Source organism: Chiloscyllium plagiosum, unplaced genomic scaffold (genome assembly GCF_037043375.1).
Source record: "Chiloscyllium plagiosum isolate Xiang-an unplaced genomic scaffold, Cpla_swu_hap1 HiC_scaffold_13, whole genome shotgun sequence".
NCBI classification, from domain to species: domain Eukaryota; kingdom Metazoa; phylum Chordata; class Chondrichthyes; order Orectolobiformes; family Hemiscylliidae; genus Chiloscyllium; species Chiloscyllium plagiosum.
In genome coordinates this window covers 7,665,198-8,818,630 of record NW_028270151.1, presented here as the reverse complement: position 1 = coordinate 8,818,630, position 1,153,433 = coordinate 7,665,198, and the positions used below count along the sequence as shown (strand labels likewise).

Below are 1,153,433 nucleotides of genomic sequence, written 5' to 3'. Positions count from 1 at the left end.
CTCCTGGAATATCCATAGTCTCCCTTCTTAGATCAAAGTTAAGGCCAGGGCTACCTGCTGGAAATGTTTTGAGGGGGTCTAGCCTGGTCCACAACACTATTGTCTTGCACAGTTTTAGGAAATCCTCTATATTCTTATATTCCATTCCTTTTGAAATAAAGGTCAACATGCCATTTCCCTTCTCTATCACCTGCTGAACTTGGATGCGAGTATTTCTACGTTTCATGGATAAGAACTGCCAAACCCTTGGCCCTGTGCCTTCCTGCAGTATTTCTCCGTTTCAATAATATTCAGCTCTTTTCACATTTCATATGTTGTTTGGTAACCCACATGGGATCATTTTGAACATTGGACATAGAACAATACAACACGGCACAGGCCCTTCGGTGCACAATGTTGTGCCAACCTTTTATCCTACACACATAAATAAAGCTCTTGGTTTTCTTTCCTCTTAAATACCTGGGAAGTACTTCCTCCATCAAATGTGAAGTCTGAGAATGTCCAATCTAGGATGGACCATGCCTTGGCCTGGTCCATATACCTTCTGTTTTGCATCATCTGTCTGTGTCTTCCCATAAGGGCAAACAGAGAGATCATTGAGATGTTAAATAGCTTTTGATTATAACGTCAGTTTTATCTAACTCAATAATGGGTTCAGCATGAGGCAAGTAGTGGACAGATTAGCTAACAACACATTCATTTATACCTGTCAATGGTTTATTGAGCAAGGAATGTCCTTATGATTGTGTAATATAGATGGATTATCATATTAGCTTTCCTCAATAATGGGTTTGCCAATACATTGATAAACTGAAGAATAAAAAGGAAGTTGACATATATTTGAATGTTTATTAATTATTGTTTCAAAGAGTGATGACTATTGTTCTGTGCAAAAACATGGTGGGCATTTTGTAAGTGGTTAGACTTTGCATTGTCAGTTAGCATGGAGGGTCTGTTTCTGTGACTCCATAACCTTACAGCAATTAGATAAATTGCCAGTTAACCTATTTTAGTCGCGTTGTTTAAGGGTGATACGTTGACCCGAATCTAAATCAAATGGCTCTACCAGTTCCAACAATGCCCCTCCTCCTGGACCCTTCCCTCTGGCCTTTTACCTGCACCCAATAGCTACCATTACTTCTGAGGAAGGGTCACCGGACCCAAAACATTAACCCTGATTTCTCTCCATAGACCTGCAGAGTTTTTCCAGCAATTTCTGCTTTTGTTCCTGATTTCGAGCACCTGCAGTTCTTTCAGTTTCTGAATCAAATGGATCAGCCAATTTGCATGTCAATTCAACCATCGCGATGTACATCCACACATACTTACTGAAACGAGTGTTATTGAAATAACAACTGAAATAGCATTGGAGAAATTTAATTCAGACATATTTTAAAATTCTTGAGAAATTTCTGTCGGTCCTCTAGTGCTTTTAATATTAATTCCACCATCTGCTAAATATAACTGAATCTTAAGTAGTGTGATACAATTAATGTCATCACTGTACTGCATAATTTATTCCTTTAACAATGATTTCTTTCCCTATGTTCCACCTATTTGGAGAAGATTGTGTTTAAGATAAAGGAGCAATAAGAGATTTAACCAATCTTAAAATTCACACTGCATAGCCTTAACATAATTATTTCTTTCAAGTATAATGAAGATGTATCATAGTTGATTTTATCTGATCACTCTCAAGTGTGAATACTCTATTTTTGCTCTTGATTATCATTCTGTCATTCCTCACAGGAGAGCTTTCCAACAGCGAAATTATTAATTAAACAGTATTATTTAAAGGTCAGACAAGACACATAGCATTTCTCTTTTAGAAAGACTAATTAGTGTCACCACTGTGACAATAAAATGACATTTCCTGACATCCAATTAAATGTGCAGAGTGCGAGGGAACAATTTCCGTAACTTCATTACTCACATTGGAACAGCAAAGTGCTGTCATGCTTATTAAAGTTGTCACACTTTCAGGTTCACCTCGCCATTTTGTACCCTATTAAGAAACAACTTTTTGACAGTTCTGTTTTGTTTACTTCATCTGCAAAATCAATATTGCCTTTGTGTCTGACATAAATTTTGGCAGGTGCCTAATTTAATAAGGAGAAAATTTTGAAAGCTGCTTGATAGTATTTCTCCTGTTCAACAAGGGTTGCTTTGAGTCAAAAGCCCTGTCGTTAATAATCAAGTGATGCTCCACTTACCAGATTTACTGGGCAGTTAAAAAAGAATATAGTTCACTTTGACCTTGAGGATATATTACTGATAATTCCAAGTCTTCATGGTACAACTATAAAATCATAGAACATAACATTTGAGCTATTTATTAGAGGAAAGACACAAGATAGAATCATTGAGTCATAGAGATATACAGCATGGAAACAGACCCTTTGGTCCACTCATCCATGCCGATCAGATATGTTTGATAAATCTAGTCCCATTTACCTGCTCATACCCTTCTAAATCCTTCCTATTCACATATCCATCCAGATTCCTTTTAAATGCTGTAATTGTACCAGCCTCCACCATTTCCTTTGGCAGCTCATTCCATACACGCACCACCCTCTGTGTGAAAACGTTGCCCCTTATGTCCCTTTTAAATGTTTCCCCTCTTATCTTAAATCTATGCCCTCTAGTTTTGAACTTCCTTACTCTGGGGAAAAGACCTTGTCTATTTAACCTATCCATGCCCCTCATGATTTTATAAACCTCTATAAGGTCACCCTTCAGCCTCTGACGCTCCAGGGAAAACAGTCCCAGCTTATTCGCCCTCGCCCTGTAGGTCAAATCCTCCAACCCTGACAACATCTTTGTAAATCTTTTCTGTACCTTTTCAACTTTCACAATATCTTCCTTATAGGAGGAAGACTAGAATTGGACACAATATTCCAAAAGTCTCTTAAAATGCTAGGGGACACATGTTTAAGCAAATTACTTGAGTTAGACTTTCACCGTGGAATCAGAAGACACAATCATAAAATAACCAGCTAAAATCAGGATATGAGATTGGAAGGATGCCTGCTCTTTGAAACATACAGGGTTCTCAATGGAGTGGGGACTGCAGATGCTGGAGATTAGAGTTGAGAGTGTGTTGCTGGTAAAGCACAGCAGGTCAGGCAGCATCCGAGGAGCAGGAGAATCGACGTTTCGAGCATAAGGTCTTCATCATTCCTGATGAAGAGCTTATACCTGAAATGTCGACTTTCCTGCTCGCCAGATGCTGCCTGACTGGCTGTGTTTTTCCAGCACCACACTTTTTGACTCTGATTCTCAAGGAGCTTGACAGGGTAAATACTGAGAGAATGCTTCCCCTCATGGAAGGCTTGTCAACCTTGTCTATTTATCCTACCAATGTTTCTCATGACCTTAGGAGTGCACTCTCAGAATAAAAAGGCACCAATTTAAGACTGAGAAGTGGAGGATTTTTTTTTCTGTCAGAGGGTTGTAAGGCTTTGGAACTCTTTGTCCGTCATCTCAGGAGGTCAACCACCTCAGCTCCAACTCACTCTGCAGGAGTTCCTCAGGGTAGTGTCCTAGGCCCAACCATCTTCAGCTGCTTCATCAGTAACTTTTCCTCTATCAGAAGGTCCAAAGTGGAGATGTTTGCTGATGGTTGCACAACATTCAGCTCCATTAAGAACTCTTCAGATACTGAAGCAGTCCATGACTAAACACAACAAGACCTGCAGAATGTCCAGACCTGGGCTGACAAGTGACAAGTAACTTTCACATCACACAAATCGTCATGCTGTCTGTAATCCTACTAGTCACTTCTCCTATCAGCTATCAGTGGCACCACTTAAATGTAATTTTGTTTGAAGTTCGATGATGATGGTTTTGTTAAATTACTCTCTGATTGTTTGCCATCACGCAGTTCTGATAGAAAGATAAGCTGGCTTCAGAATGACACAATTAAGGAATTCCTCTACTCTGGAACAGATAAAAAAAATCACAAAAGAATAATTCCTGAAGCAATTAACTTATCTTGTACACAGAAGCCGCATATAAACTGTAAAACAGCATCCACTTTTTCAACTGAGTGTTTATGTGCTAAAATGGCAGAGGGTTATAAAACAGCCACTAAATCTCCAACTTGGCAAGCTCATCAACTTCAGACCATTCAAATATCTGTGGGATACACCCTACCTACACACCATCCATCCCTCCACTTCCCTACCTCTCTGTCTTGTTTATCAATGCCCCTTAAAACCTACTTCTCTGAACAACCTTTGGGTTGTCTGCCTTAATATTGAACTTCTGTGTGTCTGTCACATCATAAGAAAACGTTGTAGAAAACATAGACAATAGGAGCAGGAGGAGGCCATTCAGCCCTTCAAGCCTGCTCCATCATTCAGTATGATCTTGGCTCATCATCCAACTCAGTCCCCTGTTCCTGCTTTCTCCCCCATACCCTTTGACACCTTTTGCCCTAACTCTTTCTTGAAAACATTCAATGTTTTGGCCCGAACCGTTTTCTGTGGCAGACAATTCACAAGCTCACCACTCTCTGGGTGAAGACATTCTCTCCTGATCTCACTCCTAAATGACCTTACCAAATATCTTCAGACTTTGACTCCTAGCTCTGGTCTTGCCGGTCTTCAGGAACTTTCTGCTTTTATCCTGTTAGAAATTTAGAGACTTCTTTGCAACCCCACTCCCCCCCAACCCCCCCCCCCCCGACATCATTCTTCTGAAATCCAATGAATATAGTCCAAACCGATCCAGGCCGAAAAGGGGGCATGAGATCGTCATAGCTGAGAAGATTAGGGTGAATCCTAAAGCGTTTCTAAAGTAGATTAAAGGAAAAAAAAACTAGTGAGTGAATAGGACCAAAGTGGACATGTATGTGTAGAACCACAGGAGATGGGAGAGGTCCTCAATGAATATTCCTCCCCTGTGTTTACTGTGGAGAAAGACATGAAGATTTGGGAACTCGGTGAAGTGAGTGGTGATGTCTTGGGACAATCCATATCGCGGTAGAGGAGGTGTTGGATGTATTAGAATGTATGAAGGTGGATAAATCTCCTGGTCCTGACCAGATATATCCAAGAACACTGTAAGAAGCTGAAGAAGAAATTGCAGGAGCCCTGGCTGATATTTTTGTATAATCATTAGTCATGGGTGTGGTCCCGGAAGACTGGAGGGTAGAGAATGTTGTGCCCTTATTCAAGAAGGGCTGCAAAGAAAAACCTGGGAACTGTAGCCCAGTGAGCTTAATATCTGTGGTGGGTACGTTACTTGAGAAGGCTCTGAGATAAGATAGAAATGCATTTGGAAAGACAGGGTTTGATTAGGAATAGTCAGCATGGTTTTGTGCATGGAAGATCATGCCTCATAAGTCTGTTAGAGTTCTTTGATGAAGTGACCAGGAAGGTTGACGAGGGCAGGGCAGTAGATGTAGTCTATATGGATTTCAATAAGGCTTTTGATAAGGTTCCACATGGTAGGCTGCTCTGGAAGGTTAGATCACATAGAATCAAGGGAGAGCTGGCAACTTGGATGTAAGATCGGTTTAATTGTAGGAAGCAGAGGGTAATAGTGGAAGGATGCTTGTTGGACTGGAGACCTGTGACTAGTGGAGTGCCTCAGGAGTTGGTGCTGGGCCCATTGCTGTTTGTTATCGACATCAGTAATTTGGATGAGAATGTATGAGGTATGATTAGTAAGTTTACAGATGACATTAAAATAGGAGATATCATGGACAATGAGGAAGGTTATCAGAAATTGCAGTGGAACCTTGATCAGATGGGGAAATGGGCTGGGAAATGGCAAATGGAGTTTAATATAGATAAGTGTGAGGTCTTGCATTTTGAAAAGTCAAATCAAGGTAGGAGTCTCATGGTGAATTAGAGGGCCTTATGGAGTGTTAGCAAGGTTTGAGAAGATTTGTAGCTCAGGTTGAGGTTCTGGATGTAGGTTTGCTCGCTGAGCTGGAAGATTCATTTTCAGACGTTTCGTCACCATACTAGGTAACATCATCAGTGAGCCTCCGGATGAAGCACTGCTGATGATTCCTACTTTCTATTTATAAGTTTGGGTTGGTGATGTCATTTCCCATTCTTTTTCTCAGGGGGCCATAAATGTGTTTGTTAGTAGAGTTCCGGTTGGAATGCCATGCTTCTAGGAATTCTTGTGCGTGTCTTTATTTGGCTTGCCCTAGGATGGATGTGTTGTCCCAGTCAAAGTGGTGTCCCTCCTTATCTGTATGTAAGGATACTAGTGAGAGAGGTTCATGTCCTTTTGTGGCTATGGGAGATATGAGAGAAACATGACCCACTCTCACTAGTATCCTTACATACAGATGAGGAAGGACACCAGTTTGAGTGGGACAACACATCCATCCTAGAACAAGCCAAGCAGAGACACAGACACAAGAATTCCTAGAAGCATGACATTCCAACTGGAACTCTATCAACAAACAGATTGACTTGGACCCCATTTATCCCCCCCACCCGAGAAAACGAATGGGAAATGACATCATCACAGGAGAATGACATTACCAACCCAAAGACACCCAAACATATAAATAGGAAGCAGGAATTATCAGCAGTGCTTTGTCCAGAGGCTCACTGAAGATGTTACCTAGTATGGTGATGAAATGTCTGAAAATGAACCTTCCAGCTCAGCAAATAAACCTACATCCTTAAGGAGTGCAGTGGAACAGAGGGACCTTGGAGTTCAGGTGTACGGTTTTCTGAAAATGGAATCCAAGTAGAAAGGGCAGTGAAGAAGGCTTTTGGCACACTGGCCTTCATCAGTCAGGGCATTGTATATAAAGGCTGGGGAGTTTTGTTGCATTGTACAGGACATTGGTGAGGCCACACTTGGGGCATTGTGTTCAGTTTTGGTCACCTTGCTATAGGAAGGATGTTGTTAAACTGGAAAGAGTGCAGAAGAAATTTACAAGGATGTTGCCAGGACTCAAGTGTGTAGTTATAGGGAGAGGTTGGACAAGCTAGGACTTTTTTCTTTAGCGCGTAGGAAAATGAGGGTGGATCTTATAGAGATGTATAAGATCCTGAGAAGCATGGATAGGGTGAATGCACTCAGTGTTTTTCCCAGGGTTGAGGAATCGAGGATTAGAGGGGAAAGAATAAAATGGAACCTGAGGAGCAACGCTTTTACACAGCGGGTGTTATGTATATGGAATGAGCTGCCAGTGGAAGTGGTTGAGGCGGGTACATTAACAACATTTAAAAGGCATTTGGACAAATACATGGATAGGAGGAAATTAGAAGGATATGAGCCAAGTGCAGGGAAATGGAGTTAGCGTGGGTGGACATTCTGGTCAGCATGGACCAGTTTGGGTCAAAGGGCCTGTCTCCGTGCTGTAGGACTCTATGACACCTTTCATATGTCAGTTCTGTCATCCCAGAAATCAGTCTGGGAAACCTCCATTGAAGTCTTTCCATTGCCAGAACATGCTTCCTCCGATAAGGAGACGACAACTGCACATAGTATTCCAGGGTGTGGTCTCACCAACGCCCTGTATAACCGCAGCAATACATCCCTGCTCCTGTGCTCAAACCATCTGGCTTTGAAGGCCAGCACACTATTTGCCTCCTTCACCACCAGCTCCATCTGTATGCTTACCTTCAGTGATTGGTGTGCAAGGACACCCAGGTCTTGTTACATCTGCCCTTTTTCCAATCGGATTTAATTCAAGAACCACTTTAATAATACTTCACAACCATCTGATGAAGTCCAAATAAACCTGTTGGACTATAACCTGGTGTTGTGTGAGTTTGTAACTTTGTCCAGGAGAAAGTGAGGACTGCAGATGCTGGAGATCAGAGCTGAAAAGGTATTGCTGGAAAAGCGCAGCAGGTCAGGCAACATCAAATGAACAGGAGAATCGATGTTTCGGGCATGAGCCCTTCTTCAGGAATGAGGAAAGTACATCCAGCAGGCTAAGATAAAAGGTAGGGAGGAGGGACTTGGGGGAGGGGCGTTGGAAATCCGATAGATGGAGGGAGGTCAAGGTGAGGGTGATAGGCCGGAGTGGGGTAGGGGCGGAGAGGTCAAGAAGAAGATTGCAGGTTAGGAAGGCGGTGCTGAGTTTGAGGGATTTGACTGAGACAAGGTGGGGGGAGGGGAAATGAGGAAACTGGAGAAATCTTAGTTCATTCCTTGTGGTTGGAGGGTTCCCAGGCAGAAGATGAGGCGCTCTTCCTCCAACCGTCGTGTTGCCATGGTCTGGCGATGGAGGAGTCCAAGGACCTGCATGTCCTTGGTGGAGTGGGAGGGGGAGTTGAAGTGTTGAGTCATGGGGTGGTTGGGTTGGTTGGTCCGGGTGTCCTAGAGGTGTTCTCTGAAACGTTCCGCAAGTAGGCGGCCTGTCTCCCCAATATAGAGGAGGCCACATCGGGTGCAGCGGATGCAATAGATGATGTGTGTGGAGGTGCAGGTGAATTTTTGGCGGATATGGAAGTGTCCCTTGGGGCCTTGGAGGGAAGTAAGGGGGGAGGTGCAACTTTGTCCACCCCAGTCTAACACAGACACCTCCACACCACTTTAATAATATTTGCATGAGCTACATAGTATCAGCGGTACCAGCAGGAATAGACTCAGCTCTGATAAAGGAAAGAAATGATTCTCTATACAGTAGTATACACATTTTAAAAAACATAGACTCTGGGAGCTCTGCCTCCCAGTGAGGGGATCTGAGTGTTGCTGGCAAAGTCACATTTATTCACCTAATTGCCTCTGAGCAGATGGTGAGACTCCATCTTGAACCACTGTTGTCCATGTAGAGTAAATGCACCCACAGTGCTGTTTAACACAGAGTTCCATGATTCTGAGACAGTGACGACATGATCATACAGTTCCCAGGAATAGCTATCAAGAGTGAGTAGGAAGGTGATATTGATAGGTTAAGTGGGCAAATGGAGTATAATGATTAGACTTCCTGCAGTATGGAAACAGGCCTTTCAAGTCCACACTGACTAATGACTAATGCACCTAACACTATGGGCAATTTAGCATTGCCAATGGGAGGAAATGGGAGCAACCCCACACAGATGTGGGGAGAATGTACAAACTCCACGCAGTTACCTGAGACAGGCATCGAACCTGGATTCCTCACACTATGAGGTAGTAGTGCTAACCACCGAGCCAGGGAGAAAGTGAGGGCTGCAGATGCTGGAGATCAGAGCTGAAAATGTGTTGCTGGAAAAGCACAGCAGGTCAGGCAGCCGAGCCACCATGCCACACCATAATGTAGAAAAATATGTAGTTGGTAATTTTGGAAGGGAGAACAAAAGAATAGAATATTATTTAAATGGAGAGAAACCGTAGAAAACTGCATCACTTGGGGGGGACTTGTACATGAAAAACAGGGACAGCAGGTAATCAGGAAGGCTCATGGAATATTAGCCCTTATTCCAAAGGGATTGAAGTCGAAGACTAGGATGGCCTTACTGTAACAGTACAAGGTGCTGGTGAGACCACATCTGGGATACTGTGAACAGCTTTGGTCCAGTTATCAAAACAAAGATATTTAATTGGAGGCAGTTCAGAGAAGGTTCATGAGGTATGGATGGATTGTTCCATGAGCAAAGCCTAAACAGGTTGGGACTCTACCCACTGGGGTTTAGAAGAATGTGAGGCGATCTCATTGAAACATATCAAATTCTTAAAGAGGCTTGACAGGGTCAATGCTGAGAGGATGTTTCCCCTCATGGGAGGTTCTCGGACCAGAGGGCACAGTCTCAGAATATAGATTTAAGATTGAGATGAGGAGGAATTTCATCTCTCAGAGGGTTGTGAGTCTTTGGAACTCCTTGCCACAGAGTGCCGTGGGAGTGGAGTCCTTGTGAATATCTAAGGCTGAGATAGATTCTTGATCAGTCGGGAAATCAAGGGTTCCTGGGATAGGGCAGGAAGGTGAATGTGAGGAATGTCGGATCAGTCATGGTCCTATTGAATAGTGGGTGGACTCCCGGTCTGGAGGGGAGGGGCAGCGTGTGGACTCCCGGTCTCAAGGAGATTGATAGGGAAGACTCCTGGACTCGAGGTGAGGGGTAGCATGGTCTCCCAGTGTCGAAGTGAGGGGCAGCGCTGACTCCTGGCTTTGAGGTGAAGGACAGGGGGACTCCCAGCATTGAGGTGAGGGACAGGGGGACTCCTGGCTTTGAGGTGAGGGACAGGGGGACTCCTGGCCTCGAGGTGAGGGACAGGAGGACTCCTGGCTTTGAGTTGATGGGTATGGTGTACTCCTTGCCTGGAGGTGAGGGGCTGTGCAGATTCCTGGCCTCGAGGTGAGGGACAGGGGTCTCCCGGCCTCGACGTGAAGGGAGCGCGGACTCCTGGCTTTGAGGTGAAGGGTAGCACTACTTTAGAAGAACTATAATGCCAAACATATAACAATATTTCTTTATTTTTCTACTTTCTACTTAAGATTTTGTACCTCGACACCTTCATACCGAAGAAATGTATACATTGTAAACTTTTCACTGTGCACCTGTGTCCCTGTACTCAATTACTTGTGACAATATAACTGAATGCTGATTCATTCTCATGGAACTGAAGGTCTTATTCCTTTGCCTATTTCTCAATGGTCTCATGGTCTTTCAGGCAACAAGTGCTCACATTCCACGAAACAATAAAAATGAAGAGACAGCCAGGGCAGATCGACCTGTGACCCGTGAAGGATAGCGATGCTGAGTCAGAGTTGACTCTTGAATGAGAAACTGAAAACCATGCAAGTTGACATTTGCAAAGGCAGTTCTGTGAATAATTCTGTTTGGAGCCTGTCAATTCTGTTAGGAGCAATCAGGAGACCAGGTGAGTTGATTGCTGACAAAATGAGAGCACTGACTGACCTTATTAAAGCACTGACAGGGTTTGTGACTGAACTGTCACTTCCCCGTTTGGCACGCTGCATTGCAAATTTAGTGCCTAATTGAACGATCATCATTTCTCAGAAGTGGCATAATGCCAGCTGCATTGACAATAACACCAGCCTGTGGATCTACTTGAATGGACCAGATTTGAGTGCTTGGCAATGGTTTCCACAGCCAGGCTGGAAGATAAATGCTGTGTAACAGTTTCAAAGCTACATTGATTCAGCAGCATTCGCAACATGGGGTGGTAATTGGGGGACAGTGTCCAGAGCAGATTTTTTAAATAATTTGCTGGGAGTGTCAGAAGGCCTGGGTAAGTATCACAGCTCCTCTGATACTCCAACAGTTGTAGATCAGCAAACCACTCTCCTGCTGGAGATTAGATTTCTAATAACCCCTTGAAGGATCCTAGCTGAGGAAGGGATGCAGAAATAATTCAGTGGGGCTTAACACTCAAACTAAAGCAAAATACTGCAGGTGCTGGAAAGCTGAAACAGACACAGAGAATGCTGGAGAAACTCAGCAAGTCTGGCAGCATCTGCAGAGAGAGAGAGAGAGAGGGAGAAAATAGAGTTATCATTTTGAGTCTGATATAAATCATCTTCGCTCATATGTATAATCGGCAGTAAGCAAAATCCTCAGATACTGAAACAGTCCATCCCTGCACAGCACAAGAGCTGGACAATATACAGAATCCAGCTGAGAAGCAAATAGGAAGACTCACATCACACAACAGATCTATCCAGTGTAGAAAAGGCCCTTCGGCCCATCAAGTCTGCACTGACAAAGCTTCCACTAAAAGTACACTAATCCCAATTTCCTGCATTTGCCCTGTGTCCTTGAATGTTATGAAAGTTGAAATGCTCATCCACATATTTTTTGAAGGCTTCTGCCCTCCACTACCTTCCTAGACTCTGCATTCCACATCCTCATCACCCACTGAGGGAGGACTTTGTTTTTTCCCAATCCCCTCTGAATCTCTTGCCCCTTACCTTAAAACTATGCTCCCTCGTGAGTGAACCCTCAACCAAGGGGAACAGTTGCTCTCTCTTCATGCTGTCCAAACCCCTCAAAGTCTTATATACCTTAATCATGTCCCGTCTCAATCTCCTCTGCTCTAAACAAAATAATCCAAACCTATCTAGTCTCTCCTTATAACTCAATAGTCAGATATGACCATTGCTATGTTCAGGTGAGGAGATATGAAACTGACATTTTTAAACTGTTCGGTTGGCCATACAAAAGATTTAATAGCCTTTTTATCACGTGGCTATATGCCGGTTCAGTAAGTATGTGCTAGTTCACTAAGAACATCAAAGGAGCCATTTACATGCTATCTGGACTAAAAGGATGAGCCCTTCTATTAGTTTTGAACACTGAGAAAAATAATAAAGGCACAACCTCAAACTCAAGCACAATTACAAAGTTTAAAAGAGGATTAAAAAGTAAAATAAAAGAATTCACAGCTTGAAGTTCTTAGGCTATCTTTAAGTATAAGGCTTTAACCTGAGACCATGATTGGTTAGGGATGTCCAGGCTCAAGGGCAGCTGTGAACACTCAGATATCATAGAGTCCTCAGAGCTATTTCTCTTCAGTTTGCAATATCATTGCCTTGTCGATCGAGAGGTTCTAAGAAAGCAGAAAGAAAGAGAGTGATCCTTCGCCATTTCCAGTTAAAAATCCATACAATGTAGAATGTTACAGAACAGAATGAGGCCATTGACCCACCGTACCTGTATCAGCTCATGAAACAGCAACCCAGCTAGTCCCACTCTCTAGCCCTATTTCCATAGCCCTCTGAATGTTCACTTTGAGATATATATCCAGCTCTCTTCTGAAAGCTTTCATGGAATCCACCTCCACCTCTCTCCCAGGCAGCACATTCCAAATCTGAACAACTCTCTTGAGTAAAGAAATTTCTCCTCATCTCACTCTGAGTTCTCTTGCTGTAAGACTTGAAATTGTGACACTTAGTTACTGACAAACCAACAAATGCAAACAGAATATCCTTCTTTACGATGTCAAAATTGTTCCTAATTTTGAACACCTCAATAAGATCACCTCTTCTCTGCTCTAAGGTGAATAAGTATACCAGCAGGAGGCTGGAAGAACACAGAAAGCCAGGCAGCATCTGGAGATGGAGAAGTCAATGTTTCGGGTACAACCCTACTTGAAGGATACACCCAAAACGTCAACTTCTCCACTTGGCCTGCTGTGTTCTTCCAGTCTCCTGCCTGTCTACTTTGGATTCCAGCATCTGCAGTTTTTTTTGTCTCTAACTAGGATGAGTTAGCCCAATTTCTCTAATCTTTTCTTGTATCTAAAATCTTTAGTTCCTGGCATCATTGTAATAAATCCCTTTTGAACTCTCTCTAGGGCTTTAACATCCTTCCTTAAATAAGGTGTCACACTGAATATGTTGCTGCAATGATTTGTAGAGATGTAGCATCACTTTCTTGCTTTTAAATTTTCTGCCTCCATTTAGATTAGATTAGATTCCCTGCAGTGTGGAAACAGGCCCTTTGGCCCAACCAGTCCACACCGACCCTCTGAGGAGCAACCCACCCAGACCCACTTCCCATAACTCTATTAGGTGAGATTGACGGGTCCTTGATATCATGGAGTGGAAGGTCAATTCACCTGACCTGCACATCTTTGGATTATGGGAGGAAACCGGAGCACCCGGAGGAAACCCACGCAGACACGGGGAGAATGTGCAAACTTCACACAGACAGCTGCCTGAGGCTGGAATCAAACCCGGGTCCCTGGCAGCAGTGCTAATCACTGAGCCACCGTGCCACCCCAGGATCCTATAAACACCAGGATCCTGTAAATCTTCTTAACAGCTGTCACAAATTGCCTGGCAACCTTCAGAGAATTATGCACTTGAACCCTGAGGTCTCTCTACTCCTGTACTCCTCTCAAAGTTGCAGCATTGAGCCTGTATCGTCTCTCCATATTTCATCTAGCAAACTGCATTACCTCACATTTCTCTGCATTGAAATTCACCTACCCATTTGGCCAATTTGTCAATGACCCTCTTAAACTAAGCATCATCCTTGCAATTCAGTATTCTCCCTAGCTTAGTGTCATCTGCAAATTTAGAGATTTTGCCCTTGGACATCCATCTCCAAATCATTTATAAAAATCTGGAAAAGTAAGGAATACATATCTCAAAGGAACACCACTTTCAAATCATCTCCAATCTGAGAAATGCCCATCTATACCTACTGTCTGTTTCCTATCTTTTACCACCTTCCACTCCATGATGTCAAGGACCCGTCAATCTCAAACATTGCTAATTTTCTAACCAACCTGCTTTGTAGAAGCATAACAAATCTAGCTCACAGCTCTGCCAAAACAAAAACTCCCTGAAATATTGCTGCTTTGTGTATTCCAGTGCCTGAGTTCCTCATTTTCAAACTAGTTAATCACAGGTTATGTTTTATCTCCAACCTATGATCTTTCAATAAAGCTGTAAATCAAACAGGAAATGCAAATCTGGTTGAGTGGTTTGAGTCTCTTTGATAACATGTCAATTCCCTTTCAGACTAGAAATAATTATTTAGGATAGAGTTAATAGGTGAGTTGGTTAGGGAGAGTCAGTATGAGTCTCTAAAGGCAAAATTGTATTTAACCATGTTTGGGCTGTAGGAAGATTTACGGTGAACTTCCCTAGAGGTCTGTACTGGAACCCTTGCTTTTTTTGATATACATTAATGACCTAGATCTCAGTGTGCAGGGGACAATTTCAAAACTTGTAGATGACACTAAACTTGGAAGAATTATAATGATGTGGAGGTGCCAGTGTTGGAATGGGGTGAACAAACTCAGAAGTCACACAACACCAGGTTATAGTCCAACTGGTGTTGTGTGACTTCTGACTTTGGACTATAACCTGGTGTCGTGTGACTTCTGACTTTGGAAGAATTGTAATCTGTGAGAAGGACAGTGTGGATCTCCAAAAGGACTTTGACATGTTGATGGAGTGGGCAGAGAAGTGTGAAGTGATGCATTTTGTTTGGAATAACATCGAAAGACAGTGCAAAGTGTGGACTACAATTCTAAAGTGGGTAGAGGAGAAGAGGGTGAATATCTGCAGAGATCATTGGAGTTGACAGAAGAAGTCAAAAAAGCAATTCATAAAGCATACAGTGTCTTTAGCATTAATAATGGGAGCATTGAGTACAAGAGCAGGGAGGTGGTGCTGCACTTGTACAAGACACTTGTTAGACCTCGGCTGGGGTATTATGTATAGCCATGGGTGCCACTTTATAGGAAAGATGAGAAAGTCTTGAAGAGAGAGAGAGAGCAGAAGAGATTACAACAATGGTTCCTGACATGAGCAACTTCAGCGATGAGGATAGATTGAAGATGTTGGAACTGTTCTTCCTGGAGAGAAGAGGGTTGAGAGGAGATTGGAGAGAGGTTTTCAAAATCGTGAGCAGGACCGGATAGAGTAGAGAGGGACAAGCTGTTTCTACTCAGAAAAGAAAACAGATTGAGAGCATATAGACTTAAAGTGATGTGCAAACAAAGCAGGGGTGATATGAGGAAGCATTTCCCTACACAGCGAGTAGTTAGGATATAGAATATACTGCCTGGAAATATGGTGGATACTGGTTCAATCGAGGCATTCAAGAGGAGCATTGGATACATTTTTTGGTGTACGGGGGTATGAGGAAAAGGCAGGAGACTGGTCCTCAGTTATAGAGCTGGGCTGGATAACACAGCCAGTGCAGGCACAATGGGCAGAGTGGTCTCCTGTTACACTGTGACAATTCTGTGATTCTGGTTTGTGCTTGCTAATGGTTTCATAAGGCATGTTTCAAGGTGTGATTATGTGATAACTCCGGTCATATTCCTCTTTGAAATAATTTCAGTCCATAAAAATCTTAGGTTTTACCATCAGATAATGGAACTCAAAAATTGCGAGTCCATCTTTCACCACCATTTCCAACAAGAAAGATTCCAATCTTCTCCACTTGACGCTAAATGGTATTCCCATCATTGCATTTTCTATCGCTGACATCCTTGAATTTATGACTGAGCATTAATTTCACTGGATTAACCATATAAATACTCTGCAAGGGCAGCTCTGAGGGAGGGAATTCTGCAGTGAGTAACTCACTTCTTGACTCCCCAAAGCCCTGACTACCATCTACAAGGTTTGATAGAATGTCTCTATTTACCTGAATACGTACATCGGGAGTGTGGTGCTGGAAAAGCACAGCAGGTCAGGCAGCATCCGAAGAGCAGCAGAATCAACGTTTCAGGCATAAGCCCTTCATCAGGAATGAAGGCTTATGGCTGAAACATCGATTCTCCTGCTCCTCGGATGCTGCCTGACCTGCTGTGCTTTTCCAGCACCACACTCTCGACTCTGATCTCCAGCATCTGCAATCCTCACTTCCTCCTCCTGAATAGGTACATCCCCAATGACAGTCACAAAACTCAACAGCATCCCAGACAAACCAGCCTGCACAATTGACAGACCATCCATTACCCTCCATACCCTGTTCCCCCGCAACCAGAACACAGTGGATGTGGTCCGTATCATAAAAACTGCATCAATTTCCCTTTGGCAAAACCTCCCAAAGCCGTGATCTCTATCATGCAACTTTTTCATGCAGAGGGTGGTACGTGTATGGAATGAGCTGCGAGACAAAGTGGTGGAAGGCTGGTACAATTGCAACATTTAAGAGGCATCTGGATGGGTATATGAATAGTAAGGGTTTGGAGGGATATGGGCCGGGTGCTTGCAGGTGAGACTAGATTGGGATATCTGGTTGGCATGGATGGGTTGGACCGAAGGGTCTGTTTCTGTGTTGTACATCTCTATGACTCTAAGATCAGCCCATGCACGGGAATACCACCAGGTTCCCCTCAAAACCACACCCCATCCTGACTTGGATGTACATCACCATTTCTTCATTGTCGCTACGTCAGAATCCTTCCTAACAGCACTGTGTGTCTATAATACCAGCAATAACTTATGAAAGTGGCTGACCAGCTAGGGATGGGGAATAAATCCTGGCTTGACTAGAGAATGAATAATAAAAGCAAGTTTTGCATTACTCGAGTTGCAGTTTTGTTATTCAGGAACATGAAAAAAATTATATCTTCAAAAGAATTTGCTACTTCAAGTATTTTTTCTTTATGGGTGACCTTACAAAGGTTTACAAAATTATGAGTGGCATGGATAGGATAAATAGACAAAGTCTTTTCCCTGCAGTGGGGGAGTCCAGAACTAGAGGGCATAGATTTAGCGTGAGAGGGGAAAAATAAAAAAGGGACCTAAGGGGCAACTTTTTCATGCAGAGGATGGTACGTGTATGGAACGAGCTGCTAGAGAAAGTGGTGGAGACTGGTACAATTGCAACATTTAAGAGGCATCTGGATGGGTATATGAATAGGAAGGGTTTGGAGGGATATGAGCCAGGTGCTGGCAGGTGGGACTAGATTGGGTTGGGAAACCTGGTCCGCATGGACGGGTTGGACCGAAGGGTCTATTTCTGTGTTGTACATCCCTATGACTCTAAGATAAACCCATGCACGGGAATACCACCAAGTTCCCCTCAAAGCCACACCCCATCCTGACTTGGACGTACATCACCATTTCTTCATTTTCGCTAGGTCCGAATCCTTCCTAATAGCACTGTGTGTCTATAATACCAGCAATAATTCGTGAAAGTGGCTGACCAGCTAGGGATGGGGAATAAATCCTGGCTTGACTAGAGAATGAATAATAAAAGCAAGTTTTGCATTGCTCGAGTTGCAGTTTTGTTATTCAGGAACATGAAAAAAAATTATATCTTCAAAAGAATTTGCTACTTCAACTGCTTTTTCTTTATTCTTTCAGAAGTCATGGACGCCACTGACCAGGTCAGCATTTATTGCCCAGAGGGCAGCTGAGAGTCAACCACATTGCTGTGGGTCTGGAGTCACATGTAGGCCAGGTAAGGATGGCAGATCTCTGTCCCTAAAGGGCATGAGTGACCCAGATTTTTTTTCTGACAATCAATAATAGTTGCATGGTCATCATTAGACTCTTAATTAAATTATTTTATTGAATTTTTAATCCCAGGACATTACTTGGGTATTATGCTTTGATAGTCTTGCTATAATACCATTAGACTATCAACTCCCCACTGATGTGCTGTAGATTTCAGCTCAAGAAAATGTTATATGGTTTTTAAGACAGATCATGTAGGTTAGATATAAAGTCAAGTTCTTCCTTGTCTCCAAATCTTAATCTCAGAAAAGCTTTCTGTTGTTACACAGTTACAACATTTCCACTTCACCCATTATTTAAGCCTTTCTGAGTGAGTTCGCCAATTAGTAAGGAGTTCATAATCCTGGTCGTTGAGGTGGGATTGAAAGTATCCAGGCCTGACAGAGCAAAGGATGCTATTCCAATCACATTTGCCTTCCTGTACCTGAAAACGATTTCTAATTGAACTGTAACGTTACAGCATGTCCGTCAAGCACACCTGAAAAGGTTATCCCTATGTAACAAATCTTGTTTTGACAAAAGTAAAATGTCGCAGTTGCTGGAAAAATCAAAAAATGTTGGAAATACTCAACAGGTCCAACAGTATCTGTCTGGAGAGAATAAACTTTCAAGATCAATGAACTTCCCTCAGGAATAGGAAAAACTTGAGAACTAACCGATTGAAGCTATGGACAGAAAGGCAGGGCAGCATAGAGAGTGTGGAGCAGAAGGAAGATCAAAAGGATTGACTCATTGGTTTTTTGTCACGTGCACCGAAGTACAGTGAAAAACGTTGTTTACAAGCAGTACAGGCAGATCATAGTAAGCAAGGATGTACAAAACAAAGAGACATAGATAGAGGCATACAGGTTCCATTGCACAGGGTGAGCGCTAGGTGAGATCAGCATTTGCATAAGCATGCATTATATGAGGCTAGAGAGTCCATTCATCAGTCTAATAATGAACAGGAAGAAGCTGGTTCTGAACCTGTTGGTACTTGTGTTCAGGTTTCTGTATCTCCTGCCTGATTGAAGAGGTTGTAGGAGAGCATTACTAAGGTGCAATGGGTCTTTGATGATGTTGGCAGCTTTTCTGCAGCAGCGAGATGTGTAAATGGAGTCCATGGTTAGGAGGTTGGCTTACATGATGGTCTGAGCTATGCACCACCTTCTGTGCTCAGAGGTCAGCGATGGGGTGGAGGGTAGGAACAATCAAGTGACAAATGGATGATGGTCAGAGGCAATAAGATGTGGTATTGAGGCAGTAAGAAAACACTAGAGGAGGTGAAAATGACAGAAGTAGAACCATTAACTGCTGTGTGAAAAACTGGGAGCAGGTGCTTATTATCATAAATTACTGAAATCAATGATGAATCCAGAAGGCTGTAAGACTGCTGTTCAGTTTTATCTTCCTGCAGAGAGCCAGGAAATGATCAGCTAAGGCTCAACTTAAAATGGAATGTAATTCTAAGCCTCACCTCCACCTTATCCTGCATGCACCAGCACGGCCATGGCATATTTGTGTTATTTAACATTTTAATGAGTCATTTGATTCGACCCACCCATTATTTGAGAGTGGTTGAAACTGCCTTCATAGGAATAGTGGGACCCGGAAGAGCCACTTCAGCTGTTTGGTCAACTTCACCACTCAAGATGCACTGCAGAAATTCACCAAGGCTCCTTAGATAGCACCTTCAAAACCCACGAACACTTCCACCTAGAAGGACAAGTAGATCCGTGGGAACATCACCCCTTGCAAGATCCCCTCCAAGCCGCTCACCATCCTGACTTGGAAATATATCACCGTTCCTCCAGTGTAGCTGGAATTCCCTCACTAAGGGCAGCACATGGAGTGTGACAGTTCAAGAAGGCAACTCACCATTAACTTCTCAAAGGCATCCAGGGACAGGTAATCACAGCTGGCCCAGCCAGTGACGCCCATATCCCACAGGTGGAAAAGAAATTTAGATCATGTCCAAACTGCATTTTCTTCCATTTTCTTCCCTTGATCTATATCCCATCCAATCTTTACTGAGCAAACAGTACATCCAGGTCAAACCTAAAAACTCCAATTATCACAGCACCTGCAGATTTGTCAGAGAATATTTCTGCCACCATTTGCAAAAATGTGAATCCATTTTTCACCCCTGAGCAACCTAGATTTAGTTTGAAAATTCTGCCCTTTTATTGTCTCAGCAGAGTAAATGTTTTTCTGCCATTTCAAATTTTAAAAAGAACAATCACGTTCTTAAAATGAGTGAATGATGATTTATTGTCACTGCGATGAACTGCACAGTGAAATACAGTGAAAAGCACAATCCAGCACCATTTTGAATAGTTTGAAAATAAAAAGGTAAAGCTGAAAGAGAGAGGTGTGTGACTTTGATGTAAGCTGATATCGAAGCAGAGAAACATCGGAATGATGCTTCTGTATAAACTCTCCAACGGTATGAGATCAGACCACAGAGGTATTTAAAGACTGATTATCAAGTCTGGGCCAGCTTGACAGAGATAGGCTAATCCTGTAAGAATGTACCGCGAGAATTTGGGAATAAGATAACATTGACTAATGATACTATCACCAGCTTAGCATCAATACTGAATTCGTTGTAGTCTGGAATTACATGACCTCTTAACATCGTACGCTGAGGTGAATAAGGCATCTGTAAACCAAGAGACAGCAGATTGTGTCCAACTCATTAATGGAACTGGGTCAAGATTATTCACTGAATTAACTGTGACAGATTCAGAGGCTTGGAAGTTTAATTTCCTAGGTAAATACTGAACAATTAATCTTCAACAGTAGCAGGAGATGTAAGCTCTTTATTACCACAGCAATGTCTCTGTTTCCAATCACTAGTTGAAGCTGTTTGATGAGAATGTCTTCTCATATTTATGTCATTTCTAAACCTGTCAGCTGTCACTCAACCTTGACTTGGATGGATATGGACAGCTTCAGAGCTGTCCTTCACTTTCCATGGGGCTGTGAACTAATCCACTCTGATAGCTCCAATAAGACAACTTTGAGCAGTGCTCGTCAATCTAGTTAGAAATAAAACATAATGACTTCTCCGGAGTTGGGTCTGACAGATAATCTACAAGGTTTGGCAACAATAGAGTCAGCCAATTTAGCCAGAAAAATATGAAGAATACGATGTAGCACTGAAGATAATAAAATGAATGGACGACAGAATTGATCTTTAAAATTGCAGGAATCACTCACAAAACAGTTTGTTCATGAACCATGGTGTCTCTGCTACATCTCAGTTGTCATGCCATCAGCAAATGTACTGCCGGATTTTTGACAATGGTAACAAGACCAAGAGGTGGATGCAGGAGGAATGCTGTGCCACCCAGACACCAGTGTGCCACTCCACAAGTGCCATCCCACCACTAGGAGCTGGTGTTGCAGAAATGTCACTGAATTGGCCATTCAGAGAAACCAAGTGGATATTGTGGAGCTGTAAATCCCACTTTGGCAAATAAAACTAGAATAAAGAGTTAGCCAAAGGGCGACCATCTCACCATGGTCAATTGTCATGAAAACCACAACTGGTCCACTATTAGACTTTCAGGAAGGAAATCTGCTCATCTTATCTGGTCTGGCCTATACGTGACTGCAGATCCATAGCTGTGAGGTTGGCTCTTTAATGCCTTCTGGACAATAAACGACAAGGCCCATATCCTCTGAAAAAATTGATTTTTTAAAAACGTGGGACTTATGATTGGTTGACAGATTGAGGGAAGGGCAGCTAGGGGCAGTCTAGATATATATAACATCCCCCTCCCCTCCCCTCCCCGGTTGTCATAGAGAACAAGAGCTATCACAGCAGCTGTCACCCAGCCTCTACGCAGATAGCCCCTGCCTAATGAAATGCGAGGAGTAAAAAATCCGATTTTTCCAATTTTTCACACTGCTGAAAAGAAAGTCTATTCTTGAGGTACCCTCCCTCTCCCTCACTTACCTCACCATGCCACGCCTTCTTCACTGCTTAAAGACTTGCTATTGGTCACCTCACAACTAGAGGGTCACCCACCATCATTCATTGGCTGATGAGTGCCCTCCTCTGGCCATCTACCGGCTAACCTTACAAAACTCATGTCAAGTCACTGTTTCCAGCACAAGGTCACAACACAGAGATCACCCCAATAATGAGCTGCTTCCCCAGAGCCCTCTGGGTAATGAGTTACAGAGCAGGCTGTAGTAACAGTGGTGGGGTGGGATGGGGTGGGGTGGGGTTCTTGCCACATTGACTGGGCCTGGGAGGTGGGGTGGTATGGTGGAGGCAATTTAAATCTGCCTGGAACGTTGGATGTATATATCCAGTATTCCCTGCCTACCTTCTTACTTCACTCATGGATCACAGACATTGCTGAGCCAGCATTTATTGTCCATCTGTAATAACCCTGGAACTGTCTCATTGAGCATCTGAAGTCCATCAGATGAGGGTACATGCACAGAGTGGACAGGAAGGGAATTCCAGAATTTTGTCCCAGGCACACTGAAGAAACATCCAAATATTTCCAATGGTGTGTAAAGGGAACTTGCAAGTGGTGGTGTACCCATGCAGCTGCTGCCCTTGTCCTTCAAAGTGGTAGGTTTACAGTACACTGTCAGAGGTGGAGACAGTAGGGACTGCAGACTCTGAAAGCCAGACTCAATAGATATGAAACTAGAAAAGCACAGCAGCTCAAGTAGCATCCGAGGATGCTGTGACTTTCCAGCTTCACATCTATTGATGCTGACAGAGGTGATTTCTTGTGTTGATGCAGTGTACCTTATAGAGGGGTCGAATCTGCTGTCAATGTGATAGTGTTGAGTGAAGTAACATTCAAGAGGCTGTCAAGTTTCTTGTGTGTTGTTGGGGAATTGGGCAGCGTCCCTCACCCACATATTTTCAATGGTGGACAGGCTTCCGGGAGACATGACTTCTAGCCTCTGACACACTTTACAGAATCCCTACATCCATTCAGCCTGCACTGACCCTCCAAAGAATATCCCGCCCAGATCCAACACTGCTCCCCATCCCTGTAACCCTGCATGGATTTTTTTTAAACCATGGCTGACCCACCTAACCTGCATATCACAGACAATTTAACATGGTCTGTGGGAGGAAACCAGAGCACCCAGAGGGAACCCGCACAGACACGGGGACAAGGTGGAAACTCCACAGAGACAGTCGCCTGAGCGTGGAATCCTAGAAGCATGGCATTCCAACCGGAACTCTATCAACAAATACATCAAGTGAGACCTCATCTACCATCCCCTGAGAAAAAGAACAGGAAATGACTCAACTACAGGAAATGACATCACCAACCCAAAGAAACCTAAACATGTAAATGGAAAGCAGGAATTATCAGCAGTGCTTCATCTGGAGGCCCAATGAAGATGTTACCTAATAGGGTGACGGAACGTCTGGAAATGAACCTTCCAGCTCAGCGAGCAAACCTATATCCAGATCCCTCATTATGCCAGGTATGACTTCTGCCAGTGGAGAATTTTTCCCTGATTGCTATAGATTGCTGTTTTTCAAGGGGCTCCTTCATGCCAAGGGAGAAAGTGAGGGCTGCAGATGCTGGAGATCAGAGCTGAAAAATGTGTTGCTGGAAAAGCGCAGCAGGTCAGGCAGCATCCAAGGAGCAGGAGAATCGGCGTTTCGGGCATAAGCCCTTCTTCAGGAATGAGGAAGGTGTGCCAAACAGGCTAAGATAAAAGGTAGGGAAGAGGGAGTTGGGGGAGGGGCGTTGAGAGGGGTGAATAAGCTCCTGTGCCTTTTATTTGCTTTCAAGTTGTGAACAGTTCCAGCAAGGCCACACTTATTGCCTGTGGCAAGGCCATAAGACCGTGAGATCCGGGTGCAGAAGTAGTCCATTCACTCCATTGAGATTGTTCCACCATTTGATCATGGCTGATACGTTTCTCAACCTCATTCTCCTGTCTTCTCCCCATAACCATTGCCCCCTACCCCCCACACCTTTCCAATCAAGCACCTCCCTATCTCTGTCTTAAATATACTCAATGACTTGGCCTCCACAGCCCTCTGCAGCAATGAGTTCCAAGGGTAAGAAGGTGACACTGACTTTCTTCTTGAACTGCTGCTAGCCTTTGTGGTGACTTCTGCTCCCATGATGGTGTTAGGTAGCGATTTACAGGATTTTAAGCTTGGCATGACATCAAAACAAATCGATTCCTGCACCACCACTGTGATGTAGGTTAACAAATAGATGAATTTGGCTCCAATCTGAAATGTGAGGTGGAGATTACAAGGTCCAAACAAAGAAATATGAAATCACTTCTTGTGGGCTTTGAATGTCATTCTCAGACAGCTTGCACATTCCTGCTAATACCTACTATCATCTCATTTGTATTCGGAGATAAATGTGTGTACGGTTGGTGTGCTACTGAAAGGCTAAAGTGCTCAAGAGTGTTCGTTTAATTATAATCCATTATTCATGACCAGGATTTTAAGGTTGTTTAATTAATCAGCAGTTAATTACTAAACATGTTTTAATTAGTTTTGCTACAATCTTTCCCCCTTTTCTTTCACTGCTTGGTCTATTGATTGTCATGAAATATGTCAGGTAATGTCAGCAGATTATTTAGTCATGTATGAGGTAACCCTCAATTTGTACCTGCTGGAAACTTTCTCTCGACAAGTTCATATTTTAACCTTGTCAGACTTACAAGAAATCATGATCAAACAATTAGGTTCTTTTGTACTAGATAAAAGCAATGTCACATGTGAAAAAAAAAGCTCCAATGTTGTCATCACCCAGTATACAAGGAAGTACAGTCAACGCTTGTAAAACTGGACACCATCAAATTATGAAAATGCCTTTGCAAACCATATGAGCTTTAGAATCTTGGCTGCACATCTTATTTAAAATCTATTTTAAAATAAACATTTGGCCACGCAATTCACTCATCTCTCTCTTTTTTTGTAAAGCATGTACCAATAGAAAAGAATCTTCCAGACGGATACAAATCGTTGACCTTACCTGAAGCCAATCAAAATCAGAATGGCTCCACTTCCTGTCACTGCACTTTATGTTGTTTCCAAATGCCCCATCAAAATCACAGCATTGTTATGGCATAAAAGGTGACCATACAGTTCTCCGGTGACTGCTCTGTCTCTTTAAGTGAGTCTCATTACCTTGTGCCAATCGCCTGTTTTCTCCTCAGACTTTTGCATGCTATTTCTTTTGCAAATAACTATCCAATTCTGTCTTGAGTTTCTTAATTGAATCTGCCTAACCACATTGGCTTTGACAATAGAATTAAAGTTTTATTAAGCAAAAGAAATAAGGATAAAATAGAATGTACATATTAATGTTTACATTTAATATGCCTTCTGAGATTTTGAAAACACAGCAGAAATATAATCCCATTAATCCTAAAAAACTCCTTCACAGACCCTAAAAGTATCCCTTGTGCAATACTACACCACACTCTTTGTCTAGTACTCAGTTCAAAATACATCTTGATAGGTTTAGCTTAATGATGACTTCAAATCCCAGTCTAGAAAATCTGATAACATTTTCTGGAGGTTTCATATATCTCCAATTAAATGTTCTTACCTTCAAACATGCTTGTCAGGGTTTTATCAAAACACTTCTGGTCTGGAACTAAGCATCCCTAAGTAATCAATTCTGTACTCCTTTCTCCATTTCTCAACAGCACAATTTTGCACATCCATCTTCATCCAGGGACTTCTGCAGAACTGCCCAAAGTGAAAACAAAACAAAAATACTTCCTCCTCCCTCCCACCCCAAAAACTTTGGTTGTTACCTTTCATAGAGTCATAGAGATGTACAGCATGGAAACAGACCCTTCGGTCCAATCCGTCCCTGCCGAATAGATATCCCAACCCAATCTTGTTCCACCTTCCAGCACCTGCTCCATATCCCTCCAAACCCTCCCTATTCATATACCAATCCAAATTCCTCTTAAATGTTGCAATTGTACTGGCCTCCACCACTTCCTCTGGCAACTCATTCCATACACGTACCACCTTCTGTGTGAAAAAGTTGCCCCTTAGGTCTCTTTTATATCTTTCTCCTCTCACCCTAAACCAATGCCTCCCAGTTCTGGACTCCCCGACCCCAGGGGAGACTTTGCTTATTTACCCTATCCACGCCTCTCATAATTTTGTAAACCTCTATAAGGTCACCCCTCAGCCTCTAACGCTCCAGGGAAAATAGCCCCGGACTCTTCCTATAGCTCAAATCCTCCAACCCTGGCAACATCCTCGTAAATCTTTACTGAACCTTTTCAACTTTCTCCAAAAGGAAGGAGACCAGAATTGCACGCAATATTCCAACAGTGGCCTAACCAATATCCTGTACAGCTGCAACATGACCTCCCAACTCCTGTACTCAGTACTCTGACCAACAAAGAAAAGTATACCAAATGCCTTCTTCACTATCCTATCTACCTGCAACTCTACTTTCAAGAAGCTACAAACCTGCACTCCAAGGTCTCTTTGTTCAGCAACACTCCCTGGGACCTTACCATTAAGTGTATAAGTCCTGCTAAGATTTGCTTTCCCAAAATGCAGCACCTCGCTTTTATCTGAATTAAACTCCATCTGCCACTTCTCGGCCCATTGGCCCATCTGGTCTAGATCATGTTGTAATCTGATCTTAAACAAAATTCCATAACTTTCTAATTGAAACCTTTCTCAGTCATAAATCCTACTAATAGAGTCAGAGAGTCAGAGAGATGCTAAGCACGGAAACAGACCCTTCAGTCCAACTTGTCCATGCTGACCAGATATCCTAACTTAATCTAGTCCTATTTGGCAGCATTTGGCCCATATCCCTCTAAACCCTTACTTATATCCAATCCAGGCACCTTTTAAATGTTGCAATTGTACCAGCCTCCACCACGTCCCCTGGCAATTTGTTCCACAAATGCACCACCCTCTGCATGAAAAAATTGCTCCTTCGGTCCCTTTTAAATATTTCCCCCCATACCTTAAACCTATGCCCTCTAGTTCTGGAACCCCACCCCAGGGAAAAGACCTTGTCTATTTATCCTATCCATGCCCCTCATGATTTTATAAACCTCTGTAAGGTCACCCCTCAGTCTCTGACGCTCCAGGGACATCAGCCCCAGCTTATTCAACCTCTCCCTACAGCTCAAATCCTCCAACCCTGGCAACATCCTTGTAAATCTTTTCTGAACCCTTTCAGGTTTCACAACATCCTTCCAATAACTGGGAGACCACAATTGCACACAGTATTCAACAATGTAGGTAAAAGCATATTAATTCTGCAAGTTATCCCCTCAAGCTGTTTAAAAACAAATCACAAACAAAAACAGAAGTTGCTGGAAAAGCTCAACAGATCTGGTAGCATCTGTGAAGAGAAATCAAAGTTAATGTTTCAGGTAACCCTTCCTCAGAATTGATGGTAGCTAGGAAAATGTTGGTTTGTATGCAGAAGATAGGATGGGGGGGAGGAGATAAGGAGTAAATGATAGGATGAGAAAGAGCCCAAAGAAAGAGAAGAACAATTGGACAAACAAATGAGTGGATGATGATCTTGCTGGCAGGGTGAGTAGCTATTAATGGAGACTATTGGTGGCTAACAATAAGTAGTGTGTAAGGGGAGACTATGTGATAACAAGCCCTGGTTTGTGGGATAGGGGGCTAAGACATTGGAGAATTCAATATTGAGTCCAGAGGACTGCAGGGTCCCCAAGTAGAAAATGAAGTGCTCTTCCAGCTTGCACTGAGCTTCACTGGAGCACTGCAGCAAGCCTGAGACAGAGATATTGGCCAGGGAACAGGGTGGGGTGTTGAAATGACAGGCAACTGGAAGCCAGGGTCAGAAATACAGGCAGAACATAGATGTTCTGTGAAGCAGTCACCCAGTCTCCACTTCATTTCCCCAATGTAGAGGAGACTAGGTTGAGAGCAGCAAATGCAGTAGACTAGATTATGTGGAGTCTTGTGTGTGTAAAGAGAAATCACCATGGCTACAGATATATCTACAAGTCGATCACTATGCTGTTCAGATGTAACTAATTCAAAAAAAAACTTAAAATAAATGATATTAAATATACAGCAAACTTTGTTCTAACCAATTCCTGATGAAATGACACTCTCAATAAACTGGCAAAAAGTATATACCTCAAATACTGCAAAATGTATTGTACTATTCTGTTCAGTTATTATAGTTTTAAAAATGTATTTACCTCAATGGAAATAAAGTTGTCCAATCGAATGGTAACACAAAATATCAACAATTGATTCAATTTCTCTCAACTACCATGATCTCCATGATTTCAGAGTAGTCAGTTGCGGGTGCAAGTGAGGAGCTCTCTGCCTGTAAGTTTTATTTAAGGTGTTATTATTTAAGTGAGTTTAATTCCTGCATCAGCTGATGTTACCACAAAGAGCTCTCCTTCTCACACTCACCCCTTGCCTGAGATGTAGTAACCCTCACGTTAAACCACCACCAGTCGTCTCTCTCTAATGAGAGAGCTGCACTATGGTCTGGTAAGACTGTGGTGAATTTACCTTTGATGGTGTATTATTTGCATTTCTCTTTGAATTATTAACAGAACCATAATAGCAGTAACTACTAAAGTGCCCTAAATATTGACACCACAGATAACGGATTTTTAAAAAATGCAACTCCCTTAGTAATAAGCCGAATCATTCGACAATTATTGGATAATCTACAATCTTCAGTAATGTCACTGTCTAATATAAAAACCCAAGGAAAGTTTGAGATCTGTTTTCTCAGCTTTTTAACTGGATGTTACAGAGGACTTTGAGTAACTTCCAGACTAATAGAACAAAATATTTTAATCAATTAAAGAACTGCAGATGCTGAAGATCTGAAACAAATGAAAACAAACATTGCTGGAGAAACTCAGCAAGTCTAGCAGCATCTGTGAAGAGAAAACAAAGTCACAAGTGTAACCTGCTCACAGCTGATTCAGCCTCGTCACAGCAAGCAATACCCTGCAGTATAACATAAAGGGTCAGAGAGAGGAAATCCTTCAGAGACAAAAGGAACAAACTCCTTACTGTACAAAGACCAGAAAAGTGACTGTTATAGAGTCATAGAGTTGTACAGCATGGAAACAGACCCTTTGGTCCAACTTGTCCATGCCAGCCAGATATCATAAACACATCTAGTCCCATGTGCCAGCACTTGGCCCATATCCCTCTTAAACATTCCTGTTCATATACCCATCCAGATGCCTTTTAAATGTTGTAATTGTACCAGCCTCCACCACTTCCTCTGGCAGCTCATTCCATACATGCACCACCATTTGCATGAAACTATTGCCCCTTAGGTCTCTTTTATATCTTTCCCCTCTCACCCTATACCTATGCCCTCTAGTTCTGGACTCCCCCACCCCAGGGAAAAGACTTTGTTTATTTACCCTATCCATGCCTTCATGAATTTATAAACCTGTATAAGGTCACCCCTCAGCCTCTGATGATCCAGGGAAAACAGCCCCAGCCTATTCAACCTCTCCTTCTAGCTCAATACCCTCCAACCCTGGCAACATCCTTGTAAATCTTTCCTGCACCCTTTCAAGTTTCACAACATCAGTCCCATAGGAGGGAGACCAGAATTGCACACAATGTTCCAAAAGTGGCCTCACCAATATCCCGTACAGCTGCAACGCGACTCCCAACTCCAATGCTCAATGCTCTGAACAATTTATTTAACTCAGCATGATATTACAAAAGGGGAGTAGAGCAAGTAACTATTCTCTCGTTATTGCTATCCATCGGCTTGATAAATACAAAACAAAACAATATAATTTTTTTAAATTACAATATATTAGAACAGTATATTTGTTTAAACAAAGCTGACGATTACAGTGAGACCCTAGTCCAGTATAACATGAAATGCAGTTTGGTCAAGTTTAAGGGCTAGCTTGAAGAACAGAAATTTGGTTTATTACTAGCTTTGTCAAATGATTTAAATAAAACTTGAAAGTAGTTTTGAGTTCAGACGAACAATCTCCCCAGTGGGGTTTCCTGTCTCATTTTATCTCATCGTTGGAGACTACGTACTGTGACAGTGCCTTTCCCCAGGGGTTCAATTGCTATTATAGATCGAGTAAGCTCCAGTAATTTTCACTTTCACTTTACCAACCTTAAATATGATAATAAGCACCAAGTGACAATGTTGTTCCTTACACTGAATTGTTTTTAAGGGAATGCAAAGTAATAAAATTATATTTCAGGCTTGTCCATTCTCTTCTCATTTGCATCTATAATTTTGGTTCTTTTATGACATTTTTAAAAATTAGGAAATGTCTTGAACAATGTTGAGTAGAAATCCTGTTCAATTTAGTTCAAACACGCTGACATTGTATTTCTTTCGGTCTATTACTTTACATCAACCCTTTTGAAATAAATGCTTAAATAAATTAAAATTAAGGGGAGACAATGCTCCAATGTGTTAACACCAGACTATTAAATCAGAGATCCAGGGTTCAAATCCCACCAGGGCAGATGGTTGAATTTGGAATCAATGAAAAAATCCAGAATTTAAAATTGAATGATGACTATGAATCTGTTATCAATTGTTGGAAAAACCCATCTGGTTCACTAATGTCCTTTAGGGAAGGAAACGGCCATCCTTATCCAGTCTGGCCAACTCTAGATCTACAGCAATGTAATTTTCTCATTAACTACCCTCTGGGCAATTACAGATGGACAATAAATGCTGACCTGGTCAGTATCAACTTCATCCTATGAATGAATGCAAAATAAAATCTGTGCAAAATAACACGCACAGGAATATTGCAATACTTTGTTAGCCCATTCATGTGCAGACTCTCGCAATCAGAATTTCTACTTTTATGACTTAATATGATATAAATTTTTATCTCACTGAGCATTACAGTTAAATTCAGCATGTCAGCAAATTAAATCCACTTGTGTCAAAATGGAATGACAGATGGGAAATGCAGGGTTACAGGGACAGTGTAGGAGGGGTGAGTCTGGGTGGTCTGCTCTTTGGAGAGTTGGTGTGGACTTACTGGGCTGAATGGGGTTATAAGATCCTCTGGAAAAATCCATGATCAGGGAGTAACTTGGAGATTCCAATTGAGATTCCCTGTCAACCTATGGGACTGTCACCAGACTGACCAGCAGGGAAAATCCCCAAAGTTTTTTTACCTGGACATAGTTCAGTAAAAACAAACGCTTGAGCAACAAATCTGACCATTCTGACATTTCTCTGACACTGGTGCATGTTAGTGAAATTCCCAGCTCCATTCCAGCAGGTCTGTGCTGTGACTCAGTGGGTCATTCTTTTGAAGGTTCCTGTCCCACTCCAGACATTAAAGCACAAAATCTCGGCAAATATTCTCGTGCATTACTGAGTGAGCACTGCACTCTCAGACTTTCGGGTGAGGTGCTAAATTGAGGCTTATAGAACATAGAACATAGAACAATACATCACAGAACAGGCCCTTCGGCCCACGATGTTGTGCCGAACTTCTAACCTAGATTAAGTACCCATCCATGTACCTATCCAAATGCCGCTTAAAGGTCGCCAATGATTCCGACTCTACCACTCCCACGGGCAGCGCATTCCATGCCCCCACCACTCTCTGGGTAAAGAACCCACCCCTGACATCTCCCCTATACCTTCCACCCTTCACCTTAAATTTATGTCCCCTTGTAACACTCTGTTGTACCCGGGGAAAAAGTTTCTGACTGTCTACTCTATCTATTCCTCTGATCATCTTATAAACCTCTATCAAGTCACCCCTCATCCTTCGCCGTTCCAACGAGAAAAGGCCGAGAACTCTCAACCTATCCTCGTATGACTTCCTCTCCATTCCAGGCAATATCCTGGTAAATCTTCTCTGCACCCTCTCCAAAGCTTCCACATCTTTCCTAAAGTGAGGCGACCAGAACTGCACACAGTACTCCAACTGTGGCCTAACCAAAGTCCTGTACAGCTGCAACATCACTTCACGACTTTTGAATTCAATCCCTCTGCTAATGAACGATAATACTCCATAGGCCTTCTTACAAACTCTATCCACCTGAGTGGCAACCTTCAAAGATCTATGTACATAGACCCCAAGATCCCTCTGTTCCTCCACCTGACTAAGAACCCTACCATTAACCCTGTATTCCGCATTCTTATTTGTTCTTCCAAAATGGACAACCTCACACTTGGCAGGGTTGAACTCCATCTGCCACTCCTCAGCCCAGCTCTGCATCATATCTAAGTCCCTCTGCAGCCGACAACAGCCCTCCTCACTGTCCACAACTCCACCTATCTTCGTATCATCTGCAAATTTACTGACCCACCCTTCGACTCCCTCATCTAAGTCATTAATAAAAATTACAAACAGCAGAGGACCCAGAACTGATCCCTGCGGAACTCCACTTGTAACTGGGCTCCAGGCTGAATATTTACCATCTACCACCACTCTCTGCCTTCGACCGGTTAGCCAGTTTTCTATCCAATTGGCCAAATTTCCCTCTATCCCATGCCTCCTGACTTTCCTCATAAGCCTACCATGGGGAACCTTATCAAATGCCTTACTAAAATCCATGTACACTACATCCACTGCTCTACCCTCATCCACATGCTTGGTCACCTCCTCGAAGAATTCAATAAGACTTGTAAGGCAAGACCTACCCTTCACAAATCCGTGCTGGCTGTCCCTAATCAAGCAGTGTCTTTCCAGATACTCATAAATCCTTGTCTTGTCTTCCCTCTTGGGTGTAGAGAGCAAAGAAGGATATCCTTTATGGCCTGGTAAATATTTAGCCAATACTACAAAAACACATTATTATCACTAGTACTTGTGGGGTTTTGTGTGTAAAATTAGGTTGCCTTTAAGACTCACTCCACTTCTAAAGTAGCTTATTGACCATAAAGCACTTTGGGACATCCTGTGGCTTTAAAAGGCATGATATAAATATGACTGATTTTTTTTTCTTTGACAGATGCCTATAAAATCATTTTCAGTGATGTTACGTTTAATGGCCAGAATTTGGACAATGCTATCATTCAGAGATTATTCATGGGATAGATGAAAAGTCAGGTTTATACAGCTTGGATCCAGCTTCTTCTTACTTAGCATCGCAGCCCAGTGACAATAAGACCAAATGAGTAAAACAGAGAGCAGAGCAACTTATCAAATTGAGTTAAACAAACCTGGTGGTTACAGAGATGTACAGCATGGAAACAGACCCTTCGGTCGAAGTCGTCCACGCTGACCAGATATCTTAAATCAATTTGCCAGCACTTGGCACATATCCCTCTAAACTCTTCCTAATCATATACCCATCCAAATGCCCTTTAAATGTTGTAATTGTACCAACCTCTACCACAGTCTATAGATAGGCTGGAGAGTTGGACAGAAAAGTGGCAGATGGCTTTCAATCCAGACAATGTGAGGTGATGCATTTAGGCAAGACTAATGCCAGAGCGAATTATACAATAAATGGAAGAGTCTTGGGAAAAGTTGATGAGCAGAGAGCTCTGGGAGTTGCAGGTCCATTGTACCCTGAAGGTGGCTGCACAGGTGGATAGAGTGGTGGACAGGTGGACAGGTGGATAGAGTGGAAAGCATATAGTATGCTTGCCTTCATCGGACGGGGTATTGAGTATAAGAGCTGGAATCTTTGAGGAGAAAGTGAGGTCTGCAGATGCTGGAGATCAGAGATGGAAATGTGTTGCTGGAAAAGCGCAGCAGGTCAGGCAGCATCTAGGGAACAGGAGAATCGACGTTTCGGGCATTAGCCCTTCATTCTGGTCGCCACATTACCAAAAGGATGTGGACGCTTTGGAGAGGTTGCAGAGAAGGTTTATGAGGATGTTGCCTGGTTATGGAAGGTGCTAGCTATGAAGAGAGGTTGAGTAGGTTAGGTTTGTTTTCACTAGAAAAAAGGAGATTGAGGGGGGACCTGATTGAGGTTTACAAAATCATGAAGGGTATAGACAGGGTGGATAGAGACAAGCTTTTTCCCAGGGTGAAGGATTCAATAATGAGAGGTCATGCTTTCAAGGTGAGAGGTGGAAAGTTTAAGGGGGATACCCGCGGCAAGTACTTCACACAGAGGGTGGTGGGCGTCTGGAACGCGTTACCAGCAGAGGTGGTAGTTGCATTTAAGATGCGTCTGGGCAGATGCATGAGTAGGTGGGGAGCAGAGGGATACAAATGCTTAGGAATTGACCGTCAAGTTTAGACATTTGGATCGGCTCAGGCTTGAAGAGCCGAAGGGCCTGTTCCTGGGCTGGAAATTTTCTTTGTTCTTTGTGTTCTTCTGGCAGCTTATTCCACACACGTACCACCCTCTGCGTGAAAAAGTTGCCCCTTAGGTCCCTTTTAATCTTTGCCCCTCTCAACTAAACCTATGCCCTCTAGTTCTGGACTCCCCAAACCCAGGGAAAAGACCTTGTCTATTTACCCTATCACTGGCGCCCATGATTTTATAAACCTCTGTAAGGTCACCCCTCAGCATCCAACGTTCCAGGGAAAACAGACCCAGTCTATTCAGCCTCTCCCTAGAGTTCAAACCCTCCAACTCTGACAACATCCTTGTGAATCCTTTCTGAACCATTTCAAGTTTGAAGTTGCAAAAAATTAATCACTTTGAAATTAAACTACGAGCTATCATAGAATGCCTACAGTGTGGAAACATTTGGCCCATTGAGCCCAAACCAACCTTCTGAAGAGCATCCCACCCAATTCCTGCATTCCCCATGGCAAATCCACATACTTTAGACAACTTAGTATGGCCAACCTATCCAACCCATACTTCGTTGGACTATGTGAGGAGATCCATATGACTTGAGGAGAACGTTCAAACTCCACACAGACAGTCACCCAAGGATGGAATCAAACCCAGGTCCCTAGTGCTGTGAGGCAGCAGTGTTAGCCATTGAGCCACCATGCCAACCTAACTGTGTTGCTCTCTCCACAGATGGTACCAGACTTGCTGAGCTTCTCCAGCAACGTAGGGTCCAACATGAGGAAATGAGGTTGGAAGTTGTGTGGTTGTGATCAGAATTCAGCTGCTTCATTAACAGCCTTGAAAGTAGGAAGGCCACAACATGTCATGACATCATGCCCATTCAAAATGCTGGTGCACACACAATGGGTTGAAGGGCCTCCTTCTCTGCTGTAATGATTCCATGATCTTGGGAAAGATTGTCAGCAGGCCGTCTCTGTGTAAATCCATCACTAAAAACAGCTCTCCATTATACAAACCATCCAATTGTCCTTCAAATTCATTTCGAGGGAAATGAGAATTGGACATTTCTATGTGGTCAGGACTTCAGGAATTCCAGATTTCATCCTGGGCAGTTGAAAGTTCATCTTTTTATTTCTTGTTTCTTTTTCATCATGAGGCTTTATAGGATTCTTACATTTTAAACTGTCTGTTTAATTTAAGGTAAAGTAGTGACGAGGTCAGAGAGTCATAGAGATGTACAGCATGGAAACAGACCCTTCGGTCCAACCCATCCATGCCAACCAGATATCCCAATCTAGTCCCACCTGCCAGCACCAGGCCCATATCCCTCCAAACCCTTCCTATTCATATACCCATCCAAATGCCTTTTAAATGTTGCAATTGTACCAGCCTTCACCACTTCCTCTGGCAGCTCATTCCATACGCATACCACCCTCTGCGTGAAAATGTTGCCCCTTAGGTCTCTTTTATATCTTTCCCCTCTCACCCTAAACCTATGTCCTCTAGTTCTGGACGTCCCCACCCCAGGGAAAATACTTTGTCTATTTATCCTATCCATGTCCCTCATGATTTTATAAACCTCTATAAGGTCATCTCTCAGCCTCCAAAGCTCCAGGGAAAACAGCCCCAGTCTATTCAGCCTCTCCCTATACCTCAATACCCTCCAACCCTGGCAACATCCTTGTATATCTTTCCTGCACCCTTTCAAGTTTCACATCCTTCCAAGTGGAGGGAGACCAGAATTGCACACAATATTCCAAAAGTGGCCTCACCAGTGTCCTGTACAGCTGCAACATGACCTCCCAACTCCTGTACTCAATACTCTGACCAATAAAGAAAAGCATACCAAACGTCTTCTTCACTATCCTATCTACCTGCAACTCCACTTTCAAGGAGTTATAAAGCTGCACTCCAACAAAGAGTGTTCAACAACACTCTTTAGGATCTTACCATTAAATGTATAAGTCCTGCTAAGATTTGCTTTCCAAAAATACATTTGAGCTGCTCTGAATTTTGATTGACAGCTGACTTGGGTGGCTGGGTTTCTTTCAGGCCAAGGCGGCTCGAGTCAAGGGACTTGCAGAGCAAAATCAGGACAAAGACCTGATACCTGGATTTGAAGGCTGGGGCAATGATGCAGACAGCGAATAGTCTTTCACTCTCCACTGCTTTTGATGGAAAAGACGGAGTAAATAAGAGGAATTGAGTTGATGCTGTCAGAAAAGAGATAAAATTAAGAGCTCTCTACTAGCTATGGAAGCAAGACACGGGAGAGGAGATCGTTTCTGGTCAAAAGGCTGCAATCCAAAGACATCTGGCTTGGACAATGGATGGGAAGAGTTATCAGGATAGGCTTTACTGCTCTTTGTAAACTGAGGTAAGTGTCTTTAGTCAATCAGTTGAAATCACTACTTGGCAAAATGGGGAGATCATAAACTCATTAGAAGTTAGCAGCACCTGTGAACGGGTTCCTTTTTAGATTAGATTACATACAGTGTGGAAACAGGTCCCTCGGCCCAACAAATCCACACCAACCCATTCCCCTACATTTACCCATTCCCCTAACACTACAAGCAATTTAGCATGGCCAATTCACCTAACCCACACATTTTTTGTTTGGACTGTGGGAGGAAACCAGAGCACCTCCACACGGACAGTCGCCTGAGGTGGCAATTGAACCCAGGTCTCTGGCGCTGTGAGGCAGCAGTGCTAACCACTGAGCCACCATGCCACCCCTTGCCACTGTGCCATATTGTAGTAAGGTCAGACTTGCGTTTAAGAAAATGAAGGTTAACAGATTTTATTGAACATAACGAGTTAAAAGGGATAGTAGAAGACAGACTGGCTGTGACCTTACACACCCGGTTCCTGTTTCTACCTGTTTTTTTTTTCAGATTTTAGATTTTATTGTCATGTGTACTCAAGTATAGGAGTACAGTGAAAAGTGCATAATGTTGCCACATGTTGTCCCACATTAGGTGTCAAGGTACCTAGATACAAAAAAATACTTAGGGACAAAACAGCAAGGGAAACAAAGTTAAGAAGTTAAGCATTACTTCATAGGATAGTAGAAAATAGAGTAATAGTTTGTGTTAAAGTCTTTCATAATTTAAACTAGGAAAGTAAAGGAATAAGTTAAAAGTTCAACAATCTTTGATGATCCTCTGCTTATCTTGGTCAGATAATGTTATGACGTCACTCCTTTTGCACATACTCAGTAGATATTTTTAGAGTAGAAGTGCAGTTAACCCTTTGTTCTACACCTGTGTGAACTAGTCAAACAGTGTGGTGCTGGAAAGGCCGCAGCAGGTCAGGCAGCATCTGAGGAGCAGGAGAATAGACAATTCAAGCACATTACCCGAAACATCAATTCTCCAGCTCCTCAGATGCTGTCTGACCTGCTGTGCTTTTCCAGCACCACACATATCGACTCTGATCTCCAGCATCTGCAGTGCTCACTTTCTCCTGTGTGAACTATAATTCCGTGGAGAGTGTTGTGTAATATATAGTCAAGGCACTGTGTTCAAACAGTAACAAGAGTGAACATTTCTTGTTGTTTAGAGTAGCAGTCACCTATGAAATAATGCTTACTCTGTTTTTGGCTTGCTGGTTACAATAAAAGCCTTAAAATTTGAAACCTTGCTTTGCAATTCTGTTACATCAGTCACAGGCAATTCAGACATCATTTTAAAAGTTTGTTGGTCTCTATGGGCTCATTTTATGCTGAGAATAGTCATTTTAAAACCGGTCCCCCTCTTTCTTCAGTAAACAAATAGCAAATTATTTAGCAAGATCCAGTTTGATTTTGTTTTAATTTAGTTTGATCAATCATCAAACAAAGCAATAATTTTGGTTACAAAAACAACATTTTCAATTTGCTTCTTGGCTCAATCAAGTGTCAACATAATGTTCTATTGAAACATTAATCACATCTTCATACTGCAATGTTATGAATTCCATGGAGGCAAGAAACACAAAGGGAAAGATATGGCTCACACTCGAGTGTTCTGAGCTGAAGACACAATTAGTAACCGCGGAGTGAATCTGAGTTTCAACTAGTCCCAAGTTCAATCTTGAGACTATGCTCACGTCACACCACCCATGTCAGCCACAGTGGTAACGATAGTAATGGATTAGCCTCAGTACTACACTGACGGTAACGAGGAGTGATCTCATAGAAATCTATGAAATATTAACTGGACAACCTTCTTGCAGTGTAATTGCAAGAAAGTTGTTCCCGACGACCATGGAGACTAGAAAAAGGTGTCACAATCTAAGGATACCAGGTCAGTCATTTCGGATGGAGATGAGGAGAAACGTTTTCACCCAGAGAGCAGGGAGCCTGTGGAATTCTCTGCCACAGAAAGTCAATGAATGCTTTCAACATTTAGTTGGAAATCGTTGCAAGGACCACAGGGATTAGATTAGATTAGATTAGATTACAGTGTGGAAACAGGCCCTTCGGCCCAACAAGTCCACACCGACCCGCCGAAGCGAAACCCACCCATACCCCTACATTTACCCCTTACCTAACACTATGGGCAATTTAGTATGGCCAATTCACCTGACCCTGCACATCTTTGGACTGTGGGAGGAAACCGGAGCACCCGGAGGAAACCCACGCAGACACGGGGAGAACGTGCAAACTCCACACAGTCAGTCACCTGAGGCGGGAATTGAACCCGGGTCTCTGGCGCTGTGAGGCAGCAGTGCTAACCACTGTGCCACCGTGCCGCCCACCAAGGATATTGGGAAAAAATGGAAACAGGGATCTGAGTTGGATGACCGGCCATGATATTGAACGGTGGAGGAGGCTCGAAGGGCCGAATGGCCTACTCCTGCTCCTTTTCTCTACGTTTCTGTGTTAAAAAAGGGATAGAGAACTTGTTCAGGTTTCTTTACCTCAGTTGGAATATATTCTAGATTGAGACATAGAAAAGCCACTGGCCTAAGTACCAGAAGGTGACCAACAAAGCTCAAATTAAGATGTCAAAGACTCCACACTCATCAGCTTAAAATTCATTGAAGGAGGTGATAGTGACACCTTTTCTCTCTTTTGTCTTGTTGATTCTTCATGAAACTGCCCACGTTGATAATAAAGGCAAGAAAAATATTGAATTCAATTAATTAAAATTAGATTTAAATTTTAAAAATGGTTGTTAGTTTTGTTTTACAGTTCTGAAGGTTCTAGAAGTTTGAGATATATTTGCAATCAATGGAAAGACAATTGGCTGCTCCAGGGATGCCACCCTTAACCTATCAGAGTGTGTGTACTGAGGTCTCTGAGGGAGCATCAAGCATCAGGCCGGTCCCTGCACCAGGCTCTCCAGCTCAGCTCCTGGCACATCCGGGGAGGGAACCAGAGACAGGGAGAGTGTGGCAGCACAGTCTGCTGAGTCTCTCACAGCAACAGCCCCACAGCTGGCTGAGGAAGAAACCGAGATGGCCGCTGGCACTCAGAGGGCAGCCCCAGGCTGCAGTGGACCCCGTGGTGTCAGCAATCAGGGCTTTCACCCAAACCCACAGGGTGGGACAGGAGCAGCAGACTAGGATGTGGGACACAACGGCCTTCATTACCCAGAGGCTGCATCAGTGTGACAGATCATCTAACTGTCTGGCTGCCTCCATGAACACGTTAGAGACAAATAAATTGCCAACGCTGGAATCCAAGGTAGACAAGCAGGAGGCTGGAAGAACACAGCAAGCCAGGCAACATCAGGAGGTGGAGAAGTCGACATTTCAGATGTAGCCCTTCTTCAGGACCTCTCCACCTCCTGATGCTGCCTGGCTTGCTGTGTTCTTCCAGCCTTCTGCTCATCTTCCATGGACAGTTAGCAGTTGCCATGGAGAGCCAGGCCGAGCACCTTCAGGGTCGGTTGGAGAGGTGCCCACACCTACTCTCCACTGGTCACCAAGACTGAGGGCATGGCGACCTGGGCACAGCGATCCTTGACCCCAAAAGGAGACAGGGAGGAGTCAGGAAGCATCCAATCACAAGAGGAACTGCACACACTGGCCCCTTTGCAGGTTCACTCAGGACACTGCCCTTTCACAGTGACCGATCCCATCCCGACCTTTGGAAAGATGGAATTCTGAGGTGAGCTCAATAAGCAATAATGGCCATCAATTGACATCCTGGCACTGCCCAATGAGAACATCTCAACGTCACCCGTGAAAAGTATCAAAGGTGAAGATGAGCCGATGATGTTTGCCTCACCGAATGCTGCCTCTCATCTCACCACAACACATATCACTCAGGCTCCTGAAACCATTTTTGTTATTCATTCACGGGTCGTGGACGACACTGACTGGGCCCAGCGTTTACTTCCTGTCCCTAGTTGTCCCTTGAGAAGGTGGGGGTGAGCTGCCTTCTTGAACCGCTGCAGTCCATGTGCTGTACGTAGACCCACATGCCCTTAGAGAGCGAATTCTAGGATCTCGACCCAACGACAGTGAATGAATAGCTGTACAAGATGCACTTTCAAGTCAGGATGGTGAGTGGCTTGGAGTGGAACTTGTAGGGGGTGGTGTTCCCATGTATATGCTGCCCTTGTCCTTCTAGAAGGAATTGGTTGTGAGTTTGGAAGTTGCTGTCCGAGGATCTTCAATAAATTCCAACCTGTGGCATTTATTTTATTGGAATTAGTGATCCACATCTGGGGTTAGAGGTTCAGAAGGCTTCTGCAGAGTCCTAAAGCCCTTATGCAACAATACGACTCATCCCAAATCTGAGTTATCATCTTTTAGGGTTTGGGATGTGAATTGGTCGTGGCAGAAAGCTCGTGGCTTTTAGCAAAGCCTCCTGCTCTTCTGCCAGACTGTGCAGTTGATAACAATGATTGCTGCTTGCCTAGTTGTATTATTCACAAAGATTTTGTTACAGGCAAACATGATGCAAACATTCATGTTCAACAACCTGTAATTACCCTCCTGCACAATCTGGATTTGAGCATTTAATTAGAAAGAACAATCGTTAACTGACACAATGAGTCCAAGGGTTTTCGACAGAATATTGTTACTTTATCTGGTTAAAATAATCAAGCCATTGCATACAGTTGGCTGAAAGGCCTGTTCACGCGCTTGCTTTGGGTGGTTAGTTTAATTTGGAAAGTCATCTCCGTCATCACTTCAGGATGCTGAAAGTCAGAAACAACTGAAAAACAGAGACACGGTTTGTGATGTAGGATGGATGCATAGCAGCTTCTTTATGCAGGCTCATTTCTATTGTCTCTTCATCCAATCTGCCCTATCCATGTTGGTGGCCAGTTGGATACATCCACAGGAGGCCAGAATAGCCAACACCATTGCAGAGTAACCTTTATTCACCCTCTCACACATACCCCATCAAACACACACTTAACCAAGCTAACACACACACGCACCCCATCACACTCAACACACACACCATCACACTCACACACAAACACACACACCCCATCACACTCACAGACACACACACACACTCCCTCAATCTGTCATCCCTGCATACACACACATATAAGCTTATAGGGTGAATTTGGCTTTGCAGAATTACATTTTATTTTGCTGCATGAATCCATGTAAGACTGTAAAACTATACAGAGAGTTTGTCATCTGACATAGCATTGGCTCACAGAGAGACTTCACACCTATTATTTAAAAAGCTGAGCTATCTTGAGAATGTAACTTAAAAGAAGTTCTGGCATTTACATACCAAAGAATAGAAACCAGCATATTCCATTACAAAAGATGCAAGTTTTAATCTAAGATTGTTTACTGTATCACATCTCCATGACACTGGACTCCTTTGGCTATAAATTCTACGAGTGTCATAGAGTCATAGAGTCATAGAGATGTACAGCATAGAAACAGACCCTTCGGTCCAACCCATCCATGCTGACCAGAAATCCCAACCCAAACTAGTCCCATCTGCTAGCACCCAGCCCATATCCCTCCAAACCCTTCCTATTCATATACCCATTCAAATGCCTCTTAAATGTTGCAATTGTACCAGCCTCCACCACATCCTCTGGCAGCTCATTCCATACACGTACCACCCTCTGCGTGAAAAAGTTGCCCCTTAGGTCTCTTTTATATCTTTCCCCTCTCACCCTAAACCAATGCCCTCTAGTTTTGGACTCCCCGACCCCAGGGAAAAGACTTTGCCTATTTATTCTATCCATGCCCCTCATAATTTTGTAAACCTATATAAGGTCACCCCTCAGCCTCCAACAATCCAGGGAAAACAGCCCCAGCCTGTTCAGCCTCTCTCTGTAGCTCAGATCCTCCAACCCTGGCAACATCCTTGTAAATCTTTTCTGAACCCTTTCAAGTTTCACAACATCTTTCCGATAGGAAGGAGACCAGAAATGCACGCAATATTCCAACAGTGGCCTAACCAATGTCCTGTACAGCCACAACATGACCTTCCAACTCCTGTACTCAATACTCTGATCAATAAAGGAAAGCATACCAAACGCCTTCTTCACTATCCTATCTACCTGCGACTCCACTTTCAAGGAGCTATAAACCTGCACTCCAAGGTCTCTTTGTTCAGCAACACTCCCTAGGACCTTACCATTAAGTGTATAAGTCATGCTAAGATTTGCTTTCCCAAAATGCAGCACCTCACATTTATCTGAATTAAACTCCATCTGCCACTTCTCAGCCCATTGGCCTATCTGGTCAAGATCCTGTTGTAATCTGAGGTAACCCTCTTCGCTGTCCACTACACCTCCAATTTTGGTGTCATCTGCAAACTTACTAACTGTACCTCTTATGCTCGCATCCAATTCATTTATGCAAATGACAAAAGTAGAGGGCCCAGCACCGATCCTTGTGGCACTCCACTGTTCACAGGCCTCCAGTCTGAAAAACAACCCTCCACCACCACCCTCTGTCTTCTACCTTTGAGCCAGTTCTGTATCCAAATGGTGAGTTCTCCCTTTATTCCATGAGATCTAACCTTGCTAATCAGTCTCCCATGGGGAACCTTGTCGAACGCCTTACTGAAGTCCATAAAGATCACATCTACTGCTCTGCCCTCATCAATCTTCTTTGTTACTTCTTCAAAAAACTCAATCAAGTTTGTGAGACATGATTTCCCACGCACAAAACCATGTTGACTATCCCGAATCAGTCCTTGCCTTTCCAAATACATGTACGTCCTGTCCCTCAGGATTCCCTCCAACAACTTGCCCACCACCGAGGTCAGGATACTGGCCTATAGTTCCCTGGCTTGTCCTTAACACCCTTCTTAAACAGTGACACCACGTTTGCCAACCTCCAGTCTTTCGGCACCACACCTGTGACTATCGATGATACAAATATCTCAGCAAGAGGCCCAGCAATCACTTCTCTAGCTTCCCACAGAGTTCTCGGGTACACCTGATCAGGTCCTGGGGATTTATCCACCTTTAACCGTTTCAAGACATCCAGCACTTCCTCCTCTGTAAGCTGAACATTTTGCAAGATGTCACCATCTATTTCCCTACAGTCTATATCTTCCATATCCTTTTCCACAGTAAATACTGATGCAAAATATTCATTTAGTATCTCCCTCATTTTCTGTGGCTCCACACAAAGGCCGCCTTGCTGATCTTTGAGGGGCCCGAGTCTCTCCCTAGTTACCCTTTTGTCCTTAATATATTTGTAAAAACCTTTGGGATTCTCCTTAATTCTCTTTGCCAAAGCTATCTCATGTCCCCGTTTTGCCCTCCTGATTTCCCTCTTAAGTATACTCCTACTCCCTTTATACTCTTCTAAGGATTCACTCAATCTATCCTTTTTGTACCTGACATATGTTTCCTTCTTTTTCTTAACCAAACCCTCAATTTCTTTAGTCATCCAGCATTCCCTATACCTACCAGCCTTCCCTTTCACCCTGACAGGAATATACTTTCTCTGGATTCTTGCTATCTCATTTCTGAAGGCTTCCCATTTCTAGCCGTCCCTTTACCTGCAAACATCTGCCTCCAATCAGCTTTTGAAAGTTCTTGACTAATACCATCAAAATTGGCCTTTCTCCAATTTAGAACTTCAACTTTTAGATCTGGTCTATCCTTTTCCATCACTATTTTAAAATGAATAGAATTATGGTCGCTGGCCCCAAAGTGCTCCCCCACTGACACCTCAATCACCTGCCCTGCCTTATTTCCCAAGAGTAGGTCAAGTTTTGCACCTTCTCTAGTTGGTACATCCACATACTGAATCAGAAAATTGTCTTGTACACACTTAAGAAATTCCTCTCCATCTGAACCCTTAACACTATGGCAGTCCCAGTCGATGTTTGGAAAGTTAAAATCCCCTACCCATAACCACTCTATTATTCTTACAGATAGCTGAGATCTCCTTACAAGTTTGTTTCTCAATTTCCCTCTGACTATTGGGGTGTCTATAATACAATCCCAATAAGGTGATCATCCCTTTCTTATTTCTCAGTTCCACTTCCCTGGATGTTAGCCCAGCTGTAATGCTATCCCTTATCAAAAATGCCACTCCCCCTCCTCTTTTGCCTCCCTTTCTATCCTTCCTGTAGCATTTGTATTCTGGAACATTCAGCTGCCAGTCCTGCCCATCCCTGAGCCATGTTTCCGTAATTGCTATGATACCCCAGTCCCATGTTCCTAACCATGCCCTGAGTTCATCTGCCTTCCCTGTTAGGCCCCTTGTATTGAAACAAATGCAGTTTAATTTATTAGTCCTACCTTGTCCCTGCCTGCCTTGACTGTTCACGTCTGTTCTCAGCTATACCCGTCTCAGATCGATCTCTTTCCTCACTATCTTCCTGGGTCCCACCACCTACCCACCCCCACCCCCACCTCACTAGTTTAAATCCTCCCAAGCAGTTCTAGCAAATTTCCCTGCCAGTATATTAGTCCCCTTCCAATTTAGGTGGAATCCGTCCTCTTTGTACAGGTCACTTCTACCCCAAAAGAGATTCCAATGATCCAAAAATGTGAATCCTTCTCCCATACACCAGCTCCTCAGCCATGCATTCATCTGATCTATCCTCTTATTCCTGCCCTCACTAGCTCGTAGCACTGGGAGTAATCCAGATATTACTACCCTTGAGGACCTCCTTTTTAAATTTCTACCTAACTCTGTAATCTCCCTTCAGAGTCTCAACCTTTTCCCTTCCAATGTCGTTGGTTCCAATGTGGACAATGACCTCCTGCTGGCCACTCTTCCCCATGAGAACATTCTGCACCCTCTCTGAGACATCCTTGATCCTGGCACCAGGGAAACAGCACACCATTCTGCTTTTTCGCTGCTGGCCACAGAAACGTCTGTCTGTACCTCTGACTACAGAATCCCCAAACACAACTGACCTCTTGGAAGCCGACGTACCCCTCGTTGCATTAGAGCCAGTCTCAATACCAGAAACCTGGCTGTTTGTACTACGTTCCCCTGAGAATCCATCACCCCCTACATTTTCCAAAACGGCATACCTGTTTGAAATGGGTATATCCACAAAAGACTCCTGCTCTAGTTGCCTACCTCTCTTACCCTTCCTGGAGTTAACCCATCTATGTGATTGTATCTGAGACTTTCCCCCCTTCCTATAACTGCCATCCATCACATACTGTTGCTGATGCAAATTCCTCATTGCTTCTATTTGTCTCTCCAACCGATCCATTCGATCTGATAAGATTCGCATCCAACAGCATTTATGGCAGATATAATCTGCAGTAACCCTTAAACTCTCTTTAAACTCCCACATCTGACAAGAAGTACATGTCACTGTACTAACGGCCATTTTTGCTCCTTCACAATCTACAGACCCAGAAAATAACACCGTCTTATTCCTCTGCAAACGCTGCCCCAATTTAAATTAATAGCTATGGCTTATATTTTAAGTTTAATCAAGACACTTATCTCCAAAAACATATAATCAACAAAGAATCCACTATACTCACTACTGCAGCCTTTCTCTTGGACAGACTAAAAACAACGATTAACTTATCTGATTCTGTGCTGTGAACTTCGCCCAACAGTTCCTCCAAGATTAGTTGTGAATTTCACTGTTTGTTAATTTTCTCAGATGCACTCTGATGTCCAGCGATACACGAATTCAAACAGCAAAGGCGGTAACTGTGCAGGTTCTCTCTCTCTGTCTCCTGCACTGTCCTCACCATGTGCTTCCTTTGTCTGTTCTTCTTCCTTTTAAACTGCTGTTGTTTTGACTTTTTTTCTCCAAAGTTCCAAAACAATGCAACAGCATATAAAACAGTAATTGCTGCTCCTGGAATTCGAGGAAATCACCTCCAACACCTAAAATACCTCAAAAAAAGGAGCAGCTCTTACAGCCAGAAATTTTTCCCATCCTCTATCTTGGAGATCTTAACTTCCACAACTACTTGATGAAGGAGCAGCGCTCCGAAAGCGAGTGCTTCCAAATAAACCCTATTGGACTATAACGTGGTGTTGTGTAATTTTTAACTTTGTCCACCCCAGTCCCACACTGACATCTCCAAATCATGACTTCCAGAGGGTAAACAGTAGTCATTCATGGGTAGCATAGAAGCAGCAACTTTAGAAGAGGGACAGTCCAGTTATGTAGAGCAGCCTCATGGGTGCAACAGACAGCCCCAACGTTAAACAGAATCCATGAGGACAGAATAATGTAGGCTGAAGCCCATGGGAGCACCACAGTCCATGGAGATAGCAGACTTAGCACCAATCTTCAGGCACTCCCTCAGAATGACAGTGAGAGCACACAGCCTTATCAATGTCAGAAGTCAAGCCCCCAGGATCTGGGTGAGGTGCTGCAGGTAGTTACATGACTCTGTATGAGTGGTTAGTTAGTCAATTCATCAGTAAATTCTATATCGTACTGGCAGGTACACATGCACGCACACACACACTTGTATATATACACACATGCACACGCACACACACACACTCGTATATATATACACATGCACACGCAAAAAGAAACAGACAGACACATACAGGCACATACATATTCACACGGACATGGGCATACACGTGCACACACACGCACGCACATGCACATTCGCACACTCATACACAGGCATACACACACATACAGAAACATGCACACAGACAAGAACATACACTCATGCATACACATATATACATCTCTTTAACCATAACAGCCACATAAAGTCATGCAGCACAGAAACAGACCTTTTGTCTAACCAGTCCATGCTAACTATAATCCCAAACTAAACCAGTCCCACCTGCCTGTGCATTGTCCATATCCCTCCACAATTTGCTTATTCATGAACTTATCCAAATGTCTTTTAAATGTTGCAACTATACTGCATCCACCACTTCCTCTGGAAGTTCATTCCATACACAAACCACTTGCTGTGTAAAAAAGATGGCCCTTATATCTTTTTTAATCTTCCTTCGCTCACTTTAAAAATATGTCCCCTAGGGAAATGTAGGGTTTTGGAGCTGAGTGGCTTGCTCTGCAGAGGGTTGGTGCAGACCTGATAGGCCAAATGGCCTCTTTCTGCACTACAAGGATTCTAGTTGTTTTGGGGACTGAGGGGAAACACCATAGCTCGGAAAGCAACTTTTAAATTTTCTTCTGGACAGTTCTGCAGTGTTTTTTAGCTGAAACCAGGTGTAAAACAGTTGCTCCTGAGATTGGGAGACATTAGTTTAGCTCAGTTAAATGTAGATTACCTCAGTGTAAGGAGTTTACATTTAAAGCTCCAGATCAGAAGTGTTTGGATAAAACTTGGCGAGGTTATTGAAGCTGAGGAAGGTAGAGCACAGTTATATAATGAATCAAGTCCACAGTCCAAACAAAATGTGCGGGTTAGGTGAATTGGCCATGCTAAATTGCCCATAGTGTTAGGTGAAGGGGTAAATATAGGGGAATGGGTCTGGGTGGGGTTCCGCTTCAGCGGGTCGGTGTGGACTTGTTGGACCAAAGTTGAAACAAACTGGGTTTCAGTCTGGATTCTGAATTGTGCAGAAATAATATCGGCTGAAGTTATAACAGAGGACATACTTGGGCAGTGTCGAGAGGTGTGAAGCTGGAAGAACAGAGACGGCACCCAAGGAGCGGGAAAGTCAACATTTTGGGCCAAAACACTTTGTCAGGACTGGGGTGGGGAGGGGAGCCCAGAATTAAATAGAGGGGGAAGGGGTGGGGCTGGGCGGAAGGGTGGGAGGGATGGTGACAGGTAGATGCAGGTAGAAGGTTATTGTGATTGGTCAGTGGGAAGGTGGACAGGTTGGGTCAGGTCAGGGAGGCGAGCAGGAGGGGAGGGGTTGGACGTGGGATAAGGTGGGGGGAGGAGGGACTTTGAAGCTGGTGAAGTCAATACTGAGGCCAATGGGCTGGAAGCAGCCCAGGCCGAATATCAGATGTTGGTCCTCCAGTTTCTGTTTGGCCTCACTCTGGCAGTAGAGGATGGATATGTTGCCAGGGGGTGTGGGAGGGGGGGATTAAATTGGATGGTAACTGGAATGTCGGGTTGGTTGATGCGTGTGGAACAGGAATGCTCCACAAAACGTTTTCTGAGTCCGTGCTGTGTCTCCATGATATAGAGGAGACCACATCGGGAGCCATGGATGCAATAGATGAGTTTGGATGACACGCTGGTGAATCTCTGTTGGATCTGGAAGGATTGTTTGGACGGAGGGGGTGAGAGGGGAGGTGTAGGAGCAGGTGTTGCACCTCTTGTGGTTGCAGGGAAAGGTACCGTGTGTGGTGGAGAGGTAGGTGAGTTGATGAGGGAGTTGTGAAATGAACGGCCTCTGTGGAAAGTGGACAGGGTGGGAAAGGGAATATCCTCTTGGTGGTGGGGTCTCATTGTAGGTCGCGGAAATGTCAGAGGGCGATGCATTGGGTTCGGAGGTTGGTACGATGGCCTTCGGCAGTCTTCCACCTGTTTAGTGGTGGGGGATACACAACTGGAGAAGAGGAACCATTCTTAGATATTAAAGAGGTTTCTAGCATGGTCACAATAATGCAACACATTTGGTCAGGCGTAATTATTATAAACTTACAGAGATTTTGGGAGATAAATTTCTTTAAAACGTGACTTTTATTTCTTAAAAAAATTGGTGCAAATCTAAACAATAATAGACACATGATATAGGATATAGTGGGACTGTAAGGAATAGCAGATAGCCCAGTTAGACAGACAATCACTGGGATAATAGAAGCCAATACAGCAGACCAGAGACTCATAAACACAATTTTATATTTGTAAACACAACAAACCTTGCAGCATCTTGATCATTCTTGACACAATAGTATCTGGGGGAAAGGGTTGAAACAAGCTGGATATTTTGGTAGATAGATATGTTTAATATTGTGTGTTTCTGTTCCTTTGAGCTGCAGTAAAACTGTAGCTATGGGTCAGCGAGCGCAGACAGATAGTGACACAACCCACTTGTATGCCGTTTGTAAATCAAACACTCCCAAGAAAACATATTTTCAGAAGCTAGTGATGCAGGTCATCCAACATCTATTTCAAATGAAAAGTTAAATCATGGCAAGCAATTTTCACTTGGTAACTGGCCTTGGGCATTGGAAAGAAAATTGCCAGCTTTTGAGTAACAGTTGCATGCTTCTTTTCTCACATCTAATCCTTGCTTGTCTATATTTCCAAACAGTACTTGTACATTAGGCCTTGTTTTTAACCCCCACTTGACCAGTGAGTATAGTGTACAGATGGAGTTAAGGATGAGCCAATCTTTATGGGTGGCTCAGTGGTTAGCACTGCTGCCTCACAGCGCCCGGGACCCGGGTCTGTGTGGAGTTTGCACATTCTCCCCTGGGATTCCTCCGGGAGCTCCAGTTTCCTCCCACTGTCCAAAGATGTGCAGGTTAAGTGGATTGGCCATGCTAAATTGCCCATAGTGTCCAGGAATGTGCAGGCTGGGTGAGTTAGCTATGGAAGATGCACAGTTATATGGCTAGAGTGTGGGGTGGGGGTCTGGGTGGGATGTTCCTCAGAGGGTAGGTGTGGACATGATGGGCCAAATGGCCTCCAAGCTGTAGGGGTTCTATGATTCCGTAAGTCTTGATCAGCTTGAGGTTGCCCTGTTCTGTCCTGATGTCTCTTCCATTTTGCTAAGGCTCTGCCAATAGACAGCCACAAGCTTCTTGCACGCTCGATAGTCGCAGGTTGATGACGTACTCATGGGGTGGTCCAAACTGCATTGAAGCTAAACCCTCCAATGGCAGGTATGCACAAGATCCAAAATACACCAAATTTCATAACCTTCCCTTTTGCAAGAAGTCCTTATGGCCCAGGCACGCTACCCAGGCTGCCAGGAACTGTTTCCACAGGGACCTAAGTTTGAATCCCTCTACTGCCGATGGTGGAATCTGAATTCAATTTAAAAAAAAATAAGAGTCTAATGATGACCATGAAACCATTGGCAATTGACGTTTGGGTTTTCAGAGAAAGAAATCTGCCATCCTTACCTGGCAGAGACTGCAAATGCTGGAATCCAAAATAGACAGACAGGAAGCTGGAAGAACACAGCAAGCCAGGCAGCATCAGGAGGTGGAGAAGTCGATGTTTTGGGTGTAACACTTTATTAGGACTGGGGGTGGGGATGGGGGACACTGCAGATAAAGCGGGTGGCAGGGAAGGGTGGCGAAGTGGGGATATGTGAAGCCAGGCAGAGGGTATGACCTGGTTGGTCAATGGGTGGAATGAATCCAGTTGGTGGCAGGGAGCAGTGGCAGGCTAAAGGAGGGGCTGGGAAGAGAGTCAGGGGATGGGAAGGGAGGTTATTTGAAATTGGAGAACTCAATGTTGAGTCCTCCGGGATGTAGGGTGGGCAGGTGGAAGATTAGGTGTTGTTCCTCCAATAGGAGCTGTGGTTCATCTCAGCAATGGAGGAGGCCAAAGGTGGTCATGTTGGAAAGGGAGTGGTTGGGGGGATTGAAATGGGCGGTGACTGGGAGGTCCTGTCGCCCCTTGCGGACCCAGCTGCGATGTTTGGTGAGCCGTTCCCTTAGTTTATGTTCGGTATCCCTGAGGTAGAGAAGACCACATCAGGACCATCTGATGCTGTAAACTAGGTTGAAAGAGAGGCAGGTGAACCTCTGTCTCACCTGGAAGGGCTATTTGGGGCCCTGGACGGAGGGGAGGGGTGGTGTACCGGCAGGTTTTGCATCTTTTCCGGTTGCAGGGGAAGGTAGATGGGGGTTCGGGGTGGGGGGGGGATGCGGTTTATGGGGAGAGTGGAGCAAACCAAGGACTGTTGAAGGGCACGGTACTTGTGGAAGGCAGAGAGGGGTGGGAAGGGGAAGATGTTCTTGACGATGGAGTCTAGTTGGAGTTAGCGAAAGTGTTTAAGGATGATGCGTTGGATATGGAAACTGGTGGGGTGGTAAGTGAGGACAAGGGGGATTCTGCCTTTATTGTGTAGGGAGGGGGGTTTAGAGTCATGGAACGGGGAATGGAGGTGGAGCGGTGGTGGGCTGTCTGGATGATGGGGGAAGGAAAAGCACATTGTTCGATATAGGTGGACATCTGAGATGATCGCGAGTGAAATGTCTCCTCGTCTGAGCAGATGCAGCTGAGGCAGAGGATTTGGGAGAATGAGGTGCAGGATATCTTGCAGGATATTGGGTGGGAGGAGGTGTACTCCAGGTAGTTATGGGAGTCTGTGGGTTTGCAGTAAACGTCCTTACCTGGTCTGGCCTACACGTGACTCCAAACTCACAGCAATGTGGCTGACTCTCTGAAATGGCCCAGCAAGCCACTCAGTTCAAGGGCAGCTAGGGATTGGCAATAAATGCTGGCCAGCCAGAGACACTCACTTAAGTTCTTGCTGCTAAATACCCAATCCTGCACACAAACCCAGGTCAAAGATCTGGCTGTCTGGATCTCAAGGAATCTCTTATTACAATACAGTTATTATGGGTAACAAAGAGTGCTCAGAAACAATAATGATTCTGAGGCAACAAGACAAGATGGTGTTTTCATTGGGTAGCTTTTAGAGGGACATCTTTTGATTGATGATGTTATAAAGCTGGATAACAGGTGCAACACTCCGACAAGTATAGTGAAGCTTTTTCCAAAATTTAAAATCTTTAATTTTCCAGACCTTTCCGATGAAGTCATGGTCAAAGGATTTCAAACTATGAGACTATGTACTTTGGGTTATTGTTAATTACCACATGTATTAGCTCATAGAATCCCTACAATGTGGAAGCAGGCTATTCTACCCACCAAGTCCACACCGCCCCTACAAAGAACATCCCACCCATCCCCATCCCCTACTCTATCCCTGCATTTCCCATGGCTAATACACCTTGCCTTTTCTTCTTTGTACTGTGTGAGGAAAGCAGAGCATCTGGAAGGGGGACATTGCAGATATGGGCAGAATGTGCAAACACCACACAGACAGCCACCTGAGGCTGGAATTGAGCCCGTGTCCCTGGTGCTGTAAGGCAGTAGTGCTAACCGCTGAGCCACCGCTGAGCCACCGTGCCGTGTAAACGATACAACCTTGGATCGCTCACTTACCAAGAGTCTACTGTTTTCTACCATCGTCGCCAGTAAGTCGGTGGCAGGGATCTCCGGACAACCGGAAGCGGCAGGGACAGGCCACTATAAACACCGGAGGAAACATCAAAGAAGCGCTTCGCAGGAGGCTCCCAAGCACTGATGATGTCGCCTAGCCAGGGACGAAACGTTTGCAACAAAAACTTCCAGCTCGGCGAACAGAACCACAACAACGAGCACCCGAGCTACAAATCTTCGCACAAACGTTGGTTGTAAATCTGTCCGTCTCAGCCTGGAATGCACTATTGTTTGAAAAGGAGTATTCAAACCTTTTATCCAGGTATTCTTCCCTTGTGTGATACACAAAAAACAGCAAGCTGACCCTTAAAACAACCAACTCAGAATTTATTTAAACAATCTTTTCTTCATATTAACCCTTTATGTATAATACTCAATATAAAACACATTAACTACAACATTTTTTAATCTCATCTAACTTAACCTCAGCTTTAACTGACATCATTTAACTTCATTTTACTTTACTTAATTTGTACTTAACTATAACATTAACTCTATACATTTGGCTTGAATCAAATATTACTCCAATTAGAGTGAAGTAGCTAACTTTAAGAAATAGGAAACTTAGATCTGCACGCAGAACTCGCAACTTTATTGCCATGTTGGTCCTGTCTCATGGTTTTGGTCTTCTTAAAAACATCAGTCAGGGCACAAACCACTCAGATGTTGGTCTCAAAGGCTGCTCCAGAAAATCCTTTGTTATAGAGTCATAGAGTCATAGGGGATGTACAGCATGGAAACAGACCCTTCGATCCAACCCGTCCATGCCGACCAGATATCCCAACCAAATCTAGTCCCACCTGCCAGCACCCGGCCCATATCCCTTCAAACCCTTCCTATTCATATACCCATCCAAATGCCTTTTAAATGTTGCAATTGTACCAGCTTCCACCGCATCCTCTGGCAGCTCATTCCATACACATATCACCCTCTGCGTGAAAAGGTTGCCCCTTAGGTCTGTTTTATATCTTTCCCCTCTCACCCTAAACCTAGTTATGGACTCCCCAACCACAGGGAAAATACTTTGTCTATTTACCCTATCCATGTCCCTCATAATTTTGTAAACCTATATAAGGTCACCCCTCAGCCTCCGACCCTCCAGGGAAAACAGCCCCAGCCTGTTCAGCCTCTCCCTGTAGCTCAGATCCTCCAACCCTGGCAACATCCTTGTAAATCTTTTCTGAACCCTTTCAAGTTTCACAACATCTTTCCGATAGGAAGGAGACCAGAATTGCACGCAATATTCCAACAGTGGCCTAACCAATGTCCTGTACAGCCGCAACATGACTTCCCAACTCCTGTACTCAATACTCTTCCTGCTAACGTTTTACAGAAACTTGACTGGCATTCAACCAATAAATCAACCAAAACCCTAATCTCATTAAAAGCTTCTGCAAAAAGAGATGTGATAATGACCAGATAAATCTGTTTCGTGATATCAATTTGGGGATAAATATTGGCCAGGACAACATGGATAAAACCTATGCTCTTCAAACTGGTAGCGATTTTTGAGATGATTTGTAGTTCAGGTTGATGATAAGTGTGTAAGTTAACTCGCTGAGCTAGAAGGTTTGTTTTCAGACGTTTCGTCACCGTACTGGGTAGCATCATCAGTGAGCCTCAGGTGAAGCGCTGGTGGTATGTCCCGCCTCTCTATTTATAGGGCTTGGTTTCTTAAGGTGTGTGATGTCATTTCCGGTTCTTTTTTTCAAGGGAAGGTAGATAGGGTCTAAGTCGATGTGTTTATTGATGGAGTTCTGGTTAGAATGCCATGCCTCTAAGAATTCTCGTGTGTGTCTTTGTTTCATCTGTAGATGTGCGTATTGTCCCAGTCAAAGTCAAACTGGTGTTATGGCTTTACATCTAGCTGTGAAACCAGGGATTGCCTCAATTTTATAACTCCTCAAAAAGACAGCATCCCCACAGGGTTACACTATCTCAGTACTGAACTGGATTGTTGTTTTCAAGTGATCTTCCAATTCCAAGAGAATAGTCTTACCTAAAGTGAAGCGCAGGTAGTAATGTTGAAGTGAGCATTTCAGTGTCAGTACAAGACTTGCAATTTGGATGTTCTGGACAGGCAGTTTACATGGGGCTGGTGGTTGAGGATTGGGAGTTGGGAGTTGGGGAGGCAGTTAGGGAGGGAGGTAATGGTAATGGAGGATATCTGCCCATACTGGATCTGCTTCCATCCCTCCAGCAAATTTTGAGAAAAGTTGTACTGTCGACTCTTCTAATGGACACCCCAGAGCTTTCTGAGATAAGATGAGGAGAAATGTCTTCAACCAGAGAGAGGGGAGCCTGAGGGATTCTCTGTCACAGAGAGCTGCTGAGGTCAAAACATTGAGTATATTCAAGAAGGCTAGGCCATAACAGACAGCCAAGGAGTCCAGCCTGCAACTGAAGCAGAAAGGCAGCCCAGTGGTTAACTCTGCAGCCTCATAGCACCAGGGACCTGGGTTCAATTCCACCCTCAGGCAACTGTGTGTACATTTTCCCTATGTCTGTGTGGTCCAAAAATGTGTAGGCTAGGTGGATTAGCAATGGGAAATGTAGGGTTACAGGGAAGGGGTGGGTCTGGATGGGATGGCCTTTGGAGCACTGATGGGCCAAACAGCCTGTTTCCACACTGTTGGGATTCTATTATGCCATTTAACTTTCAGGATCCCTCATCCACACATGGGGCACTGCACCATTTTATTCACTGGGACAACACTGGGACAATTGGTAATTGTAACAAATGGCATTCACTTCAAGCAGCTAGTCACCTGATGACACCAATAAATGAATAACGCATTACCCCAGTCACTTGGCTGCTGTAGTTGACATTGAAGTCACATTCTGAGTGAAGGAAGATGCTAAAATGCTGTGATTATAAGGTTATGATTACTTCTGGTGTGGGGGTCAGGGCAGTCTACCTCTGCTCCTGCTCCTGATCACATCCACCGAAACAGCAACCAGATGTCCGAGGGGCACCGAATTAAAATCACTGGCAATGAAATTAGAGTGGCCTGACTCTCTGACCAGCAACGAAGAAATCACTTCAGGAACAGGCAAACCACTGAAGGCTGCATCTAATTTAGTTAAAAATCACACAACACCAGGTTATAGTCCAACAGGTTTAATTGGAAGCACACTAGCTTTCGGAGCGACTCTCCTTCATCAGGTGATTATCGCTCCGAAAGCTAGTGTGCTTCCAATTAAACCTGTTGGACTATAACCTGGTGTTGTGTGATTTTTAACTTTGTACACCCCAGTCCAACACCGGCATCTCCAAATCATGGCATCTAATTTCTAATGCAAAATTAAGAACTGGGGCAGAATCACACCAGTATAAAGAATGGTTGGATTATTTGCGCCTAATCTACATACAATAGCACACTGACCTAATCAAACAAGCAGCAATATTCTCACTAGTTTTGTGATTGCATTCAGAAAAATCCTTTAGCTCTGTTCATGACCTTTCAACAGGCAGACTTTTATTACATCGACTCAATAGAAAAGTCTACCTGTTGATTACAGGGAGAGAGCAGCAGTGTTACAATAAAACCCAATCTATGCGTTACAGTGCAAAGTGCAACAGTCAACCAGAACCTATTCCATTACCCAGTAAATGATAGTCCTACTACATCATTTGCCTCCATGGAAACTGAAAACTATTTCCATTCTGTCTCATTTATCACGGAAATGTTTTTCTCCAGTGTGTAATAATGTGTTTCATGAATTATGTACCCTGTATTCTTTCTCACTCGAAAATGAATTTGTGATTCTTTGTGCAGCTCTCTGGGGATTTTTTTTAAATTTCTTTTTTTAATAAATTGGTAATTGTAACAAATGGCATTCACTTCAAGCAGCTAGTCACCTGATGACACCAATAAATGAATAACGCATTACCTCAGTCACTTGGCTGCTGTAGTTGACATTGAAGTCACATTCTGAGTGAAGGAAGATGCTAAAATGCTGTGATTATAAGGTTATGATTACTTCTGCTAATGGCTTGGAACTAATTTGGAGCAGCAAAATTTATGCCTGTGATTGACAAACTAAATAATTTCAAAACAAGTTTTTTTTTTAGCTTTCTAACCTAAGTGCTGCTCATTTACTTGGTTGGGGTCCAGCATATGGTGTCTTACTACAAAACAGCTTATTAAAGGAATCATTGCAACATTAAAATCTCTCTCTCTCTCTCTCTCCATAACTTGGCACACTGGGTTGATTTCAAAGGAATACCAGGTGGCATATGGGAAGGAAGTGGGGCCCAGACTGGGATTGAATTGAATTTAATTTATTATCATGTGTACTGAGGCATAGTGAAAAGTTTTGTCTTGCGAGCAATACAGACAAATAGTTAAGTAGCATAGATAAGTGGGGCGGCACAGTGGCACAGTGGTTAGCACTGCTGCCTCACAGTGCCAGAGACCCAGGTTCAATTCCCGCCTCAGGTGACTGTGTGGAGTTTGCACATTCTCCCTGTGTCTGCATGGGTTTCCTCCAGGTGGTCCGGTTTCCTCCCACAGGTTAGGTGAATTGGCCATGCTAAATTGCCCGTAGTGTTAGGTGTAGGGGAATGGGTCTGGGTGGGTTGCGCTTCAGCGGGTCAGTGTGGACTTGTTGGGCCGAAGGGCCTGTTTCCACACTGTAAGTAATCTAAATAATAGGTAAACAGTGGCAAAACAAAAACACAGGTACAGGCGAATGTTAAGAGTTTGAGAGTCCATTCAGTATTCTAATAACAGTAGGGTAGAAACTGTTACAAAACCAGCTGGTGCATGTGTTCAGGCTTCTGTACCTTCTCCCCGATGGTAGAGGTTGTAGAAAAACATTGCCAGGGTGGGATGGATCTTTGAGAATGCTGGCGGCCTTTCCTTGACAGTGGACCTGGTAGATGGATTCTATGGACGGGAGGGTGGCCTTTATGATTGTCTGGGCCGAGTTCACCACTCTCTGTAACCGTCTCAGATCTTGAATGGTACAGTTGCCATACCAGGTAGTGATACATCCAGACAGAATGCTCTCGATGGCGCACCTATAAAAGTTGGCAAGGGTATTCACCATCATGCCAAATTTCCTCAGCTGCCTGAGGAAGAAGAGACGTTGTTGGGCCTTTGTAACCAGTGCATCCACATGAAGAGTCCAAGAAAGCTTGTTGTGGATGCTGGCATTGAGAGCTAGGTTGTTCTCAGTGCACCATTTTTCCAGGTCTTCTACCTCCCGTCTGTAGTCTGTTTTGTCACCATCTGAAATTCGACCGACTATGGTGGTGTCATCAGCGAACCTGTAAATGGCATTAGTCTGGTATTTGGCGACGCAGTCGTGGGTATACAGTGAGTACAGTAGGGGGCTGAGTACACACCCTGGGGGGCTCCAGTGTTGAGCGTTAGTGAGGATGAAATATTGTCCCCAGTCTTCACTGATTGTGGCCTGTGGGACAGGGAACCGAGGATCCAGTTGCAGAGAGTGGGGCTTAGTCCGAGATCACTAAGTTTAGTAATCAGTCTCGAGGAGATAATAGTGTTGAAGGCTGAACTGTAGTCAATAAGTAGGATTCTTACATACCTGTTCTGGGTGTCAAGATGTCCTAGGGAGGAGTGAAGGACAGGTGATATGGCATCTGATGTGGACCTGTTGGTCCGATAGGCAAATTGGAGTGGGTCAAGAGTAATAGGGAGGCTGGAGTTGATTAATGCCATGACCAGCCTTTCAAAGCACTTCATGACCACCGAAGTCAGGGCCACTGAGCGGTAGTCATTGAGACATGCTGCATGAGCCTTCTTAGGCACAGGGATGATGATGGCAGTTTCAGAGTGGGATGGAGTGGTGAGTTTCAGATTGGGGATTGAATGGTCAGTTTCAGAGTGAGGATAGAATGGTCAGTTTCAGAGTGAGGGTGAAATGGTCAGTTTTAGAGTGAGGGTGAAATGGTCAGTTTTAGAGTGGGATACAGTGGTCAGTTTGAGAGCAGGTTCGAGTGGTCAGTTTCAGAGTGGGATGGGATGGTCAGTTTCAGAGTGAGGATGGACTGGTCCATTTCAGAGTGGGATGGGATGGCCCATTTCGGAATGAGGATGGAGTGGTCAGTTTGAGAGCAGGGTGGGATGGTCAGTTTCAGAGAGAGGGTGGGTGATTACTATGAGAGTGGGATGGAGTGGTCAGTTTCAGAGTGGGATGTAGTGGTCAGTTTCAGAGTGAGGATGGTGTGGTCAGTTTCAAAGTGGGATGTAGTGGTCAGTTTCAGAGTGAGGATGGTGTGCTCAGTTTCAGAGTGGGCTGTAGTGGTCAGTTTCAGAGTGAGGATGGTGTGTTCAGTTTCAGAGTGGGCTGTAGTGGTCAGTTTCAGATTGGGATGGTGCTGTCAGTTTCAGAGTGAGGATGGTGTGGTCAGTTTCAGAGTGGGATGTAGTGGTCAGTTTCAGAGTGAGGATGGTGTGTTCAGTTTCAGAGTGGGCTGTAGTGGTCAGTTTCAGATTGGAATGGTGCTGTCAGTTTCAGAGTGAGGATGGTGTGGTCAGTTTCAGAGTGGGATGCAATGGTCAGTCTAAAAGTGAGGATGGGATGGTCAGTTTCAGAGTGAGAATGAGATGGTCAGTATCAGAATGGGATGGAGTGATCAGTTTCAGAGTGAGGATGGAATGGTCAGTTTCAGAGTGGGATGATGTGGTCAGTTTCTGGGTTAGGATGATGTGGTCAGTTTCAGATTGGGATATGATGGTGAGTTTCAGAGTAAGGATGGGGTGGGAGAATTAGTGAGAGAATGATAGTGTAACGGCAAAGGTAATAACACAGAAAAAGCTGGAGAAGCTCAGCAGGTTTGGCAGCATCTGCAGAGAGAGAAACCGAGTTCCCTCTTTGAGTCGGATCGGATATGACACTTTTGTCAATATAGTGTTGGATCCGGGTCAGGTCCAGAAGGGCAATGGGAAGACTCGGGTAGGCTCTGGTGGAACAACGCTGGGAACTTATTCTGTCAGGTTTTTGTTGTGAAGAGAGGTTGTAAGGCAGAGACACTGAGTAGCCTTCCAGCACCACCAGAGTGAACAACTAGGGAACTCTTGTGTTTTCGAACAGCCTGAATGGACGTGGCCAGCTCTCACAGATCAAGATTTCTAGCTTTTAGGTTTAGCTTTGGACGGAAGCCTTTGGGATCTCAACAGAGTTGGAAGCTTCAGTGAAAGTCTCCTGGCTACTAACCTTCCTAAATTTTCTATTGATGTTTTTCCCTTTTAAACTGGAGAACTACATGCGAAAATCTGTGTCAGAATTCACTTTTTTTGCCAAGGGGTGTGTTTATGGGGTATTACTACATTGGAACAGTTCATTAGTAATAGTTATTATGATTATATTAAGTTTTCCAATGGAGCTAACTTATTCTAAATTCCTCTTTCTTTGGTTGTGTTTTAACCACACAGTGTTTAAATAAATTGTGTTTTGCTTAACGTCGAGTGGTTTGATCAATAGTATCAGGAACACATTACTTCCCATCTACCTTTAAAATAATAAAAAGCTAGGGTCTGGCTACCTTCTTAAAGTATTTTGAGGGGGTCTGATCTGATCCATTACACCGGCCAGAGGAGTAGTGAGTGGTATAGATTCAGATCAGAACATGGACTGGGAAGGGTGTAAGGAGTGGTGATGAATGTGTGTTGGATGCTCATGGGAGGTGGAGTGGTCAGGTATCCTTAGGGAGACACAGTGTTAGTTATTGGGGTTGAGAGTTTTATAATATGCCAGGAATCAAAGCAAGTTTTAATTCCTCTCATTTTTCTTGGTTAACTATGTCAGCCAGACCAAAGTCCAAGCATTTTTTCAGTTGGAACTAGATACCAGGAAATTACCCTGCTGAAGTATCATAAAGTTCTTGGGAAATTATCATGCAGTTGGGGTATATCTAGACTTCCAAATGTTCCCAACGCTCATCTTTCAAAGTACCATCTGCAGACTGGAATGTCTTAAAAATACACAGACTTTGCACAGGGTTGAGGTGACAAGAAAAACAAATTGCCTTGGGGGGGGGGAGGGAGGAGTTGAGGACAGAGCCTTCCTGCAATCCATCAAAGCTCTCGCATCTCAGGAAAACAAATAAACACAAAGTACTTGACGCAAGGTATTTGACACAATAGCTGGTACACACAGTACCAACTGAACAATGTCTTGGAAATACCAACCGGGAACAATATGTCAAAGGGAGAATCTGGGAACTTTCAGCAGATAGTTAAAGGGAAGCTTTCTGTTTTCTCTGTCTAAAGTTGTCTCCCAACTCCAACAGAAAGAGTTAATGAGAAAGACCATGCTGACTGGATGTGGACACCTCTCCGACAATGAGAGGTGTATTGCCATGGAGATCATTATGAAGTTGACCATCGACATCGTAAAGCAATGCTTCCACTGCCAGGATCACTCAGGAGATTCTCTCCACTCCTCACTAGAGTGTGTCCCAATCTATGGTTGCCTGTTACCTCCTCCGCAACCTGGTAAACAGGAGGGCACAGCAGCCTCGCCAGTGGATCTTCAACACGTGGCGAGACATCGAACAATTAGAACATAGAACATAGAACATAGAAGAATACAGCACAGTACAGGCCCTTTGGCCCTCGATGTTGCGCCGATCCAAGCCCACCTAACCTATACTAACCCACTATCCTCCATATACCTATCCAATGCCCGCTTAAATGCCCATAAAGAGGGAGAGTCCACCACTGCTACTGGCAGGGCATTCCATGAACTTACGACTCGCTGAGTGAAGAACCTACCCCTAACTTCAGTCCTATATCTACCCCCCCTTAATTTAAAGCTATGCCCCCTTGTAATACCCGACTCCATACGCGGGAAAAGGTTCACACTGTCAACCCTATCTAACCCCCTAATCATCTTGTACACCTCAATCAAGTCACCCCTAAACCTTCTTTTCTCTAATGAAAACAGCCCCAAGTGTCTCAGTCTTTCCTCATACGATCTTCCTTCCATACCAGGCAACATCCTGGTAAACCTCCTCTGCACCCGTTCCAGTGCCTCCACATCCTTCCCATAGTATGGCGACCAAAACTGCACACAATATTCCAGATGCGGCCGCACCAGAGTCTTATACAACTGCATCATGACCTCAGGACTCCGGAACTCAATTCCTCTACCAATAAAAGCCAGTACGCCATATGCCTTCCTCACCGCACTATTTACCTGGGTGGCAACTTTCAGAGATCTGTGTACATGGACACCAAGATCCCTCTGCTCATCCACACTACCAAGTATCCGACCATTAGCCCAGTACCCCATCTTTTTGTTACTCTTACCAAAGTGAATCACCTCACACTTAGCTACATTGAATTCCATTTGCCACCTTTCTGCCCAGCTCTGCAACTTCTCTATATCCTGCTGTAACCTGCCACATCCTTCCTCACTGTCAACAACTCCTCCGACTTTCGTATCATCCACAAACTTGCTCACCCAACCTTCTAACCCCTCTTCCAGGTCATTCTTCCGCCGCCTTCGCCTCCGCGCCTACTTCTTCTACCAGGACTCCAGCCCACTCTCTGACAACCCCTTCTCCCGCCTCCAACACTCCCCATCCACCTGGACACCCCGTGCTGGTCTCTTACCCGCCCTCGATCTCTTCATATCCAACTGCCGCCGTGACATTGACTGCCTCAACCTGTCCACCCCTCTCACCCACTCCAACCTCTCACCCTCGGATCGCGCAGCCCTCCACTCCCTCCGCTCCAACCCCAACCTCACTATCAAACCGGCAGACAAGGGAGGCGCGGTAGTAGTTTGGCGCACTGACCTTTACACCGCTGAGGCTAAACGCCAGCTCGCGGATTCCTCCTCCTACTGTCCCCTTGACCATGACCCCACCCCCCACCACCAAACCATCATCTCCCAGACCGTCCAGAACCTCATCACCTCAGGGGATCTCCCATCCACTGCCTCCAACCTCATAGTCCCACAACCCCACACCGCCAGTTTCTACCTCCTGCCCAAAATCCACAAACCTGACTGCCCCGGCCGACCCATTGTCTCAGCCTGCTCCTGCCCCACCGAACTCATCTCTGCATACCTCGACACTGTCCTGTCCCCCTTAGTCCAAGAACTCCCCACCTATGTTCGGGACACCACCCACGCCCTCCACCTCCTCCATAATCTTCGCTTCCCCGGCCCCCAATGCCTTATCTTCACCATGGACATCCAGTCCCTATACACCTCTATCCCCCATCACGAAGCACTCAAAGCCCTCCGCTTCTTCCTTTCCCGCCGAACCAACCAGTACCCTTCCACTGACACCCTCCTTCGACTGACTGAACCGGTCCTCACCCTGAACAACTTCTCTTTCCAATCCTCCCACTTCCTCCAAACCAAAGAAGTAGCCATGGGCACCCGCATGGGCCCCAGCTATGCCTGCCTCTTCGTAGGATATGTGGAACAGTCCATCTTCCGCAGCTACACTGGCACCAACCCCCACCTTCTCCTCCGCTACATCGATGATTGTATCGGCGCGACCTCGTGCTCCCACGAGGAGGTTGAACAGTTCATCCACTTTACTAACACCTTCCACCCCGACCTCACATTCACCTGGACCGTCTCAGATTCCTCCCTCCCTAGACCTCTCCATTTCTATCTCAGGCGACCGAATCAACACGGACATTTACTACAAACCGACCAACTCCCACAGCTACATAGATTACACCTCCTCCCACCCTGCCCCCTGTAAAAACGCCATCCCATATTCCTAATTCCTTCGTCTCCGCCGCACCTGCTCCCAGGAGGACCAATTCCAATACCGAACATCCCAGATGGCCTCCTTCTTCAAAGACCGCAATTTCCCCTCAAACGTGATTGACAGTGCTCTCCACCGCATCTCCTCCACTTCCCACTCCTCCGCCCTGGAACCCCGCCCCTCCAATCGCCACCAGGACAGAACCCCACTGGTCCTCACCTACCACCCCACCAACCTCCAGATACATCGTATCATCCTTCGTCATTTCCGCCACCTCCAAACAGACCCCACCACCAAGGATATATTTACCCCCCCCTCCCCTATCATTGTCTATGTTCCGGAAAGACCACTCCCTCCGTGACTCCCTCGTCAGGTCCACACCCCTCACCAACCCAACCTCCACTCCCAGCACCTTCCCCTGCAACCGCAAGAAATGCAAAACTTGTGCCCACACCTCCCCCCTCACTTCCCTCCAAGGCCCCAGGGGATCCTTCCATATCCATCACAAATTCACCTGCACCCCCACACACATCATTTACTGCATCCGCTGCACCCGATGTGGTCTCCTCTACATTGGGGAGACAGGCCGCCTATTTGCGGAACATTTCAGAGAACACCTCTGGGACACCCGCACCAACCAACCCAACCGCCCCGTGGCTGAACACTTTAACTCCCCCTCCCACTCTGCCAAGGACATGCAGGTCTTGACCTCCTCCATCGCCAGACCATGGCAACACGACGCCTGGAGGAAGAGCGCCTCATCTTCCGCCTAGGAATCCTCCAACCACAAGGGATGAATGCAGATGTCTCCAGCTTTCTCATTTCCCCTCCCCCCACCTTATCTCAGTCTCAACCCTCAGACTCAGCACCGCCTTCATGACCTGCAATCTTCTTCCCGACATCTCCGCCCCCACCCCCTCTCCGGCCTATCACCCTCAACTTAACCTCCTTCCACCTATCGCATTCCCAATGCCCCTCCCCCAAGTCCATCCTCCCTACCTTTTATCTTAGCCTGCTTGGCACACCCTCCTCATTCCTGAAGAAGGGCTTATGCCCGAAACGTTGATTCTCCTGTTCCTTTGATGCTGCCTGACCTGCTGCGCTTTTCCAGCAGCACATTTTCCAGCTCTGATCACCAGCATCTGCAGCCCTCACTTTCTCCTAGTGGATCTTCAACAAACATCTTAGAAGAGGAGAAGATATCCAAGGCATCAATGATCCAGGAAGGTAGATTGTCTATGAACCTATCACCAGATTCCAGATTCCTTGCCAAAAGAAATCCTCGCAGGATCACCTGTAATCACACTTTCCCCTATTTTCCAACCTTTTCTTATGGATGAACCTAATATAAAACAAGGAATTCACATCAACGATAAACATAAGACTATAAACAATACTCATTGATTCGCACAGTGTATTCATGTCATACCCATTCTCAATGAGCCTTCACCAGACTGTCCTCTCCCTCATACCCGCATAGGGGGTTAGGGGGAGGCACTAGCCCTCACCAAGGGCTCCTACAATAGGCCTAGCAGGACATGACCAAGGAGCACCAGGCCCTGGGTGTCAGCTGTCTGGATTACAGCCAGGTAACATCATGCACACTGTGGAGTGAACATGCTGGACAATGATCCCAGGAAGCTCTATGCATGAATGGTATTAGCAGGAATATTGCAAGACCAGTAATCCAGAGCCTTGAGGCTTATTCCTGGGGGGTGTGGGCTTGAATCCCATTATGGATATGGTGAAGTTTGTATTTGTATAAACCTGGCACAAACAGCTAGCCCAATTGTCACCCCATCTCGTTGACTAATATCCTTTAAGGAAGGAAATCTGACATTGTACAGGATCTGGCCAACAAGCCCAGAGCCCACAACATTGGAATGCAGCCTGGTCAATGACACCTACATCCTGCGAATGAATTTGTAAAGATTCTAGAGAGTAATGCATGGGCCATTGACAAAATGTCCCCCTTTGAGATCTCCCTCGTGTGTGACCATGTAAAAAATACAAAGATGGTATCTGATGGAAATGAAATGCTATGTTTAATGGGCAAAGGTTAGGGAGGGCCTTGGTAATAGGAGTAGGAATATTGCTCTCCTTAGAGGGGACTGCATTATGAGCTGCTGCTGCTGCACCCCCAGGGTCTGAGTATTCTGTGGTAAGAGGAAGATTGCTAGATTTCTGGGATCCTCTACAAAGCCTTTGACAGTGATGTACACAGTCATGAAGGTAGCAGTTTGTGTCTCTATGGCACTGATCTGGGCTTGCATGACAACCGGGTAAGATATCATGACCTCAGTCTGAGTTACCACAGCAACACTCACTCACTAGGTGGGGTCTACTTGTACAGCATGGAAACTGAGTGGGGGTCAACTGTCAGACACAGTGTCATGGTTGGATATGTAAAGTCGATTCTTTTGGAGTTAGCTACCATAGAGTCATAGAAACGTACAGTACAGAAACAGACCCTTAGGTCCAACTCATCCATGCTGACCAGCTATCCGAGATAAACCTAGTCCCATTTGCCAGCATTTGGCCCATATCTCTCTAAACTCTTCCTTTTCATATACCCATCCAGATACCTTTTAAATGTTGTAATTGTACCAGCCTCCACCACTTCCTCTGGAAGCTCATTCCATACACACACCACCCTCTGCGTGAAAACATTGCCCCTTAGGTACCTTTTAAATCCTTCCCCTCTCACCTTTAACCTATGCCCTCTAGCATTGGATTCTCCGAGCCTGGGAAAAAGACTTTGTCTATTTACCCTATCCAAGCCCCTCATGATTTTATAAACCTCTATAAGGTCACCCCTCAGCATCCGACACTCCAGGGAGAACAGCCCCAGCCTATTCAGTCTCTCCCTGTAGTTCAAACCCTCCGACCCTGGCAACATCCTTGTAAATATTTCCTGATTCCTTCCAAGTTTTGCAACATCCTTCCTAGAGGAAGGAGACCAGAATTGCATGCAGCATTACAAAAGTGGCCTAACCAATGTCCTGTACAGCTGCAACATCACCTCCCAACTACTGTACTCAATACTTTGACCAATAAAGGAAAGCATGCAAACGCTTTCTTCACTATCCTATCCACCTATGACTCCACTTTCAAGGAGCTATGAACCTGCACTCTAAGGTCTCTTTTTTTCAGCAACACTCCCCAGGATCTAACCGTTAAGTACCATCACTTTTGCACAGAAATGGATAGACTCCAAGTTCTGCTCCAAACTCTGTGCTGGGTCCCGCTCTGTCATTGACATAACAAGAGTCTCTCCAACAGGTCTGCCAGTGCATCAAGTATTTCTCAACACATGGAACTCTTGCCTCAGAGTTAACAAGTTGTGGGTTCAATTCTCACAGCCAGGACAGAATTTAATGAACACACAAAGTCTGTATCTCCGCCTTGAATATACATAAACTACCTAGTCTTAACAATCCACTGCAGTAAATAATTCCACAGATTCACTCCCCTTTGAGAAATACAATTCCTCCTCATCTCTGCCTTAAATGGTGACCCCCTATTCTGAGATGATGCCTTCTGGCCCTAGACTGTCCCACACGGGGAGACAACCTTTCCGTATCTGCTATGTCAAGTTCTCTAGGAATCGTGTTCATTTCAAGAAGATCGCCTCTCATTATTCTATACAGAGGAATTATCCGAATATCAATTATCCGAATTTCGGTTTATCTGAAGAAGATTTCAAGGTCCCGCAACAACGTTACATCAAAGAGGTAAGTGTATTAGATTTACCTGTACTGAAGAACATGTGAAATCGCTGGCAAAATCAAAGACACACAAGCAGCTCAAGCATCAACGACTGGATTTTTTTTTTAGGTAAGAGTTGATTACACAGCCCTTTGCAAAAATAAGTGTTTTAGAGCATTCCTGTCACTTTACCGAGCCGTTCATGAAAAAAATGGCCAAGAACATAAATGCGTGCGTGAGGTAGTGTTTCTGTCTTTCTATCGTGAATCTGAGTTCCTCGAAACTAACAAATGCTCTTCTGATTGTAGAAGCTGTTTGGGACCTTGTTTAATGGCTTCACTTGTTTAAGGTTAAATCGATTATCCGAATAATCAATTATCCGAACGAAATAGTACCGGGCCACCTTGTTCGGACAATCGAGGTTCCTCTGTATTACAATGAGTCCAGGCCCAACCTATTCAACTTCTCCTTAAAGACAGTCATACATGCCTAATGTCAGCCTAGTGAACTTTCTCCAATGCCAGGCTATCTTTCCTTAGAAAAGGGGTCCAAAATTGCTCACGGCATTCGCGCTGTGGTCTGACTTAGCGTGCCAATGTGTTTAAAATAGAGATAGCTCCCACGATCTGAAAGTACAGCGTTCCCAGGAAACCTTTCACAAGCCAAAAATGGCGTGAAGCAAAGGTGCATTATTTATATTGGGAAAAAATATCGCCGTTTCTCGTAAAAGTGAAAATCCTCTTCAGATTCGCGAAAACAGATACTAATGTAGCTCTTTCGCAAAAGCGAAATTGCATAACAGGAATGTTTGAAAAGCAGGGAATACCTGTATTTCCTGATTTAACTCTTCATCTGCATCCCATTCCATGCCGTCATACTGTTACAAATGTACAAAGTAGGAGTTTTCAATCATCAAGCCTCTTGAGTAGATCCAATTATGGTCTCAACTCTATTTTCCCATCCATCCTTCATGAACTTTGACTCACTTGTCAATCATGTCCTTACCTAATGCAGCCTCCCATGAGGTTGAAATCTTCCAATGATTGAAGTAAAGGCTCCTGTGTTAGGACTGATGGGATTCACGGGGAATTGGAGAATAGAATAGAAAATAGGAACAGGGGTAGGCCATTCAGCCCTTCAATACATGTAACGCTTGCCTCAGAGTTGACAAGTTGTGGGTTCAATTCTTGCTACCAGGACAGAATTTAATGAACTGTCATTCAATATGATCATGATCAGTTCGCACATACTCAATTCAAAACATCTAATAATGACCTTGAAACTGTTGTGCTGAAGAAAGGTCCCTGGATCCAAAACATTAACTCTGATTTCTCTAACAGATGCCGCCAGACCTGCTGAGTTTTTCCAACATTTTTTGTTTTTGTTTCTGATTTCCAGCACTTGCAATTCGTTTGGGGTTTTATTGATGAAACTGTTGTTGATTATTGAAAAATCCCATCTGGTTCACTCATGTCCTTTAGGGAAGGTAACTGCCACCCTTATCTGGTCTGACCTACATGTGACTCCAGACCCACTGTGATGTGATCGACTCTTATCTACCCTCTGGGCAACTAAGGATTAGCAATAAAAGCTGCCTATCTGCAAAAGGTGCAGAGGAGATTTACCAGGATGTTGCCTGGTCTGGAGGGAAGGTCTTATGAGGAAAGGCTGAGAGACTTGGGTCTGTTCTCATTGGAAAGAAGAAGGCTAAGAGGGGATTTGATAGAGACATACAAGATGATCAGAGGATTAGATAGGGTAGACAGTGAAAGTCTTTTTCCTAGGATGATGACGTCAGCTTGTACGAGGGGGCATAACTACAAATTGAGGGGTGATAGATTTAAGACAGATGTCAGAGGCAGGTTCTTTACGCAGAGAGTGGTAAGGGCGTGGAATGCCCTACCTGCCAATGTAGTTAACTCAGCCACATTAGGGAGATTTAAACAGTCCTTGGATAAGCATATGGATGATGGTGGGATAGTGTAGGGGGTTGGGCTTAGATCAGTTCACAGGTCGGCTCAACATCAAGGGCCAAAGGGCCCGTTTATGCTGTATTGTTCTTGGTTCTAACTTCTACCCAGCAATGCCCTCATCCCATGAATGAATAAAGGAAACAAAGCAAATGGCCAGATGTGAATGTTAAAAGAGAGCAGCCCCTAGTGGGGTTACAGCAATGTGTGGGACCCACAGCAATGCGGTTAACTCTTAACTGCACTCTGGGCAATTACTGACGGACAAGAAATGGTGGACTTACCAGTGACGCCCACATCCCGTGAATGAATTAAGAAAAGACTGACCATCTAATTTAGTAATGTGTTCCTGCTTTTCCCTCAGACCCTTAACCTATTTCCAAATAACCTCAGGAGACCCATCAACAGATAGTTCATTCTGCGCTCCCTGCGCCCCCCCCAAAAAAAACTTGCTTTTTGTTATTATTTTGAAAAACGCGATAGGGCAAGTTTTATCTTCTTCAGCTTTCTGCACACTATGCATTTATATTACAGCTTGACATTTTGTAATCAGTTGTTCAGTTTGATAAAGTACCTCGTCATTCAGTGGGACTAGCTGCTGCTAATATGTGTTTCGTTTTGACTGTATATTCATGTGGAGGGTGCTCTGTCAGCTTCCAGTTGTGGCAATTGTTTCCTCCTTGTAAATGTCATACAGTTATTCATTCCGAGTGATGTACCACTTTAATCTGGTGTTCAGTAAGTTCAATTCACATCAGCAAGAATAGGGAATACTGAGAACACTCAGCAGGGACTCTATGAATAGAATGGATGAGTTAGCATTCCAGTTGTAGACCATTCAACCGAACCGAGAGGATCCATATCAGAATACAAAAAGACTAAGTAAATAAAATGATAAGTGAAAAGGAGGGTGTGCTTTTTTGGGATAAAGCATCTGTTGATGTGTTTTGCATGGTTACTTTGGATGGGTTTGAGTGCCCATAATTCTGTCCACAGACACTTCCTGACCTGCTGAATGTTTCAACCATTTTCTGTGTTCGCTTCCAATTTTTAACATCTGCAATTTCTTGCATTTTATCCATGTCACATTGAGACCGATTCCTCTTACTGCGGTGAACACAGCTTGCCTCCTGTTTTAACCTAACCCATTCAGCAGGAAGCCAGCATGTTTAGACCAGACACCTATTTCACACTCCAAAAGATATATCAGAGATTGAACCAAAAACAGGAGACTTACCAGAAACCTCTGGGCAAGACCAATTCAGATCAGGGCTCAGATTGCAAGCTTTACAATACCTAATTGTAACGTTCACATTTAGTTTTGGTGGTTGCTGGGCTGGATTGAGTTTTAAATTGCTTCTTAACACTTAGAAGACAGGTTTAAAAGAGCAATGCAGAACTGCAAAATATCATTGTGTTTGAAAATGTGACCATGATGAGGAGGCGCCAGTGTTGGAGTGGGGTGGACAAAGTTAAACACCACACAACACCAGATTATAGTCCAACTAACCAGTTAGACTGTAAACTGGTGCTGGGTGATTTTTAATTTTGAAAAGGTGGGCACACAACAAACTGCTAAAGCTAGGAAATGCCAAGACAGTGATGCATGAAAACATTAAATGTCAGCTGGAATGGCGCTGGGAGTTAGTGTGTTAAATCTGTTAAACTTTCAAAATAAGGGGGTGCCTAGTATTTGTATTTATTACCAATCACTGGCTCCCTGGAGAAACTGATGTTGAGTCACTTTCTGAACTGCTTCAGTCCATGTGATGAATATATCTGCACAATGCTGGGTGGCAGTTCCAATTATTTGTGCACAACAGTGATAGTGAAGGAATAGCAATATATTTCCAGCCAAACGAATGTGTTATTTGGAGGGAAACGGAGTTTCCTTGAGCATTTGCATTTCGAGTTGATGGTAGTCATCATTTGAGGGAGAAGGTCTAAGAAGGCTTGTTGGATTGTTGCAGTGCATCCTATTGTTATTACACAGTGCAACTAAAGAGAGAAAAGGTGAATGATTATGGATGCCATGTAATATGGTACTGAGTTGCAACTAACCGAACAAAATTTCAGTTTCAATTTTTGCTTTAGCCCAACAGTTGATCTCAGCAAGCACACAAATGGGATGCACCTCAAGGTTTCGGAGTAGAGAGAGGAAAAGTCTACAATTACATTGGCCCATAATCATTACCTTCCAACCATCATTGCAAAGCAAGCCTGATGAGAAGTGGATCAGTTTCAGCTTGAACGTTGAAGAGCCTGCCCATTGTTTAGACTGACTCTAAAGGCCCCATTCCACCCATAAGGGAAAGCAATATCCTGTGGCATTCATAATGCCCCTTTTTTAATTTTTTTCTAACTGACAAATGCCCCTTGTGCTGTATATGGATCCGCTGCAATGATCCTACATCCCCAGAGCAACTTAGAGTCTTAGAGGAGAGAGGTCGAACCTCTGGTCATCGTCAAAGTCTCTGGAACAATGATGATCATGTCAATGTAAGGTGCAGCAGACAGACTCTAACTTCACACCTTTAATGCACTGTCTGAGCTAAGATGTCACCTACTTTTATAATGTCTTAAGTCGTCTTGAGAACGTGACATAAAAGAAGTTCTGGGATTTACATATTAAAGAACCGAAACAGCAAACCCACTCTAAAAGATGAAAGATTTAACAATCTATGTTTGTTCAATGTATCATTGTATCACTGTAATTTTTGCTATAAATTCTGTGTCTTATGGTCCTGTTTCACCTGATGAAGGAGCAATGCTTTGAAAGCTAGTGCTTCCAATTAAACCTGTTGGACTATAACCTGGTGGTGGGTGATTTTTAGCTTTGTCCACCCCAGTCCAACACCGGCATCTCCAAATCCCTAGTAGCTAAAGTCCAATCAACTAGACTTAGCTAACTACAAGAAACTCTTCAAATTAGACCAGGAGGTGGTTTTGGTCCACCCACTAATCGAGCAGGTGTTGTAGTTTCCAACAGTTGAAAAGGTTGGTGGTTACAGCCTTCAGCAACGCACACAGTGCAGTGAGCTGGCCACTTGTGTCAGCTGTGTTGCACATTTATTTCGACAGCACATGCTTGCATTTGATACCACGTGGTGATCTGTAGTGTCAGCTCTTCATTTTGCCTCCTTGTACAGCAACAGTTAGCAGCAGGGAGATGCACAACACAGAAAAAGATCCTTTGGCCCATCACATCTATGCCAGTCAAAAGCAACCGCCTCACTCTCCCAACCTCTTTTTCTAGCACTAAGTCCCACTTTTCAACATGAAAGAAGGAAAGAGCTGAAGATTTAGGGATCCTGCAGGAGAAATGCTAATGGCAATACTCAACAAGGAAGAATATGCCAATGAGTAGCACAGGCATTTCAGTAAGAAACTCGCTACAACGGGAAATTAGCAACTCCAAATAAGGTATAGGCTAAACTATGAATTGGTGGGAGCAGTCCCTGAGTGAAAGTGAGGACTGCAGATGCCGGAGAGCCAATATTGAAAATTGTGGTGCTGGAAAAACACAGCAGGTCAGGCAGCATCCGAGGAGCAGGATTTGTGGGCTTTAGCCCTTCATCAGGAATGTGGGGGAGATGGGAATGGGGCTGAGAGATAAATAAGAAGGTAGGAATGGGGGGGCGGGGAAGGTAGCTGGAAAGGGGATAGGTAGATGCAGGTGGCGAGTAATTGTGATAGGTCGGAGGGGAGGGTGGAGCGGGTAGGTGGGAAGGGAAATGGACAAGTGGGACAGGTCAAGAGGGCAATGTTGATTTGGAGAATTGGATCTGAGATGAGGGGGGGAGGGGAAATTTGGAAACTAATGGTTGACATTGATGCCGTGTGGTTGGAGGGTCCCAAGGCCGAAGATGAGGCGTTCTTCCTCCAGACATTGGGTGGCTTGGATTTGATGGTGGAGGAGGCCCAGGCCTTGCATGTCCTTGTCGGAGTGGGAGGGGGAGTTCAAGTGTTCAGCCACAAGGCGGTGGGTTTGGTTGGTGTATGTGTTCCAGAGATGTTCCCTGTAACATTCCACGAGTTGAGGTCCTGTCTCACTGACGTTGAGGAGACCACATCGAGAGCAATGGACTAGCAGCTGAGGTGTTTGAAGGTGCAGGGAAATCTCTGCCGGGTGTGTACAGATCCTCTGGGGCCATTGAGAGAGGTGAGGGGGCAGGTGGGGGAGCAGTGGCAAAGGAAGGTGCCGGGTGTGGAGGGAGGGTTGGTCGGAGGGGTGTGGACCTACCAAGGGAGTCACGGCGGAAGTGGTATCTGTGGAATGCCGATAGGGGTAGGGAGGGAAATAAATCCCTGATGGTGGGATCTGTGTCCAGGTACACAGATCCTTGAAAGTTGCCACCCAGGTTGACAGGGTTGTACAGTGTTTTAGCTTTTATTAATAGAGGAATCGGGTTCCGGAACCATGAGGTTATGCTGCAGCTGTACAAAGGTCTGGTGCGGCCGCACTTTGAGTATTGTGTACAGTTCTGGTCGCCGCATTATAAGAAGGAAGCTTTGGAAAGGATGCAGAGGAGATTTACTAGGCAGTCGCCTGGTATGGAGGGAAGGTCTTACGAGGAAAGGCTGAGGGACTTGAGGCTGTTCTCGTTAGAGAGAAGAAGGTTGAGAGGTGATGTAATAGAGACATATAAGATAATCAGAGGGTTAGATAGGGTGGACAGGAAGAGCCTTTTTCCGAGTATGGTGACGGCAAGCACGAGGGGGCAAAGCTTTAAATTGAGGGGTGATAGATATAGGACAGATGTCAGAGGTAATTTCTCTACTCAGAGAGTAGTAAGGGTATGGAATGCTTTGCCTGCAACGGTAGTAGATTTGCAAACTTTAAGTACATTTAAGTCGTCATTAGACAAACATATGAACATATATGGGATAAGTTAGATGGGCTTCAGATTGGTATGACAGGTTGGCGCAACATCAAGGGCCAAAGGGCCTGTACTGCGCTGTAATGTTCTATGTTCGATGTTCTATGCTCACTACTTTCAAGTCTAACAGCTGGCTGGGCTTATTACCCAGTACAAAATCTAATGTGGCTTCGCCCCTTGTTGGCCTATCTACATACTGTGTCAGGAAGCCCTCCTGCACACACTGGACAAAAACTGACCCATCTATAGTACTCGAACTATTGTGTTCCCAGTCAATATTTGGAAAGTTGAAGTCCCCCATGACAACTATCCTGTCTCTCTCACTCCTATTGAGAATCATCTTTGCTATCCTTTCCCCAACATCTCTGGAACTATTTGGAGGCCTATAGAAAATTCCCAATAGGGTGACCTCTCCTTTCCTGTTTCTAACCTCAGCCCCCATACTACCTCAGTTGACAAATCCCCAAACATCCCTTCTGCAACTGTACTACTGTCCTTGACCAACAATACCACACCTCCCCCTCTTTTACCATCTTCTCTGTTCTTACTGAAACATCTAAATCCCCCCTGGAACCTGCAATAACCATTCCTGTCCCCGCTGTGATTATGAAGTAACAGCCTTATAAATAATCAAAATATAGGGCTACCTTTGTAAATATAGTACCAAATATGACATTGTCTGCAAGATGTAATTTCAGTGACAGGTTAAATAGAACACAAATTGGACATCTTATAGAAAACAATTTCTGTGATACAAAATAGCTTCCAAGTTGGATACTAAATAAGCAGCTAAACAAGTAATTACACTTCTAAACACAGTTAGGAGTGCAGCTGATGATGTTATAGTTTACCAAGAGGTAAAAGATATTTTGAATAGATACTCCATTTCCCTGCATTTGGCCCTTATCCTTCTAAACTTTTCCCATCCATGTATTTATCCAAATGCCTTTTAAATGTTGTTAATGTACCCCACCTCAACCACTTCCACAGGCAGCTCATTCCATATGCATACCACCCTCTGTGTGAAAAAGTTACCCCTCAGGTTCCCTTTTATTCTTTCCCCTCTAACCTTAAACTGATGCCCTCTAGTCCTCGATTCTCCAACCCTGGTAAAAAAGACTGAGTACATTCACCCTATCCATGTTTCTCACGATCTTTTGCACTTCTGTAAGATCCCCCCTCAGTCTTCTATGCTCCCGTAGAAAGTTTGACTTATTTGATTTGGTTTAGTGTCAGTGCAGTGAAAAGCTTTTTTTAGGAGCAGTACAAGCAGGTCATAGTAAGCAAGGACATCGAGATCATCGGGTGAAAAAATACTTAGGGCATGCAGGTTACATTGTACTGGGCATCTGTTTGTGTAGTACTGATTCAGAACTCCAGGACCATTGCAAAAGTACAGAAAGTGTTGCCATCAGAAAGCTTTTCCATCACAGAAGAACGCCAGTTTCGACACTAAACAGACCTCTTGTGACTATTTTTTCCTGTTATTTGTCAAATGTTTAAAATAAAGAATGTTTATTTTTTCTTATGGTTTCTTAATTATTGCCTGTCAGCGGTTTGGTGAGATAATTCTGAAGAGATAGTTCTTTTTTAAACTACATCTGGCATGATAACGCCAATTCACAGTCACGTTTTCTTCACTCACCCATTCTCAAAGCTGCCTGTCATTATCATAAATCCATCTGCATTGTTCTCTGTCCCTACATATCTAATGCAGAATCAATTGAAAGGAAATGAAAGGTGGTACACTTGCCATAACTGCATATTAATGTACTGTAACATTATTTGGCTCATATCGAGTTCAGTCTACTGTCAAATTAGAGACACTGTGATTTAATTGTAACCAGAAGAACAAAGAGGTCACCACTGCAATAAAAGATCACAACGGCTTTAAGTGTGACAGAGAATAAACCCACCAGGAAGCAATCTGGAGCATTAATCACCTCCTTCTGCACAAGGAAGGAGCTATTAAGGGATCTTGATGTTGATCATTAGCAGTTTAACACTGACCAGCATGTTAATGGTTTCTCCACGTGATCTTCACCTTAATTGGAGAAACCAGTGTGCTCCCATTAATCCTATTCCATTTTAACCACCGAGCCCAACAATATTTCATCCTCTTTCAGTCCTTTATTCAATTGCAATGTAAGTAGGACATTGGGGTTATTCTGGTGTACCGGTAGTGTCCTACCTCTTACCTAGGAGGGCTGGATTTCCAATCACACCCACTCAAGAGCTGGGTATGCGTGAATATATCAACATAACACATTCGAATTTCAATTGGAGGGAGTTCTCTTGTGGTGCTGTGGTAGTGTCCCTACTCTGGACCGGAAGACTTGGGTTCAAGTCCCACCTACCCCAGAAGTGTGTAATGACATCTCTGAATAGGTTGGTGAGAGTGACGGTTAACATTCACCCTTAAGTCTATTTCAGTCGGGAAGTTCACACATATTGGATAAGCACGTGGATGATGGTGGGATAGTGTAGGGGGATGGCCTCAGAATAGTTCACAGGTTGATACAACATCAAGGGCCGAAGGGCCTGTTCTGCACTGTATTGTTCTATGTTCTATTGCAAACCACAACAGGAAAACTCCTGGCTTATTATCTGCAGCTAGAGACTGGACTGATGCTTCAATTGTGAACCCTTTAACTTGCAGTATTTCCAATGGATGTTATTAAACTTTTAGGGTGTCTCTTTGCCCATGTATTAAAGGTAGCAGTCAATTAATTTTGTACTTTGAGGGGAGATGAGGGTAGTTTGAGAAGGTGGAGCTGTGATTAACAATAACCATGATTTTTTTTTAAACAATGGAGCAGCTCAAAGGGTCAAAGGGTCCTCTCCATCTCCTGTTTCATTAGTTCTTATGACTCAGAGATCATGCTCACTGGACAGGATACCCAAATGTGGAGAGACAAACTACAAAATGTTCATGAGGCTGGAATCAGGATATGGGGGACTGTCTTATGAGGAGGGGTTGGGCAGGTTGGGCTCATTGGAATTGAGAAGAATGCAGGATGACCTTATTGAAACATGCAAGACTATTAAGGGGCGTGACAGGGTATGATTGTTTCTCCTTCTGAGAGAGTCTAGGGCCACAAGACTTCATCTCAGAGTAAGGAGCTACACATTAAATACAGAGATGAGGAAGACTTTCTTCCCTCAGAGGGGAATAAATCTGTGGAAAATTTCCCACAGAGGGCTGTCGAGGCTGGGTCATTACATATATTCAAGACTGAGATAGGCAGCGTTTCAATCAGGATGGGAATCAAGGGTCATGGGGAAAAGGTATAAAAGTAGAGTTGATTATTATCAGGCTAGCCATGATCTCAACTCTTCTATAGATCTTCACTTAATGTCAGAGGCACACAGGAAAGTGAATAAAGTGTAACATCTTATGATGTTTTTCCTTGTTAGAAACTCAGGATTTCCTATTGTCACCTTCAAAAAATTACTTCTGGCTACCTTGATCTTTATGCTGACTTTGTCATCTCATTTGTCATTTCCTGTTAGCCTGTGGCCCCAATTCCAAAAACCAATCTGAATGGGTCAGCAGACTCGAGAGGTCAAATGTCCTCTTCTGCTTCTGTGTCTTATGGTCGTATTCTGGAATGGAATGGATAGAAATTGTGAGGGGCCTCTCCTCCAATCACAGGCTGATTCTCCCCCATGCTGATAGGGTCACACGGGAGAGAAACGCCCTGCAACAAGAAGTTGGGTTAGTCATAATGACTGAGTTGGTCTTGAGGGGAAAAGGGAGCCAGCATCTGAGGTCCAGGGGCTGAAGGTCGGCAGGACAGGGAGGAGCGTGAGATCTGGGACCATGGGTGCGATTGTACTGTCACAAGACATTTAAACAGTGGAGATGGAGGCTGCAAGATGTATGGCCGGTGGGGGTGGAGAAAGAGGTTCTAGGGATAGAAAAAGTGATTGCAGGATGAGTGAGGGGTGGAGAAAGGGGCTACTAGAGAGCTTTGAGGAAGACAGAAGTTGTAAAGGAAAGAGGTCACTTGTAAACCTACCATCTAAAAAAAAACTAACTGGAATCCAAGAAAACTTCAAAACACTGGGGGAATAAATTCCTTGCAAATGAAAGTGAAATATCGAGTTTAGGGCTGCGTTAGTCTGGGAATAACTATACAGAGGAAGCTCGATTATCTGAAGGACACAGGCAAGGAATACTCCATTCGGTTAATCAAATTCCGGCCAAGCAATGGGACCTTTTGACCTTGCCGAGATAACCCAATATTCAGACAATTGAATGCCAGATAATCGAGGTTCCTCTGTACTTGGGGAAAATGGAGAGGATCCGACTTTTATAAACAGTGCCAACTTTTTGACAACTCTGAGATTGAGGGCAAAGATGCAGTTAATAATTTTAGAACATTCCATCTTTGTGCAAGTCAGATTGAAATGCATTAGCTGAGACTACAGCAGTGGGGTGAAGATGTGTTTAGGGCGACAGGTTTTCCTGTGAAAAGGACGTGTCAGTCATTTTGAAAAAACCATTTCTTTTAACTTCTGCCTTTTCTTTATGCCAGTTTAAATACTGCGTGCCTGGGAAATTAATGATTTTCTTGTGTAAGTTTATTGGAGCATTGATAATTATTTACAATGGCAATGGACTCCAAATACTCCAAATGTCAACACCAGTGAATGTGGTACTGTAATTACGTGACAGTAACACGACATTAAAATGAAAAAGGAGACCCCACAACCAAAAGTCAGTCAGTGAAAATCAGAGAATAGCTCCTGAGAAAATCTCAAAGGCATCCCCCACAAATAAAATTAATTTGACTTCCATTCATGCTCATCTGTCTTGCACCATCCTTTCAGATCCTCTATTTTGCTACGAACTATAATAGAAGAAACTGTACCCATGGATCTTTGTACTTAAGATGGCACCAAAAGTGCTGAATTGTACACTTTTCCCAGGACTTATTTGAGTACATGGTCAAAAAGGGTGGCACTGGAAAAGCACAGCAGGTCAGGCAGCATCCGAGGAGCAGGAGAGTTAATGTTTCGGGCAGAAGCCCTTTATCAGCCCTTGGCCCACAAGCCTCATTCCTGATGAAGGGCTTATGCCCAAAACTTTGATTCACCTGCTCCTCGGATGCTGCCTGACCAGCTGTGCTTTTCCAGAACCACACTCTTGACTGTGATCTCCAATATCTGCAGTCCTCACTTTCTCCTAGCATCTGAGCAGCAGGAGAGTCAACGTTTTAAGCATAAACTCTTCATCACATTGTTGATGAAGAGCTTATGCTCGAAACATCGACTCTCCTACTCCTCAGATGATGCTTGAACAGCTGTGTTTTTCCAGCACCACAAATTTTGACTCTGATCTCTAGCATCTGCAGTCCTCACTTTCTCCCTTATTTGAGTGCATGTGACAGTAAAACTAATTCGATTCAATTTAAAAACAGACAAAAAATGGTGGATGAAGAAAACTCTGCAAGCTTAGGATATAACATCTTCTGTTTTCTGTTTTAATGGTGGATGGTGTTAATTGCCCTGCCACAGCAAATTACAGGCCAGTTTGTTTCAATAGATAACCTGTGGTGATCCTTTTAGTCTTTTACAAGTGGCTCAGATCATATCAGCACTTGTTTGGACTTATGATGAAACTCCTCCATACTCTTTCACGATGCTCGTTATTGAGGTGATGAGAAGTGTGACCTAATTACATTATACAAATGTCATCCAGAGACTAATAAAGAAAATCCCAGACCCTCAGAAACGATAACTGCAGAGGCAACTGATCCATCCTGTATCAGGTCCAAGAAGGCCTCTCCTTCTAAATAAGGATGTAATTACCAGCAGTTTCACATTAATGAGGCTCATTAGTTCAAGCTGAAGATCTCATTGTAACGGTTTTGTTTTTGCTACTTGCTTGTTCCCATGCACTCATATTGTGCATCAGTTAGTCTCAAAAGGCATGTATCTACTAAGAGTCCATGATGTCCTTATCTTGTTATACATTCGAAATGAGCTACAGGTCAAAGGAGAGCTTCAGGGTGCTATTGCAACTATCCATCATCTTTGAGCAGCTGCAACAATCACGCCGCAAAATCTGTGTTCTTGTTTTTCATGCTCATGTTGTGGTCTTACAAGTGGACAGATGTGTCTGAGGACCCCGGGGATGCTGTCCCTTTTCCATTTAATTTGGTGCTGTCCTGACTAATGCATGCAGATCCATGCGGAATGTAAATGGGCAACATCTGTAGCACCTGATGGAATTAATTTACTGCACATTATGTGAAAATATGAAAACACGATCTATAATAATGAAATGACTTGCCCATATTGCATGGTTGTGAGCATCTTTACACCCCGGCAGATGAAACGCAACTCATTACTCTGATCAGAGAGTTCAGATCACATCATATAATCGACAAGATCCCAAGGTATCTTTTAGTCAAATAAATGACATCTGACGAGAGTGTCACAATTTGAGACCAGTCACCCTTTGTCAGAGCAATTCTGAAGAAGGGATCTCTGGATGCAAAACGTTAACTCTGTTTTTCTCCACAGATGCTGTCAGACTTGCTGAGTTTCTCCAGCATTCTCTGTTCTTGGTTGTTTCAGATTTTCAGCGTCCATCGTTCTTAGTTTTATTGACAGATAACCAGATGTTGCTGCCAGTGAGTCCATACACCACTTGAAATTGCAAGAGACGATGGGGAAGGGTTACAAAAGTGGAGAGACCATGGTAGGGGAGAGGGGAATGTGTCACCATCCCTGGGCCCAGGGAGCAGTACCTCCTCTGACAGCTAAAGCTGCCAATCTTCCTAAATGTCATTATGCTGCTCCCCCAGCCACAGGTAAAATAACATCAAGGTTGTGACAAGGCATTCAATTGACCACTTCATGGCCTCATTCGGGTCAATGGGTCAACTGAGACCTCCTCTGCCCATGTAAAGTTGTAGGCAGCTAGGCAATGGCACTGCACTTTACAAACCTCTCCACTCCACCCCCGAGCTCCAAGGCTCTGGGAGCTGAAGGGAGTGTAAAATCCATACTCTGTGCTTACATTAATCTTTAACATCTTCACTGATAGAGTTCCACCTACTATTTCAATAGACAGATGAACACATTTAAAATGTACATGCAATTGTATGAGTCAAATTAATAGACAGAGCAATATTACTGTAGTTCATTAATAATTTCTTGACAATAGCAACCATTCCTACATTAGAAATGTTCATTACAAATATGAACATCAATATGAATGCATTTTCAGCAGAAACTTGTTTCAGGAGGGATCTCACAGTCTTTTTGTGTAGTTGGCAGGTTAGTCAATCATTCATGTATATTGCAATTGACTGCATCTTAACCACACATCATTTGCACTTTTTGATAGCATCTGGGAGTAACTGGATAGAAATTAGGAACAGGGAGTATTTTTTTACTTTCACCATGCCTTAATAGAAGGGCACTGAGATCACAGAGAGCACTGTTCAGAGCTGGGATCAGTCAATTTTCCAACTGGACTCAATTCCAAACTGGATCTACTTATGGTCAACTCAACATTGTCAGAAGTCACATGACACCAGGCTATAGTCCAACAGGTTGATTCGAAATCACAAGGTTTCGGAGAGCTGCTCCTTCATCAGGTAGAACAAAGAGAAGCGCACAGGCGCAGAATTTATAGACAGAGAGACCAAAAGATCATACAGTTGGTATGAGTGGAGTGTCGACAGTCTAAATAAGAAGTCTCTGCAGGTGATCAAAAGTGTCAGATGACGTGAGTAAAGTGTCAGCAACTGAATAGCATGTGAAGGGATGACCTATAATCTGATTAATTAAGGCAGAAAAATAATTACAAAAAAAATAAAAGTAAGGAGGTGCTGGAGAGAAACCAAATGGCTGGAATAACATGACAGTTAATTCACACCACCTTTATTTATCATCCTGAGAATCCCTGCCTGCAAATATTTTGCTAATAAGTTAACCATATGGACAATGTGGTTGTATTCATTTCCAAAATAATATTAATGTACCCAAATGCATTTTGCAATGATTTGGCATTTCTTTAGGTCAATTTTCGATGTTAGGCAAGATTTCAATTGTTGCCATTTCACTGATTTGAATTCATAAACCATGGGTTGTTAGTCCAGGACCATAATCATTACATTGCAGTACAGAGTGCATTTAATAACTTAGATAGCTGAACGATGTGCATTATTTTAGGTTTTCAGTGCAGTCAGTTATGATTTTCAATTATACACTGTAATACATGGCTCTTGTAGAGCTGTGCATTTGACTATTTGTTTGAAAAGGATTTTTCAGTAAAGTCGAGCTGGTCTGATGAACTGTAACTTATAGATCCTAATTCATAATTAGAAATCTAAGGACTGTTTGACTGCAAAATCACAACACGGCCAGAAAGCATTACTTCTCCATGCAGTAATGATCCAAGTAGGCATGTCCAATAATTCTGAAACAGGCTCAACATCAGAAAATTAAAAGCACAAATGGAAGGGGACTGTAAGCACCACATCAATTCTAATGAAGGAGCGCACTTTACCTGTTCATCTATCTTCCCTGTCAGATATCGATCGACCTTCTCTACTGCTGCTGCGCTTCTGCTTTCCAAACATTAGTCTGAGCTTAACGTTCAGAACAAGAAGGATAACGGTATAAAACTGCAGATGCTGTAAAATCAGAAACAAAAACAGAAAAGCTCAGCAGGTCTGGCAGCATCTGCAAAGAGAAATCAGGGTTAACATTTCAGGTCTGGTCACTCTTCTTCAGTTCTGAAGGAAGGGTCACCGGTCCCGAAACATTAACCCCGATTTCTCTTCGCGAATGCTGCCAGACTTGCTGAGCTTTTCCAAGAAGTGCAACAGCCCAGATATTGAAATAAATCAGTTAACATCACAATATATAATGTGCTGGAGAACATCCATTCTTGCAGTCGTGGGTGCAATGAATGAACTCACAATTCTTCACCTCTAATTTCAAATACAGCTGCAGGTTGTGGTAAATAAGTCTCTTAATTCTCTTAAGGGGAGTTTGAGCTTGAGATAAGGCAAATGGAAAAATAAAGGCAAAATACTGCAGCTGCTGGAAATCTGAAACAAATACAAAGAGAAACTCAACAGGTATGGCAGCGTTGGCGGGGACGAGGGTGAATCTTAATATTTCGAGTCCCGAGTGATTCTACTTCAGAAATGGTCGTATTTCCAAACTTCTTCTTCTTCTTCTGAAGGATCATTGAGAGGAAACGTTTAGAAGAATATAGACCAAATACCGGCAAATGGAACCAGATTAATATGGATATCTGGTCAGCATGGACGAGATGGACCGAAGGGTCTGTTTTGTGCTGTACAGCTCTGTGACTATGACACTAATGTTAACTCAGTTTCTCTCTCAAAGATGCTACCAGACTTGCTGAGTTTCTCCAGCAGTCTTTGCATTTGCTTCTGGTGTATTAATGTCCTGCAGCAACCAGTAATGAATTCCCCTCTGATGTGAGGGTAATATCCTTGGGTGTTAATGTAAAGGCCCAGCTGATGTTCTGGGGTGTCCAGTTCAAATTCAAATTGGCTGGTGAAATTTACAACAAATTAATAACATCTCAAATTGATAACTAGCCAAGGCAATGATTATCGTAGAGACACTCCCTTGGTTTAGTAATGCCTTGCTTCAGGGATGGAAATCTCACTTGCTCTGACCTAAGGCTGCAGGTCCACATGACTGTCTTGAGAAAAGGCCTGGTGAAACGTTCCATTCAAGTGCAACTTGAGATGGTTAGCAAATGCTGGACTTGACCCACATCCCATGAAGGAATTCAGATAGCCATCAGTGAGAAACTCGGGGAGCTTCGTGCTGCCTAGTCTTCAGCAATGAGGTGAGACCTTCGGAAATGCTATGTGTGGAGATGTACATCATCAGTAATCTAGCATCAGTGTTCTGTACCTGTCACCAATGGGCAATTCTGGAACCAGTGTGAGTCAAAGGAGGGTTCAGACACAAATCATCTGTGATACACCTCTGTGTATCTTTCACAAATGGCAATGGATGCTAGATCTGCTGTTAATTTTAAATCTGAGACTGGTACACTTTTATTCAGCAAAACAATGAAGAGATATGTGCCAACAGTAGGGATATGGAGTTAGGACACAGATCAGCCATGATCTCATTGATTGGTGGAACAGGCTACAGGGCTGAATGGCCTCCTCCTGTTGCTATGATCCTATCGCTTTGTTTTGGAGAACCCACATGATGTGAAAGAATTTTAAGTAAATTTATCACACCCAGGAAGAAGACAAAGGCGTGTGTATTTCAATAATGAGTACATACCAAAGATATAGGAAGGAAAAAGGTTGAGACTCTGAAGGGAGATTACAGAGAGTTAGGCAGAAATTTAAAAACAAGGTCCTCAAGGGTAGTAATATCTGGATTACTCCCAGTGCTACGAGCTAGTGAGGGCAGGAATAGGAGGATAGAGCAGATGAATGCATGGCTGAGGAGCTGGTGTTTGGGAGAAGGATTCACTTTTTTGGATCATTGGAATCTCTTTTGGGATGGAAGTGACCTATACAAGAAGGATGGATTGCACCTAAATTGGAAGGGGACTAATATACTGGCAGGGAAATTTGCTAGAACTGCTTGGGAGGATTTAAATTAGTAAGGTGGGGGGTGGGACCCAGGGAGATAGTGAGGAAAGAGATCAATCTGAGACTGGTACAGCTGAGAACAGAAGTGAGTCAAACAGTCAGGGCAGGCAGGAACAAGGTAAGATTAATAAATTAAACTGCATTTATTTCAATGCAAGGGGCCTAACAGGGAAGGCAGATGAACTCAGGGCATGGTTAGGAACATGGGACTGGGATATCATAGCAATTACAGAAACATGGCTCAGAGATGGGCAGGACTGGCAGCTTAATGTTCCAGGATACAAATACTACTGGAAGGATAGAAAGGGAGGCAAGAGAGGAGGGGGAGTGGCATTTTTAATTAGGGATGGCATTACAGCAGTGCTGAGGAAGGATATTCCCGGAAATACATCGAGGCAAGTTATTTGGGTGGAACTGAGAAGTAAGAAAGGGATGATCACCTTATTGGGATTGTATTATAGACCCCCAAATAGCCAGAGGGAAATTGAGAAACAAACTTGTAAGGAGATCTCAGCTATCTGAATTGATGTGATGCTTACAGTCCCCTTCCATTTGTGCTTTTAATTTTCTGATGTTGAGCCTGTTTCAGAATTATTGGACATGCCTACTTGGATCATTACTGCATGGAGAAGTAATGCTTTCTGGCCGTGTTGTGATTAGATTGATGGTTGCAGAGAGGAGTTATATAATGTAATATGGTGTGATGTTTTTCTTTAGTTTCTCTTTCTTTTGTACCTAGACTTGTGCCTCGGTATCACACACCTAAGATGGCACCGTGTGTTGGTGACATTGTACACTTTTCACTGTACTCCTGGACTTTTGTAATTTGAGTGCATATGACATTAAACCTAACTCTAATTCTAATTCACAGTCAACCACAGAACAGAAGCAACCTATTCAGCTTGTCATTGTACAATCCAGCTCTTTGTTAGACCAACATGACTGGCATCACGTCTTGCAAACAGCTGGGAGATCAATGAACTCCAATATTTCCAGATCAATTAGCATGAAGAGGAGTAGGAGGATAAAGACTAACCATAGGCTGGTTTGAACTTTTGTACAAATGTCTTCAATAAAGCTAACAAAAAGGAAAAAGAAAACTCACTGTTCACCCTTCTCCATAGCCTTGCAATTTGTTTTCTCTGTAGACAATTCTCCAAGTCCGTGTGGGCGGCACGGTGGCTCAGTGGTTAGCACTGCTGCCTCACAGTGCCAGAGACCCGGGTTCAATTCCCGAATCAGGCGACTGACTGTGTGGAGTTTGCACGTTCTCCCCGTGTCTGCATAGGTTTCGTCCGGGTGCTCCGGTTTCCTCCCACAGTCCAAAGATGTGCAGGTCAGGTGAATTGGCCATGCTAAATTGCCCATAGTGTTAGGTTAGGGGTATGGGCGTGTCGGTGTGGACTTGTTTGGCCGAAGGGCCTGTTTCCGCACTGTAATGTAATCTAATCTAATCCTTATGAAGTGTAACAGTTGAAGCAGCAGACTAGGCAAAAGTGAGGACTGCAGATGTTGGAAACCAGAGTTTAGATCAGAGTGGTGCTGGAAAAGCACAGCAGGTCAGACAGCATCTGAGGAGCAGGAAAATCGACATTTCAGGCAAGCGCCATTCATCAGCAATACAGCTCTATTGCTGATGAAGGGCTTTTGCCCGAAACGTCGATTTTCCTGCTCCTCGGATGCTGCCTGACCTGCTGTACTTTTCCAGCACCACTCTGATCTAAACCCCAGCAGCAGACTGTCTGGTACAGAGCCTGTGTCTTCAGAGGGGTTGGAGCAGATTGCAGAGACAGAGCAATAGCGAAGGCGCTAGAAGAAGGGGGAAAAGTGCACTGGGATCAAAGAACCAACGAAGTGCAATGGTCACACAGAACATGGATAATCATAGAGTCATACAGCATGGAAACAGGGCCTTTAACCCAACTCATCCATGTTGACCACGTTTCATAAATTGAACTCATCCTATTTGCCTGTGTTTTGAAAAAATGTATTCATTTGTGGTTTGCAGGTGTCACTGGCCGGGCCAATACTTATTGCCCGTCCCTAGTTGCCCTTGAGAAGGTGGAGTGAGCTGCCTTCTAGAACCGCTGCAATCCACCTGCCGTGGGTTGACTCACAATGCCCTTAGGGAGTGCCCATGTCCTTCTAAGTCATTGGACAGACTACATACTCTAAACGGAGCTTACCATAGACTGAGGTAACTCGCATGATCCCGTCAACTCATTCTTATGTTCGACCTTCTTGTGTCCAGAGGATAATTTCAGGTAATGCCAACTCAGAGAGTAGAGCAGACAAAAGGACAAAAAGGCAAAATATTAGCTGATTCCATCTTGAACACTGATGGGGTGTTTCAATTGATCTCACTCTCTGGTTTCCCTGCAAAGTCTGTTCAAGTGAGCATCAGGAGAGGGCAAGACTAGGCTTATCTGTGATGCTTTTCCTTGTCGAATAGCCTCTCACTATATATAAGCTCTCATGTACAGAACTGGTGCTGAAGTGTGGATCTGAAATTCTTCAAAAAGCCAACCTTTAAGAACGAAAACCCCTCTTCAAAATTAGTCACTAACCTTCAAATTCAAAGCAAAAATGACACACAAAAAGGATGGTTATTCCAATGTGTAGTGAGAAAGACCACAGTTCATAATGATTCACAGTGGAATATCAAATTTAAAATGACAACACTCGCACAAATTTCTACTGCAAGTAGAAGTGATCTTTGCAAGAACTCAATACTGTGACAGATCTTTTGAACTGCCGAAAGGTATATTATTGTACCACTCAATCTCCACAACACTGAGGATTTTGATTAACTGGTTAGCAAACGGCCAAATGAATTTTGAATGCTTTATTAATGCTGTTTCTGAATTGTTTGATCTCACTAAAAATTAGCCTGGACCAATTAATTTTATCTCACGGTAACACATTCCAGACTTGAGACCTTTCCCCTTACAAAGGTGTGAGTGCAGTGGTAGAGCAAAACATTGAGCTGGGTTGTAATGCAATCTCACAACAAACTACAGATTAGTTAGTCGCCATCTCAGTGTCGTTTCATGGGATCTTGCTGTGCACAAATTGACTGCCACATTTTCTGCGATGCAACTGAGACTGCCATCAAAACTGTCTCCTCTCCCTCTCCTTCTTCAGAGACGCAATGAGGGAAAGCCAGAAGAGAAAAGCAGCGAGATCAAGAAGGAAATGAGTGAGCTAACAATGAAGGGAGTGTAGCAGCTATTGACCTATGGAGAACCACAGCATATAAATTACACAGAAATAAATGTGCTGCATTCTCAATGCAAGTTACACAAGAATAAATTGTAGTTTGAAACATATTAAAGATTCATAAATTTGGTTACACCTTTATTTGTCTCTCTCACTGAGCCCCAGAGCACAGGTTCAGTTCCATTTATTCCCCCCATAGACTTAATTATAGATTTACTCTGTTCCTGGTCTACGACAACGACAATAACACACATCAACAACAAAAGTCCAATGTGCAAGCTGACGACAGAACAGGATGCATCCCTCTGTATAATTTACACACAAGGTATAAAAAGGCCAGCTTTTGAAGTCTTCGTGGATTGTCACAAAAGAATAAACCCATATTAAATGCAGTGAATTTGGAATTTAGCAGAATGCATTTAATAGTGAGCGACATTATTCAGTGGGTGACCTTAAAAGAGCTTTATTTAATAAGGGGAACTATAACATGTGTGGAAGTCATTAATGGTATAAATCTGATAAATCTATCACTTTTACTTGATTGAGAACCTTTTAATGAGGATAATATTTTAATGATGGATGGTGAAATCAGACATCTTCACTCAGTTCCCTCCCTCTTTTATCTGGGGGTAAATTAAATTTGACAGCAATGTGCTTCATAACCTTTACTGTAGATGGGAAGTTTCAGTTTCCATTGTACTCAGAGCTTTAGAGGTGGAAAATAATGAGGTGAAATGAGTGATAGTTTCCCTTCTGCCCTCCAACCTGAGCTAGCAGATGGCTGACAGCAGGGACGGCTATAATTGGCTAATATGAGTGAACGGAGATCCTTCCTCGCTGATTTTCTGAGAGATAGAGATGGCGAATATGTGTTTGTAACCCCACAACATTAAGACAAGGTGTTCATTTAGAAAGACGTGGTCTTTTGAAATTAGTTTGCAAGTGACCTGTTTTCATTGATGTGCAATGTCAAAGATGATGCTGAATGTATTATTTGTTCAAGAAAATGCAAATAAAGAAATTCACTGCAAATAGGGATAATGAGGGCCACTGTGATTCAAATCTCTTCCCATCTTAAATCTCAAAACGTAGTAATTTCAGAGAAGGGAATATAATCTTTCAGCTTTTACAGACAAGGGTTGATGAGGAATATGTCAGTGTGGTCAAATGGACTCTGGAAGTCTTTGTGTATTCTCTTCAGAAGATAAACTGGCTCAAAGGTAGAAGACAGAGGGTGGTGGTGGAGGGTTGCTTTTCAGACTAGAGGCCTGTGACCAGTGGAGTGCCACAAGGATCGGTGCTGGGTCCTCTACCTTTTGTCATTTACATAAATGATTTGGATGTGAGCATAAGAGGTACAGTTAGTAAGTTTGCAGATGACACCAAAATTGGAGATGTAGTGGACAGCAAAGAAGGTTACCTCAAATTACAACAGGATCTTGACCAGATGGGCCAATGGGCTGAGAAGTGGCAGATGGAGTTTAATTCAGATAAATGCGAGGTGTTGCATTTTGGGAAAGCAAATCTTAGCAGGATTTATACACTTAATGGTAAGGTCCTAGGGAGTGTTGCTGAACAAAGAGACCTTGGAGTGCAGGTTCAGGATAGTGAAGAAGGCGTTTGCCCACATCAAGAGCAATGGACACAGCAGATGTAGTGAGTGGATGTGCAGGGAAATCTCTACCAGATGTGAAAGGACATATGGGCCTTGGACGGAGGTGAGCGGGGAGGTTTGATACTTCCTGTGGCAGCATTCATGTGGGATGTTTATATAACCCAGTACAGTGACACATCCACCTCTTTGCGTATTCCAATCTCTGTGTTGCCTGTCTCTCCTTCTGAGCTGAATAGCAACGGAAGCCACAAAGACCAGTCGCCTCTTACTGAGCACTGAAACTCCCATGTGAAATAACTCTACAGTGCCTGAGAGTCCAATACCCTTTATTTACAGATGAATTGTCCTCAACTGTAGCACTGCCTCATACACAGTCAGGCACCAGAGTGTCTGTCAACCTTTTTATGTCAGCCAGGTCTCCCTGATTAGACCAGATTAAACCCCCCCCCCCCCCCCCCCCCCCCCCTAGTTGGAGAACTCTTGTTCTGAGATCCAGCTTGCTGACCTCATTACAATCACTACACTAAAAAGCAAGGAATCGGAGCTGGAAGATGCCAAGTAAGTGTCAAATGAATGCAAACTCAGAAAACAAGCTAAGAGCCATAAGATGCATCCTGTGCAGTTACACAAGCCGTATGTTAGTCCCTATACACAAAGTGACCTGGCAAATGTGTGCAAGATGGCCATGTCCTCAGGCTCCAAATTCAAGTGTAGGGGGGCTGAAGTGGCAGGGGCTGGCATGAAGATGTGTTGAGGCTGGTGGGCTGAATGTGCCAACTTACAGATGAAAGGGAGTGGAGGATGGTGTATTCAGAACAGGCAGAGGCATTGTGCCAAAGACACAGTTGGATGATGGATAGGTCAAACAGCCACTAGGTACACTCTCGGATTTACATTTTGGAATTTTGCACCATCTAGTTTCTGGGGGAAGAAGAGCAGATTTGGAAATAGTGTATCAATAGGTGTGCTGGGTTATTAATGACACATAAATGCATGGAAACAAGGTAGTCTACCCTCAACGTTTAAGAAGGATTTAGATATATTTCTTACAGGTAAAAGGAATAAAGGGTATAGGGAGAAAGCATGAACAAGGGATTGAGTTGAATGATCAACAGTAATCATATTGGACTGAAGGGTTCGAGCTATAGGGAGAGGCTGAATAGGTGGGGGCTGTTTTTCCTGAAGCATTGGAGGCTGAAGGGTGACCTTATAGATGTTTATAAAATCATGAGGGGCATGGATAGGGTAAACAGACAAGATATTGCTTCATTTTCCAAGTTTAAACTACAAAAGACTTTAATGTAAACTATAACCTATTTCTTTATTTTTCTACTATTGTTTGAAGAATGCTTAACTTTTTAACTCTTGTTTCTCTGACTACTTTGTACCTAAGTTTTTATGTCCTCGGTATTGTAACTAAGTTGGTGCCATGTGTGGCGACATTGTACACTATCCACTGTACTCCTGTACTTCAGTACTTGAATACATGGGGTGGCACGGTAACTCAGTGGTTAGCACTGCTGCCTCACAGCACCAGGGACCTGGGTTTGATTCCAGCCTCGGGCAACTGTCTGTGTGGAGTTTGCACATTCTCCCCATGTCTGCGTGAGTTTCCTCCTGGTACTCCGGTTTCCTCCAACAATCCAAAGATGTGCAGGTCAGGTGAATTGGCCATACTAAATTGCCCGTAGTGTTAGGTGCATTAGTTAGGGCTAAATATATGGTAGGGGAATGGGTCTGGGTGGGTTACTCTTCAGAGGGTTAGTGTCGACTTGTTGGGCCGAAGGGCCTGTTTCCATGCTGTAGGTAATCTAAGTAAATCTAAATATAAGTCTTTTTTCTCCGATAGGAAATCCAAAACTAGAGGGTATAGTGTTAAGTTGAGGGGGAAAGATTTAAGAAGAACGTAAGGGGCAGCATTTTCACGCAGAGGGTGGTGCGGGTATGAAACGAGCTGCCAGAGGAAGTGGTAGAGGCTGGCACAATTACAACATTTAAAAGGCAGCTGGATGGGTGTATGAATAAGAGGGGCTTAGAGGGAATCAAAACTGAAAGAACTGTGCATGCTGTAAATCAGGGACAAAAATAGAAATGGCTGGAAAAGCTCAGAGGTCTGGCAGCACCTGTGGAGAGAAATCCGAGTTCAATGACCCTTCCTCAAAACAGGTCATTCGAGCCGAAACGTTAACCCTGATTTCTCTCCACAGGTGCTGCCAGACCTGCTGAGTTTTCCCAGCCCCAGCCATTTCTGTTTCTGTCTCAGGGTTTAGAGGGATATGGGCCAGATGCTAGCAAATGGGATTAGGTCAGTTTAGGATATCTGGTCAGTACGGACAAGTCGGACCGAAGGGTCTGTATTTCCGTGCTATGTGGCTCTATGAATAGGGAGCTGCCGAAATGACTGAATGGCCTACTCCTGTTTTCTATATTCCCAGTAGCAAGGCTCGGGAGTCACATTTAAAGCTTTAGGGGAAAATAATAAAAGTGTTTAGCAATGTCAAGATTTTGATTCTGATTCTCACCATTGCCTACGGATGGAGAAGGAGAGAAGTCCACTCTTTTTTTCTCTCCTACAGCTGCTGCTTTGTCTTGCTAAATATTTCTGTAATTTCTGAGAATCTGAACATTGGTGTCTAGACTCCTGGAAGACATTTGTTCTCAAAGGCCTGTCAATACCTGTTGAATCGCACTCCAAACAGGCTCATATTTTCATGAGAGGGCAGAAACAGTTGGAAAATCTGATGGATACATGATCTGTACAATAATAAGCAAGTTGAGTAACAAATACCAGCTGCTGTCAATTTGTGATCTTAAGGTTTATGACACCACTTTTTAGCCTGGATTTCCTCATCATTTTCAGAGTAACTACAGTGTAAATCCATAGAATCTCCATATTGTGGAAATAGGCCGTTCAGCCCAACAAATCCACACTGGACCTTTGAACAGCATCCCATCCAGACCCATCTCCCCACCTTGCATTTCCCATGACTAATGCACCTAACCTACACATCCTCGGACACAATGGGTAATTTAGCATGCCCGAACCATCCTAACCTGCACACCTTTGGACGGTGGGAAGAAACCGAAGGAAATCCATGCAGACACAGGGAGACATGAGTGGAGTTGCCCAAGGGTGGAATCAAAATTGGGTCCCTGGCGCATGAGGCAGCAGTGCTAACCACTGAGCTACTGTGCCACCTCCAAATGTGGTGGGATGTTGAATTTGCCTGGGGGCAGAATGACTAGGAGAAAGTGAGGACTGTGAATGCCGGAGATCAAAGTGAAAAAGTGTGGTGCTGGAAAAGCACAGCAAATCAGGCAGCATCCGAGGAGCAGGAGAGTCAATGTTTAGAAGCATAAGTTGAATCACTCGACACCCAGGTCCACTTACAACATCAAACAGTTTCTTGTTTTACACTGGGTGAAGACAGAGAGAGCCTCTGCACTATCCAGGGACTTCTCTCCTGAACAAAGGGAAATGTACACCATTTTATACAGTTAGTTTAGCCCAACTTGGCTATTGCAAACCAATCATATTATTAACTGATTACAAACACAGCTAATCAGATTAATCATGTGACTATGTGAACAGTTAATAGAGTTAATGACCTCTGGCCATCTAGGATGTTACCAGGAGTGGAGGGTTTGAGTTAAGGGGAAATGCTGGATAGGCTGGGACATTTTTCAATGGAGCGTCGGAGGTTGAGGCTTTACCTTATAGAAATGTATAAAATCATGAGGAGCTTGGATAAAGGTAAACGGGAGGTGTCTTTTTCCTAAGATGGGGGATTTCAAATCTCATGGGCATATTTTTAAGGTGAGGGAGAATTATTTAAAAAGCATATGAGGGGCAATATTTTTACATGTGTGTGGAATGAACTGCCAGTGGTGGATGCAGGTACAGTTACAACATTTAATAGACATTTGGATAAGTTCATGAATAAGAAATGTTTGGAGGGATATGGGCCAAGCACAGGCAGGTGGGACTAGTTTAGTTTGGGATTATGATTGGACCAAAGGGTCTGTTTCTGTGCTATGTGAGTTTATGACTCTATAATTGATGATCTCATGATGTTTATCCAAACTCCGATTCAGTTATCCTTGGGTCTTCACAATTCTCAGCCATACTTTAGATTTGCGAATAGCAACGGTCTCTTTAAACAACCTTAGACTGCATCCTCACATTTAAATCTCATATGCCTGCATTTCAAAACTCCATTTCAAAGTTGATAGTTGGCTACACTTTGTGATATTACTTTGCTATAGAATATATGACTATGTATTTATTACATTCCACAAAATGTTCCTATTGATGGCTTCACCATGGTTCTCTACAAGCAGTTTTCTTGATGTGGAGGTGCCGGTGTTGGACTGGGGTGGACAAGGTCAGAAGTCACACAACACCGGGTTATAGCCCAACAGCTTTATTTGAAATCACAAGCTTTCAGAGCGCTGCTCCTTCATCAGGTCAAGCAGTTTCCTGTGTAATAGAGCCCATTGTATACATTTCACAGGACCCTTTGTGTGTAGCTTTTATCCAATTACCTTAGAGTTACTGCCCCTGTGAAGTCTTTTCATTACATTTGCTGCAGTTTGACTTGACAAAGCAAACCATGCAAGCTGCTATTTCAATTAAAAATCTTCCTCAGCCATTTTATGGAAACTGAGAGCCATTTTCAGTCTAGATGGCTCAGATGAAGAATATTAGCTTGCTGTCTCTCCATGGATGCTGCCTAACCCTCTGTGATCTCCAGCATTTCTTGTTCTCATTTAAAAGAATTAACTTGCATTTGCATGATACACTACACAATCTCAAAATGTCCCAAAGCATCTTGCAACAATGATTGAAATCTATTCACTGCTACAAGGTGGGAAATCATAGAACATAGGAAAGTACAGCACAGAAGAGGCCCTTCAGCCAAAGATATTGTGCCAAGGATTATTCCTAATCTAAAGTAAAATAACCTAACCTACGCACCCCTCAATTAACTGCTGTCCATGTGCATATCCAGCAGTCGCTTAAATGTCCCTAATGACTCTGCTTCCACCACCACAGCTGGCAACACATTCCATGCATTCACAATTCTCTGCATAAAGAACCTACCTCTGACGTCTCCTTCTCCTAACTCCTTAAAACTATGACCCTTCCAATGAGTCAATCCTGCCAAAGGGAAAAGTCTCTGGCTATTGACTCAATCCATGCCTCTCATCATCTTGTACACCTCCATCAGGTCACTCTCTTCCTCCTTCTCTCCAGAGAGAAAAGTCCGAGCTTAGTCAACCTCTTTTCATAAGACAAGCCCTCCAGTCCAGGCAGCATCCTGGTAAACCTTCTTTGCAACCTTTCCAAAGCCTCCGTAATTTTCATATTATAGGGTGGCGAGAACTGGACACAATATTCCAAGTGTGGTCTCACTAGGGGCTTGAAAAGCTGCAGCAAAACCTTGCAGCTCTTAAACTTGATCCCCATGTTAATGAAAGCCAAAACACTATATGCTTTCTTAACAACCTATCCACTTGGGTGGCAACTTTGAGGGATCTATGTACTTGAACACCAAGATCCCTCTGTTCTTCCACACTGCCAAGAATCCTGTCTTTAATCCTATACTCAGCATCAAGTTCGACCTTCTAAAATGCATCATTACGCATTTATCCAGGTTGAACTCCATCTGCCATTTCTCAGCCCAGCTCTGCATCCTGTCAATGTCACACTGCAGCCTGCAGTAGCCCTCGATACTATCAACGGCACGTCCAACCTTTGTGTCATCAGCAAATTTACTAACCCACCCCCCAACCTCCTCATCCAAATCATTTATAAAAACTACAAAGAGCAGAGGCCCAAGAGCAGAGCCCTACGGGACACCACTCAACACTGACCTCCAGGCAGAATACTTTTCATCTACAACAATTCTCTGCCTTTTGTCAGCCAACCAGTTCTGATACCAGATAGCCAAATCTCCCTATACCACATATCTCCTGACTTTATGAATAAGCCTACCATGGGGAACCTTATCAAATGCCTTGCTGAAGTCCATATACACCACATCCACTGCTTGACCTTAGTCGACCGGTCTCATCACCTCCTCAAAGAACTCAATAAGATTTATGACGCATGACCTGCCCCAAACAAAGCCATGCTGACTGTCTTTAATTACGCTATGTTTTTCCAAATAGTCATAAATCCTATCCCTCAGAATTCTTTCCAAAACCTTGCTGACCACAGGCGTAAGACTGACTGGTCTGTAATCACCAGGGATTTCCTTATTCCCCTTCTTGAAAAGAGGAACAACATTCTCCTCCCTCCAATCGTCCAGTACGGCTCCCAAGGAAAGTGAGGAAGCAAATATCCTCGTCAGCAGCTTAGCAACCTCCTTTCTTGCTTCCCAGAACAGCCTAGGATAAATCTGGTCTGGGCCTGGGGACTTATCTATCTGAATGTTTGCCAAAATTTCCAGCACATCAACTTCATCAATCTCGATTTGTTCAAGCCTGTATCCCAGCTCCTCAAAGTTCTCATTCACAACAAGGTCCCTTTCCCTAGTGAAAACCAAAGCAAAAAGCTCATTTAGGGCCTCCTTGATCTGTTCAGACTCCATGCACAAGTTCTCTCCACTATCCCTGATCGGCCCTACCTTCTCCCTGATCATTCTCTTATTCCTCATGTATGAGTAAAATGCCTAATCCTTCTTGCCAAGCCTTTTTCATGCCCCCTCCTGGCTCTTCTTAGTCCATTTCTGAGCTCCTTTCTAGCAAGCCTGTAATCCTCTAAAGCTGTGCTAGATCCTTGCTTCCTCCACCTTACGTAAGCTGCCTTCTTTCTTTTGATAAGAAGCTCCTCTGTTCTCGTCATCCAAGACTCCTTAATCTTACCCCTTCTTGCCTGTCTCAGAGGAACAAATTTGTGCATCACTTGCAACAACTGCTCCTTAAATAGTCTCCACATGTCTACTGTGCCCTTTCTGTGGAACAATTCCTCCCACTCTGGACTTCCCAACTCCTGTCTCATAGCATCATAATTTCCTTTTCCCCAATTAAATATCTTCCTTCGGTAACTGCTCCTTTCCCTCTCCAAGGCTATGGTAAATGTGAGACATTTGTGGCCACTGTCACCAAAGTGTTCTCCCACCATGAGATCTGACACCTGTCCTGACTCATTGCCAAGCACCAAATCCAAAATGGTCTCTCCCCTCGTTGGTCTGTCTACATACTGAGCAAGGAAACCCTCCTGAACACACCTGACAAAAATGGCTCCATCCAAACCATCTGCACTAAGGAGGTTCCAGTCAATATTGGGAAAGTTGAAGTCACCCATAACAACAACCCTGACCAAACAGAGACACGCATGAGAATTCCTAGAAGCATGGCATTCCAACCGGGACTCTATCAACAAGCACATCGACTTGGACCCGATTTACCACCCTCTGAGAAAAAGAACAGGACTTGACATCACCATAGGAAATGACATCACCACAGGAAATGACATACCAACCCAAAGGAACCCAAACATATAAATAGAAAGCATGAATCATCAGCAGTGCTTTGTCCGAAGGCTCACTGAAGCTGTTACCTAGTATGGTGACGAATCGTCTGAAAATGAATCTTCCAGCTCAGTGAGCAAACCTACACTCAGAACAACAACCCTACTGCACCTGCATTTTTCCAAAGTCTGCCTACCTATGAGTTCTTCAATCTCCCTACTGCTATTGGTGGGTCTTAGAAAACCCCCAATGAGGTGGCTGCTCCCTTGCTGTTCCTAACTGTTCTACACTGACTCAGTAGACAAACCTTCCTCAACAACCTTTGTTTCTGTAGCTGTGATACACTCTCTGATTAGCAATGCTACACCCCCTCCTCTTTTGTAACTCTCCCTGGTCTTTATAAATGTTCTAAACCCTAAATGTTCCAGCATCCATTCCTGCCCCTGTGAAACCCATGTCTCTGTTATGGCCACAACATCATAGTCCCAAGTGCTGATCCATGCTCTAAGTTCATCACTCTTATTTCTGACACTCCTTGCATTAAAGTAGACACACATTAACCGATTCCTTTGTTCCATCACATGAATAAGCTTCCTGATAAGATCACTACATCCTGTCACTGCCTCATATCCAACTACCCCCCTCTCAGATATGTAGCTCTGGTTCCCACCCCCCTGCCAAACTAATTTAAACCCTTCCAAACCACATGAGAGAGGCTGGTGAGGTTTTGCACAGCAACATTGCATGAATAGAAATCAGTATTTGTTTATCTCTAATATTAGTTCAAGTGTAAACATTGTAATAAAGATTCAGAACACGTTATTATCATTTGAAAGTTTTGTATTTTAAAGTAAAGGTAAATTAGGTTTCTGGTGAAGTAAACTGTGTTTTTCGATGAGGTCAGAAAGTGATTTGGAACTTTGTACTAAATACTTTATTTCCAAGATAGCATTGACTAAACCTATAGAGCTAATTGACAAAGTATTCACAGTTACACAGAAAAACTAATGGTCAGGGGCCAGTAGTAGTTTGAGTTGAGCTCAGAGGAGTCAGTTATCAGCGGCACAGTGGTTAGCACTACTGCCTCACAGCACCAGGGACCTGGTTTATGATTCCACCCTCAGGTGACCGTCTGTGTGGAGTTTGCATAGTCTCCATGTATCTGCATGGGTTTCTCTGCGATGCTCTGGTTTCCTCCTACAGTCCAAAGGTGTGCAGGCTGGGTAGATTAGTCATTAGAAATGCAGGGTTACACTGATAGTGTGGGTGGGATGCTCCTTGGAAGTTTGGTATAGACTTGTTAGGTTGAAGGGCCTACTTCCACACTGTCAGGCTTCTCAGATTATTTGCATCCTAGTAGAGGGTGAAGCTGCTACTTATGTAGAAATCTCCAGACTGTAGGAGTTTGTAAATGCCTCCTTGCTGTCAGAACTGAAATGGAATCCAGGCCCTCAGAACTGGAATGCATTAGTTAAGTTGAGGCTGTACAGGGCATTGGTTAGGTTACCTTTAGATTACTGCAATCAATTCTGGTCCCCCTCCTATAAGAAGGATGTTGTGAAACTTGAAAGGGTTCAGAAAAAATTTACAAGGATATTGCCAGGGTTGGAGGGTTTCAGCTATAGGGAAAAAAATCCCTACAGTGTGGAAACAGGCCATTCAGTCTAGCTAGTCCATACCAACCCTCCAAAGAGTACCCATCCAGACCCATTCTCCAACCCTATTACTCTACATTTACCCCTGACTAATGCACCTAACCTACACATCCCTGAACACTACAGGCAATTTTAGTATGACCAGTTCATCTAATCTGCACGTCTTTAGATTGTGGGAGGAAACCAGAGCACCCGGAGAGAGCCCATGCAGGTATTGGGAGAATGTGCAAACTCCTAGGCTGGGGCTATTTTCCCTGGAGCGTAGGAGGCTGAGGGGTGACCTTATAGAGGTTTATAAAATCATGAGGGGCATGGGTAAGGTAAATAGACAATGTCTTTCCCCCAGGATAGAAGAGTCCAACATAGAGGGCACAGGTTAAAGTTGAAAGGGACCTAAGGTGCAACCTTTTCATGCCAAGGGTGATGCATGTATGGAATGAGCTACCAGAGGAAGTGGTGAAGGATGGTACAACTACAACATTTAAAAGACATGTGTGTGGGTATATGAATAGGAAGGGTTTAGAGAGATATGTGCCAAATGCTGGCAAATGGATGAGATTAGGTTGGGATAGCTGATCATGCAGATGAGTTGCACTGAAGGGTCTGTTTGTGATGAATAACTCTAATAACTCTATGACTCTATAAACGTGAATTTTAAGGTTTAAGAAAGAAATTATACTTTTTTTTGGGAGTTAGTATCTGTAATGGATGTTGCTGTGAAAGGTTTGAATCTTTTTACTGATTATGTTAAAAGCTTTCTAAACTATCTTGGGTAGTTTAGTAAAAACATAAAGTGCTGGAGAAATTCAGCAAGTGTGGCAGCATCTGTTGAGAGAGAAAACCTGAACTAAATTTCAAGACTTTGTGGACCCTTTTTCAGAGCTGAAAGCATCTGAGCAAGGGTGGTTTTTATGCTGATGACAGGGTGGAGAGGGAGAGTAAATAGAGTATATGTAGACAGCACCCAGAGAGAGATTTTTTTAAAAAGGAATAGACAATAAAAGAAATTGATGATGATTAACTGAGAGAGAGATTAAATGTTGGGTAGTATGCTAATGAGAAGTGTAAGTGGTTGAAAATATGTTGTTTATTCTGGGAGGAACCCATACAGAACAAGGGGGTGTCGAGGAGGATAATGAACACAGTGTTCATGTTTGGAAATCATTAACATTAATGTTGAGTCCTGAGGCTGTAGGGTGCCTGGGGATAAGGTGCGGTATAGTTCATCCAGTATTCCCTGATCATCATCGGAACACTGCAGCAAGCCTGAGACAGAAATATTCGCCAAGGTACAGAATGGGTGTATTAAAATGGCAGGCAACTGGAAGCTGAGCATCAGTTTTCTGGACAGAATTTTTGTCAATGAAGTCAGCCAGTCTGTGTTGCATTTCCCCAGTGTACAGGAAGCCATGGTGTGAGCACTGTGCAGGTGAAGCATCATTTTATTTGCACTTTGTTCAGTCCAGTTTCCTGTATTCACTATCCTCAGTGTGGTCTCCTTCTCATTTCCCACAGATTGGGCAACCATTTCTTCACTTGAAATGGACTTTAATTCAACGTTTAAGCCAAAGTTATCTGGCATTATTTCACAACTATACTGGGGCATGGATTATGTCCTCAAGATGTGGGAATTGAAGGCAGAGATCAGAATGAAGAGGGGCTGTGACAGGGTGGGGGGTGTAGTTAATTAAATGCCTGATCCCTGGCTCTGCATTTGATAAAACAAAAATCCATCTGTACCACCTTTCAGTTTTAAAGAAAGCTGAAACACGTACACTGTTTCTCTCTCTAATATTTCTGCCTGATTTGAGTGATTCCTGGTGTTATTCATTTTTGTTTCAGATTTCCACAATGCTTCACTTCCTCTTTAATGGATTAGCTGCCAGTCATTGATTTAAACTGATTGAAAATCAAACTCAGCATTCCCTGAACAGCAAGGTGCAGCTCAGCATGTAGATCTAGACGGTGTTATGCCACCTGATACTGCCTTTGCACCTCGTGAACTTGTGTCCTCCACCACAAGGAGGCAGATACCTAAGAGTCTCTCCCATCTCCAAGTCAGTGACAGCACCGACTTGAAAAGATTCCACCGATCATCACTGTCACTGAGTCAAAATCCTGAAAAGCTGAAGGAATTAAAATCTGTTCCAATTTGTGGAATTGACCACACGTTCCCCAACTAATCATCCAATGGTCATAATACCCAAAACCCTATTCTCTCATCCATGTAACACCCAAACACATTCCTTACAGATATCACATGGACTGTAGTGGTTCAAGAACGCAGCTCAGCAATTTAATGTAATGGGTCAAAGTTGACTTAAGTGTGATATGCTAATGAGGCACTGAATACGCCATCACAGGAGTGTTGTAATGTCACATGATCTTGCTCGTCCTTACTGCCTCACGTCAAGGGAGATTCAAGGAAGATGTTTCTTAAGTCCAGTTTCCCTCCCCCTGAGCAGCCTCATTCCTCAGCAGCACAACATCCAATCGGAAGACAGACTTTGCAGCAGGGTATGCAGGAGTTACGTGTCAGAATCATTTGAGATTTAGCAAAAAGACCCAACTCAATCAACCCCTCAGGAATTGCCTGGAAATTGAAACTTTAATTGTTAATTTGCCAGCATCTGGGACCCTAAAACATCCCAATCCTGACTTAGATGTTTCTGACTGACTCACTAGCCAGGAAAAGCTAGAGGTATTAAATACCTGCTCTAACCCTTGGTAAATTATCGAACTCACCACACACCCACTGACTAACCAGCTAACTCTCCATGACATCCGAGACCCTATTCCCCCACCCAGGATAGAGAGCATGGTTTTGTGTGGGGGAGATCATGCCTCACTAACTTGATGGAGTTTTTTGAGGAGGTGATGAAGATGATTGACGAGGGAAAAGCGGACTTCAGTAAAGCCTTTGACAAGGTCCCTCATGGCAGACTGGTACAAGAGGTGAAGTCACATGGTATCAGGAGTGACCTGGCAAGATGGGTACAGAACTGGCTTAGTCATAGCAGACAGAGGGTAGTGGTGGAAGGATGCTTTTCAGAATGGAGGGCTGTGACTAGTGGGTGTTCCGCAGGGATCAGTGCTGGGACCTCTGCTGTTTGTGATCTTCATAAATGATTTGGAGGAAAATGTGGCCGGTCTAATTAATAAGTTTGCAGATGATACAAGGATTGTTGGAGTGGTAGATAGTGAGGAGGATTGTCAGAGAATACAGCAGGATATAGATCAGTTGTAGGCATGGGCAGAAAAATGGCAGATGGAGTTTAGTCTGGACAAATGTGGGGTGATGCATTTTGGAAAGTCAAGTAAAGGTAGAAATTATACAGTGAGTGGCAGTAACCTTCATAGTATTGATATGCAGAGGGATCTGGGTGTGCAGTCCCACAGATCACTGAAGGTGGCAGCACAGGTAGATAAGGTAGTAAAAAAGGCCAATGGCATGCTTACCATCATTGGAAAGGGCATTGAGTCTGAGGATAGACAAGTTATGCTGCAGCTTTATAGAACTTTAGTTCAACCACACTTGGAGTATTGCATACAGTTCTGGTCACCACTCTACCAGAAGGATGTGGATGATTTGGAGTGGGTACAGAAAAGGTTTACCAGGATGTTGCCTGGTATGGGGGATTTTGGCTATGAAAAAAGGTTGGACAGACTGGGTTTGTTTTCACTGGAATGCAGGAGGTTGAGGGGTGGCCTGATAGAGGTTTATAAGATTGTGAATGGCATGGATAGAATGGAAAGTATGAGGCTTTTTTTTCCCAGGGTGGAGGGGTCAACTATTAGGGGACAGGGGTTCAAGTGGGGAGCAGGTTGGGGGGGGGGGGGTGTGGGGTCATGTTTAAAAGAGATGTGGAAGGTAAGTTTTTCACACAAAGGGCCTGGAATGTGCTACCAGGGGAGGTGGTGGAAGCAGACACAATAGCAGTATTCAAGAAACACCAGGACAAACATGTGAAGAAGATGGGGATTGAGGGATACAGATCCTGTAAGGAAGACAGTTTTAGCATAGAAGGGCAAAATATGTTGGCACAGGTTTGGAGGGCCGAAGGGTCAAAGGGTCAAAGGAGGGCCAAAGTTGAAAGGGTCGAGGGGCTGAAGGGTCTATTCCTGTGCTTTAATGTTCTTTTTCCTTTTTTCATGTGTCACACAATGCCAGACCCCTGGGTGGCACAGTGGCTCAGTGGTTAGCACTGCTGCCTCAGAGCATCAGGGACCCAGTTCAATTCCAGCCTTGGACGACTGTGTGAGCTTTGTGTGTTCTCCTATGTCTGCGTGGTTCTTCCGGGTGCTCCGGATTATTCCCACAGTCCAAAGATGTGCAGGTTAGATGGATTGGCAAAGGGAAATGTAGGGATGGGCTGCATCTGGGTGGGATGTTCTTCAGAGAGTTGGTGTGGACTTGATGGGCTGAACAGTCTGCTTCCACACTGGGATTCCATGACCTGAAACCCTCACCTACTGTACACACTCATCCTTCCTCACTACCTGTCAGGGCTGCTCTAGGCCACAGAATGCAGCACCCATCGCTGTGAAGCAATCCGAATGGTTTCAGTCCTACTGCCCACAGCCTGCAGCTACAAGGATTCCTCATCCAAACTGCGCCGGAAAGATCCTGGCCTAAGTGATCATCCAGAAGCCTCTTCCCAACATTGGCACTGAGTAGTCCATTCTGGGTCAGAAGTGAGGTTACAATCCAGATTGGAATATTATAACCGTTACCTCTCAGAGGTTATTAGGAGCAAGCAGTAACAGCTGGGTTTATAAAACCAAAAGAAATAGGAACAGCAGTAGGCCATTCGGCCCTGCTCCACCATTCTAATGGATCGCGGCTGGTCCAACACTCCTCACATCCACTTTTCTGCCTTTTCCCTGTAATCCTTGATTCCCCGACTGATCAAGAATCAAGCTATCTTAGCCACGCCGGGCCATGAATGGGTTAATCGCTGGTGTGTTGGTAGCAAGAGTGCATCATCAGTGATCTCAGATGTGGTCAGGTTACATGGATCTGAGGAAGAAGATACTTTCATTCATTCACAGAATGAGAGTATCCCTGTTCAGGCCAGCCTTTATTGCCCATCCCTAGTTGCCCAGAGGGCTGGTAAGAGTCAAGCACATTGCTGTGGGTCTGGAGTGACATGTAGCCCAGGTAAGGATGGCAGTTTCCTTCCCGAAAGGACATTAGTGAATCAGATGGGTCTTTCCTGACAATCAATAATGGATTCATGGTCATCAGTAGAATCCTATTACCAGATGTTAATTGAATTCAAATTCTACCATCAGCTGTGGCGAGATTCGAACCCAGTCCCCAGAATATTACCTGGGTTCTGGATTAACAGTGCAGTGACAATACCATCACCTCCTCGATTACTGGAGTCCTACTGAGCCATATCCCAGTAAATAATTAATAAATAACCAGTATGCTTTCTTGTCCTCGTCTGTCAAAGGCATCTGGAACTCAGTTAAGATATTTATGTAGCCTCCAATGAATGCATTAAGAAAAAAGGCTATTTGTAAATGTTATGAATGATAGAGCTGGCACATTCAGTAATCTTCACCACAGGGTAACAAGCTTGGATCAGAAAGACTAAAGCAGCAATTAAGGGAAGTGAGACACAAAGTGCAGATAAGAATGGGCAGGTTGTTCTGTGTTTGAGGTGATTGTGGTTCATTACCTAGCTGTGGTTCCTATAACTCACCATTTGCAGAAAGTTGTAGAAAGACAACACCAACTTTCGGGAGGTTAACCTATTGTAACTCCAATAGCCTCTGACTTACACCATCCTTTTTAAATTTCACCCTTCAGCCCATTTTCTGCCCCGTCCCCCATAGATCACCCTCCCCCAGCTCCCCCCAAACAACTCCCCCCACCCCCCCAACCCCTGCACCCCACACGTCCCTGTATTCCTCCAACTGTATTCCTTCGACTTGTTGGGCCGAAGGGCCTGTTTCCACACTGTAAGTAATCTAAACTCCCAGCAAATAAACCATTGGCTCTCAAGCGTCAACATGCCATGTGTACTTGTTTAAAAAGGTGTCGATGGCTACTCAGCCTGAGAGCCAGGCCCCCCTGTCTGGTCTTGTGCACATGATTGCCTACCTCCGTGTCATACCAGACAGCAAGCTGCCTGACCTTTCCAAACCCAGTAACCGCAAGGTGAAGCCCTCAACAGCAAATTGCTGTGGAGCTGTTGAATTGAATTGCAGAACCCACCAGGGGCCTGTAACATTAGGGGCACAGTATGTTCGTGCTTGCTTGTAGTTTTTGGTGGCACAAATGCAAATTCATCTTGAAAGAACTTTGCATCCTTTTTAGAATTCTCATCTCAATGGAAAGAAACAAGATAGAGTGTGAACAAAGAGCCATAAATAAAACAACAGTGACACAAACTGCTGCTGCCAGAATCTATCTGAAGTCTCATTATGTAAATGCAACTGGATGGCTCCTTCAAAATCCTTCTCAATGCACAAAATAAATAAAAAACATCATTAGCAACAAAGGAGCAATAAATAATATAAAAGTGGCAAAATCGGTTTATGTTTCTCTGAACTGATGCCTTTGCACGCAAAACCGTTATGCCATCTTTAAAGGAATGTTAACTTCCCTCCAGGAACAATTCATACAGCTCCGATTGAAAAGATGAAAGCAGACTGCGGATGCTGGAAATGTGAAATGTAAAGTTCGGGGATGCCCGACAGGTCTGTTCCCACCCGAGAGAAGGCAGGCAGGTCGGTCTTGAAAATCAAGGGTATGGATTAAAGTCTTGCTCAGATCCTGAAAGATGACCAGAGAGTATTCCAGTTGGCAATTAAACACTGCAGGCCACAAATGAGTTGTCACATTGACCTCACGATGCCACAGTTCATTATGTTTTACTGTATGAAGCTTGGGATCAAATGCTCTGCAAAGACCAAGTGAAATTTCTCAAAGAGATAACTAATTGATTCCACTTTGTCCAGTGGTACACCTTACATTATACACACATCTTATACAATACCACCTGAAATACTGCATTGATTTGCCCCTTTTGGGACTGGTATTCAACAACATAGGGTGGCACGCTGGCTCAGTGGTTAGCCCTGCTGCCTCACAGCTGCCAGGGATCCAGGTTCAATACCAGCCTCTGCTGACTCTCTGTGTGGAATCCGCACATTCTCCCCGTGTCTGCCTGGGTTTCCTCCGGGTGCTCTGGTTTCCTCCCACAGTCCAAAGATGTTCAGGTCAGGTGGATTGGCCAGGCTAAATTGCCCATAGTGTCTGGGGATGTGCACGTGAATTGGCCATGGGAAATGCAGGGAACCGGTTGGGGGTGTAGGATCTGGATGCGATGCTCTTTGGACCAGAAACAAGATCATATTCTGCAGTCCGGTGTGAGAGGTCAAAACTGATCATGTTTGTCAATACAGTCTTCTGTAGACAAGCAGGAGGCTGGAAGAACACAGCAAGCCAGACAGCATCAGGAGGTGGAGAAGTCAACATTTCGGGTGTAACCCTTCCTCAGGACTCTAATGTCTCTAATACAGTCTTCCAGCTGAAAACAGCAGAGGCAATGCAACTGGATTTTGTTTGTGACTCTGAGTAATTGTAGACTACGGTTAGAGATATTCCATACCAGATCAATGCTGGGTAGTTAGAGTTACTGTTTATAACAATTTCAAATCCTCTTTCATCTACCCTCAAAGGTATGCATTGGCTGTCAGATTTGCTATCATGTCATAAGTTTGGCAAAATACCTAATACCAATGTTTCTCCTAAAGGTTTGTTTTCTCTGAAATTTGCTTCAGCCACAACCCGTCCTCATGAAAATGCACCAAAACTAATTTGTAATTGTCACAGAAATAGCACATTTATAGGGCAGCCTACGTGTGGGTATTACAAATTACAAGTTAACACAGACATTAGTTTGAATACCAGCCACTTTATCTTAGCATTAAAGCAATGGTTTTCTCCACAACTGAAGGTTTTCACAATAAATGGCCTCAAAAGCAATTTAGATAGTTTCATATCTACTGTTAAAGTTTATAATCCATGACCCCTGAATATGGTAGAGGCATTAAAATGATGTTGAAAATGTTTGATCTTTGAGAAAATAGAGCTACCTAAACTTTTACTAATAAATGGCTACAGTTGTGCTTCGTAGAGATTGCATGTGTTTTTGATACCTCCTTTTTTCTGTCCCTTGTTTTAAATTATTTTGTGCCCTCTGGGCTCATATCATTCCAACTAAAACTTCTCCCAGCTGAAACATTAAACACATCATCTTCCATGTCAAAGAAAGGAATTACATCGTACCTTTTCATCCCAAGACATCTTGCACCCACTTTTTTAGAACTGAGTCCAGAGAGTTGAATAAATTATTTTCCTTTCACTCTCAAATTTCAGTAAGGTTTTATTTTTTTAAAATTATGATTTCACAATTCACCATGTATTTGATCATGTGTAAAACTTAATGAAAACAAGAGCCAGATAGACGTTTGCAGATGACAACACAAAGGAATTAGTTTCATTATGAAGTCAATCAAGTATAAAACTTCTTTAGAAAGTACAATTTATTCTGGAATTCCATCACACATATGTACACACACACACACACACACACACGTGCATGCCTACACATGCACACACACACTCACATGCACACACACACACTCACATATACACACACACACACGCGCATGCCTGCACATGCACACACACGCATGCCTACACATGCACACACATGCACACAACACACACATGCATACCTACACATGCACACACACACTTACATGCACACACACATACACGCATGCCTACACATGCACACACACTCATATGCACACACACACATGCCTACACATGCACACACACACATACACACACACATTCACACAAACACTCACATGCACACACACATGCACACGCACACACACATGCACACACACACTCACATGCACACACACACACAAACACTAATGTGAATAGTAGTGGTCCCAACACTGACCCCTGCAGAAATCTGCTAGCCACCAGCTACCACTCTCTGCCTTCTGCCAGTCAGCCAATACCAGTACCTTGCACCTAACACCTTGGGGTCTTACCTTATTTAGCAGCTTCCTGTGTGGCACCTTGCCAAAGACCATCTGGAAGTCCAAATAGATTACATCTCTCCTTTGTCTAGCTTGTCCATTACCTCCTCAAAGAATTCAAGCAGATTTGTCAGGCATAACACTCCCTTGATGAAGCTGCGCTAACTCAGTCCTATTTTACCTTGCACTTCCAAGTACTCTGCAATCTCATCCTTAATAATGGACTCTAAAAACTTACCAACAACCGAGGTCAGGCTAACTGGCCTATAGTTTCCTGTCTTCCACCTCCCTCCCTTCTGAGACAGCAATGTTGCAATAGTCATCTTCTAGTCCTCTGGGACCCTCCCTGACTCCAGTGATTCAAGAAAGATCCCCACCAAGGGCCAGAGTCCTTGTGTATACTTAAGCTGACATAGATAGATTCTTGATCAGTCGGCAAACCGGGGTTATGGGGCGAAAGCAGGAAGGTGGGTGTGAGAAATGTCGGATCAGACATGATCCTATGGAATGGCCTACCCCTGTTTCTGATGGTCTTATCCTATCCACATGCACAAAGACAAATAATCACAAACCAGGACAAGTAATAGGGTGAGTGAGAGCAAGCTGAACGAAAGCTAAGTTCTATAAGTAACAAAGTCTCGCACTCCAATGTTCCTTTGCTGAAGGCCGTTGATGCTGTGTTGTTTGATATTCTGGAGACAATCTCTTCAAATCTGCGTCTCATCGTTTTCCAGATTGGATTCAATTGTTCCTGAAGTCCTATGTGTTTTTACGTTCGCTGTCTTGAAGTATGTTCCAATTTTCAGGTTTTCCTGAATCTGTGCAAGGCTGCCATTTCAGAATTCCTCTCTGTGCAGTCACTGCATTTACATCTGCTGATGTATTTTGGCTACTTCTATATGTTTTTAAAAACACATATTGCAATTGAAAGTTCAGTATGTCCCTTGCTGGTCCAGGATTACAATCAATGATGATACTTGTAATATAATGTAATGACTGTCAAGAAATCATGTGAGTTCTCCAGTGACTCCCTTTAGCCATTATAGTTTCTTCGGTACATTTTAGCCAGAAAATTATTTTTTTTTATGAGAGAACAATATCTAAGCTAACCTACACAGAACAGGCAGCTCACTCCGTTCCATCTTCTTGAATATCTGATCTCTCTTCAACTGGTGCTCTGTGGCAACACTGTGCACCATCTTGCCAAGACTCCTTGAACAGCACCTTCTAAAGCCACAACCTCCGACATGGAAGATCAACAGCAAATTCTCCTTGACGTCATAGCCTATCCTCGCTTGGAATTACATCATCTTCATTGTGGCTGGGTCAAAATCCCGCAATTCCATCGTTGGGTGCACCAACAGAGCATGGAAACTGGGCTACAGGAATTTGCCTCAGGGGCAAACTTCTCAAGGTCGGGTAGGGATGGACAATAAACGCTGGCCTCATCAACAATGCTCACATCTTATTAACGAGTGAGATAAGGATCAAACGAGGAATCCAAAGGAAAACAGTGGTGAGAGTGTGGAACTCATCATCATAGAGAACAGTTGAAGGGAATAGTACAGATGCACTGATGGGAGGTTAGTTAAATGTATGATAGAATCAGACCAGAGGAGGCAAGGAGGGTTTAACTGAAGAATGATGGATTGGTTTAACGGAATGTCCTACTCCCCTGCTGTTTATCCTCTGTATTCGAATGTTATAGTGATGCCAGTTGAGTAATAAACATTGCATAGAATTTATAACATGGTAAAAAGTTATTTGGTCCATCTGTTTATGACCGAAGCACCTTTGTCAGGATAATACAAGGAGCTTCAGAACCCTTCTTCCATGAGGCACCTTTTATGTCCGTCAGAGAGACAGCAGTTGAAACCATATATTAATGTTATCTGCAAAAGGTAATGCCTCAGATGGATACAGCCCTTCCTCAATATGGCATCAGATATATATCTGGAATATGTTCCGATGTTTCTGGAGTGGGACCTCAGTCCGCAGCCTTCTAGAACCCTGCCATTGACTCATGGCCAACAACTGCTCCAACTGCATTCATAGCTGTGATTACAGAGCCTTCGGGCATTCCAAGGCAAACACTGTAGCTCCATGTTTGAAGAATTGTTTTCCACAAAGTTACTAGTCCATTATAAAGCTAATGATTATACTTTACAAAGTTCTACCTGCTGCAGACAATTGCTCCACTATTTAATTATTCTCCTGTGCCTCATTATAAGCTGGTGGTTTGCATATTCCAAATTAAAATATACCACAATTTTATAGGGTGCAGAAGCAGGAAGATCTGTGGCTCCTGGCTCTAAAACTGTTAAAAAAAAGACTTTCTAGTTCCAATTTATATAATTAAAGATGGTTAATTTGCATTTTATGCACTGTGCTCCAGGGACTGGGAACAATAAAATTCTGAGTTGAAAGACCAGCAATCTCTGCCATGCTCAGTTGAAGTTTGGAACTGCAGGCACAGATTCACAGATTATGAAAGAAGCCTTCAGCCTTTTTAAAAGCTGCCCAATATTTCTCAATCCAAACTACCATTGTTTTTTTTTTCTGTCAGCTCCAAAAGGTTTAAGATGAGCCTTTGGTAAAACCCGTACAACAGCAAAACTTTGTGACTTCTCATTTTAACAAGGGGATGTGTGAATCCTTGTACCTTTGTAACCCTCGGCAGTATTTGGCCTGATTCTGGATCAGTGGTGCTGGAAGAGCACAGCAATTCAGGCAGCATCCGAGGACAGGCAAAATCGACGTTTCGGGCAAAAGCCCTGCGCGTCTGTGGAGTGCGATGATCGTTTAGTGGTTAGTACTCTGCGTTGTGTCCGCAGCAACCTCGGTTCAAATCCGAGTCATGGCACTAATTGCTCTATCTGCCCTAGTATTTGGCCTGAGCCCATCACTTGTCCTACGTAGACCTCTTGGGCCTGAGCAAACTCACTCTGTGTGATTGACCACTACTTTTTTTGGAAGAGAGTTTCCAGTTGCTCTAACTGTGTTTCCCAGGTGTCGCTGGACCCAGGGAGCTTGTCTACAAACTTTACACAATTACATAACCCTCCCACTCTTTGTCTTTGAAAGGTGGATGAGGCATTCTGAAGTCTGAATGAGGTGACTCAACAAGTAGAGGATTAGGGACGTCTTTCTGCATTCTACAGGGCCTAGGTAAGACTGCTCCTGGAGCACTGTGGACAGTTTTTGATTTCCTTACCGAGGGAAGAGTGTTCCTGCTAAAGAGGGACTGCAAGAAAAGTTTGCCAAATTAATTACTGGGATGAAGACTGATTAATTATCTTGGTTGGGATTATAGTCACTGGAGTTTTTGAAGAATGGAGGAGTGGGGAATCTTATAGAAACCTACAAAATTCTAACAGATTAATAGGTTACATGCAGGAAGGATGTCCCTGATGGTGAGGGAGTCCACGTACAAGGGTCATAGTTTAAGGATAAGGGGGAAACATTTTAGGATTGGATGAGGAGAAATGTCTTGACTCAGAGCATGGTGAGCCTGTGGAACTTATTACCACAGAAAGCAGTTGAGGCCAAAACATTTTGTGTTTTCGAGAAGGAAGTGAATATAGTTCTTGGGATGAAGGGATACAGGGGAGGGCGGGATTAGAGTTCTGAGTTGGATGATCATCCATCATCATACTGAATCAGGAAGCAGGCTCAAGGGTTCAAATGGCCTCCTCCTGCTCCTATCTTTTATAATTTCTCTGTTTATATGGAGTTACAAAGGTAGAGATTTCCTTCACTGGGCACTTAGGGAAACCAGGTAAAAACAATGACTGCAGATGCTGGAAACCAGATTCTGGATTAGTGGTGCTGGAAGAGCACAGCAGTTCAGGCAGCATCCAAGGAGCAGCGAAATCGACGTTTCGGGCAAAAGCCCTTCATCAGGAATAAAGCCAGTCAATGCCCCTTCAGTAAATCTATCTTGGTAACACAAGCTGCTTTATATCACCCAACAATGCAATCATCCAGTTGGGACACTGAGTAGGAGTCATCTCTGGTCACAGTAGTTCAGTGTGGGCTTCCCTCACATCTCCCTCCAATTGTTGACAAGTCGACAGACTATCACCTGCTTGTCCCCTTCTCAGTGTGGTATCACTTTGAGATGTGGACATGACACAGCCTTTGTATTTTTCCCCCGAATCTAGGATCATTTACTTCCCCAGTTACTCTACATGTGCCACTGAACTCAGCTTCAAAGGGCATACCTGCTATTGGCTGACACACTAACACGGGGTCTCCTGCCTGAAAGATTCAGATCCTGGATTGTTTGTTTCTTCATCACAGTTCATCACTGAAGATGAGTCACTCCAGACTCAAACTGCTAAATCTGTTTCTCTCTCCATGGATGCTGTCAGACCTGCTGAGTTTGTCCAGCATTCTCTGTGTGTTGGTTTTTGATAAAAATTGCAAGTAGTCAATTAACCGAGCAATGCACCATGAAGCTCCGAGATGTCACAAACTTAACAAAAACTAGCTGTGCCGCTGTGGGCGGCACGGTGGCACAGTGGTTAGCACTGCTGCCTCACAGTGCCAGAGACCTGGGTTCAATTCCCGCCTCAGGCGACTGACTGTGTGGAGTTTGCACGTTCTCCCCGTGTCTGCGTGGGTTTCCTTCGGGTGCTCCGGTTTCCTCCCACCATCCAAAGATGTGCAGGGTCAGGTGAATTGGCCATACTAAATTGCCTGTAGTGTTAGGTAAGGGGTAAATGTAGGGGTATGGGTGGGTTTCGCTTCGGCGGGTCGGTGTGGACTTGTTGGGCCGAAGGGCCTGTTTCCACACTGTAATCTAATCTAATCTAATCTAGCCTTTCCTGTTTATACGTAAAGCCCAAGGTGTGATCACTGTCGAAGAGTGTGGTGCTGGAAATGCACAGCAGGTCAGGCAGCATCTGAGGAGCAGGAGAATTGACGTTTCCACCATAAACTCTTCATCAGAACTGGTCATCAGGTATTCCTGATGAAGAGCTTTTGCCCGAAATGTTGATTTTCCTGTTCCTAGGATGTTGCCTGACCTGCTTTTCCAGCACCACACTCTTTGACAGTGATCTCCAGCATCTGCAGTACTCACTTTCTCTAAGGCGTGATCACTGACTGATCGAGACTATCACTCTAAACTAAACACAATAAAAAAAGAGGAAGTTAGTTCTGGAATCACGATGCACCCGAAAATTTATATGAACTAATAAAGAGGAGGAGCAACTTCCAATCGACACTCTGTGAATGCACACTGGGCCTTTTACATTTTATAGGTGCTGTTAGGATAATCTCACCCTGCCTTCAGCAATCTCCAGTGAGATGGAGGAGCCGGCTCCAATGGCACTCTGTGACATACTGCAGTGCCGTGATTCACAGACTCTCGATTGTACAGCTGAGGATCAGTCAATGGAAAGTGCATACAAAGATTTTCGAAATAAGTTCTCCAAAGCTTCAACAGCAAGCCCTGCTTTGAGCTCCTTATTATCAACATCAATATCTTCACTGCAGACAACATTAGCTTGGCAGTGAAGGCAGACTGCAACTAATCTCTGTATGCAATCATTCTGCCTCCAACCAAGCCACTCCAGCCTCAAGGAACACCAGTTAGGAATCATAAAGGCTCGAACCATTATTAACACCACTGAGCAGGACTCAGATTCTGATTAAAAGGAAGTCCCTTATTTGATTTATTTATTGGAAGAGAGAGCACATGAAGTGCAGCAGGTCACTGATGATACTGAAAAATGCAGGCTTGCGATCGGACTTTCTGACGGTTAGAGCTAGGATTAGGATTGGGGTACACGTTAGGCTGGGGGTTTTCTTGGTATTCATTCAGAGGATGAGGGCCCTGCCAGCTAGGCCACCATTTATTGCCCAGAGGGCGGTTCAAGTCAGCCACGTTGTTGTGGGTCTGGAATCACATATAGGCCAGACCAGATAGGGACAGCAGATTCTATCCCTAATGGGCATCAGTGAACCAGATGGGCTTTTCCAAAAAATCAGCATTAGACTGTTAATTCCAGATTTTTTTAAACTGAATTCAAATAATCTCCAGCTATCAAGGTAAGGTTTGAACCTGACTCCCCAAAACATAACCAATGTCTCTGGGATGAACAGGCCATCAGTACCACCACTTGGACGAGGGTTAGGGTTACATTAGTGTTAGGGTTAGAGTTAGGGATAGGATTAGGTTTAGGGTTAGGGTCAGGATTACGTTACGGTTAGGGTTAGAGTTAGGGATAGGGTTAGGTTTAGGGTTAGGGTCAGGGTTATCTTAGGGTTAGTGTTAGAGTTAGGGTTAGGGATAGGGTTAAGTTTAGGGTTAGGGTTAGGGTTAGGGTTAGGGTCAGGATTACGTTACGGTTAGGGTTAGAGTTAGGGATAGGGTTAGGTTTAGGGTTAGGGTTAGGGTTAGGGTTAGGGTTAGGGTTAAGGTCAGGATTACGTTACGGTTAGGGTTAGGGTTAAGTTAAGGGTTTAGAAATAGGGATAATGTCCAGGGTAGGGTTGAGGTTAGGGTTAGGGTTTGGGTTAGGGTTAGGGTTAGGGTTAGGGTTAGGGTTAGTGTTAGGGTTAGGGTTACGGGTAGGGTTTATTTTAGGGTTAGTGTTAGGGTTACAGTTACCATTAGGGTTAGGGTGAGAAGTTATGGTTAAGGTCACGGTTAGGGTTAGCCTGATTGTTAGGGTTAGGAATAATGTCAGGATTAGGGTTAAGGTTAAGGTTTGACTTAGGTTTAAGGTTCGGGTTAAGATTAGTGTTAGGGTTAGAGTAACGGTTAGGGTTTAGTTTATGGTTCGGGACATGTCAGGGTTACGGTTACCATTAGGGTTTGGGTGAGAAATTATGGCTAAGGTTATGGTTAGATTTAGGGTTACTGTTAGGATTAAGGCTAACGTCAGGATTCGGATTAAGGTTAAGTCTTGGTTTAGGATTAAGTTTAGGATTACGGTTAGACTGAAATGTTAGGGTTAAGGTTACGGTTAGGGTTAGGATTACTGTTAGGGTTAGGGTTATGTCATGGTTCGAGTTAAGGTTAAGGTTTGGCTTAGGGTTAAGGTTCAGGTTAAGATTAGGGTTAGGATAACAGGTAGAGTTAGAGTGAGAGGTTAGGGTCACAGTTTGAGTTACGGTTTGGGTTATAGTTAGGGTTGGGGTAAAAGGTTCTATGGGGGTATTACTTGATGGAGAGTCAGCAAGAGCCATGTGCTACCTCAACATTCTCCATGGGGCCAGGCATGCTGTACACTGGGAGCTGCCAGTCAAACAATGGCCAACATTCCTAACTCAGCAGCCTCACTGGGGAAGTGCTCCCAATCCTGCACCCAGCCAAAGCCCAGGATCACAGTTAGACCCTAGCACGGGCTGAAGGGAGGGTCTTGGAACAAGATCAGTAGTCAATGGGAGGAAGAGATTGGAAGTTGACAGCTAGGGCAGTTAGGAGTCTCTCATTAAGGGGTCCCACATTCTCCCGCTGGTTTCCTCAGTCAGGGTCTATATGCCTTCCAGTGAGGGGCTCCCTCCCTGGAGGATCACAGACTACCCAATGAGTTATATTTGTGTGTCTTGTTGCTGTGAGTGTCCTTCCTGTCGTGTAATGGATACCAGAGGGTGGTAGAATGAGGTCTGTTAATAGGGTTTCTTGTCCCATTTCAGGACATTGGTTATGAACAGGAGCTGTAGGCCACTCGGCCCTTCATGCCTGTCCCACCATTCGATAAGACCTTGGCCTGATTTTAACCTCAACTCTCATTCCTGCATATCCTGATAATGTTTCATCGCGAGGTCGCCAAGAATCTATGTATCTCTGCCTTAAATATTTTAAGATTTGAAGACAGGAGTTCCAAAGACTCCTAAAGCTCTGAGAGAAAACTGCCATCTCAACTCTGTCTTCAATGGGTACCCCCTTATTTTGAAATAATGATTCCTGATTCTAAAGTCTCCCATGAGAGGAATTATTCTTTTCACCTCAAGATCTCAGATGTTTCAATTCAGTCACTTATGACTTTTCTGAACACCAAAGGATAGAGCCCTTGACACTCCTAGACTCTCCTCATAAGGCAATCTTCTTATTCCATGTATTATCATAGTACATAGGGTGGCACGGTGGCTCAGTGGTTCGCACTGCTGCCTCAAAGCACCAAGGTCCCACATTCGATTCCAGCCTCAGGCAACTGTCTGTATGGAGTTTGCACGTTCTCCCTGTGTCAGCGTGGGTTTCCTCCCACAGTCCAAAGATGTGCAAGCCAGATGAATTAACCATGCTAAATTACCCATAACGTTAGGTGCATTAGACAGAGGGAAATGGGTCTGGGTGGGTTACTTTTCGGAGGGTTGGTGTGGACTGGTTGGGCCGAAGGGCCTATTTCCACACTGTAGGGAATATAATCTAATCATAATCATACATGTTCCCTGAACTGCTTCCAATATATTAACATCCTTCCATTATTACAGTGACCCATATTATACACAATACTCCAAATACAGAGTGAAAAGGTGTGGTGCTGGAAAAACACAGCTGGTCAGGCAGCATCTGAGGAGCAGGAGAGTCGATGTTTCAAGCATAAACTCTTCATCAGGAATGTCCATAGGAATAAAGTTTTTGGGAGAAAAAATGGTATGAGCTATTTTGCCAAACTTTAACAAGATAACAAATGTTTAATGATAAATACATATGATGGCAGATGAAAGAGGATTTGAAATTGTTATAAACAGTAACTCTAACTACCCAGCATTGATCTGGTATGGAATATCTCTAACCGTAGTCTACAATTACTCAGAGTCACAAACAAAATCCAGTTGCATTGCCTCTGCTGTTTTCAGCTGGAAGACTGTATTAGAGACATTAGAGTCCTGAGGAAGGGTTACACCCGAAATGTTGACTTCTCCACCTCCTGATGCTGTCTGGCTTGCTGTGTTCTTCCAGCCTCCTGCTTGTCTACAGAAGACTGTATTGACAAACATGATCAGTTTTGACCTCTCACACCGGACTGCAGAGTATGACTTGGTTTCTGGTCCAAAGAGCATCCCATCCAGATCCTACACCCCCGACATGATCCCTGCATTTCCCATGGCCAATTCACGTGCACATCCCCAGACACTATGGGCAATTTAGCCTGGCCAATCCACCTAACCTGAACATCTTTGGACTGTGGGAGGAAACCATAGCACCCAGAGGAAACCCAGGCAGACACGAGGAGAATGTGCGGATTCCACACAGAGAGTCAGCAGAGGCTGGTATTGAACCTGGATCCCTGGCAGCTGTGAGGCAGCAGGGCTAACCACTGAGCCAGCGTGCCACCCCATGTTGTTGAATACCAGTCCCAAAAGGGGCAAATCAATGCAGTATTTCAGGTGGTATTGTTAGATTTTAGGAATTGCATGTGTGTATAATGTAAGGCATACCACTGGGCAAAGTGGAATTAGTTAGTCATCTCTTTAACTGATTTCACTTGGTTTTTGTCGAACATTTGATCCCAATCTTTATACAGTATAACATAATGAACTGTGGCATCATGACGTCAATGTGACAATTGATTTGTGGCCTGCAGACGTTAATTGCCAACTGGAATACTCTCTGGTCATCTTTCAGGATCTGAGCAAGACTTTGATCCATACCCTTGATTTTCAAGACCGACCTGCCTGCCTTCTCTCGGGTGGGAACAGACCTGTCGGGCATCCCCGAACTTTACATTTCACATTTCCAGCATCCACAGTCTGCTTTCATCTTTTCAAACGGAACTGTTTGAATTGTTCCTGGAGGGAAGTTAACATTCCTTTAAAGATAGCATAACAGCCAAAAGATATCAGCAGATGTAAATATAGTGGCGTATGGACAAGAATTCTGAAATGGCAGACTTGTACAGGTTCAGGGAGACCTGAAAATTGGAACATACTGCAATACAGTGAATGTAAAAACAAATGGACTTCAAGAGCAATTGAATCCAATCTGGAAAATGATGAGATGCAGTTTTGTTCCCAGAATAACAACCAAAACAACATCAACGGCCTTCAGGAAAGGATCATTAAAATGTGTAACTTCGTTTCTTCTGGACCTTAGCTTTCGTTCATCTACAAGTCTTTCTTCCATGGAATTAATCAGAGTACAAAAAAGGCAATGGAATGCCTACCTACCCTATGGCCAGCTGATTAAGTCCCTTCCTTCCAGCGACGTGCCCGAAGGGATGGCATTAATTTCTGCCCAAGGACATTTTGAACCTTACTTCAAAAGAGCAGTTACATCTCAATAGAAAATGGGACTAACCCCAGAGGAGGCAATGGTGGGGGTAGGTGCTATCAAATCTCTACCAGAACAACAGGGAGAATGTGGGTGAATTCATAGAAAAATGCCAGACATACAATGTTAAAGTGAGTGGAAAATGGTTTCACACTGTGCTAATGATAATCTGAGTTTGGGATTTGGAACTACCAGAGTAGAGTGTATGGAATCCTTACCATTTGGAAGCAGGCCACTCAGCCTATTGGGTTCACACTGACCCTCTGAAGAGCATCCCACCTCTGTACCCTATCCCTCTAACCCTGCATTTCCCATGGTTAATCCACCTGGCCTGCACATCCTTGGGCACTAAAGGACAATTTAGCATGGTCAACCCATCTAACCTACACATCTTTGGACTATAGGAGGAAACTTGGGTGAAATCTATGCAGACACAGAGAGAGCATGCAAACTCTACACAGAGAGTCCGTGGGGTGGTGGAATTGATCCTGGGTCCCTGATGCTGTGAGGTAGCAGTGCTAACCACTGAGCCACCATGTCACCCCCACTTCATCGTCCTTCATTCCATTCCATAGAGAGGGGCTTCAGAGGGCAAAAGTCTTGGCTCTAATTGTAAGAGTTATGGCCAAATCAGTTGCACCCAAGGATGGGGGAAATAGTTACCCATCCTTTTGAGGTGCAGAGTGAGAGCAAGAGGGAGCTGAGAAGATATTGCAGGGGTCTAGTTGTTCAGAAAGGGGTGAGGAGATGTGGGAAAGCTGCTCTCAGCCAAAGGGTCTTATCCACCTTCACTTCTCCAGGAATCATTCTCTTATCAAGTCCTCAGAGCTACATTCACGGATTTATGACAAATACACATTTTACTTTAAAAAAACAAAATGTGGAATGAACACACTGCTTTGACACATGATGGAGTTGACAGTAGGTGATTTAGAGTCATAGAGATGTACAGCATGGAAACAGACCCTTCGGTCCAACCCATCCATGCCGACCAGATATCCCAACCCAATCTAGTCCCACCCTCCAGCACCCGGCCCATATCCCTCCAAACCCTTCCTACTCATATGCCATATATCATCCATAAATGTTACAATTGTACCAGCCTCCACCACATCCTCTGGCAGCTCATTCCATACACGCACCACCCTCTGTGTGAAAAATTTGTTCCTTAGGTCTCTTTTATATCTTTCCCCTCTCACCCTAAACCTATGGCCTCTAGTTCTGGACTCCCCGACCCAGTGAAAAGACCTTGTCCATTTATCCTATCCATGCCCTTCATGATTTTATAAACTTGCATGAGGTCATCTGTCAGCCCCCGATGCTCCAGGGAAAACAGCCCCAGCCTATTCAGCCTCTCCCTATAGTATACGTGACATCACATAGGGCATACTGCTGCCCTTTGGATCGGACTTTAAAATGCAAATGACCCTTTGGGCCATTCTATTCACAGAAAGATAGGAAATAGGAGCAGGAGGAGAGCATTCGGCCCTTCAGAACTTGTTCTGCCTTTAAATACAATCATGTCTGATCATCCAACAGTGCACCTTGTTCCTGTTTTCTCCTTTTTGATCCCTTTAACACAGAGAACTTTCTCTAACTCCTTCCTGAAAACATTCAATGTTTTGTCCTCAACCACTTTCTGTGGCAGAGAGCTCTATAGGCTGCCTCATCTCAGTTGTAAATGGCTACCCTGTATCCTTAGACTGTGAGCCATGGGTTTGGAATCCCCCAACTATCAGGAACATCCTTCCTGCAATTACCCTCCCTCGGCCTGATAGAATTTTATGGGTTGCATAGAATTGTACAATACAGACAAGGCCTTATGGCCCACCAGGTTGGTATTGCCAAAGGTTTCTATGAAATTACCCCCTCATTCTTCAAACCAATATGTCAATTGGAACCAATATGTCAATTGGCGATTCTGATTTTGGTGGGTCTGGCAGAGAGGTGATGACACATGTGTCATTGGTGAGCTGATTCAGGACCCATGGTGGAGGTGGTGGAATGAAGGTGGACTCTGGTTCAGCTATATCTTTTCATTATTTTTTATTCTCAAACTATTGAAAATGGCGCCGGATTGGGACAACAGTTAAAGCTTTTCACTACATTCACTGTGTTGTTCATTGTACAGCACAAGCAACAATAAATCATCATTTATTCATTCAATTTCCAACACCTAAGGTTCCAAACCACAGCTTTGAAATAATCTAAGACCTGACAGGCCTGTACCCAGACTGCTCAGATGCTATTGCTAATGCAGCAATATGTCTGTAAGATGATGCCCAAACGTACGCCAACCTTCCTCATGTTCTGTGCGTGTTCAGCAAAAGCTCAAGCTGGAATTGAATTCCATGGAATAGAGCCACCTCCCTCGCAAAGTCAAGCAGCTCTGTTTAATGTAGCTTATGTTTTGACGAATTATGGCACTCAATGTGTGTGTTTAGATTCAAGGCGACTGAACATTCCACTAACACAAGATTCCCGACCCTGGAAGAACTGAGTACCAGGTTTATAGGCACGAAGCATTTTCCAAGCTTGATGCCAAGAAAGAATATTGGCCCAGGCACTTTCTACACAGAGTTACAGCAACTGACAACTTTTAGAAAAGTTAAAAATCAACAACACCAGGCTATCGACCTGATTTGGAGATGGCGTGTTGGACTGGGGTGGACAAAGTTAAAAATCAGAGATGGAAATGTGTTGCTGGAAAAGCGCAGCAGGTCAGGCAGCATCTAGGGAACAGGAGAATCGACGTTTCGGGCATTAGCCCTTCTTCAAGTTAAAAATCACACAACACCAGATTATAGTCCAACAGGTTTAATTGGAAACACTAGCTTTCAGAGCGCTGTTCCTTCATCCTGATGAAACCATGGTGCTCTGAAAGCTAGTGCTTCCAGTTAAACCTGTTGGACTATAACCTGGTGTTGTGTGATTTTTAAGGTTATAGTCCACCAGCTTTATGTGGAAAAAAGCTTTCGGAGCTCTGCTCCTTTGCCAGGTAGCTAGTGGGGCAGGATCATAGGACACATAATTTATAGTGAAAGATCAAAGTGTCATATAACTGATGCATGCCCCGTGTAGTGGGGTCACCTGTAGTGTGTCATGAACCCAAAATCTGTCCACATGCGTACCGAACTTGGCTATTGCTCTGCTCGGCAATTCTGAATTGTTGTGTATCCTGAAGTCCACCTCAGAGGTGTCACCAAAAGATCTGAGGGGTCACCGAAAATCCTTGACAGGGCATTGCATCAGTTGTATGACACTTTGATCTTTTACTATAAATTCTGTGTCCTATGACCCTGCCCCACTAGCTAGCTAATGAAGGAGCAGCGCTCCAAAAGCTTGTACTTCCAATTAAACCTGTTGATCTATAACCTGGTGTTGCGTGATTTTTAACTTTGAGAAAGTGAGGACTGCTTGAGGACCCAATAAAGGGCTCTGGCCTGAAAATTCGATTCTCCTGCTCCTCGGATGCTGCCTGACCTGCTGTGCTTTTCCAGCAACACACTCTCGACTCTGATTTTTAACTCTGTCCACCCCAGGCTAACACCTGCATCTCCTGATCACAACTTTTAGAAACAGCTTTCACTGCTGCTTGCTCAGACAGCCATTTGGTTTATCCATAATTCCAGCAACCTGTGGACCATATCATTGAGCTACTATCAGGTTGTCTCTGTATTGCCAGTGACACTGCAGTTCTCACAGGAGACTGAATATTAGCATGACACAAACCTTCTGCACCTCAAAGAAGCAGTAAGAAATCATGGTCTTGCTTTTGGCAGCAAAATAATGTCAAATCCACATGAGCCAAGATCAACTTCTTTGGATCAATATACACTTCAAACAGCACTAGAGTCATTGAGTCATAGCGACATACAGCACAGAAACAGACCCTTTGGTCAAACTTGTCCATGTCAACCAGATATTTTAATTTAATCTAGTCCCATTCACCAGCCCTGGGCCTATATCCCTCTGAATCTTACCTATTCATATACCCATCCAGATGCCTTATAAAAGTTGTAATTGTACCAGCCTCCACCACTTCCTCTGGCAGCTCATTCCATACATGCACCATCCTCTGTGTGAAAACGTTGCCTCTTAAGTGCCTTTTATATTTTTCCCCTCTCACCTTAGACCTATGCCCTCCAACCTTGCTGTTCACTCTATCCATGCCCCTCAGGATTTTTGAAACTTCTTTAAGATTGGCCCTCAGCCTCTGATGCTCCAGGGAAAATAGTTCCTGCCTATTTAGCCTCTCCCTACATCTCCAACTCTGGCAACATCCTTGTAAATCCTTTTTGAACTCTTTCAAGTTTAATAACATTTTTCCTATTACAGTCTGAAGAGGTAGGAGAAGCCGTAAAGGAGTTTTTTGCTTCAGTATTCATGAGAGCGAGAGAAGGATTTTGTTGATAGTGAGAAGACCATGGACTGGGTTAATAGGTTTGAACAGATTGATATTAAGGCAATGGATGTGCTGGAAATTCTGGGAAGCATCAAGATAGATAAGTCCCCAGGGCCAGACTAGATATATCCCAGGTTACTGCAGAAAGTGAGGAATGAGCTTTCTATCCTCACTCTCCGCAGGAGTAGTACCAGCTGATTGGAGGGAGGCGAATGTTCTTCCTCTGTTCAAGAAAGAGAATGGGGAAATCCCTGAGAATTACAGACCAGTCAATCTAATGTCTATGGTAAGCAAGGTACTGGAAAGGATTCTGAGAGGTAGAATTTATGACTATTTAGAAAAACATAGTTTGAGTAAAGATAGTCAGCATGGCTTTGTGAGGGGCAGGTCATACCTCATAAGCTTTACTGAGTTCTTTGAGGATGTGACAAGACAAGTTGATGAAGGTCGAGCAGTGAATGTGATATATATGGATTTCAGTAAGGCATTTGATAAGGTTCCTCACGGTAGGCTCATTCAGAAAGTTAGGAGGTATAGGATACAGGGAAAGTTTGGCTTTCTGGATACAGAATTGGCTGGCCGAAAGAAGACAGCGAGTGGTAGTGGGTGGAAAATATTCGATCAGCAGGTCGGTGACCAATGGTGGTCTGCTGGGATCTATTCTTGGGCCTCTACTCTTTGTAGTTTTTATAAATGACCTGGATGAGGAAGTGGAAGGGTGGGTAAGTAAGTTTGCCGATGACACAGTGGTGTTGTAGATAGTGTCAAGGATTGTTGCAGACTATAACAAGACATTGACAAGATGCAGAGCTGAGCTGAGAAGTGGCAGATGGAGTTCAACCTGGATAAATGTGAAAAGATTCATTTTGGAAGGTCGAATTTCAATGCTGAATACAGGGTTAAAGACAGGATTCTTGGCAATGTGTAGGAACAGAGGGATCTTGGTGTCCATGTACATAGATCCCTCAAAGTTGCCACCCAGGTTGATAGGGTTGTTAAAAAGGCATATGGTATTTTCGCTTTCTTAACAGGGGGATTGAGTTTAAGAGCTGGGAGGTTTTGCTGCAGCTCTATAAAACCCTGGTTAGACCACACTTGGAATATTGTACCTAGTACTGATCACCTCATTATTGGAAGGATGTAAATGCTTTAGAGAGGAGATTTACCAAGATGCTGCCTTGTCTTACGAAGAAAGGTAATGAGAGGCATAGATAGAGTAGATAGTCAGATACCTTTCCCCGGGGCAGAAACGGCTGTCACAGCAGGTCATAATTTTAAGGTGATTGGTGGAAGGTTTAGGTGAGATGTCAGAGGTAGGTTCTTTATGCAGAGAGTAGTGGGTGTGTAGAATGCACTGCCAGCTGTGGTAGTAGAGTCAGATACATTAGGGACATTTAAGCAACTGTTGGACAAGCTCACATGGATGGCAGTAAGTTGAGGGGTGTGTAGGTTAGGTTGATCTTAGATTAAGTTAAATGCTCGGTACAACATCGTGGGCTGAAGGGCCTGTACTGTGCTGTGTCTATGTTCTATCAGGGAGACCAGAATTGCATGCAGTCTTCCAATAGTAGCCTCACCAATGTCCTGTACAGCCACAACATGACCTCCCAGCTCCTATACTCTTTGCACTAACCAATAAAGACAATGGTACCAAACATCTTCTTCACCACCTGGTTATCTGTGACTCCATTTTCAAAAAACTATGAACCTGCACCTAAAGGATTAAATCTGACCCCACCAAAATAGATGACATATAAAAGCGATCTATTTTAGGTTGAGAGTGCTAGGCCTTTTCTCATTGGAACGGCGAAGGATGAGGGGTGACTTGATAGAGGTTTATAAGATGATCAGAGGAATAGATAGAGTAGACAGTCAGATAATTTTTCCCCGGGTACAACAGAGTGTTACAAGGGGACATAAATTTAAGGTGAAGGGTGGAAGGTATAGGGGAGATGTCAGGGGTGGGTTCTTTACCCAGAGAGTGGTGGGGGCATGGAATGCGCTGCCTTTGGGAGTGGTAGAGTCAGAATCTTTGGTGACCTTTAAGCGGCAATTGGATAGGTACATGGATGGGTGCTTAAGCTCGGACAAATGATCGGCACAACATCGTGGGTGTTATTGTCCCCATATATTCCAAATTTTGCAACCAAAGTGTTTCCTTTTTGAAAGATAAATAGCTGGAGAAACTCAACTGATCTGGCAGCATCTTTCAGGCTTATTGTACAAAAACACACAAATTGTGTGGCAGGACTGATCGATATTTCATTAAATCTCTCCGAAACACTTCATTATCCACGGAATGTGCCCTTTGATTTTACAATTCCTCCAAGCTGATCCCATTGGACTGGATGGATAATGAACAGAATAATTGAGATCAATTCAGAGGCCAACTTCAACCTCAGACTCCACAGTATCCACTTGTACATCTACAGGAAAACCTTTATCCCAAGAAGTCTCGCAACCTGAGAATATGCTAAGTACAAAAAGATTAGTATTTCTAGAGCCAGCTCCCAACATTTTTCAATGCTACATACTGTGCAAATTCAGACATTAAGGTTTGAACAAATCAAAATCTTTTCATATCCTGATTTTTTTGTTACCATAAATGTAGGTAGCTCAGATTACAGAGGGGCTTTTCATGAATATGAGTGGGTTCCCTGCAATTCGACTTATTGTAATGATTACTGGGCTTCTGGATGGATGTGCCAAGCTGTACTCAATACCCTCTCTCTCTCTCTCTGACCTATGACAGGATGTCAGTGCAATTGCATTTGGCTCTGAAGTCCTTACGACAACTCTGGCAAAGTACTCCAAAACAGAAATGGAAACCCTCAGTCTAGTTTTCAGATTACAAAGTTCCACAAACACACACACAGGACTCTCATTGTTCATTCTGACCACATACTTTTGAAAAGGACCTGTTAAAAAGCTCTCACAAGTTCAACTCCAACGTCAACCTGTGAAGTCCCAAGGACACCATTTCAAAATCCAATCTAAATCAAATGATAATTTCCCAATGCCCCTGGTAATCTTCCAACTTCTGCTATGAATAAAGGTATTTCTCTAGACCTACAAGTGGATATTGTTGAGTCTGAACTTGTAGCCAGTGTCCACATTGATCTCATTCATTCTGCTCGCAGTCAAACAGAGCAAATTCAGCATGGTATATCTGATGGTGGCTGACTGAAGCACTCTATATGGCAACACCTCCACCAATCAGAGTCCACTTGCCAACCATTCAGATCTCTCCTCTCCTTATATAAAAGGATTGCTTTCCCCTTCCTTTAGCATTTCTTGCAAGTCGTCCTGATGAGTGCTAGACATGAACTTTTGACAAAATGTATCTCTTTTTCAGTAATATCTAAGCACTGCAGTTACAAACAAGACCAGGGTTATAGGGCTAGGGGAGGGTGAGGATCATGGTGAGATGCTGTTTGGGTGGTTGGTGTAGACTCGATGGGTTGAATAGTCTGCTTCTGCATTGCAAGGATTCTGTGAATCGATAAGATATAGGAGCAAAATTAGGCCATTTGCTCCATCATTCAATCATGGCTGATACCTTTCTCAACCCCATTCTCCTGCATTCTCCCTGTAGCCTTACTAATCAGGAACCTTAGCGAGTTTTGGGAAGATTTGTAGCTCAGATTGAGGTTTTGGATGTAGGTTTGCTCGCTGAGCTGAAAGGTTCATTTCCAGACGTTTCATTACCTTACTAGGTAACATCTTCAGTGGGCCTCCTGCGAAGCAATGCTGAAAATTCCTGCTTTGTATTTATATGTTTGGGTTTCTTTGGGTTGGTCATGTCATTTCCTGTGGTGATGTTATTTCCTGTGGTGAAGTCACTTCCTTTTCCTTTTCTCAGGGGGTGGTAAATGGGGTCTAACTCGATGTCTAACTCACCAACCCAAAGAAACCCAAACATATAAATAGAAAACAGGATTTTTCAGCAATGCTTCGCATGAGGTCCACTGAAGATGTTATCTAGTAAGGTAACGAAACGTCTGGAAATGAACCTTTCAGCTCAGTGAGCAAACCTACATCGAAAATCAGGAACCTATCTATCTCTGTCTTAAAACACTCAGTGATTTGGCCTCCACGGCCTTCTGAGGTAATGAGTTCCACAGATTCACACCGTCTGGCCAAAGGCAACTTTCACATTCTGATCACTGGTGCTCAGAGACAGAAACAACATCAGTTGAAAGTGGAAATGTTCACAATTTACACACACTGGCCATCCACTAATATTAGCAAGCAGGGGAAAATACAACCCATACATCTTGTGCTATGCTGCTTGAGTAAACATTACCATTTGAATTTGCTGCTATGCATTTTTCTATCACTTGTACATTTCCCTGACCACCAATAACTTGCCAGTATTACTGCCAACACATTAAATGAGGAACAGAAACCTTAAGGAATCTCACTGGAAACATAAACAGTGTGTTTTTTTTCACAGGACAAAAAAAAGATTGATTCACTAAAAACATTATTGTTTCTTTTATTGCATTAGGAATATACCTGTTGCAGCCTACAATTATACTGAGCTCAAATCTATTCTGCACAACACTGTAAGATACTTTCCTCTGAACAACATCATGTGTAAAGAAAAGCAGTTTTGATTTTGTTTGTTGTGATTTAAGATCCACAGTATCTGGTTTCCTCTGCTGCTCAGTTTATTACAAGTGAGAACAAAACGAAACTATCGATCAAGAGGGACTATTTACCTTCCACTATTAATCTACCCTTTATCTTTCAGATGCTGACCCTGGTTGTGCATTTCCAGCATTTCAGTTTTCTTTAATGCTTTGTCTCAGTCTCAGTGTTCTCACAACAATAACAAAGGCAGATTGTATTTATGTAGCTCCAAAGGAATGCATCCCACGGCATTTCACTGAACATTAAAAAGACATTGCTGCCAAATCAAAGTTAGAGATAGGATTTTCAACTAAACATTTGGTCAAAGATGTTGCTAGAGTTGGAGGGTTTGAGCTATAGGGAGAGGCTGAACAGGCTGGAGCTGTTTTCCCTGGAGGGTCAGAGGCTGAGGGGTGATCTTATAGAGGTTTATAAAATCATGGGTAGGGTACATAGACAAGGTCCTTTCCCCAGGGTGGGGGAGTCCAGAACTAGAGGGCATAGGTTTAGGGTGAGAGGGGAAAGGTTTAAAAAGGACCTAAGGGGCATCTTTTCCACCCAGAGGGTGGTACGTGTATGGAATGAGCCACCAGAGGAAATGGTGGAGGCTGGTACAATTGCAGCATTTAAAAGGCATCTGGATGGGTACATGAATAGGAAGGATTCGGAGGGATATGGGCCAACCTTGGAGGGATGTGGGAGGACACCTTGAAGGGCTCACCAAGCAAGGCCTTATGGGTAGAGCTCAGGGATAGGAAGGTACAATAACTTTGGAGGGATTGTACTATAGGCCTCCCAACAACCAATGGGAAATCTTCGAGGAGAAACTGAGGACTGCAGATGCTGGAGATCAGAGCTGAAGATGTGTTGCTGGAAAAGCGCAGTAGGTCAGGCAGCATCTAAGGAGCAGGAGAATCGACGTTTCGGGCATGAGCCCTTCTTCAGGAATGAGGAAAGAGGGGCTCATGCCCAAAACGTCGATTCTCCTGCACCTTGGATGCTGCCTGACCTGCTGCGCTTTTCCAGCAACACATTTTCAACCAATGGGAAATGGAAGGTTGTTGTGGGTGATTTTAACTTCCTCTAAATTGACTGGGGTTCCCTTTCTCCCTGGAGAAAGAATAGATCTACTCAAGGACAAAGGGACTTGAATGGGGGTGCATTTGTTAGGTGCGCCCAGGACAGTTTCTTGAAGCAATATGAAAATAGTCCATCTAGGGGAGGGGCCACACTAGACCTGATACCTAGCCAGATGATCAATGTTTCAGTGGGGAGCATTTTGGGAATAGTGACCATAATTGTGTAAGTTTTAAATTATGTTTTAAATTAAGTTTTATATTTTATAAAATATAAATTTAAAATATAAATTACATTTTAAATTAAGTTTTAAATTACTCCTGGATAACAATAGTCCTCAGGTGAAATTATTAAACTGGGGAAAGGCTAGTTACAATATTAGGCAGTAGCTAGAGAATATAGACTTGCGACAGTTGTTTGAGGTAAGTCTACTTCGGCCAATCTTTCAAAGGCCAGTTGGTTAGAGTTCCAGGCCAGCGTGTTCCTGTGAAATTGAACGATAAGAATGGCAAGCTTCAGAAACTTTGATGATAAGAGAAATTGTGAACTCATTCAAAAAGAAAAAGGAGGCAAACTTAAGGGTTAGAAAACTGGTGACAGACAGAGCTCTCAAAGCATACAGAGATAACAAGAAAGAACTCATGCAAGCAATTAGGAGGGTCAACAGGAACCATTAATGTTCTTGGCAAACAGGATTAAGTAATTTGTACATATATAAGGAGTAAGACCGTAGCTGGAGAAAGGGTAGATTTACTCAGGGACAAAAGTGGGTGATTGTTAAATCTACAGATGGATGTAGATAGATTGGAGACCTGGGCAGACAAATAACAGATGGAGTCAAGATTAGAGTAGTGCTCCAGGGAAAACAGCCCCAGCCTGTTCAGCCTCTCCCTATAGCTCAAACCCTCCAACCCTGGCAACATCCTTGTAAATCTTTACTGAACCCTTTCAAGTTTCACAACATCCTTTGCATAGCAAAGAGACCAGAGCTGAACACAGTGTTCCAAAAGTGGCCTAACCAATGTCCTGGCGAAAGTGAGGACTGTAGATGCTGGAGATTAGAGTCAAGATTAGAGTGGTGCTGGAAAAGCACAGCAGGTCAGGCAGCATCCAAGGAGTAGGAGAATTGACGTTTCAGGCATGAGCCCTTCTTCAGCCCCTCTTTCCTCATTCCTGAAGAAGGGCTTATGCCCAAAACGTCGATTCTCCTGCTCCTTGGATGCTGTCTGACCTGCTGCGCTTTTCCAGCAACACATCTTTCAGGCAAATGCCCTTCATCAGGAATGAACAGGACTGATGAAGGGCTCCTGCCTGGTAAATGTTTACAAAATTCTGAGAGGCATGGATAGAACAGATAGTCAGAGTCTTTTTCCCAGGTTGGAAATGTCAGTTACTGGGCCCCTAGGTTCAAGGTAAAAGGGGGAACGTTTTAAGGAGATGTGAGAAGCAAGTCTTTTACACAGAAGATGGTAAGTGCCTGGAATGTGCTGCCAGAGGAGATGGTGGAGACAGATACAATAGCAACGTTGACGAGGCATCTTGACAGATACTTGAATAGGCAGGGAGTAGAGGGATATGGAATGTGTAGAGGCAAAAGGCTGTTAGTTTAAAATGGCGTCATGTGTTGGCACAGGCTTGGTGGGCCGAAGGGCCTGTTCTTTGTGCTGTACTGTCCTTTGTTCTTTGTTTATTACCTTTGTTTCCTGTAAGCTGCCCAACACTAATCAGAACTAGTAAAGACATAGATACGATTAACATGTGTAACTACATGAGTGAATGACATTAAACTGAATGTTTAATGATTGTTTATCCTGATGGTATATTCCTTCATGTTGTCTCAGCAAAGGTCTTTTCCCTAGGGTGGGGGAGTTCAGAACAAGAGGATGTAATTTGAAGGTGAGAGGAGGAAGATTGAAAAGGGATCTGAGGGACAATTGTTTCAAACAGAGGGTGATTCATGTGTGGAATGAACTGCAAGAGGAACTGGTAATTTTTGTTGCAAACATTTCGTCCCCTGTCTAGGTGACATCCTCAGTGCTTGGGAGCCTCCTGTGAAGCGCTTCTGTGGTGTTTCCTCCACCATTTATAGTGGCCTGTCCCTGCCGCTTCCGGTTGTCAGTTTCAGCTGTCCGCTGTAGTGGCCTGGACCTGGTATATTGGGTCCAGGTCGATGTGTTTGTTGATGGAGTTTGTGGATGAGTGCCATGCTTCTAGGAATTCCCTGGCTGTTCTTTGTTTCGCTTGCCCTATAATGGTAGTGTTGTCCCAGTCAAATTCATGTTGCTTGTCATCTCCATGTGTGGCTACTAAGGATAGCTGGTCGTGTCGTTTCGTGGCTAGTTAGTGTTCATGGATGCGGACCGTTAGCTGTCTTCCTGTTTGTCCTATATAGTGTTTTGTGCAGTTCTTGCACAGGAGCCTCCCAAGCACTGAGGATGTCACCCAGACAGGGGACGAAACGTCTGCAACACAAATTCCCAGCTCGGCGAACAGAACCACAACAACGTGCACCCGAGCTACAAATCTTCTCCCAAACTTTGAACTGGTAGGTTCAGTTTTAACATTAAAAGATAATTGAATAGGTATGTGAATAGATAAGGTTTAGTTTGGGAAATCTGGTTGGCCTGAATGGGTTGTTTCCATGCTGTATGGCTCTATGACTCTACGACACTCTTTTGTTGAGCATGTCACACAGGTTTCAGTAAGCAATGGAAGCACAAGAGCAAACAGGAAGGGGCGTGGCTTAAAATGGTCCCAGGTAACGGGGTGACGAACATTTACATTCTACCTTCATTGACAATCATGGGCCAAGGAGCGGCAGATGGAGTTTAATTTAGATAAATGTGAGGTGCTGCATTTTGGAAAGGCAAATCAGGGCAGCACTTAATGGTAAGATCCCAGGGAGCGTTGCTGAACAAAGAGACTTTGGAGTGCAGGTTCATGGTTCCTTGAAAGTGGAGTCTCAGGTTGACTGGGTGGTGAAGAAGGCATTTGGTTTGCTTGCCTTTATTGGTCAGAGCATTGAGTACAGGAGTTGGGATGTTGTTGTGGCTGTACAGGACATTATTTAGTCTACTTTTGAAATACTGCATTCAGTTCTGGTCCCCCTGCTATAGGAAGGATGTTGTGAAACTTGAAAGGGTTCAGAAAAGATTTGCAAGGATGTTGCCAGGGTTGAAGGTTTGAGCTATAGGTAGAGGCTGAATAGGCTGGGGGTGTTTTCCCTAAAACATCAGATGCTGAGGGGGAACCTTACAGAGGTTTATAAAATGATGAGGGGCATGCATAGGGTAAATAGACAAGATCTTTTTCCTGGGGTAGGGGAGTCCAGAACTAGAGGGCAGAGGTTTAAGGTGAGAGGGGAAAGATATAAAAGGGACTAAAGGTAACATTTTCACACAGAGGGTGGTACATGTATGGAATGAGCTGCCAGAGGAAGTATTGGAAGCTGGTACAATTGCAACATTTAAGAGGCATCAGGATGGGTATATGAATAGGAAGGGTTTAGAGGGATATTGGGCAAGTGCTGGCAGGTAGGACTAGCTTAATGTAGAATATCTAGACAGTGTGGACAAGTTGCATGGAAGGGTTTGTTTCTGTACAACTCGATGACTCTCTGACAACAAGATGTGCCAAATTTCTTTATAGTCAATGAAATATCTTCATATGAAAGTATTGTTGTTGCATTGTAACAATTTCCCATCAACAACAATGATTAATAATCAGATTTTTAGATTAGATTAGATTACTTACAGTGTGGAAACAGGCCCTTCGGCCCAACAAGTCCACACCGACCGGCCGAAGCGTAACCCACCCATACCCCTACATTTACCCCTTACCTAACACTACGGGCAATTTAGCATGGCCAATTCACCTGACCTGCACATCTTTGGACTGTGGGAGGAAACCGGAGCACCCGGAGGAAACCCACGCAGACACGGGGAGGACGTGCAAACTCCACACAGTTAGTCGCCTGAGGCGGGAATTGAACCGGGTCTCTGGTGCTGTGAGGCAGCAGTGTTAACCACTGTGCCACCGTGCCGCCCACCTCAACACTCATTTCCAAATTGTTCATTTAAATCAGAAAAAGCAAGGTTCCCAACACCGATCCCTGCGGAACACCACTTTCAACGCATCTCCAGTTTGAGAAATACCCATCTGTACCCACCCTTTGTTTCCTATCCTTTAGCCAACTTCTAATCGATGGTGCCAAGGACCCATCAATCCCAAACTAGCCGACCATGTGGCACCATTTCAAATGCTTTCTGAAAGTTTAAATATACAACATCCACAGCACTACCCTCATCCACTGCCTGTGACACCTTGTCAAAGATCTCAGTTAAATTTGTCAGACATGACCGGCCCTTGATAAAGCCATGTTGATACCTGGCTTTCTCTGAGCGTCTATTTGCTTTAACCTGTATTATGACTATCAGTTTTCTCAATATTGACGTCAAACTGGCTGCTCTGTACTTTCCTTGATTTTCCTTTGCTCATTTAAGATTTAAAGATTCCCTACAGTGTGGAAACATGCCCTTTAGCCCAACAGGTCCACACCGACCCTCCAAAGAGTAACCCGCCCAGACCCATTCCCCATATTTATAGCTGACTAATGCAACAAACACTATGGGCAATTTAGCATTCCCAATTCAACTAACTTGCACATCTTTGGACTGTGGGAGGAAACCCACGCAGATACGGGGAGAATGTGCAAACTTCACTCAGTCACTCAAGGCTGGGATTGAACCTGGGTCCCTGGTGCTGTGAAGCAGCAGTGCTAACCACTGAGCCACCCCATTATTTGTTATTTTTTATTCTTTTCCTAATCTTCTCAACAGTTGAATGTCGCTCTTGTTGCTTCCAAGCCTGTGGCATCTACAGCAATGTCAATCATAGCATCCGGAACTATACATCTCAAAAACAACAAGAAAAGAAAGTCCAAAATAGCAACTAAAGCATTTAAACTATTAAACAACAGGCATCACATTTGCGATGCTCCAGTCCCCCGGGAATAATCCTGTGTCTCTTCTTTCTTTCTGTATTTTTCATTCTTGGGATGTGGACATTACAAGCAAGGCTGGCATTTATTATTCCCTCTGTTAAGACTCAGCAGAATAGCTGCTCAATCATTTCGGAGGCAAACACAGGCACGCCTTCCTTCCCTAAAGGATGTTACTGAAAGCATCTGAGAGATTAAAACAGTTTCACGATCTCCATCACTGAGTTGTTTAATTAACTGAATTCAAATACGCAAAGGGCCACCGTGGGATTTGAATTTATGTCCTGAGATTAAAGTCCCTGCCCATGAGTTACTAATCTAATAATATAAGCATGGTGTTACCATATCCTGCAAAGAACCATTCCATTGAATGTGCTTGCATATTATTTAATTTGTTACTTTTAATTTGCAATTGTGGCAGATTTCTAAAAATAAAAGCTCCTTATAACTCAATGGAACGCAGTTAGGAGAATTGTCTGTTTGAGTTGGTCTTGCTTCACATCGAGCATTTATTTTACAATAAAGGACAATGCAAACCAACCTCATCACTGCAAATTAAGACCATTTCCTCTTTAGGTTTATTAAACAATAAATCATAAATCCCTCTGCAGTTCTTAGCCTCAACAGCAAAACAATTACATCGCAACTTTTTACTTCTGGTGTTGAAAAGACAAATATCTTCACTTATATCTGAACAGCAGTTCACAGAACAGCAATAATATCTTGTCAATCATTGAGCAGCTTTCTGCCATTCTTTACACAAACACCATGCTGGTGAAAATAAAACCTATCATGTTCACTTGTTTCTCTTCGCCATTTCACTCATCATTCATTCTCTTAAATGCTCTCCACGTGTCATAAGTACAGAACGCCCTCATATCTCAGCCGTGTAGCTGAGCACCATATCTGAACCAATAAATTGAGTGTGTTAGGATGAAAGTGACCGTCAGGACGAAGGAGCAGTGCTCCGAAAGCTTGTGGTTTCAAATAAACCTGTGGGACTATAACCTGGTGTTGTGTGACTTCTGACAATGTTCACAATAGAGTAACTCACAATAGAGATCTGTGCCATCTAAACATTGACCAAACCAGCTGAGCTACCAAGCTAGGACATTTCATTAGCTTTCTTGTTCTTAGCTTTTCACTCTTAAGCACTTCAGCATTAAATGTCAATATATTAAGTTATCAGTTACACAATATATTGATTTATGAAAAGAAATCACATCACCTCTGAAATCTACCACTTTCAATTATGGTCTAGCTATATTAAATGCTTAAATATCATTTATTTAAGCCTTCTAATGAATTTCCAATTTACAAATCTCCACACTAAGACTCTAGATTGGCAAAATCAGTATATTAAAGATTAGATTTGTCTTGCTGTTTTAATGTTTAAATTAACACTAAATCCCAATGTGAGTGATCAGGATTTGCCATGAATATTCAGACTTATTAAATTCCAAGTCTCACAAATAGATTTATTCCCATTATCACCTTGGTGTGTGCTTTTTTGGAGATGTTGGCTTTATAGCAGCGTGCTAATTAATTTACCTTGTGCTTTCACTGCAGGGCATAAACTGAAGGAAAAGAGGACTAATTTGCAACCCAGAGATGCATCAGACCTTTGTTACATCAGAGACAATTTGCCATAGGAATTTCAGGCACGGGGTCCTTAGGGTTTTCAGAGATTAAGGCAGAGACAGGTTGTCGACTGTCCAGGATTAGTTGGATTAATCTTTAGGACACTGCTGTGGGCAATCCCCAGAAAAGTCGTTGGAATATTAAAAGAAATCAAGATTTGGAGGTGCCGGTGTTGGACTGGGGTGGACAAAGTTAAAAATCACACAACACCAAGTTATAGTCCAACAGGTTTAATTGGGAGCACTAGCTTCCAATCAGGTGGTTGTGATGAAGGAGGCTGATGATGGAGCAGCGCTCCAAAAGCTAGTGCTTCTAATTAAACCTGTTGGACTATAATCTGGTGTTCTGGATCAGTGGTGCTGGAAGAGCACAGCAATTCAGGCAGCATCCGAGGACAGGCAAAATCGACGTTTCGGGCAAAAGCCCTTCATCAGGAATAAAGGCAGAGAGACTGAAGCGTGGAGAGATAAGCTAGAGGAGGGTGGGGGTGGGGAGAGAGTAGCATAGAGTACAATAGGTCAGTGGGGGAGGAGATGAAGGTGATAGGCCAGGGAGGAGAGGGTGGAGTGGATAGGTGGAAAAGGAGCTAGGCAGGTCGGACAAGTCCGGACACGTCAGGGGATCGTGTTGCTGGAGGTTAGAAACTAGGATGAGGTGGGGGAAGGGGAAATGAGGAAACTGTTGAAATCCACATTGATGCCCTGGGGTTGAAGTGTTCCGAGGCGGAAGATGAGGCGTTCTTCCTCCATGCATCTGGTGGTGAGGGAGCGGCGGTGGAGGAGGCCCAGCACCTCCATGTCCTCCGCAGAGTGGGAGAGGGAGTTGAAATGTTGAGCCACGGGGTGGTCTGGTTGATTGGTGCGGGTGTCCCGGAGATGTTCCCTAAAGCGCTCTGCTAGGAGGCGCCCAGTCTCCCCAATGTAGAGGAGACCGCATCGGGAGCAACGGATACAATAAATGATATTAGTGGATGTGCAGGTAAAACTTTGATGGATGTGGAAGGCTCCTTTAGGGCCTTGGATGGAGGTGAGGGAGGAGGTGTGGGCACAGGTTTTACAGTTCCTGCGGTGGCAGGGGAAAGTGCCAGGATGGGAGGGTGGGTCGTAGGGGGGCGTGGACCTGACCAGGTAGTCACGGAGGGAACGGTCTTTGCGGAAGGCAGAGAGGGGTGGGGAAGGAAATATATCCCTGGTGGTGGGGTCTGTTTGGAGGTGGCGGAAATGTCGGCGGATGATTTGGTTTATGCGAAGGTTGGTAGGGTGGAAGGTGAGCATCAGGGGCGTTCTGTCCTTGTTGCGGTTGGAGGGGTTGGGTCTGAGGGCGGAGGTGCGGGATGTGGACGAGATGCGTTGGAGGGCATCTTTAACCACGTGGGAAGGGAAATTGCGGTCTCTAAAGAAGGAGGCCATCTGGTGTGTTCTATGGTGGAACTGCTCCACCATAGGGTGGGAAGAGGTGCCTCAACCTGTCGACCCCCCTCCCCCACTCCAACCTCTCATCCTCACAACGCGCAGCCCTCCAATCCCTCTGCTCCAATCCTGACCTCACCATCAAGCCAGCGGACAAAGGGGGCGCAGTGGTAGTCTGGCACACTGACCTCTACATCGCTGAAGCCAATCGCCAACTCGAGGACACCTCTTCCTACCGCCCCCTTGACCATGACCCTTGCAAAAATGCCATCCCGTATTCCCAATTCCTCCGCCTCCGCCGTATCTGCTCCCAGGAGGATGCTGGTTTCCAGCATCTGCAGTCATTGTTTTTACCTCGTATAATCTGGTGTTGTGTGATTTAACTTAAAATGAATCGTTATACTCATTTCTTTTGTCAACACTTCTGTTTATTACTTACAGCAGTTTTCGTTATGAGATAAATGGTTATTTGATTAACAAATAGCTGTGCAGAGTGGTCCACATGAAATTGAATGTCCTGGGTGACCAATATGGGAATGTAGGACCGGGGGAGGCAGGTTGACATGTAAGAAATCCTGTGGGAATGCATAGACAACAGGTGGTAGTGTTATGCTTATTCCACACACAATACAACCAGTATTACATAAAGGTAAAGTCACCATAGTCTTACCAAACCACAGGCCTGTTCTCTCAATAGAGAGACCGATGACTGATGGCGGTTTAACCTGTGGGTCACCACGCCCCGGGTGAGGGGAGAGGTTGAGAAGGAGAGTCCTTCGTGGTAACCTCAGCTGGTGGAGGAACCAAAACTGTTGAAGTTACTCTATATCACAACCCAGCCATCCAGCCAACTGAGCTTATACAGAGTGGGTTTGAAACACTCAGAATCAGTACACCAAAAGTCTGCAATGTCTTTTTCAGAAAAATGCAGAAATGACCAGCTTCTAAGTGTGCTCCTGAAGAGTCATAGAAATGTACAAATGTCCCTGGGTTCGGGGAGTCCAGAACTAGAGGGCATAGGTTTAGGTTGAGAGTGAAAAGATATAAAGAAACCTAAGGGGCAACGTTTTCACACAGAGGGTGGTACGTGTGTGGACTGAGCTGCCAGAGGAAGTGGTGGAGGCTGGTACAATTACAACATTTAAAAGGCATCTGGATGGGTATATGAATAGGAAGGGTTTGGACAGATCTGGGCCGGGTGCTGGCAAGTGGGACTAGATTAAGTTGGGATATCTGGTCGACATGGACAAGTTGCACCGACGGGTCTGTTTCCGCACTGTACATCTCTATGACTCTATAACAGCAAAGAGGCTAAAATTTATTGAAATGAGGCCTGAGCCCCTTAGTGAGGCTGGGGAAAGTCAGACAGCACTTGCTTTTGATTTTGATTTGGAGATGCTGGTGTTAGACTGGGGTGTACAAAGTTAAAAGTCACACAACACCAGGTTATAGTCCAACAGGTTTAATTGGAAGCACTAGCTTTTGGAGCGCTGCCCCTTCATCAGGTCATCACAACCACCTGATGAAGGAGCAGCGCTCTGAATTCTAGTGCTATAACCTAGTGTTGTGTGATTTTTAGTTTTTTATTTTGCTTTTTCTTATTGTCACTTTTACAATATTGGATACAAAACAGCCATTGTGCACATACCAAACACCGACAAGCAATTGATAATACCAGATAAAAGCCATGATCCTTTTGAAGGGTAAAACAGCCTTTGGGGCCAAACAGCCTATTCCAGTTCCTATTTCATGCGGACTTATAAATGTAAGGTTGTTCTTTTATAGTTCTACAGGACACATCCACAGTGCTGTGTTACTGTCTGATATCTTTATCTCGGAAAGAAGGTTCAGGCCGAATGATTCCTGGGATGAGAAAGTTATCTTTCTGAGGAAGAATTTGACAGACCGCAACATGAGAAGTGATCCGATTAAAGCGAATAGGACCTCAACGGGGATTGACAGGCAGATGCCAAAAGGAGAGAATAGAAAAAGGGGACACAGTTCACAAATAAGTGGCTTCGCATTGAAGACGGAAACAACAAGAATCTTATTCTCTCAGTAGATTGAAACTCTGTTCCCAATGAGTGCAAGGGGAGTCAGAGTCATGATGATCATTCAGAGAGATATAAGTGGAATTGTAGTGAACAAAGGGAGTACAAGGGCACTGTGGGAGGACAGGAAGGTGGATTGAGCGCACAATCAGATCAGCCCTGATCTCGTCAAATAGCGGAGTTGACTAAAGAGGTCACATGGCCTTCATCTGCTCCTAATTGTTATAGAGTCATAGAGATGTACAGCACGGAAAGAGACCAACACATCCATGCTGACCAGATATCCTAAATTAATCTCCTCCCATTTGCCAGCATTTGACCCATATTCCACTAAACCCTTTCTATTCATCTACCCATCCAAATGCCTTTCAAATGTTGTAATTGTACCAGCCCCCGCTACTTCCTCTAGTATCTCATTCCATACACGCACCACCCTCTGTGTGGAAAGGTTGTGCCTTAGGTCCTTTCAAATCTTTCCCCCTAAACCTATGCTCTTCTAGTTTTGAACTCCCCTGCCCTGGGGAAAAGACTTTGTCTATTTACCTGATCCATGCCCCTCATGATTTTATAAATCTCTATAAGGTCACCCCTCAGCCTCCGAACTCCATGGAAAACACCCCCAGCCTATTCAACCTCTCCCTATATCTCAAGCCCTCCAACACTGGCAACATCCTTGTATATCTTTTCTGAACCATGTCAAGTTTCACAACATCCTTCCCATAGCAGGGAGAATAAAATTGCACTCTGTTTTCCAATAGTGGCCTAACCAATATCCTGAACAGCCGCAACTTGCCCTCCTAACTCATATACTCAATGCTCTGTCCAATAAAGGAAAGCATACCAAACACCTTCTTCACTATTCTATCTAAATGCAACTCCATTTCAAGGACCTATGAACCAGCACTCCAAGGTCTATTTATTAAACAACACTCCCTAGCACCTTACCATTAAGTGTATAAGTCTTGCCCTGATTTGTTTTTCCAAAATCCTGCACCTCACATTTATCTAAATTAAACTCCATCTGCCACTCTTTGGCCCATCTGATCAAGATCCCATTGTACTCTGGAGTAACCTTCTTCGCTATCTACTAAACCTCCAATTTTGGTGTCATCTGCAAACTTTCTAAGTATTCCTCCTATGTTCACATTCAAATCATTTATACAAATTACAAAAAGCAGTGGACCCAGCGTTGTGTTTCTTTTCTTCTGATGATGATCAGATAATCTGTGTTACTGATATTAGTTGGGAGATCATCACTAACCAGGACACACAGTAAATCTTTCCTGCTCTCTTTACACAGGCTCTTCCATGCCCATTGAAGAAGACACCCAGATATTGTTGAGGTGTGCCACCTTGGGCGAATGGCAGTGGATCCACGGGGAAGGAGTCTGCTGACCTCTCAGTATTGTCCTCTGCACTGCCACTCTCTCCAGTGACGGTGTTTTTGCATGTGAGCCTGCCAAGCCAGACAGGTGCTAAATTGGAGTTCTAAATTGGAGAAAGGCCAATTTTGACGGTACTACACAAGAAGTTTCGAAAGCTGATTGGAGGCAGATGTTCGCAGGTAAAGGGACAGCTAGAAAATGGGAAGTCTTCAGAAATGAGATAACAAGAATCCAGAGAAAGTATATTCCTGTCAGGGTGAAAGGGAAGGCTGGTAGGTATAGGGAATGCTGGATGACTAAAGAAATTGAGGGCTTGGTTAAGAAAAAGAAGGAAGCATATGTCAGGTATAGATCGAGTGAATCCTTAGAAGAGTATAAAGTAGGAGTATACTTAAGAGGGAAATCAGGAGGGCAAAAAGGGGACATGAGATAACTTTGGCAAATAGAGTTAAGGAGAATCCAAAGGGTTTTTACAAATATATTAAGGACAAAATGGTAACTAGGGAGAGAATAGGGCCCCTCAAAGATCAGCAAGGCGGTCTTTGTGTGGAGCCACAGAAAATGGGAGAGATACTAAATGAGTATTTTGCATCAGTATTTACTGTGGAAAAGGATATGGAAGATATAGACTGTAGGGAAATAGATGGTGACATCTTGCAAAATGCCCAGATTACAGAGGAGGAAGTGCTGGATGTCTTGAAACAGTTAAAGGTGGATAAATCCCCAGGACCTGATCAGGTGTACCCGAGAACTCTGTGAGAAGCTAGAGAAGTGATTGCTGGGCCTCTTGCTGAGATATTTGTATCATCGATAGTCACAGGTGAGGTGCCGGAAGACTGGAGGTTGGCAAACGTGGTGCCACTGTTTAAGAAGGGCGGTAAAGACAAGCCAGGGAACTATAGACCAGTGAGCCTGACCTCGGTGGTGGGCAAGTTGTTGGAGGGAATTCTGAGGGACAGGATGTACATGTATTTGGAAAGGTAAGGACTGATTCGGGATAGTCAACATGGCCTTCTGCATGGGAAGTCATGTCACACAAACTTGATTGAGTTTTTTGAAGAAGTAACAAAGAAGATTGATGAGTGCAGAGCAGTAGATGTGATCTATATGGACTTCAGTAAGGCGTTCGACAAGGTTCCCCATGGGAGACTGATTAGCAAGGTTAGATCTCATGGAATACAGGGAGAACTAGCCATTTAGATACAGAACTGGCTCAAAGATAGAAGACAGAGGGTGGTGATGGAGGGTTGTTTTTCAGACTGGAGGCCTGTGACCAGTGGAGTGCCACAAGGATTCGTGCTGGGCCCTCTACTTTTTGTCATTAACATAAATGATTTGGATGCGAGCATAAGAGGTACAGTTAGTAAGTTTGCAGATGACACCAAAATTGCAGGTGTAGTGGACAGCGAAGAGGGTTACCTCAGATTACAATGGGATCTTGACCAGATGGGCCAGTGGGCTGGGAAGTGGCAGTTGGAGTTTAATTCAGATAAATGCGAGGTGTTGCATTTTGGGAAAGCAAATCTGAGCAGGACTTATACACTTAATGGTAAGGTCCTAGGGAGTGTTGCTGAACAAAGAGACCTTGGAGTGCAGGTTCATAGCTCCTTGAAAGTGGAGTCACAGATGGATAGGATAGTGAAGAAGGCGTTTGGTATGCTTTCCTTTATTGATCAGAGTATTGAGTACAGGAGTTGGCAGGTCATGTTACGGCTGTACAGGACATTGGTTAGGCCACTTTTGGAATATTGCGTGTAATTCTGGTCTCCTTCCTATTGGAAAGATGTTGTGAAACTTGAAAGGGTTCAGAAAAGATTTACAAGGATGTTGCCAGGGTTGGAAGATTTGAGCTATAGGGAGACGTTGAACAGGATGAGGTTGTTTTCTCTGGACCATCAGAGGTTGAGGAATGACCTTATAGAGGTTTACAAAATTATGAGGGGCATGGATAGGATAAATAGAAAAGTCTTTTCCCTGGAATCGGGGAGTCCAGAACTAGAGGACATAGGTTTAGGGTGAGAGGGGAAGATATAAAAGAGACCTAAGGGGCAACTTTTTCACGCAGAGGGTGGTACGTGTATAGAATGAGCTGCCAGAGGAAGTGGTGGAGGCTGGTACAATTACAACATTTAAGAGGCATTTGGATGGGTATATGAATGGGAAGGGTTTGGAGGGATATGGGCCGGGTGTTGGCAGGTGGGACTAGATTGGGTTGGGATATCTGGTCAGCGTGGACAGGTTGGACCGAAAGGTCTGTTTCCGTGCTGTACATCTCTATGGCTCTATGGTGCAGTCGAAGATGAGGCGAGGCGAGGTAGGCCGAAGCTGAAGGCTCAAGATTCAGTGTTGCCTCAAGTCTGTCCCTCTGTCCTCTTCCATTGGAAGCCAGCACTATTCCACCAGCCATACTATCAGCCCTGTAGGAGGAACACTAGGATGAGGGCAGTGCATCAGGGATTATTGAATACTCTCTGAAATTGTGGAAGAGTTATTGGATGAAGCTGGTCTGGTCGGTGATGTCTTTTATTTCATAATTATGACAAAGCAGGTACTGCGATGGTTGATCACAGCAGCTCCTGATGGAACCACTCTGAAGTTATGGTACACCACACTCATTCCCCATCTCTCACATCCCAGTGCACTTCATTCACAACCACTCAAGGAGATTTAAGGTGAAAGGGGAAAGATTAGGCTTTGAATTACAGATTCTCTTTTCATTCAAGTTCTATCATCATCTAGAATGGGATTCACACCGGGGTCCCCAGAACATTACCAGAATCCCTGAAGACTGAAGGGAGGCTTGATCGAAGTCTATAAAATTATGAGATGCATAGATAGGGTTGATGGTCTGAATATTTTTTGGAGATTTGAAATGTCTATGCTAGAGGGCATGCATTTAAGGTGAGAGGGAAAAAGTTCAAAGGAAATGTGAGGGGCAAGTTTGTTCCACAGAAAGTGGTAGGAGTGTGGAACACGCTGCCAGGGTGGTGGTGGGAGCAGATTAGATAGGGGTGTTTAAGTGACCTTTAAATAAGCACATGAATATGCAAGGAATGGGGGGATATGGACCAAGGGCTGGCTGAAAGGATTAATTTAATTTGGCGTCATATTCAGCACAACATTGTGGGCCGAAGGGTCTGTTCTATATTCTATGTTTGATCTGAAAGGCCATAAACCAGAATGTTAGCAAAGGCCTGTTTTTCTCCACATAAGACCATAAGAAGTATGAGCAGTAGTTGGCCATTCAGCCCATCAAGTCTTCGATGAGACCATAGCTGAGCTCATTATCCTGAACTCCACTTTCATGCCTTTTCCCTGTAACTCTCGATTCTCTTACTGATTAAAAATCTGGAAAGTGTTTTATGACCCAGCCTCAGCAGCCCTCTGTGGTAAAGAATTCCACAGATTCATTCCCTGTGAGAGAAATTCCTCCTCGGCTCTGTCTCAAATGTGTAGCCCCTTATTCTGAGATAATATCCCTTGGTCCTAGACTCTCCCACAAGGGGAAATAACCTCTCAATATCGATGCTGTCAAGCCCTACAAATCTTGCAGGTTTCAGTAAGGTCACCTCACATTTTTCTAAACTCCAATGAGTATAGGCCTAAACGACTCAACCTATCCTCGAAGACCATCCCGCCATGCCTGTTAACAGCTGAGTGAACATTCTCTAGAGTGTCTCCAAGCCAAGATATCTTTCCTTAATACGGAGCCCAAACTCTTCATGGTATTCTAGTGATCTGACTAGTGCCTTACATAGTGTGTGAAGCTTCCCTACATTTATCCTCCATTCCCTTTGAAATAAAGGCCCACATTCCATTTGCCCTCCCTATGACTGACTGATCTTGGAAGCTAGCTTTCTGTGATTCATGCATTATGACCCCCAAATCGCACTGAACTGCAGCTTTCTGATGTCTTTCTCCATTTAAATAATATTCAGCTCTTCCATTCTTCCTGCCACTTCACATTTTCCCACATTATATTCCATGTGCCAGGTTCTTACCCACTCACCATTGCCCTCTGCAGACTCTTTGTTGGCCTCATCACTTGCCTACCCACCTATTCTTATGAGCGATGGTGTGGGCGTGCCGGTGTGGGACTGGGATGGACAAAGTCAGAAGTCACACAGCATCAGGTTATAATCCACTTCACCTGATGAAGTATCAGTGCTCTGAAAGCTTGTGATTTCAAGTAAACCTGTTGGGCTATAACCTGGTGCCATGTGACTTCTGGCCTATTTTTGTGTCATCCATAACATGGCAATAGTACTTCCCTCATCCAAGCTGCTAATGTATATTGTGAATAATTGTGGCCCCAGCCCTGATCCCTGTGACCCTCCACTAATTATAGGTTGCCATCCTATAAGCGCACACCTTATCTTAACTCTCTGTTTTCTAATACTTAGCCAATCCCCTAACTGTGATAATATACTGTCCTCAGCACCATGAGCTTTACATATCTTCACTTTGTTACTAAAACAGAAAAAAAGATAATAAAATGCAACACGTATGCATATGGATTAGAAATGCAAACTGAGTAAATAGAATTAAGAGACTGATTGGTAGAAGGTGGTGCCATGGCTTAGTTGGTTAAAGTGCCTGGCTAGTAAAACAGGAGATCCTATGTTCAAACCTCAGTGGTGCTTTTATAGGGGTGACACAGTGGCTAGCACTGCTGCCTCACAGCACCAGTATCCCAGGTTCAATTCTGACCTTGGGTGACTGTCTGTGTGGGTTTCCTCCCACAGTCCAAAGATGTGCAGGTCAGGTGAATTGGCTGTGCTAAATTGCCTATAGTGTTAGGTGCATTAGTCAGAGGGAACTGGGTCTGGGAGGGTCGGTGTGGACTGGTTGGGCCTGTTTCCACACTGTAAGGAATCTAATCTTAAAATAACAGTGAAAGAGGTATACAAATCATTTTGTGATGAGCAGATGGTGGATGGTAACAGTAACTCTGTTGTTGGCAGTGAAGCAGCTGGGTTCGAGATTCTTGGCTCAGCAAGGTAGTTGATAAGATTTTGTCCTGGTTCTTTCTCAACATTGACGTCACTGATGGCTCCCAGTGCTCAGAATAGAGAGACAGTCTCTTTTCCGTTTGGTGAGAGGAAAGCTGAGAGGACACCTGACAGAATTTTCACAAATATGAGTGGGCTGGATAAAGTAAATCAAGAAAAAACTGTTCCTGCTCATCAAAGAATCAAGAATGTGATGGCACAGATTGAAAGTGATTTGCGGCGATTAGTTCGGGTCTGGAATGCATGTCTGAAATGTGGTGGAGGCAGGCTCAACTGAGGCACTCAAGAGGGGCATTGGCCGATCATTAAATAGAAACAATGTGCCAGTGTTTAGGGAAAGAGCAGGAAAATGGGCACCAAGTCATTTAGAAAGCTGGTACAGACAATATAGCCTCTTTCTGCACTAATAACCATTTTGTGAGTCCGTGACCTGTAGTGCAAGGGTGTCTAATAGCTGTCTGGAAACTGATCTCCTCTCAGCACAGTAATCCACACTGACTCCTGTGTCTGAGTGGCTAAAATACAGACAAGGCTTTTAGCTCACATCCACAGTCTGGAGTATAACCCATAGGAGATGGCTGAGAATGGTTATCAAGTTAAGCCTTGCATCACTTTCTTTTAAGATTCTTTCAGGGAGTCTGCAATTCCATTTCATTTGCTGGCAATGTGGGTAAGTTTTAGGTGATACAGTTGAGGTAACAAACTCCAATGGAAAAACCTGAAGTTCTGGCTCATAAATCTGCCCACAAAAGTTAACAGGTTGCAGTCAGTGGTCGCGGCTGTGGCTAAAGTTTTTTGAGAGCTAGTAATAAACTGAGGGTTTAAGTCTATACTGTGAGCAATCCTACTGGTCTCTCTCTAACCCTGCATTCATCCTCCTGGAGATGGACAGCTCCCACACTGTTGTCAGTCACATCGATGTCTATCTGAAAGACTTGGTTAACGTTTAAAGCTGCAAACACCAGCTCACCAGCCTTCCCTTTCTTTAAAGCTGACTGTCACTTTGCAGCACATACTGCCTTTTGCTTTCTTCCTGTTGTAGATCTTCTCCACAGAAGTTTGGGATGAGCTTATGGGAAAACCCACACATGCCCAAGCTTCTCATTATTTCCAGTTTCATTGTGGGAATGGGGAACTGTACTAACCCACCAGCACCTCAGTGCTTCTTACTCTTGATCCACCATTTGTTCCAGGTAGGTCACACAGACTTTAACAAACTTGCTCATAGTGAGATTGACCACCATGTCAGTTGACTGTACTTTCTGGATGATAGCTTCTGGCTGTGTCTCCCAAGTTTTGTTTCACAGAGAAACCTGGAAAATAGGTGCAGGAATAGGCCATTTGGCCCTTCAAGCCTGCACCACTATTCAATATGATCATGGCTGATCACCCAATCTCAGTATCCCAATCCCACCCTCTCCCCATACCCCTTGTCCCTTTAGCCACAAGGGCCACACCCAGATCTCTCTGGAATATATCTAATGAACTGCCCCAACAGCTTCCTGTGGGAGAGAATTCCACAGAATAACTACTCTCTGAATGAAGGAATTCTTTCTCATCTCAGCCTTGAATGGCTTATGCCTTATTCTTAGACTGTGACCCCTAATTCTGCACTACCCTAGCTCGGGAACATTCTTCCTGCATCTTGTCTATCCAATCCCATCAGGATTTTATATGCTTTTATGGGTTCCCCTCTCATTATACTAAATTCCAATCAGTACAAGCCCAGTCGATCCAGTCATTCCTCATATGTCATTCCTGCCATCCCGGGAATCAGCCTGGTGAACCTTCGCTGGACTCCCTCAGTAGTGAGAATGTCCTTCCTCCTCAGACTAGGAGACCAAAACTGCACACAATACTCAAGGTGCTGCCTCATGAAGGCCCAGTATAACTGCTGCAAGGCATCCTTACTCCAATACTCAATTCCTCTCGCTACGAAGGCCAGCATGCCATTAGCTTTCCTCACTGCCTGCATGCCAACCCTCAGCGACTGCCCCACCATGAAGATTATACTATGAAGTCATCTAGACGCACAACTGGATAAGGTCACCACTACCTGGTTCATCAGTCTTTGAAAGGTAGCTGGGCTCCATTTTTCCATGTACTCAACTGTACCAGGGGAACCAGCTCTCCCTTGCAGCGGGTAGGATATGGTGAATGCACTCAGTCTTTTTCCCAGGGTTGGGGAATCGAGGACTGGATGGTGTCTGTTTAGAAAGAAGCATAGGGAACCTGAGGTGTAACTTTTTTTACACTGAGGGTGACACGCATGTGGATCGAGCTGCCAGCGGAAGTGGTTGAGGCGGGTACATTAACAACATTTAAAAGGCATTTGGACAAATACATGGATAGGAAAGGATTAGAAGGATATGGGCCAAGTGCAGGGAAATGGGGTTAGAGTGAATATACATTTTGGCCAGCATGGACCAGTTTGGGCCAAAGGGCCTGTCTTCGTGCTGTAGGACTCTATGATTCTATGACTCCATTTGAGAAGTTTCTGTGCGGTCACGTTCAATTTTGCTGAGTAATAAGAGAGAGGCATATCGTAAGATTTTCAATATGCCACTCAGGACAGTTCAGGAATCACTGAAGAACTGTTCCAGAATTACTGGTAATCGAAAAAAAGATGGAGACAGGGGCAGACTTCATGTCAGGAGTGCTGATTTACTGCTGTGTTGTTCATTAGTTAACTGTAAGTGTTATGGACCAGGCCAGACTCCCTCAAAGCACTTTATGAGGATAGCCCAGACTCTAACTTTTTCTTATTTTATAAGCAGATAGGAAGTGGGTGTGTCAGGTGTGATGCAGCTGGTCAATCCACTCAGTTTTAAGCAAAATAGAATTTATTTATACACTATGGTTGAAAAACGAACAAATGCAAACAGAATTTGGAACAACTTAACTATTTTGAAATGTAACCCAAAATCACAACTTCACTGAGGAGCTGTTCCAATCCCCGCAACAGTTAGTGGGTTAGCACTGCTGCCTCACAGCGCCAGAGACCTGGGTTCAATTCCCACCTCAGGTGACTGACTGTGTGGAGTTTGCACATTCTCCCCGTGTCTGCATGGGTTTCCTCCAGGTGCTCCGGTTTCCAAAAATGTGCGGGTTAGGTGAATTGGCCATGCTAAGTTGCCCGTAGTGTTAGGTGAAGGGATAATTGTAGGGGAATGGGTCTGGGTGGGGTGCGCTTCGGCGGGTTGGTGTGGACTTGTTGGGCCGAAGGCCCTGTTTCCACACTGTAAATAATCTAATCTAATCTAATCCCATAAACACCCCCATTGGCAAATGGTAAATTCAAACTGGCCTCTTACAGGCAGGAGAGATTGCAGAGTGAATAGTCAGGCAAGAAACATCTGTTGAAGCATGGAACCTTGTTTCGCCATAACAACTTCTCTGCCTTTTGCTAAAACAAACCAAACTGGGAACTAGCCACTCCCTTGCCATTGTTTAAAGTAGCCATTTCCAGACATATCAACACCTCTGCCTTTACAACCCCTCTTGAAAAAACCCAAGGACAAGATAACTTTGTTAAAGGGGGCGCATCATTACATAAAGGACTAGAGGGTCAAGTCCCAAGGACAGGGGATATTAGTGGGTAAGTGGATACCTTACTGTGGGAAAGAATGTCAGTGAATTTAGTGAGAGAATCAGAGAGACTCTGTGTAGAGAGTGCTGACTTGTAACTGTATTGCAGGGAAGGCAACTAAACTATAAATGGTGTGTGTAGGAGATTCAGTGAAAAGATGCCAAGAGCAGATGTATAGCCAGTGCTGTTATAACTCAGACCAAGTTCTCTAAGTTACTAGGCAGCTAGGCGATGTAGTCAGGGCTTAGTAAAAGAGTCAAAAGTGTGGCGCTGGAAAAGCACAGCAGTTCAAGCAGCATCCGAGGAACAGGAGCATCGACGTTTTGAGCATAAGCCGGACCTGCTGTGCTTTTCCAGTGCCACACATTTTATTCTGAGTTTCAGCCAACATGTGCAGTCCTCACTTTCTCCTAAGGCTTAATAAATATTCAAGGACTGGTGCTGATTCACAAGACACTATGTGCCATTAATAGCTGAGTACAGCTGAGAGTGGGGTTTGAAATGCCACGGTCTATGTCTGATTGACATACCTAAACAAGATGGGAGCTCAGGGAAAACAAATTGATTGGAACGATCTAACTTGTAGAAACCATCTGTTGGTAATAAGCTATTGCTAAGCCTGTGGGTAAGTATTGAAGTGGAGGGTTACAGATAGTTGGAGAAAATAATAGAGACAAGGAAAGATTCCACATTAGGAGTCTTGATTTTTAGCTGTACAATTGATAGGGCCTCTGAACCATATGGGGTGGGAGTGGCTTTCAGGTTTTTGAAGTCCTGGGGAGAGCGATGTCAGGACAGGAGGATAATTGACTAGAACAGGAGCAGTCATTGATAGAGTCAGCCTTGAGAGGGAGTTACAAGACCAGATCAGTAAAAATGAAGAATTGTTATCCCTTCTGAACTTGAATCAGATTTAACGACCGATAGAGTTATTTCTAACTAGGGATGGGGGGATTACTGAGGAATCCTGGGATTGGCCCTTCCCACATTTTTACTGTAAACCGTGATGTGATTCAGCACAGCATGTTACTGATGTTTACCACATGTTAATTCCAGGTGCCAGAAATAAGTTGAATGAACATTGTATGTTGTATTTCTGTTCTAACTTGTACTCTGTTTTTGCTTGTTCAACACTGTAGTATCATGTAGTTTAATTTTTCTAACTGGTCCCCTAGGTCTGTCCTTTTGTCTGCTTTAAATATAAAAAGGTTACTGATCCCTAAGAGACCTCATATAAAGTTGGTACTCTGCTCTGGCAACATAATGAACAAGAGTAATCAGGGAACACTTTCCAGGGAAGCAGAGTCTGATGATATGTTCGTTGCCCAGATAAATTCTCCCATCCTCCTGCTCTCCTTCCAATATTCCGACCCCTGCAGATGCTGTATGCAAGATGGCAAGACATCAATCCATATCCAATATCCACCTCATAATACTCAATATGTCTCCCAGAATGAACAGCGTGCACCCTAAAATCCATACCTTAATCCCAGTAATGGTGCAACATTAAAGATATGTTACACAAAAAAGGCAAAGAACTGTGGATGGTGGAAATCTGAAACAGACGTAGAAATTGCTGGAGAAACACAGCAGGTCTGGTAGCATCTCTGTGGAGAAAGAAACACAGTTGACATTTCGAGTCCAGTATGACCCTTCTCCATTTCTGTTAAAGAACTTTCTCAGTTCCTTGGACTGGCAGACACACCTGAAGAATGAGGGCAGGGCTAGACTAAGGTCACTAGTTCTTAACATCTTAACTCAGCATCCGACCAGACTGAAGCTAGTGACACTGCTAATGCCATCCATTGCCAGGAAGTGGAGGTCACTCAACGCCTCAACACAAGGGGAGGGCATTTGATTACTTTGTCTCTCAGCTGAGAGAAGCAAGTGGAGTGGGGGAGCAGGGGTCAGATAGCAGGGAAAAGTGACACCACGCTATTGTGTTGAATCATGATCATAATGAATGGTGGAGCAGGTTTGAAAGGCCAAATGGCCTAATCCTATTCCGACCTTCTATGAGTGGATTCCCCAGGAGTGTATAGAACCCTTACAGAAGGCTGGGAGCTGTGCCGAAATCGCCATGTGTTCCACCCAGCAGATGTCCAGTTGCTATGCATCACATGCAGCTTCTCATGTGAGCGAGCGTGCTGGGGTCACCATGCTGCTAATCCGTACCAGTCAGCTGCTCCAACAAGCAGTAAACCGGTATTATTGACAATGGAATGGATGTTCAACAAGGGCTGATAACCATGCAAGCCCTAAATGACTCTCTTCCACCAATGTTCTTTAGCAGATCAAAGGTTCCTGCATGGAACCTCCTTTGTAAGTATGAGCATTTGTAAGTCTTCGATTTGATCTGCTTTTGTCGCATGTACTGAAATACAGTGAAAAGTATTGTTTGGTGTGTTAACCAGACAAATCATACCTTACATAAGTACATCAGGGTAATACAATAGAATCTGGTGTTACAGCTGCAGAAAAGTTGCGCAGGAAGGTCAACTTTAATATATGACAGGTCTGCTCATAAGTCTGATAACAGCAGGGAAGAAGCTGTGCTTAAATCTGTCAGTAAGTGTTTTCAAATGTTTGTATCTTCTGCCCAATGGAAGACGGTGGAACAGAGTATAACTGGGGTGGGAAGGGTCTTCACTGCTTTCCTGAGGCAGTTTTAAGTATAGAAAGAGTCAATGGAAGGAAAGCTGATTGCTCTAAGCCTTTTACCAGAAATTCCAGTGACTTTTCTTCTCAAAGATTTTAGCTGTTCTTGAACTTTTTCCTGGCAATCAGAGATATCACATGATCAGGAGAAAGAATAGGTTAGATGGGTGGAGTGGCCTTTTCTGCTTCCATCCTTCCCATGAATAGGAAGGGTTCAGAAGCAAGTGTTGGCAAATGGAATGAGATCAGTTTAGGATATCTGGTCGGCATGGACGAGTTGGCCTGTTTCCGCGCTGAACATCTCTATGACTCTATGACTCCCATACTTTCAAAGTTCATTTCAGTGTCAAACATACACATCTTGTGCAGAATACATTTCACCCAGATATTGAGCTTGTGCTTTCTGACAATGGGTCGTTGAGGGAAAGCTACACATTCTATAATTAATGCAATACCAGAGGGTAACTGAAGATGGATGAGGGCAAGGCAAGCTGTTTGTGAAAAGAAATCTCAATTACCAAGCTATTGGACAACCAGGGAAAAAGTGTCAGAAGTCAGTGGTTCCGTTTCAAAGCAATCTCTGTGATCATTCTCCATTTAATCATAGCTGAGCCTATGAGGCCAAATGTTCAGCCTGGGCTGCAGTTTCAATCCACTGAGATATACATCACACATACACTCTACCTGTTCTGTCAGCCCTCCCTCTATGTCTAGCGATTACCAGTGAGAATTACTGTGGCGCCTAATTGACAATCTCACTTATTTTTGGGAAAAACAAACAGGAGAGATTACAGAATGTTATACCGATGTTGCAGGGTCTTAACATCTGAGATTGGACTGAAGTCTATCGTGGGGCAAGATATACTCTGCACTGAAAACACTGGAAAACATCGATGTGATTAGTGAGTGCCTAAAATAGAAATTCTCACACTCCCGGCAATATTTGGCTTGATGAGCAAAGAAAAGAGTTGACAAACAAAATGATCACTTTAACACAAAGCTCGGGTTTCATGATAATAGAATTCTGTTGCTCAGCAACCCACAAAGCCCGCAGAAACACTGTATTTTCTAATTAATTCACAGATGGAATGAAAACATGCAAATATAGAAACATAGAAAATATGTCTGGGTCTGCTCCACTCCAAAACATGATAATGGCGGGTTCATCCATCTGGTCATACTAACATTTTATTGGTTGCTAAAGTCCTAACTGATCCAATCTCTCTTTGTACATCATCCCAGGAATCCATCTGGTAAACCTTCACTGCACGCCCTCCATCACCAGATAAGGAGACTAATACTGCACACAATATCTGGATATGTGGTCTCGCCAAAGCCCTGTATACCAGCAGCAAGACACACTGCTCCTGTACTCGAATCTCTATGAAGGTCAGCATACTTCCTCAACTACTGCAGCAACATGTTTACCTTCAGCGACTGGGGTACAAGGATATTGTACCTCCCCTTTTCCCGATTTGTCACCATTCAGATAAAAATCTGCCTTCCTACCTTTGCTACCAAAGTGGATAATCATTAGACCATAAGGAGCAGAATCAGGCCATTCAGCCCATCGAGTCTACACTACCATTCAATCATGGCTGATATATTTCTCAACCCCATTCTCCTGTCTTCTCCCTGTAACCCTAATCTCCTTACCAAACACGAACATGTCTATCTCTGTCTTAAATACACTCAATGACTTGGCCGCCACAGCCCTCTGCAGCAATGAGTTCCACATATTCCTTACTCTCTGGCGAAAGAAATTCCTCTTCATCTCAGTTCTAAAGGATTGTCCCTTCATTCTAAGCATGTGACCTCGGGTTCTAGTCTGTCCTACTGGTTGAAACATCTTCCCCTTGTCCACTCTAGCAACCTGTGTCCATATTATATCTATTATATATGCATAACATGCATTTATATAGCATACTTCACATCCTTAAATACTTCCCAATCAATGGAATTACTTTGGAAGTTACCAAAATTGTTGCTGTATTGTAGGCAGCTGCCTTACACACAAAGTCCTGCAAAATGAATGAGCTAATCTGTTTGGATGGTATTGATTGCAAGGTAAATATTGGCTGGCTTGAGAACAAATACCCTGGGCTTATTTGCACAAAGGTGCTCTAAAATATTGAGAATTGCCAACATCGATACCTGATCTATAAGCCAACATCTCCAATGTTGATCCAGAACTGGGTTGATCCAATGAATCAACCGCCATACCAGGTACTTGTTGGAAAGTATTACCAATGTTTTTAATTTTTAGCAACAATAAGATGAGAAAATGATTCTCTAGAAAGGGAATCAACTATCCTCCTGAGAACCTAAAGGGAAAGAAGTCCAGGTGTGATGGAAAATCCACTGCTGATTCAACATGAGCTTATTTCATTTTGGTGGAAGAAACCAATTTTACCCTCTCAAACGTTTAATAAACTGAATGTGGTGGAAAACTGATGTCCAAGAATGGAAAAGGCATGATTAGTAAGCTTGCAGATGACACTAAAACAGGAGGCATCTTGGACAGTGAGGAAGGTTATTAGAAATTGCAGCAGAACCTTGATCAGCTGAGGACGTAGGCTGAGAAATGGCAAATGGTGTTTAATATAGATAAGTGTGAGGTCATAGAGTCATAGAGATGTACAACCCGGAAACAGACCCTTTGGTCCAACTCGTCCATGCCGGCCAGATATCCCTACCCAATCTAGTCCCATTTACTAGCACTTGGCCAATATCTCTCTAATCACTAAAGTCGGTGGAGTAGTGGACAGTGTGGAAGAATGTTACAGGTAGCACGGGAACTTGGATAAACTGCAGAATTGGGCTGAGAGGTGGCAAATGGAGTTCAATGCAGAAAAATGGGAGGTGATTCACTTTGAGAAGAATAACAGGAAGACAGAATACTGGGAAAATGGAAAGATTCTTGGTAGTGTGGATGTGCAGAGGGATCTTGGTGTCCATGTACATAGATCCCTGAAAGTTGCCTCCCAGTTTGATAGCGCTGTTAAGAAGGCATGCAGAATATTATGCTTTATTGGTAGAGGGATTGAGTTCTGGAGCCATGATGTCGTGCTACAACTATGCAAAACGTTAGTGCGGTACAGTTCTGGTTGCCCCATTACAGGAAGGATGTGGAAGCATTAGAAAAGGTACAGAGGAGATTTACCAGGCTGTTGCCTGGTCTGGAGCAAAGGTCTTATGAAGAAAGGCTGAGAGACTTGGGTCTGTTCTCATTGGAAAGAAGAAGGCTAAGAGGGGATTTGATAGACACATACAAGATGATCAGAGGATTAGATAGGGTAGACAGTGAAAGTCTTTTTCCTCGGATGATGACGTCAGCTTGTACGAGGGGGCATAACTACAAATTGAGGGGTGATAAAGTTAAGACAGATGTCAGAGGCAGGTTCTTTACTCAGAGAGTGGTAAGGGTATGGAATGCCCTACCTGCCAATGTAGTTAACTCAGCCACATTAGGTGCATTTGAACAATTCTTGGATAAGCATATGGATGATGGGATAGTGTAGAGGGATGGGTTAGATTAGTTCACAAGTCGGCTCAACATCGAGGGCTAAAAGGGCCTCTTCTGCACTGTATTGTTCTATGTTCTATGTAAACGCTTTCTATTCATATACCCATCCAGATGCCTTGTAAATGTTGCAATTGGACCATTGTACCAGCCTCCACCACTTCCTCTGGCAGCTCATTCCATACACATACCACCCTCTGTGTGAATAAGTTGCCCCTTAGCTCCTTTTTATATCTTTCCCCTCTCACCCTAAACCTATTATTACAACATGGGGTAAACCCCTTTTCTTATTTAAGATCCACCCCATCCTGTAATCAGTTAAAATTGAGAGGCAAAGAACCATCCCAGAGGTCACTATTTAAAATAAAAATTAATTACTTTATTCTTTAAGCCCAACAGAGAATATTAAAACCAACAACTATTTACAATTCCTTTCTCTTAAACCTACCTTTTACCTCCCACTCTATAATACTAGTCCGATAAAAAAAATCCTGATTAAGATTAAAAAAAAATAAAATCCCGTTTCAAAACCAGTCAGCTTTGCCGATGCTCCTTTGCAGGTCAGCGTCGATGTTCTGCTGCACAAACCCCCAACAGACAGTTACCTTTCAGACAGCTCTTCAGTTAGCAGTCTACATTAATTGGTCTTTGGCAGTCCTTATCAAAATGTCTGGTTTTATACCACAAAGCATCAGATCGTTTCATTGGTTTCAATATTATCAAAATACTAAATTCAAATCTGATTGGATTTTGGTATCTTGGGGCATGAATTAAACTGATTGGCCAAATTTGAATTTGTTTTTGGTTTCATGGCAACCCATATGCTGCTTTTTGTTTCAACCAAGTGTTACATTGTTACCATGTTCAGGACTCTCTGTGCTTTCTCAGTCCTTGCTAGCTTTTCAACTCTCTTAAAGGTATAGAACATCTCTACACCTTCATGACACTATGCCCTCTAGTTCTGGACTTCCCCACCTCAGGGAAAAGACTTTGTTATTTATCCTATTCATGTTCCTCATGATTTTATAAACCCCTATAAGGTCACCCCTCAGCCCCTGATGCTCCAGGGAAAACAGCCTCATCATGTTCAGCCTCTCCCTATAGTTCAAATTCTCCAAATCTTTTCTGAACTCTTGCAAGTTTCACAACATCCTTCCAATAGGAAGGAGACCAGAATTGCATGCAATATTCCAAAAGTGGCCAACCAATGTTCTGTACAGCCACAACATGACCTTCCAACTCATATACTCAATGCTCTAACCAATAAAGGAAAGCATACCAAATGCCTTCTTCACTACTCTATCTATCCGAGACTCTACTTTCAAGGAGCTACGAACCTGCACTCCAAGGTCTCTTTGTTCAGCAACACTCCCTAGGACCTTACCATTAAGTGTCTAAGTCCTGCTAAGATTTGCTTTTCCAAAATGCAGCACCTCATTTATCTAAATTAAACTCTAACTGCCACTCCTCAGCAGATTGAACCATTTGATCAAGATCCCATTGTGTACTAAGGTAACCTTCTTCATATCTTCACTACACCTCCAATTTTGGTGTGATCTGCAAATTTACTAACCATACCTTCCTTTGTTCATCGCATTTTGGGAAGTCAAATCAAGGCAGGAGTTTCATGGTGAATGGCAGGGTCTTAATGAGTGTAGTGGAACAGAGGGACCTTGGAGTTCAGGTGCACGGTTCTCTGAAACTGGAGTCCCAGGTAGACAGGGCAGTGAAGACAGCTTTTGGTACACTGGGCTTCATCAGTCAGGGCATGAGTATAGAAGCTGGGAAGTTATGTTGCAGTTATACAGGATGTTGGTGAGGCTGCACTTGGGCGTATTGTGTTCAGTTTTGGTCACCTTGCTATAGGAAGGATGTTATTAAACTGGAAAGAGTGCGGAAGAAATTTACAAGATGTTGCGAGGTCTCGAGGGTCTGGGTTATAGAGAGAGGTTGGACAAGCTAGGGCTTTTTTCTTTAGAGCATAGGAGACTGAAGGGGATCTTATAGAAGTGTATCAGATCATGTGAAATATGGATAGGGTGAATGCACTCCGTCTTTTTCCCAGTGTTGGAGAATCGAGGACTAGAGGGCAACAGTTTAAGGTTAGAGGGGAAAGCATAAAAGGGAAGCTGAGGGGCAACTTGTTTACACAGAGGGTGGTACACATATGGAATGAGCTGCCAGTGGAAGTGGTTGAGGTGGGTACATTGACAACATTTGAAAGGCATTTGGACAAATACATGGATGGGAGAAGATTAGAAGGGTATGAGCCAAGTGCAGGGAAATGGGGTTAACGTGGACAGACATTCTGGTCAGCATGGACCAGTTTGGGTCAAAGGGCCTGTCTCCGTGCTTTAGGACTCCATGAGTCTATGACTCTACAAGTTCTAAATAAGGCACCTCCTGGTTGTTGTTTTTTCAGGCACTGACCAACTGCTTTCAAAACCTGGAGCCGACATAACAACCACATAATCACTAACCCTGAATGGGTTAGTAGCTTTACATGGATTCTCTTGTGGCACGGAGGTAGCGTGAGCTCTGAGCCAGCAGAACGAAGTTCAAATGTCATCTGTTCCAGAGGGATGTAATAACACCTCTGAACACGTTGATTCGCAAATAGTTAAAGAGGGAAAATGTCACATCTATAATTCCTTGAACTGCTTCATAATAAATATGTTACAGAAGTCTGAATGTTTTACACATCCCTAAGTCGGATTTGGAGCTGTTCAATCTTTATTGGTGAAGATTTATTCATTTCACGCACATTTCACTTTCTCATTCCCACATCTAACATATTCCCTAAAGGATTTTTCTGGTCTGTAACATTCTGTTTTTTACTCACACCATTTAGCTACATTGTTGGATCACTCTTGCTTCAATAAGCTAGTGGTAGGGAAATTGAATATTTTACATGCAAGACTCCATATTGCTCAAATGAGCTGTTTTTTCCTGGATTGTCTCAAGTTTCTCGAGTGTTGTTGGAGCTGCACCCACCCAGATAAGTGAGGAGCATTCCATCACACTCCTAACTTGTGCCTTGTCGATGGTGATCAGGTTTTGGGGAGTCAGGAGTTGAGTTATTCACCACAGATTTCCTACCCTCTGACCTGCTGTTGTAGCTATTGCATTTATTTGACCAATTCAGTTTCTGATCAATTGCATCAACTCAGGATGTTGATAGTTTGGGAATTCAGTGATGGAATCATCAGGAGAGTTATAGAGTTATAGCAGGGAAGAAAAAAGAGGAGGGGATATCAAATGGATTTGCAATAAGAGGAAATCTGTTCATTGAAGCCAGGAGAGGCTGAAACTGGTAACTCTACCAGGTATATAAGATAATCAGAGGGTTAGATAGGGTGGACAGGGAGAGCTTTTTTCCAAGTATGGGGACGGCGAGCATGAGGGGGCACAGCTTTAAATTGAGGGGTGATGGATATAGGACAGATGTCAGAAGTAGTTTCTTTACTCAGAGAGTAGTAAAGGTATGGAATGCTTTGCCTACAATGGTAATAGATTCGCCAACTTTAAGTACATGTAAGTTGTCATTGGACAGGCATATGGACGTACATGGAATAGTGTAGGTTAGATGGGCTTCAGATTGGTATGACAGGTCGGTGCAACATCGAGGGCCAAAGGGCCTGTACTGCGCTGTAATGTTCTATATGTTCTATGTACAGTTCTCACATGGATCAAGGTCAACAAATATGGAAAACAACCAGTTAGGGAAATAATCTTTGAGAGAAAGTGAGGGCTGCAGATGCTGGAGATCAGAGCTGAAAATGTGAAGGGCTTATGCCCGAAACGTCGATTTTCCTGTTCCTTGGATGCTGCCTGACCTGCTGCGCTTTTCCAGCAACACATTTTCAGTTAGGGAAATAAGAAGAATTAACTTAATCTTTCCTTTCCAGACTCGGATTGACTTGTCATCGAGTCATACAGCACAGAAATAGACCATGCCAAATATAATCCCAAACTAAACCAGTCCTGGCACTTTTCTCTCCAAACCTCTCCTATTGATGTACCTACCCAAATGTCTTTTAAATGGTTTAATTGTACCCGCTTTCAGCACTTCCTCAGGAAGTTCATTCCACATGCGAACCACACTCTCTGTAAAAACTTTGCCCCTCGTATCTTTTTTAAATCTCTCTCCTCACTTTAAAAATATGCCCCCAGCCTTGAAATCCCCCATTGCAGGGAAAAGACAGCAATCATTAACTCTATCAATACCCCTCATTATTTTATAAACTTCTATAAGGTCATCTCTCAACCTTCTAACCTCCAGTGAAAATAGTCCCAGCCTATCCAGCCTTTCTTTATAACTCAAACATTCCACACCCGGCAACATCCTGGTACATCTCTTCTGAACCCTCTCCAGCTTCATAATTGCCTTCCCATGTTTTCCTCGTTTTCAGTACTAATTTTTTTAAAATATCATTCCTTCAAATATTAACATCAACCCTTGGTATGATGACAATGTTTTTAGATTAGATTAGATTAGATTACAGTGTGTAAACAGGCCCTTCGGCCCAACAAGTCCACACCGACCCGCCAAAGCGAAACCCACCCATACCCCTACATTTACCCCTTACCTAGCACTACGGGCAATTTAGTATGGCCAATTCACCTGACCCTGCACATCTTTGGATGGTGGGAGGAAACCGGAGCACCCGGAGGAAACCCACGCAGACACGGGGAGAACGTGCAAACTCCACACAGTCAGTCGCCTGAGGCGGGAATTGAACCCGGGTCTCTGGTGCTGTGAAGCAGCAGTGCTAACCACTGTGCCACCGTGCCGCCCACAAACGACATTATACGACATTAAAGTTAAAAAGCACATGACACCAGGTTATAGTCCAACAGGCTTCTTTGGAAGTGCAAGCTTTCGGAGCGCTGCTCCTTCATCAGGCAACTGGTGACCTAGTTACCTGACGAAGGAGCTGCACTCTGAAAGCTAGTGATTGCAAACAAACCTGTTGGACTATAACCTGGTGTCATGTGATTTCTAACTTTGTCCACCCCAGTCCAACACCAGCACCTCTACATCATTTGTACAATATGATAGTGATGGATACAGACCATTAAATTTTAATGTCTGATTGTTAGACTAAGAAGTATTTTTAAACACGGATTCAAAACATTTGCAGTGGTCACCTGACCACAGATTGAGGCATGCTTTCATAAAATCCATGTGGATTAAACAAAATTCGCCTCAAGAATTAACAGTCAACTGAGTCAATGTAAACAAATTTGCACCTCCTACCTAACACGCACTTATATGGTCAGTTCTGCTATGACACGTGTCTCCTCTGCGTGAATTGGCTTCAACCCGATTGAAGAATTTAGCCCATTATTTGTAGAATGTGAACTTTCTTTACCTGTATTGGCTATAATGCTTTTCCGGTCCATTAGGTTAAATGGTGGTGCTATTGTGTAATTTTCTTATGATGCGAGATCACATGAGAATGAAACTATCATGTTACATCAGAACTGACTGTGTAATAAGTTGCACATGTCGTCATCACGTTCTGACAACTGTTTGAAATGGAAAAACAATGTAGCCAGACTCAGGAATACACACTGAACCATATTTCAGTAGCTGCATTTGACCAGAAAGAAAGAAATATGAATTAGTAACATCAAGGACTAGAACTTCCCCTTGTTCTTCCTTATCGAGGATTCTCTCAAGGTAGACTTAGAGATTGAGTCAGTAGTTGGGAAGGCAAATGCAACTATGACATTTATTTTGAGAGGACTTCAATATATAAGCAGGGATGTAGCTCTGAGGCCCTATAAGGCTCTGGTCAGATCATATTTGGAGCTTTTTGCACAGTTTTAGGCCCAGTATTTCAGGAGGGTTGTGCTAGCCCTGGAGCTTGTTCAGAGGAAGTTGACAAGAATGTGCCCAGGAGTGAAAAGCTTAACATATGAGGAAGGTTTGACGACTCTGGGACTATATTCAATGAAGTTTAGAAGGATGAGGGGGCATCTAATTGAAACATTCAGAATACTGAATGGCTTGAACAGAGTGGAGGTTAGGAAGATGTTTCCATTTGTAGGAGAGACTAGGACCTGAGGGCACAGTCTTAGAGTAAAGAGAAGACTCTTTTAGAAATGAGATAAGGAGAAACTTCTTCAGCCAGAGAGCAGAGAATCAATGGAATTCACTGCCACAGAAAGCTGTGGAGGCCAGGGCATGGAATATAGTTAAGACTGAGATAGATAGGTTCTTGATTGTCAAGGGGATCAAGGCTTATGGGGAGAAAGCAGGAAAATAGGGTTGAGAAACGTATCGGCCATGATTGAATGGTGGAGCAGACTTAATGGATTGAATGGCCTTACTTCTGCTCCTATGTTTTATGGTCTTATGGTCTTATAGAAGACATCACTTGCTGAATATGCAATGTTATGGACCAGACCAGACCAGACCCCCTGAAATGTATTTTAATAAATTAGCCAAGACTCTAACTTTTAATCATTTTAAGGGTAAATGTAAAGTGTCTCAGATGCGATACGATTGGTCAAACTACTTGATGTTAAGCAAAATACAATTTATTTAAACACGGTGGTTAAAATACAACAAAAGAAAGAGGAATTCAGAATAACTAACTCTATTTGAAAACTTAACAGAATAATAGATGCAATAACTATTACCAATTAACTGTTCCAATATAGTAACATCCCATCAGCCAGGGAGAATTCAGAAAGAGTAGCAGCCAGGAAATGTTCACTAAAGCTTCCAACTCTTTTCAGACCCCAATAGCTTCCACTTAAAGCTGAACCTAAAAACAAAAAAAAAACTCGAAAGACTGGTGTAGGAGAGCAGGCCATGCCCAGGCTACTCCCATTGTTTCAACTTCAAATAAAAACCCCAATGCCTCACAATTTGTTTATTTTCTTGGAGGCAGCTTGGTACCCCTACATTATAACCACACTTCAAAAAAACACCAGCACAAAGTAACCTCAATTACTAGGGGTCGCACTTCAAGATAAGAGGTGAAAAGTTTAAGGGAGATATAGAACATAGAACATAGAACAATACAGTGCAGAACAGGCCCTTTGGCACTCGATATTGCGCCAACCTGTGAACTGATCTAAGTCAATCCCCCATACACTATCCCATCATCATCCATGTGCTTATCCAAGGATTGTTTAAATGTGCCTAATGTGGTTAAGTTAACACATTGGCAGGCAGGGCATTCCACACCCTTGCCACTTTTTGAGTCATGAACCTTCTCTGACATCTGTCTTAAGTCTATCACCCTTTAATTTGTAGCTATGCCCCACTCATACAAGCCAACATCATCATCCTAGGAAAAAGATTTTCACTGTCCACCCTATCTAATCCTCTGATCATCTTGTATTTCTCTGTTAAATCCCCCCTTAGCTTTCTTCTCTCCAATGAGAACCGACCCAAGTCTCTCATCCTTTCCCCATAAGACCTTCTCTCCAAACCAGGCAACATTCTGATAAATCTCCTCTGCACCTTTTCCAATGCTTCCACATCCTTCCTGTAATGGGGCGACCAGAACTGAATACAATATTCCAAATGAGGTCGCAATAGCATTTTGTATAGTTGCAGCATGGCATTATTAGGGTCCCAGATTCAACTCCAGCCTTGGGTGACTGTCTGTTCTTGTGGGCGGCACAGTGGTTAGCACTGCTGCCTCACAGCGCCAGAGACCTGGGTTCAATTCCCACCTCAAACGACTGTCTGTGTGGAGTTTGCACATTCTCCCCGTGTCTGCATGGGTTTCCTCCAGGTGCTCCGGTTTCCTCTCAAAGTCCAAAAATGTGCAGGTTAGGTGAATTGGCCGTGCTAGTATTAGATGTAGGGGAATGGGTCTGGGTGGATTGCTCTTTGGAGGGTCGGTGTGAACTTGTTGGGCCGAAGGGCCTGTTTCCACACTGTAAGTAATCTAATCTAATTATGGCTCTGGAACTCAATCCCTCTACCAATAAAACCTAATACACCTTACGCCTTCCTAACAGCACTATCAACCTGGGTGGCAACTTTCAGGGATCTATGTACATGGACTCCAAGATCTCTCTGCACATCCACCCCACCAAGAATCTTTCCTTTGACCCAGTATTCTGCCTTCCTGTTATTCTTCCCAAAGTGAATCACCTCACATTTATCTGCATTGGACTCCATTTGCCATCTTTCATCCCAATTCTGCATTTTATCCAAGTCCCCCCCACAACCTGCAACATTCTTCCACACTGTCCACTACTCCACCGACTTTAGCTTCATCTGCAAACTTACTAACCCGTCCACCTATGCCTGTGTCTAAATCATTTATAAAAATGACAAGCAGCAGGGGTCCCAAAACACCTTATTCTGGATACTTATGGCATTGAAGTAGACACACTTCAAACCAGCTTGCTGTCTGCCAGCACATTCCTGTGACCGTGAAATCCTGTCCATGCCCTCCCTACTCTCATCCTCCTGTGCACCGGAACTATCCCCCTGCTGAGCTAGTTTAAATCCACCCGAATAGCTCCATCAAATTTCCCACCCAGGATATTAGTACCCCTCTGGTTCAAGTGAAGACCATCCGTAGTGAATACTATGCATGGAAAGTTCTTTACACAAGTTGCCATCGGAGGTGGTAGAGGCGGGCACAATAGCATAATTTACGATACATGATACATGAATGGGCAGGGAGCAAAGGGGTACAGACCCTTAGAAAATAGGTGACAGGTTTAGATAGAAGATCTGGATCAGCACAGGCTTGGAGGGCCGAAGAGCCTGTTCCTGTAATGTAGGTTTCTGTGTTCTTTGTTCTTTGTTCTTAAACTGACTGCATCACCATAGCAACTTGAGAAAACAACCATTCATTGCGGTTTCAAAGATATCTACAGATTCTGCTACTGCTGAGGGTAGCAATCAACAATTGTACAACTGTCATCTCAGGTTAAACATCAAGAATCATCAAGAGAGAATTCTTTCTATACTTCCTATAATTTAATATCAGAAAAAGACAAGAGGTGGTGCGGTGGCTCAGTGGTTAGCACTGCTGCCTCACAGCACCAGGGGCCCAGGTTCGATTCCAGCCTCCGGTGACTGTCTGTGTGGAGTTTGCACATTCTCCCCGTGTCTATGTGGGTTTCCTCTGGGTGCTCCAGTTTCCTCCCACAATCCAATGATGTGCAGTTTAGGAAGATTGGTCATGCTAAATTGCCCACAGTGTTCAGGGATCTGTAGGTTAGGTGCATTAGTCAGGGGGAAATGGGTCTGGGTGGGTTACTCTTTGAAGGGTCTGCATGGACTTATTAGGCCAAGCAGCCTGTTTCCACCCTGTAGGAGATCTATGATTCTATCTAATCCATCAGGAAATCTGATGATGTTTAAATGGTACAGCCTTTATTCTTCCTATCTGAACTATTCTCTCATTTTTGAAACTGATTACCTGTGTTTGTGTCATGTTTACTGTCACTTCTTATTATGTTTTTGCTTGGGTTAGTAAGTGGTACAATTCTTATTTCTTTCACTTGTAACTAGCTCCTTATTTTTGATCAGAATTACAGTTTAGTTGAAGTGTGATGAGTGATGTTTAAAGAAAACTAACATATTTATTGTGTCTGATTTGAGGAGGCTTAAATGAGGGGAGAGAAATCATCCTTCCTCACTGATCACAGCAACCGTAAATCAAACAACATCATCTCAAGACAGCATTACACCTTGCAGTGTCTGATTTCACAGCAAAGGACCTAAAGTAGGTCAGATCCTGTCATCTCACTTAGCTAATGGTATGTGCCTCAGGAATATCTAAATGGAGTAATAATGGCAAGACTCTACTGTGAGTAAATGCCTTATAATTTCCTACTCTATTGCAATTTGAAATTTTTAACACTATTTCTAGGTTCACCTGTTCCTGAAAATTGTGTTTGTCAACGTCCAAATATCATCAGGTGGAAACTTTACAAACAAGTCATGTTTGTAGGGCTCAAACAAGAGACGTTTGAAAGAGGGAGCTGGGTTTTAACTGGGTTCAAAGCATTACAAAATCAGAATTGTGTTTCATAAAATTCCAGCCACATTAAAATGCATGAAGGAACTCTTCCCTGACTGACTATAATTAGTTTTGGAGGCTGGGATTATTTTCTGCAGTCTCGTCAGTTCTCACATCATATTGTATTCATTATCACACCTGCTTTGGGAGCACCTATACTAATGTATAATAGATGTGGAGCAGCACAGCATGTAGTCCAACTTGTAACCACTAGAAAGCAGTTTGACTACATAGAGGGGGCTGCAGTGCAGTATCTTGTAAAATTAGCATAATATCTTGTCATCGATATCCCTGTCTTCGGTCAACATCAACAGAGGTTATCATGACATCGTTTGTATATTCTGATCTCAACAGCATCCATAACCATAGTTTTTCGTAAATCAAAGGAACAGGACATTGGTGAGGCCCCTTCTGGAATACTGTGTCCAACTCTGGTCGCCCTGTTATAGGAAGGAGATTATTAAGCTGGAGAGGGTTCAGAAGAGATTTACCACAATGTTGTCTGGGATGGAAGGTTTAAGTTATAAAGAAAGGCTGGATAGGTTGGGAGGATTTTTTTTCACTGGAGCGTAACAGGTTGAGAAGTAATCTGATGGAAGTGTATGAAATATGGAGGGCTATTAGATAAGGTCAATGGTCTTTGCCCTAGGATAAGCGATTTCAAGACTAGGGCGCACAGTTTTAAGGTAAGAGGAGAAAGATTTTAAAAAGACATGCGGGGCAAATCTTTCACACAGAGAATGGTTCACAGAGGATGGAATAAATTTCCTGAGGAAGTGGTGGATGTGGGTACAATGTTTAAAAGACTTTTGGATGGAGACATGAATGGGAAAGGTTTGGAGAGATGTGGGCCAGGAGCAAGCAGCTGGGACTAGTTTAGTTTGGGATTATGTTCAGCATGGACTGGTTGGACCGAAAGGTCTGCTTCCGTGCTGTATGGCTCCATTTAGCTCCTGCAGCCTGTTCCACCGTGAGATCATGATTGATCTGTTCACTCTGCTTTCTCTCTCCACAGATGAGACCTGCTGAGTTTCTCCAACAATTTCTGTTTTTGTTCCAAGTACCTGCTTTCAGCCCATACCCATATATTGTTTAACAAAAATATATCTATATCCCAGTTTAAAAATGAACAACCAATCCAGCATCCACTGTCATTTGTGCGACACAGTGCTTTCTAACATTCCTGAAGAAGGGCCTGTGCCCGAAACGTCGAATCTCCTATTCCCTGGATGCTGCCTGACCTGCTGTGCTGTTCCAGCAATAAAGTTTCAACTTTGATCTCCAGCATCTGCAGACCTCACTTTCTCCTCGAAGATTTCTAACATCTCTCCTGAACAGTCTGGCCCTAATTCTCAGATTATGCTCCTTTGCTTTAGAATCCCTAACCTAGGGAAATAACTTATCTACTCTTTTCCTACGAATATCTTGAAGACTGCGCTCAGATCATCCCTTCACCTTCTTAATTCTAGAGAAAACGGGCCTAAATTTTATAATCTCTCCTCATAACTTAACGGCTAAAATATATTACATAATACTGATCTGTCAATCTTCAGTATAAATATGCGTGCTTATTACAACCATATAGAGTATGTTATGTTGTATAATTCACTCAATTCTCTCTGGTATTCTGGAATAAACATGCTGATTAATCTTCACCTTCACCAGTAGAGTGCACCTTAACAGGACCATTATTGAAAGCATTGGGTGTTCATTTCTTTTTTAATCAGTCTAATGAGTTTGCAATCATCTCCTCCCCATTAGCACCCATTCCCAACATTGTCCATGTAGCACTCTAACCTTGATATTACATGTACTGCTCCAAATATAATCATAGAATCATAGAATCCCTACAGTGTGGAAACAGCCCATTCGGCCCAACAAGTCCACACTGACCCCCCGAACAGTTACCCACCCAGTAACCTACCCTATTACTCTGCATTTACCCCGACTAATGCACCTGAACTACACATCCCTGAACACTATGGATAATTTAGCATGGCCAAGTAACCCAACCTGCACATCTTTGGATTGTGGGAGGAAACCGGAGTCCCGGAGTAATGTGTATTTTTTTCTTGAAGATTGGTCCAAGTAGTATTTACATATTATGCAGAGTAACAAATCAAAGGAGTTTATTCAGACCTGATCAGCGGGTCTCAAGGGAAATACAGTCCATGAGATCATAAAAAAATAGGAACGTGAGTATGCCATTCAGCCCCTCAAACATGCTATACCTTTCCACACGATCATGGCTGATCCCACATCCATTTTCCTGCCCTTTCCTTTGATTTCCCAACGGATGAAAAATCTCTCTATCTCAACCTTAAATACAGATAAGAACTGAGGCAAGGAGTTCCAAAGACTCACAATCCTCAGAGAGAAGAAATTCCTCCTCATCTCCGTCTTAAACTGATGCCCCTTTATTCTAAGACCATGTTTTATTGGTCCTAGACTCTCCCATGAAGGGAGACATCCTCTCAGCATTAACCCTGTCAAGCCCCTTCAGAATCCAATATGTTCCAATGAGATCACCTCTCATTCTTCACAAATCCATTGAGTAGAGTCCCAACCTGTTTGGTCTTTGCCCATAAGCCAATCCCTCCATCCCAGGGATTATGCTGGTGAACCTTCTGTGAAATGCCTCCAACAAAATAATATTTTTCTGTAAATAATGGGACAAAATCTGCTCAGAGTATTCCAGATGTATTTCAGTTTCTTGCATAGTTGCAGTAAGACTTCCCTACTCTTATATGCCAATGCCCTTGAAATAAGGGGCAACATGTGAGGAATAAAAAGTTGATTAGGGTAGGAATAGGGCCAATCAAAGACAGATTGGCATCAGCATAAATGTCACCATTTTGCAGCAAGTTTCAGTTCTGACAGAGGGTCAGTGGATTTGAAACGTTAAGCCTGCTTCTTTCTCCACAGGTGCTACCAAAAATACAGAGTTTCTCCAACAATTTCTGTTTCCTGCCACACAAATTCATTTTGTCTCACATTTCTTCTCTAGTAATCGACAGAGTCAGGGTTATATCCAAGCTGGTTACAAAGGAAAACAAGGATCTTGCTGTCCAGGAAAATACTAACTCAATTTCTAGGTGCCCACTTGGTTGTAGTCCACGCCAATCCAAAGCTTCCAGCGCCTGCTTGCTTTGCTTAGTCTTGAAGCACTGTCAGTATTCTCTTGATGGGCTGAATGGCCTGCTTCCACACTGCAGGGATTTTATGATTCTCTGATTCATTCTGATGATTCACTGAGCCACACATATAGGAACTGGATTAGGCCATTCAGCCCCTCGAGCCTGTTTCCCCATTGACTGAGACCATGGCTGATCTATGGCCCAACTCCTTGCACCTGCCTTTGGCCCATATCCCATAATACCTTTGCTTAACAAAAAATTATCTATCCCAGGTTTAAAGTAACAACTGATCCAGCATCCACTGCCATTTATGGAAGAGAATACCAAATCTCTCCCACTCTTTGTGTGGTAAAGTGCTTCCTAACATCTCTCCTGAACACCTTCTCCTGCCACTGCAGGAATTGCAAAATCTGCGCCCACACCTCCTCCCTCACCTCCATCCAAGGCCCAAAGGAGCCTTCCACATCCGTCAAAGTTTCACCTGCACTTCCACACATGTCATTGGCTGTATCCTGTTTCTCCCGATGCGGTCTCCGCTACATTGGGGAGACAGGACGCCTACTCGCAGAGCTCATCAGACAACATTTCTGAGACACCCGCATGAAGCAACCCCACCACCCTGTAGCCAAATACTTTAACTCCCCCTCCCACTCTACCAAGGACATGCAGATCATGGGCCTCCTCCATCGTCACTCCCTTACCACCTGACGCCTGGAGAAAAAATGCCTCATCTTCTGCCTCGGGACCCTCCAACCCCATGGCGTCAATATGAACTTCACTAGTTTCCTAATTTCCACTCTTTACCCCAGGTCCAAACTTCCAGCTCAGCACTGCCCTCATGACCTGTCCTACCTGCCAATCTCCCTTCCCACCTATCCCCTCCATCCTCCTCTTCGACCTATCACCTTCACCCGCCACCTCCATCCAACTATTGCACTCTCAGCTACCTTCTCCCAAGCCCCATGCCCCTCCCATTTATCTTTCTACCCCCGAGGCTCCCAGCCTCATTCCTGATGAAGGGCTTTTGCCCGAAATGTTCATTTTCCTGCTCCTCGAATGCTGCCTGATCTGCTGTGCTTTTTCAGCACCACACTCTTGACTCATCTGTCCTGAACAGTCTGGCCCTAATTCGCAGTTCAAAGGAGGCATTAAAGGTCATGATCATACAAGCAGGTGAGTGTCCAGTTCACTGCCAGTAGGGATAGTATGATGAGCAAGTTGAGCTAGAGGGATATGAGAGCAGGCACGTTCTTATTGTCATTCCCAAATCCAAATTCATATCCAGGAAATTCAAAGGTTATGAGGAGAAAGCAGGATTAGGCTGTTGAGTTGGATGGTCAGCCATGGTCGTGATGAATGGTGGAGCAGCCTCGAAGAGCTGAATGACCTCCTCCAGCTCCTAGTTTCGCTGTTTCTATGCGCTTATATAAATTCTCTCACCTGGCAGTCTCTGTCAGGCCTGGTTGTGAGCGCTGACCAAGTTGAGTAGCAAAGCTACATCCATTGTACATGACACACCAACAGGTAACTGGTCTCTCGTGAATGATGGCTCAGAGAGAAAATTAGAAAAATAAATTTTAAAGCAGCAGCGTTGGATATCAGAAGAGTTGAGGTTAAAATCAGATCAGCCATGATCTTACTGACTAATAGAGTCATCGAGTCATCGAGTCATCGAGTCATCGAGTCATAGAGTCATCGAGTCATAGAGATGTACAGCATGGAAACAGACCCTTCGGTCCAACCTGTCCATGCTGACCAGATGTCCCAACCCAATCTACCAGCCAGCACCCGGCCCATATCCCTCCAAACCCTTCCTATCCATATACCCATCCAAATGCCTCTTAAATGTTGCAATTGTTCCAGCCTCCACCACATCCTCTGGCAGCTCATTCCAAACATGTACCGCCCTCTGTGTGAAAAAGTTGCCCCTTAGGTCTCTTTTATATCTTTCCCCTCTCACCCTAAACCTATGCCCTCCAATTCTGGAATCCCCGACCCCAGGGAAAAGACTTTGTCTATTTATCCTATCTATGCCCCTCATAATTTTGTAAACTTCTATAAGGTCACCCCTCAGCCTCCGACGCTCCAGGGAAAACAGCCCCAGCCTGTTCAGCCTCTCCCTGTAGCTCAGATCCTCCAACCCTGGCAACATCCTTGTAAATCTTTTCTGAACCCTTTCAAGTTTCACAACATCTTTCCAATAGGAAGGAGACCAGAATTGCACGCAATATTCCAACAGTGGCCTAACCAATGTCCTGTACAGCCGCAACATGACCTCCCAACTCCTGTACTCAATACTCTGACCAATAAAGGAAAGCATACCAAACGCTGCCTACACTATCCTATCTACCTGCGACTCCACTTTCAAGGAGCTTTGAACCTTCACTCCAAGCTCTCTCCAAGGACTAATGGAACAGGCTCGAAGGGGCGAGTGGTCTATTTTGTTCTTTATTTGAATGTCGGTAAGGTACAGACAAATAGAAAATTTAATGGCAATAGATATTAAAGTAAACTTTTCTAACCTTGCTTCTCATGGTTTTGGACATTACTCTGATGCAGTCAAGATTAGAGTGGTGCTGGAAAAGCACAGCAGGTCAGGCAGCATCCGAGGAACAGAAAAATCGACGTTTCAGGCAGGAGCCCTTCATCAGGAGGGCTCCTGCCCAGAACATCGATTTTCCTGCTCCTCGGTTGCTGCCTGACCTGCTGTGCCTTTCCAGCACCACTCTAATCTTGACTCTAATCTCCACCATCTGCAGCCCTGACTTTCACCTATTACGCTGATGCTGATAAGCTGCTTACAATGTGTTCTCCTCTACACTGGGAAAATGAAGCGTACACTGGGTGACCACCTACATTCTGCCCACAAAAATGACCCTGAGCCTGCTATTTCAACACACCACTCTTTTCTCCATCTCAGGCTTGCTGCGGTGCTCCAGCCAAGCTCAGCACAAACTGGAAGAACAGCACCTCATTTTCCACTTGGGGGTCCTGCAGCCTTCCGGACTCAATATCGAGTTCAATAACCTTAGGGCTTGAGCTCTCCGATATCCTTACCCCAACTCCACACACCAGGCCTTGTTATTACATGGTCTGGTATTACACACAACCCATTGATGGCACTAACAGCCCCCATTAACAGCCAGATCATTATCCACGCCTTTGTCTGTCCAACTGTTCTTCTCGCTCTTTGAGCTCTACCCCCACCACATCATTTACTCCTTTTTCCTCTTCCACCCTATCTTCTGCACATAAACCCACATTCCCCTAGCTACCATCAGTTCTGAGGAAGGGTCACCAGACCCGAAATGTTAACTTTGATTTCTCTTCATACAGATGCTGTCAGACTTGCTGAGTTTTTCCAGCAATTTCTGTTCTTGTTTCTGATGCATGTTAGTCATTGTTCGTACGGTAGATCTGAGCTGAGATGTTGCGAGTTCAAGTCCCACCCCAGGAATTCAAGTGGACAGTTTAATCTAACATTTCACGAGAGTACTGAATGAGCGGTGCACTGTTAAATGAGATGATAAAACAATGTTGCAGACTGACCTTGGAACAGACCTAAAAGACACCACAGAACCATTTTGAGGAAGCATCAGGAGCATCATTCCTGATGAAGGGCTTTTGCCCGAAACATCGATTTTCCTGCTCCTCGGATGCTGCCTTACCTGCTGTGCTTTTCCAGCACCACTCTTATCTAAAAACAGTTGACAGCTGTTCTCTGGTCCAGTGTTTAGGGTCATGCCTTGACCAATCAGAGCCAATCTGGTTTAAATTTAAACAAGTATGGCAGTTTATTGTCTATCATCATCTAAGGTGAACATTGGAGGTATGGTTATGGTACATTTGCAGGTGACACTAAATTTGGAGATGTAGTGGACAGGGAAGAAAGTTAACTTAGAGTACAACAGGATCTTGATCAGATTGGCCAATGGGCAAAGGAGTGGCAGATGGAGTTTAGTTTAGATAAAGGTGACATGCTGCATTTTGGAAAGACAAATCGGGCCAGGACTTATACACTTCATGGTAAAGTCCTGGGGACTGTTTCTGAACAATGAGACCTTAGAGTTCAGGTTCATAGCTCCTTGAAAGTGGAATTGCAGGTAGATAGGATAATGAATAAAGCATTTGGTATGCTTGCCTTTATTGGTCAGTGCATTGAGTACAGGAGTTGGGAGGTCATGTTGTGGCTGTACAGGACATTGGTTAGGCCACCTTTGGATGACTGTGTTCAGTTCTGGTCTCCATTCTATAGGAAGGAAACTTGAAACGTTGTGAAACTTGAAAGGGTTCAGGAAAGATTTACAAGGATGTTGCCAGAGTTAGACGATTTGAGCTGTAGGGAGAGGCTGAACAGGCTGGGACTATTTTCCCTGGAGCATTGGAGGCTGAGGGGTAACCGTATAGAGGTTTATGGAATCTTTATAAAATCATTATAAAGGTCATAAAATCATGAGGGCCAATCTAGCTTTCAATGCCAGCAAAACCAAGGAACTAATTATTGACTTTCGGCGGGATGTTACTCATGCCCCCCCCCCCCCCCTACACATTAACAGCACAGAGGTGGAACAAGTGCAGAGTGGTCACCTACAACAAGCTTTCTTGGACTCTTCATGTGAATGCGCTGGTTACAAAGGGCCAACAACATCTCTTCTTCCTCAGGCAGCTGAGGAAATTTTGGCATGACAGCGAATACCCTTGCCAACTTTTATAGATGCGTCATCGTGAGCATTCAGTCTGGATGTATCACTACCTGGTATGGCAACAGTACCATTCAAGATCGGAGATGGTTACAGAGAGTGGTGAACTCGGCCCGGACATTCACAGAGGCCACACTCCCATCTATAGAATCCATCTACCAGGCCCGCTGTCAAGGAAAGGCCACCAGCATTCTCAAAGATCCATCCCACCCTGACAATGCTTTTCTACAACCTCTACCATCGGGGAGTAGGTACAGAAACCTGAACACACACACCAGCTGGTTTTGTAACAGTTTCTACCCTCCTGTCGTTGGAATCCTGAATGGACTCTCAAACTCTTAACATTCGCCTGTCCCTGTGTTTTTGTTTTTGCTGCTGTTTACCTATTATTTACTATCTATGCTACTGAACTCTGTGATCTGCCTGTATTGCTCACAAGACAAAGCTTTTCACTGTGCCTCGGTACACGTGACAATAAATTCAGATCAATTCAATTCAAATAGACATGGTCTTTTCCTTCAGGTGGGGGAGTCCAGAACTTGAGAGCATAAGGTTAGGGTGAGAGGGGAAAGATATAAAAGGGACCTAAGGGGCAACATTTTCACACAGAGGGTGGTGCATGTATTGAATGGGCTGCCAGAGGAAGTGGTGGATGCTGGTACAATTGCAACATTTAAAAGGCATCTGGATGGGTATATGAACAGGAAGGGTTTAAAGGGATATGGGCCAAATACTGGCAAATGGTACTAGATTAATTTTGGCTACCTGGTTGGCATGGACAAGTTGGACCAAAGAGTCTGTTTCCATGCTGCCCATCTGTATGACTCTATGACTTTAACTGGTGCATTCTCTATGGCAACACATCAATCCCATCAGAGTCTACTTGCCAATCAAATCAGTACTGTCTTTTCGTACAGAATTGTATTACTGGCTACTGTGTGTGCAGTGCTTCGAGCGAGGAGACCTGAGTTCTACTACAGAGGTCTATAATAATATCACTAAACAGGTTGATAAGAAGATATCTGAAGGGGAGCTTTTTCATAGCACAGTCATAGTGTCCCTACCTCTGAGCCAGATGATGTAGGTTCAAGTCCCACCCATTCCAGAGGTGTACAGTAAAATCTCTGAACAAGTGGACGAGGTCATGTTTATAATCTGCTTTACTGAGTGAATGTATTTTTATGACGTGCCCTTTTTGGGCTTAGCTCAAAAAATTAACTCACATTGCCAGCTAACAAAAGATTTAATGTATTTGGAAGAGTAAAAATATTTATCAAAAATTCAGGTAGGAAGAAGCTCCTATAAAATCCACAAAGCAATAGAGCTAACAGAGATCAGGGTACAGCTCCAGTTCAATAAGAATATATAAGAATATATATATAAAGTGTAGTAGGAATTGAAGAGAATTAAGACATGATAATTATAGAACATTTCAATATCCCATTGGAAAACTGTCACTATGAACAATCAGAGGAATAACTGTACAGGCAACTCTATCCATGTCACCAGGGTCCACTTACAAGACAGAATTTGAAGAGGAATGCTGCATTAGATTTAAAGAGACAAAAAAAAGCCTGCAGATGCTGGAATCCAAGGTAGACAAGCAGGAGGTTCGAAGAACACGTTTGGAAGGAGGTTGGAAGTATGGCCTGGTTGGTTGATGGGAGGAATGAATCCCATTGACCAACCAGGTTGTATCCTCTACCTGTGTTCACCCATCCCTACCTCACCACCCCGCCCCCTTCCCAAAACCCTTCCCCAACTCACCACCCCACCCCACCCCCAATCCTTTATCTGCAGTTCCCCTCATACCATCCTCCAGTGCTGAAGAAGGGTTAAACCCAAAATGTTGACTTCTCCACCTCCTGATGCTGCCTGGCTTGCTGTGTTCTTCCAGCCTCCTGCCAGTCCACCTTAGATTAAAAGCTGCATGGTTCTCCCAGAGGTAAAAGGCTATGGGAGGAGTTACGAAGAATGTTTTAGACCCAGGGAGCGATGGGAATCTGGAGCACACAGCTTGAAACTGTGGTTGAGTCAGAAACACTCTAAACACTTCTGCAGCATTTAGATATTCACCTGCATTGCAGTAGGCTCCAGGGCATGAAGGGAGGCGATGACCTGGCAGTATTATTGCTGGACTGTTAATCCAGAGACCCAAGTAATGTTCTGGGGACCTGGGTTCAAATCCTGCCACAGCAGATAGAAGAATTTGCATTCAACGCAAATCTGGAATTAAGAGTCTAATGATGATCATGAATCCATTGTCAGGGAAAAAAAAACGTCTGGGTCACTAGTATTCATTAGGGAGGGAAACTGTCATCCTCACCTGATCTGGCATCCATGTGACCCCAACACACAGCAATGTGCTTGTCTCTGAACTGACCTCAGATCAATGAGGGATAGGTAGTAAATGCTGACCTGGCCAGCAACACATTTATAAATGTGAATGAATGTTTAAAAAGCCAAGACATGGGAACTGGGATTAGCGTGGTCAGATCTTTGTTCACCAGTTTGGACATGGTGGGCTGAATAGCCTTCTTCTGTGCTGGAAATACTTATAAATCGGTGAGCATTCCTATCGGATCATTCATAGGATTCTTAAGGTACTTGACAGGGTCAATGCTGAAAGGGTGTTTCCCCTCATGGGAGAGTCTGGGACCAGAGGGGATAGTCTCAGAATAAAGGGGCACCAAATTAAGACTGAGATGAGGAAGAACTTCTTCTCTGAGCGTTGTGAGTCTTTGGAACTCCTTGCCAGAGAGAGCTGTGGGGGCAGATTCCTTGAGTATATTTAAGGTTGAGATAGATTCTGAATCACTCGGGGAATGTACATGTATTTGGAAAGGCAAAGACTGATTAGGGATAGTCAACATGGCTTTGTGCATGGGAAATCTTGTCTCACAAACTTGATTGAATTTTTTGAAGAAGTAACAAAGAAGGTTGATGAGGGCAGAGCAGTAGATGTGATCTATATGGACTTCAGTAAGGCGATCGACAAGGTTCCCCATGGGAGACTGATTAGCAAGGTTAGATCTCATGAAACAGGGAGAACTAGCCATTTGGGTACAGAACTGGTTCGAAGGAAGAAGACCTTTGGTGGTAGTGGAGGGTTGTTTTTCAGATTGGAGGCCTGTGACCAGTGGAGTGGCACAAGGATCGATGGTGGACCCTCTACTTTTTGTCATTTACATAAATGATTTGGATGCGAGCATAAGAGGTACAGTTAGTAAGTTTGCAGATGACACCAAAATTGCAGGTGCACTGGACAGCGAAGAAGGTTACCTCAGATTACAACGGGATCTTGATCAGATGGGCCAATGGGCTGAGAAGTAGCAGATGGAGTTTAATTCAGATAAATGCGAGGTGCTACATTTTGGGAAAGCAAATCTTAGCAGGACTTATACACTTAATGGTAAGGTCCTAGGGAGTGTTGCTGAACAAAGAGACCTTGGAGTGCAGGCTCATAGCTCCTTGAAACTGGAGTCACAGGGAGATAGGATAGTGAAGAAGGCGTTTGGTATGCTTCCTTTCATTGGTCAGAGTATTGAGTACAGGAGTTGAGAGGATATGTTGCAGCTGTACAGGACATTGGTTAGGCCACTGTTGGAATATTGCATGCAGTTCTGGTCTCCTTCCTATCGGAAAGATGTTGTGAAACTTGAAATGGTTCAGAAAAGATTTACAAGGATGTTGCCAGGGTTGGAGGATCTGAGCTACAGGGAGAGGCTGAACAGGCTGGGGCTGTTTTTCCTGGAGCGTCGGAGGCTGAGGGGTGACCTTATAGAGGTTTACAAAATTATGAGGGGAATGGTTAGGATAAATAGGCAAAGTCTTTTCCCTGGGGTGGGGACGTCCAGAACTAAAGGGCATAGGTTTAGGGTGAGAGGGGAAAGATATAAAAGAGACCTAAGGGGCAACTTTTTCAAGCAGAGGGTGGTACGTGTATGGAATGAGCTGCCAGAGGATGTGGTGGAGGCTGGTACAATTGCAACATTTAAGACGCATTTGGATGGGTATATGAATAGGAAGGGCTTGGAGGGATATGGGCTGGATGCTGGCAGGTGGGACTAGATTGGGTTGGGATATCTGGTCGGCATGGACGGGTTGGACAAAGGGTCTGTTTCCATGCTGTACATCTCTATGACTCTATGACTCTATGAATCAAGAGTTACATGGAAAGGGCAGGAAAATGGACGTGAGGAATATTGGATGATCCTACTGAATGGGAGAGCAGGCTCATGGGGTGAATGGCCCACTCCAGTTCCTATTTCTCATGGTCTTATGGTTCTACCATTCCAGTTCACCATCCAGGGAAGGTTTTTAGGAGGTCTCTGATTCTGACCTACCCAACTACTTGTCATCGAAGTAGCAGTAAAATAATCCAGATGCTGATGAACTGAAAATAAAACCAGAAAGTGATGGAGAAACTCAGCAGGTCTGGCAGCACCGGTGAACAAAGAGATAGAGTTAAAGTTTCAGACCCAACATGATCAGAAACTCACAAGACAGTGGATGCAACTACTGGACAGTCAGCGTTCAAGACATTGGCACACCACCACCTTTTCAAGGACAGTCAGAGAGGGACGATAAATGCTAACATTAGCAGTGACAAATGAAGAAAGTATTTGGCTCCTTCAGAAGTAATTAGCACTGGTTCGAAACCTGTAAATGGATATATTCACAGAGAAACATAGAAGATAAGGACATAACTAGGCTATTCAACACCAGCTATGCCATTGCATATGATCAATATCCTAAACCCGTCCTCTCCCCACACCCCTATACTCCCTTGATGTCTTTATCCATAAGAGCCGTATGTACCTCCTTCTTGAGGACACAATGTTTTGGCCTCAACTGTTCTCTGTGGTAATGAATTCCACAAGCTCCCCACTCTCTGGGTGAAGACATTTCTCCATTTCAGTATGTGTGGATTCAGGAGTCAGTGCAATATTAGATTTGATCCAGGAACAGAATTCATGTCAGCATAGCAGCAAATGTAGAGAAACAACATCTGAGGAATTATTTTATTGGTACACTAGCCCTCAATCTAGTTTTATATAGATCTCCCTTAACATTTAATTCCAAGATTCTGTCACATGTAATCTCAGGATTTGTGATATTAAATGTTATTTTCTGTACTTGACCCTACAAGTCTGTTAGGCAAAAGTGATGCTGGAGATCAGAGTCAAGATCATCACCACTCCCCCACCACCCTGGAGGACCTTCTCCCCAGCCCCATCCCCCCTCCCATTTACCTCTCCACCCTGGAGACTTCCTGCCTCATACCTGATGAAGGGCTTTTGCCCAAAACATTGATTCTCCTGCTCCTCGGATGCTGTCTGATCTGCTGTGCTTTTCCAGCACCACTCTAATCTTGTCCCTACAAGTGTGCTGTCATTCTGTGGCGAATACTTTATCAGTGTTAACTTCAGGAACTGATCACACAACACTTGCTCTTGGAACCTGAATTGAGAAAAGATCAATATGAAAGGTTTGCCTGATCAGTAATAGGGTCATGAAATTGCAGGATGGATAGAGGGAGTCAATGAATGGGAGGCTAGTTTGTGTGTTCACACTGGGCTGTGTTCATAACTCTCTGTGGTTTCTTGCAGTCTTGGGAAGTTGCCAATTCAGATAAAATGATTTTGGGGTTTGGCTGGTGTTTTGTGGCGTAGTGGTATTGCCGTTACTTCTGAGTCAGGGGCCCAAGTTTCAAGTCCCACCAGCTGTAGGGATGTGGCAGAACATCTCTGAACATAGTGATGAGGAAAATGTCTATAATGTTGTGTCTGTTTCACTTAGTTAATCTAGTGAATATACTAATGATTGCAAGACAAAAAAATCTTGATGAAAAATGTCAACTAATTAGTTAAGTTAAATCAAATGGGATTCAGAATGAGCTTGCCAATTGGATACAAAATTGGTTTAACAGCAAGAGACAGAGAGAAATGGTGGAGGGTTATTTTTTGGATTGGAGGCCTGTGACCAGTGGTGTTCCACACAAAAGTCAGTTTTTGTTTGTTTTTATATAATTGATTTGGATAAGAGTTTAGGAGGCGTGGTTAGTACGTTTGCAGATGACATTAAAATTGGTGGCATAGTAGACAGGGAAAAAGGGTATTTAAGATTACAAACACATCTTGATCAATTGGGTCAGCTTGATGAAAAGTGGTAGATGGAGTTTAATTTGGATAAATATGAGGTCAAAGAGTCATAGAGATGTACAGCATGGAAACAGACCCTTCGGTCCAACCCGTCCATGCCAACCAGATATCACAACCCAATCTAGTCCCACCCTGCCAGCACCCGGCCTATATCCTTCCAACCCCTTCCTATTCATATACCCATCCAAATGCCTCTTAAATGTTGCAATTGTACCAGCCTCCATCACTTCCTCTGGCAGCTCATTCTATACACGTACCACCCTCTGCTTGAAAAGGTTGAACCTTTGGTTTCTTTTATATCTTTCCCCTCTCACCCTAAATCTATGCCCTCTAGGTCTGGACTCTCTCACCCCAGGGAAAAGACTTTGTCTTTTTATCCTATCCATGTCCCTCATGATTTTATAAACTTCTATAAGGTCACCCCTCAGCCTCTGGTGATCCAGGGAACCAGCCCCAGCCTGTTCAGCCTCTCCCTATAGCTCAAATCCTCCAATCCTAGCAACATCCTTGTAAATCTTTTCTGAACCCTTTCAAGTTTCACAACATCTTTCCGATAGGAAGGAGACCAGAATTGCATGCAATATTCCAACAGTGGTCTAACTAATGTCCTGTACAGCCGCAACATGACCTCCCAACTCCGGTACTCAATACTCTGACCAATAAAGGAAAGCATACCAAACGCCTTCTTCACTATCCTATCTGCCTGTGACTCCACTTTCAAGGAGCTATGAGCCTGCACTCCAAAGTTTCTTTGTTCAGCAACACTCCCTAGGACCTTACCATTAAGTGTATAAGTCCTGCTCAGATTTGCTTTCCCAAAATGCAGCACCTTGCATTTATCTAAATTAAACTACATCTGCCACTTCTCAGCCCATTGGCCCATCTGATCAAGATCCCATTGTAATCTGAGGTAACCTTCTTCGCTGTCCACTACACCTCCAATTTGGTGTCAGCTGCAAACTTACTAACTGTACCTCTTATACTCACATCCAAATCATTTATATAACTGATGAAAAATAGTGAACCCAGCACCGATCCTTGTGGCACTCCACTGGTCACAAGCCTCTAGTCTGAAAAACAACCCTCCACCACCACCCTCCGTCTTCTACCTTTGAGCCAATTCTGTATCCAAATCTCAATCAAGTTTGTGAGAAATGATTTCCCACGCACAAAGCCATGTTGACTATCCCTAATCAGTCCTTGACTTTACAAATACATGTACATCCTGTCCCTCAAGATTCCCTCCAACATCTTGCCCACCACCGACGTCAGGTTCACTGGTCTATAGTTCCCAGGCTTGTTCTTACCACCTTTCCTAAACAATGGTACATTAGCCAACCTCCAGTCTTCCGTCTCCTCACCTGTGACTATCAATGATGCAAATATCTCAGCAAGAGGCCCAGCAATCACTTGTCTAGCTTCCCACAGAGTTCTCGGGTACACCTGATCAGGTCCTGGGGATTTATCCACTTTCATGTGTTTCAAGACATCCAGCACTTGCTCCTCTGTAATATGGACATTTTTCAAGATATCACCATCTATTTCCCTACATTCTATATCTTCCATGTCCTTTTCCACAGTAAATACTGATGCAAAATACTCGTCTAGTATCTTCCCCCATCTCCTGCAGCTCCACACAAAGGCCGCCTTGCTGAACTTTGAGGGGAAAGTGAGGACTGCAGATGCTGGTGATCAGAGCTGAAAATGTGTTGCTGGAAAAGCGCAGCAGGTCAGGCAGCATCCAAGGAGCAGGAGAATCGATGTTTCGAGCATAAGCCCTTCTTCAGGAATAAGGGCTCATGCCCGAAACGTCGATTCTCCTGCTCCTTGGATGCCGCCTGACCTGCTGCGCTTTTCCAGCAACACATTTTCAGCTCTGAACTTTGAAGGGGACTATTCTCTCCCTTGGTACCCTTTTGTCCTTACTGTATTTGTAAAAGCCTTTTGGATTCTCCTTAACCCTATTTGCTAAAGCTATCTCATGTCCCTTTTTTGCCCTCCTGATTTCCCTCTTAAGTATACTCCCACTTTCTTTATACTCTTCAAAGGATTCACTTGATCTATCCTGCCCATACCTGACATATGCTTCCTTCTTTTTCTTTACCAAACCCTCAATGTCTTTAGAAATCCAGCAACCCCCATACCTACCAGCCTTCCCTTTCACCCTGACAGGAATATACTTTCTCTGGATTCTTGTTATCTCATTTCTGAAGGCTTCCCATTTTCCAGCCATCCCTTCACCTGCGAACATCTGCCCCCAATCAGCTTTTGAAAGTTCTTGCCTAATACCGTCAAAATTGGCCTTTCTCCAATTTAGAACTTCAACAGTTATATCTGATCTATCCTTTCCCATCACTATTTTAAATCTAATAGAATTATGGTCGCTGGCCCCAAAGTGCTCCCCCACAGACACCTCAGTCACCTTCCCTGCCTTATTTCCCAAGAGTAGGTCATGTTTTGCACCTTTTCTAATAGATACATCCACACAATGAATCAGAAAACCTTCTTAGAGCATAGAACATAGAACAATACAGCACAGAACAGGCCCTTCGGCCCACGATGTTGTGCCGAACATTCGTCCTAGCTTAAGCACCCATCCATGTACCTATCCAATTGCCGCTTAAAGGTCACCAAAGATTCTGATTCTACCACTCCCACAGGCAGCGGATTCCATGCCCCCACCACTCTCTGGGTAAAGAACCCACCCCTGACATCTCCCCTCTACCTTCCACCCTTCACCTTAAAGTTATGTCCCCTTGTAACACTCTGTTGTACCCGGGGAAAAGGTTTCTGACTGTCTACTCTATCTATTCCTCTGATCATCTTATAAACCTCTATCAAGTCACCCCTCATCCTTCACCGTTCCAACGAGAAAAGGCCTAGCACTCTCAACCTATCCTCGTACGACCTATTCTCCATTCCAGGCAACATCCAGGTAAATCTTCTCTGCACCCTCTCCAAAGCTTCCACATCTTTCCTAAAGTGAGGCGACCAGAACTGCACACAGTACACCAAATGTGGCCTAACCAAAGTCCTGTACAGCTGCAACATCACTTCACGACTCTTGTACACACTTAACAAATTCCTCTCCATCCAAACTCTTTACTCTATGGCAGTCCCAGTCTATGTTTGGAAAGTTAAAATCCCCTACCCATAACCATCCTATTATTCTTACAGATAGCTGAGATCTCCTTACAAGTTTGTTTTTGAATTTCCCTCTGACTATTATGGGGTCTATAATACAATCCCAATAAGGTGATCATCCCTTTCTTACTTCTCATGTTCCAACCAAATAACTTCCCTGGATATATTTCCAGGAATATCCTCCCTCAGCACAGCTGTAATGCTATCCCTTATCAAAAATGCCACTCCCCCTCCTCTCTTACCTCCCTTTCTATCCTTCCTGTAGCATTTGTATCCTGGAATATTAAGCTGCCAGTCCTGCCCATCCCTGAGCCACGTTTCCGTAATTGCTATGATATCCCAGTCCCATGTTCCTAACCATGCCCTGAGTTCATCTGCTTTCCCTGTTAGGCCCCTTGCATTGAAATAAATGCAGTTTAATTTATTAGTCCTACCTTGTCCCTGCTTGCCCTGACTGTTTGACTCGCTTCTGTTCTCAACTGTACCAGTCTCAGATTGACCTCTTTCCTCACTATCTCCCTGGGTCCCACCCTTCCACCTTACTAGTTTAAATCCTTCTGAGCAGCTCGAGCAAATCTCCCTGTCAGTATATTAGTCCCCTTCCAATTTAGGTGCAATCTGTCCTTGTACAGGTCACTTCTATCCCAAAAAACTTCCATTGATCCAGAAATGTGAATCCTTTTCCCATACACCAGCTCCTCAGCCGTGCATTCATGTGCTCTATCCTTCTATTCCTGCCCTCACTAGCTTGTAACACCGGGAGTAATCCAGATATTACTACCCTCGAGGACCACCTTTTCAAATTCCCGCCTATATCTCTGTAATCTCCCTTCAGAATCTCATCCTTTCCCCTTGCTATGTCGTTGGTTCCAATGTGTGAAATTATCTCCTGCTGGTACCTCTCCCCTTTTAGATCATTCTGCACTCTCTCTGAGACATCCTTGATCCTGGCACCAGGGAAGCAACATACCATTCTGATTTTTCATTGCTAGCCACAGAAACGCCTATGCCTCGGACTAGAGAGTCCCCTAACACAATCGATCTCTTGGAAACCCGTCGTACCCCTCAATGCATTAGAGCCAGCCTCAATACCAGAAACTCGGCTGTTCGTGCTATGTTCCCCCTAAGAATCCATCACCTCCTACATTTTCAAAAACAGCATACTTGTTTGAAATGGGAATAGCCACAGAAGACTCTTATACTAACTGCCTACCTCTCTTACCATTCTGGAGTTTACCCATCTATGTGACTGTATCTGCAACTTTTCCCCCTTCCTGTAACTGCCATCCATCACATCCCCTTGATCTTGTAAATTCCTCATTGCCTCTAACAGTCTCTCCAACTAATCCATTCGATCTGATAGGATTCTTAACCAATGGCATTTATTGCAGTATAATCCTCAGTAACCCGTTAACTCTCCCTAAACTCCCACATCTGACAAGAAGTGCATATCATTCTACTAAGGACCATTTTTGCTTCTTTCAATCTACAGACCCAGAAAATGCAGTGGCTTATTCCTCTACAAAATAGTGCGCCAGGTTAAATGAATACTTATGGCTTATATTTTAGGTTTAATCAAGAGACATAGCTCAATAAAACATATCAAGAAAGTACCCACTCTACTCACCACTGCAGACTTACTCCAAGGCCACACTTAAAATAGTCACTTATCTGTTTCTGTGATGTGACTTCTCCCAAACAGGTTCCTCCAAGATTAGTTGTCAATTTCACTGTTTGCCCAGACGCAATCTGATGTCCAGTGATACATGAATTCAAACAGCAAAGGCAGTAACTGTGCAGGTTCACTGCTGTGTCAGTTGGCAATGTGGGTTTCTCTCTCTCTCTCCTGCACTGACCTCCCCATGTGCTTCCTTTGTCTGTTCTTCTCCCTTTTAAAACTGCTGTTGTTTCGACATTTTTTATCTCCAAATTTCCAAAACTATGCAACAGCATATAAAACAGTAGTTGCTGCTCTGGAATTCGAGGAAATCACCTCCAGCACTTAAAATACCTCAAAAAGGAGCAGCTGTTACAGCCAGAAATCTTTTCCGTCCTCCATCTTGGATTATCCAAAATTGGTAAAACAAACAAGGATGTCATGCTGGAGTTGTGCAGGATGTTGGAGTACTCTGTACAGTTCTGATGCCCTGTTATAGGAAGAAAATTATTAAACTGGAGAGAGTTCAGAAAAGATTTTCCAGGATGTTGCCAGGAATGGAGGGTTTGAGATAGAAGGGTAAGCTGGATTGGCTGGGACGTTTTTTGCTGGAACATCAGAGATTGAGAGGTGACCTTATAGAGGCTTATAAACTCATGAGGGACATAGGTAAGGTGAATGACAAGGGTCTCTTCCTACAATGGGGGGAGTTCAAAAGGAGGGGGCGTACTGTTAAGGTGAGAGGAGAAAAATCTAAAAAAGCCATGAGAGGCGATTGTTTTACACAGAACATGGTTTGTGTGTGGAATGAACTGCAAGAGGGAGTGGTGGATGTGGATAAAGTTACAGCATTTAAAAGATATTTGGATAAGTACATGAAGAGGAAAGGTTTGGAGGGATATGGGTCAAGCACAAGCAGGTGGGACTAGTTTAGTTTGGGATTATGTTCAGCATAATCTCAAGGGTCTGCTTCTATGCTATATAACTCTATGATTCCACCATGAATTACAGAGAAAAGAGAAGCAAGGTGATGTAGGGTTGAAATAAAAAACAGAAATTGCTGGAGAAATTCAGCAGGTCTGGCAGAGCTGTGGAGAGAAATCAGGGTTAACATTTCGAGTCCGGTGACTGAGGAAGGGTCACTGGACCAGAAACGTTAACGCTGATTTCTTTTCACAAATGCTGCCAGACCTGCTGAGCTTTTCCAGCAACTTCTATTTTTGTTTCCACTATGACTCTTGTTTGGAGCTGCACAGGGAAGGATTTGGAAAGAGGGATAAGAATTCTAAAGTTATGAGAGTGGCAGCTAGTGCATCTCATCGAGCTGAGGGGTGAATAGTTAGGATATGGGCTTTAGATGAACTAAATTTACTGAGGATGCAATCGGTCAGCCAAGAAAGCACTGAAATACTTGACATTTCAAGGCCAAGTAGATGAGATTCCCTACAGTGTGGAAACAGGCCCTTCGGCCTAACAAGTCCACACCAACCCTCTGAAGAATAACACATCCATTTCCCCCGAATGATGCACCTAACACTATGGGCAATTTTGCTGTGGCCACACCACCTAACCTGCACATCCTTTGGACTGTGGGAGGAAACCCAGGCAGACACGGGGAGAATGTGCAAATGCACCGTAGCCAGTTACTCAAGGCCAGAATCAAACCCAGGTCCCTGGCACTGTGAGGCAGCAGTGCTAACCACTGAGCCACCATGCCACCCTTAATAGAGTTGCATGATCAAAGAGACTTAGATAATGAGAAAATAAGTTTAAAACCCTTCACTCAGCTGGAGTCTGTGTTTAATAATATTTGAGCATGACAGTGAATGTATTTCAGAGGGATAAATTGCTTTGGAGAGGGTATCAGTGGCTGTTGACCAGAAGATGGAGAGGATTTAAAATGTTTAAAGTGTGGCATTATATGGAATATATTTAAGCATATATTTTGAATATACTTAAGCATGATGGAGAGGGCAGTTATATCAGTCTGGACGTTTTAAGGTGCATACTTAAAACTGAGAGAGTAGCTGTGAGCCTGAGAAAAATGAATTCCCTGCAGTAGCTTAAAACTGACTGTATATTGCAACATTATTAGTTTACTTTTGAGACAAAATTGTCAGCGCTTTCAAAAAAGATTTCACAGAATATGAACCATTAAACTCGGGGTTTTATTGAATCCCTTAAACACGAGGTCAAAGTCAGGTCATCTATCCTCTTTCCTATCACACAGATTTAATACATGACATAATTTATTACTGCTCTCACTGCCTGGGATATTGCATTTTGCAACCCAGACACTCAGGGTGACTGATGGCCCACTTTATCGCTTCACTGTCTAGTATAACAGAGTAGATTAGAGTTTGCAAAAGGAAGAAAGGAAATTAAATATTCATAAACATTGATGAATAAACTTTCATGATTAAAAGCAGTGAGTTTGATAATGTGAGCTGGAGATAAAGACCTTCCAAACGATGTTGAGGATCAACATTTCCCTGTGCCAAATGATCATGCGAGTTTTTGGCATTAAGGACTAACATTAAAGAAATAAATGGTTTTATCAACATTCACCATAACCTAAGGTGAGCAAGTGTCTGCAGTGGCTCAAGGAAGTAGTTCACCACCAGATTCTCAAGGGCACCTCAGTCTGGGTAATAAACGCTGTCCCAGTCAGACTCAGCCACATCCCATAGATGAATAAAAGGAAAGACCCATTTTACAGAAGTCCGCCCATGCTCTCATTCTGTTACCCCACATGACAGGTAACCTTAGAGGCATCACATCACATCAGAAATTCCTGTTTGTGGTTTAAGATATCCAAACTGCAGAACATTCCATTCCATTCAGGATGTGGAGCATAAGGTGACTGAGGATGATGGCTGCACAACTGTAATCAACTCATCTCTGAGACTGGAGCACCATGGTCTAATTTGAGACAGAAACAAGCATGAGATCCCTAATGGGCCTTTCCTATTCCCAGAGCTGAAATGTAGCACTTCAACAAGTGCTTCCCACTTTACTACTTAAGGATAAATATACTACCAGTTTTGCTGATGCTGCCCCTTTAACAAGGTTATTCTGTCTTTGGCTTTTTCTCAAGAGGGGTTGTAAAGGCAGAGGTGCATATATGTCTGGAAGCGGCTAACAAATACTTGCTAAATCAACAACTTAAGGAGGCTTTTAGGTGTTTTTTTAAAAAACAATTGCACAACAAAAGGGCAGTGGCCAGTTCTCCCAGTTCAGGTTTTTTTTAGTTTGGTTTTAGTTTTAGCTGGGGACCTAGAGAAGCAGTTATAGTGAAAAGAGGTTCCATGCTTCAACAGATGATCCCTGGCTGACTTTTCTCTGAAATCTCTCCTGCCTGTAAGAACCTGAGTTTGAATTTGCCTTTTGCTAAGGGGTGCGTTTGTGGGGTGTTGCAAGAAATTGGAAGAGCTTCTTTGTTAAGGGACAGGGTTCCATATCAGTTGGGTTTTCAAATAGTTGTCATTTCAATTTCTGTTTTCTTTTGTACGCGTTTCTATCGTAGTGTGTGAATAAGTTGTTTTGCTTTAAGCCGAGTGGTTAACCAGCTGCATCTTTCCTGGAATATCCACTTCACATCTGCCTAGAACAGCTAGCAAAGTTAGGGTCTGGGCTACCTTCTTAAACTGTTTTGAGGGGGGTCTGGCTTGGTTCATAACACTACATATATTCAGCATCTAGTCTGTATTATCAATCTTTTGCAGATATCTACATTTCTATTCGATTCTCAGTCCACCACAGATATCTACATTTAGTCAGCATTGTGGTCAGGTGGCCAGCCTTGAAAATGGCTATCAGACTGGTTAAGAGCTACAATCAAGCATGCTGGGAATTTTGGCCAAGCTAGTTTAAACTCTGACCTCGGTTAAAACTGTGGTGAACTGTAGTATCCTGTGTTGACCAAATAAAGTAAGTGTCATGGTGATCTGTGGACATACTGGCACCATACGACCTTATATGGGAGATGGAATGTCTCTGTTTACTAGTAAATTCCATTGGCTGGGATCAAACAATGTGATCAGACTTTGATCAATTCACTGGCTCAGTGTCAGAGATCTTTCTGGAACGGAACACATTTTCAGACAAGTTAACAGAATAAAGAGGTTTTTCTGAGAGGAGAAAAAGTCTCCAGACCACTTTGGAAAGGCATGTGCCCTGAAGTAAATCTTCAGAGGGAAGACAAAGATCCATGAGGTGGGACCTATACAGAGACCAAAGTTGGCCACTTGATGCAAATCGGGGTAGCACTTGGTTCAAGGCAAACTTATTGAGTTAAAGTAAAACTTAGGGTTAAAGGTAAACTAACTAACGTAAGGTAAAGTGAACTTAAATGAAGTGAGTTAAAGGAGGTTAAGTGAGATAAGAAGTTAATTTTGCAATTAATTATTGGTACTTTAGGAGTTAAAATAAAGAAGGGTTTGTTTAATTACGTTCGGAGTCAGTTCCCTGCCTTTGTCTGTCACACAAGGGAATACCTGGGTAAAAGGTTTGAGTACTTCTTTTCTGGTAACAGTATTATCAATCTATCATAGATATCGATGTTTCTGGTTGGAATTATTGATCCACCGCACATATCCACATTTCTAGTCTATTATCGGACCTCGATAGTTTTCTACATTTCTAGCCTGTATTATTAGACCAGTGCACATATCTGCCATTCCAATTTGTATTACCACATGAACATGTCTACATCTGAGTGCTCCTCACATACACATCTTCAGTGTGTATTGCACAGCCCATTACCCCCATCAAAACTTGGTACGGCACAAGACCACAAGAAACTGCAGAGAGTTTGTGAACACAGCCCAATCCATCGCACAACCCAAACTTCTATCCACGGACTCCTGTCTACACTTCCCACTGCCTCGGGAAAGCAGCCAACATCAAAGACTGTTCTTACCCCAGTTTCACTCTCTTCTACCCTCTTCCATTGGGCAGAAAATATGAAAGTTTGAATAGGCATACTAACAGATTCAAGAACAGCTTCTTGAATTGACCCATCAAATATTAATATTGAATCTCTCTCTCTGCACCTTGTCTGTATTATAACACTGTATTCTGTTCTACTACCCTGTGGCACTTGGATTGGTAAGATCTGCCTGTGGAGCATGCAAAACAATCCTTTTCACTGTATCTCAGTACATACAATAACAATAAATCAAATCAAATCAGATATTTGTGCTTCTGCTGTTTATTATCCCCTTGGCATAGACCTCACACTTTAACTTAGCACTGCACTATTACACTGTCAACCATCTGTGATAATATCCACAGCTTGAGATTGGGAACATTTCAGACTCAGCGCTTGTTAAAGCTGAGGTCTACAAGCAGATAAAATCAGTGAAATGATATCGGCTAAGTGATCTATCGCGAGGCTAATGATAATTTTATAGAAAAATGTGGATAACATGCTTATCTGACACACTAGCAGATATGTGCAAGGGAGCTGACTACAAGTTAATTTAACTGAGATTCCTGTAGGCTACAAAATCCTCCATTAAATTAAATTTACTTTGCCTTTGAATAGCTTACCAGTGTGAAGACCAATCTGCCAATCATTATTTCCACCTCAGGGGATGTTTTGCCAGTTCTACAGCTGATTAATGCTGGAAAGAAGTTTGTACGTTCTCAGTCTGCGGCAGGAGAGAGAGGGAATGAGCTGTAGTTCTGTTCTGTTTGCGAGCAGTATTGTGACCCCAAGTGCTTGGAGGGAAATAGATATTGAAGAGGGTGTTGTATTAATAGTGCCTTCAAAGACTTATAGAATTCTTTAAGCAAATGCTACCCACATGACCTGGTATATTGTGTGCAGTTTTGGTCTCGTTATCTGAGAAAGGATGTTATGGAGATGGAGGGAGGGCGATGATAGTTTACCAGACTGATTCCTGGGACTCCTGGGATGGCAGGACTGACATATGAAAGGGACCGGATCAGTTGGAACCATATTCACAAGATCTTGTAAGAATGGGGGGGTGGGGGTGGATTTCATAGAAATCTATAAAATTCTAACAGGACTGGACAGGGTAAACACAGGAAGGATATTCCCAATGACCAGGGATTCCAGATCCACGGTCAGAGTCTACAGATATGGGATAGGCCAGTTAGGACTGAGATGAGGAAAAATGTCTTCACCCAGAGAATGGGGAGCCTGTGGAATTCATTACCACAGAGAATGGTTAAGGCCAAAGCATTAAATGTTTTCAAGTGGGAGCTAATCATGGCTTTCAGGCCTAAAGCTGGAATTGGGTACAAAGTAGACGTGAAGCACATTCTCCTATAAGGGATTAATGAACCAGATTGTTTTTTTTATTTGAAAGGTAACAGTGGCTACATGTCACTATTAGGGCAGCTCTTTATTCCAGATTTTTATTGGGATTTACTTTTCACCACTAAATTAGGGTGGGATTTAAACCCACGCCCCCGGAACAGCAGTGCTCAAGGGTTACTAGGCTAATGACATCACCATTACATTGTCACTTCCCCTCAGGAGCTGAAGGGGGAATCACACAAACTGTACTGATGTCATCCACGGCTAGGCCTAAGCATGACACTCATTGCTAATTGTTGTAAAACACAGCTGGGGTCCCTGCTACAGATGTTCTATCCATGGAGTAAAGGGATTTTCATTTCTGTAAATCCCTGGCTGGTCTTAATTCTGTAGTTTGTTAAGATTAGATTTGATTCCCGACAGTGTGGAAACAGGCCCTTCGGCCCAACCAGTCCACACCGACCCTCTGAAGTGTAACCCACCCAGACCCATTTCCCTCTGGCTAATGCACCTAACACTATGGGCAATTTCAGCCTGGCCAATTCACCTGACCTGTTGAACTGTGGGAGGAAACCAGAGCACCTGGAGGAAACCCACGCAGACACGGTGAGAACGTGCAAACTCCACACAGTCAGTCGCCCGAGGCTGGGATCGAACGTGAGACCCTGGCACTGTGAGGCAGCAGTGCTAACCACTGAGCCACTGTGTCACCCCATGCTGCCCCATGCCACCCGTTAAATGTTGTTCCAAGTTTCCCAACAGTTTGTTGCATGATTTTCAATGCCATTCAAGGTCTGTTGCCTTTTATCTTGCGCTACTTTCCTTGTCGGATGTAAAGACAAATTGATTTTATTTTCTACCTTCTTCTCCTCAAGAGCTAGATGCCAGTTCCGAGTTCTGTACTGTTGTTATATATCTCTCTCGTCTTTCTTGTTCATTCTTTAGTGATGATGTGAATGAAGCTCTGGAACTTGTGGTTTAGCCTTTCGATAGACATAGAACATAGAACATTACAGCGCAGTACAGGCCCTTCGGCCCTCAATGTTGCGCCGACCTGTCATACCAGTCTGAAGCCCATCTAACCTACACTATTCCATGTACATCCATATGCTTGTCCAATGACGACTTAAATGTACTTAAAGTTGGCGAATCTACTACCGTTGCAGGCAAAGCATTCCATACCCTTACTACTCTCTGAGTAAAGAAACCACCTCTGACATCTGTCCTATATCTATCACCCCTCAATTTAAAGCTATGCCCCCTCGTGTTTGCCGTCACCGTACTTGGAAAAAGGCTCTCCCTGTCCACTCTATCTAACCCTCTGATTATCTTATATGTCTCTATTAAGTCACCTCTCAACCTTCTTCTCTCTAACGAAAACAACCTCAAGTCCCTCAGCCTTTCCTCGTAAGACCTTTCCTCCATACCAGGCAACATCCTAGTAAATCTCCTCTGCACCCTTCCCAAAGCTTCCACATTATTTTTATAATGCAGTGACCAGAACTGTACACAATACTCCAAGTGTGGCCGCACCAGAGCTTTGTACAGCTGCAACATAACCTCATGGTTCTGGAACTTAATCCCTCTATTAATAAAAGCTAAAACACTATATGCCTTCTTAACAACCCTGTCAACCTGGGTGGCAACTTTCAAGGATCTATATACATGGACACCGAGATCTCTCTGCTCATCTACACTTCCAAGAATCTTACCATTAGCCCAGTACTTTGCATTCCAGTTACTCCGACCAAAGTGAATCACCTCACACTTGTCAGCATTAAACTCCATTTGCCACCTGTCAGCCCAGCTCTGCCACTTATCTATGTCTCTCTGTAACCTACAACATCCTTCGTCACTATCCACAACTCCACCGACCTTAGTGTCGTCTACCAGAGAATGGATGTTGCTCTTTGCTTATTGTCCATCAGAGGGGCTGGTGAGTACCCAGGGGACTCATGTTTTGACAGGTTGGTTGTCTAGGCTGGGCAGGAAATTCAACATCAGGCAGCTTCAAACCCACTGTATCTGCAGTGAGATACAGGAGAGAGGCAAGAGATCAGCTCCTACTTCCATTTTGTTGCCACCTTGGGAGGTACAGTGGCTAAGTGGTTAGCACGCTGCCTCACAGTGCCAGGGATTTGGGTTCAATTCCAGCCTCGGGTGACTGTCTGTGTGGAGTTTGCACATCCTCCCTGTGTCTGGATGGGTTTCCTACCACAATCCAAAGATGTGCCAGTCAGGTGAATTGGCCATGCTAAATTGTCCATAGTATTAGGTGCATTAGTCAGGGGTAAATGTAGGGGAATGGGTCTGAGTGGGTTACTATCCTGTTTCCATACCGTTGGGAATCTAATATCTAAAAAGAAAATTTCCCAAACCTTGGAAAACCCAGGTAGACACGATAGTGAAGAGGTGTTTGGTACACTTGCCTTTAGTGGTTTGTGTATTGTGTATATGAGTTGGAGGTCATGTTGGGGCTGTACATTGGTTAGGCCACTTTTGGGATACTGTGTTCAATTTGGGTCACCCCCTCCACAGGAAAAATGTTGTGAAACATGAAAGGGTTCCAAAAAGATTTACAAAGATGTTACCAGAGTTGGAGGGCTTGAGCAATAGGGAGAGGCTGATTAGGCTGGGACTATTGTCCTTGGAGCGTCGGAGGCTGAGGGGGTGACTTTGTAGAGGTTTATAGAATCATGAGGGGCATGGATAGGGTAAATAGGCAAGGTATTTTTTCCCTGGGGTGAGTGAGTTCACACAAAATGTGTATGGAATGAGCTGACAAAAAGAGTGGTGGAACCTGATACAATTACAACATTTAAAAGACATCTGGATGGGTATGTGAATAGGAGGGATATAAGCCAAATGCTGGCAAATGGGACTAGATTAATTTAAGGTATCTGGTCAGCATGGACAAGTTGGATCAAAATGTCTGTTTCCCTGCTGTGCAGTTCTATGATTCTATGACAATCTCACACACACACGCACTCACACAGACACTTGGACAGATACATACATGCGCACACACGCACATATCCACACACTCTCTCTCACACAAACACACACACTCTCTCACACACAGACACACACACTCTGTCTCTCTCTCTCACTAACACACACACACAAACACTCACACACACACACACACACATACACTCGCTCTGTCTCTGTCTCTGTCTCTCTCTCACACATACACACACACACTTCGGGTTGTGCACACTCCTGATGTCATGAGAAGTGCATGTCCAGGTTAAGAAGATGAAAGCTTTACTGCAATCCCGCACAGTGAGTTCAGGCTCCCTGCAGCCATGCTGTGAAATATAGACAATAATATCAGCTTACTTTTACTGTCAACATCAAAAAGAAACACAAGGTTACGAAAGGATTTGAGAACAAAAACAAAAAGATTTCTTGTACAAAAGCAAAGTACTTCAGATGTTGGTGATCTGAAACAAAGCCATAAAGTGCACCTGTGGAGAGAGAAACAGAGTTAACATTACGGGTCCATAACACCAAGCGATACAGGAACAGAAGGAGGCAATTCAGCCCATCGAGTCTGTTCCACCAGATAATCCTCAATCCAGTTTCCTGCCTTTCCCCCATAATCTATGTTATGATGGTAAGGGGTAAAGTGCCTTTAAGAGAGTGGAAAAGCCAGCAAGGACTTTGAGAGGCACAGAGAGTCCGGAACAAGGTAACAATGTAATGCTTGGTCAGAACAACTGGCTGGGTTACTATGAGACAAAAATTAATGCAAATTTGGCCAATCAGTTTAAATTATGCCCCAAAATACCAAACTTCAATCAAGTTTGAATTTAGTATTTAACAATATCAAAACCAATGAAATGATCCGATGCTTTACGGGTATAAGACTGGGGAAAACTGAACAGTTGAGAGGAGAACTGCCAAGCCACCAGCATCTGCGGGCTGTCCAGAAAATAGCTCTCTTAAAGGTACCTTTATCAATCAGTAACCTGTAAAACAGAAATCCATAAGAAGAATTAAAGAAGACTGAGGTAGATACAAAGAGAAGATTCGACAGCTGGCTGGTTTTGAAATTTGAAATATTTCGTAAATCTTAATCGGGGATTTTATCAGACCAGTATTGTAGAGGGGAAGGTAAAAGATAGGTTTAGATAAACACATTGTAAATAATTGTTAATTAATTATTCTCTGTTGAGTCCTGAAGGCTGCAAAGTGGAAAATGCTGTGACATTCCTTGAATTTGTGTTGTGGCCTGGTGGAGGCATTACCTCAAGCACAAAAATCTTAATATGAGGGCAAGATGGTTTATTAAAATGGCAAGCCACTAGAAGGTTGGGGCTCATCCTTATAGACAGATTAGAGGTGTTCAGGAAAGCACATACCCAGCCTGCATTAGGTCTCATCAATGCCGAGGAGCCTGCATTGTGAGAAGGGAGTGCAGTAGATCTGATTGGATGAAGTCTTAGTGAAATGTTACTTTACCTGGATGGAGTATTTGGGGCCTTGGATAATGAGGAAGGATGAGGTGAATGGGCAAATGTTACAATTTCAGGGATTGTATGTGAAGATGAGCAAGTGATGGAATAACAGAAGTGTGGAACCTTCAAGGGGGGTGGGGGAACGCTGACGAAAAGGGGAGAGCAAGATGCACTTGATAGGAGCAGAAATGGCAGAGGATGATCCTTTGAATCCTTGTGATAGATTTAAGACAGATGTCAGAGGCAGGTTCTTTACGCAGAGAGTGGTAAGGGCGTGGACTGCCCTCCCTGCTAATATAGTCAACTCAGCCACATTAGGGAGATTTAAACAATCCTTAAATAAGCACATGGATGATTTTGGGATAGTGTAGGGGGACGAACTGAGAATAGTTCACAGGTCGGCGCAACATCGATGGCCGAAGGGCCTGTCCTGCGCTGTATTGTTCTATGTTCTATGAATGTTGAGTCTTGTGGGGTTAAAAATGAGAACCAGGGGAATCCTGTCATCATTCTGGGGAGGATGAGAATAGGCGAGGACAGAATTGCAGGGAATGGATCAGGCATGACATAGGGTCCTGTAAACCACAATGGAGAGGATTCTTCATTCGAGGTAAAATGAGGTTATGTTGAATTCCCTACAATTCTGTCCTCGCCTATTCTCATCCTCCCCAGAATGATGACAGGATTCCCCCGGTCCTCATTTTTAACCCCACGAGACTCAACATTCATAGAACATTGAACAATACAGCGCAGGACAGGCCCTTCATTTTGTGGAAGATGGCATCATCAGAACAGATGCAACAGAGATGGAGAATCTGGGAGAATGGAACAGAATTCTTTCAGGAAGCAGGGTGTGAGGAGGAGTAGGAGAAAGTGAGGACTGCAGACGCTGGAGATCAGTCAAGAGTGTGGTACAAGAAAAGCACAGCAGGTCAGACAGCATCCGAGGAGCAGGAGAATCAACGTTTCGGACATAAGCCCTTCATCAGGAATCAGAAATGTGAGGAGGTATGGTCAAGGTAGCTGTGGGAGTTGGCGGGGGGGGATTGTAATGAATATTGGTGCACAGCCTATCCCCAGATATGGAAACAGTGAAGCCAAGGAAGGGAAGTGTCAGGGATGGACCAGGTGAAGGATGGAAATTGGAAGCAAAAATAATGATGTTTTTCCAGTTCTGCACAAGAGCAGGAAGCAGCACCAAAGGATTTCATCAATGTACAGGAGAAAGAGTTATGGAAGTAGGATTGGAACGAAAAATGTTCCACAAAAGCGAAAGCCATAAATGGCACCTCCATAGCCAGAGCTTTGACTTGGAGAAAGGAGATCAGTTAAAGGCCAAGTTGGTCAAAGTGAGAAAGAGCTCAACCAGGCAGAGGAGAATGGTGGTGGACGGAGACTGTGCAGGTCTCTTTTCAATGACAAAGCAGAGATCTTTAGAATATCCTGACAGGGGAACTGACGTGGAGAGGGATTGGACATTCGTGATGAGGAGGAAGTGGCTCGGACCAGAAAACCTAAAGTGGCAGAAATGGCAGCTGTGACATTGGTTGGGCCCAGTGTAGGTGGCAACAAGACAATGGAGGAGGGATGAGAGCATAGGTGTCGTTCGTGATGAGCTGGCTCAGGACTGATAAACTCTCTTCAAGCTCCATCTTTCTCTTTTCTTTCTTATTCTTACATTATTCAAGATAGTACCACTTCACGGTGACAAATGAAATCTCTTCACTGTATTTTATTGTATTCTTACTTTAAAATACGTGCGATAATAAAATCAAAATCAAAGAAGAATCACAAATGCAAGTGGGAATAGAGAACAAGGGGGAATGGATTAAAGACTAGGGCGGGATAAAAAGGTTCCATGGGGCAGGAACAGACTGAAACAATGGGTCTACCATTGATCCAAAGATTTGTAGGTTAGGTGGATTGGCCATGCTAAATTGCCCATAGTGTCCAGGGTTGCCCTGGCTAGGTGGAATAGCCATGAGAAATGTGGGTTTACAGGGACAGGGTAGAGGGATGAATCTGGGTGGGGTGGTCTTCAGAGGGTCAGTGTGGTCTTGATGGGCCGAATGGCCTGCTTCCACACTGAAGGGATTCTATGATCCTACCAGAGTTGTCCTGGTGGTGGAGTTTGGGAAGATACTGGCTGTGGATTGTATGGGGTTGAGAGGCTATGAAGGTAGGAAGGCTGTGGGCTATTGAATATCCCAAAGTACAGTTTGCTGTTATAATGAAGAGTGAATTGATAAGGGTGATGTGTTTTGATGATTTGGATGACATTTTCTGAATCCATTTCTTTCTTCTTTTGTTCTGGGCATGCACTGCTCTGGGCTAGTAAGAAAAGAGACACGTTTTCATTACATTACACAAATAAATGTTCATCATCTCATAAAGACAAACCCACATACAAATACTCAAATAAAAGCAAAATACTGTGGGTGCTGGAAATCTGAAACAAACACAGAAAATGCTGGAGAAACTCAGCAGCATCTGTTGAGAGTTAACGTTTCAAGTGCTGTATAACTCTTCTTCAGAACTGAAGAAGCTCCTGTCCTACTCAGGACCAACCCACAACTCTTTCTCCAATTTATCATTAATGGCTTTGGTGCTGTTTCTTGCTCTCATTCGGATTTGGAAAAATTCATCAGCTTCGTATCCAATTTCCATCTTTTCTCCCACCATCACCTGGCCCATCTCTGACTGTTCCCTTCCTTGGCTTCACTGTTTCCATTCCCAAGGGTGGACTGTCCACCACAATCCATTACAAGCCCATTGACCCCCACAGTTACTTTGACAAACAGTTCTGAAGAAGTCAGAGTGGACTTGAAATGTTAACTCTGTTTTTGTCTCCAGCGATGCTGCCAGACCCGATGAAGTTCTCTAGCACTCTCTGTGCTTATTCCACACAAAACAGAACTACATAAAGACATAGATATGCTCTCTGCTCTCTGCACTTGTTTCACATAAAACAATACACAAAGGTATACATATATACATTGCACACTGCACTCGAGGACAGTTCACTATATTAGGTGAAATATATATTGAAAAGAGTTCAAAGACGCATCCTGATGGGTTAGTCAAAAAGCAATCTTCCTGGTGCAATGCAAGGAGATATTTAATATCATGCACTGTTGCAAAATTACAAAGGACAGTGTGTTCAGGGCTGGGGATGAGGCAGAGCATTGCAATTACATGTGTGTGGAATCAATCAGTCAGCTTGTACTGTCTGAATCCCCACTGCACCATCATGTCACAGGGAGGGAACAGCTGCAGAGCAGAGGAAAGCAATGATTAGGAAGGATCAGTGGCCAGGCTGAGGCAGAATTCAATCTGTGAAATAGGAAATTACACTTGGAGGCCAAATGAAAACCAAATTGACCCTGCAGCATCAAAGTAATCACCACTGGATGAGATGCAGAACTCAGTGGTTATAGAGAACGGAGACTGTATAATCCAAACAGCTGTTGGAAACAGATACCTCCCCCATCCACCACATCATTGAAGCTTCAGAAAGCCTGTTGGTGTTATTACTCTGGATGCCTTGTCCCAGCGATCACTCTGAATTTGTGAGCACTGTGAAGTTCGTCGATCCTCGGAACGCTGCTATCTCATGGATATTGACAAGAATCACTGGATAATGGTTAAGATTAGAATGTTGGCTGCTTTTTTTGTAAACCCTTCCTAGTTCAGGAGGACAGCAAAAAACTGGGTACAAATCTTGACTCTTTCGAAAAGGTAAATGCTAAGTCCCAGAGGACCACTCTCCTATTAGAGAGAGAGAGAGAAAGAAAGAGAGAGTGTGAGAGAGAGAGAGAGTTAGAGTTGGAGTAGAGAGAGACACAGAGAGAGCGGGGGTCAGAGAGAGACTATAAGACCATAAGACATAGGAGCGGAAGTAAGGCCATTCGGCCCATCGAGTCCACTCCGCCATTCAATCATGGCTGATGGGCATTTCAACTCCACTTACCCGCATTCTCCCCATAGCCCTTAATTCCTTGTGACATCAAGAATTTATCAATCTCTGCCCTGAAGACATTTAGCGTCCCGGCCTCCACTGCACTCTGCGGCAATGAATTCCACAGGCCCACCACTCTCTGGCTGAAGAAATGTCTCCGCATTTCTGTTCTGAATTTACCCCCTCTAATTCTAAGGCTGTGTCCACGGGTCCTAGTCTCCTCGCCTAACGGAAACAATTTCCTAGCGTCCACCCTTTCCAAGTCATGTATTATCTTGTAAGTTTCTATTAGATCTCCCTTAATCTTCTAAACTCTAATGAATACAATCCCAGGATCCTCAGCCGTTCCTGAGAGGGTCAGGGAGAGAGAGAGAGAGAGAGAGAGAGAAAAAAAAAGAGAGAGAGAGAGAGAAAATGACAACAGCTGGTGATCTAATGTACGGGTCACCATGCCTCAGGTGAGGGGAGAGATTGAGACGATGGGACCTTTATAGTGACCACAGCCAGCGCGGAAATTGAACCCACGCTGTTGGCATCAGTTTGCATCACCAACTGAGCTAAATGACTGAAGGAAGTGGGACAAAGCACAACTCTTTTGAAGAACCAGCACAGATATGATGGGAGGTATGGCCTCCTCCTGTTTTAGAAAATGAATTGAATTGAATTTATTGTCACGTGTACCGAGGCACAGTGAAAAGCTTTGTCTTGCGAGCAATACAGGCAGATCACAGAGTTAAGTCGCATAGATAGTAAATAATAGGTAAACAGCGGCAAAAACAAAAATACAGGCACAGGCAAATGTTAATAATTTGTGAGTCCATTCAGTATTCTAACAACAGTGGAATAAAAACTGTTGCAAAACCGCCTGGTGCGTGTGTTCAGGCTTCTGTACCTTCTCCCCGATGGTAGAGGTTGTAGAAAAACATTGCCAGGGTGGGACGGATCTTTGAGAATGCTGGCGGCCTTTCCTTGACAGCGGACCTGGTTGATGGATTCTATAGATGGGAGATTGGCCTTTGTGATTGTCCGGGCTGAGTTCACCACTCTCTGTAACTGTCTCCAATCTTGAACGGTACAGTTGCCGTACCAGGTAGTGATACATCCAGATAGAATGCTCTCGATGGCCCACCTTTAAATGTCATGCCAAATTTCCTCAGCTTCCTGAGGAAGAAGAGACGTTGTTGGGCCTTTGTAACCAGTGCGTCCACATGAAGAGTCCAAGAAAGCTTGTTGTTGATGACCACTCCCAGGAGCTTGACATTTTCCACTCGTTCCACCTCTGTGCTGTTAATGTGTAGGCGGGGGGCATGAGTAACATCCCGCTGAAAATCAATAATGTGTTCCTTGGTTTTGCCGGCATTGAGAGTTAGGTTGTTCTCAGTGCATCATTTTTCCAGGTCTTCTACCTCCCATCTGTTCGACCCACTATGGTGGTGTCATCAGCGAACTTGCAAGTGGCAACTTGTCTGGTATTTGGCAATGCAGTCGTGGGTATACAGTGAGTTCAGCAGCGGGCTGAGTACACACCCCTGGGGGGGCTCCAGCGTTGAGTGTTAGTGAGGATAAAATATTGCCCCCAATCTTCACTGATTGTGGCCTGGGGGTCAGAAACCTGAGGACCCAGTTGCAGAGAGTGGGGCTGAGTCTGAGATCACTAAGTTTAGTAATCAGTCTGGAGGGGATAATAGGGTTGAAGGCTGAACTGCCATAATGCTTATAACGTTCTTCTCTTGAAGACAAATGTTCCAATCAACATAGATTGTAAATGTGATATGGGTTCTTCATTTGAAGACAAGACTTGTTATGGGTCCTACCAGACCCCCTCAAAACATTTCAAGAAAGTAGCCCAGACCCTAACTTTGCTTGTTGTTTTAAGCAGGTGTCCAGTGGATATTTCAGGAGAGTCAAACCACTTAGTTTTAAACAAAACAGAATTTATTTTCACAATTACCGAATGAAACACCAACAAAAGATAACAGAGTATAGAATAACTGAACCCCCAACAGAATATCCCAACTTAATGATGCTGTTCCAAATTCCTGCAACAATTCCCATAAACACCCTTTGGCAAACAAAAAAGGTAAAATCAAACATAGGGTCTTATAGGAGAGAGAGAGAGAGAGAGATGTCAGAGGGATTCAGCATTGAACACACTCGAGAGTGTGGTGCTGGGAAAGCACAGCAAGTCAGGCAGCATCCGAGGAGCAGGAGAATCGACATTTCTGATGAAGGGCTTATGCCTGAAATGTCGATTCTCCTGCTCCTCGGATGCTGCCTGACCTGCTGCGCTTTTCCAGCATCACACTCTCGACGCTGATCTCCAGCATCCGCAGCCCTCACTTTCTCCTCAGAAAACAGACCGCTTGCTAAAACCAAACCATACTAGAGAAAAGTTGAGCTGGTAGATCTGGCCGCTCCCCTTTCATTTTACAAGTGTTTGTTTAAAAACTTAAAAGCTTCTTCAAGTGGACAAACCCAGACATTTCAGAATCTATGTGTTTACGATTACTCTGAAAGAAAATCGAAGGACAACCCAACCTTGTTAAAGGAGCAGCATTGTCACACAGTATACAAATGGAGTTACCTGGGGACATTGTGTATAGCATAGCTGACTCCTAGTCAGATTGCTTAGAGACTGATTAGGAAGTCATGGGACTAATACATTGGCTGCTGTTGAGGTAGGCAATGATTGAGAATAGCACATGATACACCCCGCTTCATTCTTTTTCTTAATTCATTCACCGATGTGTGTGTCACTGGCCAGGCCACTCTGCCGGGGGCATGCAGGTCCTGGGCCTCCTCCACCGCCACTCTCTCACCACTTGACGCCTGGAGGAAGAACGCCTCGTCTTCCGCCTCGGAACACTTCAACCCCAGGGCATCAATGTGGACATTCACCAGTTTCCTCATTTCCCCTCACCCCACGTCACCCCAGCTCCAGCCTTTCAGCTCAGCACTGTCCCCATGACCTGTCCTACCTGCCTATCTTCCTTTCCACCTGTCCACTCCACCCTCCTCTCTGACCTCTCACCTTCATCCCCACCCCCATTCACCCATTGTACTCTTTGCTACCTTTCCCCACCCTCCTCTCTGACCTATCACCTCCATCCCCACCCCCATTCACCTATTGTACTCTATCCTATTTTCTCCCCACCCCCACCCCCTCTCATTTATCTCTCTATTCTGCAGGCATCCTGCCTCTATTCCTGATGAAGGGCTTTTGCCCGAAATGTCGATTTTCCTGCTCCTCGGATGCTGCCTGACCTGCTGTGCTTTTCCAGCACCACTCTAATCTAGACTCTGGTTTCCAGCATCTGCAGTCCTTGTTTCTACCTACAGCATTTATTGCCCATCCCTAATTGCCCAGAGGGCAGTTAAGAGTCAACCACATTGCAGTGGGTCTGGAGTTACATGTGGACCAGACCAGGTAAATATGGCAGATTTCCTTCCCTAAAGGACATTAGTGACCCAGATGGGCTGTTAACCCTGTTAACCAGTTGAGCAGCACAACCTAAGGATCAAATCTGAGATTGTCCTACTCTCTGGAGGTTAGATATTCTCAAATCAAGTTGCTCAGAGATGTTATCATACACCTCTGAAGTAGGAGAGACTTGAAACTGATCTCCTGGTTCATAACTTTACATGGAGCAATATATTGAGCAATAGAAAATACAGCAATCTATAGGTAAATCATGAGTGTACATCACAAACAATCTTTCTACATTGTTCAGAAAGTTGTTAATAGTCACTGAAGTGCAGCTCCTTACTAATTTGTAAATACAAGCTCATAATAACTCAATAGCACTGAATTAAGCTCCAGCAGCAATGTTTGAGATGAAAGTTTCTGTGATCTGAGTTTCAGAGTCGGAAGCATCAAACTTTACTAAATCCATGAACCCATTATCACCAGAATCTCGGGAGTTCTATTCATCTACTGATCTCAGGAAGAGTGTAACACAGCAAATGTAGCGTCTATAACCTCAAGGGTGGAAGAACCATAATGTTGACAGGTTTTGAATGGAGGAACGCAGGAAAGTAGTCTCACCAATGAGACCCTCCCAGATCCTGCAACAGCAATTCTGAGATGTATCCTAAAGTGGCTATAGTGTGATCAGCAGGAGACACCATTTCAGTCTGACAGAAGGTAAAAGTGCCACACGATACACTCGCAGTACTGGATGTATATTTATTTATATGTAGAATTTTTTTAAAAAGGATAATTTGTTAACAATCATGCTTATAGCTAGTTAATCATATTGCACTGAATTAAACATTATCTATTAGCATTCTAAACCAATTTTTATAATTTTTCAATTCACAGTGTGATACTGAAATAAACATGAATATTGCGATAACATAACCAGTCCAATGTCAGGGATAATCGAGTGTTTCATACCATTGCAAAGTCATCTATCTAATTGAATAATGATCAAATACTTGAGGAATGGACTGTTTGTGTAAATTTGTCAGATCTGATCATTTTTACTGGCTTTTGCTTTTTCTTATTTCCATTTTTAATATGACACTGAGATTATTTCTCCATTCAAGCATGTTACTAGTAAAATATTATCAATACGGAGTAATGTTAATTTCTGTCTTTTTGATGTCATGACTATGTCAATATAGTATTGTGTATTTTATGAAGAAGGTTAAACTGTCTTCAGAAGGATCATGGAATCCTACAAAATAGCTCCTGGACTGAGCTAGAATTGGGATTGTACTGCACTCGTATCAGAAAGAAATGACAATTTTGGAAGTCAGTGAAAATTTCAAAGGACGAACAAGACAATGAAAACCATCCAGATGTGAATAGCTCATTCTAGCTCACTGCAACCTTATAACACAAGACATCCAAACTGATAGATTAGATTCCCCACAGTGTGGAAACAGGCCCTTCGGCCCAACAAGTCCACATCGACCCACCAAAGCGTAACCCACCCAGATCCATTTCCCTCTGACTAACGCGACAGGCAATTTAGCATAGCCAATTCACCCGACCTGCACATCTTTGGAGTGTGGGAGGAAACCCACGCAGACACGGGGAGAATGTGCAAACTCCACACAGACAGTTGCCCAAGGCTGGAATTGAACCTGGGACCCTGGTGCTGTGAGGTAGCAGTGCTAACCACAGAGCCACTGTGCCACCCCACTGATAGAATGCTGAAAAACGACAGGGAGCCACTGAATATCGAAGCATGGTTTGGAACAGCAGCCATGTTATGTTTTAATCTGGATAAGAGGAAGAGAGACCATTGTGAAGACAGGGTCTATTTAGTTCTGTAGGGTTTTTTTTAAATTGCAGGCTGGAATGAGAAGATAACTGCTTTAAAACTAGAGATTGAAGGATTGCTGCACGGTCTGAAAATAAGTAACTTAATACTCATTGTCATTATTGTTTACATAGCTGTATGTCACTGCAGCGGCTGCAGACGAACTGGAGCCGATGGGTTGTCTAAAAATGGAGGATTAGTTGGCAACAAGTAGCAGATTGGTTTGTGGACTAATAACCAGTTGCCAATGACAAAAGTCTTCTGCTTATCAGTGGGAGTGGGAGGGGGAGTTAAAGTTATGTGATTAGTTCTCTGATAGCGGAACACATTGGGGCTGTGAACAAGATACAGTGAAGCCTTCACACCATTGCCACAGGTTTAGCAGCTCTCTGCTCTCTGCAGTAAAACCCACTTTAAGCCTGAAGAAAGCTAGTTGATGTTTTGTTCAGAATAGCCCTTAGCTGTGACTTTTAATCAAAAACCTTTCATCAGTGAACCAGCCACCCTAAGCCTTTTGCAAACAGTGGAACATATGGAAACAAGGAAGACACAGAAGCAGCATTCTGATCAACTCAAAAACCAGATCAGCAGATCCTGCGAATGACCAATGAACAGTTTTTCTAGCTTTCCCCTCTCCAATTTTTCACATTACATTTGTCCACATAATAAGTAGTAATTTTTTATTAGGTACTGAACCCTGGTCAATGGTTTCCATCAATTTAAATCTAAAAAAAAGAGGATAAATTGAAGCATTCTATGTACTTCTAAAAAATCTTTAACTTCTGTGACAACTTCAGGAAACAACATAGAACACAGTGAATTTGCAGCGGTCACAGGCCGTTCAGTCCTGTTGAACTGTGCTGGTCGCCATGGGCCACATCAGAGGCACAGGGCAAGTGGAGGGCTGTCATTCTGGGGTGCCGCAGCCAAGGGAGGGTGGCACTGTCGGACGGCCAGTGTCGAGGGAGGGCGGTCAGAGAGTCAGCGCCAAGGTAGGCCGGCACTGTCAGAGGGTCAGCACCAAGGGAGGACGGCACTGTCGGAGGGTCAGCGTGAAGGGAGGGCGGCACTGTCGCAGGGTCAGCGCCGAAGGAGGGGAGCACTGTCGGAGGGTCAGCACTGAAGGAGGGCGGCACTGTCGGAGGGTCAGCACTGAAGGAGGGCGGCACTGTCGGAAGGTCAGCACCGAGGGAGGGCAGCACTGTCGGAGGGTCAGCACCGAGGGAGGACAGCACTGTCGGAGGGTCAGCACCGAGGGAGGGCAGCACTGTCGGAAGGTCAGCACCGAGGGAGGGCAGCACTGTCGGAGGGTCAGCACCGAGGGAGGACAGCACTGTCGGAAGGTCAGCACCGAGGGAGGGCAGCACTGTCGGAGGGTCAGCACCGAGGGAGGACAGCACTGTCGGAAGGTCAGCACCGAGGGAGGGCAGCACTGTCGGAGGGTCAGCACCGAGGGAGGACAGCACTGTCGGAGGGTCAGCGCCGAAGGAGGGCAGCACTGTCGGAGGGTCAGCACCGAGGGAGGGCGACACTGTCGGAGGGTCAGCACCGAGGGAGGACAGCACTGTCGGAAGGTCAGCACCGAGGGAGGGCAGCACTGTCGGAGGGTCAGCACCGAGGGAGGGCAGCACTGTCGGAGGGTCAGCACCGAGGGAGGACAGCACTGTCGGAAGGTCAGCACCGAGGGAGGGCAGCACTGTCGGAGGGTCAGCACCGAGGGAGGACAGCACTGTCGGAGGGTCAGCACCGAGGGAGGGCAGCACTGTCGGAGGGTCAGCACCGAGGGAGGACAGCACTGTCGGAGGGTCAGCACCGAGGCAGGGCGGCACTGTCGCAGGGTCAGCGCCGAAGGAGGGGAGCACTGTTGGAGGGTCAGCGCCGAAGGAGGGCGGCACTGTCGGAGGGTCAGCGCCGAAGGCGGGCGGCACTATCGCAGGGTCAGCACTGAGAGAGGGCAGCACTGTCGGAGGGTCAGCACCGAGGGAGGGCAGCACTGTCGGAGGGTCAGCATCGAGGGAGGGCAGCACTGTTGGACAGTCAGCGCCGAGGGAGGGCGGCACTGTCGGAGGGTCAGCACCGAGGGCGGGCAGCACTGTCGGAGGGTCAGCATCGAGGGAGGGCGGCACTGTTGGACTGTCAGCGCCGAGGGAGGGCGGCACTGTCGGAGGGTCAGCACTGAGGGAGGGCGGCACTATCGGAGGGTCAGCGCTGAGAGAGGGCGGCATTGTCGGAGGGTCAGCGCCGAGGGAGGGCGGCACTATCGGGTGCAGAGGAGGTTTACCAGGGTGTTGCCTGGTATGGTAGGAAGATCGTATGAGGAAAGGCTGAGGCACTTGCGGCTGTTTTCATTGGAGAAAAGAAGGTTTAGGGGTGACTTGATAGAGGTGTACAAGATGATTAAGGGTTTAGATAGGGTTGACCATGAGAACCTTTTTCCACGTATGGAGTCAGCTATTACGAGGGGGCGTAGCTTTAAATTAAGGGGTGGTAGGTATAGGACAGATGTTAGGGGTAGATTCTTTACTCAGCGAGTCGTGAGTTCATGGAATGCCCTGCCAGTAGCAGTGGTGGACTCTCCCTCTTTATGGGCATTTAAACGGGCATTGGATAGGCGTATAGAGGATAGTGGGCTAGTGTAGGTTAGGTGGGCTTGGGTCGGCGCAACATCGAAGGCCAAAGGGCCTGTACTGCATTGTATTTTACTATGTTTCTATGTTCTATGTTCTATCGGAGGGTCAGCGCCGAGGTAGGGTGGCACTGTCGGAGGGTCAGCACCAAGGGAGGCCGGCACTGTCGGAGGGTCAGCGCCGAGGGAGGGCGGCACTGTTATGTTAAACTGAGGTCCCATCTTCCCTATTGGGTCAACGTTTGTAAATAGACATAGAACAGCACAGCAGAGTACAGGGCCTTCACCCCTTGATATTGCGCTTTTATCCTACTCTAAGGTCAGACTAGCCTACATACCCTTCATTTTACTACCATCCATGTGCCTATCCAAGAGTAGCTTAAATGTCCCGAATGTATCAGACTTTGCTGTTAGTGCAATCCACCACTCTCTCTGTAAAGAACCTACCTCTCCCGTAAAACTTCCTCCAATCGCCTTAAAATTATGCCCCTTCATGATAGCCATTTCCGCCCTGGGAAAAAAAGTCTCTGGCTATCCACTCTCTCTCTGCCTTTTATCATCTTGTACACCTCTATCAAGTCACCTCTTCTCCTTCTTCGCTCCAATGAGAAAATCCCTCGCTCCCTCAACCTTTCTTCATTAGACAGGGCATGATTTGCAGCATACTCCCCCAATAAGACACGGCACAATTAATCTGCTGCTAACAGCCTTCTGAATGGTAGTGGTCATGGGTTTGGAAGATGCTGGTGAACTGCTGCAATGTACCTTGGAGATACTACACTCTGCCACCTTGCTTTTTTTTAGATTAGATTACTTACAGATTAGATTAGATTACATTACAGCGTGGAAACAGGCCCTTCGGCCCAACAAGTCCACACCGACCCGCCGAAGCGCAACCCACCCATTTCCCTACATTTACCCCTTTTACCTAACACTATGGGCAATTTAGCATGGCCAATTCACCTGACCTGCACATCTTTGGACTGTGGGAGGAAACCGGAGCACCCGGAGGAAACCCACGCAGACACGGGGAGAATGTACAAACTCCACACAGTCAGTCGCCTGAGTCGGGAATTGAACCCGGGTCTCTGGCGCTGTGAGGCAGCAGTGCTAACCACTGTGCCACCGTGCCGCCCTTGTGTAATGGTAGCGGAGAGAGCGAATGCTTAAGGTGCAATCAAGCAGGCTACTGTGTCCTGGATGGTGTCAATTACCATGAGTGTGGTTGGAGCAGACCTTAAATTTACCTGGACCATCTCTGACACCTCCCTCCCCTTCCTGGACCTCTCCATCTCCATTAGTGACGACCGACTTGACACTGACATTTTTTACAAACCCACCGACTCCCACAGCTACCTGGATTACACCTCTTCCCACCGTACCTCCTGAAAAAATGCCATCCCGTATTCCGAATTCCTCCGCTCCGCCGTATCTGCTCCCAGGAGGACCAGTTCCACCATAGAACACACCAGATGGCCTCCTTCTTTAGAGACCGCAATTTCCCTTCCCACGTGGTTAAAGATGCCCTCCAACGCATCTCGTCCACATCCCGCACCTCTGCCCTTAGACCCCACCCCTCCAACCGTAACAAGGACAGAACGCCCCTGGTGGTCATCTTCCACACCCTACCAACCTTCACATAAACCAAATCATCCGCCGACATTTCCGCCACCTCCAAAAAGACCCCACCACCAGGGATATATTTCCCTCCCCACCCCTTTCCACCTTCCGCAAAGACCGTTCCCTCCGTGACTACCTGGTCAGGTCCACGCCCCCCTACAACCCACCCTCCCATCCTGGCACTTTCGCCTGCCACCACAGGAACTGTAAAACCTGTGCCCACACCTCCTCCCTCACCTCTATCCAAGGCCCTAAAGGAGCCTTCCACATCCATCAAAGTTTTACTTGCACATCCACTAATATCATTTATTGTATCCGTTGCTCCCGATGTGGTCTCCTCTCCATTGGGGAGACTGGGCGCCTCCTAGCAGAGCGCTTAAGGGAACATCTCCGAGACACCCGCACCAATCAACCACACCGCCCCGTGGCCCAACATTTCAACTCCCCCTCCCACTCTGCCAAGGACATGGAGGTCCTGGGCCTCCTTCACCGCCGCTCCCTCACCACCAGACGCCTGGAGGAAGAACGCCTCATCTTCCGCCTCGGAACACTTCAACCCCAGGGCATCAATGTGGACTTCAACAGCTTCCTCATCCTAGTTTCAAACTTCCAGCTCAGCACTGTCCCCATGACTTGTCCGGACTTGTCCAACCTGCCTAGCTCCTTTTCCACCTATCCACTCCACTCTCTCCTCCCTGACCTATCACCTTCATCTCCTCCCCCACTCACCCATTGTACTCTATGCTACTCTCTTCCCACCCCACCCTCCTCTAGCTTATCTCTCCACGCTTCAGGCTCACTGCCTTTATTCCTGATGAAGGGCTTTTGCCCGAAACGTCGATTTCGCTGCTTGTTGGATGCTGCCTGAACTGCTGTGCTCTTCCAGCATCACTGATCCAGAATCTGGTTTCCAGCATCTGCAGTCATTGTTTTTACCTCGCAGCATCCAGCCTGACAAGTGGGGAGTATTCCATCATACGCCTGACTTGTGCCTTGTCAAGTGGGGAGTCAGGGAATGAGTTGATCGCCACAGGATTCTAGCCTCTGACCTGTTCTGGGAGAAAGGGAGACAAGGGAGCTGCCCTCCAATCCCTTTTGATTTCAAATAAACCTGTTGGACTATAACCTGGTGCTGTATGAATTCTGACGTTCTCCACCCCAACCCAAAACCAGCACCTCCACACCAGGCTCCTGTCAGTTTCAGTCAGTGGTAGCTCCCAAGATGTTAATACACCATAAGATATAGGAGCAGAATTAGGCTTTTTGGCCCATCAAGTCTAGTCCACCTTCCAATCATGGCTGACATGTATCTCAACCCCATTCTCTCTGTAACCCTTGATCCCCCTTACTAATCAAGACTCTATCTTTGTCTTAAAGATACTCAATGACTTGGCCTCCAATGACCTCTGTAGCAACGAGTTCCACAGATTCACCACCCTCTGGCAGAAGAAATTCCACCTTACCTCAGTTCTAAACAGTCACCCTTTCACTCTGAGGCTGTGCCCTTGAGCTCTATATGCTGTAAATTTCAACCAGACTGTCAATTTCAATAATGGATTTACCAATGGACTCTTAATTCCAGATTTTTGTTTTTATATTGAATGCAAATTCCACCATCTGCCATGGTATGACTTGAGCCCAATTCCCCAGAGCATTATCAGAGTCTCTGGATTAACAGTCTAGCAATAATGCCACTAGTTTGCTGTGGTAGCAGAGAAAGGGTAGGTAATTTGTTGTTAAAACATTCGCAAACACAGAATGAACTTGATGTCAAGTCACGGGAGTCAGAAACAAGGAACATCGCTCACTCCCAGGATCCAGTCACATTCCGGTCAAGCAACAAATGGCAAATAATCAATCTCCCACAGCAAGCCAGAGGAATATCAGTTCAAAAAGGGGAAAGATCAGCATTGGGACATAAGCAAGACAATTGAAGTCTTAATAATAATGAATAAAAATAAAATATATCAGAACGTCTCAGCAAGTCTGTCCCTGACCTGCCCAGGTAGATGTGATGGTCAAGAAGGCACAGCGCTGCCTCTTCTTCCTCGGGTGGCTCAGGAAATACAGCATGTCCATACAGACCCTCACCAACTTCTGCAGATGCACCATTGAAAGCACACTGTCCAGGTGCGTAATGGCTGGTACAGCAACTGCTCTGCTCAGGACCATAAAAAAACAACAAAACGTTGCGTGCACAACCCAGACCATCATGGATGCCAACCTCCCGTCCATGAACTCCATTTACACAGCTCGTTACAGCAGAAAGGCTGCCAACATCATCAAAGATGTCTCCTACCCCAGGAATGCTCTCTTACAACCTCTTCCATCAGGCAGCAGATACAGAAGCTTGAACATACTCACCAGATTCAAGATCGGCTTCTTCCCTCCCCGGTATTAGACTGATAAATGGAGCTGCCTACTTTCAAATAATGTTGATCTGGCTTTGCACACCTCCTGTGAAGTGTAGCCCTGTATGCCCCGCTCTGTCTCAGCGCCCTATGATCTGTATGTCTTTGTTTGCTATGATCTGCCTGTACTGCTCACAGAACATAACTTTTCACAGTGCTGCGGTACATGTGACAACAATAAATCAAGTGAAAGTCTGGCAGTATCTGAGAAGGAATAGAGTTTAGAATAGGTGATGGCCCCATGATATTATACTGTTTATCCAGAAACTCAGCTCAAGTACTGGGGGTCCAGGTTCAAATCCTGCCAGGGCAGATGGTGGAATTTGAATTCAATAAAAATCTGGGATTATGAGTTTAATGACAACCATGAATCCATCGTCGATTGTCAGGAAAAACCCATCTGGTTCACTAATGTCCTTTAGGGAAGGAAACTGCCATCCTTACCTGGTCTGGCCTACATGTGACTCCAGACCCACAGCAATGTGATTGGCTCTTCACTGCCCTCTGGACAATTAGAGATGGGCAATAAATGTTGGCCTAGCCAGTGACATCCTCATCTCATGAATGCATTTAAAAGTAATGAAAATAACTTTAAAAAGTTAGCAATTTAGTTCTATGAGCTTAGAACTTAGAAAAATTAAGACCATAATAGCTCTTGGGTCAGCAAAACATGGTCGGAGTGGTAGAAGAATAAAATGATAAGATGAAGGGCAAGAGAGATTAAATTGTAAAAGTTTTCATGATGCAAGATCAAAGGGATTGGTAATGGGACAAGAACAGATGGTATGCTGGTCTGAAGAAGAGTCGTACTGGATTCAAAATGTTATCGCTGTTTCTCTCTGCACAGATGCTCCCAGACCTGCTGAGTTTCTCCAACATTCTCTGTGTTAGAAATAAAAGATGTGTCTAGATGAGGTATCAATGCAGCAGCTGTTCAAACGCTAAATAAAGGGTTAAAGGAAGAAACAAGAGAATGATGCCAGACCTGCAAGAAAATTCAAAACAAAATCGAAGCAGAGATGGATAAGGCCTTTTCCCTGGGGTGGGGGAGTCTACAGCTCAAGGGCATAGGTTTAGGGTGAGAGGGGAAAAGATTTAAAAGGGATCTGAGGGACCCCATGTCGATACAATGATCAAGCAAGCATAACAATGCCTCTAGTTACTCAGGAGGCTAAGGAAATTCAACACGTCCATAAGGACTCTTACCAGTTTTTAATAGGTGCACTATGCACTATTCTATCTGGATACGTCACAGCTTGGTTTGGCAACCACTCTTTCCAAGTCCACAAGAAACTACAGAGAGTTATGAACACAGCCCAGTCCATCATGCAAACCTGCCTCCTGCCCACTGACTCTGCCCACACTTCCCACTGCTAACATAATCAAAGACCCCTCCCACCCCATTATACTCTCTTGCATCCTCCACTATCGGGCAGCAGATATAAAAGTTTAAATACTTGTATGAATAGATCCAAGAACAGCTTCTTCCCCGCTGTTATGAGAGTTTAGAAACAGACCTCTTAAATGTTAATGTTGATCTCTCTCACTCCTCACCTTCTCTGCAGCTGTAACGCCGTATTCTGCACTCTGTTCTGCTAACCTGATGCACTTTGTATGGTACAAGCTGCCTGTGGAGCACGCAAAACAACACTTTTCACTGTATCTCAGTACATACAACAACAATAAATCAATCTATCAGGGCAACCTTTTCTCGTAGAGGGTGGTGTGTGTATGGAATGAGCTGCCAGAGGAAATGGTGGATGCAGGTACAATTACAGCATTTAAAAGGCATCTGGATGGGTATATGAATAGGAAGGGTTTAGAGGGATATGGGCCAAATGCTGGCAAATGGGACTAGATCGGTTTAGGATATCTAGTCAGCATGAATGAATGGGACCGAAGGGCCTGTTTCTGTGCTGTATGACTCTACGACACTTGAAGATTTGAGTTTAACTATTTAAACCTAACTGGTACACACTGCATGGTTAGCTATTCAGATGCAATGGAGTTAGTTGGATCACAATGACTTTATTCATTCTATGTTTTAGGTCAAGCTGAAATCTTGTTTCACACACTGGTTCCCCTGATCTCTGAATGGTTACACGTGAGAATTCACCCTGTCTTGTCCATGGCCAATCAAGCAGATATAAGATTAGAAAAAAATACATTGATTGTTCAGCTGAAATTGACTTGTTTCAAAATTGTGAGTGAAAGAGAGGAAGGGAAGCTTAACAAGAGATTGAAGCAGGAGAATAGAACAGGGCAGGATAAGGTGGAACATAACATCTCATTAAAAGTATCAACTGATGGGACAAGGAAAGTAACAAGGAGAAAGGTTAGATTTTAATGGCCTCTTGTGTAAATGTGGTGCTGGTCGATAAGACACACTGTCTGGCAGTTGACATTGGAAATTTATCAATTGCCATCTTGGGAAAGGTCCAAAGATAAGGAACTATTTTTATGAACATACACATTATGAGCAGTGTAGGCCATTCAACCTTCAAGTCTTGTTCCACCATTTAATTACTTGTAATATCACTATTGTCCTTTAGGGAAGGAAACTGCAACCCTTACCTTGTCTAGCCTACATGAGACTTCAGACCCATAGCAACACGGTTAACTCTTAACTGCCCTCTGGGCAATTAGGTATAGGCAATAAATGCTGGGCTGGCCAGTGATGCCCATATCCCAAGAACAAATAAAAGAAGGCTAATTTGATTGTGACCTTAACTCTAAATTCCCTCCAATCCCCGATAACCATTGACTCCCTCACTAGTCAAGAATCTATCTACACTCTCTTGGAACTATACAGTGACCTTGCTGCACCACTGTCTGGGGAAGAGATTTCCCAAGACTCAAGACCATTGATCAAAGACTTGAGACAGCCTTGATGGGCTGATGGATTTCATCTGTGCTGCATGACTCTACGACTCTGAGAGTCCCCTACATTTAGTGCCCCTCACAAGAGGAAACATCCTCTCCACACACTCACAGACAAGGCACTGCGGGATCTTATATACTTCAATAAGGTCACCTTCCAGTCTTCTACACTCCAATGGACAGAGGCCCAGCCTGTTCAATATTTCCTCTTAAGGTATCCCCCCCCCGATCCCAGGTATCAATCTTTGAGTGCGACTGAGTGCCTGCTTGTTTTAAATCATTCCCTGCTCAGCCAGAGTGTTGATAATTTAATTCTACACCTCATTCTAGAAACACAGGACTTAGGGAAAAAAAAGGAGGGCAATTTACTTCTTTGAGTGTGTTCCATCATTCAATAAGTTCATCGCTGATATGGTTATTGGGTCAGCTCCACTTCCTCTCTTTCCTTGAAATATGGCTCAGAGGATGGCACAGTGGCTCAGTGGTCAGCATGGCTGCCTCTCAGCACCAGGGGCCCAGGTTCAATTCCAGCCTCGGGTGACTATCTACGTGGAGTTTGTACATTCTCCCTGTTTCTGTGTGGGTTTGCTCCACGCAGTCCAAAGGTGTGCAGGCTGGTTGGATTGGCCATGTTAAATTGTCCATAGTATTAGGGAATGTGCAGGCTATCTGCATTAGCCATGGGAAGTGCAGCATTACAGGGATAGGGTAGTGCGATCAATCTCATTGGGACGCTCTTCGGAGGATCGGTGTGGACTTGTTGGGCCAAATGGACTGTCTCCATACTGTGGGGATTCTATGATTCTTCTGTACTGACTCTACAGCGTTATAACCGTCCACATCAGTTATTAACAGTGTGCCTTAACATGTTCCTACAGGCTCAGACACATTATTACTCCCTATAACAGGAGCATTCCACCACATCTCATGCAGTCTCAGTCCAGGGTCAATGTGAGATTCAAATGAGGTGTGAAATTCTGCTCAACTCAAACCCATCAGGGATTAGGCTGAGTCTCAAAATTCAGTTATCTGCAAATTTACAGCAAATCACACATTTCCCTGGTGTGTTTCATGTAGAGTCATAGTGAATTAAACATCTATTGCTGCTTGCCAATGAGCCAGTGAATTCTGAACATATTTGGTGAATAAATGGCTACGGAACACTGCCTTTCATTTTTTTTTACTATCTATCTGCTAAATATTATTCCAACTATTACCAACACTCTCCAGAGAGCACGTGAGCAAAAATACATATCAAGAGGAATGTGAGGGTAAATAAAACAACCTCTCCGCAAGCAACAGAAGGAAAAGAATTCTATATACTTTACAGTTACAACGAAAAGTTCCAGTAATCCAACAACAGCCCGTATTTAGAGTCATAGAAATGTACAGCATGAAAACAGACCCTTCGGTCCAACCCATCCATGCCGACCAGACATCCCAACGCAATCTCGTCCCGCCTGCCAGCACCCGGCCCATATCCCTCCAACCCCTTCCTATTCATATACCCATCCAAATGCCTCTTAAATGCTGCAATTGTACCAGCCTCCAACACATCCTCTGGCAGCTCATTCCATACACGCACCACTCTCTGCGTGAAAAGGTTGCCCCTTAGGAAACTTCGCCCAACAGTTCCTCCAAGATTAGTTGTGAATTTCACTGTTTGTTAATTTTCCCAGACGCACTCCGATGTCCAGCGATACACGAATTCAAACAGCAAAGGCAGTAACTGTGCAGGTTCTCTCTCTCTCTCCTGCACAGTCCTCACCACGTGCTTCCTTTGTCTGTTCTTCTCCCTTTGAAAACTGTTGTTTTGACTTTTTTTCTCCAAAGTTCCAAAACAATGCAACAGCATATAAAACAGTAATTGCTGCTCCTGGAATTCGAGGAAATCACCTCCAGTACCTAAAATACCTCAAAAAAAGGAGCAGCTCTTACAGCCAGAAATTTTTCCTGTCCTCCATCTTGGATTACCCAGAATCCAACATCTTTAACTTAGTAAAGTATCTCCAGGTGCCTCAAAGAAAAATTATATAAAAGTGAGAGTGATCCACGTAAGGATGAATTAGAGTCAATAAGCTTGGCCAGGAAAGTGGATTTGAGGTGTTCCTTAAAGGAAGTTAGAGAGTTTTAGGGTGGGGGTTTCAGAGCTTAGGGCCCTGGCAACTGAAGACATGGCTCTATTCAAGGAGCGACTCAGATTGATGATTCTCAGAAGGCGAGAATTGGAGGAGCGGTATTCACAGCTGGGTTCATATAGAATCCCTAGAGTGTTTTGGATGTAGGTTTGCTCGCTGAGCTGAAAGGTTCATTTCCAGACATTTCGTCACCCTACTAGGTAACATCTTCAGCGGGCCTCAGGCGAAGCACTGCTGATAATTCCTGCTTTCTATTTATATGGTTGGGTTTCTTTGGGTTGATGATGTCATTTCCTGTGGTGAAGTCACTTCCTGTTCCTTTTCTCAGGGGGTGGTAGATGGAGTCTAACTCAAGCAAACCTACTTCCAAAACCTCAACCTGAGCTACAAATCTTCTCAAAACTCGCTAATCCCTACAGTGTGAAAGCAGGCCAATTGGCCCATGAATCCACATTGACACCCCCTCACCCCCACCCTCAGAGAGCATCAACCCAGACCCACCTCTCCCCACCCCATCCCTGTAACCCTGCATTTCCCATGGCTAACCCACCTAACCTGCCAAGCTTTGGATTCTGGGAGGAAACCGGAGCACCCGGAGGAAACCCACGCAGGCAGAGGGGGAATGTGCAAACTCCACCCAGACAGTTGCCTGAGAGTGGAATCGAACCCAGGTCCCCGGCGCTGTGAGGCAGCAGTGTTAACCACTTTTCGATGGGTTGTCGAGCTGGAGGGGAGTTCAAACAAAGGGAACAGGAGTATAACAGACACGGGTTAGCATTTAAAAATAAAGTCGTTAACTTGAAAGTCAAAATGTCTGCATATCAAAGATCCCATATTCAGGTCGGTCAGTGAGCACTGGGGTGAAAGGTGAACTGCTTTCTATGTATGTGGTTGGGTTTCTTTGGGTTGATGATGTCATTTCCTATGGTGAAGTCACTTCCTGTTCCTTTTCTCAGGGGGTGGTAGATGGGGTCTAACTCGAGGGGTGATAGCACAGGTTAGGACTCAGACACAGATGTCAGAGAAAGCGGTAGAGGAGGGTACTGTTACAACATTTAAAGGTCATCTGGATGGGTACATGAACAGGAAAGGTTGAGAGGGATATGGACCAAACGCAGGCAAATGGGACTAGTTCAGTTTAAAAAATCTAGTCAGCACAGATAAGTTAGGCTGAATGGCCTGTTTCCATGCTGTACGAATCTATGCCTCTATGGCTAGAGGGTAGTGGTCTTAGTGAAGGTGCAGATATGTGGTCACATGCAACACCAAGATTGCTAATAGTCGCAGACTATTATCAGAGGGGAAGGGTGGAGTCGATAGCTGGAAAATGGAGTTTGTGACAGAGAAATATTTGGGGAAATAGGAGGGATCCAAGGATAGTGTTGGAGTCTGGAGGTATCGATGTGGGATTAGGAAGAGAAAGAGTTGCTGGTGATCCTCTGGGTATATAAGAATGGATCTACCCAGCTGGATGACAGTAACCGAGGGAACACCTGATACTCTGTTTGGTGCAGGGATTGAACCTACAGTGTTGGTGTCGCTCTGCACCACAAACCAACCATCCAAGTTAACAGACCCCTATCCGCTGGCATCTAGGTCTGAACAGGATTCTTATTGCTTTTAAAATGTTTGCTCTGATACTTATAGCTTCAGTTTATCTTCCATTTCTCTGTAACCATACCCAAGCTTGAATGTCTAAAGAGAAGAAGTTAGAGAGATTTAGGGTGGGAGTTCCAGAGCTTAGGGCCCAGGCAACTGAAGACATGGTTCTAGTCAAGGACTGACTCAGATTGATGATTTTCAGAAGGCGAGAATTGGAGGAGCGGTATTCTCAGCTGGGTTCATATAGAATCCCTAGAGTGTTTTGGATGTAGGTTTGCTCGCTGAGCTGGAAGGTTCATTTCCAAACATTTTGTCACCCTATTAGGTAACATCTTCAGCGGGCCTCAGGCGAAACACTGCTGATAATTCCTGCTTTCTATTTATATGTTTGGGTTTCTTTGGATTGATGATGTCATTTCCTGTGGTGAAGTCGCTTCCTGTTCCTTTTCTCAGGGGGTGGTAGATGGGGTCTAACTCAAGCAAACCTACTTCCAAAACCTCAACCTGAGCTATAAATCTTCTCAAAACTCGCCAATCCCTACATTGTGAAAGCAGGCCAATTGGCCCATTGAATCCACATTGACACCCCCCCACCCCCACCCACGGACAGCATTCCATGCAGACCTACCTACCCCCCTCCCACCACCCCATCCCTGTAACCTTGCATTTCCCATGGCTAACTCATCTAACCGGCTGAGCTTTGGATTCTGGGAGGAAACTGGAGCACCCGGAGGAAACCCACACAGGCTGACGGGGAACGTGCAAACTCCACCCAGACAGTTGCCCGAGAGTGGAATCGAACCCAGGTCCCCGGCGCTGTGAGGCAGCAGTGTCAATAGACACACACACAAAATCGTCAAACACTTGGATATTTCTCCTTTGCAATGTGTTGCACCCAACTTAGGATAAGCTAAAGTATAGCTTTTGTCCAATTTATTTCCAGAGTATAATCAAGGCTTTTGCAGTTCACTGAGTTTAATTTCAGCAGCTGCTATCTGTCCACTCACTTTTGCCAATCTCATTTCTTCTTTTTATAGTTGAACAGAGCAGATAATTATTTATATGAATTTGTCTTTGACAAATTACCTCTTTGAACACTGAGGACACTTAACAACTGTGCACAGCATAGCGTGAAGACTTAACATTAATTTATAATTATTCATGCACATTAAAGTGCAATATACATATCTTAAATTGCTGTGAACTTTAATTCCCTTTCTTTACGGATCTGCTTTTCTCTTCTCTCTCATTGTCTTTCAGCTTTGGTCACATTCCCATGACCCAGTGAAAAGCATACACTTCACATCTCATGAGTCAACAAAAATACATGAAAGTAAATTTAAATAAAGAGCCAATTTCTGTTCATCAAATACTTCTCACGATGCCAGGTTATAAAGTCAGAGGAGTCTACAGGACTTTGGCCCACTGAGTCTCTGTCACTCAAAATCAACCACCTAACTATTTGAATCCCATTACTCAGCACTTGGCCCATAGTCTTCAATACCAAAGTATTGTGCACATCTAAATATTTCTCCAATGTTATGCGGGTTCCTGTCTCTACTACCCTGACAGAGAGTCAGTCCCAAATTCCCACTCACCCTCCCTGCAGGTGAAAACAAGTTTCCTCACGTCTCATCCCCTGACCTTAAATCTCTGCCCTCTTGGTCCTGATCCTCCCATCAAGTGGAAAAGTTCCTTCCTGTTGACCTTACCGATAGTTCTCAAAATTTTATATGTCTCCTTCGTTTCCCCATTCCCAGTCTTCCCTGCTCAACCAAAAGGGCCTCACAACCAATTGAATATTTTCATAGAATGGGGCTCAGTGAGGTCTGCAGATGCTGGAGATCAGAGTTGAGAATGCGATGCTGGGAAAGCACAGCAGGTCAGGCAACATCCGAGGAGCAGCATCTCTCAGTTCCCTTTAGAAGGTGAGTCTAGCTTTTTGGGGTGGCACGTTGGCTCAGTGGTTAGCATTGCTGCCTGACAGCATCAGGGACCTGGGTTCAATTCCAGCCTTGGGTATCTGTCTGGAGTTTGCATAGTCTCCCAGTGTCTGCGTGGGTTTCCTCCCACAATCTAAAGCTGTGCAGGTTAGGTGAATTGGCTGTGCTAAATTGCCCATACTGTACAAGGAAGTTCAGGTTAGGTGCATTAGTCAGGGGTAAATGTAGAGTGAAGGGGAATGGGTCTGGATGGGTTACTCTCTGGAGGGTCTGTGTGCACTTGTTGGGCTGAAGGGACTGTTTTCACACTGTAGGGAATCTATGATATACTTACGTTGAGGAGCAGGAGAGTCGATGTTTCGGGCATCAGGCCTTACCAGCTGTGCTTTTCCAGTGCCACACTTTTCGATTCTGATCTCCAGCATCTGCAGTCCGCACTTTCTCCTAGCTTTCATTCATCCAGCTTGTTTGCAATGGCTTGGATGTTTGCCAGGGGCACGCTGGGGAAGGGGCAACTTGAAACTGTGCTGTTTCAGCCTGCAGGTTAGCAGGTCTCCCAATGTTTCCTGGTAGGGGACTGCTCCTGGGGGGGGGGGGGTCAGTGAAGGACATCAGCCATTCCGGGAGGTAAGTGGGTGCGTCCGGTGGGAGCCTGAGCTCCACTCGCAGCCTTGGTCTTTTTCTCAGTCTGGTCGGGCCTCAGTGTTGGGTCTCCATATGCTTGGGTCCATTCTGTGGAATCAGGCCTTTGAGAAGCCAGTAAGTAGCCGCAACACTACATTCGGCATTCTCATCTATTCCCCTAATATACTTAGGTAAGGTATGATTTGTCTGGTTCGCACGCAAAACAATACTTTTCACTGTCTCTTGGCACACTTGAAAATAATAAATCAAATCAAATCATGGTCTGCGATCTACATGAGATTATTACCTCATCCAAAGGTAGCACTTAAACTAGCGTTTGAACCCATAACTTGCCAACTCTAACAAATGTGCCCTCAAGTGGGCCAAGATAGATGCCAATTATAAGATTGTGTTTCTAGTACAAACTGCTGAAGAATGTAACTTGTGTATATACTGTACATGAACTGTACCAAACCAGTGGCTCTTCATAAACACTTAGTTTGAGGGCAATTCAATATTGAAAGTGAAATACATTGAAACTACAAAGCCAACCCTGAAAATCCAATCCTTCAGGCTAAGTGCATCACTCTTCATCAACACCTCATTCCAACTGCACTGACAAAGCTCATACAGAGAGCATGAACAGCTCATTCTGCCACAATGCACATTTCATCAGCACGAATTGGCTGTACCGCGATTGATGAATTGTGGGCGTTGTTTGGATAACACATGCTTTCTACTGAATGGGTTTAGCAATTCTCTATCAGTGATCTACAATGCGATTTTCTATGGCAGTTTTCCATAGCGTGATTTTCTGTAGCGCCAGGTAACAGAGAAACACAAATGCCGCATTACAGCAGAACGACCTGTAAAATAAAATAGAAGTATTAGTGCAGAAATTCGGTCACCAATTGGATCTAGAGTGTGGCAGTGATCAGTGGTTGAAAGCCGTTGGTAGATCAAAGTTAAAATCACACAACACCAGGTTATAGTCCAACAGTTTTATTTGGAAATACAAGCTTTTGGAGCGTCGTTCTGTAAATAAATATAAGACAAATGGCTTTCATGTTTCCCTCCACCAATTGACTTGCAAGTGCATAACAATGAGAAAGTGTCAAGCAATTCCAGTTATCCTTCAATTTCACCTCCTGTCCCTTCCCTAATTTCAGGAAAACTGAAGGTAAATTTGAAAATCTCCATGGTGAACTGGGTGACCTCCATCAGAAAACTGGGTTTTAGTGAACTGGGGCTGACCTCAATGCCCCGCCATTAAAATGTGGAAAAAGCACCTGCTTCTCAATGTCCTATGGCCATTTGTAGAAAGCATTACATAGAAACAAAGAGTTACAGACATGTACGGACCCATCAATCCGACTCATCCATGCCAACCCGATATCCTAACCTAACCTAGCCCCATTTGCCAGCACTTGACCCATATCCCTCCAAACCCTTCCTATTCATATACCCATCCAGATGCCTTTTAAATGTTGCCATTGTACTAGTCTCCATCACTTCCTCTGGCAGCTCATTCCATACACGCAACACCCTCTGTGTGAAAAAGTTGCCCCTTAGGTCCCTTTTTTGTCTTTCCCCTCTCACCTTAAACGTATGCCCTCTCGTTCTGGACTCCCCCACCCCAGGAAAAAGACCTTATCCTATCCATGCCCCTCATGATTTTATAAATCTCAATAAGATCACCCCTCAGCCTCCGATGCTCCAGGGAAAACAGCCCCAGCCTATTCAACCTCTCCCTATAGCTCAAACCCTCCAACTCCAACAACATCCTTGTAAATCCTTTCTGAACCATATACCTGAACCAGGTTTGTGCTGAAGTATGGTGCTTCATCCATGGTGATATTCACTGTGCCAGGACAAAGTAGAGAGTGTGGTGCTGGAATAGCAGAGCAGGTCTGGCAGCATCCAAGGAGCAGGAGAATCGACGTTTTGGGCATAAACCCTTCATCAGGATACTTTCCTGATGAAGGGCTTATGCTCAAAACGTCGACTCTCCTGCTCCTCGGATGCTGCCTGACCTGCTGTGCTTTTCCAGCGCCACACTCTCGACTCTGATCTCCAGCAATTGCAGTGCTCACTTTCTCCTGTACCAGTCCAAGGGAAGGAATGATCATTCGGCAAATATGCCAGAGACCTAGTTAGTCCTGAGAGAACAAACCCACACATCCAAAACAGGCAAAACAGGGGGAGAGGGTGGTTGGGGGACTCCATGGCGAGTGTGATAAATATAATGAAAGCAAATTGTATCGTACAGGAGCGATGTGAGAGAACTGGAGAAGGTGCAGAGGGAGATTTACCAGGATGTTGCCTGGGCTGGAGAGTTTCAGTTACAAAGAGAGACTGGAGTTATACTCCTTAGAGCTGAAAATGTGTTGCTGGAAAAGCGCAGCAGGTCAGGCAGCATCCAAGGAGCAGGAGAATCAACGTTTCGGGCATGAGCCCTTCTTCAGGAATGAGGAAAGTGTGTCCAGCAGGCTAAGATAAAAGGTAGGGAGGAGGGACTTGGGGGAGGGGCGTTGGAAATGCGATAGGTGGAAGGAGGTCAAGGTGAGGGTGATAGGCCGGAGTGGGGGTAGGGGCGGAGAGGTCAGGAAGAAGATTGCAGGTTAGGAAGGCGGTGCTGAGTTCAAGGAATTTGACTGAGAGAAGGTGGGGGGAGGGGAAATGAGGAAACTGGAGAAATCTTAGTTCATCCCTTGTGGTTGAAGGGTTCCCAGGCAGAACATGAGGCGTTCTTCCTCCAGCCGTCGTGTTGCTATGTCTGGCGATGGAGGAGTCCAAGGACCTGCATGTCCTTGGTGGAGTGGGAGGGGGAGTTGAAGTGTTGAGCCACGGGGTGGTTGGGTTGGTTGGTCTGGATGTCCCAGAGGTGTTCTCTGAAACGTTCCGTAAGTAGGCGGCCTGTCTCCCCAATATAGAGGAGGCCACATCGGGTGCAGCGGATGCAATAAATGATGTGTGTAGAGGTGCAGGTGAATTTGTGGTGGATATGGAAAGATCCCTTGGGGCCTTGGAGGGAAGTGAGGGGGGAGGTATGGGCGCAAGGTTTGCATTTCTTGCGGTTGCAGGGGAAGGTGCTGGGAGTGGAGGTTGGGTTGGTGGGAGGTGTGGACCTGACGAGGGAGTCACAGAGTGAGTGGTCTTTTCGGAACGCTGATAGGGGAGGGGAGGGAAATATATCCCTGGTGGTGGGGTCCATTTGGAGGTGGCGGAAATGACAGCGGATGATACATGTATATGGAGGTTGGTGGGGTGGTAGGTGAGGACCAGTGGGGTTCTGTCCTGGTGGCGGTTGGAGGGCGGGGCTCAAGAGCAGAGGAGCGGGAAGTGGAGGAGATGCGGTGGAGGGCATCGTCGATCACATCTGGGGGGAAATTGCAGTCTTTGAAGAAGGAGGCCATCTGGGTTGTACGGTATTGGAACTGGTCCTTCTGGGAGCAGATGTGGCGGAGACGAAGGAATTGGGAATATGGGATGGCGTTTTTACAGTGGGCAGGGTGGGACGAGGGGTAGTCTAGGTAGCTGTGGGAGTCGGTCGGTTTATAGTAAATGTCTGTGTTGATTCGGTCGCCCGAGATAGAAATGGAAAGGTCTAGGAAGGGGAGGGAGGAGTCTGAGACCGTCCAGGTGAATTTGAGGTTGGGGTGGAAGGTGTTGGTAAAGTGGATGAACTGTTCAACTTCCTCGTGGGAGCACGAGGCAGTGCCGATACAGTCATCGATGTAGCGGAGGAAAAGATGGGGGGTGGTGCCAGTGTAGCTGCGGAAGATGGACTGTTCCACATATCCAAGAAGAGGCAGGCATAGCTGGGGCCCATGCGGGTGCCCATGGCTACTCCTTTGGTTTGGAGGAAGTGGGAGGATTGGAAAGAGAAATTGTTCAGGGTGAGGACCAGTTCAGTCAGTCGAAGGAGGGTGTCAGGGGAAGGGTACTGGTTGGTTCGGCGGGAAAGAAAGAAGCGGAGGGCTTTGAGTCCTTCGTGATGGGGGATGGAGGTGTACAGGGACTGGATGTCCATGGTGAAGATAAGGCGTTGGGGACCGGGGAAGCGAAAATCATGGAGGAGGTGGAGGGCGTGGGTGGTGTCCCGAACGTAGGTGGGGAGTTCTTGGACTAAGGGGGACAGGACAGTGTCGAGGTGTGCAGAGATGAGTTCGGTGGGGCAGGAGCAGGCTGAGACGTGATCGACGATGCCCTCCACAGCATCTCCTCCACTTCCCGCTCCTCCGCCCTTGAGCCCAGCCCCTCCAACCGCCACCAGGACAGAACCCCACTGGTCCTCACCTACCACCCCACCAACCTCCATGTACAGCGCATCATCCTTCGTCATTTCCGCCATCTCTAAATGGACCCCACCACCAGGGATATATTTCCCTCCCCTCCCCTATCAGCGTTCCGAAAAGACCACTCCCTCCGTGACTCCCTCGTCAGGTCCACACCACCCACCAACTCAACCTCCACTCCCGGCACCTTCCCCTGCAACCGCAAGAAATGCAAAACTTGCACCCACACCTCCCCCCTTACTTCCCTCCAAGGCCCCAAGGGATCCTTCCATATCCACCACGAATTCACCTGCACCTCCACACTCATCATTTATTGCATCCGCTGCACCCGATGTGGCCTCCTCTATATTGGGGAGACAGGCCGCCTACTTGCGGAATGTTTCAGAGAACACTTCTGGGACACCCGGACCAACCAACCCAACCACCCCGTGGCTCAACACTTCAACTCCCCCTCCCACTCCACCAAGGACATGCAGGTCCTTGGACTCCTCCATCACCAGACCATGGCAACACGACGGCTGGAGGAAGAACGACTCATCTTCCGCCTAGGAACCCTCCAACCACAAGGGATGAACTCAGATTTCTCCAGTTTCCTCATTTCCCCTCCCCCCACCTTGTCTCAGTCAAATCCCTTGAACTCAGCACCGCCTTCCTAACCTGCAATCTTCTTCCTGACCTCTCCGCCCCCACCCCCTCTCCGGCCTATCACCCTCACCTTGACCTCCTTCCACCTCTCGCATTTCCAATGCCCCTCCCCCAAGTCCCTCCACCCTACCTTTTATCTTAGCCTGCTGGACACACTTTCCTCATTCCTGAAGAAGGGCTCATGCCCGAAACGTCGATTCTCCTGCTCCTTGGATCCTGCCTTACCTGCTGCGCTTTTCCAGCAACACATTTTCAGCTCTGATCTCCAGCATCTGCAGTCCTCACTTTCTCCTCAAAGATTATACTCCTTAGAGCAGAGGAGGCCGAGAGAGGACATTTTTTGAGATGTACAACATTATGATGGGCATCGATAAGGTAGACAGAAGAAAGCTTTTCCCTTGATGGAGGGATCAATGACTGGGGGACATTGATTGAAGGTCAGGGGGAGGTTTAGAGGAGATATGAGGAAAAACCAACTCTCCCAGAGGGCGGTGGAGATCTGAAGCTCCCCACCTGTAATGGTGGTAGAAGTATTCAGACGTGCACTTATGATGTGAAGGCCATGGGACACGTGCTGGGAAATGACATGACAATAGTCAGCAAGTCACTGGTGCAGACATAGAGTCATAGAGATGTACAGCACAGAAACAGACCCTTCGGTCCAACCCCTCCATGCCGACAAGATGTCCCAACCCCATCTAGTCCCACCTGTCAGCACCCGGCCCATATCCCTCCAAATCCTTCCTATTCATATACCCATTCAAATGCCTCTTAAATATTGCAATTGTACCAGCCGCCACCACTTCCTCTGGCAGCTCATTCCATGTACGAACCACCCTCTGTGTGAAAAAGTTGACCCTTAGGTCTCTTTTATATCTTTCCCCTCTCACCCTAAACCTATGCCCTCTAGGTCTGGACACCCCGACCCCTGGGAAAAGACCTTGTCTATTTATCCTATCCATGCCCCTCATAATTTTGTAAACCTCTATAAGGTCACCCCTCTGCCTCCGATGCTCCAGGGAAAACAGCCCCAGCCTGTTCAGCCTTTCCCTATAACTCAAATTCTCCAACCCTGGCAACATCCTTATAAATCTTTTCTGAACCCTTTCAAGTTTCACAACATCTTTCCGATAGGAAGGATACCAGGATTGCATGTAATATTCCAACAGTTGCCTAACCAATGTCCTGTACAGCCGCAACATGACCTCATAACTCCTGTACTCAATACTCTGACCAATAAAGGAAAGCATACCAAATGCTGCCTTCACTATCCTATCAACCTGTGACTCCACTTTCAAGGAGCTATGAACCTGCACTCCAAGGTCTCTTTGTTCAGCAACACTCCCTAGGACCTTACCATTAAGTGAATAAGTCCTGCTAAGATTTGCTTTCCCAAAATGCAGACCTCGCATTTATCTGAATTAAACTCCATCTGCCACTTCTCAGCCCATTAGCCCATCTGTTCAAGATCCTGTTGTAATCTGAGGCAATTCTCTTCGCTGTCCACTACACCTCCAATTTTGGTGTCATCTGCAAACCTACAACTGTACCTCTTATGCTCGCATCCAAATCATTTTTGTAAATGACAAAAAGTAGTGGACCCAGCACCGATCCTTGTGGCACTCCACTGGTCACAGACCTCCAGTCTGAAAAACAACCCTCCACCACCACCCTCTGTTTTCTACCTTTGAGCCAGTTCTGTATCCAAATGGCTAGTTCTCCCTTTATTCGATGAGATCTAACCTTGCTAACCAGTCTCCCATGGGTAACCTTGACGACCACCTTATAGATCACATCTACCATTCTGCCCTCATCAATCCTCTTTGTTACTTCCTAAGAAAACTCAATCAAGTTTGTGAGACATGATTTCTCACACACAAAACCATGTTGACTATCCCTGCTCAATCCTTGCCTTTCCAAATACATGTACATCATGTCCCTCAGGATTCCCTCCAACAACTCACCCATCACTGACGTCACACTCACTGGTCTATAGTTCCCTGACTTGCCCTTACCACCCTTCTTAAACAGTGGCACCACATTAGCCAACCTCCAGTCTTCCAGCACCTCACCTGTGACTATCGATGATACAAATATCTCAGCAAAAGGCCCAGCAATCACTTCTTTAGCTTCCCACAGAGTTTTCAGGTACACCTGATCAGGTCCTGGGGATTTATCCACCTTTACCCGTTTCAAGACATTCAGCACTTCCTCCTCTGTGATCTGGACATTTTTCAAGATGTCACCATCTAATTCCCTACAGTCTATATCTTCCATATCCTTTTCCACAGTAAATACATATGCAAAATACTCATTTAGTATCTCCCCCATTTTCTGTGGCTCCACACAAAGGCCGCCTTGCTGATCTTTGAGGGCCCTATTCTCTCCCTAGTTACTCTGTTGTCATGAATGTATTTGTAAAAACCCTTTGGATTCTCCATAATTCTCTTTGCCAAAGCTATTTCATGTCCCCGTTTTGCCCTCCTGATTTCCCTCTTAAGTATACTCCTATTTCCTTTATACTCTTCTAAGGATTCACTCAATTTATCCAGTCCATACCTTACATATGCTTCCTTCTTTTTCTTAACCAAACCCTCAATATCTTTAATCATCCAGCATTCCCTATACCTACCAGCCTTCCCTTTCACCCTGACAGGAATATACTTTCTCTGGATTCTTGTTATCTCATTTCTGAAGGCTTCCCATTTTCCAGCCGTCCCTTTACCTGCGAACATCTGCCTCCAATCAGCTTTCGAAAGTTCTTTCCTAATACCGTCAAAATTGGCCTTTCTCCAATTTAGAACTTCAACTTTTAGATCTGGTTTATCCTTTTCCATCATTATTTTAAATCTAATAGAATTATGGTTGCTGGCCTCAAAGTGCTCCCCCACTGACACCTCAGTCACCTGCCCTGCCTTATTTCCCAAGAGTAGGTCAAGTTTCGTACCTTCTCTAGTAAGTACATCCACATACTGAATCAGAAAATTGTCTTGTACACACTTAACAAATTCCTCTCCATCTGAACCTTTAACACTATGGCAGACCCAGTCTATGTTTGGAAAGTTAAAATCCCCTACCCATAACCACCCTATTATTCTTACAGATAGCTGAGATCTCCTTACAAATTTGTTTCTCAATTTCCCTCTGACTATTGGGGGGTCTATAAGACAATCCCAATAAGGTTATCATCCCTTCCTTTTTTCTCAGTTCCACCCAAATAACTTCCCTGGATGTATTTCCAGGAATATCCTCCCTCAGCACAGCTGTAATGATATCCCTCATCAAAAATGCCACTTCCCCTCCTCTCTCGCCTCCCTTTCTATCCTTCCTGTAGCATTTGTATCCTGTAATATTAAAGTGCCAGTCCTGCCCATCCCTGAGCCATGTTTCTGTAGTTGCTATGATATCCCAGTCCCATGTTCCTAACCATGCCCTGAGTTCATCTGCATGTTCCCTGTTAGGCCCCTTGCATTGAAATAAATCCAGTTTAATTTATTAGTCCTACCTTGTCCCTGCCTGCCTATGATGGGCCGAAGGGCCTTTTTCAGTGCTATAGGCCTCTGTGACTAAATATAGCTGTAAACTACCAAATCAATTGAAACATGCTTTCACTGCACTAACAGCATTTCACAAGAACCATGTTTTGTTTCATGTGGGACAAATCCATGCATTTTTCTTTCTCTATAAATCAAAAGAACTGCAAAGATATGAGATTTCCTGTCTGTTATCGGGAGAGAAACCTGCTGAATTCCAGTTGTAACTAATTGCCGATCTCGGAGTATTCATTCCATACCTGCCCTCAGCTGATAAAAAGGCAGTGTTCCTGAACCAATCCCGAGCTCTGCTGGAAAGATGTGAGGATAGAATGTGGAAGCATGGGAGGGTAAGAGAAAACCAGGATATAAATGACACACAACGCCCACAGCCTCCCACATGCTTCACGAACGTGGCGTTTGATCAGGAGGCTGTGTTTCTTGGCTCAGTTTCTGTCATTTGTGTTGGAAATGAATCAAAGACTATGATCAGTTCAGATAGTAAGGTTAGATTAAGATTGGCTGCTTCAACTTGTTCCTCTGGCCCAGGAGGGATCTTCTGAGGCTGTGCAGCAAAACCGAGAGGGTATTAAATTTCAGTCTGAAGCCCACACAAACTAATGATGTGATTGAAATTGAGTCCAGTCCTTGGAGCTCTTGGTATCTTTAGGAAGTGTGATATGTTTTGGTAACTGATTCATAGGATAAATAGACAAAGTCTTTTCCCGAGGGTGGGGGAGTCCAGAACTAGAGGGCATAGGTTTAAGGTGAGAGGGGAAAGATATAGAAGAGACCTAAAGGGCAACTTTTTCATACAGAAGGTGGTGTGTGTATGGAATGAGCTGCCAGAGGATGTGGTGGAGGCTGGTACAATTGCAACATTTAAAAGGCATCTGGATGGGTATATGAATAGGAAGGGTTTGGAGGGATATGGGCCGGGTGCTGGCAGGTGGGACTAAGTTGGGTTGGGATATCTGGTCGGCATGGATATCCCATGGACCGAAGGGTCTGTTTCCATGCTGTACATCTCTGTGGCTCTATGACGCTATGAGGACTTGTGCTCTTGGTATTCGTATATTGATATGAATAGTGAACGCATGCGGATATATCAACTCACCCAGAACACTGCCTCACATCAACTGATGCATGGGCTTTGGGATGCCCCCATGCTGGGACTAAATGGCGTTTGAAGTCCACACTAACTGGCATTAGTGTGGCCTGGTTTCTCAGCCAAGGTTGTGTGGATCTAGTATTTGGTCAGTGCTCCACAGTCCTGTTGCTAATTTCCATTCTGTTCTTTACAAACCTGCATCTCCCTTGCTTTCCCTTGCCTTTCTTCCCCTTTTGCTGACCCCCTGGCTGTTATATTTGCCTCTTTCGAGGATAGACTGGTCCTGCCTGCAGCAGCATTATTTTTTGTATGGATTTACTGTTCATCCAGTGATAGCTTTGACTGGTTTGTTGTTGTCAGTCTCTGTTGGCCACACCAGCAGACTGCCAGGTTTCTCCTTTCCAAATCCAACACTGAATACATTTAATGTTAATCCATTAGATTACTGTCTCCATACAGCTGGATTATGAATGAAATCTGTCTCATTACTCATTACTAAATTTATTGTGGCCTGTCCTCTTGTTAGCTTCAAAAACTACTTTTGAACGAAATTCAATCCAAAGAATTATTTTCTTCTTAACTTTAGCATGCTGTACTTCCAATCAGAATAAAAATTAAAGTCTCCTCTTAAACAAGCATGTGCTTCATTATAAGCATAGTCTGTCAGTTCACTGGAACCACTGCTGTTTGTGATATACATAAATGATTTGGAGGAAGGTGTAGGTTGCCTCATTAGCAAGTTTGCAATGACATTAAGATTGATAATGCAACTTTACTAAAAGGGTTTTGTGATTTACACATGAAAGAAGTGAAACTATCGCTGTATTCTAACAAATGAAAGGCTTAACAGACAATCAATTCTTCAATGTATAATTTGCTATAAATTCTGTGTTACGATCGAGCCCTTCACAATCACCTGATGAAGGAGCGTCGTTCCGAAAGCTAGTGTGCTTCCAATTAAACCTGTTGGACTATAACCTGGTGTTGTGTGATTTTTGACATTAAGATTGGTGGAGTAGCAGGTAATGAAGGAGACTGTCAGAGAATACAGCAGAATGTAGATAGATTTAAGAGTTGAGCAGAGAAATGGCAGATGGAATTCAAACCGAACAAATGCGAGGTGATGCATTTTAGAAGATCCAATTCAAGAGCGAATATACAGTAAATGGAAAAGTCCTGGGGAAAATTGATGTACAGAAAGATCTGGGTGTCCAGGTCCATTGTTCCCTGAAGGTGGCAATGCAGGTCAGTAGAGTGGTCAAGAAGGCATACGGCATGCTTTCCTTCATCGGTTGGGGTATTGAGTACAAGATTTGGCAGGTCAGGTTACAGTTGTATAGGACTTTGGTTCAGCTGCATGTGAAACACTGCGTACAGTTCTGGTCACCACATTACGAAAATGATGTGGATGCTTTGGAGAGGATGCAGAGGAGGTTCACCAGGATGTTGCCTGGTATGGAGGGTGCTAGCTATGAAGAGAGGTTGAGTAGATTAGGATTATTTTTCTTGGAAAGACAGAGGTTGAGGGGGGATCTGATTGAGGCCTACAAAATCATGAGAGGTATCGGCAGGATGGATAGCAAGAAACTTTTTCCCAAAGTGGGGGACTCAATTACTCGGGGTCACAAGTTCAAAGTGAGAGGGGATAAGTTTAGGGGAGATAGACGGGAAATTTCTTTACACAGGGGGTGGTGGTGCCTGGAAACCGTTGCCAGTGGAGATGGTAGGGGCAGGATCAATAGTATCATTTAAGATGCATCTAGACACATACATGAATGGGCAGGGAGTAAAGGGATACAGATCCTTAGAAAATAGCTGACAGGTTTAGACAGAGGATCTGGATTGGCACAGGCTTGGAGGGCCGAAGGGCCTGTTCCTGTGCTGTAATTTTCTTTGTCTCTTGGTCTTTGTCACTGCGGCTATCAGAACGTCTGTAGAGATCTCCAATTTATTTTTTATTTCTTTGCTAGTCCTGAACTCTACCCTTGTCTTTTTGCTGATTATTTTCCCTTAACTGTTTCCCCTTAGATTGATATTGTAACCCTATCTTTAATCAATAAGGCACCTAACCACTGCATCCTGCTCCCTGAACTAGCCCATCAGCAGCAATCCCTAACTCTCTCGCAGTCATGTGTCAGTAACAGCTGAGTACAGAGCTGTTTTTTGAAAATTGTTAGACCGTAAGGCATACGAGAAGCAGGCCAGTGAACCCATTGTATCCCCTCCACTATTCAATTCCATCGTGGCTACTCTAACAATCCTTAATTCCACTTTCCTGTCTTTTCCCATTGATTCCCTTCCTGATTAAAAATCTCTCTCTCTCAATCTTGAATATACTTAATGACCCACCCTTGGTAGTTCTCTGTGATAAAGAATTCCACTGATTTACCATCCTATGAGAGAGAAATTCCTCCTTATCTCTGTCTTAAATACCCCACTCATTCTGGGATCATGCCCTCTGGCCCTCGCCACTTTCACTAGTCTTTACCGTAGATACCCTGCCAAGTTCCCTAAGGTTCTTGTATGCTTCAATAAGGTCATCTCTCATTCTTCCAAATCCCAATGAGCATAGACCCAACCTACTCAATCTCTCCTTATGAGACATACCTGTTAACAGCATGGTAAATCTCCTCAGGACTGTTCCCAGTGCTAGTCTATCTTTCCTTAGATAAGGGGCACAAAACTGTTCACAGAATTCCAACTTTGGGCTGACTATTGGGGTGTATAGTTTCAATAAGATCTCCCTACTTTTAGATTCCATCCCTTTGAAATAAAGGGCCAACATTCCATTTGCCTTCCCAATTATCCACTGAACTTGGATGTTAGCTTTTTAAAATTTATGGATAAGAACTTCCAAATCATTCTGTTCTATAGCTTCCCACAGTTTTTCTCCACACAAATAATTTTCAGTTCCTCTATTCTTCCTGCCAAAGTGCATAACCTCTCAATTTCCCACATTATTTTCTTTCTACCATGTTTTTGCTATATTTACTGAACCTGTCTATATCCCTCTGCAGTATTTGTGTCATCCTTAACACGTGGTTCCCAGCTTTTGTGTGTGTGTGTGTGTGTGTGTATTTGATTCACAAATTTGGTAACAGCACATTCACTTCCCCCATCCAAGTCATTAATATATATTGCAAATAATTGAGGCCCCAGTACTGATCCCTGTGGTATTCCATCAGTTGCAGGCTGCCATCATGAAAATATTATCTAATTAAGTAACCTAACATATTGTCCTTATCAAACACCTTCTGGTAATCCAAATATACTACGTCCACTGCTTTCCCTTCATCTAGCCTACTTGTTACGTTCTCAAAGAGGAGCCCCAACACACGCTATCAATTCTATGTTTCTATTTATTTGGTTCAATTCTGTCTCAGTTATTTAAGTCCAGAAGCAATGAGACTTTGTGCAATCTGGATCATATTTAGTCAATGAAATTAATTTGATTTCAAATTAATATTTTATTTATTAGCCCTCTTTGGGAAGATATTCACTTTTGAATTATGACAACTGAAGACATTTTAACCAGCAAGGCAAAGATTACATTTATAGATGAGACCAGAGCCAGTGGCTCTGCATCATAGGACAGTGGCTCAGTGGTGAACGCTGCTGCCTCACAGTGCCAGGGACCTCGGTTCAATTCCACCCTCATGGAACGTATGGAGGTTGCACATTCTCCCCGTGTCTGCGTGGGTTTCCTCTGGGTGTTCCAGTTTCCTCCCACAATCCAAAGATGTGCAGTTTAGGTGCATTCGTCATACTACATTTCCCCAGAGTGCCCAGGGATATGCAGGGGAGGTGGATTAACCATGGGAAATGCAGGATGATAGGGTAGGGAGCTAAATCTGGATGGGATACTCTTCCGAGGTTCGGTATAGACTTGATGGGCTGAATTACCTGCTTCCACAGTATGAGGATTCTAAGTAGGTTAAAGCACAAAAAGACGCTATTTGAACCATTGTCCTTATGCTGACTCTCTACAATAGCAGTTCAATCCCATTCTACCACCTTCATCCTATATCCTGGCATTTCTTAAGTAATTAGCCAGCTCCTATGTGAAAGCCCTATTTGAGTGTGCCTCACAACACTCAACAGGCTGTGCATTCTAGACCCGAATCACTCATAGTACAAAAATACTTTTCCTCATGTCTCCGTTTATTCCTTTGCTATTCAAATCAGTGTTCTCCAATTCTCGACCCTTTTGTCAATGGGAGTCATTTCTGGATGTAGGTTTGCTCGCTGAGCTGGAAGGTTCATTTTCAGATGAATCATCACCATTCTAGGTAACATCTTCAGTGAGCCTTCGGTGAATCACTGGTGGTATGGCCCACATTTTATTTATGTGTTTAGGTTTCCTTGGATTGGTGATGTCGTTTCCTGTGGTGACAACATTACATGTGGTGATGTCATTTCCTGCTCTTTTTCTCAGGGGGTTGTAAATGGGGTCCAAGCTAACGTGTTTGTTGGTAGAGTTCCGGTTGGAATGCTATGCTTCTAGGAATTCTCGTGCGTATCTCTGTTTGCAGTAATTGTAGTAAGTAAGGGAATAATTTATCTCTGTCTAATAAGGGCATACGACATAGGAACAGAAATAGGCCATTCAGCCCATTGAGTCTGGTCTGCCAGACTATGAGATCGTGGCTAAACTGATAATCTTCAGCTTCACCTTTCTGCCTTTTTTCCGTAACCTTTGATACCCTTACTGATTAAAAATTTATCTCAGACTTGAACGACTCAATTTCAACAGACTCACAACCCTCTGGGGGAAGAAATTCCTCCCCATTTCTGCCTTAATCTCCACGCTGTATTGACCCCTAACAATTTTGAGCAGCTCTGTCAAATCTTCAAATCTTCACTCAACCTTCTGCCTGCAAGAGGAACAGGCACAGCTTGTCTAGCCGATCACAAAACCAGAGACTCTCATCTATGGAACCTTTTTTTTGGAAATCTTCCTCCACCCTTTCTAACCCCTTTACCTTAAAATATCCTGCTTACATTGTAACACACACTCAAACTGAAGACAGAGCAGTCATCACTAATAATCGCAACCAAGATTTCAGGATAAACGTCTGCACTCAGAGAGTGATTCAAACACAGACACTGCTACCATTGGGAATAGTTGAGACAAATAGCTGAGCTGTACTTAAGAAAAAGTTAAATAAGGACATGATGCAGAGATGAAAAGGTTATGCTGATAGGATTAAATAGAGTAAAAAAGAGGTTTGTGCGGAGGATTACGAACTTATAGATCATTTTTTATGTTGTAAGTTCTATGCAAATACAACAGAGTAAGCATTTAAACAAAACTCTCTAAATTCAGGGACTAAGTAAATCATTTCATGATCATAATTAAATCCTGAACAAATGGGAGCTGCTCCAATGCTATTACTTAAGGAATAATGGGCAAGCTAATGGAGTTGCACACCAGAATACAACTGTGAATGGTTTAACAATTTCATTAAAATATTAAACATGGAAACTTAATCCAAATGCATTAACTTAATTCTTACAGAGTATGCAGGATAATATTTTGCCATCTGGATGACTAACTTGCCAAGTTCAGCAACAGACTCATTGGAAGTTTCTCTGAGTTCCTCGCACTCTGTTCTCAGGAGTTAGTTAATCTTAATTATTACTCTGACATATTTTGCCTATGTTTAATCTTGCTGCACATGATGTGATTATTATCTGGCTTTGTTCTAATCAGGAAGACCTGAATATGACAAAGTACTATCCATAATGTTCAGACAGGCAGCCAAAACATGTCAAATGTGAATGTGACAGACCGTAAGAAATAGGAACACGTGTAGACCATCATAGAATTGCTAAAATGTGAAAACAAGCCATTCGGCCCATCAAGTCCACTCCGATACTCCAAAGAGTAACCCACCCTACCCTATTACTCTATATTTACCCCTGACTAATGCACCTAATCTACACATCCCTGAACACTATGGGCAATTTAGCATAGTCAATTCACCTAACCTGCACGTCTTTGGAGTGTGGGAGGAAACCAGAGCACCCGGAGGAAACCCACACAAACACGGGAGAACATGCAAACCATACACAGACAGTCGCCCGAGAGTGGAATTGAATCTGGACACCTGTGATGAAGGGAGTATGCCCCAACTAATCAAAAATCTCTCTATCTTAGCCTTAAATATACACAAGGATCCTGCCCCACTGCTTTCTGTGGCAGGGAGTTCTAAAGACTCACTGACAGAAGAAATTCCTCCTCATCTCAGTCTTAAACTAATGCCCCTTTATTCTGAGACTGTGCTCTCTGGTCCTAGACCCTCCCATGAGGGGAACCATCCTCTCAGCATTGACCCTGTCAAGCCCCTTCAGAATCGATATGTTTCAATGAGATCACCTCTCATTCTCCTAAACTCCATTGGGTAGAGACCAATCCATATAGCCTTTGCTCGTAAGGCAATCCCATCATACCAGGGATTATCCTGGTTAAACTTCTATGAACTGCCTCAATGAAATGATATCATTCCTTAAATAAGGTCTCCCCAGCACATTGTCCAATTGCGGTAAGGCTTCCCTATTCTTACACTCCCTTTGAAATGAGGGCCAATATTTCATTAGCTTTCCTGATCCCCTGCTGCACTGTGTTTCATGCACAAGTATCCCCAGTCCCTTGGTTTGTGGCTTCCTGTAGTTTTCCTCCATTTAAATAATAAGCTGTTCTTTTGTTCCAACAATTCTTCATTTGTGAGCATCTTCACAATTTCCCACATGAGACCATTTGCCAAATTTTCATTCTCTTACTTAACCTATTGTACGGATGACACCCAAATTGGTCAGATGGTTGACAGTGAGGCAGACTGTCTCAGGTTATAGGATGATATAATTGGATTGGTCAGATAGGCAGATCAATAGCAGATATAATTAATCTGATAAGTGTGAGTTATATATTTTGGAAGAAGTATTAAGACAAGGGAGTACTCAATGAATGGTAGGACGCTCGGAAGCTCAGAAGAACAGAGGGATCGTGGTTTGCTTGTTCACAAATCCCTGATGGTGGCAGGGCAGGTCAGTAGAATAGTTAGGAATGCATACAGAGCTCTTATCTTTATTGTTGGAGAAATAAATTGGAGCTGCAGAGGACTTTAGCTGGAGTGCAGTTCTGGTCAATGCACTATAGGAAAGATGTGATTACACTGGAGGAGGTGCAGAGGAGATTCAGCAGGATGTTGCCTGGGATGGAGCATTTCGGAAATATAGAGAGGCTGGATACATTCAGGTTGCTTTCTTTGGAGCAGAGAGGATTGAAGGGGGACCTGTTAGAGCTTCTAGGATTATGAAGCTGTGGACAGGGTGAATAGAGAGCAGCTTTTCCTGTCATTTGAAGGGCCGATACCAAAAGGACATCATTTTAAATTGAAAGGCAGGTAGTTTAGAGAGGATTTGAGAAAACACCTTTCTCACCCAGAAAGTGGTGGGGGTCTAGAGTGCATTGTCTAGGAGGGTAGCTGAGGTGGGAGACCTCACAACCTTTAAAAGGTTCTTGGATGAACACTAGAAGTGGCAGTGGTTAGCGCTGCTGCCTCAAAGCGCCAGGAACCCGGGTTCAATTCCAGCCTCAGGCAACTGTGTAGAGTTTGCACATTCTCCCCGTGTCCGCGTGGGTTTCCTCCGGGTGCTCCGGTTTCCTCCCACAGTTCAAAGAAGTGCAGTATAGGGTGGATTGACCATGCAAAATTGTCCATATTGTTCAGGGATGTGTCGGTTGGGTGCTTTAGTCAGGGGTTAAATGTAGGGCAATGGGTCTGGATGGGTTACTCTTCGGAGGGTCGGTGTGGACTTGTTGGGCCAAATGGAAGGACCTGTTTGCTCACTGTAGGGATACTATGATTCTATAACATTCAAGGCTACGGGCCTAGTGTGGGAAAGTGGGACTAGAGTCAATTTAGAGGAGCTCAGACAGTACAGACCCAATAGGTCAAAGGGCATTTTCTACACTGTATGATTCTGTGATCAATATCTCTCTGTAAACTGTTTGTCAGGTGAACAATCCTATTGTAATAAAGAAGTAGAGTCTTTGTTATCTCCTTCTATAGCAGACTCCAATTCTTTCAGCAATACACTCTCGCAGACCCATCAGGAAAGGTTCTCTCCCCCCTGACTCCTGACTCCACTGAAACCCCTTTGCCAGTGAATGGTAATGAAGTGAGAGGCAGGTATGTTGAGCAGGAGATGAGGTGCATGGCTGTTCTTTATTATTCAGTTCTCACTGGATTTGTAGAAATCTCTGCTGGATTAAAGTCTCTGCAAGAAATGTTCTTCAGTATTACCTGTGAGTGACAGCTTATTAACAAGGGATTCAAAGTCAGCGGTCAATCTGTGATCTCTCCAGAGAAAAGGATATTGTGAAAGTCATTCAAATTCATTCCCATTGGTGATATACTACGCAAAGATATTTAAATGACGAGCAGTAGTTTGCAAATGACTGCATCCATTAATAATCATGAATTACGTGCCTTTTGTTCATATGAGCACACCACATTGCTGTGTGTGCCAGAGATGCATCACCTTGAAATGTTTTGTTGCCTGGGTTAACTCAGGACAAGCGATTTTAAACCTGAATGAAAGTTGTCCCGGTGCCAACTCAGTGCAGAGTCTGACAGAGGCTGCCAAGACACAGTGAGAATCAAGGAACAATGTCCGGGTGCACTGGTCCCACTCTCCTTTCCTGGAAGTGGCAAGCCAAACTAGATCTCCCAATAAAAAGAATGTGATACCAACACTCAACCTAAAAGTATCCACATGGTCATGACAGGTCAGGTCAGAGAGGTCACTGTTCCCGATCCTAAGGAAGGAAAAGACAGATGGCAATAGGTGAAACACAAAAACATTCAACCTTTTGAGCTTGCTCCACCATTCAATATGACCCTGACTGATCATCCAACTCTGTCTCCTGTCCTACTTTCTCCCCCATGCCCTTTATCACTAAGACCTAATGAGGAGGGTGATCACATCCTGAGAATTTCAGTCAGCGTTTTCTCATACATTCACCCCATCATTGCCATGAAATACTCGCCATTTGACTCATTACTGCTTTTGTGATCTTGCTATGCACAGATTGACTGCCAGTTATGTTCTGTGTCCAATATTCATGGATTGGTTAAGCTGAGTGCTGGTTCATCCTGAGATTTACAAACGTTTGTACTGAAATCACAGTGCCATACAGGGGTGTAATTTTAAAGACCCAACATTTCTGGTACTTACAAACAGTGGTTTTACAATGTCCTGTGACAGTGGTTCTGACTTGTGCACAGGTCGCCTTGCAAACATACTCCAGAATGGAACCTGAGGACTGCCTGTACAACCCAGACTAGATCCCAGTCAAGACGGTGATCCACAGGGATCCCTGATGACCTGCTGCCTGCTGAGATTGGTCCAGGCTGAATCTACCTTCCTTCAACACATAAACAGATCCAACTTTCACAGGAGATTCACCTTGAGTGAGCTTTTCCCTCCTTCTCCCTGGATGCCATGGTGCACACTAAGATCATCTAATGGCCCAAAACAGGGATTCTTCCCAACACACACCTTCCTTCAGTCCTTCTCCTGACCACTCCTTATGGAAATCTTATATTACATTCCCAATTCTAACAAGTCACAGCCATGAACTATTAATTCTATTCACAGATGCTACCTAATCTGCTCAGTATTTTGAGCATTTTCTGTTCTGATTGCAGAAGTCCCTGATCTTGTTTTTTTTTGGACTGTTTGCACATTTTGTACTGATTTGGATCCTTCAGGTTTGCAAAAGCAGTACCTCATAGAACATTACAGTGCAATACAGGCCCTTCGGCCCTTGATGCTGCGCACACCTGTCATACCAACCTGAAGCCCATCTAACCTACACTATTCCATGTACGTCCATATGTTTGTCGAATGACGACTTAAATGTACTTAAAGTTGGCGAATCTACTACCGTTGCAGGCAAAACATTCCATACCCTTACTACTCTCTGAGTAAAGAAACTACCTCTGACATCTGTCCTATATCTATCACCCCTCAATTTAAAGCTATGCCCCCTCGTGCTCGCCGTCACCATACTTGGGAAAAGGCTCTCCCAGTCCACCCCATCTAACCTTCTTATCTAACCTAACTATGGTGCTGTCTGTATGTTCACAGAATTATCATGAAAGCTCATATCATCTAAATCTTTGAACAATCACACCTCTCCCAGAAAGAGAGGATTATCCAAAACCATTCTATTATGTTGACTTCTTGCTTTCAGAGTTCAATAGCTATTTAATGTAATGAGAGCAGCATATGGACCGAGCACGGCACAGAGTAGATCATATAAAAGTAATCACAGTGCAAATAAAATTTGAGATGGATATAAAACAGACTGTTGAGTCACAACCACTTAGTTTACATTAAGTCACGGAGGAGGGGTTTACCTCAAAAAGCCCTTTAAATAAGAGGCTGCCATATAAATTAAATAAAGAGATTGCCATATAAATAAATGATGGGGTTGTTCAGAAATACAATTTTAATATGTTGATTGCACATGTGGAAAAGATACAGCATTACAATGAATTGCACACACATAAATACATCTCCTATGTATCATTATCTTGGCACAGCTTCCCTGTGCTGTGGAAGGGATAAGTCCAGTTTAGGTTTGGTTTCTATCTGACTGTGTCCACCAGAAACCCAATGAAAGGCTGTTAATGGTGCCTCAACTCTCAGAGCTTGTTCCAGTCAAAGTGCTTTTTCTCAGAGTGCTGTCACTTTACTTCCAAACTATTGGACAACAATGTGCTCCTTGGTTGCAAAGAACTTGGCACTGCCTCTCTTCCAACGTGAGTTGCTCTCACACATCTGCAAACAACAAACCCAGTTCAGGCAACAAACCTCTCCAGCACAGCCCACTTTAACAATCTGTTACAATCAGAGAGAAAGAACATCTTGGTCCGAAATAAATCGGACAGATACAATTTTCCACATTTTTAATAATCATTCATTATTATCCTTCAAGCCTGTTAGTGGTCAAAAATTGAAAAGTGTCAACATTCTCTCCTCATGTCTTTACAAAAGGTGTAGTCCTGCTGTCTCCATCATTGCTTTCTCCTATATAAAGAATTTCCAGTCATCTCATGCATCCCCCAGCACCCCCTGTCCTCAGAGCCCAGTTAGTAATCATGACCCACCACTTTAAGGTTACTAACTCAATGCATGATTTGGAGGTGCCTGTGTTGGACCGGGGTGTTCAAAGTTAAAAATCACACAACACCAGGTTATAGTCCAACAGAGTCTAGATTAGAGTGGTGCTGGAAAAGCACAGCAAGTTAGGCAGCATCCGAGGAGCAGGAGAGTCAACATTTCGGGCAGAATTCCTGATGAAGGGCTTTTGCCCGAAACATCAATTTTCCTGCTCCCCAGATGCTGCCTGACCTGCTGTACTTTTCCAGCACCACTCTAATCTAGAGTCTAATCTCCAGCATCTGCAGCCCTCACTTTCATCTATAATCCAACAGGTTTATTGGGAAGCACTAGCTTTTGGATCACTGCCCCTTCGTCAGGTGGATAACCACCTGATGAAGGAACCGCACCCTGGAAGCTTGCCCTTCCCAATAAACCTGTTGGACTATAACCTGGTGTTGTGTGATTTTTAACTCCGAAGTCAATGCAGTGAGTCTGTTTTATTCATTGGATCCACTGAAAGTATCAATCTCAGTGCACTCAGGCCTGTGGGTTACCATTATTACAGACCATCAGACCCAGTTTCGGTGAGAGACATTTAGGACACTTTGGAAATGTGCATTACGCACCAAGAATAATTTTTCCTTTTGCACAGTTCTGATTTGTCAAAGCCTGATTTTGGGGTTTAAGTTTAATACCAGTTCAAGGATTGGTACCAGTTCAAGGATTTCCAGTAAGTCATTCCACTCCAGTTCCAAGGTCCAGAGGAATGGTTGTGTTTTGACCCAAAAGCTTCCTTCAGTAGTTTTCCGATTGGAATCATAGAATCCCAACTGTGTGGAAGCAGGCCATTCACCCCATCAAGTTCACACCAACCCTCCAAGGAACATCCCACCCAGATCCACCCCCTACTCTATCCCTGTAACCCTGCATTTCCCATGGCTCATCCACCTAGCCTGCACATCCCTGGACACTATGGGTAATTCAGCATGGCCAATCTACCTGACCTGAATGTCTTTAGACTTGAGAGGAAACCAGAGCACCTGGAGGAAACCCATGCAGACACGGGGAGAACATTCAAACTCCACACAGTCGCCCAAGAGTGGAATCAGTCCAGGGTCCCTGATGATGTGAGGCAGCAGTGCTAACCCCTGAGCCATTGAGTTTAACACTCTGCACTGCCAATGTGTTCGCTACTATTTAAAAGGAAAATGTCATTGTCAAAGCTGATGGATGACATTTGGTTTTCTCAGCTAATGCTATCACACTGGACACTGTTACCGTTCATGGCTATTACCATCCTATTGAATGGCAGAGCAGGCTCAAGGGGTTGAATGGACTGTACCCGGTTCCTATATCTCATAGTCATTCAGCTGGAATGTTAAGTCCTTTGAGGTATTCCAGGTGTGGGGATCACTTCCACACAGATCAGACTTGTTGACAGTTGGAATTTTCTGCAAAGTGGAAAATTGTGTAGCTGCCCACATTCCTGATGAAGGGCTTATGCCCAAAACAAAGATCAAAGAAAATTTACAGCCCAGGAACAGGCCCTTCGGCCCTCCAAGCCTGAGCCAAATCTACTGTCTAAACCTAATCACCCAATTCCAGGATTGTGACCCAGCAACAGTGAAGGAACGGTGATATATTTCCAAGTCAGGATAATGAATGGCTTGGAGGGGAACCTGAAAGTGATGGTGTTCCCATGTATCTGCTGTCCTTGTCCTTCTAGATGGAGGCTGTCATGGGTTTGGAAGGTGCTGCCTCAGGATCTTTGGTGAATTTCTGCAGTGCATCTTGTAGATAGTACAGACTGTTGTGACTGAGCATTGATGGTGGAGGGAGTGGATGCTTGTGGATACAGTGCCAGTCCAGCAGGCTGGTTTATCTTGGATGCTGTCAACCTTCTTGAGTGTTGTTGGGGCTGCACCCATCCAGGCAAGTTTTCCACCATATTCCTGACCTATGCCTTGCTGATGGTGGGCAATCTCTGGGGAGGCAGGAGGTGAGTTATTCACGGAGTATTCCTAGCCCCATACCTGCACTTGTTGTCAGTTCTTTATGTGGCAAGTCCAATAGAGTTTCAGGCCTTTGGAAACCCCCAAGATGTTGATAGTGAGGGGATTCAGTGATGGGAATACCTTTGAATGTCAAGGTTAGATCGTCTCTTATTGGTGACGGTTATTGCCTGGCATTTATGCATCGTGACTTTTACTTGCCATTTGTCAGCCCAAGCTTGAGTATTGTCCAGGTCTTGCTGCATTTGTAGGTTAATACAGTGGGCAGGTTATAGTTTACCCATGGTAACATCGGCAAAATTCCACAGGCTTCTTTGGGACCCATAAAAACAGCTTTACGTGAAAGCTTTCTTGAGTTGCTAGGAGATACAAGCGTGGTCTGGTATTTGCTGTAAGCAAGTGGCAAAGACCTGGAGGGATTGTACCTGAAGCTTTTGCAAAGTTAAAATAGGAGATAATGAGGATTACGCCAGCATATTGACAGTGTAAGTGGCTTTACAGCTCTGAAGGACTTAACATTTTAAAATAGATGAGAAATGTAGCTCTTATTTAATTTGAGCACAATCCTCTGTTGTGAATCACATTCTAGTGATATGTGGAGAAATTAATTTTCCTTCTTTTTTTTTAAAGATTATTTTTCTGAAACTCTTCATCTAGAAAATAGTAAAGCAACACAAGTCAACCATTGAGCCCCTCGAATTGTTCCTTAGTTTTTTGGAAACTTTTCTTTAATATCTTATCCATAAACGTTAAGGGTTGAGGTTCTAGACTGCACTCCATTCTCTGTGTCTCTGCATTTCTTCATTTCCCCGAAGAGGTCATGTCTAATCTGTTGTCTCAAGGGAGATGCGTGACTAATATAGTAGGCACAGGAAGGCATTGGAATATCAAGATACCATGCCAGGATGGTGCCGGAGTAATGATGAGGTGTCAGAAGAAGTGCACTAACCTCTAAACAACTCAACCATTGAGGTATTACTGCCCCATATGTGACAGGATCTGCAGATCGAGCATTCGAGTTACCATGCATTTCAGAATCACAGAGTCTCTACGGAGTAGGAGGAGCTCATCCTGCCTGCCCAAGCCCCATTGTCCAGCCCAGCCCTACTACCTCGTGCCAATCTCCTGCCCTTTCCCCACATGCCTGAAAACAAGTTCCATCCAAATAATCACTTAATACCCTCTTGAATGCCTCCATTAAATTTGCCCCTACCACATTTCTAGCTGCCTTATGAAGGAGTGGCGCTCTGAAAGCTTCCAAATAAGCTTGTTGGACTATAATCTGGTGTTGTATGACTTTTAACTTTGTTCACCCCAGTCCAACACTGGCTCCTCCACATCATCACATTTCTAGGCAGCACTTTCCACTCTCCCCCTACTCGCTGGGGGTGGGCTCAATGAACTTGTGTAGCAGCGAGCCATACTCAGTGCCAAGGGGCTGGGGAGGTGCTGCAGGAGTTCACTCCTGTAAAGCCCAACTCTAATTCTATTCATTTGATTCTAACAAATCCCTCATCACGTTGGCTGGTTCACACATCAAACATCGAAGCTCAATTGGTGACAAATTGTCTTCTCTCCCGAAAGAGAATCAAAAATCGTTTTGGTCTCTGCTGAGTGAGATTCTAGCTTCGTTGATCTTATTCAGTGCCAAGGTGGGCCTCAAAGACTAAATAAAAAGGAAACAAAATCTCAATTCCCATCTGTAATTGCTACACCATTACCTTTGCTGGGAAATAGCTGTTGTATGGACCTGGTGAAGGTAGGAACAGGTAGACAGTCAGGAGGCTGGAAGAACACAGCAAGCCAGGTAGCATCAGGAGGTGCAGAAGTCGATGTTTCAGGTGTAACCCTTTCTCAGGAAGGGGGTGGGTGTAGGGGGAGTTGCAGATAAAGGGGGTGGCGAGGGCAGGGTGGTGAAGTGGCGATAGGTAAAGGCAGGTAGAGGGTATGACGTGGTTGGTCAATGGGAGGAATTAATCCGGTTGGTGGCAGGGAGGAGTAGAAGGGATGGGGAGGGGCTGGAAAGGGAGCCGGGGGGAAAAGGAAGGAGGTTATTTGAAATTGAAACTCAGTGTTGAGTCCTCTGGGCTGTAGGCTGCCCAGACAGAGATGTTGTTCCTCCAACAGGAGTTTATCTTCCACCTTATCTTCAGCCCGGAGGACTCAACACTCAGTTCTCCGATTGCAAATAACCTCCCTCCCCATTCCCTGACTCCCTTCCCAGTCCTAAAGAAGGGTTACACCCGAAACGTTGACTTCTCCACCTCCACTTGCTTGCTGTGTTTTTCCAGCCTCCTGCCCGTCTATCCTTCCCTGGTCTGGCATACATGTGACTCCAGACCCACAGCAATGTGATTGACTCTTAACTTCCCTCTGGGCAATTAGGGATGGGCAATAAATGCTGGCCTAGCCAGAGATGCCCTCACTCTAGCACTGAATTAAAGTAAACAAAATGATCAGAGACCAAACTCTTTCTCAATTTAGTTGGAGAAACTGGGAACAAAATAGCTGATGCTATGTAAATAACTTTTTGGCACAGGGTAGATTGGAACGTTTTGTATTATTCACAGACCTTGGTCACAAGAAACTGTTTTTCCAGCTTCCATTAAAAAGAGACATATTCAGATCTCAGCTGCAGTTGGGGTGATAATTTTATCCTGACCTAGAAAAAAGCTCTGTTCTATTTTGAATAAATTTGTGAGCTGGAAAAGCTTTTTGCATTTTCTAACACTTTATGAAAATCATAAGCCACTTACCACAGAAATTCCATTTTAAATATATATGCAGTTAACTCAATCAATGCCTGTTGAATCATAAGAAAATTCCTGATCTGTACTTACTTCTGGTAAATAAGAACTTCAGTAAAGCATGACTGCAGTTCTTCAATAGGCTTGGAATCATAGAATCCCTACAGTGTGGAAGGAGGCCGTTCAGCCCATACCAATCCTCTGAAAAGCAATCCACCCCCTACCCTATAATCCTGAACTTCCCACACAATTTATCACAGCCGCTCCTTCTAACCCACACAGACAATGGGTGAATGCGCAAACTCCACATGGTTGCCCAAGGCTGGAATCGAACCAGGATCCCTAGCACTATGAGGCAGCAGTGCTGACCACAGAGCTACTGTAGACTTAGGCTCCCTTTGGCCCTATGAATCTTGTCACAAATATTTGGAGCCTTGTCTCATATTGTGACATATTCTGGGGTAGAAGGGAATCATTAGTCTGTTCCTGTTCCTGTCTTCATGAGAGACAAAATAAAACTGCAGATGCTGGAATCCAAGGTAGACAGGCAGGAGGTTGGCCAGGCAGCAACACGAGGTGGAGAAGTCAACGCTTCAGGTGTAACCCTTCTTCAGGACTGGGGATGGGTGTGGAGAGAGGTGGGGGCAGGGTGGTGACGTGGGGACAGGTGAAGACAGGTTAGAGGGTACGACTGGGTTGGTCAATGGGAGGAATGAATCCAGTTGGTGGCAGGGAGCAGTGGAAGGGAGAGGGAGGGGGAAGGGCTGGGTAGGAAGTTGGGGGATGGGGAAGGAGGTTATTTGAAATTGGAGAACTCAATGTTGAGTCCTTCAGGCTGTAAGCTGCATAGCAGAAGATAGGGCAGAAGATAAACTTCTGTTGGAGGATCAACACCTTATTCTCCGTCTGGGCAGCCTACAGTCCACAGGACTCAACATTGAGTTCTCCAACTTCAAATAACCTCCCTCCCTATCCTCCCTTCCCAGCCCTTTCCCATCCCTTCCACACCTCCTTGCCACCAACCAGATCCACTCCTACCATTGACCAACCAGGTCATACCCTCTATCTGTCTTCACCTGTCCCTTGTTTTTACCTAGTTGATTTTAACCCTACTGTGAATCCTCTTGCAAGGATACCTGCCTTGAAGAAGTTTTCCTCCTCTCTCTACAAGAATCTCAGGGAGTCCCTCTCCCACTGCAACTCCCAGGTCATTTCCTCAGCCCTGAAGCTCTTCAACCATGTCCTGAAACAAACTCGCTACCACAGCCACATTTGCTTCCTCAGTACCTGCCTCCGTAACCAACTCATCCCACACGGACTCTGGACCACCTTTAAACCGGCAGCGTTCGGACCCGAACAGGACAAACAGTACAGACTACAGATTCAAAAACACCAGCAACAGTTCTCCTTCAAGATCCCCCGCTCCACGCTTGCAGTAATGCGCCGGCACCTAACCTCTCTACAGTCAGCCCTGTCTCAGCTGAGGGCCACACTCTCTGAATTGCAAAGGACCCACTCTGTACTACATCCTCAGGAGAATCCATACTCTCAACAAACAGTATTTCAATTCCATCTCAAACATCAAAAACTGTAAGTACAACAAACTTTTGTATACCCACCTCCATAACCAGCGCTCCTCAAACATTCCAGAACATTCCCCCGACCTCTGGAACTGCTCGGACACCATTAGCCATGCGGCTGCTGCAGCCACAATCCCCACGGTGATGGATTACGTCACTTCCGCTCCCCCCCCCCCATCAGGGCCACTTCCGCCCCTCACAATTCCTCATGCACCACACATGACATCATGTCCGCCCCTCACATCATTGCTGATGTCACACACTCAGTGACTTCCGCCCCACCCCCACTGCGATGTTCGCCCCCACCAATACCACTCACCTGCATTCTGCTGACATGCCTCCCACTGTCACCATCCCCGACCCCAGAACCCTGAGGGGAACACCACCCCTGCTCATGACTCCACCCCCATTCCCCCCACCATCACACCCACTCCAGTTACAGGCTCCGAACCCACTCCCAGCTCCAAACCTCCACCAGATCCCAGCTCCCAGCCCTGCCGAGTTTTCACCATTCCCCCTGACCTCCCCCTCACTGAGGACAAACAATCAGTCCTCAGCAAAGGACTCACCTTCATCCCCCTCCGCCCATACATCAATGAATTGAATACACTCCGTGACCTGCCCTCGACCTCTTCATTTCCAACTGCCACCGGGACATTAACCGCCTCAACCTGTCTACCTCCCTCCCCCACTCCAGCCTCTCACCCTCACAACACACAGCCCTCCACTCCCTCGGCTCCAATCCCATCCTCACCATCAAACCAACAGATAAAGGGGGCGCAGTGGTAGTCTGGTGCACCAACCTCTACATCGCTGAAGCCAAACGCCAACTCGAGGACACCTCCTCCTACCGCCCCCTCAACCATGACCCCACCCCCCATCACCAAACCGTCATCTTCCAGACCATACAGAACCTCATCACCCCAGGAGATCTCCCACCCACAGCTTCCAAACTCAGTCCGGGAACCCCGCACTGTCTGGTTCTACCTCCTTCCCAAGATCCACAAGCCTGACCACCCTGGCCGACCCATTGTCTCAGCATGTTCCTGCCCCACTGAACTCATCTCTACCTACCTCGACACTGTCCTATCCCCCCTAGTCCAGGAACTCCCCACATACGTTCGAGACACCACCCACGCCCTCCACCTCCTCCAAGACTTCCGTTTCCCCAGCCCCCAACGCCTCATCTTCACCATGGATATCCAATCCCTCTACACCTCCATCCGCCATGACCAGAGCCTCCAAGCCCTCCGTTTCTTCCTCTCCCGACGTCCCCAACAGTACCCTTCCACTGACACTCTCATTCGTCTGGTCCTCACCCTTAACAATTTCTCCTTCGAATCCTCCCACTTCCTCCAGACCAAAGGGGTAGCCATGGGAACCCGTATGGGCCCCAGCTATGCCTGTCTCTTTGTTGGCTATGTAGAACAGTCCATCTTCCGTAATTACACTGGCACCACTCTCCACCTCTGCCCTGCTACATTGATGACTGCATTGGCGCCACCTCGTGCTACCATGAGGAGGTTGAGCAATTCATCAACTTCACCAACACATTCCACCCTGACCTTAAATTTACCTGGACCATCTCTGACACCTCCCTCCCCTTCCTGGACCTCTCCATCTTCATTAATGACGATCGACTTGACACTGACATTTTTTACAAACCCACCGACTCCCACAGCTACCTGGATTACACCTCTTCCCACCCTACCTCCTGCAAAAATGCCATCCCGTATTCCCAATTCCTCCTCTTCCGCCGTATCTGCTCCCAGGAGGACCAGTTCCACCACAGAACACACCAGATGGCCTCCTTCTTTAGAGACCGCAATTTCCCTTCCCACGTGGTTAAAGATGCCCTCCAACGCAACTCATCCACATCCCGCACCTCCGCCCTCAGACCCCACCCCTCCAACCGTAACAAGGACAGAACCCCCCTGGTGCTTACCTTCCACTCTACCAACCTCTGCATAAACCACATCATCCAATGACATTTCCGCCACCTCCAAATGGACCCCATCACCAGGGATATATTTCCCTCCCCAACCATTTCCATTTTCCGCAAAGTCCGTTCCCTCCGTGACTACCTGGTCAGATCCACACACCCCAATAACCCACCCTCTCATCCTGGCACCCTCCCCTGCCACCGCAGGAATTGCATAACCTGCGCCCACACCTCCTCCCTCACCTCCATCCAAGGCCCCAAAGGAACCTTCCACATCCATCAAAGTTTCACCTGCACATCCACCAATATCATTTAAGACCATAAGACCATAAGACATAGGAGCAGAAGTAAGGCCATTCGGCCCATCGAGTCCACTCCACCATTCAATCATGGCTGATGGGCATTTCAACTCCACTTACCCGCATTCTCCCCGTAGCCCTTAATTCCTTGTGACATCAAGAATTTATCAATTTCTGCCTTGAAGACATTTAGCGTCCCAGCCTCCACTGCACTCTGTGGCAATGAATTCCACAGGCCCACCACTCTCTGGCTGAAGAAATGTCTCCGCATTTCTGTTCTGAATTTACCCCCTCTAATTCTAAGGCTGTGTCCACGGGTCCTAGTCTCCTCGCCTAACGGAAACAATTTCCTAGCATCCACCCTTTCCAAGCCATGTATTATCTTGTAAGTTTCTATTAGATCTCCCCTTAATCTTCTAAACTCCAATGAATACAATCCCAGGATCCTCAGCTGTTCCTCATATGTTAGACCTACCATTCCAGGGATCATCCGTGTGAATCTCTGCTGGACAAGCTCCAATGCCAGTATGTCCTTCCTGAGGTGTGGGGACCAAAACTGGACACAGTACTCCAAATGGGGCCCAACCAGAGCTTTATAAAGTCTCAGTAGCACAACAGTGCTTTTATATTCCAATGCTCTTGAGATAATTGACAACATTGCATTCACTTTCTTAATCACGGACTCAACCTGTATGTTTACCTTTAGAGAATCCTCAACTAGCACTCCCAGATCCCTCTGTACTTTGGCTTTACGAATTTTCTCACCATTTAGAAAGTAATCCATGCTTCTATTCTTTTTTCCAAAGTGCAAGACCTCGCATTTGCTCACATTGAATTCCATCAGCCATTTCCTGGACCACTCTCCCAAACTGTCCAGATCCTTCTGCAGCATCCCCACTTCCTCAGTACTACCTGCCTGTCCACCTAACTTTGCATCATCGGCAAACTTCGCTGGAATGGCCCCAGTCCCTTCATCCAGATCATTAATATATAATGTGAACAGCTGCGGCCCCAACACTGAACCCTGTGGGACACCGCTTGTCACCGGCTGCCATTCCGAAAAAGAACCTTTTATCCCAACTCTCTGCCTTCTGTCAGACAGCCAATCCTCAATCCATACTAGTAGCTCACCTCGAACACCATGGGCCCTCACCTTCCTCAGCAGCCTCCCGTGTGGCACCTTATCAAAGGCCTTTTGGAAGTCTAGGTAGACCACATCCACTGGTTTTCCCTGGTCTAACCTACTTGTCACCTCTTCAAAGAACTCCAACAGGTTTGTCAGGCATGACCTCCCCTTACTAAATCCATGTTGACTTGTTCTAATCCGACCCTACTCTTCCAAGAATTTAGAAACCTCATCCTTAATGATGGATTCTAGAATTTTACCAACAACCGAGGTTAGGCTAAGTGGCCTATAATTTTCCATCTTTTGCCTTGATCCTTTCTTGAACAAGGGGGTTACAACAGCGATCTTCCAATCATCCGGGACTTTCCCTGACTCCAGTGACTTTTGAAAGATCTCAACCAACGCCTCCGCTATTTCCTTAGCCACCTCCCTCAGAACTCTAGGATGTAACCCATCAGGGCCAGGAGATTTATCAATTTTAAGACCTTTTTTTAGCTCTCCTAGCACTTTCTCTTTTGTAATGGAATCCATACTCAACTCAGCCCCGGACTCCCTTTAATTGTCGGGATATTACTCATGTCTTCCACTGTGAAGACTGACGCAAAGTACTTATTAAATTCTCCTGCTATTTCCTTATCTTCCAGCATCAGTTTGAAGTGGCCCAATGTCTACTCTTGCCTGTCATTTGTTTCTTATGTATTGAAAGAAACTTTTACTATCATTTCTAATATTACTGGCTAGCCTACCTTCATATTTGATCCTCTCCTTCCTTATTTCTCTCTTTGTTATCATCTGTTTGTTTTTGTAGCCTTCCCAATCTTCTGATTTCCCAGTGCTCTTGGCCACTTTATAGGCTCTCTCTTTTTCTTTGATAGATTTCCTGACTTCCTTTGTCAACCATGGCTGTCTAATCCCTCCCCGGATAATCTTTCTCTTCTTGGGGATGAACCTCTGTACAGTGTCCTCAATTATACCCACAAACTCCTGCCATGTTTGCTCTACTGTCTTCCCTGCTAGGCTCTGCTTCCAGTCTATTTTCGTCAGTTCCTCTCTCATGCCCTCATAATTACCTTTACTTAACTGTAACACCATTACATCCGATTTTGCCTTCTCTCTTTCAAACTGCAGACTGAACTCTACCATATTATGATCACTGCTTCCTAAGTGTTCCCTTACTTTAAGATCTTTTATAAAGTCTGGCTCATTACATAGCACTAGGTCCAGAATAGCCTGCTCCCTTGTGGGCTCCATGACAAGCTGTTCCAAAAAGCCATCCTGTAAGCATTCCATGAATTCCCTTTCTTTGGATCCACTGGCAACATTATTTACCCAGTCCACCTGCATATTGAAGTCTCCCATGATCACTGTGACCTTGCCTTTCTGACATGCCTTCTCTATTTCCCGGTACATGTTGCGCCCTGGTCCTGACCACTGTTAGGAGGTCTGTACATAACTCCCATTATGGTTTTTTTGCCTTTGTGGTTCCTCAATTCCACCCACACAGACTCCACATCATCCGACGCTATGTCATTCAGCACCATAGATTTAATTTTGTTCTTAACTAACAAGGTATCCGTTGCTCCTGATGTGGTCTCCTCTACATTGGGGAGACTGGATGCCTTCTCGCAGAGCACTTCAGGGAACATCTCCGGGACACCCGCACCAATCAACCACACCGCCCTGTGGCCCAACATTTCAACTCCCCCCCCCACTCTGCCGAGGACATGCAGGTCTTGGGCCTCCTTCACCGCCGCTCCCTCACCACCCGACGCCTGGAGGAAGCACCCCTCATCTTCCGTCTCGGAACACTTCAACCCCAGGGCATCAATGTGGATTTCACCAGTTTCCTCATATCCCCTTCCCCCACCTTACCCAGTTCCAAACTTCCAGCTCAGCACTGTCCCCATGACTTGTCCTACCTGCCTATCTCCCTTCCCACCTATCCACTCCACCCTCCCCTCTGACCTATCACCTTCATCCCTACCCCCCCATTCACCCATTGTACTCTATGCTACTTTCTCCCCACCCCCACCCCCCTCTCATGTATCTCTCCACTCTGCAGGCACCCTGCCTCTATTCCTGATGCAGGGCCTTTGCCCGAAACGTCAATTTTCCTGCTCCTCGGATGCTGTCTGAGCTGCTGTGCTTTTCCAGCACCACTCTAATCTAGACTCTGGTTTCCAGCATCTGCAGTCCTTGGTTTTTACCTCGGTCATACTCTCTGCCTGTCTTCACCTATCCCCATTTCACCACCCTGCCCCTGCCACCCCTTTTATCTGCAGCTACCCCCACACCCACCCCCAGCCCTGAAGAAGGGTTACACCTGAAACGTTGACTTCTCCCCCTCCTGATGCTGCCTGGCCTGCTGTGTTCTTCCAGCGTCCTGCCTGTCTCCCTTAGATTCCAGCACCTGCTGTTTTTCTTGACTCTAACCAGGTAAGGATGGCAGCTTCCTTCCTTAAAGGACATTAGTGAACCAGATGGGTTTTCCCCAATAATTGACAGTGGATTCACGGTCACCATTTGACTCTTAATTCCCGATTTTTTTTTATTGAATTCAAATTCCACCATGGCAGGATTCAAACCTGGGCCTCTCCACCGATAATATCATGAGGCCATCAAATGTCCATCAGTTACGTGGTAACTGGTCACAGGCAGGAGGATGCGATTTTACCAGGACAGTCGCTTCAATCTGTTGGAGGATATCGAGCACAAAGCCACAATGTTTCACGCCCCAGTAGAATCTTGGCTAAGTCTTGTAAAGGGAATCACATGTGCAAACTACATCAGAGTATTCCTGTTACTAAGGGCTCTTGTGGTGCAGTGATAGTGTCTCTCCCCCTCAGCCGAGGGGTCTGGGTTCAAGTCCCACCAGTATCCTGTTCCTGCCTTATCTCCATAACCCTTGATCCAACTATCCTTGAGAAATCTATCCAACTCTTTCTTAAATGAATCCAGAGACTGGGCCTCCACTGCCCTCTGGGGCAGAGCATTCCACACAGCCACCACTCTCTGGGTGAAGAAGTTTCTCCTCATCTCTGTCCTAAATGGTCTACCCCGTATTTTTAAGCTGTGTCCTCTCATATCCCTCCAAAGCTGTGTCCTCCAGAGTGTCCAATCCTTTAATAATCTTATATGTCTCAATCAGTTCCCCTCTCAGTCTTCTAAACTCAAGGGTATACAAGCCCAGTCGCTCCAGTCTTTCAGCGTAAGGTAGTTCCGCCATTCCAGGAATTGACCTCGTGAACCTACGCTGCACTCCCTCAATAGCCAGAATGTCTTTCCTCAAATTTGGAGACCAGAACTGCACATAGTACTCCAGGTGTGGTCTCACCAGGGCCCTGTACAACTGCAGAAGAACCTATTTGCTTCTATACTCAATCCCTCTTGTTATGAAGGCCAGCATGCTATTAGCCTTCTTCACTACCTGCTGTACCTGCATGCTTACCTTCATTGACTGGTGTACAAGAACACCCAGATCTCTCTGTACTGCCCCTTTTCCTAAATTGATTCCATTTAGGTAGTAATCTGCCTTCCTGTTCTTGCCACCAAAGTGGATAACCATACATTTATCCACATTAAACTGCATCTGCCATGCATCTGACCACTCACCTAATCTTATCTCTCCATGCTTCAGGCTCACTGCCTTTATTCCTGATGAAGGGCTTTTGCCCGAAATGTCGATTTCGAAGCTCCTTGGATGCTGCCTGAACTGCTGTGCTCTTCCAGCACCACTAATCCAGAATCTGGTTTCCAGCATCTGCAGTCAATATTTTTACACTCACCTAACCTGTCCAGGTCACCCTGTAATCTCCTAACATCCTCCTCACATTTCACCCTGCCACCCAGCTTAGTATCATCAGCAAATTTGCTAATGTTATTACTAATACCATCTTCTATATCATTAATATATATTGTAAAAAGGTGCGATCCCAGCACTGATCCCTGCGGTACCCCACTAGTCACTGCCTGCTGTTCCGAAATGGAGCCGTTTATCACTACTCTTTGTTTCCTGTCAGCCAACCAACTTTCAATCCAAGTTAGTACTTTGCCCCCAATACCATGCGCCCTAATTTTGCTCACTAACCTCCTATGTAGGACTTTATCAAAAGCTTTCTGAAAGTCCAGGTACACTACATCTACTGGATCTCCCTCATCCATCTTCAGAGTTACATCCTCAAACAATTCCAGAAGATTAGTCAAGCATGATTTCCCCTTCATAAATCCATGCTGACTCTGACCTATCCCATTACTACTATCCAGATGTGTCGTAATTTCATCCTTTATAATAGACTCCAGCATCTTTCCCACCACTGAGGTCAGACTAACTGGTCTATAGTTTCCTGCTTTCTCTCTCCCACCTTTCTTAAAAAGTGGTACAACATTAACCACCCTCCAATCTGCAGGAACTGATCCCGAATCTATCGAACTCTGGAAAATAATCACCAACGCATCCACGATTTCTCGAGCCACCTCCTTCAGTACCCTGGGATGTAGACCATCAGGCCCTGGGGACTTATCAACCTTCAGACCTAACAGTCTCTCCAACACCAATTCCTGGCAAATATAAATTCCCTTCAGTTCAGGTCCTTCAGCCACTGTTACCTCAGGGAGATTTCTTGTGTCTTCCCCAGTGAACACAGATCTGAAGTACCAATTCAATTCTTCTGCCATTTCTTTGTTCCCCATAATATATTGCTGGAAATGTGTTGCTGGAAAAGCGCAGCAGGTCAGGCAGCATCGAAGGAGCAGGAGAATCGACGTTTCGGGCATGAGCCCTTCTTCCCGGAATGAGGCTCATGCCCGAAACGTCGATTCTCCTGCTCCTTCGATGCTGCCTGACCTGCTGCGCTTTTCCAGCAACACATTTTCAGCTCTGATCTCTAGCATCTGCAGTCCTCACTTTCTCCCCATAATATATTCCCCTGTTTCTGTCTTTAAGCGTCCAATTTTAGTCTTAACCATTTTTTTGCCTTTCACATACCTAAAAAAGCTTTTACTATCCTCCTTTCTATTTTTGGCCAGTTTACCTTCGTACCTCCTTTTTTCTCTATGTATTTCTTTCTCAGTAATCCTCTGTTGTTCTTTAAAAGTTTCCCAGTCCTCCGTTTTCCCACTTATCTTTGCTATGTTATGCTTTTTCTCTTTTAACTTTATATGTTTCTTAACTTCCCTCGTCAGCCACGGCCACCCATGCCTCCTCCTGGGATCTTTCTTCCTTTTTGGAATGAACTGATCCTGCAACTTCTGCATTATACCCAGAAATACCTGCCATTGTTCCTCCACTGTCATCCCTGCTAAGGTATTGCACCATTGAACTTTGGCCAGCTCCTCCCTCATAGCTCCATAGTTCCTTTTATTCAACTGAAATATTGTCACTTCTGATTGTACCCTCTCCCTCTCAAATTGCAGATTGAAGCTTATTGTATTATGGTCACTACTTCCCAATGGCTCCTTCAATTCTGGTTCGTTGCACAATCCCAGATCCAGAATTGCCTTCTCCCTGGTCGGCTCCAGCACCAGCTGCTCTAAGAATCCATCTCTGAGGCACTCCACAAAGTCTCTTTCTTGTGGCCCAATACCATCCTGATCCTCCCAGTCTACCTGCATGTTAAAATCCCCCATAACAACTGTAGTGACATCTTTGCGACAGGCCAATTTCAGCTCCTGACTTAACTTACATCCGACATCCAGACTACTGTTTGGGGGCCTGTAGATAACTCCCAAAAGGGTCTTTTTACCCTTAGAATTTCTCAGCTCTATCCATACTAGCTCTACATCCCCTGATTCTAGGTCCCCCCGTGCAAGGGACTGAATATCGTCCCTTACCAACATGGCCACCCCACCCCCTCTGCCCGTCAGTCTGTCCTTACGATAGCACGTGTAGCCTTGAATATTCATTTCCCAGGCCCTGTCCACTTGAAGCCACGTCTCAGTTATCCCCACAATATCGTATCTGCCAATTTCCAAAAGAGCCTGAAGCTCATCCATCTTATGTCTAATGCTTCGTGCATTCATGTATAGTATTTTTAATTTGTTACTGCCCTCACCCTTCCCACCAACTCCTATTTCACTCAACCTTACAGCATGATCCCTTTTTGAGTTTTCTGCTTCATTGATACAGTTGTCTTTCTTGACTTCCCTGGTTCTAACTTTCCCCCCAATTTCCTTCTTAAACATCCAGTTTGTCCCCTCCCCCCCGCTACTTAGTTTAAACGTAGCTGTGTTGCAGTAGCAAATCTGCCTGCCAGAATTCTGGTCCCCAAACTATTAAGGTGCAAACCGTCTCTCTTGTATAATTTATGCTTACCACAAAACATACCCCAGTGATCCAAGAATTTAAATCCTTGCTTCCTGCACCAGTTCCCCAGCCACACATTCAAGTCCATTATCTCCCTGTTTCTGGCCACACCAGCCCAAGGAACTGGAAGCAAACTGGAGATAACCACCTTGGATGTCCTGCTTTCCAGCCTTCTTCCTAGTTCTCCGAAGTCCCGCTGTTCCTCCTCTTCTTCCCGACATCATTTGTGCCGACATGTACCACCACCTCTGGATCTTCACCCTTGTCCTTGAGGATTTCCTGCACTCTGTCTGTGATGTCTTTAACCCTGGCACCAGGAAGGCAACACACCATCCTTAAGTCCCGCCTGCTGCCACAAAAACTCCGGTCAGTTCCTCTCACTATGGAGTCCCTTATTACCACGGCTCTGTGCGATGTCCGACTCTTGCGCTCTGGCAGACAGACCTGGCCGCCTCGCGGACTGGCAGTGTCATCTGTCACTACTGTTTCCAAAAGATTCAACTTGTTCCTGACAGGTACTTTCCCCGGGGTCTCTTGCACCCGTCTCCTCGCTGCCTTCCTCATCGTCTGCTCTCTTCTGCTCTCTTCTGCTCTCTTCTGGTATGGTTGGTGTAATAACCTTGCCGATGGTCTTGCCCAGAAAGATCTCGTTCTCTCGGATGAGTCTAAGATCCTCGAGTTCTTTCATCAGTGCTGCAATATGCCCTGTCAGTAGCTGAACGTGCACACACTTCCCACACTTATACGAACCAGACACACCAGAGTTGTTGACCTCCCACATCAAGCACGTAGCACACTGAACCAGCTGGGCAGTCATGTCTTCACCCTCTTCAACTGTGGCGTAATCACTTCACTCAACCTCCTTGTCAAAGACTCCTGAGCTAAAGCCTCACTCTTCACTCCACAGGAACTTCCTTGGACCCTCTTTTTGGGGCAAGTCTGTGGACTTTTAATTTAGGTTAGAGGAGGAGGGTGGGAGGGAGGCCCTACATTGTAGGACATGGGGTCTAGAACACACCCACTCAAATAACAATCACTTACCTTCCCGATCGGCTTTGCGCTCTGCCTTCACTTCCGCCCAGCTCCCGCCATTCTCTGCTGCAAAAAAAAAATAAACCTCTATAAGGTCACCCCTCAGCCTCCGACGCTCCAGGGAAAATAGCCCCAGCCTGTTCACCCTCTCCCTATCGCTCAAACTCTCCAACCCAATGGTGTTTGAACTTAGTGCAGTTAACTTTGAAGGACAGAGCCTCAATCAAAATGAATAAAAGCAGCAACAAACTCGGGGCATTTTTAACTGTCTATGTACCGTGAGCGAATGTAGGTGTTTTTACGGATATGATGATTCACATCTCTATTTGTCGGTGCTGGTTTCCATCAGATGGAGCCGCGATCCTTCAGAATTAATCAATCTTGTTACTTCCTAGTTTCGCTGTATCTGCGATTTTTGGGGAAGCAACGTGAGATCATTAGTGAAGCGCTGCTGAAATGTGCAATTAATCTACAAAATGAAATATAAATCTGTCAGCATCAATTAAAAAGCCCCTGCTGCTGGAATGAGAGGAATTTTCCAGAGCTCCATTTCTGGCTGATGCTCATTCAACGCTTTTTCTCAGTAATTGCTCATTTTCACAATTTTAAGAGCAACAAATTACATCCAGATTGAATCAAATTGGTTAGAAAATGGTTCTCAGTTTAGACAGACATGTGGACAGGCAGGGAGTAGGGGGATACAGACCATGCGCAGGCAGAAGGAATTAATCTGGAGTCGCATCATGGTTGGCATTGAAATAGTGGGCCGAAGGGTCTGTTCCTGTGCTGTTCTGATCCATAAAGTGCTGGCAGAGTGAAATAAACTAAGACTGGATTATGTTAACTTCCGTATGGAATGTTGTCTGTAATTCTCTGTCTAACAACATTGTGGGTCTAACTACAGCACGTGGACAGTTCAAGAAAGCAGCTCACCACCATCTTCTGACATGTTGCCCAATTAGCGATGTCCATGTTCCGTTGAATAAAAACATGAAAATTGTTGGGGATATGTGCTCACAAGATGTAGTTTATAACTTTCCTAAAGAGACCGCGGAGTGCAGGTTCATAGCTCCTTGAAAGTGGAGTCGCAGGTAAATAGGGTAGTGAAGAAGGCATTTGGTTTGCTTTTCTTTATTGGTCAGAGCATTGAGTACATGGGTTGGGAGGTCATGTTACAGCTGTATAGGACATTGGTTAGGCCACTTTTGGAATACTGCGTGCAATTCTGACCTCTTTCCTATAGGAAGGATGTTGTGAAACTTGCAAGGTTCAGAAAAGATTTTTAGGTTAGATTAGATTTGATTACTTACAGTGTGGAAACAGGCCCTTCGGCCCAACAAGTCCACACCGACCCTCCGAAGAGCAACCCACCCAGACCTATTCCCCTACACTTATTTACAAGGATGTTGCCAGGGTTGGAGGGTTTGAGCTATAGGGAGAGGCTGAACAGGCTGGGGCTGTTTTCCCTGGAGCGTCGGAGGCTGAGGGGTGAGCTTATAGAAATTTATAAAATCATGAAGGACTTGGATAGGATAAATAGACAAGGTCTTTTGCCTGGGATGGGAGAGTCCAGAACTAGAGGGCATAGTTTTAAGGTGAGAGGGGAAAGATATAAAAGGGAACTAAGGGGCAACTATTTCACACAGAGGGTGGTGTGTGTACGGAAAGGGCTGCCAGAGGAAGTGGTGGAGGCTGGTACAATTACAACTTTTAAAAGGCATCTGGATGGGTATATGAATACGAAGGATTAAGAGGGATATGGGCTAAGTGCTGGCAAATGGGACTAAATTAGGTTACAATATCTGGTCAGAATGGATGAGTTGGACCGAAGGGTCTGTTTCTATGCTGTACATCTGTATGACTCTATGACTCCATGGTTGGATGTGTTAAAACATATTGAGACCCTCAATCCATCGCTGAAAATGTGTTGCTGGAAAAGCGCACAGGTCAGGCAGCAGCCAAGGAACAGGAGAATCGACATTTCGGGCATAAACCCTTCTTCAGGAATGAGGAAAGTGTGTCCAGCAGGCTAAGATAAAAGGTAGGGAGGAGGGACTTGGGGGAGGGTGGAGGGAGGTCAAGGGGAGGGTGATAGGCCGGAGTGGGGTGGGGGCGGAGAGGTCAGGAAGAAGATTGCAGGTTAGGAAGGCGGTGCTGAGTTCGAGGGATTTGACTGAGACAAGGTGGGGGGAGGGGAAATGAGGAAACTGAAGAAATTTGAGTTCATCCCTTGTGGTTGGAGGGTTCCCAGGCAGAAGATGAGGTGCTCTTCCTCCAACCGTCGTGTTGCCATGGTCTGGCGATGGAGGAGTCCAAGGACCTGCATGTCCTTGGTGGGGTGGGAGGGGGAGTTAAAGTGTTGGGCTACAGGGTGGTTGGGTTGGTTGGTCCGGGTGTCCCAGAGGTGTTCTCTGAAACGTTCCGCAAGTAGGCGGCCTGTCTCCCCAATATAGAGGAGGCCACATCGGGTGCAGCGGATGCAATAGATGATGTGTGTGGAGGTGCAGGTGAATTTGTGGCAGATATGGAAGTGTCCCTTGGGGCCTTGGAGGGAAGTAAGGGGGGAGGTATGGGCGCAAGTTTTGCATTTCTTGCGGTTGCAGGGGAAGGTGCCGGGAGTGGAGGTTGGGTTGGTGGGGGGTGTGGACCTGACGAGGGAGTCACGGAGGGAGTGGTCTTTTTGGAACGCTGATAGGGGAGGGGAGGGAAATATATCCTTGGTGGTGGGGTCCGTTTGGAGGTGGCGGAAATGACGGCGGATGATACACTGTACATGGAGGTTGGTGGGGTGGTAGGTGAGGACCAGTGGGGTTCTGTCCTGGTGGCGGTTGGAGGGGCGGGGCTCAAGGGCGGAGGAGCGGGAAGTGGAGGAGATGCGGTGGAGAGCATCGTCGACTACGTCTGGCTGGAAATTGCGGTCCTTGAAGAAGGAGGCCATCTGGGTTGTACGGTATTGGAACTGGTCCTCCTGGGAGCAGATGCGGCGGAGACGAAGGAATTGGGAATATGGGATGGTGTTTTTACAGGGGGCAGGGTGGGAGGATGTGTAGTCTTGGTAGCTGTGGGAGTCGGTCGTTTTATAGTAAATGTCTGTGTCGATTCGGTCGCCCAAGATAGAAATGGAAAGGTCTAGGAAGGGTAGGGAGGAGTCTGAGACGGTCCAGGTGAATTTGATGTTGGGGTGGAAGGTGTTGGTAAAGTGGATGAACTGTTCAACTTCCTCGTGGGAGCATGACGCAGCGCCGATACAGTCATCGATGTAGTGGAGGAAAAGGTGGGGGGTGGTGCCAGTGTAGCTGCGGAAGATGGACTGTTCCACATATCCTACGAAGAGGCAGGCATAGCTGGGGCCCATACGGGTGCCCATGGCTACTCCTTTGGTTTGGAGGAAGTGGGAGGATTGGAAAGAGAAGTTGTTCAGGGTGAGGAACAGTTCAGTGAGTCGACGGAGGGTGTCAGTAGAAGGGTACTGGTTGGTACTGCGGGAAAGGAAGAAGCGGAGGGCTTTAAGTCCTTCGTGATGGAGGATGGAGGTGTACAGGGACTGGATATCCATGGTGAAGATAAGGGGTTGGGGACCGGGGAAGCAAAAATCATGGAGGAGGTGGAGGGCGTAGGTGGTGTCCCGAACGTAGGTGGGGAGTTCTTGGACTAAGGGGGACAGGACCGTGTCGAGGTATGCAGAGATGAGTTCGGTTGGGCAGGAGCAGGCTGAGACAATGGGTTGGCCGGGGCAGTCAGGTTTGTGGATTTTGGGCAGGAGGTAGAAGCGGGCGGTGCAGGGTTGTGGGACTATGAGGTTGGAGGCGGTGGATGGGAGGTCCCCTGAGGTGATGAGGTTATGGACGGTCTGGGAGATGATGGTTTGGTGGTTGGAGGTGGGGTCATGGTCAAGGGGACGGTAGGAGGAGGTATCTGCGAGCTGGCGTTTGGCCTCAGCGGTGTAAAGGTCAGTGCGCCAAACTACTACTGCGCCTCCCTTGTCTGCTGGTTTGATAGTGAGGTTGGGGTTGGAACGGAGGGAGTGGAGGGCTGCACGTTCCGAGGGTGAGAGGTTGGAGTGGGTGGGAGGGGTGGGGGAGTTGAGGCGGTTAATGTCGCAGCGGCAGTTGGCTATGAAGAGATCAAGGGCAGATTAGAGGCCAGCACGGGGTGTCCAGGTGGATGGAGTGTGTTGGAGGCGGGAGAGTGGGTCGTCAGAGGGTGGGCGGGAATCTTGGTTGAAGAAGTAGGTGCGGAGGCGAAGGCGGCGGAAGAATTGTTTGATGTCGCGCCGCGTGTTGAACTCGTTAATCCGGGAGCGTAGGGGGATCAAGGTGAGGCCTCTGCTGAGGACAGATCTTTCATCCTCAGAGAGAGGGAGGTCTGGAGGGATGGTGGAAACACGGCAGGGCTGGGAGCTGGGACCTGGTGTGAGGCTGGAGCTGTGAGTGGGGGTGGGGCTGGGCGTGGGGCGGGGACGGAGATCGGTGTGGGGGCGGAGTTGGGCGTGTTGACGGAGATTGGCATGGGGGCAGGGTTAGACGTGACGGAGATTGGCGTGGGGGCGGAGACAAATGCGGCGTTGTGGACGTGCAGGTTAGTGATGTCACTGGGGGCGGAAGTGGCTGTGGCGACGACCGAGACAGTGTTCTTCCCGATAGCCGCAGGGGCCGCGAATCTGTCGGCGATGGTCTTCCTGGCGATCGTGGAGGCGGTTGTCTGATATTCCCATATTCCCAATTCCTTCGTCTCCGCCGCATCTGCTCCCAGGAGGACCAGTTCCAAAACCGTACAACCCAGATGGCCTCCTTCTTCAAGGACCGCAATTTCCCACCAGACGTGGTCGACGATGCCCTCCACCGCATCTCTTCCACTTCCCGCTCCTCCGCCCTTGAACCCCGCCCCTCCAACCGCCACCAGGACAGAACCCCACTGGTCCTCACCTACCACCCCACCAACCTCCATGTACAGTGTATCATCCTCCGTCATTTCCGCCACCTCCAAATGGACCCCACCACCAGGGATATATTTCCCTCCCCTCCCCTATCAGCATTCCGAAAAGACTACTCCATCCGTGACTCCCTCGTCAGGTCCACACCCCCCACCAACCCAACCTCCTCTCCCGGCACCTTCCCCTGCAACCGCAAGAAATGCAAAACTTGCGCCCATACCTCCCCCCTTACTTCCCTCCAAGGCCCCAAGGGACACTTCCATATCCGCCACAAATTCACCTGCACCTCCACACACATCATCTATTGCATCCGCTGCACCCGATGTGGCCTCCTCTATATTGGGGAGACAGGCCGCCTACTTACGGAACGTTTCAGAGAACACCTCTGGGACAACCGGACCAACCAACCCAACCACCCCGTAGCCCAACACTATAACTCCCCCTCCCACTCCACCAAGGATATGCAGGTCCTTGGACTCCTCCATCGCCAGACCATAGCGACGGTTGGAGGAAGAGCGCCTCATCTTCTGCCTGGGAACCCTCCAACCACAAGGGATGAACTCTCCAGTTTCCTCATTTCCCCTCCCCCACGTTGTCTCAGTCAAATCCCGCGAACTCAGCACCGTCTTCCTAACCTGCAATCTTCTTCCTGACCTCTCCGCCCCCACCCCCACTCCAGCCTACCACTCTCACCTTGACCTCCCTCCGCCTATCGCATTTCCAATGCCCCTCCCCCAAGTCCCTCCTCCCTACCTTTTATCTTAGCCTGCTTGGCACACTTTCCTCATTCCTGAAGAAGGGCTTATGCCCGAAACGTCGATTCTCCTGCTCCTTGGATGCTGCCTGACCTGCTGCGCTTTTCCAGCAACACATTTTCATCTCTGATCTCCAGCATCTGCAGTCCTCACTTTTACCCTCGATCCATGATTGTGTTTTGTATTGTGACTGCCAGGCAGGTGCAAACAGCACAATTTTGGTAACTAAAGGAGATGAAAACACAGACCCCTGGGGGAGCATGAAAGGCTTCATCTCCCACCAATTCACAACACCTTTCAAATATACAAATAACTTCACAAATATTTCTCGAATGAGACAGCCAGGTGCAATTACATAATAAACGAGATATAATAAACTGTGTACGCTGGAAAACAGAAATTGCTGGATAAACTCAGCAGGTCTGACATCATCAGTGGAGAGAGAAACACAGAGTTAATGTTTCGCATCTAGTCACCCCTCTTCAGAATGGACTGTAGTTAGGCGCAGGTTGGTGGATATGATGAAAATCTAGGGGTAGGCTAGAGGGGTTTGGAAAGGAGAAAACAAAAACTGAAGATGGAGCCCAGAGAAACAGTCAGGCAATCAACCGAATTGATAATGGTGAGCTTGGGAGAAAGAGAAACTGCTAATGGCGACCATCATGGGGTGACAATAGGTGGGATGTGGTGAAAGGAGCCCATGTAATAACAGGTCGTGGATTGTGAGGGTGGGGGGAAGGTCATGGAAGAAGGTAAATCCAATATTGAAGAAGAGTCACTGGACCTGAAATGTTAACTCTGCTTTCTCTCTTTCTGCACAGATGCTGCCAGACCTGCTGAGTTTCTCCAGCAATTTCTGTTTTTGAGCCAGGTTCAATTAGCTGCTGCAGACATGACAAATAAATTTTTCCTGAATGTACAAATGAGCAAAGAATTTCATGGGTTTTAACCAATCATGAGGAAGACCTCTCCTGCTCCTCAGAGGCTGTCTGACCTGCTGTGCTTTTCCAGCACCACACTCTCGACTCTGTACCAAAGACGAGCTGAGAAACCTCTTGGTCTCTGGTTCTCTCCCTTTTGGAACGCTGTACCTATTTCCACAAAATCATCCAGGAGAGGAAACCAGCTGCTGAAATTGTTTAAAATGTGGAAAGTTGTCTCTCCCCAGGGGAACAGCTGAGTTTGATGGTCAGGACATTGAACTGACTATACCCAGGCCAGTCAAGAAACAAGAAACTGGGAACAACTGTTCTTGCTTCAAAACACTCCTCAACTACAACAAAATTTTTGAAAGTCTTTTCTCTTCCCCTGCCAATTGCTTTGTGTGTATGTGTGTGTGTGAGAGAGAGCACATGTGTGTGTGTGAGCACGTGTGTGTGAATATGTGTATGTGTGTGAGTGCATGTGTGTGTGTGAGCACGTGTGTGTGAATATGTGTAGTGTGAGAGTATATGTGTGTGTGAGCGCATGTGTGTGTATGTGAGCACGTGTGTGAATATGTGTATGTGTTTGAGTGCATGTGTGTGTGTGTGTGAGCACGTGTGTCTGAATATGTGTATGTGTGAGAGTGCATGTGTTTGTGTGAGCACGTGTGTGTGAATATGTGTATGTGTGTGAGTGCATGTGTGTGTGTGAGCACGTGTGTGTGAATATGTGTATGTGTGTGAGTGCATGTTACTAGCGGTGTTCCGCAAGGATCTGTTTTGGGACCATTGTTGTTTGTCATTTTTATAAATGACCTGGAGGAGGGGCTAGAAGGTTGGGTGAGCAAGTTTGCGGATGATGCGGTGGAGTTGTTAACAGTGAGGAAGGATGTGTCAGGTTACAGCGGGATATAGATAAGTTGCAGAGCTGGGCAGAAAGGTGGCAAATGGAGTTCAATGTAGGTAAGTGTGAGGTGATTCACTTTGGTAAGAGTAACAAAAAGATGGGGTACTGGGCTAATGGTCGGATAATTGGTAGTGTGGATGTGCAGAGGGATCTTGGTGTCCATGTACACAGATCTCTGAAAGTTGCCATCCAGGTAAATAGTGCAGTAATGAAGGCATATGGCGTACTGGCTTTTATAGGTAGAGGAATTGAGTTCCGGAGCCCTGAGGTCATGTTGCAGTTGTATAAGACTCTGGTGCGGCCGCATCTGGAGTATTGTGTGCAGTTTTGGTCGCCATACTATAGGAAGGATGTGGAGGCACTGGAACGGGTGCAGAGGAGGTTTACCAGGATGTTGCCTGGTATGGTAGGAAGATCGTATGAGGAAAGGCTGAGGCACTTGGAGCTGTTTTCATTGGAGAAAAGAAGGTTTAGGGGTGACTTGATAGAGCTGTACAAGATGATTAGGGGTTTAGATAGGGTTGACCATGAGAACCTTTTTCCACGTATGGAGTCAGCTATTACGAGGGGGCATAGCTTTAAATTAAGGGGTGGTAGGTATAGGACAGATGTTAGGGGTAGATTCTTTACTCAGCGAGTCGTGAGTTCATGGAATGCCCTGCCAGTAGCAGTGGTGGACCCTCCCTTTTTATGGGCATTTAAACGGGCATTGGATAGGCATATGGAGGATAGTGGGCTAGTGTAGGTTATGTGGGCTTGGATCGGCGCAACATCGAGGGCCAAACGGCCTATACTACGCTGTATTTTTCTATGTTCTATGTTCTATGTGTGTGTGTGAGCACATGTGTATGTGTGAGCACATGTGTGTGAATATGTGTATGTGTGTGAGTGCATGAGTGTGTGTGAGCACGTGTGTGTGAATATGTGTATGTGTGTGAGTGCACGTGTGTGTGTGTGAGCGCATGTGCGTGTGTGTGAGCACGTGTGTGTGAATATGTGTATGTGTGTGGGTGCATGTGTGTGTGAGCACTTGTGTGTGTGAGCACGTGTGTGTGAATATGTGTATGTGTGTGAGTGCATATGTGTGTGTGAACACGTGTGTGTGAGCACATGTGTGTGAATATGTGTATGTCTGTGAGTGCATGCATGTGTGTGTGTGGGCACGTGTGTGTGTGTGAGCACGTGTGTGTGAATATGTGTATGTGTGCGAGTGCATGTGTGTGTGTGTGTGTGTGAGCACTTGTGTGTGTGTGAGCGAGACTGAATGAATGTTATCGCGCAACCTAGACTTTCTTATCTCAGGGAAAATAATTGCAGTAAACTTATCTTGTTCTTTTCTCAGCCTAAGGACCTAACTGATTAAATTTGCCTTATTCTTAAAACACAAATAGTGGAACATATATAGAATTAACAAAAAACATTATTTTCAACTTATTTTAAACAAACCTGTTACATTCTGACAAGGATCAGGGAAGTTCTTCCATTGATCTCCCCTTCACCATAACAGAAATCTGGAGGTTTAGGCCCAGGATATTGTTGTTGTTGTGCTATCATAGTCTTACCAGACCATAGGGGCTGCTCTCTCATTAAAGAGAAGTGATTGGTGGTCATTTAATCTGAGGGCCACCAGACGTCAAACGAGTGAAGGGGTTGAAAAGGAGAGTCTTTCATGGTAACCTCAAATTGGTGATGGGCATTGAACCCACTCAAACCGACAATCCAGCCAACTGAGCTAAACTGATTCCCCAGATCCAAGATAGATCCTGCAGATACATGAGAGAGTTGTCGAAGGGGGGTAAGCAAATTGTTCCCTTGAACAAAATTAATGTCAACTACATGGTTTTTCTTGGGTTAGCAAGATTAAAGTGCTACGGTGCCCATATTCAAAGTCAGTACTTTCTGAGAGCAGACTAATGTCCTTACCTGGTCTGGCCTACATGTGACTCCAGACCTACAGTAACATGCTTGACTCTTAACTACCCTCTGGGATCAGCAATAACTGTTGACCTAGCCAATGTTGGCCTCATCCCATGAATGAATACAAAAAACGGAGGTAATGTTGAACAGATGAAGGATGCCTATTCTTTGAAGCCAGCTGTTATCCATGTAGAACTAGAATTTCATCCAAAACCCAGTGTTATGATCCTGGCTGATTGTACTGCTGGACACATCAGATCCCAGAATGAAACCTCACTAAATAGGTAATTTGATTTTTTTTTAGTTAATATGGTGGTTAGTCATAAAATGACTACTGAAATATTCTGAAATGAGGCTGCAGATGTTCTTTAACAAAAGACCATAAGTTTGTTACATACATACAAACAAAGAAGCTACACATGTAGTAATTCAAAGGAACAAACATCATAGAGTCATATAGCATGGAAACAGATCCTTCAGTCCAATTCACCCATGCTGTTCCATTTGCCTGCATTTGGCCCATATCCTTCTTAACATTTTCTATTCACGTACCTGTCCAAATATCAGAGTCATACAGCAATGAAACAGACCCAAACCAAAATTTCAACCTATTCCCCAACACAAACCATTACAGAAATTCAAATCCTTTATCTCAACTCTTTGGGGTGGCACAGTAGCTCAGTGGTTAGCACTGCTGCCTCACAGCACCAGGGACCTGGGTTTGATTCCAGCCTCAGACAACTGTCTGTGTGAAGTTTGCACATTCTCCCAGTGCCTGCATGGGTTTCCTCCCACAGTCCAAAGATGTGCAGGTCAGGTGAATTGGCCATGCTAAATTGCCTATAGCGTAAGGTGCATTAGTCAGAGGGAAATGGTCTGGATGGGTTATTTTTCGGAGGGTCAGTGTGGACTTGTTGGGCTGAAGGGCCTGTTTCCACACTGTAGGGAATCTAATCTTGAGGCTCCTACAGATTCATTCCAGGTTCTTTCTGATGGATTGTGGAGTTAATTATTTGATTCCTTTCTGCGCCTGCTGACATGAACTCTTCACACAGCTCAGAGGCTAAATCTAGCAAGACTTAGTTTGAAAAGAGAAAATGAAATACATTAGAGGCAAAGTTTTTAAACAGAGGGTGGTTTGTGTGTGGAATGGACTTCCTGAGGAAGTGGTGGATGTGGGTACAATCACAATGTTTAAACGACATTTGAATAAGTTCATGGATAGGGAAGGTTTGGAGGGATATGGGCCAGGAGCAGGCAGGTGGGACGAGTCTGGTTTGGGATTATCAAAGAATCCCTACAGCATAGAAACAGGCCATTTGGCCCAAAAAGTCCACACTGACCCTCTGAAGAGTAACACACCCAGACCCATTCCCCTACATTTACCCTTGGCCAGTGCACCTAACCTACACATCCCTGAACAATACAGGCAATTTAGCATGGCCAATTCACCCTAACCTGCACATCTTTGGATCATGGGACGAAACTAGAGCACCCAGAGGAAATCCACACAGATATGTGGAGAACATGCAAACTCCACACAGAAGTTCCCCCTAACCTGGAATTGAACCTGGGTCCCTGGCACTGTGAGGCAGCAGTGCTAACCACTGAGCCACCATATACAGCATGGACTGGGTAGACCAAAGGCTGTGCTGTATGCTGTATGGCTCTATGACTCTATAACCCGTAACTGTGTAAAAAAGCCAAGGAAGGAAAACTAGGCAAAAGTGAGGACTGCAGATGCTGGAAACCAGAGTTTAGATCAGAGTGGTGTTAGAAAAGCACAGCAGATCAGGCAGCATCCGAGGAGCAGGAAAATCGACATTTCGGGCAAAAGCTCTTCATCAGGAATAGAGGCAGGAAGCCTCCAGGGTGGAGAGATAATGGGGGGTGGAGGGAGGGCTGGGGAGAAGGTAGCATAGAGTACAATAGGTGAATGGGGTGGGGATGGAGATGATAGGTCAGAGGGGATAGGTGGGGGGATAGGTGGGAAGGGAGATTGGGAGGTAGGGCAGGTCATGAGGACAGTGTTGAGCTCTTCCCCCACCCTCCCCTCTGACCTCTCACCTCCATCCTCACCCCCATTCACCCATTGTACTCTTTGCTACCTTCTCCCCAGCCCCACCCTACCCACCAGTCCCCATTTATCTCTCCGCCCTGGAGGCTTCCTGCCTCTTTTCCTGATGAAGGGCTTTCATCTGAAACGTTGATTTTCCTGCTCCTCGGATGCTGCCTGACTTGCTGTGCTTTTCCAGCACCACTCTAATCTAAACAAAAGGTGGGCGGCACGGTGGCACAGTGGTTAGCACTGCTGCCTCACAGCGCTGGAGACCCGGGTTCAATTCCCGCCTCAGGCGACTGACTGTGTGGAGTTTGCACGTTCTCCCCGTGTCTGCGTGGGTTTCCTCCGGGCGCTCCGGTTTCCTCCCACTCTCCAAAGATGTGCAGGTCAGGTGACTTGGCCATGCTAAATTGCCCGTAGTGTTAGGTAAGGGGTAAATGTAGGGGTATGGGTGGGTTGCGCTTCAGCGGGTCGGTGTGGACTTGTTGGGCCGAAGGGCCTGTTTCCACACTGTAATGTAATCTAATCTAATCTAATAATCTAATCGAATACTGTAGATTTGCCCAATAAGAGCAGGGTATATCTAGTGATACTCATCAAGCAACCCCTGTGAGTGTGCATAGGTGTTTATCTAGTTAGAAATAGCCAGCCCATGACCAGACCAGGAACAACAGCCCTGATCCAAAGCCAGCCCATACAAGGCATAGACATTTAGCTGGTGAATGAGCTGAGGAGACATGGTGATAATGACCCCCAGCACTTCACAGACAATCCAGAGAGGCTGAGAAGTCGGGGGAAAAGCATTTGAGATCTGCAGTGTTGTCAAAAGCCAAGAATGAGAAGGGGAACTTGTAAGGACCCCTTGTTGTTTCAGGTCGCTCAGCAGGTGCCATCTGAGCTAAGCATAAGGCCAAATCTAGGCCAGGCAAGTTCCATAGGGCCTGGATAGACCCCAGGGAGGTGGGAAAAGGTGGGAAGTCAAGATGAAGGATTTACTATGGCATCTCAAAGAGTGGAAATAACTCAAAAATCAGGTTAGCAGACACCTTCTTATCCGAGTTTAAACAGCGAACTGAAGAATTCCCCAGCAGGCAAGGAGAAAGCATGGGAGATGCCTCACTCGGTCGAATAGCCACAAGGAGGAGCAGCAGGAGTTGAACAATCATCTGAGAGCACTAGTGTTCCAGAGGTTAGGGAGGAAGGACATGTCCAGAACCAATGGGAAAGAGAAGGGAACACACCCTGAAACAAGCGCCCCCTTGTGGAATATATGAATGAAACCCCAGGTGGAGTTATCCACTGATAGATCAAATGAGCAAGATCACATCTTAAACCCCAACAAGCCAAGGAGTTGTGCATTGTTCCTTGTTAAAACTAAGGAGCTTTGTTGAATAAGTTCTCAAAATGTAAGTAGATAAACATTTATAGAATTGGCTAATGCTAAATTCCAAGAGAAGACCCTGTCAGACCAAGTCAGGAGTCACACGCCACCAGGTTATAGTCCAACAGGTTCATTTGAAATCACAAGCTTTCGGAACGCTGACTCTATGACCCCTAACTGTGTAAAGGAACCAGGGAAAGTAGTCTATAGAACTGCCCACGAAGAGCTGACCTCTGTCTTTGTCCAGGTAAAAACAATGACTGCAGATGCTGGAAACCAGATTCTGGATCAATGGTGCTGGAAGAGCACAGCAGTTCAGGCAGCATCGAGGAGCTTCAGCATCGACGTTTCGGGCAAAAGCCCTTCATCAGGAATGATGAAGGGCTTTTGCCCGAAACGTTGATTTTGCTGAAGCTCCTCGATGCTGCCTGAATTGCTGTGCTCTGTCTTTGTCCACCACAGTTCAATGGCAAGGTCAGACAAGGAGTGGATGAACAGAGGGAGTTTACCACTCTCTCCAGCCCCTCCCCAAACCTGGTGGTAACAATATACTTCAGCACCACTGACCCTGGAGAAATCACAGAGCTGTTACAGCACAGAAAGAGCCATTCAGCCCACTGTGCATCAAATGAGCATCATTGCCCAGTGCCAGTCTCCTGCTTTCTCCCCATGTGCTTGAACTGTATTTCTATGCCCTCTTGAATGTCTCAATTGAACTGTTGTGCCTTTGGAAGTGATCAGTTAAAACGCTGTAGTGTGAGAAAGCATTTCTGTTGTGAATGCATGTAAGAACCCAGAACCTCATTGGGATGTGAAAGAATGAGTACCACTGGCTCAGTTACTGATAGTTTGTACAAAGCGGTTTATCAGAGTTCCATTGCAGCACTGAAGCAGCTAGCTCAGGTTTCCAAGCCTAGGGTCCGGCCAGTGAAAGGAAAGGGAGAAAACTGTAATACCAGAACTGAAATGTACCTTTCTTTTCCTGCTTTTGAATAGGATAAACAGATTAGCTCTTTACAACCTGAGATACGGGGAATAAACATCAAATCTGTCCTTTTGAGAACCGCAATAATGATCAGGCAGGAGAGAAATAACATTTTATTTACAATTATGATGAAAATAAATCAACGTGTGAAGATCCCAGATACAGTATTTGAATAAACATGACTTGAATCATTTGTGAATCTCTCTGGTGCTCTGTAGCCCGTAGAAAATGCTCATGAGGGAAATTATAAGGAAACAGAGTTATAATGCATCATTGGAGAGGCAATATTTATTAGAACAGTTGTTCAGTATTTCACAACTCACATCTTAATGTCAGCACTGAGTTATCATCATTGGCTAAATACATAAATATTAGATGCATAAAAATTTATATTATATAAACTCTGATTAAGATTCTAAATCTCTGCACGAGCAACAAAAAATAAAAATAATTATCTTGTGCCATATGATTGCACTTCAACTATCTCTGGAGGTGCCTTAGTTTTACAATTAACGGTTTTCATTAGGAGCAGCAGACCCACATTGTTCGATGTAAATTAAACACGAGCGGGAGCCAGTTACAAAGCAATAACATGGTCTTGGAGGTTCTTCAGTTCATCAGGAGCCCTAAGGCTTGGTACATCTCACAGCTCAGCCTTGTTCACTGCTAATTTGTATCGCCTGGTCTCTGCTTGCGATTTGATGCAGTGTTATTTCAATATGTACAAGATATTGTTCCAGCTGGGTTTTCGGTCTGTGTATACTGTGATGAAGGCGCTTTATGTCTTGCTCCAGAGGCTGGGGCAGTCAGTCTTATTCCAAGGTACGTTCTCCCTTGTGCAGCACATTGTGAAAGGGATGACAGTGGGTAAGAATTGCCTTGCTCATGTTCAGATTTGTTGGGGAGGAGCTGGTGTTGGACTGAGATGGACAAAGTTAAAAATCAGATTATAGTCCAACAGGTTAAGCTAGTGCTTCCAAATAAGCCTGTTGGACAAAACCTAGTGCTGTGTGATTTCTAGATTGGCTGTGATAGGAGTCTCTTTGAATAAATTAGGGACATGTGCTGCTTTTTTTTGTGAAGCAATTGAACTTATTTTGACAGTAATTAAAGTGCTTGTGTTTTTAAAAAATATTATTAACATTGAAAGGCAAAGGTAAAGTGATTATAGTCTTATCAGACTGGACTGCTCTCTTATTATCCGCAGACAGTCAGAAGTCACATGACACCAGGTTATAGTCCAACAGGTTTATTTGAAATCACAAGCTTTTGGAGCGCTGCTCCTTCGTCAGATGAAGACTGACAAAGGGGCCGTGCTCCGAAAGTTTGTGATTTTAAATAAACCAGTTGGACTATAACCTGGTGTCATGTGACTTCTGACTTTGTCCATCCCAGTCCCACACTGGCTCCTCCACATCACCATCTGCAGAAGATACCGAAGCTTGGACACACGTACCAACAGGTTCAGGAACAGCTTCTTCCCAGCTGTTATTAGGCTGATGGCTGGCCCTGTCTACCTTTAACTGATATTGATCTTGCTTTGTGCATCCCCTGTGCAGTGTAACGGTGTATGCCTCACTCTGTTTAATCATCCTATGATCTGTATGTCCTCGTTTGCTGTGATCTGCCTGTACTGCTCACAAAACAATGCTTTTCACTGTACTTAGGTACGTGTAACAACAATAAATCAAATCATTAGAGAGAGATGACTGGTGGCAGTTTAGCCTGAGGGTCAGCATGCCTCAGGTGAGATTGAGAAGGAGAGTCCTACATGGTAAATGAAGCCAGCGCAGGAATTGAACCCATCACCACTGCACTCTCCTTTCAACCTTGTCGCCTGGCCTTCCAATAGAACCCACCTCTTCCCTTGTTCATAATTCCTGATCCAAGAATGACCTAGGAAATATCCTTTTCTGCAGAAGAAATTTATCCAATTTTTCTGGTCTCAATTTTCAACATCGCCTCCACTGTGAATTCGATTTGATTCAAGTTGATTTATTATTCTCACAAGTATCTAAATACAGTGAAAAGTTTTGTCTTGCATGTAGTACAGGAAGATCATACCATACAAAGATCATAGGGTGATAGAACAGAGTGAGGAATACAATGTTACAGTTGCAAAGAAGGTGCACAAGATCAATATTAGATTTGAAATTTGAGAGGTCCATTCAGAAGTCTACTAACATTGGACAAGAATCATCATAGAACCCCAACAGTGTGGAAACAGGCTCTGTGGCCCAACAAGTCTACACCAACCTTCTGTAGAGCAACCAACCCAAACCCATTCACCCACCCTATTACTCGACATTTACCCCTGATTAATGCACCGAAGCTACATATCCCTGAGCACTATGGGCAATTTAGCATGGCCAATCCACCCTAACCTATGCATCTTTGGAGTGTGGGAGGAAACCGGAGTACCCGGAGGAAACCCACACAGACACGGGGAGAATGTGCAAACTCCATACAGACAGTCACCTGAGACTGGAATCAAACCTGGATCCCTGGTGCTGTGTGGCAGCAGTGCTAACCACTGAGCCACCATGCCAAGCAAGAAGCTGTTCTTGAATCTGTTAGTACGCGTATTGAAGCTTTTGTATCTTCTGTCTGACAGAAGAGGTGGGAAGAGATTATAACCAGGGTGGGACGGGTTTTTGATGATGTTGGCTGCTTTCCCGAGGCAGTGAGAGGTGGAGATGCAGTCATTATAAGGTGAGGGCTACAGGTCACCTCAGAGTCTGATATGCCAGTAGAAGAGGATCCCACATCCTCTTGGTCCATATACTATATACCATCCAACCTACGTATTTGTTGTGTGACTGAGGTAACTGCTTGATTCACAACTCTCATAATTTGCTGGAATCCCTTTGCAAATACTCATTGTATGCACACTATTCGATAACAAAGCACACGTTTTTCAGATTTAATTATTTCCTTTTGAAGATGAAAAACATCTAGGTATTACAATGAACATTCCAAAATAATTCATCGGCGAGCCAGGCACCTCAAAGGTTTCCTGGTTTCCATGCTTTCTTACCATAAAGTATTGTTACTTTATCATGATTCAAGGAGAGATGATAAGAGCAGAGAGGTTGTGTTGGAGTTGTACAGCACTCTGGTTCAGTCCCAGCTGGAGTACTGTTCTGGTCATCGCACCATAGGAAGGAGGGGGTGCAGGGGAGATTCACCAGCATGTTGCCTGGGAGAGTCATGGAGATGTACAGCATGGAAACAGACCCTTCGGTCCAACCCGTCCATGCCGACCAGGTATCCCAACCCAATCTAGTCCCACCTGCCAGCTCTCGGCCCATATCCCTCCAAACCCTTCCTATTCATATACCCATCCAAATGCCTCTTAAATGTTGTAATTGTACCAGCCTCCACCACTTCCTCTGGCAGCTCATTCCATACACGTACTACCCTCTGCGTGAAAACATTGCCCCTTAGGTCTCTTTTATATCTTTCCCCTCTCAACCTAAACTATGCCCTCTAGTTCTAGACTCTCCGACCCCAGGGAAAAAACTTTGTCTATTTATCCTATCCATGCCCCGCATGATTTTGTAAACATCTATAAGGTCACCCCTCAGCCTCCGACACTCCAGGGAAAACAGCCCCAGCCTGTTCAGCCTCTCCATATAGATCAAATCCTCCAACCCTATTTCAGTGATGAAGAGAAGCTGGATAAGCTTGAATTGTCTTCTTTGGTGCAGAGAAGGATGAGGGGGGACATGATAGAGGTGGATAAGATTATGATGGAATGGACAGATTAGGAAGCAGCTGTTCCCTTTAGTCAAAAGGTCAATAACAAGGGGGACATAATCTTAAAGTGAAAGGCAGGAGGTTTCGAGGGGATTTGAGGAAAACCTTTCTCATTCAGAGGGTGGTGAGGGTTTGGAATGTACTGCCTGGGAGAGTAGTTGAGGCGGGAAACCTGACATTTATTAAATTGGATGAGCACCCAAAGTGCCGTAACATTCAAGGCTACGGACCTAGCGAGAGAAAGGGGGACTAGTGCAGGGTAGTATATTTTTGGCCATGCAGACTGGACAGACTGAAGGGTCCTTTCTGTACTGTGTGATTCGATGATTGGAAATTAAGGATGTTGTTAACCATGGATGTGATACGTTTCAGTGGTTTATTTCTGTTTGCAGATTGAGTTTTTTCCCCGTTCTCAATGGGTGTCAGATTGCAACAATTGAGCCAGCTGATGTGTGCTGTTCTGATGACAGCGCGAAGTTCACTGTATGTCACCATGTAATCACGTAGCCTGCGTATAACATTGGTGTGTTGCAGCACTCTCTTGGCTGACCCAATTGCGTCCTAAGTAAATTTAGTTCATCAAAAGCCTAATATCCTAAATGTTCATTCCTCAGCTCAATGACACGCACAATTTTACAGTTCTTATCCTTGTTTCCAAATCCTTCCATGTTCCCAACACAAGTCACACCAGACTCAAAACATTAACTTGGTTTCTCTGTCCACAGATGCTGCCAGACCTGCTGAGTTTCTCTGCAATTTCTGTTTTTATTTAAGCCCTGCATGACCTCACTTCTCTTTTCTCTGTAATTCGCAGTAGTGTCAGAGAGTTGCAGAGTTATACAGCACGGAAACAGGCACTTCGGTCCATCTAGTCCACGCCAACCATGTTCCGAAACTTAACTAGACCCATTTGCTTGTGCTTTGCCCATATCTCTCCAAACCTTTCCTATTCATGTCTTTTAAATGTAACTGTACCCACATCCATCACTTTCTCAGAAGATTCATTCCACACATGAACCACACTCTGTGTCTGCCCCTCATTTCTTTTTTAGATCTTTCCCCTCTCACCTTAAAAATATGCCCTCTAGTTTTCAAAGCCCCCACCCTAGGGAAAAGATACCTGCTATTCATCTTATCCATGCCCCTCACGATTTTATAAACCGCTTTAAGGTCACCCCTCAACCTCCTTCGCTCCAAGTGAAAGAAGTCCAATCTAGCCTCTCCCCATAACTCAATCCCTCTATTCCTGACAACATCCTGGTAAATCTCTTGTGCAACCTCTCCAGCTTAGTAAGATTCTTCCTGTAACAGGGTGAAACGAACTGGCCACTATATTCCAGAAGAGGCCTCACCAACATCCTCTACAACCTCAACATAATGTCTCAACTCCTACACTCAAAGGTATAGTAGAATATTGTGCCTTTATTAAAGAAAAGCCTGGGAGCTATAGACCAGTGAGTCTGACATCAGTGCTGGGTAAGTTGTTGGAGAGGATTCTGAGAGATAGGATTCACATGCGTTTAGAGAAACAAGGACTGATTAGCCTTTGTGTGTGGAAAATCGTGTCTCACAAACCTGATTGAGTCTTTTGAGGTCATAACCTAAAAGATCGATGAGGGTAGAGCAGTTGACATTGTCTACATGGATTTTAGTAAAGCCTTTGACAAGGTTCTGCATGGTAGACTTTTGTTTTTCCTTTATTCGTTCACAGGATGAGGCATCACTGGCCAGCCCAGCATTTATTGCCCATCCCTAATTGCCCAGCGGGCAGTTAAGATTCACCCCCATTGCTGTGGATCTGGAGTCACATGTAGGCCAGATCAGGTAAGGATGGCAATTTCCTTCCCTAAAGAACATTAGTGAACCAGATGGGGTTTCCAACAATCAACAATGGATTCACAGTCACCAGTAGATTCTTAATTTCAGATATCTATTGGATTCATATTCCATCATCTGCCATGGCAGGATGTGAATGCAGGTGCCCAGAACATTATCTGGGTCTCTGGTTTCACAGCGCAGCAATAATACCACTAGGGCATCACTTCTCCTGATTAGTAAAGTTAGATCACATGGCATTCAGGGAGCACTTGTCAATTGGATACAAAATTGGATTGATGGTGGGAGACAGAGGGTGGCGGTGGAGGGTTGCTTTTCAGACTGGAGGCCTATGACCAGCGGTGTTCCGCAGAGATTTGTCCACTGTTGTTTGTCATTTCTATAAACAATTTGGATGAGAATTGGTTAGTAAGTTTGAAGATTGCATTAAAATTGGTGGGACTGTTGTTATCTAAGATTACAAAGGAGTCTTGATCAGTTGGGTTAATGGGTTGAGGAGGGACAGACGGAGTTTAACAAAGAACAAAGAAAATTTACAGCTTAGGAACAGGCCCTTCGGCCCTCCAAGCCTGAGCTGATCCAAATGTACTGTATAAACAGTCAGTCAATTCCTAAGCATTTGTATCCCTCTGCTCCCCACCTACTCTTTTAAATGAATCTACCGTGCCTGCCTCTATCACGTCTGCTGGCAACGCATTCCAAACCCCACCACCCTCTGTATGAAGTACTTGCCACGTGTATCCCCCTTAAACTTTCCACCTCTCACCTTGAAAGCATGACCTCTCGTTATTGAATCCTTCACCCTGGGAAAAAGCTTGTCTCTATCCACCCTGTCTATACCCTTCATGATTTTGTAAACCTCAATCAGGTCCCCCCTCAATCACCTTTTTTCTAATGAAAATAAACCTAACCTACTCAACCTCTCTTCATAGCTAACTCCTTCCATACCAGGCAACATCCTCGTAAACCTTCTCTGCACCCTCTCCAAAGTGTCCACATCCTTTTGGTAATGTGGGGACCAGAACTGTACACAGTATTCTAAATGCGGCCGAACCAATTTTAACATGACTTGCCAGCTCTTATACACAATACCCCGTCCAATGAAGGCAAGCATACTATATGCCTTCTTGACCACTCTATCCACCTGTGCAGCAACCTTCAGGGTACAATGGACCTGCAACTCCCAGATCTCTCTGCCCATCAACTTTTCCCAAGGCTCTTCCATTCATTCTATAATTCGCTCTAGAATTAGTCTTGTCTAAATGCATCACCTCACATTTGTCTGGATTGAAAACCTTCTGCCACTTTTCCGCCCAACTCTCCAGTCTATCTATATCCTCCTGTATTCTCTGACAGTCCCTTATGCTTTCTGCTACTCCACCAATCTTTGTGTCATCTGCAAACTTGCTGATCATACCAACAGTGCCCTCTTCCAGATCATTTATGTATATTACAAACAGTCGGCCCAACACTGACCCCTGTGGAATACCACTGGTCACCTTTCTCCATTTCGAGAAACTCCCTTCAACTACCACTCTCTGTCTCCTGTTGCTCAACCAGTTCTTTATCCACCTAGCTAGAACACCCTGCACACCATGTGACTTCACCTTCTCCATTAGTCTACCATGGGGAACCCTATCAAACGCCTTAATTTGGACAAATGTGAGGTATTGCATTTTGGTAAAGCAGGCAAGGGCAGGACTTATCCTGTTAATGGTAGGGCCTGCGTAGTGTTGTTGAACAGAGAGACCTAGGGGTTCAGGTACATATTTCTTTGAAAGTTACATCATAGGTAGACAGGGGTTAAGAAGGCATTTAGTACGCTTGCCTCCATTACTCAGACCATTGAGTATAGGGGTTAGGACATCATAAAGAGGTTGTACAGGACTTTGCTGAGACCTCTTTGGAGATCTGTGTCCAATTCTGGTTGCCTGGCTTTGGAAGGATATTGGAGAAGGTTCAGAAAAGATTTGCCAAAATATTGCCAGGACTGGAGGGTTTGAGATATAAGGAATGGTTGGATAGGCTGGAGAGTAGGAGGTTGGAGGGTAAACATATACAGGTAAAGGTTTATAAAACCATGAGGGGCATAAATAAGGTGAATAGCAAAGGTCTTTTCCCTAGGGTGAGAGAGTTCAAAGCTAGGAGGCATATTTTTAATGTAAGAAGGAGAAAATGTAAAAGGCACCTGAGGGGCAATGTTTTCACACAGAGGATGGTACAGAGAGAGTCATAGAGTCCTACAGCACAGAGACAGGCCCTTTGGCTCAAACTGGTCCATACCGACCAAAATGTCCACCCACGCAACCCCATTACCCTGCACTTGGCCCATATCCTTCTAATCCTTTCCTATCCATGTATTTGTCCAAATGCCTTTTAAATGTTGTTAATGTACCCGCCTCAACCACTTCCACTGGCAGCTCATTCCATATGCATACCACCCTCTGTGTAAACAAGTTGCTTCTCAGCTTCCCTTCTATCCTTTCCTCGCTAACCTTAAACTGATGCCCTCTAGTCCCCTATTCCCTAACTGTGAGGAAAAAGACTGAGTGCATTCACCCTATCCATGCCTCTCAGGATCTTGTGCACTTCTATCAGATCCTCCCTCAGTCTCCTACGCTCTAAGGAAACAAGTCCTAGCTTGACCAACCTCTTGCTATAACTCAGACCCTGGAGTCCTGGCAACGTCCATTATTGTCCATGGCAGAGTTAAGAGTTGACCACATTGCTGTGGGTCTGGAATCACTTGTAGGCCAAACCCTGTGCTGGTCTGTTACCCACCCTTGATCTCTTTATCTCCAACTGCTGCCGGGACACTGACCGCCTCAACCTGTCCACCCTCTCTCACCCACTCCAACCTCTCAGCCTCGCAAGTCACAGCCCTCCATTCCCTCTGCTCCAATCCCAACCTCACCATCAAACCAGCAGGTGGGGTTCGGTGTGGGGGGGTGGGGCATGCACAGTGGTAATTTGGCGCACTGACATCTACACCACTGAAGCCAGGCGCCAATTCACAGACTCCTACTGACCTCTTGACCACGATCTCACCTCCCATCACCAAACCATCATCTCCCAGCCCATACGCAACCTCATCACCTCAGGGGATCTCCCAGCCACAGCCTCCAACCTCATGGTCCGGGAACCCCATCCCACCCGGTTCTACCTCCCACCCAAAATTGACAAAACTGACAGCTCGGGTTGACCTATCATCTCTGCCTGCTCCCGCCCACCGAGTTTATTTCTGCATACCTTGACAACATCCTATGTTGAAACTTTATTGCTGGAACAGCACAGCAGGTCAGGCAGCATCCAGGGAACAGGAGATTCGACGTTTCGGGCACAGGCCCTTCTTCAGGAATCACCACTATCCCCCTTTATTCCAACCCTGGGAAAAAGACAGAGTGCATTCACCCTAACCATCTCTGTCATGATCTTATACATCTCTATAAGATCCCCCCCCAAGTCTCCTATGATCTAAAGAAAAAAGCCCTAGCTTGTCCAACCTTTCCATATAACCCAGAACCTTTGAGTGCTGGCAACATCCTTCCTATAGGAAGGTGACCAAAACTGAACACAATACGCCCAAGTGCAGCCTCACCAACATCCTGTATAACTGCAACATAACTTCCCAACTTCTATACTCAGTATCCTGACTGATCAAGGCCAGTGTACCAAAAGCTGCCTTCACTGTCCTATCTATCTGTGACTCCACTTTCAGAGAACCATGCACCTGAACTCCAAGGTCCCTCTATCCTACTTCACTCCGACCATTCACCATGTGAAATGAACCACCAAGGATCATTTGTGGGCGGCACGGTGGCACAGTGGTTAGCACTGCTGCCTCACAGCGCCTGAGACCCGGGTTCAATTCCCGCCTCAGGCGACTGACTGTGTGGAGTTTGCACGTTCTCCCCGTGTCTGCGTGGGTTTCCTCCGGGTGCTCCGGTTTCCTCCCACAGTCCAAAGATGTGCAGGTCAGGTGAATTGGCCATGCTAAATTGCCCATAGTGTTAGGTAAGGGGTAAATGTAGGGGTATGGGTGGGTTGCGCTTCGGCGGGTCGGTGTGGACTTGTTGGGCCGAAGGGCCTGTTTCCACACTAAGTAATCTAATCTAAACAAAGGATGTGGTTGATGGCACTACAATTACAACATTTAAAAGATGTTTGGACAGGTACATGGATAGGAGAGGTTTAGAGGGATATGGGCCAATTGCAGGCAAATGGGACTAGATTAGTTTGGGAAATGTAGTCAACATAGACAAGTTAGATCTAAGGATCTGTTTCCTTTTGACTCTATAACTTGGGGGCATAGTCTGAGAATTAGGGCCAGACCATGCAGGAGAGATGTTAGGAAGCACTTACAAGGTTGTAGAGTTATACAACATAGGAATAGGCCCTTTGGCCCACCATGTCTATGCTGACCAACAAACACTAAACCACACTGATCCCATTTACTTGCACTTGATCCAGAGCCTGCCAGGTCTTGGCATTTTAAGTGCTCATTCAGATGCTGCTTCGATGTTACTTGAGTATCTGCCTTCACCACCCCCTCAGGCAGCACGTTCCATATTTCTACCACCCGCTGCATGAATTTTCTTTTCTCAACCATTTACACTCACCTTAAACTGTGCCTTCTGGTCTCAGCCACATCTGTCACGGGGAAATGATTCTCATGCTCTGCTCTGTCTACACCTCTCAGTGTTCGATACCTTGCTCCAATACCCTCTGCTCCATGGAAAGCAAACCCAGCCTATCCAGTCTCTCCTCATAACTCAGACTTTCAATCCCAGGCAACATCCTGGTGAATCTCCTCTGTGGCCTAACAAACATTTTATAAAGTTCTAATAAGACTTCCTTGCTCCGATATTCCAGCACGAGGTCATGAAGGCAAACATTCCATATGCCTCCTTCCCCAGCCTGTCTCCCTGTGCTGACACAGTCTGGATCTATAGACATGTACACCAAGGTCCCTTTGTTCCTCAATGCTCCCTAGGGACCTACCATTCATTGTGTGAATCCTTCCCTTATTAAACCTCCCAAAATGCATCACCTCCCACTTGTCAGGATCAAATCCTACCTGCCATTTTTTTTTAAGATTAGATTCCTTACAGTGTGGAATCAGGCCCTTCAGCCCAACAAGTCCACACCGACCCACCAAAGCGCACCCACCCAGACCCATTCCCCTACATTTACCCCTTCACCTAACACTATGGGCAATTTAGCATGGCCAATTCACCTAACCTGCACATCTTTGGACTGTGGGAGGAAACCCACGCAGACACTGGGAGAACGTGCAAACTCCACACAGTCAGTCGCCTGAGGCGGGAATTGAAGCCGGGTCTCAGGCACTGTGAGGCAACAGTGCTAACCACTGTGCCATTGTGCCACCCACACCATGCCTAATTTATCAGCTATCAATATCAGATTGGAGGACCATCCTCCACACTGTCGACAACCTCACCAATTTTTGTGTCATCTGCAAACTTATGAAGTATACCTTCTCCATAGAATCATAGAATCCCGACAGTGTGGAATTAAGGCATTTCACCCACCGAGTTCTCAATGACCTTTCAAAGAGCATCCCACCCTAGACCCTTCTATATTCACATCCGATTCAATAACATTTACCTATTATTTACTACGTATGCAACTTTTAACTCTGTGATCTGCCTGTATTGCTCGCAAGAAAACCTTTTCATTGTGTCTCGGTACACGTGACAGTAAATTCAATTCAACTCAAAGGGCGATGGAGATTTGTAACTCTTTCCACAAATGGCAGTAGATGCTGGATCAGTTGTCAATTTTAAATCTGAGATAGCTACATTCTTGTTAAACTAAGGTATTAAGGGGTATGGGCCAAAGGCAGGTACAGTGTACGGAGCTTGGCTACAGATCAGCCATGATCTCATTGATGATGGGACAGGCTTGAGGGGCTGAACAGCCTCCTCCTGTTCCGATGTTGCTAACTAACTGATAATCTGTGATGGTTTAAAAGGAAGTGGTATAGAGATGATCTGCAAGTCTAAGGGAAAGCTGCATGAGAAGAAGCTAACGCAGGGGAGTTTTCTTCCAACTGTGTATACATTATAATCAAGGGAGAGTGTTTTATGGTAAGCAGCCTTCAAGAGCTATTGAAGCTATTCCAACCCAACAACACAAGAATTTATCTTTAATCACATCTTACAGAGAACACTTTGATGAATTATAGTTCTGTTCATTCATCACATCCAAAGCATGAACACTCATTGAGAAAACCCAGCATTAAAGCAGTACTTTGTGGGAACAATTGTTTCTGCTAACTTTCTGAACGATAAGACCACCTACAGTGTACAATCTTATTTTCAAACCAAAGCAAAAGATGATGGTTTAATTGGGGAAATAATAATTTAGGATTTATTAGGATGCATTAAGAGTCAAATACCCATCTGATTCCCTAATGTCCTTTAGAGAAGGAAACAGCCAGCCTTAGTGGTCCGGGAGAAAGTGGGGACCGCAGATGCTGGAGATCAGAGTCTAAAGGTGCGGTGCTGGAAAAGCACAGCGGGGTCGGACAGCATCCGAGGAACAAGAGAAACGATGTCTCAGGCATAAGCCCTTCATCAGGAATGTGGGGGAGGGGATAAATGGGGGAGTTGGGGATGGAGGGGGGAAGGTAGCTGGGAAGGCGATAGGTAGATGAAGGTGGGGGGTGATGATGAGAGGTTGGAGTGGAGGGTGGAGCAGATAGGTGGGAAGGAAGGACAGGTAGGACAGTTCATGAGGGCAGTGCCGAGTTGGCAGGTTGGAACTGAGATGAGGTGGGGGGTAGGGGAAATGAGGAAACTGATGAAGTCGACGTGATGTTGTGTGGTCGGAGAGGGTCCCAAGGCGGAAGATGAGGTGTTGTGCCTCCAGGTGTCGAGTGGCTGCAGTTTGGTGGTGGAGGAGGCCCAGGATCTGCATGTTCTTCGGGGGGGGGGGAGTTAAAAGTGTTCAGCCATGGGGCGGTGGGATTGTTTAGTGAGTGACTCCCAGAGGTGTTCCCTGAAACACTTCACAAGTTGGCGTCCTGTCTCCCCAACAAAGAGGAGACCACATGGAGAACAACGGACACAGTAGATAACATGTGTAGAGGTGAAGGAAAGTCTCTGTTAGATGTGGAAGAATCCTTTAGGGTCTTGGGTGGAGCTGAGGGGGGGAGGTGTGGATGCAAGTTTTACACATCTTGCAGTGGCAGGGGAAGGTGCCAGGAGGGGACGGTGGGTTGGTGGGGGAGGTGGCATGGACCCTACGAGGGATTCGCGGAGGGAATGGTCTCTGCGGAATGCTGATGGGGTGGGGAGGGTGGGAAAGTGAGGGCTGCAGATGCTGGAGATCAGAGCTAAAAATGTGTTGCTGGAAAAGCGCAGCAGATCAGGCAGCATCCAAGGACCAGGAGAATCGACGTTTCGGGCATAAGCCCTTCTTCAGGAATGACCTGAAGAAGGGCTTATGCCCGAAACGTCGATTCTCCTGTTCCTTGGATGCTGCCTGACCTGCTGCGCTTTTCCAGCAACACATTTTCAGCTGGGGAGGGTGGGGTCTATTTGTAGGTGGTGGAAAAGCGGAGGATAATGCGATGTGTACGGAGGTTGGTGGGATGAGAGGAGAGAACTGGGGGGGGGGTTCTATCCTTGTTGCGGTTGGAGGGGTGGGGTTCAAGAATGGAGGTGCGGGAAGTGGAGGAGATGTGCTGGAGGGCATCGTTGTTCATGAGGGAGGGGAAATTGTGGTCCTTGAATTCAGAGGCCATCTGGGATGATCTGTAGTGGAATTGCTTCTCTTGGGAGCAGATACGGCAGAGGCAGAGGAATTGGGAATAAGGGATAACGTTTTACGGGTGGGGCGGGGTCTGGGGGGAGGTGTAGTCCAGGTAGCTGTTTGAAGCAGATGTCTGTGCTGAGTTCGTCGCCAGAAATTGAGATGGAGAGGTCCAGAAAGAGGAGGGAGGTGTCTGAGATGGTCCAAGTGAAGTTAAGGTCAGGTTGGAAGGTGTTCGTGAAGTTGATGAACTGTTCAACCTCCTCATGGGAACACGAGGTAGCGTCGATGCAGTCATCAATGTAGCGGAGGAAAAGGTGGGGAATGGTGCTGGTGTAACAATGGAAGATGGACTGTTCCATGTACCCGATGAAGAGGCAGGCACAGCTGGGGCCCATGCGAGTGCCCATGGTTACCCCTTTGGTCTGAAGGAAGTGGGAAGATTTGAAGGAGAAATTGCTGAGGGCAAGGACCAATTCAGCCAAACAAATGTGTGTTGGTGGAGGGGTACTAGTTGGGTCGGTGGGAGAGAAAAAAAACAGAGGACTTGGGCCTTTGTCTTTGAGGATGGATGTGTATAGGGACTGGATGTCCATGGTGAAGATGAGGCACTGGGGCTGGGGAAACCAAATGTCCTGGAGGAGATAGAGAGCGTGGGTGTGTATGTGTATGTGCTGAGATCCTGAATAAAGGGGGATAGGATGTTGTCAAGGTATGCAGAAATAAACTCGGTGGGCGGGAGCAGGCCGAGATGATAGGTCAACCCGAGCTGTCAGTTTTGTGAATTTTGGGTGGGAGATAGAACTGGGTGGGATGGGGTTCCCAGACCATGAGGTGGAGGCTGTGGCTGGGAGATCCCCTGAGGTGATGAGGTTGTGTATGGGCTGGGAGATGATGGTTTGGTGATGGGAGGTGAGATCGTGGTCAAGAGGTCAGTAGGAGTCTGTGAATTGGCGCCTGGCTTCAGTGGTGTAGATGTCAGTGTGCCAAATTACCACTGTGCGCCCCCACCCCCAACCCCACCTGCTGGTTTGATGGTGAGGTTGGGATTGGAGCAGAGGGAATGGAGGGCTGTGACTTGCGAGGCTGAGAGGTTGGAGTGGGTGAGAGAGGGTGGACAGGTTGAGGCGGTCAGTGTCCCGGCAGCAGTTGGAGATAAAGAGATCAAGGGTGGGTAACAGACCAGCACAAGGTCTGGCCTACAAGTGATTCCAGACCCACAGCAATGTGGTCAACTCTTAATTCTGCAATGGACAATAATGGACGTTGCCAGGACTCCAGGGTCTGAGTTATAGCAAGAGGTTGGTCAAGCTAGGACTTGTTTCCTTAGAGCGTAGGAGACTGAGGGAGGATCTGATAGAAGTGCACAAGATCCTGAGAGGCATGGATAGGGTGAATACACTCAGACTTTTTCCTCACAGTTAGGGAATAGGGGACTAGAGGGCATCAGTTTAAGGTTAGCGAGGAAAGGATAGAAGGGAAGCTGAGAAGCAACTTGTTTACACAGAGGGTGGTATGCATATGGAATGAGCTGCCAGTGGAAGTGGTTGAGGTGGGTACATTAACAACATTTAAAAGGCATTTGGACAAATACATGGATAGGAAAGGATTAGAAGGATATGGGCCAAGTGCAGGGTAATGGGGTTGCGTGGGTGGACATTTTGGTCGGTATGGACCAGTTTGAGCCTAAGGGCCTGCCACCGTGCTGTAGGACTCGCAAGCGACACCCTCATCCTGTGAATTAATATAAGAAATGACTTTGTAAATCATAGATTCAGAATTTTACGCAATGATCCTGTGAGGAGGATTGAAAAACACGTTATAAACATTACAGGATTGCAAACATTAAACTGAGAAAAGGAAAATACTGCCACAGTTCACCTGACCAAGCAAGGGCTGATTCTCTGGCATGCAAACATGTCGACCTTCAAAATGCCATATTTTCTCGATACATAACATTCAGATGTGGAGGGCATTTTCAAGAGCACAAATGATCAGTCCCCATTAAAATACGGCAGACAGACAATCATAGCAGAGGAGAGTAACCACAGCCAGCTCCTCTTCCAAAATCAGCAGCTGCAGGATCAAACAGACATTAGGCTCAAGATAGATGTTATTCATTAAGTTTAAAGCGTGTTTTGCGATCTACTGGAGCGTAAAATGAACTTTGCAATTCTGCTCACCAACCAGACTTCAAGCAAAAGTTATTATTTTTGGGTTTCCACCTTTAGGAGCAGAAGCTTCTGTCTTTTCTTTTTGGAGAAAAGAATTAAAGTATTGTTTATACCGAATCCAAGAGTGTAATCCTTGACAGTTGGGACCATTGCTAATGAGAAGTGGAGATTACATGCAATCGTACAGCATTCTGCTGCCACCTGCCCTCGTTTCTAATTGCCAAGAGTTTAATCTCCTTCTCCAGTCAAATGCCAACATCACTTATCTCCTTCCGAGATTGTATTTACTGTAAAGTCTGCTTAGAGCACCACTGATTGTTCCCTCTTATGAATTTTGTTTAAGTGCTGCTGGCCTTTGTGTCAATTATGTTGCGAAAATGAAATCCGTACCGTCACCCTTGAATGGAATTTATTTTTAAAGAGGTCGTTACTAACTGTCTGAGGTGGACAATCTTTATTTGCACAGAGAATGAGGCAGCAGATTGACGTCAAGGTCATGGGCTCCATGCTCAAACACCATCTGCTTTGGCGATAGCTTCTCTCTAGTCAGCATGGGATGGTTTTATGTTGTTAAATTATAAGATGAAAAGGCAGCAGAGTATATAAAGCTCAGTATCTTCACACTGTTCCATTCACAGCTGTACGTCCCATTAGTGACAACTGGCTGACACTTGTACAGACCATGCAATGTGCTTTTTGTCATGAAGAGATTTTCTGCACTCAGGAATAAGAATGAATTAGGAACATGGGAACAGGAGAAGGCCATTCAGCCCCTTGAGTCCGTCCTACCGTTAAATGGCTGATCTGTGGCCTAACTCCACATACCTGTCTTTGGCTCATATCCCTTAATATCTTTGCTTAACAAAAGTTATCTATCGCAGATTGAAAATTAACAACTGATCCTGCATCCACTGCTATTTGTGGCAGAGTTCCAAACCTCTCCCACCCTGTGTGTCAAAGTGCTTCCTAACATCTCTCCTGAAAGGTCTGGCCCTAATTCTCAGACTGTGCCCCTACTTCTCGAATCCCCAACCCATGGAAAAAGTCTCCTGTGAATATTTTGAAGTTTTTGATCAGACCACCCCTTAACCTTCTAAATACTAGAGACATTTTGAGATTTGTATAGTCTTTCCTCATAACTCAACCAGTCACTCATTATTAGAAGTCCAGGTATCATTCTTATAAACCTTCCTCCAAGGCCAATCTATCCTTCCTAAGGTATGGTGCCCAGACCTACTTACTCCAAGCAGGGTTTTATATAACTTCTGGGTCCTTATACACTAGTCCTTTAAATATAAAGATCAGTATTCCATTAGCTTTCTTATTATTTTCTGCACCTTTGTGACATTTTACAGATCTGTGTACCTGAACCCCCGACTCTCTTTGGACATCCACTGGTTTAACTTCAGAATGAGTGACTGCTTTAAGCAAGATCTCCTGCTGGCTAATCCATCCAGGTTACCTCAACGGGCAGCACGTTTCATTGACAGAATACGCTTTTTGAGCTGCAGAAGGAACCTTGTGCCAGGATAGTCTCAAATATTGAAGTGCTGCATGGTGTATGAGGTCTGAGTCTGATGCTGAATACTGTACGCTCTCGCATCAGAATGCCAGCTCATGATGGCTTTGGACTGTGACTGTGGAAATATTGAGGCTGTGATAGAAAACAGCTCACCTCAAGAAAGTATGAGTCAAGATCAGTGAAGGAAATAGCAAAGGTTTAATACCTTTTATCTACGAATAATTCAGCATATTCAGTAATAATTCAGCAGCCATGAGCAAACTGGAAATAAATAATCATTCACATTGTGAATAATGTCGTATAATAAACTTCACTGTACAACATGCAATTGAATTCTTAAGCAGCGTTGTGACATGTGGAGTACGGGCCCACATTGGTTTTATGATGGCCTCAATCTAAAGACTAAAGCATGTTCTATCATGCACTGTGAATTTCCATGCTAATAGGAGATGCCACAAACCTCCTTCTCTTGTTGTCTCACAATCAAGATCCTTGTTTTCCACGACAAAGTGACAGAATATAAATCCCAAACGTTACTGACAGACTCTTTAAGCTCACAGCAAGCGCACAGAGCAAATGTAAAATATAGACATTTGCATCAAAATTATCAGCATCCATCTCAGACTGGAGGAGATACAAATCACCTCATTTACAATCAAACTAGACCCTTGACCAGCTATTGCCTCAGTTTCAGCTTCACAAACCAGGGGAGGGTCACCAGCAAGACATCTAGGAGATCACAGTGGGTCAGGCGGCATCTATGGAGAGAGAGCAAGCTAATTTTTCGAGTCTGGGTGACTCTTCATCAGAGCTGATGTGAAGTGTGGAGGGGACAGCATTTATGTTAGTTTGGGGTTGGGGGTTGGAGGTTGGTGGTGGGGTTAGTAGGTGCAGAGTGCTGGTGGAGAAACGATGTTATTAGTTTACATTAAGTGATCAGAATGTGAGAATGGCAGAACAGTGGTGTGTCTCCTGCCAGACTGGAAAAAACACTAGTTGGGATTGGGGAGGGGAGACATAGAGTCAAAGAGATGTACAGCATGAAAACAGACCATTTGGTCCAACTCATCCATGCCGACCAGATATCCTAAATTAAATCTAGTCCCATTTGCAAACATTTGACCCATATCCCTCTGAAACATTCCTATTCAAAACCCATCCAGGTACCTTTTTAAATGATATGATTGTACCAGCCTCTTCCACTTCCTCTCATTCCACACATGCACCACTCTCTCTAGGAAAAAGTTGTCCCTTAGATCCCTTTTAAACTTTCCCCCCTCACCCTAAACCTATGTCCCCTAGTTCCTTACTCTCCCACTCCAGGGAAAAGACTTTGTCTATTTATCCTATCCATGCCCCTCATGATTTTAGATTAGATTACTTACAGTGTGGAAACAGGCCCTTCGGCCCAACAAGTCCACACCCACCCTCCGAAGAACAACCCACCCACTCATTCCCCTACAGTTACCCTTTCACCTAACACTACGGACAATTTAGCAATTCACCTGACCTGCACATTTTTGGACTGTGGGAGGAAACCGGAGCACCTGGAGGAAACCCACGCAGACACGGGGAGAACGTGCAAACTCCACACAGACAGTCGCCTGAGGCGGGGAATTGAACCCGGGTCTCTGGCGCTGTGAGGCAGCAGTGCTAACCACTGTGCCACCCAAAATGAGTCACATAGATTAGATTACTTACAGTGTGGAAACAGGCCCTTCGGCCCAACAAGTCCACACTGACCTTCCGAAGAGCAACCCACCTAGACCCATTCCCCTACATTTAACACTACAGGCAATTTAGCATGGCCAATTCACCAAACCTGCTCATTTTTGGACTGTGGGAGGAAACCAGAGCACTCAGAGGGTGCCCACGCTGACACAGGGTGAATATCTGTGTGGAGTTTGCACAGTCGCCTGAGGCAGGAATTGAACCCAGGTCACTGGTGGTGTGAGGCAGCAGTGCTAACACTCTGCCACCATGCCACCCACTTTATAAACCTCTATAAGGTTACCCTTCAGCCTCCGACACTCCAGGGAAAACAGCCCTAGCCTCTTCAACCTCACCCTACAGCTCAAATCCTCCAATACTGGCAATATTCTTGCAAATCTTTTCTGAACCCTTTCAAGTTTCACAACATCATTCCGATAGGAAAGAGACCGGAATTGCACGCAATGTTCCAACAGTGGCCTAACCAATGCCCTGTACAGCCGCAACATGACCTCCCAACTCTTGTACTCAATACTCCAACCCAATAATGGAAAGTATACCAAATGCCACCCTCACTATCTTATCTACCTGCGACTCCACTTTCAAGGAGCTATGAACCTGCACTCCAAAGTCTCTTTGTTCAGCAACACTCCCCAGGACCTTACCATTAAGTGTATAAGTCTTCCTCTGACTTGCCTTTCCAAAATGCAGCACCTCACATTTATCTAAATTAAACTCCATCTGCCATTCCTCAGCCCATTGGCCCACCTGATCAAGATTCCATTGTACTCTGAGGTAACCTTCTTCTCGGGGTCATTTGCAAACTTACTAACTCTTCCTCCTACGTTCACAGACAAATCATTTATATAAATGACAAAAAGCAGTGGATTGAGCACTGATCCTTGTGGCACACCACTGGTCACAGGCCTCCAGTCTGAAAAACAATCATCCATCATCACCCTCTGTCTTCTACCTTCGAGCCAGTTCTAAGGATTCACTCGATCTCTCTTGTCTATACCTGATAAATGCTTCTTTCTTTTTCTTAACCAAATTCACAATTTCTCTCATCATCCAGCATTCCGTACATCTACCAGCCTTGCCTTTCACCCTAACAGGGATATACTGCCATCCCTTTACCTGCGAACATCTGCCCCTAATCAGCTTTTGAAAGTTCTTGCCTAATACCGTCAAAATTAGCCTTCCTCCAATTTAGAACTTCAACCTTTAGATCCGGTCTCTCCTCTTCCATCACTATTTTAAAAGAAAGGGAGGAAATAGGTCACAGTTTAAAGGTGTTGAGCTCAATATTAAGTGCAGAAGGCTGGCATCATCACACAAACTGCAGGAACAACATCTTACCTACAGACGAGGCACTTTACAGTCTTCTGGACTTAATATTCTGAACTCGTCACCTTTAAACAGTAAGCCATTTCTTCCCTTTCTTTTAGCTTGTTATCATGTCCTCCTGTCCCCACATCCCACTCACTGTCCTTTCCAGTCTGGCTGGAGACACACCACTGTTCTGCCATTCTCACATTCTGATCACTTAATATAAACTAATAACATCTTTTCTCCACTAGCACCCTACACTCACTAACCCCCACCACCATCCCCCCCAAACAACTGCATAAATGCTGCCCCCTTCATGCATCACATCAGCTCTGATAAAGAATCTAGACTCGAAACATTAGCTTGCTCTCCCTCCGTGGATGCTGTCTGACCCGCTATGATCTCCAGCATTTGTTGTTGGCAGTTCAGATTCCAGCCTCTGCAGTAATTTGTTCCAACAAGAAATCCAGGGTTTTGTTCGTACTGATGCCACTCCCTCCTCCCTGTCTGGGTAAACCCAATCCCTGAACTTTTCCCCAAACTTTCTATTCCTCAAACTGTCCAGCCTGTGAATTCCGACCTTCAGCTGCAACAAAAAAAACCCTGGAACAAACTGGGAGAGTGCCCACTCTCCCATTCCCCAAAATAGATGAGGAATGAACCTTCAACAGATGACTACCAGCTGCTTAAAGCTAACAGTGGAAGTGAGAGGCAGCTTCATAGAGGGTCCTCTTGTGCTAGTGTGCCCAAGCTTGGACCAGGAGGCCCGAGTCCAAACCCTACCTGCTCCAGAGGTGGGTAACAACATCGCTGAATGGGTTGATTGGAGAAATAGGTTAATTTTAAAAAATGCAGCCTTGGGCCCTCTTGTGGCACAGAGTTAGTGTCCCTACCCCAGGATCATGAGGTGAGGATCCATCTCCCACCTGCTCAACGTGAACAGATTGATTCGAAAAACTGGCTTCAAAAATGATAAATTGCATCAAGGAAGGTCACCTCTCTTGGCACAGTGGTAGTTTCTGTACCCCTGGACTGGGGGGAATGGGGGGGGGGGGGGGGGGGGGCGTTGGTCCAGGTTCAGGTCATACCTGCTCCAGAGGTGTGCAATTATGTCTCTGAATAGAATAAGTGGTTAAAAAAGTGAGCTTCCTAATGCCATCCAAATCATGGGGGGCATTGATATCTCTGGGCCCTGCACTTGGCCATTAAGTTAAAAAATCACACAACACCAGTTATAGTTGAACAGGTTTATTTGGTGTTGTGTGATTTTTAACTTTGTCCATCCCAGTCCAACATTGGTACCTCCACATCTTGGCCATTAAAACATCCCAAAATGGACTTGGAAGTCTCTATCCTCAAAGCTGATGAAAAGGACACTCCCAAGAACGGGAAAGATTGCAACAGGAGCAGAAAATGGCTTGAAAAGTTATTGATGACATCTGGGAATCTCGCAGTCTCCATCTTTGGTGCTTCTCTGAGGAACAGAGAACAGCATTCGTGAAGAGACCTTCAACCATATTCTGAATGGCATGGAAGGGTGAATCCGAGCATAGCTACAAAACACACACTGTTAATATTGACATTTCCAACCTCTCATACAGCCACCATGACAATAATGACATTCCAAAATTCCTATGTCATCCCACAGTCCTGGTAAGGCCAGGGTTGGAGGATTTGAACTGTACGGAGGGGCTGAACAAGCTGGGGCTGGTTTTCCTGGAGCGCCGGAGGCTGAGGGGTGACCTTATAGAGGTTTATAAAATCATGAGGGGCATGGACAGGGTAAATAGACAAGGTCTTTTCCCTGGGGTGGGTAAGTCCAGAACTAGAGGGCATAGGTTTAGGGAGGGCATAGAGAGGGGAAAGATATAAAGAGACCTAAGGGGCAACTTTTTCACACAGAGAGTGGTGCGTGTATGGAGTGAGCTGCCAGAGGAAGTGGTGGGGGGTGGTACAATTACACCATTTAAAAGGCATCTGGATGGGTAAATGAATAGGAAGGGTTTAGAGGGACATGGGCTGGGTATTGGCAAATGAGACCAGATTAAATTAGGATATCTGGTCTTGTTAGGTTGGGGACGAATTGGACCGAAGGGTCTGTTTCCGTGCTGTACATCTCTATGACTCTATGACTGTACTCTTGTTCTAAGCTTGGAAAGATATGAACAAAGTTAACATTCTTATGAAGTTAACAAAAACAGAAACTGTTTCAAAGGGAAGAGACAGTGATTTTTCAAACTTGTCGCTTTCCTTAATCTAGTGCCTACTTAAAATGCAAACACGGAGTCCTCCATGATAGCTGTGGTTAAATGGTATATATTACACAGCCAAGTTACTATAGATCCATCTCTGATCTCATTGATCTCAGTAGAATTGGCCAGGATACATTTCATTGTCTTTGAGTAAACAAAGGAGAATCAGGAGCGGGGGGGGGGGGGGTGTAAGAAATGATTTTTCTTTCTCCTGATAGCTCTGAGACTTAATCTGCAAAATTTTCAACAAAAGGCTGCCACAGTGGCTCAGTGGTTAGCACAGCTGCCTCATAGCACCCCAGTGACCTGGGTTCGATTCCACCCTCAGTCCAAACATGTGTCGGTTAGGTGGGTTAGCCATGGGAAATGCAGGGTTTGTGAGGATTTGGGTCTGGGTGGGATGCTCTTTGGAAGGTTTTTGTAGAGTTTGGGGGCATTTAAGAGTCAACCACATTGCTGAGGTTTTGGAGTCACACGTAGGCTAGACCAGGTGAGGATGGCAGATTCCTTGTCCGAAAGGTATCAAATGGGTCAAGGAATCTGGAATGCACTGCCTGGTTGGATAGTTGTAGTGGGAAACTTTAAGAAGTACTTGGATGAGCCCTTGAAGAGTCATAATGTTCAAAGGTCATGGACGTAGAGCTGAAAACAGACCACGGCTCTGTGATTCCATCAAATGCAGTCCGAGCCAGCAACGTCTCCTGTTAGTGAATTAACAAAAAATACAGCTCAAAAAGGACAAGTTGGAAATTTCAGTTGCCAGTCCTTCCCCTTGCTGGAAGTATACATGGAGACTCAGGCTGTGACTTTCTTCCCCAAGCAATGAACCTGCCAACAATGTCAAGGCTCGGACCATGAAACTGACGCATGGGAATGAGGTTTCAGTGAGCTGTATCCCCTGTGGTATGGCAAAACCAGTGAGAACAGAACAGAGTATACTCCAGAAAATGATTGGTAAATGTCTGCTGGAGGATGGCTTGTTACTGCCCGTCAGGCAGCATCACACAACATAGCCTGACGGAACGCAGAAATAGCTGCTGAGGGCATGAAGAAAATGAAGAACTGATGTTGTATTTCAACAGAAAGCAGATCTTTCACTTAGCTGAGCAGAATAGGATTAAATTCTGTCTGCTTGTTATTCTGCTCACATCAATTCTACAAATTTTGAAGAAAGTTAAGGGTTGCCCATAGATTCCTGGGATTACGTAACAACCACTTCCTAATAATGCTCCAGACGCAGCTGAATTCACTAATGCAGTGGTGCACATCTATCTGATTGGAGTTTCTTCTCAACGCAAATTCAATCCAAAGTTTCCTGTAAGGTTTCAGTCTACCTGCACCTTGCACAAATAGAGTTACGTAACTCTCTCCTGCAGATTTTAAGCAAAAGGTCATTTTTTTTGTTTGGTGTTACTTCTGAGACATGCACATTGAAACCTGCCTTACATAAAAGGAAGCTCAGGGAAATTTCCCAAGTTTATGCCCCAGAAGTGTAAGAACATCATGGGCTGATCTCGTCTGATATTGGTATGGCATTTTTTTTAGAATTTGACAGTGATTTACTTCTTATTTCTGTCCCACAGCTAACAAAAGGGTGGTCAGTCTTTCTGCACAAAAGATGTTGCATTCAGGAACTGAGACAAAAAAACTGCAGATGCTGGAATCCAAAGTAATCAAACAGGAGGCTGGAAGAGCCAGGCTGCGTCAGGAGGTGGAGAAGTCAATGTTTTGATTGTAACTCTTCTTCAGGAATGAATAACTACTGACCCTTAAAGAGTCACACAGCACAGAAACAGACCCTTCGGCCCAACCAGTCCATGCCGAACATAATCCTAAACTAAACTAGCCCCACCTGCCTGCTCCTGGCCCATATCCCTCCAAACCTTTCCTATTTGGCACCTAACCTCTCTACAGTCAGCCCTGCCTCAGCTGAGGGCCACACTCTCTCAGAATTGCAAAAGACCCACTCTGTACTACATCCTCAGAGGAATCCATACTCTCAACAAACAGTATTTCAACTCCATCTCAAACATCAAAAACTGTAAGTACAACAAACTATTATCTACCCACCTCCATAACCAGCGCTCCTCAAACATTCCAGAAGAGTCCCCCGGCCTCTGGAACTACTTGCACTCCATTAACCATGCGGCTGGTGCAGCAGCCGCCCCCATCATGGCCGCTCCCACAACCACTTCCGCCCCTCACAATTCCTCATACATCACACATGACATCACTTCCGCCCCTCACATCAGCGCTGATGTCACACGCTCAGTGATTTCCGCCACCCCTACCGCCGTGTCTGCCACCACTTCCACCCCCACCAATGCCACTCACCTGCATTCGGCTGACACGCTCCCCATAGATCCCACTGTCACCATTTCCGGCCCCCAGAACCCTGAGGGGAACACCACACCTGCTCAAGACTCCACCCCCATTCCCCCCACCATCACACCCACTCCAGTTACAGGCACCGCCCCCACTCCCAGCTCCACACCCACACCAGGTCCCAGCTCCCAGCCCTGCCGAGGTTTCACCATCCCTCCAGACCTCCCCCTCACTGAGGACGAACGATCAGTCCTCAGCAAAGGACTCACATTCATCCCCCTCCGTCCACGCATCAATGAATTTAATACACGCCGTGATGTCGAACACTTCTTCCGCTGCCTCCACCTCCAAGCTTACTTTCACAATCAGGATTCCCGCCCACCTTCCGAGGACTCCTTCGCCCACCTCCAACACACTGCATCCACCTGGACACCCTGCGCTGGCCTATTACCCGCCCTCAACCTCTTCATTTCCAACTGCCGCCAGGACATTAACCACCTCAACCTGTCTACCCCCCTACCCCACTCCAACCTCTCACCCTCACAACGCGCAGCCCTCCAATCCCTCTGCTATAATCCCAACCTCACCATCAAGCCAGTGGATAAAGGGGGCGCAGTGGTAGTCTGGCGCATTGACCTCGACACCGCTGAAGCCAAACGCCAACTCGAGGACACCTCTTCCTACTGCCCCCTCGACCATGACCCCACCCCCCATCACCAAACCATCATCTCCCAGACCATACAGAACCTCATCACCTCAGAAGATCTCCCACCCACAGCTTCCAACCTCATAGTCCGGGAACCCCGCACTGCCCGGCTCTACCTCCTTCCCAAGATCCACAAGCCTGACCACGCTGGTCAACTCTTTCTCAGCATGCTACTGCCCCACTGAACTCATCTCTACCTACCTTGACACTGTCCTATCCCCCTAGTCCAGGAACTCCCCACATTCATTCGAGACACCACTCACGCTTCCATCTCCTCCAAGACTTCCATTTCCCCGGCCCCCAACGCCTCATCTTCACCATGGATATCCAATCCCTCTACACCTCCATCCGCCATGACCAGGGCCTCTAAGCCCTCCGTTTTTTCCTCTCCCGATGTCCCCAACAGTACCTTTCCACCGATACACTCATTCGTTTGGCCGAACTTGTCCTCACCCTTAACAATTTCTCCTTCGAATCCTCCCACTTCCTCCAGACCAAAGGGGTAGCCATGGGCACACGTATGGGCCCCAGCTATGCCTGTCTCTTTGTTGGCTACGTAGAACAAATGATCTTCTGTAATTACACCGGCACCACTCCCCACCTCTTCCTCCGCTACATTGATGACTGCATTGGCGCCACCTCGTGCTCCCGTGAGGAGGTTGAGCAATTCATCAACTTCACCAACACATTCCACCTTGACCTTAAATTTACCTGGATCATCTCTGACACCTCCCTCCCCTTCCTGCACCTCTCCATCTCCATTAATGACGACCGACTTGACACTGACATTTTTTACAAACCCACCGACTCCCACAGTTACCTGGATTACACCTCTTCCCACCCTATCTCTTGCAAAAATGCCATCCCGTATTCCCAATTCCTCCGCCTCCGCCGTATCCACAGTGGTGGACTCTCCCTCATTAAATGCATTTAAACGGGCATTGGATAGGCATATGGAGGATAATGGGCTAGTGTAGATTAGGTGGGCTTGGATCGGCGCAACATCGAGGGCCGAAGGGCCTGTACTGCGCTGTATTCTTCTATGTATTCTTCTATGTTCTATATCTGCTCCCAGGAGGACCAGTTCCACCACAGAACACACCAGATGGCCTCCTTCTTTAGAGACCGCAATTTCCCTTCCCATGTGGTTAAAGATGCCCTCCAACGCATCTTGTCCATATCCTGCACCTCTGCCCTCAGACCACACCCCTCCAACCGTAACAAGGACAGAATGCCCCTGGTGCTCACCTTCCACCCTACCAACCTTCGCATAAACCACATCATCAGCCGACATTTCCGCCACCTCCAAACAGACCCCACCACCAGGGATATATTTCCCTCCCCACCCCTTTCCGCCTTCCACAAAGACCGTTCCCTCCGTGACTACCTGGTCAGGTCCACGCCCCCTTACAACCCACCCTCCCATCCTGGCACCTTCCCCTGCCACCGCAAGAACTGCAAAACCTGCGCCCACACCTCCTCCCTCACCTCCATTCAAGGCCCTAAAGGAGTCTTCCACATCCATCAAAGTTTTACCTGCACATCCACTAATATCATTTATTGTATCCGTTGCTCTTGATGCGGTCTCCTTTACATTGGGGAGACTGGACGCTTCCTAGCAGAGCGCTTTAGGGAACATCTCTGGGACACGCGCACCAATCAACCACACTGCCCTGTGGCCCAACATTTCAACTCCCCCTCCCACTCTGCTGAGGACATGGAGGTGCTGGGCCTCCTTCACCGCCGCTCCCTCACCACCAGACGCCTGGAGGAAGAACGCCTCATCTTCCGCCTCGGAACACTTCAACCCCAGGGCATCAATGTGGACTTCAACAGTTTCCTCATTTTCCCTTCCCCCACCTCAGCCTAGTTCCAACCTTGCAGCTCAGCACTGTCCCCATGACTTGTCCTACCTGCCTATCTTCTTTTCCACCTATCCAATCCACCCTCCTCCCTGACCTATCGCCTTCATCCCCTCCCCCACTCACCTATTGTACTCTAGGCTACTCTCTCCCCACCCCCACCCTCCCCTAGCTTATCTCTCCATGCTTCAGGCTCTCTGCCTTTATTCCTGATGAAGGGCTTTTGCCCGAAACACTGATTTTGCTGCTCCTCTGATGCTGCCTGAACTGCTGTGCTCATTCAGCAGCACTAATCCAAAATCTGGTTTCCAGCATCTGCAGTCATTGTTTTTACCTATTCATGTACTTACCTCATGTCTTTTAAAGTTCTGGGTGAGGCATTTATTGGATAGCTCGTCTGTGATGCAGTCACACTGACAGTGTGCCGCACAGCTGACGTTACTGTGGGGCGGCACAGTGGCTAAGTGGTCAGTACTGCTGCATCTCAGCGGCAGGATACCAGGTTCGATTCCAGCCTTGTGCGACTGTCTATGTGGAGTTTACATATTCTCCCCATATTAGATTAGATTACATTACAATGTGGAAACAGGCCCTTCGGCCCAACAAGATCTGCGCAGGTTTCCTCCAGGTGCTCTGGTTTTGTCCCACAATCCAAAGATATGTAGGTTAAGTGAATTGGCCATGCTAAATTGCCCATTGTGTTCCGGGATGTATAGGTTAGGTACATTAGGTAGGGGTAAATATAGGGGGAATGGGTCAGGGTGGGTTACTCAGAGTCAGTGTGGACTTGTTGGGCCAAAGGGTCTGTTTCCACACTGTAGGGATTCTACATTCTTGACTCTCCTTCTCAAACCTCCCCGTGTCTGAAATGTGGTGACCCTTAAGTTTAACAACCATCAGTTGTCACTCTCTCATGAGAAAGCAGCCCTATGGTCCAGTATGACAATGAAAACTTTACTTTTTGCTGAACCCTAATCTCACTAAAGCACCCTCAACTACATCAAAATGACTCAATTTTCATTAGCCACATTATTACAGCATCCATTCTACAGTGTGTTACGTGCAATCAAAGATTTAACATTAGATTAGATTTCCTACAGTATGGAAACAGGCCCTTCAGCCCAACAAGTCCACACTGACCCTCTGAAGAGCAACCCACGCAGATCTATTCCTCTACATTTACCCCAGACTAATTTACCTAACACTACGGGCAATTTAGCATGGCCAATTCACCTAACCTGCGCATCTTTGGATTGTGGGAAGAAACTGCAACACCCTGAGGAAACCCACAGAGACATGGGAAGAATGTGCAAACCTCACACAGACAGTCGCCCGAGGTGGAAATTGAACCCGGGTCCCTGGCGCTGTGAGGCAGCAGTGCTAACCACTGAGCCACCATGCTGCCACCATTAGTTAAACATTAACATTACACCAGACATTCCTTGCCAAATAGAAACAAAATCAAGATTATATAACCTTTCTCTGCCAGCATGATTGAATTTGAAACCTTGGGTTGAGTTTTATTCGCTCATGTGAACAGACTTGAATCCAGTAGGGGTAGGGTACCACGGACCACCTGAATCACCTTCGACCTGCCACAGCCTACCCCTAAACCGCTTTCCATTGATGGGTCTGTAGAGGCATTGCACATCCCACCTACCCTTGGACTTGTTGCGGTGTTTAATGAGAAATAATGATCTCTAACACAGCTCAGCCTGTCTCTGGTATGTGTGTGCCTCCAGCAAGGTGTTTTCCTTGATGCTTATTTTATCTGGTTTGATCACATCTTTTAGAAAACATTGCTGATATCTAAATATTTGCATTTCTAACACCCACTTTCCACCTACTACACACCTTTAATAGTTCTCCTCTGTCTGCTAAGGTTTACAAGGATGTCGCCAGGGTTGGAGGACTTGAGCTACTGGGAGAGGCTGAATAGGCTGGGGCTGTTTTCCCTGGAGCGTCAGAGGCCTTTCCAGCTCCATGTTTTATAGACTCTATTTCAAGGTGTTTTGCAGTATAAGAGTCTTAGGGCAACTCTACAAAGCACTAGTGAGCCCACACCTGCAGTAATGTGAACAGTTTTGGTCCAGTTATTTTAGGAAACAGGGTGACCTTATAGAGGTTTATATGGATGGGCATGGATAGGCTAAATAGACAAGATCTTTTCCCTGGGGTGGGGAAGTCCAGAACTAGAGGGCATAGGTTTAGGGTGAGGGGAAGGTTTAAAAGGGACCTAAGCAGCAACTTTTTCACACAGATAATAGTGTGTGCATGGAATGAGCGTCCAGAGGAAGTGGTGGAGGTTGGTACAATTACAACATTTAAAAGGCATGTGGATAGCTATATGAATAGGAAGGGTTTAGAGGAATATGGGCCAAATGCTGACAAATGGGACTAGATTAATTTAGGATATCTGGTCGGCCTGGATGAGTTGGAGTGAAGGGTCTGTTTCTGTACATCAGAGCTCTGTAGATGTGGATATTCAAGAGGATGCAGGAATGGTGTTGGGGTGAGTAATACCCTCCTTTTCTGAAAAATCCTGCCACATAGAATCCCTAGTGTGGAAACAGGCCATTAGACCCAACAAGTCGACACCGACCCTCTAAAGAGTAATCCACCCAGACCTATTCCCCTACCCTATTACTCTACATTTACCTCTGACTAATGCACCTTACCGACTATGGGCAATTTAGCACGGCCAATTCGCCTAACCTGCACATCTTTCGATTGTGGGAGGAAACCGGTGCACAAGGAGGAAACCCACGCAGACACGGGGAGAATGGGCAAACTCCACACACACAGTCACCCAAGGCTGAATTGAACCCAGGTCCCTGGTGTTGTGAGCCAGCAGTGTTAACCACTGAGTCACTGTGCCACCCAAAACATGACATATAAAGGCAAAATCTGCATTCCTCACTGTTTTACGGCAATGAATGGTATTTCCAATTAGCTTGCACATAAAATTAAATGATGCTAGCGGAATTATACATTCTGATTTTAAAATCACATACAAAATCAGCAGCTTCTATCAGGAAAAGTCAGACAGGCTTAATCACGCAAAGGCATCACACAGTGCTGTTTGTTGCCAGACCAATACCACTAGATGGCATATTTCAAAATGAAAACCATCCTTGAAATTTACCAACATTTCAAGAAGGGCCTTGCTGTCTTCAATCAGATGCCAATTTTCAAATAAAGTTCGATTAGATGCTTCCATTAAATTTAATCAAAATGAATTGCATATTTAGAAACTATTTTCTTAAGTTGTGAATCAGCTAGAGATAGGTTGAATGCTGAAGGATCACTCGACTCAATGTTAACTCTGCTTTTCTCTCCACAGATGCTGCCAAACTTGCTGAGTTTCACCAGCAATTTCTGCCTTTGTACCTCTGACCCTCTCTCGAAGCCACTGTTTTAATGTGGTGAGTCCAGTTGTGTTTCTGCTCAATGGTAACCCCAGGATGTTGATACTTGACGATGCAGTGACGGCAATGCCACTGATTGTCAAGAGGCAGTGTGTAGATTGTCTCCTATTGGAGGTAGTCATTATCTGACATTTGTGTCGTGCGAACACTACTTGCAACTTGTCAGCCTGAATCTGGATATTGCCCAGATCTCGTTGGACTTGAACATGGACTACTTTAGTATCTGAGGATTAACAAATGGTGCTGAACAATATGCAATCACGAGTGAACATCTGATGGTGAGGTGCTAAAATACTTCATTATTAAACCAATCTAGTCTCCATTCAGACCCTAATGGATAAAAATAGCACAAATTCAAAAAAACCAGAAAATACTTAAGAACTGATCTGATATTTAAAAAATGGAATTTGATTTTAAAATGTCTTTGCCTCATCAATAGCAGATCACTTTCAACGCAGAATGAAAACTGCTAAAACAGTATAAAAATATTACTTATAAAGTATGAGGATAGACTATGATTATGGCTAAGGTGGAACCACAGTGTAGAAATCGGAATCCTCAATTTTTAGACATTGGACATTCCCCAAGTCATTCTTTCGAAGCAAGTGTGATCCCAGCTTACTGCGCTGCAGTGATGTATTTTATCTGAAAGACTACATGTCTTATCATACCCATGTTAACCATTAAATGCAAGTGAAATGCATTTTAGATTTAAGAATAAACTCCAGCAACCACATCGATCTGATGAACAAATCATGAGACTGTGGGGAGAAGAGGAGTCAATGGTACAGGACAATAACCTTTCAGAGTTTGGATGAAAAGTCATCAAACTGAAATGTATTTACTCTCAGTTTTTTCTCCAGTGATGCTGTTCAAACTGCTGACTAATTCCAGCATTTTTCTTTTATGACAGTTTTCCAGCATCTGTAGTATTGTATTTCTTTTCAGTTCTGGAAAGTGAGATTTGTTGGCAAGGTATTTATTACCCATCGCTAACTGTTATCAAGAAAATTAGATTTCCCTACAGTATGGAAACAAGCTCTTCGGCCCAACAAGTCCATACCGACCCTCCGAAGAGTAACCCACCAAGACCCATTCCCTTTGCCTATATTTACTCCTTATTAATGTACCTATCAATATGGGCAATTTAGCACGGCCAATTCACCTGACCTGCACATCTTTGGATTGGGGGAGGAAACCATAGCACCTGGAGGAAACCCACGCAGACGCGGAGAATGTGCAAACTCCACACAGACACAGTCACCCAAGACAGGAATCGAACCTGCGTCCCTGGCACTGTGAGGCCCACTGAGCCACCATGCCGCCCCTAGTGGTGGTCTGACCGCAACCTGCTGCGGACTATAGAATCACATGATACAGAAAAGGCCCTTTGGCCAGTGAGTGTGCACCAATAAAAAAACTACTCTATATCTACACTAGTCCTACTTTTCCCACTAGGGCCATACCATTGAATGTTATGACCCTTGAAGTGCTCATTCAAGCAGCTTTAAAGGTTGTGAACCTACCTGCCTCAACAACCCCCCCCCCCCCCCCCCCCCCCACCACAATGCATTCCAGACCCTCACCACACTCTGGATGACAAAAACCTTTTCCTCAAATCCCCTCTAAACCTCCTTCTTTTCACCTTAAACATTAGACCTCCCTGTTATTCACCCTTCAACTGAAGGGAACAGTTGTTTCTATTCACCCTGCCCATGTCCCTCAATCTTATACTTCTTCATTAGGTCTCCTCTGCTCCAAAGAAAACAATCCAAGCTTATCCAGCTTCTCTTCACAGCAAAACTGCTCCATCCTAGGCAACAACCTGGTGAATCTCCTCTACTGCTCCTCCAATGTAATCACATCCTTCCTACAGTGCAGTGACCAGAACTGCACACAGTATTCCACTTGTGGTCTGACCAAAGTCCTGTATGACTCCAACATAACCTCACAGCTCTTATAAACAATGCCATGACTGATAAAGAGAAGCATTCCATAAACGTTAACCACCTGATTAACCTGTCCCACTGCCTTCAGGGATCCGTCAACAAATACCACAAGATCTATCCGAGTTTCCTGGTGTGTTGTTATTCTGAGTATTCCCTTGTTTTTTTACTTCTTCTCAGAGCAACACAGTGCCGCAGTGGTTAGCACTGCTGGCTCACAACGCCAGGGACCCGGGGCCAATTCCAGCGTCAGGCGACTGTGTGCAGTTTGCACATTCTCCCTGTGTCGGCATGGGTTTTCTCTGGGTGATCCGGTTTCCTCCCACAGTCCAAAGATGAGCAGATTAGGTGAATTGGCCATGCTAAATTTCCCATAGTGCTCAAGGATGTGTGGAGTAGGTGCATTAGTCAGGAGTAAATATATGGTAGGAGAATGGGACTGGTGGGATACTCTTTGGAGGGTTGGGCTGAGGAGCCTGTTTCCACACTAGGGATTCTATGCGAAAGGGCACCAACTCTCACTTTCTGGGTTAAGTTCTATCTGCCACTGATTTGCCCATTTGACCAAACTGTCTATACTCTCCTGTAAGCAATCAACCAATCATCATCCCCCTCCCCAACAATATCTTCTATTGCATTTATATTTCTACCACTTTAGATACTGTCAAGATGTTGATCCAGCAACAATGAAGAAATGGCAAAATACTTGCAAGTCAGGATGGCATGGACCTCAGAGGGGAGTTTGCAGGTGCTGGTGTTTCTTTATACTGTTGGTCACATTGTCCATCTTCTGCTGTCTCTAGCATTCTTCTGCCCATCTCGTATTGTCAACTCAATCGTATTTGTGCGAAACCTCAATAATTATCGCACGTTTAGCTTTGAGACAAACATCAATTATTTAAAAATAAACAAATGAAGGGAAGAATATTTACTGAACAAAAAGCTGCTTCGGAAATAAGGGTCTCAGAATGGGTGACAAGTCAGGAAGTCACCTTGATATATTAAAAAGCAGAGCAAAATTGAGAGGACTCGAGCCAGATGTAGCTGAGATTGGAGAGACTTGAGATAGTTGTGGACATGGAGATAGTACAGGCTGTACATGTACAAGAAATAAAGGATCAAAAGGGAATATATCGGCTCCTGTAAATCAAAGAGCAAAAAGAAGTACGTGGCAAATGGAGATTTTTAAAAATGCGACGTTGCAGAATCTCAAAGCTTCCATGACATAAATGGAAGTTCCATAAATATTAGCAAAAAAAAAAGCAAACTGTCAATGAAGAGTAGCATTCCCCAAAAATAGCCTGGTTCTGACCATACAATTAAAAGTTAAAACAAAATAGTGTTTCAGTCTGCAGATATAAGCAATTTGGTCAGGTTGAATTCCTGACCTCTGCTGAGTTAGCTGATCTCAGCCTCTATGGAAATCAGGATGCTATAATTGGCTTTAGGAAAGTGGGGAATTATTTAGCTCTTGTTAGATGTCCAGGAACATCTTTTGAAAAGTGTTCTTTGTGTAACATGCCCGAGATCAATCCAGGTCAAATGTGATGATGTACATGGTCAAATAGCCTACTAAAGCGGACGTTCACTAATGCTCACAAGCAGAATGGTAACTTTGCTCAGATAGTGGGGACGTTCATGAAATTGTTAATTCAGAGAGAGCTGCATGGGGGAGTAAAACTCAAAAATACAACTGCTGGTTATGAACTATAGCATGGAGACTCACTATGCTTCAAATTTGCACAAATAAATAACACGTTTTTAAAAATGTAATTGAACAAGTTTTTACAAGTTCTGTTGTAATTCTTTATGAAGCATGAACTGCTTTGCAATACTTCGATTCACGAAGAAAGCAAGGTGTCCTTCAAAAGCAATATCTGCACAGCAGAGCAACTCAATAGTTTGACAGCCGTGGTGTGATTTGACAGGACATTGTTAGTTTCTCACTATCGATAGGTTGGAGATTAATGCATAGGGGAGAAGGAAGTGGTGACAGTTCATGTTGTATTCTAAACTACAGATATCAGCATCTGCTACTGGCACCTGTTGAAAGCAGTAACATTGGCAGAGATCATGTAAGCTCAGCAAAGATTCATGATGGGGAAAACTGAGGCAGGAGTCATGAAGGGTGCATTTCTTCCGAATCATCACATCTTGGGATAAAAATCTTGCCTCTCAGCCTGGCTTGAAGAGAAATGGCATGACATGGGAGAGGCAATGGCCTTGTGGTATTATCTCTGTTAATCCAGATAGTATTCTGGGGATCCGGATTCAAACCCTGCCATGGCAGATGGTGGAATATAAATTTAATTTTTAAAACCTCCAGAATTAAGAGTCTAATGATGACCATGAATCCACCGTCAATTGTCAGGAAGCAACTGATCTGGTTCACTAATGTCATTTAGAGGTGGAAACTACCATCCTTACCTGGTCTAGCCTACATGTTACTCCAGACCCGCAGCAATGTGATTGACTCGACCATCCTCTGGGCAATAAATGCTGGCCTAGCCAGTGATGCCCTCATCCAGTGAATGAATAAAAAAGAAATCCAAGTTTGACACCACATGCAATTTCAGAGCAATGTCAAAATAGGTTTAAACAGTGGTTGAGATTCTATGGTCTGTAGGAATTTTAAAAAAACTGTTGGTGTTAAATTATAATGTTTAGAACCTGAACATTAGCACCTGCACTTCCTAAACCCATAAATTGTAACTGCAGAGAAGTCTTGCATAAGAGCAGAACATTTGTACTAGTCAAGCAGTGTAAAGAAAGCACTGCCTCAAGGGAACAACGATTACAAATACAATTCTTCATGTAAAGTGGAAGGTAATGCTGGTAAGATTATGAATTTGTGTTTAGTTTTCCAAGAGAAATAAATACAAAAAACATTAATAAGTAAAGTTTTATTATATGAATCCACTTTAAGTTATAAAGACAACTTCTGAATGAAAGGCACAGTGAATCAAACCATTATGATAAAACATAGAAACTAAATGAGAACATACAAAATAAAGTGAAGACAGCATTTTCCAGCATTTACAAATCTCCAAAACCCAAACCTGGAGTCAGCTGCATCCTCACTAACAAGTACAGTACACAATAAAAGCTACATTTGTACTGTTAAACGGGTCATAATCTGATTACTTCAGTGTCTGACGAGGTTTAGGAAATACCAGAGAAACAAACACTATTGCTTCCTACTTTATTTCGTAGTGATACTGCAGCATTCAGTTCCCTGCAATGAAGCCAACTCAAGCTAGTTTTAGAATGAAAAGCATCAGCATGTTTTAAAATGGAGATTAAAGTCACAAAATTACTTTACGGGGAATAGTTTAACATTTATCCAGATTGAACCACAGGCATGGAAGTAGCTGGTAATGGTGTTACAGCTGCACTTCAGCTAATCAGTAGCAAAAACAGATTTTCCACCCCATTTCCACACAAACTACGAGGCTTTTTAACGTGCCAAACACACACAACTGCTTAAATTGGAAAAAAATTAATATAGGTTAGTTGGAACAAATGGAAAATCATCACCTTAACCAAATTTTAAATTACAATACTGTACCAATGTGAGATCTGGAGCAGAAAGCAATTGCCATCTGTGTCAGCCCAGTAAATCAATAAAGAATAATACCAGTCAAGCACGTGGTAAATACAAACTTGCAACCAAAAACCTTATTCCTGTTTTAGGTAATGCATTTTTAATATATAAATAGCCACCAAAATCCTTGGCACTGCATTTTCACTGCTTTTACCCAATAAATAGGTTTCTCCTCCAAGGGAAGGGTAATTTTGGAACAATTCTTATTCTTTGGCATGTGCTCAAATACTTTTGTGTCTGTCTCCTCTACTCCTTGTGGAAAGAAAGCTCCCCTAATTTTATTTACAGAAATCAAATTGATTTTTTAAAGTAACCTATAAAGATGCTCAAAATGTTCTTTTTTAATGTTGCTGCTTCAAAAGAAATTAACCTCAAGTCACTATTTCATGCTCACAGATTTCTTGTGTAATACAAACAGTGAGGATTTCCTCTTCCCATTCTTTGCAGAACATCAAATTATTGCTTAAATGGTGATGAGGGAATGCTTTAAGGTTCTGGACAGTATACCCCAATGCCATATTTTCTCAGTGCTTCAGTTTACAGATAAGTTAGAAATATGTTCACATATTTGAAAAGGAGTATGAGCAAACTTGTATCAAAATTTTGCACGTACATTTTGATGGCAGTATATGTAAGTTTTTCTTTAATACAAATATTTTTATGCTTTCCTTATTCAAAATATAGACAGGATCAAGACAACATCAGTAGGATAAAGCCTTTAAACAGGCTTTCAAGTTAAGGAAGGCTTCCTCAGTAAAGGCATCAGCCTCACAAATTGTGACAGTAATGCTGTGTTATGTCAATTGCCCTTTGACACATGTGCAATCATTAAACCTGTCAGGGTCTATTATCACCAGTGACCTGCTGGTCTTCATCTGAATTACTCTGCAGGCAATCAGAGAACAAGTCAATAATAGCTCAATGCTCTAATCAGATAATCAGTCCTACACACTGGTTTGCAGATGTCCGTTGTTGTTCCAAGCACGAATTACAACACTATATAGTGCCATTTCTGCAAGGTATCCTTCAATACAGGTTTACATTCTACACAGGAACCACACTCATGTTCAATTCAAATCTCAAATCTAGAACAGTGTGAAAAACAATAGACCCACGTTTAGCTACCTTACATTATTGCTCAGCTTTGCAAGATAGTCTCGCAATTCTCTTGCTGCTTGGAATCGGCCGTATTGTTTCTTTGGGTGTGCACATTCTTCGAGCAAGGCCTCCAGTCTGCCAGCTCTGACAACTTCTACAGGAGGGCTGTGCAGGAGCCCGCCAGTTGTGCCACGCCACGTGGCATATTTAGAGAGCAGGTTTTGACAAATGGCATAGTAGTTATGGTCAACTGTAACACGCGAACACAAAACCTCCTTTGAGAAAGACAGGCAGGCTTCTTTCCCACAATCGTCAAACGTGCTCTCGTACCAGACGTCCCAGTTTGGAGGCTTATCTGCAAGTAACAAAATTGAATAAATTGGATTACAAATTGGTGAAAATTTAGCATTTTTTCTAATTTTATTATTTCCATTAAGAACATAGTTGCGCCAACCTGTGAAACCAATCTGAAGCCCATCTAACCTACACTATTCCATTCTCATTCATATGCTAATCCAATTACCATTTAAATGCCTGTAAAGTTGGTGAGTCACTACTGCAGGCAGGGTATTCATTGTCCTATAACTACCACCCCTCAATTTAAAGTTGCATCCCCTCGTGCTAGCCATCTCCATCCGAGGAAAAAGGCCCTCACTGTCCACCCTATCTAATCCTCTCATCATCTTGTATGTCTCTATTAAGACTTATATCTTTAGTTAAAGCTATGGAGCTAACAGTGACAAGTAAAAATTAGAACATAATTTATTTTGTATAAATGAAGAAAACAAAGTATGCATAACACCTAAAGTGGTAGCTTGGTCATCTGCAATAGTGGAGGAGATTTGCTAGCAGTTAATAGAAGTTGGTGTTGAGGATTTCATCAATATTTAGTTTGATATAGTAACATTTTAATTTCTCCATGGCATTTCAGATTATCTAACTGATTCACTAAGATGTACAGATTAATTAAAGAATCTTAACTCTAAAATGGGACACAATTAAAATAGTACACATTGCAATCTGATTGCTCAGAGTTTTCTCACCATTGAAGGCATCATGGGGTTTGGAGAGAAACAGAAATATGGCATGGAGTTAGAGGATCATCCATGATTGTAGTGAATAGTGGAACAGGCTTGACTCCTGCTACTAGCTTCGATCTGAAGCCTTCACTCCACTCCATTCGCTTCTTGACCCAGAGCCACATTTCAGGACTGTGTGGATCGTAAATTCTTGCATCAACATCACATAATAACTGCTTACTTTGTTGGATCATGAACTTGGAGCCAGTGAAAAATCAATTAAGAACACTCAGTGGCCTTTTAGCTAGTTTATGCAAAAAAAGACCCAATCCCATATATATTACTGTGGACATTAACCAGTCTGTGTAATGGTGCATTGACAATCGAAGTTCCATTGGAATACATTTAAGCATCAAGGTTGTCAGGTTAAGTGAGACAATAAATCACAAGTTGTGATGCATCAGGAATCTCAGTTATGGGAACCAGAATAAACACTGAATTAATTCAACCTCCAATGTCCTTATTTTCCATAAAGAAAAGTAAAAACACGAAATTGCATTGATGAACATACAGCTGCTGAGACTATATTTTGGAAACAAAACCAGAAATTTCTGGTAAAATTCAGCAGGTCATGCAGCATCTGTGGAGAGAATGCAGAATTAACATTTTGGGTCCAGTGACCCTTCTTCAGAATTGAGTTTTCCCAGCAATTTCTGTTTTCATTTCTGATATCCAGCACCTGCAGTTCTTTGGTATTTTCCATATTTTAGAAATGTCATTTCAAACAACATTAGTTCCAGTCTCAATTCAGTGTTACCACTGCAATTTAGAAGCAGTGACCGAAATGTGACAACTTGGTTGAAGGGACAGAGTTTTATAGCCAAGTTTGCTGATGAGACAAACATAGACAGGGAAAGCACATTATGATGAGGATACAAAGAGCTTGCAAAGGATACATAGGCTAAATTAGTGAGCAAAAATTGGTAGATGCAAGTACAGCGTGAAAATAAATGAAGTTGTCCACTTTGGGGGAACCACAAAAATGCAGGTGGTTATTTAAATGGAGAGGGGTGACAGAATAGAATTAATTAGGACAGCAAATGCAATGTTGGATTTTTGGAAGAAAAATAATACAGATGCTGAAAATCAAGTAACAAAAATGTTGGAAAATATCTGCTTTGGAGAGAGCATTTGTGGAGAGAGAGAAAAACAGAATTAATCATAGGATCCCTCCGATTAGGGCCATTAGGCCCAACAAGTTCACACTGACCCTCTGAACAGTATCCCACCCAGACCCATTCTCGACCCTACTACTTAACATTTCTCCTGACCAATGCACCTAACCTGCACACTAGGGGCAATTTAGCACAGCCAGTTCACCTAACATGCACATCTTTGAACTGTGGAAAAGAAATCCCAGAGTACCTGGAGAACATGCTAACTCCCCACAGACAGTTACCCGAGGCTGGAATCAAACCCGAGTCCCTGGCGCTGCAAGGCAGCAATGCTAACCACTGAGTCACCGTCCCGCAGTGTTTTGAATTGATATAATTTGATGAAACAAAAACTGGCTTTTACTGCAAGGGGTTGGGTGAGTTTAAGGAGGGAAGAACTTGTTAGAACTGTGGTAAAAACAATGACTGCAGATGCTGGAAACCAGATTCTGGATCAGTGGTGCTGGAAGAGCACAGCAATTCAGGCAGCATCCGAGGACAGGCAAAATCGACGTTTCGGGCAAAAGCCCTTCATCAGAACTGTGCAAGGCATTGGTGAGACCACATTAAGAACTTTGAGCTCCTTACTTAAGGATAGACTTGTATTGGAAGCCTGATTCCTGTTATGCAAGGATTTTCTGATGAGGAACGATTTAGCAGATTGGCCTATGTTTTTTCTCAGTCTTAGTATGTCAGTATATCTGGCAATACACCAGCATGGAAATTAATATATCACATATATCATTTGTGCGATAGGCAGAACAACGTTTTGGCTTCATCGCCACCTATTGTTTACTCCTACACTCTCCCCATCTTCAGTATATATATCAATCTTTTCCTAGCTACCATCAGTTCTGGACCCAAAATGTTAACTCTGCTTTCTCTCCATAGATGCTGTTGAGTTTGCCCAGCAATTTCAAACAGCAGAATTGATACAACAACAGAAATGAGCAAGATATTGATTTTTCCAATGAACCCTTTGGTTTGCAAAACTCACAACACAATGTCCAACATTAGATGTGATTCGACAGTTAGACAACATTTGCTGGTTAATTCAGTGTGCGTGAAGAATTATGCTGAAAACCAATGTAGGATTGTCATTTGGGTTCTCAGTGTGGTGCTGTTGAGTGCACTGGAAGCTACGTAGATTAATACACGGGGCCCTGTACTTGACAGGCAGACATTTATACACACTGTGCCTGTTTCAACACAAAAGAATAGGTGACAGTGATTTGATCACTACCCAGGGCAATGCCCTGACCAATTAGAATGAACCTGCCTGGATTAAAACTTAAACCTGTTTTTTGTCAATCAATGATCATGGCAATGCATCTGCCACCAGCCACTTTCCACAAATCAGCATTTTCACCTCATGTAGTACAAATGTTAGTTCGCTCCTTGAATTGACATTCTTATGAATTGTCCTGATAAGTGTAAGATAAAAGACTTGGACAAAGTGTGTTTCTTTTCAGCAATATACAGTGAGTTGCAATTAATGCTTTGATTTGCTTTATTATTGTCACATGTACCAAGATACATGGAAAGGTATTGTTTTGTGTGCAATCCAGGCAAAGCATACCTTACATATGTGCACCAGGGTATAACAGCAGAATGCAGCATATAGTGTTACAGCTACAGAGAAGGTGGAGAGAACGATCAACTTTAATGTATAAGATGTCCATTCCCCAGCGGGAAGAAGCTACTGCATTCTTTAATACTGCAATATTCACAAAGTTTACTACCATCCTTTCCACAATTACCTCGTCAAAATCATTCAGAATCTTATAAAACCTCAATCAAGTCACCCACCATTCTTTTAAACTCAAGTTAAAACAAGTCCAACCTGTCCAATATTTCTTTGAAAGACAACTAGCTCATTCCCAGATCAATCCAATAAACCTCCTCTGAACCTCCACCATTTACATCCGTCCTTAAATAAGGAGACTAAAACTGCACATAATATTCATGATGTCATCTCATCAAATACTCTGACTAACTGTAATATAAAATCCTTTTATGTTCAAATCCCCTTGTAATAAAGGATGACATCCATTAGCCTTTCGAATCATTTGCCATACCTGCATACTCATGTTTTGTGACATGCACACAAATAAGCAGAATTGCACCTCGGAAATCTGCAAATATTAACTATTCAAATCATACTCAACTATCACTAGTATCCTCACATGTAGATGAGGAAGGACACCACTTTGACTGGGACAACACATCCATCTGAGCACAAGCCAAACATAGACATGCACAAGAATTCCTAGAAGCTTGGCATTCCAACCAGAACTCTATCAACAAACACATCAATCTCGATCCTATTTACCACCCTCTGAGGAAAAGAGCAGGAAACGACATCACCAACCCAAGTACCCGAAACACATAAATAGAAAGCGGGACATAACACCAGCACTTCACCGGAAGCTCACTGATGATGTTACCCAGTATGGTGACGAAATGACTGAAAATGAACCTTCCAGCTCAGCGAGCAAACTTACATCCAGAACCTCAACCTGAGCTACAAGTCTTCGCAAAACTGGCTAAATCATACTCTGACAGGAAGAATAAAAAAGCAAAGTGAACAAAGTCACATTTTCCCTCTTCTTTATTCAATCATCAGATTTGTGCCCACGAATGGAACCAATCTAAGTCAATCTACAGCCTTGTTATGTAATCTTCATAATATACTTTCCTACTTACTTGCAAATTTAGCCACCATGCCTTCAATCCCTCACCCATGTCAAAAGAAACAAATGTTTGTGAAGTTGAGGGTCCAAAACAGACCCTAATGGGGCCCTGCCCAACCTATCCTGTCAATCTGAGAAAAGGCTCACCCATGCCATTTTCTGGTAGCCAGCAATGTTCTGTCCTTGCTATTATGCTTCCCTTATGGCATAAAATCTTAATTTGTGCAAAACCCTGTACATCTTGTTGGCGGGTATACTCTGGAGCTTAGAAGAATGAAAGGTGATCTTGCTGAAATAGAAAATTCTGAGAGAATTTCACAGAGTAGATGGGGAGAGGATGTTTCCTCCCATTGGGGCATCTAGAAGTATGAGCACAGCTTCAAATTAGGGAATCTCCACTTGAGATGAAGATGAGGAGGACTGTTTTCTCCTACTGAGTTAATAAGCTTTGATATTCTCTTCCCAAAGAACAGTGGAGACTAGGTCATTGGGTATATTCATGGATTGAGTTAAACAGATTTTTGATCAACAAAGGAATCAAGGATTACGGAGACAAGCAACAAAGTAAAGACCACAATGAGATCAGTGCTATCCTTCTGAATGGTAGAGCAGACTTGGAGGACTGACTGGTCTACTCCTACTGCTTATCATCTCTTGATTGTATGAGAATATAGTTCAGAGACATTAGACCCCAATATATTTCAGAGACATTAGACCCCTAGAAATGTATGTGTTTTAAATCTATTTCCAGAATCTTTTGGTAAGGCACTACATCTAAAGTTATTACAGACAATTAATCTCCTGGTATAGGGGGTAATATATTGTCACAGATAGAAAGGTGAACTAACCGAAAAGACACTTGGCATAAATAGGTCATTTTCTGGTTAGCAAAATATACTGTAATCAATTATTAAGGAAGTAACATTTGGAAAATCATAATCTAATCAAGTAGAGCCAGCCTGGCTCTATGAAAAGGAAACTTGTGAAAGATTTTCAAGGAAGTCTCAACCACAGTGGATAGAGGGTAATTGTGTTGTATTTGGATTTCCAGAAGGGGTACAACAAGGAATCTCACAAAGGTTAAGCTATAAGAGCTCATGGTGTTGGTGGTAACATATTGGCATAGAGAGAGAATTGGGGGATAAGGGGCTCTTTTTATGGTTGGCATCTCATAATCAGTGGGGTTTTATAGAGATCAGTGCTGGCATTGCAACTGTTTACTTGGAGAAAGGACGTGAATACACTATTCCCAAACTTGCAGGCAACAAAAATAGGAGGGTAGATTGGTAGAGGGATATAAACTGTTTAAAGAGATATTGCTGGTGCACTAAAGGTTGGCATATGGAGTATAATGTGGGAAAATGTGAAGTTGTTCAGTTTGGAAGAACAGAATACTATTTAAGTGGACAAAAATGCAGAAAGATGCAACACATAGAACATAGAATAGTACAGCACAGAACAGGCCCTTCAGCCCACGATGTTGTGCCGACCACTGATCCTCATGTGTGCACCCTCAAATCTCTGTGACCATATGCATGTCCAGGAGTCTCTTAAATGTCCCCAATGACCCTGCCTCCACAACTGCTGCTGGCAACGCATTCCATGCTCTCACAACTCTTTGTGTAAAGAATCCGCCTCTGACATCCCCTCTATACTTTCCTCCAACCAGCTTAAAACTATGACCCCTTGTGTTAGTCATTTCTGCCCTGGGAAATAGTCTCTGGCTATCGACTCTATCTATGCCTCTCACTATCTTGTATACCTCAATTAGGTCCCCTCTTCTCCTCCTTTTCTCCAATGAAAAAAGTCAGAGCTCAGTCAACCTCTCCTCATAAGATAAGCCCTCCAGTCCAGGCAGCATCCTGGTAAACCTCCTCTGAACCCGCTCCAAAGCATCCACTTCTTTCTTATAATAGGGCGACCAGAACTGGACGCAGTATTCCAAGTGCGGTCTAACCAAAGTTTTATAGAGCTGCAACAAGATCTCACGACTCTTAAGACTCTTAAACTCAATCCCCTTGTTAATGAAAGCCAAAACACCATATGCTTTCTTAACAACCCTGTCCACTTGGGTGGCCATTTTAAGGGATCTATGTACCTGCACACCAAGATCCCTCTGTTCCTTCACACTGCCAAGAATCCTACCCTTAATCCTGTACTCAGCTTTCAAATTCGACCTTCCAAAATGCATCACCTCGCAGTTATCCAGGTTGAACTCCATCTGCCACCTCTCAGCCCATCTCTGCATCCTGTCAATGTCCCGCTGCAGCCTACAACAGCCCTCTATACTGTCAACGACACCTCCAACCTTTGTGTCATCTGCAAACTTGCTGACCCATCCTCCAATCCCCTCATCCAAGTCATTAATAAAAATTACAAACAATAGAGGCCCAAGGACAGAGCCCTGTGGAACACCACTCACCACAGACTTCCAGGCAGAATATTTTCCTTCTACTACCACTCGCTGTCTTCTGTTGGCCAGCCAATTCTGTATCCAGACAGCTATGTTCCCCTGAATCCCATTCCTCCTGACCTTCTGAATGAGCCTACCATGGGAACCTTATCAAATGCCTTGCTGAAGTCCATATACACCACATCCACACCTCGACCCTCATCAACTTTTCTAGTCACATCCTCAAAGAACTCGATAAGGTTTGTGAGGCATGACCTGCCCCTCACAAAGCCGGGTTGACTGCATTTAATCAAGCCATGCTCTTCCAGATGGTCATAAATTCTATCCCTCAGAATCCTTTCTAACACCTTGCAGACGACAGACGTGAGACTTACTGGTCTGTAATTGCTGGGGATTTCCCTATTTCCTTTCTTGAAGAGAGGAAATACATTTGCCTCTCTCCAGTCCTCAGGTACGACTCCAGTGGAGAGCGTGGATGAAAAGGTCTTCGCAAATGGCGAAGCAATTGCATTTCTCGTTTCCCAAAGCAGCCGAGGACAAATCTGGTCCAGGCCTGGCGACTTGTCAATCCTAATGTTTGTCAAAATTTTCTGCACATCATCTTCCTCTATTTCTATCCATTTCAGCATGCACACCTGCTCTTCAAAGGTTTCATTCACTACAAAGTTTGTTTCTTTTGTAAAGACAGAAGCAAAAAACTCATTTAGAGCTTCCCCTGCCTCCTCAGACTCCACACACAAATTCCCTATGCTATCCCTGATCGGCCCTACTCTTTCTTCGACCATTCTCTTATTCCTCACATAAGTGTAAAATGCCTTTGTGTTCTCCCTAATCCGTTCTGCCAGGCCTTTCTCGTGCCCCCTCCTGGCTCTCCTCAGACCATTTTTAAGCTCCTTCCTCACCTGCCTGTAATCCTGTAGAGCTGAGCTTGACCCTAGCTTCCTCCACCTTATGTAAGCTACCTTTTTCCTTTTGACGAGAAGCTCCACCGCTCTCGTCATCCAAGGTTCCTTTATCTTACCCCTTCTTGCCTGTCTCAGAGGGACATATTTATTCATCACTTGCAACAACTGTTCCTTAAACAGTCTCCACATGTCTATAGTGCCTTTACCATGGAACAATTGCTCCCAATCCATGCTTCCTAACTCATGTCTAATCGCATCATAATTTCCTCTTCCCCAATTAAATATCCTCCCATTTTGCCTAATCCTCTCCTTCTCCACAAAGGAACTTGGGGACATCTGTGCACAAAACTCAAAGCTAGCACACAGGTGCAGCAGGTAATCAGGAAGGTAATGGAATGTGGTCCTTATTTCAAGGGGGTTGGAGTATAAGAACAGGCAAGTCTTACTGCAATTGTACAAGCCACTGGTGAGACCTCGTCTGAAGGAGTGCGAGCAGTTTTGGTCTCTTTATTTAAGGAAACACATTGTTTAATTGGAGGTATTTCAGAGAAGGTTCATGAGGATGATCCCTCGTGTGGAGGAATTGTCTGATCAGCAAAGGTTAAACACATTGAAACTCTATTCCACCCTGCAATTAAGAAGTGAGAGGTTCTAAGAGGCTTGACAGGGTCAATGCTGATAGGATGTTTCCCTTCATGGGAGAGTCTAGGACCAAAGAGCATAATCTCAGAATAAAGGGGCACCAATATAAGACTGAGATAAGGAGGACTTTCTTCTCTCAGAGGGTTGAGTGTCTTTGGAACTCCTTGCCACAAAGAGCTGCGGGGGCAAGTCCTTGGATATATTTAAGGATGACTAGTTAGATTCTTGATCAGTTAGGGAATCAAGGGTTGTTTTCCCTGGAGCGTTGGACACTGAGGGCTGACCTTATAGAGGTTTATAAAATCATGAGGGACATAGATATGGTAAATAGACAACGTCTAATGATGTGATTGAAATTGAGTCCAGTCCTTGGAGCTCTTGTTATCTTTAGGAAGTGTGATATGTTTTGGTAACTGATTCATAGGATAAATAGACAAAGTCTTTTCCCTAGGATGGGGGAATCCAGAACTAGAGGGCATAGGTTTAAGGTGAGAGGAGAAAGATATAAAAGAGACCTAAGGGGCAACGTTTTCGCACAGAGGGTGGTGCATGTGTGGAATGGGCTGCCTGAGAAAGTGGTGGAGGCTGCTACAATTGCAACATTTAAAAAGCATTTGGATGAATATACGACTAGTAAGGGTTTGGAGTGATATGGGCCAGGTGCTGGAAGGTGGGACGAGATTGGCATGGGATATCTGATCAGCATGGATGGGTTGAACCGAAGGGTCTGTTTCTGTGTTGTACATCTCTATGACTCTAAGTGAATGTGAGGAATGCCAGATCAGCCATGATCCTATTGAATGGCGGAGCAGGCTTGAGGAGCTGAATGATCTACTCCTGTTCCTATATTTTGTCGTCTTAAAATGTGATGTGCTACAGGGATTAGTATTGGTTCCTCAACGTTTTATCATTTACGCAAATAACCTGAATGAAAGAGCCAAAGGAATGGCTATTAAATTTGCTAATAAGACAAGGATAGGTAGGAAATTAAGTTGTGAAAAAGGGCATAAGGAGGCAGAAAAGGAACGTGTATGAAATTATCCATTTTGGTAGGAAGGTTAAAAAGCATATTATCTAAAGGGAGAGATTTCAGAGCTCTGAGATGCAGAGGGGTCTGGGTGTCCTCGTCCATGAAGTGCAAACATTAGGGCAGGTATAATCAGTAATGAGGTAAGCGAATACAATGCTATTGTTTATTGTGGGAGGAACTTAAATACAAAAGGTCAATCTTCAGTTCAACAAGGCGCTGATGAAACCACTTCTGCAGTACTATGCATAATGTTGGCCTTCTTATTTAAAGAATGGAAATGCATTGGAAACAGTTCACACAGTTACTAGACATTTCTGGAATGGGCATGATTTGGAGATGCCGGTGTTGAACTAGGGTGTACAAAGTTAAAAATCACACAACACCAGGTTCACCTGATGAAGGAGCGTCACTCCGAAAGCTAGTGTGCTTCCAATTAAACCTGTTGGACTATAACCTGGTGTTGTGTGATTTTTAACCTGGAATGCGCACGTTGTCTTATGAAAAACCATTGGAGTGGTTAGGCTTCTATCTGCTGACATTTAGAAGAGTAAGAGGCAGCTTGACTGAAAAATACAAGTTGAGGGTTCCTGGCAGAGTGGGAGAGATATTAAGTCTTGTGGGAGAATCTACAACCAAGTATTGCAGTTTAAAAGCTAAAGGGTTCTTTCACTTAAGGCAGAAAGAACGAGTTTCCTTTTAACAAAGTAACCAGTCTTTGGAACTTGCTTCCCCTCTGAATGCTTCTGAAATAATTACTGGAAATTATTAAAATTACTGGAATGTATTGGGGCTTTAATTTGATGCATTCAAACACAATTTAATTGGAAGGAACACGTGGTGAATGCACCCTAATGTGTCATCACAAACTGGCAGTATTGTCAACTGAGCTCCATTTTCATTCATTTACTTACAACTGATGAAGAGTTTAATATGGGCATTAGCAAGGAACCTATCTAACTTGCAGAATTTAAGAAGTAATATTATTGCTCATACAATTTCTACCCTTTTAACACACAGAGCCCTGTTTGAAGCCCAGTTCCACTGACTGCCCTTCAGTATTCAGTGAGCCGACACAGAACAAGTTATTTAATCAGCTAACATGCACATGTTTGCAATGATTAAAGATGAACATCAATAAGTGGACTGAACTGTCACTAACCTTCAAAATGATTAAATAATTCAATAGACTGCATCTGTTGTTTTATAGTACAGCTTTACATTTCAACAGCCTTCTGAATTTTATCAAGGCTGAGTTTTGACAACGATGTGCCTTTTAATTTTTTTTAAATATTCACTCAGCAGAAACAGAAAAATACCCAAAAACATTTCCTATAAGAGGAAGCAAAGGAATGCCAATATTTTTCCAAGTCAGGATGGTGAGTGCTTGGTAGGGGACTTGGTGGTGGTGTTCCCATATATCTGCTGTCCCTTTCCTTCTAGATGGCAGCGATCGTGAGTTCAGAAGGTGCTATCTGAGGATCTTTGGTGAATTTCTGGAGGACATCTTGCAGATAGTACACACTGCTGTTACTGAATCTCGTTGGTGGAGGGAGTGGATGCTGTGGATACAGTGCCAAGTGGGCTGTTTAGGCTTGGATGGTGTCAAGCTTCTTGAGTGTCATTGCAGCAGTACCCATCCAGGCAAGTGGGGAGTATTCCATCACACTCCTGAGGTGAGTTACTCGCCTCAGTATTCCAAGCCTCTGACCTGCTATTGTTGCCTCTGTGTTTATGTGGTGAGTCCAATTGAGTTTCTGGTCAATGATAACCCTCATAATAGTGGGGGAACTCAGTGACAGTAATACCATTGACTATCAAGGGCGGTTATCAGATTGTCTCATATTGGTAATGGTCAATGCCTGGCACTTGTGTGGCGTGAATACCACTTGCCACTTGTCAGCCCAAGCCTTGATATTGTCCAGATTGTGGTGCATTTAAACATGGACTACTTCAGTATCTAAGGAGTTGTGAATGATGCTGAACATCCCCACTTCTGACCTTATGATGGAGGGAAGGTCATTGATGAAGTAGCTGAAGATGGTTGGGCCTCAGACACACGCCTAAGGAACTCCTGCAGAGATGTCCAGGAGCTAAGATCACTGACCTCCAACAACCACGACCATCTTCCAATGTGCCAGGTATGACTCCAACCACCACAGAGTTTGTTGCCTAATACCCACTGACTCCAGTTTTACTAGGGTTACTTGATGCCACACTCTGTCAAATGCAGCCTAAATGTCAAAGGCTATCACTCTCACCTCACCTCTGGAATTCAGCTCTTTTCTCCATGTTTATACCAATGCTGTAATGAGGTCAAGAGCAGAGTGGCTGTGGTGGAACTCAAACCAGGTGTCACTGAGCAGGTTATTGCTGAGCAGTTGTTGCTTGATAGCATTTTTGATGACACCTTCCATCACTTTACTGATGATCAACAGGAGACTGACGGGGCGCGAGTTGGCCAGGTTGGATTTGTCCTGCTTTTTACGTACACAACATGGGCAATTTCCCACATTGTCGGGTAGATGCCAATGTTGTAATTGTACTGGAACAGCTTGGCTAGGGGAGTGCCAGGTTCTGCAACACAAGTCTTTAGTATTATTGCCAGAATGTTGGTAGGACCCATAGCTTTTGCAGTATCCAGTGTCTCTGACTGCTTCTTGATACCACGTGGAGTGAATCGAATTGATTGAAGACTGGTATCTGTAATGCTGGGACCATGGAGGAGGTAGAGGTGGCTCCACATTAACAATTAAACAACTCACTGGAGAAGTGCTATCACCATTCATGACTGATGTGGCAGGACTGTAGAGCTTACATCTGATTCATTATTATGGGATCACTTAGGTCTGTCTATCACTTGCTAATTATGCTGTTTGACATGCAAGTAGTCCTGCTTGATGGCTTCACCGGGTTGACCCCTCATCTTCAGGTATGCCTCGTGCTGCTCCTGGCATGTCCTCCTGCACTCTTCATTGAATCAGGGTAGATCTCCTGGCTTGATGGCAATGACTAAGTGGGGGATATTCCAGCTATGAAATTTAAGATTGTGCTGGAGTACGATTATGTTGTTATTGATGACCCACAGCATCTCATGGATGCCCAGTCTCGAATTGCTTGATCTGTTTGAAGCCTGTCCCATTTAGCACAGTGATAATGGCACACAACACAGAAGGACTGTGCGGTGGTTGCTCTTACTGATAACGTCATGATCTGTCGAGTGTTCAATCAGTCTATTACCCACATGAACCACACTTTAATTCTGGGTGTTAGAGTGTAATTTACATTGTGCATTTTAGATTGTATTACTGTTCTAACATTGCACAGTGAAGTTCATTGCTCTTTTTTCAAAAATCTGGAATCTTGCAGGTTTATTATTTATTACACCTGAAGTTCACGTTTTACAGTCTGAATCTGGGATCGTAAAAAGGGTTTTTGGGTGAATATTCCAAAGATAACTGAAGCCTTTAAACTAGTTGCAGGATCATTGGATGCACAAAAGCTTATCTAAGGAATTGAAATGATTAAAGTTCATGGAAAAAGCATAAACTGAAGACAACTGTAGAGTTAGGAAATGATGAGGTCGCGTGCAAAGACTTATCTGTGAGGATGAGGATTTCAAATTAATTAAGCTTTGGAATGTTGTATGGGTCAAGATCAGAACTTTGGGCAATTGGAGGTTATAGAGAATTGAGGTCAAAGGACAGCAAACAGCACACTATACAAAATAAATCTTGAAATTGCTGAACACATCATTAGGACTTTAGATTATGGTGGTCAACTCATTTAGTTATCTGATTTGGATACCAGATCTTGGACAACATCACTAGGAACCGGAGTCTCGAGTGCTTTTCTCAGAGCTCCAGTTTGAGTCTGTGAACCTGAACTCCTAAAATGTCCCTTTCTTCCCCGCACCAACCAACTACTGGCATCATCTATCACCATATTGAGCAGTTTCCCACTGGAATATCCCTCGTACCTGGCTATTGAGTCCTGACCTCATCATTTGTCAGACAGAGTTTGTCACACTTGAATATTGAAGGACAAGACCAAAGGAAACCAACTGTACCTTCAGTAGTAAGCATTACATGTTTAATTGCTACAAGTCAGTAGTTGCAGGACAGGAAGTAGCTGAAAGAGTAACCAAGTGTCAAGGTAGGTGTGAGCCCAGGCTATTAAATTATCCTGGAGTTTCTATTTCAGCTCAATCGTATTCAGGTCAGGCATTTAAAATTATAGCTCTCCAGAGAAGTCAGTGGCATCCTCAGCAAAATACAGATATCACGCCATTAAGTAAATGCCATAACATTTACAGAATGCTGAGAGTATCATGTAACAGAACCCTTTGGTACTGTGTTGTAAACATCCGATTAAACCAAAGTAGAAGCAAAGATGAAAGTGGTGGTTTGTGAAGTAATTTTATTGATGCATAAAATACTTGATCTGAAAGTCAGTCCTAGGTCGAACAGGTATTGTGGTTTCTACCAAAACAAAACTGCAGATTTTGGAAATCTGGAATTAACAAACAGATATGCTGAAAATGTTCAGCAGTTCTGGCAGTATCTGTGGAGAGAGAAACTGAGTTTATGTTTGATTTGAATATGATTCTTACTCTAAACTGAAGGTTCAGATTCAGCTCAAGATATTAACTCCATTTCTCTCTCCATTGAAACTGTCGAACTCTGTACTTGCAGCATCTTCTGTTTCTGTAGGAAGTATGTACTGCCTGGTTCAGTGAGTGAGCAGCCAAGGTAGATGGAGTTGGTGACAAGGGTGTGACATTTTGGTGAACCTCAAAAACAGTGGCTTGATTTTCTATTTTATGTTCAGTATAAGAAAGATGTGGTCATGAGTTAAGGAATGCATTCCAGAACTGGATATCATCAGCATAGATATGGATGTTAATTTGATGTTTAAAATAATGTTACAGAGGCACTGGGCACAGCTGAAGAGAAGTGTTAGAACACGGGGTAAACACCTATGCTAATTTAAACCAGCCATACAGAAAAAGTTAATCTCACACCATAATCTTTTAAAATTTGAGGGACAAAGAACTATCCTAGAGGTCACTATTTAAAGTTAAAATTAACAATTTTATTCTTTAAGTCCAAGAGAGAATATCAAATCAACAGCTATTATCAACTCCTTTCTATTAAACTTATCTTTTACCTCCCACTCTACAATATGATAAAAAATCCCAATTAATTTCTTTTTGTGTAAGTCTTAAGTTTCAAAAACCAGTCAGCTGTGACTATTCTCCTTTGTAGATTTTTCTCTGAAGATTTTCTCCAGGTCTACCTTGATGTTCTGCTGTTCAAACTTCTTATGGACAGGTAACTTGCAGAGAGCTGTTCTGCTGACAGTCTGTACTTGTTGGTATCCTTGGCGGTTCTCCTTCTAACTGTTCAAAATGTCCAGTTTTATATCCCAAAACACTGGATCGTTTCATTAGTTTTAATATCATCAAAATACTAAATTCAAACTTGATTGGGGTTTGGTATCTTGGGCATAATTAAAACTGATTGGCCGAATTTGCATTTGTTTTTGTTTCATGGCAACCCATCTGCAGCTATTTGTTTAAACCAAGTGTTACATTCTTACTGTGTTCAGGACTCTGTGCTTTGTCAGTCCTTGCTGATTTTTCAATTCTCTTAAAAGGTACAGTACACCTCGACATCTTCACAACAGAAGTCAGCTAAAAATGAATTCTTGAGGAACTCCAGATGACATCAGAGGATAAGGGATAAGTCACTGCTTCAGGTACAATGACTGCATTGAGACAGATCCAAACAGAAGCATGCAGAGACAGGTCAGGCATGGGTCAAAGAGATATAGCAGAATAAGGTGGAATAGTATCCTCGGATCATAATCAAAGAGGGCAGCACAGGATGCTTTGACCAAGGTGGTTGCAGGGCTTTGGAAAGTGGGTAGAACTTCCCGAAGAAACATAACAGCAAGTTCAGGGATAGATCAACAGAGATGCCATTTTCCAGTACCAACATGTCAAGGGTGAACTTTTTGAGGCATAGGATGACTACGGTTGTTTTGAAAAGCAGAAAAGACAAAGATTAGCAAATGGAGAAATACTGGAATTAGGAAAAATAGCCAAATGCTTAAAGAGATAGCAGGATGTGAAGCAGATGTCAAAGAAACTGCAATGTGGCAGAGGGATTGTGAAGCTGAATGTTATGGTTAAAGAACCTTATTCAGTTCATAATGCCAGCTTATATACAGGACATCAATAGTGTTGCAAATATTTTGTGCAGTATAATTTTAAAACAACAGTGAAATTAATTAACCTAAACTCCTCATGCAAAGAAAAAAAAAGTGTGATGAGCTTCAGATAGTCACAATATCAGAAGCTACAGTGGGTAAAAAGCCTAAATAATTATGTGTGCCATAAACTGATCAGGAACCGAGAGTACAGAAATACAGATCCACTAACTGAAGTGAAGAATTGCCCACGTTTTGATTCTGCAATAGAATATATGGTAGATCAAGATGCCACTGTTCTCGCAGTTGGATATTATTAAGGAACCTAATTACGGTAAATTTAATTTGGTGAATAATAAACAGCAATCAAATTATCTTTATGAAACATGCACTCCGTTTCTGATGCACTGTTGAATTAAGAAAATTTGACATCTATATTCATTGATCATAGGAGAAAAGGCACAAAATCCAGTTTATTGCAGTGATTAGCAGGACTGAAGAACGAACTTAGGAAACTAGACCAGCTGGTTGCTTAGCTTGGCAGATGGACAGTGAAAGACATCAAGGTGATTAAGAGAATTATCCTTCATCTGGATGTTGAACAAAATCTCAAGCTTTTAGTACAACGTATGGAGCCTGTAAAGGGAGATTTCCTACAGGCATATTATGGACAATATGGTTCTCAAATCCATGGACTTGTTGATTATGTTGGAAATTGTCCGAACAATCGTGTAGCTGTTTCTATGGCCCACAACTCACTTCCTTGGCTGATCTACTCCAGAGTTAAGCCTGCACTGCAGGAAGGAAAGTTCCTTCCCACTTTAACGGATCCGTAAATTTAATAAACTAGCCCCTGGGGAATCTATGACACAAAGTGCCAGTAACAGAGCTGAACTTGTATTCAGTGCTCTGTGGTTGGATTTAAGCAAGTGTATTTTTTTAAAGTATTGGTAAAAACAACAATCTTGAAATTGATACTGCATTTGGTTCTAGTCATTAATTACATATAACCTATCACCCTAATATCTAACATCAAGCTGAGTATCATAATTCTCCAAACATCTGGCATCTTTTCTCCACGCATTTATGTGGAAGCTCGAGTGCAGATTATACATGGGGAGAGACTTAAAGAAAACATTTTGCAGCCACTATACAGTGTTAAGTTTTGAAATAAATGGTTTAGAAATATACTAAACTTTATTACTTTTAATATTTACATGCCAAAAAGCCTTGAAATGCTGTTTCTCAATTGCTGTGCTCAAACAGTTTATGCAGCTTCTCTATTGTCACATTGTCTCTCACATCTGTAATGTCAATGGACCACCACAATCTTTGTCATCCACCTCAGACATGCCATCATCCCAGAGGACGGAACCTCTGAACTATCCATGGCGATTGTGAGCAACATCTTGAAGCCATGCTAGAATAATCTTTGATCCATTGGGCAATGTGATTGCTCAATAATGTAAAAGCATTCACTCCAGTGTAAAGTCATCCTTTCGATTGTTGGTGTGTATGCTGTTTAAATACTCAGTTGCAGCTGATGTTATTATTTGACAACTGGCTTGTCATTTTGTCAGGAATAATGACAAGATCTATCAGATTTCTTTTTTAAGGATATCCTTGATTATGATGTTTGATGACACCTAAGTCATCTACAGAGATATAGAAACATAGAACACAAGTACAGGAGCAGGCCATTCGATCCTTCAAGCCTGCACCACAATCAATATGATCATGGCTGATCATCTAATTTCAGTATCCCATTACTACTTTCTCTCCGTACCCCTTGATCCCTTTCAATGCAAGGGCCAAGTCCAGCTCCCTTTTGAATGTATTTAAGGAACTGGCCCCAACAGCTTTCTGTGAGAAAGAATTCCACAAGTTCATAACTCTGAGTGAAAGGAATTCTTCCTCATCTCAGTCCTGAATGGCTTACCCCTTATTCTCAGAATGTGACTCCTAATTCTGGACTTGCCCAACATCAGGAACATTCTTCCTGGAACTGGCCTGTCCAGTCCCCTCAGGATTTTGTACGTTTCTATGAGATTCCCTCATTCTTCTAAACTCCAGCAAGTACAAGCCCAGTCGGTCCAGTCTTCCTTCATACGTCAGTCCTGTCATCCCGGGAATAGTCTGGTGAACCATCGCTGAACTGCCTCAATAACATGTCCTTCCTCCTCAGACTAGGAGACCAAAACTGCACACAATACTCAAGGTATGGCCTCACCAAGGCCCTGGGTAATTGCAGCAAGGCATCCTTACTTCGATACGCAAATCCTCTTGCTATGAAGGACAACATGCGATTAGCTTTCCTCTCTGCCTGCTGCACCTGCATGCCGACCTTTGGCAACTGTTCCACCATGACACCCAGGTCTGGTTGCATCTCACTTTTTCCTAAGCTGCCACTATGGTCAAAAAATCATCAATCCAACCTTTTTATATTTGCAGACAATCGCACCTTCATGCCAGGGTGATAGATTTAGTTAGCTTCTTTTGGTTGGAGATAATAAATAGCTACTCTTTTGTTCCATCTGCATATGGCTTGAGCCTGACAGTGATTAGTATTGTTGTCAATTGAGTGGAGCAGCATTCTCCTTTGAGAGCCAGGTCTGACTAAAACATGAAGGACACCTGATCTGTTGAAAATATCGGAGGTGCTACAATACTGTTGTTTTTAAAGCCGTAACACTACTATTCACAAAGGTGGTTTCAAAATTGTTTGGCATACTTGGCACAATCGAAGTGTGTGATTCCTGATGAAGGGATCATGCCAATTCTTCTGTTCCTCGGATGCTGCCTGACCTGTTGTGCTTTTTCAGCACTACACTGTCAACTCTGAGGTCCAGTATCTGCAGTCCTCACTTTCGCCCACAATAGAAGTAGTACCATTTCAGAGAAGCTCTTTGCTCGAGGTTCAAATCTTTGTGATATAAAAGGTTTTCAAAACAATCTCTACAGTATTCACTGCATGTGAAACGTGCTCAATGTTTGTGAATATATTCCACAAGTTTCTGCTCGAGCTGTGGTGTGAAGCCTTTCTTCCACATCCAAGAATCTCAGCTCACTTGCCCTGGGACAAAACTCTTATAATGTTTGCTTTGTTAATATTAAATACCTGTGCTGCTGTTTTGTTATCATGATTTTTAGAACCTTCTACCAGTAAAGATTGAATGTTGCTGTGTAATTCACTCACTTTGCCATATTAATAACTAGTACAAAGAATCCTACCTTGTAAGTATCATATGTTTGTTTGATGGTTAAATAAATGGAAAGCAACCACTCTAACTAGTATGGGTATGAATCCCTTTGAAAACGGTTCTAATTCTACACATTCATATTTTAATTTAGCATTAATCACTTTGTCTTAAGAAAGAATGAGATTGTGGAATAAACAAAACAAAGCTTTTGGACAGATACAATTGGATTAGACATAGTACACTGCACGATACATTTCATTTTTTGAAAAAGGAGGGACAAAATAACTAGTAAGAGAAAGTGAAAGACAAAAGAGAAGACAGTTTGACTCAAGTGAATTATGGAAAGTAAATCACAGCATTTAACATTTTTGTAAGCCTCCTTAAATAGAAGCCATAGCTTTCTGTACTAAATTGGGATCAAATTGTTTAGCTTAGTCAGGTTTGCTATTACTGTCAATGAGAAGTCACTGATCATAATAATTCAAAAGCTTTGGCGTGTGATAAGGTAACTTTGACTGTTGTTGACGGACGTGAGGGACACAGCACTTCCCATTTCAGACTACATGTGGAGTCAGGAATGCTAGATATCAACTAACTTGTCATCCTCAGCACTGAGAAAGCTTGCCAGCTTGCACACTAAGCTGGCTGACATGCTCCTCATGCAGTAGGGGGCTTCAGGGACAGGGCAGCCTGAAGCAAGAGTGGGGCTGATTTTAAAAAGGCTCCCAGCCATGCCTTTAAATGCTCAAATACTGCGGCAAATGGAAGCTATCCCCATGCTCCATTCCAACCCAGCAGGAATATCGCCCTGATGACTCAGCCAAGAAACCAACCACTCTTTATGAATGCCAGGAAGGCAGGGAATTGAAGAGTTACTTAAATGGTTGCTAACTGACCATTTAAGCATATTAATTACATGCAAGTCAAGATTGACACCAATGGGCTTTCAAACCCAGTCCAATTACTATTTTCCCTTCTTGCCACCTGCAGAGAGGGAAACATCGTGGCTGAGGTGTGCATAACATTTGAAAAATGACAGCAATTAAGTGAATTTCTTGACAAGTTATCTCAAATAAACATTTAAATAAGATGGAAATATCAAAGTGATTCCACCTACATTTTAGAATAAAATTACAAAGATTTAGAGAAAAAATATATTTTAGGTTTGCAATTGAGAAAAACAAACAGCAGGCACCTGAATTATGAACCTTAGACATGAACTAAAATAATAAAGACTGCCTACCATAAACTGGTTTACATATTGTTTCTGCTGGGATGCCTCAAATACTTCCCTTCAGATTTTGGCTTTGCATTCTGATTTACTATTGCTCCCCAAATAAAGTCAGGTCTTTCTGTTACTTAAGTGAGCTTCTGTGCTTCAGTGAAGAATTGTTTCCAAAATATCCTTTGTAATCAGTAATTCTTTCAATAATTAATTGAGTCCATCGTTCAGAAAATAGATCCAGTTTCTACCATGGCAGGTGAAATGCTTTTTACATTGACATCATTTAACTCCTTAAAATATCAAGGTCATATCAAAACTTGATTTCTTCTCTGGACTTGGTCATCATACAATTCCAGAAAATGCCTTCTTCAAATGCACAGGGCACTTACTTGAAATTACAAGGTACATATTTCATTGAGAGTGCGCCAAGAGGTCTTTTCACAAAATGTCTATTTCATTCATTTATAATAATACAACAGCAAATTATCTAACAGCCATGTCAAACTTCACATAATTAGCTCAAATTTCACATTCACAAAGCTTCAACACATTGCAACAAAGCACATATGGCCTATAATAATCAGAAGCAGGCAAGGCAGGCACATAAAAACCTCCAAGACTGAAACCTCACTACATTAAATAAATAAGACAAAAATCACACAACACCAGGTTATTGTCCACAAGGTTTATTTGAAAGTGCAAGCTTTCAGCGCCATGCTCCTTTTCCAGGTGGCTAGTGGGAAAGAATACATAGGACACAGAACTTATAAGACCTTAAAAATGTGTTGCTGGAAAAGCGCAGCAGGTCAGGCAGCATCAAAGGAACAGGAGCTAGGAATACGATAGGTGGAAGGAGGTTAAGGTGAGGGTGATAGGCAGGAGAGGGGGTGGGGGCGAAGAGGTTGGGAAGAAGATTTTTGACCTGCAATCTTCTTCCCGACCTCTCCGCCCCCACCCCTACTCTGGCCTATCACCCTCACCCTCACCCTCACCTCCTCCCACCTATCGTATTCCCAGCGCCCCTCCCCCAAGTCCCTCCTCCCTACCTTTTATCTTAGCCTGCTTGGCACACCCTCCTCATTCCTGAAGAAGGGCTTATGCCCAAAATGTCGATTCTCCTGTTCCTTTGATGATGCCTGACCTGCTGCGCTTTTCCAGCAACACATTTGTAAGCTTTGATCTCCAGCATCTGCAGTCCTCACTTTCTCACAGAACTTATAAGTAAAAGATCAAAGGGTCATACAACTGATGCGCATGTATTGAACACACCTAGATGGCTGTTAAGTCATTAAATAAACTGTGTGCTTAACTGATTGATCACTGAAGGTAAAGCTGCTCACGTTATGTTCCATGTATAAAAGATAATAATTTACTTCTGATTTACTGTGACTTGATAATTTGTCTTGCAATTTACAAATAGCGAAAATTAGACCAAGCTCAGTGGCTCTAGTTAACTTTCAATCCACCACCGTGTCCCTATTTACAATGTTACATCCAGTGAGGGTACTGCATATTCACAATGATTAAAATACTAATTTCACTTGATGTGGACTTTGAAATTTAAATGGCCAGTGCACTGCAAAGATAACCTCCAAAGATGCCTAGTGTCTCACAAAGACAAAGAAACAGAAAACTATCTTGGGACTCAAACGAGACATTCCTGACCTGTGGCATGCCTTTGTTAAACAAAAAAAGATCAACATCTTAACAGCCCTCAGAATGAATAGCTTTAAATAATAAACCTTGTCTTTGTTTCTTTGTAATTTTAAATATTAACTGCAGGAAGTAAGTCATGGCACCAGTGGAAAAGGCAGCATCATCTACACCTTAAAAGAACCAGAAGCTGCAAGACTGCAACCTCTCCCAGTCCTTTCCATTTCAGCTCCAGTAATACGGCAAATTACCACCAGTACTGAGACCACCAGTAACAAACTTTGTGACCTGCAGAGTTAATCTTTGAGATAATCCTGAAATGATTGTTGAATTTAACTCAACTAACCTTTAGGAGTGAAAATGTCTTCTTAATCAGATCTGCAATGACTAAAACAAGCATGTGCCATTATGAACAATCCTTGTTGCTTATAACCTGTAAAAGTGCATAATTCTCTTCAAGTATACTTTGCTCGAGTGTGAATGAATTTTTCCAAGAGTGGATGTCAGTGTCACGTCTTGGGGTGGGTGAGTGCTTAAATTAAACAAAAGAGTCGTCCTCAATTGAAACCCACAAAACACTTGCTGCTGGCTATTCAAATTGCCCCCACAGAAAAGGGATAAAAACACATACTTCAAGAACTTACTGATTATGGAAGGGAACAGGAATTCAGAAATTCTCTCTCACTACCTGGAACAACAGTGATTAATCTTTAACAAAATCAGAAAATGCTGGAAAAGCTGAGCAGGTCTGGCCGCTTCTCTGGAGAGAAATCAGAGTTAACGTTTCAGGTCAAGTGACCCTTCCTCAGAACTGATGGTAGCTAGGAAACTGTCAGTTCATATGCAGAAGACATGGTGGAGGTGGGGCCAGGAGTATCCAATAAGTGGGGATAGAGCCCAAAGAGAGAGAAGAACAGTTGGACAGATAAAGGAGTGGATAACTATCTGGCTAGGAAGGTGAATAGCTATTAATGGAGACTGTTAATGGCTAACAATGGGTTGTGCATAATAGCAGTGGGTTCTGAGGAAGGGTCACTCGACTGAAACATTAACTCTAATTTCTCCTTGCAGATGCTGCTCGGTTTGCTGAGCTTTTCCATCAATTTCTACGTTTGTGCATGCATTAACAAGGCCTGGTGCATGGGGGTTGGGGTAAGAACTCAAGCCCTAAAATTACTGAACTTGATATTGAGTCATGAAGGCTGCAGGGTCTCCAAGTGGAAAAATGAGGTGCTGTTCTTCTAGCCAGCACTGAGCTTCACTGGAACAATGCAGCAAGCAGAGACAGAGATGTTGGCCAGGAACAGGGTGGAGTGTTGAAGTGGCAGGCAACTGGAAGTGTAGGGTCTGTTTTGCAGACAGAACGTAGGTGTTATCATCATATAGTCTGCTATTACACACAACCTACGGTCCCTACCTATTGTTTATTCGTTACCCCCTTCCCCCCCCACCCCCCACCTTATCCTCTGCATAGAAACTGAGTTTCCTAGCTACTATCAGGTCTGCGGAAGGGTCACAAGACCTGAAACGTTAACTCTGATTTCTCTCTGCAGATGCTGCTAGAGCTGATGAGCCTTTCCGGCAATTTCTGCTTTTGTGTCTGATTTACAGCATCTGCAGTTCTTTCAGTTTTTATTTGGTGATTAAATCTTATCACTGCGAGGAAGCTGCATCTTAACAGCAGAACACATTTGGGTATAACGCTCTGCCTAACCACAAGAAACAGCACAGGAGATTCACAAGCAGGTTTGTCTGACAATGTACAGAATACATTGATTTGGAAAGAAAAAAAAGGAAACAAACTTTTTGAATCAATCTTGCTTCTTAGATTACCACTCTAATGTCTTCTTGCTGCAGTTCTGTTGATCTCAAAAAAGTGATACAGACCACAATATCACTGTTTACAGAATATTTACCCATATCTTTATTCATCTCATGCAGCTTTCCTTCTCTTATGTATTCTTTAATCTAAAAGGTTTTTGCAAGTTGACGACCATTTCCCATAATAAAAAAACTCTCTCTGCCCTAGCTGCCTGGCCTATCATCTAAATCGGAGGACTTGTAAGATACAGAAATGCTGCCAGAAATGACATTGAAATAACACTACTCACACTCTGCTGTGATGATCTGACTGCACAAAATTGTGATTCTTCATGGTGCTGTCATACATTCTTTTCAGCCAAGTACATTCATTTCAAATTTCCATTTGTTCAACCATTTCTCAAAATATTTCCTCAGCAGTGACTGCTCCAAATCGTGATGTGTGTAAAAAGAAAGTGTTAGCCAACCTTTGGAGCTCTGGTCCTCTAATTTAAGATTTGAGAGATTCAACAAAGGACGTGATCTATTTAAAATGTTCAAAATGTCACAACTACAAAATGGTTTCACAAATCTCACTCACTGGGGGCAAGATACAGTAATTCTAATTTGAAAATGTTACCTACTTTGAAATATCTTTAATATTAGAAATAAATATTTTAAAACAAAACATTGGAATGAAATATGCACATTTCAAGTAGAAACAGCAAAAAATCTAGATATACTCAGCATTTCAGACAACAAACAAAAAAATTAACATTTCAGGTTGATGGCCTTTTGCAAAGTCAGACATGGACTGGGTTTTAAATAACCTGTGGCAGCAAAAAGCATGGCAGAGCAGAGGCATGGAAAATAATAAAAAGAGAAGGTCTATGATAGGGTGGAAGTCAGTAGAAATTAAAATGACAAAGGAGAGGATGGTAAGAGGCAAATAAAAGACTGAAAGATGAATCTAGAGGTTAAATGAAAATAGTAGAATACTTATCAGTTACGGTCTGAAATACTTATACAAAATTTATCTGTGGATAAGATAATTGCCATGAAAGGGTTAAATATTAGGTCTCAGGAGGTCCCAGCCATTTTATATATATGTATAACTGCCTCTGGGTGGAGCTAAAGCAGACAGACAGAAGCCTGGAATAACACAACAAACCAGGCAGCATCATTTCAGGTGTAACCCTTCTTCAGGAATGGGGGTGAGTGTGGGAGGAGCTGCAGATAAAAGGGGGTGGCGGGAGTAGGGTGGTGAAGTGGGGATAGGTGGTGACAGGTAGAGGATACAACCTCAATGGAGGAATGAATCCAGTTGGTGGCAGGGAGGAGCTAGTCAGTTGTCTCCAGTCTGCAATGAGATTCTGCAGTCATTGTAGCTCAGATATAATTTTCATCATGTAGGAGATAACCATGTCTCTTACCTAGTGTTCATGTAGCTATCACGTCTTGGTATACAGTATGCTGCTATTTTAATTCTATATAGCAAACCTTTCTTGCTACTCAAGAAGGTCACTTTTGCCAAGACTTCTACATCATTCATCACCACTTACTATTCACAAACTTTGGACGACTACTAGAAGAGGGACTGGTAACACTTTTATATCCAAGATCTTCAAACATCTTTAAAGTGAACATCCAGTTAAGTTCCCCCTTTCAAAATGGTACCAACGGCAGCATCCTTCACAATAGATATCATGATCTGACATCGTTCAGCTTCATGTGAAGTCCGGAAATTCCAAAATGATACAAAGTTCAGCATCAAAAACTGGAATGCTCTTCCTCAAGCTTCCGTGGAACAATGCAGGAGACGGAATCAGAGTCGGAATGGAATGGGTGATTGAAATGACAGATAACCAGAAATGCAGGATCAGACCCACAGACTGAACTAAGGTGCACGACTGAAGTAATCACCCAAATTGTGTTTACTACCTTCAGTGTAGAGAATGCTACACTGTCAACAGCAATCAAATATTAAAATGAAAGAACTGACCATTACCATCTTCTTCACCTTCCACTATCAAACTCCTACTGTCATTTAAGATTTCCTGCCTTCCACTCTATCAAAGACCCCAAACATCCACTTTTGCTCTCTCCTGCAGTCTCCCTCCTCATGCCCCTGCATGCTTAAAATCTGATACACAACCAGTTTATCCGATCATGTAACTCCTTGCTGGATATAGGATTTTACAGTGATTCCCATGTTTTCTATGTTATAACAATGATGACACTTCAAAGTGTTTCTCTGCTGGAAAAGAGCCATGGGATGTCCTTATATTATGAAAGGTGCTATTTAAATACAAGTTCTTTCTCTTCTGAAATGCAGACAAAATTCCCATCTCTGCTTGAAAATCATTAGCAATGGGTGGATAAGGTTTTAATGGTAATGTAAGGAAACAGAAAAAGTGAGTCAGCAAGCCTCAAATTATAAAACTTTTAAATGCTGTGTCTTCATTTTAACAACAATGCAAATAAATGTAAATATCCATGTTTTACTGGCTAACCCAATTCTTGATGTCATCTCATTGTTGCCTTTGCTATAGTTAAATACAGGAAACCAAGAAACATAAACACTTCAAATACAAAAATTCTGCAGTATTCAACAAAGCTGCCTTGTCATAAATATAACAGCCAGATTTCTCTCCAGGCTAAGGAGTGGTAAAGGAAATTAAACATTGCTTCTCCACCAATGGCTGGAAAATATTCATAAATGTTTGGATGAGGGCTGGAGGAGACTAAGCTACAATACTCCCACAGTGAAAAATCTGTCACCTATCATCATTGATCCTTACATACTTAGTCTACTTTGGAAAGTGAGTACTGAGGTTTTCAATTTAAAAAAAAGAGCTTAAATGTCCAATCCTTAATGTTACAACTAAAGGCACATGTACAATTTACAATCACCAAATATTGCCATCGGTTTTTATAGTCAACACATTGCATCTTCAGGACCCTGACCATTTTAAATTGTATTTACTGCCAAACCCAACTGGAAGTCATGCTGTTGGTTTTGCGACAATTATTGAAAGGAGAACTAGTGCAGTGATCAAAGCTTTCGTGCTTGAATTTAACAAGGTCAGGTTTTGAAAAATAGAAGTGGAAGACTAGCTTGTACGTTTCAAATACTTGAGAAGAAAAAAAAAGTTGTTTGAGCAATATTTAATTAGAGCTTGCAAACCAGATGACTGTAAGGGAATTTGTCGGCTATGATTAAACAGAACAATGAATGCAGTGGCTTTTGCCAGAATCCTAAACTCAATTTATTAGCTGACACAGACTGAATTTATCTCAGCCGCTGTGCCCTTGCTCAGAAAGCAGAACTATTTTGTTTATCATATAACTTAAGCTTCCCCTGTAGGCAAATCATGAATAATCCATTGATTAAATCCTTTGGCATACAGGGGTGCCACAATATCTATTTTACATTCACTTTTCTTTATGGGAAGGCGATGGCCTAGTGGTATTATTGCTGGACTATTAATCCAGAGACCCAGATAATGTTCTGGGTACATAGGTTAGAACCCTGTCACAGCAGATGGTGGAATCTGAATTCAATTTTAAAAAAAAATCTGGAATTAAGAATCTACTGACGACCATGAAATCATTGTCAATCGTCGGAAAAACTCCTCTGGTTCACTTTTGTCCTTCAGGAAGGAAACCTGCCATTCTCACCTGGTCTGTCCCACATGTGACTCCAGACCCACAGCAATGTGGCTGACTCTTAATTGCCCTCTGAAATGGCCTAGCAAGCCATTCAGTTGTACCAATCACTACAAAGTCTCAAAGAAATGAAACTGGGACCAGATGGATCACCTGGCATCGACCTAGGCACCAGATAAGACAACGGCAGAAACAGCCCTGTCAACCCTGCAAAGTCCTCCTTACTAACATCTGGGGGCTAGTATCAACAATGGGAGAGCTGGCTCACAGACAACAGCCTGACATTGTCTATAAGTATGATTCTGTGAGTATGACTATGTTCCAGACACTACCATCATCATCCCTGGATATGTCCCATCTCACTGGCAGGACAGATGCACCAGAGGTGGTGGCACAGTGGTATACAGTGAGGGAGGAGTTGATCTGGGAGCGCTCAACATGGACTGCAGATCCCATGAAGTCTCATGGCTTCAGGCTAAACACAGGCAAGGAAACCTCCTGCTGATTACCACATACCGTCCTCCCTCAGCTGATGAATCGGTACTCCTCCATGTTAAACAACACTTCGAGGAAGCACTGAGGATGACAAGGGCACAAAATGTACCCTGGGTGGAGATTTCAATATCCATCACCAGGAGTGGCTCAGCAGCAATATGATTGATCGAGCTGGTCGGGTCATGAAGGACATAGCTGCTAGATTGGGTCTGTGGCAGGTGGCGAGGGAAAAACATACTTGACCTCATCCTCACCAATATGCCAGCTGCAGATGCATCTATCCATGATAGTATCGGTAAGAGTGACCACTGCACAGTCCTTGTGGAGATGAAGTCCCGCCTTCACATTATGAATAACCCCCATCGTGTCATGCAGCACTATCACTGTGCTAAATGGGACAGGCTTCAAACAGATCGAATAACTCAAGATTCGGTATCCATGAGGCACATTACAGATACCAGGCTTCAGCCAATCCAATTCACTCCACGTGATATCAAGAAATGGTTGGAGACACCAGGTACCATTCCGACAATCGTTCTGAAGACTTGTGCTCCAGAATTCTCCGCTTCCCTCGTTAAGCTGTTCCATGACAATTACAACACGGGCAGCTACCCGACAATGTAGAAACTTGCCCAAGGATGCCCTGTACATAAAAAAAAAAGAGGACAAATCCAACCTAGGCAATTACCGCCCCATCATTTACTGTCAATCATCAGTAATGCGATGGAAGGTGTCATCCACAGTGCTATCATGCAGCAGCACCTGTTCAGTGACACCCAATTAGTGCTTCACCAGGGCCATTCAGCTCTTGACCTCAATACAGCCTTGGTTCAAACATGGACAAAGGAGCTGAATTCCAGAGATGAGGTGAGAGTGACAGCCCTTGACATCAAGACTGCATTTGACAGAGGGTAGCATCAAGGAGGCCTTGCAAAACTGGAATCAATGGGTATCGGAGGCAAACTCTCCAGTGGTTAAAGTCATACCTGACAGAAAGGAAGGAGGTAGTAGTTATTGGAGGCCAGTTATCTCAGCTCCTAGACACCTAGGAGTTCCTCGGGGTAGTGTCCTCGGCCCAACCATTTTCAGTCAATGACCTTCCCTCCATCATAAGGTCCGAAGTGAGGATGATCACCGATGATTGCACAGTGTTCAACACCATTCGTGACTCCTCAGACACTGATGCAGTCTGAGTCCAAATGCAACAAGATCTGGACAACAGCCAGATTTGGGCTGACAAGTAGCAAGTAACATTCGCACCACACAAATGCCAGGCTATAATCATCACCAATACGAGACAAACTAACCACCGCCCCTTGAAATTCAATGGTGTTACCATCACTGAGTTCCCCACTATCAACATCCTGGGAGTTATCACTGATGAGAAACTTAACTGGACTCACCACATAAATGCAGTGGCTCCAAGTGCTGGTCAGAGGCTAAGAATACTGTGGCGAGTACCTCATCTCCTGACTCGAGAAAGCATGTCCACCACCTACAAGGAACAAGTCAGGAGTGTGATGGCACACTCTCCACTTGCCTGGATGAGTGCAGCTCCAACATGACAAAGCAGCCCATTTGATTGACTCTGTATCCACAAGCATCCATTCCACTTACCGTTGACACTCAGTAGCAGCAGTGTGTTAGGAAGTTGTGGGTGTACTGTACTTTTAACGGAGCTGAAAGTCCTGGCTAGCACAAAGTGCTGAACATTTAAAAATGTAACATTTGGGTTGAAACACATACCTGGCTCTGTGTTGCCAGGATACAAAAACAAATTCAGAATTCGGCCAGTTTAAATGATGCCCCAGATACAAAGGTCAAATTAACACCCTTGAGTTGTTCAGGGAGACGTGGGCCCCGCAGGGAGTGGAGTGTATTATTTCCCCATCTGAGTCTATTTTGATTTAAACCCTGCCCTCCCCTTCACTGTTTGATCACGCAGCATTGCCCTTTGATGGGAAGGGCACTGCTTGTCACTGGCCACTTGGGTGTTTCTCTTCTTCCTGGTGGCGGAAATTGAATAAAGATTTGTACACCTTATGTCTTTGACTGTGTCTCACAACATGGGTGCTGGGGAAAAATAAGCACTACCGCAGTTAGGCAGTAGCGTGAGGGTAATAAAAAAAAAGGTGTGTCAAATATCTTGTTCACTCAGAGCTGGCTCTGAGGGAGCTGGATCAGTATAAAAGACTCTCTATGGAAAAAAAAGGTCAAATTGAATTTGAATCTTACTATTTTGGATGACATCAAACCAATGAAATGACCCGATGCTTTGGGATATAAATACCAGACATTATGAACAGTTAGCCAGAGTGACAAAGTGCAGCTAGCACCAACAAGACTGCTTGCTGAAAGATCTGCTCTCTGAAAGGTACCTTTATCTATCAAAAACCTGTGAAGCCGAATCCCCAAGAAGAAAAGACGACAGGCATACAGAGAAGAACCGAAAGCTGCCTGGTTTTGATGTACAGCACAGAAACAGACCCTTCGGTACAACTCGTCCATGCTGTCCAGATATTCCAACCCAATTTAGTTCCACCTGCCAGCACCCGGCACACATCCCTCCAAACCCTTCCTATTCCTATACCCATCCAGATGCCTTTTAAATATTGCAATTGTACCAGCCTCCACCACTTCCTCTGGCAGCCCATTCCACACGCTCCACCCAATGTGAAAAAGTTGCCCCTTAGGTCTTTTTTAAATTATTCCCCTCTCACCCTAAACCTATGCCCTTGAGTTCTGAACTCCTCCATCCAAGGGAAAAGACCTTGTCCAACTGCCCTACCTAAGGCCCGTCATGATTTTATTAACCTCTATAAGGTCACCCCTCAGCCTCCGACGCTCCAGGGAAAACAGCCCCAGCCTATTCAACCTCTCCCTTTAGCTCAAATCCTCCAATCCTGGCAACATCTTTGTAAATTTTTTCTGAACCCTTTCATGTTTCACAACATCCTACTGATAGGAAGGAGACTAGAATTGCACGCAATGTTCCAACAGTGGCCTATCCAACGTCCTGTAGAGCCGCAACATGACCTCCCAACTCCTGTACTCAATACTCTGACCAACGAAGGAAAGCATATCAAACCCCATCTTCACTATCCTATCTACCTGTGACTCTACTTTCAAGGAGCTGTGAACTTGTACTCCAAGGTACCTTTGTTCAGCAACACTCCCTAGGACCTTACCATTAAGTGTACAAGTCCTGCTCTGATTTGCTTTCCAAAAATGCAGCACTTCACATTTATCTAAATTAAACTCCATCTGCCACTCCTCAGGTCCATCAGATCAAGATCCTGTTGTAATCTGAGGTAACCTTCTTTGCTGTCCACTACACCTCCAATGTTGATGTCATCTGCAGACTTACTAACTATACCTCTTATGCTCATATCCAAATCATTTATATAAATGACAAAACGTAGTGGACCCAGCACCGGTCCTTGTGGCACTCCACTGATCACAGGCCTCCAATCTGAAAAACAACCCTCCACCACCACATAAGTTTTTTTTTTCTAAGTCTTAATCAGGATTTTTTAAAATTGGACTAGTATTGTAGATGGGGAGCTACAAGATAGGTTTCAGAGAAAGGAGTTGTAAATAGTTGTTCGTTAATATGGTCTGTTAGACTTAAAGAATAAAGTTAATTTTTACCTTAAATAGTGACTTTTGGGATAGTTTTTGCCTCTCGAATTTTAACGTTACAGCACGGGGTGAATCTTTTCTGTGTTGCTGGTTTAAATTAGCAGAAGGCTTTACCTCGTGTCATAGCAAGTGTACTACCTACAAGATGTACTGCAGAAATTCACCAAAGATCCTCAGACAGCACCTTCTAAACCCATGACCACTTCCATCGAGAAGGACAAGGGCAGCAGATACATGGGAACACCACCACCTTCAAGTTCTCCTCCAAGCCACTCACTGTCCTGACTTGGAAATATATCACTCTTCCTTCACTGTAGCTGGGTCAAAATCCTGGAATTCCCTGTCTAAAAGCACTTTTGGTCAACCCAAAGCAGGTGGACTGAAGCAGTTCAAGAAGGCAGCTCAACGCCACCTTCTCAAGGGCAACTAGGGACGGGCAATAAATGCTTGCCCAGTCAGTGATGCTCACAATCCACAGAAATAAATAAATCCAAAAATTATTAATCAGTTGAAAATTCATATCGTAATTTGATTCTGATTTTTGTTCTGTGTTTGTCTTTATTTGGGACCTGGGTGCCACTAGAAAAGATCCATTTTTACCCACCTCCAGTCCCTTTCAGGGGTATAACAATAAACAACTGTGTGGAATTTGAATCATTAGACAGTTCAGACTGAGCAGGTCACCACCAGATAGTCACACTGATTTTCTTGGTGCAAAACCACAAACTAGCAGTTTTCTTGAAATAAATTTTACACAGTGGAAACTGAACATTCAATTCCTGCGTTACTAATCTCGTACTGTAACCACTAGACTGATTATCTTATCAATGAAACACCTGTTATGGCCATCGAAGAAATTGTTGTGAAGGTGTGAAGCTATTATATTATTACAAGAAATTCTTGTAATTCCACAAAATTTTTCATTAATAAACAGATTTTTACTTTTAAGAGATCCATGCTGTCAACGAAAAATTTAAATGCGAACTTTAAAACCTTTGAAGTCAGAAATGAAATGGTGTCATGTATTAAACATGACTGCAAAGCACATCTGTAAAGGTAATGCTGCTGACAGTGGGCTCTTGCATGTGTTTTTTTGTGCCAGTATTTTTATAATTGATTCAAGCATTTCTATTAGTGTCAAGTGCATATTGTTTCATCATAGTTTAAATACTTCCTTTTCATGATGTAGCTCCTTTCAAGATGAGTATTCTTTCTATTTTTATTTCGCTCCATGATTCTTTAGGCCATACAAAAGAGTAGGTTGGTGCATAACCCAAGAGTGGGCCCATGCAGATGATTCTCCGATCCAATAACAGAAGCTACAGAAGAAAATGACCTTCACCTTTCTTTCATTCAAGTCAAAAAGTGTAGTGCTGGAAAAGCACAGCTGGTCAGACAGCATCCGAGGAGGAGTGTAGCTTAGTGGGATGAAAGTGTGGCCTTTACTGAGGACTGATTGTTCATCCTCAGTGAGGGGGAAAGTCTAGGGGGGGAACTGGTAAAAACATGGCAGGGTTGGGAGCTAGGACCCGGTGTGGGGCTGGAGTTGGGGGGTGGGGGCTGAGACGGTCTCTGCAGTGGGTATGGTCACGGTATCGTGGGTGACGTCATCAACGGAAGTGATGCACACCATGTGAGTCAGGGAGACTGAAGTGCCTTCGGTGGCATCCCTGGGGGCAAAAGTGACGTTCCATGTGACATTCGAGATGTTTGTCGGGGGCGTTCTGGTGAGTGATGTCACCCAAAAGTAGCTGATGCGGCAGCAATTACGGGGACAGAAGTCACATGCCAGATAGTCTTTGTGGTGGTTTCAGTGGCGGTGGTTCTGGTGGCGGTCACAGAGGCAGCACAGTCGGCGGTGGCTGCGGAAGTGGCGTCATTGTTTGCTGTGGTGGTGGTAGTGGCGGCGGCGGCGGCGGTGGCTGTAGCGGCCACGTGGCTAATGACATCCGAGTGGCTCCTGAGGCCAGGAGAAGGTTCTGGAATGTTCAAGTCACCACATGGAACGTCACTATACCCCAGTTTATGTCAAGATTAACAATGTTCCACATAAAGAATCAGTTACGCATCTCTTGTCTCTTACCTATCTGGACTATTTGCACGAAGATCAATTCATAAAGAAAACCATCATTTACATGAGAGAAGAATGTTGATTGGTTAGCAGGTTCTAAAGTTCTGTACTATCAAATGACCATTGTTAAGCGTGGACTCGCTGTGGAGCTTAGTCCATTTTATTTTCTGTACAGCCCAATGAGTTCATTCTGGAATGGGTAGCAGCAGTGAAAAAGGGAAAATCAGTCACAGTCTTGACACAGTTTACCCACTGTTGGACATCATTTGTCCCGTGCAGGGCTTCAAGCAGTCATGTGCCAGCAACAGCTCTAGATGGGTACATGAATAGGGAGGGTTTAGATGGAAATGAGCCAAATGCTGAACACTTGGTCAGTTTAGAATAATTGGTCAGCATGGACAAGTTGGATTGAAGGGTCTGTTTCCACGCTGTATAACTTAAATGATTCTATAACAGCAGTGATATTCCAACAAATCAAGAGGATAGATGGGCAAAACCATGGAATTGTAGCAAACTTGTCTCCCCATTGACTTGCCAATAGGATTTGTCTGTTCTTGCATGTGATATTGTACTCAGCAGCGTGGGTGGAAGAATTTAACACAAATCCAAAGCCACAACTGCAGGTAAGTAAAGCACTGCGAAGCACTCAATAGTCTGGTCAGATAGTCAATTCAATAAGGTTGTTTCCAGAATCACTTCTAACCAAGTCCTGTTATCACCGTGAAATATACCTCATTACTATCCTTTTCTAACCATTATTTACAAAAGGAAGTGACCAGACAGCAAGATCTTCTGAATATATAAAACGGAAAAGAAGTGCCAAAGTTAACATGAAGCTGTGGAAATAACGGGGAATCAGTAAATGCCAAAGGAGTTGAATAAATACTCTGCAGCTGTTTTCACAATAAAAACTCTGACAGCATTCCAAAATTGCTGAATAATCAAAGGGTAAAAAGAGGAAAGGAAATAAATACGATAAATAACATGAGAAAAAAAAAGGTACTAAGAAAACTAATGAAATTCAAGACTGATACGCTCCCTGGACTTGAGGGTGCCTCCTAGGATATTAAAAGAATTATCTACAGAGATAGTGGATGCATTGGTGGTAACCTTCCAAGATCCTTAGATCCTTAAGCCAATTAGTTCAATGTTGATTTTTGAGAAAATATCAGTCTATTAGAAAGGATGTAACAGCGGATATTTTGAAATACAAAATAATATGCAAAAAAAAACTGTGGATACTGGAGGTGTAAAACAAAAACACAAATTGGTAGGTCTGGAAGCATCTGTGGGCAGAAAGCGGAGTTCACACATCGATCTCGGTGGAGACACCTGATGAAGAGTCAATGGACTCCAAGTGTTAACTCGTATCTCCGCACAAATGCTGCCAGATCTGTTAAGCTTACCAAGCAATTTCTGTTTTTGTGTTAAAAATACTTAATATGATCAAGCAGAGTCAATATGGCTTCATAAAAGGAAACCATGCCTGACTAATTTATTAGAGTTTTTTGAGATGGTAACAAGCAAGATGGATAAAGCAGAAGCAGTGGATGTCATATATGTGGAAAATGGTTGATAAGGTACCACATGGCTATTTAATAAATCTATGATGTTGGCGGTAGCATGTCAGTAATTGGATTAGCTAATTAATAGAAAACAGAATTAAGATAATTGGAACATTTTCAGGATGGCAACCTGTAACTTGCGGAACGCCACAGGGATCAGCACTGGGGCCACAATTATTTATTAGGTATGTAAAGTACTTGGTTGAAGGAAGTGAATTTATAATATCCAAGTTTGTACATGACACAAAAATAGGTGGGAAGGCAAGTGGTGAGGATGACATAATGTCTACAGAGGGATACAGACTGGCTAAGTGAGTCAGCAAATTCTTGGCAGATGGAATACATTGTGGAAAAATAAGAGGTTATGTATTTTGCAGGAAGAGGAGAAGAAGGACAGCTCGATGATCTTATAGATGCCTCTCAGTATAAGGAGTATGTCAGGATATGTACACTCTACCACCTAATAATATCTGGAACCCACTACCTGTAAGCACCAGGATTAGTTTAAGAGAAAATAAAAGTGATTCAATATGTTAAGTCAGCTATGACAATCAATGGCTTGAAGCAACCAACAAGTTTACCCACTGGTATCACACACTGCAGAGCAGTTCACTTAGGTAACTATGTCAATGCCATGATATTGAGGTGCTGGTGTTGATCTGGGGTGGACACAAGAGAGAGGGTGGTGGTGCAGGGTTGTTTTTTTGACTGGAGGCCTATGACCAGTGGAGTGCCACAAGGATCAGTGCTGGGTCCACTACTTTCTATCATTTATATAAATGATTTGGATGGAAGCATAAGAGGTGCAGTTAGTAAGTTGCTAATGACACCAAAGTTGGAGGTGTAGTGGACAGCGAAGAAGGCTACCTCAGATTACGACTGGATCTTGACCAGATGGGCCAATGGGCTGAGAAGTGGCAGATGGAGTTTAATTTAGGTAAATGCGAGATGCTGCATTTTGGGAAAGCAAACCAGAGCAGGACTTATACACTTAATGGTAAGGTCCTAGGGAGTGTTGCTGAATAAAGAGACCTTGGAGTGCAGGTTCATAGCTCCTTGAAAGTGGAGTCGCAGGTAGATAGGAGAGTGAAGGCGGCATTTGGTATGCTTTCCTTTATTGGTTAGAGTATTGAGTACAGAGTTGGGAGGTCATGTTGCGGTTGTATAGGACACTGGTTAGGCTACTATTGGAATATTGTGTGCAATTCTGGTCTCCTTCCTATTGGAAAGATTAGATTAGATTAGTTTACTTAGTGTGGAAACAGGCCCTTTTGGCCCAACAAGTCCACACCGACCCGCCGAAGCGCACCCACCCAGACCCATTCCCCTACATATACCCCTGCACCTAACACTCCGGACAATTTAGCATGGCCAATTTTCCTAACCTCCACATTTTTGGATTGTGGGAGGAAACCGGAGCACCTGGAGGAAACCCACGCAGACACGGGGAGAATGTGCAAACTCCACAGTCAGTCGCCTGAGGCGGGAATTGAACCCGGGTCTCTGGCGCTGTGAGGCAGCAGTGCTAACCACTGTGCCACCGTGCCGCCCAATAAGATGTTGTGAAACTTGAAAGGGTTCAGAAGAGATTTACAAGGATGTTGCCAGGGTTGAAGGATTTGAGCTATAGGGAGAGGTTGAATAGGCCAGGGCTGTTTTCCCTTGAGTGTCAGAGGCTGAGGGGTGACCTAATAGAGGTTTATAAAATCATGAAGGGTATGGATAGGATAAATAGACAAAGACTTTACTTTCGGGTGGGGAAGTCCAGAACTAGAGGGCAAAGGTTTAGGGTGAGATTGGAAAGATAATAAAAGAGACCTAAGTGGCAACTTTTTCACTCAGAGGGGGTCCGTGTATGCAATGAGTTGCCAGAGGAAGTGGTGGAAACTGGTACAATTGCAACATTTAATAGGCATCTGGATGGGTATATGAACAGGAAGGGTTCAGAGGGATATGGGCCAGGTGCTGACAGGTGAGACTAGATTAGGTTGGGATATCTGGTCGGCATGGACGAGTTGGATCTGTTTCTGTGCTGTACATCTCTGTGACTCCATGACTCTATGTTAACAGGTTATAGGTCAACAGGTTTAATTGAAATCACAAGCTTTCAAAGCATCATCAGGTAAAGTCCATGTCAATGACAGAAGAGCTAAGATCAGTGCCGCTTTTGGCAAAATATCAAAAACAGTCTAGAAACAAATTAAAATTAGCTATTCAAGAAAAAAAAAGCATAGAGAATTGTTGAGATGAACTCAGGTAAGCTGGACAGGACGTGTGGCTACAATGCCTAATGAGCATTGCCAGTAAATCCACGTGAAAATTGGCTTAGGAACAAGAAAATTAGGGAAGTAAACACGTGACTAAGGGACTGGTGTGGGAAAGAGGGGTTCCATTTCATGGGGCATCGACATAAATTTTGGAACCAGGGGGATTCTGCACCAATGGGACGGTCTCCACCTGAACCGATCTGGAAACAGTGTTCTAGCAAAAAGGATAAACAGGGTGGTCACTAGGACTTTAAATTTGAGAGTCGGGTGGGGGGGGGGGGGAAACAACATGATGTCTGATGATAAATGAAAAGGTAAGCAGCAGGTTAACATGTATGCAGGAAGGTTTAAGTTCAAGACAGATTATGAAAGAAGCAAAAATGAAGGATAACTCAGGATTTTCTGAACCATGACGGTAAGAAAACTAGCATAAAGGCACTTTACTCGAATGCTCGTAGCATTCATAACAAGGTTGATGAACTAATACCACAAATCATTGTGAACGAATATGATTTGGTAGCCATCACGGAGACATGATTGCAGAATAGTCATGACTGGGAATTAAATATCTGGGGTACCAGACTATTTGGAATGACAGACAGGATTGCAAGGGAGGTGGTGGAGCTCTAATATTCAAGGAAGACATCAAGGTGGTGCTGAGAGATGATATAGATTCTATGGAACAGGAGGTTGAATCCATTTGGGTGGAAATTAGGAATTCCAAGAAGAAAAAGTCACTGATAGGCATAGTCTATAAACCACCAAATAACAATATCATATTGGGGATGGCAATAAATAAGGAAATAACTAATGCCTGCAAAAACGGTACAGCTATTATCATGGGGGACTTGAATCTGCATGTAGATTAGTCAAACTAGCTTGGTCAGGGTAGCCTTGAGGAGGGGTTCATTGAGTGTACCAGTGATCGTTTTCTTGAATAGCACGCAATGGAACTGACGGGGGAGCAAGCTATCCTAGATCTGGTCCTGTGTTATGAGACAGGAATAATTAATGACCTCATAGTTAGGGATCCTCTTGGAAAGAGTGATCACAATGTGGTTGAATTTAAAATACAGCTGGATAGTGTGAAGATAAAATCCAATACCAGGGTCCTGTGCTTGAATACGGGGGACCATGATAGAATGGGGAAGGACTGGCTAAAGTAGACTGGAAACAGAGACTTTATGGTGCAACAGTTGATGAGCAGTGAAGGATCTTTAAAGAAATTTTTCAAAGTGCTCAGCAAAAGTATATTCCGATGAGAAGAAAGGACTGTAAGAGGAGGGGTAATCTACCAAGGGTGTCTAAGGAAATAAGGCTCGCTATCAGTGAGAGAGAAGGCTTACAAAGTGGCCAAAAACAGCAAGAATCTAGAAGATTGGGAAAACTTTGAAGGTCAACAGAAAGCCATAAAAAGAGCTATAAAGAAAAGTAAGGTAGAGTATGAGAAAAAATTAGCACAGAATATAAAGACAGATAGAAAAGGTTTGTATAAATGTATAAAAAGAGTGGCTAAAGCAAATGTTGGTCCGTTAGAGGATGAGAAGGGGCAGTTAATATGGGATATGATAAAATGGTTGAGGCATTGAACAGGTATTTTGCATCCGTCCACACAATAGAGGATACTAATAACATGCCAGTAAGTGACAAAGAGACGAAGGTAAGTAAGGAAAAAATTATTATTACTATGGAAGAGTTTAGTGTTGGGAAAGCTAATGGAGATAAGAGTAGGTAAGTCTCCTAGCCCTGATGGAATGCTTCCCAGGGTACTAAAAGAGATGGCAGGACAAATAGCAGGTGGACTGGCAGTAATTTTCCAAAATCCGTTGGACTCTGGGGAAGTTTCAGTAGATTGGAAAATAACAAATGTGATGCTACTGTCCAAAAAGGGAACTAAACAAAAGATGGGGAATTATAGACCAGTGAGCATAACCTCTGTAGTGGGGAAGATGCTGGAGTCTATTATCATGGAAGAAATAGCAGGGCATCTCAAAAGAAATTGTCCCATTGGGCAGACGCAACATGGGTTCATGAAGGGCAGGTCATGCTTCACAAATCTCTTGGAATTCTATGAAGACATTACAAGCAAGGTGGACAATGGGGATCCATTGTCGATGTGGTGCACCTAGATTTCCAAAATGTCTTTGACAAGGTGCCACACATGAGGCTGCTGCATGAGATAAGGATGCATGGTGTTAGGAGTGGGGTATTAGCGTGGATAGAGCATTGCTTGACTGATAGGAAGCAAAAGATTGGGGATAAATGAGTAGTATTCTGGTTAGCAATCAGTGACTATTGGTGTGCCTCAGGAATTGGTGTTGGGACCACAGTTATTTACAATTTGTATCTAAGCTTTGAAGTTGGGGACCACGGGTCAAAATTTGCTGATGACACGAAGATAAGTGGCAGAGCAAAGTGTGCAGAGGACTGTGAAACTTTGCAGAGGGACACAGATACACTGAGTGAGTGGGCAAAGGTCTGGCAGATGGAATATAATGGTAGTAAATGTGAAGTCATCCATTTTGGTAGGAGTAACAGCAAAATTAGATTATTACTTGAATGGTAAATAGTTGCAGCATGCTGATTTGCAGAGGGGTGTGGACATCCTTGTACATGAATTGCAGAAGGTTGGTCTGCAGGTACAACAAGTAATTGAGAAGGCAAGTGGAGTTTTGCTCTTCACTGCTAAAGGGGTTGAGTTCAAAAGCAGAGAGGTAATGTTACAGCTGTACAAGATGCTGGTGAGGCCACACCCGGAGACTGTCTCTCCTTATTTTAAAAAGGATGTACTGGCACTGGACAGGGTGCAGAGGAAGTTCACTAGGTTGATTCTGGAGTTGAGGGGGTCAGCTTACGAGGAGAGGCTGAGTAGATTGGGATTATATTCATTGGAATTCAGAAGAATAAAAGGGGATCTTATATAAATATATAAAATTATGAAGGGAACCAATAAAATAGAAATAGATAAGATGTTTTGGATGTAGGTTTGCTCACTGAGTTGGAAGGTTCATTACCAGACGTTTTGTCATTCTACTAGGTAACATCTTCAGTGGGCCTCCGTGCGAAGCACTGCTGATAATTCCTGCTTTCTATTTGTGTGTTAGGAGTTTCTTTGGTTTGGTGATGTCATTTCCTGTGGTGATGTCATTTCCTGTTCTTTTTCTCAGGGGGTGGTAGATGGGGTCTAACTCGATGTGTTTGTTGATCGAGTTCCAGTTGGAATGCCATGCTTCTAGGAATTCTCGTGCATGTCTCAGTTTGGCTTGTCCTAGGATGAATGTGTTGTCCCAGTCGAAGTGGTGTCCTTCCTTATCTGTATGTAAGGAACCTCAACCTGAGCCACAAATCTTCTCAAAACTCACTAAGATAGGAAGTTTCCACTGATAAGTGAGACTAGGACAAGAGGGCATGGCCTCAAGATTAAAGGAAGCAGGTTTAGAACTGAACTGAGAAGGAACTTCTTCACCCAGACAGTTATTAATCTATGGAAATCCTTGCCCAGGGAAGTAGTTGACACTACTTCAGTAATCGCTTTTAAACCTAAGGTAGGATACCTTTTTGAAAAATAAAGGAATTAAGGGACATGGTGCAATCGTGGGTAAGTGGAGCTGAGTCCACATGAAGATCACCCATGATCTAATTGAATGGTGGGGCATGCTCTAGGGGCCAGATGGTCTACTCCTGTCCCTACTTCCTTTGTTCGATAGTATTTGCCACACCATACTAATTGAAGGGAAACATTCACAAGGCCACTAGAAAAGTGCTTCAAGAATAAAGTGAAAAGTTTGAACATTGCCCAAAACATGGCTGAACAGGACTGCTCTATATGGCATAGTCTCATCAACAAAAATATCACCTCTTAGGAACAGACTCAGATGGTCAGAAGTTTTGCTAGTTCAGAGATGTAGGTACCTTTTCCATACCAGCAATACGTGCATGTCCAACATGTAACAGACCTTTTCATGATTAAGCTGGATTGATTAATTACCTTCAAAGTCAACACATCCGAAACTGAACTCAATCATCATCTTCAATTTGGTAGCATGAATGAGTGAGTAATGCATGCTCAGACGTGTTGCATCAAATACCAAATGCTCCATATTGAATAAGCAGCTCTAATCTCGGTCAGACAGCTGTAGTAACATTTTATCTTTGGCATGAGGCCAATGTTGCTGCAGTTTATTGTATTGTAAGATGATACATATAAATATTAATATAGGATAGCAGTCAACATTGTTACTGCACATTAAGTGTAACATCAACCAGACATATTAAAGTCAAACTGCATTTCAAAACTTGTAAAGTCATTCTTGACAGACAATTAATAGTATGTATTTCTACTATTGGTTCAAACACTTCGAAAGTATGTCAATTTGCTCAGCTTGTGACATGCTTTTGACATATGGTACACTATTTGACAAAGCCAAAGAATAGTTTTAAATAAATCTGCTCCTGAATGGTTCAATACCGCAACAATGCCACCAGCTTCTCCCAATGGTTCAGTGGATATAACCCAGACTAAAAAAAGATACCAAAGTCAGCTGCTCACAGCTGGGGTGCTGGGCCAGCATTTACTGCCTATCCCTAAATTGCCCTCTGGGCAATAACAGTAACCAAACAGCTTACAGGGTTAAGTTTCTACATGAATAACAGCAATGTGAGCAAGTTTACACCATAGCTCGAGAAACTTAAGCATATTCCTGTTTTTATGTTCCTCCCAGTTTGTAAGCAAAGACCCACAATAGTGAACATTGTTAATAGTGCCATTCTCCAAATGAAGTATTGAACAGAAATAACATCTGTTCAACTGCACAGGTGAACACTAAATATACTTCAAATCATTCAAAAGGGTTGTAAAGGAATTTTTCGAATCTAGTGAATAACCATCCCCTCTCATCATCCAAAATCACTCAACTGACACCACTCAACATGGATTAATCAATTTCATTGTTGATTCGGACATTTGCAACGTACAATTTGGTTGCAATGGTCACCAATGAAAGACATTAATGCATCATCTTGAAAACATTGGTGGATTTCACAGACCTGCAGTTAGGTGCAATAAAATACAAACTAAAGTATTCCTATTCCTTAACCCCACATCAGTGCTTTCAGAAAACAAGTGGTAACAGACACTATAAATGCTAAAATGAGACTTCACAATTATTAAATAAGTCTCGAACAATAAAAACTTCATGTTACAGCAAGCATATGTCAAACAATTTGAAGGTAATTTGAATTAGAAAGGAACTAATCCAGGATTCTGGCTAATAATATCAATAGCTTCACGAATAATGCTGGTTGTCTTTTCCCGTGTTCTAATGTACTTTGTTACTGTTTCACTGTTTCTCATCATTACAGTTGGGACCAAAATCAACATTTGCTGCTTTGATTTATTACTGCAGTATAATGAATACATATATGAAAACTTGTTTCAGTTCTGACACCAGCAAATACCTATTAGGAAACTATTTCTAATAATGCTAATATGTCAGTTCATTCAGGCCAGTTCGAAGTCACCCTTTCCACTGTGCTTCCATTTGACGAGAAAATGGAAACATTATTGAAAGGGTTTGCTTTTGATCAATGCTGTATATGAATTGAATCAATATGCATTTACGATCCCAGGAGCCAAATCTGAGATCTGTCAGCGAAAACAGCTCAATACAATATAGATTGCAACAAAAGCACATAGGAATGAACTGGAAAATCAATATCTTGATAATGGTTAGACCAATTGATATTCCTAGAATATAGAATTCAATTAAATTGTAATGTAGGGCTGTAAAATGGTGGTAAATAGTCAGTAAAAAGACAAATTTAAATATGATAGTCACATAAATCAAGCAGACATACACATAGCTTACACCATCCGAAGAAGTCCAGACTATGTTCCAATTATCAGTTGCTAATCCATATGATTTTATATTATCTGTGGAACTGAATAATTTTTTTTCCAATGATGAACTTTTCTATTCAAATGAGTGTCTTGCAAAACCACTAGCTGACAGAATAGAAAACATGGATCAGAAATTGGGGATACATCATGTGATGGAAATGTTAATGGGAATACAGCCCAAGGCATTGGGAACAATACAATTTATGAATTGTGAGCAACCGTAGGCCATTTGACTTCCCTCGTCAAAGACAAACAGGGACAGATTATAAAGGATTTTTATTTGTTACAAGGTTGATTATTCCTAGTCTCACAGGATACAATAATTCCTATGGACAAGTTAATGGCGAGTGCTCTTAATCTGACGTTTTCCTGCCCCTTCTGTTTTCATTTCCAACATCCCGAAAATGGTGCTTTTCAATTGAGAATGCCCTGTCCTTGAAAATATTTCTACTATCTCAACTTATCTATTCAAATTTCTAATTAGATTTTTTCATTAATTCATGGGATGAGATTGCTGGCTGAACCAACATCCCTGGTTGTCCCTTAAGGTGGTGATGAGCGGTGTTCTTGAACTGCTGCAACTATGTGCTGTAGGTTGACCAAAATGTTTCTCGGGACGGAGTTCCAGGATTTTGAATCAGAGACACTGAAAGAATGACGATAATCTTCCAAGTCAGGATGTTGAGTGGCTCGGAGGGCAACTTGCAGGTGATAGTGTTGCTAAGTATTTGCTGTTCTTGTCCTTCTAAATGTTATAGGTCGTGGGCTTGGTGGGTACAGGCTAAGGAGCCTTACTATGTTTCTACAGTCCGTCTTGTAGATGGCACACACTGCTGTTATTAATGGAGGGAATGAATGTTGGTGAATGTGGTGCCAATCAAGCAGGCTGCTTTGTCCAGAACAGTGTCAAATTTTGAGTCTGGTTGAAACTGCACTCATCCAAGGACCTTATATCTGTGAAATCTCTTCAATTTAGAAAAGCACCCAAGGTACTTCATAGAAACTGGGAGTGGGATTGGGCAGGCAAGAAGAGAAAAAAAGCCCTGCATTTCCAGAATTCCTTTCATGACCACCCACCATTTCAAAGTGCTTTACAACCAATTAAGTATTTTTAAGTGGAGATAGCATTGTAATGTAGCACAAACAGCAATGCAATCATGACCAGCGAATTCTGATGTTGATTGAGGGACAAATATTGGCCTCAGCACAGGAGATATAATGCCCCTGCTTTACTTCGCAATAATGCCATAAAATGAGCTCTTGGCTTAATGCCTCATCCTTCACAGTATCTGTGAAGTACTGCGCTGGAGTGTTGGTCTTAGTGTTTGGTTTCAAATCCAGAAATGAGACTCAAAGCAGAACTGAGACTCGGGTGATAATGTCACCAACTGAGCAACAACTGATATAAAAAAATGTCTTCACAATATGCATGAATATCCAGTATTCAAGAAGCCCTCTTAACAATATATTAACCAGCACTCCACACTTTGGGGAATAATGTACTGCAAAGGACCATTTGTCTTGCATTTATCTTGGATTTTTTTCTAGCATGAGACTTAAACCAGAAATCACAGGAATTTATCAAAACTGAATTATTTAACATTTTAAAAATACCACTCATTATCATACATCTTAAATTTAACCAAATTCCATGAAAACCTGATTTTCTCATAACAGGGTTACTTGCTAAATTCTTTTCTAATATTAAATAACATTGACAATTAAAGATGATCAATGAGATAATCTAATTTGTGTGCTAAGAATTACATTTTTTTTCTGCAACTGTTCTATTGAATTCAATAGAACAGTTGCAGAGAAAATTATTTCCCAGAATCAGAGTACAGAACAGACCCTTCAGTCCATCAGGTCTGTATCACCAAAAATACATTACAACCTACTCTGGTCCCACTTTCCCACACTAGGTCCACAGCCTTAAATGTTATGACATTTCCACTTCTGGAAAAACCCAAACAACTATAAGTAATATTAAAAGAGCTAGGCTATTTTGGAGTATAATAAAATAAATAATATCACTCATAAGGTCCAGAAACAATGCTGAGGACTCCTTGGGCAACTTTCTCCAGACTGTGGAAAGGAAACCTCATGCTGATTACCACGTACCACCTCCCCTTCATTGACAAAATCAGTACTCCTCCATGTCGAATACCACAGGGAGGAAGCATGAAGCTGGCCAGGGCACAGAATGCACTCTGGGTGGGGGACTTCAGTGTCCCTCACCAGGAGAAGCTCAGCTGCAGCCTGACTGATTGAGCTGGTCAGGTCTTAAAGGATGTGGCTGCTAGACTGGGCCTGCGGCAGAAGGGAACCAAAACAGAACAACGTACTTTACCTCATCCTCACCAATCTGCACTGCAGCTGCATCAGTCAATGAGTGACGGCATAGTCCCTATTGAGACAAGGTCCCATCCTCACATTGAGAATCCTCTCTATCGTGTTGTGTGGTACTATGCTAAATGCGATAGACCTGCAGAGAGAGGTGAGAGTGATTGCCCTTGACATGAAAGCTGCATTTGACCAACTGTGACATGGAGTAGCCCTAGCAAAATTCTAGACAATGGGAATCAAGAGAAAACTGGTTAGTGTGGTATCAGGCATGTAGGAAGGAGGTTATAGTAGTTGGGAGTCAACCATCTCAGTTGCACCACACAAATGCCAGTCAATGACCATTTCCGAAGAGAGAATCTAACCATCACCTCTTTCTCGGTCGATCGAATCAACACGGACATTTACTATAAACCGACCGACTCCCACAGCTACCTAGACTACACCTCCTCCCACCCTGCCCCCTGTAAAAACGCCATCCCATTCTCCCAATTCCTTCGTCTCCGCCGCATCTGCACCCAGGAGGACCAGTTCCAAATCCGTACAACCCAGATGGCCTCCTTCTTCAAGGACCGCAATTTCCCCCCAGACGTGGTCGACGATGCCCTCCACCGCATCTCTTCCACTTCCCGCTCCTCCACCCTTGAGCCCCGCCCCTCCAACCGCCACCAGGACAGAACCCCACTGGATCTCACCTACCACCCCACCAACCTCCATGTACAGCGTATCATCCGCCGTCATTTCCGCCACCACCAAACGGACCCCACCACCAGGGATGTATTTCCCTCCCCTCCCCTATCAGCGTTCCGAAAAGACCACTCCCTCTGTGACTCCCTCGTCAGGTCCACACCCCCCACCAACCCAACCTCTACTCCTGGCACCTTCCCCTGCAACCGCAAGAAATGCAAAACTTGCGCCCACACCTACCCCCTTACTTCCCTCCAAGGCCCCAAGGGATACTTCCATATCCGCCACAAATTCACCTGCACCTCCACATACATCAACTATTGCATCCGCCGCACCTGATGTGGCCTCCTCTATATTGGGGAGACAGGCTGCCTACTTGCGGAACGTTTCAGAGAACACCTCTGGGACACCTGGACCAACCACCCCGTTGCTCAACACTTCAACTCCCCCTCCCACTCCACCAAGGACATGCAGGTCCTTGGACTCCTCAATCGCCAGACCATAGCAACACGACGGTTGGAGGAAGAGTGCCTCATCTTCCGCCTAGGAACCCTCCAACCACAAGGGATGAACTCAGATTTCTCCAGTTTCCTCATTTCCCTTCCCCCCACCTTGTCTCAGTCAAATCCCTCGAACTCAGCATCGCCTTCCTAACCTGCAATCTTCTTCCTGACCTCTCTGGCCTATCACCCTCACCTTGACCTCCTTCCACCTATCGCATTTCCAACACCCCTCCCCCAAGTCCCTCCTCCCTACCTTTTATCTTAGCCTGCTGGGCACACTTTCCTCATTCCTGAAGAAGGGCTTATGCCCGAAACGTCGATTCTCCTGCTCCTTGGATGCTGCCTGACCTGCTGCGCTTTTCCAGCAACACATTTTCAGCTCTGATCTCCAGCATCTGCAGTCCTCACTATCACCTCTTGACAGTCAATGATCTTACCATCACTGAATTCTCTATGATCAATATCCTCAGGTTACCATTGACCAAAACCTAAAGTGAACTCGCCATATAAAAACATTCATACAAATGACACCAGTGGACATAGGGATGGTGGGCATATTGGTAGAGAGGAAGATAGTCAGCCATGATATATGTTTGAATGGCACTGCAGGCACAAAGCCTCCTCCTGCCTCCATTCCAAACTTTCCACCTCCCTCTAAGGCACTCCCTAAAAATCCTCTTCAAACCATGCCTCTTCGATCAAGCATTTGGTCACTGCTCCCAATCTATCCCTCAGCATCCAAACTTCCTTTATGCTATAATCAAGTGCAATGGGACATTTTCCAACATAAAAGGCGCTAAACTGACAAGTTAGCATTCCAGTTATCCAATGAGGAAAGAAATACTTTGTATTTCTATATATTGAGGGCACAAAAAAGCAAGAGAGAGCCTTATTTAATATTGAAGCAAATCCTCTTCATGCACTGGGTCAATAGAATATTTTAGCATTATAATTTATGGATTTACATTATATTGCCATTAAATCTTGCAAACTGGAGTGACCGAAATTTCCAGCACTTAGAATGAGATGACAGAAAGAAGAGAAAGAAAGAAAGAAAAGACTGAAATGAAGTATGCCTTCAGGTGCAGTTGCAACTGTTACTTAGGCCAGCAATGTGTACAGTACAAAATGTAATAGAATTATCCCATTATTGTTGTTTAAGATTCACTATGCTCTGTTTTGAGGATGTTACATTTTCTTTGATGCACATACGGAACGATTTTGGTGCTTTCCACATGAATAATGCCTTTTCAATGTAACACTGATTATATAAATAGGAATTAAAACAACAGTGTTATCATCATATTTATAACAGAATTCTAAAACAACTTGCTACCAACATAAAACCTTTCTGAGCAATGCAAAATATTTATTCAGGCATTACTGATCGTCCTCATTTCTGCAGAAAGGGTGACTCTCTGAATACAGCTTCAGGTTATCGAGAAAAGCAACTGAAACTTCACAAGGTGTTGGTGATGCTCAGCAATCTTCAGTAAATGCTGAAAACAAAGAGTGGTTGGTGATCACAGCGGGTCAGGCAGCATCCATGGAGAGAAAGCAAGCTAATGTTTTGAGTCTAGTTGACTCTTCATCAGAGTGCTGGGAGAGAAAGGATGTCGATAGTTCACATTAAGTTCGGAATGTGAGAATAGCAGGCCGATGGTGTATCTAACTGCCAGAAAGAAGGCAGTCCCACTGGGGGGGCTGAAGAGACAGAATATGTTGATGGAGAATGAAACAAGGAACAGGAGTGGGTGAACAATTTGAAGGTGTTGAACTAAATATTAAGTCCAGAAGATTCCAAGGTACCTCGTCTGAAGATGAGTTAATTGTTCCTACAGTTGGCTCTGTGATTCACCGCAGCATGGGGAGAATAGACAAGTGGGCATGCGAGCAGGACGCTTGTGTTAAAGTGACCAGCTACAGGGAGGGTCGGGCTCACGTTTGTAGGTTTTCTACAAAGAGCCTTCAGGAAGTGTCAGCCCCTAAATTCTAAGAAAGTATAAAGTATATTTCTTTTCTAAAGAGAGTCTGTGTGTGGGGAGGGGGAATGAGACAGCAATGATTTCTTATCGGAATTGGTCAACAGCAGAACTTCTTTGGGGTTTATGCCTCAATGAGAAGTTGCAGTGAAATATTTTGTTTAGTTTCAGTCATCTTGCCCTGTATTTTGCTTTGGTAGTTTCTGAAATTTGGAAGAACGTGAAAACTATGGAATGTGTGGATATAACTAAATTATCAGTGTGAAAATTATTAAACGTAAATGCCTAAAATCTGAAATAACAAGGGTAAGTGCCACAAATAGATAGCAACCTCCCCAACATGGATTTTGGGAAATGTTAGACCAACATTAGAGGTGGAGTCGAGTGTGGGTGCTGGAAAAGCACAGCAGGTTAGGCAGCATCTGAGGAGCAGGAGAATTGACGATTCGGGCCTAAGCCAAAATGGCGTTTGACAAAAGGTTGGCCTCAACAATTTAATTCATTTTCTTCTGTCTCATTAATCTCACACACACTATGCATCTCACACATGCAAGATATAAACAATCAGACGAGGCAACTTCAAAGTTCAAAGGAGAAATCGGTAATAATCCTCCTAAATCAGTATAGCAACCAAAGGAGGTAACTGTGGGATTAGGAGGGAGTGGAATTAAAATTGATGGGGAATGAAAAGGGCAGAATCATACCTGTAGACGGGACGGCGATGCTGAGCAAACAACATCCAATTTGCGATTGATCTTATTAATCTAGAAAAGTAAATGCCACTAGATAGAAATAAAACAACTTACTGCTTCCTATAGAATGCATACTTAGGTTCATGCACCATCGAGCAGAGCGATGTGAATCATTATGTGGCGTTTTTGTAACAGTTATGAAACAAATAGCCCTCAGTAGCAGTTAAGGACAAGAGAACTGTCAACTGAACAACAAAAATCCCTGAGGGAACAGCCCCTCGAGAAAAGACGGGGAATAGGGCAAGATGTACATAGAATTCTGATCATGGCATTCAAGGAAGAAACAATGGAATCTGTGCTGGCTGATCAAACGTGGATGAAGACTATTTGCTGCAGGGAATCTGGTCGCATGGTGGTAATATAATTTGACTAGTAATCCAGACTCCCAGGTTCATGTTCTGGGAACACAAATTCTCATCATGTGATATGGTTGTAATTTGAACTTAATTACGGATTTGAATTCAATAAAAATCTAGAATAAAAACGGTGCCTAGAGCGACCATGTAACCAATATTGATTGTTACAGAAACTCATCTGGTTCACTCATGTCCTTTAGGGAAGGAAATCTACTGAACTTCTGGTCTGGCCTACATATGACTCCAGACCCAGAGTAACACAGTTGAGTGAACTGCCTATGGCAAGGCCCGACAATAAATTCCGGCCTAGTCAATGATGCCCACATCTCATGAATAAATTTTTAAAAAGCTTTGCATTAAGCTGAAGGAAACACTTCAGTACCCAAGGTGCTATAAATTAAGGCTTCAGAGCAAATCTGATGGAAGGGTTATAGATTTTGTGAAAGTTGGGTAGGAATAGGCATGGCCCTGATACTGTAGCATGGGTCCACTTTGAATTCTGGTGACTGATTGGAAGGGTAATTAGCAGGCTACATGCTCCAGTGACGAACAGGATCCCATATCGAAGCTTTGGCCTCCTTTTGTTGTTGGCAGGAGAGGTATAAACTTACAGAATAAGCTCTTTTTAAAATCAGAGGCAGAGTTTTAAGGTTGGTCATTCTGACCCCAACAGTCGGAGACCACAGTTATTCCAGCAGCTGACTTTTTGCACCGAGTGGCTTTTTTCCCCCCACATGTGTGTTTTCTGGTACTTCTGCAAAGTCACAAACCAACTTCATTTGGATGGAAAATCTACAGTCATAAACCTCAATGCATTTAACCTTGAAAGTCATTTTGCTTCAAATTCTGAAAAGCTCCAATGACTATGACAGCTCTATGTTTGAATTAATGAAGGGAAGTATGTAGTATTTATGGACATTGTGTTTATTTCATTGCAGGAGGAAGATTTTATTTTATGACAAGTGTGGGGGTATGTGGGTGGAGGAGCATTAAAATTTAGAATTAGACCTAAAAGATACAAAGGCATATCCTAAGAAGCTCTACTTAACTACACAACCATAGAACTATTGAATCCCTACAGTATGAAAGCAGGCCTTTCAGCCAACGGGTTCATGCCAACCCTGAAGAGCATCCACCTGGACACTATGGAGCAATTGAGCATGGTCGCCTGCACCTCTTTGAACTGTGGGAGGAAACTCACACAGACATACAGTCACCCTGTATGTCACAGGCTGGAATCAGGAGGAAGTGAGGACTGCAGTTGCTGGAGATCAGAGCTGAAAATGTGTTGCTGGAAAAGCGCAGCAGGTCAGGTTGCAGATGCTGGAGATCAGAGCTGAAAATGTGTTGCTGGAAAAGCATAGCAGGTCAGTTTGCAGGTGCTAGATTTCCTGAAGAAGAGCTCATGCCCGAAACGTCGATTCTCCTGCTCCTTGGATGCTGCCTGACCTGCTGCGCTTTTCCATCAACACAATCTTCAGCAAGGCTGGAATCAAACCTGCGTCCCTGCCGCTATGAGGCAGCAGAGTTAACCAGTGAGTCACCATGCTGTCCTCCATCAGCAAGGAATTTCAAATAGAACTTTCAAAAATGCCCTGATTGGAAGGTTTGATTTTGTCATCCTTATATTTTTAGTACTCACCCATCCTACTTCTATAAGGAAAGGTTCAACCCTGGCCAGACTATCAGCAAGAAATGCTTCAGACTAGATAACGAAAAGGCAAGAGCATGTCTACAAAATTTCATGGTCAGCTCAAGCTGGTTTCTTGCCTTCATTTTAAACTGGAAAATTAGAAGCAAAACTGCGAAGAAATAAATTAAAACATTTCAACTTTCAAGGCATTCACATCAAAATAATTTGTGAAATGACTGATAATACCATTCTTTCACCATTGGTACCTGCTTTCAAATCCAGCCTCGAGTGTTGAGATGAAAATCTCATTAATGGAAAGGTTCTTAAGATTGGTCACTCAAAAGCTCTCGGTGGATAAGCCTGTAGCGCCAAACTAATTGCCAAGTAATTCAGCACTAATTGGCATTAAATTAGACCATCACAATCATTTTAGCCTTAAGGATGTAGGTTGTACATGGAAATACTGTACAAATGATGTAACTGTGGTTGACACATATTTGGAAGACCAAAAATGGTATTTGAAATTGCATCCAACCCACAATATATTTCAACAGCTGTTGGCTTATCATTACTCTCAAGCATTCAAAGTACTTCAAATATAATGAGTAAACCAAAAGGATAATTGCATTGGCTTGTGCTCCAGAACTGGCCATGCCCATAGCCAAGCTGCTCTAATAGAGCTACAACACTGGCATCTATCAGCAATGTGGAAAAATGTCCACACACTTCCAGACCACGGAAGGTAAGTGAAATCTAATCGGTCCAATTAACAGTCTATCCATCTCCCCATAAACATTAGCATTATGATGGAAGAGGAATCGACAGTGCTACCAGGATACACTCAATCAACAAAAACTGGTGTACGAATACTGATTTTTAGTTCCTGATCTCGTTACAGCCTTGATCCAAACATTAAAAAAAACTGAAGAAATGACGTCAAATCCTGGAACTCCCTAACAGTGCTGTTGGTGTGCCCATATCGATTGAATTGTAGGTGATTCAAGGCAGCAGCACAACACCACCTTCTCGAAGCCAATTTGGATGGACAATAAATGCTAGCCCCTGAAAGAATACAAAATAACAAAACACCAGTTTCTGAGTGGACAGAAGACAGTTGGCCAGATTTGCTGGTGATAAAAATAGAGGGAGCAGTTAATTATACAAAGGATGGTTATAACAAAATACAAGATGATATTAATAAACATACAGTTACCTGACCCTAACCCTATCACAGGCTTCTAATTGGGAAAGAAATTCCAACAAGCATAAGATAGTGCACTCCATTAGAAAAAATAAAGAATTCAGAGTGGGTAGCAACTTGAAATGAGGTGCAGTAAAAGTAGGCCACCACATTGGTTCCTGGGATATGCCCAATGTCCTTTAACGGGACATTGAGTTAACTGAGCCTATGTTCAAGGATAGGAAGTGATCCTACAAAAGATTTAGAATGGGCTTGACACAGAGGTCTTTTCTCTGCTGGCTGATGAAGTCCAGAACATATGGGGCACATGGTCTCAGGATAAGGAGGAACTTAATCATTCAAAGGATTGTGTGACCCAAAGCACTGTGGATCCTCCATCAACGAAAACCTGGAGTATGCTTAGTCTCTCAGGTGACCTGTTTTCCCTCAATTTTGCTAGTTATATCCTCAAATTTTAGTAGAGATTACAGTAGGTAAGAGAGCCAGTTCAGGCATGATGAGCCGAATGGCCTCCGTCTGCACTGTATTAAGTGTGATTCTTTGGTATTAGCTAGTATTCCCAGAGGTGAGAAAGCAGCAGAGCTTCGGGTGTCCCACTGGCTGCCTGGCTCCAACTACATCACAATATAGAAAATCCCTGTGTGTGTGACCACCATCCATCCTGCAACCAAGCTCAAGCTGGCTCCACTTGGTAGGGACCAACATACTTGGGAACTTGGCCTTTGACCAGGCTGCTGAATTCACGATTGCGTCCTTACATAATGTGGAGAAAGTGAGGACTGCAGATGCTGAGGATCAGAGCTTAAAAATGTGTTGCTGGAAAAGCGCAGCAGGTCAGGCAGCATCAAAGGAGAAGGAGAATTGACGTTTCGGGCAGAAGCCCTTCTTCAGGAATTCCTGAAGAAGGGCTTCTGCCCGAAACGTCGATTCTCCTTCTCCTTTGATGCTGCCTGACCTGCTGCGCTTTTCCAGCAACACATTTTTAAGCTCCTTACATAATATGTCAAGAATGTGCTGCAGTGAAGACAAAGGTGGTTCAGTTTCCTTTCATGATTGCTGCAAGTCATCCATACTCCCAAGATAAACAAACTGGTCTGAGGACACACATCAGTAATCAGCATCATTGTCCAAAGGATCAGCATGTTGTTCCACATTCGCTTTGTGTCTCCAGGTGTGTTCCCTATCCCTGCATGAAGTTCTGCATCAAGAGACAAATTATCTGTCACTGTGGACCCAAAAACTGATCTTGTTCACCATTTCTAATTTTTATTGTGGTTCCAGATGGGATACTTCAAAATGGCAGCCAAGTAGGGCTCATCCACTCTGATTGCTTTCCTTTTCTGTCTTCCTTTTTAAACTCAAAGCTGTACAGCATGGAAACAGACCATTCGATCCAACTCGTCCATGCCGACAAGATATCCCAACCCAATCTCGTCCCACCTGCCAGCACCTGGTCCATATCCCTCCAAACCCTTCCTATTCATATAGCCATCCAAATGTCTCTTAAATGTTGCAATTGTACCAGCCTCCACCACATCCTCTGGCAGCTCATTCCATACACGTACCACCCTCTGTATGAAAAAGTTGCCCCTTAGGTCTCTTTTATATCTTTCCCCTCTCACCCTAAACCTATGCCCTCTAGTTCTGACCACCACCCCAGGGAAAAGACTTTGTCTATTTATCAGATTCATGCCCCTCTATAAGGTCACCCCTCAGCCTCCGATGCTCCAGGAAAAACAGCCCCAGCCTGTTCAGCCTCTCCCTGTAGCTCAAATCCTCCATCCCTGGCAACATCCTTGTAAATCTTTTCTGAACTCTTTCAAGTTTCATAACATCTTTCCAATAGGAAGGAGACCGGAATTGCACGCAATGTTCCAACAGTGGCCGAACCAATGTCCTGTACAGCTGCAACATGACCTCCCAACTCCTGTACTCAATACTCTGACCAAAAAAAGGAAAGCATACCAAACGCCTTCTTCACCATCCTATCTACCTGCGACTCTACTTTCAAGGAACTATGAACCTGCATTCCAAGGTCTCTTTGTTCAGCAACACTCCCTAGGACCTTACCATTAAATGTTTCAGTCCTACTAAGATTTGCTTTCCCAAAATGCAGCACCTCGCATTTATCTAAATTAAACTCCATGTGCTACTTCTCAGCCCATTGGCCCATCTGATCAAGATCCCCGTTGTAATCGGAGATAACCTTCTTTGCTGTCCACTACGCCTCCAATTTTGGTGTCATCTGCAAACTTACCAACTATACCTCTTATGTTCGCATCCAAATCATTTATGTAAATGACAAAAAGTAGAGGACCCAGCACCGATCCTTGCGATACTCCACTGGTCACAGGCCTCCAGTCTGAAAAACAACCCTCCACCACCACCCTCTGTCTTCTACCTTTGAATCAGTTCTGTATCCAAATGGCTAGTTCTCCCTGTATTCCATGAGATCTAACTTTACTCATCAGTCTCTCATTAAGTTTGCTTTTATCACCTTACCTTCTGGGGGGAACTCAGTTATAGAAGCAGAAGCAACGAAAACAGCTGAAGGCCCGGCGTGGGGTAGGCCCACCGTCTGTGGTGGAACACAGCTGGTGTGATGTTACCTTGGCTTCTTCGAGGTGCGACACATGGAAGCAGCTTGGGGGCCTGGTGTCATACTAGATTGGGATTCTGGCAATCTGTGGCAAGGTGGCAGATGAGCCAGGCTGGACTCGAGCAATTGGTGGCGAGACTGCCTTGCGGAAGTGTGCGCGTCCAGCGCTGGGGAGATCAAGCCCAGTGTGGAAATGCACATGCCCCCTGCAGAAAACTAGCATGGGGGGCTTGCAGGTCCATGGCTAAAGAAGGATTAGAATTGCTTATTTTTCCTAATTTATGCTAAGGAGATATGTAAGGTTGAACTTGCTTCTTTATTTTTCTACTTTGTACCTAGGTACCTTGTACCTAAGATGGCACTGGGAATAGCAACTTTGTGCACTTTTCACTGTATTCCTGAATCCCTGTACCTGAGTACATGAGACAATAGACTTCATTCTAATTCTAATGGAGTTTTAGTTACTAATCATGGCTGAGGTGTGATACTCTCTCCTATAACTACTCTTTTCTTGATAGCTATACAGGGGAGAACAAGCTGCAGTTGGGGAAACGCAGGAGTCTTTATAGCTAAATTTCCATGGAAGTCAGTAGCCCAACATCAGCACTGAGAAGTTCTCTCTTTGTCTTCACTAGATTATACGGCTTGCTGTCAGACCAAGCAAGCACATAAATTTTAATCCTCAACTGCAGGGAAGGCTAAGGTTAGAAGCGTAGAGAAGGTACCAAACGAAAGTGGTGGCTAGGACACAGTACTGTTTCACTCCAATATTCAAGGTGAAACTGCCAGAAAAGGTACAATCACATTGTACAGTATTATCTGCATGTTGTCATGAGGAGCAGATAAGATCAAGGAGCTTTGATGGAGAGACAATTTCCCTCAACCACTTGTACAGTTCTGCCCTGCTGATAGATATTACTAAAGCATTTAACACTGTAGAAATTAAGCAAACCGGTGCTCCGGTTTCCTCCCACAGTCCAAAGATGTGCAGGTCAGGTGAATTGGCCATACTAAATTGCCCGTAGTGTTAGGTAAGGGGTAAATGTAGGGGTATGGGTGGGTTGCGCTTCGGCGGGTCGGTGTGGACTTGTTGGGCCGAAGGGCCTGTTTCCACACTAAGTAACCTAATCTAATCTAATCAAACAGGTATTTCCTGTTCCCTATCTCTATAATATTAATAAAGCCATTTAAAGAAGCAAACAAATACTGGTAACAATTTACATACAGAGAAATTTTAACAAGGAAGAAAATCACGTGAAACTTGTATAGAACTTTGGTTAGGTCATATGGAGTACTGTTCATAATTATAAAAAGTACATTAAAGCTGCAAGAATATTTATAAAGATGAGACCAGAACTGAGAGGTTAAAACAATCAGAAAATAATTAAGAATGTAGCTCTCAAAAACCAGGCTGAGAGGTGATCTGATAGGGGCTTTTAAAGTGTAATGGTTTGGTTGGTTTCATTAGTAGGGAATTCAAAATCTAGAGAATATAAAGTAAAATTATGAATAAATTCAATCAGGAATTCAGAGAAATGTTTTCATCTAAAGAATGGTAGGAATGTGGAATACGATACCATAAGGAGTGGTTGAGGTGACTACTGTAGAAGTATTTAAAACAAAGTTAGGTAAGTAAAAGGACCAGAAAAAAACATAAAAGAATAGAGCTTTGTAGAGATAGAGGGCTGACAGGAAACTCTTGCAGAGCAGAAAATTAACATAGACCAGTAAGGCTGAACGGTTTGTGCGTGCGCTGTGGTCTCAAAAAACTTGTTGCAAAGCATTGGATGAGAATTTTCACTTTCGTTCTTAGCAGTTTAGTCAAAATCAGAAGTATTGAAATAACCTTCAGTGACACATTGTTGCTTCAGTTTGGATTGCATGCTTATAACTTGAAACAGATGAATTCCCAATCTTCTGTTTCAGGTCCCAAACTACTGACATACTGACGATGTTGCACTGAGAGTGCTCATTGTCGACAAAAAGTGTCATTTCTCACTATTATTACTTGAATGAACATAAATCCCACTTGAACGTACAAGTAAAATAAACAATTCCAACAGTGAAGAGTTATTCTAACATTTTAGTTTGTTAATATGAAATGCGGATTCCTAGTTATATTCAATGAGGAACGCTGACTGAGGCAATGAGCAGAACAAAAATTAGCTTTAGCTGATCCATCTGTGCCTGCAGCAGTCAGCACGTGCTGGAACAGCCAAATGTCATGGCTAGACAGGAGGCTGAACAGCTGTCACTCCCTTAATTGCTGCTGAACAGACATTACTACTGCCTTGCACAGACTTTTCCTAACCTTGGCTAAAGGAAAAAGAACAAAAGTGCTTCAGCTAATTTTCAAAGGACAACTTCCCATAGGAGATAAGAACAAGTACTGGGTAGAAACAGTTCGCTTAGATAAAAGGAAGGGTGGCAATACCAAATACTAGGGGACATAGGTTTAAGGACAGACGGGGAAAGTTTTGAGGAGATGTGTGAGGCAGGTTTGTTTTATACAGATGGTGGTAGGTGCTTGGAACACACGGTTAGGAGAGATGGTAGAAGCAGATACCATAGCAACATTTAAGAGGCATGAGACAGATATATGAACACAGAGAACGGAGGGATATGGACCATGTGCAGGCAGATGCGATTAGTTTAGAATGGCATTATGGTCAGTGCAGACTGGATGGACCAAATGGTGCTGTTCTATGTTAAGTGAACAGATAGTGACCCAAATTGAAACAAAAAGATACAGAAGAAAAAAAAACTTTGAACTTTGAGTTTTTTTTGGGGAGGGGGGAACAAACAGGCTGCCATCCATCAAATTTCAAATGTGATACCCATATATAAATATTACATTTTAGAACTGAAAAATATTGTGATCGCCATGATTTTGGGTTTGTGCACTGGTTAGTTCTTTGGCTCAGTATCATTGGTCATTCCAATTAGCAGACTAGATCAAGTGTACCTTTTTCTGACCAGTAACAAAGTAAGCAGCAATGAAAACAAGACAGTATATCAGAGAACCCTTAACATATGGGTATCACGTGCTGCTTTATAGAGTCGAGAGTGTGGTGCTAGAAAAGCTTTTCTAGTACCACACTCTCGTCTCTGATCTCCAGCATCTGCAGTCCTCACTTTCTCCTAGCTGCTATATATGGTCCAAAATTAAAAAAGGAGACTGAAGATCCATTCTTACCAGAGTGAGATTCAGACTTACAACCAACTTACACAAGGGCAGAAATGCAAGTGAAATACATAATTCTTAGATTATAAAATAACGACTCCACTCATCTTCATGCTGAAGAATGAGTAAGATGGTCACAGACTTCAGCAGGACATAGACTGGTGGACTGAACAGAAATATGAAGATCGTATGAGGAAAGACTGAGACACTTGGGGCTGTTTTCATTAGAGAAAAGAAGGTTTAGGGGTGACTTGATTGAGGTGTACAAGATGATTAGGGGGTTAGATAGGGTTGACAGTGTGAACCTTTTCCCGCGTATGGAGTCGGGTATTACAAGGGGGCATAGCTTTAAATTAAGGGGGGGTAGATATAGGACTGAAGTTAGGGGTAGGTTCTTCACTCAGCGAGTCGTAAGTTCATGGAATGCCCTGCCAGTAGCAGTGGTGGACTCTCCCTCTTTATGGGCATTTAAGCGGGCATTGGATAGGTATATGGAGGATAGTGGGTTAGTATAGGTTAGGTGGGCTTGGATCGGCGCAACATCGAGGGCCAAAGGGTCTGTACTGCGCTGTATTCTTCTATGTTCTATGTTCTATGGCAGGTAAAACGTCAACTAAAATGTGAGGTGACAGATTTTGGAAGGACAAAAGAGGCAATGGAACTACATGGGACAATTTACATTGGAGTGTTGTGAAACAGATCTTGGATGTGAGCATACAAATCATTGACGATGGCAAGACAAGAAAAAGGTGAGAAGGTCCACAGTGAACTTTGACAGAATAAGCAAGGAGAAAATGATTCTAGTGGCAAATGGGTGAGTACGTAGATTTAAAGTGGTGGGCAGACAGGTGGGAAATGAAATTTAAGACAGAATAGTTGGAATGTTGGATCCAAAATTGGCTTAGCGGCAGAAGGCAGAGTGTAGTGGTAGAAGGCTGCTTGTGGGACTGGAAGCTAGTGTCAGTTGAAGCACAGATTAGAAGAGCAGGGAGGTTAGGTTGGAGCTACACAGGACTTTGATTAGGTTACAGTACTGCCTGCAGTTCTGGTCACTATACTACAGGGAGGATATGATTGCATTGGAGGGGGCGGCAGAAGAGACTCACCAGGATGTTGCCTGCAATAAGGATTGGCTGGATAAGTTCAGGTTGTTTTCTTTGGAGCTGATAAGATTGAGGAGGACCAGATTAAAGTATATAATGTCTGTGGGGGATGTACAGGGAGAATAGAAAGCAGCTGTTCCCTTTAGTTGAAGGATCAGCAGCAAGAGGGCATAATTTTAAAATCAATTGCAGAAGATTTAGAAGGGATTTTAGGGAACATTTTTTCACATGGGGGTTGAGGGGAGTCTGGATTGCATTGCCTGGGAGAGTAGTTGAGGCATAGAACCTCACAATCCTTAAAAAGTATCCTGATGAGCACTTGAAGAGTCATAACATTCAAGGTTAATTGGCCTATTGTGGGAAAGTGAGTCGAGGTAGTAGTGTAATTTTGATAACACAGGCTTGATGGGCTAAAAAGTCTGTTCTGTACTATATGAGTCTGTGTGTGAAGGTGTACATTTTGGTTGAAAGAATTTGGAGAGGCAACTTAAACTAAAAGGGTACAATTCCAAAGGGGCAGCAGGCTCAGTGATTCGTGACTGTACATGTGCATTATGTTCAATAGGAATAATGTTTTGCTCATGTACTATTATACCAAGACAAAAGCCTATGACGGAACAGATGACACATCAAGAATAAAGAATTTATTGTTAAACAGCATCTTTGACACAAGGCATTTCAATGTACTTTACAAACAACTAGCTATTTTAAGATGGAGTTGCTCTTGTTTTGAGGACACATTTGGCAAACGATTGTGGCATGTCAAGATCCCATAAAGAAATGCAATGAACAGAACCCAACTTCCATGTTCAACTTGCCACATGAACAGAGCAAATTTGTGGAAATTGCACAGAATTGATGATGCTGAAAGAATGATCAAGGGAAAAATGTAGTAGGAAGTTTATTTGCTAGAGCAGAGGAGAAAGATGAATTGTGATGCATCAATGTTTAATTTCAAAAAGAACAACTTACATTCTTGTCTAATATGTATCTGATTTGGAAGCCATGCAGCAACAAAGCACAAGAACGGCTCGGTAATATAGTTTGTAAATGCACAGGCTTGCTTGGCGCAGATTCATACAAACTAGGAAAGCCCAAGTTAATCTCTGGAGTTGAACTTGCATTTGGTATGGCAGCACAGGATGGATACAAAAGCCATCCATAATCCTCAGTGGTTATCACTGCTGCCTCACAACGCCAGGGACCCGGGTTTGATTCCACCCTCGGCTGACTGTGTGCAGTTTGCACATTTTCCCCATGTCTGTAGGGGTTTCCTCTCACAGTCCAAAGTTGTGCAGGTTACGTAAATTGGCTATGCTAAATTGCCCACAGTGTCCATGGATGTGTAGTTAGGTGCATTAGCTGTGGGAAATAAGGTAGGGGATTGGGGCTGGGTGGGCTGCTATTCAGAGGGTCAGTGTGCACTCGATGGGCCAAATGACGTGTTTCCACACTGTAGAGATTTGTGAATGTTTGTTGGAAACTGTGCTCATCAATAGTGGTTGAGTTACCTCTGCAGTTTGACTATTCCATCACAAATTACCATCTCTGGTCAGTGAAGAATAAAACATATTCTGTAACAAGGATTTACTAGAATTGCATCCAAGTCAACAACTGTAAGTACACTCGAGGGTGTGCACACGCATATGCAGACGTGTGAGGGTACACGATCAGGGGAGCGTGTATGTACATGGGGGTAGTTGAGTAAAAGGTGCAGGGGTCGGGGGGGGGGAGAGAAGGAGGGACTAAAAGTGAAAAACAAGACAAATCAAAGAATATACAACTGAATTACTGAGTTATCTTCACAGATAAAATCAAGTACTCTCAGAACTTTTAGATTGTATTTACGTCAAGCTTTAGTAAGGAATTCAGAGAATGGGATGCTTGTTTACAAACAGCCCTACACTCTAAACCTCTTGATTAGATTTGCAATTCATTTGCAACTAACTTAATGTGCTTGAGATCTCAACAATCACATATCAGGATTGCACTTTTATTTAGTTAGAGCTAGGATTAGTGACTGGAAGGAGACAGTCTCATTGATTCTGGCACAATTTAGTCATGTCGAAATAAACCATGCTGTGCAGAATGTTGGTGAAACTGTGCAAAGGTACTTTCTATTGCTTACATCAGAGTCTTAGCTTCAATAAAGTTTGACACAGTCACTGAAAAGATCCAGATCAATGCATCTTCATTCGCTAAGGCTCTCTGACAATGTCATGGAGTTGTTTTATCAAATTCCAGTGATCACCACTGATGTCACCCATTAAATGTCCTGTAAATTTCACCTGATCTAACTGACACATATTCCTTAAGAAGGATGTTAACAGATTATTAAGACATAAAGAGACCCGGGAATTCCCCACCTCCTAGTGAATTGCTGTTGGGATATTTGAACAGTAAGGTGGTAAAAACAATGACTGCAGATGCTGGACACCAGATTCTGGATTAGTGGTGCTGGAAGAGCACAGCAGTTCAAGCAGCATCCAAAGAATAGTGGCAGGAGAAATGATTGCTTACACCATTCAGAACACAAGGATAAGAAACAGGATTATAGACTTGTGAACTGGAACATCAACATGTACAAATTTGAAATATACTCTGTTTTTCTGTTCTTTCCATCAAAGTGAATACTTACACTTGTCAACATTATCCTCCAATGCTTGTTGTCTGGTCACTTAACCTGTCTACATTTCTTCACATAGATGGAAGATAGGTAACTGCACCTCCTCCACAATAACACTCAACATTGGAGCCTCCAAGGATGTGTCTTCAGCCCCTGACGGTACTCCCTGTATACCCCTGTAGTCAGGGGAAATGGAGAGGAATAGGGTAGGATAATGCGTCTGGGCGAATTACTCTTCAGAGGGTCGGTGTTGAGCCAAATGGCCTGTTTCCATACTAAGGATTCTATATTTCTAATTTATTCTTTATAATACTGTACAGGAGTAAAATGAAGGAGACATCATAAAACCAACTGAATGACAAGAAAACATTCAACAGATTCTAAAAAGATAGATGTTTCTGATCATTCTTTCAAGTAACCAAAACATTTGCAGATTAGTAAATTAATTCTGTTTCTAAGTAATGATAACTTAATTCTTGTTATTAAATACACAATTTATTTAAATATCGCCATTCAAGCTTGATTCAAGCTGAGTAAATATATTTGCCAAAACTTTCCATCTTGTACTTATCAGGAAAATTCATAAGCAATACCAACATAAAGGGAAAACTACATTTACACTGTACGAGGGAGGTGTACTGATTGGTTGGCAAGTGAACTGTGCTTCATATAGGAGCTGTCACGAATGAATCTTTAGAGCTGAGATGAGAAGGAGTTTCTTTGGAGAGTGATTAACCTGAGAAACTCATTACTGCACAAGACAGACAAATAGGTTCTTGATTAGTGAGGAGATCAAGGGTTACAAGGAAAAGTCAGGGGAATCAAGTTGAGAAACGTATCAGCCATGATTGTATAGTGGGGCAGACTCAATAAGCAGAAAGGATTCTGGATCAGTGGTGCTGGAAGAGCACAGCAATTCAGGCAGCATCGAGGAGCTTCAGCAAAATCGACGTTTCGGGCAAAAGCCCTTCATCAGGAATAAAGGCAGTGAGCCTGAAGCGTGGAGAGATAAGCTAGGGGAGGGTGGGGGTGGGGAGAGAGTAGCATAGAGTACAATGGGTGAGTGGGGGAGGAGATGAAGGTGATAGGTCAGGGAGGAGAGGGTGGAGTGGATAGGTGGAAAAGGAGCTAGGCAGGTCGGACAAGTCCGAAGCAGATGTGGCTGTGGTAGCGCGTTTGTTTCACGACATGGTTGAAGAGCTTCAGGGCAGAGGAAATAACCTGGGAGTTGCAGTGGGAGAGGGACTCCCTGAGATTCTTGTAGAGAGAGGAGGAAAACTTCTTCAAGGCAGGCATCCTTGCAAGAGGATTCGCAGTAGGGTTAAAATCAACTAGGTAAAAACAATGACTGCAGATGCTGAAAACCAGATTCTGGATCAGTGGTTTTACCTCAATAAGCAGAAAGGCCTAATTCTGCTTATATATTTTATCATCACTTGGGGCTTTCACTCGCTGCCCTTCATTCCAGATGAAGGGATTTTGCCTAAAAAGTCGATTCTCCTGCTCCTCAGATACTGCCTGACCTGCTGTGTTTTTCCAGCACCACACTCTTCACTCCAATCTCCAGCATCTGCAGTCCTCACTTTCGTCTCATATATTTTATGGTCTTATGGAAATCACCACATTGATGATGACTGACCGTTAACTGGCAAGCTATTTAAATTGTAAAACAGGCAGGTTGAGTCACAGACATAAAAAAAACAGTTACCTAGTTTGCTGAGTTGATGAAAAGCATCAACAAAATGCATTAGTTTTTTAAATAGTCATTTCAAAACTGGAGACATGCTAAACTTTTACCATCTTGCCTCAAGTCCCTGAACCAAACTACTGAGAAATCTATATTAGAGAGAATTCTCCAGCCTGACCTGGATAATACACTCACTACCATTAGTGACGCATACTACACTCAATAATTTGTATTTACATGTTGAAGGTAAAGTCATCACAATCTTAGCGGACCAAAGGGAGGAGGGGGCTGCTCTCTCATGGGAGAGAGATAATTGGCGTGGTTGAACCTGAGGGTAACCAGGCCCTAAGTGAGGAGAGCAGTTGAGAAGGAGAGTCCTTCAGGTGACCTGAGCCAATGTCAATGCCCACACTTTCAGCATTACTGTACATTGCTAAACTGCCACCCAGCCAACTAAGCTAACTGACTCCATATATTGATACATCATATTATGCATAATAAAATGCTCCAAAGCATTTCAAAGAACCATTATGAAACAACATTTGAGTCACAGAGACGCTACAGCAGGTGACAGAGGTTTAATCAAAGAGGTAGTCTTTAAGGAGTGTAATAAAAGGAGATAATGGAATTAGAGGGTTTCAGGGAGGGAATTTCAGAACCTAAGTTATTAGATCTGCCAATGGTGGAACAATTAAAATTGGGAATGTTTAAGAGGTAAAAATTAGAAAAGTTTAATATAGATGTTGAAGGGATGTTACAGAAATTCAACTGGCTAAAATCTACCATTTAGTGATTGTTTGTCATCCATTTTTGGTGCAGATACTCAGTTTTATCAGTTGTTATTCATTTGGAAGAGAAATATGCATTGGTTGGCACTGCCCGAAATTTGCCAATTACAACTCACATCTGCCACCCATGCACAATAGTCTAGAAAATAATAGCTGCAACATGTTTTCAATGGAGCCGTTCAGTTGTCTGGGTGAGAAGAACTCCACAGCTGGTGATATCAGCTGTAAAGAACTTGCTGAATGCATCAAATGCTTGATACCAAAATTAATAACTAAATGCAGGCTACAAGAATCACCATGGGGATCAGATCATCAAGATCCAAAGACATCCAGTCTTTACTGAATAAACAAGTTCTTTGTTCGCTAGTACATTGAAGACAGACACGTAACTGTATTGTTCAGGACAAATAAGGCAATGGTGCAGAAGAGATAATGGAGTCAAAGTCAGACTAGTAAGTAGGAGACTAGTAAGCCAAATAAACAGCTGACCTACATCTTACATAAGACTTCAGATCCTCAGGAGCATGGTTGATGCTGGCCTTCTCAGTGATGACCAGATTCTATTAAAGGTTAAACAGGAAGCTTTTCTAACTCGGTATGTAGATTGTCCGACCAGAGGGGAGGCCATATTGGATTTGGTACTCGGTAACGAACCAGGACAAGTGATGGGCTTGTTAGTGGGTGAGCATTTTGGTGATGGTGACCACAATTCTGTGACTTTCACCTTGGTTATGGAGAGAGATAGGTGTGTGCAACAGGGTAGGTTTTACAATTGGGGGAAGGGTAAATACGATGCTGCAAGACAGGATCTGAGGAGCATAAGTTGGGAGCATAGGCTGTCAGGGAAGGATGTCATTGAAATGTGTAACTTTTTCAAGGAACAGATACGACATGTCCTTGATATGTATGTACCTGTCAGGCAGGAAAGAGATGGTCGTGTGAGGGAACCTTGGTTGACGAGGGAGGTTGAATATCTAGTAAAGAGGAAGAAGGAGGCTTACATAAGGTTGAGAAAACAAGGTTCAGACAGAGCGTTGGAGGGATACAGGATAGCCAGGAGGGAGCTGAAGAAAGGGATTAGGAGAGCTAAGAGAGGGCATGAAAAATCTTTGGCGGGTAGGATCAAGGATAACCCCAAGGCCTTTTATGCGTATGTGAGAAACATGAGAATGACGAGAACGAGGGTAGGTCCGATCAAGGACAGTAGTGGGAGACTGTGTATTGAGTCAGAAAAGATAGGAGAGGCCTTGAATGAGTACTGTTCTTCAGTATTTACGAACGAGAGGGACCGTATTGTTGAAGAGGAGAGAATGAAACGGAATGGTAAGCTAGAGGAGATACTTGTTAGGAAGGAAGATGTGTTGGGCATTTTGAAAAACTTGAGGATAGACAAGTCCCCCGGGCCTGACGGGATATATCCTAGGATTATGTGGGAAGCAAGAGAGAAAATTGCAGTACCGTTGGCAATTATCTTTTCGTCTTCACTGTCAACGGGGATGGTACCAGGGGACTGGAGAGTGGCGAATGTTGTGCCCCTGTTCAAAAAAGGGAATAGGGATAACCCCGGGAATTACAGGCCAGTTAGTCTTATTTCGGTGGTATGCAAAGTAATGAAAGGGTACTGAGGGATAGGATTTGTGAGTATCTGGAAAGACACTGCTTGATTAGGGATAGCCAGCACAGATTTGACAGTCTTGCCTTACAAGTCTTACTGAATTCTTTGAGGAGGTGACCAAGCATGTGGATGAGGGTAGAGCAGTGGATGTAGTGTACATGGATTTTAGTAAGGCATTTGATAAGGTTCCCCATGGTAGGCTTATGCGGAAAGTCAGGAGGCATGGGATAGTGGGACATTTGGCCAGTTGGATTGAGAACTGGCTAAACGGTCGAAGTCAGAGAGTGGTGGTAGATGGTAAATATTCAGCCTGGAGCCCAGTTACAAGTGGAGTTCTGCAGGGATCAGTTCTGGGTCCTCTGCTGTTTGTAATTTTTATTAATGACTTGGAAGAGGGAGTCGAAGGGTGGGTCAGTAAATTTGCAGACGATACGAAAATTGGTGGAGTTGTGGATAGTGAGGAGGGCTGTTGTCAGCTGCAAAGGAACTTGGATATGATGCAGAGCTGGGCTGAGGAGTGGCAGATGGAGTTCAACCCTGTCAAGTGTAAGGTTGTCCATTTTGGAAGGACAAATAAGAATGCGGAATACAGGTTTAACGGTAGGGTTCTTAGTAATGTGGAGGAGCAGATGGATCTTGGGGTCTATGTTCATAGCTCTTTGAAAGTTGCCACTCAGGTGGATAGAGCTTGTAAGAAGGCCTATGGTATTAGCAGAGGGATGGAATTCAAGAGTCGTGAGGTGATGTTGCAGCTGTACAGGACCTTGGTAAGGCCAGATTTGGAGTACTGTGTGCAGTTCTGGTCGCCTCATTTTAGGAAAGATGTGGAAGCTTTGGAGAGGGTGCAGAGGAGATTTACCAGGATGTTGCCTGGAATGGAGAATAGGTCATACGAGGATAGGTTGAGAGTGCTAGGCCTTTTCTCATTGGAACGGCGAAGGATGAGGGGTGACTTGACAGAGGTTTATAAGATGATTAAGGGAATAGATAGAGTAGACAGTCAGAGACTTTTTCCCTGGGTACAACAGAGTGTTACACGAGGACATAAATTTAAGGTGAAGGGTGTAAGGTATAGGGGGGATGTCAGGGGTGGGTTCTTTACCCAGAGAGTGGTGGGGGCATGGAATGCACTGCCTGGGGGAGTGGCAGAGTCAGAATTATTGGTGACCTTTAAGCGGCAATTGGATAGGTACATGGATAGGTGCTTAAGCTAGGACAAATGTTCGGCACAACATCGTGGGCCGAAGGGCCTGTTCTGTGCTGTATTGTTCTATGTTCTAAATAAAGGAACATTACATTTAAATGATCACAACACTTTACAAGCCTTTTCACTTGTGGAATAAATTGATTTGGCATTTTTGTATTTGGTCCTGATGAGTGCAAGACAAAAAGTTTTGCAATTCACCTTTCTGCAGTAATCTTCAAGTTGTGTACTACCAAGCAACTGTTGTTCACTTTCTAATCATTGTGTTTTTCTATTCTGTACAATGTCCACTGATTACTGGAAGAGAAAAACAAAGTAATCTATTTTCCCAATGCTTACAAAGCAAATCTGATAAAACTGCTGATAACGGTAGATACATTTATCAATGTCTACACAATAGAAATTGCTGAAATAAATTAGCCAGACCACAAGTACTGCAGTGTTTTGGGATTTTGTTATTTAGCAGTTAGCGGCCATCCAGGTATACACATTACACTAAGTCTACTGAACATGCATGTGACAGTGTAATAGTATGAATCGAGATTATTTGAGAGAGGTGGTGTAACAACCTCCATCTTCACTGCCTTAGTTTTCCTAGACCAGACGGAGTTGTCAGCCAATTTCAACAGTCCAGTTGCCCACTTTTTCTCAGGATTTTAAAAGTTCTTCTGCTGAATTTCCATCAAACAAGAAAGAAACCTCTGAAAATTCATTTCCAGTGTTTTATTTCCCAGAACTAACAAAAAGCTACAATTATTTCATGATAGTTGCCATCAATGTGCTTTCAGATATCAGTGTTGAAACTTTATTGCTGGAACAGCACAGCAGGTCAGGCAGCATCCAGGGAACAGGAGATTCGACGTTTCGGGCACAGGCCCTTCTTCAGGAATGTGAAGGGCCTGTGCCCGAAACGTCGAATCTCCTGTTCCCTGGATGCTGCCTGACCTGCTGTGCTGTTCCAGCAATAAAGTTTCAACTTTGATCTCCAGCATCTGCAGACCTCACTTTCTCCGCTTTCAGATATCACTCTTCCTTCAAAGGTTTCTAAATGTACCAGTGCAAAACTTTTCTGCATAAGATAATTGATGGAATAATTGATTTGGCTATTTTTCTAATGAAGGGCTTTTGCCCGAAACATCGACTTTCCTGCTCCTCAGATGTTGCCTGACCTGCTGCACATTTCCAGCACCACACTCTCGACTCTAATCTCCAGCATCTGCAGTACTCATTTTCACCTTTTTTTTTAGCATATGTCCATTTTAACTAGCATGAAGTATATAAAGGATGTTTTCCTACTGTTCTAATTAACCTACTTCTGCCATATCTAAAGTACCATGTACAGTTTTAATATTCTTATTTTAGGATACAATGTAGAAAAACAGTTGGGAAGGTCACTTGCCTGATACCTCAGATGGGGAGTTACCTTGTATCATATAGTCATACAGCATGGATACAGACTCGTCGGCCTGAGCGATCCATGTTGAACATAATCCCAAACTAAACTAGTCCCACCTGCCTGCACATGGCCCCGACCACTCCAAACCTTTCCTATTCATGTACTTATCCAAATGTTTTAAACACTAATTGTACCCATATCCACCACTTCCTCACAAAGTTTATTCCACATGCGAATGACAAGCTTAAACAGGCTGGGCCTATCTCTATTGGTAGTCATGATTTGGAGGAGCCAGTGTTGGGCTGGAGTGTACAAAGTTAAAAATCACAACACCAGGTTATAGTCCAACAGGTTTATTTGGAAGCACTAGCTTTTGGAACACCTGATGAAACAGCAGTGCTCCAAAAGCTAGTGCTTCCAAATAAACCTGCTAGACCATAACCTGGTGTTGTGTGATTTTTAACTTTATATTTATTGGAGTTTAGATCTTAATTAAGCATTATATCCTGAGGGGATTTGACAGGATGGATATTGAAAAAGTTTCTCTTTATAAGAGAATCTAGAAGCTTGGAAATAAAATTTTAAAAAAGGGGTTCCTTTTTAAGACAGGATGAGAAAGATTTTTTTTCAGGGTTTATGGAAATCTCTTCCTCAGACAGCAGTGAAAGCAGATTCAATTAATATTTTTGAGGCAAAGGGACATAGATTTTTGACTAACAAGTCAATAGCTACTGAGAACTGGAGGTAACGTTGAGAATTGAGGTCTAATATGGATCAGCCATGATTAATTTGAATGATCGAGCAGACTCAAGACACTTCTACTCCTAATTCATATATTTTTAACTTTTGTATAGTGAGGTTACAAGTTACAGTTTTCAAAGAGAAACAAAGTTATGGCTGAACTTCCAATACATGAATAAAATCCTAAAATCTGAAAGGTGTCAAGAAATAAACTTGCCCAGCTTACCTTGGCAATTGCTTTGGCCACAGATGTTTTAAAGGGACTGCTTCATTTTGTGTGTGTGCGTGTGCGTACACATACATGTGTGCGCACTTGTTCCTTACAACCCCTAGTTATCATCTTCTACAAAATTATTCCAGCTGCTTTGAAGTTACTGTTCAGCTTCTATCAGTTGTGTAGATTGACATGAATCGACTTTAACCAGAAGAGCCTTGATTCATAGCCAGCTATGATGGCTTTCCATCAGGGAACTGACTCACCAAGCCTGAAACCAAGCAGGAAGTATTTTACATGCCAAAGAGCACTTGGCAGAAAGCAAGAGGAAAGAAAGAGAGATTGACTCGCACTGACATAGTGATTTCTTAAGAACAGACATCCCATAGTGCTTCACAATCAATAAAAATTATTTTCAAGTGTCGGTAATATTATAGTATACTCAGCAGCTAACTCGCACAAGGCAAACTTGCACAAAGAGAAATGACATAATAAAAGAGTAATCTGTTCAGTGATGTTAACTGCGGGATAAAAATTGATAGGATATCAGAAATTCTATGCTCTTTTCAAAAAGCCCCACAGCACCATTATGATGTCCACCTGGGAGCAGGCAGGAAGGCTCAACATCTCTTCCAAAACTTGGCACTTCCATCAGTGTAGCACTCTATCAGCCTTGATTTTTGTTGCCCCAGTAATAAAGTGGGATGACTCGTCAATCACCTGTAACATTGCCGAAATACTGTGGACTTGACTGATTCTTGAATTAGATCATATCCACACACACACACGGACAATAGTTGTTTACACATCAATTTATGATAAAATTCAATCCTATTCATCATCATTTGACAATTACTGTGTCCAGGTACACAAATAGTAAATCCCCAAACTTTGTATATTATAATTTTAAATTAGGCTCCAACTGCTTTAAATGTACAGGCAGCCTTGGTTGCGAACGGGTTCCATTCTGAAATCCATTCACACGTTTATTTGTATGCAAGTCAAAACACAATGCAGGACAATGTAAAGTAGCTATTACTGAATACAGGTAATGTTCATATGTCTGGTCTTTAAAATTACATCCCTGAATGGGACTTCCTTTCTGAGTAAGATATTCACAAAATGGGGATCCCCTTTATGGACCTAGATGTTCTGATAAGGGTTGGAAACCCTATATTGACCTCAAATTCCTGGACAGGAAACTCTTTTTCAAAATTCATTCACAGGATGTAGGGGTCACTGACCAGGCAGCATTTATTACCCATTCCCAACTGCCCCGAGGGCAGTTAAGAGTTAACCACATTGTTGTGGGTATGGAGTCACATGTACCCCCAGACCAGGTAAGGACAGCAGATTCCATTATTAAACCAGATGGGTTTTTTCAACAATGGTGTCATGGTCTTCATTAGATTACTAATTCCATAATTTACTGAATTCAAATTCCACCATCTGCCATGGCAGGATTTGAATCCTGGTCCCCAAAACATTACCAAGGTCCATGGATTAATAGTCTAGTGCTAATGCCACTAAGCTATCACCTCCACTGCTGAGTCTGTCCAAGAATCCATGAATGGAAGCCAAATATAGTGGATGCTGAAATCTCAAACAAACACCAAGAATACTGCAGAATCTTAGCAAGTCTGGAAGCATCTGTGGAGAGAGAAACTGAAGTACCATTTCAAGTCTGGTATGACTCTTCGGAATTGAAAGATTTTGGGAAACGGATTTGGTTGAGACGAGTGAGGTGGAAAATAAGGTTATAGAGTAATAGTCATAGAGATGTACAGCATGGAAACAGACTCTTAGGTCCAACCTGTCCATGCCGACCAGATATCCCAACCCTGACACCTCCATCCCCTTCCTAGATTCTGACACCTCCCTCCCCTTCCTAGGCCATCTCTGACACCTCCCTCCCCTTCCTAGACCTCTCCATCTCCATTAATGACGACCGACTTGATACCGACATTTTTTACAAACCCGACTCCTACAGCTACCTGGATTACACCTCTTTCCACCCCACCTCCTGCAAAAATGCCAATCCGTATTCCCAATTCCTCCTCTTCCGCCGTATCTGCTCCCAGGAGGACCAGTTCCACCACAGAACACACCAGATGGCCTCCTTCTTTAGAGACCGCAATTTCCCTTCCCACATGGTTAAAGATGCTCTCCAACACATCTCGTCCTCATCCCACACCTCCGCCCTCAGACTCCAACCGTAACAAGGACAGAACGCCCCTGGTACTCACCTTCTACCCTACCAACCTTTGCATAAACCAAATCATCCGCTGACATTTCCGCCACCTCCAAACAGACCCCACCACCAGGGATATATTTCTCTCCCCACCCATTTCCACCTTCCGCAAAGACCGTTCCCTCTGTGACTACCTGGTCAGGTCCACGCCCCCCTTCAACCCACCCTCCCATCCGGGCACCTTCCCCTGCCACTGCAGGAATTGCAAAACCTGCGCCCACACCTCCTCCCTCACCTCCATCCAAGGCCCTAAAGGAGCCTTCCACATCTAAAGTTTTACCTGCATATCCACCAATATCATTTATTGTATCCGTTCCTACCGATGCGGTCTCCTCTACATTGGGCAGACTGGACGCCTCCTAGCAGAGCGCTTTAGGGAACATCTCTGGGACACCCGCACCAATCAACCCCACCGCCCTGTAGCCCAACATTTCAACTCTCCCTCCCACTCTGCCGAGGACATGGAGGTCCTGGGCCTCCTTCACCGCCGCTCCCTCACCACCAGACACCTGGAGGAAGTACGCCTTATCTTCCACCTCGGAACACTTCAACCCCAGGGCATCAATGTGGACTTCAACAGTTTCCTCATTTCCCCTTCCCCCACCTCACCCTAGTTCCAAACTTCCAGCTCAGCACTGTCCCCATGACTTATCCTACCTGCCTATCTTCTTTTCCACCTATCCACTCCCCCATCCCCCCCCCCGACCTATCGCCTTCATCCCCTCCCCCATTCACCTATTGTACTCTATGCTACTTTCTCCTCACCCCCACCCTCCTCTCACTTATCTCTCCACCCTTCAGGCTCTCTGCCTGTATTCCTGATGAAGGGCTTTTGCCCGAAACGTCGATTTTACTGCTCCTCGGATGGTGCCTGAACTGCTGTGCTCTTCCAGCATCACTAATCCAGATATCCCAGCCCAATCTAGTCCCACCTGCCAGCACCTGGCCCATATCCCTCCAAACCCTTCCTATTCATATACCCATCCAAATGCCTCTTAAATGTTGCAATTATACCAGTCTCCACCACTTCCTCTGGCAGCTCATTCCATACCTGTACCACCCTGTGTGAAAAGGTTGCCCCTTAGGTCTCTTTTATATCTTTCCCCTCTCATCCTAAACCTATGCCCTCTAGTTCTGGACTCTCCAACCCCAGGGAAAAGACTTGGCCTATTCACCCTATCCATGCCCCTCAATTTTGTAAACCTCTATAAGATCACCCCTCAGCCAAAGGGAACACCTCTTGTTCTTTCAAAAGGGGGAAAAGGGATGAGGGAGATGGGTTGCACAAGGCCTCATCAGCCTCAATTCAAAGGACATCCTTTGTCATTTCAGCCAATGCCAGCAGGATGCCACAGTCAAACCCATCCTCCTTTCTCTAACACTGTCAGCATTCCACAGGAACTGTGATGCACTGGCCTAGTTCTCCATCACTCCTCATGCCTCCATGATAGCTTCCCATGCAACTGAAAAAGGTACAGCATTTGACCATTCACCTCCTTCCTTCTCACTGCCCAAGGTCTCAAAACACACCCCCCCCCCAGGTGTAAGCAACATTTTACTTGCATTTCCTTCAATCTAGTGGACTTCTACTCCATTCACAGCTCAGAATGAATCTCTTTTACACTGGCGAGATCAAAGGTAAACTTGGTGACTGCTTTGTGGAACAGCACTGATCCATCTGGCTAAAATTTCTGTTCCGTTCTTGCAGCAATTTTCCAATGATGCACAATGCAAACTCAAGGAACACATTTTTGCACATCTCTTTTTCCCTCTCTTTAATAACCCCTTTAATAACAGGGCCTCTACGTCATCTCTCCACTTGCTCCTCCTCTACATCAGACAAAAATAAAAAAACTTTCCAAAATCTTTTAGTTCTGAAGAATCGTACTACGTTTGAAATATTAACTCAGTTTCCAATTCCACGGATGTAGATAGACGTTGAGTTTTTGAAGCTATTTCTGTTCTTGTTGCTGAAGCCATTCAGACTGCTCAGTACCATTCTTCACTTTAATAGCTGTTTGCCCTGTTCTCTGTTCTTGGATCCTCTGTACAGGACCAATTGCCAAAATGTTTTTTTTTAAATCACAGCAAGCTCCTCTGCAAAAACTGAATAGAATGTCTGTCAAAATAAGCATCACGAACAGCTAGCACTGTTGGCTGCGAGTGCTCCAAGATTCAAGCCGACATTTCTTCACCATCCCAATCGTGAAAATACCAGTTAAAACCAGCATTTAATCTTATCAAATACAAAACAAAATGGGTGCCCATCACTTCCGCTAATTGACACTCTGGTCTCCTGCTTCCTAATACCATTTTCTATAGCTCTCTGCATACATCCTCACACCTTCTCAGTTTGCCTTCGACTTTTCTCACTTCAAAGGCATTTATATTCCTTCCGACCTCTTGTTATACATATCGTCCTTTCCATACCTCATTTGTTCTTTTTCTCTGTTGTTTTTCTCTCTGTACTGCAATGGTTTTTTTTTTAAAAAGTGGCACATTGGCTCAGTGGTTAGCACTACTGCATCACAGTGCCAGGGACCCGGGTTCGATTCCAGCCTTCAGTGCCTGTCCTGTGTGGAGTTTGTACATTCCCCCATGTCTGTGGGTTTTCAGGAGCTCCAGCTTCCCCAGACAGTCCAAAGAGGTACAGGTTAGAGTGGTATGGCCACACTAAATTGCCCCATCATGTCCAGAGATGTGCAGAATAGATGGATCAGCCATTGTAAAGGCAGAGCCACAGGAATAGAGTGGGGAGCTGGGTCTGGGAGAGATGCTTGGTGCAGGATTTGATCAGCCAAATGGCCTCTTTGTGCACTTAGGGAATTAATTGTGTTTCTGTAAGTCTGGAGCACATACCAAGTCTTTAGATATGGGGTTAGCAGACAGTGCACAATATTTTATCCAACTTTAATTTTCCAGTAGGTGTTCTCATCAATACAAAAACCATTTCTCAAAGTCCAAGATTGAACCTTGTAAGCACAATGTGTTTGCTCCGTATAGAGAGAGAGAAAGGAATTTTTCCGACATATCTTTACGTCTCCGATATCTTCATCTGCTTAATTATCAAACACGCTTCAGAACAGTGTGAACACCCCACAAGTCAAAGGTGTGAATGAACAGAACAACTCTGCAGGGTGGAAAGAGCTGAAGATTAAAATATTGGAACCATTTAGTTAGAGTCTGTATCTTAACATTAAACCAGTAGCAGTGATAGGTTATGGTAATTAACATGTACAAAAACATAAAAATACAATTAAAGTATAAAATTTACCTTCATTCACTGCAGTCATTTGTTAATATTTCCAATAGTAGCAGATTGTAAACCATACTGCCTAATTTAGAGGAACATGCTATGAAACACTGTTAGAATAAATAGAATAGTAGTTGAAAGAATATGGAGAGGAGCATTAATGAAATAAAAACACTTGACAGTTATATAACAATGATTTAAAAACAATAAAATAGTTATAAAAATTTAGTGTTTTACTGCATAAAATCTACGTTAGCAGTACTATGGAACGTAATTAAATGCAGTAACCAATTTTATAAGAATATTATACAATAAATATAATTTCATTCTTTGTAGGCAATGTAGTGCATACTGATGTGCACGATATTTAACAAACATGCCTCATAGTTCAGGTTGGTACAGGTCCGGCCCAATATGGCACTCAGCCATACTGACAAAGAAGCTCAATGTTTGAACTTTGGTCTGGTTTGAATTAACTGATGTCAGCTGAACCCCCACCCCCACCCACCAAAAAAAACTATGGCAGGAAAGTGCTGAGAAACCTACCATTCCAGTAAATTTTATCTAATGCTTTATTATGGACATCAGACATGATTACCGTATACAACATTATGTGCTCCCTTCCAACAGACACATTAGTATTCAATGCATAAACAAGAATAATCCACTACCTTTGAAATCCATGCCCAAATTAAATTCCAGCTTCAGAAAAGGAATGATTTGGAGGTGCTGGTATTGGACTGAGGTGTACAAAGTTAGAAATCACAACACCAGGCTATAGTCCGACAGCTGAAAATGTTTAAAATTTCTTAATGCAGCTTTAAAATGGAGGAAACCAATTCAGTTCTTACTCACCAATTAGCCTCTGCTTTTCACTGACATTACTACCTTTGAAATGCTCCCAGAGTCTTGTTGGGGTTTAGCTGCTGCTCTTAATCTGTTTCACTTACTTCCACTGGTTTCATGAAGAAGGGCTCATGCCCGAAACGTCAATTCTCCTGCTCCTTGGATGCTGCCTGACCTGCTGCGCTTTTCCAGCAACACATTTTCAGCTCTGATCTCCAGCATCTGCAATCCTCACTTTCTCCTATAGTCCAACAGGTTTATTTGGAAGACCTGTTGGACTATAACCTGATGTTGTGATTTTTAACTCAGAAAAGGAAGACAGCAAAGTGGAGCAATTCTAATATATAGTGCATCAAAATTTTACATGGCTTTTAAAATGCTGCTACTGTCTAGGACATTCACCTTCGCATCAACAACTCTAATCATCTCATTAACCAGTAAATTACAAATGCTCTGACTAAAAGAGAAAATGCTGGAAAATCTCAGCAGGACTGGCAGCATCTGTAAGGAGAGAAAAGAGTTGACGTTTTGAGTCTAACTGACCCTTTGTCAAAGCTAAAAAAGGGGAGAAATAGGGAGGTATTTATACGAGGCTGAGAGAAGGTGAGTCATGGCTCCAGAAGCAAAGGTAGCAGTAAAGAGGTGATAATGACAGTGCATAGAGAGATTATAGGGAGATTAGGAGCTGTGAATGACCAAGGCTGAAGCCAGTGCTATGTGACAAAATATGTGGGGAATGGGGGGTAAATGGGTGAAGCAGAGGCAAAATGGAAAACAGGGGAGAAGGGTAGCAAAGGGGGAAGAGGAGAGGAAAAAGGTGATGAGAGAGTGGGGAGCGAGAGAAAGAGAGACAATCAAGAAATAAGGGATACAGAAGTGAGGAAAATATGAAAAAATGGATAAATAAAATAAATGAAATAAAATTACGGAGCATAATGAAAACAGAGGGGTCGAGATGGGATAATTATCTGAAGTTGTTGAATTCAATGTTGAGACCGGCAGGCTGTAACGTGCCGAGTCGGAAGATGAGCTGCTGTTCCTCTAGTTTGCGTTGAGCTTCACTGGAACACTGCAGCAGGCCAAGGACAGACATGTGCGCTTGGGAGCAGGATTGTGTGTTGAAGTGGCAAGCCACAGGAAGGTCCGGGAACTGATTGCGTACAGACCGAAGGTGCTCAGCAAAGCGATCACCCAGTCGGCGTTTTGTCTCTCCGATATAGAGACCACATTGGGAGCAACAAATGCAATAGACCAAATTGAAAGAGGTACAAGTGAAACGCTGCTTAATCTGAAATGAGTGTTTGGGGCCTTGGATGGTGAGCATGGAAGAGGTAAAGGTGTTGCACCTTCTGCGATTGCATGAGAAGGTACCGTGTGTGATGGGAGAGGTGTTAGGTGTGATGGAGGAGTGGACTAGATGTGGGCGCAGGTTTTGCAATTTCCAGGAAGAGAGAGTGGGTTGTAGGGGGACATGGACCTGACCAGGTAATCACGGAAAGCAAGACAGACAGAGAGGGGGAGACAGAGAGGGGGTAGCCAGTGACTACCTGGTCAGGTCCACGCCCCCCCAACAACCCACCCTCCCCTGCCACTGCAGAAATTGCAAAACCTGCGCTCACACTTCCTCCCTCACCACCATCCAAGGTCCCAAAGGAGCCTTCCACATCCATCAAAGTTTCACCTGCACATCCACCAATATCATTTATTGTATCCGTTGCTCACGATGCGGTCTCCCCTACATTGGGGAGACTGGACAACTCCTAGCAGAGCACTTTAGGGAACATCTCTGGGACACCCGCACCAATCAACCCCTCCGCCCTGTGGCCCAACATTTCAACTCCCCCTCCCACTCTGCCAAGGACATGCAGGTACTGAGCCTCCTCCACTGCCACTCCTTCACCACCTGACGCCTGGAGGAAGAACGCCTCATCTTCTGCCTCAGAACACTTCAACCCCATGGCATCAATGTGGATTTCACCACCATCCCCACCTCACCCCAGTCTTCCAGCTCAGCATCACTCTCATGAACTGTCCTACCTGCCTATCTTGCTTTCCACCTATCCGCTCCACCCTCCTTTCTGACCTATCACCTCCAACCCCACCCCCATTCACCTATTGTACTCTATGCTACTTTCTCCCCACCCCCACACCCCCCCTCATTGATCTCTCCACTGCAGGCGCCCTGCCTCTATTCCTGATGTAGGGCTTTTGCCCGAAACGTCGATTTTCCTGCTCCTCAGATGCTGCCTGACCTGCGGTGCTTTACCAGAACCACTTCTAATCTAGACTCTGGTTTCCAGCATCTGCAATCGTTTTTACCATCCTATAAGACTGTTAAAACATGTATTTAGGGAACCCGTGTTCAGTAGTATTACGCAAGGTGAGTAGGTAGTTTGTCCTAATGATCTCCGTAAAAAAGGTAATAACTGAAGAAAATAACATCAGTGAATGCACAGAAATTTGCAGAGAAAAAAACCATGGAGATAACAACTATGCCAGATGAACAAGAAGCTTTGCCCTAAAGACAGGATTGATGTTCACGAAGGCTTGTGTCTAAAAGGTTGTTGTTGGGGTAAAAGGGAGAAATCTTTCCCTCTGATATTTGTAATTACATTGTTCCAACAGTTCTTATATAATATAGCTTGTGTTTTCCTGTAATGCAACAATTTTGCAAGTTTAAAATAATGTTTCAATATTATAAGAATTTGCAGTTTCTCCATTTAAGTACTACCTCTGAAGTGAGACCAGAAAGTAACCTATGATCAGGAGCATGATAATCTTTTTGATCTGTGATAGATATTGAGTTTCCAATCCACATAAAGTGGATGAAAGTGTGAGATTTGCATCTGTATTTTAATACAGATGCAATTTCATGTTTGGGTTCTTAGAATTCTGAATTAAACATATTGGTTTTCTTCTGTATTTGGAGTTAACAATTAGCTTTTTAAAACTATAATATCCATAATTGTAAGTGAGGATAAGTTACCCAGAGTCCTTTGGACTAAAGCCAGAGGATTTAGAGCAAAACCTTTCCAAAATCTCACTTTCATTGTTCAGTCTGTGCTGGGAAGTTGTTTGAGAGAAAAGCATGCATCAAACTCCAAAGTGCTGAGAAATCTTTCATTGAAGGAACACATGCTAAGCAGTGTTCCTAATAAAAAGATTTTAAAGTAATGAAACTACTTTAGAATAAGTAGTCATTATTAATCCCAGATGGGGAGGGTTGGGATACAGTCGATGGAAAAGTTATGTTGTTGAAAAACAATACGCTTTGTCAGGGAGAGTATAGCATTAGAAGGAAGCTAAACCAGGAAAATAATAAAAATAATTAAGATAGCTGCCCATAGTTCCAGATAAGTTGAAATTTTAAATTTCTTTAAGCCCAAAGTATTACAGGAAGTATTTTCTGGAAATGAGTTGGACTTGGTATTGCTAGAGACACAACACTAGATGCTCTTAGAATTGCAACCATGTTTGTGAGCTATACCAGGGTGTCCGGATTCTGATACAATGCTGCTGTTTCACTTTAATCTATAAAAGGTGCTCGAGTTATATTGACTGTGTTTAAACATCTTTGAATCTGTGTTCTTAGGGTGTTTTCTTTCTTATTTATCTTCACTTCTGTTAATAAATGTTTATTTTATTTAATTGTTAAAACAAAGTTTGCAAAATTGCACGTTTATGTTTCAGTAAATGATCACTTCAATAATAAAGTTAAAATAAAATTACAATCTGGCAAGCTGGGTTGCTATCAAGAATCTTACTTGCCCAGTTTGTACACTAACAGGGCAATTCCCCCACTGGAGCCACTAGATCATAACAATGTCAAAATTATTAATTGAAAATGAGCTACACAATAATCCAATTAAGGAAAAGCAAACTTGTATTTTGTAATTATGTAACAAGAGGCATGAATACTTTGAAAAGTACTGAAATAAAAGTCCAAGTATCACAGTTTAGGAAGGAAAAACTGTTTCGTCCCTACCGATTGTTTTCAAATCAGCAATATTGCTTTAAAAGTATAATTTATTTGCAAATTCATAAAATCTAAGACAATAGGTACTCAGCCAGCTTTGATCTTTTTTCAAAGGCTGCAAATAAAAAGCTATTTGGCAACTAAATAAACATTTCACAAAATCAAATTGATCTCACTTTCTGAACAGCCAAAAATAAAACAGAAGTTTATAGGCACCTGAAAGCAATCTTACTTTCACAACAGAAAAGTTGCTGGGGCAGAACAAATGCAGGAAAACAGGTTTAAAATTAGAATGCATAGGAGCAGGTTATTTAAGTCAGACAAGATGATTCACTGAAATGGGATGGCATAGCCCTGCTTTGTGAAATTACACAAAGATACTTGCATTGATTAAACTAAACAAAGCTGATAACTATTGATCGGTATGTTCCTTTTACTGTGGAATAAAATAACTTAAACGATTCAAACCAAGGGCTTGCATTATTTGGTGGTAATTTAGTTGAACTTTGTATATATTGAAGAAATTCATGTGCTGTGACACATGGTTCTGGTCCAGATCACAATGATTGACATGTCTTTGGATTAAGTTTTTTTTAAGTACTTTCAGGGTACTGCAAATCAGCTTCTGCAGCAGTATGGTTCTCAGTATGAACCCAAAAAGCTATTTATGCCTTTAATAAAACATTCCAAAGCATTTCACAAGTGCATTACAGAATAAAATGGCACCGACTAACACAAAGATCTCTACCTACCTCGACACTGTCCTATCCCCCCTAGTCCAGGAACTCCCCACATACGTTCGAGACACCACCCACGCCCTCCACCTCCTCCAAGACTTCCGTTTCCCCGGCCCCCAACGCCTCATCTTCACCATGGATATCCAATCCCTCTACACCTCCATCCGCCATGACCAGGGCCTCCAAGCCCTCCGTTTTTTCCTCTCCAGACGTTCCCAACAGTACCCCTCCATCGACACTCTCATTCGTTTGGCCGAACTGATCCTCACCCTTAACAATTTCTCCTTTGAATCCTCCCACTTCCTCCAGACCAAAGGGGTAGCCATGGGCACACGTATGGGCCCCAGCTATGCCTGTCTCTTTGTTGGCTACGTAGAGCAGTTGATCTTCCATAATTACACCGGCACCACTCCCCACCTCTTCCTCCGCTACATTGATGACTGCATTGGCGCCACCTCGTGCTCCCGCAAGGAGGTTGAGCAATTCATCAACTTCACCAACACATTCCACCCTGACCTTAAATTTACCTGGACCATCTCTGACTCCTCCCTCCCCTTCCTGGACCTCTCCATCTCCATCAGTGACGACCGACTTGACACTGACATTTTCTACAAACCCACCGACTCCCACAGCTACCTGGATTACACCTCTTCCCACCCTACCTCTTGCAAACATGTAATCCCGTATTCCCAATTCCTCCGCCTCCGCCGTATCTGCTCCCAGGAGGAGCAGTTCCACCATAGAACACACCAGATGGCCTCCTTCTTTAGAGACCGCAATTTCCCTTCCCACGTGGTTAAAGATGCCCTCCAACGCATCTCGTCCACATCCCGCACCTCTGCCCTCAGACCCAACCCCTCCAACCGCAACAAGGACAGAACGCCCCTGGTGCTCACCTTCCACCCTACCAACCTTCGCATAAACCAAATCATCCGCCGACATTTCCGCCACCTCCAAACAGACCCCACCACCAGGGATATATTTCCCTCCCCACCCCTCTCCGCCTTCCGCAAAGACCGTTCCCTCCGTGACTACCTGGTCAGGTCCACGCCCCCCTACGACCCACCCTCCCATCCTGGCACTTTCCCCTGCCACCGCAGGAACTGTAAAACCTGTGCCCACACCTCCTCCCTCACCTCCATCCAAGGCCCTAAAGGAGCCTTCCACATCCATCAAAGTTTTACCTGCTCATCCACTAATATCATTTATTGTATCCGTTGCTCCCGATGCGGTCTCCTCTACATTGGGGAGACTGGGCGCCTCCTAGCAGAGTGCTTTAGCGAACATCTCCGAGACACCCGCACCAATCAACCAAACCGCCCCGTGGTTCAACATTTCAACTCTCCCTCCCACTCTGCCGAGGATATGGAGGTGCTGGGCCTCCTCCACCGCCGCTCCCTCACCACCAGACGCCTGGAGGAAGAACGCCTCATCTTCCGCCTCGGAACACTTCAACCCCAGGGCATCAATGTGGATTTCAACAGTTTCCTCATTTCCCCTTCCCCCACCTCATCCTAGTTTCTAACCTCCAGCAACACGATCCCCTGACTTGTCCGGACTTGTCCGACCTGCCCAGCTCCTTTTCCACCTATCCACTCCACCCTCTCCTCCCTGACCTATCACCTTCATCTCCTCCCCCACTGACCTATTGTACTCTATGCTACTCTATCCCCACCCCCACCCTCCTCTAGCTTATCTCTCCACGCTTCAGGCTCCCTTCCTTTATTCCTGATGAAGGGCTTTTGCCCGAAACGTCGATTTTGCCTGTCCTCGGATGCTGCCTGAATTGCTGTGCTCTTCCAGCACCACTGATCCAGAAACAAAGATACCTTAAATCAGGCCACCAAATAACTTGGGAAAAATAAACTGGTTTTAAGGAGTGTTTTATGAGGAGAAAAGTGAGATAGAAGAATCGAGGAGAGAATTTGACTTTGCAATTGAGGTAACAAAACATACACACACCAATTAAAATTCTGAGGCCAGAATTAGATGAAAGCAGATATAAAAGAACATTGTGGGGCTGCAGAAGGTATAGAGATTGAGAGAAGTGAGGCCTTGAAGGGATTTGAAAGCAAAATGAAAACTTTAAAATCAATACATTTCTCAACCAGATGTACATCAGTGAGGAGAAAGTGAGGTCTGCAGATGCTGGAGATCAGAGCTGGAAATGTGTTGCTGGAAAAGCGCAGCAGGTCAGGCAGCATCCAGGGAACAGGAGAATCGACGTTTCGGGCATAAGCCCTTCTTCAGGAATAAAGGAAGGGAGCCTGAAGCGTGGAGAGATAAGCTAGAGGAGGGTAGGGGTTTCTGAAGAAGGGCTTATGCCCGAAACGTCGATTCTCCTGTTCCCTGGATGCTGCCTGACCTGCTGCAGTACATCAGTGAGCATAGGGATGAAAAGAAAACAGAGGTTAACACTGAGTCTAGTGACACTTCTTCAGAACTCTCTCGAATGTCTTGAACCTGGTTAAATCACGACTGCCACAGAATGCATTGTTATATACAAGAAATCTGATGTTAGACAACATTCTTTTAATGAAAAAATCAATCAATAGTTTTCAATAGCAAATAGTTCAGGCAAAATATCTGGAATAACTCAGGTAATGAGTCATAATAATAGTGGGGTCTTTAGGAAATTGACTGAAAAATTAGGAAAATGGTCTTTCTAACCTATAACTACAATCAATTCATTTAAGATCTAGGGGCAAATCACAAAGGATACAAGAAAACATTTTGGGGCTCTTTTGTGTCACATTGGTAGTGTCCTTGACTTTGGGCTAGAAGGCCTAAAATCAGACCTCAACTGTTCCAGAGGTGCGTAACACGTCTGAACAGATTACTTAAAAGTACCTACATGAAGGCCTTAGGATTCTTCAGGCAAAGGTAGTGTCATAGAGCCATAGAGATGCTAAGCACGGAAACAGACCCTTCGGTCCAACTTGTCCATGCCGACCAGACATCCCAACCCAATCTAGTCCCAACTGCCAGCATTTGGTCCATTTTCCTCTAAACTCTTCATACTCATGTATCCATCCAGATGCCTTTTAAATGTTGTAATTGTACCAGCTTCCACAACTTCCTCTGGCAGCTCATTCTATACATGCATCACCCTCTGCATGAAAAAGTTGCTCCTTAGGTCTCTTTTATATCTTTCCCCTCTCACCCTAAACCTATGCCCTCTAGTTCTGGATTCCCCCACCCCAGGGGAAGTACCTTGTCTATTTACCCTATCCATGCCCCCTCTTGATTTGAGAACCTTTATGAGGTCACCCCTCAGCCTCCGACACTCCAGGGAAAACAGCCCCAGCCTGTTCAGCCTCTCCTTTCAGCTCAAATCCTCCAACCCTGGCAACACCCTTGTAAATCTTTTCTGAACCCTTTCATGTTCCACAACATCCTTCCGATAGGACGGAGACCGGAATTGCATAAAATATTCCATAAGTGGCCTAACCAATGTCCTATACAGCTGCAACATGACCTCCCAACTCCTGTACTCAATAGTCTGACCAATAAAGGAAAGCATACCAAACGCCACCTTCACTATTCTATTTGTGATTCCACTTTCCTTACCTCTGGGTGAGAAACTCTACATTCAGCCTAGCCCAGACTTACATCATCTATTTGAATAGGTTGATTAAAAATATCGACAAGTACACTTCAGCTATAGAGAGTCTGAAACCCCGCCGCCCCCCCCCCCAAAAAAATGCTACTAACCTCATCGGAGACTGAGACTGTGAACAGCAGGTGCAATGACCTCACAGCTGTTGTGGCACATATGTAGTGTCCCTGACTTTAAACTAGAACTTGGTGGTGCCGGTGTTGGACTGGGGTGTACAAAGTTAAAAATCACACAACACCAGGTTATAGTCCAACAGGTTTAATTGGAAGCACCAGCTTTGGGAGCACCACAGCCACAACCACCTGATGAAGGAGCAGTGCTCTCAAAGCTAGTGCTTCCAAATAAACCTGTTGGACTATAACCTGGTGTTGTGCGATTTTTAACTTTACTTTATGTAGTTAGTGCATAAACTTGTGTCTTTAAATTAACTTTAAAGACACAAGTTTATGCACGACCTGCTCCACAGGTATGTCATACATGTCTCATCTACAAGATAGCATTAAAAAGCAATATTAGAATTTCAGTCCAACAATAGTTACGTAGCATCTTCAGCAGAACAGTCCTGTGTTGTTTCGCAGGAACATTACCAAAATTATATAGAACGATACTAGGGCAGATGAAAGGAGTGTCTCCAAAGTGAAAAATAGAGTAGAAAGTCAGCAAGTTTTCAGGAAGGAATTTCAGAAGTGAGAAGGCAGCAAGATAAAGCTGTAATGGGGCAATTAAAATCAGGTTGATAAATGGTCACAGAGTTAACATATTGCTCTCTACAGATGCTGATAGACCTGCTGAGAATTTTGAGGATTTTGTTTTCATTAGAGCTAGGAATGCACAAAACACCAGAACAGACGCAAGAGAGATTGCAAAAGATGTGACAGACAGGGTAGGTGAAAAGATTGTAAGGATTTGAAAACAAGAATCTGGATTTTTGAATTGAGACAATGCTGGACCACAGTCAAAATAGGTTAGTGAATCCAAGACCAATGGTTGAACAAAACTTTGTACAACTTAGGATATGCAAAGCAGAGCTTTGAATTAGCTCAATTTAACAGCAGGAAAGTACATGCTTTGGGCCATTGTTTTACTGCTCTATTTCTTTCTTGTTAACCTATGCCATCATTAGATGAGAGGAGCGTTTCTTTTAGGGGAAAGTTATTATATAAAGAACTGTTTGATCGTAATGCTAAAGTTTTGGAAAGCAGAAGCAACAGCCGTAATTCACTGTAAACAATGGTAGAAATAGCCCCTGAATACTGTGCCGATAATTTATTTTTAGCTGCTGTGCTTGGTTATCTCTGCAAATCTATTTCATGTCTTCTACTGCATGTAGAAGAGCAAACACACTTTTTATAATGACAGATAGAAATGTTCTGTTTCTCATGACACTTGGCAGCTGCTGTTCAACAATAGAGCAGTAAAGGTAAAGTCTTACCAGACCATTCTGTAGTAAAGTTGTGGACCAATGGACAAAATTAATTGATTAATTACCTATCAGATCCTGTGAACCCTCTCTCCCCTAGACTAGTTTTAACAGCCAGTTACCAAACTTCTGAAAGCTAATATTAAGTCATAATAATAAAAAACTGCTGACCTCTGCAATTCAACATTAATTGAGAGTTCAGTGTGATTTTCAGTCAAAGGAATGAAGAAGGAATCTATATTGATTTACATGTTGGCCTTCTAGAGACCCTTCTGATTCATTTACAAACTAATCTGTAACAAAATCAAAATTCAATACTATCTGTGCAATCTTTAATTTAATATTGACCATTAAGTGATGTGAACCAATTAAGAATTTTTGCTTGGATATGGTTGCTCTGGATAAAAATTACATCTGGTAGGAACAAATTAACCTGTCAGCAAAAATGTAACATTACCAATTGAAAACTTTCTGCTGAAAATTGACTTTTGATGGAGTAACGTATGGGCAATTTTACAAATTCTTAGAAATTATCTTTTAATATACTGGTCCCAATTGGTAGTCTCCTAATAGAGGTTTTCTGTGAGCAATTAGCCCAGAGAACTGAGTTGCTGAACACTGATGGTACAGTTTTCTAAACATTCCATCAAAAGAAATCAGAATTTTATCAGGGTCAAGTCAGCGATAGTTCACCAGTGAAGTTGAGGACAGCATCAAGTGGACAATAAAAAAGTTTGACAAAGATAAGCAATAAGCCAGCCCAAGGGAAAGCTTTAAAAGCCAACAAAGGATAACCAAAAAGCTATGAGAAAATCATCTTTGAGGGAAACTTGCAAGTAATATCAAGACAGACAGTAAGAGCTTCTTTAAATATATAAAACTTGAGAGAAGCCCAAGTGAATAAAGTCTTTCCCTTAAAGAATGAGGCTGGGGAATGTTGAAAATTGAGGTCCTCTTTAAAAGTGAAATTCTTCATTCATATTTAATATTTTCTGTGTAGCATGAGTGTTACAGCAACAACTAACTCCTACAAATATAAACAGATCACTAGTATATGAGCACAGAGGTCACAACTCACTTCAAAAACTTATTAGACCACACTACCTGACTATCAAAGCAGAATTTCGAAAAGCAAATTTTTGTTCTTAGAGGAAATGAAAATGAACCTTCAAAAGGCTATGGGAATGTCGACAATGGTCATCCTGCAATCATGAGCAGTTACGCCTGGTCTGTGTTTGAAGGAGGTGATTTGACAAGCAGAGATGGCCAACACCAAAAGTGAAGCATATGAACAGAGCTAGGGGCGAGACAATGAAGTGAGAGGATCGAGGGGAACAAACTACCATCTTTTTGGGAGAAGACCTGGAGTTCCTTTCCATCTGCTGAATTTGTCTGGATTTTGTTTTTATTTCAGACTCCCAATATTTGCATGACTTTGCTCTAACTATAACTTCCTGAAGGTTTTGCCCTTGAATGGTCATGCAAAATAACTTGAACACAGAACATAACAGCACAGTACAGGCCCTTCGGCCCTGACCTGTGGAACCAATCTGAAGCCCGTCTAAACTACACTATTCCATTCTCGTCCATATCCCTACCCAATGACCACTTAAATACCCTTAAAGGTGGCGAGTCTACTACTGTTACAGGCATGGCGTTCCACGCTCTTACTATTCTGAGTAAAGAAACTACCACTGACATCTGTCCTATATCTACCACCCCTCAATTTAAAGCTATGTCCCCTTGTGTTAGCCATCGCCATCCGAGGAAAAAGGCTCTCACTGTCCAACCTATCTAACCCTCTGATTATCTTATATGTCTCAATTAAGTCACCTCTCAACCTTTTTCTCTCTAACAAAAACAACCTCAAGTTCCTGAATCTTTCCTCATAAGGTCTTCCCTCCATACCAGGCAACATCCTAGTAAATCTCCTCTGAACCCTTTCCAAAGCTTCCACATCCTTCCTATAATGCAGTGACCTGAACTGTACACAATACACTTTGCGAAGGTGACCAAACAGCAATACTCCAAGTTTTATACAGCTGCAGCATGATCTCATGGTTTTGAAACTCCATCCCTCTACTAATAAAAGCGAACACACCATATGCCTTCTTACCAACCCTATCAACTTTGGTGGCAACTTTCAAGGATCTATGTACCTGGACACAGAGATCTCTCGGCATATCCACACTACCAAGAATCTTACCATTAGCCCAGTATTCTGCATTCCTGTTGTTATGGTTAGTATTACGGACAGTATTATGGTTGCAGAAAGGGCATTGGAGGACTCCTCCACTGAGGTAATATGTGCTGAGATTAGAAGCAGGAAAGGAGAGGTTACCCTGTTGGGTGTTTTCTATAGGCCCCCGAATAGTTCCAGAGATGTAAAGGATATGATAGCAAAGATGATCCTCGATAGGAGCGAGAGTGACAGAGTAATTGTTATGGGAGACTTTAACTTTCCAAATATTGACTGGGAATACTATAGTTCAAGTACTTTAGATGGGTCAGTTTTTGTTCAATGTCTTCAGGAGGATTTCCTGACAGTATGGAGGCAGGCTAACAAGGGGTGAGGACACAGTAGATTTGGTACTGGGTAGTGAACCCGGTCAGGTGTTAGATTTGGAGGTAGCTGAGCACTTTGGTGATAGTGACCACAATTCGGTTATGTTTACTTTAGTGATGAAAAGGAATAGGTATATATCGCAGGGCAAGAGTTATAGCTGGGTGAAAGCAATTACGATGCTATTAAGCAAGATTTAGGATACATAGGATGGGGAAGGAAACTGCAGGGGATGAACACAATTGAAATGTAGAGCTTATTCAAGCAACAGTTACTGCAGGTCCTGGTGAGTATGTACCAGCCAGGCAGGGAAGAAGTTGTTGAGCACGGGAATTATGCTTTACTAAGGAGGCTGAATCTCTCTTCAAGAGGAAGCAGGAGGTTTATGTTAGGATGAGATGTGATGGCTCAGTTAGGATGCTTGAGACCTAAAGAGATAGCTAAGAAGAGCCATGAGAAGTTATTGGCAGATAAGATCAAGGAAAACCCAAAGGCTTGCTACAACTATATCAGGAATAAAAGAATGACTAGAATAAGATTAGGGTCAATCAAGTGGGAAGTTGTGCGTGGAGTCAGAGGAGATAGGGGAAGCTAAATGAATACTTGCCGTCAGTATTCAGAGTAGAAAAAGACAATGTGTCAAGGAGAATACTGAGATACAGGCGACTAGACTAGATGGGATTGAGGTTCACAAGGAGGAGGTGTTAGCAATTCTAGAAAGCGTGAAAATAGGTAAGTCCCCTGGGCCGGATGGGATTTATCCTAGGATTCTCTGGGAAGACAGGAAGTAGATTGCCAAGCCTTTGGCTCTCATCTTTACGTCATCATTGTCTATAGAAATAGTGCCAGAAAGATGTTGTGAAACTTGAAAGGGTTCAGAAAAGATTTACAAAGATATTGCCAGGGTTGGAGGATTTGAGCGATAGGGAGAGGTTGAATAAGCTGGGGCTGTTTTCGCTGGAGCGTCAGAGGTTGAGGGGTGACCTTATAGAGGTTTATAAAACCATTAGGGCATGGATAGATAAATAGACAAAGTATTTTCCCTGGGGTGGGCGAGTCTAGAACTAGAGGGCATAAGTTTAGGGTGAGAGGGGAAAGATATAAAAGGGACCTAAGGGGCAACTTTTTCACGCAGAGGGTGGTACGTGTGTGGAATGAGCTGCCAGAGGAAGTAGTGGAGGCTGGTACAATTGCAACCTTTAAAAGGCATCTAAATGGGTACATGAATTGGAAGGGTTTGGAGGGAGATGGGCCAGGTGCTGGCAGATGGGTCGAGATTGGGTTGGGATATCTGGTCGGCATGGACAAGTTGGACTGAAGGGTCTGTTTCCGTGCTGTACATGTCTATGACTCTAAATGTTGTTCCCTTGTTTAAGAAGAGGAGTAAAGACAACCCTGGACACAGTGAGCCTTACTTCAGTTGTGGGTGGAGTGTTGGAAAAGGTTATAAGAGATAGGATTTATAACCATCTAGAGAGGAATAAGTTGATTAGGGCTAATCAACATGGTTTTGTGCCTCACAAACCTTATTAACTTTTTTGAGAAGGTGACCAAACAGGTGGATGATGGTAAAGGGGTTTGATGTGGTGCATATGGATTTCGGTAAGGCGTTTGATAAGGTTTTCCATGGTAGGCCGTTACACAAAATACAGAGGCATGAGATTGAGGGTGATTTAGCAGTTTGGATCAGAAATTAGCTAGCTGAAAGACAACGGGGGTGTTGGTTGATGGAAAATATTCATCTTGGAGTTCAGTTACTAGTGGGATACCACAAGAATCTGTTTTGGGTCCACGATTGTTTGTCATTCATATAAATGACCTGGATGAAGGCAAAGAAGGATGGGTTAGTAAATTTGCTGATGACACTAAAGTCTGTAGAGTTGTGGGTAGTGACGAAAAATGTTACAGAGAGACATAGATAAGCTGCAGAGCTGCGCTGAGAGATGGCAAATGGAGTTTAATGCAGAAAAGTGAGAGGTGGTTCACTTTGGAAGGAGTAACAGGATTGCAGAGTACTGGGCAAAAGGTAACATTCTTGGTAATGTAGATGAGCAGAGAGATCTTGGTGTCCAGGTACACAGATCCTTGGAAATTGCCACCCAAGTTGATAGGGTCATTAAGGCGGCAAATGGTGTGTCCACTTTTTATTGATAGAGGGATTGAGTTTCACAACCATGAGATCATGCTGAAGGATCTACTCTTAGAACAAACCATAGATATGGTTAACAGTAACCACAAGAGAACACGTAATACAAGTAGACAATCCTTTACGCCAAGTTCCAAAATCCGAAAAGCTCTGAAATCCAAAGCTTTTTCATGGAGTGTGGAGCGTCAGTCATATCTGCATAACATAACAAGGTTTGTTTGGTGGGTGAAGGCCACACCCACTCGACCCATGTGGCGGCGTGGTCCAGCACTAGCAGGTGTCAATGTGTATTTTTTTCACTGTATTTAATTGTTTAATTTCACTGTGAAAATGTCAAAAAGAGCTGCAGGTACACCTATGCCTAACAATAGTAAAAAGAAAATGATGCATCTGATGTTATCAATAATACAGAAAGTAGAGTTCTTGCAGAAGCTTGATCATGGTGTGTCTATGCGGCATCTTACTGAAGAATACTGCGTCGGAACTACCACTGTATATGATTTGAAGAAACAAAGACAAGTTACTGAAGTTTTATGGTAACAGTGATGACCATAAACTAATGAAAAATAGGGAAATACTGCATAGGGCAAAAAATGAAGATCTTAACCACGTGTTGATGGAGTGGATTCAACAACAAAGAAGTGAATGTGTGCCACTGACTGGTTTGTTGGTCATGAAACAAACTAGAAAATATCATAAAGAATGGAACATTAAAGGCAAATGCCAATATTCAGAAGATTGGCTGCAGAAATTTAAGAAGCTTAATGGTGTAAAATATCTGCACATCTGTGCTCAAAAGGCTTCTGCTGACCATGAAGCAGCTGAAAATTATATTGATGAATTTGCCAAGATCACATTTGATCAAAGCCTTAGTCCTGAACAAATTTACAATGCTGATGAAACAGCTCTCTGCTGGCGCTATGTCCCAAGAAAAACATGAACAACGGCTGGTGAGAGTGCACCAACAGGTTTTTAAGGATACAAAGGACAGGCTAAGTATTCTTGGGTGTGCCAATGCTGCAGACACACACAAGATGAAATTGGCAGTGATTGGGAAAAGCAAACTTCCAAAATGTCTGAAAGGTGTACACAATTTACCTATGCATTATTATGCAAACAAGAAAGCATGGGTAACCAGAGAAATTTTTTCCAACTGGTTCAGTAACCACTTCGTACCAGTGGCACAAGCTCATTGCAGGCAAGCTGGAAGAAAACTGTAAAATGTTGTTGTTCCTGGTTAACTGCTCTGCACATCCCCCGACGAACCTTTCATGTCCCCCGCAGCAAGGAGGGGACATGAAAGGTCCTTGGTCGGTAGGATTAGGGAAAACCCTCAGGCTTTCTATAGGTATGTTAAGAATAAAAGAATGACTAGGGTAGGAATAGGTCCAGTCAAGGATAGTAGTGGGAAGTTGCGTGTGGAGACGGAAGAGATTGGGGAGACACTGAATGAATACTTTTCTTCAGTATTTACTCAGGAACAGGGCATTGTCGTTGATGCGAATACTGAGTCACAAATAAGTAGAATGGATGGCTTTGAGGTATGTAGAGAAGAGGTGTTGGAAATCCTGGAAAAGGTGAAAATAGATAAGTCCCCTGGGCCTGATGGCATTTATCCTAGGATTCTCTGGGAAGCAAGGGAGGAGATTGCAGAGCCATTGGCCTTGATTTTTATGTCCTCTTTGTCTACAGGAGTAGTGCCAGAAGACTGGAGGATAGCAAATGTGGTTCCCTTGTTCAAAAAGGGGAGTAGAGATAACCCTAGTAACTATAGGCCGGTGAGTCTCACTTCTGTTGTGGGCAAAGTCTTAGAGAGAATTGTAAGGGATAGGATTTATGCACATCTGGATAGGAATAATGTGATCAAGGATAGTCAGCATGGTTTTGTGAAGGGCAGGTCGTGCCTCACAAACCTTATTGAATTCTTTGAAAAGGTGACGAAGGAGGTTGATGAGGGGAAAGCGGTAGATGTGGTATATATGGATTTTAGTAAGGCGTTTGATAAGGTTCCCCATGGTAGGCTACTGCAGAAAATACGGAGATATGGCATTGAGGGTGAGTTGGAGGTTTGGATTAGGAATTGGCTGGATGGAAGAAGACAGAGGGTAGTAGTTGATGGCAAAGTTTCTTCATGGAGTGCCGTCACTAGCGGTGTTCTGCAAGGATCTGTTTTGGGACCATTGCTGTTTGTCATTTTTATAAATGACCTGGAAGAGGGGTTAGAAGGTTGGGTGAGCAAGTTTGCGGATGATACGAAAGTCGGAGGAGTTGTTGACAGTGAGGAAGGATGTGGCAGGTTACAGCAGGATATAGAGAAGCTGCAGAGCTGGGCAGAAAGGTGGCAAATGGAATTCAATGTAGCTAAGTGTGAGGTGATTCACTTTGGGAAGAATAACAAAAAGATGGGGTACTGGGCTAATGGTCGGATACTTGGTAGTGTGGATGAGCAGAGGGATCTTGGTGTCCATGTACACAGATCTCTGAAAGTTGCCACCCAGGTAAATAGTGCGGTGAGGAAGGCATATGGCGTACTGGCTTTTATTGGTAGAGGAATTGAGTTCCGGAGTCCTGAGGTCATGATGCAGTTGTATAAGACTCTGGTGCGGCCGCATCTGGAATATTGTGTGCAGTTTTGGTCGCCATACTATAGGAAGGACGTGGAGGCACTGGAACGGGTGCAGAGGAGGTTTACCAGGATGTTGCCTGGTATGGAAGGAAGATCGTATGAGGAAAGACTGAGACACTTGGGGCTGTTTTCATTAGAGAAAAGAAGGTTTAGGGGTGACTTGATTGAGGTGTACAAGATGATTAGGGGGTTAGATAGTGTTGACAGTGTGAACCTTTTCCCGCGTATGGAGTCGGGTATTACAAGGGGGCATAGCTTTAAATTAAGGGGGGGTAGATATAGGACTGAAGTTAGGGGTAGGTTCTTCACTCAGCGAGTCGTAAATTCATGGAATGCCCTGCCAGTAGCAGTGGTGGACTCTCCCTCTTTATGGGCATTTAAGCGGGCATTGGATAGGTATATGGAGGATAGTGGGTTAGTATAGGTTAGGTGGGCTTGGATCGGCGCAACATCGAGGGCCAAAGGGCCTATACTGCGCTGTATTCTTCTATGTTCTATGTTCTATGAACTTCTTTTGAAAAGTAATGTTTTCGGCATTTACTTGCCCCCCTAATGTGACATCTGTAGTACAGCCTTGTGACCAAGGAATTTTACGCTCCATGAAGAGCAAATATAAAGACTATTTTTTTAAACTGTATGCTTGCTGCAGTCAACAGAGAGGTAGGAATCCAAGACTTCCTGAAAGAGTTTAGTAAGGATGCCATTTACACAGTTGCTAATGCTTGGAATGATGCTGATAAATCAACATTAACAAATGCCTGGCACAGACTCTGGCTTACAATGATGTTTGGTGTAAATGAACCTACAGATGAAGACTTTGAAGGATTTTGTATCACTGAAGAGAAAAAGGTGATAGCAAACTCTGTAAGCTACACACAAAGTTCATCGGACGAAAATGTAAATAAATTACAGGAAGTTGACATCGAAGAAATGCTGAACATGGACAATGATGCACCTGTCACATATTCCTTGAGCGATGGGAAGATTGTTGAAATACAGGTAAATGTGAGGATAGTAGTGATGATGATGATGATGGCGATTTAGTGAACACAGTTGAAAATGTCCCCACTGACAATATGTTGAAAATGTGTGATCAGTTCATTGCTGGCCTTGAAGAACTTTCATTTATCAGTGAGCAAGAGATTATGGCAATTTACTCAATTAATGAGAGATTGCTCAACAGAACCTTACGTTAATGAGACAGATGACACTTGAAGAAGTCTTTAAAAACGCTGCCTGCCATAGTGCTGAAGCTGTGTATTGGAATGTCTTTTCTGGAAATAAAAATGTCATTGAGTATTTATGGTCTATGTATTTCATTTATCTGTATGTTACTCTGTAGACAAACTGTGGTAGTATTTCTAGTCTTTATTTATCCCACTTAGTTTGAGTATTCATACATTTTTGTTGCAGTATTGATGTCTGATTACAGGATGCTGCCCTGAACCCTACAGGAGGCGCTACATTTGTTCCGAAATCCGAAAAATTCCGAATTCCGAAAAACAGCTGGTCCCGATAATTTTGGATAAAGGATCGTAACCTGTACTCATAAAATGCAAATATGGCCCACAAGAAACATCAAATTTCAACACTGCAACCATAATGTAAAATAACAAGGAGGAATTCAATTCTGGGACAGTATCCAAAGATGGATAAAACAAACAAATTTGGCTTTTGTGGTTAATGAGTGGATGAGTATCTGAATACCTCAGTTGTGCTATAGCTGCATCGTGGCTCAGTGGTTAGCACTCTGTCTCACATCACCAGGGTCCCAGGTTCGATTCCAGCCTCGGGCAGACTGTCTGTGTGGAGTTTGCACATTCTCCCAGTGTCTGCGTGGGTTTCCTCCCACAGTCCAAAGATGTGCAGGTCAGGTGAATCGGCCATGCTAAATTGCCCATAGGTTAGGTGCGTTAGTCAGAGAGAAATGGGTCTGGGTGGGTTACTCTTCGGAGGGTGGGTGTGGACTTGTTGGGCCTCTTTCCACACAGTAGGGAATCTAATCTAAAAAAAACTCTCAAATTGTTTAGATTTTGTCAATAGATTGATCATGCACGAATATTTTTAGCTATAGATACAATGCAGTCAGTGATTACAAAATCTCAGGAATGTTTGTCATTTTAATATGGAACTGCGCATCTACATAATCCTTTCAATAAATATTCATATGCTTTCTGACGTTCATATCCATGCTCAAGAACGAACTGCAAACTGCATATGTTAAAATATATAGTTTTTCCATCTTAAAGCGAGTTAGAAAGTTCTTATTGAAAATGTGCTCTTCAAGATGCAGGTAATAAAGCTTCTTTTCATCATTTGATATCCAAATAACCTGGACATTGTTTAATGAAATATATTGAATGTACAAAATGCTGGACTAGAACAAAAATCATGTTATGAATTAAGAAGGTGATTCACCTTAATTCTCAAAGTGATCCCACGCTAAACTCTTGTGATGCTACATTCACTGTTAAATTAGTGTTCCTGTGAAGTTCACTTGCTTAAATACTGAAGTGTTTCTTAAGACAGTCCAGTTTACTCATTATTCAGTCACTCTGAACTTAACTAATAAAGTACAGGTGTTTACAGTAAATAAAAGACATTGAGAGCCACAGTATATTAAGCTGAACAATTAATTCATAAAAATGTACTCAGTGGATTTTAAAATGCCACAAAAGTACTTCACAATCAAATGAAAATCCTTACAAGGGCCATACAAAATCCAACAGACTGTTCAGCCAAAGTGCCAACTTCACTAAAGCCTCCTACAGAGTTTCCTCAAGTCTGTCATCCTTGCCTTCCCGAACATTTTCCTTCATATGCTTGCCTAGTTTGCCCTTAAATGAATCCATAACATGGACATCAACCACTCACTTTGGTAACGAGCTCCAAATTTTCACCACTCTTTAGGTAATTTCTCCAAATTCCCTACTGTACTGCTTCGTGATCATCTTGCATTCTTCTGGATATTCTTTCTCCCTAAAAGTATCAAAACCTTTCCAAAATGTAAAGACTTCTCTTAAGACAGCCCTCAATCCTAACTGATTAGAGAACTCTTCATTAAACTAGATTTATTTTATTCAAAATTTCAAAGAAACCTCTGGTTTTCATATGATAAGTAATTGCTTTGAAAGTAGAACTTAGGAAATGCATTCCACATAATCTAAACAATGAAGCCCAATTTGCTGTAATTTAGTTAATGTAACAATATCAGAATCTAGACATAGGAAATGAGGCTGGGAAGCAAAATCTTGACAGAACTGTTGAAAGGATGCCAGTGAGTCATGACTAAATGTGAAGTACAGTTTGTGTTCGTAAACCAAGAAAACCAATTCTCTCAGGACGAGATAAGCAGCTAAATAACTGATCCACAAAAAATGTGCACAATTTACTGCCGAATCAACTTTTCATGTCGTATCAGAAAAAGGCCAATTACCATTTTTTTTCAAAGGAGCAGAAAATAGATGTACAAGTCCTTACAGCTATTCATAAATAGCTGAAGTAAAGAACCTTAGATAGTGATGCAAAACTATCTGAGAAACAATTCGTGAGGTATTGTAAGGCTATATCAGCAGGGTTGACAGTAAAGTAAGCAATTGGTTCAAAGCTATGATAGAAAGAAGAGAATAGATAGCCTACCATTTTAATATCAACATGATTTTGTTCACATTACAGAAGACTGAAAGAGGGGTGCATTCTTCTCGCAAGACTAGAAAGAATCTAGTCCACTGAAATGGACTATCTGGCCAAAATGGTTTATGCCAGGATTTAGACTCCACATGAACCTGCTCCATGTGGATCAATTGCCTTCTCTCCCATTAGGCATGAAGCCTCCTTTTAAATGCATCAATCATATTTGCTTCGATCACTTCCACGTCGTCACTGTTGCACAAAAAAGTACATTCCAACCAAATTCTTTTTCTGGGCAGCACGGTGGCTTAGTGGTTAGCACTTCTGCCTCACAGCATTAGGCACTCTGGTTCAATTCGAGCCTTGGGCAACTGTCGGTGTGGAGTTTGCACATTCTCCTTGTATCTGCATGGGTTTCCTCCCACAGTCCAAAGATGGTTAGGTGGATTGACTATGGGAAATGCAAGGTTACAGGGGTAGGGTAGGGGTGTGGGTGTGGTGAGACGCTCTTTGGAGGATCAGTATGGACTTGCTGGGCTGAATGGCTTGTTTCCACACTGTAGGGATTCTATGATCTGGTCTGTTACTGGCTATTTTGTATTATGTCTTGTGACTGAACCACAGGAGGTAATAATTTATTCACTCATTCTTTGAAATCTTTTAATTTTAAAAACGGCTAGCAAGTCTTTTCATCTTATCCTTGCCAGAGGAAAAAATCTCCAATCTAATCTATCTTCACTGATATTTGCACCTCAACGTACTTGTAAAAATCTTATTGTGCTTCTCATAAAACAGAGACAAGAACTGAATGAAGTTTAATAGATTCCAAAAAAAACCCTAAACTTGTTTTTGCATTCTATTCCTCCAGAAATTAAGGCAGGACTTATATTAGTAGGCTAAGAATTCAGGATCCCGGATTAAATCCGGTGAACACAAGTTCAAATACCAACATGATAGTTTTAGAATCTGAATTCCGTTAAGAATAAAATCTGCAAACAATTTTCCTCGAATCAATAAAAATGACCACAAAGGGGTATAAATGTCACAGAAGTCCAACTGCTTCACTTGCCTTTTTAGTAAGCCAACCTGTTTGTCATCACCTTTATTTGAATCCAACCTCTTGTCAACATGATTGTCTCAAAACCCTCCTTGGAGTCTAAGCATGATGACCCAGTGGTACCATGACACTTGGAAAACCAATAATAGCCATGCCAGTGACAGCCAGATCCAGAAAGAAATTACATTTTAAAAGAATCTTAAGCATTCTTGTGTATTCCTCATAAACTTCTGTTATAGAGTCATAGAGTCATCCAACGTGTCCAAGCCAACATAATCCCAAACTAAACTAGCCCCACTGGCCTGCACTAGGCCCAAATCCCTTCAAATCTTTCTTATTCATACTTATCCAAATGTCGTTTAAAAGCTGTAACTATACCTGCCTTACCACTTCTTCTGGAAATTCATTCCACACACGAACTACTCTGTACAAAAAAGTTACTTCCCATGTCTTTATTAAATCTCTTTACTCTCACTTAAGAATATGCCTCGTAGACTCGAAATCTCTAGGGAAAAAATGCCTGCTATCTACCTTATCTACACCCCTCATGAGTTTATAAATCTCTAAGGTTACCTCTCAACTTCCTACGCTCCAGTAGAAAACATCCAGGCCCATCCAGTCTCTCCTTGTAACTCAAATCCTCCATTCCTGGCAACATCCTGGTAAATCTCTTCTGAACCCTCTCCAGCTTAATTATATGCTTCCTTTAACAGGGTGACCAGAACTGGATAGAGTACTCCAGAAGAGGCCTCACCAACATCCTGTACAACTTCAGCATAACGTCCCAACTCCAATATTCAAAAAGGTCTGAACAATGAAGGCATGTGTGTTAAATGCCTTCCTAATCACCCTACATGATGCAAACTTCAAAGAGGTATGTTCCGGAATCCCTAGGTCTCTCTGCTCTACATACTACCAAGGCCTTGCGTTTTTAATTGAAGGAGTTCTGCCCTTGTTTGTTTCACTGAAATGTAATGCCTTGCATTTGTCCAAATTAAATTCCATCTGCCACTTCAGCCCATTCTATTGCTATTTTTGGTGAACTATCCATCTATTTTCCATTCCCAAATCCCCTCATTTGCTCTCATTTAGTTTCTCCACTGTGCAGGAATAAGTGGACCAATATAATACATGGCTTACTTACCTCATCTCTGTCAGTAGAGTTTCCCACTTCACTTCACTTTTGCAATGGCCCTCTCGACAGTCAATGGCCAGAAATAATGTACTTCTGTGCTTAACTCCAGCTGTCAGTGTCATGTTTACTATTCTCAGACTGCATTTACTCGTGCCCTTATAGCAAAGTCACAAACAGTAGGTAGTTATGCAGTGTCCAACTCACCATACCATTGGTGCTGGGATATGTAGTTGTGACCATCTAATGATCATGGCCAAGCCATTGCAATTATCACTAACTTAGCAATCAGCAACGGTGTTGCAATTACCACCTTCTAAGACCTCGATTTGACGAGTTTGCCCTGCCATCACGGTGGATTTTAACCTTATGTTTTGTTGATCTCACCACTGTCGAGGAATGTACAGTGAACAAAAGCTTGATACACTTGCAGTTTGACTACAACATCTTTGTCCATAATTTGTCTTCTTGAAGCTAATGGTCAATCAGAACATGTAATAGGCAAGAGAGTCTGTTCATCTGGTACTGAAGGCATTCCTCAGTGTGGAACATTAGTGCAGCGTCGCCAGCATGGAGGATATGACAACGACTCGGCATACTTTTGTCTTGGATCTCAGGTGGGTCAGGTTGATCTCCATCAGTTCCGATGAGTAGGTAGAAACCTCCTGTGAAGAAACTAAATACCAATGGCAAAAGCAAAGAGAAAAACTTGCCACAGTATCAGGGCCAGAATAACTTCACTGCAAATTTTAAAACATTCTGTTGTTAGCTCATCATAGTCAAATACTTTCTCCATAATTTGGAGCAGGAGATCTCACTTGTTGGAATGACTGCAGACATCCTAGTTCTGGTAAAGGGTCAAAACATTGATGCCTCTTTTTCTCCAGCAGAGACAGAGAATGTAATGCAGTTATGACAGCAGTTGATGAGCTCAGGCAGGATTCCTGGAGTGAGTCAATGATTTTGCTGAGCTCTACCATGACAGAGTCCTGATGGTATCCCGATCTTCCTCAGTGAAAGTGTGCTCTTCAAAGCACAACTCAAGGTATTGTTCCATCCATCACTACAACTGTTTACTATAGATGATAGTGCTCTCCACTGCCATTGTTCTAAATTTGATGATTTTCTTTGTCAATGGGCCTGTTGCCTTCCTAGTTCCATGATACAAACCTCTAGTATCACCAATGTTGATACGCATCTGGATAATCCAAGCAGAGCGAGTTTCTTCAATGCCAATTGGTTTCAACAAATTTGAAGAATTTAAACCGTTATTCGTAGAATGCGAACTTTTCTTACCTGTATTGGCTATAATGCGATTCTGACCTCATTAGTTTAGTTGGCAAGGGTATTGCGTGATTTTCTTATAACATAAGATCGTATAAGAATGGAACTATCATGCTATATCAGAACCGACTATATTCTATGGCCACGCTTTCTAGAAATTCTAGAATTTTCTCACTAATGGCAGGCTAACTAACTTCAGATTATCAGCTACAAACAGAAACCAAAATTGCTGAAGAAATTCAGGTCTGGCAGCATTTGTAGAGAGAAACAGTTTTTCAGAAAAACTCTGTTGCTCTCTCCACAGATTCTGCCAGACCTGCTCTCTCTCAATTTCGTTTTTTTTTTGTTTCTGATCTCCAGCATCCAGAGTTCTTGTTTATGCAAGTGCTTGGTTGACTCTCTCCCTCCTTGCTTGAATAACGGATTTTGAGACTTACAGAAAAAATACACGAAAAAATACATTACACAAAACATGAAAAGATAAATTTACAAAATACTGATTAGAGTATGGTGCAATTTTGCTGCCTCAAAAGAGACGTATTAAAGCCAGAGGGCACACAGAGTGGATTCACCAGTATGATAACTCATGCTAAAGGGAAATACTTCAAATACTACAACTAGATATTTCTAAGATTGAGGAGAGATAAGAGAGGCATTTAAAATTGTGGAAGATTTTGATAATTTTCTATTGAACCTATTTCTTCTAATGTGAAAAACGTGATCAATTTAAGATTATCAGTAACGCTGAACAGTAAATTCAGGGAAAAATATATTTTTTCTGGTGAGTACTTGAGCATGGATTGCTCTAGCAAAAGAAGAAAAGAGGGCAGTGAACATTGCATTATTTAACAGAAAAATTGATGAATAATTCAGAGAAATTGTAGATACAAACTCTAGGGAAAGAGCTGTGTGTGGTGGGATTCATTTTGAATTGCTGTACCGAAGATCCAGCACAAAGTCAAGCTGTACAGAGTCCTTCTGCAGTGTCACAGTATAAAACCTATTGCATCAGCTGTGATGTATTTTTGTTCAGCTATGAATATCTTAACTTTTCATGTTAATTCCTCATATAGAGAGGACTTTTAGTATAATAGATGGAGAGTTGAAAGTCAACAGTCAAGCTCATTGAAAATGTTTGCAACTCAACTGGTTTACAAATTGTCCACACCAGAAACTGTTTAAAAGTAACTATACAAAATGCTTCGACATATCATAACAGGGCAACAACTGAAGATGGCTACTGGGTCTTGCCACACATAGATCAATTCAGATTCAATAGTTCACGCACAAATAACTTATAAAGAATCTAGTTTATGTAGTTATTCCAATACACATTAAAACCTACCTTTATTGCTTTGGATGTCTGTTCATGTTGCTCGTCAAATTTTGTAGATTGTACAAATAGATGTGGTTAATGTAGTGCAACCAAAACCCCATTCTTGAGAGGGAAATGTTCTAAGTACGTCCCTACATCTATCAAGATCAAGAACATTTTTCTTCAGTCAATAATTTATTCTGTTTAATGTTGCCACTCAACTGTACTAACGAGATTGATCTAATCGCACCTTTGAAGTAATTGGTTCAAATAGTTGGAAACTCAAATGAGATCTTCATTTTTAACCCAATTTGTTGGTTAGAAAGCAAAAGCAGTACAAACCATAAATCAATGGCTGCAATTAGGAAGCTTTCCAGCAACTGATTTAATTAATACTTTATTGAAGTCATGTCATGAATTTTAGATGCAGGAAAGTAGCATCCCTGTTGGCCATTAAGTATGAAATCATTTCTCATTTCACTTTTTTCTAGAATTATATACAACATTGCAAAGGTAGAATTCCTCCCCCCCACCCCAACCACAAATTATAACAGGCTACAAGCCACGTAAACTAGAGTGGGTACATTGGCAAGTTCCCACCCTTCAGGAATATGAGTGAACCAGTTCTGATTATCAACTATTCGCCATCTTATTTAGTAGCTAGTTGATTTTCTTTTGCTTTTAGGCCCTGCATTTAGTTTTCTACCACTTCCATTCTAGCTAATTGACAATATTGATTGTTCTTCTTGTCTGTTCCAAGGAAGACCCTCGGGATCGCAAAATTCTCCATCTAAACATTTGTATTTACATTTCTTTTACAACTGCTTTGAGATCTGTCTTTTTCCTCAAGCGTTTTGGTTAGTTTTGTATTGGCAATAACTAGATCTCCCAACTGTATGTTCATCAATTGTCCAAATTACAGGCTGGGAATTGAATAGATACTCCTGGTGGTATGGCTACATTAAAGTGCTCAGTATTTCAACGCTTTCATTTTAGCTGGTTTCTTTTACTGAAAATATAAGAACAACTATTAGGCCTACGGTGGCAACTTATTCAACAACTGCCTCACTAGCATAAGCATTTCCATTTGTTGAAGACCACTGGAAGTCTAAATATGCAAGGATGCCCAGAGTGTGTTTGTAAGATCTAACAGGTTTCTTTAGCAGTCTGATCCACACAATTCTCACTTACTAATTCAAGGCAGAAAGCAGGTGCACTTCAAAGTTTGGTCCTGTATCGCAATTAACAATCAGATTCACTGACAAAATAAAACAAAGTCATTTCTCGATTAATGTTACAGCAGTTGCTGCAGTTCATAAAATAATTTATTACATGAAGTGCCTTGAATCATTTCAACATGAAAAAGTGCTCTATTATTTAATTATCATGGGATCAAATGCCACATTTAATGCTATAGAGTTACCATTATAGTTGTCATTGAACTTGAAAACAGCAAACGCAGTTTTGAATATCAATAAAAATAAAATACTGCAGAGGCTGTAAGTATGTACGGAATGAAATGTGCAGGGAGTACTCAGCAGCTCTGGCAGCATCTGTGAGGAAACAAACAGAATGAAAGTTTTGAGTCCAATATGATTTCCTCAGAACTGCAGCAACATTAGCAATGGGTTTTGTGCTGTTGAAAGGGAGTGGCGGGGTGGTGGAAAGATTAATGACAGACATGGCATGGAGCAAAAAGGTAGCAGAGTGCTAATAGTTTTAAACATCTGTCCATGCCATAAATGACAAAATAATGGACAGCTCTATTATGAAAGCAAAAACATGATAAACAAGATTCAAATCAACAAACAGCAAAAATAAAGAATACAATCAAGCCACAGAGCTCAAGTCCTAAGTTGTTGGACTCAAATATTGAGTCCAGAGAGCTGTTAAGTGCCTGATTGTCAGGTGTTCCTTGAGCTTGCATTGACCTTCACTGGAACATGGCAACAGGCAAGAACAGAATCAGAGTTGTATGAATGTCAGAACAGGTTGGTAAGTTAAAATATTAAGAAATCGGAAGTTTAGTGTAATGATTGAGGATTGAGTGGAGAGGTTCCACAAAGCAATCTTCCAACCTGCATTTGGGTTCCCCTCTGCAGAGGGAGCCACATTGTGAGCTGTGTGCTATACTACAATGTACAGTTTACTAATCTAATAGAAGTGGAAAATGGGAAGCCTTCAGAAATGAGATAACAAGAATCCAGAGAAAGTATATTCCTGTCAAGGTGAAAGGGAAGGCTGGTAGGTATAGGGAATGCTAGATGACTAAAGAAATTGAGGGTTTGGTTAAGGAAAAGAAGGAAGCATATGCAAGATATGGACAGGATAGATCGAGTGAATCATTAGAAGAGTATAAAGGCAGTAGGAGTATACTTAAGAGGGAAATCAGGAGGGCAAAAAGGAGACATGAGATAGCTTTGGCAAATAGAATTAAGGAGAATCCAAAGGGTTTTTACAAATATGGGCGGCACGGTGGCACAGTGGTTAGCACTGCTGCCTCACAGCGCCAGAGACCCGGGTTCAATTCCCGCCTTAGGCGACTGACTGTGTGGAGTTTGCACGTTCTCCCAGTGTCTGCGTGGGTTTCCTCCGGGTGCTCCGGTTTCCTCCCACAGTCCAAAAATGTGCAGGTTAGGTGAATTGGCCAAGTTAAATTACCCGTAGTGTTAGGCGAAGGGGTAAATGTAGGGGAATGGGTCTGGGTGGGTTGCGCTTTGGCGGGTCAGTGTGGACCTGTTGGGCCGAAGGGCCTGTTTCCACACTGTAAGTAATCTAAAAATAAAATTAAGGACAAAAGGGTAACTAGGAAGAGAATAGGGCCCCTCAAAGATCAGCAAGGCGGCCTTTGTGTGGAGCCATGGAAAATGGGGGAGATACTAAATGAATATTTTGCATCAGTATTTACTGTGGAAAAGGATATGGAAGATATAGACTGTAGGGAAATAGATGGCGACATCTTGCTAAAATGTCCAGATTACAGAGGAGAAAGTGCTGGATGTCTTGAAATGGTTAAAAGTGGATAAATCCCCAGGACCTGATCAGGTGTACCCGAGAACTCTGTGGGAAGCTAGAGAAGTGATTGTTGGGCCTCTTGCTGAGATATGTGTATCATCGATAGTCACAGGTGAAGTGCCGGAAGACTGGAGGTTGGCAAACGTGGTGCCACTGTTTAAGAAAGGTGGTAAGGACAAGTCAGGGAACTATAGGCCAGTGATCCTGACCTCGGTGGTGGGCAAGTTGTTGGAGGGAATCCTGAGGGACAGGACGTACATGTATTTGGAAAGGCAAGGACTGATTACGGATAGTCAACATGGCTTTATGCGTGGGAAATCATGTCTCACAAATTTGATTGAGTTTTTTGAAGTAACAAAGAAGATTGATGAGGGCAGAGCAGAAGATGTGATCTATATGGACTTCAGTAAGGTGTTCGACAAGACTCCCCAAGGGAGACTGATTAGCAAGGTTAGATCTCATGGAATACAGGGAGAGCTAGCCATTTGGATACAGAACTGGCTCAAAGGTAGAAGACAGAAGGTGGTGGTGGAAGGTTGTTTTTCAGACTGGAGGCCTGTGACCAGTGGAGTGCCACAAGGATCGGTGCTAAGTGCTCTACTTTTTGTCATTTACATAAATGATTTGGATGCGAACATAAGAGGTATAGTTGGAGGTGTAATGGACAGCGAAGAGAATTGCCTCAGATTACAACAGGATCTGGACCAGATGGGCCAATGGGCTGAGAAGTGGCAGATGGAGTTTAACTCAGATAAATGCGAGGTGCTGCATTTTGGGAAAGCAAATCTTAGCAGGACTTATACACTTAATGGTAAGGTCCTAGAGAATGTTGCTGAACAAAGAGACCTTGGAGTTCAGGTTCATAGCTCCTTGAAAGTGGAGTCGCAGGTAGATAGGATAGTGAAGGCAGCGTTTGGAATGCTTTCCTTTATTGATCAGAGTATTGAGTCCAGGAGTTGGCAGGTCATGTTGCGGCTGTACAGGACATTGGTTAGGCCGCTGTTGGAATATTGCTTGCAATTCTGGTCTCCTTCTTATCGGAAAGATGTTGTGAAACTCGAAAGGGTTCAGAAAAGATTTACAAGGATGTTGCCAGGGTTGGAGGATTTGAGCTACAGGGTGAGGCTGACCAGGCTGGGGCTATTTTCCCTGGAGCGTCGGGAATTTTGTAAACCTTATAGAGGTTTACAAAATTATGAGGGGCATGGATAGGATAAATAGACAGTCTTTTCCTGGGGTCAGGGAGCCCAGAACTAGAGGGCATAGGTTTAGGGTGAGAGGGGAACGTTTTCACACAGAGTGGTGTGTGTATGGAATGAGCTGCCCGAGGATGTGGTGGAGGCTGGTACAATTGCACCATTTGGATGGGTATATGAATAGGAAGGGTTTGGAGGGATATGGACCGGGTGCTGGCAGGTGGGACTAGATTGGGTTGGGATATCTGGTCGGCATGGACAGGTTGGACCGAAGGATCTGTTTCCATGCTGTACATCTCTATGACTCTATTGCTTGTGAAAGTGCCTCAAGAAGTGTGCTGGGGTAAGTAAGGACTGGACCATGTTGTTGTGCAGGGCATTGTTGCTTCATGGTGCTAATGGCACAGGAGTGGGGAAGATGTGCGGGTATAGCTTTATGCTGGAAGTGGAAGAAATGACAGAAGATGATCAGTTGACATGTGTAGACAAGACACTTGGAAGGCGAGGAGATGGTCACTCTGAAAGGGAGGGGTTGAGCTAAAAGCAGAACTGAAGAAATTAGATCATGCAGTTGGATCCCATCGACCACAGTGTGGAGGAATCCTCAGTTGAGGGAAAAAGTAGTTATCAGAAACTCTGTGGGTGGTTGCATCATCACAACAGATGTGACTGGGTCACAGAAACTGGGAGAATACAATGGAAATATTACAAGATGCAGACAGCAAGAATGTGTAGTTGACAAAGCTATGAGATTCAATGGGTTTATGGATATTAACAGCCAACCTATGACCAGAAGTTGAGGGAAGGAAGTTTCCCAGTTCTGGGCAAGAGAGGGGAACACCACAAATACAGTCATCAATATACTGGAAAGACAGAAAAAGAAGAGTTGAAGGATTAGCCTGAGCAGGGCTGGAGAAAGTAATGTTCCACATACCACAAAAGAAGATAGACATGGCTAGGAGCCAAACAGGTATCCAGTGGAACATGTTTCATTTGGGAGGAACTGAGACAAGTTAAACAAGAAATTGTTCAATGAGGGACCAAGTTCAGCCAGGTGGAGAAAACAGGTGAGACATTGGAACTGTTCAAGCCTCTGTAACAGGAAAAGCAGAGTGTGCAGATTTTCCTGTGGGGTAGACAATTATTTTAAATAAAAATATAAGTAGGAGCACAAGTAGGCTATTCAACCTCTTGAGCTGTTTGGTATAATCATGGTTGACTCATCTTGACTTGAACTCCACTTTGCTGCCCGCTCTCTATAACCCTTCAATCCATTACTGACTAAAAATGTATCTCTCCCTAATATACTCAATGTCCCAGCATCCAATGCAATCTGGCATAACGAATTCCACTGATTCATGCTCCTTTCATAGAAACAATTTCTCCTAACCTTTGATTTAAATCTGCCATCCCTTATTCTAAAACTATGACCCCTTGATTTAGACTGCCACATGAGGAAACATCCTTTCTATGTCTACTTTGTCAATTCCCTTCAGCACCTTTCAAGAAACCACTTAAACTGTGGAGTCTTCTCACATGTAGAAAATTGCTAGAGATCTTTTGAATTCAGATTTTTAAAAAAATTTTGCTTCTTTATCTTGCTTTCTGTATCCTGATTTAGCTTTAGTTTAACTTGTTCACTTAAACCTATTCAAGATAAAGAATTAGGGGCATGCCACAAAGTACTCCACGCCAACAAATCCACAATCCTATAATAATGCAGGGGGCAGGACTTGGACAGAAACATTCACAGTGAAAGATCATCCATTTTCTTCACTGTTAACAGTACGGTGTGTCTCGCCATGCTTCCACGTGTGTCCAGTGAGTGCAAACTCTGGCTCAATGACATCACAGTTATGCTTGTTCATTCCTTCCCAACCACACAGCAGACCTTTGGGTTTGAGATTTTTCAGGCGATTTATCAACATTGGGAATCCTATCTATTTTACTGTTTTAATTTCTCTCCTCCATGTCTTAGAGCATTGTTCCAACTCAGTTCAACACAGAGAAAATGTCCAAATAACTCCATACCTTGTCATGTACAGCATTTACTACATTGTAATATGTCTAAATATCCATAAAGATATGCTTGCAAATCTTTTACAGAGATGAAGTGTAAATGGTATTGATATATTATTGCCTACAGTTAATTAGCTCTCTGATTTGTTTCTAATTCTCTAGTCATGGTCTAGGTTAATTGCATCACCAATTGAATTTTATTGGTTGGATTTTATTTAAGCTGACTCTTTTTAAATGTTAAAAAAGCCACTCATTACTCTTCATATTATTTAACTTGAGGCTATTGTCATTAAGACACAAAAGTAAATTTATTTGAAATCATGAGGCAAAAACCTCATGTCATGAATTCTTAGTGTCCTGCTTACTATTCTTGTACAGGTCTGAATGTTATTTAATTACATTGATTCCACATGGGACACCTAATCAGGAAAAGAAGCAAAGAAAAAAGCATTTTAATTTATTTAATTCCACTGAATTGCTATTTTATCCCATGGGTATACTGGTTATCAATTGTTTACAATGTTTTCTATACAAACACAACTATGACTTTTGAAATCATAGTCTCATGAAGTAACAAAAAAAAAACCTGAATTTTCAAAAGACTTGAGGTCGTGCTGCTCTTTCTAAACCAAGGACGTCAGGGTTCTTTGGCTGAGCATTAACTCAGACAAGTACTTCAGCACTGTCAGTAGTGACGATCAAAACACAAAAGTAGAAGCCATACAGAATCTGGCCGTCTGTTTCCGCTTCTAATCTTTGAATGAAGGGGATTAATCTATGAAATGTCAGGATAAGGTATCAATCTGATATAAAGTAACTTCCCAATCAAGAGTCTAGAACCACAAGTTGTGTTAGCCGGAGCCTAGTGATAATACCCTTGCCTCTGTGAAATAGTTGTCGGTTCACTTCAGATGCCTGATTATATGATCTAAGCTGTTATGTCAGTACATTGCTAAAGGAGTGATCGCTATCAAAAATGCTATTATTTGAAATGTCTGAATTTTCTCTGCCAAGCAGACATAATAGATTCTATTTGAGTCTGAACGAGAGATATCTTCCCAGCATCCTAGTCAATATTTATACTTCAACGAATATCACTGAAAGCAAACAAGATAATCTGGTTATTTGTAGACTCTTGATGTGGATCAGTAGTTCCATGTCTCCAACAATGCAGAAGTGACTGCACTTCAAAAGTACTTTTGGCTGTAATCTAAAAAAGGCTGATATGCTAAAATTGTGAAAGGCTGACGAGAAATGCAAATTCTTTTGCCTTGGTTTTGAAAGACATGGATTGGGAGTTATGGCTGAAGGAGCGGTTGTTATGACACATTGTCAGTATGCCTTTAAGAGCTCTGCTCACAATGTCACGACTGACTTTGCTGGTTATATTCTGTACTTGTAAATGCTCTGCTATTGCATCCTTTATAACTTCTGTCATCCTGATGACAGATGTTAAGCTCATTCACCCAAAGTTGCCTCTGCATCATCTCCTTAGCTATTTTGAACTGATAAGGATTTTTATGTTTCGGGTCTTTAAAATTTATTTAAAGACAGCTATGAACAAATATGCAGTCGGTTAGCTCAGTTGACTGGATGACTGGTTTACGATGCAGAGTGACACCAGCAGCACAGATTCAGTTCCTGCACAGGCTGAGGTGTCAAGAAGGTCCTGCATTCGTGACCCTCAAGTTAAACCCACCACCAGTCTTCTCTCTCTAATAAGAAAGCTGCCTTGTGGTCCTCTGGGACTATGGCAATTTTACTTTTATGAATAAAATCAGACTTGGACATTAACATTCGACAGATAAATTTAGACAATAACCCGCAAGATTGTACAATTACTGTCGGTAGCAATGACAAACCTGTTAGTTAGGAATATGTTTCACCACTGGAGATTAAGGTGGAGCTGTATAAATATTAAGGGATTCCATGGTGAATGGAATCAGTGACAATACCACCACAGACAATCAGAAAATGACATAAAACATGCACTTACTATAATGTACTTAAAGTTACAAAATTCAGATTTACAGCAGCGATTAATGTAAGCTTTCATTACCATAGTATTAACTTTACACATTATCCATACTAATCAGTTCTGATGGGTACAATATACTATCTTTAAAACTTTTACTACTTTTCCTTGCCTGTTTCAGTAAGACTTGTGTCATACAAGTGAAGTGTCACCTAGACTCGAAACTTTAGCTTGCTTTCCCTCCATGGATGCTGCCTGACTCACTGTGATCTCCAGCATTTTTTATTTACAGTCTTATGATTCCTGTTTTCCTTGAATTCTGTCATAATTTCCTCAATGATTTTGGACACATTTCATAATCATAACACCATGCTGTTCATCATGTAGAATAATGGAATTATGCAAAGGAAAAGGCTTTTTGAACCATAGTGATTGTGTTGACCTTTTTTTGATTATGAAGCATTACAGAAAATGTTGCTGTTACATTTTCAAATTGAGAGCGCAGGTTCTTTAAGAAATACTTGTTAAAGAGTGTACACATTAAGTGCAAAGAATAATCCAGTAAATTGCAACACTGAGAAGTGCATTAAACATAATAATATATTAACAGCTAGTCTTCGACCAATATGAAGAATCTATTACAGAATTTTGTTTCTTATATTTGAGATGAAATGAAAGTCAGCATTAAGAATGAGTGTGTGGGCAGGAGCAACAAGTCCAGTATTTGTACTGAAACTGCATTCTGAGCAAAATGCAGTGTGAGCAACTTTCTACTTGCCTACCAGAAGTCATCAAATCTCATTTGTGACTTCACCTATATCAGTAATGGTTCAGGGTTAGCATTCTCAACTCAGTCAAGTGGTCATGGCTTCAAGTTCCATTCCAGAGACAGCAGCACTTAACCTAAGCTAACACTTCAGTTGTGTTTTAAAGGGCTAGCAATTTTCTTGGAGCATCTTTTCAATAGGCATTGAACTATGGGCCAACTGGCTGGTTCATCTCATGGTGACTTGCTGAAGCATTTCATTTGCTGTAAAGCACTTTGGGATATAATGAAGGCAGGTTGATTTCTTCCTCATTTGTTCCTTTCTTTAATAATAAATCTAAAATATAGCAGTTTCTGTCCAAGGATTTTGACAGCACATCTAAACGTGCTGAACCAGTAACTCTAATGTTTTAAATGCAAAACCTGACTCTTCTCAATATGTATACAAATATCACATACAAATAATATATCACAACATATATAAAGACAAATTTAGGAAAAGCAATTATTCTCACCAAGAAAATCAGCCTTCTACTTTGATTTTGAAGTGTGTGGGCTGTACAACGTTCACAGCCTGGGAAGTGTAAGGTTCCAGGAATCGGAATTCTGGATGGAGTTTTCAAACCACTGTCCTGGGTCTTGAAAATTCTGCAGTCCACATTGGTCTCTACTTGTGGCGTGTGAACGGCAGGCAAGCAAGCCTAAGTGCTCACTCAAAGGGCTAGTTTGTGCACCCGCCATGCAAGGTATGGGTACCATTACTGTTTGACCAAGAGGGATGTCGTCTATTGGAATTCACACAATGCTGGTTCATTATTTGGGATTGACATGGCCATTTCTTCAGTCAGCTGAGAATCTTAAGAATTGTCTGCACTGGAGGGCTATGGATGGTCTAATATTAAGTAGCTTGAAGCCTGAGATTTATTGAATTTAAAGTTAGGGAATCAAGTTTATGGAGAATAAGGGGAAAATAGAGCTCTGTTGAAGGAAAGCAGTCATATGCCTGACTAGAACATAGAACAATACAGCACAGAACAGGCCCTTCGGCCCACGGTGTTGTGCCGAACATTTGTCCTAGCTTAAGCACCTTTCCATGTACCTATCCAATTGCTGCTTAAAGGTCACCAATGATTCTGACTCTGCCACTCCCCTAGGCAGTGCATTCCATGCCCCCACCACTCTCTGGGTAAAGAACCTACCCCTGACATCCCCCCTATACCTTCCCCCCTTCACCTTAAAGTTATGTCCCCTTGTAACACTCTGTTGTACCCAGTGAAAAAGTTTCTGACTGTCTACTCTATCTATTCCTCTGATCATCTTATAAACCTCTATCAAGTCACCCCTCATCCTTCTCCGTTCCAATGAGAAAAGGCCTAGCACTCTCAACCTATCCTCGTACGACCTATTCTCCATTCCAGGCAATATCCTGGTAAATCTCCTCTGCACCCTCTCCAAAGTTTCCACATCTTTGCTAAAATGAGGTGACCAGAACTGCACACAGTACACCAAATGTGGCCTTACCAAGGTCCTATACAGCTGCAACATCACCTCACGACTCTGGAATTCAATCCCTCTGCTAATGAATGCTAATACACCATAGGCCTTCTTACAAGCTCTATCCACCTGAGTGGCAACTTTCAAAGAGCTATGAACATAGACCCCAAGATCCATCTGCTCCTCCACCTTACTAAGAACCCTACCGTTAACTCTGTATTCCGCATTCTTATTTGTCCTTCCAAAATGGACAACCTTACACTTGACAGGGTTGAACTCCATCTGCCACTCCTCAGCCCAGCTCTGCATCATATCCAAGTCCCTTTGCAGCCGACAACAGCCCTCCTCACTATCCACAACTCCACTAATCTTCCTATCATCTGCAAATTTACTGACCCACCCTTCGACTCCCTCTTCCAAGTCATTAATAAAAATTACAAACAGCAAAGGACCCAGAACTGATCCCTGCAAAACTCCACTTGTAACTGGGCTCCAGGCTGAATATTTACCATCTACCACCACTCTCTGACTTCGACTGGTTAGCCAGTTCTCTATCCAACTGGCCAAATGTCCCACTATCCCATGCCTCCTGACTTTCCGCATAAGCCTACCATGGGGAACCTTATCAAATGCCTTACTAAAATCCATGTACACTACATCCACTGCTCTACCCTCATCCACATGCTTGGTCACCTCCTCAAAGAATTCAATAAGACTTGTAAGGCAAGACCAACCCCTCATAAATCTGTGCTGGCTGTCCCTAATCAAGCAGTGTCTTTCCAAATACTCATAAATCCTATCCCTCAGTACCCTTTCCATTACTTTGCCTACCACCGAAGTAAGACTAACTGGCCTGTAATTCCCGGGGTTATTCCTATTCCCTTTTTTGAACAGGGGCACCACATTCACCACTCTCCAGTCCCCTGGCACCACCCCCATTGACAGTGAAGACGAAAAGATCATTGCCAATTTCCTCTCTTGGTTCCCACATAATCCTAGGATATATCCCGTTAGGCCCGGGGGACTTGTCTATCCTCAAGTTTTTCAAAATGCCCAACACATCTTCCTTCCTAACAAGTATCTCCTCTAGCTTACCAGTCCGTTTCATACTCTCCTCTTCAACAATACGGTCCCTCTCATTTGTAAATACTGAAGAAAAGTACTCATTCAAGGCCTCTCCTATCTCTTCAGACTCAATACACAGTCTCCCACTACTGTCCTTGATCGGACCTACCCTCGTTCTCGTCATTCTCATGTTTCTCACATACGCATAAAAGGCCTTGGGGTTATCCTTGATCCTATCCGCCAAAGATTTTTCATGCCCTCTCTTAGCTCTCCTAATCCCTTTCTTCAGCTCCCTCCTGGCTATTCTGTATCCCTCCAACACTCTGTCTGAACCTTGTTTCCTCAACCTTATGTAAGCCTCCTTCTTCCTCTTTACTAGATATTCAACCTCCCTCGTCAACCAAGGTTCCCTCACACGACCATCTCTTTCCTGCCTGACAGGTACATACATATCAAGGACACGTCGTATCTGTTCCTTGAAAAAGTTCCACATTTCAACGACATCCTTTCCTGACAGCTTATGCTCCCAATTTATGCTCCTCAGATCCTGTCTTGCAGCATCGTATTTACCCTTCCCCCAACTGTAAAACCTGCCCTGTTGCACGCACCCATCTCTCTCCACAACCAAGGTGAAAGTCACAGAATTGTGGTCACCATCACCAAAATGCTCACCCACTAACAAGCCCATCACTTGTCCTGGTTCGTTACCAAGTACCAAACCCAATATGGCCTCCCCTCTGGTCGGGCAATCTACATACCGAGTTAGAAAAGCTTCCGGAAAAAATGCACAAACACCGCCCTGTCCAATCTACTTGATCTAAAGAGCTTCCAATCAATATTTGGGAAGTTCAAATCTCCCATGACTACTACCCTTTGGCTTCTGCACCTTTCCAAAATCTGTTTCCCAATCTCTTTCTCCACATCTCTGCTGCTATTGGGGGGCCTATAGTAAACATCCAACAAGGTGACTGCACCTTTCCTATTTCTGACTTCAGCCCATACTACCTCCAAAGGCAGATCCCACTCGAACTGCCTTTCTGCAGCCGTTATACCATTTCTAATTAGCAACGCCACCACCCCCTCCTTTTTTACCACCCCCCCTAATCTTACTGAAACATCTGTAACCAGGAACCTCCAACAACCATTCCTGTCCCTCTATGTTTCCATGATGGCCACAACATCATAGTCCCAAGTACTGATCCATGCCTTAAGTTCACCCACCTTATTTCTGATACTCCTTGCGTTGAAGTATACACACTTGAGCCCAGCTCTGTGTCTGCAAGTATTCCCTGTCAGTACTACCTTCTCCACAGCCTCCCTACATTCTTGGACATCCTGAAAAACAGCTAACCTACTTGCTGCACTACAAGTCTGGATCCCATCCCCCTGCCAAATTAGTTTAAACCCCCCCGAAGAGTGCTAGCAAACCTACCTCCTAGACTATCGGTGCCCTTCTGGTTCAGGTGCAACCCGTCCTGCTTGTACAGATCCCACCTTCCCCAGAATGCGGTCCAATTGTCCAAATACCTGAAGCCCTCCCTCCTACACCATCCTTGCAGCCACGTGTTCAACTGCACTCTCTCCCTATTCCTTGACTCCCCTCCTTTTTAATTTATTCTTACATTCCTTATCTCTTAGGACTAATTATTTTTGAGAGAATTAGACAGTTTGCCCTAATTTTGAAAAAACAAACCACCTGTGAAATGAATCGAGCAACAGCAGTACAAAATTAGAGCCAAGTACCTGATTCAAAATCCAAAATGTGAAAGAACTTTGAAGTCCCAACCAACAAAGAGGTAGTTCTACCTTGCTTTTGTAAGGCAGTTAATTGATCAGAAATTTATATTGAATACGTTGAGTGAAACAAATTTAAAACGCTGTGTTTTTAATCTTAGAACCGCGAAATATTAAGCAAGCTTACAAAGGTAGCATAGCCAAGTTATTGAATTTCAGCTGATTTTAAAATTGAACTAAAAACAAATCAGGAATAAATGGCCAAATGGACACTTAAAAATTAGCAACCAAGGCAATTCCTTGCAAGCACAGCTTCACTACTGACAAAGGTAAGATTTGGCCAAAGGTTATAATTCAAATGGCATAGTAATATAGTCTCTCAGAATTGCTTTCTCAAGTGACTACAGCTCTGCCTGAACAAGATCTTAACCTGAACAAAAAAGGAACATCTCCTTCGTACATAATTAAAACACTGCACACAATAACTCTCATTTAATGACACTTAATTTACTCAGACATCCTTCCACTTAAGCACAGAGTTTAGTTGTACGGTGCATTCTGCTCAAGAGGATAAGAGGGAAATTTCTACAGATTTTGGAGTTTGTACAATCAGTTCTAAAACAACTGTCCACAAAGTGGAAGAAAGAGGATGCTGCTGTTTGAGAAAGGGGTAAAAGCTAACTCCGAAAACTATAGACCTGTCAACTTGACATCGATAGTGGAAAAGCTGATGGAGGCCATTATATAGGATATGATAAATATACACTTAAAAGAAAATAAGTCAATATTAAACAGTTAACATGGTTTAGTCAAGGGCAGGTCATGTTTGACAAATTGAATGGAGTTATTTGACAAAGTGACACAGGCAATGGACGAGGGATGTACTATGAACATTATACATTTCGACTGACAAAAATCATTTGATACAGTGCCACATGACAGAGTGGTCAGAAAATTAGAAATATTTGAAATTGATGGGTCTTTAGCAGTATGAATTAGAGGATGGCTAAAAGACAGCAAACAGAGGGTAGGTATAGTTGGCCATTTCTCAATTTGGAGACAAATTACAAATGGTGTTCCCCAAAGAGCTGCTGGGAGGCTGTTTTTTCTTTTGATTTACGGAAACAATTTGAAGATAGTTGTTGAGAGTGAAATCTCTACATTTGCAGACATTTGCTGGAGAGAATAGTGAATTGAGAGCATGACATTGAGGGTGACTTCAGAGAGACATTAAGAAGTTGGCTAAAAGGACAGACACCTGGCTTTTGAATTTCAAATGTAGAGAAATATGAGATAATGCATTTTGAGAAGACCAATGGAAAGACAATGCAAACTCAATGATACAGCTTTGAGGGGAGTACAGCAGAAGGATCGCCGTATTCAAGTGCATAATTCTCTGCAAGTGGCCAGGCAAGGCTCATCAGATCCTTGTTCTGGATTAGTGGTGCTGGAAGAGCTAGCTCCTTGGATGCTGCCTGAACTGCTGTGCTCTTCCAGCACCACTAATCCAGAATCTGGTTTCCAGCATCTGCAGTCATTGTTTTTACCTCATCAGATCCTTGGGCTTACAAATAGACAGAGAAAATAAAAGGAAGGAAATGATGCTACATCTCCACAAATCATTGGTCAGACCATAAGTAGTGTGTTCAGTTCTGGGCACCTTATTTAAGGAAGGATATTAAAGCTCAGAAGAGCATGCAAAGGAGATTTACCGGAATAATACCAGGAATGAGGGATTTTAGAAACAAAGTGAGATTCGAGAAATTGGGCTTATTCTCCTTGGAATAGAAAAGATTTATTTATTGCGGGGTAAGGAAGAATCTTCTGTTTCTACTAGTTGGTACATCAGTAACTAAGAACTACAAATAAACAAGAGAACTAGGAATCAGAGGAGGAGAAACTTCTTTACTCACAGCTGTTAGGATCTGGAATATGATGCCTAGGAGAGAGGAGGAAACAGGATTCCACAGGAGGTTTCAAAAGGGAGCTGGATATATTTGAAAGTGATGAATCTGAAGGATTATGGAGATAGGACTGGAGAATGGGACCAGCTGAGTAGTTCTTTCAGAAGCCAGTTACAGGCATGATGGGCTGAATGGCTGTAAATATTCTATGATTTCATAAATAATTCAACAATTTCACTTTTGAAATAGTTTGTGTGTGGATAGTTTCCAGGTTCTCAGCCATCTGGGAATTAAATTGTCTAAATAACAAATTATTAAATCTTCATGTAAAGGCTCATAGATATCTAGTACAGGTAACTTGCCTTTTGCTTAATACAATGTCCAAAGGTTTTGCTGCTCAGAAATGTTTCAATTAAGAACTAGATTTTCATAGGCCTTCCATTTCTGTTGACTACAAATTTAACATTGATTTTAACATTTACTTTTAAGGCCATCATTTAAACTCAAATTTGTAGGAATTCAGCAAAGGTTTTGCTACGAATAAAACCAAAACTGGCTGGAAGTTTGGAAAAGGCAAGTTTAAGCCAAATACTGTGGATGCTGGAGATCTGAAATATATATGGAAAGTGCAGGTTCAAATGTAGATATCCAATTGAAACAGGATGCTGTCTGTGGAGCACGTGGAAGGGGCAGAACAATGCAGTTTGAACCAGGTAGGTTTGAGAGACAATTGATAGTTACACAGTGGTCAGAGATATCCAAGAGATCATACCGGAATCACTATGATTCTCTAGGAGAAAGTGAGGACTGCAGATGCTGGAGCACCAGAGTTGAAAAATGTGGTGCTGGAAAACACAGCTGCCTGGCCTGCTGTGTTTTTCCAGCACCTCATTTTTCAACTCTCTCACTATGATTCTCGCCAAGTTAATGAAATGCAGACATATGACATAAGGCAGATAGCATCAGATCCACTGGTCATCCAGTCAGTTGCATGCAGCTGCACTGGATTTGATGTTTTGTATTTTCAAAAAACATTTCAGAAGGTATCAAGACACAATGAAGCCACGCAATTGGCGTTAATATATTAGCATGAATTAAAAACTGGTTAATGGACAGGATACAGTAGGAATAAACATTTTTTTCTTCTAGGTTGAAACGCTGTATGTAAAGACTGAAAAGACTTGGGTTTTTATAATCAATATCCCTAAGTCAAATGAGAAACTAAGCAGTGAGGAGGATGTAAAGAATCTGCAGAGTAATAAATAGACAGTTTGGCTGTGTGGCCAGGAATATAGCAGCAAGAATACAACTGTGACAAAATGCAAAGTCACCTACCTGCAGGAAAAATAAAAATGCAGAATATTTTTGAAATGGAGAGCAACTGGCTAATACTGCAGACTTGCAGTGTCCAGGGAAGTTTAGGCTAGGTGGATTAGCCACAGGAAATACAAGATTACAGGTTGTGGGAGGAGGGGAAGAATCTGCGTGGGCTGCTCTTCAGACAGTCAGTGTGGAATCGATGGACTGAATGGTCTGCTTGCACACTGCAGGAAGTTTATGACCAGTACAACCAGAGAGACCTCATAGATGATTCACATAACTTTAACAGAAGTGTACAGTAAACAATTAGAAAAGCAATTGTTGAGATAATTTTTTAAAGAGCAAGTAAACAAGTTATGAGAGGTCAATGACCTTGTGTAATGGTAGAACATCCTTTAAGTGCCAGTGGCCTCTTCAATTCCGATGTGTTAGTTTTTCAGGCTGATCTGACTGGTTGTATTTTGTCAAGAATAAACAGAGGCAGATATGGCAGATTGTTTCTCTGAGATGGGTGTGATGCAAGTGGTTTTTGATTGCTTGTTTTAGCTACAGTTAGCAACTGCTCAGTTATGGTTTTGAAATACATTATGGGGAGTTTCACAAAATTAGATAACACATCACTATTTTAAAAAAAAAGACACTTAAGATTCAGGAACGAAGAATTCAGGTACCAGAGGCAGTTATGTGGATACATGGTTTGATTATCCATAGTAAATGCTCAGTAGTGAAAGTAACTGCCTTGCAACTTGTGAACTTTCTTTAATCTGTACTCTCACAAAGTCATAAACTGTTCTGGACTGCACACAAATGTTCGTAAAATATTATCACTTCAACCAATAACAGCAGCAGTAGTTTCACTTTTCATAGAAATAACCAAACAGAAACAGCAGCCAGAATCTTTATAAAGTCTTTTTCTTCTTATTGTGGATATAAAAAAAAGTCATGTTTCCTGGAAATGATAAGACAAATGAAAATTTCAGTCATCCGGGGTATCACTTTATACCAAAAAATGGATTTGATACCAAGGAATATGGTCATGAAATGGGAAAATTATGCTATGACTTTGCCTGCCATAATGATACTTTTGTAGAAGTGAATTTATGGCCAATAATCTGCTTAAACTCATATTTCAACATAAAAATTAATTACAAGCTGTGTAATTGAAATAATTGACTACAACCGAACAGACCCTTATGAAGCTTTGGGAATTAATTTGAGGTAAAGTGGCTGGAGACCCATCAGGTAAACCATAGAATCCCCACAATGCGGGAGCAGGCCATTCGACCCATCGAGTTCATACTGACCTCCTGAACAGCAACCCACCCCAGATCTACCTGTATATCCTATCCCTATCACCCTGCATTTCCCATGGCTAATCCAACTAAATACACATCCCTGGTCACTATAGGCAATTTAGCATTGCCTATCTACCTAACCTGCACATCTTTGGACAGTGGGAGGAGACCAGAACACCCAGAGGAAACCTGTGCAGACACAGGGAGTGTCTGTAAACTCCACACAAACAGTCACCCATGGGTGGAATCAAACAAGAATCCCTGGTACTGTGACACACCAGTGCTAACCAGAGCCACCACGCCATAAGTCTCAACTTACTTTCCTTAATTGAGGACTTCTGCTGCAGCAGGGCAGACTTCATTTGAATGATCAAGTAACCAACACTGGTTTATTCTGAACATGTGCAAGATGTTGACTTCTCACTCCACCTCACTGTGCACCAAATGAGCACTATCACCTCTTCCCTTGGACCACGGCCACTTTAGCATGTTGGGACTAAATCGGGTGGTGTCTTTTTAACTCTTATAGAAAGATTTCTAGGAAACATGAATACTTGATTGATATAGGGGGAGGCTGTGGCCCAGTTACATTATTGCTAGATTATTAATCCAGAGAAGAAAGTGAGGTCTGCAGATCAGAGCTGGAAATGTGTTGCTGGAAAAGCGCAGCAGGTCAGGCAGCATCCAGGGAACAGGAGAATCGACGTTTCGGGCATAAGCCCTTCTTCATTCCTGAAGAAGGGCTTATGCCCGAAACGTCGATTCTCCTGTTCCCTGGATGCTGCCTGACCTGCTGCGCTTTTCCAGCAACACATTTCCAGCTATTAATCCAGAGAGCCAGGTAATATCATGGGGAGCTGGGCTCAAATCTCACCACGGCAGATAGTGGAATTTGAATTCAGTTAGAAAAATCTGGAAATAAGAGGCTAACTACTGCTAATTATCAGGAAAAACCTATCTGGTTCAATCATGTCCTTTAGGGGAGGAAACTTACCTGGTCTGACCTACATGTGACTCCAGACCCATCACAAACTGTTCTCTGGGTAATTAGGAGCAGGGAACGAATGCTGGCCTCGCGACACTCTCATCCCGTGAACAAATTAAAAAAGATAAATTTCTACAATCTTTGCATTATTAGGGTTAATTCTGCTCAAACGAAGCTGTTAACTGGTCAAAAATCACGCAGAAACACCAGAATTTCGTGTTTAATTCTGACTAGAAGCAAATGTGTGTACATATTGTGTACATGTGTGTACATGTAGCTTCATATTTGTTTTGCCTTATTTTGGCTACAATGTGCAACATGAAACACTAAATATTAATGAGACAAATTACTTTGTTTAATAACAAAGTCACAGCTGAAGTTATTAAATAAGTTTGAAGTCACTTTTCAAATGGAGGAGAAAGTGAGGTCTGCAGATGCTGGAGATCAGAGATGAAAATGTGTTGCTGGAACAGCGCAGGTCAGGCAGCATCCAGGGAACAGGAGAATCGACGTTTCGGGCATAAGCCCTTCTTCAGGAATGAGGAAAGTGTGTCCAGCAGGCTAAGATAAAAGGTAGGGAGGAGGGACTTGGGGGAGGGGCGTTGGAAATGTGATAGGTGGAAAGAGGTCAAGGAGAGGGTGATAGGTCAAAGTGGGGTGGGGCGGAGGGGTCAGGAAGAAGATTGCAGGTTAGGAAGGCGGTGCTGAGTTCGAGGGATTTGACTGAGACAAGGTGGGGGGAGGGGAAATGAGGAAACTGGTGAAATCCGAGTTCATCCCTTGTGACTGGAGGGTTCCTAGGCGGAAGATGAGGCGTTCTTCCTCCAACCGTCGTGTTGCTATGGTCTGGCGATGGAGGAGTCCAAAGACCTGCATATCCTTGGTGGAGTGGGAGGGGGAGTTAAAGTGTTGAGCCACGGGGTGGTTGGGTTGGTTGGTCCGGGTGTCCCAGAGGTGTTCTCTGAAACGCTCCGCAAGCAGGCGGCCTGTCTCCCCACTATAGAGGAGGCCACATCGGGTGCAGCGGATGCAATAGATGATGTGTGTGGAGGTGCAGGTGAATTTGTGGCGGATATGGAAGTTTCCTTTGGGGCCTTGGAGGGAAGTGAGGGGGGAGGTGTGGGCGCAAGTCATGCACCTCCTGCGGTTGCAGGGGAAGGTGCTGGGAGTGGAGGTGGGGGTTGGTGGGGGGTGTGGATCTGACGAGGGAGTCACGGAGGGAGTGGTCTTTACGGAATGCTGATAGGGGAGGGGAGGGAAATATATCCTTGGTGGTAGGGTCCGTTTGGAGGTGGCGGAAATGACGGCGGATGATACGCTGTACATGGAGATTGGTGGGGTGGTAGGTGAGGACCAGTGGGGTTCTGTCCTGGTGGCGGTTGGAGGGGCGGGGCTCAAGGGCGGAGGAGCGGGAAGTGAGAGAGATGCGGTGGAGGGCATCGTCGACCACGTTGGGGGGGAAATTGCAGTCCTTGAAGAAGGAGGCCAACCAGATTGTGCGTTTTTGGAACTGGTCCTCCTGGGAGCAGATGCGGCGGAGACGAAGGAATTGGGAGAATGGGATGGCGTTTTTACAGGGGGCAGGGTGGGAGGAGGTGTAGTCCAGGTAGCTGTGGGAGTCGGTCGGTTTGTAGTAGATGTCCGTGTTGATTCGGTCGCCCGAGATAGAAATAGAAAGGTCGGGGAAGGGGAGGGAGGAGTCTGAGACCGTCCAGGTGAATTTGAGGTCGGGGTGGAAGGTGTTGGTGAAGTGGATGAACTGTTCAACCTCCTCGTGGGAGCACGAGGCGGCGCCGATACAGTCATCGATGTAGCGGAGGAAAAGGTGGGGGGTGGTGCCAGTGTAGCTGCGGAAGATGGACTGTTCCACATATCCTACGAAGAGGCAGGCATAGCTGGGGCCCATGCGGGTGCCCATGGCTACTCCTTTGGTTTGGAGGAAGTGGGAGGATTGGAAAGAGAAGTTGTTCAGGGTGAGGACCAGTTCAGTCAATCGAAGGAGGGTGTCAGTGGAAGGGTACTGGTTGGTACGGCGGGAAAGGAAGAAGCGGAGGGCTGAGTCCTACGTGATGAGGGATGGAGATGTACAGGAACTGGATGTCCATGGTGAAGATAAGGTGTTGGGGACCGGGGAAGCGAAAATCATAGAGGAGGTGGAGGGCATGGGTGGTGTCCCGAACGTAGGTGGGGAGTTCTTGGACTAAGGTGGACAGGATCGTGTCGAGGTATGCAGAGATGAGTTCGGTTAAAATGCATAGAGTTGTAAATTTATTTATATTTATTTTCTCATGGGTGTGGGTAACATTGATAAGACCAGCAACTATTGCATATCACTACTTCTCTGAGAGAAGCTGGTAGATCTGCCTCCTTGAACCATTGCTAACATTGGGCTATAGGTAAGGAGGGAGTTCCAGAGTACTGACCCAGCAAGGAATGGTAACACATTTCCAAGTCAGGATAATGTACAATTTGGAGAGGAACCCATAGGTGGTCATGGTCCTCTGCACTTAATCCCCAAGTTCTATGATGCTTCAGATCATCATTTTGGGAGGTGGTGTTGCAAATGCCTTGGCAACATGGATGCAATGCTGCGTAAGTGATGGTTAAGTTGGTGAATGTGTTGTAATCAAAGTTGCTTTGTCTCACATTGTTCTGGGTATTAGTTATCCAAGCAAGTAATCAGTATTCCATCACACTACTGACTTGTGTCTTGCAGGTGTGGTGGACAGGCTTTAAGGAGTCAGTAGATTATGTTGCTCACCAGTTGGTCCTTTTTATTTGTTTGTGAAATGTAGGCATTACTGGTTTGCCAGAATTTATTGCCCCTCTCTAGTTTCCCTTCAGAAAGTGGTGCTGAGTCACCTTCTTGAACTGCTGCAGTCCATCTGCTGTGGATTGACCCACAATGATCTTAGGGAGAGAATTCCAAGATTTTGACCCAGCAACAGTAAAGGATCACCGATATATTTCTAAGTCAGGGGAACTTGAAGGTGGTGGCATTCTCGTGTATTTGCTGCCCATGTCCTTCGAAAAGAAAGTGGTGGTGGGTTTGGAAGGTGCTGTGTAAGGCACTTTGGTGGATTTCTGTAGTGCATCTTGTAGATAATACACACTGCTGCTACTATGCATCAGTGGTGGAGGCAGTGGACACTTGTAGATGTGGTGCCAATCAAGTGGGCTGCTTTGTCCTGGATGGTGTCACTTTCTTGAGTGTTGCTGGCAATCCAGGCAAGGGGAGAGTATTCTAACACACTCCTGACCGGTGCCTTGTAGATGGATGGTGGACAGGCTTTGGGAAGTCAGGTGGTGAGTTATTTGCTGCAGTATTCAGAGCTTCTGACCTGCTCTTCTGCTGTGTTAATGTGGTGAGCCCAATTGATTTTTGGTTAACGGTAACCCCAAGGATGTTGATAGTGGGGGGAATTCAGTGATAATAACACAACTGAATGTCAGATTAGATTGTCTCTTATTGGAGATGGTCACTGTTTGGCATTTGTGTGGTGCCTATGTTACTTGCCACTTGTCAGCTCAAGCCTGGGTATTATCCAGGTCTTGTTGCACTGAGGGGTCTCAAATGGTGCTGACCAGGGCTTGATGATTGCACACCCACACTTCTGACCTTATGATGGAGGGAAGGTCATTGATAAAACAGCGAAAGATAGTTGGGCCCGGGAGACTACCTGGACGAATTGCCGCAGAGATGTCCTGGAGCTAAGATGACTGACCCCCAACAACCTGGATGGTGCCTGCCCGAAACATTGATTTTCCTGCTCCTGACCTGCTGTGTTTTTCCAGCACCACTCTAATCTTGACTCTGATCTCCAACATCTGCAGTCCTCACTTTCGCCCCAACAACCATAATCATCTTGTGTTCCAGATATGACTCTAATCAGCAAAGAGTTTACCTCCTAATGTCCACCGATTCCAGTTTTACTAGGATGCCTTGATACCACACTTGGTCAAGAGCTGATGTCAAGTGTTGTCAGTTCTCACCTGCCCTCCGGAATTCAGCTCCTTTGTCCATGTTTGAACCAAGGCTGTAATGAGGTCAGGAGCTGAGGGGCCCTGGCGGAACCCAAACTGGGCATCACCAAGTAAGCTATTTGATAGGACTATTGATAAAACCATTTTAATGATGATCAAAAGGAGACTGACAGGGAAATTGGTTGGATTGGATTTGTCCTGCTTTTTGTGTACCTGAGCAATTTTTCACATTGTCAGATAGATGCCAGTATTGTAATTCTACTGGAAAAGCTTGACTCGGGGAGCAGCAAGATCTGGAGCACAGGTCTTCAGTATTGTTGCCAGAATGTTGTCAGGGCCCATAACCTTTGCAGCATCCAATGTCTCTAACCGTTTCTTGATATATGTAGAGAAAGTCCAATTGGCTGAAGACTGATATCTGTCAGGCCAGGGACAACTGGAGGAGGCCACACTGGATCATCTCTTTGCTCTTATAGTCAGCATTTATATGCTGGTACAGTTCAGTTTCCAGTAAACAATAAACCCCAAGAAGGTAGAAAGTGTGGGATTCAGCAATAGAAATAACATTGAGTGTGAAGGTAAGCTGTCTAGATTCTCTATCGTTGGAGTTTAGTGCATATACAGCATGGAAGATGTTTATAACTTAGTGACCCAGTTCGAATGTTGCTCAAGTCTTGGTGCACTTGGGCTCAGGCTGCTTCAGATACCAGCCACACATGAAATGAACATTACAATCATCAGCAAACATTCTTTTTATGATGGAGGGCAGGTCATTCATAAAGCAGCTCAAGTTGATTAAATTGATATTGCCCCGAGGACACACTACATGAATACTGTAGGACAGAAATAATTGGCATCCAATGAGCCCAACAACTTCCTTCAGGCTAGATGCCAGCCAATGGCACCTTTTCTGAGTCTCCATTTAATTAAATTTTATTTGGGTACCATGAACTCGTCTTATTCTAACAATGCCCACATCAAGGGCATTGACTCCCTGTGACCGCTAGAATTTAGAATTTTGATCTTGCTTGGAGAAGGTTTTATTGAGGTTTAGAAGTGATCCTGGAAGAATCCAAACTGAGCATCACTGAGCTTTTTATTGGTGAATTAGTGCCACTTGATGGCCATGCCAGGGACATTTTCCATCAGTTTCTAGCCAAAGTAGACTGATGGGGCATTACCTAGTCAGATTGGATTATTCCTGAATTTTATGTACAGAATACCCTTGGTCAATTTTCCCCCATTATTAGGTAGATGTCACCAGTTATACCAGAACAGCTTGGTTCGGAGCATGGTTAGTTCCAATATATAGACTGACCTCAGCTGGAAGCTGAGATGAATCATCCACTCAACACTTCTGGCCTCACAGCTGGGTTTTTCCATCATTCAGGATACGGATTGTTTATAGAGTTCCTTATTCTGGTTAACTGTTTCACTGTCTAGTAACCTTCCCAACGTGATATGGCAGAGCTGCAGTGCTGTGATATGACCCATTGGCTGAGATCACTTAATTCTGTTTATATCTGCTGCTTTTGCTGTTCAGCACGCACAATATCCCCATCAGAGGTCTGGCAACTCTTGGGGAGATATGTGTAATGCTGCTCACCTACATGACTCATTCAAACTCAGTTCCCTGTCTTGTTGATAATGGTACAATGAGGGATGTGCCAAGGTTACAGATTTTGGCAGAATGTAATCCTGTCGTCACTGATGATCCAAGGCACCTCCTGCATGCCCAGTTTTGAGCTAGTACATTTTATTTTGGATCTATTCACTTAGAAAGGATGTAGCATGGCATAAAGCAATGGAGCCCTGGGTGTGAAGGCAGAACCTCTACACAAGGCATCTTCGAACAGTGCCATGAATTTATGCAAGAGGTAGACAACAAAATAGGTTTTACATCCTTCTTGTTTCCCTCTCAACCTGCATCAGGTGCAGTCTGGAAGAAATGCCCTCCAGGCAGTAGCAGCTGGATCAGTAGTAGTGCTAACAAGGAGAAAGTGAGGACTGCTGATGCTGAAGATCAGAGCTTAAAAGTGTGTTGCTGGAAAAGCGCAGCAGGTCAGGCAGCATCAAAGGAACAGGAGAATCGACGTTTCGGGCATAAGCCCTTCTTCAGGAACTTATGCCCGAAACGCGATTCTCCTGTCCCTTTGATGCTGCCTGACCTGCTGCGCTTTTCCAGCAACACATTTTTAAGTAGGGCTAACAAGCCAATTTTAGAAGTGGACAATGAAACTCGCCCATTCAGAGCACATTCTGCATTGTGATTACCTTCAGAATTAGTTCTTTAAGAAAAAGAAATCAAATACTGAAAGTGATTGCTGACCAGGGAGAGCTGGACCTGGGATGAGGTGGAAAGTGGGGAGATCTGGAAGCTAGTGAATTGTATGTTGAGGCCAAATGGTTGTAAGCTCCTTAGGCAGAAAATGAGGTATTCTTCCTCCAGTTTGCAAGTGACCTTATTTTGATGGAGGAGGAGGACCAGGATGGACATGTTGTCGGGGAGTGGGAGGGGGAGTTGAAATGGCTGGCAAATGGAAGTTGATAGGAGCATAAGGAGAATAGATGTTGCCTGAACCTGTCACTGAGTTTGCGCTGAGTCCCCGGAAAGCGGATGGGGTGGGGAAGGAGATAGATTTTTGGTGGTAGAGTCAGACTGCAGGAGGTGAAAATGGCAGAGGATGATGCCTTGGATTTGGAGATTAGTGAGGACCAGGGGATTCTGTCCTTGTTGTGGTTTGGTGGTGATGGGAGAGGGGGTGTGCGCATTTGAGGGCAGAGGTATGGGAAATAGAGGAAATGCTGTATGGGGGAGAGGAAATTATGGTCCTTGAAATAGGAGGACATATGGGTTGTCCTGGAGTGGAATTGCTCAACGTGGAAGCAGATACACCAGAGGCAGAGGAATTGGGAGTATGGGATCACATTTGATTTAAGTCAACACTATTGTTCTGTCAACCTGTGTCTTGCATACTGCAACCGGTGATATGAGGCACATGATTTCAGCACAGGATTAAATATTTATTACGCCATGAATAATACAAGAATTTTCAGCTTGATGCAAGCCTTTTCAAGTGTTTGACAAGTGAATCAGGAGTTTCTGACTACTGCAAAGAATCCTAATTGGGTTACTTCTCATTCCCTACATCCCATGTCTTTTTTTCAAAAAAGTATTTGGCCTCCACACTCTCACACCTTTTGTTTCCAAGTTGTTGGGAGTGTTACATTGCAAAACATCAACTTCAATTTTACACTAATTCATTAAATAATATCCATTATCCAGAAAGGAAAAATGAATGAATGATTGAATTGTTTTACAACACGTAGATTTTGACTCAGTTACTTTTATATTCTTGTGATTCAGCTGCACTGAATTTCTTCATAATCCAAATATGATTTAACGTAAAATAAAGCAAACTGAATTTGCTTCTTGCTGTGAAACATCTGAACCCACTTTTTTTTTTATTCATTCACAGGATAAGGGTGTTGCTGTCTCGCATCATTTATTATCCCAAGGGCAGATAAGACTCAACCACGTTGCAGTGGGTTTGGAGTCACATGTAGGCCAGTTTCCTTTCATAGAGATGGGTGTTTATGACAATCAACAATTGATTCATGGTCATCATTAAACTCTTAATTGCAGATTTGTATCAAATTCACATGCCATCATCTGCTATAGCAGGATTTGAACCCAGGTCTCCAGTACATTACCTGGGTTTCTGGATTAACAGTCCAGCGATAATAGCACGAAACGGTTTCCTTTGTAGCTTGTTTATTTCAAACAGAGATCCAGTGATTTTGCTTTACACATCAGTGCACCCCAAAAAACAACAAATTATTTCCGGATACACATGCAATTTCAGAGCATCTGTATCCATTTTCAAATAATCTTTTTGCACTTCAAAATTCCATAATTCAGCCAAATTAAGTAAATAATGCAAGTACAGTCTTAAAAAGGATCAAGTATCAGACTTAAAAAGAATTAAGTATATCACCTCAACGTATAGCATCAGGATGTATTCATTTAAACTGGCATTTGTAAATTGTTCTACTTTACTCCAATCCTGTACTTCATAAGTTAATGCAGCATTTGTCTACGTGCGTGTAACTGCACACCACAATCAATTCTGATATGGCTGAACCAAGTACTGAATCGGTATAAAGTTTCCCAATGTAAAGGCTAACATTAATCATGTATAAAATTATACCTTCAATTTAGTTCTCTTGGGGCTAGCAAGTTGAGTGAGAAGGAATTAAAAGTGAATCTATGTTAGGTACAACTAAGAATGAATGTTAGCTTTTTTTTAAATTCGCTCCTGGGAGTCACTAGCTGAGCTAGCATTTATTGCCCAGCCATAGTTGCTCTTGAGTAGTTGGTGATGAGCTACCATCTTGAACACAGACAATCTAAGTACTGTTCAAAGCTGGAAAGTCTAATATTTTTGTTCAGAGAACCCAGATCTCTAATTTTAGGGGTTAGCTGCTTGACCCTGTGAACTTATCAATTGCCTTCATGTCTCAATAACTACAACAAGTTTTCAAATGTAATCTGACTGACCTACTATGCAATAACTTCAAGAGTTGTGTATGGTATACTGATTGTACATTTCAGCATTCTAATTACTTTATAGGTTAGTGACCCACATTGGTTGATATTGTTGAGTTTGAATCTACTGCAACTTGTAAGCCATTTTAACGCACATTCTAAGCCAATAGCTTTCATGAATTATTTAATGTTGCCTATTATTACAGTTGCCCATGTTATTTCCATTATTCCATCATTTGCCTATTTGCATATTTTGTTTACTAATTTACATTTGTTGATCAACACCCTTGGAAAGAAGTGCTGCTTTCAATTTGTCAATATTTGTCAATGATCCTACCCCATAACACTGGTCTTCTGACCAACTGATCTCTCGGTCCAAACACCCTGTAGGGCTAGGTGAACTGATCTACAGGCTACTGCAAGTAAACTTCAGTATGGGATACCTTCACAGCATAATTAGCAATCAGCAACTCACACAGCAGGACATTTTACAATTTGGCCTTGGCATGCAATCTTGTTGACTTGTGCAGGATGCATCAGCTCACAGGTAGGTATCCTCACTTGAGTCACCAAAAGCGTAAAATTGCTTTTACGACCGAGAGAAGACAGTTTTGGTGAGGTCAATGAAGATAATTTAGAGTGATCTGTGCTGTTTAAAACACTTCTGTTGTAATGTCTAAAATGAGAAAATCCCACCAGTTGGAGACCTGTCAGCTCTAAAGCTCCACTGAGATTTGTGGTAGATATGAAAGAACGGTCTTTGATTTTGTTAAAACAATGCAAGCAAAGATCTCTCCAAGGAAGAGTGATTTGGAGATGCTGCTGTTGGACTGGGGTGTATAAAGTTAAAAATCACACAACACCAGGTTATAGTCCAACAGGTTTAATTGGAAGCACGAGTTTTCAGAGCGCCGCTCCTTCATTCCTTGAAAGTTGGTTGATTAACAATTACCAGTAATGTTCTCTTGATGCCAATATCAATACCAGGATTTCCAAAGCTGTAGTTGTTATGCTAAATGGAAAACAAGCGAAAATCACAGATTGAGCATCCACAGCTGTCATGGGTGGAGAATTCCAAAGATTCCCAGATCGAGTGGCTGCAAAGATTGAATGAACAAATTTCTCATCTCAGTCCAAAATAACTGATGCCTTATTTGGAGACTTGTGACCTCATGTTGCAAATTCTTCAGCCAGGGGAAATATCTGCCTGATATTTTCAGCATCTATCTGATCAAGAAACTTAAGAATTCTGTATATTGCATTGAAACAAGGGAACATATGTTTGGCCTGCTCAAACCTATCTCAATAATGAAACCCCTCATCCCAGGTATTGGTCTAATGAATCCTTGTTGAATTCCCTTCTGAACAAGATGTCTATTCTGAGGTTAGGAAATAAAAATTCACAAAATGTGTGTCAGCTTCAAAGTGACTGAGAATAGTCTATGGGGCTCGCAAAGCTCTAAACATAAATAAATGTGGAACAACTAAATTACAGTAGAACACAAAGACAGCTCAGGACAGAATTCAAGCAGCTAACAGAAATTAGTCAATTTGTTTTTCAAACACATTACATGGTTACTAATTCAACTTTATAGACTAACTGAGATACACTGAATCAGTGATGTAGGAATGTTTTTGTTTGTGAAAAATCCATTGGCTCTGGTACAAAGTGGGATTATTGCACATCGAATACTACAGAATCAATGTAGTCCCAAAACCACTATTTCAGTTTACAGTAATTCCTCCACAGCAGTTACAGTCATCCTGGATTAACGAAAATGTCTGCAGTTCATTGGTATACGGAGGTCAACATACAAAAAAACCTTTCACATAGGCCTTTGTTTTAAATCCAACAATGAACACTTAAATAACTTGTTATTAGATTTTTAAAATTAGATTACTTACAGTGTGGAAACAGGCCCTTCAGCCCAACAAGTCCACACCGACCCGCCGAAGCACAACCCACCCAGACCCATTCCCCTCAATTTACCCCTTCACCTAACACTACAGGCAATTTAGCATGGCCAATTCACCTAACCTGCACATTTTTGGATTGTGGAAGGAAACCGGAGCAAACCCACGCAGACACAGGGAGAATGAGCAAACTCCACACAGAGAGTCGTCTGAGGCGGGAATTGAACCCAGGACTCTGGCGCCGTGAGGCAGCAGTGCTAACCACTGTGCCACCGTGCCGCCCACAAACGCTGTAAGTGATTAGTATTCCATGATTCAACAACGACATATTGAAATGTGAACCATTATGATAAATGTTTTACCAACTTCAACTAACTCTGAAAACAGAGTTTCCTCCCACAATCCAAAGATGTGCAGGTTAGGTGAATTGGCCATGCTAAATTGCCCGTGTTAGGTGAATGGGTAAATGTAGGGGAATGGGTCTGGGTGGGTTTGGCTTCGGCGGCTCGGTGTGGACTTGTTGGGCCGAAGGGCCTGTTTCCACACTAAGTAAGCTAATCTAATCTAATTGTATTAGCCAACTTACAAGGAATTAGAAAAGGCTAGCGATGAATCTTTTTGAATGGAGACATAAACAGAAGACTTACTTTGTTTGATTAATCTTTTGTCTGCTACAATGATGTTTTCAGCATCAATCACTATGACCTTTCCATCCCGCGGTCCAACAGCAAAGTTGTCAAAGCTGACGTCAAGGAGATAGAGCGCAAATTCAAAATCATTGTTTGTAAGTTGTTCAGCGATTTCCAGCAATTGCCAGGCCAAGTCTACTCGTTTTTCCCAGGGTGCATTATAGAAATTCCAAAGTTCATTGCCTACATAATTTACAGCCACCATTCTCCCACAGGCTCCAAGGTACTTTGCAAAAGGCCATCCTTCATCTGATGGAAAGCTCTGTAGAGACAAGGGGAAAAATGTTCAAATATCATCTACACATTGAAGCTTAATAATTTATAATATAGCCTACAGGCTATGCAATTTTGGACTCACTCTCACTACAGGGGTCATAGGTTCAAGCTCCCATGTCGTACATGTGATGTTATATTCTCTCAGCTACACTACATAACAACTGCTTTCAATATGGTATCAGAAACAGAAGTTTCATATATCCCTCTAGGCAAAACTGACTCCCTACATGATGATAGAACAGTATTAGAAAGAAAGCTACTGCCTTTTTCAAGGAGAAACTATAGGAGCAGATGATAGAGAAGTGGAAAACTAAGAGCACACATATTAGAATGGAGGTCAAAGAAAAGCAGTTTTTTAAAAAAAAAGTCAGTTAGCTAATTTATGTGGAACTATCTTTTAAAGATAGTACTGGATTTATAGTTGGTTTTTATAAGCCTTAAACCCGTTACCTTGTCCATTCCTAATACAACTATATGCTTCCTTTTCAGCACTTAGCATTTCCCTTTTAGAGCAGACAGGGCAAGTGGGAGATTTCCCAAAGCATCCTTCAAAGGACAGCTTATATCAGGAACATCCAGCCCTGCCTGGATTCAAATCAGCCAAGCCTTTAGTGAGACTTCTACATCTTTCTTAGAGATATACATTCACCTTTTTTCCCTTCTAGTAAAATATTAATGCCTCTGCACAGTACTTATGTTACAATAACCTATTTTTAAACATAGAACATAACAGTGTAGTGCAGGCCCTTCAGCCTCAATGTTGTGCCGAGCTTTGGAAAAAATCTGAAGCCCATTTTCATCCATATGTGTATCCAATGACCATTTAAAATGCCCTTAAAGTTGCAGGCAGTGCGTTCCATGCCCTTACTACTCTAAGTAAAGAAACCACCTCTGATAGCTGTTCTGCATCTAACATTCTTGCTTTTACAAAAGCAAAATACTGAAGTTGCTGGACGTTTGAAATAAGAACAAATTTTCTGGAAATACTCAGCATGATAGGCAGGATCTGTGTAAACATCTGCCTGATGCCCTTTCATCAGAACCAACCTAAGTACAGTAAGAGTTCCAAACCAGTGAAAGATGGCAGGAGACAAAGCTCTGTGGCTGGTGGAGGGAAGGAGTGATTGTACAATTAAAAATTTCATGCTAAGACAAACAGTGGCAATGAATAGTTGGGAAAAATGAAGGTTCTGTCCAAATGAGGTATGAATGCATATAAAACCACATCTGAATGTAATATGAAGGGTTAATGGAATAAAGCAAACCAGGTCAAAAACAAAGATGGAGAAAAGGTCATTATCAAAAGGTGCTGAAAATCTAAACTAAAACAAAAAGAAAACGAAGAAACTTGGGTATGGCGGCATTTGTGGTGGCAAACGGTCCACCCTTCCCATACATTCACTGACTGATTTCGACCTCTTACCTTCCTCAAATTCTCTGTCTCCGTTCTTGGAGGTGAAGCTATCAACTAATGTCTATTACAAACTTCCAGACCCCCACAGCTACCTCAATGGCTTCCTCACATCCTGCTTCCTCCACAGACCTCATGTCATCCTACCAATTTCTCTGACTCGATCACATCCGTTCTCATGATACCAACTTTTCACACCAGTGCTACCAGCATGTCTCCATTTTCCCTTGAACCTCAGATTCCCACTCAGCATGTCCACCCATTTCTGTTTTCACCTCTTCTCTTCCTTCCCAGAATCATGGTATGGTTTTCCTTTGTTCTCAACTTATATAGCTTATGTAGTTATTGTATTTTAGAAACAACACTTTGTAAAGCACTCAAAAATTCTGACTTCAAAGACAATCTATAAATGAAGAAGTTACTAGCAGCCTCATTATCTTCATGAGCCATTTGTTTAAATTTCAAGTTTAGCAGATACATCAACAACACAGGAAACTCAAAACTAATCTATGACAAGTGTATAAATAATTCTTTGCTTTCAGAGACTAATCAATCTGCTGTGCGTTTCTATTTTATTAAACCACGTGGAAAGTCATGATTTTGGTTATATTTTGCATTGAAATCTATCTTTAATTAATTTAAAACAATCTAACATTTATATAAATGGACACTTGCCCCTTGACCCCAATTGCATTCTAACTCCACATATTGAGCCAATATGATATTGGTGTTGAATATTTCCTGTTTTAACAGCCAGCAAAGAATGCAGCACATTTATGCATGCCTGATCTAGCAGTAGATATAAATGGAATTTGGTTTTCAGTGAAACAACTGTCAAGGCTTCAATCCTAACATGACATTTATATAAAAGAATAGTTATTAAAAGTAGATAGATTGATACAGCACCCACTGCACATTAAGGGAACATCTGTATTAAATAAACCTCTCCTTAATATTTCACTTGACATGAAGTTTAAATGTTATAAAGACAGAGTCTCTTCTCTGCTTGTGCTTTTTTTTTAAATTATGGATTGAAATGAATAAAGCTGTTTGAAAACCAAGGATGGTTGCACGATTTGAAAGCAAGTATCTTGATACTCATTCTGAACAATTTATGAGTTACAGCAGCAGTTGCAGATTAACTGGAGACAAGAGTTCCATGTGATTGGAGTTTTAGTGGGTAGCAAGTATCAGATTGGTATGTGGATTAGTTACCAGTTTCCACTGACAAAGGTTTGATGAAGAGTCATCTAGATTCAAAACATTAGCTTGCTCTCGCTCCATGGGTGCTGCCTAACCCGTTGTGATTTCCTATTTTTTTTTCAAGTCACTTTTTCTAAGTACCAGCAATCATGGTTGATTCTCAGGTAGCTGCACAGTTTGAGGGTGTGAGCAAGATATTCAGAGAAGCATTCAGACCAGCACCAGCTTAGGCTTTCTCTCTATTCTCTGAACTGAAAAATCACTAAGCCTGAAGAAAAACAGTTCACATTTCCTTCAGTAGTTGCTGTAAGCGGTAACTTTTAACCGATAATTCAGAGACCCTTGTATCAGTGTATCGACCACCCTGTGCTTCCTGCAAATCATTCAAAGCACTGGACAAGGATGACTGAGAAGAGTCATTCTCACCAGCACAAGAATCATCATAGTGACCTTTGTAAACAGCAACCACTGAACTGCTTTCCCAGCTTTCCTCCCTCCAAAACATTTTTTTTTCCATCTGGGTCTGCGTATAAAGACAGAGTATCAGCAGAGTTATGTGTTATTGGTTTATAACAGTAATAGCTACTGTTGATTCACTTGTCAGAATTTGTAGTTCTATTAAGTCCAGAGGTCTGGTCCATGTTTTCTGTCAACCTCAATCTAGCAGACCAATAAATTGGAGAATCTTGGTGTAATTTTTAAAACCTTCAAATTTTCTTAAGACTGTGGGAATGGTGGGGTTTGCGAACTACTCCAGTGAGCCACGATAACATTTGAAACAGGTTAAAATGAGGCATAAAACATTTAAAGTCCACAATACAAAAAGCCACACTTGTGCACAGCACAAGTGAAACTTGCTCATAGCTGCATTTTTTCAATGCATTGATACCAGTATCATTAAACTATTATGGATGCAATATCCTTTTAAAGGAAAGTTAATAATTTGCTGTTGTTTTGGCAATGGGCAAAGGATTGAAAATTAGCTGCAAATCTTGGGAGAAACAATGACTTTCCAACCAACTTCAGGATGTACCCAAGTGGAATTAACTTCTAAACTGTCCAATGGATATTTTTAAACAACCTGCTCAGACATGTTATGTCACACCTCTAGAGCAGGTGGGTTTGAACAGTCACTGAACGAAAAGAGCCTTTACAGGTTTCAAAACCATCACCATTACCATTTAACCATAACTACAACCAAAATGTTTCACCATGATGGAATTTGAACACATGCTCTTACAACATCAATCTGATGTCTTGGATTACTAGCCCAGTGACATTATGATTACATCATCACCTCCCCAAGAATTCTACTACACCTTGGATAGTTCATAGAAGAGCAAATCTATAAGAATGTGCTGATTTATAGCAAGTAAACCTTCCGTACTTAAGACAAAACAGTGTTGTTTTATGTACAAGAAAATCCAGAAGTATCTGCACCATTCAAACTATATATTACTTTTCTATTATCCCACATTTCCCCACTTCAAACTCAATTTGAAATCTTTTCCCACTCATTTAATTTTTGCTTATCCATTTGCATATTTCATGTCCAGCTTACAACCGGTTTCTCTAATTCTTTGTACCATTTGAAAATTTCACTGCAAGACATTCAGTCCTTTCTTTCATGTCATTGTAATGGACTGTTTAGAGACCCCATCATACGAGTCTGTGGTGCCCCACTGATTACAGCTCACTTGCAGAAAAAAAACCAACCCATTTGTCCCTTGTTTCCTGTCAGTTAACCAATTCTCTATCCATGCTAATATGTGAACCCTAACATCACAGCTTTATCATGGCACTAATTTTTTAGCAGACACCTGAACAATTGAGGAAATCCAAATCTACCACATCTACTGGTTCTGCTTGCTCCATCAAACACATTCAGCTTCCCGTGCATAAAACCGCGCTGTTTCTCCTTCATCGTGTTACGATTTTCTGAATACCCAGCTTTTTCCTGAACAATAGGTTAAATGTTTTCTCAATCATGTGTATTAAGCTAACTTGAGCTGAAAATGTGTTGCTGAAAAAGCGCAGCAGGTCAGGCAGCATCCAAGGAGCAGGAGAATCGACGTTTCGGGCATGAGTCCTTCTTCAGGAATGAGGAAAGCAGGCTAAGATAAAAGGTAGGGAGGAGGGACTTGGGGGAGGGGCGTTGGAAATGCGATAGGTGGAAGGAGGTTAAGGTGAGGGTGATAGGTCGGAGTGGGGTGGGGGTGGAGAAGTCAGGAAGAAGATTGCAGGTTAGGAAGGTGGTGCTGAGTTCGAGGGTTGGGATTGAGACAAGATGGGGGGAGGGGAAATGAGGAAGCTGGAGAAATCAGAGTTCATCCCTTGTGGTTGGAGGGTTCCTAGGCGGAAGATGAGGCGCTCTTCCTCCAGCCGTCGTGTTGCTATGGTCTGATGATGGAGGAGTCCAAGGACCTGCATGTCCTTGGTGGAGTGGGAGGGGGAGTTGAAGTGTTGAGCCACGGGGCCGTTGGGTTGGTGGGTTGGTTGGTCCGGGTGTTCCAGAGGTGTTCTCTGAAACGTTCTGCAAGTAGGCGGCCTGTCTCCCCAAGACAGAGGAGGCCACATCGGGTGCAGCGAATGCAGTAAATGATGTGTGTGGAGGTGCATGCGAATTTGTGGCGGATATGGAAGGATCCCTTGGGGCCTTGGAGGGAAGTAAGGGGGGAGTTGTGGGCGCAAGTTTTGCATTTCTTGCGGTTGCAGGGGAAGGTGCCGGGAGTGGAGGTTGGGTTGGTGGAAGGGGTGTGGATTGAACGAGGGAGTCACGGAGGGAGTGGTCTTTTCGGAATGCTGATAGGGGAGGGGAGGGAAATATATCCCTGGTGGTGTGGTCCTTCTGGAGGTGGCGGAAATGAAGATGGATGATACGATGTATATGGAGGTTGGTGGGGTGGTAGGTGAGGACCAATGGGGTTCTGTCCTGGTGGCGATTGGAGGGGTGGGGCTCAAGGGCGGAGGAGCAGGAAGTGGAGGAGATGCGGTGGAGAGCATCGTTGATAACATCTGGGGGGAAATTGCGGTCTTTGAAGGAGGCGGCCATCTGGGTTGTATGGTATTGGAACTGGTCCTCCTGGGAGCAGATGCGGCGGAGACGAAGGAATTGGGAGTATGGGATTGCGTTTTTACAGGGGGCAGGGTGGGAGGAGGTGTAGTCTAGGTAGCTGTGGGAGTCGGTCGGTTTATAGTAAATGTCCGTGTTGATTCGGTTGCCCGAGATAGAAATGGAGAGATCTAGGAAGGGGAGGGAGGAGTCTGAGACGGTCCAGGTAAATTTGAGGTCAGGGTGGAAGGTGTTGGTAAAGTGGATGAACTGTTCAACCTCCGCGTGGGAGCACGAGGCAGCGCCGATACAGTCATCGATGTAGCTGAGGAAAAGGTGGGGGGGTGGTGCCAGTGTAGCTGCGGAAAATGGACTTTCCACATATCCTACGAAGAGGCAGGCATAGCTGGGGTCCATGCGGGTGCCCATGGCTACTCCTTTGGTTTGGAGGAAGTGGGAGGATTGGAAAGAAAAGTTGTTCAGGGTGAGGACCAGTTCAGTCAGTCGAAGGAGGGTGTCAGTGGAAGGGTACTGGTTGGTACGGCGGGAAAGGAAGAAGCGGAGGACTTTGAGTCCTTCGTGATGGGGGATGGAGGTGGACAGGGACTGGATATCCATGGTGAAGATAAGGCGTTGGGGACCGGGGAAGTGAAAATCATGGAGGAGGTGGAGGGCGTGGGTGGTGTCCCGAACATAGGTGGGGAGTTCTTGGACTAAGGGGGACAGGACCGTGTCAAGGTATGCAGAGTTGAGTTCGGTGGGGCAGGAGCAGGCTGAGACAATGGGTTGGCCAGGGCGGTCAGCTTTGTGGATTTTGGGCAGGAGGTAGAAATGGGCGGTGCAGGGTTGTGGGACGATGAGGTTGGAGGCAGTGGATGGGAGATCCCCTGAGGTGATGAGGTTATGGATGGTCTGGGAGATGATGGTTTGGTGGTGGGAGGTGGGGTCATGGTCAAGGGGGCAGTAGGAGGTGGTGTCCGTGAGCTGGCGTCCGTGAGCTGGCGTTTAGCCTCAGCGGTGTAAAAGTCGGGGCGCCAAACTACTACCGCGCCTGCCTTGTCTGCCGGTTTGATGGTGAGGTTGGGGTTGGAACAGAGGGAGTGGAGGGCTGCGTGTTGTGAGGGTGAGAGGTTGGAGTAGGTGAGAGGGTGGAGAGGTTGAGGCGGTTAATGTCGCGGCGGCAGTTGGCTAGGAAGAGATCAAGGGCAGATTAGAGGCCAGCACGGGGTGTCCAGGTGGATGGGGTGTGTTGGAGGCAGGAGAGGGGGTCGTCAGAAGGTGGGCGAGAATCCTGGTTGAAGAAGTAGGCGCAGAGGCGAAGGCGGCGGAAGAATTGTTCGATGTCGCGCCGCGTGTTGAACTCGTTAATCCGAGAGCGTAGGGGAATGAAGGTGAGGCCTCTGCTGAGGACTGATCTTTCATCCTCAGAGAGGGGTAGTTCTGGAGGGATGGTAGAAACATGGCAGGGCTGGGAGCTAGGACCTGGTCTGTGGCTGGAGGTGGGAGTGGGGACGGGGTTAGGCGTGGGGGCGGGGACGGAGATCAGCGTGGGGGCGGGGTTAGGCGTGCGAACGGAGATCGGCGTGGGGGCGGAAGCTAACTTGCCTATCATTTTTGCATTCTCAGAACATTAGATTTGCAGTTTCTCAATCCTGGGACCTTAACAGATTCAAGCAACTTTAGAACATTTCAACTGATTTGGTACCCATCACCAAAGATGAGGGTTACCAAGGCTGTGTAACTTGGTAACTTTTACCCTCTTTGCTTGGTTGACCTGTTCTCATAAGTTCCTCCTTCCCTTTTGGCTCTGCTTTTCTACAATTGCAGTGTTTTTAATATCCTCTTTCATGATGACAGGAACCATACAAGATGGTGTATAAGACTATGAGGGTATGGACAGGGCGAATAGCGAGCAGTTATTCCCCTTGGATGATGAGTCAATCACAAGAGGGCATAGTTTTAGGCTAAGAGTCAGAAGATTCAAAGGGGATTTGGGGGAAAAACCCTTGTCACTCAGTGGGTGGTAGGAATCTGGAATGCACTGCCTGGGAAGGTATTGGAGGCTGGAAAATACACAACCTTTAAAGAACATTGGCATGAGATCTTTGAACATAATGATATTTGAAGTAATGAGACAAGTGCAGGAAATTGGGACGAGCACACTTTTAATGGTAGTTTATGTCAGTGCAGACTCAATGGGCTAATGAACCTTTTCTCCACAGTACAAATAAATTTTTTCAGGTCGTTGTGACCTCTTCATTTTCCTGTAATTCACCAGTCTCATTCCTACAAGATTCAGCATTTACTCGTGTGGCATTTTAAAAAAATAATTATTTTTAGATTAGATTAGATTAGATTAGATTAGATTAGATTACTTACAGTGTGGAAACAGGCCCTTCGGCCCAACAAGTCCACACCGACCCGCCGAAGCGCAACTCACCCATTCCCCTACATTTACCCCTTTACCTAACACTACGGGCAATTTAGCATGGCCAAATCACCTGACCTACACATCTTTGGACTGTGGGAGGAAACCGGAGCACCACGCAGACACGGGGAGAATGTGCAAACTCCACACAGTCAGTCGCCTGAGTTGGGAATTGAACCCAGGTCTCTGGCGCTGTGAGGCAGCAGTGCTAACCACTGTGCCACCGTGCCGCCCACTATTTGCTCACTAGATTTATTTATTTCCTTTACTTTTAATCAATCCTCTTTGGTTTCTATAATTTCTCCAGTCTTCCGGCCTGTCAATAAATTCACTATACTGCATGCTTTTTCCTTCCGCTTAATGGGGCAGGGCGAGTTGAGAAAGTGCTGAAAGAGATATGTTGTATTTGTAGACTGTATAAGTAGGGCATAGAGTATTCCTAAAGAAGGGCTTATGCCGGAAATGTCGATTCTCCTGCTCCTCGGATGCTGCCTGGCCTGCTGTGTTTTCCAGCACCACATGTTTCAACATAGAGTATAACCGCGAGTGTATGGTATGGCAAATCTTTATAAACAATTCTTTGACCTCAACTAAAGTGTTGTGCGTAACTCCGGACAGCACATTTTTAGATGTGAAGGCAATACATAGGATTCAGAAAATATTTACAAGAAAAGTTCCAGGAATGGGGGACATCAGTTATGTGAATAGGTAGAAGGAAACAAAAGCTGATCAAATGATCAAGGACTATGAATGAATGGTACAAAACTGGAAACTCTGTTTGAGAGTATGGCACTAAATTCAATAATGACTTTCAAAGGCAAAAAGGATAATCAACTGATCAAACCAAATGCAAGGTCAGGGAAAATGTGAGGAAGTAGGGCTAATTGAATTATTCTTGCAGAATGCTGGCATATACATTTGGGCCAATTCACCTACATTTGTGCTGTGATGACTCTACAGTTCTAAATTTTAATTTGTTATACTTGCAAAACTTTGTATTATTTTTCTAAGCTCACGCCCATTCACTTCAACCAAATTGATTGCTAAATTAAAAGTGAAAAATTTGCTTTTCATTTAAGATCGAAATGAGGTTCTGAGTAATGTCATTCCTGATCACATTTCTTGGGGCCACCAGTAACTGCTACATGATTCCAACAAATGTTTCTCCCAAATTGCTAGGCTGCAGTCAAGTGAGCCATTTTAAATTACTGCGCAATTAAAAGGGATTGTGTACTGAGAGAGAAAAAAATAAACAGACTCTGTAAAACCAATGGTAGAGACAGCTATATAATATTCTGGAATGGAGTCAAACAAAACTATTTAGCTTTGTTGATTGTCAAAACATGGCTTGATAAATCTACATTAAATTTTTTTTAAAAACTATTGAAGGAGTAAAACAAAAAGATCACTACAAATTTGGTAGCAGCACATTTTGTGTTAAAATGTGCAGCACAAATGGGTCAGATCACTAGATCCTCATGTGCTCAGAGGTAATTTGCTGATTTAAAATGTTAATACACCAGCTCGGGTTTTATGTCATTTATTTCTTCATTAAGACTAGATTAGAATCCCTAGTGTGGAAACTGGCCCTTCGGCCCAACAAGTCCATGCCAATCCTCCGAAGAGTAACTCACCCAGACCCATTCCCCTATCCTATTACTCTACATTTACCCTTGACTAATGCACCTAACCCACACATCCCTGAACACTATGGGCCAATCCACCTAGCCTGCACATGTTTGGACTGTGGGATGAAACTGGGAATACCCAGAGGACACCCATGCAGAGACAGGGAGAACATACAAACTCCACACAGACAGTCGCCCAAAGCTGGAATTGAACCTGGGTCCCTGGTGCTATAAGGCAGCAGTGCTAACCACTGAGCCACCGTACCACCCTTGCACCATAATTGATTTGTTAAAATTTTATCTGTATTTAAAGAATGAAAATCCATCTCTAAAATTTTCATCTTCAATTGAGTCATAGGTCAAACACTTTTCTCAATTAGAATTAACAGCAAAGAATTAAAATTAAATATCTGTAAAATGACTGATGCAAGAAACTTAATGAGATGCAAAAACGTCTCCCAGCAGGAGGTTAAAAAGAAAATTAATTATGGTACATTTGAGAACTACATCTGTTACACATGCATGTAATTCACAGAATGGCAAAAGGGTACAAAACATCTCTTTGGTATAGTCATAAAGCAACAGTACAATATGAAATCAATTTTGTACATTCCATCTCAATATATTCCCTAATTACCAAATGAAAAAGATTTAATTGCCCAAATTAGACATCATTATCAATACAATTCATCAAAATACTTCTGGAAATGCTTCAGCCTTTGTCAAGGCTAAAGCTCCTTGCATTAAACTTAGGTACAGCATATGCATGCTCAAAGTTGAAGGAAGTCTCCTCCAATTGATCGGAGATTCACATGCTCTAGACTTGAAACCAACCAGAGCTCCAAACAATAACACCTGCAAATATGTGAGAGAGAGAGTGAGAGCGAGACAGCATGAGTGACAACATGCTAGAGGACAAGACAAATACAGCCAAAAGGTATAATGATAGACATGTTGTGGAGGTGCCAGTGTTGGACTGGGTTGGACGCAGTTGAAAATCACGTCACCAGGTTGTAGTCCAACCTGTTGGGCTACAATCTGATGTTGTGAGTGATTTTCAACAATAATAGTGACCAAGAAGGTTACACGAAGTGAAAGGGAAGTAACCAACTCAAAGGACATGGGAGACAGTGAGGTACTGCAGGGTGAATAGAGTGAGTGTGTTGCTGGTGGGACTGTAAAAGCTTGAGGGATGGAGGGGAAAGAGGAGAAGCAAAGGACTGTCAAGACAATCCACACCATGGGAATGGAATTGGAGTGTTTTGGATCCTCGTCTCAGAAAACAAGCTCCCAAAACACACCCTTTCATCAAATCTGTCACCTGATGGATCCCACAACTCCAAATGCATCACGAGTTGTCTGTCCACCCAGCTCAGAGCTGCAAGGTTCAGCAATAGGCTCTTACCTAAGGTACTCTACTGCAACGCAAGTAAAAAAAAGTCAACAAGTCCCGACACAAACTGCAGAACTTCTCTGCCATGTGATTTTTGAGAAGATTCGTAGCTCAGGTTGAGGTTCAGGTTGTAAGTTTGCTCGCTGAGCTGGTGATTGTAGTCAGACATTTCATCACCATGCTTGGTACATCATCTGTAAGCCTCCATTGAAGCACTGGTGTTCTGTCCCACTTTTTATATGTGCATCTTAGTCTGTTAAGGTGTGTGATGTCATTTCTGGTTCTTTTTCTCAGAGGTTGCTAAATGGGGTCCAAATTGATGTGCTCATTGATGAAGTTCTGGTTTGAATGCCAGGCCTCTTGGAATTCCCATGCATATCTCTGTTTAGCTTTTCCAAGGATGGATTTGTTGTTTCAGTCGAAGTGGTGTCCTTCTTCATCTGTGTGTAGTTAGGAAAATGATAGCTAGTTACCAAAGAGGAAGAGAACAATAACAGATTGCCCACCCCCCCGCTTCCTAGATATCACAGCAGAACGAACAGTTAAAGGGGAACTGCGGCCCAGTGTCCACAGGAAAGCAACACACACAGACTAGATACTCAACTACAGAAGCAAATCATCCCAACACTCAAACATTACTGCTTCTGCCAAGAATCCTGATATTAGTGACCCCATGGCAGTCCCGTTGAATTGTTTGTAGGTCTTGACATTGAAGGTGAAGTGGGTGGTGAGGTTTGGGTCGACTAGTTTGAGGATGCTGTCCTTGCTGATCGAGTTGATGCTGTCTGGTGTTTGCATTCTTAGTTCATCTAGTAGTGAGATCAGTGTTTCTTTGGCCAGGTTAATGGTAATTCACGTGAATAGGGCTATTACATTAAAGAAGACAATGAGTTTGTCCTCTTCTACCTTGAAGTCTTTGACGATGTTCAGGAATTCTTGGGTGGAGTGGATGGAGTGGCATGAGTCTTCTACTAGGTATTTCAGTTTACGGTGAAGTTCCTTTGCCAGTTTCTATGTCGGTGTGCCAGTACAAGACTATGGGTCTGAGGGGGGCCTCTGATCTGTGTATCTTAGGTAATCCGTAGAAGCGGGGTATGTTGGATCCATCAGGTTTCATTCTTTGGAGATCGGTCTTATTTATTTCACCTGATTTGTTGAGTTTCTTCAGTGATATGGTTTTCTAGCTGTGCATCAGGACATTATTTAAATGGGCCACAACACATTGCAGCACCCAGGAACTTGCAGAAGAAAAATACCTATACAACCTATTCAAGAACAATGGGTACACGATAAAAACAGTCTACTGATTCTGAAACAACAAACCCAAACAAGACGACAACATGCCCACAGACTCTTGTCACACTACCATACATCAAAGGCATCTTGGTGATGACTACCAGACTACTCCGACCCCTTGGCATTATGGTAGCCCAAAACTGACGAACACACAAGCAGCTATTCACGAACTTAAAGGTCCCTGTACCAACAACCAGCAAAATGAATGTCATTTACAAAACACCCTGCAAGGACTGCAACAAACACTACACCAGACAGACAGGCAGGAAACTAGCCAACAGGATACACGAACACCAACTAGCCACCAAAAGCCATGACCCACTATCACTATTATCCTTACACACAGACGAAGAAGGACACCACTTCAACTGGGACAACAAACCCACCTTAACAGGCCAAGACACAAGTAGAAAGCAGGACAGGAACATCTGAGAACAAACCCAACAGCTTAGCAAGCAAACTCACAACCTGAACTTCTCCCTCATGCTTGGCTGCAGTCCAACTCCAGACATCGGCCGATAGGACAGATGCCATACGTCAACCCTCACACTCCAGGCCTTGTTATTACAATGTCCTATTACACAAAAATCCATTGTCAGCCACAAACAATCCCCATTAGTAGCGATTCACCCTCCTAGTCAGATGGTTATCCACTCCTTTGTCTGTCCAATTGTTCTTCTCTCTCTTTGGGCTCGGTCTCCACTTATCATTTACTCCTTATCCCCTCCTTACAACTTCTGCATATAAACTGACATTTTCCTAACTACCATCAGTTCTCAGGAAGGGTCACTCAACCCAAAACTTTAACTCTGATTTCTCAGATGCTGCGAGACATGCTGAGCATTTCCAGCAATTTCTATTTTGTTATAGATGCACTTACATTGCAAACACTGAATCTAGAACAAACAGTGTCCCAGGTGGAAATGCTGTTAGAACAGGACTCTGGGGTCAAAGAAAAGCACAATCCTGTAAAATTCCAGATGGTTGGCCATACTCATGGATTCAAACTTATGATTCAGGAAGAGGCCATTCAGTTTCCTCGAACCTGCTCCACAAGTCAGCAAAATCACGGTTGGTCTGATTGTGATGTCAACTCCACATTCTTGTACACCCTCAAAAACCATCAATTCTTGGCGAGTTCTGAAGAGTCATACTGGATTTGAAATTTTAACTCTAACTCTGTCTCCACAAATACTGCCAGACCTGGGTTTCTCCAGCATTTGTGTTTGTTTTACTTTCCTATCTATCCGTGCATCATCCACAGGTTCAGCTGCCATAGTTTCAGTTCCTTCATCTAAATCATCAAGATGAACTCCAAGTGGTTGAGACCCTAGCATTGATCTCTCTCAGACTGCACTTGGCACATGTTGCCAACCTGAAAATGACAAACATGCCTATCAATTAACAATCTTCCAACACTGCTATGTTTCTGCTGACACCACAAACTTTTATGTTGCGCAACAGCCTTTGAGTCTGTAGCTTTCCAAACCTTTCTGGAAATCAAAATATAACAATTTTGAATAAATGAGTCGATGATTTCCCTTTCACAAAACCATGTTAACGCTGTCTGATGTACTCTGTGTGGAAGGCACTGGAAAGGGTGCAGAGGGGATTTATGAGCAAAGTTCTAGGAATTATGAACTTCAGTTATGCTGAAGGTCTCACTCTGTTCCTCGAAGATGACAATTTCATAAACACAGTAGTGACGTGCCTACAGGGAGATTTAATTATAAACCTGGTTAGCAACATGAACTCAATAATTTACATGCCTTCAAATCTGAATGCGTGAAAAGAAGCAGTAAAGACAACAAGACTTACAACTCTATTTATTCAGATTCATCTCAGTAATAGATGACAATGCAGAAAGATGCTCATCATGACTACACTGAATTGCCAAAAGAAAAGTCAACTCCATTCTCCATACTTCTCATACTTGAATTTTTAAACAAACTTCAGTCCAAATTCCTTTTGAACACATCAATTAGTCATATAGCGTGGAATAAGGTCCTTCACCCACCATTTCCACACTGACCAACAAACACCAGATTTCACCAAACCCATTTACCTGCCATTGGTCCATGGCCTGCCACATCCTGGCATTTTAAGTGCTCATCTGGATGTTGTGAGTACCTGCTATCAGCACCTTCACAGGGAGCATGTTCCATACTTCTACCACCCTCTGGGTGAAAAAATGTTTCTTCAGGTCTCATCTAACCCACTTGTTCTTCACTTTAATCTTATGCAGCCTAGTCTTAGACATGTTTGCCATGGGAAAAGATTTGCACAATCTTTTTTGTGCCTCTCAACTGAACTTGCATGGTGGCTCAGTAGTTAGCAGTGTTGCATCAGAGGGGTGTGTGTGTTTTTTTGCACATTCTCCCACGGTCTTAAGTGGGTTTCCTCTGGGTGCTCCACTTTCCTCCCACACTCCAAAGATGTGCAGGTTAGGTGAATTGGCTATGTTACATTGTCCATAGTGTTCAGGGATGTGTAGGTTACGTGCATAATGTAGGGGATGGGTCTGAGCGGGTTATTCTTCGGAGATTCCATGTGGACTTGTTGGGCTGAAAGGCGTTTCCACACCGTACAGATTCTACTTTAATCATTAGCGCAGACCACAACTGGGGTTGTACATTTCTGATACTATTTTCTGCGTGAAATAGTTCTGCCATTTGTTGCTTTCATTTCTTTTGCCATTTAACCTTAAAGCTATGTTCTCACATTTTTGATTCTTTCATGAAAAGGCAGTTTCTCCAAATCTACTTGTCCACACTCCATGACTTTGAATATCTGTATTAACTCTTATCTCAGCCTTCTTTTCTGCAGGAGACTCAGTCCAAACATCTCCATCCTATTTTCATGATGTTCATCAGGATGTTCGTCATCCCTTGAACTATATTAATGAGTATTTTCGATACTCTGTCCAATGCCTTCACATCCTTCCAGAAGTATAGCACTCAGAACTACATTCAATACTCCAGTCGGGGTTAAATTAGTTTCTTGTACAACGTATCCTCCTTGCTCTTCCACTCTTTTCACTGTTAATAACCCTAAGATAATGTATGGTGTTTTGAACTGCACTTGCAACCTGCCCTGCCACCTTTATTGACCTATGCACAGACAAAGGATCCATTGCTCCCATACGCTCAAGAGGTGTACCTTTATTTTCTATTATTTCTCCGTATTCTTCCTACCAAGATAAATTACATTATACTTACAAGCATTAAAATTCATCTGCCACCTGTCGTCCATTCCACCATTGTACTCATGTGTTTTTGAAGCTCTGCAGTACCCTCCTCACTGTTCACAAAACTTCCAAGTTTGCATTGTTTGCAAGTATTGAATTTGTGCCCTTTACACTAATGGAATTAGGTCATTAATATCAGTCAGGAGCAGCAAGGTTCTGGCTGCCTAGTCCAAATCTTTTTCTTTCAATACAAATATCCATTAACCACTATTCTAATTCAAGTCACTCAGCCACTTCTCTATCCATATTGTAACTGGCCCTTTTATCCCATGAGCTGAAACTTTACTCAAGTCTGTCATGAGGATGACAAGTTGTTTATGATTGACTGAACTGACAGCAACTAGTCTGTTACACTGCATATTACATGTTATGTACAGCAAAACACAGACCTTTCAACTTAATTGGTGTGTGATGGTGTCTATGCGCCACCCAAGCTTCTCCTATCTCCTTACACTTATAAAAAAAAACTCGACAGTTATGATATATTTGTTCATGTGATGTGAATAGGCCAGCATTTATTGCCCATCCCTAGTGACCCAGAGGGCAGTTAAGAGTCAATCTCATTTCTAGACGTCTGGAATCACACGCAGGCCGGAACACAGAAGGATGGCAGATTACCTTTCTGAAAGAACATTAGTGAACCAGATGTATCTTTATGAAAATTTGCAATGATTAGGTGGTTGCCATTGGATTAACTTTTTTTTCCAGATCCTAATTTCACTACCTACTACAGTGACCCTTCTCCCTCATCTGTTTGCCTAACTTCCCTTAAATCACCTTGACCACTATCCTTTACCACTTTTTGGGTGAAACATTTTCTTTTGAATTCCATGTTCCAGTTTCTAGTAACTGTCTTGGAGCCTCCAGTTTGCTCTTCTGCATCCGAAGAGCCAATCTTTCCACATCCACTCTATCAAGGCCTTGAGCAAATTTCAAGACTTGTTATGTCATCACTCAGCCTTCTTTTCTTGAAAAAGACATCCAGTCTTTCTTTCATCTCCTGACCTGTGTATCAATGTATTTCTGGTCTAATGCTTGGAAATCTATACCGACGTAGACTTCCCAACCTCTGATGATGCAAATGTTTGTGATCGTCCTGTTCATCCTGTAAGTTAATCAATTGTCCATCAGCATTCAGAATTTTGATCTGATCCATTCATCATAGGACCTTTATTTCCGAGTTTTCAGAAGATTTGTAGCTCAAGTTAAGGTTCTGGATGTAGGTTTGCTCGCTGAGCAAAAGTTCATTTTCAGATGTTTCATCACCAAAACAGGTAACATCTTCACTGAGCCTCCAAAATGAAGCACTGGTGGTGTAGCCCACTTTCTATTTATATGTTTGAGTTTCCTAGGGTTGATGATATCATTTCCTGTGGTGACATCATTACCTGTGGTGATGTCATTTTCCGTTCTCCTTCTCAGTGAGTGGTAAATGGAATCCAAGGGGAAAGTGAGGACTACAGATGCTGGAGATCAGAGTTGAAAATGTGTCGCTGGAAAAGCGCAGCAGGTCAGGCAGCGTCCAAGGAGCAGGAGAATCGACGTTTCAGGCATGAGCCCTTCTTTGCCCGAAACGTCGATTCTCCTGCTCCTTGGATGCTGCCTGACCTGCTGCACTTTTCCAACAACACATTTTCAGCAGTAAATGGGATCCAAGTCAATGTGTCTGTTGATAGAGTCCCGGTTGGAATGCTATGCTTCTAGGAATTCTCATGCGTGTCTCTGTTTGGCTTGTCTGAGAATGGATGTATTTTCCCAGTTGAAGTGGTGACCTTCCTCATCCGTATGTAAGGATACTAGTGAGAGTGGGTCATGTCTCTTTGTTCATGTTGATGTTCATGTATCCTGGTGGCTAGTTTTCTGCCTGTTTGTCCAAAGTAGTGTTTGTTACAGTTCTTGCATGGTATTTTGTAAATGACATTAGTTTTGCTTGTTGTCTAGGGTCTTTCAAGTTCATTAGCTGCTGTTTTAGTGTGTTGGTGGGTTTGTGGGCTAACATGATGCCAAGGGGTCTGAGTAGCCTGGCAGTCATTTCAGAGATGTCTTTGATGCATATTTTGTTTTGGACTGTGGGAGGAAACTGGAGCACCTCGAGGAAACCCACGCAGACACAGAGAATGTACAAACTCCACACAGTCCCCCAAGGCTGGAATCGAGCCCGGGTTCCTGGAGCTGTGAGGCTGCAGTGCTAACCACTGAACCATCGTGCCGCCCTGGTTGAGGGGAAAAAACTTAAGGTTTCTTTGTGTAGTTAGGAAGAACATACCACTTCGGCAAAGAAGTATATAATTATCTCACATTCATCTGGGCCAACTGGTCAGGGAAGTCAAGACCAGTTCCTCTTGCAAACCCTTACTAAAATAGCAATCAAGCTCCCATATTTAACAGAACCAGCTAAGTTCTGGCAAGTGGCTGTTTTATATGCTCAAAATCAAATTCTACCTTGTAGAAAGACAAGAGAATTGGTGGACAAGACTATACAGCCATTCTAATTGCCTATGCATGTGATTTCAGCAGGGGTGGATGAACATGAAAACATGTTCAGTGAACATGCAGATTAAGAGGGTCTGTGCAAACCTATTTTTATATTCTCAATTTAGCAAAACTATCCAAACTATAAAGTATTTTGTACATATCCAAAAGTACAAACTGAGAAATAGTAAAAGCGACAAACAAAAACATGAAATCAAAAACAAACTTTTGCTTTCAAACTGATCAAGTAGTCAATTGGCTCATAGCGCCTGCATTCAATAAAAAAAAGTTATAAAACTCATTTGAAAAGCCTCAATGTTATGACAAAGATTTGATCGCAAATTGAAAATTTCTTTATCTCTCGGAGCATCAGCACTGGACACATTCTTTCACATCCTTTTTTGGAAAAATGACAATTTATAAATTAAATTACTGATTCATCTGAAAAAAACTAATGAAAATATTCACGGACAATACCGCAATTTTATTTTGCAAAGCCAAGAAGGATCAAGAGGGTAGTGTTCACAAGTGCATAGTTTCTTTCAAAGTTTAGAGTTCTTGTATATCACAAATCTGCGCTGTGCAGATGATCTACCAATCCAGTAATGAGGTTATAAGAGCACATCTTTTACAGTTACATTTCAAAGTGAAATATTGTTCAGTGATTTTACAGTTACATTTCCAAATTCACAAATCAGAAGGTTCTACAGGAGTATGCAACCAAGTGATCTTCACAGTATATACAAAATGTTGTGTACTTTGACTCTTTCTCTTTTGACTCTTTAAGCTATACAAATAATAGATCCTGATTCTGAAACTACCATATTGTGATACATGTTCATGATATATTATTTGGAAACTTTGGTTATAAAATGGGTAGAACCATGTATACCTTTAAGTGGGCTTCTTTCTCTGCATTGGCTGTGTTAAGGAGCATGTTTTAATTTTGAGTTCAGAGACTAGTGCTGGAATGCCTGAAGTATATTTACATGCACTTACAGGAGGCTCTTAAGAACCCTTAGAAGTGATAGTTCACTGCTTCAAGAAACAAAAAGTAAAAAAGAGAGAGGGAGGAAAAAGGGCTCTTGCCTAGCAAAGTGTAAAATAACACAGGGAGAGAGACAGAGAGACAGAGAGACAGAGAGACAGAGAGACAGAGAGACAGAGAGACAGAGAGACAGAGAGACAGAGAGACAGAGAGACAGAGAGACAGAGAGACAGAGAGACAGAGAGACAGAGAGACAGAGAGACAGAGAGACAGAGAGACAGAGAGACAGAACCATTTAGACTTTCACTGATTGTAAAGGTTCCTTTCAAAGAGTGTATGCAAGAGAAATGGCAAGAGAAAGATATCCTCAGAAGTTCCAAAAACAGAAAGTTATGGAAGAGAAGTTTAAGGAATCCACATGAAAAAATAAGCACACCACGATAGTAGTTTCATTAAGAGAAATCAAAGAAACTGGCATCCAGTAAATGCTGACAGTGGCCGATAAACATGAAGCAAAATGAAGGAAGATTCTTCACTGAAGTTTGAATATCACTAACGTTGGTGTTGAGGGTGAGAGAGTTCAAACTATGATTCTGGTGCTTGTAATAAATCGTTTCAACTAGTGCTTGTAGAGTGTACAGTAGTTTGTGTTTTGCTTTCATGCTGTTTTTAACAAACTTGGATGTTCTTTTCTTGAAAGGTACATTGAACATATTCACGAGAGATTAACACTGACTGACCACCATGCTAAAAACCAAAAAAAAAAATCAAACTTATATTTTATCACTCTGGGATCTGACTTATCCATTATTACCATCACTGGGACAAGAGCAATGTGGAACATCAAAAAATCATGGTCTAGCAGAACCTATTTGGGGTTCAATTACAACCATGATCACTGGAAATTGTTTTAATATTTCTGGGCCAGGCAGTGTCACCCACACCCCACAAGTGAATAAAAAGCTATATTTAAAAGCAAAATTTTGCAGGGATTCAGTACTGACAGAACATGTTATTCCCATGGTTCTGTTTTGAAAGAACTGTCCAATCATTTCTACTCTCTGATCTGACCAACACATTTTCTCCTTCAGATGTTCATTCAATTCCCATTGCAAGACTGCATCTTTTGTCAATTATTTCAGAAAATATAAAAACATACTGCAGATCCTGGAAATCTGAAATAAAAACTAAATGCTCAACAGCTCAGGTAGCATCTGTAGAGAGGGAAACCAAGTTAGTGCTTCAATCTTGATCCGAAACATTTGTGTTTCTCTTCACAAATGCTCTGTGAACCTGCTGAGTATTTCCATAAATTTCTATTTTTAGCTCTCAGAACATAGTTTCATTGCAAAGGAATATCAGAAGTTCCTGAATTTGGTACTATTGAGTGGAAATCGACTAAGTCACCCTGAACTGTAATAATCGGAGGTCAAATGAATCCTTTGCTCTTTTAGAATTTTGTATTCACTCAGCAGTTACTTGGGGTGGGGGTGGGGTGGGGGGGGATCACTAATGTTCATCTTTGACAGTGTTAATAATAGTCCCAAGCTACACTGAAGCATCACATTCCAACTGGAACTCTATCAACAAACACATTGACTTGAATCCCATTTACCACTGCCTGAGAAAAAGAACAGGAAATGACATCACCACTGAAATGACACCACCAACCCAAGGAAACCTAAACACAAATAAAAAGGGAGCCATACCATCATTGCTTCACTGAAAGCTCACTGATAATGTTACCTGGGATAGCGACAAAACATCTGAAAACCAACCTTCGAGCTCAGCGAGCAAACCTACATCCACTACACTGAAGCAACTGAAAGAGCACTTTATGGGGACAAATACAAAATTCAGTGACTACAGCATGGGTGAAGATGCCTTTCTTTTAAAATATCAGAATTGATTGAACATATTTGACAAATATATGTGCAGTCAATTAACCTGAAAACCAAGTGTTTATCGTGCAGTATTTTTCACGACACTGTAGTGCAATTCCATTCAGTTAAACCACCCATATTTATTACGTCGTCATCTATTATTGGGAACATTTCCAGTGAAGCTAATCACAAAGGCCCTAGTGTTCAGGGATGTGTAGGTTAGGTGCATTAGTCAGGGGCAAATGTAGAGTAATAGGTTAGGGGAATGGGTCTGGATGGGTACTTTTCGAAGGGTCAGTGTGGACTTGTTGGGCTGAATGGTCTGTTTCCACACTGTAGCGATTCTATAAGTAGACACTAACATAAGCATTAACAGGAGTAGATAATTCAGCCTCTTAAACCTGCTCTGCTATTTGATACAATCATGGCTCATCTCATATCAGGTTCAACTCCATGTTTCTGCCTGCTTGCCACAACTCTTTAACTGATCAGATATTACAAATCTGTCTATCTCCTCAAATTTATTCAATGTCCCAGCATCCAAGGCACGCTGGAGCGGAGAATTCCACATATTTACATCCCTTTGAGAGAAATAATCCTTCATCGGTTTTAAATCTGCCACACCTGAGTCCAAAACTTAGGCCTCTCATTCCCACAAGGGGAAACATGCACTCTATCTCTATTTTGTCAATCCCTTTAACATCTCTCACACCCAAATAAACTTCTTATTCACTTAAATTCCACCAAGGGTAGGCTTAAACTGCTCAATCTCCCTAGAACAAAGCTTTCACCTCTAAATCTGATGAACCTTTTCTGAATTATCTCCAATTCAATTACATCCTTCCTCAAGGGAGCTAAAAGTGGACATCATACTCCAGATGCAGTTTAACCAATACCTTAAATAATTGCAAAACATTTCCCTACTTTTACACTACACTTCTCACTGTAAATTTCAAAATACCATTAGCCCTCCTCACCCCTTGGGTGAGAGGGGAAAAATATAAGAGAGACCTAAGGGGCAACTTTTTCACGCAGAGGGTGCTATGTGTATGGAGTGAGCTGCCAGAGGAAGTGGTGGAGGCTGGTATAATTGCAACATTTAAAAAGCATCTGGATAGGTATATGAATAGGAAGGATTTGGAGGGATCTGGGCCAGGTGCTGGCAAATGGGAATAGATTAGGTTGGGATGTCTGGTCAGCAGGAACGAGTTGGACGAAGGGTCTGTTTCCGTGCTGTACATCTCTATGTCTCTATAACCTGCTGCACCTCCATACCAGTCTTCTGCAATTTATGCACAAGGACATGTAGATCCTTTTGTACAGAAGCATCTTCAAGTTTCTCTCCACAGAGTAAATTGCCTTTTTAATCTTCTGATCAAAATGGATAATCTCTCAACTAACCACAATAAAAATCAACTCTTCTAAAACAATGTAAATATTCCAGCTACTCCAGACATTGTTTGCATCAACTTTCTTGGATTCCATCAAGTCAATTAGGATGACTAATCTTTAACAGTAGCATTAGTTTTACAATTGGACAATTAAAGTCATGAGCAGGGAAATTATTGCTGGAGACCTGCATTCGTGCTAACTTGAGTTGTTCTTTAGCAGTCGGCAAACATGAATTTATGATATGGAACTACACAGCCAAATGACTCACTTTTCCCAGGTATTAAAGTCAGAAGATGTTATCAATTGCATTATCAACTTTTGGCATCCCATAGGAAGAGGGATTGCTGCATCAAATATCATTTTGCCTTGTTAAATCCAAATATGAGTGCAATCAAGATCAAACCAAAGCAGTAGATTAAACCAGATAAGATTAAAGTAATTTTATTATAAACAAAAACAAATTGCTGGGAAAACTCAGCAGGTCTGGCAGCATCTGTGCAGAGAAACCAGAGTTAACGTTTTGGATTCAGTGATCCTTCCTCAGAACAGTTCTGATGGACGGCTTAGAGTTCTGAAGAGTCACTGGACCCAAAACGTTAACTGATTCCTCTCCACAGATGCTACCAAACCTGATGGGCTTTCCCAGTAACTTCTGTCTTTGTTTCTTATTTACAGAATCCTCAGATTTTAACTTAGCAATTTTATTATGTTATTCATTGCAGGATCCCAACAGTGAATCTCATGCAGAGACAAATAAGTTTTAAAAGCTTTCTGAAATTCTTCTTCCAACCTTAGGTCACTAAACAGCAATTTAACTGATGTCCCATTCTAACATGAATTTGTTAATTTAATATTTACTGGATTCAGATGGCTCTAAGTTTCAATAGTAACTTCATTCAGGTACAAAATGACAAAGCACTACAGTAGGTGGTGAAAATTCAGTTCTAAAATGATAGGCACAGAAACACAGTATTAGATGTCTTCCTTAATCTGCACTTTCAAATACAACCAGTTCTCATGGAGGAAACATAGGCAAGCAGCTTGTAACTTATGTTAGTAAAAATTAATGGGTAAAATTTGGACTGGAAGAAGAATCTTGCAATTATCCATGATTTTGAGATGTCGGTGTTGGACTAGGGTGTACAAAGTTAAAAGTCACACAACACCAGGTTATAGTCCAACAGGTTTATTTGGAAGCACTAGCTTTTGGAACGCTGCTCCGTCATCAGGTGAAGATTTGTGAACAGTGGATGACAGGAGAAATTGTACAACTAGCCAAGAGGAAAAGGGAAGCGTACATAAGGTCTAGGCAGATAAGAACAGAATGGGCCCTGGAGGAATATCGGAAGAGTAGGACAAGTTTTAAACAAGGAATCAAGCGGGCTAAAAGGGGTCATGAAATAGCTTTAGCAAGCAGAATTAAGGAAAATCCCAAAGCATATTATTCTTATATAAGAAGCAAGCAGTAACTAAAGAAAGGATTAGTCCACTAAAAGACAATGAAGGAAGGCTGTGTGTCGAACCTGAGAGAATGGGTGAGATTCTGAATGATTAGTTTGCATCAGTGCTTGCATCAGAGGAGAGGAACATATGAATCTTGAGATTAGAGATAGAAGTTTGATTAGTCTGATCACGTTGGCATAAGTAGGGAAGATGTGTTGGGTATGCTAAAGGTTATTAAGGCGGACAAATCCCCAGGACTGGATGGGATTTATCCCAGGTTGCTGAGGGAGGCAAGAGGGGAAATAGCTGGGCCCTGACAGATATCTTTGTAGCATCCTTAAATACTGGCGAGGTGCCGGAGGACTGGAAGCTTGCTCATGTTGTCCTTCTGTACAAGAAGGGTAGTAGGGATATTCCAGGTAACTACAGACCAGTGAGCCTGACGTCGGTGGTGGGGAAGTTGTTAGAAAGGGTACTGAGGGATAGGATCTATTTATACTTAGAAAAGAATGAGCTTATCGGTAATGGGCATCATGGTTTTGTGCAGGGGATAGAGTTCTTCGAGGAAGTGACCAAGTTGTTAGATGAAGGAAGGGCTATTGATATCATATACATGGACTTTAGTAAGGGGTTTGATAAAGTTCCCCATTGTAGACTAATAGAGAAAGTAAAGTCACATGGTGTGCAGGGTGTTCTAGCTAGGTGGATAAAGAATTGGTTGAGCAACAGGAGACAGAGAGTAGTAGTTGAAGGGAGTTTCTCGAAATGGAGAAAGGTGACCAATGGCGTTCCACAGGGGTCAGTATTGGGGCCACTGTTGTTTCTAATATACATAAATGATCTATAAGGGAGCACTGTAGGTATGATCAGCAAGTTTGAAGATGACTTGAAGATTGGTGGAGTAGCAGAAAGCATAGGGGACTGTCAGAGAATACAGGAGCATATAGATAGACTGGAGAGTTGGGCGGAAAAGTGGCAGATGGCTTTCAATCCAGACAAATGTGAGGTGATGCATTTAGACAAGACTAATTCTAGAGCGAATTATAGAATGAATGGAAGAGCCTTGGGAAAAGTTGATGGGCAGAGAGATCTGGGAGTGCAGGTCCATTGTATCCTGAAGGTTGCTGCACAGGTGGATAGAGTGGTCAAGAAGGCATATAGTATGCTTGCCTTCATTGGACGGGGTATTGCGTATAAGAGCTGGCAAGTCATGTTAAAATTGTACAAGACATTGGTTCGGCCGCATTTAGAATACTGTGTACAGTTCTGGACGCCACATTACCAAAAGGATGTGGATGGTTTGGAGAGGGTGCAGAGAAGGTTTACGAGGATGTTGCCAGGTATGGAAGGAGTTAGCTATGAAGAGAGGTTGAGTAGGTTAGGTTTATTTTCATTAGAAAAAAGGTGATTGAGGGGGGACCTGATTGAGGTTTACAAAATCATGAAGGGTATAGACAGGGTGGATAGAGACAAGCTTTTTCCCAGGGTGAAGGATTCAATAACGAGATGTCATGCTTTCAAGGTGAGAGGTGGAAAGTTTAAGGGGGATACACGTGGCAAGTACTTCATACAGAGGGTGGTGGGGTTTGGAATGCATTGCCAGCAGACGTGATAGATGCAGGCACGGTAGATTCATTTAAGATGCGTCTGGACAGATGCAAGAGTAGGTGGGAAGCAGAGGGATACAAATGCTTAGGAATTGACCGACTGTTTATACAGTACATTTGGATCAGCTCAGGCTTGGAGGGCCAAAGGGCCTGTTCCTGGGCTGTAAATTTTCTTTGTTCTTTGTTCTATTATGTCAAACTCCTTGTAAAATATAGAAACTATGTGCACCGTATGCTTAGAGATTAAATTGGCTATGCACATTGTCAGAAACAAAGGGAAAATGGAAATAAATGATGGAAAAATCAGAAATAAACATATGCCAGAAACACATCAGGTTAAAAGCATCTGTAAAGAGAAGACAAGTTAAAATGTATTTTGTACATTCCTACTGTAAAGACAATCTTTATTTCATATTTTGGACTGTGGATTGAAATGGGAATAGTCTCCGAAAAAAAAACAAGGTTTGTTGAAGGGATTGCTGCACTTCGTAAAAACAGCCTACCGGAACTTACTGCAAATAATTGTTCAGGCAGTGGAAGCAGACTACTGCAGACAAGTTGGCCACAGGGGTACACACACCATCATTCATGATTGGATATGGCACTACTGCAGAGCTTAGATTTGATCTGTTGGTTGTGGGATCACTTCACTGTCTATCACTTTCTGCTTATGCGGTTTGGTAGGCAAGTAGTCCTGTTTGGTGGCTTCACTGGGTCGATACCTCAATTTAAACATGCCTAATACTGCTCCTGCATGCCCTCCTGCACTCTCCATCGAACCAGGGCTGATCCCCTGGTTTGATGGTAATGGTCGAGTGAGAGAGATGCTGGACCATGAAATATCAGATTGTGCTAGAGTACAATTCTCCTACTGCTGACGGCCCACACCACCTCATGGATGCCCAAGATGGGCTAGATCTGTTCAAAGTCTGCCCCATTGAGCACAATGACCGTGCCATACAACACAATGGAGGGTATTCTCAATGAGCTGGCAGGACTTCATCGGCACAACGACTGTGCAGCGGTAACTCTTATCGACACTATCATGGACAGATGCATCTGCAACTGACAAATTAGGAAGGATGAGGTCAAATATGTTTTTCTCTCGTTTTGGTTTCCTCACCACCTACCCCAGAACCAATCTAGCAGCTATTTCCTCTGGGACCCAACCAGCTTAAATCAGTAGTGCTGCTGCCGAGCCACTCTTGGTGGTGGAAACTGAATGTAGAGTAAATTTTGTGATCCATGCAGAGTAAATTTCGTGCCTTTGCCACCCTCACTGCTTCTTCCAAGTGTTGTTCAATGTGGAGGAGTACCGATTCATCAGCCAAGGGAGGATGGTATGTGATAATCAGCAGCAGGTTTCCTTGCCCAAGTTTAACCTGAAGCCATGAGACATCATGGGGTCTGGAAGTGAATGCTGGGCTCAAATCCTACCTCAGCAGATGGTGTAACTTGAAATCAATAAAAATATGTAGAATTAAGAGTCTAACAATAACCAAACATCCATTGTTGCTCATCATAAAAACCCATCTGGTTCACTAATATCCTTTAGAGAAGGAAACTGCCGTCTTTATTGCCCCCACCCTTACCTAGGCTGGCCTATATGCAACTCCAGACCCACGGCAATGTGGCTGACTCTCCATTCTGGGCATTTATGGATTCCCTCACACCATGAAAGACTAATAAAAAAGTTACATACAAGCCTGACCAGGTGAGAATGGCAGATTTCCTTCACTGAATGAGTAGTAAGCCAGAACACTGTTGCTTTTTTCAAGGATTGGGAGAAGAGATCTAAGACACCACTTGGTGAGCTGGTGTGTTGTTCCGAATGCGCTTCACCCAGTGACAGACTGCTGATTGGTTGATGCAGCTGAGACCAACTGTAGATGCCAGAAGTCAAGACAACTTTTGACCAGCTCATGTGTTTCTGATACAAAGAGAAAAGCCTCCAGAGTGCACATATGACAAGGATTCTCTCTCCAGTAAAATAACCAAAGCCCATAACAGCGCCAATTATTTTCTCCTACCAGTTGCTGCAATCTTGTCTCTAAATAGTCTATGAAAGACAATTAGTGTGTCAACTGGCCTGTGTCTTCCACAAAGAATTGCAAGAATCTGGAAATAAGGAGATCAGAGAACAAAAGGTTCACGTCACTGAATCAAGTGGACTGGTATTTTTTCTTCCATTCATGTCTGTTTGCATCTCTGGCACCACCTATCTGCTCTACCCTCCCCTCCAACCTATCACTTCCACCCACATCTTCACCTACTTATCAACCCCCCAGCCCCATCTCCCTCCCATTTATCTCTCAGCAGTCCTGGCCCACAAGCCTCATTCCTGATGCAGGGCTTATGCCCACAACATCGATTCTCCTGCTCCTCGCATGCTGCCTGACCTGCTGTGCTTTTCCAGCACCACACTCACGACTCTGATCTTCAGCATCTGCAGTTCTCACTTTCTCCCTATGTCGGGTGTGTGCGTGGTTAAAGAGGAGGTTTGCAGTTTCAACTAGTATAATTTCAAGATAATTTTGTTTTCCTGAGCTTTTAACTGATTTATTTGTATTAAGTATTAATTCTTAAGTACACTGTCTCTTGTTAACCTGAATCCATTAGGGTAGGTAAATTAGGAAATTTGAGTATATCCTTAACTTTTACAACAAATCCAGGAGTATTATGCACTTTTCCAAGTGATGACAATCGCAGCACCAAATATTCCCTCCCCACCCCCAGGAAAGACATTGATCCTGGCTCTGCTCAAGTACAGCCTATACAGGTTCCAACTCCCAAGTCAGATGAGCCTTAAATCTTCACTCCTACTCTCTCTAGTAAAATTTATTTACTCTATCCTCACTAGTATATGATATAAAAAGCAATTTGGAGATTGTTAACCTTTAGGGCCTGCTTATTGATTTTATTTGTAGTTTACTAAAATCTGCCTGCAGGTCATCATTTCTCTACTTCTGTCACTGGTACCAATATGTACCAATTTTAATAAACTTAGCGAGTTTTGAGAAGATTTGTAGCTCAGGTTGAGGGTCTGAATGTAGGTTTGCTCGCTGAGCTTAAAGGTTCATTTTCAGACATTGTCACCATACTAGGTAACATGTTCAATGAGCCTCCAGACGCAGCACTGATAGTGTTTCTTGCTTTCTATTTATATGTTTGGGTTGCCTTGGCTTGGTGATGTCATTTCCTGTGGTGACTTCATTTCTTATGGGTAGGGTTCCGGTTGGAAGGCCATGCTTCTAGGAATTCTCATGCGTGTCTGTTTGACTTGTCCTGGGATGGATGTGTTGTCCCAGTCGAAGTGGTGTCCTTCCTTATCTGTATGTATGGACACTCGTGAGAGAGGGTCATGTCGCTTTGTGGCTAGTTAATGTTCATGTATCCTGGTGGCTAGTTTTCTGCCTGTTTGTCCAAAGTAGTGTTTGTTACAATCCTTGCATGGTATTTTGTAAATGACATTACTTTTGCTTGTTGTCTGTATAAGGTCTTTCAAGTTCATTGCTGCTGTTTTAGTGTGTTGGTGGGTTTGTGGGCTACCATGATGCCAAGGGGTCATAATACACTTAGACTGCAGGACGACCACATGTATAAATGTGCAATCCAAATAACTCTCAACTTTGTTCATGTCCCACAGTACTTGGGTGCTGATGAAGCTCAGAAACCTAGAGTTTTATCTGCTGTAACCAATGCAATTGGTCAGGGCATCTGAGTTCCCATTTAAAAAAAAGTGTCCTCCACAGCAGTAAGATGGCCTGACATTAAATCTGCAACATAAACAAAGATTTAGCAGCTACAGATCTGTTGTTCCCCTTACCATGAAGCCACTTCACATTAAGGGAAATACCTACACTTTGCTCCTATTTGTGAATTTCCAAGCTGCATCTCTGGCCAACACTATTCATTAGTTCAGGAACTGAAGATACAGCCACTTAAGACTTATCTCTACAACCACAATAACATATAATTTAGAGGTAATCTACAGCCTCAGGGTAGTCCATTATGTTCCAAGATAGTCATTAACATTAAGACCATTGGAGAGGGCGCAATTAAGGTTCACAAGTATGAGGGATCTGGATAGAGTAGACAAGAATGTATTCCCACTGTGGAAAGTTGAACAACCACAGCACACAGATTTAAGGTAATTGGAGTAAATGAAGTGACAGGAAAACCTTCTTCAGTTATCAAGTGATAAAGATCTAGAATGCCTGAATGTGAAAGTGGTAGGGGCAGGTTCAAATGAGGCGTTTAAATGGGAATTAGATTACACGGGCGGCACGGTGGCACAGTGGTTAGCACTGCTGCCTCACAGCGCCAGAGACCCGGGTTCAATTCCCGCCTCAGGCGACTGACTGTGTGGAGTTTGCACATTCTCCCCGTGTCTGTGTGGGTTTCCTCCCACAGTCCAAAGATGTGCAGGTCAGGTGAATTGGCTATGCTAAATTGCCCGTAGTGTTAGGTAAGGGGTAAATGTAGGGGTATGGGTGGGTTGCGCTTCGGCAGGCTGGTGTGGACTTGTTGGGCCGAAGGGTCTGTTTCCACACTGTAATGTAATGTAATGTAATGTAATCTAATCTAATTACCCGAAAAGGAAGGTGGTGGAGGACAACAAATAGACAAAGTTAAACTGACAATAGATGAATTGCTCCTTCAGAGAAGCAGCACATTGTGCCTCAAGTGACCTTCTTCTGGGCTGCAACCATTCTATAATCCTGTGATTTTAACATACTCAAAATTCAAAACTCTTTTTCATTACTATAGCTCATTAATTTTAACTTTATTCCTAGCTCTGATTCACTGATTGAGCAGTGATTTCAACAAATTGTGAAACAGGCTTGAATTTTTGTTCTGATCCAAATTAATTCATGTTGTATTAATGATGATCGTTCAATGTTCAGCACTATTCATGCCTCCTCAGGCACGAACAGTCAATGCACAAACCCAGCAAGATCTGGACAAAATTAAGGCTTGGACTGAAAAGTGGGAACTACCACAAACTGATTAAGAAAGGTGGTAAGGAAAAGACAGAACTACAGATCGGTGAGCCGGACATCGGTGATGGGCAAGTTGTTGGAGGAAATCCTGAGGACAGATTTACATGCATTTGAAAAGGCAAAAAGATTGACTCGGGATAGTCAACATGACTGGGTGTAGGGAATTGTGTCTCATGAACTGAATTTTTTGAAGAAATAATGAAGAGGGTTGTTGAAGGTAGAGCAGTGGACATGACCTGTATGGATTTCAGTAAGGCGTTCGACAAGGATCCCCATGATAGACCGGTTAGCAAGGTTAGATCTCATGGAATATGGGGAGAACTAGCCATTTGAATACAGAACTGGCTTGAAGGTAGAAGATAGAGGGTGGTGGTGAGGGTTGTTTTTCAGACTGGAGGCCTGTGACCAGTGGAGTGCCACAAGGATCGGTGCTGGGTCTGCTACTTTTCGTCATTTATATAAATGATTTAAATGTTAACACATGAGGAATAGTTAATAAATTTGCAGATGACACAAAAATTGGAGGTACAGTGGACAGCGAAGGAGGTTACCTCAGATTACAATGGGATCTTGATCAGATGGGCCAATGGGCTAAGGAGTCACAGATTTAATGGTAAGGTCCTGGGGAATGTTGCTGAACAAAGAGACCTTGGAGTGCAGGCTCATAGTTCCTTGAAAGTGGAGTTGCAGGTTAGGCAAGATAGTGAAGGAGGCATTTGGTATGCTTTCCTTTACTGGTCAGAGTATTGAGTACAGGAGTTGGAGCTCATGTTGTTTGTGGCTGTACGGGACACTGGTTAGGCCATGTTTGGAATATTGAGTGCAATTCTGGTCTCCCTCCTACCAGAAGGTTGTTGTGAAACTTGAAAAGATTCAGAAAAGATTTACAAGGATGTTTCCAGGATATTGAGGGATTTGAGCTATAGGGAGAGGCTGAATAAGCTGGGGCTGTTTTCCCTGGAGCGTCGGAGGCTGAGGGGTGAGCTTATAGAGGTTTATAAAATCATGAGGGGCATGGATAGGGTAAATAGACATGGTCCTTTCCCTGGGGTGGGTATGTCCAGAACTAGAGGGCATAGGTTTAGGTTGAGTGGGGAAAAATTTAAAAAGGATCTAAGTAACAACTTTTTCACGTGGAGGGTGGTGCGTGTATGGAATGAGCTGCCAGAAGAAAGTGGTGGAGGCTGGTCCAATTACAACATTTAAAAGGTATCTGAATGGGTATATGGATAGGAAGGGTTTAGAGGGATATGGGCCAAGTGCTAGCAAATAGGACTAGCTTAGGTTGGGATATCTGGTCGGCATGGACGAATTGGACTGAAGGGTCTATTTCGGTGCTGTACATCTCTATGACAACTGCCAGAAAATAACCACCCCTCTTTATCAACATCTTGGGCGTTACCATCAACCAGAAATGGAACTGGACCAGCCATATAAACAGAATGACTCGAAGTGCAGGTCAAAGGCAAGTAATTCCGCAGCGGGGAACTCACCACAGTATTCTGCAGTGCCTGTCCACTACACTCAAGGTACACATCAGGAGTGTGATAATATACACTTTCCTTGCCCTGGATTGGTGCTGCTTCGACAATATTCAAAATATGACCACATGATTCAGAATGAAGCAGTCCCCTTAATTGGCAGCATATCCATTTCCTTCAACAGTCATTCCCTCCAGCATTGATGCACAGTTGTAGTGATATACGCCATCTCAAAATGCACTGCAATTATTCACCAAGCTTCCTCATGCAGCACCTTCCAAACCCACAATCACTATCACCTAGAAAGGCAGCATAGACATTTGGGAACACCATTCTAACTTGGATCCATGTCATCATATCACTGTTGCTGGATCAAAAACCTGCAATTCCATGCCTAACAGAACTGTGTACCTCGAAACTGCAGAGGATCAAGGCGGCAGCTCACCATCATCTTCTGCAGAGCAGGCAATGAATGATGGCTTAGCCAACAAAGTCCTTGTGATTGGATATATAAAAAAAAATCAAAGTAACAATAAACCTATTACCTTGGCTATTGCAGACAAGAGTGGAACAAAACTGTGAAATCAAGAAAAGCTTTTGCAAAGTACTTTGGATATCTGGAGCTCACTGTCCCAAAAGGACAGTTGGAACTTTAAAAAACAAATCTAAGGATGTCAATTTTTATCTTAGTAAGGATACTGAAGGACTTGAACAAAGCTGAGAAGAGGCATGGTCTCAATTGAATGATAGAGTGGGATTAAACAGTTGAATACCTTTCTCCCAATCCCTACGTTCTGCTCAATCTTGGGAGACTAGATATTGTGTGTGCCAAACTCAGGCTATCTGATTAGGAGTGAATTTAATTAATCAGTGACAAAAATAAAGTAAAATAAATGTTTAACCCTGCTGATAAAACCAACTATGCAGCTTTCACAATGTTGCATGCTTTAAAACACTACTTTTAAAAAACTTCAGATCCTTTTTCAGTTTCTCACCTTCACTTAGCACTTTGCTCAGAAACATTACATTACAAGACCTCAGTAAATCAGGATGCAGGTCAAAGCTTCATTTCACAACTGTTCAACAGCCCCTTGGTACTGCAACCTGCTGTGTTGCATAGTCGTGTGTGATTCACGTTCTCTACTTGGTAACATGCATTATTGCCCACTGACATTCCATCCACCACTAAAACCCGGAGGGGCTGCATGAGCTGTCATAATGCACAGTGTACCAAGCTTTTTTGCATTTACAGAAAATATTGATTTAGTCTTGTCGTCAAGGCAACCAAGAAAACCAAGGCCAAAGAGAGGTGTAAAGGAGTCTTCAACCATTTGTCAGAGATGAAAGCTTGGTGAAAAGAAGAATTGGCAGCAATTCAACTTTAGTAGCCTTTACACAACCTGCTGTAGTGACAGCACCAGAATAGATATTTTCAACTGTATTTTTATAGTTTATCACAGTTTTACACAAATAAAAGCATGAGAATTGGAGGGTTGTTTTCATAGCTACTATACAGAGCATGTTTAACTCCGTGCAATTTGAAAGTCAACAGCTAATGTCCAATAGAATGTGATACACATTCTGACATTTGCTGCACAGAAACAGATTTAAAATTTTGCAATGTTCACTTCAACATGAAATGACTGTACCAAATTAATTTCATGCAGATCCACGAAACAAGGAAGTCCTGTTAACACTACTTACTAACATTATACATTAAACCTTTCTTTCCACTCTGCTAACTATGGTGAAGATTATTTCTTCAAATGGGAAAATCCTTGCAAAGTTACTGACCATAACAGATTAAATTTACATTACTAAATTCACTTGTTACTTAAACTGAAAACTACAAGTAGTATTAAAGGCAATTAGAAACTGCACAATATGCTTCTCCAATGGCTCAGAAGTTAAAACCTGACAAGCTGTAGATTCTTTAAAAAAATAAGAAGATACCAGCCTCGAATCCTGATCCATGCTCCATCAGTTGAGCTTAACCAAGTGGAGGGTCAATAAGAATCATATTGCTGTTCTTTGGAAAATACAAAACGGAGGGTCACTCAACCTGAAACATTAACTCTGATTTTTCTCCACAGCTGCTGCCAGACGAGCTGAGCTTTTCCAGCAATTTCTGTTTTTGTTCCTGCTCTTTGGAATTGTGGCTTGGGTACTGGGTGAAAGAGAGCAAAACAGATTGCCTCCTCAATTATTACTCAGTGAACCCTATTAGAAAAAGTGTGCATGTGTTCCAGTCAGCAGAAGACAAACATGTTCAACAACAATGGTCCCAATACCAAACAAATTAAGGCAACTGTTTTTCCAGCTTGGGCATTATAAAAGGTATACAGTTCTAAGGAACATACTAAAGAAAGAATGTGAATCGTAGAGACTTATAAAAAAGTTTCCAGAGATGAAAAACTTCAGTTATGAAGATATATTGGAGGGGTTGGGACTCTTCTTCTTGGAGTGGAGGTGGCTGGGTGGAGATCTGATAGCAGTTTCCAAAATCATGAGTAGCTAGTGCTCCCATTTGTAATAAGATTGAGAATTAGAGAACATAGATTTTCACTGACTTACAAATGGAGCAAACGTGATGTGGGAAAAAGACAATCACACGGAGTGTCAGCTGAGGAATGCACGACCTGGAAGTTGGTAAAGGCAGAGTTAATTGAGGCACTCGCGAACATTGGATAATTATTTGAACTGAAGCAATGTTCAATGGAATGAGGAAAAGGCAGAGAATGGCACCAAGTAATAATGCCTATTGGAGAGTCTCAGTCTGTGCCGTAGTAATTGGGTTTCTGTGACACCTTAAATGAACAGTGAAAAGCTGCTTGGAACCTGTCAGAACATACCAAACAATTGACAGAATCAAGGACAGACATTCACTTCTTCAGTTTTTAGACTATGTGAAATCAAAGTTGAAGCTTAAAACTGATGTGTGAAGGTTATTTAGAGTCATAGACATACAGCATGGAAACAGACCCTTCAGCCCAACCAGTTCATGCCGACCAGATATCCCAACCCAATCTAGTCCCACCTGCCAGCACCTGGCCCATATCCCTCCAAACCCTTCCAATTCATATACCCATCCAAATGCCTCTTAAATATTGCAATTGTACCAGCCTCCACCACATCCGCTGGCAGCTCATTCCATACACATACCACCGTCTGCACAAAAATGTTGCCCTGTGGGTCTCTTTTATATCTTTCCCCTCTCACCCGAAACCTATGCCCTCTAGTTCTGGACTCCCTAACCCCAGGAAAAAGGCTTTGTCTATTTATCCTTTCCATGCCCCTCATAATTTTGTAAACTTCTATAAAGGTCACCCCCAGCCTCTGATGCTACAGGAAAAACAGCCCCGGCCTGTTCAGCCACTCCCTGTAGCTCAAATCCTCCAATCCTGGCAACATCCTTGTAAATCTTTTCTGAACCCTTTCAAGTTTCACAACATCTTTCCAATAGGAAGGAGACCAGAATTGCACGCAATATTCCAACAGTGGCCTAACCAATGTCCTGTTCAGCCGCAACATGACCTCCCAACTTCTGTACTCAATACTCTGACCAACAAAGGAAAGCATACCAAACGCCTTCTTCACTACCCTATCTACCTGAAACTCCACTTTCAAGGAGCTATGAACCTGCACTCCAAGGTCTCTTTGTTCAGCAACACTCCCTAGGACCTTACCATTAAGTGAATAAGTCCTGCTAAGATTTGCTTTCCCAAAATGCAGCACCTCGCATTTATCTGAATTAAACTCCACCTGTCACTTCTCAGCCTATTGGCCCACTTGGTCCAGATCCTGTTGTAATCGGAGGTAACCTTCTTCGCTGTTCACTACACCTCCAATTTTGGTGTCATCTGCAAACTTACCTCTTATGCTCGCATCCAAATCATTCATGTAAAAGACAAAAAGGACTCCACACCGATCCTTGTGGCACAGGCCTCCAGTCTGAAAAACAACCCTCCACCACCACCCTCTGTTTTCTATCTTTGAGCCAGTTCTATATCCAAATGGCTAGTCCTCCCTGTATTCCGTGAGAACTAACCTTGTTAACCAGTCTCCCATGGGGAATCTTGTCAAACGCCTTACTGAAGTCCTTATAGATCACATCTATAAGGACTTCAGTGCGAGCAGCAGCGAAGGTAAGACTGTTTGGTTTTAAAAGTACTTACCGGTAGCGGGCAGCGGTGTTTTTTTTTCTCTTTCACTCTCTCTTCACAGAAAGAGCGGGAGCACCAGGGGGAAGTGACGACGACCAGAGGGGCAGCCGGGAAGGAAAGCGGTGAGTATTTATACTCACCCTTCGAAGCCGTCGGTCATTTCCAGTGCGAGCAGCAGCGAAGGTAAGACCGTTTGGTTTTAAAAGTACTTACCGGTAGCGGGCAGCGGTGTTTTTTTTTCTCTTTCACTCTCTCTTCACAGAAAGAGCGGGAGCACCAGGGGGAAGTGACGACGACCAGAGGGGCAGCCGAGACCAGGAAGCAGTTAGTGTAAGCTTACCTGGGTAGGTTTTTTCCCCCTTTAAAAGCGTGAAGGAGAGGAACCCGAGGCACTACACGGGTAGTGCCTCCCACCCGCCCTCCTCCTCTAACCTAATAATAACACCTGTTGTGGTAAGTAGGTAAGTGCTGAATTTTGCTTGTTGTATTCTTTAGACCCAGTTTTTTTTTTTTAAATAAAAGTTAGCTTTAGAGGGATGGCAGTGAAGGCAGTGCAATGTTCCTCCTGCAACATGTATGAGGTGAGGGATGCCATCGACGTCCCTGCCGATTACACTTGCAGGAAGTGCACCCATCTCCAGCTCCTCCAAGACCGTGTTAGGGAACTGGAGCTGGAGTTGGATGAACTTCGGATCATTCGGGAGGCAGAGGGGGTCATAGATCAGAGTTATAGGGAAGTAGTAACACCAAAGATGGCAGATAGATGGGTGACAGTGAGGGGGACTGGGAGGAAGCAGCCAGTGCAGGGACCCCCTGTGGCCGTTCCCCTCAAGAACAAGTATACCGTTTTGGATACTTGTGGCGGCGGATGACTTACCAGGGGTAAGTAACGGGGCTCAGGCCACTGGCATGGAGCCTGTCCCCGTTACTCAGAAGGGAAGGATGAAGAAGAGCAGAGCAGTAGTAATTGGGGACTCGATAGTTCGGGGCACAGATAGGCGGTTTTGTGGGAACGAGAGAGACTCACGTTTGGTATGTTGCCTCCCAGGTGCAAGGGTACGTGATGTCTCTGATCGTGTTTTCCGGGTCCTGGAGGGGGAGGGGGAGCAGCCCGAAGTCGTGGTCCATATTGGCACCAACGACATAGGTAGGAGGAGTGCCGAGGATGTTAGACAGGCTTTCAGGGAGCGAGGTTGGAAGCTCAGAGTTAGAACGAACAGAGTTGTTGTCTCTGGTTTGTTACCCGTGCCACGTGATAGAGATTCGAGGAATAGGGAAAGAGAACACTTAAATGCGTGGCTACAGGGATGGTGCAGGAGGGAGGGGTTCCAGTTTTTGGATAACTGGGGTTCTTTCTGGGGACGGTGGGACCTCTATAAACAGGATGGTCTACACCTGAACCTGAGGGGCACCAGTATCCTTGGGGGGAGGTTTGCTAGTGCTCTTGGGGGGGGTTTAAACTAACTCTGCAGGGGCATGGGAACCCAGATTGTAGCTTCAGGGTGCAGGGCCTGGAGTGGAGGGAGGTTAGGAACATGGCATCAATTTCAAAGGAGGGTGCCTGTAAACAGAAAAGTGGCTTGAAGTGTGTATACTTCAATGCAAGAAGTATACGCAATAAGGTAGGTGAACTTGCAGCGTGGGTTGGTACCTGGGACTTCGATGTTGTGGCTATTACGGAGACATGGCTAGAACAGGGACAGGATTGGCTGTTGCAGGTTCCAGGATTTAAATTTTTTAGTAGGGTCAGAGGTGGGGGTAAAAGAGGGGGAGGTGTGGCATTGCTTGTCAAAGATAGTATTACAGTGGTGGAAAGGACGATGGATGAGGACTTGCCATCTGAGGTAGTTTGGGCTGAGGTTAGGAATAGGAAAGGTGAGGTCACCCTGTTAGGAGTCTTTTACAGGCCTCCTAATAGTCCTAGAATCATTGAAGAAAGGATAGGGAAGGTGATTCAGGAGATGAGTGACAGTAATAGGGTGGTTGTTATGGGGGACTTTAACTTTCCTGATATTGATTGGGAAAGCTATAGCTCAAGTTCGTTAGATGGGTCAGTGTTTGTTCAATGTGTGCAGGAGAGTTTCCTGACACAATATGTAGACAGGCCAACAAGAGGTGAGGCCATACTGGATTTGGTTCTGGGTAACGAACCAGGCCAGGTGTTAGAATTAGAGGTAGGTGAGCACTTTGGGGATAGTGACCATAATTCGGTGATTTTTACTCTCGTGATGGAGAGGGATAAGTGTGTACTACAGGGCAAGAGTTATAGCTGGGGTCAGGGAAATTATGATGCGGTGAGGCATGACTTAGGATGTGTGGCTTGGAAAAGTAGATTCCAAGGCAAGAGTGTAAATGATATGTGGAGCTTGTTCAAGGAGCAACTATTGAGTGTCCTTGATAATTATGTACCTGTCAGGCAGGGAGGAAAGGGTCGTGCGAGGGAGCCGTGGTTTAATAAGGAATTGGAATCCCTTGTTAAATGGAAGAGGGCGGCCTATCTCAAGATGAGACGTGAAGGTTCAATTGGGGTGATTGAGAGTTATAGGGTAGCCAGGAAGGACCTGAAGAGAGAGCTAAGAGCAGCAAGGAGGGGACATGAAAGGTCCTTAGTCGGTAGGATTAGGGAAAACAATAAGGCTTTCTATAGGTATGTTAGGAATAAAAGAATGACTAGGGTAGGAATAGGTCCAGTCAAGGATAGCAGTGGGAAGTTGCGTGTGGAGGCGGAAGAGATTGGGGAGACACTGAATGAATACTTTTCTTCAGTATTTACTCAGGAACAGGGCATTGTCGTCGATGTGAATACTGAGTCACAAATAAGTAGAATGGATGGCTTTGAGGTATGTAGAGAAGAGGTGTTGGAAATCCTGGAAAAGGTGAAAATAGATAAGTCCCCTGGGCCTGATGGCATTTATCCTAGGATTCTCTGGGAAGCAAGGGAGGAGATTGCAGAGCCATTGGCCTTGATTTTTATGTCCTCTTTGTCTACAGGAGTAGTGCCAGAAGACTGGAGGATAGCAAATGTGGTTCCCTTGTTCAAAAAGGGGAGTATGGATAACCCTAGTAACTATAGGCCGGTGAGTCTCACTTCTGTTGTGGGCAAAGTCTTAGAGAGAATTGTAAGGGATAGGATTTATGCACATCTGGATAGGAATAATGTGATCAAGGATAGTCAGCATGGTTTTGTGAAGGGCAGGTCGTGCCTCATAAACCTTACTGAATTCTTTGAAAAGGTGACGAAGGAGGTTGATGAGGGGAAAGCGGTAGATGTGGTATATATGGATTTTAGTAAGGCGTTTGATAAGGTTCCCCATGGTAGGCTACTGCAGAAAATACGGAGATATGGCATTGAGGGTGAGTTGGAGGTTTGGATTAGGAATTGGCTGGATGGAAGAAGACAGAGGGTAGTAGTTGATGGCAAAGTTTCTTCATGGAGTGCCGTCACTAGCGGTGTTCCGCAAGGATCTGTTTTGGGACCATTGCTGTTTGTCATTTTTATAAATGACCTGGAAGAGGGGTTAGAAGGTTGGGTGAGCAAGTTTGCGGATGATACGAAAGTCGGAGGAGTTGTTGACAGTGAGGAAGGATGTGGCAGGTTACAGCAGGATATAGAGAAGCTGCAGAGCTGGGCAGAAAGGTGGTAAATGGAATTCAATGTAGCTAAGTGTGAGGTGATTCACTTTGGGAAGAATAACAAAAAGATGGGGTACTGGGCTAATGGTCGGATACTTGGTAGTGTGGATGAGCAGAGGGATCTTGGTGTCCATGTACACAGATCTCTGAAAGTTGCCACCCAGGTAAATAGTGCGGTGAGGAAGGCATATGGCGTACTAGCTTTTATTGGTAGAGGAATTGAGTTCCGGAGTCCTGAGGTCATGATGCAGTTGTATAAGACTCTGGTGCGGCCGCATCTGGAATATTGTGTGCAGTTTTGGTCGCCATACTATAGGAAGGATGTGGAGGCACTGGAACGGGTGCAGAGGAGGTTTACCAGGATGTTGCCTGGTATGGAAGGAAGATCGTATGAGGAAAGACTGAGACACTTGGGGCTGTTTTCATTAGAGAAAAGAAGGTTTAGGGGTGACTTGATTGAGGTGTACAAGATGATTAGGGGGTTAGATAGGGTTGACAGTGTGAACCTTTTCCCGCGTATGGAGTCGGGTATTACAAGGGGGCATAGCTTTAAATTAAGGGGGGGTAGATATAGGACTGAAGTTAGGGGTAGGTTCTTCACTCAGCGAGTCGTAAGTTCATGGAAAGCCCTGCCAGTAGCAGTGGTGGACGCTCCCTCTTTATGGGCATTTAAGCGGGCATTGGATAGGTATATGGAGGATAGTGGGTTAGTATAGGTTAGGTGGGCTTGGATCGGCGCAACATCAAGGGCCAAAGGGCCTGTACAGCGCTGTATTCTTCTATGTTCTATGTTCTATCTAGCGCTCTGCCCAATCCTATTTGTTACTTCCTCAAAAAAAACTCAATCAAGTTTGTGAGACATGATTTGCCACGCACAAAGCCATGTTGACTATCCCTAATCGGTCCTTGCCTTTCCAAATACATGTACTCTGTCTCTCAGGAGATCCTCCAACAACGTGCCCACCACCAACGTCAGGCTCACTGGTGGATAATTCCCTGGCTTGTCCTTACCACCCTTAACATAAATAAATAACAGTGCCTGCAGCAAAATCTTGAAGTTATTTAATAAACACATGTATGCTGAAAAATCAAGTTATCTGCAATTATGTTAACTGCTTTTTTTCATTAACAGGGTATGGGTTTCCTTGCCTGTGCTAATTGTGAATTGAGAAGCTGGTAGGTAGTTGCGTCCTTGAACCAATGCAATCTATTTGGTATAGGTAGACCCACAATATTCTAAGGGAGATAGTTCTAGGATTTTGACCCAGTGACTGCAAAAGAATGGTGATCCAATTCCAAACCAGGGTCAAGCTTGGAGAGGAAGTTGTTGGAATTCCCATTGTTGGAATGTTGTCAGGGGCTGCAGACTTTGCAATATCCAGTGCTTAAAGCCAAGTGAATTTCACTGATTGAAGACTGGTATCTGTAACATTGGGGTCTTTCAAAGGAGTCCAAGATGGATATAATAGGGTACCCCATGATAGGCTCATTCATAAAGTCATGAAGTATGGGATACAGGGAGATTTGACTATCTGGATTCAGAATTGGCTGGCTGTCAGAAGGCAGGGAGTGGTTGTAGATGGAAAATATTCTGCCTGGAAGACTGAGTGGGATCCCTCAGGGTTCTGTTCTTGGGCCTCTGCTCTTTGTAGTTTTTATAAATGACTTGGATGAGGAGGTTGAGGGGTGGGTTAGTAAATTTGTAGATGACACAAAGGTTGGAGGTGTCGATAGTAAAGAGGGCTACTGCAGGCTGCAGCATGACATAGGCAGGATGCAGGGCTGGGCTGAGAAATGGCAGATGGAGTTGAACCTGGGTAAATACGAAGTAATGCATTTTGGAAGGTCGAACTCGAATGCTGAATATAGGATTAAAGACAGGATTCTTGGCAGAGTGGGTGGAACAGAGGGAACTGGGTGCGCAAGTACATAGATCCCTCAAAGTTGCCACCCAAGTGGACAGAGTTGTTCAGAAAGCATATGGTGTTTTGGGCTTTCATTAACAGGGGTATCGAGTTTAAGAGCTGTGAGGTTTTGCTGCAGCTCTGCAAGTCCCTGGTGAGACCACACTTGGAATATTGTGTCCAGTTCTGGTTGCCCTACTATAGGAAAGATACAGAGGCTTTGGACAGGATGCAAGGAAGGTTTACCAGGATGCTGCCTGGACTGGAGGGATTGCCTCAAGAAGAAAGGTTGAAGCAGCTCAGACTTTTCTCTCTGGAGAGGAGGAAGAGAGGAGACCTGATCGAGGCATACAAAATAATGAGTGGCATGGATAGAGTCAACAGCCAGAGACTTTTCCCCAGGGCAGGATTGACTGGTACGAGAAGTCATAGTTTGAAGATATTAGGAGGAAGGTATAAAGGAGACGTCAAAGGTAGGTTCTTTACGCAGAGAGTTGTGAATGCATGGAATGCGTTACCAGTTGAGGTGATGGAAGCAAAGTCATTGGGAACATTTAAGTGTCTGCTGGACATGCACATGGATAGCAGTGAGTTGAGGGGTGCGTAAGTTACTATATTTTACATTAGGATTAAGTCTCAGCACAATATCGTGGGCTTAAGGGCCTGTTTGTGCTGTATTTTTCTATGTACTATGGATCATCCTTTCAGCACTTCAGACTGAACGTTGCTGCCAATGCTACAGCCTTACCTTCCAAACTGATGTGCTGGGCTTTCCTATCATACAGCATATTTGTGAAGTCTCCTCTTCGATCCAATGCATTAGTTATGGAATCACTTAAACCTGCCTATCAGTTGTTGCTTCTACTGTTTTGGCATACAAGTAGTCCTGGGTTTGGCTGGTGGTGCTTGTGACATCCTAACTGTATGCTTCAGAGAACAAGGGTTGATCGCTTGCCTTGATAGTAACGATGTACTTAGCCAGCTTTTAAGATGAGATCTCACATGCTCAGTATTTATGATCAATATGGTCAGAAAACAAAAGAATGTCAACACACCATAAGAACATATTAGCCATTTCAACAACAGTTACAGTCACTGTCACTGACAGGGTCAGAAAGAATCAGATATGCCCCATGAAATCATTCCCCAAGCCACATTACGACTTTATCTCAAGCAGTTCCTTTTATGTTTGATGCTACTAATAGTAGCGCTGTCTCAAGTGCAACTTTCCACTGTCAAACAATTATCAGCTGACCACGTGAAATACTTTGTCACAAATTCATTTGTGAGAATGCAGGTTTTGCTGGTTTTGCCAACACTGACTTTCTATCCCGAGCTAACTGGAGAAGGTAGCGGTGAGCTGTCTTCTGGAACCACTCCAGTCCATCTGGTTCAGTTATACCCAAAATACCTGTAGGAAGGACTTCCAGGATTTTTACATAGCAATTCTGTGTAAGGATGGTGATATATTTCCAAGTTATGATGATAGGTTTGTTCTCATGCATCTGTTGTCCCAGTCATTCTAGGTGTAGTGGCTTGGAATCCAACTACCGTCTGGAATGCTGTCAGAGCAGGCATGATCAATTTTGTAGGCATCTTGTAGATGGTACACTTTATTGGCACTGAGCAGTGACCATTTGTAAATATGAAGTCAATGAAGCAAGCTGCTTTGCGTTGGATGATGTCAAGCTTCAAGTGTTGCTGGAGCTGCACTCATCGAGGTAAATGGAGACATGATCACATTCCTAGCTTGTACGAGTAGATGGTTAATAGGCTTTGAAGACTCAAGCAGTTTGTTGAGGGAGGATTCCTGACTTCTTACCTGCCCTTTCCAACACAGTATTGAGGTAGCTAATGATTTCTGTTCAATGGTGACCCTCGGAAGTTGTTAGCGTTATTAGATTTTTCTTTCTTCCGTCTTTTCTCTTTTGGCAGGCAGCCAGCTGCCCAGAGTGGGGACGACAGCCAGCAGACCCAGAGCAGAGCAGGGATGGTGGCCAGTGAGGTCAAAGCAAAGATGGCTACTGGTCAAACTACGTGGAAGTCCTTCTGGAAAAGATTGTAATGTCTATATTTTTAGCTTTATTTCTTGTTTTCCTTACTTAGACAATGCATATCTGTAAAGCAATGTTACTTTTTTCTTTATTTTCCATTTGATTGTATCAAAGATTTGTACGTAGGTACTTTGTACCTAAAATGAAGCCATGTGTTGGCAACACTGTAGACTTTTCACTATATGCCTGTCCTTTTACAACTGGAGTACACATGACAAGAAACTGAATTCTGACTCTCGTGGGGAATTCAGTGATGGTAACGCCAGAGTGTTGAAGGGTGATGGATAACTTCTGCCTTTTTGGCAATGGTCACTGCCTGGCATGACTAAGCTTGGATACTGCTGCATTTGTCCCTGACAAGACATAAATGGTGGAAGTATTAGTCATGGATGTCTACACATTGTCATTTCTGAACTTATGATTGATCGTGGGCCATTGATGAAGCAGTTGAAGATGTTTGGATCTCAGACACATGCCTGACAGATTCCTGAAAAGATGTCGTGGAGCTGAGTTAACTAACTTCTAAAGACTACAAGCATCTTTTGAGCCAGGTATGATTCGAGCCAATAGAAATATTTCTCCCCCCCACCTCCAAATTCTCCACCATTACCACGGAGTCTAGTCTTGCTTGGGCTTCTTGGAGTCACATTCTATCAAATACAGCCTTCAGATCAAGGGTAGTCATGCTTGCCTTGCCTCGGGAATTCAGCTAAGTCTTGCTAAGCAAATCCTGCTTGTTGACACTATTGACTATCCTTTGAATCACTTCTGATAATGAGAATAGAATGATGGGATGGTAACCAGCCAGGCTGAAATTGTCCTTGTTTCAAAAAGGAGTACATTTGGACAATTTTTCACACTGTTGGGTAAATGCCAGTGTTCTAGATGCACTGGAACAATCTGGCTTGGCTTGAGGTAAGGTCTGGATCACATCTATGTACCACTGCTGGGATATTGTCTGGAGCTACAGACTTTTAAATATTCTGCGCCTTCACTCATTTCTTGATTGATCTGGAGTGAATCAAGTAAGTTGAAGACTAGCATCTGTTATATTGGGGAGCTTTGGAGGAGGCATTCATGGAACATCCACTTGGTGTTTCTGCCTGATGACTGGGGCAAATACTTCAGTCTTATCTTTTGCCTGATGCCCTGGGCTCCCCCATCATAGAAGATGGGAATTATTTATGAAGCTCCCTCCTGCAATACTTGTTCAATTGCCCACCACCATTCACAACCCGATATTGTAGGCCTGTACATCACAGATGTGATCTCTTGGTTGTGGAGTCGCTTTGCCCCAATCACACTTGCTGCTTATGCTGTTTGGCACACAATAATATACTGTTGTAAAAGGACTACAGAAGGATCCGTTGTTGTCCTGAATTATCCAGCTGTAGCTCAGTTGGCAGCACAGTACTCTACAGAAGGATGTGGTTTCAAATATGACTCCAAGACTGTGCTCAAAAACCAAGACAGACTTCAAAGCAAGCTGCCAGCAAATATCTTGACACCTGGGACATAGATCCTCCAAAGTTAATTTCATTCTGGCATTAGCTATAGGGCATCCCGAGGGTCCAGAAAGTTATGTTCCGAGTAGTCAAAACAACTACAATGAAGAATTCTCAAACAACAAACCAGGAAAAAAAGATTTTAAAACCATACGTTATGACTTAGGTTTAGATTTTTATTGCAGTGTTCTCAAAAGACAGGAATAGAGGAGTGCAGTGTAATCGTCTATTGTGAAGGGTTTAAAAAGCAAGTTTTGGTTTCAGTTCAGGATGAATTGAAAATTGTTTCCTTCAATTTTTGGGTCTTATCATCATGCGTATGTGTGCTCACAAGCGATGCTTGAACGCCTGACCCTGCTCAGAGACTGTTACAGGTAAAAAAGAACTGAGGTTATTATGGAGATAGTATCTCTTATTTGGAAGTTGATACTAATCTTGGTTTCAAAAAGAGTCTGATGAAGGCTGAAACTAGAAGGTTCCAAAAAATATGTCCTGCTATAAGAAGTGAAATAATGCAAGAGAAAGAGGAGATCTGGAATTTCTGTAAGGTCAAGTAGCTCGGTAAACAAAGAAATCCAGCTGGATACTAGATGCTGAGGGCATATCTACACTGGTGTGTCAAGTATGAACTGCATCAATGACGTCTGGACTTAGACCAACAGAATACGTTGGTAACATTAGATCATTGATCTGAGGTATTACCAGTGCAGCCAGAATCAGAGGGAAGGGGGCACAGTGCTTAGCACTGCTGCCTCACAGCATCAGGGACCAGAGTTTGATTCCAGCCTCAGGTGACTGTCTGTGTGGAGTTTGCACATTCTCCCAGTGTTTGCATGAGTTTGCTCTGATTTTCTCCCACAGTCCGAAGATATGCAGGTCAGGTGAACTGGCCATGCTAAATTGCCCATAGTGTTAGGTGCGTTAGTCAGGGGGAAAAATGTAGGGAATGGGTCTGGGTGGGTTATTCTTCGGAGGGTCAGTGTGGACTTGTTAGGCCGAATGACCTCTTTCCATACTGTAGGGAATCATATCTAAAAATGGACTGCTTCCTAGAGTATAACGGTACTTGAATAAACTAGGTGGCAGCAGAGTAGGCTCCTAAGCCAGACCTTATCTACTCTGTTTCGTTTCTTCCTTTTCCTGTTCCAGTCTTTTATCCCCATTCTCTTTTCTTCTTTCCCCTCTCTACTTACTTCAATTCCTTAAGGTAGCTTCTGGTGGAAGACAAGTGAGCCAGTCTGGAATAGAGCACCTCCTGGCCTCAAAAGAGAAGCCTAGAACGGACAGATTTGATGGACTCCCAGCCTCGAGGTGAGATCCAGTGTGGACTCCCTGCTTTCGGAGGACTGTAAATGCTCAACTTTTATGTTTATTTCTCTATTTTTCTAAGCTATATTGAAGATTTTGTACTTGGGCATCTTTAGATCCAAGATGGAACCAGAAGTGGTGACTTTGAACATTATTTGCTGTCCTCATGTATCCTTGTACTTGAGTACATGTGGCAATAAAACCTAATTCTAGTTGTACAAGCCAAGCAGAGTGAAAGCCACGGTAAAAAAGATCAAGCTGGGGTAAATCTATTTACATTTAAAACAGAAGATTATTTTACTTGAAGTCATCTTACTTGCTCAATGTATCAACTCAATCATCATCATTGCTTCTATTTGTTTTACAGGAGAGAATGGATACTTGAAGATGTGATGCCAATAAGCCAGGCTGCTTTGTCTTGAATAGTGTCAGAGCTGCACCCATCCAAGCAAATGGGAAGCATTCCGTCAAACTCCCAACTTAAAGTCTTGCAGAAGCAGACCAGCTCTGGGGAATCAGGAAATGAGTTACTTACTGCAGTATTCCTAACCTCGAACCTGCTCTTATAGCCACTGTGCTTATGTAAAGTCCGTTGAGTTTCAGATCAATGGTAACCCTAACGATGTTGATTGTTAAAAATCACAACAACAGGTTATAGTCCAACCACCTGATGAAGGAACAACGCTCCAAAAGCTAGTGCTTCTAAATAAACCTGTTGGACGATGACCTGGTGCATGTGATTGTTAACTTTGTACACCCCAGTCCAACACCGGCAACCTCTGGTTGACAGTGGAGAGGTTCAGTGACAGTACAATCATGGAATGTAAAGGAGCAGTAAGTAGATTGTGTCTTATTGGAGATCATCATTGCCCAGCAGTTGTGGCATGAATGTTATTTGTCACTTATCAACCCAAGCCTGGGTACTGTCCAAATCTGGTTGCATTTGAACATGGGCGGTTTCTGTACGAGAAATGCAAATGGTGCTGAACTTGCCCCACTTCAGACCTTATGATGGAGGGAAGATCGTTGATGATGCAGCTGAAGATGCTTGGGCCTAGGACACTACCCTGAGGAACTCTAACACAGACGTGAGGTGACTGACCACACCATGTTCCCATGTGACAGGTCTGATTCCAACCAGTGGAAAGTTTGCCCTCTGATATCCACCATTTCCAGTTTTACGGAGACTCCTTGCTGCCACACTCAGTCAAAGGCAGTCTTAATGTCAAAAACTGTCACTCAGCTCATCTCTGAAATTCAACTTTTTTTGTGCATGTTTGAACCAAGGATGTAATGAGTCAGGAGCTGAGCCACCCTGGCTGAAACCAAACCCAAAGAAAGATCAGGACATTCACATGACACAAACAGAAAGAGAATTATGAAATGAATCCTATTGATTGAATAGTTTTACGTTTGATATGACAAATGTAAAATCAACAGCCACAGAGGTTATTTAAAATCAATTAGGATTTAGTACACCACTAAACACCACTTTTCATTCAAAAAGCATAACCTTTTACAGTTCTCCAGAGAAAAACTTAATAGTGGATATTCACGTTAAGTCTGTGAATTCTAATTGCTTTCCATCTTCAAAGATTTCAATAATAGACTGGATGGAAAAATGAAAACTATTATTAACTTGCGGATTTCCATCATCAATTGCATATAGACACACGCCAGACGTTTGTCAATTTCAAAATAATAATGACAATTGCTGGCAAAGTTACCGTGACTATTACCAAAATATCCAGTTATAAACTTCATTATCTCTAGCAGCATTTTAGAGTATAAATTCAAAGCTTTTAATGACCCATGCATGGTATGTTAGTAAAATTAATTAATATCTGAAAAAAAACTATTACCTAAAGTTACTGGAAAATGACAATGCCCTAAATAGGGCAAAATCAAACGTTTAGGTTCAATTTCTTCATGCTGGCATTACCAACAAAACACTCACCTAAAATTAGAGTTTGCCTAGTAATTTATGACTATGAGATTGCATGAATTGGTATTCCTGTCATAGAACACGGAAACAGACCCTTCAGTCTGACCATAATCTCAAACCACATTAGTCTCCCCTGCCTGCTCCTGGCCCAAAGTCATTTTATTCATTTGCACTGCAGCAAAATCATTATCAATCTTTGATACCAACAGTTTCTACACATTATACTTAATTTATATATTTAGAGAAAACTTTGAATAATCACAAGTGTAATTTATTAGTTATGCACCCAACACCAACATTTCTGTTTGGTTTACGATTAAATCCATCCATTACTCTCCTCTGCCTCGTAAAATTTTTATTCGCTTTGAATAACTTTGTCTTCAATTCCATGCAGCTCCCCAAATAAAAAAGTTGGTGCAATGTGCATTTGCATGGGCCCCAATTACAACAATTTTTTAATGGGATAAGTGGAAAAGTTATCTCCATATCTGGAAGTTAATTATCTTATAATGGTCCGTACAAACCACAGACTTTATAGCTACCTTGGACTATTCTTCCTCGCTGTCCTGCTGCCTTTTCACGGACCACACGTGGAAGGATTACATTGGCCTTTGAGGAATTACAGCACTAGTTAACAAGAATGGATACTTGAATGTCAGGGGTTAAGTTATCAGGACAGCTTACACAAATTAGGTCTGTTTTCTCCAGAATTCAGCAAGTCGAGATGAGATTCTTTTAAAAAAAAAGATCTATGCATTTTATTGCCCAGAGGGCAATGAGAGTTAACCACGTTACCGCAAGTCTGGAATCACTTGGAGGCCAGACCAGGTAAGGATGGTTTCCTTCCTAATGGACATGTGTAAACCATATACGTTTTATCTTGACAAATGACAATGGTTTCACAGTCATTATTAGGTTCTTAATTCCAGATTTGTATCTACCATGCTAGGATTTGATTTTAGGCGGTCAAAATATTACAAGTGTCTGGATTAATAGTCTGGCGATAATAGCACAAGGCCATCACCTCCCCTGATCTGATCGCATCACAGTCTTCAAGGTATTAACATGAAAAGGTTACCTATCCTGTCTATTTCCATTGATCGGAGATTCTACAACTAGGGGGCACAGTCTGAGAATTAGGGCCAGAATGTTTCAGGAGACACATTGGGAAGCACAAAAGGGTGGTGGAATTTTGGAACACTCTTCCACAAACGGCAGTGGATGCAGAACCAGTTGTTAGTTTTAAATCTGAGATAAGTAAACTTTGTTAGGTATAAGGGATATGGGCCAAAAGTCAGAAATTTGGATTAGGAATGATCTGATTGATGGCATAACAGGCTTAAAGGGTTCAACAGCATACTTCAGTTCCTATGTTTCTTAAAGGACCCACTTCCTTCATCTGTCATATCTAACCTGATAATGTGACTTCCACACCATTATCTGCAAATACACTAGAAGATACACTAGAAGATCCTATATGGTTGAGCACAGCCAACCCATTTCACCCAATTCTGCCCTCATACTTTTCTCTTCCATCCAGAACCATGATCAAGTTCCCTTCATCCTCACCTTCCATTCCTCCAGACTTCATATTCTAAGGATCAGCCTGCACCATTGTTGTCAAAACCAACATGAAAACATCAAACGTATCTTTGCCTGCTCTCCCTTTTCAGCAGTCTGCAGGAACAGTTCCTTTTGTGACATCCTCATCTGCTCCTAAAACCCTATCCCATCAGAGGCACCCTTCCATGCAAGCTCAGGAGAATGAACATCAGCCCTTTCACGTCTTCCACCCTTTATGACAAACTTTGGTGCTTTCTTTATACTGCCTTCAACTTGGCGTACTGATTTGTTGTTCACAATGTGGTCACTTCTGAACCAAATGCAGACTGAATGTTGACCTTGACGAAAACCTCCCAGCAGTCCACAAGCATAACCCTGAGCTTCTGGCTGCTTGTCATTTTAATTGTCTAGATTGTTCCATGACGATCTTCCATCCTTGCCCTGCTGCAGTTTTTCCATCGGAACCCAACACGAGCTCGAGTAACAACAGCATGGCCTGGCACACTACAAACTACTGGGCTCAGTGTTTGAGTGCAACAACTTCAAGTCTTAACTTCTGCCTCCATCTGTTCTGTGTTTTGCTTCAGTTTTGCTGGGTTGGTCTTCTCCAGTTTATTTCTTAATCACTGTATTGCATTCAAATTTAGCTATTCATGCCTCGTTTAAACACAATGTGACAGTTTCTTTATTAAGCTCAGTGTTACCTTCTTTGGCTGTTGCATCATGCGATTTTATAATATTTAATCACCCTCTCCTCCATTTGATTATCGACCTTCGTCTTTGTTCTTGTTCACTCCTCCCACAGGTTTAAAAATTCAGTTATTTCTTCAGTCCTTCAGTCCTGAAGTTATTTCTTCAGATGTTACTTATACAATCATAGAGTCATACAGCACAGAATCAGACCCTTCAGTCCAAATCATCCTGGGTGGCACAGTGGCTAGCACCAGGGACCTGGGTTCAATTTCAGCCTCAGATGAGTGTGGAGTTTGCACGTTCTCCCTGCATCTGCATGGGTTTCCTCTGGGTGCTCCAGTTTCCTCCCACAATCCAAAGGTGTACAGGTTAGGTTGATTAGCCATGCTTAATTGCCGATAATGTTCAGGGATGTGTAGATTGGGGCATGAGTCAGGGTAAACGTAGAGTAATAGGGTAGGGGAATGAGTCTGGGTGGGTTATTCTTCAGAGGGTTAGTGTGGACTTGTTGGGCCGAAGGACCTGTTTCCACACTATTGAGATGCTATGATTCTCATCCAGAATCCTAATCTGTTCTTATCCCATTTGCCAGCATTTGGCCCATAATCCTTTAAACCATTCCTATTCATGTACTTATCTAGATGCCTTTTAAAGGTTGTAATTGTAGCTGCCTCCATCACTTCCTCTGGTAGCTCATCCCGTACACTTGTCATGCTCTATGTGAAAAAATTAGTCTCTTGGGTCTCTTTTAAATCTTTCTCCTCTCACTTTAAATCTTTACCCTCTCGTTTTGGAGTTACCATCTTCGGAAAAAAACCTTGGATACTCATCCTATCCATGCCCCTCATGATTTTGTAAACCTCTCTCAGGTTATCCCTCTATCTCAGACACTTCAGGGGAAAAAACCTCCAACCTATCCATCACTCAAACTCTCCAATCCCGACCACATCCGTATAAATCTTTTCTGCATCCTCTCAAGTTTAACTGCATCATTCCTATAGTAACGTGACCAGAATTGTACAAAATATACTTATCTCTATGTGCAGACATTTTATGGTATTTTTGCTTTCATTTAAAATGCATTTGACAAAAGTTATAAAATGTCCACAAAAAAAGTGAGAAACTTTTATAGCATTAATTTCCTACCATCTTCATTTCATGAGAATATAAGTCTTCCATTTACCAAAGCAGATTTCATAAACTCAAGTCTTCCTAAAGGCTTTTACAGCCAATGACATATTTCTGAATTACAGTCACTGTTGCATTGCAGGAAGCAAGCACACAGCAAGCTCACACAAACAATACAGTAACAAAGATTAGAAGGTTAGGTATAACTGTTGTCCTAGACATGGGAAGCACACATCTAAAATCTTCCTCAAAACCATTTCTGGGAATTTCATATGTCCATCTGAGGGGGCACATAATCCCTTGACTTTTGGATGACATTTTAAATCAAAATATCTGACAGGGTCTGTCTAGATTTAAAATTCCAATCTGTGTAATGGAACTTAAATGCACAACCTCTGACTTGGAAAAAAAGTGCTATCTATTGAAGTGCAGCTGACACCAAGACAAGAGTAAACATGCAACCTGAAGGACAGATATCGTCTCAATTTTTGTAAAATAACTGGATTATAATTCATGTCCTTAATTTTTCCCATCCTGAGAAATGTTGAGAAACCTTATATTTAAGCTTTGCACTCCCAGACTATAACTAGCATTACGGATCAACTAGTTGTTACAGAAAGTATTGCTGTTCAAAGCAGTGGGAATAAAAATCATAATTTCAAGCTTGGAAATTCGCTCAGCAATGCCAGCTTTACAACACGATGGCAAAATAACCATTTACCCCATGTAAACAACTATTAAGATTTTCTTGAAAATTATATTTAGTGACTACCTCAGAGTTTGATCAACTGATTCTTGGAGTGCTTCGCACAGTCTGAAATCAATCAGAAACTTTCATGAACAAGCAATTTTGATGCAGACAGCTTGGATGCCATAAAGCTCAGTGGGACTAACCTCAAATGACACGAGTCATGGCATCAGAGGGAAATCCTTGCTATGGTAACAAGTGTTCTCTTGTTCACAGTAATTGCCACTCAATATCACCACTAGAAACCAAGCAGCTGGCTTCAAGTTAAGAAAAGATGCTGTGTACCCCTGGGAGTTAAGTCCATAAAATAACTTTTCCCAACAATATTATTTTGAATCCAGTACAAGCAAAAATTCAAAAATCCACTTAATTGTTTTCTCTTTGATTCATTGTTCACAACGTTCTGGTACTCCAAAGCTAACCGAAGCCACATGCAAAATTAGATAGTAAACACCAATCATGGTTAACCAAATTTGAGACACAAGTCCTTATACTTGCCAAGTCAAAGATGAGTAACAGAAGATTATACATGCACAGCTGTTCTCTGAATGCCACAAAACTAAAGCTGCAAACTGTTGTGTGCTATCAGTGGAGATAGAGCTTCAATACTTGACTGAACAATCTCACTAAAAACTATCAAGCTACTTTTGTTAGCATGCTTCAGTTTGCTCCTGTAAATGAGAAGACAGGTGGCTGCTAACAATTGGGACAAACAACAAAACAAAGAATCATACGGTACAACAACTTTCAAAAATGCCTTTTCGCCATACAGTTTCGAACAAATATTTTTTACAGTTTTATCAAGATTACAAAGAAGGATTAAATTAAATTGGGCGGCACGGTGGCACAGTGGTTAGCACTGCTGCCTCACAGCGCCAGAGACCCGGGTTCAATTCCTGCCTCAGGCGACTGACTGTGTGGAGTTTGCACATTCTCCCCGTGTCTGCGTGGGTTTCCTCCAGGTGCTCTGGTTTCCTCCCACAGTCCAAAGATGTGCAGGGTCAGGTGAATTGGCCATGCTAAATTGTCCGTAGTGTTAGGTAAGGGGTAAATGTAGGGGTATGGGTGGGTTTCGCTTCGGCGGGTCGGTGTGGACTTGTTGGGCCGAAGGGCTTGTTTCCACACTGTAATCTAATCTAATCTAATCTAAATTATGCAGCATTCGCACATATCTTCTAATTAGTATTGGGATCACCACTGCTTTGTATGCACCTGAATTACAAGGTCAGAGCAAATATTTTTACTCAGCAAACGAATCCATGCATTTAAAAGGACGTTTCTTCCCTCAGAAAATTATATTTTCTGTGGTTAAAGCAAAAACTGGAAGATAGAAATTATATACACAAGCCTGTAATTTGCCAGAAACTGTTGAGCCATTGCAACTCTAACAACCCAACAGTTTTCCAGTTTAACTGTCATGTGTGATAGTCCCAAATAGGTATTTTGGATTTGATCACTTACATTCAAGAGAATACTAAGTATGGAAACCAGGAGGAAATTTAAAACTAAATCAACAAATTATATCTTTGGTACATTCTCCTAAAAGCAAAGTTGTGTTTGTGTTTTAACTTGTGTAGTCACTACAGTGATATCACTATGTATTGTACCAAGGAGATGGAGGAACAGCATCTGCACTCCTAACTACAGCTGTAAACCAGAAAGATGGAAGGAATGCTCTAGATTAGAAGAGAAATCCAAAACAACGTCAACAAGTAGAAATACAGGCCTTAGAAGGGGTAAGCATTTGATAATTCACACCTGCTTCACAATTCAAAAAGATTATACCATCTGACTGTGGTCTCAGCTCCATTTACTGATCTGCACCCCAAAATCGTGACTGACACGGCTATCAAAAATCTAACTCAGCTTAGAATGCACAAAACCAGCCTCCACCGTATTCTGGGTAACACAATTCTAATGTATTACTTATGCTACCCCATACACATGCCCTAATACTGTATATTAAGCTTGGATGTGACACCAATCCAGATGCATTTTGGAAATCCAAGTGCACTACGTCCATAGGATCTCTTGCTTATTATTTTCTCATAGAACACTGAAGTAAACTAGTTAAATAGGAATTTCCTTCCACAAAGCCACGCTGTCTCTGCCAATCATTGCCATTTTTCAAATAACCTCCTTATTAATAGTTTAAAACATTTTCATGACAACAGATATTATCCTAACTGACCTACTGATTCCTGCTTGTTTCCCTCCAGTAGACCAGTAGTACCAGATTTAGTTACTGCTTTTCCATTCAAACCATTCCACAATCTTATCTTTTTGTTAAAAAAGTACAAGCTCTGCTTTCTGGCTCTATAAGGATACAGTGGCCTTAGAGAGAATACAATGTATGTTTACAAGAATGATACCAAGACGTCAGACATGAGAACAGGTTATACAAGTTGGCCTGTTTTCTCTTGAATTTAGAAGGTGAAGAGGTGACCTGCTCGCAGTCTGCAGGATATTAACAGGAAATAACAAAATACATTATTTCAGCTGGTTGGAGATTCCAGAACTAGGGGTCAAAGCCAAAAAATAAGGACCAAACCATTATGGAGAGAAGTTAGGAAAAACTCATCTGTACAAAAATGGTGGTAGAGACTTGGAATTCTTCTACAAACAGCAGTTGATTCGCGATCAATTGTTAATTTTAAATCTGATATAGATAAAGTTTTGTTAATCAAGGTGCTAAGTGATATGCACCAAAGGCAGGTATATGGAATTTAGATTAGATTCCCTACAGTATGGGGAACAGGACCTTCAGCCTAACAAGTCCACACCAACCCTCCAAAGAGTAACGCACTCAGACCCATTTACCTCTGACTAATGTACCTAACACTACGGGCAATTTAGCATGGCCAATTCACCTGACCTGCACATTTGTATTGTGGGAAGAAACCGGAGCATCCTGAGGAAACAGACACGGGGAGAATGTGCAAACTCCACACAGACAGACAGTCACCCGAGGCTGGAATCGAACCCGGGTCCCTGGTGCTGTGAGGCAGCAGTGCTAACCACTGAGCCGTGCCACCCCAGTTAGTCATAATCTCACTGAACGGCCCACTCCTGTTCCTATGTTCTTGAAGTTAAAAATCATATCAGGTTCTCGGAGGCACTGGCTTTCGAAGTGCTGCTCCTTCATCAAGTGGTTGTGAAGCAGGACCATAAGACACAGAATTTATAGCAAAAGATCACAGCGATACAATGATACATTGAACAAATCGAGATAACAACCTTAGTTTGCTCAATGTATCACTGTGATCTTTTGCTATAAATTCTGTGTCTTATGGTCCTGCTTCACACCACCTGAAGAAACAGCGCTTCAAAAGCTAGTGCCTCCAAATAAACCTGGTGGATGAGAACCTGGTGGTGTGAGATTTTTAACTCTGTCCACCTCAGTCCAACACCAGCTGCTCCAAATCATATGTTATTCAAGTCTGTCCAAGCTTTTGAGCGGTCACTAAATTTCACAGATTTTCAATTTAAAACCAGAAATTATGATTGATTATGAAACCAGCAATATAATAGGTACAGGCATCAAGGTCCATTGGATAATTTTTAATAGTGCCTGAAAATCTAAGACATCAAAGGTAGTCATCTCTAGATTATTCTGAATGTCACGCACTTATAAAAAGAAATATAACGATGGGGAGGCTTAATGCATTTTGAAATACACAGTGTAGGAAGAGGAGTTCAGATTTTTGGTCCATCATCCAAACCATTTTTATTGAGGAGGCAGACTTGCTCCTAAATAGCATTTATATTCTGGGCAAGCCTATGACCCATTTTATGACAGTTAGTTTAACGAATGTGAACCTCATCTCCTGAGCACACAAAATTCAATCAAGCTGCAATGAACATTTTTTTTCACTATGACAAATCTGAAAGCTGGTGTTGCAAGTAAATTGTTCAGTGACCAAGTGTGTAATATTTTTAATTTATTTCTGAAGCGGGCAGGCTCAAAATTAGAATAAAGGCAAGCCCATTTCTGTGATACACAGGAGTGATAAATGAAACTCATTTTCCTTTGTCAGTACAAAATTTGTCTAAATTATGCATTCATCAATATAAATTAAAGCTAAATATAATGGTTAGATCTCACGTTGCAATGGATGTACTTCCAATCATACCTTTTTTCCCCCCAAAGTGGCCATTATTCAATTGCTAAATATATACTTCCAAGGGAAAAAAAAGTGGCACAGTGAATAAATACACGGATTGGTACAAGATTATACAGAAGAAAAAAGTCCAATCCAAGATACGCAATTATATGATTAGGATATAGGCCACTTCATTGAAAGTCCATGTATAATTGTTACACCACAAGCATTCCTTCTATATAATCTGCTGATTCCCCATTTTCAAGGTTCTAATTTCCTTCTCCTGTCTCCCTAGAAAAGTGAAAAAAATTATGTTTATTACTATTGAAATCCTTTCCCCAATAGCAGAATCATTATATACCAAACTTAGTTTTCACCAGCACCTTATCAACCAACATTCTTGATAAACACGCAAAAAGTATATTCCTCTAATACCTCAATCTACCGCAATGTCGGAGTGTTTATGCTATGTAGAAAACTCCTGCATTACATTTCTATTATCTACTGAGTGTATTGATTTTTTTTTTAAAAAGGGATGCTGATGTCTTGAAGCTTCGCTTGATCAGGATTTACTGGAGATGTGTACTGGAGATGATTATCAGAAATATTAGATCAACCGGCACACTCCTGGTCTCATAGGTGCTGGCTAATAAAATGTTTGCTGTATTTAAATCTTAATATGTCATGTCTCCTTCAACAGATGTCAGAATATTGACCAAATGAATGATCCTGGAACTCCTAAATTCATAGCTCAAAAATCGCAAGATTTTGTTGAGATGAAGTTGCAGAACTAAAATTCATCTGCCAAATAACAGCAACACTTGAAACTTTGCCGTTTTGTTTGGATCTTGAAAATAATGAATTGTTACAAAGATTTCTTCTGTTTAATACCAATTGGAAGAATTAACTTCTGAAAGATTGTGGGAAGAGGGATTTATTTCCAGTTTCGGCAACATAACTGGGAGTGGTTCCTTAAACTGAGTAATTGAAAATTCAATGTGGATGTTCACTATTTTGGTCAACAAGGCTTTCAAGAAATCATATGACTTGTGATAACTGCTTGCTTTTAACTATAGACCCGACAGGTGCCATTCTGAATCATGATAAGCTAACAGAGGTTGTTATTTTATCAAGCTCAACTAGAAAAAAGTCTGCTGGGAGGAAGCTGGACGAGAGGGAAGCCAGCTGAGAACAAGCTGTCTAGCTGATTTCTCCCACTGTTGAAATGAAAACCATCCGTATGAATCTTGAGTAAAGCTTCTTCAGCCTTTTGAAGGAGTCTTGGGATGTTAATTCTATTGCTAACTCCTAAGCAAGTGGGGTCCAAAGTACCTTGAGAGAGAATAGTGCACCATTTGTCACTTCTGTTACACTGACGTTCTGACATGTAGTAAACTCCAAAACATCTTCCGATTTATCCTTTTGTCTTCAAGAATAACCTACTGGCACAAGTGCTTGTTTTCTAGAAAGCAAATATTCTTCTATGTTGGTGACTCCATATGTTAACCAATTATTGCAACTTTATTCATGATTTTTTTTCATGACAAACAGAATTGTCTTCATTAAAAGATAATTGATTGGTCTTGTTGTTTCAAACTCTATGCAGATTACAAATTCAACTGGCCACCTGAGTAACTGGGAAAAGCTATTTTAGATTGCAACGCATAGAGTGCTGGGACTAGAGTTATGGTGTACACCTCCAGCTTCAGACTTAACACAGTTCAACCAGAGATCTTCAGGTAAAGCACTATCTAACTTGCCTTTACCTTCTGCGGTGATGAAAGGGCATTGATGAAAATACCATGTCCTTCAAGTAATGCTCGTTTCCATACCAGAAAGAAATCAGTGTCACTTCAAATGCTCCGTCTCTCACAAAAGAGGAATCCTGTCACAAAAGTAAATCGGCAATATAAAGAAAATGGCAATAGATAATGCCAAACCATAAATTATTACATGCACAACTTGCACGATGAAGTGGTAGAATAAGACAGGCCTTGTTCTTTATCCATCATTGCCAAGTGATCCAATGAGACTAACTCAAAGCCAAACAGTGACCAAGCTGAGAGGATATACACCAGTAAATGTCATCACAATCTCTTGAGGTATCAGTTTCCCCAATCTCTATTGGTAGGATGGTTTAATAATCTCAAGAAGTTTCACAAGGGCAGTAGCATGCTCTGTGCCCATGCACGCCCACTCCCGCTCACCTGACCAGTCGCATTTTTTTGTTTCTTCATTTTTCTTTTGTATCAAAATTCACCCTTTCTTCTTTTCTGCAGCGGTGTTGGAATAAGGTGGTTGTGAGGACCTTTTGTGGTGACAGCATGGTAGGTCCATGACAGACCACGGGTGACCACTCCTCATGGCCATAGTGGCCACGGCTTGATCAAAAGCTTCATCGTAGTTCAGCCCTAGCAGCGGTTTCAGGGGTGGCAACATGGTGGTTCTGATTCGCTGCTCGTGACTATGACAACAAGGTGGCAGCTTAGGGTAGCAACTGGAGCAGCAACAGTTTGAGCGATGGCTCTAGCATCGGCGACATGGTGGGTTCATCCAAAGATAATAATGGAATCAGAGGCTTCCACATTTTTATTTTGAACATCACAGTATCAGTTCTCAGATTAAATAGATTAGGATTGCCATCAGCTTGAATCTCTGGTGAAAAATTAATACATTTCAAAGTGTTGCCAGATAATAAGAAGAGACTGTACAGCACACTAGAACATCTTAATTTCTCTTCAAAAGAAAGCTGCAAATCTCAAATATCCATCATAGAATAGCCCTCACTTTCCTTTGGGGAAAAGATATACTTCAATCAAGTGGATGCTCCTTCTCCTATGATATGCTGCCATTAAGTTGGCACTCAGTTGATTGCCCTAAATAGATCAATTAGTAAAACACTTTCTTAAACCTCAGGAAATGTAAAGGTTGAAACAGGTCAATCACTAATCAAGCACAACTACACCCCCAAATCTGACAGACTTCTAGCTTTCACAGGGAAAAGGCAGTAGATTGGCACTCAGTGAAATGGTAGTTCAACAAGGCAGCGAAAACAACATAGAACAACTAACTCATTTGACCTGCATTATAATACTATTTCATTTTTAGTATTTTTGTTAAGGATGAGTTTAAAAGGATTGTAGAGACAGCTGGATTTTACCATTTTTTATAAATGAGGTTTATTGGAAATCATGGGATTTCTGGTCATTGCTGGTCTGGGTTGGTTGAACTCACTAGAAGAAAAACACCTGTTTCCAAGCTGGGTTCATTGGTTGGCTTGTTTGAATCGTGTGCGCAGACTTGGAATTTGTTTTTTTTGAGTTGGTGGAAGGGAAGGCCTGCTCCAGAACAAGGTGACCAGCTTGCACATCCTATTGATAAAGCACCCTTCTGATTAATTCAGTGCGAAATCTGATTATTTTGCTGGAAGACTAAAAGAACTTCACCATGGTATTTTCTGAGTGAGCTCTGCTGATCAAAACCCAAACGACACCCATGTGTGTTTCAAAACTTGACCATATGCCCAAGACCACCAGGTCAACAGACTTCATAATATTCTGTGCCGTATTCTTTTTGACTTGGAGATTAGCCACTCTTGGTCAGGTGCTCTCTTTCATCGTGTTTTGTTTACTGAAATGAGTGCATATGAATGAGTATTTGAATGTGTGCAGGCAAACAAGTTTTGAGTTGGAGGAAAGATAAGCATTTATGCTTTCATGCTATAAATTGTGCCTTAACCCATTTTGCATCTTCACTGGATGGGTTTTGTTCATACTAAGTCAATAGATAATGATTTTATATTAAATCTTGTGCTTACTAAAGATAACCTAGTTAATGGACTTTTCACTCCCAGTCTAACGTAGAAAAGCAGACAACTGATCGCCTCAAGAAATGGGCAAAATATTTTAAAGTTTGTGTTCTGACCCATGGCCTGTGTGCAGGCCACAGTTTGTCAACTGCTATGAAATACGCTGAATTGCAAGCAAAAGGAAAAAACACATTCTTGCTCTGAACACGGTGAACCAGTGCAAACAAGACAACAGACCTAAATGACCTGCAATGCCAAGAATCTGGAAAACAACCATGCACCTACAAACATCAGTGCTAGTAACAATTACCCAACATAATGGCTGCAAATTCCCATCATCTACATTTCAGAGAACCCAAAGTCTGATCTGTATATCTTTAAATTTTCTCCCTTTTGGACTTACTTCTCCCTAATCTGTATGCACATTGCATTATTATTTCTTATATTTGGTAATTATAAAACTCACTTTTTGTTTGCCCAAGGAAAGGGATGTTCTTATAAAAATCAAATGGTCCCTCACAGATGACCACTCAGGTCAAGTCCGTAGGTGGCTGTACAGAACAATACAGCTACCGTAGGCTCTGTTACACTTGGGGCAGGTGGTCGTTATGGGAAGGGGAGGGTGGGTCTTTGGTGTGGCAGTATACTCCTTTCGCTGCTTGCGCCTGACTTCTGCTTTTCCCGCCGAAGGCAAGTCTCAAGGTGCTCTACACCTTACCACACATTCCTCCTCCATTTTGGACAGTCTTAAGCCAGTGATTCCCAAGCATTGGTGGAATACTGTACAGTCCGTGAGACCTTGAGGGTATCACTGAAGCACTTCACTGTCCATCTGGAGCTCGCCTGCTGTTTTGGAGCTGGGGTTAGAGGATCTGTTTGGGGAGTCTCGTGTCGGTGGTGCGGGTGCAGGTCATTGGGGATACTGGCCTGGTCAAGGACGCTGGTGTTGGTACATCTTTCATCGCAGAGGATTCACAGGATCCTGCACAGGCAGTGTTGATGGTATTGCTCCAGAGTCTTGAGGAGTCTGCTGCAGACAGACAGCCCTCATCTCAGAGCAATGATCTTGGTGTCAGATGCAATAACATTGTTCTCAAATGCCCTTTTCCTCAGGTAGCTGAAGGTTGCTCTACGACACTACAGGCAAAGTGGAATCTCTTCATCAATAGCTGCTTTGACCGACAGGACACTTCAGAGGTATAGGAATTGGACAACATTCTCCAAGGCCTCCCCATGAACCCTGCTGATCAGGGTCAGGTTGATGCAGATATCCAGGGTCAGACCCAGGCTTTCATATACCTCCATAAAAAGTGCTGATGGTCTGGAGTACATCCTCTAAGATTGCACATTAAACAAGCATCATCTGCAGCTCAATGACACTGGTCAGGGTGACTTTGGTTTTGGTTTGAAGGCAAAGGTTCAACAATTTCCCATTGGTTCTATAGGTGAGCTTCACTCCAGTGGGGAGCTTCTCGGCCATGAGGTAAAGCATTGCAGCAAGGTCGATCGATAACAGTGTTGGGGTGATGATGCAGGTCCAAACTGGGAATAGGTCAGTGGTGGAGCCATTCGTCTTGCGACTCACCAAGGGGGAGCAGAGGAAAAGTTTCTTCACCCAGAGATTGGTGAGCCTGTGAAAATCTCTGCCACGGAAACCATTGAGACCAAAACATTGAAGACATATCTGCATCAAGATGCAGAAGTAGTTCTTAGGACTAAAGGGATCAAAAGATAAGAGGAGAGAGCAGGAACAGGTACTCAGTTGGATGATGAGCCATGATCATATTGAATGACAGTACAGACTTAAAAAGGGCTGAATGGCTTACTCCTGTTTCTATGTTGTAAGTTTCTAAATGCAGTATTACCATGTTGTGGCAACTAAAGGTAATCAAATACCAAATTATTGTGCCTGACTTGTGACAATTTTATCAGGTATGCTAAGCCTGAACTGACAGAACAAGATTTGTCAAAGAATCATACCACTAGCATAGATGTGACTATCTAAGTCAACCTGAAAAACCCAAAACAAGGGCCAACTTTTATGCCAAGTACAAAGGGTTTTTTTTTAACATCTAACCACAACATTAGCAAACCTGACAGCAAAAAAAGTGGTGTTACTGTCTGGCATATTGTGTTTGCAAGTTAGAGTTAAATAAGTCAACTCTCAGACTCCTATTTCGATCTTCCCCTGGGTCACCACCAAATATCAAGCCATTGCTTCCAAGACGAAATATTCACAACTGCTCTGGAGATTTGCCCCCCATAGCCAGTGTTTTATTTCTTTACTACAACTTTCACACTTCGTCTTTTGCATAAGACCCTCTGACTCTTAGTGCCTCCCACTCTCTAACTTACCCAGAGTCCTTCTCTTTGGTTCAGCCACCCTTGCAAATGCACATTTCCACCTCCCTTCAGTTGCAAAGAACACAGCTGGCTGAAAATGTCAACTGTTTTCCTCTTTTCACAGTACTGCTGGACTCTGATTTTACCCAGCACTTCCATTTTTATAAATATGAACCATAAACCAGGATCTATATTTGTCATTGTTTTAAAATCTCATTAGCATCTGATGCACAGAGTGAACAAGTCTTAAACTCCCAAACCACGTAACATATTCTGTACTGATCCCATGTTCAGTCTCACTATTCAGCTGAAATAGAACTAAAATATGCAGTTGTCGGGTAATAAATTGAGGCTAATGGGAATATAGCATTGTTGTTGAAAAGTGTTTCAATAATAGGCTGTGTATACAGAAAAATGATTTTAAGGCTGGAAATTGCAGCTCTCCTATGCATCATAAATTGTGGTAGCATTTAAATAACTTGCACAGAACATTTCTTGGGAACTTACACACTAAAGTCAGAACGGTGATGCTTTCTTCCAAATGACAGAAACTAACCACCTCCCCAACACTCAACAGCATTAGCATTGCTGAACCTTGCAACATAAATATCCTTGGGGTTACCATAAACAGGCACATAAACAGTAGCTACAAGAGAAGGGTCAGGAGGTGGAAACCTTGTGGTGAGTAACTCATCTCCTGAGTCCTCAAAGATTGCCCACCATTCAAAAGGCTCAAGTCAGGGGTGTGATTGAATTTGCCTGGATGTGTGCAGTTCCAGCTACACTCAACTTGCTCAACACCGTCTGGAATAAAGCATTCTACTTGGATCACCACCCAATTTAACATCTTGAACTTTCACTCCGCCACCTACACAAACAGGACAGCAAAGAACCACCTACTAGATTGGTGGCAACAGCTCAGTAATGGTCCTATGACAGCATCTTCCAAACCTGTGACCTCAACAACCTGGAAGCTAGGGATGGACAATGCACTGAAAATTACCACCTGCAAATTCCCCATATTTTTCTTTTCAGTCACAGACTGAGAAAGTAACTCAATATTGTTCTTGCAAAATTGTTTTCAGTTCACTTGTCTGCACCATCCACTTGCTAATATATGCCACCCTGCTTGTCTATTTTGGATTTCAGCATCTGCAGTTTTTCTGTCTCAAACCAAGTTTGTTCCACCGCAAAGTCTTTTCAAAGGATGCCCACTTTCAAGAACTTCTCTGCCTCCCTCAGACATGCACCCAGTGAACCCCTTTCTCACTGCCTCAACATAGTAACCTCCTCAGCCCTCCAGCTCTTTGACCACATGAAGAAACAAACTCAATAGTACAGCCATGTGACATTCCTCAGGTGCTGTCTTCGCAACCATCTCGTTGCACAAGGCCTCCTCCATTGCCACAAGGAACCACACCTCATCTTCCGCCTGGGGAGCCTACAGCCTGGAGGACTCAGTTCTCCAATTTCAAATAACCTCCCTTCCCATTCGCCGACTCCCTTCCACTGCTCCCTGCCACCAACCGGATTCATTCCTCCCACAGACCAACCAGGTTGTACCATCTACCTGTCTTCACCTATCCCCACTTCACTACCCTTCCCCCAACACCCACTTTATCTGCAGCTCCCCCCACACCCACTCTCAGACTTGAAACGTTACACCCAAAATGTCAACTTCTCCACCTACTGATATTGCCTAGCTTGCTGTGTTCTTCCAGCCTCCTGCCTGTCTACAGTAACAAAGTGGCAGACAGCAATCTATCCAAGTGACTTGGCCACCCCAGGCATGACCACAGAGTGGCTCATTGATTTCGAGAGTGTAGTGCTGGAAAAGCACAGCAGGTCAGGCAGCATCCGAGAAGCTCGAGAATCAAAGTTTCAGATATAAGCCCTTCATCAGTAGGGGATCTCTCTCGTGCAGATTAGTGTACCAATTTTCTTTTAGCTTTTTAACTCTCCTTTTTGAGAATTCGCATCTCCCTGATTCTGTCTTCCAATTCGGTCTCATTCTGATCAAAAATGCAATACAGCTATGCTACTTTGCTAAATCCTTGACTGCAAAGCAAAGCTGATTCGGCTTTTCTCAAATTACTTGAATTTTCATGCCTTTAGAAAGACAGTGTCGTTCAAAGGTTAATTGAACTCCAAATAACTCACTTTGTAGTTTATGCTGTCATAACACACTAGACGAGGTAAAACAATGACTGCAGATGCTGGAAACCAGATTCTGGATCAGTGGTGCTGGAAGAGCACAGCAATTCAGGCAGCATCCGACAAGCAGCAAAATCGACGTTTCGGGCAAAAGCCCTTCATCAGGAATAAAGGCAGAGAGCCTGAAGCATGGAGATAAGCTAGGGGAGGGTGGGGGTGGGGAGAAAGTAGCATAGAGGACAATAGGTGAGTGGGGGAGGAGATGAAGGTGACTAGTCTACCTGCCTTTATTTTGTGCTGTAAGATATCATCAACAGGACATGGGACTCAAGAGCCACTTTGCAGGATTCTATATCCATTTTTACAGACAAATTAACTTTCTTTACAAAAGATACTGTTAATGACACAAATTTTGCTTCTAATTACATATTTCAAAATTCACTAATGTATTTTGAGACAAGAAACATACTTTGTACAGCAACTAAATTACTTCAATATTTGGCATCCATATTCCTATTGTCCAGCAGAGGAAATGCGTTTGTTTAATAATATGCTGAAATGCAGAGAAGATTATTTTAAAAGCCATAATTAATGCCCATTTTATGAGATGGTCGTCTAAAAAAAGCAAACAAATTTAAAACTAAAACCGTAGAAACTGACTGAATGACATGGGGGTGCGAATTGAATTTGAATTGAATTTGAATTTGAATTGAATTTATTGTCACACGTACTGAGGCACAGTGAAAAGCTTTGTCTTGTGATCAATACAGGCAGAACAGAGTTCAGTAGCATAAACTAGTAAATAATAGGTAAACAGCGGCAAAAACAAAAACCACAGGTACAGGCGAATATTAAGAGATTTTGAGTCCATTCAGTATTCTAACAACAGTAGGGTAGAAACTATTTTGAAAGCAGAGTGTGTGTGTGTGTGTTCAGGCTTCTGTACCTTCTCCCAGATGGCAGAGGTTGTAGAAAAACAATTGCAGGATGGGATGGATCTTTGAGAATGCTGGCGGCCTTTCCTTGACAGAGGGCCTGGTAGATGGATTCTATAGATGGTGAGGTTGGCCTTTGGGATTGTCCGGGCTGAGTTCACCACTCTCTGTAACCGTCTCCGATCTTGAATGATACAGTTGCCATACCAGGTAGTGATACATCCAGACAGAATGCTCTCGATGGCCCACCTATAAAAGTTAGCAAAAGTATTCGCTGTCATTCCAAAATTTCCTCAGCTGCCTGAGGAAGCAGAGATGTTGTTCGGCCTTTGTAACCAGTGCGTCCACATGAAGAGTCTAAGAAACCTTGTTGTGGATGACCACTCCCAGGAGCTTGACACTGTCTGCTCGTTCCACCTTTGTGCTGTTAATGTGTAGGGAGACATAAGTAACATACCGCTGAAAGGCAATAATGAGTTACTTGGTTTTGAGAGGTAGGTTTTTCTCAGTCCACCATTTTTCCAGGTCTTCCACCTCCTGTCTGTAGTCTGTTTCATCACCATCTGAGATTCAACCGACATGGTGGCATCATCAGTGAACTTGTAACTGGCATTAGTCTGGTATTTGGCGATGCAGTCATGGGTATGCATTGAGCATGCACCCCTGGGGGGGGGGGTTCTAGTGTTGAGTGTTAGTGAGGATGAAATGTTGTCCCCAATTTTCACTGATTGTAGCCTGTGGGTCAGGAAACTGACAATCCAGTTGCAGAGAGTGGGGTTTTGTCTGAGATCACTAAGTTTAGTAAACAGTCGAGGGATGATAGTGTTGAAGGCTGAACTGTAGTGAATGAGTCGGATTCTTACGTAGCTGTCCTTGGTGTCAAGGTGTTCTAGGGAGGAGTGAAGGGCAAGTGATATGGCATCTGATGAGGATGTTGGCCCGACAGACAAATTGGAGTGGGTCAAGGGTAGTGGGGAGGCTGGAGTTGATTGATTAATGCCTTGACCAGCCTTTCAAAGCAGGGGAGGTGTAGCTGAGGGAGCGAGCGCAGCAGAGAGTGACCGTGAGGAGGAGGAGCAAGTGGTTTGGTGGACTGGACTAGAACTAGTCACTCATTCCTGAAGAAGGGCTTATGCCCGAAACGTCGATTCTCCTGTTCCTTGGATGCTGCCTGACCTGCTGCGCTTTTCCAGCAACACATTTTCAGCTCTGATCTCCAGCATCTGCAGCCCTCACTTTCTCTCAAACTAGTCACTACACTAGAAACCCAGACCACTACATTAATATGCTGGGGATGTAGGCTCAAATGGGATGGCAAGATTTGAATTCAATGAAAACAATTTGGAATTTTTAAAAAACTAGCCTAATGATGACTAAGGCAACTGCTGTCAATTGTCATTAAATCCCACCTGGCTCACTCATGTCCTTTATGGAAAGCAATCTGCCATTCTTACCAGTCTGGCCTATACGTTATAATTGACCCACAGCAACCTGGTCAACTTTCAACTGCTCATTGAGCAATTACAGAAGGCTAATAAATCCTGGACGAACCAACGGCATGCTGGTCTGTAAATGTGCATAAAAAGTTATTTATCACAACATTCAGGCAGACATGCAACAAGAACAGCAAAGAACAAATTAATGAGAGCTAAATACACAACGATAGATGTCACTAAATGGGAATGTGGCCACCACAGTAACAACATTCAAAGAATGACAGAACTGAGACAGGTGCTGCAAATTCATTAATTGCATTGAAACGGTGTGTAAAATCATGGATTCAATGAGGAGTGAAGTTGATAATCATGTGTTCAACAATGCAGTAAACAATAATCAAGATGACTTTAAGACATTGAGGATCCTGCCTAATTATCTGTTTGATGAATCACGTAAGTTAAAGCACAGCAAATAAACCTCATCGCATGAGTAACAGACTCCAGCAAGGCATTTGATAAAACGCCAAGTTAAACACAACATCCACAAATGTTCAGGCCTGAACTGATATTTTTTTCCCTATGGCCAATCTGCAACACTACCACCCAAAAGCACCTTTAATAAAGCAATTTCACTTTTCCAAATGACATATTGCAGCTTTAGGTAACATTCAAGTGCAAATCTTGGAAGTTGCTATGTAAGGACCTTTGCAAAGATCAAAACCCTAATTTATCATACACTTGTTAATTGCTTAGCTATTCAGTTGCCTTCCAAGCTTTTCTCACTTTTGTTTTTACATTAAATAGTTTTACTTCAGTCGTCCTGGCTAAAGCTTGAAACTACTCATTAGCTTGGCCAAGATTCCAAGTGGCTACATGAACTTCACTGAGCATTCTCTCTACACTTGATTAGTATTATGAAAGAAAAACTTGGTCTTTTCTTGACTTCCAAATTCAACAAAATGCCCATGTGAAAACACTACAGAAATACACATAGTCCTGGAGTCAGAATAGGTGCAAAGGAGAAATTGATTATCAAGCTATTTTTACATTCTGCATGCAAGTCGTCCAGAAAAATGTTTCTCCACTTACATTGTAAACATAGAACCTTAAAATTTAAATGACAATACAATAGTTTACAACTTTAGTAGAATTTAAGTATGCGGATAAGAATCATAAAGCAGATCCAAAATTCCAAAACAAAGAATTTCTCCTAAACCGACAATCTGTTACTAGCAAGATGTCTGCAGGCAGCCTGGCTTCTCACTGTACAGGTACAAGACAATTTAACAACAAAGCATGACACTTCATTCCCTAAAAAAATGCTAATATATTCAATACCAACACAAACTGTAAAACTAATTATCCTCAACATGACTGTTGTTCAAGGACAACAAAAGCTAGAAAGTCAAAACAGTTAGAGAGCAACATTAGAAGAAACACAAACACAAAGCTAGTAGTATGTTCTGGTACCCAATATGGCAACACTAATTGCAAAATTATATGCAAACTACACTTTCAAATGTTAAATGACCCATTATTTCAACTGATTTTCCCCAGCAAAAAACACACTGACTCTGTCGTGAGGAAGGCCAGGGAGGCGCATTATCGAATAGCAGAAGCAGCGTTTTTAATGATAGCTTATAATGTTTCAAGTTGCAAAACTAAAATTTAGGTTCCACTGATAGGAATACAGCACATCTGATTTCTCTAATGATAAACATGTTCTTACAGGCTGTAGGTTTTAAAACCAACTTCTCTCCCTACTTTCACTACTTGGGAGCAGATTGTGATTTAATTTTCCACTTTAAAAAAAAAATGAGGTGGACATTTTACCTAACTCACTTAGTTTCAGGTTCTGTGTTAGCAAATATCATAGCAACAATAGTAATATTAAGCTGGAAGTTGGGTTTATTTCACAATATCTTGGTGATGGGTGAAATCACACAAGATAGGCACAGTTACAAATACAGATCAAGAAAATTGGAATAGCTATAGAGATTATTCAATATCTAATGATTTCAATTCATAAAAACATGAGGGACACTAGTTGATCAACATTGAAAACAGAAATTGGTGGAAAATTTCAGCAGATCTGGTAGCATCGGAGGACAGAAATCGGAGTTAACGTTTCAGGTTGAGTGACCTTTCCTCAGAACTGAGAGCTTCCTCCGTTCTATTTGTCTGATTTACAGCATCCACAACTATTCAGTTTTTAAAATTTATTGATGTCCTTGCCTTTTATGAAGTCCAGAACTGGAGAAAGAGTCTGGAGTCCCTTTGTGGAAAAAGGATTACTGACTAGCTAGCAGTTTCAGAGTTGTGGGCAGTTTCGTCTCCTTAAAAAATGTTTTTAAAACTTCTCCAAGTTATACCGAAATGTGATGTTCATTTCACTCTTGACAGAACGGTTTTGACTTGATGGTTGTTCAAATGCAAGTCAATGACTGCTTTTCTTCTAGGTCAAAATCTTTTCCTGGGTAACACAGTCAGGATTGTTGATTATGGTCAGTGGACATCGTATGGATAGGCCTGGGTACTGTAATATTGTCCCAGCAGAGGCTGCGCGGTTCCAGGTTGTGGGTAGACCCAGGTACTGACAGCAGAGGTGGCAGCATTCTGGTTGCGTGTGGGGACTCAGGGCCCCCCTGTGTTTCTGGCAGTGAGGAGTCATGGTGGTGGCAGGGGGAGTGATCTGGACATGTCTTTTCCTTTCGGCTGTTTCTTTTAGTTCTGCTTCTGTTCCTAATCCTGTCTTTTGTATGGCACCAGAGATTGGTGACTTTGTACACTTTTCACTAAACTCCTGTAGTCCTGTACTCAAGTATAGATGAAAAAAGATTTAAACCTAAATCTATTTTAAAATTACTAGTTAAAGCAGTGGTGAGTTTAATGCTGTGGGAGTCATGAAACCAAGCATTGCTAATTACTTCACACTGACTTGCATCTGTTATTTGATGAGCCATTCCACAACTTGTCCGTATCCCTTGGACGTCCAATGTTATCCTTCTCAACTCAGAAAATGAAACAGTCCAAACACTAATTCCAACAACACTTGACGACATACATCCATTAAACCACTACTTCTGGTCGTGAAGCATATTTTCCAGCCTTGGGTCAATCCATGAGCCCTACCTTAGTTCACAAGTCTGTTATGGGGCACTGTATCAAAAGCTTTTACAAGCCCACGTACACCACATCAATTGCCCTCCATTTGGTTGCCTTCAATCATGTCTGTACTCATCAAAAAAAAAACTTCAAGTGAAACACAAAGTGCCTTCAAGGAGGATTAGTTTCCCTTGATTAACTCTCATTTCTCTAGGTGACTATTAACTTTGTCCCAGATTTCATCTGCTTTGAGAACTTTTCGCATGACCAAAGTAAACTGACTGGTCTGCACTTGCTGGGCTTATTATTTGGGCATTTAACATAGGACCATTAAGTTCTCACAGCGCAGAAAGAGACTATTTCGCTTATAAACTATGCACCAATGCTCTGAACAACATCCCACTGGACCCAACGTTCTACCCTATCCCCATAAACCCACCTTTATCATAGCTAATTCACCTAGCCTGCACGTCCCCAGAAACTATTATGGACAATTTAGCACAGCTAATCCACTTAACCTGCACATCTTTGGACATTGGATTGTGGGAGATAACAGTGCACGCAATGGGAACCAAGCAGACATGGGGAGAATACACAAATTCCACACAGACAATAACCCAGTCACATTTATACTTCATGCTGTCTGGGGAAAGCAGCCAAAATAATCGAAAGTCAAAAAAGTCACAAAACCAGGTTCTAGTCTAACAGGTTTATTTGAAATCACAAGCTTTTGAAGTCACTTTGCAGGATTCTAGATCCATTGTTACAGACAGATAAGCCTTCTTTTTAAAACATACTATTTTGTAATTATACCATCATGACACCTCAAGTCACCTGACAAAGGAGCAACACTCCAATGTCATTTAAACCTACTGGACTACAACCTGGGGTTGTCGGACTTCTGACTTTGTCCACCTCAGTCCAATAGTGACACTTCCATAATCCATAACATAACATAATCAAAGACCTCTCCCATCTGTTATATTCTCTTCCATTCTTTTGTAAGGCAGAAGATGCAAGAGTTTGAAAACACACATGAATAGATTCAATAACAATGAGGAAGAAAATGTTATCAGATTTTTGAACAGACTGCTCATATTAAAGCAGATATTTCTCTGCTCCTTCTAGTAGCTGTAAACACTATGTTCTGCAACTCTTGTACAATCAGAATCCCTAGATGTACGTATGTAAGGTATGGATACCACAGTAAAACAAGTTAAAAATCACACAATACTAGGTTATAGTCCAGCAGGTTTAATTGGAAGCACACTAGCTTTCGGAGCACCGCTCCTTCATCAGGTGATTGCCTGATGAATGAACGGCGCTCTGAAAGTTAGTGTGCTTCCAATTAAACCTGTTGGACTATAAGCTGGTGTTGTGAGATTTTTAACTTTGTACACCCCAGTCCAACACCGGCATCTCCAAATCATGACAATAAAATAAAGCATGTTTTTTTTCCTATCTCAGTACATGTAACAATAATAAAACAAAATCAAACCAAGCCTGGAATTGAACCAGAATCTTTGGCACTGAGCCGAATTGCCACCCTCACTCGTGCTCTTACTCATTCATGTTGAGCTATTGGTAATAACGGTTTTCTTGAGCTTTTGAAATAACCTACAAATGCTGTTACATTAAAAATCTAGTACAAATCTAAAAGGAGACATTTGGATTAACAAATTTCCTCAAAGCTGATAGCTTAGAATATTTCAAGGAAAAAGATCTGCTAATAGTACAAGCTAACAAGATTGGCTTTGTAACAAAATTAAGGTTCTCAAAATGCATTTCAGTGAGAAAATTGGGAGCAATTAGTATGTCAAATTTGCTCTAACTTGCCAACAAGCATAAAAGCTCCAGCTTTCCAAACAAGTACAAGAATATTTGATTAGAACACATCTGTATAATAGTTTAGAACAAATAACAGCAAAGCCATTTTTATACAAGAACAGACAGTACATAAAACTTAGAAACAAAAGAATTAGACAATATTCCATCTGTATGTGCAAGGAATCAAAGGAGGATAGATGCTATTCACTACACCATATGAACCTTTGGGTAATCACAACACAAACTACACTCTGCAGATGTAGGTGTGCTAACATACTGAATTCGAATGTTAGTACTAGTTAGAAAAGTGGCATTTAAATTGCAATCTTTCTAATATCTCTGTTTTAATTGAAGTGTAAATTGAACAAGATTTACTATAGGACTAAACAGTGAAACGTGCCCTTAGTAACAATTAGTGGTCTACTATACAACATTACAAATGTTGTTTGTGATAATATCCAACATGCAGTCTTCATTATATTCTGACAGTACCAAATAATTGCTGGAAAGTGAAAGATTCAGACTACCGCTAATCAATAGGGTATTTGCACAAACTGTGTAAGTACACATGTACATTCAAAATCTAGCTGGCAGCCTTCAGAAATTTTACTGAAACGCAACAGATGCCTTCACAGTACAGTAATCATAATTAACAGACATAATGACCTCATGGTCTTCATCTGCTATTTAAATGGTAGAATCCACCACCAACATGTTGTTGCAAGATGAACTGGGAGAAAGTAAGGATTGCAGATGCAAGAGATCAAAGAGCATAGTGCTGGAAAAGCACACAGCCAGTCAGGCAGCATCCAAGGAGCTGGAGAATCGGTGTTTCAAGCATAAGCTCTTCATCAGGAACTGAAGTCCATTCTTGTTACATTTGATATCTATGTAGAAGCTATATGAATAAAGATGGAGGCACACAAGGCTGCAGCTCTTCCAACAATGAAACAGAAGTTTAGTAGACAAAAATGAGAAATAAAAATTTAGACCATAGTCGGAAATCCACAGAAAAACAAAGTCTCATCCATTCCCCAAAATCATCACTTTACAGCAACCCAATCCCAGAGAAATGACCATTCCATGCCAACCCTTCAGGCTTGACTCAAATGCTTCTCCCACTTCCAGCCAGTGAACTCTGAAATCTTCTTACATGAATACTCCAAACCAATGGTGTAGACTTCTTGCATATTTTTAAAAAATGCATATTTCCAACCAAACATTCCTACTTTAGAAGTTTTACAAACTATACATGCATTCCAAAGTAACTGCACATTTTATAAGCTATCCTACATTTCTTTATAGGAGAGAAACAATAGTTGCATCTGATCCCAGCTAGGACTGTTCAAGTTTTCCATCTTAGGGTTTTCTAAATTAAAATCAATCCTCCATTGCTCTATACCTAAAGCAAGCCAATTCCTTCAATGTTGAACACACACCCCACCCCATCAGAGACTCCACAATCTCAACAATCACTCATTATCACTCCATGGGCTTTAAAGTTATCGCTCTAATACATATTAGATTAGGTCACAGTTCCAAAAAAGGACTATCTGCCCTTGTTTTCTTTCCCACCAACATCCATATACATCGCAACATCCTCCACCACTTCCGTCACCTACAAACAGACCCCACCACCAGGGACATATTTCCCTCCCCACCCCTAACAGCATTCTGGAGAGACCATTCCCTCCGCAACCCCCCAGTCAGATCCACACCACCCTGCACACCAGCCCACACTCTACACATAGTACCTTCACCTGCCACCGGAGGAAGTGCACAACTTGTGCCCACACCTCCCCCCTCACTCCATTAAAGGCCCCAAAGGATCCTTCCATATCAGACAGGAATTTAGCTGTACCTCTACCGTAATCATCTATAGTATCCATTGCACCAGATGTGGTCTCCTCTACACTGGGGACACAGGACGCCAACTTATGGTTCATTTCAGACAACATCTTTGGGACACCAACCAAGCCCAACTCCCCCTCCCAACCCACTAAGGACATGCATGTCCTGGGCCGCCCCCATCGCCAAACCCTTACCACCCAACACCTGGAGCAAGAACGCCTCATCTTCTGCCTTGGGACCTTGCAACCACACGATTTCACCAGTTTCTCCTCCCCCAACATTATCCCAGTCCCAAGCCTCCAACTCAGCACCGCCCTCTTGGCCTGTCCATCACCTTTCTCATCTATTTGCTCAAACCCTCCTCTCCAACCTATCACCTTCTCTCCCACCTTCAAATCTATCTATCTATCTATTGCATTCCCAGCTACCTTCCCCTCAAACCCACCTCCCTACCATTTATCTCTCAGCACCCCGGCACACTAGCCTCATTCCTGATGAAGGGCTTATGCCCGAAACGTTGATTCCCCTGCTTCTCGGATGCTGCCTGACCCGTGTTTTTCCAGCACCACACTCTCGACTATGATCTCCATCATCTGCGATCCTCACATTCTCCTTGTTTTTTATTCCCCCACCAAACACTTCACGAACGTAATCGATATGCTACTAGTTTGAGATCCAACCTCAGAAAATGATGTAAAATATACACCTTTCATTAGATAATACCATGAACAGAAGCAAATTTTCAATCTGAGATGTCGGGCTACCAGAAACCAGTGAGTGCAAGAATAATAGTGAATGGGGTTTGATGCAATATAAAGGAAGGCAAAAGACTTTGGGTTGAGCTAATGTCTAACAGGTTAGGACTGGGAGGCTGACCAGGAGAGCATTGTAGGAAAAAGAATTTGCAGGATGAGAGAATTTGCTGTTAAAGGCTTTTGGAGCAGGATGAGAGGAGGTTTATAACCAAAGGGCACTGAAAGCAAAGGGCCTCTTTGCCCTGCAAAGTTTAATAAAGTAATGCCGTAAAGTTGACAATATATCCTGGACTATTATCTGCCATGATAACTTTTATAGTGACACTTAACCACATTTCTACATTATAAATTAATGGTAAAAGATGCCTGCTGACTTTATAATCTTAAATTGGAATAATTCAATGTGTTAGATAAATGTAAAATCAATCACCAGCCATTATTGCTCAAGGTCTGAAATTACATTGTTAGCACATTATATTCTCCAAAATCTGAAAAGTTGTTAAGATTCTATTATTATCACTTTCTATAAAAATAACAGGGAAATTAAAAAGCAATGATGTGTAAATTAGGTTGCCAAATGTAACACTGCAAATTATATTTGAAGTGGAGGGTTAGAACAAAGATTTAGTGTTGGAAGCAGAAGCAGAGCAGGCACTTGGTTGCAGAATACCGCATGGAGCTTGGCGATGACTGTGGGCCCAGAGCAGTAGCAGCTGGAGGTCCAGTGCGGAAAAACAGCCAACAGGGTGACAGTTAGCCTGAAGACTCAGTAAGGGAGGTCACCTGACATCTGCTTCTGGATTAGTGGTGCTGGAAGAGCACAGCAGTTCAGGCAGCAGCCAAGGAGCTTCGAAATTGACGTTTCGGGCAAAAGCTCCTTGGATGCTGCCTGAACTGCTGTGCTCTTCCAGCACCACTAATCCAGAATCTGGTTTCCAGCATCTGCAGTCATTGTTTTTACCCCGCCTGACATCTGCGGCATTCAAAGTGGGAAGCCCAGGGTTTCCCAGAAAGCAGGCCAAAGTAGAGGAGGTCCAACCCTTGCAGGGAGTGCACTTAAGACTGTTGAACTTTTACCTTTATTTTTGCACTTTCTACTAGTGTGAGGCTCCCTTCTTGAGATTCTTACATGCTTGATGCAACAGCAATATGTCAACTTCTGTTAACAGCCGTGATTTATTTCAGCAAGTACTAGCTTTTGGAGGATCACTTACACTTCACAATGCTTGCAGAGCATATCAAGCGAGGCTATCTGAACAAGGGAACCATCCTCTCGTTATACAGGGTTTTACATCACAGTTAGTCATGTATGCAAGACACAATCCCCTGCCACTCCCCAACAGTCACATGCTACCCAAAAACAAAGTGAAGTGATTAGGTTCTTCCTTAAACAGCATTTACAGAGTATGATTAGATTGTCACATCCTGTGTGCAAGACAGGAAAAAAACAGCCCCAGGGACATCCAATTTTTTTACATGTCAGCAGAACAAATTAACCCTTTAACATTCCATTCCCACCTTTTATCATTCCATGGTTACCAACTAAATGGGGCTGAAAAAGGTGCTACCAGCTTATTCATAAGAATCTGACAGCCAGCTTTTAAGCAAGTTGATTAATTCCCTACAGTGTGGAAACAGGTCCTACGGCCCAACAAGTCCACACCGACCCTCCGAAGAGTAACCCACCCAGACCCAGACCCCCATCCGTATTTACCACTGACTAATGCACCTAATCCTATGGGCAATTTAGCGTGGCCAATTCAGCTGACTTGCACATCGTTGGATTGCGGGAGGAAACTGGAGCACCCGGAGGAAACCCACGCAAACACGGGGAGAATGTGCAAACTTCACACAGACAGTTGCCCCAGCCGGGAATCAAACCTGGGTCCCTGGCGCTGTGATGTAGCAGTGCTAACTACTGAGCAACCATGCTGCTCGTACCACCCACAAGTTATTAACACACAACGTACAATAATTACTAGCCTATGTAGTAGATAGGAACCCCAAGATCCTCCCACATGGAAAAAGTGCTCACCAATAAGATTCTTAAATTCACAGTTGTTCGTGACCACTGCACCCCCTCCAAGTTGAGCAGAAATGAACCAGTTATCCAAAATTGAAAATAAAATCCTGACTGGCAGGGGTCAGTTCTGTTATGTACAGTGGATAGGGAGCCCAGGCCTCTGGAGATGCAGGGGACCAGTGCTGTTCCCGCAAAGCCGTAGGGGTCCCATGCAATGACATGTGCTCAGGTGTAACCAGTTTGCTTTTGGCCATCTTCATGTTCGCCTTTGCAAATTCCAACTGAAGAATCTGAGGATTTTCAGGATGAAGTCGAAGGCCTTTAATGCATTCTTTGTTGCTTCTGCTTCCGCTCTGCTGTCAAATGTAACAAAGCCAACTGGCTGTTTTGATGTCAGCTTGATCAGTGAACCTTCATATCCCTCAAATGGTCGAAAGAGAAGATAAAGCTCATGTGGTTTAATACCCATAGGAAGGCCACTGGCAAAAAGCATATGAACCTCCTCTTCACTGCTGTGAGCTTCATCACTTTGTGCTCACGGGAGCCAACTGAATCCGTTGTGTCCCCCTACAGCAGGGGGGTGGTGCTGGTGCTGAGAGAGCAGGCCGGGTCGTCAGAATGGGTGCGATCTGTTCCAGGGCCAATTGTCTATCAGAAGGGCTGAGCAAGGCTCCCAGGAACACGATTTGGCACTGAATGCACAATGGGTTACAATTCCAGGGGGTTGGATAAGTGGAGTAGGACTTGGATCAAGTTATGTAGGGGTGTGCAGTGGTCCGAAGGCATGCTTTACCTGTGACTGGAGAAACTTGAGAGACTATGTTAGTGGCTGTAACTATCTTTGCATTTTCTTGCCCATACTATTTAAGTCTACTTGGGCAGATGGTTCTGAGAGAGCATCCCAAGAAGTCCTGCTGGGTTGGCCATAAAATTATTTCGGTTGCCGATAATCCAGTGGTCGAGTGTGGGGGATCCCCATGCGATACAGGACTAAAGGTAAGATCTTCAACCAGTTGAGGCCTGTTTCAGGCATTAACTTAGTTTGGTTTTAAGAATCCCATTCGCCCTTACCACTATTCCTGCTGCCGGAGGGTCGTAAGCACAATGGAATTTCATATTAGATTAGATTACTTACAGTGTGGAAACAGGCCCTTCGGCCCAACAAGTCCACACCGACCCACCGAAGCGCACCCACCCAGACCCATTACCCGACATATACCCCTGCACCTAACACTACGGGCAATTTAGCATGGCCAATTCACCTAACCTGCACATCTTTGGACTGTGGGGGAAACCGGAGCACCCGGAGGAAACCCACGCAGACACGGGGAGAATGTGCAAACTCCACACAGTCAGTCGCCTGAGGCGGGAATTGAACCCAGGTCTCTGGTGCTGTGAGGCAGCAGTGCTAACCACTGTGCCGCCCTGCTGGGTATGCAGCACCTCAGATAGTTCATTGTTGATTCTCCCTATAAAGTGAGGGCCATTGTTGGAGTGACCTGCCAAGCCACTCCAAACCTCGGTACGGTCTCTGTCAGAAGTAATTTTACCAATGTTGAGGCATCATTAGTGGTTGAAAAGGCTTCAATTAATCAGGTGAATATGTGAATAGTAAGCCAATACTTATAGCAACATACACATGGCAATTCAATGAAATCAAGCTGAATACACTCAAATGGCCACCTGGCAAGGGTGTTCTCCCTATTACACACTGCAACCCTTGACCGACATTTTGTTGACATGTTAGACACGATCTGACATGCTTTTGGGCTGCTTCGGCCAGTCAAGGGTGCCACCAGGTATGCAACATGATATACTCATTCCCTCCTTGCCAAGGTGGCTATCAGTATGAAAACAGTCAATAAGCATTACTAACAAAGCTGAAAATGTGTTGCTGGAAAAGCGCAGCAGGTCAGGCAGCAACCAGGGAACAGGAGAATCGACGTTTCGGGCATAAGCCCTTCTTCAGGAAACTTATGCCCAAAACGTCGATTCTCCTGTTCCCTGGATGCTGCCTGACCTGCTGCGCTTTTCCAGCAACACATTTTCAGCTCTGATCTCCAGCATCTGCAGACCTCACTTTCTCCTCAAAGATTACTAACAAAGCATCAGGTATACATACTTGGCCATCTAAAGTCATCCAGAAGCCTTTTGACGCAGAGTGCGAACACCCATGCGTCTTTCATATTTGTTTTTCTGGGTCAGGAGTTAATGCTGCAAAGTGGCAATGTCTGGTATGACCGTCGTTTTCAAGGCAAGTGATTGGGAACTGGCAGGCACTAAATCAAAGGACACACACAATTGTGGGCTGTTACTGCATCTTTGGCAGCTCAATCAGCTCTGGCAGCACATTTGATTATGGCCAATTGTTTGGAGAGGAGGATGGCTTTGAGGAGATTTTGTACAAGTAGTGAATTCTGAATAAGTGTCCCTGAGGAGATCAGAAATCTGCGTTGTGATCATAGCTGGTCATCAGTGTCATTATTTTGAAACATTATTGGCAAACCAGACATGTCAGGAACGACCTCCATTTTATTCCCATTTGATAGTCTGGCTTGGCGTTTCAATCCTGATTCCCTATCTTGCCTCACCTTTCTCAATTTTTCCTGTTTTTCTCTACTCATACCATAATCCTCCAGCAGCTCCCAAGCCTTAGGGTTGCCCTCATTGTCTCACACACACATCCCTCTGGCATGCATTACTCTCCCAGCTGGCCAGTCTAGATTTATTGGTTATTTCCTCATCAGTCTTTCTCCATGTGGATATTAACATTTTCCACTTAGTCCCCATATTATGTTTGCAAATTGCTTCAGCTTCTTTTAAACATTTATGTATGTCCTAGGTCCCTCCTATCGGCTAAATTTCATTTGCCAATTTTTTATTTAAACATCCTGGCAACCGTTCTTCATTTTGGGAGTCACCCCAGCATAACTGAGGCAAAGGGGGTCTGACACCCGACTTATCCAAAATCTGTCCCATTTTTAAAGTCTCAACTTTCTAATTTATCTCTACATACAAGTCCAGTGTCCCCAGTCTCCACACTCACTTCGGGGTCCTGACCTCAGCATGAGGGATTTCCCCTCTTCACAACCGGTTTAAGGCAGGATGAGTGAGACAGTTACAGTACGGTCGTTATCCTTTATCTTATGTACAATGTTCCAGGGCCTCAAATCCCCACTATTAGAGGACTCGAACCTCCTAATTCCAGAGGGATTATAACCGCCCTGGGACAAACTCGTTAACGTACAAATGCATATGTTATCTCAGAGATTCCGTCACCACAGAGTCCTGGGGATGAGGGGTCAACTGAGTGACAGTTTTAATGAGAGAGATCACAGTAAATCTTACCTAGTGGACCCATCCGTCTCACGTTACTGTCACGCGGGCGATCACTTACTCGATCCACCTCGAAGATCCATATATGTTGGAACCCATTCTCACCACCAAATGTTAGGTTCCCTTCTTGAGATTCTTACCCACTTGATGCAACTGCAATGCACCAACTTCTATGAATAGCCACGATTTATTCCAACAAGTACCAGCTTTTGAAGGGTCACTTATTCTTTGCGATGCTTTCAGAGCAAGTCAAATGAGGCTTTCTGAATAAGGGAACTGGTCCTCCCTTTACGTACGGTTTTACATCACAGCCAGTCACGCACGCGAGGCACAATCCCCTGCCACTCCCCCATAGTCACATGCCACCCAAAAAACAAAGTAAAGGGATTAGGTTATTGCTTAAAACAGTGAGTGTTTCGGGTATTCTTTAACCTGCATTCACAGAATATGATTAGATGGTCACATCCCGCCTGCAAGACAGAAAAACACGTCCCACCCCGGGACATCCAATTTCTTACATTTCAGCAGAACAAATTAACCCTTTAACATCTCACGAGGAAGGACAATGGTGTTAACTTTATACTTTATTGTTCTACTTAGACTAAAATCAGTGGCATTGAACTTTGTTTCTCTATGTTACTACTTTGTACCCAGATACCTTTGTACCTAAGATGGCGCCGTGCGTGGCACCATTGTACATTTTTCACTGTACTCTTGTACTTGAATACATATGACAATAAAGCTTAAAAGGTATAAAGGAAAAGTCACCATAGTCCTATTGGACCATCGAGCTGCTCTCATTCGAGAGAAGTGACCGATGGTCATTTAACCCGAGGTTCACATAGCTCAGGCAATGGATTACAGAGAAGAGGGGCTTATCCTTGATAACGCAGCCAGTGATAGCCTCTTCACCCTAGATAAATGAACTGTGTGAAAAAGGTAAATCTACAGTGTTCTGGTTTGTTCAGCCTCCTTTCGACAGGTAGATCTATGGGTTAAGCGCAGAAGTGGAGTGCATGCTGCACGTAAGAGGGAAGTAAGGGTTGGACAAGAGGTGGATGCAAAATAAGGGGTACCAAACAAAGTTAGCCTGGCAGGGGAAATTAACAGCAGGGTGAAGAAAACAGCATGATACAAAATAGATGGTATGTGAGAAAAGGGTGCAAAAGATCAAAACAACGTGGGATAGGGATACGAGAGAGGGTGGAAAGAGTTTTGCAATGAAAGGGTAGCAAATCAATATCTTTGGAAGAATGATATCATGGAATTGATTAAGTATACCAACTTTCCATCTGACACAGGAGCAGAAATTAGGCCATTCTGCCCATCTAGTCTGCTCCGCCATTCAATCTTGGCTGGTAAGTTTCCCAACCCCATTCTTCCCATAACCCCGATCTCCTTGATACTCCCTTTACTCTAAGGCTGTGCCCTCAAGTCCTAGTCTCACCTACCAATGGAAACATCTTCCCAACATCCACTCTGTCCAGGTCATTCAGTATTATGTATGCTTCAATTAGATTCCACTACCCCACCCCCAACATTGCTCTAAACTCCATTAAGTATAAACCTAGAGATCTCCCAAACATTTTTCAGACATTAAGCTTTTCATTGCTAGGACCATTCACGTGAACCTCCTCTAACATGCTCCAGGGCCAGTACATCCTTCCTCAGACATGGGGCCCAAAACTACACACAACACTCCAAATGTGGTCTGACCAGAGCCTTGTAGAGTCAGAAGTACATACTTGCTTTTATATCCAAGTCCTCTCAAAATAAATGCCATCATTGCATTTTCCGTCAAACTACTGACAACCTGCAAGTTCACCTTAAGAGAATCCTGGACTAAAACTCCCAAGTCTCTTTGCACTTCAAACTTCTGAATTTGCTTCCCATTTAGAAAATAGTCCCCGCTTCTATAATTCCTACCAAAGTGCATGAACTCACAACTTCCCACCTTGTACTCCATCTGCCACTGCTTTACCCTACTCTCCTATCCTGTCCAAATCCTTCTGCAGCCTCCCTGCCTCCGCTACCTATCCCTCTGCCTACCTTTGTATTATTTGCAAACTTAGCCAGAATGCCCTCAGTTCCTTCATTTAGATCATTAATGTATAACGTGAAAAGCTGTGGTCCCTAAACTGAGCCTTGCAGAACTTGTCACCGGCTGCCATCCTGAGAAGGACCCTTTTATTCCCACTCTCTGCTTTCTACCACACTGCCAAGCTTCTATCCATCCTCGCACCTTGTCTCTGGCACCATGGGCCCTCATCTTACTTGGTATCCTCCTATGCAGCATCTTGGCAAAGGCGTTCTTGAGATTCAGGTAGATAACATCCATTGGCACTCCTTGGTCTAACCTGCTCATTACTTCCTCAAAGAATTCTAGGAAATTTGTCAGGCATGACCACCCCTTGATGAAACCGTGCCCTATTTTAACCAAATATTTCCAAGCGCTCAGAAATCTCATCTTCACAATGGATTCCAGTATCTTACCCACGACCGAGGTTAGGCTAATCAATCTGTAATTTTCCTTTTTTTTTGCCCGACTCCCTTTTTAAACAGGGGTGGCACGTTAGCGATTTTCCAGTCCTCTGGGACCCATGCTGATTCTAACAATTTCGAAAGATCACCACAAACACCTCCACACTCTCTTCAACTATCTCCTTCAGAGCTCTGGGGTGTAGTCCATCCTGTCCAGGTGATTTATCCACTTTCAGGCCTTTCAGTTTTTCCAGCATCTTCTCCTAAGTAATGGCCACCTCACTCTGCCCCTTCACTCAATAGACAATAGGTGCAGGAGTAGGCCAATATGCCCTTCGAGCCTGCACCACCATTCAATATGATCATGGCTGATCATCCTTAATCAGTATCCTGTTCCTGCCTGATCTCCATAACCCTTGATTCCACTATTCTTGAGAGCTCTATCCAACTCTTTCTTGAAAGTATCCAGAGACTGGGCCTCCACTGCCCTCTGGGGCAGAGCATTCCACATAGCCACCACTCTCTGGGTGAAGAGGTTTCTCCTCATCTGTCCTAAATGGTCTACCCCGTATTTTTAAGCTGTGTCCTCTGGTTCGGCACTCACCCATCAGCGGAAACATGTTTCCTGCCTCCAGAGTATCCAATTCTTTAATAATCTTATATGTCTCAATCAGATCCCCTCTCAGTCTTCTAAACTCAAGGGTATACAAGCCCAGTTGCTCCAGTCTTTCAGTGTAAGGTAGTCCCGCCATTCCAGGAATTGACCTCGTGAACCTGCGCTGCACTCCCTCAATAGCCAGAATGTCTTTCCTCAAAATTTGGAGACCAGAACTGCACACAATACTCCAGGTGTGGCCTCACCAGGGCCCTGAACAACTGCAGAAGAATCTCTTTGCTTCTATACCCAATCCCTCGTTATGAAAGCCAGCATACTTTTAGCCGCCTTCACTACCTGCTGTACCTGCATGCTTACCTTCATTGACTGGTATACAAGAACACCCAGATCTCTTTGTACTGCCCCTTTACCTAAATTGATTCCATTTAGGTAGTAATCTGCCTTCCTGTTCTTGCCACCAAAGTGGATAACCATACATTTATCCACATTTAACTGCATCTGCCATGCACCTGACCACTCACCTAACCTGTCCAGGTCACCCTGTAATCTCCTAACATCCTCCTCACACCTCACCCTGCCACCCAGCTTAGTATCATCAGCAAATTTGCTAATGTTATTACTAATACTATCTTCTATATCATTAACATATATTGTAAAAAGCTGCAGTCCCAGCACCAATCCCTGCGGTACCCCACTCGTCACTGCTTGCTGTTCCTAAATGGAGCTGTTTATCACTACTCTTTGTTTCCTATCAGCCAACCAACTTTCAATCCAAGTTAGTACTTTGCCCCCAATACCATGCGCCCTAATTTTGCTCACTAACGTCTTATGTGGGACTTTATCAAAAGCTTTCTTAATGTCCAGGTATACTACATCTACTGGATCTTCCTTGTCCATCTTCAGAGTTACATCCTCAAAAAATTCCAGAAGATTAGTCAAGCATGATTTCCCCTTCATAAATTCTTGGGATATTACTTGTGTCTTCCACCGTGAAAAGTAATTATTCAATTCCTCAGCCATTTCCTTGTTCACCACTACAATCTCTCCAGCATCATTTTCCAGTGGCCTATGTCCATTTTTGCCTCTCTTTTGCCCTTTATATACCTAAAGAACATCTTACCGTCTTCCTTTATATTCCTGGCTAGCTTTCCCTTATATTTAATCTTGCCCCTCATTTTTATTTGTTGCCCTCTGCTGATCTTTGTAAGCTTCCCAATCTTCTGGTTTCCCACTGTTCTTCATGATATTATATGCTTTCTCTGCTGCTTTTATGCTATCCCTACTTTCTCTAGTCAGCCATTGTTGCCTCATCCTCCCTGTACCATGCTTCTTTTTCCTCAGGATGAATCTCTGCTGTGTCACCGAAATTACTCCCAGAAACCCCTACCATTGCCATCTTTCCTGCTCGGCTCCTCGCCAAATCAGTTCTGCCCAGTTCCTCCTTCATGCCTTTGTAGTTGTCTTTAATCAGCTGCAATACCACTACCTCAGATTCTATCTTCTCCCTCTCAAATTGCAAAGTAAATTCGACCATATTATTATGATCACTGTCTCTTCAGCATTCCTTCACCTTAAGCTCTTTTACACCGTGTGCCTCATTACACAACACTAAATCCAGTATTGCTGTTCCCTCATGGGCTCCACCACAAGCTGCTCCAAAAAGCGATTTCATAGACATTCCACAAATTCCTTTCCTTGCAATCCATTGCCATCCTGATTTGCCCGGTCCACCTGCATACTGAAATACCCATGATCACTGTCACTTTGCCTTTCCTATCTCTTGGCGTATCTTGCACCCCAGCTTCTGACTACTATTTAGAGGCCTGCACATAACTCCAACTCTGGTGTATTTACCTTGGCTGCTCCTCAATTCTACCCACACAGATTCTTCATCATCTGACCCTACTTCATTTCTTACTATTGATTTAATTTCACTTCTTGTCCACAAACATTTAGCAGTTCCTCTCTTGACTATAATGAAACCCAATTACTTTTCTTTGAGCTTTGCATCCTCACTCTCCATTGGATTAGTACCAGATGATTGGAGGATGGCCAATGTTATTTCTTTATCCAAGAAAGGGAATAGGAATAATTCTAGGAATTACAGGCCAGTGGTCAAATTGTTGGAGAGGATTCCAAGAGAGAGGAGTTATGATTACTGGGAAAACCATAGTTTGATTAGAGATTGTCAGCACGGCTTTGAGAGGAGTAGGTCATGCCTCACACGCCTTACTGAATTCTTTGAGGATGTGACAAAACACATTGAAGGTAGAGTAGTGAATGTGCTATGTTAGGCTCATTCAGAAAGTAAGGAGGCATGGGATACATGGAAATTTGGCTGCCTGGACACAGAATTGTCTAGCCCATCGAAGACAGAGGGTGGTGGTAGATGGAAAGTATTCAACCTGGAGTTCGGTGACCAGTGGTGTTCTGAAGGGATCTTTTCTGGGACTTCTGCTCTATGATTTTTATAAATGACTTGGATGAGGAAGTGGAAGGGTGGGATAGTAAGTTTGCTAATGACAGTGTTCTATGTTCCATGTTCTCTCGTAAGGAGTGTCCACAATGCTCTCCAGGAGTCCCAAATTTTTTACCCAGTGACAGTGTAGGAAAGGCAATAGGTTTCCAAGTCAGGATGGTGTGTGACAAACCTGCAGATGGTGGTGTTCCCACATATCTGCAACCCTTGTCCTTCTAGATGGAAATGAGTGTGGAATGTAAGATGCTGTCTCAGGATCTTTGGTGAATTTCTGCAGTGCATCTTACAATACATACTGCTGCTACTGAGCATCGGCAACCAAAGTTGTGGATGCTTATGACTTTGGTGCAAATCAAATGGCACCATGAGCAATGGTGTCAAGTTGTTTGAGTGTTTTTGGAGCTGCACCCTCCAGACAAGTGTGGAATATTCCATCACATTCCTATATTATGCCTTTGACCTGCTCTTGTCGCCACAGAACTTGTGGGGAATCCAATTGCGTTTCCAGTCAATGCATGTTGATAGTAGGGGACTCTGAGACAGTAACACCATTGAGTGTCAAGGGCAGAGGTTGGACTGCCTCATATTGGAGATGCTGGAAAAGCGCAGCAGGTCAGGCAGCATCCAAGGACAGGATGCTGCCTGACCTGCTGCGCTTTTCCAGCAACACATTTTCAGCTCTGATCTCCAGCATCTGCAGCCCTCACTTTCTCTCATATTGGAGATGGTCATTACCTTGCATCCTTGTGGTGTGAATGTGACTTGCCTCTTGTCAGCCCAAGCCTGGATATTGTCCAAGGACTGCTTCAGTACCTGAGTCATCGCTGAAAATTGTGCAATCATTGGTGAACATTCCCACTTCTGACCTTTTAGGGGAGGGAAGGTCATGAAACCTAATTATGAATGTAACTACATAAACTGTTTCAAAATAATAACCTGCTGCATAAATCTAATACTGTCAGCCTAAGCCATCTCTAAAGAGGAGAAGAGAGCAGGTCAATTCACCTAAAAAACAATTCATTCAAGCACATGCTGGAAGGTTTTCAAACATAATGACCAAGTAGTATCATCACTGGACTGTTAACCCGAAAACCCCAGTAATGTTCTGGGGACCCAGGTTCAAAATCTTGCCATGGCAGATGGTGGAATCTGATTTCAATACAAGTATGTGGAATTAAGGGTCTAATGTTGAACATGAAGCCATTGTTGAAAAAAATCCATCTGGCTCACTGATGGCCTTTAGGGAGGAAAGCTGCAATCCTTATCTAGTCTGGAGTTGCATATAGGCCAGACCATCAGCAATGCAGTTTACTCTTAACTGCCCTCTGGGCAATTAGGGATGGGTAATAAATGCTGTTCCAGCCAGCAAGAACTTCATCCCATGAATGAATAAAAACAAAATTACTTCACTTGCACAAACCAAAATCAATACAAGAGAACAAACATCAGGAACATTACTCATACATTTGCAGGAGTGAATTAACGAGACTGAGCTACAAAATACTGGTGAACAAAGCGTTCATGAAGTTCACCAGTTTGAGAAATTAGAAAGTGAAATAAACACGTTCCACTTTTTTTCTCAATTAATTGAAGTTTGTCCCCAGGTGTTTAAAAATAGTGTGGTCATCGTATACAATTGTCAAATCATTAAGTAAATGTCAAAAATGTTGTCTTGGACATGTTCCTTTGGTTATATTTTACCAGACTGGTTTTCTAATTGGATGATGTGTACAGGCATCTTTAATATGCTTGCTAAATAATAAAATAAAATCACAAAAAGGCAAGACAGAGTTAAATAGCAAGACAACATAGGTGATGTTTGCAACGTACAAGGATTTAAACAAAAACAATAACATACTCAATACCCAAAATGAACTTAATTTTACACACTCACCCCATTTCATGCAAGTTATGAAATAGTCAAGGTTTTATGTTGTATTGTAGAAAACAAATAAGTGGGAATGAGATTGGACTGAAACCAGTCATTTGCCAGAAAACATCTCTTCAAAATATACTTATAACTAACAATTTTGTTCCAAGCTGTTGGAGAGCATATAGTGATCAGGATTACTAAGTAGAGTCCTAAAAAATCAAAAGAAAGGTCAAAATCTATCACACTGATCAATTATATACTCAAAGAAATTTGACAGTACCAAACTGATAAACAAGATTTTATTTATTAAAAAGTGGACTGCTGAAAATGTACACAATTAAAAAGTAGGTATAGTATTCCAAAGACACAATTTTTCTGTTTTTTCTTCCTGGTCTTCGAAAGGTAGGAACTCAGGCTGGTGTATAACTCAGTCAATGACTGTATCCTTTCAATACCTTATACTTGTAGCCATTTGACTGAAAAATTCCAGATGTGAAGTTCAACTAAGGGAAGTGTCAATTCTGCAGTGCCTTCACCCAACATCCATGTTCCAGCTAAAGCCTGAAGAGCAAGCTAGTGAGAACGCTGTTTTATCATCCCTTCACTGATGTAAAAAAAGAGATAATACGCAATATGCCACCATGCTGACATTCACAGTTCAGTAAACATTGCATTTTTCTCACAGACCAAGATGATTTGTACTTAACATGCAATTGTAGTTGCTTTCTCAGCTTTTTGGACTGAATTATCTCTCTTCTTTTCTGAAAGGGCTGTGGCGGAGCAAAGAAGTAGTTTCATAAATATTGATATATCCCAAGTCTTTTAAATAATTCACGATCTTAGCTGAACTGACCACATTGTGTAAAGAAAATCAACTTCGAATTATGAAAAAAAAAGATCTTTCCGTACTTTATCATAAATAACAAATACTGCAGAATTCAAATTGAGCTATGGCTACATACAGCAAAAGAAATCTTCACATTAAACAGCATAAAACAAAATCAACCACGATAGGCAAAGGCTGCCACAGATTATGCAAAAAAAAAACCTTGAAAACACATGCACACATCACAAATCTATAAACAAGCTTCAAGCTATGCTTCCAAATTTGCACAGCACACAGTATTCCCAGTGACTTTTTCTGCTGACAAACATTTTTTGTGGAATGTCTGCTCACATGACAACCCCAGCAGCTGCTGGACTCTATGCCAATTTTTGTTTGAATGCACACTCACTGCTAAATGTGAGAACATTTTAGGAACACCAATGGTGTCAGTGCACAGAAGTCAAACAACATTCACTAACCAAGTGTTTTATACCTATTGCAAGAAATATCAATTCTGTCACCAGATTCAATATGCAGTAAACATACGAAGTTGGCAAAAATGGCATTCAGCAGTTTAGTTTTGTATTATTAGGATCAAAGGCAAACTATTAGCCTAATGCTAAAATTCACAAAGCATTTAGCTTTTCAATTCTATTCTTTCAGTGGTTATACTAAACAAACATCAAATTGACTACAAACATCTGTATTTCAAATATCAATTCAAGGGGTGCAATACCCAAGACAGTGATTTTTTAAATCTCATGGCTCCAGACAATGAAATTCTACATCCTTAGCTACAAGTGTTTCGAAACATGTAGGCCTGCTACTCAAAGAAAAGCCAATACAGAAGCAGGTGTTGGCAGCACATAACTCACAGTAACATCAGGACAGTCTGAAATGATTTATAAGGTGCATCTATATCATCTTACGAAATAACAGAGGAAAACAGATGGACAAAAACGTTTAGTTGAAAACCTGGTGTTGTGGGGTTGAAAATCCAATTCAACCCACAACTAAAAATAACAGCACAAACTACCAGGAAACTGCAGCAGAGAAGAGGCAATCAAGTGAATAGAAAAAAAGGCTTAAACAGAAGGTGGATCAGTTCGCAAATGTCAATCACTGACAATACAAAGATAGTTTCCAAAATTACCCATACACAATCAACACAGCAGTGTCAGCTTGGTTCAGTGGAGGTAAATACCATCACCTTTTAATCAGAAGGTTTCCAGATGAAGTCCCACTCGACAGATTTGAGCTCAAAAATCCAAGTTAACGTTTCAGTGAATACTCCAAGGAGAGTTGCACTCAAAGATGATGCCTTTCAGAAGAGATGTTAAACCAAGGCTCTATTGTATTCATGTACGGACATGAGAGAGTCCTGGCTAATATCACTCAGAACGTCAGAGGAGTTATTCCGAATGCCCGAATCAATATTTCTCCATCAAATCAACATTACAAAAATAAACTGCTGTATGAGAGAGCTTGTTGTGTGCAAAATAGCTGCCCCATTATATATTCCAAGCATTTGATTATCAATACAAAGCAGTATGTCAGAGTGAGGTTTGGGGTGGCGAGGTTGGTAATGAAATTGTTTCTCTGTGTCTGGTTTTCCAATAGTGAGAGGAAGATGTCAATGCAATAATAACACTCTCCATTTATGTATTTTTCACAAAACGTTAAGTGTGAGAAATAGCATTCTGGAACAAAAACAAATTGCTGGAGAAATCCAAGTTCTGATTAAAAGTCACCCGATTTGAAACGTTAACTCTGCTTTCTCTCCACAGATGCTGCCAGACCTGCTGAGTTCTTGTATCAATTTCTGGTTTTGTTTCACATCTCCAGTATCTACAGTCCTTTGTTTTATTCTAACATTAATACTCTATTTATTTTACCAAAAACAAACTGAACAGTACTCTCTCTATGATCTCAAAACTTGGAAACAACCAGGGACAGACAAAAATAAGTAAAAACGAACGCGAGTGGAGCAATGGCCAAGTAGTAACAAGGGCTCCAGCATCTGCAGTGCTCACTTTCTCCTCTCCCCAGGACACCTAACGTTATTTGGGTCTCTAAGTCCTGATGAAAGATTCTGACCTGAATCGCTGACTCGCCTGCTACTTGACCTGCTGTGCTTTTTTCAGCTCCACACTTTTAACATCTCTGGGTTAGTCGTCTGGCCTTGTTACTACTTGCTGAAATGTGTTGCTGGAAAAGCACAGCAAGTCAGGCAGCATCCAAGGAACAGGAGAATCGACGTTTCGGGTATGAGCCCTTCTTCAGGAGGTTTGAAAAATATATCTGGTTCACTAATCTGGTACCCTCTTTACTTGGGTCTGACCAACACATGATTCTCAGACCCACAACAATGTGGATGACTCTCAACTACTCTCTTGGCAATTAGGGATGGGCAATAAATGCTAGCCTAAACAGCGACGCCTTCAACCTGTGAACGAGTTAACAGCAACATCCTCCAGAGCTCAGAGGAAACAAAGAGACTTGACCCCTTTCACATTTATTGCCAGCAATGTCTGTGGAAATGTAGTGCTTCGGATTGTTTCTATTGAAGCATGCATGTGGATAAGGTACAGTCAGTCCCCAGGTTGTAAACGGAGTTGTTCTAGAGACCATTCACAAGTTGGAACACAATGCAGGATGACAGAAAGCTTGCAGGACACACACCCCTAACCTCACCATTCTGCTGCAGGTTTCCAACATACTGTGCTGGAGTTATGGCTGAATAGGCTGGGGCTATTTTCTCTGGAGCAGAGGCAGAGGAGTGACCTCACTGAGGTTTATAAAATCATGAAGAGCATGGATAGGGTAAATAGACAACAAAGTGTTTTTCCTGGAGTGAGAGGGTCCAGAACTAGGCATAGGTTTAAGGTGAGAGGGGAAAAATTTAAAAGGGACCTAAGGGCCAATGTCTTCACGCAAAGGGTGATGAGCGTATGGAATGAGCTGCCAGAGGACGTGGTGGAAGCTGGTACAATTACAACATTTAAAATGCATCTGGATGGGTCCATGAATAGGAAGAATTTAAAGGGCTAGGGGCCGAAAGCAACTAGGTTAGTTTAGGACACCTGGTTGCCAAGGTTGAGTTGGACTGAACAGTCTACTTCTATGCTATACACCTCTATGACTCTAAAAGCACCAGCAGCTGAGACCCATTCATAGGAATACTTTTTCTGGTTTACTTAGAAAACTAAAAGTAATCTCTTATTCTACACAAAAGTCAAAACCATTATTTCAAATGAAATAGCTATATTGAAATTGCTTCGTACTTGTCAAAAAATTGGAAACTTTAAACATTTTGCTCAGAATTAAGATTGATACAGACCTTCTCCTTTGAATTTGTTACATACAAATACTAATTCACTTCCACATGATGATTAAAAAATCTTCCATCCTGTCCCGTCTCCTATATCCTATGAGAATGCTTCCGGTGATGCTGCCGAGGACGGCTTTATGTAAAGTATATGGCTGGCTGGGTTCCTTTATCTCGAATCATAGGCGGCCCCTCATTAAGCTGAAGAAGCTACAGCTTCCACAGGCAAGGGGTGGATTGGACTTCCCAGACTTTAGGAAATATCAGTTAAGTTCCCTATTAAGTTACATAGCTGATTGATTGTGGATCAGACAAGACCCAATCTGGTTGGACATCGAGGCTTCTCAAGTAAAATACCCACTTATTAACCTTTTATTCTCAGACAAGAGGAAAATCATTACAGATCACTGTAAAAAATCCTATAATACTAAATACAATCAAGGCTTGGAATATAATGCGGCAAAATGAGGACAATTCACATAAAACATCCCCCTATGCACCGATAGTGAGAGCATGGGGATTCCAACCGGGGTTAACAGATGCCACTTTTAAACTCTGGAGATCCAGGGGTATCTCATGTCTAGGGGATCTATTTAAAGATGGGGTCCTGATGTCTTTCGAACAGCTGCGTCAGAAATTTGGATTACCCAATGGAGACCTCTTTCGATACTTCCAAATTCGAGATTATATACAGAAGAAGACTACATTATTAGATAGTCTTTATAAATCCGATAGAGAATGTAGTGTCCTACGACCAGTGGGGGTATCTTCCGTCAGTACTATTTATCATTTACTACATAATGAAGTATCGGGAGATATGGATAATCTGCTTAAAACATGGGATCAGGATCTGGGACTAGGAAATCTCCACAGAAACGTGGAATAATATTTGGGAAAATGCTAGAAGAATTACTATTTGTAACAGAACCCAGGCTATCCAGCTGAAGATACTTCATAGGGCCCATATAGCACCGGTTCGATTGGCAAAATTTAAGGCAGGAGCATCTCCAATGTGTCCTAAATGCAAAATAGAGGTGGGCACTCTTGTACATTGCTTATGGACCTGTCATAAGATCCGTAGATATTGGACCAAAGTAGCAAGTACCCTGACAGAAATTTTAGGAACGGAAATTAAAGTGGACCCTGTATCTCTCCTCTTGGGCTTTTCGAACTTTCCCTCCCTGGACATGTACGGGAAGAGACTATTTTCTATTCTTTCTTTCTGTGCAAGGAAAAATATTTTGGTGAACTGGGTGGCTGAGGGTCCCCATGGACTTTCAAATTGGCACAGACTAATTATGGAATGTATTCCCCTTGACTTCCTTACAAATATGGTGCACCGAAAGACCGAATTATTTTATAAAATATGGCAGCCCTTTTTGAATTACATAAATACAGATATTTCGGCTATCCTAACAAGGGCTTTTATTTAATTGAGATTACAAACCTGGCTGGTCCGGGGCCCCTCGGGGGAGGAATCCCGCATGAATACGGGTTTTATTATATCTGATGCTAACACATCCCGAGCATGTAAGAGACTTAAATATACACTCTGGTTAGTTGTAGGTTAGATTAGTAGATAGTTGAGCTTTGTTTATTTTTTTTTTCTTTTTTTCGGTTCTTTTCTGTTGTGTTTTTTTTTGTTAAATTTTGGCTATTGTATATTTGAGCTAATTGTATATCAATGTTTATATCTGAGAGTTTTGTTTATTTTTGTAAACTTGTAAAAGTGTTAAATTTCTAATAAAAATATCTATAAACAAAAATCTTCCAGCTTGTTTTGCAAGCTAGACTGCCAACCATAATGTCTTTCTACGAACAAGCTAAAACATTGGTTTATCAACCAAATTAAGTGGTGTTCGTTAAAAATTAAAAACAAACAAACAAACAAAACAAATAGCTTTAAAAGAAACAAATGAGGAAGGTTTGATCCTGGTATCTTCTACTCAACTACATGTCACTGCAGTCAACTCTTCTATAGAATTCATAAACCCTTCAATAATGCACTATGTCCTTCCATAAAAAAGCATTACTGCTTTACTCAACCTGATGATGTTCTCACAGCTACACTTCATGTGAAAGTTTGAGAAACATGGAAAATGTAGAACTCTAGCAAAGTAATTTGTCCTTTGGAGAAGAAAAATAACCTTGCCTGCTTTCACTTTGCTGGTTGGCTCAGTGGCACGATTCAAATGCTGTACAGGAACAGGAGTGTGAAGACTAGCAGGTTACTCTACATGCAAAGAAAGCAATTGATTTATTTTTAAATTTTTGCCGTCCTAAAACCTTCCTATTTCTCAATTAGTTTTGCAATTAAAACAATTACTTTCAAATTAAGTAGATAATGCTGAAGTCATTCAAGACTTCAGTATTGCAGCAAGAAACTCCTCATTTTCCACCTCTATCAACTGTTATTAGCAGCTCATCATTTAAATTGGTTTGAGTCAGTATACACCCTCAACCCTGCTGCAATCATCAGTCACCTCAAGTGAATCCCTCATCTCCAACTAAAATTCCAAATTTATTACAAAAAGCTTGAAGAACCGGTGAAAAAGACATTGGAGAAAACAATCACTCACACCTCAGTTCCCTCTTGGGTAGCTTTGGCAAGGGATAAATGAATTGGAATGGAATAAAAATGATTTCCATGGTGACATCTGTCCCTACACAAAGTTGTACTTCAGGTTTTGGAAATTCCCAAGACCCAGGGTAAGTACACTGGATACCGAGTACAGTATGGTCCTCACTGTTGACTTCATGCTCCAGTAAGCGAAATAAAGTCTTGGTTTAAAAAATAAAGAGGCCTCCTTGAATAAAGCATTGAGCACCCTGGGGAACACAGCATGTTCTGCTTTCCATATTTAGTGTTGCCACTGGCCATTCTCAAATTAGATACATGACAAGTCAGATCTAAGTCAAAATCCCTCTGAATCATCTAAACAGCAAGTGCAATCGAAATCTCAAGTATCTGTCGGCCTGTATATTTCCTAATTATTTTTTTCCAACCATCTTTGAAGTACAAAATTGAGCATACCCAATTATGGATTCTCTCACTTAAGACTCTGACATTCTGGGAACTAGTTCAAAGAAGTCCAAATGTGTTGGATCATGCTAATAATTTTAAGAACATGAAACTCAGGTAAACTCAGAAATTTTAGGAACCTTCCCCCATCTTAAACAGCATCCTCAAATTCCTCTTCTTCTTATAAGTACAATTTAATTAATGATCACAGTCTATGGATTTGATACAAAAACAAGCAAGACAGAAATAACTATCCCTAAAGACTTGAGTGGAGCAACAGTCCACTCACTATGTCATCTCTAATCTCTACCCAGTAACTACAATCCCAACTTATAATTTCTGTTTACGAACTTCACATTTTTAAAGTTTGACAGCTTCAAGACACAGGTGTTAATCATAATATTGCTTTACAAATAAATTTTTTGAACACTTGAGGTTATACAGTCATAGAGATGTACAGCATGGAAACAGACTCTTTGGTCCAACTCGTCCACGCCTACCAGATATCCTAAACTAATCCAGTCCCATTTGCCAGCACTTGGCCCATATCTCTCAAAACCATTCCTATCCATATTCCCATCCAGATGCCTTTTAAAATGTTGCAATTGTACCAGCTTCCACCACTTCCTCTGGCAGCTCATTTCATACATGCACCACCCTCTGAGTCAAAACGTTGCCCTTAGGTCTCTTTTATATCTTTTCCCACTCACCTTAAACCTATGCCATCTACTTCTGGACTCGTCCAAACCAGGGAAAAGACTTGTCTATTTACCCTACCCATGCCCTTCATGATTTTATAAACCTCCATCAGGTCACCCTTCAGCCTTTGCGCTCCCAGGAAAATAGCCCAGCGTATTCAGTCCCTCCCTATCGCTCAAATCCTCGAACTCTGGTAACATCTATTTAAATCTTTTCTGAACCCTCTCAAGTTACACAACATCCTTCCGATATCAGGGAGACCAGAATTGCACACAATATTCCAAAAGTGGCATAACCAATGTCCCGCAACGACCTCCCAACTCCTATACTCAGTGCTCTGACCAATAAAAGAAATCATACTAAATGCCTTCATTAATTTCCTATCTACCGACGACTTCACTTTCAAGGAACTATGAACCTGTGCTCCAAGGTTTCTTCGTGCAGCAACACCCTTGAGATCATATAATATGAAATAATTATAATAAATTTGGCATACAAATAAACCAAATTGAAATTTTTTTATCCGAGATCCCAAAATCCGAAAAAGCTCCGAAATCCAAAGTTTTTTTTCTCAATAACAAGGTTGCTTTGTGTGCAAAGAGTTAACCCAACTCCACCACGTCACGCTGGCGGTGCGGCCCAGCACAGGCAGGTGTCAATTCTGACTCAGGACCTGTAGTACTCACAGGTGCATCTGATGTTTGATAAGATTTTTAATTTCACCATTAAACTGTCACTTATTCCAAAATCCAAAAAAATCTGAATTCCAAAGTCCAGCTGGTCCAGAGGATAAAGGATTGGTGTACCTGTACTACCTTTAGTGTCAATGGAAAAGCATCATAGTTTTTCCTTCACTGAATGTGGGGAACAGCAGTGAGGCTAGCATATGCTGTCCATCTTCATTTGCCATCGAGATTTAGACAATGGATTGAGATATTAAAATTTGCAAATAGTTTTCAAAAATACCTTTTTGAAAAAAAATCAAACTGTCTAAAGAAGTCATTACACACCTCTGGAGCAGGTGTGATTTAAAAGCACTAACACTGCACCACTGGAGACCATATATCTTGCAAGGTCCTGCATTTCAAAATAGTTCAGAAAAATGATTCCATATTAACAGCAATACTGCTGTGGTGACACACAGAGTTTGCACCCCTGCAACAATCTCTACGTTTCAGAGATAAGCAAATCATTTCATCAATGTACTGAAAATCTGACATCCTGAAATCCCCAACTGAATTATTGTGTACATACCAAAACAAATACAAAATGATTTTTTAAACTTGATTTGCAAAGGCAAAAACAAACAAGTTGCAACTAAAATCAACTTTTGCAGTAAATGAGAAGTTATCATTCACACATACCTGGAAAACTAGAGGCTCTGGATTAAAAGCCAATGTCAGAAGTAGCTGCATCCGCTCAGAGTCTTTCAAATTTTTCATTAAAAAGCTTCCAGAATCCTTTGTTTCAGCATACCTGCGTACTATTCTGTCTAGAAGTCTTTGCGATGGACAATGCACTAAGTCTGACCACCCCTCCACAACATCTGGAGTCAGTAACCGAACTTCACCATTTAAACGGGAAAACTGAGTCTTGTAGATGGCTTGTGTTACATCACAACGAGGGCGCCCAATAGCCCGTTTGCAGACTTTTTGGTCCATATCAGCAAGTTCTTGATTAGAGCCCAAGCGTTTTAGAACAATACGTCTTGCGCCTTCTCTTGGCTCTCCATACTGAGCAAAATAGACATTTTTCACATTCAAGAAGTCCAGTATTCGGAAACGACCCCATGTCTCAAAAGTGATTTGCCCATTCATAAACTTACGACACCAGCTGGTTCCAAAACAGGCTGGGCACTTATTCAGGCTAATAAACCGACGATCTGCAAGTTCGTTCTTCTGAAATGAGGCAATAAATGAGTGCGTATTCAACAATGTGAAAACCAACAGACTCACCACAAATAGGAACTTCAGACAACGGTACAAGCGCCCAAACTTTAATGTGAGCAGTCGCCACATGGTTCTGCTTGCGCTTAGCTCTATTGACACGTTCAGTATTTCTTAGGGTTTTTTATACAAGTCCATATTAACAAGCGACCTGATCTCACATACTCAGTTTGGGTTTAATTTAATCAGACAAGCAGCCAACAATAGCTGACTGCGCACCAGTTCCAAGGATCACGTGTTTCATATCTTCAAGGTTTCAGCAAATCTGTTCAAAGAAGCTTCTGTCCTGGAGATTAGTCTAGAAAAAAATAAGGCAAAACACATTATTGACAATTGTTTTTTTTAAGCCACATGTAGTATTAAATTCTAATCAATTTTCAGTTTCAGTGCCTGCAGTGTTAAAATCAAAAAGCTTACAGCTGTTTCGGAAGCAGAGTTAATTAAAAGTGCGAAAGTCATGCAACCTGAGGAACCAGGAGATACACCAACTATATTTTTCAACTTTTGAAAGAATGATAGCACACAGGGTTCTTCACTCTAACTTGCATGTATTGTCACGTGTACGGCTACTCAATTCCATTCCCAGGTAAATACATTTTTCCTTCACGTTTAACCAATTCTTTTTAAATGGCACTCAGTTTGCTCCCAACACATTTCAGGCAGCATGTCAGAAAAACTGACCAGATTAAAAGCAGAACAAGTAATCAGGAGATACAATGGCTAGTGATAATGTCACTAGACTAACCGAATGGTTGAGGCTCTGTAAATTTTAAAAAAGTTCAAAATCCCACCACAGTAGCTGATGGAATTAACAATTGATAAAGATCTGGAATTTAAAACTGGTCTCAATAACTTACCACAAAATTATCCCTGATTGTGAAAGACCCATCTGGCTCACTTACGTTCATCAAGAAAGAAAATGCATCATTGCTTGGTTTAAGCATATGACCATAAGACATAGGAGCAGAAATTAGGCCATTCAGCCCATCGAGTCTGCTCCGCCATTCAATCACGGCTGATAAGTTCCTCAACCCCATTCTCTCGCTTTCTACTCATAGCCCCTGATCCCCTGTATACTCCAGAACCTATTTAGCTCTTAAATATACTCCATGCCCTTGCCTCCACAGCCTTCTGTGGCAATAAATTCCATAAATTCACCACTCTCCACTTGAAGTAGTTTCTCCTTATCTGTGTTCTAAAAGGTCTTCCCTTTACTAAAAGGTTGTGCCCTCAGGTCCTAGTCTCTCTACCAATGGAAACATCTTCCCAACACCAAATGTTCAGTATTTTGTATGCTTCAATTAGACTCCCCCCGACCCCAACACCACCATATCCTTCTAAAACCCATCGAGTATAAACCAAGAGTTCCTCATATGTTAAGCTTTTCAGCCCTGGGACCATTCTCATGAACTTTCTTTGAACACGCTCCAGGACCAGTACAGCCTTCCTGAGATATAGGGCCCAAACTATGCACAATTTTCCAAATGTGGTCTGACCAGAGCCTCTAAGCTTCACAAGTAAATCCCTGTTTTCATATTCAGGTCCTCTCAAAATAAATGCCATCATTGCATTTTCCTTCAAACTACTGACAACCTGCAAGTTCACCTTGAGAGAATCCTGGACTAGAACTCCCAAGTCTCTTTGCACTTCAAACTTCTGAATTTGCTTCCCATTTAGAAAATAGTCCATGCTTCTATAATTCCTACCAAAGTGCACAACCTCACACTTTCCCACACTGTACTCCATTTGCCACTTCTTTGCCCACTCTCCTATCCTGTCCAAATCCTTCTGCAGCCTCCCTATCTCCTCAATGCTACCTGTCCCTCTACCTGTCTTAGTATTATCTGCAAGCATAGCCAGAATGCCCTCAGTTCCTTCATCTACATCAGTAATGTATATTGTGAAAAGCTGTGGTCCCTAAACTGAGCCTTGTGGAACACCATTTGTCACTAGCTGCCATCCTGAGAAGGACCCTTTTATTCCCACTCTCTGCTTTCTGCCATACAGCCAAGCTTCTAGCCATGCTAGCACCTTGCCTGTAACACCATGGGCCCTTAGCTTACTCAGTAACCTCCTGTGCTGCATCTTTTCAAAGGCCTTCTTCAAATCCGGAGAGATAACATCCATTGGCACTCCTTGGTCTAACCTGCTCATTATTTCCTCAAGAATTCTAGGAAATTTGTCAGGCATGACCTCCCTTTCATGAAACCATGCCCTATTTTAACCAAATACTTCCAAGCGCTCAGAAATCTCATCTTCACAATGGATTCTAGTATCTTGCCCACGATCGAGGTTAGGCTAATCAATCCGTAATTTTCCTTTTTTTGCCTGACTCGCTTTTTAAACAGGGGTGGCACGAAAACAATTTTCCAGTCCTCTGGGACCTTCGCTGATCCTAACAATTTTGAAAGATCACCATGAACACCTCTACTCTCTCTTCAATTATTTCCTTCAGCGCTCTGGGGTGCAGTCCATCTGGTCCAGGTGATTTATCCACCTTCGGGCCCTTCAGTTTTTCTAGCACCTTCTCCTTAGTAATGGCCACCTCATTCTGCCTCTCACTCCATTGAATTTTTGGGATATTACTTGTGTCTGCCACCCTGAAGACCGATGCAGAGTAATTATTCAGTTCCTCAGCCATTTCCTTGTTCTCCACTATTTTCTCTCCAGCATCATTTTCAAGCAGCCAATGTCCATTTTGGCCTCTCTTTTGCCCCTTTATATATCCAAAGAAAGTCCTCCTGTCTTCCTTTATATTACTGGATAGCTTGCTCTCATATTTAATCTCATCCCTCATTTTTTGTTGCTCTGTTGATTTTTGTCAACTTCCCAATCCTCCAGGTTCCCGCTGTTCTTCACCACATTATACGTTTTTTCTTTTGCTTTTATGCTATCCCTACTTTCTCTAGTCAGCCATTGTTGCTTTATCCTCCCTGTACCATGCTTCTTTTTCCTCAGGATGAATCTTTGCTGTGTCACCGAAATTACTCCCAGAAACCCCGACCATTGCTGTTCGACCATCTTTCCTGCGAGGCTCCTCTCCCAATTAGTTCTGCCCAGCGCCTCCTCTCATGCCTCTACAGTTGCCTTTATTTAGCTGTAATGCCACTACCTCTGATTCTATCTTCTTCCCCTCAAATTGCACAATAAATTCAATTATATTACAATCAGTGTCTCCTGAGGGTCCCCTCAGCTTAAGCTCCCTTATCAAGTCTGCCTCATTGCACAACACTAAATCCAGTATTGCCTGTTTCCAAGTGGGCTCCACCACCAGCTGTTCCTGAAAGCCATCTCAAATAATTCAAATTCCTTTTCTTGCAATCCACTACCAACTTGATTTTCCCAGTCCACCTGCATATGGAAATTCCCCATGATCACTGTAATGTTCCTTTTCCTACACACCTTTTCTATCTCATGGTCCATCTTGCACACCAGTTCCTGACTACTGTTTGGAGGTCTGTACATAACTCCATCTACTTTTTTAAACCTTTGCGGTTTCCAGATTCTACCCACACAGATTCTACCCCATCTGACTCTGCTTTGTTTCTTATTATTGATCTAATATCATTTCTTACTAATAAGGCAACCCCACCCCATCTGTCCACTAGCCTATCTTTTTGATAGGATGTATATCCTTAAATATTCAACTCCCTATCCTAATCCCTTTACAGCCACATCTGCATAATGCCCACCACGTCATACCTGCCAATTTTGATCTGTCACAAACTCATTTACCTTATTCCTTAATATGCATGCAGATATAACACCTTCAGTCCTGTATTAACCAAACCTCATCATTATTTGTTTGCCCAGTGTGCTTGATGTTTGTTAACCCTTTCCATACACTGTCTTATTTGTGTGTGTGTGCGCGTGTTAGAGATTTTAATAACCTATCCTGAAATCTGCACTTTTACCTCCTCTTAATTCAAGTTCTCTCTCCTTCCTCACCCTGCACCACGGTGCTGCGGTTAGTCAGCTCATCCTCCCTGCAGTTCCCATTCCCATCCACATAGGGAGCAAAACTCTCGAGCCTGTTGGACAAGGACAGGGGGTGAGGCTCCTACAACTCTACTTTCCGGATCCTTCTACCTGCCTCACACACAGCCACACCCTCCTGTCCCTGACCACTGATTGGATTTGAGTTAGTCAGTCTAAGGGGTTTGACTGCCTCCTGAAACAGTATCCAGGTAACTCCCCCCTTCCCTGATGGGTCGCATTGTTTGAAGCTCAGACTCCAGCTCATCAACTCTGAGCCGGAGTTCTTGTAGCAACCAACATTTACTACAGACTTGGTCACTGGGAGCCACAATTGACCTGTATGCGACTCCAGGTGCATAGCAATGAGGTCAAATGTTAACAGTACTCATTGGTAATTAAGGATAGACAATAAAGGTTGACCTTGCTAGAAACCCAGATGTGCAATGAATAAATAAACCTCAAAAGTTCTCTTCACATTTATATTTACTGCTTATTTGTCTTTTATCTTGTATAGAAATGCAGTATTTTTTCCCAGATTAAGTAAAACATTTAATCATTGCATTGATGGAAGATTAAAACTAATGGCAAGAATAATGCCTCAGAACTCAGACTTTTAAAAACTGCTCCATAGTTACTTTCCAGTAGAACAGTGAAAATAATGTTCCAGTATTTTCACTGAACTGAATTTCTAAACAAGTCAAGTCAGCAATAAAGAAATAATCTAACTGTGCCCTCAAAAACACAGGACTGGTGTTGTGACCTATGGAAAAATCTTAGGTACATCAGAGTAACTCTTACATGTAATTGCTTTATTCCCAAGGCTTGTTTGCCAGCATTTTGATAATAATTTCAGAATTTCAGGGACTAAGTACCACTTCAGGTTAGTGTACTGTCAGCAACTTGCTATCCAAAGCATCTAAAAGGTAAGTGCAGCTTATATTTAGACTCAAATTGCTAAATTATTGTATGAAGAAAAAAAATCTTCAAGATTTAGTAGTTTCAAGTGCAACATTGTCAGGTAATTTTGAAGAGGAGCTTAAATCTACCCCTTTATACTAATTAGTGATCAACTGCTAAAACTTGGAAAAACAAAGTGGAGACTGTGAATGCCTTTTTGGCCTCCAGAGCTACCTTACCTGCAGTGAGGTAACCAAGCTAAGCCAAGTCACAATGACCCACAATGGGGGTGGAAGGGAGTGGAATTAAGCAAGTGTTAAACTGTCACAGGCAGAATCTAAAATAAGGCATTACACAGACAGCCTCTGTTCTTTCTCGATGACCATTAAAACAACACTATTTGAGCAGGATTCTCTCCATGTCCTGAATAGCACTTAGCTGACACCCAACACAAATGATGATCTTCTTACTGTTTCAGAGTTGACTGGGCACAAATTGGTTGCAGCATTGTGCTTATTGTCCACTTTAGGATGTTCTGAAGTTAGGAAACTACGAAATAAAAAGGTAAGTTCTTCCTTGAAAGGTGTAAACCTTTCTCAAAAGTACAATATTGAAATTCTAGTGCTCAGATACCATTTAAAGTGCCAGATGACCAAACAGATGTAATTTTACTCTATTTTTGTGGCCACTATAAATGAAAATTCTTTATGACTTCCCTTCCCAGCTAATATGTTGTGTACTTTCCTTCACATTACTAATGAGAACATTATAGTAATCTCAGAATCTTCATGTTCTCAGTGATTGCTTCAACATTTCACTATTTGTTTTGAAATATACCTTCTAAGTAATCTGAGGAAGTACAATGACTCAGTTTAATGTACTTACCGAAGTTCTGTAACCTTATGAAACAGCAAGCATAATCAGTAATTTTGCCCTACATTTCAGAGGACAATGCGCACACAGAAATTGCTGCCAAAATGGTAGAGGCAGATACAATTACAACATTTAAAAGTAATTTGGACAAGAACATGGATAGGAAACGTTTAAAGGGACAAGGGCCAAACGCAGGCAAATGAGACTGGTTCAGTTTAGAAAACTTGGTTGGCACGTTTGTGTTGTATTAACTTTCTGACCTTGTTTTTTTTAAGAGGAAAAATGCTGTCTCAAGTATAATCTGGGTGAAATCATTGCTGAATTTTGAAATTGATGATCTGGAATCTCTTCAAATAATGTGGAAACATGTTTGAGCATAGACTACCAGAAACTAAATAAACATTATCCCCAGTTGAAATAATTGAACTATGTGGGAACACTGAGCTGGCCATACACTATTGTGATATAGCTTCAGGCAAAAAAATGAATTTTAAATTCAGAGCTTGAGGGCTACAGAATTAAAAGTCTTCTCACTAGTTTATTCCTTGTATTTTCCCTCACCTTTCCTTTTAGTTAAGAGGTGGTATGATGTAAACAAAGACACCGCATCAATGCACGTTAGCTTTCATCCCTTGGAGACTGCATGGAAAATATACCCTTTAGTGATTCTTAACGTATCACCTCCTTTGCACGCAACTTACTTCAATAATCACTACATGAGTTGTTGTTATTTGCTCTCATCCTTCAGTCTCCTTCCAACATGTATTTACAACTGCTTCTGACAGACTATTTACTTCAGAATGTAACATCTTTGAGGAAAGAATAATGAACAAATTGAGAGTGAGGGTTTTGATCATTTTTCCTGTTGATTGTTTTCTGAGGAGATAGCAATTAAAACCAGCCTTTCCTACTTAGGATTAGATGTAATTACCACTATTGCAATTTTCATCTCTCAAGATGCAGATGAAATGACTCCAACAAACTTTTCATTAACCGGTACCCATGGGAGTGTTTGCCCTGTGTGCCAACTGATCAAGAGGGCCACATAATCTACTGAAAACATACACAATAATAGAACCATAATGTTGAGTACACATATCACTGTTATACTTTATTTACAGTATAAACTACGTAAACAATAATGCAACTTTGCCATAAACAAAACTAGCCTTCTCACTCGTACCCTCAACTGACTACTCAGACGTGACAATATGACAGTAAGCTTCCAGTATTTCAGGTATGTAATGCTGGCTGGTTTAATCAAGAGTGCCAATTCATGAAGTGCCAGTTAAAACAAAGCTTGGTGTACAATATTGGTGGTGTTACCATAATATTTTGTTATACTTTGTTTTCTGTCTTTAACTCTTCACTAGAAGTTCTGATATACGTTTAGGCATCCATATTTATTTGCTCTCTCCTAGAGAGATACGCACAGAACTAGATCCTTCAATCCAATCAATCCATGCAGACTATAATCCCAAACTAAACTAATCCCAATAGCCAGAAGAGCACTTGGCCCTTAGCTCTACAAACATTTCTATTTATGTACTTATCTAAATGCCTTTTAAACATTCTAACTGTACCTACATCCACCACTTCTTCTGGAGGTTCATTCCTGTTATGACACAGGGCAAACCCTCCTGCTTAATTTACACCAGCACAGAAAAGATTTATCCCTTGCAGTAATCTGAAAACTTGAGAGGCCAAGAACTAGTTAAAGTAAAAATTAACTTATTTTCTTAAAGTATAACAGAATAATTAACCAATAACTATTTACAACTCCTTCCTCTAACTTATCTTTTACTTTTCCTTCTATAATACTGGTCAAATAAAAATCCTAAGTAAGATTTACAAAACAAATCTTCTCAAAACCAGGCAGCTTTTGGTTCCTCTGTGTATCAGTCTTTTTTTTTCTTCCTCTTGGGAAAGGTACCTTTCCGAGAGGTATTTTTCAGGCAGTCTTTACATGCTGGTGGCTTGGCAGTTCTCCTCACAACTATTCAATTTACCCCAGCCTTACACCCCCAAAGCATCAGATTGTGTCATTGGCTTTTAAGATTGCCAATATACTAAATTCAAATTTGATTGCAATTTGGTACTTTTCAGGGTACATTTAAACTGATTTGAATTAGGCCAATCTGTTTTAGTCTCCAGGCAACGTAGCTAATCGAGATGTTCAACCAAGTGTTACATTGTTACCTTATTGAGAACACTTGGTGCTGTGTCAGATAGTTCTGCTCGCTTCGAACTCTTAAAGGTACAGTACACCCACATTTCCATAACAATTCCACACACAAACCACTCAAAAAAAGCTGCTCCCAAGCCTTTAAATCTTTCTCCTCTCAGCTTAAAAATATGAACCCTAGACTTGAAATCCCCCACCCGAAGGAAAAGACACCTGACTATATCTGTAGGCACCTTATATCACTTTCTAACTATATCACCTTAACATCTCGATTTTATAAAAAGTTACTCAACCGCCTATGCTCCACTGAAAAACTCCCAGCCTCTCCGAACTACTAAAACTTTCTATTCCCGTGATATCCTGCTAAATCTCTTCTGAACCCTGTCCAGTTTAATAATTTCTTTCCTATAGCAGGGCAACCATGATTGGACACTATTCAAGAAGAGGTCTCACCAACATCTTGCACAACCTCAACGTGACATACATACTCCTACACTCAACGTGTCTGAGCAGTGAGAGCAAATAGGCTAAAAGCCTTAACCACTCGGTCTACCTGTGACACAAACTTCAAAGAGTTACGCACCTGAACCCTAGGTCTCTTTTCTGCAACACTACCCACAGCCCTACCATTAATTGTGTGTAAGTCCTGCCCTTGTTTGTTAAACCAAAACGCAATACCTAGCATTTATCCAAATTAAACTCCACCTGTTAATCTTTATCCCATTAACCCAATTGATCATGGTTCCTTTGTATTCTTAGAAAACCTTCTTCATTGTCCACCAAACTACTAAATTTTACTAACCAAGCCTTATAAATTCTCATCCAAATCTTTAAATGACAAACAAAGGTGTAGCCAGGACAGATTCCTGTGGAATACTGCTGGTCACATATCTCAAGTCTGCAAAACAACATTCCACCTCTAACATAAGGCCAATTTGGGATCCAACTGGCAAGCTCACCCTAACTTTACTAATTAGTCTACCTCCTACTCTGCCCTCAATCATCTTCACTATTTTCTCAAAACATTCAATGTTTGTGAGACATGATTTCCCTCACGCAAAACCATGCTGACTATCCTTAACTATTCCTGCCTCTCCAAATGCATACAAATCCTTTCTTTCAGTATGACCTCCAAACATTTATCTACCATCGAAGTCAGACTCTCAGATCTACAGTTCCCATGCTTCTCCTTGCATCCCTTCTTAAAAAAAAGACATTAGCCATTCTCCAGTCATCTGGCACTTCACCCACAGTTGCAGATGGTACAAATATTTCTGCAAGGGGGCCCACAATTTCCTCAACTTCCTGTTCAAAGAATTATCAATGCTTATGATTTATTTCTAATTTTGCTTCAAATAATTTTTAAGGAACACTGAAAAAAGCGAAGTAGGATTAGACTAAGATTAGAAAAGACTAAGTTTTAATTACAGCTTCCATTGAATTCCAATTGCATTGTCATAGTCAGTCACAGTCAGAGATGTACAGCATGGAAACAGACCCTTCAGTCCAACCAGGTATTCAAACCCAATCTAGCCCCACCTGCCAGCATCCAGCCCATAGCCCTCCAAACCCTTCCTATTCATATAACCATCCAAATGCCTCTTAAATATTGTAATTGTATCAGCCTCCACCACTTCCTCTGGCAGCTCATTCCATATGAAAACGTTGCCCCTTCGGTCTCTTATATCTTTCCTCTCTCGTCCTAAACCTATGCCCTCTAGTTCTGGACACCCCGACACCAGGGAAAAGGCTTTGCCTATTTACCCTAACCATGCCCCCTCAATTTTGCAAACCTCGATAAGGTCACCCCTAAGCCTCCGACACTCCAGGGAAAACAGCCCCAGCCTGTTCAGCCTCTCCCTGTAGTTCAGATCCTCCAACCCTGGCAACATCCTTGAAAAGGTTCAGAAAAGATATACAAGTTTCACAACATCTTTCCGATAGGAAGGAGACCAGAACTGCACACAATATTTCAACAGTGGCCAAACCAATGTCCTGTACAGCCGCAACATGACCTCCCAACTCCTGTACTCAATACTCTGACCAATAAAGGAAAGCATACCAAATGCCGCCTTCACTATCCTATCAACCTGTGACTCCACTTTCAAGGAGCTATGAACCTGCATTCCAAGGTCTCTTTGTTCAGCAAACTCCCTAGGACCTTATCATTAAGTGTATAAGTCCTGCTAAGATTTGCTTTCCCAACATGCAGCACCTTGCAGTTATCGGAATTAAACTCCATCTGCCACTTCTCAACCCATTAGCCCATCTGGTTAAGATCCTGTTGTAATCGGAGGTAACCCTCTTCACTGTCCACTACACCTCCACTTTTGGTGTCATCAGCAAACTTAATAACTCTACTTCTTATGCTTGCATCCAAATCATTTATTTAAGTGACAAAAAGTACAGGACCCAGCACCGATCCTTGTGGCACTCCACTGGTCACAACCCTTCAGTCTGAAAAACAACCCTCCACCACCACCCTCTGTCTTCTACCTTTGAGCCAGTTCTGTATCCAAATGGTTAGTTCTCCCTGTATTCCACGGGATCGAACCTTGCTAATCAGTCTCCCATGGGGAAACGTGTCAAATGCCTTACTGAAGTCCATATAGATCACATCTACCGCTCTGCCCTCAATCATCTTTGCTACTTCTTCAAAAAACTCAATCAAGTTTGAGAGACATGATTTCCCACGCACAAAGCCATGTTGACTATCCTGAATCAGTCCTTGCCTTTCCAAATACATGTACGTCCTGTCCCTCAGAATTCCCTCCAACAACTTGCCCACCACAGTCAGGCTCACTGGTCCATAGTTCCCAGACTTGTCCTTACCACCCTTAAAAAGTGGCACCACATTTGCCAACCTCCAGTCTTCCGGCACCTCACCTGTGTCTATCAATGATACAAATCTCTCAACAAGAGGCTCAGCTATTACTTCCCTAGCTTCCCACAAAGTTCTAGGGTACACCTGATCAGGTCCTGGGGATTTATCCACCTTTACCCATTTCAAGACATCCTCTAATCTGGACATTTTGCAAGATGTCACCATCTATTTCCCTACAGTCTGTATCTTCCATCTCCTTTTCCACAGTAAATACTGATGCAAAATACTCATTTAGTATCTCCCCCATTTTCTGTGGATCCACACAAAGGCCGCCTTGCTGATCTTTGAGGGGCTCTATTCTCTCCCTAGTTCCCCTTTTGTCCTTAGTGTATTTGTAAAGACTTTTTTGGATTCTCCTTAATTCTATTTGCCAAAATTATCTCATGTCCCCTTTTTGCCCTCCTGATTTCCCTCTTAGGTATACTCCTATTTCCTTTATACTCTAAGGATTCACTCGATCTATCCTGTCTATACTTTACATACGCTTTCTTCTTTTTCTTCAACAAACCCTCAATTTCTTAGTCATTCAGCATTCCCTATACCTACTAGCCTTTCCTTTCACCCTGACAGGAATATACTTTCTCTGGATTTTCGTTATCTCATTTCTGAAGGGTTCCCATTTTCCAGCCGTCCCTTTACCTGTGAACATCTTCCCCAAATCTGCTTTTGAAAGTTCTTACCTAATCCCATCAAAATTGGCATTTTTCCAATTTAGAACTTCAACTTTTAGATCTCGTCTATCCTTTCCCATCACTATTTTAAATCTAATAGAATTATGTTCGCTGGTCCCAAAGTGCTCTCCCACCGACACTTCAGTCACCTGCCCTACCTTATTTCCCAAGAGGTCAAGTTTTGCATCTTCTCTAGGAGGTACACCCACACAATGAATCAGAAAATTGTCTTGTACACACTTAACACTATGGCAGTCCCAGTCTATGTTTGGAAAGTTAAAATCCCAGACCATAACTAACCTATTATTCTTACAGATAGCAGAGATCTCCTTACAAATTTGTTTCTCAATTTCCCTCTGATTATCTAATCTAAGTAATCTAATCTAAAAATATTGCTGAAAATCAAGGCCTGTTCAAGTTCTGTATTAAGAACTATTTATTAGTGTCCTCAAAGTTTAGGTAGCAATAACTGCAATATTAAGTTAAAACATTGTTCAAGCAGCCTGATTTGACTTAGGAAATAGGAACAAAAGTTGGTCATTTGGTCCCTTTGAGACCATACTGCCACTCAATAAAAACATGGCTGATCTAGTTGTGGTCACTGAACTAACCCCACAGAGGCCAGTATCCCTTCACTATTTCAAACTTAATTTACATATGCAGAGTCCTTGACACTGAGCCAGCTGTCAGAGTGAACAGGATGTCTGACATCCTGTTTATACCTGCCAGCAAGGGCTCCCTGATTGAACCAGATTAACAGCCCAATCAGGAAACTCATTCTATGAAATTCACCTGGCTGACCTCGTGACAAGCACGACAGTCTTGGATCGACATTTCTATTTACACCCGATAACACCTGACTCCCTTGTTTATCTATCTAACCCAACTAATCTAATTAAGTGTAAAGACACAACCTCCACTATCAGAGTAAAGAATTCCACAGACTAATGACCTAGAGAATAAATAAAAAGTATTTCCATCTTGAAAGAGTGATCTCTACTTTAAGAATTTTAATGGACTGAAACTGTCCCCCACTTTTCATCTCCGCAAAAGAGGGCATATCTACTAGTAGCCATCCGATCCAATGTCTCAGGATCTTGTATATGTCAATAAGATAATTTCTCCCTTTCAGATTCCAAAAGGTGCAGATCTAACTGGTTCAATCTTTGCTTACAGGCAGGAAGGCCCACTTCAAAATGGTTGGGAAGCTCGGTGCATTTGATTTTACTCAAAAATCATTTGAGGAAGAAACCAGATCACAATGGAACTCTGTGAGCAGTTTTAGTGCCCTCATATAAGGCAAGATATCAATTCATTGGAAGCAGTTCAAAGATGATTCACTGGGATGATCCCTGTTATGGGGGGCTTGTCTTATGAGCAAAGGCTTATAAAGTCTGAAATTCTAAACACTGAAGTTTAGGACAATGAAACATGTAGGATTCTTAAAGGGTTTTTCAGGATAAATTCTGAAAGGATGTTTTTCCTTCTGGGAGAATCTCTGACCAAAGTATATAATCTCAGAATAAAGGAATGCCAATTTAAGACGGAGACGAGGAGGAATTTCTTCTGAGTGTTGTGAGTCTTTAGAATTGCTTGCCACAGAGTTGCAGAGGCAGAATCCTTGCACATACCGAAGGCCGAGATAGATTCTTGATCAGTCGGGGAATCAAGGGTTAAGGGGAAACTCAGGCAAGTGGATATGAAGAATGACAGGTAGCCATGATCCTATTAAAATGTTGAAGCAGCTTGGAGAGGCTGAACATTCTCCTCCTGTACCTATTTTTTAGGGTCTTCTGGAGAGTTCAGTCAAATCGACTCATTTGCTGATTTACTAACAAAGGATCAATTCATTCATTCAGCAGCTTGTGATTATTATAATTGAGGATTTCTAAAATCAATATATTAAATCTGACCAAGTAGTTGCTAGATTTGGAAATAAAGGCAAATGACATACAGAGGTAATGCTCACAGGCAGGAAGGCCCACTTCAAATGGTTGGGAAGCCCAGTGCATTTGATTTTACACACAAAAAAAAACATTTGAGGAAGACACCACCTACCATCCAGCACCCAAGACCCAAATCACAATTAGAGTCAACAACCATCACATTATTCATGGCACAATCAAGAACCTGCATCACACATAAAAAATGAATGAGGGGAAGGACTACCTGAACCATACTTTTCAATCCACAGCAGTTGCTGGCCATGGAAATTAACATAGAACGGAAAGGATAAAAAAAGGATATGTTTTTCTGTATAGATTTAACTGAACAAAATCTCAGGGCAAATTGGCACTTGTTAATCAAGTGAAACAACAGCATAATCAACGTTATCGTGCACTTCAGCTTGACAGTTCTGATAAATCAAAGATTTCACATCACTATCAATGCTAAGTATAACCTCAAAATTAAAAAAAAACAACCACACCAAAATATTCAACGGGAACAGAAAAACTTTGAGAATGTGGAAATATTTTTAACATTCCGATAACACAGTTTGGCCAATATTTATAAATGATAATAATGAGATCCAATCTCTTTGATTGTCCACCAGGGCTTTTCAACATCACGAATCAGTACTCTCCCATTGTTCACACTTGCTAGTGCAACAGTTTAGTGCTTTATATTCTTTATATATCTTGGATCCTGAGTACGCTCACTACTCTCAGATCTATTACAACCAATGAAACATGGGACTTTAAAAAAACGCTAGAAACTGTGGACAAGGAAAGAGCTATGAAATTACAAAAAGCACATTCAAGATGACAACAATAATGGGTGAAATTTAAGTCACGGCTGCAGAACTCTGGCTGATCACACTTAGTGTATTGCATTCAACTCTGGACAATGCAGTTCAAGCAATATGTATTGACCTTGGTGGGGATACGTTGCATAATCAACTAAATTATCAAAATGGTTAAGTTATGATGATAGGTTGCAACCAGTAGGTCTGTGTTACATTGAAAGTAAAGGATGATTGAAATAAATTACTCATTATTATTTTTTTTGTAGTTTCTCATAAGCTACTTTCTTCTGGACTCAACCGGAGCGGACAAGTGGGCATGACCTTGAAATGAAAGTTGGACCATTCAGTAGTGATATCAGGATTTGTTCATACAAAAGGTACTATCCAATCCCCGAAACAAAAATTGTTTGAGTAGCTCAATTGAAAATTGAGATTTATGTTAGACAGAGACATTGAAGTCTACAGAACTGCATCAAAGTCGATTTAGCTATGGTCAACAGAACAGACCTGACAGTTTAGTTATCTACTCCTGTTCCTATGTTCTTTGGCGATGAAAATTTAGGTCATTCCAAAACACAGGACCACTAATAAATCTCACAAGTCTTTCAAGTTCCAATATCAAATGCATTTACACAGTGTTATTGAGTTGATATAGAAAAGCACAATTCTTACTGATTACACTTAACTGGCAGGCGACCAGGACTGAAATGTTCTTTAAGTTCTTAAACTGTCTAGCCTACAGTGAAATTAATGCAAATTAGTTTTGCAGTACCTTGATTACTTAATTGTCTGACTGAATCTCAATTTCAAATAAAACTATGCACAGAATGATCCATAACGATGCTCAAGCATTTCATCAACATTTGAAGAACATTGCATGTAGGTAAACAAATTGGTGTTAGTACAGCCTTGAAGATCAAATCTGTTTTGAGTTTGAATAAATTATATTTGATAAACTAAAAAGCTTAGAAATGCAGACATGTCCCAGAGTTCTGCTCTTAAGCTTTCCCCTCTCCTCCCAAAGTCAGCTGAGGAATCCCATTACACCCCACCAGTCTTCATTTTTCTTCATTCCTGCTATATTCGGTGTTATGCAACCACCAAATACATTTTCCATCCCCTTTAAGCATTCCACAGAGACCTTTCCTTTTTTATTCTTTGGTCCACCTCTTCAGTCGCATCCAACATCCCATCCCCTTTCCACAGTGCTAACATAAGAGATGTAACACTTACCCTTTTCCCTCCATTTTCCTCATTGATTACAACTTCCGCAATCTGTTCAGATATGTTATTACACACCTCCAGTGCAGGTGAATCTTGAACACAGGTCTCCTGGTTCAGAGGTCGGGATGCTACCACTGTGCCACAAGATACTCTCATTCATCAAGGTCACGGTATCGTCTCCTTCACAGTGGGGAAATGAAACGGAGACTGGGGTGACCGCTTTGCACAACATCATCAATGGTATGCAAAAATTACTGAGTTTCTTGCTGCCTACCACTTCAACAGTGTTCCCCGGCCATTACAGGCATCTCAGGCTTGCTGCCATGCTCCAGTGAAGCTCAGAACAAGCTGAAAGTACAGCATCCATTTTTCTGCTTGGGTACTCAATATTGAGTTCAATACCTTCTCTTATGTCCTTACCCCAATCTCCAAACAATGGCCTTATTGCATAGGTTACTACCACAACTATCCCATTGTCATCTACTAAGTGTCCCAATTAGCAGCTATTGATTCCCTCAGGCTGACCTTTACCCATTCCTTTGCCTGCTCAACTCCTGTTTTTTTCTCTCTCTGGGCTCCATCTCCATCAATCACTTACTCCTCCCACCCACCCCATCTTAACCATATTACTCAACCGTTCCTAGCCATGCCTAATTTCTGAAGGGTCACTGGACACAACTTTTACTCTGCCTTCTCTTCCCAGGAGCTGAAAGAACTGCTGAGTTATCCCTGCAATTTCTGCTTTTGTGTTTGAAGCAACAATTAAGAGTCAGAGTCATACAGCAGGAAAATAGACCTTGTGATCCAACTAGCCCATGCCAACCATGCTCCCTAACTAAAACGTCCCACTTACCTGCATTATGGCCCTGATCCCACTAAATTGTTCCTATTCATGTACTTATCAAAATGTCTTTTAAATGTTCTAACTGTACCTGCATCAACCACTTCCTCTGGCAGTTCATTCAACACACGAACCACTCTGTAAGACTTACCCCTCCTTCTCCGCTCACCTTGAAAATCCCCACCCTTGGGAAAAGGCCCTGGTCATGCACTTTATTTATACTCACGATTTTATAAACTCTGTAAAGGTCAACCCTCAACCTCCTATGCTCCAATTGAAAAAAAGTCACATCTATCCAACCTCCTCTTGTAATACAAACCCTCCATTCCCAGCAACATCCTGGTAAATCTTTTCTGAACCCTCTCCAGTTTAATAGTATCCTCACTAAAGCAGGGTGACCAGAACTTCACAAAGTACTTGAGCGACACTGTGGCACAGTGGTTAGCACTGCTGCCTCACAGTACCAGAGACCCAGGTTCAATTCCCGCCTCAGGCGACTGACTGTGTGAGGTTTGCACATTCTTCCCATGTCTGCGTGGGTTTCCTCCCACAGTCCAAAAAGGTGTGCAGGTTAGGTGAATTGGCCATGATAAATTGCCCATAGTGTTAGGTGAAGGGGTAAATGTAGGGGAATGGGTCTGGGTGGGTTGTGCTTCAGAGGGTCGGTGTGGACTTGTTGGGCCGAAGGACCTGTTTCCACACTAAGTAATCTAATCTAATCTACTCCACAAGTGGCCTTACCAACATCCTGTAAAACCTCAACATGATATCCCCAACTCCTATACTCAAAAAGGTCTGAGCAATGAAGGCGTGCGTGCTAAATGCCTTAAGCATTCTGCCTACCTGGGACACAAATTTCCAAGAATTATGTATCTGAACCGCTAGGTCCCTCTGTTCGAAAATGCCACCCAGGACCCTATCAGTAATTGCACAAGTCCTACCCTTGTTCCTTCTACCAAAATACAATAACTCGAATTTATCCAAATTCAACTGTTTGCAACTCCTCTACTTATATTAGATTAGATTAGACTACTTACAGTGTGGAAGCAGGCCCTTCGGTCCAACAAGTCCACAACGACCCTCCGAAGCACAACCCACCCAGACCCATTCCCCTACATTTACCCCTTCACCTAACAATACGGGCAATTTAGCATGGCCAACTCACCTAACCTGCACACTTTTGAACTTTGGGAGGAAACCGGAGCACCCGGAGGAAACCCATGCAGACATGGGGAGAACGTGCAAACTCCACACAGTCAGTCAGTCGCCTGAGGTGGGAATTGAACCCGGGACTCTGGCACTGTGAGGCAGCGGTGCTAACCACTGTGCCACCGTACCGCCCACAATTGACCCAACTGATCAAGATCTCTTTGTAATCTTACATAACCCTCTTCACCATCCACTAAGAAATAAGTAAGGTGGAGAACTGAAATGGGATCACGTGTAGCTTGCTATTCTTTACATAATTTTGGTGCCATCTGCAAACTTACTAAGCATGCCTTCTATATTCTCATCTAAATTGTTTATATAAATTACAAAAAAGTGGATGCAGTACCGATCCAACACTAGGCAAAGGCCTGCAGTCCGAAAAAACCAACCCTACACTACCACCCTCTGTTTCCTACTTTTAAGCCACTTTTGTAACCAGTTGGCAAGTTCACCCTAAATCTCATGTGATCTTAACTTTACTAATTAGTCTACCATGCAAAACTTAGCCAAAGGCTTTATTAAAGTCTGTGTACACAATGTCTGCCATTCTGCCAACAATCTTTTTGGTTACTTCGCTCAAAACATTCAAATCAAATTTGTAAGACACTATCTTCCTTGCAGAAAACCATGCTGACTATCCCTAATCACTCCTTACCCCTCCAAACGCATGTAAATCCTATCTTTCAGAATCATTTCCAACAACTTACCCAGCAGCAAAGTCAGACTCTCAGGTCTATAACGTCCAAGTTCTCAAATAAAGGCAGAGCAGCTCCATTCAGTCTGCAAGCAGGGCCCCTGTTCTAGGTGTTGTGATGCCAACTACTACCAGCTTGTTATGGTAGCTTGTTGTGACAAAGGGAGTCTGAACAAGATGGTCTCGCCATAAATAAAATACTGTTTATGACATGATAGCAATCAGGCAAATATTACTTTAGCAACACAAACATTTCCTATTTCGTTATAATAGCAATGTGAATAAATAGACTGTGGGAAAAGATCTGCCACCCTGCCAACCCACGATAGGCCCACAAAAGCAAAATTGGCCAAACTGTACCAAACAAGACCCAGAATTCCCAAGCAGGCTCACAAGCCAAAATCAGACAGCCCACGCAGACAAGGGAATACACTTCAAGCTCGCTAACAATGACAGAGCACCACAGGTATCTCAAAGCCCCAAGGGCAGTTTCACAACCCAGCAATACCAAAGCCACACAGAGCAGGTCAGAGGCACCAGCAAGGGCATGCTCCCAGAACAAGACAATTGAAGCACCTCATCACTTCAGAGGAAACATTAACATCTACCTGTGAAATGGAATGAAACTATCGATACTGTCAGGGTGTTGCATTGTGTGAAGGTACAGGAATTCCATCCCACAACTGCTTTCCAATTAGCATTTTTGTAACTAGATTACTCCAACTCCAGATGCATAGTATTTTCCCCATTTCTTAATCAGCCTTATTGTGCATCATTAAAAAACTGGTCTCATTCTCTGCTCTGGGAAGAGAAATTCTGATCTACCTGTACAGACCGTCAGTTCTGTGTCAGCCTAGTCAGTTTCTCTTCCACTGATATTGCTTGCAATAAACTGTGTGTTTTGTAATCTCTAACCTACTGGGCAAATTTCTCCGACAGATTGGTGTTAGTCGGCAGGCCCTTTTTCTCTCTCAACAGGCTAAGTGAGCCTCACATTTTAAATTTAACCCTATTCGTACCCGGCAGCCTCCTGCCGCCCTCCACCAGTATTTAAGGCATCATGAAACTGGGTGAAGCTGAATGTAGTGTTCAATATCAAGACTTTCAGAAACATTTTTTAAAGAACTGCAAGCTACAGGTAACCTCATGTCAACTCTCCAGCTTACTCATTTCTTCAGTCAGCTTCCTTCATTATTCAATGTAGCTTAAAGAGTGAAGGCTGACTGGGATGCTAATATGGCACATCAGAGGGTGTGATGTAAAATCACAAAGTGCATTATTGCAGCTCCATAGCATGATGATACCACAGTAAGACATGAAGTGTTTTCTGGACTCAGCAGATCTATGAATTCCTAAGAAGCAATATTCCCTATACACCATGCAGATCAGGGATCCACACATGTCGATTTGTAAGTCAATACTATTTCCAGCACCGATTTCCAGTTTCCTAAGTTACTGGTGTAGACAGACCTTGGAAGCCCACACAAACAAACAAAATTAGAGGGAGCATCGCTAACAACACAATGAGACTCATTTTTTCAAATTGGCATTACACAGCCGCCTGGACTCATTGAGTTCAACAATTTCAAACTGCAAACGGTCTGCTGCATTCCACCCCCGCAACCCACCTCCCCACTACCACCCTAGTAACAAAGGTAAATTGGTGGAACAACTCAGCAGACCTGGCACCATGTATGGTAATCCTCGTCTTTAAATTGGTTCATATTTTTCACTCTTTCAATTACCAGCACACCTGTTCCATGGTCTCTTTCCCTCAGCCATCACCATTCCCTTCAACCCAGGAGGACAAATATTTGCGTCATTGAATCTCTCCTGACTTTCACCTACAGATCTTCCTCATCTTTGTCCCAACCGCCAGGGCACAAAGCCACAGTTAAAATTAAAATTTGTTCTGGTTTAATACTATAGGTGTGTTTTTGACACTGAAGAGATTGTTTCTTACTGGATGTAAGTTTGCTCACTGAGCTGGAAGGTTCATTTTCAGACGCTTTGTCACCATACTAGGTAACATCATCAGTGAGCCTCCAGTGAAGTACTGGTGGCATGACCCGCTTGCTATTTATGTGGTTAGGTTTCCTTGGGTTGAAGATGGCATTTCCAGTGGTGATGTCATTTCCTGCTTTTTCTCAGATGGTGGTAAATGGGATCCAAGTCAATGTGTTTGTTGATAAAGTCCCAGTTGGAATGCCATGCTTCCAGGAATTCTCGTGCGTGTCTGTTTGGCTTGCCTAGGATGGATGTGTTGTCCAGTCATAAATTGTATTTTACTGTTTTGAAATTTAAAAATTTGCATTGCATATAAATAGTTTAGTTTTCTTGTGAAATAAACTTCTGTTTTATTGCTAAGCCCAAATCTGAAACATGTCAATGTTTCAATGAAAGACCACCTCAAAATCCAAAACAACAATATAATTTATCAAGCAAGTTTTCAGGCTGGGATCCGATTTGTTCAGTAATAACACAAGTTGGGATTATAATAATAGATCAGATGTGGAGATGTTTCACGATTGCACAATACTCAGTTGTTGTGGACCAGGCCAGACGCCTGTCAAAAATATGTTAAGGTGATAGCCTAGACCCTAACTTTTTCTTACTTTAAAGGCAGATGTGAAGTGGATATTCCAGGTGTGATGCAGCTGGTCAAACCACTTGGCTTTAAGCAAAGCAGAATGCATTTCAACACTAGAGTTAAACACAATCAAAACAGAACTTAGAATAATTTAACTAATGGAAAACTTAAACCCAATACGGCCCTTTAACTAAGGAACTCTTCCAATTCAGTAACATTCCATAAATATATCCCTTGGCAAAAAGGCAGATTCATACAGGCAGGATAGAACAACTTCCAAAGAAATTTCAGAAAGAGGGGCAGGCATTCAGGAATCATCTGCTCAAGATTTCAACCTTCCAGCATCTCGTGACTGCTACAGCGAAACCAAAATAGAAAAAAAAACTGAAATGGGAGAACAGGCCACTCCCTTGCCATTGTTAAACTAGACACTTTGGTACTTCTGCCTTTAAACCTCTTGGGGGGGGGGGGGGGGAGAGAACAAAGACGTGACAGCATCTCCTCAGAAATTTAAGCAGTCCAAGTCAAAACGTAGCAGGACCTGGTTGATACTCAGGGATATCAAGTGGAATCTCAACAGCCAAGCAACATTCAAACCACACAACTGACTGGCAATGATCATCTCCCACAAGACAAAAATCTAACCATTTGACATCCCATCTCGGAATGAGTCGAAAAGTGCGGTGCTAAGAAAGCGCAGCAGATCATGTAGCACCTGAGGTGCAGGAGAGTCAATGTTTCAGGCAATAACCCTTCATCAGGAATATGAAGTGGATAAAGGACTAATGCCCAAAATGTCCACTCTCCTGCTCCTCAGATGCCACCTGACCTGTTGTGCTTTGTCCAGCGTCACACTTTTCAACTGACTCGCCAGCATCTGCAGTCTTTACTCTCACCTAGTTGCTGAATCCCATCTTGGGATCCCTGACTATTCAACATTCTGGGATTATCGTTGTCCAGAAACTGAATTGGATTAATTATATAAATACTGTGACTACAGGAGCAGCTTTGAGGCTACAAATTCTGCAGTGAGGAATTGACCTCCTAAATCGCCAAAGACTGTCCGCCATCTACAGGGCACAAGTCAGGAGTGTGATGGAAAACTCCCCACTTGCCATTGCAAGAGCAGCTGTAACAACAGTCAAAAAGCTTGACACCATCCATGTCAAAGCAGTCAGCTGGATTGCCACCAGATCCACAAACATTCACTCCTTTGACCACTAATGCACTGCACTAAGTGTGCATCTATCAGATGTACTGCAGAAATTCACCAAGGCTTGTTGGACAGCACCTTTTAAACCTGAGACTACTGAGAAACAGATACATGGGAACATAATCCCATTCCAATTGCCCTCCAAGTCATTCACTATTTTGATTTGGAAATATACTCCCTTTCTAGAGGAAATGTAGGCCCAGCTGCAATACATGGACTTCAACAGCTCACCACCACTTTCTCCAGGGCAACAAACAATGAAAAATACTGAAACAAAGCAGATAGTCCATGAATAGCAAGAGACGAAAAAGGCCAGCAGAAACATAAAATGCTGTCACAACTGCAATTAAGCTAGGAAACTGGCAAGAGCAAACTGCACACTCAATCTCAACACACTGCCATGCTAGTCTCCGACACCATCCTGTCTCTTGCTTCATTTCATTCAGTACTATTTTTATTTTTGATTGGAAAATAATAATTTTGAGTCAAGGTTACAATATCGATAATTATGTGTGATGGAAGCTGTTGTGTCAAACACATATTCAGTACACTTTTCCACTTTTCTTTCCCCCCTGAACACACACTTTTCGATTCTAAAGTGTAAACTCACATCATCACTCCTATGCAGGACTATTTAAAACCTGGTATAAATGGTAATTAAATACTATCCTCAACTGACATGTTGAGACAGCATACAAAGTCTTGAATGTTCAAATAAGGATATAATATTTAATACTGCATCTTCTATTCAAATGTAATAAGGAAACTGACCAAATTCTACAGGGAGGAGATGAAGAGGATTATATAAAATGGTCTTCAAGTGCACACTTAATCTGTAAAAGAATGTGAAAAAGATTATGCTAACTTAACAGCAATAAATAAAGCTATTTTTGAGGCTTTCTGATCAAATTAAAAATACCCTACCTGCTCAGTCAGGGTCACCTTGGCAACAGATCCCATTTTCTGCATGGCAATTTTGACACAGTGAACAAATGTACTTCTGTACACACAAACCTTCTTAGACTTTCTTGTAATTCCTTTTTAGTTATTATCCCAACCACACAGCATAGTATGCTGCATTTATTGGTCACTTCATCCCAAATGCAATTATCAATGCACTCAACTCAAATGATTTCATTAACAATTTTTTTAAAAATCAGATGTATATCAAAATTACACCGCATTCTGATACAATACGGAGGGTATCTGCAAAAAAGAAAAATATCATTCAACCATTTTATTCACTGCAAAGAAAAACGCTCCATTGCTTATTATTTCAATTCATTGATCAGGATTCACCTTCCCTGCAATCTTTGCAGTTCTGAACAATGAATCAAATTCTAACTGTAGCACCCAACTGAACGTTTATTTTAAAACAAGTTTTGGTATTAATTATTTGAAATAGAGCAAAGAATAGAAAGCTACAACGCTTTAACTTGCAGATCAAAGCTCCATCCATTCTACCTTAAATTATATCCACTTAAACCTCCAAAATGTACTCAAATAAGTCAGCATGCAGTTTTCCCATTTCCCACACCAGCCATCCTAGTAAGATTGCCATCAAGTGCTGAATGAGGACAAGGGCACAAAACTGCCCCTATGTTCAACACTACTGGATCGAAACTACTGAAACTAATTTCCCCCAGGATTCTGAGCAAGAGCGTGGAGAAACTTTATTCACACCAGTGCAACTCATGCACCAAAGGTGAAAGGCCACGACCTGATTAAAACTGAAATGTGAGAACAGGTAAAAACAACTGGAGAGGAGGACCAGGTCTCAGGCAAACAGTACAACTTGGGAAATTCAAAAACTCTGCCAATTCTGAACTTCAATGCTCAACAAGTCAAGGTTCTAACAGATGAGAAACAACACTGCTGAAGAGACCAGGTTATCAGACCATTTCCACCATACGGAAAATTTTAAAAAAAGACTCAACAGGAATAATCAAATCATGCCTCCTTCACTACGCAAGCAGACTCAATTCTTCATTACTGAATGACACTGAAAAAGTGCTAAGCAGAAGCTTGCTTTTGTAGGTGAAAGCTAAGTTCATTTGCAACAGCCACCTCAAAAACAGGTGGATTTTAGAAATGTATAAAAAGGTACACATTTTTGTTGTATTCCCTAGCTATCTCCTTTAAATCATCTGTCAGTGGAGATGTAAATTAAACACAATGTGATCAGAATAGCTACGCTCAAATACAAAAGCCAGATTATAACATGCTTTTTAAATGGTAAACTTCCCTTCAAGCGGTGAGCCTTGGGCCAATGTAATGCATAGTCCCCAATGTTGTGTGCAATTTATAACAGTGCATCAATTAATCCTTCAACCGAGAGATTCCAACTGCAAGCAGAGCAATGGTTGAATCTACAGACCAGATTGCTCTGCCTTGAATGCAGTCCACATTGTCTGTAACATTACTGCACATTTCAAACCGTGTTGCTACAATGCTAAAGACTGTGCAAGCACACACTGAGAAAGCTAAACAATTACATGACAAATTGATTATCAGTAATGCACTTCACGAAAAGCATTCCGTAAATTTACACTCTTTCTTTTAAGTTGAGATCATTCTGGTTTAAAATAAGACAAAATGAGTTCCATGAGTTCCATTTGCAAGTAGCTCAGTAGGGGATTTTTAAAGGAAAAGGCAGAGGTGTGGCAAATTTACAAAATGAGCATTAGAGTAATATCTGTAATAGCCTCTTGAACAAAAAGTTGTTAAAGATTTCAGCATTACTCAAGAAACTTAAACAGCGTTGGGAGATGAAGGAAGACAAATGTCCACTAGGCCACAACAACAAGTACCACAGATTTCTCTTCTCACATTGTCCCTAAACAAATCAGGATCCTGACCTTCAAACATCACTATTGACCTTATTGATGTAACACTTATTTGTAATGAGGGAGAAGATTTTAAGGAGTTATTTAAAAGAAAACTTCAACAGCTAACATTCAGCACTCAAAGTATAGGTGATACCTTTTTTCTAAAAACCCATTTGCAGCTGAAATTGTAGAAAGTTACAGTGTCTCGACAGTAAGAAACATTTCAAAGCACATCACAGGAATTTTATGAAACACTGCTCGACATGAAGTGACCTGAAAAATTGGAGAAAATGATCAAGTGTTTGCTCAAAAAGATATTTCTTTTACAACATTAAAAGAGGGGCTTAAGAGATGTAACTCTAGGGCTTAAGTTCCTTGACAGCTGAAGGCACAGCTACCACTGCAGAAGAAATTAAAATTTTGGATGCACAAGTCACCAGAATATGAGGTTTGCAAATACCCTGCAGGGTTGTATTAATCAAATTGTACTATGTTACAAATCTTAAGCATATCAAGGAATAATTTTAATAGCGCTTTTGAAAAATGACTGACAGTAATAGTTTGTGACACAATTTTACATTTCAATAAACAAATCAATTTTCTTAGAAACCCAAGGAGAAAACATTCTTAGCAAGCACTCAGGTAATTTTGGGGGCAATTTGCCCTCAAAGTTGTAAATTCAAATCTGAATGCATAGATAATTTAGCAATATGGTTAGCTGGCAAGATGAGGATCAGACATTAGAATATGTTAAATTACATCGCAGTAATTCAAAATAAATTGGTAATTAGGAGACTATTGAAAGTGAATATAACTAACCATCCAAGACCGAATGTCATTTGGTGAGATCATTTCAGCTGAATGACTTACATAGCTGACAAGTTAAGTACAGTTTTTGGGTACGTTAGAAGTTATGTACTGCTAGTCGACAATGTTTCCAAATTTGTCCTTGGGCAGCACATCGTTTAGCTGAATGTCTCACCTCACCTGGTGTCTCGGTAACTAAGCATCTGACCACCGACCGTAGACCATCTTGTTTAGCTGTTTCTTTTCTGTTCCCTATACCTGAGTAAATTCACTTTGACCATGCCGAGTTAGCATTGCTCAAAGTTCTTGATTTTTAAAAAAAGCATTACACATGCACTGCATAAGCAGTTTAAATTAGTGCCAGGTCCACCATTTGGAAGTAACCTCACTTTACACAATTAAAACTGATTTAAAAAAAACTATTGAACAATGTTGCTGGTTAGTTTTTGTTGCAGTCAGTTGTACTAATTTTGTTAAATTATATTCAAACACTTGAAAAGTATATTTTAAAATTTTGGTGGATGTTAAGAGCCACTCCAAGTTCCATAGACAAGCATAATTCTCAGATACTTGCAATTTAGAACTTGATTCAGAGAAATGATGGCATAGCATATTGCACAATGTTCTTAAATGAGGCGCAAAGATCACCAAAACTCAATCTGCACTGAATGTAATATGTGTTCTAAATTTCACTGTCTTTTGTACTGGGTTGATTGAATTCACTGCAAAAGAAAAACACAATATCAGCAGCAATGTCAAGGACACAATGTTCAAGTTTAAATCATACCAATGGTGACTGAAGTGAATGAACAATTGTCTGACTACATCTGATAATTCCCAGGGGTTTTTTTGCCTCCCAACTGGAGATTGGTAAGCCACTGCACATGGAATGCAAATTTACCAACCCAAAACCAAGCATCAGTTCCAGTAGGACTCTTCTTCAGAAGTTCTGAAGAAAAGTCTCACGAGACTCAAAATGTCAACTTTGTTCCTCTCTCCACAGATGTTGTCAGACCTGTTGAGTTTTTCCAGCATTTTCTGTTTTGCTTTCAAATTTCCAGCACCTACAGTATTTTGTTTTCATTAAACTCTGCATCATTTGCTTTCAAAGTGGAGATTGCATACTAAACTCTAGAACAAGAAAAGGAGCTGAAAGGGTCAAAGATTCATTTACAGGAAGATTCAGTGCACCGACCTATTGCCGAGACTGTCAATTAAATAATATCCTTCAGGATTCTGAATACTTGATCAATGTTAAAAACAACAGCTACATAATTAGAACTATTCAGTCTTTCATTTCCTCAAGGAAAACACCTGAAGGAGATTTACAATGCTGAATGACATTACAAAATCCATCGAGCATTTTTATCAAAGCACATGCAAATTTTGCGCTGCAACTCCTTAACAAAATCACTACGCATTTGAGGAATCTAGCAGGGAAAAATGCTTCCATAAAATTTGCAGTTACTTAAAAATAGTCTCAGTAATGAGAAAAGTCTATGAACGTATGCTTCTGGCAAATGCAGGTCCCAGACTAGTTTTCACAGAAGGATTCTGACAGACACAGCACTTAATCTGTACTAAACAGCACACACTATTAGCAGGTGAAGCATTAACTGTTTAACTTCTGAGTAATCAAGGAAAATACTTCCTGAACATGAGGAAATTTGATAAATAAGCTAGCAAAGAGCACAAAGTTATTTTAACTATCTATCCTCAACCACAGTTTTACTTGCAGACACTAAAACACAAGAACAAAATAATAGCCGCAGTTTAATAATTTGCTAAACTTCATAATGGGTGGGGTGGTAGACAAATATTTGGATTCAGGCACAAAGCCAAGAGAGTCTTTCAGATATACAATAAAAATGTCTACCAATTTTAAGTAATCATATTAAAATGTAATTTTTTGTAAAGTCATTGCATCCATCAGAATGTCAAATTTTACTATCCTTTCAATGAGCAGCAATCTTCCTATAAACACACACCAAACATTTGTAACATCCGATTCAATGTCACCAATTCTTCACAACCAATCGCCATACAACCTAGAAACCTAGGGGACTATTAATATTAGTACATAAGAGCTCGACAGCTTTTGACAAAGTCACATTTTCATCTCCGCAACTTCTCCACTGTGGGTTTTCGCATCAATCTGAAGTAAGCAAGCTTGATTACTTCTATTTCACTCAGCGAAGCAATTAAAATTCACGTTACATGCAAAAAACAAGATTCACTTATCAACTCAGCATTAGGCAGTAGATTTTAAACAGCAGTTTCAGACCACTAAATCTCTCCCCGAGTGAAGACCTAATGTGAACGTGGACAAAACTGCGTTTACCTAACATTTTTTCCCCCTAAATCATCTTTGCGGGACTTGATCGTAACGCATTTAGGATCGAAGACATCCGATCTGCTGCCCAAAGATGAGGCTGTAAACCCGAGCAAATATTTCTATTCAGCCTGGCTATGGACGTAAATCGCTTTCGAACAGAAAAGACGAGGTAGAAAAATAATTTCCAGGTCCAGTTCATAACACAAATACTTTTCTGATCCCCTCGGCTGCAGCTCTTGAAGCAAACTGAAGGGACTCAACACTTAAATTTCAAATAAGATCAGTTGCAAGGACAAAAGAGGCCCCTTCTGTGAAGGAATCGAGTCGAGTAATGAACGACACTGTGGCTTTGCAACGCCAACGTAACAAAAAGTGCATTTTTTTAAAAAAACTGCAATCTGCATTGACTCACCATCCCCGCAATGTAAAGCCAGCTTTAAAAAATATATACTCACCTCAAAAGTTTAACTGCGAAGGATAAAGTAAAGACAATTCCAGCATGAGGGGAGGAGGATAAAGAAAGAGAGAGCATCCAGTGAGTGCAGCTTCGGTAATGTTTAAAGTTTCTTGGAGTCTTCACAGTCTCAGGGCTCCATCTCTTGCTGGAAGCAGAAACAAGAGTAGGGCTTGGAGAGGATGGACGGCGGAGGGGGAGGATGATAAATGCAATGATCAGTTTGGATTGTGCGCCCTCTTTAGCACTGAAACAAAGCACAGGACCCTCTCTCCTCGCCCCCTTTTCCCTTCAATCTCGAACCAACGTTATTGTTACTGTTGTTGCTGGACGTGTAGTGGAAATCCAGGAACACCTATACCCCCCCAACCCCCCGAAGAAAGTAGCCCTGACCATTTGGCCAAAAACCAAACGACTTGATTAGAACAATTGTCCAAGTGGAGGAAGGGATGGCGGGGGAGATAAAGAAAGAGAAGATGGTGAAAGGGGAGAATGGGGAGGAACTAACCAACGTGAAACTTTAACCCCTGAACTGCATTCAAAGGCAGAATATGAAACAAAATAAAATATCCCTGGCACTTTTCTACAGCCAGTCACTTATTTCAACTGAAAGCTGCACAAAACACAAAATAAAATAGGAAGCGAAACATCTGAAGGGACGCCCTTCCATTGATAGAAGACTAACTGTCCCCTTCTTTTATTTTTGTCTCTATCGATCCCTTCCAAGGCACTGGTTCCCCCCTTCTTTCTCTCTTTCCCCCCTTTTTCCTTCCCTCCCTCCAAAGCTGTTTATTTTATGTAGGCTGCCGCCAAAACTCTAACCGAGGGGGGCGGGTGAGGTGAGAATGGATTTAAATTTTAAAATAAAACACTGGGTTATTATTGTTATTTCCACTCTTCTTCATCTCTCCTCCTTCACACCTCCTTTGCTCCTGTCCTTCCTTCCTTTCTCTCTCTCCCTCTCAGCCACAAGCCTCGTCCGACAGTGGGAGCGCGAAGCCGGAGGCTTACAGAAGGGGGCGGGTCACTCTACCGGATGCCCCGCCCTGTTGCCAGGCACCGCCAGCCCATTCGCTTGTCGAGCCGTCGGTTAAGTGCAAGCGGCGATGTCCGCGTCCCGCTCGGCTTTGTGATTGGGCTCTTGCGAGGTCAATCAGCGCGGGCTTTTGTGTCCAAGATACTGCTTTCCGATTGGTTTGTCCCGCCGTCAATCAGGAGTGTGGGTTGTGGGGGGCGGTGACTGTTTTCCGAATGGTTCCAATCAAGGGTCGGGTGGGTCCGTGGATGAGATCGCTTTTCGAATGGTCAACTCTGCCGTCAATCAGCAATGTGTGTGTGTTGTGTGTGAGGATGACGCAGATACTGATTTTCAATTGACCAAATGCGCCGTCCATCAGGCGTGGGATGGTGTTTGTGTGAGATACGTCTTTCCGATTAGTCAGACGCGTTCACGGCTCCGTGAATCGTCAATCAAGGATCGGGTAGGTCCGCAGGTGAGCCCGCTTTCGATTGGTACATTCGGCCGTCAATCAGGCATGGGAGTGTCGCGAACACTGGTTTTCGATTGGTCAGATGCGCCGTCCATCAGGCATGGGACGGGACCTGTGTCAGATACGTCTTTCCGATTGGCCAGGTGCATCCGCTGCTACGGGGTGGGATCCCACAAGACCTGTTGTTCGATTGGTCTGTCCTGCCGTCAATCAGAGAAGGCGGGGATACCGCGTTCCGATATGATGTCTGGGACGTCAATTAACGTTGGCGTCACGTGCTTTGCATAACATTTCTCGAGTGTTAAAATCGAGAACTGCTGGAAAATATTACCAGGGTCTGGCTCCTTCTGTAGTGAGAGATTAAAGCCTAACTTTTCGGGTCCAGTTCTGAAGAACGGTTACTGGACCCGAAAACCATTAATTCTGATTTCGCTCCACCGCTGCAGCCAGACCTTACTGAAAATTTTCCGGCAATTTCTGTTTTTGTTTCAGATTTCCAGCTTTGTCATTATACGAAAGGTGATAACTTGCCATCAATCAAGGGTGGTCCACCACGGATACCTCTCTCCGATTGGCCTGCCGAGCCGCTACTCAAGGAAAGGAGGGTGGATCCGCACGGAACGTCGTTTTCCGATTAAGCGATCGTCCTGTCCATCACGTGGGTGGGCGGGCCTCTGCAAAATACTGTAAACCAATTGGCCTAAGGTGCTGTCCATCCCCCCGGGGGGGGGGTGCAGATTCAGCTTGTTCTCCGAGCCCTCTTGGCGCGCGATTATAACTTTTTTTCAAACATGCATTCGATAGTAAGCACCTTTTTGCGCGTTTTGCAAAGAAAAACAAATTGGAAATTCACTAGCCCGGAGAGCTGTTCCTACGTGTGTGAGTGTGAGAGGAGAGTGAGTGAACGGGCCTTCCTGATTTGCAAACTTTTCTTTTTGCATTCGATTCTAAGCACCCCTCTGCGCGTTTTGCAAAGAAGGAACAAGGAATCGAAATTTTAGGGAGTGCATTAGGCCGGCGAGATGCTCCTGTGCGTTGTGTGTGAGCCAGTGGGCACGAGCGTGGCGAGCGGGAATGGAATGGTGTCGGTTAACGGTTGAAGGAGGACGACAACCGGCCGGGCGGCCGCCGCCATTTTCCCGTCTGTGTCAGCGGCTGTCAAACTCGGCAATGGAGGGTGGGGCGGGCAAGGCTGGGTTTTCCTCTTCCCTTCCCGTCGCGTCGCCGCAGGCTTTGATTTTTCTTGAGGGAATGGGTTTCCGGCAGGCGCCTCGCAGGCAGGAAGCGGCCAGTAGCAGGTAAATTGCCCACCGACGGCCTTTTCGTTTCTAAAACAAAACAAAACGACAAACATAGTGACCCCCTGCACTACCCTCAGGCCCAGGAGGGGAGTAAATGAGCGATGCTGCTGCCCGAGAGTTCCTAGGAGCCCCTTGGTTAACCCCCTCTGCGGGAGGGGGCCTGGCCTGGTTTCGTGTCTGGGACCAGCGCCGTGCTCTCCCTCGGCGCCTTAATTTTTATTTGATTTATCCTATTTTTTTCTAATCTCAAGGACGTTATTACAAACTTCGGGAGCAGGTGAGACTTGAACGCAGACCTCCCGGCCCAGAGGTAGGGACACTACCTGTACGCCACAAAGTGCCGGTCTTTTTGATTCGGATCCTGAAGCGCTTTTTTAAAATATCTTCCAAGGATTTATCTTCTGCCCTTACACTGACGTGTAACAAAACGAGGGTATGGAGTCACAGAGATGTGCAGCACAGACACAGACCCTTCAGCCGATCAGGTCCATGCTGACCCAGGTATCCTGAATTGATCTAGTCCCATTTGCCAGCATTTGGCCCAATCTCTCTCAATCCTCGTAGGAGCAAATTACTGCAGAGGCTGGAATCTGAACTGAAAAACAACACCTGCTGGAGATCACAGAGGGTCAGGCGGCATCCGTGGAGATTAGGTTAGATTCCCTACAGTGTGGAAACAGGCCCTTCGGCCCGACAAGTCCAGACCGGCCCGCCGAAGAGCAACCCACCCAGACCCATTCCCCCTACATTTACCCCTTCACCTAACACTACGGGCAATTTAGCGTGGCCAATTCAGAGGGAAAGCAAACTAACACTTGCAGTTCAAAGTTTGTGCGAAGATTTGTAGCTCGGGTGCACGTTGTTGTGGTTCTGTTCACCGAGCTGGGAATTTGTGTTGCAGACGTTTCGTCCCCTGCCTGGGTGACATCCTCAGTGCTTGGGAGCCTCCTGTGAAGCGCTTCTGTGATCTTTGTATCTGCCGCTTCCGGTTGTCAGTTCCAGCTGTCCGCTGCAGTGGCCAGTATATTGGGTCCAGATCGATGTGCTTATTGATTGAATCAGTGGATGAGTGCCATGCCTCTAGGAATTCCCTGGCTGTTCTCTGTTTGGCTTGTCATATAATAGTAGTGTTGTCCCAGTCGAACTCGTGTTGCTTGTCATCTGAATGTGTGGCTACTAAGGATAGCTGGTCGTGTCGTTCCGTGGCTAGTTGGTGTTCATGGATGAGGACCTTTAGCTGTCTTTCTGTTTGTCCTATGTAATGTTTTGTGCAGACCTTGCATGGGATTTTGTACACTACGTTGGTTTTGCTCATGCTGGGTATCGGGTCCTTCGTCGTGGTGAGTTGTTGTCTGAGAGTGGCTGTTGGTTTGTGTGCTGTTATGAGTCCTAGTGGTCACAGTAGTCTGGCTGTCAGTTCAGAAATGTTTTTGATGTGTGGTAGTTGTGGCATGTCCTCATTCCATTGTCTTTCCCTTAGGCATCTGTTAATGAAATTGGCGAATACATTGTATAGGTGTTCTTCTTCCTCTTTTCTTGCAGTTCTGGTGTACTGCAGTGTGTTGTGGCCCTTTTTGAAGTGTCTTGATGCAACTTCTTTTGTGTGTGTTGGGGTGGTTGCTTTCGTAGTTTAGAACGAAAGAACCACCTCATCTTCCGCATCGGGACCTTCCAACCCCACGGCATCAATGTGGACTTCACTAATTTTCTCATTTCCCCTCCACCCACCTTATCCCAGTTCCAACCTTGTAGCTCAGCACCGCCGTCATGACCCGTCCCATTTGTCCATCTTTCTCCCACCTGTCTGCTCCACCCTCCCCTCCGACCTATCATCTTTACCCCCACCCATATTCACCTATTGCACTCTCAGCTACCTTCTCCCCAGCCCACCCCCTTCCCATTTATCTCTCCACCCCTGAGGCGCTCAGTCTCATTCCTGATGAAGGGCTTTTGCCCAAAACGTCAATTTTCCTGCTCCTCGGATGCTGCCTGCCCTGCTGTGCTTTTCCAGCACCATACTCTTGGCTTCAGCATTTGCAGTACTCATTTCGCCTAGCTCATTCCATACATACACTACCCTCCGTGTGAAACAGTTGCCCCTTAGATATACAAACAAGGAAATCTTGCTCCAATTTTTCAAAATATTGGTTAGGTCACAGATGGAATACTGTGTGCAGTTTAAGTGGATGGTGGTCCCCTTAAACAAAAATATTAAGCCAGAGACCCTGTCATGGTTTGGGGACTGGGATTCGAATTCTGCCATAGTTGATTGTGGCATTTGAATTCAATAAAAACATGGAATTGAGACTAATGATGATTGTTAGAAAATCCCATCTGGCTCACTAATGTCCTCGAGGGAAGGAAACTGCCACCCTTACCTGGCGTGGCTACATATGACTCCAGACCTGCAGCAATGTGATTGATATCTAATTGCCATGTGGACAATTGGGGATGGGCAATAAATGCTGGTCCAGTTAGTGACATCCACATTCACTGGAATTTTTGTTGAAATGGTTCTGGTCACCATTTGTATCAGAGGGACATGATAGCACTGGAAAGGGTGCAGAGCATATTCACCAGGATGTTACCTGAGATGAGATATCTGATGAGAGACTGAATAGGTTCTCTGAATCACTCTGCGAGTTTGCGTCTGTCTCCCTGATGTAGAGAAAACCACATCAGGAGAAGTGAGTGCAATAAATGAGGTTAGAGGAAATCTCCTCCAAGGCAGTCTTTGAGATACACAACTATGCAGAATTGCTCAACAGAAAATGATAGCCAAATTTAGTACCCATGAAAACGGCCTCAGCTGTGACCTTGGGTTCATGTTGCACTACATGTAACCCCACTAACTGTTCTGTATCTGTAAAATCTTTCTTACTGTCCTGGTTTGATACCATCACCTTGATAACTTATTATGATCTCTCTACCTTAATTAGTTTGTGCCATTTTGGATTACTTGTTACTTTGTTTAGATTCTTGGCATGTGACTCTTATAGCTATTATGTTATCCCAGCCATTTGGTTTGTTTCCAGTAGCTCCTTGTTTTTAATCTTTTGTAATTTTCTCTCTGTCTCAATTAATCGGATTATAGGTCATCCCTTCACTTGCTATTCAGATGTTGATACATTGTTCATACCATCTGACACTTCTGATCACTTGCAGAGACTTGTTCAGCATTCACACCATTTGTATGATCTTTTGATCACTCTGCTGATAAGTTCTGTGCCTGTGTGCTTCTGTTCGCTTCATCTGCTGTATGAACAACACTCCTGATGAGTTAGTAAATTCACGGATGAACTAAGGTAGACAGAGATGTGGATAGTGCCAAAGGATGGTGTGGGTTACAAAGGGACATAGATAAGATGCAGAGCTGGGGTGAGAAGTGGCAAGTGGAGCTTAATGCAGACAAGTGAGAGGTAATTCACTTCAGAAGAAATAACAGGAATGCAGAGTAGTGGGCTCATGGTAAAATGTTTTGTAGTGTAGATGAACAGAGAGATCCCAGGGTCCTGGTGCATAAATCTTGAAAGTTGCCACCCAGGTTGATAGGATTGTTAAGAAGGCATATGGTGTGTTGGCGTTTATTGATAGGGGATTGAGTTTAGGAGCCACGAGGTCATGCTTCTACTGTACAAGACACTGGTAAAAACAATGACTGGAGATCCTGGATCAATGGTGCTGGAAGAGCACAGCAGTTCAGGCAGCATCGAGGAGCTTCAGCAAAATCGACGTTTCGGGCAAAAGCCCTTCATCAGGAATAAAGGCAGAGAGCCTGAAGCGTGGAGAGATAAGCTAGGGGAGGGTGGGGGTGGGGAGAGAGTAGCATAGAGTACAATGGGTGAGTGGGGGAGGAGATGAAGGTGATAGGTCAGGGAGGAGAGGGTGGAGTGGATAGGTGGAAAAGGAGCTAGGCAGGTCAGACAAGTCTGGACAAGTCAAGGGGACTGGAAGTTTGAAACTAGGATGAGGTGGGTGAAGGGGAAATGAGGAAGCTGTTGAAGTCCACATTGATGCCCTGGGGTTGAAGTGTTCCGAGGTGGAAGATGAGGTGTTCTTCCTCCAGGCGTCTGGTGGTGAGGGAGCGGCGGTGAAGGAGGCCCAGGACCTCCATGTCCTCGGCAGAGTGGGAGGGGGAGTTGAAATGTTGGGCCATGGGGCGGTTTGGTTGATAGGTGCGGGTGTCTCGGAGATGTTCCCTAAAGCCCTCTGCTAGGAGGCGCCCAGTCTCCCCAATGTAGAGGAGACTGCATCGGGAGCAACGGATACAATAAATGATATTAGTGGATGTGCAGGTAAAACTTTGATGGATATGGAAGGCTCCTTTAGGGCCTTGGATAGAGGTGAGGGAGGAGGTGTGGGCACAGGTTTTACAGTTCCTGCGGTGGCAGGGGAAAGTGCCAGGATGTGAGGGTGAGCCGTAGAGGGGCGTGGACCTGACCAGGTAGTCACAGAGGGAACGGTCTTTGCAGAAGGCGGAAAGGGGTGGGGAGGGAAATATATCCCTGGTGGTGGGGTCTTTTTGGAGGTGGCGGAAATGTCGGCGGATGATTTGGTTGATGCGGAGGTTTGTAGGGTGGAAGGTGAGCACCAGGGGCGCTCTGTCCTTGTTACGGTTGGAGGGGTGGGGTCTGAGGGCGGAGGTGCGGGATGTGGACGAGATGCGTTGGAGGGCATCTTTAACCACGTGGGAAGGGAAATTGCGGTCTCTAAAGAAGGATGCCATCTGGTGTGTTCTGTGGTGGAACTGGTCCTCCTGGGAGCAGATATGGCGGAGGCGGAGGAATTGGGAATACAGGATGGCATTTTTGTAAGAGATAGGGTGGGAAGAGGTGTAATCCAGGTAGTTGTGGGAGTCGGTGGGTTTGTAAAAAATGTCAGTGTCAAGTCGGTCGTCACTGATGGAGATGGAGAGGTCCAGGAAGGAGAGGGAGGTGTCAGAGATGGTCCAGGTAAATTTAAGGTCAGGGTGGAATGTGTTGGTGAAGTTGATGAATTGCTCAACCTCCTCGCGGGAGCACGAGGTGGCGCCAATGCAGTCATCAATGTAGCGGAGGAAGAGGTGGGGAGTGGTGCCGGTATAATTACAGAAGATCATCTGTTCTACGTAGCCAACAAAGAGACAGGCATAGCTGGGGCCCATTCGTGTGCCCATGGCTACCCCTTTGGTCTGGAGGAAGTGGGAGGATTCAAAGGAGAAATTGTTAAGGGTGAGGACCAGTTCAGCCAAACGAATGAGAGTGTCGGTGGAAGGGTACTGTTGGGGACGTCTGGAGAGGAAAAAACGGAGGACTTGGAGGCTCTGGTCATGGCGGATGGAGGTGTAGAGGGATTGGATATCCATGGTGAAGATGAGGCATTGGGGGCCAGGGAAACGGATGTCTTGGAGGAGGTGGAGGGCGTGGGTGGTGTCTCGAACATATGTGGGGAGTTCCTGGACTGGGGGGGATAGGACAGGGGCGAGGTAGGTAGAGATAAGTTCAGTGGGGCAGGAGCATGCTGAGACAATGGGTCGGCCAGGGTGGTCAGGCTTGTGGATCTTGGGAAGGAGGTAGAACCAGGCAGTGCGGGGTTCCCGGACTATGAGGTTGGAAGCTGTGGGTGGGAGATCTCCTGAGGTGATGAGGTTCTGTATGGTCTGGGAGATGATGGTTTGGTGATGGGTGGGGTCATGGTCGAGTGGGCAGTAGGAAGAGGTGTCCTCGAGTTGGCGTTTGGCTTCGGCGGTGTAGAGGTCAGTGCGCCAGACTACCACTGCGCCCCCTTTATCCGCTGGCTTGATGGTGAGGTTGGGATTAGAGCAGAGGGATTGGAGGGCTGCGCATTGTGAGGGTGAGAGGTTGGAGTGGGGGAGGGGGGTAGACAGGTTGAGGTGGTTAATGTCCCGGCGGCAGTTGGAAATGAAGAGGTTGAGGGCGGGTAATAGGCCAGCGCGGGGTGTCCAGGTGGATGCAGTGTGTTGGAGGTGGGCGAAGGGGTCCCCGGAAGGTGGGCGGGGATCCTGATTGTGAAAGTAAGCTCGGAGGCGGAGGCGACGGAAGAAGTGTTCGATGTCACGGCGTGTATTAAATTCATTGATGCGCGGATGGAGGGGAATGAATGTGAGTCCTTTGCTGAGGACTGATCGTTCGTCCTCAGTGAGTGGGAGGTCCGGGGGATGGTGAAAACCCGGCATGGCTGGGAGCTGGGATCTGGTGTGGGTGTGGAGCTGGGAGTGGGGTCGGAGCCAGTACCTGAAGTGGGTGTGATGGTGGGGTGAATGGGGGGTGGAGGCATGAGCAGGGGTAGTGCTCCCCTCGGGGTTCTGGGGGGTGTGGATAGTGACAGTGGGGTCTGTGGGGGGCGTGTCAGCAGAACGCAGGTGAGTGGCGCTGGTGGGGGCGGAAGTGGTGGCAGACACGGCAGTAGGGGTGGCGGAAGTCACTGAGCATGTGGCATCGGCAATGATGTGAGGGCCGGAAGTGGCTGTGGGAGTGGCCATGATGGGGGCGGAAGTGACATCATCAATCAGCGTGGGGGTGGCAGCTGCATCAGCCACGTGGCTAATGGCGTTTCCGAGGCCAGGGGAATCTTCTGGAATGTTTGAGGAGCGCTGGTTATGGAGGTGGGTGGATAAAAGTTTGTTGTACTTCCTGTTTTTGATGTTTGAGATGGAATTGAAATACTGTTTGTTGAGAGTATGGATTCTCCTAAGGATGTAGTACAGAGTGGGTCCTTTGCAATTCTGAGAGAGTGTGGCCCTCAGCTGAAAGACACTGGTAAGGCTGCACCTGGAGTATTGCCTGCAGTTCTGGTCACCGCATTATAGGGAGGATGTCGAAGCTTTGGAAAGGGTTCAGAGGAGGTTTACTTGGATGTTGCCTGGTATGGAAGGAAGGTCCTATGAGGAAAGCCTGAGGGAACTGAGGGTGTTTTCATTGGAGAAGAAGGTTGAGAGGTGACATAATTGAGACATACAAGACAACCAAAGGGTTAGATAGGGTGATTAGTGAGAGTCTTTGTCCCTGGATGATGAAGGCTAACACAAGGGGACATAGCTTTAAACTAAGCGGTGATAGATTTAGGACAGATACTAGGGGTAGTTTCTTCACTCAGCGTAGTAGTGGCATGGAACAGCCTGCCTCCAACAGTAGTTGACCCGCCAACGTTAAGGGCATTTAAATTGGCAGTGGACATACATTTTGATAATAATGGAATGGTGTAGGTTAGATTGGCATCAGATTATTTTCACAGGGCGGCGCAACATTGAGGGCTGAAGGGCCTGTACTGCACTGTAACGTTCTATGTTCGATGTATGTTCACTCCGTAAGCTTGTGATTTCAAATAAACCTGTTAGACTATAACCTGGTGTCATCTGACTTCTGGCCTTGTTCCCCCCTGTCCAACACCGGCACCCCCATAGAATATTTAAAGAGGAATCATGCTGGGACAGCTTAGAGAGTGAGAGGATTAGGAATGCTAATGTTTTGGCTGCAAATTGGGAGCATAATATATCTGTGAGGCAAGAAATGAAAGGTGGCATGACAACAAGTGTGAATGATCTAGAAGGTATAAGGAGAAAAGAAGTGAAGGGCATGGGAATGGAAATAGAAATCATGGGCTCAGGTCTGCAGCAGCAGGGAAAGAAAAGATCACATGAAGTAAAGGTGAAGTCGCTGTAGTCTTCTTACCAGACCAGCTGCTCTGTTAGGGTGAAATGACTAGTGGTGGTTTAAATTGAGGGTGACCATGCCTCGGATGAGGGGAGAGTTTGAGAAGGAGAGTCCTTCATGCTAACCTTAGCCAGAGTATGAATTCAACCCACACTGTTGATGTCACTGTACCACAAATTGGTCATCCAGTCACTGCGCTCAATACATCCCTCAATACAAGTTAGATTGGCTTGATTACATAATTGTTGTTTAGATCAGAGTGGTGCTGGAAAAGCACAGCACGTCAGGCAGCATCCGAGGAGTAGGAAAATCGACGTTTCGGGCGAAAGCCCTTAATCAGGAATAGAGCTCTATTCCTGATGAAGGGCTTTTGCCCGAAATGTTGATTTTCCTGCTCCTCAGATGCTGCCTGACCTGCTGTGCTTTTCCAGCACCACTCTGATTTAAACCCTGGTTTCCAGCATCTACAGTCCTCACTTTTGCCCTCACTTTTGTTGTCCTGATTGATAATTGGGAATGAATAGGAAGAAGTCCAAGTTTAATATTAAGGGACCCGTGGTGGGATAAAGTTGATGTAGGGAGCAAAGACAGAAAATCAACAAACTGTGCTCAAATTTCAAAAGAATTGTTGAAGACAATTGAAGGTCTGAAATTCTTTGAAGGGTAGAATATGATAAAATGCACTGGTGAAAATATTTTCTTGGGAATGTTGATTCCCTTGATGTGTAGAGTTGCTTGCAGGGCAGAAGCATCATGATCAAGTTGAAAGTCTGTGAAAGCCAGAAGTCCTTAATGAATGTGATCAGCAAAATGAGTCTATGATCAGGAGTTGGCTGATGTCATCTGCAGCTATCCCTCTATTTCAGGATGTCTAGTCAGGGTTGTGTTTTGCCATGATTGTTAATGTCACTAAACAAGTTACTTCTGCACCCATAGATCTTTCAGCATATGGAGCAGGATGACCCACGAACAGTGGGATCTGGAGTGCAGGATTTGTGTTTTTTGCCACCATTTTGCATCATCAAGATGTGACACAACGTGTGATGAAGGTTGTAGAGTCATAGAGATGTACAGAATGGAAACAGACCCTTTGGTCCAACTCGTCCATGCTGACCAGATATCCCAACCTAATCTAGTCCCATTTGCCAGCACCTTGGAAGTGGAGTCATAGGTAGATAGGATAGTTAAGGCAGTGTTTGGTATGCTTTCCTTTTTTGGTCAGAGTATTGAGTATGGGAGTTGGGAGGTCATGTTGCAGCTGTACAGGACATTGATTAGGCCACTGTTGGAATATTGCGTGCAATTCTGGTCCCCTTTCCTATCAGAAGGATGTTGTGAAACTTGAAAGGGTTCAGAAAAGATTTACAAGCATATTGCCAGGATTGGAGGATTTGAGCTGGAGGGAGAGGCTGAATAGGATGGGTTTAGAGGGATATGGGCTAATTTTCTTGTACACACTTAACAAATTCCTCTCCATCTAAACCCTTAACACTATGACAGTCCCAGTCTATGTTTGAAAAGTTAAAATCCCTGCCTATAACCACTCTATTATTCTTACATATAACTGAAATCTCCTTACAAATTTGTTTATAAATTTCCCTTTGACTCTTAGGGGGTCTATAATACAATCCCAATAAGGTGATCATCCCTTTCTTATTTCTCTGTTCCACCCAAATAACTTCCCTGGATGTATTTCCAGGAATATCCTCCCTCAGTATAGCTGTAATGCTATCCTTTATCAAAAACACAATTTTCCTCCTCTCTTGCCTCCCTTTCTGTCCTTCCTGTAGCATTGGTATTCTGGAACATTAAGCTGCCAGTCCTGTCCCTCCCTGAGCCACGTTTCTGTAATTGCTATGACATCCCAGTCCCATGGTCCTAACCATGCCCTGAGTTCATCGCCTTGCCTGTCAGGCCTCTTGAAATAAATGCAGTTTAATTTATCAGTCCTACCTTATTCTCTGCTTTGTCTCTGCTTGCCCTGACTGTTTGACTCACTTCTGTTCTCAACTGTACCAGTCTCAGATTGATCTCTTTCATCACTATCTTCCTGGGTCCCACCCTTCCACCTTAATAGTTTAAATCCTCCTGAGCAGCTCTAGCAAATCTCCCTGTCAGTATATTAGTCACCTTCCAATTCAGGTGCAATTCATCCTTCTTGTACAGGTCACTTCTACCCCAGAAGAGATTCCAATGATCCAAAACTGTAAACCCTTCTCCCCTGCACCAGCCACACATTCATCTGCTCTGTCCTCCTATTCCTACCCTCACTAGCTTATACCACCGGGAGTAATCCAGATATTACTGCTCTTGAGGAACTCCTTTTTTAAATTCCTGCCTAACTTTCTATACTCTCCCTTCAGAATCTCATCCTTTTCCCTTCCTATGTCGTCGGTTCCAATGTGTGCAAAATTACCTTCTGCTGGTACCTCCCCTTTTAGAACATTCTGCACCCTCTCTGAGACATCCTTGATCCTGGCACCAGGGAGACAACTCATCATTCTAATTTTTCACTGCTGGCCACAGAAACATCTGTCTGTGCTTCTGACTAGAGAGTCCCCCAACACAATAGATTGCTTGGAACCTGACGTACCCCTCATTACATTAGATACCAGAAACTTGGCTGTTCGTGCTACATTCCCCCGAGAATCCATCACCCCATACATTTTCCAAAGCAGCATACTTCTTTGAAATGGGGGTAGCTACAGAAGACTCCTGCACTACCTGACTCCCTCTCCTACCTTTCCTGGAGTTAACTGTATGTGACTGTATCTGTAGCTTTTATCCCTTCCTGTAACCACCATCCATCAAACCCCCTTGCTCTTGTAAATTCCTTATTGCCTCTAACTATCGATCCACTCGATATGATAGGATTCGCAAGCAACGGCATTTATATTAGATATAATCCTCAGTAACACGTAAACTCTCTCGAAACGTCAAGATCTGACAAGAAGAGCATATTATTCTACCATTTTTGATCCTTCCAATCTACAGACCTAGAAAATAGCACTTATTGCTCTACAAAACACTGTACAGGCTAACTTAATACTTATGGCTTATATTTTTAAAGTTTAATCAAGAGACATATCTCAATAAACATATAACCAAGAAGGAACACACTCTATTCACTAATGTAGATTTACAGCAAGACTACACTTAAAATTATACACTAATTTGTTTCTGTGCTTGCTGGGCAAGTTTTTGTCAATTTTGACCGTCAGAAGAAGCACTTCCCAATTATGCATATTAATGCTGCCACACATTAAAAGAGAGCATTAGAGTGTCTTTGAAGCATTTTCTTTCTTTCTGTCTGGAAGTTGAAAGCTGCAAAATCGGAACCTGCTGGGGAGATGCTTTCTGACAATCCATACACAATGTCCACTCCATTGTAGCTGCATTTGCAGACCTCAGCTGAAGCTGAAGAATGAATTGAACCAATCGTCCAATCACCAGTTCAGCAGGAATCAGTGAAAGTAGGGGAAGGACTGTAAGTTGATCATAGTTACTTGTAAATATAAGAAACACATTAACGACAGCAGCTGGATCTTACTGTTTCCCAGTTCTGATGGTCAGAGAAACCCTGGTATTTACAAGCCCAATTTGAGAAAAGGAAACTATTTTTGTCAATTTAAATTAAATAGGATAATATTAAAAGCTCATGTGCTGCACAATCAATTTGTTTCCTTTAACTCAGCAGCAACTGTTTTGCAACTCATGGCTTTTATTGCCAGCAGTAATATAAAAGGACATAAATCACCCCTTACATATTAGTAAGTCTGGATAGTTTGATTCAGTTGACCAGTTGCCATTTGAACATTGTAAACATTTTTAGCACAGTAAATTTATCTTCCAACAGAAAAAAAAATGCACTTCCAGCACTCTGAAATAAATGCAAAAGAGATGGGAAATATTGGGCAGATTAGGCAGCACCGTCCAAATCCAGGAATACTGGTTGATATGAACAAGTAATCCACCAGCATTCTGGCGACCCCATGCAACATGGGAAAATCTGAATCTGATGGAAGTAATCCAGGTAGCAACCTAATTATTTTACTTATGTTGCGTGAGATTTCCTGAACAAAAAAAAATATTTCCATGGCTGTCATATTTTCAGAGGCTCATAGAAACCCTACAGTGCAGATTGAGGCCATTCAGTCCATTGAGTCTGCACCAATCCTCCAAAGAGCATTCCACCCAGATACACATACCTGAATTTACCATGGCAATAGCTGGGGCAATTTAGAATGGCCAGTCAACCTAACCTGCTGGCTTGGTGCAAATCCATGCAGATATTGGGAGAACGTGCAAAATCCACACAGTCACCCAAGGCTGGAATTGAGCCTGTAACCACTGTACTGCCCCATATCTGAGTGAGCAGAAATACCTGGCAAGTGCATTTAATGCTGTACAATGAGATGAGGCAGTGCACCATGACACATTGCTTTAACTAAGGTGGAATAATTTTCTTTTATCAAATGTCAGTGCATTTTCAAGTCATGAGTTGATTTGAGTTTGAAAACTGGTGAACCTCTCAAATTAGTTATCATCTTGAAGGTTGTGCGCTGATATGGACTTCTTTTGGTTATTCCAAAAGTGGTTTAAGGTTTCTATAAATCTTTTTTTAATTGAATATTTTGCTAAGTCATTTTTCGCTTGCGTATTTCCAAATAGTTCTATAAACCTCTAAACAAGTTTTGACACAGGATATTGAAACAAAGTTCTAAGTGATTTTATTTCATAGTATGTGCATTGTTGATGACCAACTTTTTGATTTGCCCCAATCATTTGGACATTTACTAATCGTTCACCTACTAACCAATGAAATCCCTTTTGCATATGATTCCACCCTAATTTATCAAATTCTCAGATCACAGATACTTAATACACGGAATCCCAAATGCAAAAGCTAAATGACTAAACAGTGACCTATCCCATACACTTCAATTTCTGTTTCTTTCAATTTTTCAAGGGTGTTTCTTTCTATTTCTTATCAAAAAGCTATCACTTTATTATTTTTAATAACTCCATTCCTTCTTTCGTTCTACTGATCAAGAACTACTTCATTTCTTTTGTGCTCGTTTTCACCTTTCATATCAAGCACTGACTTGATTGCGAACCAGATCTCATGAATTGGTTGGAGCGACACTCGGAGGCAATAAGAAATTAACAGGAGCTAGGGGGTGTGATGGATGGCAGTTATAGAAAGAGAGAATAGCTGCAGATACAGTCAGGTAGATGGGTTAACTCCAGGAAAGGTAGAAGAGGGAGGCAGGTTGTGCAGGACTCTCCCGTAACCATCCCCATCTCAAACAAGTATGCTGTTTTGCAAAATTTAGGGGGTGATGGATTCTCAGAGGAATGTAGCGTGAACAGCCAAGTTTCTAGTACCGACAATGGCTCTAATGAGGGGCACACCAGGTTCCAAGCAATCAATTGTGATCTGGGACTGTCTAGTCAGAGGCACAGTCGACGTTTCTGCAGCCAGCAGTGAGAAATCAGAATTGTGTGTTGCCTCCCTGGTGCTAGGATCAAGGGTATCTCAGAGGGTGCAGAATGTTCTCAAAGGGAAGAGGGACCAGTAGTACACATTGGAACTGATGACATAGGAAGGGAAAAAGATGAAATTCTGAAGGGAGAATATAGAAAGTTAGGCAGGAATTTAAAAAGAAGATCCCCGAAGATAGAAATATCTGGATTACTCCCAGTGCTACGAGCTCGTGAGGGTAGGTACATTCCTGATGAAGGGCTTTTGCCCGAAACGTCGATTTTTCTGCTCCTCGGATGCTGCCTGACCTGCCTGTGCTTTTCCAGCACCACTTTAATCTCGACTCTGATCTCCAGCATCTGCAGTCCTCACTTTTGCCCAGATGAATGTGTGGCTGAGCAGCTGACGCAGGGCAGAAGGGTTCACATTTTTGAATCATTGGAATCTCTTCTGGGGTAGAAGTGACCTGTACAATAAGGATAGATTGCACGTGAATTAGAAGGGGACTAATATACTGGCAGGGAGATTTGCTAGAACTACCAAGGTCGGGCAGGGTTGGGGCCCAGGGAGACAGTGAGGGAAGAGATGAATTTGAGACTGAAACAGTTGAGAAAGGAAGTGAGTCAAACAGTCAGGGCAGGCAGGAACAAAGCAGAGAACAAAGTAGGATTGACAAATTAAACTGCATTTATTTCAATGCAACAGGCATAACAGGGAAGGCAGATTAAATCAGGGCATGGTTAGGAACATGGGGCTAGGATATCATAGCAATTACAGAGACATGGCTCAGGGATGGACAAGCCTGGCAGCTTAATGTTCCAGGATACAAATGCTTCAGGAAGGATAGAAAGGGAGGCAAGAGAGGAGGAGGAGTGGTACTTAGGGAGGATATTCCTGGAAATACATCCAGGGATGGAACAGAGAAATAAGAAAGGGATGATCACCTTATTGGGATTGTATTGTAGAACCCCAAAAGTCTGCAGGAAATTGAGAAATGTGCAAGGAGATCTTAGTTATATGTAAGAATAAAGGATGATTATGGTAGGGGATTTTAACTTTCCAAACATAGACTGGGACTGCCAGTGTTAAGGGTTTAGATGGAGAAGAATTTGTAAAGTATGTAGAAAAACGTTTTCTGATTCAGTGTGTGGACTTACCTACGAAAGAAGGTGCAAAACATGACCTACTCTTGGGAAGTAAGGCAAGCCAGGTGACTTGAGGATTCAATGGGGGAGCACTTTGGGGCCAGTGACCGTAATTCTATTAGTTTTAAAATAGTGATTGGAAAAGAATAGAGCAGATCTAAAAGTTGAACTTCTAAATTGTAGGAAGGCCAATTTTGATGGTAGTAGGCAAGAACTTTCAAAAGTTGATTGGGGTAGATGTTCAAAGCGATGGCTGTAAAATTGGAATTCTTCAGAAATGAGAGTCCAGAGACAGTATATTCCTGTTAGGGTGAAAGGCAAGGCTGATAGATTAGATTCCCTACAGTGTGGAAACAGGCCCTTCACCCCAACAAGTCCACACCGACCCTCCGAAGAGTAATCCATCCAGACGCATTTCCCTCTGGCTAATGCACCTAACACTATGGGCAATTTAATATGGCCAATTCATCTGAGCTGCACATCTTTGGACTGTGGGAGGAAACCGGAGCACCCGGAGGAAACCCACGCAGACACAGGGAGAATGTCCAAACTCCACACAGACAGTCGCTCAAGGCCGGAATTGAACATGGAACCCTGGCACTGTGAGGCAGCAGTGCTAACCACTGAGCCACCATGCCACCCGTGTGGTAGGTGTGGGGAATACTGGATGACTAGAGAAATTAGGGTTTTGATCAAAAAAAAAGAAAGTATATGTCAGGTAGAGACAACAGAGATCGAGTGAATCCTCAGAAGACTATAAAGGCAGCAGGAGTATACATAAGAGGGAAATCAGAAGGGCAAAAAAGGGACATGAGATAGCTTTGGCAAATAGGGTTAAGGAGTCTCCAAAGGGAAACTACAAATACATTAAGGACAAAAGGATAACTAAGGAGAGAATAGGACCCCTCTAAGATCAGCAAGGCAGCCTATGTGTGGAGCCGCAGAAGATGGGGGAGATACTAAATGAGTATTTTGCATCAATGTTTACTGTGGACAAGGACATGGAAGATGTAGAATGTGGGGAAATAGGTGGTGACATCTTGAAAAAGATCTCCATATTACAGAGGAGGAAGTGCTGGATGTCTTAAAACGCACAAAGGTGGATAAATCCCCAGGACCTGGTCAGGTGTACCCTAGAACTCTATGGGAAACTCGGGAAGTGATTGTTGGGCACCTTCCTGAGATATTTGTATCATTGATAATCACAGCTGAGGTGCTGGAAGACTGGAGGTTGGTTAATATGGTGCTATTATTTAAGTAAGGTGGTAAGGAAAAGCCAAATAAGCCTGACATCAGTGGTGGACAAGTCATTGGAGGGAATCCTGAGGGACAGGATTTGCACGTATTTGGAAAGGCAAGGACTAATTAGCAATAGTCAACATGGCTTTCCTGAAGAAGGGCCTGTGCCCGAAACGTCGAATCTCCTGTTCCCTGGATGCTGCCTGACCTGTTGTGCTGTTCCAGCAATAAAGTTTCAACTTTGATCTCCAGCATCTGCAGACCTCACTTTCTCCTCGCATGGGAGGTCATGTCTCACAAACTTTATTGAGTTTTTTGGAGAAGTAACAAATGGGATTTATGAGCACAGAGCAGTGGACGTGACCTCTTTGGACTTCAGTAAGACGTTCGACAAGATTCCTTCTGGTAGACTGGTTATCAAGGTTAGATCTCATGGAATACAGGGAGAACTAGCCATTTGGATACAGAACTGGCTCAAAGGTAGAAGACAGGGTGGTGGTGGTGGAGGGTAGCTTTTCAGACTGGACGCCTCTGACCACTGGTGTGCCACAAGGATTGGTGCTGGGTCCACTGCTTTTCATCATGTATATACATGATTTGGATGTGAACATAGGAAGTATAGTTAGTAAGTTTACAGATGTGACCAAAATTGGAGGTGTAGTGGACAGCAGAGAAGGTTACCTCAGAGTACAACGGGATCTTGATCAGCTGGATTTAATTTAGATAAATGTGAGGTTGCATTTTGGAAAGGCAAATCAGAGCAGGACTTATACACTTAATGGTAAGGTCCTAGGGAGTGTTGCTGAACAAAGGTCATAGTTCCTTGAAAGTGAAGTTGCAGATAGATAGGATAGTAAAGAAGGCATTTGGTATGCTTTCCTTTATTGGTCAGAGTACTGAGTGCACCGGTTGGGAGATCATGTTGCGGCTGTACAGGACATTGGTTCGGCCACTTTTGGAATATTGTGTGCAATTCTGGTCTCCTTCCTATCAGAAGGATGTTGTGAAACTTGAAAGGGTTCAGAAAAGATCTACAAGGATGTTGCCAGGGTTGGAGAACTTGAGCTATAGGGAGAGGCTGACTAGGCTGAGGCTGGAGCGTCGGAGGCTGAGGGATGACCTTATCGAGATTTATCAAATCATGAGGGGCATGGTTAGGGTAAATAGACAAGGTTTGGGGAAGTCCAGAACTAGAGGGCATAGGTTTAGGGTGAGAGGGGAATAATTTGAAGAGGACCTATAGAGCAACTTTTTCACACAGAGGGTGGTGCATGTATGGAATGAGCTGCCAGAGGAAGTGGCGGCGGCTGGTACAATTATTACATTTAAAAGGCAGCTGAATGGGTATATGAATAGTAATGGTTTAGAGGAATATGGCTGGCAAGTGAGACGAGGTTAGGTTAGGATATCTGGATGAGTTAGACCGAAGGATCTTTTTCAGGCTGTACATCTCTCTGATTCTATGACTTAAACTGAACAATTTCTATTTTTTTATGATACTCAAACCTGTTCAAGACAGCTGCTGCAAATTTGGCATATCTTTGACATACTTGAACTAGACAGAAGAATCTTCTTGTCAGCTGATTATCTCTTACCTCTACCCTGTAGCTTCTTTTTGTTTCAATATTTATTATTTGAATTTTAGCAATGCTACTGTGGTCAGTATAATATCCTTGTTCCTTTCATTTGTTGGGTGTTCCATATGGAGGTTGAAAGGAACAAGCTGCAAACTTGCATTGCCATGTACCCACTCAGACATTTACATCAGGAATTCTGTTCTTGGTGTCTATTCATCCCATGGTTCAATGAAAAGATGGATATTAATGAGGCAAGACTATTAATTAGAGTGATAAGGATCAGTCATCCTTTTTCATGGGCATCTTGCCACTACCTAGTGAGAGAAGTAAATGAGATGAGAATGTAGTGCTGGAAAAGCACAGCAGGTCAGACAGCATTTGAGGAGCAGGAGAATCGACATTTTGGGCATAAGCCCCTATCATCAGGATGATGAATAGCTTATGCCTGAAACATAGATTTCCTGCTCCTCAGATGCTGTCTGACCTGCAGTGCTTTTCCAGCACCACACTCTCAACTCTGAGCTCCAGCATCTGCAGTCCTCACTTTCTCCTAGAGAAGTAAATGATACAAGCATAATCAACTGCCAATGCAGTCACAGTACAATTTCTTCTGCTGTAGTTACTGGAGAAAGCAGAATTCTGGCACTTAGAATGTTCCACATACTGTCTTTTCTCCTTCATCCTCCGTGTAGTAAAATTTAACACAAAGTTATCAGCTCAAACTTGTTGTTAACTTTGACTATTTAAATAAAATGTGAGAAATCCTTACTTTGCTCAGAGGTTGTGTCCCTTGTAACCTTAAGCCAGATAAAATACAAGGTTCATATCACCTCAGTATAACTTCCTGAATCACCTTGACTTTCTTTTGTTTCATCATTGCAGAGCTTAAATTTTAAAAAATTGAAAACTTCTAGCTTGTTTTTATTCCAGTACTGAATGAAAGTCCAGTGATCCACTGTAAGTTAGTGAGTTTTGAGAAGATTTGTACCTCAGGCTGAGGTTCTGGATGTAGGATTGCTTGCTGAGCTGGAAGGTTCGTTTTCAGACATCTTGTCACCATATTAGGTAACATCATCAGTGAGCTTCCAGATGAAGCACTGGTGGTATGGCCCACTTTCCATTTATGTGTTTGGGTTTCCTTGGGTGGTTGATGTCATTTCCTGTGGTGACATCATTACCTGTGGTGATGTCATTTCCCATTCTCTTTCTCAACGGGTGGCAAATGGAATCTAAGTCAATGTGTTTGTTAATAGAGTTCCAGTTGGAATGCCATGCTTCTAGGAATTCTCGTGCATGGCTCTGTTTGGCTTGTCCGAGGATGGGTCTGTTGTCCCAGTCAAAGTGGCGTCCTTCCTCATCTGTATGTAAGGGTACTAGGTGAGTGAGGGTCATATCTTTTTGTGGCTCGTTGATGTTCATGAATCCTGGTGGCTAGTTTTCTGCTGTTTGTCCAAAGTAGTGTTTGTTACAGTTCTTGCAAGGTATTTTGTAAATGATATTAGTTTTACTTGTCTGTATAGGGTCTTTCAAGTTCATTAGCTGCTGTTTTAGTGTTGGTGTGTTTGTGGGCTACCATGATGCCAAGAAATCTGAGTAGTCTGGCAGTCATTTCCAAGATGCCTTTAATGTAGGGGAGAGTAGCTCGGGTTGCTAGATGTGTTTTGTCTGCTTGTTTGGGTTTGCTGCTGAGAACTGACATCACCAACCAAAAGAAAGCCAAACATATAAATAAAAAGCAGCCATACCACCAATGTTTCACCCGGAGGCTCGCTGATGATGTTGCCTAGTGTGGTGACAAAAAGTCTGAAAACGGACCTTTCAGCTCAGCGAGCAAACCTACATCCAGATCCACTGTAAGTGTTACTGATTCGAACAAGGAGAAAAGAAAAAGTCATAACATAATTTCATGATTGTATTATTTCCTTCATAGTTTTATATGTTACAGTAAAATGCATTTTATATGGTGATTGCAACTGGGAAAACATTTTAATTGATGTACTCAATTTAGATTATTGCTCCTTCACAGAATCTTACTATAGGTTTGAGTGTTGCTAGCTCAGTTAAGTAATGAAGGGCTTCCTCAGTGTAATTGTTTGTTCTTAAAGTGTAAACAAAAACTCCTTATGGATCTTCTGGATGTATTGCATAACTTTGTGGCAATAATCTTTGTGTCATTCGTCGCGGCAAATGATCAAATTATTCATTTAGAGTCATAGAGATGTACAGCATGGAAACAGACCCTTCAGTCCAACTTGTCCATGCCAACCAGATATCCCAACCCAATCCAGTCCCACCTGCCAGCGCCTGGCCCATGTCCCTCCAAACCCTTCCAATTCATATACCTTTCCAGATGCCTTTCAAATGTTGCAATCATACTAGCCTCCACCACTTCTTCTGTCAGCTCATTCCATACACACACTACCCTCTGCGTGAAAAGGTTGCCGCTTCGGTCTTTTTTATATCTTTCCCCTCTTACCCGAAAACTATACCCTCTAGTTCTGGACTCCCCCACCGCAGGTAAAAGATTTTGTCTATTTATCCTATCCATGCCCCTCATGATTTTATAAGCCTCTATAAAGTCACCCCTCAGCCTCTGACACTCCAGGGAAAACAGCCCTAGCCTATTCAACCTCTCCCTCTAGATCAAATCCTCCAACTCTGGCAACATCCTTGTAAATCTTTTCTGAACCCTTTCAAGTTTCACAACATTTTTCCGATAAGAAGGAGACCAGAATTGCATGCAATATTCCAACAGTGGCCGAACCAATGTCCTGTACAGCCGCAACATGACCTCCCAACTACTGTACTCAATACTCTGACCAATAATGGAAAGCATACCAAACCCCATCTTCACTATCCTATCTACCTGCAACTCCACTTTCAAGGAGCTATGAACCTGCACTCCAAGGCCTCTTTATTCAGTAACACTCCCGAGGACAGGAGGTTTGGTGAATGTATCTTGTTTTTTAATCATTAAGATTATCTAACATTCTGGAGCATTCAAGCTTCACTGTGGCATCAATAACTTGCAGGACTTCGGAAACCATTGGATTTGTACAAACTAGTAGTTCTGCACAGGAAGTTCTGTGAAGAATTATGAACAGAATCCATTTCAAAGGATAACTAAATTACTGTGCCGAGGTTCTTTTCACAGTCTTGATTAACTGTTCCTCAGTTTTATTATCCGAAGCCTCGGGCATTTTCAGAATTTTAATATTTCTCAGACATCAGTGGTAACTTTTGTATTTAACATCATGCATGGTTTTAGATTAGATTCCCTACAGTGTGGAAACAGGCCCTTCGGCCCAACCAGTCCACACCGGCCCTCCAAAGAGTAACCCACCCAGACCCATTTCCCCTCTGACTAATGCACCTAACACTATGGGCAATCTAGCATGACCAATTCACCGGACTTGCTCATCTTTGGACTGTGGGAGGAAACCAGAGCACCCGGAGGAAACCTACGCAGACACGAGGAGAATGTGCAAACTCCACACAGAGTCGCCCGAGGCTGGAATCGGACCTGGGACCCTGGTGCTGTGAGGCAGCAGTGCTAACCACTGAGCCACCGTGCCACCCCAAATAATTCGGTAACAAATAATTCTGTACATCTATGTGCCTGCATGATGATGCTTTTGCAGATCACACTGGAGATTCTATCATACACTGATGTCAGGTGCCTGTAACATACTGAAGAAACTATAAATATGATCTGCACTATCACTGATACCTATTCAGACGTTATTCCTTTTGTACTTTTGAGTGCTGTCAGTGGTGTTAGATGTACGCATCTGCCCTTGAAACAGTTCTCGTTAAATAAAATCTTCTGCAATTATAATTACGACATCTTGTCATTCATTTACATTTATTTGTTTGCAGTTGTCTTTGGCTGCCCTTTATCTTTTCAAATTAAAAACAATACTATAAAATTCAGGAGGTCTGCATCTGTATTTTTTATGTAGGCCAGCCAATCTAAACGATAGAACTGTCTTCTCTGCCACTTCATTTATCCTTTGGATTCAAGTGTTTAATTTCACATTCAAATGCTTAAAATAAGAAACAAGTGAAATAGTGTCGGAGAAGCTTTTGATTTGATAGATAAGGGATTATTTCCTGCTCAGGATTGATTTATTGACCTAGTTGTAATCAAGGATGTCAGTTCTAAGTCATAGCCACCTGGTTCTGCTCTTGATCAAGAGGAAATGACATACAATTTATAATGACAGTACTTGAATTTCAAGATTACAGTTACAGTTGTGAATATCTCAATCATTTCTATTATGACTTTGGCTGTTTGTTTATTATGCAGGCCATTACCTGTGACATTATCAAAAAGAATGTAACACATCTTAATATGTGTTATTTTCTTGAAAATGGAGGATTTCTATTTTTAAACATGTCTTTGGAATTCAAAACAGTTCTGTATTATGATATGATGGTTTGGCAGTTGATTAGCCTTTGAGTGCATTTATCTATACTTGCTTTGAACTGTAACAACATTAGTAATAACATGAGCATACTTATCTGGGTGCCTGTCTATTATACTCTGCCTCCTGCAGCTGAATGGGCAGATGGTCAGGCGAGCAGTGTTTCTCTACATGACTTTGATGTACAATACTGCTTTTTACTTAAGTCAGGACGTAATTTCAAGCTTGTTGCAAGGGGAGTAAGGCCATCTGTGCTGGATTGTCATTCTTTTCTCCTCCTATCATTAGCATATTAGAAACTGGGTAGAAGTCATTCCTGGTGCAGCTGCTATCAATACCAGGTATTCGTAAAAGGAGAGCAGTTAATTACCTGTGTTAGTTGCTATACCTTGGGGTTGCATAATAAATTCACATTTACTATTTTAATTTAAATTTACTGTTCAACAGTTGTATTTTGATAAAAAGGAAAGGCTATGTTTTGATTGTATTTATCAGGCAACTTATAATTCAGTAAAATTATCATTTTTGGATCAAGTCATTAAAGATAATCTATTTGAAATATGCAATGTTTAATTGGTATAGGTCAAACAGCAGATTTTAAATTTGTATACCCTAGTTGTGTTTGGTAACTTCATAACCAGATATAGAACCTATGGAAAATTATGCTAAATGGTTGTCGTCGACATCAGCCCAAAAAGAGAGGATAATGAAATAAGATGAATTGTAAGAACATGCCTGTAGGTCACAATTGGTCTTATTCAATAGAGAGATTATTTACAATCATTGCATTGCGTGCCAGTTCATCACCAACATTTCCTACTCCTATATTGCCCATCACAAACCATTCCTCACTTGTGTTACTCCTAAAAGTCTAAACTCTACATTTTTTACTTCCATTCTCAATTTTTCCAATATTCTTCTCTTTGGCCTTCCAAACTCCTCCCTATATAAACTGTAAATCATCCAGAGCTCTGCCAACTTCATCATCTCCAATATAAGATCTATTTTGCTACTTTTGCTGGTCTTCAATGCTGCTTTTTAAACAGTGCATTAGCTTCAAAATTCTAATCTCTAAGTTCTTAACGAGAAGTGCAGCTTTGACAAATCCCTGCAACCCTGTGTCCTTTTCATTCTTCTAATTAAGAATTGCTTCCTCTGTTCTATGCTCTGTGTTGGTAGCATAGTCTTCATATCATTCCCTTCCACTCTTGAACTCTCCACGCATCACTTCTTCATGTCTTCAATTTCAGCCTCCTCCTAAAAGTACATCTGGCAGCATCTTTGGCAAACTTGGTTAGAAATACATTTTAAATAGAAATTGTTGTGAATAATGTTAGATCTTCAGCTACTTTATTTCTGTGCAATTTCTAAATAACGAATACTCAATAGTAGAGAAGAGATGTTGTGTGTATTTCCTAATGGCATGTGCCAATATTTTCTTTAAAAGTTGCCTTCAGTATTGCTGTCATCAGGCTGACATTTTCACTACTTCTTTAGCAGATTACAGTGCATGGTCATGCACCGAGTCAACAATTTGTGCTGCGGTTTAGTCCATTCATCAGATTCCCTTACAATGAACACAGCTGATATTAAAATTTAGCACAAATGCAGAGAATGCTGTACTGTAAATGTACAACATGATCACAGGTATGGAAGACTACTCCATTCAGCTACTTAAATTAAAGATCCATCCAGAATGCCCCTAAGTAGTCCCCATTCCAGCATCAAATGAGTTTTAAATGATTCCATCATACTCCGCTGCAAACATTTACTGAAGACTTGGGGAAGTAGGCCAAGAAATGGCAAATGGAGTTTAAAAAGATAAGAGTGAAGTCTTGCATTTTGGAAAGTCAAATCAAGGTAGGAGTTTCATGATGAATGATAGGTCCTTAAGGAGTGTAAGTGGAACAGAGGGATCTTGGAGTTCAAGTCCACAGTTCTCTGAAAGTGGAGTCACAGATGGACAGGGCAGTGAAGAAGACTTTTGGCACACTGGCCTTCATCAGTCAGGGTACTGAGTATCGAAATTGGGAAGTTATGTTGCAGTTGTACAGGATGTTGATGAGGCCACTTTTGGGAGTATTGTGTTCAGTTTTGGTTACTTTGCTAGAATCATAGAGTCATAAAGATGTACAGCATGGAAACAGACCCTTGAGACCAACTCGTCCATGCCGACCAGATATCCCTACCCAATGTAGTCCCACCTGCCAGCGCCCGGCCCATATTCCTCCAAACCCTTCCTATTCATATACCCATCCAAATGCCTCTTAAATCTTGCAATTGTACCAGCCTCCACCACATCCTCTGGCAGCTCATTCCATACCTGTATCACCCTCGGCGTGAAAACGTTGCCCCTTGGGTCTCTTTTATATCTTTCCCCTCTCATCCTAAACCAATGCCCTCTAGTTCTGGACTCCCCGACACCAGGGAAAAGGCTTTGCCTATTTACCCTAACCATGCCCCTCATAATTTTGCAAACCTCGATAAGGTCACCCCTAAGCCTCCGACACTCCAGGGAAAACAGCCCCAGCCTGTTCAGCCTCTCCCTGTAGTTCAGATCCTCCAACCCTGGCAACATCCTTGAAAGGGTTCAGAAAAGATGTACAAGTTTCACAACATCTTTCCGATAGGAAGGAGACCAGAATTGCACACAATATTCCAACAGTGGCCAAACCAATGTCCTGTACAGCCGCAACATGACCTCCCAACTCCTGTATGCAATACTCTCACCAATAAAGAAAAGCATACCAAACGCCGCCTTCACTATCCTATCAACCTGTGACTCCACTTTCAAGGAGCTATGAACCTGCATTCCAAGGTCTTTTTGTTCAGCAAACTCCCTAGGACCTTATCATTAAGTGTATAAGTCCTGCTAAGATTTGCTTTCCCAACATGCAGCACCTCGCATTTATCGGAATTAAACTCCATCTGCCGCTTCTCAGCCCATTAGCCCATCTGGTTAAGATCCTGTTGTAATCTGAGGTAACCCTCTTCGCTGTCCACTACACCTCCAATTTTGGTGTCATCAGCAAACTTACTAACTCTACCTCTTGTGCTTACATCCAAATCATTTATTTAAGTGACAAAAAGTACAGGGCCCAGCACCGATCCTTGTGGCACTCCACTGGTTACAGGCCTCCAGTCTGAAAACAACCCTCCACCAACACCCTCTGTCTTCTACCTTTGAGCCAGTTCTCAAATGGCTAGTTCTCCCTGTATTCCATGAGATCGAACCTTGCTAATCAGTCTCCCATGGAGAACCTTGTCGAACGCCTTACTGAAGTCCATATAGATCACATCTACTGCTCTGCCCTCATCAATCTTCTTTGTTGCTTCTTCAAAAAACTCAATCAAGTTTGTGAGACACGATTTCCCACACACAAAGCCATGTTGACTATCCCAAATCAGTCCATGCCTTTCCAAATACATGTACATCCTGTCCCTCAGGATTCCCTCCAACAACTTGCCCAGCACTGAGGTCAGGCTCACTGGTCTATTGTTCCCTGGCTTGTCTTTACCACCCTTCTTAAACAGTGGCACCACGTTTGCCAACCTCCAGTCTTCCGGTACCTCACCTGTGACTATCGATGATACAAATATCTCAGCAAGAGGCCTAACAATCATTCCTCTAGCTTCCCACAGAGTTCTCTGGTACACTTGATCAGATCCTGGCGTTTATCCACCTTTACCCATTTCAAGACATCCACCTCCTCTGTATTATGGACATTTTGTAAGATGTCACCATCTATTTCCATGCAGTCTACATCTTCCATATCCTTTTCCACAGTAAATATTGATGCAAAATACTCATTTAGTATCTCCCCCATTTTCTTTGGCTCCACACAAAGGCCGCCTTGCTGATCTTTGAGGGGCCCTATTCTCTCCATAGTTACCCTTTTGTCATTACTGTATTTGTAAAAACCCTTTGGATTCTCTTTAATTCTATTTGCCAAAGCTATCTCATGACCCCTTTTTGCCCTCCTGATTTCCCTCTTAAGTATACTCCTACTTCCTTTATACTCTTTGAAGGATTCACTCGATCTATCCTGTCTACGCCTTACATATGCTTCCTTCTTTTTCTTAAACAAACGCTCAATTTCTTTTATCATCCAGCATTCACTACACCTACCAGCCTTCCCTTTCACCCTGACAGGAATATACATTTTCTGGATTCTCATTATTTCATTTCTGAAGGCTTCCCATTTTCCAGCCGTTCCTTTACCTGCGAACATTTCCCCCAATTAGGTTTTTAAAGTTCTTGCCTAATACTGTCAAAATTGGCCTTTCTTCAATTTAGAACTTCAACTTTTAGATCTGGTCTATCCTTTTCCATCACTATTTTAAATCTAATAGAATTATGCTCGCTGGCCCCAAAGTGCTCTCCCACACACCTCAGTCACCTGCCCTGCCTTATTTCCCAAGAGTAGGTCAAGTTTTGCACCTTCTCTCGTAGGTACATCCACATACTGAATCAGAAAATTGTCTTTTACGCACTTAAGAAATTCCTCTCCATCTGAACCTTTAACACTATGGCAGTCCCAGTCTATATTTGGAAAGTTAAAATCCCCTACCATAACCACCCTATTATTCTTACCGATAGCTGAGATCTCCTTACAAGTTTGTTTCTCAGTTTCCCTCTGACTATTGGGGGGTCTATAATACAATCCCAATAAGATGATCATCCCTTTCATATTTCTCAGTTACACCCAAATAACTTCACTGGATGTGTTTCCAGGAATTTCTTCCGTACAGCTGTAATGCTATCCCTTATCAAAAATGCCATTCCCCCTCCTCTCTCTCCTCCCTTTCTATCCTTCCTGTAGCATTTGTATCCTGTAATATTAAACTGCCAGTCCTGCCCATCCCTGAGCCATGTTTCCGTAATTGCTATGATATCCCAGTCCCATGTTCATAACCATGCCCTGAGTTCATCTGCCTTCCCAGTTAGGTCCCTTGCATTGAATAAATGAAGTTTAATTTATTAGTCCTACCACATCACTGCTTGCCCTGACTGTTTGACTCGCTTCTGTTCTCAACTGTACTAGTCTCAGATTGATCCCTTTCCTCACTATCTCCCTGGGTCCCACCTTACTAGTTTAAATCCTCCTGAGCAGCTCTAGCAAATTTCCCTGCCAGAATATGAGTCCCCTTCTAATTTAGGTGCAATCCGTCCTTCTTGTACAGGACACCTCTACCCCAAAAGACTCTCCAATGATCCAAAAAGGTGAATCCTTCTCCCATACACCAGCTCCTCAGCCATCTATCTGCTGTATTATCCTATTCCTGCCCTCACTAGCTCGTAGCACTGAGAGTAATCCAGATATTACTATTCTCAAGGACCTCCTCTTTAAATTTCTGCCTAACGCTCTGTAATCTCCCTTCAGAATCTCAACCTTTTCCCTTCCTATGTCGTTGATTCCAATTTGGACAATGACCTCTTGCTGGCCCCTCTTCCCCGTGAGAACATTCTACACCCTCTCTGAGACATCCTTGATACTGACACCAGGGAAGCAGCACACCATTCTGTTTTTCGCTGCTGGCCACAGAAACATTTGTCTGTACCTCGGACTACAGAATCCCCTAACACAATTGATCTCTTGGAAGCTGACATAACCCTCATTGCTTTAGAGCCAGTCTCAATACCAGAAACTTGGCTGTTCGTGCTACGTTCGCCTGAGAATCCATCACCCGCTACGTTTTCCAAAACGGCATACCTGTTTGAAATGGGTATATCCACAAAAGACTCCTGCACTAGGTGCCTACCTCTCTTACCCTTCCTGGAGTTAATCCATCTATGTGACTGTATCTGAGACTTTTCCCCCCTTCCTATAACTGCCATCCATCACATACTGTTGCAGTTACAAGTTCCTCTATGCCTCTGTCTCTCCAACCGATCCATTCGATCTCATAAGATTCGCATCCAACAGCATTTATGGCAGATATAATCCGCAGTAACCCTTAAACTCTCTTTAAACTCCCACATCTGACAAGAAGTACATGTCACTGTACTAAAGGCCATTTTTGCTCCTTCACAATCTACAGACCCAGAAAATAACACTCTCTTATTCCTCTACAAAACACTGCCCCAGCTTAAATTAATAGTTATGGCTTGTATTTTAAGTTTAATCAAGAGACATATCTCCAAAAACACACAATCAAGAAAGAACCTACTCTACTCACTACTGCAGCTTTTCTGTTGGACACACTTAAAACAACGATTAACTTACCTGATTCTGTGCTGTGAACTTCGCCCAAACAGGTTCCTCCAAGATTAGTTGTGAATTGTACTGTTTGTTAATTTTCCCAGACGCACTCCAATGTCCAGCGACACATGAATTCAAAACAGCAAAGGCACTAACTGTGCAGGTTCTCTTTCTCTCCTGCACAGTCCTCACCACGTGCTTCCTTTGTCTGTTCTTCTCCCTTTTAAAGCTGCTGTTGTTTTGACTTTTTTTTCCCAAAGTTCCAAAACAATACAACGGTATATGAAACAGTAATTGCTGCTCCTGGAATTCGAGGAAATCACCTCCAGTACCTAAAAAACCATTAAAAAGCTGTTACAGCCAGACATTTTTCCCGTCCTCCATCTTGGATTACCCAGAATCTGTTATGGGAAGGATGTTATTAAACTAGAAAGATTGCAGAAGAAATTTACAAGGATGTTGCCTGGGCTGAATGGTCTGAGTTATAGGGAGAGCTTGGATAAACTAGAACTTATTTCCTTAGAGCATAGGAGACTGAAGGGGGAACCTTATAGAGGTTTTTGAGATCCTGAGAGGCATGGATAGGGTGAATGCACTCAGTCTTTTTTCCCAGGATTGGGGAATCGAGGACTAGACGGCATCACTTTAAGGTTAGAGGGGAAAGAAGAAATGGGATCCTGAGGGGTAACTTGTTTACACAGAGGGTGGTGCACATATTGAATGAGCTGCCAGTGGAAGTGGTTGAGGCAGGTACGTTAACAAGATGTAAAAGGCATTTGCATAAATATATGGATGAGAAAGGTTTAGAAGGATATGGGTCAAGTGCAGGGAAATGGAATTAGCGTGGATGGACGTTTTGGTCAGCATCGACCAGTATGGGCCTAAGGGCCAGTCTCCTTGCTGTAGGACTCTAAGACTTCAAATGTTGATCAATTTATTTGGTGAAAACTTTCCTGATTTTGATCCTATAATCACACCTTGCAAGTTAGAACATCTTGGATTTTTCTGGCTGTCTCAAATTAATTCAAGTACTTCTCTGGATTTTTAAGTTTTCTACACAATTTATATAGTCTATATTACAGACATCTACTTTCAGAATTTAAGATCCTAATTTTTTCAAAGTTGTTTAAGATTTCGGTTCACAAAGGGACTGAAAGAGAACAAAAGCTTAATAATTCAGGTTTGACTCATCATCATAATAAATTAGCCATTTCTTCCAAATCTGTATAATAGCACCATCAACACAAAGACAGTAAGAGGCTCTCAGTGTGTACTTAACCCTTTTAACATTGGTGGCTTCTGTATTTTGTTAGCATGTTCTGTCTGTCAAATTGGCAGGATTGATGCTTTGGAACCTGGATCACTTAACGATTCGAAAACATTTTGTGTTTAATATTGCACAAAGGGACGTTTTGTTTTAGTGCTGGATTTGTTTAATTGACCTTGCAAGAATTTGGATTGGCTGAAAATGCATCTAAACAAGATGAACCTATAACTTCATATTTGAAAATATGTCACAAGGTTTCTTGTTTGACTGTATAAAGTAAAGGATTTTAATTTTTTGTACGTTTTCTGCAGGTGTTGCAATTGAGTGTATTTCTTCAAACCCCATATCATTGGTCTTCCATCAATAGGACTTTGGCCTCGTTCTCTCAGTTTCGCAGTTTGCGTTCTTCATTTTATTAAGGTAAAAGATGACAACGTTAAATTTGTTGAAATTGACAGGTGTGATGTAATGAGGTTTGTGGGGAAAAAAATGGAAAATGTTGTAATTGAGAATTTAATTGCCTTTAATTTTAAGCCTTGGATAATCAAACCATTAATAATCTCTGAAAATTAATATATGCACCTCAGGATGTGGTTTATTAAACAAAACAACTTCAAAGTGTTGATGGTTAAATAACTCCAATGCAGTTGACTTTTTTGTAACTCATTTTCTACTCATTTATATAGAATAATGTGTATGTGTTATGTTTTTCATTAATATTGTTTGATCTTAGAAATGTATATTTTGTTATAGATTATAGAATGCTCTCTTGTCACGTTAAATATTTGGCATTGCTTGGGTACCACCATTTGATCAATGATCAGTTGAAACAGTTGATAGTAACGCTATGAAAAGTGTTCAACTTAAGTGTATCAAACAATAGCTAAAATTCAGAGGTGCCCCTGAGCTTGAACTTATTTTCTAGTTTAACACAGGAAAATGTCTTAAGGTATTCTACAAAAGAGGGGTGATGTGGTCCCAAATATTAAATTGATGAACACTCTGAACTTCCTGTGTTAAGGATTTTGCTTTCACGCAATTGCTTTGAAAATATGTAATGTAATTTAATTAAATTATAGTGAGCATGTACCTTAGTGAAGTTGTTAAGCATCCACCAAAGCTCAATACAGTGTTGACCACTACATGCAGACCAAAACTTTATATGGCTAAAGAGTGCCACTGCAATAAGTACCCACAATAATGCAGACATGGCTTATACCAGTTTCTTTATTTTTGTCCAGAGGTGAGTTATTACGCATCACTGATACAAAGTTAGATTCAAGATTCCAAAAATTATTTCCCAAAAATCCAGCATTTTGTTTTCTAAATTAAGACTAGAGCTGCTGGAACAACAAGTTCTTGAGAATATTGACAAGTTCTCAGGGAGGTATTTAGCTATTTGTTATCCATTTCAACTTAGGTCAGTGAAAACGGGGAGCTATAAGACAGGGAAAAAAAAAGAAAATGCTGGAAATACTCTGTATTCTGTAAGTAACAGCATCTGTACAGAGTTAGAAACAAAGTTAATGTTTGAGTTAGCATACTCTTCAGATCTGAAGCTAAGAAGAAATGTGATAAGCTTTAAGTCATTTTAAAGGGATGGAGTGAAAGAAGAAACAAAAGGAAGGATCTAGGATACAATTGGGGGCAGGGGAGATTGAACGACAATGATGTAATGAAGTTTAAAAACAGAAAATAAACCGTTTGTTCAGAACAAGTGTGAACGGCAGAATAATGAATGAATCTGGTTGAAAACAAACAAAACCAACTGGAGAACAAAATACAAAGTCTGAAATGTTGATTTCATTATTAAGTAAACAAAGTGTTCATTCACAAGATAAGGTGAACTTCCATTGATCCCAGAACATTGTGGCAGGGCAAGGACTAAAGTATTGGGGTTTTGAGAAAGTCTCAGCCAGACTGGATGGAGGGGAGCTAGTAGATGTGTTGTGTTTGGACTTCCATAACGCATTCAACTAGGTACCTCACAAAAGGATAAGTCATAAGTTAAAACGTGTTGGATGTAATTTATTGGCATGGATAGAGAATTGGCTAATGGGCAGGAAATAGCAAGGGGTTCTTTTTCTGATTGGCGACCCATGATGAATTGGTTTCCACAGAGCTGGGACCAATGGACGGCACGGTGGCACAGTGGTTAGCACTGCTGCCTCACAGCGCCAGAGATCCAGGTTCAATTCCCGACTCAGGCGACTGACTGTGTGGAGTTTGCACATTCTCCCCGTGTCTGCGTGGGTTTCCTCCGGGTGCTCTGGTTTCCTCCCACAGTCCAAAGATGTGCAGGTCAGATGTGAATTGGCCATGCTAAATTGCCCGTAGTGTTAGGTAAAAAGTGGTACATGTAGGGGTATGGGTGGGTTGCGCTTCGGAGGGTCGGTGTGGACTTGTTGGGCCGAAGGGCCTGTTTCCACATTGTAAGTAATCTAATCTAATTCGGCCCAACAAGTCCACACCGACCCTCCGAAGAGCAACCCACCCAGACCCATTTACCTCTTCACTTAACACTACGGGTAATTTAGCACGGCCAATTCACCTAACCTGCACATCTTTGGACTATGGGAGGAAACCGGAGCACCCCCACACAGACACGGGGAGAATGTGCAAACTCCACACAGACAGTTGCCCGAGATGGGATTTGAACCTGGGTCACTGGCGCTGTGAGGCAGCAGTGCTAACCACTGTGCCACCGTGCTGCCCAATATATATTTACAATATATTTAATGACTTGGAGGAAAGAAGTGAATGTACCAAAAACATTTGGTGCAGGTGTCAAAAATAGATGGAAAGGCAAGTGCGTAGATTCATAGAGTCAGAGAAGTACAGCATGGAAACAGACCCTTTGGTCCGACTCATCCATGCCGTCCAGATGTCCCAACCCAATCTAATTCCACCTGCCAGCACCCGGCCCATATCCCTCCAAACCCTCCTATTCATATGCCCATCCAGTGCCTTTTAAATGTTGTAATTGTACCAGCCTCCACCACTTCCTCTGGCAGCTCATTCTGTACAGGTACCACCATCTGTGTGGAAAAAGATGCCCCTTAGGTCTCTTTAGTATCTTTCCCCTCTCACCCTCAACCTATGCCCTCTAATTCTGGACTCCCCAATCCCAGGGAAAAAATCTTTGCCTATTTACCCTATCCATGCCCCTCATGATTTTATAAACTTCTATAAGGTTAGCCCTCAGCCTCTGATGCTCCAGGGGAAACAGCCCAGGCATATTCAACCTCTCCCTTCAGCTTAAATCCTCCAACCCTGGCAACATCCTTGTAAATCTTTGCTGAACTCTTTCAAGTTTCACAACATTCTTCTGATAGGAAGGAAACCAGAATTGCATGCAATATTCCAACAGTGGCCTAACCAATGTCCTGTACAACCACAACATGACTTCCCAACTCCTGTTCTCAATACTCTGAACAATAAAGGAAAGCATACCGAACACTTTCTTCACTATCCTATCTACCTGCGACTCCATTTTCAAGGAGCTATGAACCAACACTCCTGGGACCTTACCATTAAGTGTATAAGTCCTGCTAAGATTTGCTTTCCAAAAATGCCACACCTCACATTTATCTAAATTAAACTCCATCTGCCACTTCTCAGCCCATTAGCCCATCTGATCAAGATCCTGTTGTAATCTGAGGTAACCTTCTTTGCTGTTCACTACACCTCCAAGTTTGGTGTCATCTGCAAACTTACTAACTATACATCTTACGTTCACATCCAAATCATTGTTATCAATGACAAAAACAGGATGTGAGGGAGTAGAGTTGAGGTAGCTATGGCCTTTATTGAACTTGCAATGAATATTGGTCACCTGTCCCCAGTTATTGAGACAGTGTGTCCAAGAAATGAATGATCTGAGAGATTTGGACCATGTGAAGGTGAGAAAGAGATGAAAGTTATGGTTTGTTGGAATAGTCTCTTCTTGTCAGCATGTCAGGCAGTTGCAATCAGGTGCCCTTGTGGGAGGACAGTAGCCAATTGATCAATTGCTGGGAGTGGAGATCCCGGGAGCATCAGTGACAAAGGTTTTGATTTCTTGTCAAGCTGAAAAATGACAAGCAATTTGTAAAAGTCTGAACTTAACCCCAGAGGGTTGAATTTTAACATCTGCTCATAGCAGGAACCTGATAGTTTCAGCAGTGTATTTGTCAGTGGCTTTTAAACCCAGCTGCTGCATTTGCATTTGCCCTCCCAGTTTTCTTATCAGATAGTGAGTGGGCATGATAGGGATCCACAGTATTTTAGGTCAACTACTTAAAAGCAAAACACTACAAGAATCAAACCTGGATCACTGGAGCAGTCTTCAGGGAGAATCAGAACCGATAGCAAAATGATACCTTTCTAGAGTTGCTGCCTGTCTCAGAAAATGAGATGACATGTATGAAAGTTGCTCAGAAAGTCATAAATCAGGATGTACTGCCATGGTACTGGATACGATACCAGAAGAGACTTACTGACCTAATCAGGACATGAAAAATTAGGTGATATGGCACATTTAAGTATATCTGATGTGTATCTAACCCTAACCCTCCTCTGCCTTCCTCAACCTAACCCTGAACATCAGTCCTTACACTAACACATCTTGAAGGTGTACCATTCTTCTCTATCTCAACATCTCTTCACAGCCCCCCTATCAACAAATTCTATTCTCTCTCACAGTCACTTTAGTGCAATGTTATGCCTGCCCTGCACAGTGACCTCCATAAGTATTGTCCAACTCCTTGAAAACATTCCATTTCTAATATGCTGAGTTTTTTTTCTCATTACACGAGAACAGAACAGATCAGAAGAGTAGGCATAAAAGATAAGCTGAGTCACAACATGCTTTGGCATTGGAAATGGAGAGATGAAAATTTCCGAGCTACCTAGTGACAGAATTAAATTTTATATAACACTCCTGTTGTCTTGATGACAATTACCACTGCAAAGTGGTAACAAAGACAGCTTAGTATCCTGTTCCGGACAATTGTAATTCATATTTTATCTCACGGATCCTACAAGCATCAAAGGAAATGATAATATCTCGCAAGTGCCTTTCCCTGTCATATACACCCACTCAGTATTACTTCAGTGGCTGTAGCACAGCTGCTGCTTTTCAATGAAGGAAACTCCAGAATGTCTTGCAGGACATAATCAAGTAAATTTGGGTCAGCTTCCAACTGCACCACCTTGGCATGAGCAGCCATCATAGTCAGGACAGATAGTCAACAGCAAGAATGCTAGCAAAGTGACAGCGAAAGGAATATGAAAGCTGTCATCCCGAGAGAGGACAGCAAGCTTGTCCTCCAAGTTGCACTGCCATTCTACTAGGTGGGAGGCAGGATGCAGTTGTAGGAATAATTTGTTGGAGTGTATTTGCAAACACTGAGAGATTCTGAAAGTCCTTTGGTGGACTGATATCCAGAGCCAGGATGACAGCAATCTGAACCTGCATGAACCAAGCTGAGCTTGCATGGCAACATTTCATGACTTGAGCAGGAATTTCCATTGCAACACTCAACCATTATGTAGCCACCGCCCGTGCTGCAATGGAAGCTGAGACATCTGCCATCAGACATTAGCCGATGGTTGAGTCCTCCACTGTTCTCATGGAACTGACCACCTCCATTCTGGAAAAATGATTTCCAGGATCTGTCTGAAAAGCTATTTCCTAATTGGAGCCAGAATCCTCCATGATTCTTAACAGTGAAAACAGATTGCCTGACAGGCTTGCAAATGTACTAAAGAGCATTTTGTGCACATGCATCAGCCATTTTGTACTTACTTGCCCACCAAAACCTCATCTCAGTCTGCTGCTGTAGAACATAACTGAAACATCAGCATTCTGGGATCTGGCACCTGCGAAGTCCTTTCCTTCTGCTCCAGCTGCCTATGACTACCCAAAAACTCATCATATGCAAATCCAAACTATGTGCTACCCTGTAAAGTGTTGAGCCAGTATCTGAGCTGCTGGTTGCAAGGAGAGTTGAGAGGCAGTCTTTCTTCATTCTTAGTCTTCTCTTCCTTTAGCCCTTCAGTTTTCCACACCACTTGCTGGACACAATCAGCTAGTCCTGAGTATCTGGAAACAAAGACATAGTTGGCGTGAGTATGTGGGAGGGAGGAGAGCATAGTTATAATCATCTGCAACATGTGCATCTTAACAGATTGCTGAATGAAGGTGAAGTGGCTTTGAGAAGCTGCTTTGCACCAGAACATATTGTGATTTTCAGTTTAAGCCATGCAATTGGCCATAGCCTTAGTGACAGCCTCTCAAATTATTCCTGCTACATCACGTTTAGGAAGATGTAACAGTTCAGGCTAGCTTTAAGTCATGCTCTGCTGTTGTGCTGGACTGCGGACCACCGTTATCTTAATGAGCAGCCAGCACAACAAGGAATAATCGCTCCTTGTGATGCTCACCAATCTTGGGCATTGCCTAATTTAGCTACTTTGATTTTGTCACAGTATTTTCTTTTTCACCTCATCCTTGCAGATACATAAACAGATTTTTGTTGAGTTTGTTACAGCTTTTCTAACACCAGCATAAATGCAGTCAAGCAATAGAAGAGATGAAATACATCTTAACACTAATCTTAGTGAACTGAGTTATCAGAATAGAACAAGCAATTTGCTGATTTTTGAATTAAATTGTAAACAAACCGAATTGTCCTCCTTCAGCTATTTATCAACAATAAGTAGTCAAAGGAGAATCTCATTTTTAAAAAATCTATTTTTGTTCTGTAATCCTGCATAATCTCAGATTCTTGGATTTCAACTAGCATGCTCATTTCTGTCTGAAAGAAGTGTCATGAAAATAAGTTCAGCCACCTTGTGCGGATGTTTACATCAAGCACAGTCTTTTGCATAAGTCCAGAGGTTTACACTTGACACCCATCTCCACCAACCTTTCTTCATCTAACTGTATCGGCAAAACCTTGTTTTCCTCTCTCCATCATGTATTCCTCTGAGTTCCCTTTTTGTGCATCCAAGATGGAATGTCTAGTACTGATTATTTGTAAAATTATTCACAGACTGCTGTAGATGCAGATAGATAATTTATGTTGGTGCAAGATAATTGATGAGGTACATAGTGCAGCGAAAGTCAACTAGTTCACAGATGGAGAAAGAAATCTTTTGTAGAAAAATAAGCAGCATAATGGATGCACAAGTAGATGCATCAACACGCTCTACCACTGAGATGCAGGAGGGTCCCACGCAGTGACTTTGTTATAAAGTGCGTCATGGGGACAATGACAGCTACTTCCCACAGGGTAAGGAGGAGGAGAAAAGCAGGTGGTGAATCACCCAGGATACTGTCGTGTACTGGCACCAACATAACTGTCAGTATCCAGGTGGTAGACTTGAGTTGTTAAACCGTTTAACAGACTGCCACTTGACACTGTAAATATGTATACATTGAACAAATGGTTGGAGCTGATGGGGACAAGCCAGAAACATCGAAGACAGCAAGATAAACCGAACAATGTTTCCTCCTTTGTAATACTTGGTGTCCCTGTAGCATCATTTTTCTCATCTTCTCGGCCAGGACGGTGAAAATATGTTTTTAAAATGCAGGTTAAAAACCTTGGGAAAATGGAATAGGTAGAAGTTAAGTATAAACTCCAATCCAGTTAATGGAGAGAGGAAAGATCTACCTTGGTTATTGCTGCATTTTTAATTCTCTGGTATCTACTAATTGGCAAGCAGAGCTGAAAGTAATGCCAAACCCTGTAAAGAGTTATTTGCTGCTGCGATTGGCATCTAAAAATTCACTCTTCAGCTTGAAACCTATAAAATGGGTTTTCAAACCTCAGTAGTAGGATTATTGAGATCAAACTAAGGCAGGTGATTATCAAATACAATTGTAAGCATATTCATGTTAATACTCCAGTGTCAAACAGGAAAATACAAGAACAGTTACAATTAATCAAACTTGTAGTTAAAATAAGGTGCAGTTCCTCAATAATTGGAGAGAGTTCAGCATTGCACATTTGAATAAGAAAAAGTGAACTGAATGCCATTTTAACTATCTTTAGGGTAAGTAACAGTTTTATGCACACAGACAGCTTTTTGCTTCAAACAGTATATTTTACCAAGACTAATAATTAGATAATAGGCACAGATTAATCAAGGTCTCGTAGAGAACATTCAAAGCAAAGACAGGTATATTGTGAGCATAGATTCAAATTTTAGCACATGTGCAACGTTTGATATGCAGCAATGCTTATTTTGTAAAGGGCAAGTTTTTGATTTACATCAAGCTACTGATTTGATGGAAACCCATTCATTGTATTTTCAACTCAAAACATGTTTTAATATTATGAAGATGTGGATGTGCTATACCTTTGACAGTCTAAAAGCTAGCATTGACAGCACCAAGTGTTGTCAATAAGACATAATGCAACACGTGCTCCAGCTACTGGGGTAGCTAGTTGTCTGGAAACAACAAAACAAATTTGAGTTAGGCCAATCAGTTTAAATTAGACCCCGAAAAATACCAAATTCCAAGCAAGTTTGAATTGAGTATATTGACAATCTTAAAAGCCAATGACACAATCCAATGCTTTGGGGGGGGTCTAAGACAGGGGAAAATTGAACAGTTGGGAGGAGAACTTCCAAGCCAACGATATCTGCACACTGCCCAGAAAATAGCTCTCTTAAAAGGTACCTTAATCGATCAGTAACCTGTGAAGCAGACTTCCCAAGAAGTAAAAGACAGGAATTCAGAGAAATCTGAAAATGGCCTGGTTTTGAACTGTGTTGTTTTGTAAATCTTAATTGGGAGCTTTATAGACTCGTATTATAGAAGGTAAGTTAAAAGGTTAGAGGAAGGACTTATAAATAGTTGTTAGTTAATTATTCTGTTATATTTTAAGAAATAAAGTTGTTAATTTTTACTTTAACTAGTTCTTGGTCTATCATATTTTCACAGATTACTGCATGGGATAATTTTTTTCTGTGCTACTGGTTTTAAATTAAGCAGCTTACCCCGTGTCATTTAAAACAAAACAAATTGAAATTCAGCTGTTTAAATTTTTTTTCACTCTTCCGCAAAAAAGGTTAACTGATTTGATCCTCTTTATATAAGCCAAAATGCAAAATCAACAACACACATTTCATTGTAAACTGAATTCCCAGCACATTTTATGAAATGATTTTAATGAAGTCTGAAGAGTTGCATGTGGGATCTCCTGGATACCAGTGTGATCCAGAGCAAACGTGCCTGAGTTAAGTGTGTGAAGTTCAGGCCTCTTCAGCTTTGAGTTTATAAACTGATTACCCGCAGCCAACTCATCTCCAGTCTCATATTCCTGCCTTTGAATACAAATCAAATCCAAATTACCTCAACTGAGGGGTGTGACCACCTCTTGTAGCAAAGTGTCCAGGTAAATTTCCCCTTCCTCTGATTTGGTGAAATGTCAGCAGCATTGACTCCAGCTCTTCAATATTCAAAGTTTCTTGGTCTGTAAACAGCTGCTGTAGGTGTTCACTCTGGGCAATCGTGGTGTCTCACAGCTCCCACATGTTGCAGGAACAATACATCACCTGACCTGTCATCTCTTTCATAACTGATTAATCAATCAGTATAGTATCTCTGCTGTGCCCTTGTCTATAGTGTTTTTTTTAAAACAGTATCGACCTTATTCCTGGCAAGTGTTATGGACCAGGCCGCCTTAAAATATTTTAAGAGGGTAGTCTACATCCTAATCTTTTCTTATTTTAAAGGTAGATAGAATGTGCCGTGTTCCAGATGTGATGTGACTGATCAAATCACTCCACATTAAGCAAAACACAATTTATTTAAACATTATAGTTAAAATACAAACAAAGGAGGCATTTAGAATAACTTGACTACTGGAAAACTTAATCAAATAATAGGTACGGTAACCATTACACATTAACCATTCTAACATAGTAACATCCCATAACACATCCTTGGCAAAAAGGCAAATTCACACACAGATTTTTACATGTAGTTCTATAATCCAGGAAGAAGAAACATCAAGAGAAATTTAAGAGGGGAGCAGCTAGGAATCAGTCACTGAAGCTTTCAACACTTTTGAGACTCCAACAGCTTCTGATGGTTAAAAAAAAACACAAAGCCTTACTTGAGAGAGCTGGCTGCACCCATTCAGGCTGATTTTAAAAAAAAAACCCAAGGCCTCACAAGTTGTTTACTCTGATGGTTCTGGTAGCCTGCTTGGCGCCTATGCTTTACAACCTCTTCAAAAAAATGGACAAAATAAGCTTTAAAGTCGCAGCATCATCACACAAGGTAATTTTTTTAAAAAAGAGAAACATTTCAAAGATTGTACTTGTACTTTAAAGACTAACATTTATCACAAATCAGCTGTTTTGTTTAGACAAAAGCAAACAAACACTTCCCTCCTTTCCCTCATTGATGCCTTGAAAGATTTAGCTCTAACACTGTCATAAGTCACATTTTCAAATGCTAAATTGCACTAAGTTGACTACTTATATGTGCTCTGAATTTTAAAAAAACATGTTTGAGTCACTTAATGAGGATCCAATTTCTGCTGATTCTTAATTAATCAGTTCTTTCACTGCAAGCCTTGGTGGGGAACAAAAAACCCTACTTAAGGCTATCATCCACATAATTTGAGCTGTAGATTTCAGTTTAATGCCTACAGACTAAATGAGGCTAAAAGTAGGGCTTGGGGAAACTTTTCTTAAGACAGCACTCTCAGAATTTCAATTAGAGATTTAATACCAACTGCACATTAAATTATGCTAGATTAGATTTGTACAATTAAAGATTTAGACTTCGTTACCCAATAAATGTGTGCATTCAGACCGAGCTTGAAATGAGATCATCCATGATGAATTCACACTTGGATTGGTGAATATAAAGTAAACCATCCCATACTCTGCTCAAAAATGTGGGTTAGCATTAAACAAAAAGGTAACTTCTTCCTGCACCATTGTCAACTCCTACACTTCCTCATGGAGTGATTACCAATAAGTACTTTACCGTAGCCAGTTTTCTCAGCTCTGTGCCGAGCAGGGTCTTAATTGACACTGCCAAACTCATTCCAGCTGTCACAGTAAACCTTCAACCTATCATTCTGGACTAGATTCAAAGCCAGGTTCTAGAGGAAAAGCAAATTATTGTGAGACACTATTCTAGTCTACTTAATTGTTATCTTTGTAATGGTTGCTGTTTAGATATGAGCTGTCTTTAGAATTGTCAAAGTCAAATACCCACAGATTAATTGCTTCATATATGTTCTGCACACATGTTTGTATTTGCAAACATTAAGCATATCTAATTAGAATAAATTAAACATAATTAAAAGGAATATTTTAAAGGTTGCAAATCTAAATTCATGGTTCACATTATATTTATAACTCTTATAAAACTCAAATCTTTTGTTTGAATTGTGATTACGTAATCATTTCTTGTGATATTATTCCTCCATTGCTCGGCAAGTGAAAATGAATAAAGCATATCCTTTCCAATGAAATTTATTTCAAAGCCATTTTAACATTTGTTGACTTTTGTTATATCTTTAAATGATGGAAACTTTGTTTCAAGTTAATATGCTGCCCTGACTAATGATCTATATTTCACTTCATCAGGTATCCCCAGCAGGTGGCTAAAATTAATTTTTTTGGCCCTGATGCAAATGCCCCTAAATCAAGATAAATTAATTTATAATTCTACATCTGATCATAAATCACTGTGCAAATAAATTCCGAAAACAAATTATACAGGATTTTGAATGTAATGATCATGTACACTGAACAAATTATGAGTATTATTCAATGTAGCTATGAATTCAGCATTTTAATTAAAAGGAAGGAAATCAAATGAAATTCAAACGGCAGCTTCATTGGTGCATCAGATAACAAAGGAGCCGAAAATTGATGTCACTTTGCATCAGCTTTGAAATGTTATTTGAATTTAAAAATAGCTACTATAGAAAATACAATATCAAAAGGAATCTTAATAGACCTTGACTGTTGCTATTGCATCTCTCAATTTACTCAGTTTCTGAATCTCTTTCTTCATGTTTGACAGGTAAGCTGAAAGATCATTGGTGGGGGCGGGGGGGGGGGGGGGTCGTGCAGAGAGAAAATAGTTCATAAATGTCATACAAAGGTGAGACTAACGATCAAGCTGAAAAACAGATTGCAATTTTACACTGAATCCAGAGTTTAAGCATTTAAGGTAGCTTGGCATCTTTTGTGTAAATCCAAGTAAGTTGATATCACAGGTTTGAAATATTTATGTTTGAACTATAAGACTAGTAACCAGAGGCCAGAACCTCAGCTACTTCAGCAACAAAAAAATGCAGATGAGGGAAACTCCTCAGCTTGTTTTTCTGTAGAAATTCAGAGATCTCTTGCTAAACATCTGTCCATTGCTATGAGACAGCTCCTTCCATTTTGAACCCATCACTTTTCCATCTTCAACTAATTCCATAACCAGCACCAAATTTTATGGGTACAGTTGAGTACATTTGTTTTAGCTGAACATCCTCCAGGTCAACTTGGATTGCACTGATGTGCTAGAGGATGCTCTTCGAAGATTGGGGATAAGCCACATTATTATAAAACAGTAAAAGCTTAGTCCTGTGGTGTGGGAGTGCATTCCAGTACTCAAACTGATTCCATTCCTCAGTGTTGACATCCTAATTTTGTTTACTTGAAACATGCCAAGCAGTTAAATTTTAAATTAAAAATCATGTATGCTAGAAAAGTTAATCATTGGGTACAGAAAAGGACTGTTAGCATTTTAATATTTCATACTTCCCTTGCAACTCCTGTAACAGTGAAATTCTTAGCAAGTCAATTTTTTCTCATTGAAAGTTCCTTGCCCGCCCCTTAGTTATTTTACATGACCTGTGCTACACTATGTGAGAAACAAAAGCTCCCTCACTTCAATAATTTCAGTCCGAGACCAAAAATCTGAACTCGTAGTGCCGTTTTATTTGTACACTTGCAGGTGGGTGCAATGTCTAATGCCAGGTAAGACAATGACAAATACACCTCAAATCCAACAAACTCTCGAAATTTATACAGTTTGAATCCCCATATTTTTTTCTTATTTCATTGTTTGCCCCCTCCTCCGCTTACGTCACTCATTTCCTTAAGATTGATCCCACAACTTCTGTTTATCCGGCCTTGTCCATGACAAATGGCTCCCATAAGGTTGTTTGACGTCATCCCATCCTTTGCTTACCATTATCTACTCCCTCCATCTGCGCTGCCCCTCACAGCATCTTATCACTAAGCCCTTTTAATTGGGGTTTGTTCCTGTGACCCCATACAAGTGGGAAAACAGATGTTTATACAGGCCTCTCTTCACAGCATTTTATCTCGTGCCTGTATTTCTACCATTGTTTTGTAATCACGTCTCATGCTGACATATCATTTTTAACGGATTATATATTTCCTCATTCTTGCTAAGTCAGCTCTCGGCCGAAACAATCCCAAACTAATGTGAATTCATTTACTTTGTATCAGAACTTATAATTGCAGAAATAACATTAATTTCCCCTTTTTCTTTTGATTACCATTTGTGATCTTCTGCATTCTTGTTTTTTTTTTAAAACATTGTTCCCAAAATTCGCAAGCATCATTTCAGAGATTTCATCCATCTTGGTTTCACTCATCTCCTCATTATTTAGTCGATAAAGTTCCTTTGTCTGATTCCCTCTTAGGGGTGTCTCTTAAGGCTGAATCAATCAGTCTTTGGGTGAGCTCTCATATACAGGGTATGACACAACAGCCAATGGCCACCAATACCCCGACTACTACTATCAGGGAAGTAAGGATAGAAACCACCACCACCTTCCATTTTCCAAACCAGGATTCAAGCCATCCCGTGAGAGATGTGTCTACTCCTGAATTCTCAGCCAGTTCCTCTGCTAAAGTAGTCAATCCCCATAAGGCCCGAGTAATTGAACCATCAGGCGCAGTATTATTAGGAATAATGGTACAACAGCTTCCTCCTAACATCACACACACACACCGTTTTTCTGCTAAAATCATATCAAGGGCTATTCTGTTCTCCCATGCCATCCTACTTGTCGCATCAAGCTGTTCTGATATCCCTTTAACCGCATCTCTTGTATAATTGATAAATCGCTGTTGATTATAGAAAATGTAATTTATCCAATCTACATTTTTATTAATTGTTACCCACCAAAAGAGAGCTGACTCAAAGCCTGCTGCAATCTGGTTACGAGCCTTGAATTCATCAGGCACTCCCCTAGGGACTCCTACCGAGTCAAGATAAATCCTGTCATCAAAAGAAGTATCTAACAGTCCTCTCTTACCCCTTCCCTTTTTCCCTACGATCTTTTCCTTCTCAAATGCCAAGGTAAATGGAATTGCCAATTGTACAATTACACATATCCCTCTCCAATCCGGAGTAGGGTGGGTCTCAATATTTTGCCTCCACAGTACCACCACAGATCCGCTCGGGGAACCTTTAGTGCTGAGTAGTTCCCTCCCTTCTCCGTTTCGGTAACATTCTTAATCTCTGTACATAATTTCAGCTCCCCCAAATCTCTCGACCGACTTGTACCTCGCCTGTGCACACACGACGTGTGATTTCCAACTGCGGCGGAAAATGTGGGGGGAACTTTTGCATCTTTCTTCTCCAAGGGAGGGAACATTAGAGATAGGGAGGTACAATTCCTATCATTCCATGCAGTCTCATCCTGGTACAGGGCTATCATACATTTCATGCCCTTCCTGTCTCGCTTCCACCCGAGCGGAAAGGGAACCACCTGGGCCACTGGCCTACCGGAGGCACATGCATAGCAATTGCTTTTGTTCAGACTTTTTACAGTATACTTTACCCATTCAACCCAGGCATTTGCATCTCCGTACCCAATTTCTATCTCGGCCTGTTTCAAGTCTTTTACCTCTATAATTTTTACTACTTTAGGATCATTGGGAGGGGTGAAATGTTGTATCTCATTATCCAGTAATTCTACCCTTTTTCCCTGTCCTACGCTAATTCGAAAACAACAGCCCACGAACTCCTTCCCATTTGTTTTCATTTCAATCCCAAATGTTTCATTTAATTGTATCTCATAAGTGCCATGTGGTTTTCCTTATCGTTAAGTATATTGGGTTACACTTTTTATCGAGACAATCGTGAACTGGTCGGAAGGGGGCCCGGTGTACTGTGACAAGACCATTATACCAGGTGCCATCCCCATAGGACTTAAGATGTATCTCAGAGCTGCGGTACTGTCTTTGATTAGCTACATCCCCACAATTTACTAAGCTGCATGCATCAGTGTCTATTACTTGTGGATTATCAGACTCAGGAACCGTTAATAATACATATGAAAATAATATGTGACAAAATCCCAATACTAAGAGGGCTAGCATCATAACTCTAAACATTCCCAGTATTCTAATCATCATGCTGAAGCACAAAAAGGCTTAATATACAATCTTACAGAAATAATCCCGCGCTCGCACCGCCACTGTATAGTCAGTTACTCAAAGTCTCTTTTAGTCTGAGTTTTAGCGGGTCTTGCGTTGACTCGGCTGTCCAGACTTCTTCCTCAACTGGAGGGTCCACAGGCCCTTTGATCTGAGTGTAATGAGTCCAGCCTTTTTCCGCCATCCTTATTGCCTTCCCAGTCCAGCTGAAATTTAGTCTCTGTCCATGATTTTACTAAGATCCAATCTCCTGGCTGGATGGGGTGAACAGTGAATTCAAGGGGCGGAGTCTGTGCCAACAGACCCTGTTTCCTGAGGAAAGACAAAGAGGAGGCACAAGCCCAGTATATACTTCTTTAAAAACAAACCTTTAGTTTCGGGAATTGGTAATTCTCCATTCATTCTCAGATAAGGTAATCCAAATAAGATTTCATAGGGGATAGTCCCAAATCTTTCCTCCGCCAAGGGACAAGCCCAAAAGGCATCCTTTAAATCTATCACACTAAACCATCTGTGGTCATGAGGGATCTTACTTAATAACGTGTAGGGGTTTGGCACCACTGGATGCCTGATCTGTACTATTCGATTCAATATTCTTAAATCCTGCACCAATCGATAAGTTCCATCGGATTTCCGCATTGGTAGAATTGGGGTATTATAAGGAGACATACATGGCTCCAACAGCCCATCTCTAATCAGTCCCTCAATTACTGGCTGCAGTCCTCGTGTACCTTCTATGGAAATGGGATATTGTCGTTCACAGACAACGTCTCCTTCCCATTTTAAATTTATTAAAAGGGGAGGGATCTGTAGTTTTCCACGATTCCCTTCTCTAGCCCATACAATAGGGTCTATCTCTCTCTGCATCCTCTGTTAACATCGCCAGTTGTACAACTAATTTCTTTTCCTGAATTCCAATCTCCAGTCCTAAGAGGATAATTAAGTCTCTCCCCAGTAAGTTACTTCCTATATCAGGGATATACAGTAGTTCCCCTGTAACCCTATCCTTAGGACCTTCTATCATCATAGGTTTAAATACTGGAACAGTAAATCCTTCCCCTTTTACCCCCGAAATAGTAATTGACCATGTCGACATTTCTACCTTCTTTGTTTTAAAATTCAGCGATGACCGTGCCGCCCCCCTATCTACTAGGAAGACTGCCTCCTCCCTACAGGGTCCCACCTTCAGGTTTATCAAGGGTTCCTGGTGGGCCCCCGAGGGCAGGAACCCCTGACACCCCTATTCTTCATCAAAATTCATAAGCGGAATTGCCCTTTCTTCCCTTTGTAGATCAGGACATTCCCGCTTAAAATGCCCTATCTTTCTGCAATAATAGCATCCTGCCTGTGGAGACATCCATCTCTGCCCCTGTCGCCCAAACCCTCTATGAAATGCTCCCCCTTGTCTTATCCCTCTTCCTCTCTGTCCTACATGCTGCCACCCGCTGCTCCGGTTGCTCACTATTGGTTCCATTCTCCTCTTTGAGGAGAAAGTGAGGTCTGCAGATGCTGGAGATCAGAGCTGGAAATGTGTTGCTGGAAAAGCGCAGCAGGTCAGGCAGCATCCATTTTTGTTTTGAACAGTGTTATGACCGTGTCACCATACTATGACAGCATGGTAGTAAGTGTTAACCAATAGAAGGAAGGAAGCAAGGATCATTCATATAGAACACAAAATAGTGAATTATGGGGTGTACAGACAGCTAAGCTGATTCAAAACACAGAGCTTCTTCATGTGCCTGTCTGAACAGGAACTTTTCCATAATACCTGTAACATGCATACTTTCACAGTATGTTTTTATTTTGATATTGATGTTGTGTAATATGAATGGCCAGAATTGCTTTGCACTATTCTTCAAAATAATTGTTTTTTTGGGAGAAATTGATCGTTAAGATTTGCTGTCATAGATAACACAATGACTAATTGTGACAAAATTTAAATATTGTATTGGTCAGAAGAGATGGCAAAAAAATCCTGATGAAAAATGTGTTCTCTTCTGTATTCTCTTGTTTAAATCCTGTTTTTTTTTAATAGTGAATAACCCTGCTGAACACAAAATGACTGAGGTTAATCATCATAATTTCTAAGAATTTCTGAACACCCAGCATTGTGCATACATTGCACAAAAGGGATAGGAGATAAGCCATCTGCCTCCAGCCAATTCTGCACAAAATAAAACATCAAAACCCATTTTGCTAAAATAGGCACTAATGGTTTTCCAGTAACCTTTTCACCTCTCACTAGAAACTCTATTGGGGGAGGCAAAGCTACACTATTAACTTAATGATCTTCCAATTAGACACTAAGATGACCCATCAGAGCCTGAAATGTCTGTTCTTGTAATATGACTGAAATTGCAGCTTGTTAAATGGCTTAAGTATGCAATTTTGCTTTCTAATTTAAGTCAATTGCTGTTGGACTACCAGAGAGCGAGCAGGACTCCAGGCTGAGATGGCAGCCTGTTTTGCACCCTCCACTTCTGTCTCCCAAGTTACTAGCTGGAAAGTAGAGTGCACTGTCTGCAAAAAGGAAAACAATAGGGCGTAGCTCAACAAGGAAACTATTATCGGAAAAAATGAGGATTGCAGATGCTGGAGATCAGCGTTGAAAAGTGTCGCGTTGGAAAGGCACAGCAGGTTAGGTAGCATCCAAGGAGCAGGAGAATTGACGTTTCAGTCCTTGTAATATGACTGAAATTCCTGATGAAGGGCTCATGCCCAAAACATTGATTCTCCTAATCGTCGGATGCTGCCTGACCTGCTGTGCTTTACCAGCACCACACCTTTCAACTATTATTGGACACTGAGCACCAGTAAGTTGTTCTGTGAGTTTTCTCTGAGTGCCTTAGTTTGCTGCAACAGTCCAAAGATGTGTGGTTTAAGTGAATTGGCTGTACTAAATTCTACCATAGTATTCAGGGTTAGGTGGGCTAGCTATGGTAAATGTGCTAGGGTATGGGGCTGGATCTGAGTGAGATGGTATTTGAAGGGTTGGTGCAGACTTGATGGGCTGAATGACCTCTTTCAATACTGTAGGGCTTCTATGATTTTTCTCTCCAGTAGAGCTCACAGTGTTCTCAGTAGTATATCACCCATTCATGTCTGGCAGGAGAATCTGCTTGGAAATTCATTCACATCTATAAATTAACTCGCCTGTGGCGATCTGTTCACACAAACAGGTATTCGGGACATAGTACTGAGTTACAAACTAAATGTTCTTCAACAATGAAGGGTTTGTCCATAATGAAGAACCTGTGAAATATAAAACTACTTCACAACTCCCAATAAAAGTTATTTTTTGGGTGGTCAGGTGAACTTGCAAGTTGCATAGAAACATATTGAGACTGAAAGAAAATTTAAAAATAGAATCACCCACAGAAAACAATTGAAGTGTCAACTTGCCTAGAGGTAATACTTTCACCTCTGAATCCAAAGATTATGGGTTTAATATCCACACCAGGAAGCGGACAAATATTCCAGCAAGATATTGCACTGTTATGGGTACCATGTTTAAACAAACATTTTGCCTATCTGTTCAGGTGAATGTAAAAGTTCCCAAGTTCAATAAACAGGTGAATTTAGTGTGTTCTGGCAAGCATTTATCCCTCAATCAAGCTCACTGTATCAAATTAACTAGTCATTTGTTGCTCATTTACTGTTTGCAGGACCTTGTGTGCAAATTTCAGTTGTGTTCACCTAGAAAATAGCAAAAGGCTACACTTTGGAAGTGTCCATTTGCTGTAAAGAGCTTTGGAGCTTAGATTAGATTTCCTACAGTGTGGAAATAGGCCCTTCAGCCCAACAAGTCCACATCGACGCTCTGAAGAGTAACCCACCCAGACCCATTTCCCTCTGACTAGTGCACCTAACACTTTAGGCAATTTTAGCATGGCCAATTCACCTGACCTGCACATCTTTGGACTGTGGGACGAAACCGGAGCACCCGGAGGAAACCTACGCAGACACAGGGAGAATGTGCAAACTCAGACAGTTGCCCAAGGCTGGATTCAAAACCGTGTCCCAGGTGCTGTGAGGCAGCAGTGCTAACCACTGATCTGCCATGCCGCCCAATTTGATATTGCGTAGAGATTCAGGGAGGTGTGAGCGGTGCAAAGGGTTTACACTCAGACAAGGTAAAGGGGCTTTGCCACCTCCCCAGCAAAAATTGATGAGTTTCTCTAAGCCTTAGAAAGGCTTTACATAAATAACAGTTCGTTGACTTTTCTTTCTCAACAAATGATCACGTGAGGTAGTTTTCAACTTTCTGGGGAAGTGAATCTACAGGTGTAAGGACAACTGAGGCTTTGTGTAAGGAAGAAAAGTGCAGTTTTGACAAGCTGGTCTCTAAATTAAGGGAATGTCTGAAAGACAAAAATACCCTGACAACCTTCATTAAGAAATGAAACATAATGCATAATCCAACGCAAAATTACTTTTAGCAACAATTAACTGCTTGCTGCGCAGATGGATTGTATGAAGAAATTCTATGAAATGCATCTCTAATCATCATCATTGATGTTCCCTCAGAGATGAGGATGAATGTCTTTCACTCTCAGGGTGAGTCCATAGATACTGAATTGCAGAAGGGTTAGTATGCAGGTACAGCAAGTAATCAGGAAAGCTAGTAGAACGTTATGTTTTATTGCAAGCAGCACTGAATAAGGAATATCGAGGTTATGCTTCAGTTATACGGGGCATTGGTGAAACTGCATCTGAGATACTGTGCCATCATCGGCAGCCCCTCACAGACGAGGATGACTCTCTTCCACTCTCAAAGTGAGTCCATAGGTGGCTGTACAGGTCAATGTGGCTACCACAGGCTCTGTTACGCTTGGGGCATAAGATGGACACAAGAAGGGGTGAATGGGGCCATTGGTGTAGAACTGTGTTCTTTATGCTGTTTTTGCCTGGCGTCTGTTTTTTCCCGGCAGCAAGTCTCAAGGTGCTCACACCTTGGATGCTCCTTGGAAGGTCTTGGACCAGTGAGTCCCAGGTGTATGAGAGTGCCAGTGAGACCTTGAGGGGATCAGTGAAGTGCTTGTCTGATAAACCCTGACTGGCTAAAAGTCCAGAAATTCAAGAAAATACTGAGTGTCTATATTTAAATCTCATCACCAGCTTCAAGTTGCCATTTTGTTGGGCCACTGATATAATAGATAAGGTACTAGTTTCTGTTGCTAAGGATTCTGGTTCAATGGTGTGCTTGTTTTTTCTTTATTGGACAAATCTTTGATCCTCAAGAGTTGAAGAATATAGGGTGCAGATGGGAAAGTGGAAGTAAAGCTTTGCTCAAATCAAGCACAATCTTATTGAATGGCAAAGCAGAGCTGAGAGACCAAATGGCCTAATCATGTTCCTATTTCTTATGTTCTTTCTTATGTTTGCTTTTACACTTTGAATACTAGTGAAAGTGATGATTCCTCAGAACCACGTCAGTGGCACCATGAGTGCTGGAGTGGAGGAGGAAGAGTGGTATGGGATTTTTTTAGTTAGAGGAAAAGCCAGATGTTTCTGGTATCAAGGTCAGGTATCAAGATCAAGGATGTGACCGAACAGCTGCATGATATGCTCCTTCTGGGGAACTGGAAGAGCCAGAAATGAACCTGTCCACAGAGACAGCCATATGCACACATGCTAGGACGTCGCAGTACTGACAACCATTAGACTCTTCAATGTTTGATTCAATTTACTGACAGTTTCTAACAAACCTTTCTGCTGTTCCTAAGACTGTCCAAGGATTTCCATAAAGTTATTAATGGCTGACACCACAAGTTCATCTGCTGCCCAGGTGCCTGTCCTCTGTCAGTCCTCCGAGTGCCAGCAGCCTGGAACGTTTCTTCCTGACCAGTTACAGAGACACGATGACGTGCTCACAAGGTTGTATCTGAGCCTAATCTAGACAGAGCACTCATTAAATTCTCCATTATGTCCAGGGCTGTGCAGGCTAGGTGGGAAATACAGGGGTAGGGGAGTGGATCTGGGTGGGATGCGCTTCAGAGGGTTGGTGTGGACTCAATGGGCCAAATGGCCTGCTTCTACACTGTCGGGATTCTATGAAGGTAAACATTTTTCTATCCATTTGCATCTCAGTCAATCCCTCCTGTTTCATTGCAAGAGAAAATGTCTCATTAACGGGCAAAGAGGCCCAACACAGGCAGCAATGTGGCCAGAATTCTTTGTGTTGTGCTGCTCTCCCATTCTCACTACAGTGAACTATTTCTTAAGATGCTCAAGCTTCTTTCCTGATTGGACAAATAAAGGCTGCTCTATTCTTATAGAGGAACCAGCAGTGCCCACATATCTGCCACCCCAAAGGAACCAGCCTGTCAGCTTCTCCACTACCTCTGACGAAGAAGCCAGAGATTCCACAGAGGATGTAGCATCAAGCCTTTGTCCTGCACCCTTCACCAGTTTAGAGACTTTCACCTCGGTGAGTGCTCTGTCTAGATTAGGCTCAGATACAACCTTGTGAGCACGTCATCGTGTCTCTGTAACTGGTCAGGAAGAAACGTTCCAGGCTGCTGGCACTCGGAGGACTGACAGAGGACAGGCACCTGGGCAGCAGATGAACTTGTGGTGTCAGCCATTAATAACTTTATGGAAATCCTTGGACAGTCTTAGGAACAGCAGAAAGGTTTGTTAGAAACTGTCAGTAAATTGAATCAAACATTGAAGAGTCTAATGGTTGTCAGTACTGCGACGTCCTAGCATGTGTGCATATGGCTGTCTCTGTGGACAGGTTCATTTCTGCTGTCTATCAACGTAGTCCCTGTTGCTAAGCATCAGCAGCAGCAAGAGTGGTCAAAGGTCCTAGACCTCACTCTAGATATCCGTTCTTCTCAAGGAGGCTACCCAGACAAAGGAAGAATCACATACAGTTCCTGCCGCCCCCACACCCCAGAAGTTTCATCGCAGGACACTTCAGAGGTGCCAAGTCCCTCCAACTCCAGTCACCTGCAATCCCAGATCCAAAGGAAGTTGCAGCCAAGGAGGATTAGACTGCAGCTGGATAGAGTGCTCTCAGTACGTCTGGGCCCTTTCTCCAAATGCTCCCTGTGTTAAAATTTCCAGGTGAATAAGGGCTATTACAGAACAGGCTTTTTCCACCATAGCTTCAGACACCTGGAAGTAATGGGAAGACAAATAAAATGCACTGATGGCACAGAAGTAACATGGGTGACAAGTCATTTTAAAAACACTTTCACATATGAAAATAAATGTCTGATCGACTGTCATTTTAATTGTAGGACCTGGTTACTTAGCCAGTGTGTCACAGTTAAGCAGCCTCTTCTTTATCCCACGGACGATAGAAGTTATATTTCTCATCATTAAGAAATGTCCTCATAGCAGCAGATTTTATGGATTCTTCAATTCTTACATTTTGAGTGCGTCTAAGGCTCAGTACTTTAATGAGGAGATCACTGAGGGCAAAGGAAACATTACCACGTATTCGAGATTTGACTACACTCATGTTCAATATTTATGGCCACCTTGCGCGTGATTAACACAATCTCATTCAAGGGTGAATGATGACCACTTTTCAACTTCTGTGTCATTAAACCCTAGTGTCATGACACAAGTAGGTACACCCCTTCCTCAGAACAAAATAAAAGTTACTTATTCACCACTGTAAATGAATTGGCAGCCATTTTTCTTCCCTATTGTGCAGTTGGGGTTTGCTCTCTCTCACTCCTCCCTCTCTTTGTACAGTTTTGTGTTGCTGTCCCTACCAACTCTATTATGTGTCAGGCTCCCCACATGCTTATTTAGCCCTTTCATTTGACACGCAATATCCCCATTTTTCCTACTGTCAGGGGTATGGCCACTTAAAGAACCTATTCACCCTGCAATACCCCAATCACTCAAGTTGTGCCAGATCTTGTCCTCATATGTGGAATTGCCTCCACCCCTTTAATGTTATCATCCCTTCAACATTGCAGCATCATACATCCTGTCCAGAAACTTGGGTTTCCCACTTTCCACTGTACTACATGGACTGGCCAATGATAATCCTACTTAATGTTTACCAGTCAAATCCCCAGGATTAACCTTGGCTCACCCCTGCATTGACTTGTGAGGACTGTCCTGACCAAGGACAGTGCAATTCCACAACTGATTGTCTCCACCACTCGCTGACTTACTTACCTGTGATTCCCAGATTGCTTGCACTTAACCTACAGGACTGCTCTTTGTGTAATCCCTGGATTTCAGAGACATACATTCCCAACGCTGGCTGCACTAAGTGCCTGATCAACTGTGGCCAGTCCCCTGGATAGAAATTGAATGATGCAGTTGATTGAGTGTGTGGTGCCCCTGACTGACAGTAGTCCCCTCCACTCCAGTAAGGATTGGTCTCCTTTGATTTTCAGAGTGTCTGAAGCACATGAAATATATTTACTGCTTAAACTGTTGGCATTTGCCAGAGGTATGATATTGACATAGCACTGTGCCATACAATGATGTATCCACCCCCTTACTGTTTAATGCTGGCAAACATGACAGGCTGCCTGCATTTTTGTCTACACTAAAAAGCAAGTCAAGCTAGAGATGTTAGGGACTTGTAAGTTCTCATTGAGGTGCAATGCAATGAAAGCCAGAATATAAGCATCCAAGTAAGCACAAAGTGAGTACAAGAAAGCAAGTTAAGAACCATAAAATGCATTCTGCTAAAGTATATGAGATAGGTGTGTAATCCAGCATGCAGAGCAATCTCTCAGGAGCATTAAATGTAAGGTATCCATGAGTTCTGCAATGCTGTGGTGATGTGTTGAGGTAATTTATGATTTAGTCCAAGATTTTTCATGAATGACATGAGTGTTTTGCTGATACCAATTTCTGTGGACGAAGGTTGAAGGCAGTCACTATCTATGAAGGATGCATTGAGATGTTAGTGAATGGACCTTAAGATGGAGACCAGCAGAAGTAACCAAGGAGCAGCAGCCAGATAACTGCTCCGACTTTCAGTTGGGTATTGACCAAATTAACTACTAATGAGATGCAAATGCACATAGCAGCAGGATTCAGAATTCACCATTTAAACTTGATAGTGAAAATTGCATTTCATTTTTTGAACATGGAGAATCACATTTTTTTCTTCTCACCATATTTTTCTATATTTCTTGCCATTGCCTATGCTGTTGAAGAGCTGGGAACATTCCACCCCTTGAGGGCAGAGATAGATTTCTGCAAAAGTATGTTCAGGAGCCGACTGAGGAATCAGGCAATTTTGGGATTGGTGTTGTGTTATGAGAAAGAGCCAAGCAGTTAACCACCTAATGTGTGGAGTTTGCACAATTTTCCACGCGTCTGCGTGGGTCTCCTCTGGGTGCTTCGGTTTTCTCCCACAGTCCAAAAATGTGCAGGTTAGGTGAATTGGCCATGCTAAATTGACCATCGTATTAGGTGAAGGGATAAATGTAAGGGAATGGGCCTGGGTGGGTTGCGCTTCGGCAGGTTGGTGTGGACTTGTTGGGCCAAAGGGCTGTTTCCACACTAAGTAATCTAATCAAAAAGAAAACTGGGTGGCTGAATCCAGGCCACATCACATTCTGAAACCATTTTTGGAGTAGCAACTGTCAAACTCCAGAGAAAGTCATTTGCTGACCCTCTTAACAGTGGGTAGCAAGGACTGAAAAGGGATCATGGAAATCCACTCTCACATTGACACAATTTTTCTCTTAACCGCTGGACAAAAATACTAAGTTAGAGAATCTTACAGCACAAAGGGACCACTCAGTCTGTAACTGGCAGTTCCTGATGTGGGGCTTTTGCGCAATAGGTCAATTCTCCTACTTCTCGGATGCTGCCTGACCCTGCTATGCTTTTCCAGCATCACACTCTCAACTCTGATCCAGCATCTGCAGTTCTCACTTTCTCCTAGTTTGAACAAACAGCCAATTTAGTCCCAGCATTTTCCCCAAAACTCTTCAGATTAGTTCTCTTAAAGTTCATATCCAGTTGTCTTTTAAAGGTCTCAATGGAATCTGAAACCATCGCCTTGTCAGGTAATATAATTCCAGAATTCAATAAGTGAACGAATTTCTATCATTTTCCTGCCAAACATTTCAAGTGTCTGACTTCTGGTTGCTGACCCATTTGTCAGAAGAAATAGTTGCTATCTACTTATGCAAAACTCTCATAGTTTTGAATATCTTCATTCAATTAGCCTTTGCCTTTCAAAGCACAAATGCAGCTTCTCCAGCCTCTCCATTTCAACTAAATACCCTCCTTCTTGGTATTTTCATCATCCTCTTTTAAATGCTGGCTGTTGTTGACCCTGTTAAAATGTGGTGCCCAGAGGTGCACGCAGTATTCCAGCCGACTTTACCAGAGATTTCTAAAGATTTAGGGAGACTTCCTTGTTCTTTTATTCAATACATTATTAATAAAGCTAAGTATCCTATGTGGTTTCTTGACTGCCTTTTCAACTTTCCCTGCTACCTTCAGAGGTGAGTGAAATTGCATCCCCAAATCCGTCTGCTGCAGCAGCATCCCAAAATAATATCATTTAAATTATAAATCTGCTGGTTGCAAAAATAAAGCAATAAATCAGAGCTCTGCTTTTTGTAGGAGTGTGTAAGTGCAGTGAATAATTTTATTTGATTCTCAAATAGCTCTCATTCAACATTGTGATAAAGACTAAAATTGAAGTGCCTTATAATTCACATTTTATCTTCACAGGGATTTTGCAGTTGTATTTATTACCAGAATATTCAATAGTGTGAACATGGATGTCAGTACTCAAGAAATACTTGATGAAATCAGGACCTCTCAGGAGCAAGGTGATGATGGGAACTTGTTTTACTTGTATGTGGCGACCCCTGGTGGAGGTCCAAAAGACATCCATAAAAAATTGATTAAGCCTTTTCTGCAGGAGCGTGGATGGCAAAAAGTCAGCTATCCAAACACTGGATTCAGGTACATAAATCAATTGAATTAATCTCTTGTGAATTTTAGACAGAGTTAATGATCCTGCACCACTACATCCTGAATCCTGAAGCTCAAACAGACCATTTTCATAAATGATTTCCAATTAAACCCTAGGGTGGCTGGCACAGTGGCTCAGTGGTTAGCACTTCTGCCTCACAGTGCTAGGGACCTGGGTTCAATTCCAGCCTCAGGCGACTGTCTGTGTGTAGTTTGCATGGTTCTCCCTGTGTCTGTGTGGGTTTCCTCTGGTGCTCCGGTTTTCCTTCCACAATCCAAAGATGTGCAAGCTAGATGAATCAGCTATGCTAAATTGCCCATAGTGTTCAGGGATGTGTAGGCTAGGTGTATTAGTCAGGAGTAAATGTAGAGTAATAGGGTAGGGGAATGGGTCTGGGCAGGTTACTCTTCAGAGGATCGATGTGGGCTTGTTAGGCCAAATGGCATGTTTCCACACTGTAGGATCCTATTCTACTCTATTCTAAGTCTAATTGTATCCCTACATCCTCCGTCGCAAACCCTACTTGTTTCCATCCCTCAGTCCTGCCACTGACAGTAGCTCTTACACTAGTGAAACATCTCACAGGCCTGACCATTTCTAGCTTAGGTACAACTCTTATCTAGTAGAAAGATAAAACAAGACTGGCAAACAAGATGTACTGGTCCAACCAGCTGAAATACGTCAAAATAGAGGACTAGTATTTTAATTTCTAAGGATAGTTTTTTTTTTGCTTCTTTTCCTGCACTAGGCCCTTAAACTGGGATTTTGATACTCACCCTCTCCACTGTTCGCCCACAGGCTCTAAATCTTAATTGCTACCACATTTATTTTGCCAGCCATTTTTTGTGCTCTGAACAGCCTTCATATTATACAGAAGCAACACTTAAATCTTACTCAGTGTTAATTAAATGCCTTTCATTTGCAAGCAGCTTCTTAGGATATGTAATTTCCCACCCTACCTTTTTGGCAAGCTAGGCACAGTAAGGGCTGAGAACTTGCCATGGATAAATAATGACAGGGAACCCCAGGATGCCTCAGAGATGAGCTCTGCTAGAAACTAAGCAAGCTCACTGTATGATTACCTTGAATTGAATCTTGCTTGTGGATAGGTACAGTATAGTGGAATTGCACCACTTATCCACCTCATTTTTATCAGCAGTGATAATGTTTTTAAATATAGTGATATCACTAGAACCAAATTCTAAACAACATGCCAGTTTATTTATCCTTAATTCATGTTGAAATGTCTTTGTCCTTTTTTAATTGCATAGCTTGTTTTGCTTGTGAATAAATGTTGCAATGATAAGTTATGGAAGGTAAATTATGTGCCATGGTCCTCCTCACACATTCTCTATTTTTATTTATTATTCAGTTATGCAGATCTATTGCAATCTGACTGTCGGGTTAGAGATGAGATCATAGATATTGCTATTCAGATCAGCCAGCTTCTTTGTAAATTCCAAATGACAAGATTGTTTTGGATGCCAAAAGAAAGATAATTAGTGCAGTACAGATATTTCTGACATTGAGAAAATATATTCAGTAATTTAAAAAAATCAAAGAATATAAGTTCACCATGGGTTTTTACAGACACTATCAAATACAATATCTGTAGTTCAGTACAAATTAAGCTAGTATTGTTAGTCACAATCACTGTTGCCAGACTGGTTGGCACCAACCATTTTCAGTTACTAGTAAGGTCTTTAATTCTTTTGTTTACAGTTTGGCTGATTTCTTTAGGTATAAAAGCAATGAGCAGTAACATCATTGATAGTTACACTGAAACTGTTTTCTCCTACCTCTATTTTTGTATTTATTTTGTGAGTTGCTGTATTCCAAATGTCCTTTCTTGAGGACACTGAGTGGAATAGAACCTGAGGCCGCCTACAGTCCTATCACACATTGCCATTCCGCATCTTTGATCCAACTCACTGAGGCAAACAAGGTTATTTAAACATTAAGTACATTACAGTCGGTCCTCTACTGCTGCCATCTGGTCAGAGTCTTGCATTAAGTTTGAAAGCCATGTGGTTCAATGACAAATTAGGGTCTTAAATCTAAGCAAAGGAACTGCAAAGGTCTGAGGAGTCCTTTGAGCCTCAGTGGATTGGGAAACAAAGCTGGAGATATGACTGTAAACAGGCAATTTTAATACAGGAAATCCCCAGGTTATGAGCAAGTTCCATTTTCATGACTGTTCATAAGTCAAATTTGTATGTAAGTCGGAACAGTTATGTACAGTTCATATCTAGCATCAATTAGTCATCTGATTGTCTTAGTATATATTTTACCTAAAACATCTTAAATATAATAATACAATAATAATAAATGTAACTACAGTACAATACATTATTTATAATTGAGAGAGAGAGAGAGAGAGAGAGAGAGAGAATGTGTTTGTGTAGAACTTCAATTCAATAAATCTGGAAGTAAACATTAGTCACAGTAATAATACCACAAAATCATTGTTATCGTAAAAACTCATCTGGTTTATTATTGTTATTTAGCAAAGTAAATCTGTCTTCCTTGCCTGGTTTGATCTACATGTCAGTACAGGCCCACAGTACTGTTATGGACTTTTAAATGATCAAGCAACTCAGTTGTATCAATCTACTACAACAGCTAAAAGATGTGAAAAGTCCCTTCCTAACAAGACTGCTGTGATTCAAGAAAGCAGCTCATCATACTGGCAATAATGCTGGCCCAGGCAACAACGCCCACATACAGTGGCACAAGTACATTTTTGTAAAAATCTTAACAATAGAAACTCAAGCTGAGTTTTTTTTTCTCTTGCTTGCCACAGGCACAGAAAGCAGTGTAGCATTCTGATGCTGTATTGTGACTACTCTCTCAGATGCCCACCTCTCTCCTTTGCTCCTCCCCACTCCATCTGCAACTTTACAATGTGCCATATTACAGAACTCCAATAGATGAAAATCAAATGCGAAGACTGAACAATTTTATGATGCTTTTGGACTTACATCAACATGAAAAATAGGATCTGGAGTAGGCCACTCAGCCCTTCACACTTGCAGAGCATTCAAATGACCATGGTTGACCTTCCATTTCAGCAGCATATTCCCATACTATCCCCATATCCCTTCATGTTTTTAAGCTGTCGACAACTATCCGTCTCAGTCTAAAATATACTCAATGACTGAGCCTCCACAAGCTTTGAGCAGAGAATTTCAAAGATTCACCATCATCTGATTAAAGAAATTCTACCTTCTCTCAATCCTAAATGACATGCCTTTCATTATTATTATTAAAATTGCCTGTGTACAGTCATATATTCAGCTTTGTTTCCCAATCGACTGAAGCTCAGACCTTTGCAGTTCCATTGCTTAGATTTAAGACCCTAGTTTGTCATTGAACCACATGACTTTGAAACATAATGTAAGATTCTGTCATATTTCTCTGATAAGGCTTCTTTACAGCAAGATTATTAATTAACCCCTCAACATTCCACAATACCAAATATAAAATTGCCCATTTTCTTAATTGGTTCCTCAACATGCTGTTTCAGAAAATCATCTGACATAAGTGCCAAGAATTCAACCTTCACATCAGTATTAATGAGGTATACTGTAGTGATTATAACAAGGTCAGCCAGGTGGATCTCATGGAATATGAGTTCCCTAATTGGGGCTGTTTCCTGGTCCAATCATGGAGTGCTGGCTGACAGATATAAACAGGAATCTAGCAGGGCAGCGATAGACATCCGGTACGTGGCCACCGTCATCCGACGCCTTAAAACGGCGGTGCTCGGACCCGACGTAATGCACCAGTTGGAGGACGCTCAGGTGTGCGGTGGGATCACGTCCGCGCTCACCCCAGCCCGGGCGGAATTTCACATTGGCCCCAAGGTCCCGTACGTCTCGTGGGAGCCTGTGCCCCACAACCTGAGCCGCGTCCGGAATTTTAATTTTGTCCCTTTCAAGGATGTAAAAAGGCGGGCCCTGTATAGACTGCTGCTACACACCATCCACGTCTTCTCCCTCATCCACCGTCCGGACACGCCTTGGCATGCCCATTTGCCACCGGGCGGTGGGGATCCCCAGTGGAGGGCTCTCTACGCGGGAGTCCTCCCCCTTTCTCTCGGGGATCTGGGGTGGAGGGTGCTGCACGCAGCAGTCCCCTGCAACCGCAGATTGCGGTGGTTCACGGACTCCCAGCCCAACTGCTTGTTCTGTGGCGCTGTGGAGTCTGTGGATCACGTGTATATTGGGTGTGGGCATTTGCACTCCCTTTTTGATTTTCTTAAAAACCTCCTCCTCTGCTTTTGGTTGCACTTCAGTCCCACGCTCCTGATCTTCGGGCACCCAATACGGAGGAGGGAGGGCAGGTCTGAAGACCTCCTCGTGGGTCTGTTCCTGGGCCTGGCCAAACTGGCCATCAACAGGTCCAGGCAGCGGGCCATGGAGGGGGTCGTTAGGGCCGACTGCCTGCCCCTCTTCCGCGGTTACGTTAGGGCCCGGGTGTCCTTGGAGAAGGAGCACGCGGTATCCACCGACACCCTGGAGTTGATCAGGGAGAGGTGGGCGCCGCAGGGAGTAGAGTGCATTATTTCCCCCTCCAACTCTATTTTGATTTAGTCCCTACCCTCCCCTTCACTGTTTTGGTCACACAGCATCGCCCTTTGATGTGAAGGGCAGTGCTTGTCACTGGCCACTCGGGTGTTTTCCAATTTTCCTGGTGGTGGAAATTGAATAAAGATTTGTACACCTTATGTCTCTCACTGTGTCTCACACCTACACACACACACACCATGGGTGCTCTGGGGAAAAAATAAGCACTAGCGCAGTTAGGCGGTAGTGTGGGGGTAAAAAAAAAACCAGGAGTTGTGAAAAAAAAATAAACAGGGACTTACCCTTTGATGTGAAGGGCACAAAAAAAAATATACAGGAATCTCAGAGGTTTTGTTCACTCTGAGAGCTGACTCTGACAAAGCCAGACCAGTGTCAGGTGCTATGCACATGTAAGTAAAGGGTGACTTGTGATGGGATACTGACTTCTGTGAAGTTATTTCAGTGGCAATGAGAGAAAATAAAAATTAAGAAATTCGCTCACAAAAGTCATCTTTGAGTTTGCAATGAGCATTTCTGGCATTTGCTGTTACTTGGAAAGCTTGACTCATTCATCCTGCCGTCAAAGACAGTGCCCAGCATATGGAAAAAATGCATATTTTTTTCCAGGCAAATGACCAGCAATGAGTAATTCTCCTGACAATTTGTGGACCTACAGCTTTTTCGGTTATTTGAAGCCTAACATTTCCTGAGGCACCAGATAGTAAACCTTTCAAAAGTTCTCAGATTTAGTTAAGGAATATTACAACCCCAAACCTCCTCTAATTCTGAGACATTATCAGTATTACTCGGCAATTTGAGAACCAGGGGAATCATTGTCAGAATTTTTGATGAGGTTAAGAGAACTAACAGAGGCATGTGACTTTGGTTTAATCCTTAATTTTTTTTTATTATTCATTCACAAGATGAGGCCGTCGCTGACGAGGTTAGCATTTATTATCCATCCCTTATTGCCCAGAGGGAAGTTAATTGTCAACCACATTGGTCTGGAGTCACATGTAGTCTAGACCAGGTAAGAATAGCAGTTTCCATCCGTAAAGGACATTAGTGAGTCAGATGGGTTTTGCTGACAATTGACAATAGTTTTATGGTCATCATTAGACTCCTAATACCTGATTTTTATTGAATTCAAATTCCATGATCTCCTGTGGTGGGACTTGAACCTGGGTTCCGTTACCTGGGTCTCTGGAGTAATAGTCCAGCCATAATTCCATTAGGCTATTGCCTCCCCTTAGTAAGAAGCTGAGAAACCATTTGGTATGTGGGATTAATGATGTAACCATGCATAAGTGCCTACTAGCTGAAGCCCAACTGGCCTTCAAACAGGCACTACAACTAGTTTTGTCATTAGGAAATGAAGCAAGTGGAGCGTATGAGTTACAGGGATGCACATGGAACTGGACCCCCTCACAAGGGCAACTGAGCGTAGGGATACCACTTGAGGCAAGGCAATTGCATAGGCTCACTCAGGACATGCTCTGAACAGAGAGTAACTCTTGGTCAGCCCATAGCAAAACCCCAAATCAAAGCCAAGCCTCGACCAAACAGCTAAAAGTTTCTTCAGTATCTGGGCCAGAAAGCCATTATGAGTGCTGCCATTATAAGTGCTGTCTCGAGTCCACGTGGACTCGAGACAGCAAAAGAATCCCACTAGGCCTGAATTGACGAAGAAAGCTCATAGGCCAATGTCCAGGAGAGTCCACACCCTGGAAAGCCCACCTATATCTGGCTTGGAACAGTTAAGTTGCTTAGCAACAGCCAAATTAGAGCCAGTCATTATAAACATCTCGTAAATGGTCACCCAGTTCTAATGGAAGTTGTTATGGGCATGGATGTATCATTGATTGCAGAACCAGTCTTGAACAAATTTGCTCTAGACTCAAATTCTTAAGTTTGGGTAAGACCTCAGCAAGAGTCATAGAGATGTACAGCACGGAAACAGATCCTTTGGTCTAACTTATCAAAGCTGACCAGATATCCCAACCTAATCTAGTCCCATTTGCCAACACTTGGCCCATATCCCTTTAAACCTTTCCAATTCATTACCAAACCAAATGCTTTTTAAATGCTGCAATTGTACCAGCCTTCACCACTTCCTCTGGCAGCTCATTCCATAAACGCACCACCCTGTGCGTGAAAACGTTGCTTCTTAGGTCTCTTTTATATCTTTCCCCTCTCACCCTAAACCTTTGTCCTCGAGTTCTGGATTCACCCACTTTGTCTATTTATCCTATCCATGCCCATCATTTTATAAACCTCTATGAGGTCACCCCTTAGCCTTCAACGCTCCAGGGAAAACAGCCCCAGCCTATTCAGCCTCTCCCTACGACTCAAATCCTCCAACCCTGGCAACATTCTTGTGAATTAACTGAGAATCTACATTAGAGAACCTTTACAGATTCAGGGTACGATTTTGGTTTTAGCCTCATATGAGAAACAGCTGGTTTAGTCATCACTGATTGTAGTAAAAGGCTCAAGCCTAAGCCTGATGGGGTGAAATTGGTGAAAAAAGAATCCCCTTGATTGCCTCAACATTTTTCGTTTGGAAAATGGCTGCCTGAGTGAAGTCCTAATTAAATATCCAAAAGATTTTCAGGAAGGTCGATGATATCAATGGGACTAAGGCCACCTTGCATATGTTGACCACAATTCTGCAAGGCCTGTCCAGTGCCTTATATGTAAAAGTAGAGGCAGAAATCAGGAGGCTGGAAGTGAAGGAATTATCAAACCAGTCCAGTTTGTGAAATGGGCAGCACCTATTGTACTAATTGTGAAGGCCAATGGGTCAGTTCACCTTTGTGGAAATATAAATAAATGGAAAATTGCTTTTCGCAGCTGAAGAAATAGTCAATCCCTTGCATAGAGGACTTAAACGGAAAGGCAGTAGTCGAGCTGTTCTTCACAAAGCCAGGGCACAATGGAGGCTAGGTTACATATGAACTTTCTATAATAATTCACAAATCCAAGGAAAGATCTAAGCTCCAGTACAGATGTGGGAACCAGGGCATCTTTGACCACCTTCACTTTATCTTCCAATGGGCGTAACCCAATCTTGTCCACTATGCCGTCCAAATGGGCCACTTGGGGTGCCTGGAACACACATATTTTTCTTTTCTAAAACTTATGCCCGACTAGGGAGAAATATCAAAGGACTATGTTCAAGTTCTCTAAGTGTGCCGTGTGGACTTGCAATTGCGTTTAGATGAGGATCCCCAGTCATATGCTACAATTAATACCCATAAGACTTGTACTAATATACAAGACAGCCTGTTGGAGTATCATCAGCCTGTGCCATTTTGCAGTGGACAATGGAAAACATTTTATAAGGTCTTCCTCAGGTTGCCATTTCTCTGGATGAAGAGGGAAGATCAACAAAGAACACTTAAAAAAACTTAAACATAGGTCATATGTAACCTGGCCTCCATCCTGGCACCCTTACATCTGCTATTGAGACTGGTTCAGCCTTGGAAATGGTCTTGTGGCCAAGATGTAGTTTTCAGGGAAGTGAAGCAGTTATCATTGTCTAAGGTGTTAGCACACTATGGTCCCAAGCGACACCTGGTGCTGACATGTAATTCCTCCCCGAATGGTATTGCGGTTGTGTTGGCTCACAGATGGCCCAATGGAGAGGAGCATCCAATAGTATATGCTTCCCAAACTTTGGCTGAAGCAGAGTGCAAATACACCTAGATAGAGAAAGAAGGTTTGCCGGTCATCTTTGGTGTTGTACTAATATCTTTATGAATGTAAATTTGTAACAATAACAGACCACAAACCCCTGCTAGGGCTACTCAAAGAGGACAAGGCCACTCCACCCTCCGTCCCATAGCTTCAGGTTAAATTCAGCAGTGGGCTCTCATTCTAAGTGCTTACAATTACAAGTTGGAACACCATTCAGGAGGCCAAGTGGCTAATGCAGATTCCTTGAGCTGCCTCCCACTGGCAGGTTCACCACCAGTGATTGTTGCCACAGGAAGAGTCCGTTCTGGTTTTAAACTTTCTGGATACCCTTCCAATCACCACTGGAAATTTCCGACTATGGATACAGAAGATCCACTCCTGTAAAGTATATACTTACAAAGTATACATTGCAGCTAGGAGATGTAAACATATACTGACGTGATTGGATAATATAGTCAAGTGTACTAGAATGCAAACAATGCAAACACGATCATATACAGACGGGGATGAATAAATTGTAGGATTTTGAGAATTATTATTTACAGCAATAGTTGATTGGAAGTTTTTTATTTGTAAATATCTTGTTCTTCGTATAAAGATTTGAGCTATGCCATTTTCATGATGTGTCCATCTCCCATGCATGCAAGAATAAGCATTCAATAAAGTAAACTGAGTTTTGTCTGGTTTAAGAGGAACTGAAGGACTAAATTCACCCTTTCACCCTGCTTGCCTGACTTGTCATCACATCTCTCTGTCCCTGATCACTGACCAAATCAGACAACTGTAACCAAACAGCTGTGACTGCCTTCTGGAAAAAAATGTTCAAGTAACTCCGTTTCCACTTGCCTGACGCATCATAATGTCTGCAGTTCCACCTTCACTGACATTGGATTGTCGTAGAAAAATCAAATCAAGAGAGAAACCTAGGCAAGTTTTATTTTAATTGAGTCATAGAGTCCTACAGCACGGAGACAGGCCCTTTCACCCAAACAGGTCCATAATGACCAAAATGTCCACTTATGCTAACACCATTTGTCTGCACTTAGACCATATCCTTCTAAACATTTCTTTTCCATGTATTTGTCCAAATGCCAGTTAAATGTTGTTAATGTACCCGCCTTAACAACTTTGTCATGCAGCTCATTCTATATGCATACCGCCTTCTGTGTAAAAAAAGTTGCCCCTCAGGTTCCCTTTACATTGTTTCCCCATTAACCTTAAATGAGATGCCCTCTAGTCCACGATTCCCCAACTCTGGGAAAAGAGTGAGTGCATTCACCCTATCCATGCCTCTCATGATCTTATACACTTCTGTAAGATACATCCTCAGTCTCTTATGTTGTAAAAAAAAAAGTCCTAGCTTGTCCAACCTTTCCCTATAACCCAGACTGTTAAGTCCTGGCAACATCCTTGTAAATTTCTTCTGCACTCTTTCCAGTTTAATAACATTCCTCCTTTAGCAAAGTGACCAAAACTGGATACAATACTCCCAAGTGCAGCCTCACCAACAGCCTGTACAATTGCAACATAATTTCCCAACTTCAATACTCAATGCCCTGACTGATGAAGGAAAGTGTGCCAAAAGCCTTCTTCACTGCCCTGCCTACCTGTGACTCCACTTTTAGATAGTCGTGGACCTGAACTCCAGGGTCCCTTTGTTCCACTACACTCCCTAAGGCCCTACCATTCACCATGAGACTCCTACCTTGATTTGACTTTCCAAAATACAAGACTCACACTTATCTATATTAAACTCCATTTGCATTTCTCAGCCCACTTCCCCAGCTCATCAAGGTCCTGCTGCAATTTCTGATAACCTTCCTCATTGTCCACGATACTGCCTATTTTAGTGTCATCTGCAAACTGACTAATCAATGCCTCATACGTTCTCATCCAAATCATTGATATAGATAACAAACAGCAATGGGCTCAACACCAACCTTGGGGTCTTCATTGATCACAGGCTTCCAGTCAAACAAGCAACCTTCTATTATTACCCTCTGCTTCCTATGATCAAGCCAATTGTGTATCCAATTTGCTAGCTGCTCCTGGATTCCATGCAGTCTTACCTTTTAGAGCAGCCTACTATGTGGAACCTTATCAAAGGCCTTACTGAAATCCATATAGACTACGTCTGCCACCCTGTGCTCGTCAACCTTCCTGGTCACTTCAGCAAAGAACTCTTAACAAATTAAAATTAAAATATTTTTAATTTAGTTGGGAATTCTATGGTTTCATAGACTGGCTATCTTTTCAGTGCACGTGTTCCCAATTTAAGAGATAGCACCCTAATTGTGTGGAGGAAAAATGAAAATAATGGTTACTAGCAAATAATGATAGTGACGGTGGCAATTCTTGTACCTGTTCCCCAAAAACAAAGCAAGGTGTCTTTTTGAATAGTAGAGCACAAGTTAACAGGAATATTTGATTGAAGCATAATTATTTTTCCAATCTGCAGGGCATTATACTTTTGCCACAAAAAGTCAGACGGATTGGAGAAAGCAGAAGCTGTGAGAGACCGAGCAGAGCTGAAAAACAAACTGGATGAATATAAAGAACTGAATAAGGTTGACTTCAAAGTTCACATGGTGCTATCCATACCAGTAAATTACAATGAAGATTTTGTCGAATTGACCTCACAACCTGGATCTATTGAATGGTGAAAGTAAATTTGATGCAACAATGGGTTCACAGACAATTCAGATTTGTCTGTCTGCAATGGATGTATGTGGCTCAAGTAAATATAGAACTTAGTAGCATGTTCTCACTTTACACAATGATTGTGAATAATCCAGGCATGATTTATTTGGATTAAATTCTGTCAACAAAGTTAAAATTGAAAGCAAACTGTGCACTTTTAAAATTGTTCTTATTCTTTTTGTGTATACCTTGTGCTCTGTCAGCCAAACAAGAGTCTGGATTGTAGACAAGCCCTTAGCCATAATCAGTGCTGCTCCAAATGAATTACAGGTGACATGCTGTGCAGTAATCTAGTCATTTTTGTAATAGCTATTATGTAGTAGGACTATAGATGTGAATGTTATACATTGAGAACATAGAAAACATAAAAGCATCCATAACTTTCAGATGATGACCTGAGGTCGTAAATTGAAGTCAATATTCAACATGAAAAAAAGGCATAAATGCAGTGAAACTAACTTGTTTTTACTTATATAAAATAAAGCAACTATGCAACTAGTTATTCCTGTTAGTTATTCAGTTTCATGCTTTAGGTTTCATAGATATCTCAAATGTAACTTGTATCCAGGTGCAATGCATTTGGCGATATAGTTTTTATTTGGTTGAATAGAGGAAAATGAATGTACCTAAATGATGTAAAGCCTGCCAGCTTTGTGCGTGCTTAGAAGTAGTAAAATTTATATGCCCAGATTATTTTGATATCCATCTCGTTAGTTCTGTGAGTTTGAAAAGATTTAAGTAGTTTTTCACTTTATACCTGACATAAACTTGAGCTTATCCAAAACTCTGGGATCCTAATTCACATCCAATCCAATTTCCCTCATCCCTGTGCTCACTAATCTGTGTTGGCTCCTACACCTCAGCAGGTGTAATTAAAATTATTTAGAAGTCTCAACCTTGTTTCTCATCTCTCCATCTGCTTGACCTCTATTATTGAAATTTTCTCCTATTCTTCGAAATCTGAGTTTCTTAGACTCATGCATTTTTCACATCCCTGATCTTAATCACTTCACTGTGGCAGTTGTACCTAAGCCTTAAACCTCTGGAATTTTTTTCCAAAACATCTTTCCTTTAATATGCTCCTTAAACTACCATTTTAACTATCCCAACATTTTTTTCATGTTGTATTAGAACAAATTTTGTTTCATAATCACCTGTGAAGCACCTTGTGACATTTTACTATGTTAAAGAAACAATATAAATGCAATTTCAATGTATACATAAAATACATGTACATTTAGAATGAAATTCTAATAAAGCCACTTCTAAATAGTTAATATCACTGCAGGTATCTGTGTATTGATTTTTTTACAATGATGTTATGACAACCGTAACAAAAATCTTCATTGCTTTAAACTTAGGCTGGAGAGAGAAAACCTACAGCACACGTAAAACCAAAATTAAAACAGAAATCGCTGGGAAAACTCAATACATCTGGCCACATCTGTGGAGCGAAAGCACAGTTAATGTTTCAGGTCCTGTAACCCTTCTTCAGAACAGACCAAAATTAGTTTGAGTAACAAGGCTTCATAGCTTCACATCACATAGGAGCACAGAAGCCTAGCATTTAAAAAAAATAAAAGAACCGAGGATGCTAGAAATCAGAATCAAAAACAATTGCTGGAAAAGCTCAGCAGGTCTGGCAGCATCTGTAGAGAGAAATCAGAGTTAACGTTTCGGATCCAGTGACCCTTCTTCAGCCTTGTATGAAAGTTTTGAAGATTGTTACAACTATACTACTATTATCCAACACTTGATAACATTATTACTGCTTCTGTTAAAGGGTTTTATTTTGAAAATTCTTTTCAAGTTATTTATAATAATTGAGCTATAATTGACTGTCATTTTCATCTGTAAACACTTGCTTGAGAGAAATTTGTATTTGAGGTTGAGACAGAATGGTGAAGTACAGCTACAGCAGCATTGTTCCTGATTTCATAATTAAGTTTTGAACTAAGCTATTGTACTGTTGGCCCAGAAGTGATTTTCTAAATAGTTTTATGAAGGTTCATAATATTTTGTTATTATTAGAACTTGAATTCTAAAGTGGATTAAAAATTGACCTTAGTTTCCAAGGTCTGTAAAGAGCTAACGTTTTTTTCAAGGTCAGAAAATCATTTGACTTTTGACTTCAAAAAACAGCATTTATAAGAAATCCAGTAAATCACAGCAAAAGCATCAACATCTCATCTTTAGACTCGGAACTTTACAATTTTCTGAGCTTAATATTGAGTTCAACACCTTCACATTGAGAATCCACTCCTTCCCTTTCTTCAACTTTGCTGATTACTATTTCTGTCACCATGTCCTCTCACCCTTCCCCTCACTCCAGTGGGACTGACTGCTCTTTTCAGTCTGGCGGTTAGACACACCAGTGTTCTTCCATTCTCACATTCCAATTATTTAATCTGAACTATCAACATCCTTTCCTCCCCAGCACACCAACTGTCCCCATCCCCCCAATGATTGCATAAATGCTGGCCCCTCCATACTTTATGTCAGCTCTGATGAAGAGTCATCTAGACTCGAAACGTTAGCTTGTTCTCTCTCCATGGATGCTGCCTGACCTGCTGTGATCTTCAGCATTTCTTGTTTTATAACAAGTCATGTGACTTTAGCTAAATGACCAGCAAGATGCCTGCAGAGATAATTGTTTGCTGACTTGAAATTCACAACCAACAGAGATAGAGAGTAGGAATAAGAAGCAGGTTTATGCAGGGATAAGAGACCCATAACAGGCTGAAGGAAAGTTTGGGGGTGAGATCCCCAGAGGTTGGTATATGAACAGACAATTTAATCCTTTGACCCTACTCCACCACGCACTGAGATCATGGCTGATGTGCGGCCAAACTCTATATACCTGCCTTTGGCCACATCCCTTAACAAAACTTTATCTGCCTCAGATTTAAAATTGAAAGCTCATTGAGCCTGAACAGAAAATAAAGGACTGTGAACACTTGAAATATGAAACAAAAACAGAAATTGCTGGAGAAATTCAGCAGATCTGGCAGCACCTATGGAGACAAAACAGTTAACAATTCGGGTCTAATGATCCTTCTTCAGAACACTGTTAGAAGATGAACTATTCCAGTAATAACTATAAAACAGGATGTGGAAAGAAGGAATATGGCGCAATTACAATCACAAGGAAAGTGATACTTAGCAAATTGAAGGATGATAAGTCTCCTATTGCAGATGAGCTTTATCCTAGGGTCTCAAAAGAGGTTGTGAGTGAGGTAGTAGTTGCATTGTTAATTTTCAAGAATGCCCCAGATTTCACGTGACTGGAAAGTAGAAAATATGTCTCCTTCAAGATGAGTAGAGGTATAAAACAGGCCAGTTATTCATCTGAGATGAAGTTGTTAAAATCAATTATTGAAGAAATGCTACTTGTACATTTTGAAAAGTACTGGAAGAGTCAGTATGGTTTCATGAATGGAAATCATGTTTTATCAATTATTGGAGCTCTTTGAAGGAGTAATATGTGCTGAGGACAAAAAGATGCCTATGAACTTGGATATCCAGAAGGTAGTTGATAAGGTGTCATATCAAAATCATTGCGGAAAATAAAAGCTCTTGACATTGAGGGTAATACATTAACAGGAATAGAAGATGGGCTAGCTGGCAGAAAACATATAGTATGCATATATTAGCCTTTGTCTGATTGACAGGATGTGATGAGTGGAGGGTCACAGGGATCAATGTTGCATCCCGACTTCTTACAGTTTACATCAGCGATATAGATGAGAGGAACCAAGGCATGGGAGCTAAATTCACAGGTGTCACCAAGGCAAGTACATTGTGAAGAAGAGATAAGGAGGTTTAAGGCAGACATCGACAGGTTGAGTCAGTGGGCAAAAATCTGCAAATATTGGGGCATAATGTGGGAAAATATGAAATTCTTCACTTTGGTAGGGAAAAAAAGCAGAGTATTACTTAAATAGAGGACAGCTACAGAATTCCCAGGTGCAGAGGTATTGTAAGTCATAGTTTGGGAAAAGTTAATATGCAGGTGCAGTATGTAATCAAGAAGGCTAATAATATTTTTGTTGCAAGAGGAATTGAACATAAAATCAGGGCTGTTATACTTCAGTTATACTGGACATTGCTGTGACCACAACCCAAATATTGCATCCACTTTTGGTCTCCCTGTTTGAGAAAGAATGTAAATATATTGGAGACGGTTCAGATGCAATTTACTAGATTGATGTCTGGAATGAGCAGGCTATCTAATGACAAATAGGACTTATTTCTACTGCAATTTAAAAGTGTGATGGATGACTTGATCCAGGCTTGTGTAAGGTCTAGAATGGTCTTCACAAGGTTTTTTGGGACATGGATATTGCTGACTGGAGTAATTATTGACCATACCTTGCTGTCCCCAAGAACATGGTGGTGAACTGCCTTTTTTAATCATTGCAGTCCATGTGCTAGGTAGGGAGATAATTCCAGGACTTTGACCGAAAGACATTGAAGGAATGGTGATATATTTGCAAATCAGGATGGTGAGTTGCCTGGAGGGCGAACTTGAAAGTGATGGTGTTCCTTGCTGCATTTGTGGTCATATATTTGGAAGATGCTGACTATTTGGCCTTGGTAACTTTCTGCAGTGCATCTTGTAGATGACACACACTGCTGCTACTAAGCATCAGTGGTGGAGAAATGCCAGTCAAGCGAGCTGCTTTGTCCTGGATGGTGTCAAGCTTCTTGAGTGTTGTTGGAGCTCCACCTGTCCAGGCAAGTGGGAAGTATTCCATCACACTCCTGACTTGTTCCTTGCAGATGGTGGACAGTCAGGAGGGAGTTGCTAGCTGTAGTATTCCTAACCTTAGACTTGCTCTTGTAGCCACTGTTTATGTAGCAAGTCCAGTTCTGTTTTTGATCAATGGTAATCTTCAGAATGTGATAGTGGGGGATTAATTGATGGTTACACCATTGAATGTCAAGGAATGGTGTTTAGTTTCTCTCTAGAGATGGTCGTTGCTTGTCATTTGGCTGATGCAAAGTTGTTTTTCACTTGTCAGTCCAAGCCTGGATATTTGAACCAGGACTGCTTCATATGCGAGGAGTCACGAATGATGCTGGACATTGTGCAATCATTGGCAAACAAGGTGAAAATAGAAATTATGTTTCCCTTTCTGAGTCAATCCAGAACAAGGTGCTGGTTAAAATTAGGGGGCACCTTTCATAACAGGATTGGAAGGGCAGACAAAAGGGATTGGAAGGGCAGATAAGCTTTCAAAAACGAGAGGTCACACTTTCAAGGTGTAACATGAAAAGTTTAAGGGGGATACACACGGCATGTAGTTTAGATTGGATTACTTACAGTGTGGAAACAGGCCCTTCAGCCCAACAAGTCCACACCGACCCACAACCCACACCCCTACATTTACCCCTTCACCTAACACTACGGGCAATTTAGCATGGTCAATTCACCTAGCCTGCACATTTTTGGACTGTTCAAGGAAACCAGAGCACCCGGAGAAAACCCACACAGACATGGGGAGAGTGTGCAAACTCCACACAGTCAGTCGCCTGAGGCAGGAATTGAACCCGGGTCTCTGGCGCTGTGAGGCAGCAATGCTGACCACTGTGCCACCATGCCGTACACTATCTTCGTGCCACCCACAAAGGGTGGTAAGCACTTGGAACGCATTGCCAGCAGAGGTAGTAGAGGCAGGCACGGTATATTCATTTAAGATGCATCTGGATAGATGCATGAGTAGGTGTGGAGCAGAGGGATCCAGAAACTTAGGAATTGGGCGATAGGTTTAGACAGTGGATTTGGATCAGCTCAGGCTTGAATGGCCTGTTCCTGGGCTGTAAATTTTCTTTATTCTTTGTTTTTGTTCTCAGAATGAGGAGATTTTGTTTCTCTCCCAGAGATTTATCTCATGCTTCTGAAGGCAGTGGAGGCAGAGTCTTTGCATATTTCTGAGACAGAGGTCGATAAATCTTTTATGCAGGGATATCAAGGGTTATTGGTCAATGGGAATGTAGAATTTTAAACACAAACAGATCAGCCATGATCTTATTGAATGTCACAACTGGCTGTGCTGCTATTTTATATGTTTGTATTACAAGTGGTATTAGCAGTTTTCAAGCAGTTGGGGCTGGGGAGAGGTCCTGAAGTGCCAGAGGTCAATGAGAAGAAAGTCCAGAGGCAGAAGATTGTGAGTACCAAAGATGAAGCCATCTTAAAAGGCTGTTGAAGGCATGAGGTCAGGGAAGCTATGTTATGTAATAGTGAGCTGAGTTAGCATCTTGTTTTCAGGGTCTCATGGAGATATTAAGTGAAGCAAATAGCAGTGAGTGAATATGCAGAAATTTGCCAAAAGGAAGCCAGTTACAGCCACGCCTGCTAGGAAAAAAGCTTTACTGTGAAAATAGGGTGACTGCACATAGGTTTAAGTATCTGTAAAGGTATTGCTGGGCTAAAAGGCAATTTTTTTTCTGAAGCTAGGAATAAGATTGTTCCAATTGTCATTGTCTTGTGTAATATAATTCATGATTTTCTTTTGTATAGTAAACATTTATCTTAATTTGTGAAAATAACAGACATTTGTTGAGATGTTCAGTGTGTGATCTCCATGGTAAACAACAGAGAAAAATTAAACTTATACTCTATCAAGCCAGGTTTCAATCTGGGACCTATTTGTCCATCAAAGTTTACAACACAGAAGGAAGCCATTTGACCCATCATATCTATCAACTCCCTAACTACTCAGCTAGTCCCATTTTCCAGCCCCTTCTCTAGCCTTGTCAATGAATCACTTTCAAATATATATCCAGCACTCTTTTAAAAATTCTTGTGGCATCTGCTTCCACTACTCTCCCAGGCAGCACATTCCAAATCTCAACAACTGAGTAAAGAGGTTTCTCCTTACCTCACTCCTGGCTGCTTTGCTGACAATCCTGAAGTCCAGTACTGCTATCAGCTGGGATCATCACACTATATAATCCAGTTGCATTTTTGTCAAAATATAAACAAAATACTGCAAGAGTTAGAAATCTGAAATAAGAAAAAAATGTTGTTGGACTTGCTGTGCTTTATCTTTTTTTTGTCTTGCAGGTGAACTCTGGAGGAGGGTGCTTTACGCGTGGATTTAAAGAGTCATAAAGATGTACAGCACAGAAACAGATCCTTCAGTCCAACCCATCCATCTGACCAGAATTCTAAATTAATCTGGTCCCATTTACCAGCACTTGGCCTATATCCCTCTAAACACTTTGTATTCATAAACCCATCTAAATTCCTTTTAAATGCTGTATTTGTACCAGCCTCCAACACTTCCTCTGGCAGCTCATTCCATACACGCACCACCTTCTTGCTTGAGAAGATTACCCCTCAGGTCCTTTTTAAATCTTCCCCTCTCACCTTAAACCATAGACCTCTCATTTTGGACATCCCTACCATCTAGTCAGGTGTATGCTAAAATAGTATTGTTTGAAGTCAAGGAGCAGTGCCTTGGCTGATAAAACACATCCTATTTCTAAACAGATATTTTCATTATTGAGGACTAAAGGCTATTGTGAATGAATTGGCCAAGATGACATCATGTTGCTAACATGCCTATCAGGAGAAAGTGAGGACTACAGATGCTGGAGATCAGAGTCGAAGAGTGTGGTGCTGGAAAAGCACAGTAGTTCAGGCACCATCTGAGGAGCAGGAGAGTCGATGTTTTGGGCATAAGCCCTTTATCAGGAATGAGGCTTGTGGGCAAGGGGGCTGAGAGATAAATTGGAGGAGGGTGGGGCTGGGATGGAGGTAGCTGGCAATGAGATAGGTAGATGAAGGTGGGGGTGAAAGCAATAGGTCGGAGAAGAGGGTGGAAGGAAGGAAGATAGTCAGATCGGACAGTTCAAGAGAGCGGTGCTGAGTTGGAGGCTTGGGTCTGGGATAAGGTGGGGGGAGGGGAAATGAGGAAACTGGTGAAATCAACATTGATCCCATGTGGTTGAAGTGTACCAGACGGAAGATGAGGTGTTCTTCCTCCAGGCGTCAGGTGGTTAGGGTTTGGCAATGGAGGATGACCTTCATGACCTGCATGACCTTCGCAGAGTGGGAGGGGGGAGTTAAAGTGTACAGCTACAGGCAGTGGTGCTGGTGTCCCAGAGATGTTCTCTGAAATGATCCACAAGTTGGCGTCCTGTGTCCCTGATGTAGAGGAGACCACATCGGGTGCAATGGATGCAGTAGATGATGTGTGTGGAAGTGCAGATAAATCTCTGATGGATGTGGAAGGATCCATTGGGGCTTTGGACGGAAGTGAGGGAGGAGGTGTGGGAGCAGGCTTTACAATCCCTGCGGTGGCAGGGGAAAGTGCCAGGAGGGGAGGGTGGTTTGGTGAGGGGTGTGGACCTGACAAGGGAGTCGTGGAGGGAATGGTCTCTCCAAAATGCAAATAGGGCTGGGAAGGGAAATATGTCTGTAGTGGTGGGGGTCTAGTTGTAGGTAGCAGAAATGGTGGAGGATGATGCGGTGTATCCAGAGGTTGGTGGAGTGGAGGTGAGGACCGGAGTTTTCTGTCCTTTTTGCGGTTGGAGGGGTGGGGTTCGAGGACGGAAGTGCGGGACGCGGAGGAGATGTGCTGGAGGGCATCATCGACTACATGGGAGGAGAAATTGCAGTGTTTGAAGGAGGAGGTCATCTGGGATATTCTGTGGTAGAATTGGTCCTCCTGGGAGCAGATGCAGCAGAAACTGAGGAATTATGAATAAGGGATAGCGTTTTTACAGGAGGCAGAGTGGGAGGAGTGTAGTCCAGGTAGCTGTGGGAATTATTGGGTTTGTAGTGGATGTCCATGTTGAGTCGGTCACCAGACATGGAGATGGAGAGGTCCAGGAAAAGGGAGGGAGGTGTCTGATATGGTCGGGGTAGAAGGTGTTGGTGAAGTTGATGAACCGTTCAACCTCTCATGGGGTCACGAGGTGGCGCCAATACGATCATCGATGTAGCAGAGGAAAAGGTGAGGAATGGATCGACCGGGAGAGTCAAGTTTGTGAATTTTGGGGAGGAAGTAGAATCGGATGATGAGGGGTTCCTGGACTATGAGGTTGGAGGCTGTGGTTGGGAGATTCCCTGAGGTGCTGAGGTTGTGGATGGTCTGGGAGATGATGGTTTGGTGATGTGAGGTATGGTCATGGTCGAGGGGGCAGGAGGAGGAAGTGTCCACAAGTTGGCGCTTGGCTTCAGCAGTGTAGAGGTCGGTGCACCAAGCTACCAGAGGAATTGTTTGTATTCCAGAAGATCTGTTATTGCTCAATTCACTCAACAGGTAGAAAAGGAAAGATTGTATACTGATTCAAAACAATACCAGAGTCTAGCACATCTCCTGTCGAGAATATTTTCCTAAAAAAAAGCTTTGTAAAACTTATGCATGTCAAACCTGCGATGTTGAGTCCCATTTCCACTCCATTATTAATTTTATTCACAGGGATTCTTGGCAGAGTTGAAACAGAAAGCAGCCTGGGTTGTAACTTCTCAGGACTGCTTCATGATTGATGTGCCTGACTAGAGTTCTGTCAGGTCACTTCCCTTCCTGCCTAAATGGACTGTTTCCAGTTGTCCAGGCAAGAATGAGCAAATTCACTCAATGAAGTTGAGTTTAAACATCACTGCAAATGTAAACTCTTGGATTTAAAGTCTGGCAACATTACGCTGTTATGGCTATTACATTTTTGGATATTTTACAATCGACAGTTTGATATTGCAACAGTAAAAATGATTTGAGGTTTCGGATCAACACAAACCTAATCAAATACTAAATTGTATTTTACATCACCTTTCATCTGATTTTCAAAATACAGTACAGCAATATAACAAGCCCAGAAACTGACACACATTCAAGCAAAAGATTATTTAATCCCTTTCCAGTCAAAGAATAATAGGATTGTGTTGTTAAATGACCCGAAGCAATAGGTCCCAGTCCAATTGTAAATCAATTCGAGGACCTTTATAACAGTTGTTGATTGAATGAATTGTTTAACCTCATAGAAATAGGCAGAAGTGATCTCTGCTATTTATAATTGTAAGATTCTGGGTTAGACATTCTAAGATAGATTGCAAGTGAAAACTTTTTTGAAATTTCATGTCCAAAAATGAATCTGCCAGCAGGTTCTCTGATGCTTTCTCTGTCTGTTATTCAGTTGGATGACATGTATGTTCACTTCTGAGTTCACTTCTTCTTAAATGAATAGTCGATTGTTCTGAGGAAGAGTCACTCAACCCAAAATGTTCACTCTGATTTCTCTCCACAGATGATGTCAGACTTGCTGAGCTTTTCCAGCTATTTCTGTTTTTGAGTCGATTGTTAATATGTGTCTGTAAAAATTGCAATGCACTGTTGTGTGCAGCTTGCTGCAAAATATGAAGGTCTGAGCTCTTAAGGCAGTTCCACACAAAAACACTCACTACAAGGCATGTCGATAGCTGCCTGTGGACTTCTCTGGATTTTGGATACTAGCGTTTGAGCCCCATCAGGAATCCAATGCAGAGCTGCATCCTCTGCAGCAGATCAGGAATCTGGATGAACAGAGGAAGCAAGACTGTGTCTCTTCAACAAACCAGATCCTTACTGAGGCATGCAAAGTCTGCACCAGGATGTCTAAGTTCGAATATTTAACTCAATGCATGATCGTGCAGTGAAAGCTAATTGAAGATGAAAGCAAGAGAAAAAGTAAACACTCATACTATTTTTAAAATCTCCAACAATAATTGCAGGAATGAGATTCCCCAGTTTTAAGCATTCAATGACAGTGATGTTGTTTGACAGTATTTAAGATATAGAATGCTGTTTAAAATTCACTTGATTGCACAAACCTCAACTGTTTCTGAAGTTCTTAATAGTTAGCTAATCGGTGATTACTTATTTTCTACTCTTTGTGCATTTTAATACTGAATCAATCAGTGAGGAACTGGTAGAGTGGAGTTTGTAGAATAGAAGGGCAAATATGACAGCAATTTGCCAATGATTCCTGATGAAGGGCTTTTGCCTGAAATGTTGATTTTCCTGCTCCTCAGATGCTGCCTGACCTGCTGGGCTTTTCCAGCACCACTCTAATCTACATTCTGATCTTCAACATCTGCAGTCCTCACTTTTGCCTAGCAACTTGCCAATGTGCAACTTTAACTTCACATGTTTGGACTCCAGTGGTTACTATCCAATTTATTTCTCATTAAAAATTATTTATTTATTAAACTCAGAGGGAGATGGAGGATAAAAGAGGTTTCTGAGAGGGGAACCGGGTGAATGTATAATCTAACATCATCCTAGGGAGTGAGGTTTAGAATTTTCTTCTTGGTCAATTGTATGAAGGAACCAAAGAGGCTTATTGAATATCTAGAGAGATTAGAAGGAATGGCAATTCTTTCTTTCAGGAGGATCTCCCATTCGTTGAGAGAACTGCAGACATCTGCTCTGGCAGCAGTCAGAGGAAACAGTGAAAGACCAACTTGAACATCTGAAGACAACATTCCATTGATCATTCAGACAGGTCACACACTCCCCAAGAGAAACAGCTGCTGTATGGCTTAAAGCAGACTCATGTCTCCTGAATAAGGGCTGTTACAATAATACTAGAAAAATGAAATAAACTGAAGGAATATTACAACTGCAGAAGGTCCAAAATTATTCTTTAAATCAGGGATTTTTTTTAATGAATAATCTATCTTTCCTGGTTTTTCCCAGCTGTCCTTTTCCTTTTTATCTCATAACAAATTTCTCCAGGTAGCATTTGAGGTTTTACTCCTCCTGCACAAATTGGAAACAAAAACGCCTCCAATAACTGTGAAAATGCAAGATGCTTAAGAGTTTGGAACAGATATAATGCTAACCGTTTCAGGGAAACAGGTCACCAGAACGTGACCAGCTTTTCCTTTCATTCTGCAATGTGGACATAGCCGGCTGGGCCATGGTTGGGCTTGCCCATCCCTAATTGCCTAAAGGTGGTGTTGAGCTGCTTTCCTGAAACACTTCAGCCTACCAGGGGTAGGTGAGTATGCCCTCAATGCTGCGAGGAAGGGAGTTTACATAATCCTTTTGAAAGACATGCGAAGTTTAGGGTGGTACAGTGGCTCAGTGGTTAACATTGCCACCTCACAGCACCAAGGACCTGGGTTTGATTCCAGCATTAGATGGCTGTGTGGAGTTTGCACATTCTCCCTGTGTCTGTATGGGTTTCTGGGAGTGTATTTGTGAAGGGGAGGGAGAGAGGGAAGTGCATGTGATTATTGCAAGTGTGTGTTAGCGATTCAGAGATGAAGAGATGTATTTGAGTGAGAGAGGGAGACTGTGTGCATGACTGGAAGAGTGCATGAATGTATGAGTGAGGGAGGGAAAGAGGGAGAGTCAGGAGAAAAGAATCCATGAGTGTGTGAGGGAGGAAGACTGTGTGCATTTGAGAGATGAGGAGATGTGATGAGAAGTGTATTATTATTTGGATTTCAAAATAGTAACATAACTGGTTACTTTTGTGAAGTTTTTATTTTAAATTCAGAGAGTCCTTCAGAAATACTGGGCTAATCCAATATATACCAGACAGCAGCGACTGTGAAATCCTGGAGTGTTATTGGAACAAGATGTTTGTACTGTGGAGTTTATGAGAGGTAGAGTAAAAATAGAAACCCATTCCTTTGTTTTCAGTTCAGAAAAAAAACATTGATTTTAGGAGAGTTTGGTTAGAAATCTACAAATTATTGAAACTGGGAAAATTCAAATTATCAGATTTGTAGAAGACTTAATGTTGACAGATTGTATTGTTGCAAATAAATTGTCAGGACTCAGTCAGATGGGAGTTGAGAGAGGAGATGTAATTTCTCTGGATTAAAGTCTCTATGATCGGTCATATAAAAGTTGAAACTTTGTTTTGTTGTTTGTTTAAGGATCTTTCTAACTGAGTTCTGTTTTGGAAAGTTTGTTTTTTCTTTTCAGTAACAAACCTCTGCTGTTCCACAATCACCACCAACATAGAACAATGACTCAAAATTGACCACCATGTTTAAACTAAACCTAATAATCAACCTAATAAAGCTTAGCTTGGAGATCAGGCCTGGCATGATAACAGAGTGTGTGTAACTGTGAGATAGGGAGGCGTGGGAGGGAGATGGACTCTCTGAGGGAGGGAGAGTTATGTGAAGGAGGGAGACTTTGTGATGGATTGTGTGAGGGAGGGAGAGTCTGTGAGGGTGGGAGAGTGTGCAGAGAGGCAGGTTTGTGAATGTGAGAGAGGGAGGAAGAGTGTGTTAGGGAGGGAGGGGTGTGAGTGACAGAGGGAGGGTTTGTGAGTGATAGAGAGAGGATGTGTGAGTGATAGAGGGAGGGTTTGTGAGGAGGGAGGGTGTGTGAGTGATAGAGGGAGGGTTTGTGAGTGATAGAGAGAGGGTGTATGAGTGATAGAGGGAAGGCGTGTGAGTGATAGAGGGAGGGTGTGTGAGAGATAGAGGGAGGGTGTGTGAGTGATAGAGGGAGGGTGTGTGAATGATAGAGGGAGGGTTTGTGAGGGATAGAGGGAGTGTTTGTGAGGGATAGAGGGAGGTTGTGTGAGGAGGGAGGGTGTGTGAGTGATAGAGGGAGGGTTTGTGAGGGATAGACGGAGGGTTTGTGAGTGATAGAGGGAGGGTGTGTGAGTGATAGAGGGAGGGTGTGTGAGTGATAGAGTGAGGGTGTGTGAGGGATAGAGGGAGGGTGTGTGAGTGATAGAGGGAGGGTGTGTGAGGGATAGAGGGAGGGTTTGTGAGTGATAGAGGGAGAGTTTGTGAGTGACAGAGGGAGGGTGTGTGAGTGATAGAGGGAGGGTTTGTGAGGGATAGAGGGAGGGTGTGTGAGGGAGGGAAGGAGGGTTTGTGAGGGATAGAGGGAGGGTGTGTGAGGGATAGAGGGAGGGAAGGAGGGTTTGTGAGTGATAGAGGGAGGGTTTGTGAGGGATAGAGGGAGGGTGTGTGAGGGAGGGAAGGAGGGTTTGTGAGTGATGGAGGGTTTGTGAGGGATAGAGGGAGGGTGAGGGAGGGAGGTGTGTGAGTGATAGAGGGAGGGTTTGTGAGTGTTAGAGGGAGGGTGTGTGAGTGATAGAGGGAGGGTTTGTGAGTGATAGAGGGAGGGTTTGTGAGGGATAGAGGGAGGGTGTGTGAGGGAGGGAGGTGTGTGAGTGATAGAGGGAGGGTGTGTGAGTGATAGAGGGAGGGTGTGTGAGTGATAGAGGGAAGGTGTGTGAGGAGGGAGGGTGTGTGAATAATAGAGGGAGGGTGTGTGAAGAGGGAGGGTGTGTGAGTGATAGAGGGAGGGTGTGTGAGGGAGAGAGGGAGGGTGTGTGAGTGATAGAGAGAGGGTTTGTGAGTGATAGAGGGAGGGTTTGTGAGTGATAGATGGAGGGTGTGTGAGTGATAGAGAGAGGGTGTGTGAGTGTTGGAGGGTTTGTGAGTGATAGAGCGAGGGAGTATGAGTGATAGACGGAGGTTGTGAGTGATAGAGGGAGGGTGTGAGTGATAGAGGGAGGGTTTGTGAGTGATAGAGGGAGGGTGTGTGAGGGAGGGAGGGTGTATGAGTGATAGAGGGAGGGTGTGTGAGTGATAGAGGGAGGGTATGTGAGTGAAAGAGGGAGGGTGTGAATGATAGAGGGGGGTGTAAGAGATAGAGGGAGGGTGTGTGAGGTTGGGTGTGTGAGTGATAGAGGGAGGGTGTGTGAGTGATGGAGGGAGGGTGTGAGTGATAGAGGGTGGGTGTGAGTGAGGGAGGGTGTGTGAGTGATACAGGGAGGGTGTGTGAGGGAGGGAGGGAGGGTTTGTGAGTGAGAGGGAATGGAGGAAGGTATGTAGGAGAGGGGGCGCACCATGTGTGAGAGAGGGGGAGAGTGGCACTCGTGGCCGAAATGAGAAAGATAGATTGTGTGCACATGTCTGTATAAGAGAGGGATGTTATGTGGATGAGAGAGAGTAGCACTTGGTGTGGGTGTGAGGGAGGGGGATGGTGTGGGTGTAAGGGAGGGGAATGGTGTGGGTGTAAGGGAGGGGGATGGTGTGGGTGTGAGGAAGGGGGATGGTGTGGATGTGAGGGACGGGGATGGTGTGGGTGTGAGGGAGAGGTTGTTGTGGGTGTAAGGGAGGGGGATGGTGTGGGTGTAAGGGAGGGGGATGGTGTGGGTGTAGGGGAGGGGGATGGTGTGGGTGTGAGGAAGGGGGATGGTGTGGATGTGAGGGACGGGGATGGTGTGGCTGTGAGGCAGGGGGATGATGTGGTTGTGAGGGAGGGGGATGGTGTGGGTGTGAGGGAGGGGGATGGTGTGGATGTGAGGGAGGGGGATGGTGTGGGTATGAGGGAGGGGGATGGTGTGGATGTGAGGGAGGGGAATGTTGTGGCTGTGAGGGAAGGGGATGATGTGGTTGTGAGGGAGGAGGTTGGTGTGGATGTGAGGGAGGGGGATGTTGTGGCTGTGAGGCGGGGGATGATGTGGTTGTGAGGGAGGGGGATGGTGTGGGTGTGAGGGAGGGGGATGGTGTGGATGTGAGGGAGGGGGTTGGTGTGGGTGTGAGGGATGGGGAATGTTGTGGCTGTGAGGGAGGGGGATGATGTGGTTGTGAGGGAAGGGATGGTGTGGATGTGAGGGAGGGGGATGTTGTGGCTGTGAGGCAGGGGGATGATGTGGATGTGAGGGAGGGGGTTGGTGTGGGTGTGAGGGAGGGGGATGTTGTGGCTGTCCGGGAGGGGGATGATGTGGTTGTGAGGGAGAGGGATGGTGTAGATGTGAGGGGGGGATGATGTGGGTGTGAGGGAGGGGAAGGTGTGGGTATGAGGGAGGGGGAAGGTGTGGGTGTGAGGGAGGGGATGGTGTGGGTGTGAGTGAGGGGAATGGTGTGGGTGTGAAGGAGGAGTATGGTGTGGATGTGAGGGTGAGGGTTGGTGTGGGTGTGAGGGAGGGGGATGGTGTGGGTGTGAGGGAGGGGAGGGTCTGAGTGTGAAGGAGGGGGATGATGTGGGTGTGAGGGATGGGGTTGGTGTGAGTGTGAGGGAGGGGATTGGTGTGGGTGTGAGGGAGGGGAGGGTGTGAGTGTGAAGGAGGGGGATGGTGTGGGTGTGAGGGATGGGGTTGGTGTGGGTGTAAGGGAGGGGGTTGTTGTGGGTGTGAGGGAGGGGGATGGTGTGGGTGTGAGGGAGGGGAGGGTCTGAGTGTGAAGGAGGGGGATGGTGTGGGTGTGAGGGAGGGGGTTGATATGGGTGTGAGGGAAGGGGTTGGTGTGGGTGTGAGGGAGGGGAGGGTGTGAGTGTGAAGGAGGGGGATGGTGTGGGTGTGAAGGACGGGGATGGTGTGGGTGTGAGGGATGGGGTTGGTGTGAGTGTGAGGGAGGTGAGGGTGTGGGTGTGAGGGAGGGAAGGGTGTGGGTGTGAGGGAGGGGGTTGTTGTGCGTGTGAGGGAGGGGGATGGTGTGGGTGTGAGGGAGGGGAGGGTGTGGGTGTGAAGGATGGGGATGGTGTGGGTGTGAGGGATGGGGTTGGTTTGAGTGTGAGGGAGGGGAGGGTGTGGGTGTGAGGCAGGGGGTTGGTGTGGGTGTGAGGGAGGGGGTTGGTGTGGGTGTGAGGGAGGAGAGGGTGTGGGTGTGAAGGACGGGGATGGTGTGGGTGTGAGGGATGGGGTTGGTGTGAGTGTGAGGGAGGGGAGGGTGTGGGTGTGAGGGTGGGGGTTGGTGTGGGTGTGAGGGAGGGGGTTGGTGTGGGTGTGTGGGAGGGGAGTGTGTGGGTGTGAAGGACGGGGATGGTGTGGGTGTGAGGGATGGGGTTGGTGTGAGTGTGAGGGATGGGAGGGTGTGGGTGTGAGGGAGGGAAGGGTGTGAGTGTGAAGGTGGGGGATAGTGTGGGTGTGAGGGAGGGGGTTGGTGTGCGTGTGAGGGAGGGGGTTGTTGTGGGTGTGAGGGAGGGGGATGGTGTGGGTGTGAGGGAGGGGAGGGTCTGAGTGTGAAGGAGGGGGGATGGTGTGGGTGTGAGGGAGGGGGTTGTGGGTGTGAGGGAGGGGGTTGGTGTGGGTGTGAGGGAGGGGAGGGTGTGAGTGTGAAGGAGGGGGCTGGTGTGGATGTGAGGGAGGGGGTTGGTGTGAGTGTGAGGGAGGGGGTTGTTGTCGGTGTGAGGGAGGGGGATGGTGTGGGTGTGAGGGAGGGGAGGGCCTGAGTGTGAAGGAGGGGGATGGTGTGGGTGTGAGGGAGGGGGTTGGTGTGGGTGTGAGGGAGGGGAGGGTATGAGTGTGAAGGAGGCGATGGTGTCGATGTGAGGGAGGGGATGGTGTGTGTGTGAGGGAGGGGAGGGTGTGACTGTGAAGGAGGGGGATGGTGTGGGTGTGAGAGAGGGGAATGGTGTGGGTGTGAGGGAGGGGATGGTGTGGGTGTGAGGAAGGGGGATGGTGTGGGTGTGAGGGAGGGGAGGGTGTGACTGTGAAGGAGGGGTATGGTGTGGGTGTGAGGGAGGGGATGGTGTGGCTGTGAGGGAGGGGGATGGTGTGGGTGTGAGAGAGGGGGATGGTGTGGGCGTGTAGGAGGGGAATGGGGTGGGTGTGAGGGACGGTATGATGTGGGTGTGAAGGACGGGGATGGTGTGGGTGTGAGGGATGGGGTTGGTGTGAGTGTGAGGGAGGGGAGGGTGTGGGTGTGAAGGTGGGGGTTGGTGTGGGTGTGAGGGAGGGGGATGGTGTGGGTGTGAGGGAGGGAAGGGTGTGAGTGTGTCAGGGAGGGAGGAGATGGGGAATGGTGTGGATGTGGCTGGTGGGGAAGGAAATACACACACTTCAGTAGGAACAGGTCAGCTTTTGTGAACACTGAGACTGAGAATGAGTTTAACATCCACTAACCTCCCCATCCTCTGTCCCCACAAATTATGTCAGGGGAGGAGAAAAGAGTGAATGGTTACTCCACTTCAGACCCCCTCGATGATTCTTATTAAGTTTAGACTTAACTGAGCCCTTTACCATTGCTTTGTCGCAGACTCTAGACAATGTAATTAGTCTTTAGTTATTTTCAAGGTTGCCAACGTGAATGTATTTCACATGTAAGACCCTAAACCTTCTAAAACTTGCAGATTTCTAACGAAACACTTCCAGTTTGGAAGCTTAACAAACTTCTGCTGAAGGGACTGTTTTTCCTGAACTGCCTCCAATGCTTGCTAGGCAAGAAAATAACATTGCTCCTGACATCAACTCCAGTGTTTATTGAACTGAATTAAAAAGACATTCTCTATCCTAGATTATCCTGAACTGAAAACAAAACTTTAGATATTTACGTGAGCATTTGTTAACCTAATAATATAAACATCCTTCTCACTCCATAGGATCTGCCGTTCCCCATTTTCTGACAAATGTTGGATTTAGGTCTCTGTTCCAGAAGGACTTTCTGACCTTTGTAAAATGAAGAAAACTCTCTCAGAAGAAACCAACACCCACCTGTCTCTATTTTGAAATCCAAACTATAAAATTAATGTTTATATATGTGTATTATATATATATATATGTACATAAATTATACACATTTATCACATCAGTTAAACCTGAATCTTACACCTCAACCCAGACCTTCACTGATGATCAGCACATGGGGTCCCAGTTCATCTCACTCAAGTTTTGCTTCCTGACTGTAAAGCAAAACAGATTTATGAGTCACCTGTGCTGCATGTGGTTTTGCAAATTCAATTTTTATTAGTTTCTGCTTTGATTGGAACCAGGGCCAAGTGAATCTCATTGACGACGAGATCCCTGATTGGGGTAGTTAACCTGGGCCAATCAGTGAGCCCTGGCTGACGGATATAAACAGGAGTAACTGTCTTGTCATATGTGAAACTGGGATTTGGGGTTTGTCCGCATCTCCCTGGTTGAACGGTAAGCTTCGGGGCCTGGCTTTGCTGCTCCTCTCCCTTGTAAAATTGCTGTTGTATACTGCTGTAAATGTTAACCGTTTTTTTTTTGTAAACTGTTTTGTGATTTGCTTAATAAAATAAATAAACAGGAGATTCAGAGTCTCCTCAGTTTAGGGGAAACAAAACAGGAGTATCTGGGTGCTGGAAAAAGAAAGAGAAAAAAAAACAGAAGGGTCAGGGGATCTGTTCACTCTGAGAGCTGGCTCTGAGAAAATCGCACCAGTGTCAAGAAAAAATAAGTAAACAGGAGTATCAGTGAATCTCTTGATTATAGGAACTGGCTCGGAGCTGGCTGATCAGAGCCCATGTACAAACTATCTGTAAATAAAGGGTGGCTTGGAGATGGGATACCAACCTCGGTGCAGTTATTTCAGTTTCTCATTTAAGTTAACGATTTGCTGTTTTTGAAATTTGTTTTCTGAAATTAATGTTTAACAAACCCTATATTTCTAGAATCTGCTCACAACTCCCCACCCTGCCCCCTCCCCCTCACCCCTCCCCTCATAATCTTTGAACAAGAGTGAAATCGAAAAGAAACTTGGACTATCCTGTTCTAAGTTCATCCAGATGTTGAGTCCCCTTCAGAGGGGTTTTGCAAGATCCATACACTAACCGTCCCCTCTCCTCCACTGCCTCACCAAACACGCAGCCTGCCATGAAACCTGCTGGTATCATTAGAGACAAAGTCACAAAGATATTCCTAACACGACAAACATTTCAATAGCAAGCAAGCAATAAACAAAGCAGAATAAATCAGACATCAATCTATACATCTGACAGTCCCATCAGGAGCAGAGAATGAGACATTCTAATATAGTGCAGGCTGTTTGAAGTGAGTGGCATGAGGTTTGGTTACATTACCATGGACATATTTCCAGGCATTTTTCGCTAGGTTGGGAATGTAGCTGATGTTGAATTCTGCTCATGGCTCCATATATGTCAACAAGTGTGTAGATCATTCTTTGCTTTCCCATTCTCCTGCAGTTAAAGTGGATTGATTCACCCTCTTTGAAGTAGGCTTCTCATTTTTAACAAAAAGAGATATTGCTGGAAAAGCTCAGCATCTGTGAAGAAAAATCAGAGTTCACGTATCGGACCTGAAACATTAAATCTGATTTCCCTTCACAGGTGCTGCCAGACCTGCTGAGCTTTTCCTGCAACTTCTGGTTTTGTTTCTGATTCACAGCATCAGCAATTCTTTCAGTTTTTATTTCTCATTTTTAAGTTTCTCTGGAAATGTTGAAATAAAATAGTCCTTTTTAAATGATTAGAATAGTTTTCTCTCATTTCTAAGAATTAAACAAAATTGGAATGGATGCTAACAATTCTGTTTAATATTTTGGGATGAAATAATACTTTATTTGTGACTGCTGTGTTCACAAACTTCCAATAAGAAGTGTCAGTTAATATTTGTTGTGTGAGATCCTGCTCTCATAACATCGAAATTGCAGACCGATTTCATGCTAATGACAGTGCAGTGGCCCAGTTAAACTGATGGATGGAATAGTTCAGTTTCACTATCTAAAAGAAATGGGGGAAATGCTGTTTTCAAAGACATTATTGAACTGGACAAACGCAATGTCCTAGTTTATGTGTTCAGCATTAAATTACCCGGCTTTTGCTTATAGCCACATTGGTTTAGGTTACCAGGAAGGTCTTGAGAGCAGCTCTGTGGTCCTCTGGGACTACAGCGACTTCCCCTTCCCCTTGTAGTATAGAGCACCACTTGCTGAGGCTTGTGTCTTTCAGGTGATATGTTAGTACTTGCTCCCGTGTAGACTTTAACATTGAGTATGTGATCACATGTCTTTGCGACCAAAGTGGAGAACCTCACATTTATTCTAGATAAAAGCAAATTACTGCGGATGCTGGAATCTGAAACCAAAAGAGAATATGCTGGAAAATCTCAGCAGGTCTGGCAGCATCTGTAAGGAGAGAAAAGAGCTGAAGTTTCGAGTCTAACTGACCCTTTGTCAAAGCTTTGACAAAGGGTCAGTTAGACTCGAAACGTCAGCTCTTTTTCTCCTTTCAGATGCTGCCAGACCTGCTGAGATTTTCCAGCATTTTCTCTTTTGGTCTCACATTTATTCTGCTGCCTTCTCCCCATAACCCTTGATCCCTAACTAATCAAGAACCTCTCTATCTCAGTCTTAAAAACACTCAATGACTTGGCCTTCTGTGGCAATGAGTTCCACAGATTCACCATTCTCTGACTAAAGAAATTCCTCTTCATCTCAGTTCTAAAGGATTATCCCTTCACTCTGAGGCTGTGTCCTCGGGTTCTAGTCTCTCCTACTGGTGGAAACATCTTCACAATGCCCACTCTATCTAGGCCTCTCAGTATTCTGTACGTTTCAATCAGATTCCGCCCCCCGCCCCCACCCCACCCCCATCCTTCTAAAGTCCATCAAGCACAGACCCAGAGTCCCCAACTGCACCTCATACGACAAGCCCTTCATCTCTGGGATCATTCTTGTAAATCTCCTCTGGACCCTTCCAAGGGCAGTACATCCTTCCTTAGAGATGGTGCATAAACCTGCTTGTAATATTCCAAATTCCTTATACAGCCTCAGCAGTACACTTCTACTTCTGTATCCATGCCCTGTTGCAATGAATGGTAATCTTCTCAAAGTCTGAGACACTTTCTATGAAGATTGAATGCAACATTTCACGCACAGTGTTCTGCCAATATTTACATACTGCTTTCCACCGAAGCAATTACAATGCCCTTACTGAATTCTAACTTCACCAATTATCTCTATTTCCTAATCATTGAATTTATAAGAGTCATAGAAATCCAGAGAGAGGCCATTCGGCCAAAAGACTCCGTACCAACCCTCCGAAGAGCATCCTAAACAGATGAACCAATTAGTGGAATGCAATAGCTATAGAAAGAATGTGATGAAACTTGAAAAGGTTCAGAAAAGATTTACAAGGATGTTGCCAGGGTTGGAGGATTTGAGCTATAGGGAGAGGTTGAATAGGCTGGAGCTGTTTTCCCTGGAGCGTCGGAGGCTGAGGGTGATCTTATAGAGGTTTATAAAATCATGAGGGGCATGGATAGGATAAATAGACAAAGTCTTTTCCCTGGGGTGGGGGAGTCTAGAATAGCGGGCATAGGTATAGGGTGAGCGGGGAAAGATATAAAAGAGACCTAAGGGGGAACGTTTTCACACAGAGGGTGTTGCGCGTATGGAATGAGCTGCCAGAGGAAGTGGTGAAGGCTGGTACAATTCCAACCTTTAAAAGGCGTCTGGATGGGTATATGAATAGGAAGGGTTTAGGGGGATATGGGCCAAATGCTGGCAAATGGGACTAGATTAGGTTAGGAAATCTGGTTGGCATGGACGAGTTGGACCAAAGAGTCTCTTTCCATGCTGTACAGCTCTATGACTCAAAGGTGAGTGCCCCAGGATGGTTACGATGGGCTTGTCGAAGTTCTGATGGCAGCAAGATATGTATGTTCAGTTACATAAGTTATTACGTTTTCTGATTTAGCTTGGGTGAATTAGTAGTACACTGGGAGCTGGGATTCATCTTACTCACCTCCAGATAACACTGTATTCAAATATATTAATATAAACTGTTGTCCAAATTAAAGGAGTAGAAGAAAGTTTATCCTACGTTCCATATTGAGCATTCTGTACATGTTGAGTTACTTAACCTGCAGCAGTACACTCTGATTAGCAACAACAACTTACAATTTATAATACCTTTAGCGTAGCGACATGTTCCAGGGTTCTACCTCAGAGCAAGCAGTATTCGATACCAGTCAGAATTCGGCAGCAGTCAGATTAAGAGATATCAGGGCAAATGACTAAAAGCTCAGTCTAAGAGTTAGGTTTTCACCTGACAGGGAAATCCCCAGTAATACTTAGAACATATTGGTTACACTCAAGCGCCATTATGAAATATACAAGACATGTTGAACCAATGTACAGTATATCATTAGGAGAAAGTGAGGACTGCAGATGCTGGAGATCAGAGCTGAAAATGTGTTGCTGGAAAAGCGCAGCAGGTCAGGCAGCATCCAAGGAGCAGGAGAATCGACGTTTCGGGCATGAGCCCTTCTTCAGGAATGAGGAAGTATATCATTAGCCTTCTTTAGAATGGAGCGTTTAGAAGAAGGGTCATTGACCCAAACCAATAGTTCTGTTTCTCTCTCTCTCTCTCTCTCTCTCCACATATGTCAGGAGACCCATTAAGTTTTCCCAGCAATTTCTGCTTTTGTTTCCAATTTCTAGCTTCGAGTCCTTTAACTGTTTGTGTCATTGGCCTGTTTTGGCCTTTTTCTTCTGGAAGAGCTGGCAATTAAAGGAGGAGAGAGAGAGTTAGAGAAAGAGAGACAGAGAGGTTTAGGGAGGAAACTGTTAAATTTAAGGCCAAAACCATTCATGCTTTTTGGTTCAAAGAACACTTCTCAATTGATTGATTATTCATCCAATTCCCTCTCCTAGATGAGTTATAATATTATATCATTCCCATAATATGACAATTTTGCATGCAACTTGTGTTTCACATTTAATTACAGAGTTCAGTGACTATGTTGGTATTGGGTATGCCCATTCTTACTGCTGAATCCACCTATACCCTTCTTCAAGAAGCCAGCCAGCTGGACTGCTGAAAAATTCCTCAGTTCATGAATTCATAAGATTTAGGAGCAGAATTACGCCATTCCACCCATCGAGCCTGTTCTTCCATTCAATCATGGCTGATATGCTCCTGATGAAGAGCTTATGTTCGAAATGTCAACTCTCCTGCTCCTCAGATGCTGCCTGACTGGCTGTGCTTTTCCAGCACTCTTCCTGATATTCTCCTCCCCATCATTTTCCTGCCTTTTCCCGATAACTCTTTCATCCATTAATGCTCTGCCTCAGCAACACAAAGTCTGCTTTTTAATTCATTTAGGGCTGTATTCCTTTTCTGAATATGCACTGGCATACGAATGCAGTGACATCTCCAAAGATATTTTGAAGTGACATGTCCCACAGAATAATTAATAACTAAAGAAATCATATTAAGACAGTGGTTACTCTGCACTCAATAGACAATATGTAATAGACAATAGATGCAGGAGTAGGCCATTCAGCCCTTCGAGCTGCACCGCCATTCAATATGATCATGGCTGATCATTCCTAATCAGTATCCTGTTCCTGCCTTATCTCCATAACCCTTGATCCCACTATCCTTGAGGGCTCTATCCAACTTTTTCTTAAATGAATCCAGAGACTGGGCCTCCACTGCCCTCTGGAGCAGAGCATTCCACACAGCCACCACTCTCTGGGTGAAGAGGTTTCTCCTCATCTCTGTCCTAAATGGTCTACCCCATATTTTTAAGCTGTGTCCTCTGGTTCGGCACTCACCCATCAGCAGAAACATGTTTCCTGCCTCCAGAGTGTCCAATCCTTTCATAATCTTATACGTCTCAATCCTTTCAGTCTTCTAAACTCAAGGGTATACAAGCCCAGTTGCTTCAGTCTTTCAGTGTAAGGTAATCCTGCCATTCCAGGAATTGACCTCGTGAACCTACGCTGCACTCCCTCAATAGCCAGAATGTCTTTCCTCAAATTTGGAGACCAGAACTGCACTCAGTACTCCAGGTGTGGTCTCACCAGGGCCCTGTACAGCTGCAGAAGCACCTCTTTGCTTCTATACTCAATTCCTCTTGTTATGAAGGCCAGCATGCTATTAGCCTTCTTCACTACCTGCTGTATCTGCATGCTTGCCTTCATTGACTGGTGTACACGAATATCCAGATCTCTTTGTACTGCCCCTTTACCTAAATTGATTCCATTGAGGTAGTAATCTGCCTTCCTGTTCTTGCCACCAAAGTGGATAACCATACATTTATCCACATTAAACTGCATCTGCCATGCATCTGCCCACTCACCTAACTTGTCCAGGTCACCCTGTAATCTCCTACTCTTGCCTCCCCACTACATTTTTGCGTCCCTGTAGGGAGTCTGTCCAGATTCAAGTTGGAGAACCACTGGCCGAGGCAACTTGAGGCCTGGGTGCCAATGGTGGCATGATTAAACATGCAGAAGAGGCTCAAATTTGAGGAGGTAGGGGCGTAAAGAGACAGAGGAGGGTAAGACCATGGAGAGACTTGAAAACAAGCACCAAGAACCCTGAGGGGTTGGTGCACCAGGTAAGACGTAACTCAAAAGGTACAAGATTCAGGAGGTTGGATGATGGAGGATTGGTCAAAGGAACTTGGAATAGTCAGATTCAGAGAGAACAGAGACCTAGCTCAGGGTTTCAATAGGAGGTGACCTGAACCAATTTGTGGAGTTGGGTGATCTTACACATGCCAAAATAGACATTCTTAGTGATCAAATAAATAACTGGTCACAATCATGTTCCGGGTCAAAAACAGCACCAAGCTTGCAAATGGACTGGTGAAGCTGTGAATGACTGGCAGAGAGAGGGATCAAATCAATGCAGCAGCAGTAGGCCATTCAGCCCTTTGAGTCAAGATTAGAGTGGTGCTGGAAAAGCACAGCAGATCAGGCTGCATCCAAGGAGCAAGAAAATCGACATTTCAGGCAAAAGACAATGATGGACCTTTGCCCAAAACGTCGATTTTCCTGCTCCTCGGATGCTGCCTGACTTGCTGTGCTTGTCCAGCACCACTCTAATCTTGACTCTAATCTCCAGCATCTGCAGTGCTCACTTTCACCATTCAGCCCTTTGAGCCTGCCCTTCATTCTTTCTCATCCTGGTTGATGATCCAACTCAGTTCCATGTTCCCACTTTCTCCCCAAACCCTTTGATTCCTTTGGCCCCAAGAATTGTATCTAACTCCTTCTTTAAAACGTTCAATGTTTTGTCAGAGAATTGCACATGCTCCCCACTTTCTGAGTGAAGAAATTTCTCCTCATCTGAACCCGAAATGTTCTAACCCTGTATCCTTACACCGGGAGCCCCAGTGTTGGATTTCTTAGTCATCAAGAACATCCTTCTTGTGTTTACCCTGCAAAATCCTATTTGAATTTTACAAGTCTCTGGGAGATTCCTCCTCGTTCTGCTAAACTGCAGTGAATATAGTCCTTTGAGTCAATCTCTCATGTGTGCTGCCATCTGAGGAGTCAGGCTGATAAACCTTGGTTGCACTCCCTCCAGAGCCAGACTATCCTTCCTCAGGAAGGACACCAGAACTGTAGACAAAGGCCAGATGCAACCAGTGAAAGGAGCCTTGGAGGAGGATTATAGGACCAGCCATATGAAGGATGAGGAGAAAAATTCATTTTTGTCAGAGTCTCACAGGGTGCCAATTTTTTAACTTAATTTAGGTTGTTTCAGTGCGGTGGCAGGGATAGAATTTGAACACAGAAGTTTGGGAAAGCTAGGCACGAATTTGATACTGTTCAAAGCTCCTCAAAATACAGCAAGGAGAAAGCCTCAACCCCAACATTTAGTTAAAGGCATGTAAGGCATTGTGTTCCAGATGTGTTTGGATTGGTCAAACTAATCAGCTTTAGGCAAAACATACTTGATTCCGACAACACAGTTAAAACGTAAACCAAACAAAATTGACATGATTTTAATGCTATTGAACACTTAAAACAAAATATTATTTAATTACTATTCATCAACTGTTCCAATATAGCAGCATCCCATAAGTGAAACCTTGGCAAAGGTAAATCCAGCAATTCAGCAGATTTTCCTCACTTGCTATCTCCTCCAGTCCAGGAGAAGGAACACTGACAGTAGGAATTTAGCAGCAGCAGCGAGAGAGCTATATCCAGCAGCTTCAGTTCCAAAACACCAGCTTCAACAACTGAAAGCAGAAACTTAAACCCTGGATCTGTGTAAAGCCTGACTCACCCCCACTCGTGATTCTTTTATCTAACTTTTTTTATAAAACAAAACTATTTACTCTGTCTTCCATGGAGATCTCAGCACCAGGTTTACAACACCTTTCTTCAAGAGAACCAGGACTGATCACACAACATCAGGTTATAGTCCAACAGGTTTACTTGGAAGCACTGCTTCTTCATCAGGTGGTGATGAAGAAGCAGCACTCCAAAAGCTAGTGCTTCCAAATAAACCTGTTGGACTATAACCTGGTGTTGTGTGATTTTTAACTTCGTCCACCCCAGTCCAACACCAGCTCCTCCAACTCTTAAAGGCACACACTCTCACAGTATTCATAGCACCTTCGTGGGGTTTGTAAAGGAAAATTGGAAATGAAGTGGTCAGTTGAATTGAGTTACAGGATTGAGTAATTGGAAGAAGGGGGAGATAACTGCCAATTTGAACTGTGGAATAAATGTTAGTTACAGAAACACAGAGACTAATCGGGGAAGTGTGCTGTGTACAGGTTAGTGTTCAAGACTGGATGCAATGAGGTGAAAGAGAAACTGAAGAGGATGGGGTTAGGATAGTGGCTGGTTTTCTTGCCAACCCTTGCTAAGAGGTTTCAGAATAAGGGCTGTGGCATGAGGAGTGAATGTAGATAATTCCCTAAAGTAACTGTTGAGGGATGTTATTCAGGAGCAAGTGGGATTTGAGCCTGGGTCTCTTGATTTAAAGGTGAGGGCACTACCACAGTTTGCCAACCGGGCTGGTCAAACAATTGACAGAAAGAGTGAGGGGGTGGGGTGGAGGAGGGGAGAGATGAAATCAACGGTTAGGAAACTGAGCTTGTGAGATATCGTCAGAGTGAGACTGCATTTCTCAGCGTGTACAACCCACTAACTTTCAGAAAATGCGTGTAAAACTGCCTAATGTGTTTCACTTCGGATGCAATAAGGAAAAAGAAAAGACGTGGGGCGGGAAAGGGTGGTAACTCTAATTGGTTCCTGCTTCAGCTGTGAGCTCAGCTGGAGAGTGATACATTGAGGTGGGGTGCGCGCGGGGCACTGTGGGAGATGTAGTCCAGCTGGCGCGCGGTTGGCTGGGGGAGGCGGAGACTGGAACTACAGGTCCCAGCGGGCAGCGCGTCCCGCGAGGGGACTCCTGACAGCTGCCAGTGTATCTAACGGAGCGGAATCCTCGGGCTCGCTCTGTCCTTCTGCAAACATGTCCAGCCCGAAGAGCAAACCGGGCCGGAACCCTGCAGAGAGTCACCGGCAAGAGTCCGCGCAGTTGCTGATCTTCAACTTCTTGCTGATCCTCACCCTGTTGACAATTTGGCTTTTTAAACACCGGAGAGTGCGCTTTCTGCATGAGACTGGCGGGGCTATGTTTTACGGTGAGACACACAGAGCAAAGTATAACTTCTTCTGTTAAACATTAGCAAAGCGAAAGGCAAGTCCGCGCGTTGGAGTACGGCGAAAGTAGCAGTCAGTGTTTTGAAATGTGAAATTGGATCCCTTCCCCACGCAGCAGCATTAGTTTCCAACAGGAACCCCAGCTGACAACAAAAAAAACGCAAGGCGTTCTTTCTGTCAGTGCTGGGTTTGGAATAAATGTCAGAATCCGTTGCAAGGACTGAGCTCTGTGCTTGCACTGAGCTGCTGGAGTGCTCAGGTGTCTCTCTCTTTCCCAACAAACAGCCTCTGGTGCTGCTTCAGGCTTTGACAATTACTATCCCACTTAACCGTTAGGGAATAACTAAGTTAAACTCCCAAATCCACCTCTCTGCATCAAGGGACGTGGCACCCACAGACCCATTGTAATAGCGTCTCTTAGAGCTTCGGAATAGGGGAAATTTCTCTGGGTGCTGGAAAACTGAGACCAGCGCAGAGAAACTCAGCAGGTATGGCAGCGTCAGTGGAGAGAGAAACAGTTCATGTCTAGAGTCCAATATTACTCTTCCTCAAAACTGAGCTCTGTTTCTCTCTCCACAGGCGCTGTCAGACTTGCTGAGTTTTTCCAGCATTCTGCATTTGTCTCTCAAAGTTTGACAGCGGGCTGAATAAGGGAGAAGTTTTTTTTTCCAAAAAAAACCCGAAGTTTTATATCGGTTGGGATGAAATGAGGAGTGCAGGCAGAACCCAGTAGAGTTGGGGCAGTACAACTGCCTGGTAGTGTTTTCCAGCTGTGCCAATGATACATGGCATTGCTCTTTGACTTTAACTCCCCAAATTATTTGGGGATTTCATCCAGGGCCCTTTGCTGCATAGTCCTATAGCTTTTTTGAGGGGGGGGAGGGGAACCCAGAAAGAACTGCGAATACTGGAAATCGGAAACAAAATCAGAAATTGCTGGAAAAGCTCAGCAGATCTGGCAGCATCTCAGAGCCATAACATGGAAACAGACCCTTCGGTCCAACTCATCCATGCTGACCAGATATTCTAACTAAATCTAGTTCCGTATCCCTGTAAAGCCTTCCAATTAGAATCCCTACAGTGTGGAAACTGTCCCTTAGGCCCAAAATGTCCGCAGCAACCCTCCGAAGAGTAACCCACCCAGACCCTTTCCCCAAACCTATTACTTTAGATTTAATTAATGCAGGAGAAAGTGAAGTCTGCAGATGCTGGAGATCAGAGCTGAAAATGTGTTGCTGGAACAGCGCAGCAGGTCAGGCAGCATCCAGGGAACCGGAGAATCGACGTTTCGGGCATAAGCCTGAAAGAAGGGCTTATGCCCAAAACGTCGATTCTCCTGCTCCCTGGATGCTGCCTGACCTGCTGCGCTGTTCCAGCAACACATTTTCAGATTTAATTAATGCACCTCACCTACATATCCATGAACGCTATTGGCAATTTAGAATGGCCAATTCACCCTAACCTACGCATCTTTGCACTGTGGGAGGAAACCGGAGCACCCGGAGGAAACCCACGCAGACACTGGGAGAATGTGCAAACTCCACCTAGACAGTCGCCTGAGGCTGGAATCAAACCCATGTCCCTGGTGCTGTGGGGCAGCAGTGCTAACCACAGAGCCACTGTCACCCTATTCATATAACCATCCAGAAGCCTTTTAAATGTTGTAATTGTAGAAGCCTCCTCCAATTAGGGCAGCACGGTGGCTCAGTGGTCAGCACTGCTGCCTCACAGCGTCAGGGACTGGGTTCGATTCTAGCCTTGAGTCACTATATGGAGTTTTCACATTGTCCTTGTGTCTGCAAGGGTTTCCTCCCACAGTCCAGAGATGTGCCAGTCAGGTGAATTGGCCATGCTAAATCACTCATAGTGATAGATGCATTAGTCAGTGGGAAATAGGTCTGGGTAAGCTACTCTTCGGAGGGTCGGTGTGGACTTGTTGTGTCAAATGGTCTGTTTCCACACTGTAGGGAATCTAATCTAATCTTCCTCTGGCAGCTCATTCCATACATGCACTACCCTCTGTGTGAAAAAGTTGCCCCTTAGGTCTCTTTTAAATGTTTATGCTCTCACCCTAAACCTATGCCCCTGAGGTCTGGAATCCCCCATCCCAGGGAAAAGACCTTGACTATTTATCTTATCCATGCCCCTCATGATTGTTTGGAGAGAAATCGGAGTTAATGTCTCAGGTTGGGTGACCCTCCTTCAGAACAGATCCTGTGGCTTTGAACCCCAGGTGTGGAGGTGTCGTACTGGGATGGACAAAGTCAGAAGTCACCTGGCACCAGGTTATATTTGAAACCAGAAGCTTTCAGAACATTGCTCCTTCGTTCGATAGTGAAATCACTTGACCGGATGAAGGAGCAGTGTTCTGAAAACTTGTGATTTAAGTAAACCTGTTGGATGATAACCTGGTGTCATGTGAATCCTTGTTCGAACTCCAGCAAGAGTGTTAACTGGGCAAGGGGCTGATATGCTTGACTGTGTGAACCACAATGTTGGCAGGTTCAGGAATGTCACACTGTGGGATCTGCCCAAATGTCACTGCTCTTTCATGACCTGCTCAATGGCACCACTCCCTACCTGCCTCTTGGACTGATGCTGGAAAAGCACAGCAGGTCATGCAACATCCGAGGAGCAGGAAAAACGATGTTTTGAGTGGGGCCCTTCATCAGGAATGAGGCTGGGAGCCACGGGGGCGGAGAGAAAAATGGGAGGGGGTGGGGCTGGGGAGAAGGTAGCTGAGGGTGCATTAGGTGGAAGGTCGGAGCAGACAGGTGGGAATGAAGATTGGCAGGTAGGACTGGTCATGAGGATGTTGCTGAGCTGGAAGGTTGGAACTGGGGTAAGGTGGGGGGGAAGGGAAATGAGGAGACCAGTCCCTGCATGATGCAGGGATTCATCTGAAAAAAAAAACCTCCACTGAGCCAGTCCATTTCACATGGATCTGAAGAAAGTCTTTGATGCAATGCCAAACAACAGACTTTTGAGGCAAGTCAGAGATTTGGGTGTAAAAGGGACAGTAGCAATGTGTATATAAATTGGCCAAGAGATAGGAAACAGAATAATGGACATTGGTTACTTCTCAGGCTGGTTTATCATGAAGATCCTTAGGGGTCAGTGTTGGGACCGTTGCTTTTCCTGATATGGATTAATAATCTGGATCTTGGTGTGCAGGAGACAATCGCAAAGTTTGCAGGAGACACCAGATTTGAAGGAATTGTAAGCAGTGAAGAGAACAGTGTGGAACTCTGAAAGGCTATAGACCAGTTGATGAAGTGGGCAAATAGGTGACAGATGATAAGCATGAAGTGTCAGGGGATACATGTTCATCTGAAGAATGTTGTTAGACAACGTTTTTGAAAAGGGGCACAATTCTAAAGGTGGAGGCCGGAGCAAAGAGACCTGGATGTATGAGTGTACAGGGAGTGATGGGATAGGTCGAGAGGACACTGTGTGCGCAGCTTTATGATTAGGAGCAGAGTTCAAAAGGAAAGAGGTGATGTTGACCTTGAAGAGAGTAGAAAGTGTGGTGCTGGAAAAGCGAAGCAGGTCAGACAGCATCCGAGGAGCAGGAGAATCGACGTTTTGGGCCAAAGCCCTTCATCAGGAATTGTCGATTCTCCTGCTCCTTGGATGCTGTCTGACCTGCACTTTTCCAGCGCCACACTCTCGACTCTAATCTCCAGCCCTCACTTTCTCCTATTTGACCTAGTAGAGACACTCGTTAGACCTCAACTGGAGTATTGCGTACAGCTATGGGCACCACATGATAGGAAAGATGCAAATGCTGTGGAGAGAGTGCAACAGCAATTTAGAAATAAGGAACTTCAGTGAGAAGAGACTGAAGAAGTTGAGGGATTGTTCTCCTGGGAGAGAATTAACTGACAGGAGATTTGATAGACACTGTCAAAACTGAGTGGGCTGGACAGAATCAATGGGAGAAACTGCTGTCCTTGAAATGGAACAGGAAGAGGAGGGCAGATCTTTGAACTGATTTGCCAAAGAAGCTCAGCGTGATGGGGAGAAACATTTTCACCCAGAAAGTGGTTGGGGGCTGGAATGCATTGCCTGGCAAAGTGGTGGAGACAAATTCAGTTGAGGCATTGGATGGTTATTTTGGATAGGAATTTTGCACATAAATGAAGAAAAGGAAGGAGGTTGGCACTTGGAAATAATGTTCAATGATGAGCCAGTGCAGGCATGAGGGCCGAAACAATTCTGTGATTGATGTCCTACCCAAATGCTGACTGTTTGCAGCACAGCTCTTTTCCTTGAACGTTGATCTCTAAGCTGGGAATATCATAGAACCCCTACAATGTGGAAGTAGGCCATTCAGCCTATCGTGTCCACACTGACCTGCCAAAGAGCAGCCCACCCAGACCCACCCCGTCCCTATAACCCTGCATCTCCCATGGCCAATCTACCTAACCTGCACATCTTTGGATTGTGCGAGGAAACCCGCACAGACTCTAGAATGTCTTTGTGGAGTTTGCACAGTCACCCAAGGCTGGAATCGAACCTGGATTCCTGGTGCTGTGAGGCATCAGTACTAACCACTGTGCTGCCCCGTAGATGATTTTGTGTATAAATTGGGGGTCGAGGATTAAGCACTGTTTTGTGAACTGCAGGATGTTTAAAGGCGGAGTGACTGAGTTGGAGGAAGCCTGCCTTTGATGAGCTAATAGATGGAAACTGTTGTTGTACTTCTGAAAACTTGACCACAGATTATTCAAATATCTGCTCGCAAATTATGTGGCTTTCTGTCATTGGGTGCTTCACACAGTTCCCAGTCTTAAACAACTGCCTCATTACATGAGAGTTGCAGAAACAGTCTTCTCCATGTGTTCCAACTTTGAACTCTGCTGAAGGTCAACCTCCTGGGAACTGGACAACAATAAACTTGATCAGTTTGTCCGTGTTGAAACCGGGAGGAGCAGAGGGCATACTTCGGTGTAAGGGGTGGCCAATTCCTGTCAGAAATGAGGAGGGATTTCTTCTAAGAGTATCAAATCTGGGGAATCCTTTACCACAGAGGGCTATAGAGGCTGGATTGTACTTTAAGAAATTCTTAATCAATAAGGGAGCAAGGGTTATAGGGGAAAGACAGGGAAGTGGATCCGAGGATTGTCAGATTAACAATGATCTCTTTGGTGGAGTAGACATGATGGGCTGAATGGCCTTCTGCTCCTACATCATATGGACCTTCATAACTTTCCTTTGCTTTACCAGGCATTTACTTCACCTGTTAAAGCCTCGCCATCATCTAAGAAGCAACAGGCCTACTACAAAAGTAACTGTGATTTTTAAGTGAATATTGCTTTGAGTTCTAATGTTTCTACCCTTTAAGCATGTGAGATATTGTATTTTAAAATATGGGGCTGTAATAATCATTTTTATTTTACTTTGCACCTCACCAAAAGCTCACTGTTGGATTTATTTTGTCAGTGCATTCAGGGTAAGAGAACTCATAACTTCTATATGCCAGCGTACTGTTCACAGGCAGTACAAAGGACAATATTCTGTCTGTGACAGTGAACAAAGACTCTTGTGGAGAGATTTGGCAGAAGTAGCTTACCACGAACATATAGTCAAGTGATGTTTTGGAATGCAGCAGCAGTGACACAGTAACCTAGTCGGCTGCCAATCAAATTGAACTATTCACGTCGAGCAAAGCAAAAAAATTAGAAGTATTTGGTTTGTGTGGTTTTTAAAAATTTTCAGTTTATTAAATAAATGTAGTTAAGTAAATAATTACAAAAAAGACTGAAATGAAGGAAAAACATTTTTAAAAATGTGAATTTATTCTTTTATCACTGAGAAATTTGGTTCACTATTACAGAACTGGTATTCCCAGGATTATTAGGCCTGGTTAGCACTAATTCTGCAGTTAGTACCATTTTTAAAAACAAAATTAGTTAGACCTTATTCAGCAGGTTTAATAATTTCTCAAAATCTTTTACAGCAAACAATTTTTGCTGTAACAAAATGCAAATGAAAGAGAGGCTGCAGGCTGTGAGAAATATCAATGGTGCAATTGATGTAGACTTCAGGTTCCTGAGTAATTCTGCACATAAGTGGGCTCCCCAAGTTGCTGTCCATCTCTTTGGAGAAATGAATGTTAATGCTGTCTTTTAAGCTGTTGTTATTGCAGCAATCTTTAGTTCATTAATAATGGCCCTTCACTAAAGATGTTTAGCTCCTTTCTCTGACTACCCAAATTAAACATTTGGGCTTTCAACTGCACCATGTTTGGGACAATAAGTAGATCATGGTGATAGTAGGTTTACTCATTTATTCTCAAAAAGTTATTCAGTCGTTGCACAACACCAGGTTATCGTCCAAAAGGTTTATTTGAAATCACAAGCTTTCAGAGCACTGCTCCTTCATCAAAACTCGTGATTTGAAATAAGCCTTCTGGACTGTAACCTGGTGTTGTATGGCTTGCAGAGTCATAGAGCACAGAAACAGACCCTTCAGTCCAACAGTCCATGCTGAACACAATCCCAAACTAATCTAGTCCCATCTGCCACACCAGGCCCATATCCCTCCAAACCTTTCCTGTTCATATATCCATCCAAATATCTTTTAAACATTGTAACTGTTCCCACTTCCTCAGGAAGTTCATTCCACCTTCTAACCACCCTCTGGGTTAAAATAAAATTGTGCTTCTCATGTCTTCTTTTTAAATCTCACTCCTCTCGCCTTTAAAAATGTGCCCCCCCCAGTCTCGAAATTCCTCATTTTGGGGAAAAGACAGCTACCATGAACCCTATCGATACCCCTGGTGATTTTTATAAACTTTATATAAGGTCACCTCTCAACTTCCTACGCTCCAGCGGAAAATGTCCCAGCCTATCCAGCTTTTCTTTATAATTTTAAACCTTCCTGGATTTGTCCACCCCAGTCCAACACCAGCACCTCCACGTCATAAAATATTTATGGAAAAGGCCACTTGGGGACAGTGGTATGAGCCTGGCATCAAAGCCTGCCATCCTAAGAAAGGAAGCCTGTACTGCAGTATAAATCCTGTGATGAGCTTTCACACTAACCCTTTTGAAATCAAACAACAAGAATGACTTCCTTCTCCTACAAGTTTCTTTCACGTGCCAGGCTGAGCTGTCTTGAGCAAAAACAGAAATTACTGCAAAAAGCTCAGCCGGTCTGGCATCATCTGTGGTGAGAAAGCGGAGTTAACGTTTTGGGTGCAGTGACCCTACCTCAGAACTGATGGTAGCTCGGAACAAGTTATTTTTTGGTGCAGAGGATAGGGTGTGAGGGAGAAGATAGAACCCAAAGAGGGAGAAGAACAGTTGGACAAGTGTGGGAGTGGATAACTATCAGGTAGGTAAAAACAATGACTGCAGATGCTGGAAACCAGATTCTGGATTAGTGGGGCTGGAAGAGCACAGCAGTTCAGGCAGCACCCGAGGAGCAGTAAAATCGACGTTTCGGGCAAAAGCCCTTCATCAGGAATAAAGGCAGAGAGCCTGAAGCATGGAGAGATAAGCTAGAGGAGGGTGGGGGTGGGGAGAGAGTACAATAGGTGAGTGGGGGAGGGGATGAAGGTGATAGGTCGGGGGCGGGGGGAGGGTGGAGTGGTTAGGTGGAAAAGAAGATTGGCAGGTAGGACAGGTCATGGGGATAGTGCTGAGCTGGAAGTTTGGAACTAGGGTGAGGTGGGAGAAGGGGAAATGAGGAAACTGTTGAAGTCCACATTGATGCCCTGGGGTTGAAGTGTTCCGAGGCGGAAGATGAGGCGTTCTTCCTCCAGGTGTCTGGTGGTGAGGGAACAGCGGTGAAGGAGGCCCAGGACCTCCATGTCCTCGGCAGAATGGGACGGGGAGTTGAAATGTTGGGCCACATTTGATTGGTGCGGGTTGATTGGTGCAGGTGTCCCGGAGATGTTCCCTAAAGCGCTCTGCTAGGAGGCGTCCAGTCTCCCCAATGTAGAGGAGACCGCATCGGGAGCAACGGATACAATAAATGATATTAGTGGATGTGCAGGTAAAACTTTGATGGATGTGGAAGGCTCCTTTATGGCCTTGGATGGAGGTGAGGGAGCAGGTTTTGCAGTTCCTGCGGTGACAGGGGAAGGTGCCAGGATGGGAGGGTGGGTTGTAGGGGGGCGTGGACCTGACCAGTTGGATAGCTATCAGCCTGGGAGAACGAGCGGCTGCTAACAGGGCCTATTAGTGGCTAACAATGGGTTGTGTGTAATAGCAGACCATGTGGCCAGATTCCTGATGAAGAGCTTATGCTCAAAATGTTGACTCTCTTGCTTCTCGGATGCTGCCTGACCGACTGTGCTTTTCCAGTGCCACACTGTGATAACAGAGCTTGGTGTGTGGGGATTGGGCTAAGGACATGGGAGAAGATGCCTCAAGGCCTAAGATAGTTAAGTCTTGAATCACAGAAATATTGCAATGCAGAAGGAGGCCATTCAGCCCATTTTATTTGCGCTGGCTCCAATCTCCTGCCTTTTTCCCCAAACCCATGCACATTGTTTCTATTCAAATAACCATCTTGAATGCTCCGGTTGAACCAACCCAGCACCACATTCCCAGGCCGTGTACTCCAGGCCCGAACTACTCGCTGAGTGAAACAAAACATTTCTCACGTTGCCCTTGCTTTATCTGCATGTCACTTTAAATCGAGGCTCATTTGGGCTTTTTCCTTAGAGATTGAGTGACACGTTGCTCTCTGTTCTATCTGGTACACTCATGAATTTGCAAACCTCTATAAAAACTCCTCTCAAACACCTTCACTCCAAGGAGAGCAGTCCCAACCTCTTTAACCTGTTCTCATCACTGAAGACTCACATCGGACCATTCACTCTAAATCATTTCTGCGCACGCTCCAATGCATTCATATCTTGAACTGAATTGTGTTCGGTTCATTGTCACGTGCTCACGTGAGTACAGTGAAAAGTTCACCAGTTGCCATGAGGTACTAAAGTACCTAGTTGAGGGTGCGGTGCTGGAAAAGCACAGCAGGTCAGGCAGCGTCTGAGGAGCAGGAGAATCGACATTTTCCTGATGAAGGGCTTATGCCCGAAATGTCGATTCTCCTGTTCTTCGGATGCTGCCTGACCTGCTGTGCTTTTCCAGCACCACCCTCTCAACTCTGATCTCCAGCATCTGCAGTCCTCACTTTCTCTCTCAAAGGTACTGAGTTACAGATTGTACAATTTCGACGCTTTCTTAATGCTTGTTGCTTCAGAACCTCAACTGAGCTGTTGTACTGCCTGGTAAGGGCTGGTCATGTCAGAAATATGAGCGACTTGGGTAAACGCATAAAAGTATCATTATTCCTTTGTTCCTTGGCTCCTTCTAAACTTTCTTGATTTTTTAAAAAAGGCATCTTGTTGGCTATCTGAATAGGAAGGGTTTAGAGGGATATAGGCCAAGCATTGGCAAATGGGAGTAGATTAGGTTGGAATATCTGCTCGGCTTGGACAAGTTAAACCGAAGGGTCTGTTTCCGTGCTGTACGTCTCAATGACTTTAAAAGAACTGCATAGAATAGAATTCATTATTATGATTTAAAAAAACATTGAACACACAGGGATAAAAGTTTTCCTCAGCTGGGGAAGTAAAAACAAGTGATACAACAATGCTTTGTCTATTACACACCTCCATTGCTGTCACTGCTGCTGTATTTAGTTCTGATACTTCCTGGTTCATGCCACTAATTTAGGTGAAAACCTGTCCTCCAGTCCTCGCACAGTAGAATAAAGAAAGTGGAGCTCACAGTTCTCCGTTATAATGAAGTACTTGTGATTTTTTTAAAATCCTGTTCTCCGACTCCTTTTGTTTCTCCTCCATCTCCGAGGTGACTCATTTCCACTCTTGTCACTTTGGAATTAATTGTTGGGAAGTATTTAAACTATTACACAGGAAATTCACCCAGCAGGTTGCTTTTCTGCTCCCCTTCCCTCATGTGTAAATAGCTGAGTTATGTGTGTGTGTCAAAATCTCCACTGACCACAAGTGGACTTCCATCACTTCCTTGTTCATGCATTTACACGCCACAAAAGTATCAGTTTAACCTAGCCAGAAGTCACCAACACCAGATTAGAGTTCAAAGGTTAAGATTAGATTAGATTCCCAACAGTATGGAAACAGGCCCTTCGGCCCAACAAGTCCACACTGACCCTCCGAAGAATAATCTAATCAGACCCATTCCCTTACCCTATATTTACCCCTGACTAACACTGTGGGCAATTTAGCCTGGCCAATTTATCTACTCTGCACATCTTTGGACTCAGAGAGGAAACTGGAGCACCCGGAGGAAACCCACGCAGACACTGGGAGAATGTGCAAACTCCACACAGACAGTCGCCAGAGACTGGAATTGAACCTGGGTCTGGTGCTGTGAGGCAGCAGTGCGAACCACTGAGCCACCGTACAGCCCAGAGTGCTGCTCCTTCGTTATGTCAACTCCTTTTTGTGGAGCAGTGCCCTGAAAGCTTGTGATTCCAAATAAACCTGTTGGACTATAACCTGGTGTCATGGGACTTCTGACTTTATCCAACCCAGCCCAACACCAGCATTCTCCACATCATTAATTTAACTAAACTGTCATATTTCAAATATGCTATAGAATTTTATTATCCACAGACATCTAATAAGGCTCTGGTGGTAAAGCATTTCAGAGTAAACGTTGGTGACCCTACATTGTGTTCCTTTTCTTTTTAATTTGTTTGGGTTGTGGGATTCGCTGGCTAGCCCAGTATTTATTGCCCATCCCTAATTGCCCAGAGGGCAGTTAAGAGTCAACTACATTGCTGTGGGTCTGGAGTCTCACATAGGCCAGACCAGGTAAGGATGGCAGTTTCCTTCCCTAAAGGGCATTAGTGAACCAGATGGGCTTTTCTGACAATGAATTTGTGATCGTCATCAGGCACTTAATTCCAGCTTCTCACTGAATTCAAATTCCACCATCTGCCGTGGTGGGATCTGAACCCGGGTCCCCGGATTAACCATCAAAAAGTGTGGCAAGAGTGGAAAAGCACAGCAGGTCAGGCAGCATCCGAGGAGCAGGAGAGTAGACGTTTTGAGCATAAGCCTTTCATCAGGAATGGGAGGGGGGGAGGCCCAAGGGGGCTGAGAGATAAATGGGAGGGGGGGGGTGTGGCTATGGGGAAGGTAGCTGGGAATGCGATAGGGAGATGAAGGTGGGGGGTGATGGTGATTGGGTGGAGTGGATAGGTGGCAAAAGAGGTAAGACCACTATGCCATTGCCTCCCTGAGGCACCATCTGCTGTGGCTGGATTTGAAACACGGTCACCCAAGCATTTGCCTGGGGTTCTGACTGACTCGTCCAGTGATGTTACCAGGTTCCCTGGATTAATGGTCCAGCAATAATGCTGCTAGGCCACATGGACCTGGAGTTCTGGATCACTGATACCCTCCACCTTTATCACCCAGAAGGTGCTAATCCTGAAATATATTTATCGCACATTGTTTCTCGCGGTAATTTGAGAACTCAAGTGAGGACGAATGATTGTGAAAAGCTGGCAACAGGTTCTCTGTTTGATCTGTTTAGGTCTGATAATGGGACTGATCCTACGTTATGCCATTCCGTCCCCTGATCCTGAAAACAGTATCGTGCACCATTGTGAGAATGTGACCACTAGCCCTGGGACTTTGCTGCTAAACGTTACAGACCGCTTGTATGAGTATGAGTTCAAGCGGGAGATTGCCAAACACAACGTGAATAATCGGCAGGGGAATGAGATACTTCGGAAGGTAAGGTCATAATGTAAGACCCACGATGCACTTGGAGAGTACGGTTAAACTGTGAATGACCATACTTGGTGCAGTGTACTCTGTAAACAGAAAGATGGTCATCACAAAGTTCAGATGATGTTAGAAGCTAACAGATGTTTGCCTGGGATGGAGCATTTCAGCGATAGAAAGGCTAGATAGGCGCAAAGAAGGTTGCGGGAGGGTGGGGATTGATCTGATAGAGGTGTGTAAGATGATGAGGGGCGTGGACAGGGTGGATAGAAAGCAACTGTTCCCCTTGGTTGAGGGGTCAGTAAGGAGGGGGCATCATTTTGGAGTGAAAGGCAGAGAGAGGTTGAGGAAAAATATTTTCACGCAGCGAGTGGTGGGAATCTGGAAGGCACTGGGACGGTAATTGAGGTGGAAAACCTCGTAACCTTTTAGAAAGTACTTAGATGAGCACTTGAATGGTCATAACGTTCAAGGCTCTGGGCACTGTGCTGGAAAGTAGGATCTGTGTGGACAGTAGTAAAGTTTTGATGGCAATGACTTAATAGACCAAAGGGCCTCTTCTGTACTGGATGATTCTAGTGTTCAAATGTTATCAGAAACTCCAAAGCTTAACCAGTTTTCCTTGCTGCAGCTGGTCATGCAAAAACCACCTGTGGTCTTGCTGTGTTATCGAACTCACATTGTAGTCATAGGGAGGTTTCTTAGACTGTGCCTCAGTTTTATTCATCTCGTTAGAGATCTTGCACGTGTGCATATTCTGGCCTACGCAGCGTGATTCCGGCCTACGCAACGTGATTCCTTTTGTCATATTTCTGCCAAACATGATAAATGTGCATTCAAATCCACTTTCCAATGTCAGTTTATCACACTGGTTGTACAATAAGGTCACTGGATTGCTTCAACTTTCTCTTTATTGCTTTTGAATGTTATTTTTCTCAATAACAGACTTTTCCCATTTCCAAAATAAACACAAAAGAAAATTGTTAGAAGCTATTATTGAAGCTAAATTTGCTGATGACACAATAACTTTTTGTCATTTACGTAAATGATTTGGACGTGAGCTTGAGGTTTGGTTGGTAAGTTTGCAGATGACACCAAAATTGGAGGTGTAATGAAGAAGGTTACCTCATGACAATAGGATCTTGACCAGATGCGCCAATGGGCTGAGAAGTGGCAGATGGAATTTAATTCAGTTAAATGTGAGGTGCTGCATTTTGTGAAAGTAAATCTTAGCAGGACTTATACACTTAATGGTAAAGTTCTAGGGAGTGTTGCTGAACAAAGAGCCCTTGGACTGCAGGTTCATAGCTCCTTGAAAGTGGAGTCACAGGTAGATAGGATAGTGAAGAAGGCGTTTGGTATGCTTTCCTTTATTGGTCAGAGTACTGATTACAGGAGTTGGGAGGTCATGTTGTGGCTGTACAGGACATTGGTTAGGCCACTGTTGGCATATTGTGTGCTATTCTGGTCTCCTTCCTATTGGAAGGATGTGTGAAATGTGAAAGGGTTCAGAAAAGATTTACAAGGATGTTGGCAGGGTTGGAGGATTTGAGCTATAGGGAAAGGCTGAACAGGCTGGGGCTGTTTTCCCTTGAGCGTTGGAGGCTGAGGGGTGACCTTATAGAAGTTTATAAAATTGAGGGGCGTGGGTAGGATAAATAGACAAAGACTTTACCCTGGGATCGGGGAGTCCAGAACTAGAGGGCATAGGTTTAGGGTGAGAGGGGAAAGATATAAAAGAGATCGAAGGGGCAACTTTTTCACTGAGGGTGGTACGGGCATGGAATGAGCTGCCAGAGGAAGTGGTGGAGGCTGGTACAATTGCAACCTTTAAAAGGCATTTGGATGTGTATATGAATAGGAAGTGTTTGGAGGGATATGGGTTGGGTGCTGGCAGGTGGGACTAGATTGGCTTGGGATATCTGGTCGGCATGGATGGGTTGGACCGAAGGGTCTGTTTCCGTGCTGTACATCTCTATGACTCTAAAGATGGGCAGGAAAGTGAGTTCTGTAGATGAAGAAGGAGCCTGCATGCTGATACACAGGTTAAGTGAGTGGGCAAAAAGCAGGCAAAAGTACAATATGGGAAATTGTGAGATGGTATATTTTAGAAGAAAGAATGAAAACCAGGCATATTGTCTGAAATGGTGAGAGGCTGCAGAGTGGTTTGGATATCCTTGTGCATGAATTGTAGAAGGTTAGTCTGCAGGTACAACACATAATCAGAAAGCTAATAGACTGTTACGATTTATTGTGAGGAAAATTGAATACAAGAGTAGGGAGGTTAGGTTTCAATTATACAGTGCATTGCTAAGACCATATCCAGAGTAATGTGTACAGTATTGGTCACCATACAGAAGAACATTAATGCACTGAAAGCAGTTCAGAGAAGGTTTATCAGATTAGTAGGCAAAAGTGAAGACTGCAGATGCTGGAAACCAGAGTTTAGATCAGAGAGGTGCGAGAAAAGCACAGCAGGTCAGGCAGCATCCGAGGAGCAGGAAAATCGGCGTTTCAGGCAAAAGCCCTTCATCTGGATTCCTGATGAAGGGATTTTGCCCGAAACGTCGATTTTCCTGCTCCTCGGATGCTGCCTGATCTGCTGTACTTTTCTCGCACCACTCTGATCTAAACTTTATCAGATTTGTATCTGGAGTCAGCAGGTTACCTCATGAGGAAAGGTTAGACAGACTTGGCCTGTCCTCTCTGGAGTTGCCAAGAGTCAGAGATGATATAATTGAAACGATACGATCCTGAGGGGACTTGGCCAGGTTGGTTCAGAAAGGATGTCTCCTCTTGAGGGAGAATCGGGACCAAGGTGATTGCTTTAAAAAAAAACAATCAGGGGGACCCATTTAAAGCAAAGATGAGGATTTTATTTTTCTCCTAGGGGTTGAGAGTACAGCAGAAATTGCTGGAGAAGCTCAGCAGGTCTGGCAGCATTTGTGGAGAGAAATCAAGGATACAACTGAGGGGTTCTGAGGGAGGGTCACTTGACCCGAAACGTTAACTCTGATTTCTCTCCACAGATGCTGCCAGACCTGATTTTTCTCCAGCAATTTCTATTTTAGTCTCTGATTTACAGCATCTGCAGTTCTGTCAGTTTTTATGCAGTTTACTTTTTGGGACTAGTGAGTCGTCTTCAGCACTCTGAGTTCTGAAGAAGGGTCACTGGACTCAAAATGTTAACTGAGCTCTCTCTCCGCAGATGCTGCCAGACCTGCTGATTTTCTCCAGCAATTTAATTATTTTATTCTGATTTCCAGCATCTGCAGTTCTTGGGGTCTTTCTGTTTTGAGAGTCTTTGGAATTCCTTTCCTCAAAAGGCAGTGGATGCAGTATCTTTAAATATTTTTAAGACAAAACCAAATAGATTCTTGATGAGCAAGAGGATGCAAGTTATTGGAGGATGTACAGGAATGCAGAATTGAAGTTAAAATCAGATCTTATTGAATGGGGCAGCAGTCTTAAAGGGCTGAATGGCCTACTCTTGTTCCTTGTTGACATTTCAGTACATAAATAAAACAACACTGCTCAAGAATTACACTGCTCATAGTTGTATGATCCTTTACATTGTCTTTTGTGTTCTTTTGTCCTGGTTACACGTTTACCTGAAGTGTTGAGCTCCTTATGGAAGTCTTGACTTAGTATGATTGGCCTGGACAAAAATAATGTGTCCATGTGCTCAATCTGGATGGAATCATCTAAACACATGCACGGTTTCTAACTTTGCAAGATAAACAAAGTGGCTCACTGCTGCTTCACAGCGCCAGGGACCCGGGTTCGATTCCAGCCTCGGGGTGACTGTCTGTCTGTGTGGAGTTTGCACATTCTCCCCCGTGCCTACATGGGTTTCCTCTGGGTGCTGCAGTTTCCTCCCACAGTCCAAAGATGTGCAGGTTAAGGTGGGTTGACCATAGGAAATGCAAGGATAGGGTGGGTCTGGGTAAGAAGCTCTTTGGAGGGTCAGTGTGGAGTCAATGGGCCGAATGGCCTGCTTCCACGCTGTAGGGATTCTGAGATTCAATATGGGAAAAATAGAAAATAGTTCTTTCAACCAAAAATGTTATTAATAAAATTATTGTTGAAGCACCAATCAATCTCAGGGCCTTCATTGTTTTTAGCATCTCTTTTATAATATGTCTGTGAGTGATTAAACCATTGTAGCTTTGTTTTATGTTTTAAATGTTTTAAAAGTGCATTTAAACTAAGTGAGAGATTAGGATCAAAGGGCAGTGAGACAAGAATTCTTTCCTCCCTTGAGTTCAGATTTACATGTATAGAACTTCTTGCTTTTGTTACCTTGTGTTGCACAACTAATTCTTAAATTAGTTCAATAGGAAACTGGGCACATTAACTAATGCAGTCTAATTGTAAACTCTGTCTGTGAGCTGTTTCTGTGAAGTAAGCTTTTTGTTTCTTTTTTCAATGTATATCCACAGTGAAAACTCCTCCCACCATCCTCTTAAATTGGCTTGTTACTTTCCTCAACTAAGCGCTTGGATATGTACGTTAATGTTTAAAACATTTTGCTGCAGGAATACTTGGCATTTTTCCAATCAGCATGATTGGACTACTATTGCGTAGAATACCCAGTGGGTAGCAATGTTTCAGAAGGCAAGAGCTCAACGCACTTTCAGACACTGCTCAAACACATCAGTGATTCTCTCTGACTGTCCAGAGTAGATATGGTTCTCTGGCATTGCTACTGAGCAGAATTGAAAGAGCTGGCTCATAGTAGCATCCTTTCATGTGGAAGCTGACGCTTTAAGGTACCGTTAAGATGTTCCTTCTTGGCGTCTTCTGTAGATTGTTTTGTTTGATTAAAGGCCAATGTTGTTCACTCTCATGACTGCACACCTGACTTGACAGTAGCAATCTAACATTAAATTACCCGTGATGTTGCTTGTGGTTGTTTGATGAGCTAGATTATCCATACAAGATGACACTGGCGTTACCAGACTTGCTGAGCTTTTGAAGCAATTTCATCCAACTCTTACTTCCGATGCTGGCAGTGAGTGTGTAAGTGCTCTATGTGCGAGTGACTTGTTCTACAGAGCAGTGCTGCTGCCTGTTAGGAACAGCCTTGTGACACCGAACCTCATGGTGAGCTTGTCTGACCTGTCTCCATTCCCAGTGGAGCCTGTCAAAACCAAACCACACTGACGAAATATCATCATTTTTACATTATTTTAAAGTTTTCAGCTTTACAGTCTTTCAGCTTTCTGAAAGAGCCAAGTGTGTGGTGCTGGAAAAGCACAGCAGGTCAGGAGGCATCTGAGGAGCAGGAAAATCCTTTCCTAAACAGCCCTGCTGCCCACCGCCACCTTGATATTACAGGATATCGAAGGGTCTTTACACCAGGTATTATTCAAGTGGCTGCTTTTCCAGGAGCTCATATATTGTGGAGAGCCCAAAACGATACAGGTGAGCTGGATTTTTAATGAGGGCTAAACCATTATCAGAAATAAGGACAGTGCAGTGTTTTTGATTTTGGTGTGTGACTACTTTGCCAATATAATCCAGCACAGCATTGTTAATTCTACTCTTTTTTGTTTAATTCATTAAGGGATGTTTTTGTTGCTGGCCACCATTCATTGCCCTAATTGTCCTGGTGAAGTGGTGGGGAGCTGCCTTCTAGAACCACTGCACTACTTGGGTTAGCGATATATCCACAATGCTATTCAAGAGGGAGTTCCGGAATGCTGACCCAGTGACCATGAAGGAACTCTGATGTATTTCCAAGTCAACATAGTGTCTGACCTGGAGGGGAAATTTGAGGAGAGGGTATTCCCAAGTATCTGCTACCCTAGTCCTTCTAGATGCCAGTAGTTGTAGGTTTGGAAGGAGCTGTCTCAGGGTTGTTGGTGAATTTCTGCAGTGCATCTTGTAAATGATACACATTGTTGCTACTGAGTAGGTGGTGGAAAGAGTAGATGTTCAACATGATAGATGGGATGTCAAACAAGTGGGTTGTTTTGATCTAAACGATACTTAGCATCTTGAGTGTTGTTGGAGCTGCACCCGTCCAGGCAACTGGGGAGTATTCCATCACACTCCTTACTTGTGCTTTCTAGCTGGTGGACAGGCTTTGGGGAGTCAGGAGGTGAGTTAATCACTACAGGATTCCCAGCCTCTGACCTGTTCCCATTGGCATGATATTGATATGACTGGTCCAATTTGGTTTCTGGTCATTGGTGACCCCCAGGGTGTTAACACGACTATTATTTCAGTCTCGTGATTAGTGGTGATGAACATTTCAATGAATTATGTACGCAGCAACGACGTCTGCCTTCTGCTTAAAAGCTTTACATTTGTAACTTTGCCCAATTTATACCCATAATAAAAACTGAAAGAACTGCAGATGCTGTAAATCTGAGACAAAAACAGAAATTGCTGGAAAAGCTCAGCAAGTCTGGCAGCTTCTGTGGAGAGAAATCAGAGTTAACGTTTCGGGTTAAGTGACTGTTGCTGTGATTTCTCTCCGCAGATGCTGCCAGACCAGGAGAGCTTTTCCAGCAATTTCTGTTTTTGTCTCCATTGTATACCACCTGGATTTATTTCAGTAACACCTTTTTTTATAGACCAAGATGCATTGCAGAATGGACCAGCATGCAAATTAATTTCAGATTGTAGTTTCCATGGAGATATTAGGATTGTTCTAATCAGCTGCACATCTTCCTTGGAAATATTCAAGCAGGTAAAGGCAAGCTGCCCTGAAATTCTGCCCCATCTGTAACTAAACTAGGCAAATTTCTAATTCTTTGAAAACACTAAGAAGTTCAGGGTATAAAGAAAAATTAAAATACCACTGCAATTCTCAAAAGGGATGAGAAGCAAGTTTGAGGGAATCATAGAATCTCGGAATGGTTCCTCTCATAAGAGGACGTCATTTAGCTTGACATATAATGGGTTTTCGGGTGCATAGGATGGGGAAGGAAAGTGCAGGGGATGGACGCTCTTGAAATATGGAGCTTATTCAAGGGACAGCTACTGCGGGTCCTTGGTAAGTATATACCTGTCAGGCATGGAGGTAGTTGTCGAGAGAGGGAGCCATGGTTTACGAAAGAAGTTGAAGCTCTTGTCAAGAGAAGGTTTATGTGAGGATGAGGCATGAAGGCTCAGTTAGGGGGCTTGAGAGTTTTAAGTTATCCAGAAAAGATCGAAAGAGAGGGCTAAGAAGAGCTATGAGGGTTCATGAGAAGTTGTTGGTGAATAGGATCAAGGAAAACCCTAAGGCCTTCTATAAGTATATCAGGTCTAAAAGAATGACGAGAGTAAGATTAGGGCCAATCAAAGATAGGAGTGGAAAGTTATGTGTGGAATCTGAGGACATGGGGAAGCGCTTAATGAATACTTTTCATCAGTATTCATGTTGGAAAAGGACAATGTTAGTGAGAATATGGAGATACAGGCTGCAAGTTTGGATGGGATTGAGGTTGACAAAGAGGTGGTTTTAGCAATTTTGGAAGATCTGAAAATATGTAAGCCCCCGGGGCCAGACGCGATTTATCCTCGGATTCTCTGGGAAGCCAGGAAGGTGATTGCAGAGCCTTTGGCTTTGATCTTTGTCATCATTGTTAGCAGAAGTCATGCCAGAAGGCTGGAGGATAGCAAATATTATCCCCTTGTTTAAGAAGGGGAGTCGGGACAGCCCTGGTAATTATAGGCCAGTGAGCCTAACTTCGGTTGTGGTAAGGTGTTGGAAAAGGTTATAAGGAATACTGTAAGGAATACTTTGATTAGGGATAGTCAACACCGTTTGTGAAGGGTAGGTCATGCCTCACTAACCTTGTTCAGTTCTTTGAGAAGGCAACAAAACAGGTGGGTGAAGGTGAAGTGGTTAATGTGGCGTATATAGACTTCAGTAAGGCGTTTGATAAGGTTCCACACGATGGGCTGTTACACAAAAATAAGGAGTTTCGGGATTGAAAGTGATCAGTTTTGGGGCCACTGCTGTTTGTCATTTTTATAAATGATCTGAATGTGGGTGTAGGAGGATGGGCTAGTAAATTTGTGGATGGCACTAAGGTAGGCAGAGTTGTGGATAGTGCCGAAGGATGTTGTGGGTTACAAAGACATTGATAAGATGCAGAGCTGGGCTGAGAAGTGGCAATGGAGTTTAATACAGACAAGAATAACAGGAATGCAGAGTACTGGGATAATGGTAAAATTCTTGGTAGTGTAAATGAACAGAGAGATCTGTGTACAGGTGCATAAATCCCTGAACGTTGCCACCAGGTTGATAGGGTTGCTAAGAAGGCATATGGTGTGTTGGCATTTATTGGTAGAGAATTGAGTTTCAGAGCCACGAGATATGTTTAAGCTGTACAAGACAATGGTAAGGCCACACCTCGAGTACTGCGTGCAGTTCTGGTCACTGCATTTAGGAAGGATGTGGAGCTTTGGAAAGGATTCGGAGGAGATTTACTAGGATGTTGCCTGGTTTGGAAGGAAGTTTTTATGAGGAAAGGCTGAGGGAAATGAAGCTGTTTTGGACAGATACCAGCGGTAATTTCTTTACTCAGAGTAGTTGGGGCATGGAATGGCCTGCCTGCAACAGAAGTAGACTCACTGACTTTAAGGGCATTTAAATGGGCGTTGGGTATACATATGGGTAATAATGGAATGATGTAGGTTAGATCGGCATCAGATTAATTTTGCAGGTTGGCGTAACATCGAGGGCTAAAGGGCTGTACTGTGCTGTAATGTTCTATGTTCTAGTTGAGCAAAATCAATTCCCTTAGATCCACTACAGTGCCTTTACCCCGTCACTGTGCAAGTTGTTTCTTTTCAGGGATTGGAATGCATCATCTGAAACAATGAAGGAAGTATACTCAGTTGAGATTTTTGAAAGGAATTTGGATAATTATCTGAAAAGAATAAATGTCTGTGGCCTCAGGATTTAGGAAGGGGTTTGGAGTCAGTTGGGTTGCTCATGCAGGGAAACTGCACAAGACATGATGAGTCCAATGGCCATCCATGGTATCATCATCATCCCATGTATTGATAAAGGTAGGGTTAACATGGTTTTGCCAGACCACAATACCACTCTCTCATTAGAGAAAGACAGACAACAGGTAGTGGTTTAATCTGAGGGTCACCATGCCCCGTGTGAGAGGAGAGGTTGAGAAGGAGAGTCCTCCATGGTCACCTCAGCTAAAGTGGTAATTGGACCCACCCCACGCTGTTGGCATCACTGAATTACCTGGACAGAGTGGATGTTGGGAAGATGTTTCCATTGGTCGGTGAGACTAGGACCCAAGGGTATAGCCTTAGAGGAATGGCAAGACCTTTTTAGAATGGATATTAGGAGGGACTTTGTAGCCAGAGAGTGGTGAATCTATGGAAGTCACTGCCACAGAAGGCTGTGGAGGCCAGGACATTGGGTATATTTAAGACTGTGAGATGGAGAGGTTCATGATTGTCAAGGGGATCAAGGGTTGCGGGGTGAAGGCGGGAGAATGGGAATGCGAAACTTATCAGCAATGATTGAGTCTGCTCTGCCATTCAATGGGCTGAATGGCCTAACTTTTCTCGTTTGTCTTATCACGTTGTATCATAAACAGGTCACCCAGCCAACTGAGCTCTATGACTTGAAAGATGGCACCTCTGATAGTGCCCCGTTTCTCTCCACTTGACTGTACACTCCAGTATTGCATGTGTCAGCCTGTGTGCTTTGTCTGTGCGTCTTTAGATATTTATTCAGTGTAACGACCAAATCTCATTCTCTCTCAACATGCTGGAATTCATAGTGCAGCAAGTTTTAAGCCCTGCTTGTGAGCATTAAGCTACATTTAATAACATCCACAATTACTTGAGAGATTGTAGATCATTTTTCCCCATCCCACCTTGATCTGATTGTAATGTTTCCTCTTTGGCTTCTGACATGACCAAAGGTCCTTCAAGCATTGATAAATTTCCAGGCTCCAGCTCCATTCCCGTCTTCCAGATTTTTGATGAACAGAACCTCAACTATCCAGCATTCGATTATCGACATTTCGGATTATCCGGAGAAGATTGCAAGATCCTGATGCTTGGCTCAACTGTTATCCGGTATTCGATTGTCCGACAAAATATCCTGTAGCTTGATTGTAATGTTAGAGTGAGGAATCCAGACTTTGTCTCCAGGCACTCTGTGATGCTTAATCCTCCTAATGCTATGATGGTCAGATGTACCTGGGATAGGTAGGTGAGGGAAGACAAGGTTGAGTGACTTCCTTTTCCTCTTTGGTTCTTTGACCAGTTGCTGTCAGGATTTGGCCAGCTCAGTCAGAAAAGTTGCATCCAAATTGCTCTTGGTGCTGTTCACTGACATTCTGCAGCCAGAGTCAGTTCTGGATTCTTAGAACATAGAACATTACAGTGTAGTACAGGCCCTTCGGCCCTCGATGTTGCGCCGACCTGTCATACCAACCTGAAGCCCATCTAACCTACACTATTCCATGTACATCCATATGCTTGTCCAATGACGACTTAAATGTACTTAAAGTTGGCAAATCTACTACCGTTGCAGGCAAAGCATTCCATACCCTTACTACTCTCTGAGTAAAGAAACCACCTCTGACATCTGTCCTGTATCTATCACCCTCAATTTAAAGCTATGCCCCCTTGTGCTCGCCGTCCCCGTACTTGGAAAAAGGCTCTTCCTGTCCACCCTATCTAACCCTCCTCTTCCAAGTCGTGTTCAATATCGAGTAAGGAGTCATCATTTGGGAAGCCGATAGGTAGGAATCGGCAGAAGGTTTTCTTGCCTGTGTTTGACTGAATTAACCTTTCTGGGATTGCATGTCCAAGTGGGGACTCCCAGGGCCACCCCACCAGAGGGCCAGGCACAAAGAATATCCCTGGGGGTGGGGATGCTGGAAATTAAGAGTAGGACCACCTGCTTGCGCTCGCCTACCATTGGGAATCTTGAATCCTGCGTTCACAGGCATTCCGAGCCGGTCTCCTCACACGGCTGCATGTGATAAAACTGGCTAACATTCCATCCTGCACCAAGGAATAGCAAGCTGTCCAGGAAAAGGCATCTCCCAAGGAAAAGGAGAACATGACCATCTCTCCTCCAAATCCATGTCACTATCATTCTGAACTTACAACTCTTAGAATTGTATTCAGCAGCCAACCAGAAAATCCCTTAAAAAACCATGTAAGTACAAGTATTCTATGTGAGTAACTTTCTGGAACGTAGAACCACCCGTACGGTGTAGGGCAGGAGTTTGGGGGATACCATCTATTTACCTTAATTGAGTATTGCTGGAAGAGTATTGATTGCTCTGAAAGCAGCATCCCATTTAACTACACTCCATTCTCCATGTTAAACGCGCGCTCCATGCACCAACAACATCCCTGTGGCTACAAGGTAACACTCATCCAAGGAATCTTTGGCAACAGCTCTCAGACCCATGACTTACAAAGAGGGAAAATGGCAGCAGGTACATGGGCACGTCACTCATTCCAAGTCCCTCCTACATCATCCTCACTACTTATTGTTTCATCGTGACTGTGTTGACATCTTAGAACTCTCTGCCTAAACACCACACCAGCAAGTGATTTCGGTAGAAGGCCCATTAATACCTACTTGGAGGTAACTTTGAATAGACCAGTTTTTTTTTATTATTCATAGAATGAGGATGTCACTGCCTAGGCAGCATTTATTGCCCATCTCTAATTGCTAAGAGAGCAGTGAAGAGTCAACCACTTTGCTGTGGGTCTGGAGTCCTGTGTAGGCCAGACCAGGTAAGGATCAGGTAAATAAGAGAAAGTGAGGGCTGCAGATGCTGGAGATCAGAGCTGAAAATGAGTTGCTGGAAAAGCGCAGCAGGTCAGGCAGCATCCAAGGAGCAGGAGAATCGACGTTTCGGACATGAGTCCTTCTTCAGGAATGAGGACTGTGCGCCAAGCCGTCTAAGATAAAAGATAGGGAGGAGGGATTTCTGGGGAGGGATGTTGGAAATGTGATAGGTGGAAGGAGGTTAAGGTGAGGGTGATAGGTCGGGGTGGGGGCGGAGAGGTCAGGAAGAAGATTGCAGGTTAGCAAGGTGGTGCTGAGTTCAAGTTTTGCGACTGAGACAAGGTGGGGGGAGGGGAAATGAGGAAACTGGAGAAATCTGAGTTCATCCCTTGTGGTTGGAGGGTTCCTAGGCGGAAGATGAGGCACTCTTCCTCCAGCCGTCGTGTTGCTATGGTCTGGTGATGGAGGAGTCCAAGGACCTGCATATCCTTGGTGGAGGGGGAGTTGAAGTGTTGAGCCACGGGGTGGTTGGGTTGGTTGGTCCGGGTGTCCCAGAGGTGTTCTCTGAAACGTTCCGCAAGTAGGCGGCCTGTCTCCCCAATATAGAGGAGGCCACATCGGGTGCAGCGGATGCAGTAAATGATGTGTGTGGAGGTGCAGGTGAATTTGTGGCGGATATGGAAGGATCCCTTGGGGCCTTGGAAGGAAGTAAGGGGGGAGGTGTGGGTGCAAGTTTTGCCTTTCTTGCGGTTGCAGGGGAAGGTGCCGGGAGTGGAGGTTGGGTTGGTGGGGGGTGTGGACCTGACAAGGGAGTCACGGAAGGAGTGGTCTTTTCGGAACGCTGATAGGGGAGGGGAGGGAAATAGATCCCTGGTGGTGGGGTCCGTTTAGAGGTGGCGGAAATGACGACGGATGATACGATGTATATGGAGGTTGGTGGGGTGGTAGGTAAGGACCAGTGGGGTTCTGTCCTGGTGGCGATTGGAGGGGCGGGGCTCAAGGGCGGAGGAGCGGGAAGTGGAGGAGATGCAGTGGAGAGCATCGTCGACCATGTCTGGGGGGAAATTGCGGTCTTTGAAGAAGGAGGCCATCTGGGTTGTACGGTTTTGGAACTGGTCCTCCTGGGAGCAGATGTAGCGGAGACGAAGGAATTGGGAATATGGGATGGCGTTTTTACAGTGGGCAGGGTGGGAGGAGGGGTAGTCTAGGTAGCTGTGGGAGTTGGTCGGTTTATAGTAAATGTCCGTGTCGATTTGGTCGCCCGAGATAGAAATGGAGCGGTCGAGGAAGGGGAGGGAGGAGTCTGAGACGGTCCAGGTGAATTTGAGGTCAGGGTGGAAGGTGTTAGTAAAGTGGATGAACTGTTCAACCTCCTTGTGGGAGCACGAGGTAGCGCCGAGGTGGTGCCAGTGTAGCTGCGGAAGATGGACTGTTCCACATATCCTACGAAGAGGCAGGCATAGCTGGGGCCCATGCGGGTGCCCATGGCTACTCCTTTGGTTTAGAGGAAGTGGGAGGATTGGAAAGAGAAGTTGTTCAGGGTGAGGACCAGTTCAGTCAGTCGAAGGAGGGTGTCAGTGGAAGGGTACTGGTTGGTACGGCGGGAAAGGAAGAAGCGGAGGGCTTTGAGTCCTTCGTGATGGGGGATGGAGGTGGACAAGGACTGGATGTCCATGGTGAAGAGAAGGCGTTGGGGACCGGGGAAGCGAAAATCATGGAGGAGGTGGAGGGCGTGGGTGGTGTCCCGCACATAGGTGGGGAGTTCTTGCACTAAGGGGGACAGAACCGTATTATATTAAATAGACAGGTGGGAGGCTGTGAGAACACAGCAAGCCAGGCAGCATCAGGAGGTGGAGAAGTCAACCAGTTCCTTCCCTGAAGAACATTAGTGAACAATGGGTTCATGCTCCTCATTCGACTCTCAATTTTAGACATTTTTAAAAATTCAAATTCCACCATTTGCCGTGGCAGGATTCAAACCTGGGTCCCCAGAATGTTAGCTGGGTCTCTGGGTCAACAGTCCACTGATAACAACACTTGGCCATCGACTTCCCATAAAGGTCTGAAACATCAGGAGGGGTGTATACACCAAGCATGAGTTTTAAAAAGTGTATAAATGGAAGTTTTGTGCTGGAGCTGGGCTGACATTCTCAAGGGTAAGGTAAATGCCTGGGTGTGCAGATACTTCCAGAGATGGATGTTTGATTTGATAGATTTACTTAATTAGCTGCACTTTTTAAAGTAACTTGCTTTTGTTGATTGCAAATTTGATCCCTACACAGGAAATGGTGCTCAGCAACCTTCCATTCAACAGTGTGGGGTTTATCTTCCACCATGGTCTTGTCTTTCAGACAGGAGCCTTTTAGAATTGAGTCTCTGTACAAGTGAAGCAGGCACTTGGAAAGCCTGTTAATACGATTGTTAGCACGAGAGATCCCACTCTAGTACGGATGTCCTGACTTCAAATATTGCAAGTCCCGTGATAGTACACTTCAGTTTTGTGCTTTGAGCTGGGGAGAAAGTTATATATTCGAATGTGACATCAGAGCTAACTGTCCACTCCCAGCTGCTTGTGTGCAGCTTTTGTTTGTTACAGTGTCTGCCGTTGTGTGCTGTGTAAATGAGTAAGCATTTAGCTATTATAGCTGAGAAACTGATACCTGAATGGACAATGTGGGTTTGGTGTGGTTGTGGTGTGTTTTTGATAGGTACAACCAGTGGATTAAATACATGCATTATGTATCAAGAATTGCAAATAGAGTCTCAATTCTCTATGGAGTTCCTGTAAGCACCGAAAGTGCTGTGATAAATCTTTCCAACATTAAATCTTTCCAACAAGTAATGTGCCAGTGGTCCCATGAAGTATAACCATACTTTTAGTGGAATCCTTTTAAGTACTACGTGAAATCTAAACTTTCTTGGAGAAAAACTGCTGCTGTTAACATTTGGGAAAAGATCAACCCAAATTAAATGATGAGTCTAACGGTGATGAATGGTAAAATGTTTTGGGTTGAAATGTCTCCCAACTACCTCTCCTGTTCAGATTTACTCAAAACCATTCTCACAATTCAGTTTGTGCATTTTGTGCAAGTTCTGAATGCCTCTTGGATTGCTTGGTAAATTTTTTCTATGCATGACATCTAAATATAGAAACATAGAAACCTTGAACAGGAAGCATGATTTTGGAGATGCCGGTGTTGGACTGGGGTGTACAAAGTTAAAAATCTCACAACACCAGGTTATAGTCCAACAGGTTTAATTGGAAGCACTAGCTTTCGGAGCGCCGCTCCTTCATCCTCCACTATCACCTAATGAAGGAGCGTCGCTCCGAAAGCTAGTGTGCTTCCAATTAAATCTGTTGGACTATAACCTGGTGTTGTGTGATTTTTAACTTTGAACAGGAGGAGTTCTCTCAGCCCTTCGAGCCTGCTTAGCTATTGGGTATGAACATAGAATAACACAGGCCCTTCAGCCCTCTGTTGTGCTGGCCTTTTATCCCACTCTAAGATCAGACTAACCTACGTACCTTTCATTGTACTATCTTCCATGTGCCTGTCCAAGAGTCACTTAAATGTCCCTAATGTATCTGACTCTACTACCACCGCTGGCAGTCCATTCCACACACCCACCGGTCTCTGTGGAAATAACCTACCTCTGACATCTCCCCTAAACCTTCCTCCAATCACCATAAACTTATGCCCTGTCGTAATCGACATTTCCACTCTGGGAAAACCTCTCTGGCTCTCCACTCTCTATCCATGCTTCTTATCATCCGGTACACCTCTATAAAGTCACCTCCCATCCTTCTTTGCTTCAGTGAAAAAATCTCCAGTTCTTTCAACCTTTTCTTCATAAGACATGCCCTCCATTCCAGGCAGCATCCTGGTAAATCTCCTCTGCACCCTCTTTAAAGCTTCCACATCCTTCCTATGATGAGGTGACTAGAACTGAACACAATATTCCAAGTGTGATCTAACCAGAGCTCTACAGAGCTGCAGCATAACCTCGCGGCTCTTAAACTCAACCCCGTGCTAATGAAAACCAACACACCACCTTAACAACCCTATCAAATTGGGTGCCAACTTTGAGGGATCTAAGGATATGGACCCCAAGATCCCTCTGTTCCTCCACACTGCCAAGAATCCTGCCTTTACCCCTGTAATCTGCATTCAAATTCGACCTGCCAAAATGAATCGCTTCACACTTTTCCAGGTTAAACTCCATCTGCCACTTCTCAGCCCAGCTCTGCATCCTGTCAATGTCCTGTTGCAAACTACAACACTCCAAACTGCCCAACACTCCGCCAACCTTCATGTCATCGGAAAACTTACTAACCCACCCTTCCACTTCCTCATCCAAATCATTTATAAAAATCACCAAGAGCAGAGGTCCCAGAACAGATCCCTGTGGAACACCACTGGTCACCAATCTTCAAGCTGAATACTTTCCACATACCACCAGCCTCTGTCTTTTATGGGCCAGCCAATTCTGTATCCAGCCAGCCAGATTTCCCAGTATCCCAGGCTCCTTAGTTTCTCAATGAGTCTACCATGGGGAACCTTATCAAACACCTTGCTAAAATCCATATACGCTACATCCACTGCTCTACTTTCATCAGCATGTTTTGTCATATCCTCAAAGAATTCAGTAAGCTTGTGAGGCATGACCTGACCATCTCTAATCAAGCTATGGTTTACTAAGTAATCATAAATCCTGTCTCTCAGAATCCTCTCCAATAATCTGCCCACCACAAACATGAGACTGACTGGTCTGTAATTCCCAGCATTATACCTATTCCCTTTCTTGAACAAGGGAATAACATTTGCCACCCTCCAAACATCATGACTAATCTTTGACCCAATGGCATATTTCCCATGTCCTTTAATGGCTTTATGATCTAAAAATGCATCTCTCTTTCTTGAATATATTCAGTGCCTTGGTGATCTCAGCTTTCTGAGGGAGAGAATTGCACAAGCTCACTACCCTCTGAGTGAAGAAATCTTCCCTCATCTCAGTGCTAAATGGTTTACCCATATCCTGAGACTGTGTCCTCTGGTTCTAGGCTCCTCCCATGCAGGGGAAGCATCCTTCCTGAAGCTATCTCTCCAGCCCTATTAGAATTTTATGCGTTTCAATCAGATTCCCATCTCATCTTTTTGAACACTTTGAATGCTGTCCAGTCTCGAAGGGTCAGATGACCTACACCTGCTCCAGCTCTTGTGTTCTTATGAACACAGGCTCAGTGAAACCAATCTCTGTTCATACAAAAGTCCTGCTATCTCTGGTGTTAGCTGAATGATCCTTCACTGCATTCTTCGGTAAGCATTATGGAGGGAGACCAAGCCTGCACTCGGTACTCCAGGGTGGTCTCACCACGGCCCTGTGTAACTGTAGTGAGCTGAAGATCTCCGGCCCAAGCACTAATTCTAGTCACTGCCTGCTGCTCCGATAAAGACCCAGTCTTTCCCCACTCTGCTCCCTCAAACAATTCTCAATCTCTGCTGATTAATTATCCTCAATCTTGTTTGCTGCACTAACCTGTTATGAGGGACTTAGTGCAAATTTCATGAAAATCCCAATACACAACATCGATTGCCTCTCTCTCATCTATTCAACTCTTAACATCCTCAAAACACAAACTCCCCATGGTTTTAGTAAGCATGATTTGCTTTTCATGAACTCACACTGGCTTTGTCAAATGCAGTTAATGTTTTCAAAGACTCTGCTACCACATTGTTTAATTTAGTTTTGATCTCTCCATTTGTGGAAACATATTCTCAATATCCACCAAACCAAAGCCTTCACAAAGCCGCCTTTTTTTCTCCCCTTTACGGAGTGATGAGGTCCAGTCAGCTTGCTCCTGCCTGACAAGAGAGCAGGCTATTCTGGACCTAGTGCTTTGCAATGAACCAGACTCTATAAAAGATCTTAAAGTAAGGGAACCCTTAGGAAGTAGCGACCATAATATGGTAGAGTTCAGTCTGGAGTTTGAAAGGGAGAAGGCAAAATCGGATGTAATGGTGTTACAGTTGAATAAAGGTAATTATGAGGGCATGAGAGAGGAACTGACTAAAATAGACTGGAAGCAGAGGCTAACCGGGAAGACAGTAGAGCAAAAATGGCAGGAGTTTGTAGGTATAATTGAGGACACTGTACAGAGGTTCATTCCCAAGAAAAGAAAGATTAACCGGGGAGGGATTAGACAACCTTGGCTGACAAAGGAAGTCAGGAAATGTATTAAAGAAAAAGAGAGATCCTAGAAAGTGGCTAAGAACAGTGGGAAATCAGAAGATTGGGAAGGATACAAAAGCAAACAGAGGATAACAAAGAGTGTAATAAGAAATGAGAGGATCAAATATGAAGGTAGGCTAGCCAGTAATATTAGAAATAATAGTAAAAGTTTCTTTCAGTATATAAGAAACAAATGACAGGCAAAAGTAGACATTGGGCCACTTCAAACTGATGCAGGAAGCCTAGTGATGGGAGATAAGGAAATAGCAGGAGAACTTAACAAGTACTTTGCATCAGTCTTCACAGTGGAAGACATGAGTAATATCCCAAAAATTAAAGGGTGTCACGGGGCTGAGCTGAGTATGGTTGCCATTACGAAAGAGAGAGTGCTAGAAAAGTTAAAAAGTCTTAAAATTGATAAATCACCTGGCCCCGATGGGATACACCCTAGAGTTCTGAGAGAGGTGGTTGAGGAAATAGCAGAGGCACTGGTTGAGATCTTTCAAGAGTCACTGGAGTCTGGAAAGGTCCCAGATGATTGGAAGATGGCTGTTGTAACCCCCTTGTTCAAGAAAGGATCAAGGCAAAAGATGGAAAATTATAGGCCAATCAGCTTAACCTCGGTTGTTGGTAAAATTCTAGAATCCATCATTAAGGATGAGGTTTCTAAATTCTTGGAAGAGCAGAGTCTGATTAGAACAAGTCAACATGGATTTAGTAAAGGGAGGTCATGCCTGACAAACCTGTTGGAATTTTTTGAAGAGGTAACAAGTAGGTTAGACCAGGGAAACCCAGTGGATGTGGTCTATCTAGACTTTCAAAAGGCCTTTGATAAGGTGCCACACGGGAGGCTGCTGAGGAAGGTGAGGGCCCATGGTGTTCGAGGTGAGCTGCTGGGATGGATTGAGGATTGGCTGTCGGACAGAAGGCAGAGAGTTGGGATAAAAGGTTCTTTTTCAGAATGGCAGCCGGTGACGAGCGGTGTCCCGCAGGGTTCGGTGCTGGGGCCACAGCTGTTCGCATTATATATTAATGATTTGGATGAGGGAACCGGGGGCATTCTAGCGAATTTTGCCGATGATACGAAGTTAGGTGGACAGGCAGGTAATACTGAGGAAGTGGGGAGGCTACAGAAGGATCGAGACAGGTTGGGAGAGTGGTCCAGGAAATGGCTGATGGAATTTAACGTGAGCAAGTGCGAGGTCTTGCACTTTGGCAAAAAGAATAAAAGCATAGACTACTTTCTAAATGGTGAGAAAATTAATAAAGCCAAAGCACAAAGGGATCTGGGAGTGCTAGTCGAGGATTCTCTAAAGGTAAACATGCAGATTGAGTCCGTGATTAAGAAAGCGAATGCAATGTTGTCTCTTATCTCAAGAGGGTTAGAATATAAAGGCAGAGATGTACTACTAAGACTTTATAAAGCTCTGGTTAGGCCCCATTTGGAGTACTGTGTCCAGTTTTGGTCCCCACACCTCAGGAAGGACATACTGGCACTGGAACGTGTCCAGCGGAGATTCACACGGATGATCCCTGGAATGACAGGTCTAACATATGAGGAACGGCTGAGGATACTGGGATTGTATTCGTTGGAGTTTAGAAGATTAAGGGGAGACTTAATAGAGACGTACAAAATAATACATGGCTTGGAAAAGGTGGATGCTAGGAAGTTGTTTCAGTTAAACGAGGAGACTAGGACCCGTGGACACAGCCTTAGAATTAGAGGGGATCATTTCAGAACAGAAATGCGGAGACATTTCTTCAGCCAGAGAGTGGTGGGCCTGTGGAATTCATTGCCACGGAGTGCAGTGGAAGCCGGGACGCTAAATGTCTTCAAGGCCGAGATTGATAGATTCTTGTTGTCTAGAGGAATTAAGGGCTACGGGGAGAACGCTGGTAAGTGGAGCTGAAATGTGCATCAGCCATGATTGAATGGCGGAGTGGACTTGATGGGCCGAATGGCCTTACTTCCACTCCTATGTCTTATGGTCTTATGGTCTTATGACAGTTGTACTGATTTTGATTCTGATGTATGATCTTGTTAAATCTGTCCTTCTCTGATGCTTCAATATTTTTATTGCAAAAAGGAGATCAGAATATCCACAATAGCTTGAGTCTGGTCTAACCAAGATCTACTATCACCTGTCAAATGAATGACCCCCATTCTTGGCTTGCATTTTCTTAAATTATGTTGGTAATGTTAGACTCAAATCTGTACCCAGTCCCACCTACTTCCATTTTCCAAGCAATAGTTAATCTTGTTGTGGTTCTGTTTGCCAAGCTGGGAATTTGTGTTGCAGACGTTTTGTCCCCTGTTTAGGTGACATCCTCAGTGCTTGGGAACCTCCTGTGAAGCGCTTCTGTGATGTTTCCTCTGGCAGCGGACAGCTGGAACTGACAACCGGAAGCGGCAGAAACAAATCACTATAAATGCCAGAGGAAACATCACAGAAGCGCTTCACAGGAGGCTCCCAAGCACTGAGGATGTCACCTAGATAGGGGACGAAACGTCTGCAACACAAATTCCCAGCTCGGTGAACAGAACCACAACAACGAGCACCCGAGCTACAAATCTTCTCACAAACCTTGAATAGTTAATCTTCTTATTCCTCTGAGCAAAATGCCTATGTTAAAATCTGTTTATTTGGATGCTCATTCTGGAAGTCTGTCATTATCTTATGTTTTAGTTAGGATCTCTCTTCATCTTACAAACTCCATAACTGCAAGTGTTTATATTGGAAATTTCCCATTGTGGAATTTAACTCCAGCCCCAGGCTTTGCTGCCATCTTGTTCTGGTCAGGATTCTGGGGACGTGGTGGTTAAAAGGCACTCAAGGGTTTGGTCAGCCACAATCATAACAAATGGCTCAGGAAACTAAATGTACTGAAGGGCCTACTCCTGGTCCTGTGATCTGATGATCCTTAATGAGACTGATCACTTTTGTAAGAGAACATCTGAATTTCACACAGACTGATAGAAAGATTGGGCTGGAGCCATACAACATGGAAACAACCTTCATTCCAAAACTTCCATGTCCTTCTCCACTGTAAACACTGAGGCAAAATAGTCGTTTAGTATCTTCCCCCATCTCCTGCAGCTCCACACATCACTCGCCTTGCTGATCTTTGAGGGGCCCTATTCTCTCCCTAGTTAGCCTTTTGTCCTTAATGTATTTGTAAAAACCCTTTGGATTCTCCTTGACTCTATTTGCCAAAGCTATCTCATGCCCCCTTTTTGCCCTCCTGATTTCCCTCTTAAGTATACTCCTACTTCCTTTATACTCTTAGGGTTCATCCGATCTCTCCTATCTATACCTGACATATGTTTCCTTAGGAAGTGGTGGAGGCTGGTACAATTACAGCATTACAAGGCACCTGGATGGGTATATGAATAGGAAGGATTTAGAGGGATGTGGGCCAAGTGCTGGCAAATAGGACTAGATTAAGTTAGGATATCTGGTCGGCATGGACAAGTTGGACTGAAGTTTTTCGTGCTGTACATCTGTCTCTGACTTCCTCTGGCAGCTCATTCCATACATGCACCACCCTCTGTGAAAAAGTGAACCCTCAGGTCAGTTTTAAACCTTGCCCCTCTCACTTTAAACCTATGCCCTCTAGTTTTGGACTCCTCTTCCCCCCCACCCCCCTCCCCCCAAAAAAACAGAAAAGCAGGGGAAAGACCTTGTTTGTATATATGCCCTTCATGATTTTATAAACCTCTGTAAGGTCACACTTCAGCCTCCAATGCTCCAGTGATAACAGCCTATTTCAGCCTCTCCCTGTAGCTAAAACTCTCCAACCCCAGCAACATCCTTGCAAATTTTTTTCTGCACCCTTTTTCATGTTTAACAATGCCCTTCATATAGAAGGGTGACCAGAATTGTAAACAGTATTTTATAAGTGACCTCACTAATGTCCTGTAAAGTTGAAACGTGACATCCCAACGCCTATACTCAATGCACTGACCCATAGAGACATGTGTGCCAAACACCACCACCACCACCCTATCTGCCTGCAACTCCACTTCATTGACAACATTTTATACATGAAACATTGTCTGTATCAAACAGATTAAAATCGATCTCCGCTAATATCACTTAGGGCAGCTAATGAACTAAGCCATTGAAAACGCACATTCCCAATGAATTGATAATACAGCTACAATCAGGTGAGGGATGTATTAATTCCCCTCGCTTTAACCTCCTTATTCGGCTGCAGCAAAGGTTAAATGACCTTTTTCGTATAGAGGTGTACCAGATGGGCAGGGGTCTGTTTCCATGCAATATGATTGTGACTCATTTCAAAAACTCTGTAATTAACTGCTCCGTCTGAAACAATTAAAGATCCAACATAATGTTTTACTGAGCATAAGCTAAAGCAATTTTCTTAGTAGTTAGCCCCAACAAAAATAATGGAAGTATGACTGCCTATACACAGGCATATTTATTGCCCATCCCTCGTTCACGGGATGAGGGTGTCACGGGCCAGGACAGTATTTATTGCCCATCCCTTATTGCCCCCAGAGGGCAGTTAAGAGTCAACCACTTTGCTGTGGGTCTGGAGTCACATGTAGACCAGACCGGGTGAGGATGGCAGTTTCCTTCCCTAAAGGAACATGTATGAACAAGGTGAATTTTAACAGTGATTGATGATGGTTACATGGTTTCCTTTTAGGCCATCTGTTTAATCCAGATTTTTATTGAATTCAAATTTCACCATCTGAGCCCATGTCCCCAGAACAGTAGGCAGTGTTTGGGAATACTAATCGAGTGCAACATTCCCTCTAAGCTGTACATAGCCTCTCCAATACTCCATACACAAGGATTGGCATTCCAATGTGGTTCACAGCATTGTATTCCCATTCTGGCAGGCTCTGCTGCCCGCGATCCTCGGAGCTATGTGCAGAAGAATCAAAATTGGAGAGAGTGCTGGGCCAGTGACAATGCCTGACTGTAAGTGCCTCTGGGGAAAACTCCCCCCCTCTCTGAACAGAGGGTTTCTGCAGATGCTGGCAAGGGGTAGCTCTGCATCTGATCCCTTTCGGGTTTTAGTCCGTGTTTTACTTTTCTTTCTTGGAAGCTGGTTCAGCCCATGAAATTCCAAGATTTCAAAATCTGAGGATGGAAGTAGTGGTAAAATATAGATTGCCAACATGTCCAGAGACCCCTCCTCCATGTTTCTGCAGAATGCCAAACACTCAGCAGATATCTGGGCTCCAAGATACACACCTGAGCTTCTCCCAGCTACTAAACAGGTTGGCATCTCCTTGCCACAACCAAGTGTATCCATTCACTCAATCCCTTCAAGCGTTGTTGGAGGACTTACAGCAGCTGATCAGAGCTGGGCCTCTAAGTCGTTACAAATCCAACATCTTCTGTCCTCACCAGCATTTTGTCTCAATGGTTAACTCTGAAAACAGCCTCTGTTCTGACAGCACTGATTGTAATGAGGTTGGCCACTGGACCTCCAGAATAGGAGTTCCCTGATTGGACCAGGCATCCAGCCCCCAATCAGGCAGCTCTGGCTGATGGATATAACCAGGAGTTTGTGATTTTTGAGAAGATTTGTCAGGGATTCTGGTTACTCTAGGAGCCTGCTCTGAGCGCGTTGGGGTCAGTGTCATATACAGTACGTGTGTAAATAAAGGGTGACTTGGTGACTGGATACCGGCCTCTCTGGAGTTACTTAGGTCACCTCTGGTTCCTTGACGGAGAATCTCCATCTGACAAGCTGCCTCTGTTTTGTCAGTGAGTGAAACTGCACCTGGGCTTGGAGCAGGTCCCATGACCAGTAAATCACATGGGCACCCAGGGCTGCCAGGAGAATTCAGGAACAAGCGTAAAAACAAAACAAAAAGCATACAATGTGGCGATAGATTAGTGGGAAGCCAGAGGATTGTGAAACCTTTTGATAACCTCCATAGCATAACTAAAAAAGCAATAAAGGGGGAGAAGATGAAATATGAGGGTTGACTACTTAGTAACATAAAAGAAGATTGCAAGAGAGTTTTCAGATGTATGAAAGATGAAGGAGACAGGAGTGGACATTAGGTCCCTGGAAAATGAGGCTGACAAGTAGTAAAGGGGAATGAAGAAATGGCAGGGGAACTGAATAAGTATTTTGCATCAGTCTGCACAATGGAAGACATGAGTAGCATGCCAGAACTCCGAGAGTCAGGGGGCAGAGGCGAGTGCAGTGAGAAGGCACTGGGGAAGGTGAAAGGCCTGAAGGTGAATAAATCACTTGGATCGGATGGACCACCCCCCAGAGTTCTGAAGGAGATAGCGGAGGAGATTGTAGAAGCTTTGGTGGTGATGCTGCAGGAATTGCTGGAGTCAGAAAGGGTCCCAGAGGTTTGGAAAATGGTCTGTGAAACCCCCCTGTTTAGGGAGGGAGGGAGGCAAAAAACGGGAAACTATAGGCTGGTTAGTCTGACCTTGTCCGTTAGTCAGATTTTAGTCTGTTATGAAGGATGACATTGTGGAGTACCGAGACGTGCATGGTGAAATAGGGCTGAGTCAGCACAGCTTCCCCAAAGGGAAGTCGGGCCTGATAAGTTCCTCAATAATTTAATCTGATTTATGAGCAAGGTAGACAGAGTCAGAGGCTGTGATCTATTTGGATTTCAAGAGGTCATTTGACAAGGTGCCACACAGGAAGTTGCTAAATAAGGTAGGAGCCCATGGTGTTAGGGGCAAGGTATTGGCATGGATAGAGGATTATCTGACTGGCAGAAAGCAGAGAGTGGGGATAAAGGACTTTTTCAGAATGGCAGCTGGTGACTAGTGGAATTCCAAAGGGGTCAATGTTGGGACCACAACTCCACATTCTGCATTAACGATCTGGACAAAGGAACTGAGGGTGTTGTTGCTAAGTTTGCAGATGATAGATTATGGAGGGATGGGTTGAGGAAGAAGGGAGGCTGCTGAAGGACTTGGATAGGCTGGGGGATATGTGGCAGATGGAATACAATGTGAGCAAATGTGAGGCTATGCACTTTGGTAGGAAGGATAGACCTGTAGATTAATTTCTAAATAGGGTGAGGTTTTGGAAAACTGAGGCACAAAGAGACTTTGAGTCCCGGTTCAGGACCTCCTTCAGGTTAACGTGCAAGTGCATTGGTAGGAAGGCAAAAGCAATGTTAGTGTTCACTTCAAAAGAGAAGGAATGTGTTGCTGAGACTGTATAAGGCTCTGGTCAGACCACTTCTGGAATGTTGTGAACAGTGTTGGGCTCCATATCGAAGGAAGGATGTGTTGGCATTGGAGGGGGTCCACAGGAGGTTTACACGAATGCTGAATGCCAATTGAATACTTGATGTAATCTATAAGGATGACAGGAGTGATCTGATTGAAACTTAGCGGTCTGGTTAGAGTGGATATAGAGAAGATGTTTCCACCAGTAGGAGACATTAGGACCTGAGGGCACAGCCTCAGAGTGAAGGGACCACCCTGTAGAATGGGGATAAGGAGGAATTTCTTCAGAGGATGGTGAATCTATGGAACTCATTACTGTAGAGGGCTTTGGAGGCCTAGTTATTAAGTCCGTTTCAGAAACTGATAAGTTCTTGATCGGTAAGGGGATAAAGGTAATGGGGAGAAGGCAGGACAATGATGGTTACATGGTCAGCCATGATAGAATCATGAAGCATTCTCAATGGGCCGAATAGCCTAATTCTGCTCCTATGATTGCTGGACTCCCAACTGACCCTGTCCATGTTCACTGAGCCATGTAGGTCTCATTTGTTTTGTTTTTGCTTCTCTCTTGCGAATTGATCTGAAGGAAATTCCTGGTCTTTTGTACTAAACAAAATCTCAATTTGACTTTCTAATTAGCAAATCTTCAGAAAATCGGGCCAAGCGGATGAATCTATTCCCTGGGTAGCAGTTTGAGTTTTATCTTCAGTGAGTGCAGCAGTGTGGATTTCCCTGCAGAATCTACAGAAGATTTGGAGAATGAGTGACAGTTATAATCATATTCTGGTCAATGCCCGAGTGTCCCAGGGGAATTAACATCCCGGAGGGAATGGGAACTAAATTGTAATGCTAGTAATTGTCATTTTGATGGCATATGATTGAAATAAAACTACTTGGTTACAGAAATCTGAAAATACATTGCAATTCACTGGTATCCAATAAGGGAACAGACAGCTCAATGATTTACGTCACGGTCCCTTGTCAGAGCTGAAGTGCATCATTTTCTCCTTTTTCAGATGTCAATGCAGCGATCGGTTTCTAGGCTTTTAAACTTGTTTTTAGATTTTCAACAGTTGCAACATTTTTCTTTCTTTCTACCTGCATAAGTGAATTGACTCTTTGTATTCAAACACAACTATCGGGGAGTAACATCCAATTTTAATTGGGGTTGTTGAAGAATCGTAGAATCCCTACAATGTGGAAACAGGCCATTTGGCCCAACAAGTCCACACCAACCCTCTGAAGAGGACTCCACCCAGACGCATTCCCCTACCCTATTATTTTACATTTCCCCTGACTCATGCACCTAGCCTACACATCTCTGAACACAATGGGCAATTTAGCATGGAGAAAGTAGGGACTGCAGATGCTGGAGATCAGAGTCGAGAGTGTGGTGCTGGAAAAGCACCGTAGGTCAGGCAGCACCCGAGGAGCAGGAGAATTGACATTTTGGGCAAAAGCCCTTCATCAGGAATGAGGCTTGTAGGCTGGGGGAGTTGAGAGATAAATGGGAGGGGGGTGGGGCTGAGGGAAGGTAGCTGAGAATGCAGTCAGTAGATGAAGGGGGTGGGAGAAGGTGATTGGTCAGAGAGGAAGGTAGAGCGGGTAGATGGGAAAGATGATGATGGACAGCTCAAGAGGACAGTGCCAAGTTGGAGGCTTTGGACTGGGATAATGTGGGGGGGGGGGCGGGGGGGGGGGGGCGGGGCGGCGGGGGGGGGGCGGGAAAAGGGGAAGAGAAATGAGGAAACTGGTGAAATCTCCATTAATCCTTTGGGGTTGCAGGTTCCCAAGGTGGAAGATGAGGTGTTATTCCTCCAGGCATCGGGTGGTTAGGGTTTGACGATGGAGGAGGCCCAAGATCTGCATGTCCTTGGTGGAGGGGGAGTTGAAGTGTTCAGACACGGGGCAGTTGGGTTGGTTGGTGTGGGTATCCCAGAGATGTTCTCTGAAATGATCTACGCGTTGGCATTGTGTCTCTCCGATGTACAGCAATTTAGCATGCCAATCCACCGTAAACTGCAAACCTTTGGACTGTGGGGGGAAACCCGCGCAGACACTGAGAATGTGCAAACTCCACACAGACAGTCACCCGAGGCTGGAGTCATACCCACGCCCCTGGCGCTGTGAGACAGCAGTGCTAACCACTGCGCCACCACCCTGGCGCTGTGAGACAGCAGTGCTAACCACTGTGCCACCACCCTGGCGCTGTGAGACAGCAGTGCTAACCACTGTGCCACCACCCTGGCGCTGTGAGACAGCAGCGCTAACCACTGCGCCACCACCCTGGCGCTGTGAGACAGCAGCGCTAACCACTGCGCCACCACCCTGGCGCTGTGAGACAGCAGCGCTAACCACTGCGCCACCACCCTGGCGCTGTGAGACAGCAGCGCTAACCACTGCGCCACCTTGAAGGTTGAAAAGTTGTGGTTGAAATAGAGATGGTGTTTTTTTTGGCTGATAATTTTGATATATCTTGGGCCAGTGTTGTATACATTTTGGTTTCTGCATCAAAAGTATCTCCTTGATATCTCTACTCATTTTGCATTTGATATTTTTCTCTTGGAAACAGTCTGTTTCTTAAGAGGCAACTTTACATAAATTCAATATTCATATTCTGGAGCTGAAAGCAAGTTCAGAAGCTACTTTTCTTGACAGCCTGTTAACTGATGTTTCGTTCTGTTACTTTCCCCCAATTGACAATTCAGTTATGGATTTATTTTCTCTGGGCCAATTATTTGCTCATCAGTGGCAAAAGGGAACTCTGTGAACATGAAAGAGATGTTTTCATCCTTCTGTTTTTAATTTTCTTTGCTCTCCTGAAATCTTTGTCTCACGGTTGGAGTCCTACTTTGAAACACCTACTCATGGTTTGGCAGTGTTATTAACAACCTTCTTACCTCTGAAGTATTAGACTTCAATTTAGTGAAAGAGTGAAGTGGTGGGAGCCAGTCTGCGTGAACGAGAACGATGATTTTCCTGGGCGTAAGTGAGGAGTGCAGATGCTGAAGATCAGAGTCAAGATTAGAGTGGTGTTGGAAAAGTACGGCAGGTCAAGCAGCATCCGATGAGCAGGAAAATCAACGTTTTGGACGGGAACCCTTCATCAGGGAACGTTGATTTTTTTTTAAATTTTCCTGCTCGGATGCTGCCTGGCCTGATGATTTTCCTGGTTTGTCTAGTCTCGAGCCCCTCACTGGACCATTGGGAAGCCAACGTTTTAGGGTGTTTTGTTGGTGGCATCTCTGCCAACTGTTTCTGAGACATTTCCCTCATTAAATGAGTCGAAAGCATTTGCAGGCACTGCATAAATGTGATGTGATTGTGGTGTGACAAGTACCTTACACAGCCTCAGCAAAACATCCTGCTCTTGTATTCCAGTCCACTCAAAGTGATTGCTAACATTGCATTTGTCTTTCTAATCTGCATATTTACCTTAAAAAAAAACCCTCAACTAGGATCCCTAAATCTCATTGTGTTTCAGATTTTTGAAGCTTTTCTCCATTTAGAAAATAGTCTGTACCTCTATTCTTCCTATAGAAGAGCATTCACTTGAATGAATGGTCAAATTCAAAGTAATATCAGTGCCACGTACTTTGCATTGCAAGATTATACACAACATGAAATTAATACATTTTACTGGATGAAATTATGATTTAGTTTTACTTGTATCTTCCTGCATTTCTAGAATAATGGGGACTAATTTGGTTAGCATCAAGGAAATGGTGTTTCTTTGGGAAACAGAATCCCAATGAGTCAATATCATCAAGTGTTTGTGCGTGGTATCTCTCTCACTTCTATCCACGCCTCACCCCACCTTCCAGTCGGTGTCTGTTCTAAAATGTTGAAACAGTAAATCTTGATACTGGGAAGTTGTAATCAGCATCATTGAGACTGACCTGAGGACATTTATGTGCCTCAGACTGTCATTTCTCAATGTTGCCAACCAGTCATGATCTCCTTGTCTCATCCTCTTGATACATAACGCACTTGCCCATGTCCTGCACTGTTTCTTCCCCAGAAACCTCTAAGGCCAACTATATCACAAATTGCAAGACATTGCTGACGATACTCACTTAGAGTGTGGCACGTACTTTCTCTCAAAATTAAAACTTGAGAAATCAGAGATTCAGTGTTTGAAGGCATCGAGTTTCAGCTTGGTCAACCTCGAGCTGACGGTTAGGGGATGGAATGGGACTCAGTCCACATGGTGAATCACCGACTGGATCCAGCCAACAGTTAAGCAACAAGAACCCCGATCTGAGAGATGGGTAATGGACAAGATCTCCTTGTTGAAAGTGGATCTGTTTCAGACTGGAATTTGATCTTTTCACACTGGGTCCTTGGGACTTTCCCTGTTTCACTTCCAGCTCTGATCCAGTGCGCAGGTAGGTTTGGTGGGTCAAGGGGAGTTGTGACGGGGAGTGGGGGGAGGGTTGGTTTCTGAGTGGCAAAGCACGATTGCAGTGAAATCCCTTTTCTGCTCTGACCGCTGATGCCTGACTTCTATTAATTTCATCTGTTTTCAAACAAACCTTGTTGTCTGTCTTCCCACCCTGCTGTCCTGGCCCAAACCCCGCTGCGTCCAACCTAACACCAACATTGTCACCAGCACCCTGATGCCACTCCAACAATGCTCCATCATCGACCACACCACGGGGCCTGGCATTCTGGGTGGCAGTCTGCATGGGTAATTGGGGTGCTGAGTGGGTAATCATTGTTGTGGGTTGGGAGCAATGTTTTAGGTGGGGGCAGATTTGAGGAGGTGGTGTGCAGTGTCTTGGAGTTGGGGGGGTTGTCGTGAGCACTGTCAGGAACGATCTTTGTGTCTGTTCAGAACAGCACAAAGTGAATCCATGATTTTAAAAGCAGGTGCAGCTTTTGGGTGAACAGTCCAAAGTTAGCTACTATGAGCTATTTTGCTCTGAAGAAGAGACCAGAATTAAGTCACCCTTAACATTGTTTTAGATTAAGTCCCAAAATATATAGATCCTCATTCGCAAGCCTAACCACCAATGTCATGAATTCTCTCCATAATTTGACAAAGAAGCCACCCCTTGGATATTTGAAGGAATACTTTGCTGGGTAGGAACAGTAACAATTCTGGAATCCTGGTAATCCCAGGTCTAGAATCGCACCAGCTCCTTGAGGTTTTGATTTGGAGATACCGGTGTTGGATTGGGGTATACAAAGTTAAAAATCACACACCAGGTTATAGTTCAACAGGTTTATTTGGAAGCACTGGCTTTCGGAGCGCCGCTCCTTCATCAGGTGGTTGTGAAGACTAACTGATAAAAGAGCAGCACTCCGATAGATTAGATTACTTAGTGTGGAAACAGGCCCTTCGGCCCAACAAGTCCACACCGCCCCGCTGAAGCGCAATCCACCCATACCCCTAACCTAACACTACGGGCAATTTAGCATGGCCAATTCACCTGACCTGCACATCTTTGGACTGTGGGAGGAAACCGGAGCACCCAGAGGAAACCCACGCAGACACGGGGAGAACGTGCAAACTCCACACAGTCAGTCGCCTGAGGTGGGAATTGAACCCGGGTCTCTAGCGCTGTGAGGCAGCAGTGCTAACCACTGTGCCACCGTGCATCCCACTAAGCTAGTCCTTCCAAATATATCTGTTGGACTATAACCTGTGTTGTGATTTTTATCCTTGAGGTTTGTTACTCCTGCAATTGGAAGCTCCAGGCCATTGTATCATAACTTGGCTCCAAGTTTTGAAAGTGTAACCCAGTAGGGGAAGATTTCTGCCTGTCCTCACTACAACTCAATTAAGTGGAACCCAGTGCGTCATGAAACCAATGCTGTTTTTGAATACAAGATGGCCTTTAATGGCTCACTCAGCCTTTTGTGAACAATGTCATCTTTGATGTGGAGGTGCGGGTGTTTTATTGGGGTGGACAAAGTCAGATGTCACATGATAACCAGGTTATAGTCCAACAGGTTTATTAGAAACCGCAGGCTTTCAGAGCACCTTTTGGACTACAACCTGGTGTCGTGTGACTTATGACAATGTTGTCTTTGTCTTTGCTTTCAGAACTTCTCTCTCTTATGGAATCCAAAGGGTAACACTCCCACAGTAACTCTTGCTTCAAGGCCCACAAAATGACGCTTCTGAAAAAAACACTTATTCCCTGACAACGATCAAACTCTTTTGCAAACCTTGTGGGTCTTTAATGAGACAAAGGTGGAGAATGGACAATATTGAGCACTGTCATTGCAGTCTCAGCACAGAATTTTAAGTTCCCATCCCTTGACATTATTTAAATCTGTCTTCCTCAGTTGTGAAATTGGATTTGGTATTAACCCATGATCAAAAGTGTTTTTATTTTGGCTCAGAGCCGACAAGAATCTGTCAGTGTTCACTCATTCATATCATCTTCACCAAATGATTGCTGGAAAGATTATTGCTGCAGTTCCTGTGAATTCACTTCCACGAATGTCCCACCTCATCAGCTCTCATTTTCTAAGAGCAGACTTGTGATTCTGGATTTCGCCAAATTTCAAAATTAAATGTTACATCTGTTCGTTTGTGAGCCAACACCAGAGAAAAATGTGTTTAAAAACACAAAATAAAAGCAAGAGGTGGCCATTTTGCCCTTTTTGAGGCTCCTCTGCCTCTTGATATGATCATGGCTGATTGTCCAATGCAGTCCCCTGTTCCTGCTTTCTCCCCACGCCCTTTAGCCCTAAAATCTACATCTCCCTCCTCCTTGAGAATGTTCAGCGTTTCCTCAACCATTTTCTGTGGCAAAGAATTCCACAGGGTGAAGACATTTCTCCTCATTTCAGTCCAAAATGGCCAACCCCGTATCCTTAAACTGTGACCCCCTTGGTCCTGGACTCGTTGGTCATTGGGAACATCCATCCTTCCTGTGTTTTACCTGTCCAATCCTGAGAGATTTTTAGAGATTTCTACATCCATTTCTAACATTATAAGGAGGCAGTGTGCTTTGCACATTGCTGTGTCCTACGCTGACTTCTTCCAGGGGTCTACAGGCCATGGCAGTGTGGATTTATGGTTCTGCTGTTGTTAATGGCCAACAGTCCAATGCTTAATGGTGCCACTCGAGCAAAACCCTCTGAAAATGATGTTCCTCAAAAGGAGCAAGCTTGCAGGATCAAAGTGCCGTGAAAATATGGCTTTGTAAATCTAGCCAACACAGGAACAGGAGTAGTCCATTCAGCCCCCTCAAACCTGTTCTGATTACGAAAAGAGAAAAGGGTTTCTCATTTGGAGCAGGTCACCCCTTATCAACGATATAGGCAGAATTGGGCCATTCAGCCCATCGAATCCGCTCTGTCATTCGATCATGGCTGATATGTTTCTCAACCCCGTTCTCCTGCCTTCTCCCAGTAACCTTTGATCCCCTTACTAATCAAGAACCTATTTACCTCTGTCTTAATGCACTAATGACTTGGCCTCAGCCTTCTGTGACAATGAGTTCTTCAGCCCTCAGGCTGAAGAAATTCCTCCTCATCTCCATTCTAAAGGATTGTCCCTTCACTGAGGCTGTGCCCTCGGGTCCTAGTCTCTCTACTGGTGGAAACATCTTCTCCATGTCCACTCTATCCAGGCCTCTCAGCATTCTGCAAGTTTCAATCAGATCCCCCTTATCCTTCTAAACTCCATCAAGTGCAGACCCAGAGTCCTCAACCATTCTTCATGTGACAAGCCCTTCATCCCTGGGAACATTCTTGTCAAAATGTTGTTACCGAGCTTTATGTTACTGAGATGAGATGGCAAAATGCTGTAGTGATTGTCAGGCATTTTACCTGGCTTGTCTAATGATCGAATGTCTCTCTGTCGAAGCCCTTTGAGGGTAGCCTGGGCAACTGTGCAAGTATTGGATGATGGTATTGGTAGGCAGCAGCTATATTGTTAGCTGTTGGGTGTGACTGTGTTAATTAGGCCTGGGAGGAAACTAGAACTGAGATTGTCATCAAGTTATTCAAGAAATGTGGGATCGCCAACGCATTTGATGACAGTCTTTGTGGAGTCAATGCTAATTGAAATCATGTTGATCCCACTGATAATGTCACTCAGGAAGCAGATTGGGATGAATTATTTATTTTGAAAACCAAGGACAAGGATGTTTTTTCAATGCATTTTAATATTGTCTTGTTGTACTGTTAAGCTTATTTTTAGTTAAAATGGTGAAAAGCTTTATTGTTTTTATTTCTGAGTCTGATAAATTTATGATGTGTGGGAGCTGGTGTTGGACTGGACTGGACAAACTCAGAAGTCACGTGACACTGGGTTACAGTCCAAAAGGTTTATTTGAAATCTCAAGTTTTCGGACCGCTGCCCCTTGGTCAGGTGATGTGGAAGGAAGTGAATCTGTTGGACTGTAACCTGGTGTTGTGACCTCTGGCTTTGATAGATTTAACTGGTGCACAGATATTGATATTGATCTCGTTAGTGACTTCTTCATAACGAACAAAGCAATTAGTAAAATTGAGTTAGTTTGGGAGCAGGGTTGGAGAGATCAGTCTCTGACCTGGCAGCTGTGATAATGAGGGAGAGAGTGGATTTCAAGAAAGGCCATAAGCTATGGAAGCACAATTAGGCCATTCGACCCATTCAGTCTGTTCTGCCATTTGATCTTGGCTGACAGGCTACTGAACCCCATTTTCCTGCCTTCTCCCTGTAGCCTTTGACCCCCTTACTAATCAAGAGCCTATCTATCTCTCTCTTAAATACAGCTCATGACTTGGCCTCCACAGCGCTCTGCACCATTTTAAACCCCTGCAAAAAGTTTACTTGTGAAAGTCAGCTCCTTAGTTTTGCAATAAAGGTTTAGTTTTCAGAGTTTTAATCTGTCCTAGGCTTCCACGAGAGTTGATATGGTAATTGTTGCAAAAATTTGAATTGTAACAACCAGTTCAGTTTCGAAGGCTTTGAGGGTGTGCTCGATCCTGATCACATTCCAACTGAAAACTCCTCGACTTACTGTTTATTGTTTTCAGCTATCTAACTTATGACTCAAATTGTTCCAAAATATGTCAGCTTTCTGTAAATCGGGCTTCCAGCATTTAAGATTAATTTTATTTCCTCTCTTAGCAGCATATCTGACAAGTACTTAATGCTGCTGACTAACTTCAACCTTGGCTCCACACCTCTGCCAGCTGCCCCTTTTCCCTGGAAAGCTTGCCTTATCCTCCCAGGATTTCCTTCCTCCCGGATAATAATTTCTCCCTGCTTCTTGGTTTTGCTGAGGTCCACATAATCAAGCCGTGGTGGTTTAGTTTTTAAAAAAAAACCTGAGTACTTTCCAAAATAAACAGCAAGTTTCAAGAACTTGCTGAAATAGCATCATTAAAACGGGCAAGAGGAGATTCATGCTGAGAATGAACTTTTTGCACTGCGGCTGATGCTTCTGGACCTGCTACAGGAACTTGAAAGGCTTTAATCTGTGCTGTTCGCATCAGATGCAGGACCGAGAACAAAATTACTTGCCACACTTCCTGTCGATGTTGTTGTGACTGGTCTGCATTTTAAGGTGGTGAGCTGCTTAGCATCAGAATCTGCCCGTCTGCCTTCCAGTTAGAGTCGTGTTGTGTTTTCTGCATTCCAAAAAGCCTCTCGAGAAATGTGGTGTGTTCAGGTGGCTTTAATGCGTTCAGCAATGCCAAGTTCATAATGGATAGCTTCAAAGCTGCTGCCATTAACTGGAAATACAAAAAGGGTGATGAGAGTTTGTTGGAGCCCTTCCAAACGGTTTAGAATCTAAAAAGAATTTCCTCAGCACTGTGCTCGTTGTAAGAACAATGTTGCACCAAATGTTGCATCCTTGGGAAGAAAGATCAAGGTCAAAGCTTTCCAAGTTAACTGATGAAAATCAACAATAAATAGCTGTATCGGTGGGGCTCTTCCAAACTTAACACTGCTTGCCTGACAGTCTTGGTTACTATGGAAACAGGTCACAAGTGCAGGGTGAGGTGACAGGTTTGGCTAGACCATGTTTGTGAAGATACGCATCAGTGTCTGATCTCTCCGTCAACGCGTGCAGGATAAACCTTTGACCCTGGAAAATGGAGAGTCACGAACACAGCAGGGGCATGTGCACGACCAGCAGCATCAATGTCAAAGAGTGTGGTGCTGGAAAAGCACAGGCCAGGCAGCATCTGAGGAGCAGGAGGATCGACGTTTCGGGCATAGGTTCTTCATCAAGGGTGTGGGGGTGGCGGGGGATGAAGGGGATAGAGCTGAGAGATAAATAGGGTGGGGGTGAGGTAGCTGGGAAGGTGATAGGTAGGTGCAGGTTAAGGGGGTTTTGATGGTGATCGGTCAGAGGGGAGGGTGGAGCAGATAGGTGGGAAGGAGAATGGACATGAGGGACTGTTCAAGAGGGCAGTGCCAAATTGGAAGGTTGAATCTCGGGGGTTGGGGGGGTGGGGGTGGTAGTGGTAGGGGGGAGATGAGGAAACAGGTGAAAATCAACGTTGATGCTGTACGGTTGGAGGGTCCCAAGGCAGACGATGAGGCGTTCTTCCTGCAGTCACTGAATGGTTTGGATTTGGCGGTGGAGGAGGCACTTGGATGCACAGGAAAACCTTTGCAGGATGTGGAAGGATTCTTAGGGGGCCTTGGACAGAGGTGAAGTGGGGGGGAGGTAAGGGTGCAGGTCTTATACTTCTTGCAGTGGCAAGGGAAGGTGCCAGGAATGCAGGGTGGGTTGGTGTGGGGGTGTGCGCGGACAACAATGAGGCAAAGTATCTGACTGCACATCTGTCCCAGTTGCTCTGGGTGAGTGGTGCAGGTTTGGTGCCCTGAAGTGTGTGAGGGGTGGGTGCTGTGGTGGGCAGGAAGCAACGATGGTCGATGGACTGCAACATTGGTCAGCGGTGTGAGGGGAGTGCTGGTGTGGAGGTGCTGCCCATCTGCTTTCACTGCCTTCAGAGGCTAATCTGGGAGGCCGTCCTTGACTGCTCACACAAATATGGCCTCTTCTGTTTGGCTTTGTAACCAAAGGCCCTCGATCTTGATTAATTTTATTGTCACATGTACTGTAGTACAGTGAAAAGCTTTGTTTATGAGCAGTACAGGCAGATGTACAGAACAAAAAGACGTGAATGGGGGGTATATAGTTTACATCACGCAGGGTATATAAAAGAGGTCAACATTAGCAAGATCAGCATTATTTGAGGTGAGGGAGTTCATTCATCAGTCTAATAACAGCTGGGAAGAAGCTATTCCTGAACCTGCTGGTGCGCATTTTCAAGCTTCTGTATCTTCTGCCTGATGAGAGATTGCAGGAGAGCATTACTAGGGCACGATGGGTCTTTGTTGGCATCGAGCTGGGAGGTCGGCTCCTGTGATGGTCTGGGCTGTGCACACAACCTTCTGTAGTTTCTTATGTTCCTGGTTAGAGCAGTTGCTGTAACAGGCTATTATGTACCTGGACAGTATGCTTTCAATGGTGCATATGGATATACTGAATTTCCTGAGCTGCCTGAGGAACAAGAGGCATTGTTGTGCCGCCTTGATTGTTGCATCGTGTGGGAAGTTCAGGACAGGTTGTCGGTTATCGTCACTCCAAGGAACTTGACGCTGTCCACCCTCTCAACCTCCATTCCATTGATGTAGATGGGGGGGGTGTTCTCTTGCTTTGTTTCTGAAGTCAGTGCTCACTTCTTTAGTTTTGCTAGTGTTGAGAGGTTGTCCTTATTGCACCATTTCACTGAGCCCTCTCTCACCCTTCCGTATTTTGATTCGCCGTTGTTAGGTATACCGAATTGGTGTTTGATCTGTGAGCACTCTCTGGTGCCTCAGTTGTGCAGCTCTTGTGGAGAGTTGGAGAACATTAGCACAGGTTGCCGACAGAAGTTGCCTTCCAATGTGTGCAACTTCTCTTGGAGACAGAGACCCGGCTGCATTTGAGAAGAATTGATGAGTTGCGCCATGTATTATCTAAACACTCTGCTTGGCATTTTGCTGAACATTGACCATGCCCTGGCATTCTGAGTGTGAGCAGTCTAGCAGCATTGGGCATTCATTCTGTGTCCCTGACTGGGCACAGGTCCCCAAACCCCACCTTGTTCGCCCCCCACCCCCCCCAAACTGACTTTGCCACATTCTTACCTCATGGTCTCCTTAATTCAGTTGTCAGCTTGATTTTAAATGTTTGTATTTCTTTTCCATTTCAGTACCTGCCACCAAAATTCAATTTCGTTTAAGGTAAAGCTAAAGTCCTATGAAAAGTTAATAATTGAGTTCTCTAATTGAGTTCTCAAATTGCTTCTACGCTCCAAAACACAATTGACTCAGTGATGCATCAGGACAGCCAAGTCTGTTCCATGGTCTATTCGACCATATTGACCGATTTTCTCAACAATTTGCAGAAATGAATTGTCTCTCAATATTATAGAGACAAAATAAGTAAATACGTGTGAAAATTTGTGCCTTTTAACTCTGTGCTACCAGTGATATTGAAAACTGCATCCATCATGGATGATGATCAGTTATCCATTTTGTCCCACCTCTCAAAATGATGTAATGACAACAATATCTCTCTATTCCCCATTACCCTGTCAGTAACATTCCAAATAGTTCCTTTTTCATTTCTTGCTACTCCAAGAAGTTACCTTTTTGATCTACAAGGATTTTCAAATCCTGCTGCATAGTTTCACATGCTTTTAGAAAGAACTTCCAATTCTTCTGACAAAAATGGATAATTTTGCAGTTACCATCAGTTTTATTTTGTCCTACCCTTCACCAGGCTTGTATCCGTTCGCTGTTTCCATACGTTACTCTCACAGCTTGCTTACTCCCTGCAACTAACATCATCAGTAAACAAGGGTATATTACCCTCCCGATCCACATCTGTCCCATCTCCGGGATTGATCAGAGGCTTTTCCTGTGAAGAGACAGAGACAATAGGCCAGAAGGTCAAAACATATCCAAACAGGTCAACTGAAAAATGTTTTTTTTTCTCTTTATGTCCTTGTTAATTGTAAACTGCTGACTCCTAAAGACTAATGCCTGTGGATTCCCACCAATTTTGTTTATTCAAAACTCTCCATTTTCTGCTCTTCTATTTATCTTCCGTGTTTTAATATATTACTCTTCCTTCCATGAGTGGTTATCTTGCGTAAAGCCTTTTGTGTGGCACTTCATTGAATGTTTTCTTGAAATGCAAGGCTACTACATCCACTGGTTTTCCCTTACTGACTCGAGTAAGTTCATCCTTAGCTGATTCTAACAGATTTATCAAAGAATGCTTTCCTTTTTTTAAAAAAAAAATCTGGTGACTGTGCTACATCAGATTGAGCTCATTGTAAATATCCTGTTACCTAGACCTTAACACTTTTTTTTTGTTACACTTTTTAAATGAGTCTCTTTGGGAGGTCAGCATGTTAGGTTGAATGGCCTCGTCCTCCTTCTGTAAAATGATGTAATTTTATTGGATTGGTCCATACTATTCCTGAGCATTAATGTTGGAGCAGCACGGTGGCTCAGTGGTTAGCACTGCTGCCTAATTGCCCGGGACCTGGGTTCAATTCTAGCCTTTGGTGTCTGTCTGTCATTTGCACATTCTCCCCATGTCTGCATCGGTTTCCTCCATGTGCTCCAGTTTCCTTCCACAATCCAAAGATGTGCAGGTTAGGGTGGATTGGCCAGGCTAAATTGACCATCGTGTTCGGGGATGTGTAGGTTAGTTACATTAGTCAGGTGAAATGTAGAGTAATAGGGTTGGGGAATGGGTCTGGGTGGGATACTCTTTGGAGGGTCAGTGTGGACTTGTTGACCCGAATGGGATTCTAATTCTAAGAGTCAGCACCCATTGCACTGGCCCTCTGTGCTGCCATTTGAACCTCAGGATTTATTATTGGAGAGATTTGTCAGTTGCTTGATGGAGGTACAAGAGGGTCAGGTTGTCAGTGGAAATTAGGAGGTTGGGGTGATATGCTGGAGATGAATCTACATTTAGAGATACACAGCACAGAAACTGACCCTTAAGTCCAACTTGTCTGTGGTGACCAGGTTTCTCAACCTAATCTAGTCCCACTTGCCACCACTTGGCCTATGTCTATCTAAACCCTTCCTATTCCTATACCCTTCCAGATACCTTTTAAATGCTGTGATTGTACCTACCTCCACCATTCCCTCTGGCAGCTCGTTCCATACATGCACCACCTTGATTATCAATCTGCATGGCTTACTCCCAAACCATCCAGGCCATAATCTTTTCGTGGTGACAAGGAAGCCTCAATGTATCATTTTCTCCTCTGACATCTTGTCAAGGTGAGGTTTTTATAAAGTAAATTGTACGTTGCGGATGAAAGATGGGGATTTGATGTGCCAAGTGGCCTCTTCTCGATCTATTCTTGATGTCCTTACGTCTGCACTGTTGGAGGAGCACTGGCAGTACTGATCTGGAATGATTCCCCCACGAAATACTCTCAGTCAAGGAACATGCCATTTGTTCAGTACCCATCTCGCTGACAGCAGGGCAAGGTTTTTGTGGGAGGTTGCAAATAGTGTTTTATTTCCTGCTAACTTAATAGAAAGCCACACAATTGCACCCACACGCTTGGCTACACACTGACCTGGAGCATGCTGACTTTCAACCTCCTGTCAATTTCCTGGTTTGTAATTTCAGGTTCATTTTTACTCAATAACAGGGGCTGTTGCTCTTGCTATCATCTGGAGAGTGTTCTAATCATCGAGTTCTCTATCTGGCTCTCTATAAATCAATTTTAAAGTCATTCTCTTGTTAGTACCCTCTCTGCTACTCAGCTGAGTGGATAAAATAGGTGATCTCTTTCTGGTCTGTGTCTTCAGTGAGTAGCTGAGAAACACCAGTGCTGCTCTGTGTTAGCTTCCTGTTTAACTCGTAGAGTTTTGTTTCTTTTAATTTGTCCAGAGGTGCCCTTACACACGACTTGAACTTTTTCTCCTCCCATCACCAAATTAGTGACAATTTTTCTTTTTTCTTAAACCCCTAACTGCCACCAATGTTTCCAGTTGAATAGTTACATGCAAAGTTCTGCGTGATGGGTGACTGACTTAAAAAGAAAATATTCTTTGTTTCTTTTGGCACAATGTTATGAAGGATTGTATTTGGAAACCTTTGGTTTGTTAGCTGTATTTCAGCAAATAGTCAAGGTTCTCTGTTCAAATGTTTCTATCTTAAAGGGGCAGAGTGAAACTTTTCATGACAAGAAATTATAAGCCCCATGCAACAATGGGAATTACTGGAGAAATTCAGCAGGTCTGGCAGTGTCTGTGGAAGGAAAGCAGAGTTCGTGTTCCAAGTCCAGGAACTGATTACCTCCCCTCTCCTCCACCACTTCCTGGAGGCAAAGAATGAGAGGATAGATGAAGACCGAGCCCAGAGGGAGGGAGAGGCCGTTACGCAAACAAAGGGATGGATCACTTTAAGCCAGGGAAAGCAACCCATGGGATAAAGCTTCGGGTGTGGGGGTAAAGGCATGGGAGAAGGTTCTCAGGCCCTAATCTTATTGACCTTGATATTGACACCAGAAGTATATAGGGTCTCCAAGTGGAAAATGAGGTGCTGTTCTTCCAGCTAGCACTGAGCATCGCTGGAGCACTGCAACAAGCTTGAGACAGAGATGTTAGCCAGGGAATAGGATGGGGTGTTCAAGTGGCAGGGAACTGGAAGCTCAGGGTCATTTTCTCAGGCAGAAAGCAGATGTTCTTTGAAGCGGTCACCCAGGCTACGCTTTGTCTCCAGAGTGTAGAGGAAACCACGTTGTGAGCAGCGATTGCAGTAGATGAGATTGAGTGAGTGAAGCGCAGGTAAAGTGCTGCTTCACCTGGAAGGGCCTTGTGTATTAAGGAGGGAGGAAGTAGGTGGGCAGGTGTTACACCTTCTACTGTTGCAGGGGAAGAGGGTGTGGGGAATGAAGCATGGATGGACCAGGGTGTGTCCCAGAGGGAGCGTTGTCCCTGCCGAAGTCTGACAGAGGAAGGGGGGTAGGGGGTATATGTGTCTGGTGATGGCATCTCACTAGAGGTGGTGGAAATGGCAGCTGATGATCATTGGATGTGGATGCTGGTGCGATGGTAGGTTAGGGCAAAGGGACCATGTCGTTGTTGCAAGAGGGAATAGAGGGGTGAGGCCTGAACTGCGGGAGATGGATGCGACACGACTGAGGGCGGTATAGTTGAGGTAATTGGGAGTCTGTGGAATATTGGTGGCCAGCCTGTATGCAGAAATGGAAACGGATACCAAGGAAGGAAAGGAGTCAGGGATGATTTTAAAAACCCAAATGAGTTGCAAGCAAAATCATATTTTAAGCTAAAACATAGACTGACAGATGCTGAAGATCTGAAACAAAATCAGAAATTGCTAGAGAAACTCAGTAAGCCTGGAAAATGTGGAGAGAAAGCAGAGTTAATGTTTTGAGTCAGTGATCTTTTTGGAACCAACGTGCATTGTTAAGAAGAGGAATTATTCTGTACTTGAAACACCAGTTCAGTTTCTCTCTCCACAGATGTCGTGAGATCTGAGTTTATTCTTGAGTTTAGAATCAGGTATGTGACGTGTTGGTTACAAAAGTGGTCAGTTCTTCTGATATCTCATGGGCATGCATGGCAGTGCAGGGGCCATTCGGCCCAGCATGTTCATCATGGTCAACCAAGATGTGCATGCACCAACCCAAGTTTCCAGCTCTGAGCCCATCATCCTGGAGGCTAGGGCATAATGTAAGGGCATATCTAAACACTGCTCAAATGTTTCAGCCGAGTTTTCAGACACTGTTTCAGACAATGTTCCAGATGCACCCTGGCTCATTGTATCACAGAATCCCCACAGAGCAGAAAGAAGTCAAGTGACACATCAGGTCTGTCCCAACCCTCTGAAATGTATCTCACATTGATGTAGCCTCCCACCCTATCCCTGTAATCCTGCATTTCCCATGGCTAATCCACCGAACCCACAAATCTATAAATCATTTGGAGGAAACCGGAGCACCCGGAGGAAACCCACGCAGACACTGGGAGAATGTGCAAATTCCACACTGACAGTCGACTGAGGCTGCAATCAAACCTGGGACCCTGACGCTGCGAGGCAGCAGTCCATCCATACTAAACCAGCAAAGGGGAACAAATTAGCCTGATAGGCTGCTGTTCAGTTGCAGAACTTTCTTGGTATTTAACTAAACAACAGTGCCTGGTTTCCATCCCTGTTTATAGTCTGAAAGGACATCTGTATGATCCCTGACATGCACATAAATGGGAATAAGGCAATTGCTGCTCACGACTGAGGTTCTGAGCTCACTGTTAACCTGAAAGGAAAGTTCAGAATTTTTTATCAATATGTAGAATCTGACTTTTTTTTTGTTGTTTTCAACTTTGATATGTTGATCTAATTTTATCACCGAGCAGAAAGTGAGGACTGCAGATGCTGGAGATCAGAGCTGAAAATGTGTTGCTGAAAAAGCGCAGCAGGAGAATCGAGTTTCGGGCATGAGCCCTTCTTCAGAAAGGTCTTTCCTGAAGACGGGCTCATGCCCAAAACATCGATTCTCCTGCTCCTTGGATGCTGCCTGACCTGCTGCGCTTTTCCAGCAACACATTTTCAGCTCTAATTTTATCACCATCATCCACACTGCTCAAAGGAGTGAAAATTGGTCCTTTTAGAGGACAAGAAGGGGGATTTAGTAATGGGATGTGAGGAAATGGCTGAGGCATTGAATAGATATTTTGTGGAGGACAGTGGAGGACACCAATAACAGGCCAGTAATTCATCAAGAGATGACGATTGGTGAGGACCTGGAAATGATCATTATTACGGAAGAGGTAGTGTTGGGAAAGCTAATGGAGCGAAGGATAGACAAGTCTCCTGACCCTAATGCAATGCTTCCCAGGGTACTAAAAGAGATGGTGGGAGAAATAGCAAATGCACTTGTGGTAATTTTTCAAACTTCACTGAACTCTGGGGCAGTCCCAGCAGTTTGGAAAACCGCAAATATTATGTCACTGTTTAAAAAGGGAGGTGGACAAAAGATAGACCAGTTAGCTTAACCTCTGTAGTGGGGAAGATGCTGGAGTCTATTATCAAGGACGAAATAGCAAGGCATCTTGATAGAAATTGTACTGTTGAGCAGATGCAGCATGAGTTTGTGAAAGGCAGGCCAGGCTTAACTAAACAATTGGAATTTTATGAAGACATTACAAACACGTGGGCAATGGGCACCCAGTAGATGTGTATCTAGATTTCCAAAAGGCATTCGACAAGGTGCAGCACAAAAGGCTACAGCATAAGATGAAGGTGCAAGGCATTATGGGCAATGTATTCGCACGGATAGAGGATTGATTGACTAACAGGAAGCAAAGAGTGGGGATGAATGAGTGCTATTCTGATTGGCAGTGACTAGTGGTGTACCTCTGGGATCAGTGGGACCGCAATTATTCACAATTTACGTTCGTGATTTGGAGTTGGGGACCACGTATAGTGTGTCAAAGATTGCAGGTGTCACTAATGCCTCATATTCCGCCTTGGGACTCTGCAACCACACGGGATCAACGTGGATTTCAACAGTTTCCTGATTTCCTCTCCCTCCCACATCATCCCAGTCCCAAGCCTCCAACTTGGCTCCGCCCTCCTGACCTGTCCATCGCCTTCGCCATCTATCCGCTCCACCCTCCTCTCCGACCTCTCACCTCCATCTACCTATCACCATTCTCAGGTACCTTCCCCCTCCCCTCAGCCCCAGACCCTGTCCCATTTATTTCTCAGCACTCCCCCCGGCCTACACACATCTGTCCTGATTAAGGGTGAAACGTCGATTCTTCTGCTCCTCTGATGCTGCCTGACCTGCTGTGCTTTTTCATCATCACGCTCTTGACTCTGATCTCCAGCATCTGCAGTCCTCACTTTCTCCTAGATGACACAAAGATGAGTGGCAGAGCAAAGTGTGCAGAGGACTGTGAAGCTTTGTGAAGGGACGTAGGTAGTTTAACTGAGTGGGCAAAGGTCAGGCAGATGGAATACAATTTTAATAAGAGTGAAGTCATCCATTTTGGTAGGAGTAATAGTAAAAAGGATTACTATTTGAATGGTAAGAAATTGCAGCATGCTGCTGTGCAGAGGGGCCTGGGTGTCCTTGTACATGAATCACAGAAGGTTGGTCTGTCAGTGCAACAGATAATTACGTTGGCAAATGGAATTTTGTCCTTCATTGCTAAAGGGATTGAGTTTAAAAGCAGGGAGGTAATGTTACAGCTGTACAGGGAACTGCTGGTGAGGCCACACCTGGAGTATTGCGTGCAGTTTCGGTCTCCTTACTTGAGAAAGGATGTACTGGCACTAGAGGGGGTGCAGAGGAGGTTCACTAGATTGATTCTAGAATTAAGGGGGTTGGTTTATGAGGAGAGACTGGGATTATATTCATTGGAATTTAGAAGAATGAAGGGGTTCTAATGGAAACATATAAAATTATGAAGGGGATAGAAGTAGAGAAGATGTTTCCACTGGCAGGTGAAATAGGACAAGAGGGCCTCAAAATTAGGGGGAGCAGATTTAGGACTGAATTGAGATGGAAATTCTTCACCCAGAGGGTTGTGAATCTGTGGAACTCTCTGCCCAGTGAAGTCTTTGACGCTACTTCAGTAAATGTTTTTAAAGCTCAGATTATTTGAACAATAAACAGATTAAGGGTTGTGATCAGAATGGTGCTGAAAAAGCACAGCAGGTCAGGCAGCATCCGAGGAGCAGGAAAATCAATGTTTCGGGCAAAAGCCCTTCATGAGGAACTTTTGCCTGAAACGTTGATTTTGCTGCTCCTCGGATGCTGCCTGACCTGCTGTGCTTTTCCAGCACCACTCTGATCTAAACTCTGGTTTCCAGCATCTGCAGTCCTCACTTTTGCCTCGATTTAAGGGTTATGGTGAGCGGGCAGGTGAGTGGAGCTGAGGCCATGAAAAGATCAACCATGATCTTTATTGAATGGTGGAGCAGGCTCGAGGGGCCAGGCGGCCTCCTCCTGCTCCTCGTTCTTATATAAATCTACCCCACCTAACAGTTGACAAGCTTGTTAGCTATTTTGACAGACATACTGTGGTTTGTGTGGCAAGATATGAAAACGGTTCTTCCACATCTGTACTTCCTTTGTGATAGTGCACCAGGACCATAACAGCATGAGACAGCAGGAAGAAATGAAACAAGACAAATGTCACCCCTTAAAGAAATTGAACTCTGGTGCACGTTAAGTAACAGATTGCTGCATGATTGTTCCAGTGTATTCTGGAGATTAAGAAGCTGCTGACTCATGTCAATAATTTCAAAGCATTATCAGGCCTTATTGTTCAGAGTGGTTATGGAATACGGTGTGAATATACAATTAATTTTTCCAACGGGGGTGAAATTCTGGCTTGGCTTGAACCTTGGTACATGTGAGAAATCAGGCCTTTAAGGGAATGCTAGACCCCCTGATTTTCCTAACGCCAGTCTGAAGATCCCAGTGCAATGTAGTGGGCTGGTGCTTCAGAACAGTAAAGGCAACACCAGGCCTACCAGACCGCAGGCTGCGCTCTCACTAGAGAGGGTGACTGGTGGTGCTTTAACCTGAGGGTCACCACGTCTCGGCTGAGGGGAGAGGTTGAGAAGGAGAGCGCTTCATGGTAATCCAGCCAACGTGGGAATTGAACCCATGCTGCTGGTGTCACACTGTGTCACAAACCAGCCGTCCACCCGACCCAGTTAGTAGATCCTCCTGCAATAACATTATTGAAACAAAGCAGTACGTTCAAGAGAATACTCAGCAGCAAATGTGGAGAGAAACCAGTTTAAAATTGAGTCTAGTCTGACTCCTCCTCAGAATTATCGAGACTATTGTACATGTTAAAAATCTCTCAGTGCCAGGCTTTTGTCCAACAGGTTTATTTGAGAGTACTGGCTTTCAGAGCGTTGTTCCTCCTCTAGCTACCCGATGAAGGAGCAGCTCTCTGAAAGCTAGTGCTTCCAAATAAACCTGTTGGACCAAACCTGGTGTTGTGATTTTTAACTTGTCCACCCCAGTCCCACTCCAACACTGGCCCCTCCACATGGTGTATATTATTGTAAACGTTACATTACTAAGGGCCCCTGTGTTTCTCTCCCTTTTGGCTGCACCATTGACAACAATATGCATTTCTCTTGCACCTGGAAAATTATGAAACATTGAAAGGCACTTGAAAGGAATATAACTGGACAAAAATCGGTAACAGTCTGTTATGAATAAGGGCAGACCCCGCTCAAAATATTTTAAGGTGGTAGCCTAAACTAACTTTTTTCTTATTTTAAAGGCAGATGTGTAGTGGACACTCCAGGTGTGATGCAGCTGGTCAAACCACTCGGCTTTAAGCAAAACAATTTATGTAAACACCAAAGTTAAAACATGAACAGAAGTGGAATTTAGAATCTTAACTTTCGGAAATCTTAACCGACCCAATACAAGCTATAACTAATTAACTGTTCCAATAGGGTGAGAGGGGGAAGATATAAGAGACCTAAGGGGCAACTTTTTCCACAGAGGGTGGTACGGGTATGGGACGAGTTGCCAGAGGAAGTGGTGGAGGCTGGTACAATTGCAACATTTAAGAGGCATTTGGATGGGTATATGAATAGGAAGGGTTTGGAGAGATATGGGCCGTGTGCTGGCAGGTGGGACTAGATTGGGTTGGGATATCTGGGTCGGCATGGATGGGTTGGACCGAAGGGTCTGTTTCCGTGCTGCACATCTCTATGACTCTATAATACAGTAAAATCCCATAACGCACCCCTTGGCAAAAAGGTAAATTTTAACCCAGATTCTTACAGACAAGAGGGAACAACATCCAGAGAGAGATCCCAGAGAAAGACAGAGGAATCCTTTACTGAAGCTCACAACTCCCCCGGACTCTCTCATCTGGTAACTGCTACAGCTGAAACCAACTAGAAAGCCTGACTTGGGAGAACTGGCCACTCCTCTGCCATTGTTAAACTGTGTTTAAAAGACAACCCAAAGGCCTCTTCAGCACCCCTGCCTTTACAACCCTCAGTTTAAAAAAAAAAAGCCAAGGATGAAGTAACCGTTTTGAAGTGACAGCATTGTCACAAATACAAAGGTTTATTGAAATTTATTTTCAATCATTCAAGTAACATTTGGCCAGGCTGGCAAAAGCAATTTAAGGAGCATTTTGATGATGAGAGAAGTGGAGAGATTTAAAGAGGGAATTCATAGCTTAAGGTGAAATGACAAAGGTGCCAACAGTCGGATGAAGGAAGGAGGGAAGGTGCGAGGCTGGAGGAAGTCCACATCCTTCAGTGAGGATTGAGGGGTTAGTGATTGGGAGAGGTAAAGCCTCAGTTTATTCAATGTACACATCAGTGTTGAGTACAAGACCAGCGCTTCAGTAATTTATCACTCAATCTGCAGGATTCTAGCAGCAGCTTGCACTTTATAGTAACTGTGGAATTGTGCGGGCTTACTGTGAGTGTCACGCAGCTGTAACTCTCTAAATCTAATGATGCCTTCCTTGTGTGAAGGGTCATTAGAAAAATGGTAAGGTTGTAGCTACTGCATTTCCAACCCAAATTGAGACAATTCCCATCAGATCAGCTGGAATGATGGGTTATTAATTTGACAAGAGCATCAAGCTATCTTCAGTTGAAGAATCAAGAATAGGTGCAGAAGATTTGGAACAGAACGCATAGATCTGCTGTTAACTCCCACAGTTTAAAAGTGTTGCTTTACATGAATAAATCGGTCGTAGCAGAAATAGTGACGCTGGTTAAGGAATAGTGACACTGGTTACGGAATAGTGACACTAGTTAAGGAATCCCATTCCGCTAAGATGTGGTTTACATGTAACAATGACAGAAAGCAAGAACATTATTTTTTTAAAAGCCTTCTGAATTGACCTGTGAGCCTGAGCAGCTCAGGAGCAGGTACGCTTTCAGTTAAAGTGAATTCTAATAGCGTAAGGATTGAGTGAATAACGTGAGGACTGAAACTGCTAGCGAGTTTGAAAAGGTGTGGTGAAGGGGTTGTGGATTGGAAATCGGTACACACAAACTTGAGGTTCAAGTCATAGAGCTGTACAGCACGGAAACAGACCCTTTGGTCCAACTTGTCCAGGCTGACCAAATATCCTACATTAATCCAGTCCCGTTTGCCAGCACTTGGCCCATATCCCTCTAAACCCTTCCTATTCATAAACCCATCCAGATGCCTTTTAAATGTTGCAATTGTACCAGCCTCCACTACTCCCTTGGCAGCTCATTCCATACACGTAACACCCTCTGTGTGAAAATGTTGCCCCTCAGGTCCCTTTTTAAATCTTTCCCCTCTCACCCTAAACCTATGCCCTCTAGTTTTGGGCTTCCTCACTCCAAGGAAAAAAACCTCTTCTATTCACTCTATGATCCTCATGATGTTATAAACTTCTAACTCACCCCTTAGCCTCCGAAGCTCCAGGGAAAACGCCCCCAGCCTATTTAGCCTCTCCCTATTGCTCAAACCCTCCAATTCCTGTAATATCCGAGCTCTTCCAAAATAAATGGGCTATCGGGATATGAACAAGAGAGGAGATGGGCTAATTCACAGCTCAAAAATTCTTAACAATCAAAAGGAAATGGATGTGTTGTGCAATAAAACTGTAGTACCTACTCCATTCCAAACAAAACATTGCAATTTAGCATTCTTGATTGAAGTCAAAGTACCCTGCCCTACCCAGTTTTCAGCTTTCTCGAAACTACGGTGGTGATTACAACTTTCCAAACGCGGTTTCCAAATGCACAATAAAAATACTTCAAACAAAAAAAAATACTTCTACAGAAAGGTTGGAGGAAATGGGTTATTGTTGGAAAATAGGACATAGGGACATGCGGTTGGGTAGTCTGCTAATGACCAACAGTATCCCCTAGAAACTGATCAATTCACAGATAGACTTGGAGATTGGAGACACTGATACTTTACACAGTGTCTGTTCCTGTAAATGGAAGTTTTTTCTAACTATTTCACCACTGAAGAGGGCAGTGTGTGTCTGAAGCTCATTCAGTGCAGAGAAAAATCCCGCTTCTGTGCTGACGTCTGTCTGTCTCTGTCTGTGTGTGAAGGGACCTTCTCCTAAAGTCAAAGCTTCACACTGCACTGTCATAGCATTGTAATTCATACAGTCGGAAAATGCTTGTCATGCTATAGGGCTCTGAGAGTTTTGGACAGACCGGAATGCAGAGACATAGTGTGTTTCAATGTTTAGGATCTTTGGATTATTCTCAGCTCTCCCTGTATTTTGTGTTAAACCGGGCACACTCTGTGCCCCATGATTTAGGTTTCTGTTTGTTTGTTTTGACAGAACACTGTGTTAACAACCAATGTGTTCTATTTCTGGGGCCATAAGTTCGAAACAAAGCACTTTGTGTTAAGAATACTTTCTCAAAAGATGGCATTTTGTGGGTGCAGGCACAATGCGCAGCACACATGGCAATGCCAATGGGACAGGAGTCTAAAAGCTAGATGTCTTTTCCCTGGGGTGGGGGAGCCCAGAACTAGTGGGCATAGGTTTAGGGTGAGAGGGGAAAAAGATAAAAGGGACCGAAGGGGCAATTTTTTCACACACAGGGTGGTAAATGTATGGATTGAGCTGCCAGAGGAAGTGATGGAGGCTGGTACAATTGCAACATTTAAAAGGCATCTGGATGGGTATATGAATAGGAAGGGTTTGGAGAGATATGGACTGGGTGCTGGAGGGTGGGACTAGATTGGGTTGGGATATCTGGTCGGCATGGACGGGTTGGACCGAAGGGTCATAACACGATCGAGCCCTCCACAATCACCTGATGAAGGAGCGTCGCTCCGAAAGCTAGTGTGCTTCCAATTAAACCTGTTGGACTATAACCTGGTGTTGTGTGATTTTTAACTTTGTACACCCCAGTTCAACACCGGCATCTCTGAATCATGACTCCTTAGAACAAGCAGCCTTAGTTTTCAGACAAAGGGGGTGGCAGGTTTAAAACAGAGATGAGGACCAATTGTTTCTCTCAAAGGATGGTGAACCTGTGGAGTTCACTCCCTCAGAGTGCAGTGGATACTGGGACATTCAAGGAAGAGAGAGACAGATCTTTAATGAGTAATGGGTTGAAGGGTTATGGGCAGCAGGTGGGAAAGTGACTTGAAGCCAAGATGAAATGAGCCATGAATGTATCAAATGGTGAAGCAGCTCTCGCAGCCTGAATGACCTCCTGCTCTGGATTTTTATGATTTTGTTCTGTTCAGTCGGCCCACCTTGAAAGCAGGAACGTTTTATCTATTAACACTGCAGGCTTTTTTTTTTAAAAGCAATGATATATTTAGGTCACTGTTCCAGAATCCTGCTCTGTCCTTTTCCAAAAAACAGCATTCTCAGAACTAACCCTGGTCATCATTAGACTCTTCATTGCAGATATTTATTGAATTCAACTTCCACCATCTGCATTGGCAGGATTCAATCCAGGACAGTTCCTGGGTCTCTGGATTAACAGTCCAATGATGATATGACTAGGCCCATCACCTTCCCCTATTTATTGCCCATCCCTAATTACCCAGAGGGCTGTTACGAATCAACCACGTTGTTGTGGGTCTGGAGTCTCACATAGGCCAGACCAGGTAAGGATGGCAGTTTCCTTCCCTAAAGGACTTTACTGAACCAGATGGGGTTTTTCAACAATCATGGTTGTCATTAGAGACTTTATTCCAGATTCATATTTCCATGGACCAGCTGTATTTTTATCAATCATTCCATTTTAATTGAATAAGTTTTTTTTTATTTTTGATAAGTTCATCATTTTTTTTACTAAGAAACTTGATAGAGTGTTTTGTTTAAAACCTGACGGCTGCCTGGTCGCTGGAACTTGTTCAGTTGGTTGCAGTCAGCTTCAGCTTGGCACTGAGCAGGTGTCAGTTCTCCAACAGCCCTCCCCATGGAATTCCTTGTGGGTATTGTTTCTCCCAGCTGCAGCCTGATGCCATCACGGAGTCTGTCGGCACTGCGGTGGGAGTCCCTGTGCCAGAGGGTAGTGCTGGCCAATATCTCCCTGGTGTGGGAGCCGCCTCCCTCTGTGCTGCAGGTGCTGGTGGAGTGAGGCTGCAGCCTTGCGTACTGCACTGTCTCCCTGAGACATGATGGCCCGCAGAAGAGGAAACCAGAGCACCCAGAGGAAACCCACGCAGACACGGGGAGAATGTGCAACCTCCCATATTCTTTGGTTGTTGCCATGCTCATAGTGTCTGGGGATGTGCAGGTCTAGTGGGTTAGCCATGGGAAATGTAGGGTTACAAGATAGAGGGGGGAAGTTCTTCAGAGGGTTGGTGCTGACTCAATGTGCTGAATGGTTTTTTTTTCCACAACTAGGGAACCTGTGATCCTGTTGGGATTCTATGTTCTGGGGACCTGGTTTTGAATCCTGCCAAGTTGCTGAGTAAAAATGCAGCAGAGGTTGTGTAGATCAATGTGTGCGCATTGACATGAGCAGACCTTCATGTTGTCTTGCTGCCTCAAACACCACGAGACATCGGAGCAAAATGATGATGCTGGTTTATTCATTGCCACGTACATCTTGAGGATACAGACGAAAGTGCCTAGTTGCTACATTCAGTGCCATGATGAGATACAATAAGAAGAAAATGAAATTTAAAAATGGAAAGAACAGCGGATGTTGTAAATCAAACAAAAACAGAAGTTGCTGGAAAAGCCGAGCAGGTTTGGCAGCTTCTGTGTAGAGAAATCAGAGTTAACATTTTGGATTGAGTGACCCTTCCTCAGAACTGATGGTAACTAGGAAACTGTTGGTTTATATGCAGAAGGCATGGTGGGGGAGGAGGTAAGGAGTGTAAATGATAGGTGGGGATAGAGCTAGTGGGATGGTAGGTAAGGACAAGTGAAACCCTGTTACTGTTGTAGGAGGGAAGCGAGGGGTGAGGGCTGAAGTGCAGGAAATGGGTCCGTTCCAGCTGAAGGCTGCAAATTATTTTCTAAACACTCCTTTCAATTCAATTTGTGGAGCTCAAACAAATGTTCTCATTCAAGCAACAATCACTGATATGCCTTGAGGAGTATTCTTGGCCAAGTGGCCACAGCCAATTACTTTGCAGAGCTGATTTGACAAAGCAATTGTTATCTGTCCCCACACATGCACATTCTCTCTGTGCGCTGCGCTCTATCTTTCACCTCAGGCGGAATGTTCTCATCCCAAAAATCAGCCAACCCTGAACTCAAGCCTGCAATGTTTACGCTTTCGTTCAATAGACAATATCCAACAGAAATACAAGATGGTCAATTCTTGTTCTCGGGTCTCTGTATAATGCTGTTGGTGATAGAATTGTGGAATCCCTGCAATGTGGAAGTGGGCCATTCGGCCCGTAAAGTTGTTAACAACCATCCGAAGAGCATCCCGTCTGGACCCACCCTATCACTGTAACCCTGTATGTCTCATGGCTATGTAGTTAACCTACACATTCCAAAACACTATGGGCAATTTAGTATGGCCAGTCCCCCAACCTGCACATCTTTGGATTGTGGGAGGAAACCAGAGCATCCAGAGGAAACCCACGCAGACACGGGGAGAATGTGCAACCTCCCATATTCTTTGGTTGTTGCCATGTTCATAGTGTCTGGGGATGTGCAGGTCTAGTGGGTTAGCCATGGGAAATGTAGGGTTACAAGATAGAGGGGGGAAGTTCTTCAGAGGGTTGGTGCTGACTCAATGTGCTGAATGGTTTTTTTTTCCACAACTAGGGAACCTGTGATCCTGTTGGGATTCTATGTTCTGGGGACCTGGTTTTGAATCCTGCCATCATTGATGGTGGAGTTCGAATTCAATAAAAATCTGGAATTAAGGGTCTAATGATGACCATAAAACCCTCATCCCTTGGATGAATGGGGACAAAAAAAGACCATTAGCCCTTGAAGTCTGCACTGACCATCTGAAGAGCAACCTGTAACCCTGCATTTCCCACAGCTAACCCACCTAGCTTGCACATCACTGGACATTATGAGCAATTTAGCATGGCCAATCCACCCTAACTGCACATCTTTGGATTGTGGGAGGAAACTGGAGTACCTGGAGGATCCCTGCGTAGACATGGCGAGAATGTGCAAACTTCACACAGTTGCCCAAGGTGGGCATCGAATTATTGTGCCACCCTTTTTCAAGAAAGTTTCTTTATTATGTTTAAACTACATGAATTTTAAATCATGAAATATTAACAGTAAATAGCAGGGGTTTTGATTCACAGTTATAAATATACCTGGCAACAAAAAATATTTTAGAATGTAATTTATTACATATCTGATATTAATCTGGCTGGTTTTAGATTTTACACCGATCATAACCTTCCATTGCTGCTAGATTGCTGCTGCAAAACCTGATGGGGTCTGACTCCTGGCAGGTGCCAATGCTGCACAGAACAGCACACTGAAGTATGTAGAAACTACTTGAGGATAAATAACCCAATTGCCATTCAAATTTCGATTTCCTGCGTTATGTGTAACATGAAAATGTCAAGTTTCAGCGCAGCCATTTGGAAAGTCACAGTGACATATTTGATGTCATCTCTTATTTCCAGGTCACGTTTGATTCGGAAATTTTCTTCAATGTCCTCTTACCTCCGATAATATTTTACGCTGGATACAGCCTGAAAAAGGTGAGAACTTTACACTGTAAGGACCCTTCAACATTTTGCTAAAGTGATTTTTACTGTGACTGCCATCTGTGTCCTATGATCCTCTCCCACTAGCTACCTGACTAAGGAGCAGTGCTCAGAAAGCTTGTACTTTTAAATAAACCTGTTGGACCATAACCTGGTGTCGTGTGACTTTTAACTTTGTCCACCCCAGTCCAACACTGGCTCCTCCACATCATGGCAATTAAAAGTTTACGTTTTCAGTCTATGTCCTTTTGCGTCGATGTGTGTTTGTAAACCTTGCTTCAATACTGCTGTTTAGTTCTGCCCATTTCCTCAGTTGGAAATGACTCTCAATGTACACATTGAGGAAAGTTGGAATCTTGATTACAATTGGTGTTGAATTGGCCGGGCCTGAGTCTCTAACTGGACACCTTCCTCCCGGTCCAGGAGAGGAATGTCGGTTGCTGGGGTCCCTGTGCCTGAATAATGCTGTAAACCGTGTGTATCTGGTGAGGACAGGTCTACATTATTAAATGGTTTGTCCAAACTCACATTAGCAGTGTCAAACAGTGCGATACTGGAAAAGCACAGCCGGTCAGGCAGCATCTGAGGAGCAGGAGAGTCAACGTTTCGAGCATAAGCTCTTCATCAGGAATGTTGATCAAGCATTCCTTACTGAAGAGCCTATGCCTGGAACGTCGGCTCTCCTGCTCCTCGGATGCTGCCTGACCGGCTGTGCTTTTCCAGCACCATTCAGAGTTCCAGTTATGAAGAGAAATGGAACGGAGAGTTCCAAGCCTCCACTACTGTGTGTGTATAGAAATGCTTTCTCCTGTCTCTCCTCAATGTTCAGGCCCTAATTTTTAGACTATGCTCCTAATTCTAGAATCTTCAACCAGTGGGAAACATTTAATGACAATTGCCAGGATATCAATGGCATAGATTAGTGTAAAATGCAGGAGTAATAGACGGAATAAGAGCAAGCTTTTTTTCATCACTGAGGGTGGTGGGAATCTGGAACTTAGTATCTTTAAGTATGTTTGAGGCAGAAATCCACATATTGAGTGTCCTTGATAATTATGTACCGGTCAGGCAGGTAGGAAAGGGTCGTGCGAGGGAGCCGTGGTTTAATAAGGAATTGGAATCCCTTGTTAAATGGAAGAGGGCGGCCTATCTCAAGATGAGACGTGAAGGTTCAATTGGGGCGATTGTGAGTTATAGGGTAGCCAGGAAGGACCTGAAGAGAGAGCTAAAAGCAGCAAGGAGGGGACATGAAAGGTCCTTAGTAGATAGGATTAGGGAAAACCCTAAGGCTTTCTATAGGTATGTTAGGAATAAAAGAATGACTAGGGTAGGAATAGGTCCAGTCAAGGATAGTAGGGGGAAGTTGCGTGTGGATGCGGAAGAGATTGGGGAGACACTGAATGAATACTTTTCTTCAGTATTCACTCAGGAACAGGGCATTGTTGTCGATGAGAATACTGAGGCACAAATAAGTAGAATGGATGGCTTTGAGGTATGTAGAGAAGAGGTGTTGGAAATCCTGGAAAAGGTGAAAATAGATAAGTCCCCTGGGCCTGATGGCATTTATCCTAGGATTCTCTGGGAAGCAAGGGAGGAGATTGCAGAGCCATTGGCCTTGATTTTTATGTCCTCTTTGTCTACAGGAGTAGTCCCAGAAGACTGGAGGATAGCAAATGTGGTTCCCTTGTTCAAAAAGGGGAGTAGGGATAGCCCTAGTAACTATAGGCCGGTGAGTCTCACTTCTGTTGTGGGCAAAGTCTTAGAGAGAATTGTAAGGGATAGGATTTATGCACATCTAGATAGGAATAATGTGATCAAGGATAGTCAGCATGGTTTTGTGAAGGGCAAGTCGTGCCTCACAAACCTTATTGAATTCTTTGAAAAGGTGACGAAGGAGGTTGATGAGGGGAAAGCGGTAGATGTGGTATATATGGATTTTAGTAAGGCGTTTGATAAGGTTCCCCATGGTAGGCTACTGCAGAAAATACGGAGATATGGCATTGAGGGTGAGTTGGAGGTTTGGATTAGGAATTGGCTGGATGGAAGAAGACAGAGGGTAGTAGTTGATGGCAAAGTTTCTTCATGGAATGCCGTCACTAGCGGTGTTCCGCAAGGATCTGTTTTGGGACCATTGCTGTTTGTCATTTTTATAAATGACCTGGAAGAGGGGTTAGAAGGTTGGGTGAGCAAGTTTGCGGATGACACGAAAGTCGGAGGAGTTGTTGACAGTGAGGAAGCATGTGGCAGGTTACAGCAGGATATAGAGAAGCTGCAGAGCTGGGCAGAAAGGTGGCAGATGGAATTCAATGTAGCTAAGTGCGAGGTGATTCACTTTGGGAAGAATAACAAAAAGATGGGGTACTGGGCTAATGGTCGGATACTTGGTAGTGTGGATGAGCAGAGGGATCTTGGTGTCCATGTACACAGATCTCTGAAAGTTGCCACCCAGGTAAATAGTGCGGTGAGGAAGGCATATGGCGTACTGGCTTTTATTGGTAGAGGAATTGAGTTCCGGAGTCCTGAGGTCATGATGCAGTTGTATAAGACTCTGGTACGGCCGCATCTGGAATATTGTGTGCAGTTTTGGTCGCCATACTATAGGAAGGATGTGGAGGCATTGGAACGGGTGCAGAGGAGGTTTACCAGGATGTTGCCTGGTATGGAAGGAAAATCGTATGAGGAAAGACTGAGGCACTTGGGGCTGTTTTCACTAGAGAAAAGAAGGTTTAGGGGTGACTTGATTGAGGTGTACAAGATGATTAGGGGGTTAGATAGGGTCGACAGTATGAACCTTTTCCCGCGTATTGAGTCGGGTATTACAAGGGGGCATAGCTTTAAATTAAGGGGGAGTAGATATAGGACTGATGTTAGGGGTAGGTTCTTCACTCAGCGAGTCGTTAGTTCATGGAATGCCCTGCCAGTAACAGTGGTGGACTCTCCCTCTTTATGGGCATTTAAGAGGGCATTGGATAGGTATATGGAGGATAGTGGGTTAGTGTAGTTTAGGTGGGCTTGGATCGGCGCAACATCGAGGGCCCAAGGGCCTGTACTGCGCTGTATTCTTCTATGTTCTATGTTCTATGTTCTATAATATTTCAGAAGTTTTTAAATGCACACTTGCGATGCCAAGACAAGGATATAGGCCACATGCTGGGAAATGGAATTAGAGTATTTCGGTGGTTGTTTTTGACTCGATGGGCCAAAGGGCCTTTTTCTATGACTGTAGTTCATTAGTGAATCTCATGCATTTTTAAAAATTTTAATGATAGTTCATAGTCACCATTACTAAGACTAGCTTTTCACTCCAGATTTTATTAGTTACGTTTAATCTCTGCCAGTGACCTTGGTAGGATTTGAACCCATTTCCATCAGAGGGTTCATCTGGGCTTCTGGGTTACTAGGCCGGTGGCATTGCCACCATACCACTCCCCCACCCACATTAGATTAGATTAGATTAGATTACATTACAGTGTGGAAACAAGCCGTTCGGCCCAACAAGTCCACACCGACCCGCCGAAGCGTAACCCACCCATACCCCTACATTTACCCCTTACCTAACACTATGGGCAATTTAGCATGGCCAGTTCACCTAACCTGCACATCTTTGGACTGTGGGAGGAAACCGGAGCACCCGGAGGAAACCCACGCAGACACAGGGAGAATGTGCAAACTCCACACAGACAGTTGCCTGAGGTGGGAATTGAACCCGGGTCTCTGGCGCTGTGAGGCAGCAGTGCTAACCACTGTGCCACCGTGCCACCCACATTGTTGCTTTCTATCTCTGGCTTGTTTCTGTGGCATTCATTAAGCAGATAGTTGGAATTTGAACAGCATTACGTGACACGGTGGCTCAGTGGTTAGCACTGCTGCCTCTCAGCGCCAGGGTCCCAGGTTCTATTCCAGCCTCAGGCGACTGTCTGTGTGGAGTTTGCACATTCTCCCCGTGTCTGTGTGGGTTTCCTCTGGGTGCTCCGGTTTCCTCCCACATTCCAAAGATGTGCAGGTCAGGTGAATTGGCCATGCTAAATTGTCTATAGTTGTTAGGTGCATTAATCAGAGTGGGGTGAGTTACTCTTTGGAGGGTCGGTGTGGGCTTGTTGGGCCGAAGGGCCTGTTTCCGCACTGTAGGGAGTCTAAATCTGAGTATAGTTCCATCTCTTTGTCCTGAAGCTGATGAAGGATATGATTTAATGAAGGGAATGAGGGAATTTAGTAACTTAGAAAGTGGGAGATGATGGCTTTCTACTGTCTAGCTACATTTGTTTTAGGGGTCCCTGTCCATAGATCCCTCAAAGTTGCCACCCAGATTGATAGGGTTGTTAAGAACATGTATGGGGTGTCGGCTTCATTAACCGGGGGATTGAGTTTAAGGGCCACAAGGTTATACTGCAGCTCTGTAAAACCCCGGTTAGACGACACTTGGAATATTGTGTTCAGTTCTGGTCACCTCAGTATAGGAAAACTGTGGAAGCTTCAGAGAGCTGCAGAGGAGATGTACCAGGATGCTGCCTGGACTAGACGGCATGTCTTCTGAAGAAAGATTGAACGAACTGGGCTTTTCTCATTGGAGCAAAAAAGGGTGAGAGGCAACTTGATAGAGGTGTACGAGATGTTGAGAGGCATAGATAAAGTGGACGGACAGAGACCTTTTCCTAGCGCAGAAATGTCTATCCTGAGGGGGTGTAATTTTAAGGTGATTGGAGGAAGGTTTAGGTGCGATGTCAGAGGTAGGTTCTTTACACAGTGAGTGGTGGGTGAGTGGAATGCACTGCTGCAGTGGTAGTAGAGTCAGATACATAAGGGATATTTAAGCAACTCTTGGATAGGCACATGGATGATAGTACAATGAAGGTCTGCAGGTTAGACTGATCTTAGAGTAGGATAGAGGGTCGGCACAACATCAAGGGTCGGACGGCCTGTACTGTGCTGAAAACATTGGCAAGTAGAGTATTTCAGTTCTGGCTGTCTCCATAGAAACTAGGACCAGGCTTTTCAATCCTGCTCCATCTTAGATCATTGACGTCAATTCCCTGTTCTGACTGTCTCCCATGTCCTTCAATCCATTTACTCTGAAGAACTAGAGAAATTTCCTTTGTCACTGCCTTCATAAGCATCAGTATCCACATTCGATGGATCATCTTCAGCCAGATCTGCTACTTTATGTCACCACTGGACACATCTTTCCCTCCCGATTCCAACTTCCGAAGGGACAAATCCCTCTGAAAGACCCTGGTCATAAAGAGTGGAGCAATTAAAATTGGGGATGTTTATATATCAGGAATTAATGGATTGCAAAATCTTCGCAGGTTGTGAGACTTGAGATTATAGGAGTGCTATGGACCAGTCCAAACCCCCACAAAATATGTTAAGGTGGTAACCTAGACCCTAGCTTTTTTAGATTTTGAATGCTGATGTGAAGTGGACGCTCCAGGTGTGATGCAGCCGGTCAAACCACTCTGCTTTAAGCAAAGCAATTTATTTAAAAACTCTCTAGTTGAAACACGAACAAAAGAAAACAAAATTTAAGAATAAGAAGAAAGTGAGGACTGCAGATGCTGGAGAGTCAGAGTCACAAAGTGTAACACTTGTTATGGACCAGACCAGAGCCCCTCAAAACATTTCAAGAAAGTGGCTGAGACCCTAACTTTGCCAGTTGTTTTAAGCAGGTGTAAGGTGGATCTTCCAGGACCGATGCAGCTGGTCAAGCCACTTAGTTTGAAACAGAACAGAATTTATTTACAAAATTCCCAAATGAAGCACAAACAAAAAGGGAGAAAAATACAGAATAACTTGATCTTTCCAAAAACCCAACCGATTATCCCCATTTAATGATGCTGTTCTGAATACATGCAACAATCCCCATAAACACCCCTTGGCACAAAAGGAAAAATCAAACACACCGTCTTATAGGAGAGGTGTCAAAGAGAGGAAGGGTCAGCATGGATCTACTTCTTTGGGTCCAGCAGTTTTTACAGCTGCCTGACCACTTTCAGTGAATGGCCAGACCAAACCAAACCAGAGAAAAGCTGAGCTTGGAGAACTGGCCACTCCCCTTTCATTGTACAAGTGTTTTTTTTTAACTTGAAAGCCTTCTGTCTGAGGGAGTATCTGTTAGCTTTAATCAAACTGGCCCTGAAACCCTTCACCCCCAGATTTTTCAGAATCTGTGTCTTTTACGACCTCTCTTGGGGAAAAAAACAAGGACAACGTAACCTTGTTAAAGAAACAGCTTTGTAACACGCTGGAAAAGCACAGCAGGTCAGGCAGCATCCGAGGAGCAGGAGAGTTGATGTTTCAGACATAAGCCTGCTCCTTGGGTGCTGCCTGGCCTGCTGTGCTTTTCCAGCATCACACTTCTAAACTCCGGAATTTAGAATAACAACTATTGGGAAACGTAACCGACCCGATACAGCAACTATTACTAATTAACCGTTCCAATCCAGTAACATCCCATGAACACACCCCTTGGCAAAAAGGTAAATTCAAACACAGATTCTTACAGGCTAAGAGGGAACAACATCCATATTTCAGAAGCAAGTCAGTTCTTTTCTGAAGCTTGCAACTCCCCTGGACTCTGACATCCTGAGACTGCTACAGCTCAAACAAATCAGATAAAACCTGAACTGGGAGAACTGGCCACTCCCCTTCTATTGTTAAACTGGACATGTTGTCACCTCTGCCTTTACAACCTCTCGGCGGGGGTGGGGGGGGGGGGGAACAAGAACAAAATAACCTTTTTTAAAGTGACAGCATTGTCACAAGGAGCGGCAGAGAGATTTGAACATGAGGGTTAGAATGCCTGTTTTAGATGAGGGATACAAATAGTTTTCAGTAGCTACTAACTCAGCCTCTGAATGTATCTTTTATCTGGTGTATAATTCTGGAACGTATTTATTATCTGCCAGGATATCCTAATGTCAGTTGAGAATGATGCTATTTGCATGCGTTCTGAAGCAATATGTTATCTGTCATCTTTTGTCTTTTTATTTAACAGAGACAGTTCTTCAGGAATTTGGGGTCAATTCTAACCTATGCTTTTATTGGCACTGCCATTTCCTGTATTGTGATTGGGTGAGTAAACGTTGATGCTAAGTTACAGAATTCGAGTCATTGGCAAAGCTATCTTTGGTTATGTGAACATGGTCTTTAAAGCAGAGAGCCTGGGATTTCTGTTTGGTGGCTTGGGATAGGAAAGTACTGATTTTATGATATTCCGACAACACCAATACCCAAGGAGCTTGTGTTATATGGTTGAAATGGTTTCACAAGGCCTTTCACCACATCCTGCAGTCCCAGTTTTTAAACCTTTCCATCTTACACTGCACAAAAATAGCTTTGTTTGCTAAATTTAGTTTCTTTTGTTATTGACTATAGGAAGCATGGATTGGGAGCAATTGTTCCATGGTAAAGGCACTATAGACATGTGGAGACTGTTTAAGGAACAGTTGTTGTGAGTGATGAATAAATATGTCCCTCTGAGACAGGCAAGAAGGGGTAAGATAAAGGAACCTTGGATGACGAGAGCGGTGGAGCTTCTCGTCAAAAGGAAAAAGGTAGCTTACATAAGGTGGAGGAAGCTAGGGTCAAGCTCAGCTCTACAGGATTACAGACAGGCAAGGAAGGAGCTTAAACATGGTCTGAGGAGAGCCAGGAGGGGGCACGAGGAAAGGCTTGGCAGAACGGATTAGGGAGAACACAAAGGCATTTTATACTTATGTGAGGAATAAGAGAATGGTCAAAGAAAGAATAGGGCCGATCAGGGATAGCATAGGGAATTTGTGTGTGGAGTCTGAGGAGGTAGGGGAAGCCCTAAATGAGTTTTTTGCTTCTGTCTTTACGAAAGAAACAAACTTTGTAGTGAATGAAACCTTTGAAGAGCAGGTGTGCATGCTGGAATGGATAGAGATAGAGGAAGCTGATGTGCTGAAAATTTTGTCAAACATTAAGATTGACAAGTCGCCAGGCCTGGACCAGATTTGTCCTCGGCTGCTTTGGGAAACGAGAAATGCAATTGCTTCGCCACTTGTGAAGATCTTTTCATCCTCGCTCTCCACTGGAGTCGTACCTGAGGACTGGAGAGAGGCAAATGTAATTCCTCTCTTCAAGAAAGGAAATAGGGAAATCCCTGGCAATTACAGACCAGTAAGTCTCACGTCTGTCGTCTGCAAGGTGTTAGAAAGGATTCTGAGGGATAGGATGTATGACCATCTGGAAGAGCATGGCTTGATTAAATGCAGTCAGCACAGCTTTGTGAGGGGCAGGTCATGCCTCACAAACCTTATCGAGTTCTTTGAGGATGTGACTAGAAAAGTTGATGAGGGTCGAGCTGTGGATGTGGTGTATATGGACTTCAGCAAGGCATTTGATAAGGTTCCCCATGGTAGGCTCATTCAGAAGGTCAGGAGGATTAGGATTCAGGGGAACATAGCTGTCTGGATACAGAATTGGCTGGCCAACAGAAGACAGCGAGTGGTAGTAGAAGGAAAATATTCTGCCTGGAAGTCTGTGGTGAGTGGTGTTCCACAGGGCTCTGTCCTTGGGCCTCTATTGTTTGTAATTTTTATTAATGACTTGGATGAGGGGATTGAAGGATGGGTCAGCAAGTTTGCAGATGACAAAGGTTGGAGGTGTCGTTGACAGTATAGAGGGCTGTTGTAGGCTGCAGCGGGACATTGACAGGATGCAGAGATGGGCTGAGAGGTGGCAGATGGAGTTCAACCTGGATAAATGCGAGGTGATGCGTTTTGGAAGGTCGAATTTGAAAGCTGAGTACAGGATTAAGGATAGGATTCTTGGCAGTGTGGAGGAAGAGGGATCTTGGTGTGCAGGTACATAGATCCCTTAAAATGGCCACCCAAGTGGACAGGGTTGTTAAGAAAGCATATGGTGTTTTGGCTTTCATTAACAGGGGAATTGAGTTTTAAGAGTCGTGAGATCTTGTTGCAGCTGTATAAAACTTTGGTTAGACCGCACTTGGAATACTGCATCCAGTTCTGGTCGCCCTATTATAAGAAAGAAGTGGATGCTTTGGAGCGGGTTCAGAGGAGGTTTGCCAGGATGCTGCCTGGACTGGAGGGCTTATCTTATGAAGAGAGGTTGACTGAGCTCGGACTTTTTTCATTGGAGAAAAGGAGGAGGAGAGGGGACCTAATTGAGGTATACAAGATAGTGAGAGGCATAGATAGAGTCGATAGCCAGAGACTATTTCCCAGGGCAGAAATGACTAACACGAGGGCTCATAGTTTTAAGCTGGTTGGAGGAAAGTATAGAGGGGATGTCAGAGGCGGGTTCTTTACACAGAGAGTTGTGACAGCATGGAGTGCGTTGCCAGCAGCAGTTGTGGAGGCAAGGTCATTGGGGACATTTAAGAGACTCCTCAACATACATATGGTCACAGAGATCTGAGGGTGCATACATGAGGATCAGTGGTCGGCACAACATCGTGGGCTGAAGGGCCTGTTCTGTGCTGTACTATTCTATGTTCTATGACTTTGCCTCCACAGCCTTCTGGATTCACCATCTTCAGGCTGAAAAAATTCCCCTCATCTCAATAGCGGAGAGTTGTCCCTTCACTCTGGTGTCTCTCTAACAAGTAGAAACATCATCTCCACATCCACTCTATCCAGTCTTCTCTGTATTCTGTACGTTTTGATCAGATCCCCCCCTCATCCTTCTAAACTCCAAGTATAGACCTCAACTGCTCCCTTTATGACAAGCTCTTCATCCCCGAGATCATTCTTGTGAACCACCTCCAATGCCAGCACATTTATCCTTAGATATGGAGCCCAACACCTCTCTCAATGCAGTCTAAACAGAGCCTTATACAGCCTCAGCGGTACACCTCTGTTCTTCTATTCTAATCCTCTCAAAACAAATGCTAGCATTGCATTTGCATTCCTAACTGCCAACTAAACCTAGGAGACAGTGAGGATTGCAGATTCTGGAGATGAGAATCTCGAGTGTGGCGCTGGAAAAGCACAGCAGGTCAGGCAGCATCCAAGGAGCAGGAGAGTCGACGTTTTGGGCTGAAGCCCTTCATCAGCAATGAACCTGCATGTTAACCTAAGGAGAATCCTAAACCAGGACCCCCAAGTCCCTGTGCACATTAGATTTCTGAAGCCTTTCCCCATTTAAGAAATCAAGAATAGATTAGCTTTTATTTGTCATTTCTATCGTATACAACAGATACAGTAAAAACGAGACTGCGTTCCTCTGGGACCAAGCTGCTACATGGACAGCACAAACTACACAATCGTACACTGCATGAAATGGATAAGAAATGCAAAACACACAAGACAGCACAGTAATGTCTGACACATCAAGACAATAGCCACAATGGTGTACAAATTGCCGTAAAAAAGATTAAAAAATGATAATAAAACATTGTTCTAGCAACAATTAGAATTTAGAATTTTTAGAATTGAATTTATTGTCACGTGTTCCGAGGCACAGTGAAAAGCTTTGTCTTGCGAGCAAGACAGTTAAATAGTAGAGATAAGTAAATAATAGGTAAACAGCGGCAAAAACAAAAACACAGGTACAAACGAATGCTTAGAGTTTGAGAGTCCATTCAGTATTCTAACAACAGTAGGGTAGAAACTTTGAATGTAGGTTTGCTCACTGAGCTGGAAGGTTCATTTCCAGGCATTTCGTCACCCTACTAGGTAACATCTTCAGTGAGCCTCAGGCGCAGCAATGCTGAAAATTCCTGCTTTCTATTTATATGTTTGGGTGTCTTTGGGTTGGTGATATTTCCTGTGGTGAAGTCACTCCCTGTTCCTTTTCTCAGGGGATAGTAGATGGGGTCTAACTCGATGTGTTTGTTGATAGAGTTCCGGTTGGAATGCCATGCTTCTAGGAATTCTCGTGCGTGTCTTTGTTTGGCTTGTCCTAGGATGGATGTGATGTCCCAGTCGAATTGGTGTCCTTCCTCATCTGTATGTGAAGATACTAGTGAGAGAGGGTCATGTCTTTTTGTGGCTAGTTGGTGTTCATGTATCCTGGTGGCTAGTTTTTAGATTACTTACAGTGTGGAAACAGGCCCTTCGGCCCAACAAGTCCACACCGAAACGCCGAAGCGCAATCCACCCATTGCCCTACATTTGCTCCTTTTACCTAACACTACGGGCAATTTAGCATGGCCAATTCACCTGACCTGCACATCTTTGGACTGTGGGAGGAAACCGGAGCACCCGGAGGAAACCCACGCAGACACTGGGAGAATGTGCAAACTCCACACAGTCAGTGGCCTGAGTCGGGAATTGAACCCGGGTCTCTGGCGCTGTGAGGCAGCAGTGCTAACCACTGTGCCACCGTGCCGCCCACTGTTGTCCAATGTAGTGTGTGTTACACACTACATTTTCTGCTGTTTGTCCAATGTAGTGTGTGTTACAGTCCTTGCATGATATTTTGTAAATGACGTTAGTTTTGCTTATTGTCTTTCAAGTTCATTAGCTGCTGTTTTAGTGTGTTGGTGGGTTTGTGGGCTACCATGATGCCAAGGGGTCTGAGTAGTCTGGCAGTCATTTCTGAGATGTCTTGGATGTAGGGGAGAGTGGCTAGGGTTTCTGGACGTGTTTTGTCTGTTTGTTTGGGTTTGTTGCTGAGAAATCGGCGGACTGTGTTCATTGGGTACCCATTCTTTTTGAATACAGGGTATAGGTGATTTTTCTCTGCTCTGTGTAGTTCCTCTGTGCTGCAGTGTGTGTTGGCTCGTTGAAATAATGTTCTGATGCACCTTTGTTTGTGGGTGTTGGGATGGTTGCTTCTGTAGTTCAGTATGTGGTCCGTATGTGTTGTTTTCCTGTAGATGCTGGTTTGAAGTTCCCCATTGGCTGTTCGCTCGACTGTGACATCTAGGAATGGCACTTTGTTGTTGTTTTCCTCCTCTTTAGTGAATTTTATGCCAGTAAAGAATATTATTGATGGTTTGTAAGGTTTCCTCTATCTTGTTTAGTTTAGTGATGACAAAGGTGTCATCCACACAGCGGACCCAGAGTTTGGGTTGGATGGTTGGCAGAGCTGTTTGCTCAAGTCTCTGCATTACTGCCTCTGCTAAGAACCGTGATATCGGAGATCCCATGGGTGTTCCGTTGGTCTGTCTGTAAGTTTCATTGTTGAAGGTGAAGTGGGTGGTAAGGCATAGGTCCACTAGCTTGACGATATTGTCCTTGCTGATGAAGTTAGTGGTTTACGTGTCTTTGGGTCTTCTAATAGTGTAGTTAGTGTTTCCTTCACCAGGTTAATGTTGATTGAACGTCTGAAAATGAACCTTCCAGCTCAGTGAGCATACCTACATCCAAAACCTCAACCTGAGCTACAAATCTTCTCGCTAAGGGTAGAAACTGTTTTGGAACCGGCTGGTGCATGTGTGTTCAGGCTTCTGTACCTTCTCCCTGATGGTAGAGGTTGCAGAAAAGCATTGCCAGGGTGGGATGGATCTTTGAGAATGCTGGCGGCCTTTCCTTGACTGAGGGCCTGGTAGATGGATTCTATAGATGGGAGGGTGGCCTTTGTGTTTGTCCGGGCCGAGTTCATCACACTCTGTAACTGTCTCTGATCTTGAATGGTACAGTTGCCGTACCAGGTAGTGATACATCCAGACAGAATGCTCTCGATGGCCCACCTATAAAAGTTGGCAAGGGTATTCGCCATCATGCCAAATTTCCTCAGCTGCCTGAGGAAGAAGAGATTTTGTTGGGCCTTTGTAACCAGTGCGTCCACATGAAGAGTCCAAGAAAGCTTGTTGTGGATGACCACTCCCAGGAGCATGACACTCTCCACTCATTCCACCTCTGTGTAGGGGGGCATAAGTAATATCCCGCTGAAAATCAATAATGTGTTCCTTGGTTTTGCCGGTATTGAGAGCTAGGTTGTTCTCAGAGCACCATTTTTCCAGGTCTTCCACCTCCCTTCTGTAGTCTGTTTTGTTGCCATCTGATATTCGACCGACTATGGTGGTGTCATCAGTGAACCTGTAAATGGCATTAGTCTGGTATTTGGTGACATAATCATGGGTATACAGTGAGTACAGTGGGGGGCTGAATATGCACCCCTGGGGGGCTCCAGTGTTGAGTGTTAGTGAGGATGAAATATTGTCCCCAATCGTCACTGATTGTGGCCTGTGGGTCAGGAAACAGAGGATCCAGTTGGAGAGTGGGGCTTAATCTGAGATCACTAAGTTTAGTAATCAGTCTCGAGGGGATAATAGTGTTGAAGGCTGAACTGTAATCTATGAGTGGAATTCTTATGTAGCTGTTCTTGGTGTCAAGATGCTCTAGGGAGGAGTGAAGGTCAAGTGATACGGCATCTGACGTGGATCTGTTGGTCCGATAGGCAAATTGGAGTGGGTCAAGAGTAATGGGGAGGCTGGAGTTGATTAATGCCACGAGCCTTTCAAAGCACTTCATGACCACCGAAGTTAGAGCCACTGGGCGGTAGTCATTGAGACATGCTGCATGAGCCGCCTTAGGCCCTGGGATGATGATGGCCATCTTGAAACAGGCAGGGACAGTAGCTGCTGCAGGGAGAGGTTGAAGATGTCTGAGAAGACCTCTGCCAGTTGATCTGCACATGCTCCGAGTGTACGGCCTGGTATTCCATCTGGTCCCATCGCTTTCCTTGGATTCGCACAAAGGAAAACTGATCTGCCCTCTGATGCAGTGACTGTTGGGATAGGTTTGTCAGGACTTGTCAGAATAGGTGTTACCTCTCCATTGAAATTCTGCTCAAAGCGAGCATAGAAGGAGTTGAGACGATCTTGGAGGGATATGTCACCGTCTGCTATCTTGCACTGTCTCTTTTTAGAACCTGTGATGTCATTCAGTCCCTGCCATAGTCGCCGGGTGTCTGTCTGGGTCTCTAGTTTGGATCGGTATTGATCCTTGGCTGTCTTAATGGTTCTGTGAAGGTCATACTTGGATTCCTTATATTTGAGTGGGTCTCCTGATCTGAAGGCCTCATGCCTGGTTTTTAGCAGGTTCTGTATGTCCTGATTCATCCAGGGTATACAGTCCTCCACACACTTGCTGATAAAGTTTGTAAAGTTTGCTAGAAGTCGTGCAAAGAGTTTCAGATGGGAACGAATCCAATCATACGGTGTTAAGGAGCCTGATGACCTGGGGGAAGAAACCGTTGCACGGTCTGGCCGTGAGAGACTGAATGCTCTGGTATCTTCTGCCAGGTGGCAGGAGGGAGAAGAGTTTGAGTGAGGGGTGTGTGGGGTTTTCCACAATGGTCTTCGTCTTTCAGATGCAGCGTGTGGTGTAAATGTCTGTAATGGAGGGAAGAGAGAACCCTGATGATGATCTCAGCTGTCCTCACTATCCGTAGTAGGATCTTATGATCTGAGACGGTGCAATCCCCGAACCAGGCAGTGATACAGCAACTCAGGGTACTCAATGAACCCTCTGTAGAATGTGGTGAGGATGGGGGAGGTGGGCTTTCTTCAGCCTGCGCAGAAAGTAGAGCTGCTGCTGGGCTTCCTTGGCTATGGAGCTGGTGCTGAGGGACCAGGTGAGATTCTCCGCCAGGTGGATGCCAAAAGACTTGGTGCTCTTCACGATCTTTATGGGGGAGCTGTCAATGTCCAGTGGAGAGTGGTCGTTCCGTGCCCTCCTGAAGTCAACAGTCTCTTTCGTCTTGTTCACGTTCAGAGACAGGGTTGTTGACTCTGCATCTCCCCTCCGTATGCTGACTCGCCATTTGTGCTGATAAGACCCACTGCCGTTGTGTCATCAGCGAACTTGAGGATGTGATCTGAGCTGTGCATCGCTGCACAGTTGTGGTTCAGCAGGGTGTACAGCAGTGGACTGAGCACACAGCCCTGGAGGGGAGCACCGTGCTCAGTGTGATGGTGTTGGAGATGCTGCTCCAAATCCAGTCTGACTGAGTCAGACTAACCAGCCTATATTTTCCTGTCTTCTGCCTTCCTCCTTCCCTCCTTAAACAGGGGTGTTACATTAGCTATTTTCCAATCCCCTGGGACTCTCCCTGACTCCGTGATTCCTGAAGAATCACCATTAATATCTCCCCATGTCCTCAGCTATCTCCTTCAGAACTCTGGGGTGTAGCCCATCAAGTCCAGATTATTTATCCACCTTTAAGGACTTTCAGCCCCCCCAGAACCTTCTCCTGAGTAAAGACCACTGCACACACCTCTGACCCCTGACTCTCTTGAAGTTCTGGTATGCTGCTGGTGCCTTGAACTGGTGCGAAGTACTTATTCAGTTCCTCCATCAATTCTTTGTTCCCCATTACAACTTGTGTGGCCTAATTTTCCAGCATTTCAGTGTCTACTCTTGCCTCTCTCTTACCTTTTTATAACTATTAAAAATCTCTTGCAATCTGCTTTTGTATTACTAGCTTACTCTCATATTTCATCACCTTCTCCTTTATTGCTTTTTGAGTTGTCCTGTGCTGGTTTTTTAAGGCTTCCCAATCCTCTGATTTCCCACTAATTGTCACCACATTATATGCTTTTATACTTTCCCTGACTTTCCTTTGTCAGCCATGGAGTCTTTTGATATTAAGTTATTTTAAGTCCAAGTTATTAATGCAAAGTTTGCCATAAGTGAGCTGAGCACCAAACCTTGTGGAGCAATGTTTCCTCCTCTTTTTTTTTCAAACAAAATTGCTTTTCTGTATTTTGTATTCGCTATGCTCACCATTCAGTGATTTAATCTGTTAGCGCACGCATCAGAGTGTAGGAGCCAGGAGTCCCTTAACGCCTGCTTAGCCATTCAATATGATAGTGGCTGATCTCACCTCGGTTTTATCTCCACTTCCTTGCCCACTCTCCGTCACCCTGCTACCTATTACTCAGTCAAAATCTACCTCCTTAAATTTAGTCAGTGTCCTGGCATTAACTGCACACTGGAGGAGTGAATCTCATCAATCCATGTGTCCAATCCCATCCTCGGGCGACTGACTGTGTGGAGTTTGCACGTTCTCCCCGTGTCTGTGTGGGTTTCCTCCGGGTGCTCTGGTTTCCTCCCACAGTCCAAAGACTGAATATAAGTAGGGTTAATGGTAGATGTCGCTTCCCTAGGATGGGGGATTTCAAGGCTAGGGAGCATGTTTTTAAGGTGAGAGGAGAGAGATTTTTAAAAAAAGACATGAGGGGCTGATTTTTTTACACAGAGGGTGGTTTGCCATGTGGAATGAACTTCCAGAGGAAATGGTGGACGTGGATATAATTAGTGTTTAAAAGACATTTCAACAGGTACATGAATGGGAAAGGTTTGGAGTGATATGTGCCAGGAGCAGGCAGGTGGGACTAGTTTAATTTGGAATCATCTGCATGGACTGGTTGGACCGACGGGTCTGTTTCCGTGCCATATTACTCTGTGCAGGTTAGGTGGGTTGGCGATGCTAAATTGCCCCGTAGTGTTCAGGGATATGCAAGCTAGGGGGATTATCCATGGGAAATGCAGGGATAGGGTAGGGCTGTGGGTTTGGGTGGGATGCTCTTTGAAGTGTCAGTATGGACTCAGTGGACCGAATGGCCTGCTTCCGCATAGTGTGGATGCTATGATTCTTTCTATGATTCAGAGTGTGGTGGTTGTGGTACTTTGAGGAAAGTTGGAGAGGAGATGGACATGGAGACAGACACACCCTAAATGTGTCGTCATCCTACTGTGTGGAAAGAAGTCTGTATCGGTGTCAACTGCATGATTCTTCTCTGCTCTTGTCATTACCTCTTCCAAGAATTGGATCTGAAACATGTCTTAGCTTTTTCGCGAGCATGGTCTTTTTTAATTATATTTTCCAAATGCTTGCCTGTCTCTAGGAGTGTAAATTTGAGTATATTTCTTGTTACTGACATTCAGATATAAATTTCACAAGCTCTCTAGATGTAGGAATCAGAATAAACTAAGGATTGAAAAGGAATAATGTCTTTGTGCTACCTGTAGACTGTAGTTAGGTTGTCAGTAATCAAGTTGTGGAGTCAAATCACGTGCTTTGAAATACAGCTAAAGATTAAACTACAGTCAGTTCTATTATAACACAATATTTCCGTTCTTGTGCAATCCCGTGTTATAAGAAAATCGCCTAATAGCAGTACCATTTAAACTAATGGGGCTGGAATCGTGTTGTAACCAATATATGCTTTAAAAGTTCGCGCTTTAGAAACAGTGTCCCCAATTTGTCAATCATGTAAGAGTGAATTTGCATTAATGTTATAGCAGAATGACCTGTACCGAGGTCACGAAACTTTTCTGACTAGAGTACTGACAAAATTTCACTCCTTGCCTTGATCAGCCTACACACTGGAGCAGAACTGGAAACCTTTTGGAACTGGGAGTTCTGATAACACACAGCCAAATGAGTGAGACAAATACATTTGGTTCCTCAAATGTAATGAGAGTCTCCAGACACACGTCCAACAGGACTCGTTTCTTTGTGCTCCTATTCTCCCCTTCAACTCCCCCCTCGTCTGAACTCCTGGAAATGTGGTAGTTTCAGATATTTACATTTCCTAGGCCTCCAGGAGAAATAGAATCTTTTCTCTGGATCTTTGTTTTCTCATTTATTCCCGGGATGTGTGCATCACTGGCCCGACCAGTATTCATTGCCCATCTCTAATTGCTCAGAGGACAACAGGGAGCCAACCACACTGCTGTGGGTCTGGAGTCACCAGTAAACCAGACCAGGTAAGGATGGCAGATTCCTTCCCTAAAAGACATTAGCATATCAGATGGGCTTTTAGAACAGTTGACAAGAGGGGCATAAACTATTTTTGCTTTCCATGTTCGGCACTTCCAGACATGCTGAAATTCAATATGCATGTTAACTTTAAGACGACAACAAGCATTTCATAGAATCATACAGTACAGATGAGGCTCTTTGGCCCATCAATTCTGTGCTCATCCAAGTACTGTTTAAATGTTGAGGTTTCCCAGGCAGAACGTCCCCGACTCCCATACTGGACCAGGCACGTCAACACCATGGATTCTGGAGTGGAAGTCCGGGAATTCATTCACAAGAATTGTCTCAGCCTGACTCACTGACAAATGTCTCCAACTTTGAAGAGGGGGACACCAAGCCTGATGGAGTACCCATGGTTTACCTGGATTGGTGCAGCTTGGAACAGCAGTCAGCCAATCCACAGCCAACCTTGATCTCTGCCTGTCCACCATTGGTGTCCTTTACCCAAGCACTCCCACTGCTCATGGCCAGTAGAACACACAGCAGCAACTCACCCAGGCGGCTTTGACAGCACCTCCCAACTCCTGTTGACTTTTTTGATGTCCATTCACTGACAGGGGCATTACTGGCAGGGCCAGTGTTTGCTGCCTGTCCCCAATTGCCCTGTGTAAAGGTGATGAGCTGCAGTCCATGTGTTGTTGGAACACCCACAGTGCTGTTGGGCCCACAATTGAGAGTTAGCACCTCAAGGGCAGCTCGGGGTGGGAGGGGTGGCAATCAATTGTGTTCTTGCCAGTGGCCTTCCCCTTGCAATTAATCATTTAGACTTTCAAAATACTGAGAACAGTTCATTAATGGTCCTCACCTAGCATTAAGGATGAACTCACCAGCTCTTCACATAAATGGCATTGCAATAATCATTCATTGACAGATACATGGACCATAAGGTCGTAAAACATGTGAGCAGAAATTAGGCCATTCAGCCCATCGAGTCTGCACCACCATTTAATCATGGCTGATAAGTTTCTGAACCCCATTCTCCTGCTTTCTCCCTGTAACCCTTGATCCCCATAAGACCAAATACAAGGAGAGCTAGCCATTTGGATCCAGAATTGGTTGGAAGGTAGGAGACAGAGGGTGGTGGTGGAGGGTTGTTTTTCAGACTGGAGGCCTGTGACCAGTGGAGTGCCACAAGGATCGGGGCTGGGTCCACTACTTTTCATCATTTATATAAATGATTTGGATTTGAACAGAGGAGATATGGTTAGGAAGTTTGCAGATGACGTGAAAATTGGAGGCGCAATGGACAGCGAAGAAGGTTACTTCCGAGTATAACGGGATCTTGATCAGATGAAGTTTAATTTAGATAAATGTGAGGTGATGCATTTTGGAAAGTGTTGCTGAACAAAGAGACCTGAGAGTGCAGGTTCATAGCTCCTTGAAAGTGGAGTCACAGGTAGAGAGGATAGTGAAGAAGGCATTTCGATGCTTGCCTTTATTGCTCAGTGCATGGAGTATAGGAGTTGGGAGGTCATGTTGTACAGGGCATTGGTTAGGCCATTTTTGGAATACTGTGTGCAATTCTGGTCTCCCTGCTATAGAGAGGATGTTGTGAAACTTGAAAGGGTTCAGAAAAGATTTACGAGGATGTTGCCAGAGTTAGAGGATTTGAGCTATAGGGAGAGGTTGAATAGGCTGGGGCTGTTTTCCCTGGAGTGTTGGAAGCTGAGCAGTGATCTTATAGAAGTTTATAAAATCATGAGGGAAATGGATAGGGTGAACAGCCAAAGTCTTTTTCCCTGGAGTGGGCGAGTCCAAAACCAGAGGGCATAGGTTTAAGGTGAGAAGTGGTGGAGGCAACATTTAAAGGCATCTGGATGGGTATACGAAGAGGAAGGGTTTAGAGGGGTATGGGCCAGGTGCTGGCAGGTGCGACTAGATTGGGTTGGGATATCTGGTTGGCGTGGACAGGTTGGACTGAAAGGTCTCTTTCTGTGCTGTACATCTCTGACTCTGAGAAAGATTTAAAAGGGACCACCCTTCCATGCAGAGGGTTGTGCGTGTATGGAATGAGCTGCCAGAGGAAGTGGTGGAGGCTGGTACAATTGCAACTTTTAAAAGGCATCTGGGTGGGTATATGAATAGGAAGGGTTTGGAGGGATATGGGTCAAGTGTTAGCAAATGGGACTGGATTAATTTAGGGTATCTGGTTGACATGGACAAGTTGGACCGAAGGGTCTGTTTCCGTGCTGTACATCTTTATAACTGACTAGGACAGACCTGAGAAAAGTGCAGAAAATCTAAATACAGAACAACCTCTATTATCCAAATGAGATGGACTCGAAGTATTTTGTTGGGATAACTGTTCTCATCACGTTTTTATGGGACCTTGAGATCTTGTTCAGATAATCCACAATTCGGAAAATTGCTATTTGGATAACAGAGGTTGATCTGTTCTGGTGTTCCGTAGAGGGTGTGGTCATTATGAAAGTCCACACTTTTATATAAATATTCTGTTAGCAACAGTGCATAGATTGTGGAAGTAAATCCTTTCCTCCTGGCCTTATCCACGTGTTCTCCCTTTGTGATTGTGTTTATTTATTGGGGTGATAACAAGTCCAAATTAAATTAGAAACTGGAATAGTTTATCCCCCTCTAGTGGTGCTTCAGCATTTAGAATTTATTGCTGAACATTTGATTAAATTAACACTGAACTGTTCTTGTTACTTTTTCACTTTATATATTGGGATGGTGGCCTAATAAAAGTCTGCAATATTGAACACAGGCTGAGGGAGCTGCAGCTCATCGCTCTCGCCCTCCCCCTCTCTCTCATTATCATCAGCTGAAATCAGGACCCAGGGTAGGACAATGGAACGAGAAGTGAACCAGGAAAGAGAGCAGAACAGCAGAGAGAAGGACAGGGGGAACCATCTGGTCTCCATTTTTTTTTGTTAAAAAAGGTTTCTATTTTTTACAAAATTATAAAAGTACAAAATATAGCAATCTTATGGAACAACAATCTTCTCTGCACCCTCTCCAAAGCTTCCACATCTTTCCTAAAGTGAGACGACCAGAACTGCACACAGTACTCCAAATGTGGCCTAACCAAAGTCCTGTACAGCTGTAACATCACTTCACGACTCTTGAATTCAATCCCTCTGCTAATGAACGATAATACTCCATAGGCCTTCTTACAAACTCTATCCACCTGAGTGGCAACCTTCAAAGATCTATGAACATAGACCCCAAGATCCCTCTGTTCCTTCACCTCACTAAGAACCCTACCGTTAACCCTGTAGTCCGCATTCTTATTTGTCTTTCCAAAATGGACAACCTCACACTTGGCAGGGTTGAACTCCATCTGCCACTCCTCAGCCCAGCTCTGGAATGGAGAATAGGTCGTACGAGGATAGGTTGAGAGTGCTAGGCCTTTTCTCGTTGGAACGGCGAAGGATGAGGGGTGACTTGATAGAGATTTATAAGATGATCAGAGGAATAGATAGAGTAGACAGTCAGAAACTTTTTCCCCGGGTACAACAGAGTGTTACAAGGGGACATAAATTTAAGGTGAAGGGTGGAAGGTATAGGGGAGATGTCAGGGGTGGGTTCTTTACCCAGAGAGTGGTGGGGGCATGGAATGCGCTGCCTGTGGGAGTGGTAGAGTCAGAATCTTTGGTGACCTTTAAGCGGCAATTGGATAGGTATATGGATGGGTGCTTAAGCTAGGACAAATGTTCGGCACAACATCGTGGGCCGAAGGGCCTGTTCTGTGCCGTATTGTTCTATGTTCTAACAACACTAATGCTAAACTACCTACTACTCTACAGAACAAACCAAAACAATCACAGATATGCAACAATCTTCCCACGTTACAATTCAGTAAATAATTAAACATGTTAATTTAAATTAACTTAAGTTGCTAGTTTAGTTCAATTTAATTGAAATTAAATTTGACCACTCGACGCTCCCATCAACGGGAGCATCAGTTAATATTTATTCAGGTTTCCTCCCCTCGGGGTCCCCGGCCAGCCAAATCCAGCATTCATGGCTATACGAAGGCCCAAATCAATATGGCTGACAAGTCTACCTCTATCTGGATCAGTGTGCTGGAAGAGCACAGCAATTCAGGCAGCATCCGAAAAGCTTCGAAATCGACAAAAGCCCTTCATCAGGAATAAAGGCAGAGAGCCTGAAGCGTAGAGAGATAAGTTAGAGGAGGGTGGGGGTGGGGATAGAGTAGCATAGAGTACAATGGGTGAGTGGGGGAGGAGATGAAGGTGATAGGTCAGGGAGGAGAGGGTGGAGTGGATAGGTGGAAAAGGAGCTGGGCAGGTTGGACAAGTCCGGACAAGTCAAGGGGATCGTGTTGCTGGAGGTTAGAAACTAGGATGAGGTGGGGGAAGGGGAAATGAGGAAGCTGTTGAAGTCCACATTGATGCCCTGGGGTTGAAGTGTTCCGAGGCGGAAGATGAGGCATTCTTCTTCCATGCATCTGGTGGTGAGGGAGCGGCGGTGGAGGAGGCCCAGCACCTCCATATCCTCGGCAGAGTGGGAGAGGGAGTTGAAATGTTGAGCCACGGGGCGGTTTGGTTGATTGGTGCGGGTGTCTCGGAGATGTTCCCTAAAGCGCTCTGCTAGGAGGCGTCCAGTCTCCCCAATGTAGAGGAGACCGCATCGGGAGCAACGGATACAATAAATGATATGAGTGGATGTGCAGGTAAAACTTTGGATGTGGAAGGCTCCTTTAGGGCCTTGGATGGAGGTGAGGGAGGAGGTGTGGGCATAGGTTTTGCAGTTCCTGCAGTGGCAGGGGAAAGTGCCAGGATGGGAGGGTGGGTCGTAGGGGGGCGTGGACCTGACCAGGTAGTCACGGAGGGAACGGTCTTTGCGGAAGGCGGAGAGAGGTGGGGAGGGAAATATATCCCTGGTGGTGAGGTCTGTTTGGAGGTGGCGGAAATGTCGGCGGATGATTTGGTTTATGCGAAGGTTGGTAGGGTGGAAGGTGAGCACCAAGGGCGTTCTGTCCTTGTTGCGGTTGGAGGGGTTGGGTCTGAGGGCGGAGGTGCGGGATATGGACGAGATGCATTGGAGGGCATCTTTAACCACGTGGGAAGGGAAATTGCAGTCTCTAAAGAAGGAGGCCATCTGGTGTGTTCTATGGTGGAACTGCTCTATGTCATTCAAAAAGGGCCACCACGTCTTATAAAAAAGCTCCATTTTCTGGTGCACCACGTTTGTAAGAAAGTCAAGGGGGATGTGCTCCATCACTAACCTATGCCATCCTGTAAGACCTTGGGGAAGGGGGGGGGGGTTCCCGAAATCCAACTCCTCAGAATGTTCTTCCTTATACAATATGTGAGAATGTTGAACAGTCTCTTCCCATGTTCATCTATCCAAGGCAGATTCGGCAATCCCAGAAAAAGGGATACCAGAACCACCTTAACTTCAGTTCTCAAGATCCCCTCCAACACATTCGCTATGGTGCCCCAGTACCTACCCTACAGATTATATATCACAACCATAAGCAGTATGTGAGATACCGGTATCTGTTTTGCATTTCGGGCACCTGGGAGATGCTCCTTTCTTAAATTTTGCTAATTACTCCGTGGCCACTTGGGCTATGTAGAGAATCTTTAGTTGCATGGCCTGTGCTTTATTGTAAATTGAAATCTTTTTCACATTCTCCCATGCTACCAATGAGATTTCTGCTTCCAGTTCCTGATTCCAGACGCTGTAAAGCCTTTCCAAAACCTTCCAAGGCACCCCCTCTCTGGAGATGATAGAGGGTACTGAACGAAAGCATGCCCACACACTGAAGCACTTTGCTCTCCATATTGGACTTATCGGGCTGAGCCAAGAGCGTGGTCCATTTCTGTATGTAGTCCCTGATCTGAAAGTAATGGAAGAGGTCCCTACCAGACAACCCATATTTATGACTCAACTGGTCAAAAGACATCAAGACCTCTCCTTTAGATAGACCTCCCAGACCTTAAAGTTGGAATCCATTAATCCCGGCCTGAATCCTGGTGTTCCTACTAAGGGGGTGAACGGGGAGGTTTTATGTGGATTACCCTATCTCTGCCGCATCACTCTCCACACTTTGACCGTGTTTATAATGATCGGATTTTTACAGTGCTCAGCAACAGTTTTCATCCTGTCCGTAAATAACAAGTTCAGGAGGGGACATTTTGCCTGGGAGGCCTCAATGTCAAGCCATATTGATCTCTGATCCTTGCATTCCCAATCACTCACGTAAGACAATAAGGAGCTTATTTGGTATTGTTAAAGTCTGGGAGATCTACCCCTCCAATTCCCTGTGGAAGTTGCGACTTAGCAAATTTAACAAGAGGACGCGTGCAGTGCCAAGCAAAAGATTCAAGCCAGCCATTAAGTCTCTGCAGTGTTTGTTTAGGCAGTACCAACCGGAGCATTCACGTGGGGGATAGTAGGCGAGGAAGAACATTCGTGTTAATCAGAGCTATTCGACCTGACCATGAAATTGGTAATCTCTCCCAACGCTGAAGGTCTTGTTTTACCTTCTCAAACAATTGCACAAAATTAGCTCTGTACAATTGGTGAAAAGCAGGGGGAATGTAAATACCCAAATACAGGAAACCTTTCTGTGACCATCTGAAAGGAAATCATGTTCCATCTTCCAGCTCACTTACTTCCACAAGGCTCCCCCACTGGCATAGCCTCCGATTTCATAAAATTAATTTTATACCCTGAAAATGTACCAAATAAATTAATCTTTTGTATTAGCCAGGCCACAGACTTCGGTTTAGCCAAAAAGCGAAGAACGCTGTCTGCATCGAGTGTGATTTTATGCTCTCCTATTCCCACTTCTGGGGCAGCTACTTTAGAGTCCCTCCAAATACAATCTGCCAGCAGTTCAGGCATTAAAGTGAATAGTAGCAGCGAAAGGGGGCACTGCCTTGCCCAATGCTAAAGTTATCTGATTTTATTCCGGTTGTAAGGACCATCACCGTGGAATGACTATACAGCACTGCTACCCCCTGGCGAAGGGCCCACCCCCAAGACCAAAACATTCCAAGACATTAAAGAGATAAGGCCACTCCACCCAGTCAAATGCCTTTGCTGTGTATAAGGAGACCACCAAGCCTGGGATTGGCCCCCCACCTTAATGAAGCCTGTTTGGTCCTCCTTTATGATAAAGGGCAGTTCCTTCTCCAATCTCAATGCTAGCGTTTTAGACAAGATTTCAATGTCTACATTCTGAGAGTCAAGAGCACTTTCTTTTGACCGGTGAGTGACTCCCCTTTATGTTCCAGGTGCCCCACCTAAACTAACAACTAGCCATCTAAGGTGGCCCGTGGCCCCTCCCTGTGAGGAAGAAGCTGACTCATAGTGCAGCGAGTGGAGACAAAACAGGATTCATAAAATCTAGAAGCTATCACTACAGACCTTACCAAAACAATAATTCTAATCTCTACTCTTAAGATAAAGACAAATAGCTGGAGACTCCACCCCTCCTTGCCCATAGGGGGCACTCACCCTACTCACTAATACCACCATGATCCTTCCAGTGAGAGCCGCGCCCTAAACCCAAGCAAAACAAAAATGAAGTAAACATATAACTTATACACATGGAAATTAAAAGCGGGCATCCAACCCATCCCCCCCCCCACCCCACCCCCCCCACCCAATACATCAACCGCACTTGTTATCAATGAAAGAAGCAACCACCCCACACCCCACGCCAAGAAAGAACAAAGGGAATAACAGGGATTCACTAGAAATGGCAAGAAAGGAAAGAAATTCCCAAGCCACATACGCCTAGCTCTGTTCTGATTGTATAAAATAAATAGCTGAGACAGCAAAGGATACACTATTGCCCATAATAGTTCACCCAACCAGTCTATTTTAAAGTATCTAAGAAACCCTTTGCCTTTTCTGCTGAGTCAAAGTTATAAATGGACCCTCCACGGCTGAAGTGCAATATTGCCAGGTATCTCTCAGAATACTGTGTTGAATTTTTATGTCTCTCATCCGCTTCATCATAGGATTTCTCTTTCTGATCACAGTCCCAGAAAACTCTTGAAAAAATATGATTTTTGACCCCTTGTAAATCAGAGCCTGAGAGGCTTTCCCCAGCATTCTGGAGGCTTCCATAGCCATTTTGTTTCCCTTTTATAGCACTGGAGTCACACTAGGATTGGGTGGGGACGCTGATCTGACCCGGGCCTGCGCACTGCAATTTGGTGGGCCTGCATCGACACTCAGTCCCAGGAGCTGCGGGAGCTATTGCTCCCCGAAAGCTGACCAGTTGCTCACTACCTCGTTCTGGCAGCCCGACTATACCTATTTTCTTTCTTTGACCTCGATTTTCAAGATCATTGACCTGATCAAGTGAGGCCTGCACCTGACTTTCCAATGCCTGGATGTGTCCCACTGCGGTGTCCGATGCCACTGTTCTCTGTTTGACCTCTTCCACACGTTGATCAAGACATTCGATCTCCTGCTCATGCTTTTTTAGTATGGCAGAGATCGGTTCTAGATTAGTACAGGACTCCTCCAGGACCGACTCGGAGTTTAGTGAGCTCCGAGATTAAGTTCTGCTACTCCGGTAAGTTCAAAGGCACCTTTTACGGGAGTCAGCGCTGTGTTCGCATCTGTTGCTGTAGGGAGGGGTCCTACATGTGATCCTTGCAATCCCTTTTATTTTATCATCTTCCTTTTCTTCACTAAATGGAAGGTTCTGGGGTCTTTATTCTCCCTGGCTAGTGAGGGGAGGGTGAAAGCACCACGTTGTTTGGATTATGGTACAGAGCCCAGCAAGGCAGCCCTATCAGATCGCCTCCATCTTGAATCCCTGGTCTCCATTTTTAATCAAGCTGGCTAGGCATGTCATGACACACCTCTGGCACAAGTGGGAGATCTGGTACACAATAATCAGGGACTCTGTAACACTGGGCTAGAATCCCAAAGTCCCAGCACATAGAACAGGTCAGGCAGCATCTGAGGAGCAGAAAAGTCAACGATTCGGGCTACTGTGCTTTTCCTGTTTCACATCCACTGACTCTGTCTTCCAGCATCTGTGGTTATCACTGTCTCCAAGTCCCAGTGCATGGATATTGCTTCAGAGACGTTATTACAGACTTCTGGGCTATGGTGGGCCACTATTATCTTACTACCAGACATTCCGATCAGCTCTGAGTTCAGGAGAGGCAGCCCAGCAGGAGTGTCTGTCTTGGGGATATGTCCAAGTCCTCTGCCGGTTGTGCTGTTCATGGAGTGGCTAACTGACCTCTCACCCTGGAGCTGCTACTCTCTGACCCGCTGGTCCGTTGCACATCCTGATAGCCATCATTCTATTTGTAAGTGATTAATAAAGCTCTTTATTGGTCATAGAGACATTCTGTGTATACACTGGAGCGTATCAATGGATTCTTGCTAGACAGCAGTAGTGTGCTTCGCTCTAAGCCAGGAGACCCAGGTTCAAGTCCCACCATTGCCCAGAAGTCTGTAATAACGTCTCTGAAGCAATATCCATGTGCTGGGACTTGGAGACAGTAATGGCTACAGATGCTAAAAGACAGAGTCAGTGGATGTGGAACTGGTAAAGCACAGCAGTCCTGATGAAGGGTTTCAGCCTGAAATGTTGACTTTCCTGCTCCTCAGATGCTGCCTGACCTGTTCTATTCACTGGGACATTGAGATTATAGCCCATCAGTGTTAATGAGTCCCTGATTATCGTGTACAAGGTAGAGGATATCTCATCTGTCTGGTAGATTTTTGTGCACTGCTTCTCCAGACTATCAGCTAGGGATTGGAGTCAGAGTGAAAGTTCACTGAGGTGATTCCTGGTATGGAGGGATTGTCTTATAAACAAAGGTTAAACAGGTTGGGCCTCCACTCTCTGGAGTTTAGGAGAATGTGAGGTGATCTCATTGAAACACACAGGATTCTTAAAGGCTTGGTAGGGTAGGTGCTGAGAGGATCATTCCCCTGATGGGACTGTCTAGGACCACAGGATGCAGTCTCAGAATAAAGGGGCACCAATTTAAGGCTGAGATGAATTTCTTCTCTGAGGGTTGTGGGTCTTTGGAACTCCTTGCCACAGAGAGAGCTGTAGGGGCGGGGTCCTTGTGTATATTTAAGGCTGGGAGAGATTCTGAATGAGTTCTGGAAAAAGAGTCATTGAACTTGAACCTTGACTCTGTTCCTCTGTCTACGGAAGCTGCCAGTAATTCCTGGTTTTATTTCCGATTTCTTGCATCTGCAGGATTTTACATTTGTATAAGTGGGCAGCCGAAGATAAGTTGAAAAGGGATAGTACTGTTGAACTTATTCAGCCTTTCACATAATTGTGTGTGTGTGTGTGTGTGTGATGTTCAGATCATCTCTTCCAGTTCGTTGAACCCCAGATTCAACAACATTGATGAAATGGTCTGTATTTGCAGGTTATTTGAGGCTGCCATAGAGATGTACAGCATGGAAACAGATGCTTCGGTCCATGCAGACCAGATATCCCAACCCAATCTAGTCCCACCTGCCAGCACCAGGCCTATATACCCATCCAAATGCCTCTTATGTTGTAATTGTACCAGCCTCCATCACTTCCTCTGGCAGCTCATTCCATACACGTACTACCCTCTGTGTGAAAAAGTTGCCCTTTCGGTCCCTTTTATATCTTTCCCCTCTCACCCTAAGCTGATGCCCTCTAGTTCTGGACTTCTCCACCCCAGGGAAAAGACCTTGCCTATTTACCCTATCTATGCCCCCCCATGATTTTATAAACCTCAATAAGGTCACCCTTCCGCCTCCGGTGCTCCAGGGAAAACAGACCCAGCCTATTCAACCTCTCCCTACAGCTCAAATCCTCCAACCCTGGCAACATCCTTGTTAATCTTTTCTGAACCCTTTCAAGTTTCATAACATCCTTCCATAGGAAGGAGACTAGAATTGCACACAATATTCCAACAGTGGTCTAGCCAATGTCCTGTACAGCCGTAACATGATCTCCCAACTCCTGTCTGGATTAGACTGGTGCTGGAAAAGCACAGCAGGTCAGGCAGCATCCAAGGAGCTGGAAAATCGATGTTTCGGGCAAAAGCCCTTCATCAGGAACAGAGGAGCCTCCAGGGTGGAGAGATAAATGGGGGGGGGGGGGGGAGAAAGTAGCATAGAGTACAATAGGTGAGTGGGGGAAGGGTTGAAGGTGATTGGTCAGAGACGAGGGTGGAGTGGATAGATGGAAAGGAAGATAGGCAGGTAGCACAGGTCATGGGGACAGTGCTGAGCTGGAAGGTTGGAACTGGGAATAAGGTGGGGGTCAGGACATGGTTGAGGAGCTTCAGGGCAGAGGAGATGACCTGGGGACACCCATTGTACTCTTTGCTACTTTCTCCCCAGCCCCACCCCCTCTCTCATTTATCTCTCCACTCTGCAGGCTCCCTGCTCTATCCCTAATGAAGGGCTTTTGCCTGAAACGTCAATTTTCCTGCTCCTCGGATGCTGCCTGACTTGCTGTGCTTTCTTAGCACCGCTCTAATCCAGACTCTGGTTTGCGGCATCTGCAGTCATTGTTTTTACCTCCCAACTCCTGTACTCAATACTCTGACCAATAAAGGAAAGCATACCAAACGCCGCCTTCACTATCCTATCTACCTGCGACTCCACTTTCAAGGAGCTATGAACCTGCACTCCAAGGTCTCTTTGTTCAGCAACACTCCCTAGAACCTCTGGTCAGAAATTCCAGTTTGTCAGGAGTTGTGGTCTGTATGGGGTGCACTGGGATTCGCTGAAATGTTTGTCTCTTTGAGTAGCAGAGCAAATCCAGAAATTGGCATCAAAGTGGCTTTTCGGTGCAGATAGCATCCATGCAGCATCATTCACAAAGTGTACTTTGTAAATTTGATTCCTGGATTGTGCAGGGTCAGTGATGAGACAGACAGTGGGGATTCTCCAAGAGGGGAATTCTGATTGCTGCAGTGAAATCAGCTGGATGCCTGGAGATGGTCAGGAACAGCATCCATTTGCAGCTCAATGCTTAAAAGATGGGCCCAGCTTCATAGAAAGGCCAGTGTGGTTTGGTCCTTTGACTCTGTAGCTCTGCACATGACAATCATTGTTTTATTCGCATCTGAAAAATTAATTGGTCTGCATTCCAAATGGATTTTTTTTTGAGTGAGAAGGTCTACTTCCTAGCGGAAGGATGTTGTGAAATGTGAAAGATTTACAAGGATGTTGTCAGGGTTGGAGGATCTGAGCTACAGGGAGAGGCTGAATAGGCTGGGGCTGTTTTCCCTGGAGCGTCAGAGGCTGAGGGGTGACCTTTAAAGAGGTTTATAAAATCATGTTAGGGCATGGATAGGGTAAATAGACAAGGTCTGAGGGAGTCCAGAACTAGGGGGCATAGGTTTAGGGTGAGGAGAAGAAAGATATAAAAGAGACCTAAGGGGCAAATGTTTCACACAGAGGATGGTACATGTATGGAATGAGCTGCCAGGGGAAATGGTGGAGGCTGGTACAATTGTAACATTTAAGAGGCATTTGGATGGGTATATGAATAGGAAGGGTTTGGAGGGATATGGACCGGGTGCTGGCAGGTGGGACTAGATTGGGTTGGGATATCTAGTCGGCATGGAAGGGTTGGACCGAAGGGTCTGTTTCCGTGCTGTACATCTCTATGACTCTAAGTGTGCAACAGAATTAGCAGAAGGCTCTGGAATGTAAGGTTCCTGCTTTTTTACAATGTTCAGAATTAACAAGCAACGTCTGACAATAATTGGAAACAGATGTTTGAACAATACTGCTACAAGGATACAAGGTCCCTGCTTGTTGAGTTCAGTCATTCAGACAGAATGAAGGGCTAAGCAGAAGGTTACTCAGGATTTATTCTCATTCAGTGATTTCTTGTGATTTTAATTTGTATTGCTGTTGTTTTTAAAAACAATAGCAATGCTGCAAGATGTGGTTCAAGAATTGGGTTTTCTCTCCTAAACGTTGTGTTGGGATACAGGTCCCTGGCTTGTTCGGCTGTCTGGCAGCTGTGATGGCTCTACTCCTTGCCAGACACTAAACCAGACAGAAAGCAGCACAGAGTTTCACTGTTGTCTTTGAAATCAGATCTTTACAGGATGAAAATGTTGTGTAAACTCTAATACCTCTTCACCCTTAGTCAGATTTTTCCAGGTCTGGTTTCCATCTGAAACAAAGAATTGGAGTTTTACAGTATCTATGATAACCGTAGGAAGCCAAGAAGCATAAATCTCACACCTAACCGAGATTTGTACTGCAGTCACTGCTGTTAAGTAGAAAGAAAATGAGCGGAAAATGTTTCTGTGGTTAGTAAAAAGAGAGAGACGTGTCCTGGATTATGGGGTATAGAAGCTTGCCACCACATGGAGATTTGGGGAGATTTGTAGGCAGGGTTGACGATTTCAAGAATAATGTGCAGTGAAATGCAAATGCCAGCGGAACTGTGGTAATAAGGGGGCAGGTGAGCTGAACTTGATGTGAGATTGATGTGAAGATGCTGGAGTACTGAATGGATTAGGTTAACTAGTCGTGAAACTTGGTGGTGACTAAAGCAGGGCTGGGGAAGTCCGAGGGGAGTAGGGGTGGGGGTTGGGGTGAAGTGAAGATAGCAGCTTTGATCATGATTGCTTTAGGAAGCACCTTAGGTACAGAACAGTTCTTTGGTTGTCAGATGTTGTTGTCTATCTCAACCTTACTACTTTCTTGTTACTCCTTCATTTCTGACACAATGTTCGTTGTACCTGCCTTGAGGTTTGAGTGGCTTGCTCGATGATTTCCGAAGGTATTAATGAATTGGCCACATTGATTTATTATTGTACGTGTACCTCTGTCCAGTGAAAGGTTTTGTTTCGTGTGCAGTCCAGGCAGTTCATACCATACGAAGATCACCGGGTGATGGAACAGAGCGGCTAAACAGAAGTTGGATCAAAAGGCAAGATCGACATTAGATGTGAAATTAGAGGGGTCCATTCAGAAGCCTAACAACAATGGGGAAGAAGCTGTTCCTGAACCTGTTGGTCCCTGTGTGGAAGCTTCTGTATCTTCCCAATGGAAGAATTTGGAAGAGATTATAACTGGCTGGGAGGGGTCTTTGTTGGCTGTCTTGCTCAGGCAGTGGGAAGTGTAGATGGAGTCAATGGATGGAAGATTGGTGAAGAACTGGGCTGTGTTCACACTCTCTCTAGTTTCTTATAGTCCAGGGCAGAGCAGTTGCCGTACCAAACCATGATCCATCCAAATAGAATGCTCACTGTGGTGCATCTGTAAAAATTGCTGAGGGTCTTTGTGGACATGCTGAATGATGTGGTGTGTCTGTGGTTCCAGGTAGACCAGACCAGACCAGACAAGGATGGCACCAGGCAATATCCTTCACTGAAAGACATTGGTGATGGGTATTTTATGACAATCTATGATAGTTTCACTGAGATTAGCTTTCAGTTCCCTTTTTTTATTAATTACATTAGATTAGATTACATTAGATTACATTACAGTGTGGAAACAGGCCCTTCGGCCCAACAAGTCCACAACGACCCGCCGAAGCGCAACCCACCCATACCCCTACGTTTACCCCTTACCTAACACTACGGGCAATTTAGCATGGCCAATTCACCTGACCTGCACTTCTTTGGACTGTGGGAGGAAACCCACGCAGACACGGGGAGAACATGCAAACTCCACACAGTCAGTCGCCTGAGGCGGGAATTGAATTTAAATTCCACCAGAGGCTATGGAATGCTTACCTTGGGTCTCTGAATTAAAGCTGCCTTCATCCCAGAGGACCACATGGCTGCTCTCTCATTCAAGACAGACAACTGGTGTTGGCTTAACCTGAATTTGAGAAGAAGGTGCCTCTGTGGTAACCTTAGTTTGTGTGGGAATACGAGCAGTACTGTTGGGGGTCATGAACCAACAACCCATTCACCTGAGCTAACTGACCCTCAGGTGAAACCACCACCTGATGTCTCTCTATCTAATTCTCTCTGGTCTACTTGAAAGTTGCCACTCAGGTGGAGAGAGCTTGTAAGAAGGCCTATGGTGTATTAGTGTTCATTAGCAGAGGGATTGAATTCAAGAGTCGTGAGGTGATGTTGCAGCTGTACAGGACCTTGGTTAGGCCACATTTGGAGTAGTGTGTGCAGTTCTGGTCGCCTCACTTTAGGAAAGATGTGGAAGCTTTGGAGAGGGTGCAGAGGAGATTTACCAGGATGTTGCCTGGAATGGAGAATAGGTCGTACGAGGATAGGTTGAGAGTGCTAGGCCTTTTCTCATTGGAATGGAGAAGGATGAGGGGTGACTTGATAGAGGTTTATAAGATGATCAGGGGAATAGATAGAGTAGACCATCAGGGACTTTTTCCCCGCGTACAACAGAGTGTTACACGGGGACATAAATTTAAGGTGAAGGGTGGAAGGTATAGGGGGGATGTCAGGGGTAGGTTCTTTACCCAAAGAGTGGTGGGGGCATGGAATGCGCTACCTGTGGGAGTGGCAGAGTCAGAATCATTGGCGACCTTTAAGCGGCAATTGGATAGGTACATGGATGGGTGCTTAAGCTCGGACAAATGTTCGGCACAACATCGTGGGCCGAAGGGCCTGTTTTGTGCTGTATTGTTCTATGTTCTATTAGAAAGTTGACAATTTTGCTCTGGCTTCAGGTTTACCAGTAGTGTGTGTGGTGCTGGTCAGAATGATGTTCCTGATGAAGGGCTTTTGCCCGAAACATTGATTCTCCTGCTGCTTGGATGCTGCCTGACCTGCTGTGCTTTTCCAGCACCACACTCTCTACTCTGATCTCCAGCTTCTGCGGCCCTCACTTTTGCCTTCAGGTTTACCTTCTAGTCACATGATCAGCCTGGCACGATCTCCGTTTGCACAGGATGATTAAAAGTAAGATTCTCTCATTTGCAAAATTAATATTTTGGACATCTTTATGGACAAGTGACTTAAGTAATTTTGCAGCTGAAGAGCCAAGCAGGGATCCAATGATCCAAGACACATTCAGGAACTCTGGAAGATGAGAGATATTGTAAGTTTAAGTTGAAAAGAGAAAGGAATTATATTTAAGATTTAGGAAACTGAAATTAGACAAGACCCTTGAAGAAAATCAAGGTAACAGGAAAGAAATTAAACAAGGAATTAAGAGAGCCAAGAAATATCTGTGGTAAGGAGGATTACTGGGAACCCCCAAGGCATTTTATACATTTATTAGGAGTAACTTTTCCTTGTAACTTAAACCCTCCCAGTCTTGGTAACAACTTTTTTATAAACTTTTTTTTATGCCCTTTCCTGTTTAATAATATCATTCCCATAGCAGGATGATCAGAGTTGTATGCAGTACTCTAAATGTGGCTTTACCTCTCCACAGCCCACCTTTCTCACTCTCCCCATCCCCCACCCTCCTCACCCCATCACCCACCCCCCTGCCCCATGTTGTGCTGTGTCTGGTTTCTTTCTTTATCCCTTCCTGTTGCGTTCTGCTGGTTTTCATGTCACAACTCTCAGCATGTTTTGGACACCAAGTTTATTTCTTCACCATATCCTTTACCACACTCTGTTGGTTGCATCATGAAATCTTTTTGTTATTTCACCTCCCATCCCTTTCTCTCAGCGCTGAGCTTACTCTGGCCACGTCCCACTGGCTGAAAACTCTTGCATTTCCATTTGTGTTCTGTTCCAACAAAGACTGACCAATCAGTGGGAGCTCTGTATCTTCAGGTGCTGCTTGACCTGAGAATTTCCATCTCTCTCTGTCCACCGTATCTGCAGCATTTTACTTTGTAACTGCTACCACACAATGGAACTGTTCACTTAGTTAAGCCAATCCATTTCTTCCTAATGTGTACCAAGTGAGGTTGTGTCCCAATGTTTCCTTCCTGCACGTGATGAGACGATGCTGGTCTGGTGTCGCAAGCAAGTGTTCATTTGGCTTGCTATCACTCACGTTTCGTGATGCAGAGGTGCTGGTGTTGGACTGGGGTGGACAAAGTTAAAAGTCGCACAACATCAGTTGGTCATGGAGCAGGATCATAAGACACATACTTTATAGCAGAAGTTCACAGTGTCATGTAACTGAAATGATATATTGAACAATGCATTATTCAGCTACCTGATGAAGGAGCAGCACTCAAAAAACTAGTGCTTCCAAATAAACCTGTTGGACTATAATGTGTGATTTTTAACTTAGCATTTCATGAAACATTGAAAGGAGGATAGAAGTGTCCATTAGCTCAAGCCCCTGCGTTGGGCAGTGTGCAATGTTGATGCTGTCGAGTTTCCCACACGCTGATCACCACGAGCTGGAGTACGGTCAAATAAGAATATTTTCTTGGAAAAGAGAACCTTCACGAAAATATTCTTTTATTTAAAAAAAAAGAAAGGACTGCAGATGCTGGAAATCAGGAACAAAAGCAGAAATTGCTGGAAAAGCTCAGGTCTGGTAGCAAGGGTCACCAGACCTGAAATGTTAACTGATTTCTCTGCACAGATGCTGCCAGACCTGCTGAGCTTTTCCAGCAATTTCTGCTTTTGTTTCTGATTTCCAACATCTGCAGCTCTTTTGGGTTTTTTTTTAAAAGAATGTTTTTGAAGGTTTCTCTTTAGAAATGTGACAGGACAGAGCACAGCTCCCCAGGCAGTGAGACAATTTAATTGCTTTTGATTGTTGAATGATTAGTGGGGTGGAGGTGCCAGTGGTGGACAAAGTTAAAAATCTCGCAACACCACGTTATAGTCCAACAGGTTTATTTGGAAGCACTAGCTACCAAGATCCTTTAGCACAGGTAATAGATTTAGACTCTGAATCCTCAGTGTATGTAGTCCATTGGTGCAAAGCTGCATTCTCCTAAGGTATTCATGCACTTTATCAAATGGGCCCTAGACTCTTCTGTTTCCCAAATACAACGCTGTTGAACTCTTAGACCAAAGTGGATTGAAATGGAGTTTTTCTCTTGAGAAAGTCTATTGCCTTTTTGTCTATTCATTCATGGGATGTGGGTGTCACTGATGGATTGGCATTTATTGCTGATCCCCAATCAAGAGACAACTACATTGCTCTGCTCTGGGTCTGGAGTCACATCTAGGTCAAACCAGGTAAGGACAGCAGGCACTTTTCCCCAGATGGCATTAGTGAACCAGATGGGTTTTTCCTGACAATTGGCAATTGTTTCATGGTCATCAGTAGACTCTCATTTCCAGGTTTATTTTCTTGAATTCAAGTTCCACCATCTGCCATGGCGGGATTTGAACCTGGGTCTCTGGATTAATAAGGAGAAAATGAGGACTGCAGATGCTGGAGATCAGAACTGAAAAATGTGTTGCTGGAAAAGTGCAACAGGTCAGGCAGCATCCAAGGAGCAGGAGAATCAACGTTTCGGGCATGAGCCCTTAAGGAATCTGAAGAAGGGCTCATGATTCCTGAAGAAGGGCTCATACCCGAAACGTCGATTCTCCTGCTCCTTGGATGCTGCCTGACCTGCTGCGTTTTTCCAGCAACACATTTTCACCTCTGGATTAATAATATCACCAGGTCATTGCCTGCCTTAATCACTGCGTTGCAACCTTGGGGACTTAAAGTCTGAGAGCAGAGGCCTACTGTGATGTAGTATTGTCCCTCCCTCTGACCCAGGAGGCCCAGGCATGAATCCCATCTGCCCCAGAAGCATGTAATAATGTCATGTACAGGTTGATCAGAAAATATCTGGATTGGAGAAGCAGTTTGTACCCAAGGAGTCACTTAGTTAAAAGGGGCATGGAGTGTTCCTCCACAGGATACTGATGCCATGTTCAAAGATAAAGCATCACTGTTGTGAGGAAGTGACAACTCTGTCAGCCTAATATAACTCCAAAGGCTATTGAGCGTATCCTGATCTGGTGAAAGTGAGGACTGCAGATGCCGGAGGTCAGAGTCTAGATTTAGTGGTGCTGGAAAAGCACAGCAGGTCAGGCAGCATCCGAGGAGCAGGAAAATCGACATTTCAAGCAAAAGCCCTTTGTCAGGAATCCTGACCCATATGCTATTCTCAGCCCAGATTCTCTGTTTATAAAATCTTCATTTCCAAAACCCTATGTGGCCTTGACCCTTCCTATCTTAGCCACTACCTCCAACCCAACAAATCTTCAGGGTACTCTTACATCCTAAACGTTATCATCACAAAGCTGGGGATAGTGCCCTCTGCTACTCAGGGTCTACCCTGGGGAATTCTCTCCTGACACCCCTCTGTCCCACGACCCCTCTACTCTCTTTGCAAACATTCCTCAATAACCTACCTCTTTGAAAAGCTTTCCACCATTTGCCTGGCATTGAGTCACACAGCACGGAAAACCAGTCCATGCTGAACATAATCCCAAACTAAACTAGTCTGACCTGCCTACTCCAGGCCCCATATCCCTCCGAACCTCTCCTATTCATGTCCTTATCCAAACATCTTTTAAACATTGTATTTGTACCCACACGTGCCACTTCCTCAGGCGCTTCGTTGCAGACATAATTCCCCTCTATGTTAGAACAAAAATTGTCCTCCATGTATTTTGTAAAATCTCTCTCCTCTCACCTTAAGAATGTGCCCCCTAGTCTTGAAATCCCCCATCCCAGAGAAAAGTCACCGACCATTAACTCTATTACCCGCTGTGAGAAGAAGGCTTATGTTAGGATGAGATGTGAAGGCTCTGTTCAAGCACTTGAGAGTTACAAGTTAGCCAGGAAAGACTTAAAGAGAGAGCTAAGAAGAGCCAGGAGGGGACATGAGGCAGGTAGGATCAAGGAAAGCCCTAATGTTTTCTATAGGTATGTCAGGAATAAAAGAATGTCTGGAGTAAGATTAGGGCCAATCAAGGATATTCATTTAATGAATATTTTTTGACAGTATTCACACTGGAAAAAGACCAAGTTGTCGAAGAGAATACTGCGATATGGGCTACTAGACTCGATAGGGTTGAGGTTCACAAGGAGGAGGTGTTAGCAATTGTGGAAAGTGTGAAAATAGATAAGTCCCCTGGCCAGATGGGATTTATCCTAGGATCCTCTGGGAAGCCAGGGAGGAGATTGCCGAGCCTTTGGCATTGATCTTTAAATCGTCATTGTCTACAGGAATAGTGCCAGAAGACTGGAGTATAGCAAATGTAGTTCCCCTGTTCAAGGAGGGGAGTAGAGACAACCCTGGTAATTATAGACCAGTGAGCCTTACTTCTGTTATGGATAAAGTGTTGGAAAAGGTTATAAGAGGTAGGATTTATAATCATCCTAATAGAAATAAGTTAATTAGCTATAGTCAACATGGTTTTGTAAAGGGTAGATCGTGCCTCAAAAAACCTTATTGAGTTTAAATTAGATTAGATTAGGTTCTCTACAGTGTGGAAACAGGCCCTTCGGTCCAACAAGTCAACACTGACCCTCTGAAGAGCAACCCACCCCCCTCTGACTAATGCACCTAACACTATGGGCAATTTCCCATGGCCAATCCAACTGACCTGCACATCTTTGGACTGTGGGAGGAAACTGGAGCACCTGAGGAAACTCGCGCAGACACAGGGAGAATGTGCAAACTCCACACAGACAGTTGCCCGAGGATGAAATTGAACCTAGGACTCTGGTGCTATAGGCAGCAGTGCTAATCACTGAGCCACCTTTGAGAAGGTGACAAAACAGGTGGGTGAGTGTAAGCGGTTGGTGTGGTATATATAGATTTCAGTGAGGGGTTTGACAAGGTTTGCCACTGTAGGCTATTGCCCAAATTATGGAGGCTTGGGATTGAGTGTGTTTTTGTGGCTGGGATCAGGAATTGGCTAGCTGAAAGAAGACAGAGGGTGGTGGTTGATGGGAAATGTTCATCCTGGAGCTCAGTTCCTAGTGGTGCAGTTTTGGGGTCACTGCTGTTTGTCATTTTCATATATGACCTGGATGAGAGCTTAAAAGGATGGGTTAGTAAATTTGTGGATGACACTAAGGTCAGTGGAGTTGTGAATAGTGCTGAAGGACGTTGCAGGTTACAGAGGGACATAGATACGTTGAAGTGCTGGGCGAGAGGTGACAAATGGAGTTTAATGCTTAAAAGTGTGAGGTTATTCACTTTGGAAGGAGCAACAGGAATAAAGAGTACAGGGCTATTGGTAAGATTCTTGGCACTGTAGATGAGCAGAGAGATCTCCGTGTCCATGTGCATAGATCCCTGAAAGTTGCCACCCAGGTTGATAGGGTTGTTAAGAAAGCATATGTGTGTTAGCTTTTATTGGTGGAGGGATTGAGTTTCGGAGCCATGAGGTCGTGTTGCAGCTGTACAAAACTCTGGTGCGGCTGCACTTAGATTGTGCACAGTTCTGGTTACTGCATTATGGGAAGGATATGGAAGCTTTGGAAAGGGTTCAGAGGAGATTTACTAGAATGTTATCTGGTATGGAGGGACGGTCTTCTGAGGAAAGGCTGAGGGATTGAGGCTGTTTTTGTTAGTGAGAAGAAGGTTGAGAGGTGACTTATTTGAGACATGTAAGATAATCAGAGGGTTAGATAGGGTGGACAGTGAGGGCTTTTTTCCTCAGATACTGATGGCTAGCATGAGGGAACATAGTTTTAAATTGAGGGGCGATTAGGTATAGGACAGACGTCACAGGTAGTTTGTTTACTTGGAGAATAGTAGTTGTGTGGAACGCACTGCCTGCAACAGTAGTAGACTCGCCAACTTTAAGGGCATTTAAATGGTCATTGGATAGACATGTGGATGAAAATGGAATAGTGTAAGTTAGATGGGTTTCAGATTGGTTTCACATGTCGGCACAACATTGAGGGCCGAAGGGCCTGCGCTGTGCTGTATTGTTCTATGTTGTGTTATGAGATATTGTGTTATAGCTTATCCTTATTAACTCACCCACCAACTCGCTATATTCAATAACATTGGAACCCTTTACTAACCCGTTTTTTACAATAACATGATTTCATTCATTCATTCATAAAACCATGGTTCTGTAATATATTTTGCGATCCAAATTTAAAACTACCCTTTGGAAACCCATTACTGCATTTTCACACCTTGTCAGCCCTTGTTACGAACAGTGTTTATCTCTGAATAAGTGTAGCATACAGAACAATACCATCCCCTTCAAGTCTCCACGAAATATTAATCAGCCCTTACCAACCATCTCCTGGACATGAATAGATTCCCCAATTAGTAAACCAAATAAATACCTTTAAGCCGTTATCCCTTTAAGAAACTGACAACACAGCGCTTCCATGGAATTGCATGAATGGTTGAAACTCCTGCTGGCAAATAGTAAACAAATCTCTCAACCCAGTAATTGGTTTAATATCCTTTATTTTATTCAGTACAGGTACAATTTCTAATTTATTTAGAGCATATAAGCCTAGTTTTTTTAACATTTACTAACTTAATAGGCATTAGTCCTTTTGTCTTTTAATTATGCAAGCAGACCGGATAGTCACTTTTAATCCCACCGGAAGCAGCAACCAGCTCTTAGCACATTTTAACCATTTCCTGTCTCCCAGTACAGAAGCCCTTTAAACCTTTCTCCTTTATTTAATCTATAGTACACAATGTAGCACGGAATTTGAATCCGTGTAAGAATTGTGTATAAGGGGGCTCTTGTGAGAACTGTATTTCGGGATTCTGTTGCTGCCTCGAATTTGTGCTGTGATTGCCTGCCCCTTTGTTCAATATGATCATGACTTATTAAACACTCTAATGCCCTTTACTCACATCATCCCATAATCTTGTACTCCACTCGTAATCCGAAATGTATCATTGTCTACCTTCAACAACCTCAAAGACTGAGCTTCCACAGTGCACCATGGTAGAGAATTCCAAAGGTTTACAACTCTCTAGATAAAACAAAATGCTCAAAGACATGGTGGCTCAGTGGTTAGCACTGCTGCCTCACAGCACCCAGATCAATTCTACTGTCAGGTGACTGTCTTTGTGGAGTTTGCAAATTCTTCCTGTCTCTCTGTGGGTTTCCTCCCGCAGTCTCAAGATGTGCAGATGAGGTGGATTGGCCGTGCTAAATTAGCATTGTGTCCAGGGATGTGCAGGCTGGGTGAATTAGCCATGCGGAGTGCAGGGTTACAGGGATGGGGTGGGGTGGGGGGATGGTGGAGCTGGGTTTTGGGTGAGATGCTTTTCCGAGGCTTGGTGTGGACTTAATGCACCGAATGGCCTACTTCCACACTGCAGGGACTCTGAGAGTGAGGTTATTAGATTAGTTACAGTGTGGAAACAGGCCCTTTGGCCCAACAAGTCCACACCGACCCGCCAAAGCACAACCCACCCAGACCCATTCCCCTACATTTACCCCTTCACCTAACACTATGGGCAATTTATCATGGCCAATTCACCTAACCTGCACATTTGTGGGAGGGAACCGGAGGAAACCGACGCAGACACGGGGAGAATGTGCAAACTCCACACAGTCAGTCGCCTGAGGCGGGAATTGAACCCGGGTCTCTGGTGCTGTGAGGCAGCAGTGCTAGCCACCGTGCCACCCACAATTCCTTTTATTTTTAACTTGCGCCCCGGTTCCAGATATCCCCATCCAGGGAAAATATTTCACCTGCATCTACACTGGTTTTCCCTTTAATTAGTAAGTTTTGATGGGGTCATCTCTCATTTGCAGTTCTCGAGAATCCTGGCCCAGTTTGATCAGTGTCTCTTGATGGGACAGCACCACCATCCCAGGTACACATCCGGTGAACCTTTGCACTCTCTCTGTGGCAATCATGTCCTTCCTGAGATAGAGAGCAAAACTGTACCCAGTATTCTCGGTGAGGTCTAACCAAGCTCCTATGTTATTGAAGCAAGGTTTCATTACTCCTATCCACAAATTGTCTTGCAATAAAGGCGAACATTTGATTGGTTTTTATTACAGCTTGCTGCACATGCAGGTTCACTTTCAGTGACTTACTGACACAGGCATCTGGGGCCCTTTGTAAATCCACACTTTCCAACCTCTTCCCGTTTAAGAACTACTCTGCACATCTGTTCCTCCCAATGTCATAGAGATGTACAGCATGGATACAGACCCTTCGGTCCAACCCATCCATGCCGACCAGATATCCCAACCCAATCTAGTCCCACCTGCCAGCGCCCGGCCCATATCCCTCCAAACCCTTCCTATTCATATACCCATCCAAATGCCTCTTAAATGTTGCAGTTGTACCAGCCTCCACCACATCCTCTGGCAGCTCATTCCATATACGTACCACTCTGTGTGAAAAAGTTGCCCAGTAGGTCTCTTTTATATCTTTCCCCTCTCACCCTAAACCTATGTCCTCTAGTTCTGGACTCCCCGATCCCAGGGAAAAGACTTTGCCTATTTACCCTATCCATGTCCCTCATAATTTTGTAAACCTCTATAAGGTCACCCCTCAGCTTCCGACGCTCCAGGGCAAACAGCCCCAGCCTCTTCAGCCTCTCCCTATAACTCAAATCCTCCAACCCTGCCAACATCCTTGTAAATCTTTTCTGAACCCTTTCAAGTTTCACAACATCTTTCCAATAGGAAGGAGACCAGAATTGTACGCAATATTCCAACAGTGGCCCAACCAATGTCCTGTACAGCTGCAACATGACCTCCCAACTCCTGTACTCAATACTCTGACCAATAAAGGAAAGCATACCAAATACCGCCTTCACTATCCTATCTACCTGCGACTCCACTTTCAAGGAGCTATGAACCAGCACTCCAAGGTCTCTTTGTTCAGCAGCCCACCCGAGGACCTTGCCATGAAGTGTATAAATCCTGCTAAGATTTGCTTTCCCAAAATGCAGCACCTCGCATTTATCTGAGTTAAACTCCATCTGCTACTTCTCAGCCCATTGGCCCATCTGGTCAAGATCCTGTTGTAATCTGAGGTAACCCTCTTCGCTGTCCACTACACCTTCAATTTTGGTGTCATCTGCAAACTTACTAATGGTACCTCTTATGCTCACATCCAAATCATTTATATAAATGACAAAAAGTAGTGGACCCAGCACCGATCCTAGTGGCACTTCACTGGTCACAGGCCTCCAGTCTGAAAAACAGCCCTCCACCACCACCCTCTGTATTCTACCTTTGAGCCAGTTCTGTATCTAAATGGCTAGTTCTCCCTGTATTCCATGAGATCAACCTTGCTAATCAGTCTCCCATGGGGAACCTTGTCGAACCCCTTACTGAAATCCTCTGCCCTCATTAATCCTCTTTGTTACTTCAAAATATTCCATCAAGTTTGTGAGACATGATTTCCCACGCACAAAGCCATATTGACTATCCCTAATCAGTCCTTGCCTTTACAAATACATGTACATCCTGCCCCTCAGGATTCCCTCCAACAACTTGCCCACCACTGAGGTCAGGCTCACTGGTCTATAGTTCCCTGGCTTGTCCTTACCACCTTTCCTAAACTGTGGCACCACGTTAGCCAACCTCCAGTCTTCCGGCACTTCACCTGTGACTATTGATACAAATATTTCAGCAAGAGGCCCAGCAATCACTTCCCTAGCTTCCCACAGAGTTCTCTGGTACACCTGATCAGGTCCTGGGGACTTATCTACTTTTAGTCATTTCAAGACATCCGGCACTTCCTCCTCTGTAATATGGACATTTTTCAAGGTGTCACCATCTATTTCCTTACATTCTATATCTTCCATAACCAATGTAGTGAATAACTTCATATTCTTTCATATTACATTTGACCTGCCATGTATAGCCCTTCCAAAACAACACACTCCACTGTATCTCAGTACATAACTCCAACTCATCAGACGTCACACCTTTCCAAATCAGCCTGAAACCGCTTTATACCTTCCTTACAATAAACGTCCTCACTGACCTTTACATCAGTGACAAATTTGGAATTATTTAATTTAATCCCTGCCTCCAAATCATAGATAGATATTTATTTTGTTTTGTTTTCGTGTGTGTGTGGGTGTGTGTATAATGAACAGCTGGGGTCCAAGCACCAATTCTTGTGGTACTCCATTAGACTGATCCATTTATTCCTACCTTCCATTTTCCATCTGCCAGCTAACCATTGGTCCATGACAGGACATTATTGTCAATTATATATGCATGAATGCTTCCAAACAGCATCCTGTCAGGGATTTTATTCAAAAACATTCTGAAAATCGAAGTCAAATATATCCATCAATTTTGTTGGTAATGTGTTGAAAACGCTCCAAGTTTGGTGTGCATGATTTTCTATCTGCAAATCCATGCTGACAACTCCCAATCCAATCCTGACCATTCAAGCATCTATTTTCACATCTTTTATATCCGGCCTCCACCTGTAATGAGCCACACTGTGATGAAGAGTCGTCTAGTCTCCAAACGTTAGCTTGCTCTCTCTCTCACGGATGCTGCCTGACCCGCTGTGATCACCAGCATTTGTTGTTTTCAGTTCAGATTCCAGCCTCTGCAGTAATTTGTTCCTGTAATGGACCCACATTCGTTTTGGCTAAAGTTTCCTCCTTACATCATTGTGGAAGCTTTTACCGTCCGTTTTGGTTTTGCTCAATTGCGTTCATATTCTAGACTTTTGCTTTATCCTTTTGGGTTGTATTCTAAAAATCTCCCACTCTTCAGATATTAGGCTGTCATTTATTTTGGGCTGTTCTTCCTTTTCATCTTCTGCAATCCTAAACAAACTTTATTAGCCATGGCTGACTGAGTAGGTTTGAGGTTTTTCACCTTGAAGGAATGTGTAGTTGTTGAAGGCATGTAATTATTTGTTAGTGACAATCCATTTCCTCTGTTTAGTCTAGGATTTTAAAGTATTTTCTTAATCACCTCAGTCAGTTTCTGCCTCATCCTTTCATAATTTCCCTCATTCAAATTTAATACATTTGGTTGATTCGTAATTGCTCTCTGAAATGGCCGAACGAGCCACTCTGCTCCAGGCAAGCACAGTGGCTCAATGTTTAGCACTGCTGCCTCACAGTGCCAGGGACCTAGGTTCAATTCCAACCTCAGGCAACTGTCTTAATGGAGCTTGCATATTTTCCCATTGTCTGCATGGGTTTGCTCCACAGTTCAAAGATGTGTAGGTTAGATGAATTGGATATGTTAAATTGCCCATAGTGTCTAGGGATGTGTAGGTTTGGTGGATTAGCCATGGGAAATGTGGGGTTACAGGGATAGCATAGGGAAGTGGGCCTGGTAGGCATGCTCTTCAGGAGGTTGATGTGGACTTGATGGGCTGAAGGGCCTGCTCCCACACTATAGGGATCCTTGCCACCAATGGCTGCATTCCATGAGAAAATAAAAACATGTTTTGAAATTTGGACAAAAACATGGATAGGAAAGGTTTAGAAGGATATGGGCCAAGTGCAGGAAAGTGGGGTTGGTGTGGACAGACATTTTGGTTGGCATGGACCAGTATGGGCCAAAGGGCCTGTCTCCGTGCTATAGGACTCAAAAAACCTTTGTCACCCACTTTCCAAACAGAGTCAGAACCATCATTCACTGTTTGTAAATTTATATTGGAAACCAGGAATTTTGCTCCACATTGAACAGTCGTTTCTTGATATTGGATTCTTGGGAAAATTTACTGCTCATTAATACAGTTGTTTTCCGTATTCCTCTTTTTTTCTAAAAAAAATATTTTTTTAATTTCAAAAATATACTTGATTCATAAAATAATTTGATGGTCTGTACAGTTGGTCATGTCATACATATGTAAACATTTGCATACAGAGATCAGAATTTATCATTTATATATACAGGTCTGTACATTTATCAATCATAGATCCATATATTTAGCTGAGGCGTCAGCAGAGCCCAAAAGACTGCGTGGGCCCCCTGTTCTTCTTTAGGCAGGCAGATGTTACACGGTGGTCTTTCCCCACTGCGCCTTGGCTGCAGCTGCCCCAAGCTTCAGCGCGTCCCTCAACACGTAGTCCCGGACCTTGGAATGTGCCAGTCTGCAACACTCAGTCGGGGTCAACTCCTTCAGCTGGAAGATCAACAGGTTTCAGACCGCCCAGAGAGCGTCCTTCACCGAGTTGATGATCCTCCAGGCACAGTTGATGTTCGTCTCGGTGTGCGTCCCAGGGGACAGGCCGTAGAGCACGGAGTCCCGCGTCACGGCGCTGCTCGGGACGAACCTCGAAGCAAGGAAAAGCTTCCAATAAAAGTGCTTCCAATTGTGTTGAGTCACTGAGCTCTGAAGGACTTTGAGGGAACAGAACTGGTTCACCATTGTAAATAAAGATTGAGATGGTAAATGTATGATACTGGGGTCACTGATGTAGATAACCTTTTTGTTCTGGTTTAAGAAAACCATCAAAGGAAATGGGCACTGAGTTTCCAGCTGGTGTTAATCTCCTTGATCTTGTTAATATGGAAAATTCTGGTCAAGTCTAGACCAATCAAAAACAACCAACTATCTCTCTCCTCATCCTTTTTCATTCTGCCTGTCCAGATGATCTCTGAGTGAGGACAGACCAGCAGCTGTCATTTTCCAAGACTGTCTGTATGATTGACTGCCAGCACGTCCGAGAGGATGTTTGGTTTCACTCTGTCCTTGAAGAGCTCGTCCCCCACTCAATGCCCATCCAGAACAGTTGGCAGCATTATGCCAAGCCGGACATCAGAACCTGACCCCTAGTCCACTGGATTCCACCACCAAACGCCAGCCTGCTGCACAGTCTCTGTGCCCCCCTGAGCTGCAATACTGCACTGCTCAAGACTTTGTGGAAACATTAATCACCCTGTGAAATAAAACCAGGATGAAAGGAATTTAGATCAGATCGACTCGCAGTCCAGCCAGTGAGATCTTTGATTAAAAACTGAAAAAGCTGCAAAAAATCAGGAACAAAAACAGAAATTGCTGGAAAAGCTCAGCAAGTCTGGCAGCATCCGTGGAGAGAAATCAGAGTTAACGGTTAACGTTTTGGGTCCGGTGACCCTTCCTCAGAACTGTTCCCCAGTTCTGAGGAAGGGTTCTGGATCTGAAATGATATCTCTGACGTCTCTCCACATGGGAGGTATGTAGTTAGTGTTTGCCTTGCTAGAGGGAGCAAAGTATTATTCACCTCTTAGTTTAACGGATCTCACTCATATGTCAGTAATTAATGGAAAGGACACTTTTCCAAGCTGCTGGCAGTAGCAGGTGTTTCAAATGAAAGCGTCATCATTTCCAGATGCTGGAAATCTGAAATAAGAACAAAGTGCTGGAGAAACTCAGCAGGTCTGGCAACATGGTATGGTTGTTGGAAGTCATGTAATTATTTGTTAACGACAATTCATTGTCTCTCTACATAGAGCCATAGAGATGTACAGCATGGAAACAGACCCTTCGTTCCAACCCGTCCATGCCGACCAGATATCCCAACCCAATCTAGTCCCACCTGCCAGCACCCGGCCCATATCCCTCAAAACCCTTCCTATTCATATACCCATCCAAATGCCTCTTAAATGTTGCAATTGTACCAGCCTCCACCACATCCTCTGGCAGCTCATTCCATACACTTACCGCTCTCTGCGTGAAAAAGTTTGCCCCTTAGGTCTCTTTTATATCTTTCCCCTCTCACCCAAAACCTATGCCCTCTAGTTCTGGGCTCCCCAACCCCTGGGAAAAGACTTTGCCTATTTATCCTATCCATGCCCCTCATAATTTTGTAAACCTCTATAAGGTCACCCCTCAGCCTCCGACGCTTCAGGGAAAACAGCCCCAGCCTGTTCAGCCTCTCCCTATACCTACAGTCTTGGTTTTTAATGTGTTTTCTTAATCCACCTCAGCCAGATTCTGCCTCATCCTTTCATATTTTCCCTCATTCAAATTTAACACCCTTGGTTGATTCTTAATTGCTCTCCGAAATAGTCACAGTTAAAGATGGGCAACAAATCTTGGCCTCGTCACCAATGGCGATAGTCCATGAGAAAATAAAAACATTTTAACAAATTTATGTCAGCTACTTTCTGAACAGCATCAGAACCATTTTTCAGTGTTGTAAACTTAAATTAAAAACCAGGAACCTCACTGCATGCTAATCAGTGGTGTATTGATGTTAGATTTTTGGGAAAATTTAACATCAGCTAATGCTGTTTTCCAAATTTCTCATTAAAGAGATCTAGCAAGGAAAAACTTTGAAGGAAGGTAACAGGAATTGTACAGAGTCACTGATCTCTGAAGGGCTTTTGGGGAACAGAACTGATTCACAATCATAAATAAAGATTGAGATGATAAATGATTGTTGCTGGGGTCACTGATGTAGATAACCTTTTTTGTTCTGACTTAACGCCGTCTAAAGAGAGACACTGAGTTTATGTTCTGAGCCTTCAGCTCCATCTCCACAGATCTCTTGAGATTTTTCTACATGGTTTTTAATCCCAGTTTCATTCCTTTAGATAACAGGATTTCTGAAATCTCTCAGCCTGGTGATGTTCTTTGTCCAGGTTATTGGTAATATGGGGAAACTTAGACCCCAGGGTGAAACCTGATTTGGTAGATCACAATTTTTATTTTGCAGTTTAGTTCCTGTGATTGGTCAGTGGGCATATTCACACAAAGACACTGATGTATTTCTGACAAAAAAACTCTAATAGAAACAGACGGAGGGTGAAAAAAAGCAAGCATTTTTAACACTCAAGATCTAGTTAAGATGGTCTCAGTAATAATATCATAAATAAAGATTCAATGCTTTTACACTCATCAGCAGTCTTACAGATACTCAAATCTCAATGAAGGATCACCTTAGAATAAAGAACAAAGACAATTACAGCACAGGAACAGGCCCTTCGGCCCTCCAAGCCTGCACTGATCCAGATCCTCTATCTAAACCTGTCGCCTATTTTCTAAGGATCTGTATCCCCCTGCTCCCTGCCCTTTCATGTATCTATCCAGATACATCTTAAATGACACTATCATTCCTGCCCCTACCACTTCCACTAGCAATGCGTTCCAGGCACTCACCACACTCTGCATAAAGAACTTTCCACTCATTTCTCCCCTCTCAGCTTGAACTCATGACCCCTAGTAATTGAGTCCTCCACTCTGAGAAAAAAGCTTCTTGCTATCCACTCTGTCTATACCTCATGATTTTGTAGGCCTCAATCAGGTCCACCCTCAACCTCAATGAAAATAATCCTAATTTACTCAACCTCTCCTCATAGCTAGCCCCCTCCATACCAGGCAACATCCTGGTGAACCTCCTCTGCACCCTCCAAAGCATCCACATCCTTTTGGTAATGTGGTGACCAGAACTGTACGCAGTATTCCAAATGTGGCCAAACCAAAGTCTTATACATATGTAACATGACCTGCCAACTCTTGTACTCAATACCCTGTCCGATGAAAGAAAGGATGCCGTATGCTGCCTTGACCACTCTACTGACCTGCGTTGCCACCTTCCGGGAACAATGGATCTGAACACCCAGATCTCTCTGTACGTCAATTTTCCCCAGGACTTTTACTGTATGGTTGGCGATTGAATTGGATCTTCCAAAATGCATCATCTTGCATTTGTCCGGATTAAACTCCAACTGCCATTTTTCTGCCCAACTCTCCAATCTATCTATATTCTGCTGTATTCTCTGACAGTCCCCTTCACTATCTGCTACTCCACCAATCTTAGTGTCATCTGCAAACTTGCTAATGAGGCAACTTGCACCTTCCTCCAAATCATTTATGTATATCACCAACAGCAGCGGTTCCAGCGCGGATCCCTGTGGGACACCACTGGTCACAGGACTCCGCTTTGAGAAGCTCCCTTCCACTACTACTCTCTGTCTCTTGTTGCCCAACCAGTTTGCTATCCATCTAGCTAGAACACCCTGGACCACATGTGACTTTACCTTCTCCAGTAGCCTACCAAGGGGAAACCTTATCAAATGCCTTACAAAAGTCCTTGTATATGACATCTACATCCCTTCCCTCATCAATCAACTTTGTCACCTCTTCAAAGAACTCTATTAGGTTTGTAAGACATGACCTTCCCTGCACAAAACCATGTTGCCTAACACTGATAAGCCCATTTACTTCCAAATGGGTACACTTTCCAATCTGTTGTTCACTTGTGATCGAGAGTGTGGTGCTGGAAAAGCACAGCAGGTCAGGCAGCAGCCGAGGAGCAAGAGACTCAATGTTTCGGGCATAAGCCCTCCATCAGGAATGATTTTTAACTTTGTCCAGCCCAGTCCAATACTGGCACCTCCAAATCATGACTGCTGCCACAGTTCACTTATTTCTTAATGTGGATTCCAGCTGCAGCTCCTCCACAGCTATTGGTTTTCTGAGGCTTTTGACAACTCGTTTTTCCTGCCTTGACTGTTCTGGAGATTGCTAAACTTACAGTGTGGATCTTGCAGGCTTTTGCTCACTGAAAGAAACGTTCACACTCATTGGATCTTTCTGGATGGTTCTGTTTAAAGAGAAAGCTCTTGCTGTCTCTGCCTTCCTCTGCTGAAGGACACCTTGTTGCAAGGCAGAAATCTCAATTCTTTATTCTATTCTTCTTTCGAAAGCACTGAGCAATCCACCTCCAGGGTTTCTTAACAGAAAACCTGTTTAAAACAAGCTTCAGAGATCCTGACACCAGGCCCAGAGGACCATAGGCTGTAGCTCTCGTGAAGGGTTTGTGTTACGAAGAGAGCTGGAGCAGTTTGGCAATATCCTTTCTGGGGTTTAGGAGAATGAGAGGGGATCTCATTGAGGTATCTAAGATGCTGAAGGGGGTTGGCAAAGTAGACGTCATGATAATGCTTCCTTGTGTGACAACCTAGAATGAGAGATCATCGTTTTAGGGTAAGGTGCAGCAGATTTCAAAGAGAGATGAGCAAATACTTCTCTGAAATGGTTGTGAGTCTGTGGATGCTGAGACATTGAGTAAATTTGAGGCGACAGACAGGTTTTTAATTTCCAACAGGTGAATGGCTTATGGAAAGCGAGCACACCGTGGGTGGGTGGCACAGTGGTTAGCACTGCTGCCTCACAGCGCCAGAGACCCGGGTTCAATTCCCGCCTCAGGTGACTGACTGTGTGGTGTTTACATGTTCTCCCTGTGTCTGCGTGGGTTTCCTCAGAGTGCTCCGGTTTCCTCCCACAGTCCAAAGATGTGCAGGTCAGATGAATTGGCCATACTAAATTGCCCGTAGTGTTAGGTAAGGGGTAAATGTAGGGGTATGGGTGGGTTGCGCTTCGGCGGGTCGGTGTGGACTTGTTGGGCCGAAGGGCCTGTTTCCACACTGTAAGTAATCTAATCTAATCACACAAGCCTAGTTGAGGCTGAGATGAGTTCAGGCATGACCAGCTCGAGGGGCTGAATGGCCTCCTGCTGCTTTCTATTCATATTAGAGAAAGAGAGAGACAGCTAGTTTCACCTGAGGGTCACCCTGCCTCAGGTGAGGTTGTAAGAAGAATGGATCTTTTGCAGTATGCTTAGCCAGTACAGGAACTGAACCCATGTTGGCGTGACTTTGTCTCTCAGACCAGTTGTCCAGCCAACTGAGCTAAACCAGCCCCCAATAAATAATCGGCCGTCACAAAGCTACATAACAATGTCATATGTAGTGGATAAGTACCTTGCTCTATGAGCATGTACAATGGTGATGGTTTTCATTACACAGTGGCTTCAACTGCTGGGAATATCAAAGCTGTAAACCTCCTCACGTAATGCAAGGGTGGGTAAGATCCCTCTGCCCCTGTGTAGTGTCCCCACAGTCTACATTGTGTAGCTTTCCCCGCTGCTGCAAAGGAATGGCTAGGTTTCCAACTTCTCTCTTAAGAGCCTTACTTTTGACTTTAGTGTTCCTTCTGCCAGTTTTGTGATAAGCAAGGATGGAGCTCTTTGCTGTGCACTGCAAGCTGATCCCAGCTTGGAGCTGCCATCTCTTGGTTATTGAAGGTACTGCATGAATGTTCCAATGCTTTCATGATTTGGAGATGCCGGTGTTGGACTGGGGTGTACAAAGTTAAAAATCACACAACACCAGGTTATAGTCCAACAGGTTTAATTCGAAGCACACTAGCTTTTGGAGCGACGCTCCTTCACCTGATGAAGGAGCGTCGCTCCGAAAGCTAGTGTGCTTCCAATTAAGGGAACAGGAGAATCGACGTTTCGGGCATAAGCCCTTCTTCAAGATTCTCCTGTTCCCTGGATGCTGCCTGACCTGCGCTTTTCCAGCAACACATTTTCAGCTCTGATCTCCAGCATCTGCAGTCCTCACTTTCTCCTGCTTCCAATTAAACCTGTTAGACTATAACCTGGTGTTGTGATTTTTAACCCAATGCTTTCAGAAAGCCATGGCAGAATCTCAGGATCGTTACAGTACAGAAGAAGGCCATTCGGGTCATCATACATCTACTTGCCCATCCTGTGAGCGTCAGGTGATGTCACTATCAAATAAACATAATTTAGTGTTGTGTGACTTCTGACATTAACTCTATCCAGGCAAAAGTGACGGCTGCAGATGCTGGAGATCAGTGTCGAGAGAGTGGTGCTGGAAAAGCACAACAGGTCAGGGAGCATCTGAGGAGCAGGAGAATCAACATTTCGGGCAAAAGTCCTTTATCAGGAAATGATGAAGTTCCTGATAAAGGGTTTTTTCCCGAAACGTCGATTTTCCTGGTCCTCGGATGCTGTCTGACCTGCTGTGCTTTTCCAGCACCGTACTCTCGACATTATATCTATCCAGTTGACCATCCAAAGCCCTATTAAATATCTCACGTTTCCAGGCAGCAGGAAAAAGTTTCTTCACCCTTCTTGTTTCTTTTGCATGTCACATTAAATACAATGCCGCATTGTTCATGTTTCTTCTCAAAGCAGGAACAGTTTCACTCTATCGACTCCTTCAGGATTTTGAAAACCTCTATCAAGTCTCCTTTTTAGCTGCTGTCTCTCCCAACTTCTTGAATGTATCCTCATCACTAAAGTTGCTCACCCTTGGAACCATTCTTAGAAGCTGCTATACATGCAGCAATAAGAAGTACATTTAATATGGCATCTTACAGGATTACTGGTTCTCCCACAGCTCCTTACGGCCCTCCGAGCAGTTTTAGATTTCTCTGTCAGTAAAGGGCTGAGATTCCTGGTTACTTTCAAAGCTCTGGGGGTTCCATAGGTCATTAATTCACACTCCGTGCATTTTCCCTGAGTGTTTTACTCTGATATTTGCTGTGAATAACAGCCACACCGTGTAGGGAATGACATTATCTTGTTTGGCATCATTGGCAGACTGGGCCTCGGAATCTCGGTCACTGATGTAGATGGGAAGCTGGGGGAGGGGTGGGGGCTGGCTGGGGGTTCAGGCTGCTGAAGCTGTTTTATAATTGCTAAAATTAGAACCAAAATGTGCAGTTTTCACCATTTCTATTCATAAACAAATAAGTAGGAGAAAAACCTACTGACCTCAAATCAGAGAGTTGGCAAGTATTGTACTCTCCTTGACGTGGCACTGGCTCCATGTGCAAATGCTGTTCCTAAAGAGGCATGATGTTCCTGTCTCTATTTGATATATTTGTCATCTCTTTGGTCACCTGTTTGCCAATTTATCTTTTGCCTTCTCGGTTTTGACCCACAACTGGAAGTGATTGTTTTTTGTATTGTTCGTTTGCACCATGTTCCTGAGTCAATTGGATCACGTGGCTGGTGTTGCACTGCACTACCTTTTATTAACCCCTCTCTGCCTGAATTGACCACCATTAACTATGTTCCTGCATCACTAACCAACTGAGTTTATCCTGTAATGATGGGTCGAAGGGGCTGGGCTGTGGTTCTGTCTCATGTCAATGTTGGATAAGCGGGTTGTTGTCTCTCACTTGTTTTCTGTAGCTTTGTTATGCAATTGCCTGTTTGATGTGAGCCAGGCACAGCTTTGTTGGCGACTCGTGCTCTATTCTGGCTCTCTGGTGCCTGCTCTTGTCTACCTTCTCACACATCCCAAGTGCGCATCTAACTCCTACTCTGATGTCATGAGGGCTCCTGTCTTCACGACCGTGAAGAAGAGAACCACAGCACATCACACATGGCCTTTTGTGATCTTTTGAAGAAAGGAAGATTCAGTTTAATAAAATGTTCAGCTCAGTAGCAGCAGTGTGTACGATCCACAGGATGCATAGCAGAAATTTGCCAAGGTTCCTCAGACAGCATCTTCCAAAGCCATGACCACTTCCATCTCGAAGGACAAGGGCAGCACATACATGGCAACACCACCCCCTGCAAGTTCCTCTCCAAGCCACTCACCATCCTGACTTGGAAATATATCACTGTTCCTTCACTGTCACTGGGTCACAATCCTGGAATTCCCTTCCTTAAGGGCATTGTGGGTCAACACACAGCACATGGACTGTAGCGGTTCAAGAAGGCAGCTCACCCCCACCTTCTCAAGGGCAACAAATGTCCACTTGGTAGAATTTCCTGTGTGGAAAGGGGCCATTGGGTCTGCACCGACCATACAAAGAACATTCCACTCTGACCCACTCCACGGGCAACACTATTTCCCAAGGCTAACCCACCTAGCCTGCGCATCCCTGAACACTATGGGCAACTCAGCATGCCCATTCTACCTAACCTGCACATGTTTGGACTGTGGGAGGAAACCGGGGCACCCGGCTAAACCGATGCACATTCTCCCCATATCTGCAAACTCCACACAGACAGTCACCCAAGGATGGAATCGAACCCGGGTCCCTGGCACTGTGAAGAAGCATTGCTAACCAGTGACCCACCATGCCACCAAGTGGTTTTGTTAAAAACATTGCACTAAGGAGCATTTTGACTACTTTCCAGGTAATCCAGCTCAGCCCATTCTTCCTGTGTTTACATGGGTTTCCTCCCACAATCTAAATGTGCAGGTTAAGTGGATTGGTTGTGCTAAATTGCTCAGAGTATCCAGGTTTAGGTGGGCTAACTATGGTGTATGTGGGATTACGGGGATACGGTAGAGGACTGGGTTTGGGTGGGCTGCTCTTCAGAGGATCGATGTGGACATGATGGGCCAAATGGCCTGCTTCCATTCTGCAGGGACTCTGATTTATTGAAGTAAATTGTTCAGTGGATTTGAAAACCAGTAGTAAAATGAGGAAATAGTTGGTGTTGTTGTGTAGGAGCAAGGTGTCTCATGGCAATAGAAGTTATTTTAGAAACACAGAAGGTGAGCAGGTTTTTTAAAGCAAATCACCCAGGGAGAAAAGGCTGCAATGTCCACTTCCAAAAAGTCATGGCAGGAGATCCGAAAGCCTCAGTGCTTTTGAAGTTAGTAAAAGAAAAGCTCCAAAAAACAGATGGCTTTAAGGTGTCTGAGAGAAGGACATCTGCAAGGCTGTTGAATGCATGAGTCAAGGTTACAGTGGTGCTGGAAAATCACAGCAGGTCAGGCAGCATCCGAGGAGCAGGAAAGTCAATGTTTTGGACAAAAGCCCTCCATCAGGAAATGTTGAATACATGAGTTCAAGGAGCACGTGATAAGAAATAAGTGAGCTGTGTTAGCAGCTTGCTTAAATGTGTCTGGTGAAGTGACGTATCTGAAGAAGTTAGATTTGAGTGAATGAATAGGTTTGCCAGAAAGAAACCAAACACAGCCATTCCAACTTAAGACAAAAGTTAACAGTGGACCCAGGTTGACCCTTTCATGAGGTTCGAGCATTTTAAGATGTTGTAGGTAAAAGGCTTGAATCTGTAAGTGTGATAATTTGTACTGAGATCATTTCAGCCAGTTCTTATTTCGTGTTCAATGCTGCTACTTCTCCTCTTGAATGTTCTTAAGATAAAAGTGTGTGGACATCCTCTTGTGGATATATTCAGTGACTGACCAGGTAAAAACCAGGATGGCAGATGCTGGAAACCAGAGTCTAGATTAGAGTGGTGCTGGAAAAGCACAGCAGGTCAGACAGCATCTGAGGAGCAGGAAAAATCAGTGACTGACCAGCCCAGAGAACAAATGGCCAAAATAAAATGTGCAAACTTATCAAACCAGGACTTTATTATTTTGTGGGATGTGGCAGTTGCTGCTTGGGGCAGCAGTTATTCTCCAATTATTTGCAGCATCCACAGTTTGTTCTTTTATTCTGATGTATAATTCCTCAGTTTCCCATTCTTAAATAATTCAGGGCCATGCAAAGTTTTCCAACTGAAAGGAGCTGTCCCAGAATCAGAGCTTTGGAAGAGCTGACAGTTTGTTAAATACCAAGCCGCAATTGGGTTGAGGAAGCCAGGTACTACACAATAATTTAACAAAGGAAGGCCTGTTCACGACAGGCTCTATCCATGCCTGGGTTATGATGCGTTTAGCTCCTGGTAATAACTTGTGTTGTGAGCACTCTGGCCAACAGGTGGTGCTGGTGGCCTGTATAGTTTTCCCTGCAGCAAATGTTCTTTTGTAAAGTTAAAAATCACACACCAGGTTATAGTCCAACAGGTTTAATTGGAACCACTCGCTTTCGGAGTGCTGCTCCTTCATCAGGTGGTTGTGGAGAATAAGATTGTAAGACACAGAATTTATAGCAAAAGTTTACAGTGTGATGTAACTGAAATTATATATTGAAAAATACCTCAATTGTTTAAGTCTCTCATCTGTTAAAACTAACGTGGTCATTCTAACAGATGAGAGACTTAACAAACAATCAAGGTATTTTTCAATATATAATTTCAGTTACATCATACTGTAAACTTTTGCTATAAATTCTGTGTCTTACAATCTTATTCTCCACAACCACCTGATGAAGGAGCAGCACTCCGAAAGCTAGTGCTTCCAATTAAACCTGTTGGACTATAACCTGGTGTTGTGTGATTTTTAACTTTGTACACCCCAGTCCAACACCAGCATCTCCAAACCTTTTTACAGAGGGAAGGGTGTTGGTATGGGATGCGGTTCACTCATTTCATGTTGCGACTCAGTCTTTTCCCGTCCCTCAGTATTTCCCATCTCCTTTGCTTCAGATGGTTATCTGAATCGAGGCAGATGCTTGTTGACCAAAGCCTGGCATTTTATCATTGCTGTTTTGAATCCCCTTAAAGGGCGGGTGGGGCGGGGGCGCCTGTCTCTTGCTTTTACACCCTCTCTATTTATAGAAAAACATGGCTAGCTTCCCCTGCTCCCAAAGGTTTCTATGGAAAGTTGCTGTAACTGTGGAGAAGCTGAGTTTGCACATCTCAATTTGATGTCTTGTGTGCTGCAGCCACAGTTCAGGGCTAGGGCTGTCAGATCGAAGTCAGAAGTTTCAAATCCCACTCCACAGACTTGTGCGTAAATAGACCATTCAGCCCATCATGTCTGCTCCACTATTCCATGAGATCATGGCTGATCTGCTAATCCTCAAATCCACCTTCCTGTCCTCTCCCTGTTACCTTTTAATTCCTTTTCTGATTTAAAAATCTATCTCCATCGTGAATGTATTTAATGACCTGGATAATCATGTCTCACAAGCTGGATTGAGTTTTTGGAAGACGTAACAAAGAGGATTGAAGAGTGCAGAGCAGTGGATGTAATCTATATGGACTTCAGTAAGGCATTCGGCAAGGTTCCCCATGGGAGACTGGTTAGCAAGGTTAGATCTCATGGAATACAGAGAGAACTAGCCATTTGGATACAGAACCGGCTCAAAGGTAGGCAACAGAGGGTTGTGGTGGAGGGTTGTTTTTCAGACTGGAGGCCTGTGACGAGTGGAGTGCCACAAGGATCAGTGCTGGGTCCTCTACTTTTTGTCATTTATATAAATGATTTGGATGTGAGCATAAGAGGTTTAGTTGGTAAGTTTGCAGATGATACCAAAATTGGAGGCATAGTGGACAGCGAAGAAGGTTACCTCAGATTACAAAGGGAACTTGATCTGATGGGCCAATGGGCTGAGAAGTGGCAGATGGAGTTTAATTTAGATAAATGTGAGGTGCTGCATTTTGGGAAAGCAAATCTTAGCAGGACTTAATGGTAAGGTCCTAGGGAGTGTTGCTGAACAAAGAGACCTTGGAGTGCAGGTTCATTGCTCCTTGAAAGTGGAGTCACAGGTAGATAGGATAGTGAAGAAGGCATTTGGTATGCTTTCTTTTATTGGTCAGAGTATTGAGTCCAGGAGTTGGGAGGTCATGTTGTGGCTGTACAGGACATTGGTTAGGCCACTTTTGGAATACTGTCTGCAATTCTGGTCTCCCTGTTGTGAAACTTGAAAGAGTTCAGTAAAGATTTACAAGGATTTAGAAGGGTTTGAACTATAGGGAGAGTTTGAATAGTTTGGAGCTGTTTTCCCTGGAGCATTGGAAATTTATAGAAATTTATAAAATCATGAGGAACATAGAACATAGAACAGTACAGCACAGAACAGGCCCTTCAGCCCACGATGTTGTGCCGACCACTGATCCTCATGTATGCACCCTCAAATTTCTGTGACCATATGCATGTCCAGTAGTCTCTTAAATGTCCCCAATGACCTTGCTTCCACAACTGCTGCTGGCAATGCATTCCATGCTCTCACAACTCTGTGTAAAGAACCCGCCTCTGACATCCCCTCTATACTTTCCTCCAACCAGCTTAAAACTATGAGCCCTTGTGTTAGTCATTTCTGCCCTGGGAAATAGTCTCTGGCTATCGACTCTATCTATGCCTCTCATTATCTTGTATACCTCAATTAGGTCCCCTCTCCTCCTCCTTTTCTCCAATGTAAAAGTCTGAGCTCAGTCAACCTCTTTTCATAAGATAAGCCCTCCAGTCCAGGCAGCATCCTGGTAAACTCCTCTGAACCCGCTCCAAAGCATCCACATCTTTCCTATAATAGGGCGACCAAAACTGGACGCAGTATTCCAAGAATGACAGGTCTGGGTGCATGCCGAAGAACTCTCGGAAGTCTAATTTTTGACACTTTGTCAAATTTTTGACAGACTTATCCAACTCTTTCTGTCTGTTCTCTGAGTCGGTCAGAAGCCTGTGCAGCGGTCTCTTGACACTATTGGAGGGTGGGCAAAAAAAAATATGGATAGGGCAAATAGACAAAGTATTTTTCCCTGGGGTCGGAGTCCAGAACTAGAGGGCATAGGTTTAGGGTGAGAGGGGAAAGATATAAAAGAGACCTAAGGGGCAACGTTTTCACACAGAGGGTGGTATGTGTATGGAATGAGCTGCCAGAGGATGTGGTGGAGGCTGGTACAATTGCAATATTTAAGACGCATTTGGATGGGTATATGAATAGGAATGGTTTGGAGGGATATGGGCCGGGTCCTGGCAGGTGGGACTAGATTGGGTTGGGATATCTCGTCGGCATGGACGGGTTGGACCGAGCGCTCTGTTTCCAAGCTGTACATCTTTATGACTCTATGACTCTAAGTCTGATGTACGAAAGAATTTGGGAGTTCTTGCTCAAGATTCTCATGCATGTTCAGTTAGAAGTCAGGAAAGTAATTGCAACGTTAGTGTTCAATTTGAGAGGGCTAGCATACAAGCGCAGCGATGTACTGCTGAGGTTGTATAAGGCTCTGGTCAGACTGCATTTGAAATATTGTGAGCAGTTTGAGCCCTTCAACTGCTTCTTGATATCACACGGAGTGAATTGAATTGGATTGGATGAAGACTGGTGTCTGTGGTGCTGGGGACCACTTGGAGGAAGCCGAGATGGACCATCCACTCAGCACTTCTGGCTAAAGATGGCCAAGTGGTTGATTCCTACCATTAGATGCTGTGAGGTCACTAGGATTTACAGCGTAGTCAGTCCCACTCTGTCTCACCTGTATTTTGCCGCCACAGTCTCGGGAGCACTGGTTACTCCAGTAATGCAACATTCCTCCCATTTGCCTGGGCAATGTCCTTGCTGACAAGGTATCCCAATGCTGACAAGGTATCCCAATCCAATCGAGTCCCACCTGCCAGATTACCAACTGGGACCACCTCAATGCAACAGCTATTGGTCACCAGACATTGAACTGACCTGATTGAGGACTTTTCAGGAGAGAAACGAGGCTTTGATGGGACTTGTTGGGGTTTGAACTCAGTCGGAGCGGTGATTGGAGTGGTGCACTTGTAGTGTCGCTAGCTCTCAACCGGAAGGCCCAGATTAAAGCCCCACTTGTTTTAAATTTATTCATTCGCACGGATGAGGGCGATGCTGGCTACATCAGTATTTATTGCCCACCCCTAATTGTCTAGAGGACAGTTGGGAGTCAACCACATTGCTGTGGGTCTGGAGTCACATGTAGGCCAGACCAGGTAAGGATGGCAGATTGCTTCCCCAGGCGTGAACTAAATGGGTTTTTCCAACAATCAATAATGGATTCATGGTCATCATTAGACTCTTCATTCTAGAAATTACTGAGTTCAAGTTCCACCATCTGTGGCAGGATTCAAGCCCTGGTCCCCAAAACGTTACCTGGGTCTCTGGGTTAAAGGCCCAGCGATAATACCACCAGGCCATTGCCTCCCCAAATGCATCACTTGCTCCAGTGATGTGTCTGAACAAATTGAATTGCAGTGTCAGAGGTGAGCGACCAGTGTCTAACCACTCTGCTCAGAGTGTGAATGAGAAGTTATAGAGATCTACTGCATGAAAACAGGCCCTTCAGCCCAACCTGCCCATGCCAGTTTTCACAATTAACCCGATCCCATTTGCCTGTATTTGGTCCGTATCCCTCTGTACCTATCCTGTCTATCTACCTGTCTAAATGTTTTTTAAATGACAAAATTGTACTCTCTCCCACCACTTCCTCAGGCAGCCTGTTCCAGACACTCCCCACCCTCTGTGTGGAAAACATTGCCCCTCTGGACCCTTTTGTATTTCACCTTCAACTTATGGTCTCTAGTTTTAGACTCTCGAACCATGAAGAAATGCTGTCAACCTTCTCTCTGCCTCTAATGGGAGAAAGTGAGGACTGCAGATGCTGGAGACCAGAGTTGAAAAATGTGGTGCTGGAAAAACACAGCAGGCCAGGCAGCATCCGAGGGGCAGGAGAATCGACGTTTCAGGCATAAGCCCTTCTTCATGCCTCTAATGGTTTTATAAACCTCTATAAGGTCACTCCTCAGTCTCCTACAGTCCGGGGGAAAAATCCCAGCCTATCAAATCTCTCCTTATAGCTCAAACCTTCCAGTCCCAGGTAGCATCCTGGTAAATCTTTTCTGCGCTCTTTCTAGTTTATTAATATCCCAACTCCGATACTCGATGCCCTGACCGATGATAGCAAGCATGCCGGAAGCCACCTTCACCAACCTGCTCTTCACCACCTGTTTCAAGGAGCGATGATCCTGTATCCCAAGATCTCTCTGTTCTGTAACATTCCCCAGGGCCCTACCATTGACTGTGTAAGTCCTGCCCTGGTTTGCCTTTCCAAAATGCTACACCTCACATTTCTCTAAATTTAGGTCTGAGTGCCATTTCAGTTTGTACCCTTCCAAAATGGCAGCAGAGTAGCAATCTCAAGTTGGAGCTAATCTGCTCTGCCTGCTTCTTCTCTTCTTTCTCTTTCACTTTTTTCTGTTTTATTTCCTTCTTGGCAATATCCTGTCCTCCTGGCGAGAGTGCGGACCAAACATGGCGCTGTCTGGGTGAGGGGGTGTGGCGCTGTCTGGGTGAGGCAGTGTGGGGCTCTCTGGGTGTGGGGCTCTCTGGGTGTGGTGCTCTGTGGGTGAGGGGGTGTGACGCGCTCTGGATGAGGGGGTGTGACGCTCTCTGGGTGAGGGAGTGTGGCGGTCTCTGGGTGTGACGGTCTCTGGGTGAGGCAGTCTCTGGGTGAGGGGGTGTGACGCTCACTGGGTGTGGCACTTTCTGGGTGAGGGGGTGTGGTGCTCTCTGGGTGAGGGGGTGTGGCGCTCTCTGGGTGTGGCGCTTTCTGGGTGAGGGGGTGTGACGATCTCTGGGTGTGGGGGTGTGACGGTCTCTGGGTGAGGGGGTGTGGCGCTCTCTGGGTGTGGCACTTTCTGGGCGAGGGGGTGTGGCGGGCTCTGGGCGAGGGGGTTTGGCGGTCTCTGGGTGAAGGCGTGTGACGGTCTCTGGGTGAAGGCGTGTGACGGTCTCTGGGTGAAGGCGTGTGACGGTCTCTGGGTGAAGGGGTGTGACGGTCTCTGGGTGAGGGGGTGTGGCGTTAGCATGCTCCTGCAGCCTCATGATGATTCCACGCAAGTCTCCTGGCCTTGAGGGGCTCGAGGTGAAGCCCAGGGTGGTCTGCAGATAAGCCCCAGTGCGGAGTAGACGCAAGGTGCTGGTGTGGATGGCATTGAAGGACCGCAATTCTGAAGTTTTGAATTATTTAGTTTTTAACTTTATTCCTACGATCTGTAATGCTGGACTTTTTTATTTTTAACATTTTTTTTCCCCCAAAGAATTTGTACCTGAGAATCTGTATACTTAGGTACCTTTATACTTAAGATGGTGCCGTAAATGGCGACTTGTAAACTTTTCTCTGGAGTCATGTGAGTACATGCAACAATAAAGCTCATTCTAATTCTAATGAGCTCCAGGTTGCTATGTCGCTCCTGTTCACTATGACAAAACATCAGCTCAATTCGAAGTTGATTCTGTGAGGACAAAAATGTAGCATTCTCTGAAATTGTACAACACTGCACATGATAGTGATTTTGAATTTGAGCTCATTAAAAAGCTTTTATTAATTTGTTTGCGTGCAGTAAAGCAAAAGCAGAATTCAAGATTGATACTCTGATGTTGAGTGGGCACCCATTATTAATTTCTGAGAGTGCTATTCAATCATGCAAAGCCTCTTGATTGAAGCAGTTACCGGTGTTGTTTGGTGTGTTTATAATTTATAGCTGTGTTCACCAGTTAAAGATTGCCGCTTGGATTTGTATTTAATCCAGATCAAATTTGTGCGTCTATTTATTTAACCCTTTAATGTAGCAGTATTTAACCTATTTGAGTCAAAGTTTTCTGGTGTGGAATGGGTTACCTTGAAATTTGAGGTGAGCTGAGTATCTGGGAACCTGCAGTGACTGTGTCTGGAAAATGATGTGCCGTTGTCTTGACTCAACCGTTTATAGGCCCAGTCTAGGTCTTTGTGATCTCCCACAATATTTCGATGTCATTGAGTGGGGTCAGAAGGAGACCAGGGAAGAGAAAAGTATGCTTTCTTGTTTCAGGAACTGTGCTTCCCATCACTGTTCACACGCTAACCTGATTCTAATGCATGAAGTCGTCACAAACCCTCATTGAGTTTGCAGGTGATACAAAGATAAGTAGTATTGAGGAGGCGGGGAGGCTGCAGAAAGGTGTAAACAGATGAGGAGAGTGGACAAAGAAGTGGCAGATGAAATACAACATGGGAAATTGTGAGGTCATGCACTTGGATGGGATGAATAGAAGCACGGGCAGTTTTCTAAATCGGGAGAAAATTCAGAAGTCTGAAGTGCAAAGTGACTTGGGAGTTCCAGTCCGGGGTTCTCCCGAGGTGGTAAACTCGCAGGTTGAGGTGATGGTTAAGAAGGCAAACACAATGGTGTCATTCATCTTGAGAGGACTACAATACAAAAACAGGGATGTAGTTCTGAGGCCTTATAAAGCTCTGGTCAGGCCTCATTTGGAGTATTGTGAGCAATTTTGGACCCATACTTCAGGAAGGATGTACCAGCCCTGGAGCGGGTCCAGAGGAGGGTCATGTGAATGATCCTAGGAATGAAAAGCTTTAACGTATGAGGAACATTTGAGGACTCTGAGACTATACTCGATGGAGTTTAGAAGGATGAGGTGGGAGGGGATCTAATTGAAACTGAGAGAATACTGAATGACCCGGACAGAGTGGTAGGAGAGACTAGGACCTGAGGGCACAGCCTTAGAGTAAAGGGAAGGCCTTTTAGAGATCAGGAGAAACCTCTTGGGGCAGAGAGTGGTGAATCTACGGAATTCATTGCCACAGAAGGCTGTGGAGACCACGTCATTGAGTATCTTTAAGACAGAGGTTCTTGAGTATCAAAGGGATCGAGAGTTATGGGGAGAAAGCGGGAGAATGGGATTGTAAACTTATCAGGCAGGATTGAATGGCAGAATTGACTCGATGGGCTGAATGGCCCAATTTCTGCTCCTGTGTCTTATGGTCTTATGGAGAGCGGAGTTGGGGGTGTGAACTAGGGTAGTGGGGGCCTTTAGAGGGATCCTGCAGCTCTTATAACCCAACCAGGGATGGGAAGTAAATGCTAGTCCAGCCGGTGGCAACAGCAAGTGAATATAAATGGCTCTATGACGGCCTTGCTGTGGAGAATGTGACCCCAGGATTTCCCCCCCCGACCACCCACTCTCTGGAAAGTCTGAAGTCGAGAACTTTTCATTGTCATGTGGCCTGAGCTTTGGCTTATGCAGGAAGACCCGTGAGAGAGATCTTGCATTTAAATAACGCCTGATTACTACCAGACGCCTGAAAATTGTTTTTGTTCAAATGATCATGGAACTGCTTTTCATGTGTAGTCCATGTATTGTTGGCAGATAGAACAGCCCATGTGCTGCTACAAGTAGCGAGTGGGTGGATTGTCAGATGATTTGGTGATGAAGCAGCATGTTGACAGGGAGACAGTGAGGAAGCTGCTCTTGGATTTTATCCATTGAATTTCAGCCGGCCAATAGGGATTGGGTTTGATATTTCATTACAAAAGATGGAGGCCAATGCTGGTCTCCCTTATCGATATCGGCAGGTTGGTGCGAGAAGATGTAACAATGGAAAATTGTTGCATTCTCGATCATTAATATTTCTGTCTTGGATGCACCCATTGTTAGTCAGAGGGAGTGGTGATGCATATGGAGTTTATAACGAAGGCCATGGTCAGACATTTTGATTGGCTTTGATTGTACATTGCACATTTGAGCCCATTACAGAGTCATACAGCAAGGAAACAGACCCTTCGGACTAACCGTGCCTACCGTAACCCCAAACTAAATTAGTTTGTGCTTGGTCCTAACTTCACAGTGATGTCTGAGTGACAGTTCGATGGAATAAAAATGACTGAACTGGGTACCACTGATGCTTAGGGTCAGTGACAGGACCATTAAGAATTACTTCTACAGTTGCAGCCGACAATATAATACTGTGTATTTCTTTACTGGGCTTTTTCTTAAATCTCATTTTGCAATGACATGTTTGTTTTCCCTCTTCCCACCTGAAGTCCCTTGTTCCCCTTCAGGATGTTCCGCACAGATTCCTTCAGCGTGTGAGCTATTTTCATGTCCCAGTGTTATCAGGATTAGATTAGATTAGATTAGATTAGATTAGATTAGATTACAGTGTGGAAACAGGCCCTTCGGCCCAACAAGTCCACACCGACCCGCCGAAGCGCAACCCACCCATACCCCTACATTTACCCCTTACCTAACACTACGGGCAATTTAGCATGGCCAATTCACCTGACCTGCACATCTTTGGACTGTGGGAGGAAACTGGAGCACCCGGAGGAAACCCACGCAGACACGGGGAGAACGTGCAAACTCCACACAGTCAGTCGCCTGAGGGGGAATTGAACCCGGGTCTCTGGCGCTGTGAGGCAGCAGTGCTAACCACTGTGCCACCGTGCCACCCACCGTCCTCCTGTTGGGTGGCTGAGTGGTTAGCACTACTGTCTCACAACCCCAGGGACCTGGGTTTGACTCCAGCCTCGGGCAACTGTCTGTGTGGAGTTTGCAATTCTCCCTGTGTCTGCGTGGTTTCCTCCGGGTGCTCCAGTTTTCTCCCACAATCCAAAGGTGTCCAGGTCAGGTGGATTGGCCATGTTTAATTGCTCATAGTGTCCAGGGAAGTGCAGGCTCAGTGGGTTAGCCATGGGAAATGTGGGATAAAGTGAGGACTGCAGAAGTTGGAGATCAGTGTCGAGAGTGGGGTGCTGGAAAAGCATAGTAGGTCAGGCAGAATCCAAGGAGCAGGAGAATGTGGGGATGTAGGTCTAGGGTGGGATGCTCTTCAGAGGGTTGCTCTGGATTTGATGGGCTGAAAGGTCTCCTACCACGATGCCAGGATTCTGAGTTGGGTTGGAGGCACCAAAGCCAATCTCAGTTCTCCCAGTGTCTGGCGCGCACACGATATGATGTACACTGAAAATGGGAAATCAGGATTATCTCTCCTCGCCCTGATCTTGCATGTTGACCAGGTGGTAGTTCCTCTGTCGTATCTCTAACTCCAGTTGGATTCGTGTTTGACATTTCTACGCTGTGTGGCTCAATGCAGTTTGTATTTTTACTGACATAGCAGTGGTCCCTATACTTAAACATTAAATCGTTTCTCAAATCACTTGATGTGCTGCAGCTCTGTTATGTGACCCCATTGGAGGAACACTGCACTGTTCCTTTTTACGGTGTAGCTTTTCTACGACACTGTTTCTGCGCAGTGTCAGCTGCAGTTCATTTGATGCCACTTTGCCTGTGATTCAGAATGCTGGGGGTCCACATCCTGCACTCGGAACACGAGCGTCTTGCTCTAGGACAGCACTGACAGAATGCTACACTGTCAGAGGCTCAATCTTTTGGACAGAGTCATAGAGATGTACAGCACGGAAACAGACCCTTTGGTCTAACCCGTCCATGCCGACCAGAAATTCTAACCCAATCTAGTCCCACCTGCCAGCACCCAACACCCTCCAAACCCTTCCTATTCATATACCCATCCAGATGCCTTTTAAATGTTGCAGTTGTACCAGCCTCCACCACTTCCTCTGGCAGCTCATTCCAAACATGTACCACCCTCTGCGTGAAAAAGTTGCCCCTTAGGTCTCTTTTATATCTTTCCCCTCTCACTCTAAGCCTATGCCCTCTACTTCTGGACTCCCCCACCCCAGGGAAAAGACTTTGTCTATTTATCCTATCCATGCCCCTCACAATTTTATAAATCTTTATAAGGTCACCCCTCAGCCTCTGACGTTTCAGGGAAAACAGCCCTAGCCTATTCAACCTCTCCCTACAGCTCAAAACCTCCAACCCTGGCAACATACTTGTAAATCTTTTCTGAACCCTTTCAAGTTTCACAACATCTTTCCGATAGGAAGGAGACCAGAATTGCCTGCAATATTCCAACAGTGGCCTAGCCAATGTCCTGTACAGCCGCAACATGACCTCCCAACTCCTGTACTCAATACTCTGACCAAAAAAGAAAGGCATACCAAATGCCTCCTTCACCGTCCTACTGCGAATCCACTTTCAGGGAGTTATGAACCTGAGCTCCAAGGGATTTTAATCTAGCTCTATTTATTATCTCAAGTTCGAAAAAAATCTCTCCATGTCACTATTCTGAAGAAGATCAGGGGGTTTATTTCCAATGGCCCAGTTTATATTTATCCCTTAATCAAATGCCCAAAGGCAATTAGCTAGAGTCGTTCGGTTTGGGAAGTCTGGTCAGCATGGAAGAGTTGGGCCGAAGGGCCTGTTTCCATGCTGTGTACCTCTGACTCTATGTTGCAACAGGTTCATTTCAAAGCTATGCCCTCTACTTCTGGACTCCCCCACTTCAGGGAAAAGACTTTGTCTATTTATCCTATCCATTGATGCTAAAACCTTTTAGGATGGACCATTTTGCATTTTACAAATGATCTGTTTTTCTCCCCGTCCTGTGTACAGTTTTGATAGCGGGTAGGGAAAGTAACCTATCGGCATTATCTCTCCCAGAGATGTGAGGGTAGGGGTGGGGGTTTGCATTGCATTGCATTTCTGTAGCCAAATGAATCTGCAACTTATAAAATAAAATTCAAAGAAGCAAGTAGACTAAGACTAAGATAACGTGAATCACATCTTCCACCCTTTGTGTTTTTCAGGGGCATCATGTACGGTTTTGTCACGGCAATGGTCAACCTCCGCCAACTGAACAAACGTGACTTCTACTTCACTGACTGCCTACTGTTCGGAGCTCTGATTTCAGCTACAGACCCAGGTAAATCACCGCAGACGGCTTGTGGGTCAAGGGAAACCATATCTCTGCCAGACAGCTGTCGGTCATCCACACCACTGCCAGCAGCGATTGTTGGAGAAGATTGGCATTCTAATCCTGCCATCTCATCACTCCGTTGTCAGTGGTAATTGACCAGAGGTCAAGTCCCCCCTCCCCCAACCCTCCGACCCATGCTTCGTGCCCTTATTCATCCTGCACGTTGTTCCCAAAGACCAAGCTCTCAAATTGAGGCGAGAGTCAATAGGTGAGAGACTGGAAAAGCACATCAGGTCAGACAGCATCGGAAGAGCAGGAACGTCAACATTTCCGGCCAGATCCTGATGATGGGTTTTGGGTGAGAACATTGACTCTCCTGCTCCTCAGATGCTGTTTGACCTGCTGTGCTTTTCCAGCCTCACACCTGTGGACTCTTGTGTTTGATAACGTTCATGTGAAGCTTCTTAAAGGACATATCAAAAATGCAAGTCATCGTTTTGGTTGATTCTTTGAATGCGTGTTTGTGAAAACCAAGCAGTTTATTACTTGCTGATTCCTAGCCTCTACATTCCAAAGTTGGGGAAATGGGGGTGGGCAGGGAATAGGGGTTCATGGGGTGGCACGGTGCTTCAGTGGTTAGCACTGGGTTCGATTCCAGCCTCGGGCGACTGTCTGTGTGGAGTTTGCACATTCTCCCAGTGTCTGCGTGGGTTTCCTCTGGGTGCTCCAATTTCCTCCCACATTCCAAAGATGTGCAAGTTAGCCAATTTTCCATTAATAATCCTATGTTCTAGTAGTTTCAGGCAGCTAGAGTAAACTTACAAGTCTACAGTTCAGAATAATCAAGTATTAATTGAAGTTTAGAAACTCTGGAGTTGGAATGTTTCTAGAGTAATTTGGGGGAGACTTCACTGGGGTGAAGAGCAAATGTACTTTCTCTCCATGAAACAATTTTGTTTTAGAGCAGGTCAGGGGAAAAACATTACCTCAGTAGAAATGTTTAGTTTGTGAAATTTCCCAACCAGGAATATTTGGCTAGAAATGTGCAGGTTTTTAAAAGCTGAGAAAGTTTAAGCTCTCAGTTTTGAGAATATTCATGCCAGAAGACTCCACAATTCACAAGACAGAAACTTGGGGAAAGTACTTAAGTATGATGTAAACATCTGATAGAGAGGGACAACCTCTACAGATTTGAGTCTCTGTAACAGATTGATAGTATTGAGAAATATGTTGATAAATGTCTCTCTCATTATCTCTCTCCCTCTGTTCCCCACTCATTCTCTCTTTCCTTCCACCATTCGTTCTGTCCCTCCCCCATCCCATACCCCATTCCCCTCCCCCATTCCCGTCCCCTCCCCCATCAAAAAATGTGGTCTTCCACCTAGGGCACAGCCACTATTACTGCATTGATCATGTTTTCTATTGCTCAGGCCATCAGGTTTACCTGTGCGTGGACCCTCGGATTTCTGAGGAGGGGGGGTGTTTGGTCAGTGACAGGTGAAATGCAGCTTCCTCCATTTTCTCCCCTTCAGCCCTCGATCACTATAACCATCAGCTGTTTACATTGCTGACACCAACAACCTCACTAATGTTTCCAGACAGTCGTGTGCATTCACACAAAGAGTAAGAATTACATGAACTTGATCTGACGTTATTTTGTGAGGTCAATCCGTCCATGCAAGGGGCTACACTGTTCTTGAACAGCCACAGTGCCACTGACGGACAGTCTCACCAGCCCCGGGAGCTCTGATAACAGGGAACTGGACAGGCCGTGGGCCGCAGTGACATTGACTGACTGACTGACTGACTGGGATATCAGAGATGAGTGCCCAGGACCCAGAAACTGGGATGTTTCTCTTCAGAGCAGTGATGGTGAAGGGAAGATTGAAGAGTGGAGTTCAAAATTAGAGAGATTTGCTGGAATTAACAAGATGGAACTGTTTCCACTGGCAGGCTGAGGACCAGAAGACTCCGATTTATTCTCTTTGGCAAAAGCACAAGGGGAGAAAGGAAGCAGAACAGCATTCTGCAGTGTGTTAGATATGTTCTGCATGATTGGGGAACCTTGGCTTTGGCACAAAGATTTGGCCTTTGTATTTGGGAATATAAACGTTCCTCTTTTAAGGGAAATAAAACATAGGATTCTAATGTTGGAAGCATAGAGATTGAGGTCCAACTTTTCACCATACAAGGCCAACCTGTGGGCAAAATGTGTCAGCACAGGCTTGGAGGGCTGAAGGGCCTGGTCCTGTGCTGTTTCATTCTTTGAACTTTGTGATTATTTATCACATGATTACCATTATGTACCAAAAGGTTTAGAAGCAGGGAGTCAGGATACAGCGTCTGCCATTTTGGACTGAGGTGAGGAGAAATGTTTTCACCCAAAGAGCGGGGAGCCTGGAGAATTCTCTGCCACAGGGAGTGGTTCAGCCCCAAACATTGAACAAGGAATTAGATATAGTTCATGGGGCTAAAGGGGTCAAATGGTTTGGGGGGAGAACGCGAGAATGGGGGGACTGAGTTGGATGATCAGCTGTGATCGTAATGAGTGATGGAGCAGGCTTGAAGAGCCAAATGACCTACTCCTACACCTATTTTCTATGTTTCTAATTCAGGGATTCTTTGCCCCATTCCCAGTATGTTAATTTGTGCTGGCATGTGATCAGGGTATGAATAGCAATCAAGCACACATGACCCTCGCCAACGTCATTGTGAGGGTGGGAAGTTCAAAGCTCCCCCTCCAGTGTTGGCAGTTCTGGGTCTCTTCTGTAAATAGATTGGGGGGGTGGGGGGAGGGAGAGAGTGGGGGGGGCGCACCATGAACTACAGCAGAACCCTAGTCCAAACCATTAACTAAATGCAAACAGCCATTTAGTATTCCCATTAGCTTCTTATCTTACGTTAGCCTTCATAGTCAAAGAGATCTACAACATGGAGTTGGACTGGGTTGGGCAAAGTCAAAAGTTCCATGACACCAAGTTATAGTGCAACAAGTTTATTAAAATCACAGACATTTGGAGCGCTGCTCCTTCATCAGGTGAAGTGGAGGGAAGCAGATAGCCACAGAATATACCGGTGGACAAATAATGGCAAGGTAATTCCAGGAAATTAAGAGCATCAACAGATAAGTTCAAAGAGTGGGAGTAAAGTGTCAACTGCTGAATACCAAAGAAGGAATGACCTATAAACCAATCAATTAATGCAGAGAAGTAATTCCAAATAATTGAAAATAAGTTGGTCCTAGAGAGAGACCAATTGGCTGGAATAACACGAGTGGGTATCAGTCACATGACGGGGGTCTAACTGATGTGACAAGATTATTACTTGTGATTACCTCTGTGCCTGAATTAGTTTGTGCAGTTTTTGATTACTTATTACTTTTGTAAGTAACTTGATCATGGTCCTCTGGGCCCAAGGGCAGGGACACTGCAACCATGCCACAGGAGGGTCCTCTCATTAGCTACCCAGCTCATGTGGCAGCAGTGACAGGTGTCAGTTGATTGAAGCTTTCGATCTCCTCTGCAGCTATGCTGACATTGCTCAACTGTAATTAGCTATTGTTGGCACTCAGCCAAGCATTCATAATGCAGTGTCCTGGGCAGCCTGCTTTTGTTGATGGATACTGACCTCCTGCTGCTATTTCCCTGCACTGGAAATACAACGGGCAAAGCCTCCTTAACTTAGTTGGGTTTGCAGAGTCGGGGGCTTTTCCACTACCTATCTCATTGACAAAAATCCAGCCCATGTCACTGAGTGAAAACAGATGGGTCTCCATAATTTTTGCACTTCAACCAGCCACATTAGAAACCACTGAAACTCTGTGGGGCAATGTCTATTGAAGATATTCATTGTTTTTTGGATTGCAAGGTTCGATATGAATATTTATGTCTTTTGAACAAAAATGGAAGTTGCTGGCAAAATCAGGGTTAACGCTTTGGGTCCAGTGACCCTTCTGCAGAACTGGCCCTGAAACATTAACTCTGATTTCTCTTCACAGATGCTGCCAGACCTGCTGAGCTTCTCCAGCAAGTTCTGTTTTAATTCCTGATTCACAGCAGTTCTTTCAGTTTTTGTCGAGTGTTTTTTGAATGCTGCTGCTTGGGGGTTGCTTAGTAACAGCAGCGAGGTAGTCTATTGAAGATCTGTCAAGAATGTCATGTAGTGACAACCTCCCATGCCAGGAAGCCTCCGTTGTAACCAGCCGGCTGCAGTTCCCGGGGTGGGGGGGTGGGGGTTTTGTTCAAGCTGGGGGTTTCGAGCGTTGGGTTTTCGGTCAGTGTTATACATCACAGCCTCCCCTCCCTGTGGTGTTTGACTAAAAGAGTGTCTCGTTTTTCTGCACACAGTGACCATGCTCGCCATCTTTCACGAGCTCGACGTAGACGTCCAGCTGTACACGCTGCTGTTTGGGGAGAGCGTTCTGAACGACGCGGTCGCCATTGTCCTGACATAGTAAGCACATGGCTGGAGCTGGGGGTGAGGGGGCTGCCACATTAACGCATTTTAGTCAATTCGCAGACAGCGGCAAAGTGTACTGCAACATTAAGGGCTGAGCTCTTATCTGGAATTAAGAGTCTAATAATGACCGTGAATCCATTATCAATTGTCAGGACACATCTATCTGGGTCACTAATGTCCTTTAGGGAAGGGAACTGCCATCCTTACCTGGTCTGGCCTACATGTGACTCCAGACCCACAGAGTGGTTGACTCTTCCCTGCCCTCTGGGCAATTAGGGATGGGCAATAAAAGCTGGGCTAGCCAGAGATGCCCGCATCCTCTCAATGAATAAAGAGAAAAGGACAGAAAAACCTTCAGAGAGACAGGATCTAGGCTCTGATGTGAGACCCTTTCTCCCCACCCACCAACACGTCAGCTGGGTTTGAATCAAGAGCTTTGACATTAGAGATTTCTTCTGCCGCTTACTGCATGCCAAATAACCTTCCACACTGCCCACTCCCTTTGATTCCCTACAGTGTGGAAGCAGGTCATTTGATCTGCCAAGTCCACCTCAACCCTCCATAGAGCATCTCACCCAGACCCACCCACCACCCCAGCCCCTATCCTATCCCGATACCATTATATTTGCCATGGTTAATCCACCCTAACCTGCACATCTTTGGACTGTGGGAGGAAACCGGAGCACCCAGAGGAAATCCACGCAGACATGGGGAGAATGTGCAAACTTCACACAGACAGTCGCCTGAGGCGGGATTCGAACCCAGGGCCCTGGTGCTGTGAGACAGCAGTGTTGCCCCAGTATTGGGGGTGTAATATACTCCCTCCTCTCCCCCCAGCCAAATTTCACAAATCATCATACAAAGCAAGTTTTCAAAATCTAGTTTGCAGTTTGCAATCTATATTCTAGCCCCCAATTAGCTTTCTCTTTGGGCTGAATTCTTTTTGATCCCAAGCACCGAGGGATTTGGATCCAGCAATCATGCTGCTGGTACAAAGGGGTGAAAATATCACATGGTCTTTTGTCTTTATTTTAGCAGAGTTATCACCTGTTTCCTATTGTAGGTCATCACCTGCATTGAAGGCGGGATCACATGCCCAGAAAATGTTTTCACCATTGATGTGCTAATACTGCTGTCAGTCAATTGAAAGCTTTTGTCACAAGTAGCAGCCAATATTTCAAATAATTGGAGAGAAATAAGAATTAATGTTTTGAGTCCATTGTCCCTTCTTCAGTCCTGAAAGGACTCGAAACGTTAACTTTGATTTCTCTCCACAGATGCAGCCAGACCTGCTGAGCCTTTGCAGCAATTTTGTTTTTTTTTTCTGATTTCCACAGTACGCAGTTCTTTGTTTTTTTTTCAAATAAGTGGGACAAGAGTGGATTAGAGCTTTTTTGAAGTAGGGGGCCATTCAGCCCAGCTCAATGTATCCTCTCGACAGAGATCCTAACCTCCTCTACGGGGCATCTGAGAGAATTTGGAATAATTCATTCATCTGGAAATGATAGACCTTCTGAAAGAGAGAGGAAACACAGCCAGGTGGGGACATGAGAAACCATTGGCAGATAGCATCAAGGAAAACCCTAAAGCTTTCTATTGGTATATCAGGATTAAAAGAAAGACTAGAGAAAGATTAGAGGTAAAAACAATGACTGCAGATGCTGGAAACCAGATTCTGGATTAGTGATGCTGGAAGAGCACAGCAGTTCAGGCAGCATCCGAGGAGCAGCGAAATCAAAGATTAGGGCTAATCAAGCATAATAGTGGGAAGTTGTGTGTGGAATCCAAGGAGATAGGGGAATAACTAAATGAATATTTTTCATCAGTATTCAGACTAGAAAAAAACAATGTTGCCAGGGAGAATACTGAGATTCAGGCTATTAGACTAGACAGGATTGAGGTTCACAAAGAGGGGGTGTTAGCAATTGTGGAAAGTGTGAAAATAGATAAGTCCCCTGGGATGGATGGGATTTATCCTAGGATTCTCTGGGAAGCCAGGGAGATCGCAGAGCCTTTGGCTTTGATCTTTATGTCATCATTGTTTACAGGTATCTTGCCAGAAGACTGGTGGATGGTAAATGTTGTCCCCTTGTTCAAGAGGGGAGCAGAGACAACCCTGGAAATTATAGACCAGTGAGCCAAAAACTTCATTTGTGGGCAAAGTGTTGGAAAAGGTTATAAGAGATAGGGTTTATAATCCTCTAGAGAGGAATAAGTTGATTAGGGATAGTCAAGGTCGTGCCTCACAAACCTTATTGAGTTCATTGAGAAGGTGACCAAACAGGTAGATGAGAGTAAACCGGTTAATGTGGTGTATATGGATTTCAGCAAGGCGTTCGATAATGTCCTCCACGGTAGGCTATAGCACAAAATATGGAGGCATGGGATTGAGGGTGATTTGGTGGTTTGGGTCAGAAATTGGCTATCTGAAAGAAGACAGAGGGTGGTGGTTGATGGGAAACATTCATCCTGGAGTTCAATTACTAGTGGTGTACCACAAGGATCTGTTTTGGGGCCACTGCTATTTGTCAATTTTATAAATGACCTGGATGAGGGCGTATAAGAATAGTTTAGTAAATTTGCAGATGACACCAAGATCGGTGGAGTTGTGGATAATGCTGAAGGATGTTATGGGTTACAGTGTGATGTAGTTAAGCTGCAGAGCTGGGCTGAGAGATAGCAAATGGAGTTTAATGTGGAAAAGTGTGAGGTGATTCACTTTGGAAGGAGTAATGGAATGCAGAGTACTGGGCTCATGGTAAGATTCTTGGTAGTGTGGATGAGCAGAGAGATCTCAGTGTCCATGTACATAGATCCCTGAAAGTTGCCACCCAGGTAGATAGGGTTGTTAAGAAGGCATACAGTGTGTTAGTTTTTATTGGTAGAGAGATTGAGTTTCGGAGCCATGAGGTCATACTGCAGCTGTATAAAGCTGATATGGCCACACTTGGAGTATTGCGTGCAGTTCTGGTCGCCGCATTATAGGAAGGATGTGAAAGCTTTGGAAAGGGTTCAGAGTAGGTTTACTAGGATGTTGCCTGTTATGGAGGGAAGGTCTTATGAGGAAAGGCTGAAGGACTTGAGGCTGTTTTTGTTAGAGAGGAGAAGGTTGACAGGTGACTTAATCGAGACGTATAAGATAATCAGAGGGTTTGATAGGGCGGACAGTGAGAGCCTTTTTCCTCAGATAGTGATGGCTAGCATGAGGGGACATAGCTTTAAATTGAGGAGTGATAGTTAGAGGACAGATGACAGAGGTAGTTTCTTTACTCAGAGAGTAGTAGGGGTGTAGAATGCCCTGCCAACTTTAAGGGCATCTACTGCGCTGTAATGTTCCATGTTCTAAATCCACTCCATGAACACAGGCCAGTCCATCACACAAACCAGCCTCCGATCCATTAACTCTGCCCACACTTCCCACTGCCTGAAGACAGCAGCCAACATAATCAAAGACCCCTCCCATTCCATTATACCCTCTTCTACCCACATCTGTTGGGCAGAAAATATAAAAGATTGAAAACACATATCAAATAATGAAGAATTGTTTCCTAATATGGTGACTTTTGAACATTGTCCAACCCTCTATTTGTTTTCTTAAAGGAATGTAATGTTCTTGATACATTTGCCCCATTATGTATAGCCCTGTGCCAACAACTGCCCGGGTTGGAAAAGTTCACATTCCAGCTGCTTTTTCTATAACTCTGACCCCTCCCCCTCCCGCCCCCCCCCCCCCCCCCCCCCCCCCCCCCCGGTGCTGCCGACTCCCGGGTACAAGGATTACAACTTCTTGGCTCTACATTGCCTCCTCTGCTCGAAGCTGGCCTGGGTTTCTTAATGACCAGAACTGAATTCAAAACGTCCTCTGCCGAGAACACTATCAGCTTTGATGAACCCATCCCTTAATTTATATTCTGTTGCTTTGATGACATTCTCAACATTGCACTGTTAACCTCTCTCTATTGTTTGAACCTGTTGAGTGTCCAGTCAGGTGAGATGCCTTTACATTGCATCCTTGTCTATTTCAACAACTCTCTATGGTGAATCAGTAGCCCTTTGCATTTCGATCTACAGGCAGTATACAAAACCAGCACAGAATGCTGGAGAAACTCAGTCTGGATTTGACTTGATTTGATTTATTATTGTCGCATATACCAAGGTACAGTGAAAAGTATTGTTTTGTGTGCTATCCAGCAAATCCTATCCTACAAAAATACATTAGGGTAATAGAACAGAATATAGTGTTACAGCTACAGAGAAGGTGCAGAGAAAGATCAACTCTAATATATGAGAGGTCTGTTCATAAGTCTGATAACAGTGGGGCAGACGTTGTTATTGAATCTGTTGATATGGGTTTTCAAACTTTTATATCTTCTGCCCGTCAGATGTGGGTGGAAGAGGGTATAATGGAGTGGGAGGGGTCTTTGATTATGTTGGCTGCTGTCTCGAGACAGTGGGAAGTGTGGGCGGAGTTAATGGATTGGAGGCTGGTTTGTGTGATGGACTGGCCTGTGTTCACTATTCTCTAACTTTTTATGGTTTTGCGCAGAGCGGTTACCAAACTGAGCTGTGATGCATCCAGGTAGGATACTTTCTCTAGTGCATCTGTAAAAGAGTCATTGTGGACATTTTGAATTTCCTTAACCTCCTGTGGACGTATAGGCATTGGTGTGCTTTCTTGACCATAGCATCGATGTAGATGGACCAGGTCAGGCAGCATTGGTGGAGAGAGAAACAATTAGCATTGAGTATGGGTAGAAACCAAAAGAACTGGATGCTGTAGATCAGAAACAACAACAGAAATTGCTGGAAGAGCTCAGCAGATCTGGCAGCATCTGGAGAGAAATCAGAGTTAATGTTTCGGATAGACTGATCCTTCCTCAGAGCCCCTCAGTTCTGAGGAAGGCTCACTGGACCCGAAACGTTAACTCTGATTTCTCTCTACAGACACTACCAGACCTGCTGAGCTTTTCCAGCAATTTCTGTTTTTGTTTGTGAGCTATTCAGTATGGTCTAAGTGTTCATTCGAACTGGTTCAGGTCCTAACTCTAACTCTGAGCAGGTTCTGAGGAAGAGTCATTACTGGACTCGACGTTAACTGTTTTACTCTACACCGATGTTGCCAGAGCTGCTGAGTTTCTTCATTACTTTCTGCTTTTATTTCAGATTTCCAGTATTTTGCTGTAGTCTGCAATAAATTTCATTTGTAATGTCCTGCCCCTTAAATTAATTAATCCACCTTGGTCTATAATTTCCAATTAATTTCCACCCAATTCCTAGCTTGGTTCTATTTGTAAGATTGACCCCTTTGTATTGAATCTATGAATCCAGATCATTGATGTAATTGAAGGATTGGTGTGGGGTCCACTACTTTTCATCATTTATATCAATGATTTGAATGTGAACCTAGGATGTATAGTTAGTAAGTTTGCAGATGACACCAGAATTGGAGGTGTAGTGGACAGCGAAGAAGGTTACCTTAGATTGCAACAGGATCTTGACCAGATGGGCCAATGGGCTGAGGAGTGGCAGATGGAGTTTAATTTAGATAAGTGTGAGGTGCTGCATTTTGGGAAAGGCAAATCTAGGCAGCACTTAAACACTTAATGGTAAGGTTCTGGAGAGTGTTACTGAACAAAGAGACCTTGGAGTGCAGGTTCATAGCTCCTTGAAAGTGGAGTTGCAGGTAGATAGGATAGTGAAGAAGGCATTTGGTATGCTTTCCTTTATAGGTCAGAGTATTGAGTACAGGAGTTGGGAGGTCATGTTGTGGCTGTACAGGACATTGGTTAGGGCACTTTTAGAATACTGTGTGCAATTCTGTCTCCCTACTATAGGAAGGATGTTGTGAAAGGGTTCAAAAAGGATTTACAAGGTTGTTGCCAGGGTTGGAGGGTTTGAGCTATAGGGAGAGGTTGAATAGGCTGGAGCATTGGAGGCTGAGGGGTGACCTTCTAGAGGTTTATAAAATATTGAGGGGCATGGATAGGATAAATAGGCAAGGTCTTTTCCCCAGAGGGGGTCAGTCCGAAACTTGAGGGCATAGGTTTAGGGTGAGAGGGGAAAGATATAAAAGAGACCTAAGGGGCAACTTTTTCACATAGAGGGTGGTATGTGTATGGAATGAGCTGCCAGAGGAAGTGGTGGAGGCTCATGTAATTACAACATGTAAAAGGCTCTGGATGGGTATATGAATAGGAAGGGTTTAGAGGGATATGGGCCAAATGTTCGCAAATGAGACTAGATTGGTTTGGAATATCTGGTCGGCATGGAGGAGTTGGACCGAAGAGTTTGTTTCTGTGCTGTACAGCTTTATGACTCTATGACAGTAATGGGCCCAACACCAAGTCCAAAGGCACAATATGCGATACAATATTCATCTGACACGTCCCCACCTCGGTGTTCTCCACCTTACAGCCCGTTCCATCTCCATTCCTCATATAATCCCTGTCTCCCCACATTTCTGAGTTGCCTTTCATGTGAGACTTTGTTGGATGTGTTTATGAAATTCTCATGTGCCATGTGACACAGGAGATACAGACCGATTTCAGAGGAACGTGTTTTAAACTTCCATTTCTTCATGTTAGCTGAGGCAAGCCCTTCTCTTTCCGAATCTGAGCTAATGCTAGTTGGTACTGTACAGATAATTCCCTAAATGTACTTGTGTTAACTTTGAAATAACCCTTTAGAGGCCATCATCCCATCAGCAATCACCCTATACTAATAAAGGCCTAGTCTTTGACAATAGCACTGCCCCTCACTGAGTGAGGCATTCAGGGGCACGATACCCCTGACACTCAGCTGTTTATGTCAGCCAGGGCTCCCTGATTGTGACCTTCATCTGGTCCAATCAGGGAATTCGTCTTCTCTGAGGTGGCTGACCTCATGCCAATCACGACAAACTTCATCCATGATTTTACAAGGATTGGAACTAAAGCTAATGGTTCAGCCATTTCCTTTAGTCCACTTTAGTTAGCAGTTTTAAATATGGGAAGCATATTAACTTGTCTCCAACTGGTGCATCTCAACTGGTCCACTGATGACTGAGGCAGTTCAGGGAAGGTTCATTTGGATGATCCCTGGTTTGGAGGGATTGTCTTATGAGCAAAGACCAAACTGAATGGGGCTCTACTCAGTGAAGTTTAGAAGAATGTGAGGTAATCTCATTGAAACTTCCAGGATTCTTAAGGGGCTTAACAGAGTCAATGCTAAGAGGATGTTTCCCCTCATGGGAGAGTCTAAGAGTAGAGGGCACAGTTTCAGAATAAAGGGGCACCAGCTTAATACTGAGAGGAAGAGGAATTTCTTCTGAGGGTTGAGAGTCTTTGGAACGTCTTGCCACAGAGAGCTGTGGGGGCTGAGTCCTTGTGCATACTTAAGGTTGAGATAGATTTTTGATCAGTCGGGGACTCGAGGGTTACTGGGAAAAGACAGGAAAGTGGACGTGAGGAATGTTGGATCAGCCATGACCCTGTTGAATGATAACAGACTTGAGAGCCCTTCTGCTGTTCCTATTTCTAATGGCCTTATGGACTCTGAGTTTGTGTAAATGTCAATGTAGCCAGGAGTGGAGCTTCATGATTACATCGAATTGGGTTTGTGCTCTCTTGTCCTGTCTTCACTAAAAACAAGAGGTTTCCCCCCACCCCCACCCCCACAACTGTTGAACTAACTGATTCCTGTCAGCCTTGGTCTCCCGTATCTACGTTGAGGCTGGGCAGAGCATAGCCCATGTTGGAGCGCTCGAATTTCTGAGAGAGACTGCCCCACTTGAGCCTAGAAATGGTGCAGCGTTTTTTTTAAGGCTGTTGTATTTAACCAGTCGAAGGATGTGGTGACAAGCTGTGGGAGAGGTGAGAAAATGAAGTAAGTGGAGAAATTTAAGATCATTTGCTTCCAATTTTTCAGTATTAATTGGCTCCTGGCACATGTGATGCAAATCGAGACTGTAAACACAACCAGCTATTTTAAAAATAAAATCTGCGAAAGACTCTTATTAAAATGCTCCGCAATAATGAGATGAAGAGTCGAGAGTGTGGTGCTGGAAAACCACAGCAGATCAGGCAGCATCCGAGGAACAGGAAAATCAATGTTTCGGGCAAAAGCCCTTCATCAGGAATGAACACCTCAGATGCTGCCTGACCTGCTGTGCTTGCCCAGCACCATGCTCTCAACTCTAACCTCCAGCATCTGCTGTCCTTGCCTACTTCGAAAGAAGAGATGAAGCTTTTGTTCCTGGTCACCTGTTCAAGCTTCAGAAGCTTGTGACTTCAAATAAACCTGTTTGGACTATAACATGGTGTTGTGTGAATCAGCATGAAACTGAAACAGGTGACCAGTCTGCTCAGTCCCACCCTACGTGACTCCCGTCCCTGAGTGAGCTCGGTGTTTCCCTGAGCCCCATGGTCTGTTCTACCCCTCGTACAGGCAGCCTGTGTGATCAAATGGTGACACCATCCAGTCTTCAGCAGTTTGACCACTGTTAAGTCGCTGTTGTGGTTCTGTTCGCCGAGCTGGAAATTGTTGTTGCAAACGTTTCGTCCCCTGTCTAGGTGACATCCTCAGTGCTTGGGAGCCTCCTGTGAAGCGCTTCTGTGGTGTTTCCTCCGGCATTTATAGTGGCCTGTCCCTGCCGCTTCCGGTTGTCAGTTTCAGCTATCCGCTGTAGTGGCCCGGTATATTGGGTCCAAGTCGATGTGTTTGTTGATGGAGTTTGTGGATGAGTGCCATGCTTCTAGGAATTCCCTGGCTGTTCTTTGTTTGGCTTGCCCTATAATGGTAGTGTTGTCCCAGTCGAATTCATGTTGCTTGTCGTCCGCGTGTGTGGCTACTAAGGATAGCTGGTTGTGTCGTTTCGTGACTAGTTGATGTTCATGGATGCGGATCGTTAGCTGTCTTCCTGTTGGTCCTATATAGTGTTTTGTGCAGTCCTTGCATGGGATTTTGTACACTACATTAGTTTTGCTCATGTTGGGTATCGGGTCCTTCGTTCTGGTGAGTTGTTGTCTGAGGGTGGCTGTTGGTTTGTGTGCTGTTATAAGTCCTAGTGGTCGCAGCAGTCTGGCTGTCAGTTCTGAAATGCTCCTGATGTATGGTAGTGTGGCTAGTCCTTTGGGTTGCGGCATGTCCTCATTCCAACGGAACGAGGACTAGCCACACTACCATACATCAGGAGCAATTCAGAACTGACAGCCAGACTACTACGACCACTAGGACTTATAACAGCACACAAACCAACAGCCACTCTCAGACAACAACTCACCAGAACGAAGGACCCGATACCCAACATGAGCAAAACTAATGTAGTGTACAAAATCCCATGCAAGGACTGCACAAAACACTATATAGGACAAACAGGAAGACAGCTAACGATCCGCATCCATGAACATCAACTAGTCACGAAACGACACGACCAGCTATCCTTAGTAGCCACACACGCGGACGACAAGCAACATGAATTCGACTGGGACAACACTACCATTATAGGGCAAGCCAAACAAAGAACAGCCAGGGAATTCCTAGAAGCATGGCACTCATCCACAAACTCCATCAACAAACACATCGACCTGGACCCAATATACAGGCCACTACAGCGGACAGCTGAAACTGACAACCGGAAGCGGCAGGGACAGGCCACTATAAATGCCGGAGGAAACACCACAGAAGCGCTTCACAGGAGGCTCCCAAGCACTGAGGATGTCACCTAGACAGGGGACGAAACGTTTGCAACAAAAATTTCCAGCTCGGCGAACAGAACCACAACAACGAGCACCCGAGCTACAAATCTTCGCACAAACTTTGAACTGTTAAGTCGCAGTCAGTTGACCTTTCACCCATTGGGGCATCTGTTCGTTTCCACTGGAAGGAGGCTTCTCTTAATGAACTTTGACCTCAGACTTGACTGCTCAAGGACATCAATGTAAACTATTTCTTGACAGGTTTTGTAGCATCCCTACATCCTTACACAGCACAACCCTGTGAACCAACATACTGATGAAGGGCTTTTGCCCAAAACGTCGATTTTCCTGCTCCTCAGATGCTGTCTGACCTGCTGTGCTTTTCCAGCACCACACACTCTCGACTCTGATCTCCAGCATCTGCAGTCCTCACTTTCACCTATACTTTGTTACACTGACATTCTGGTCAGCTCTTACCTCTGCAGCCTTGTGTCAGGTTTAATTCCAATCTTCACACTGATACAGAGTGACATCAATTCAGTTCATCAACACATACATCCCTTCATCAAAAATGGAAATCACTATCCAACTAAATAATTTTTCAATAGAGCCCCAGTGGACTGCACTATTATTGAAGAGAGCGAGTGATAAGAGTCACCATATCTCCGGAGAGGGGAGATTAGATTAGATTACTTACAGTGTGGAAATAGGCCCTTCAGCCCAACAAGTCCACATCGACCCTCTGAAGAGCAACCCACCCAGACCCATTCCCCTACATTTACCCCTTCAACTAAAACTACGGGCAATTTAGCACGGCCAGTTCACCTAACCTGCACATCTTTGGACTGTGGGAGGAAACCGGAGCACCCGGAGGAAACCCACGCAGACACTGGGAGAATGTGCAAACTCCACGCAGACAGTTGCCTGAGGCGGGAATTGAACCCGGGTCTCTGGCACTGTGAGGCAGCAGTGCTAACCACTGTGTCACCATGCCGCCCGTCAAGAAGCAGAGTCCTTCAGCCAGTGCAGGAATTGAATCCACACTGTTGGTGTCACTGTGCACCGCAAACTAGTTGTCCGTCCCACTGGGCTAACTGATTCTAGGCTTCCTTCAAATATATGTTGCTATTCTTGCAAAAGTGGGTGGCATACCTGTGAATTGGGAAGCTGGATGTGCAGGTGAGGTGAATTGGCCATGCTAAATTGCCCAAAGTGATCAGGAATGTGTAGGTTAGGTGTATTAGTCAACGAAAGTGCAGTACAAACAGGTAGCGGAATGGGTCAATGTGGACATGTTGGGCCAAATGGCCTGCTTCCACACTGTAGTGGTCCTAGAATTTGGTGTTTGTAAATTACTAAGCCAGGAAGCATTGCATGGTCCCTTTAGAAGATTGGGTGTTTTTTTTCTTCTTCCTGTGCTTAGTGATTTCAAATAGCTGTCTGTGAAAGTAGCTTGGAAGTTTACAAATATTCAGAGACCACCAGAATTGTAATATTTTTATCAAAAGGCCATGTAATTAGTAGCCCAAGCAGCAGTTTATTTTACCAAGCCAACAGGTTTTTGAATGTAGCCAATCAATTTGAGCTAAGTAGCTAGATACCAACACCAATTAAGTTTAAATCTTGATGATTTTGACAACGTAGGACCAACTTATTATAAAAAATATTGACGTGCGGCAATGCTGCTCCTTTAACAAGATTACATTATTCTTAGCTTTTTTTTTCAGAGAGGCAGTAAAAGAGACAGACTCCAAAAAGTTTAGGGTTGAAAGGTTTTAGGGCCAGTTTAAGTATAGATAACAGATATTGCCTCAGGCAAAAGGCTTTCAAGTTCAAAAGCCACTTGTACAATGAAAGGGGCTTGGCCAGTTATCCCAACTCAGCTTTTCTCTGGTTTGGTTTTAGCGAGCAGAGTTTGAAGCTGCTGGACCAAAAAAAGCAGGTGGTCCAGGTTGGTCCTCTCTCTCTGCCTTCTCTCCTGTAAGATCCTGGGTTGGATTTTACCTTTTGTGCCGAAGGGGTGTTTATGGGTATTGTTGCATGTATTGGGAACAGCATCATTTAATTTGCTTTAATCTGCTGGGTTTTCAGATAGGTTAAGTTATTCAGTATTCTGTTTTGTTTGTGTTGCATTTGGTAATATTGTGAATAATATTATTTGCTTAATATTCGCTTAAAACTAAGTGGTTTGACCAGCTGCATCTTTCCTGGAATATCCATGTAGACCCACTTAAAACAACAAGCAAAGTTAGAATCTGGACTACTCTCTTGGAATGTTTTGAGGGGGTCTGGCCTGGTCCATAACACATTTCATCAAGAGTATGAAAAGAAGGGGGCAATTCGACTAAGACCCAGAGCAAGCCATGTCTACAAGATCCTATATGTCTTGGAGAAAGCTCCATCTAAATAAAAACAGTATCAATGGCATGACTGGTTCATAGCCTGGCCGAAGAATTGTCGGAGAAGACGTTCCTGACAGGAGAAGGCACAGAATATTTTGGAAGACATGTAACCTGGCTGTAATTTCGGGAGACTGAATTCTTCTTTTTTGATTTGGAGACACCGGTGTTGGACTGGGGTGTCCAAAGTTTAAAAATCACACAACACCAGGTTATAGTCCAACAGGTTTATTTGGAAGCACTAGCTTTTGGAGCGCTGCTCCTTCATCAGGTGGTTGGGTTTCTCTGCCTAGTAATTTACAACCACCAAATTCTAGAACCTCTACAGTGTGGAAACAGACCATTTGGTCCAACACCGATCCATTCCGCTAGCTGATTGTGCTGCTTTTTCCCTGACTAATACACCTAACCTACACACCCCTGATCATTATGGGCAATTTAGCATGGCTAATTCACCTCACCTGCACATCTAGTTTCCCAATGCACAAACTAGGTCCACGACACCAAAATCAGTTAGCTCAGTTGGCTGGACAACTAGTTTGCAGTGCACGCTGACACCAACAATGTAGGTTCAATTCCCGTACTGGCTGAAGGACTCTGCTTCAATAGACAATAGGTGCCGGAGTAGGCCATTCTGCCCTTCGAGCCTGCACCACCATTCAATATAATCATGGCTGATCATCCTTAATCAGTATCCTGTTCCTGCCTTATCTCCATAACCCTTGATTCCACAATCCTTGAGAGCTCTATCCAACTCTTTCTTAAATGAATCCAGAGACTGGGCCTCCACTGCCCTCTGGGGCAGAGCATTCCACACAGCCACCACTCTCTGGGTGAAGAAGTTTCTCCTCATCTCTGTCCTAAATGGTCTACCCCATATTTTTAAGCTGTGTCCTCTGTTTCGGCACTCACCTATCAGCGGAAACATGTTTCCTGCCTCCAGAGTGTCCAATCCTTTAATAATCTTATATGTCTCAATCAGATCCCCTCTCAGTCTTCTAAACTCAAGGGTATACAAGCCCAGTCGCTCCAGTTTTTCAGCGTAAGGTAGTCCCACCATTCCAGCAATTGACCTCGTGAACCTACGCTGCACTCCCTCAATAGCCAGAATGTCTTTCCTCAAATTTGGAGACCAGAACTGCACGCAGTACTCCAGGTGTGGTCTCACCAGGGCCCTGTACAGCTGCAGAAGCACCTCTTTGCTTCTATACTCAATCCGTCTTGTTATGAAGACCAGCATGCTATTAGCCTCCTTCATACCTGCTGTACCTGCATGCTTACCTTCATTGACTGGTGTACAAGAACACCCAGATCTTCTCAACATCTCCCCTCACCAGAGACATGGTGACTCTTAAAATGCCACCAGTTATCTCCCTAATTCCCCACAACCACCTGATGAAGGAACAGCTCTCTGAAAGCTCGTGCTTCCAAATAAACTGGTTGGACTATAACCTGGTGTTGTGATTTTTAACCACTTATTTTTAATCTAAGTGGGACTTGTATTTATTGGGACAGTATACTATTAGAATCTTGCTTTGAAAATAGTAGCTTGAAGGGATTTATTCAGTTTGCTAATAGTTTAGTTAATTTATTTACTGTTAGATAAATAAATTGTTACTTGTTTTAAAGTGAGTGTCAGGGATTTATTTTATTAACCAATAGAAGTTGCTGAGTAGCAGGTTACACCACTGTTCACACTCTTTTTAAAGGTTACAGGGTTAGGTGCTCCTCTTTGGGCGTTTTGGTTTTAGTTCTCGGTGGGGATCAGCCTCCACTTTGTAACACTACCTACAAACTTTCTGTAAGTACCACTGGTTTCCAATGGAGCCTTCCTAGGTCAGTTCCCAGACACCGTGGCTTTTGATGGAGCGCACCTTTACTGTGGGATGCACTGGTGGCAGGAAAGCCTTGCACATTTTTATTCAAATGATATCAACCAAAAGCAGCATTTGTATTGTTTAAAAAAAAAGGGAAAAATGCTTACCAGAGACTTCCTCATGAAGATAATGTGGCTTTCAAATTTAATACATTTTACAATGTGACATACAATCAGGAGCTAAGCACCAGAGAAGGGTTTGCTGGGGCAGTGTAATTAGGATGCACCAAGTTTCAAACCAACATGAGTGCTGGAGAAACTCAGCAGGTCTGGCAGCATCTGAATTGAAATGAATTGAATTTATTGTCATGTGTACTGAGGTACAGTGAAAAGCTTTGTCTTGTGAGCAACACAGGCAGATCAGAGTTAAGTAGCATAGATAAGTAAATAATATCTGTGAAGAGAAAGCAGAGTTAACATCTCTGGTCCAGTGACCCTTTTAAACAATTTATTACCTGTAAGTCAGCAAAATGATTAATGACCTTCCTGATTATCTTGGCAAATTCTATGGATTTTCCAGATGTATTTCTTTTCCATTCTACAATTTAGCCATGATTAAATGGCAGAGTGGACCCTATGGGCCGAATGGCTTTACTTCCACACCTATGTCGTATGGTCTTATGGTCTAACAATGTTTCTGTGCTTTTTTGGGCACATTCTAATTGGTAAAAGTGACTGGCTGGTCAGGTATCTAGCTTGCAAAATGACTCTTCATCTGAGAATGAATTTCTCAACAAACAAACAAGCCACACGTTGTGAAGTTTCAGTTTGCCTGACGTGGAGTGCACCGGGCACTTACAACCATTTGAAATCTAAGAAACATTGTCTCAGTTCGGCAGAGGCAAGGATTGGGGTCCTCTGTTGATAGGGAGAGATGCTGCTGATGGTCAAACTGCTAAACAATGGCAACACCCAGCATTAAAAAGCTTCCAGTTGCGCACCCAGTTCAGGTGAAAGCATCTTTAAGATGATAGCTATCAGAACCTACAGTTAGATTGGCAGGTTCAGCTGTTTGATGACAGATGTGTCGGTTAATAGTCTCTATGATCAGTTGTTAACAGTGACTTGGAGCCACTGCTTACCTTTCTCAGCTCTGTTGTTGAATTAAATCGTCGGAGGGCTCGGGTTGACTTAGTTTTGGGTTGCCATTTTCAAGTGTAATTTTGTAAGTAGCTATAGCCCACTTTGAGCCTGCCTATCTCAGACCTCCCACTTTCTCAGGGTGATAGTTATCATGGGACAACATGTGGGTATGAGCTCCATGGTTATCAGTAACTCCACATCACTAACATGGAAAGTATTTGACCTAAAACTGCACTGCGTTGCCAACTTTCAATGTTGTGTTAAAGCTGAAGAGATTGTTGATTTGTTCATTCAAAGGATGTGGGTGTCACTGGCTGGGCCAGCGTATATTGCCTGTCCCTAGTTGCCCCTTGAGAAGGTGGTGGTGAACTGCCTTTTTGAACCGCTGCAGTCCACCTGCTGTGGGTAGACCCACAGTGCTCCTAGAGAGGGAATTCCAGGATTTTGACCCAGTCACAGTGAAAGAACTGTGTTTCCAAGTCAGGATGGTGAGTCGAGGGGAACTTGCAGGTGGTGGTGTTCCCATGTATCCACTGTCCTTCAACATGGAAGTGGCCAAGAGTTTGGAAAGTGCTGTCTGGTGAATTTCTGCAGTGCATTTTGTAGATAGTACACACTACTGCTACTGAGCATTGCTGGTGGAGGGAGTGGATGCTTGTGGATGTAGTGTCAATCAAGTAGGCTGCTTTGTCCTGGATGGTGTCAAGCTTCTTGTGTGGTGTTGGAGCTACACCCATCCAGGCAAGTGGGTAGTATTCTCCTGGTTTAGGGTGGCACAGTGGTTAGCACTGCTGTCTCACAACACTAGCAAACTGGGTTCGATTCCACTCTCAGGCAACTGTCTGTGTGGAGTTTGCACATTCTCCCCATGTCTGCGTGGGTTTCCTCTGGGTGCTCCGGTTTCTTCCCACAATCCAAAGATCTGCAGGTTAGATGAATTGGCCAGGCTAAATTGCCCATCATGTTCAGGGATGTACCGATTTGGTACAGTCACACTTCTGCCTTGTGCCCTGTAGAAGGTACACAGGCTTTAGGGCATCAGGAGGTGAGTTACTATAACCTTTGACCTGCTTTTGTAGCCACAGTGTTTCTGGTCAATGGTAACCTCAAGGATGTTGATTGGCAAGTTGGTGATTCTTAGATTATCTCTTGTTTGTGATGGTCATAGCCTGGCATTTGTGCGGTGTGACTATTACTTGCCACTTGTCAGCCCAAGCCTGGATAATGTCCAGATTTTGTTGCAGTTGAATATGGATTGCTTCAGTCTCTGAGGAGCTGTGAATGGGGCTGAACAGTGTGCAATCATTGGCAAGCATCCCCACTTTGGAGGGAAGATCATTAATGAAGCAGCTGAAGATGGTTGGGTCTAGGGCATTACCCTGAGGAACTCTTGTCGAGATGCCTGACTTCCACCAATCATCATCCTTTGTGCTAGATATACTTTCAATCAACAGAAAGCTTTCCCTGATTCCCACTAACTCTAATTTTTATATTTAACAGCAGTTCCACAAAATTGATGCCATTATTTGATACCTCCCTGTTCCCTCATTCCAAATTCAACCAAGGTGCTATCAATGAAATACCTTCCAGCAGTTATGGTATCTTTTCCTTCAAACAACACCTTCCAAATCCGTGATCACTTCCATCTGGAAGGACAAGGGATACATGGGAACACCACTCCCTGCAAGTTCCCTTCCAAGCCACTCACCATCCTGACTTGGAAATATATCACCATTCCTTCATTGTCGTTAGGTCAAAACCCTGGAACTCCCTCCATTAGGGTATTATGGGTCTACCTATAGCACATAGACTGCAGCTGTTCAAGAAGGCAGCTCACCACCACCTTAATGGCAGTGAGGGACTGGCAATAACTGCTGGCCCAAACAGCAATGTCCAGGAGTGAATTATAATAAAACAGATTGATTTTTTTTTGTTGTTTGGCAACATTTAACAATGGATTCAGCAGTAGTTGCGAATTCTTCTGCTTTTCTCAGGAAGGGAGGGATTGTAACCTCCTTTTTCTGATCTTATCAACAATCTCCTGGTTCACATTAGCTCATCAGTTAGTCAGTCAAAGGAAACACTGGAGGGAGATTTATGTTAGATTGCAAGAGGACTTCGCTGTGTGGTTGGGATAGTATATTTCCTCTTGTGTGAGAATCTGGAGCAAGGGGTCATCGTTTAAAAATAAGGCGTCACCCATTTAAGAGCGATGAGGATTTTTTTTCTGAGGATTGAGTGTCTTTGGAATTCCCTCCTTTAAAAGGCATTAGATGTAAAATCTTTAACTGTTATTAATACAGAGGGAGATAGCTTCTTAATGACCAAGGGGAAAGGTGGGGCAGGCTGAAGGGCTGAGTGGCATTTTTTTCCAAGAGTCACTTTCCTTCCCAGTGCAGTTGTTGTTTTGCTCTCCGAAATCCAGCTTACTAGCTCCTGGATCTCCAGATCATCATCAGCACCTTTTATGGAGCTATATGAAACCATGGGCCTGACCCTGGATGTCTATATCAACCTGACCTGGCACTGTGGAGCAAAACCCAGGATTCACAGGGAAGCCTCGGAGAATGTTGTCCAATTCCAATACCTCGGAAGTGTCCTGTCGGTCAAAGCAGCTATTGATGAAGAGATTCCACTTCGCCTCTGGTGTTGTAAAGCAGCCTTCAGCCACCTGAGGAAAAGGGCATTTGAGAACAATGTCACCGGATACGACACCAAGATCATGGTATACAGGCCTGTGGTGGTTCCCGCCCTCCTACATGACTTTGAGACATGGACTGTCTACAGCAGACACCTCAAGGCTGTACAGAAACTACAGGACAGCAGATGCTAGAGATCAGAGTTGAGAGTGTAATGCTGGAAAAGCACAGCAGGTCAGGCAGCATTCGAGGAGCAGGAGGATTGATGTTTCGGGCATAAGACCTTCAGGACTTCCTAATGAAGAGCTTATGCCCGAAAGGTCGATTCTCCTGTTCCTCGGACACTGCCTGACTTGCTATGCTTTTCCAGCACCATACTCTTGACCTCAGACACTGGAGCAGTCCCACTAAAGCTGCCTGGGCAAGATCCTGTGAATCCACTGGGAAGGTACATGCACCAACACCAGCGTTCTTGACCAGGCCAGTATCCCCAGCATCGAGGCACTGACCTGCACCCGCACCACCGACACAAGACTCCCCAAACAGGTGGGAGAAAGTGAGGGCTGCAGATGCTGGAGATCAGAGCTGGAAAATGTGTTGCTGGAAAAGCGCAGCAGGTCAGGCAGCATCTAAGGAACAGGAGAATCGACGTTTATGGCATAAGCCCTTCAGGAATGAGGAAGGTGTGCCAAGCCGTCTAAGATAAAAGATAGGGAGGAGGGACTTGGGGGAGGGGCGTTGGGAATGCGATAGGTGGGAGGAGGTTAAGGTGAGGGTGATAGGCCGGAGAGGGGGTGGGAGCGGAGAGGTCGGGAAGAAGATTGCAGGTCAAGAAGGCGGTGCTGAGTCTGAGGGTTGGACTGAGGAAAGGTGGGGGGAGGGGAAATGAGGAAGCTGGAGAAATCTGCATTCGTCCCTTGTGGTTGGAGGGTTCCCAGGCGGAAGATGAGGCACTCTTCCTCCAAGCGTCATGTTGCCATGGTCTGGCGATGGAGGAGATCAAGGACCTGCATGTCATTGGCGGAGTGGGAGTTTAGTGTTCAGCCACGGGGTGGTTGGGTTGGTTGGTGCGGTTGTCCCAGAGGTGTTCTCTGAAACGTTCCAGGCAGCCTGTCTCCCCAATATAGAGGAGGCCACATCGGGTGCAGCAGATGCAGTAAATGGTGTGTGTGGAGGTGCAGGTGAATTGTGATGGATATGGAAGGATCCCTTGTGGCCTTGGAGGGAAGTGAGGGGAGAGGTGTGGGCACAAGTTTCGCATTCCTTGCGGTTGCAGGTGAAGGTGCCGGGTGTGGAAGTTGGGTTGATGGGTGGTGTGGACCTGACAAGGGAGTCGCGGAGGGAGTGGTCTTTCCGGAACGCTGATAGGGGAGGGGAGGGAAATATATCCTTAGTGGTGGGGTCTGTTTGGAGGTGGCGGAAATGATGAAGGATGATATGATGTATCTGGAGGTTGATGGGGTGGCATGTGAGGACCAATGGGGTTCTGTCCTGGTGGCGATTGGAGGGGCGGGGTTCAAGGGCAGAGGAGCGGGAAGTGGAGGAGATGCGGTGGAGAGCATCGTCAACCACATCTGGGGGGAAATTGCGGTCTTTGAAGAAGGAGGCCATCTGGGTTGTTCGGTATTGGAATTGGTCCTCCTGGGAGCAGATGTGGCGGAGGCGAAGGAATTGGGAATGTGGCATGGCGTTTTTACAGGGGGCAGGGTGGGAGGAGGTGTAATCTAGGTAGCTGTGGGAGTCGGTCGGTTTATAGTGAATGTCCGTGCCCGAGATAGAAATGGAGAGGTCTAGGAAGGGGAGGGAGGAGTCTGAGACGGTCCAGGTAAATTTGAGGTCGGGGTGGAAGGTGTTAGTAAAGTGGATGAACTGTTCAACCTCCTCGTGGGAGCACGAGGTAGCGCCGATACAGTCATCGATGTAGCGGAGGAAAAGGTGGGGGGTGGTGCCAGTGTAGCTGCGGAAGATGGACTGTTCCCCAAACAGGTGCTCTAACCCCAGCTCCAAAACAGCAGGCGAGCCCCAGGTGGAAAGCGAAGTGCTTCAGTGATACCCTCAAAGTCTCATTGATGGTACTGTATTTCCACCAATGCTTGGGAATTACTGGCCTAAGACCCTCCAAAATGCAGGAGGAATGCGTGATGAGGTGTAGAGCACCTTGAGACTTACCTTCGGGAGAAAAAGCAGAAGCCAGGCTCAAGCAGCGAAAGGAGTATACTGCCACATCAAAGACCCACCCTCCCCTTCCCGTAACGGCTACCTGCCCCAAGTGTAACAGAGCCTACGGTAGCTGTATCGTTCTGTACAGCCACCTACGGACTCGCCCTGAGAGTGGGAGAGAGTCATCGTTGTCTGCGAGGGCCCGCCAATAATGATGATGTTTTCAAATGTGTTTGATGTGATCTGGTAACTTTTATTTCGACAACACCCTCGCTGACTTACAGGTGAGTAAGTAATCTCCCTTTGGGCACACTCTGAGCTGCTGCAGGCGAGTGCCTTCACTCGTGCACCGTACTTACCTGCTGTCATGGTGAAATCTGTTTAATTGCAACAAAGAATTGCAGCAGAAACCACCCGAGCTGCTCATTATGTCTGGTGAATCTAAGGCATCCATGCTGAACTTCCTGTAAAATGTATGAGGCAGTTGACAAATGTCAGTCTTGTGAAACATTTCTGCGCTTTAATTGAATGAGGGAGAGCTATACAACCTCCCCACCGCCCCCTCAAGTGGCAACTAGAGATGGCCCATAAATGCAGGCTCAGCCACAACACCCACATTCCATGAATAACTTTTTTAAAAATATGCTTTTTTAACTGCAAATGCATGAGACCAGCTCTTAGTAAAATAGATAAAGCTTAATCCCTTATACCAATGGCTAATTTGTAGTCCCGTCATACTCTAAGCAGAGAGCTGTGCCTCTATTATGCTATTGAGTGCAGCGATTGAGAAAACACTGGCTGTTCTGCTGTTGAAATAGAACCCTTATCTATTTCTGAGATCTCGTAAGTCAACTGAATCTGGTTTTTATAGTTGAGTATTTTTACGAAACATGGTTCGGCAAACATTTTGCCTTCAGGTGTTATATACCCATTTGCGTCAAGTCCAGCCCATTCATCTGTTGTGTGCTAACTGTGTGGGGATGCCAAAGAAGGAGAAAGACTGACCTACATTGGCTCCCAGTGCCCCAGTTTAAAATTCTCATTCCAGTTTTCCAATGTCTTAACCCTCTCGATATCTGTAACTTGCACCAGCTCTGTCAGTCAGAGAGTTGTATGGCACGGAAACAGATCCTTCGGTCTGACTCGTCCATGCCGACCAGATATCCTAAATTAATCTAGTCCCATTTGGCCCATATCCTTCCAAACCCTTCCTATTCATATACCCATCCATATACCCATCCAGATGCCTTTTTAAATGCTGTAATTGTACCAGCCTCCACCACTTCCTCTGGCAGCTCATTCCATACACATACCACCCTCTGCGTGAAAAAGTTGCCCCGTAGGTCTTTTTATATCTTTCCCCTCTCACCCTAAACCTCTGCCCTCTAGCTTGGAGGGATATGGGCCAAGCACAGGCAGGTGGAATTAGTTTAGTTTGGGAACATGGTCAGTGTGGACTAGTTGGAGCCAAGGGTCTCTCTCTGTGCTGTATGACTCTATCACTCTCGTGTGAGGTACTGTGCCTGATATTTTTCCTCATGTTAAAGATGCTGGATAAGTGCACATCGCATTTCTGGGCCATCAGTTGTCTATCTCCTCAGACCTTGTCTATTTACCGTATCCATGCCCCTCATGCTTTTATAAATCTTGATGAAGTCATCCCTCAGCCACTGGCGCTCCAGGGAAACAGCCCCAGTCTATTCAGCCTCCCTCCGCATAGGTCTAACCTCCAACCCTGGCAACATTCTTGTAAATCTTTTCTGAACCCTTTCAAGTTTCACAACAATTGGCCCATCTAATCAAGGTCCCGTTGTACTCTCGGGTAATCTTCTTCACTGTCGACCACACCCATTAATTTTGGTGTCATCTGTAAACTTACAAACAATATTGCCTATATTCTCCTTATTCTACTATTTACATAAATGACAAAAGCAGTGGACCTAGCACCTATTCTTGCAGCAAACCGCTGGTCACAGGCCTCCAGTCCGAAAAGCAACCCTCCACATCTACCCTCTGACCTTCAAGCCAATTTTGTGTCCAGTTGGCTTGGCTCCCCCTGGATTCCATGTGATCTAACCTTGCTAACCAATTTACCATGCATAATCTTGTCTCTTTGAGAATTCTGTAAATTCCACACAACATTAGCTGTTTATATATCCCTCATCCCTTTGACTAATCACTGCTGGCCACATCTTCAGCTGCTGCAATATCCCCCCCTTAAACTTTCTATTTTTGTCCCTTACGAGTTAAGAACATCCTTACGAGTTAGGTCTTTTACCAAGCATTGCCCTTCTGAGCTGCTTCCTCTACTCAGTGTCCCTTTTTATCAGATGACTTTGAACTTTATGTTGAGGTTGTATAGGACATTGGTGAGGCCTCTTCTGGAGTACTGTGTCCAGTTCTGGTGGCCCTGCTAGGGGAAGAATATCGTTAAACCAGAGAGGGTTCAGAAAAGGTTTACCAGGATGTTGTCAGGAATGAAGTGTTTGAGATATAAAAACAGACCGAAAAGGCTGGGACTTTTTTCACTGGAGAATAGGAGGTTCGGGGGGAACCTTATAGAGGTTTATAAAATCATGAGGGGTATAGATAAAGTGAATGACGAGTCTTTTTCTTCGGGTGGGCGAGTTTAAAAACTGGGGGCATATTTTTAAGGTGCAAGGAAAAATATTTTATAAAGAGCATGATTGATTGACAATAAATCAAAATCAATCAATCATGTCTTTTTTTTAAATCCTTCTGTTACACAGAGGGTGGTTCGTGTGTGGAATGAACTGCCAGAGGAAGTGATAGACGCAGGTACACTTACAACATTTGAATCCAAATGTCTCTTATTCATGAATAGGCACAGCTTGGAGGGATATGGGCCAAGCACAGGCAGGTGGAATTAGTTTAGTTTGGGAACATGGTCAGTGTGGACTAGTTGGAGCCAAGGGTCTCTCTCTGTGCTGTATGACTCTATCACTGTTGTGTGAAGTACTGTGCCTGATATTTTTCCTCATATTAAGGTTGCTGGATAAGTGCACATCGTATTTCTGGGCCGTCAGTTGTCTATCTCCTCAGTCTGTCTCAGACAGCTCCTGAAGAGTAAGAATGCACAGCACCAATAATTCATAAAAAACATCAACTATTCAGATACTGTTCAAGGGCCTTAGCTGTGTATGTGAATCAATACTGGCCCATAGATGATAGGCTTCAAAAAAACAAACTGAAGTGTTGCTTGATAGAAATTGATTTTTTTAATGAAGCACCCAGATCATGTACTGCTATTGGCAATCCTAGCTAAGTGAGAGAATTTTGTCAGAGCAGTAAGGGACAGTTAATGGAGAGTAGATCAATCCTGTGCACCCTTGCGTTTTCAGATTGTGACATAATTGTCCTTGGAGATGTCTAATGGAGTTTCTGACAATTTAGCTGAACTAAGCCAATCATTGGCTAATGTTGAAAGATGTTAATAAACACAGTTTTAATTAGTTTATGGGGCAGAGTCCTTGTAAATATATAAAACTGATTTAGAGAGAATCTTGATCTGTTGGGGAGTCAAGGGTTACAGGGAAAGAACAGGAAACTGGATTTGAGGAGTGTTGGACCAGCAATGATTCTATAGAATGGTGGAGCAGGGCCGAATGGCCTACTGCTGTTCCTATTTCTTATGGTCTTATTTTCACATGCCTACTTGTTGGAAAAAAAATGCTATTTGTGGAATTTTTAGGGCTGTTGGAATTTTGACTCATCTGTGATCACTGGAAACTGGGAATCGAATGTAGATCATGTTTAGTAATCGCAGGAGGTCAATCCTTTTAAATGTTCACACAGAAGATTTCTGGTCTTCAGGACCTTCCATACAGTGAGCAGTCCTGTTTCTCTCTGGGATGTGGGACTGCTAACCTGTTGTTGTTCCATGTCTTTTCCTGCCCCCCTCACCCCAGAGTTCACCAGAGTCTGTGCCACTGACCCAGTGCAGAGTCAAGACTTCCCTGACAGTTCTGTTTAAATGCTGCCGCATCATTTAGGAAATTGGTGGTTGAGATTATTTGAAAACAGTTATGGGGACTTTATAGACAATGGCCTAGTGGTATTATCGCTGGACTGTTAATCCAGACACCCAGGTAAGGTTCTAGGGGCCTGGATTTGAATCACGCCACAGCAGAAGGTGAAATTTGGAATTAAGAATCTAATGATGACCATGAATCTGTTGTTGGAAACCCCACCTGCTTCAGGGAAGGAAACTGCCCTCCTTACCCAATCTGGCCTAGACCTGATTCTCGACCCACAGCAATGGGCTTTACCCATAACTGGGCGAAAGTGAGGACTGCAGATGCTAGAAACCAGAATTTGGATCAGAGTGGTGCGGGGAAAGCGCAGCAAGTCAGGCAGCATCCGAGGAGCAGGAAAATCGACGTTTTGGGCAAAAGCCCTCCATCCTGAAGGGCTTTTGCCTGAAACGTCGATTTTCCTGCTCCTCAGATGCTGCCTGATCTGCTGTCCTTGACCCTTAACTGCCCTCTGGGCAATTAGGGATGGGCAATAAATACTGGCCCTCACCAGTGACTCCCTCATCCCATAAATGAAAAAAATTAGAATTCCCAGGAATACAGGGAAAAGTTTACAAGTCACCTTTTACAATACTATCATCGGTACCATGGTGCTTGGGTACGGATTCATCAATACAATATCCTCGGAAATAAACTTGAAAAACAAAAATAACAAAGTTCAGAATAACGGCTCTACCAACCCAGACCACAGTGGGCTTTGATTGCAGACTGGACTGGATTCATCTCGTGGCTGGAGGCCTGCGTGGGAGCCAGGGGTCCGCGTGGGGGCCAGTGGTCCACACTGAGGCCAGGAGTCAGTGCCTGGCCTCACTGCGCTGGATCCAGGCTGAGGCCGGGAGTCAGTGCCTGGCCTCACTGCGCTGGATCCAGGCTGAGGCCGGGAGTCAGTGCCTGCCCTCAGTGCGCTGGATCCAGGCTGAGGCCGGGAGTCAGTGCCTGGCCTCACTGCGCTGGATCCAGGCTGAGGCCGGGAGTCAGTGCCTGCCCTCAGTGCGCTGGATCCAGGCTGAGGCCGGGAGTCAGTGCCTGGCCTCACTGCCCTGGATCCAGGCTGAGGCCGGGAGTCAGTGCCTGGCCTCACTGCGCTGGATCCAGGCTGAGGCCGGGAGTCAGTGCCTGGCCTCACTGCGCTGGATCCACACTGAGGCTGGGAGTCAGTGCCTGGCCTCACTGCGCTGGATCCAGGCTGAGGGTGGGATTCAGTGCCTGGCCTCACTGCGCTGGATCCAGGCTGAGGCCGGGAGTCAGTGCCTGGCCTCACTGCGGTGTATCCAGGCTTGAGGCCGGGAGTCAGTGCCTGGCCTCACTGCGCTGGATCCAGGCTGAGGCCGGGAGTCAGTGCCTGGCCTCACTGCGCTGGATCCAGGCTTGAGGGCGGGAGTCAGTGCCTGGCCTCACTGCGCTGGATCCAGGCTGAGGGTGGGATTCAGTGCCTGGCCTCACTGCGCTGGATCCAGGCTGAGGCGGGGGTCCACAATGACTTCACTCAACTCAGCAATGGGAGGTAAGAAGAAAGAAGGAAAATAAAATGCAAAGAGAAGAATAAAAGGAACAGACAGAGCAGATGAGCTCCAAGTGAGGCATCCTGTCCTGCTGCCATCATGGAATTGATTTTTAATGAAACGATTTGTTAATTAGTTTCAAATAAAATATATGGGTTAACAACTGAATAAATTATTGTAATGTTAATGTATTAGCCAGTATATTATGAGAGAAAATTAAAGCCTTGAGTGCTTGAAACATTATTAAGTGTAAAGTTTTTGCGAAGTAACCAAGACAAAGTGAGTGAGAGTTAAATTACAAATGATACAGCTTATGCAAAGCACCCTCAGGACAATGATAATCTCTATTGATGCTAATTTGGCTTCACAACATTTCAGCGTCAATAATTCAAGTCGATAGCATGGTTGATGCTATCAGGATCCCAGCAGTTAACAGCTGTGACAGTGCCGTTGGCTATTAAAATGCAGGGGAATAGCCCGATGAAACCCAGTGTTGATCCTTCCAATTTTGCTGGCACAGCTCTCCGATAGGAATTGACAGAAAATAGTACCTGGTGCCCCCTGGCAATAGCAAAACATGAGATAACCTCGAAGCAAGCAACAAAGGCCATCAGTCTCCAGGTCAGTGCATCACCAATCAACAAACTTTCTTTTCAACGACAATGGCGCAGTGGGACAAACTGCCAAAGGAAGCAACCACATGAAATCCCCAGGACCCATCTCTGAATTATTTGTATTTTTTAATTAGATTCCCTACAGTGTGGAAACCGGCCCTTCGGCCCAACAAGTCCACACCAATCCTCCGAAGAATAACCCACCTACTCCCATTTCCCTCTGACTAATGCACCTAGCACTATGGGCAATTTAGCGTGGCCAATTCACCTGACCCCTGCACATCTTTGGACAGTGGGAGGAAACCACGGAGCACCTGGGGGAAACCCACGCAGACACGGGGAGAATGTGTAAACTCCACACAGATAGTCGCCCAAGGCTGGAATCGAACCTGGGACCCTGGTGCTGTGAGGCAGCAGTGCTAACCACTCAGCCACCGTGCCGCCCATATTATAAATTTTTTAAAAATTTATTGATGTGACATGAACATTATTGGCTGGGCCCAGCATTTATTGCCCGTCCCTAGTTGCCCCTTGAGAAGGTGGGGATAAGCTGCCTCCTTGGACTGCTTGAATTTTGACCCAGTGACAGTAAAGGAACAGTGATATATTTCCATGTCAGGATAGTGAGTGGCTTGGAGGGGAACTTGCAGACGGTGGTGTTCCCATTGAGCTCTGCCCTTATTCTTCGAGATAGTTATGGATTTGGAAGGTGCTGGCTGTCTGAGGATCTTGTAGATGGTACACGCTGATGCTACTGAGCGTTGGTGGTAGAGAGAGTGAATGCTTACAGATGTGGTGTTAATCAAACAGGCTGCTTTGTCCTGGATAGTATCAAGTTTCTTGAGTGTTGTTGGGGCTGTACCCATCCAGGCAAGTGGGGAGTATTCCATCACACTCCTGACTCATGCCTTGTAGATGGTGGACAGGCTTTGGAAAATCCGGAATTACTTGCTCCCGGATTCCTGGCCTCTGACCTGTTTTTGTCGCAGATATATATATCACCAGTTTGTTTTGTTTTACAGGTCTTTCATTATCAGGATTAAAGTGTGAACAGGTTCTTGCTGCCGTAAATAACACAAACCATGTAAATGTTCTTGGAATACAGATGTTTATCTCCGATGCTAACACATCACAGCTGAAAGCAAAAATAACAGTAACTGAAACAAACTCCATGTCTGGAAGGGCTGCTTCTATAAATTACTGTTGGGTGTTTAATTTCAAAGGAGTATAAAACTACTTTTTGCCCTGCCACAGAGAGTAGTTACATGGGGACAAATTATTTCAAAGCAATGTGTTTTGAAGTAGCTGAGACATATAATTGTTGTATTTATTACTCTCCATTTCCTAGCTTCACTATCTATTCATTAATTTGATGTGCATTTGTTTTGAAATATTTTCAAATACATGGGTGGCACGGTGGGTCAGTGGTTAGCACTTGCCTCACAGCACCAGGGACCCGGGTTTGATTCCGCCCTTGGGTGACGGTCTGTGTGGAGTTTGCACATTCTCCCTATGTCTGCATGGGTTTCCTCCGGGAGCTCCAGTTTCCTCCCACAATCCAAAGATGGGCAGGTTAGGTGGATTGGCCATGCTAAATTACCCATAGTGTTCAGGGATCTGCAGGCTAGGGGGATTAGCCTTGGGAAATGCAGGGTAATAGGGTAGAGGGGTGGGTCTGCGTTGTAATGTTCTTTGGAGGGTCGGTGTGGACTCGATGGGCAGAATGGCCTGCTTCCACACTGTAGGGTTTCTATGATATTTCACTGTGTTATTAGTTTAATCTCATTGAATGATAAAGATGAATACCATTATATTGAAATCTCTTCCTTTTGTCCACTTGAAATACAAAGGGTCCATGTACTCAGTGCTTGACATAATGCGATGAGTCAATTGACATTCAGTGCCTGGCTGTTTAGCATTACTTTTCTATTCTCATTTCCTGCCCTGTGCAATAATTGGATGGCTTTCTTATATTGCTATCAAAATTTCCCACAAGCTTTGATCTTGTACCTTATCAAAGAGTTGGAGTTGAGTAAATGTCTGACTGCCAGGTTCCAAAGAAATTAAAACTGGATTTGTTTTAAGGAAGGATATGGGTAACCATCAGATATTATAAAACCCAAGTTGTCAACTCACTCTCATTAGATCGTATTTAACCTGATTGCTGCTGTCCCCTCTGCATCTGTCCATCAGTGTCACAACTCTGCCATTTTCCAGAGGAACTGTCCATGTGCATAAGATTAAAGAGAAATTATAGCCTGGTGGATTGCCTGCTATGTTCACTTGTGTGTATGGACACATTCTCCCTTTGGTCCTGCTATTTTTGGTTCACTGTAGAATACTGTAAAAGGCAAGCCTTGTGTGCAGTCCTCAATAATTCCCTTCACTTCGTCCCTCACCCTCTGAAGTACGCCAATTGCCAAACCCAAGAAAGAATCACAATTAAAACTGTAGTAAAACTCCTGAAGATGAGCACAGAATTACAAAGTGTTGCCAATCTCCTGCCTTTACCCTATAACCGTGCCCACTGATTCTATCCAATGAACCATCCAATGCCCCAATTGAACCTGCATTCATCACATTTCCAGGCAGTGCATTCCACACCCTAACTACTCACTGTGTGAAAAAGATATTTTTTCTTTTGTTCCCTTTGCAAATCCCTTTAACTCTAGCTCTTGTTCCATTTGCAAGCAGGAAGAAATTCTCCCTATCTACTCTAACCAGCCCACTCGTGATTTTGAAAACTTCTGTTAGATCCCGTCTTTGTCACCTTCTGTCTCCAGGAAGAACAGTCCCAACGTCTTCAATCTGTCCTCATAGCTGAAGTTTCCCATCCCTGAAGGCATTCTTGGAAATCATTTCTGCTCTCTCTCCAATGTGTTCACATCTTTGCTGTGTTGCCCACAATTGTACACAATACTCCAGTTGTGGTCAAACAACTACTTTACAAATTCATCATTACCTCCTTGTTCCTAAACTCTATGCCCCTCTTATTAAAGCTGAGAACACGACACATTATTCACTGCTCTGTCCACTTGACCTGCCAACTTTGCTGATCTGTGCACACTCTACACCCAGCTCCCTCTGCTCTTGCACCTCATTTAGAATTAAACCCATTAGTCTTTCAATATTCTTCTGATCAAAGTATGTCACACTTCATTACATGGAACCTCATCCCCCACCTATCCACCCAGTGCACCAACTCATCTATGTCCTTTTAGAGTTTAACACTGTGCTCCTCGCAATTTACAATTCTTAAACGTTTAGTGTCACCTGAAGACTTTGAAATTGTCCCCCCGCACACCAATAGCCAGGACGAGCAACAATCCCAATGCCATGTGCAGCAGTGCTGACCTGCAGTGCTGCTTATGTTAACCAAAGAATTTTTTAATAGAATTGTGTCTTCCCTTCTCTTTAGGCAGTGGAAAGGTCTGGTTGAATGATGTAAGACACTGAGTGTAGGTTACTGAGAGATATGAATTTAAATCCTTCTGTGGTCACCTAATGTATTTCAATATTGCCAGCTCCAATTTAATGCAATGGCTTTTCATTTTCTAATCTGGTGGTTAGGTGCTGGTCTGAGAATCGTTATTTTTGCTTGCCATATGAAGAACAATTGAGGATGTGGTCTGTACTCGATGGAATTTAGAAGGATATGGGGGGAATCTGATTGAAACTTAAGAATTGAGATGAGAAGGAATTTCTTCAACCGGAGGTGGGGGGGGGGGTGAATCTGTGGAACTCATTGCCACAAGGAGGGTTGTGGAGGCCAGGACATTGAGTGTATTTAATTCAGAGGCAGACAGATTCTTGATTAGTAAGGGGGTCAAGGGTGAGAAGGCAAGAGAATAGGGTTGAGAAACATGTTGGTCAAGATCAAATGGTGGATAGCCTCAATGGGCCTAATGGCCTGAATATGCTCCTATATCTTATTGTCTTATGATCTTGGAAATCTGGAAATGAGTTCCCTTGCCCTACACCTCAGTTGGAAAGGATCCTCGACTCTACATCAGGTTAGGATTCTAAAGATAAAGGTTGATTTTGTTTTTGGATGAAGGTTACATTTTCTTCAGAAATCGAAGGCTCCTTCCACCCAACTAAGCTGTTCCTGTACATGTGAGATGATTTAGTACATAAAGCAATGAATGTATACAGTGGAAACACTTCACTCCATCATTGCCTCAGTGAAAGGCACAAGTGCTGTGTTGGAAACACCTGGGAGTAAAATGGCTCTGGTTAACCATTTATTGGAGTTGGCCTGAATTTGAAAAGAAAAGTATGACCACACTATTAAAGCAGTTGATCAGAATGATTTGATTTGTCCAGATGACATTTCACACCCTCCTGAGGGGGCCACCTTTGGTGTGAATGCCCCTCCTATCCTCCTCACACCTCTCTCCTGCCAGGGGCCAGGGTCCATCGCTGAACACCTTCTGCTTCCTGTACGGTCTAGCTGTTGTGTCATGGTGCTGCTAGACTCTGGCCAGAAGCTCAATGAGGTATATCCTCTCTTGGCGAGAGCACAGTCTCACCTCATCAACTGAGAATCGAGAGTGAGGGTGACCAGCCTGTCAGAAGCTGTTGCTGCTTTCAGTACTTGAACAGGTCAGGGGCAAGGAGTACTGCAGTGAGTAACTCCCCACCTGACTCCTCAAAGCCTGTTTATAGCGCACCAGTCAGGAGTATGATGGAATACTTCCCACTTGCCTGGATGGGTGCAGCCCCAACAGCACTCAAGAAGCTTGACACCATCCAGGACAAAGCAGCCCACTTGATTTGACATCACATCTGCAAGCATCCTTTCCCTCCACCACTGACCCTGAGTACACACTCTTGTTTCTATCTCCAATATGCGCTGCAAAAATTCACCAAAGATCCTCAAACGTCACCTTCCAAACTCATGACCACTTCTATCGAGAAGGACAAGGGCAGCAGATACATGGGAACACCACCCTCTGCAAGTTCTCCTCTGACCACCCTGACTTGGGAATATATCGCCGTTCCTTCACTGTGGCTGGATCGAAATCCTGGAATTCCCTCGCTAGGAGCACTGTGGGGTACCTTGGCCCTCAGAACTTCAGCAATCCAAGATGGCAGCTTTCCATCCCCTTATCCAAAGTAATTAGAGATGGGGAATAAAAGCTGACCCAGAAAAAAGATGATCACAAACTGTGAATGAATTGTCAAAAAGTTTGTTGTACTGCAAAGCCAACTTGGGTGTTAGAGTCAGATTCTGGGCAACTTTTCTTTACACCCCATGTCCTATTTATCAGACTGTTTAACCTGAGTTTGGATATTCCAAATTAGTTTTCAGTTATGATTGTGCTGAGCTTGGTGGTATGTGTCTTACTTGAGTACACACAGTGAGTGAGTTTGCTGTTCATTCCACTTGACTCTGGCTGTTATTTTTGAGCTGGACTCTAACGCTAATGAAAATTGGGAGATGTCAGCTGATTTATTACCTCAAAGTCAAAATTACACACGGCCCACCCCCGTTATTGATCTTAATTTACTGTGAAGCTTCCTGAAATGAAAGTTGGGAATTACGTTCATGCATTTGCACGATGTAATTTATCAAATTAATGATCCATTATGTCCCACTGTCAACAAAACCTTTGAAGGGGGAAAGTTAGTTGGCTGGATCTGTCCAGTGCAGGTTCAGAACTGGAGCTGATGGATGCTTTGTCCTTGTCGACTTAGTTTGATATATCATTGACACAATGTTTCTTGTTGCCCCAGCAACCTGGTTTCAGCCTATCAGGAGTAGGGAGGCTTCGGATTGCATATCCATGGAATATCGTGCGGCCAAGCGGTCTGAGGTGCTTGAGTTTAAGCTCCAATCTCTATTGAGTCGTGGGTTTGAATCCCACTGCTACCCAACTCCTTAGAGATGTACCCCAGGCAGTCAGCTCAAAGTGGCTGGGCATCTTCAAGTTTGTGATGTTTGCTTTGGGGGCAGGGGCATGGTGGCTCTGTGGTTAGCACTGCTGCCTCATAGCGCCAGGGACCTTGGTTCAATTCAATCTTTGGGGGATGTACATGTATTTGGAAAGACAAGGACTGGTTAGGGATAGTCAACATGGCTTTGTGCGTGGGAAATCATGTCTCACAAACTTGATTGAGTTTTTTGAAGAAGCAACAAAGAGGATTGATGAGGGCAGAGCAGTAGATGTGATCCATATGGACTTCAGTAAGGCGTTCGACAAGGTTCCCCATGGGAGACTGACTAGCAAGGTTACATCTCACGGAATACAGGGAGAACTAGCCATTTGGATACAGAACTGGCTCAAAGATAGAAGACAGAGGGTGGTGGTGGAGGGTTACTTTTCAGACTGGAGGCCTGTGACCAGTGGAGTGCCACAAGGATTGGTGCTGGGCCCTCTACGTTTTGTCATTTACATAAATTATTTGGATGTGAGCATAAGAGGTACAGTTCGTAAGGTTGCAGATGACACCAAAATTGGAGGTGTAGGGGACAGCGAAGAGGTTTACCTCAGATTACAACAGGATCTTGATCAAATGGGCTGAGAAGTGGTAGATGGAGTTTAATTTAGATAAATGCGAGGTGCTGCATTTTGGGAAAGCAAATCTTAGCAGGACTTCTACACTTAATGGTAAGGTCCTAGGGAGTGTTGCTGAACAAAGAGGCCTTGGAGTGCAGGTTCATAGCTCCTTGAAAGTGGAGTCGCAGGTAGATAGGATAGTGAAGAAGGTGTTTGGTATGCTTTTATTAGTCAGAGTATTGAGTACAGGAGTTGGGAGGTCATGTTGCGGCTGTACAGGACATTGGTTAGGCCACTGTTGGAATACTGTGTGCAATTCTGGTCTCCTTCCTATCAGAAAGATGTTGTGAAACTTGAAAGGATTCAGAAAAGATTTACAAGGATGTTGCCAGGGTTGGAGGATTTGAGCTATAGGGAGAGTCTGAACAGGCTGGGGCTGTTTTCCCTGAGGCTGAGGGGTGACCTTATAGAGGTTTACAAAATTTTGAAGGGCATGGATAGGGTAAATAGACAAAGTCTTTTCCCTGGGGTCAGGGAGTCCAGAACTAGAGGACATAGGTTTAGGGTGAGAGGGGAAAGATATAAAAGAGACCTAAGGGGCAATGTTCCCACGCAGAGGGTGGTACGTGTATGGAATGAGCTGCCAGAGGAAGTGGTGGAGGCTGGTACAATTGCAACATTTAAGAGGCATTTGGATGGGTATATGAATAGAAAGGGGTTGGAGGGATATGGGCCGGGTGCTGGCAGGTGGGACTAGATTGGGTTGGGATATCCAGTCGGCATGGACGGGTTGGACTGAAGGGTCTGTTTCCATGCTGTACATCTCTATGACTCTGACTGTCTGCATGGAGTTTACACATTCTCCCTGTGTCTTTTGGATTTCTTCCAGGTGTTCCGGTTTCCTCCCACAATCTAAAGATGTGCAGGTTAGATGGATTGGCTGTGCTAAACTGCCCACAATGTCCAGGGATGTATAGGTTGTATGGGTTACCTGTGGGAAACGCAGAGGGGGATAGGGTAAGGAGAAACGTCTGGATGGAATACTGTTTGGAGGGTTGGTGTGGACTTAATGGGCTGAATGGCCTGTGTCCGCACTGTCGGGTCAAGATTACAGTGGTGCTGGAAAAGCACAGCCAGTCAGGCAGCATCCGAGGAGCAGGAAAATCAATGTTTCGGTCAAAAAAGCCCTTCATCAAGAATCTTTGACCCTAACCTCCAGCATCTGCAGTGCCCACTTCCACACTGTAGGGACTATGTGATCTAATCAAGCAAGATTTAAAGCTGGTGTTGAGCTCAAACTTGTCATTGCAACCTCCCACCTGATTGAGTTTAAAACCAGGAACTCAATTTTCTAATTCTGGATGTTTCCAGAGCTTCCCAGCTGCTGTGATGAAAGTTTGATTAATTTCCTCTGTCATTTAATGGAGTCTTGATTCATAAAATATGACACATTGGCCTTTCCTCTTGTAAAGCTGTCCTGCCAGTGAAGTCAATCTGTAAACTATAACACTTGATGAAAATAATCTCTTGTAATTAATGAGATGCTGGTGACTTGTGAACACTTAAATCAAAAAGAAATATGGGTTTATAAATAATCCAATGTCTTATCAGCTTTCTGACTGTTGTCTACAGATTGCAGATTTAATGGAGAAGTGTGTTTAACCATAATGAAATATTATCTTTCGCAGTTGCAAGGATCCTGATATTTACTTTGAGGTTTTTATTCATTCCTGCTGGACCAGCATTTATCGACAATCTTTAATTACCCAGAGGGCAGTTAGGTGTCAACCACGTTGCTCTGGGTCTGGAGTCACATGTTGACCAGACCGGCTAAGGACTGTCATTTCTTTCACTTGAACATTTTCTGAATCAAGTCGACCAGGCAGGTTATTCTTGACAATGGTTTCATGGTTATTATCAGACTCTTAATTCCAGGTGTTTTCCGGTTCCACCGTCTGTATCGGTGGGATTTGTACCTGGGATCCACTGACCTTTATCTGGTTCTGTGGATTAACAGTCTAGTGATAATAGACTCGGCCATAACTTTCCAATATTGAATGATCACTATCTATAAATGTTTTCAGGATTGAAGTAATATTCTGTACTGTAACTATCTCGGGGTGTTGCTGTCCAATGGCTACATTTTCAATGGAAAGAAGGTCCATTTATTATTCACCGGCGACAGTTTGTGATTGCCTGTGACTTCACAGCAAGTCTGTTGTAATCTATAGATTGGAACGTTTACAAATGTAAAGCTTTTCACAAAAAAGAAGGTCGCCCTTTGGCTAAAAATGCTTCTTCCTTTAAAATCCACGTCAACTTTTCTAACTCCATTTTCCAAGTGTCCCTCAATCTCCATGCTCTCCACAAATAAGTCAAGTTCTTGTCTGTGCAATGATCTTCCTTGGCAGAATAGTCACAAATTTTATTAAAGATACAAAACTGCAGATGCTGAAAATCTGAAACAAACAGAATGCTGGAGAAGCACAGCAAGTCTGGCAGCATCTGTGGAGAGTGACAGACCAAGACAAAGTTGACATTTCGAGTTCACTGTGACTCCTATTCAGAACTGAACCAGAGTCAGAGTCCGGGTTAGGGTCAGTCAGGGTCAGGATTAGGGTCAGAGTCAGGGTCAGGATTAGGGTCAGGGTCGGAGTCTGAATCCGCTTTGAAGAAGAATCATTCCAAACTCGAAACATTAACTTTGTTTCTCACTCCACGGATGCTGCCAGGCCTGCTGAGTTTCTCCAGCCTTCTCTGCATTTGTTTCGAAGTTTACTGTTCTACTTTCAGAAAATCTTACCCCGGACTTTCGAAGGAGAAGGGAATATTAATGAGTACTGAGTAACTTGGTGCAGTTGAGAGTTGACATTCTCCAGTGTGAAGGTGACCTTGGAGCCTATTTGCAATTTTTAATGAGGAATCAGAAAGATGGGCATGATTGATATGTTTCTGATTTATTCCGGGCTTCATTAATGGGGATTTGGTTCAATGGAAGCTGAGAAGGATGGTCTGCGTGGAGTATCGCTGGTAGAACAACAGATATTAGATTAGATTACTTACATTAGATTACTTACAGTGTGGAAACAGGCCCTTCGGCCCAACAAGTCCACACCGACCCGCCGAAGCGCAACCCACCCATACACCTACATCTACCCCTTACCTAACACTACGGGCAATTTAGCATGGCCAATTCACCTGACCTGCACATCTTTGGACTGTGGGAGGAAACCGGAGCACCCGGAGGAAACCCACGCAGACACGGGGAGAATGTGCAAACTCCACACAGTCAGTCACCTGAGGCGGGAATTGAACCCGGGTCTCTGGCGCTGTGAGGCAGCAGTGCTAACCACTGTGCCACCATGCCACCATGCCGCCCAGAATACTGCATATTCTTCTGCAGTAGTGGCTAAGCAATATATTTGAATTGAAAGGGAAAAGCATTATGCATGTAACCCTTGGTATACCTGAGGGGGGAGTACTTGGATGAAAAGTGGGAAAGCATTCTCTTATTTGTGAAACCCCTTGCTTTGATGTTTGCAGAAGACTTTCCAAACATGAAATTTGGGACTGCCATAGTGTTAAGGGTTTAGGTGGAGAGGTTTTGTTAAGTGTGTACAAGAAACTTTTCTGATTCAGTATGTGGATGTACCTACTAGAGAAGGTGCAAAACTTGACCTACTCTTGGGAAATAAGGCAGGTGACTGAGGTTTCAGTGGGGGAGCACTTTGGGGCCAGCGAGCATAATTCTATTAGATTTAAAATAGTGATGGAAAAGGATAGACCAGATCTAAAAGTTGAAGTTCTAAATTGGAGAAAGGCCAATTTTGACAGTATTAGGAAGAACTTTCAAAAGCTGATTGGGGGCAGATGTTCGCAGGTAAAGGGATGGAAAATGGGAAGCCTTCAGAAATCTTGAAAAATGTCTATATCATCTTGCAAAATGTCCAGATTATAGAGGAGGAAGTGCTGGATGTCTTGAAACACATAAAGGTGGATAAATCCCCAGGACCTGATCAGGTGTACCCTAGAAACTTGAAAGGGTTCAGAAAAGATTTACAAGGATATTGCCAGGGTTGGAGGGTTTGAACTATAGGGAGTGGGTGAATTGGCTGGGGCTGTTTTCCCTGGAGCATCGGAGGCCGAGGAGAAACCTTATAAAGGTTTATAAAATCATGAGAGGCATGGCTAGGATAAATAGACAAAATCTTTTCCTTGGGGTGGGGGAGTCCAGAACTAGAGGGCATAGGTGTAGGGTGAGAGGAGAAAGATATAAAAAGGACCTATGGGGCAACCTTTTCACACAGAGGGTGGTACATGTATGAAATGGGCTGCTAGAGGAAGTGGTGGAGGCTGGTACAATCGAAACATTTAAGAGGCATTTGGATGGGTATATGAATAGGAAGGGTTTGGAGGGATATGAGCCGAGTGCTGGCAGGTGGGACTAGATTGGATTGGGATATCTGGTCGGCATGGACGAGTTGGACCCAAGGGTCTGTTTCCAAGCTGTACGTCTCTATGACTCTGAGTCTAAGAATGTACAGAAACAGATATGGGAATGCATCCCAGTGCCATGTGCTCACCAGAGTAGGGCTTAGAAGGCGGACGTAATGCTTGGCTTAAGGCATGGTGCAAGAGGGGAGGCTTCAGATAACTGGAACATTGCACCTCGTTCTGAGAAACTGGAGACCTTTTCAGAAGGATGTGTTGCACCATAACAAGACTGTGGGAAATTGTTCCTCGCAGAGTAATTTAATAGTGTGGTTGGGAGGAGCTTGAGCTCGGTAGGTAGGAGAGAGGCTCCAATATATAGAAGTGGAAAGGAAGGATATTTTGCATAAGGTGGGAAGGAATGTTGTACATTACTGGAGAAAGATACAGGGTCAGATGTAAATGGAGCAGATTGAAAAGGACTGTAAAACCTGGATTATAATGCATGCACTTAAATGCACAGCATGTGCTGAACGAGATTGTTGAGCTGCAGGACCAATAGCAACGTGGAAGTAATGAACTTGTGGCAATAGTGCAAACATGGCTTAACCACTGAGGGGACCAGCATTACTTGTACAACAATATGAAGGGTTCAGAAAAGATACAGAAGTTCACTTCTTACAAAATAGTATAGGCTGTCATGATCAGGAAGATGTAAGAGTCAGAGCACAGAAACAGATGGTCCAGTCCATGCCGACCAGATATCCTAAATTAATCTAGTCCCATTTGCCAGCACTTGGCCCATATCCCTCCAAACCCTTCCTATTCACATACTCATCTAGATGCCTTTTTAAATGCTGTAATTGTACCAGCCTCCTCCACTTCCTCTGGCAGTTCATTCCGTACACATATCACCCTCTGCGTGAAAAATGTGCCCCTAAGATCTCTCTTAAATCGTTCCCCTCTCACCCTAAACCTATGCCCTTTAGTTCTGGACTCCCCCCAAATGCAGGGAAAAGACCTTGACCATTTATTCTATCCATGCCCCTCTTAATTTTATAAACCTCTATAAAGGTCAATCCTCAGCCTCCGATGCTCCAGGGAAAACAGCCCCAGCCTGTTCAGCCTCTCCTTTTAGCTCAAACATTATAGTGTTACAATGTGTATTTCCCTGAAGGACAAGGCCAGAGTTCATTTTGTTAGACTTCAGCAGCAGAAAAGTTAGCCCATGCTCTTTAGGCTATTCACTCCATCTCCTAATAGTGAGAGGACAGTAGAGGAACAAATCTGCAGGGAATTATAGACACACAATAACTGTGGAATGTGGATATTGTGAGACTTCAATTTGTTATGGACTGGGCCAGACCACTCAAAGCCTTCTTGAGCAGGCAGCCCAGACCATAAGTTTGCAATGTGTGTCGGTACAGTGAGAATTACCCAGAGTATGGTTGACTGCTAGGTTTTAAAACAGACAGAAATTTATTCACAAAATTAAACCATGAAACACAAAAAACAGAATAGAGAGCCCCTACAGAACTTAGTCTATCCAAACTAAGTCCAAATATACACCACAGTCTCAATGAGCAAACCCCCTTAAAAAAGTTTTTAAAAATGGAACAAATGCTTACAAGTTGAAGTTAGAAGGGCAGAAAGAGAGCAAGAGTTTCCACAAAGCTCATTGTTGAACTCCTAACTAGTTCTGGACTGAATGACTCAGCTAAAGAGCTGACCACTCCCCTTCCATTATACAGGTCCCTTCTGAAACATGACCCACTTTGGACTGGAATCTCACCTGTTTACATAGAAATAAAAGGCCCCTCAATACCCATTACTCTCTGTATCAAACTACTCTATTCGGAACTGTGAGAGTTTTATTACCCCTCTGTAAAAGCCAAGGTTATGGTACCCTTGAGAAAAGAAACAGCATTTGGAAAAAGGGACGAGCTTTGTGACCCAGAGATGGATTGGGAGGATCTTAGAGTAAAGTGGAGAAGGAATTTCTAAACCTGCTCAGGAGAATTTCTTTAAACAATGTGCTGGATGTCTAATTAGAACGGATACCTTGGTAGAGCTGGTGCTTGTGAATGTTCTAGATGGTGGTCAACCCTCTTTACTGTTGGCAGAGCTGCATCCCTCCAATTCTGACTTCACTGAGTGAAATAAATCATTTCTCTATCTCTGGCTATCAGCCCAGGGTTTTTATGCACCTTTTAACCTCAAATCATGCCATTTAAAAATGTATTCAGAAAACTCACGTGAATTCTTTCGTTAAGTTTAAGCCATGGTGAATTTGCACCGTTTCTCCCAGGTACTACCTCTCAGAGCTCTAATGTTCAAAGCTGTACACTCTGCTCCTGATTCTCTGCATAGCAACTGGCCAGCTGAAGTATCACTTCCTGTTTTGCATTTGTACTCATGTGAGATTAGGATGTACTTTGATTCACCGTTTTTCTGTCTGTGTGTTAACATTTAGTAATGTCATGTGTAAATCATTTTAACTGGTCTGATGATTTGATTTGTGCTAACATTTGTGGGTGGCACAGTGGTTAGCACTGCTGCCTCACAGCGCCAGAGACCCGGGTTCAATTCCCATCTCAGGCGACTGTCTGTGTGGAGTTAGCACGTTCTCCCCGTGTCTGCGTGGGTTTCCTCCGGGTGCTCCAGTTTCCTCCCACAGTCCAAAAATGTGCAGGTTAGGTGAATTGGCCATGCTAAATTGCCCGTAGTGTTAGGTGAAGGGGTAAATGTAGGGGAATGGGTCTGGGTGGGTTGCGCTTCGGCGGGTCAGTGTGGACTTGTTGGGCTGAAGGGCCTGTTTCCACATTGTAAGTAATCTAATCTAATGTAAGTAATTTAATTTCTTTTCTATTTCTTTTCTATTCCCTTTTCACCAGCTCCATCTCCATATACAGCCCGACGGACAACCCGGATACATTTGATGCTGCTGCTTTCTTCAAATCGGTTGGAAACTTTGTTTGGATTTTTGCTGGTTCATTTGCCATGGGGTCAGCATACGGTGTTGTCACAGCTTTGATATCCTTTCAGTGTCAACAGTAAGAATCTATTCACCCACAGGATGCGGGCCTCTCTGGGCCAGCATTTATTGTCCATTCCTAATTGCCCAGAGAGCATTTAAGGGACAACCACATTGCCATGGGTCTGGAGTCATGTGTAGGCTAGACCAGGTAAGGATGGCAGATTCCTTCCCTTAAAGGGCATTAGTGAACCAGGTGGGTTTCTCCAATGACCGGCAATGGTTTTGTGGTCATTATTAGACTCTTAATTCCATCTTTATTGAATTCAGGTTCCATCATTTGCTGTGGCAGGATTCATACCCAGGTCTCTGAATTAATAGTCTAGTGATACCACCTACTAAATTAAGGATTATTCAATATGTATTGCCACCATTTTGCAGGGATCCCCATCATTTTTCATTCCTCCATTTCAAAAAAAAGTCTTGGACCTTCAGTTAGTCTCAGTGGATGTCCTTAATTGGTCTTATTTGTGCAGCTGACCCATTTGGATTGTTTAATTTCCTCATGACTTGTTAATTCGGAGCCAAGAGGTCAGTAGGTTGAGAGAGTGCAGGCAGTCTGCATTAATTGCTGGCCAAAAATATTGGTGGGAGCTGCATTTCTCCTGTACCTTTAGAACAGAGCAAAGTCAGCACCAGCCAGGTACAGAGGAACCTCGATTATCCAAAGGACACAGGCAGGAGTATTTTGTTTGGTTAATCGACTGTTGGATAACATAGTTTAGCCAAACATTGGGACCTTGTGATCTTGTTCGGATAATTCAAAATTGGGTTCATTGAATGCTGGATAATCGAAGTTCATCCGGGACTTGTTCAGATTATTTTGCTCATGTTGCAAATGGATGTGTACGCTCAAGATCACCGGCACTATGGCAGGCATTTAGGTTGAGTCATAATCTCCAGCGTTGAGTCTTCCTAACCAAAGTGTGACTTCACCTGGATTGAGTGTTCTGGCTTGTTTTTGGTGATATCCATAGAAGGATATAGCAGCAAGAGAAATTACATTGGAGGTGGTTTGCAGAAGATTCTCTGCATTGATTCCAAAGGAGAACGGTTTGGCTTACGCGGAGAGAGAGTTGTACTATCTGGAGTTCAGAAGAATGAGAGGAGATCTAATTGAGGTTTCCAAAATGTTAAAGGGGATTTACTCAGTGGATGTCGAGAGGATGTGTTCTCATGTGGGGCAATCGAGAATGAGAGGTCATAGTTTCAGGCTGGTGCAGATTTAAAACAAGAGGAGGAATTCTCTCAAAGGATCATTTGACGTGAACAACACTGGCCAGGCCTGCATTTATTACCCAATCCCTAATTGCCCCGAGGGCAGGTAGTTGAGAGTTAACCACATTGCTGGGGTCTTGAGTCACGTGTAGGCCAGACTAGGTAAGGACGGCAGACTTCCTTTCCCAAAAGGGCAGTACGGAACCAGATGGGTTTTTCCTGACAATGATAATTAGACGCAGAATCCATGATTTTTATTGAATTTAAATTCAACCATCTGCCATTGATGGAATTGGAGACCGAGTTCCCGGGCCATTATCCGAGTGGCTAGGTCGTTCGTCTAGTGATAGCATTCAGCGGTCACCTCGCCTTTGACCCCATAGTATGGTGGATGCTGAGACATTGAGTAAATTCAAGGAAGAGATAAACAGACAAGCTTTTAATGATTAGTAGGTTGAAGGGTTATGGAGTGTGGGTAGAAAAGTGGGGTTGAGGTGAGATCAACCATGATCATACTGAATGGCGGAGCAGGCTCGAGGAGTGGCTGAATGGCCTCCTCCTATTCCTCGTTCTTGTATTCTTATAAGAATTACTGGATTTTCTAATTAATTACTGATTCACAGCCCAGTAACATGGCCAACATGGCGTTCTGTAGGGGGAGAAGGATGGGAGCTCAAGCCTACAATTTATCACATGTTGATTTCTGATTTGGATGATTACCCCCTTGGTGGGCTGATGGCCTATTTCTGTTCCCATGTCTAAAAATGGGCCTCACTGCTGCTTCACAGTGCCAGGTGCCCAGGTTCAATTCCAGTCTCAGGTGACTGTCTGTCTGTCTGTGTGGAGTTTGCATATTCTCCCAGTGTCTGTGAGTGTTTCCTCCAGGTGCTCCAGTTTCTTCCCACAGTCCAAAGATGTGCAGGTTAGGTGAGCCGAGGGGGCTGAGGCTTGGGGGGGCGGGGGGGTAGGAAACAGTTAACGTTTTGGAATGTGAGGGGTAGATGGATGTGGGCCTCGAGCCTCATTGCTGACAAGGGCTTATGCTCGAAACATCGATTCTCCTGCTCCTCGGATGCTGCCTGACCGGCTGTGCTTTTCCAGCACCATAATCTTCAAATGTGATTTTGAATGAATCAAGGAAATGGCTAGAGACAGAAAGGAGAAGAGTAGAGCTTCAAGAAGGTGTCTCAGTTGCTTTAGACCAAAAGGCTGGAGTGAGAGTGTACCACTGCTTGTACTAAGCAAGATGTTGAAAAACAGAAGTAATGCATAAAGTTGTGAGTTTGCTTTTGCTTTCATAATGTTAGTGATAACAGAGGGCAGTGAAAAGGGAGGATTAGTCACTGTCACTGTTGTAAGCAGGTGTAGAGGAAGTATTCCAGGAATGATGCAGTTGGTCAAAACCCCTTGATTTTAAACAAAACAGAATTTATTTACAGAGTACCAAATGAAATGCAAAGAAAGATAGCAGAATACAGAATAACGTAACCTATCCGAAAACCTAACAGAATATCCCAACTTAATGATGCTGTTCCAAATTCCTGCAACAATCCCCATAAACACCCCTTGGCAAAAAAAGGTAACAGTCAAACACAGGGTCTTATAGGAGAGAGAGAGAGATGGCAGAGGGATTCAGCATGGAACACCAGCTTTCTCTTGGATTCCCAGCCAACAACTGCTTGCTCAAACCAAACCAAACCAGAGAAAAGCTCAGGTGGGAGAACTGGCCACTTCTCCTTTCAATGTACGAGTTTTTGAAAAAATCTTTAAAAGTTTTTAAAAATAGACAAGCCCAGACATTTCAGAACCTATGCATTTACTAATCCTCTGGATTAAAAAAAATAACAACAACCCAACCTTGTTAAAGGAGCAGCACCATCACATGACTCTCCGTCAGAACTGCCATTTTGTTTTTAAAGGATCAGAGAATAGTAAATGTATTTGGGAAGAGTCTGGTCAAGGGGGGAAACAGATTCAAGATGAAAAGGAATAAATTCAGTAGGCAGGAACAGACTGAAATGTTGGGTCTGCCAGGGCAGCCCTTGGGACGTTGGGAAGGTGTTTAGGAAGATGATTGCAAGAGTTGGATGAGTGATGGGAAAGGGTGACTATGGCTTTAAAAAATTGGGCTTTGGCTGTGGTAAGATTTTTAATGGAAATTAATGAGTATACAAAATAGAATCATAGAATCCCCTACAATGTGGATCCCCCACCCACCCACCTCTCTTTCTCTCCCCCCGCACCCCCCCTCCCCGCACCCCCCCTCTCCCATTGAGTCCACGCCAACTCTCCGAAGAGCATCCCACCCAGGTTTTGTTCTCCTTCAGATGGTCACATTTCTTGTGTTCCAACCAAGCGGTGATCTTAAATCAGAATAGATTGCTGAAAAGCACTCAGCAGGTCTGATAGGCAGAGTGAGAGTGCTCCTGGGTCCAAAGCGTTAGCTGTTTCCAGCAGTGCTGCTAGACCAGCTGACTATTTTTATTTCAGGTCTCCAGCATCCACCGTAATTTTGTTTCTAACACAGTGGAAGATTGTGGTCACAGTGGCAGTGTCCCTGCATCTGGGTCAGGAGGTCTGGATTTGAGTCCCACCTGCCCCAGGCCCACACCTTACTGTCTCTGAGCGGATTGATGAGAAATATCACAGTAACAAAATCTATAATCAAGGCTTGTTACTGGTCTGTTTGACCAGATGAGTTAAAAATCGCATAACACCATATTATAGTCCAACAGGTTTATTTAAAAGCACTAGCTGTCGGAGCACTGCTCCTTCATCAGGGTGGTTGTGGAGGTTAGGATCATGCTCACAGAATTTATAACCAAAGGAGTTACATTTTATTTTGCTCAAAAACTGCATGAATCCATGTAAAACTCTGTAGAACTGTACAGAGGGTTAGTCAGTCTGACATAGCGTTGGGACACAGAGAGACTTCACACCAATTATTTAAAAAGCTGAGTTATCTTGAGAATGTAATTTAAAAGACGTTCTGGGATTTACATATCAAAGAACAGAAACCAGCATATTCCATTATAAAAGATGAAAGTTTTAATCTAAGATTGTTTACCATATCACAACTCTATGACACTGGACTCCGTTGGCTATAAATTCTGTTACCATGATCTTAACTTATGCACCCACAGTGGAGCAGTGTTCCAAAAGCTAGTGCTTCCAAATAAACCTGTTGGACTATAACCTGGTGTTGTGTGATTCCTAATTTTTTCAAGCAGTAATCACAGGCACATGGAAAAGATAATAAAATGTATTGGGGCAACTTACCGGTTCTGTTTCCTGGGTGGGAGGGTGAGGAGGATGCTGCGATCTCTGTGATTTGGATTGGCTGAGTGATTGAAGCAAATGTGTGACAGATGAAGTTTAATGTGGATGAACGTGAGGTTATTCCTTAAAATGGGAAAGGTGTGAGATGTTGGTGTTGGACTGGGATGGACAAGGTCAGAAGTCACATGACACCAGGTTATCATCCAACAGGTTTTTTTGAAATTGCAAGCTTTCATAGCACTGCCTCTTCATCAGATGAAGTCCCTATGATTTTAGATAAACCTGTTGGACTATAACCTGGATTAGTGTAACTTCTGTCTGAAAGCAGGAAGGCAGATTATTCTCTCCCAATAAATTGGGAAAGAGAGAGATGCAGTGAATTCTGGGTGTCCTTGAACAGAACACCAGTCATTGAAGGTAGGCATGCAGTTACTGCAGGTGGTGAAGGTGGCAAATGGGTGTGTTGGATTTGAGTACAGGAGCAATTATGCAGGGCCTTGGTGAGATCACACATGAAGTAGTGTGTGCAGTGTTGGTCTCCTTATCTGAGGAAGGATGTTCTGGCTACAGAGGGAGTGCCTGATCTGCTGAGTTTCACTAGCGTTCTCTCTAGAACATAGAACATTACAGCGCAGTACAGGCCCTTGATGTTGCGCCAACCTGTGAAACCAATCTGAAACTCATCTCACCTAAACTATTCCATTCTCTCTCTTTCTGTTAGTTTTCCCAAAGCTTTGCAGTCACTGCTTTATTACTGAGAGCAGTGACTGAAGCAGTGGCCTCACCATTCCTCCAACCTCTAGCCCTTTCCAGAGTATCTCATATAGAACATAGAACATTACAGCGCAGTACAGGCCCTTCGGCCCTCGATGTTGCGCCGACCTGTCATCCCAATCTGAATCTGGATTAGTGGTGCTGGAAGAGCACAGCAGTTCAGGCAGCATCCAAGGAGCTTCGAAATCGACGTTTCAGGCAAAAGCCCTTCCTGATGAAGAGCTTTTGCCCGAAACCTCGATTTCGAAGCTCCTTGGATGCTGCCTGAACTGCTGTGCTCTTCCAGCACCACTAATCCAGAATCTGGCTTCCAGCATCTGCAGTCATTGTTTATACCAACCTGAAGCCCATCTAATCTACACTATTCCATGTACGTCGATATGCCTGTCCAATGACGACTTAAATGTACTTAAAGTTGGCGAATCTACTACCGTTGCAGGCAAAGCATTCCACACCCTTACTACTCTCCCTTCCCTTGGGCTGAAAGACACAGGAGCAGAAATTAGGACATTCAGCTCATCAAGTCTGCTCTGCCAATCGATTATGGCTGATAGGTTTTTCAAACCCATTTTCCTGCTTTCTCCACGTAACCTTTGATCCCCCGACAATCAAGAACCTATCGATCTCAGTTTTAAATAGACTCAGTGACCTGGCCTCGACAGCCTTCTGTGGCAGTGAATTCCACAGATTCACCACTCTCTGGTTGAAGACATTTAACCAGACAAGGCAGTTCGCAGACACCATGATGTCTCATTCCCATCCCTTTCAGATTCTGGTCTCTATTGTTTTAGCCCGAAGTTATGAAACAGGAATGTCACAACTAAAGATCAATAAAACTCAGTAATTTCAATTTAATTCAGGCAAATAATGGAAAGCAAAATTAAAGCAATCTTAGAAGTTGGCTGCATCCAGTGATGTACATTTACACATAGAAACCCACTCTTAGGGAAAAAGTAGATTATTTTTTCATGGTAATTACTGTACACAGAGTGATGGGTGTGTGGAATGCACTGCCAGTGGGTGGTAGTAGAGTCAGAGACATTAGGGACATTTAAATGACTGCTGGGCAAGCACATGGATGGCAGTAAATTGAGAGGTGTGTAGGTTAGGTTGATTTTAATTTAATATAAATGCTTGGCACACCATCGTGGGCCGAAAAGCCTGTATTGTGCTGTACTGCTCTATGTACTTCTTCTATTCATGTCCCTTTTTTTTTAGTAGCCTTTCTGATTCTTGTTCAAGGAAAATACTAACCAGTGGGTTAGCTTTTGTGGTGTAAGTAACACATTAATGTTTCAGCACTGAGAGAGGGAGTTGCACAGGTTCCCACAAGCTCAGGGATCTGGTCTATCCAGGCTTTAACTTCAAACCTCTTCCCCAACCCTGGGCACCCATCCTGAAGGGATTTTGCCCGAAACGCCGATTTTCCTGCTCCTCAGATGCTGCCTGACCTGCTGTGCTTTTCCAGCACCACTCTAACCTAGACTCTGATTTCCAGCATCTGCACTCCTCACTTTTTAGGATCTGCATCCTGAAACCAAACTCTCACCAATTGCATCAAAATTTTCACACTTTGTTCAATTGCTGAATGCACATTTTCCAACTTGGCTGTGTTTCCTGTCTGAGGAACACAGCTTTAACCTGCCTGAAACCAGAATTATGGCTCATGTCTCCCAAAATAAACCAGTCCCATGCCCTATGCAAGCATAAGGTCAGCAAGGGACAAACTTAAAACAGCATTAACGTGGAACTCCAATCGGTTAAATCAATCTGTAACTGATGATCCCACTGAAAATAGACATAGCATAAGCTGGTTTAGCGGTGGCGCAGTGGCTCAGTGGTTAGCACTGCTGCCTCATAGTGCCAGGGACCCGAGTTCGATTCCAGTCTCAGGTGACTGTGTGGAGTTTGCACATTCTCCCCGTATTTGTGTCAGTTTCCTCCAGGTGCTCCAGTTTCCTCCCACAATCCAAAGATGTGCAGGTCAGGTGAATTGGCCATGCTCAGTTGCCCACAGTGTTCAGGGATGTGTATGTTAAGGACATTCCTGATGAAGGTCTTTTGCCCAAAATATCGATTTTTCTGCTCCTCAGATGCTGCTTGACCTGCTGTGCTTTTCCAGCACCAATCTAATCTAGACTCTGGTTTCCAGCATCTCTGGCTTCTATCTGTCCTGTATGATTCTATGACTCAAAATAATAGCCTCACTCTCCCAAAACCTCTTTCTCAACTTCTGGAATGGCAGGATTCTCTGAGGACCAACAGGCCTCATCAGATTCTGTCTCTAACATTTTCCACCTCTTGAGTCTTTCAATCCCCTTCCCAGGGCTCAGGATGGTCGTGAGAAATGTAACTCCCACACCTTGTCTTTAAACTTACGTTACACAAATCAATATGAGTATGAGGTAAAGTGAACAATGCAATTTGATTTAATTATATGATTCTTTCTCAATTCACAATAAGAACTTGTGCCAAGTCATGTTTTTTTCAGCCTGTTGCAAGCAGTGGTTTGTTCAAAACACTCAAGACTAGTTCCGCCTTCATGCCTTCCAGCAGTCAGAGAAACGTCAGCAAATGATAGACAATGCAGACTTCAGAAAACACAAAGTCTAGAAGATACACTTATGTTTCTCTCATCCCTATCATTGATGATGTTTCCATGGTTATACAGTTCAAGCCAGCTCTTCAATGACTTTATTATTGCTAACACTGACCAGACCTACATGTCCCTGACCCTACAGACATGAATGAGTGAGCACCTTGTTTGTTCAGCTTTGCAAAACGTTCTTGCTCAGCAGAACTGCAAGCTGTTTTAACTCGTTGTGTGCTGATCCCACAGCAATGACATAACACTGAAATACAATGGTCAGTGTGAAATCTCATTGATACTCAGAATATTAGAGTGTCATGTAATGAGTCTTGTTGGGAAGCTGGTGTTTACTTGTAGGCACCAGTGAATTGGGGAAGTCTCATTCACGTTTGAGAGAGTCTCCATCCTCGATCTGGTGTCTGATGACATTTTTAAATCATTCTCCACTTTACTTGGTCTTTCTGTTGTTGGATAAAATGGCACCCAGCATGAATTTGGATCTAGGTGTCTTTTCTCTGGGTTCAAAATCTCTCTTCTCTTGAAGAAGGCTGTGCTCACCACTGGGTAACCGAGGGTGGAGCTAGTTGCCAGCTGGTCCCCAATGTAAGACTACCAGACCATGCTGTGCAGTCCATTGAGCAGCTGCACATCACTCCTGCTTCCCAGTTCTCATCTACCAGCCTCATTCTGACTTCCCCTTGAACACACAATCTCAGGTAATCCCCGCGACACCCAGTTGGAAGGCCAGTTATACTCAGCTCCTACTTCTATTGGTACAGGAAAAGGGAAGTCAGCCCCAGATGCTGCAGCTTACAATATAGAGGAGCTGAATATTATTGCGATGGAGAAAGATTGCAGAAAGCTGAAGAACAGAGGGTTTTGGGGGTATTTGTCCATGACTCACAAACAGCTAGCATCCAAGTAGCCAAGGTTTTTTTTCCCTGGGGCGGGGGAATCCAGAACTGGAGGGCATAGGTTTAGGGTGAGAGGGGAAAGATGTAAAAAAAGACCTAAGGGGCAACTTTTTCACGCAGAGGGTGGTGTGTGTATGGAATGAGCTGCCAGAGGAAGTGGTGGAGGCTGGTACAATTGCAACATTTAAAAGCCATCTGGATGGGTATATGAATAGGAAGGGTTTGGAGGGATATAGGCCAAGTGATGGCAAATGGGACTAGATTTATTTCTGATATCTGGTCAGCACAGATGAGTTGGACCGAAGGGTCTGTTTCTGTGCAGTACATCTATATGAATCTAGGGAGGACAAAAGGAGTGTTGCCTTTTATTTCAAAGGGAATAGAGTCTACAAGTAGGGAGGCTTTGCTAACACTATACAAGGCCACAGCTGGAGCTGAGTAGTTTTGGGCCCCTTCTCTAAGGAAAGATATCCTGGCATTGGAGGCAGTCCAGAGAAGATTCACTAGGCTGATCCTTGGTATGAAGTTGTCTTATGAGGAGAGGGAAAGCAGATCAGGCTTCTACTTATTGTAGTTTAGAAGAATGAGGGGTGACCTAATTGAAACAGACAAGATTCTTAAGGGGCTTAACAGGATAGATGTGGGGAGGTTGTTTCTCCTTGTGGGAGAGTCTAGGGTCAGAGGGCATCAACTCAGCACATTTAAGATAAAGATGAGGTGGCATTTCTTCTCACAGAGGGGCGTAAATCTGTGGAAATCTTTGCCTCGGGACTGTCGAAGCTGGGTCATTTAGGATATTGAAGGCTGAGACCGGTTTTTAATCAGGAAGGGAATCGAGAGCTCTGGGGAAAAGGTAGGACTGTGGAGCATCAGATCAGCTGTGATCTCATTCAATGGGCAAGCAGAGTTGGTGGGCTGAATGGTCTAGTTCTCCTATTTTCTGTGACTCGCAGGTTAAAAAGTGAATCAAATTTCTGTTAATATAAAACAGCTTTTCTTTTAACCAGTATGTAAATAGTAGGTGGTGGGATGGGGTCAGTGAGTAAAAGGAGATGACATAGTTTTAGAGATGGAGGGTGAGGCTAAAATGCAAAACGAGCATTTTGTATCAAAGTTTGTCACTAAAGCTTTAACCCTTTTGCCCCCAAGAGCTATATCTAACACTTTCCTGAAAGCAGTCAGTGTATTGGCTTTGACTCCTTTCTGTGCTAGTGAATCCCACAGACTCCCCACTCACTGGGTGAAGACATTCCTCCTCATCACAGTCTGAAATGGCCTACCCCTTATCCTTAGACTGTGACCCCCTGATTCTTGACTCCCCAGACACTGGGAACATCCTTCCAGTGTTTACCCTATCTAGTCCAGTTGAAGTTTGACTTAACTTTTCCTTTCCCTTCTCACCCTATCAGGTTCAGCCTTGCTTTTGCTTCAAGAATGCTTGCCCATTGTTTTTTTTTGGCTCAGCACATTGTCCATCTCTGTTGACATCCAAGAATCTCTGGCTTTGGTTTCCTCACTTTTTGCATGTGCTGAAGTAAACTTAGTCCTTCCCTGAAACATCTCCTTAAAGATCATATCTTATCATGTGACAGTTCTTCCTCCATATGTTTGGTTCTGTTTTACCCTAATTGGTTCCCTTCTTTTTACATTCAAGTTAGCCCTCTCCGAATTCAAAAGTTCTACTTTTAGATGCTTCCTTGCTGTTGTCCATTGCTAATCTAAACAAAATAATACAATGATCGACCTTGCCCAAATGCTCCTTACCAGGTTATAGTTCAACAGGTTTATTTGAAAGTACTAGCTTTCAGAGCATTGCTCCTTCATCAGGTGGCTGTGGAGCAGGACCATAAGATGCAGAATTTATAGCACGAGACCACAGTGTCATGCAACTGAAATCTTTTGCTATAAATTCTGTGTCTTATTATCCTGCTCCACAGCCACCTGATGAAGGAACAGCGCTCTGAAAGCTAGTGCTTCCAAATAAACCTGGTGGACTATAATCTGGTGGTGTGTGATTTTTAACTTTGTCCATCCCAGTCCAACACCAGCTCCTCCACATCCTTGAATAATAAGCACCCAGCCCTCACTATTTCGAAACCGTTTCTCTAACTGCCACTTGCTGCATAGCAATTTGTGCTCGCAGTTCACCAATCTTATTCACAACAGGATCAAAGGGCTGAATGGCCTATTCCTGTTCTTATTTTGCATGATCTGTTTTTTAACACAATGTGTATTTACATACATGAATTGCAAATGTATCTTTGTATTCCTCGTTGTCCTCCTTAATGTCTTTCAATCTAAAATGACGTGCCTTCCTTCTCTAATGCTATCCAGCATTCTCACTCTTTATTGCACCCTGTTGCTTTTATTTTAATGTTATAGCTAGTGCCTATCCCACTGTCCATTGAGATTTAAATCCTCCCTAACATCATATTGTTCCGATGGTTTATAAGAAAAGTCTCAAAAGTTTAGAGATTTATAAGCTACATCATCACAATTTTCCTTCCTGAATGGGTTCCTGCATGTATGCATGTACTTGGCACATAATCAATCCATTTGCATGACACTGCATTGATCTGCATTAAATATCAGCTGCAAGACTCAGTCTAATCTTCCCCTGCATCCGGATCAGATTGTACTCATTCTTTTCTCCCTCGGGATTCTAACATTTGCACAGATCTTTGTGATATCTCCGAACCTGTGGACAATTACATCATTATCTTCAGTTAAACTGTTAACCATATAAGAAATTGGAATAAGTGTAGGCCATTCAGCCCCTCAAGCCTGCTCCACCATTCAATAGGATCATGGTCAGAAGTCACACGAGACCAACAGGTTTACTTGAAAGTGACGTCACCTGACAAAGGAGCAGCGCTCTGAAAGCTTGTGATTTCAGATAAACCTGTTGGACTATAACCTGGTGTCATGTGACATCTGACCATGATCCTATTGAATGATAGAGCAGGCTTGAGACGAGTGACCTCTGACCTTGTACACCCCAGTCCAACACTGGCACCTCCACGTCATTAGGATCATGGCTGCTCTGACATCCCTCACATTCACTTTTCTGCCCTTTCCCCGTCACCTTTGATCCCCCGACTGATCAGGAATCTATCTATTTCAGCCTTAAATATTCACAAGGACTCCACCCCACAACTCTCTGGCCAGGAGTTCCAAAGATATTCAATCCTCCTCATTTCAGTCTTAAATTGGCGCCCCTTTGATTCTGGGAATATGTCCTTTGGTCTAAGACTCTCCCATGAGGGGAAACATCCTCTCAGCATTTACATTGGTTGATGAGTGATGCTCCTTCACACCAATCTCTGTGGACCTTCCATTTTTAAGTACTCAGAAAACTCAACAAAAAGATTGAAGTCTTTGAAAAGTTGCCAAAGTTAATAGTCCTTTATAAAAATGACGACTTTTCAGATTTGAGGTCCTCCCTGATTTGTTCTATGTTTCTATGGCAAGCTTTTAATGTTTGGCTGCTGGATCATTTTGGTCAAATAATTACCAGCAGTAAGATTAACCTTTTGAGAATTAGTAAGAAAAGAGGAAACGGAGATCGGAGTGTAATATTTTGGCGTAGCAATGTAAAAATTTTAACCAAAAGTCCCCAAATGCCATGAAAACCAAGAGGTGACTATGGCTAAAACGGAGGGCAGAGGTGAGCAGTGAGAGCTGTGCGGAAGAAGCACTCTTTTTGAAAAATATGTTTACATCGCACTGTTATCAGTGGGAAAACGTGACTATAAATGGCATTTAAGAATTGCAAATGCACTCAGGAAATGATATTCTGCTTTATATCAGCTTGCGAATATTCATTTGGGACAACTGGGATAAGATCTGTGTTTCAAAAGTGAATCATAGAATCCCTACAGTGTGGAAACAGGCCATTCGAGTCCAGCCTGACCCTCCAAAGGGCATCCTACCCAGACTCACCCCCGACCTGTTATAACACTGCATTTCCCATGGCTGATCCTCCTAGCCTGCACATCCCTGAACACCATGGGCAATTTAGCATGGTCAATCCACCCTAACCTGCACATCTTTGGACTATGGGAGGAAACCAGAGCAAATCCACACAGACACAGGGAGAATCAGGCAGTCACCTGAGGCTGGAATTGAACCCGGGTCCTTGGCACTGTGAGGCAGCGCCACACTAGCCTACTGAGCCACTGTGCTGCCCCTAAAGTGAAAGGTTGTGTGTTACTTCCTTCAGTGAAGAATAGTTTAAAGGAGGAGAAATAAACAAATGTGATTTTTGAAGTTGGAATGCATGATTAACTTCGCTAAGAATTGTGGTAAATGAGTCAAGATTAGTGTGGTGCTGGAAAAGCACAGCAGGTCAGGCAGCATCCGAGGAGCAGGAAAATTGACGTTTCGGGCAAAAGCCCAAAATGAGACCTGTGATGTTGTACTGAGTAACTAGAAAGGCTGCAGCTTATACCTTTGGTCTTTGATGAATGGTTGTTAGTGCTGCAAAAAGGACCATAGAGTTAGTTCTGCGATCACAGGCTTGAGTTCTTGTTCTTAATTATTTGCAGTCTTTCTCCCAATTTATGCTGACCTCCTCTTTGTTCTGTCACTTGTTTCAAATTTCAAATACATGCACTTTTCTCTGTCTGTAAGCCACCTTAACATTCAGAACTGATACCTCCCACTATTCCAGTTCGTTACTACCAATGAGCCGAAAACCTTCTCTTTTATCAACCCTCCCGTATGATCTACGAGCTTTTTAAACTTTGTCTTGATAGCTCCAAATCAAAGCTGTAATCAGAGAACTGCACCACGTGGTTGGAAATGGAAGCAAAACTCAAACTAGGAATTTAAAATATAGTGAGAGAGTTTTCACAGACTAGTCTTTCTGACGTACCTCTTCTTTGCTCGTCTCCTACAATCTATGATCTAGCTGTTCACCTTCCTCATTTTATGACAAATAAGCACTACTGGACTGTGCACATAGGGCGACGGTTGGATTAACTTTAGATATTTTCTAACCAACCGATCAGAGATTAGAGTCGAAAGTGTGTTGCTGGAAAAGCACAGCAGGATGATGAAGGGCTTTTGTCCGAAATGTCTATTTCGCTGCTCCTTGGATGCTGCCTGAACTGCTGTGCTCTTCCAGCACCACTAATCCAGAATCAGTGGTTGGAAGGTCAGCTTGCATCTTGGGCTGGGTTCTGTTCACAACTCTCTTGTATATTCTGGTTCTGGGCACAGCAGATGATGCATCCAGGTAGGATGTTTTTTTATGGTATATCCAAATTGAGATGTTACAGTATATCTCTTGACTTGAGGCTGGACCTCTTGACTCTGAGGTAGGGACACTGCCACTGCACCACAAGGTGCCTGAGGTTAATCTTCGTTTTATGGTCGAGAGGTCTGCTGTTACAGTCCAGGTTCCTGTGTGAGAATAGCTGGTGCGTTAGAGACACTGAAGCTCAGAACTTACCCACTTACCATTCAATGGTACGGAGGGAGGTTTTCTAAAACTATGCAAGGCATTAATCAGGCCACAGCTAGAATACTGTGAACAGATTGTTTTTTATTTTATTATCAATGGCAAGGTATCCTGCAGTTGGAGATAATCGTGAGAAGGGTCACTAGGCTGATACCTGATATGGAGGGACTGTCTTATGAGGAGAGGTTCAGTAGGTTGGGCTTTTAGTCTGAGGGGTGACTTTATTGAAACTTACAGGAGGTGATGGCATAGTAGTATTATCGCTGGGCTGTTAGTCCAGAGACCCAGATAATGTTCTGGGGACCCCGGTTCAAATCCTATCATGGCAGACGGTAGAATTTGAATTTTTTTAAAAAATCTGGAATCGAGGGTCTAATGATGACCATGAATTATTGTTGGGAAAAACCTATCTGGGTCACTAATGACCTTGAGGGAAGGAAACTTCCAACCTTCCCTGGTCTGGCCTACATGTGATTCCAGACCCACTAATTTGGTTGATTCTTAACTGACCTCTGGGCAACTGGGGGTGCGTAATAAATAAATGAGGGGGAAAAAAACTCTTTGGTGACTTGACAGGGGAGATGTGAAAGTGTTCTTTCCCCATGTGGGAGAGTCTAGAACCAGAGCGCATCATTTCAAACTGAAGGCTCACACTTTCAAAAGTTTCTTCACATGAAGAGTGTGAGTCTGTGGAAGTCTTTATCACAGAGTTGGTCAAGGCTGGGTCATTAAGTATATTCACGGCTGAGATAGATTTTCAATCAGGAAGGGGGATCTAGGGTTATGGGGAAAAGGCAGGAAAGTGAGCTCGGGATTATTAGATCAGTCATGATCTCATTGAATGATGAAGCAGACATATAATGGGCCAAATGGCCTACTTCTGGCCATACATTGGATGGTCTTACAGGAGGATTCCTTGTGGTTCCAGTCTTTATTGTTAAATGAGAATGGGGCAGCTGAAACACCAGGTCGCAAATCACACTATGTTCCCACTGTAAACATGAAAGTGAAACTGCCACATAGAAGAAGGATTGGCCTTCACAGTTGGATAGTCTGCTGACATTCGTAGTTAGTGTTCAAAGTGCCTGACAGTCATTTGGACCATGATCAACGGCCAGATCAACTCTCGCCCAGTGAAGGAGGTGGGATGAGTAACAGAATGAGACCATGAGATGTAGGATCAGAATTTAGCCATCCATCCCATCCGGTCTGCTTCACCATCCAATCACGGCTGACCTGTTTCTCAATCCGATTCTCCTGCCTTCTCCCATAACCTTTGACCCTCTTATTAATCAAGACCCTATCTATCTCTGTCTTAAATACACTCAATGACTTGGCCTCAACAGCCCTCTGCAGCAATGAGTTCCACAGATTCCCCACCCTCTGGCTGATGAAGAAATTCCTCCTCATCTCAGTTCTAAAGGGTCACCCCTTCACTCTGTGGCTGTGCCCCTGGCTCTTCCACCATTGGAAATATCTTCTCCAAGTCCACTGTATCCAGATCTCTCTGTAACTTGTAAACTTTACTCAGATCCCCCCCCCACCCCCAATCCCTCTTAAACTCCATGTATAGATCCAGAAGTCCTCAACCTCTCCTTGTATGAGAAGCCTTAATTCAGTGAGAAAAAGAACAGGGTTATACTTTACTTTGTCATTTGTTATCCTTAACGTGGGCTTTGAATACTTAACGAAATTCACCAAACTCTGCGAATTCCCAATGCTGGAGACTGGGATCTTTTTCTTGTTGTCCTGGAGTGCATTTCTCTCAGCGGAAGCCAGTGGTCTTACAGGTACGTTAATGCAACACACACATGCACATGCACACATACACATGCACGCACACATACACACACACATACACATACACACATACACACAACCTGTGCAATAACCGAGTTGTGAATCATCACGGTTTGTTTTATTGGTACCATCACCACAAGTCAGCACCTTCAATTATGATTCTTCAATAAATCAACGATTACATCATTCCAATCAAACCTAATGAGACCTGGGTTTCCTGAATGTTTTATAGTGGATTTATTTTTGTAAAGTGCTTCATTAGTCCCAGGCACTTTTTAAAATCATTAACCTTAGCAATGACTTTGGGTTTGGTTTTGCAGTGAGGTGTGTACATCTGCAAACATGTGACCTTGTGAGTTGAATTACCATCTGTTGTGAATTGGAATGATTCCCTTTAATCAGAGATCTTGCTAAGCAAGTCTCCAAATCACCCTGACTGCCTCTTCCACAAATTAATTTGCTTGTTAAATCTTTAGAAAGCCAGTGGTTTTTCTTCAGATTTGTATGACCTGAGTGAGCATATGTGGACCTACCCTTTGAAGGTTAAAAACTCGCCATAATCCTACCAGATCATAGGACTGCTCTCTCAATAGAGAGCGAGAGAGATGACTAGTGGTGGTTTAACCTGAGGGTCATCACGCCTCAGGCAAAGAGAGAGGTTGAGAAGGAGGGTTCACTCATGGTAACCTCAGCTGGTGTAGGAATTGGATTCACACTGTTGACATCCCTCTGCATCACAAACCAGCCATCCAACCAACTAAGCTAACTGTGACCCCCTCTCTCAAAAGAGGGGTTTGCTGCTGATATCAGAATTGTAAAACTGATGGCACAGCTAACAAATGTAGCAGCCTAATCCGTACTTTTTGTGTAACTGATGGAGTTGACAGTGCAGTTAACAAACTCTAACTCTAACTCTAACCCATGCATATGTCTATGGAGTTCACTTGCTATGTTCCTTCTCTCAGAGAATTTTTAATATATATCTGGACACATGGCAATGATGTCCAAACCCTGATCCAGTTTTGTTACTCAGCTTAATGTGACATTGGTTGTAAATTAAATTCCAGATTTTAAAGATCCAAGCCTCTCGACGTTCACTTTCAATTAATCAAGTTCCACACACCCCACAACAATTATGAAGCCTCTTACTGCCCAGCTTCTCATTATTCACGTTGCAAAGGTCTGTAGATCCAGATCTCTGTGTGTGATTTACTTGTCATGCGAAGCCACAGTCTCTCTACATTGTCCTCTTGAGTATCCGAGGAGCAGGAAAATCGATGTTTCGGGCAAAAGTCCTTAATCAGGATGAAGGGCTTTTGCCCAAAACATCGATTTTCCTACTCCATGGATGCTGCCTGAGCTGCTGTGCTTTTCCAACACCACTCTGATCTAAACTCTGGTTTCCAGCATCTGCAGTCCTCACTAAGGACTCATTGGCAGGGTGCAGACTTGTCCACGTGTGTCCACTGTTTTGTAGAAGCCTCTCAAAAATATATTAGTATTCCGCACATACTAATGTAAAAGCTATTCCATTATCTATGAGTGAACTGTACATCAGAGCGGAAAGGATTGTCATGGTGACTGAAGATATTTCTATGATTGGTGCAAGAAAGCAGAAAACTGAGATAGCACTTACCCAACCAATCATAAACTAACCAATTCTAGACAAAAAGTCACAGTTATATACTAGTCAATCTTCCGATGAGATGTATGTGTTAACTCTAAAACATTCAATCTATTTCTGTCTTCACAGGTGTTACCAGAACAACTGAATTTCTTCAGTTCTTTGCTTCCGTTATATATCATCTTGAAACTATTTTTGAAAGATTGAAATTAAGTCTCTTATTAAGTTTATAAATTATATTGTACGGGTTATCACTAGGCCCATGGGGAATTTCTAATTAATTTCCTCATTGAGCTCATGGAGTATTGGTTCTCTTGGTAACAGACAATGGCCTGCAGACCTGGTTCTTGTGCTGCAGTGTTAGTGTCCCTCCCCCCAGTCCAAGAGTCATACAGATGTACAGCAAGGAAACAGACCCTTCAGTCCAACTCATCCACGATGACCAGATTCCTAAATTAATCTAGTCCCATTTGCTAGCACTTGGCCCATATCCCTCCAAACCCTTCCTATTCATGTACCCATCCGGATGCCTTTTAAATGTTTTAATTGTATCAGCCTCCACTACTTCCTCTGGCAGCTCATTCCATACACACACCACTCTCTACGTGAAACAGTTGCCCCTTAGGTCCATTTTAAATCTTTCCCCTTTCACCCTAAACCTGTGCCCTCTCTAGATCTGGACACCCCCACCCCCAGGGAAAAGACCTTGTCTATTTATCTTACCCATACAACTCATGATTTTATAATCCTCTATAAGGTCACCCCTCAGCCTCCAACACTCCTGGGAAAACAACCCCAGCCTATTCAGCCTATAGCTCAAACCCATCAACCCCAGCAAGATCCAGTAAATCTTTTCTGGACCCTTTCAAGTTTCACAACATCCTACCTATAGCTGGGAAACCAGAATTTCTCACACTATTCCAAAAGTGGCCAGGGTTCAAGTCCCGCCTGCTCCAGAGGGGTGTAATAACATTTCCAAACAGGTTGATTAGGAAATATCTTCCCTAAAGATGAATAGTGCCATAAAGCAAACCCAACCTGCCCCTTCCCATTCTCCCTGTCCCCTCCTTCACATTTGATGAGCTGTGCATGTAAATATGTAATTAGCTACACAGGCGATTACTGTGGCAGTTAGTAGTTTAAAAACAAAAAATAGTCAGTGATTTGGTGACGGGCAAATAAAACATTTAGGTGTGTGTGAGAGCCCTTCTGGATATTTTTTTAAAAAGCCCAAAAAAGCCAGGAAGAAGTCTGCAGGACTGTCATAGATTCATAGCGTCATAGAGATGTACAGTATGGAAACAGACCCTTCGGTCCAACCTGTTCATACCGAACAGATATCCCAACCCAATCTAGTCCCACCTGCCAGCACCCGGCCCATATCCCTCCAAACCCTTCCTATTCATATACCCATCCAAATGCCTCTTAAATGTTGCAATTGTACCAGCCTCCACCACATCCTCTGGCAGCTCATTCCATACACGTACCACCCTCTGTGTGAAAAAATTGCCCCTTAGGTCTCTTTTATATCTTTCCCCCTCACCCTAAACCTATGCCCTCTAGTTCAGGATTCCCCCACCCCAGGAAAAAGACTTTGTCTATTTAACCTGTCCATGCCCCTCATAATTTTGTAAAACTCTAGAAGGTCACCCCTCAGCCTCCAACACTCCAGGGAAAACAGCCCCAGCCTGTTCAGCCTCTACCGATAGCTCAAATCCTCCAACCCTGGCAACATCCTTGTAAATCTTTTCTGAACCCTTTCAAGTTTCACAACATCTTTCCGATAGGAAGGAGACCAGAATTGTATGCAATATTCCAGCAGTGGCCTAACCAATGTCCTGTACAGCCGCAACATGACCTCCCAACTCCTGTACTCAATACTCTGACCAATAAAGGAAAGCATACCAAACACCTTCTTCACTATCCTATCTACCTGCGACTCCACTTTCAAGGAGCTTTGAACCTGCACTCCAAGGTCTCTCTGTTCAGCAACACTCACTAGGACCTTACCATTAAGTGTAGAAGTCTTGCTAAGATTTGCTTTCCCAAAATGCAGCACCTCGCATGCTGTCTGTCCCATGCTGGGACTAACTGAGGTCCGTCACAAAGAGGGGCTGTATTTTGGTGTTTAACAATAAACAATGTTCCTTTCCAGTCTGGCTTCCAGGTTATTACACATATCGATCAAATGTTAAGCATCGAATTAATACATCTCTTGATACAGAGAACCCTAATGCAAAAGTAAAATCACCCCTTATGAAGATGTTTACCCTGTGGCTAACATAAATCCGGAACCATCTCATTGACTCTACATTTATCATTTTTATATTGATGTCCAATCACAGATGAGAGGCACCTTGCTGTTGTCCAGCATCCAGATGAAATAGAGAGGATTGAAAGAGCATACAGTCTCTCCTTCCTTCATTACTGTGATCATTGTCTCGACACTCTATACCGTATCAGAATCTCTAAAACACTGTGTTATATGTTTCCAGTTATTTGGGGCAAGTACTCCCATGACTCATACAGAAGCCATTTCTAAAGCAGATATTGAGGGATATTGGCCAGGCGGGTGTAGACCCCGGAACAGCCTTATTGCTGGAGCAGGCTCAAGGGGCTGAATGGCCTACTCCTGTCCCTGAGTTGCTATGTCCTACATACAGATGAGCTCATTGTTAAACTGCTGACTGAGCAGTTCCCGCAGAGTGTGGCCAGATATCAGAAATAACCAATATTGGTCACTTAGCTGTCAGTCACTGACACTTATCTGGGGCTTTCCAGTGTCTGACCCCAGGGTCACTTCCTGTGGCCTTGTGCTGAATTTCCCTCAGCCCGAACAATGTTCCTGACCTAAGGTTCACTGGCCTGATTGTATAATTGACAAATCTGCTGAGTGTAGAAGTTCCTTTTTTTTTGGTCCCAGTTTGGAGTTCAGAACAAAGGAAGAAAATAGAATGAAGTTTGAAAACATTGTTTGTTCAGGCTCTTCATGGCTCACTGAGTCAGAGGTTACCAAAGCCATTTGATGGCTAATTGAGTAATTGAATAAAGATTCTCACCTCGAGAATTGGGTTAACTGTTGAGGACTGGAGCAAAACTGGAAGGTTTTGTTTTGGTAAATGATCATGTGTCTACATGCTGTGGTTGTGCTTCTATTAGTTTTATTTCTGCAAGGGACAAGTGTTTAATGTGATCCATTTCATAATTGAATGGTCTGAAGAGTTCAGTGTTGTTTGTAGTGCCAGTTTGCTTTGTTCCTTACAGGGTGGGTTTGACGACACCGTCTGGTCCCCCTCCTCCAGGACGTTGGGCTTTCTGTAGGGTCAGGGCAGGGACAAGTAATATATCAGGTGCCTATCCCCTTGCCATTCCTCAGCCAGCCCCCATTGTCTGATACACAGGTCTCTGGAATCGGCACTCACCTGCCATTTTAGATAAGCTTGTTAACACAGCTGAGCACTCTGACAACCCAACTGAGCCGAGTATGACACCGCTCAGAGTTAATGTGGGCCAGGCTAATGAGAGTGTTAAGGTTTTGAATTACTGTGTGGCATGACTTCCAGAGGAAGTGTGGGTGTGGATATAGTTACATTTAAAAGATATTTTGATAATCACATGAATGAGAAAGGGCTATGGGCCAAGCACAGGTAAGTATGACTAGTTTAGGTTGGTATTGTGATTGGCATGGACTGGTTGGACATACAGCTTCCATGCTGTATGACTCAATGACTCCAATCTATTGGAAGAACTGGAGGAAGGGAGGAGACATTGTTACATCTTACAAGGAGTCAGGCAAAAGTGAATTCTGCAGATGCCGGAGATTAGAGTCAAGATTAGAGTAGTGCTAGAAAAGCACAGCAGGTCAGGCAGCATCCGAGGAGCAGGAAAATCAACATTTTGGGTAAAATCCCTTCATCAGGCTTTTGCCTGAAACGTTGATTTTCCTGCTCCTCGGATGCTGCCTGACCTGTTGTGCTTCTCCAGCACTTCACTAATCGTGAACCTAATCTCCAGCATCTGCAGTACCCACTTTCACCGAATTGATTTTAACCTTACTGCGAATCCTCTTCCAAGGATGCCTACCTCGAAGGAGTTCTCCTCCGCTCTCTACATGATTCCTGATGAAGGACTTTAGCACGAAATGTTGATTTTGCCTCCTCCTCTGATGCTGCCTGACCTGCTGTGCTTTTCCAGCACCACTCTGATCTTGACATCATTCGCCAAGTGCCCTGTGTGGCATTGTGGGTCAACGAAGGTTGAGCAGAGTCACTTTGATTTCTGAGAGGGAAATCATTGTTGACAAATTGACTGGAATCCTTTGAGGAGAGTTGAAAGTGGATATAGACTCTCAAAAAGCTTTTGGAAAAAGTCCCACCTAAGAGATTAGCATGTAGAATTAAAGCACATGGGGCTGGGGTGGTGTACTGACTTTGTTTCCTGTCCATCAACCAGGTCTCTCAGGATGAATAGGTCATTTTCTGAGTGACAGGCAGTGACTAGTGGGGTACTGCAGGCACCAGTGCTTGGACCCCAGCTAGACACAAGTTATATTATCGCTTTAGGTGAGGGAACAAAATATAATATCTCCAAGTTTTCAGATGGTCCAAAACTGGGTGTGAGGGTGAGCTGTGAAGCGGATGCAGAGATGCTTCAGTGTCATTTGGATAAGTTGAACAAGTGAGCAAATGTATTGTAAATGTAGTGTAATGTGAGGTTATTTGCTTTGGTAACAAAAACAGGAAGGCAGATGATTATCTGAATGGCAATAGGTGGGGAAAGGGGGAGGTACTGAGAGACCTGGGAGTCCTTGTAAACCAGTCACAGAGTAAGTGTGTAGGTGAAGAAGGTGAATGGTTTGTTGGCCAGCATAGTGAGAGGATTTGAGTACAGGAGTAGAATGCCTTGCTGCAGTTGTATAGGGCCTTGGTGGGACCACAGCTCGAGTATCATGTGCAGTTTTTGTCTCCTTACCTGAAGATGGATGTTCTGATGATGGAGGGAGTGCAGCAAAGGTTTCCCAGGCTGATTCCAGGATGGCAGGACTGATCTATCAAGGGAGAGTGGATCAGTTAGGACTATATTCACAGACAAAACTGGGAGGGATCTCATAGAAACCACTAAACTTCTGACAGGATTAGGTAAGGTAATGCAGGAAGGATGTCCCTGCTGACCAGAGTATCCTGAACCAGGAGTCACAGTCGAAGGATGTGGAGTAAGCCCTGTAGGACTGAGATGAGGAGAAATGTCTTCACCCAGAGGGTGGGGAGTCTGTGGGATTCTCCTCCACAGAAAGTGGCTGAGGCCCAAAACATTGTATGTTTTCAAGCAGGAGTTGGATAGTTCTTAGGATCAAAGGGTATGGGGAGAAAGCAGGAGCACGGGACTGAGTTGGATGTTCATCCATGATTGATGGAGCAGGCTCAAAGGGCCGAATGGCCTACTCTTCCTATTTTCTCTGTTTACAAGTAACAACATCCAGATTTAACATGTCGTGCCAATGAAGCAAGGGTGAAGTGAGACGAAAAGCTTTCTCCCACAGTGAGTAGTTAGGGTGTGGGAAGCACTCTCTGGAAATGTGGTGGAGGCAGGTTCAACTGAGGCATTCAAGCTGGGCATTGGATAATTGTTTGGATAAAACAATCCCATGCAAGGATGTGGAGGAAAATCAGGAGATTGGCACTAGGTGCTGATGCTCTTTCCATGGCCGGTGCAGACACGATGGGCTGAATGGCGTCCTCCAGCAGCAGGCTGTCCAGCCATTCCTGTCTGAAACCGAGGCTTCCCTCTCACTAATGGCCATGTCCTCTTCAGCCTGGGATTCTCTCAAGTGCCATCAGTTCCCCATTACTGATCATGAGTTGGAAATGAGCAACAGGATGTGCTGCAGAAATTCACCCAGGATCTTAGACAGTGTCGTCCACAGCCATGACCACTCCCATTCAGAAGAGCAGCAGATACATGAGTACACCTTCTCTTGCAAGTTCCCCTCCAAGCCACTGACCGTCCTTCAGTGTTTTCTGGATTTGGTGATGTGTAATGAGGCAGACCTGATTTGGAAAGCTTAAGGTGATGGAACCCCTAGGGGTCAGTGACCATAACATGATAAAATTCACCCTGCAGTTTGAGAGGGAGAAGTAAGCATCAATTGTTACGGTCTCTCTGTGACTTGTTCTCAACTCCAAATTGTTTTCTTGCCCGAGAGCTGACCACACAGTTACGAGTAGGATGGAAGATTGATAATTGATCACTAATCCAAGGACCAATCAACATCATCTTTGCCAGCCAAAAACTGCATCTGTACACCTCTGTTAGATCCACATTGTCTGCAATTCAGATTTCAATTGCTGCCTGTTCAAACAGGTGTTTACACGTTGCCTGTCACGGGTACCAGGGAGGCCACCCTGGTTTCAAAACAGCTCCTTCTCATTTCTGTTCCAGTTTTTAAAAAAACGCAAAATTAAAAAGTCAGGGTCCTCACCCAGGAATGAAATCAGATGCTTTGATTAGATTAGATTCCTTACAGTGTGGAAGCAGGCCCTTCAGCCCAACCAGTCCACACCGACCCTCCGAAGAGTAACCCATCCCTTTCTGACTAATGCGCCTAACACTGGGCAATTTAGCATAGCCAATTCACCTGACCTGCACATCTTGTGGGATTGTGGGAGCACCTGGAGGAAACCCACACAGACACAGGGATAGTGAGCAAACTTCACACAGATAGTTGCCCAAGGCTGGGATTGAGCCTGGGACCCTGATGCTGTGAGGCAGCAGTGCTAACCACTGAGCCACTGTACCGCCCAAAAGTGTTGGACTTGGCTGGAGGTTGTGATCCTGATGGGTGGTTTGAAGTGTGTCCAGGTGTAGTACAGGCATGTGAAAGAAGATTAGAAAGAGGAATTTTGTGAAGTTTTTCTGTGCTGTATAAAAAAAACATGAGGAAACTCTGAGGTATATATAATATGACTTATTACTTGATGCAGTTAAGTACCAGATAGACTTTGACATACTTGCAGAGACGATTAACTATTTTTCCACCACTATTTGTTTGAAGTTGCACTACTTTGACTCTATATTACTTTGATGTTGCCTTCACTGGGGTTAGCAAGATAGCTCTCCTCTTCTACTCTGCTTTCACTGGAAGCTCCATGTGAAAATGAGGGCACTCTGTCCCTTTATGCTGTGCATCGCACTCTCAGCCCGATGTCAATGGAACTACAGATGAGGCTCCCTGTTATTCCCAAACTTTGGGCAGCATTGTCTGAGCTGGGTGATTGCCATGAATAGTTAATGATGCCAGCTTTGGAAAATACCGCAAAGTCAGCACATCTCACTGCTTCTTATTCCATGTTAGAAGCAGAGGGCATCGTTAATAAGTGTGTGTGTGTGCGCGCACGCGCGCATATGGATAATCAATAACATGGAGATGAGCGTATTTGTGAAGAAAAACAATCCATAACATACCAGTGTTTGTAAGGAGATTCGTAATGATTTTGTTGTATTTTAATACTTTCTTTGCTACATATTTCATAATATTATGAATGCTTTCGTACTCTGAACTGAATTTTCATGATGAGTAAGGGGAGCATTGTGTACTCCCAATCATCAAAGCATAAAATACCTTGAAAAGGAGATGACAGACCATGTAAGATGCAAATCTTAGTTGGAGTCCTGACGGGGCTAACTCAGAAAACCTACTTAATGCACACAGGGTGCCTGTCCCATACGTTTGGGTGCTGTGTGTGTGTCTGTGTATGCACATGTGTCTGTTATGAGCTGCACTGTTGTGTGTCTGTCTGAGGAATACCAAGCTGTTGCTGACATCAATGTGAATTGGTACCAGGCAACTGCAGCTACCCTCCTTTATGCTCCTGTAGTGGGGTTTCAAGCACATGAATGATTTTGGCTCAGTGAAAGCCCTGGCAGTCAGTACAGCAGCTGACAAAAGTGTCTGGAGCTGCAGCCAACTGAACCAGGCACAGACAACAGTTTGCTGTTGTAGATGGCCCAGTCCCAGATGATAATGACCGCGACTGGTTAAAGCAGCAAACATTCACCTACATGCAGCGACCGTATTACTGTATCGGCACCATCCACGGGGATCCCATTTTTAAGAAAAGGCCCTTATTTGGTTGAGATGGTGCTTTTTTACCCACAAGAGAATCTGGGGGACTGACCACCCTCTCTAATGGTCAGCTTTGTAAGTCATGTACTTTGAAGTCACAGACAAAATGCTCCATTAAAGGAAGGTGTCTTTTATTTCTTCTTTTAGGAATTGTTGCTGTGCTCTTCTGTGGAATCACACAAGCTCATTACACCTACAATAACCTTTCTGATGAAGGAAAGATGAGGACGAAGCAGGTAGGAACATCCAACAACAACAACTTGCATTTGCATGCTGCCTTTTAATGTGGTAAGTCATCCCATAGTGCTTCAGGAGCACTCTCAAAATGACTTAGCACTGAGCCACATCAGGAGAAATTAGATGATCAAAATCTTAGTCTAAGCAGTAGGTATTACAGTGAGCAGAAAGGTTTCAGGGGGGAGGTCCAAACATGGGGCTATGCTACCAGTGACCGAGGGGTTAAAATTGGAGGTGTTTAAGAATTGGAATGCAGAACTCCACTAATTCCAGTCATGATGTATATCTTTTGGGTGTTAGAAACAGACATAGACACTTGGACCTGACTACTGTGTGGAACAAATGACTTGAAATAATCACAAGGGTGAACAGTAACGTTTGGGTGATTTGATGTCATGTTTTCAAAACGCCAAGCCTACTGCGTTCCAGCACCAAATATGATCCTGGGGATGAAGGACTTATCACATGAGGAGTGGTTGAGGTCTCTGGGTCCGTGCTTGATGGAGTTTAGAAGGATGAGGGAGGATCTGATTGAAACTTACACAATACTGAGGGGCCTGGATGGAGTTGATGTGGAGAAGATGTTCTCATCAGTAGGAGAGATTAGAACCTGAGAGCACAGCCACAGAGTGAAGGGAGATGAGGAGAAATTTCTTCAGCCAGAGGATGGTGAACTTCATTCCCACAGAGGGCTGTGGTGGCCATGTCATTGAGGGAAGTCAGAGATAGGTTCTTGATTTGTAAGGAGATCAAAGGCTGGAGCATAAGAACTAGGAGCAGGAGCAGGCTGTCTGACCCCTCGAGCCTGCTCCACTGTTCAATATGATCATGGTTGATCTTTTCATGGCCTCATCTCCACTTACCTCCCTCTCACCATAACCTTTAATTCTTTCACTGTTCAAACAGTTATCTATCTTAGCTTTAAACATGTTCAACGAGGAAGCCTCAACCACTTCCCTGGGCAGGGAATTCCACAGATTCACAACCCTCTGGGTGAAGAAGTTCCTTCTCAATTCAGTCCTAAATCTGCTCCCTCTAATTTTGAGGCTATTCCCTCTTGTCCCAGTTTCACCCGCCAGTGGAAACATCCTCTCTACTTCTATCTTATCTATTCCCTTTCATAATTTTATATGTTTCTAGAACATCCCCCCCTTATTCTCCTAAATTCTGATGAATGTACAGGGAGAGGGCAGGAGAATGGGTTTGAGAAACATATCCGGTGTAATGGAGTGATGGTGCAGACCTGATGGACTGACATAATCTAATTCTTCTTGTATATCTTAGAGCAATGTGAAGTTGCTGTTTCAATGTGTCTTGTGCCCTGGCCTGTTCTTGACAACCCATTTGTTCTCCTGATGGTCCTGTTTAAAGGACAACTCAACCGGTTCACAGTCCCTCCTCCCCCCAAGCCAATTTGGGTGTCATGAATTTAGGACTGCCCACCTTTATCTTCACTCCCCCTGTTCCCCTCTACTCCAGTTCAGAGGAGCCAAGCTGCAGCATTGGTGATGCCTTTCACTGTTTGAGGAAGGAACTGCATTCCAGGCTGTATTTAAGTGATGAGAGGGGACTGAGGAATTAGGAGGGGTTTGGGAATGGAGTGGGGGCTGAGTTTCTGTCATTTTGCCTTTGCTACAATGATGGTTCCAATCAAAAGAATGACTAGCTATTCAAGACCTTCAATCACAATGCTTGTATCCTGGATACAGTCTCAGCAGACCTCTGTGGGAAATAATTCCACGGGTTTGCTCCCCTCAGAAGAAATTCCACCTCAATTTCTGTGGTAAATGTGTGACCCCTTACTTTGAGATGATGCCTTTGGTCTTAGACTTTACCATAAGGGGAAACATCTTTCTGTATCTACTCTGTGAAGTCCCCTGAGATTCTTATGTTCAATCACGTCACCTCTCATTCTTCTTACCAACAATGAGTACAGGCCCATCCTATTCAACCTGACCTCATTAGACAGTCCACCCATTCATGGGATCGACCTAATGAGCCTTCTCTGGATTGCCTCCAATCCCAGAATATTGTCCCCTAAATAAGGAACCAAATATGTTGTTTAAAAATAATGTTTACACCCAGTGCCCTTCCACCCTGTAAAAGTAGTGGCAGCAGTTTCTCAATATTGGTAGGTGAGGTGGGGTTGGTGGGATGAGGTGAGGTGGGAGGTGGGGTGAGGGGTTGGTGGAGGACCTGGGGCTTGGGAGATGAAGTGGGGGGATTGATGGGTGAGGTGGGGGATTGGTGGGTGAGGCGGGGGGATTGGTGGGTGAGGCGGGGGGATTGGTGGGGGGAGGAGTTGGGGGTTGAAGATGGGGTGATGAGGTGAGGGTTGGAGGGGAGGAGCTGGGGTTTGGGGGACGAGCTGGGGGTTGGCAAGGTGAGGTGTAAGTTGGGGGATGAACTGGTGGTTGCCGGGGAGGGTGGGTTGAGCTGGGGATGCGGCGATGTGGTGGGGTTGGGTAGTGAGCTGGGGGATTTGGGGATGAGCTGAGCTTGGGGGGGGTGGGGGCAGACTTGGGGTCCTGGGTTGAGCTGGGAGTGAGGGGTTGGGCTGGCTGTTTGCGGGGGGGGGGGGGGGGGGGGGGAGATGAGGTTGGGGAACAAATTGAGACTCTTTGGCAGGAAGTAAATTCCATCTGGGATAGCCATTCTAATTGGCTATCCTGAAGTGAATCACAAGTGACTGGATTCCAGAAAATGATTGCTGATAGTAAACTCATAAAGAGGACATTGACACTTCAAAGTGAAAACAAATCTTAGTTTCATTGGTTCAAACTGTGAGGTAATACATTATGGGAAGTGAGATGAACAATCAATAAAACTATGTGATGGTTTGGACAGAGCAGGGAGTACGATAAGCATGGATTACATTGCTACAAGGCTTCGGATACAGCTGGAGGTTTCTATTGGTGATTGGTCACCTCGATATACAACAGACATTTGAAGTACACAGCGTAGTTTTTCATTGAAGTGAAACCATCAAGAGGAAGATCGATTTTTGTGTCATTTTGTTCCACTGGAGCAGGGAAGCTTAAGACCATAAGAGACAGGAGCAGAAATTAGGCCATTCAGCCCATTGAGTCTGCTCCGCCATTTAATCATGGATGATCAGTTTCTCAACCCCACTCTTCCGCTTTCTCCCCATAATCCTTGGTCCCCTTGACCGTCAAGAACCTATCTATCTCAGTCTTAAATATACTCAATGACCTGGCCTCCACAGCCTTCTGTGGCAGTGAATTCCATAGATTCCCCACTTTCTGGCTGAAGGAGTTTCTCCTTATCTCCATTCTAAAAGGGTCTTCCCTTTACTCTCAGGCTGTGCCCTCTGGTCCTGGTCTCTCCTACCAAAGGAAGCATCTTCCTAACATCCACTCTGTCCAGGCCGTAGTGTTCTGCATATTTCAATTAGATCCCTCCTCATCCTCCTAAACTCTCTCAAGTATAAACCCAGAGTCCTCAAACATTTCGCATATGTTAAGCTTTTCATTCTTGGGACAATTCTCGTGAGCCTCCTCTGAAAATGCTCCAAGGCCAGTACATCCTACCTGAGATATGGGGCCCATTGTGATTTAGCAAAGACCTTTAATATTCCGAGAAGTTTTGTACAGGAGAATAAGGAAAGACTAATTCCTTCGGTTGCAGGGTCAATGGTAAGGGTTATGAATTGAACTGTTCTCAGCAGAAGACTCCAGGTTAAGATTAAAAAAATTAACTTACAGAAATCTGCCATCATTGTACCTTTATTCATTCATGGGAAGAGGTTATCACTGACTAGCCCAGCACATATTGCCCATCCCTAATTGCCCAGAGGGCAGTTAAGAGTCAATCACATTGCTGTGGGTCTGGAGTCACATGTAGGCCAGACCGGGTAAGGATGGCAGTTTCCTTCCCTAAAGGACATTAGTGAACCAGATGGGGTTTTCCTGACAATCAGATATGGATTCATGGTCATCATTAGACTTTTAATTCCATTTTGAAAAAATTCTATTCAATTTCCACCATCTGCTGTGATGGAATTCAAGCCCAAGTCCCTAGAACATTATCTGAGTCTCTGGATTAACAGTCCAGCAATAATACCAGTTGGCCATCACCACCTTCCTCTTCTGAGGGAAAACTGGGGCCCATATTAGAGACAGTCTGAGTTTCTTGACAGAAGTTTGGAGGAGGAGACCAGATCGGAAATAAACTTTATTATTGTTTTCTCCCCTGTCAATGCACTGATATTTTTAGCAAAGGTTCTGGACTCCGAATTAGAGGCACAATGCCAGACAAAGCAATTTATATCCATGGGAATCTCTCTTCCCATTGCTTCTTCCATTGTGCTCATGACAATAGTAAAGGCACAGCAGGTGAGATTCAGTCTGGACAAGTGTGAAGTGATGCACTCTGGGAGGGCTCAGCAATAATTGGCATCATTCTCAAATTTGAAGATGAACAGAGAGCTCTTGAGGTCCTTTGCCATACATTTTAAAAGGGCAAGTTGGTAGTGGTTAAAAAGTGTATTATAGAGTTTATAAACAGAGGGCTAGCATTTTTATGAAATGAAATCATGTTAGAACTTGTATATTATATGTGTTGTCCCCCTATGTGGTCAAGACTCTCTCGATCTCTGCCTTAAAAATATCCAATGACCCTATTTGTCCTGCTCTCTGGCAGAGCGATTTCCACCAATTCTCAACCCTAGGGAGGCATGGTGGCTCAGTGCTGCCTCCCAGCACCAATTCCACCCTCCGATGACTGTCTGTGTGGAGTTTGCACATTCTCCCCGTGTCTGCATGAGTTTCCTCCGGGTGCTTCGATTTCCTCCCACAGTCCAAAGATGTGCAGGTCAGGTCGATTAGCCAAGGGCAATGCAGGGCTACAGCGATAGGCTAGGGAGGTGGGTCTGGGTGGAATGTTGTTCAGAGGCTTAGTGCAGTCCCGATGGGCTGAATGGCCTGCTTCCACACTTTAGGGACCCTATGGTTTTGAGAGAAACTATTTATCTCTTCACCACCTTCACTCATTTTCAAAATTTCATCCTTTAGTTCCAGCCTCCAAACTCTTTCACTGCTCAATTTATTTTCAAAATGTCAGTGCAGTCAGTATTTTCAGTGACTGACTTCTGTTGTCTGTGTGCAATTCTCTATGGTTCTTTGATCTGCAGCTGTTGGACTGCCTCAATCTGAGTGAAAACAGTCTGTTCATTTCCCTGAATCTGTGATAACACAGGAAACCTGACTGGAAAGCAACACTGTTTATTGTTGAACACCAGAATACAGCCATTGCTCGTGGTGTACATAGGCTAGACCCAGCCTAGGACGGACAGTTCTTAAAATTTATTCATAGGATGGATTCATCACTGGCCAGCATTTATTGCTAAATGGCCAGAGGCTAGTTAAGAGTCAGCCACATTGCTGTGGGTCTAGAGTTGCATGTAGGCCAGACTGGGTAAGGATGGCAGTTTCCTTCCTTGAAGGGGTTAGTGATGATTCACCACAGCAGATTTGCCGCTGATGATTAGCCACTGCCAGTTCTCCACCAGCGTTTCTCCTCTGGGGTCGTTTGACCTCTGGAGACTATTTTCCACTGGAAATATATATATGTGTACTGATTGTTTTCCCTCCCACCTGTTCGTTCATATTTCTCAGTTCCCTTTATTTATACAACTACATACTACATATTGATTAAAAAAAAGGTAAAATAAATAACATTTTATTAGTTGATATATAAAAATGAGTTACAAACTTTAACCAGACAAAGGAAATATATTTTAACAATCTTTATAATGGCAGTAAAATCTCACATTAATATTAAACAATGAAATTTTAGTTCATTTGATAGTTATGCGCTATTCCTCGAAGATATTCCAAATAATCACTTTCACCGTATTCAAGAACAAGTTTGTTTTATTTTATTATCTGCGTCTCGACTTTTTTTTTAGCTTTATTTTTAATCACAGTGCCACTCTTGGTGTGGATCCGTCCATTACATCGGCCCCTTTATTCACATCACCAAAACTTAATACTTGAATCACTCTAAGATAGTTTATCAAAATCATATATAAACCCATCGTGGTGAAACTTCTTATTTCCACGTTTACTAATAATTTCTGTTTCCATTTTGAAGACTTGAAGGTAAATGAAAAAAAAACAAGCTTAAAAAAAAGACTCTCCCGTAACGACGCAAACACCACCTTAACCAATATAATGACAATTTTATATAGTTTAGATATGCTTGTTCTCTAACATTTTAAACATTGTTAAATAAAAAGAAATTCTATTAACAAAAATAAATGGTTATTAAAACAAGGAAACGCTACCACCAATATTCAAAATATACAACTTACTTGCGGTGGCGAATTGTTGGCGGCGAATGGTCCCATCCCTCCCTGAAGGACATTGGAGTATCATATGGGTCTTTTCCCAACAGTTGGTAACAGTTTCATCATTACTATTAAATCCTTAGATCCTTAAATCCAGATTTTTATTGAAGTGTTGCTGTGGTGGGATTTGGAATCATAGAGATGTACAGCATGGAAACAGACCCTTCGGTCTAACACCTCTATGCCGACCAGGTATTCTAAATAAATATATTCCAATTTGCTAGTATTTGACCCATAATCCCTCTGAACCCATCCTATTTGTGTACCCATCCAGATGCATTTTAAAAGTTGTAATTGTACCAGCCTCCACCACTTCCTCTGGCATCTCATTCCATACATGCACCACCCTCTACCTGAAAAGTTGCCCCTTAGGTCTCTTTTAAATCTTTCCCCTCTCACTCTAAACCTGTGCCCTCTAGCCCTGGACTCCCCAACCGCATAGAAAAGACTTTGTATATTTATCCTATCCATGCCCCACATGATTTTATAAAACCTCCAGCCTCCGACGCTCCAGGGAATGCAGCCCCAGCCTATTCAGCCTCTCCCTATAGCTCGAAAACCCCCAACTCTGGCAGTATCCTTGTAAATCCTTTCTAAACACTTTCAAGTTTCACCAAGGTCTCCAGAATATTCCACAGGTCTCTGTATTACTAGTCCAGCACACAGACCACTCAGCCATCACTTCCCTGGTCTGCATTATATATGTTTTTATAATCTGCCTGTTCAGACATGATACTATCCACCTCTGGAGCAAGTGGGACTTGGGTCATGGCCTCCTAACTCAGAGGTAGGGACACTGCCGCTGTACCAAATAGATTCCTTTGCATCTGCTTTACTTTTATTCTCTTACACACAACCGAACATTTTCTCGCCATCACCAAGTCACTGCAACATTTTCATATTTTTGTTTTTAAACTATTAACTACCATCAGTAATCACTCATTTAGCCAATTAGATAATAGCATGCAGAGGGAATTTCAATGCAAGCCACCAAAAGGGAGTGGGGGTGGGGGTAGGGAGAGCAGGATGGGAAGAAATCTAATCCCCTGTGGTGCCCACCTCTCTCTAAAGACATTGGGAGCATTGGTGAGCACTGTCTGCTGCCTCTCCAATGCCACCCAGGCACAAACATAACCACGGAAAAAGGGTGTTCTTTCATTCTTACTTCTATCTGTTGTTCACCCATTCAAAAACATTATTACACACCTCTGGAGCAGGTGAGATTTGACCCAGGCCTCCAAGTCCTGGGGTAGGGACACTCCAACTGCCCCACAAGAGAGCCCTAAATGAAAGATGTAGGTGTTTTCTAATCAATCTTTTTGGTCAAAAGTCACACAACACCAGGTTATAGTCCAATAGGTTTATTTGAAATCACAAGCTTTCGGAGCGCTGGTCCTTCATCAGGGGAAGTGGAGGGAAGCTCGCAGGCACCAAATCTGTAGGTGGAGAGATAATGGTAATATAATTAAGAGTGGCAACAGATAAGTACAAATCATGCAAGTGGAGTGTTAACAGGCTGAATAATATTCCGTGTATGTGCACTTCCCTGTCGAAGGAGCAGCGCTCCAAAAGCTTGTGATTTCAAATAAACCTGTTGGACTATAACCTGATGCTGTGTGACTTCTGGCCGAAAGAAAATCTCTCATTTAGGGCTCTCTTGTGGGGCAGTGGTAGTGTCCCCAGTGATATGTAATAACATCTCTGAATGCTGGTCTAACACCAGCACTTCCACAGTCTTTTTCAGAGATGTTATTACATATCACTGGGATAAGTGGGATTTGAACCTGGGCCTCCCAATCTAAGAGGTAGGGACAATACCCCTGAGCCACAGGAGTGATGAGGTCAGGCTGGTTGGGCCGTGGCCTGTTACCAAGGGAACCTGTACCCAAAAAGCTCCATGAGGTGGTTAATGAGTGACTGGGCATTGTCGGGGTCATCACAGACACCAATGATGCAGCGCCCCTTGTGGTTTCTGTTGTCACATGAGTAGCTGAGTGAGGAAGCAGCAACACTGAGGTGCAGCCCGTTCAGGAAATGCACAGCCAGCAGGATGCATTGATGAGTTTGTGGTTTTTGAAGTCACAAGCTATTTTAGAAACCAAATGTGGAGCTCAATGGGGATATCTTGGTTTCATCTTTACTCTTCAATGTTTTTATTGATGAGAAAAAGTCCTGTCTGAACTGAGCCATGCTGAAGATTCAGATTGCAGAGTCTCATGCACTTAATGTAATGACTCTATTTGGATCCATTTTAGGGCAATGTATGCTATGTGGTTGCCACAGCAACAGGCCATATTTTTGTTGTTAGTGGAATAAAATAAATTGTTTACTGAAACTAATGTGAACTATGGGATATTTCTGTGTACTGCTAAAAGCCTTTCAGATTGGTGTTGACTTGGTGTTTTTCTCTCTTGTATCCACTGTAAAGCAGATTGTCACAATTTCACTTACCTATTGGGTGTTTACAGTTGTCAGCAGGAAGGTTTCCCACCCTGTTCATGCCCGCTGTAACTGAGCGCGGTCATAAGTGGGATTATGTTTGATAACAACCGTCTCCCCTGTCCTCACTGCAGGGAACACCACCAGAGCCAAATTGTAGTGCGCCTCGATGTTACAATGGAATTCTATCCCAATCATTGCTCCTTGCTTCATTCATTCTTGATATTAGATTAGATTCCCTACAGTGTGGAAACAGGCCCCTCAACCCAACCAGTACAAACTGACCCTCCGAATAGTAACCCACTCAGACCCATTTCCCTCTGACTGATGCACCTAACACGATGGGCAATTTAGCATGGCCAATTCATCTGACCTGCACATGTTTGGATTGTGGGAAGAAACTGGAGCACCCAGAGGAAACCCACGCAGACACTGGGAGAATGTCCAAATTCCACACAGACAGTCGCCCGAGGCTAGAATTGAACCCGGGTCCCTGGTGCTGTGAGGCTGCAGTGCCAACAGGCCTATTTGTCCTGAAGAAGATAGTGGTCTTGATGAATAACTGCAGTCTCGATGTTTCAGGTCATAAATATAGAAGGCCCATTGAAACAACAACACCACACTAAATAGTACCTACATTCCTTCCTTTTTGTGGGGTGGGTCTCCATGATGCTAAGTACAGTTAGATTAGGCAATGTCTGATTGCTCCCACATCCCTTCCTATCATTTAGAATTCTCCACTGGGACAACTAAAGAGGTAAAGTTGTTGTACTCCCAGTGGGCTACACCTTCAGTAGAGAGAGACGATTGGTGCTGGTTTAAACTGGGGGTCACCATGCCTCAGGGGCAAAGGGAGAGGTTGAGAAGGAGAGTCCCTCACAGTAACCTGAGTTGGTGTGGGAATTGGACCCAAGCTGTCGACACACCCTGCATTGCAAACAAGCTATCCAGCCAACCGAGCTAACTGACACCCCTAGGATAAGGCTATGCACACAACAACGCTGTTCAGTTAATAAAATTTAGCTTTCTATTGGTGCAAATGAAATGCCTCAATAATTCATACAAGCTATCTGCTATTCATGTAGTTATACTCATTCATGGGACTATTTGATATTGGCTAGGTCAGTAGAACATAGAACAGTACAGTACAGGCCCTTTGGCCCTCGATGTTATGCCAGCCTTTTATCCTACTCTAAGATCACACTAACCTACATACCCTTTATATTACTATCTTTTATGTGCCTAAGTTGCTTTCAAGTTGCTTACGTGTCCCTAATGTATCTGATTCTACTACTACTGTTGGCAGTGCATTCCATGCACCAACCACTCTCTGTGTAAAGAACCTACCTCTGACATCTCCCCTGGACTGTCCTCTAATCACCGTAAAACTATGTCCCCTCGAGATAGCCATTTCCACCCTGGGAAAAAGTCTTTCGCTCTCCATTCTATCTATGCCTCTCATCATCTTGTACACCTCTATTAAGTCACTTCTCATCATCTTTCACTTCAATGAGAAAATCCCTAGCCTCCCTCAACCTTTCTTCATAAGGCATGCTCTCCAGTCCAGGCAGCATCCTGGTAACTCTCCTCTGCGCCCTCTTGAAAGCTTCCATATCTTTCCTATAATGAGATGACCAGAACTGAACACAATCTTCCAAGTGTGACTTAACCAGAGCTTTATTGAGCTACAGCAGAACCTCATGGCTCTTAAACTCCATCCCCCTACTAATCAAAGCCAACACATCATACACCTTCTTAACACCCTATCAACTTGGGTGGCAACTTTGAGAAATCTATGGACATGGACCCCAAGATATCTCTGTTCCTCCACACTATCTGGAGAGCAGTTCCACATTTTTGTGGGCCTGGAGTCACATGTAGGCCAGATCAGGTAAGGATGAACTGAAGGACATTGGTGAACTGCATAGGTTTTTACATTATTTGACAGCAATTACCTGATTGCCATTAGATTTATTCCAGATTTTATTGAACTCAAATTTCACCATCGGGAAAATCTCCCCATGGTGAGATTCAAACCCATGTCCCCAGAACTTTGGCCTGGAGGTTCTGGAATGCTACTCCCATGACATTACCACTATGCTACTGCCTCCCCTGTGCACCTGATCAGCAGATGCTCATCTGGAATAATAATCCAGCCATTATATATGGAGCAGGGAAACAGGGAGCAGATTGAGTTCTTCTGGTTTTCCATACAGCAGCCCTGAAGCGGATTTGAACCGGGATCAGGGAAGTAAGTGAGCAAATCACTCCATTGATTCATTTATTTTCATCTGAGTTCGAAATAATTTCTGCAAAGTCATCTCCTGCTCCTGTTTCTGATAGAACTTCTGTCGTATGCTAGATTTCTGCAAAAGGCTGTGTCACTTAACGTGTTGGTTTTGAGGTTGCTGCCTGATGGGGGGGACACTTCCCCATAGCTGGGGGATAGAGGTTGAAACTTTATTGCTGGAACAGCACAGCAGGTCAGGCAGCATCCAGGGAACAGGAGATTCGACGTTTCGGGCACAGGCCCTTCTTCAGGAATGAGCAGAGAGTGTTCAGCAGGAGAAGATAAAAGGTAGGGAGGAGGGACTTGGAGGAGGGGCGTTGGAAATGTGATAGGTGGAAAGAGGTCAAGGTGAGGGTGATAGGTCGGAGTAGGATGGAGGCGGAGAGGTCAAGAAGAAGACTGCAGGTCAGGAAGGCGGTGCCGGGCTGGAGGGATTCGGCTGAGACAAGGTGGGGGGAGGGGGGATGAAGAAACTGGTGAAGTCCAAGTTCATCCCCTGTGGTTGGAGGGTTCCCAGTCGGAAGATAAGACGCTCCTCCTCCGACCGTCGCGTTGTTGTGGTTTGGCGGTGGATGAGTCCAATGACCTGCATATCCTCGGTGGAGTGGGAGGGGGAGTTGAAATGCTGTGCTACAGGGTGATTGGGTTGGTTCGTCCGGGTGGCCCAGAGGTGCTCTCTGAATCGCTCCGCAAGTAGGCGGCCTGTCTCCCCAATATAGAGGAGGCCACACCGGCTGCAGCGGATGCAGTAGATGATGTGGGTGGAGGTGCAGGTGAATCTGTGGCGGATATGGAAGTTTCCTTTGGGGCCTTGGAGAGAAGTGAGGGGGGAGGTGTGGGCGCAAGTGTTGCACCTCCTGCGGTTGCAAGGGAAGGTGCCGGGAGTGGAGATTGGGTCGGTGGGGGGTGTGGATCTGACAAGGGAGTCACGGAGGGAGTGGTCTCTACGGAAAGCTGATAGGGGAGGGGAGGGGAATATATCCTTGGTGCTGGGGTCTGTTTGGAGGTGGCGGAAGTGACGGCGGATGATGCGCTGTACATGGAGATTGGTGGGGTGGTAGGTGAGGACCAGTGGGGTTCTGTCCTGGTGGCGGTTGGAGGGGCGGGGCTCAAGGGCGGAGGAGCGGGAAGTGGAGGAGATGCGGTGGAGGGCACCGTCGACCACGTCGGGGGGGAAATTGCGGTCCTTGAAGAAGGAGGCCATCTGTGTTGTACGTATTTTGAACTGGTCCTCCTGGGAGCAGATGCAGCGGAGACGAAGGAATTGGGAGAATGGGATGGCGTTTTTACAGGGGGCAGGATGGGAGGAGGTGTAGTCCAGGTAGCTGTGGGAGTCGGTTGGTTTGTAGTAGATGTCCGTGTTGATTCGGTCGCCTGAGATAGAAACAGAAAGGTCTAGGAAGGGGAGGGAGGAGTCCGAGACTGTCCAGGTGCATTTGAGGTCGGGGTGGAAGGTGTTAGTGTAGTGGGTGAACTGTTCAACCTCCTCGTGGGAGCACGAGGTAGCGCCGATACAGTCATCAATGTAGCGAAGGAAAAGATGGGGGGTGGGGCCAGTGTAGGTGCGGAAGATGGATTGTTCCACATACCCTACGAAGAGGCAGGCATAGCTGGGGCCCATGCGGGTGCCCATGGCTACTCCTTTTGTTTGGAGAAAGTGGGAGGATTGGAAAGAAAAGTTGTTCAGGGTGAGGACCAGTTCGGTCAGTCGAAGGAGGGTGTCGGTGGATGGGTACTGCGTGGTACGGCGGGAAAGGAAGAAGCGGAGTGCTTTGAGTCCTTCGTGATGGGGGATGGAGGTGTACAGGGACTGGATGTCCATGGTGAAGATGAGGCATTGGGGACCGGGGAAGCGGAAATCCTGGAGGAGGTGGAGGGCGTGGGTGGTGTGAAATCCTGGAGGAGGTGGAGGGCGTGGATAGAGGTGTCTGCTTTATTTTCATTACCTTGAATGTTACTGTTGGAAGAAAGCACAGCCACTGAAAGTGACAGCAAAAGTTGCCTCGCCCCGTTAGGTGTAACATTTCAGTGCCACTTCATTTTAAAACCGCTGGTATCAATGCCGATCCAAGTGAGTTAGTACTAGCACTGCCCTGCTTCCTCTATATCATTCCTGCTTCTAAATTACTGATGGTTCTGTCCCTGATTGCTTCCACCTAAGAGCAAGCAAACACCGCCGAAACCAATTGGAAGGTGTGTTCTAAAGTGCTCTGATTTCCAGCATGTGATCTGCAAGTGAAAGCATCTGCGGTGCTAGCGAAATGAATGAACGAGCAAAAGGATTTGTATCTCTGGAGACACAAGTCTTGTTATTTTAACTCTGTGCGTGTGCTCATTCTGCTCTCTCGCCTTGTCACAAGCAGTAACTCCTGTTCCCCAAACTCTCTCATCAGTGTTCACAGTCGGTCTTCCATCTGGTGAATTACTCGCACGCTTTACATGCACAGACACACTGTCAATCACACCTGCTCTGGGAAATAATCAGGTTCGACAGATAACAAAGCAATGGTAGCACTTAAATTAACAGCCACGTTTTGATCATTCTTTTATCTGAAGTTGCTGTAATGTCTTCATGTAAGTAAAAAGTAAAGCACTATTAGCATTGCTGTTGGTTTGAGAGCGAACTATGGCTCAATAAACCAGATGATAGAGATATGAAGTAAACAAGCACACACAATGCAAGAGGAATTCAGAGCTGGCAGCATCTATGGAGAGAGACAGAGGGTTAATGTTTCCAGGTGACTCCAGAATCTGGGTACCCTCTTACAGTTTACCATTGCATTCCAGCCACAAAAGCCTCCTATCAAACTTAATGTCTCTCACTGTGGTTTCATAGTGTTACATCTGCACCTAGAGCACACTGATTTCTCCTACACTCACTTGACTACACTGTGCTGTTGGATGCCTTGAGACATTACACAATTTTGTAGGTTGCTATGTAAATATAAATTTACATATTTTTTCCATCTCCAATTAATGTCATTTATACAAACTTACACCCTCATGTACCAGCGATTATCCGTCACAGCATGACTGCTGTAGGAGGGTCGGGGAGGTGGGTTCTCAGCTTTTCAGACTGTCCACCATTGGCTGTGTCAGGGCTATTCATTGGTCCAAGCAACTGACCAATGGTGTGGAGGTTAACTGGACTGTCTTGTGTCTGTGCCCTACCATGTGGACTTCCCTGTCAAGTGCATAGTGTGAAAGCAACAAAGTAGGTAAAAACAATGACTGCAGATGCTGGAAACCAGATACTGGATTAGTGGTGCTGGAAGAGCACAGCAGTTCAGGCAGCATCCAAGGAGCTTCGAAATCGACGTTTCGGGCAAAAGCCCTTCATCAGGAATAAAGGCAGTGAGCCTGAAGCGTGGAGAGATAAGCTAGAGGATGGTGGGGATGGGGGGAAAGTAGCACAGAGTACAATGGGTGAAAGTTTATGATATGACAGAACAATCCTGTCCCAAGCTGTTGAAATAATTGGACCGATTGTCCATTGACCACCATAGCTGTCTGTCCTGGAGGTGCTAACTCTGAAGTGGGTACAGGATCATTGATGTTGATTGAAATTTGCTCCCTGGCCCACATGACCTTTGTATGATGGACACAAAATGTTGCCAGATTGTTGGACACTGAGATTAGTTCTCCTTTTCCTCAGTAGCTGCATTGTCAGGAATGCTGAGGGAGGAAATTGCTGGGATTTTGTATGAAACCTTTGTATCCTGTTTAGTCACAGGAGCAGTACCAGCAGACTGAAGTGTAACCAATGCTGTTCCTTTGTTTAAGAAGGGCATCAGGGATAATCTGGGAAATTACAGACCAATGAGCATGATGTCAGTGACAGGGATGGGATTTACTCTCATTCGGAAAAAGTCTGGATTTATTAGGGATAGGCAGCCTGGCTTTGTGCAGGAAAGGTCATGCTTCTCAAACTTGATGGAGTCTTTTGAGGAAGTGACACAGAGATTGATGAAGGCAGGGTGGTCAATGTTGTCTCTATGGACTTTAGCAAGACTTTTGATAACGTTGCTTTGAGCTGGTTGATTGGGAGGGTGGAGTCACATGGGATCCAGTGTGAGCTGGTAAGGTGGATAGAGAACTGGTTATTGGGAGACAGAGTAGCGGTGGAAGGGTGTTTTTCTGACTGGAGATCTGAGGCCATTGATGTTCCTCAGGGATCAGTGCTGGGGGACCCCAGTTTGTAATATATATAAATAATCTGGGGACGAATGTAGGTGGTCTGATTAGTAAGTTTATGGATGACAAAAAGATTGTGGATAGTGAGGAAAATTGTCTGAGGATACAGACTGGAGACTGGGAGAAATGGCAGGTGCAGTTTAATCTAGACAAATGCAAGATGATGCATTCTGGGAGATCTTATGCAGGAGAGAAGTGTGCAGTAATGGTAGAAAATTTGGTCATATCAACATTGGCATCTAGTTGTACAGGTCCACAGTTCCCTGAAAGTGGCAACACAAGTGGATAAAGTGGACAAGAAGGTATTTGGCGTGCTTGGCTTCATCGGTCAGGGCATAGAGTACAAAATTGGCAAGTCATGTTGCAGCTGTATAGAACTTTAGTTCAGCCACATTTGGAATATCGTGTACAGTTCTGGTCACCACATTACCAGAAGGATGTGGACGCTTTGGAGAGGGTACAGAAACGGTTTACCAGGAGGTTTGGAGGGTATTAGCTACAAGGAGAGAGGGACTAAACTTGATTTGTTTCTGGTTGAACTTAAGGATGAGGGTCAACCAGATAGAAGTTTACAAAATTCTGAGAGGCATGGACAGAATGGATAGTGGGAGTCGTTTTCCCAGGGTAAGTCAGTTAGTAGGGGACATACATTCAAGCTAAAAGGGGGAAAGTTGAAAGGAGATGTGAGAAGCAAGTCTTTTACAGAGAGGATGGTAAGTGCCTGGAATGTGCTGCCAGAGGAGATGGTGGAGACAGATACAATAGCAACGTTGACGAGGCATCTTGACAGATACTTGAATAGGCAGGGAATAGAGGGATATGGAATGTGTAGAGGCAAAAGGCTGTTAGTTTAAAAAGGTGTCATGTGTTGGCACAGGCTTGGTGGGCTGAAGGGCCTGTTCCTGTGCTGTACTGCTCTTTGTTCTTCATACCCGATCACCACCTCTTGATTTAATGACCATTCCTTAAATATAACCCGTCATATTTCTGGGTCTCTGTATTGCTCAAACAATGATGCTGACATAAGTATTTCATTTCTATATGGGAAGAGGCGTCCTTTGTATTTTTAAAAATAAAATTGTTTCCTTATGCAAAGAAACTTTAAATCTCAAAGAAAGAATGTGTTGGAAGGGAGAGTTCTGTGGGAAATGTTAGTCTTATTTACATCTTTGAGCTTTTTTCTTGAACTTCCAATCAAGGATGCTGTCCTTCCTGAAAACTGACTGAATGGCAAGGTTGATGCTTGATTTATTGAAGAGCAGTTTATCTGAAGGTTCCGTTTGCTTCATTACTTCCTTTTTCATGTCAATAGCCATGAACTAGCATTATCGAAGAAGATGTACTGGAGTATTAGGTACATTAGAAGTCTGGCATGGATAAATAGAGCGCAAAGATAAGAATTAACTCAGTCTGTTAGTCAGGGGACATAAATTAACTCACATTCAACAAACAAATGGTGGCTCTCAGGCTGAAGAAAGAACATTAACACAGAGTGTAATATCTCGTTAAGGATTTGGGATCACAATTGGAGAGAACTGTTCCCACTTGGTAAAAGCTCAGTTAATCTAAAAGGAGGTTCAAGGTGGCACAGTTAGGGCCAGAGAGCATTACATATTGGGTTGAAATTGCAATTTGAGAGTTTTAATGATGGTTGCAGATAGCAAAGGTTTAAATCAACCAAAGCCAATAAAAATGCTTTAGGCAAGTTCCAGAAAAGCTCAGATGTACCCACTAATAGGGGTTTCTGGTTTTCACTCACAGGATGAGGGTGTCATGGGCCAGGCCAGTATTTATTACCCATCCCTAACTGCCCAGAGAGCAATTAAGAGTCAACTATATTGCTGTATTCCTGCTCCTCAGATGCTGCCTGACCTGCTGTGCTTTTCCAGCACCACTCTAATCTAGACTCTGGTTTCCAGCATCTGCAGGCCTTGTTTTTACTGACATTACTGTGGATTTGGAGTCACCTGTAGACCAAGTAAGAATGGCAGATTCCTTCTCTAAAGTGAACCAGATGAGTTTTCCGACAATCAGAATGGATTCATAGTCATCATTAGACTCTTAATTCCAGATTTTTAATCAAATTCAAATTCCACCATCTGTCGTGGTGGGATTCAAACCCAGGTCCCCAGAATGTTACCTGGGTCTCTGGATTAACAGTCTAGCAATAATACCACTAGGCCATTGCCTCCCACTTGGTGCCAGAGCATGGGCAACCTTGTTGGTTGGGTCGTGTCGGTAGCGGTGAGGTGGTGGAGGAGGTAAAAACAGGGTCAAAACAAGGACTGCAGATGCTGGAAACCAGAGTCTAGATCAGAGTGGTGCTGGAAAAGCACGGCAGGTCAGGCAGCATCCGAGGAGCAGCAAAATCAACGTTTCGGTCAAAAGCCCTTCATCAGGAATAGAGGCAGGGTGCCTGCAGAGTGGAGAGATAAATGAGAGGGGGGTGCGGGTGGGGAGAGGGTCAGGGCCCCAGTGTCATTGGGTGATGAGCTGGTTCTGCAGCTGGTGGACTCTCTTTAAACTGTGTCTTTCTATTTATTTTCTTATTCTTACAATTGCCGCCAGGTTGTGGTGACAGTGGAAAAGCTTTTTACCGTTTTTCTCGCTGTAAAATATACGTGACATTACAAGTCATTCAGCCTCAATGAGATTGAATGGGGGAGCAGGCTTAAAGGGCCAAATGTTCAATGTTTCTTTGATACAGAATGAATAGGTTGTCTTCCGAGGAAAGATTGAGCAAGCTGAGCTCGTTTCCACGTGCTTTTCTGAGAGTGAGGGATGGCTTGCTTGAAGGGTACAAGGTCCTGAATGGTCTTGACGAGGCAGATGTGGGAAGGATGATTCCTTTTGTGGGTCAGTTCAGAGCGAGGGAGTATTGCTTCAGAATTAGGGGTGGCGCATTTCGGGGAGAGGTGAGCAGAGTTTTTTTTTCCCCTTTGAGGACTGTGCAACTTTGGAACTCTGTACCTGAGCAGGCAGTGTAAGATTGTAAGATGGAGGTGGACAGGTTCTCGTTAGGCACAGGAAGCAAAGGTTCTTTGTGGACAGATGGGATTGTGGCATTTCAAACACAGACAGGTCAGCCTGGATGTTATTGAATGGCAGAACAGGCTTGAGGGGCTGAGTGGTCTACTTGTGCTCCTGAGTTGTATGTTCTTTAGAATGTGGATGGTATTCTGCAAGAGCAGCTAAATGGAATTCATATAGTTTGGTTTTTGTTTGGTTGGTGTAGAGATGATGGGCCGAAGGGCTTTTTGCATGCTGGATGACTCGATAATTAAGAACCATATAATCCCTACGGTGCAGAAAGAGGCCAATCAGCCCATTGAGTTTGTACCAACCCTCCAATGAGCATCCCACCCCTCCCCCCCCCTCTTAGACCCCAGTCCCCAACTTATCCCCACATTTTCCATGGCTTATCCACCCTAACCAGCGCATCTTTGGATTGTGTGAGGAAACCGGAGCACCCAGAGAAAACCCACGCAGACATGGGGAGAATATGCAAACTCCACAGACAGTCGCCTGAGGTGGGAATTGAACCGAGGTCCCTGGCGCTGAGGGAAGTAAAGCCTTTGACAAGGTCCCCTTTGATGGACAAATTAGTAAAGTTCGATAACATGGGATTCAGGGAGAGCTTGCCAATTGGATACAAAATTGGCTTAATAGCAAAAGACAGAGGTGGTGGAGGGGGTTCTTTTTGGATTGGAGGCCTGTGACCAGCCTGATGAAGGGCTTTAGAACTGAAAATGTGTTGCTGGAAAAGCGCAGCAGGTCAGGCAGCATCCAAGGAGCAGGAGAATCGACGCTGAGGAGGGGCTTATGCCCGAAGCGCGATTCTCTTGCTCCTTGGATGCTGCCTGACCTGCTGCGCTTTTCCAGCAACACATTCTCAGCTCTGATCTCCAGCATCTTTCTCCCTGATTAAGGGCTTTGCCTGAAACATTGATTCTCCTGCTCCTTGGTTGGTGCCTGACCTGCTGAGCTTTTCCAGCAATTTCTGTTTTTGTTTCACTTTTCTTTTTCATTGATCGAACGATTTGGATGAGAATTTAGGAGGAAGATGACACCAAAATTGATGATGCAGTGGACATTGAAGACAGTTTCTAAGATTACAGAGAGATCTTGATCAATTTGGCCAATGGACTGAGAAGCAGAATATGAGTTTAATTTGAATAAATGCAAGGTATTGCGTTTGTTAAAAACAAACAGGGGCAGGACCTCTACAGTTAATGGTGGGGCCCAGGGGAGTGTTGTCAAACAGAGGCCTAGGGGTTCAGGTGTATAGTTCTTTGGAAATTGCATCACTCAGACAGGGTTGTTAAGAAGGTTGGAACAAATTACAGCAGAGGTTGGAATCTGAACTGAAACCAGCAAATGCTGGAGATCACAGCAGGTCAGGCAGCATCCGTGGAGAGAGAGAGAGAGTTAATGTTTTGTGTCTAGCTGACTCTTCATCAGAGCTGATGTGAAGTGTGGAGGGGGCGGCCTTCAGGCTATAGTACAGGGTGCTGAGGCCATGTTTGGAGTTCTGGTCACCCTGCTATCGGAAGGATGTTATTAAATTGGTCAGGGTCCAGAAAAGATTTAGCAGAGTGTTGCTGGGACTAGAGGGTTTGCATTATAAGTCAAGGTTGGAGTGGTGCTGGAAAAGAACAGCAGGTCAGGCAGCATCCGAGGAGCAGGAATATCGACATTTCAGGCAAAAGCCCATCATCAGGCAAAATCCTGCTCCTCGGATGCTGCCTGACCTGCTGTGCTTTTCCAGCACCGCTCTAATCTTGAGTCTAATCTCCAGCATCTGCCGTACCCACTTCCGCCCGGTTTGATTATAAGGAGAGGCTGGATAGACTCAGATTTTTCTTTTTCACTGGAGCGGAGGAGGTCAAGGGGTAACCCTATAGAGGTTTTGAAAAGGATCAGGGGCATAGAAAAGGTGAAGAGCAAAGGTCTTTTCCCTAGGACGGGTAAGTTCAAAACTGGGGGGCATTTTTTTAAGGTGAGAGGAGAACGATGACTTAAAAGGGACCTGAGGGGCAACCTTCTTACCCAGAGGATGGTTCACATGTGGAATGAACTGCCAGAGGATGTGGTGGATGCAGGTGCAGTCACTTCATTTCAAAGATGTTTGGATGGGTATATGAATAGGCAAGGTTTAGAGGGACATGGGCCAAACACAGACAAGAGGGGTGAGTTGGGATTGGGGAGACTTGGTTGGTTTGGATGAGTTGGACCAAAGGGTCTGTTTCTTGTGTTGTATGACTCTGTGTTGCCTTTAAACTAGGATACATTCACTAAACATCGATTGGGGCACCACGATGACTCAGTGGTTAGCGCTGCTGCCTCACAGCATCAGGGGCCCAGGTTTGATTCCAGCCTCAGATGACTGTCTGTGTGGAGTTTGCACATTCTCCCCGTGTCTGCGTGGGTTTCCTCTAGGTGCTTCGGTTTCCTCCCACAGTCTAAAGTTGTGCAAGTCAGGTGAATTGACCACGCTAAATTACCCATAGTGTTAGGTGCACTAGTCAGAGAGGAAATGGGTCCGGGCGGGTTAGTCTTTGGAGGGTCAGTGTGGCCTGGTTAGGCCGAAGGGCCTGTTTCCACACTGTAGGGAATCTAATCTAAAAAACATAGCAACATCATGACAGGAAGGTCTGGAAACAGAGCTGGGGAAAATAAAATGGTGATTTAAGAAGTTGAAGGAATGATAGGGTCTGGGACAAAAAAAACAGCTTCCACTTTTATTGCAGAATGCTTGTTATTTTGAGGGTCAGGGCAAAAAGCTTGTCATTTTATCCAGTGGTACAGGAGGAGAAAGCGATTTCCCAAACGTGGTAGACTTTAGCCTTTCAAAAAAATAATCCACCTCTGCGCAAGTTTTGCAACGTTGACCTTTTGGTAATAAGAGTGGGATTTGAGACCCAGACTCTGCACTAATGAGGTATTTCAGGATATGTATAAATCCTGTATGTTTTGATGTATTTTTAAACCTCTCCTTTACTAGTATTTTTGCTATGTGGTTCTGACAGGGAATCTTCAAGTGATGCAGACACACCCGATTGGTTTCCAGCCCCCATTCTCACTGTGCACAGGAGCGATGAATTATTATTGCCATTCATCCAGCTCCCAGCGGTAGCTCTCTTCCTGTCAGACTGCAAGCCTTGCTGTTGAGCCTGACAGCTCTGCCCAATCAGTCATAGCAGCCAGAAAGATTTTCGACAGAATTTCACATTTCCTCGGAATCATTAAGGGACCAAGGCTCAGCGGGAATTTGAAAGTGGCCAGGGACAGAGACTATTCCGGAGAGATTTACAACTTGTGATTGCTAAACACTTCCCCTGTTTCCAACATCTCTGCTCTCAACACTGTCATGAAACGTGTGTTGCCATGCAACGTTGCTGCTTTCTTTCAGACTGGTGCGATTGTGCACATTGGAGGTAATCAGAATCCTTCCTGTTCTGAGCCAAGCTACACCCCGGTTTACAGAGGTGTATAAAGTACATTGTGATGTTTCAGCTAAAAGGATAGATGAGCTCCCCTCTGGATTGAGCCACTTTGAAAAAGGATCCAGAGAGTGTCCAAATCTTTACTGTTTCCCCTCCATCTGTCACTTCTTATTTCCACTTCTTGATTCCACATGTATTCCAGATTTACAAAAGGACAATATACCTTGATATCGCACCTTTTGAAACTTTGGGCTATCCCCCTGTTGTCATGGTTTGAAAGGGGGAATGCGACAGCTAATTTTCCCCAAAGTAAGGTGCCAGAAACAGTGGCTGTTAACAGAAACATCAAAAATAAGAGCTGGGGTAGGCCATTCGGCCCTTTGAATCTGTTTCAGCATTGAATATGATCGTGGTTGCTCATCCTACCTGTACCCGGATCCTGCTTTGATCCCATTAACCCTAAGAACAAGACCTAATAATGACCTAATAATCTGTATATTGAGGAATTAGTATTGACTAGGATGCCAGGAATAACTCCACTGTTCTTTGGGATAATTGCATGGGACCTTTGGATCCACCTGACAAAGTAGAAGCATTTTGGGTTCATGTCTCTCTCATCTGAAAAACAATGTGTCCCATAGTGGAGGGTCTGCACAGTACAGCACTCCAGCTTCACCTTCACATATTACCTCCTACCTTGGACTTAAGGTGCAAGTGTTCCAGGGACACAACTGCATTCTAACTGTCAGGCTTATGCCCAAAACATCGATTTTCCTGCACCTTGGATGCTGCCTGACCTGCTGTGCTTTTCCAGCACCACACTTTTCAACTCGGATTTCCAGCATCTGCAGTCTTCACCTTCTCCTAGTAGCTGTCAGGATATGTCAACATTGCCTCATTTCCTGTTGCTCCCTTCGAGGGAGACCCTTCACTTTCGGCAAACTCTCCTAATCGAGTCGTAGAGATGTACAGCACGGAAACAGACCCTTCGGTCCAACTCGTCCATGCCGACCAGATATCCCAAGCCAATCTAGTCCCACCTGACAGCACTTGGCCCATATCCCTCCAACCCCTTCTTATTCATATACACATCCAAATGCCTTTTAAGTGTTGCATTTGTACCAGCCTCCACCATTTCCTCTGGCAGCTCATTCCATACCCGTACCACCCTCTGTGAAAATGTTGCCCCGTAGGTCTCTTTTATATCTTTCCCCTCTAGTTCTGGACTCCCTGACCCCAGGGAAAAGACCTTGTCTATTTATCCTATCCAGGACCCTCATGATTTTATAAACCTCTATAAGGTTATCCCTCAGCCTCTGACACTCCAGGGAAAACAGCCTCTCCCTATAGCTCAAACCTTCCAACCCTGGCAGCATCCTTAAAAATCGCCCTATCCATGGCCGTCATGCCTGAGCTCAAGTCCACCATGTTGCCCTGAGGCTGTAAATTAAAGGAGGGCGCAGATACTAAGCTGCTGGAAATCAGATGTTGATAAATGTGGAGCTGGATAAACGCATCGGGGAAGCAGGAAGCAAGATATTTCGGGGCCAGACTGTTCATCAGGGACGTCACCTTTCCTGCTCTCCCTGATACTGTCTAACCCGGTGTGTTTTTCCAGCTCCACATTTTATCGACTGAAAGGAACGCCATCAGTGTAACCAAATGAGATTTTTTTTTATGGTGTTACCGACATTCTATTAAAGCAACTTCAAGGTTGAATTTCCTCTGATAACCTGTTCGCCAATACAACTAGGCATTGGACCTGCTCATTTCATAAATACCATCCCTGCCATGTTTTCACCATTGGTTTGCACGTTTTGTGAAGCAGCCTTTAGAATTCTCAGTTGAAAAGGAATGTTTAAATTGCAGAGGCATTTTCAAGGGCTGCCTGTGAAGAGTTCAGGTGGGTGTGGGCAGCTATTGTTGAGTGTAGGCCGAAGTGCTGTCGCCATAGTAACAAAATGGAAATGCATTGTATTATCAGGTGCTGAGTTAAAAATGAGTCACAGAAACCATTAGTGCATCTGTTTAAATTCCTCTCTTCCCCTGTAATATTATTCCAATGCAGATTGTCTAACCTTACATCATCTTGGGTTAAATCCATGGGCTGGTCATGGCGCAGTGTTACTGACTGAAGTTTCCAGTTTTCAACAACAGATTGTGGTCTCTACTGACAAAAAAGGGCATCATTTTCCCAGTTCACGTCAAAACGAATACACCCTGCAGGGTAGTAATGAGGTCAGCTATGAATAAATAGAAGGATCCAGTTAATGTGAAGCCTGTGTACGTTTTCTGAACTATAGATCAATTTTAACGCAATAGTAAAAGGTGGGAGTGTGCTCATGGATGGGGAGAGTGAGTATGTTTGACCATAACACTGAGAAACAGAAGTAAGCCATTCAGCCCATTGACTCTGATCCTTCACTTAATGTGATCATGGCTGACCTGGTAATCTTCAGTAAAAGCCAAAGGAACTGCGGATGCTGTAAATCAGGAACAACACAGAAGTTGCTAGAAGAGCTCAGCAGGTCTGACAGCATCTGTAGAGAGAAATCAGAGTTAACGTTTCGGACCCAGTGACCTTTCCTGAGTTCTAAAGAACTGGGGATTCACAGATGCTGCTAGATCTGCTGAGGTTTTCCAACAATTTCAATTTTTGTTGCTGATAATCTTCAACTCCACTTTCCTTACTTTTCTCACAACCCTGGAATCCCTTACTGATCAAAGATCCATCTATCTCAACCTTGAAGGTTTTTTTTAAAAAAAAAACCCAGCCCTCTGCAGTAAAGAATTCCAATCCTGTGAGACAAGAAATTTCTTCTCATCTCTGTCGTAAATGTTATGCTCCTTCAGTCTGATATAATGCCCTCTGGTCCTTGACTCTCCCATGAAAGGAACTAACCTTTCTGCATCTATCCAGTCTAACCTCCTAACTTCCAGTAAGGTGCATACAGCTGTTGTGTTGCACTTGGTTGTAGTTTCCATATTTCGGTTGAAGTTGCAACTCAGTTGAAGTTTACCTTTCTTTGCTTTGGTTCCAGTCACGGTTTTTCTCGTGTGCAAATTTTACAGTGAATGTGGATGAAAATTAGCACTGGGACCAGCGTTTCTGGGCCTCGGTATGAAGGATTCAGGACCATAAGACATAGGAGTGGAAGTAAGGCCATTCGGCCCATCAAGTCCACTTCGCCATTCAATCATGGCTGATGCGCATTTCAGCTCCACTTACCAGCGTTCTCCCCGTAGCCCTTAATTCCTCTAGACAACAAGAATCTATCAATCTCGGCCTTGAAGACATTTAGCGTCCCGGCTTCCACTGCACTCCGTGGCAATGAATTCCACAGGCCCACCACTCTCTGGCTGAAGAAATGTCTCCGCATTTCTGTTCTGAAATGACTCCCTCTAATTCTAAGGCTGTGTCCACGGGTCCTAGTCTCCTCGTTTAACTGAAACAATTTCCTAGCATCCACCTTTTCCGACCCATGTATTATTTTGTACGTCTCTATTAAGTCTCCCCTTAATCTTCTAAACTCCAACGAATACAATCCCAGTATCCTCAGCCGTTCCTCATAAGTTAGACCTGTCATTCCAGGGATCATCCGTGTGAATCTCCGCTGGACACGTTCCAGTGCCAGTATGTCCTTCCTGAGGTGTGGGGACCAAAACTGGACACAGTACTCCAAATGGGGCCTAACCAGAGCTTTATAAAGTCTTAGTAGTACATCTCTGCTTTTATATTCCAACCCTCTTGAGATAAGAGACAACATTGCATTCGCTTTCTTAATCACGGACTCAACCTGCATGTTTATCTTTAGAGAATCCTCGACTAGCACTCCCAGATCCCTTTGTGCTTTGGCTTTATGAATTTTCTCACCATTTAGAAAGTAATCTATGCTTTTATTCTTTTTGCCAAAGTGCAAGACCTCGCACTTGCTCACGTTAAATTCCATCAGCCATTTCCTGGACCACTCTCCCAACCTGTCTAGATCCTTCTGTAGCCTCCCCACTTCCTCAGTACTACCTGCCTGTCCACCTAACTTCGTATCATCAGCAAACTTCGCTAGAATGCCCCCGGTTCCCTCATCCAAATCATTAATATATAATACGAACAGCTGTGGCCCCAGCACCGAACCCTGCGGGACACCGCTCGTCACCGGCTGCCATTCTGAAAAAGAACCTTTTATCCCAACTCTCTGCCTTCTGTTAGACAGCCAATCCTCAATCCATCCCAGCAGCTCACCTCGAACACCATGGGCCCTCACCTTGCTCAGCAGCCTCCCGTGTGGCACCTTATCAAAGGCCTTTTGAAAGTCTAGATAGACCACATCCACTGGGTTTCCCTGGTCTAACCTACTTGTTACCTCTTCAAAAAATTCCAACAGGTTTGTCAGGCATGACCTCCCTTTACTAAATCCATGTTGACTTGTTCTAATCAGACTCTGCTCTTCCAAGAATTTAGAAACCTCATCCTTAATGATGGATTCTAGAATTTTACCAACAACCGAGGTTAAGCTGATTGGCCTATAATTTTCCATCTTTTGCCTTGATCCTTTCTTGAACAAGGGGGTTACAACAGCCATCTTCCAATCATCCGGGACCTTTCCTGACTCCAGTGACTCTTGAAAGATCTCAACCAATGCCTCTGCTATTTCCTCAGCCACCTCTCTCAGAACTCTAGGGTGTATCCCATCGGGGCCAGGAGATTTATCAATTTTAAGACTTTTTAACTTTTCTAGTACTATCTCTTTCGTAATGGCAACTATACTCAACTCAGCCCCGTGACACCCTTTAATTTTTGGGATATTGCTCATGTCTTCCACTGTGAAAACTGACGCAAAGTACTTGTTAAGTTCTCCTGCTATTTCCTTATCTCCCATCACTAGGCTTCCTGCATCAGTTTGAAGTGGCCCAATGTCTACTTTTGCCTGTCGTTTGTTTCTTATGTACTGAAAGAAACTTTTACTATTATTTCTAATATTACTGGCTAGCCTACCTTCATATTTGATCCTCTCCTTTCTTATTACACTCTTTGTTATCCTCTGTTTGCTTTTGTATCCTTCCCAATCTTCTGATTTCCCACTGTTCTTAGCCACTTTATAGGATCTCTCTTTTTCTTTAATACATTTCCTGACTTCCTTTGTCAGCCAAGGTTGTCTAATCCCTCCCCGGTTAATCTTTCTTTTCTTGGGAATGAACCTCTGTACAGTGTCCTCAATTATACCTACAAACTCCTGCCATTTTTGCTCTACTGTCTTCCCGGTTAGCCTCTGCTTCCACTCTATTTTAGTCAGTTCCTCTCTCATGCCCTCATAATTACCTTTATTCAACTGTAACACCATTACATCCGATTTTGCCTTCTCCCTTTCAAACTCCAGACTGAACTCTACCATATTATGGTCGCTACTTCCTAAGGGTTCCCTTACTTTAAGATCTTTTATAGAGTCTGGTTCATTGCAAAGCACTAGGTCCAGAATAGCCTGCTCTCTTGTGGGCTCCATGACAAGCTGTTCCAAAAAGCCATCCTGTAAGCATTCCATGAATTCCCTTTCTTTAGATCCACTGGCAACATTATTTACCCAGTCCACCTGCATATTGAAGTCTCCCATGATCACCGTGACCTTGCCTTTCTGACATGCCTTCTCTATTTCCCGGTACATGTTGCGCCCCTGGTCCTGACCACTGTTAGGAGGTCTATACACAACTCCAATTATGTTTTTTTTGCCTTTGTGGTTCCTCAATTCCACCCACACAGACTCCACATCATCCGATGCTATGTCATTCAATACCATAGATTTAATTTTGTTCTTAACTAACAAGGCAACCCCCACCCCCTCTGCCCACCTCTCTGTCTTTTCGATAAGTTGAAAAACCATGGAGGTTTAACTGCCAGTTCTGACCCCCCCTGTAACCAAGTCTCTGTGATGCCTACTACATCATAATCATTCACTATTATCTGTGCCATTAGTTCATCGGCTTTGTTATGAATGCTACGAGCATTCAGGTAAAGTGCCTTAATGCTAACTTCCTTATCATTAGAGATGTTGGAAGTCATATGTCCTAAGTTATCCTTGCTTTTTACTGTATTCTCAGTCTGCCTCAATTTTAAATTTGCCTGGAAACATGCTATCCTGCTGCTTAACTTGCCATTTACCTCCATACTCCCTGTCGCTTTCACTTTCCCTTCCCCCCAACTCAGAAGTTTAAAGTCCTACTGACCACCCTATTTATCCTCTTCGCTAGAACATTGGTACCTGATCGGTTCAGGTGGAGACCGTCCCAACGGTACAGATCCCCCCGGTTCCAAAACTGATGCCAATGCCCCATGAAGTGGAATCCCTCTTTCCCACACCAATCCCTTAGCCACGTGTTTACTTGCCTAATTTTCTTGTCCCTATGCCAATTGGCACGTGGCTCGGGCAGTAATCCGGAGATTATGACCCTTGAGGACCTGTGCTTCAATTTCCTGCCTAGTGCTTCGTAATGCCCAAACAGGTCCTCCACCCTAGTCTTGCCTATGTTGTTGGTACCAACGTGGACCACAACAACTGGATCCTCCCCCTCCCGCTCCAATATCCTTTCAAGCCGGTCGGAGATGTCTCGCACCCTGGCACCGGGCAGGCAACACACCATGCGAGACTCCCGATCCGGCTTGCAAAGGATACTATCTGTCCCCCTAATTATAGAATCCCCTATAACCACTACTTGTCTATTAGCTCCCCCCTCTTGAATGGCCTTCTGCACCATGGTGCCTTGGTCAGTTGGCTCATCCTGTCCAGAGCCCTTTTCCTCATCCGAACAGGGAGCAAGAATCTCGTACCTGTTGGACAAGGTCAAGGGCTGAGGCTCCTCCACTCCTGAACTCCGGTTCCCCCTACCTGCCTCACTTACAGTCACACTCTTTTGTGCCTGATCACTAGCTGAATGTGAATTACTTAATCTCCCAGGTGTGACTGCCTCCTGAAACAAAGCATCCAGGTAACTCTCCCCCTCCCGGATGTGCCGCAGTGTTTGAAGCTCAGATTCCAGATCATCAACTCTGATCCGGAGTTCTTCCAGCAACCAACACTTGCTGCAGATGTGGTCACTGCCGTTCACAATGGGATCAGCCAGCTCCCACATCATACAGCTACAGCACATCACCTGCCCAGCCATCTCTGCTTAGTTAGTTAATTAGTTACTTTGTACAAGTATGAGTTAGAATACCTTCTGATACCTCTCTGCTATAGTTTTTTTTACCCTAAATAAGGACTTGATGTATACACACACAAAAAAAAACGAAGTAAATTTTTAACTAGTCCCTGGTAAAGAAATAAAAATCCTTAACTTAAAAGAAAAAGCAGAGTAGTTAAGGAGGTTAGAGGAGGAGGGTGGGTGGGAGATACTACAGGTGTAGAATCTCGGGTTTAGCCGCCTTCCTGACTTATATACTCACTTTTCCTTCCCGGCTGCCCCTCTGCTTGCCGTCACTTCCTCTGCTGCTCCCGCTCTTTCTGTGGAGAGAGAGTAAAAAAAACGCACCGCTGCCCGCTACAGGTAAGCAATTTTAAAACAAACTGTCTTACCTTTGCTGTAGTCTCCCGGGTTCGCTTTTACTTCGACGCTGCTCCCACTCAAATGCTGCAGTGGGACGAAAGATGCTGCAGTGTCACTATCTGAGACAGTGAGCCAGAATTTGTGGTGAACCCCAGTTCTGTCCCTTTACCCTCATTCTGTGACTGAGCGGCAGAGAGAATGCTGTGAGCTGTCTGCTTCGCTCCTGGTGAGGATTGAGTTAGAATTGTGGAATTGCTGCAAGAACACAAGAACTAGAAGCAGGAGGAGGCCATTCAGCCCCTCAAGCCAGCTCCTCAATTCTGTACGATCGTGCCTGATCTCACCTTGGCCTCAACTCCACATTTTTGCCCACTCCCCATAACCCTTCAACCCATTAATAATTAAAAATCTGTCTATCTCCTTCAATTTACTCCACGTCCCCGCATTCTCCATACTCTGGGGCAGTGAATTCCCTAGATTCTTCACCCTTTTGAGAGGAACCATTTCTTCTCATTGCTGCTCTAAATCTGCTTATCCTTTACCATCACCCCTCATTCTAGATTGTCCCACAAGGGGAAGTATACTCACTACATCCATTTGTCAATCCCCTTTCGCATCTCGTATACCGCAGTCCCACCACCTCTCTTTGAGTTGCTCACAAGTATAGACCTAAACTGCTCAATCTCTCCTCATTAGACCATTGTTTCCTCTCTGGAATTAATCCAGAGACCTTCTCTGAACTGTCTCCAACACAATGACATCTTCAGGCACTAGGGACCCTCAATGCAAATAATCCAGGCCCTGAGTTTGGTCAAATGTTAGGCCTGCAGTAGCCTGAAAGCTCTGATTTTTGCATTTCAATCGGAAAAATGGGAAGGCGACCTATTATCGAAATGGGGAGAGCCTTCGGGGTGCTACAGTGCAGAGAGTGTACTTGTTCATGAGTCACAGAAAGCTAGCACAGGTACGGCAGATAATAAAGAAAGCGAGTGGAATGTTGCCTTTACAGCTAAAGGAAGAGAATATAAAGCTAAGGAAATATTGTAGCAACTATACAAGGTATTGTTGAGATCGTACCTGGAGTATTGTGCACAGTGTTGCTCCCCTTATTTGAGGAAAGATGTAGTGGCATTGGAGGCAGTTCAGGGGAGGTTTACGAGATGAGGGATTTGTCGTTTGAAGAGAGATTGAACAGTTTAGGCCTATACTCTTTGGAATTTAGAAGAATGAGGGGAGATCAAATTGAGGTATTCAAGATGGTAAAAGATGTGGATAAAATAGACATGGAGCAGATGCTTCCTCTTGTGGGACATTCTGGGATGAGAGGGCATAGTCTCAGGATAAGGGGTAACAAATTTAAAATAGAGTTGAGGAGAAGCTACTTATCCCAAAGGGTTGTGAATCTGTGGAATTCACTACCCCACAGTGCTGTGGATCATGGGATAGTGAGTAAGTTTAAGGAGAAGTTAAATAGTTTTTAAATTGGTAATGGGTTGAAAGATTAGAGGGAAAGGGCAGGAAAATAGGGGTAAGGAGCATATCAGCCATGATCAAATGGCAGGGCAGACTCAATGGGCCAAATGACCTAATTCTGCTCCTATATCTCATGAATTTATGAACTTATTTCCTCATGACTTCATTTAAAGAGGGAAGCAAACTCCTCAAAATTTTGGAAACTTGATGTTTTCCTTTGACTTTATTCTAGGCTTGTGGAAAACTGTCCTGAGAAAGTAATTTGTTGTTTAAAAAAAACTCAGAAATTCTGACGTAATGAAAACCACAATACATGCATATGATTGTGGAGAAGATTAGTAGCTCAGGCTGAGGTTCAGGTTGTAAGTTTGCTCGCTGAGCTGGTGTTTGTTCTCAGGCGTTTCATCACCGTGCTTGGTGAGCCTCCGGTGAAGCACTGGTGTTCTGTCCCGCTTTTTATTTCTATGTTTTGGTCTGTTAAAGTGGGTGATATCATTTCCGGTTCTTTTTCTCAGGGGTTAGTAAATGGGGTCCGAATTGATGTGGTCATTGAAGAAGTTTCGGTGTGAATGCCAGGCCTCTTGGAATTCTCATGCGTGTCTTTGTTTAGCCTGTCCCAAGATAGATTTCTTGCCCCAGTCAACATGGTGTCCTTCTTTGTCTGTGTGTATGGATACTAGTGATAGTGGGTCATGTCTTTTGGTGGCTAGTTGGTGTTCATGTACCCTGGTGGCTAGTTTCCTGCCTATCTGTCCGATGTAGTGTTTGTGACACCACATCGGACAGATAGTATTTCGTAAATGACATTCATTTTTCTGATTATTGGTATCGGGTCCATTTACAAAATCCCCTGCAAGGACTGTCACAAAGACTACAACGGACACACAGGCAGGAAACTAGCCACCAGGATACACGAACACCAACTAGCCACCAAAAAGACATGACCCACCATCACCCATATCCTTACAGACAGACAAAGGAGGACACCACTTCAACTGGGACAACACATCCATCCTGGGACAGGCGAAACAGAGACACGCACAGGAATTCCTAGAGGCCTGGTATTCAAACAGGAACTCTATCAATAAACTCATCGATTTGGACCCCATTTACCAACCTCTGACAAAAAGAACTGGAAATGATATCACCCACCTTAACAGACCAAGACCCAGAAATAGAAAGCGGGGCAGAACATCAGCACTTCACCGGAGGCTCACTGATGATGTTACCGAGCATGGTGATGAAATGTCTGAGAACAAACATTCCAGCTCAGTGAGCAAACCTACAACCTGAACTATACATGTCCCTAACCACGTTACAGTCACTTTATAATCCACCACTGCTGTTTCAGTTCATTCACCCACATTATCCCGTTAATATTTGAAAACCACAAGAATAGCTCAGTTTGGGATTAAAATGACCTCATTTACAATTTTTTTGCAGTATTGTTTTTGAGGCTGTGCAATTAAATACATACCTCATTGTAACAGATTCGGTATTTGTAATGTTCAATATTAATTTTAATTATTAATGGTCAAAATAATTTTCATGCAATCAAGACTGAGAGATTTTTAATCAGTGAGGGAGTCAGGGTTATAGGGTAAATGCAGGAAAGTGGGATTGAGGGTAATCCGATCAGCCATGATCTGGAATGGCAAAGCCAACTCGATGGGCAGCATGGCCCACATCATCCATCTTATGGACTTCTTATTGACTGAAAACAATGGGTGCTATGGGCAGAGGGGACACTCAAAGAGCGGGTCGGTGATCTTTAAGCACAAGATCTGTTGAGATGGTTCTTATGATCCTTCTGCTGGTCAGAAAGGTGTTTCTCAGTCATCTGTCTCCAGATGCATCTACTTGTTTGTAATAAGCGCAGAGTTGCTGGCTAACTTTTAAAAGGTCTCTGATTTATTAGCTAAAACTTGTAGCAACTGCTGAAGGAAAGATAAATTGATTTTCTTCAGATTTTAAAGTGGCTTACTGCAGAGAACAGAGACTCATAGGCTGGTGATTGTCAGAATACTCCTCAGTATCTTGTTCACAGCCCAAGCTGCTCAGTCAACTGAGAACCAATCATTTAAGTTAGAAGACAGTGGGTGGTGGTGGAGGGTTGTTTTTCAGACTGGAGGCCTGTGATCAGTGGAGTGCCACAAGGATTGGTGTTGGGTCCACTACTTTTCATCATTTATATAAATGATTTGGATGGGAGCATAAGAGGAATAGTTAGTAAGTTTGCTGATGATTCGAAAATTGGAGATGTAGTGGACAGTGAAGAAGGTTACTTCAGATTACAACAGGATCTTGATCAGATGGGCCAAAGGGCCAGGAGTGGCAGATGGAGTTATTTTAGATAAATGTGAGGTGCTGCATTTTGGAAATTCAAATCTTAGCAAGACTTACACACTTAATGGTCAGGTCCTGGTGAGTGTTGCTGAACAAATAAATCTTGGAGTGCAGGTTCATTGTTCCTTGAAAGTAGATTCATAGGTAGATAGGATGGTGAAGAAGGCGTTTGCTATGCTTCCCTTTATTGGTCACAGCAGTGACTACAGGAGTTGGGAGGTCATGTTACAGGACATTAGTTGGGTCACTTATGGAATATTGTGTGCAATTCTGGTCTTCCTTCTATTGAAAGAATGTTGTGAAACTTGAAAGGGTTCAGAAAAGATTTACAAGGATGTTGCCAGGGATGGAGGGTTTAAGGTAAAGGGAGAGGCTGAACAGACTGGGACTGTTTTTCCTGGAGTGTCAAAAGCTGAGGGGTGACCTTATAGAGGTTTATAAAACCATGAGGGGCATGAACAAGATAAATAGACAAGGTATTTTCCCTGGGTTGCGGAGTCCAAAGCTAGTGGGCATAGGTTTAAGGTGAGAGGGGAAAGATTTAAAAGGGACCTAAGAGGCAACTTTTTCACCCAGACAGTGGTGCGTGTATGGAATGAGCTGCCAGAGGAAGTGGTGGAGGCTGGTACAATTACAGCATTTACAAGGCATCTGGATGGGAATATGAATAGGAAGGGTTTAGTGGGATAAAGGCATGGTGTTGGCAAATGGGACTAGATTAATTTAGGATATCTGGTCAGCATGGACGAGTTGAACCACAGGGTCTGTTTCCATACTGTCCGTCACAATGACTCTAATGTTTGCTGGCCAAAGACCTTTGTCATTGGTAACTGGTCACTAGTCCACAAACCAGTCCCCACTACTTGTTACCAACTGAGTCTTTGTTTGTAAATGACCTTTCAGCTCCAGTTTGTCTGCAAGCTCTGTGTCACCTGCAGCTGTGTAAACAGTGTTCACAATGAGTATCAAGTTGCTTGCTTTCAAATCATGCAGCTGTCCTCACAATCCCCTTTTTTAAAGCAATTCTTTCCTTATTTCATTCTGCACTTTTCAAGAAAAATGCAACTGTAAAAGAGAATCTTTACAGAATTTGCCTTCCAGCAAGATCCTCCCTTGTCTCCCCACTGGATCCTTTGCCTCTGAGCATGTTTTTCAGAGTTAAACCTGACGAGAGGAATTTTGAAAGTCCATTTACAAAATGCAGAATATCATAATCCAGATGGTCTACAATTACTGGCACTGAGACTACAGCCCAGACACCAGAGCACTGACGGTTAGCTGAGGTGTTTGTAACCGTGGAATTTTTTTTAAGCAATCTACATTGTTTCAGGCAGCTATCTTTGGAATAATTGCATCTACCCACACATAAAAACCTCAACAAGCCTAACTTTGTGTCTGAGCCATGAGTGTTTAAGAGGAAGGGAAAGAAAAGATTTTCTATTCACCTGGCAGTAACTTTTCTTGAATAATTTCTTTAGTTTATACTTTGTAAGTAACTTAGATTCATGCAGCATATATCTCGATGCAATTATTTCAGTTGCATCTTTTGGTGTTGTGCTGTTAGGTCAACCCTAGGGATATTTAAGGTGTCCTTAGACATGTTTAACTGGTCTGGGGCTGCACTGTAGCTCAGTGGTTAGCACTGCTGCTTCATAGCGCCAGGTACCCCAGTTCAATTCCAGCCTGGGGCAAATGTCTGTGTGGAGTCAGCACGTTGACCCTTTTGGGTACTTCAATTTCTACCACAGTCCAAAAATAGGTTACCCATAGCCCCGTAATGTCCAGGGATGTGCAGGCTTGGTGGATGAGCCATGGGAAATGCAGGGTTGGGGCTGGGTCAGGATGGGAGGATCAGTGTGGACTCAATGGGCCAAATGGCCTTAAACTGCACCGTGAGGATTCTATAATTCTTAGTGCATTAAGTAATTAACCCTGTCAATATGTCTGGATGTAATTATTCTCCACCTCACTTTGTGGCTTTTGTATAGCTGTAAAGAGCCTGGTTTAAATTCATAGCCATTTACGAGAGCCATTCCAAATAATCACTCACCCTTTCCTTTCAGTATGTTACAAAACCGGTATTATTCAGGATGAAGGGCCTATACTAAGTCTTTACAGTAGGGTTTTACACTCAAAATGAGTAGAATTACTTTTTATTGATCAAATGCATTGGATTTCAAGAGAAAGCTAGCCTGTATCATGTGTTTTCAGTCTGCCATTCCCAGTAACCTCAACAGTTGCACAGACTTTCTGTTTCCTTGGGAGAAGCCTTTAGCTTTCTTTCAGGGAGATATAAGAGAAGTGATCCATGGATTGTTGCAGCTTTGATAACCATGGGTAGCCCAGTCCCCTCCATGGTGTGGTGTGACCGATGGTGAGACCGGTAGTAAAATCTGATGTGAGTGAAAAAGTTTCAAAGTGCCTCGCAGCACCAGCGACCCAGGTTCGATTCCAGCCTTGGGTGACTGACTGTGTGGAGTTTGCACACTCCCCCCGTGTTTGCGTCGGTTTCTTCCAGGTGCTCCAGTTTCCTCCCACAGTCCAAAGATGTGCAGGTCAGATGGATTGGCCATGGGAAATGCATGGTCACAACGATAGAGTGGGGGTTGAGTCTGGGTGGTTTGCTCTTCGGAGGGTCAGTGTGGACTCAATGGGCTGAATGGCCTGCTTCCGCACTGTAGGGAGTCTATGATCCTATCAAGGCTCGCTTTCTGATATTTTCCTCCCCACCTCACGCAGCAATAACATCTGCATTTTTTCATCTTGCTCAAATTCAACTCACCTTAATTCCAATTCTCGTCTCCTTCAATTTTTAAAATTTACTCGCATGTGGAATGTGGGCATCACTGGCTGGGCAGCATTTATTGCCCATCCCTAGTTGCCCTTGAAAAGGTGGTAATGAGCTGCCTTCTTGGACTACTGCAGTCCACCTGCTGTAGGAAGTTTCTCAATGCTGTGAGGGAGAGAATTCCAGGAATTTTGACCCAGCGACAGTGAAGGAACAATGATGCGATGGTCAGTGGCTTGGAGGGGAATTTGCAGGAGGTGGTGTTCCCATGTATCTGCTGCCCTTGTCCTTCTAGGTGGAAGTGGTCATGGGTTTGGAAGGTGCTGACTGAGGATGTTTGGTGAATTTCTGCAAGACAGAAATTTATCTCTTTCGATAATTTAGATCAGAGCTCGGACAGTTGCATGCCACTCCTGCAGGATGTGGCAGGTAAGGGTCACCCCTGGTGTCCCTGCTGACTTCATGGGCTGCTTCAGTACCTGAGGAGTCGCAAATAGCCCTATCCAAATAATCATCCAATGCCATTGGCAGAACCAGAGAAATGATACAGCACAGAAGAGAGGGCAGTCGGCCCATCTTGTCCATACTGACCCAAAGGAGATCGATGCCCTTTCTAATTCTGGTCACTGCCCATAGGCCTGCAGATTACAGCACTCCGGGTGCACATCGAGCTATGTTTTACAACAGTTTAGGATCTCTATCTCCACTGCTGACACAGGCAGCGAATTTCACACACCGATTATCCCTCTGTGTGAAAAAGTTGTTCCTCATGTCCTCTTTAAGCCTTGTGTCACTTAGCTTGAATTAATTAATCCTGGTTTTTGAACTCTGCCAATGGAAACAGGTTCCTCCTGTCTACTCGATCTCCACCCCTCACAGTTTTGTAGACCTCAATCGTGTCAGCCCTCAGCCTTCTATGTTCCAGTGAAAACAACCCCAACCTCCCCTCAAAGCTACAATTTTCCAGCCCACGTCGAAAAGTGTGCTGCTGGAAAAGCACAGCAGGTCAGGCAGCATCTGAGGAGCTGAGGAGTTTGAGGTGTTGACGTTTCAAACATAAGCCTTCATAAGGAATTAGCCCTTCAGCAGAAGAATTGAAATGTCAGTTCTCCTGCTCCTCTGAACTCATTCCTGATGAAGAGCTTATGCTTGAAGCGTCGATTCTCCTGCTCCTGCTGCCTGACCAGCTGTGCTTTTCCAGCACCACACTTTTCAACTCTGATCTCCAACAACTGCAGTCTGCATTTTCTCCTAATGCTCCAGCCCTGGCAACATTCTAGTAAATCTTCTGTGCACTCACTCTCCAGAGCCATTCCATCCATCCTTTTACGTGGAGTGCGGGTGTTGGATTGTGGTGGACAAGGTCGGAAATCACATGACACCAGGTTATAGTCCAACAGGTTTATTTGAAATCACAAGCTTTCGGAGCGCTGCCCCTTTGTCAGGTGGAGTAAAAGGAAGCAAAAAGCACAGAATTTATCAGCAGAGAGATCAAAAGATCGTACAAATGGTGTGAGTGGAGTGTCGAATGATAAGTCTCTGCAGGTGATCCAAGTGTCAGACGGTGAGAGTGAAGTGTCAACAGCTGATTACCAAGTGAAGAGATGACCCATGGTTCAATTAATTGAGGCAGTGAGATAATTACAAAAGATTAAAAATAAGGTGGTGCTGGAGAAAGGCCAAATGACTAGAATAGCATGATAGCCATAAGAGTCAATCGTCCAAACTAATTAAGGTAGAGAGATCATAACAACTTATCAAAGGGGTGGTGTCAAAACAGGACAGTAAGGAAGATTTTACAGATACAGAACAACATGTTGGGATTATATGTAGTGCAACATGAACTCAAGGTCACGGTTGAGGCCGTTTTCATGGTTACGGAACTTGGCTATCAGTTTCTGCTCAGCGATTCTGCGTAGTTGTATATCTCAAAGGCCACCTTGGAGGACGCTTCCCTGAAGATTGGAGGCTGAATGTCCTTAAGCGCTGAAGTGTTCTCTGACTGGGAGAGAACATTCCTGTCTGGTGATTGTTGCCATGTCCATTCATCCGTTGTCGTAGCCAGGTGTAGCTAGCACGGCAGCCTTTATAGCTAATCCTTAATTGCCCTGTCAAGATGGTGGTGAGCTTTTTGAACCATTTTGATGACCACGGTGGCTCAGTGGTTAGCGCTGCTGCCTCACAGCTCCAGGGACCTGGGTTCAATTTAATGTCGGGCCACTATCGTGTGGAGTTTGCATATTCTCCCTGTGTCTGTGTAGGTATTCATCGGATGGTCTGGTTTCCTCCCACTGTCCAATGAGGTGCAGGCTAGGGAGATGCAGGGTTACTGGGCAAGGGTGGGTGGGTGCATTTATGCGGGATGCTGTTCAGAGGGTCAGTGTAGACTCAATGGGCCAAATGACCTGCTCCTGCACCATTGGGATTCTATAATTCTATGATTTGGGGTGCGGAGGTATGGGTCCAGGCATATGGACTGAGGCCACAAATCAGCCTCAACCTCAGTGAATGGATGGAACATAGTGTCAAGGGGCTACAAGGACTGGGCTGCAGTCAGTGCTCCTAGCCAACTCCAGGGTTGTGTCTCCTTGCAGTTTAGGTTTTGGGCCTGATCAGTGCTGTGGCTGGCCTGGAATGACAATATAGTCAAACCAGGAGCTGCTGAGGTACTCGCTAGGGGAATGTGTTGGTTCTTCCTGTGGTAGAACAAAGGGCAGTACCAAGTGTGATGGAAGAGCAGTTTGTGGTAGTGAATGAGGGAGGGAGGGAGGAGGTGGGAAGCTGCCCTCAGTGAGTGAGTATGAAGTGCAGGGGGCAGGAAGCATCAGTAGTTTGGGAAGGATGAGGTAGCTGGGTGCTGTTGAGTGGACATCATGCCAGGGTGAGAGTTGTAGCCCATGATCCATGCAGCAGCAGGTCAGAGGACCGGTGGCCGTGGAAGTGTGAGGCAGCAGAGAGAAGATTCACCTCTGGAGTGGAGACCATCATTGACCTTTCCCCTGCATGGCTAAACGTCCTGCCTCAGCCAGGCTGCAGTGCTGACCCCGGCAGTGATTTGGTTGTGTCCAGCTCTAAATCCTTGTCCTCTCCCCCAACACCTGCAGCTCCCTGTTTGAGAGCAGCAAATAAGGCTCTCCTTTCCACAGGACCATCTCCTGAAGGTCCAGCTTCCAGCTCCACAACGTAAAGGGTCATTCCTGCCTCAAAATGGTGGAACTGGTGTGTCTCTGCGTCTTCGATATGGCATCTGCAGTTTAAGCCGAAACGTAATAGATGTTGGGGTGCAAGTTCAAAGTTTCTTGAAAGTGAAGTCTCAGGGAGACAGGATGCTTAAGAAGGCATTTGGTACACTTCCCTTTGTTGTGAAACTTGAAAGGATTCAGAAAAGATTTACAAGGATGTTGCCAGGGTTGGTGGGTTTGAGCTAAAGGGAGAGGCTGAATAGGCTGGGGCTGTTTTTCTGGAGCATCTGCGGCTGAGAGGTGACCTTACAGAGGTTTACAAAATCATGAGAGGTATGGAAAGGGTAAATAGACAAGATCTTTCTCCCCTGACTAGGGGACACCAAAACTGGAGGGCGTAAGTTTAAGCATGGTGGCTCAGTGGTTAGCACTACTGCCTCACAGCGCCAGGAACCTGGGTTGAATTTCAACCTTGGGCAACTGTCTGCGTGGAGTTTGCACAGTCTCCCAGTGTCTGCATTGAGTACCTCTGGGTGTCCCAGTTTCCTCCCACAATCCAAAGATGTGCAGGTCCGGTGATTTGATCATGCTAAATTGCCCATGGTGTTCAGGGATGTGTAGGTTATATGCATTAGTCAGTGGTAAATTCAGGGTAGCTGAATGGGTCTGGGTGGGTTACTGTTTGGAGGGTCATTGTGGACTTAATGGGCTGAAGGGCCTGTTTCCACACTGTAGGGATACTAATCTAAAGGTGAGAGGGAAAAGATTTAAAAGAGACCTAAGGGGCAACATTTTCACACACAGGGTGGTGCGTGTATAGAATGAGCTGCCAGAGGAAGTGGTGGAGGCTGGTACAATTGCAACCTTTAAAAGGCAGCTGGATGGGTATATGAATAGGAAGGTAAAAACAAGGACCGCAGATGCTGGAAACCAGAGTCTAGATTGGTATTCCCAATACCTCCGCCTCCGCCGTATCTGCTCACAGGAGGACCAGTTCCACTACAGATGGCCTCCTTCTTTAGATTAGATTCCCTACAGTGTGGAAACAGGCCCTTCGGCCCAACAAGTCCACACCGACCTGCCGAAGCGGAACCCACCCATACATTTACCCCTTCACCTAACACTACGGGCAATTTAGCATGGCCAATTCACCTGGCCTGCACATCTTTGTGACTGTGGGAGGAAACCCACACAGACACTGGGAGAATGTGCAAACTCCACACAGTCAGTTGCCTGAGGCGGGAATTGAACCCGGGTCTCTGGCGCTGTGAGGCAGCAGTGCTAATCACTGTGCCACTGAGCTGCCCACAATTTAGAGACCGCAATTTCCCTTCCCACATGGTTAAAGATGCCCTCCAACACATCTCGTCCACATCCCGCACCTCCGCCCTCAGACCCCATCCCTCCAACCGTAACAAGGACAGAACCCCCCTGGTGCTCACCTTCCACCCTACCAACCTTCGCATAAACCAAATCATCCAACAACATTTCCGCCACCTCTAAACGGACCCCATCACCAGGGTATATTTCCCTCCCCACCCATTTCCGCTTTCCACAAAGACCGTTCCCTCCGTGACTACCTGGTCAGGTCCACGCCCCCCAACAACCCACCCTCCCGTCCTGGCACCCTCCCCTGCCACCGCAGGAATTGCAAAACCTACGCCCACACCTCCTCCCTCACCTCCATTCCACTAAAGTTTTACCTGCATATCCACCGATATCATTTATTGTATCCGTTGCTCCCGATTTGGTCTCCTCTACATTGGGGAGATTGGACGCCTCCGAGCAGAGCGCTTTAGGGAACATCTCTGGGACACCCGCATCAATTAACCACACCGCCTCGTGGCCCAACATTTCAACTCCCCCTCCCACTCTGCCGAGGACATGGAGGTCCTGGGCCTCCTCCACCGCCACTCCTTCACTACCCGATGCCTGGAGGAAGAACGCCTCGTCTTCCGCCTCGGAACACTTCAACCCCAGGGCATCAATGTGGATTTCACCAGTTTCCTCATTTCCCCTTCCCCCATCTCACTCCCAGTTCCAACCTTCCAGCTCAGCACCGCCCTCATGACCTGTCCTACCTGCCTATCTCCCTTCCCGCCCATCTTCCTTCCCACCTATCCACTCCACCCTCCTTTCTGACCTATCACCTCCATCCCCACCCCCATTCACCCATTGTACTCTTTGCTACTTTCTCCCCACCCCCACCCCCCTCTCAATTATCTCTCCACTCTGCAGGCTCCCTGCCTCTATTCCTGATGAAGGGCTTTTGCCCAAAACGTCGATTTTCCTGCTCCTCAGATGCTGCCTGACCTGCTGTGCTTTTCCAGCACCACTCTAATCTAGACATATGAATAGGAAGGGTTTAGAGGGATATGGGCCAAATGCTGGCAAATGGGACAAGATTGGGTTGGGATATCTGGTTGGATGGACAAGTTGGACCGAAGGGTGGGTTTCTGTGCTGTACATCGCTATGACTGTATGTGGAGCTCTATAGATGTGGATATTCAAGAGGATGCAGGAATGGGGAAAGTAGCCACTATTGGTGTTTACTTATATGGATGTTGTCAAATTGGAGCTGGGTTTTGATGCATCGTTGTTGGATTTAACACCAATAAAACACAGTCAAGGAATAACAACGGCACCCCAGTTCAAGTTACTTAGATTAGATTACTACAATGTGGAAACAGGCCCTTCGGCCCAACAAGTCCACACCGACCCTCTGAAGAGCAACCCACCCAGACCCATTCCTCTACATTTACCCCTTCATCTAAAACTACGGGCAATTTAGCATGGCCAATTCACCTGACCTGCACATTTTTGGACTGTGGGAGGAAACCGGAGCACCCGGAGGAAACTCACGCAGACACGGGGAGAATGTGCAAACTCCACACAGTCGGTCGCCTGAGGCGGGGATTGAACCCAGGTCTCTGGCGCTGTGAGGCAGCAGTGCTAACCACTGTGCCATCGTGCCGTCCTGCTGCAACTGAGGCACTGAAATTGGAAATGAATGCTCATGTAAGGACGTCAGTCCATTGCCATTGGCACTCACTCAGCAGTGTGTGAGCCTGTCCCCTTGCTGGAAGCCTGGCTAGTAAGCTCATTTAGTACCTGCCTAAGAAACGGGGTAGGGAATGGGGAGGGCTGCTGAGAGCAAGCCTTGCCACACCTCCCGATGTGACATCCCTCGCCATACTCTTCCTCCGCCGATCACCCTCCTGTTTCTGGGTGAGTGAAGTAACCGCACCACCTCTCCAGTGGCATTGCAGAGTCCAATAAAGATTGGCAGCTTTCAGCAAATGGGACCTCTACCCCATCCGGACCCCCCTCCAAAAGGAAGTGCCCTTCCTCCTCTTAAATACTGTCCAATTACTTCAATGAGAATAAGCTTTCATGCACTTAATAACAGGAAATAGGAGCACAAATAGGCCATTCAGCCCTTCGAGAATGCTCCACCGTTCAACATGATCATGGCAGTTCATTCAACTCAGTCCCCTGTTCCTACTTTCTACCCATTCCCTTTCATCCCTTTACCCAAAAGAACTAAATATAATTCCTTCATGAAAACAATCGCCATTATCTCATTATTGTCTTTGGTTAACCTTGGAGAAAGTGAGGACTGCAGATGCTGGAGATCAGAACTTAAAAATATGTGTGTTGGTTAACCTTGTCCCTCTTCTGTACTAAGATAAAATAGTTATTTTAGAAATTGTTTTTTTTTAAATAGTCCATGAACTATATATTGTGAAAGAAAACACATAGCTGGCCAAGTAATTCAAGCAGTAACTTAATATGAGGCAAACAGAGAATTCTGGAGGAACTCAGTAGGTCTGGCAGCATCCGTGAAGAGAGAAACAGAGTTAAAGTTTCAGATTCGATATGATTCTTCTTCAGAGGTTCTGAGTTTCTCCAGCATTCTTTGTGCCTGTTTCTGATTTCCAGCCTCCACTGTATTTTGCTTTTTAATTCAATATGAGGAATCTGTTGTCATGGTTCAAGATATCATAAGAATTCTTTGCTGAATTACTCTCTAGATTGCAACTGACTGGCACCCTACAAGTGCCTGTATACAAAAAGAAAATGTATTTTGAGCAGCTTAGCGTCCCTAATTTCTGGTGGCCTGGGTTGCAAGAGCTATGCAAGAAGTTAAGAATCACTGAACTGTATCCCTTGAATTGATGTCACCAGTGAATAGAAACTGCTACCGTTCCGAACTTTCCAAATTAACTCCAAAACCTAGTTGATGCAGGCAGGAAAGGCCAAGCCAGAAACACGTCTGTTGTGCATGCACTGATCTGTTTTGTCATGAGTACTGACGTTAGTATTATAATGATGGGGAGAGGAACTGCTCCTGGGCATAAAGTCATTAGAAATCGAAAGAAGGGTCCAGTTATCTCCAAAAGCAATAACACAAGTACCATCAGGCATGCTGCTTTTGCAACTATCTCAAATTGTAACAAGCTCAAAGGGCCAAATATCCTGTTCTTGTTCCTATGTTCACCTGACATTTCGAGGTAAGCTGCTTTGCAGTCAATAAAACTGTGTGGTGTTATTATTTTGAGGAGTTACAAGTCTTGGCTGTTTTGAGTCAGCAAGGCAAGTTGCTGCTTTCACCTTTTTAGGTTTGTGGAATCAATTGAAAACAAGAAAACTGCGAGACTTACGAGGACCAAAATTATGAATGGGCCTGCTGTCCTTTTACAACAGCACTTTATGACAACCATCGATGCACAAAACATTTTGCATCTGCTACATGCGGGAAAAGATGAACTCAATGTGAGCATTGAATGAGTTGTGAAGTAGTCATAGAGGCAACTGACAAACTTTCACGCAAGAATATAAAAGGTTGCAGCAGGAGTATGTCATACAGCCCATTTTGCCTGATCCACCATTCAATGCACTCATAGCTATCTTCGGTTTCAACTCCAAACTCCCACCCTGAGAGACCAAATCTCTGTCGATCTCAGTCTCAAATGTATTCAATCTTAGAGCACCAACCACCCCCGGGATAGAAAATTCCAAAGATTTAGAATCCTTTGGGCAAAGAAATTTCTCCTCATCTCAGACCTCAATGATTCAGCCGTTATCCTGAGATTCTGCCCACACATGTCAGCTTAAGCCCCTTCAGAATATGGTACGTTTTATGAGATCTCCTCCCATTCTTCTAAAAGCAGAGAATAGGGACCAATTTACTCAGTCTTTCATCACTGGGCAACCTTGGTCACCCCAGGAAGCAATGTGGTGAACTTTTTGCCTCCGATGCAAGTATATTTATTCTCTTCCTAGAGGCAGGTCCGTGGTGATTAGTGACAAAACCATGTAACTGTGCTATGCTTTTATTTACCACAAGGAGACTTACCTCAAGGCTACCTCAACCAGAATGAAAATTGGTTGTTTGCAACCTGATTTGCACATGAACCATCTAGCCACTTAGCTAACTGTATCACTCCCCCACCCAACTTAAGTGTATCTTTGGTATCTTTGTCTAAATATGGAGACCAAGAACTGAACATTATATTCCAGGTATGGTATCACTAAAGCCCTGCATGACTGTAGCCAGGCTTTCTTATTCTTAAATTCGGATTATTCCCTTATATTGGGATCAATCCGTCATAGGCGCTCCTGATGGCTTTCATGCCAACTGTCTTGTGTTTCTCAGTGAATGCACCCAGACCCTAAATATCAACATTCTTTTCTATAAAATGTTGCTTCTCTCTTCTAACTTTTAAAGTTGATAATATTTTGCTGCATTACACTCCATCTGTCACCTGGTTGCTTACTCTCTTGGAGATAGTGCTGGAAAGTCAGAGTGGATAAAGTGTGGAGCTGGAAAACGCACAGCAGGTCAGAGAGCATCAGAGGAGTCGATGTTATGGGCAGGATCCATCATCAGGACTCTCTTAACTGTCTCCATCTCTTTGCAGTTTCCTCACAGCTTACGTTCCCACTTAGCTTTGTGTATCATCAGCAATTTTCTAAGTTTTAAGCTTTAGCCTTTGTTTTGAAGGGCCCTTCACAACTTTTATCATTTGAGCATTGGAAACAAAAACTGCAAATGAACTACATCCCTGATTCAACAGTCACTCTTAACTGAATTTTAGAATTTACTTCCTACACCTTGAGGTTTCATCCAGAACCAAACTTACTGTAGTCATTACACTTCCAACAATTCAAAACAACTGTTTGCTTGTTTGCCCATCTTTAGTTGTTCAGCAGATGTGCGTACCTTTGACAAGACGTCCATGTCTTAACTTGGTAGTCCAGTGCTTGAATACCAACTGTTGTGATTCAGCCACAAACAAACAAAAATGTGCAAATTCTGCCAAGAAGATAACCCTGAGGTTTTTAAAAATCTGAATTCATTCTCCAATTACCTTTTAAGAGTTGTCTTTTTCCAAACTCACTGTTGCATCGTTCCTCTCCCCTCCCAGCCCAAGTCTCGTGTCCCAGGCAGCATATGGTATGATAAAAGCCAGAATTTGCTGCACCCCTTAGGTCCCTTTTAAATTATTCCCAACTCACCCTAAACCTATGCCGTCTAGTTCTGGACTCTCCTACCCCAGGGAAAAGACCTTGTCTATTTATCCCCTCATGATTTTATAAACCTCTATAAGGTCACCCCGTCGGCCTCAATTCTAAACTGTGAATTCATGGCACAGGCTACTAATGGTGCATAAAAGCCCCAGCGATTTGTGAGAGGTCACTAAGTTCCTTCACCATCAAGGACGTCACAGCCATATTTAACCCTCTTCTGGTCTGCGTCTCACACATAGATGTTCTCAGGCAAGGCAACTGCATGTTGATCAGCAGCTAATATTGCAACCTGTTCCATCAATCCTCATCTGTCTCTCCCACACCAGCCTGCTCCCTAGCTACAGCCAATGACATTGGGGCCAACATATGATTCTTATTATTTAGATGAGATTAAGCAATTAGAGTCATAAAGTCATAGAGATGTACAGCATGGAAACATATCCTTCAGTCCAACTCATCCATGCCAACCAGATATCCTAACCTAATCTAGTCCCATTTGCAAGCACTTGGCCCATATCCCTCCAAACCCCTCCCATTCATATACCCATCCAGATGCCTTTTAAATGTTGTAATTGTATCAGCCTCCACCACTTCCTCTGGCAGCACACTCCATACACGCACCACCATCTGCATGAAAAAGTTGCCCCAAAGGTCTTAATTAAATTATTCCCCTCTCACCCTAAACCTATGCCCTCCAGTTCTGGACTCCCCCACCCCAGGGAAAAGACCTTGTCTATTTATCCCCTCATGATTTTATAAACCTCTGTAAGGTCACCCCTCAGCCTTAATTCTAAAGACTTTGCACAAAATTCAAGAACAATTGTAGGTAGTAAAGAAGTTTGTATTCACGAAAAACGAAACCATGCTGTTGAAGTTTTTCATCTTGCACTCCAGGACAGGTGCAAGAATGCCAAATTTCAAAGGGAGTAGCAATTTATATTGTGAGCGGATAGGACACTAATTGGTTGGCAAGTCAAATCTGATTGGTCATCATGTTGTCATGGAAAATACAATTTCATATAATTTTTGACGAATTCAAAAAGAAGTCCCATTTGCCTACAGAGGACATGAATACACGCAGCTTCTGGCATTGTTAACCCCTTTGAAATTTGATATTCTTGCATCCATCCTGATGAGTGCAAAATGGAAAAATTCACCAGCATGTTTCTTTCTTCAACCTAGTCTTAAAATTCAGAAATTTATTGAATGAAGAAGAATCCTTTTGGAGTCGGTTTGTAACCAGGAAATGAGTAAATGTTGTTCACTCCCCTCGGGTACAGAGTCTGGGAACAGCAGGAGAGGCAGAATGAGAGAACAATACAGTGAAGTATTTCAGAACCTGAAACCATAGAAAAAGGAACCAGATCATTGAGTATTCAGAAAATTTACAGAGCAGAATCCCTATGGTGCGAAAGCAGGCCATTCGGCCCATTGAGTCCACACCAACCCTCTGAAGAGCATCTTACCCAGACCCACCCCCACCCCCCGCCCCAACCCTTCATTTCCCATGGTTAATCCACCTAACCTACACATCCCTGAACACTATGGGCAATTTAGCATGGCCAATTTACCTAACCTGCACATCTTTGGATTGGGGGAGGAATCCAAAGCAACCGGAGGAAACCCACGCAGACACGGGGACGATGTGCAAACTCCACACAGACAGTCGCCCAAGGCTGGAATCGAACATGGGTCCCTAGCACTGTGAGGCAGCAGTGCCAACCACTGAGCCACCATGCCACCCTCAAAGTTAAGCTTTACATGAATGAGAAAAGAATGATTAGCAACCGGAAAATAAACTAACAGTTGAATATCCAAAGCAAAAAGTGTGATTGACTGAACATTTGGATTCTGTCACAGAAAGGACCAGATGTATCGAAGCAGGAAAGAAACTGTTCTTTCTAACCTTTAGGAGCAGCTTTAGAAATATGTGATATTTTAAGAACACATTCACTGGCCACTGATTGTAGCAGTTCTCCTTTAATGTACAGGTTCTGGTTTTAATGAGCCTGCCACTTGGAGTTTCACAGTAAAGGTCACTTGCATAATTTAGATCGCTCCTGTGTAGGTGCACAAAGTGACATCTGTGAGACGGCTTGTGTGAAGATGCAAATGCTTTTTTTCCCCTGAATAGAGAGAGGACGCTGAATCTGTCACAAGCTCTTGCATGCATTGTGATTGCTATTGAGTCCAGCAAACACTCCTTTCTCAACCGGTTCGATATGTCAGTGCTCTGTGAGGAGCTTAATTGTACTGAATAATATTCAAAGGGCACCTTTCTTGTCTTGACTCATAATGGTTTCAATGCATGTTCATCGCAAACAAAGGAACTACACTTGCTTGTAAATTGTGGTCAAAAATGACTGGATTAAAATCAAAATCCAGACTTCACAAGTCTAATACTCATTCAAGTTCTACATTGTGAAAATCGATGTTCCTCAAAGTACCATGTCAAACCAGTCAATATTCCTTTTGTCCTTTGTCGTTTGGTATCTTCACATTTTAATGCTGATAGAACTTTGGCAAATCATTGGCAGGAAAATCTGTACTTTTTTTGTGTCATCAATAGAAGTTGATACTCTCACTGAATTTGAAGACAATAATGCATCTTCGATTTCAGATGTGTTTGAGTTTCTCTTTCTGACATCACCTGAATCTCAGTGAGATACATCAGAGAGCATTCTTTATTTTTTTGCGAACAGCCATGAGTGATAGTGCGTTGCATTTTCAACTGTCCAAAGTCTTTTTAAGGACTGCAATCAGCACTTGATTAAAGTACCAAATTTTTAAAATCCTTTGTCAGTGTCTAACCAACGTGCACTTTCAGGATACGAGAAACTGGTTGCATGAGGCTGTTACATTGACTTTAGCAGATACTTATTCACTCAACTTTCTCCAAGTTTCTTGTTATCACAACATGGTTTTATCAAGCTGTGTAAGTGCCGGTTAAATGTCACTAAGCACACATCAATGGGCTAGACCTATCAAACTCTGGAAGAATGGCTTGAATTATCTTATTTAACATTTGGAATTGTAGTTTGAAATTCATGCAGCATCCCCAATACATCTCCTGACTCAGAAATTGGAAAGTATCACACTTCGCAGCCAATTAGTACAGCTCTAATCTACTTCGGAAGTAAGTAAGACTTTCAATTATATGTCCCTTTCACACCCCCGATCACATCTTAAGTCAAATTTATTTATCTGTGAGGAATTCATAGAAATAAAGCTAATCTGGCACTACAAATGAAAACAAAATCTGTTCATTAAAGAGTTCATAAGAGGTTAAATTATGTTTTTCAGCTTAGCATTTTCTTCAGGTAATGCTAATGATCCTTTCAGTTATCAATTAAACTGTCTGTGTAACAAAGCAGACAGGATCCAAAATAAGGGAACCTGAGACATTCTTGTAGTAAAATTGATTGAGAGAGAAATATTAGCCAGCACACAATGGCATCTCCTCAATTTATCTTCGAAGTGGAGTATTATGTTGTAAAATCTAAGTTTGTACTTTGGCTGCAAGAATAGAGAAGCACAATATTATTTGAATGGAGAAAGACTGCAGAAATCTACAAAACAGAGGGATATTGGAGTTGTTGTTCATGGATCATAAATAGCTAACATCCAAGTTCAGCGAGGGAAAGGGAAGGCAATTGAAATGTTAGTCTTTACAGAATTAAAAATCACACAACACCAGGTTGTAGTCCAGCAGGTTTATTTGGAAGCACTAGCTTTCAGCGCTGCTCCTTCAGATAACTAGTAGGGCAGGATCATAAGACACAGAATTATAGCAGAAGTTCACAATGTCATGCAATTAAAATAATATTCTGAACAAAATGGTGTTTCCAAATAAACCTGTTGGACTATAACCTGGTGTTATGTGATTTTTAACTTTGTCCACTCCAGTCCACCACCAGCACCTCCACATCTTTATTACAGAAGAAATGGAGTTTAAAAGTACAGAAGCTTTGCTGAAAATATTACAAGATACCAGTCAGAGCACAGCTAGGATACTGTGAATAATTTTGGGTGCTTTATCTAAGAAAGATATTCTCACACTGGAGGCAGTCCAAAAAAGGTTCAGTTGGCTGATCCTGGTTATAGAGGGACTCTCTTTTGAGGAGAGGTTGAGGGCCTGGACTCATTGAAATTTAGAAGAATAAAGGATGATCTTATTGAAACAGACAAGATTCTTTTTTTTAATAGGGTAGATTTGGGCCAGCACGGTGGCTCAGTGGTTAGCACTGCTGCCTCACAGCAGCAGGGTCCCAGGTTCAATTCCAACCTTGGGTGACTGTCTGTGTGGAGTTTGCACATTCCCCCCGTGTCTGCAAGGAAACCTTCAGGTGCTCTGGTTTCCTCCCACAATCCAAAAATGTGCAGGTTAGGTGAATAAGCCATGCTAAATCGCCCATAGTGTTAAATGTATTAGTCCAAGGTAAATGAGTCTGGGTGAGTTACTCTTCAGAGTGTTTTTAGATTAGATTACTTACAGTGTGGAAACAGGTCCTTTGGCCCAACAAATCCACACTGACCCTCTGAAGAGCAACCCACCCAGACCCATTCCCCTAAATTTACCCCTCCACCTAACACTACGGGCAATTTAGCATAGCCAATTCACCTAACCTGCACATTTTTGGATTTGGGAAGAAATCGGGGCACCCGGAGGAAACCCACGCAGACACTGGGAGAATGTGCAAACTCCATACAGACAGTCGCCTGAGGTAGGAATTGAACCCGGGTCTCTGGCGCTGTGAGGCAGCAGTGCTAACCACTGTGCCACCGTGCCGACCCTTTTTTTTTCTTTTTGCAGCGAGGCTTGATCAGGCCCTCTCCTTTCGAAACCCCCCTCTCCCCTCACCCCCGCCACAATCACTGACTCTCTCTGAGCGTTGGGTCCTGTCCCCTCCCCCCCCTTGTTGGGCCGAAGGGTCTGTTTCCACACTGTAGGGAATCTAGATGTGGAAAGGTTGTTTCCCTTTGCAGGAGAATTTAGGACCAGAGGGCATCATTTCCGAATAAGGGGCTGCATAATTTTGACAGGGATGAGGAGGAATTTCTTTTCTGAGGATAGTGAATCTGGGCGGTGTTTTACTGCAGAGGGCGGGGTCACTAATATAGTCATTCCTCTGTATCTGCAAAGGTTCTGTTCCAAAGAACCCACGCGAATGAACAATTTTGCAAGTGCAGAACTCATTTAAAAATAGGTTAAAAGTCACGGATGCTTGAGCTTCTCGTGCAGATGTTGAACTTCGTTGTTACGTAGTTTTTGGCACAGAGACGTGAATTCCCATTTCATGGATACGGAGGATTTACTCTGTGTTCAAAGCTAATCAGTAGAGGAATCGGGGCTGATGGAGGAAAGACAGGACTCTAGAGTTCAAGGATTCTACGGTGGCACAGTAGATCATTGCTGCCTCATAGTTGCCCGTGGGTGGAATGGGCGCTGTCTGTGGGAGTTTGCCTCTCTGTGTCTGTCTGCTCCGGTTTCCTCCCACAGTCCAAAGATGTGCAGGTTAGGTAGATTGGCCGTGGGATATGCAGTGTTACAGGGATAGGAAGGGGGGGGGGTGGGTCTAGGTGGGATGCTCTTCGGGGGGTCAGTGCAGACTTGATGCGCTGAATGGTCTTCAACACTGTAGGAATTCTATGAGTCTATGATTATCAAAAGAGCCATGATCTCATTGAATGGTGGAATAGGCCTGATGGGCTGAATGGTTTACTTCTGGTCTTATGGAAGTAATTTCATAGGGACCTTTTCCAACTCCTGAGAGACAGACCGGGCTTGGTTTAGCAGCTTCAGTACTGCAGGACTTACTCAGTCTGGTACAGGCTAGACTTGTGTGCTCAACTCTCTCAGTTGGAACTTGTCACCCATGACCCAATGCCATTCGCGATGACCATGACTGACAGTCCAACTCAGTGACCTGTTCTGGCTTTCTCTCCATATCTTTTGATCCCTTGAAGAACTTTTACCAACTCCTTCTTGAAAACATTCAGTGTTTTGCCCGTTATGGACCAGGCGCGACCCCTCAAAACATTTTTAAGCAGGTAGCCCAGACCGTAACTTTGCAATTTGTTTTATGTAACTGTATCCTGGATATTCCTGGAGTGAATTAGCTGATCCAACTGCCAAGTTTTAAACAAACAGAACTTTTTTTTTACAAAATTGTGGAATGAAACACAAAGAACAGAAAATAGAATACCAGATAATTTCTCCAAACCAAAAACCTGACGGACTATCCTGACTTAATGATGCTATTGTGAAAATACATGCAACAGCCCCAATAAATGCACCCCTTAGCACAAAGAGTATAAATGGAACAAACCATGGCTTACAGACTTGAAGTTAGAGAGAGAGAGAGTTCCTGGCTGGACTTATCCCTGCAGCCATCCTTCACACACACTGCTACTGAACTGAATCAAAAACTCTAATCTAAATGAAGGCTAGCTCCAAAAAGGGCCCCAATAAACCTTTCAAACCCAGCCTAGTTGGAGCCTGGCCAATTATCCCCTCGGTGAAAAAACACTCAAAGGCATAGTAACCTTGTAAAAAGACCAGCATTGTGACACCCTCAACTGCTTTCTGTGACAGAGTTCTACAGGCTCCCCACTCTCTGGGTGAAGAAATTTCTCCTCATCTCAGTCTGACATGGCCGACCCTGTATCCTCAAATTGTAAACCCCGGTTCTGGACTCCCCAGTCATCAGGAATATCCATCATATGTCTACTGTGTCTAGTCCTGTTCAAACTTTATATGTTTCTGTCAGATTCTCACCTCATTCTTCTGAAATTCAGTGGAAAGGGAGACTGGAGAATAATTTAAAATAAAATACCATTCTGTTCTCTCTCAGAAAAGGATTATGATGGTCAAAATCGAGGAGGTGATAACTTAGTGGCATTATTGTGAGACTGTTAATTCAGGGATTGAGGTCCTGTTTTGGGGATTTGGGTTCAAACTTTGCTGTGGCAGATGGTGAATTTGAATTAAATAAAAATCTTGAATTAAGAGTCTAATGATGGCTATGAAATTGTTGTTGATTATTTGAAAAACCCATCTGGTTCACTAATGTTCTTCAGGGAAGGAAGTTGCCATTGTTACCTTGTCTGGCCTCCATGTGACTCCAGACGCACAGCAATGTGGTTGACTCCGAACTGCCCTCTGGGCAATTAAGGACAAACAATAAATACTGATCTTGCCAGCGACCTCTACATCCTGTGAATGTTGATTAGAGTAGTGAGTGGGTCCAATTAAAGGGGACAAATTTATGTACAGTTCTGGTCGCCTCATTACCAGAAGGATGTGGATGCTTTGGAGAGGGTGCAGAGGAGATTCACCAGGATGTTGCCTGGTATGGAGGGACTAGCTGTGAAGAGAGATTGAGTTGATTAGGATTATTTTCATTAGAAAGACAGAGGTTGACCGGGGAACCTGATTGAGGTCTACAAAATCATGAGAGGTATAGACAGGATGGATAGCAAGAAGCTTTTTCCCAGAGTGGGGGCCTCGATTACTAGCAGTCATGAGTTCAAGGTGAGAAGAGAAATGTTTAAGGGAAATTTCACTGGAAAGTTCTTTACACAGCGGGTTGTGGGTGCCTGGAACGCATTGACAGGGGAGATGGTAGAGGTGGGCACGATAGTGTCATTTAAGATGGATCTAGACAGATACATGAATGGGCAGGGAGCAGAGGGGTATATATCCTTGGAAAATAGGCAACAGGTTTAGATAGAGGATCTGGATTGGCACAGACTTGGAGGGGCGAAGGGCCTGTTCCTCTGATGTAACATTCTTTGTTGTTCGTTGTGTGTTCTTAAAAGTGGCTTCTAAACTTGTTACTCGCGTGAAGCAAAACACAATGAATTCTGAAAATCTAAAACAAAAACAGAAAATCTGGAGAAACTCAGCATCTGGCAGCATAAAGGGTCTCTGGACTCAAAGATGTCATCTGGGTTTTTCTCCGCAGATGCTGCCAGATCTGCTGAGTTTCTTCCTGTTTTATTTAAAATCGTTGGCTTTACTGAGAAATAACTTAAAGTTAAAACAAGCAAATGTGTATGTTTTTATTTTGCAGCTCTTTGAGTTTATGAACTTCATGGCTGAAAACTTCATCTTTTGTTACATGGGTGTTGCACTGTTCACCTATCAGAACCACATCTTCAATGCACTCTTCATTTTTGGAGCCTTTGTATCCTTTTATGAAACAATATTTTGTTATGGTTTTGCACTAATGAGAAAATTGAGAGATGGTTTGATTTTACGTTTCAATTCTTTGTTAACCTGGGACTCCTGATGAAGGGCTCCTGCCCGAAACATCGATTCTCCTGCTCCTCGTGAGAAAATTAATAAAGCCAAAGCACAAAGGGATCTGGGAGTGCTAGTCGAGGATTCTCTAAAGGTAAACATGCAGGTTGAGTCCGTGATTAAGAAAGCGAATGCAATGTTGTCTCTTATCTCAAGAGGGTTGGAATATAAAAGCAGAGATGTACTACTAAGACTTTATAAAGCTCTGGTTAGGCCCCATTTGGAGTACTGTGTCCAGTTTTGGTCCCCACACCTCAGGAAGGACATACTGGCACTGGAACGTGTCCAGCGGAGATTCACACGGATGATCCCTGGAATGACAGGTCTAACATATGAGGAACGGCTGAGGATAATGGGATTGTATTCGTTGGAGTTTAGAAGATTAAGGGGAGACTTAATAGAGACGTACAAAATAATACATGGCTTGGAAAAGGTGGATGCTAGGAAATTGTTTCAGTTAAACGAGGAGACTAGGACCCGTGGACACAGCCTTAGAATTAGAGGGGGTCATTTCAGAACAGAAATGCGGAGACATTTCTTCAGCCAGAGAGTGGTGGGCCTGTGGAATTCATTGCCACGGAGTGCAGTGGAAGCCGGGACGCTAAATGTCTTCAAGGCCGAGATTGATAGATTCTTGTTGTCTAGAGGAATTAAGGGCTACGGGGAGAATGCTGATAAGTGGAGCTGAAATGCGCATCAGCCATGATTGAATGGCGGAGTGGACTCGATGGGCCGAATGGCCTTACTTCCACTCCTATGTCTTATGGTCTTATGGATGCTGCCTGATCTGCTGTGCTTTTCCAGCACCACTCTAATCTTGTCTCTGATCTCCAGCATTTGCAGTCCTCACTTTCGCTCTGCTCAGGAATTTGTTTGACGACAGTGACAACACTTTTATCTTTGAAAACAAATCTCACAGCAAGGAGGGAGTGAGGAAATCCAACATGGCAAATTTAAAAGAGGCAAATAAAGGAAGGGTACTGGAGGGGTTTGAGCATGGAATTCCCTGTAGGTAGCCAATGCAGCTGAAAAGGTTAATGAGGGAACAAAGTTGAGAACCTCAAAATCAGAGGAAGGTAGAGTTTGAGGAGCGGGGAATGAGTTGATGGAGTCAGGGTTGGAGGGTAGGAGGAATGAGAGGTTTAAAACGAAGGTGAGGATTCTGCAGTGCTAACCTTGGGGCAATTGTGAGCTCATGTGGGTTAGTGAGAACTACAGTGAGGGGTGAGAATAGCCATTTGCATTCTGGAATATCAGCAACAATGTTTTGGATAATCTTGGGTACTTAGAGCTGAAGGATGAGGCTCCAAATGTGATATCAATTGGCAACTGGATCTGAATGAAGGTTTGAGCAGCACAAGATATAGCCATGTATCAGAGGTGGAAGTGGTTGACCTTCATTACAAAGAATATCTCTGGATAAATACTTAGCTCAGGGCTGAACAGGCCAGTGAGTTGGAGGCAGTCTGACTCCATCTGGGAAAGTGATTGGAGAGAGAGGGGGATGGAATTGGGAGCATGAAGTTTGCAATGAGAACTGAAGACTACAGCTTTGGTCTTCGCTATGATTATCTGGAGCAAACTGCTGTTCATCCAATCCTGGTGTTTCAAAGGCAGTCAGGGTGTCTCTGAGCTCCTGCTACACTTGGTAAGAGAGGGAGGGAGGCCAGGAGAGGGAGAAAATTCCTGAGTGAAGGAAATATCTTTGCTTTTAATAATGATCCTGGACCAGTGGGTGGTGCTAGCAGATAGTCCCTCCAAATTTGTTGATCAATGACTTACCCCATTGGATATTAATCATACTCTATCTCCACCCGCTGAACTTGAAGTAGTAAAGATGTGGGTAAGATGCAGTAGATAAGAATTCCCTCCTCTTTTACTCCAAACCCCTTAGAATAAGGACCAATATTCCATTCGCCTTCCTGATTACCTGCTGAACCCGAGGGCTAGCCTTCTGTGTTGTGCACGTCCATGAGATGAGGAGGAATCTCTTCACTCTGAGGGTTGAGAGTCTTTGGAACTCCTTGCCACAGAGAGCCATGGGTTAGAGTTCTTGTGTATATTTAAGGCTGAGATAGATTCTCGGTCAGTCGGAGAATCAAGGCTGATAGGGAAAACACAGGAAAGTTGAGGTGAGGAATGTTGATCCCATTGAAAGTTGGAGCAGGCTTGAAGGGCCGAATGGCCTACTCCTGTTCCTATTCCTTATTGTCTATGGATCATAAGAGGAGAAATGACTGGTTGGGAGGGGCTGAAACATCAATGATGAGTGAATAAAATTCTAACCCCAAGAGGCATCAAGGGGTATGGGAGGAGAGAGTGGTATTACGGCTTTGAGATGGAGGATGAGCCATCATCGTATTGAATGGGCTGAAAGAACTGAGGAGCCTATTGCTGTGGTTCTGTATTTCTGTCTGCGTTATACTAGATCCGATTTGGAATGGTTGACTGCAGAATAACTTTCTTTTGTTGGCTCAACTCTGAAATGAGTCCACTTTTGGAATGGGGGGGCTTGGTTTCCATGGATAGCAGTGTAATAAGGGGCAGTAAATGATATTAAGCATGGTCATCGACCGATTGGCATGTTCCACTTCCTGACATACGAATCTGGAGAGTTCTCAACAGCTTTTCAAATTCAATCTTTAAATTACCATAGCATGCTACAATCTGGTCGTCCCTTCACCTTCACATACTGGAGCCATTCAGCCCCTCGACCCTGCTGCACCATTTAACACAATCGTGGCTCATCTCATTTTGGCCTCAACTCCACTTTCTTGTCTGTTCTCCATAACCTTCACCCAATTACTAATTAAATATCTGTCTGTCTCTATCTCCTCAAATATACTCCATATCCCAGCATCCACCACACTCCTGTGGAGTGAATTCCACTGATTTTTGACAGTAATTCCTCCTCAGCGCTGTTTTAAATCGACTGCCACTTTTCCTAAAACTATGACCTCCCATTCTAAACTGCCCCCTTTGGAAACATCCTCACTACATGTACTTTATCAGCCCCCTTATGTATCTTAAATACCTCTATTAGATTTCCTCTCTTTCTTCTGAACTCGAGCGAGTTTGGGCCTAAACCTCTCGGTCTCTCTTCATAAAGCATACCCCTCTCCTCAATTTAGGACATTTATAACCAGCAGACCGAAAGACCTTAATACGAAAACCTGAATAAAATGTCAAAGTCTCTGCATTGAATCATTCAGCACACTAAAGTCATAATTTCCAGTGCAATGAGTTATTGATTTAACATGGTTAAGACTAAAATTGGGCCCTTGAAGACAGAAACAGGGGAATATATTACGGGGAACAAAGAAATGGCAGAAGAATTGAATTGGTATTTCAGATCTGTGTTCACTGGGGAAGACACAAGCAATCTCCCTGAGGTAACAGTGGCTGAAGGACCTGAACTGAAGGGAATTTATATTTGCCAGGAATTGGTGTTGGAGAGACTGTTAGGCCCGAAGGTTGATAAGTCCCCGGGGCCTGATGGTCTACATCCCAGGGTACTGAAGGAGGTGGCTCGAGAAATCGTGGACCCGTTGGTGATTATTTTCCAGAGTTCGATAGATTTGGAATCAGTTCCTGCGGATTGGACGGTGGCTAATGTTATACCACTTTTTAAGAAAGGTGGGAGAGAGAAAGCAGGCTATTACAGACCAGTTAGTCTGACCTCAGTGGTGGGAAAGATGCTGGAGTCTATTATAAAGGATGAAATTACGACACATCTGGATAATAGTAACAGGATAGGTCAGAGTCAGCATGGATTTATGAAGGGGAAATCATGCTTGACTAATCTTCTGGAATTTTTTGAGGATGTAACTCTGAAGATGGATGAGGGAGATCCAGTAGATGTAGTGTACCTGGACTTTCAGAAAGCGTTTGATAAAGTCCCACATAGGAGGTTAGTGAGCAAAATTAGGGCGCATGGTATTGGGGGCAAAGTACTAACTTGGATTGAAAGTTGATTGGCTGATAGGAAACAAAGAGTAGTGATAAACGGCTCCATTTCGGAATGGCAGGCAGTGACCAATTGGGTACCGCAGGGATCAGTGCTGGGACCGCAGCTTTTTACAATATATATTTATGATATAGAAGATGGTATTAGTAATAACATTAGCAAATTTGCTGATGATACTAAGCTGGGTGGCAGGGTGAAATGAGAGGAGGATGTTAGGAGATTACAGGGTGACCTGGACAGGTTAGGTGAGTGGTCAGATGCATGGCAGATGCAGTTTAATGTGGATAAATGTATGGTTATCCACTTTGGTGGCAAGAACAGGAAGGCAGATTGCTACCTAAATGGAATCAATTTAGGAAAAGGGGCAGTACAGAGAAATCTGGGTGTTCTTGTACACCAGTCAATGAAGGTAAGCATGCAGGTACAGCAGGTAGTGAAGAAGGCTAATAGCATGCTGGCCTTCATAACAAGAGGGATTGGGTATAGAAGCAAATAGGTTCTTCTGCAGCTGTACAGGGCCCTGGTGAGACCACACCTGGAGTACTGTGTGCAGTTCTGGTCTCCAAATTTGAGGAAAGACATTCTGGTTATTGAGGGAGTGCAGCGTAGGTTCACGAGGTCAATTCCTGGAATGGCGGGACTACCTTACGCTGAAAAACTGGAGCGACTGGGCTTGTATACCCTTGAGTTTAGAAGACTGAGAGGGGAACTGATTGAGACATATAAGATTATTAAAGGATTGGACACTCTGGCAGCAGGAAACATGTTTTCGCTGATGGGTGAGTGCCGAACCAGAGGACACAGCTTAAATATGGGGTAAACTATTTAGGACAGAGCTCAGGAGAAACTTATTCACCCAAAGAGTGGTGGCTGTGTGGAATGCTCTGCCCCAGAGGGCAGTGGAGGCCCAGTCTCTGGATTCATTTAAGAAATAGTTGGATAGAGCTCTCAAGGATAGTGGAATCAAGGGTTATGGAGATAAGGCAGGCACAGGATACTGATTAAGGATGATCAGTCATGATCATCTTGAATGGTGGTGCAGGTTTGAAGGGCAGAATGGCCTACTCCTGCACCTATTGTCTATTGTATTAGAGTCATAGAGATTTATAGAACGGAAACAGACCCTTCGGTCCATCTCGTCCATGCCGACCAGATATCCCAACCCAATTTAGTCCCACCTGCCAGCACCCGAACCATATCTTTCCAAACCCTTCCTATTCGTATACCCATCCAAATGCCTCTTAAATGTTGCAATAGTACCAGTAACCGCCACTTCCTCTTGCAGCTCATTCCATATACGCATGAAAGAAGTTCCCCCTTATGTCCCTTTTGTATCTTTCCCCTCTCACCCTAAACCTATGCCCTCTCGTTCTGGACTCCCCCACTCCAGGGAAAGAGCAGACAATTCTTTGTGTTGAGGGAGTGGGATGAATTACAGCGGATACCATACAGAGTCTTAATAATTCGCTTCAGTTGGTAATCATAATGTGATAATGGGTTGAAATTGCTCATAGAGTCCAGGAATGTGTAGGTTAGATGCATTGGCCATGGGAAATGTAGGGTTATAGGGATAGGGTAGGGGGATGAGTCTCAATGGAATGCTCTTGGGAGGGTCAGTGTGGACATATTGGGCTGAATGGTCTGTTTCTTAAAAAAAAATCAGTGCAAGGAAAGTAACAGAAGTAGTTCTCTCCAAGAGAAAAGTCAACTGTCAATTTACCAGAAAGTTCCATTGATCCAAGGCTCACTCCGTTTTACAATTGTCGGGGTAGCGCAGCTCAGCTCTGATTTCTGAACTTTATTGTGCCACAGAAATTGTTTCTAATGTGACCCTTTTCAACTTGGAGCTTGACTAACTGTAAGATGAAGATGTTGAATTCTGCAGGTTGTGTATATAATTGTTAACAGTACACATATTCCATTGTTTTGCATGCTGCTGGGTCAGACTGTAACTGAACTGGCAAATGGCAAGGATTGGCTCAATGGCTGCTTTATTGGTTAAGACAACGGGCTCTGTGTTGTTTTATTTTATTATTAAGAGGGATCCACCAGGTTCCCCAGTAATTTTGTCCCTTCCTTGACGACTTGACGAATTTTATAGCACAACATAGGCCAAAGCAAAATGCTCTGTCGGCAATCTGTCAGGAGTATGTGACTTGCACGTTGAACCCGGTGCAATTGTAAATGTGTGGGAGACCCGTAGGATATGAGGAGATCTGACAGTTAAACATACAAAGAGCCAAATGACTACAGCTTTGGCATGAGGTTCTGATTTGAAGTAAAACTAGACAGATCCAACCAGTTGAGAGGACGATACTGTCCAATCTTGTTGAGAAATTGATGGAGTGATTGACATCTTGAAAGCCCATAAGGTGCAGGAGAAGAATTAGGCCATTCAGCCCATCAAATCTGCTAGGCCATTCAGTCCATCAAATCTGCTAGGCCATTCAGTCATGTTTCAATCCTAATCTCCTGCGTTCTCCCATACTTCTTGATCCCTTTGCCAAACAAGAACCTATCTATCTCTGTCTTAAAGGCACTCAATGACTTGGCCTCCATAGCCCTCTGCAGCAATGAGTTCCACAGATTCACCACCCTCTAGCAGGAGAAGTTCCTCCTCATCTCAGTTCTAAAGGTGGTCCCTTCACTCTGAGGCTGTGCTTTTGGGTCCTAATGTCTCCTGCTAATATAAACATCTTCTCCACATCTACTGTATCCAGGTCTCTTAGTGTTCTCTAAGTTTTTGTCATATTCTCCCTCATCCTTCTAAACTCTGAGTACTGACCGAGAATCCTCAACCGCTCCTCATGTGACAAGCCCTTCATCCCCAGAATCATTCTTGTGAACCTCCTCTGGACCCCCCCTCAAGTGAAGATACAGAGCCTAAAAGTGCTCACGATATTCTGAATGCAGTCTGACCATATTATTATATGTCATCAGCAATACATGTCAGCTGTTGCATAACTCTTGAGATGAATGCTAACATTGCATTTGTCTTCCTAACTGCCAAGTGAACCTGCAAGTTAGTCTTAAAGGAATCCTGATCTAATACTCTGAAGTGATTTCCAAAGCCTTTCCCCACTTAGAAAATAGCCTGTGCCTCCTTGCTTCCCACCAAAGTGCATACTTTCCCATATTGTATTCCATCTGCCACTTCTTTGTCCCAGTCCTGCAGTCTCCCTGAAAACAGAATAAAACCAAAAATATTGCAGATGCTGGAAATCTGAAACCAACACACCTAAGGTCATAAGAACCAGGAGCAGGAGTAGGCTGTCTGGCCCTTCGAGCCTGCTCCATTACTCAATAAGATCATGGCTGATCTTCTCGTGGATTCAGCTCCACTTGCCCGCACTCTCTCACATATTGCTGGAGAAATTCAGCAGGTCTGGCAGCATCTGTGGAGAGAGAAACAGAATTAATGTTTCAAGTCCAATATGACTGTCCTTCAGAACAGTTATGCTTTCTCTCTATGAGAATTAACAAAAGGATTGATCAAAATAAAATGTTGTTTTTGCTTTTCTCCCCACAAGTGCTGTCAGTTTCTCCACTCAATACTGGATATAGAACTGGCTCAAAGGTAGAAGACAGAGGGTGGTGGAGGATTGTTTTTCAGACTGGAGGCCGGTGACCAGAGGAGTGCCACAAGGATTGGTGCTGGGCCCTCTACTTTTTGAAGTTTACATAAATGATTTGAATGCGAGCATAAGAGGTACAGTTAGTAAGTTTGCAGATGACACCAAAATTGGAGGTGTAATGGACAGTGAAGAGGGTTACCTCAGATTACAACAGGATCTTGACCAGATGGGCCAATGAACTGAGAAGTGGCAGATGGAGTTTGATTCAGATAAATGCGAGGTGCTGCATTTTGGGAAAGCAAATCTTAGCAGGATTTATACACTTAATGGTAAGGTCCTAGGGAGTGTTGCTGAACAAAGAGATCTTGGAGTGCAAGTTCATAGCTCCTTGAAAGTGGAGTCGCAGGGCGATAGGATAGTGAAGAAGGCGTTTAGTATGCTTTCCTTTATTCATCAGAGTATTGAGTATAGGAGTTGGGAGGACATGTTGCAGCTATACAGGACATTGATTAGGCCACTGTTGGAATATTGCGTGCAATTCTGGTCTCATTCCTATCGGAAAGATGTTGTGAAACTTGAAAGGGTTCAGAAAAGATTTACAAGGATGTTACTAGGGTTGGAGGATTTGAGCTACAGGGAGAGGCTATTTTCCCTGGAGCGTCGAAGGCTGAGGGGTGACCTTATAGAGGTTTACAAAATTATGAGGGGCATGGATAGGGTAAACGGGCAAAGTCTTTTCCCTGGGGTCGGGGAGTCCAGAACTATAGGGCATAGGTTTAGGTGAGAGGGGAAAGATATAAAAGAGACCTAAGGGACAACTTTTTCACACAGAGGATGGTACGTGTATGGAATGAGCTGTCAGAGGAAGTGGTAGAAGCTGGTACAATTACAGCTTTTAAAAGGCATTTGGATGGGTATATGAATAGGAAGGGTTTGGAGGGATATGGTTCTGGATTAGTGGTGCTGGAAGAGCACAGCAGTTCAGGCAGCATCCAAGGACCTTCGAAATCGACGTTTCGGGCAAAAGCCCTTCAAGAATCTGGTTTCCAGCATCTGCAGTCATTGTTTTTACCTTGGAGGGATGTGGGCCGGGTGCTGGCAGGTGGGACTAGATTGGGTTGGGATATCAGGTCGGCATGGACGGAGTGGACCGAAGGGTCTGTTTCCATGCTGCACACCTCTATGACTCTATGACCCAGAGGAGCATAGATTTACATTGTTTTGCATACGGAGCAAGCGTAATGTTAGAAAAAGACTGTTTAACGCAATGAGTAGTCAGGAGGAAGTGAGGACTGCAGATGCTGGAGATCAAAGTCAAAAGGTGTGATGCTGGAAAAGCACAGTCGATCAGGCTGCATCCGAGGAGCAGGAGAGTTGATGTTTTGAGCATAAGCTCGTCATCAGCTCTTCTTCAAGCGCTTATGCCTGAAATATCGACACTCCTGCTCCTTGGATGCTGCCTGGCCGGCTGTGCTTTTCCAGCACCACACTGTTTGACAGTGGTCAGGGTCTGGAATGCACTGCCTGGGAATGTGGTGGAGGCAGGCTAAACTGGAACATTCAGGAGGGTATTGGGTGGTTATTTGGCTGGAAATGGCATGTGAAGGTGTGGGGAAAAGGCAGGAGAGTGGCAATCGGTAATGATGCTCCATTGAAGAGCTGGGGCAGGCACGATGGACTGAATGGCCTCCCCTGCACTGTAACACTACCTGTAATTCTGTGTTTGAGTACGTAACAGTAAATGTTGGAGTAGGAAGGAGAGAGGATGAGTAATAACAGTGTCATTGCCGTGTCGGTCACAGTCAAGTCCAGAAGACAGGATCTTGAGAGCAGTGTAGGAACAAATTACAGCAGAGGCTGGAATCTGAACTGAAGAAGACAAATGCTGGAGATCACAGCGGGTCAGGCAGCATCCGTGGAGAGAGAGCAAGCTAATGTTTTGAGACTGGATGACTTCACCAGAACTTGAGCAGAAGCCTGAGTTAGGAAGAGGAATAGGCCATTCAGCCCATCAATCCTGCCGTGCTGTTCAGTACAATCACAGAGGTGGTTTCCTCAGCCCATCCCCATAACCCTGTACCTGTGAGGCAGCATTTGAAGATGTACAGCCACATTGATATGAAATGCCACGTTAACTAAACGAATCGGTGCGTTTGACTGACTGCAAGACTCTTGTTTATGTTCTGACAGGTGGTCACTTTGAACTTGATGCTTCTATTTTAATTTTGTGGTTTTGCTTTGGCAGGAGGAGGGGAGAGTAACCTTTCTTGAATAAGCTTCCAAGTCATCATTGACTGTTGTGAACGAGACCGGAGATGAACAGCATAAATAACAGCTCATAACAGTCTTATGCAAATTCGACATGTTCTGATAGAAAGCAGACATTAGAGAACTGAAATAATTGCTGCTTTTATGATTCTCTTGAGGGGTTAGATTATTGTGACTGTTTTACTTTGTTCAGAACAGGGTATGGCCTGGACTTCAAATAGGTCAATTTAAATCAATCTCCTGAAAGATTGGCGTTGATATTTACAGGGTAGTGATGGAGGGGGTCGTGAGTGAGGGGGGACATTTTGTAGCTGAGATCCCTGTCAGTGCAGGTTTGCCAGACCTCCTGCTAAAAATCCTGTCAGGTGCTAACCTAAATATTTTGAGTAATTTATCCACCAATTAGATTACTGGCTGACTGCTGTAGCTTCATAAGGCTGGCAGAACTAGGGAGAAAGCAGAGAATTGAGAGATTGTAGAATGGGTCATTTAGTGGGGGCAGGAATAAATGTGGTGTACCTTGGATGGATTCATCCAGGTTGGGACAAGTGAATATCAGAGGATCTGATCGCATTGACTTGAGGGAGACGGTCTCTGGTTGTTCGGACATTAGTGAGGCCTCGTCTGGATTACGGTCGAGTCGAGAGTGTGGTGCAGGAAAAGCACAGCAGGTCAGGCAGCATCCAAGGAGTAGGAGAATTGACAGCTTTTGCCCGAAACGTCGATTTTCCTACTCCTTGGATGCTGCCTGACCTGCTGTGCTTTTCCAGCAACACAGTCTCGACTCTAATCTCCAGTATCTGCAATCTTGACGTTTGCCTTCTGGAATGCTGTGTCCAGTTCTGGTCGCCCAGTTATAGGAAGGATTATGAAGCTGGAGAGGGTTCAGAAGAGATGTACCAGGATGTTGCCGGGTATGGAAGGTTTGAGTGACAAAGAAAGATTGGATAGACTGGGACTTTTCTCACTGGAGTGTAGGATGTTAAGAGGTGACCTTACAGAAGTTTATAAAATCATGAGGGGTATAGATAGAGTTAATGATGCTTGTCTTTTCACTAGGATGGGGGATTTCAAGACCGGGGCACATTTTTAAGGTGAGAGGAGAGAGATTGAAAAAAGGCATTAAGAGGCAAATTTTTTTACACAGGGTGGTTCGTGTGTGGAATGAACTTCCTGGGGAAGTGGTGGATGTGGGTATAATTACAATGTTTAAAATACATTGTTTAAAAGGGGTGTACATGAGTAGGAATGGTTTGGAGGGATGTGGGCCAGGAGCAGGCAGGGAGATCTAGTTTAGTTTGGGAATGTGTTCGACATGGACTGGTTGGACCGAAGGGTCTGTTTCTGTGCTGCATGACTCTGTGACGAAGTATTCCTGTTTCCATTGACCCTTTGAGCAGTGCTGGAAAAGCAGTTACTGGGTGGGATCTGCCACTTCCTGGTTCATTTCAGCTGACAATTCTCGATGCCCTCAGTCATTAAATCTAAAACCAAGTGAAACTGGGGCGTGCAGCCTCAGTAAAATGTGTAAATTATGGACCTGCCTTTGGTGAGCACCCTCAAAAGTTATTGTTTTGTTATAAACACATTATACTGACCACATCATCTCCTCAACTACTTATACTGCATCCTCAAATAGAAAGTGGAGTTACAGGCAGATAGTTGTGCCAATGCTGCTCCTTTAACAAGGTTATGTTGTCCTTGGCTTTTTTCAGAGAGGTCGTAAAAGACACAGACTCCGAAAAGTCTGGGGGTGAAGGGTTTCAGGGCCAGTTTAAGTATAGCTAACAGATACTGCCTCAGACAGAAGGCTTTCAAGTTTTAAAAACCACCTGAACAATGAAAAGGGGAGTGGCCAGTTCTCCCAGCTCAGCTTTTCTCTGGTTTGGTTTGGCTTTAGCACAGTTGTGTTGTAAAAGCTGCTGGACCTAAAAAGAAGCAGGTCCAGGCTGATCCTCTCTCTCTGACATCTCTCCTGTACGACCCTGGGTTTAATTTTAATTTTTGTGCCAAAGGGTGTTTATGGGGATTGTTGCAAGTATTGGGAGCAGCATCATTAAGTTGGTATAAACTGTTGGGTTTTCAGATAGGTTCAGTTATTCGGTATTCTCTTCTCTTTTGCTTGTGTTTCATTTGGTAATTTTGTAAATAAATTCTGTTTTGTTTAAAACTAAGTGGTTTGACCAGCTGCATCTTTCCTGGAATATCCACTTAGACCCACTTAAAACAACAAGCAAAGTTAACTTCTTGAAATGTTTTGAGGGGGTCTGATCTGGTCCATAACACAGTGAAGAAGGCGTTTGGCAGGCTTGCCTTTCTTGGTCAATGCATTTAGAATCGGAGTTGGGATGCCATGTTGCAGCTGTACAGGACATTGGTTAGGCCACTTTTGGAATACAGGTTCAAATCTGGTCTCCCTGCTATAGGAACGATATTGTTAAACTTGGAAGGGTTTCATAGTCATAGTCATAGAGATGTACAGCATGGAAACAGACTCTTCGGTTCAACCCGTCCATGCCGACCAGATATCCCAACCCAATCTAGTCTTACCTGCCAGCATCCGGCCCATATCCCTCCAAACCCTTCCTATTCATATACCCATCCAAATGCCTTTTAAATGTTGCAATTGTACCAGCCTCCACCACATCCTCTGGCAGCTCATTCCATACATGTATCACCCTCTGTGTGAAAATGTTGTCCCGTAGGTCTCTTTTATATCTTTCCCCTCTCACCCTAAACCAATGCCCTCTAGTTCTGGACTCCCCGACCCCAGGGAAAAGACTTTGTCTATTTATCTTATCCATGCTCCTCGTAATTTTGTAAACCACTATAAGGTCACCCCTCAGCCTCCGACACTCCAGTGAAAACAGCCCCAGCCTGTTCAGCCTCTCCCTAAGGATGTTGCCAGGGTTGAGGGAGAGGCTGAATAGGCTGGGGTTGATTTCCCTGGATTGTTGGAGGCTGAGGGGTGACCTTGTAGAGGTTTACAAAATTATGAGGGGCATGGATAGGGTGAATAGTCAACATCTTTTCCCCAGGGTAGTGGAGTCCAAAACTAGAGTGCATAGATATAAGGTGAGAGGGGAAAGATTTAGAAGGGATGTAAGGGGCAATTATTTCATAAAGAAAAGTGGTGCATGTTTGGAATGAGCTGCCAGTGAAGGTGGTGGAGGCTAATACAATTACAACATTTAAAAGGCATCTGAATGAGTATATGAATAGGGAGGATTTAGTGGGATATGGGACAAATGCTAGCAAATGGAACTAGATTAATTTAGGATATCTGGTCAGCATGGACATGTTGGACCAAAGGGTCTGTTTCCATGCTGTCCATCTCTATGACTCTGTAACCCATCTCATTAATATGCAGTGATAGGGATATTAATGACTATTCATCTGGACTCTGTGTCTCCTGCTGGGAGCGGATTTCCTCCTGAATGAGAGAAATGAAAGGAGGTGAAAGTGGATGGGACAGATGTTATTGTTGGTGTAGGTGGAAGGTGTCCTGAGTGAGGAAGTGGGCAGACAGAGGGCACACACGGTTAGTGGCGTGGAGGGTTAGGGATAGGTGAGAGTGCGTGAGGGACAATGTTAGTGGCAGCAGTGAGAGTGGTAGAGCATGAGCTTTGGTAGGAGGTGGGTGCAAGGGGAGAGGTAGTGTGAGGCATCAGAGACAAGACAGGAGTAGTTAGAAAGGCCATAGGCCTCCTTCCTGCATTGCTGCACATTACTCAGGTTTCCAGTTAAGATAGCAGGAGGGTAAGCCACTCCAGCTGGAGTTCCTCTGCTCGCCAGCTCCTTTTCTGCTTTTTTTTGTTTCTTTTCCTCTTGCTTCTTAAAGAGACCAGCTCAGAGCGGCAGCAGAGCGAACGCGGGATGAGTCCCGGAAGTGAGTTGCAGCCAGAGCAGGAAGTGGGAGCAGAGAGCACGGGCTGGCCAAGGGCACAAATCCGCAACGGAGGTCAGCGTGTGGAGGCAGCATGCCCTCGTGTTCTGAAGCCCGGTGAGCACAGACTCAGTGGAAAAGGACTAGAACTTGAGGACTTTAGAGATACTTTATATCCTCATTCTGCACTATCCAAACTCTGTGTTCCCATGGTAGCCTTTCTTTTACTCATTCAATTCTGTAACAACACCTGTACCTAAAATGGCACCAAGAGGCAACATTACAAACTTTTCACTGTACTCATTCAAGTGCACCAACAATAAAGGCCAACCCTTCCCTTCCCTTCCCTTCCCTTCCCTTCCCTTCCCTTCCCTTCCCTTCCCACCCCACCCCACCCCATCCCATCCCATCCCACCCCATCCCATCCCATCCCATCCCATCCCATCCCATCCCATCCCATCCCATCCCATCCCCCTGAGATCTCACTGACAAGGATGACAATCTGGGATCAGACTGGCATGGTCCAGTGTTGTAGCCTCCAGTGCTTGCTCTGAGGGAATGAGTATCCTGCCTCTGCATCAAACTGTCCTCCAGACTCTGCCCACAAAGTGAGACATCAAATTCCCCTTTTCTGTCTCGTCTGGGGCAAACATGAGGAGCTGTGCAGGGGTAGCACCGGACTGACGGAGCTTCTTCAGGTGTACAATGTCAAAGGGGGCACCGGTGCCAAGACTGAGATATCCCTGTAATGGTGACTCACTTCATGCACCAGGAGATGGGCTAGATAGATAATGGGATGGGGTGGGTACTCTCAGATCCAGCCTCTCGGAGAGCACTCCTCTGCGAAACTCAACCAAAAGGACACTTTGCCACTTTCAGCCATCAGTTTCTACGTTCCTGATTGCACTCTGTAACAACAGCCTTTGGAAATTACAAATCCTTTTCAATTTAAGAATTGGAGTTCCATTTTAACGAGCTTTAATGTTTGTCTAATCTCACAAGTAACTGTGTTGCGTATGATTAGAAGTGTCTGTTTTAGTACAGTAAAGATTTTATAATGAGACATCTGCTGAATTGGCAGAAAATAACCCTCAGATTGGCTTTACTAACCCTAATGAGGAGAACGTGAGGGCTGCAGATGCTGGAGATCAGAGCTGAGAATGTGTTGCTGGAAAAGCGCAGCAGGTCAGGCAGCATCCAGGGAACAGGAGAATCGACGTTTCGGGCATAAGCCCTTCTTCAGGAATGAGGAAAGTGTGTCCAGCAGGCTAAGGTAAAAGGTAGGGAGGAGGGTCTTGGGGGAGGGGCTTTGGAAAAGAGGGAGGAAGAGAGCTTCATCAAGGAAGGCATCCTTGTAAGAGGATTCGCAGTAGGTTTACTAACCTTAATGTAAAGTTCCTGCCCTCCTATCTGAATATGAATCATTTTTATCTAAGCTCTGACCAGGGTGAATCAATGACCATCCTTATCAGGGTGAGACAACAGTGTGATGGTGAGAGATTTAAAATACGCCTGTTGGACTATAACCCAGTGTCATGTGACTTCTGATTTTGTCCACCCCAGTCCAACACCGGCACCTCCACCTCATTCAGTGTAGTTCTTCTTGGTCAGTGGAATGACCCAAACCTCCTTGGGACATCCAGTCATTTCAGTGCCAACAGTCCGTTTTTGAGCAGTTTGAGAGAACTTCTCATTTTCTCCCAACTGAAACTGATGCAAAATAAAAACAGTCTGTCCTGGCATAAGGGTCAAACGGGGCAATGATCCTGGTCCTCTCTGAATTGAGCTGTTGACACTAACAGCTGTGATGAGTCGTTGAGAGTCTCCGGTTCCTGCCTTATGTTTACTCAGTTGGAGCAGATGGCCGAGTCGTGCAGTTTTGAAAAGAGTTTTCCTGGAATAAGCATATTGCAAGCTACCTATCAAACCCAGAGTCCAGTCACATCTAGCATGAGAAACCCCTTGCTCAATATTTTAAGTCCTTTTCAATTCAGGATGGTACCCTAGTGACAGTCATGACTCAGAGTTTATAATACTCTTTGTTCCACGTAACGTTGCAAAGGGAGGTTTGTTTTATGCAGGTAACTCACTGAGAACAAACTCTCTTAATGCATTTGCTTAACATATAAGGAATGTTTGAGGACTCTGGGTCTATACTCGATGGAGTTTAGAAGAATGGGGGGGAGCCTAATTGAAACTTAGACAATATTGAATGGCCTGGTCAGAGTGGACATTGGAAAGATATTTTCATTAGCAGAAGAGTTTCGGACCCGAGGGCACAGCCTTAGAGTAAAGGGAAGACCTTTTAGAACGGCAATAAGGAGAAACTTCTTCAGCTAGAGAGAGGAGAACCTATGGAATTCACTGCCACAGAAGATTGTGGAGGTCAGTATATGCTGAAAATGTGTTGCTGGAAAAGCGCAGCAGGTCAGGCAGCATCCAGGGAACAGGAGAATCGACGTTTCGGGCATAAGCCCTTCTTCAGGGCTTATGTCGCTGCTGTGGTTTCCATGATGACACCTGTTGGTACAAAAACCGTCCCTGACAGCGAGCAAGAACACCAGCCACCTTTGAATATTGACGGATCAAATCGACATATAAACAGAACTGTTGCCTGTGACCACTTGTATGGATAGCATTGGATATAAGGTCCTGATTAAATGGGGTTACATTGTACTTACCATTGCTTATACTTACTCTCAGCACTTCCTATGATTAATCTTTGCAATTCTTCAAATTTCTGGATTCCCGTAACATCTATTCTTCGTATTTCCACCAGAATATCTTTTCTTTCAGGGTTTTATCTTTAAAATGCTTTCAAATGTGTGCTTATATTCAGTATTTTTGTGTCACAACCATTAACTTCCATGTAGCTAATGTCTTAAAAGCACTAAGTCCACATCCCACAAGGGAATACAAGAAATGGTCTGAAAAGAAATGAAGTGTATTTAAAGGTGATCAGCAGGAGACAGAGCAACCCCAAGGGGGACATCAGCAAGCGTCGGTCAATCAGTTTGCTACTTTCCTTAACATTATATCAACAGATTGCCATCTTTGTGGCACGGGCTTGCAACATCTATCCTCTGTCATTCCTACTCAACCTGCGACGTAGAAGAAAAATCCCTTGGAATTTCCAGCACATGATGATGTTTGCAGGTAAGCATATTCTCCCCTGGATGGTGAGGCCATGTTTGAATTATTATAGTCTACATCTAATCTGATAATGTACAGCACCTTGGCATGTTTTTCACTGTTGAGCTCCTGTATAAATGTATGTTATTGTATTTTTTCCAGCGCTGTAGAATTTGTGTGAAGATATGAAGGTCACATTCTGGTTTTCTGAACTGTATTTGGCCTTGTATGCATTTTGTTAACCTTTTACTGCTCCTCTCTCTTTTCATCCTTCCTACTGACCTTGTCAAATTTATTTAGTACCATTGATTTGCTCCCATCCATTTACCTCCACCAAACCCCATGGACACAATGTTAATAGCCTCTTGCCTTAATCCTGGTCCCACCTGTTTCCCAAACTGTGTTTTATTTTGCCATACATGTCACACCAGCTTCTTGCAGCCTCAATACATGAACCCAACAACTCTCTTCCATAAAGAGATGTAGCAATGCTTTGGATCTGTAATTTCCAAAGAAGGTAATGATGGTATATGTACTTGTGTGTATATATACATGTGTGTGTGAATGTGTGTGTGTGTGTGCACATGCAGATGTATATGCACATGCACATGTGTCTGAAGGCATGTGTGCATGTATGTGTGCACGTCACAGAGATGTACAGCACAGAAACAGACCCTTCGTTCCAACTCATCCACGCTGACCCACAGAGCTGTTATGTCCAACCTGGTGTTGAACCTATTGCCTGAGCTTCAGTGCTTCTCCATTGAGTCCCTGCTACTGTTCCCTGTTTATCCTCCCACTGTAGATTCCCTTACATTTCCCCACGCTATAGTGCACTTGGCATGCAATAGTCCATCTGCCATACTTCAAACTTTATTTAGAAAATGGAAGAATGTTTATGAAGATATAAATAGTCAATTGCAATCACTGTACCTTCAGCAAACATTGTTGAAAGGGTGATTTAACCCTTTACTCCCTCTTTCAGACCTGACGAGACTCCAAATTCTTTGTTTAAACTTTTATTCATGCATGCATCAAAGATGGAACGCAACTCAAACTTTGCTACAAAAACAATGGGTTTATACACTCTCTACAGACAACAGTTTCCAGTCGAAAGGTTACACACTTACCCATACCTCTATCCAACAATGTTCATGTAGTTTACATTATAGATTAGTATATTGACTACATTATCCAATCATAATCAAACTACTGCACATTATTATTGTATCCAATCATATCTTATGGGAGAAGTGATATAGAGATCTAGCTAATCATCTGGGAATCCGGGTTGGAAATCCACTATGGCAGATGCTGGCATTTGAATTCAATAACAAAAAATCTGGAATTAGGATTCCAACAATAACAGTGGCTCTGGCTTACATGTGACTCCAGACCCACAGCAACATGGTTGACTTTTAACTGCCCTCTGAGCAAATAGGGATGGGCAATGAATGCTGGCCCAATTTTTTTAAAGAAGATGTTCACATCTTCTAATTGTAAGTACATATTTGTGATTATCAGTAACTCCCTACTGTCCTTTTCCCCCTTTCAGTTGGAAATGACTACAGGCAAAACTTGAAATCTTAAGTGTTCAACAGTTGTAGGATCTAATGGCTGTTCTCAGAGTAACCTAGTAGGACTAGCTCAGAGAAACAATGAGCGAGAATCGATAAACCTCTGAAGAGTGGGAGCTAACCCAGCATCCACCTGTAGCTTGGACCTAAATTTAGACGGATGCATATGTGAATGCTGGCAGATGGTAATATATTCAGATCATCCCCTTCTGAGCAGACTGCAATCTGTGGTTTAAGTGGGACCCATTTGTCTCAATGAAGTACAATGGACCATATAATCATGACTGTTAAAAGGTTTAGATGTTGTTTCAGGTTTTGCAATCTGCCTGGAACCTCGTGCACAGTCATTGGCTGTGTTGTGAGTCCAAGGAATAAAATGGCCAGATTAGTGTCCCGGAGTTGGAGGATGGAGCGTACTTCCCTGTGCTTTCCGAAATTGCTGCAGAGCGCGGGTTTAAATTTTTGTGACTTGAATATAATTTCACCGTCGGAGTAGCCAGTCCTCCACACTCTTTAACTGCGGCTGTGTTCACACGGACCATCACAGCTCAGTTAATAGCTGAGTCACGAGGTTATGGGCCAAATCCAGTGCCTGAGAATCAGGAGTGTAATCCAGGTTACCACTCCAGTGGGATACTGAGGGAATGCGCCCCTGCTAGTGACTGAGTCAAGGCCCTGTTTGCATTCCCCTGAAAAAATTGTCTTGGCCAATTTTGCTCTATTTTTCTCATCAACCTGTTCAGAGATGTTATTGTACACTGCTGTATTGGGACTTGAGCCCAGGCCTCCCAGACCAGGGGGATGGACAAGAGGGCCCTCCAATTTTGATCCTTCGACCATCATCAGGTCATTATCAGAACTTGCTACATACAATTGGCCGCTGCAAATTCTTCATTCACTCATCTTGTTCACCAAAGGATGCAGGTTAAACTCTCTGTATATTTTTGTACATTCTTGTACACACCCCTCCTCCATCCATGCTGCCCATTATCAGGGGAGATCTGGGAACAGTCAGCACTGTGTATCTGGGCTGGCAGGGAGGGTACAAAATTTATTAGGGGAGACACACCAATGCCATCTCTTTACTCACCAGGGAGTGTCAATGCCAAACGCCTATCAACAGCAACTTGTACTTATATAGAGCACAAGAGCATTAGTTCCGAAAGAGGAATAACCTTTCCTAGAGGAGGAGCCAAGTCTCTCTCTCCCCCCCCCCCCCCCCAGGTCAGTTGAGGGGAACAAGTCCAGGAGAAAGTGGTCTGTATTCTGTGGGTCTTTTAAACCAAAGAGCTTGTACTGGTGTCTTCGAGTTGTTAGAACTGCAGGAGTTCAGAATGGTGATATTCCATTCATCATCAGATTTAATATCCCATCCTGAACAGCCCCACATACACACACACAGTCCCTGAAGCACTCGCACACTGTCACATACACAAACTCACACTCTCACTCTCAGACTCACTCTCAGACTCACATTCCCTCTGACTCGGAATGGAACTGTAAAACTAACCGTGCAGTTTGCATAAATAAAACTGGAAGGAGTCAGCTCCATAGAAACCAAGACCCACACTTTCTGATGGTCGGACAGTCATTACTGCAGCATTGCTGGGTGTTGTGGACAGAGACCCTGCGGAATATTGCACAAAGCAGATGCCCAGGGAATTGTAGATGCCACTGTCAGTTTTCCTACTCCTAGAACCCTCTAAAAGAACCCATTTAAATTGGACAGTTCAAAGGATTCCACTGCAATTACGTAAATAGCTACTCGGGAAAGGTCCGATGTTAAAAACTTTGTTCAACCCTTGAATATCTATTAAAGCAACACTTCCCAAATTCCCAACATTTGGAGTCCCTAAATTCTGACCTGACAACCCCTCTCCACCTTAGACTGGACACACTCCTTCACTGCCAGGACCTAACAGCTGTCTACTCAATGGCACCCAGCACTCGACACGCTGGTACCATCCAGCTAAACCTGACCTTCCAACCTACTTCATATACTCCATCACTTACCTGCACCCTACCTACTTAGCTCACTCAAACCCTACTCACTGAAACCTTACCACCTGGCACTCTAACCTCACAATTACTTTATGTAAGTACCCTTTGACAGGAGCTATCAAAGTGGCTGGCTGGCCTGGATATTTCACTTCAGAATACAGCAGCTACTGCTGTGAGAAAGGGAGCATGGTTTGCTGTACTCTGCTTATCCTGTATTAGGAAGGACCTGTCAGATTTCAAATAGGCTTTGCATTTCTGAAGGAGCAGCGATTTGACTCTCCTGTCAGGTTGTGTGAGGTATACATTGCTTATCACTAGATGGTGATATTCCATTCACCATCAGATTTAATATCCCATCCTGAACAGCCCCACATACACACACTGTCACATACACAAACTCTCACTCTCACTCTCACACTCTCACACAAACTCTTATTCTTACACACACACACCTACATCCATGCACTCTCTAATGCACGCACACATACAAAATTACACATTCACAGTCACATATACACACTCATATTCTCACACTCAAATGCACACACACACACGCTCTCATATTTTCACACGGACGTGCTCACAACACAATCTCTCTCTCTCTCTTACTCACACATTGTGAAACACATACTCATTTATTTTCATACTCTCACAAACACACACAAATTCACACAAACTCACATACCTCAAACTCTGTCTCACTCTCACATTCGCACACATGCACACTCTCTCACTTACTCTTTCGCACACATAAGCAAACTTTCACCTTCACTCTCAGATTCACTCACACACAAACTCTCACCCATGCATTCACGTACAAACTCATACTGACACACTGTCGTGTACTCTCACACACAAACTCTGTCACACACTCTCACAGACACACATACATGCACACAAACATTATCTCACACACACTCACGTACACACTCGCACACACTCACACACACGCAAACACAAATCACTCACACACATGCAAACACAAATCATGGTTCATTTCTGTTTCTGAGACTTTGAGGCATCGCCATTTACTTTGCACCCACCTGTGTCAGATTATTTAAATGCATGTGGATGCTGGTTTCTTTGGCTTCAAGGGAGGTTGTGGCCGTATTTTCTGAAATACAGTGAATTTGTTCCAGGATGGGAACGTCTTTGGCTCTCAACAGGTCTCTATGTCTGAGCTGGTCTCAGTTTTAATGATGTGGAGGTGCTGGTGTTGGACTGAGGTGGACAAAGTTAAAAATCTCACAACACCGGGTTTTAGTCCAACAGGTTTATTTGGAACACTAGCTTTTGGAGCACTGCTCCTTCGTCAGGTGGTTGTGAAGGAGCTAGTGCTTCCAAATAAACCTGTTGGACTATAACCTGGTATTGTGTGCTTTTTAACTCAATTTTAATGACTGCTCAAACAAGTGATTTGCAATGAGGGTAAAGCAACATGAACCAGTTTGGGTGATGTGTTAGCTGTGAGAATCTGTAACTAACAAGGATTTGGTGCCACCACGTGCTTTTCCAGGCACTGCCATAGCACATTGTCTGTCAGCTGCTGTTTCTGCCTGTGAAGGTATCTGTGCTTTGAGGTAATAATGGGGCTATTTCTTCCACAAGGGCTACGAGGTGCCATTGCATTTGCCCTGGCAATCCGGGACACCGACTCAAAACCCAAGCAGATGATGTTCACCACAACGCTGCTCATTGTATTCTTCACCGTCTGGGTCTTCGGAGGCGGGACCACCCAGATGCTCACGTGGCTTCACATCAGGTTAGTGATCGCCGCGTGCTGACAGCCAAATATTGCTAGTATTTGGAGAGACTTGGTTCAGATGTTTAACTCTTTAAAGTGTCACAAACAGGTGCAGAAAATCCTCAAGAAAGCTAATGGAATGCCAGCCTTCATATCTAAAGGGCTGGAGTATAAGAATACAGATGCAAGGTGACACAGTGGCTCAGTGGTTAGCACTGCTGCCTCACAGCACCAGAGACCCAGGTTCAATTCCCGCTTCGGGTGACTGTCTGTGTGGAGTTTGCACATTCTCCCCGTGTCTGAGTGGGTTTCCTCCCACGGTCCAAAAATGTGCAGGTCAGGTGAATTAGCCATGCTAAATTGCCCACAATGTTCAGGGATGTGTAGGTTAGGTGCATTAGTCAGGGGTAAATATAGGATGATAGGGTATGGGAATGGGTTTGGGTGGGTTACTCTTCAAAGTGTGGACTTGTTGGGTCAAAGGGCCTATATTCATGCTGTAGGGATTCTGTTTTATTTGATCCTGCAGTTATACAAAACCCTAGTTAAATCACGGAGTACTGTGAGCAGATCTGGGCCCCACACCTTAGGAAGGATGTTTTGACCCCAAAGGGAGTTCAACACAAGGTCACAAGGGTAATACCAGAACTACAGGAGGATGTTGTTCAACTCGAAAAGGTACAGCAGAGAATGAGATGGGCTGAAAAGTCTGTTTCTGTGCTATATGACTCTAAGTAATGAGGATAGGTTCAACAAATTAGGGTCTTAGATTAGATTAGATTACGTTACAGTGTGGAAACAGCCCCTTCGGCCCAACAAGTCCACACTGACCCGCCAAAGCGCAACCCACCCATACCCCTACATTTACCCCTTACCTAACGCTACGGGTAATTTAGCATGGCCAATTCACCTGACTTGCACATCTTTGGACTGTGGGAGGAAACCGGAGCACCCGGAGGAAACCCCTTATTCTCTAGAATTTAGAAGATTAAGGGGTGATCTAATCGAGGTATTCAGGATATTACCAGGGAAAGACAGGGGGATAAGATAATGTGTTTCCACTGGTTGGAGATTCCAGAATTAGCAGCATACTCCAGACCAATCAGGAAATATATTTGGAAGCACTTCCACACACACAGAGGAGTGGAGCTTAGGAACTCTCTTCTTCGAATGGCAGTTGGTGATATTTCATTTGTTAAATTTAAATTTGACCCAGACAAACTTTTATTTCGCAAGATTATCAAGGGGCAAGGGCCCATGCAAACGTTGGAGTTACGTATAAAAACAAAAATTGCTGGAAAAGCTCAGCAGGTCTGGGAGCATCTGCGTAGAGAAATCTAAGTTAACGTTTTGGGTCAAAGGAGGAAGTTGGGCCGTGGATCAGCCATGATCTTATTAAATGTCGGAGCAGACTCACGGGGCTGACTGGCCTACTGCTGTTCCTATGCTGGAAACATTGTTTCAAAAATCTCCAAGAATTACTAAGTATGAGGTAGAGGACATGACTACATTATGTTCCGTTTTATGTGACAGGGAGGGTAAACACCAACAGCACAGCTAATGTGGTCTTTTCTACCTGGAATGAGATGACTTTTTGCATTAGCCCCTACTTACAAACCCAAGCTGCTCTTTATAATGAACTCGAATGGATTTATTGGGTCTATTGGTGTCGGTTTGTTTGCACAGTATTAACATCAATCTATTAAACTGCGAAGATTGTGACAAAATAATACATTAAAAACTGTTACACTACCCATAAAATTGTAGGCTATTATAGCATAGAAACAGGATATTACACTCCTGCCGTGACATTACCTCTGGCTGTTCTGGAGACTGAAGGATATTAAAGATTGGCTAAGTAATGTGTTTTTCTGGTTGACATCAGTCTAGAGGCGTGCCTCAGGGATCAGTGCTGGGACTGCAATTGCTTCCAATTTACTTGGATGATTTGGAGTTGGGGACTAAGTGTTCTGTGTCAAAGTTCGCTGTGTCAATGACACTTAGATGAGTGTGGTAGAACAAGTATGCACGGGACACAAAGTCTGCAGAGGGATACAGGTAGGTTAAGTGAGTGGGCAAAAGTCTGGCAGATGGAGTACAATGTCGGTAAATGTAAGGACATCCACTTTGGTAGGAATAACACCAAAACGGACTATTATTTAAATGGTGAAAACTTGCAGCATGCTGCTGTGCAGAGGGACCTGGGTGTCCTTGTGCATGAATTGCAAAACGTTGGCTTGCAGCTAATTAAGAAGGCGAATGGAATATTGTCCTTCATTGCTAGAAGGATGGAATTTAAAAACAAGGAGATTATGCTGTAGCTGTACAGGGTGCTGGTGAGGCTACACCGGCAGTACTGTGTAGTTTTGTTCTCCTTACTTGAGAAAGGATTCACTGGCTCTGGAGGGTGTGCAGAGGAGGTCCACTAGCTTGATTCTGTAGTTGAGAGGTTTGGCTTATGAGGAGTGATTGAATAGTCTGGGACTATACTCATTGGAATTTAGAAGAATGAGGGGGAATCTTATTGAAACATACAAAATTATGAAGGGAATAGGTAAGATAGAAGCAGAGGGGTTGTTTCCACTGGCAGGTGAAACTAACCAGGGGGATAGCCTCAACATAAGGGGGAGCAGATCTAGGGCTGAGTTGAGGAGGAACTACCTCACCCAAAGGGTTGTGAATCTGTGGAATTCCCTGCCCAGAGAAGCAGCTGATGCTACCCCCATTGAACGTTTTTAAGGCAAAGATAGACAGACTTTTGAACAATAAAGGAATTAAGGATGATGGTGAGAGGGCGGGTAAGTGGAGCTGAGTCCACAAAAAGGTCAGCCATGATGTTATTGAATGGTGGAGTAGGCTCGAGGGGCCAAATGGCCTACTCTTCCTCCTAGTTCTTATGTAATGCCAGGTGACAAATGGACCTATTTCTTTAAACTCATGGTTCAGCTACACTTTGTATGGAAGCGCTCTAAATAGCTTCAACTGAAGGTCAATGATTATGTTTGTATGATTATGTTTGTAGCAAGTTTCTCCAGCTTGGCAAATCCTTTGGTTCTTTCCTTGGGAAAACGCCAGATTTTGTTGATATCTGAAAACAGGAAGTGACTGCCTTTATTTTGTATTGTCAGTATTGTTTATTTTCAATCAAGATTCATTCCTTGTTGTTCCATACAACGTGGGTTGGATAATTTGAGATGGATACTCTCAAAGCTTGCTTTCTTTAGAACTATAAAACATGCTTTCCCTGAAAAAAACAGTCTGTCATCTTCTTGAAGTAAGTTAATCTATTACATCCTTTTAGAATCTAACACAATGATCTAAAAACAAAGTTTTTCTTATCATATGACATGGAACTCCATTGTTGAAACGTAGTGACCTTAATACTTATTAGAAGTACAAATGATACCTTTTGCCTGAGATGTTAAATCAGATCTTCCTTCTCAAGTGGACAAAAAAGGTTGCAAAGCATTGTTTTGAAGAAGAGTAGGCAATTGTACAGTGTTCTGACCAATCTATCTCCCTGATTGTGTTACTGAAACTGAGACCATCAGGCATAGGTGCATAATTAGGCCATTTGGCCCATTGAGTCTGCCCCACCATTCGGTCATGGCTGATGTGTTGCTCAAGCCCATTCTTCAGCCTCCTCCCTGTACCAAAATAAAACAAGAACTCTGGTTGCTGGAAATCAGAAACAAAAACAGAAATTGCCAGAGAAACTCAGCAGGTCTGGCAGCATCTGTGGAGAGAGAAACCGAGTTTTGGGTCCAGTGACCTTTCAGAGCTGATGGTGGTTGGGAAGAGGTTGGTATATATGCTGAAGATGGAGCATGCAGGAGTCATACAGCACAGAATCAGACTCTTCTGTCCAACATAAGGAAGGTGATGGCCTCATGGTATTATCACTGAACTGTTCACCCAGAGACCCAGGCAATGTTCTGGGGGATCCAGACTGAAATCCTCCCAAAGTCTAATGATGACCACAAAACCATTGTCAATTGTCGGAAAAACCCATCTGACTCACTAATGTCCTTGAAAGAAGGAAACTGCCATCCTTACCTGGTCTGGCCAACATGTGACTTCAGACTCACAGTAATGGGGTTGACTTTTAACTGCCCACTGGGCAATTAGGGATGGACAACAGTTGCTGGTCTAGCCAACGATTCCTCAACCCATCAATGAGTAAACAAATGTGACTTCAGACTCATAGCAATGTGGTTGACTCTTAGCAGCCCTATGGACTATTAGGGATGGGCAATAAATGCAGGACTAGCCCGTGACACCCTCATCCCGTGAATGAATGAGAAAACTCGTGCATGCCGACCAGACACCTAATCTGATCTAGGCAGAAGTGGGTACTGCAAATGCTAGAGATCAGAGTCCAGATTAGAGTGGTGCTGGAAAAGGAGAGCAGGTCAGGCAGCATCCGAGGAGCAGGAAATGTTCCTAATGAAGGGCTTTTGCCCGAAGCATCACTTTTCCTGCTCCTCTGATGCTGCCTGACCTGCTGTGCTTTTCCAGCACCGCTTTAATCTTGACCCAATTTGATTAAGTCCCATTTGCCAGCACCCAGCCCATATCCCTCTGAACCCTTCCTATTTCTATACCCATCCAGATGCCTCGCAAGGTTCGTGAAGGTTTGTAGCTCAGGTTGAGGTTTAGGGTGTAGGTTTGCTCGCTGAGCTGTAGGTTTGATATCCAGACGTTTCATTACCTGGCTAGGTAACATCATCAGTGGCAACCTCCAAGTGAAGCTATCCAGGTAATGAAACATCTGGATATCAAACCTACAGCTCAGTGAGCAAACCTACACCCTAAACCTCCACCTGAGCTACAAACCTTGCGAAAACCTATGGGCGCAAAACTCTACAACTGGTCCGAAGATGGGAAAGGAATGCCATCCGAGACAGTTCGACCCTCTAACAACTGTACTTCCTGCATGAATGTTTAAGAAAACAGGTACTGCCAAAATGTCTCCAATATAAACCGCTGATAAAAACACCTCAAGCCAGAAAAGGCTTCACTTGGAGGTCGCCACTGATGATGTTACCTAGCCAGGTAATGAAACGTCTGGATATCAAACCTACAGCTCAGCGAGTAAACCTACACCCTAATCCAGATGCCTTTTAAATGTTGAAATTGTACCAGCCTCCATTAATTCCCTAAGGGGCAACATTTTCACACAGAGGGTGGTGTGTGTATGAACTGAGCTGCCAGAAGAAATGGTAGAGGCTGGTACAATTACAGCATTTAAAAGGCATCTGGATGGGTATATGAATAGAAAGAGGTTGGAGGGATATGGGCCACATGCTGGCAAATGGGATGAGATTAATTTAGGATATCTGGTCAGCCTGGATGGGTTTGGCCAAAGGGTCTGTTTCCGTACTGTACATCTCTATGACTCTGTGACTCTAATCATGATCCAATGAGAGCCAGATTTAGCTTTAACCCAATAATGTAACCATGACAACCATCTTTCTGTTAACTCTTGAAAGATGGCAATGAAATGTAATGAATCATACTATTCCCCTTACATGCTACTCCTGGAAAAGAATAGTATTTTTATGAGTGACTTCCTGCAATTCACTATTTACTCCGCTAACAAGGAAAATGGAAGTGAGGAACTTTTGGATATGTAGTCATAGAGCACAGAGTCATCACAGCATAGAAACAGGCCCTTCAGCCCACCATATCAATGCCTAACCAACAACCACCAAACTACGCTGAACCCATTTCCCTGCCTTTGGCCCATAGCCTACTCTGCCCTGGCATTTCAAGGCCATGTCCAGATGCTGCTGCAATGTTGAGAGCACCAGGCCCCACCATTCTCTCAGGGAGCGTGTTCCAGGCCCCACCGCCCCCTCAGGGAGCATGTTCCAGGCCCCACCGCCCCCTCAGGGAGCGTGTTACAGGCCCCACCATTCTCTCAGGGAGCGTGTTCCAGGCCCCACCGCCCCCTCAGGGAGTATGTTCCAGACCCCACCATCCCCTCAGGGAGCGTGTTCCAGGCCCCAGCCCCCTCTAAGGGAGCGTGTTCCAGGCCCCACCATGCCCTCAGGAAGCATGTTCCAGGCCCCACCGCCCCCTCAGGGAGCGTGTTCCAGGCCCCACCACCCCCTCAGGGAGCGTGTTCCAGGCCCCACCACCCCCTCAGGGAGCATGTTCCAGACCCCACCATCCCCTCAGGGAGCGTGTTCCAGGCCCCAGCCCCCTCTCAGGGAGCGTGTTCCAGGCCCCACCATGCCCTCAGGAAGCATGTTCCGGGCCTCACCGCCCCCTCAGGGAGCGTGTTCCGGGCCCCACCGCCCCCTCAGGGAGCGTGTTCCGGGCCCCACCGCCCCCTCAGAGAGCGTGTTCCGGGCCCCACCGCCCCCTCAGGGAGCGTGTTCCGGGCCCCATCGCCCCCTCGGGGAGCGTGTTCCGGGCCCCACCGCCCCCTCGGGGAGCGTGTTCCCGGCCCCACCGTCCCCTCGGGGAGCGTGTTCCGGGCCCCACCGCCCCCTCAGGGAGCGTGTTCCCGGCCCCACCGCCCCCTCAGGGAGCGTGTTCCCGGCCCCACCGCCCCCTCAGGGAGCGTGTTCCGGGCCCCACCGCCCCCTCAGGGAGCGTGTTCCGGGCCCCACCGCCCCCTCAGGGAGCGTGTTCCCGGCCTCACCGCCCCCTCAGGGAGCATGTTCCAGGCCCCACCGCCCCCTCAGGGAGCGTGTTCAAGGCTCCATACCCCCTCGGGGGCATGTTCCATATTTTTACCACCACCCAGGATTGCGGGGGGGGGGGGCGTGAAAAAACATTATTCCTCAGATCTTCTCTAAACCACTTATGCCCCACCTTTACCTCATCCCCTCTGGTTTCAAATATGTCTGCCCTGGGGAAGTGATTCTCACACTCTAATCCATCTATTCCTCTCAAGATTTGGTGATGCCAGTGTTGGACTGGGGTGTATAAAGTTAAAAATCACTCAACACCAGGTTATAGTCCAACGGGTTGATTTGGAAGCACTAGCTTTCAGAGCGCTGCTCCTTCATCGGGGGAGGCAGGGATGATGACATGTCCTGTGGACCTCCTGCCCCTTGGGCCACTGGAGACACTTGTGTTGCCAATTAAACATGGAAACTAGGAGTAGGGGTAGGCCATTCAGCCCTTCGAGCTGCGTTGAGGTATCAATATTGAATTAATAACTACTGAAACTGGCTGCATTATGTCAGTTCTCTAATTTTCTTACATTCTCTCATTTGTCCCCCTCAGCCTCATCTTGTTTGTGTCTTGCTTACTTTGCACTTCGTAAAAAGGATCAATTCTCTCACTTGCACACCTTAATTCACACCTTTTGTTTTACATGTCTTTTGCTCTCCACTATTTAGAATCCCCCTAGACTTGTGCGCCAGCCTCCTGTACTACCTGCCTTCTTGCTGCTCCTCTGCCTCTGTCAAAAATATTTTTTAAAAACACTATTTTCCAACACCTTTCAATTCTGCAAAGTCATACCAAACTTTCAACCGTAACTGTTTCTATCTCTCTCTCTCTCTCCACAGATGCTGTCCAGATCTTCTGAGTTTCTCCAGCACTCTCTGAGTTTGTTTCAATTTAAAAACAGTGAGCCTAATACGCTACAACTTTTGTCGTCTTCATCCACAGGGTGTGGGCAGCATTGGTTAGGTCAGCATTTCCAGCCCATTGCTAAATGCCCAGAGGGCAGTTGAGCATCAGCTGCAATGATGGTGCCACGTGTAGGCCACATTTCCTTCCCTGAAGGACATTAGTGAGGTGTGTTTTTCCCTGACATTGATCCTGTGGTCATCAGCATATTTTTAACTCCAGACTTTTTAATTGAATTACAAATTCCACCAACTGGCAAGATTTGAACTCAGGTCCCCAAGACATTAGCTGAGTTTCTGGACTAATACTCTGGTGATAATACCATTAGGTCATGACCTTCCCGAATGGTCTGGAATATTGCTAAGCTTACTGTATTGAATTGGATTGAATTTAGTGTCACGTGTACCGAGACACAGTGAAAAGCTTTGTCTTGCGAGCAATACCGGCATAGATAAGTAAATAATAGGTAAACAGCATAAAATACAAAATAACGGTGTGTTTGGTATTTGGTGTTTTATTATCCATGGAGAAGGAACATTTGTGGCATTAGAATCGATTGTGGTGCTGAAGTTGTCAGCTGAGTAAAGGCAACCCATGTTCGTTCTTCCTGCTTCAAGCAGTTTAATCTTGAGAATGGTAACATTCCAGAATTTTGAATGTAAATTACATATTAAATGTGTTTAATTACATGCAAGTGGTGGTATGTAACTGTTGAATCATTTCCAACCCTATAAATACTCTCGGATTGAAAGTTCTTTTTGGTTTCAGAGATGTGCGGTAGTAATGCATAATTCTGGAAACAAAATTATGCAAAGCATGTTCCTAGTTCTCTTCCCCCCTCTAGCTTCACACTTACGATAGGATCAGTGTTAGTTGTGATGTGCTTTACTGTTGGATTAGCAACAACAGTCTGTCAGTTGAGATTGGTCTCACTACCTGGTATCATACATGAAGAATGGCTATTTGCCCAAGGATGTCTGTCCCAGAGTAAGAGTCATAGTTTCATCTAGTAGGGAAACAGACCCTTGGATCCAACCAGTCCATGCCGAGCATATTCCCAAACTAAACTCGTCCCACCTGCCTACTCCTGGTCCATATCCCTCCAAACCTTTCCTATTCATGAACTTCTCCAAATGTCTTTTAAACATTATAATTATACCCACATCCACCACTTCTTTTTTGCAAGGTTTGTGAAGGTTTGTAGCTCAGGTTGAGGTTTAGGGTGTAGGTTTGCTCACTGAGCTGTAGGTTTGATATCCAGACGTTTCATTACCTGGCTAGGTAACATCATCATGGCGACCTCCAAGTGAAGTGAAGCTGTTGTCTCCTGCTTTCTATTTATATGTTTGTCCTGGATGTCCACAAACACTACGTAGGACAAACAGGAAGAAAGTTAGCCACCAGGATACACGAACACCAGCTAGCCACAAAAATACACCACCCTCTCTCCCTCGTAGCCCTGCACACGGATAAAAAAACCCACCATTTCGACTGGGACAACACATCTATCCTGGGACAGGCTAAGCAAAGAAATGCCAGAGAATTCCTAGAGGCCTGGCACTCCAACCACAACGCCATAAACAAACACGTAGATCTAGATGCCATCTATCAACCCCTCAGAAAACCAACAGGATATGACATCACCACAAACCCCAGGAACCCCATCCAGGACAAACATATAAATAGAAAGCAGGCGACAACAGCTTCGCTTCACTTGGAGGTCGCCACTGATGATGTTACCGAGCCAGGTAATGAAACGTCTGGATATCAAACCTACAGCTCAGTGAGCAAACCTACACCCTAAATCCACCACTTCCTCAGAAAGTTCATTCCACACTCTCTGAAAAAGATTTGCCCCCATGTCTTTTTTAGATCTCTCTCCTGTCACCTTAAAAATGAGCCCCCTAGTCTGGAAATCCCCCATCCTAGGGAAAGGACACTGACCACTAACCCTATCTATACTTCTCATGATTTTCTAAAAGTCTATCAGGTCACCCCTCAACCTCCTATGGTCCAATGAAAGAAAATCCCAGACTATTCAGCCTTTCTGTATAACTCAATCCTCCCATACCCGACATGGTAAATCTCTTCTGAACTCTCTCCAGTTTGATAATATCCTTCCTGTAACAAAGGGACCAGAACTGGACACAGTACTCCAGAGGAGGCCTCACCAATGTCCTGTACAGGAAGTAACATCACCACAGGAAATGACATCACCAACCCAAAGAAACCCAAACATATCAATAGAAAGCAGGAATTTTCAGCAGTGCTTCGCCTGAGGCCCACTGAAGATGTTACATAGTAGGTCTGGAAATGAACCTTCAAGCTCAGCAAGCAAACCTACATCCAAAACCTCAACCTGAGCTAGTAATCTTCTCAAAACTCACCAATGTCCTATACAACCTGAACATGATTTCCCAACTCCTATACTCAAAAGGACTGAGCACTGAAGGCAAGTGTGCTAAATGCCTTTTTAACCACCCTGTCTATATGTGATGCAAACTTCAAAGAATTATGTACCTGCATCCCTAGGTCCCTCTACTCTACAACACTACCCAAGGCCCTAGCAGTAATTGTATAAGTCCTGACCTTGTTTGTTGTACAGGCCACCCTTCTTTAACACGTCAGTTGTTCATGCAAATTCGCTACACCGCAATTGATGAACTGGGGACACTGTTTCTAAATCAAACTTTTAAAAGCTATGTTGTCTGTAACATTATTACGTTGCCAACACTTTAAGTGCTGTTTTTAAAGCCTAATTTTTCTATGACGTGGGGTTGCACTAGAACATAACCATTGTGTTATTGAAGAGCTACCTGGAACCCAAATATTTTCCAGATAGTAATTTTACTCAGTAACTTTCTCGACGCCTGAGTGTTTGATCTGCTTTCTTGATGAACAACTTATCCTTTACTCCCTCTAACAAGATGTACTGTCCAAAAGACAGGCAATGATAGGAAACTGATACTTTACTACTGTTGGGGCACAGCATACCGTCAGCTTTTTTATTCTATTATTTTCCTAATCAGCCTGTGCAGAGATGTGGAGGAGGTGGGACTTGAATGCAGACTTCCTGGTCCACGGGTGGGGATGCAATCTCTGTGCCGCAAGTAGGCACAACGTTTTTATTCTATTGGCAGTGTATTTGCAGAGCTTCTGAATAGTATTTTCCCATTAACATCCCACCACATCACAGCACAATGAACTGAAGCAGCAAGTTGTGTTTCTTGGTATTGTGATCCTTTTACACATTCAGAAGAATACAATTCTTGGAAAGCAACGTTGTCACCTTTTGTGAAAACAGTTCCATTGGTGCCTGGCTTTGTTGGGAGAAATCTTTATAGCTGTCAGCAGTGATTTATGCTGAATGACCTAACTGTAGGAACAGGAAATTTGGGTAATTCAAGAATGTGCATGCATCAGTCACAAAAAAGCTAATATCGACATTCAGTGGGTACATTAGGAAGGCAGAGGTAAAAACAATGACTGCAGATGCTGGAAACCAGATTCTGGATCAGTGGTGCTGGAAGAGCACAGCAATTCAGGCAGCATCCGAGGACAGGCAAAATCGACGTTTCGGGCAAAAGCCCTTCATCAGGAAAGGGCTTTTGCCCGAAACGTCGATTTTGCCTGTCCTCGGATGCTGCCTGAATTGCTGTGCTCTTCCAGCACCACTGATCCAGACATTAGGAAGGCAAATGGAATGCTGGCCTGGTTTCAAAGGGAATGGAGTATAAACATAGGGAGGTTTTGAGAAAACTATAGAAGGTACTGGTGAGACCACAGCTGGATTACTCTAAACAGTTTTGTTCCCCTTACCAAAGCAAAGACAGTGTTGTGTTGGAGACAGACCGGAAAAGGTTCTCAAGGTTGATCCTGGGTATGAAGGGAGTTTCTTATGAGGAGAGGTTGAGTAGGTTAGGCCTGTACTTATTGGAGGTTAGAAGACTGAAAGACAAACTTACTGAAACCTGGAAGATCCCTTGCGGATTTGACACTGTACATTTTGGTAGGGCAATTCAGGGCAGGACTTGTACACTTAATGGTAAGGTCTTGAGGACTACTGCTGAACAAAGATCTTGAAGTGCAGGCTCATAGCTCCTTGAAAGTGGAATCACAGCTAGACAGGATAGTGAAGGAAGTGTTTGGTATGCTTTCCTCTTTTGGTCCATGCATTTAGTGTAGACGTTGGGAGGTCATGTTGCAGCTGTAAAGGACATTGGTTAGGCAACTTTTGCAATACAGTGTTCGGTTTTGGTCTTCCTGCTATAGGAAGGATGTTGTCAAACCTGAAAGGATGCAAAAAAAGATTTACAAGGATATTGCCAGGATTGGAGGCTTTGAGATATAGAAAGAGGCTGAATAGGCTGGGGCTTTTTTCCCTGGAACATTGGAGGCTGAAGGGTGACCTTATAGAGATGTATAAAATTATGAGGGACTTTGATAGGGTGAATAATCAAGGTCTTTTTCCCAGGGTGGGGGTGTTCAAACCTAGAGGACATAGGTTTGAGAGGAAAAAATTAAAAGGGACCTGAGGGACAACGTTTTCACCCAGAGGGTGGTATGTGGAGGCTGGTACAGTTACAACATTTAAAAGGCATCTGAATGGGAACATGAACAGGAAGGATTTAGAGGAATATGGGAAAAGTGCTGACAAATGGGACTAGATTAATTTAGGATATCTGGTCAGCATGGATGAGTTGGACTGAAGAGTCTGTTTCCATGCTGTACATCTCTTTGACCCTATGCAGAAAGGTTATTTCCTTTTGTGGGAGAGTCTAGCACCAGAGAGCATTATCCCTGAGTAAGGGGGTCACCCATTTCAGACTGAGATCAGGAGACATTTCGTCTGGGACAATAACAAGTCTGTGAAATTCTTTACCGCAGAGTGCTGTTGGGGCTGAGTTGTTAAGTATATTCGAGGCTGAGATAAACATCTTCATAATCAGTAAGAGACTCAAGGGTTATGAGGGAAAGGCAGGAAGGTGGAGTTGAGGATGATCAGTTCAGCTACAATCTTATTGAATGGCCAAACAGACCTGGTGGGCCTTATGGTCCTACATCTTATGGTTCTATTATCTGATCAGGAGTTCCTGCTCTTCCCACTTCGACTTCAGAGAAAACTCTCTCATTTTGTTTATAGGTCGTCATTTTAGTGCCAACTGTTTGCTGGCCTTTCCTTTTAATGTGAACTGTCCAAATTTGCGCCACAGTAATAAGAATGTACAGTAGCTGTTCATCCATGCAGGTTCGATGGGCCAAAGGGCCTCTTGTGTGCTGTACAACTCAAATCTAAATCTGAAATGTGTAATGAGCAAACATAAGACTTCTAACCTGCTATTTCACAGGATACGAAGGAGTGCTGTTCTGTTAGCAATTGTGAGTGTTACTTTTTTCAAACAATTTATTGCTGTGCAGAATTGGCAGCCTGAAATTAGTTCTTCTTTAAAAAGATGCAGTGGAGATTTTAGTCACATTGACAAAATGCATTAATAACAGTGATTAGCAGTGTTCTCATGTTTGTAAAACTGTTGCGTTGAAAGTATTCTGGGTAAATTTCCCTTTATTGTCTGTAATCTAGTTTGTCTGTGGGCTCGTTTTCAGGCTCCTGTCTAGAGATGTGGGAACAGCACAGCAGGTCAGGCAGCATCCGAGGAGCAGGAGAGTGGACATTTCAGGCACAAGCCCTTCGTCAGAAATATGCTCGAAACCTCAACTCTCCTGCTCCTCGGATGCTGTCTGACCTGCTGTGCTTTTCCAGCACCACACCTTTCGACTCTGACTCTCCGGCATCTGCAGTCCTCACTTTCTCCTGTTATCTAGAGATGATCTTTATGTAGTTCTCCCTCCTTTGGAATTGTGTCTTCCCTGTTGGGATGTCAATATTCTTCGCTCTAGGCTCAAGCTTGCAGTTCTGCTTAAGAAAAAATAGACTGTTTTCTCATCAACTCTTTCAGAGAGGTTATGCCACCCTCCCCTCTGGAACAGGTGGGACTTGAACCTGGCCTCTTGGCTCAGTGGTAGGGATGCTACCATTGTACCACTAGGGCCTTCCGTAAGGCACACATTTTCATTGTTGCTGCCTCATCGAGTTGCCCTTGAAATGAATTTGTTTTGTTCAGAATGTTAAGGAGTGTCTTTTCGCAAGACTATCATAGCTTCCTTTTCGAATGATGCCAGAGAATATTACTTTGTACCTGGGTCACTCAATTCTGGATGACCAATTCTTACTTCAAATGCTCCTTTCATGTCTAGGACTTGTTTTGAACCTATTCCTTGCGTAATGTGAGATTTATCAATGCGATGGAGAGTTGTGTATTTGGCAAAGTCTTCTATTCCAGTTGAATGACATGCCCTTTGTTCATTTGGACGACATTTTGGTTCTTCCAAGGTATTGATGGAATGAATTCACAGGTGCTTGCACATGTTCCCTTCTCATGGTTATGTTCTCCTTCCCTCTTATGTATCATCTGCACTTTCTCTGTTCCTTGTTCTTGCAGCATTCCTGGTTCCCTACTTGCGCAGCATTCCCTGTCCTGGCAGCATTTTCTATCCCCTGTTCCCAGCAGCATGCCCTGTCCTTTTCTGCTCCTCTCTACCATCTCCTTTTCGCCATCTTCCCTCGCTGTTTATGCAGTTTTCCACGTTGCTTTTGTACAGTGTTCACTTCTCTTCCTTTTCTGTATGGCCTTGTCCGTTATCTACAGCATTCCTTCCCTTTCCGCTGCATTTTCGCAGATTTTGTGCGATTGTCCTCTTTCCCTCCTGTGTCCAGCATTCCCTGTTCCCTTTCCTGTAACTTCCCCTGTTCGGTTTATGCAGCCTTTCCCATTCAGTTTATACAATGATCTACTTTCCATTGTCTGCAGTTTCCTGCTCAGCATATGGTGTGTTCATCTGCCCTTTTCAGAGAACACTTGGCTGTGCTTTTTTATTCAGTGTTACTTTCTTTAAGAAGTTTTGTTGTTTGTGAAGCATGCTTTTATTTTTCTTGTTTTGTAGCAAAGGAAGTGTCACATCTTGTCCATAATCTGAACTACTTTGCGCAATGCAACACCACAAGGTTAAGGAGATTACATCGAGAGTTATGATGATATCAATTATCTTAGCTTCTGGCTATCTTAGTTGACTTGCTAAATAGTCAGAAGACTACAGCATCAATTTACTTTATTCAATATTTATACATAAAGGAAACACTTACGTTTTGCAATCACTCACACAAATCTCAATCATCTTTCACACAATGTGAAATAAAGTTACACAAACTCATTTCCACTTTGTGTACTCAGTCTGACACTTGCCTCTGCCCACGTTCATTTTCTCTCTCAATCATAAGTGTTTGTTTGCTGTCTATGCCCTTTAAATGTATCGAGTACATTGGAAACGCCACCCCCTGCAAGCTCCCCTCCAAACCACTCACCATCCTGCCTTGGAAATATATCAGGTTATAGTCTAACAGGGGATTTATTTGGAAGTACAAGCTTTTGGAGCACAGGAGCAGCGCTGCGAATGCTACTGCTTCCAAATAAACCTGTTGGACTATAACCTGGTGTCATGTGATTTTTAATTTTATCCACCCTAGTCCAACACTGGTACACCAACATCGTAGAAAAATGTCATTATTCCTTCACTGTCGCTGGGTGAAAATTCAGGAATTCCCTCCCTAAGGGCTTTGTGGGTCAACCTACAGCAGTGGTTCAAGAAGGTAGTTCACTACCCCCTTCTCTCAAGGGGCAACTAAGGATGGGTAATAAGCAAACGACAGCCATGTCCTGCAAGTGAATGAAACCAAGGTGCACAGCTGGCCAATACCAGACATGTAAATGGCTTGTTGTTCAGGGATATGTTTGGGGGAAACTATTGGGTTTGAGTTGAGTGTGCACCACATTTGCATCAATCCCCTTTTATACCCAACTGTGAAGCCTTTAGTGTTTGGCTTTTTCCGAGTTGTAATGCTTCTCTCTCCGAGGGGAACGCAAAATTCATCTGCTTTTTAATGGCACTTCACTATCGTGACATCTGCTCTTTAAGCAAAAAAACTAATTCATGAGATAATTACGTGGGTGGTGCTGCAGCCATACAGTTAGCTGCAGTGTGTTGATATTAATCTTCTGCTGTTCTGAGTTTGACAAATAATGTTATGTTCTCACGAAATATGGTAGTACAGTGCAGCACTTACGTAGGTCTGAGCGAGCTGTGCTGTAGCGGGTAGGTTGTGACAGACATAGTTCTCAGATCAATTTAATATCAGTGTTGTGACCACAAAATTCATTATCCAAAAGTAATTGGATCACTCCTTTCCACCTCAGTTGGAAATGCGGGAGAGCCAGTGCAATTAATCTCAGTGATGAATTGAGGTGCATGTCAATACGGAAGGCAATCCAGGTGTATGTGTTCAAGGAGGAAGACTTGATACCTGGGCATTCCTTACATGCCTGAATATTTCATTGTTTGACAGGCAGCATGCTACAGGAGAGACTGAAATCACCTTCTTTGATGTTTATGCCTTGCTCAACGCTGCTGTAGCACTGCGTCATGGGATATACTTGATTATACAGATCTTGTTTTGCACAAAATTTTTATCCACTGTCATCTAGTCTTCTGTAGCTCATCACTAATTGTCCTTGAGGAGGAGTCACCTCTTTGAACTGCTGTAATCCATGTGATGTAGGTGCACCCACAGTGCTGCGAGGCAGTCGTCCTCATCCCTGATGAAGAGCTCATGCCTGGAACACCGATTCTCCTGCTCCTGGGATGCTGCCTGACTGGCTGTGCTTTTCCAGTACCACACACTTCGGCTCTGATCGCCAGCATCTGCAGTGTCCATTTCTCCCAGTCCTCCTTAAATATTGAATAGCTCCATTCCAGAACCATCATGGGCAATCTGCATACAACACTTTGATACTTTAGGCAGGAAGCACAGTATAATCAACAGATATTTCTCTATACAGCAGCAACCACAGCTTTTCAAAAGGTAATTCAGCATGGCAAGGACTGACAAATCCAATAATGCTGTACATAAATATCCCATTCAACTTACTCGTGCAGTGGATAGAGGTAACAGGATTCCCAACTGACAAACATTGAGCTTGTGAATGTGGGTACTAACAAACACAATTCCATATCCTAGTGCAGTTTTAAAGGTTCCACAAACCCACCTTTCCTGTACTTGGAAACAGCTGCTCTGCATTGTCCTGCATTGTGTGCAAATTGATTTGTGAACAGACTCCAGAGTGGACCCCATTTGCAACCCAGGGACTGCCAGTATAGACAGCAAACACTGAGCAGGGGAAGATTGGGTAGGATTCGGGTGAAGGCTGATTGATTAGATAGAGGGGAATGATATAGATAAGGGAGGAAGGAAATGACCATATTGTCCCAGGGACCAAGACCTTGGCAGCTGTACAATTGAATATACATGACAAAGGCAAGACTTTTCCCTGGGGTCGGGGAGTCCAGAACTAGAGGGAATAGGTTTAGGGTGAGAGGGGAAAGATATAAAAGAGACCTAAGGGGCAACTTTTTCATGCAGAAGGTGGTACATGTATGGAATGAGCTGCCAGAGGAAGTGGTGGAGGCTAATACAATTGCAACATTTAAAAGGCATCTGGATGGGTATATGAGTAGGAAGGGTTTAGAGGATTATGGGCCGGGTGCTGGCAGGTGGGACTAGATTGGGTTGGGATATCTGGTCGGCATGGACGAGTTGGACCGAAGGGTTTGTTTCCATGCTGTACATCTCTATGATTTTAAGGGATAGTGGCACCAGTGTTAGGGAGGGCGTATGTATGTAGCATTGTACTGGTGGAGGAGATGGTTGCAATAATTGAGTTTGAAGATAGTGTGAGAATCACTTTGCTTCTACGTGGGAACCAAATGAACTTTGAAGAAATGGTGTTATGAAAACAAGTAAAGATCTGAAGAGTTTTGCATTCATGGGATAAAGGTGTCATTGTCTGGACCAGCATTTATTACCTATTTCTGTTAGCCCTGGAGAAGGCAGCTGAAAACTGCTTTCTTGAACTGCAGTTGTTGTTGGAGTGTTAGGACACATGGAGAGCTCTGTTAGGAATGAAGCTCCAAATCTTCACATGGTGACAGTGAAGAAAGAGCAACATAGTCCCATGTCAGGATGATGGCTGGTTTGGAGGGGAACCTGCAGACAATGGTGTTCCCATGTATCTGCTGCCCTCGTCCTTCTGGATGGAAGCGGTCTTGGGTTTGGAAAGTGCTATCTAAGAATCTTTGGCACATTTCTGCTGTGCATTTTGTAGATAGTTCCCACTGCTGCTCCAGTACTAATAGTGGATGTTGAAGGTGGTGCATGAAATGCAAATCTAGCAGGCTGTTTGCCCTGGATGGTGTTGAGCTTCGTGAGTGAAGAGCTATAAGAAGTGGGGGTAGATATAGGCCATTCGACCGACCAGGTCTGTTGCTGAAGCTGCACTTGTCCAGGCAAAAGGAAAGTATTGTATTGTATTGCTGATTTGATTGGGAGGAGCCGGTGTTGGACAGGGGTGGACAAAGTTAAAAATTACACAACACCAGGTTATGGTCCAACAGGTTTTATAGGAAGCACTCACTTTGAAGAGCTGCTTCTTCATCTTCAACCACCTGATGAAGGAGCGTTGCTCCGAAAGCTAGTGCTTCCAAGTAAACCTGCTGGACTATAACCTGGTGTTGTGGGATTTTTAACTTTGCTCATTTGTGCCTTATAGTCTTGAATGGGCGTCAAGAGGTGGAGCTAGAGTTTTTATTCTTAGCTTGTGGAGCATGAGTTTTTATGTGGGTGCTCTAGTTAAATGTTTTAGGAGAAAGTGAGGATGCTGGAGATCAGAGTGGAGAGGGTGGTGCTGGAAAAGCGCAGCAGGTCAGGCAGTATCAGAGGAGCAGGAAAATCGACATTACACGCATAAACCCTTCATCAGGAATGAGACTTGTGAGCCGACGGGGTGGTGAGACAAATGGGAGGGGAGGGGGCTGGGGGTAGGTTGCTGCGAGTGCAATAGGTAGGTGGAGTTGGGGGTAATGGTGATAGGTCAGAGGGTGGGTGGAGCGGATAGGTGGGAAGGAAGGTGGACAGGTAGGACAGGTCATGAGGCTGACATAAGGTGGGGGAGGGGAAATGAAGAAACTGGTGAACTCCACGTTGGTCAAGTGGGGTTGGAGGGTCCTGAGGAGGAAGTTAAATGTTTTGCCAATGTTAACCCCCAGGATATTGATAGGTGATTCAGTGATGGTATCGCTATTGAATGCCAAGGGAAGTTTATTAGATGCTGTCTTGTTGGAGAGGGTTGATATCTCCTACTTTACGTGACAAAGAACATTTGCATCATTTGGCCAAACTTCGATATTGTTCAGGTCTTGCTGCATATGGACACAGAGTGCATTAGTAACGGAGGAGTCACAAATGGTGATGAACATTGTACAATCATCGAGGAGAAAGTGAGGTCTGCAGATGCTGGAGATCAAAGTTGAAACTTTATTGCTGGAACAGCACAGCAGGTCAGGCAGCATCCAGGGAACAGGAGATTCGACGTTTCGGGCACAGGCCCTTCTTCAGGAATGAGCAGAGAGTGTTCAGCAGGAGAAGATAAAAGGTAGGGAGGAGGGACTTGGAGGAGGGGAGTTGGAAATGTGATAGGTATCACCTATCACATTTCCAACTCCCCTCCTCCAAGTCCCTCCTCCCTACCTTTTATCTTCTCCTGCTGAACACTCTCTGTTCATTCCTGAAGAAGGGCCTGTGCCCGAAACGTCGAATCTCCTGTTCCCTGGATGCTGCCTGACCTGCTGTGCTGTTCCAGCAATAAAGTTTCAACATTGTACAATCATCAGCAAATACCCCCAGTTATGATTCAGGGAAGGTCATTGATGAACAGCTGGAGATGGTTGGGCTTAGGACGACAACTTGGTCTTATGGTGCAGTGGCAATATCCCTACCTCTGAGTTAGGAGGTCTGGGTTCAAGTCCCCAACGGCTCCAGAAGTGTGAAATAACATTGTTGAAGGTTGAGTGGAAGATATCTGCCCTTCAACAGCCACAAGCACCTTCCTTTGTACCAGACATGACTCCAACCAGCAGATAGTTCTCTCCCATACACATTTATCCAGTCTTGCTAGGGTTCCCAGATGCCACACTCAGTCAGATGTGACCTCAATGTCAAGGGCTGTTACTCTCACCTCACCACGGGAATGCAGCTCCTTTGTCCATGCTTGAACCAAGGTTGTAATGAGGTCAGGAGCTGAGTGGCCCTGGTGGAGTTCAACATCAGGATATTGATGAGCAGGTACCACTTGTCAACATTGTTGACAGTCTCCTCCTTCACTTGATGATCAAAAATAGAGTGAAAAATAGAGGGCAATTTTTCACATTGTCAGGCAGACAATGGAAAGGATTGGCTCGGGGAGCAGCAGGTTCTGGAGAACATCTTCAGTGCTATCATAGACTCCCTGCAGTGTGGAAATAGGCCGTTTGGCCCAACAAGTCCATACCATCCCTACAAAAGGGTATCTAATTTCCCTACCCTACATTTACCTCTGGCTAATGCACCTAACCTACATCCCTGGACACTATGAGCAACTTAGCATGGCCAGTTCACCTAACCTGCACATCTTTGGACTGTGGGAGGAAACTGGAGTACCCGGAGGAAACCCACACAGACACTGGGAGCATGTACAAACTTTACACAGACAATCGCCTGAGGCTGGAATCAAACTCTGGGCCCTGGCGCTGTGAGGCAGCAGTGCTAACCACTGAGCCAGCATGCCAGAATATTGTCAAGACCCTTAACCTTTACAATATCCAATGCCCTCAGCCGTTTCTTGATGTTACGTGGAGTGAATTGAATTGGCTGAAGACTGGCGTTGGTGATACTGAGGCATCTGGGCTGAAGATTGTTGCAAATGCTTTGCCTTGATGTACTGAGCTCCCCTATCATGGCAGATGGGAATATTTGTGAAGCTCCTCCTCCAGTTGGTTGTTTGATAATTGATCACCAATCAGAACAGTGAAATTGACCATGTATTCATGAAGTTAGGATTGTCTCGAGAGTCCCTCTGGCTGTGGAGAGAGCCCCATTTCTAATCAGTAAGCTTCCAGTGCTCCAATTCACTGGCCATTTATAACGACATAAAATGTCCGAATGGAAACACTGACTGTATACAGAAAGTATCAATTGCAGTTTATTTATTCGTTACCTCTTTAGAAATAAAATAATGTGAGACACATGTCAATAAAAGTGGTGCCTGAGTACTTTAAGCTCTGCAGCAGAAAGGTAATATTTAGGCATGCGTCAGAAATTTGCGGTGAATGGTCACATTGCAATTAGTCCATGAATTGTTTCTACACTAACAATTGTTTCAACTCTTTGGGGTGGCTCAGTGGTTAGCACTGCTGCCTCAGAGCACCAGGGACCCAAGTTCGATTCCCACCTCGGGTGACTGTCTGTGTGGAGTTTGCACATTCTCCCTGTGTCTGCATGGGTTTCCTCCGGGTGCTCCGGTTTCCTCCCACAGTCCAAAGGTGTACAGGTCAGGTGAATTGGCCATGCTAAATTGCTCATAGCGTTAAGTGCTTTAGTCAGAGGGAAATGAGTCTGGGTGGGTTACTCTTTGGAGGGTCGGTGTGGACTGGTTGGACCGAAGGGCCTGTTTCCACACTGTAGGGAATCTAATCTAAAATTTAATCTAACTGTTTAATAATCACGTACGGTCAGCACTGGTCAGTGTTTACGTTAGTATCATTTTCTAACAAACTAATCTATTGGTTGCTTTGCAATTTCCCCGATGAACCCATGTCAGAATACCTAACTAAGCTTTATACACTGCTCATTCTCATCATGGCGTGCTTGACGATTCCTTCTTCAGAGGGGCTATTGAGAGCTCCCCGTATGAATATTTCAACTCTTTGTAAACAGAGCATTATCCGTGACTGGCTGGATGTGGCATGAACATTTTGCACGTTCATTTTTTATTTGTTCAACATGTAGGAGGTTTTCATTGAAAGAATGTGTCATAGAATGGCCTCAAGTACCGCCATTATGTTCATGAATGACTGGACCTGTGAGTTTCTATATTGGTAATGTAACATGGTAATGGAAAGCCAGATAACGTGGCATTGTAACTCTGTTCCCGAAAATTCAATATTCTGCAGCTCAGTACATTCAGAGACAAGTTATTGAAGTCAGGTCTTTTCAGTTGGATGATGTGGCTATTGCCACCATTAAACCCATACATTATATTTACTCTGTATGGTAATGTAAGACCACTGCTTTTTCCAATATATTTATTATTATAAGGGATGGGTACCCTGAAGAGCTCAAACCATCTTATTTTCTTATTTACCAGGCAGTGTTAATCTGGTATTCAATCTTTTGTTGGTCTCTGCTCAACCACAGTACAGACTTCAAGAGGAGAGAGATTTTAAAAAGATTTGAAAGGCACATATTTTATACAGAGGGTGTTTCGCATGTGGAAAGAATTTCCCAAGGAAGTGGTGGATGTGGGTGCAATTACAATGTTTAAAAGACATTTGAATAGATACATGAATAGGAAAGGTTTGGAGGGATATGGGCCAAGTGCAGGCAGGTGGGACTAGTTTAGTTTGGGATCATGTTCAGCATGGATTGGTTTGACCAAAGGGTCAGTTTCTGTGCTGTATGACTCTGTCTATACTTAACTTCCCCTCGCCCCTGCTTTTGTAAGTTTCCTTCATTTGAGTTTACTGATCCCCTCAGCACCAACGTGATGATGAGCTGCATGGGACTCTTTAAATGCTTTGTTTACCTATTCTGCTTAATGAACACATTTCTGCTAAGAGAGGGGTGTGAAATGATCAAGTGTCCTGTGGTGAACTCTTCCTTTTTGTTGTATATGACTTGTTCTGTGTGCAGCTGAGAAAGAAAGTTAGAGCCACAACTCTGTGCAGTCAGAATTCACAAGCCTGTCAGTGCGGAATTATTACTATAGTTGTAGTGCAGTCAGACATCAAGAGCAGCCAGATTGTGCAGTGAAGTCAGAACTTTAGAAGTTCCAGAGATCTATAGGTTCTGTGGTAGAGATAGGGCTCAAGAGATGTTGTCGGAGCTGTGGGAGGCTTGAAGAAGCTGTGTAATTCTAGTACTTTAGTGGAACAGAGAGTAGTGTTGAAGGCCCACAGGTAGTCATTGCTTGGTGCCACTGAGGAAGATTAGGGCTCAGGAGAAAAGAAACGCCGGGGCAGTGCTAACTCAGTGAAGCTCGCTGTCTGTGAAAAAGCTGCAGTTGTGCCTGTAAGTGTTGATCCTAGGGTTCGTTGTCTCAGGACTAGGGGGAAAGTCACCAAAGTATGAGCACTAGTCTTTGAGACACTCCAAGCTGGAGTGGCTTTTGAGGGAATTTCAAGAGGAACTGTAACCTCTTGCGAAATTCTGATGAGATATAGGTAGGATGCTGTGAAACTTGAAAGGGTACAAAAAAGACTTACAAGGATGTTGCCAGGGTTGGAGGATTTGAGCTATCGGGAGAGGTTGAATAGGCTGGGGCTGTTTTCCCTGGAGTGTCGGAGGCTGAGGGGTGACCTTACAGATGTTTACAAAATCATGAGGGGGGCATTGATAGGGTGAATAGCCAAGGTCTTTTCCCTGGGGTGGGGAATCCAAAACTAGAGGGCATAGGTTTAAGATAAGAGGGGAAAGGTTTAAAAGGGATCTAAGGGGAAATCTTCTCACACAGAGGGTGTTGCGTGTATGGACTGAGCCGCCGGAGGAAGTGGAGGCTGGTACAATTACAGCATGTAAAAGGCATCTAGATGGGTATATGCATAGGAAGAGTTTGGAGGGATATGGGCCAAGTGCTGGGAAATGGGACTAGATTTAGGATAGCTGGTCAGCATGGACGAGTTGGACTGAAGGGTCTGTTTCCGTGCTGTTCAACTCTATGACTCTGAGATTTGGTGCTCCGCAGTGTCACTAACATCTGAGGGAGATTTTGAAGAAGTGTATGAGATTTTTTGAAATGCATTTGCTATTTGATGTGGTCTGTGGATTGCTCCACCGTAGCCCGATAGCCATGTATTTTCCATGAAAAGCTTGGAATGTAAGAATTCCGTTTTGGGAGGACCGAACGAGAGGCATACAAAGCCACAATGTTACACTGCAATAGACCTTTCCTGCCATGTTGAGCATCAGGAAATGTAGCTGGTCATGACCCAACATCATGTGACATTGGGTTCACTATTTAAAGGACTACTCCAAATACCAATCTCACTTAGGCCTTTATTTGTATGAAGACAGTTGGGTTTCTGTGAACTGCAAGAATGAAGGAGACAGTAAGGCCTGCAGATGCTGGAGAGTCAGAGTCCGTAAAGTGTGGTGCTGGAAAAAGCACCAACATTGACCAGGAAGGATGTTGAGGGACCTTGAGGGAAACCTGTCAAAAATCTTTTTACAGCTAAGTTTAAATTCTCTTACAATCTTCAGTTACCATAATTAGGTGTTGTTTGATAATTTAATATGTTGTTAATGCAGAGATTGATCATAGACCTCAGACTTGAAAGTGAAGAGAATATTAAATTGACAACTATTTTTTAAGAATTAAGATGCATTTATTTGTGCATTTCATCCTGTGGATTAAGTAGCCATCTGCATTAAGCAAAATATCTGTTAGTGATATCTGTAGGACCCCTGTGGTTTGATTTTTTTTATATTGATTTGATTTCTTGCTGCGACTCAATGGGGTAGCACACCTGTAAAGACTAGTCCTGTTATTCCCGGAGATGTACCACATGGTGAAGCTGTTTCTAAGGTTATGCTCAGGAACCCAATTTACTAGGCCTTCAGACCAAGGTTAGAGAAAACACAGATCAGGTTTCTGTATGAAACAAAAATTATTATTTGTTACAAATATTTAGGTTTTAACGACAGGTGAACAGTTATAAAGCACTGGCATGTGCCACTACTAACTAGAACTCTAATACACTTATCAACTCTGTTTTTTTTACACACACACATAAAAGCCATGCATAATAGATTATTGGTGGAAGATGGAACATTGGAAAGTCAGTTCATTGCTCTTTGCTTCCTGGTTCCGATGTTGAGATGATCCTCCTTTGGCTGGCCAGACCCCATATGGTTCAGTTATCTTTCTCTGGATGCTTCCACCAGTTTCGTAAGTGTATGATTAACTGATTCACTTGGAAAACGTCTCTGATTTATCAAATCAAAAGTCATGGCAATTGCTGCAGATGAGGTAATTTTTTAAAAGTTTAAAACGAAGTTATTTTTACTACAGAGAACAGACAGCTGCTGCTGGGGAGAGCAACAGCACAGCTTTCTGTGGTGATCACTCTCTCTGTAGTTTGTTCCCAGTTCCAACCTGCTCAGTTAGCTGAGAACCAACCAGCTTCACTTGTACACAATTGCACAGCTCGTGCTTGTCTGAAATTTACCAGAACCTATATCCATAAAAAAACAGAGTTCTCAATAAGAATCAATTCCTCTCTATGAAATTATGCAGCCGTCCTGGCAAATCCTTGTTGTTTTTAAAGGAAACTGTTTCTCTTTACTGTCTACAGTTTCTAAAGACACAAAGATAGAAATGAATGGTTCTTCCTTTCCTGACATCAGCTAAATCGTTAAACTAATCATTCATTATTCTCTAAAGATATCATAACCCTTCTATGTTCTATAACCCCTAAAAGGCTAAAGTCAAGAGTCAAGTGTAGCTTCATTTGTCATTTCCATCATATACAACTGATACAGTAAAAACAAGACAGCATTCCTCAAGGATCAAGGTGCTACGTGGACAGCTCAAACTACACAATCACACACAGGGCAGCATAAATCTATTCATGTGCCTTGGAACTCAGTCAAGCATTCATGAAGAGGCCATCTGGCAAAACAGACGTTTGGCCATTTGTTCAGCTGCTTTCTTAGTAGAGTTACCAGGTGGCTCCATTGTGACGTTCTGACCAATGGACGTAGTGTAAATTCCATCAAGCTGCAGTGCTCTGAATCCAGCCCACCCCGCCTCATGCTCAGACGGGAACACTTTGGCCGAGTGCCCTGACTTTACCTGGCTTGACAGATGCAGTCAAGAAATGACCTGACCCACGCTTCACAGGCAAACATTGACAATCCAGCCTCTAATTTTATCACCTTATCAAACTAAAGCCTTATTTCCTTTCATAAAGTTTTTAAAAAATACATTTTCTGTGCTGCTAGGTCAGTCTGGATTGCTGGAAAAGCTCAGCAGGTCAGCAAAGAGAAATGGTGACCATGAAACTGCTGGATTATTATAAAATCTTATCTGGTACAATAATATCCACTCGGGAAGGATGTATCTAGATACAACAGAAATGTCTAATTAATAAAACTGGATAGGACCCCCTGACGTAATGTGATGTAAGGTCTGCGGATTGCATTAATTTAATATTATTTATTTTTGAGGTTGTACTTTTGATTTTGAATTAATGATATTTGGGTTTTCAGTATGTCTGATGGGGTTTAATGATTAACTTTGAAGTATTTTTGTCATCTTGATTTATTTTAGAGCATGGAAAGATTATGTGGAGAAAATGGGTGTTTGTTCATATTGGGAGAATTTTATAACTGAACAAAAATTCACTGTGGACCCCATAAAGCTTCATGGCATCTCATCAAATATGCTCAAGAGAATCTTTTTTACTCCATCAACTGCTGAACCAATACTCAGTATTGCTCCTGTCACATTGGCAAGAGGCACTGAGAGTAGCAAGGTGGCATGAGTTCAGGGTCAGTCACCAAGAGAGATTTCACACCTGCAATGTCCAAATACACAAACAATTCAAGAGAATTTACCTGTCAGTAGGTAAAGGTTCTAAATATTACCTTCACTTTCGATTCTCCTTATCAAGGTAAAGCCGCCTCTGGTTTCATCAAGTATCTGGTTTTAAAAAATGCATTTTCTGTGCTGCTGGGTCAGTCTGGATTGCTTGAAAAGCTCAACAGGTCTGTAAAAAGAAATCAGAGTTAATGTTTCAGCAGGTCTTCGTCTGATGGGTTACCAGACCTGAAACATTAACTCTGATATCACTTCACAGATGCTGCCAGACCTGCTGAGCTTTCCCAGAAACATCTGCTTTGTTTTTTGTTTCTGATTTACAGCGATCGCAGTGTTTTCGGACTTTATTCAGTCTGACTTGTTCTTTTGTTTGGTCAGCAGACATTGATTTTAAATGGAAATGTGTGCATATTCTCCCTGCACTTCCCTCCCTAAAGGCATTGTGGGTCTACCTGACAGCACATGGACTGCAGTGGTTCAAGGAAGCAGCTGACCCCCACCTTCTCAAGGGCAGTGAAGGGTGAGCAATAAACACTGGCGCAGCCAGCGACGCCCACGTCCTGTGAATGAATAGAGAAAAGAATATGTTAGGTTGGGTGAAGTTGGGTGAACTCTTTGTTAAATGGCTGCTTTGAAGTTCTTTCTATAAAGGAGTTAATAACATCCTTTTTCATGATAATAAACACACTGCAGTTGAATTTTAATGTTTATTAATTGAGCTCACCATTAAATTCCACTTTCAGTGATATGACCTAGAAAACACAAGGTTCTCCAATCCAGTTGTAGTTTTCCCAAAAGGTGGCAACAGCATTTCTGAGCTAGTCCATTCTAAATCTTTACCCTAAAGTGTTTCCTTCTTTCCTATAATGTGGTGCCCACAACTGTATACCATATTCCAGCTGAGGTCTCACATGTGTCTTGTACAATGTGACAATATATTCAACATTAGTACCTCTGGGGAGAGAGGGGTGATGAGAGAGCACCAAGCATTGCTTTGAAACAGACAGAGAGGGTGAGAAGTGGATGAGATGGACAAGAATAGAGACTGAGAAGGAAGGAACGTAGATGGGTAAAAGCATGAAAACTTAAGACAAAATGGCTTTTGCAATACTGCGTTCAGTTCTGGTCTCCCTGCTACAGGAAGGATGTCATTAAACTTGAAAGGGTTCAGAAAAGATTTACAAGGATGTTGCTAAAGGGAGAGGCTGAATAGGCTGGGGCTGTTTTCCCTGGAGCGTAAGAGGCTGAGGGGTGACCTTACAGAGGTTTATAAAATCAGGAGAGGCTTGGATAGGTCGAGTAGACAAGGTCCTTTCCCTGGGGTGGGGGAGTCCAGAACTAGAGAGCATAGGTTTAGGGTGAGAGGGGAAAGATTTAAAAGGAGAGACCTAAGGGACAACATTTTCATGCAGAGGGTGATGCGTGTATGGAATGAGCTGCCAGAGGAAGTGGTGTAGGCTGGTACAATTACAGCATTTAAAAGACATCTGGATGGATACGTGAATAGAAAGGGTTTAGAGGGATATGGGCAAATGGGACTAGATAATGTTAGGATATCTGGTCAGCATGGACGGGTTGGATTGAAGGGTCTGTTTCTGTGCTGTACATCTTTATGACTAAGAGAAAGCAATTTGAAATAGATCAAAATGAGAGAAATTAAATTGGAGAAGGCACATAAGCCACACTTGTGACAGATTGTAATCTAAGTATGTGTATAAACTGTTCAGGGCCTAAGTGTCAAAATATTATGCACAATATCTTTGTTTCTGCCTGAGTATTGTGTAAGTTATGAACGTATGTTATGTTTAAACCTTGTGGATTTTTGTTGGTCTCTTTAGACTATTCTTAAATGGAGCCAGTGTCAGCAGGCAGTGTTTATCTTCCAATTGAAGGGCAATAATGGAATCCCACCTGATCAGGATCACTGCTTTGTCTCCTGAATGACATGAGATCTTACACCAAAATGTTAGTTTACATTGTCACGCTTTGAGGCTAAAACACAAACGCATGGACTGGTTGGACAGATGAGTCTATTTCTGTGCTGTGTGTCTCTACGATGCTTGGTGGGGTTTCACACTTGGTACCTCTTAGCTGTTAGTGCAATAAAATAATTACCAGGTCTGGTAGCACCTGAGGGTTGCAAAATAGAGTTGATATTTCTTTTCTTCAAAACCTTTTTTTCTTCTTTGACTCTCGAACATTGAATAGCTGACCAGTCTCCATAGAAAAGACAGTATGCTTCTTGATGAGTGAGAAGATGCACTGTTTTCTAACAATAAATACAAGGTAGAATGTTTTAATCATGATAAAATTATGTGCCATCCAGCTTATTACACTACCGATGCATTACCACTGAGAAGCCACAAGCACTGGAGGACTATTGTGATGTTTGAGCCGATGGCTACATGAATAGGAAGGGTTTAGAGGGGTGTGGGCCAAATGCTGCCAAATGGGACTAGATTAATTTAGGATAGCTGGTCGGCATGGACAAGTTGGACTGAAGAACCTGTTTCTGTGCTGTATATCTCTATGATGTTGTGACATTGTGGTATAATCGAGTGAGGATGAGACAAACGGCATGCTGCCGCCCCATTGTTCACTTAGATGCTACAGAGTTTTTTGAAAAGGATATATTGTCTGTTCATTAAATATTTAAGTGTTTGCACATGGTGACTATAAGAGACACATTCAGACTGGTTTTCTTGAGAAATTATAGTTTTTATTGTATTTAACCAAGTCCAAGTAAAATAATAAAAGACATTGCAGATTTCACCCCCACGCACACACTCGCATCGAGACTACAGAGTGGGTGGATACATGAAGCAATTCTGAATCCTGTAAAGTTAAAGGTGTATGTGCCTGTTGAAGGTTGGATTTGGTTTCAGTCTTTGAGGCAGTTAGTAGGTGTATCTGGTGAATTTATCTGAAGGCAGAAGCTGCTGCATTGAATTATTTTGGATGTCTCTGTGACAACTGAGTGGTGAAAATCAACAGCATTTGAAACATACAAGTTGTGTTGGGGCAGAGGGGAAACCTGCACGATCAACAGTGTCCCAGGTGCTGGTTCTGTTTTGCAGAGAAAACCATTAGTTGAACGCGCACACAAGATTAGTTGGCTCGTCACATGACTTTCATTCTCTAACTGACTAGTGATCCAAATATGATCATGGGTAGTGTATTCCCGTTGCCAGGCTGACATGGTGAGATTAAATCTGAGTACATTCCATTCATAGTCAGTGGCCTATTATCCAGTGACTGTCTAATGGTTTGTCTCCAGTTGAGTGGCCACAGTCTTTGCTTTCGTACTGTTGTGGGGGATGGTCCCTATTCATATTCCTGCAGAATAATTGCTCCTGTTGCAGCTTTGCAGATGGACTGTGTCTCCATTTCAATGGATTGTAGAAGATGCAGTTTTGCAAATTTGTCACCATCTTTGACTGTGATCTCAAATGGGGTTTAAGTCCATAGTTCCCTAAAATTGGCCGCACTGTAGATAGGGTGGTGATGAAGGCACATGTCACGCTTGCCTTTATTGGTCAGGGAATTGAGTGCAATAATTAGGATGTTACAGCTTTTTAAGATTTTGGCTAGACCACACTTTAGAATATTGTGTTCAATTCTGGTTGCCACATTACAGGAAGGATGTAGAGGCTTTGGAGAGGGTGCCGAAGTGGATATGATCTGTAAGGACAGGCTAGAAAATCGCAAGTTGTTTTCTCTGGAGCAGTAGTGGCTGAGGGGAGACTTGATAGAAGACTATAAAATTATGAGGTGCATAGATCAGGTTGACGGTCAGAATCATCTTCCCAGTGTTGAAATGTCGAAAACTAGGGGCGAAGGGGGAAAAGTTCAAAGGAGATGTGAGGGGCAAGTGTGGGGGCACACAGTGGTAGGTGCCTGGAACATGCTGCCAGAGGTGATGATGGAGGCTGGTACAATAGGGGTAAATAAGGGGCTTTTAGATAAGCACATGAATTTGCAACGAATGGAGGGATAAGGACCATGGGCATGCAGAAGGGATTTGTTTCATTTGGCATCATGTTCAGCACAGCTTGGTGGGCCAAAGGGCCCGTTCCTGTGTGGTACTGTTCTATGTTCTATGACTGGATTGTAACTTTTGTCTTTTGAAGAATTAAATTAGGGTCTTCTGTGGAGTAAATTCAAAACTCATTCTGTATATAAAGCCGAGCTTCATAACAAGTGTAAAGAAAGCTATAACATGATGATGGTTTGAGAAGTTGCTTTTGAAGAGTATTATTGTGAATCGTTTGTGCAGCTTTAATTTTTTTAAATATTTATTTCTGCTATCATTCACTCTTTCTATCAATGGTTCTATCATTGTCTGTCTCTATATGTGGTGTGTGTTATCTCCTGGTTCTATAGAAATTTCTTAACCTGCTTTCCCATCCATTCTCTGTACATCATTTTGATTTCTCATTATATCTAGCTTTATTAAAGGCTAGCATGTACAGATGTATGTTATATACCATGCAGTGTGATACATGCTTTGTGAAGGCATGAACCTCCCCACTAAAACCAATTTTCCATGAAATGACTTGTGGACGATAAAAGGTTCAAATCTGTTTGCTCACTAGGAAAGGAAGTTTGATTAGATTAGATTACTTTACAGTGTGGAAACAGGCCCTTCGGCCCAACAAGTCCATACTGACCCACCGAAGTGCAAACCACCCATACCACTACATTTACCCCTTACCTAACACTACGGACAATTTAGCATGGCCAATTCACCTGACCTGCACATCTTTGGACTGTGGGAGGAAACCGGAGCACCCGGAGGAAACCCACGCAGACACGGGGAGAATGTGCAAATTCCACACAGTCAGTCGCCTGAGGCGGGAATTGAACCCGGGTCTCTGGCGCTGAGAGGCAGCAGTGCTAACCACTGTGCCACCGTGCCGCCCGTTTTTGGTTTTGTGCAATCTCTAGAATCTGTTGTGTTTAGTTAAGAGGGCACAGGTGAGATTGGGTATTTTACAGAAAATAAATCAGGTTCACAAATAAAAGTACCTTTGCTAAATTGCTGACAAAAATATACAGCTGCCCACGTGATTTAACGTGCAATTCTATCGGAAAGATGTTGTGAAACTTGAAAGGGTCGGAAAAGATTTACAAGGATGTTGCCAGGGTTGGAGGATTTAAGCTGTAGGGAGAGATTGAATAGGCTGGGGCTGTTTTCCCTGGAGTGTCGGAGATTGAGGGGTGACCTTGTAGAGGTTTACAAAATTATGAGGGGCATGGATAGGGTAAATAGACAAAGTTTTTTTCCCTGGGGGTCGGGGAGTCCAGAACTAGAGGGCATAGGTTTAGGATGAGAGGGGAAAGATATAAAAGAGACCTATGGGCTACTTTTTCACACAGAGGGTGGTACATGTATGGAATGAGCTGCTAGAGGATGTGGTGGAGGCTGGTATAATTGCAACATTTAAGAGGCATTTGGATGGGTATATGAATAGGAAGGGTTTGGAGGGATATTGGCCGGGTGCTGGCAGGTGGGACTAGATTGGGTTGGGATATCTGGTTTGCATGGACGGGTTGGACCGAAGGGTCTGTTTCCATGCTGTACAACTCTATGACTATGATTCTCTCTCTTTGTTTGTCTGTCTGTCTCTCTCTCCCTCCCTCCATACAGGATCAATGTGGATTTCACCAAGTTCCCCATTTGCCTCCCCCCACCTTATCCCAGTCCCAACCTTTCAACTTGGCACCACCCTCTTGACCTGTCCTATTTGTCCATCTTCCTTCCCATCTATCTGCTCCACCCTCCTCTCCGACCTATCACCTTCATCGGCCTATCGCATTCACGGCTGCCTTCCCCCAGCCCCACCCACCCTCCCATTTATCTCTCTACCCCCTTGGCTCACAAGCCTCAATCCTAATGATGAGCTTATGTCGACTCTCCTGCTCCTCGGATGCTCCCTGACCTGCTGTGCTTTTCCAGCACCACATTCTCGGCTTTCTCTCTCTCACTTGTGTCTTGACCCTTCCCAATGAATTGTCATTGATCCCGAGTCCGGCAAACTCTTTAAATGAAACGTAATGGAGTTCAGAATTGGTAGGAACTTAAAAAGTAAAGCTCTCCTTCATGGGAGAGCAACCAACAATCGTTTTTAATAAATGATTTACTGCATTAATTTGATTTGGCCTGATAATTTATGTTAATTGTATTCCTACTTTGCATTTAGGTGACTTGGGTCCTTCATGGAGGGTTCTGTGGAGTGAATCATGCAGGGAGCAGAGCACTAATCACCACTAACCTTCATTTATAAATTTGGCAGAGCTCCATGTTCGCAGTTTTGAAGATATATGTGCCAGCATATGCCCCTGCAGCAGCCTGAGAATGAAAGAGTTTGAGACCATCATTCATTAACCATGCAGTTAATGGTTATCGTAGCCAAGTCTCCAATGCAAATGCAATTAAAACTCCATTTCACCGCAATGTCCACAAAAAGACACCAGCTCAGATCCACCTGTCCCTAACCTATCCTCTGGATTCTTTTTGCAGTCATAATTATGACACACAAACACTTTCTCTCTGATAGATATTGCTTTCTCTTGCACTGCTGCCCGCACAATAATCTGGAGTATGTCTGGGCTTTCGGTGGCCATACTTACACACTGTCACTGACACTAAAGGTCAAGGTAAAGTTGTCATTGTCCTGTCAGGCCGCTGGGCTACTCTGTCAGTGAGTGATGACTGGAGATGGTTTAACCTGAGGGTCCCCATGCTTCAGGCGAGGGGAGAGGTTGAGAAAGAGCGCCCTTTACGGTCACCTCAGCCAGTGCGGGAATTGAACCCACGCTGTTGGCGTCACTTTGTATCATAGACCAGCAATCCAACCAACTGAGCTAAACCAAATATCCTCCCCGATACACTAGGACTAAGGGCATAGTCTGAGAATTTGGGGCCAGACCATTCAGGAGAGATTAGGTTACTTTGGCCCAACAAGTCCACACCGACCCTCCGAAGAGCAACCCACCCAGACACATTCCCCTACATTTACCCCTTCACCTAACACTACAGGCAATTTAGCATGGCCAATTCACCTATCCTGCACATCTTTGGACTGTGGGAGGAAACCGGAGCACCCAGAGGAAACCCACGCAGACACGGGGAGAATGTGCAAACTCCACACAGACAGTTGCCTGAGGCGGGAATTGAACCCGGTCTCGAGCAGCAGTGCTAACCACTGTGCCGCCCAGATGTTAGGAAGCACTTTAACACAAATGAGAGTGAATGAAAGATTAGTTGGTAATTTTAAATCTGACATAGATTAAAAAAAAATTCTGTCAGCAAAAGTATTAAAGGATATGGGCCAAAGGCAAGTATATGGAGTGAGGCCACAGATCACCCATGATCTCATTGAATAATGGGACAAACTTGAGCTGAATGGCCTATTCCTGTTCCCATATTTCCTATGACTGCTTGCGTTTGGTCTCAAAATAAGGCTCTTCCGACTCTCCAGGGAAAACAGCCCCAGCCTGCTCAGTTTCTCCCTATAGTTCAAATCCTCCAACCCTGGCAACATCCTTGTAAATCTTTTCTGAACTCTTTCAAGTTTCACAGCATCTTTCCATAAGAAGGAGACCAGAATTGCTCCCAATATTCCAACAGTGACCTAACCAATGTCGTGTGCAGCCGCAACATGACCTCCCAACTCCTGTACTCAATGCCCTGACCAATAAAGGCAAGCATACCAAATGCCGCCTTCACTGTCCTATCTACTTCCAAGGAACTATGAACTTGCACTCCAAGGTCTTTTTGTCCAGCAAAACTCCCTAGGACCTGACCGTTAAGTGTATAAATCCTGCTAAGATTTGTTTCCCCAAAATGCAACACCTCACATTTATCTAAATTAAACTCCATCTGCCATTCATCAGCCCATTGGTCCATCTGATTAAGATCCTGTTATAATCTGAGTTAACCTTCTTCACTGTCCACTACACCTCTAATTTTAGTGTCATCTGCAAACTTACTCACCATACCTGATGACATCCGCAAACTTACTCACTACCTAATGAAGCTAGTGTTTCCAAATAAACCTGTTTGACTATAAGCTGGTGTTGTGAGTTTTTACTTAACTATACGTCCGAAATTCACATCCAAATCATTTATATAAATGATGAAAAGTTGTGGACCCAGTACCAATCCTTGTGGCACTCCACTGGTCACAGGCCTCCAGTCTGAAAAACAACCCTCCACCACCACCCTCTGTCTTGTACCTTTGAGCTAGTTTTGCATCCAAATGGCTAGTTCACCCTGTATTCCATGAGATCTAACGTTGTTAACCAGTCTCCCTTGGGGAACCTTGTCAAACACCTTACTGGAGTTCATATAGATCACATCCACTGCTCTGCCCTCATCAATTTACTTTGTTACTTTTTCAAAAACCTCAGTCAAGTTTGTGAGACATGATTTCCCACGCACAAAACCATGCTGACTATTCCTAATCAGTCCTTGCCTTTCCAAATACATGTAAATTCTGTCCCTCAGGATTCCCTCCAACAACTTACCCACCACTGACGTCAGGCTCACTGGTCTATAGTTTCCTGGCTTGTCCTTACCACCCTTCTTAAGCAGTGGCACCATCTTAGCCAACTCCAGTCTTGCGGCACCTCACCTGTGACTATCAACAATACAGATACCTCAGCAAGAGGCCCAGCCATCCACGTCCCGAGCTTCCTACAGAGTTCTAGGATACACCTGATTAGGCCCAGGAGATTTATCTGCCTTTATGCAATTCAAGACATCCACCACTTCCTCCTCTGTAATATGGACATTTTTCAAGGTGTCACCATCTATTGCCCTACAGTCTATATCTTCCATATACTTTTCCACAGTAAAAACTGATGCAAAATACTCATTTAGTATCTCCCCCATCTCCTGCAGCTCCACACAAAGACCGCCTTGCTGATCTTTGAGGGATTCTGGATCAGTGGTGCTGGAAGAGCACAGCAATTCAGGCAGCATCCGAGGACAGGCAAAATCGACGTTTCGGGCAAAAGCCCTTCCTGATGAAGGGCTTTTGCCTGAAACGTCGATTTTGCCTGTCCTCGGATGCTGCCTGAATTGCTGTGCTCTTCCAGCACCACTGATCCAGAATCTGGTTTCCAGCATCTGCAGTCATTGTTTTTACCTCGCTGATCTTTGAGGGACCCTATTCTCTCCATAGTTACCCTTTTGTCCTTAATGTGTTTCTAAAGACCTTTTGGATTCTCCTTAACTCTATTTGCCAAAGCTATCTCATGTCCCCTTTATGCCCTCCTGATTTCCCTCTTAAGTATACTCCTACTGCCGTTATACTCTTCTAAGGATTCTCTCAATCTATCCTGTCAATACCTGACATATGCTTCGTTTTTTTCTTAACCAAACCCTCAATTTCTTTAGTCATCCAGCATTCCCTATACCTACCAGCATCTCCTTTCACCCTAACAGGAATATACTTTCTCTGGATTCTCGATATCTCATTCATGAAAGCTTCCCATTTTCCTGCTGTCCCTTTACCTGTGCCCAATTTAGAAAGTTCTTGCCTAATACTGTCAAAATTGGCCTTTCTCCAATTTAGAACTTCAACTTTGGGATCTGGTCTATCCTTTTCCATCACTATTTTAAATCTAATAGAATGATGGTCACTGGCCCCAAAGTGCTCCCCCACTGACACCTCAGTCACCTGCCCTGCCTTATTTCCCAAGAGTAGGTCAAGTTTTGCACCTTCTCGAATCGGTAAATCCACATACTGAATCAGAAATGTTTCTTGTATACACTTAACAAATTCCTCTCCGTCTAAACCTTTAAGACTATGGCAGTCTCAGTCTATGTTTGGAAAGTTAAAATCCCCTACCATAACCACCTTACAGATAACTGAAATCTCTTTACAAATTTGTTTCTCAATTTCCTGCTGACAATTAGGGGGTCTATAATACAATCCCAGTAAGGTGATCATCCCTTTCTTATTTATCAATTCCACCCAAATAACTTCCCTGGATGTATTTCCAGGAATATCCTCCCTCAGCACAGCTATAATGCTATCTCTTATCAAAAATGCCACTCCCCCTCTTCTCTTGCCTCCCTTTCTATCCTTCCTGTAGCATTTGTATCCTGGAACATTAAGCTGCCAGCCCTGCCCATCCCTGAGCCACGTTTCTGTAATTGCTATGATATCCCAGTCCCATGTTCCTAACCATGCCCTGAGTTCATCTTCCTTCTCTGTTAGGCCTCTTGCATTGAAATAAATGCAGTTTTATTTATCAGTCTTGCCTTGTTCTCTGCTTGGTCCCTGCCTGCCCTGACTGTTTGACTCGCTTTTTTTCTCAACTGTACCAGTCTCAGATTGATCTCTTTCCTCGATATCTCCCCACTACTTTACTAGTTTAAATCCTCCCGAGCAGCTCTAGCAAATCTCCCTGTCAGTATATTAGTCACCTTCCAATTCAGTTGCAATCCGTCCTTCTTGTACAGATCACTTCTACCCCAGAAGAGATTCCAGTGATCCAAAAATGTGAATCCTTCTCCAATATACCAGCTCCTTTGCCATGCGTTCATCTGCTCTACCCTCACTAGCTCGTAGCACCAGGAGTAATCTAAATATTACTACTCTCGAGGACCTCCTTTTTAAATTCCTGCCTAACTTTCTATATTCTCCCTTCAGAATCTCTTCCTTTTCCCTTCCGATGTCATTGGTTCCAATGTGTACAATGACCTCCTACTGGGCCCTCTCCCCTTTGAGAACATTCTACACCCTCTCTGAGACATCCTTGATCTTGGCACCAGGGAGGCAACACACCGTTGTGTGATTTTTAAAAATGAGGATGTGCAAGCTTTTGGTGAGACCACAGTTGGGGTATTGTGTTCAGTTTTGGTTTCAGGAAGGAATTGGAGGTGATTCAGCTCAATTGGCTCTTGGAAGGGCTGGGTTATGCGAAGAATGACTGGGTAACCTGAGACTCTGTCCTGTGGAACTTTGAATGAAAAGTGATCCCTTTGAAATATGCAGCATTCCGAAGGAGATTGGTAGGACACACAATCTGGGGGCTTTCTCCCCCGTGATTAGTGAATCTTGAAGATTGGCGCAGAGTCCTTGGATGAATAGAGTGATCCTTTCGGACTGGGATGAGAAATTTCTTCATTCGAAAGGTGGTGAATCTCTGGAATCCTCTACCCAGGAGATGGTGGTTGCTGAAACTGTTCAAGGCTGTGATGGATTTTTTGAAATCTCAGGGGATTTGAGGGATAGCCAAAGCAGGCAGGAAATTGGAGTAACCATAGTCATTACAGAACAGGCTCGAGAAGCCGTGTGGTTTACTGCTACATTTTATGTGTGCCTCAGTCCTGCTCACCCTCTGTAAAACACTCCGTATTTGGAATGTGGTGCTGTTAGCTGTTGAACATATTTTCTGGTGTTTTGAGATGGTCCCCTGTGCTGAAAGAGCAATGCAGTCTGAAGTTCTATCCATTGGTTTGAGATGGACGTTCCTGCTTTGATCCAGGCAGCATGTGCTTGTGTATTGTGGCTTTACTCTGAGAACAGGCTGTGTGTACCAAGCTGGCATTCCCAGTGAGAGTCTGCTGGCATTGTCTTTTCATCAAGATTATAACAATGGCTTGCCTCTCAATTTAATGAATTTAAATCCTGCCAATGACTAGTTTCTGCAATAAAAAATATCAATCAGATGACAGGGAAACTGAGACACAAAAGGATATTCAGTCAAATGTTGCAACCTCCTGTTGGAGGATTTAATAATCAGTCTCTGATTTGCAATTCTATCTTTTCCTCCCTTCATGTTGTACCCAAATGAACTGGTTTGAATGCAAAGAGCATGTTCTGCACTATCAGCTGTCAACAGTGTATGTTACATCAGTGAACAGCTAGGAATTAATTTGGTTTGTTGTGAAAATGACCAAGAAGTCTTTGCTAATCAGGATATGCCTACTCCAAGCACAATGAGCTCTTGTCATTCGCAACATCCTTGCTGCAAATGTTTGCAGTGAGAAACCTCACCCTACAGAAGACCGTCACCTAGTTTGCGAGGAATGGAAACCAGTGACTTGAATTTGTTTTGTCAGTCCCACATCTCTACACTTCCGTACATGAGTCATGGGGCTGACAAATAGTAAAGTTGACCCTTTTTTTCACCCCAGGCAGGAAGTCACCCCATTGGGTGTTTGTAGAAAGGATGTTCCCTCATGTGGGAGAACCATGTTCATGGTTTTAAAATAAAGGGTCATCCATTTAAAACAGCAATAAGGATTTTTTTTCTCACAGAGGGTCGTGTGTTTTGGAATTCCCTACAAAAGGCAGTTGATGCAGAATCTTTAAATATATATTTTAGGCAGAGCTGGATAGATTCTTGATTACCAAGGGGATGAAAGATTATAGAGGGATATGCAGGAAAATAGAATTGAGGTTAAAGTCCATTCAGCCATGATCATCTTGAATAACGAAGCAGGCTTGAAGGGCAGAATGATCTATTCAGGTTCCTTGTTTAGACGTTTGTAAAGTGATGCCTCATTCCTGTGAATTTTAAATTTTTAAGAAGTTACTTCATGGGATGAGGGCATTGTTGGCTTGGACTGCATTTATTGCCCAGAGGGCAGTTCAGAGTCAATCTTATTGCTATGGATCTAGAGTCATATGTAGGCCAGGCCAGGTAAGAGTGGCAGATTTCCTTTCCTGAAGGACATTAGTGAAGAAGATAGGTTTTTCCAATAATTGATAATGGTTTCGTGGTCATCAGTAGATTCTTAATTTAATTCAAATTTCACCATCTGCGATGACAGGGTTTCAACCCAGGTTCACCAGAACATTATCTAGGCTTTCTTGATACACAGTCCAGCGATAATACAATTAGGCCATTGATTATATTAGATTAGATTCCCTACAGTGTGGAAACAGGCTATTTGGCCCAACAAGTTCACACCGACCCTCCGAAGACCCATTTCTCTCTGACTGATGCACCTAACACTACGGGCAATTTAGCATGGCTAACTTACCTGACCTGCACATCTTTGGATTGTGGGAAGAAACCGGAGCACCCGGCGGAAACCCACGCACACGGGGAGAATTTGCAAACACCACACAGGCAGTCGCCCAAGGCTGGAAATGAACCGAGGTCCCTGGTGCTGTGAGGCAGCAGTGCTAACCACTGAGCCACCATGCCACCCCCAGAGGTCCTACAGTCCATGTTTTCCAAAATGCAAAGCACCACTAATATGCAATGTGCTGACCCTGGGGACTTCCTCAGGGTAAATTTGCCAGCCATTTGAAGATGAAGTGGAAATTTGGATTCTTAATTGAAATAGTGATTATCAAGGGGTGACAATGGAGAGGCATGGATTTGAGAACAGTTGCATGTTTAGCACAAGGATCATAGAGATAACTTAAGATTGCAAATCCACTTAAGCATGTGTTCATATTAACTTTTAGATTTATGTCCGCTCAGAATAGGCTAACATTGTTGAACAGAGAAATGCAGCCCTCATTTCACATAAGACCTATCAAGAGCTCATATTTCAAGTTGCTGAGTTGTGGGAGGTTTTTTTTGAAGTTATTTTCTAGATTGGTTTGTATGCTGAATGATCAACTGAAGAACATAATGACACATTTAGTTAAATGATAACATCATTCATTCTGCTAATCTTGTACTGCAAATGTGCTTACGTTATTTTTTATTAAAGATATTAAAACACTTCAGAATCTTACACTGAAGTAATTTGGTCTGCAGCTGATAGTGATCTGCAGTGCATTCATTCATTTTTCCCAGGAGGCAGGTGGTATTTCCAGGAGCTGTCTCTGTTCCAGATGATAGCAGCTTTGAACAAGAAATGGCCAATATCAAGATGTTCCTATAGTACAATTTGAAACTGCGAAGGTAATCTGATAGGCAAGTCACAGAGCTGAGGCCTTGCGGGAATGTCAAGACCAGAGGGCATAATCTCAGGATAAGAGGTTGTGCATTTAAAAGCAACACGAGGATGGTGCATCTGTGGAATTCTTTATCATAAGGCTGGGTCATTAAGTATATTCGAAGCTGAGGTAAATTTTTAATCAGGAAGGGAATCAAAGGTTTGGGGGAAAAGATCGGAAAGTGGACTTGAGGATTATCAGATCCATCATGGTTTCATTGAAAGGAGTAACTGCATGAATGAGCTTTGTTGTCACCTGCACTCAAGTGAGCGCAGTAAACAGTTTGCAATGTCACCACTTACAGTGCCATCTCAGGTACAAGATACCAAGGCAAAATTGAAAGAATAATAAATAAAAGTCCAGCATAGTAAGGGGCGACACGGTGGCTCAGAGGTTAGCACTGCTGCCTCACAGCACCAGGGACTCAGGTTCGATTCCAGCCTCAGGTGACTGTCTATGTGGGGTTTGTACATTCTCCCTGTGTCTGCGTGGGTTTCCCCTGGGTGCTCCAGTTTCTTCTCTCAGCACCAAACGTGCAGGTTAGGTGAATGGGTCATGCTAAATTGCCCATAGTGTTAGGTGAATTAGCCATGCTAAATTGCCCATAGTGTTAGGTGCATTAGTCAGAGGGAGATGGGTCTGGGTGGGTTACTCTTTGGAGGATTGGTTTGGACTGGTTGAGCCGTAGGGCCTGTTTCCACACTGTAGGGAATCTAATCCAATAAGAATAAAACAGGTAAAAAATGGCAGAACAGACTGGATGGGCTGAATGGCCTCCTATTTCTAATTCTTAAGATATTTCTGCAGTATGGGACTCCCAAGACAAGAACAATCAAGTGTGGGTGGAGAGTGTGTCTGCTGTTTATTTTAATCTTGAACCTGTGTGTTTTGGAAGGGTCATAGGGACAGGCACACGTCATTCAAGCTGTCAAGTTTTTCTGCCATTCACTGAAGTCGTGCTAGATCTGTGTCTCAACTCCATTCCCCTTCATATCCGTAAATCTCCATCTGAAGGTTACTCCAAGAAAAGCTCATTTTTTTAATGTCCCTACTTGGCACCCTTTGCAGCAAACATCGATAGTCACAAGTGAGGTGCCGGATGACTGGAGGTTGGCTAACGTGGTGCTACTATTTGAGAGAGGTGGTAAGGATAAGCCAGGGAACTATAGACCGATGAGCCTGGCATTGGTTGGCAAGTTGTTGGAGGGAATCCTGAGGAACAGGATTTACACGTATTTGGAAAGGCATGGACTGATCAGGGATGGTCAGCATGGCTTTCTGTGTGCGAAGTCATGTCTCACAAACTTGATTGAGTTTTTTGAATAAGTAACAGAGGATTGATGAGGGCAGAGCGGTACACGTGATCTATATGGACTTCAGATAAATGTGAGGTGCTGCGTTTTGGGAAAGCAAATCTTAGCAAGACTTATCCACTTAATGGTAAAGTCCTGGGGAGTGTTGCTGAACAAAGAGACCTTGGAGTGCAGGTTCATAGCTCCTTGAAAGTGGAGTCGCAGGTAGATAGGATAGTGAAGAAGGCGTTTGGTATGCTTTCCTTTATTGGTCAGAACATTGAGTATCGGAGTTGGGAGGTCATGTTACGACTGTACAGGTATTGGTGAGGAGAAAGTGAGGACTGCAGATGCTGGAGACCAGAGTTGAAAAATGTGGTGCTGGAAAAACACAGCAGGCCAGGCAGCATCCGAGGAGCAGGAGAATCAACGTTTCGGGCGTAAGCCCTTCTTCAGGAATGAGGCTGGTGTGCCAAGCGGGCTGAGATAAAGGGTAGGGGGGAGGGAACTTGGGGGAGGGGTGCTGGGAATACGATAGGTGGAAGGAGGTGAGGGTGAGGGTGATAGGCCGGAGAGGGGGTGGGGGCGGAGAGGTCGGGAAGAAGATTGCAGGTCAGGAGAGCGGTGCTGAATCCGGGGGTTGGGACTGAGATAAGGTGGGGGGGGGAGGGGAAATTAGGAAGCTGGAGAAATCTACATTCATCCCTTGTGGTTGGAGGGCTCCGAGGCGGAAGATGAGGCGCTCTTCCTCCAGGCATCGTGTGGTCAGGGTCTGGCGATGGTTAGACCACTTTGGAATATTGCATGCACTTCTTGTCTCCTTGCTATAGGCACAGTGGCTCAGTGGTTAGCACTGCTGCCTCACAGCACCAGGGACCCGGGTTCAATTCCTGCCGCGGGCGACTGTCTGTGTGGAATTTGCACATTCTCCCTGTTTTCTCCGGGTGCTCCGGTTTTCCCCCACAGTCCAAAGATGTGCAAGTCAGGTGAATTGGCCGTGCTAAATTGTTGATAGATTTAGGTGCATTAGTCGGGGATAAATATGGGGAATGGGTGGGTTACTGTTCAGAGGGTTGGTGTGGACTTGTTGGGCCGAAGGGACTGTTTCCATACTGTAGGGAGTCTAATCTAACCTTGAAAGGGTTCAGAAAAGATTTACAAGGATGTTGCCTGGGTTGGAGGATTTGAGCTGTAGGGAGATGTTGAATAATCTAGAGTTGTTTTCCTTGGAGCATCAGAGGCTGTGGGGTGACCTTATCGGGGTTTATAAAATCATAAGGGGCAAGAATAGGGTAAATAGTCAAGGGCTTTTCCCTGGGGTGGAGGAGTCCAGAACTAGAGGGCATAGGTTTAGGTGAGAGGGGAAAGATATAAAAGAGACCTAATGGGCCACTTTTTCATGCAAGAGGGTGGTGCGTGTATGGAATGAGCTGCCAGAGGATGTGGTGGAGGCTGGTACAATTGCAACATTTAAAAAGCATCTGGATGGGTATATGAATAGGAAGGGTTTAGATGGATATGGGCCTAGTGCTGGCAAATGGGACTAGATTGGATTGGGATATCTGGTCAGCATGGACGGGTTGGACCACAGGGTTTGTTTCTGTGCTGTACATCTCTATGACTCTATGTTGTATATCAGGCGACACATTTGTAACCTTGTTTATTGCAACGTACTGGGAGCTGGCCACTGGTATTGCCAAAGTCACATCACTGGTTGGAAAATAATATAGAGACCTGTTCCTAATAACATCATTCGCCTCGAGCTATACCTTGTTACACTGTCTTTCAAGCATTTTTTGTTCGACACAATTTCATTATTGTCCGTCAGTATTGTCGAGTGCTTTATTTGTTGTCGGGGCTCAGGAGTTCACACTGAGAAGCTTAATGAAAGAAGGTAGAGACTTGCATAGTATCCAGGACATCGAGATGTGAAACGTTTACTTAACTCTGAGGAATACTGGAGGCACTATGGGAGCCCGTGCAACTATACTCCAAGAAACCTGTAGCATTTCAAATAAATTTGGGAGCTGATATTGCAAAGGATAACTGAAAAGATATCGTTTATCTGATGCAGATCACCGTGGTGACATTTTCCATTATGTGCAGTATTTTCAAGCCCTGAGAATTCTGTGCCAATTAAAGTCTACTTCCACAGCATTTCTTCTCTTTATTCTCTGGATTCTGGGACATGTTAAATGGGGAGGCAGTGTTGTAGTGTTAATGTCACTGAATTGATAGTCCAGGCTCATGCTTTGAGGGACATGGGTTCAAATTCCACCATGGCAGCTGCGATTAATAAATCAGTTAAGAAATCTAGAACATAAAGCTCCATAATGGTGAGTGTGAAACTGTTGTCAATCATTGTAAAAGCACATCTGACAAAAGCAGAAAGTGCTAGAGAAACTCAACAGGCCTGGCAGCATCCGTAGAGAGAGAAACCAAGTTAATGTTTCAAGTCCGGTCACTCTTCTTCTGAAGACAGCATCTGCAGATCTTTGTTTTATTCACGGTCAGTGATGTTATTAAGGAGGGAAATCTGCCATCCTTACCCGGTCTGACCGATATGTGACTCCAGACCCACTGCATGTGACCGACTGTTTACTGAAAAGGCAGTGACGGTCAACAAGTGTTAGCCTTGCCATACACACGCTACTTAACAATCCAGAATGCCAGCCTCTGGGTTACATTCTGCAGCTGAGTACTGATGCAGTTATATGCAGTATCAAGATGGCGGCAGAGTAGGACACTTCAGACTGAGCTCGTCTGCTTCGTCTGTTTCCTTTCCTTGTTTTCTCTCTTTCAATTTTCTTCTCTTTTGTGTTATTTTTCCTCCTCCTCTCTCCTTTCTTCTCCCAGCCTCCAACTCCTAGCCTCAGACCCAGCAAGGCATCCTCCTAACTTGGAGTGGTGCTCTCCCAGCCAGGTCTAGTGTTCTCCTGGCTGGTCTGGTGCTTTCCCAGCCAGGACTGGTGTTCTCCCAGCCTGGCCTGCTGCTCTCCTGGCTGGTGTGGTGAGTAGATTACCTACAGTGTGGAAACAGGCCCTTCGGCCCAACAAGTCCACACTGACCCGCCGAAGCGCAACCCACCCAGACACATTCCCTACATTTACCCTTTATCCTAACACTACGGGCAATTTAGCACGGCCAATTCACCTACCCTACACATTTTTGGATTGTGGGAGGAAACTGGAGCACCTGGAGGAAACCCATGCAGACACTGGGAGAATGTGCAAACTCCACTCAGAGAGTCACCTAAGACAGGAATTGAACCCGGGTCTCTGGCGCTGTGAGGCAGCACTGCTAACCACTGTGCCACCATGCTGCCCAGCTTGACCTGGTGCTTTCCCAGCCAGGCCTGCTGCTCTCCCGGCTTGGCCTGGTGTTCTGCCAGCTAATGTGGTGCTCTCCCAGCCTGGCCTGGTGCTTTCCCAGCTTGGTGTGGTGCTCTCCTAGCCTGGCCTGGTGCTTTCCCAGCTTGGTGTGGTGCTCTCCTGGCCTGGCCTGGTGCTTTCCCAGCTTGGTGTGGTGCTCTCCTGGCCTGGCCTGGTGCTTTCCCAGCCCACACTGTTCTCTCTCGGCCCACACGGCAATCTCTCAGAAGCCCAATGTGGCGGTCTCTTGTCGTGGTCTTTCGGCAGCGTGTGGTGGTCTCCCATCCCAGTGTGGCCTCAGTGTGAACCTCTGGTCTTGAGATGATTCATCAAAGTGTGGTCCCACTGTGGCTAAGCACTTAAAGACTGCAATGTTTGAACCTTCAGCTTTATTTTTTATTTCCCACTTAACCCTAAGAAGGTCCACAGCACTTCACCTTATTTCATATGTTTTACATTATACTATAATTACTGCAATGTGTAACTTTCGAATGTAATCTTCCTTTCCACCTTGTTGTTACGATTCTGCACCTAGGTACTTGTACCGAAGATGTTGCCTTATGTGGTGACATTATACACTTTTCACTAGACTTAAGTACACGTGACAATAAAATCAAAATCAAATCAATGTAAGAAGTTCAACAGATGATGCTTATTAAACATTTTTAGAGAAGCCTTGATGAGTTAGTGAGGAGAGTGTTGAACTCCGTTACTCAATTTATTACAGAACCACAGCCCAAGGGCTGATGTGATGAGGAGCTGACGTATTTGGGGAGTGGTGTAGTGTGAAGAGAAAGGGCGAGGTGTCAAAGATACTGGAACCCCCTTCAGTAGAACATGTGCCTGTGTCCAACAGTGAAGGAAACTGGTGTGAAGGAAATGGCATGATCGCTTTGGTGTCCCTGATAATTAGTGATTATCATCGCTTCTTCTGGACCACTGTTCCCTGGAGGTTCATTTAAGAGCAGAACTTTATATTGTGCCTTACTGAGCTGACAACTTCTAATTGCTTTGCTTAACCTTAGATAAGCTAAAAGATTTATTTTGACTTAAGGTCTATTAAAAGAACTTCTAACAACTTTATCACAGCCAGCACAGTACATATGAATTATAGTAATTGGTTAAATGTAGAAAAAATGTGACAGCTAATTTGTTATAGTGATGTTAATTGAGGGATAAATGTTGGCCATGAAAGCAAGATAATTCTCTTGTTCTTCTTCTGCAAAATACTGAGAGATCTTTAATGTTCACTTGAGCAAGTGGACAAGACCCACAGAGAAATGTCTGATTAAAAGGACATTGCCTCTGACAATGCAGCAGTCTCTCAGCAGTACAGTGAAATGGATAATGTGCTCCAGTCTCCACAGTAGGGTTGGAATCTACAATATTCTGCGTCTTAGGAGAGAGAATTACTGCTGAATAGTGGCAGCATCTTACCCGAATAACATGTCTGCCAACAGCAGGTGGTGACAATGAGGGAGGACACCGAGCTGAGGAGCTTGAGCAAGCGCATGGACCCTCTCTGGAGGGAGGGGGTATCTTGGTTGGGGGAAGAGGCCTCATGGAGAGAGCAGGGGAGACAGGTAAAGGTTTCACTCAACCAGATGTGAAATGCCTGCTTGCTTTCACGTCAATACTCTTGCCTTCATTGTTTAACTTCAAGTTGCCTTTGCGTTTGGGAAACATTTGACGCCATCAGGACGGAGAATTCCTGCTTCATGATCTTTGGGCCATCTGTGTGCCGAGATCTCAAGTTACAAATATTGAAATAAAAGCCAGAATATTCAAGAGAACAACTATGGACATTTAAAAGTGAAATACCACAAAGGGTGGAATTTTGAGAAAAAAAGCAGAAAATGCTGGAAACACTCAGGCAGCATCAGTCGAGAAAGAATCAGGGTTTAATAACCTGTGGAGATGGTGAAGGGTGGAGATCCTATCACCCTGGTGTCTCCTGCTGGCCAGGTCTGGCATGATGCATTGTAGGTGGCTTTGCTGCACAGAAAGCAGTTGAGGTCCTTAAGCATTGATTGGGGACTCACTATTGGGGAAGAGCATGCAGTAAGTGGGTGGCATAGTAGCTCAGTGGTTAGTGCTGTTGCCTCACAGCGCCAGGGACCCGGGTTCGATTCCAGCCTCAGATGACTGTCTGTGTGGAATTTGCACATTCTCCCTGTATCTGCATGTGTTTCCTCCCACAGTTCAAAGATGTGTAGGTCAGGTGAATTGGCCATGCTAAATTGCCCGTAGTGTTAGGTACATTGGTCAGGGGTGATTATAGGGTAGGGGAATGGGTCTGGGTGGGTTACTCTTTGAAGGGTTGGTGTGGATCTGTTGGGCTGAAGGGCCTGTTTCCGTACTGTCCAATCATTTTTCCTGTGGCTGACTGGAGTTGGGAGAGAGAGTGACTCATTCACAGGCACACAGTGTGACCCATGGACCGGGGTCAGGAGAAGGGAAGCTCCCACAGAAAGCTATCCACCTTCCTCCTTTTTGCTTCTGACCTTTACAAACAAGCACCTTCCCATAGCTCACTGTCGGACATGATAGCAGCCTCTGCTGCTGATGGTGCTGATACTTCTGCAGAGCTTCCAGCCCCATACTAGCCCGCAGCTCCCCAGGGGTGGGATCTGATGAGAAGCCAAGCCCCGCTGAGTTACGTACCGGATTAAAATTAAATTGCATCATGTCTCTTGGTAACTGGTGATACTGTGGTTCCCACCTGCTCTCCATCAAATCCCTCAATAAACTTTCAGCTTCCTGGTCCTTCAATGACCCAAAAATCTCTAACTCCTTTTCTCTCTGCCTTAAGTGTTTCCAGCATTTTATGTTCCCGCTGCAGATCTACAATGGGTGCAAGTTTAATGATTCACAGCTCAGTTAGGGAAGCCTAAGGAACAGCTAGGGAAGTCCAGAGTAGCAGCTACCCGCTCAAGGGTGGATTGAAATGGATTGGCTCTTTGTCCTTTGCAGGGCACTGGGTGTATGTTCAGAGCTGGATGGCAAGTCTTTATTCTCACACTTCAGAGAAAATAAAAGCACAGACCTCACTCTTGCAAAGAGGTAATGAGCAGTTATAGAGTTATACAGCACGGAAACAGACCCTTCAGCCCATATTGTCCATGCCAACCAGATTTCTCAAACTGAACTAATCCCACCTGCATTAGGCCCTTATCCCTCCATATCTTTCCTATTCCTGTACCCATCCAAGTGTCTTTTAAATGTATCTGTATTTGCATCTGACACTTCTGACAGTTGCTTCCACATACGAACCACCCTCTGTGTGAACAAATTGCCTCTCTGGTCCTTTTTAAATCTTTCCCCCCTCACCTTAAACCTATGCTTTCCCCTACTTTGGGGAAAAGACATTTGCTATTCACCTTATCCATGCCCCTCACGATTTTATAGACCTCTATTACATTACCCCCACAACCTCCCATCCTCCAGTGATAAAAGTCTCAGCTTATTCAGCTTCTGCCTATAACTCTAACCCTCCAGTCCCTGCAACATCCTGGTAAAGGTTTTGCAAATCCTCTCCGGTTTAATAATATCTTTCCTATAGCAGAGCAACCAGAACTGCACACAGTATTCCAAGAGCGGCCTCACCAATTTCCTGTATATATTATGATGTCCAAACCCCCATACTCAATGCTCTGAACAATGAAAGCAAGGATGCCAAAGTCCTCCTGGACTGGAGGGCATGTCTTATGAAGAAAGGTTGAGGGAGCTAGGGATGAAGAAGGATGAGAGGTGAGTTGCTAGAAGTGCACAAGATGATGAGAGGCATAGATAGAGTAGATAGAGACTTTTTCACAGGGTGGACGTGGCTTTCATGAGGGAGCATAATTTTAAGGTGATTGGAGGAAAGTTTAGGGGAGATGTCAAAGGTAGGTTCTTTATACAGAGAGTGGTGGGTGTGTGGAATGCACTGCTGCAGTGATAGTGGAGTCTGATACATTAGGAACATTTAATGGACTCTTGGATAGGCACATGGATGATAGTAAAATGAAGGGTATGTAGGTTCGTCTGATCTTAGAGTGGGATAAAAAGCTGGCACAGCATCGAGGGCTAAAGGGCCTGTAATGTGCTGTACTGTTTAATGTTTGTTACCACTCTACCTGTGACGCCACTTTCAAAGAACTATGCAAAGTTGGATTGTCAAGCCATGACAAAAGGTTGGAGGTGGCCCTGATTGAAGGCAGTAAGACTTCAGAACAAAAATTTAAACGATGGAGATAAAAGTGAAGAGAATCCTCTTTCTCCAGTGCACTTTCCCCGTGTTGCATCAACATTGGAGAGAAAGCTGATGAAAAGCAGAGAGATCTTACATATTCAGTGAGATTGACAAGATGGCGATGTGGATTGGACTCTTAATGCAGTCTATACTTTGACTTCCTGACATTGTTCTATAGGAAGCCCCTCAATCTTGATATGACATTGCAGCCTACTGCAAGAGAATGTTCTAGATCTGCATCATTTGTTTTATCTTCATCTTTCTGGTTTCCTGATATGACTTGCATTCCCCATTACTGTTCCCCTCAGGAATGTACCTACTTTGAAACAGCCATATTCCTATTGGATGTAATAAGCCTCTGAACAAGAACATTTCTGCCCCTTTCTATAAACACATGAAGAAGGGGGAGTAACTCACTCAGAGTGTCAGGCCTGTCTCGAGGCTCCAAGTTCGATGATATGGGAGATGAATAGGAACAATTCGATGCTGTCAGCAGCAGTGCCTTTCTGTTCTTGCCTTCTGTGCATGTACAGAATTCACGATGGAACACCATTTCAGTCACTTCCATCTGCTATTGTGTGACTAGTGTGCGTCTCTCAATTCCACTTCCATCTGGTTCTCTGCAACTCCTGTGTGTCACAGTTACACTTACATAATGTTGCCAAAGGACGATTCAAATAGCAAAGTGTGAAATCCCATTAGCGTGACTTGTATCAACAAATACGTAGGGTACAAAATATATTTACACGATGTTTCAATTTTGCACCACCTTGCAGAACATTTTTGGAGTCCTCTGCAGAGACAGACCAATTCAAACCGGGCTAGGTGTATGTAAGTATCTGTCGAGAAGATGTGACACGTGAATAAGATGACAGTGTACTCTGTGATCTCCCATGGTATCTTAGCATCTGGTGCGCAGATGTGATGTCAGTCTCTTTGATGCTGTTGTACTGTTTTCTCTGTGTAAGAACATCAGAGAGTAGACGAGAGGCAGTTTGTTCGGGGAAATCTCAACAAAGCCCACTCCTCCTGCCTTTGAATGGTTATGCTTTGCTGAAGAATCAGCAGCAAATGGCTAGCATTCTTCTTTCTCCTCAAATATTTGACTCTTTGAAGCGTGGCACTTGAATTTGTGACAGACACACTCCCCTTATTAATGTAGGTAGCCAGTGTTCCTGTCGCTTTGCTTAGGGAGTGTCAGGAGTCCAGGGCAGCAGTTCAGAGGGGGGGAGGTTTTTATTTTAAATTTGTTGGAGTAGGTAGACGTTGCTGACTATGGCAGCAGGCTCTCAGTGGTCATGTTCCTATCTCTAGACCAGGAGGCCCAGCATTCATGTTCCACCTGCTCCAGAGATGTGTAATAACAATAATAGACAATAGGTGCAGGAGCAGGCCATTCTGCCCTTCAAGCCAGCACCACCATTCATTATGATCATGGCTGATCATCCTCAATCAGTATCCTGTTCCTGCCTTATCCCCATAACCCTTGATTCCACTACCTTTAAGAGCTCTATCCATCTCTTTCTTGAAAGTATCCAGAGACATGGCCTCCACTGCCTTCTGGGGCAGAGCATTCCATACACTCACCACTCTCTGGGTGAAGAAGTTTCTTCTCAACTCTGTTCTAAATGGCCTACCCCTTATTTTTAAACTGTGTCCTCTGGTTCGGCACTCATCCATCAGCGGAAACATGCTTCCTGCTTCCAGAGTGTCCAATCCTTTAATAATCTTATATGTCTCAATCAGATCCCCTCTCAGTCTTCTAAACTCAAGCGTATACAAGCCCAGTCACTCCAATCTTTCAGCGTAAGATAGTCCTGCCGTTCCGGGAATTGACCTCATGAACCTATACTGCACTCCCTCAATAGCCAGAATGTCTTCCCTCAAATTTGGAGACCAGAACTGCACACAATATTCCAGGTGTGGTCTCACCAGGGCCCTGTACAGCTGCAGAAGGACCTCTTTGCTTCTATACTCAATTCCTCTTGTTATGAAGGCCAGCATGCTATTAGCTTTCTTCACTGCCTGCTGTATTTGCATGCTTGCTTTCATTGACTGGTGTACAAGAACACCTAGATCTCGTTGTACTGCCTCTTTACCTAAATTGACTCCATTTAGGTAGTAATCTGCCTTCCTGTTCTTGCCACCAAAGTGGATAACCATACATTTATCCACATTAAACTGCGTCTGTCATGCATCTGTCCACTCACCTAACCTGTCCAGGTCACCCTGTGATCTCCTAACATCCTCCTCACATTTCACCCTGCCACCCAGCTTTGTGTCATCAGCAAATTTGCTAATATTACTTTTAATACCTTCATCTATATAATTAATGTACATTGTAGAAAGCTGCGGTCCCAGCACTGATCCCTGCGGCACACCACTGGTCACCGCCTGCCATTCTGAACGGGAGCCGTTTGTCACTACTCTTTGTTTCCTGTCAGCCAACCAATTTTCAATCCATGTCAGTATTTTGCCCCTAATATGCCCTAATTTTGCTCACTAACCTCCTATGTGGGACTTTATCATAGGCTTTCTGAAAGTCCAGGTATACTACATCCACTGGATCTCCCTTGTCCATCTTCAGAGTTACATCCTCAAAGAATTCCAGAAGATTAATCAAGCATGATTTCCCCTTCATAAATCCATGCTGACTCTGACCTATCCTGTTACTGCTATCCAGATGTGTCGTAATTTCATCCTTTATAATCCAGCATTTTTCCCACCACTGAGGTCAGACTAACTGGTCTATAATTCTCTGTTTTCTCTCTCCCTCCTTTCTTAAAAAGTGGTACAACATTAGCCACCCTCCAATCTGCAGGAACTGATCCTGAATCTATAGAACATTGGAAAATGATCACCAATGCATCCACGATTTCTCGAGCCACCTCCTTCAGTACCCTGGGATGTAGACCATCGGGCCCTGGGGACTTATCAGCCTTCAGCCCTAACAGTCTCTCCAACAGTATTTCCTGCCTAATATAAATTCCCTTCAGTTCAGGTCCTTCAGCCTCTATTACATCTGGGAGATTGCTCATGTCTTTCCCAGTGAAGACAGATTTAAAGTGCCAATTCAACTCTTCTGCCATTTCTTTGTTCCCTATAATAAATTCACCCATTTCTGTCTTCAAGGGCCCAATTTTAGTCTTAACCATATTTTTTTCTTTTCACATACCTAAAAAAGCTTTTATATTTTCGGCCAATTTACGTTCGTACCTTATTTTTTCTTTGCGTATTACCTTTTTAATTATCCTCTGTTGTTCTTTAAAAGCTTCCCAGTCCTCCAATTTCCCATTCATCTTTGCTATAGAACATAGAACATAGAACAATACAGCACAGAACAGGCCCTTCGGCCCACGATGTTGTGCCGAACTTCTAACCTAGATTAAGTACCCATCCATGTACCTATCCAAATGCCGCTTAAAGGTCGCCAATGATTCCGACTCCACCACTCCCACGGGCAGCGCATTCCATGCCCCCACCACTCTCTGGGTAAAGAACCCACCCCTGACATCTCCCCTATACCTTCCACCCTTCACCTTAAATTTATGTCCCCTTGTAACACTCTGTTGTACCTGGGGAAAAAGTTTCTGACTGTCTACTCTATCTATTCCTCTGATCATCTTATAAACCTCTATCAAGTCACCCCTCATCCTTCGCCGTTCCAACGAGAAAAGACCGAGAACTCTCAACCTATCCTCATACGACTTCCTCTCCATTCCAGGCAACATCCTGGTAAATCTTCTCTGCACCCTCTCCAAAGCTTCCACATCTTTCCTATAGTGAGGCGACCAGAACTGCACACAGTACTCCAACTGTGGCCTAACCAAAGTCCTGTACAGCTGCAACATCACTTCACGACTCTTGAATTCAATCCCTCTGCTAATGAACGATAATACTCCATAGGCCTTCTTACAAACTCTATCCACCTGAGTGGCAACCTTCAAAGATCTATGTACATAGACCCCAAGATCCCTCTGTTCCTCCACCTGACTAAGAACCCTACCATTAACCCTGTATTCCGCATTCTTATTTGTTCTTCCAAAATGGACAACCTCACACTTGGCAGGGTTGAACTCCATCTGCCACTCCTCAGCCCAGCTCTGCATCATATCTAAGTCCCTCTGCAGCCGACAACAGCCCTCCTCACTGTCCACAACTCCACCTATCTTCGTATCATCTGCAAATTTACTGACCCACCCTTCGACTCCCTCATCTAAGTCATTAATAAAAATTACAAACAGCAGAGGACCCAGAACTGATCCCTGCGGAACTCCACTTGTAACTGGGCTCCTGGCTGAGTATTTACCATCTACCACCACTCTCTGCCTTCGACCGGTTAGCCAGTTTTCTATCCAATTGGCCAAATTTCCCTCTATGTAATACTTTTTTCCTTTTGTCTATATCTGGTCCTTAACTTCCCTCATCAGCCACGGCCACCCTGCCTCCCCTAGGATCTTTCTTCCTTTTTGGAATGAACTGATCCTGCATCTTCTGCATTATACCCAGAAATACCTGCCATTGTTGCTCTACTGCCATCCCTGCTAGGGTATTGCACCATTGAACTTTGGCCAGCTCCTCCCTCATAGCTCCATAGTTCCCCTTATTCAACAGAAATATTGTCACTTCCGACTGTACCCTCTCCCTTTCAAACTGCAGATTGAAGCTTATTGTATTGTGGTCACTACTTCCCAATGGCTCCTTCACTTCGAGGTCCCTGATCAAATCTGGTTTGTTGCACAACACCAGATCCAGAATTCTTGGGGTCCAGTACCATCCTGATTCTCCCAGTCTACCTGCATGTTGAAATCCCCCATAATAACTGCAGTAATATCTTTGCGACAGGCCAATTTCAGCTCCTTATTCAACTTACACCCTACATCCAGGCTACTGTTTGGGGGCCTGTAGATAACTCCCATTAGGGTCTTTCTGCCCTTAGAATTTCTCAGCTCCATCCACACTGGCTTTACATCCCCTGATTCTAGGTCCCCCCGCTCAAGGGACTGAATATCATTCCTTACCAACAGGGCCACCCTACCCCCTCTGCCAGTCAGTCTGTCCTTACGATAACACGTATAGCCTTGGATATTCATTTCCCAGGCCCTGTCCACTTGAAGCCACGTCTCAGTTATCCCCACAATATCGTAACTGCCAAGTTCCAAATGAGCTCATCCACCTTATTTCTAATGCTTCGTGCATTCATATATAATATTTTTAATTTGTTACTCCCTTCACCCTTCCTATCAACCCCTATTTCACTTGACCTTACGGCATGATCCTTTTTTGAGTTTTCTGCTCCATTGATTCTGTTGTCTTCCTTGACTTCTCTTGTTCTAACTTTCCCTTTAACTTCCTTCTTAAACTTCCAGTTTGTCCCCTCCCCCCCGCTATTTAGTTTAAACGCAGCTGTGTTGCAGTGGCAAACCTACCTGCCAGAATGCTGGTCCCCCATCTATTAAGGTGCAACCCGTCCCTCTTGTATAATTTATCCTTCCTGCTAAACATACCCCGGTGATCCAAGAATTTAAATCCTTGCTTCCTGCACCAGTTCCCCAGCCACACGTTCAAGTCCATTATCTCCCTGTTCCTGTCCTCTCCAGCCCGAGGAACTGGAAGCAAACCGGAGATAACCACCCTGGACGTCCTGCTTTTCAGCCTTCTTCCAAGTTCTCCGAAGTCCCGCTGTAGAATGTCCCTCCTCTTCTTCCCGACATCATTTGTGCCAACATGCACCACCACATCTGGCTCTTCACCTTCACCCTTGAGGATTTCCTGCACTCTTTCTGCGATGTCCTTAATCCTGGCACCAGAAAGACAACACACCACCCTTAAATCCTTGAATAGAGGATATCTTCATTACCTGTCCCTAGAAGGAGGTGATGGTGAGCTACTTCCTTGTACTTGCACAATCCCTGTGCTGTTCTTTGACCTACAATGCCCTTAAAGAGGGAATTCCAGGATGTTGACCCAACAACAGTGAAGGAAGAGTGATATATTTCCAAGTCAGGATGGTGAGTGGCTTGGAGGGAAGCTTGCAGGGGGGTGGTGTTTCTATATACAGTGCGTTCTGCTGTAATACAACAGCTACATTCCTCTGCAACCTCACACTATAGAAATTGTGCTATGGAAACGCGCTACTGGAAATCGCCCTGGAGAAGATTGCTACAGAAAACTGCTATACCTGTTCAGTAGAAAGTTTGCATTATCCAGATCAAGCCCACAATTGGTCAGTCGTGTTACAGTCTATTCCAATTAACGACACGTGCTATGCCAAAACAAACTGTACATTGTGCCCTCATCCTTCTGCGAAGTAGAGGCTGGGTGACAGCGAAATATCTTGGTGAGTTCCTGCAGTGTGTCTTGTTAATGGTAGACTCTGCCCGTGCTGTGGTGGATGTGGTACCAATCAAGCGGGCTGCTTTTGTCCTGGATGGTGTCAGGCTTCCTGAGTGTTGTAGAAGAAAGTGAGGACTGCAGATGCTGGAGATCAGAGCTGAAAAATGTGTTGCTGGAAAAGCGCAGCAGGTCAGGCAGCATCCAAGGAGCAGGAGAATCGACGTTTCGGGCATGAAGGGCTCACACCCGAAACGTCAATTCTCCTGCTCCTTGGATGCTGCCTGACCTGCTGCGCTTTTCCAGCAACACATTTTCAGCTCGTTACTGAGTGTTGTTGCAGCTGCACCCAGCTAGTAGGGAGCATTCTATCCCACTCCTGACTCGTGCCTTGTAGGTTCAGGAGGTGAGTTACTCGCTGCAGTATTCCTACCCTCTGACCTGCTGTCATAGTCACCATCTTTATGTAGTGAGTCGAATTTAAGTTCTGATCAAAGATGGCCCTTAGATGTTGCTTATCAGAGATTCCATGATGGCATTGCCATTGAATATCAACAGGTGCTGGTTAGATCATCTCTTATTGGTAATGATCATAGCCTGGCATTTGTGTGGCATGAATGTTACTTGTCACTTGTCAGCCCAAGCCTGGATATTGTCCAGATCTTGTTGCATTTGAACATGGACTGCTTCACTGTCTGATGAGTCATAAATGCTACTGAACATTGTGCAATTATCGGTGAATATTCCACTCCTGACCTTATAGAATCTATTCATAGAGTCCCTACAGTGTGGAAGCAGGCCTTTCTGCCCATTGAATCCACACTGACCCTGGAAGGAGACCCCATTCCAACCCTATCCCATAACCTTGCATTTCCCATGGCTAACCCACCTAGCTTGCACATCCGTGAACACTGTGGGACAATTTAGCGTGACCAATCCACCTGACCTGCACATCTTTGGACTATGGGAGGAAACCGAAGCACCCAGAGGAAACCCACGCAGACACGGGGAGAATGTGCAAACTCCACACAGAGAGTCACCCAGGTCCCTAGCACTGTGAGACAGCAGTGCTAACCACTGAGACACCATGTCACCCTTATAATGGAGGGAAGGTCATTGATGAATCAGCTGAAGATGGTTGGGCCTAGGACACTACCCTGAGGAAATCTTGCAGGGATGTCCAGGAGCTGAGATGACTGACCTCCAAGAACCAAGATCATCTTCCTGTGAGCCAGATATGACTCCAACCAGTGGAGTGTTTGCCCCCGATACGTATTGATTCCAGTTTTTCCATGGCTCCTTGATGCCACACTCTCTCTCTCTCACCTCCACTCTGGAATTCAGCTCTTTTGTCCATGTTTGAACCAGGGCTGTAATGAGGTCAAGAGCTGAGTGGCCCTGGCAGAACCCAAACTGGGCATCGCTGAGCTGATGCTGCTGATTGCACGGCTGATGACATCTTCCATCACTTTCCTGATGATTGAGAGTCGTCTGATGGGGTGGTAATTGGCCGGGTAGGATTTGTCCTGCTTTTTGGGTACAGTGATGTACCCTGTACTGGAAGAGCTTGGCTAGGGGAGTGGGAAGTTCTGGAGCACGATGATCTTCAGGACTATTGTTGGAATGTTGTCAGAGCCCAGAGCTTTTGCAGTATCCAGTGTCTCCAACCATTTCTTGATATAACGTGGAGTGAATCGAATTGGCTGAAGGCTGGTATCTGTAATATTAGAGGAGGCTGAGATGGATCATCCACTCAGCACTTCCAGCTGAAGATTGCTGTGAATGCTTCAACATTATCCTTTGTGCTGATATGCTGGGCTCCTCCATCATTGTGGATGGGGTTTTTTTGTGGAGCCTTATGCTCCAGTGAGTTTAGATTAGATTAGATTCCCCAGAGTGTGGAAACAGGCCCTTCAGCCCAACAAGTCCACACCGACCCTCCGAAGAGTAACCCACCCCCCCCCCCCCCCCCCGACTAATGGACTTAACAGCTATGAGCAATTTCTCATGGCCCATTCACCTGACCTTTGGAATGTGGGAAGAAACCGGAGCACCCAGAGGAAATCCATGCAGACACGGGGAGAACGTGCAAACTCCACACAGACGGTCGCCCGAGGCTGGACTCAAACCTGGGACCCTGGTGCTGTGAGGCAGTGGTGCTAACCATTGAGCCACCATGCTGCTCCAGAGTTGTTTAATTGTCCACCACCATTCACAACTGGATGTAACAGCACTGCAGCGCTTAGATCTGATCCGTTGGTTGTGGGATCACGTAGCTCTGTCTGTCACTGGCTGATTATGCAATTTAGCATGCAACTCATTCTGATTTGTAACATCACCAGGTTGACACCTCATCTTCACGGTGCTGCTCCTGGCCGCCCCTCCTGCACTGTGCATTGAACCAGAGTTGATCCCCTGGCTGAAAATGTGTTGCTGGAAAAGCGCAGCAGGTCAGGCAGCATCCAAGGAACAGGAGAATCGACGTTCCTTGGATGCTGCCTGACCTGCTGCGCTTTTCCAGCAACACATTTTCAGCTCTGATCTCCAGCATCTGCAGCCCTCACTTTCTCCTTGATCCCCTGGTTTGATGGTAATGGTTGAGTGGGGGATATGCTGGGCCATGAGGTTACAGATTGTGCAGGAGCACAATTTTGCTGCTGTTGGTGGCCCACACGCCTCGTTGGTGGCCCACAGTGCCTCATTGATGCCCAGTCTTAAGTTGCTAGAGATCTATCTAGTTGTTTGTTAAATGGAATACATTTTAAATTGCTTATGCCACATGACATGATGAAAGTGTCCTCAATGTGAAGTGAGAATGTTGTCTCCTTAAGGATGGTATATTGGTCATTCCTGCCAGTAGTATATATCTGTGACCGACAGATTGGTGAGGATAAAGTCAAGTAGGTTCTTGTCTCACACCAGTAACAGACCCAGTCTGGCAGCAACATCCTTTAGGATTTGCCTTAGCTGGACAGTCACATGGTACCAAACTGCCCTTGCTGATGGACATTGAAACCCCGCACCCATTCTGTGCCCTTGCCACCCTCAGGGCTTCCTCCAAGTGTTGTTCAACATTGATCAGCTGAGGGAGGATGGTACATGGTAATCAGCAGGAGGTTCCCTTGCTCATGTTTAACATGAAGGCATAAGACTTCATGGGGTCCAGAGTCAATGCTGGGGACTCCCAGAGCAACTCCCTCCCAACTGTATCCCACTGTGCCACCCCCTCTGCTGGGTCTGTCCTGCCAGTGGGACAGGACCTATTCAGGAATGGTGATGGTTGTGTCAGGGACATAGTAAGGTTTAATTCTGGGAGTGTGACTATATCAGGACTTATTCAGGGATGGAGATAGTGGTGTCTGAGACATAGTAAGGTTTAATTTGGGGAGTGTGACTATATAAGATTGTTGCTTGACTAGTCTCTGGGATATGTCTCATATTTTGGACACAAATCCTCAGGTAATGGGGAAGGAGGACTTTGCAGGGTCCAGAGGGTGGTTGTTTAATATACCGAGGTCAATGCCAGGGTGTGCATCTACTTGCATCCCTCTTCCTAGCCATTCTTATGCTTTGATACTTGCTTAGCCGTTTGAGAGGGCATTTAAGAGTAAACCATATTGCCACAGGTCTCGATAATAAATAATCTCAACATTAGGTAAATAAGAAGATATAAATACGGTTCCTACAAATAGGCATCCTGTTCCAGGTCATCAGAAATTGGATGAACAACTTGTAGTCGGAGTTCCCACCAATTTGTTTTCTTTCAGTGCGGACTTCTGAGGTCCGTGTGTAGCAGTGATTTCTGACAAAAAAGCTCAGTATTGTAATCTGCACTGGCTCTCCCATCGCCAGCTGTACCTGCACTGGCTCTCCCATCGCCAGCTGTACCTGCACTGGCTCTCCCATCGCCAGCTGTACCTGCACTGGCTCTCCCATCGCCAGCTGTGATCCGCACTGGCACTCCCATCGCCAGCTGTGATACACACTGGCACTCCCATCGCCCACTGTACCTGCACTGGCTCTCCCATCGCCAGCTGTGATCTGCACTGGCTCTCCCATCGCCAGCTGTGATACACACTGGCTCTCCCATCGCCAGCTGTGATCTGCACTGGCACTCCCATCGCCAGCTGTGATACACACTGGCTCTCCCATCGCCAGCTGTGATACACACTGGCTCTCCCATCGCCAGCTGTGATACACACTGGCACTCCCATCGCCCACTGTACCTGCACTGGCTCTCCCATCGCCAGCTGTGATCCGCACTGGCACTCCCATCGCGAGCTGTGATACACACTGGCACTCCCATCGCCAGCTGTGATACACACTGGCACTCCCATCGCCAGCTGTACCTGCACTGGCTCTCCCATCGCCAGCTGTGATCTGCACTGGCTCTCCCATCGCCAGCTGTGATACACACTGGCACTCCCATCGTCAGCTGTGATACACACTGGCTCTCCCATCACCAGCTGTGATCCGCACTGGCTCTCCCATCGCCAGCTGTGATCCGCACTGGCATTCCCATCACCAGCTGTGATCCGTATTGGCTCTCCCATCACCAGCTGTGATCCGCACTGGCTCTCCCATCGCCAGCTGTGATCCGCACTGGCATTCCCATCGCCAGCTGTGATCCGCACTGGCACTCCCATCGCCAGCTGTGATCAACACTGGCACTCCCATCGCCAGATGTGATCTGCACTGGCACTCCCATCACCAGCTGTGATATACACTGGCTCTCCTATCGCCAGCTGTGATCCACACTGGCATTCCCACCACCAGCTGTGATCCGCACTGGCACTCCCATTGCCTGCTGAACTCCGCACTGGTACTCTGATCAGCGTGTGTGGAATATACGAACAGTGGAGTGTTGCTCCCAGTGTAGATTAGGATCTTGAAGATGCCCCCATTCTGACCTCGATCAGGAAGTTTGAACTTCGCTCAGTGCCCCGGAACAGTTTCATGTTCCTACCAGGCCAGTTACCCAGGAAATGGAATCATAGAATCCCTACACCGCAAAGGAGACATTCGGTCCATCAGGTCCACACTGACCCTCTAAAGAGATTCCCACCCAGATCCAGCCCTTTACTGTATCCCACCATTTTCTGGACTCCAACCCAGTCACTCCTTCCCAACCACAACCTTACCCTAAACCATCTCCCCTATCACTGCTGACTAAACCCCACCCTCAGACTAGTCCCTGACCCAACCTAACTACGTTCCCAACCAATCCCTGACTATCCCTATTGACTGCATTCCTAATAGACTATCCAGCTACCACCCCTCAACTGGCTAATACCCACACCTCCTAGTCCTGGCTTGACAAGGCCCGAACCAGAGTGCCCACCTTGTCCAACTCCCTTCTCGTACAATCTACCCATACGCTCATCCACCAACTCACCCATTCACTAATACCCTCACACACCCAGTTCACCCATTTACATGTTCACCCATTCACTGATGTGCCTATTGAACATTAAAATATACAACGTGGCAGGAAATGTTGTGAAAAAGAAGCTGAGCGGTCTTTCCCAGAACCTGTAGCTGTGCAGTGGAGCCCTAAGAATGACACTGTGCTCCCAGAAAACAGGGCTGTGACCTCCCAGACTGAAATGTGGAGCTGAGTTGAGGTGGGCACATGCTCAAGAGGAGTGGTACTCGGTGATGGTGGTCATCGAATGGATGAATGAATGATTTGAATGATTTATTTATTGTTGCATATATCTTGAAGACACTGTGAAAAGGGTTTTTGTCACCCCAATCCGGTGCCATTTTGAGTTACAATAAGGATAAAAAGAAATTGCTTAAATACCATCTGTTCAAATGGGGATCTCAGACACAGCTCCACAGCTTCTCTGAGCTCTCTGTGAGCTGTCCTGGGCCTGAAGGAGTCGTGCTCGGTGAACAGCAATGACAACGGGCAATGCTCCAGGAGATCCTGGCTCTGATACCACTGCCACCTCACCCACCCTGCCAACACACCAGGCCCCGGGCACCGTCCCCTCCGCCTAGAGTCCTCACCCCGGGCACTGTCCCCTCCGCCCGGAGTCCCTACCCCTGGGCACCGTCCCCTCCGCCCAGAGTCCCTGCCCCCGGGCAATGTCCCCTCCGCCCGGACTCCCTGCCCCCTGGGCACCGTCACCTCCGCCCGGAGTCCCTGCCCCCTGCACCATCCCCTCCGCCCAGAGTCCCTGTCCCCTGGGCACCGTCACCTCCGCCCGGAGTCCCTGCCCCCTGCACCATCCCCTCCGCCCAGAGTCCCTGCCCCCGGGCACCGTCCCCTCCACCCGGAGTCCCTGCCCCCCGCACTGTCCCCTCCGCCCAGAGTCCCTGCCCCCTGGGCACCGTCCCCTCCGCCCGGAGTCCCTGCCCCCTGGGCACCGTCCCCTCCGCCCGGAGTCCTGCCCCCCTCACCATCCCATCCGCCCGGAGTCCCTGCCCCCTGCACCATCCCCTCCGCCCGGTCTCCCTGCCCCCAGGCACCGTCCACTCTGCCCGGTCTCCCTGCCCCCAGGCACCGTCCACTCCGCCCGGTCTCCCTGCCCCCGGTCACTGTCCCCTCCGCCCGGACTCCCTGCCCCCGGGCACCGTCCACTCCGCCTGGACACCTTGCCCCCGGGCACCGTTCTCTCTGCCTGGACTCCCTGCCTCAGGGCACTGTCCCCTCCACCCAGACTCCCTACCCCTGGGCACCGTCCCCTCTGCCTGGAGTCCCCATCCAGGGCACCGTCCCCTCTACCCAGAGTCCCCGTCTTGGGCACCGTCCCCTCTGCCCGGAGTCCCTGCCCCTGGGCAGCGTCCCCTTTGCCCGGAGTCCCCATCCTGGGCACTGTCCCCTCTGCCTGGAGTCCCTGTCTGTGCTGATGACAGTACAGTCCCACTGACACAGCTCCGGCCTCGAAAATGTAGATGAAAAGGTGAAAAGTATACGGAGAACACAATGCCACCAGCCTGGGGCAGATGAGCTCTGATGGGGCAGAACCTAACCCACCATTCTGGCACCATCTTGGACCGTTCGGAACATCAGTCAGAAAATAGGCAGCCACAGTAGCACTTTGGATTGCTACATTTTATAACCTAGATTCCTGATGAAGGGTTCCTGCCTGAAACATCTATTTCCTGCTCCTCGGATACTGCCTGACCTACTGTGTTTTTCCAGCATCACTCTAATCTTGACTCTGATCTCCAGCAACTGCAGTCCTCACTTTCACACACTTTATAACCTGGCAGGGGGCTAATGCCCACCCTGTTAATATCAAACAACACAAATATTGGAGTGCATTGTTCAGCTCACAATAGTACCAAGTGAGCCCCTGTTCACATGTTGCTTTTGCATGTGATTTTAGATATATTTGATACAGACGTAGTTGTCCCTCTGATATGAAAACATTGTCTTCTGTAAACATTAGCCTCTTTGAAAACATGACAATGAATTAATATTCTCTCGGCATGAATCATCAAATTCTTTGAATGTTAATAAATTTAACTAGTAGATGCTGGTATGTTGAATATTGCGGAGGTTAGAAACAGATGGAACAGTCATTGCGCACTGCAGCTTCCCACAAATTGAAAATGTGCATTTCTGAACATTTGTTAAACTTATCCAGCTCTGCAGACTCTGAGAGACTCTGACCCAGTGGAAGAGCCAAGGCTTGGAGGAGGAGAATCAACGTTTCAGGGAAAGGCACCTTTTCAGGAAGCATGCTTCCTGAAGAAGGGCTTTTGCCTGAAAAATCGATTCTCCTGCTCCTCGGATGCTGCCTGAACTGCTGTGCTTTTCCAGCACCACACTCTCAACTCTGACCTCCAGCATCTGCTGCCCTCACTCTCTCCAAGGCTTGGAGTAGTCCATTTAAAAAGTCCACAACAGGAGAGTCCCATCAAGGCTGTACTGTCAAATAGACAATAAAGCCATGCTAGATATCGAAACAGAAAAATCACTGCAAGCTGCTCTGTGTTGTATATTGTTGCATGAAAGGTAGGAGCAGGCCATTCGGCCCCTCAAGCCTATTTCACCATTCGTGAGGATCATGAGGGTTTGGGGATCAATCCCCTCAAACATGCTTCGTGAAAGTAACTTTATAGATCTACTGGTGGAAAATGACTTGGTCCTTTCAAACATTGTCAAAGTTAGGATGGCAATGTTTTGAGACTCAGTGCTTATGGGTGTTCTTCATTAACGGAGCCTGGGGCAGGGAGGGTGGGGGGAGAGGATGGGAAGCTGTCCCCCTCCCTGTACTGGAGATGCTGAGGCAACATTGTCAGGGGATAGTGGGCCTTCTACTGTCAATGGGCTTAGCAAAATTCAAGTTCCATAGCCTCCACGACTCTCCTCTGTTCCAGGTACAATTACATTTAAAAGGTGTCTGAATGGGTATGTGATAGGAAGGGTTTGGAGGGATATGCAAATATCCTTCTTGCAAATGGGACTAGATTAATTTAGGATATTTGGTCAGCATGGACGTGTTGGACTGAAAGGTCTGTTTCCATGCTGCACAGCTCGATGACTCTGTTTGTTCCTGAGCAGGGTGAGCAGTGTTTTGGTGAGGGTATTAGTGCAGGGAGATTGTGCCAGCCATATGCAGATTATGCAGTTCATGAAGTCTATACTCTGTAATACTCTGATTCCAGTGTTGCCATCATCAATTGGGGCAGCATGGTGGCTCAGTGGTTAACACTGATACCTCACAGCGCCAGGGTCCCAGGTTTGACTCCAGCGTCAGGCGACCGTCTGGTTGGAGTTTACATATTCTCCCCATGGGTTTCCTCTGGGTGCTCCGGTTTCCTCCCACAATCCAAAGATGTGTAGGTTCGGGTGGATTGGTCATGCTAAACTGCCCAGAGTGTTCAGGGATGTGTAGGTTCGGCCATTAGTCAGGGGTAAATGTAGAGTAATACGATAAGGGAATAGGTCTGGGTGGGTTACTCTTTAGAGGGTTGGTGTGGACTTGTCGGGCCAAATGGTCTGTTTCCACACTGTAGGGATTCTATGATTCTATGATTGGATGCTGTCAGACCTGCTGAGCTTTTCCATCAACTTCAGTTTTTGTTTCTGATTTACAACATCTGTAGTTCTTTTGGTTTTTAATGAGGACGAAGTAGAGTTGGGTTCAGGGCAGCCATACACAAGCGTGAGGCAGTGCTGATGGAGAAAGCGAGGTTGAGTGTGTTGATACAGCAGTACATGGCACTGAGTGTGAATCTCAGGATGTGAAGCCAAATCAGAGCTTTGTGACTTTTGTGAAAACTGGATGTGAGGCTAGTCATCAGAAGTCCAGCAGTTTCTGGAAGTTTTTTTATTCAGAAAGGCCTTTTAATACAACAGGACAAAGGCAGAAGTACATTTGCCAAGTTATTTTAAGAGCCAGTTTCACATGTCATAAATTTCATTCCGAATTTAAAAGGCTGTTAAGTTCTAGTGCTGAACAGAGAGCAATTTCTTCAAAAGGATTGAAGATTTAATTGAGCGTTAAGGAATAGATGTGCAGCTCTGATGACTCATGTAAGAACACAGCTTCAGACAAAGTATTACATTCAATTAGTCATGAATTTTCAATCAAAAATATCCACCTGCTCAGATTCCAGCATTTTATAATGACCTAGCTTGCCCTATTCCAATTATCATTTGACCAAAGTGAAGCAAAATATTTTCAATCAAGATTAAAATTAAACAAAACGCAACACAAATTAACACTCAAGTCTGTAACAACCTGGCAACATAGCATAGAGTCATAGAAATGTACAGCACGGAAATGACCCTTCAGTCCAACTCGTCCATGCTGACCAGATATCCCAATAAATCTAGTCCCACCTGCCAGCACCCGGCCCATATCCTTCTAAACACTTCTTATTCATTGAATTGAATTGCATTGAATTGATTTTATTGTCACATGTACCAAGGCACAGTGAAAAGCTTTGTCTTGCGAGCAATACAGGCAGATCACAGAGTTAAGTAGCATAGATAAATAAATAATAGGGAAATAGCAGCAAAAACAAAAACACAGGTACAGGCGAATGCTAAGAATTTGAGAGTCCATTCAGTATTCTAACAACAGGAGGGTAGAAACTGTTTTGAAACCGGCTGATGCGAGTGTTCAGACTTCTGTACCTTCTCCCCGATGGTAGAGGTTGTAGAAAAACACTGCCAGGATGGGATGGATCTTTGAGAATGCTGGCGGCCTTTCCTTGACAGAAGGCCTGATTGATGGATTCTATAGATGGGAGGGTGGCCTTTGTGATTGTCCGGGCCGAGTTCACCACTCTCTGTAACTGTCTCCGATCTTGAATGGTACAGTTACCATACCAGGTAGTGATACATCCAGACAGAATGCTCTCGATGGCGTACCTGCAACAGGGTTAGGGTTGGCCCTAATGTTAAAATCTTAATAGCCTCCACCACTTCCTGTGGCAGCCCATTCCATACATATACCATGCTCTGTGGGAAAAAGTTGCCCCTTAGGTCTCTTTTATATCTTTCCCCTCTCACCCTAAACCTCTGTCCTCTAGTTTTGGACTCCCGCACTCCAGGGAAGAGACTTTGTCTATTTATCCTATACATGCCCCTCATGATTTTATAAAGCTCTATAAGGTCATCCCTCAGCCTCCGACGCTCCAGGGAAAACAGCCCCAGCCAGTTCAACCTCTCCCTATAGCTCAAATCCTCCAACCCTGGCAACATCCTTGTAAATCTTATCTGAACCCTTTCAAGTTTCACAACATCTTTCCGATAGGAAGGAGACCAGGATTGCACACAATATTCCAACAGTGGCCTAACCAATGTCCTGTACAGCCGCAACATGACCTCCCAACTCCTGTACTCAATACTCTGACCAATAAAGGAAAGCATACCAAACTCCTCCTTCACTATCCTTTCTACATGTGACTCCACTCTCAAGGAGCCATGAACCTGCACTCCAAGGTCTCTTTGTTCAGCAACATTCCCTACGACCTTTCCATTAAGTGTGTTAGTCTTGCTAATATTTGCTTTTCCAAACTGCAGCACCTCGCATATATCTAAATTAACCTTCATCTGCCACTTCTCAGCCCATTGGCTCATCTGATCAAGATCTCATTGTAATCTGAGGTAACCTTCTTCGCTGTCCAATACACTTCCAATTTTGGTGTCATCTGCAAACTTACACATTAACAGCAAGAGGTGGAACGAGTGGAGAGTGTCAAGCTCCTGGGAGTGGTCATCCACAACAAGCTTTCTTGTGCTCTTCATGTGGATGCACAGGTTACAAAGGTCCAACAACGTCTCTTCTTCCTCAGGCAGCTGAGGAAATTTGGCATGACGGTGAATACCCTTACCAACTTGTATAGGTGGGCCATCGAGAGCATTGTGTTTGGATGTATCACTACCTGGTATGGCAATTGTACCATTCAAGATCGGAGACGGTCACAGAGAGTGGTGAACTCGGCCCAGACAATCCCATCTATAGAATCAATCTACCAGGCCCACTGTCAAGGAAAGGCCACCAGCATTCTCAAAGATCCATCCCACCCTGGCAATGTTTCTCTACCATCGGGGAGAAGGCACAGAAGCCTGAACATATGCACCACCCAGTTTTTCAACAATTTCTACTGTACTGTTGTTAGAATACTGAATGGATTCTCAAATATTTAACATTTGTCTGTACCTGTGTTTTTGTATTTGCCGCTGTTTACCTATTATTTACTATCTGTGCGACTTAACTCTATGATTTGCCTGTATTGCTCGCAAGACAAAGCTTTTCACTGTGCCTCGGTACACGTGACAATAAATTCAATTCAACTTACTATCTATACCTCTTATGCTCACATAAATGACAAAGTAGTGGACCGCACCGATCCTTGTGGCACTCACTTGCTGTCTGTTAGATCACAGCAACAGCATGCTATGAAAAGCTTACGGATAGGTTAAACAAACATCAGATTTTTAAAATGAATATAGACTATGAATGCAAAGTATTCCAATTCATGTACTCCCCCTCTTTCTACTTTCCTGTCTTCCATCTTTCCAATTGCCAATCCCTTGAGACTAAAGCAGAAATTGCGGGTGAAACTCAGCAGGGCTAGCAGCAACTGTGGGGAGGAAGCAGTTATCTTTTCTGATGGTTCTGCTGAAGAGTCACATTGGACTCGAAACATTAACACTGCCTTCTTCCCACAGACACTGCCACACCTGCCGAGTATAGCTGGAAATATCTGTTTTCGTTTCAAATCTCCAGCATCCGTAATTTAGTTTACGCCAATCCTTCTGGGAGTCTGTTCACCTTTGTTTGCCTGTGTATTTCCCTTGGTTTCCATGTCTCATGTATAATTGCATCTCCTGCAGGCTAAAATTCCTCTGAGCAATATTTTTAATAGATTCATTTCAGTTTCTCATGTTCTACATGAATTATATACATTTGTTTGACAAATCTAGATAGGAAACAACCAGGAAATTCGCCACCTCCCAGCTTGTGTTTGAATAGCAGGCAGCAACGTTGTTAAAGTTGCTGGATGTGGTGTCCCATGATCAGCATCAAACAACAGATTGCCACCTCCAGCACATTCAAAGGAGTGTCTGGCTGCATTTTTCTGCTTAATTTCCCCAGCTTTGCAGAGTGAATGTGTTCATAATCTTATGTGTTGGCACTATCACATATTTCTGGTCATCAATCTCTCTCTCTCTCTCTCTCTCTCTCTCCTTTCCAATTTGTCTCCCTCTCTTGTCAGAATTGTAGCTCTGGAGGATAACACCTTGCAAGTGAGTAGTTATAGCATTGAGATACAATACAATAATATTCTCCCTGCTAAAATTAAGATTTAATTTCCCTTTGTTACTCATCAAATAAATATATCCATTTGTATTTTTACCTAAGATATAGGAACAGGAGTAGGCCATTTGGCCCCTCAAGCTATGCTGCCGCTCATTAGGATCATGGCTCATCCGACATTCCTCATATCCACTTTCCAGCCTTTTCCCTGTAACCCTTGATTCTCTGACTGATCAAGAATCTATCAATCGCAGCATTATTTATAAGAATTCTCTCCTTACAGCTCTCTGTGGCCGAGTTCCAAAGATTCTCAATACTCTGGGAAAAGAATTTCCTCCTCATGTCAGTCTCAAATCTGTATCCTGAGACTATGCCTTCAGGTCCTAGTCCCTCCCATGAGGAGAAACATTGGGCAGTTACCTGGCAAGCCCCTTAAGAATCCGATATGTTTCAGTAAGATCATCTCTCCGTCTTGTAAACACCAGTGAGTAGAGTCCCAGCCTGTTTAGCCTTTGGACATGAGACAATCCCTCCAAAACAGGGATCATTCGAATGAATGTAATCCAAAATGTTTAGAAAGAGATCAGCTCATGTACCAACTTATGTATCAAATATATTTTAATAAGATTCTGGTATTTCTGTTCTTTATGCTTCAAAACTGCTGCCAAAAGCAGCCTGGGAGTAGTTAATGATATTGCTTCGGGGAGAATGAAGTTCTGTTGTTTATTTTGTGGAGATTTTGATTTCTCATTCCTCAGGATTGTAGATTGAGTTGTTTTTCTATTTCCCATTTCTAACACCTGCTATCACGTTAAACCTTCCCCCAAACAAGTCCAGCCTCAGTTAAGGCAGTGTTCCCTCTACACTAAACCAACATGCAGGTCATTGTTTTATTGAACTAGTTGAGACAGACTGAACTCATGGTGTGTGGGCCATCCCAGCTGGTAAAAGGAGGAGCTATTAGGGGTTTATGTAGCCCGAGAGAAAGTGAGGACTGCAGAGTACCAGAGTTGTAAAAATGTGGTGCTGGAAAAGCACAGCAGGCCAGGCAGCATCCGAGGGGCAGGAAAATCGACGTTTCGGGCATAAGCCCGTCTTCAGGTTTATGTAGCCCCTCACACAACTCCGGTCAGCTTTGTGGTTGATTCAATTTGCACAAAGCAAAATCCCACGACTCTTCATGAACTGAATGGCCGTTATATCTCATTGGCACGGAGAACGTCGTCCTCTTGTAGAATCATAGAATTGTTCCAGCACCAGAGGAGGCCATTTGGTCTATCATGTTAGTGCCAACTCTCTGCAACAGCAGCTCACCTGGTCCTATTCCTCTACCCCTTTTTCTGCCAAGCCCAATTCATTTCTCTTTAGGTGTCAATTGAAGTCCCTTTTGAAAAACACAATTGAAATTACCTTTACCAAACTGGACATTGGCTGGACATTTCCAGATCCTGAGGACTGCAGATGCTGGAGATCAGAGCTGAAAATGTGTTGCTGGAAAAGTGCAGCAGGTCAGGCAGCATCCAGGGAACAGGAGAATCGACGTTTCGGGCATAAGCCCTTCTTCAGGAATGAGGAAAGTGTGTCCAGCAGGCTAAGATAAAAGGTAGGGAGGAGGGACTTGGGGGAGGGGTGTTGGGAATGCGATAGGTGGAAGGCGGTCAAGGTGAGGGTGATAGGCTGGAGTGGGGTGTGGGCGGAGAGGTCAGGCCTACTCATTTACTACACAAAAAAATCTCTTGTCACCTTTGATTAATTTGAAATCTTTCTTAAATCAGTGGGAACAATTTCTCTCTGTTTACTCTGTCGAGACATTTCATGGTTTGGAACAATTTGATCACATCCTCCTTTCAGTGTGTTTTCCGCAGAGGCTCACCCCCTCATCTCTGATCAATTGAGGAAACTGAAATGCTTCATTTCCCGCAAACGTTCTTGCCAATCTGTTCTGTGGCCTGGCTAAAGTCTTCCCATCCTCCTTCAAGCGCTTTGCTCAGAGTTAGATGCAGTGCTCCAGATGAAGTGGGACCGGTGTTTTTATTATCGTTCTTCATGACTCACCTTAACAGGGTCAACATTGCAAGGTGGTTCTCGACGTCCAGGGAACCTAGTGCAGGATACATGGTGACCATTTTGGACTGAAATCAGGAGAAATGTCTTTGCAAAAGGTTGTGTGTGTTTGAAATTCTAAAGGGGCTTGAGATGCTGTAACATTGATTCTGTTTAAAGCAACATTGCGTTGTTTTTCTGAGTCTTGGGATTGAGATCCGTGGAGTGGGAAGAAAGTTGATGGATCAGACTAGCCCTGTAAGTGCAGAGCTGCCTCACTGGAGCATGTACTGCTTGTTCCTGTCCTTTTAGCTCAACAGAGTGGTGTTGGTATTAATATGTCAGATGTTGCTTATCCTGCTCTTCCTGTTCTGTTTCCGTATTCCTCTGGCACACCTCCACCTCTCCACAGCTTTCCATTACCTTGTCCCTCCACACCAACCTGCCCCCCACCCCCACCCCACACGCACGTGGCAAGGCTCTGCTAAATATGTTGAGTTCTATCTGCTTCCACCAGCCTCTAAACAATAGTCTGCAACCTCCAGCGTTCAAAGCAGTGCCTTGCTGAATTCTTCTGCTAATTTCGCCAGCCTTATCGAGTAAATATGTTCACAATCATATGTATTAGCACTACCCCATACCCTCAATCTCTCTCTGGTTGTGTTATGGATCAGGCCATACTCCCTTTAAAATATTTTAAGAAGGTACCCTCGACCTTTTCTTATTTTAAAGGTGAATGTGTAGTGGGTGTTCCGGGTGCGATGCAGCTGGTCAAACCACTCGGCTTTAACTAAAATAAAGCTTATTTAAACACTGAAGTTGAAACACATAGAAACGATAGAAGAATTTAGAATAACTTAATTATTGGAAAACTTAACCGACCCGATACAGTGACTATTGTAGACCAGTGAGCTTTACTTCGGTTGTGGGTAAAGTGTTGGAAAGGGTTATAAAAGATAGGATTTATAATCATCTAGAAAGGAATAAGTTGATTAAGGATAGTCAATACGGTTTTGTGAAGGGTAGGTTGTGCCTTACTGAGTTTTTTGAGAAGGTGACCAAACAGGTGGATGAGGATAAAGCTGTTGATGTGGTGTATATGGATTTCAGTAAGGCGTTTGATAAGGCTCCCCACGGTAGGCTAGAGCACAAAATGGTAGAAACAATGACTGCAGATATACAGAGGCATGGGATTGAGGGTGATTTGGCAGTTTGGATCACAAATTGGCTTGCTGAAAGAAGATAGAGGGTGGTGGTTGATGGGAAATGTTCATCCTGGAGTTCAATTACTAGTGGTGTACTACAAGGATCTTTTTGGGGCCACTGCCATTTGTCATTTTTATAAATGACCTGGATGAGGACATCAAAAGATGGGTTAGTAAATTAGCTGATGCCACTACGATCGGTGGAGTTGTGGATAGTGGTGAAGGATGTTGTAGGTTACAGAGGGACATAGATAACCTGCAGAGCTGGGCTGAGAGGTGACAAATGGAGGTTAATGCGGAAAAGTGTGAGGTGATTCACTTTGGAAAGAGCAGCACAAATAAAGAGTACAGGGCTAATGGTATCGGACAGATGTCAGAGGTAGTTTCTTTACTCAGAGAGTAGTAGGGGTGTGGAATGCCCTACCATCAGCAGTAGTGGACTCGCCATCATTAAGGGCATTTAAATAATCTTTGGATAAACATATGGATGAAAATGGAATAGTGTAGGTTAGATGGGTGTGAGATTGATTCCATAGGTCAGCACAACATTGAGGGCCGAAGGGCCTGTACAGCGCTGTGATGTTCTATGTTCTGTGTTCTATGTTCTGTTGCTAATTAACTATTCCAATTCAGTAACATCCCACAAACTCACCCCTTAGCAAAAAGATAAATTCAAACACAGATTCTTACAGGCAGGAGGGAACAACATTCAGAGGTTTCAGAGAAAGTCCGAAGAGTTCTTTACTGAAGCTTACAACTCTCCTGGACTCATATCATGTGACTGCTACAGCTAAACCAAACTAGAGAAAACCAGAACTGGGAGATCTGGCCACTCCCCTGCCATTGTTAAACTAGACTCTTCAGCACCTCTGCCTTTACCGCCTCTCTTCAAAAACAGCCAAGGACAAAATAACTTTATGAAAGTGGCAGCATCATCACAGGTTGTCAAGCTCTTTCTTCTTTCTTATCCTGCTCTTTCTTACCTGATTACTATTCCTCTGCTGCACCTTGATGCCCCTCCCCCCACCATTTCCATTGCCATAGCCCCCACCCGCAACCCACATGCACAAGTCTCTATTACGCATATCTGCTTCAACCAGGCCATTAAGCAAAATGTTCCACATTTAGATACTGTGCTCCAAAACATCTTGGAGCGACAGGAGGGAATTCTGAAGAGGGAAGAGATGGTCATTGTAGATATCACTGCCATGACATAGGTAAGCAAAGGGATGAGATCCCTTTGAGGTAAGTAGAATATAGGGGGTTAGGGCATAAATGAAAAAGTGAGACATCAAGGGTACTGCCACGTGTCAGTAAGAGAGAGCGAGAGAAAGAAGAACCAACATATGCTGGCTGAATGGGTGTCTGGAGAAGTGGTGTAAGGTAATTAGGGGGTTAGAGATGGTGGACAGTGAGAGCCTATTTCCTTGGATGGTGATGGCTAGCATGAGGGGACATAGCTTTAAATTGAGGGGTGACAGATATAGGACAGATGTCAGAGGTAGCTTCTTTACTCAGAGTAGTAAGGGCATGGAACACACTGCCTGCAACAGTAAGGGCAGTGAAATGGTCATTGGATAAACATATGGATGATATTGGAATAGTGTAGGTTAGATGGGCTTCAGATTGGTTCCACAGGTCAGCACAACATCGAGGGCCGAAGGGCCAGTACTGCGCTGTAATGTTCTATGTTCTCTGAGGGAGGGAGTCAGATTCCAGCGACATTGGGACTGTTTCTGGGAAAGCTGGGACCAGTACAAGCAGGCCATGTTGCATCATGGGAGGCAATGACCTTGTGATATTATCACTGGACTGTTAATCCAGAGACCCAGGTAATGCTGTGGGGACCCAGCTTCGAATCCTATCATATCAGATGGTTGAATTTGAATTCAATAAAAATGTGGAATTAAGAGTCTAATGATGACCATGAATCCATTGTTGATTCTCGGTGCGGGAAAGACCCATCTGGTTCACTAATGTCCTTTAGGGAAGGAAGTTACTATCCTTACCTGATCTGGCCTACATGTGACTCCAGACCCACAGCAATGGGGTTGACGCTCAACTGCCCTCTGAACAATTAGAGATGAGCAATAAATGTTGGACTAGGACTCATTCTGAGTGAATAAAAATGAAAAGGACTGGAACCAGTGTCCTTGAGCATGGTATTTACTGATGATGTCAGAGAGAGTTTAACCTAGAATGGTGGGGAGGGTGGCATTGAGCAGGCAGATGGAGGAGGGAGCAACAGAAAGGGCAGAGAGATCAGGAACAAAAAGTGGAAGGGCAGAAATACAAGAGTGAGAAACAAATTGTGGGCGGCACGGTGGCACAGTGGTTAGCACTGCTGCCTCACAGCGCCAGAGACCTGGGTTCAATTCCTGCCTCAGGCGACTGACTGTGTGGAGTTTGCACATTCTCCCCGTGTCTGCGTGGGTTTCCTCCGGGTGCTCCGGTTTCCTCCCACACTCCAAAAATGTACAGATTAGGTGAATTGGCCATGCTAAATTGCCCGTAGTGTTAGGTGCAGGGGTAAATGTAGGGGAATGGGTCTGGGCGGGTGCGCTTCGGCGGGTCGGTGTGGACTTGTTGGGCCGAAGGGCCTGTTTCCACACTGTAAAGTAATCTAATCTAATCTAATCTAAAATGGAGCCATACTGTAAAATAAAACTCCGATGACTAAGAAGGTGAAAAAGACCTAAAGTCGTCTTGTCCTCATGTGCAGAGTATTCGCAATCGCACAGATTATTTAGTCAGGTAAATTGATATAAATGGTTATGAGAAAGTTTTGATTGCAGACACATGGCTACAGGGTGACCAGGGATGGGAACTGAATATCCAGGGATATTCATTAATTAGAAAGAACAGACAACAGGGAAAGGACATGGGTGTTATTATAGAAGTGAATATTGGAATATCAGAAAATCATGATATGGAATCTGTATGGCTGGAGTTAATAACCAAGGGGTAGAAAACCTGTTGGGGGGGGGGGGGTTGTCTCAAGGCACCCAAACAGTAGTAGAGATGTGAGGGAAGATATTTGAAAGAAATCAGAGGTGCCTGTAATAAGGGTACAACTGTAATCATGGGGAGTTTAATTTATATACACATTGGACAGGCCAGTCCAGCAATGGTACTTTGGAGGGCAATTTCCTGGAGTATGAATGTGTGGGTTTTTTAGACTAAGATATTGAGGAAATAGAAATAAAACAGGAAATGTAGCTCAACTGTGACTTGCAAAAGAATTTATGGATAGCTTTAGATTCAAAGAGGAGATGCATAAAATTGCTAGAAAAAGCAACAAGCCTGAGGATAGAGAGCATTTTAGAATTCAATCAAAAGAAAGAACAAAAAATTGATCGAGGGGAAAATAGGGTGTGGGAGAAAACAGAAAGGACATAAAAACTGGCTGTAAAAACTTCTGTAAAAATGTGAAGAGAGAAAGATTAATAAGAACAATATTGGCCCCTTACAATCATAAGCTGGGAAAATTATAATGGGGAACAAAGAAATGACAGAAAATTGAACACATTGTTTGGTGCTGTCTTCATAAAAGAGCTCCCAAATATCCTCCCAGAAATGTCAGAGAAATGTCTAGGGACAGGGTGGAATTGAAGGAAATCAGCATTAGCATACTTGGAGTATCGTGCGCAGTTTTGGTTGCCACACTACCAGGAGGACGTGGAAGCTTTGGAGAGAGCACAGAGAAGAGTTTACCAGGACGTTGCCTGATCTCGAAGGCATTGGCTATGAGGAAAGGTTAAAAAGGCTAGGATTGTTGTCGCTGGAAAGGCAGCAACTGAGAGGAGACCTGATCGAGGTCTACACATTTATGAGAGACATAGATAGGGTGGATAGTTGGAAGCTTTTTCCCAGGGTTGAAGTTTCAGTAATAAGGGGGCAGAGGTTCACGGTGAGAGGGGAAGGTTTAAGGCAGATGTGCAAAGGAGATTTTTGACAGAGAGTGGTCGGAGCCTGTAATGCACTGCCAGAAGAGAGGGTGGAAGAGGCATCTGGATGGTTACATGAATAAAGAGGGAATACAAGGGTAGGGACCAAATAAGGGCAGAGGGTTTGTTTTCTCTTTAGTCTGGTGATCAGCACAGGCTTGGAGGGCTGAAGGGTCTGTTCCTGTGCTGAAATTCTCTTTTGTGGTAAGAGAATGGTGCCGGGGAAATTAATGAGGTTAAAGGCTGACAAATCACCAGACATAGCCAACAGGTCTTTATGAAAGGAAAAATCATCCTTAACAAGTCTGAAGATCTTTTGAGGATCAAACTTGTAGAATAGATAAGGGAGAACCAGTGGATGTGGTACATATGGATTTTCAGAAGGCTTTCGATAAGTGGTGAGTGGGCAATGTTACAACACATGGGATTGGAAGTAATATATTACCATGGATGAGAATTGGCTGAGAGACAGGAAACAGAGAGAGGGAATAAATGGGTCTTTTTCCAACTGGTGGGCAATGATTACTGAGGTGCCACAAGTGTCAGTGTTTGGGCCTCAGCTATTCACATATATATAAAGGACCTGGAAGAGACAACGAAACAATCCCTTTTCCAAATTTGCTGACGACACAAAATGAGGCAGGGATGTGAGGAGGCTGCAAGGTGATTTAGGAGAATCGGCGTTTCAGGCGTAAGCCCTTCTTCAGGAATTCCTTAAGAAGGGCTTCTGCCCGAAACGTCAATTCTCCTGCTCCTTGGATGCTGCCTGACCTGCTGCGCTTTTCCAGAAACACATTTTTCAGCTCTGATCTCCAGCATCTGCAGTCCTCACTTTCTCCTGCAAGGTGATTTAGACAGGTTGAGTGAGTGGATAGGTATATGGCAGATCCAGTAAACTGTGGCCAAGTGTGAAGTTATACACTCTCGTGCGAAAAACAGAAAAAAAGAACATGATTGAAATGGTGATATTTTGGGAAGTGTGGACGTAGAGTGGGATATGGGTGTCCTTGTACACCAATCAATGAAAGGTGGGTGCAGCAATCAGTTAGGAAGACAAATGCTATATAGAGCTTCATTGCAAAAGGGTTGGAGTTCAGACATTTTACTGGAATTGTAGAGGGTCTTGGTGAGACCAGACCTCGAGTATTTTGTATAGTTTTAATCTCCCTATCAGGGCTGGATTAGATGCAGAGAGGATGCTTTGCATTGCTGGGAAGTCTAGAATCAAGAAACAGTGTCTCTGGATAAAGGGTACACCATTTCGCACTGAGATGAAGAAACTTTTCTTCACTTGGAGGGTAGAGTACCTGTGGAATTCTCTGCCACAGCAAACTGTAGGCAAAATCACTGAATATATTCAAGAGAGATGGATATGTTTCTAGATATTAGTGGGGATATGGGTGGGCAGTTAGCCATGATCATATTAAATTGAAGCCCTAAAGAGCTGAATGGCCTGCTCCTGCACTTAGTTCCTGTGTTTCATCATCATTAATCATCATGTCAGATTGAGATCCAGAGTTGCTTTTATCTATTTTGACTTTTATTTTCTTCTCCTGTTCAACCGATTCCTTCTCCTTGGTCAGGTTTCCACTTTAATCCTGAGGTGTTCCCGGTGTCTGAAAGGATGAAGAGAGTCCCGAGGGTCTCTCAAAATTGATTTATTTTCTGGAGGGATGATCAGGACTGTACTATTTTGCAACATGAGGGGATTATCAGCCATGTGAGATAACCCAAAAGGACATTACGAAGCCTGTTTCATTTAACATGCGTGGGAGGATTTTCTGGCCTGATCTATCAGTTTAAATGAGTAAATTATTTGGACTGCCCAGCTCCATGTATTTAGAAGGATTACCTGGACGAGTGTATTCAGGGTGCAGGAAGAGATTAGCAGGATTGATTTACTCAGCGTGTGGAAGGGATTATCAGTCATCGATGGAATAGCAGTAATTTTATTTAGGAGGCACACAGACATTTTAAGAGTTAGTATGGAGGAGAAGCTTATTTATTTAGCTGGAATATTACCAGAAATGGTTTCTTTTATGAGGCTTAGAGAACTTCAAGTATAGCTGGTTGGTGTTAGCTCTTGTAGCACAGTGGTAATGTCCCTATCTCTGAACCAGGAGGCTTGACTTCAAGTTCTACCTGCTCTAGAAGTGTATTTTAATATATCTCATCAGGCTGAAGAGAAAGTATCTTGAATCTGTGATGTGGAGGTGTTGGATTGGAGTGAACAAGGTCAGAATTCACCAACACCAGGTTATAGTCCAACAGGTTTACTTAACCTAGTGTCGTGTGGCAGTTTATCTTGAATGTGGTGTTGGGTGTTTAAGTGAGAACACCAACTTATCCAAAGCTTTTCCCTCTAGATTCAGTGCTTGGTGATATGTCAGTCTGCATGAACCCTGGTCATTGGAACATTTTGCAAGATAAACAGTTCTAATCCACGCACAGAGATACAAAAACAGGCAAGATAAACAGATTACAACACCTCAGGGAACTTTCGGGGAAGAAGCTTTGCCTCCCTGCTTGATCACTATCCTTTGGAGGCTGCTGATTATTTACACATTCTGTTCCGTATTTACTGAAAGAAAAATTGTTGCTACTGTTAAAAGGCAAAGAAAACTCCAGTTATGTAGGTGAAAGAAAGTTGCACTATCAGGTTTGGATAATGTCATCATTGACCAGTGGTCCCTTTCCAATATAACATTGCAATGGAAAATCACATAAGGCTCCTGGGAACAGTGATAAACTGTATAAAAGCTTGTGAGGAGTGAGCAATAGAATGTAGAACAGTACCACGCAGGAACAGACCCTTCAGCCCAAGATACTGTGCCAAACATAGAGTCATAGAGATGTACAGCATGGAAACAGACCCTTTGGTCCAACCCATCCATGCCGACTAGATATCCCAACATAATCTAGTCCCACCTGCCAGCACCCGGCCCATATCCCTCCAAACCCTTCCTATTCATATACCCATCCAAATGCCTCTTAAATATTGCAATTGTACCAGCCTCCACCACTTCCTCTGGCAGCTCATTCCATACATGTACCACCCCCTGCATGAAAAAGTTTCCCCTTAGCTCTCTTTTATATCTTTCCCCTCTCACCCTAAACCTATGCCCTCTAGTTTTGGACTCCCTGACCCCAGGGAAAAGACTTTGTCTATTTATCCTATCCATGCCCCACATGATTTTATAAACCTCTATAAGATTACCCCTCAGCCTCCGATGCTCCAGGGAAAACAGCCCCAGCCTGTTCAGCCTCTCCCTGTAGCTCAGATCCTCCAACCCTGGCAACATCCTTGTAAATCTTTTCTGAACTCTTTCAAGTTTCACAACATCTTTCCGATAAGAAGGAGACCAGCATTGTACACAATATTCGAACAGTGGCCTAACCAATGTCCTGTACAGCCACAACATGACCTATCTTAATGAACTCCTTCAGGTGACTCGCTGAGATAGTGTGATTACATTCGGTATTTCTGTTGACGTATGAGGTGTTTGGACTCAGAAGCAGAATTAACAGAACTGACCAATATCTTCAACAATCGTGACCAACATTGGCCTTGTTGTTTATGGAGGCAGTCCAAGGATCTGCACACACCCATCGTGCCTGACAAAGCTTTTGGAAAATGCATGGATGTTGAAGGTTCATGCGGAAGAGAAATAAAGAAGTTGCGCGATCAGGTTGAGATAAAGTAATCATTGTCCACTGGCCCCTTTCCAATATAACAACCCATATAGGGCTCCTGGGGACAGTGTATCACCACTTCATTAAGTCTAATCCACAGCATGCAACGACTGCATTAATTTCCAGGGCGGCATAGTATTTAAAGATAGCAGCAATAAGTTGGCAGGAAATGCATTTCTAAAAAAAACCACAACACTGCTTCCTACACAAAAGGCCATCATCAGAAACACCCTTCCTGTAGACCAATACGGTTACAGCTAAATGGCTTCACCTTCCTCTCTCTCAGTGCACCTCAAACAATGTGAGGTACTTTGAGTAAATATGACAAGCAAATGCGAATCTTTATGAGCTCAGTTAGCTGGACAGTAGGTTTGCAATGCAGAGCGACACCAACAGTGGAGGTTCAATTCTCCCTCTCCCTCTCCCTCTCCCTCCCTCCCTCTCTCTCTCTCTCTCTCTCTCTCTCTCTCTCTCTCTCTCTCTCCCTCCCCATCTCCCTCTCCCTCTCCCTCCCCCTCTCCCTCTCCCTCTCTCTCTCTCTCTCTCTCTCTCTCTCTCTCTCTCTCTCTCTCCTCTCTCCCCATCTCCGTTTCCTTCTCCTTCTCTCTCTCTGTCTTTAATGAGAGAACAGTCTATGGTTCTGATACACTGTTAGTAAGACTTTCTCTAACTTGCACTCCATTAATCTTCCAGAATTGTTCAATTCCTTTTGCGTGTATTAGGAAAGAAGATACAAGTATAGGCATTAGGATTTGGAGAGGACCATTCAGTCTCTGAAGCCTGTTCTGTCATTCGGGCAAGGTTCCACATTCCTGCCTCTGCCTGATAACACTTCACCCTCATCTCATGTTTCCGAAGAACCTTTTCTAAGGTTTCAAAAGAGAGCTGGATGTATATTTGAAAATGTGATGAATTTCGAGGGTTATGGAGATAGGGCTGAAGAATGGGACGAGCTGGGTCACTGTTTTGGGGGCCAGTATAGACGTGATGGATCAAGTGGCCTCCTTCCATTCTGTAACTATGATTCCACAATTCTACCTCTGACATAAAAATGTTCAGAGAAATTGCTTCCACTGTCTTTTCAGGAAGAGAGTTCCAAAGGTTCTTGACCATCTGAGAGAAGAAGATTTTGCTTCATCCCTGGTGTAACTGGGTCACCCTATGTTTTAAAACCATGACTCCCTGTTTTAGACAAGCAGACACAGCCTTTACACCTTCACCATGTCATAATCCCTCAAAATGTTATGCTTAAGTCAACTCGCCTCTTACTCCTGTGATTATCCAACCTTTCTTCATAAAGCAGCCTCCACCACCCATCTCCCCAACTTTGTGCGGTGCAAGTCACTAGTCATGGATCTCCAGCCTGAAAACACCCTTCCACCACTACCCTCTGCAAGTTAGAGAAAGTCTTACTAACAGTGTATCAGAACCATAGACTGTTCTCTCATTAAAGACAGAGAGTGGTGTTCCGCAGGGATCCGTAATGGGACCTCATTCTTTGCTGCAGAGAACAGAGTTACTCCCCCCTCACTACAACAGTTCATGCCTACCACCAAATTGCTCTTTGTGATGTATATATAAATGACGTGAAAGAAAATGTAGATGGGTGGGTTAGTAAGCTTGCAGATGCCATAAAGCTCAGTAGAGTTGAGGATACTGTAGGAGATTATCAAAGGGATACAGCGGGATATAGATCAGTTTCTGGTATGGGCCGAGAGATGGCTCATGGAGTTTAATCTGGGTAAATGTGAGGTATTGCACTTTGGGAGATCAAATGTGAAGGAAAAGTACACAGTTACTGGCAGGACCCTGAACAGCATTGATGTACAGAGGGATCGTGAAGTCCGAGTCCATAGTTCTCTGAAAATGGCCATACAAGTAGATAGGGTGGTAAAGAAGGTGCATGTCATGCTTGCCTTTACTGGTTGGGCATTGAGTCCAAGAGTCAGGTTGTTCTGTTACAGCTTTATAGCTTTGGTTAGGCCACACTTAGAGTAAAGTGTTCAGTTCTGGTTGGCACAGTACAAGAAGGATGTGGAGGATTTGGAGAGGGTGCGGAAGAGGTTTCCCAGGATATTGCCTGGATTAGAGAGTATGAGCTACAAGGAGATGCTAGAAAAACTCGGGTTGTTTTCTCTGGAGCGGAGGAGGCTGAGGGGAGACCTGATAGATGTTTATAAAATTATGAGAGGCACAGATTGGGTTAATAGTCAGAATATTTTTCCCAGAGTTGAAATGCCTAACACTAGTGGGCATGCATTTATGGTGAGAGGAGGAAAGTTCAAAGGAGACATGAGGGGTAAGGTTTTTTTTTTTTACCCAGAAAGTGGTGGGAGTGTGGAATGCACTGCCAATGGTGGTGGTGGGGCCAGATACAATAGGAGTGTTTAAGGGACTTTTAATTAAGCATGTGAATACACAAGGAATGGAGGGTTCTGGACCATGGCGAGCAGAAGGCATTGGTTTACCTTGGTGTCATATTTGGCACAGCACCATGGGCTGGAGGGCCTGTTTCTGTGCTGTATTGTTCTATGGTTGACTTTCTTCCTTACATAAGGGAGTAACACTGAACATAGTCCTCCTGAACATAGTCCTCCTGCTGTGATCTCACCAATGTGAATATATGAAGCATAACCTCCCTATATTTTGTAATCAATTGCCAAACAACAAACAATCTTCTGAAATTTGATCCCACTATTCCGTCCAAAAGCCTCTCTATTTCCCTGGTTATTTGACTTGCTAAAACACTGGTCTCAGCACAGTTCATGTATAGTCATCCTAACAGCACAACCAACTTTCCTCTAAGTTTTTTTTGACAATTTGCTCATGGGATCTGGGCCTTCTTGGCAATATCATTTATTGCTCATTCCCAATTTGCCTGGAACTGAGGGACGTACTGGGCCATTTCAGAGGACACTTAAGAGTCAACCACCTTACTATGGATGCTAACCATGCAAAAAAACCCTAAAAGGCATTAGTGAACCAGATGGGTTTTATCTGAAGGGGCAATCATCAATAGTTACATGAACATCATCAGCCAAGCTCTTTACTGAATTCAGATTTTACCATCAGCCATGATGGGAGTTGAACCTACATCCTCTGAGATTCTGGGTTACTGGTCCAGAATCACCAACAGTCCCCCTCTCCCCATGTGTCAGTAACCCACTTCTCCAGAACCCATCTTTGAGTCACGCATTAATTCCTCTACTAAATTCCACTGATGCTCAAGGCTCAGATAATAATGCAGAGAATCTGCTTCTTAGTTCTGTGTGTGGGTCCTCTCACTAACTCAGCAAGACTTCCTTCCTTGCCCTGCCTGGTGGTGTTGATACCTTCATGAGCCACGACAGTTGGATCCTCCCACCTGCATGTTCTCCTCTAGCTCTGAGCAGACGTACTGGTCCCTGGTACCAGTCAGGCTATAGAACGTTTTGGGCACCCATTCTTTGCTGCAGAGAACAGAGTTAGTCCCCCCTCACTACAACGGTTCATCTCTACCACCATATTGCTTTTTGCTTCTTCCACCTGCATGCGTGGCAGTGCCATGGTCAGTTAGCTAACTCCATGTGTGGCTCCCACTCATCCACACAAGTTGAAAGATCTCAAAGGTATTTGACAGTTGCAAAGGCGGAGGCTCATGCATTCCTATCCCATGGATTTCATTCCTTCCTGCCACACTCCCCAGTCTCTAACCACTGTCCAAGCCCATACCCTGAAGCAGGCCACACCCCTTCTGTTACAAAATATCCAGCTCACCTTCCTCTTGTCTGACGCGTCACTCACCCTTTAGCAAACTGCTACTGTATCAAAACTCTTGGAGTAAACACTGGCAGCAGAGTTAGTTCCCTGAGTCTCACAGGTAGCTAGGAACTCCCACATATTGCAGCTGTGACACATCACCTGCACTGCTGTCTTTGATGTGTTTTAGTTAACTACATAATTATTTTATTTAATTATCTTTTCTTTGTTGTGTCACCATAATGTTAACAAACCATAGGTGCTGCTCTCGTATTAGAGACAAGCGACTGGTATATATTACAATATTGTTTAATCCTACACCAGTTCCTGTTCTTGTATGATTTTAAACCAACGGAATAGAATCAATCGTAGCTGCCTACCGGATAATTACCAAATGACTATCTTGTAGGGCGGCACAGTGGCTCAGTAGTTAGCACTGCTGCCTCAGAGCGCCAGAGACCCAGGTTCGATTCCCGCCTGTGGCAACTGTCTGTGTGGAGTTTGCACATTCTCCCTGTGTCTGTGAGAGTTTGGTCCGGTTTGCAGGTTAGGTGAATTGGCCATGCTAAATTGCCCATAGTGTTAGGTGCATTAGTCAGAGGGAGATAAAAGGGTAGGGGAATGGGTTTGGGTGGGTTACTGTTCAGAGGGTCAGTGTGGACTTGTTGGGCCGAAGGGCCTGTTTCCACATTGTAGGGAATATAAACTAACTTTTTTTCCTTTATCTGAGTGAAAGAACTATTTCTACAGAGTGGAAGAAGCTCGAAAGACCAAAGGAAGACCACCTCCTTGAAGAGCTGCATTTCCCTGGCTGCGATTTAGAAATTAAACAGTAAATTTCAGTTAAATATAAAATACAAATTGATTAGATTTATAGAAAGACATAAAGACTTCTCTCTGAAAGGTTGTGGATGCTGGGATAATTGGAGCACAGAAATTGGTTGATTTTTGTAGGGGAGGGTAAATAAGTCATCCTCTGTCCTGAAGGAACATCTATGAAGGAAGGGTATGAAGGTATATGGCGCTAAAGCAGATAAAGAGATCTGAGCAACAAATTCCCTCCTACGCAAATGGCAAAGCAGAGCAGACTCGAGAGATCACATGGCCACCTTCTGTTCCTGTGTGAAACAAGATGTAAGATATGCCATTGTTGCTGAAAAGATACAGAGGATATGCCACCCCCATGTAAATATATATTGGCATAATAAATTCAACCAACTTTCATTGCATCATTTCCTTAAGCGGGTGTCAGTTGAAATGTCCGTTGCCTATTTAAATAATATTCAGGCAGTCAGTGATACTGAGATCATTAATGCCGCTTCTTAAAGCTCTGCCAGGAAGTTGTTCTTTTATTCTTTCACCAACATCAGCTGGAAATTGCTTCTGTGAGCTCAGAAGTTCTAATAACTGAGGCAATGCTGCACTGATGTGACAAAGCACCAGATTACCCAACCAACTGACTTACTGGAATTGGCAGTAAACTCCCAGATGGTTAGAGGCCCACAACTTCAAGAGGTGGATGTTACAATGGGAGGAGAAAGCAGCTCACTAATTAGAATGAAGATGTACAGAAGTGGCTCTGCCTCGATGTACACATTAATTTATTATTTTCCTACTTTCCCATTGCAAGTAGCACATACAGTTTGTTGTTTTTTTGGTTGTCTGATTTAAGATCCAACCTCTTGACTGTCGCTGGAGAAACAGAACAGTCCCTGAGTGAGGAGCCAGCTATGGACAGGGCCTGGCCAAAGTTGGGTCAAACATACCACATCCCCACACTCCACGGGGGACTGGGCTGAAAGTGTTACTGGGTTGCGCTGCAGCGACTGGGCCACTGGGACAGTGGTTGGTTTTCCCACACGTGCATGAGATCCAGGTTTCATCAACTCAGCTGTTGGCACTTGGGGCAGCATGGTGGCTCAGTGGTTAGCACTGCTGCCTCACAGCGCTAGGGACCCAGGTTCGATTCCAGCCTCAGGCAACTGTCTGTGCAGAGTTTGCACATTCTCCCTGTGTCTGCGTGGTTTTCCTCCATGTGCTACGGTTTCCTCCCACAGTCCAAAAATGAGCAGGTTAGGCAAATTGGCCATTCTAAATTGCCCATCATGTTCAGGGATGTGTTGGTTAGGTGTATTAGTAGGGGTAAATGTAGAGGAATGGGGAATGTGTTTGGGTGGGATACTCTTCGGAGGGTTGGTGTGGACAAGGGCTGTAGGGATTCTAAGAAACTTTTACTCTTTGTTAAACTCCACAGTGGTACGGGCCTGGGCATGATTTATTAGGTGGCGGAACTCCACCCTGACCCAGTGCTCCAAACACTGAAGGCTTTCTGCACCAGTATTTATCTTTAACCAATCACCACTACCTTTAACAGCTGCGATGTTGAGGTTGTATAGGATGTTGGTGAGGCCTCTTCTGGAATACTGTGTCCAGTTCCGGTCACCCTGTTTTAGGGAGGAGATTATTTAACTGGGGAGGGTTCAGAAAACTTGTACCAGGATGTCACGAGGAATGGAGGGTTTGAGTTATAGGGAGAGGCTGGATAGACTGGGCCTTTTTTCTCTGGAGTCTAGGAGGTTGAGGGGTGACTGTATTGAGGTTTATAAAATCGTGAGGGTATAGATAGGGTTAATGGCAGGTGTCTTTTCTCTAGGGTGGGGGATTTCAAAACAAGGGGGCATATTTTTAAGGTGAGAGGAGAAAGATTTAAAAAACATGAGGGGAAATCTTTTCACCCAGAGAGTGATTCATGTTTGGAATGAACTTCCAGAGGAAGTGGTAGGCGAAAGTACAGTTACAACATTTGAAAGACCTTTTGATAGGTACATGAATAAGAACGTTTTGGAGGGGTATGAGCCAAACACAGGCAGGTGGGATTAGTTTATTTGGGAACATGTTCGGCATGGACTGGTTGGACCGAAAGGTCTGTTTCCATGCTGTGTCACTTTATGCTGTTTAATAATACCTAGTGGAACTGGGCAGAACCTGTTTTTTTTTTAATTTCACTCACAGTCTGTGGGTGTCCCTGGCTGGGCCCAACATTTATTGCCCATCCCTCGTTGCCGTGGAGTAGGTGAAGCTGAGCTTCCACCTTGTATTGCTGCAGCCCATGTGCTGTAGGTGCCCTTAGGGAGGGAATTCCAGGACTTTGAATGTTCCTCCTCAATTCCCCTCCTGCACGATGCCCCTCCAGCCATCACTCACCTCTGGCCCCAAACCTCGAGAGGGGGTTGTTCCAGCCGTAGCCCACCTCTCCACTGACACTGCCCTTCAATAAAATAGCTGCCATCCATTCGAATGGAATTTTATCCATAGATTACGTGAGGGGAAAGGTACGACTCAGTCCTGTCGAACAGTGCTTAACATGACTGGCCTTCCCTGGAAGAGACAACACAAGGTTCTGGTCAAATCTGCGCATCAGTGCCCAAGACCCACTGGGTCCATTAAACAGAACCCTCTGTCTAGACTCCAATCCCACAACTGTGTCCCCTTTCATCAAGGGAATGAGAACTAAATAACTCTTGTGTCTTTACCTCATTATCCAATAAAGTATCAGTTGTCACCACCCCCCCACACACACACCCCCCCCCCCCCCCACCCCCCCCCCCCCCACTCCTTATTCCCTTTCACACCACCCTCTGTATCTAATTCAGTTGTTGGGTGAGGGATACAAAGTAGTTAAAGATAACTAGACAATCAGCTGTTAGGTATCAAATAGTTCATTATACTAAAGGGCTCTTGTGATGTAAAAATAGTGTCCCGACCTTTGACCCAGGAGGTCTGGGTTCAAGTATACAAGATAATGAGAGGCATAGATAGAGTCGATAGCCAGAGACTATTTCCCAGGGCAGAAATGACTAACACGAGGGGTCATAGTTTTAAGCAGGTTGGAGGAAAGTATAGAGGGGATGTCAGAGGCGGGTTCTTTACACAGAGTTGTGAGAGCATGGAATGCATTGCCAGAAGCAGTTGTGGAAGCAAGATCATTGGGGACATTTAAGAGACTAATGGACATGCATATGGTCACAGAAATTTGAGGGTGCATACATGAGGATCAGTGGTCGGCACAACATCGTGGGCTGAAGGGCCTGTTCTGTGTTGTACTGTTCTATGTTCTATGTTCTAAGTCCTGTCTCCCCAAGCACTGTGTAATAACATCTCTGAACAGATTGATTAGAAAAATGGGTTAAAATTTTAAAATATATATATATAAAATGTATGAGGGGTTTGTGATGCAGTGGTAGCATCTCTACCTCTGAGCTAGGAAGTCTGGAATACAAGTCCCACCTGTCCCAGAGCTGTGTAATACCATCTCTGAACAGGTTGGTTAAAAATAATTACTGTGATGTATATAAAGCCGAGATAAGATAATTAGAGGGTTAGATAGGGTGGACAGGGAGAGCCTTTTTCCAAGTATGGTGACGGCGAGCACGAGGGGGCACAGCTTTAAATTGAGGGGTGATAGATATAGGACAGATGTCAGAGGTAGTTTCTTTACTCAGAGAGTAGTAAGGGTATGGAATGCTTTGCCTTGAACGGTAGTAGTTTTGCCAACTTTAAGTACATTGAAGTCGTCATTGGACAAGCATATGGGCGTACATGGAATAGTGTAGGTTAGATGGGCTTCAGATTGGTATGACAGGTCGGTGCAACATTGAGGGCTGAAGAGCCTGTACTGCGCGGTTATGTTCTATGAGATAGCCCAAAGAAGGTTGGGAATGTCCGAGAATGGAGAAGTAAGCTCTGGAAAAGCATTAGGAGAAAGTGAGGTCTGCAGATGCTGGAGATCAGAGCTGAAAATGTGTTGCTGGAAAAGTGCAGCAGGTCAGGCAGCATCCAGGGAACAGGAGAATCGACGTTTCGGGCATGAGCCCGGGCAAGGGTTTATGCCCGAAACGTCGATTCTCCTGCTCCTTGGATGCTGCCTGACCTGCTGCGCTTTTCCAGCAACACATTTTCAGCTCTGGAAAAGCATTAACCAAGTACTTTGGCTCAGTGTAATTTTCACAAATAGGAGGTACTCAAACACCTCATGCACCATTTTCCTTCTTTTGCTGAAAGCCTTCTCAAGATTGTTTACCTTGACAAGACTTTCAGTGTCTCCTATTTCTCTCATGTGAACTCAGTCTTTGCCCTCTGAAACATTTTGATGTGAGGAGCCCGCATATAAATATTCATTGCTTGCAGAAGGAGGCCAAGCTAGCTTTGTACCTGATACAGTGTACACGTGGAAGGGAAAACACATGCAGAGGGAACAAGGGCAGGTTGTAGCCTTTGCTTTGTCACTGTTGCTCAGTTGCGGATGCAGTATTGAGTATAAAAGGCCAGGAGAAATGCTGATAGCATCTTTTCATCTGAGCTACTCCCTGTGCCTATTGTGTCAGCAGTTTTTCGATCTGTAAATACAGTGGTTCTTAATTAAATTCCTCAGCAACTTGCAAATGTGTCTTGTCAGAGAAAAATGCTGACATCTGCCAAGATAACTTACAGACTAGTTCAGATTTTTCATTTCAGATTCTTTTTTAACATCTCAAAACATTCAACTGCAGCAAAAGAGAAATTGTTTTTGCAAATGCAAAGACCCTTCAATGTGCACACTTTCCATTTTAAACAACTTTTAAATCTAAATGCTGATTATTTTCAAAAGAACGTGCATTTATCAAAGTCTTTATTGAACCTTAAAATGTCCCTAACTGCTTTGCAATCAATTTTCTTGAGGTGTTAATCCTGCTTTAATTTGGAAAACATAGTTTGTGCTCAGCAAGAACCCACAACAACCACAGAGTCAGACATTCATAGAGGTGTACAGCATGGAAACAGACCGTTTGGTCCAACTCATCCATGCCTACCAGATAGCTGAACTTAATCTAGTCCCATTTGCCAGCACTTGGCCCGTATCCCTCCAAACCCTTCCTATTCATATACCCATCCAAATGCCTTTTAATGCTGTAGTTGTACCAGTCTCCACCACTTCCTCTGGCAGCTCATTCCATACACGCACCACCCTCTGAGTGTAAAAGTTGCCCCTTAGGTCTCTTTTATATCTTTCCCCTCTCACCCTAAACCTATGGCCTCTAGTTCTGGACTCCCCCACCCAGTGAAAAGACTTTGTCTATTTATCCTATCCATGCCCTTCATGATTTCATAAACCTCTCTAAGGTCATCCCTCAGCCTCCGATGCTCCAGGGAAAACGCCCCAGCCTGTTCAGCCTCTCCCTATAGCTCAAATCCTCCAACCCTGGCAACATCTTTGTAAATCTTTTCTGAACCATTTCAAATTTCACAACATCCTTCTGATAGAAGGAGACCAATGTCCTGTACAGCCGCAACATGACCTCACAAATTTTGTACTCAATACTCTGACCAATAAAGAAAAGCAATAAGTTGAGGCTACCGTGTTGAATGTTTCTAAAGCAAAGATAGATTTTTGAACAGTAAAGGAATAGCGTGTTACAGTGAGAGGGCGGGTAAGTGGGCATGAAAAGATCAGCTATGATCTTATTGAATGACGGAGCAGGATTGATGGGCCAGATGGCTTCCTCCTGCTCCTGGTTCTTATGTTCTGTCTCCAAGGTGGAAGTGCTATTGTTGAGACAAGCTGACATCCTTCATTGGTTCAAGGCTACGGCTAGTAGGGTAAAGGCCTAAACAAAACTGGGACAGTGCCTCAATATGTGGCTTTGAAGAAGTGAAATCGGAGCACTTACACTCATCCAAGAGTTTGGAAACATTGGACAGAGCATATGTTGAGTGGCTGATGCAATGCTGCCATATTTTCGCCCTTACTAACATTAAAAAAATCACCACCTTTGCCAGACGAATATGGGGATAACAACATTGCACAACTTGAGGTTGGCATGCATATTTCCAAACACCCTCAGCACTCACCTGCAGTTAGTTAGCCGGTGAGTTGTGTAAATCCAGTTACGGAAATTAAGGCTTGATTGAGGCCATCACTAAAAGACTGACCTCAATTTCCTCCTCAGCGGTAACAAACTTTCACCACTTAGTACACACGTCAGATGCTTTTGAGCCTTTACTGGGCTTATTAAGGTAGATTTCGGGAGTTAAAGTTGGTCTGAATGATACAACCTTCTGCAATGGAACTGTGCTGGTTCAGAGCATGGGAATGGGGACCAATTGTTCAACCAATCAGGTTAAAGATTTGTCACGGGCAGCAAAGCAAGAAGTACAAAATTCAGGAAAGGTAATTTAAATTAATTGAAATCCATTCATAAGAAAAATAAACTTGGAGTCAAGCATATGAGATTGTTAAAAATGTAAAAGAGTAAAGCACGCGGAACACTTTAGAGTTCCTTTATATTTTGTTCTCTTTCAAAAATTTGCAACATTATAATTTTCTTCTGAGAAATTAGTGGTAAATTAAACTAGTAAAATTAATTTTCAAAGCTAGAGAGATTATTCCGCAGTTATTTTAATACAGCACTGTGAAAGTGTCAGTTAGTCCTGATTGAACAAGGCTCACATTTCCATCAATCTTCAGTGCAGTAACTATGAGAAAGTAGTTTATATTCACATTGTGACATTGATCATTTGCTGATTCTGTCAGCAAAGTTTACAAAACCACTGTGTGTGTTGAAGCAGGATTTCACTGAGAGCAACTTTGGGATTTCCACATTGAACGGCACACATGCAGTTGGCAGATGTTCCTGTCAGTTTTAGCCAGGATTAAGAGAGAGTTCACACTTCACTGACATTAATTTGGCAAATTCCTGGCCGGATGTGCTGATGCTATCAAATAATATTGCATCTTGGCAGGAAAGGCCTTCTCTCCATACCGTGGGCATCTGCCTTCTCTCTGAAAATGTAAAGAATACCATATAACATAAATGGAGATGCATCCATTTGAAATGGTAAATTTAATGTTGTTGCTTTAGTACACACACAGTTCAGTTTGTACAACTGATTGTGCACGTACTTTTGATGATGAAGGACCAGGACCTGGATGGTCCATGTTCTCTTGTTCAATGGTGACAAACACAACTTGCATTTATATAGCAACTTGAAGATAGCAAACCATTCCAAGCTGGTTCTTAGGAATGCTATCAAGCAAAATGTTGATAAGGAGCCAATGTAAGGAAATATTGACAGATCAGAGGATTAAACCCTGAGTCAGAGAGTAGTTTTAAGGAATGTTTTAAAGAAGGAAAGAGGTCTTGAGGTGGAGAGATTTGGGTATGAATTTCAGAGTTTTGTAACTTGAAGGAAGTAATTATTTCCTCATTCCTTCAATGACAGGATGTGGCATTACTGGCCATGTTTTTCCCCTCTATTATTACCCAGAGGGCAATTAAGAATCCACCATATTTCTGTGGGTCTGGAGTCACGTGTAGCCAGACCAGGTAAGGATAGCAGTTTCCTTCCCTAAAGGACATTAGTGAACCAGATTGGTTTTTCCCAAACAGTGACAAGGAATTCTTGGTCACCAGAGTACGGTGGCTCACAGCGTCAGGATCTGATGTTGATTCCAGCCTTGGGTTATTGACTGTGTGGAGTTTGTGCATTCTCCCATGTCTGCATTGGTTTCCTCCAGATGTTCCGGTTTCTTCCCACAATCCAAAGGTGTGCAAATTAGGTGAATTGGCCACGCTAAATTGTCCATAGTGTTCAGGGGTGTGTAGGTTAGGTGCATTAGTCAGGGAGAGATGTCGAATAATAGGGTATGGGAATGGGTCTGGGTGGAATACTGTTCAAAGGGTCATTGTGGACTTGTTGGGCTGAAGTGCCTGTTTCCACACAATAGGGATTCTACGATTCCAGAATATTTTAAAGTTGAATTTAAATTCCACCATCTGCCATGCCAGGATTTGAACCCAGGTCCTCAGAACATTATCTCGATCTCTGGATTAACAATCCAGCGATAATACCATTACTACCTCCCCTTTGCATGTGTAGGCAGACCAAGTTATGAAGCAGCCTTCCTTTCCTCAAGGGAATTAGTGAAGCCGACGGGTTTTGTATTGACCATTGACAGTGGTTTCATTATCATTAGACTCTCAACTCCTGTGTCTTCAAACTGGACCATGGTGGGATTTGAACCTGGAGCCTCAGAACATTACCTGGGTCTCTGGGTTAGTAGATAATACCAGTAGGTCACTGCCTCACCTTATTAATTAAAATCAGGAATGTTCAGCAGGTGAGAAACAGAGAAGCACAGAGATTCATGGGATTTATATCTGTTTTCTTAACCTTTCGGCATTTCGCACATTACAGGGGAAAGACGATGCTGCAATGGCAGTGTTGTTGTCTGAAACAGAACACAAAGCATGTTGTATTAATTATGGTAATTTCTTAGTGCAGGTGAAAAGAGAGAGTATCTCGGCACAAGACGTGTTTAAAAAAAAAGGCATGGAACACGATATTGGCTGTTCATTCAAAGCTCTTTTATTTCCTAAGTGACTAGTTAGAGCCTGATATTTTCATGACAACTTGATCCTCCTATTTAAAGGAGAAAATTGCATCTGAGTTTAATGTTCTGTCGGTAAATCGAGGTCAAATTCAGCAACCACAGTAGAATTTGGAATGTTCAGTACTTGTGTTCAAAATTGAAGGACACTGTTAGATCACCAAGTAATCCTTTCACTGATTCTCTTCATTTTCTTCGTGTGACAGGGTGGGTGTAAATCCAGATGATGAACTTCACAGGGAAAGTGTATGTGTGGTAAGTACAAAATAAACCACTGTAAATAAAATGTTCAAGCAGTCGTGATAAGCATTGCTTCTTCCTTGTTCACTTCTGACTGTCAGACAGAATTATTTCTTTTCCAAAGTCTTCAATAATCCATCCGTTGGCAGTTTCCTAACTATTTGCCTTGTTGCTTGGATGATAAGTGGCTTCTGTTGTCATTTCTGAAGAAATTAATATAATGTGACCAATGACAATTACTTGAAAGTGGAGTCGCAGCTAGACAGGTTAGTGAAGAAGGCGTTTGGTATGCTTGCCTTTATTGGTCAGTGCATTGAATACACAAGTTGGGAGGTCATGTTGCTGCTGTACAGGACATTGATAAGGCCACTTTTGATAGTAAGAGTTTCAATTCTGCATTCAGTTATGGTCTCCCTTCTGTAAGAAGGACGTTGTGGAACTTGAAAGGGTTCAGAAAAGCTACACGAGAATGTTGGAGGGTCTGAGCTATAGGGAGAGGCTGAATAGGCTGGGGCTGTTTTCCCTGCAGTGTTAGAGGCTGAGAGGTGACCTTATAGAGGTTTATAAAATCATGAGGATCGTGGATAGGCCAATTAGCCAAGGTCTTTTTCCCAGGGTAGGGGAGTCCAAAACTAGAGGGCATAGGTTTAAGGTGAGAGGAGAAAGATTTAAAAGGGACCTAAGGGGCAACTTTTTTTCACCAGAGGGTGGTATGTGTATGAGCTGCCAGAGGAAGTGGTGGAGGCTGGTACAATTGCAAGATTTAAGAGGCATTTGGATGGGTATATGAATAGGAAGGGTTTAAAGGGATATGGGCCAAATGTTGGCAAATGGGACTAGATTAATTTAGGATATCTGGTCGGCATGGACGGGTTGGACCAAAGGAACTGTTTCCCTGCTGTACAGCTCTATGACAGGGTGGGTGGTGGCCAAATTGAGATCCATACACTGCTGAAGGTGACTTTACAGGAGCCAAAGAGTCATTGGGTTGGAAAGGACACATCTCCAGCAGCTTCCAATGTGACCCTATGATCCACCTAGGCAGGTATCCCCTAAAGCATAAATAGGATCTGAACAGTTGCTGCTGTTTCCCCCCTCAGCCATCCCAAGGGGGTACTGAACCCTCACACAGGAAGGGCAAGAGACACGCCCATGTAAAGGATACAAACAAGTGACAAAAACATTAATGAGAGGAAAAAGTAGAGTACAAGAGAAAGCTACCCAAGAATACCAAAAACTGATGGTAAGAGTTTCTAACAGTATTTTAAAAAATCTAAAAATTGAGTTGTGAAAGTGAGTCTGGAGAACTGATACTGAAAAATGAGGAGATGGCAGATGTATTGAACTGATATCTTGCATCAGTCTTCACTATAGGGTATGGATGATACATCCCAGAAACAACAATAAATCTGGAAATGGAAGGAATGGAGGAACTCAGCAAAATCAAAATAGTCAGTGCAGGGGCATAAGCTGTTTGACCCACAGGCTGACCCAATGTTCCTGGCTCCTGATTGATTTCAGCTGAGGGTTTTACAAGAATTGGTTAGTGAGATCATTGATGCATTGTTTTAAATTTTTTGAAAACTTCCCAGATTCAGGAAAGGTCCCGTTAGATTGGAAACCTGACCATCCAGTGCCAGGTCTCTGACCGGTAGGCCATTGTTGTTTCTCTGCTGACGTTTGTCATGTCTAACGCAGCCAAGATACCACCACCCGGCCTGATGTGTTTCAGAAAAATCTCCAAAGTGTGGAAAGGAAACTCTCAGCAAAAGTACTCTTGAGCAAGCACTTTCCCAGCATGGGAAGGACCACGTGTTTTCGTGCAGCGTTTCCACGAGATTAGATCAGACTCTGAATCATTGTTTTGTTCTCACCTTGTTTTCATTGGCTACTGCATCTGGAAACCCATAGATAGGCTATTAAACTGGAAGCTCGGTTAAAGTATTGCTCAAATTGAGTGTTTAGTACATGTAGGCAGAAGTGAGTACTGCAGATTAAAGTCAAGGTTAGAGTGGTGCTGGAAAAGCACAGCAGGTCAGGCAGCATCCAAGGAGCAGGAAAATCAATGTTTCAGGCAAAAGGGCTTTTGATGAAGGGCTTAAGTTCACTTGAGAATGTAACTTTTTTTAAAAAAAAAGTTTTGTGATTTACATATGGAAGAAGTGAAACTAACATGGTCATTCGAACAGATGAGAGACTTAAATAATCAAAGTTAAAAATCACACAACACCAGGTTATTGTCCAACAGGTTTAATTGGAAGCACTAGCTTTCGGAGCATTGCTCCTCAGTCCGAAAGCTAGTGCTTCCAATTAAACCTGTTGGACTATAACCTGGGGTTGTGTGATTTTTAACTTTGTACACCCCAGTCCAACACCGGCATCTCTTAAAAAATCAAGGTATTTTTCAATATATAATTTCAATTACATCACACTGTAAACTTTTGCTATAAATTCTGTGTCGTACAATCATGTACTCCACAACCACTTGATGTAAGAGTGGCGCTCCGAAAGCTAGTGCTTCCAATTAAACCTGTTGGACAATAACCTGGTGTTGTGTGATTTTTAATTTTGTACACTCTATTCTTGTTTAGTACATGTTAGTAGTCAGCCTCTGGTAAGACCATTCCAATTACAGATGTCAGTGAGTTGGAATTGGCTTTGTATTTTCCCCAGTATTTACCCTCCATACCCCAACCCACGCTCCTCTGAGGTTTTCATTTCCCCTCCACACCCCCGACAAATGACTGCTTTCGACATTCCAATTCTGTAACCATTTTATCCAGACCTCTATTGCACCCCAGACTTCCGTGATTCTTAATTTAGTAACGAACCATTCAAGTGAGATTTTGTCAAAAGCGTTCTCAAAGACCATATAAAATGCAGCACAGAAAATTCCATTACCCTCCAAAATCCAGGAGATCAGACAGAATCCAGATCCCCACTAACATCTTAATGTTATCGGTAACAAAATACTGCTTTTGTAAATCCATGCTGAGTTTTTCTTCTTAAGTTTCTATACAAAACATTTTTTAACGATCTGCATCACCTGTTGATTTATCTTCAGTCAAGTCAAGGTAAGTCAGGGACAGCATTGAAGCCAAAGAAAAAGCATACAATGTGGTGAAGATTAGTGGAAAGCCAGAGGATTAGGAAACCTTTAAAAACCAGCAGAGGACAATTCAAAAGCAATGATAGGGTGAAGATGAAATATGAGGGTAAGCGAGCCAGTGATAGAGAAAAAGGTTGCAAGAGGCTTTTTTTAAGATGTAAAAAAGGTAAGAGAGAGATAAGAGTGGACATTGGACCCCTGGAAAATGAGGCTGAAGAAGTAGTAAAGGGGGACATGGACAGCTTTGGCAAATACAGCTAAGAAGAATCCAAAGGGTTTTTACAAGTGCATTAAGGACAAAAGGGTAACGAGGGAGAGAATAGGGCCCCGGAGCCGCAGAAAATGGGGGAGATACTAAACGAGTATTTTGCATCAGTAGTTACTGTGGAAAAAGATATGGAAGATATAGAAAGTAGGGAATAGATCGTGACACTTTGCAAAATGTCCATATTACAGAGGAGGAAGTGCTGGATTTTTTGAAACGCATAAAAGTGGATTAATCCCCAGGACCTGATCAGGTGTACCCTAGAACTCTGTGGGAAGCTAGAGAAGTGGTTGCTGGGCCTCTTGCTGAGATATTTGCATCATCGATAGTCACAGGTGAAGTGCCGGAAGACTGGAGGTTGACTGATGTGGTGCCACTGTTTAGGAAAGGTGGTAAGGACAAGCCAGGGAACTATAGACCAGTGAGCCTGATGTCTGTGGTGGGCAAGTTGTTGGAGGGAATCCTGAGGGATAGGGTGTACATGTATTTGGAAAGGCAAGGACTGATTAGGGATAGTCAACATGGCTTTGTACATGGGAAATCATGTCTCACAAACTTGATTGAGTTTTTTGAAGATGTAACAAAGAGGATTGATGAGGACAGAGCAGTAGACCGAGAAGTGGCAGATGAAGTTTAATTCCGATAAATGCGAGATGCTGCATTTTGGGAAAGCAAATCTTAGCAGAACTTATACACTTAATGGCAAGGTCCTAGGGAGTGTTGCTGAACAAAGAGACCTTGGAGTGCAGTTTCATAACTCCTTGAAAGTGGAGTCGCAGGTAGATAGGATAGTGAAGAATGCGTTTGGTATGCTTTCCTTTATTGGTCAGAGTATTGAATACAGGAGTTGGGAGGTCATGTTGTGGCTGTACAGGATATTGGTTAGGCCACTGTTGGAATATTGCGTGCAATTCCAGTCTCCTTCCTATTGGAAAGATGTGTGAAACGTGGAAGGGTTCAGAAAAGATTTACAAGGATGTTGCCAGGGTTAGAGGATTTGAGCTACAGGGAGAGGCTGAACAGGCTGGGGCTGTTTTCGCTGGGGCTGTTTTTACTGGAGCATCGGAGGCTGAGGGGTAACCTTATAGAGGTTTATAAAATTATGAAGTGCATGGATAGGATAAGTAGACAAAGTCTTTTCCCTGGGGTGGGGTGTCCAGAACTAGAGGGCATAGGTTTCGTGTGAGAGGGGAAAGATATAAAAGAGACTTACGGGGCAACTTTTTCACGCAGAGGGTGGTGCGTGTATGGAATGAGCTGCCAGAGGATGTGGTGGAGGCTGGTACTATTGCAACATTTAAGAGGCATTTGGATGGGTATATGAATAGGAAGGGTTTGGAGGGATATGGGCCGGGTGCTGGCAGGTGGGACTAGTTTGGGTTGGGATATCTGCTTGGTGTGAATGGGTTGGATCGAAGGGTCTGTTTCCATGCTGTACATCTGTATGACTCTATAAAAGTTGGAGGAACTGAACAGACATTTTGCATCAGTTTTCACAGTGGAAGACACCAGCGTAGATACCAGCAAGTCAAGTGAGTCAGGGGTCAGTGATGAGTGTAGTGGCCATCACTCAGGAGAAGCCGCTGGGGAAGCTGAAAGGCCTGTAGGTGGATAAATCACCCAGATTGGATGGACTACACCCCAGAGTTCTGAAGGAGATAGCTGAGGAGATTGTGGAGGCGCTAGTGATTAGATTAGATTAGATTCCCTACAGTGTGGAAACAGGCCCTTCGGCCCAACTAGTCCACACCGACCATCCGAAGAGTAATCTATCCAGACCCATTACCCCTAACTAATGTACCTAACTCTACAGACAATTTAGCATGACCAATTCACCTAACTTGCACATCTTTGGACTGTGGGAGGAAACCCACGCAGACACAGGGGGAATGTGCAAACTCCACACAGACAGTCGCCAGAGGCTGGAATCAAACCCAGGTCCCTGGCGCTGTCAGGCAGCAGTGCTAACCACTGTGCCACCGTGCTGACCCAAGATCTCTCAAGAATCACTGGCTAATGTAACCCCCTATTTCAGAAGGGAGGGAGGATGAATTTATAGTTTGGTTAGCCTGTTCTCAGTCATTGGTAAGATGTTAGGGTCCATAATTAACGATGAAATTGCAGAGTACTTGGAAGTGCAGGGTACAGTAGGGCTGAGTCAGCACGTCTTCGTCAAGGAGAGGCTTTGTCTGACAAATCTGTTAGAAGGAAATGATCAAATTAGAAAAATGAGAGCCGATGGACCCGATTTATTTGGATTTTCAGAAGGCCTTTAACAAGGTGTCGCACAGGAGGCTGCTATAGAGGACCCCATGGTGTTAGGGACAAGGTACCGGCTTTGATAGAGGGTTGACTGACTGGTAGAAGGGAAAGATTAGGAGTAAAGAGGTCTTTTTGAGAATAGCAGCTGGTGACTAGTGGATTTCGGCAGGGGGTTGTGTTGGAACTGTAACTATTCACAGTATACGTTAGCAATCTGGACATAGGAACTGAGTGCATTGTTGCTAAGTTTGCAGATGACACAAAAATTGGTGGGGGGGGAAGCAGGGAGGCTGCAGAAGCACTTGGACAGGTTAGGAGAGTGGGCAAAGAAGTGGCAGATGGAGTACAATGTGAGAAAGTCAGAGAAGCAAGATTAGAAGTATAGACTATTTTCTAAATAGGGAAATGCTTGTGAAATTTGAAGCATAAAGGGACTTGGGACCCCCAGTTCAGGCTTCTCTTAAGTTGGTAGTTAGGAAGGCAAATGCACTGTTAGCATTCATTTTAAGAGGGCTAGAATACAAGAGCAGAGATGTACTGCTGAGGCTAGATAAGGCTCTGGTCAGACTGCATTTGGAATACTGTGAGCAGTTTTGGCCCCCGTGTCTAAGGAATGACGTGCTGGTGTTGGAGTGGATTCAGAGGTTTACAGGAATGATCCCGGGGATGATGGGCTTGTCATATGAGGAGTGGTTGAGTACTCTGGATCTGTCCTCAATGGAGTTTAGAAGGATGAGGTGGGGTCCGATTGAAACGTACAGAATATTGAGAGACCTGGATAGTGTGGACATAGAGAAGATGTTTCCGCCAGTAGGAGAGACTTAGAACCCAGGGGCACAGCCTCAGTGAAGGGATGACCCTTTAGAAGAGACGTGGAGAAATGTCTTCAGCCAGAAGGTGGTAACTGTGTGGAACTCATGACAGCAGAGGGCTGTGGGAGGCCAAGTCATCGAGTGTCTTTAAGACAGAGACAGGTCGGTTCTTCATTTGTAACAGAATCAAAGGTTACTGGGAACAGGCAGGAGAGTGGGTCTGAGAAGTATATCAGTCATGATCAAATGGTGGAGCTTACTCTCTGAGGTGTACAACCTAATTCTGCTTCTTTACCTTATGGTGTTGTAACGATACTTGAACTTCTGTCCCTGGGCTAGTTTTACACATGGACAGCCTTGTGTTAACTTAATTTCTAAAGTGTAAAATTTTGATTCTGTTCAAGTGTCGGGTGAAAGAATAATTTGATTCTGTGCATTTCAGGAACTACACTTGCAGTAAAGTTACCACTTTGACCACAAGTCTTATGTGGGTCAGTGCCAGCAGCAACAACATAAAGGCAGATCATAAGTAAGAGAGAATCACAGCAATTGCAGTGGTCAGTGTTGATATCGACTATTAATAACGCACACATGGACTGTATGGCTATTCTCACTTGTGGGCCAGTCCAACCAGAGAACTTCAACTTGATATTGCTCGGACCAGGCCTCCTTGTTCCAAATATAATGGAAGTCATGAGAGGAGGGCAGAATGAAAAGCCTTGCAGATTAAGTAACTGCACGTGATATAATTCAGAGTTGTGCAAACAACGCCTACCTTCCATATAATCTGATGGCCCAGGCAGAAACAGATAATTTAATGTGACCACAATACTGATCCAATTACCACCCTTCTACCCAATCAGGGAGGGCCTTTAGTTTTAGCTGCAATGTATTTTATATATTTGACGTTAGATTAACAGTTGTGCAAATCCAAGGTGTACGTGACCATAAGATAAAGTAGCACAGAGTCAGCCCATTGGCTCATTGAATCTACTCCACCATTCGATCATGGCTGATGTGTTTTTCATTTTTGTACTGGTTTCTTCACAGGAGTAATCTGCCAAACTTTGAACATACAATTCGATCTAAGTCTCTTACATTCCTGACTTACTGTTTTCCTCATAGTAATGTAACATTCTTCAGTCATTTTGCTTTTTTGAACCGGTCCCAATTTCTGAGGATCTTTCTTTATCTTCTTTTGTTTGGAAATTCTTTAAATTTCGATGTTAATATCTGCTAACTGTGTTTCCTTTTGTTGGGAGAATGTTTAAACACCCCAACTCAGCTCAAATTTGGTCTGAGAAGCTTGTTGATCGGCGTCTCTAGGTGGAGTGAAATGAGAAACTGACCCTTAAGTTCCTTCTCTCCCTTTCCATGATCTCACAGCCTCTGCCCTCTTGTGCCAACCATAGTATTTGTGTTGATAATGTGCTGAGCAAGTTGAGAAATTGAAAATGAAAAAAATGAACAATATTTGTTTCCGTGGCTATATGAATTGCAAGTGGCTGATGTTGGACCTGACTGCCAAAAATGGATTAGTGTTCCTTTTACCGAGATTGACATCTTTACCTTGAAGGTACTAAATTCACCAAAAAGTACATTGGATGGTCCACTGAAATTCTGTTGTTGGGGCTATACTAAGGACAATGTAATGCCATCTTTTCACCTCAAGTTGAAGTGAATCATGACAGTCTGCAGCCACTTCCTAAAGTGGACACTTTTCCTCACCTGCGGCCATTTTCCTCACCTGCGGCCATTTTTTCTCACCTGTGGCCATTTTTCATTTGTGATCGCATTCACTCGATTCATTCCCGAGATGACAGCTTTATGAAGGGAGTTTGAGCAGTGTATGCCTACAGTCTCTAGAAATCTATAAGAAGGAGAGGAGGTGTAATTGAGGTATGTAAGATGCTAAAGGGGATTGGTAAAGAAGACATAGAGAGGATCTTGCCCCAGGTGGGAAAATCTAGCGTGAGACATCATAGTTTTAGGAAAAGGGCAGCAGATTTAAAACGTAAATGAGGAGGAATTACTTCTCTCAAGGGGTTGTGTATCCCCAGAGTACAGTGGATTCTGGGATACCAAATAAATTTGAGGAGGAGATAGACAGACCTTTAAGTAGTAATGGGCCAAAGGGTTATGGAGGGAGGGGAGGGAAGTTGAATTGAGGCCGAGATGAGATCAGCCACAATCATATCAAATGGCGGAGCAGGCTCAAGGGGCTGAATGGCCGCCTCCTGCTTCTAGTTCTTGCGTTCTTATAAAACGCTGTCAAGGTGCAGACTGTTGCTCGATTGAAGATTGATTAGATTCTTGTATAGTAATGAATAATCAGACACAAAGCCTTTTGTTTTCACCTTACTTTAGAGACTTGTCACCCTGACATTGTGAAGATCCATTTGTAATGTGTTCAGCCTTGCATTTATCCAGATGCCCATCCATGTGTCATTCTTTAGTCCTTCTATATCAATCATCTTTCATTATTATTCCTTTTCATTCTATTTAATCACTTGTCCTTTTCTCAACAGTGAATTCAGTAATGTCAAACTAAATTTAATTTCTTCCAAATAATCCATCAACAGTATGACCAGAAAGAGCCTAACCAGTATGCCTTCAGTAAATCCCAATTTGGGTTCCTCTCAATGCCATAGCAAAGCTCTTCAATCTATCCTCCTTATGTATTTCTTATCTCTAAGCCAATTTTAATTCGAACCATCTTATCACTTAATCCTTCAAAGGTCCAAAGGTGGAAACTCATTAAATAAATTCTGATGTTCTCATTTTTCTACCTTGATATCTATTCATTAATTTTGGTTAGGTTCTAAAAAATATCTAGTCGAGGTACTGTTTTGAACATCCGTCTGTCCCTGTATTCTTGAGATGTGAGAGAAATGTGAGGTAGTATATTGTATGTTGGAAAATAAAAGGAATTATATTATAGAGGTATGGTTCTTAGCAGAATGGAGGATCTAGAAATCAAGGTCTTCAGCATTACAGATACCAGTCTTCAGCCGATTCGATTCACTCCACGTGAACGAGTTTTGAGAAGATTTGTAGCTCAGGTTGAGGTTCTGGATGTAAGTTTGCTCGCTGAGCTGGAAGGTTCATGTTCAGACATTTTTTCACCGTACTAGGTAACATGTTCAGTGAGCCTCGATACGAAGCTTTGTCCAGAGGCTCACTGAAGATGTCACCTAGTTTGGTGATGAAATGTCTGACCATGAACTTTGCAGCTCAGCGAGCAAACCTACATCCAGTCACTCTGCATGAATCAAGAAACAGTTGGAAGCACTGGGTACTGCAAAGATAATATTCCGGCAATAGAACTGAAGGCTTATTCCCCAGAACTTGCCGCTCCCCTATCCAAACTCTTCTCGTACAAATACAAACTGGCATCTACCCGACAATGTGGAAAATTGCCCATAAAAAACAGGACAAATCCAACCTAGCCAATTACTATCCCATCAGTCTACTCATGATCAACAGTGCAGAAATGGAAGGGGTCATCAACAGTGCTATCAAGCAGCACCTGATCAGCAATAACCTGCACATTGAGTCTCTGATTTCAATCCAATCTTGGTCTGAACATGGACAAAAGAGCTGAATTCCAGAGGTGAATGAGAGTGATAGCCCTTGGCATCAAGGCTGCATTCAACCATGTGTGGCATCAAGGAGCCCTAGCAAAACTGGAGTATCGGGGCAAACTCTTCTCTGGTTAGACTCATACATGGTACATAGGGAGATGGTTGTGGTTGTTGAAGGTGAATCAACTCATCTCCAGGACATCACTACAGCAGTTCCTCAGGTCATGTCCTCAGCCCAACCATCTTTAACAGTTTTATCAATGTGCTTCCCTCCATCTGAAGGTCATAGTGGGGATGTTCACTGTGATTCAGCTCCACTCAGGAATCCTCAGATACTGAAACAATCTGTAACCATATACAGCAAAGCCTGGCCAACATCTTGGCTTCCATTTGTAATTGGCAAGGAACATTTGCAGAACACAATTACCAGGCAATGGTCATCTCCAAGAAGAGAGAATCTAACCATTGCCCTCGAAATTTAACAGAATTACCATCACTGATTCACCTGATGTTACCATTCAAAAACTGGGTCAGCCATATTGAATGCAATGGCTACAAGAACAGGTCAGATACAAGTAACTCACCACCTGACTCCCCAAAGTCTGTTCACCATCTCCAAGGCACAAGACAGGAGTGTGATGGAATACTCCCCTTTTGCCTGGATGGCTGGAGCTCCAACAACACTCAAGAAGCTTGATACCATCAGGACAAAGTCACCTGCTTGATTGGCACCACATCCATTGTCTTCAATATTCATTCCTTTCACCACCAACGCACAGGCAGCAGTGTGTACTATCCTCAAGATGCACTGCAGAAATTCACCAAGGCTCTATAGAGAGCAGCTTCCAAAAACACAACCACTTCCATCTAGAAGGATAAGGGCAGCAGATACATGGGAATACCAACCCCTGCAAATCCCCTCCAAACCACTCATCATCCTAATTTGGAAATCGATTACTGTTCCTTCACTGTCGCTGGATCAAAATCCATCCTCCCTAACTCTAACCTACTCTTAAAAATTGAGGGGTATCTCCACATCCCAAGGCTTCAGCTGCCCAAGCAGGCAACTGATCACTATCTCCTCCTGGCAGTTAGGGATGTGCAGTAAACAATGGCCCAGCCAGATACATCCACATCCCTTGAGTGGATGGAGAATATATTCTGTGTCCTGTTCTTGTCTCCCAAAATGCATTTTTAAGAATCATAAGATTCTGGTCCTGAGGATGTGTGGAATAAGTGGTGCTGGTTATTAAAAGGAAGTACTTTGATTAAAGGAGTTCTGGATAACATTGTTGACCTGAAATTAAAGAGAAAGTGGGCCATTAGGACTGCTGACTGATTTTACCCAGTCTCTTTTGTTCCTGCAACATGCCAAGCAGCTGCCAGGCATCTTTTTATGCCCTAGACTGAAGCTGGGGGGAATAATGCCAGGTAAGAGCAGCAAAGAAACACAGTGTTGATAATAATCAGAACAAGGCCAAAACTCTGTAATAAGAAATTTGCAACTTTTTCTTCAGTGCCTGTAACTCTATAAGTAGGTTGTTAAACTATTCTAGTTACAGACACTTTATTTAAATTGGACCGTTAGTACGGAACTGTGTGAAAAGTAGTAAAATATTTATGAACCACATACAGAAAGAAATGTGTTTTTGCCCCAGTGAACAGTTTGTAGAGCATAGTCCAGCAAAGGCAGTTAGCATTGTGCTGATTAATCCTGAACAAAAAAGCTGACAAATGTTTTGATAAGAGCATGTTTGAAGTTTGTGGACTTTAAGATATAGAGAGAAAGAATTAAAGACTTCAGGGAATACTTCTGAGACTAAGCAATTCTAATTGCAGATCAGCTGGTCAAATTTGAATTAATGTTTCAACTTTGCGAACTTGTCGCATTTGTAGGTAATGGATCACTTATGAATGTTGAAGTTTGTGTGAAATTATGTTGAATTTTCCCTTAGGATATTAAGTAAATGGAGCACCAAAGAAAACGGTGCCAGATCTGAGGAAACATATCTCCAAATTACCTTTTTTGCTACATTCACTGCTTTTTTATCTTTGTCTTACACAATGGTTTCAAAATATTGACTATAAATTTATTTCTCCAGTGTAAAAAAAAATTGATGAATTAATTCGAGGCCGCTCAGATGCCCAATGGGATTCATGTTTTGCTTTTCCCTCAAGTGAGAATTCTTCACCACTCCCACAGTGACGGTTCACAAGACTTTTAACTACCTATTGTCCTCACGTCAGCCCTCACCCCCTGCTCCCCCTTCCCAGAGCCACATCCTCACCTTCCACCTCACCTTCTAGTCTCCCCATTCAAAGGAGTGTTTTCCACTACAGAATCCCTATATTGTGGGAGCAGACTATTCAACCCATCAAGTCCTCACCGACCCTACATCTCACTCAGGCATACCTCCTACTCTATCCAATCCCTGTAATCCTGCATTCCCAAGGCTAACCCACCTAAAACTATCTATCCCTGGACACAATGGTCAATTCAGCATGACCAATCCACCATAACCTGAACATCTTTGGACTGTGGGAGAAAGCCAGAGCACCTGGAGGAAACCCATCCAGACACGGGGAGAATTTCAAACTCCACACAGACAGTCACCCAAGGTTGGAATTGAACCCAAATCCCTGGTGCTGTGAGGCAGCGTGCCATCCTTTTTATTAAGATCATTTCCACCATCTGTAGAAGGTCACCACGAAACACACTTTCCCTTCTAAAAGGAAAAAAAAAACAAAGACATTGCGGATGCTGAAGATCTGAAACTGCGGGAGATAGAGTTAACATTTTGGGTCCAGTTCTGAAGAGGAGTCCCACCTTCACCTCCATTTGCGATGGCCTGGTCCATCCCTCTGACATATTAGATAGTATTATATTCCCCTCCCACAGCACTTTTCAATACAATCACAAAAGGTGTCACTCTTGCCCTTTAATTTCCTCCTTCCCTACAGTTCAAAGCCCCAAACACTTGTTTCTGGTGAAGCAGTTATTCCATTCTAGTACACTGTGGTGTCCTCTATACGATGGAGACTAAGTGCAGACAAGCTGAGTGTTTTGCAATATGTCCCTTACCACTTCAATCCGCCGTGATGCTGTCACAATTACATCTCTGTCCTACCTCCTGCAGTGTTCCTGTGAAGCCTAGCACAAGCTGAAGAACAGCACTTCAATTCCTGATTTGGCACTCCACGGCTTTTTGGACCCACCCTTAAATTCAGCGACTTCAGATCATGAACTCTCTCCTCTGTTCTGATATCTTTTCTATCAAACACCTTTGTCTTGGTTTCATGCTTTTGCTTTCAATCAGAGCTGACCTTTTCTTATTTATTAACATCTCGTCTGGTTCAGTGCCATAAGGTTCCAACCTGAAATGTCAATTCCCCCTGTCTCCTTCCTGCCGATGCTGCTTGACTTGATGTGTTTTCTCCAGCTGTACTCTTTATCCATCATGTATTCCATTGCCTTGTTTGTCCTGCCTAAGTGGATTACCTCACATTTATCCTTTAATAACTAAATGTTTGAAATTGTCTTTGGTCTGGGTGTAGGTGTGCTCACTGAGCTGGAAGATTTGTCACCCTACTAAGTAACATCTTTAGTAAACCTCCAGACGAAGCACTGCTCGTGTTTCCTGTTTTCTATTTATATGTTTGGGTTTCCTTGGGTTGGTGATGTCATTTCATGTGATGATGTCATTTCCTGTTCTTTTTCTCAGGGGGTCATAAATAGGATCCAAGTCAATGTGTTTGTTGACAGATACATGAACATCAACTGGCCCCAAAATGACATGACCCACTCTCACTAGTGTCCTTACATACTCATATGGAAGGACACCACTTCGACTGGGACAAGCCAAACAGAGCCATGCACGAGAACTCCTAGAAGCATGGCATTCCAAGCAAAACTCTATCAACAAACACATTGACTTGGACCCTATTTACCACCCCCTGAGAAAAAGAACAGGAAATTATGTCACCACAGGAAATGAAGTCACCAACCCAAGGAAACCCAAACATACAAAGCAGGAAACGCCAGCAGTGCTTCATCTGGAGGCTCACTGATGATGAATGATGACAAAACATCTGAAAATGAGCCTTCCAGCTCAGCGAGCAAACCTACACCCAGAACCTCAACCTGAATTACAAATCTTCTCAAAACTCGCTAATTGTCTTTGCATTTATTGTAGACAGTGCATGGGTCATCTGATTGAAACCTTCAAGATACTAACAGACTAAGATAAGTTTGATAAAGATAAAGCTATTTTCATTGGTTGGATATTTGAGAATTGGGGACATGGTTAAGCAAAGCTATAAAGGGATATGGGTCAAAGGCTGGTTTATGGAACCAAGCTGCAAGTTCTCACGGTGTGGTCAAAGTTAAAAATCACGCAGCACCTGGTTATAGTCCAGCAGGTTTATTTGGAAGTACAAGCTTTTGGAGCACTTCTCCCTCCTTTGTCCACCCCAGTCCAACACCGGTACCTCCACATCATCACTGAATGGTGGAACAGATAGGAGGGGATGAACGACCCACTCTTATCTCTATGTGACCGGCACTGGTGAGGCCTAAAGCCTATTGGGGAGGCCAGGGAGTGCTGCTAATTCTCCTGGGTCACAAGAAATTCTCTAAAAGACCCTATCAGGTATTCCTGCTTCCCAATCACTGCTAAACTTTCCAAACACTACAAAGAGTGCAAAGGCAGCTGTTAATTTAAATCAAAGGGGAAGCACTCACACAACACACAACCCCATAAAAGCAGCAACCACTGCAAATGTAGTGACTTATGGACATGTTCCATGTTTTTAAATTTTTAACAATCCACGAGTCTGAGGCTTATTGCTTACAACAGTAATCTATCTGAACCACACACCGTACCACTGAGATTATTGCGGTCCTGAAACCTATTAAAACCAAAGGCTGCCAAACTTTCTCATGAATCTGTCCCTTGACATCCATAGTTTGCTATTTATTAGACTGAAGTGTGATGTTAAATCAAAGCCTTCATCCTCCTGCCTCTTCACTCACTGCAATGTGCCTGCAGAGATTCTGAAATCATTCACCATTTGAACCTGATAGTGTGTAATAACTTAACACCAGAGTGAAGGCAGTGATTCATAAATGTGTAATCATATCAGTGCTCGTGCAAGATGCTTTCAGGACTTCCAATGAGAAATGTGATTTTAGATCAGTGCTGTGTCCACTACTTGTCATCATTTATATAAATGTGTTGGATGTGAGCATAAGAAATATAGTTAGTAAGTTTGCAGATGACACCAAAATTGGAGGTGTAGTGGAAAGCGAAGAAGGTTACCTCAAATTACAACGGCACTATGATCAGATGGGCTAATGGACTGTGAAGTGGCAGATGGAGTTTAATTTAGATAAATGTGAGGTGCTGAATTTTGGGAAAGCAAATCTTAGCAGGACTTATACACTTAATGGTAAGGTCCTAGGGAGTGTTGCTGAACAAAGAGACCTTGGAGTGCAGGTTCATAGCTCCTTGAAAGTGGAGTCACAGGTAGTTAGGATAGTGAAGAAGGCGTTTGGTATGCTTTCCTTTATTGGTCAGAGTATTGAGTACAGGAGTTGGGAGGTCATGTTGCGGCTGTACAGGACATTGATTAGGCCATTGTTGGAATATTGCATGCAATTCTGGTCTCCTTCCTATCGGAAAGATGTTGTGAAACTTGAAAGAGTTCAGAAAAGATTTACAAGGATGTTGCCAGGGTTGGAGGTTTTGTTCTGTAGGGAGAGGCTGAACAGGCTGGGGCTATTTTCCTTGGAGCGTCAGAGACTGAGGGGTGACCTCATAGAGGTTTATAAAATCATGAGGGGCATGGATAGGGTAAATAGACAAAGTCTCTTCCCTAAGGTGGGGTGGGGGGCTCAGAACTAGAAGGCATAGGTTTAGGGTGAGAGGGGAAAGATATAAAAGGGACCTAAAGGGCAACTTGTTCATGCAGAGGGTGGTACGTGTATGGAATGAGCTGCCAGAGGAAGTGGTGTAGGCTGGTACAATTGCAACATTCAAAAGCCATATGGATGGGTATATGAATAGGAAGGGTTTGGAGGGATATGGGGCGGGTGCTGGCAGGTGAGACTGGATTGGGTTGGGATATCTGGTCAGCATGGACGATTCGGACCGAAGGGTCTGTTTCCATGCTATACATCTCTATGACTCTATGACAGTCTCTCGTTTTGAGAAAGTGGCTCGTACTCGGTATGGTGGGCTCCAGCATGGTAATTGTGGCATGAAACTTCTTTGGAGAAATTAAATCCATTATGTGAGAAACCATCTGCCAAACATTCAAATAAGTGGTGGGGCTCTGGAATGCACTGCCTGAGAAAGTCTTTGGATGAGCATTCAAAATGTCACAACATTTAAGGTTATGGGGCCTAGTGCTGGAAATTGGGACTTGTGTGGATTTGACTAGATGAGCTGAAGAGCATTAAGATAGGCAATGGCCTAGTGGTATTATCGCTGGGCTGTTAATCCAGAGACCCAGGTAATGTTCTGGGGACCTGGGTTCAAATCCCACCATGGCAGATTTTTAAAAAACTGGAATTAAGAATCCAATGATGATCATGAATCCATTGTCGATTGTCTGAGAAATCCCATCTGCTTCACTAATATCCTTCAGGGAAGGAAACTGCCATCCTTACCTGGTCTGGCCTACATGTGACTCCATACCCACAGCAATCTGTGTCTCTTGGTTGTCTCTTTGGGCACTTAGGGTTGGGCAATAAATGCTGGCCTAGCCAGTGATATCTACATCCCCTGAGCAAATAATGAAAAAAACTGAACAGGAAATTCAGTGGTCAGTGGTTGCAATTTCCTACACGTCAATGAACGTACATCTTGCACTTGTTTTCCTCGAGATGATAACTGAGACACAGGAATATTAGAAAGCTCAGGATCTACAAAGACTCTGCAGTCCATCTGAGCATGCTCAGGAACTAATCACCCGAAGGTCTATCCAATTTTCCCTTCTTCACATTGTCTGACTTTCGGAGCATTCAAAAAAATGGGGTTACTGCAGAGAGAAGTGCTTACAATGCAGGGTGGATCACTCCTGTTTGTTACTCAACCAACTTTCATTGATCTCGAAACTGACCTTTTCCCAGGAAGAAATTGCAGTCCTTAAAAAGTCAAAATCTGCTTCTGATAAATTCATGCTCTGACTGACGTACAATTGGTGCAATAGTTTGGAAGAATTATAGTCATTAATGATGCAATGGCATGATCCATGATGATACAACTTCCTAATGTCAGTCAAGGGAGTGCTTTCTAGTTTTGTTTGTAGCCCTAGATTGAACAGAGTCAATTGACTATGCCTGGATCAAGTCAGTCTCATAGATGTAGCGCTATAGTGATACAGAAAAAATACGTCCTCAGGCAAAGTCCTTATTCACATGCTCAAAATATCTAGCTGAGTAATACAATACTTGTAATTTTCTAGCATGATCCCAAGTGCAACTGATTGTCATGTTGCCCCCATGTGCAAATGAAATGGATAGTCCAGTTGACACACTAACCTAGCTGCACCTGGAGCTTTGAAGCTCACAGACAATCCCTTTTGATTTTAGCCGGGTTGACTCACTGGATCAGCAATGATGTCGCAGTCATAACGTGCACTCTCCTACTGGACTACAAACTTCCTGCTCCTGGCAATTACCTAGTTACCCATTGGCAACCATTCAATTGAGGCTAATTGCCTACTTAGGGACATCAGTCCATGTCTGGGTGGGAATGCCATCCATTAACCTTCCCACACTAGACAAAGAAAGACAGAGCTAATGCCACTAGACTCCCAATCCAGAACCCAGTCTAACATCTTGGGAGCAAGGGTTCAAATCCCACCATGGCCTATGGTGGAAGTTGAATTCAGTGAAATCTGGAACTAACGGTGACTGACCATGTAACCATTGTCTATTGATATAAAAACCCCATCTGGTTCACTAATGTCCTTGAGGGAAGAGCAGCTATCTCATTACTTGGCCTGGCCAGGGGGCAGCACGGTGGTTCAGTGGTTAGCACTGTTGCCTCACAGCGCCAGGGACCCAGTTTCGATTCCAGCCTTGGGCGGCTGTGTACAGTTTGCACATACTGCCCGTGTGTGCGTGGATTTCTTCTGGGTGCTCTGGTTTCTTCCCACAATCCAAAGATGTGCAGATTAGGTGAATTGGCCATGGGAAACTGCCCATAGTGTTCAGGGATGTGTAGGTTAAGTACATTAATCAGAAGAAATGTATAGTAATGGATTAGGGGAATGGGTCTGGGTGGGTTACTCTTTGTAGTGTCGGTGTGGACTTGTTGGGCCACGTAGCCTGTTTTCACACTGTAGGGATTTTATTCTACACGTGACTCCAGCCCCATGGCAAAATGGCTGCCTCTTAACTGCCCTCTGCTAATTAGGGATGGACAATAAAGGCTGGCCTAGCCAGTGGTCCCCATATCCCATGAATGAGTAAAGAAAAATTGGATGGGGCAGGAGGGTGATGGGGTCCCTACCTTGCATCCTTTTGTCCAATGAAATGACCCCTTACCTCACAAGTGCCACTTTGGGCAACTTATTGCAGCCCTCTCTGTCCTTTGAGGCATTGGATCAAGCCAAGTCTGCTGAGCTATCTGAGGGCCTGTTGTTCCCCACATCTTATCCCCATGGAGTTAGAGGCTGCCTCTGTAGGAAAGCAGGATCCTAATTTAGAAATCATGGCTGAATGGTTTGGTACCATCCAGTCGTCTCCATGGAGACTCAGTGTGGGAGAGACCCCGGGGAGCCCTGGTAAGCCTTCCCTGGAGGCTGTCGCAGGCCCAGCCCTGGCTGTGTTTTGGAGAAACAGGAAGAAAACGTTAGGCCTCTCTTTACCCACAGCAAAACTTACAAACCTATAAAATTCTAAACGGGGAGGGCCAGGGGATCCAGATCCAGTCCAAATGTGTAGGTTCGGCCATTTATGACTGAGACATGGAGAAATGTCTTCACCCGGAACCCATGGAATTCTCTGCAACAGGCTACGGTTGAGGCCAAGATCCTGAATGTTTTCAGGAAGGAGTTAGATATAGTTTTTAGGGCTAAAGGCATCAAAGGGTATGGGGGAGGAAGAAGGAACAGTTGGACGCTTGGCCAGGATCATATTGAATGGCAGAGCAGGCTCAAAGGGGCCGAATGGCCTACTCCTGCTCCTAGTTTCTATGTTTGGAAACTAAAATGGTTCTCCCCTTCGCACCCCATGGGGCTGTTCCCTTAACCCAGGCACCAGCTTCAGTTACCACACTGCACCCTCGAGTCACATTAAGGATCTGATTTGAATCATGTGTCCCCTGGGGGACTTCAGCCTACCCCAGCCCACGTCCCCTCACTTTTCAGAATCAGGGCGACAGACTCTGCAATCTTTTTTTAGTGCCAAACATCCTTTATCTTTGTGTCGGTGATAATAGGACACTGTCTGTGTGACATATTATGGTCTGTTTTTGTAATGACTGCTGATTGTCTGCAGGGTTCATTTCCCCTGTTTCCGCAGCTGAGAACACACTGCTGTTATGGATGTTGCAATTTACATACTAATGAGAAAGCTTATTCATTGCGAGACTGCTCGGTCATTTGATCCATCGTCCCCGCTCCTCCTCTGAAAAATAACATCTCCTTGTCCACAAGTCATGCTGAAGTAACCCATTCTTAAATTGTTTATTTTTGTCTCCACAGAACAGTGGTAGTCAGCAGGAGGTAAGCAACACCAAGGCTGAAAGTGCATGGCTGTTTCGGATCTGGTACAACTTCGATCACAAGTATCTTTTTTGCTGAACTGTAAGTCTTGTGTCAATTTGCTATGTACTTTAATCGTCCTCTGTAGTGGACCCTACAGGAAGGTGCATGACATCTGACCTTGCAGTGCAGCAGACAAACAACAGGAGCACATATACACTGTAATGCTTAAATCGTAAAGCACTCTGGTCCCAGTGATGTATCGATAAAGAAACAAAGCAAATAGGAGCAGGAGTAGGCCATTCGGCCCTTTGAGCCTGCCCCACCATTCAATACAATTATGGCTGATCATCCAACTCAGTCCCCTGTTCCCATTTTCTCCCCATACCCTTTGATCCCTTCAGTCCTAAGAACTATATCTGACTCCTGAAAGAAAACAAAAAATTGTGGGGATGCTGACGATCTGATATTAACAAAAAAAGAAAGTTCTGGAGAAACTCAGCAGGTCTGGCAGCATCGGTGGAGAAAAAGCAGATCGTTGAGTCCAGTGACCCTCCTTCAGAAAGCTCTGAAGACTCTTCTCCAAAACTGGACTCTTGTTTTCTCTTCAAAGATCCTGCCAGATCTGCTGAGTTTCTCCAGCAATTTCTGTCTCACTCCTTGTAAACATTGAGGGTTTTGACCTCAATCACTTCCTATGACAGAGGATTCCACAGGCTCCCCACTCTCTCCTCAACTCAGTCTGAAGTGGCCTACCCCGGATCCTTCAACTGTGACCCCTCGTTCTGCACTCCCCGGTCATCAGGAACACCGCCTCCTGCCTTGACCCTGTCTAGTCCTGTTAGGATCTTACACGTTTCTACGAGATTCCCCTCCTCAGTCTCCTAAATTGCAGTGACTATAGCCCTAACTGATCTAATCTCTCATTATATGTCAGTCCTGCCAATGCAGGAATCGGTCTTCATTGCAGTCCTTCTGTTGCTAGAACATCCTTCCTCAGATAAGGAGACCGAAACTGCACACAGATTTCAGCTTTGCAGATGGTTCACCATCTTGGGGGAGGCAAGAGGTGAGCTACTCACGGCAGGATCCCCAGTATCTCACCTGCTGTTGTAGTCTTTCACAATGTAAGAAGCCTCCTTACAGGAAAGATATTTTATATTTTTACTGTCTGTTTTCCCTCACATTTCAATTATTCCCTCCTTATGTTTGTTAGTCATCCTTTGCTGAATTCTACAGTCTTCCAAATTTCCTGGGCTGCCACTATCCTTTGCAGCATCGCATGGATTTTCTTTGAATTTAACCCCATTCTTAACCAACTTAGAATTCTTCGAGTGTTTCCTTCTTTGGGATAAAATTGTGGTTGTATGCCTGGTGAGAGGTTGGTTTATGGATGAAAGCAGTGTAGCTGACTACAGGCCACCAGTAACTGGTCGGCTGTCCTGTGATTCAATTTGGTTACACTTCTGAGGAGTCACAGCGGATCCACACTGGTTTCACATCTGAGCAAGGTGTCTGCAGTGGTCAGTATCAATAAGTTTAATGCAGTGTTAGACCATAAGATATAAGAGCAGAATTAGGCCATTTGGCCCATCGAGTCTGCTCTACCATTCAATCATGGCTGATGTGTTTCCCAACCCATATTCTCCTGCCTCCTTCCCATTACCCCCGATCCCCTGACCAATCAAGAACCTATCTATCTCTGTCTGACATAGGCTCAGATACAACCACTCTTCCCAAGACCTCAAGAAACTTCAGAGAGTTGTGAACACAGCCTAGGTCATCATGCAAACCAGCCTCCGATCCACTGACTCCGCCCACGCTTCCCACTGTTTCGGGAAAGCAGCCAACATAATCGAAGACCCCTCCCACCCCATTATACTCTCTCCCACCTGCATCCATCGGGCAGAAGATATAAAAGTTTGAATATGTGGTACGTATAGATTCAAGAACAGCTTTTTCCCTGCTGCTATTAGACTTTTGAATGGACATCTGAAATGTTAATTCTTCTCTTTCTCTCTCTCTCACTCTCTCATTCACTCGCTCGCTCTCTCTCTCTCGCCCGCGCTCTCTCTCTATCTCTATCTATCTCTCTCTATCTCTCTATATATCTCTCTATGTCTCTCTCTCTCTCTCTCTCTATCTCTCTCTCTTTATCTCTCTATCTCTCGTCTATCTGTCCCTCTATCTCTCTCTGACACTCTGTGCACCTTTTCGGTGGCTCTAACACTGTATTCTGCACTCTCTTCTGGTACCCTGATGCACTTTGTACGGTACAGTCTGCCTGTATTCCACACAAGCAACACTTTTCACTGTATCTCAATATAAGTGACAATAATAACTCAATCAATCAATGAGTTCTACACATTCACTACCCTCTAGTTGAAGAAATTCCTCCTCATCTCAGTTCTAAAGGGTGGCCCCTTCACTCTGAGGCTGTGCCCCCAGGTCCGAGTCTCTGCTACGAATGGAAATACCTTCTCTACATCTATTCAATCCAAGCCTCTCAGTATCCTTTAAGTGTCGATTAGATGGAGAAAGTGAGGTCTGCAGATGCTGGAGATCAAAGTTGAAACTTTATTGCTGGAACAGCACAGCAGGTCAGGCAGCATCCAGGGAACAGGAGATTCGACGTTTCGGGCACAGGCCCTTCTTCAGGAATGAGCAGAGAGTGTTCAGCAGGAGAAGATAAAAGGTAGGGAGGAGGGACTTGGAGGAGGGGAGTCGGAAATGTGATAGGTGGAAAGAGGTCAAGGTGAGGGTGATAGGTCGGAGTAGGATGGAGGCGGAGAGGTCAAGAAGAAGACTGCAGGTCAGGAAGGCGGTGCCGGGCTGGAGGGATCCGGCTGAGACAAGGTGGGGGGAGGGGGGATGAAGAAACTGGTGAAGTCCAAGTTCATCCCCTGCGGTTGGAGGGTTCCCAGTCGGAAGATAAGACGCTCCTCCTCCGACCGTCGGGTTGTTGTGGTTTGGCGGTGGATGAGTCCAATGACCTGCATATCCTCGGTGGAGTGGGAGGGGGAGTTGAAATGCTGTGCCACAGGTTGGTTGGGTTGGTTCGTCCGGGTGGCCCAGAGGTGTCGATTAGATCCCCCCTCTTTCTTCTAAACTCCATTGAGTACAGACCCAGAATCCACAACTGTTCCCCGTACGACAAGCCCTTCATCCCCAGGATGATTCTTGTGAACCACCCTCCAAAGCCAATACATCCTTCCTTAGATAGTTTCCTTAAACAGGTCTTACATGTGTAAGACACTTACAGCGATCAGTGATCTATTTAGGAAGGTTCCTGAAAACTCTCCTTGAACATTGCTGTAAAATGGACTTAACCAGAACCAATCTTTTCCCCCAGTCACCCAGCATTCACACACAATCCAATGTTTGGCAAAGTTTAATGACGAATATTATGGGATGTTATACCTATTTTTTTCTGTTCGGCTGTACACCATATAGTTTCCAAGGAACTAAGAATAATATAGTTTCACATAAAAGATTATCATTGGTCTTTATCAAAGAAAAAAATCTGTTCTTGAAACATACTACAGGTAGTTCATCTATAATGTGACGGTTGTGTTCCTGTGCAATCCCGCATTATAGAAAAACCACACTTTAAAAAGAGTGCTTAAAGTGTTAATTTGTCAACTGCATTACAGCAAATTCATGTTAATGAAACACATGTTACAGCAGAACGACCTGTACAGTGTTAAAAGTGGTTATGTGGTCTTCAGACTAAACATTAATTTTCAATACATGAACCAAAATCACCCAAGTAAGGCAGACCAGAGGCACAAAAGGGCATAGGAAAAAGCCATTAAAATCCATGAATTTCAATATTTTGTGGCTCGCATTTTTTTCTCCCATTCACTGAGCATACGGAGTCTGTCATAGAGTCCGACAGCACAGAGACAGGCCCAACCTGGTCCATGCCAACCAAAATGTCCATCCACAAGAACCCCATTTCCCTGCACTTGGCCTTTATCCTTATAATCCTTTCCTATTCATGGATTTATCCAAATGCCTTTTAAATGTTGTTCATGCACCAGCCTTAACCAGGGGCATACCACCTTCTGTGTAAAAGCGTTGCCCCTCAGGTTCCCTTTTATTCTTTACTCTCTAACTTTAAACTCTAGTCCTCAATTCCCCAACCCTGGGAAAAAGACTGAGTGCATTCACCCTGTCATGATCTTATACATTTCTAGAAGGTTCCCCCTCAGTCTCGTACGCTGTCATGAAAAAAGTCCTATCTTGTCTCACCTCTCCCTATAACTCAGACCCTCGAGTCCTGGCAACATCCTTGTAAATTTCTTCTGCACTCTTTCCAGTTTAATAACACCCTTCCTATAGCAAGGTGACCAAAACTGAACACAATACTTCAAATGTGGCCTCACCAATGTCCTGTATAACTGCAACATAACTTTCCCAACTTCAATGCCCTGACTGATTAAGGTCAGTGGACCAAAAGCCACCTTCACTGCCCTGTCTACCTGTGACTCCATTTTCAGAGAACAATGCACCTGAACTCCAAGGTCCCTCTGTTCCACTACACTAGTTAAGGCCCTACCATTCACCATGAAACTCCTGTCTTGCGTTGACTTTCCAAAAATGCTAGACCTCGCACTTATCTATATTAAACTCCATTTGCCATTTCTCAGCCCACTTCCCCAGCTGATCAAGTTCCCACTGAAATTTCTAAGAACCTTCCTCACTGTCCACGATACCACCTACTTTAGTGTCATCTGCAAACTTACTAGTCATGCCTTGCGCATTCTCATCTAAATCACTGATGTTGATAACAAACAGTAATGGGCCCAGCACCGACCCCTGAGGCATTCCACTAGTCACAGGTCTCCAGTCCAACAAGCATCCTTCCACTATTACCCTCTGCTTCTTACCACCAAGCCAATTGTGTATCCAATTTGCCAGCTCTCCCTGGATTCCATGCGATCTAATCTTCCACAGCAGCCTACCAAGAGGAACCCTATCAAAGGCCTTACTGAAATCCATATAGACTACATCTGCTGCCCTGCCCTCATCAACCTTCCTGGTCATTTCATCAAAGAGCTCTAACAGACTTATGAGGCATGATCTTCCATGCACAAAGCTATGCTGACTGCTCCTAATCAAACCCTGTCTTTCCAAATGCATTTCTATCTTATCTCTCAGAGCCTTCTCAAGTAACGTACCCACCACAGATATTAAGCTCACTGGGCTACAGTTCCCAGGTTTTTCTTTGCAGTCCTTCTTGAATAAGGGCACAACATTCTCTACCCTCCAGTCTTCCGGGACTTCACCCGTAGCTAACAATGATACAAAAATATCAGCCAGGGCTCCTGCAATTTCTTCTCTAGCCTCTTTGAGTCATAGAGATGTACAGCAAAGAAACAGACCCTTCGGTCCACTTCATCCATACTGACCAGATATCCCAACCCAATCTAGTCCCGCCTGCCAACTCCCAGCCCATATCCCGTCAAACCCTTCTGATTCATATACCCATCCAAATGCCTTTTACAGTGTTCTTGGATATATCTGGTCAGGGCCCAGGAGGTCTATCCACTGTCATATGTTCTAATACATCCAATACCTCCTTTACTGTGATATGGACTGTCCCCAAGATATCACCACTCACTTCCCCAAGTTCCCAAGTCTTCATGTCTTTCTCCAGGGTAAACACAGAGGAGAAATATTCTTTGAGGACCTCATCCATCTCCTGTAGTTTACTCATACATGTCTACTTTGGACCTTGAGGGGTCCTCTTCACTCTTAGTTATTCTTTTTCCTTTAATCTACTTAAATAATCTCTTTGGATTCACCCTAATTTTCCCAGCCAAATTATCTCATGCCCCCTTTTCACCCTGCATATTTCCTCCTTTAGTAAACTCCTGTATTCCCTCCAGGGATTCCCTTGATCCCAGCTGCCTTTACCGGAGCCACACCACCTTTTTTTCTGGTCAAAGTCTCAATATCTCTTGTCATCCAGGGTTCCCTATTGCTGCCAACCTTCACCTTCACCGTCACAGGAACATATAGACCTTGAACTCTAGACATTTCACTTTTAAAGGCCTCCCACTTGCCTGAGGTCCCTTTACCTGCAAACATACTACTCCAATCAATCCCTGCAAGCTCCTGTCTAATTCTGTCAAAATCCATTTTGCCCCAATTTCGACCTTGAACCTGTGAACCAGATTTGTCCCTCTCTATAACTATTTTAAAATTCATAGAACTATGGTCACTGTTCCCAAAGTGATCCCCCTCTGTCAGTTCCATCACCTGTTGTACCCTATTTCCCAAGAGTAGGTTGCGTTTTGCTGGTGACGGTGAGCAAGAAGAGGCTTAGCTTTAAATTGAAGGATGATAGATACAGGAGAGATGTCAGAGGTAGTTTCTTTACTCAGAGAGTAGTAGGAGTGTGGAACACACTGCCTGCAGCAGTAGTAGTCTCGCCAACTGTAAAGGCATTTCAATGGTCATTGGATAAACATATGGATGGAAATGGAATAGTGTGGGATAGATAGGCTTCAGATTGGTTCCACAGGTCGGCGCAACATTGAAGGCCGAAGGGCCTTAGATTAGATTACTTACAGTGTGGAAACAGGCCCTTCGGCCCAACAAGTACACACCGACCCGCCGAAGCGCAACCCACCCAGGCCTCTACATGTACCCCTTTTTACCTAACACTACAGACAATTTAGCATGGCCAATTCACCTGACCTGCACATCTTTGGACTGTGGGAGGAAACCGGAGCACCCGGAGGAAACCCACGCAGACACGGGGAGAATGTGCAAACTCCACACAGTCAGTCGCCTGAGTCGGGAATTGAACCCGGGTCTCTGGCACTGTGAGGCAGCAGTGCTAACCACTGTGCCACCGTGCCGGCCTGTACTATGCTGTAATGTTCTATGTTCTATGCCCCTTCCCATCTTTGTCTCTGTCACTGTTCCTTATTGTCCTACTAGCTCTCTATCTCCTACACCCACTCTCCTGACTGGCTCTCTTACATGCCCACTCTGCTTCTTTCTCTTTCTCTTTCTCTTTCTCTTACAAATGTGTACCCAGTTATAAATAATAAAATGGTTCCAATGGTTAACCAATTGATTGCCATGTTAAAGCATAGCCTTTACCCTCATGAAACTAAACAGCACGGAAGAGGCCATTCATCCTTCCTACTCTTTGAAAGTACAGTTTAGCCACCTCTGCTGTCTCTTCGAAGCCCTTCAATTTTATTTTTTGCAGGTGTGTATATATTTCTAGACAATAGATGCAGGAATAGGCCATTCGGCCCTTCGAGCCTAGCACTACCATTCATTATGATCATTATTCTCTTGTAAAAGTCATTATTCAGTCTGTTTCTAACAGCTTCACAGACCGTGCTTTCCAGATGAGAACAACTTCACTGGGTTACAAAAAAAATCCTCAGTTTCATTCAGGTTCTTTTGCCAAGGGTGGCACGGTTGCTCAGTGGTTAGCACTGCTGCCTCACAGCACCAGGGACCTGGATTCAATTCCCACCTCAGGCAACTGTCTGTGTGGAGTTTGTACATTCTGCCCATGTCTGCGTGGGTTTCCTCCGGGTGCTCCGGTTTCCTCCCACAGTCCAAAAAAAATGTGCATGTTAGGTGAATTGGCCATGGTAAATTGCCCGTAGTGTTAGGTGAAGGGGTAGGGGATGGGGTCTGGGTGGATAGCTCTTCGGAGGTTCAGTGTGGACTTGTTGGGCCGAAGGGCCTGTTTGCACACTGTAGGTAATCTAATCTAAAAAAAACTGAATCCTGTTTCCTCTGGTTATTGGTGGAAACTATTTCTCTCGTCAGATTACTTGAGAACCAGAGTCAGGGACTTTTCTCTGTGTCTTATGCACAGCCAATAACATTCACTAAACAGACTTTACAGATATTCAGGTTTGTACCAGGCCTGTTACTAATCTGTGGTGGAAAATTATCATTGAGGTTTTAGTCAACCTGTAAATTAATTCCAGACACTGTTAATTGTGTTTATTTATCACAAGAAGGAATTAACTCTGCCAGAGCAATGAAGCTACCCTTCACTCCCACAGAATTCATTCAGTGTTCTCAGAGATTCGTGTCATCCACACACACAAACAACATTTGCTGGAGGAACTCAGCAGGTCTGGCTACACAAATATTTAACATTCCAGTGAGTCTTCATCACAACTTTCTGAAGTAGTGGGCGGCACGGTGGCACAGTGGTTAGCACTGCTGCCTCACAGCGCCAGAGACCCGGGTTCAATTCCCGACTCAGGTGACTGACTGTGTGGAGTTTGCACATTCTCCCCGTGTCTGCGTGGGTTTCCTCCGGGTGCTCCGGTTTCCTCCCACAGTCCAAAGATGTGCAGGTCAGGTGAATTGGCCATGCTAAATTGCCCGTAGTGTTAGGTTAAAGGGGTAAATGTAGGGGTATGGGTGGACTTGTTGGGCCGAAGGGCCTGTTTCCACACTGTAAGTAATCTAATCTAATCTAATGTCACTGGACTCTTTAAATTAGATTAGATTAGTGTAGAAACAGCAACCACACCAACCTGCCAAAGCACAACCCACCCAGACCCATTCCCGTACATTTACCCCTTCACCTAACCTGCACATCTTTGGACTGAGGGAGGAAACCGGAGTACCCGGAGGAAACCCACGCAGACACGGGGCGAATGTGCAAACTCCACACAGTCAGTCACCTGAGGCGGGAATTGAACCCAGGTCTCTGGCGCTGTGAGGCAGCAGTGCTAACCACTGTGCCACCGTGCCGCCCACCTGAATGTTAACTCAATGTTAACTTTGCTTTCTTCCCACAGGTGCTGTCAGACCTGCTGAGATTCTCCAGTAATTTCTGTTTTGAAGCTGTTGGTTGGTTCGCCGAGCCAGTTGGTTATTTTGCAAATGTTTCGTGTCACATCCTCAGTGCTGTGTAGCCTCTGGATGGAGCACTGTTGTTGTGATCTGGCCACAATTTATACAGCGGGTTGTTCTATTTCCAGTTTTGTGCGGTAGTGCTCTGTCGATAGGGTCTACTTCAGCGTGTTTATTTGTGGAGTCAAACAGGGCAGTGCTTGAAAAGCACAGCCAGTCAGGCAGCATCGGAGGACCAAGAGAATCGATGTTTCGAGCATAAACCCTCCTGCTCCTCAGGTACTGCCTGACCTGTTGTGCTTTTTCCAGCACCACACTTTTTGACTCTGATCTCCAGCATCTGCAGTCCTCACTTTCTCCCTGTTTATTTGTGGAACTAGCGGATGTCTACCAGGCCTTGAGAATTTCCCTTGTAAATAAAGCCAAGCTCGGGAATTCCTGGAGGCACGGTATTCATCCATTAGTTCCATAAGTAAACACATTAGAATAGACCCCACCTACAGAGCACTACAGCACAAAACCGCGAAGAGAACCACAGACAGAGCTGTATCAATTCTGGGCGGATCACAATAAACAGCACTGAAGATGTAACCCAGTCGGGAGACGAAGCGTTTGCAAAATAATCAACCAGCTCAGCGAACCAACCAACAAATTCAACCAAAACCGAGCTACAGATCTTCACAAATACATTAAATTTCTGGGTTTTTTTTTGCTTCAAGATCTCCAGCAGCTTGCAGGTCTTTGTTTTGTTTCATTCAGTGTTCTTCTGGGTGGGACTGAGGCAGATGTTCTGCAGAATCCAAGATGCACCTGGCATGTGGAGAATTAGTAGAATAGCCAGGATAAGGAGCAAGAGATCAGGTGTCCACGTGTTCTATTGAGAGTTGTTGAGAAAAAGCCTCTCATATAGTCGAAGCTGGTTGGAATTTGACAATCTTCTAAACAAATATGGGAAAATGTCCAGTAAACCTTTCAATGAGCTAATCGGCAAGCTAAATGACAGAGAGATAATGCCTTTCTAAGGCATTTTGCCAAGTGCAGGAGATTTACTTTATCATGAATGCTATGCTCTGTGGTTGTGAAGAAATCTGTTATTTGGGGTTTTCGGAGGGTTTCAGCTTTCACCTGAACTAGGAAAGGCTGCTCTGTGCATTTTTGGACGCTCCTTTGAATATTCTGTGCACCCACAACTTTAAGAGCCATTCTAGGCAGACATCCCACCACAGAATCGTAACGGTGGCACAGTGGTTAGCACTGCTGCCTCACAGCGCCAGAGACCCGGGTTCAATTCCCGCCTCAGGCAACTGTCTGAGTGGAAGTTGCACATTCTCCCCGTGTCTGCGTGGGTTTCCTCCGGGTGCTCCGGTTTCCTCCCACAGTCCAAAGATGTGCAGGTCAGGTGAATTGGCCATGCTAAATTGCCCGTAGTGTTAGGTGAAGGGGTAAATGTAGAGGAATGGGTCTGGGTGGGTTTCTCTTCGGAGGGTCGGTGTGGACTTGTTGGGCCGAAGGGCCTGTTTCCACACTAAGTAATCTAATCTAATCATTATTGGAATCACAGAGGTGCTCAGCATCACAAAGTCTTGTCAAGTCACATTGGATTTGCATTGATCAGGTAGAATATTGCACCCTAATCTGAGAGTGAGCTGGCCGGGGGTACGGTGAAAACCCGTTAAATCAGTGCTCTCTTAAGTGCCCCCTGCTCACCACCCACCCCCCTCCCCAACCCATTTCCCCCATTACTGATATTTTACCAATGGTGGAAGGGTGCATAGGTTGTGGGCAACATGGCAGCAACTTATGGGCTGATTTGGGGGACCCTGTGCTCCATAATGTGCAAGTGAAATTCTCACTCTAAGTCAATTTGCAATAGGAACAGGAGTAGGCCATTCAGCCCTTTGAGCCTGCCCTGTCCTGCCATTCAATCTGATCATGGCTGGTCATTTGACTCAATCCCCTGATCCCACTTGCTCCCCATGACCATTGATCCCTTGTTCATGGCTTTCTAATGATTTAAGTAAAATGGGTCTGGAGTGATGCAGTCATTTCATGGCTTTTTAAGCCATTTCAAGGGTCCATTGTCTCTACAAAACTCAGCCCTTTGAGTGGCTTTAGCCCAAGGTGCTCAACAAAATAAAATTTTAGAGCAAAGATTTAGAGATTCAAAACAGGAAGTGGTGGAAACACTCAGCAGGTCTGGAAGCTACAATATTGAAATCTACCCAACTGTTTTGATTGTTCAACGCAGCAGTGTGTTCAACACAAAGTCTTTTTGGAATTGAATATGTTTGCCTACAGTGTGTGTAGGCGATTATAGCTTTGGAAGACCAAGAGGACATTTGAACATGGTTGCATTTCAATCCAAACATCCCAAGTAATGAAATATTTACATGACTGTTCTCATGTATTGGCAATTGTTTCCATGCCTGGTCCATATGATCCTTTAAAATGTTTGTCAGTTGGTGTGGTTTGCAAACTAAACACAGTAAATCTCCTCTGGAGCATTTCAGGTTAAAAGTCTAGGTTAGAACATAGAACATTACAGTGCAGTACTGGCCCTTCGGCCCTCGATGTTGCGCCGACCTGTGAAACCAATCTGAAGCCCATTTAACCTACATCTATTCCATTTTCATCCGTATGTTTATCCAATGACCATTTAAATGCCCTTAAAGTTAGCGAGTCTACAACTGTCGCAGGCAGTGAGTTCCACGGCCTTACTACTCTCTGAGTAAAAGAACTACCTCTGACATCTGTCCCGTATCTGTCACCCCTCAATTTAAAGCTATGTCCCCTCATGTTCACCATCACCATCCGAGGAAAAAGGCTCTCACTGTCCACTTATCTAACTCTCTGGTTCTCTTACAGTCTCAATTAAATGACCTCTCGACTTTCTTCTCTCTAATGAAAACAAGTTTTTGACTTGCTTCTGCTGAAATGAGTGGCTTTAGCACTGTGTCTAAATCTGCAGTTCCACAACATAGCGTTGGGGTGTCAGACTATTTTATCCGAGTGGGGTGAGGATTGCTCTGACGCAGAGTTTGAACCTTCCCTTTCAGGGTTCACTTTAGGATTGCTGTCTGGTGGGCCTTTACACAGACTGCTGCAGAAAGTGGGCATCTCATCTTCACTCGATGCTCGCATTCTGCTGTCTTCATCACAATAATTACAAGCCAGTGTTCTCCTTTAGATTTGATATTGCTAGCTGCTCGAAAGCATAGATTGGACTGTCTGGATCTTTGTCCATCTCTCCATGGGTCGCACTTGGTTTGTCCAAATCTGTGTCTGACTGAGAAACATAGAATCTTGGAGCAGGAGTAGGCCATTCAGCCCTTTGAGCCTGCTCCACCATTTAATATGATCACGGCTGATCATCCAGCTCAGTCCCCTGTTCCTGCTTTCTCCTCTTGACCTTTGATCCCTTTAGCCCTAAGACTTTGAATCATAGACTTAAACAGCATGGTCCAACCAGTCCATGCCGAATGTAAACCCAAACCAAACTAGTCCCACCTGCCTGCCCCTGGTCCACTTCCCTCCAAACCTTTCTTATTCATGTACATATCCAAATGTCATCTTTATAGAAAACATTTTTATAAACATAGATTCCTGCTTCCTTGCTAAACACATGCATGCAAAATGACTTAGCTACTAGTAGATTAAAAAAAACTGTTTTCCCCACGTTGGATATGCTGTCTGTTTGTTTTAATGAGATGATCGCCACAAAATTCACAACTTGCCCTTTGAGCTTGGTTTTCCATTGACCTTTTTGTGGATACTTACTGCTTTTCTACACATCATCACACTTAAAAACTGCAGGCTGGTTTTCACCCCAGTGACAGACTGGGACTGCCTCTCCAGGATGTGGACAGACCCTTCTGTTCTCTCTGTCTGTGCACTGTAGCTGTTAATTTACAAACTCAGACCTTCTGTACATGTTTATAACTTCTTTTAGAGTCTGATTTAATTTTGTAAGCAATCGTCGTGTCGTGGTCAGATCTCAAGTATCTAACATGATTCTAGGAGAAACTGAGGGCTGCAGATGCTGGAGATCAGAGTCAAGAGTGTGGGGTTGGAAAACCACAGCAGGTCAGGCAGCATCTGAGGAGCAGGAGAATCGACATTTTGGGCATAATCCCTTTATCAGCCCTTGACCCACCAGCCTCATTCCTGATGAAGGGCTCTTGCCCTAAACGTCGATTTTCCTGCTCCTCAGATGCTGCCTGACCTGCTGTGCTTTTCCAGCACCACATTCTTGACTCTCTCCACGGATGCTGCCCGACCTCCAGCATTTAGTGTTCTCAGTTCAGATTCCAGCCTGTGCAGTAACGTGCTCCTCCGAGATTCTATCTTCGATTAGCTCATCTTTTGATTGTGCAAATGTCTGAGTTTCTGCAAGCTGAGGAAATGACGTTCTGTATTGCTCAGGGAGCTCTCTTTACACCCTGTTCTCTCATGTTAAATATGTACCATTCTTAAATAACGTTCATCCGGGACTCATAGCATACTTCCAAAGCATTTCAAACTTAGACTGCTCTTTTGAGGAATTTAGGGTGGAATTGCGTTCAGCAGGGCTCTTCACAACATCAGAATCACAACCAGAAATTGCTGGGGAAATTCAGCAAGTCTGGCAGGGTCTGTGAGAAAAAAGCAGTGTTAACATTTCAAGTCCAATGACTCATCATCAGAGCAGAATGACTAAAAAAAACTATTCTGCCTTGCTCAGTAAATTTGTTGCTGTTGTATAATTCCGCCTTTGCGTATGGAAAGAATTTAAGTTTTGTTTTATATCCCTACCATTTGAATAGGTGCTAGTAGGGAAAAAGCTGTATGCAGTTTGTATACAAGAGCAGGTCATGGACTGGAACAAGAAAAGCACCAGACTCCCCAAAGCCTGTACAAGCCACATGGCAGGAGTGTAGGAGTGAACGACCACTTGCCTGGCTTTCTGCCTGCTTAACTTAGTTCTCTTTGTGTTTTTCCCTTTGAGTTTGTTACTGTAGTTGCTGTGACTTTCCTTTAGGTTTGTTGGTAATAAGGGGTGGGTGATGAGGGGATGTGTTTGACCTGGACAGGCCCACAGGGTGATGAGGGGTGTGTTTGACCGAGAGAGGCCCACAGGGTGATGAGGGGTGTGTTTGACCTGGATAGGCCCACAGGGTGATGAGGGGGTGTGATCGACCAGGACATGCCCACAGTGTGATGAGTGGGTGTGATCGACCTGGACAGGCCCACAGGGTGATAAGGGGGTGTGTTTGACCTGGACAGGCCCACAGGATGATGAGGGGGTGTGATTGACCTGAACAGGCCCACAGGGTGATGAGGGGTGTGTTTGACCTGGATAGGCCCACAGGGTGATGAGGGGGTGTGATTGACCTGAACAGGCCCACAGGGTGATGAGGGGTGTGTTTGACCGAGAGAGGCCCACAGGGTGATGAGGGGTGTGTTTGACCTGGATAGGCCCACAGGGTGATGAGTGGGTGTGATCGACCTGGACAGACCCACAGGGTGATAAGGGGATGTGTTTGACCTGGACAGGCCCACAGTGTGATGAGTGGATGTGATCGACCTGGACAGGCCCACAGGGTGATGAGGGGGTGTGTTTGACCTGGACAGGCCCACAGGGTGATGAGGGGTGTGTTTGACCAAGAGAGGCCCACAGGGTGATGAGGGGTGTGTTTGACCTGGACAGGCCCACAGGGTGATGAGGGGGTGTGATTGACCTGAACAGGCCCACAGGGTGATGAGGGGGGGTGTTTGACCTGGACAGGCCCACAGGGTGATAAGGGGGTGTGATAGACCTGGATAGGCCCACAGGGTGATGAGGGGTGTGTTTGACCGAGAGAGGCCCACAGGGTGATGAGAGGGTGTGTTTAACCTGGATAGGCCCACAGGGTGATTAGGGGTGGGATTGACTTGGACAGCGCCTAAGGGTGATTAGGGGTGGGATTGACCTGGACAGCCCCTCAGGGTGCATGTTGCATTGTGAAAGAAAACAACAGAAGATGCTCAGGTTGTGGCATACTTTCTCCAGCAGATTGTGGTAAACAGCAAACTTTATTCTAGGTTGTTCCTCAGTTGTAAATTCCATGACACCAATGCACTTGCAATGGGACTTCACTTTTCAAGGTTTACCAGCATGTTGCCTGGTATGGGAGATTTTACCAATGAAGAAAGTTTTGATAGACTGGGTTTTAGCTATGAATAAAGGTTGGATTGACTGGGTTGATTTTCACGAGAACACAGGAGGTTGTAGGATGACCCGATAGAAGTTTATAAGATTGTGAATGGCATGGATAGAGTGGAAAGTATGAGGCTTTTTCCCAGGGTGGAGGAGACAACTATTAGGGGACACAGGTTCAAGGTGTGAGGGGGGAAGTTGTTTTAAAGAGATGTGTGAGGCATGTTTTTTGCACAAAGGGAAGGTAGTGGAAGCAGATATCATAGCAACATTCAAAAAACATCTGGACAAATATATATGATTAGCAATAGAATAGAGGGATTTGGATCCTGTAAGTGAAGGCAGTTTTAGCATAGAAGGACAAAATGTGGTGGCACAGGTTTGGAGGGCCGAAGGGCCTGTTCCTGTGCTCTATTGTTCTTTGTTCTTCACTCGTCCTTTAGGGAAGGAAATCTGCCATCCTTACCTGATCTGGCCTACATGTGACTCCAGATCCACAACAACATGGTTGATTTGTAACTGCCCTTTGGGCAATTAGGGATGGGGGCAATAAGTGCTGGCCCGGCCAGTGATGCCCACATCCCAGGAGCAATAAAAAAAATTGATGTATGAACACATGTAGATTTAAGTCTTCAAATGTTGCTTGATTTCATCAGCAGTGTCATTAACAAGACCTTAATAAGTAAAGCACAAATTTTAGTCATTCATTAATCAAAGTTTTAAAAGTCTAGGGGTCCTGCAATCAATATTAAACAGAGCAGACCTGTCTGCCAAACCGTCTACAAATCATGTCCCTTTTTATTCATCTCTAATTTTCATGAGAAGGAAATCTACCCATCATTACCTGGATGAATTGATAAAGTGGTCTCTTTACATAGTGTACATCATAAGGCTTGTTTATGAAGCCAAAATGTTTCCTATTCTCTGTTGAGTTCAGCAATTAAGATCAGAGACCTGCTAGACAGCAAGAGGATCAGAGTACAACATCCAGCTGGTCAAAATGCTGTCAGACTTCCTGTTGGTGCACTCCACATCCTGTGATAAATACTGATTAAGCACTCCCCAAGTGACAGCAAGTATCACCGTTGTCTTTTAAGAATCAAGGCAAGGCCACCGATTAGGAACAAAAACTCCAAAGGTCTCAGGAAGTCCCTGTGGCGTTGCTAATGATGTCTGAACTGAGTGTGTGGTTTGTGATATGTTAAACAATGCCTCTGTGTCTTAAGGACTGTGCTGATGGTTTCAGACAGATCCCTACCCCTTCCTCTAAATCGTTCCACAAATGAGATTCTGTAATAGGGTATTTCATTTCATTTTTACTACTCTGTTGGCAACCTATGTTAACAGCAACTTGCATTTAAACTTTGTGCCTCTTTGACATTGTGAAAAATTTCCTGTGGCACTTCACACAATTGATGGAAGTATTTTGAGGATGCGTTGAGCATCCGGCAGCAGTATCTTTGTGTTTGTAAAGAAGGTCCATCATTCTTCTTGCTGCTGGTCACTGCCCAACAACACGTTTGCATTTGTGTAGCTGTCTGGTGAGGACAGGCTTGGCTTTACTCTTTGGTGAAGTAGTGTGTCCGACTGTTCTGTACGTGCACAGAATTGCAGTCAGGCAAAATCCTGACAAATGAGGAAGGCTCATACTAATGCCCGAAACGTCGATTTCGAAGCTCCTTGGATGCTGTCTGAACTGCTGTCCTCTTCCAGCACCACTAATCCAGAATCTGGTTTCCAGCATCTACAGTCATTGTTTTTACCTCATACTAATGCCTGTCTGATAGTGTAATTCTCCATTTACCAATGATATGTGCTGACATCTAAATGGATAGGACTCACTATCGTTTATAATTCATGTGTGGTGTAGAGTTCAGAGAGCCTTGATGTTAAGGGGCTGTACTGTAATTGTGGCTGGAAAATATTAAATATTGTACATACTGTGTCCTCCACAACAAGCTGAAGTGTGCCAACGGAAACCCTCAAACCGATTATGCCCCACAACGAATGTTGTCAGAACCACTTCCCTGAAAACAGCAGTAACCACTGATTCTTCCTCCTCATCTTTGTGACAACCTTCTGTGCCTCAAACCCCAAGTCACATGGGTGGGGCATCGATGTCAGTGTTATTGCTGGGTGCACGGCAGTCCCTGCCAGCAAACATAGTAACACCTTCCCACTCAAGGTGGCCATTTGCTTTATCAAGACATTGAAGAGAGCCTGGACAGGTCAGAATGGAAGCAAAGCTGTTTGTTCCTGCATCATTCAAAAGAGAGTTGGATAAATGTTTGAAAGTGATGAAGTTAGAGGGCTATGGAAATAAAGATGGAGAGTGAGACTAGCTGGGTAGCTGTTTCGGGGGCTAGGGCAGACATGATGGGTCAAATAGCCTCCGTCATTATTGTCAAATTGTATGATTTTCCCCCTCTCTTACATGGCAACTCATTCCATTCTCTGGTGAATAGAGCCATACCTGAGTAACAATGTGCTCAGTTCATAAAGCATCAGTTGACCCTTTATTTCATACGATCATAGGGATTCTATAATCTAAAATGTGGAAACAGGCCATTTGTTCACACTGACCCCCCCCCCCCCACAAAGAGTATCCCACCCAGACCCATTCCTCTACATTTACCCCTGACTAATGCACCTAACCTACACATCCCTGAACATCATGGACAATTTAGCATGGCCAATTCCACCTAACCTATACATCTTTGGACTGTGGGAGGAAACTGGAGCACCCGGAGGAAACCCACGCAGACACAGGGAGACACATAGACAGTCGCCCGAGGCTGGAATCGAACCTGGGTCCATGGCACTGTGAGGCCGTAGTGCTAACCACTGAGCCACCACGCCACTGTTTCTTCTTATTCTGAAAGCTCACTTCAGTCGAAAGTTGGGAACAATCTGCCAGGCCCCCCCACAGCAATATCAAATGCCTGGCCTAGACTTTCAGTTCAAGAGAAAGGAAAGATTGGCGTAAAAGTACTCTCTGCCAAATTCATGTGCAAAATTATTTGATAGAGTGGGAACATGAAGTCGGGTTTGTTGTGGCTTCATTTGAATGTGGCAAATAACTTGAAGTGAGTTATAAATAACGAGTCAATATGCTATCATTGTTGAGGGAGTGGTGGGGACAGATTATTTACAACAGTGCAATCAAATGGTGTAAGGGATGTACAGGAAAGTGGAGTTCAGATAGCAATCAGATCTCAGTAAATAGCAGAACAGGATGGAGGGGCCAAATGGCCTACTCTGCCTGCTCCCAGTTCTTATTTTCAGACACTTCCACATTCTGAAGCAGTCTTTTTCTCAGTTTGGGTTACTCCAACACTAATTGTGTTTTGCAATCCCACTCCATTTATGAAACATAATCTTAATGTTTCAAATCAGTTGGTTAAGTATATTCAAAGAAAAAATTAACAAGTGACTCTTTCAGGATGTGAACATTGACACATCCAACCTAAGAATCTTCAAAACTATAATTTAATAAGAAAAAATAACTAACAGCACTTTAGAAGCACTCGGGAAAGCTGTGAATTGTCACAGAAGCACAATCTGATCTTCAAATCTCCCCTGTTGCCATCACTTCACTGCCATGACAGATATTTCTGTTCAGCAGGAAAAACTCCACTTGCTAGAAATCTGAAACAAAAAAAGTAACCAAAATGGAAGAATATGGCGTGTTTGTGAACATTTGTACTGGGAAAATGCTCAACCTTCCAGCTTCACAGCCTTCTTCCCAACTGAGAGCATTTAAGAGACAGACCCACTTAGGAATAGAACAGAGAAGGTTTTCTGAGAGGGGAGATTCTGGAAAATGGAAAAATACAAACAGATAAAACAAAACACCCATCAAACCATCATCAGGTGTTGCAACAGATCATAAAGGATGGTTGAATCGAATAAATGTTGAAAATGGCACAAAAGAAACAGGTGAAATGTGAATAACAAGGGCAGTGAGCGCCGGTGAGAAAGTAGGAGAGGTGGACAATGTTGTAAATCTGAAGTTTCAGGCTATAAATTCACCATAGGTCCACCCCCTCATTCAAGAAAGCAACAACTCGTGGTGGTTTAACCTGAGGGTCACCAGAGGTTGAGAAGGAGAGTCCTTCATGGTAACTTAACAGAACATTACAGCGAAGTACAGGCCCTTTGGTCCCTCAATGTTGCGCCGACCTGTCATACCAATCTGAAGCCCATCTAACCTACACTATTCCATGTACGTCCATATGCTTGTCCAATGACAACTTAAATGTACTTAAAGTTGGCAAATCTACTACCGTTGCAGGCAATGCATTCCAAACCCTTACTACTCTCTGAGTAAAGAAACTACCTCTGACATCTGTCCTATATCTATCACCCCCTCGTTCTCGCCGTCACCATATTTGGAAAAAGGCTCTCCCTGTCCACCCTATCTAACCCTCTGATTATCTTATATGTCTCTATTAATTCACCTCTCAACCTTCTTCTCTCTAACAAAGACAGCCTCAAGTCCCTCAGCCTTTCCTCGTAAGACCTTCCCTCCATACCGGGAAAAATCCTAGTAAATCTCCTCTGCACCCTTTCCAAAGCTTCCACATCCTTCTTATAATGCGGTGACCAGAACTGTACACAATCCTTCAAGTGCGGCCACACCAGAGTTTTGTACAGCTACAGCATAACCTCATGGTTCCGGAACTCGATCCCTCTATTAATCAAAGCTAAAACACTGTAAGCCTTCTTAACAACCCTGTCAACCTGGGTGGCAACTTTCAAGGATCTGTGTACATGGACACCGAGATCTCTCTGCTCATCTACACTACCAAGAATCTTACCATTAGCCCAGTACTTTGCATTCCGGTTACTCCGACCAAAGTGAATCACCTCACACTTGTCCACATTAAACTCCATTTGCCACCTCCCAGCACAGCTCTGCAGCTTATCTATGTCTCTCTGTAACCTACAACATCCTTCGTCACTATCCACAACTCCATCGACTGCAAATTTACTAGCCCACCCTTCTATGCCCTCATCCAGGTCATTTATAAAAATGACTAACAGCAGTGGACCCAATACCGACCCTTGCGGTACATCACTAGTAACTAGACTCCAGGATGAACATTTCCCATCAACCACCACCCTCTGTCTTCTTTCGGCAAGCCAATTACTGATCCAAACTGCTATATCTCCCACAATCCCATTTCTCCACATTTTGCGCAATAGCCTACTGTGGGGAACCTTATTAAACGCCTTGCTGAAATCCATATACACCACATCAACCGGTTTACTCTCATCTACCTGTTTGGTCACCTTCTCGAAAAACTCAATAAGGTTTGTGAGGCACAACCTCCCCTTCACAAAACCATGCTGACTATCCCTAATCAAATTATTCTTTTCTAGATGATTATAAATCATATCTCTTATAACCTTTTCCAACACTTTACCAACAACTGAAGTAAGGCTCCCTGGTCTATAATTACCAGGGTTGTCTCTACTCCCCTTCTTGAACAAGGGGAACCACATTTGCTATCCTCCAGTCTTCTGGCACTATTCCTGTAGACAATGATGATTTAAAGATCAATGCCAAAGGCTCGGCAATCTCCTCCCTGGCTTCCCAGAAAATCCTAGGATAAATCCCATCTGGCCCAGGGGACTTATCTATTTTCACACTCTGCAGGATTTCTAATACCTCTTCCTTGTGAACCTCAATTCCACCCCCAGTCTAGTAGCCTGTATCTCAGTATTCTCCTCGACAACATTGTCATTTTCTAGAGTGAATACTGTCGGAAAATATTCATTTAGGGCTTCCCCTATCTCCTCTGACTCCACACATAACTTCCCACTACTATCCTTGATTGGCCCTAATCTTACTCTCATCATTCTTTTACTCCTTAAATACCTGTAGAAAGCCTTAGGGTGTCCCCTGATCCTATCCGCCAAAAACTTCTCATAACTCCTCCTGTCTCTTCTGAGCTGTCTCTTTAGGTCTTTCCTGGCGACCTTGTAACCCTCAAGTGCCCTAACTGAGCCTTCACATCTAATCCTAACATTAGCCTTCTTCTTTCTCTTGACCAGAGATTCCACTTCCTTCGTAAACCACGGCTCCCGCGCTCTACAGCTTCCTCCCTGCCTGACAGGTGCATACCTATCTAGGACACACAGGAGCTTTTCCTTGAATAAGCTCCACATTTCTAATGTGCCCATCCCCTGCAGTTTCCTTCCCCATCCTATGCTTCTTAAATCTTGCCTAATCGCATCGTAATTGCCTTTCCCCCAGCTGTAACTCTTGCCCAGTGGTATACACCTATCCCTTTCTATCACTAAAGTAAACATAACAGAATTGTGATCACTGTCACCAAAGTGCTCACCTACTTCCAAGTCTAACACCTGGCCGGGCTATTACCCAGTATCAAATCTAATGTGGCTTCGCCCCTTGTTGGCCTGTCTACATACTGTGTCAGGAAGCCCTCCTGCACATACTGGGCAAAAACTGACCCATCTATAGTACTCGTACTATAGTGTTCCCAGTCAATATTTGAAAAGTTGAAGTCCCCCATGACAACTATCCTGTCTCTCTCACTTCTATCAAGAGTCATTTTTGCTATCCTTTCCTCTACATATCTGGAACTATTCGGAGGCCTATAGAAAACTGAAGCTGGTGCAGGAACTGAACCCACACTGTTGGCATCTCTCTGCATCACAAACCAGCCATCCAACCAACCGAGCTAACTGACTCTAACATTTAGCTCAGTTTCTGGAAAGGATTATCCCTGTAGGCACAGAAGTTATTGTAGCAGGAATGTGATTGTGCAAAAACACTAATGCTTTGAGAGCATTCACAGCAATCTCCAAACTCTGCTGGCGTGATTGGAAAGGTAGATTTTTCTTTTAATTCTCATTGTATGCATTAATGTATTCATCAGTCAGAAGCATTTACAGACTGGTATCAAAGTACCAATGATTATTTTTGGCTTTTGAAATTATGAAAACTGTATCTGTTATCAGTGGAGCTGCCTAACCTGACTGGATCAGTTAAGAAACATCAATTACTTTTTAATCTATCATGTAGCTGTTGAGAGACCATATCAGTAACTAATTCTGAGTATTTATTGAACTCCGTGATTAATGAAATGTTCCATCAGCATCCTTCTTTCAAAATATGTTTTTTTATTAGAATCCATTTGGAGACAAAGTTTCATGTCCTGACACTTTGAATGACTATCTTGTAACTCAGTTTTGCTATCAGAACTTGCTGTGTCTTCCCAGAACAGGCACTCATACTGAAGCCTCAGCTAACTCACTCTGTTGGATGCCTGGAGAAAGGGTTTTCCTCAAGTCGTGATGTTGCCAAAGAGAGGTCTTCAAATTGTTGAGCCTCCTGTCTATCGGCATATAGAGGAAAAGGCAAATACAATTCATCCAGGTGGTAACATCTTCATTGCACTCACCGTTGAAGGTTAGAATCATTTTTTTTTTAATCCTTTAACAGGATGAGGGTGTCACCAGCTAGACAGCATTTATTGCCCATCACTAATTGCCCAGAGGGTCTTGTTGTGGTTCTGGAATCACACTTAGGCTAGACCAGGTAAGGACAGCAGACTTCCTTCGCTAATAGACATTAATGGACTGGATGGGTTTTACTGACAATTGACAGTGGATTTATAGTAGTCATTAGATTCTTAATTCCTGATATTTATTGAATTCAAATTCCACCATCTGCCATGGTGGTATTCGAACCCAGGTCACAGAACATTATCTGAGTCTCTGGATTAACAGTCCAGCGATAATACCACAAAGCCATCACCTCCCTGATGCTGGGCACAAACCTTTACTGGCTCAGAAGTTTGCATAGCACCGAGAATAGTGGCCTCTTGACTGACCTTCTGGGAGTGGATTGCAGTGCATTAGGGCTCTGACTGTCTGGCTGTGTGACCCTCTGATGTTGCCTGACAAGCAACTCTGTTAAAAAAACAAACCTCTAAAATGTGGTTCACAACCACCCCCTCATGGAGATTAGGAATGGGCAGTATACATAGCTGTGGCCCTTCCACCAGCACATGTAAAGCTATGAGAGGGATAAGTTAATGAAGCGATGTTATTGGTGGGATACGTCACTCAGTTGGTTACCTTTGGAATTCAGTGAGTGTGGGCCAAGACCCAAACCATTGTATGAACCCGAGCACTTTGAGGAATACTGTATATGTGAGGAAAATCAGAATCAACCATTCAATTCCATCACAGGATCTCATAGGTTCAATTCTATGGAATAAATAAATTATTCAATAATACTGAGGGAATTATGCTTCAAAAGTCGTTAGCTTTACACTGTAGACTTGGCCCACAGCCCAGGCAAACTGTGAGACAGGGAGATTATTTACATAGCGAGGGATAACAGTTGACTTTCCTTCATGGACATCTTTATGTGGTTATAATTTATTTTTACTGTGATCTCTTTTGTCAATATGTGAATGATTATTTGCCCTAAATTAAGAGACATGAAATGCTCAACATTTCTGTTATTGATACTTTAATGGTCAACTTTAATTGGCATTGAAAGATTGCTACTTCCGAGGCATTGAAAGAACATAAATTTTGTTTTGAAGAAATATAAATGAGTTATTTCTTTTTGAAGCAGTTTCATGCAAGACTTGCTACTATAGGGTCCATTGTTCTGGACATAGTGAATGCTGAGTTGAGGAACAATGAGGTGGCTTGTTGCTTCGAAAAAAGGCCATGGGGGTAGATGGAAAAGTAGGATTTAGCATTGAGTTAGCAAACAGGGGTTATGAATCCAGACCATGGTTCATTAATCCTCTGAGGGGCTGGGTACCTCAAGTCTTGGAGAGGCTTGCTCAGCTGTAAAAACTGTGTGGCCAGCGGATGTGACCCCTCTAATTGAGCTGGCCTGTTAAGGAGAGTGAGGAGCAGGCACTCACACTGCACCTTTACCCCATGCCTGTGAAAATTGGAGGTGTCCGGAATGGGCATGAGGTTCAGCTGCCATTTTTAAAATGGCTCCAGAGTTATAGAGGGCAGAAAAGGTCTTTCAATTGGTTGAGTGCTCTTTCTATTCATTCGTGGGAAGGATGAGGGCAATATTTATTGCCTCTACAGCAGTTAAGAGTCAACCACATTGCTGTGGGTCTGGAGTCATATGTAGGCCGGACTGGATAAGGATGGCAGCTACCTTCCCTTAACAGCATTAATGAACTACATATCGTAACATTCAAGGAGATGGGGCAAGTGCAAGAAATTAGGATGAGCACACTTTTAGTGGTAGTTATGTCAGTGCAGACTTAATGGGCCGAAGAGTCTTTTCTGTATTGTATGAATCTATGAAGTAGATTTTTTTTTTGCAACAATCGCCAATTGATTTGAGGGCATCATTAGACTCTTAATTCCAGATTTTTAATATCAAATTCAAATCGCACCATCTGCCTTGGCAGGATTTGAACCCAGGTCCCCAGAAAGTTACCTGGATTAACAGTCCAGCGGTGGTATCACTCCCTGACCTATCTACATTAACCTCTCTTTCCTGCGCTGTCCCTATCACCTATAATGTTAGTACTTTTCAAGTGCTCACCCACGTGCTTAAAGATTGTGAGGTTTCTGACCCCTACTACCTTCGCAGGACTTCAGATTCTGTAGAGATCTGGACCATGAGGTAATATTGCACAAACATAGCTTAACACATACAGAATAACACATTGAGGGGCCAAGCAGTAATCCCGATCTCTTTGAACAATGTGTGTAAACCAGCAACATTACTGTCATAGAGAATACTGGATTTTATCATTGTGCAATTAATTCTGCAGGAGTAATGCAATTTGTTTAGCTGCTAAAATAGAAAACAAATTGCAACATTTCTGGTGTGATAAAGTTAAAAAGTTTCAAAATGTGCATTAAAACTAAATATTGACGAATTTATTTATGTTTGTTTACAACCAGGTATCTACTTTTAGATGAAAGAGACACACATAAAAGTTACTTTAAACAAATTGAAATAAAATCATTTTGTTTCAGAGACTGGGGATGCTTGCCCTTTTAGGTACACCTGACCAGCTAGAATAACCACCCTTGGCATTCTATAACACTCTTCGATTGGCACATTCCTGAATATTTAAGCAAGGACATGGACATTGAAAACCAAGCAATCAGAATCAAGGGCACCTTATTCTATTGAAAATAGCTCCATAAATATATAATTAGCGTTGTATTTTAATTTTTAAGACTGTAATTTAAGAAGTTTTGGCATCGTTTATTTTGCATTGGTTGCCAAAGGACACTTTTTTTCTTAGAAAGGTGGGAAAGGCATCCAGAAGTTTACATTTGGCCAAACACTCATCCAGTCAGCCAGTCAGAACACTGTGTCTCTTTGGAATCCACTCATAGATTCTGGTGACAGAATTTCCGCATTGACATGTCACAGTGCAAGCCCTTTGTGTGCTGTGTTCAAATTGTCTCCTGAAACTTTTTTTTGCCAGTTGTGCAGAAGGAAAGGGTGAGACCCATTTGTATCTGTTTGCAAGGCTACTTCCTGAGGATTCTGGGACAGCCAAGTTTGGTCTGCACCAGCATGCTGTGCCCAGCATCCATAAACTGTGCAAAGTTGTCAATAATAACTTTCGCTTAGCTTCAGTATTTCACGAAGGATCTAATCACTCTTCTATCCAGATCCTATTGGACCAGGGAGAGACCGTTCACTATCTCCTCCTGCCTCTGTCCAAGCACCTTGAGGCTCAGTTACCAGAAAAGGTTCACATTCCACTCCACTCTCAACTATCCTTCAATCCAACTCTAAATTTAAACCCTTAGTTTCTTGCTGAGACTGCCAGCTGCCCTTGGCACATTGCAACTTCACCATATTGGAGTTTTGCAGGGCATTGGTAATGTCCCTCCCTCTGAGCCAGGAGGCTTGGGTTCAAGACCCACCTGTCCCGGAGGTGTGTCATACCACCTCTGACCAGGTGAATTAGAAAATATCAACAGATTCACCAAAATTTACAATGAGTTGCCGAGAAACAGTCACTGTTTCTACTGCACACTTCATTCAGAGATTCTAGCATCATGTTGCTTGCCATATTGCTCGAGCCCCAGTGGTTAGATATTTAAAATAAAACTGCTACTCTTTAATCTTCTTTTTTAACATGAGACATGCAACCTTGCTGCTTTTAGTCACTTTCAAAGCCTGAGAGTTTGCCTGAGCTTGAATGGAAAGAAATATGGCAGAGTTGGCAAGACAACCACAAAATATCATCTGTCAGAGGTGTTCCCTGTGCAGGAAATTCAAACACATACTTAACAGTTTACAGCTCAAACAGGCATAACTGCGTCTTGTAATAAGTTGGCTGTTTCAGTCAACCGTGAATTATTGTCGTTAACGCAGAAGTTGAAATCCAAGTCCATTCCAACTAGTTCAAGCAGGAAATTACAACATGTGAGTTGATTTTTGGCAAGCATATTTTTATGAGAACTACCCTTCAAAAACATGTAATTTGCAGGATGGGAATACTGACACTTCAGTTAGAGTGTGTTCTGCTCACCCTGTTGTAGGAAGGCTATTTAAAATTGTGCTCTATTCTTGATGAAGGGCTTTTGCCCGAAACGTCGATTTTCCTGCTCCTCGGATGCTGCCTGACCTGCCTGTGCTTTTCCAGCACCACTTTAATCCATGCTCTGGTTTCCTGCATTTGCAGTCCTCACTTTTGCCTATTTAAAATTGTGGACAGGGTTCGGAAAAGATTTACCAGGATAATGCCTGGACTGGAGAGTTTGAGTTCTAAGGAGAGGCTGGATCGGCTGAGACTTTTTTCACTGGAGTAGATGAGACTGAGGGGTGACCTTAGAGATTTATGAAATCATGAGGGACATGGATGAGGTGAATAGCCAAGGTCATTTCCCAAGGGTGGAGGTGTCCAAAACTAGAGGACATATTTTTAAGGTGAGAGAAGAAAGGTTCAAAAGGAGCCTGAGGGGGGGGAACCTTTTTCACAGAGAGAGTGGTTCGGATGTGGAATGAACTTCCAGAGGGGCTGGTGAATGTAAGTAGTTACAACTGAAAGACATTTGGACAGATCCAGGATTAGGAATGGTTTAGAAGCATATGAGCTAAATTCCGGCTAATGGAATGCATTTACTTTGGGAAATCACAAGCTTTCGGAGCGATGCTCCTTCATCAGGTGACAAAGGAGCAGCTTTCCAAAAGCTTTTGATTCCAAATAAACCTATTGGACTATGACCTGGTGTCACATGACTTCTAACATCTACTCTCTTGAGATTGTTCTCCATCACTAACTGGCTGAATTTAGTCGATTGGTGCAACAATGTCTGCAAACAAATCACCAGCAAACCCCCTTTGTCATTTGGTTCCTCAGTTTACCAGACAAATAAGGACAAATGTTGTCTCGTCACAGTGGGGAGCTTTTTAAAAAATGTTTCCCACAACCATGAAAGCGTTTGCTTTTATGGAGGGTTACTGAGAAATCTAGCACCTTTTTGCTTGTCATCATTATGACATCAGTCAGCAACAACAGTCGATCATTTTCTTTCATCCTTACATTCATCTGAGCAACATAAAGAGAAATACTTATTCAAATTTGTCAGATAGAACATAGAACGTTACAGCGCAGTAGAGGCCCTTAGACCCTCGATGTTGCGTCGACCTGTGAAAATAATCTGATGCCCACCTAACCTACACCGTTCCATTATTATCCATATGCATGTCTAATGCTCATTTAAATGCCCTTAACGTCGGCGAGTCTACTACTGTTGCAGGCAGGCTGTTCCACGCCCCTACTACACTCTCAGGAAAGAAACCACCCTGATATCTGTCCTAAATCTATCACCCCTCAATTTAAAGCTATATCCCCTCATGTTAGCCTTCACCATCCAAGGAAAAAGGCTCTCACTGTCCACCCTATCTAAACTTTTGATCTTATATGTCTCGATTAAGTCACCTCTCAACCTTCTTCTCTCCAATGAAAACAGCCTCAGTTCCCTCAGCCTTTCCTCATAATACCTTCCTTTCATACCAGGCAACATCCTCGTAAATCTCCTCTGAACACTTTCCAAAGTTTCCACATCCTTCTTATAATGCGGTGACCAGATCTGCATGCAATACTCCAGGTGGAGCCTTACCAGTGTCTTGTACAGCTGAAATATGACCTCGTGGCTCTGAAACTCAATCCCCTACCAATAAATGCCAACACACCATATGCCTTCTTAACAACCCTATCAACCTGGGTGGCAACTTTCAAAGATTCATGCATCTGGACACAGATCTCTCTGTTCATCTACACTTCCAAGAATTTTACCATTAGCCCACTACTCTGCATTCCTATTATTTTTTCCCAAAGTGAACTACCTCACATTGGTCTGTATTAAACTCCATTTGTCACTTCTCAACCCAGCTCTGCATCTTATCTATGTCCCTCTGTAACCCACAACACCCTTCGGCACTATCCACAACTCTGCCTACCTTAGTGTCATCCACAAATTTACTAACTCATCCTCTACGCCCATGTCCAGATTATTTATAAAAATGACAAACAGCAGTGGCCCCAAAACAGATCTTGTGGCACACCACTGGTAACTGAGCTCCAGGATGAACATTTCCCATCAACCACCACCTTCTGTCTTCTTACAGATAGCCAATTTTTTGATCCAAACCGCTAAATCACTTTCAATCTCAAAACTCTGTATTTTGTGCAATGGTCCACCATGAGGAACCTCATCAAATGCCTTACTGAAGTCCATATACACCACATCAACCACTTTACCTTCATTCACCTGTTTTGTCAACTTCTCGAAGAACTCAATAAGGTTAGTGAGGCATGACCTGCCCTTCACAAAACTGTGTTGACTATCCCTAATCAAATTCTTCCTTTCCAGATGATTATAAATTCTATCTGTTATAACCTTTTCCAACACCTTATCCACAACTGAAGTAAGGCTCACTGGCCTATAATTCCCAGGGTTGTCCCAACTCCCCTCCTTAAACAAGGAAACAACATTTGCTATCCTCCAGCCTTCTGGCACTACTCCTGTTGACAATGTTTCCTGACTTCCCAGAGAGTGCAAGGATAAATCCCATCTGGCCCAGGGGTCTTATCTATTTTCAGATCTTCCAAAATTGCTAAAACCACCTCTTTGTCAACCTCAATCCCATCTAATCTTAGAGCCTGTATCTCCGTACTCTCACTAACATTGCCCATTTCCAATGTGAATACTGGCGAAAAGTATTCTTTAAGCACTTTCCCTATGTCCTCGGATTCCACACATAAGCTTCCACTACTATCTTTGATTGGCCTTAATCTTATTCTAGTCATTCTTTTATTCCTGATATACCTGTAGAAGGCTTTAAGGTTATCCTTGATCCTATCCGCCAACAACTTCTCACGTTCCCTCCTGGCTCTTCTTAGCCCTCTCTTTCAATCTTTCCTGGCTAACTTATAACTCTCAAGCCCCCTAACTGAGCCTTCATGCCTCATCCTCACATAAGCCGCCTTCTTCCTCTGGGCAAGAGCTTCAATTTCTTCAGTAAAACCATGGCTCCTTCTCTCAACAACTACCTCCCTGCCTGACAGGTATATACTTACACTACCCTCAACCTCCTGTACATTGGAACTACAATTCCGGTTCCCATCCCCTGCTGCATTAGTTTAAACCTGCCCGAAGAGCATTACCAAATTTCCCCCCCAGGATATTTGTACCCCTCTGGTTCAGGTGAAGAGAACCACCTTCCCCAGAAAGAACTCCAATTATTCAAGAATCCGAAACCCTCCCTTGTGCACCATCCCTGCAGCCACATGTTCAGCTCTGCTCTCTCCCTATTCCTCATTTCACTAGCACGTGGCACGGGCAACAAACCAGAGATAACAACTGTTTGTTCTAGTTCTAAGCTTCCAACCTAGCTCCCTGAATGTCTGCCTTCGATCCCCACCTTTCTCCCTACCTATGTTGTTGGTACCTATGTGGACCACGACTTGGGGCTGCTCCCCCTCCCCCTCAAGGACCCTGCAAATAATACTTGCTGCATTTTCCAGCTCTCTGTTAGGAGGGAGGGGACAAAGGAACACACGGAAGAAAAGAGAGGCTTAGATTACTGCCGATCTGCTATGTTCTGTGTTAAACCTTCTTTACATATTTTTTCATTTATGGGATGTGGGCATTGCTAGCTGGGCCCAGTGTTTATTGCCCGTCCCTAGTTCACTCTGAGGTGGTGGTGAGCTGCCTTCTTGAACTGCTGCAGTCCATGTGCTGTGGCTTGATCAACAATGACATTAGGGAGGGAATTCCAGGAATTTTGACCCTGTGACACTGAAGGAATGGCGATATATTTCCTAGTCAGCGTGGGGAGTAGCTTAGAGGGGAATTTCCAGGGGGATGGTGTTCCCATGTATCTGCTGCCTTTGTCCTTCTGGATGGAAGTGGTCGTGGGTTTGGAAGGTGATGTCTGAGGATCTTTGGTGAATTTCTGCAGCACATTCTTTAGATGGTACACACTGCTGCTACTGCGCGTTGATGATGGGGGGATTGGATGTGGCGCCAACCAAGCGGGGGCTGCTTTGTCCTGGATGGTGAGAAGCTTCTTGAGTGTTAAATTTCCAAGGATTTGCAGGTTATTGAGGACTCTTGTGATGCCATAGTAAGTAACCTACCTTTTGGGTGACAAAGCCTGGATTCAAGTCTGATTTGTTCCAGAAGTATGTACAATACATCGTTGTTTAACTGACGTACAGCAGTAGCATATCTAAGGTCTTCATAGAGAATCATAGAATCCCAGTATTGTGGGAGTAGGTTATTCAGCCCATCGAGTCCACGCTGACTGTATGAAGAGCATCCCACCCAGACCCACTCCTATCCCTGTAACCCTGCATTTCCCATGGCTAACCCATCTAGCCCACATATCCCTGAGCACTATGAGCAATTTCCCACTGCCAGTCCACCGAACCTCCACATTGTTGGACTGTTGGAGGAAACCCATGCAGACATGAGGTAAACGTGCAAGCTCCCCACAGACAGTCGCCTGAGGGTGGGTTCAAACCTAGGTCCTTGCCGCCTATGGGGCAGCTGTGCAAACCACTGAGCGACCATGCTGCCCTACATATTGAGCATCAATATTGAGAAAATGTGTTCTCAAAGAGGGCATCACTGACCAGATTTATTGCCCATCCCTAATTGCCCAGAGGGCAGTTTAGAGTCAATCACATTGCTGTGGGTTTGGAGTGGCATGTAGGCCAGACCAGGTAGGGTTGGCAAACAAAACAAAGTGCTGGAGAAACTCAGCAGGTCTGGCAACATTTGCAGAGAGAGAAAGAGTTAATGTTTCACATCTGAAGTAGGGTCACTGGACTCGAAACATAAACTCTGCTTTCACTCCACAGGATGCTGGCAGACCTGCTGAGTTTCTCCAGCAAGTTCTTTGTTTCAGATCTCCAGTTCTTTGTTTTATTTCAGGTAAGGCTGGTAGTTTTCTTCCCCAAAGATCATTTGTAAACCAGATGGAGGTTTCCTGCCAACAATGGTTTCATAGTTAGACCCTTAATTACAGAATTCTTTTATTGAATTCCAAACGCACCATCTGCCATGGTGGGATTGGAACCCAGAACATTAGCAGGGTCTCTGGATTAATAAGCTAGCGATAATACCACTAGGCCATTAGCTCCCACAATGTGAGTGTTAACAGGTCACAGAATATAAAGAAACACACTTGGAATCAGTTCAAACCAGTAATCGTATGCTGGAAACCATATAAATCACGTAAGGGTTGTTGAATGGACTATAAAATGTTATGAATTCCGTTATTTACTTGCAATATAAATAGTCTGAAACATCCTTTCTGCGGTTCCTAGCCACTCCCAGGTATTCATAAATCATTATTTATTCAATCTCCTGGGAGACACATTGGTAACTCAAAACAACAAAGGGAAATAAGATTGAAGCTGGAAATGTGTTGCTGGAAAAGCACAGCAGGTCAGGCAGCACCCAGGAACAGGAGAATCGACGTTTCGGGCATAAGCCCTTCTTCAGGAATGAGGAAAGTTTGTCCAGCAGGCTAAGATAAAAGGTAGGGAGGAGGGACTTGGGGGAGGGGCGTCGGAAATGTGATAGGTGGAAAGAGGTCAAGGTGAGGGTGATAGGTCAGACTGGGGTGGGGGCGGAGAGGTCGGGAAGAAGATCTCAGGTTAGGAAGGCGGTGCTGAATTTGATGGATTTGACTGAGACAGGGTGGGGGGAGGGGAAATGAGGAAACTGGTGAAATCCGAGTTCATCCCTTGTGGTTGGAGGGTTCCTAGCCGGAAGATGAGGCGTTCTTCCTCCAACCGTCGTTTTATTGTGGTCTGACGATGGAGGAGTCCAAAGACCTGCATATCCTTGGTGGAGTGGGAGGGGGAATTGAAATGGTGAGCTACAGGGTGGTTGGGTTGGTTGGTCCGGGTGTCCCAGAGGTGTTCTCTGAAACGCTCCGCAAGTAGCCGGCCTGTCTCCCCAATATAGAGGAGGCCACATCGGGTGCAGAGGATGCAATAGATGATATGTGTGGAGGTGCAGGTGAATCTGTGACGGATATGGAAGTTTCCTTTGGGACCTTGGAGGGAGGTAAGGGGGGAGGTGTGGGCGCAAGTCTTGCACCTCCTGCGGTTGCAGGGGAAGGTGCCGGGAGTGGTGGTTCATCGTCCGCCTAGGAACCCTCCAACCACAAGGGATGAACTCGGATTTCACCAGTTTCCTCATTTCCCCTCCCCCCACCCTGTCTCAGTCAAATCCATCGAATTCAGCACCGCCTTCCTAACCTGCGATCTTCTTCCCGACCTCTCCGCCCCCACCCCAGTCTGACCTATCACCCTCACCTTGACCTCTTTCCACCTATCACATTTCCGACGCCCCTCCCCCAAGTCCCTCCTCCCTACCTTTTATCTTAGCCTGCTGGACAAACTTTCCTCATTCCTGAAGAAGGGCTTATGCCCGAAACGTCGATTCTCCTGTTCCCTGGATGCTGCCTGACCTGCTGCGCTTTTCCAGCAACACATTTCCAGCTCTGATCTCCAGCATCTGCAGACCTTACTTTCTCCTCAAAGAAATAAGATTGAAGCCAAGCAAAGAGAACTGCCAAATTTTTTAACATTCTGTGATGGGTTATGGGTGACCTGAAAAGTCCAGCATTTGTTACTCATCCCCAATTCTCCTCAAACTGGTAGGTGTAAGATTATATTCCATTCGCATCAACAGCACAGTTTATTCGTGAATTTTTTTGTTTTCTGGAAACAAGGTGTTTCAAATCTATCAGTGGATCAGTATCGGCAGTCGTTTGTACAATGAAGGACCAGGATGCAAGAGTGTGAAATTGGATCACCGCTTGGTCAAACCAAGGATCAGGGCCAGACCCTCTCAAACACCACCCCCAGCCCCGTCCCCACCCCACTCCCTAAATGGTGGATTGGATGTGCATGGTAATGCTCCAGTGTCCTCCCAGTTCAATCAGAAGCCACACTTGTCGATGAGCTGAGGGTTTGTTAACCCGGTTGAAGGTGCTCAACAAAAGAAGCGATCTTATAGAAGCATATAAAGTTATGAAGAGAATGAATAAGATAGAAGCAGGGAGGTTGTTTCCACTGGTAGGTGAAACTAGAACCAGAGGAGCGTGGTCTCCAAAGAAAGGGGGAGCAGATTTAGGATTGAGTTACAGAGAGTGGTGAACTCAGCCTGGACAGTCACAAAGGCCAACCTCCCATCTATACAATCCATCTACCAGGCCTGCTGTCCAGGAAAGGCCGCCAGCATTCTGAAAGATCCATCCCACCCTGGCAATGCTTTTCTACAACCTCTACCATCGGGGAGAAGGTACAGAAGTCTGAACACACGCACCAGCCAGTTTTGTAACAGTTTCTACCTTACTATTGTTCGAATACTGAAAGGACTCAGACTCTTAACATTCACCTGTCCCTGTGTTTTTGTCTTTGCTGCTGTTTCCCTATTATTTACTTACCTATGCTTCTGAACTCTGTGATCTGCCTGTATTGCTCACAAGACAAAGTTTTTCACTGTGACTCGGTAAATTCAATTCAATTTTGAGTTGAGGAGGAACTTCTTCACCCAGAGGGTTGTGAATCTGTGGAACACTCTGCCCAGTGAAGCAGTTGAGGCGACCCTGTTGAATGTTTTTAAGGCAAATATGGATTTTTGGACAGTAAAGGAATTTAGGATTAGGGTTAAAGTTAGGGTGGGAAAGTGGAGCTGAGTCCATGAAAAGATCAGCCATGATCTTATTGAATGGCAGGGCAGGCTCGATGGGCCAAATAGCCTCCTCCTGATCCTGGTTCTTTTGCTCTCTATGCACTGGGGGCTAGGATTTGGGATACGAGTGTTGTGTCTAATAGGATAATGGAAACTGATTCAAGAGTTGCATTCTGAATGGCATTGAATAAATGTTTCAACCAGAAATTATATTGCAAATATCTAATGAAAGAACCAAGGAGTGGGACGAGCTGGATTTAACTTCAAAGCTGCTAGTGCAGACTCATTGGGTAGAATGGCCGCTTTCTGAATTCTTCAGTTCTGTGCTTCATGCAATTAACTGATTCTGAAAGTTACTTAGGATGTGCTTTGAAACATTCAAGGGGGAAATTATTTGATTAGAAATAATATGCAAGGGTATGAGAAAAAAACAAGAGATAGACACAAGCTAATGATGCTCATTTGAAGGGTCGGTGTAGAGACAATGGGCAGAGTGGCCTTCAGGACTGTAACAATTCTGTGATACATCACAGGCCATTTGATCCATTTAGCCCATGTTGTTTTATGCTCCACCCAAACCCTTCCCATTCCTCATCATCTGAGCATAACATTATTCCCTTGTATTCTCCTCTCCCTCATGTCTTTCTGCATTTTCCTCTAAAAATGAGGCATCATTACCTGCTGTAACTGCAGAAGGTGGTAGTGAGTCCACCCTTTTAGCCAGTCTTTCTCACCAACTCTCTGTTCTTTGCAGAATAGGGAAGCAACTTTCAATAAATCAAGCTAATGTTTTTGTTATGATCTCCCCTGACAATATTTGTCAGATCTCACAATAAGACTTGGCTTGAAGGGTCACTTCTTTCTCCAGTCAGTTTCTGTGGTGATTAGTCACTGAAACATTCACAAGAGGCTTAAGATGTTCTTTAACAGTAGAATTCTGTAGGCTCATTACATAAAAGGAAAAACAAACAATAAAGTTACATATAAAGCAGAAAGATCTTAAACAAGAGAAAACAATTTCAACCTGTTTCTTGACATTAGATTAGATTAGATTAGATTACAGTGTGGAAACAGGCCCTTCGGCCCAACAAGTCCTCACCGACCCGCCGAAGCGAAACCCACCCATACCCCTACATTTACCCCTTACCTAACACTACGGGCAATTTAGTATGGCCAATTCACCTGACCCTGCACATCTTTGGACTGTGGGAGGAAACCGGAGCACCCGGAGGAAACCCACGCAGACACGGGGAGAACGTGCAAACTCCACACAGTCAGTCGCCTGAGGCGGGAATTGAACCCGGGTCTCTGGCGCTGTGAGGCAGCAGTGCTAACCACTGTGCCACCGTGCCGCCCAGAGACTCAATCCCATTGACTATCATTCCTATCTTAACAGTTAAACTTTTACTGACAATTTTGCAGTTTCTAAGACTGTGGGCATGATCCTTTCACAATTCGGAGGGGCTAGATTTTAGCAGTTCTAATAATTGAAGAGTTTTCCATCAAGTCTCCTGCTAGAAGCTTCACAAACAAAATACATTCAGGTAGGGTGACTGGGGTCTAGTGTGTTGTAACACAAGTAGATGAGGTGGTAAAGAAGGCATTCTGCCTGCTTACATTCATCACCTGGGGCATTGAGTATGAAAGTCATGTTTCAATTATAAAGAAGTTTAGTTTGGCCACATTTTCAATTTTATGTGAGGTTCTGGTTGCCACACTGTAGGAAAGATTTGGAGAGGGTGCAGAAGAGGTTTACTAGTATTGCTGCCTGGATTGGAGCACACCAGCTATAAGGAGGGATTGGACAAACTTGGATTGTTTTTACTAGGGCATCATAGGCTGAGGAGCGACCTGATAGAAGTTTATAAAATTGAGTCGCGTGGATAGGATGGATAATCAAAGTCTCTTTCCCAGAATAGAAATTCAAATACTAGGGGGCACACGTTTCAGATGAGAGGGGGAAAGTTTAAAGGACATGTGCAAGGAAACATTTTTACACAAAGGATAGTAAGTGCCTGGAATGCTCTGCCAGGGGAGGTGGTCGAAGTAGATATGATAGCAACATTTAGGAGGCATTTAGACAAACACATGAAAAGGCAGGGAACAGAGGGATACAGTCCATGTATAAACAGATAGGATTAATTATTGAATGGCATTAAGATTGGCACAGATATGGTGGGCTGAAGGGCCTCTTCCAATGCTGTAATGTTCTATGTTCTAAAACTCAGCAACATAAACCTACTCTATCCATTAACACACAGCTGTCTGACAAGTACGTATCTTCTTGGAAATGATGTATCGAGGTCACTGTTCCAAATAGCTGTCTAACCTTTCTCATTTAAAAACCTTAAGGAGTGACCCAAATCCCAAATCATCAACTGATGATCAAAATCCCAAATGTTGATGATATATATGTTGTAAACCTTTTATATACATTTTGGTTCACAGCATATCCTCTCTGTAAAGATGGGTTCCAGTTGTGTATCTGATTTATTTAGTTGTGCAGTATTGTTTTCTCTTTGGGAAGATGACTCACTGGTCATTTAGCTTCATCATGCACGTAACAGAAAATTAATTATATCCTTTAGAATATGTTTCACAAACAGCATACTCATTCATATTCTTGATCCAGATAGCCATTGTTTCATGCACAAGTGAATACCTTATATTTTCTCAACTGACACACAAAACCACTGGAAACTCTAAATTTCACAACATTCTCTGAACCTGTTTGTATTCACTGAAAATGTTATTTTGTGTTTTCATGGTAAAGAAGTCCCAGTACCCTAACTGGGGCTCTACAGGAAGAATCTATTAACCCTCTGGCTCTTAGCAGCAGCTGCTCTTTATACAGCAGCCAAATCTGTCGTCATCCAATTTACTGAAAATTTGGCATGGGTTCCTTGCCCTATTTTGCATTTTCAGAATTTTTAATCACTCCATCTTTAAAAGCAGGTAGCCTGAAGTTGCAAACATTGAACATCCACTAAGGTTCTTCATTCAACTCTTTAAAAGCTCAATTGTTTCTTTTTACGTGATTTTGGAATTAGAATTCGGTTTACTGTCACATGTCCTCAAGTTACAAAAGAACAGGAGTACAGTAAAAAGTGTTACAATGTCACCAACACACGGTGCCTTCGTAGATGCTAAATAAGAGAAAATAAAGAAAGTTACATGAAATTACAGATATACATGGTGTAAGTTCGGAAAATAGGAAATAAAGCTAAAAAGACAGATGTTACAGGGGCACCATGGGTTCTCAACCATTGGCCATCTTGGTTGCAGGCCAACTGGTTGCCATCCACGCAATGTTCCAGCCCACTGACCGACCGCACTCTGCTCCGGCCCACTGACCGACCGCACTCTGCTCCGGCCCACTGACCGACCGCACTCTGCTCCGGCCCACTGATCGACCACACTCTGCTCCGGCCCACTGACCGACCGCACTCTGCTCCGGCCCACTGACCGACCGCACTCTGCTCCGGCACACTGACCGACCGCACTCTGCTCCGGCCCGCTGACCATCTGCGCTCTGCTCCGGCCCACTGACCATCTGTGCTCAGCTCCGGCCCACTGACCGACCGCACTCTGCTCCGGCCCACTGACCGACCGCACTCTGCTCCGGCCCACTGATCGACCGCACTCTGCTCCGGCCCACTGACCGACCGCACTATGCTCCGGCACACTGACCGACCGCACTCTGCTCCGGCACACTGACCGACCGCACTCTGCTCCGGCACACTGACCGACCGCACTCTGCTCCAGCCCGCTGACCATCTGCGCTCTGCTCCGGCCCACTGACCATCTGTGCTCAGCTCTGGCCCACTGTCCGACCCCGCTCTGCTCTGGCCCACTGACCATCCACGCTGTGCTCCAGCCCACTGATCATCCGCGGTCTGCTCTGTCTGACTGACCATTCCCGCTCTGCTCCGGCCCACTGACCGACCGCACTCTGCTCCGGCCCACTGACTGATCGCACTCTGCTCCGGCCCACTGACCGACTGCACACTATTCTGGCCCACTGACCGTCCGTTCTCTGCTCCAGCCCACTGACCATCCTCCATTGACCATCCGCGCTCTGCTCTGGCCTACTGACCATCCGCACTATGCTCCGGCCCACTGACCATCACCCACTGAATGTCCGCACTCTACTCCGGCCCACTGACCATCCGCACTCTGCTCCGGCCCACTGACCATCACCCACTGAATGTCCGCACTCTACTCCGGCCCACTGACCATCCGCACTCTGCTCCGGCCCACTGACCATCCCCCACTGACCATCCGCACTCTGCTCCGGCCCACTGACCATCCGCACTATGCTCTGGCCCACTGACTATCCGCACTCTGCTCTGGCTCACTGACTGACCACGCTCTGCTCTGGCTCACTGACCATCCCCCACTGACTCTCCGCACTCTGCTCCGGCCCACTGACTGACCGCGCTCTGCTCTGGCTCACTGACCATCCCCCACTGACCATCCCCCACTGACCATCCGCACTCTGCTCCGGCCCACTGACTGACCGCGCTCTGCTCCGGCCCACTCACCATCCTCCACTGACCATCCGCACTCTGCTCCGGCCCACTGACCATCCGCACTATGCTCTGGCCCACTGACTATCCGCACTCTGCTCCGGCTCACTGACTGACCACGCTCTGCTCTGGCTCACTGGCCATCCCCCACTGACTATCCGCACTCTGCTCCGGCCCACTGACTGACCGCGCTCTGCTCTGGCTCACTGACCATCCCCCACTGACCATCCGCACTCTGCTCTGGCCCACTGACTGACCGCGCTCTGCTCCGGCCCACTCACCATCCTCCACTGACCATCCGCACTCTGCTCCGGCCCAGTGGCCATCTGCACTCTGCTCCGGCCCACTGACCATCCCCTATTGACCATCCCCCAATGACCGTCCACACTCTGCTCCGGCCCACTGAACATCCGCGCTCTGCTCCGGCCCACTGACCATCCCCCACTGACCATCCGCACTCTGCTCCAGCCCACTAATCATCACCCACTGACTATCCAAACTCTGCTCCGGCCCAATGACCGTCCACACTCTGCTCCAGCCCACTGAAAATCCGCGCTCTGCTCCAGCCCTACTGAACATCCCCTACTGACCATCCGCACTCTGCCCACTAATCATCACCCACTGACTATCCAAACTCTGCTCCGGCCCACTGACCATCCGCACTCTGCTCCGGCCCACTGACCATCCGCACTATGCTCTGGCCCACTGACTCTGCTCCGGCTCACTGACTGACCACGCTCTGCTCTGGCTCACTGATCATCCCCCACTGACTATCTGCACTCTTCTCCGGCCCACTGACTGACCGCGCTCTGCTCTGGCTCACTGACCATCCCCCACTGACCATCCGCACTCTGCTCCGGCCCACTGACTGACCGCGCTCTGCTCCGGCCCACTGAACATCCCCCACTGACCATCCGCACTCTGCTCCGGCCCACTGAACATCCGCGCTCTGCTCCAGCCCACTGAACATCCCCTACTGACCATCCGCACTCTGCTCCAGCCCACTAATCATCACCCACTGACTATCCAAACTCTGCTCCGGCCCTCTGACCATCTGCACTGTGCTCCGGCCCACTGACTGACCGCGCTCTGCTTCGGCCCACTGGCCGTCCGCACTCTGCTCCGGCCCACTGACCATCCGCACTATGCTCCGGCCTACTGACCGTCTTCCCTCTGCTCTGGCCCACTGACCGTCCGCACTCTGCTTCAGCCTATTGGCCATCCACAGTCTGCTCCAGCCCACTGACCATCCCCCACTGACCATCCGCACGCTACTCCAGCCCACTGACCATCCTCACTCTACTCCAGCCCACTGACCATCCCCCAATGACCATCTATGCTCTGCTCCGGCCCACTGACTGACGGTGCTCTGCTCCGGCCCACTGACCATCCACACTATGCTCCGGCCCACTGACCATCCACACTCTGCTCCGGCCCACTGACCGTCCGCACTCTGCTTCAGCCCACTGGCCATCCACACTCTGCTCCGGCCCACTGACCATCCCCCACTGACCATCCGCACTCTGCTCTTGCCCACTGATCATCCACGCTCTGCTTCAGCCCACTGACCGTACGCACTCTGCTCCAGCCCACTGACCATCCCCCACTGACCATCCAAGCTCTGCTTCGACCCACTGGCCGTCCGCACTCTGCTTCGGCCCACTGGCCATCCACACTCTGCTCCGGCCCACTGACCATCCCCCACTGACCATCCGCACTATGCTCCGGCCCACTGACCATCCGCACTCTGCTCTGGCCCACTGACCATCCGCGCTCTACTCCAGCCCACTGACCATCCGCACTCTGCTCCGGCCCACTGACTGATCACGATCTGCTCTGGCCCACTGACCATCCCCAATCCGCTCTGGCTCACTGACCATCCTCAATCCGATCTGGCCCACTGACCATCCCCAATCCACTCCGGCCCGCTGACCATCCCCAATTCACTCCGGTCCACTGACCATCCCCAATCCGCTCCGGCCCACTGGCCATCCACAATGTGCTCCGGCCCACTGGCTGCTAACTGGAGCTGAACTCCAGGGCTAGAGTTACTGGAGTTTCCAACCAGAAGTTCTACCTCATTTAGCTTCCAAGGTTGAACCAGACTTGATGGGAGAAACACACGCATTCCTGTGATCTCAATAAAATTAACCTGATTAAATATGAATGTGACTCAAAGGTATGAAAGAAGTGAGTTAGTTAGGGAGAAAATCAAAAAGAAATGCAGACACTTTCCTGCAACAGTCTTGCTGCAGACACAGTTGCTGTGTTGTTTCTAACAGCTGAAAGGTAGGAGGCAAATTTTAACACATAGAGATTAGTAATGAAGTGACCATTTACAAATCTTGCAATAGGAGAATATTCATAAGGTAGCTGAAATGTATGGAATGCATCCAAAAATACTTAAGGAAATGAGAGTGGAAGTAGTGGGAGTTAGTGATGGAATTTTTTGCAGCTCATTAAATTCAGAATGAATGTCAGAGATTGCTGTGTAAAAGTAAACTAGGTCTGTTGCATTATTCAGAGAATGTTCAGCTAACACTATCTACAGCAGGAGGCAAATTGGATTCTAGTATAATGAAAGCAATTCAAAGATGTTAAACAAAATTAAAGGCCAGAGTATTGTCCCCAACACAGCTTTATGAAAGACAGGTGAATCCTAACAAATGTACTGAGTTTACACAGAGGTGTAGCTGCACCCCTGACCAACAGTGAGGTAATAAAGATCGAAAGAACTGCAGATGCTGTAAATCAGAAACAAAAACAGAAATTGCTGGAAAAACTCAGCAGGTCTGGCAGCTTCTGGGGAGAGAAATCAGAGTTACTCGACCCGAAATATTAACTCTGATTTCTGTCCACTGATGCTGCCAGACCTGCTGAGCTATTCCAGCAATTTCTGGTTTTGATAGTAAGTTAATGTTCTGCTCATGGTTTGAGCAAGATCCAGGATTGGGAAAAAATGTCTTGGTGTAAAGGCTTTTGAATTACAGCTTAACTTGATGCATCACATCCATAATGCTGCATCAGTGATATTGATTACAGGAAAAGATCCGAGGACATTGTGGTCTCAGTGAAAGGTAACCAGTGGGTTTCCGTAGGGATCATCGCTGGGATCACACTTTTTTTTATCACATGTATCATTGACTGGAGGAACGCAGGCCATGTAGTGGAGCTAAATTGGCAGACCACACAAAGATAGGTGGAAAGACAGGCTGTGAGAGGGATCCAAGTTTACAGAGAGATATTGATATAAGTCGGCAGAAAGTTGACAAACGGGATATAATGGGGGAAAAAATGCAAAGTTCATTCTGGAAGGGAGCACAATACTATTTAAACTCAGAAAGGCTGCTGAAAGCTGCAACACAAAAACACTTGGGGGGACTTGTACATGAAATACAGAAAGGTGCAGCAGGGAATCGGGAAGGGTGATGAAATTTTGGATCTTATTTCAACAGGGTTGCAAAATAAGAGGAGGGTAATCTTACTGCAATTGGACAAGGTACTGGTGAGACCACATCTGGAATACTATGAGCAGTTTTGGGTCTGTTTTGTTTTAGAATTCGAATCCCTACAGTGTGGAAACAGGTCCTTCGGCCCAAAAAGTCCACACCAACCCTCCGAAGAGTAACCCACCTGGACCCATTCCCTTATCCTATCTTTGCCCCTGACTAATACAGAGCTGGCTCAAAGATAGAAGACAGAGGGTGGTGGTGGAGGGTTGTTTTTCACACTGGAGGCCTGAGGGACAGGATGTACATGTATTTAGAAAGGCAAGGACTGATTCGAGATAGTCAACATGGCTTTGTGTGGGGGAAATCATGTCTCACAAACTTTATTGAATTTTTTGAAGAAGTAACAAAGAAGATTGATGAGGGCAGAGCAGTAGATTAGATTAGATTAGATTAGATTAGATTAGATTACAGTGTGGATGTGATCTATATGGACTTCAGTAAGTTGTTCGACAAGGTTCCCCATGGGAGACTGGTTAGCAAGGTTAGATCTCACAAAAAGAGGAATTCTTTCTCTCAGAGTTGAGTCTTTGGAACTCCTTGCCACAGCTGTGAGGGCAGAGTCCTTGGATTTGGGTATAGTTGGAGTGTCAGATCAACCATGATGCTGTTGAATGGAAGAGCATGGATGAGGGGCAAAGGGCTAAACGCTCCGTTCCTGTTCCTAGTTCTAACATTCTTTTTGGACTTGATCTTCAATCGTTTTGGAAGAAAGTGAACTTTATTTCTTCTTCCTGGAGCTGTGCTCCGTGTAGTAGGCAGTATTGGACTGAAGGCATGTTTCATATACTGTTGCACAGTAAAATTATCACACACCGTAAAAATGTAGGGCTTCACAATTGTAATCTTTGTAGCATGTAATTTGTGCTTTGTCAGTTCGGTGTTGGCAACTGTGGAAAGGAGGTCAACTTGTGTATTGTAATGTGTGTGAATCATTGTATGTTTGCTACATTCAGTCCTGCCTAGGAACAAGGATGGGGCTTGTTACAGGGTTTTTACTGGTCAAAATTATTCAAGGCTTAACAAACAGTCAGTTTTTATAAATAGAATTTCTACAACGCAGATAGAGGCCATTGAGTCAGCACCAAACTTCCAAAGAGCATCTACCCTATCCCCATGATCCCACATTTACCATGGGTAACCCATGTGGCCTGCACACTACAGGGCAATTTCCCACGGCCAATCCACCCTTACCTGCACATCTTTAGACTGTGGGAGGAAACTGGAGCACCCAGAGGAAACCCACACAGATGTGAGGAAAACATACAAATTCCACACCAACAGTCACCCGAGGCTGGATTCGAACTCAGGACCCTGGCTGTTAGCAATCCTAACCACTGTGCCACACCATTCTATACAGCACTTTCCAAACCCATGACCACTTCCACCTAGAAAGACAAGACCATTGGAAGATTACTACCTTCAGGCTGCTAATCAAGTATTTAGTGTGTTGTCCCCAGGTGTGTTTTGACCTGCGATCTGTTCCAAGCCAATAAAGTGCTTGAGACAGCTTTTTTTAAAAAGTTGTAACAAGAAAAGCAACATGAATGGGTAGAGCCAGGCTCTCTCAGAGCCAGGGTTTGAGTTTAGCTTTCAGTTGGGGTTTTGAAGCTGCCATATATCTATGCCTGCTACAGCAAAACATTTGAGCTCCGTCTCTACCAAATTTTTCTCTTGATGTTCTTTCCACTTGGACTGGAGAAATATTGCATGTGGGTCTAGAGTCACATGTAAACCAGACCAGGTAAGGATGGCAATAACTTACACCTGTTATAAAAAAGTTATAATCTGTGCTATCTCCTTGATTATATTAGTGTTCGGCCTGGTCCATAACATTAGAAGCAGAGAGTGGAGTCTGTTGCTGTTGCAGACTCTGAGCAGTTAGGATTCAGAGACGACCTGGGAGCCAATAGATAAAGTTAACCATTGAGATTAGTGATCAGGAAGAGCCCTCAGACTGTGGGGACTCAGAAAAAGCCTATAAGCCATTAATAGTCATAGGCAGCTGAGAGTAGGGTGAGGGAAGCCCTCAAGCTATATTTGCTTTATGCAGCAAAGATCTCAGAGAAATCAAGGACAGTATTGGCTCATATGAAGCTAGATAAATGTGGAATTGTTGGAATTGTGCTCATGAATAGGTGCCAGAGGGCAAGCTCAAGAATTCAGAAGGTGGAGACCCAGATAAGAAACAGGTATTATTTGGACATGGACAGTCTATATTGGAGCAGCTGATATTCGTAGCAAGGTCTTTGAAAGCGAAGAATTAGAATTCGTTATAGAGGAAATAAGTTTCAATTAGATATTGGTGATCTGAATTTATGCGGTTGTTGAGAAATCTGTGGGATCCATCTTGATTGAGCTATATTTTGTGCTCTAGGGGTTCTTCAACCACCGTTTGTCTATTAACCAGATTTGCCTCATTAATCCTAGATATTAGGGTTTAAGTTTTATTTATGTATATTACTTTTCTAACTTTGTATCATAAAGTTTATTTTTGTTCAAAACTATAGAATCTCATGACTTCATTCTATTAGAGATGTGGATTTCAAACTTATTTAACTTTTAAGAAAGAGTTACTGGTCCCTAACAAGGTTATAACAATAATTTGACCATATGATCCAGTATCATGACAAATAGCGTTCATCTATTTCATTAAACATACTTAAAACGCAAGTAAATTTGGTCCTGTCTTCAAAATATTTTATTCTCAATTAAGTAGTATTGTAAAAATATGCTGAATTTGCAGTATTTAATTGATTCAGATGTTCTTTATTCCTCCTTCCCTCTTCTTCAGAACTTTACACATTTTTTTAGATCAGTTTTTTTTTAGATTAGTTAGTGTAGAAACAGGCCCTTCGGCCTAACAAGTCCACACCGACCCAGTGAAGCGCAACCCACCCAGACCCATTCCCCTATATTTACCCCTTCACCTAACACTACGGGCAATTTAGCGTGGCCAATTCACCTACCCTGCACATTTTTGGACTGTGGGAGGAAACCGGAGCACCCGGAGGAAACCCACGCAGACACGGGGAGAACGTGCAAACTCCACACAGTCAGTCGCCTGAGGCGGGAATTGAACCCAGGTCTCTGGCGCTGTGAGGCAGCAGTGCTAACCACTTCTTCATTAATTCACAAGATCACAAAAAGATATTTTTATGCAGTAATTCTCACCAAAGTCACCAATGATAATGAGAAGTATATCCCCAGGATCAAGCCTTTAACAATTCACATTGTGAACCACTGGCCACATGTTATGATCAACATGGGACTGTAGTCACAGTGACTGAGTTAAGCATCATTTCCTTCATAAATATCCTTTGGTGCACAAAGTAATTTACCAGTAAAACGTCAAATACTAACAGCTTAATTTTCATTTAATATTTTGCACTGTGTAAAAAGAACACTGAAAATAGGCAAATTAATTTGGTTGGTGTGTTGCTTAGAACGTAAGAACTAGGAGTAGGAGGCCATTGAGTTCCACGAGCCTGCTGCTCCATTCAGTATAATCATGGCTGACCTCATTTTGATTCCATCTCCACCTTCCTGCCCCCTGTCCATAACCCTTCAACCTGTTCCTCATTAAAGACCTGTTTATTTCCTCCTTAAATTTATTCAATGTCCCAACATCCACACAATCTGGGACAGGGAATTCCACAGATTCACAACCCTTTGAGAGAAGTTATTCCTCCTTATTACAGTGTTAAACCTGCCAACCCTTATCCTAAAACTATGACCTTTCATTCTAGGTTGCCCCACGCAGGAACTTCCTCTCTACATTTATTTTGTCAATCCCCTTTTGAATCTTGCGTACTCAATTGGGTCTCTTGGTGTTCTTCAAAGCTCCAGAGAGTATAGAGTAAAACTGCTCAATCTCTCTTTATTAGACAAACCCCTCATCTCTGGAATCGATCTAGTGAACCTCCTCTGAACTGCCTCCAATACAACTACATCCCTCCTCAAGTAAGGGGACTTCATGGTTTTAACTCAATGGTTCTTATGTGCTATGATTGTCCTTATGGACTCCAAGTGGTCCTGGCTGCAGAGCAGCAGATTTAGTTTATTTGGCAAAACAAATAGGGGAAATAGGCAGTAAGTTATTATGCATCGACCAGAAATGATACGGGAAGCAATGCAATAAAAGTCTTCCAAAGTGAATTGGGCGTGTAGTTGAATGGAAAGAAATTGCAGGCCTATGAGTGAAGAGCAGAGGAGTCGAGCCAATTTTTGTTGCTCATTCAAAGAACATAAGAACTTGGAGCAGGAGTAGGCCGTCTGGGCCCTCGAGCCTGCTCCGCCATTCAATAAGATCATGGCTGATCTTTTAATGGCCTCAGCTTCACTTATCTGCCTTCTCACCGTAACCCTTTACTGTTCAAAAAATTATCTATCTTAACTTTAAAAACAATGACCGAAGTAGCTTCAACTACTTCCATTGGCAAAAGTGAGTCCTGCAGATGCTGGAGATTAGAGCCAAGAGTGTGGTGCTGGAAAAACACAGCCGGTAAGGCAGCATCCGAGGAGCAGGGGGATCAACATTTCGGGCGAAAGCCCTTCATCAGGAATGAGGCTGGGAGTCTCGGGGGTGGAGAGATAAATGGGAGGGGGTGGGACTGGGCGGAAGGTAGCTGAAAATGCGATAGGTGAATGGAGGTGGGGGGTAATGGTGATAGGTCGGAGGGGGGTGGAACAGATAGGTGGGAAGGAAGATTGGGAGGTAGGACAGGTCATGCTGTGCTGGAAGGTTGGAACTGGAATAAGGTGGGGGGAGGGGAAATGAGGAAACTGGTGAAGTCCATGTTGATGCCATGGGGTTGGAGGGTCCCGAGGTGGAAGGTGTGTTCTTCCTCCAGGTGTCGGGTGGCAAGGGAGTGGTGATGGAGGAGGCCCATGACCTGCATGTCCTCAGTAGAGGAATCCCATAGATTCACAACCCTCTGGGTGAAGAAGTTCCTTCTCAATTCATTCCTAAAGAGTCTGGTACAGGAGCAATAAACCTATTGGCCTCCTTTTACAACAAACAAAAACAGAAGTTGTTGGAGAAGCTCAGCAGGTCTGGTGGCATCTGTGGAGAGAAAGCAAACTCAATGTTGAGTTTGGGTTGAGGGACCCTTCTTCAGAACTGAAAGCATGTAGGAAAAGGTGGTATTTATACTAATGATAGGAGATGGGTGGGAAAGAAGGAGAATGGGTACATGAAGACAGAGCCCAGACAGATAGAGAGAGAAAGGTTTTTTTAAAATTCATTCATGGCGATGAGGGCATGGCTGGCCGTTTATTGCCCAGCCCTAATTACCCAGAGGGCAGTTAAGAGTACACCACATTGCTGTTAGTCTAGTCATGTATGGGCCAGACAGGTAAGGATGGCAGTTTCCTTCCCTAAGGGACATTAGTGAACCAGGTGTTTTTTTTTTCCCAACAATCAACAATTGATTCATGATCATCATTCGACCCTAAGTTCAAACTGAGTTCAGACCCTAACTGAGTTCAAATTACACCATCTGCCGTGGTGGGATTCAGATCTCACTCCCCAGAGCATTACTTGGGTCTCTGGATTAACAGTCTAGCAATAATACCTCTAGGCCATTGCCTTCCCCTACAAATAAAGGGATTGTTGATAGTAAGCCGGGGAAGAGGAGAAACTGGATAGGTGATAATGGGGGCTATGATTTGATTTGATTTATTATAGTCACATGTACCTAGGTACAGAGAAAAGTTTTGTTTTGAATGCAGTACAAACAGATCATACAATATAAAGATCATAGAGTGATCAAACAAATTGAGGAATACAATGTTACAGCTGCAGAGAAGGCGCACAGAGAGCGAGATCAACATTCAGTTTAAAATGAGAGAAGTCCATTCAGTGGTCCATGGGCAGGTGAACATGGTTTGGATGTGCTGAAAGAAATCCATGTCAAAACAGTGACCTGGCTGTGGGTAATAGACATGGCAGGAGGTGTTCATGGTCTAAAATTATCAAACTCGATGTTGAGTCCTGAAGTTTGTAACGTCCGTAAGCGGAAGATAAAGTTCTGTTCCTTCAGTTTGCACTGAGCTTTGATGGAGCTTTACATCAGGTCTGAGACAGGGATGTTGGCCAGGGAACATGAGGGTGGGTAGGCGGAGACTAGGGGGTCACTTTTACAGCAGAAACTGCATGTTTCACAAGGCAGTCACCCAGCATGCATTTCATCTCCCCATTGGAGAGGAGACCACATTGTGAGCAGCTTCCTTGTGTAGAATGTCATGATTAACACAGGACATTTATATTTAGATTGGCAAAAAGTGAGTTCTCAAAGATCATATGAATTCTTTTGAAACAAATGTAGGTAAATTTGAAAAATGGGAATGCACAAGTAGCAGGCTTGTCGACTAATTACCTTGTGGTAGGCTTCAAAATAGAGAAGGAGGATACGTATTTAAAATTCTCGGAAATTTAAAATGAATCAAAGCCTGGAATTCTCTAAATGGAAGTAAAGACTTAAACCCCTAGATGGATGTTGTCAGGGTTGGAGAATCTGAGCTACAGGGAGAGGCTGAACAGGCTGGGGCTGTTTTCCCTGGAGCGTCGGAGGCTGAGGGGTGACCTTATAGAGGTTTACAAAATTATGAGGGGCATGGATAGGATAAATAGGCAAAGTCTTTTCCCTGGGGTGGCGGAGTCCAGAACTAGAGGGCATAGGTTTAGGTTGAGAGGGGAAAGATATAAAAGAGACCTAAGGGGCAACCTTTTCACGCAGAGGGTGGTACGTGTATGGAATGAGCTGCCAGAAGATGTGGTGGAGGCTGGTACAATTGCAACATTTAAGAGGCATATGGATGGGTATATGAATAGGAAGGGTTTGGAGGGATATGGGCTGGGTGCTGGCAGGTGGGACTAGATTGGGTTGGGATATCTGCTCGGCATGGACGGGTTGGACCAAAGGGTCTGTTTCCATGCTGTACATCTCTATGACTCTATGACTCTAAGTGTAGCTTTAAAGGACGTTGGTGAGAAAATTATAGATCCTTCAACCAAATTCTTTCAAAGCTCCCTCGATTCAGGAATCAGAATTTAGTTTGGAAAATTGTACAATTTAACAAGCAAGTAATAGACTTGTGAACTCAGCATCATGTAAAGGGAAGGCTATTGACAGCTATAATTAAGAACACATTGACTAAGCACTTAAGAGTAATTTAACCTGATTAGAGAGGACCAATGTGAATTTGTAAAGAGTAGGCCATGCCGAACCAAATAAATTCATTCTTTTGATGGCTTAACTGAAGTCCTAATACTAGAGAAATCTCAATACATGTATTGAGATTTGAAATTTGAAATTTCAGAGATCATTCAGTCATAAAAGACTGTTAGCTAAAATTAAAGTTCACCGAGTTAAAGGCAAATCATTGACATTAGTTAAGAGATTGGTTAGTTTGTAAAAAGCGTTGGGTAGGGATAATGGATATCCACTTGGATTGGAAGGCAGTGATTGTTCTAAATCAGAATCACAGATTGGTTAAGACACTGGAGGAAGTCATTCTCTGAATGAGCAAAGAACTGAGAGGAATAATATCTCCTTCACTCCACAACCCTGCACACGCTTCCTTTTCAAATAACAATCCGGTTTCCTCTTGAATGTCTGATCAGAACCTGCTTCCACCATACTCTCAGGGTGGTGCTTTCCAGATCTTAATGATTGATTGATTTGATGTGATTTATTGTCACATGTAACTAGGTAGAGTGAAAATTTTTGTTTACAAGCAGTTCAGGCAGATCAAGTAAGCAATGATGTAGAGGTCATAGGGATGAAAAAGTAAGGCATACAGGTTACTGCGCACCGGACATGCACCAGGAAAGATCAATATTAACAAGATCAATATTATTTGAAGTTAGAGGGTCCATTCATCAGTCTAATAATGGCAGGGAAGAAGCTGCTGTTGAATCTGCTGGTGCATGTGTTCAACTTCTGTATCTTCTGCCTGATGGAAGAGGTTTATAGGAGATCATTACTGGGATGGAATGGGTCTTTGATGATGTTGGCAGCCTTCCTGCGGCAATGAGACGTGGAAATGGTCTTGCTACATGATAAAGTTTTTCCTGACTATGACCTGAAATGTGTGCCTCCTGGTTCTCAATCCTTCAACCAATGGGAGCAGCTGTTTCCTGTCTCCTCCTTCTGGACCCCTCATGATTTTGAATGCCTCGATCAAGTCTCCTCTCATCCTTCTCTTCTCCAAGCTAAACAGCCCCAATATCTCCAATCTATCTTCATAATTGAAGTTCCTCATCCCAGGAGCAATTCTCATCAATCTTTGGTGCACTCTGATCAATGCCTCAGAGTCCTTCCCAATATGTAGTGCTCAAAACCAGACACAAGACTTCAGATGAGGCCAAACCTGCGTTTTGTGTGGGTTTTTTGTTACTCCTTCCTTTTGGACTCTCTGTGTCTACTTATGAAGCTCAGAATGTATTGTTTTTATTAACCAAATCTTAAAGAGCCTGGTTGCTTTCAGTGATTTACGCAAATAGTGCCCAGTTCTTTCTGCTCTAGTATCCTCTTTAGATTTGTTTTACTTATCCTCTCCAAAACTTCTAACCAAAGAATTGCAACACACTACTGAACATTTCTGCCACTCAGCCGCCCGTTCCACCAGCCTAACCATGCCCTTTTGATGTTTGTACTTGCCCTCTACAGCTCGCAATACTTCCAAGTTTTGTGGTACTTGCAAATTATGAAATTGTGCCCCATCAACCTGAGTCCAGGGTGTTAACGCGTGTCAAGACAGCTGAAATCCGAGCACAGATCCCTGTGGAACCCTATTATAAACATCTCTCAAGTCTGAACAAAACAACTATTAACCCCTTCTCTGTTTTCCAACACTCAGCCAGTTTCCCATCAGTGCTGCTGTAGCCTTTTTTATCTCAGGAGAGACACACTTTCCCTGGTACAGATTCCACGGGTAGGGAACGTAGCTTTAAAATCAGAGGTGGACCATTCAGGAGGTAGGCCAGCAAACACCTCTTCATATAAAGGTGAGTGGAAATATGGATACATCCCCCACGATAATCAGGAGATACTAACTCATTCAGGAAATTTGATAGATTTCTGCTAGTCAAGATGGATGGACAGAATTAGCCATGGTCTTATTGAATGACAGGTTGGACTTGAGGGACTGAATAGCCTAATTCTCCCACTTTATTGCAATGTACAAACTGTGTGGAATATAATAGAACTTGTTAATAGGATCTGCAAGTCCTCACAATCCAAGATCCTTGTAAAAAAAATTCCAATTTTGCTTAGAAGCAGATCTCAAGCCTCAAGCGGCTGAAAGAGGGATAGATCAGAGTATCGAAACATCTTGTTGACATGTTCAATATTCAATGATGGGTGTTCTAGATAGATAAGATCCAAAATGAATAGTTTTTAATAGTAATGTTATTTTTAACTGTCTAAATTGCTGTAATGTGGCAATAAAAGGTGAAAGCTAAACTGAGGATTTGACGACTTACGTTTCCTAATTTGTAATTTTAATGGGTCTTTTCCATGTTACATATTCTATGTGAATTGATATGGTTGACTAAAGAGTTTTTAATCAGAAAAGCGTAACTGATAATATTTTGTGATGTTAATAAATCTGCCATACCATAAAAACAGAAATTGCTGGAAAAGCTCAGCAGGTCTGGCTTTATCTATGGAGAGAAATCAGAGTTAACATTTTGGGTCAAGTGACCCTTCCTCAGAGCTGGTCACTCGACTCTGAAACATTAATTCTGATTTCTGTCCACAGATGCTGCCAGATCTGCTGAGTTTTTCCAGCAATTTCTATTTTTGTCTCTGATTTCCAGCATCTGCAGCTCTTTCAGGTTTTATTACATAAATCTGCCCCTCAGACTGTTGCATGTCAACTCGGTGTTGTAGCTAGGTACAAGGTCTTTAATGACATATGTAAATGGAAGTCTGACTGTTCAAAAGTAGCATGCCTAAATTCACAAAGTGTGGAGACAAACAAGATCAATGGCCAAAAAAGAATATAATGAAAGATCTACAAAGATATAAAACTGAGTGGATGAATTTCACGTTGAAGGAACAAGAAATAAATTTATAAAAAAATATATTGGTGTAATAGTTGGCCAAGTGTTAATAATATTGAAGCAGTGTACGGCAGCAATGTCAAATGAAATGAAAGCACCATACTCTAAAACAAATTACTGCTGAACGATAGCCTTAAAAGGGACCATTCCAACTCTCTTAAGAGGAGAGATAAGCAAGATGAATTGGTCGGATTAGCCCATGACAAGTGAGAATAATTTCACACTCCAAGCAGTCTAATCTAATTAGCTAGCTGCCAAGGTTTTACATTCGGTCTAACTTTCGGTTCCTTGGCCCCCAATGCCTCATCTTTACCATGGACATCCAGTCCCTGTACACATTCATCCACCATGACAAAGACCTCCAAGCCCTCCATTTCTTCCTATCCCGCTGACCTCACCAGTACCCCTCCACTGACACACTCATTCGTTTGACTGAACTGGTCCTCACCCTCTGCAATTTCTTCTTCAAGTCCTCCCACTTCCTTCAGACCAAAGGGGTAGCCATGGACACCCACATGGGCCCCAGCTGTGTCTGTCTCTTTGTCAGATACGTGGAACAGTCCATCTTCCGCAACTACACCAGCACCATTCCCCACCCTTTCCTCCACTACATTGAATGTATCTGCAGTGCCTCATGCTCCCACAAAGAGATTGAACAGTTCATCAACTTCACAAACACCTTCCACCCCTTAAGTTCTCCTGAACCACCTTAGATACCTCCCTTCCCTTCCTGGACCTCTCCATTTCCATTTTCAGTGACCGACTCAACACGGACATCTTCTACAAACTCACCGACTCCCACAGCTACCTGGACATCACTTCTTCCCACACTGCCTCCTGTAAAAACACTTATCCATTATTCCCAATTCCTCTGCTTCTGCCGTATCTGCTCCCAGGAGGTTCAGTTCCACTCCAGAACATCCCAGGTGGCCTCCTACTTCAAGGACTGCAAATTCCCTTCCCACATGGTCAACAATGTCCTCCAATGCCTCTCTTCCACTTTCCACACCTCCTTCCTCCAACCCCACCCCTCCAGTCGCAGCAAGCACAGAACCTCCCTCCCCCTCCCCACCAACTTCCAATACAATGCATCATCTTCTGCCATTTCCGCCACCTACAAACAGACCCACCACCAGAGATATATTTCCCTCCCCACCCCAACCTGCATTCCACTGAGACCATTCTCTGTGTCTCCCTTGTTAGGTCCACGCCCTCCAACAACCCACCCTCCCATCCTGGCACCTTCCCCTGCCACCGCAAGAGGTGTAAAACCTCTGCCCACACCTCCCCCCTCACCTCCATCCAAGGCCCCAAACAATCCTTCCACATCTGACAGAGAATTTCCTGCACCTCCACACACATCATCTACTGCATCTGTTGCTCTCAATGTGGTCTCCTCTACTTCGGGGAGACAGGAGGCCATCTTGCAGAATGTTTCAGAGAACACTTCTGGGACACATGCACTAAACAACCCCACCACCCTGAACACTTCAACTTCCCCTCCCACTTCGCCAAGGACATGCAAGTCCTGGGCCTCCTCCATCACCAAATCCTAGCCACCCAACGCCTGGAGGAAGAACACCTCATCTTCCGCCTTGGGACCCTACAACCACAAGGCATCAACGTTGATTTCACCAGTTTCCTCATCTCCCCTCCCCCCACCTTATCCCAGATCCAACCTTCCAACTTGGCACCGTCCTCTTGAACTGTCCCACCTGTCCATCTTCCTTCCCATCCACTCCACCCTCCCCTCCGACCTATCATCTTTACCCCCACCTCCATCCACCTATTGCACTCTCATCTACATTCCCCCCAGCTCCACACCCCCTCCCATTTATCTCTCAGCCTCCCTTGGCCCCCAACCCCCCCACCCCAATTCCTGATGAAGAACTTCTGCCTGAAGCGTCGATATTCCTGCTCCTCGGATGCTGCCTGACCTACTGTGCTTTCCCAACACCACACATTTTGACTCTGTTTTTAACAATGTTCGGTAGGCATTGTAAAAAGTCAGATAAGTCTGCTGGCAGCTGTTCTGAGACACTCTCTCCAGTTTTTATCTTGCATAAAAGCAAAATACTGCAGATGCTGGAAATTTGAAACAAATACAGAGAACACTGAGGAAATTCAGCAGGACTGGCAGCATCTGTGGAGAGAGGCTATGGCTTAGCTGTATTATCCCCAGACTATTAATCCAGAGAGGAGAAAGTGAGGACTGCAGATGCTGGAGTACCAGAGTTGAAAAATGTGGTGCTGGAAAAACACAGCAGGCCAGGCAGCATCCGAGGAGCAGGAGAATCGACGCTTCGGGCATAAGCCCTTCTTCCTGAATTGGGACCCTCCTGATTCTCCTGCTCCTCGGATGCTACCTGGCCTGCTGTGTTTTTCTAGCACCACATTTTTCAACTATTAATCCAGAGACCTAAGTAATGTTTTTGGGGGGACTGGGATTCAAATCCTGCCATGGCAGATGGTGGAATTTGAATTCAATTTAAAAGAAAAATGAATACAGTGAATCCATTGTAGATTGTTCAGAAAAAAATCCATCTGGCTCACTAATGTCCTATAGGGAAGGAACTCTGCCATCCTTACCTGGGCTGGCCTACATGTGACTCCAGACCCACAACAATGTAGTTGACACTTAATTAGGCAACTAGAGATGGGCAATAAAATCTGGTCCACCCAGCAATACCATCTTCCCATGAATGAATTACAAAAGAGAAAAAAAAACAAACATTATTAACATTTTGAGTCCAGTATAGAAATGTTTGGAGGGATATGGGCCAAGCGCAGGCAGGTGGGACTAGTTTAGTTTGGGATTGTGGTCAGTGTGGTCTGGTGGGAGCAAGGGATAGTTAGCATGCTGTACGAATCTGACTGTTCTTCATTAGCTGGAGCTAGTGTGGGGAAGGAAAGGGAAGTTGGTCATTGAAAGTAGCCTTGCCCTCCAGATGAGCCAACACTATCATCTGAGCTGTGAGATGGGGAGGAAATTCTGGTAGAGATTCAGGAGAAGGTGCCCCTTAATAATTTCGTTTTCAGAGGAGTGAGATTTAGGCCCTACAGCTAAACGAATCAAAGGGTGTGGGGAGTAAATAGGAATGGGATGTTGAGTAAAATGATCAGCCATGACAATATTGATGAGTAGAGCAGGTTTGAAGGGCTGGGTGACCTTCTCCTATTCCTGTTTTCTACATTTCAGTATTTTAACTGGGGCAGCACAGTGTCTCAATGGTTAGCACTGCAGCCTCCCAGCAACAGGACCCAGGTAACTGTGTGGAGTTTGCACATTCTCCTTGTGTCTATGTGGGTTTCTTCCGGGTGCTCTGGTTTCCTCCCACAATCCAAAGATGCGCAGGTTAGGTGGATTGGCCATGCTAAATTTCCCCGTAGTGTCCTGGGACGTGCAGACTTGGTGGGTTAGGTATGGTAAATGCGGGGTTACAGGGATAGGTCTAGGGGTGTGAGATGCTCTTTGGAGCATTGGTGCAGACTTGATGGGCCAAATGGCCTCTCACTGAACTGTAGGGATTCTATGACCCAACTTGATGCCTCCTTTAAGTAGATAATTCTAAAGAAAAATTCAAGCCCCTGAAGTTTTAATTAATCGATGATTTAAAAAAATGTATTCATGTGAGAGTCACTGGCCAGACCAACATTTATTGCCTATCTCTAATTACCCAGGGCGCAGTTAAGAGTCAACCACGTTGCTGTGGGTGTGGAGTAATATGTAGGTCAGACCAGGTAAAGGTGGCAGTTTCGTTCCTGAAAGGGCATGAGTGAACTGTTTTTTCTGACAATCATAAACTGTTTCATATCATCGCTAAATTCTTAATTCCAGATTTCATTGGATTCAAATTCTATCATCGGCCATGTTGGGATTCAATCCCAGAACATTACCTGGGTGTCTGCATTTGGTCTATTAATAGTGGGACAGCTCAGTGGTTAGCACTGTTGCCTCACAGAACCAGGGACCCGGGATAGGCTAAGGGGTTGGGTCTGGGTGGGATGTTCTTTGGAGGGGCAGTATGGACTTGATGGGCTGAATGGCCTGCTTCCACATTGAAGGGATTATAAATAATATCACTAAGCCATTGCCTCCCACTTAACCTGTGATAATTAGAGTATATTGGTTTAAAGATTGACAGTGGGAACTTCCCTGATATGGATAAATGGTTTCTCATTCCACATGTTTGGAGTGGTCTCAACCACAGACAAATGTTGGAACTGTCAGCTATTTAAAGTACTTTGCAGGATGCAAAACCTTGTTCCCAGATAGCAAAAGCCAGAATGAAAACTGTTTGTGGATTGGATCCAAATTAGAGTCGGCAAAGTTTCCAAAGCATGTGAGAACCACAGGAGTACACAAATGACCTACATCCAATAAGCAATTAAATCAACCGGCTTCTAAAATGTGATTACTCAGTGTGCAGCGTTAGATCTGCCCAAGGGAGGGAAAAGTGCGAAAATGAGGACAGAACAGAGGGTGACCCATAAATTCCATCTGGTAGAGCAAAATCTTGACCCATCACCTAACTCCACTGCTTTTAGTGCATGTTGCATGTACCTTCTGCAAAACTATCTGAAGGGAAAAGAAGAGAAATTCATGAGGGAGAAGAGACTAGGGTGATATATTAGGTTGGAGCAGCCACAAACACTTGCATGACCCACTGCACTGTAAATTATTTACAATTACAAATTCATCTCAAATATTTGAACATTGCATTCTCAGCTAATAGTTTTATAACATGTTTGTAATAACATCGTGACCAATGTTCCAAAAAAGCAATATGTTAGGGATCACAGTACACATTTTAAAAGAGAGAACCTATCAACCTGGTATCTCTTTCCATCCTGCTGCCCTCCCTCAGTTTCCCCATTCCTTCCGACAGTGGAACCATTGACATTCCATTTTGCTTTCCACGATTTTTCCCGCAAAACCCTTCCTGTCAGTCACCTCCTTACGAAGGAGTACATTTATATTGACTGATACATGACTCCTGGGGTGGTGGCACTTCCTCATCCTCCCATGCTACCTGTCCTTGAGTTCTGAAGATGAGTCATTTCTCTGTTTCTCTCTCCACATCTGCGGCCAGACCTGCTGAGTTTCTCCAGCATTCTCTGTGTTTGTTTCAGGTTTCCAGCATCTGCAGTCTTTCACCTTTGTTAGAATGTGAGGGGTTGCAGGACAGATGGTTGAGGGTCTTGTGAATCTCAAACTAAACCAGTTCCACCTGCCTGTGTTTGGCCCATATCTCTTCAAACCTTTCCTATTCATGGGTACTAATCCAAATGTCATTTAAACATTTTAGCTGTACCCCCATGCACCACTTCCTCTGGAAGTTCATTCCACACACATTCCATTCTCCGTTTCCCCTCATGTCTTTTTAAAATCTTTCTCCTTAAAAATATGCCCCCAAGTCTTGATCTCCTCCACCCAAGGGAATAGACACGTATTATTCACCTTATCCATGTTCCTCATAGAGATGTACAGTACCGAAACAGACCCTTCGGTCCAACTTGTCCAAGCTGATCAGATATCCCAACCTAATCTAGTCCCATTTGCCAACACTTGGCCCATATCCTTCTAAACCCTTCCTATTCATATACCCATCCAGATGTGTTTTAAATGTTATAATTGTGCTAGTCTCCACCACTTCCTCTGGCAGCTTATTCCAAACACACACCACCCTCTGTGTGAAAAGGTTGCCCCTTAGTTCCCTTTTATATCTTTCCCCTCTCACCTTTAACCAATGGTGGGTGAACTTGCAGCATGTGTTGGGACCTGGGATTTTGATGATGTGGCCATTTCAGAGACATGGCTAGAGGGAGGGACAGGAATGGTTGTTGGAGATTCCAGGATTTAGATGTTTCAGCAAGAACAGACAAAATGGTAAAAGTGGGGTGGTGCGGCGTTGTTAATCAAGGACAGTATCACAGCAGCTGAGAGAATGTTTGATGTCTCATCCACTGAGGTAGTTTGGGCTGAGTTTAGAAACAGGAAAGGAGAGGTCACCCTGTTGGGAGTTTTCTATAGGCAACCAAATTGTTCCAGGAATATAGAGAAAAGGATAGCAAAGCTGATTCTCGATAACAGCGAGAGTAACAGGGTAGTTGTTATAGGGGACTTTAACTTTCCCAATATTGACTGGGAATGCTATAGTTCAAGTAGTTTAGATGGGTCAGTTTTTGTTCAATGTGTGCGGGAGGGTTTTCTAACACAGTATGTAGATAGACCAACAAGGGGCGATGCCATATTGGATTTGGTACTGGGGAATGAACCTGGCCAGGTGTTAGATTTGGAGGTAGGTGAGCACTTTGGCAATAGTGACCATAATTCGGTTATGTTTACAATAGCAATGAGCAGGGATAGGTATGTACGGCAGGGCAAGAGTTATAGCTAGGAGAAAGGCAATTATGATGCGATTAGGCAAGATTTAGGATGTATAGGATGGAGAAGGAAACTGCAGGGGATAGATATTCTTGAAATGCCGAGCTTTTTCAAGGAACAGCTACTGCGGGTCCTTGATCAGTATATACCTATCAGGCAGGGAGGAAGTTGTCAAGAAAGGGAGAGCCATGGTTTACTAAAGATGTTGAAGCTCTTGTCAAGAGGAAGAAGGCAACTTATGAGAGGATGAGGCATGAAGGCTCAGTTAGGGGGCTTGAGAGTTATAAGTTAGCCAGAAAAGATCGAAAGAGAGGGCTAAGAAAAGCCAGGAAGGGACATGAAAAGCTGTTGACGGATTGGACCAAAGAAAACCCTTAGGCCTTCTATAGGTATACCAGGAATAAAAGAATGACTAGAGTAAGATTAGGACCAAAGATAGCAGTGGAAAGTTGTGTGTGAAATCTGAGGACATGGGGAAGTGCTTAACGAATACTTTTAGTCAGTATTCACACTGGAAAAGGGTAATGTTAGTGAGAACACGGCGATACAGGCACCAAGATTAGATGGGATTGAGGTTGACAAAGAGGTGATTTTAGCAATTTTGGAAAATCTGATAATAGATAAGACCCCTGGGCCAGATGGGATTTATCCTTGGATTCTCTGGGAGGCCAGGGAGGTGATTGCAAAAACTATGGCTTTGATCTTTCTGCCATCATTGTCAACAGGAGTAGTGCCAGAAGACTGGAGGATAACAAATGTTGTTCCCTTGTTTAAGGAGGGGAGTCGGGACAACCCTGGTAATTATAGGCCAGTGTGCCTTACTTCAGTTGTGGATAAGGTGTCGGAAAAGTTATAAGAAAGAGGATTTATAATCATCTGGAAAGGAAGAATTTGATTAGGGATAGTCAACACTGTTTTGTGAAGGGTAGGTCATGCCTCACTAACCTTATTGAGTTCTTTGAGAAGGCAACAAAACAGATGGATGAAGGTAAAGTGGTTGATGTGTTGTATCGGGACTTCAGTAAGGTGTTTGATAAGGTTCCACACGGTGGGCTATTGCACAAAATACAGAGTTTTGGGATTGAAGGTGATTTAGTGGTTTGGATCAGAAATTGGCTAGCTGAAAGAAGACAGAGGGTGGTGGTTGATGGGAAATTTTCATCCTGGAGCTCAGTTATCAGTGGTGTGCCACAAGGATCTGTTTTGGGGCCACAGCTGTTGGTCATTTTTATAAATGATCTGAACGTGGGCGTAGGAGGATGGGCTAGTAAATTTGCGGATGACACGAAGGTAAGAAGAATTGTAGATAGTGTCACAGGATGTTGTGGGTTACAGAGGGACATGGACAAGATGCAGAGCTGGGCTGAGAAGTGGCAAATGCAGTTTAATGCAGAAAAGTGTGAGGTAGTTCACTTTGGAAGAAGTAAAGGAATGCAGAGTAGTGGGCTAATGGTAAAATTCTTGGCAGTGTAGATGGACAGAGAGATCTGTGTCCAGGTGCATAGATCCCTGAAAGCTTCCACCCAGGTTGATAAAGATGTCAAGAAGGGATATTGTATGTTGGCGTTTATTGGTAGGGGGAATGAATTTCGGAGCCATGAGGTCATGCTTTAGCTGTACAAGACATTGGTAAGGTCGCACCTGGAGTATTGCGTACAGTTCTGGTCACCACATTATAGGAAGGATGTGGAAGTTTTGGAAAGGGTGCAGAAGAGATTTACTAGGATGTTGTCGGTATTGAAGGAAGGTCTTACAAGGAAAGGCTGAGGGAACTGAGACTGTTTTCATTGGAGAGAAGAAGGTTGAGAGGTGACTCAACAAGACGTATAAGATAATCAGAGGGTTCGATAGGGTGGACAGGGAGAGCCTTTTTCCTCATATGGTGAAAGCTAACACGAGGGGACATAGCTTTAAATTGAGGGGTGATAGGTTTAGGTCAGATATCAGGGGTAGTTTCTTCTCTCAGAGAGTAGTGGGGGGGGGGTGGAACTGCCTGTCTGCAACAGTAGCAGACTCGCCGATGTTAAGGACATTTAAATGGGCATTGGACATACATATGGATAATAATGGAACGATGTGGGTTAGATGGGCATCAGTTTATTTTCACAGGTCGGTGCAACATTGAGGGCCAAAGGGCCTGTACTCTACTGGTAATGTTCTATGTTCTATGTCCTATGCCCTCTCGTTCTGGACTCCCCCACAGCAGTGAAAAGACTTTGCCTATTTATCCTATCCATGCCTCTCATGATTTTATAAACTTCTATAAGGTCACCCCTCAGCCTCCAATGCTCCAGAGAAAACAGCCCCAGCCTATTCAGCCTCTCCCTATAGCTCAAACCCTCCAACCCTGGCAACATCCTTTTCAATCTTTTCTGAACTCTTTCAAGTTTCGCACATCTTTCCGATAGAAGGGAGACCAGAATTGCACTCAGTTTCTAACAGTGGTCTAACCAACGTCCTGTATCACCGCAACATGACCTCCCAACTCCAATACTCAATACACTGACCAATAAAGGAAAGCATACCAAACACCTCCTTCACTATCCTATCTGTGACTCCATTTTCAAAGAGCTATGAACCTGCACTCTAAGGTCTCTTTGTTCACTCCCCAGGACCTTACCATTAAGTGTAAAAGTCCTGCTCTAATTAGCTTTTCCAAAATGCAGCACCTCACATTTATCTAAATTAAGCTCCATCTGCAACTCCTCAGCCCATTGGCCCACCTGACCAAGATTCAGTTGTAATCTGAGGCAACCTTCTTCATTGTCCACTGCACCTCCAATTTTGGTGTCATCTGCAAATTTACTAACTATGCCTCACACATTCACATTCAAATCATTTATATAAATGACGAAAAGTATTGGACTCAGCACCAAACCTTGTGGCACTCCACTGGTCACAGGCCTCCAGTCTGGAAAGCAACCCTCCACCACCACCCTCTATCTTCTACCTTCAAGCCAGTTCTGTACCCAAATGGTTAGTTCTCCCTGTATTTCATGAGATCTAACCTTCCTAACCAGTGTCCCTTGGGTAACCTTGTCAAACGCCTTATTGAAGTCCATACAGATCACATCCACCATTCTGCCCTCATCAATTCTCTGTTAATTCTTCAAGAAACTCAGTCGATAAGGTCACCCCTCAACATCCTATGCCCTAGTGAAAACATGTGTTCACCCTAAAGCTCTCAGTCATTGCTGTGTTTCCCCAACTGAACTCCCACCTCTTCCTTTGACACACTCTCATTCCCTCCAATCACCACCCACCTCTCGTCCCATTCAGCTTGCTTGTCCCTGTCCCTGTTCTCTTCGTCTGAGTTTACCCATTACTGGAATTGGGTCAACCTCGTTAAATATCACAGCTACCTTCATTTTAACCCCAGTGTTTATTCCACATGATACTTCAGAATGCTGAGGATGATCGAAGACCATTCCCTCTACTTCCTTAGTTCCCAACATCTACATGCTGCCCCTTGGCAATCTCATTTGTACACTTGAATCATATTAGACTGAGCACATTAGGCAGTGACTTCCATCTTTCTATCCCTATCACCCCACAGCAACTTTCAATCTCTCAAGCACCTTGTGCTGTCAGACAATCTCCACAACATCACGTTGTGGAGAAGGCATAAAATTCTACCAGTTTAACACTGGAACGACCACTGTTTACATGCTCTGCCATGCACTCTCGCTGGCCACTCACCTGACTCTCTGAAAGGCAGAGTTGACCCGGAGAAGAGGATAACAATGGAAGAATAGGGGCCCAACGGGCCAATCAAGAGGGTATTTGGGAATCTGGAATGCACTACCTGGGAGGGTAGCAGAGGCAGGAAACCTCACGATCTATAAAAGGTATGTGGATGAGCACTTGAAATGTCATAACATTCAAGGCTATGGACCAAGTGCGGAGAGATAGGTATGTCAATATGGCCTCAATGGGCTGAAGGGCCTCTTCAGTGCTCTGTGACTCCACACATTAACTATCCCAAAGACCACTCTTTTTCCCTTCGTATCACAGCTGACTTGCACAATGTTAGCAATTTCATTTCACCTGCCTCTGAAAAAACTGGCACATCCTTTTGTCACTTTGTGAATCAATGGAGCTGATTTTCACATTGTATGAAGTTGGTGAGCTCTATTCAAAAGGCTGACAGAAATTCAGGCTGAAGTAGATTTCCACACAGATTAAATTTCGCAGCAGGTAGAAATTCTGCTGGAGTCTCACAATTGTTTTCTAAACAATGTAGTAATTTCCTGTTTCTTATTTTCTAAAGAAGAATGGTGCTCTTGAGAAATTTGATTTTTTCTTAAAACTGTAGTTCTTTGGTTTTCAATACTTTCTACTCAGCCTGTAGCTATATGCATGGTATGGTGGTTCAGAAGTGAGTACTGCTACTCTACAGTGCCAGAGACCCCGGTTCAATCCCACCCTCAGGCGACTGTGTGTGGAGTTTGTACATTCTCCCCGTGTCTGTGTGGGTTTCCTTCGGGTGCTCCAGTTTCCTCCCACAGTCTAAAGATGTGCAGGTTAGTTGGATCGGCAATATCAAATTGCTGGTAATATCCAGGGATGTGCAGGCTGGGGGGGAAATGCAGGGATAGAGGAGGTGGGTTGGGTCTGGGTGGAATTCTCTTCAGAGGGATGGTCTGGACTCGACAGGCTGAATGGCCTGCTTCCACATTGTAGGGATTCTATCATATGCTGTCTGTAACTGAAAGGTAGCATAGAAAGTTCTGTGTTTGCCAGAGTTATCCAGTCCAATCCTCCTTTCCATTGCCTTGTAATTAACATGTTACGGCCACAGGTAAGTGCATCTGTATGGGGAGTGGGTGCATTCCACACAAAATAAGCGAAAGGTTTCACATTGGGAAGTCCGGATGTCCTTGTATACCCATCAATGAAAGTAACCAGGCAGATGCAGCAAACAAATAAAACAAAAAACTGTGGATTTTGAAGATCTGAAACAAAATCAAAATTTGCTGGAGGAAACTCAGCAGGTATGGCTTCATCAATGGAGAGAAAACAGTGTAAAAGTTTTCTCTCGACTCACCCTTGCAACCAGTTAGAAAGGCAAATGGTATATTCATAGAATTTATATAGTATTGAAAGAGGCCATTTGGCCCATCAAGTCTGCACCAACCGTACCAAGAACATCCCATTCAGACTGCCCCACCCCCCACAATCCTAAACCTGTAACCCCAAATGTATCATGGCTAATCCACCTAGCCTACACATCTCTGGACACTATAGGCAATTTAACATGGCCAATCCACCTAACTTGCACGTCTTTGGACTGTCATTTATCTGTGGGAGGAAACTGGAATACCCGAAGGAAACCCACGCGGACATGGGGAGAACGTGTAAACTCCACACATAATGTCGCCCAAGGCTGGAATCAATCCAGGGTCTTTGGCGCTGTGAGGCAACAGTGCCAACCACTAAGCCACCATGCCACCCTGAATATTAGCCTTCATTGCAGGAGGATTTGAGTTCAGGAATAGAGTTGCCTCATTGCAGTCAAACTGGCCTTTCGTGAGACATCTGGAGTATTGCACACAGGTTTGGTCTCCCTTCCTAAGAAAGGATATGCTTCCATTGACAGAGTGCAGCAGGGATTCACTGGGCTGATACCAGGGATGGCAGGAGTATTGTGTGAGGAGAGGTGGGTTCAACTGAGTCCGTATTCAGTAGAATTTAGAAGGATACCTTTTTGGTCTTTAATAGGTCACATTCTTTCGTCTTCATCAATGGTTTCAGAATCCTAGGTTAATAAAGAACTTTCTTCTGTTTTTGCCTGTCTTTTATTGGGGTAGGTTAGAGGAAGTGCCAGGCTTGGCTCAGACTCGAGCTGAGGTCAGTGCAATGTTTGTGTGTGTCATGCTGCAATGTAGGATTTTACAAATTAAACATACTGCCACCCTATTGGGCTGGAGACTGTGTGTCTCATTCCATCTTAAGTAAAATTAAGGTTCATTTAAACACAGATCTCAATTTTACATTTAAAGACAACTCATTAACTTTAACAGTCAGTCAAATATTTTTTACTGAATGGCACAATTCATTAATTTTATTTTAACTTAGAAATTTATTTCTCAATATAGCCATGAGATGTTGATTTTATTTCAGTTTTTGCCTCATTAAATGCATTTATTGAAATCAGTATGAATAAAATTACAAAATCTGATTTTGCCATATGTCAGCCTACTTGCCTGTTTTGGTATTTCATTTGTACGGGTCAACTGGTGGGCAGCTGGTTTGTGATGCAGAGTGGTGCCAACATCATGGGTTCAATTCCTGCACCAGCTGAGTTTCCCATGCAGGATTCTCCTTCTCAACCTCTCCCTCACCCGAGGTATGGTGACTGTCAGGTTAAAACTAGTCATCCGTCACTCTTTATTGAGTCAGCAGTCTCTTGTGTGGTAGGCCTATGGGGACATTAGTTTTCTTTTAATGGTTAATTAGCTATAGGATTTCGTTTCGTAAAATATTCTTTAAACCATCAATTGATCTTATTGATGGTCAATTAACCTTGATGGATATGAATAAGGACTGAAGAGAGCTGAATGGCCTGCTGCTAATGGCAAATCTAGGACCATCCGGTCTAATGGAGGAAACATTCCCTTTTCTGCAGGCTTTAATATTCTTGCCAAGCCTCAATCCAACTTCTGACATGTCTCAGCAGAACGGTCAATTTTGACTTGCCTTGCATAGAGCGAGCACCTACTTCCAAAATGGCACTGCTGGAGACTTGGAAGCCCTTTGCTCAGTGGATGTAGTGTTTGTCTTCTTAGGTCAGGGAGCAGATAGGGGAAAGTGAAATGGTAGTCATTTATCTGTCCATTTCTATGCATCTCTTAAATACGGAATTCCCTCCAAAAGACCATTAGATATAGCAGCAGAATGAGGCCATTTGGCCCATTGCACCTGCTCCACCATTTGATCACAGCTGATGTATTTCTCTACCCCATTCTCCTGCCTTCTTGGATAACTCTTGATCCTCTTACCAATCATGAACTTACCCACCTCTGTCTCAAGTACATTCAGTGACTTGGCCTCCACAACCCTCTGCAGCAACAAGTTCTACAGATGAACTACCCCCTGGCTGAAGAAATTGTGGGTCAACCTACAGCAGGTGGATTGCAGCAGTTCAAGAAGGCAGCTCCCATCCCCTTCTTAAGGGCAACTAGGAAGAGGCAATGCGTGCTGGTCCAGCCAGCGACGCCCATCCGCATGAGCAAACTTTAAAAAACAATCAATATGGTCATTTTTGGAAACTTCCCTTTGACCAGTGTTACAAGTGATTACAAAACTGGGTGGATAATTGACTGACTCTACTGCCCAGAGATTATAGGGATTTTCTTACTGAGCTGCACAGTGTTATATTGTTACTTTGATTGTTTTTTTCATAAATGAGGCAATTTCCTACTTCCTGTGAAGTTTATATTTTGCAACGTCATGTTGCAGCAGTCTGTAATTCTTGAAATAAACTGCAAATAGATTACTTGTTTGGACCTTATCATTAAATTTCAGGAAGTCTTTGCAGCTCAGGGAATTATAGGTTGCTTAACGAGATGTTTCTCCCCAAGCTCATCAGCCTTGTGTTTCATCTCCCACCTTTACATCCTCGGTATCGCAAAACCTATTTCTGATTGTGATTTTTTTTCCATATATTAAACAATTAAATGATTATTTGGAAGGAAGTAGTGTGCAGAGATATGGAGGAGATGCAGGAGATTAGCAGCAGGTAATGGAACAAGCACAATGGCCACCTCCTGGGCTGCAACAATTCTGTGATTCTGTAAAATGTGAAAAGATTAAGGGTGCGATGAATTAGAAAGATGGCATTAAATGAAAGGAAGTTTGATCACTGTGCTGAAATCTGCTAGGTTCTGGACAACTAGTGAAAAATGAGCATGTTCATTTCGGTATGCTCACTCCCCCTCCATGCCATCAGCTTTCTTGGTAGATTCAAAACAATTTGTTAATAAATCTGTCCTTTAGTGGGTTAACTTCAGCATTTAACTCAGAAAATTCTTGCAAAGTAAATTTTTGTTGTAAGTTACTGAGGCTGCCTTTCAGAGTCAACTTGATTACATGAATAATTGAGAAATAGTGCTGAAGTGTTTAACATGCCTGAGAAGACTTGCTCTGTAAAATAGATGTGCATTTCAGTTTACATAAAATTTGCAGCACAAATTCAATCATTTGACCCAACCAGTGTTTCTCCTTCACCTCAATCTCTTGCTTCCCCTTGTCATCTAACTCCATCAAAATAACTTTCCATTCATTTCTACTTCATGTATTTATTTGTAGAGTTATGGAGCTCTACAGCATGTAAATAGGTCCTTCGGCCCTACTTGCCCATGCCATCCGGTTTTCACAATTTAATCTAGTCCCATTTGCTTGCATTTGGTCCATATCCCTACATACCAATCCCATCCATGTACCTGTCGAAACATTTCTTAAATGACAAAATTGTACTCACATCCTCCACTACATCTGGGAGCCCCTTCCAGACACTCCCCACCTCCTGAGTGGAAAAATTGCCCTTCTGGAATCTTTTGTATCTCTCTCCTCTCACCTTAAACCTATGTCCTCTAGTTTGAGACACCCCTACAGTGGGGAAAAGCTGTCTGCTATCCACTTTATCTATGCCCCTTGTGATTTGGCATCTTTTCCTTAACTGTGCCTATACTGTTTCACCAAATCACAGAACTGTCACAATGCAGAAGCAGGCCATTCAGCTGATCATGCCTACACTAGTTTACCTCAACTAGCCCTTGTAGTAGTTTATCCCTCACTGTCTTCTCTCTCTCTGGATAAGGAGTTTGCTGTTATGAGTGAGTTCTAGGGGTAGATCTTTTCAAATAGCAATTCAAACAAGGTTTGGCTAATCTCTTGACTTCTTAAACATCGAGTTTGCATTGCTGAAAAAATATTCCTGTTTTTTTCCTTCCCAAATTGACAATGTCCTCTCCTCTGGTGTGCATGTTGACTTGTAACAAAATCAGAAATTACTGGAGAAACTCAGCAGGTCTGGCAGAATCTGCTTGGAGAAATCAGAGTTAACATTTCAAATCCAGTGACAACTCTTCAGAAGTGTTGATTTGTGTTAGTACGGTGTTCCATGGCACTATTAGGATATTTTAGTTGACCATTCCCTCTAATAACAGTGTTACTGCTCCCCCCCCCCCAATAAATGGGCCTCACTGACCGTGCACCAATCAAGCGGGTTGCTTTGTCCTGGATGGTATCATGTTTCTTGAGTGTTGTTGGAGCTGCTGCATTCATCCAGGCAAGTAGGGAATATTCCATCACACTCCTGATTTATGCATGTAGATGGTGGACAGGCTTTGAGGAGTCAGGAGATCTGTTATCCGGTGCAGGATTCCGAGCTACTGAGCTGCTCTTGTAACCAAGTGAATCCGGTTCAGTTTCCAGTGAATGGTAATTCTTACAATGTTGACGTAGCAACAGAACAATCCCAATCTTTCCCAGAAACAGGTGGAAAACCTTTCATAAAATGGCAGAATGGGCACATTTAGCCATACATATAGATTTCTCCACCAAACTTATGCTAGAACATCTGGTTAAAGCTCCACTGAATTTCAGAAATGTCACATTATTTTTTAAAAAAGGAGACAGTACATGAAGTGAGCTACACTTTATCAGGCAGGTGGAAGCTGATGCAAATTCTTTCATCTAGTCAGATTAGAATTCAGGATTGTGTGGAATGATTGGATTAGAGAGCAGCACAGTGGCTCAGTGGTTAGCTCTGCTGCCTCATAGAGCCAGGGACCTGGGTTCAATTCTACCTTCCACTGTCTGTGTGGAGTTTGCACATTCTCCCTGTGACTATGTGGGTTTCCTCCCAAAGTTCAAAGATGTGCAGGTTAACTGGAATGGCCAGGCTGAATTGCCCATAGTGTCCAGGGATGCCTGGGCTAGACGGATTGACCATGGGGTAAGGTAGAGGGGTTGGGTCTTGGTGGGTTGCTCCTTGGATGGTCGGTGCAGACTCGATAGGCTGATTGGCTTGCATCTACACTAGCAAGTTTTGAAAAGATTTGTAGCTCAGGTTGAGGTTCTGGATGTAAGTTTGCTCGCTGAGCTGGAAAGTTCACTTTCAGACATTTTGTCACCATACTAGGTAACATCAGTGAGCATCCAGTGAAGCACTGGTGTTAGTGACCCACTTTCTATTCATGTGTTTAGGTTTCCTTGGGTTGGTGATGTGATTTCCTGTGGTGATGTCATTTCCTGTTCTTTTTCTCAGGGGGTGGTCAATGGGGTCCAAGTCAATGTGTTTGTTGATAGAGTTCCAGCTGGAATGCCATCCTTCTAGGAGTTCTCGTGTGTGTCCCTGTTTGGCTTGTCCTAGGATGAATGTGTTGTCCCAGTTGAAGTGGTGTCCTTCCTCATCTGTATGTAAGGATACTAGTGAGAGTGGGTCATGCTTCTGCACTGTTGAGATTCTCGAGATAATGCACAATCTTAAAAAGTCAGTGAGGGTGATAAGAACAAATAAATCAGCATTATAAATAGCTCTGTATCTTTGTCGATTCTCCAAGTCACATTACTTGGCAGCATAGCTATCTGCTTGGAGCACTGGCTTTATGAGTTTGTGCTAAACTTACTTTCTTATTCATAATTGTGAAAAATGCATTTTTATAAGCCTTCCCTGTGAAACATTGCTGCGGCCTCTTGTTCAGTTGTATTTCAGCTTTATCTGAAATAGAATGAATAAATGAAAATGGAATGTGCAAGCTTCACCTAATTCTTCTGTCTCTGCCATACACCTGGCTTATAACTAATAAGCAAATTATAATACACGTTTCGTGTCAGTGGCTTCCCATGTACACAACTGGAAATGTGATGCTTAGCAGAATGTATGAGAGCACTTTAAGGAGATAATCACTCTGTGACCTTCAGCTTCTCAACTCCACAAACATTGCAAAACAACATCATTTTTGGAAGAAGTTCTCAGTTATTAGCTTGAGATTTTTAAAAAATAAAATGGCCCCAGTTTTTCTGACTAGCTTTAAATAACTGTTGGGGAGCTACACACTCGTGAGTGAAGTGGAACTATCAGTGAATCTTAAAGCTGTGCAGTGTAACCATGTCCTAGAAAGCATTTCATTTCCTTTGAAATTAAATTCTGTTTGCTCCTCCAAGGCACATTTTTTAATGATTCCCGGACAATTGCACTGTATAAATTTCTTTTATGGCCAAATGTCTTTATTGGCCAATGCTCCAGCAAATGTTGAATCCGTGTTTTATTGACATACCTGCCAAGGTGCTTCAGCTCCATCTCTGGGTACAACTGAGTCAGCTGACCAAGCTACCGATCAAAGTTTTAAGTGTAAATCCTCCTGAAAGTAAGAGGACAATTTTTAACTCTGTCCGTCAGTGGAACGTTGGTGGTGGTGGTGGTTAAAACCATGGTCCCCTGACCTAAAATGATCGTAATTTCAAACCACAAATGGGCAAAGCTGCTTCTTTTAAAAATCAGCACAGTTACTAACCCCATCTCTTCCCTTCACCCCTCCTGCCTCAGGAATGCTTTGTCCCTCTTTCCCCTGCCTTCAGGCACAACTTCTAACAACTCAGCACAAAACGCGGACAGGTTTCTGACCCTCCCTGAACTGACAGGCCCAGATTCCACTTGTTTCGCACGCACACACACACACGTACAAAATGAAAAAGAGGCATTAAACTCCAGTCAGCTTGTTACTCCAACCAACAGGTCCACAGGCAGGCACTAAGGCCTCTCCCCGTTACCTCCTGTTCTCCCTTAGCTGAGTAAAGTCCATCTCTCCCTGAAGAGATAATGACAGTTTCACACAGGGGCCACACGAAGGAATAAGGAGCTTCCACCATAATAGGTTTTCTACAAAACAGTATATTCCACACACAGCTCATCCATTAAGTCCTTAGAACATAAAACAATACAGCATAGGAACAGACCCTTCGGCCCACAATGTCTGTGTCAACCATGATGCCACTCTAAACTAATCCCATCTGCCTGCACATAGTCCACTTCCCTCCATTCCCCTGCCTATTCATGGGTCTGTCTAAATGCCTCTTAAATGTTGTTATGGTATCTACTCCTTCCTCCTCTCCTGGCACTGTGTTCCAGGCACCTAGCACCCTCTGTGTTTAAAAAAAAACTTGCCTCCTATATTTCCCTTAAATTTTCCCGCTCTCACATATGCCTCCTAGTATTTGACATTTCCACTCTTGGGTCTATTCTCCCTGTCCATGCCTCTCATCATTTTATACACTTCTATCAGGTCAGCCCTCAGCTTCGGATGCTCTAGCAAAAACAATCTAAGTTTGTCCAACTCTCGAACCCAAGCAGCATCCTAGTAAACCTCTCATGCACCCTCTCCAAAGCCTTCCAATAGTGCAGCAACCAGAACTGCACACAATACTCCAAATGTGACCAAACTAAAAATTTTAAAACAGCTGCAGCAACATTATTCTCAATGTCCCATCTAATGAAGGCAAGTATCTGTATGCCTTCTTTACCACCTTAGCCACTTGTTTTGCCTCTTTCAGGGAGCTATGGACTTGCAGCCCAAGATCCTCTGCACATCAATGTTCCTATGCCATTTACTGTATGCTTACCTCTTGCTCTTGACCTCCCATCACCTCACTCTAATTTGGATTAAACTCCATCTGCCATTTCTCTACCCAGCTCTCCAACTGATCTATATCCTGCTGTATTATTCATTAGTTAGGCCACTTTTGGAATATTGTGTGCAATTCTGGGCTCCTTTCTATCAGAAGGATGTTGTGAAACTTGAAAGGGTCCAGAAAAGATTTACAAGGATGTTGCCAGGGTTGGTGGGTTTGAGCTACAGGGAGAGGCTGAACAGGCTGGGGCTGTTTTCCCTGGAGGGTCGGAGGCTGAGGGGTGACCTTATAGAGGTTTACAAAAATATGAAGGACATGGATAAGGTGAATAGACAAGATCTTTTCCCTGGGCTGGGAGAGTCCAGAACTAGAGGGCATAGGTTTAGGGTGAGAGGGGAAAGATATAAAAAGGACCTAAGGGGCAACCTTTTCACACAGAGCGTGGTGCGTGTATGGAATGAGCTGCCAGAGGAATTGATGGAGGTTGGTACAATTACAGCATTTAAATGGCATCTGGATGGGTAGATGAATAGGAAGGGTATAGAGGGATATGGGTGAAGTGCTGACAAATGGGACTAAATTAATTTAGGATTTCTGGCTTGGCATGGACGAGTTGGACCAAAGGGTCTGTTTCCGTGCTGTACATCTTTGTGACTCTATGACTCTATGAATTGTACCAGAGGGTCCAAGGATGTCAGAGGGTATCCATATCTCAGTAGGAAACAGGAGACTAACAGTTATTTTCTCTTATTAGTCATAGAGACTATACTTAATGCACTGACCAATAAAGGAAAGCGTACCAATCCTATCCACCTTCGACTCTCCTTTCAAGGGACTATGAGCCTGTAGAGCTAGCACAGTGCAGACAGGATTTGATTCTTAGATCAGAGCCATACATTCAATTTTCAGAAAGTGGAACAACTCTAAAGGGGGAAAAAAAACTTTTCAACAGTTGTCTTGACCAAGTAAAACTGGCCATCAATGTTTCTAGTCTCGTCGCTTCTCTTGCACAGGCGAGCCCATGGGGGCTCTGATTGGGTTCCATTCCTGAGTACATTTGTAAGTTGATTTGTATTCAAGGCAGAACACAATACAATATAGTATCAAATATCCGTTTGTAAGGACAAGCAAACATTTGCATGTCAGATCATTAAAATTAATATTAATAGGAGACCTCATTCGTAGGTATGCGTGTCTATAAATCAGATGTTCATAAATTTGCACTTGCAAACAATTTTGTGTTTAGATTAAACCCTACACAAATGCTTTAACCAGAGGCACAGTTGATCCCAATTACATTCTGTTTGCAATGTACAAGCTGCATTACACTGTCTGTAATAAGTGTTATGAATGATTCAATTTCATGATACTTTTGAGTTTGTGCTGGTATTTGCAAATGATTAAACGACTTCTGACCAAAAAAGCAGCAGAATTGAGGCCCAATTAGAGTTCATTTGACTGAATTCTCCACTACCATTCATTTATTTCTGCTCTATCACTGGCTAGAATCCTGTGATTACAGTAATATAACTTCTGGCAAACCTCAAACTCCATAATGAGAGTCCTAAATCAGCAGAAGGTTGTCAAATGTTCCATGTCATACAGTGTTTGGATAGATACATTGGTGATACCAGAAATGGAGGGATTGTTTTGTCTGGAGAGGTTGAGTAGGTTGGGCCTGGACTCATTGGAGTTTGGAAGAATGAGAGGCGACCTTATTGAAATGTACAATATTCTTAGGGAACTTGACAGGTTAGATGTGGAGCAGTTGTTTTCCCGTGTGGGAGAGTCTCGGACCAGAGAGCATCACCTCAGTGTACAGGACTGTGCGTTGAGATGAGGAGGAGTTTCTTCTCTCAGAGGGGAATGAAACTGTGGATTTTGTTTTACAGCAGACAGCTATTGAAGTGGTTCATTAAACATATTCATGGCTGAGAGAGAGATTTTTAATAAATAATGGAATGAAGGGTTTTTGGGGAAAGGCAGGCAAGTGGAGCGGGCCTTTCCCCGAGATGTCGATGCTCCTGCTCCTCAGATGCTGCCTGACCTGCTGTGCTTTTCCAGCAACACACTCTCAACTGAATATTATCAGGTCAGCCATGTTCTCGTTGAAAGGTGGTGTAAACGTGATGGACCGAATGGCCTACTTCTCCTATCTCTAATGGACTTGAAGTAAGAACAGGTGAACGAAAACAACTGTACGCAATCTGATGGCATAGCTTTGGCTATTAATCTTGTATTCAAGCGAATCAGATTTCCTATAACAACCTGTGTGTACATCTCGTAGCCCTACACGCGGATGAAAAAAAAACCACCATTTCGACTGGGACAACACATCGATCCTGGGACAGGCTAAGCAAAGACCTGCCAGAGAATTCCTAGAGGCCTGGCACTCCAACCACAACGCCATAAACAAACACATAGATCTAGATGCCATCGATCAACCCCTCAGAAAACGAACAGGAAATGACATCACCACAAACCCCAGGAACCCCATCCAGGAGAAAGATATAAATAGAAAGCAGGAGACAACAGCTTTGCTTCACTTGGAGGTTGCCACTGATGATGTTACCTAGCCAGGTAATGAAACGTCTGGATATCAAATCTACAGCTCAGTGAGCAAACCTACACCCTAAACCTCAGCCTGAGCTACAAACCTTCACAAACCTTGTGTACCTCTATGTTTATACAGACCTTTCTGCACAAAATATAGCATTCTAACTTCTTATACACATCTGACAGAATGGATTAAAATTCATGGGTTTTAGCAACTGCACTCAGGGCAAATACTAAAAATTACAAAATATCCTGATGAAGTCTGCAAGAAGAATCCTCAGCCTCAGTCTTCCCGCTCCACCCCTCAGATCGAAGGAAATTCTGATGCTGTCCAGGTCAGTGCCAAAGTGACACTTGATTTGGCAGCACTTGTTGAACAAAGGGGATACAAGGCACTTGCTGGTTTCTAGATTAGATTCCCTACAGTGTGGAAACAGGCCCTTCGGCCCAACAAGTCCACACCACCCCTCTGAAGAGTAACCCACCCAGACCCATTTCCCTCTGACTAATGCACCTAACACTATGGGCAATTTAGCATGGTCAATTCACCTGACCGGCACATCTCTGGACTGTGGGAGGAAACCGGAGCACCTGGAGGAAACCCACGCTGACATGGAGAGAATGTGCAAACTCCACACAGTCAGTCGCCTGAGGCTGGAATCGAACCCAGATCCCTGATGCTGTGAGGCAGCAGTGCTAACCACTGAGCCACCATGCCGCCTTCAGCCTTTGGGCAAGATCCCAGTCAGCTCCACACCCTCCAGTGTTTTTCAGACTGTGGGCCTTTGTCTAGTAATGTGAAGTTTATTCCTGTATCCCCAGAAAAAGCAGCCAACTGCAGCTCCACACCATTTCTGAATATCGCAGGGATTTTTTGTGTCACGTAAACTGGGTGTGTTTCAATCTCCAAAGTGCACCTTTGCTTTTCCATAATGTAATGTATAAGGTAAAGTCACCAGTCCCACTCTCTCGTCAGACTGCTGATGGTTTAACCTGAGGGTCACCACACCTCAGACGAGAGGAAGGGTTGAGAAGGAGAGTCCTTCATGGTAACTTCGCTCACATTGTCGGTGTCAATCTGCGTCACCGCAGGAGTAAGTGAGGGCTGCAGATGCTGGAGAGTTACAGTCGAAACGTGGGGCGCTGGAAAAGCACAGCAGGTCAGGCAGCATCTGAGAAGCAGGAGAGTCGACGTTTCGGGCAAAATGTTCCTGATGAAGAGCTTATGCCCGAAATGTCGACTCTCCTGCTCCTTAGCTGCTGCTTGACCTGCCGTGCTTTTCCAGCGCCACACTTTGCGACTGCATCACACAGCATCCAGCTGAGCTATAACATATACTAGTGATGCTTGTCAGTGCCTCCTTTATAATACAAGTGTTGTTAGATTCAAAACAGAAGTTGCACAGTCCTTCCTTAACAAAGCCACAAGATACTTAAAACCAGCGTTGACACATTCTGGTCCACCGCTCACAACAACGTTGCCAGCATGGTGTGGTCCCATTGCTAAGCTACTGACCAGCCCTCAGGCGTACCAGGTAAGCTTCTTCTTATTAACTTCTTCTGGATGTGACAATTTGAATTATAAACCTTATGATTAAATTTTGAAATGAATAGTTTTATTAGACTACCTGCCATTGTCATTATCGTTTCTTGCAAGTGGGGAATGCCAAAGCATCAGTTATTTCCTGGCATCTGTCCCATTGTGTTTTGATGATTGGCTTCGTCCTGGTCATCTCCAGTATCAGTGAGTGAGTGCAAGGGAACTAAGCTGGAAATGAGGCTTCAACTAGAAAGTAAATTGATATCCTGTTTGACCCTGTGTTATATTCAGTAATGCTGAAGTTTCCTATGGTAACATGTAGTATGAAACGAATTGTTAGTTAGACCGTGTAATTTGGCATGAAAACATTTGGTTCCGAAAGGCATGTTCTGTACAACTATTCAAATCTGGAAGAAGGGGCAACCATAAAAGCTAATACTAGGCCACAGATTCCAATTCTTAAAATGTGTTGCTAGAAAAGCGCAGCAGGTCAGGCAGCATCCAAGGAGCAGGAGAATCGACGTTTCGGGCATGAGCTCTGCCCATTCCCGAAACGTCGATTCTCCTGCTCCTTGGATGCTGCCTGACCTGCTGCGCTTTTCCAGCAACACATTTTCAGCTCTGATCTCCAGCATCTGCAGCCCTCACTTCCTTCCAGATTCCCAATGATGTGAACATGCAACGTAACGGTCTCCACGTTGATGAGACAGGGTTCCTTTGTCATTCAAGTTTCCATTAACCAGCAAAGGGATGAGGTTAGACTTCAGATTAAACTGAATCTGCAGAACCAGGCAAAGGTTTCTAATGCCGGAGCAAATTACTGCAGACGCTGGAATCTGTCCTGAAAACAAAACGTGCTGGAGATCGCAGCTAGTCAGGCAACATCCATGAAGAGAGAGTAAGTTAACAAAATGTTAGCTTGCTTTCTCTCCATGAATGCTGCCTGACCCACTGTGATCTCCAGCATTTTTTGTTTTCAGCAAAGGTTCTTAATGATGTCTGTATTATTGTGTGCAGCGGTTTTGGTCCCTACAATGTTTATTTGCAAAGCATGCTGGATCAAGCAGAACTGTTGTAGCAGTCATAAAGAAGGCAGATGTTATCCAAAGCAGCGATATGCTGTTGAACACTCAGTTGTTCCAACATCAAAGAAGACAAATTGAAAATCCTGGCAAAATCTACACACAGCTTCAGATATGGGTGGGCCTGGCTCAGGTGGAATGCAACAAAGTTCAAATCTAAACCTCAAATCGAGTCTGTTTCAATCCCACCCACTCGCAGTTTGAACAGAGACGGGAGTAATTAAGCTGCTCCCGGGAGGCAGGTTTGTAATCTGCTGAGGCTGCAGGCTGGATCTTTCCCCAGCTTTGTTTCCTGATCCACGGAAAATACAACAACTAACAGGAAGGCAAAAACTGCAACATGGAATAAGTACCTTTCCAGTACTGCAGTTGGAGTGCAGTCTAACCTACTTGTCTCTCCATGATCAGGCCCCTCCCCTCCCTTGTGAGTGACCTCCTCTTACAATTCCCCCGACCACCCACACCTTCACATTCAGAGCCCAGACTTCAACACCTGACCCATCCCTGAATTCTGGCTTAGAGTGGTGCTGGAAAAGCACAGCAGGTCAGGCAGAATCTGAGGAGCAGGAAAATCGACGTTTCGGGCAAAAGCCCTTCATCAGGAATGAGGAATCCGAAACATTGATTTTCCTGCTCCTCAGATGCTGCCTGACCTGCTGTGCTTTTCCAGCACCACTCTAATCTAGACTCTGATCTCCAGCATCTGCACTCCTCACTTTTGCCCTGAATTCTGCCTTCCCACCTGCCCAACAAACAACCTATATCTCCATTATCTAGCCCCAACACCTCCCCCAGTACTGATTCCTCTCTGCAATCTCTACACAAACCCACTCTACACCCTCCGCCACCTCGAAGTCTCTTTCCATCACTTCCAATTCTCCGGACTGTGCTGGACAACAACGGCTACTACCCACAGCCTTACCCCACCACAGCCACGTCATTCAGCTGCTGGTGGGCTGAGGTCTTCTCAGAGCCAATCGCAGCTAGTCAGGCAACATCCATGAAGAGAGAGTAAGTTAACAAAATGTTAGCTTGCTTTCTCTCCATGAATGCTGCCTGACCCACTGTGATCTCCAGCATTTTTTGTTTTCAGCAAAGGTTCTTAATGATGTCTGTATTATTGTGTGCAGCGGTTTTGGTCCCTACAATGTTTATTTGCAAAGCATGCTGGATCAAGCAGAACTGTTGTAGCAGTCATAAAGAAGGCAGATGTTATCCAAAGCAGCGATATGCTGTTGAACACTCAGTTGTTCCAACATCAAAGAAGACAAATTGAAAATCCTGGCAAAATCTACACACAGCTTCAGATATGGGTGGGCCTGGCTCAGGTGGAATGCAACAAAGTTCAAATCTAAACCTCAAATCGAGTCTGTTTCAATCCCACCCACTCGCAGTTTGAACAGAGACGGGAGTAATTAAGCTGCTCCCGGGAGGCAGGTTTGTAATCTGCTGAGGCTGCAGGCTGGATCTTTCCCCAGCTTTGTTTCCTGATCCACGGAAAATACAACAACTAACAGGAAGGCAAAAACTGCAACATGGAATAAGTACCTTTCCAGTACTGCAGTTGGAGTGCAGTCTAACCTACTTGTCTCTCCATGATCAGGCCCCTCCCCTCCCTTGTGAGTGACCTCCTCTTACAATTCCCCCGACCACCCACACCTTCACATTCAGAGCCCAGACTTCAACACCTGACCCATCCCTGAATTCTGGCTTAGAGTGGTGCTGGAAAAGCACAGCAGGTCAGGCAGAATCTGAGGAGCAGGAAAATCGACGTTTCGGGCAAAAGCCCTTCATCAGGAATGAGGAATCCGAAACATTGATTTTCCTGCTCCTCAGATGCTGCCTGACCTGCTGTGCTTTTCCAGCACCACTCTAATCTAGACTCTGATCTCCAGCATCTGCACTCCTCACTTTTGCCCTGAATTCTGCCTTCCCACCTGCCCAACAAACAACCTATATCTCCATTATCTAGCCCCAACACCTCCCCCAGTACTGATTCCTCTCTGCAATCTCTACACAAACCCACTCTACACCCTCCGCCACCTCGAAGTCTCTTTCCATCACTTCCAATTCTCCGGACTGTGCTGGACAACAACGGCTACTACCCACAGCCTTACCCCACCACAGCCACGTCATTCAGCTGCTGGTGGGCTGAGGTCTTCTCAGAGCCAATGGGTGACCAATGCCTAGCTGCTGAAGTTGGGATGGGGGAGAAGGGTCTGTTGGCAAAACCTGAAGGGCCACCCCATAGTGTTAGACCTCTGGGGTGCTCAGAAAACCCCAGCCGACCAGGTTATCAACTGTGTGTCCTCTTCAATTCCAGCCTCAGGTGACTGTCTATGTGGAGTTTGCACATTCTCCCTGTGTCTACGTGGGTTTCCTCCGCGTATTCCGGTTTCCTCCCACAATCCAAAGATGTAAAGGTTCGGGTGAACTGTCCATGATAAATTGCCCATAATGTTCAGGGATGTGTGGGTTAGGTGCATTGGTCAGGAGTAAATATAGGACAATAGGGTAAGGGAATGGCTCTGGGTGGGTTACTGTTTGGAGGGCCAGTGTGGATTTTTTGGGCAGAAGGGCCTGTTTCCACACTGTAGGGATTCTATGATTCCCGCTCTTAGGCTGTGCCCACTAAAGGTGAGGACCCATGGCTTCTCCCTGCTACAGCACAGGAGAAACTCTCACTGCATTGAATATGCATTGAGTAATAAATAACCATGGATGAACAGGCACAGCCCACTGGGAGAATCAACAATAGATCTTAATCCTGCAGCCACAAGTATGCCTTCTGTCTTCCCAAAGCCTGTCCACCATCTACAAGACATAACTCAGGAGTGTGATGGAATACTCCCCACTCGCCTGGATGGGTGCAGCCCCAACAACACTCAGGAAGGTTGACCTCATCCAGGACAAAGCAGTCCCACTTGATCAGCACTACATCCACAAACATCCACTCCCTCCACCACTGACACTCAGTAGCAGCAGTGTGGACCATCTACAAGATGCGCTGCATAAATTCACCAAAGATCATCAAGTCAGCACCTTCTAACCCACAATCACTTCCATCTGAAAGGACAAGGGCAGCAGATATATGGGAACATCACTACCTTCAAATTCCCCTCCAAGCCACTCACCATCCTGACAAGGAAATATTTCGCTGTTGTTTCACTGTCGCTCAGTCAAACTCCTGTAAATACGTCCCTAAGGGTCATTGTGGATCAACCCACATCAGGTGGTCAACAGAAAGCAGCTCTCCACCACCTTCTCAAGGGTATCATTGGCTCGGGCCATCCCTGTTTGCCCAGAGGGCAGTTAAGAATCAACTACGTTGCTGTGGGACGGGGTCACATGTAGGCTATGATATGGAGCTGCCAGTGTTAGGGAGAAAGTAAGGACTGCAGATGCTGGAGAGTCAGAGTCAAAAGCTGTGGTGCTGGAAAAGCACAGCAGGTCAGGCAGCATCAGAGGAGCAGGAGAGTCGACGTTTCGTGCATAAGTCCTTCATCAGGAATGTGCCACGCTTTCTAAAGTCAGAAGTCACACAACGCCAGGTTATAGTCCAACAGGTTTATTTGAAACCACAAGCTTTTGATTTCAAGCTTGGGAGGCAATAAGTGCTGCCCCAGGAGTGAATAAAAACAGTTTGCTTTTTAAGAAGGAAGTAATGTTAGTGTGATCACCCAACATTGCATCTTTGATGATAGCTGAACAGTGTTATCTCTGCTGTTAGTTATGGACTCATTTTGACCTCAACTCATTTGTGAGTTTCACATAAAAAGTAGGAGCAGGAGTAGGCCATTCAGCCCTTTGAACCTGCTCCACCATCTAATACAATCAAAGAACAAAGAAATTTACAGCCCAGGAACAGGCCCTTCAGCCCTCCAAGCCTGTGCTGATCCAAATCCAGTGTCTAAACCTATCGTCCAATTCCTAAGGTTCTGTATCCCTCTGCTCCCCACTTACTCATGCATCTGTCCAGATGCACCTTAAATGAATCAACCTTGCCTGCCTCTACCACCTCTGCTGGCAACGCGTTCCAGGCACCTACCACCCTCTGTGTAAAGTACTTTCCGCATGTATCCCCTTTAAACTTTACTCCTCTCACCTTTAACATGTGGCCTCTTGTTACTGAATCCCTAACCCTGGGAAAAAGATTGTCTCTGTCCACCCTGTCTATACCCTTCATGATTTTGTAAACCTCAATCAAGTCCCCCCTCAACCTCGTTTTTTCCAATGAAAACAATCCTAACCTACTCAACCTCTCTTCATAGCTAACACTTTCCATACCAGGCAATGATTTGGAGATGCCGGTGTTGGACTGGGGTGTACAAAGTTAAAAATCACACAACACCAGGTTATAGTCCAACAGGTTTAATTGGAAGCACACTAGCTTTCGGAGCATCGCTCCTTCATCAGGTGGTAGCCACTGATGAAGGAGCGATGCTCCGAAAGCTAGTGTGCTTCCAATTAAACCTGTTGGACTATAACCTGGTGTTGAGTGATTTTTAACTTCATACCAGGCAATATCCTCATAAACCTTTTCTGCACCCTCTCCAAAGCGTCCACGTCCTTTTGGTAATGTGGCGACCAGAACTGTGCACAGTATTCTAAATGCGGCTGAACCAATGTCTTGTATAATTTTAACATGACTTGCCAGCTCTTATACTCAATACCCCGTCCGATGAAGGCAAGCATACCATAAGCCTTCTTGATCACTTTATCCACCTGTGCAGCCATCTTCAGGGTACAATGGGCCTGAACTCCCAGATCTCTCTGCTCATCAACTTTTCCCAAGGCTCTTCCATTTACAGTATAGTTCACTCTAGAATTAGACCTTCCAAAATGCATCACCTCACATTTGCCCTGATTGAACCCCATCTGCCATTTCTCTGCCCAACTCTCCAGTCTATCTATATTCTTCGACAGTCCCCTATACTTTCTTCCACTCCACCAATCTTCGTGTCATCTGCAAACTTACTGATCAGACCACCATTGCCTTCTTCCAGATAATTTATGTAACTCACAAACAACAGTGGCCCTAACACTGATCCCTGTGGAACACCACTGGTCGCCTTTCTCCATTTCGAAAACTCCCTTCGACTACTACTCTCTGGCTCCTGTTGCTCAACCAGTTCCTTATCCACCTAGCTAGAACACCCTGCACACCATGTGACTTCGCTTTCTCCATTAGTTTACCATGGGGAACCTTATCAAACATCTTACTAAAGTCCATGTATATGACATCAACAGCCCTTCCTTCGTCTATCAACTTGTTGACTTCCTCAAAGAACTCTATTAAGTTGGTAAGGCACGATCTCCCCCGCACAAAACCATGTTGCCTATCACTGATAAGCTCACTCTCTTCCAAATATAAATAGATCCTATCCCTCAGTACCTTCTCCAGCAACTTTCCCGCCACACGTCAGGCTCACTGGTCTGTAGTTACCTGGAATATCCCTACTACCCTTCTTGAACAGGTGAGCAACATTAGCAACTCTCCAGTCCTCCGGCACTTCACCTGTGTTTAAAGATGCTACAAAGATATCTGTCAGGGCGGCACGGTGGCACAGTGGTTAGCATTGCTGCCTCACAGCGCCAGAGACCCGGGTTCAATTCCCGACTCAGGCGATTGACTGTGTGGAGTTTGCACATTCTCCCCGTGTCTGCGTGGGTTTCCTCCGGGTGCTCCGGTTTCCTCCCACAGTCCAAAAGATGTGCAGGTCAGGTGAATTGGCCATACTAAATTGCCCGTAGTGTTAGGTAAGAAGGGGTAAATGTAGGGGTATGGGTGGGTTGCGCTTCGGCGGGTCGGTGTGGACTTGTTGGGCCGAAGGGCCTGTTTCCACACTGTAAGTAATCTAATCTAATCTAATCTAATCTAATCTGATCATTCAACTCAGTGGCAAGTTGATGCTTTTCCCTCATACCCTTTGATCCCTTTAGCCTTCTGAACTACATCTAATACCTTCTTGAAAAAATTCAATATTTTGTCTTCAATTACTTTCTGCAGCAGAGAATTTTACAGGCTCACCACTGTCTGGGTGAAAACATTTCTCCTCATCTCAGTCCTAAATGGTTTACATTTACTTTTAGTTTTATTGAAGAAACCAAGAATAGGTACATGGATGTGATGTTCTCGGGGACTTTTTTATTAATTGAAACAAGATTTTTGACTTGTGTCTGCTGAGATAGAACATAGTTTCACCATGTTATTTGTGGTGAACTTGTCTACACTGATGGATTTGACAATTCACTCTTGTAAAATGGATCTGAAGCTGCAGGGTGACACTGAAAGCTGCAGATCATTTCCTATGCTATGTAATAACTTTTGAGGCAAAACTGAAATTGTTTGAGAAGCAACTGCGAGAGAAGAGGACAGATCCTATCGGCTTGGCAGAAGTCACAAAGTCACAAGTGGGGAAAGGATCCAGTGTCAATTTGAAGTGAGTAGCCGACAGAGTTGACATGGCTTGGAGTGCACACTCTGACCGCATCGATGACTCCTTGCCATTAGAATTCATTAGATTTTTAAAAAAACTATTTCCGCAAGAACTAGGAGTCCAATGATGACTGTGAACCCATTGCCAATTGTCAGAAAAATTGTCTGGTTCAGTAATGTCCTTTAGAGGAGGAAACTGCCATCTTTACCTGGTCTGGCCCACATGTCACACTGTGTTATAGTCCAACAGGTTTATTTGAAATTCCAAGCTTCCAGAGCACTGCTCCTTTAGCAGGTCACCTGTTGGACCGTAACCTGGTGTTATGTGACTTCTGACTTTGTCCACTCCAGTCCAACACTAGCAGCTCCACATCATAATCTACATGTGACCCCAGTCCCATAGCAATATGGTTCACTCTTAACTGTCATCTGGGCAAATAGGGATGGACCCAGCCAGTGACACGCTCATCCCATGAATGAATAATATAGCAGATGAAATGTTGCATGATTTCTCTAAGCTCCCTTGGCATGTTGAGTGGATATTTTCAGTATTCGGGAGCTCTTATGTAAAGGTGTGTCTAGGTGAGAGTGACCATTGTGACCTCCGCCCTTCAGCGTTGTCCTAGTGTGGGCATGATGGCTTGGCTGCAGAGCTCAGACATGGAGTACCCATATTCTCAAGGCTTCAAGTTCTGTTTCATGTCCAAAATGGTTGCCGGGCAATGCAAGGACACTTTCTTTTGTAGAATAAAGGTAAAATACTGCAGATGCTGGAAATCTGAAACAAACACTGAATGCTGGAGAAACTCAGCAGGTCTGGCATCATCTGTGGAGAAAGGAACTGACGTTTCCAGTCCAAGATGACTTGTCTTCAGAATGTTTAGCCATTCCAGCCACCCATGAAGTCCTTGGCGTCAGCGTGCATCAGATGTATGCAGACAGCAGCAGCTCCATGGGAACACCACCATCTGCAAGTTCCCCTCCAAGCCACTCACCATCCTGACTTGGAAATACATCGCCGTTCCTTCACTGTCACTGGGTCAGAATCCTGGAATTCCCTCCCTGAGGGCATTGTGGGTCAACCCACAGCAGGTGGACTGCAGCAGTTCAAGAGGGCAGCTCACCCCCCACCTTCTCAAGGACAATTAGGGACAGACAATATCTGCTGGGCCTCACCAGTGACACCCACAACCCACAAGTGAATGAAAAAAAATGACTGTGATGTCAGTATAACATAAGCCTACTGCAGCAGTGTCATCTTTGACCTCCGCACTCCAGTCGGAGTGATTAACGGCTTTGAGGCTAGTTCTTGAGTGATTCCTACTGACTGCTGCTCCATTATTGGAACTGCTTGGTGGTTTGTGCTATTACTTTTAGTTTGTAAAGCCTCCAGAAAGTGGTGCGGCTTCTGGTGCTGGTTTCTCACATGAAAGGTTTGGAGGGATATGGGCCAAGAGCAGGCAATAGATGTGGAGCTGGAAAAGCATAGCCAGTCAGACAGCATCCGAGGAGCAGGAGAGTCCATGTTTTGAACCGAAACCGAAACCCTTCGTCAGGACAGGGGAGGGGGAGGGAGCCCAGAAGTATATTGAGGGAGAAGGGTGGGATGTTGATAGGTGTATGGAGGTAGGGGGTTATTGTGATTGGTCAGTGCAAAGGTTGGAGCGGATAGGAGAGTAGGAAGATGGACAGGATGGGTCAGGTCAAAGAGGTAAGAAAGAAAGGTGGAGTTAGACATGGGTTAAGGCTGGGGGACACAGGGACTTTAAAGAACTTCAGGACTAGTTTAGTTTGGGATTATGTTTGGTACAGACTGGTCGGTTACTGAAGGGTCTGTTTCTGTGCTGTATGACTCTGTGACCTGCCTGGCTCCAGTCGAATGTGGCTTCTATTCTCCCTTGGCCTCCAACAAAAGGGGCCTGAGCAAAGGCACTGAGGGGGAGAAGGGGGATGCTGTATCCACCCAGAGTCTTTCGGGAGGCATTGTCCTTCATCAGCCTAGGCCAGGAAAAATGTCTGTGATATCTCGGGAGCAGAGACCTTCAGGGTCAGCGCGGGCAGAGGTACCTGCATAGCTGCACGTGGCCATGAATGTATCTGGGCTGGAACAGGGGCCATCTCCACCATCTTGGAGTTCTTCATCTCCTATTCCGTCAGATTACCATCAATGTGGGCTTACAGAGAGAGGGTAGGATGGTCTTCAGAGGGTTGGTCCAGACTCGATGGGCTGAATTTTTTTAAAAAATTCATTTGGGGGACTTGGGTGTCGCAAGCATTGATAGCCCATCCCTATTTGCCCTTAAGAAGGTGGTGGTGAGCTGCCTTCTTGAGTCGCTGCAGACCACTTGCTGTGGGTTGACCTACAATGCCGGTAGGGAGGGAATTCCAGGATTTTGACCCAATAACTGTGATATATTTCCAAGTCAGGGTGGTGAGTGGCTTGGAGAACTTGCAGGGGATGGTGTTCCCCAAGTACCTGCCATTCTTTTTGTACAGACAAGTACATTTCCCTCCCTCGTTCCAGTGGGAGAGAAGCAGATGGAACCTGCCCATTACTTCTAGAAGGCAGTAAACCACCCCATCGTACAGGATGTCATTGGCTGTATGCAAGATGCTTCACACATACCCGATATCGAATCAGAGATTTACCGCAACCACAAAGATTTCACTTCCTCAATGTACAGCAAGAGTGCGACCACACCTGTTACATTATGCATCTAGGTCAGTGCTTCACATTCAGGACATTGCTGTTTCTAACTCAGTACAGTCTGTGTCCCTGCTCCCTGATGTTTGAGGATTTGAATGGATCTGATGGACAATTGGTTGAACCATTCACTGCCAAATTATGCTCCACGCAAACCTGTACTCAGCTGCTGAGTCCTCCTGAAAAGTGAAATAACCCGAGCCATTGTTAACCCCCTCCCCCCACCCTGCCACAATCCCATTTGTATATCCTCAAACCACTTTATCTTGGGTCCACCAGCTTTTGTCAAATGTCAAACGTGAGGAGTTCATGGACTTCAAACTCACGAAGACTGAAACACTCCAATCCTCATCTTCTGCCACTTTGCACCCTTTCACTAACCCATTGGATCAAACTTCCTCTTTGGTTCACTCTGTATCCTTGTCCTAAATTTTCACCATTCTCTAATTTCTCTCCTATTTCCCCTCATGCCCTCTCCCAGCTCAACTTCTCCGTAAGTTCCACCTCTCAATCTCACTAAGCTGCTGATCTCTCAGCTTCCCTTCCTGGTTTCCACATTTGCTGATATTGATAATGGTTTTCTCTGTTCAGATACTGTCCCCCTGTTTCTCAAATCTGTCATCATCACCCCTCCTCAAAATTAAAAAGGTTCTTGCAGACTACTACCCTGTCTTCAAAATACATACCTTCTCAAAATCTTCCATCATGGGGGCAGTTTGGTGGCTCAGTGATTAGCACTGCTGCCTCACAGCGTCAGAGACCCGGATTCAATCCCACCCTCCGGCGACTGTCTGTGTGGAGCTTGCACATTCTCCCCGTGTGGGCGTGGGTTTCCTCCAGGTGCTCCAGTTTCCTCCCACTGTCCAATGATGTGCAGGTCAGGTGGCTTGGCCAAGCTCAATGGCCCATAGTGTTCAGGGATATGTAGGTTAGGTGCATTAGAACATAGAACATAGAAAAGTAAAGCACAGAACAGGCCCTTAGGCCCACGATGTTATGCCGAGACTTAATCCTAATGTAAAATATAGTAACTTAACCTACGCACCCCTCAACTCACTGCTATCCATGTGCATGTCCAGCAGTCGCTTAAATGTCCCTAATGACTCTGCTTCCACCACCACAGCTGGCAACGCATTCCATGCATTCACAACTCTCTGCGTAAAGAACCTACCTCTGACGTCTCCTTTATACCTTCCTCCTACCTACCTTAGTCAGGAGTAAATATAGGTTAGGGGGAATAGGTCTGCGTGAGTTACTCTTCAGAGGGTCAATGTGGACTTGTAGGACCAAAGGGCCTGTTTCCCGCACTGCAGAGATTCTATGAATTGTCCATCAGACATAAGGCCTTTGTAGACAAGAGCCAGAACCATAGGTGCAATGAGCAAACTGACCACAGTATCATGGTACAGAAGACTGACAGGCAGGATACAATTGGAAGATTGACTATATTTAGAGTTGATAAACTGCTGGCCCAAATGGTCGCCCCTCCCCCAGCTTGCCGTAGGATCTGCCAACAGCACTTACCTGAAGGACTTGCTTTAATTTTTCATCTTTGCTAGATACTGGGGGAAGTGCCAAGGAGTTGGAGAGTGGTGAAGTGACAGTCTTATTTGAGGAAGGCTGTAAAGGTGATTCCAAGGAACTACGCACTCATTTAGTTTAACTAACTAAAGGTTAGGAAGCAATAATCAGAAAAGGAACGAAAAGTGACCGAGTGGTTTGAATGAATCAGAGTCCGAGCACAGACGTGTAAAAGGTGTATCAGGCTTCACTAATCTAAGTTCTGATAAGGAAGGAATGAAGATCGATGGTGGAATACACTGGATGTTATTTATTGGAATTTCAGGCAGTGCTTGACAGCAGGTTGGTTAACCAAATTGAGGCCCATAACTCAGAGGGTCAATGTCCAACTGAAGAAGAAAAGATTGCTTACGGTGGGAAAACCATGAGTCATGGGGTCTGGTACTTTCCAAACCCCTGACCACTTGCATCTAGAAGGGCAAGGGCAACAGATACATGGGAACACCACCCCCTGCAAGTTCCACTCCAAGCCACTCACCATCTTGACTTGGAAATAGCGTCATTAGGTCAAACTCTAGGCATTTCCTCCCTAACACCATTATGGGTCTACCTACAGCACATAGACTGCAGCAGTTCACCAAGGCCGCTCACCACCATCTTTGCAAGGACACCTAGGGATGGGCAATAAACGCTGGCCCAGCCAGTGATGCCTGTGTTCCATGAGTGAGTGAAAACAAAGATTGTTTTTCAGATTGAAGGATGCCAGGTAATGATGTTCCTCAAGGGTCACAGCTAGGACAACCTATAGAGTAACAGTAAAAGTTCAGCATTTGTCTGTGGTAATTTATAATGAAGAAGAAACCAATTGTTTTCAAGAAGACATAAATAAACTGTCAGGGGCATTTAAAATGTAATACAGTCAGTTCTGCTATAACATGGTATTTCCGTTCTCGTGCAATCCCCCCGGTATTGTAAGAATATTCTGCTCCATCTCTATCCCCGCACAGTTCAGGATTTACTAGAAGAAGCTGGCGAGGTGGATCACCAAAAGTGATGCCTACCTCAGGGCTTGAAGTAATGAAGATGGATTGTCTAAGTGAGACAGCTATTTCCTTGAGAGAAACAAAGCACACACAAGATAACATTGAGGCATTTAAAATGATGGAATGATTGGCCTATCAGGATCAGTAGGCAATTTAATATGGAGACAAACTATCATCACATTTTAAATGATTTCCCTCGAGTTTGCAATAAAATAATAGCTTTTTAAAAAAAAATCTAAAGCCACAGGAAGTGACATTCAGCAACACAAATACAAAGTACAAAATAAATGCTTTCTGGGTTTGCTGGACTTGACATGTACTGAGCTTTGGACACTCTCCATGGATGATTGCTCTGTTAGAATCGAGATTAAATATCGTGGTGTACTGTTTGATCGGTTCTGCGCATTACACAGAAATGTTTTTGCTCAGTTGGTAAATTGAGAGACAAGGCAAAAGCGAGGACTGCAGATGCTGGAGATTAGAGTCAAGATTAGAGTGGTGCTGGAAAAGCACAGCAGGTCAGGCAGCATCCGAGGAGCAGTGAATCGACGTTTCGGGCAAAAGCCCTTCATCAGGAATCGATGCGTCTGATGAAGGGATTTTGCCCGAAACGTCAATTTTCCTGCTCCTCGGATGCTGCCTGACCTGCTGTGCTTTTCCAGCAACACTAATCTTGAAATTGAGAGACAAATCTGTCTATGTTATAAGGGGTAATCTGGATTTCCTAGTTTTTTTCTTTTTTCTTTCACAAGTGGGTGTCACTGGCTAATACAGCACACATTGTCCACCCCTAATGGCCTAGAAGTCAACCATGATATACAGGGCAGACCATTAAAGGAAGGCAGTTTCCCTTCCCTCAAGGGGAATTTTTTTTCACCCCCTTAATGATCAACATTGAATTCATGGTCATCATTAGATTCTTCATTCCAGATTTTTATTGAATTCAAATTCTACCAACTGCCATGATGGGATTTGAACCCAGGTTCCCAGAGTCTCTGGATTAATACTCTAGTGATAATACCACTTGATTGTCACCTCCCCCAGTTTACTACTCAAGACATAACTCCAGAAGGGAAAAGGGAAGAATATGTTTCTGCATCTGAGGTAAACTGTAGACAAAATATACCTGAATTATTCCTGCTATTAATAACTATTTAACCTCACTGTATTTCCTTGTTCTGAACCCCAAAAATTTTGTGTTTGATGAGAATTAACTGGCTTCCACAGTGTTAAGGCTGCCTGAATCATTAGTGGTGCTATTGTCAAGAATTATAAAACTCCTGTTATTTTTAAACATAGGACCGTAAGAAGGAAGATGACACAGATTATATAATCAATAACGATGAGCTGTCAATGTATTATGAAGACAAAGCAGTGCCTGCTTCCAGCTCGGGGGAGGAGCCAGGAAAGGATATTCCTAACCAAGAGCAACCAGGGGACAAGGATATCTTCCATGAAGGATAAATCCAATGGACCGTCGGCGCTACCTCAAAATAGATTCCAGGTGGCTGTGCATTTGAAATTGTTTTTTTGGCACATTTTCTGGTGAGGGAACAAGATGAAAAGGGAGATTGTAAAGGTCCCATTTACTTAGACCAATTCAACTACTCCAGTTCTTATGTTCCGATTTGTACCTTCTCCTGCTTAGCAGTCTCAAAACTGTCATACTAAAATCCAAACCCACAGCCAGAGCAGCTGGACCAATACTTAAACGGTGAGTTCATGAATTCCTAACAGTAACAAGCCTGAGACCAAAAGGCTATCTGATGACATTTTTGGAAGAATGTTATTTTAATTCTGTCCAGAGCCTTAGGAATTTTGCCTGACCAATCAAATTTATGTAACTGCACTGACTTTGATGGCTTTTTCCTTTGAAAAGCTCTTTGATGTCGTACTAAACTTTGCTCCTTTCTGTCTATGATATAAAACAAGCCCCTGCTAGTGCCTCTTTGCAGTCATGCAGAAATGATTCCTGTGCAGACTTCGCAATAGTGCTCGGTTACTGCTGAAGAAGTACCTTTGCACTATTATGGAAACTTTCAAAAGTTAATCAACATAAATGTAATTGTACCTTTCTGTATTCTTAGTAATCTTGAAGGGTGTTAGAATCCTAAAGGTCAGTGGTACTTTTCTTATAATGTAACATTACATTCCACTGTTCTGTTGGTGTAATGGATTGAATTCCAGTCATGTTCTTCATAGTCTCTGGTAATGGTTGACTAAGACAAGTCACCTATAAACTGAAAAAATTATGGAACTCAACTATTTCAGTGTCTTAGTAAATAAATGTATTGTTTGAAGTCTTCTGGAATCCTGTGCTTTGCGTTATGCTGTGGTATGAACCCATACAGATCAGAAGGTCCCAACAATGATCCTGGACAGGAGTCAACATCTAACAATGAACTTCACGGACCCTGGGCTGGGGAGAAGTATAGAAGCATCTCATGTGGAATTGCTACTCTTTCTGGATACAGAAAGGATTGAGGGTGTAAGACTGTGACAAATAGCCTGACAACACTCATTCCCATAGCTCACGTATGGAAGTAAGGTAGTGCTCACAAAACTACCAAAGTGGGAAGTTGATTTGGGAGCCCACTGCTTCCAAAGCTCCTGCCAGAAAGGTGTGGAGGTGCCGGTGTAGTACTGGAGTGGACAAGGTTAGAAGTCACACAACGCCGCGTTATAGTCCAGCAGGTTTATTTGAAATCGCAAGCTTTTGTCAGGTGATGAAGGAGCGGCGCTCCGAAAGCTTGTGATTTCAAATAAACCTTTTGGACAATAACCTGGTGTCATATGATTTCTGACCTTGTCCAGCTCGGAAAGGGAAGAACAAAGTTTTAACAAGAATGATGAGATTAGATTCCCTACAGGGTGGAAACAGGCTATTTGATCTAACAAGTCCACACCGACCCACTGAAGAGTAACACACCCAGACCTATTCTCCAATATTTACCCCTGAGTAATCCACCCAACACTGGGCAATTTAGTACAGTCAATTCACCCAACTTGCACATCTTTGGACTGTGGGAGGAAACCCGCACAGATACAGGGAGAATGTGCAAACTCCACGCAGATAGTTGCCTGAGGCTGGAATCAAACCCTGGTCACAGGTGCTGTGAGGCAGCAGTGCTAACCACTGAGCCACTGTACTGTGTTGAGAGATAGGAATCTGGCTTTCTGATCACTGGGTTTCAATAAAGGCCTCCAAACTCCGTTTGATGCTGGGCAATTAGCATTTCAAAACCATGATTGACCTCTTTCTGTTAGGAAAGGTTATTATAGGTTAAAGAATCAAAGTAGCTGGGATACAGACAGAGCCACGATTTAACTGTGTAGCAGAGCAGGCTAGATATTTCCTTAAGGTAGATGCTACTTAAAACAGAATGTAAACAGTATGTTGGATTAGGATTTGTCTGAAAGGCTTTGCTCCATCACATTTAACATGCACCTCCTGGGGGAAAAAAGGGAAGATTATATTTCTGCACCTGAGTTAAACTGAATTGTTAAAACAAAAGTACTGTCAGTGTTTATTGGTGTAGGTTTTGCTGTGAAATAGCTAATGAGGTTCTCCAATTCTTTCCGATATACCTAAAATTCAAACCAATTTAATACTGTACATATTTTATTCAGGCTACACTTAGCCCTTGTCATGATCGTAACTTCACAGACTGTTAATCTCTGTTATATTGTTAACTATTATTTGTGAAATAACCTTTTATCTCTTTGGGTACGGGATGAAAGTTTGTTTTGAAATTTTCTGGAACTTTGTATTATGCATTAGTAAATTTGCTGTAATAGAGACATTGGGTAATCTTACAACAGACCCTGCAGCTCATGTAGATCAATGCCATTTCTCTTACATTTGGGGTGATCTCCAAGAAACAGATGGAAGGCATCATTTTGTCTTACATCAATGGAGAGGCTACGAAAACCAGTATCTAACCTTTCTCAGTACGTGTGTGCTGCAGAAATATAAAGCATACAGTTGTCATTTTTGCTTTGTCACATACATTGGAGACAGTCAAATCCTTTGACATTCAGACAAGATGATTTTAGTTAGTTCTCAGATAGTTTATAAGGAGTCTCATGGTATGATAACGTGATACTTCATGAACCAGAAATAGAAATAAACAAAAAACAAAGAAAATTTCCAGCCCAGGAACAGGCCCTTCGGCCCTCCAAGCCTGAGCCGATCCAAATGTACTGTCTAAACCTGTCGGTCAATTCCTAAGCATCTGTATCCCTCTGCTCCCCACCTACTCATGCATCAGTCCAGATGCATCTTAAATGAATCTACCGTGCCTGCCTCTACTATCTCTGCTGGCAACGCGTTCCAGGCGCCTACCACCCTCTGTGTAAAGTACTTGCCGCATGTATCCTACTTAAACTTTTCACCTCTCTCCTTGAAAGCATGGCCTCTCGTTATTGAATCCTTCACCCTGGGAAAAAGCTTATCTCTACCCACCCTGTCTATACCCTTGATGAATGGTGAACTTAATTTAATTCAAAAAAAAAATCTTGATTTACCTTCACGAAAATGATGTTGACAAAACAGAAGGTCAAATAATAAATCATAAGTGGCGAAACCTTGAAATATCAATTCAGTAACAGAGGCTGCACAGGGAAGGGAGGTTTTTTGTGTTTACTCAGGGGATACAGGGTCAGCATTTATTGTCCATCCCTAATTGTCCAAAGGTCAATTAAGAGCCAACCACATTGCTGTGGGTCATGTAGGTCAAGCTGTCAGATTTCCTTCTCTAAAGGACATTAGTGAACCAGCTGGGTGTTTACCATAATCCATGTTAGTTACTATGGTCACTATTACTGACACTAGCTTTATATTTCAGGTTTTTAATGAGCTTCAGTCTCTGGATTACTGTACCTGTGGTATTACTATCACAAACTTAACATTTTTCTATAAAAGATGGTGGAAAACGACTGACCCTCTGTCACATCAGCATCCTACACTATTTTAATTGAAATTGTGGAAAAATTGCTTCTTAACTGATATTTCTTTGACTCTCTCAGATTATGTACTGTCAAGAATCAAAATAGTTGCTGTCTTTGTTGCTACCACAAGTAGACATTCCCAAAAATCACCATCTCCATCACAGGCAGTGCCTAACTACCAAAGAAAATGGCCAAGGTTAAACAAAAGAGCAAGAATTAAAAGTAGCAAACTGCCTATCTGAAATCTTGTCTTCCTTTCCAAAAACTAACTTTAAACAAACTTACCTGTCATGTATTTTCTGTACCAAGGGTGTAAGATGCCTTCGCAGTGTGACCTGTTATAACATGGTGCACTTTCACAATGGAAATAAAGTGAAACAGTTTCAATTTGATGGATTTGTCTTTTACTGCAAGAGCTAAATGTATTGCTTCTTATCAAATGCTAGAGTACTGGCAAAAAAAAGCAAGGCTAGCTCTGATAACACTGGAGTGGGAAATGTCTTTTTAGAGGGAAAGTTAACATCTCTTTTCCAATCAATTCTTGTTAGTATGAACTTGGTAAAGTTGACCCACAATAATGCAGCCACAAAGGGAAACGTGATCTGCAAATGTTCCCAAAGATTAAAGGGAGACCACTTACACCAGTGGGCTTCAGGGCAGTAAGACAAAAATTCTATTAATTCACTTAAATTAACATCTCTACACATTGCAATCCTATTATAACTGCCGTGGACCTTTTCTCACTGCACTCTCGTGTTCAGCCTCAGAATGATTGCACAGGTCCCTGAGAATCCAATTGCCCTCAATAATCTTCTATAAGTCCCAAAGAACACCCATCTTTATCCCTCGCTGAAATGATCCTCCTTTCTCTCCCCTTGGTGCCAATGTTGCGAATTAGAGTAATGCCTCAGGTAAACTAGGAAAAAGCCCAGGCTGAGAAAATCCCCAAAGGATCAACGTTTTAGATATTTCTAAGCAACCTGTTCAGACATAGCTCTGGAGTATGTGGTTCTTGAACTTAAACCTCCTGGCTCAGAGGTGTCGATACTCCCACTGTGTCGCAAGAGTCCCTTCGATGGTCAAATGGCCTCCGGCTCAGTCTTACTGTCAGTTGTTTCCATCCTGGATAACTCTCCCATTAACTATGTAACAGGTATCAGGTTGTGACCTCATTGAGGTGTGCCTCACCCCCCACCCCCGAGACTCCTCGAGACAATGGGGAGGAAGTTCCATCTCCAAGAGCTGGGGTCAGTGCAGTCGCTGTGAGCTGTGTGACTCCAGCACAGCTTTTGGAAGCAGTGACGACAGCAGAGATTGCAGAATTCCCTGAAGGGAGGTAAGCTGCAGTGGAGCCAGTACCTCTAGGTAAGTCCAGGCTTCCTCTGGGAGGCCCCGGAAATCAGGGCTTAGGATGGTCAGAGGTGGGCGGGGACAGGGAATGCAGGGAAACACCATCTTAAGGGGTTCCAAAGGAGGCAGAACCACGTTGCCTGATCACCAGGCCCAGTAGAATATGGTACAATATTCTCCACCACCAACCCCCCCCACCTTCAAATGTGGATAAAATCCCAACAGCAATGTGACGAGGCAATTGGCTATCCAGCTGACTCTCATTCAAGTAAATCGAGGGACACCTACCTAGGCACTGTTAAAATTCCAGCAAGGGTGGCGCAGGCAAGTTGGTAGGTTTCAGGATTGTTATCCCTGGTATGGCACAGCCAATATGAGGACCCCTTAACCCTCACGCCGTCCCACCACTCCAACCCCTACCCCACCCATGCCCAAACCTACCATTCCCATAACTGGGAGGCTCATAAAGTTGGGTAATCATGTCCATGCCTTATTAGGAGTTTGTTACACAGAAGCAAATTACTACTGATGCTGGGGATCCCAAATAGGTGGGTGTTACCTACATGGGCTTGACTAAAGCATTTCCTCACAGTAGGTTGGTCCAGAAGATTAAGTCACACAGGATCCGCGGTGAGTTGCTAAGTTGGACACAGAATTGACTTGGTGATAGAAGACATGGGGTGGTTGTGGAGGGGTGTTTTTCTGACTGTAGGTCTGTGACCAATAGCGTTCTGCAAGGACCAGTGAGGGACCTCTGTGGTTTGTTACATATATATAAACAATTTGGATGAAAGTGGAGGTGGCCTGATTAGTAGAATTGCAGACAACATGAAAATCGGTGGAGTTGTGGATAATGAGGATGGTTATCGAAGGATGCAGCAGAATATAAGTCAGTTGGAACATTGGGTGGAGGAATGGAAGAGGAAGTTAAATCCAGACAAGTGTGAGGTGATGCAAGAAGAAAGTCTACAATAAATGAGAGGACCCTCAGGAGCATTGATCAAGGGATCTTGGGATGTAAGTCCATAGTTCCCCCGAAAGTGGCAACACCATTGGATAAGGTTCTAAAGGAGGTGTACAGAATGCTTGCCTTCATCGGTTGGTGAATCAAAGTTGGCAAGTCATTTTGCAGCTGTGCAAAATGTTAGTTTGGCCACATTTAGAGAATTGTGTGCAGTCCTATTTGCTGCACTATTGGAAGGAGGGGGAGGCTTTGGAGAGGGTGTAAAACAGGTTTACCAAGGTGTTGCCTGGATTGGAGTATATTAGCTATAAGGAGAGGTTGGACAAACTTGGATTATTTTTGCGAGAGCATCTGAGACTGAGGGGTGACCTGATAGAAGTGTATAAAATGATAAGAGGCATGACTAGTCAGAGACTTTTCCCCGGGGTGGAAAGGGAGGATAGATTTACACAGGGGTGGGGGTGCACAGGAAGGTAGGTGCTTGGAACAAGAGGTGGTGGTCGAAACAGATACGCTAGCAATCTTTAAGAGGTGTTTAGACAGACAGATGTACAGGGAATGGAAGGATATGGATCATGTGCAGGCAGGTGGGATTAGTTTAGAGTCGCATCATGGTCAGTGCAGACCTGATAGGCTGAAGGGCCTGTGCTGTACTGCTCTGTGTTCTCCCTATCCTATTTCTTATGGTTTTATGGTCACTGTGGGAATGGGTGGAAGATGTGTCGGCCCCAACTCCTGATCTTGTCTTCGTTCACGGTCTCCTATATGAGGTGCGGGGGAGATGAGAAGTTGCAGCCAGACCCGCCCCCAATTAATGGCCACTGCCTCTGACAGAATCTGTCAATTCTCCTGCTCCTCAGATGCTGCTGTGCTTTTCCAGCACCACACTCTTTACCCTGATCTCCAGCATCTGCAGTCCTCACTTTCTCCTAGCAACTTGTCTCTGTAAGAGAGGGCAGTTATTTCAATGAGTGTTGCAATGCTAGTGTCTCATGATTTTGTAACCCCTACTCCAGCAGGCAGTCACTCAACAGCACGTTCAGAGCTTCCTATAAGCAGCAATCACATCCAAATGCAGCAAGACCCACGTAATGTCTGGAATGCCTCCATTGAACCTGCCTCCACCACATTTCCAGGCATTCCAGTTCCTAACTACTCACTGAGTGAATGTCTTTTTTTTCTCAAATTACCCTTGCTTTGTTTGCATGTCACTTTAAATCTATGTTGTCTGTTTTTTTTTATTTTACGAGCAGAACCAGTTTCCCCTGTCTGCTCTGTCCAGTGCGCTCATGACTTTGAAAACCTCTATCAGATCTCCTTCTCAGTCTCCTGCCTACGAGGAGAACAGTCCCAACTTTTCTTCAATCTATCCTCATGGCTGAAGTTTCTCATCTCTGGATCTATTCTTTCGGTCAACCGCATCACTCTGGATCTGGAATCACATATCGGTCAGACCAAGTAAAGATGACAGAGTTCCTTCCACCAAGGACGCACTTCCCCAGTAGCAGCTTGCCAATCTGAAAAAGGCCCAGTTATCTCTACTCCTGTTCACGAAGCAAACTTTTTTTTTCCCAAGTGTAAGATTACCCTCTCCTCCATGTGTTCTTGGTTTGAATTGGTGTTAGCTCCTCATGATTTTGTAACCCCCCTACTCCAGCAGGCTGTCACTCAGCAGCACATTCAGGGTTTCTGCTAAGCTGCAATCACATCCAAATACAGCAAGACCCAGACAGTGTCCAGAATGGGGCTGATAAATGACAAGTAATGTTCATGCCACATAACTTCCAAGTAATGACCACCTCCAACAAGAGAGAACCTAACAATCTGACCTTGGCATACAGTGGCATTACCATCAAAGAATTCATTCGCTATCAACACCCTAGCAGTTACCACTGACCAGAAAGTGAACTGGACTAGCCATGTAAATACTGTGGTTACAAGAGCAGGTCAGAAGCTAGGAAGATGGAACAAAGAATTGTGGATACTGGAGATCTGAAATCAAAGCAGAAATTGCTGGCAAAACTCAACAGGTCTGGCAGCATCTGTGGGGAGAAAGCAGAGGTAACATTACAAGTCCAGTGACTCTTCTTCAGGACGAGTCTAGGAATCCTGCAACAGAGCTCTTGCTCTCTCTGTCTGTCTCACTCACTCATGCACTCTATCTCTCTCACTCACACACACATTCTCTCACTCTCTCTCTCTCACTTACACACATTCTCTCTCTCTCTCTCACTTACACACATTCTCTCTCTCTCTCTCTCTCTCTCTCTCTCTCTCTCTCTCTCACACACACACACTCTCTCCCCCAAGGTCCTGGTCTATGAGGTGACCGTGTCAGTCTGGTCATTGGCACCCCTCCCCAAATCTGGAAGCCAGATGCTTCAGACTGTGGACAATACACCCTCCTGGATGACCCTGTTCCTGCCCATTCTCTACTTCTTTATTGTATTCCCCCCATTTATACTGGTCCCCCCTCTTCACAATTGATTCCCCTTCCCCCAACTTGCAGAAAATAATCCCTGTAGCTTGCTAAGTCTGCTCCTCACAGCAGCGCCCTGCCCTGTTTTCCCTTTAGTATTTTTGGATGTTTGGGACAGATTGATCATGACCCCCTGCTGTGAATCTTCCCCATGCTGCCCCCAACTAAGCAACCCAGACGAAAACAGCCCAGACCCCTGAACAATACTTTGCAGCTCTCTAGGCAAGGTGGTAAAGAATGTATTTGGCGTGCTTATCCTCATTACTCAGACCCTTGAGTATAGGAGCTGGAACATTATGTTGAGGTTGTAAAGGATGTTGGTTAGATCATTTTTGGAGTACTGTATCCAATTCTGGTCTCCCTGCTGTAGGAATGATATATTGGAGACAGCTCAGAAAAGGTTTACCAGGTTGTTGCTGGGACTGGAGGATTTGACTTAGAAGGATAGACTGGATACGCTGGGGCTTTTGTCACTGGAGCACAGGAGGATGAGGGA

The 1,153,433-nt window shown here is 43.9% G+C and overlaps 3 protein-coding genes and 1 pseudogene across 10 annotated transcripts; 2 read left to right on the top strand and 2 right to left on the bottom strand.

Annotated features, from left to right (window-relative positions):
- Positions 1 to 305,943: 305,943 nt before the first annotated feature.
- On the bottom strand, positions 305,944 to 567,357 carry dipk2ab (divergent protein kinase domain 2Ab). Of its 4 annotated transcripts, none has more exons than XM_043702761.2 (4): positions 565,966 to 567,333; positions 536,954 to 537,833; positions 439,701 to 440,004; positions 305,944 to 308,112 (listed from the first exon to the last, which is right to left on the bottom strand). In XM_043702761.2, exons 2-4 carry the CDS (start codon positions 537,605 to 537,607, stop codon positions 307,781 to 307,783), a joined length of 1,290 nt encoding a protein of 429 aa, XP_043558696.2. In that variant the 5' UTR covers positions 537,608 to 537,833; positions 565,966 to 567,333; the 3' UTR covers positions 305,944 to 307,780. The 4 variants fall into 4 exon arrangements, with proteins under 4 accessions (XP_043558696.2, XP_043558697.2, XP_043558698.2 ...); XM_043702762.2 differs by lacking the exon at positions 565,966 to 567,333 and adding an exon at positions 565,517 to 565,777; XM_043702763.2 differs by lacking the exon at positions 565,966 to 567,333 and adding an exon at positions 558,353 to 558,422.
- Positions 567,358 to 568,604: 1,247 nt separating this feature from the next.
- LOC148148234 (uncharacterized) lies at positions 568,605 to 636,364 on the top strand. Of its 2 annotated transcripts, none has more exons than XM_087993318.1 (4): positions 568,605 to 568,752; positions 598,062 to 598,170; positions 623,869 to 624,105; positions 634,841 to 636,364. In XM_087993318.1, exons 3-4 carry the CDS (start codon positions 623,915 to 623,917, stop codon positions 635,043 to 635,045), a joined length of 396 nt encoding a protein of 131 aa, XP_087849444.1. In that variant the 5' UTR covers positions 568,605 to 568,752; positions 598,062 to 598,170; positions 623,869 to 623,914; the 3' UTR covers positions 635,046 to 636,364. The 2 variants fall into 2 exon arrangements, with proteins under 2 accessions (XP_087849444.1, XP_087849445.1); XM_087993319.1 differs by lacking the exon at positions 568,605 to 568,752 and adding an exon at positions 569,041 to 569,065.
- A 26,571-nt stretch (positions 636,365 to 662,935) lies between these two features.
- On the top strand, positions 662,936 to 1,145,497 carry LOC122555670 (sodium/hydrogen exchanger 9-like). Of its 4 annotated transcripts, XM_087993313.1 has the most exons (16): positions 662,936 to 663,165; positions 674,731 to 674,933; positions 728,640 to 728,717; positions 735,718 to 735,794; positions 795,995 to 796,110; positions 800,451 to 800,556; positions 840,393 to 840,531; positions 856,456 to 856,561; positions 866,465 to 866,553; positions 920,225 to 920,338; positions 937,195 to 937,306; positions 942,469 to 942,622; positions 1,035,144 to 1,035,192; positions 1,054,924 to 1,055,006; positions 1,130,295 to 1,130,400; positions 1,144,494 to 1,145,497. In XM_087993313.1, exons 1-16 carry the CDS (start codon positions 662,994 to 662,996, stop codon positions 1,144,656 to 1,144,658), a joined length of 1,869 nt encoding a protein of 622 aa, XP_087849439.1. In that variant the 5' UTR covers positions 662,936 to 662,993; the 3' UTR covers positions 1,144,659 to 1,145,497. The 4 variants fall into 4 exon arrangements, with proteins under 4 accessions (XP_087849439.1, XP_087849441.1, XP_087849440.1 ...); XM_087993315.1 differs by lacking the exon at positions 1,130,295 to 1,130,400 and having other exon boundaries at positions 1,054,924 to 1,055,025; positions 1,144,494 to 1,144,597; XM_087993316.1 differs by lacking the exon at positions 674,731 to 674,933 and having other exon boundaries at positions 662,996 to 663,165.
- On the bottom strand, positions 740,155 to 743,978 carry LOC148148233 (uncharacterized; annotated as a pseudogene).
- Positions 1,145,498 to 1,153,433: the final 7,936 nt, after the last annotated feature.

Coding starts and splice junctions, on each gene's coding strand:
- LOC148148234 (XM_087993318.1), top strand. CDS start 623,915: ATGGATGTCAGTACTCAAGAAATACTTGATGAAATCAGGACCTCTCAG. Junction 624,106..634,840: donor TATCCAAACACTGGATTCAG/GTACATAAATCA, acceptor TCCAATCTGCAG/GGCATTATACTTTTGCCACA.
- LOC122555670 (XM_087993313.1), top strand. CDS start 662,994: ATGTCCAGCCCGAAGAGCAAACCGGGCCGGAACCCTGCAGAGAGTCAC. Junction 866,554..920,224: donor GAAAGATGAGGACGAAGCAG/GTAGGAACATCC, acceptor TTTATTTTGCAG/CTCTTTGAGTTTATGAACTT. Junction 1,130,401..1,144,493: donor CCAGCCCTCAGGCGTACCAG/GTAAGCTTCTTC, acceptor TTTTAAACATAG/GACCGTAAGAAGGAAGATGA.
- dipk2ab (XM_043702761.2), bottom strand. CDS start 537,607: ATGTGGCGACTGCTCACATTAAAGTTTGGGCGCTTGTACCGTTGTCTG. Junction 440,005..536,953: donor CAGAGCCTCTAGTTTTCCAG/GTATGTGTGAAT, acceptor TTGTCTCTACAG/AGCTTTCCATCAGATGAAGG. Junction 308,113..439,700: donor CAAAAGATTAATCAAACAAA/GTAAGTCTTCTG, acceptor TGTTACTTGCAG/ATAAGCCTCCAAACTGGGAC.